General features: G+C 43.7%; 1 protein-coding gene and 1 long non-coding RNA gene across 7 annotated transcripts; one reads left to right on the top strand and one right to left on the bottom strand.

The window, feature by feature from the left end:
* Positions 1 to 202,071: 202,071 nt before the first annotated feature.
* Positions 202,072 to 733,516, top strand: BCAS1 (brain enriched myelin associated protein 1). 6 transcript variants are annotated; one of them, XM_078652056.1, is made up of 14 exons: positions 202,074 to 202,274; positions 295,714 to 295,795; positions 303,252 to 303,336; positions 369,712 to 370,286; positions 526,948 to 527,103; positions 528,116 to 528,178; positions 555,646 to 555,834; positions 589,076 to 589,111; positions 594,680 to 594,886; positions 648,132 to 648,173; positions 680,831 to 681,001; positions 716,760 to 716,825; positions 720,183 to 720,485; positions 732,469 to 733,516. In XM_078652056.1, exons 2-14 carry the CDS (start codon positions 295,724 to 295,726, stop codon positions 732,541 to 732,543), a joined length of 2,040 nt encoding a protein of 679 aa, XP_078508182.1. In that variant the 5' UTR covers positions 202,074 to 202,274; positions 295,714 to 295,723; the 3' UTR covers positions 732,544 to 733,516. The 6 variants fall into 6 exon arrangements, with proteins under 6 accessions (XP_078508186.1, XP_078508182.1, XP_078508185.1 ...); XM_078652059.1 differs by lacking the exon at positions 555,646 to 555,834; XM_078652057.1 differs by lacking the exon at positions 648,132 to 648,173.
* A 222,642-nt stretch (positions 733,517 to 956,158) lies between these two features.
* Positions 956,159 to 956,931, bottom strand: LOC144766732 (uncharacterized). The gene is made up of 3 exons (XR_013597903.1): positions 956,820 to 956,931; positions 956,658 to 956,725; positions 956,159 to 956,468 (listed from the first exon to the last, which is right to left on the bottom strand). It is a non-coding gene; the product is annotated as an uncharacterized LOC144766732 (long non-coding RNA).
* Between the last annotated feature and the right edge of the window lie 74,020 nt (positions 956,932 to 1,030,951).

Here is a 1,030,951-nt window from a genome sequence, read left to right as displayed (position 1 = left end):
ATAAATCACCCAAAAAAGCAAAACATTAAAATATGAAATTAATATTAAAACATAAGTAAAAAATACTAAAAATGAATTATAATTATACGCACTGTATATTAAAATACTTTAAAAATATGGAACAAAATCACTAAATTAAAACAAATAATTAATAAAACAATTACTGTGAAACTATTGAACATCAGGGGGCCAAATTACTATCACCACTCCAACATAATCAAAAGTAGAGAAAGTGTTGGACTTTGGAGGGGACAGGTTTACTGTTCCCACTTCAACGTAAGCAACAGTAGGTAAAGTGTTGTTCTTTCAAGGGGTAAAATTTACTTTTCCCACAACAGTCTGAGCAACAGTAAGGAAAGTGTTTGACTTTGGAGGGCTCACCTATCCTATTCCCACTTCAACATATGCAAAAGGAGGGAAAGTGTTAGCCTTTGAAAGGACAGGTTTATATTTCCTGATCTCAGCCAGTAAATAATCTATTATTAGGGTTTGGAAGTCCCTTCAGGTCATACCTTCTGCAAATGGGGTGGTTGACATCTACGAGTCAATTAATCAATACATGTAATTTATATTTTGTTGACAATAAAGCTACACAAAATTGTGTTTCAGTTGAAGCCATCAGTTTTCCATACTGATGTTTGCTATTGTGCTGCTCCCAGGAATAGAGGTAAGAATACCAACATGATTTTTGTAAATTCCCTCACAGTGACAGTTTTAAAAGTTTCAGTTTTACATTTTGTTTTTTGATTTGTATATACTTTACTAATATGCTAATAATATAGGTGAGGACAGTGGTTTATGTTATGGTGTAGCTGTGCAAATTCACGGTATATTAATGACACAATTCCATATCAGATCTGATTAGGTTTGTTTGAAAAACCTTAGTTCAGTCCTGGGTAGCTGTGACATGGACAAGTCTGACTTTATGAAAGGAAAAAGTATAAAGTACTGTGAAGTATCAAAACAGTTGAATGAAAACAAAATGCAATAAAAATCTGACACCAATTGAAAAAAGTAGGTTGCCAATGACAGAAATCCAACAGAGGGTTGTGCAGATATAAACTTGTAAAGAAACAATAACTCACAGTTTTTCAATGTAATGCAATTAATCAATAAAATCTACAGCTACTCACAGTTTAGGGTTAGCCAGAACAAGTAACTTGAAAACATCTGTAAGGGTTGTCTTGTGGGAAACAACTCTGTCAGGTTCCAGTTGAACTGTTACCTAGCGCACTGTCATAGACGTCAAGGTATGCAGGATGCTGAAGATGCTCAAGGATGCTGTGGATGTTGAGCCGGTGTCCAGGGACTTCCCGTGGTCAACCCTCAGTCGTGAATACAGAGGGGCGATTTTGGATCTGAGGCTTCAGATCCTATGATATCCAGTTGAAGTTTAGCACAAAACTGGTTGCCACTGGTTTACTGGTAACTTACATGCTGAGTGACCCAAACTGCACTCTGATGACCCTCCTTGGAATAGAGACAACTCTCTGGGGTTCAGCATGCATGGGTGCAACTTTTGAGGGTCTGGACTTGGTCTCCCTGGCTGCACCTCAGCATCCAGCAACAGTCAGACTTCTTGGTGCTTGGCTTGCAGAGGAGCAGGTGTCTGAGCTTTTATGGCCTTCCGGCTGTAGCAGGAAGGTAGCATTCAACTCTTGGAGTCATCTTCTCTGTTCTAGAACTCGGCCTGACTGTTCCTCAAGCAGGACACCTCAGGCATCATTGTTTCATTGTTAGCCCAAGATGCATAAGGTGCAGTCCAGCCTTTAATACAGCCTCTCTTTGCTTGGTCCTGGGAACAGCAGGGCAGCCCTTGTTTGGTGCTGACCCAGTCCAGATGTGATGTGAAGTATGAGTGCCAGGGATGCTACTTTTAAGCCCACTACAAGCCTCGGAGCATGAGATGACTAACTGGCCACTGGGCGTCCAGGTCCCCTCTTGTCTAATGATGACTTCCTTCAATAAGTGAAAACCAGCTAGCACAGAATGCACCATTCTGCCCACTCCCAACATGACATAACTCTTCTCTTGGCGTGTAAAGCCCCCTAGCCCAACGCAGAGGTGTGGGTAGCAGGGGGCTACACGCCCTCTGAAAAAACGGTTTGACTATGGCTTATCCATCTCTAACTGAGATGCTAGCCTGTCGACTAAAACAAAAGAGCAGCTCCTATTTAGTGTGATGACCTTTTGTCATTCATAGGCAGCTTCCCCTTCAAAGCTCAGATTTTGGGCTCACACCTAATCTGGCCTTCATGCCAGGAACAAGTCATACTTCTACTTTCAGCAGATCCTTTGTTCCTCCCTCTGAGAGTCATTCACACCTCTCTTGTGGAGGACAGAAATATGTCTCCAGGACAAAAGCCTGTTTGAAACTGCAAACAACTGTGAACTTTGGGTAAAAAAAGAGGCAAATTTCTAAAGTTGCCATTTGTGTATTTGTAACATTAAATTCGACTTAAGCAACAAGCCATGTTTAATGCAATAATCATTTTGATGCTTTGAATTATAATATTTAATAATGCCATTCAGAAGAGAGCAGTGTTGCGTTGTCAGTGTGTAACCTCATACTCACCAATGGGGCTACAAGCCTTGCCACAGTAAAAGCATCAATGTGGCGTTGTTACTCAGGACATGTAAAGTTGATAAAACATGTGTCCTTCTTTTTAATGTAATGCACCCTGGCTCTGGAGCTCAATAGGCCTGCCTTAGGGGTGACACACATTTTAAAAAGGAAGGTCTTGGCTTTGCCATTGGTTTGAATTGCAAAGCAGAGATTGTAATTTAAAAACCGCTCTGCCAGTTGGAAATAGTGGGCTGGGAGTTATGCTTTGTCACATTTGTAGTGGCACAATGAGTACACTTTAACTTACAGGCCCTGGGTACCTCTGGTACCATATACTGGCGACTTAAAAAAATTTTAAGGTTTTTATTGAGGAATTAGAACCGAACAATACATAGACACCAAAACACATAAAAGTAAAAGGAATGACAGTCAATGGCATACAATTCAAAATCTCCAAAGATCAATGCAATACAAAACCTCAATAAAACATAAAAGGACAAATACATCATAAACTCACCAAAACAATAAGACACATATGCATACAACAGAAAAGCCAGTGAATTGATGAAATAATGAATAGACATTTGGGTTCCAGTACTTGAATTGCGAAAGGCATCAACGTGGGGTCAGGGGCTGTATCTAGGATAAATGTGCTGTGGCAGTTCAGCAGGCAACAGGTATGTATAGGGGGGAAGCAAGTGTCTAAAAAATATTAGCAGAGGAGCCTGGCTACAGTCTTTCCCGCATTCTAGGAGACTGGTGATAAGGGAGCAGCATGTGCCGTGAGAAGTGTATGTTGCAAGTGTGTACAGTAGACACACCAAATGTTCCGGGGCCTGGAGGATGGGGGTTGGAGTGTAGCATAGATTTCAGATTGCACCCTACAGTACACCAGACTTCAAAGCCAGGCAGACCTAGTCAGGTTAGCCCTAGTCCCACATAAAACAGCAATCTCACGTTTTGCCAGTAGTAACGCTATCGCTGCATAGCGCCTATAGCACAATTTAATACGATGAACCAGTCCCAACAGGTCAAGCTCTGGCAAAGGGTGAATAAAGGGGATCAGACCCATATAGCCGATTCAATTCGCCAGGCCCAGCATGTAGTGGCCAAAGGTTGAATGTCTTGTGCATCAAGGGGGATTCCCTTTGGGAGCAATGACACCAAAGGAGTCGGAGCAGGTAAGATGATCAATAGCAGGTCCCTAATTTAGTTGTATAACCTGGCATTTGTCCCTGCACCCCAAGATACTTCGTGGTCTCCCGAGCTACCTGTAAGGGGTACTCCACCTCATCCGTCGCCGTGTCCGTGATAGGGAATAGCATTGACTTCCCCTTATTATTCTTAAGACTCGACATTGAGCCAAACCGCTCGATTTCGTAAAATAACGGTTGCAGATTGGTTTGGGGATGACGGACGAAAAGCAGAATATCATCTGCATAGAGGGACATTAAGAGTGGGCCCACAGGGAATTGCAGGCTGTGGAACAGGTGTTTTTCTTGAAGATGATGGACCAAAGGGTCCAGCGCTATAATAAATAGGAGCGGGGACAAGGGGCACCCCTGACGCGTGCCACGGCTGATGTGGATGGGAGGGGATAAGGAACTATTCAGCCGGAGATGGGCCATAGGGGAGTATAAAAGGGCAATCAGGGCTATAAGGTTAGCAGGGAGGACAAGCTCTTAGAGCGGCGCCAAAAGGAAGAGCCACTCAAGAGAATCAAAGGCCTTCTCCGCTGCCTAATAGCACAACTGCAGCTGGCGCTGTGGGTTCGATGCGGTTAATGACCCAGAATACCGTGCGGAGATTGAGGGCGGTGGACCGGTGAGGTATAAAACCAGATTGCACAGGAGACAGGATTTGATTCATTAATAAAGAAAGGCACAAGGAGAGCGTTTTGGCAAGAATTTTATTATCAAAGTTGATGAGGGATATAGGACGGTATGATGAACAATGCGTGGGATCTTTACCCAATTTTAGCAGAAGAGAGATGGCTGCTTCACGCATAGTATGAGGGAGAACGCCCAAATCCCATGCCTCAGCTAAGACTTCCAAGAGTTGAGGTGCCAGGCTTTCCTTGTAGACTTTATAGAACACTCCAGTGAGACCATCAAAGCCCGGTGCTTTGGAACCAGAGAGTTCATCAATGGCCAGTGACATTTCCTCAACAGTGAAGGGGTGCGCCAAAAACTCAGCCTGGCCTTCCATGAGCTAGACCATGGCCACTTCCTCTAGGTAGGACAGATGCTGTGTAAAAGTATCAGAAAGCATGGTGGAATATATGGAACGATAATAAGCCACCAGCTCCGCCACAATATCCGAGTCAGATGTGGCACATGTCCCGTCCAAATGTGTAATGGATGTGATATGCCCAGCCCCTTTCGGGGGGCTCACCAGGCGAGCCAGCGTCCGGCCGGGGCGGTCACCTTTGCCGTAGCGCCGTGCCAGTTGGTATTTGCCAAGCTGGGACGCCTCCCTGTCCGCATGCTCATTAAAGTCCAACAGAAGTGCATTGCGCTTGACATCTATTTGTGGGTCAGGGCACGAGTCGTCTAGCTGGGCCAACTCAGCCTCTACTTTAGCATGGCTACTGCATACTGCGCATAGCACCCCCGCCTGTTAGGAGATGACAAGACCCCATATGAACCTCTTAAAGGCGTCCCAGAGAGTGGAGTAGTGAGCCACTGAACCAGTGTTTGGGTTGAAATATTCTGTAATGGCCTCCTGAGCTTCGGAATGGAACACCACGTCTAGGCGAGCCGAGGCTGGAAAGGACCACCTCCGCTCCAACCCAGCCGAATGCGGGACATTCAGGTGCAAAATGAGTGGGGAATGGTCAGATAGAGTGCGAGGTTGCACATCTGCCAGCTCCACTTAGCGACACTACGCAGCAGTGGCAAAGATATAATCAATACGAGTGTGTGTTGTATGAGGCACTGAATAAAACGGATAACCAGGGGCCGATCGATGGTGCCGCCTCAAAGTGTCGCGTAGATGCAAGGAGCCGAGCAGGAATATACTGGAGACTTATAAGTAAGTTAACTTATGACAGTTTCAGAGTAGAAAACCACCAGCATCAGTCCAAAGTGTGGGAGGGAAAATGAAAAAAAAAGGTATTACCTTACATTATTTAATTTTCTAAACAGTTGCTTACCCCCTGAGGTTGGTCTCTCTCTCTCACACACACACACACACCCTAAAACATAGCACAGCAGCAGTACAAATGTGAAAAATATATCACAAATATGCCAAAGACCTAGTGCAGGGCAGTCTAGGCCCCAAAGGGTACAACAACATCACATTAAAATGGTAAACAAATCAGTAAAGCATTCGACAAATCCACTCAAGAAAATGAAGAAGTATGCTTAACCCTTTGCCTCTACTAACAATAAAATAATGTGCAGGCATTTACCCTTAAAACGGTAAATCCTACCCCCCCAACCCAACCCAAACTCTAGGCTACCCACCAGCAAAGATACAAAAAAAAAAAAGGGACATAAAATGCTAGGGCATGCCCTCCCTAAACCAACAAACATTTTGCAAAGTGCTACATTGAACATTGTGGATACAGCAGGGATTGCAGACAATAGGAGTGTGATGATTTCCCTTCAAAATCCAAATCCAAAGTGATCAAGGGCTGGACATAGAACAGGGTGAAGACTCAAGGCAGGAAGAGGAAGTTGCTACTGTATGCACAGTAGCTTCCCGGACTTTATAGCACTTTTACCTGTCTGGATTCCAAGCAGTAGAACTGGAGTTATGCAATTTTACAGTTTTAAGTGTAAGATAGCGACTAAAATATCAAAACTCCAATCATGGGTATTTGGCCCCAGAAGACGGCAACAAAGTCAAACATTGAGGCTGACATCGCTGGAGCGTGGTTCAGCTACACATGGTGATTGGACCCGGTATCGGCTTATCTTCGAACTTAGAGGAATTTTCAAAGAAAAGTTCCTGAGAAGGTAAAGTTTATCTGGGCAAGGCAGCCAGAGGAGTATGAGGGTTAGGCATTGTTGTCAGGGAGCTGCAGGATGGAGTTGCAGTGAAGATTTCTGCATTCAGACTTTGTCAAATTTTAGGAAGTGGGAAATGTCCAGTGGGACGAGGCTGCAGGCTGTAGCTGACAAGGCTTCACAAGTTCAGATAACGTTGCTCTGAATGACTATACAGATTTTGCTGCTGAAGAGAAGAATTTATCAGGATCTAACACAGAGACAGACTCTCTGACAATCCGTAGTGGGCAGACTGGCAGGCGGGTAGGTCGTGGACTCCTGTCAGTTCTCATGCCCATTTTTTGTGAACAATTTTCCAAGTCCCTACTTTTAGGGTTAGTCAGGAGCAGTACCTTCAGCACCACAACCAAGGGTCCAGGACTGGATGAGAACCACTTGGAGGGGCAGGACTTACTCCAGCAGAGGCCAGGTGCACAGTTCAAGGTCTCTGGAGCTTGTTATGTCTCTGTAGCTCACACAGGATTCCAATAAACTAAACCTTGGAGTCGCTCCAGTGGTCCTGGGTGTAGGAAGCAGGTCCAGTCCACCTTCAGTCAGCAGGGCTGCAGGACCATCCTTCTGGCAGCAGAGCAATAGGCAGTCCATTTGAATCTACCACAGGTCCAGGAGTGTACTGAAGAGATGGTTCAGGAGGTCCAATATTTATACCTGGTGCCAGCCTTTGAAGTGAGTGTGACATCCTGGCTAACTCCGTTGTCAGGTTCTTGAAAGCCAAGGCTCCAGGTAGTCTGGGCTGACAGTAGACTGATGTCAAGTTGCTTAGTGAGTGTGCTGCAGGCAGCCCTTTGAAATGGAAGTGGGGCAGGGAACAGCTCCACCCCAACCATCAAGGCAGGATGGCCGAGCCTGCCAACACGAGTCCGTCTTTGTCTCTCTGTCTGGGAGGAATACACAAAGGTCAATTGCCAAATTATTCACAGTCATGTGACTCAGGACACAGGCTGCAGGCACCAAATGGTTAGGACAAAAAATGCCAACTCTAAAAATTGCATGTTCAGAATTATTACTTAAAAACTGGCTTTACCCTTAAAGAGAATTTTAAATTACAATTAATTTGAGACCAAACAAGACATTCCTACCTGTTCCTTCCTAATAAAAATATCATAGGTTATTAAATGAAATAAGGTAATCCAATTTTATCCTATGGGAGAGGTAGGCTTTTGCCAGGTCAAAAAGTCAGTTTAAACTGTACAACAGGCTGCAATGGAAGGCATCAGACATGTTTTAAAGTGGTACTTGTCTTTAGTGGGTGGCACGATGAATGCACTTCGCCCACTAGTAACATTTAATTTGCAGGCCCTGGGTACACGTTGTAGCCCTTTACTAGGAACTTAAAAGTAAATTAAATGAGCCGATCAGGTGTAGGCCAATTGTACCATGTTTCAGGGAGAGGGCACAAACATTTTAGCACTGGTAAGCAGTCTTAACACCAACTGAAACAAAATTCAGAAAAGAGGTGAAGGTAAAATGTTTTGGGGTGACCGTACAGAGAGGGCCAAGTCCAATACTTCCTGTTCGAAAAAAAGGGTATTTTGTGCCAAAACAAAAAATACACATTCAGGTAAAATATCAACTCTGGATTACAAGTTGATTTCCTGCTGGTCTAGTAAAGAACCTACTTGAAATGCTGACGCCATCCACCCGCATTACATTTTTGTAGGTCACGTCCAAAGTGACAGCTGAACATTGAGATCCTGTTCGCCAAAGTACGAATGCAAGCAGAAATGACAAAACTCTGTAAACTCCACTGGCGGAGTGGAGTTCACTGCCCACCACTACTTATGTATAATAAAAGGGTTGCTTAAAGCTTGACAAGTAGTTTTAAATGCCAAGTCAAAGTAGCAGTAAACTGCACACACAGGCCCTGCTATGCGATGTTTTGATGTACATGAATGCAGGGCCCCATGGCTGCAAACTGGAGAAAGCATATTTTCAGAACATTATGATTAGTTTGAAGAATGACGAATACTAAAAATAATTATTCACATCTTTCCTCTGCACATAGGATATTTCTAGCTCTACGCATGTGGTTGTCATTAGCCTCTTATTTGGATAAGACTGAACATCTTATGTCCAAATGTAATTTGTGGTATCAAAGCTTTGTTCCATATAGTCACAGGACTAACAATATAAAGTACCTTTTTAACAATGTACAAAGTCTCTTTTATGAGTCTTTCCAACTCATAGCAGGTTTTTTTGACCTTCCCGTAAGTGAACGTAGGAACCGGTGTAAAAGAACAATCTCCTGTTCATTGTGAGTTAAAAAGTATTTATCAGTGTTTTGAGACTGCAAATGCGTCACAACCCATTGATGAGTCCAACACTTGATTTGGGGTAGTAACTGACTTGCAAAGAATTTGTTCTGAGAACTGTTTGCAGCAGCCTCAAGGGCGGTAGTCAGTGGCCCAGGGGACCATAGCATGACCTCCCCGTTGTCTGCCTAAAAATGTTTTTAGGTTTCGCCCTGGCGTTGCAACTGCGTAGCAGTTGCTCCGCCCAGGGCGAAATCTCATGATCCTACATATGGGCTTTGGTCCCGCCTCTGTCTCCCATTGGCTAGCTCCATAAATGGAGGCTAGCCATTGGGAGACAGAGGCTGTCAATCACGCTTTCCCCTGAAAACGCGATTCGGGGGCGTTTCTCGGTCTTTTTTTAAGTCCCGGCCCTTTGTCCTGGGCCGCGCTGTGATTGGCTGCTGGCCCGGGACACCCCCGTGACGTCATTCCCGGGCCGCGCTGTGATTGGCTGGCCGGCCCGGGACCTGACTTGTTTATTTACCTGTAGGGTTGGTTCGTTCATCCCTTTTAAATCCTTCCCTTTCTCCTCTCATCTTCTTTGTGTCTCCCTATCCCCCGCCTCTCATCCTCTTTTCCTCTTTCTCATTGCCTTCTATTAATTGTCACTCTATTCTATCATTCTTCTTCCCTCTTTTATTTCCATGCTTTCTCGCTCCTTGAGTCCTCCATTCTCTCTTCATTGGCTGTTTCATCTCACCGCTTCCCCTTTCTGCCCTCTTTCTTCCCTTTTCACCATGCACTCTCTTTCCTTCTCACTTTTCTCTCCTGTTTATTTCTACTTTCCCCTCTCTCGTTTTCCTTCTTTTCTTCGCACCTCTATTGTTTTCCTACCTTTTGTCTCCCTTGTCCCTCTGTTACTATCACTCCCCGCTTCTATTGTCTCCTACTTCCTTTGCTTCCTCTTTCTTTTCCCTCTTCCCGATCCATATTCCCTATTGTTTACTTGCTTGTCCTTCTGTGTTTCAACCCCCCTCTTCCGGGATATGTGCTTCCTTTCTTCCCTGTTCCCTGGCCTCGCATCTCCCAGCAGGATGGCCCGCGGTGGGGGTGCAGGATGGGGCGGTGGCATCCCTTAGAAGGAGGTGCATCCAGTAGCAGCGCTGCCCGCAGCTGGGGGTACAGTAAGGAGAGGGCGGGGTGCACCCCTGGCCGGGACAGCGTGCAGGGGGGCGGGGGGCGTCCTCCCCCAGCCTGTGTGTGTATTTGTGGGAGGTTGTCTCTCCGAGAGGCGCGTCGCATCCTCGGTTGCCATGGGGACGGCCGCCTCTGGCTGCCTGCGATAGGCGGAGGGCGGGGCGGGAGCAGGCTGGGGGCCAGCCCGGGGCGGCGCGAGCCTGTCTGGACTCGGCTCGAGGATCCTCTGGCTCAGCAGGTTCTCCCTCTTTTGTCTGCTTCTGCACCCCGGGTCTCAGCGGAGAGCGCGTGCTGCCCCGTACGTGGCTGGGGGGCCCCGGCTGCTGCGACCCCCAGAGGTGAGTGAGGCCTAGACTGCTCAGTCCCCGCGGGGATGAGAGTACTGCCCGAGGAGAGTACTCCCGTCCGCCGCCCATGAATGCTCCCATTGCTCTTTGTTTCGGTGTGATAGATAGCTCAGGTTCATGCGCCTGCTGCCGAGCGCGTGAAGAGAGAGACGCAGATAGAGCGTGTGTGCGTGTCCGTGTATGTGGTAGGTCATAGGTGCGACCACGGATGGTGCCATACAACTTTTTGACAACAAGAAGTATGTTTCGTCATATGTCAGCACGTCCGGTGTGCTGTTTATGTTGTTCTCTTCGTTCTTTATGTTGTCTCTAACTGCTGCATGACAAACAGTGTACTCTTGCCCGGAAGTAGTGGGGACCCGTACACAGAGGTGCCATGGGGGTGTTGCTGCACCTGAGGGCGTAGTTGGTTCTTTCCTGAACAACATGTGATGAAGAACATGGACTCTCCACGGCCCCGGTAGCTGTTTGATCTTGGGCTCGCAAGTTTCACCCAGTGACCTTGAAGGGGAGTGGGGTGGAGGGGGCAGGCGGGGCACCCAAGCCCCTCTCCCCAGGCGTGTGACCTCTGTCATATACAGTTACAGTGCACATCACCAAACGCCTCCCCCACCCCCCCTGGACTCTTGTATCTGCCTGGGCCTAGCTCTGTGTGCGATAACAGGGTCCTGTACGTCACACCTGCGGACCACCCTTACTGTGCCCTCTGACCCCACCCGTGTGTGGTAATGGACCACGCCATCTACACAATAATGGGCCTTTCCCCCGTGTAAGAGTCATTCTTAGCCACGTTCCCTGACCTCAGCCCCCTGGTATAAGGTGCCAGTACTTCCTGCGTCCTGTGTCCCCCTTGGAATGGATGACAGCTGCCCCCAGTCATTTGCACACCGCAACCTTCTAATTATACCCCCTCCGAAGTTACTTACCCCCTTAGATTGGAGAGCTAGTCCTTAGTGCACATCTGACACTAGGTCCTTGAGATGTGGGCCCGTATGCTACCTGTGCCCCCTGGCCTCAGCTCGCTTATAATTGTGCCTAGTCTCCCATGCGCCCTCTGACCCCCGCCTCCTTATGCTAGTGCCCAGGCCTTCCTGCCTCCCCTGCACTCATCCCTCTGGGATGGTCCTTCCTGTACCGTCCGACCCCTGCTGTCCTTGAATGTTGGGCTAGTCTTTTCGGTGCCCTCTGACCCCAGCCCCCTCTGGATGGCCTTCAAATCCTTTCATGCGCCCTATGTCGCCACCTCACTTGGGTTATTTATTAATTGGTGATTTTTTAGTAGACTCGTGCCACGTGTGAGCTGCTTCGGTTAGTGAACCCGCCCTAACCTTCCTCTGACACACCACCCGCGCCCTTGTGATATTTATTTCGTGAATTCTTTCTTGGACTTGTCTTGAAAGCCCTTTCAGTTAGTGGACTAGGCCTTCCGGTGCCCATTGACCCGTCACCAGGCCTCCCTTGTGAGAGTAGGTCATTTCTACAGGGTGCCATATGAACTACCTGCCCTGCCATTGTTAAACATATCACTGTTCCAGCTCTCCAGGAGGACGCTGAACGGCTCTACACGCGCCCCCTCACACATAGTGCGCCAGCCGGTGAACCCTCTATCATGAGTACCCCTGACCCCTCCCCCGCTCGTGAAGGGGCGAACCATTCTTCCTAAACCAGCTTTTCATGTGCTGGAATAAAAGCTGCCTCCCCCCTCTGGGCTATCACATAATCTCAAAATAGAGCTTTTACGTTTACAGTATGCATATGCGATATTTCTATGTTACTGTCTTTGTACGCGTGACATTTGCATGTCTCATGTGTGACACTTTGAAGGACACTCGATCGCAAGCAGCTGAATGAAGAAACCAGGTCCTGAGCATAACCTTTAATTCTCGTTTTATTTTTGGAACAAAGGATCTTCAGAGCTCTCTCAACACTGTGAGCAGTACAACTACAAGTACCAGAACGCATAGGAAGAAAAACGATTAGATTAACTACTCACACCTAATGATTAGATTAACTACTCACACCTAATTTAGGATTATCTTGAATCACCACAGTTGTCCCAGTTTAGGTAGCAGCCTACTTTACACTTTGTGGCTTAGTTCACAGCCAGGTAGGAAACCTCATTACTGTCACTTTCCAGGACTGGGCTTGTGTGTGACGACCTAATGCATTCTGGGTATTGTAGTCATGGTTATTGTCAGTGGACCTATTTTATCCAACACTTGATAGCCGTTATTTTAGTGTGAGTAGCACGGGACTAGAAACCGAGATTTCTTCGTGCAATACATATTTCTGTGTAAAGTAAAACACATCAACGTTTTACACATAATTCAAAGAAGTTAGAAAAGACCATTTGTCAAAAGCAATACCAAAAGCTCAAACTTTAACAAAGGCGAAACCATTGCATTGTAAATGCTTGTTTTAAATGCAGTCCCTTGCCACTTAAGGAACACTGGCCGCTTTAAAAGCATTCAAGAAGAGAATGTGAAGTGAAGTCCACTGTTCCTTGATGCCCCCAGCCCCGCTTTTGGGGTCATACACAGTGGCTCGCAAAATGTTACCTGCCTCATTTATATTCTAGAGGGAAGAGACTATTCGAACTCCGGCAAATACCGATTTTGCAAAGTGAGAGAAATGAAAAATACTTGTCATATTGCAAACAGTTAGGGGCCTGTTTATGAATTTGTCATGCAGTGCAGCGCAGTCAGTCACCTTGCTGCGCTGCGTGACAGTGTTAGGGCAGGAGTGTGTCGTATTTAAGGTAATATGGCACATTCCCAACTTTTTCCCTACGCTGGTGTCCTTTTGCCAGCCTAGCGCCAACGCACGCACGCTTGCACCATGGTGTAAGGGTGCCTACAACGCATGCAGAATGAAAAACAATTCCTGAGATGCATATTCCTCTATCTATGTGCGCTGCAGAATTCAGCACACATAAAAAGAGGAATTAACAAGGAGAAATACAAATATTCCTCCTAGTTATGCCTCTCCTGGGAAGGCGTATATTTTTGGAGCACTCCCAGGTTTACCAATTCTGTAAATTCTGGAAATGCATCAAAAACCATGGAGTTGCATGGGAACATTCACCCAACGCCCATGGAACACCGTCCCAGTGCAGAGTAAGACAGCGCAGCGATTTGCACAACTTTGGACCACACAAAGTGGCGTTGCGTGGCTTCATAAATCACATGTAAGGTTTGCATTGCTCTTGCAAACTGGCTCATAAATAGTCCCCTCGGTGAGCAATTTACAACCACTGGTTTGCGACCTGCCGAATAGTACATCAGGGGCGATATGTATCAAGCATATTCGCATTCGCAAAGCCGAAATTCGCAGAATTTCGGCCTTTGAGAATGCGAATGTGCTAAATCGTATGTATTAAACAAAACGTGGTTCAGAATAAGGAATCGCAAAATATGCGATTCCTTATTTTGCGATTGCATTTAAGGAATCGCAAATTTTGCGATTCCTGAAATGCAATGTAAGAAGCAAAAAAAATAGCAAATTGGCCTTAAGGAATCGCAAATTACCACCAACTTCTAGTTGGTGGTAAGTTGCGAATTCCTTCCAAAATATTTTTTCCTTTTTTCAAAGTGCCATGTGACGCACAGACATGCCCTTAGGGCATGTATGTGCGCCACATGTGCACCCATGCAGATTTCAGGGGTGCAACACCCCTGCACCCTTGAAAATATTCACAATTTGCGATTAGTAAATTGCAAATCGCTAATTTCCCCTTCATTCCTATGGGCCTCCTGGTCCATAGAAATGAATGGGAGATTATTCCTTAATTCGATTAGCAATTTTCTAATCGCAATTAAGGAATATTAAGGAATCGCTAAAATGAAGCGATTTTGTACATACATACCATTTTGCGTTTTCTAAATAGCGATTCCTTAAAAATCGCTATTTAGGAATCGCAAAACGGAATGTTGATACATATCGCCCCAGAACTTCTTTCTCTCGAATTTGGACTCTCAAGAGAGTGTGACAATATTCACTCTGCCTTGCATCTTGCCACCTATCCTGCTTGCTTCAACGTTGTTCTTGCAGTTCGTTTGACAAGGATTCTCTCTTGAAATTGATTTCTCTTTTTCATAGTCCTGCTGCAGAGAATCTACTTCCTTTAATTATCCGTTCTCTAGCCCCGGGAACCCTATGTCACCACATGCACATGTAACCACTCCCAATGTTTCCAACATTTCTGGTTTACCTCCAAGTAGCCCAGACAGAGTAACAATCTCTTATGTTTCTCGTTTCAGAGCAACGCCAGGAATAGGTTTCAATAACTCTTCCTGGGAGCAGGTTTCACAATTCTTGCCAATGTTATCCCAAAGAATGCTCTTGTTTTGTTGTAAGTTCTAATATTTTTGGTGCGGCTGGATCTGACTGATAGGCCTTACTCACACTAATTTTCCTGTCGTATTATTTTCTGATAAAAAAGACAATTATTTCTCAGTTAAAACTACCCGGAAAATCACAATCACGGAGAGAATATCGGGGGCATTCTGAGGAAATAGTCAAGCATTTCTACAAGTGTTAACACCCAGTAATACTTTTGCTTGGTGTATCTTTATTCTGCAACTGTATAAATGGAGACAAAATATTTGCATGATGTGGTAAACGTGAATGCGTGTTTTGTGTGAACGGCAAATCCTCCACAGAGCACTTATTGTGAGGAGGAATGTTTCCACCACCCACCCGCTCAGGGTATTCACAATCTCACCCTGTCCTTGATCTGACACTTTCTAACCTTTCAGCTCTTTCAAAAGCTCCTACTGTAAAACATGCCCAATGCTTTACCCTTCTCTTTTGATAAGGATGAACGAATATGCAACTTTCTTATCATCATTCACATTTTTACGGCAAGCAATGCCAGCTATTCAAAACCATAAAAACATGCACTGTTGTTGTTTTAGTGATCACTTAGTGGCGTATGAATTACTCATTGAAATTGACCAAACGCTGCTCTTAACTTTTCATACTGGCAAGTGTTTTGTTAGTGAAACATGGGGAAGCATTAAATAAATAAAAAAGGTCAGTAATTAACATGCTCTGATGATATTAACTATTGAGTCTGACGTTATGATTCGTGGAGTTCTGATCTACCCGGGTGATGGTAAAGCAAGTACACGCAATTTATCGCCACATTACGTTTAATGAGCTTACCATTGTCTCCGTTTCATTTTAGGTCTGGTTAGAGAGAGTGTTAGCGATTTTGGAAGACCTCATAACATTCATTCCTAAAGAGGGCAAAAGGACAACACTCTTCCGTCACTGGTTGTTGGCAATTGTATTTGCACATTTACCAACACACATGAAAGTCTGTTGTAAACATATGTATGGCAACAGCCCAAAATATTGGTCCCACAAACTTATTTGGTACGCACCCAGAAGGCAACTTAGATCTAGCACTGAGTCGCTGCTTGCCCGCTGAGAATACAAACTGCCAGAAATGGGGGCCATGCTTTTTCCTTTCTCGCCCCTTCCCTCTGGATTAAAATGCCCCTTAATCTGCGCACGACCAGAACACATTTGCTTTCGCAAGAAGCTGAAGACTTGGCTTTTTGTAAACTAGGTTGTCTGCATCTCGTCAGAGCCGTCTCCAAGCGCCATGAGACTCTTTGGATGTGATATGTGCGCGTTACAAATGCCTTGACTTGACTTGACTTGGTGGGCCTATTAATGAAGGGAGTTTAATTGTGGGTATATTGTGGGCTTTCTTGACATGACGTTTACCTCCATTGGCATCGAAAGGCACCTGGGCTGTCTGCACATCACAAGTGCATGCAGCCCCTATGCCACAATGGTCTGAGCCCTATGACACCTGAAGCAGGGGGTAGTAGAGCAGTGTCCACTACCATCTGAAAGTCAATGTGTTGCAGATGTGGAAGGGACAATCAAAAATAATATAGACATAATAGTGGTAATTTGTGATACAGTGTTGGCATCTATGTCATGAAGGTGCCTTCCTCATACAATGTTGGCCAGAGCTTTTCGCTGACAGTCATTAATATACTGTGGGCACAAATGGCCCGATGACACCCTCTTCTTACACTATGTTGGGACTCACATATGAGATATTATTTTCAGTATACTGTGAGCCTAAATTGAATCACAGTACTCTCCCACGTCACAAGTGTATGTGGCTCCTGTGTCACTAATCGATTAGCTCATAATACCTGGAGTTGGTGATGAGAAAGGTGATGAAATAGCACAATCAACTAGCTAGTGGGAATACATGCAGGGCAAATGTGAAAGTGACAGATAAGTAATAAAATAAAGGATTGCTGAATGCATGTTTGTGTGCGTGTGTGCATGTGTGCCTACGTTTGCCGAAATATGTGTATGTCTGCGAAAGTCAAGGTGTCTGTGTCAATCAGGCTGGCCCTGCCCTATAGAATGCCACTGACCTGAGATCTGTATCCGCACTCAGAATGCATCTGGTGGGCCACTCTTTCATACAGTATACAGGGCTAACCTATAATATGATGACGATTACTTTTGGCGAGGCATATCTCTGGCATATTTGTTAACGCCTACCAAAATGGTGGTCATTATTTGCTTATGGACACCTACGACATCCTGATACCTATTCCTGGCATATTGTGGCATTGGCATTATCATAATTATAGACATATTGTTGGCACCATGACAAGATGGTATTATCTTCCTACTAAAGCAGGCCATTGAATAATGTTGCAATTTATTGGTATTATGTGTTCAACCGTTGCATTTTAGTGCTTACTCATACCATAATCACATCCCTTAAATCCTTGGCATGCCGTTAGTGATCCTTGGCATAACATCAGACCTGGCATCTTGGTTGAATTCGAGGCCTATTGTGGCCATCTACTTGCATACACTATCAGATGCCTGCAAGTAAAACAATGGATGGTGTGAAATGTGTAATGAATAAATAAACAGTGGTCACTTGCAGCCAATTCGTTTTACGACGTGCCATGCCCCCTGTGCTAAATAAATATTTATACTACATTACAATTTATCTGTCCAAGTATTCACTCCTTAATTTACCTATCGTCAATACATTTCACTCTTTGATATATCCATTCTTCAAACCATTGACCAATTCTTGAATTTACCCACACACCATCGCTCTCACACACGTACACTCAAACACCAATCATTTTTAAGCATGAATCTGCCAGAATAAAAAGAGAAAGGGAAAAGAAGAAGAAAACAATTAAAACATGTGGCCACTTAAACGTGGCCACTGACATGCTTGCATTCATTTTTTAAATGTAAAAAAACATTCACTGATGTGTCTTTTTACTGGGATTTGTTTTTTTTAGATAAATGCCTTTCAAATGTGTCTTACATTTCGATATTATTAATATTTGTGAAGGAGACCAGACACCCAGGCACTCAAACAGCAGGCAGCTACAATGCCACAATGGCACCAAAACATTTTATAACTTTAAAAAGGAGTCCGATGAAAACACCATCTAATTGGGCACTCAAAGTTCAGGCAAAATAAATAGCCACTGTTTAGGGTACATATAAAAAAAAATAAGTACAATGAAAAAGCATACTTGCGACACTATGGGTGCGCCGTATTTACTATACAGCGCTTCATGTCGCAAGGATTTACAGATACGTCAGTATTCCTGATGTCTCTGTAGGCGCAAAAAAGGTGCATTGCTGGGGTGTGTCTGAAAACAGACGCAACTCCAGCAATGTGTCCTTTCACATGGGGCAAGCCCCATGTGAAAGGCCTGTGTCACTCCTTACGCCTGCTGTGAGGCAGGTGTAAGGATTTGACACAGTGGCATCCAAGAAATGGCGTACTGAAATCTCATAGATTTCACTGCGCCACTACTACAAGCCATTTTTGATTGGGAACAACCACCCTGCATACATTATACGTGAAGCAGGTATAATGGAGCGCAGGGATTTACAAAGTGACGCATTTGCCTAGATGTTTCACTTTGTAAATATGGTGGTGTGGTGCATATTTTAGGCCACCTCAGAGTCACAAAAAGTGATGAAACGATGGCATAAAGGGCTCATAAATAAAGTCCCTATAATTTTAGGTGGATACGAACAATGCATTCATTCTTCATGCAGTCACTCAAAGTGAAGAGAGCCAATGGGTAAAGTGAGCTGACTCTTTCCTCTATGCAGTATGTTGTTGTGGGCGGAACAAAATGAGAATGCTAAATTACCAGACCAAAGGATGAAGCCTGGTACATGAATTGTTTGGAAAAACAAAGCTGTCTCAAAGGCCAGACCTAAAAAAGGATTGAAATCACTCATTACAATCTATTGGTGGAAAATAAGCCATAAATTACAAAATACCTAAAGGATGCAGAAATTAGATCTTAGCATGTTTTCTTAATGAAGTGGCCAATGCTTGCTTAAATGAAAAAAACTCTTGCTTAAATAAGCATTCCCCAAATCTAAGATTTATTCTTCCTCTAAATACGTAAGACCACCAAGGGTGTTATTTTCTTAATTTCTTAAATCTTCTTTAACAGAACACATCTTATTCTATGAACGGGAAGGAGAGAGGTAATAAAACAAGGACCTGAGTTAAAGATTGGTGGACTAATTACCAATGGCTGAGATTAATTCCAGCATTCCATCCATCACTTTTTTGTATACTTACTTTAGTGTGACTCCTTAAGTGGGCTGGGTAAGCCTAGATGTGGGTCCTATGCACACTGTATCACTGGACCTAAGATGTACCTGGCTCATGAACCCATACCTAGGACGAAACAGGCCCTGGTTTCTTATGTTCTGGTTCAGAAAGGACCTGGCATGGCAGTTCGGGTAGGACTTTTCCAGATAGAGTGAGGACAAGACTGATTTTCATATAGCTGGATCGAAACTGAGGTGACATGGTGTGCAAAAAAACAATGGATTGCGATGCAGCCCAGGGTCATAACAACTGGCTCAGATTAATTAAAGCATCCCTTTCCTCACTTTTTTTGTATACTTTAGTGTGTCATCCTAAGTGAGATGGGTATTACCAGATGTGAGTCCAGTGCAACTGGAAACAAGGTGTACCTTGCTGATGAGCCCTTAACCAGGGCAAAACCGGTCCTGGGTTGCTTGTGTTCCGGTTCAGGGAGGACCTGGCTTGGCAGTTCGGACGGCCTGTTCCGACTGGAGCAGGGTTAAGACTGGTATGCATATAGCTGGGTCAAAACTGAGGGGACATGGTGTTCAAAATTAAGATGAATTGGGATGTAGTCCTAGTAATTACAAGTGGCTGAGGATAATTCCAGCATTACAGCCATCACTTTTTTGTATTCTTTAGTGTGTCGCCCTAAGTGGGACGCGAATGCCCAGGCGTGAGTGCTGTGCACATCATGTCACTCGAACCAAACTGTATCACGCTGATGAACCCACAAATAGGCTGAAACTGGTCCAGTGTTGGTTGTGTTCAGGTTCAGGGAGGACCTGGTTTGGCAGTTCTGGCTGGACTGTTCCAAATGGAGCAGGGTCAAGTCTAGTTTGCATATAGCTGGGTCTAAATGAGTAATTACCAGTAGCTGAGGTTATTTTAAGCGTTCCATCCATCAATATTTTGTATACTTTCATGTATCGTCTTTAGTGGGAGGGGTATACCCCAACATGACTCCGGTGTACACTGTCTGTGAACTAAGCTTTACCTGACTGATGAGCCCATAACTAGGGCAAAACCAGTCCTGGGCTGTTTGTGTTCTTGTTCAGAGAGAGCCTGGCTTGACAGTTCGGGCTCGACTGTTTCGATTGGAGCAGACTTAAGATTGATTTGCATATAGCTGGGTCTAAATGAAATGGTGTGCAAAATATCGATGGATTGGGATGCTGCCGAGTACATTTCTAGTGGCCGAGATTAATTCAAGCATTCCATCCATAATTTTTTTGTATACTTTAGTTTGAAGTCCCAAGTGGGACATGTATATCCAGACGTGAGTCCCATGCAAACTATGTCACTGGAATCTAGCAGTATCTGGCTGCTTTGCCCATAACTATTGCAAAACTGATGCTGTGCTGCTTGCGTTTCAGTTCAGGGAGGACCTGACTGACTGTTCCGATTGGAGTAGCGTCAAGACTGAGTTCATTTGGTGTGCAAAATAATGACTAATTGTAATTGCGAACCTGAGTAATTACCAGTGGCTGAGATTCATCAAGCATTTCATCCATCACTTTCTGTATTCTTTCGTGTATTAAGTGTGATGGCATGAAAGGGGTGAGAGGTAGAGCATGTGTGCAGTTTACATTAGCCTGCTGCTAAGAGTTAATCACCAGCTCTCTTGTGATTTTTAATTTGTTTGTGACTGCCGAGTCATCACCCCTTAGAGGTATTATTCTGTATAGTCGTGGAGGGTACCAGGGAAAAAAGTAGAGAGATCTGCTTCAATTATTTGCATTAGAGATTATCCCTACAGCAAGCGCTTGTTGTGTTTTTCACATTGAAACAGCTTGAAAAGTATCCTCTTTGGAAGTTCGTGAGAAGCCTAATTGCAGTGATGGAGTACATTAAATTAATTCAAGGTGACAAGCAATGTTGTATTATAGCCGTAGGCCAACATTTATGGGGAATTGGTGTAAGGCACTGCCCTACTTTAAAGTGAAAGAACAGGAATGCACTATATTTATGCAATACGGTGCATTCCTGTCCTTACCCATGCACTGGTGCAGTTTCAGAAGCCTAGCGCCAAAGCAGGCACCCTTGCACAATGGTGCAAGGGTGACTGTGTTGTTGACAAGACTGTTTTTGTGCAGGAAAGGGCACCTTCCTTCACAGCAACAATCCTAAGAGGTGTTTCCTCTTTCTATGTGCGCTCCAGAATGCAGCACACATAGAGGAAAAAATTTGATAAATTAAGTTATTTCTCCTCACTACGCCTGACGTTGGGAGAAGTAAGGTCTTGGCACTACCCCAGGTTTAAACGCCCTTGTAAATCTGGGGAAGTATCAAAATCCATTGGTGTTGCATGGACAAACCCACTGCAATGCCCATGGAACACCTCTCAAGATCAGATTAAGGCAACGCAGTGATTTGCACTATCTTGCCTTACTCCATATGTATGGGGCCTTTACAAAAGACATGCGTAACAGCTTTGCATGGCCTCGTAGATATGAAATTGTGATTTGCGCTGCTGGTTTGTCATAAAAAGTGACAATTTGGTGGGGCAAGGGGCTCGTAAAGATGCCCTATAGGGGCTTAATTACAAGGAGGATGCACAGACATTGTGCCACACGTTTTGGCACATTGGCGCCGCCATCACTAATCCATATCTGCACGGTGACATATCTTTTCATTGGCCTGCATTGTTTTTTCTTCCATTGGAATCGCGTGCGTCGCGTTAGTTTTAATATATGCAAGTGATCCAGCGGTACACCAACCTGTGGACAAGAACACTAAATACTCATTCGGGCCCATGAACCACACACACTCATGATCTGGTCAATGAAACCCCGCTGGGGATCAATTTTCGGGCTAAATCTATATGTCTGTTTACCTCTTAGCCTTGAGCCTATTTAATACTAAGCCCTTTTCTTTACAAATGGATCTATTTTAGTTGGTTATGTTTGGTAATTATGACATTGAAGCATTTACCTGTTCTGTTCATTGAATAACTACAGACTCGGATGAGGTTAAAAGGTTTATCCGAATTTTTCTTTTAGTAAATCAAAGACAAATTAGAGTGTTAACTCCATCATTCTGAAGAGGTAAGATTCGACTTTATCTAAATTAACTATAAATTTCAATGACAAGTACCTCAGGAAGAGTGGATAGTGAGAAAAGGCACATTGACAAAATACACAGATTTATATTTACCTAGGATTGTGCAAGATCGGACCCCTCTGGCCAGGAGTTATGGACCCCTTAGAAAATTCAGGTGATAGGTTCAGGAGAGGAATAGGACAGGACAGGTAGCCTCTTCTGGATTCGAAGCCTGCGTCTCATCCCTCTCTGATGCTATTTTCCTCCTCGATTCTTCCGCGATCTTCTTTCTAATTCTTTTACCTCCTCCATTCTTTTGCGATCTTCTTTCTAATTCTATTTGTTTAAAAAATTCTAAGTCTGCTTCTTTAGGTATTTGATCAGCATTCGGACAGCATCTCTATCTGTCAGCGTTCTGGCAGCGTTTCTGTATCTAATCTAACTAACTACCCCAATTATACTTTTTTTATAGCATGTTCCACCCCTAAATGTTTCAACCTTATGAAACTCCTAATTCTGATTGGATAAGCCGAGGGGATGATCAACACACCATGCTAAGTTTAATACTTTTTTTAAGAACATTGTCTTATGTTCCCGCCCATTAATTTGTTTCTCCCAAGCTTTATTTCCTACCCATTTTCGTAATGCGATAACAACAATGTATATAATTTGTACAGTTGTCCATTGAGTCTTCAGGATGTTCAGCTGGTTCCCAGGACATGCAGAAAGGGTGTCCTTGATTGGGTTCCAAGACTTGAACTCAGGACTCCTGAGTTATCTCATCTGCGCATGCGGATGGTCTCATGTGGTTGTCAGCCTTAGCTCTCTTTAAGGCCCAAATACTAACTAATAGAGAGGTCAAAGAGACCAAGTATTAGATTCAATAAAAAATGATATCACTGTCTACCACTTATCTCTACTCTAATCCCATTTAACTATGAAGTCTATTTATGCATTAGCATTTAGTATATAACACAGTTTAGTTTCAGCAGAGCAGATGCTTAACATGTGAGTTCTTAAGCAATCATTTTAGCTGTTACTGGCAGAAGCAAAGTTTTCCCTCCAAGCATTATGACGTCATGCAGCTGACGCATGCGCAGTTCATTTCCCCGGATTAGCAGCCATCTTTAGTTGCACTCTGGTTACTTGTCAGTAACACACATAGGCAAGCTTCCCTCTAATCAATGTAAAAAAAATGTAGTGTAAAATTAGTATTACAAATGTTATTATTAATTTATTACGAGATTATATGAGAGGATTATATTTGAGCAAGTTGCTTATTTGCGAAACCTTGCTCCATTAATCCCCTCTCTGATGGTATGTATGCCATCAACAACTACCCATACCCAAAGCAAATGCCAAATTTAGCACATCTCCATTCCCTTCTCTTTCTTATACATTTCTATGTCATCCTTTCCTTTTATGTTCTACATTTTCTTATATTAATCTCCTTTTAATTCTTCAAGCCTAATTTCTTCATTTTTCCTTTTCTTTCCCTGTCTGTTTACTTCATATTTTCTTCTCCTTTTAACACATTTGCACCAGATCATTATTATCAAACTTATCATAGTTATTCCAAGTATGGGTAGTATTACTAGTGCTACAACTCCTTTACCCAAATTACCAAACCATGACCCTATTAATGTTAGGCTACTCGTTAAATTCTTCCATACACTGTCAACTTTCAGTGGTTTTAATTCTTCCAAATTTGTAATATTTTTAATGTATTTCCCAATTTCTATACTTTTATCAGGTATGTAAGTGCAACAATGTTGCACTTTTAGCATTTTACAGACTCCACCCTCTTTTGCCAGTAGAATATCAAGGGCAAATCGATTCCGCAAAACCAAAGATCTAATCGCAACCATTTCAGTATTGATCATTAGAAACCCTCTAGCAGTATCAGTCGATCAACTACTGGGGACAATTGACACATTCTTTTTGAATTCAGAATTACTCCCACTGAAGGTATCAATGCACTAAATATATCTCCTACTATTTCTGCAAAACTAGCTCTCTTACTATGTATTAGTTCATTATTGTTTTCATTGTTTCCAGTTATTCTTTTCACATGATAAACTTTAGGGAATACTATTCCAAAATAGCAACTCCCATACCATCTTGCAGGTAGCCTAAAGTAAGTTTTGTTCCCACATATATAGTAAATTCCAGGGAATACTGGATCAGTTCCCCCTTTTTGTCCCCATCCCCCAAGAATAAAAAATGTATGTTCACATTCACTGGAACCAATTGTAGTGTAGTTCCTATATTCCCAATAGGCTCTACGCATTGGAATAATATAAACAGCAGTGTAGACGTAGGACTGAGGTCGACTAAGTCTCTACTGACTATATTAGACTTAATTAGTTTTGCCAGCTAGCTCAGAGGTCACTAGAAACTTTTTCGAATGTTCAGGAAAGAGTTAACCGTCCTGATTTAGACAGGGATTCGTTTCTGACAACCGCATAAAACATGACAACTTTGCTCCCTCAGAATAAAGAGTGTATCTCTAGAGTCGTGTGAAAACAATAGACGGTTATTTCACTCAGTCAATCGTGCATACTTAGTTTCACCAGAGTGCAGAGAAATAGAGAGACGGGCGTTTTCAATAAAAGGTGTTATTTATTGAGCAGTCTTCTTTCTCATGCAAGAGAAGTGAATTGCCACAATTGCAATACTTATCATGAAGTAAAGTGCGTACAGTAAAAGAAGTATTATGAAATAATACTGTAAAAGCATTGATATGGTTTCTTAGCCATATGATACTTTAAAATGGATAAAATATATACATACATAAAAACATTGACTAACGTACTCAACTGGTGCTTCTAAGATATGCCTACCCCGGTGTACCTGACCTAAGCCTAATACGTGGGAAGGAGTAAGTAAGTTGCAGTTTAAGTTAAGTTGGTTATTTGCTAAGAAATCTGAATCAAGAATTCTCTCAAGGGTTTAGTCAGCTCCGTACCTTGGTAATAGAATGCAGGAGGTCTTGTATCTCTCTCTCGGGACTCGATCTCCCAGCAACCCGCAAGGGTGGCTGGAAACACCGGAGCTGGATTTTCTCGGCTGGAGAAAAAGACAGCGTCTTTCTCAGTGCGTCAAAAGGGGAGGGGCGGCTCCTTCGGCTCTCGCATCAGCTGGGCTTCGGGTAAGTAGATAGCCGCTCTGCTCTAAACCACCGTGTGTTTGCTTAAGGCAACGTTGGGATATTTATACCTGAAAGGTGCCGGGTTTGACGTAAGGTTGGACATAACACTTCACTAAGAACTAACAGTTCTTTCTGGACTCTAGGAGTTCTTGTGCAAATCAAAACAAAAGCAGGGGGATTTCCCGGGCTGCTGGAGGCTTGGTTTGTTTAGAGAACGTGTTGTACTTTCTAGGAGTCTATGGGAGTAGCCTTGCCGTATTTGGACTGCATGGGCTATTACTAAATATGGATATGATTCTTATGCCTTTATAAGGATATTATTTATGATAACCACATAAGGGCATAATTTGGGAATATCGAATTAGGGTCCTAGATAGAAACACAACACAATAAATACATTGTTATAGTCAGTTTTTAACATATGGAGACAAATGTTCCCTTTCTTTTTGAAATCTAGTGCCATCGCAGCCTGAGCCTTGCCAGGTGTAAAAATGATTTCCTTCTCAGCCCATGGTGGAATCTGGGGTTTCTGTTTGTTGGCTTTCTTCTGGAAATCTTGTCTCCTTTCTTCTACTAAATTCAAAAATGTATTTTCTTCTTCTTTTAGTGAACATGTTAAATTATGCTTGCCATAAACTGTGCAGCTAAGCTAGTGAGCACTGGATATATATTCTTTCCAACAGGAACCTCTGGAAATATTATATCTAGGTTTGAATAATAATACTGCAATTTTCCTGTTTTATAGAACAGACTTGCTAATACGCTACATGAAATACCATGTGTTAGCAGTAAATGATGATATGTAACACCTTCTGCTACTAAAGCTGGTAATTTCATTCATACGTAACAATCACTAATCTCCATAGTATCTACATATTCAAACAATAACTTGGTGAAAACATTTAAATCTGTGCTATTGTCTGTGACTGTGTGATGTATTTCCAACTTATCTGATTCTTCTAGTTCTACTCTATTTCCCTTTATGTTAGCTAGTTTTCCATCTGTGTTTGTATTATTTTTCATTTCTATACTCATCAAATATGGTATCGCTATAGTTAAACCTAACCATACTACAATCACAAATAGGATGCTACATATACATATTCTACAACATTTCTTCAAACAATTTCGTTTTGGTCTTTCAGCAACTCTATTTTTAGCCATTTTAAGATCTCTCTTCTTTTCTTACTTCAGATGTTTCTCATTTTTCTGGGTTCATTTCAAGGAGGTCTCACCTTTCCTTTGTCAATTTGATCTGTAATTATTTCTTCATCACTTTCTTCATTTTAAATCTAAATTTTCAAGTTCTTCAAGAATCACATATGTCCATTCAGGTTCTTTGAATTTGTTGCTCAATATTCTTAATCTTTGACTCCTTCATTTGTGTTTTTCGTTTGTCTGTCCTGACTGTCCTAGTGACTTCATTTACTCGGTCAGGTTCTTCATTAATTGTCTTTAGATGGTACCCTGATCTTTTGACATATCTAGGCCAATTATCTTCTTTTCTAACCCTTTTGGGTTGCACTGCACTTTCACCTTCTTCGTCACATTCGAGTATTCTTTTATTTATATTATGTTGTGGCATAATTTGATTTTCTTCGTCTTCTGAATCCCTCTCTAACTGACCGAGTTCAGGGCTTCTCAAAGTGATACCATTCACCTGAACATGTTCCAGGTCATCTGTCTGTTCCTGTTCAGGGTTTTCTCTAGTTTGCTTTTCTTCCTGAGCTTGTTTTTCTTTTCCTAACTGGTTCTGCTCAGGTCTTGTTGCACATGACTTGTTTGCTGCTTGAACGTGTTCTTCTACACCTATCTGTCCCTCCTCAGATTTGTGAAAATTCTTGCTCACCTCTGTCTGAATGTATTTTTCTTTCCCTATCTGTTCCTGCTCAAGGTCTTCAACAATCTTGAATTCTATCTCCTGCGCTTGTTCTTCTATACCTGCCTGGTCCTCAGTAATTTCTAGCTTGTCTAAATTTGTTCTGCTCCTTGTTCTTATTTTCACATCAGGTATGTCAACTGCTGGTACCCAATCCTCCTGACTAGTGCTTGGTTGTTCTTGATCACCTATTTCAGAGTTTGTTATTCTAGGCTCTTCAGCTGCACAACTTTCTGCACCCTAAACTCCAATTTCCTGTTGAAGGGTTTCATCCTCATGGGCTGGTACTCCTTTGGTATGGCTAGTGTGAATCCAGTAAGGCAATCATGCACATTTCACTGCTGTTGTTGTAACCAGAATAACTTGTTTTGGGGTACTCCATCTGGGTGCCAGACATGTCCCTCGGGTGTGATTCTTTATCAACACCCAGTCTCCAGGTGTTAGACCTGGCATCTTTTTGTGGTTTCCCCTGACTTTTTGCCTCTACCTCCTGTATTTTCGTTTTTGCTGATTTAGATGCTTTGGGCACTTTGCCACTGCTGATCAGTGTCAAAGTGCAAGTGCTCCCTTGGTAAATTATTATTGTGATTCATTATCCGTGATTGGCATATTTGATTGACCAGCAAGTCCCTAGTAGAGTGCACTAAGTGTGACAGGGCTGGTGATTCAAATGCTACTAGTGGGCCTGCAGCACTGATTGTGCCACCCACATGAGTAGCCCTAAAATGGTGTCTCAGGCCTGCCACCGCAGTGCCTATGTGCAGTTGCCAACTGCCATGCTGGCCTGACCAGTGTCCCCACTGGCCAGGCCTAACCGTTCCCTTTCTCTGCACATGGGTACAGTGTATGTGAAAGGTAGAGCATGTACTAATGTAGGTGACATGCTCTGATAGATAAATACTGTCAATTTCATTTTTCACTATTAAACGGCTATCTTGCCTAGGCTATAATAGGGAATGCTGTGTATAATGTTTACCTGCATATCTTCCCATAGGAGCAAGATAGAAAATTAAAATCTGGTATCCCTGAACTCAGAAATTACTAACACATCTTTTAGGAATGTTGTTTTTTTAAGTCCTGTGTTTGAAAACAGCACTTTTAGAAAGTGGCTGTTTTCTTGTCTGACCTTTCTGTGTGCCTTGGCCTGTTTGTGAATTGACTGTCTGGTCTGTGAGTGACAGGGGCTGGGTTGGCTCCAAGGAAATGCGTGAGTCAGCCCTAGGCTGAATAGCTGCATCTGCATCTTGAGTGGTGGGAGGGGATAGTACCTGGACCTGAATAGGGCTGTGCCTGCCTTCCACAATGCTGGCTCCACCTCCTGCTGGGTGTCTGACTACCCTGCCCCTCTCTCTCAAAGGAAAGAAGAAGTCAGGAAAACAAAGTGTTCCATGACTGACCAGAACTGGTTTGGACTAGGCCAATGCCTCTCTGCTCTCAGAGAACAAAGAGAATCTTGGCATAAAAAGGGATGCCCACACCGAAGAAAATTAGATCCTCCTGGAATCAAGAAGGAACCTCTGCCAAAGAGAAAGCTGGAAGACTGAAGAGGAAGGACTGTCCTGCTGTGTGTTTGTGGGCTGACCGTCAGTTGCTTTTCTGCCAAGGAGAGGGGAAGGACTTTGCTGTTGCTGTGTCCCCTTGCTTGAAGATATCTCCAAGGGCCTGAGAAGAGCTGACCTCCTGTCAAAAAGTCCCAGGAACAAAATCACTTCACCCCCAGCTTCCCCCTGAACTCTGCTGTGTGAGTTCTGCCCTTCCTAGAGTGCTTGATTAATTTGTGGGGCCTCTGGAAGTTGTTGCCTGCTGTTTGGGGGAGCTGGACAAGAAGAAGAATAGAAGATTCACAATTTTCATGCATCCCCTGCTTGCGGAGCGCTTTGTCGACAGTGCGAGAAAATTCCCGTCGCCGCAAATATCGTCGCATCGCTTGTTGCCGCTGCAAGAACCAAAGTATCATTCGCTTGCGGAGCGCAACCCCCCGGTGCGGGAAGATTCCTGTCGCTAACATTGCTGTGAGAAACTGTTGCATCGCTGGATTGCGGATCCCTAGGCAGCGAACATCATCGCAGAGCCAACGCATCGAGGGGCCACGAGATGAGAAGATCAACGCTGCGACACACATCGTCGCTGCACCAAAGATCATTGTCGTCCCGAAGATCGTAGCATCGTGCCTGTGCGAGACGCTTCCTACCGAACCTGCGCACCGGAATCCATACAAGGTATCGCATCCCTCCCCATACAGAGCGGATTCATTGCAACACGCCAACTGCGTGCAGTGGAGTTGTCGCTTCGCCTCCCCAGGGTCTCAGGAGTGACGCATCACTTGTTTTTCAACGCTGCAGCTTCCACTTGGAACTTTTGACGCATCTACAGGTACTTTGGGCTAAAAGTGACCCAACTGTGAATTATTTTGACGCAAACCCTAGAACTCTTTTAAAATCATGTTCTTGAACTGTGTAAGTTGGATTTTTGTCATTTCGGTGTGTAGTCTAGATAAAAATACTTTATTTTTCTGAACTGGTGTGGAGTCCATTTGTAGTGTTTTCACTGTGTTACTGTGAGTGTTGGTACAAATACTTTACACATTGCCTTTGATAAGCCTCTGCTCGTGCCAAGCTACCAAGGGGGTGAGCAGGGGTTATCTAAAGAGTGTATCCCCCTAACCCTGACTAGAAGCAAGGGTCCCTATTTGGACATTGGTACCTACCTCTGCCAACTAGAGACCCCCAGATCTAACACCAGGATTTAGATCAAGTGCTTAATCCGGCTGCTTTGCATCTGTTTCTTCTCCAACCTGGTGAGAGACTGAATGCACCAGGTCAGCCAATCCTCTACAATAGTCCAATACCAGATCATCAGTTATGCTTAACTGTCTTTGTCCGGATATGAAGGATAATCTCATTGTTCTTCCCATGAGTACTTCATGGGGACTCAACCCTGTGTTTCTGTCAAGATTGTTTCTGAGTCCCATCAGAACAAGAGGTAATGCATCTTGCCAACACAGTGATGAACATGCACACACCTTTGCCAATCTTGATTTTATTGTGCGATTCAGTTGCTCCACCACCCCAAAAGCCTCTGGGTGGAAAAGCACAGTGCTATTTTTATTCAATCTTGAATGCTTCACAGATTAATCGAATTTCATTATTAAAGTGAGATCCTCTATCTGAATCCACAGTTACTGGAAAAACAAAATGTGGTATAGGTTCCCTCAACAATAATTTGGCAACTGTTATGCTATCATTTCTCCTGGTCGGATAGGCCTCCACCCATCGTGAGAACAAACATACTATGACAAGGATGTATTTAGTCCTCTACATGGTAGTAACTGAATGAAATCAACCTGCAACCTTATAAATGGCCCTTCTGCCTTTCCAATTCTTCCTTAGCTGACCACTGTCTTCCTACCTGGGTTATTCTGTTGACAAATTAAGCACCTCTGGTACAGGCACTCTGCGACAGCCCTAAACTTCGGATTGAACCAGTCCTGTCTAGCATCTCTACCTATGTGAGTATCTCCAAGGTACATTCTTGCTAGCTGTGAGAGTAAACAGTCTGGCATGACTGGCCTGCCATCTGGGTAAATCCAAACACCATCTTCTTCCCTCCTTTGACATCCTGTTTTAATCCACCCTTCCTTTTCACTTACTTCTACCTGATCCTGTAAATGCCTCACTTCATCCCAAGTTTCTATGGCTGAGATAAGCATAAGTTGGCATCTGATTCCTGTTTCAATTTTCTTGTTTACTGCCATTTTTATCTTGGCACAGTACTGAGCAACTTGGTCAGCATAACGATTACCAGCAGTCACATAGTCACTTCCTGACTGATGTGCAGCATATTTCACCACAACCACTTCCTTTGGCAATTGTATTGCTTCTAAAGGCTCGTTCACATATTGTCCATTTTTAATAGGTGTTCCTGAAGGAGTAATATAATCTCTTTGCATCCAAAGTTGGCCAAAGTCATGCACAACTCCGTAACCATATAAGTGTAAATGGTTACTCTCCAATTTTTCCCAATTTTGCATGTTTTAATTAAAGCAATCAATTCAGTTATTTGTGCAGACTTGACTCCAGGTAAATAGGACGCTTCAACTATTCTAGCCAATGTACAAACAGAATAAGCAGCACTCAACCCTCCTTCCTCGTGCCTCATGCACGAGCCATCTACAAATAGTTCATTTTCACAATTGTTCAGGGGTTCCTCCTGTATGTCTGGGCGAGGTTTGGTACAATATTTAGTCAAATCTAGGCAGTCATGTTCAACATCATCCCTCACTTCTTCTCAATACACATCAGGTAATAAAGTAGCTGGATTCAGAACAGTATACATTTTCTGCTCCTAAAATAATTCTTCCATATTTTGTCATTCGACTTGGGGTAAGATACTGAGTTCTTGTTCTGGTCAAAAGTATTTTCACTGAATGAGGGATATATACCTTCACACGATGTCCCATCACAATAGATTCACTCTGTTCAAGACTTGTGCAAGCAGCAGCCACTGCTTGCAAACAACCAGGTAATGCAGAGGCTACAGGGTCCAAAGTAGCAGAAACATTTGCCACTGGACGTTGCATCAAACCATGTCTCTGGGTTAGCACTGATAGAGCACAATTATCTCATTCACATCAAAATAATGCAAATTCTTTTGTGTAATCTGGCATTCCAAGAGCAGGGGCTTTGTACAGACAATTTCTTAATTTTACAAAAGCTCCCATGCTTTCATTATCCCATTCTACAGGGTCTTTTGTTCGTTTTCTCATCATTTGTATCAGTGGTTTAGCTAGTAAGGAAAAACCTACAATGAATTGCTTACCATATCCTACAACACCAAGAAACATTCTGATTTCTTTTTGGGTCTGAGGTAACTGCATTTGTTTTAATATTTTAACTCTTTCAGGTGTCACTTTCCTCACTCCTCTTTCTAATTGATGTCCCAAATATTTAACTCTGGTTTGACAAAATTGTTGTTTTTCTGATGACACCGTATGCCCTCCATCAGCCAAGTGGTTTAACAAAGCAATAGAATCAAGGACACAATCTTCCCGTGTTCCCGATGCAACTAATAAATCATCTATATACTGGACTAAAACTGAACTTTAGGCATCACTAGTGTTTCTAAACACTTTTTCAAAATCTGATTAAAGATTGAAGGGCTTTCTGTGTACCCTTGAGGAATTCGATTCCACACATAGATACGATTTTCAAATTTATAGGAAAAGAGATATTGACTATTTGGGTGTAACAGGATGGAGAAAAAGGCATGACACAAATCAATTACTGTGAACCATCCTGCATTCCTTGGTATTTGATACAGAATTACTGCTGGGTTCGGCACTACCGGACAGTTATTTATTTTTCTGAGGTCTTGCACTATGTTATTTATTTTTCTGAGGTCTTGCACTATCCAATATTTCTTAATGCCAAATATGGGTGAATTACAAAATGCCTTGTTGAATCATCCGCTCTATTTCTGCTATGACACCTGATTTAATTTCTGGGCTCATTTTATACTGTCTCGTATTTTGAAAAAAAGCACCTTCTTTTACAGTCACTTTTACTGCGTCTACATCTGCCATTAACCCTACTTCTTTTCCAGTAAAATCCCCCACTTCTTGGTTTACTGTCAATTTGAATTCATCAGGCAGGTCTTCTTTTGTCAACATTGAGCACATTTCATTTACCTCTGTACCTTGTTTTGCTAGCACTATTTAGTAAATACTATCTTCATCAGGAGTCTGAATTGTTACACTATCCGGTGTACAATAAATTGTACCGTTCATTTTACATAGTAAATCTCGGCCTAACAAATTTACGGGACTGTAATCACATACTACAAATTTTTGCATTTCTCTAAAATTGCCAATGCACACCTCCATGGGTTCTGTGACTGGAGTTCTAATCTGGTGGGTTTGGGATGTCTGCTGTTCTCATAGTAGAATGGGTAGAACCAGTGTCCAATAAAAAAGGTATGTCTTTTCCTTCTACCTTTCTATTAATATATGTGCCCGACTGATCTACTGGTAAGGATGCACCAAGTACACATTCCTCTTACCCCCTCCTCAGGCACCATCATAATTCATCCTCCGACGAACTACTGTTCTGTAAAAGAAATTGTGAAGTTACTGAATTTAGCTTACCACATTCTCCTTGAAAACCGCTGTCCACACTGTACTTTACTCTGTTCACAAAATTTGGCATAGGGGCAGGTGGTAACTGACTCTGTGGATTTACAACCAGTTGCGGTTTACTCAATATCACCTCATTCTGCTTCTTTGGATTTAAATTTTGATTTGGGACATTATTAGTTTGAATATTTTTACACTCGTTTTTCCAATGCCCCAATTTTCTGCACCAATGACAAGGAGACCTTTTCTTTGCTTCTGTACTAATTTTCTCTCTTGGCTTTACCCCATTATTTTCTGATCCTCTGTTTTGTTCGTTATTCTGATTATTTAATTTGAGTTCTTGCTGCTCTGCCAATTTTACTGGTGTACACATTACTTTTTCTTCTAAATTTTTTCGTCTATTATCTATTCGCATCCCCACAGTATTTTGCATACTTTAAAACTTCATCTGTGGGTTTTCCTTGCCAACACAACATGTGTGTTTGGATCATCTGACAAATCTCTGGTCTTATTCCGGATACAAATCGATATACAAAATGTCCCATACTGTTGTCACAAATGTTCTCGAAACCACTATACTGCTTTAATACCTGTAACAGGCACTCATAGTAAGCATATACAGTTTCATTTATTTCTTGTGTAGGTCTATCTATTTTGATCAAATCTGTCTCTTTTGGGGGAATTTTCCCTTTCAAGAAAGTAATCACCTAGTTATATCTCTTTATTACTTCTTCTGAAGGTACACTTGTTTTCTCATCTCTTGGGTATTCATCACTAAGCCAATCAACTGTGATTTTATCTGTTCATAAAACAGAGGATACCAATATGTCAAACAGACCATCCAAATCTTTCAATAAAACTTTAGAAACTTTCACAAACCTTTCAACCTGTCTGCACCATTCAACCGGTTTCTCTCTTAATTTTGGTAATTCATTTGTAAATGATAGAATATCTTGCCTAGTCCATGGAACATGCACATATCCTCCTGATACTTCTCTCATGGGACATAACCTTTCTATTTTCTTAGATTCTCTTAATAAATATTCTGATGCAATCCTGCTTGCCTGAGCTTCCTCCTTTTTCTTAGTCCAACTTGTTTTCCACCTGTCTAATTTGCCCCACTTTTGTAAAATTGTCATTAGTTCTTTAATCTGTAATTTCCTTCCTGACACGTTCATATTTTCTACATCTTTGTCAGGAAATTCTGCTCTGTAAGGTTTCTGCAGTACTTTAGAGTTCCTAATTTCAATTCCCATCTCTGAAGCAAGCTCTGTTAATTTCTCATGAAAGATTTTTACATTTCTAGTTATACTTCTACATATGAATAATAATTCTTCTTCACAGTACGTATTTAGTCTGTTGATTCCCACACTTCCAACTATCATTCCTTCCAATTCTACCTTTAACTTATAAATGTCCAAAATCTTTGGCTGTGGAACCGGTTTGTCCATTCTCTGTGCCCATCTTCCTAATTCTTCTGGTGACACAATTGTAGCACTTTTAGTTCCTGTGGAGGTTTCCATTCGTATTTCTTTTGAACAACTAGGTGTAACTCTTCTCGGGGTTTCATTTATCTGTTCTCTTATTGGTAGATCCATTAGTGATATTACTGATTCACATTCACTAGCTTGATCCTCAATTATTACGTTGTCTTTCCTCGGTTCTATTACGGAAGTAGCCATAACTGGTGGGTTTGTACAGCTTCTTTTATCCCCATATAGTGGGACAACAGGACCTATAGTCACTGGTATGGATAATGCTTCAGGGTTTATTTTCTGGATTAGTTCATCTTTATTTCTATTTATCACTTCTCTTTCTTTTTCCTGTAATATTCTTTCATTTAATGAATCATGCAAAATTTGGGTAACTAATGGGATCTCTGCAGGAGCACTCAGTATAGTTCTATTGGGTTCTTCCTGATTAGGTGGAGGATTCTTTATTAGAATATCTTCCATAAACTCATCTTCTGATTCTCCACAACCTGTCATATTTTTAGTCTTCCTAGTACACTTGCCTCCAGACTGCTCCTCTGACATTAATGCAGGATACAGTCCTTCTGAAACCATTGCTTTTCTCCATTGTTTCATCTGATCTTTTATATGCAACGTTCTAGAATAAAATCCTCTATGTCCTCTAGTACTTCTGAATCTGTCTCGAGCAAATGCCTCCATTTCCTATTCTTCCAAAGCTTCACACTGAGTTAATCTAGGTCTGGGCTCTAGCTCATTCATTCTAGTTCCTAAATTCTGAAGAATTATTCCATTAAATGTACCCTTTTTTGGGAAAGCCAATATTCCATCACCTTTTGTTTATTCAATCCAGTTTTCGAGCCATACACATGTATGATAACCCTTCTCCATCATCATAAATGAGGCAGGAGTCTTTGGTGGTGGGATAAGAATTCCTTCTCTAGTTTTAATGAGTTTATCTTTTTTGAAATAATTCCTGATTCTTTGCATAAACAACATTTTTCTTTTCTCTCCATACATTTTATAAGTTATTCTTCTTATGTATTCTTGTCTAGCAAAACCTGAATAGCTTCTATCTGGCAACTCCCTATTATAGTTGGATCATATTTCCACACACAAACTCCACTGTCTATTAATATTACTGCTTCTAATTTATTAATCAATTAATCTTTTTGTTTAGACTTAGGTTTCTCCAATCCTATTACAGCTTTTATTCCTTTATCAAATCAAGCTCTAGTTTGTAAAATTTGCTGAGCAAATACTAGAGCGGCTCTATTGTGACGTCAGTATTCACTCCTCACAACTGACCCCTCCTTTACAATCATACGTAAATCACACAGCTGCTGTTTCGACCAATCCCAGCGCAGCACCTGATGCAGTCAACGCTACAACTGACCCCTCCTTTACAACTCCCTGTCTTTGTCACACACCGGCTCCTTCAACCAATCCCAGCGCGGCACTCTGTGACATCAGCGCAACTCTGCCAGCTGACCCTCCCTTCACAAGGAAATACAAAACTTACTTTCTTTTAATTTTTCACTAAAAAGTTCCTTAATAACAGCATAAAATATTCGCTACTCTGTCGATCTTCATAAACCAAAAGATTCTTTGCCTACGAGTAAAACCTTCCGCTTACTCCTCATATACTGCAAGTAAAACCTTTCCATTTACCCTTCACTCAAGCTCAGGAGAACCTGTTACTCTTCCAGTGTTATCCTTTCTAGGTGATCATATAACACCAAAACTTCACCGGCGAACTCTTTGCTATCAATCACTCTCACCTTTTTCACAACTTAATTTCTAAAACCTTACTGCAGTGTGATTTCCATTCATCGCCCTCTATACTCTTCTCGGGAATTTCCAGACAACATAAGACAATATACAAACGGGTTTGTTAATACATAAATCTATAACCAATAATCACCAACTACTCAATAAAAGCCATACTTCTTCTACCAGCAAACTGATCCAGCGGGACACCAACCTGTGGACAATTATCACTAAATACTCATTTGGGACCATGAACCACACACACTCATGATCTTGTCGATGAAACCCTCTGGGGATCAATTTTAGGGCTAAATCTATATGTCCGTTTACCTCTCAGCCTTGAGCCTATTTAGGCGGCTCATTGATTTTATTATCTACAAACTTTGGGGCATATGTATGAAAATCCCTCTTTGCGATTCTCAAATAGCGATTTTTAAAAAATCGCTATTTGAGAATTGCAAATAGGGATGTATGTAAAAAATCGCTAGATTACTTAAAATTCCTTAATTGCGATTAGCAAATTGCGAATCGCAGTTAACCGCTTCCGTGCGGCGCCGATTCCCCCCCTGTGCTGGACATTCCAGAACAGGGTGCAGTCGTGACGGAACCATTCCGTCATCAGCACAGCTCAACCGTGACTGATGACGGAATGGTTCCGTCACAAGCATCGAAGGGGTTAAGGAATACTTTCCCATTCATTTCTATGAGCCAGGAGGCCCATAGGAATGAATGGGAAGTTATTCTCAATTTGCACTTCGCAATTTGAGAATCGCAAATTGAGAATAATTTCAAGGGTGCAAGGGTGTCATAAGGACACCCTGATGCACCCCTGAAATTTACATGTGTGCGCATATGGCGCACATACATGCCCTAAGGGCATGTATGTGCACCATATGGCACCTTCACCAATGCCAAAAAGTGCATTTGTGAAAGAAAAACGCAAATTACCACCAACTTGAAGTTGGTGGTAATTTGCGATTTCTTAAGGAAAAATCACAAAAATTGAATGCTTGATGTATGGCATTTAAGGAATCGCAATTTGTGATTCCTTAAATGCTTACGCAAAATTAAGGAATTGCAAATTTTGTGATTCCTTCATTTTGCTATACGATTTCCATCATACATACAGTTTTGCGAATTTTTTGTCGCAAACTCTGCTTTTTTGCAAATCGCAGCGTTTGCAACTAAAAATTGCTTTGATACATCTGTCCCTTATATTAGAGTATCCCAGTTACTTGTGACATGTAAGTGGCTTTTGGGCTGTAGGATATCAACAACGTTTGCTGACAAAAAATTTGAAAATATGTTGATCCTAAATGTTTATTTGCAATGGGGCTCATAGGAAGAATATGGGGTCGAACTGGGACTTTTTAAGAATGATTTGGATTCATTTTGTGATAAGTATGGGACTAATTTAATTTTGCTGGTGGGAGATTTTAACCATAAATTAAACCCAAAATGGTTAGATCTTTGTTACACAGAAATTTTAGATTCATATCACATAAAAAAAGCTGAGTTTTCTGAAAATATAACACCGACTGATGCGACTAAGCTGCGAAATTACTTAGCGTCAAAAAGTCTTTTCTGCTTAACCCGTTTCATGCGCTGCCGATTTTGCGGAAGTGCTGCACTTCCGCAAAAAGGGCGGGGCCGCGTCGGCCATTGGCCGAGGCCAGCACTGGGCAGGTAGTGCCATTGGCCGACGGCAGCATGGAAGGGGTTAAACGGCAGGATAGCTCAAAATTGTCTGGTGAAGAAAACCTTCAAATATGGGACTCAAAATTGCCCTATTGATTACGTTTTTATGCTGGTATGGAACTTTAAACTAGTAACAGATCTTAGGATTAGTCCTTCGGAATGTAGTGACCATAATTTAATAAAATTAGAGCTGGTAATATCCCCACTAGCTGCTTGCGACCAAGTCATCTTACAAGTAAGCATGGGCGAATTTTGCGGATCTGTGGTCCGCGAATTCACGCAAAATCGCAAAAAAATCCGCGAGTCCGCGGATTTTCCCACAAACTCGCTGATTTTTTTGCGATTTGCGCTGGAGTACTTTCTACTGGCTAATCCAGTAAGTGCTCCCTCGTTGGGTAAATGTATAGTGCTTTTCTACACTACAGCTGCGTAAAGTGCCAGAAGAGTTGTCTCCAGTGACCATGTGTGTGTTACATTGGCTTTGCTATAAATGATTGTCTGAGCCCACAGTTGGACATGTTGACAATTACATTTTCTTTCTGTCACCGCAGAGGAAAGACATATCAGTCATGTTTAACTTGGCAAATGGGCTCTGGTTTACTGTGGCTAAAATAGCCAATTCCAGGTCATTCAGAAGAATAGTTCGGCGGCATTTCTTTTACCTGATATCTGAATGACAGCAACCCCAGAGGTGCTCCCAAATCTTGAGCCGCATGGGATGGACTGCTCCCCCCTTGCTACACCACTAAGCAAAACACATAAACTGTGACAATGTGTGTATTGGATTTTGTTTATAAGGCTGTGCAAGAAAAATAGACATTTTCTTTCCCCACTAGCACCCTGTATGTGTCCAGGAACAAAGCACTCTTCTTCCTTCCCGTAGTCAGTGCAGACAGGAGGCTCTGAGTTGGTCACTCCGACCCCCCCATACATTGGCACAGAGACAGGCGAAGCACCCGACACTCTTACCTTGGGCCTTCTGGCCCTCTTGGGTCCCCAGAAAGTTGGGAGCCCCCGGAACTAAAGAAGTCATAGCACGGCAGCCCTCATAATTATTTCCCTTATCTGTGTGTCGCTTCAGTTCCCGGAGATAGGAGTTTCAAGGACACTAGGGAAAGAAGGGGGCTCACTCATACTTAAGCCCCTCCCCACACACCGCCATTCCTTCTTCTCCCTGGCCTTGAGCCTCTCTACAGAGATTTAAGAAAGCCGGGCATAGATCACAGTACACATCCCTCTGCGAACTTGTTACCCCAGGGTGACCACTCTTCATTCTTCAACTTTTTGGGTGCTGTAAGACCTATTCTCACCATTGTGGTGTCCTATTGTTCCTGGTGTTCAGCTTTAGCCAGTAGGACTATTGATTCTTAGCCTCACAGCCTCTAAATGTTTGTTTTCTTCTATTACTTGACTTTTACTATTCTCTCCTATTGCCCATGACCTGCCTCGTGGCTGGTTGCCTGGCACTTATCCGGGGCCCATGGTCTTCCTCAGTGGCACCCCACATCCTCCAAGGCAGAGGTCTCTTACTATGCCATCGCGCCGAAGGGTGCAGGGGTCCCTTGAGTGAGCTGGCCATTAAAAAAAAATAATAATCTGCCCGCATGCGAATTTGCGAATTTTCGGCAATTGCACGAGATTCGCGGATCGCGAAATTGCCGAAAATTCGCACATTTTGCAAGCGGAACGGATTTTTGGCCCATGCTTACTTACAAGAGATGGATTATCCAAAGCGGATAACTACTCGGTTATCGGATGTATTTATAGAAAGGTTAACTAGACTGCAACAAAATGTTAAGTTAGGATACTTGAGCGGCCAAAATTTATCATGGTATGTTGATAAAATAGATCAAGTAGTCAAATGTATAAGTATAGAATTAAGAACAGATGTAAGGGCCCCCAAGGATAAAGAAAGGATGCAGACCAAACAAGGAAATTGGTTCAATATAGATTGCCTAAATAAGAATAGAGAACTAAGAAGAGAAGAGGGTAGTTTACACAAAAAATTTGATGAGGCTAGGGCTGAAAATCTCACTGAAAATCTCGCCAAGATAAAGAGAGAATATACCTCATTACTGCCTAATGATAAAAGGGCCCATAAAGAAACATGCTGTGGAAAATTATTGGAGGCAATAGAATCTAAGAATATCCAACAGTTCTGGATGCTGATAAAATCAGCTACAGAATCTTCTGTTGCCCCAATGAACTGTGTAGTGGAAGAAGGGGCTTGGGAAGATTATTTACAGGAATTATATTCCCCGGGGAGGGAAATTGGAGAGGAGAGATTCTCTTGTTGACGGGGAACCAGTGGAGTTGTTGCGTGATGTGGCTGGGGTGGGGTATGTCAAGGAGCACATTCGCTGCAGTGTTTTGGATGTTCTGTAGTTTCTTGAGCTTTGTCTGGGTGATGCCGGTGTAGAGTGCATTGCCGTAGTCGAGTCTGTGGGTGATGAGTGTGGAAGCAGGCTGTGTTGATTTTGCGGTTCATTGTGAGCGATGAGTCCAGTATAATGCAGAGGTTGCAAGCGTAGTCAATCGTGGTCAAGCGTGGTTAATCGGGTGGGAGGACGTCCGAGAGCGACTGGCCAGCAAGCGTCACCCCAGGCTGAAAGGGAAGGTCCCCGGATGAGTACTTTGGTCTCGTCTGAGTTGAGCTTGAGACAGCTGTCTTTCATCCGGGTGGTGACGGCCTTAATTCCACTGTGGAAGATGGTTCTGGCAGTCGTGGGTTCATTGGTGAGAGAAATGATCAGCTGGGTGTCATTGACGTAGGAGACTATATTGAGTCCGTGGCTTCTGACGATGGCTGTGAGGAGGGTCATTTTGGTGTTGAAAAGGGTAGGGCTCAGGGAAGAGCCCTGGGGCACCCAGCAGCTGATCTATGTAGTTTCTGGGAGGAACGGGTCACTCAGACCCGCTGAGGGTGGTTCAGAGTGGTACACAATGGAGAGTACAAGTCCAGATAAAGAAAGGACTTGGGGTCAGATGTACGATGGAAAATTTCATGCGCAAACCTTTTTGCATCCTGTTTGCGCATGCAATTTTCCTCTGGGCCATGTACTAATACTATTTTGCAAGTCGCAAAATAGTGTTTTGTGACTCGCTATTAGGAAGGTGGTGTTCCCTTCCTAATTGTAACTCACAAGCCATGTGCGAATGTTTTGCGACCGCAATTGCGGTTGAAAAACTATCCCAATTCACCGAACTCTTCAAGATGGTGGTAATGCATTTCCAATTGGGACCAGGCAGTAGTCCCAGGGACCACTACCTGCCCTTAAAAATTAAACAAAATTGTTACATTTTTTTAATGTACTTCTTATTTTCCTTTAAGGAAAATAGGCAGCATTTAAAAAAAATACTTTATTTAAAAGCAGTCCCAGACATAGAGGTCTGCTGAGCCCAGCAGGCTACCATCCTTGGGATGTCCAGCCAATCCCAATGAGGTCACACATAGCGAATGTCGCATTAATATTCATGAGACTCGCATTTTGCGATCCCATTGGGAATCGCAATCAGTGTCTCAGACACTGTTGTACATTTGAAATTGCTACTTGCAATACAAGCGCAAATTGAAAGTCGCAATTTTAAATGGTCGTCTATTAGCCCCAAGTACTGAAAGGAGGGCTTGATCTTTATTGCTAGCTTGATAGACAAAAAGGTTCTTGACTGTTACAATCAGCAAGGTCAGGGCGTAAAAGAAAATAACATATGTCGATGCACTGAGGCTGCTGACTGGGCTATTTCAAACCCCATCTTACCTGCACTTGTTGCAATGAATCTGTTTGGCAGGCTATCGTCTTTCTGGTGAGGGATTGGATGGACTTAGATGATGTAATTGAATATCTGTCCCATGGTGAGGGGCTGAGTGAACTTCAAAACTCCCCTTGACAACACATGTCTTGTTTTATTACCTAGGGGCTCCTCCTCTGACAAAATCCTTTGCAGAGCAGACAGACCAGCATAGACTTAGAAGGACCAGGTTTAGTCAGAGCCAGCGGGGCTTGGTAGCCCTCAACTCCACTCTATGAAGTGCTTATTTAATCTAAACTACACAAGAGCAAAACAACAAAAATCCAACATACACAGTTCAAGAATATGGTTGCAAAAGAGTTCTTATGGTTGCCATAAAATAATCCACAGTTGCGTGAAAAGTTCACAGTTGTGTCACGCTTTGCCAACAGTACCTTTTAAAAGCGACAAAGTTCCAAAGCAGAAGCTGGTGCGGTGGAAAACAAGCGATGCGTTGCTCCTGAGACCCTGGGGAGGCGATGCGACAACCCCGCTGCAGCAGCGGGCGAGTTGCGACGAATCCGGTCTGTTTCGGGAGGAAGGCAGACTTGAATGGATTCCAGTGCGTAGGTTCTGTAGGAAGTTTTCTCTCGCAAAAGCACGATGCGATGATCTTTGGAGTTGCGACGATCTCCGGGGCGACAATGCGCGGACCAGCGGTGATCTCTCTCTTGCAGCTCCTCAATGCGATGGCTTCTGCGATGACACTCGCAGCGACGTGATGCGGTCCGCAAGCAAGCTGTGCGGCGATCTCACCCAGTGACCACAGGCTCTGCGACGAGACTTGCAGCGACAGTAGTCTTCCCGCACCGGTCTGGTGCATCCGGCAAACAAAGAATGCAACGGCTCTGGCAGCGGCAACAGGCGCTGCGACGATCTGGGCCTTCGTAGCACTGTCGAGGATGCGCTCCGCAAGCGAGCGATGCAACAAAACTTGTAGAAAGTCTTTAAAAGCTTGGTTTCCAACTCCCCAACACAGGTACAACTTATAGAGGCACCACACATGTGCCACGCACAACAGGAAGGACATGACTCTCTCGGTAGAGTTCAGGGAAGCTGGGGGTGAAGTCCTTTTGTTCCGGGACTTCAGAACAGGGAGCCAGCTCTTCTCAGGCCCTTGGAGATTCCTTCAAGCAAGAGGACACAGCACAAAGCAAAGTCCTTCCCCTCTCCTTGGCAGCAAAGCAACAGCAGGTCAGTCCAGCAGACCAACAGCAGAACAGTCTTCCTTCTTCAGTTTCAGCTTTCTCCTTGGCAGATGTTCCTTCTTGATTCCAGGATGATCTAATTTTCTGTTGTCAGGGGTCCTGTACTTATACCCCTAAAATCTTTGTTCTCTTTGTGCAAGTCGGCCCTGAGCCCCGTCTGAACCAGTTCTGGGTGTTCCTTGAGCACTTTGTTTTCCTGGCTTCTCCTTTCCTTTCAGACTGAGGGCAGGGTCATCAGCCGCCCAGCAGGAGGTGGAGCCAGCATTGTGGAAGGCAGGCACAGCCCTATACAGGCCCATGTTCTATCTCCTCCCACCACACAAGTTGCAAATGCGGTCATTCAGCCTAGGGCTGAATCAGCCTCCTGGGGAATCCCCAGCCCAGCCCCTGTCACTCTCAAACCAGACAGTCAATACACAAACAGGCCAAGGCACACAGAAAGGGCAGACAAGAGAACAGCAACTTGCTCAAACACATCATTTAAAAACAACCTTTCCTAAAAGGTGTGTTATTAAATTCTGAGTTCAGGGATACTAGACTTTTATGTCCTATCTTGTTCCTATGGGAAGATATGCTGGTAGCCACTGTAGCCAGCATCCCCCATGATAGCTTATGGAGCAAGATAGCCTTACAGCAGTGAAAACGAAAATAGCTGTAATTCACTACCAGAGCATGTCACCTGCACAAGTACATGCTCCACATTTCACATACACTGCACCCTGCCCAACGGAGTGCCTGGGCCTTCCATAGGGGTGACCAATGTGCACAAAAAGGGAAGGGTTGGGCCTGGTCAGTGAGGACACTGACCAGGAGGACATGGCAGTTCACAGACTGCACACAGGCACTGAGGTGGCAGGCCTGATACACCATTTTGGGGCTACTCCTGTGGGTGGCACAATCAGTGCTGCAGGCCCACTAGCAGCATTTGTCATCACCAGCCCTGGCACACCCAGTGCACTTTACTAGGAACTTCTTGGTGATACAAATATGTCAATCATGTATATCCAATCATAATAGCAATTTACACAGGGAGCATATGCACTTTAGCACTGATCAGCAGTGGTAAAGTGCGCAGAGTCCTATTGCCAACAGCCGCAGGTCAGAAAAAATAAGAAAGGAAGAAGCAAAACGTTTGGGGATAACCCTGCAAAAAGGACCAGTTCCAACACAGAGGAAGAAAAAGATAGATAAACCATTACATAAGTAGAAGGTACGAACCAGCAAGATTGAGATAAAGGAGAATGGTGTGTCTGGTAGTTGAATAAAGAGGCAGGATGTGCATCCTAGACTAGCATTCAGCATACCGACGTTTAATAGTACTGACCATGGACAGAGCTATGGGCACTGGCATTCATTATTTTACAAATGAAGAACTGACTCTATGAATGCACCACAGAGCAGCTGGGTCCATGCATGTCTGAGTTAATCCAAAAAGCAGATAGTGGGCAGATTCTCAGCAACAAACGTTTTCCAGTTCATCCTAACAATATAAATTATCAGGAAATCTGACTGTGTGATCATTACCCCTTTCAGAAAGCAGTATGAGAAGCTCATTTCCTCAGAATGCAATCCCTGGAACTCAGTAGTTAATTCCTTGCAGAGGCCAAGGTTGAGCTCCTTTGGGGGTGGGAGGGGTGCTGTGATGCAAAACTATACTGTACTATTGCGAGTGTATTTATAATGTTTTGTAAAGCGCAGAGAAGACCTAGATGGATATTGGAGCACTTCACAATTTGGAGGGTCGGATATAAGAAAAGAAACAAAATGAATGGCATATGAGAATGCAGGCAGGAACAGTGACAGAGAGGGGAATCAAAGAACATCACATTTAGATAATACAAAAAGTGTTCTGGGAGAAGTACAAACATAACTTATGAAAGTATAACTGAAAGACTCTGGGCTTCACAATAGTAGTGAATACAAGGGTGATGAGTGAGATAGATGAGCCATGGTCATTTAAGGCAAGAACTTGTTCATAAGGATTATTTTTACTTCCTTTTTGAAAGAAGCAGTTGATGAGATTCTGCGGACTTCCGGTGGGAGTCAGTTCCAGATCCTCGGGACGACACTAAGAAAGCTCTGTGCCTCATTCTCTTTTTGCGGAAAATCTGTGGTTTCAAGAGAAAAGAGTTTGCACATCTTGATGGTCTACCCCCTCCTGATAGTTCTAGCTTTTGCGCTAGGTAAAGGGGTGTATTGAAATGGAGGGCTTTGTGAGTCATGCAGGCAATCTTTAATTGTATTCTTGCTTCAAATGGCAACCAATTTAGGGATTTTAGGAATGGGAAAAAGTGAGCATTTCTATGTGTACCCGTAATCAATCTGGCTGCGGCAATCAAGGAAGCTCTTAGTGGGGTCCAGGTATATTTGGGGAGGCCACAGAGCGTGGCACTGCCATAGTCTAGCCTAGGCAAAACAAATGCTTAACCGCCTGCTTGAAGTCATTTTATGGAAGGAATGGTTTGAGATTCCTAAGTATCCTCATCTGGTGTAAAGCATCATTACACACCTTACTAATATGATTCTTCATGTTCAGGTGCATGTCCAAGGTGATTCAGAGAGATTTGGCCGAGTCAATAATGTGAGGATTGCAGTTGAAGGCTGTGAGGTGTTTCATCCAGCAGTCTATCTTGGGGGTGTGATTAGGCGGAGAGATGAGAAGGAATTCCGTTTTGGAGGTGTTGAGCAGGAGGTGGATCTCAGTTAGTCAGTTTTAAGTGTTAGTTAAGGTAGAATTGATTCACCTTGACTCTTTGGGATCTGTTAATATATCTAATAATGAGTGTAAAGCATTTGCCATGTGCCTCATCCTAATGTTTGTGAAGGATTATTTTGTCAGCGATTACTATGTGTAATGTTCACAATCATTAAGATTACTGAAAAAAAGAAGCACCAAAAGGCATTTATTTGAAGGAGGTTTTAGCACAATACATAACATTTCTTGGGGTATGAGCAAACTGCATTGTGATGCTGTGTTTCTTTACTGAAAAAAACGGTTTTAATAGCCAATCAAACATTGTACCTTATAACGCATACGTTATCTATGTCACTTATCAGCTGGCATCCTGCTCAGGAGAGGTGGTTAAAGAGCCAACTAAGAAATTATATTTTCTTTAACAATCATCAGTTTTGTGTGGTCCAATGAACTTTAAAAGCAGGGTGTGTTTCTTTTAAGTCAGAAGTCTTATATACAAGCCCTGTGCGCTGCAGGAGTTTCACTTTTTTTGATGCGCCGCGGTGTAGAATGCAGACCCCTATCTATGATGCCTCGCAAAGCCACCCTGCATGCCTTTTCATGGGAACGTAGATATGGTGTAAGGCAAAACAGCACCAGTCACTGCATTGCCTCACATAGGGATCTATTATAATGTTGGGCGGATCGTCACCGCCCGCATGGCGGTGGCGATCCGCCCGACATTACTCTTCGCCCACCACCCATTTCCCCCCGCCATATTAGGATGGCGGGGGGACCCCGGCGGACGGAAAGACCGTTCGCCGGTTTTCCGCTGGTCACACAGGTGACCAGGCGGAAACGGGGCCTGATATGGTGGCGTTGTCTGCAAGACACCGCCATCCATATTATAATGCAGGCGGGTAGCAGCCTTTCCATGGCGGCATCGCCACCACGGAAAGGCAAGCGGTGATTGCAGTTGGTGGCCCCCAGGATGTTGGGGTGGGGGCACATGGACGGTACTTATGGTACCCCACTGCATTTGCATGCACAACATGGCAGGCACTGCGCAGTGTGTGTCAAGTTGTGCATGCAAATGCACAACATGCCAGTTTAAAATTGTGGCAGGTGCTGAATACAGCACCGCCCGCCACAATGTTAAATATACAGGATGCGACCGCCATGGTGGTGGTTGCATCCTGATAGGCATAGCGGGACCACCGCACCTCTTGCGGTCGGTCCCGTTGACCGTTACGGTGGTGGGCGGACATTATCCGCCCGCCATCGTAATAGACCCTATAGTGTCAGGGAGGTGTGGCATTAGTGTTTAGGTGGTGTTCCAACTCAACGCCCATGAATTTTGACACATTACCAGATTTGCAACGTAGCATCATTCTGGAAATGCGTGAAAACATGCCCCTTCCCAAGTGTGGTAAATAAATAAATAATACCTCTATTTTTGACTAGATATAACAATAACAGATAGCTCAATAAATAAGAGTCAAGATTCGAGGTAGTTGGAGTTTGCAGGTTTAATACAGCATAAAGGACAGGAACGGGACAACCTGCACGGGCAAGATCTGGGATGGCTAGCAACTTTTAATAACCGTGCACAAGCATATATAGTTAAACAAAATACATGATGTTCAATACAATAGGCGTAGCAGTGGGCAGGGCCTGTAGCAGTCGCGAAAGATAAGGCAGAAAGAAGGCGTAACAAGAGGCGTGAACAGGGCGTATACATAGACATGTGATGTAAACGTAACAGAATATGTCATAAATGGGGCGGAAACATGGAGGGGGCTACCTAAGGAGCCGGGACCTCTAACCTAGTGGTGCGCGTAAGCTGGCAATGACGTGTTACTAGGGAAGCTGGGGGCTATGACTTCTGCGCTAGAAGAAGAGACTGAAGTCTGGAGAGTCAGAGCGACATGTACCTAAACACTATCTAGTATCTGATGTTTAGACAACATGTTGATAGAATCCAAAAGTTATCAGGGTAAAGGCTAACAGACACTAAGACTGGTGCATGAATTATTCTACATGTAGTGTGGGTTGAGGAATATTAAATGACCATTAATACAGTATTTCTCTTACATGGAGACGTAAAGGCTAGACCATGACGGAAACTATTGATGCGATTCAGTAGCTTAGGAATGCAGAGAAGGAGGGCTGGACTGATAACTAGAATCATAACATACTCTTGGCAGACCAGCAGGCAGAGCCAGGCCGAGCCGGGCACTGTGAGGCAGGAAGTAAGTGTAGGGTCAGGGATACAGGTGGGGGCTGTATCGCTCCTCAGCGAGGGTTCAGGAGACAGGAGCTGAATCTGAGTCCGGGCCCTTTTGAGGCCTAGAAACGGGAATTTTACAATGAAATAACGTGCACACTGAGAAACGTGGCAACGTAGCTTTACATAGGCCTAATACTCATAGCTTTCACGAGAACTGGAAACTGGCATACTAGAGATGGACACAACTGTAATTGCGTCTTTAATCGATCATGGGGAATACATATGCATATTAATCATGCACACATAACATAAGATGGGGGACACGTAGGGACACAGAACATGGCAAAATTTACTTTTCCACATTCCCTCCTTGTCACTACGTTTCCATCAGGAAACATCAATATTCATGATACCATCTATCATTTCATACAGTATCATTTGCTCGTCTCGAATTTTCTTGGAACGGGATTTAGGACGGGACTTGGGACTAGGAATACAAGAGGTAGCACAAATGCCGCAAATCGCAGGGCCACATTGTATACAGAGGCAGCAACTGAATATGATCGCTACTGCAATACCTAGAAATGACAATACTTTCCATCCCCAGGCAGAAATTATACTCCAAAACCAACCGGACCATGTCCAGGTGCCTGGATCCTGGTGTAACTGATGGGCAATTTTATGAAGTCTGGTTATAGCTGAATAAACAGACGGCGCGTTATTAGGAATGAAAATGCAGCAACTAGATCCGATGACTCTACATGCTCCTCCTCTATCGGCCAGTATGACGTCAAGAACGAGACGATTTTGGAGCACGACAAATCTCATAGCAGATTGTTCTTCCGTTAAGTTACCTAGGGCAGAGGCAGTCTCATTCACTACTGCCTCAAGGGTTCTTGTTAACCTACGTATTAACTTACTATTCTGTACAGGTCCTATAAAGAAGAAGAAACCTTTATTGAAATCTGTATATTGTTCTAGAGCAGTTTCAGTTTGATCGACAATCGGGGACTCGATCTCCCTTCTATGTCTAATGTGTACTAGATGTGTGTTTCTGTGATAATCAGATGGGGCTAGAAAAACTGGTGGCAGTAGGAAGGCAATGTAACAGGTTCCCTCCCAATCGAGGGGCAGACGAACATATGCGGTCTGACCACAAACAAAATATGAATGACGTGAAGCTTTGAAAATAGATTTCCCACTGTCACTATACTTGACAATAGTAGTACAATCACTATGTCCTACATGTACGGAACCATTATTTCTGACACATAATTCGCCTTTGACTGGTAGTACTGAAATAGCAGGTAAGTCTGGAGTAGGATCAGACTGAACATTCAGGACCATAAAATTCGAAGAATAATTACCCAAATTATAAACTTCATTTTCTAGATCTAACCCTGTTCTGTGGGGAAGACCTTGCTTGTCTGGAAAACATGTACTGTTCAGAAAGGACATATCAGTTGAGGATGACGTTAACGTGGACCATGCTCCACACGAACCATTATGTGAAAATGGATAGGGAAAAAGTGGCAGAACTCCCTTCGGTGTCAGGAAAGGGGGGAGTCGACCACACACCCAACAATTAGTGGCATTGCTGGTCTGGTGTGAATAGTGTAACATACGGATAAATGAATTATTGCGCATAGCAAGACGATAGGATAGTTCATGAGGAGGCAGATCACTAAACGTGTGCTCTACTGTAGCATTAGAAAACTTATTTACATGAGAAATTGGAAAACATAAATGAAATGCATAACTCGTGCAGGTAACCATTAAGCTTAAAAACAATATAAAACTTAGAAAAACGATACATCGGATTGAGTTTTGACTAACTCTCTCACTATGGGGGTCTATTTCATACATGTCAGATACCTGTCTAACCGTTTCACCTAGGGGAGGACTTAGACAATTAAACTGGCTGACTTATTTTACTAGACCGTAGCTTCTCTTTATACTCCTGTTGCGGAGTTTTCTCTAACAGGGAAGGATTTGAGGCAAAGTCAATTGCGGGACAGTCCTTAAGAATAGTATCTTGGCAGTCTTTAAAATCTTGACAATCCTTGGAAATGTTTTTGGAAACAGTTTTTAGTCCGTGAAATTTCTTGACGTGTGACAGGTGCACCCACCCCTTCCTGCCTTCCAACTTGACGGCAGTACGGGTGATCAGGAGGACCAACTTCGGCTCCTTCCAGCGAGGCTCCAGCGGACTTGAACGATCAAAATTGCGGACGAGGACCAGGGTGCCTGGAACGATTTCATGCGGTTTCACCTCAGTATTGTCTGGAAATGCGGCGGCAACCTGTGAACGACAAGAGTGTAGGGCAGACATCAAGGAAGCTAGGTAATCTGTCAGCATATTACTGGAAACATCTGTAATACTTCGGGGTCTGGGTGTACCCCACATATTCGGGGGCGGCCGAATACGACCTCATAAGGAGACAGACCTGATCTGGAATGTGCGACCATGCGCATATAAAACAATGCAACTGGCAGGGCTACTAGCCAGTCTACACCTTTCTCTTTGCATACTTTGGCAATACGGATTTTCAAGGTTTGATTATGTCTCTCTACGAGACCGGCTGCTTCTGGATGGCGTACACAATGGAACTTCCACTGGTACCCTAACAACAGGGAAACGTGCTTCATCAATTCAGATGAGAATGGCTGGCCGTTATCAGAATACACGACCCTAGGGAGTCCATAACGGGGGAAATATTCACGAACCAACTGCTTGGCAGTGGTCGTGGCTGTGTAATCTGGGACTGGATATGCTTCTGTCCACCTGGACAAAGCGCATACAACTACAAGGACATACTTGAATCCTCGACATCGCTCCATCTGAATATAATCCATCTGGAGGACTTCAAAAGGGTGGTCAGGGGGCTGGAATCCACCTTGTTCCACCGGGACACTTTTACCTGGATTGAACTGGCAACATATCATACAGGTACAGACTTTCTGCTTGGCTGCAGCTCGTAAATGCTTGTTAGACCAAATGTTCTGGATACTGTCTAACATGGCTTTTTCTCCTAAGTGTGCTGGACTATGTGCGGTATTGATAATGACTTGAACCATTGAGTCGGGGAAAACCATGTGGCTTTTCCCTTCGTCAACCATCCCTGATCTGTCTGGACCCCTCCTTGTTCGGACCATTTCTTAATTTCTTCAGGAGTAGCATGTGACTGGATATCTATGACATCTTGAGTAGGGTCCTTAACTGTCATACAAGTAGTCTGATCTGGAGTGGATGTCGGTGTCTTGTTAACTGGTATGTCTGGTGTCTGAGCTGTAAGCTTGGCTGTTCGATCTGCTAGATCATTACCTTGGGAAATAATGTCAGTAACTTTAGTATGTGCTTTGCACTTCATGATAGCGATAGATGTCGGTAAATGTATTGCATCTAACAGAGCTTGAATGAGGAGACCATGCTGAATCTTGGTTCCATGAGAAGTCATGAAACCTCTCTCCTGCCAGAGCACTCCGAAGTCGTGTACAACTCCAAATGCGTAGCGTGAATCTGTGTAAATATTAACTTTCAGGTTCTTGGCACATATGCAGGCTTGAGTCAGAGCAACTAGCTCTGCTGCTTGAGCAGACAGGGTGTCAATACGGTGTGTTTCAATAACTTCAGTGTCAGTAGTCACTGCATACGCGGCTACTAGTTCTCCTGTACTCGTTCTCATACATGAACCATCCACATAAAGTGTCAGGTCGGGGTCTGGTAATGGAATATCTGTCAGATCTTGTCTTGGCTTAGTCATAGTGTTAACAACTTCCACACAGTCATGTGTGGCAGGATTTGAAATAACTGACGGTAACAGTGTAGCAGGATTTAGAATGTTGCAGCGTCTGATTTCTATGTGTGGCTGGAACAGTGTCAGTTCATAACCTGTTAAACGTGCAATTGTCAAGTGCTGAGTCTGTGTTCGGTTTAAAAGAACTTCCACGGAGTGTGGAACTTGTACTGTCAGGGAGTGTCCTAATACTATGGAATCACTTTGTCTGATAGCTAGTGCTGTGGCTGCAACTGACTTGAGGCACGCAGGCAGAGCCTGGGCTACAGGATCTAATGTGCTAGAGAAATAAGCACAGGGCTTGTATTGTCCGGCTTGATCTTGTGTGAGAACAGATAATGCAGTACCATCACGTTCTGTGACAAAAAGTGTAAAAGGCTTACTGTAGTTCGGTGTAGCTAGAACGGGAGCTTGGCATAAAGCTTTCTTCAACTCATTGAAACTAAGTGTATGTTCAGATGTCCAAGGGAGGACAGTCGATACGGCTGCCTCCTGTGTCGTTAACTGTATCAGTGGCTTGGCTAGAAATGCATACTGAGGAATCCATTGTCTGCAATAAGAAGTAAGGCCGATAAAAGCACGTACCTCCTTCTGGGTCTTGGGCTGAGGAAGACTCGCTATTAACTGGATACGGTCGGGTGTCAACTGCCTACCCCACTTGGACAGTAAGTGGCCTAAGTAGATCACTTGCTGGACACAGAATTGAAGCTTTGAAGGGGACACCTTGTGCCCCATCTCGGCTAGGAAATACAGAACTGTGAGTGATGCTCGCTCGCAAGCACGTTCAGAACGGGCTGTGATCAGTAGATCATCGACATATTGGAGTAGGGCAGTGTCAGTTGGCATGTGAATGTTGTCTAGTTGTCTCTTAAGTGCTTGACTGTAAATACTAGGACTTTCTGTGAAACCTTGAGGAGCTCGTGTGAATTTATAGCTCCTTCCATTTAAACAAAAACCGAAAAGGTACTGGCTGTCTGGATGAATCGGGACACTGAAAAATGCATTCTTGAGGTCGATTACTGTAAAAAATATTGCCTCAGAATCAATAGCTGTCAATAGGGATGAGATATCTGGAACAACTGGATACTGGGGGATAATACATTTATTGAGTTCTCGAAGATCAATCACTAATCGATATACTGGGGGTGCATTTGGATCAGTACGTTTCATGACTGGAATGATAGGAGAATTACATACATTGGAGTCAGTTTCTACAACTACTCCTTGAGCCATGAGCTCATCAATAATTTTGGATAAGGCTGCTACAGCCTCAGGTGGCAATCTGTACTGTCTGATTCGTGGTAACACTACACCTTGCTTGAGAGTCACACGATGAGGTGTGATTTGCATGAAACCAACATCAGTTGGACCTTGCGCCCATAGATGCTGCGGAACATTAGACAATCTCGGATCAAAATCTCGTAATACATAGTGACCCTTGAAGTCACGTAAGAACAAACGTATTCCCTCTGGGGAGCAGCAAATAACTGCACCTAATTCTTTCAGTGTCTTAATGCCTAACAAATTTTCTGGACATGATTTCGTAAGTAATAGATCAGTAGTTCGGGACAATGGACCTACTTCTAGAGTAACTGGCTTTGATATCTCGTTTACAATAGGCTTTCCTGAAAATCCAAGGGAAACATTTCTAGAGCCTGAGAGCGGAGCCCCTGGAACCTCGTCGTGACTAATAGTCGTCCTACTTGCCCCTGTATCAATCAGAAACTTTCTGTCTTTCCCTAATACTTGACTATGAACATAGGGACCTTCTTGATCTACAGGAATCTCGATGAGAGGCAAGCCTACCTCCCTCTCTAGGCTGTTTCATGAATACGCTTGGTACTCTGGATACTCGGACTGTGCATACTGGTACATCTGCTGTGTAACATGCTGTGTTGCAGCGATAGGCTGCGGTGCTGTAACTGTCTGTTGTGCATTCTGTGGCTGAGAAGTCTGTGAAACTTGTTCTTGTCTAGGCGGACGTGGTCTTTCTTTAGTTTTACCAGTGGCTATATTGTGTTTCAGAACTGCACACTCGTTTATAAAATGACCTGGCTGTTTACAATAATTGCATGTCCCTTTAACGGGAGCGGCAGGATGACTGGCTTGATTCGGACCCCTCTTCTGACTGTCTTGAGGAACAGATTGTGCAACTAGTACTTTCATTTTTGTGTCTTTCATACGTCTTCTCTCGTGTTCTTGCTCTTCTCTGATTCTATTCTGGTGATACTGGAGCATCTGTAACATCTGGGACGGAGTACTATCTTGCCATGTACTTTCGACTTTCAAAACTCGATTCTTAACTTGTGGACTTGAATTCTCGACTAATTTAGTAACAAAAAGATGAGGGTATGACTCGCTACTCGTCTTCAAACCACTGTTGATTATAAAACATTTCTCAAATCTGGAATAAAAATCACTAGTGTCTTCGTCTTGTTTCTGTTTACAGGCTGAGATTGCATCCCAGTCTTCCTTTTTAGTGGCTAATAATCTAGGTAAAACTTGTATTAATAATTCTGGTAATTCTTTACATTTCTCTCCAAGACCGGTACCTGGTACTCGTATCTTATCTTCAGCTTCTAGAGCTGTCCAATCGATCTTTTTCTCTCCCACCTCCCAATCTTTTTCCTTGAGTTTTTCGTATACCCCTGCGGGCAACAGGACTTTTAACATTTTAATAATATCTGGATACGTGTATTCTCCCATACGAAGCATGTCTTTTAATTCTCGGTGGAACCCTGCTGGATCTTTGTCGTGACAGGGAATTAATTTCTTCATCTCTAAGAGTTCCATCTTGGTAACTGGGGTGTAAACAAATACTCGTTGCATTTCACCGTCTGCTGTCCTAACTGGGTGTACTTCTCGTAACGGATTCTGTCTGTCTATATAAAACGGTTTACTTTCTGGAGGTGAGACATGAACAAAATGCGGGTTCAGAAACGTTCTATATTTGTGGCGCTGTTCTAGAATGACACTGATTAAATCGGTACCTAAACCTTTCCATCTATACTGGAGTAACTCGTTCAGGATATCATGTAACGGACCTGGATCAGAATGTTGACCCTCATACAGTGTAATGAGGTGTTGGATCATATACATACCCACCAGTCGCTGCTCGGCTGGGGGCAGTTTCAGAAACATTTGTGCCACTATTTCGTCTGGAAAAGTGGTAGAATCAGTAATCCATCGGACTGCTGATCGGGCTAGTTCTTGTTCATGCATAGTACTTAACTCACTATAACCGATTCGTGATTTCAGAATTTGATCGGTAACTTGAAATACTTGTTCTAGAGAACCTTGTTCCGGTGCTGGAAGATGAAAGACTTTCTTGTGTTCTAGGCGTAAATGTCGGTCTGGAAATCTAGATTTACCTACATACGCTATTCTGGCGGTATTCTCGTCCTCTACCTCTTCTGTAGAAGAGTCATTTTCTTTCTCGCTTCCTAGAGCTTCTTTGCGTTGTTCGTGTAACCTGACTATTTCTTTACGAATTTTCTTGTACATACTCTCTATACTATTGAGTGTCTTGTGCTTACCCTCGGCTATATTATCACTCCACCTTGTCAGAACTTTCATTTCGACCGGATCTTTAGTCGGGGAATCTTGTTCCCTTATTAAACAATTGATCAGAAACTTTAATAACATAAACTGGATCTCAGCTTTCCTGAGAGACATGACTTCAGCAATACTTTCTGGATCTTGTCCTGTACGAATGAAACGATACATTCTGTCTAGATCTTCTTTCATATTCGGTAGGGTGACCAAATACTCGGACACCTGTCTTATATGTACGGAATATAGAACCATACTATCCTCGCCTGGGACTGGATCATAACAGCATTCAGTAAGAACTCGTCTGATTTCTGCAATGGACTGATATTTGGGCGTACGCTGTAACGCACGTTCATGTAACTCGACTGCTCCTAAACGTCTACTTGGCGGCGGGGTACCAGGAGGACCTCCTCCCGCGGCCCCTATACTGGAATCATCGACTGATACTCTTCGTGCTGGTAGAGTGACTGATGTGACGGGAATTTGTACTACGGGCTGGACCGGGGGTACCGTAACAGGTACTGCAACAGGTGCCCCGGTGGCTGGAAGACCATGAATTACATTATTTACAGGAGCTGGTGGAACAGGATTTGCATATTCTGGGACTGTGTCGTCCAAATAGGACGAGAGAAAAATATCTGCTGCGGTCGGTTTGTGACGTAGCTTGGTCGGAACTAAAGGTGGCGGAAAATTACTGGATGCTTCCGGGGTTGCTTTTGGCAAGCCCTCGGCAAGAAGAGGATACATACCCTTAATGAGGGCATTTCTCTGTCTGTCTGACTGTTCGGTTTTAACTCGTCCACCTATCTCGATTAGTTCCCTTTCTTGGGCTCTTTCTAAGGATTCCCTACTTAATTCTGACTTTCTGATTTCTTTTTCCGGTTCTTTTATGAGATTCTTTGCGCCATAACTCGATGGCATCTTTCTGTGACTGTCTGGCTTTCTTTTTCCATAATACTTCTTCTACTCGCATGATGCACTCGGCATCCCACGTACCTGATACGGGCCATCTGTACTTTTCTTCTAACTGTTTGGTGTACTCCACCCATAAATCTAGATATAATATGGCACTTATGCCATGTTTTTGATACATAAAATGACCTGGACTGTCCCTAGGCGGGACAGGAACTGCTTCTTCTAACAGACCTTTTCTAGTTTTTAACTGACGTAACTTGGAAAACAACGGCATGACTGAACTGTAGTCTAGACACAATACAATACACAATGAACACGATAATTACTAAAGATACACCACTTTCATACCACGACATTGAAATACATGAATGACATTTAAAATAACAGTTCTGACAAAATACTACCTGGAATACTGAGAACAGAATACATGAATTTCTCGAGAACAGAACTTACTAGAATTACTAGATGCACTGCTGAAACAGTACGAAACATACCGGTCTCATAAAGAGACACATCAGGACCCGCACCCACCTAAGTGGACACTTCGTGTTGGATCTGCGTACCCAAACCCACGGACCAGAGACAATGCAATTGACCCTGTCTAGATACTACCCCAGCAACGGTACTCACCGGGCAGCAAGAACGGAAGGCCTCGGACTGGACTGGACTGCTACGACAACGGCCGGACGAACTTCGGACTTCTGTTACGGGTGGGCCTCCGGATACCTCGGACCTTGGACTCTCGGCTTGGGCTCTGGTCGGGACTCGCCGCGTTCCTCCACCGCCTCGTCTGGATGCTGGACCGCAACCTCCGTCTCCTCCGTGGGCCTGAGGGATACTTGAAGCAGAAATATCTGCACGTGCACGGTATGGTTCCGCCACGGCTGCAGAGGATCAGGGGGCTTGCGTGGCTTCACCGGCGCGTGGGGAAAGGGCAAGTTCCTGTTCGGGCGCCATTATGTGGTAAATAAATAAATAATACCTCTATTTTTGACTAGATATAACAATAACAGATAGCTCAATAAATAAGAGTCAAGATTCGAGGTAGTTGGAGTTTGCAGGTTTAATACAGCATAAAGGACAGGAACAGGACAACCTGCACGGGCAAGATCTGGGATGGCTAGCAACTTTTAATAACCGTGCACAAGCATATATAGTTAAACAAAATACATGATGTTCAATACAATAGGCGTAGCAGTGGGCAGGGCCTGTAGCAGTCGCGAAAGATAAGGCAGAAAGAAGGCGTAACAAGAGGCGTGAACAGGGCGTATACATAGACATGTGATGTAAACGTAACAGAATATGTCATAAATGGGGCGGAAACATGGAGGGGGCTACCTAAGGAGCCGGGACCTCTAACCTAGTGGTGCGCGTAAGCTGGCAATGACGTGTTACTAGGGAAGCTGGGGGCTATGACTTCTGCGCTAGAAGAAGAGACTGAAGTCTGGAGAGTCAGAGCGACATGTACCTAAACACTATCTAGTATCTGATGTTTAGAGAACATGTTGATAGAATCCAAAAGTTATCAGGGTAAAGGCTAACAGACACTAAGACTGGTGCATGAATTATTCTACATGTAGTGTGGGTTGAGGAATATTAAATGACCATTAATACAGTATTTCTCTTACATGTAGACGTAAAGGCTAGACCATGACGGAAACTATTGATGCGATTCAGTAGCTTAGGAATGCAGAGAAGGAGGGCTGGACTGATAACTAGAATCATAACATACTCTTGGCAGACCAGCAGGCAGAGCCAGGCCGAGCCGGGCACTGTGAGGCAGGAAGTAAGTGAAGGGTCAGGGATACAGGTGGGGGCTGTATCGCTCCTCAGCGAGGGTTCAGGAGACAGGAGCTGAATCTGAGTCCGGGCCCTTTTGAGGCCTAGAAACGGGAATTTTACAATGAAATAACGTGCACACTGAGAAACGTGGCAACGTAGCTTTACATAGGCCTAATACTCGTAGCTTTCACGAGAACTGGAAACTGGCATACTAGAGATGGACACAACTGTAATTGCGTCTTTAATCGATCATGGGGAATACATATGCATATTAATCATGCACACATAACATAAGATGGGGGACACGTAGGGACACAGAACATGGCAAAATTTACTTTTCCACACAAGGGTGGCATAACGAGGAGAAATGCCTTTATTTCTAATCTGTGTTTCCACTTTCTACGCGCGCTGCATATTGCAGCACACATAGAAATAGGAATACACCTCTATTTATTGTTTTTGTGCAGGAAGGTTTCCCTTCAAGCGCAAAATAATCCTTCCCACAACACGACACCCTTGCACCATTATACAAGGGTGCCTGTGCACAGCGCATTCCTGCCCTTTTCTTTTGACGCAGGGCAGCACAGCAGCACTGCCGTGTTAAAATCTTGTAAATGAGGCCCAGAGTATTTTAGAGTTGTCCATTGCAAGTTGCAATTGAATATTTTTTACCTTCATATGAGTGCTGTTTGATTTCTCCACTACTGGCATTCTGGTTGAAATGGCCTAAGAAAACATTTAAAGTTCTATTTTCTAATTTAGCACCTTGTAACGGAGATTTTAGAGCTCTGCTTACTGGAAATGTTTATTATTTAGTATCACATTTAGCAGTGGCACTTGATTTCACTATGTTCATACAGATGAGATATTAATTCTGCCCTTGATTAGCTAGCACTAAATCAAGCCAAGCCTACAATCATGCATTTGCTTGGCGGAACATGGGCATTACCGCCTACTTTTCAAAGAGAATGTTAATGATTGGATTGTTGTAGCAATTCCTATTCCTTCTGCTTTGCTTTGACCCTGGATGATTAGAAGTCAGCACAAGCACTCCTTCTCAACGTCCTCTCATTTCTGTCAGTGGCTCTTCAGCCTTTACATCTTATTCCACGGAGATTAGCCTTCACATGCGAGCGATAGCTCAGCAGGCCCTCTACATATTCACAATCATTTCTTGTGAATGTAGATACCTGTGGTCCTTTTTATTCCAGCTGCATCCATCCCATAAATACATTTTAAAGTATTGGGGATTCTTTTCATTGCATTATAACATACATGTTTAGTGTTTAATGTACAAAGGTCCATTCTTTCCAAGGTAAAGTATTTTGCCCCCCCCCCCCATTTGCTGATTTGGAACATGGTTGTTAAGCTCTCTAAATATTTTTAAAACTGATGAACCCAGAAGTTGAGGTGATCTGAGATGTTATTGATAGGTTTATTAAGATTTGCAGTCTTGTCCGTTCCTTAGGGAAATGGAAGGTGATGCGGGGTCATGCTAGTACTGAGTAAGATGTATAGACATAGATCATAAATGTGTGTGGTCAGGTAGATTAATGATTAATTGGAAGGTCCATTTACATTAAAAAAATTAGTACTTTGTTAGTCTCCAGCTAGGTTTGGCCTTACTCACATAAACATTTTTTTGCACTTTACAGTGGAGTAGTGTGGCTCACTGGTTAGAGGCGGCAGGCCAGAGAGCAGAAGTCAGCCCGGGACCAGGGTTCAATTCCCGACGCGGCAGGGTCATGGACCTTGGTCAGCGGACTCGATAATTCTCGCTTCGGTGCTTACTCTAATCAGGGGTTCCACTCGGCAACTCTGGGCACTAGCTTGCCTAATCTCCACAACGGCCCCACCAATTCCGGGGATGCCTGGCTCCACCTTGGGGACTCCCAGCAAGGGACCATCCCACAGGGAAAGCCAGGACGGGTTCCCCAGAGTTATACAGCGCCGGGACGCCCCGTTGCTGGGGCAGCTGTGCGCTTTACAAGTATACTACATTTACTACATTTTACTTAGCCCTTTTTCTGAAAAACGAAGGGGCATATTATTAAAAACGGCATTAAAATTATCGTCGGTTTAGAGGCAGAAAACTGCTGATAAAGTGGCGATAATGGGCTTGATAATGTGCCATGGAGAATTCAAATAGAAGCCCATGTTCACATCAGAACATGGACTTATATTGGAATTCTCAAGGGTATATTATAAAGCCTATTATCGCCACTTTAGCTGCAGTTTTCTGCTGCTAATCCGGCGATAATTTTTAATGCCATTCTTGGTGATATGCTCCTAAGTGCCATTCAAGGGCTAAGGGAGGGACAGAGTAATAAGGGTACAGTCATTAGAACTCCCACAAAACACCTTGGGACCTATAAACAAAGACATTTTGGAGTACTTGACATAGGACTCTTGTAGTACTCTTTTTGGGTAATGTTAAATGGTATCTGTGACTAAATATCGAGGGACAGAATATCGACTCTCCAGAATATCGATGCCAAAATATCGAGGGACAGAATATCAAGTTCCTATCTACAAACAGGTAAGTACTAAAATATCGAGTACAAAATATCGATGTTTAAAATATAGTCAAATAAAATATTGAATCTTTTAAATGCATTAAAAATAATTTCAAGTAATTAAATAATAAACACAATTAAATAACACATAGTTAAAATAATGTAAAAAAGCTTAAAATGTAAAAATAATAAATGTAATTAAAAAACACATTTTTTAACATATATATTTTTACTTATTAATATTATAAAATAATTATTCATCTTAATGATAAAATATTTAAAACATTATAAAATATATATATTTACATATATATATATATATTCCAAAAAACACAAGGTTGCCCTTATTGAGAACGCCACACACGTTGGAGCAGTTTACCTTCTTTATTGCAGGTTGTCAGATAAAGCGTGCTCGCTTCACGGTAAGTCGCCAAACATGTTTCGGGCTGCTTCGCCCTTGCGCCTACCATGTGCCTATTGGGGCGGGTCCTTATAATATTTTAACGGTTCCTCAAGTGGCTGCTGGGACATTTGGGACTGAGCCAGTGAGCAAGGGCGAAGCAGCCCGAAACATGTTTGGCGACTTACCGTGAAGCGAGCATGCTTTATCTGACAACCTGCAATAAAGAAGGTATACTGCTCCAACGTGTGTGGCGTTCTCAATAAGGGCAACCTTGTGTTTTTTGGAATGGAATAGCGGCGATGCCTCGTCGCGAGAATGCCCTGCCGCGCAGCAAGCGGACCTTCAGTGCCGTCACAAAGGCACAGCAAGGGCTCTGGAGCTCCGATGTTGCAGGGTTCAGATGTGCCAGTGGAGTGGAGCTTGCATCAATGGTGAACCCACTTGGGATTTACTTCAAAGTCACCTTATAAATGTCAGCGCACCATTGTGGGTAATGAAGGGACTACTTGGACCAAAAGGCAATGCGCCTATCATGTGCCTATTGGGGCGGGTCCTTATAATATTTTAACGGTTCCTCAAGTGGCTGCTGGGACATTTGGGACTGAGCCAGTGAGCAAGGGCGAAGCAGCCCGAAACATGTTTGGCGACTTACCGTGAAGCGAGCACGCTTTATCTGACAACCTGCAATAAAGAAGGTATACTGCTCCAACGTGTGTGGCGTTCTCAATAAGGGCAACCTTGTGTTTTTTGGAATGGAATAGCGGCGATGCCTCGTCGCGAGAATGCCCTGCCGCGCAGCAAGCGGACCTTCAGTGCCGTCACAAAGGCACAGCAAGGGCTCTGGAGCTCCGATGTTGCAGGGTTCAGATGTGCCAGTGGAGTGGAGCTTGCATCAATGGTGAACCCACTTGGGATTTACTTCAAAGTCACCTTATAACTGTCAGCGCACCATTGTGGGTAATGAAGGGACTACTTGGACCAAAAGGCAATGCGCCTATCATGTGCCTATTGGGGCGGGTCCTTATAATATTTTAACGGTTCCTCAAGTGGCTGCTGGGACATTTGGGACTGAGCCAGTGAGCAAGGGCGAAGCAGCCCTAAACATGTTTGGCGACTTACCGTGAAGCGAGCACGCTTTATCTGACAACCTGCAATAAAGAAGGTATACTGCTCCAACGTGTGTGGCGTTCTCAATAAGGGCAACCTTGTGTTTTTTGGAATGGAATAGCGGCGATGCCTCGTCGCGAGAATGCCCTGCCGCGCAGCAAGCGGACCTTCAGTGCCGTCACAAAGGCACAGCAAGGGCTCTGGAGCTCCGATGTTGCAGGGTTCAGATGTGCCAGTGGAGTGGAGCTTGCATCAATGGTGAACCCACTTGGGATTTACTTCAAAGTCACCTTATAACTGTCAGCGCACCATTGTGGGTAATGAAGGGACTACTTGGACCAAAAGGCAATGCGCCTATCATGTGCCTATTGGGGCGGGTCCTTATAATATTTTAACGGTTCCTCAAGTGGCTGCTGGGACATTTGGGACTGAGCCAGTGAGCAAGGGCGAAGCAGCCCGAAACATGTTTGGCGACTTACCGTGAAGCGAGCACGCTTTATCTGACAACCTGCAATAAAGAAGGTATACTGCTCCAACGTGTGTGGCGTTCTCAATAAGGGCAACCTTGTGTTTTTTGGAATGGAATAGCGGCGATGCCTCGTCGCGAGAATGCCCTGCCGCGCAGCAAGCGGACCTTCAGTGCCGTCACAAAGGCACAGCAAGGGCTCTGGAGCTCCGATGTTGCAGGGTTCAGATGTGCCAGTGGAGTGGAGCTTGCATCAATGGTGAACCCACTTGGGATTTACTTCAAAGTCACCTTATAACTGTCAGCGCACCATTGTGGGTAATGAAGGGACTACTTGGACCAAAAGGCAATGCGCCTATCATGTGCCTATTGGGGCGGGTCCTTATAATATTTTAACGGTTCCTCAAGTGGCTGCTGGGACATTTGGGACTGAGCCAGTGAGCAAGGGCGAAGCAGCCCGAAACATGTTTGGCGACTTACCGTGAAGCGAGCACGCTTTATCTGACAACCTGCAATAAAGAAGGTATACTGCTCCAACGTGTGTGGCGTTCTCAATAAGGGCAACCTTGTGTTTTTTGGAATATATATATATATATATATAAATAAACCTATTATATAAATATAAAAATAAATCCTATATAATAATTTAAATAATTAAAGTAATACTTTTTAAGGTAATGAATAATTTACACTACATTAAATATAACAACATTAAAAAAGTTGCATAGCTAAAGGAATACAATTAGTATTTACACTCCAACAAGTGCAAAAGTAGAGAATTTGTTGGATAGCGGGTGGTTATAAATTACTATTCCCACTCCAGTGAGTGGAACAGTAGGGAAAGTGTTGGATAGCGGGTGGGTAAAAATTACTTTTTCGACTCCAGCAAGTGGAACAGTAGGGAAAGTATTGGATAGCAGGAGAGTAAAAATTATTATTCCCATCCAGTGAGTGGATCAGTAGGGAAAGTGTTGGATAGTGGGTGGGTAAAAATTACTATTCCCACTCCAGTGAGTGGAACAGTAGGGAAAGTGTTGGATAGCGGAAGGGTAAGCATTACTATCCCCACTCCAGTGAGTGCAACATTAGGGAAAGCGTTGGATAGCGTAGGGGTAAAAATTACTATTCCCACTCCAGTGAGTGCGACAGTAAGGAAAGTGTTGGATAGCGTAGGTGTAAAAATTACTATTCCCACTCCAATGAGTGCAACAGTAGGGAAAGCATTGGATAGCGTAGGGGTAAAAATTACTATTCCCACTCCAGTGAGTGAAACAGTAGAGAAAGTGTTGGAAAGCGTAGGGGTAAAAATTACTATTCCCACTCCAGAGAGTGCAACAGTAGGGAAAGCGTTGAATAGCGCAGAGGAATTATTTAGTAGACCCAGTCCTACATTTTAATTACAATTAATTTAAAAATAATTAATTATTTAAATGTAATTTACCTCCCACTATTTTCCACTATAAACGTCACCTCCAATAGTCTATCATATTAATAAATTAACATAATTAATTAACATTTAATTAATGAGCTAATCACAATTAACCAACAAATAAAAACAATGACATCTAAATTAATTAACACAATTAACAGTATCAAATAACTTGGATTAAATATTATATAAATATTAATAAAAACGTATTTTCCATAAATTTAAAACACACCATACTCCCCTATAAACACTCAACACAAACTTCAAAAATATACATAATTAACATATTAATACATTAATTATTAAAAATGTATATTTAATTAATTACTAATTATTATAAATGTACATATTTTCATATGTATTAATAACAAACTTGTATTAATAACTTTTTAAATATGTAATAATAATGTAATTCAATTAACTGCCAATATGAATTATTTACCATAAAATTATTAATTATTAAATTATTATTTTTTTATTTTAAATTAAATTACTGTCCACCCTCTTCCCCATGAAACCCACAATGCGCTACGGAACTAATATTTGCAAAAATTAATTACCAATAATAATTAATATATTGAAAAAATTGTAACATACATTAAAAAATATTATATACTTTTAACACATGCACTAACATATAATACAATAAAAAAAATCAATATAATGACATTCGATATAATGACATTCGATATTGCTTACCTATATGTCGATATTATTTCCAACTATATTATGTCCATTCTATATTCTGTCTTCTCAATATTTTTGATTCGATATTGTGTCCTCTCGATATTTTTAATTCTATATTTTGGGTGTTTACCATTAAATGCCTTTATGAATTACTCAAAATACATCTAAAATGGGAATACAATGTGAATGTTCAAGGAATATTTGAATACAATTACTACAAAGAGAAAGAATTATACCCCTTTACACTTTTACTTATAGAGAGTTTGACATTTAGATCAGTTTCATAAAGGCATGTAAGAGAAAGTATGAGCATACTCCTGTTGTTCTACTTCCTGTAATTATAAATTATTTTGTGAATCATCTCCCTTGTCTATCAGCCATCTTACTGTTTGCATACCCACAGGTAGAGCAGTAGGACACATTTACAAAATGTAATTGAAAGGCCTGTTACATTCATATTGAAAAAAACAAGCATGGACGGTATTGGGCACAGGGAACCAACTTTCCTAGTTCTGCAAGTTATTTTCAATGCACTAAAGGCCAGATGTATATGAATAGTACATTTGCAAAAATTGGTCCCAAATTGCACACCAACGTTGTGCAACCGGACTTCATTTTTCAAACCAGCCTAAGTGCTAAGGGCCTCATTTACAAAAACATTACACAGCGTGGTGCCCATCATTTTATAAGCATAGGGATGTGTTGTATTAACAACAGTACGATGCATCTGTGTGCTTTCCCTTTCACTGGTGTATAATTGGCTGCCATGCGCCAGCACAGGCCCCCTTGTGTCATGTTGCAAGGGTGCCTGAGTTGCGGGGATGATTGTTTTTTTTGCAGGAAGGGACACCTTCCTGCACAAAAACAATCATTGATGGCATTCACCTCTTTCTGTACATGCTGCAGAATGCAGTATACATAAAAAGAGGAACAAAACTAAGAGAAATAAAACTACTTCTCCTTGTTATGCCAATCCTACGTCTCCTCTGGGGAAGGATAGGATTCTGCATTTCCAACTTTACAAAACTTTGTAATTCTGGGAATCTGTCAGGTTCAATGGATGTTGCATGGGAACACCCATAGCAAACACCTATCGAATCCCACTTCCACAGAGAGTAAAGCATGAAAGGGTCTCATATTAACAGGGCCATAGGGTGAGCTTGCGTGGCCTTGTAAATATGGGCAGACACCCTGCGCCGCCGGTGTTTCGAAAAAAGTGACACGCCAGCGGCACAATGGCCTTGTAAGTGGCGTCCTAAGAGGGCCACAGAAAGATCTATGTGATGAATATTATTTAAGCTGGTCGCAATTTGCAACCCCCTGTGATTGGCTACAAAGAAGAGATGGTGGTAGACAAGGGACAGCAGACCACTGTATTTGCATTCCCAAACATTTTTTTTTAAAGCAGGGTATGTTCCTTAAAGGAACCCATGCTGCTTCTAAAAAATGTATGTGTTCTGTTTTGGAAAACATCAGGGGAAGCAGGCAGTGATCCCCTGGACCTAGACTGCCAACATGATTCTATTTTTTAATTATTTACCAGGGGGCATATTATCAAGACAGGCAATAAAATTATTGCCGCTTTAGCTGCAGAAAACTGCCGCTAAAACGGCGATAATGGGCTTGATAATATGCTCTATGGAATTCCAATTGAATCCTATGATAGATGTGAAGGACATCTAACCTGAGCTTTAATTGGAATACCATAGAGCATATTATCAAGCCCATTATCGAAGTTTTAGCGGCAGTTTTCTGGCGCGAAAGCGGCGATAATTTTATCGCTTGTCTAATTTAAAGCAAGAGTACCAATAGCTGCCCCAGCACAATATATCAATTCTGGCCCCTTTCTATGGAACATATGTATGTGCTGAGTATTCCTGGAAGGTTTGTGCTTCTGCTGATGCACGGCAAAAAGTAGTCAGCCCATTCTCTGCGTAATTTAACACACCATAAACAATTTGAGCCCGCTGTGTAATTCAAGTTTCATACCTGCCTCTGGGATACACAAAAGAAAGCCTATTTAGAATTGCCCGGGTCTATTCATGCAGCTTTGGGAAGTCGTAATTTTTTGCATTGGACGTTATTATATTATCTCCCTAAACTTTGCATCATAACACTATCACTTTACAAAGTACAGAAGTGTTTTCTACATACATCGATTTCTGTTTTTTTATTTACAAAATCATTAAAACTCCCTTTGTCCTTGATGCTGTCAAAATGTCAGAGCCTTGCTTGACATGTTGGGAATAGGGGCAGCTCCCTTTTATTTGGTTACTTATCCTTGGAAAGAAGAAATTGTAATCAGCATGTTTAAGCTTTATTTATCTGTCATTTGTGGCAGGCACAGTTTGTGTTCTCTGTCCAGAACACCGGCATCAATTATATCTAAGGCGTTACCAGCAATGGAAACGGACTAACCTCTGACTGATGATATTGACAGATTGTGTTGTTAGTCAGCCTCATATGTTTGCTGTGGGTTGTGTCCCAGACCTGATGATCAGTAGTTCATGTATATCAAACACCTGATGCAAGAAAGAATCGAGCAGTCTGCTTTGATAGTGTGTCGAGAAAGCAGGAAGATCAAAGCAAGCAGAATTCCTCTGTTTTTGTACTTTAAACTGTGTTCCTTCTGACTCTTATAGTTAAAAATTTAAATCTGATAAAAGCAGATTTTCTTCTATAAACTAGGGCCTTCATTTACGGCATTTTGGCATTGGGCAGGGCAAAAGACACCTTATGGAGCTGCCCTATGCCAAAGTGAAAGGGGAGGAATGTACTGCATTTGCAATGCAATGCATTCTTATCCTTTCTGCCTGCACAGGGGCCATTTTTGCAGCCAACGTAGGCACCATTGCACCATGGTGCATAGGTACCTCCATAGCAAGCAGGATTATTTTTGGCAGGAAGCGGCTCCTTTCTGCACAAAAACAATCACACGAGGCGTTTTCTCGTTCTATGTGTGCTGAAGAAAAAACGGATTTCTCCACATTACGTCTCACCTCGGGAGGCATACGGAATTGGTGCTTCCCCAGGTTTACAACACTTTATAAATCTAAGGCTTCATAAATCTTTATGAGAGCCATGGGTTCACATAAAGATTCATAAAGCCACGCAATGCCACCCTGTGTGACTTTGAGTGGCCTCATTACGTATGAGTAAGGAGACCCACACCAGAATGTCCACAATCCTACTACATAGACTCAATGAGTTAATTTCCATAGCAATGAAATCCACTCTCTTTTCAGGTGCTCTTTAAAGTGTACAATTGTTAAGTTGTTTTAGGGACAGCGATAGTAGACGAAATGTTTGATGAGATTGACCAGAATTCTGTTGGCAGTTCCATTCTTTTGTTGTTATAGTTAACAATACTGTGGTTCTACTTTTTCTGTGCTATCTCCTCTAGCCTCAATTTACTGTAATGCATTTCATGTATGATATAAGCCTCTAAGCCTTCTTTTTAAGAAGACAATGGGCAGAACCTCATGCAGATTTCTAGGTTCCTATACCAAGGTACCATGAGCCCAGGCCCAAGATGGCCTTCACCACATTCAGGGGAGAAGGCATTGGTTGTTAGATGTATATTAGTGTCTAAACACATAGAGATATACATCTTCTGCAACAAATATATTGCAATGAAGGTACATGGATTCATGGTAGTGTTGACATTCATAGGACTCTAAATTTCATGGAGAGGTGCAGCTGTTGTGCAAACTACATCAACCGCAATGCTGTGTGAAGACACGCCCACAGACATCACTACAAATCAACGCTGCGAGTGCGGCGGGAGACTTCACAGCTGCACTGCTCTGTGCCAGTGAGCAAGGGCTACGAAGCCCGAAACATGTTTGACTATCTTTCATGCTGAAGAAGCGATGATGCCTTCCCTACAAACTGCTGAATAAAAAAGAAAATACACAGCTGTGTGCGGCACCTCACTGTTTGGGTTCTTGCTTTTGGATATATGTATATATATATATATATATATATATATATATATATGAAAAAGCACTCCTGTTCCGTCAATAAACGGCGGAACCAAACAGGTATGGACCTCCAAAAGTCTCTTTCAATGTAGCGAGCAATATATCAGAAAAGAATGACTCCTCAAGTGAGTTGCAGGATGACGTTTTATTCAAAATAAGGACGACGCGTTTCACTCCACTAGGGAGCTTGTTCACATATATATATATTTATCACGCTTGGTGGGGTTTGTCCAACATTCCAGCCGCACTCAGAGACAGTTCTGCTTTCCCCCAAAAAAGCTTTTATTTCAGGTCAGGCAATGCATTTCCCAGTAAATATAAGGCATTTCACCACAGCCCAACATGTTTCGAGTTCTCCTCTTCTTCCAGGCGACATGCAGTGAGAAAAGAGCATAACTGGCTTCACCTGGCTATTAAGCATATATTGTTCGCCACTATTGGCTGACTCTAGATGAGCATCCACGTTGCTTACTGGGATATGAAGTCCATAATCAATCCTCAGTTGGATGCGCTGTCAACGTAATTGCCAATTCAAGCTTAGGGCTGTGGTGAAATGCCTTATATTTACTGGGAAATGCATTGCCTGACCTGAAATAATAGCTTTTTTGGGGGAAAGAAGAACTGTCTATGAGTGCGGCATGAATGTTGGATAAACCCCACAGAGCGTGATATATATATATATATGTATATATATCACGGAAACTCCACTGCCAGCCGGCATTTGCAGTAATACAAAGTAGGAGCATGGACCACCATTAAGTGCACAGAATATCCTTTATTTGGGTTGTGCTCTGTCGGCCATTACGCGTTTTGTCACCGAAGTGCCTTGATCACATGACACGTGAGTCAGTCACCTGACTTCTTTTATACCCACACTTTTTTCTTTCTTTTTGTGATTTTTTCACCATTTAAAGTGACAGTGCATTTTGTATTTTTATAGTATTGCATGAGTAATACATTTGATGCTTGTAGTATTGCAAGTATTACAAATTCTAGCAATTCAATTTAATTTTCATCAACAATCGTCGTATAAATACCCATTTGATCAATGATATCATGTGTCTAGAACCAATATCTCTGCAAATTTACGCAATGTATCAACAAAGTGCAAAGAGCAATATAGTACAACCTACATACGTATATACAGTTTAAAGATAAATATATAAATAAATAAATAAATAGATCTAAAAAATGTATGTTTTTAGAAATCTATTTAATTTTTTTTAGCATTGAACCCACATATTTCTTTAAAAGTTAAGAACTGTGCAATTGCGGGTGTAAATACCCTTATTTAGATGTTGTAGTCCATATAAAACTCCATTTAAAATGTTGCACATAGTTATGGACTTCCTTTCTATTGCTAGTGGGACACTACTACTAGCTGTGTGGTCCTTTGAGTCCATCTGCCTCATATGATAGTTCAATTCAACTGTATTAATTTATATGGTAACCTTCCCTACATGTTTACTGCATGTTGGGTATGATTGTGTACGTCCCTGTAGTGAATGTTAATGGTATTTGCTGTTTGTTGCCTACTATTCATGCAATACTAATTACTGATCAACAGAAGCCTCTGTCTTCAGTAATGTGCATATGAGTGAAATAAAAGTTTAGTGTGTAAAAAAAAACTAAAAGATCTATGTAAACAACACACAATTAAAGCCTTTATCATCTAATCAGTTATTAAGATCTTAGCCCATGAGAAAAAATAAAATCTGTTTTTTGCATCTAGCCTATTCTTTATGTTCTGAAATCTAAACATTTCCCCTTGGCATGTTAATCGTAACCCTGTTTTTTTTAATGTAGATATTGTATTGATAGCGAGACTCCCAAGTTATCTAAAATGAAACTACCCTAGATAAAACCTGATCTTAGCTTGTTAAGATCAAATGAATGTTTACAGACAAGTGTATACATCTTCTGTGAGGTTGAGGCCATTCCGGTGTTTAGAATCCAGTTCTAAAATATATCTGGTTTCTAGATTACGCAGAGTTCCCTCTCTGTTGCCCCTCTTTTACTGAAAGGTACACTGTCAATAATGTAGTATTTTAAAAACTCGGGGTCAGCTTGGTGATATTCATTAAAATGGCGGGCAACAGGGTACATCGGTTCACGATTCTTGATTGCTCTGATGTGTTGTAAAATCCTCTTGTGCCCCTGCAGCTTGGTAATTCCCATGTACCTAAGCCCGCAGGGGCATTCGAGGACATACATAACATATTCAGATTTGCATGACAGAGATTTTGTGATTTTGTGTTCTCCTCCTCCAAATGCTTTTGGAATGCTGGTGGTATTAACTCCATTTTGGCAGTCTTTGCAGGTTTTGCACCTGTAAAAGCCCTTCCTTTGGTTTAGCCAGTTTAATTTGGGTTGCTCTATTGGATTATTAACCACCAGTTTATCTCTCATAATATATTGGGAGCCCGTCTGTTCGTGACAGAGGGTCTAGCTGGTAAAGTAGGTCCCAAGACTGAATCCGTTTTAACTAATGGCCAGTTCCTCTGTATAATGCAATTGATCTCTTTGGGTTGCTTGCTTTAACCCACACTCATCCTAAATTCTTTTTTTGGTTGATTTGTGGTTTCTATTGGTTGTACAGTAATGTTCACATCCGCATTAGTGTCTGGCCCTGAAAGTTTTAGGAGCTTATCTCTGGCTGCTTTTTGGCTTTTGAGAATCGCGGCATCTATACATTTTGCACTGTACCCTCGGGCCAGAAATCTCTTTTTACATTCTAGTTGGGCTTTCACTAGTTCACTTTCAGTGCTGCAAATCTGTTTTATGCGTAGCATTTCCCCATAGGGGATGCCTTGAACCAGATGCTTTGGATGGAGACTATGTGCGTGTAATACTGAGTTGACTGCACTTGGTTTTCTATGCATTTTGGTTTCTATCTTGCCCTCCTCTATATATACTTCTACATCCAGAAAGAGGACACGCTCAGCACTGATTTGAAAAGTGAATTGCAGGTTCATGTCATTTTGGTTTAACTGGTGAATAAATTATATTGCCTCAGATCTAGAACCATGCCAAATTAAAAACAGGTCGTCTATGTAGCGCCACCAGCATTTAAAATGTTGGGTAAGGGTGTTGGTAAATTCTCTATGGAGGACCAGTTCCTGCCACCAGCCCATGTGAAGAAAGGCATAACTGGGGGAGAAACTGGCCACCATAGCAACACCCCGTAACTGCTGGTATAATACATGTTGAAATAGAAAGACATTGTTATTGAAACAGAAATCAATCATGTCCATGACCATTTTGCTATGATGTTTGTGCACATTTGGTCTTTGTCCCAAGTAACGCTCAATCAACCCCATACCGTCCTTATGGCTTATACTAGTATATAGAGCAGCTATGTCCATAGTTATCAATAAATAGTCATTATGCCACTCACAATTATGTAATTTAGCTAAAAAGTCACTGGCATCTTTTAGGTATGAGGGTAACTTTTGTACAAAATCCTGTAAATAATGATCATTGTATTGAGATGCATGTTCTGTTAAGCTTTTTCTGGCAGAAATAATGGGGCGTCCAGGGGGTTGAATTGGATCTTTGGGCTCTGTCGGCCATTACGCGTATGTATATATATATATATAAATATATATATATATATATATATATATATATTTATTTCCACCAGCAACTTCTTCAATTGCCAGTATAGTTGGAGCAGGCGCCTCTGTTCCACAATTTAGTTTAAGAGGTAGGTAGCCTACTCTTTATATGAACTAACTCGCCACGGTGAAGAAAACACTGGGTTTTCTTTGATAACCCTCTCCCACCAGGTGTACCCCTTGGCGGCTTGCTTTCTCATCGGGTTCATCCGGTTCTGCTGCGGAATGGGGCATGCTTCAACCAACCTGTGACCTGGGAGCTCTTTTTAGGTTTTTATGATGTGAATCTATGACAAGAAATAGGAGTGGGGGGTTGTGTGTGTGTGTATTGTGTAGAGAGTGGGATATTAAAAAATAACTGTGAAGTAGGGAAAATATTATTTATTCAGGCGTCTAGATGGCATGATTAAAAACAGGTGCAATGAGAAAGGGTAGGTTATAACGTGCCTACCTTTCTAAAAGGTCAACATGTTTCAAGTTTACCCCAAGGCTTTTCTTGAGTACCAAGGCAACTAACTCGCTGACGCCATTCCTGTTGTTTTATAGTAGTTGCATACACTCTGCATGCCAACCCATTTACATTCATGCAGCACCTACTTGGTGTATCAGCTTATGGATATGCATAATGCATATAATACAGTTTTCTTGGAGGGGTAGTTGGCCCCCAAGGTTGACATTGGGGGCTGATAGAGCGGTAATTTCTTCTGATAATTTCTCAATGCAAAACCCTCCTGCTACCTCTAATTTACCGCTGAAAAGGTGTTGGGCCCTGCACACCATGTATTACCTTCAGGAAATTTAAATAAACCTGAGAAGTCAAAAATGCAATTATTATTTAAGTCAATAAAGAGATTTGTTGATTATTATAGTTCTGATGCAACCCTGTTGTTCTGCTTCTGAAACATTTTCTTGCGCCTCTTTTAATTCAACTGTGAAGATTCCATTGAATGTATATGCTAACAGAACACAAATTTGTGCAACTGAATTAGCATTTCTCTCTCCCATGACAACAATGACTTCCATTTTAGCAGATATACTGCATGTTATGGTAAGGGCAATCAATTTCGAATTTTGGGCTGGGGTAACTACTGAAAGCCATGAAGCTTTGACAACATAATGCATAAGGAGCACAGCATGTGCTGCTTTTAATGTGTCACCTTTCAAACATGGGCCATCTACAAAATGGACATTGTTGAGCTGACTCAGATGTTCATCCTTAAAGTCTGATTTTGACTTTATGCATATTTTCATGATATTTAGACACTCATATTAATTTTCATCACAAACCAATTCATTTGCTGACATTTCTGTGAAGTTAGGGTCAAAGGTCATTGGGCAATACATCACAGACCCTTGAAAACATTCATCTGTTTCAATAGGCAATGGGAGAGAGCAGCCCTCCCTCTCACTGCAAATTGATGTATTTTCTTTCAAATAAACTTTCATTCCTAGTGCTGGGGCGCGACATTTTTTCTCTTTTAACTCTAGGAATGCTTTTCTGCAATTGTTGTCAAATGGAAGCGGATCAGACACACCCTTTTGTCAGCCTCAGTAAAGGCTTAGCCACCAGGGTAAGGTTTAGTAACCACTCTCTACAGCAGCTAACCATTCCCAAAGATTTTCTAACTTATTTCTGAATTTGAGGTGGATTCATGTTGGAAATTATTTCCACCTTCTCTGGTGACACCTTTCTGCCTCCCTTTCCAATTTTGTGTCCCAGGGATTCATCTTCTTTTTGAAAGTACTCCTGACAATTCTCATGCAATGGCACTGTGACATGAACTTTGCAAAAATCAATAAAAGCAAGCCATTCTTCAGCACATGGAATGTGAAAAAATATATTGGCTGGATTCGGTACCACAGGACAACATGGAAAAAGTATGCTTTTAATCTCCTACACTATTCTGTTCTTTTTATTTGGTTTCTGTGAACCTGTGATCAGAAAGTTACGCAAACTTCCAATCAATTCCATCAAAAATCCTTTTATTGGTAACATTTCTGCAACTGATGGTGTTCCTAAATACATGTCATTTGGTTTAATCTTTAATAAAACATGTTCTGCACATTTTATTAATCTGGCATCCTTCTCTGTGAACTCTCGTATTTCTGTGTTTATTATTTCTTCCAAAGCAGAAGACAATTTTTCAACTGAATTTTCTGAAAATAATGCTACAGCTGTCTCTTGTTGGGCCATTTTAAAATGTACCTCCTCATCAGGAATCTGAAAAATAACATTATCTGGTATACAGTAATCTGTGCTTTTTAATTTGCAAAACAGTTGTTTCTCTTTTTCATGGCCTGTGTTAATATGTTCTCCCATGTTCTCTATATTTTTAATCACTGCTGCTTCCTCTAAGCAGGTTTGAAAAATCCCATTTTCAAATATATTTATTTTATCCTGGGCTGCTGATGTTGTAAATACAATTTTTCTATCACCTTTTAGTACTTGATCTGTCTGGGGTAGTTGTTGGTCTTTAATATGTGTAATCGGAGTTTCTGAAATAAACCCTGCCATAATCAATCCTTCTGCAGCTCTTTGAACTTTTTCAGAAGGGACCATATTAATTGGGACAGTCATAATTTTTCTGGGCATTATCTGTGCATCTGCAGTTTGCAATTCTTGGACTGAATCAGGCACATTTGAAGCAGTAACACCTGGAGGTATCACTGTCAGTGCTGAATCAACAGGTAATGGTTCAATCTGAAATTTCTGCACGGTTCTCTCAATCTGTTTTTCTCTCTGTTCAACAGAAGCAGTAGCCACTGTAGTACTTACTGGTACATTATTTTCAGTAGTTTTAATGGGAACCACATAAAGTGGTGAACACTCAGTTAACAATGCATCCATTATTTTATCCTCTGAATCATTATTTATTTGAAGCTCTTTATCATCACTAATTCCCTTTTCCTGTATCTGGTGCTTTACCTTTTTATCCTCCCTTGCTTTCTCTCTTGCTGTCTTTTCCCATATACATAAGGCCTCAAATTGTGCAGCTTTAGATGGTGTCTTTATTTCACATGACACTTCCCTTAATTTGTCAATAATTTTCAATTCAAAAGTATCATCTTTTGGAAACCTCAAAGCACCCTCTTTTTCAGTAATCTTGCACCATTGGTGAACCCACATACATGAATTTTGTCCCAAATTGGTAGACATAAAATGCACAGGTGTTCCTTCAGCAGCATCACCAATAAAAAACACATTTTTCACTTTACCTCTTAACAGCTTCTTTAAACCTTCAAACATTTTCATTTTTGCAATAGTTCAATGCAATTTCTTTTCTCCAAAGCTGTCAATCTCAATTCAGTCAGTTTTACTCCTACCACTGACCCTCCACAAAATCTTACTGCAATATTTTCTGAGTTTTTTCTTAATCAATAACTATGTTAGTAACAACATAAATACATTCGATACTCTGTCTGTTCCACTAAATAAAGGATAGATTTATATTCACTGCGAGTAACACATTCTCATCAAACACTACAGGTAAATCCCTTCCGCTTACCTTTCACTCAAGCTCAGAAGAACCTGCTACTCCTTTGGACTTACCCTCTCTAGGCTATTCCAAGACCAAAGTTTCACCAGTGAACCCTTTTGCTGTCAATCAAGCTCAGAAGAACCTGCTACTCCTTCGGTGTGACCCTTTCTAGGTGATATCAGACCAAAGTTACACCAGCGAACTCTTTGCTGTCACTCAAGCTCAGAAGAACCTGATACTCCTTCAGTGTGACCCTTTCTAGGTGATATCACACCAAATTCTAGCAGTGAACTCTTTGCTATCAATCACTCACACTTTTACACAGAAAATAGTCCCTAATTTAACACTGCCAGCCCTACCTAGCTTCTCAGTGTTATTCCAACAGACGAGTAACCTCAGTGTAGTGTGGCTTACATTTACCACCCGCTATTCCTTCCCAGGATTCCCACAGGTGTGCATACCTGCGTTTCCAGACAACATAGAACAAGACACTAACTTACTTAACATGAAAAGTTAAAACATGTAATCAATAATCCCAAGAAAATGATGTCCTATAAAATTACCAATATAATCAATAACACCATCAATTCAAAATAAGCAAAATGTCACCAACAGTAAAAAAAAACGTTAATATTTTCAACACTTCAAAAATACATCCTAGCACATTAACAACCTCTCAAAGCCCTATTGATACTCACACCTCTTCTTGCATCACCTTCCCGTACTGCTTTGCCAGTCTTCAGGTTCTGAGCATTGGAGTCAGGAATCAGGATTTAGACATTTTATCTAACTTGGGCAATTATTTTACTCCCCTCTTAAGGTCAATGATCCATTAGTTGAATAGTTGATGGTGAAATCAATAATCATTAATTACCAAACTAATCAATATTAACCATCCTTTGCTACCAAAAACTGATAGAGCGGTAATTTCTTCTGGTAATTTCTCAATGCAAAACCCTCATGCTACCTCTAATTTACCGCTGAAAAGGTGTTGGGCCCTTCACACCATGTATTACCTTCAGGAGATTTAAAAAAAAACCTGAACAGTCGAAAATGCAAATATTATTTAAGCCAATAAAAAGATTTGTTGAGTATTTTAAAGGGTTTTATTTTCTAGTCAAAAGTTAAGTTTTTCTCTGACCCTTTATTCATTAGTAAAATATCAATCAGGTTACAGAATTTGGAAAACAGGAAAAATAGTATTGATACAGAACACATTACATTCTGCATACAAGTATTACATGTAGGAAAGAAAATTTGGCGCAAAATATCAGTCAAAACTCTTAAAGAGTTTCTAAGAAAAATAGTCTTGCAAGGCTAGTCAATAATTAGTTTGCAAAAATCTCCCATTAAGAGAAATAAATGCATAAGTCAAATAAATCTTTTCAGACCTACTTAATTAGTCAAAGCATAAACTTAAAGTCTAGCATCTAATTCTATCCTAATCAGCTGCACTCTCTGCTCCTGTCTGTGTCTAAAGAGCAAAACAGCCCGCCCTTCACAAGACCTCAAAGGAATGTGGCCTGCCGTGCCACAATATGATGTGCAAGGACTCTTTGGAAAAAAACTCCCCTCTCCTCGGAAGCAATCTCCACCCTATCAGCTATCTCCCGAGACGTTCTCGTACCTAACCCATGTGAATGAAGCAGAGCCTAAGCCAAAATGAGGAAGAAGCCAGCCAGTGAGCAAAAAAGCCATATGAGCCTAGAAGCAAACCACGCCTCCAGAGAGGTCATTATTTATACCCTAATTCTTGGCAGACTACACAAAAATGTTGCATCTTCAGGAAAACTTGTACGTGATTGGTCAGCCATGATGGCATGAGGTCTCACTATCCTGACTCATTCTAAAATCCTGACTATACAAGTTTTAACAAAAGAATCATACATGAGTAAATACATTTTATAAGTTTGAAAAATTTGCTAGGAAAAATGTTTCATTCTAATTCTCTTCCTTCCTTCCACAGTACAGGCAAGAAGGATACTTTAGTTAACTGGTACATTGGCACAATCACAAGAATGTTCAAAGTTCAAAGTGGCCTTGACTCCTTCTGCAGTTTGAGTCAAGCTGGTGTCTGCGCATGCTCTCTTCTCTTTAATGCAAGTCATAGCCTTGCTGGATTCACAGGCAGCCATTTAATTGTAGGCCCAAAAATAAAACAGACACAAAGAGAATATTAGTTTCATGTAAATCAGCCCATTATGTTTCCCTCCCTCATACTAATACCCCCTTATAAATGTTTACCTAGTCAAGCTATTAGTTTAAAGCAGCTTTTTCTAATTTGTGTACAACATGCAAAAACAAATGTGCAATGTGCAACATAGCATTATTATGCATTTAGTGTAAAATTTAAAGGCACACACTGTTAATACAGCACACACAGCAACATGCTTTAGTGTTTTAGATAGCTTTTCATGCAAAAAAAGCATTTAGCCCCATGTGTAGTGCTTGGTGCATTTGTTAATTCACACACGTTATAAAAAGAGGTGCTATCAACTGAAAATGTTTATCAAAATATGCAACAAGCCAAAGACTCTTAAGACAGAAATAGTGAATTTAGATTACAAGGGATGAGCTGGAAAGAGAGAAACACATTCTATTAATCTTCAAAGCTAAAAAGGCCACTTTTCTCTACACTACAAAAAAACACATGTTAATTCAGCAAAAGCATTTCAGACTGAATAGGCCTCACTTTCATGTTTTTCATATGCCATGTTTTTAACTTGCACCAAAATGTGTGTGGCAATTTAAATGCAGTCTGTCTGAAGCACAAAAATAAAACAATGCCTGACTACAGATGAAATCTGCTCCATCAGGGCCACTACTCCTCTTGCTACCTGCAGTAAGTCCCACACAGTGGGATTGCTAAGACGTCTAAGGAGAACATACCCCCTTTTCTCCACCACTCTGCAAACGCACCTCCTGGCAGACTACGGGATGGAGGATGAAGTCCAATTTACTCCTGAGGGACTTGTGGGGCCAAGAAGCCTTCTTGGTACCTCCTCTAAGTCCTTTGCAGCGGAATTCCTGAGCGCTGGTCGGAGGCCCAACACCCTTCCTCCTCTGCAAACGTGACTACTACTTAAAGAAGCTTCTTTCTGCACCTCTGACTTAGAGGTAGTTTTAATCCCCCTGCCCTATTGTGTACCAGGGCCTTACAGAGGAGGTCATGCCAATCAGATGGGTACCCCAATGCATAGTGTTCCCTAGTGTATGTAGGTGTGTTTACTGTTTTCTAAGTGTCTTTTAGCATAGCTCTGGCTCTAGGCCCGGTTAGTCAAAGTCAGTTACCATCAGTACCCGTCAGTAAAAAGTGGAGGGCACAGAATGACTTTGCAACAAGGCCTCTTTTTGCTCCTCTGTTGGTACTTTGTGCACATCTCTTGCTTCTTTTTGCACCTTTCTTTGTATTTTTTGACTTCTGTTGCCTCTTTCTGCATTTCTCATGCTTCTTTCTGTACCTTTCTTCTTCTTTCTGCATATGTCCTACCTATGTAGGCATAGTTAGAAATTAGCATTTAAAAAAACCTTCGAAAATCACACAAAAAAACACAGGTTCCAGAGACTTTATAGTTAGATATTAGCATTTAAAAATCCTTTGAAATGCACTGACATAACCATAGGTTTCAGGGTCGTTATAGTGAGAAATTAGCATTTAAAAAACCTTAGAAATTCACTGAAAAAAACCACAGGATTCAATGACGTTATAGTTAGTTGGACATTTCACTCATACAAAACCAGAGAAATTCGGCTCTTATAGTTAGTTCAGCTAACTATAACTCACGCCCCCGCAATGCACTGCTGATGACATCAGATATTACATCATTCATGACATGGTCAGTGACGTCACTGATGACATCACTGATGGCATCTCAAATGACATCACTGATTACATCATCCATGTGATAATCTGATGCACCTCCTCTTACCCTAATATAACCTTTGATACACCCACTCTAAAATACACACTAGCCTTCTCGAAACCATACACACACCAATACCAGTTACTACATACCCACTCACTGATTCCTAGGTCTACACAAACATCCACTCATTCACTCATACATGCAGTCAACCATCAATACGGCACTAACATATGCACTCATATACCTATACAGACACTCACACAATGCCACTCATCCATAGAGTTACTCACACACCTAGTCAGTCATGCAAAGAATCAATTACACTCCCATTTACTCACCTATACAGTTATACGCACACCACCTCATTTATTCAAACATATACTAACACATACTTACACTCTTATACAATAACTAATACAAGCAGACACTCATCCATATAGCTACTCTCACAATCACTTATTCTCACATATAGTCATTTATATACTCCAACACTCACTTATACTGACTTTCACATATGTATTTACTAACATAGGTATCACTGAGACATCCAAACACTCACCAACACACCCATACATACACTCACCCACCCATACAGCCCTTCACAGATGTTCTCTTGAACCCATACACCCAGTGAATCACCCACTCACACATCTATGCACAAAGTCACCCACCCCCACCCACCCACTCTGACACTCAGGGACCCATACAGATACTCAGACATCTGATGAATAACCAATATAGACACTCATTTAGCTACTCACCAACCCATGCAAACGCTTACATACCAACTGACAGACTGATACAGATATTTGCACAGTTTAGTCACTAACCCATGCATTCAGTAAAACAGGTGTAATCACTCACTTATACAGACAGTCCCACACCTACTAAATCATCCATTCAGAAACATACACCCACTCATTCTCAAAACAGCTTGGCATATATATATATATTGAAATGCTGGAATATTGTCGCCGGAACAACATTTTCATGTACAATAACTTGCTTTACCAGCAACGTAGAGGTGTAGCAATGGGGTCCAGTTTTTCTCCCAGCTATGCCTGTTTACAGCTGGGAGGAACTGGTCCTCAAAAAACAGTTCAGCCAAACCTTTGATGAGAATGTAGTCATTTGGCTGTGCTACATTGACAACCTGTTTGTCCTGTGGAATGGTCAGAAGGAACAGGCCGAAGAGTTTGTGTCTGCACTCATTGATAATACTTTGAATTTTAACTTCACTGGGCCTGATTCAGAGAACTAACTTAAGACAAAATCCTAAACTTACTACCATTTTGGTATTCACAGAAGGCACTTACTCATTTTGGTATTCACAGAAGGCACTTACTCATTTCGGTATTCACAGAAGTTAGGAGTCCTAACTTTAGGACTCCTAAATGCCTTCTGTGAATAGCGAATGTCTTAAAGTTAGGATTTTTCTCATTTTAGGAGTCGTAAAGTTAGGACTCCTAACTTTAGAACTCCTAAATGCCTTCTGTGAATACCGAGAGTCTTAAAGTTAGGATTTTTTTCAGTTTAGGAGTCCTAAAGTTAGGAGTCCTAACTTCACTACTCCTAAACTGAGAAAAATCCTAACTTTAAGACTTTCGGTATTTACAGAAGGCATTTAGGAGTCCTAAAGTTAGGACTCCTAACTTCTGTGAATACCGAAATGAGTAAGTGCCTTCTGTGAATACCAAAATGAGTAAGTGCCTTTTGTGAATTAGGTTGCAATGATGTTGTGCTTCCCTGAATAAAAGGACTCAAACTTACCGGGTGTGGCAATCTCATTTGGAGGCAACTCTTGTTCGCATATATATATATAACCGCTCAATTTCCCTCTCAAGCAAGAGAACAGACCGCACTCAGTGGATAAGGTCAGTTATTCTTTCATCTTTTTTCAAAATTATAGCAACAAGACGCGTTTTGGCTTCGCGCCTTCCTCTAGTTGTCACTTTCCAGCACAATAATTCAAATTTAAATAAAGTTTTGATTGAATAACATCATTTCCTGTGGTAGACAACAACGATGGACTCAATTTCATGCTAAAGATGCGTAGATCTTGGAGTGTATCAATTGTAACTACTTTAAACAAGTGGCTTTATAAACACATGAAATAAGGTGAAAGGAAAATATCGAGCCCTGGATGAGCATAGTCACACAATATTTAAAAACTGTACCACATATACTATTTAAGAATTTACCAATACATTCATAATATTGAAAAGAACGACCAATTTACCATACATCAATAATTACTAAAACATGATATTGCACATTTTGCAGTTTGAAGTGACAACGTGCAAAGCATACTAATTCCCTGTATCTAACTACAAAAATAAAATGTATTAAAAATACTTCAATAGTTACTGTAGCAGAATATTACACAAATTGCATTTTAAAGTGCCAACGTGCTTCCAGTAAATGTTTTTTGTAATTCTACAATGTTGGCAAATACTGATATGGTATGGTCTCCAAAAAAACTCAAATATTTGGTAGTCACATTTACTGATTCAGTCAAAGATTCAATTGAAACCAATTGTTCCACAATTGTATCTAATGTCAAAGAGAAACTGGATAGATGGTCTGATCTTCATTTAAATTGGTGGGTCTGTAACTCCACAAATTCTTTACATATTGTCTATGATATCCTTGTCTTTTGCGTCCAGTTTTTATGTTATATTATATAAGTTATTTACTAAGTTTACCTGGAATAATAAACCTGTACGAATCAGTCTTAAGAATTTGCAACTGCACAAATGTGAAGGTGGGGTTGGTCGTGCCAGATTAAAAAATATATAATTTTGCATTTCTTTTGGCACAATGTTCCTCATGGTTCCATGTTATTCTCCTTCCACTGTACCTAAATGGCTTAACCTAGAGAAAAATATTTTGGCTTGATATCCATTACCTGCATTCCTTACCATGGGAAATGGCTCCTTTGGTAAATGTTCCTCCATTGTTGCAAACTCTAAACTTGCCTTTTATCATTTGATCATAGCTTTTCTATTACCATGGCTTCCACTAAAACATTTCTCTTTGGTTCAATCCCAAACTCCAATATCATAAACATGTTTCTTTCTGGAATTTATGGATTACTGAATGTGATACGTTTTACATATTTGATGTTATTCAAGCTAAATACAATTTTCCTTTATCTGAGTTGTCCAAATATACATTACTATGTAACAGCCGCGGGCCGTGGAGGGAGTTACGGTGGGGCAGGGAGACGGGGAGGGGGAGGGGCGGGGTGGAGGGTTCTAAAAACAGGCATATGGATCATTGCAGGTAAGTACACAATTTACTTAATAAAACGAAATTCGTAGTGCGCACTGCATGGCAAAAAGCAATGGTGTGCGCGCTACGAATTTCGTTTTATTGATTAAATTGTGTACTTACCTGCAATGATCCATATGCCTGTTTTTAGCACCCTCCACCCCGCCCCTCCCCCTCCCCGCCTCCCTGCCCCACCGTAACTCCCTCCACGGCCCGCGGCTGCTATGTAATCTGTTCTTATTGCCTTTCCGCAACAACTTTCGTTGTCTCAGTTCCCTGGTATGGAGTTTTGTATTTCTATGTTCAGTCGCTCATGACATATAACCTCTAAAGTATATAAAAAACTTGCCACTCCTAATTCTTCCTTCACACATCCTAATTAAAAATGGTCACCATACATAAATCTTCAATCCCCTATTGTATCCTGGAAGGATATTTCAAAGTCCAACATGGCTAATAATCTCCCGGCTACTCTCATACAAACTAATATTTATCTCCTTTACCAATGCTTTTGGTCTCCAGACAAAATATTTAAAGCTAAGCTTCTGGATACTCCAAACTGTTGGCATTGTCAGTCTACAACAGGTGATTTACAACATTTATTTTTCAATTGTTTTATTGTTCAACAGTTTTTATCAGACATATGGAATAGTATAACCCAGATCCTTAAGATCCAAACAACTCTATCTTTTCATATTCTAATCCTTAAATCCTCTCTCTTTAAATCTACATTATCCCCTATGGTTAGTAAATTGTTTGATTTCCTTATTTTGACAGCAATCAAATCTATTACTTGTAATTGAAAAAACGCTACATCACTTTCAGTGAATGCATGGTGGGAATGGATTATTTGTATTAGACGTGGGCAATGTTCTTTTACACGTTCTCCTAATGATTTGTCTCCTTCCAGGGCTAACATGTGGTCCAGTCTTGACTCCTATATCATTGCATGTTCTTCAAAATAAAATATTTACTCAAATCCTTGTCAGTCAATCTATGTTCAATGTAGCCCTTTTTTGTTTATATTATCATTTATATCTCTTATGTATATATTAATTTTGTTATAGGTATTCTATTTAGATGATAATGGATGTTTATATTTCTTGTATTGCAATATGTTAATATACCTTAATGTTCGGTATTATTCCTTGTATTGTGTTTAATATCTATGAAAATTCATTTAATAAAACATTTTGAACACAAAAATAAAGTGCCAAATGTAAAAATAAAGTGCATTAAAAGTTACTGTAACGGTGACACTTCTATTATTACATTTATGATTATCACTCTAGCAGCATGAACACTAAGATATGCAAAATATAAAAAGTATAAAAAACGATTAGGTTCCAGACCCATAGAAATAATGGTACTCAAACTTAATGTATCAGACATTTTTTGGACTGCACCTAAGAATTTTACCAATTGGCATAACGGGATCGATTCAGCGGATAATGACATAATTAAAGCCTGACGAGCTGATCTACGCCCGATCCTCAAGAATTGTGGTTTCAAAACGGTACGCTGAATGTTAATCAGCTTATTCCAATATAGAAAGTTTGTCCCAGAAATACAAAAAGTCACGCAATGCAGCGCAGCAAGGCAACTTGCTGCACTGCAATGTGGAAAAGAAGATATCAGAAATACACCATATTTACAAAGATATGGCACACTCTGCTACCTTCTTGTGCTGGTGAACTATGTGCCTGAGTTAACATCAGGATTTCTTTTTTTTTAAGGAAGGATCACCTTCCTGCACAAAAATAATCCTTAAAGGCATTTTCATTTGTCTATGTGTGACAAGGAATGCCTCTCGAATACAAAAAGGAAGTAAAGAGGAGAAATAAAAACATTTCTTCTCCTTACACCTGGGTCTGGGATGCATACCATTATGATGAATACCTAGGTTTACAACTCTTTGTAAGTCTGGTAATGCACCAAAATCCATGAGTGGATGCGAGGGAACACCTATATAGTTCTCCAACAGAACACATCTCTTTAGCAAGGCAGTGCAAGCCTGTGATATGCACTGCCTTGTGTTACTTTGGATTTACAAACAAATGCAGAACCACACAAGATAGCTTTGCGTGGCTTAGTAAGTTGCCCTAAAGTTGCACTAAAGGACTTGCCTTGTCTTGTGATGGATTGCGTCACACAAGGGGAATGCAAGTAAACCTGGCCCTTTGTTATAAGGCTACACCTATCTTCCGGGTGCTAGCTCTATTCAGAATAGAGAACCGACTGCCACATAAATATACTGGTGCAGGACTCATATGATCTAGACCTTGAACTGTGTTTTAATGCTATACCTCTATGCACAAACTAACTCAGCCTCTCTCAGTTTTTGAAGGTCTGGCCTATAGACTACTTTGCTTCTCTTGCAACCTCATGTTTTCAAAAACAATTAAAAAAAGTATAAAAATATAGTGATTTCCAGTCAAAGCTTTTATTATTGGTCTATTCAAATGTCACTCAATTTACGCTCTCCCTCAACAAGCAAAAAGTGTAGATAAATAGGCCAGCCAACTTTACCCATTTGATACTTTATTGTTCATTGACTGCATTTTTTTCTTTGACCTACAAATCTACATTAAAAAGTAGAACTCCTTTGCCAGAATATTGAAGCACTTCTAATTACTAGTGATTGCTACTGCTTACACTTGGTAGGGGATCATTAACTATTTCCATAACAATCAAAACATTTATTGAAAGTTGCAATGTTAACTCATTGTAAATCAGAACTATCATATTTAGTTATCCAATAGAAAACAAGCTTAAATCATTACTGTAGCAATAGTGTATATGCCAATTTCTAGGTAGACGCCCAATCCCTTGATGTTTATGAATGCCATTTCAAGCAATTGCTTGTGGAGCTACAGGGACACTTAGTAATGACTTTAGCTTTGCAAAAAACTTCAGACTTTGCCCTCCGACTTAAGAATATCACCTTGTGACTAAAAAGGCATGTATGTACGCATGAATAAAGATAGATTTATTTTTTAATTTTTACACATCGTTCTAATCAACTGACCTTGATAGCAAAAACAAATCATTAGATTATCAGTAACTGTTATGCAAATTTCTAGGCTGAAGTCATGCCTCTTGTGCTTTATGAATGACATCTCAATCAATTGTGTCTGTTGCTATAGGGACCCACCTAGAAACGACTTGTGGTACTACAGATGTGTGAAGCCTTAAAGCTGTTATATCTGACTTTAGAGGAACACCTTGTAACCATCTGAAGTACGGCAACTGATTTAAAAACATCAGACCTTTACACCCAACTCAAGATGAACATCTAGTAAGACTTGCCAAACTCAAGTTTTCTGAATAATTTCTAGTAATAATGCATATACATAAATGAATTAAAGAATAACCTATCCATTTAAGTTTTTATCTATTGTTTTGCTTAAATGAATAATGTTTTATAGTAAGACACATCATAGTACAACACACCACAACAAAATTTACCAAATTTATGGGGTTTTAAATGCAATTTATCTATGCACGTATATAGTTCCACTAGAAAAAATGTTTGGTCAGGTTGTAACTAATGGCATTTAGATATATCAAATACAGTACCAATTGCATGTATCCAACTTTGTCGTTTGAAGCCATGCCTCCTGAGCTTTATGAATGACATTTCAAGCAACTGCAACTGGGGGCTACAACGACACTCAGAAATGACCTGAGATATTGCAATTTGTGAAGCCTTGAAGCAGTTAGCTCTGACTCAAGGAACATCAAGTCGAAACGTGGGTACTACATCCTTATATAGCCTTCAAGGAGTCAGATATAATTGGAAAGGGACAAGTAACCTATACACTACTGCAGCTTTTTAAGAAAAACTCAGGGGCATATTCTCAAGGACTTATCGGCGAGGTAACGGCACTTTATCGAAGCCAAAGTGGTGATAAATGTATTGCCCCATTCACAAACTGGTGTTAACAGCCCATATCAACAGTATACCTATGATAGCAGCTTCAAAAAACATTGCCACAGATGCCCCCAAAACTATCACTAATGAGATGCAGAGTAGGTGTTCCAGTGCCAAAAGCCACAACAAAACGACTCCGCAACATTCTCAATGATCAGCAATAAGAATCCAAAACAGGTGATAAAGCGCGTTAGCAGCAGGAAACTAACACCTACTCTGGCCTGGTGGAAGGCCGGACAACAGCCGACCCCACAAAAGGGAGCCCAGCCCTGAGCCACACCTGAAGGGCAACAGATGCCATGGAGCCAACGATCATGCAGCTGGGAGCCCCAAACAGGGCCATAACACCCCCCCCCAGGACCCCCCTTCCCCGGGCACCCACCCCCCCTGGGCAAAGCCATACCACATCAACTAAACGAAACATGCACCAAATAGTCAGCCTGATGTCGCACAATCATATTTGGGGACATGCATGTGTCGTCACAAAAATAAGCATCACACATTCACCTTCGAATTAACAATCGAAAATGTATTCAAATAAACACAGGACAGAAATGAAAACTCATGGCAGCTCTCCTCGGGACAATCTGTAGGTCGCAGCCTGCAAGACAAAAATCCATATGAGAATGGGTGACTTGCGCTCATCAAAGGACAGAGAGAGAGCAAAGGAGAGAGAGAGAGATACAGAGTGAGAGAAAGAGAGGGAGAGAAAGACGGACAGAGGGGGGAGAGAGAGAAAGACAGACAGAGAGGGGTAGAGAGAGAAAAAAGGACACAGAGGGGGAGAGAGACAGAGATAACAGAAGAGATGGACAGGGAGAGAGAGTGCCAACACTGAGCACCCAGGCCTCACTGCTCATTTGCTGACACCGGTGTGTCTCTAACCACATGCCAGTACGTAGTGCTGTTCACCAGGTCTACATCTGAAAAGGATCTGTCATCTGAAACCTTATTGTTCAACATATACATGTATGGCAAAGTACACACAATTGCACACAACATCATCGCCTGTCTGCTCCTGCGCCCCAGGCAGATACACCCCAGCCCCTCCCGCCACCCAGTGGTGCATGCCCGCCCCTACGCATCCAGGCAGATGCACCCCAGCCCCTCCTGCCACCCGGCGATGCATGCCTGCCCCTGCGCACCCAGGCACATGCAACCCAGCCCCTCCCGCCGCCCAGGGGTGCATGCCCACCCCTGCACACCCAGGCCTCACTGCTCACCTTCTGGTGCAAACCCCAAGCCCGGGGCCCACGAACATGGCACCCTCCACATCATGCAGCCCCGCTCCGCAGGCCACCAGGTCTCACATTTGATTCTGGGTCTTGAATTGGCCATGGTAGAGGACCTACCAGTGCACCCGGCATCATCGCAGGATGCACACCCACTCAGCCCTTGAGGTGCCACTAACTCTGTGGTAGGCCCGCACTGCCCACTGGCTCTGGCCTACACTGCAGTCCAGCAGGGCACTCAAATCCTGAGCAGTCCGGAACGCTGGTATAGGGCATCATCACCGGCTGCACACCCGCTCAGAACGTAAGGTGCCCCTACCTCAGTGCACCGAAAGTCACTGTCCCATGAGCTATTCGCAACTGCGAATGGCCCATTTGCACCAAGATCTTTCCCCCGCACCAACCGCCAATGCAAAGTTCCAGTGAACCCGACTGTTCACCCTTTATCAATTTGCACAACCGGTAATGCGAGATCTGCACTTTGTGCTACAGCATCAACACCCCATGGTGAACGCCAATGAGAAACTCCGGCAACAAACTTCCGCAATACCCAACAGTATCTTTGTGCTACACTGGCAATTATCTGTAATGACCAGCCTTCTCTGCATGTTACAGCAATGACATTCTGCAATGAGCTTCATGCTCCTTGGGGCCTTCTCCACCACAAATGGAACTTTTTGCACTGTGGTTAAGAACTTAACTTTTTCAGCTAGACTAACGAGGTTCCTGTCTTCGGCTCGCGCCCCATCATGTTTGGCCTGATTTGTGGATTTCACCAGGTCTCATACAACCAGATAGTCGCTAGTGGTGCTTTGTGGTTTCAGGTGTTTTACTTACCTGAAACCTTTTAAATTTGCATAGCACCAGTTCTACTGATTGGATTTTTGTCATTTTAGTGTCAAGCTAAGTCTGACTGCTTTTGTGCCAAGCTACCAGAGGTTAATTTAGTGACTTTTTGCGGATCACCCTGACAAGGATTGTGGCTGTTGCTTGAGTAAGGTTTCACCACCTCAACCAACAACCCACTTTCTCACAGAAACCATCAAAAGTAATTACTTCAAAAGTATTTTAGAGCTGCCTAAGATAGCTCTACCGCTAACAGAGGCAGAACTACTATGTTAAAAAAGTAATATAGGGAACAGCAAAACATGTTCAAGTACCTGCTCCTGGCCCTTTTGGAAGATTTTAAAATAATCGGTTGTCCAAAGGTGTCAACCCTTGCTTTGCTTCAAAAAGAAAAGACAAAATCAATCTATCTATCTATCTATCTATCTATCTATCTATCTATCTATCTATCTATCTATCTATCTATCTATCTATCTATCTATCTATCTATCTATCTATCTATCTATCTATCTATCTATCTATCTATCTATCTATCTATCTATCTATCTATCTATCTATCTATCTATCTATCTATCTATCTATCTGTCTGTCTGTCTGTCTGTCTGTCTATCTATCTTGTTAATCCCAAAACTATATCCCTTGTTATTTTTACATTGACATTTGATTATAATTGCATTACAACAAATATTTCCCATTGAGAAGCATAAAAGTGATTGACTTGGGCAGGAAACCTCATGGTTGCACTGATTAAGACCTTATTCTGTAGAGTTTATTCCTTGTACCCTAGTAATAGATGTTAGGGTGTTTAAAAACTGTAACGTATTAAAGAGAGGCTAGGATGACATTATATTTACTTAATGGAGATGGTGGCAAACCAGCACCACACCTTGGCTGGGCAGCAGCAACTCGGTACAAGTGTGAATTGCGTGTGAATTGCGTGTTTGCAAAGGGAGGCTGGAAAGAATGTTATCAAATCCTGGATCAGTGTGATCGGCTGGAAGCTGCAAAAGGCGTGTCCACAGCTTACAGAAGGAAATTGTTTTCTGGAACTAGGAAATGCAGCCTTCAGAGAAACAGTCGGTAGCTGTGAGAACGCCCTTTCTGTAAACCTTAAGGTGTGTGATGGATAGTACTCTGTATGAGGTAAACCACGATTTAGGAAAAATGTTAATGTGTATAAATGTAATAAAAATAGTGACTATAGATCAGACATCCTCTTTGTAAACGCATTTTCAAAGACAAATATGCACATCTTAAATCTTGTGAAAACATTGGACACATCTGTATTAACCCCTTCCCTGCTGCCGTCGGCCGTTGGCCGTCGCGAGCACTACCTTGCTGGTGCTGCGAACGGCCAACGGCCGACGCGGCCCCGCCCACTCTGCGGAACCGCCGCACTGCCGCAAAATAACGGCCGCGGTTAAGGTGTTAAGAAACATGGCAGACCACTGCAGGGCTTATTTACAAGAGGTCTGCGCAGGCGGACCATCAATTGTTTTGACGCTTCGGTGGTGCAGGCCTCTCAATCATACCTATGAGATGACATAAGGCCACCCTGCACGGCTTTGCATGGCCTCATAGATATGGAGTACGACAAGGCTCAGCAAAGTACTGCATTTCCTTACTCTGCGTCAGGGACGTCTTCCATGTTTGCCTGCGTTGGCGCTAGGCATCAAATTGTGGGCTAGCGCAGGAGAAAGGATAGGAATGCAAAATGGAGCATATTTACAAGCACCTAGCGCCACCGAAGCACCATTTTTCAATGCTCTGGTGGCACTCTGTGATGGCCCATATTTAAACGGCCTTGTAAATATGACCCTGTTTCACTCAGTATTCTGCATCAAAGGAGCGTGCCATGAGTGTCACTGTGGGTGTTCTCTCGCAACACCCATGGTTTCTTTGACACTGCCCCAGATTTACATGGATTGGTAAATTTGAGGCAGCACCAAAAACGAATGCCTTTCAAGGGGAGGCGTTAAAGTGGTGCACTGTGAAGAAATACTTTTATTTCTCATCATTTTTTCCTCTTTCTATGTGTGCTGCATTATGCAGCACACATAAGAGTAACATGCCGTTAATGATTGTTTTTGTGCTGGAAGGTATCCCTTCCTGCACAAACACAATCATCCCTGCAACGCATGGTGCACGGGTGCCTACGTTGGTGTGCATCTGCTGCTTAAGTGCAGGTGAGGGGAGAGCACAGGAGTGTGCTGCATTCCTGTGAATATGGTGCGTCCGAGCCTTTTTTTAAATGACGCAGCTAAGCACAGCAAAATTGCCTGTGGCACAGCGCTGTGCCATTATATTGTAAATATCCCCCTATATTTCATAAATACTGTGCCTTCCTGCCCTTTCACATTGATGTAGGGCAGCACATCAAGAAGACATGCGGCACTGCCCTATGCCTATTCCACGTAAATGAGGCCTGTGTGTGTCTCAGGTGAATGGTGAAAAGTTCTGCTGATCTTTTTGAATGAACACCAATATAGAACATATAGCCTCGCCCTAGGAAGTCTGATTTTAAGCCTTCCCTTGAGGCACATGATCCTCTGCATGAAGTCAAAGCATTTCATATTGCAGCCCAACTGATCCAATTCAGTTGTTTTGATTTATTATGGGGTTATGATTAGGTGTGAGTGGAGTGCAGCATTTCTGATATTTTTTTATTTTCTTCCGATAATGGCTGGTCCCTGCAAGGCAGTGTGTCTTTCTTCCAGTCACATGGGGTAGAACAGGCCCTATGGGGCAGTTTAGCAGTACAGTCACTTGTTAACCCTTTTACCTTGCCTGCTCTGACATATATAGTAAAAAAAGATTACTCTGAGTTACAGATATGTGTTAACAGATGGATAACGTTTTTTCCTGCTTCTTCAGTGATATAGACTCAATTGCTTTCTATTGCTTATTAGAAACATAAAAGGCTTGGCAACCCACGGACGACCTCCTTTGGGGCATGAAGAGAAATCATTTCTGCACTGCCTATTGGTAGCCTTTCATGGGAATTTACATTAAAAATATATCAGACGTGTAGGGGAATAATTTTACTTTGTTTATACATCACCCCATTGAGATATATAAGGGAGTAGACTGGCGGGGAGAGATGGAAACCTTTTGGAGACGCTATTGGCAACTTTTCCATGGCCTAGTCCAAGTGCATCTATTTATGAGAAGTGACGGGGCTGGAGATTGTAAGAATGCCCTTATTCTTTCTTATGAACAGTTTGATAATGATAATGATGATAATGATAATGATAATGATATTTATAAAGCGCACAAATACCAATATGGTGTCTCGGCGCTAGAACCATGAGCAAACCCCCACCAGCTCCCATCACTGAAATAGCCAGGTTTTCAAATCTTTTCTAAAGCTCAAGAGAGAGCTAGCATTCCTGATCTCAGATGGCAGCAGGTTCCACAGCTTAGAAGTGCCGTAATGAAAACTACGCCCTCCCCACTGCAGAGTCCGAATTTTTGGAACAGTAAGTAATTTAGCACCTGTTGAACGAAGTAATCTGCCTGGCTGATACCATCTAAAGAGTTTCTGCAGGAACAACGGGCCTTTAGATGACAAGGCCTTAAAAGCTACACAACAAGCCTTGAATTTAATCCGTTGCACCACTGGAACCCAGTGCAGTTCCCGAATTTCCTCAGAGATGGATTTATGCCGGGGGATACCCAGCAGAAGGCAGTTTGAAAATGGTGTCCTTCGCCAAGAACATAGGGGCATATTAGCAAGAACCTCGTTAAAATTAGCACCATTTTAGCAGCAGGAAACGGCCGCTAAAACAGCGATAATGGGCTTGCTAATATGCGTTATAGAATTCCAATAGAAGACCAGGTTAGATGTCCTGCACATCTAACCTGGGCTTCTATTGCAATTCTATAACGCATATTAGCAAGCCCGTTATCGCCGTTTTAGCGGCAGTTTCCTGCTGCTAAAATGGCGATCATTTTAACGAGGTTCTTGCTAATATGCCCCGTAGTTTTCAAGAATGGGGTCTTGAAGATTCAGGGGGGGGGTTGGATTTTAGATAACTCAATTTGCTGCATTTCACTCCGTTAGATTCCACTTAAATCCTTGCTTTGTTCTCATTCTTTAATTTTATTCCTTGACAAGGTGAGTAAAGTAGATACCAAACTATAAGCCTAAAACATGTCCATTAAGGCCTGTAGGGTCATTACAACAAAACTCTATTTCTCTAAGTTGGGTTCGGCCATAGCAAATATCGTAAAAGCCTCATTACTCAAGCATTGATGATCAGCACCCGAAAAACATGCACAAATCATACAAAACTGAAGAAAACATTGAAAAACAGTCTTGAACCAGTGAATTATTGCCCCATGTAAAACCTCTATTTAACCACATCGATGCTATGCATTTTCCCCTCCTGTGCTGAGATTTGATCATTCCCATGTTTCATGACGAGCTGGGCTCGTCATGAGCGTGCGAGGAGGCTACCTCATGACGAGCCCAGCTCGTCATGAGCGTGGAAGGGGTTAATAAGCAAGATCATAAAGGGATGGTATGCATTCACTGAATGCAACAATATGCCGGGGATAAAAACCTCAATTGCTTACTGACTATGAGGAAGACTCAATGACACTTGACAAACTATTAAGTGAGCTTGAACTTAACACAGATTTAAGTACGGACAGTGGAATGAAACCCAAAACCAAATGGACACCTCAGCTAACATCAGACAACAGTATTGACATTATTTAGAAAGCACTAATGCACAAGATTGACCTAAGAATTGACAGAGAAGGACACAGAAAGAGAGGCTTCCTATATGACACTCAGACTTACCTAGAACAGAATACATTGAAATGCCGACAAGATGATAAAGATCTTCTTATAAGGGAAACAGATAGAGAGGGTAACACATTCATAATGAACAAGGTGGCCTATGACAATGAAATTCTATTCCAACTGAATAATGGGACTCATTATATGAAATCAAACACGAATCACATACCTAAAATAATGCTGTCAATCAATAATGAGCACAAACAGTGGAGTGATCAGGGACTGCTAAATAACAATGAATATTTGTATCTCGTTATTGACAGTCCACGTTTCCCTTGGTTGTACAATCTTCCTAGGATATACAAATACCCTGTAGCACCACCAGGGAGCCCGATAGTGTCTGGTATTGCTGGTCCCACAGAAAGACGTTGTCAATTTGTTGATGTTTACCTCAGGCATTTTGTGACAAACCTACCCTTGTATATTCAGGACACCAAATACATCTTGAATTTACTGACAGATATAACTAGGGAATCAGGGATGATTCTGGTGACTATAGGCGTGATTTCTCTTTACACTAATATCCAACATGAGTCTGTATTGGTGGCTTTAAAATACTTTTTGCACAAAAGATTTATTGAGTATCTCGAACACAGTGAAATGTTGTTGGATATGACTAAACTTTTACCTGTTCAATGATATATGGTATACACAGTTACTCGCGACCGCCATGGGTTCTAGATTCTCTCCGTCTTTTGCCAATCTCTTCATGGGATGGTTGGAGGCAGAGCTGAGCAGATCTGGGGAACTAAGGGGAAAGTATGGAGAGAACACATGCACTATTGGGGCATGTATAGATAACTGCCTCTTGATTTGCACTGGGACACAACAGAGTTTGGAAGAGTTTTTTGTATATCTGTACTCTAATGATTGAAACTTGTCATTTACTTATCATTCAAGCCTTGAAAGTATTGTTTTCCTTGATGTGGAGTATTATGCTGTGGATAATAAGATTTGCAGTCAAATGTTTAGAAAGAGTACATCTTGCAATACCCTGTTACATGCTACAAGTTGTCATCCTCAGTCTCAGATTACTGCAATTCCATTTGGAGAAATGTTCAGGGCACAAAGAAATTGCAGCGAGGAGATAGAATTTAATAATACCCTGTCAGACATTGCACCCAGATTTCTTAAGAGGGGATATAACACACACATAATTGATAAGGCTTCTAAACTGTCAGGATTCGGGCATGTTGCGCCTACTTAAAAGTAAAAAACAACATTTCCCCGAAGGCTGGCCGGGTTGGGGATTTAGGAACTGGAGTCATGCAGGGAGTTGTGCGTAATCTGTTCCTGTACAGTGTTCTCTCTCTTGGCTGAGAGAGGAGGACTTCGCCGGAGGGCCTCGTGAGTTCGGAGATCCCTTCTTGTCTTTGTCCTGCCCAACAACCCGTGAGTACCTTGGGGGTTATCTTTGGAGTTGGAGCGGAATACAGCGGTAGCCTCGACCACGTATTGCTGTGTCCATTGTTTGCTCTCAAGCTGATGTACGTCTGCCTGCGAAATATGCCGGTGACAACCGCGTATCACCGTGAAGCCGGTTGTTCCAAAAGTCATAGACTTTCTCCTTCAGCGGAGTACGGCGGTGGTCACAACCGCATACTTCCGTGTGCAGATACTGTTCTTCTTTGTTTTGAATTCACTCCTGCAGCGGAGTACGGCGGTGGTCACAATACGGTGTGAAACAGATACCCTCTGCCTCTAATCTCTGTTTTGCTCGATCAAGTAAGAAAGGCCCAGATATACACATGTTTAGACCTGAGAGGGGCTTATCATTTGGTGCGTGTCAAAAGTAGGGATGAATGGAAAACAGCTTTTAAGACGAGGTACAGCTTGTTTGAATATGCTGTCATGTCGTTTGGCCTTTGCAATGCCCTGGCGACATTTCAATATTTTCTTAATGATGTGCTTAAGGAATATGTGGATGTGTTTGTTGTCGTATATATGGATAACATCCTCATCTATTCTGGATCATTGGAGGAACATGTCAGTCATGTGATTAAAGTGCTGTCCAAGTCACATACTCACAGGCTTCTTTGAAAACTCAGTAAATGTCAGTTTGGGGTAAGGTGTGTGGAATATCGAGGCGTTATGCTCTGCCCAGAGGGATTGCACATGGCAGAAAGAAAGGTTTTAGCAGTACAAGAATGGCCAACCCCAAAAAATGTGCATGATGTGCAGTGTTTTCTGGGCTTCGCGAACTACTACCGGAGGTTTATTCTCCAATTCTCTCAGGTAGCTGTCCCAATCACCAGGCTGCTTAGGAAAGGTAGTACTTTTTAGTGGATGTATGACGTTACAACGCATGCTTTTACCACGCATGCTGTTACAACGCGGTTTTTACATCGCATACCATTACAACGCATAGCGCTTTTGGGTGCTGGATAGTGAATAGTTTAATTTACTATTCCAACTCCAGTCCCCGTGGACACTAGGGAAGGTTATTGGATAGTAAATTAACCTATTCCCTATCCTGGAGCGCCCCCCAGCGCAATGCGTTGTAATGGTTGTGTTGTAATGACCACGTTGTAATGGTAGTGCGTTGTAAAAGTTTCGTTGTAAGTGATGTTTCCCCTTTTTAGTGGACCAAGGAGGCTGGAGAAGCTTTTGAATACCTAAAAAGGCATAAAGGCATTTACAGCAGCTCCTGTGCTGGCTCATCCTCGTCCTGCGAATCCTTTCATAGTAGATAGAGGCTGATGCTTCGGATGAGGCTCTCAAAGCCATTTTGTCTCAAAGAAATCCCAGTACTGGCCAACTACATCCAGTGGCATACCTATCCAAGAAACTGAATCCTGCAGAGAGGAACTATACTATTGCCGAAAAGGAGTTGTTGGCAATAAAAAAGGCTTTTGATGAATGGAGACATTACTTATGGGGGGCCAGTCATCCTATCACAGTTTATACTGATCACAGAAACTTACAGTACATGAAATCTGTGCGACATCTCTCTCAAAGGCAAATGAGATGGATGTTGCTTTTCGCAGAATAGGATTTTGTGGTAACATTTCGACCTGGAGTGGAAATCGCAAAGCAGATTCTTTGTCCAGTCAAAAGAAATCCCTCTTCATGTCTCCAAACCAGAGGCTATTATCAAACCTGCAAAGGTGTTGTGTGTGATCAGAGTAGAGAACTTTCTTGATGAGGTGGCGAAATATCTCTCTATTCAAGCTTGGGAAGCTTGGGCAGCAAAGGAGAACAAACGTACAGTGAGACAAGGGCTGCATTTTCAAGGAGAGAAGTTATTCCTTCCCTCTATTGACCTACGAAAAAGGCTTTTCTGTGGTGTCATGTGTCTCCATTAGCTGGTCATCCTGGAATAAGAAAAACCCAGCAGTTGGTACAACGTTATTTCTGGTGGCCTAAGCTCAACGCTGATGTAGTCTCTTGGGTGGCCAAATGTGAGGAATGCGCTAGAGCCAAGAACAAGTTTGTTGGAAAGAAAGGTAAACTCATCCCCTTGCCTATCCCACGTTACCCATGGCAAAACATCAGTTTGGATTTCATCACTGGATTACCTTTGGAGAAGGGTTATTCAGCTGTCCTAGTGGTTATTGACAGTCTCATCAAGATGGGGCACTTTGGGGCATATTACCAACGTTAAGCGATATTTATCGCTAACGATGCTTAGCAACACATTTTTTAACGCTAAGCATCGTCAGAAATTATCGCAGATAAACCTTGCTATTATCAAGGTTTATCGCAAATGCGATAAAAAACGGCCGCAATGCATGAATATCGCTGAAAAGTCAGCGTTATTCATGCATTACCGAGCTAATGCTCTTAGCCATGTTATCCACCTCCCATTGGATAACATGGCTAAGAACTGCTCAGGGCAGGTGTTAGCTTTTGGAGATATTCGCGCTTAGTGCGAATATCTCCAAAAGTTGGCAATAGGAGATAGCGATGTTAGCGACTGTTTCCAGTCGCTAACATCTTGGCACACCCACTTTGCATGTCATTAGTGATAAATATCACTGACATGCAAAGTGGGGCCCAAGATGGTCGCTATCTCCTACTAGCTGTCGCTAACTGGTGTTAGCGACAGCTAGGTAATAGGGAGATAATCTTATCTCCGCTTTCTTGGCTTTTAAAGCCAAAAAAGCGGAGATAAACCCCCTTGATAATATGCCCCTTTATTCCTTGTGGAAATCTTCCTACCGCTAGTCAAACGGCCCAGTTGCTGTTGGCTAATGTCATCCGGATACATGGACTGTCTGAAATCATTGTTTCCGACAGGGGGCCCCAGTTCCTAACCAGGTTTTGGAAAATATGGTGCAAGGCCTTCCACATTGAACCGTCATTTTCAACTAGTTTTCACCCCCAGACAGATGGACAAATGGAGAGGTTGAATCAGACCTTAAAGAAATACCTCAGGTGCTACGCAAAGGAAGCCCAGGAGTCATGGGTAGACATGTTGTGGATGGCGGAATTGGCCTATAATAACGCTTGGCATAGTTCTATCGGTCTGTCTCTTTTCCATGCCACCAATGGTTATGATGCTCGTATTCTACCCATTAGTATTCCCGCAGAAGTGGTCAATCAGCCTATGGTTTTGTCCCAAGTCAAGAGGCTTCACGCACGCTCTACAGCACAAGGTCCGGAATCACCTGATCAAGGCCAAACAAGAGTATAAACAATGGGTGGATCGTCATAGGCGTGAAGGGCCTCAGTACTGATTGGTGGATAAGGTGTGGCTGTCCACCAGAAACATACGTTTTAAGTTGCGCAGCATTTTTCATCCCAGGTTTATTGGCCCCCACACCATAGTGAGACAAATTAACCCTGTCATGTACAAGTTGAGATTGCCTGGTTCTCTTCGGATCCACCCTGTGTTTCATTGTAATCTCTTGAAACCTGCCATGGGGGCCCGTCGACGCGCTCCACCCCCTGTGATCTGTGATTGGGCTTGGAATACGAGGTCCGGAGCATACGAAATTCCAAAATGCGGCGAGGGGTGCTGTGGTATCTGGTATCGTGGAAGGGCTACAATGCGGAAGACGACTCATGGGAACCTTGCCATAATGTGCATGCACCGGCTGCGGTTCATTCATTTCACAGGCATTTCCCAATGAACCTGGACCTAGGAAGCGCTAGGAAAGGGGGATCGACTGTCAGGATTCAGGCATGTTGCGCCTACCTAGCAGTAAAAAACTACATTTCCCAGAAGGTTGGCTGGATAGGGGATTTAGGAACTGGAGTCACTCAGGAAGTTGCGCGTAATCTGTTCCTGTACAGTATTTCTCTCGGCTGAGAGAGGAGGACGTCGCCATAGGGTCTCGTGAGTTCGGAGATCCCTTCTTGTCTTTTTCATGCCCAATAACCCGTGAGTACCTTGGGGTTATCTTTGGAGTTGGAGCGGAATACGGCTGTAGCCTCGACTGCGAATTGCTGTGTCCATTGTTTGCTCTCAAGCTGATGTTCGGCTGCCTGCGGAACACGTCGGTGATAATTAACCGCGTATCACCATGAAGCCGGTTGTTCCAAAAGTCATTAACTTTCTCCTGCTGCGGAGTACGGCGGTGGTCACAACCGCGTACTTTTATTTATTTATAAAGAAATTTATAAAGTACATGGTTACGCCATCTCGGCGTGTCCCCGCGCTGAGTGAGAGGGAGGAGACAGTTGACCACCTCTGAGGTCCACTTAGTGCTAACGGGAGAACAGATATGCTTTAAGCGCCCTTCTAAACTTAGCTTCAGAGCTCTCCATCCTGAGTTTTAGAGGGAGCTTGTTCCAGTTCTGAGCTGCCAGGAACCTGAAGGATCGGCCTCCCATTCTGGCCTTCTTTACCTTCGGAATTTCCAGCAGCCCGGTCCCACTGGATCTAAGAGACCTCCCTGGCACATACCTGGTGACCAAGTCACTCAGATATGAAGGGTCAAGGTTCTGGGAAATACGGTGACAGGTGCATAATGACTTAAACATAACTCTTTTCTTAACTGGGAGCCAGTGCGGTGAGTCAAGGGCTTTTTTTGAAGCCGCCCTCCTAGGCTGCATGAGTACCAGCCGTGCGGCAGCATTCTGCAAGACCTGTATGCTCCCCAGACCTTTTGCCGTGGCCCCAAGATAGAGTATGTTGCCATAGTCTAGGCGAGATGTGATAAGAGCATGCACCATCGTCTTCCTAGCCCCTATCGGGAGGAGATCCAACGTTTTGCGTAGATTTTTTAGGACACCAAAACATTTCCTGACTACCCGTCTAATATGTCCATCATAGGAAAGAGTGGAGTCCACCCAGATCCCCAGATTTTTCGCCTCGGTGCAAGGTATGGGGGTAGGGCCCAAACTCAGAGGCCACCACGCCGACGCCCAGCTCGATGTATCACCTCCCACCACAAGCACCTCTGTCTTACTGCCATTCAATTTCAGCCAGTTCTTATCCATCCAGGAGGCAAGCTCCTGCATGCAAGCCCTGAAATTAGAGGCCGCTCCCTCCGGTGCCTTGGATAGGGAGATCAACAGCTCGGTGTCGTCAGCATAAGAGACAACCCCAATTCCAAAACCCTGTACTATCTCCGCCAAAGGAGTCATGTACAGGTTGAACTGGGTAGGACTAAGGGCAGAACCCTGAGACACTCCCTGCTCCAATTTAATGTCATTGGAGTAGTGACCCTGTCTGACCTGAAAACTGCGATCTATTAGGAAGGATTTCAGCCACTTCAGGGCTGGGCCCAAGACACCTCCCTTATTCAGACACTGCAGCAAGGTGTAGTGTGCTACAGTGACGAAAGGGGGCACTGAGGTCTAACATGATCAGAGCCATGGTGTGCCCAGCATCAGCCCCCTGTCTAATAGTTTCCGTGGCACGTAGTAGAGTAGTTTTCGTAGAATACCCTGCCCGAAATCCCGATTGCGACGGATGTAGGAGACTCGCGTCTTCCAAATGTGTCATGAGTTGACGATTAGCCACCTTCTCTGCTACCTTTGCCAGAATGGCAGAAGCGAGATGGGTCGCAGATTTTCTAGTTTGTTTTGACTAATGTTCGGCTTCTTCTTGACTGGGAGAGAACAATGGCTCGTTTCCAGTTCCCTGGCAGCTTATGTAGACTAAACGAGACGTCTAACACATGCCTAATGAACGGCTCAAGAGTATCCAAACTCTCGCCCATCACCTTAGGTGGGACAGGATCTCTGGGAGAGCCACATTAAACACTGAGGAAGATACTCCTAAGAGTCTCAGGAGAGGGATCAGTAAAGTTGTTCAGTCTCAGCCCTGTCTTAGTTCCCCCCAACTATTCTTTAAATTCAGCGCCCCTCATTACAGTCCCTGAGAAGGATGAGTAAATTTCCTTCACCTTCTCCGAGAAGAAATTCGCAACCCGATTGCAGTCCTCAGCAGAGCCCCTGCTTGGCACAGCCATAGCAGCCAGGGAGGAGATCTCCTTATATATTTTAAAGAGTTATTTAGTAGAATTCTCTGCTGTTCCAATTCTGGCCTTATAATGGTTGGCTTCAGCCCGTCTTAACAGACCCCGGTATTTCCTCTGTTCCTCCCTGTATTTCAATCTATCCTGGTTCCGAAATCCCTTTCTCCACTGACTCTCCAGGCGTTTACATTCCGCTTTTACAAGATGTACAGCTGGGGTAAACCAGGGTGCAGATTTATGTACCCTGCCCCTAGCTTTGTTCGAGAGCAGCGGGGCCACCTTATTAAGAGTGTCGATTATGCGCCTCTCCAGATTCATACAGGCGGTTTCACAGTCTAAACCGCCCGGAGGTCAGCCCACTGTCAGCTCTCTATTAAAATCACCCTGTACAAAGTTTTTCCACTTCCTACATGGGTGGTTGCCCATTGCTACCTCCTGGCTCCAACTAAATGGACAGTGATTATATGCGCTAACTTGAGTAGCCGACATACTGTGTCTGCAAGCACTGTCCATAAGGGGGCATAAAGCCAGCAGTTCCGCCCTGCCATATTGCATTCTAACCGCAAATCGGCCAGGGGTTCTGGCCCCGGTCCCCGTATGGCCGCGGACGGGCGCAGACGGGCTTACCTTTACCGCCCGCCATAAGGGTGGGGGTCCCGTGGGTGGAATTAGGATGCAGCCACCACAGTGGCGGCCGCATCCTGCATTTATAACATTGTGGCGGGCGGTGCTCTCTGCACCGCCCGCCGCAATGCCATAAATGCATGAATGCATTTGCATACACAATGTGGCAGGCACCGCGCGATGCCTATCGCATTGTATATGCAAATGCAGGGGGGTACCACAGGTACCCCCCATGTGCACCCCCACCCCTCCTTCACTTTGGGAGCCCGAAGGGGGCCCCCAAAGTGAAGACCGCATGCCCGATGCCGCCACAGAAAGGCACCTGCCCAGGCCCATTGTAATATGGCTGGCGGTGTCTAATAGACACCGCCACCATATTATTCCTTTTCCTCCCCGGCCGCAAGGCGACCGGGGCGGAAAAGCGGCGGACGGTCTTTCCGTCCGCCAAGGTCCCCCTGCCATACTAATATGGCGGGGAGGAAAACGAGTGTGGATGTCGGGCGGATTGCCCCCGCCAGGCTGGCGGTGGCTACTGCCAGCCTGGTGGGGGCAATCCGCCCGACATCATAATGGGCCCCTTAGTGTCAGAGAGCAAGTCAGAGATTTCGATTTTGTGTTTACTGAGAGATCTGCAAATCAGTAACCCACAACAGAGAACCCCTCTCTCTACCTGCCTTATGTGGTGCAAGCTCCAACTAAATGGACAGTGATTACATGCGCTAACTTGAGTAGCCGACATACTGTGTCTGCAAGCACTGTCCATAAGGGGGCATAAAGCCAGCAGTTCCGCCCTGCCATATTGCATTCTAACCGCAAATCGGCCAGGGGTTCTGGCCCCGGTCCCCATACGGCCGCGGATGGGCGTAGACGGGCTTACCTTTGGCGCGTCCGCTGCGCGCGTCCGCTGCACGGTCGTTTAAGCATTCGCCTTATATCCCTAAGGACTGATCATGGGATGTCGACTAGAGCACTAACCGTCCCCCCAGCCAACCGGAAGTACCTGTCTCTACCCTTCCTCGCCCTCCGCGCAACGGTGCTATTCACCGCGTTGGACCGGGGCGGAGGAGATCGAGTACAGGCCTCGGGTCGATCTTGGCGAGCCCCCAGAGCAGGTAAAATGAATTTTATAAAAGTTAAGTTAAAACATAGATTCGCACTAACTATTAAAATTAGAGCTCCAGTGCAGCTCACACAGGCTTAACAAGCATAACATGCAGCGGTAAGAGGCCCTGCCACAGCCCACTCACCACAACGCGCCCATGATATCCAAGCCTTATATCTCTAAGGACTGATCAGGGGATGTCGACTAGAGCGCTAACCGTCCCCCCAGCCAACCGGAAGTACCTGTCTCTACCCTTCCTCGCCCTCGGCGCAATGGTGCTATTCACCCGTCGGACGGGGCGGGAAGGAGGAGATCGAGTACAGGCCTCGGGTCGGTCTTGGCGAGCCCCCAGAGCAGGTAAAATGAATTATATAAAACTTAAGTTAAAACACAGATTCACACTAACTGTTAAAATTAGAGCTCCAGTGCAGCTCACACAGGCTTCACAAGCGTAACATGCAGCGGTAAGAGGCCCTGCCACAGCCCACTCACCACTTCCGTGTGCAAAGACAGTTCTTCTTCGTGTTGAATTTTAAGTCTGCAGCGGAGTACGACGGCGGTCGCAAATGCGTATTCCCATGTGCAGTTCTTTGTCTGTTATTGTTCGGGACCTCACTTATGCAATAGAATATGGCGGTGATCACAACCGCGTATTTCCGTTGTAGAGTGGATGGTGATTTTTCTATTCTTGAACTTTCCTTATTAACTTATTAGTACAGTGAATGTACTTGCTGCAGCCTTTTACCTTTGGAACACTTTAAACATTTTACAGAGGTGAAGTCAACCCTGTACGATGAACTTAATTGCTGGGGTGTTCTGTGTTCGTTCAATAGTTTCTAGTATTCTTTATGGGTCAGCTACTGAACTACTATGGGTGGGTGATCACATGATTGAACCTATATATCTGGAATTGTAGGAGTGAATGAATTGGAATGTATGTATTTGAATGCTTTCATATCAGGTCAATGTATACAATGCACGCTGAAGCCCATTTACAATATCTTCAGCTGTTATTTACACAGGTACATATATGTTGTCTTTTAGTGAGAATTATATGAACATAGATTATCTTCTTGTGTTAACTCATTGCTTTTGTTGTTTGAGGTTCTATTCCCCGGCTGTCCCTTCCTCTTTCTTTCCCTCCCCCGATAATTCGAAAGCCCTGTGGATAACTCCATATCAGGGACTTGGTAATATCAGGAGGTGGACCATTCATTCTGCTGCGAGTGAATCCTGCGGAGCTGGGCCGGACAAAACGGGTACAACACCTTTCATATGGTGATACGTTGAAACCAAAACAGAAAAGTAGATCTAGCTCTGGTGACAAGGTAAGGTTGATCACTAATTATTACCCAGACACATGCCATCTTTCTAACAGTCTTCGTAAACATTGGTATATTTTGACCACTGATAAAACACTTACCCCTTTTTTGACTACACACCCAGCTTGCTTTTAGAAGAGGAAGTACACTTGCCAATATAATCAGCCCTAGTTATCCTCTCTCTACAAGAAATGACAATTGGCTTAGTGATCGCATCAGGGGCTTCCACAAATCTGGCCACTGCAATACATTCAGATGGGCAATGAACAAAGTCAAAGGTTTTAATTACAACAGCATGGGTAACTTTACTCTTCCCACGTTCATCAACTGAGCAAGAAGATTTGTTGTCCATGTAATTGTTTGCACATGTTGCAAAATATATGTGGGCAGTACTATCCGGCCACTCAGAGAACATATTGCATAACATTATGGGGCACTTAGTACTAATGATAATAAATATCCCATAGTGATGCATACTATGAATGAGGGTTCACAGGGACAACTTCACAAATTCAGTTACCATGGCTTTGATCATTTGAAAAATGACCTAAGAGGTGGTAATAGGGAATTTAACCTTAGACGATGTGAAGCCACCTGGATAATGACATTGCGTACAGTTGAACTGGGGTTGAACATTGACAGTGAGATGCAATATTTCTTAGATGATTAAGTGCTCCATTTACCTCTGTATTATACATGTTGCACAGTTATGATTTTGACAACAATAACATTGTACCTGCTTTCACAGACATATTGAGTATCTCTAAGGAAATCTGTACATAGGATATGTTTTAATGGGGTCACTATCATGTATATTCAATACTTTTTTGCAAACTCCTTTGTTCCTGTAGAGAATGTAACAATGAGAGACAGGATTAGGTGATGCTTGACTTCACCTCATTGGGGGAAAGGGGGGGTTTGCACCACTTTACTGGATCCCACACTTCTGTACTTTGACCTTTTTTCCTTCTCCTTTGGACTCTTCTCCTACTTACTCTTTATCTTGTTCTAGGTAGACACACTGCTCTTACCTTACTATGGTATTACCCTCCTGCTTAACCTATACCATGGCAGTTTTTTTTATTGCATATCGTAGACACATTTACTCCAGTGTTTGATCTATACAGAATGGTTACCTTACAAGAAACTGTATAGTTAAGTGCACATCTTAAATACTTGCATAGATATTTTTCTGTCCGTATATGCGATTTGTGCAAATATTATGTCTTGATATGGTGACTACCATTTATTAGTTGACCACATACTTGTGGTTTGTGATCGGATGACGCCTTTTAGCTATTTGTAATTTTATCTCTAGCTTTGATGTTATGTTGCTTCAAAGTATTGATATTGGCACCTCAATGTGGCCACTATAGTTACCCGTGTTATGTATTTTACGTTACTGTCTTGTGAACATATTTCCACTTTGATGTGGTTTCATATATTATGTGCATTTACAATTTTTAGCAAGTTACATTTGAGGTGTTAACACTTAATATTAGGAAGTGGTCACTTACACTATTTACACTTTGATTATACAACGGCTCAGATAGTGTGTTAATTATACTATAATATGGCCTCCGTAGCTTTCATTTAATCCATTTCTTATGTTTATGATGCCACAAACACATTTCTACCTTATGGTGCTGCGTACACATCACAACTATAGTGTGGCTTACCATAGATGGGTTTGTGATATCGCTGATAATATGTTTTTGTTACAGTCTGATTGTGCTTCATGTATAAAGATGCAATGTACACAATTGTAAGGAGGGATTACTTTAATGTATATTGATATGGAAATTGGTGCCTTTGTTCTACCGTATTAACATATTCTACGATGGCTGCCATATTCAGTTATAATATCACATGGTAGTTCTGCCTTGGTGGGGGTGTCCAAGATGGTGACGTGAGCGGTTGTGCTTTTAACACACTCCATCACGATCGCCACATTATCCTGTATTTAGCCGCCGACCGATGGCCAAAGCTTTTCGGGCCTGCAGCGATTCACCCCGTGAGCGTTCCGCTCGATTGCAACTGCCAGGATTGTGGCACTAGGGTCCGCTGGAAAGCTGCACGCTCAAATGGAGGCCAGAGCTCGCGACCCTTCCCCCATCAGTCCCTCACTGCAACTGCACCCGGCCGCGGACACTGTGTGCACTCAGCAGTTGGAACAATGGGGTCTGAGCTGATATCATATATATATATAGCAGGTACAACGTGCTGCGGGAGGCCTGAGCATGATTGCGCACTAACTGGCCCTGTATTGACTGGTTTCCTGGGACTTGTACTTTGGGTTGCACAGTTCCTTGGGCCCCTCTTGAAACTTGGGAGCTTTGAGACCAGCTTACCCGACCTCACCACATAACTTCCGCTACCACCCAACTGGCTCGGGTGGGACATCTACGTAGGAGGCGAGGACCATTGATTGTCCGCTCTTTTTCTTTGTGGCGCATCAAGCACAGTCATACGGTCACTGACTTCAATACGCCCCTATCTCTTCTCTCTACCCACTGGGAGCTCTACGGCCACCACGATGGGTAAGACGAAGCCAGAAAAGCAGCTGCCACTGACCGCAGACCCAAAGGACCCACCATTAGCTGCTTAGGGGGCTGACCAACCGTCAATAACTCAATCTATGCCGCAGGATGATATCTCGCACTGCCTCGATGAACTCATGGTGACAGTAATGGACATCAAATCCACACTGGTCCCGAAGATCGATATGTTAAGCACAGAGTTCAGTTTCTTGTGCAAAGATCATAAAAAGCTGAGGGACAGGATGTCAGAGGTGGAGTCCACAATTGCTACAGTGAAGCCCTCTGTATCTTCCATGGAATTCCAAAATAAGAAACTGCAAAAAGAAACAAATTATCTTCGAGACCATGTTGATGATCAGGAGGGCAGATCGCGCCGAAACAATGTGCGCTTGATGGGTCTGCCGGAACGTGTTGAGGGGCAGAGCATGGAGCTATACCTGGAGGCCTGGTTCTCAGACACCATACTCCACAGCAATCATTCTAGGTTTTTCTCCCCAACCAGGCGCTCCTTCTGGCCGGTATTCACACGCCTTTTTAATTACCGCAATAGAGATCATATTCTACTGGTCACAAGGGCCCGCGTGCCACAGGTGATTCAGAACGCGGAAGTGCACGTATATCCGGATTACACAGTGGTGGTGGAGCAACACAGGGCATCCTCAACGGAAGTTAAATGCTGCCTTCAGGAGTATGAGATAAAATATACTCTACAATACCCAGCCACGCTGCGCACACTACATAAAGGTAGCACAATCTTTTGCCCATCTCCTGAGGATGCCTGGAAGTGGGCGGAACAGAACGGAGTGGCGACGGCCCCCATATCTACAGAGGGCTCACGCCCACAATGGAAGAAGGTCACGCTGTGAGGGCCCCGTCTCACCAAGGCCCAGGTAGCGCAGGAAAGGGAGCAAGCTCTCAAATTTGCCGAAAAGCATGGAGCCGCTACATCACCCTCCCGCCCCGCCCCGACTCAGAAACAGGGGCTTCCCCGGAACAGGAATACTCCTTATCGTACTCACAGCAGCAGCTGATGCTTGGGGACGGCCCCAACATAACACCTCAGACATCCAGTGAACTGGGTTAACTAGCTGTGGAACTATGACTTGTAGGACCTGCGAAAAAGTGCCTAGCGGATCACTACATACACGCAGGAGATGGTGAATCTCTGTCATCACTCGAGTGGCTGACCTACATTCATACTACCAAGTCGGTCTGCAAATGACGGCGAGATCGTGCAAGTATACACATGCCCCACGCACGATAAGTGACTGTTACAGATCTATTTTGTGTTGTATAATTTATTGTTTTTTCTTTTTTGCTTTCTTGACTTCTTATGTTTGCGTTCAAGTGCATATGGCCCTTTGGCAATTCGGTCTGGGGTGGGGGGATTGGTTTATATATACCACACAATGTCAGTTATACTATACCACACAAAGTGTACCAGTATTTACGGAGGCACAAGTTCGTTATAGCTTTGCTCCAGGAGCCCCATCTAAAGCAATAAACATTGTAATCGCTCAGTAAACGCTGGAGGGGCACAGTTATAGGTACGACTTACTCTGGATATGCTCGGAGGCCTACTGCATGTAGCCTGTGCTGAATATTTGGCTTTCACAGTGTCTGATCACAGCCCCCTGCAGGGCCAATTGACTTGGGGTGCGTACACCGAGCATACAAACTTGGAGACTCCCCCTAGAAGCACTTCGCAACCAGGCCCTGAATGTCACTATCTCGCAGTTCATAAACACATATTTCCAGAATAATGAAGGGACAGCCACAAATGCAGGCATTGAATGGGACGCCTTGTAGATCATCTTACCCGGACAGGTCATACAGGCAGTGTATGGCGGCTGCATGACACTAACCAAGGAAATACAAGAGCTAGAAAATGATTTATTACACCAGGATTGCGCGGCCCCCACAGATCCTCGCACAATACCAACACTCTCCAAAACCCGTTTAGCATATATGGAAGCGCTGTACAAATTGTGCGCCCTTGATTATAAGCAATCTCTGGCTAGACAACACGCAGACGGTGACAAAGCTGGCAGGAGGCTTGCATGGTTGTTAAAGAGCAACCTAACGCAACAACCTATCACTACAATATACGCTGCAAATGGCACCTTGGTCAATACCCAAGAGCAAATTAATGACTCCTTTTATAACTATTATCTGACATTATATAAGACCCCAGACATGGGTGACCCACCGGTAATCCACCAGTTCATGGAACAGGCTGCACTCACTCAAATAACAAAGGACGAATACACCGAATTGGTAGAGCCACTCACGATAACTGAAATCTCAGACACTATTAAGCAACTAGCAAGAGGTAAAATTCCCGGTGTGGATGGTTCGCCTGCAGAGTTTTACGCTACTTACTCCACACAATTGGCACCCGAATGCTCACCGTATTCCAAGAATCCTTTGATAGAGGCATATTGCCCCCTTCCCTCCGTGAGGCAGTCCTTGTAGTCCCACCTAAAACTGGGCATGCCCCCCTTCTTATGAGCTTGTATCGTCTGCTGTCCTTGCTTATATCGGACTACAAAATCCTGGGTAAGTTGCTTGCCAACAGATTGCTAGAGATTGTCCCCCTGGTCGTCCAAGCAGACCAAAATGGATTTGTTCCGGGCAGGAACACTGGGCCGAACTTATGTTGCCTGTTTAAAATACTAGAGTGGGCCCAATCGGCTCCAGAGCAACACTCGATATCAGCCTTGGACATAGAAAAGGCCTTTGACACCCTGGGGTGGGATTACCTGCAAGCGGTGCTGGCTCAATATGGTATAGGCCCTCAGTTTCTACAACGGGTGAAATTATTATATACCAACAAATGAGCCTGGGTAAAAACAGGTCGATTTATCTCACCTCCCTTTAACATTGAATCTGAACTAGGCAAGGGTGCCCACTCTCGCCTTTGTTGTTTGCCCTGGCCATGGAACCTCTGGCTTGTGCGATGCGCAGCCATGTTATTGACTGGGGCATCCAAGTGCATACGCAGTGACAAGTAGTGATGATGCACTGACCTATCGTCGCAACCAGGATGGGGCGCCCCAGGGACTTGTGGAACTCTTGGACACCCATGCACGTCTGTCGGGCCGGAAAGTTAATTGGGACAAATCCGTTTTATTCCCGATGTCACCCATTCAACTCAAACAAAGGAAGCGACAGCCCCATGCTTTACTTACTGGAGCGTATGACTCATTTAAATATCTGGGAGTCCAGGTCTATTATTCTCCATCTGATCTAATAGATGGCAACCTGGGGAGGGCGATTGCCAGTGCTAGGGCGAGTATCCCATTCTGGATCGCTCTCCCGTTATCTCCTATGGGCAGAATAGCTATATCCAAAATGCTCCTCCTCCCTAGGCTCCTTTCTTATTTCACTGTTGTTCCCCTACAGGCCATCCAAGAAATTGTTTCATGAACTGTGTCCACTCTTAGTGTCCCTGATATGGGTAACTTCAGAGCGAGGGTGGCACTCTCACAGTTCCAAGTCCCCATATTCGAGGGAGGACTGGGGGCGCCCAACTAATAGTTATATTATGCAGCCGCTCAGTTGCAATGGCCCATTCGCTGGCTTGCAAAGACAAACCTAGCTGAATTAGACATTTGGGAAATATCACTAGGGCGACCTGAACTGCTTGAATGGCTATCAGGTACCAGGACATGGCTCCGGAGGACGGAGGGAATGCACTTTGCTATGAGCAGCTTGCAGCGCCTGGTCACACGACCTGATACCCAATCGCCGCCCTACTCCGTATGCCACAGACGTCCCCATTGAGACGCCTCCAGGATCATAAACCCATGGAAAATGTCCAGAGCTGGCCGACTGCCACGCAACTGGTTTGACAACATGGGGAGATTTATTTGTAGACTCCTCCTTGTGTGGCTCTGACACTCTGAGGGACGACTGTGGGGTGGCTTCCTGGAACATTCCTCCTATGTGCGGCATTGACACAACAGGCAACACATATCTTGGGGGACATAAGTTTGGTTCCACCGACTTCTTCAATTTTACAGACACTACTGATGCATGGATCAGGTAGGAAGGCCATCACGGCTATATATACTTGATTTAGAGGGGACACAACTCCTACATTGTCCCCACTGCATGAGTACTGGACTGCGGGGCTATCAACCTAAATCACAGTTGAGCAATGGCAACAATGCATCGAAAGTCCCAAGATAATTTCAATTAATGATCATTTGAAATTCACGCAATTTCATTACTTGCACCATAAAAACCTATCCCCGCACAGTCTGATGCGAATATATCTGACCTCTATAGATATTTGCCCCAAGTGCCACGACACAAATGTTGATTTCTTGTATATAGCCTGGAAGTTCTCCCATATTCTAGCATATTGAGGGAAGATCTTGTATATACTTGAGTAGGCAACGGGAACCAAGTCTCTAATTCAAGGGGCGCATTACCCTGCTAGACATTACTGAGAAGCGCGAGATGCAAGAACCTCAATACGTTTATTGACTTGACGCTGGTGCTGGCCAAGCTCTCTCTGGCTATGGCCTGTGAATCCCCCCACTGGTCCCTCCATCAGACACTGGCTGCTGGCCCTTCGGCGTGCACTAGTGGCCAAACATGACATGTCGACAGCGCGACCTTCATGTCCAGGAGCCAGGACCCACCCTGCGGACTGGCAACACAACGTGACTATCATAGAAACAAGACTTAGGGACACGAATGAGAACGTGGGATAAGGCATAAACACTGATGCACCCCCTGGACTGCTGCAAATATGATACCCTGAATACCCACACTTGGATAAGCCCAGGACAGGGAAAAGGGGACACATGCACACACATGTGGGCACAACACTAAGGTATAACTGTCCCACACAGTGGCCTAACCAGATCGCACCTATATGTAATGCAGCACTAGGGCAGCACACCCTCCTCTTTACTATGTTCCCATAATTGCACCCACTACAACAGGACCCTGCCAGCTTGCGCTCTGAAGTGGTAGTATATTACGTGGATATATACATACAACACATATAGAACAGGCACACTAGTTTAGTGGTATCTAGTTTAAACGTTTTCTTTGTTTTTCGCTCCTCTTTTCTTTTTCTTCTTAGCACTGAGTCTCTATGCAGTTATGCACAATAATTTTGGTTGTAAATGTTTGTAATGACTTGATGATGTCAGTATTTGGCAATTTGCCCCCCTCCCCCCCACCTAGTGGGCACAAACATGCAAATGAAGACACACTATGTTTTGTACTTCAATATGACGCTTATACAGCTATAGGGTATGATAATTAGAAAATTAATAAAGATTATTTTTTTTTAAAATAATAGTTCTGCCTTGGGAGAATATATTTTACTCTCAACAAGGCGCTTGTCGTCCATGCCACCACCCACACGCTGAGTACTCTCCTTGCCATGATACCTTATTTTGAATGGATACTTTGTTTGATACAGTAAGTGGCTTTATTTTCCCTATACTACTGGGTCCCTGTTATAACTTTGTATGGAGTCATTGTGCTAATATTTGTTGAATTGAGATATTCTTATGAGTATATACAATGGTCATCTATATTAAAACGCATAGACTTAGATATTTATAACATGTTTATGCACTTATATATATGGCACTCTGCCATGTTTATTTTATGTGCCTTCCCACTATTAGTTAAGTTACACTTGCAATTTCTATCAATATAGATTATTTTTCTCTTTTTTAGGATACTCCTTGGTTCATTAGATTTTATGTATAGTCCCTAGTAACTGTGGGATAATATTACATAAATTGAGATGATGTGTCATTATTCATATTGTCCCTTACTACTTTCAACATGGTACATTATTACTTAGCATCACATTTCTGTCCGTATTTTAATGGTTTTGGATTTTTGTTGATGATTTCATCTATTAGGTGATGTGTAATCTATTGATTCTGTGACTGCTTCTTTGAGTTAAATATTAGGTTTTCTATATCTTTTTATCCCGTTTGCCATTTTGATTTAGGTTACGTTGTACAATTGCTTTGTTGCTTGCATATCTGTGCCTTTTTCCTGATCCTTGACATTTGGAGGAATAGGAATCTACCTACGTATCAGTTTATTATAGAGTAGCTTGAATTAACAATTCTTGTTTTGTATGCTTTACTCTTTCCCCTCACGGTGGGGTCCGGTGTTGGTGGTTGAATCTCCAGCATGTTGGGGAGTTTGGTTCTGTTCTGTGACGCACCATATATTGTCTTTATGCTGATTAACAAGCTGTGTGCCTATCTGTGTATGACGTTTGGATAATTGAATGCAATTTTAGGGTCACCCACTATGTATATTTGTTGCACCGCTATTAATAATCCAGATATTGGATCATCTGCTATACCTTCTCCACTGTACTCTGCACTTCACCGTTTACCATCGGACACCAATGGTGGGTGTAGATAATGTTACTTTATATACTCATGATAGGTCATGTTTTGTATCTTTATACCCACAGCCCTGAAAAAGTCGAGGTGTTACCTTCCTAATGGCGAAACACGTGTTGGCTGTAAAGCTCTATGTGAATGTAGAGTTCTTGGTTGGGTGCACTACGGTTATCTGTTTGGAATGTCTACTGGCTGTAACAGTTTCTACTAGTCTAATATGAAGAATTTGGGTGATACCCTTTTGGCCCGAACAAAGGAAATGGATTAAAGTGGACTGTAATCTATCAATTTTGGATTTGGGACTGATTTTCTAAACTTGTTGAGTGCTCAGATCTGCTTGCTCAAAAACCACAATAGCCAATATCAGGGAAGACCAGCTATCCTCTCTGAATACAGTTTGCTAACAACTGCTAATCTTCCATGACCTTTTGTTAGGACAGGAAACCGGGGATAATAAAACATCTTGTAGAGCATGGAAACATCAAAGCCATCAAATCAAACAAGGTTTCACAGTACCTTCTGAGACATTTTCACATATGAGGGCCATTAGAATACCCTCCAACTCTCCAATTATTAAGCATTTACACAAGACCACTGGCAATACCAGCTGCACTTTCAAATGTATGCAGATGATATTTAACTACAAAATGGAGTTTGTATATTCAATGAACAATGGTAAATCATCACCACCTGTCTCAAACACATTCAGTAAAATATGGGCAAAGCTATCTGTATCTGGAATGGTCAAAGAGTAAAATCCTCAGAGATGGATATCTCGATTGTGACAGCCTTTCCTTCAGTTGTCCAGAGGCACTAGGTAAACACAGAGTCCTGCCAGAGCATAGAATCGCCTTTGAATCTTGACTCAGATTTCTCATCTGCAGAGGATGCAACCACTGCCACAAATTCCAGATCAAATTTAGATGGCTAGAGTCTTGGTGTCACTGAGACTGGCAACTAAAAACTCATTTACACTGGAGTACCACAGTAACAGATATATTTACCCGAGCCACCTACTACGATAATTCAGTACTTGAGGTGGAATCCATCTCTGGAGCACCCTGTGTCTAAAACTAAAGAATTTACCTAACCATTCAATGATAAAATTCATCTTAAATATAGGTCAGGTCATTAGAGTCTTCCCACCTGTCCCAAAAATCTATAGGAATAAATCTTCATGATAGAAAGTGCTGATGTGTAACCCTGGCTCAAGATCATATCTGAAACATCTTCCTTCATGAGCTGAACCTCTACTTTAGACACAGTTTCATCATATTAAAGGGTCATACATCCTCCAGTCTTCTCCACTACAACAAAACATCAATCTGACAATGAGTGAATGGCCAGCAGATTACAAAATAATGAAATAAATAAATAAAAATGTGATGCTATCTAGAGAGTTTTAATACCATGTGTTTGATCATTAATGTGTCCACTTAGCACTGTCAGAGTGCGAACACCTTTGCATCATGGTGTACAAGAGTCCACCTCTGGCAGGAGTTTGATGTCTGGTTGTCTGATTCAAATCATCAGTATTATTGTGCGGTGCTTAGCTGTTTCCTTTCTGCTTACTCTATCTTTTGTGCTATAATGGGAAGTGGTGGTTAATGCCTCTTGGTGGAGGTCTTTACAAATTCTGGGGTATATTTACAAGCCCCTAGCGCCATTGTAGCATTGCGTTTTCTGATATTCCAGTGACGTTACTCCATACCCCATATGTACAAGGTGGCGTTTAGCCATTTAACATGGCTTAACGCCACCTTGAAAATAGGCCCCTTTCTTTAGCAGGCCGATGCAGCAAAGGGGCAGGCAATGGGTGTTGCAATGGGTGTTCCACCTCAACATCCATTGCTTTTTGATGCTGTCCCATATTTCCAAGGATAGGTCAGCGCCTTAAACTAAGGCCAGGTAAAACCAGGTCTTAGGATGGCGAAACAAGGAGATTTTGCTATTTCTATGTCTGCAGCCTTCCTCATGCATGTCTACAAAGCTCTACATGATGCGGGACCTGCGTTCCTTAACTGTTGCCTTGCATTCCACACACCCACCAGAGACCTCCGAGCCACCCAACTGGCCCTGGCTACCACCTCACGTATACGCAAGAGCACGACCCAAGGAAGATCCTTCTCCTACCTCGCAGCAAAGACCTGGAAGACTCTGCCTCCCCACCTCAGGCAATCACTGTCACTGCCTCAATTCAGGAAGGACCTTAAGACCAGGCTCTTCGACTGAACCACAGCCCCTCCGGTGGTCCAGCTGTTCCCACTCAGCGCCTTGGGACGGGTGAGTAGTCAGGCCTCACAAGTAACCTGATTGATTTGATTGATTCTACAGCTCACATAGAAACAGGAAATCGCCTTTTAAGATTGTTTATATGCAGCAAGAAGTCCCTTCCTGCACATAAACAATCGCCCCAGCGCAGGCACCTTTGCAGCATGACCAAAGGGTGCCTGCGCTGGCGCTAGGCAGCTTTTTTAGATCCAGCGCTAGGGAAAAGGCTGGGGTAAGCCGTATTTTTGTAAATGCGGCACATCACTGCGTTTTGAAAATGTCAGAGTGCAGTGTTACCAAATTTGGCGCTACATTGTACGCCGACATTTTATTGTACATATCTCCCTCTGGTTAAGAAGATGATATAAACTCCTTTCCCCTATTAAAACTATGGGGCTGATTATGAGTTTGGCACAGTTGTGCCTGCTCTCCGCTGGCACAGGTGTGCCGACCACACGCCTTTTTACGAGTTGAACTCATATACAGTGAACGGTCCTTCGCCTTTCCCATGGCGGTGCCTGAAAAACAGGAATCGCAATGAGAGCAACAAAAAAGTTCTAGCACGGCATGGGCAGTGACGTTCATGGGGTGCTTGAACTTTTGGGGAATACAGACCGGGGGCAGAACATGTTAATGTATACCCATGGCGGGGGGGCCTTCTTCCTCCACTGCCAGACTTTTCATGGCGGGGCTCCCATCATGTAATGGCTGGTGGTGGCAGAACTTGTAATATGCTCAGCTGGACTTGTAATATGCTCACTGAAACTAGTCAGTGAAGAGTAAATTACATAATCTGCCAGTACTGAATGATTTTGTACTAAAAATGGATTGATATCTTACTCGCCTAGGGCAGACATGGGTCACGCTAGGCCTAATGATTGCTAAAAGGTACATAACGCAGAAATGGGGTGCGGCAGACCTGCCCACATTAGCAACATGGTGTAGACATGTGGATCTTGCAATGATCACAGAACGCACAGTGTACGCAACCAGGGGAAACCCGCGCAAATAGAACAAAATCTGGGCAACCTGGAATGCATACCGCGGAGAAATATGTGATCCATTGCCAGAAACCAATGTAGATAGTTCAGACGATGAGGTAAATGGGGAAGAGGAATAGGAATGAATACGAGAAATTGTATAATTTGAACTCAGAACATAATGTACTACTGTCAAGATAAGAACTGTATAATCAAACATGGATAATTATATGGATGTGGGGTTGCTGTCTAATGGTTGTCATGATTGTCAAGACAAAGTTTGATTTAATAAAAATAAAAACAATAAAAAACTGATTGATAATTGTACTGTGATGTTAAATGGTGGATATGAATGAGTTCAATAGCTCTCACTTTGGAAGTGTATTAACTTATTATTAGAATGTCTCTAAAAAGATAGGAGTATAGGCACCATGTACAGGGGTAACACACTTTACTTGAGCATTCACAAAACTCAATCTATGTTATCCACATAGAAGGGTTGATTTCTTTTTGAGATACCCTTGTCTTCCTGTTATTGGGAGGCCTAAGCTCAAAACGTAGTGGCATATTTATCATTATGTCACGCAGTGCAGCACAGCAAGCCACCTTGATCCGCTGCAAGGTGTGACAGGGAATGGGCAATGAATGCGCTGTATTTAAAACAATGTGTTACCTAGTGCCAACGCAAGCACCCTTGCTCCATGGTGCAAGTGTGCTTGTGTTGTAAGCAGGATTGTTGTGGCGCAGGAAGAGGCACCTTACTGCACCAAACAATCCCCTGAGGCATTTTCCTCTTTCTATGCAGAATTCAGCACACATAGAAAAAGTAAAAAGCGAAGAGAAACAAACACATTTCTCCTCTTTGCGCCTCACGTGAGAAGGCGGCGCATTTTGACACATTCCCAAGTCTAATAGCAATGGCAAATCTTGGAATGTGCACAATCCATGGGTGTTGCATGGGAACACCTACACACCACCCATGGAACGCCTCCTTGGGGAAGAGTAAGGCAATGTAGTGATTTGCACTGTGTTGTGTTACTCCAGATTTATCAAACCACTCAGGGCCATTTAAGATGGCCTAGTGTGGCTTGATAAATAGCACTTAAGACTTGTGTATCTTTTGCAACCCGTTGCATGGGGCAAAAGCAACGCAACCATATGATAAATATGCTCCTTCATGTTCATATATGTATTGAGCAAAGCAATTTAATGGCAGCTAGGTTCCTCAAATAATTTCTCAATCACACATTTGCTGTAGCACTTTATATTGTGAACATAAAGTGTGCCTTGCTATAGACTGTGTTTCCAACTGTGTTTACACCGCAGCTAGGTAGAAGAAAATTTGATACATTTGTGGCCACGGTGTCATCTCTATAATTGTGAATTTGCTGCATTTGTAGCAAGATACATTATCTGATGTAGATTCTAGTAATTTAAAAATGTGTTGTGATCTCAATCAGTTCATAAGCCTCAAAGAATGCTGCTTTCAAAAGGCAATACATCTTGTAGAACTTTTCAGCCATTCCCTCTAAAATGTTCATTGCTATAGATCATGATTAGGCATGAATGTCCCCCTAGATAATATTATTAGCCTAAATGTATGTTCAAAAGGTTCAAAGTAGTTCATTTTGAATAAATATACCAATATAATAGTATATACATTAAAAAAATGACAATAAATATAGATAAATACACATAAAAATAACTGCGTTATCACATTAAAAGTAAAATAACACATTAGATAAGTCATTATTAATTATTTTGTTTTTACTGGGACCTATTAAGCTCCATTTAAAACACTCATTCACAAAGCCAATAGGTAGACTGTATCAATGATATGGCAATATAGCATGTAGTATAAAAGGTTTAATAAAAGAATGAGAATTTATGTACGTTTTTAGGGTTAACAAGTAATGGTACTCGCACTTGTATTAGGTTTGGCATCTAATAGTGCTTGCAGCATTTTGGCAAACATATTGTATTCACTATATACTCCCTGCATAAATAAAGGGCCTCAAGTCAGCCTTCTTCCACTATCGGCTTGAGACATTATTGAACATACCTTGAATCATCTCACAGTAGCATTCTATTTTCATATTTTTCTATCAGGTTAGATGTGTTCTTTTGCTTTCTGTGGAATGCACGAGGAACATTTACAATCTTAAAAACAGACTCTGGCCTGATTTAGATCTTGATGGATCTGGTTCCGCCATCACTTTTCCTGCGGTTTCTCTGTCCACTTACTAGAAGCTCCTCTCACTCAATTGAGATGTGGCGGGTCAGTGGATGTTTATCTGTCCGAGTCCCGCGGTCTCCGCCAGTATTTTCCTCCTGTGAAGACGGTGTCAACTGCACCTATTTAGGGCCTGAATTAGATCTTGGCAGGACTCCTGTTGTCCCTCCATAGCAGTATTTCAAGTACTCCATGAAAGCTGATGGAGTCCCACTTGACATTTTTAGATGTGGGCTGGTTGATCATCTGTGCCCTTGACAGAGTGGTAACCGCCACGTAAGCGGCTCACCCCCATCGACGCGTTGGACTTATATGCTGGCTAACATTACTCCATTGCCATCAAGGTGGCAGGATTTAGCTTTCTCAGTTGTTCCGACGTTGTCCTAGCAGCAGAACCCTGAAGGAGAGATTCTGCTCTGGGCAAATTTTCAACATTGTACAATTCCAGTGGCTTTAGGATGGATGCTAGCATCACACACCTAATGTGTTATGAATATGTTTTCCCTTCCACTTCATACCACACGATAAAACACACTCCTTTTCAGACCATGATCCTTTTTTAATCCACTGCAGCAGAACATTATCAATGATAATGTTTTCAGTGAAGTCAAGCTTTTTTTTTTAGCTTTCTCTGTTTCTTGTTCATTTTTTATTTTATTTATTGAAAAATGTTCAGGAGAGAATTATTCATTTACAATTCTTTAATTAGCAAAAATGTTAATGCTGAAAATGGGGAATACGGATTCTTACGTACATTTATAACAGGAAATACAAAAGATGTTTTAAATTGCATATTTGCAAAGTCCAATTATTTAACAAATAAATAGTGTAATGGGCAATAAAATGTTGGTGCAAGCCTTCATCATGAAAATGGACACTTGCACCAAAGAAAATTGCATTTTTTATTTTTAAGTGTTGATACAGGTGTGCTCATTTTAACTTAATAAGTGAAAAAGTAAACATATATACATTACACCTTAAAAAATAACAAAATAAAAAATGTAATTAAATACTGAAAATGCACTACAAAAGGGGAATATATATCAATAAAAAATATTATTTACATTTTGCACTAATATTGATTTTATATTCATTTAACAAAAATGTTTTACCTTGTCTAGTGCATTAAATGAGTTATGTTAAATTTCAATTATTCAAAAAATGTGTAATGCATTATTAAATTTGGTTAATGTCAAATGTCCATTATCAAGATGGATAGCTTGCATAAAATTTGAAAAAAACAAAACAAAATTTAATACAGGTGTATTTCTTAACATTCCTGAAATTTCAACATTACACAATATCCATTACAAGTTAGAAAACAATTGCGTGTAAGAGAAATTTAAAATGCATGAGTCCAGAGCAGATGCAAACAGGTAAATCTAAGGAACATAAGTAGAAAACGAAGTTACTTTCGATTCCAGCAGCAATCGGATTGATTTGCTTTTTGGTCCAGTAACAGCAGCAAAGGAAGGACTTTGACAATGGGGTTCATGATGGAAGTGAAAAAAAGAAAAAAGGTAAGTTGCTACCTTATTTCCCTTCGAAGCCACCAACTCAGGTGTGGAGGTTTACCCGCCACAGTTAAGTTGACAGGAAGGCACATCATGAATGGCCCGGTGGAAATATTGGCTACACTCCCTCTGACAGCTGCTTTTGCCTATGATGCTGTCAATGTGTTGGAAATTTCTGGCGGAGACAGCGGGACGTGCTGCACATTCGTCCATAGTCCCACCAGCATCTAAATTGAGAGTCCATACTGCTTAGTAGGTGGACAGACAAACATCCAGGTTTTTTTGCCAATATCTAAATAATCGGGGTTACATACACGCGAGGAAACGTTTTGTTTTGCATTGCAGCAGGAATCTTTTATTTCCTCTTATCATCTGCAGACTAGTAGGCATGAGTCTCCCCATAAACCAAAGACATAAAAGACCAATCCTGCTTTTACCTGGAGCCCCATGACATTCTTATTGGAAAACAAGTTAGGACCAGGAAAGCTGTAGTGTTACTATACCACCAGCAAATGTCTTCAAAGAAGAATGTAACTGCTTGAAGGTTGAATTTTCATTATAATAACAAAAGATGCCTTCACAGAATAATACAATGAATATAAAAAGCTGCATTCAAACTATACTCTCCACTAATGTTCTCAGAGAAAATCGAGGACTGCAGTTGCACTTAAGGGAAGTCAGCTATACTCACATAAAATTATAAAGTATGGGGGTACAGAACTGGAGCTAGGCTATACAGTCCCTCACAAATGATTAAAGAGTAAGGTAAGCAGGAGGGGACATGAAAGTCAGAGGATGGCTGCATTTTCTGGGTGTCATAGCTCTTTCTGGATAACCATTTAATAGTTCATCCACTTTTACTCTGCATTCTGTTCTGTGCAACGTTAATAATACCTATAAAAAGGAAATATTTTATCAGATCAAAAAGAGAATCAATCTGGCCTTCTTGCACTATTCATACGAAGGCTTTTTAAGAGTAAGTTATGCAACCTCAAAATGTATTCTGCATCAATGTGAAACCACAATTGCATCATACAAAAAAGGCATGAGTGTGCATTATCAAAGCTGACATCCTTAGAAAATGCATATAGCACTACCCTACATCAATTGCAAAGTCTTTTACTACCTCAGATCCATGCTGGAAAGCTTAAGTGCTAGTGTACAGCCTACAGACATTCTCACAAAACACCATGATAGGGATGGAAAGCTCGTTGCAGTGTATTACAAATACAATCTAGTTTGATCAGAGGAGAATACAACGGTGCGTCAAAGTTGAAGTAATACTATTTTCTACCAGCAGAGGTCCTCTCAGAAGAATACGATGGAGATGGAAAACTTGAAAACTAGTCCATTCTACTACCAAAAGAGGTCATCACTGAAGAGGTTAATGGAGATGGAGACCTTGTTGCACCATACTACCAACAGACGTCCACACATAAGAGTACCAAGCAGATAGGAACCTTTTGCACTCTATTATCAACAAAGTTCCTCACAGAAGAGTACAGTAGAGATAGAAAGCTGTGGTTGACCTTTCCCACCAATAGAAGTTGTCACAGAAGACTGTAATGAAGATGCAAAGCTTGTTGCACTATACTACCAATAAAGGTCCACACAGAAAAGTGCAAAAGCATTATAGCTCTTCTTTACATACAAGTTAAAGGGTGTGTTATGTAAAAGGGACACAACTTTGACAACTTGAGAAAATACCAGACTTGAGTGGAATGCGCAGAGTTTTGCTCTGTGGAATTCTGTTGAGTGTCAAAAAACCTCAGCGAGATTCCATTGAACTCCGCGAGCAGGACGAATTGCTTGTCTGCCCATTTGTGCTGAATTTTTACATGGAAGTAGCGTGATCCTCAGTTCCGCGCAAACAAATCAGCACAAACGGCACCACGTAGTCTGCATGGGTACATGCATTTTGTTTTACCTCCCGTCTGTTCTCTGCATGGTTCTGGGCCTGATTTTTTATCCATGTCAATCCTCCCCCTCAACCACCACTTTTTTATCAGCGTGTGTCTTTGTATTTCTTACGTTATTGTCTCTTTTTTACGTTGCTGTGACATTTTGTTTTTTTTTATTTTAATTTTATATTTCCTTTAGTTCTTCCATTCAGCTTCTTTTCCTTCTTTTCTATGTTTTCGCCCCAGCGACATGTCTGAGAAGCACTAGTGAGCAAGCGGGGGTGCCTGTGCGACTGCTACAAGCCACACACCTTGAGGTCACTGGTGTCACCCAGGCGCACAGCCTCGCCCCATTTTGTCTGATGCTGAGGTGGCCACACTTGGTATTTATGAGCAGCACCACCACCCCCCCTTGCTGGAAGCAGGTGGCAGGCCTGGGAAGGGGTACACCCTGTGGGAGCATCAGCTGCTGTGGGGGAGAGTGTGCTAGTGTGTTCCAGAACACTGGGGTGCAGTGCACAGTGCAGCAGCTGATGCACCACTGGGCTGACATAATCGACCATGAACAGGTCTTGCTTGACTCGCTGGATGTCAAGGTTGCAGGGCTTGGTAAGGAATTGTTTATTCTTTGGTTTCTAAAATGCTAATACTTTTTTTCATATGTGCTACTCACACTGAGAGGTAAGTTATATTTACATAATGTTACGAATATTAAGTGATCCAGCTTGAGCTAGCCAAGTGCTCAGGGCTACCTAATCGTACACTTTGGCTGATTATTTAAGTAGTCAAGCAGGCTCCTCTGTCCGGTCACTAAGATAGTGGATGTAATATCTGTGAGTTAGCATTCTGTGCCTTTCTTTATATAGCTCATACATCCCTAATCTCCCAGTGATGTGTAGTATGCATCTGTGCATTGAAGAGGGAGACGAAAGTGGACCATCGAAGGGGGTTGAGAAGCAAACATCATTTGTTGCAAAGCCTTAGTAGTTCCAAATGTTGTTCAGGTTTAGGAAATTAGGAATAAGGCTCAGCTTTAGGAAATTAGGAAAAGGTGAACTCATTACCACTAGTACAATAGGCGATCTGATTTAGAAAAGTACAATGCTACTGCATTTGCCTGTCAAAATATTTTTAGGGAGATTAACTTACCATTGATATATATTTTTATCTTCTTTATTTCTTAAATCGTCATCCCGGGGCAAGAGGGAATCCAAAGCAGATGAAAGAGGGGCTGCCACCAACAGTGCCATGGTGGTTGGAGCCACCACCACCAGCGGGTCGATGGTTCTGCTGGCCCCAGTAAGTGCTGGTATTTTATTAATATTTCCTTAACTTTTACCTCCCCCTACCATAAGAATCATTTTAATTTTGCCTAGTTTTTTTTTACCATGTCTCCATTTTTGAACTCCTCTATCTAATGTTGTTAAACCCTGTGTTATCCTTTTTTTCAAATACTTCATGTTTCTGTAGATGAATTCTTACTGTCTGTACAAGCCTGTAGCTTTCTTCAGCTTTGTTAGTAAGCTTTCCCTCTGCCCTTATATATCTTGGGGCACTGTAAGACTAGGAGAACAGATTTTTGGTACTCTACTGTGAAGATTGCAGGGCCAAGTATGCTAGTATTATTCACCACACATGTTTGTTGAGAATTCTTTATTTTTCTTGCTCATGCTCAAACATTTAAAACGAGAAATTGTCCATGGTCATGGTGGACCCCCCCAAAGTTGTGTTATAATTCATTTAAACAGTATACCAGCAGTTTCCATGACAGTGCAGTATAGCAGTAAAGTATGAGCTCTTACTGTGTTTGAAAACCAAGACCATATGTCCTTCATTGACCATTATTCCAACCCTTCATTGTGCTTCAATGACTCAGAGCCATCATAGCTCTAGCTCTGCCTCTCCATTACGGTACGTTTTTGGTTGGCTTAATTACCTGGCTTTACTAACATTGTCAACTAACGGCAACAAACACGCCTAAAGTGATAGTTTTGATAGAAGATATGACTAATCGAACTGTAGTGAGTTATTGTGGTTGTTTTATGTTAAAATAAAATAATAAGGGGAGGAGGATCTGGTGTCAACATTTTTTCCTAGCTGCACAGACCAACAGTGTCAGACCAGTGGCAGCGTCAGTGCAACAGAAGCAGAAGGGATGGTTGGTGGTAAATCACATTGCTTGCTTATTGACAAATGAAGTGTACTCACTGTATTAGTCAAGCGAGGCAGATATTCCACCCATCATCATTCTTCACCTCCCTGCCCACGGCATTTCGCCACCCATGACCTAACTGCAGCATGCTACAATTCGGCACTACAATGCTGATTTGCAATGTGTATCTGCTTCAGTTTATGCGGCATTTACAATGTTTTCAAATCATTACAAACAGAAAATAGGGTGTGCTGTGTTTCCTAGTGCATGCTCAGTTACCTCCTACTATTTTACTCCTTTATTCTTTCCTGAGTTTTGTCCTAGCCTACCAAAAAAAATGAAAAATCCATTCTTGGAGCATGCCCCATTTTTCTGGGCAAGTGAGTTATGTACATATATTTGATGGCTTTCATGACATATTTACGCCTGTTTAAATAATACCCTTTTGCCATTTGTTAGCTTCAGTGACACCCTACAATTCTATAACAAAAAACCTCTACCTAGCCTAATCCCTCTAATTTAGCCAGCAGTAGAGTAAGCTTCATTACTGCCAAACGAATGTATTTGTTAAAAGTAATTTGTGGTGTAGAGAGAGGCCAGGCAGTAAAGTGCCTGATTTAGAATTTGGCAAATGCGCTAATCTGTTACAAACATGACAAATAATATCAATATCCCATTCTTTTCCCTGTACTGCAGTGCATTGTTTTTCCCACTGTCTACTTACAACAGAAAGGATATCTGTGTTTTATATGTGACATGTGTGATGTATTATTATTTATTTGCCTCTTTGGAGTCAGAGTAAAACTGAAAGGCAGTCGAGTAAAAGTAAGGCCATTGGAATTAAAGTAGGATAACAAATTGTCCATTGCAGCTGTGTTAGCTGCAGAATGCAGAGAGTAGCAATGTACCTGACGCCCAGGCACGCCTCCATTAATTTAGCAAAACAAGAATAATTGTGCTGCATATTGATATAGCCTTACTCATTAATGAGAGGTAATGTATTTTATTTTTACACACAAAGTGTCTGTTTATTTTTTTACTAGGAAATCCTTTACCCCTTCACTGCTAGCCCCCTCACCCCCCCCCCCCCCCACCACCACCACCCCACTAGGCCTTTTTTTGTCTATTTGAGGTAGTTAACACTGAGGCAACTATAACGTTTTGTCCAAATATTGCCTCCACGCCATATTTTTGTCCTTTTTTCCCAACAGCCTGGTGATTCTAAAGGTACCCAGGGTTTGGGATTAATTTGGGAAAATGGGGAAAATATGTTGCAGAAGAAAGCGTCTGTTTTTCCCATGAAAATTGCAACAACAACGGGTTTTCACAGCTAAAATCACCTTCTTCCCAGCTTTCAGGAACAGGTAAACGTTTGTCAGAAAACCAAAATTTTCAACACAGTTTTGGCATTTTACTGGAACATAGCCAATGTTTCCTATTTTATGTGCTTTCAACCTCCTTCCAGTTAGTGGTATAAAATTTGGTGTAAAACCAATGGTGGACCTGAGAACACTGTACATTTCTGTAACTTAGGCAAACTTTGAATTCATCCAGGGATAATTTGTGTAGATAATTCAAGTTTTCCTATAGAAAGTAACAGTTGAAAGAACATGTTGAAATGTAGTTGAAAAAAACAGTGTCTATTTGTATATCTATAACTTCAGACTATAGTAGATTTTTGAAAGGAGTATACTGTTACGTCTACTGGACTCTTCTGGTTGCAGGAATATATAGGGCTTGTAGGTTCACCAAGAATCCGAGGTACCCAGAGCAAATAACTGAGCTGCATTATGGAATGGTTTGTCTTATATATAGTATATAAGGAAACTTTTAATTTCTTTCATATAGTTCCCCACTGCTACCGCTATTTCAAGGTTGGGCATTTCTGTCAGTATTTCTACTGCTTTGTTCCGTTGCCTTATATCATATTTTAGAAATAACGGGCGGAGACATTGTTTACGCTGTTCCAGACTACATTTACAATAACCGTCACAGTGTAGCATTTTTCTTTTTAGTTCTTCATTTACAAGCCAGGGGTTTATTCCAGTCTTAAAATATCCTGTCTATACCAATAATTTGGTAACACATCCAAGTAAGGGAACCAATTTTCTTTTTGCCATAACTCCTTCATGTGCTCCACCGATTTTTTCTTCTCTGGGCATACCATATCTTCTATTCTTGATGTTTCTTGCCCATATTTCGTGAGCTCACTTTTAGTGAATTCTACCTGGAGGGAATCATGGGATATTTTCACCTTTAAATTTTCACAAACCTGTGATATTTTCTTTCTAGCAACTTTAGCCCATTTAAGGCTACTTAGTAGGATCTCTTTCGTACACCATTGGGACACCTTCTGGCATATATCTATGTCCAACCGCTTCAAAAATCTAACTAAAATCATTTGTACCTGTATGCTCTAAGCAGCTGTGCCTATCTCTGTTCTTATTGCTTGTATCATTGATGAGGGTGGTAATTTCAATAGTGTTTTTAGGCACCTTCCTTCCTCTACGTCCCAACCTTGTTTCCCGCTAAGGTAGAGGACCTCCGCTCCATATAATGTTTGCGGAGGAATCATTGCATTAAAGGCCTTCAGCACCGGTCTGTGTGACATATCACCATAATCTCGATTGAATTTCTTCAGGCCACAGATCAAGGTAAAGGCCTTTGCTTTCTGAGCTTCTAAGTGGGTACTCAATTGTAACCACTTGTCAAACCACACCCCCAGGTAACGATATTCATTCACCACTTCCAATTTGAGATCTCCTAACACCCAACTGAAGCTAGTCTCTTTTTTCCAAAACATAAAATCTTAGTTTTCTCCATATTTACAGTTAAAAATTTCTCCTTACAATAATCTCTAAAAACATTTAGTTTCCTTTGTAGGCCAGTTTCTGTCTGATCTAAAATCACCAAATCCTCTGCATACAGCAAGCAAGATATTTTCTTACCAGCCATTCTCGGGCTCGCACTTCTTTCAACCTCGAGAGTCGCTGGTAAGTCTGCCAGAAATATGGCAAAAAGCAGGGGGGCTAACACACAGCCCTGTCTGAGGCCATTCTCTATTGCTATTTTTGGAGTTAGTGTCCCCTCTGTGTCCCTAATTACGTGGGACCAGTTGCCGCTGTACAGCTCTTTTATTATCCTCAACAAACCAGCAGGGACCATTTTATTTTCTATGGTGTCCCAGAGGCAGTTCCGATCAACTGAATCGAACGCGGCTCGGAAGTCTACGAAACAGCAGCACAACTTACCATTTTGTTCCATTGACTTGCGTGCCACGGCCCACAGGGCAAAACAATGGTCGGCCAAAGAATGGCCTTCCTTGAAGCCCCCCTGTTCAGTTGGTACTATTGCGAACTCCTCTACCCAATTCTTTAATCTATTTAAAATTATTTTTGAAAACACTTTTTCCCCTATGTCTAGTAGGTTGATTAATCTATAATTTTGTGGTGCATTCACATCTCCTTTTTTGGGTACTGGCCTGATTACTGATCCCTTCCAATTCTTTGGTATTTTCCCTCCTTCTAGGATTGCCATGAGCATTTGAGATAAGAATTTCGCCCACCACTTCACCTCTGTTTTTATTATTATTGCTGGAAGGTTGTCTGGGCCTGCAGCTCGTGTTAGCTTTAGGTTAGCTATTGTATTCTTTACATTCAATTCTGTAAAATCTGGTTTTATGTCTGCTACTAGCCCTTGCCATGGTGCAGGCCTTCCTTCTGCTAGGTCTCTCCGTGGGCCGTACAATTCCTTCAAGTATTTCTCCCAAGCTGCCTCACCTACCACGCAATTCATTACCCCCTCTTGGTGGTCTGCTGCTGTTTTTACTAGTTTCCAAAATTGTCTTAGATTTTTTGATTCGATAGTTTGCAGTAGATTTTCCCAGCATTTATCCTTATACGTTCTTTTAGCGTTTGCAAGTAACCTTTTATATTCTCTTTTTAATTTTTCCAGGTGCCTTTGACTTTTCTGATCTTTTTTCCTTCTCATCATTCTTGCTACTTTCCTAATTTCTCTTTTTTTCTTCTGACAGTCTGCAGAGAACCAGTTCGGCCGTTTTGCCAGGATTATATGTTCATTTATTTTAGCTTTTTATAATTCAATTCGGAGACATTGCACCACTTGCTCTATTTTTCCCTCAAACCAATCCAGGTTTCTGGCCTCTATCTCCCTCAAGGGTATCTTCTGTTGGAGTTTTCCTAGTTTTTCTATGTACTCTTCTGATAATCTGGTGGTCACTCTTTTGGGGTATTCAACTTGTTGTGCGATAACTTTCTCACACGATTTCTGCCTGCCTCCCTGGATCATCAATTGCAAAGGATTATGATCACTCTCTTCTAATTTGAGTATCTTGAATACGGTTATAAGAGGAAAATTCCATGCAAACATGAACATATAATCAATTGGGCAGTTTTGTGTGCCCTTTTTAAATGTTTTCTTTGCTGGGCAATCTGATTCCAAACTACCATTCAAACAGAACAGACCCTTCGTCCCTAGGTAATTTCCCAGCATTTTATCTCGTCTTTGGGATTCACAATCTGGAAAGGTTGCCTTCTTTATCTCATAAGCATCCTGTATGTCCCTAAACCAGAGGTCTACCATCTTTGGGTTCAGTTTATGGTTAAAATCCCCCATTATGACAAATATGTCCAACTCATACTTTCTGCATAGAAAGTCTATATCGTATTTAAAAAGCCCCAGCTCACTTTCATACTCCTTAATATTCTCCCATTGCATGTACACATTTATAATGATTACATTTTCATACTTTTTATCTAAGATCAGCAGGGAAACTCCACACACCAGAAGCCATTTACATTTTGCATTTAGCAGGATCACATTCTTTGCTATTTTTGTTGACACCAAGGTCATAATCCCCCCCGCCGGGCGTCCGAACCTCTGTTTCCTGGCCAGGCGGTGGAGCTGGAGAAAGCCATCAAATGTTGGGGTTTAGTCGCATAGCCGAGTTTCCTGTATACACAGAATTCCTATATTGTTCCCTAGTTCGTTTATACATTCCTGTTTTGCTCTATTACCCAGGCCATTTATGTTTCAGGATAAAGAATTTAGGCTATGCGACACCCCCTTGTCCTATTCAACCTCACTTAGACCTCCATCTTCTCCCAAACCTTCTTCATACCACTGGGAGGGCCCTGCTGGGCTGCTACTTTGACTCCAGTTATCCAATGATTTATCAGTTACTGGAGTATTTACTACTATATTTAGCATAGCTCCCCCTTCTTCATTATTCTCCATAATCCTCACCTGTCTCCTCCCAAGGCCTGCATGACATTTTAGGAAGTCTCTACCTGGCCGCACATATCTTTCCAAGTCACTCTCTACAACTAACCGTATCCCTTCTTGTTCTTTCTCAGCTTCCGCTTTTCAAATTGCCAGTTTTATCAGATCTGAGTAGACTAAAACTCTTGTTATTTCTTCCCCGTTTATATTCTCTAGAAAACCCACTTGTCTCAGATCTTTTGTGCCTATTCCTCTCAGGCTTCGGCATTTTGAAATTGAGAATTGAATTTGGGACCTATTTAAGGGTTGTATCTTCCATGATTTCTTCCCGTTTTTTCCTGGTTGGACTGGCTCGAAGTCCAACCATTTATTACTTCCTATCACGGTGCCAGTCAGCTGGTTTGTTACACCTTGCTGTCTGTTAACTTTCCTTCTATCCATCTCTGGGTGGCTTTTTTCTCCTATTTGACCTGATCGTGGGGCTACTTTTCCTAAATTGATGTTCTTCTGAGCAAATCTATTACATCCCTCAATTACTGGTTTTATTTGGGGATTTATTTCTAATTGCTTTTTACTTAGCCCCTTGCTAAACATTTTCTTTTCTTGGTACTTTGGAGCTACCCTCTTACCCTCTGGTCTTGCTGACCTATTGAATACCTGTGTGGATGCAGGACTTGTCTTAGTCTTGAACTCTTTTTCCCGTTGGTTTTCTTTTGTTTCTACTTTAGTTTCCCTTTTGCTGCCTATCCCTCTTCTATCTTGTCTGCAGTTATAGCTGGTGCTATATCTGAAGTTATCTCCTATTCTTCTTATCAGCATTGGGCGTTTTGAAATATATACTCTATTAGCGGTTTCTATTCTTTCTACGCTCCCTTTCTGTACTTTGCTCACTTTCTGTTCTAGGGGCTGTTGGTCTTCTATTGGTCTTTTCATATGTGGCATTTGACCTCTAATTCCTTGCAGTTCCTCCTCAATCTTTTTTAGATATGTTTTTTTGCGTTTTTAATACCCCATTGTTTAACACTGTAGCTTCTAGTATCCCCTGTAGGGTTTTCTGAAGCATCAACAATAAGTCCATCATTGAAGAGGAGGATATGGCAGAGATATCTATGTCCTGTTCGCTGTTCTTCTCTAGGTCTTCTGCTATTACACTTCTCTGTGTCTCCCGTTGAAGTTCATATGACCGTAGGGCTGGTGTACTTGTTTCCTCACCCCACTCATTCCTCGACATTTCCATAATGCTTCCCATTTGGCTTGGGGTCACTTGTGTCTGTATCAGTTGTGAGAATAATTTAAGGGATGAGGATAGACGCGGCGCTGCTAGCGGTTCATTTTGACCAGGGATCGGCTGGTTTAACAGTAGTGATACCTCCAGTAGCTCTTCTACAATTTCTACCGAGCCATTCCCATCCTGGCTTGCTTCTGTTTCCAGGTCTCTCCTGGGTGGGTCTGCTTTTTTGTAGTATTTATCTACAAAGTCTTTTACAGATTTTGAGGCTGACAGGCATTCTTCACTTTCTAGCTCTGTCACTTTTTTCTTCCTCTTTTGAGGTACCACTTTCATATTTTCCATAGGACTGGCCTGGTTCATCTGGATCACCTGGCTTTCTTCTTGGGTTCTTGATTCTCTAGAGAGTTCCCTTATCCCAGGGCTGAGCTTCATGTTTGCTTTACGACTTTTTTGCTTCCTTTTTGGTGCCATTACTCTAGCCCAGAACTATAACGAGTGTACTTTTACTTTGCAAATTTCAGTGTTCCGATTACACCACTTTAGCTGACCCCCTGAGCAATTTCATTTAACAACTTAGTTACTGCAATTCCACGTCCACTTACCTCTGTTGTGACTTTGTACTGCCGTGCCTGTCTGTTTACGTTGTACTCCTGTATTTTATATCTTGAAGATCGCCCCCTTACTTCCTGTCCTCTGGAGGGGGAGGAGGGGGGAAGGGGGAAGAGTTCCCCTGGTCTGCCACCAGCTTTTTTACAGTCTTTAGGTGCCCTGACCCCCCCCGGATTTTAGTTATGCAGTGCCCCGCTCTCCTTACTCCTTTCACTAGCCCCTTATTTGCTGGGGCTTTTGGTGGTCTTTACTGACACCTTCTGTGGCACCTTCAGTGGTTCCCTGCAACCTGTTCGCGGTATTATGGTGCCGCTATTCGCCACGTCTGGGGGCTGCTCTCCTGGCTCCTAACTCGATTTATAAAGGGGCCTTAAGTCGCTGTTTCCCCGTCGGTTTGGCGCGGCAAAGAAAAGCATAACAAGCTGCTCGTGTTCCGCGAATCGGGATGGACGGGGCTCTTCCGACTCTTCCGGCATGTCACGCGCTCACAGCTCACGGGCTCACTGACTGACGGCAGGCAAATCGGGCGGCGGCAGAACGGCAACAACAGAGTTGCCAAGTTACCAAGCTGTGGATTTTGGGCACTAGCTCTGCTGGCACCTAGGGTAACCTAGCAAAACTGTACATTTTTTAAAACTAGAAACCCAGGGAAAAATCAAAATGGGGTGACTTGTGTGGTTCTAACCAGGTTCTGTCATCAAGAATCCCTTGCAAACCTAAAATACATTTTCCTTATATTTATGTGATGGGAAGTTCTGGAATCTGCGGGGAGCCACATACTTCTGTTTACCAAGCAATTCCCCAGTCTCCTGATAAAAATGGTACCTCACTTGTGTGGGTAGCCCTAGTGCCCGCAACAGGAAATGGCCTATAATGGAACATGGGCACGTCACATTTTTTCACTGAAAACTGACCCTTTTTTTGCAATGTGCCTTGCTGTGGATTTTGGGCTCTAGTTCAGCCAGCACCTAGAGAAATCTAGCAAACCTGTACATTTTTAAAAACTAGACACTCAGGGGAATCCAGGATGGGGTCACTTGTGTGACTCCCACCAGGTTCTGTTATGCAGAATCCCTTGAAAACCTCAACACTTGTCTAAAAAACACATTTTCCTCACATTTCTGTGATGGAAAGTTCAGGAATCTGCAGGGAGACATACATTACACCCACCCAGCATTCCTCAAAGTCTCCTGATAAAAATGTATTTCACTTGTGTGTGTAGGCCTAGTGCCGTGAAAAGGAAAGATCCCAAAATGTATTGTGGAGACATCCCAATTATCTATCACAAAAAACCTGGTTTTGTAAGGGGTAACTTGCAATTTTGGTCCAGGACTCTACAGCCATCTAGGGAAACTTACCAAACCCAGACATTTCTGAAAACTAGACACTCAGGGAGGTGTGGATTGCATGGATCCCCCACGTTTTCTTACCCAGAATTTCGAAAACAAAATCAATTTTCCTCACATTTCTGTGTGAGATCACCATGCCAGCACAAATGTAATAGCAGCCAGCATTGCCTTTGGTCCCCCGATCAAAGTGATACCTCACTTGTGTGGGTGCCCAAAGCAGAGTCAGCCCAAAAACGTATTTTAAAAAACTGTGCTTATGAGCATACTTTGTTGGCCCCTCAATCTCTACATGTTTTTGGTCCTTCTCTGTCAGAGGCACTTGGCAAACCCACATAACTGAGGTATCGAAAACTGCTATGGGTCTCCTGAAGCTCCTGGACAAATTGAAGGCTTTCTGTGATGCGAGGGGCTTGGTTATTAATACCCTCAAAACCAAGTTGATGATAATGAACCTTCGTAAATCCTTTAAACGGAACCTGGTCCTAGATAATGTCCCTTCGGAGAGGGTTAGCTCCTTTGAATATTTGGGCATAGGGGTCTCCGCTAGCATAACCTGGAATAATCAGTTGAATAAGGCATCCCTAAACTTCTCTCAGCTAGCAGGGTACCATTAGAAACAGGAGATTCTCCCCCTTCCAATGATACCTCTCCCAAGTGTGTTGGGGCTTGGGTAGCTGAAATAGCCCCACGTGCACCAAAGAAGTCAAACGAAATGAGCTAATTTCACCTTCACTTTCACTTTCAATGGAAGGATATCAGCTCATCAGGCACACTGATCGTCATTGCATCAGAAACAAAATGCCTCCACAAGTACAAAGGCTGAAAAATTAAAAAGGAAATCCCTTTGATGTAAACAGCAGAGGGATTGCCTGGTCTTGTGCAGAGGACAGAACGTTCCATCCTCAGAATACGAGCGCTATGGCTGAGGACAGAACCGTTCTGTCCTTAGCACCCCAGGAGTTATGAGAAAAAAGTCACTTTGTTTTTTTCTGGTGGTATTCTGGCTTAACTCCTTGCAGTCAGTCAGTGCTTTTCATGTGAGGCATGTATGGGTAAAATGTTGCCTGTGACTAATTGCATCAAAATGTTCAATGGCCCTGGGGGAATAGCAATGTACTGGTACTGTGCCACTATATAAACACGTGTTTGCACAGAGAATTGTTAACAATTTGTCTTTTTTTTATTTCTTGATGTCACTACTTCAGCTGACCCACTACCATCTCTGCAGTGGGTTGAAGCCCGGCTGCATGAGAAGGAGGCCCTCTAGACTTAATATTGTCGGCTGGTTGCTCTGGAGGCAGAGGCATCAGCCACTGACCCAGGCCCCAATTTGTACAACCATCCGCCAGAAGTTAAGCTTTATGAGGAGTATACCAATACTCAGAGGTAGAGCAAGAGCATAGGCAGCTGCAATCTTTAATTTTATGACTCTTGTTTTATTAACTAAGAAGTGAGAGCAATTTACAACCAATCACGGACAAGGAGCTGCATATACCGGTCTGATCAATCTCACAACTGTCATCATAACAATTAACCAAGTGCATGCATCATGTGATGATGATGTGGCATCACATGTCTATCTCCAGTTGTAACAGGCCCCCCCTAATCACAACCACATAATAGAGGAGTTTCATATTTGAGCCATCACCCACTCAGCAGCATTTCCCAAATCAATACACCTCTCTCCAATCCACAGAGCTGAGTAGGCCTTTTAAAGTCACCATCATGTTGCTTTACCTTTGAAGTTGATAACTTCCTTCTTCTGGAGGTTGAGGAAGTCCTGCTCTGATTTCTTCCATCCTCCTCCTGACTCTGAGTAACAAATTAGTCAATCTCCATCCCGACTGAAATGAGAGAGATAGACCTGAAGAAGAGAAACAGAATTTGAGTGTTTTGAATAGATTTGGTTTGCTAACCAAAGTGACTGGTCTGGACTCTGAAGAACCAGAAAAAAGGAGTGGACCCTACAAGTAAAACTCGCTCAGTGTAAAAGGGCCAAACACCATCAGGAAAAATGATCGCTGATCAGGCCCTCGAAATCACGTTTATAAACTAGTTGAACATCCACCCTCACTGAATCAGCAATCATCACACACAATCACTCAATAATATATCACTCTTTCATGCAATAGTTACCTGTTACAATCCAAGCACAGTGGTACACATTTGTATCTCCTCTTTGTTGCAAGCAACACATTGGCAGTCTTGTAAATCCAATGATCTTTACTGGGGCAGCCCTGGCAGGGATAAAAAAGAAGATGGTTATGCATGGGATGGCGGCAGGCATTGTCTTCAATATCCATGAAGGGAATATGGAAGCTTCTTTACTGCACACTTGTCTGACTCCAATCCAGCCATGCATGTGTCTAAAAATGGTGGGAATGTATAAGTCAGACACAAACAAAATAAATATTGTTCCTCTAGCTGTATCCCGTTGTTTCATTGGTTTTCTGGTTATTTTGGCAAAGCACTCAGCAGTTCTCTAATAAATAATTAAAAAGTTCTATAGTGGCCCACTCAGTCAGTGAAGTAGAGTTTGTCCTCAAACTCAGATGGTTCGCCCAGAGGTTGGTCAGTTAACATATTTGAGTCTGACCAAACACCTTCATCCTTTTCTTCCTGTGATATTTTAAGAACCATGTAAGTGTGTGGTATGAAGTGTTGGTTCATTTTGATCATGGTAAGTCTCTCAACGTTTTGAGGTGAGAGACTGATTCTTTTCACTGTGACAACTGTGCCAGCTGCACTACTCACATGCTCAGCAGACACACTGGCTACTGGACAAGTCAGATTCTTTTTGCCAGCTTGCTGAACTCTGACCATTGGCACATCTTCCCATACCAATGGACAAATGGGTTTTATCCACTAGGACCCCTTTTGGGCCATCCAGATAGTCCTGGAACATCCTCTGAATGGTCATTGCTGCTGCCACTTGTTCAACCTCTTTTGCCTCTGCACTTGACTTAAGCCTTGCCACTTGAAATGAAGCCAATGCAGAGATTGGGTGAAATTATTCGGTCCTGTAGGTGTTGTTGTTGCTGGTGTTGGCTGCTCTGAAAAAACATCACCACCCTCTCTGGAAGTTTAAGGCTGCACCCCAGAACTTCTGCCTGAGAATCTAATTTCCAGCCATCCTTCATCAAGGTCTCTTGCTCAATAAACAATCCAAGTCTTGAATAGTGAAACATTCATTTCAGAAAAAGGAATTAAAGTGACCAGTATTGTTTTGGACCATGGATCAAGTATTATGTTACAGATGTACTCTTTGGATGTCACAGTGTCTCTTTGCAGCCTTGGATTAACAGTCAAGTGAAGGATTTAGCTCTCAACCAAGTCATGAACTTCTCTATTACCACACCCGCTAACCTTTGCAACACTTTTTAATAACTGGATAACTTTTCTCATTGTCCAGTCCTCCTTGCTGACTTAACGTGTGAAAACGTAAAAGGAAATAGCATCCATGTCAGGCATTTGATTAGGCCCCATGTGTCCACCTACATTGTCATGCTGTTCCCAGTGGCATCCCCTCCCTCCTCTTAGAATTACATAGTCATTGATCGGTTGGTACTGCTAAACCAGACGTTGCAACATGTAATAGGCCGAGTTCCAATGTGCGGGCACCTCCTGCATGAGGTTTTTAACTGGTATTCTATTAGCTTGCTGAATGATCCTCAACTGCTTCCAGTCTTCATTTTGCTATGTCTTCTTTTTTCTTTTTTAAGAAATTCAGGTTTATGCAATGCACCAAACACAGGACCGTGAAATAACCACCATCTGCCATGGCCTTAACTATATTACTACCATTGTCTGTGACAACAAATCCAATTCTGAGACAGCTGGGTCACAGCCATTCAAACATCTTGCTGTTAAATAAATATGGGCGAATTTTGCGGATCTGCGGTCTGCGGATTCGCGCGAAATCGCAAAAAAGTACACGAATTTGCGGATTTTCCAGCGAACTCGCGGATTTTTTTGCGATTTCCATCTACTCAACTGGAGTACTTTCTATTGGCTAATCCAGTAAGTGCTACCTCGTTGGGTAAATGATAGTGCTTTTCCTACACTGCAGCTGCGTAGGGCCAGACAATGTGTCTCCACTGACCATGTGTGTCTGCAACTTTGCCACAGCGCCAAAAGGCGCCGAGGTCTCTTGAGTGAGCTGTCCATCATAGTTGGGAAAGGGCGGGAAGACGTTTGATACCGCTAGTGTGTGGTACGGGGCTTCTATGTGTGTCAATATGCCTCATGTGTATAAAGGGTCAGAGAGCGAGCAGGGCAGCAGGTGAGGAGAAAGCAGCCTCCTGGTCACAGGAACTACACGGGGATTGCGCTTGAGAAACTCAGGGATGCAAAGACCTCCCTCGGGTATTACAGCTAATTTTCAACGGCAGATATGGGGTTAAAGCACACTTGCCCAGCCTCGACCGTGCTCACTAATGTTTTGGGCTGATTAAAAAATTACTGAATTTGAGCTTCAACTCGGGCACCTGCTATATCTGTAAGTGCTCCATGTTGACGTTTAATTTTTGTGACAGGAACCTCATGCCAGAATGAATCCTGCCCTGCATAGTTATCCACGAAGATGCCACCATTTTGTGCAATACCTCTACTCAACTGGAGTACTTTCTACTGGCTAATCCAGTAAGTACTACCTCGTTGGGTAAATGTAAAGTGCTTTTCCTACACTGCAGCTGCGTAAAGGGCCAGAAGATTTATCTCCACTGACCATGTGTGCCTGTAACTTTGCCACCGTGCCAAAAGGCGCCGAGGTCCCTTGAGTGAGCTGTCCATCATAGTTGGGAAAGGGCGGGAAGACGTTTGATACCGCTAGTGTGTGGTGCAGGGCTTCCATGCGTGTCAACATACCTCTTGGGTATAAAGGGTCAGAGAGCGAGCAGGGCAGCAGGTGAGGAGAAAGCAGCCTCCTGGTCACGGGAACTACACGGGGATTGCGCTCGAGAAGCTCCGGGATGCAAAGACCTCCCTCGGGTATTACAGCTAATTTTCAACTGCAGATATGGGGTTAAAGCACACTTGCCCAGCCTCGACCGTGCTCGCTAATGTTTTGGGCTGATTAAAACGGTACTGAATTTGAGCTTCAACTCGGGCACCTGCTTTATTTATATCTGTAAGTGCTTCCTGTTGAGGTTTAATTTTTGGCCCACAGGAAGCACTTACAGAGTTAAGGCAGGTGCCTGAGTTGAAGCTAACTTTGTAACCATTTTAGAATTGCGCCGGCAAGCTGCCAGAGTTGCTTACTTGCAAGTTGCAACTCTGGCAGTTTGCCGGCGCCATTCTAAAATGGTTACAAAGTTAGCTTTCTTCAACTCGAGCACCTGCCTTAACTGAAATCCGCCCGCAAGCAGATTTGGGGATTTTTCAGCAATTTCGCGAGATTCGCGGATCGCGAAATTGCCGAAAATGCGCAAATTCCACGAGCAGCAAGGATTTTCCGCCCATAGTTACTGTTAAAGTCTTCGAAGGTGTTTGCAGCTGTATGGGGTTGCCCCATGGCAAACATGGCTACTATTCATGTTGCTGGATGCCCTTAAAGGTTTTTAAAGTGTGGAGACCTCTAGATAGCTGAGGCCTAGACCCCATAAAAGAGATCCAGTGTCCAAGGATGCACACGCAATCAGTGATTTGTCAGCTAGTCCACATGTCTCTTGTTGGGTGCCGAGCTTGAGAAGCACTCTTCTGCAAAGCAGGTCCATCCAATTCCCAGAACATTGTGATGGAGAGCTGGAACTGCAACTCTACAAAAATAGTTCTGGCTGGGAACCTTCCATTTCAGTCCAATAGCCACCACAAATTCTAAAAATCCCACTTCTTTCATAAAAGAAAAAGGAAGTAAGGTTCAACACTAACATTTTAGCCAGCTTCCCGTTGTATAATTATACCATTGGGTTGTTGCATTAATAGGGCCCCTCCTACCTAAACATGCCTAGGATATAAGCCTAGATTTCTTTTTTTGGTACCACTAATCCAGGTACTTTCTACCGAAAACTTAGAAGTGCTTGACCCAATGTGCATCTTGGGGCAGTCACTGTATGTGGTGATATCTCCATCTGACTTGTGTGAGATTTCATTGGTGTCTGAGGTGGGTGATACTGTTTCACTACTGAAGTCAGGACTGCTTTGCATAAAGCTATAACCCTCTTCTTCCCTGTCACCTCTACCTCCTCACTCGCCACTGAAGTCAGGGCTGCTGTGCATAAAGCTATAACCCTTTTCTTCCTCATCACCTTTATCTCCTCACAGGCCACTTTCTTGGCAGCACCTTTCTTTGGGGCCATCTTGAAGCTATCAGTTGACAGTGGCACTTAGCTGCACAAGAGGAAGAGACTGAGAGAGTCAAGTCATGTGTTGTGTGGTCATGTCACTTTGTACAGGCCTTCTGTCTGGCAATACTGTGGTTGATGTCTCTTGTGCACCTAAAAGCAAACAAAGAACAACATTTAGTGAAATGTGGCATTTTTGCAGTCCTGGGCGTAGTGGGTGTAGCGGTGCTAAGCAGAGTGCCATGGAGATTAAAATAATCTCAGCACACTCCGGTAGCTCTGCTACACAACATCCGCCTCCCACCCTCGCTATTAACAGTTTTTGGCAACTTTAAAAAAAGCGATTTAAAGAATAAGAAAATGTATTACCTTATCTATGGCGTCCCCTGGCTGCCGTCTTCCTCCATCGCGACTTCTTCAAGAAAATGCACGGGCGCCTGCGTATGCACATTCCTCGAGAGGAATGCGCTTGCGCAGACGCCCGCGCAGTTTTCTTGAAGAAGTCGCGATGGAGAAAGATGGCAGCTCGGGGACGCCGCAGATAAGGTAAGACTTTTTTTATTCTTTAAATTGCTTTTTTTAAAGTTGCCGAAAATTGTTAATAGTGCTGGTGGGAGGCGGGCGGGAGGCTAACTCAGCTCCGCCACGAGTGTCCGGAGGTTTGCCTGCTCCGCCTACTTCACGGAACGGGGAACAGGCAAAACTCTGCACATTCCATAGGCGGAGTGGAGTTGTCCACCCACCCTTAGTACAGACAATATCAATTAGTGTGGTTACTTATTATCCTAAATATTTAACAACAATAGTGTATCCATTCCAAAGTCAAACTACACCACCATAACATTTCATTTTCAATCAGAATAACAACATACAGATTTAACTGTTTGCTTTATGTGCAAGCAAGGGAGACACCTGTGGCACTCAGGCAGGTGCAGGGGGAAATTGAATAATCCTTCAAAAATGAATGCTGGTGTTTGCACCTATGGCAGGCAAGGGGGTAAAGGAGGAAATGGAATCATCTTTTAAAAATGAATACTGATGTGCAGTACATCCATAGCAGGCAAGGGGGTCCAGGGGCAAATTACTTAAAATTAAATACTGGTGAGTGTGCACCTATAATAGGCAGGTGGCCCAGGGGAAATTGAAAGAATCCTTAAAAAATTTATGCTGATGTGCGGCTGTGCACATACGGCAGGCAGGGGGTCAACCAGCCCACAGAAAAAAGGAACAATAGTAATGACAGTCCTCAAAAAATGAATGTTGGTGTGGGGCAGGCACCTAAGGCAGGCAGAGGGGAGTGGATAGAAAATATCCCAAAAAATTGGAAACAAAATTAAAGATTTTTTTACTATTGAAAAAAGTAAGAAAACAATAAATTCAAAATTATTTTCTGGTGTACTAGGGGGCTGTGAGAACCCCATTAGGAGGCGAGGAGATGCAGGGGGGTATGTAAAACAAATCCATATAATATTAAACATAGGTCATCATGGGCGGATTTTGCGAATTGGCAATCCGCGAAATTGCGTATTTACAGATTCGCAATCCGCAAAATCCGCACATTCTCGCGAATTTTGTGGATTTTTTTTTGGGTTCGCAAGTGTTTCTGTCGGTACGCAAGGGTTTTTTACCAGTTCGCAAACGCGAACTTACTTGTCGGGTAGCAACGGTCGCGACCATGTTGTTTCTACGTCTGGTTCATCACAGCACCCTTTGTTTCACCACTGCCACCATCTGTTTCAGCACTGCCACCCTCTGGCTCACCCATGCCACCCTCTGGCTCACCCATGCCACCCTCTGGTTCATCACTGTAGATTATGGGTGGAAAAGCACACCTGCCCTGCCTCAACTGACATGAATTAATTTGGGGCTGATTATTGTGTCACTGAATTTGAACTTCCAGTCTGGCACCTGCTTCCTTATCTGTAATTGCTTTCTGTTGCAGTGTAATTTTTTTAACAGGACCTTTGTGGCATACTTGTAGCTATTCTCTGAGCCTGCTGTGAGGGTCAGAGCAGGGTCATAGAATAGTTGCAAGTAGGCAACTGAACTCTGGAGGGGACCCTCAGGAAGCACTACAAGGAATGGTTACTAATGATAAGATTGAACTTTTGCACCTGCTGAGTGCTTTCAGTTTTGCAAAAATCTTTTTCTGCACAATATATTTTATTTAATGTTCTGAAAAAGTTCCAAAATTGTATTTGCAGCAACTGTAATGCCCCAAACAAACTTACTTGTGAAATTTCTAATCCAAAAGTGATCCAAAGAAAGTCAAAAAGGCCTCAAATCCAAATATCCAGCAGCATCCACAAAAAGTAATCCTTCCAGGTCAAGATCCAAATCAAAGTGACCAGGACATGAACAAAGCACTGGGAGGAGCCTGCTGGACAGGAACAGGAAGTTGGAGACTGTGGGGCACTTCCTTCCTCCCACCCCCCCAAAATGGACTCCTTGCAAAAAAAAAGTGCAGGCAAATGTCAACCTGAGGAGTTATTCTGATAAAAAATCATTTTCAGAAGGTTTATGCTGACTGCCGGTGGATTTCTTGAGCGAAATTGCAAATTTTGCAATTTCGCAATTGCGAGATTGTCGCTGCCCGCCGCATTTTCGGCAAATTCGCGAGAGTTCGCGGATTGCGAATTTGCCGAAAATCCACAAAATACACGAGCGGAACGGATTTTACACCCATGCTTAATATACATATACTACAATGATACTCAAACATATTAAACTGACATCAAGGAAAAGTAAAACAAAAAGAATGAACAGAAACAAAAAGGCATAGTTCTCTCCTTTCAATTTTCCTAGAAAATGGTTTTGAAAACTGGAAAAATGATTTACACAGTAACAGGCTGCTCGAAATGGCTGCCAGCCACATAGTCAACCAACAACAGTAAGCAAGGAGGCATTGGCCCCAGCAAAGAACACATGTAGGCCTACGAGAAAAGAACACTGGCTGGCTACAGAAAATGGTTTGTCGGACACATGCTCAAACAACAACGAGCAAGGAGGCATGGCCCTGACAAAGAACACATGCAGGTCTATAGCAAAAGTAGGCTGGCTGACTACACAAAACAGTCGCCTGCCACACGGTCAAACAACAAAAGCAAGCAAAGAGGCATTGCAAAAACAAAGAAAACATGCAGGCTTATGCCAAAGCATTCTGCCTGGTTAAACAGAATGCCACATGGTCAAACAACAACAGCAAGCAAGGAGACATTACCCTCAGGCGCCAACTAGACAACGGCGAAACATCAGCCCTCATCCTCCTTGACTTGTCAGCCGCCTTCGACACGGTCTGCCATCGCACTCTAAAGACACGCCTCCTAGAAGCCGGAATTCAAGAGAAGGCCCTTGACTGGACCACGTCCTTCCTCTCCGGCAAAATGAAATGAAATTAAATGAAATAAGGTTTTGTAAAGCGCATTACTACCCGGAGGCCTCTTAGCGCTGAGGACGGGTGGGAAATGGTAACAGCCATCTAAGGATTAGTGGAAGAGAAGTGTTTTCAGGAGTTTGTGAAATTTTTGAAGATCAGGTTCACTGCGCAAGGAAAGCGGCAGGGAGTTCCAGTCAGATGCCGCGTTCCACGAAAAAGAGCGGCCACCCCATCTGGTTAGTTTAATTTTCTTGGTTGTAGCCAGAAAGGTTGTACTGGAGTGCATCGTTCTCCGAGGATGGTAGGGAGTGACTAAGGAACAGATCATTGCGGGACCTTTTTGCCAAATAGCTTTGTGCGTTATACACATTGCCTTGAATTTTACCCTAGCCTGTATGGGCAGCCAGTGTAGTTTCCCCAAGGCGGCCACGCCTGAGTGTCTTCGAGAGAGTCCAAGAAGAAGACTTGCCGCCGCATTCTGGGTTACTTGGAGTTTTTAAATAGTTCTAACAGGAGCGCCCAGAGAAAGGGCGTTCCCGTAGTCAAGGCGGGACAGGATAATAGCCTGGACCATTATCCTTCGAGCTTGAAAGGGGAGAAGAGGCAAAATTTTCCTCAGCGTTCTCATCAGGCCAAAACATGTGGCAGAGAGTTTGGTGGCTTGCTGATTGAAGCTTAAGTTGTTATCTAGCCATACTCCCAGACTTTTGATCAGATCTTTTGGTTCTGGGGGGCACCCATGCAAGTCGGCCAATCAATGGTGGTTCTTGGTACACCTAATTTTCCCAAGAACATCAGCTCCGTTTTCTCTCCATTCAGTTTTAGGTGGGACAGGGCCATCCATTTTGTTATTGCTTCTAGGCAACTGCCCAGTTTCTTGGATGTGCCCTCTAGCTGGTTCAGAGCCACCACTAGTTGGGTATCGTCTGCATAGGTTACTATTTCAAAGCCATAGGGACGCACAATCTCTGCCAGAGGCTCTATGTAAACATTAAAAAGTGTAGGGCTTAGGGAGGAGCCCTGGGGCACTCCGCGAGTGAGGGGCCAAGCTTTGGATTGAGTGGCACCCTCTGACACCTGAAACATCCTATCCTCTAAGAAGGATCGCAACCAAGTGAGGGCTTGACCTGCCACTCCGAGATGTTTTAGGCGAGAGATTAAGATGTTATGGTTCACGGTGTCAAAGGCGGCACTCAGGTCTAAGAGCATGATTGCCGTGGTGCCGCCTTGATCCATGTGCTTCCGGGCTAGCTCTGTTACTGTCAGCAAAGCAACCCCTGTCCCCAATTTAGGGCGGAAACCTGCTTGAGAGTCATGGAGTAGGTGGTTGGATTCCAGATAGTCAACCAAGATGGAATTGATGTGCCTCTCAAGCAGCTTACTCATCCAGGGGAAAAGGGAGATTGGGCGATAGTTAGCCATAATTGCTGAGTCGAGGTTAGGTTTTTTCAATAAAGCCCTGACTTGAGCACATTTCCAAGCCTTTGGTACGTTTCCTGTAGTAATAGAGGTATTCAGGATGTTTAGGATAATTGGTCTGATAGTATCCGCAACCTTCAATAGATGGCGCGGAGGAGCAGGATCGGTAGGAGAGCCCGATGTCCCTTTTAGCATTAATGCATTCAGGGAGTCTTCATTAAGCAGTGGAATCTCCACTAGCTGGCAGATGGATTTTGCGGGGATGTTTCCTGTATCAAAAAGATTCTGTTCATTTGGTTTAAAAGAAAGGGAGATGGATTGAATCTTTCGGAAGAAGTACTCTGCCTGCTTGTCGCAGCGGCTTTGAGCTTCTTTTGGGTCAGGGGGAATAAGTGGGGTCTTAATCAAGGATTTGGCGATCCGAAAGATTTCCCTCGGGGCATTAGCTGCCATCCTTATTTTTTTTTCATAAAACACCGATTGTGCCAGCGTAATTTCGGCCTTATATTTCTTGATGGATTCCCTATAAAGGTTGCTATCTTGCGCCCTTATTGTACGTCTCCACATCCTCTCTAATTTCCTACAGCTTTGCTTTAGCTCTTTCAGTTTGACAGTATACCATGGTGCATCTTTAGACTTGGTTTTTTCCTTAAGGAGTTTCGAAGGGGCCACCGACTCCAGTGACATCTGTATCCACTCATTAAAGCATATGTTAAGTATGTCTGGGTCGTCCCCTGCGGGTAGAGTAAATGCTGAAAGAGAATTTGTCCATTGGTCGGCTAATACCTTCGACCAATTCCTCCCCATTAAGGTGGCACGGGAAGGAGCCATGGGGGGACTCAGAATCTCCCAAGCTAGCGGTACCAGTAAGTGGTCAGTCCAGGGGAGGGGAATTGGAACACCTACATGAAGCCTCTGATCATTACTTAGAACCGCATCTAGTAAATGGCCTTTATTGTGTGTAGGTTCGAATCCCTTCTGGATCATTTGAAGGGCTGCTAAATTATTCAGGAAGGCCTTCGCTAGGTGGTCCGAGAGATCATCCAAATGGATGTTTATATCTCCCAACAGCGTAAAGTTTGATGAAGATAGTGCTAGCTCGGCAACATGGGAGGGAAGAGAGTCCATGAACCTGCCTATTTGACCAGGGGGCCGTAGCGTAGTAGGCCTGAAAAGGACGAGATGAAGATAGTTCTAAGGCAAAGCTCATGCTTTCGCAGTCAGGGACTTCAGCTGGAGAGGATCTACATTGGTAGCAGTCCCTGAATATTATCCCTATCCCTCCTCCTCTTCCCACTTTCCTGTCGACCCTCTGCAGTACATAACCAAGCTGTGATATGTAACTGATGGCCGGGCCTACCTCATCCTTTAGCCAAGTTTCCGTGAGAAATATAGCGTCCGGGTTGAGGTTTTCTAAGAGGAGTGATATTTCTACTGCATGCTTAGTCAGAGATCGGCAGTTTAAAAGAAACATTTTAATAGATGGTCGGGAGTTATCCGCTGGTGTTGGAGAGGCTCTGAGTTCAAAGTGGCAGTTGGGGCAAGTCATGATGGCATTGTTCGGGCACATGGCGTGGAGGCAGGGGGCCTCAATTGGGGGCTTTAAATCCCGGAGAGACCGTGAGCCATACCTGATGCGGGCAGTTTGTTTCCCAGGGAGCAGGGCAGGGGTTCTGGTCCCTGGTCACTGATGGGCGCGGATGGGCGCAGACGGGCTTGCCTTTGGCCGCCGGCGGGCCCACTGCACGAGCACTTGGCTTGCCGCTTATGTAGAGTGGGGTGCTCCAGGACTAGAGCGTTACCCTCCCGGAAGTGGTGCAAGCGGTGCAGGTGGAAATCGGACTTTCCTCCCTCACGCCCTCCGCACATACGGCAGAAGCCGCGACGGAACGAGGCTCGGGAGTTTCAGAGGCAGAGGCAAATTTCAAGTGCAGGTAGGAGTAAACAGTGACATTTTAAAAATAGTGATTCATTTTTAAAATTCGATTTAAAAACAACGTTATTGCCCAGACGAATTCTACAACACCACAAATGGTCAAGTGGCAGTATCTCGTGCAGAGACCCATCGCGTCCACCGCGCGTGCTCCCGTTTTGCCACTTATATAGAGTGGGCTGCTCCAGGACTAGAGCGCTACCCCCCGGAAGTGGTGCAAGCGGTGCAGGCGGAAGTCGGACTTTCCTCCCTCTAGCCCTCCACACAAACGGCAGAAGCCGCGACGGAACGAGGCTCTGGAGTTTCGAGGCAGAGGCAAATTTGAAGTGCAGGCAGGAGTAAACAGTGAAATTTTAAAAATAGTGATTCATTTTTAAAATTAGATTTAAAAACAACGTTATTGCCCAGAAGAATTCTACAATACCACAAGTGGTCAAGTGGCAGTATCTCGTGCAGAGACCCACCGCGTCCACCGCACGTGCTCCCGTCTTGCCACTTATGTAGAGTGGGGTGCTCCAAGACTAGAGCGCTACCCTCCCGGAAGTAGTGCAAGCGGTGCAGGCGGAAGTCAGACTTTCCTCCCTCTAGCCCTCCGCACAAACGGCAGAAGCCGCGACGGAACGAGGCTCGGGAGTTTCAGAGGCAGAGGCAAATTTCAAGTGCAGGTAGGAGTAAACAGTGAAATTTTAAAAATAGTGATTCATTTTTAAAATTCGATTTAAAAACAACGTTATTGCCCAGAAGAATTCTACAATACCAAAAGTGGTCAAGTGGCAGTATCTCGTGCAGAGACCCACCGCGTCCCAAAACCCAGAGCGTCTGCCTCCCCCCCTTCCGATCCGTGGCCATTTGACATCATCTGCGGTGTCCCCCAGGGCTCATCCCTCAGCCCGACGCTGTTCAACGTCTACATGGCCCCCCTGGCACAAGTGGCCCGCCAACACGACCTCAACATCATCTCCTATGCTGACGACACCCAGCTCATCCTCTCCCTCACCAAGGACCCGCCCACCGCCAAAACCAACCTCCACGAGGGAATGAAGGCCGTCGCCGACTGGATGAGCAACAGCCGTCTGAAGCTGAACTCGGATAAGATGGAGGTCCTCATCCTCGGAACCACCCCTCAGCCTGGGGTCGTGGAGAAGTGTGGCTCAATGGTTAGAGCGGCAGACCCTGATGCAGAGGTCTAGCCCGGGACCAGGGTTCAATTCCCCGCCTCGGCGGGTCTTGGGCTCAAAATTCCACGGACCTGATAATTCTCGCCTCGGTGCCTATTCCAATCATGGAGTCCCACTCTGCAACTCTGGGCAATAGCTTGCTTAATCTCCACAACGGCCCCCACAACGCTAACGATGCCTGGCCTCCACCTTGGGGGTGCCCAGGAGTGGACACCTCACAGGGAAAGCCAGGATGGATTCCACAGCGGTATTCATACAAGTGCCTTGAGACCCTTGCGGGTGAGTAGTGCGCTATACAAGTATCAATCAAAATCAAATCAGCCTGGGACGACTCCTGGTGGCCGACCACACTGGGAACAGCACCAAACACCCACCGACCATGCACGCAACCTAGGATTCATTCTTGACTCCTCCCTCTCCATGACTAAACAGGTCAATGCCGTCTCCTCCTCCTGCTACAACACCCTCCGCATGCTCCGCAGGATCTACAAGTGGATCCCAACCGAAACAAGAAGAACGGTCACACAGGCCCTCGTCAGCAGCAGACTGGACTACGGCAACGCACTCTACGCAGGAATCCCAGCTAAACACCTACGACGACTACAACGCATCCAAAACGCCTCCGCCTGACTGATCGTCAACGTCCCCCACCACAGCCACATCACCCCCCACCTGAGAGTCCTTCAATGGCTCCCCGTTAACAAGAGGATCACCTTCAAGCTCCTCACCCACGCACACAAAGCACTCCACAATGTCGGACCAGCCTACCTGAAGAGCAGACTCAGCTTCTACACCCCCACCCGCCAGCTCCGCTCCGCCAGCCTTGCCCTCGCCGCTGTCTCCAACGAACGACCTCCGGTGGCAGTGATTGAGCGAGTTTCAGAAATGCATTCATTTCAACTCGTGAAGTTACACTTCCATAATTAATTAAAAATATTAATGATGATGTGTGTTGTGTGTTTACTAAATCAACCTAGATTAAAGTTGCATTCACGAATATAAGGGATTAACATTATGTGCTTTATGTTGCAGCAAGTATGTTTTAAAAATAATTTACTAACTTTGTTTTGTTTGTCTATTTGTCTTATTAATTGCGGCTGTTTAATTAATGGCATGTGCCTATTTTATGTATGCTTCTGTCTATGTGGTGTCTTTTTATTTTATACAGGTATGCGGAGAAACCTGCTGGACTAAATTAAGAATGGTAGATACAAATGCTGCTTTATTTGTTTGCTTCTGCTAGGTAATATAGACTAATGGGTTAATTATTAGCAATGGTGGGTGGGTAACAGAACGAATTTCACTTCTTGCATTAATTATTCTTTTATGTTTGTTTATACACTAGTTAACTTGAAAGCGTTTTTGAGGCCTAGTGTATTCGTGATTGAGAAATATTCTGCTCGGAGAAAGCAAGAGTCCAAATGTGGTCGAATTTCCCTGCCAAATTATTGACGTGATGAAAAATGAAACGTGATGGGCTGACTGTTCTTTAGTCAAGCAAGGCCAAGGCCAGGAACCGGCAGCGGAGAATGACAAGTCGAGGAAGTTATAAACTCTGTTATTATAATGTTGCAAACTGGAGGAAGCCTCGCATTTCGAAAAGCAAAGGACAATGGACTCTAAGAAAGAGACGGAACTAAGGTTCTAAAGAATGAAATGACATGATGGCCTGTCACTTGACAGCCAATCAGACACACGACTTGAGCAGAAAAATATAAGTTTTCTTAGATTAGCTTAGCGTAGAAAGGTATAAAAACTCTTCCCCCGGGGAAGAGAGTGCTGCTTCTTGCTGACCATTAGATGGGTGTGTCGTGCTGACGGACTTCTCTTGGAGCACGTAAGAGACCATAAAGACTTTTATCCTTTATTCTTTTATGTAGCAAGTGTAGCCAGGAACTTAGAATTTTAAATGATGCCAAACTGCTATTTTCTATTCAATTTATGCTTTTGAATTTTACTTGAAACTGTTATTACCTTTGCAAAGTCTTTAATAAAAATGCTTTAATAAAAGATTCTAATGCACTTTCTAAAATAATGGTTAATAAATACATTCTTTGAAAGACAAGTTGGCCTTGTTATTTCATGAGTTTAGGTTACCATTAGCAGATCTTTTCGCCACAGTGGCTTAATTAGTCGTAGGGTTTGTTATGGTGTGATGAATTTGTTTACTGCAGTTGTATATAAATGTATATAATTTGTGAATAGGTTAATTAGGTCACATGATTCAGTTGGTCAAAATATGTCATGTTAGTTTATGGGCTTATGAATAATTTTTGGTGAGTATTGTGAAGTTGGGTAGCGTTGCTTATGGCATATTTCCTAGGCCGCTGGATCAATTTCCTGGTAGCAGAGATATGGTTGCTATGGTAACCAACATGCTACATGGAGACATAGGATCGATGTTTAACATATGTTGAGTTTGTTCATTTGTGTTACATGTAGTCGAAAGGTTTTTTCCTGCAATGTGAAAAATCCTAGTTGTACCGGTACAGAGTGGTGTGACAAGAGTGAAGCTACACAGTGCATTTGATCTGTTTCAGAATAGTGGTATTACTTTATATCACAGGTGTTGTGGTCGTACAACACGGGTTAGGGATTTAGGTGTGCTACTTTGAATAAATGTATAGTGAGGATTATCTATGAAATTGTAACTTTGAGTATAGGGACAAAGAGCCCGTTCTAAAACTCACTGTGAAAAGAGTAATAGACTATATTTGAGCTTGTGTGAAGGGTAGGATAACGTCGTTTATTTTACTGGCGATTCAGGTTATCTGTGGCTGGTTAGAGTCCTGCCAGGATTTCATGTATGTATGGTTAGGGAAACTTTCCGTTTGAAAGTGCGTAAATGATTCTGTAATTTCGTTCGAGTCAAACTTTGAATTGCTACTTTAGGTGCATTCAGAGGGAAACGTGTTCGCTATTGCCTGTTTGAAGGGTAGAGTAAAAGTTTACTTTATCGGCAAATGTATATTATGTGAGAGTAGCGTCGTCTATTCCACGTAAAGAAATTCTTGCATGTCTGTAAAAACTGTCACTTTATTTTAGAGAAACAGACAAATGGTTTGTTCTTTTTGTCGTTATTAATTGAGTTTCAATTGAAAAAGGTGTTCTTAAAATGGCGCTGTGAAAAGTTTTTGTGAAGGAGGGGTGAGCGCTGGGAGTGAGACGCGAGAAACCGCAGCGGCTGTGTATGTCACGCGTCCGCGCTGTGATTGGGTAACATACGTCACAGCTAGTACTCTGATTGGCTCATGTGACTTTGACGAGCTAGACGCTGATTGGCTTTTGCGGAAAGCTCCGTTTTTATTGGTCGAGCAAGGTGATGACGTAGCTCAAACCTCATTGGTCTGTTGGTGTGTTTCGCGAACGGATTGGCTGGTGTTGCGGAACAACCAGGAAATATTTACGAACGTTTCTGACTAAGCGGATTTGATTTAAAAATTAGTTATTTTTACAAGAAAGTTGAGAAAAAGCTTACGCTATTTCAAAAGTTTAAAATTTTTATTTCGCCTGATAAGAAAATTGAAACCCGAAGTGGTAAATTACTTCATAAATACAAAACACCTGCAGCATATATGGAAGGTGAATATGGTTATCATACTTGCCTGTGGTTTGACGTTTGGAAGCATTACACTAGAGACGATGGTGTTTTAGCTTGGCCGGAAGATGGTTCATTTAACATGAGGATTTTGAGAAACTTAAGAGAAAAAATGACAGCCCTTGTTCCAAAGCCTAGACCGACACAATTTGAAGCATTAGTTGAATGGGAGGATGAGATGTTTCAACTTAAGAAGGAAGCAAATGGTTTAATTAGACCTCCTAAAACATCGATTTACAAACGAGAAACACATGAGGATAGGATGCGTGTGTGGATACAGGCAGACATGTGTGAGGGTCTTTATGTAATAAGAGAAATGGTTTTTGGAGTACCAGGTGAAAAGAGTACTGAAAAGAAAAATAATGCTGTTGTAGAGAGTGAATCGGAAGATGCAGTTCTAGAATAAATTTATACCACAAATAAAAAGCAGGCCCAATTAAAACCAGCTTGTTCATGGTCCACTCCGATGGTTTCTCCAGGGACCACATCGAGTGCACCTCCTTTAAATGAAGAATCACCCATGTTGTATCCAAATAATTCTGAATCTTTTGAAACTCCTGAAATGTTTGAAACAAGGACTAATTCTAGTATCTACAATGAGAGTAGAAATTTTTCTGAAACCCCAAGGAGAAGGGAAGCTCCTAGAAATTCATTGGGAGCTGGGAGAGATGAGGAAGTTGCAAATACCTCAGACTATTTACGGTCAAAAGAGGAATTAATTTGGCAGATATCAAAGGGCATGGGAGTGGTGACAGTTCCAGTAACGATTGGTCCTGTCCAGCCTGTTTTTGATAAAGGAGAAATTAAACAGCCAGGTTTGACAATTCCATTAAATGCAGAAATTCAGAAAGTAGCTGAACAGTTTTATTCGGATTTAACTGAAATACATCGTGAGGAAACAAAAATGCCTGATTTAACTTTTAATCAAGGTTCTTTTAACGGAACACCAATGGGTGCAGAATCTGATGCTGATACTTCAGAAAAAGCAGAGTCTAATTCAAAACTTAATGTGGCAAAATTAAAATCAGATTTAGAGGAGTTAATAATTGGCACAATTGGTCCTGACAGTTTGAAGTATTATCGAGAAGATGAACTCCTGTTCATCAGCAAAAGCATTCAATGGAAAACAAAAAATAAATATGATCAGTTGGAAGAATTAGCTGCAGAGTTGGATTTTGATTTGAGTAAACAGAAACTTTTTGGAAAACATTACAGATTAGATTTTACTGAGAAAGACATTGCAAACTTTAAGACAATGGGAAGAATCATGCATATAAAAGAGCTGATTGTGTACATCAAAAGGTTAGGTGATCTGAGTAAATGGAGAGTGAAATGGACCAAAAAGAAGGAAGACGAAAGGTTAGAAAAACTATCTAGACAGCTTCCAATGAGGGAAATTGCTGGTGGTGGATATGTTCATGTCCCATGGTCAAGACAGGATATTCTGCTTTTTACAAATGATTCTCCTCGGCTGAGAGAAAAGCCTGTGGAATGGTATGGACAGGTAGACAGATTTATCAAAGTTTCGAAAGTTCTGTGGATTGATCTGGATGGATTTTTTGACATTGTTGTCCCATCAGATCTTTGGACAGAATGTAAAATTGCTGTGAGTTGGCCAAAAGTGGAACGGGAGCGGAATAAAGAGACAGGTGCTCCAGCATCAGAGGTCATGGATCTGTATGACAAAGTGATTTACTGGTTGAAAAAGAAAATTGCCCCAAAGGAAGTTGATTGGGTAAAAATAGACAGAACGAACCAGGAACCAAAGGAGTCAGTTCATTCATTCTATGAAAGGTTATTACTGGTTTTTAAGCAGTACAGTGGCTATGAAAAATTAGATGAAAAGGATATGAGCCACTTTATTTACAGATTTGTTTATGGTCTTAGACCAGAAATTGGAGAAATGATCAGGAATAATATTGTCGGATGGCAATCAAATTCAGTTGATGATATTTTGAGAAAAGCAAAATATTGCAGTGACGAATTGGAGGTAAAACAAAAGAAATTAATGGAAAAGGCAATGTGGGCACAAGTGAAAGTGGCTGAACATCAAATCGCAAGCCTTGAGAATAAAAATGTAAATTTTGTTCAGAATCAGAATCAAAATCAGGGTCAGGGAAAGTTTAAAAATAATTTTAACAAGCCAAAATTTAATGTCAACATTGAGGAGTTAAAACAGAAATGACCTTGCTTTAACTGCGGGGAAATTGGACACTGGAAGCGTGAGTGTAAAAACCCGCCCAGAAATTTTAAAAATGCATCATTAAATCCACAGATGCAGAGTGATGTGGATCTGCAGCAACAGCTACAGCGACAGTTGAACGATTTGAGTCTTCAGCAACAGCTACAGCGACAGTTAGTACAACAGCAGAGTCAGATTCCACAGCCTTTTTTTCCAAACTGCGGGGGTGGTCAGAGGTTTAACTCAAACACTGGATTCAGCGGAGGTGATCAGGTAATAAGAGCTCAAAGGCCAAATGTGCAAAATGCATCTGGACAATTTTTGATAACAGGAAACCAAGGGAGTGATTGTGATGACTGCTTCTGACGGTGCCCGAGAGAGGGGGAAGAGTGTGTAATTGGAGCCACTCTTGAGGTTGACCAGTCTGGTCCATATGTAAATGGTAAAGTGAATGATGTAGAAATCACTTTTCTTGTGGACACTGGTGCTACCCGTTCTACTGTTAGATCAGTGGAAATTGAAAACCTGCCTCTCTCTGGGGATACCATCCAAGTAGTCGGTGTAAGTAATCAGCAAATTAAAACAGATCTGACAGAACCTGTGAAGGTAGAAATTGGCAATTTTAAGGACAAACACAGGTTTGTAGTATGCAACAGCAGTCCTGTAAACTTATTGGGGAGAGATATATTGTGCAAGATGAATTGCAGAATATATTGCTCACCAGAAGGAATTGAATGTACAAACCATGGAGGAAGATGGGCTGTACAGATTGACAATGTTAATGGTTGAAGCAGAAGAAGCAGGACTATTTACTGTATTTGATAAAGAAAATTTGCCTAATGAATTAAAAGAGACAGTCAAAGCTGAAATTTGGGATCTAACAGGAAATGAGATGGGTTTAATGAGACATGTGGATCCAGTCAAAATCACAGTGAAGCAGGGAATAGATTTTCCAAACATTCCACAGTACAAAATGAAAGCTGAAACAATTGAGGGTGTTATTCTTGTGATTGAGAAATTCATTAAACAAGGTGTTTTGAAAGAAATTGAGAGCAGTCCTTGTAATTCACCGATTATGGGGATTAAAAAGCCAAACGGAACATACAGAATTGTTCAGGATTTGAGAAAGGTTAACCAAATTGTTGTTCCTTGTTGTCCAGTTGTTCCAAATCCTGCAGTCATTCTTTACCAGATTCCGCATGATGCAGAATGGTATACTGTCATTGATCTTTGCAATGCGTTCTTTACTGTTCTATTGCATCCAGAAAGCCAGGAAATCTTTGCGTTCAGGTGCCAAGGTAGGACCCTCACATGGTGTAGAATTCCTCAAGGGTATACAGAGAGTCCTTCTATCTTTAATGAACTGTTAAAGAAATCTTTGGAAGATCTAAATTTGCCAGGTCGATCAACGTTAGTCCAGTATATTGACGACCTCTTCGTGGCAGCAAAAACAAGAGAAAACTGTGTTACAGATACAATTACTCTTTTGAAACATTTGGCAGATGAGGGACATAAAGTGTCTCCTGCAAAATTGCAGTTTTGTAAACAGGAAGTAAAATACCTTGGTTATAGAATTGCAAAAGGAGTCAGACAGGTGACAATTGAGAGAATTAAAATGATTCAGGGAATGCAACCTCCAAAAACGCAAAGACAGGTCAGAATGTTCCTGGGAATGGTTGGATACTGTCGTCAATGGATTAGTGGATTTTCAGTAATTGCGAAACCACTTCAGAGACTGACAAAATCAGACATAAAAGATCCAATTGTCCTTACTGAAATTGAATTGGAAGCTTTTGAAAAGCTAAAAAGAAGTTTGTGTGAAGCTCCAGCTCTGGGCATGCCAGATTATGAGAAAAACCTTGAGCTGTATTGCAGTGAAAGAGAGGGATGTGCATTGTCTGTGTTGATTCAGAGACACAGAAATTTAAGGAAGCCTATTGCTTACTTCTCAGCAGTCCTTGATCCAGTTGCAAAGGCATTACCAGGATGCTTAAAAGCAGTTGCAGCAACTAGTATAAGTCTTGAGCAAAGTGAAGGAATCATAATGGGATTTCCTGTAAAGGTCTATGTACCTCATTCAGTTGAGATTCTCCTTACAAGGAGCAAAACGCAACACCTGATTAGCAATAGACTCATGAAGTACGAAAAAATTATTCTGGGATCAGATAATGTTTCGATAGCAAGATGTGTGAACTTAAATCCTTCCACGTTGTTGCCTGATGGTACTGTAACAGAAATTGGAGATGAAAATGATGCGGATCATGAGTGCTTGGATGTTTTGGAATACTGTACTAAGCCAAGGCAGGACATTAAAGATGTACCTTTGCCTGTTTCAGATCATGTCTACTTTGTAGATGGTTCCTGTCTGAGATCAGAAGGAGGTGTTTTAAGGGCAGCCTATTGAGTCTGCACAGTTGCAGATGTTGTGGAAGCATCATGTCTTGAAGGAATTCGTTCAGCACAAGTAGCTGAATTGATTGCTTTAATTCGTGCATGTGAAAGAGCAGAAGGCATGAGGATTACCATAATAACGGATAGCCAGTATGGGTATGGAGTTGTGCATGATTATGGACAACTCTGGTCTCAGAGAGGCTACATGACATCAGCAGGTTCACCAATCAGAAACGCAAAATTTATCAAAAGATTGATTGATGGCATACATTTGCCAAAGGAAATTGCAGTAGTAAAATGTGCTGCTCATCAGAAAGGTGAGGATTTTATCACCAAAGGAAATGCTTACGCAGATGAAATTGCAAAATATTGTGCAAGAAACAATTTTGCACTTAATCTGGAGAAAAATGATGAATATGCTTTGAATTCACTAATGCTAACATCAATAGTTGAAACATGGCAGGAAGTTAAAGATTTGCAGGATGAAGCTGATGATGAAGAGAAAAACACATGGTTGAGAGCAGAATGTAGACAGCGAGATGAGGATGGAGTTTGGACTTACAAAGATGGCAGGGTAGTTTCACCAAATTGCATGATTGCTGACATGGCCAGAATGTACCATGGCCCAGGTCATATTGGAAGAGATTCGATAATTAGGCTTTTCAAAGAAACTTGGTTTAATACCAAATTTAGAACGATTGCAGAATCTCTCTGCCAGAGGTGTTTGACTTGCCAACAAATGAACCCAAACAGAAAGACGGTTGTGGGAACGGGAACCATAGGACGGGAGGGTGGTCCTTTCACAAGCTTACAGATGGATTTCATTGAGATGCCCAAACACAACAGGGTACAATATATTTTGGTGATTGTCTGTTTGTTTTCAAGATGGGTAGAAGCATTCCCCACACGTCACAGTGATTCAATTACTGTAGCAAAACTGCTTTTGAGAGAGATTATACCAAGATACGGATTCCCTGTGACTATTGAGAGTGATAGAGAGGGTCATTTTGATAACAAACTGTTGAAATTAATTTGTGAAGCATTACACATTGAGCAGAAGCTGCACTGTGCATGCAGACCAGAGGCATCTGGAGTTGTAGAGCAAATAAATGGAATAATCAAAAATAGAATAGGGAAAATGTGTCTAGCTACAGGTATAAAATGGACAGATGCTCTTCCACTTGTTTTGATGACCTTAAGGAGTACACCAGATAAAAAGACAGGTTTGAGTCCTCATGATATCCTCATGGGCACAGTCATGAGACAAGCATTTATACCAGTAGGAAAACTGTTGAGCATTAATGACAGTGCAATTTTGGAATACTGTAAGAAGCTGTCTGACGTTGTGGCTTCTGTGTCCAATCAGGTGGGAACTGAAGTACAGTCAAGAGACAAAGTGCAAACGCATGATCTGAGACCTGGAAATTGGGTGAGAACAAAAGTTCACCAAAGAAGGAACTGTCTAGTGCCGAGGTGGCAGAAACCGAGACAGGTGATACTTGTGACAACAAATGCAGTTAAGTGTAGAGGAATAAAAAGGTGGATTCATCCAAGTCATACTATTCCTATACCTACACCTGAAAACTCTGATGAAGAAAGTTATACAACAGATGATTCAGATTCTGAAGAAGAAGCTGAAGAAAATCCAGATTCTGAAGATCCACAGGAAGGTCGACATCTGGAAAATAAATCTGTGAATGGAGATTTGACTGAAAAAGATTTGAAAATCATTGTTGTAGACTCTGAGGATGATGAAGATCTGCTAGAAAATGAAATAGCAGAAGAATCTGAAAAAGAAGAGGAAGAGTCAGAAGAGTCTGATCAAGTTCAGAAACAAGACCAGGAGAGTATTGAAAAGCAGAAAAGAAGCTCTGAAAGCAGGAACAAGAAATCTGAAACTGGGAAGTTGAAGGTAATTGAAGAAAAAAACGAATTGCCGAGTACCAGTTGTGGAAGTGGTGTTCCTAACGGAATGAAGCTGCCGAGTAGAGAAGTACCTGAGTCAAGAATTGAAATTTCTGACAGTGATACTGGAGAAAGTGATGAAGATTCTCAAATAGGGAGATTGAGAAAGAGATCTTGGAGAACGGAAGTGAATGTGACTGAGCCAAAGAAGAAATTACCAAGAAAAGGTGATAACTGGCCAAGTGAAAACGGAGGTCTGAGATTCAGATTGATAAACAGATCAAAAGAGCAGGTGAATGAAATATCTAGTCAAGGAGACCCAGAAAAGAAAGCAGAGGTAGGGAAGAAAATAGAAGTTGTCTCTAGAAAAACAAAGAGAATTTTAAGGCCAAACCAAAAGTATAAGTCTCCTGAGTGGGCTTATATTATCATTCCACCTGTAGTTGAGATACATAGTAGCAGTCAGGAAGAGATTGAGGACAATAGTGACAATGATTAAAGTACTAATCTGTTAGAATTTAGGTTTCTGTTTTTGGTATAAGGCTGAAGACATTGTGTTAGGTGACATAAGGTCGAAGAAATTGTGTTTAGTTGGAAAATAGCTTGTGACGCAAGGTCGAAGAAAAGTTGTTGGAGGGTTTTATAAATAAAAAAATGTTTTAAAAGGGGGGTGTTTAAAATTTTAGGTTTTACATTTAGACATATTTTTGAATTTTTGTTTTCTTTTTCTGAGATAAGGCTAGTGAAAATGCCTGTTGTTCTGAAGCGTAGTACCTCGAAATGTTCCATTCTTAAAAATTGCTGTAAGATGACTCTGATATGTATGCTCATATTAATTATGCTCTGGTTAGTTTTAGCTGTCATCTTTCCTTTCGGGATCGATAAGGAGATGTATAAAGTCAATATGACAAGCAAAGCTTCAGTTAGTCAAGACAAACATAGTGCAACAAACAAAGCTAACAAAGTTATTGATCACAGACCAGAGGCTCATCAAGACAGGTATGTTGGTGATTTTTCTAGCAATACATTTTCAAGGCTTTTGGGAGAATATGTTAAGGTTATGGGTGTCAAAGATTGTTACATTTGTGTAAAGTTACCTGCTTCTGTTTCTGAGGGAGTGACATACAATATGCTTCCTCTTACCTATGGCATGACCTGCAGTGTGATAGCTAGCTTATTTTATCAGACTGGTCGCTTAGAGTATTATTACTCCAATTATGATGAGATTTTTGCTAACCTAAAAATTGAGAAGGCTTTAAATAAACACAAACAAGCTAAACAGATGAGGGAATTCTTTTTAGTTACTAATGAACTTACCTATGAGTATGCTTACAGAAACAATTTAACCTGTAAATTGAGAGCTGAAGAAAAGACTTTCCTGAACCTAGTTGAGGAGAGAAGGGCAATTTATAAAAGGAATGAGATGGTCAAACAGACCAAATCCAAGTTTTGGCAGAAAGAGGATGAAAAATTCAATGGCAAATCTTTTGACAATGTTGCAATTCACATAGACAAACCAATTAGTGGTAAGGTTTGCATTAGAAGAGATAATACACTTTTTGACAATTATTTTGTGGGTGCTAGCAATTGTGAGGATACTTACCAAATCATGGGGGGTTGGGGATTCAAAGGTGGTAGAGACCCAATTTTTCCTGGAATTTATTTTATCTGCGGAGACAAAGCCTATTACAATCTCCCAGACCATTGGTATGGGACGTGTTTTGTTGGTCTTGTTTGCCCAAAGATATTTCATGTTGACAGAAATGCAGAGGGCTCATTTGAAATTAGTAATCATGTAAATAGGTATAAAAGAGAAAGTTTCTCAGAAATGTTGGGAGACATTTTTGAGGCAGTGATACCTTTAGTAGGTATTACTCTGAATGCAGGTAGAATCAGAAAATTGTCCACAATAGTTGACAGATTGTCAACTGATTCAGCTGGTGGTTTCCAGTTAGTGGATACCGAGGTCATTGCAATTAGATCGATGGTGATGCAAAATCGCCTTGCCCTGGACATACTCCTAGCAAAAGAGGGAGGAGTCTGTGGCATTTTACATGTTCAGCATTGCTGTACATATATCCCAGATGAAAGTAGAAACATTGAAATGTATATTAGAAACATCACAGAGATGCATTCGGAAATAGTTCCCTTAGAAGAAGATGATTTCTCAGAACGTCTTTCCAAAAGATTTCAGGCTATCAAAACCTGGTTTCAAGAAATTGGTGGTTCAGTTCTTGGCAAGATTCTAACACCTTTGTTTGTAATAATTTTTGTAATAGTCTTGTTGAAGATCAGTTGTATGTTACATAAGAGGAAAAAGTACACGAAGGAAAAGAGAAGAATTTACAAAATCAGAAAGGAACACAAGAGGGAGGTAGAGCTGGAGGAGTTTCGTAGGGCTCAATATGATAGTTGCAAAGAAACAGCTGAAACAAGTCTTTAGAAATATTAACATAGTGAAGTCAAATCATGTTCATCGTAGACAAAATTTGCAAAATTTTGGGTGTGGTGTGGTGATTTGGAAATCACCAGATGAGGGAGTTGATGGAGCGAGTTTCAGAAATGCATTCATTTCAGCTCGTGAAGTTACACATCCAGAATTAATTAAAAATATTAATGATGATGTGTGTTGTGTGTTTACTAAATCAACCTAGATTAAAGTTGCATTCATGAATATAAGGGATTAACATTATGTGCTTTATGTTGCAGCAAGTACGTTTTAAAAATAATTTACTAACTTTGTTTTGTTTGTCTATTTGTCTTATTAATTGCGGCTGTTTAATTAATGGCATGTGCCTATTTTATGTATGCTTCTGTCTATGTGGTGTCTTTTTATTTTATACAGGTATGCGGAGAAACCTGCTGGACTAAATGAAGAATGGTAGATACAAATGCTGCTTTATTTGTTTGCTTCTGCTAGGTAATATAGACTAATGGGTTAATTATTAGCAATGGTGGGTGGGTAACAGAACGAATTTCACTTCTTGCATTAATTATTCTTTCATGTTTGTTTATACACTAGTTAACGTGAAAGCGTTTTTGAGGCCTAGTGCATTCGTGATTGAAAAATATTCTGCTCGGAGAAAGCAAGAGTCCAAATGTGGTCGAATTTCCCTGCCAAATTATTGACGTGATGAAAAATGAAACGTGATGGGCTGACTGTTCTTTAGTCAAGCAAGGCCAAGGCCAGGAACCGGCAGCGGAGAATGACAAGTCGAGGAAGTTATAAACTCTGTTATTATAATGTTGCAAACTGGAGGAAGCCTCGCATTTCGAAAAGCAAAGGACAATGGACTCTAAGAAAGAGACGGAACTAAGGTTCTAAAGAATGAAATGACATGATGGCCTGTCACTTGACAGCCAATCAGACACACGACTTGAGCAGAAAAATATAAGTTTTCTTAGATTAGCTTAGCGTAGAAAGGTATAAAAACTCTTCCCCCGGGGAAGAGAGTGCTGCTTCTTGCTGACCATTAGATGGGTGTGTCGTGCTGACGGACTTCTCTTGGAGCACGTAAGAGACCCTAAAGACTTTTATCCTTTATTTTTTTATGTAGCAAGTGTAGCCAGGAACTTAGAATTTTAAATGATGCCAAACTGCTATTTTCTTTTCAATTTATGCTTTTGAATTTTACTTGAAACTGTTATTACCTTTGCAAAGTCTTTAATAAAAATGCTTTAATAAAAGATTCTAATGCACTTTCTAAAATAATGGTTAATAAATACATTCTTTGAAAGACAAGCTGACCTTGTTATTTCATGAGTTTAGGTTACCATTAGCAGATCTTTTCGCCACAGTGGCTTAATTAGTCGTAGGGTTTGTTAAGGTGTGATGAATTTGTTTACTGCAGTTGTATATAAATGTATATAATTTGTGAATAGGTTAATTAGGTCACATGATTCAGTTGGTCAAAATATGTCATGTTAGTTTATGGGCTTATGAATAATTTTTGGTGAGTATTGTGAAGTTGGGTAGCGTTGCTTATGGCATATTTCCTATAGGCCGCTGGATCAGCAGATCCTTCTCCTACCTCGCCGCCAAGACCTGGAACACCCTCCCTACCCACCTACGGCACACCCAAGACCTAATCACCTTCAGAAGACTCCTCAGACATGGCTCTTCGAACAGTAGCGGCACCCCCACCCCCCTCAGCGCCTTGAGACCCTCACGGGTAAGTAGAGCGCTTTACAAGTACTCTGATTGATTGATTGATTGATTGATTGATGACCCCAACGAAGAACATATGCAGGCCTATGTCAGAAGCACACTGGCTGGCTACTCAAAATGGTCGCCGGGCACATGGACAAACAACAACAAAAAAGGAGGCATGGTCCCAACAAAGGACACAGGCATGCCTATGGCAAAAGCAAACTGGCTGGCTACACCAAACGGTCACCGACCACATGGTCAAAAACAGCAGCAAGCATGGAGGCAGGGCAGCAACAAAGAACACATGCAGGCCTATGGCAAAAGCACAGTGACAGGCTACACAAACTGGTCACCAATCACATGGTCAAACACCACAGCAGTGAACAAGGAGGAATTGCCCCGATAAAGAAGACATGCAGGTCAATGGCAAAAGTACACTGGCTGGCTACACAAAATGGTCACCGGCCACATGGTCAAACAACAACACCAAGCAAGGAGGCATAGCCCAAAGAATACATGCAGGCGTAAGGCAAAAACAAACTGGCTGGCTACACAAAACGTTGCTGGCCACATGTTCAAACAACAACAGCAAGCAAGGAGGCTTGGCCACAACATATAACACATGTAGGTGTATGAGAAAAGAACACTGGCTGGCTACACAAAATTATCGCTTGCCAGATGGTGAAACAACAAGCAAGGAGGCATGGATAGCAAAGAACACATACAGGCCGATGTACACTGATTACATAAAATGGCCCCTGGCCACATTGTATGGAAAAGAAGGACAAATGGTAGCCTATGAGACACACACACACACACATACAGTGGTCAGGTAAAAGAGGCATGGTTACACTGAAGAAAACACTACCATTATTTCAACAATGCCAAAAACAAAAATTGAGTGAGCCGTAAAAATTTTACAACACGCATACTCCCAATGCGTTAAATATCCCTCCACGAATACACTTTTTGCAGAAAAGAAAACTTGAACTAAAAAAATAATTTTTTATTTCATCTAAAGCAATCCCTGCCATAAATTATGTTTTATAACAACAAGTACTATAGAAACAGTTGTTTTGTGTACCCATGACTAGCACTGGGTCTACTGGCTGGACGGCATGTGGGCGGATTAGGCACATAGTACAATAAATGAATGTTAAATGTAACAACAATGGAAAAAATTTCCTGAACTGCGCAGCCTTTTAACCTTACAAAGCATAAAAAATTCAATGCAAAAAAACATAACTGGGCACTTACTTAAACAGCAAGCCATTCACCACAATAAAATTTTAAAGTTGTATAAAAGTACAAATAAATACCGGTGCATACCCTCTCTCAAACAAAGAACACACTTATACAAACGTTTTGGAACTTACTTCACAAAACAAAGTCCTTAGAGTGATCCTTCCAACTACAAATCCAAATAAAAAGTGACCAGGAAATGGGGCCTTCTGGAAAGGAAAAAGAAGTTGGAGTCTCTGGGGCACTTCGATTGGAATAAAGTACTAACTTGAATATTAAGCTTGAAAATGTCTTTTCGAGTAGATTTAGCTGCTCTTCAAGTAGAGAATCTGCTTGAGATGCAGGCGCGGCTGCTCGCACTCGCCAGTTTCACGAAAATGGTGCCAAAAAGGCACTGTGGTGATCTGAAGCTAAGCTAGGGGGCAGCAAATCTCGCTGGCACTCGATAGCGTCTGTCAAATCTCTTTGCGCTCGAAAAAAAAATTCCGCCACGCGCCAGATGACAGAATTTAGTGGGAACTCCATGTTACAATGCGTAGCACAGACTTCCCGACTTCTGACAACTCCAGGAGCGGAATTATGTTTCCACCCAGGCAAAGGACATACATACAATAATGATTTAAACTTCAGCACATCTTGTCTTCAAAGAAGTGCAATAAGCAGGCATATTACCTTCTGTAAGATAGGCCAATCACTGACTTCCACTATTAAACTATTGCTTTCTTTTTAGATATTAACCCGTTCCGTGCTCGTGACGGAACCACTCCGTCACGAGCCACGGGCGCGTTGTGCTAGTGACAGAATGGTTCCGTCACACTTCGCGGCCGCTCCGCCCACGCTGCATCAATTCCGCACATGCGCGGCTGAATTGATGAGCGGGCGGGGCCGTGACGGAACCACTCCGTCACTAGCACAGCACGCCCGTGGCTTGTGACTGAGTGGTTCCTTCACGAGCATGGCGGCGCCACACGACCCCCCCCCCACCAGCCCCGCGGCGGAATTACCACCGGGGCCAAGGGGTTAAGATGTACACTTCAATTGAGAATTGCAACTGCACAGCTATTCTAGGTTCAAGTCAGATACAATTACTTGAAATGTCAATCACAAATCTTGTGGGGTATGACTTCAAACTGGAAGTTTGTATATACACTCTTGCTACTCTAATTCCTAGTGATGGTTGGAAAGCAGAAATTGCACTATGCTACAAACAGAGATCTTCCCAGAATATTACAGTATAGATGGAAAACTAGTTGCACTTTACTATCCACAGAGGTCCTCAAAGAAGAGTACAATGGATATTGAAGCAGCAGTTGTGATACGCTATCAACAGAGGTCCTCACTCGAGTGATATTGAGATGGAAGCTGCAGTTGCACTAAACTGCCAACAGAGATACTCACAGAAGAGTGCCATGAAAGTGGAAAACTGCAGTAGTGCTATACTACTGAAAAGTCCTGGCCCAAAAGTTCTAGACCGTTCTAGAGTCACACTCCAATGGTTCTGTATAGCAGCATTAAAGTATAGAGGGGAGGAAAGCAATCAATTAGCCAATAACCCTCCTGTACACATAGTAACTCACGGACAACTACCGGAGGTTAGTGAATTTATTACAACGCCAAGATCAACTGAACATGGAGAGACCTCATTACAAGAGTATAGACATGCATAGGAATTAGCATGAAGCAAAACCTGTGTATCCAATTTAGACGATTCAGCATGAACAACACAATTAATTCAAGAAATAAAATACAGTAAATCAGGAAGCATGAGTCCAAATTTCCCTGCATTGAGGGTTGGTGAGTGAAAATCATAAATCTATCCCTACTCTGGCACTAAAGTGACATACCTAATTAAGCATTTTCTGGAAAAAGGGTAAAAGGTGTTGTAGTGTTCCTTTGCTGTTACATGGTCTCAGAATGTTCCTGCATTCTTGGTCACTTAGGTTCTATACAGGGCGGTTGTCAGAGATTGTATGACATCCGACTGGAGTGGTTGTTAAGCTGTCTTCTCTACAATAAAATCTACTTGACAGCACATGCTACGTCTGTAAGTGATTACTTCAGGTGTCAGCACGTGGGGTCTCACTAATAAGTCTCTCCATGATCCATGACAGAGCTCAATCTATGATGTTCTCTCTCTGAAAGGAAGAAAAGAGTGGCGCACTGTCCCTACTTTCATCATCCAGTTATTCTGATGTAGCAATCCCAAGACTCACGTCGGATCATGTCATCCACCCTGGGTACAGTTCTGAAGGCAACTTTCCATTGTCTCTATGTGTACCTTCCTCAATTCAATTTGTGCTTTGTTTCCATGCCTTCTCCTGTGTGAACCACAACGACCTTCTTTAATCGACTCAAGCCACATGATTGTAATTTTCTCCTTACCTAGCTTACTAAAACAAATGCATTACTTTTCCTAAAGAATGTATTCTCCACCTGCAATGGAAATGTAAAATACAGAATCTGCAACACACATGAAATTCAACTATTAGTTTAAATCAAGAGTTTCCAGGGACTTGCATTTCAGGCCTAGAACTGCAGCTAACATAAGAGAATCAACATACAAGCTTTACAAATTCACATAACGTGAATGCAATTTCAACCTACATGTGATATTACATATTTAATAAGCTCATTCAATATACATGAAAGTGTCAGTTGCACAATACAAGTTCTTTGTGTTAACGTTCTATGCTGGTTACATTTATTTTCTACATTAATTTTCCATGATATTTATTCATAACTAAGCACGTCACATGATTACGTTAATACGTTTCACAATTCGAACACCTCATGTTAACGATAATTGAGTGATCATATGTGGATGCCTTCTACATGTGATTATGGGGAAGGCAATGTAAATGAGATTTAATGCTGCATCACTACCAAGAGAAGTCCTCACAAAAGAAAGTAATGGAAATGGACAGCTGCAGTTGTGCTATACTACAAACAGAAGAGTACAATGTAGCTGGGAAATGTGTTAGACTCTACTACCAACAGGGCCAGAGGTCCGTAGGTTTTTTGATGTGGTATATCTGGGTATCCTTACCATGTAATATTATCACATTCCCTGAAAGATGGTCCTTGATTCACACTAATAAATCCTTAAACCAGCCGTGGTAGAAGCCAGACTTTACTAGAGGAACATATATTAAGCATTTCAGAGTACCAACATGGATGATAAGTAATTGGCACTATTCAAGAGAAATCCAACATTTATTTAACAAAATAGTGTATTTTATCTCAATGTAATCACCAAAATGAACAGACTAGCATACATATAACCGGAGTTATAGATTTTTGAAACAATATTAAATCAGTGCAATGAAATACATGGAAAAGATAACATTGCAGTAAGTGACAAATACTAATAGTGACAATCGATCACATGCAGGTCAAGTTACGTTGTACCCTTGCAGGGTAAATGTGATGCGGGTCCCAGGACCAAGCCAAAGTCAGTTCAATTTTATTGGGACCATAGAGCCCGGGTGCAGTGTTGTCCTGGCAGTGCGTGGTGCTGAACAGGAGCCACAGAAGAGATTCTTTTTTTTTTTAAATGTATTTATTAAAGATTGCATATTAGATCGCAGCAGTGACATTACATTATCATAGGTATACATAAAAAATTGAAGCATTTCAGGCTCCGCTGTTACATCTTAATGAAGGATAACAAATTTTTGTAAACAACTGTCAAAACAGGCTAACGTCAGTACAAGCATGCGGTTCATCTCCCAGTCATGGCGTTTCCATATAAAAGTAGGAGCATTGTAACAAAGATACATGGTATATGAGTTCCATACATGATATGACGGATAATACGTACAGTTCTATATATAGATACAGGTGAGTGTCTAACACATTTACTGACAGTGCTAGGCATGAACAGATACAACATTCATACGTAGTTCCATTGCATAGGTATCAGCAGGGGCCAAACCCAACACGTCACTCCAAATCTACACCAACAGGCCATCAGGCTCAGGCGGGGGGGGGGCTCCGCTCTATCCCGTGACCACTGCAAGAACGGCTGCCAGATATCCCGTGGCCGCGAGGAAGTAGGCATCAGGTCCCAATATGTACTCAGCTGTGTGTGGCCATAAGCCACATCAGAGAGCCAGTCTGTGAATTTAGGCCTAGTTTTGCGCCCCCATTTCATAGCTATTTGTCGCTTAGCATATAACAGCAGTAAAGCATGCAGTTTCCGGCTTTTAGGTTCCGTATTTGCCACCCATCCGAGAATACCAAGGAGCGGGGATGGACCATCTTCCCTATGAAGAATTTGATTTATAGCTTCAAATATTTCTGCCCAGTACTCAGATAGAGCGGAGCAGCTCCAAGCAACATGCAGAAAAGTAGCACCATCAGCCCCACATTTCCAGCATTTGTCATCCTCTCTAATACCCATGCGGTGAAGAGCTATCGGGGTGCGGTAGAACCTGTGTAAAAATTTAAAGTGGATTAATCGAAGTCTGTAATTTGGAGAGAGTTCTAATAGCTGCCTGCAACAGAATGACCATTGGCCGTCATCCAATGGTGTCTCCAGTTCTGCATTCCATAACTGTAGAGATTTAGGTACCACAACAGGGGACTGCTCCTGCATGGAGTTGTATAGGCGAGACACCAGTTTTTTCCGGGATGCCCTCGCTAGTATATTCTGGAGTGCATCCAGGCGCGGTGGTTCTTCTGGGAATCGGTCCCCCAGTGCTTTGTATGCAGACTTAAGCTTGTGATATGTGAACGCATCCCCAAATGACAAAGGTTGATGTTCCTCCGCAGCCTGCAGTTCCAGAAATCTACCATCCGGAAATAAATCTGCAAATGTGTGCAATTTGGACCCCGCGATGGATACATCTCCACCGCTTGCCTCCAGGCAGGGGAGCATGGGGTTCTGCTTGAGGGGAATCGCAGGTGCATATAGCAAGGGCAGGGCAGCGCGCCGCTGCAGCTCACGCAACGCCCAGCGAAGCATGTTAGCTGAGTCAACATCTCCAGTTGGCCTAGGAGTTTTGCGGTATAAAGCAACACTTAAGGGTAGCGGAGTCACCATATCCAGCTCCACCGCCACGTGTGGTTGGTAAGGCGTTGGGTAGGCCCAGAAGTGCAGATATTGGGCCTGTGCGCACAGCACGTAAAGTTGCATGTCTGGAGCACCCATGCCTCCCTGTCGCAGCAGCAGTGTTAACAGCGCCCAGGAGAGTCTAGCCTGGCTCCAGCCCATACCAAGGACAGCAAATGAGAGCGCAGGCAGGTGAAAAAGCATTGTGTCAGTGGGATGGGGATGTTTGCAAATAGATAAAGGAATTTTGGCAAAACGATCATCTTCGCGAGCACAATTCTGCCAGCTAGCGATAGAGGGAGTTTCGACCAAATTGCCACCTTGCCCTCGAGCCAGGACACTGCCCTACCAAAATTCAGGGTCCAGAGATCCTGTAGATTGTGGCTGATCCAAACACCCAGATACTTAACCTCATCCGCCTCCCAGCGTAGGGGATAATCTGAATGCACTTCAGAAGTGTTGTCAGTCAACGGAAACATGACCGACTTGGACCAATTTATGGGAACCCCTGACAGTCCCCCGAACTTAACAAATTCCCTCAAAAGTGGATTCAGGTTTTCAGCTGGATTGTGCACATACAGAGTGACATCGTCAGCGTATAATGAGATCAACAGGCTGAGAGTACTGAAACTGATGCCCCTAGCGGTATGGTGTTGTCTAATCCTGGCTGCTAATGGCTCCCTGGCAATTGCAAATAGTAAGGGGGACAAAGGGCACCCCTGCCTGGTACCCCTGGAAATCGTGAAAGGGTCTGATAGCATTCCATTCACTCTTACCCTGGCCCTGGGAGCAGTATAGAGAAGGCGAATTTGATTTATGAATAGCGGGCTGAATCCCATGCGCTCCAGCATGGTAAAGAGATATGGCCATTCGAGTGAGTCAAATGCCTTGGTGGCATCAAGGAATATGACTGCAGCTTGCACATCGGAGTGCAAGTAGTGTAACACCAAGAATACAGTTCTTAAGTTATGTGTGGTTGCACGGCCAGGTATGAAACCCGACTGATCCGGAAGCGCCACCATGGGAAACAAAGGCTGTAGACGGTCTGCTATTATTTTCGCATACATTTTCACGTCTATATTGATCAGGGACAAAGGTCTGTATGAGTCAAGATATTTGTCGTCTTTGTCTGGTTTGAGCAGTGTTATGACCAGGGCTTCGCGCATAGAGTCAGGCAGCGTTCCCACCTCCAGAGCCTCAGCAAAGACCTCATGTAACCGCGGGGCAAGCTCATCAACATATGTCTTGTAGAATGCCGCCGTAAGGCCATCTGGCCCCGGGGCCTTGTTGAGTGGTAGTGCTTTGATAGTTTTGGCGATGTCCTGGACCGTAACTGGGAGGTCCATATATTGCCTATGAGCGTTGTTGAACCACACAAGTGCTATGGACTCTAAATAAGACGCTAAAGCGTCTTGTGGCGCAGCGTGCGAAGACTGGTCCAAGGCCCTCCTACTCCGGCCTGCACGCTTTAGGAAAATGACAACTTACAATCGGGCCTTAACTGGAGCTGCACCAAGAATATGGAACTCCCTCCCTCCTGACATTAGAAAAATCCCCTCCTTTGCTCGCTTCAAAAAAGAGGCCAAGTCCTTTCTCATGGGTAAATTCCTTGGCTAAACTCGTTCCGTCAGCCACCTGAGAGACTGTTGCCCTATCCTGCGCCATTGTACATCACTGTATTTGACTTTCTGTATTATTTTTGTATAATATTCATTGTACTTTATTTATCCTTGCTGTATAGCTTCTCACATCCCCCAGGTACAGTTACCCGTCTGCTACCCTGTCCCACCTTCATCCCCATGAGTCTCCGTAAGCCCTCCTTTGTACCAGGTTTTTATCGTTTATCGTGTGATATGACCCTGTATTCCTCTACTGTATCTGTAAAGCGCTCTGATACCCTCACGGGTCATGTTCGCGCTCTATAAAACCTTAAAATAAATAAATAATAAACTGGTATAATTTGGAGTAATATGAAGTGAACGCTTGCAGTATCTCACTTTGCCCCGTCGTCATGACCCCATCATTGTCAAGAATGGTATGTACAGTTGTGGGTGGTGCAGAGAAGTTTATCATTCTAGCCAAAGTGTGACTGGACCTGTCACCTTCACCATACCGTCGTGCCTCAGCTTGTTCACCAAGGAACTTCAGCTCGCGCTGGGCCTCCTCTGCAAAGTCCAAAAGCTTAGCTTTAATCTTAGAGACCGTGTCTGGTGTAGGGTCAGTACAGAATGATTGTTCCAGCGTCTTGAGCTCCCCTTCTATCTCAGCTATGGTATGTCGTATAGCCTTTAGAACCCCAGCTTTGCGTGCTATGCACTGACCCTGTATGACCACTTGAAGGCATCCCATAGTACTGCTTCAGTAGTCACGGACCCTGTGTTATTAGTGAAGTAGTCTTTTATGTCTTGTCGTATCTCTTCGGTAAAGGCTGTATCTTGGAGTGCATGCGGTGGGAGGCGCCAGGTGAAGGCCTTCGAGGGGGCCCCGGGAATATCAAGTGTTAAAAGGCAAGGAGCGTGATCAGAGAGGGAGTGGGCTAGGATATTAACATCAACAGTCCAGGTGGCCACATCTTGAGATACTATCCAAAAATCTAGTCTATACATGCAGCGTGGTTGGCAGATACACATGTACCTAGTCTAGTGCGGGTGTTGCGGTATCTCCATATATCTATTAAAGAGCCTTCATGAAGTATGTCTCTTAACGCCTGGCTGACCTGCGGGTGCAACAGTCTTGATGTACCTTTTCTGTCCAATGAATCATCTAGGACTACATTGAAGTCCCCACCCCAGATGACTGTATGGCAGTCTAGAATCGTTATTTGCACCCACACCTCCCTGAAGAACTCCGGGTCGTCCACATTGGGCCCGTAAACAGCTGCTAATATCAGGTTTTTGCCCAGTAGGGTACCATGCAGCACCACATATCTGCCATCTTTATCACTTATCACCTTGTGTTCCTTCCAGTCAATACCTCTGCGAACAAGTATAGCCACACCTCTAGCATAGTTAGAAAATATAGCTGAGTATGTGTATCCCCACCTGGAATGTCTGAGTCTAGGTGAGGTAGTGGAATTAATGTGCGTTTCTTGTAAGAAACAGATGTCAATGTTGTGTCGCAGTAAATAACTGTGTACCAATCTGGATTTCCTGTTATCGTTCAAGCCTCTAATGTTCCATGTTAAAAACCTTCGTTACACCCATTGTATTACTCCGAAAGCAGTAAATGCATATATTGATGGACTCATAGTAGATTGCCGCACTTGAAAACAGAAACTTCCGACCATGCAGTACCAACAACTCGCCAACATACCCCGTTACCCTAACCACCCGCCACCCACATAAACCCCCAATCAGGTTGTGTCTTAACCCCCCCTAACACACCCAAGGCGTTAGAACAGTAGAAATACTGAATTGTGGGAGACACCCCTCGGAGGAGTGGCGTCTCGAGCACACACCCCTGTTTTCACAGGGTGGCTGCACTATTTAAAGCTGTAAGACCACTGTAAGGATCAAGTTTATGACTAGCCCGCTAGAACCATGGTCATCTGCAACCCCATGCATGAAAAGGCAGAAATATAGTCAGTGAACGAATTCAAAAGCAGATAACATCGACAACATAGTGTATAGTTGTGAAGGTAGAGCAGTATAGTCAGTGGGTTTGGATGTACAATATCAGAAAGAGAAGGACTTTACCCAGAGGGGACAGCACGTTAGGACAGTCTAGCTTCAGTCATTGTCACTCATTGGATGATCCTCCCGTACCCCAGCGGGAGATCCTCTCTGGGACCTGGGCCCACATATGTGTTTCGCAAATTTTAGAGCAGATTTGGCATCTAGGAAATGGTGGGCCGTGCCCTCATGCATAACCCTTAGCTTAGCCGGGTACAAGAGGGAGTATCGGATCTCGGCCTGCAACAGCATCCGCTTGGCTGGTAGAAACTCCTTGCGGGCCGCCTGCACCAGAGGCGTGAAATCCGGATAGAAAGAAATGTTATTTCCTTTGTGCGTTATTTTCCCTTTTTCCCTTGCCAAACGCAATATTAAGTCTCTATCCTGGTAGTTGAGTAGTTTCACCAGAATTGGTCTTGGTGGGGCTCCTACCGGGGGTTTCTTCCCCAGTGTTCTGTGCGCACGTTCCACGGTGAACACCGGAGACAGGCTAGGGTCAAAGAGATCATGTAGTAGTTCAGTTATGAAGACTTCCATTTTCCCCATCTCTGTAGTCTCCGGGATCCCAGTGACGCGAACATTGCATCTTCGGAAGCGCGCCTCCAAATCGTCCACCTTTGCACATAGAGTCTCAATTTTTTTCTCCATCTTAGAGATGTGTGTTTTGGTCTCTTGCTGGAATTCACTGCACTCCGTGTGTCGGTTCTCAAGACTATCCAGCCGAGTTTCATGTGTGGCGACCTGGGAGCGCACAGTGTCCGATTGGGCCGTCATGGCATCAAGTTTGGTGTCTATACTTTTGAGGCTTGAACGCACCTCGATAACAAGTGCGGCGACATTGATATCCGGAGGCGTCTCCTGCGACGACCCCCATGCAGCCATGTGGTCTTGTTCAGCTTGTTTGGATTGTCTCTTTTGTTCGAATGTGAGCTTCGGCTGGCGGGGGTCACCTTTACCCATGTCGCAGTAGTTAGGCCAATTCACCCCACAGCTGTCGTGTCCGCAGCAGTTTCGAACATACAGCGTCTTTCGGCCTGGGGGTGTGGAATGGGCACGGCTCAGTGGAGGCACCACAAGGCAGGCAGACACCCCCCGCAGTTTCCGGCGGTGCCCTCTCGTGTGCCAAAGGACTCTCAGCTACAGGGCGGGCTGTGCAGCGACAGATCCCGCGAGCGATACCCCAGATGGTGCAACCGGTTAGCCTCATGGAAGAAGGATTATTATGCGCGGGGAAGCCCCGAGGCCACAGGCGCGCACCCAGTATATTTAGCGCCGCTCGTGATGGCGAGTTTCAGAGCACCGGTCCAGCTGGGCTCGCGCACCACGGCCGCTAGCGATTCCGGGTCCCACTGAGCCAGAGGCACGTTGTGGAAATATGCAGAGCCCCCAGAGGGCCAGGGCAGTGGCAGTTGTCGTTTGCAGCACCGACACTTAGGCACCACGGCCGCCCGCCCAGATGCACCGCAATTGATCCTCTGTGCGGGTCGTGGGCGCGCACCAGTAGTCTTTTCAGTGGCAGGACTTGGCCATACTCAGTGTAGTCTTACATCGGGCAGTGACAGCAGCCCGGTCGCACGCGTCCCAGCGGCCTAGGCGAGACAGTCCAATGCAAAATGGAGGCTCGCTCCACTGTCGAGTTCACCGGGCCATCCGTTTAGTCAGAAGGAGGGGGATGGGAAAGTGCCGCTCGGCGGATCGCTGCAGCGGGGGTGACTCTAGCCCAAGCGGCGATCTTACCCCACCTCTCTGCGTGCGGGCTCAGCGCCGTGTCCCATTGCTCCACCTTACGGTCGGCCTGGCCTGTGCATCCCCGGCCTCAGTTGAGACAAGGCGACCGGGCGTGCCCTCCAGTGCCGCCGGGCTCCGCCGCGACCCCGCCTCGGCCCAGGCAGCCGGAGTCTATAGATTCCTGTCCCAGTCATGAAACTTGGGTCGATCGGGCCACAGTCCATGCGGAGTCAGCAGGTGTCTCAATCGGTCTGTCTTGTGGCACCCGAAACAGCTAGGATTTTTGCAGGATTTATGAAGCAGCCGGCGGAGCTCGCGAGTTAGGCGGCCATTTCGCAGCTCGTTCGGCCACGCCCCCCACGGAAGAGATTCTTTAACTGCTGATGCTGGGAAAAAATATGAAAAAAGATGAAAAAGGACAAAAAAGGAGAGGTTGCTAATGTTGCTCACAGGTCGGGTGGAGCGCCCTCTTGATGCAGCTTTGAGCAAAAGCGTTGGTTGCCAGACTGGCAAAAATCAAGCCTTGGCAGCGGCAAGCGCAGCTAATAGCTTCTGGAACTTCATGGGGTCCAGGGGAGTGAGGTAGTGGCATGAGACTTTCCACAATGCACTGGACTACCTGGATTTGGGCCATCCCACAGAAAGTCCAATAGTCGGCGATTCTTTGGATCCTGAGAGTGTTTTTACATGCAGTTTGCAGGGGATTAGTGCCACTATTCCAGAGGACTCTGAGGGTACTTCTGGCTTCCACAAGGGTCCTTCACTTTGAGATTGCTGTGTTTTAGCCAAGAACAAGAGCTGTTCACTCGTTTCCAAGTCTATTGCCACACAGACTTCTGTTGCTTTGATGCTGTGGGCAATGTCCTGTTGTTAGCAACATGGGTCTCCCCACTCTCCTCTTGGTCCCTCCTTGATGCAAGTTGTTCAGATGTGAGGCTCTGGTGTCAGGGGGACCTAGATTTAGGGGAATTAGGGGTGTGGGAGCTAGTAGCCAATGGGAAGCTAGTTCTTGTAGCTAATGCACCCCTGAGGTGACCACATCCAGGAGTGTAGGTCACAATTTCTGCTCACCCCAGAGGGGTGGCTAGCCTTCTGGGGGTGTACACCTCTCTGTGTAGCTAATTGCCCACATTGCCCTGAAGCAATTGTGCCTAGGGCAGGGGGAGGGCTATTTCCTCCACTGGGAGGCAGCTCTGATGCATATCAAAGGCAATGCAGCCTTTGAAACTCACCACCTTGATGTGCTACTTCATTAGCCTGCTTGGGACAAGGGTGGTGTGACCTCCTTCCTGCCCAAGCCTTTGTCCCTGACTTCTGGGAGGGCTACCACTGCCTGCAGGAGGTCAGAATCATGTCTTGGTGGCAGACACAGGAAAGTGTGTGCTGGCCAGCCAGAGCACAGTGAAGCTGGGGCGAATTGGTGGGAAACTGATAAAGTGCCACCTGGGTTCAAGCCAAGTCACCCAGGGCATGAGAATCGTGTCAGGAGTGAGAAAGCATGTTGTTTGATACCAAATATGACATATTTTAGTGGTACGATAATGGAGCTTCCAATCTCGAGAGTGCCTGGTTGGCAGCCCATGTTATCCTACCGACCTTTAACACTTATAGTAGTTTCCAATGGGGAACGTCACCATAGGGACATAATGGCTTACACTTATATGTCCTCACCTTTAATATACTGCACCCTGCCTACTGGGCTGAGGAGGCCTACCTTAGTGAATACCGTACCTCTATTAGAGGCAGTGCATTTGAATGCGCCACACATGTAAATGTAAATGTGTAAATGTAAATGTATTGGACTTGTAAAGCGCACGGCTGCCCGTAAGCGTCCCGGCGCTTGCTTAGGGAACCCGTCCTGGTATTCCCCTGTGAGAAACCCCCGGCAGGGTGTCCACAAGGTGAAAGCCATGCATCCCGTCGCGAGGGGCCGTAGTGGAGATTAAGCAAGCTATTGCCCAGAGTCGCAGAGTGTGACCTTGTGAGTTGAGTAGGCACCAGAGCGAGAATTGTCGAGTCCGTTGAATTTTGAGCCCGAGATGGTGAGGGCACAGTTGACTTCGAGCACTTTGCACTGCTCCTGCAGTCTGCAATGGTAGGCCTGCTGTCAGTAGTTTGCATGGGTCACCCAGCGTGGCACAAATCTGTGCTGCAGCCCTAGGGACTTCTTAACCACTAGTACCCTGGATACCCCTAATACTATATACTAAGGATTTATAAAGCCTTTGCCAATTTGGGATTATGAAATCAAATATAACAGTGTTAGGAAAGAGCACAGTCACTGGGGTCCAGGCAGCAGAGTTGTAACCATCGTCATTTGGCGCAAAAAGGGGAGGTAACCATACAAAAGGGGGCCCTTTCCTAAATATACCAAAGCTGGTTGACAGTGGCAGAGATGACTCGATGTTGCAACTCACAATAAATGTCTTTAGTGTTATGGAAATAGTTGATGACACGCAACTATACATAAGGGCTAGCAATCATTGGGAAGTACAGTGTGTAAAAAGTTCTATTTTTAGGAAATTCTTTTTATTAGGTGTGTGTATACATCTGTAAGGAAAAAATGCAGTCACTCAAAGTGAAGGTGTTTAATGGTTGAAGTGGGCTGGCCCATTGACATATACTTTATGAGATGGAGGCGTTTTAACAGACCAATGGTGAAAGAGTGTTGGTTGAGATCCTCTATATATGTATGTGTTTTGGTATGATATTCTTTTCAAAAAACACATGAGGCTTACAAGACAGCTAACAATGATTTTAGGCTAGATCTATCAAGAACTAAAATTGATAACACTTAGACCATTAAGACAGTCAGCATAGAGGAGGAGCCTAGCCAGCGAGCGTGATGGTCGCCTTTTAGCTCGGCTCCGTCGGCCCTCCAGCTAACCACGAATATCCTGCATCTTATCCTGTGCTGAGACGATACATCACTACAGAAATTGAAATATTACGATTTGTTTCAACTCACCGTTCTGTCCGGAAACCTCTGTGTGCTGTGGATCCGCGGCTGTACCCTCGAGAGGATCGAGGCCTCCGGGAGATTGAGACCGGGACCTCGCCTGCGGGATCCGACCGGCGATGCTGAGATTGCAGGCCCCGGTAGAGAGAGTGAACCGCTGGTGAGAGCCGTTGTGCGTGTACCCCGGTGATCCTGTACCGGCCCCGCTTTGCAGCCTGTGCGGCTGGAGGGGAGCGAGGTGTGTTGGGGACTGACTGTGTGAAGGGGTCCCTTCGCCTTGTCCTGCCTGGCGGCCCCGGGCCTCCGCGCTCGGCTCTCGTTCGTGGGACCTGCCGCGGATGGCAGGGGGGCCCCCCCACTGCCGAGCATCTACCCTTGCTGTGCCAGAGAGGCCATTGTTGGGATCCCTCTGGAGATCTGTAAAGCCCTACATTTGTGGACTGCTTTGGGGGCCGCGGTGGAGTGCGGGGCGGCGAAACTCACAAGATGGCTGCCGACATCGTAGGGGGTGTTTCGCCTTACACCGACGACCTTTGCTGGCCGTGCTGCACGGGGGCCTGGGCATGTGCTCGCGAGCCCACGCTCGGAGATATTCTGGATGCCTTGAGGTCTTTGTATGCTGTCTTGGCCCCCGGTGCCTCTACTGAATCACTGCGGGCCGCCGCCATTTTGGGCCGACGCTCCTTCATGCACCCTTCCCATCCGGCTGCCCCCATTGCTCTTCCCCCTCCGGCTGCTCCGAGGGTTGGTACCGCTGCTCTGCGGTTGCTGTGTGTACCGGTGGCTCTTGATTCTCCTGTTTTTCAATATCCGGAACTCGAGGACTTAAAGTGACGAGGAGGCCTGCTTCTTCCTGGGGGACTGGCAACAGTGGTGAACGGTGGTTTGCTTCCACAACGATACCTTCGCGCTTCAATCCTGGAGGGGTACTTTTGCATTGTCAAATTGCGAGACTGAACTCCTGCTCATCTTTGCCTGCGCTGTGGTCGCTGCTGCAATTGACTTGTCTCATTGATCTCCTGTATTCCATTAGTTTGTTTAATGTCTCTCGACTACGCCATTGCTGTGCTGCTCGTTGGCACTATGATCAAACCGTACTGGGTGGCCCGCTCCAAACTGTCCTTTATTGGGTTGGTTCTGTGGTTCGGAAAGGCTGGGGGTGAGATACACAATATTGACAGACTGATGGTTTACACTTCCGTGGCGCTTGGATTGCGTTCTTGATATTGTGAGACATATACACTGTTTCCCCCTCCGTTTCCCCCCCCCCCGTGGATACCTGACGTATGTGATGGTGCTGCATTGACCTTATCGTTCAATATTTGCTGGTTGGGGGAGGGTCGCAGCCGGGCGTGTTTGTTTGTATCTCGTGGCTCCTCCCTCTCACTCTCATTTTATTTTATCTTTCGTTATATTTCTTACTCTTCTATTTTTCTCTCTCTTCTATATTTCGGGTTTAGATACTGGGCGACAGGCACGCTGCTAGGGGGGTAAGCCGTAGCCAACTGCAGGGGTGCGGGGTGGGGGGTGGGAAGGGGGGATTATTTTTCCTCTTTTGTTTCTATGGCCCTTTTTCTTCGCTCTATTGGTTTTCCTTTTGCTTTTTCCTTTTCTGCGTTTGGGATCAGTTCATTGTGTTGATTTTTGAGCTCTCATTGCTTTGTCCTATTTTATGCCTGAGCTGTTGTTGCACTGTATATAAGACCTGGACGGGCTTCTAATCAGTATTCATAGTGATTGTATGCATGTATATCCTGACTCTTTGATAATGTACTCATGCTTTAATTGTGGTTCTCTTACATTTTGTAAGAATTCTTGTCTGGCCCGCCCGTTCTATGGCTATATTTTACGGCTCGGCACCTGGTCCCCACCTTTCTTTATATTATATTGCAGCTTTTTATGTTTTTGATTTCATCCTGCTTAAGATAAAATTAAACCTTATATATCCTGTACTGTACTCGTTCTATGCCATGACGTTCTGCTCTGATGTGCTGCCGTGCCCCTGGGATGTTCGGCTGAATAGCAGTGTTCACTTTTACGTCAATAAAGGTTTAAAAAAAAAAAGACAGTCAGCATAAACCTCCTGTAATCACTTAACTCTATATTGATACATTTCATTCAATAATTGACAAATATTATTGATGTATATAATTGAAGCAAGAACTAGCAAAAACCAAAGCAATTGTGGTGTCTAACTGGAGGATGAATAGGGAAATAGGAATTCTTGGAGCCCATATACTGCAGTAGATGAACAGGACAATTTGCTCTCACTTTGCAGTAAAGTAGAAGTGCAGAAGATATACCCCTGTTTCCTCAGTACAATCACAATAAAAGCAAAATTGGAAAGAGACATATTGAAAGAGTATTTACAGGTAAAAGAGGCCAAAGTGAAATACTATTCCTGAATTTAATAAATAAATGTTATAGCCCGAGTGGTTCAATTATATTTAAATCATTTATGAAAAAAGACACATATTTAAAGACTAGAAAAACAGCAAAAAGCTTAACTCCAGGGGCTTCCATGTGGCTAGATTGTACAATGATCTCTGTCAGACCCTTTTCATGGGGACATGGGTAGATAAGGGGTACTGGGGTTTAACCTTGGACATTGATTTTGCTTGTGCCTGTGGTCCCTGGAGTCTCTGCTACCATGGCTCTGCAAACAGTGCCAAATAGAGCCCTTTATCACATGCATCTTAGTGGCAGCAAAGGTGAGCTGGTACAAGCTTCTGGCAGAGGTAGTGTGGCGGTGCTAAAACTCAAAGCTCAACATTCACATAACAATGCAGTAAATGAATGTCCAGCCCAGCATTTCTCTTTAAGGTAAAAAAGCACTTTAATGCATACTAGAATGAAATACCACACATTGTTATGACAAAATGGAATTGAATGTCTTGGGAACAAGCAGACAGTGTCTATGGGGCATGTTAGCAAGAACCTCATTAAAATTATCGCTGTTTTAGCGGCAGGACACTTCTGCTAAAACGGCGAGAATGGGCTTGCTAATATGCGTTATAGAATTCCAATAGAAGCCAAGGTTAGATGTGCAGGACATCTAACCTGGGCTTCTATTGGAATTCTATACCGCATATTAGCAAGCCCATTTACGGCGATCATTTTAACGAGGTTCTTGCTAATATGCCCCTTTATTTGTTATCCTACACGATTCTCCCCTTTAAATAGGCTTTGTTCCCACTCCAGATCTAGGAGGTCTCTCTCTCTCTCCTTCGACTAACATGTATTAGTGTAGTTATGGCTCGGGTGAAGTTACAGCTCCTCCAGCTGTTGCATTAATCTTTACTTCTAAGTCTCAGTTTTTAAACTTACATGGTGGCACAGTCCACGTCGAAACAGTGCAGCCCTCTGTCTCTCTCTCTCTCTCTCCAGCATAATTACACCCTCTTTCCTGAGAGTTGGTGCACACTGGCAGGTTTGTTCAGGCTCCCTGTTATTTCCTCTGGACATGCACTCTTGCAAAGCTGTCAGTCCTAGGTCATCATGGTCCTTATTGACCTCAGATGAGTGTTGCAGTGAAGGGACTTTGCGGTGGTCACAGGTGCAGTCTCTTACAGCTATTGGGTAGATGTAGCCTTCCATGGGCTGGACGATGAAGCCACGCACAGCCTAAATGCTCTTGGCACATGCAGCCACATTTAGCCCAGTTAGTCTAAGTAAATGCAGCTGCACACAGATCGCTTACTTCTGGAAACGCACTGCCACATACAGACAGATGTGTCCATGCGCAGGTTGTTTGCTTATGACACACTATCACAGCCCTGACTAGCCCTCCGCATTGTGGTTCCTAACAGGAAGCAATTCAGAGAGACCGAAGACTTATATTTACTGGGGTCTATAGGTCGGTCTCCTGAGTCCTTCTTTAATGGCTGCCCCTAGAGACACCGGGACAGACACTATTCCTGCATGATTGGTAGGCTCTCTCTTTTTCAGCAGTCATCCAGGCTTTTAGACACTTTATGATAGATAGATAGACAGAAAGATAGATAGATAGATAGATAGATAGATAGATAGATAGATAGATAGATAGATAGATAGATAGACAGACAGACAGACAGACAGACAGACAGACAGACAGACAGACAGACGGACGGACGGACGGACGGACGGACGGACGGACGGACGGACGGACGGACGGACGGACGGACGGACGGACGGACGGACGGACAGACAGACAGACAGATAGACAGATATATAGATAGATAGATAGATAGATAGATAGATAGATAGATAGATAGATAGATAGATAGATAGACCAACAGACAGACAGACAAATAGACATACAGGCAGACACAGATAGACAGATAGATAGATAGATAGATAGATAGATAGATAGATAGATAGATAGATAGATAGATAGATAGATAGATAGATAGATAGATAGATAGGTAGATAGATAGATAGATAGACCAACAGACAGACAGACAAATAGACATACAGGCAGACACAGATAGACAGATAGATAGATAGATAGATAGATAGATAGATAGATAGATAGATAGATAGATAGATAGATAGATAGATAGATAGATAGATAGACTTATTTTGCAGTAAGGGAGCCCGTCTCAGGTGTTGCCCTCTCACCTCTGGGAAGCTGGTTGTCAGACACACACCGGCTCTGGTTGCACAGCAGTCCTCTGAGTACTCTCCAGAGCACATCCTTCCTTTGCCATAGAGGGCTTGAAATTGAAACAACATATGGGGTAGTGAGTTTCCACTTTCATGCACAAAAATGAGACAGGATATGTGTATGCAATGTCAGCAGCTATAGAACATGTTTTGGGTGGTTCTCCATTCAAATGTCCTTTCTAGGCTGTTCTCTATACACAGCCTTTCTGTAAAGTAATGCTCCTCAAAGTAGGGAAGTCATGAGCTATGTGCACCCACAAAGGAGGCACAATGAGATTTGAGGATTTTGCACCTGACTGTCATCAGCCAACTGAAGGAGTTAATCACGGAAAGACAAAAGGACAGGGCCCACCTAAACATTCCTCTTGCACCAAAGAGTCTGCAGTTTCACACCTCACCCGTACCTATCACCAAATACCAGTGTTCATGAAGATTAATCAGTGGCTTCTTGGCATCCAAAATCCCAAATTACATTTCTGTACTCTACAGTCATGCAACCACCATGGCCTCATCGACAGAGAGTGGACTACTGCCCCTGTCATGGGTGTAGCTTTAAGAGTAGAGGTGGTAGTGCTACATGTTTTGTGAATCCATAGTTGTAACCAGACCTTTTTATCTGTGTCACTACAGTGGTGACATAGTGGCACACTTGTATAAAGTCCCGCTAGTAAGCACTTATCTGACTTGTAGTGCTAACATCCCAAGTACATGGTTGTGTGTGTAGCCTGCATGGTATTTGCATGTAATGTGTGAGTAAATCAGAGTATTGGAGAGCCATGGATCAATTTTCAATTTCTCAGGCATGTTCATTTGCACGAGAGCAGGATGCGTTTTTTTCTAGACAGTTAAAGAATATTCTCGACATTCTTGAAGGGCAGAACTGGAGATACATTTTCGCTACCTGTCACTGTCAGGAAAACCCTGCCACCAGTAAGAGGCAAGGAAAACTGCTAAATGCTCCCCTCTCCATGGGAGAAGACTCGCATGGAGAGGGGAGCATTTTCTTTTTTGTTTTCAAAAACTAAATTCTGCTTCAGGATTTTCTCTTTGAAAACAAAAAAGAAAACAGTTTGCTGCATGGCTCCGTCTAGTTGACGAAGCAATGCACCAAACTGTAAGCAGCATTGATGGGAAACGCTGTGACAGTAGTTCCTGGCAATGCTTTGGAAATTACCACTAGCATGGGGTTCATTTTTAAATTTTGTAGGCGGACCTCTGTCAGGGCAATGGAATAATTCATCCCATCTCCCTGATGGTGAAAAGGGCTGCCAACCAAAAAATAAATCAGAACCTAAGTCTGAAGGTAACATTTTTGACAGGGACAACCCGCCTGATGCATCCGACCTCTGATCCATCGTAGGTGGCGCAAAATTGTGCCTTGGTCCCGGACCACCACAAACTGTTGTTTTTCTACTGTACTTGAATCCTTTCTAGGCACTTTAGGGCATATTTATATGGGCTTTGCACCACCAGACTATCACTTTTTAGGACACTCAGGTGGTGCAATGCCCTACTCCATATTTACAAAGCAGTATTAAGCTACTTTTCTTGTCTTAACACCGCTTTGTAAATATTGTACCCTTTTATGCAGGTATCTGGTTGAAAGGAGCGTGCAATGGGTGTTGCTATGGGAATTCCACTGCAACGCCCAGGGCTTTTTGATGCTGCCCCAGATTTACAAGGATATATAAATCTAAGTCAGCACCAAAAACGAATGCCACTTAATAGCAGGCGTTAGCTTAGTGCAACAAGGAAAAATACTTGTACTTCTCCTCGTTTTTGCTCTTTATATGTGTGCTGTATTCGGCAGCACACGTAAAAGGAGCAAATAGCATTTAAAGATTGTTTATGTGCAGGAAACAATCATTCCGCTCTCACAGACACCCCTCCACCATGGTGCAAGGGTTGCCTGTGTTGCAGGGATGATGCAAGGGTGCCTGAGCTGCAGGGAATCCTTCCTGCAATGCAGACACCCTTGCACCATGGCGCAAAGGTGTCTTTGTTGGCGCTAGGCAGATTTTTTAGCTAATGGGGCTACTTACTTTATCCACCGAAAAACGACAATTTGGAAGGGTTGTTATTAAGATAAATGAAAAATATATGTCTAACTTACCACAATACAGCTCCCTGCCATAGGACTCTATAGGCCTTCCTTAGTTGAGACTTACATATATTGTTAAGGTATGGGGTGGCTTTGCCATTGATGCTAATGGCAAAGTCGAACCGGCAGTGTAAAACACTGTCCTTCCAGTCTGCAGGGGCAGGCTGGGAGCCATTTGTACACAGGGAAGTCATGGCTTGGCAGTTCAGGCTGGACTGTCCCCATGGGGCACAGGGTCAAGACTGATTTGCTTATAGCTGTGTCTGAACTGGGCTGGCGAAGTGAGCTAAAGAATGATGATGGATTCAACCCAGATCTGTGACTGGGGGTCAGTGTCTGAAAAGCTTCAGCGCTCCAACCATCATCTTCTTGTGTTTGCATTGTTGGCCCTAAGTTGGCAGGGTATGCCCAGACGTGGGTCCCTTGCTCACTTTGCCAGTGGATTCAAGCTAGCCTGGCTGATGAGGGCTGTTAGGTCCCAGGATGCTTGTTTTCGGCCCAGGGAAGACATGGCTTGGCAGTTTGGGCTGGACTGTTCCCATGAGGCACAGGGTCAAGACTGATTTGCAAATAGCTGTGTCTGAACTGGGGTGGCAAAGTGAGCTAAAGAATAATGATGGATTCAATCCAGATCTGTCTCCTTGTGTGAGCCATGTGTACTCTGTCACACACAGGGTGGCACAAATAGTGCAGCATCTTTTGGTGGAAACTCTGCCTTCCATGCCCTGGGTAAACTGGGTACCATATACTAGGGATTTAGAAGTAAGTCAGTCCTTGACAATTGAGGTTATCCAATTTGACATGCAATCAGTATTGGGTCAGAATACTGGCACTGAGGTCTGGTTAGCAGGACTCAGTGCACTCTCAGAGTCAAAAAATCAGCAGCTAGCAGTCCAAATGGGGGCATCATAAAGTGGGAGGGAAACCTGGAAAAAGCCTGTTTCCTTACAAATATTAACTGAAATTCCTGCATACGTAAATGATTAGAGACTGGAGCAGGAGGATTACAGCACAGTCTTCCTGCCTAAATGTTCTCAGACCCCAGAATGTATGTTGCCCTTAGACCTAGCAGTTGGTTGAAATTATGCCCATGAGAGTGCGTCCTTATCAATCTTACCTAGGGTCTAGTTGCTTGTGCCTCCTTGACTGTTCAGGTATGCCTTTGCTACCTGGATGTAGTTTCAACACTAAGGCATACTCCAAGTGTGGAGCGACATTTTAAAGGCCTTACAATACCACCATTAGCTCCTTACAGATTGAGGAGTCAGACATCTCTAGAACTGATCATGTTCTCTTTTCTTTATCTCCTGAAGAACAACACTCCAACCTTATGAGGTTTATCTGATGTGAGGGCTTGTATAGCGGAAGTATGCTCCTTTAGTCAGATTTGGTTTGTCTAACCACTACTGCAGATGGGATCTCATTTCCTCTGAAATCAGGATGAATTTCTCGTACATCTGTGCCAACAATGACCAATGATCTAATTTGAGAAACACTGCATGTTTCAGGTGAGGATGCTCCCAAGGACCCCAGTGTTCAGTGCTGGCATTAGCCCCTGAATTTCAATCAATGTCTGACTGTTGTCATCTGCAATTAAATTATCTGTGACACCTTTGCAAGGATGTAATCATTTTCTCGGGGAGGAACGCCTCTCCCTTCTAAGTGTATATGAATGCCCCAAAATATGTCTTCTATACTGGGAGAAGAGCTGATTTCATGTTTTTTTGTGAATCCCAATGATTACAGGCAGGAGCAAACCATCTTCACTCTGGTCTCCACCGTGACAAAAGAAGAGCCAGATAGAAGCCAGTCCTCCAATTATTGAAAGAATTGAACACCTTACAATGGACGAAAATATACAACCAGTGAAAATGTCTTTGTAAACACTATAGGTGATTATGATAGGCTGAAGAGGAACGCCTTGAAACTGAAATGTTGTTTCTGTATTGCAAACCTGAGATCTTGCTGACGGTCTTCCTTTATTGACACCTGGGAATATGCAACTTCCCAATCCAATGTCACCAGAAAAAACTATTTTTTCCACATATGGATCACTCATTGCAGGGTTAGCATTCTAAAAAGTGTGTAGTGAACATATTTGTTGAACAATTTTAAGTCTAGCAAATGATTGTACTTTCTTCCTGGCTTTGGCGTGACGAAGATAATAAAATATACCCCACATACGGTCTGCCAATTTGATACCAGAACTATGGCACCTTTCTGGAACTGAATCTGCACACCCAATAGCATTGCTTATTTCATAGTAAAGACTTTTGGTACTGGAGGAGCACGAAAGTAGTGTTCTGAATTCTATGGCATAGCTGTTTCAAGTGACATCTAATACCCATTGATCTGAAATAATTCAAACCCACTCTGCCTAAAATTCGTTCAGGCAGGCTCCTGAAAATAGTCAAGAGTTATTGACCTGCTGGGTGTCCAATTATGTTTAGGATCTGGATGGCGGGACAGTGCTGTGACCTCAAGACATGCCCGGAAATGCATGTTTTTTTTTCTACTGACGAGCTTGGACAGGCGCACTCTGGAAAAATATTTTTTTGCAGGAGGGGCTCAAAATGGAAAACGTGTTTCTTTTCTTCATCCCCCTTTCTCACCATCGCATTTAGCAACGTACCCTCCAAAAATGAGAGATGACGGAGTAAACACTTTTACAACTCTTCAACTTTTCAGAGTGTGAGCAGCAATAGGTTCCTCTCAACTAGGGGTGCCCAGGTGAAAATTGCTGCTAGCCACAATGAGTAAAAAATTGCATCCAACAGGCATTGGGCAAGAATTTGCCACAGCCAAGCACATAGTGTGACGGCTCCGCTTTGCCGGGGATGCCACTAGCCTCTACAGCAGTGGTCGAAGTGGGTGGGATCTGAGGGGTACGATGTGCCCATACTTTTTTAATTTAAGGAAAACAGGGGCATATTACCAAGCAATAGCGATAATTATCGCTATTGCTTGGTTAGAGACAAAAATTTACCGCTGAGCTGCGGGGATTTTTATCGCATATAAACCTTGGTATTACCAAGGTTTATCGCAAATGCGATAAAAAACGGCCGCAATGCATGAATATCGCTGAAAAGTCAGCGATATTTATGCATTACCGAGCTAATGCTCTTAGCCATGTTATCCACCTCCCATCATGTTATCCACCTCCCATTGGATAACATGGCTAAGACCTGCTCAGGGCAGGTGTTAGCTTTTGGAGATATTCATGCTTAGCGCGAATATCTCCAAAAGTTGGTAATAGGAGATAGCGATGTTAGCGACTGTTTCCAGTCGCTAACATCTTGGCACGCCCACTTTGCATGTCATTAGTGATAAATATCACTGACATGCAAAGTGGGGCCCAAGATGGTTGCTATCTCCTACTAGCTGTCGCTAACTGGTGTTAGCAACAGCTAGGTAATAGGGAGATAATTTTATCTCCGCTTTCTTGTCTTTTAAAGCCAAAAAAGCGGAGATAAACCCCCTTGATAATATGCCCCACAGTTCCCCTACTTTTTGTGAAAAGATAACCATCCTGGTACGTTAATTCCAAGAGCTGAAATGCCTCAGCTACAGTGTAAAGCAGCAAGTCTCATGTGCTGTAAAACCGAGAGAGGGGCAGACAGCTAAACAAGACTTCTTGCCAGGGTGTCTGCTGCTTGAAAGAAATGTACATGTGCACGACTGGTCAATCTGAAAATGTAAAAGGTGATTGGAAGCAGATATTGGCTTTAACTAATGGAATCACTTGACACTTATTTTATTATTTTTGAATTTATTTTGTTTATTTATTTTGAAAGTTTTATATAGCGCGAACAAGATCTTTGCAGATATCAGAGCGCTTTACAGAAGAAGGTTATAGCATGTGAGTACATATCAATTGGGGTGGGGAAGGTACAAGTGGAAGCATAGTTGGACTCAACAGCATATTCAGGTCAGACAGATGCGTTCAGATACAGATACATAATAATGATACAATTAGGAATATATAAGTATAATAATACCACTGTAAGATGCAGACACCCTATCTTCGTCTGGCGTGTAAATATATGTGGTAGCAATCGGTGCATCCAGGTGAGGAAAAAGTGGAATGTGTAGGATACAATTAGGAATATATACCTATAATAGTATCACTGTAGAATGCCGACACCCTATCTTCGTCTGGAGTGTGAATATATGATGTAAATATATGAGGTAACATCGGTGCATTACAGGTAAGGAAGAGTGAAATGTGCAAGATCCAACTGGGAATATAATGCCCCTGTAAATCAAGTACCCCTGTGAATATATAATATAATAGCATACGGTATAGCAACATATTATACCACTGTAGAAAGGCAGACACTCAGTCCTGTGGAACGTTAAATTACTGAGAACAAGGTGTAAGTGTAGGTATAGTACTGATAGTATATAAGGGAATGGTATTAGAAAGGTGTTACCAGTTGAACTGTGAAGTGTGTACTTTTTAAAGGGGCGTAACATAATCCCTGTGCCACAGGGGCCTGTATTATGCCCCTAACTATTCTACACTGCAACAACAAGATTTAAATTCTGCTGCTCTCTGGTTCCAGACACAGGCCTATGCAGTGCATTACCTAATAGAAGTTTCATAAAGTACGATAGTGCATTTCCCACTGATTACCTTAACTTGCATTTATTTAACACTTAAGCTGTGTGGGGTTTTTTATGTGCCTACCTAAAGGTGAAAGACTGAAAAACTTTACCAATTTTTTTTTTTGCCAATCTTTTGACCCCGCCCCCACGCTCACTCTGCTGCCCCATTGTGCACAGCATCACAATTCCCTTATTTTTGTATCACACTTTTTAATAAAAACACCAAAACATTACTTTCAAACATACTTCAAAGTCCCCGAAGGAATTGATGCTGATTGCGAGAGCAGTTCTGCCGCAGACGACTCTTCATACGCGTGGTGATTGAAGTTATAGTTACGACGTAGATACTGGAAATTTGATATTGGAGAGTGGCCTGATACCTCTGTGACATGTGCGGCTCCCTCCTGGGAACACACATGGCACGTTATGATGGTACCGTAAAAATCTATTCCTCCTGGGACCATTGTGGTTGTTTACCATTGGTCATTTACGGGTCACTAAGCAAGCTGGCATAAGTAAAGGTTTCCTTTTACCTGAGTCCTAATGAGGCCCTAACTAATCGGGCTGAAATGCGTCGACACCACATTTTGTCGAAGCCCTAAAAAATTAGAATTAAGTACAGAAAGGAACTGTTCAACACAGCCTAATGATTGAAGAGGGTTTATGAATATTCTCTCTTGTTATGCCGATGGGTTATCTTCGTTGATACGGATTGCAAAAGATAATTATTGTGTTCCAAAAAATCTTGTTTGCATCCGTAATAGTATTTAGGGTAAATAGGAATTGTATATATTTGTGTACAAATGTATTTGTGATTGTTCATGCATATTGAATTTGGTGTATAGACATGTTGTATGTTGACCGTTTATATGTTGTGTATTGATCCTTCTCAAAAAACATATACATATAAATATAAACACAACTGTGGACCATATGCTGGTGGTGGATTTTGAATATATGAAGAAACCTTCTGGATATATATTCCAGGTGAAGGATTAATTTAAGTGTCCTTCCAGGACAAAAGATTCCCAGATCCATTCCGCTGCATCATTTTTCCTATTTTTCAGTGATTATATTTTTGGGTACAAGAGCCAAAGAAGAACAGGTTAGGCAAGCACTCTCTAGATTACTTGAGGATGAAGACAAACCCCTAGTCCATAGACTCAGACACCACCAAAGTTCTACCAGAGAGTGTCCATGAATGTCGGGGAACAGACATAGTGGCACCGAGGCTGAGAGGGGATGCAGTCTGCGATGATGCCGGTACAAAGATATGAACTCCGCCATTGCTAAATTAAGACTCAGTCCCAACTGTGTGAACTATCACAATCTAGGAATGAACTATTTACTTGTCTATTTGCTAAGAATGATTACTATTCAAATGTTTTACTTTTCCTCTATCATGATTTGAATATGATGATGACTATATGGTATAATACTAAGTAATCTAGAGAGTGCTTGCCTAACCTGTTCTTCTTTGGCTCTTGATATTAGCTTGAAATTCTTTTTCTTGCTAATTTTTGACACCCCTGGTGGTGGGTGTGAATCAGCAGTGCACCTTGTTGGTCAACACTAAGACCATTATATTAATAACTTTACACGTTGAATTGGTTTCAGTTTGAGTTAGATTACGTCTTTTGAGAGACACTACCACCACATCTTGTATATAATATTTTGGGTACAAGCAGCAGGAAGTGCAGAGGGGAAGGAGGGGCCTTTACCTGGAGTATAAAATAGACGTTGGACTAATTCATTGGAAAGTCAAACATACATGGGTAAATGCTGTTGGTTGGTAGAACCTCAATCTTCAGGACCGGGACAAGGAGCGACGTTGAGGAGGAAATGAAGCGATTAACCAACCTTAAAACTGAGAAATCAATGCATCTGAAATATGGTGGTGAGCTTATCTTTGACCTCTTAAATTGCTTCTCCATTGTAGAACATCTGGACAAATTTTATTGGCTCCCAAGAAAAGGTACTTTATTTTCAAGACATTCGCCAAGTTGTTTTCAACAAAACATGCTGTATTACCATGTTACACCCTATTTTGAGCTGTGGAACTTAGAAACAGGAGGTAAAAGAGCTCCAAGACGAAAATGTAACCCTCTGGGACTGGTAATACCCCACAAGGAATTATCCTCCAGGACAGTCATAGGAATGAGTACCTTATTTCTGACATAGGCACTGAAAGTAGGAGTGCGGGGTGCTCCAGCACCCCTATAAATAACTATGTTGAAGCTCAGAAGCTGAATGAGAAATAAAGATGCCTTCAAATGTTGTGGTTAACCTGTCACAATTGTTGTGCATTCAAAGACATGGGTCAACAATCAGGCCATGTCTGCTGAAAAATTGCTGCTTATTTGGAAACTGCTGTTTACATATATTTGTCTGACAGGTTAATCAAAGGATTTCCTAATAGTGACCGGGGTGACAATCTTGCTGGAGTACATGATGTGAAAGGAAAGGCTGTAGGATGTCAGTGTTTTTATAACACAAAATAACGTTAAAATACCTGCAAATGAACTGCACACATATTTAAAAATATATCGGCAATTAGGAAAGGATTAATGAAGCACATTTTATTGTAATTCCAAAGTGTGGTAGAAACACATACTTTAATGGGATCAAAAAAAATCAAGGCACTACTTGGTGATAAATGATAAATATTTGCAGTTCACAATTTCCTTACACTATCTGCCGCTCACTGACCTGCTGATTCTGTGACCTGAGGAATCCCTTTCTTGCTCCTGTAAGACATCGCATTCCCTGTGGCAGAGGGCGGCTGGTGGGAGCATTACTGCAATCGGCGGTAAATCACCTCGCTCTCAGCGCGCCCTGCCCAGGTTGTAGTGCTTGGGCTGTGTCCAGGAAAAGCCTACCGGGGGACTGCGAGGCCCAGAAACCACCGCTCCTTGGAGCCGGCGCCTCTTCCCCCGGCGGCCACGCCCTCTGAACTGACCTGCTTCTACTTAACCTTTCGCGACACCCGCTGCGCGGGTGCCGCTCATTGACCTGCTGATTCTGTGACCTGAGGAATCCCTTTCTTGCTCCTGTAAGACATCACATTCCCTGTGGCAGAGGGCGGCTGGTGGGAGCGTTACTGCAATCGGCGGTAAATCACCTCGCTCTCAGCGCGCCCTGCCCAGGTTGTAGTGCTTGGGCTGTGTCCAGGAAAAGCCTACCGGGGGACTGCGAGGCCCAGAAACCACCGCTCCTTGGAGCCGGCGCCTCTTCCCCCGGCGGCCACGCCCTTAGAACCTCCCCAATAAACAGCCAGCCTCTAACGTGCCGCGGGTCGCGCGCGGGTCGCAGCCCGGGGCGAAGACCGGGCAAAGAGCGGGCCGTTCAAGGCCGTTAGAGGCTGGTAGAGACTGGACTGGGCCACCTCTCTGATATATTCATCTGGCCATCCCCAAGTCATCACTACTCTAAGCACCCCCTCTGACTCATAGCCCAACAAGATTAATAATGGTTCTCACGAGAGGATCCAAAATCAAAACCAAAGCCCCTAGCTCAGTGGGTAAATTGCTTGGCCCTATGGACGACTTCCTAACGAAAGCTAATACATTTATAGATCAAAGTATTTCAATGATGGAAGAAAGGGTCTCTTTAGATCTGGCATTTGCCAAAAGATCCTCACTGGGCATTCTGGCGCAAGCCAGATCCCCAGTACTAGGAGCTTCAAACGCTGAGGTAGTGCCAACTCGAGAGAGGCGCAGCTTGCCAAACACAGTAGACCTGTCAGTATCCCAGCTTGCGGACCCCCAGCTCAGCTTTGATTTAGAAAAAACACCAGAATTACTTTCGGTAACATCTCCACAAACTTCCTCCACAGACAAAAGAATAGAAAGGGGTAGGAGGGAGGGAGCTATTAGCAAGAAAAGGGCGCCCAGAAATCCTATTACACCAAGAAGCCTGGTGCTGCCACCCAGCATCTCGCAAAATCAAGATGATAGGTTGGTACAAATAGAGATTTTAGCATCAGTCCATCAGTCAGAAACGGAACCATCTACTCCGATAGTCTTGGACCCTCACCTTCACACACAAGCCCAAGTGGACTTGAGTGTTATGGAGGCCCAGGAATTAACACTTTCAAGCATAGCTAGTATAGTTAAACAGGCACTCCAACCCTTAGAACACCAATTAGTAATTCTAGAGTCGCAAATCTCAAAACTCCTAAAAATCCAACAATCAACTTTTTCATCATGCCCACAAAAAACAGGAGGTAATAACACTAACAAATTAACTACTACCAACTCAGCCAATGCTAATCCATCTTTGCCCAACCCGCAACAAAAAACTCTCCGGATAACCATTCCAAATGTGCCCGCTAACAAGAACACCTTAAATTCGACTGAAACATCAAAAACTGCTGCTGCTCTGAGTACTACTAATAACTCGCAACAGGTAATCACTTTAACCTCCTCAGGTGCGACACCAACAACTGCAGCCACCCCGGTCGCACCCAGCAGCTTCGCTAATAAAATTCCTGGCAAAAATGTAAATAAATTAACAACAAAAACTTTAGTCCCCTTAGTCCCACCACCAAAAACCCCCTCGGATAGGCCCAAGAGAAATACTGCAAGGAATCCTGGCCCCTCACGACTCCCAGCAGATTTCCCTCCTGAGGCCTCACCGTATGTGGTGGTTATGGCCGGGGTACCCGAATTAACGGATCCTAATTCGGAACCGGCTTGGTCCTTAAAAAATAAGGCCCAGCATTGGCTCCAGACCAACCGCCCGATCCCATCTACCTGGCGCGGAAGAATTAGATCCGTAGCAAGGGTACCGTGGGTGGGCAGTACTAGAAAAACCATTCCCGGGGATTGTATAACGATCACTTTTGAGGACCCACGCATAGCGGACTATGTCTGCGCGTGGGAAGATATCACCTCAAATGGAGGAATTAAGATCAAGTCACTTTCCTTCTTTTATCCATTTAGGCAAGCGGACCGCTTCACACAGGAGGAGGAGCCTCCCTGGTCTGTTCCATTCCCCAGGCAGGACGACCTACCAAACCCTAGATACCATGCTCCCCCCAACATATATGAGCCAGATTATTCCTGGCACACAGTAAGACAACGCCACCAGGGTGGACGATGGGACGATAGAAAACCCCACTCGCAATGGCCCCCATTCAGAGGTCAATCCCGGTGGGATCCATGGCATAACATCCCGTTATACAATAGGTACAGTGGCCTAGAAATGGTCGACTGACCATCAACAGAGATCACTTCAAATGAGCCTCACGTATCCCCGTCACCACAGCTCCCTATTACTTCCTCAGATCCCAGAAACAAGGAACTCATAACCTCAATAGAAGAATTAAATGATGACTCTTCATCAATTACAGTTCTTTACTGGAACACCGCAGGCCTCCGAAATAAAATCGAGGATGGATCCGCGCAGAAGTTCCTAGACCCATATCAAATAATCTGTCTCCAAGAGACATGGTCACTAGAAGAACTACATCTACAAGGTTACAAAACCTTCTTCATTCCAGCATTAACCAGCCTAATGGGCAGACCGAAAGGCGGATTAATAATTTACATTGCAAACACCCTACCACTTAACAAAGTGGTTACACTCTCTCAGGATGCTAACCACCAAATCCTTGCACTAACCCTGGCAAATAAAGAAATAATCATCTTGACCAACTTATATAATAATTTACCGGAAGAAAACTTTATAACTCTCCTCACAACCCTATATGATAAATTAAAACAAGTTCATCACTGGAGATCTGTAAATAAGGCAACCAACCTAATCTGGGGAGGAGATTTCAATCTCCACCCCTGCACAGCGACCAACCTATTGTGCTGCGGGATAGTGGACGAATTTAATGTACCATTACCGCACTTTGCTCATAATAAACTGGGTAATGCTATTAACACTGTCCTGTCGGACTTGGATCTGCACATTGTAAACCATCCGGAAGCAGACCCAAATAAATACACGCCGACTTATGTAGGTAGAGGTCATCAAACTACAGTAAATTTTATACTCCTTTCCCCAAACCTTATGAACAAAGTTAAAGATTTTGGGGTCATTGCTAACCCCCTCAGTGATCACTCAGCCTTAACAATTAAGATTTCTATGCCATCCAACTCCTTCCATAAATTGGAGATGGCGACCACTCTCATACAGAACAAAATCCAGGTCGGTAAACATAACGGTTTCACAATCAATGGGCAAAAATTAATCCGCAAGACATAACGAAAAAATTAATAACTCGGACCTACCCAAATATTGTAAAATGCCTTGACCTTGCATCTAATCATAAGGAAGTTCTGATAAACTTTAAATCAATTTTAGATTCCATAAAGGACCTACTCACCTCAAAACCCAAATCAAACCGTTCTATAAAACCAAGATGGTTTAATCATGGTTGCACAGCCGCACTAACAAAATTAAAATCTGCACTTCATATTAAACCGCGAAACGCAGCTCAGATCCAACTCTTGAGGCGTCAATATATAGGGGAAAGAAAGCTGAGAACTGCTCAACTTAAGCAAAAACTATGGGATGACCTCCACAAAGGCGCAGTGTCAAAAAACAGCGAGCTTTTTTGGCGCACAGTCAGAACTCCATATCTCACGGAAACAGGTATCCCAAAAATAGAGGTCGCTATCGACGAAAATACATGGGTTTCTCACTTTGAAGCCATCTTTAAAAATACTTCATCAACAGAACAACTACCCCGAAAGGCCCAGTACCCCATCCTGGTGCCTTTCGACATCCCAGATCTTTTGGAGGCACTGCAGAACAGCAAACTTGGCAAGGCACCAGGACCCGATGGGGTCCCAATGGACCTTTTTAAAAGCAACCTAGATCTTTGGGCCCCCATCTTAACTAGAGTCTGTATAGCGGCCGCTAATGAGGGAATCCTAACCTCTTGGACCAAATCAATAATGGTCCCCATTTTTAAAAAGGGGGACCGCCAAGATGTAAAATGCTACCGGCCTATTTCACTGCTGGACTCGCTCGGGAAAGTAGTGGGGAGAGTGATCCTAGAGCGTCTTCAGCAGTGGAGCGAGGACCGGGGCATAATTTCTGACATTCAATTTGGCTTCCGCGAGGGCTTTGGCACTCTAGAGCAGGTCCTTAACCTCACCCTAATAATGGGCAAATACACCCAGGCCACCCCAACTAAGATCTATATGGTCTTTGTCGACCTTTCCGCAGCTTTCGACTGCGTTTCACATGCAAAGCTGTGGAGGGTCCTAGCCCAATTAGGAGTAGATCCACCTCTCTTGGACTTTCTAGGAGAGCTTTATACCGGAGCAACGGCCAGAGTGCGCTTTGGCGTAAATGGAGAGCTGACGTCGCCGTTTAGCGTAGGGCGTGGGGTCAGGCAGGGATGTGTCCTGGCCCCCTTCCTCTTCTCACTCTATACCAATGGTCTGGAGGGGGAGATGTTGGAGGGGGCTCAGGACCTCCCACGCATAAATCGCCGCCTGATCCCAGCCCTGCTCTACGCGGACGACGCTGTTATCCTCGCACGAACACCTCGCGAACTCCAGAAAGCAGTGAGCAGGTACACGACCTTCATGGGCAACCTCGACCTAATGGTGAACGTGAAAAAAACGTTCGTAATGACAGCTGGTAGAGGCCAAAAAAGAATAAAACCTATACAGCTCAATAACCAAAAGCTTGAAGCTACCCCCCAATATCCTTATTTAGGGGTTATGATAGACGACCAACTTAGCTGGAAGTCAGCAGTGAACACAAGGGCACATTTGTTCAAGAGGTCAATCGCCGCCCTAACAACTTTTTCTCAGAGACTAGGCAAAAGGGCACCAGTGGAGCTCCTCAAGATCTACAACGCCAAATGTCAGGCTATCGCAACATATGGTGCGGGAGTCTGGGGTTACACCGACATTAGTCTTATCCAGAAGGCAGAAAACGCCTTTTTAAGATTCCTGTTAGCCACCCCCAAAGGTACCTCAACCTATGCAATGCATTTAGAACTAGGCATACCCTACATAGAGGACCTAATTAAAATAGAACCGCTGATGTTGTGGCGCCGCATTTGGATGTCAGACAAAAATGCATTGACACAAGCCATCATTGCAGACTCAATGAACTTGGACAATTCCACAAAAATAAAGTGGCTTTTATATGTTAGAAACTTTTTTAATGATCTAGGCTCAGAGAACTATTACCTGGATCCGGTAACTATAACAGACATTTCGAAAAAAGACCTCAAACAGAAAGCACTAAGTCATCTGGAATCCTTAAGACTTGCATCTAACGCATCAAAAACGGCAGTTATCCATGCAAATATGATTCAACTAGCCTATGACATTCACCCGTATCTGGTACTTCAAACATCAACCTACGAAAGAATGTTAATCACAAGATTTAGGCTAAACACCTTCTTTAGAATGGTTACCTTTCCGTCACAAAACTGTTGGAATGCCATTCTCCCGCCCTGTCCATGTGATGGTTCATCAACACAGTCTAATCTGCATGTGATCCTGCTCTGCAAATTCCATCAAGCTCACAGAAAGATCTGGTTATTACCGATATTAAGATCTTGGGGGTTGAGACAATGCAGACCTGCTCTTTTAAGACTGCAAATGCTGGAAACGGAAAATGTCTGTTATTTTGTTAGTAGTTTTTTAAAATCCATTATGAAACACAGAAACAATCTTTAAAAATCCTCGTCAAGTTCACTTTGAGCGGCTCTCGGCACATTCTTGATTGACTCTTCTTTTTAATTGTGAAATGAATTTTATATGAAATATTACGTAATATATGTATTTTTGCACTGTATGATATTTTCTGCTTCTTTTATGGTTTTTCCATTGTGAACAAGCCGAATAAAGATTTATATATATATATATATATATACACTATCTTTTGTGAGCTGAATAATTATACATATAAACTGCATGTCCATGCAAATACTCTGGCCATTTTAACAGAAAATGTGCCATCTGTAAATGACTGTTTATAACCAAACCAGTGGTCCAAAACACACCACTGGCTACATATCACACCCTTATTACCAGTATCACCTGGAGCATAGATTGAGGGGGGTGTTACACCCCCCTAATAAATGTATTTGTTGATAAATAGCTTGGTGCAGGGGCTTTCAGTTGAGTATGATGAGGTGTCTGCTGCATTTCACCATGAAGTTTTGCACACAGAGACATACATGCACACACACTCCCTCCATCTGTTTGTAAAAACGTAAAAAATGTTTGGTATTTCACAAAATAATGGGGCATATTCTCAAGGACTTATCACTGAGTTAACGGCACTTTATCGCAGCCAAAGTGGTGATACATCTATTGCCCCATTCACAAGCTGGTGCTAACAGTCCATATCACCAGTTTACCAGCGATAGCAGCCGCAAAAAACATCACCACAGATGACCCCTGCAATTATCGCTGATGAGATGCAGAGCAGGCGTTCCCGTGCCAAAACCCCCAACAACACCACTCCGCAACATTCTCAATGACCCGCCAGATAGGTGATAAGATCCCAAAAATGCGGTAAGGCGGGTTACCAGCAAGAAATTAACACCTGCTCTGACCTGGTGCAAAGTCGGATGGCAGCCTGCACCACAAAAAGGAGCCCAGCCTAGAGCACACCAGAATAACAACATATGCCATGAAGCCAACGATCATGCAGCTCAGAGCCACATCAGGGAATCTCCACCAATGTCTTCGCCAACCACCCAGGCAATGTGCGTGATCCCTATATCTTCCGACAGTCCATCATCAACCAGCGCTACCAGGATAGCACCCACAGAAATGCACTGCTCGTTGGCAAATACCAAATGAACACACCACACACCTTAACTCTACAATCATGCAACTCACAACACTGGGAATGCACACGTCACAAGCTCACATACAGAAGGCCAAACAACATGCACACCCACCAGACACGACAGCACAACTTACTGTGGGAACCAGGGCCAGACATGTACATTAGTCATCAACGGCATGGTACCTTAGCCACACAATAGCAGAATGTGTGAAGAGGTGGGGTCCAGGCATGTGCGAAGGAGGCAAGTGACCAATGAATGAGAATGTACAAAATGCAAAGTGTGGCTTGGATGTGCTGGCCGGACTGCAGTGTGCAGACCACACACATATCAATGTCGACACACATGGCTGGTGTTTGGAGTGTAGTCAACAGTGGACACAACCATGTCACCCCAGCCAGTGGGGAAGATCTTGGAAATGTAGCTAGTTACTTCCCCCTAGTAAGCGTGAGCGGAGTGGGCTGGCCCAGCATAAGCAAGGCTGGCATAAGGGTGTGAATAAAAGGCACCTAACTCTGGGCGTGGTCCTCTTCCCGAATGCCCAACGTCTCTGCCAGGGCAGCACCTCTCACCCCTCCATGATGCTGACAGCGTCACCATGAGCGGGGTTGCCAGCGATCCTGTGCACCTGCTGCACTCCAGGACGCTGGTGCCTGAACGGTCTTGCACGCCCCTGCGCACCCAGGCCTCAATGCCCACCTGCCGACACCGGCGTGTGTTGAAGAGGGCCCACCACATGCTGGTGCAAGCTCCAAGCCCGAGGCCCGCGACCTTGGAAGCCACCTCCAGACCATCACGGCCTCCGCAACACAGGCCTGCAGTACTCCTTTCTCATTGACGTACTCCACTGGCAGACACAGTAGACAAGTAGGTCACACATTTGGAACTAAGTCTTGATTTCACCATGGCAGAGAACATTAATTATGGCTGAGTTTATATCACTATACTCCCTTCGATGTGGTGCCACCAAGTCTGTACATAGCATTACAACCACACCTGTCTGTGGGCCCACGCAGACTACTGCCCTCAGCCTACGCCGCGCTCGAATAGGTCACACAATTGGAACTGAGTAGCGATTTTTCAAAGGTAGAGTGCATATCATCGCACGCAAGGAGAGGTGTAAGAGGATGACGTGCTGCAATCAGGAGGAAAAAAGGATCATCGTAACGGAGGTGATCGAACACTACTGACAACTGTCCTGGTGTCACTAACTCTGTGCATCACGAGCCAATGACACATGGCTGTGGGCCACTGCTGACTGCTGCCTCCGGCCTAATCTGCGTTCGAGTAGGTCACACAGTTGGGACTGAGTCTTAATTTAGCAATGGGGGAGTTCATATCTTTGTACCGGCATCATCGCAGACTGCATCCCCTCTCAGCCCCGGTGCCACTATGTCTGTTCCCCGACATTCATGGACACTCTCTGGTAGAACTTTGGTGGTGTCTGAGTCTATGGACTAGGGGTTTGTCTTCATCCTCATGTAGCTGATACTGAATTGGTGGTGGAAAGGAGGCTCTAGCATTCCATGCTGCTTCCAGACGAATACTGCCCTCTGCATCATAACCTGGAGGATACCTTCCACTGTCCCCGTGACAGTCCCCTTGAACACCATTGAGAACCCGCCTAGTCCCCGTGATCCTACCTCAGTGGAATGCAAGTCACCGTCCCGTGGCGGTGTGCCTGTGCCAGCTGCTGTGCATCCAGGGCCACTAACTCTGTGCAGCCCAAGTCAGGGACCCTGTCTGATTGAATATTGGATGGTCTCTAAGACGATGGCCTTGGGGTCGTCAACGCCACGTGTCTGTGGCCCTGCGCTGTCCGCTGCCTCCGGCCTCAACTGCGGTCCACCAGGGTTCACATATCCAATCGACTACTGATCGACCCGACGTGGCATCACCACAGGAGGCATATGCCACCATCGCCAGGACCATCTCCAACCGCCATCTGCCAGAGTCAAAACAGTGGTACTGGCAGACTAATGGAGTTGCTCACACCTGTCGTGGATGCCATCATCAGCCTGATACCCTACTCAGCACTCCAGGTGCCACTGACTCAGTGCACCACAACCCATGGACCGTTACTGATTGAGTTTTGTGCTGTGGAGAGGTTGCGCAGCAATGTCAACTCAGGCAGTGTGGGAGAGCTGGGACGATGGTGAGGGAGATGATGCAGGTGTAACGCACCCCACTGCAGCTGCATCAGGTATATCCCAAAGGGACACAATATAAGACATTTTCATCACATGAGCGCGCTCAGCTCTAGTGCCCCAACCTCAGTGCACTGCAACTCACGGACGCTTCTATTTGCATTTTGGGTGACCTCTGTACTTGCTCCGTTTACCTCCATGTTGCTCAGCACTTTACTCTGTTATGCTGGTGTTTTCAGTTTCCGTTTTAATGGTATACACTGTTCAGGTTGTTGCCAGCACCAACCACTCTGTGCGGGCTGGCTTACACTCACCCCACACACATCCAGCACAGGTGTCACTGTACATGTGGCCCTGCCAATAAAGGGGCTGGGCGCATGTGCCCATAGCTAGTTCCTCATACTATCTGCGTGTGTCCCTGTGGTCATGTTCTATGCATGAGGGCCCTGCCCCCTACGACATTACATTGTGCTTTGTACAGCGGATGCAGACATGTCAACGCAGGCAGCGGGTTAGAGCTTTGACATGTAGCTTTGTCGTCACCCACTCAATACATAAGAAGAGTGGACTGGGCCGTCGTACACTGAGCCAATGTGGGTGTGTGACTGATAATTGTGTGCCTCTGGACGTGGTTCTGTACTGGAAATGTGCATATGCATGTGTCTCTGTGGCAGTGTGGCGCTCCTTTGTGGGGTGTAGGTAGTCCCTGAAGGGTATTAGAAACCCACATATGTGATCTTGTTCATCTTCCATGGCTTCTGACGACACCCGCACCTGTTCGCCACCTCCTTTTGGAATTCTGATGCCTGGCATTGGAATGGCATGTGTGGCTCGGTGAAGTGTTGTGAGCCACCCCTGCCTGCGGGTGCTTCCTGCTGTGTGGTCTGTGCTGGGGCTGGGTTCTCATCTATGTAGCTTGGCTGCCCTGGTGGTGGGGTGCCTGGGATGTCCACGAGCTGTTGTAGGGCATTGGTGTCGAAGGTGTGGTGGTCCGCTCCGGCCTTACTGATGAGTTGTCTGGTCTGCTCTGCTGGAGGTGTTGTTTAGCTCTCTGCAATGTGAAGGGGACATGCATGTTAACATTGTGTTGACATGCATGTTGGCGCATTGTCCATATTTACATGCAGGCTGTATGGCAATGAACATTGTGACTTTTTGGGATTTTGATGCTGGACAGTGGATATTTGGACTACATGACAGATGTGTGGTTGTACGCGTACATTCCCATCTCACCGTTTCCTGTTCTGTTAGATGTAGTTGGCCTATTTCTGCACATGTACGGAGTCAGTTGTGTCCTCTGGCCTGCAGTGTCAGGGTTGCACATTGTACCACATTGTCGTCAATGTGGATGTGCTGTTCTTGCTATGTGTGTGTGCTGCAGTGTGCCACAGGGATCAGGGACATGATCCAGGGTCATTGTGGGTGTGCAGTGTGCTACACAACGTTGTGCATGTTTGCCATTATGCCCATCTCCCCTGTCCCCCAAGTCCCTGGTCGTTACTCGCCCTGTTGATTTTCTGTTAGGTCCTCTCGAGCTGTGTCCAGACTCCCAGCTCCTTGAACCGTCTCCACACTGATGACTGTGGCCACCATTTCCTCCAGATCCTCCAGTGGGGCAGGACTCCCACTTCCTGCCTGGGCCTCTTGGCCTCCTCCATTGACCTCCTCGACACTCCGACTGCATTCACGGTAGTCAAATTTTGGGTCAGTTGTGGGTAGTGTTTTGTCACCTCCGTGAAGCTGATCTGGTTTGCCTGCGGACTGCACCCCGTCTTCCTCTCCCTCTTCTCCTTGGCCTTCCCCGACCCCATTGTTCCTTGCTGGTGGTCTGTGGGGCTTGTGGGGTTAGTGTTGGCCTCTGCACATGGGCCGTGTGCATCCATGTTGCTACATACTTTGGATTGTTTTGGGTGTGTTCTTTTTGTTGTTTTTATAGTGCATTTTCCCACCAGACGTGTGGGATTTGCAGGTCTGTCGCTGGTGTTCACTACTTTTTGTATCGCGATTTGCCTCATCGCAAGCCTTTTTGCGTTCGTGTTTCGCATTTCTGCGGCGTCACGTTGACTTTATCGCGGACATTTAACACATTGTCGGGGGCCTATCTCATGGTGCCTCCGTGTCGTGAACACTTAGTTAAAATAGCGTAATTTTCCTGCAATAGACTGTGATGTTGAAAGTTGCGTTAAGTTACTTTTGCAATGGTTATCACACGTTCTTGAGAATATCCCCAATGTCTTTTTCCCACTTAGTTCCCCTACCAATCTGCAAACCTCTCCCTTTCCACTGCGCCTGTAGCCCCTATTGTGCGCCCAGCTTGTCGTATAATATATTTTAACATTCTGTGCCAAGTATGAATGTTTGGAAATCTGAAGCTTACATGCCCACAATCTTACTTACCAAGCTACATCCCCTGCTTTCCACTCTCCATCTGAATGGGTGTGGCTTATTTGCTGCACTTGTGTTTTGTGTGATGCTTGAACTTTTCACAGTTCCAATGACCAGCGATATAACAATAATGGCAGCACCTACACTCTGATAATTGTTCCAGCACCACTAATTTCTTGAAAGGAGAAAAATTGAATATAATAATATTGTAATCCATAGGAATACACCAATGGCCTGTACTATCACCCTTTCAGAAAACAGGTCACGTTTTAGACAGATCAGCATTTTATCATTTACTTTAGGCAGGGAGAGTGACATTGATTAAAAATTGAGCACACAAAAGGATCTTTGCACAACAGAACTATGACTATTGATGACAGAGAACGACCGTCAGGGAATAAAACCAATAAAACACGTTGAGCAATTTCGTATTGCTTGGTGTGTTCTGAGCTGTCAGATGACAGGGAACACAATGTAATGCTTCATTGCAGTTTTGTGCACGTTGCTGTATTAGTGTGAAACGCTAAAATTAAATATCACGCTCAAATTCCATTAGTTAATCGACTTAGTAGAACACCCGGAACGTTTTCACTTTAAGCCAGACACACCGTCCATTTTGTAAATAAAAAAGTTAACAGGACTAACCCAGGAACGGACACAAACTCGCTGTTTTGTTTACGCCTTATAGAAAGCATTGCTGAGATAAGTTTAAACGCACCAAGAGAAAGTTTTTCTGTTTCAGCTGTAATTTCTGCCCGGCGTGCCCGTGCCCCACCCCTCAGTGTTTAGCGAACTACACCCAGTGCCTGGCTGGACAGCAGGTGCAGACTGAGTGCCACTGACTCCCTAGTCAGCCGAGACTGAACCTGACCGGTAAAGCGCTCTGCACTGCTCCTCGGTCTTCTCGTCGCTGTAACGCCTGTGGGTGGCCGCAGCTCTCGGAAGAATCTCTCCCTCATTGGAAAACACCTGAAAGGTAAGTGCGCGTTCTCTCTTATAGCTCCTCTCTTCCGGGAACGTAGTCTGCGTGGTAGGTCGTAAAGGCTTTCATGTTACTTTTTACAGCGATTCAAATGCCATTAACAGTTTCGTGTACAAAATGCTTTCAAGGACAGGTTGGATGACTTTTTCCAGAGGTTTGGCGCAGTCAGTGAGCAATTCAAAGCTCCTGCGTAGCAAGACCTGAAAAACGAGGCAGGAGTTAGTGTACTTATGGTTTATGCACGTGTATCAGCGCATGTGTACAAAAGGCTTTGACACCAGTGCTAATGTACAAATGGAGTGCATTTCGCGGCCAAGATGTACTATGGATGAGAGCAGGTGCTCGCGCAATGTAAATGTGATGCAAACAGCTGTGCCAATCACCTTAGTCATGCAGAAGATTTTTTCTGTACCGAAATTTGATGCAAGCACAACGCCAAATGCCTTTGTGTAACACCGAGCCCCTACAAATCCGTGCAAAACGGGAGAAACGTGATACTGCATGACATTTCCGTGCGTAGCCTTTCATATTTGTCAAATCACACAGTTCAGATGGTGCGTATGGAAAGGTGGGCTGGAGGGTGTGTGCCTCAAGTACAAATTTCACACAAGACACCACCTGCTCACATGTTCATCGTGGCACAAAGCTTAGCGTTGTCCTAAAACAGCATATTTGCGACCACAGCTGATATTGTCATTGGGGCGCAATTCTTTGTAAACATTTCGCGGTACCTTTTTTCCATTTTCCTTGTTGTGCTGTTGGATTTTTAGTAAAATCGGATCCAGCAATCATACTACCTCTGATCTATTTTTCTCACTTGTTTTAAGATAAGCCAAAAACATTTTGCCATGCACACATTTCCATGGCGTGGCCCCTCATTCCAGATTCTACTGATTGCGCCTGTGCAATTTTGCTCCAACATTCGGGACGAGATTTATCAAATGAATGTGTTGCCCTTTAATCACGCAGAGTGACGCAAGGGAGCGCAATCCTTAGGGCAGATTTACCAAGCCACGCAAAGCCACCTTGCATGGTCCTTCTTGGCCAGGGGCGTAGCTTATTAAGAATTTTTGGTGGCGGTGTGAGCTTCAGATTTCACAACTATCACTCTGGGACATCTTGTTAAATAAAACACATTATATGAGAAGCAGGACTTGAGGGGGGCTTACGGGGCAGTGGAAAGAGTGAGGAGTGCAGATTGTTAGGAAGTACACAATATACTCAAAACATAGATGAGAGAGAATGTGTGGGTTTTTGTCAGTGTAAGCATGTCAAAGTCCCAGGTGAAATCCGACAAACACTTAACATTATCCGACTGAAAGCACTTGTACCCAACTAGTTACTACAAAATAATTTTTATAGGTGGTTGTAACACCCCAAACAACCCCCCTGGAGCTACTCGCCTGTTCGTGGCTTGGTAAATCTGGAGTGATGCAAGGCAGCGCCGGTAACTGCCTTGCCTTACTCTGCGCCGGGAAGGCATTACATGGGTGAAAAGTGGGTGTTCCCACATAATCACAAATGATTTTTGCCTCATTCTCATATTTACCAAGAGCAGTAAACCTATGAACGGATCAAAATTGTACCCCTTCCCGATAGAGGCGCAACAAGGAGAAATATCTCAATTTTTTAAATATCTTTGCTAAGGATTGTTTTCGGGCAGGAAGGTGTCCCTATTGCAAAATTGCCCTGGCACTGGTACAATCTGTGTAATGGAACCACCATTGGGTTCTAATTGGGAAACCTGTGGACTAGATGCAATGTTTGTATTTTTTGTTGGAGGAACACATATGTGGTATATAAGTATGTGTTATTTGTGTTGTGCAAAGCTAGGCAAAGGGCAGAGGAATGCTTTCTATGAGTGAAAGTGGACTGTTACAGAGTCAGGATGTAGTGTTCTTTAAAGAGGTGTGTCTTAAGTTACTTTCCTATATTGGAGCAGGGTTGAGTCAATAATTGATACAGAGATGCTGTTCTCGATGCTGGGTGCATAGATGGAGAAGGCTTGTGATCTTGTTTGTTCTTTTTTTGCATTACTTCATCTCCAGTCTGATGGCACCCTGGCTGCAAGTGTGGCAAGAGCCACGGGAGGCAGTGAGGTTATCAGCCAAATAGGCAGAGGTGCCGGTCATGATAGCTTTGTAAATGATACAGTTGTTTTGAGCATGGTGTATGGCTGGCAAGAAAAGCCACTGGAGTCCCATCAGACTAAGTATGATGTTATCATATTTTTTTAAGACCCATGACAGCGAGTGTTGCAGCGTGTACGATGCCCTGAATTTTGAGAGCCCATGAGGGTTAAAACAAACTTTGTAATAATATTGGTTCTGTATGTAAACACATTTAGGCTCTACAGCTGGAGTAGGACCCAGCCTTTCTTCAACAGATCTCATTATAGAAGAACATTACCCATATGGGGGTGTTCAGAAGATGACCATGGGTGCAGGGTGACCAGTTTGTTTAAGTAGTAGCGTCAAGTTGACTGAATGTTCAGAAATGCTGAATCTTTGTCAACCAAAGCTGCCTTTTTGAGTTAAAAACAAGTTTCTGCTAAACTGCAGCTCAAATGTTAATGATAATGTGGTTGGCGTGGGTAATGTATGCAGCCTTAAACGGGAATGAGTTTAGCCCTTTAACAAAGGCAGTTGAGGAGGCTGATTTCCTTAGACCCTTGGGTGAGTAGTTCCAAAAGTTCGGGCCCTGGTAAGAGGGAGCCTAAGGTGAACTCAGGGAAAAACTGTCAAAAGATGATCAGAGATGCTGAGCTTTCTGGTGGTTTGTACACAGTGAGTATTTCCTGAGTATAGCTGGGAGCTCAATTCTTGACACGTGTGTAAGTAGAACAACCTAGTCTCCACTCATTCTCTTGGACTGGAAGCTAGTGTAGTTGTTGCCAGGCCCCATACACCTGGTCCTTTTCAGCTCCTTCCTGGATAAGTCTGACAGCAGAGATATGTTCGCTGTGTAAATGCTGAATTTGAAACTGGGGTAGACAAGTAGATAGACAATGTGAGTGCTGGAGCTGTACATGTATTATGGACTGACAATCATGGCTCTGTGGACGTGAGATATTGATGGTGGACCGACCCAAGTTCATTTAGATGATTGCAACCACTGGTAGTGAATGAACCGATCTGGATGCCTGATTTACAACGGACTTCCACACTCTTGTCGTGGCAGGGCATCCGTACTCGAGTTACCCATTGCGGAGCCCGCGCCATGACTGGGGGTCCTCCGCCACACAGCAGAGTACCTTTGTGAATTGGCCCTAAAGTGTTTAAAGTCATGTCAGTATTGCACTAAAAAATCAGTTTTTCCGTTAATAACCCTGTTGCCACTCTGACTTCTTTCTGATTTTTAAAATGTCAGTTATGCTCGAAACTTAAGGAATTCTCCTTGTGCGATTTCTGAAGCTAGAATGCCACACACTGGTGCAGAAAACTAGTCAAAGCTAAATTTCAAAGTGATAAGAAAAATCTGTGATCAGTTTTGTATTGTATGAAACCCTATTTTGTCAGTTAACGAGAACATGAGTGCCATGCGACAGGGCTAGAGTTCGCCCCTGCCTCAGGAAAAAAATACCGGCCATATGGGCATGTTTAGAACTTTTGGAAGGGACAGGCGCTGGGCACTGTATTATTTATTAAAGGCACAACTCTTCCTCTGTTAGCTAATATAATCGTGCAGGAATAGTTTAAATAGCTCTAAAAGAAAGTTATTCATACATTTTCCATTTTAAGTTTACTTAATATAGGAACATGTCAATTATTGTGTATATTACAATTCAAACCTCAGCCACGACGCCCATTTTCTTGATTGCACAGGCCATATGGCACACTGGCCAGGCCCCTCTGCGCCTTCGAACCTTCTGCTCAATTTCTCATACTGGCCACTTTGGCAAACTAATTAACCTGTTACCGGCCTCTGTTTTTAGTGAGGCATTTAAGTTAGAGCTCGCACTGCGGATATATTTGGTTATTCGTCCTTTTGCATATACGCAAGAGTTTCCTGGTAGTAGTGGCGCAGCAAAGTTACATTCTTACAACGGATGCAAAAATGCGGATACGCCAGTCTCCAGAGGTGTGTGACTGCGGCGTCGGCAAGTATCAACTTACTCCACCTCAGGATAAGCAGTGTTCTTGAAAATGTGTGGTTTGCAGCTACTGTCTGTTGATACCGAACAGGTGTGTCCTGCCGGGAGGATTCTGTGAAGGTAATCTGTCCTGGAAGCGTAGACTGTATTCAGCGCACCTGCCAAACTTGTTTTTCGATGCGGAAATCATTATAAAAAGCTGCGTGCTCTTAAAGGTTCGCACCCTTTTTCGCTTCCCAACAGCCAAAGTCAGGCACCTGCTAAAAGCAGTTTTGAATTGGTAAATAGGGTGTGCTGAGTTATGGATACGTTTTGTATATTAAATCACATGCTTTACGTTTGCACATTTCGACAAAGGTACGGACGCTTCCCTTAAAATTAGATCCTATTTGGCATTGGTTAACTAAGAATGAAACACAGGTTTATTATTATGGAAGATGTGGTAGGCCCAGTCATATAGCCTTTTAGCTTTCGAATGCATATGAAAGTCTATATGATGTAGATAGACAGTGGCTTGATAGCAAAAAGAGTATAGGGTTTTCCATTGGCCCATATCAAAATCTGGGTCACTACACAAGTTACTATAAAACCAACATTTACTGCTTTTCCACGATATTATAATTATATTGTTTTGATGCATTTATACAGCTGTTAGAAATGGGGGTAGGTAGTTGGCAGACATAGGTAACTTTGTCCAAGTAGGGACCCTTGCTTTTAATCAGGGTACGGGGGTACACACTTTAGATTAACCCCTTGCTCACCCCCCAACCCCCCACCCCCGTAGCTTGGCATGAGCAGACAGGCTTATCTCAAAGGCTATGGGTGAAGTATTTGTACACGTGGGGTGGACGAAGGGGGGTGGTGCTCAGTATAAAAATAAATAAACTTTCCTTGCCACTGGGTCCCCCGTCTCTGCTCCCGCTCTCCTTGAGGAATAGGAAGCACAGCCAGGCCCCAATGACCAATCACAATGCTGCAACGCAGCATTGTGATTGGACAGAGCGTCCTGGTTTGACAGCCAGGAAATGGGGCCTGGGTATGTTCTCCACACAGGTTGTGATGCAGCCTGCATGGAGAACAGAGAAAGTGCGCATGACTGTTTTGGGCAGCCCGAGAAGGCCAGCCAAACAGTCATGGGCACTTAGAAGTGGGCAAACCACTACCCCCTGCCCTGCTCCGATAGCAGAAACTGGGCGCATATACTGCAGTGACAGGTCTGAGTTTCATTTGAAAGGCTACTTGTGTGGGTGGCACAATCAGTGCTGCAGGCCCACAAGTAGCATTTGATTTACAAGCCCATGGCACACCCGGTGCACTTTACTATGGGGTAACCAGTAACATCAAATATGCAATCATGGAAAACCAATCATAATAACAATTTACACAAAGAGCATATGCCCTTTAGCACTAATCAGCAGTGGTAAAGTGCCCAGAGTCCTATAGCCAAGAAAAAAAGGTCAAGAAAAATAGGAGGAAAAATCAAAAAGTTTGGGGATAACCCTGCAATAAGGGCACTTTCCAACAAGCACTTGTTACCCCAAACTGGGGAGCAAAAGCACTTCACCATCAATGTTTAGCTAGACAGAGAAAATAGATTCTATGTTTGAAATGGCTTTAAATTGGCTCCCCATTCTGGCAGTGCGTGCCATTTCTATTCGACTTTTGTGGCCCAAAATGTCTTTGTTTTGAAGCAGCTTGCTGAATTTTCTTGGTCAGGGCCTGTATGAATTATTCATGGGCGTTATATTTTCCATGAACAAGGATACTTAGAAGAAGAGAAAAAGTCAAATACGTTTTTGAGGGTGATGGCAAAGTGCCTTCGGCTTCCAGACTTTACTGACTGACTGGTTACCAGGGCTGTATAGACTATTTATTCCACTTGGGATTTCCCTGTGGGTTGGAGCCCTTGGTGGTCGGCTTTTAGGGCCTCCCCAGTCATAGCACGCCAATATTTGCATATTGGCACAATCTATGATTTAAAAAAAAGGTAGCAGTGGTTGCAAGCCCGGTATAGGGACAAAGTATATAATTATTCACATGCTGCTGCAGTCCTGGATCGAATGTCACCATCATCTACAGGCTATCCCAATCTTGGGTGAAACACCATCAGTACTCACATGCTGGACCAACTCGGGTCAAAAAACATTCTTGTTTGCATTTTGTTTTCTTGGCTGGTCCCATCTTTGGTCAAAAGTCTTCAGGTAGTCTGATGGTGGTTCAACCTTAATTCAAAAGGCATCCTTGTTTAAACGCTGGTCCAATCTTTGGCCAAAGATAATCAGTGATTGCATGCTGCTCTATTTTAGAGGTAAAAAAATATGCGTATTCATATGCAGTACCAATATTGGGTGATACAACATCAGTATTCACATGCTCACTCTCCTCAGGGCCAAAATATATGAGTAATCAAATGCAAGCGGAGTCATTGGTCAACAGACAGCTATATTCGTACATATGGTGGTATAAACTTGGAATAAAAGGCATATTTGTTCCTATACTGAAAGTTAAAACGCCCTTTTAACAGAATTCAGAAGCGTTGACATAATGTGTGTGATTATTAAGCAGAGTCTGAGCTTAGTCACTTGTCACTGGGAACCAGGTGCAGCCCATGACACATTTGTAGTTTTGCCTACTTTCTATTTTCAACCTCATATCTTCAGATACAGACCTGAGATACGCCCTGATTTAACTTACATTCCGAAAGTGTGACAGTTCAGTTGACTTTGGCCCAGATGTGCATAATGCCTTCTGTGGTGGGACACACCTTATGATTAATTGGTATCCCTCTCATTAAGCTGTGGACTCTGCAGTTTTTCATAGGTACATGCAGTACATTTGAATTCAGAAATTGTTTATTGGGGTTTATTAAGACAACATATAAAAAGATAACATCAAATTGACACATTTTAACACATAATATTTAAAATCTTACCTTACCCTTTTCACAATTTTATCAAAAAGTTTTTTTTAAACTCTGCCGTCATCAAGCACATTTACTATAGCCTGTCATACAAAGAGCACAGGCTTGTTTCTTACTAAAACATTCCTGTCTTTAAACGATGAAAACGATAAACAGGCATTGGATTTTCTCGAGCTAAGCTGTCTCTCAATACAGCCGTTTTTGCAAGGCCAATGGGTACTTGTAGGTAGATTCATCAAGCATTTTTGCGAGCGCAAACGGTGCGAATCGCAAAAATCGGCCGTTTGCGCCCACAAAAATGGCATTTGAGATTCCTCAATGGTTCATGAACTCGCAATTTGAAAAATCGCAAATAATTGCGATTTCTCAAATTGCACATTTAAGGAATCTCAATTAGAGATTACTTAAATGCTATTCATGAACCTTTTAAAAATTGCGAAATCGCAATATTGGGCTACTATTTACTGCGAAGTGTAACTTCGTGGTAAATAGCGAAAACTTAGAAAAATGCACTTTAGTGCATTTTTCTAAGTTGGATGTTACACACACACATGTCCTTTGGACATGTGTGTGCGCAACACCAGTGCAAATCACCATTCCAGGGGTGCTACAGGGTGTCCTTTGGACACCCTGGCACCCTTGAAATCGCATCCTTATTTGCAATTCGCTAATTGCTAATCGCAAATAAGTATTGACTCCCCATTCATTCCTATGGGCCTTTGGCCCATAGGAATGAATGGGGAGTCATTCCTTATTTGCGATTAGCAATTAGCGAATCACAAATAAGGAAGATGTACAAATCGCTATGAATTTTGCGATTACTACATGCATCCCGTTTTGCGAGTCTTTAATAGCGATTCCTTAATAATCGCTATTAAGGACTCGCAAAAGAGGAGCATGATGAATCTGGGGGTTGGTTCCTGCAGGCTCACTTGCCCTCACACACATGCTGTTGAAAAATGTAAATTAGGCACACTACTCATACAAGCATGCGGGAGAGCACTAACGTTTATATTTTGTATATTCTTGTGCCATCCATTGATGTAAGATTAATTCTCTCCTGCAACCACCCATGGTCACGTTTAATGTAGGCTTTGTGTAAAATTGTATTCCATAGTGTAGTTCTTCATGGCTATTATTCAGAAATCAAAAACGGTTGATTGGTATGCTGCTCAAACAAATGATTGCCAGTGGCTGAGGTTTATGTAAGCATTCCATTCATCACTTTATTTATGATGGCCAAAGTGGGACACGTATTTCCAGACATGGGTCCCATCCTCAGTGTGCCACTGGAACCAAGCTGTACCTGGCTGATGAATTCTAATACGTACAAAACCGGTCCTGGGTTTCTTGTGTTCTGGTTCAGGGAGTACCTGACCTGGTAGTTTGAGCAGGATTGTTCACATTGGCGAAGGGTCTAGAGTGATGTGCATATGGCTGGGTCCAAATTGAGGTGGCATGGTAGGCAAAAAAAAAAATGGATCGGGATGCAGCCCGAGTAATTGCCAGTGGCAGGTTGAAGTCAAGCATTCCATCTATCATATTGTCTTTGATGCACTAAGTGTGTTGGGTATGCCTGAACATGGGTTCTGTGCCCACTGTGCCACAGGAACCAAGCTATACCAGGCTTATAATTCCAAATAAGGGAGAAACCGATCCTGGGTTGCTTGTGTTCCAGTTCAGGGAGGATCTCGCCAGGCAGTTCAGGGTTAACTGACCCAGTTGGAGTGGGGTCAAGACTGATGTGCATAAGACTGGGTCCAAACTGAGGTGGCTTGATTGGCAAAAAAGAATGGATTGGGATGCAGCCTGAGCAATTGCCAGTGGCTAAGATTAATTTAAGAATTCCATCCATCACTTTGTTTTTGATGCTCTAGTGTGACGGGTATGCCCAGATGTGTGTTCCATGCTTACTGTGCCCCTGGAACCAAGTTATACCTGACTGATGAGTCCTAATAAGGGCAAAACTGTTCCTGGGTTGCTTGTGTTCACATTCAGGGTAGACCTGGCCTGGCAGTTAATGCTGGACTGTTCCCATTGGAACAGGGCCTAGACTTATTTGCATATGGTTGAGTCTATACAGAGGTGTGCATAGTAGTGAAAAATGAAGATTGTGATGCAATCCGAGTGATTGCCAGTGCCTGAGATTAATTCAAGCATTTCATGCATCACTTTGTTTTTGGTTAGACAGATATCACATGTGTCTTACTGAGTACTTGAGTGTCTTTTTCCAAGCAATTCAAAATATGTTCTTTACAATCCAGAATTGTGATCTTAACACCTCATTTAGAATGGGGCAGAGCTGGAGCACCGCTGTAAATCCGAAGTGGTCCTGCCCTAGAAAACTTGTGTTTTGCCCATTTCATTTTTATTAGGATTAAGCATCAGGTTTACACTTGCAGTGCCTCCACTGGATCTGTCACTCTAAATCCTTGTCCTGGTGGTGCATTCACCAAGTGGCCGCAGGGCCACAATAAAGATTGTCATATGCTAATGACAGGAGAACTATCATCACTCATTTTCCATGCCCATTTCCACCATGCAAGGAACATCTCTGCACAATGGGACCATTTATTTATTGCTATCTACAGCAAAGTCGTGTTTTGAGAGTTTGTTTTCTCTGCCCAAAGAAAATTCCCAACCCAGTGTTTTCAACATGGTGCCCTTTCATTCTTTCTTCAGTGTTGGAAAGGATGCTACCATTGCGGTAGCTCCATTTACATATCCATGGTCCTTTCTGCACACGCAGGGATTACTAAGTTACTAGGTCACAAATGAGACCTTCAGTTTCTAGAACCTCGGTCTGGCCGCCACTGGATATTTGGGAATCCTTTTGAAGTCCTGATTCTAATATTAGATACTGATGTTCAACTGTTCACATTATATGTCTATATTTTGCCTATGTTAACATCTGTATGTGTGAAGTGAAGCCTTCTAGGAAGAGTTGGTCATCGTACATGAGGGCCAGAGGTGGGTACAGTACTTCACCTCAGTGACTATGAAATTGTCATTTAGACAAAAGAAGTAGTAACATGAATTTATAATATGTAAGATGTTCGCTTCAGCAAACCAAGGTGAAAACGATCACAGTTAATTAAAAATAAACATTTACAATGTTATGAAGTTACCTTTTTTGACATAAACAAGTTATAACAATTGAACAGACTTTCTGTAGCTTATATTGTACAACTATTCCGGAAGCTACAACTTACAACAAAAACTTCGTACTATTAATTACGTAGGCATAGCCTAATGCACTTACAAATGCTTTTTTTAGTTGGAGCCTTTAGAGCCTTTAAATCCAAATAAAAAGTAAAGCTATATTAAGAATAAGATATAAAGGAGGGCAATGACCTAGAGAGCAGAAAAGGATGATGAATGGCAGACCAGACCACTCTGCATTTAAAGAAATATGTAACTTTTGAAATTATTAATCAAGAGGTTGCTTCTCAAAGAAACATATTCTGACAGTTTCTCGTTCACAAAAAGAACCTTGTTTTAAGAATAGAACAGATATACTTACGAGATATGTGCATTAACATTTTCAAGAATAACTCTGTATGAAAAGGTTTATAAGATGAGAAACTTTGCTTTTGCAATCATTGTATTTAGTTACCGCACATTTCTACCTTTTTACCGCAGTGATCACATTAAAAGCACTACCTCATGTTTCCGGTTTATCAATTAAAGAACACTCCGCTACTGAATAAGGATATTAATTCTTGTCTTAAATTCCATTATCTGAGCTCGAAGGAGTGCTGGCAAGGAAAGTAATATTCCCAAAACACGCTCATATAAATACATTTTTCAGCACCTTTATTTGGTCCCAAACAACAAAAGGGAACATCAATTCTTAAAGAGTAACCACTATCAACATGTTTAAGTGCTTGATTCCAAATGAAATGATAATGTTTCTTTGTGGTCTTTTTAGCAGAGGCGGTTCTGGGAAAATAACTGCAACGGATGGAGCAAAGCAGTAGTGCTCTTCTCTTCTCCTTTGTAATCTCTTTAAAAACACAGGAAAGTAACTACAGCCATGAATAAGACATGAGGAACAAACAGATTGTAGGTGCATGTGTGTAGTTCACGGTTTCCATGAACAAGACCCGTCCAAGTGATTGGTAACTGGAGAACATTAATATCATGTTGCTGAGTTTCTTGGATGTCAAGCATGGAGGAACATGTCAAAATTTACTTTATGTTGTATAGCTGAGTCCTTCTAAAATTCAGCACACAGAAAAACATTATTGACTCAGTCATTCACTGCATCACTTGAGCTATGACCACAGCTGCCCCAGCTTACTACAGGGTTTGTTACTACTGGGAGTGAAGGCTGATAAGTTGACTGACTGGTAGCCAATATGAAAACTGAGGGGCATATTGATGACAAAGTAATGCAGCGCAGTTCAGGAAGTGACCTTGCTGCGTTTCGTTACAGGGAAAGTGCAGGAATTTGCTATATTTATCCCAATACAGTGTATTACAGTAATTTCCCCAGTGCCGGCGCACAATGGGCTGCCTCACACCATTGCAGGCACCCTTGAACCATGGTTCCTGCGTTGGAGCCATAGGGCCCTGCATAAATATGCCCCAGATAATTTAGATACAGGCCCTCAGAAGGTGGGCTTGAATGAGGATTTGTTTAGGGCAATTGAAGCCAGATCAGAGGATGAACACTTTAGAAAACACCATACCGTATTTTCCACTTCCTTACTCACAAAAATGTAAATGTCCTTTGTCAGCATTTAATTTGTATTTGGGGTTGGCAAGGAAGGAACTGACAATGCCTGAGGGTCTAAGGACACATTGTCACTTCGGTGTAGGCACTGCCACTAAGATATGTGGCATGCATCCAAAGTCAGGTTCTAACCACACAGTGACAGTATGTTATTTTTGAGTTCAAAAAGCTTTATTGAAGACAATTAAACAACGTAAAACATCAGTACAAATGCGAGCAAAACCAAAGAAATATAAGGCAACAAGTACTCAAAGAGCAATTGAAAAACATACCCCAATGAAGGGGAAAACATTTTATCAATAAACAATGCTTTTATGGGCATTTTTCATAAAGGGGAAAAAGAAAGGAAAGAGGAAGGAAAAGGGGGGGAATGGGAGGAGAAACGGCAACAATTAAAACATTGTCTCAAAAGCTAAAATTGGCCAACAACAGCTAAGGAAAAGGAAAGGACAACGAACTAATCAAGGAGTGTGTCTAGAGAGATAATCAGTTAAGGGAGACCATAGTAAATCTCTTTTGATTAATAAAGGTACAGATGTGGCATAAGCATGATCAAGTCTGTGGTGATGGCCCAACAAATTCCACCAGGCATTATAAGCAATTTTTGAGGAATCTTTCCAATTGGTAGTAATTATTTGAAATTAAATTGCTATGAAAAGATCAATAAATTTACGAACATGACATTGGATATCCCATATGGGAGCTAACCCACCCAGAAAAATGTGGACAATTTCAAATGGGACATCAGTAGATAAAATATTATTAAGTGTAGACCAAATACGAGACCAAAATGTTTTAACCCTAGGACAATGAAAAAACATATGTAACAAATCGCTATTATCACATGAGCAAGACCAACACTTTTTAGAGTTTAATAATTTAAATTTACACAGGTCAGAGGGGGTATAATAAAGCCTATTATAAAAAAAAAAAAAAGTCTGTGTGGTGCTAGCTGAGCGAGAGACTGTATGTACTTTAGACCAAATAGAGTCCCAGACTTGTGGAGAAAAATCTTGGCCTAGATCCAATTCCCACAAGAGTTCTAATTTAGATTTGAGCCTATCGATGTGGGAAGGTGACAATAATTTGTAAATAGCTGAGGCTCTAAAGGGAGTAGTAAAATCTGGCGGGGAGAATAGGGGGAGTACATCAGAGGAAGAGGGAATGTCCTGAAAAATAATGGAAGGTAGGGTATGAGTAAGCAGTAGGAAATTAGAAGAATGCTTGTTAGATATACCAAAGGAATCACATAGATCTTGGAAGGTTCTTAAGGAATTATCAATGAGCAAATGATCATAAGTAATAATTCCTTTATCGATCCATTCCTTCCAGAAAAGCGCTCTGTTATTGATCTTGAGGAATTTGTTATACCAAATCGGAGAACTCAAGTGGAGGTTAGAGGGAGATGAGAAAGAACGAAAAAGTAATAGTGTTAGGGCCTTAGAATGCTTACAAATAGGGGATATAAATCTGGTAAGAGGTTGAGATAAGCGGGTTGCTGTAAGGAATGAGAAGGGAGCAAGTTGAGCCAATTCTAAAGAGCTCCAAGCCATTAAAGGAAAGGAAGACGAATCTGTAAGAAAAGCCCAGATCTGTTTAAGTGTAAAGGCAGAGTGAAAACGAGAGATATTAGGAAAATTAACACCACCTAAGTTTTTAGGTTGTTGAAGACGGGAAAGTGAAACCCTAGCTTTGCCATTATTCCATAAAAATTTCATAAGAAAGCGAATAATGGATTTGAAAAAGTAGTGGGGAAGGGAAATAGGAAGCATAGAAAGATAAAAATTAACAATAGGAGGCAACATCATTTTAATAGTTGATAATTGGCCCCACCATGAGAGAAAAGGGGGGACCAGCGTTCTATGAGAAAAGAGATTTTCTTAAGCATATCAGAGTGATTAATCTTAATGATCTCTCTAATGGTATTAGCATAAAGAGTACCCAAACACTTGACAAATCTAGGATTCCATTCGAATCCCGAGCCCTCGAACATGTGAGGAAGGCAAAACTTATTAAGGGGAAGGACCTCAGATTTATCAATATTTAGTTTATAGCCAGAGACCAAAGAATAATCATTACGGAAAGAGAATAGTGCAGGTAGTGAATCAAAAGGGTTTGAGATATAAAGTAAAATATCATCAGCGTAAGCAGTAAATTTGATGCCAACATCTTTGTAAACAAAACCAGAATAAGAAGGGGACCGTCTTATTTTTTCCCAAAAAGGTTCTAAAGTGAGAATGAAGAGGAGAGGGGAGAGAGGGCAACCTTGTCTGTTTCCTCTATGAAGGGAGAAGTAATCTGATTGAACACCATTAATCCAAATTGAAGTTTTATGGTCAGAATATAGTAATTGAATGTGCTTAAGAATGGTGGGGCTGAAGCCATGCCATCGAAGCGCTCCGAACATAAAATCCCAATTGACTCAATCAAAAGCTTTTTCAGCATCCAGCGTAATCGCTGCAATGGGAGAGTCCAGCTTTGCAACTAGATGAATGATGTTAAGAAGGGTTCTCGAATTATCGGTTATAGACCTACCTTTAACAAAACCAGATTGATATATGTTTACCAAATCAGGCATAACTGTATTAAGACGGATAGCCAAAACTGTTGCATACATTTTGCAATCGGTATTTATAAGAGAAATGGGCCTATAATTTTTACAAAGGGAAGGGTCTTTGTCTTTTTTGGGAAGTAGACAGAGCATTGCCTGTGTAAAGGAACCTCTAGATTCTCCTGCAGCAATGAAATGATTAATAAGATTGAGCAAATGTGGTACTAAAACTGTTTTAAAATGAAGGAAAAATCGCACTGTAAATCTATCCGGACCAGGAGTTATAACCTTGGGAAGAAGAGAAAGCGCAGCGAGGATTTCTTTCCCTGAAATGGGAACATCAAGGGAAGAAAGGTCAACAAGGCTATCAGAGGACTTGGGGATAGAATGAAAAAAAAATCCATTTGCTCAGGAGAGGGATTGGATTCCGGCGTGTAAAGGGAAGAGTAATGTTGAACGAAACATTCAAGAATCTTAGCATCCGAAGATTGAGGAGATCCCTTTGAGTCCTTAACCGCATGCGCGCTAGCGGTTTTCCCGCTGCGCGCTGCGATTTAAAAAAACCCGCGTTACATGACGAGCTCAGCTTGTCATCAGCGTAGCGCAGGTTACGCTCATGACGAGCTGAGCTCGTCATGAGCGCCGAAGGGGTTAATGACAACAATCTTAGACTTCTGCTTCTTGATTTTAAGATAATTCGCAAGCGTACATTTCAGCATTACTTTTGAGAAGCTGGTTAGAAGCAGAATCCCAGGAGTGCTTATTATATTGCATCTTAGCTTTAATAAGGGAGGATAATGAATCAGGTGAATTAGTAGTAAAATAAAGATGTTCAAGGTCTTTAATTTGTTTAAGAATGTGAGATGCTTGGTTGAGGGCCTTCTTCTTCTCACGAGAAACAAAATCTATAACACAACCACAAGCGGTGGCCTTGAATGCATCCCAGAGAAAGTGAAAATCAGAGGCAGTATCTAAATTATTATTAAAAAATTCATCCATAAAATGTGTGAAATGGTCAATGAAGTGGGGATCAAGCAGTAATGAGTTATTGAAGCGCCATCGGCGAGAAGCAGGGATGGGGGAAGGATAGTTAATTTCTAAGATGACGGGAGCGTGGTCTGAGATAAGAATAGAGCCAATTTCAGAATTAGTCATACATAGAAAGGCATGGTGTGAGAGAAAAATGTAATCAATTAGGGAGTGTGAAGCATGCACTGGAGAAAAAAAAGAAAATTCTAAAGAATCGGGATGGGATATTCTCCATGAGTCAATTAGGCCACTAGAGGAGATAGATTTTTGAAATGATTTTTGCATTTTATTAGGGACATATCGCGCTTGAGATTTGCGATCCAAAAAAGGATCCATTAATTAGTTACAATCACCCCCTACAATCAAATCTTCACTCACATTAGAAGAAAGAAGAGAAGAAAACTCATTCCAAAAGGATAGATCAACACTATTAGGGCCATATACATTACAAAAGGAAAGATGAACATTGTTTACAACACTATCTAAAAACAACCATCTACTATTAGAATCAGTAATCTCATTTTGTATTAGAACAGACAACGATTTATGAAATAAAATGATAACACCATTTTTGTTATTAACAGCCGGAGAACAATAGGCTTCTCCAACCCATTGTTTACGCAACGAGGATAAATCCTGTAAAGAAAGATGCGTATCTTGCAACAAAGCAACTTGACATTTCAGACGAGCAAGATGAGATAACATGCGTTGCTTTTTAATAGGGTTTCAAAGACCCTTAACATTCCAGGAAATGATTCGAAGACCATTCATGATAGGGAAGGAAGGTAAAATAGGAAAGAAAGCAAAGACCAGTTAAAAAGGAAGGAAGTAAAAGAGGAAAAGTTGGAATATGCCGGAAAGAAGAAAGAACTGCACTGTATATTAATGAAATAAAAGAAAAGGAAAAATAGCCACCACAAATGTGAGAGCAAAACGACATCAGGAAAACAATGAGTTACAGCAATAGAGAGTACCAAGAAAAATGCAGAGAAGAAGGAAAGGTGAATTAAAAAATGTTGCCATGGAGAGGGAAGTGGAGTGAAGTAGAAAGAATAATGAAGAGAGTGAAAGAATCAAAGGGAAGGAAAGAGGAGGAGGAAAGAGAGAAAAGAAGATAAGGGATGGAAAAAGAAGGAGAGGAGTGGGAGACAATAACTCCCGAGAGATAGAGTAAGAGAAAGAAGATGACAAAAAGCCAGATGACTTTAGCCATTAAAGACAAATAAATGAAGGATAATGAAGTGGGAGGGGGAGCAGCGAAGAACAAGATGACCGCACAAGCAGAAGAGAAGAACGAATATATGGTCACTTAAAAAACAATAATAGAGAAGAAAAAAGAAAAACAGAAAGGTCTACAGACCACAATTAACCATTTAGGACAAATGAAGGAACTTACCAAACAGATGGAAGGGGAGGGCAGCGAAACGAAAGGCACAATACGAACATCGGATTAGCACAAAAAGGAATTGATCAACAAGAACTACGAAGGAGAAACCTGTAAAGACAAGAGAAAACAAGCATTTGCAATGCAATAGGTCTCGCATTAGGAAAGTTTGAGCTATTGGTATTATAAATGTCAAAGTTTTTATTTATGTTTCTTTTTTTTAAATAGCTAAATTAATAGCTTCGTCATTTACAATGCCAATAGTTATAACTTTCGCAAATGTGATACCTATAGCATTTGTAATGCAATATGTTTTGTATTTACAAACCGCGAGAGGACAAAAAAAAGCTCCGGACCACCGCCTCCTCCCAGGCCTTCAAAAGGGACCTCAAAGTTCTCCTCCTCCAGAGACACCTCCAAAAGTAATTCACGTCCCCTTGCTATTTGTGAGGAAGACTTCCCACTACTGATAATTTCTACTTTCCATGACCATGGAAGTGCCTTCCCAGTGTATGCCTGTGATTGGAGGGTCTGCCTTTTTGCAGTATTTTCCATGTACTGGTGTTCGGTGCCCTTTTGTAACATGCACACACCACTCTGCCCTTGTAACACACGGCTGCTACCTCTCACATGTCTTTACCTTTGATACTTGCACAAGTGCCACCTTGCCCATGTAACGCTTGTTCCTGAGCCTGAGTGTCTAGCACTTATTGCAGGACTATACCTCTAATTATACTCTGTTTTCTCTTATAACTGCACACTTGTCACTTTCATTTCCTCTTGTGCACTTTTGACTACTTCATGTATTTTGGTTGCTCACAATTTTTACTCAAGTATTTTATTTGCTCACGATTGTCACTATTACCTTTACTACCTCATGTATTTTGGTTGCTCACAATTTTTCCTCTTGTGCACTTTTGACTACCTCATGTATTTTGGTTGCTCACAATTTTTACTCAAGTATTTTGTTTGCTCACGATTGTCACTATTACCTTTACTACCTCATTTATTTTGGTTGCTCACAATTTTTACTCAAGTATTTTGTTTGCTCACCATTGTCACTATTACCTTTACTACCTCATGTATTTTTGGTTGCTCATAGTTTTTACTACCTCATGTATTTTGTTTGCTCACAATTGTCACTATTACCTTATGTAAGTAACGTATGTTTTTGCAACCTGTTCTTTTGTAATGTTTCTCATTATGTTTCATTTCTGTTCCTAATGTGAAGCGCTCTGACGCCTTCGGGTAAAGTCCGCGCTATATAAAAATGCATAAATACATGAATACATAAATACCGCCTTCGGGTAAAGTCCGCGCTATATAAAAATGCATAAATACATAAATACCGCCTTCGGGTAAAGTCCGCGCTATATAAAAATGCATAAATAACTAAATAAATAAATACCGCAAATCACCGCCGTCACTCTGCCGGCCTGCGACCAGGAAGTCAGGCAGGCCGGCGCGACAACAGGAAACAGGAAGTAGGAGGGCGGGAGCCTACCCCGCCTCCCACGGAAGAGCCGCGATTAGAGCCGTTTTTGGAGCACCGGAGCAGGCAGGAGCCTACCCTGCGCCCCGGTGCCGAAAGAGGGAAGAAGAGTCGTGCTGCCGGGCCCTGCAGCTGAGGAGAGCCGCCGCACGAAGGAAGCCGGTGAGTGGGTTGCTGGGGGGCATGTGAGTGCGCGCGCGCGCGCGTGGGGGGGGGCGCAGGCTGTGTATGTGTGTGTGCGTGCGTGTGTGCGTGTGTGTATGTGTCTTGGAGTGCGTGTGTGTGACTGTGGGGGAGGGGGTGTGTGTGTGAGCGAGTGTCTGTCTGCGCGCGCATGTGTACGGCGCGGGACGCGACGTGCGCGTTCGCGCACACGAATCCAGGAGACAAAAAGCTCGTACACCCTCTTGTCCTCCTTCCCCCCAGACTGATCGCTATTGGTCTCCAGCTGGACAAATGCATCCTTGCAGGATGCATTGCCAGCGAGACCCAAAAAGGGATAAGAACAACATTACAAAAGGGAATTAAATACCGAACAATAGTAAAACAACAAACATGAAGACATAAAAGTTAGAGTTTGCTGAGTTCCATGGATTCCTCCTTATGTGTATGGATACATTTTCGAAGGCCTGCCGGATCTTCGAAGCTGAAAGTTCTTTCTTTGTAAGTTACTTTGAAAAAACAGGGATGGATGAGGCCATATCGGGCATTCATCGATCGAAGAGCAGGTCGCAAATCCAGAAACTCCTTCCGTCGCGCCGCAGTCGGTTTAGAGACATCTTGAGTAAGGAAAACCTTATGTCCAGACCAACGCATCTGCTTATGCTGTTTAGCAGAGTGAAGGATAGTCATGAGGTCTGAATAAAGAAGAAATTAAGCAATAATGCCTCTGGGTTTTCTTGGTCCAAGACGATGAGCACTTTGAATATTAACATCCAGATGCTTAGGTAGGCCTATGATAGGAAGGACCTGAGTCTTCAAAAATTGGATGAGATCAGACCCCTCTGAACATTCCGGAATACCATAAATGCGCAAATGATTGCGTCGGTTTCGATTTTCCAAGTCCTCAGAGGTTTTTTGAGTAGGTCAACTTCCTTGGTAAGCTTAGCAACCTTGGATACAACATCTTGAGCATCGCTGATCTTTTGCTCCACATCAGATAGTCTCAAGTCTAGACTAGACCATTTATCATCCAGTCTCTGAAGAGTTGAAGTAAGTAAGTAAGTAATTTTATTCGATCAAGAAGAAATGAATCATTTTACAGGAATAAAAACCATCGTAATACAGTATCAAAAACAATTAAGTAAAATTTGATAAGAACATCATGTTCCAAATGAGAACAGAAATAGTTAAGAAGTAATAACAGTTCATTTCAACAAAAACTGTTATACATATACTAAAATTAAGTTAATAAAAACTTCATACGTTTCCGCCACACTTACAAAAGATACCTAGTTAGTGCAAATACAAGCCATCTGGTATTATCAGACGTAAATATCCTAATGGCATCAGAGGGGCGAATGCAAGATAAAATGCTACACACAGGGATGATTCATTTTTTTTGATAATCATTATATGCAGTACAGAAAAAGAGAAAATGTTCTATGGTCTCTGGTTTATCCAAACACACAGGGCATATAGATGAAACAAGTGCATTAGCCCAGGTACTTCTTCTAGTGTACAATGGTAAAATCCCATATCTGAACTGCAAATATATCGCTCTGGCCTGAAGGGGCTCAATGTCATCTAAAAATTGTTCAAAGGTAAGCTCGCATTTAAAGTTAAGAAAATATATTATAAGCGGGCCATTAAAATTATTTATCAAGAATTCATGGTCCATAAAATCCCAGAACCTTTTTTAAATAAACGGAATAGTCGCCTTCTGAATACACCTGGTTCATCCCATAGATAACTCATACTAAGCTTGGTGAACCAATCCCTCAATTGTTTGAGCCATTTGACCCGCCCCGTTTTTTTATGTAGATCAAGGAGTTCGCCCATAGCACACCTTAGGGGTACTTTCGTTCTACTCACCCAGATTCTTAGCCAAAAGGTGAGCGCCCTTAGGATAGCATAATATCCTATGCATCTTAACCCTAAATTAGATCTAAGGGGTATTAAGGGTGTGCATCCTGGGAGGTTCACGATTGCCCTTAAAAACTTATTTTCGGCCCAGGTCAACTCGTATACATTATCCAGACCCCACAGCTCAGCCCCATAGAGGGCCGCTCCTAAGCCCTTTGCCTTGTGAATTTCTAATATAGGGGCAAGTGGTATATAATGGAGGTTCTGATCTTACACAGTAGTGCTCTATCAACATGTTGAAGGGTCAAAGTACTCTTTCTAATCTGGTTTGACCAGGATACATCTTCACTTATCCTGATTCCTAAATAATCAAAGGCTTTGACCTTCTCTAGAGCCTGGGAGTCCAAAAACAAGGGCCCTGTGCTTTTCTCATAAGGGTTGAAAACCATATATTTTGTTTTGCCACAGTTTATCATTAAATCCCTACTCTGGCAAGCCTTTCCAAATCTATTTAACAAATTTTGGATGCCACTTGGAGTTTTTGCAATAAGTAGCGTGTCATCAGCAAATAATAAACATGGGATCTGTTGACCAGCCAATTTTGGGGGGTCCCCACCACAATTAAAAAGCTCCCCTATAATGCCATTTATAAAAAGGGTAAAAAGAGTCGGTGCCAGGACACACCCCTGGCGTACTCCTTTCTGTATAGATATTTTCCCAGAAAGGGCAGTGTCACTGCTCCATCGCACCTTTGCATAGGTTTCATAGTGCATACGGATCAAGATGTTGACCAAGTAAACCGGCATATCCATATCCCTCAGGGTGGCCCACAGCTGTTCCCGATTTATGGAATCAAAGGCAGTCTTCAGGTCCACGAACACAACATACAGGTGTCCGCTGTTGATGGTGACCTCCTTCCAGATCACCATCATAAACCTGAGGACCTGATCTGTTGTGCTCGTGGATTCCCTAAAACCTGCCTGGAGGTCCGACAAAATATTTACTTCATCCATCCAATCTTGAATTCGATTTAGGATTACTTTGCCAAAGATTTTTTGGGGGACGTCAATTAAACTAATTGGCCTGTAATTCTCTGGTAACCCTTTGTCCCCCTTCGTATGGATAGGAATAATTTCTGTGCCCAACCATAAGGATAGCATTGAAAACTACAGTCAGGACCGGGCCCCATACAGCCGGCTCCGAGCTGAAGAAGTCACCTGGAAGTCTATCAAGGCCAGGGGCTTTCCCCTTCTTTAAATTTTTTAAAGCCAAAATGGTTTCACCAACATCGATCTCATAAAAATCCTTTTCCGGGTCTTTGGTGGGCCATAGGCATAGAGCGGGGCTTATTGTTCCCTCAGAGTCTGCAAAAAGCTGACCAAAGTAATCTTCCCATACCCGGGGCTGTAGGTGGGAGTCAGATTGAGCCACCTCCCCAGATTTATCTCTGGCTAAAAGGTGCCAAAAAGCTTTTCTGTTTTTTTAATGGGAGGCCTCTACCAGTAGCCTCCATTTTTCCATTTCCCAATCTTTCTTGGCCTCCCTTTGAATTTTTTGATAGCTCTTCCTACACTCTCTTATGGTAGAGGAAGAACTTCCCTTAACTGCTGTAATCAGGTTTGTCCTGGCCATTTTGCAGACATTATTAAACCATGGGGCTGAGAATCTATTTGACTGCACATTACCAAGCGGCTTACAAAAATACCCCTTAATGTCATTTTTCAAGTTCTCAAAGACCCTTAAGGGGTCATTTTTATTACCATTTTCTGGGTCTAAATTAATGATAGCTTCTGACACCTTTGTACATACCTTGGATAATACATCCTGTTCAGCCAGAACTTTTGCCCACTTGACTCTTCTTCCGTCCTCACTTACTATTACGGGGGGGGGGGCATTTATACTTAGAGGGCCCCAACCAATCAATCATATCACACATAGAGAGAGCTAGTGCGTTATGATCGCTATCGCTTCTTTCTAGGACTTTCTATCTTTGACATTTGTCCAGAGATCTAGATCTACCAAAATATAATCCAGTCTAGATTTAAATAGTCCTCTCTTAAAGGTGTGAGTTGCCTCTCTATCTGATTCTGTTCTGCCATTACATGCGCGCAACCCATAACTAATAACCAATGATGAAATCTGTTCAATGCCTTGGAGCTTTTTTTTAGACAGAGAATATTTAGTCTCACTATCCCTCTTGCTTCATCTTTAGATGCTGTCAGATCCTGTATGTAGTTTACCGGTTCAAAAGAAATATTAAAATCACCATTAAAGTCCCCTGTGGAAGCTTCTAGATGGTTTAATAGCGTTAATATTGTGTTTGAAGGTCTATGGGGGCTACTAAAGCGATTATAAATATTGAAGATCTTCAAAGGAGTTTTCCCATTGGGGAAACGCACCTCCAGGCCTAATAATTCATCCGATCTAAGGTCAAGAACCTTAAATCTACCAACCAAGGAGTTCTTAACCCATATCAAAAGACCGCCAGCAGCTCGACCTAGCGCTCCCTTTTTTAGCCTCCACACTATAAGTGGTATAACCTGGTCTATAAAGTTTTTCCACTGCCCACATTTCTTCTAAAATACATATATGGAAATTCTGCATGAAGATTCCCTAGTCCAAATCTTTTAGTTGAAGTAGTATGAGTCATGAAGGGGTGTATGAGACGTAATTCCTCCATAATATCCTCCAGCTTCACAGGAAGTGGGGACTTAGATGGAGATGGGGGGGTCTGTTTTAAGGCATTTAGCATTAGCTGCTGAGTCTTTGCGTGTAGCAGAGGCAGTGCCATGAGCCTTGGAAGTGTGCGAGGGTTCCATAATAGTACGCAGGCGCAAAGCTCCAACAAGACCAAATGGTGAAAACAATAGGGAAATGTGAAAAAAACCCACCAGCATGCAAAACAATGGCAAAGAGAACAAGGCGGCAGCAACTGATGAATGAAGCAGTCAAGAGAAGTGAGTTAAAATGGACATAGAAACTCGATAAGGTGTAGAGCCCAGCCGGAAAAATAGGGCAAAAGCCTCTATTTAGTCCTGACAAATTACAGCATCACCAGAAAAACAAGTCATGAGGGTAGGAGAGCCATGACGCAGGTTTAAGCCTGAGGTGAATGAAGAGATCCAAAAAAAAATGTGTACATGAAGATGCACAAATAAAACAGTTTATCCATTAAGTATGAGGCAATAATTCCATCAGCACTGAAGTCGGTAAGGCAGCCATGAAGTAAAGGAGCAGCAAAGAGGAACAAGTAATTAAAAAAAAAAAACGCTGCGAGAAAAAGCAGAAAAAAAAAACACAAAATGGAGGCCGGTATCAAGTGGATGACATTTCAGCCAAAATTAAGCTTAAAAGCATTGTAGCAGACTCTGAAAGCATACCCATGTGAAGGGGAGTGCTTCCGACAGCATAATCCACTGTTGCAAAGTCGAAACGCCACCGTTAAACGGATCCTTCAGAAACGAGCGCTGCTCGTCAGCACGGAGCTCTTCAGGGTGCGGCCATTTTGGTTTGCCGCGTCGCACGCTCTCTTGTGACAGTATGTTATAAAGAGTAGGATTTTGTTTTTCAAATCACTGTTATATTATCCCGAATCATGTTGATTTGGCATTTTATGCTGTATGGCTTGTTAGGTAGACAGCGTGTGTAAAGCTGTGGCTAGCCAGCCAAGGTAAGTGTTCACCAAATACTTTAACTTGAGAACAAAGGAGAGCCCTGTGGATTCTGGTGAAAATCTAGAATGTTAAACAAATGGAAAACTTTACCTGCCTGTCATTCTCCTCTTCCTGCCATCCTCCCTCCGGATAGTCAAAGCTCTATCTATAGAATAAATAGGTCCAGTAGAATAACGAGAGTAATTGTTAAATCATGATACAGATGGAATCGTGGCCCACAGGACAGATTCTTACATGGGTGTTCTCTACGTGAATTTAGGAGTAAATATGATCCTCATCAAGGTCAATCAAGCCTGTGATCTGCCAACAGCTTAGCTCTCATTCCAAATATCTGAAAAGCAGAAAAAAGATAAAGTCCAGCTTCAGTCTTATCATTTATACTCTATAGTGGTAGAAGAATGTTCTCATTTGTCAACACTTTATTTACATGCTCATGAGTGGCAAGCCAAGAAAATTGTCTTATTAGAACATCTTGTTATTGAAAAGGTTTTCAAATAGCAACACAAGTCCAAGAGCTGGTGTCACAAGATTCTGGGTGGCAAATTTCATCTGAAAACATAACAAAGTTGTGGAGATTATGCTCTAATCTTACCTCTTAGAATACATTATCCGCTAGCACTGCTATGCACCCAACACCACAAAATTGCATTACGCTGCTAATGTGAACGTATCTTATCAGCAGAAAGGAAAGGTAACAATGAACAGGGCGAAATGCAATGTGCGTACACACACACACACACACACACCCACACACGCACACACACACACACACACTGATACTAATGATACCAACAATGCCCCTCTTGAACTGCTAAACTGGCAACCTTGTGCATTTATATGCACAGGGGAGCAAAAAGCCATCGCATCAGACACAGTCAGTCACATTTTTGCATATGGTTTAGTTTGTATTTCTATAGCTGTAAGAAATAGTTTTTTTCATTTAGAAGGGTGAAAGCCTTACTCAAGCCACAACCGTAGTTCTTGTCAGATTGAACCACAAAAGTAGTGACTTTTTACCCTGTGATTAACCCTCTGTTAGCTTGGCAGAACGCTGTCAGGCTTAACTGAGATGTAATGTGTGAAGTATTTATGCAGCACACAAAGAGTATTAAAGTGAAAACACAACAGAAGTAAAATCCCAAATCAATTCAGAAAGATAGAGTACAATTTAATGAATAAAATGATAGCAGAATAAAAAATCGCACCAATAGAGCTGAACATGTTCGATTTTGAAGTTTTCAGTGAAAGTTTCACCTATCAGCACTGAACGCCACATGCGGTCATCTGGTCGCATTAGGCTGTGGAAAAGTCACAAGTTCTATGCTGACTGTGAAGGAGTGCAGGTAGGATACAGGGACCAAATTAGTCCGGCTGAAGAGTTACCTTCAAAGTCTGGCACGTAGAGTTGCGTTTGCTTTGGATGAGGCCACCAGGAGCAGGCTGAGCTTTACGGCTGGTGGTAGCTGTAGTGTAAAGACTAGGATGGGCATCGCAGATAGTTGTCACTGGAGGTTCGCTTTGGCTGCCATTGCAGGTGCCAGAATCTTGGCATGAATCTGCCCATTCTTAGTCGCAAGGAGATCAAGCGTTTAGGATTTTCTCCTTTTCTTGCAGAGGCATACACTCTGATGCGTGCCAAGGGTCCAGTTTCTGGTGAGGCTACTCTGGGGATCACGGATGCACTCCCACAGAGGCCAGCAGGACTCAGGCAGATCCAGTTACAGCAGGCCAGCTGGACAGTAGCACAGAGTCATCTGAAGTTTGTTGTGTCCCTGTAGATCACACAGGAAATCAGTCAACTGATCCTTGGAGTCACTCTGGTAAGCCAGGGATGAAGGCAAGCAGGTCTACTCTTCCTTTTCAGATAGCAAAGCAGTCCTTTAGGCAACAAGGCACTGCTTCTTCATTAATTTCCACAGGTCTAGGAGTGTTCTGCAGAGCGTCTCTGGAGGTCCAATATTTATACCTGGTAGCAGCTTTCTTGAGTGAGGGGGCCCCCAGTCCAGCCTTTCCCCATGCTAGAAAGGTATCCCTTGACCCTGTTCAGGCTCTAAACTGTCTCAGGGTGACAAAATACAGGACAGGCCTGGTGTCAGGCTCCTTTGTGTGTGCTGGATGCAAAATTCTTTGAAGTGTAAAAGGGGCTGTGTACAACTCCCCCCAGTCATTCTGCCAGGATGGCCCATCATGTCTACACCTAAGCCCCCTTTGTGTTACTGTCTGGAAGTTATACACAAACCCAAAGTAGAGCCATTCACAGTCATGCGCTAGATATTAGTAAACGTGCCGCTTACAAGCTTGAAAATCACCCACTCAGAGAAATATTCAGAGACTTCTCCAAAAGCCTATTCCATGTCACCTTTCTCCTCTACATGTTAGTTTTTTGCTCCATGATAATATTTCTCTTGCTTTTCTTCGCAGTCTCCTTTCCTCATAGACTGGAACAAGCTTTGGTGCAAACGTATTACATGCCATTTCTGCACGCTAGCTATTTTACTCCTTGTTCTTCCGAATCTTGTCCTCCTGCGCACTGCAATGCGCTGCTTTCATTATATGCATTTTGCTGTGTTTTTTAAATATTTTAAAATTAAGTTAATAATAGTGGGAATGCTTAATTGGTGTTGTGGTTGCAGGTGGTGGACACCAAAGGTCATTTACTGTAGACCGGGATTTATTTTTCATCATCCCCCTTTGACCCTGAGAGAAAGGAAGCAAATGGAGAAAGAAGGATGAAAAGAAAGATGAGATATAGTGGTGAAAAATATCCTACAAGAAAGCGAGAGATAGAGAGCCATGAATAATGGTGTATGAAAGAAGCATGAGATGGAATCAAGACTAGGAAGTTGTGGTATCTGACAACCCTAGCATTTGGTAGCGCTCTTGAGAACTTTAAAAAAAACTTGGAGCCCTGCACTCATTTCTTTTACCAATTAAGTACTGGGGGACTCTATCTGAAACACAATTCTTATACTGAAAATGTCAGCTGATAGGCAGTAAGTTGTACCAATCTATATATTTCTCTATACTTTCCCCATTCCTTCTTTTCTCTTTTTGTCTCTTCTGAAGCCGCCCTTTTCCTCGTACAATTAGCCTTGGGAGCTGGGGAAACTGACCAAGGCAGCATGTTCAGCCCCTGCTCTAGAAACCGGCCTCCAAGGGCTCAGTGGAATAAAAAACTTGGCTGTACCCATCTCATACTGTGCCGATTCCACACAGGCAATCCAAATGAGAATGTATTATCAACAGAAAAGGAAATCAGGGAGCAAGTGCTTTATGGTGGTTACAGGTTGTACATTTTATGGGCTTGTGCTGCACCTAACCCAGACTATAACTCTCCACAAAAGTCAACACTGCATACTTCTGTGTGACTATTTGTAAGCTCTCTCTGTAGGGGGATGAGTAGAGTGTCATTGTCAAAACTTTCTTCAGTGCTGGGTAATTAACAATGCACAAGATGAGTGCTGCAAACGTCCCTGCACAATTTGCACTTTAGTGGCCAAAAATGCTGCGTCAAGGATCTTTTTTGACAGCAAGAGCCAAGAATGCAACCCAATAGTATTGTGTATTTCCTCATCAAAACTAATAAAGTGTTTTCCACTCACGGCCTTTAGAGCCAGGTGTACAAAAAGCAAGTCGCAAATAGTGGGTGCAATTTTCGAACCGAGGGCCAGATGTACGACCCTTACATTTTGCGACTCACAAATGTCATTGATTTCCGACTCGCAATTTGCGACTAACAAAATGCAATTTACAACAGTGTCTCAGACACTGTTAGTGATTCCTAATGGGGTTGCAAATTGCCATGCTCATTAATATTAATTAGGCAGGTGCTATTTGCGACCCCATTAGGAAAGGCTAGCACTCCCAGGTATGGTGGCCTGCCGGGTTCCGCACACCACCATGTCTGTGACTGCTTTTTTAATAAATCAGTTTAAAAAAAAAAAGAATGCAGCCTGTTTTCTTTAATGGAAAACAGGATGCATTTCAAAAAGAAAAATGAATGGTTAAGATTCATTTTTTTAAAGTAGGCAGTGATCCCTCCACTGCCTGCTCTTAAAAATATTTTCGCACAAACTCACAAAGGGGGAGGGGCTCCCCCGGGGACCCCTTCTCGTTTGAGAGTGGCTTGCCATCTGCTTGAAGTAGGTGGTATTCTGCAAGTGTTTTGCGGCTGAAAATGCATTGTATATTCCATTGAGTCGCAAACGCTATTTTGCAAGTCACTGACTCGCAAGATAGCATTTGTACATGCCAGGGCCCTTTTTTGCGGTCACAAACTGATTTCCCGTTTGTGACCACAAAAACAGTTGTACATCTGGCCCCAAACCTTTTCGTCTGGACTGTCATTTCATTGTGTGATGTAACATATCTACTAATAAGTTACATCATCAATTCCCATTCAAAAGGAGGTTTAGATCAACCAGTGTTAGGCCTGGTACCATTGGTGTTAGTCTCCCTTCCATTTTTCACTGATATCCTCCTCTATTTTTGATATGTTTTGCTGGATTATATGTTTTGGGCACTGTGCTACTGCTATTCAGTGCCACAGTGCAAGTGCTCCCTATGTGAAATTGATGTATTGATTAGTGACTCCATGATTGGCTTATATGAATTACTTGTCAGACCCTAGTACAGTGCACTATGTGTGCCCAGGGCCTGTAAATCAAATGCTGCTTGTGGGCTTGTAGCACTGATTGTGCCATCCACAGATGCAGCTTATAAAGTGTGTCTCAGGCCTGCCACTGCAGAGCCTGTGTGCAGTCTAGTACAGCCATGTCGACTTGGTAAGTGCACCCATTTGCCAGTCCCTAAACCTTCCCCTTTCTACATATCAGACACCCCTAAGGTAGGCCCAAGGGCAGGGTGCGTTGTATTTAAGAGGTAGGACATGCCCTGATGTGTGTGGCATGACCTGATAGTGAATTACAGCCATTTTCGTTTTTCATTATTGAAAGTCTACCTGTCCCCATAGGCCAGAATGGGCAGTGTGATTATAATATTTTATAATCCTAACTGACCCAGGGAACATGGTGGAAATTCAACTTTAGTATGCCTGAACTCAGAATGATAAAATACATCTCTTAATAAAGTTGGTTTTAACATTCTGTGTTTGAAAATACCACTTTTAGAAAGTGGGTTTTTTCTTGCCTAACCATCCAGCCTGCCTCTGCTAGGTTGTGTATTGTATGTCTGGTTTTGTGAGTGACTGGGGCTGGGGTGGCCCCCGGAGACAGGGTGAGCCAGCACCGGGCTGAATAGACCTATCTGCTTGTACAGTGGTGGGAGGAGTAGCACCTTGGCCTGAATAGGACTGTGCCTGCCTTCCACAATGCTGGCTCCACCTCCTGTGGTGTGTCTGATGACCCTGTCCCACTCTGCCAAAGGAAAGAAGGAGCCATGTAAACAAAGTGCTCCAGGACTGCACAAAACTGGGTTGGACTAGGAACAGGACCCTCTGCCTTCAGAGGACAAAGGAGTTTGCAGTATAACTATGGGGACCCTAACCCCAGGACTTTAGATCACTTCTGGAACAACAAGACAAACCTTTGCCAAGGAGAAGAACCAAGGAAGCAGCAGGAGTTTGGACTGCTCCCTGCCAGTGTGCTGTGTTGCTGGGTTGGCCTGCAGTGGTATCTTCACTGCCAAGGAAAGGAGAAGGAACTTTTAAAGAACTTTCATCATCTTGCAGAATATTTCTCCAAGGGTTCAAACTTGTGCTTGCCTCCTGCTGAAGTCTCAGGGACAAAAGACTTCACCACCAGTCCCCACTGAATTTCCTTGCTGGGAATTCTGTCTGCAGAAGCCTGCGTGTCGCTGGGAGCTGGAAGCGCGACTCAATGAGAAGAAGCGTGTCGCAGTCGCAGCTGTTGCCCTCGCATCGCCAGAGAAACATGTCACCGTCACATAGGTCGCCGCCGCATCACCAGAGAAGCGTGCATTTGTCGCAGCTGTTTACCGTTGCATCACCAGAGAAGCGTGCCACCAACGAAAGGGTCGCCATTGCCTCACCGGAGAAGCGTGTCACAGGGCCTGTCACGGCTCCAAAGTTAGAGTTCGCCACACGACGCATCATTTTCACATTATCGGATAGCATCAAGGGCGCCATCTTATCGATTCACACCGGATTGTAGCATCACATCGAGGCGCCATCTTGCCACATCATAACCGGAACACAGTATGAGAATCTACGTATTACCTCCTCTACAATAAGGAACAAGGCGCAAACTCTACTCTGCCAAAGCATTGAGGAGTGACCCATCGCCTTCCCTGAAGCAAGGAACTGACGCATCCCCCTCCCTGCGAACAATTTGTTTGTTTTGCGTTACGCATCCAAGGTACTTTTGTGAGAAACGTGTCGCATTTATCATCAACTTGAACTAAGTTACTTCTGCCATCTTTGAGTCTATTTTAAGTACAGTATTGTGGATTTTTGTCGTTTGTGGTCTTGTGTTGAGTCTATATAAAAAATACTTACTTTTATAAAACCAGTGTAGTGTCCATCTGTAGTGTTTTCACTGTATTACTGTGTGTGTTCACAAATGCTTTAAACACTGCCTGTCTGCTTTTGCCAAGCTACCAAGGGGGTGAGCAGGAGTTATTTTAGAAGTGTACCCCCTTACCCTGACTAGAAGCAAGGGTCCCTATTTAGTCAAAGTTACCTACCTCTGCCAACTAGAGACCCCCAGTTCTAACAACCAGCTTAACAAATAATCATCAGGAAGGCAGCTGTTTAGAAACTCACACATGTGGAAACAAATACAGTGATGGTGTGTGCAAGGAACAGTGGTCTACCATCTCTGCTTTCACATTTCAAAAGTAGAAGTATTTTTTAATCATCCCCTGCTGCTTATAGGAGCAGGTGGCACTTAAATCTATTTTTTTCTAATTTGTGAAGCCATCAAAGGGAGCAGACATGTGTCCCGTGTCCCTGGGCCACTGACTACTTCCCTTGCAACCATTTAACATGAATCCCAAAGGGAAGCAGACCAACAGGGACAGATTTCCTGTTGCAAATCATGTGCCGCCTCCTATGAGGTGTTGATAAATTTTCAGTGAGTAGTGAGTGTAATCACAGTCACAAAACCATTGACGCACACAATTGCAAATCAAAAGAGAAGATGCCAGCCTCCTCCCAACTGCTATTTCAGCTGAGTCACAAAACCTATTTTGCGATTCTAAAGAGTTTTCACAGTTGGAAAAGGGGTTTAGTCAAAAACCATTCTGAATTCACAAACCATGTGATTTTGTGACCTGCAAGGTTTGCAACCACAAAATGGTTTTGTACATTTGTCTCTGAGGGCCTGATTTAGAGATAGGCGGACAGGACACTCTGTTACAACAGTGACAGAGCAACCTGTCTGCCAAACCCACAGTCCTCTTGTGCTATTTAGAGTTAGGCGGATGCTAGGTTTATGTCAAAGGAGTAAAATGTACTCCATCATCATAAACCTACCTCCGCCGTCCTGAGGTAATGCTGGCCATCAGAAGTAAGTCATCTGATTGTCCACCCCATTTACAGCAGCAATCGGATGACTTTCTGTCACCACCAGGAATATCCTGGCAGGGAGGGGCAGTAAAAAACAGACCTCCACACCAAACTTTCATGTTGCCGTGGCCATTAGTTTTTCCAACGATAAAACTTCTGCTTCGGCAATTTGTTTTTGGAAATGAAAAAAATTGACAAAGTTCAGTGTAAGTGCAGGCATTAATGATGGACACACACCAAACTTTTAAATGGCTTTATATAAACCGCTGTGATGGTGGCTCACACAAACCCAGAAAATTCACCCCAGGGCTAGTAGTAAATTCTAATCGTGCCAGGAGTAGTAAAGGCAGGGATGTAAAATTCTCCACCAACGTGACTGCCTTTACTCTGTCTGCCAAAGAGTAGGTTTATTGAAGGTTTTCTACAAGGCCGAGATTGATAGTTTTATTATCTAGTAATTCCTCTCTCATTATTTACACTGAGAGAATAACAGCATTCTGTCTAGGGATGGATAAACGTTTAATTACAGTTTTATAGTTGGCGGAAGTTGGGGAATTTCATATTTAATGACCATTTTACCAGACATAATAACTAAAGAACAATACCATTCACAATTAGGGACCCTGGCAAATTTTCTAAAGAAATGCACAGAGTTGTCAGCCCTCAGACATCTAAGCTTCGCACAGTTTGAGTGAATGTGTTACTGATGACTAACCTAGACCTGGTGAAGTGAATATTTTTTGTGAAACAAAAACATATTGCAAAATGATTAATATTAGTTTATTCCCCAATTTACGATTAGTAGTCATTTTCATTATTTTGCAGGCATAATGAATAAATGTGGTATACCAACTTCTGCAACAAGTGAACTAAAAGGTCCAGTCCATTGCAGAAAAAGAATTGTGGGCCAGATGTACGAAGTATTTTTGTGGTAGCAAAGACCAGTTTGCCGAATCAGGGATTTTGTGACCACAAAAATACTTTTTCATGTACAACCATGAAACTGCAATTTTACAGAATTGCAATTTGGGTTAGCAAATCGGTTTTTGGAAGATGCAAATTTAGGGCCTGCCTACCAAATACCGAATTGCAGTGATATGTATTAATGTTTGGCGACCGAATTCCAGTCATAAAAATCAATATTTTACCACCAATATAAAATTGGTGAGAACTATTCACAGATGACAAGTGGTCCTGATGGGACCCCTTCCTCTTTGAGGATGCTAAAAAAAATGCTTATTGCAGGCAGTGGTCCCACTCTTAAAAAATCAAAGTTAAACGTTTTATTTTTCCCTCACACTTTAAGGAAAACAGGCTGCATTAAAAAAAAAATTGCTTTATAAAAAAAAAGAAAGCAATCACAGACTCAGTGGTCTGCTGACCCAGACAGGCCCCCATCCCTATGATGGCTATCATTCCTAATTACCTCATTATTATTCATGAAGTAGGTCGATTTGCATCCCAGTAGGAATCGGCAATTAAAAAACATTAATTTCATGCACTAGAAATAGTGATTTCCTACTTCCAATACAGAAATAATCGCACTTTGGAAATCACTATTCCCAATCTTAGTACATCTGGCCCTGTATGACTTTATTGTAAACTCCCACATATGCAAGAATTTCAAAGGTGTGGCATTGAAGGATTTCTTTGACATCAAATTTAAAGACATCCCATGACTCATGTTCCAAAGTCCGTTTTAATGTAAAAAAAATTCATTAAGTAAAGATATAGAATTACAGGTCTAAGAAACTAGTTTCTTGGTGGCACACCTGTTCTAATTTATGACTCACCTTATGCATTTATCTTACCAAGGATCTAATTGTTGGCGTCACTCTAGCTCAGGCTGAGCTGCGTGAATATTAGCTAAGGTGCACAGATTGCTAACAATTGTAGCATATTCTATCTACAAGCTATAACCCAAAACGAAATTTAATGTTACGCTATGGTGCAAAGCCTAAGGCGTTGGATGTATCTACTTGAGCCATATACTCAAGTGATACTTTCTTATGATAGGTGACAGCCCAACGGTAAGTTACAAAATATTGGTAATGTTTGCGATGGTTATATATGTTCCACTTCGAAAAACTATGCAATATCTCCCACCACCAACCTCTGTCCATTCCTGCACCTGTTTTTATTTGGCATTAGTATTCTATGAAACATTAATTCTCCTTACATTGCCAGGATTCAGTACTTATGGGTGTCCATCGACTCCTGTGTGTGTTTTTATACTACTTGCCACTTAACGTACCCTTTACATTGCAAGGGTTTTGGCCACTTGGCACAATGTCATTTAGTAGAGAGGTGGCTGGTACTTTCTGTACAAATAACCTTTTGCAAGCGAAAGTGAGCGACTTCACTCGCCTCGAGGAGATGTCTGGGTGGTCCATGGGACCCCGTTCTCCCCTCTAGAGGGCTGCCTTTAGGAGGCACCTTGAACGTGAACCACCATTTTGTGGTGCACTTTCAGGGTACCTCAAAGGCATGTTTGCCTCTGCGCCCACATTCATAATACAGTATGGGCACAGAGGCAAAGGGATTCACTCATTTACATGGGACTATGCCCCTATGCAAATGAGGGAAAACCCTCTCTTCATAGTGCTGTCACAACGTGTGCACCAGTGCTATCAGTATCATAGAAGGGGACACACAAGCATCTGCGAGCCCCTCTGTAATACCATTGTGCCTCGGCGTCTGACAATACAATTACAAAATAGTCCCTAACAGGGGAGATTCAGACAGAAAACAATGAATATAGGCCTGAAATCAGTGCGATATTAAAGCTGTCCAGCCGTATAGAAAATGTAATAATGTATCAATTCACATAAAACCCAAGAATAAAGTGTGACACAATCCTGCGTCCAACGCAACATATATAACAAAGACACAAATGAACAGAAATTCAGAAAAAGGCTCAGGCAGGACAAAAAATGTTTGTAACTTGTATAAAAAAATGCAACAAGCAAACAATATGTAGAGACACCTCAGTAATTAATTCAATTGATTTTACGGTGCATACAAGGTCGACAACATTTCGATCACATAGAAACAATATTGGGATCATCATTAAGACGTAAAAATTACATGCCTGAGGGAATTCTAGCCAAGCGTAATAGCAGGGGGCAAGCAATGAGGCAATTGTGATAATGCCAGGAAGGGATTACTGCAGTCGCACGGAAGTACGTTAGATCACTCGAGCATCTTGGCACATAGCAAAAGAGGTAGGGTGGGGTTGGAGCTATTCCGAATTGAGGGTACTGGAATGGAGAGGTGCAGTAACCTGATTACACGAATATTGGCAACCAATCCAATTATAAATATATGAAAGATGCTGTGAGTCACACAACAATGATGCGAGTATAATGAGATGTGTATCCTTCAGGATTCCAGTGTGCTCTGGGGTCACACAAAGCACACGCCTGCTGCATCCCTGGGGCACAAGGTATAATTCGTCCCCGGTATCATAGATGTGGAAGGAGTTTGTACTCATCTTAATTAAAAACTTCAAAACAATTAGCACTACTTGGCTGCCTTGTTGATAAGTGCTGCATATTTCATCAACTTCCAATCTGACCAACCAGAGCTTACTTGGCATGCTTTGGCTATTTATTGGAAGAAGCATGCTCCGTATCAGTCACTGATGTGACTACAAATGTTCTTCATTCCCCTATGAAAACGAGCATTATCAAGAGAGTATCTTACATTGTAAATGTATAATTGTGAACTTTTCTAAGTGTAAGCACAAACTAAAGACTCATATAATTCCTTAAGGATAAGGGTGCAGGTAACAAGTCTTTTGATACTTTACTATTCAGTAAGCAGATGTAGTTTACCCTAGTAATCATGTTAGCTCTAAACATGTTTGGTCTGGCAACCAAAAATCTTTTTCTGTTATTCTTAGAGCTATGCTCAACTGAACTTTGGCTCAGATGCTCTTTTGACTCCTGACACAAACATTATTTACATATTTTTGTTTCTGGGTATTTTTGGATTTGTTTGTAGGGTTTTGTATAATGCTCCCATGTTTCCTTCCATCACATTCAGGGTGCTACATTACACTAAGAGGTTTTATTTTAAGTTTGAACTGAAGCTCTCTATAGTTTATATGGCGGTCTGCTACAGAGGTTGTCTTCTGAAAATAGTACCACACCAGAAAGACTAAGGCTCTGGTTTGAATATGATGATGGCCTTCCATCTGTCTGGGTGGCAAAGGTAATTACTTCCACCAGCCTGGCAGGGCCACCGCCCAGCATATTTTGAGATCTCCGCCAGCCCTAGATCTCTGTGCCTTCACTGGTGCAACCAACAATATGGCTATTCTAATGGCACTGAAAGTTTGTTGAGTGACCCCTCAACAAACTTTGTTTGTTTTTCAAAACAAACTCTCAAAGCGGGAGTTTGTTTTTGAAACACAAAAAACTAGTCACCCTGAGAGTATTCTTGAATGGTGTTGGTTCATTTAGAAATGTTTTCATTTCAGAATTCCAGGCTTTGCCTGGTGGTCCCAAACTGAAAGAAATGAACTTCAGACCGTACACTTGAAATAGGAGGTGTGGTCCTACGCATCTACACTTACGGCTCCAACTTGGGTTGTTGTGTAGAGTTCCCAACAGCAGAGCCAGTGAGACCACTGCTGAAACATGATAATCCATCTGACTCAAAACAGAGGGAGCAATTTATCCATTTGATGGATACGGTATTCCACCATGCGTGTAGCAGAGCACCCTGTGCACTAAACTATAGCTCAGGCCCTCAATATGACAACATGTTAAATGCTATTTAAGTTAGCGTCACAATCAACCAATGGCAGAGCCAGTAGGGTTTTGACTATCAGTACCATCAGACTTGTGGAGCCCAGTAATAGGGTGAGGTACAACAGAGTACAGTCGATGGGCCTCCCACTTTTTCATATTGAAATACATTCCTGCCTGGCAGGGCTGGTCCTAGAACTTCTGGGGCCCGGGGCGGGAGGGAAGATGTGAGGCCCCTCTAATTTGCATGTAACATCACAGGAAGTGACATCAAGGAAAGTGCCATCACAGGACTATTGATCTTATTTGGTATCACTGCAGAGACCTAATGTGGGTATCAGTAACATGGACAAAAAGATAAATATACAAATGAAATAAGTCCATATATTTTAAAACTGTATTAAATGGATTACATTTGTCACAATGGTTGGAAAAACTAGGTGCAGGTCTCACAAAGATGGATATTTTTTACTCATTGTTAACTGATTGTTTCCAGATGAGTGCATGACAAAAATTCCAGTTCTGTCTCATAAAGGGGAGAGATCCTATTGAGGTAATGAGGGGCGGGATCATTCAAAATATACAATTAAACAAGAGAAAAGCCCTCACACCATGGACATATTTGCAAATTTCAAAAGGCTCTGTTATCTTTTTGTGCCGTTATTGTGCCACCATACGATGACATCAATACTTAGTAATTTGCTTTAACCTAATCCTTTCACCAGTATCCCACAGGCACATGCTAAAACTCGTGGGACAATCTTTTTTGTGTGTGGGCTCTTTACTCAACAGAATTATGTTAAGTCCAAAAACACAACACAAATAATACAAAAATACAAGACACCATTACAAACAAATAAAGGGTCTACATAAATAAAAAAAGACTTAGAACAACCGAGACCACGACTAAAACATACATTGACTTGAAGGTATGTTGCAGATTCAAGCGGTTTTCAATTCAACGTTTTTGATTTGGTGTTAGAACTGTAGGAAGTAGTAGTGGCTGGCTTTAGCTTTGGTGGTGTCCTGTGCGACTATGTTTGTTGGTGCCCCCCAATGACTCCCTCTGCTATGGAATCTCTCACTACCACCCTTTAACAGTGCCCCTCAAGTCTCCATAAACACATTCTTGCTCAGATCCATATAATTTGATTTAAAAGCGCCACTGATACTAGTGTAGGGTATCAGAGCACTTTATATCACACACATTACATATAAACAATCAATCATACGTTTGTAAATCACTGTATAGGAAATGTTACATAAGACTAAGGACCACAATGTGTAGGAGTCACATGACAATCATACTAGTAGGCAGTATAGTTTAATAAAGATTTGTCTGGAGAAACACAAACTCTGAATTTAGAACGTAATACCATAGTTGGGGGTTCTCGTTAATAACCACAATTGATTTCTATCTAAAAGAGCCCTTTTTGCAACATTTGCATAATCAAAGATCAGTGAAAAAAACATAATGCTCTAATTTATACCTTGCAGTTTGCATGCAGCTCTAAGATGACAGTTAGTAGCTCGCTGTTCTATGTTAGAATTTTGACTTATACACTTCAAGTAACAAAAGGATCTCACTGACAAAATCAGTAACCCACTGACCTATTTACATTATGTGCATTTTGTTATCTGCATAGTACATGTCCTGTGCAGCAGGCACATTAACCCTCTGCTCTACCTTTTCACGAGTTAAAACTTCCACTTGACAAAACTCCATCTCTCTCTAGGAAGAACAATAATCACCGGAGTTATCATGACATTTTTATTGTTGCTGAAAAGTGCTGGAGGTCAGGAAGGAGGCAGCAAGTGCTTTAAAAAATATAATATACTTGCAAACATGACGCCCCCACCCGAAGTCAGCGCTCTGTGCGATCTCACTAGTCGCACCGCCCTAGAGCCGGCCCTTCTCAAGGGTCCTGTGACCTCAGTGACAGAGTCACTGTTGCTCTAAGGTTAATGCCGCGTAGGCCTGCCCGCAAGACTGGAGGTGAACTTCAATATAGATTGTTTTGGACAAGCCTTCAAGGTTAACCCACACTTGCAACCGCTAGGGTCCACCTGCTGGTGGTAAGACAACAGGGCTTCTAAAGTCTTGCGGGGCCTTCTAAGTTCTAGCACGGGAATGTGCACCCTCAAGAGAGTGGTCTGGTGAACTGGTCATGAAGGCTGAACCTGGTTCCCCAGTACCAAATTTCTCAGCTCTGACGATAGTGCCACATCCTGCTGAGAGAAACTCGCACTGCCTTCAACTACAACCCAATTGTACCCCGCTATAAACACCTGGATGCGACTCAGTTCAAATTAAGCACTAGACAAGAGTAATATGCTGCCTCAAAAAAAATAAGTAACAACATCCTGGAAAAAGCAAACACTCCAGGGAATGCAAGATAAAGTAGTGCATGTGAAATGGTAAAAGGAACCACATGGTTACTTTAATGCTTTTGCACTTATTCAGAAATCAGTGAGTGCTCTTGCCTGAAAACTAAAGGACATGACTACAGGGCCAAGAAGGGACATGTTTGAAAGTCCATTACTTATATCCTTACAAAACGTAGGCAGTATGGTTCAAAAAGACCACACTCGTGAACACAGAGCCGCGGTACGCATTTTATTTTCCAATCAACCAGGTATTGCAGTACATCCAGGAATGGTGCACTTCCCCACCCGGGGAAAACAATGTTGTTCAAAGAAAGACGAGAAATCTAAAGTAGCACTTCACTGGCAAACTCTGTAAAGTTGCACTAATGTGTTTTGGTTGTGAATAAAATCAATGTGGCCACTTTGCGACCCACTTTTTTTTATCTCTTTCCGTCTTGAGGCTGCACTTTGGAATAGAAAAATGTCCAAAAAAGAAATTTACAGCAAAAGTGTACGAAAGGAGACAAAAGAGGGAGTAATGGCTACAAGGCCCAGGGAAGGGGGTCGCCACAACTGGACCTTGCAGCTTGATCCAGTGCTTCAAGGCCCAGGGAAGGGGGCCCCTTCCCCTGGGGCTCGAAGCAGTAACAAGGCCTTTAGCAAAACACTGCCCTACCACCAGCAGTTGTATGTACATTTTAAATGCACATTCACCTTAAAAATAATCTTTGCTATGGGTGATGCAAAGGTTAACAAAACCAGTTGATTTGACTGCTCACTCCACCCCTTAGCCACCTCTCCTTACCTGTGTCCAGCTGGTCCTGGAAATAAGGGGGCCTTCTGTCACCTAGCAACAAAATGCAGAAATGGTGACTAGAATGACCGGTACTTAACAGAGGCGCTGCCCCGCCCCTGACCGGGCCAGCCCCATTCTGTTTGTCCCTTCTTCCCACCCCTGCACTCTCAGGAATGCCACCAAGCCCTGACTAGCACGTCCAAGACATCTCGCATTTGTAATGCAATTGTGTGGGGGCAGGGGGCCCTGGAGGAGCAGGTGGGATAACTGTGGCCTTTTACAATGAAGCGAGGCCCAATGTTTTTTGGCAGAGCGTGAGGCCCTGGGCAGCTGCCCACACTTCACATGCCTAGTGCCGGCCCTGCGGTCTGGTGAAACTGAATGACAGCTAAAGTTGACCTCATTCAAGAGGAAATGTTGTTTTTTGGTCTGTTTTTCTGTTATCACTGAGACCTACAGCTTGATTGCAGCTGTAGATTGTGATGTTAATCCACATGCATGTTTTCTTAGCTCACTCATTATTTCAACTTAATCCAAATACACTATCACGGGGTTCTTGTCTGTTGCTGTTTAAGACTGGTATTTAGGAAGGCAAGAATCTGTCAGAGCATAAAAAACTTCAAATTGGTACCCAAATTACTTCACGGCAAGAATATGGGGCTTGAACCAATAAGTTCACGTATAATTTTGATTTTATGTTATTGCTGAGTGCGCTCAAGGGATGAGGACCCGTTATAAGCAGTAGTACCATTTAAATTAATTCTGCTTTATTAACTTTCGGATTGAGATAATTCCTTTTTATCCATAAGCTATTGTGGCCCAGATACATTGTAATTTTTGTTTAGCTGCCTAATTTCAATCAAGCAATCAAAAATTTTATTTATTCCATGAAGTAAATTTTAACCATGAATGATGCATGCAAAAAAATGATCACAATAAAAATACAATAGATCACATATTACAACTCCCCAGCCAAGTAATCCCAAAAAAACATAAAATTATTCCATGAGCAGCTGAAGCAGACATTAATAAAAGCAAGTATAGTCCCGCTTCAACCACTATAAACAAGAGAAAAACATACTTTGGCATTACCTTACCTTAAAATCAAATTTTTGATCAGATAAAAACACCAAATCTACTCAATTAATGAACCTCTAAGTTTAAAAGCTGCAGATAAAAAGAAAGCAATATAATGCTGAGTACATTCTGCGCTTCATTGTTACTTCCGCCCTGCCTGGAGGCATGCTGGCCTGTGCCTGATCACTTCTCCATGCTGTGCACCTGGCCTAGACACCACCGCTTACATACGCTTCTCTGTAGTTTTATCTATGTTACCCCACTTTGGATCCCCCCACCCGCCTTCACAACCTCAGGAGTATTCTCTGCAATTTAAGACTGTAAACTTTATCAAAGGCTGTCGTTTGGTGCATAAGCGCCAGATGGAGTGACCCGGGCCTGGCAACTGTGGACTCACTAATTATAAGAAGTAAATTTAAACATTGCTACTAGTGCAAAGTCTGAGCCTATAAACATTCTGTAGATTGAACAACATACCCTTAGCCTTGACCCAGAGAGAGAGCCTATAAAGAAGGACCCCACCAACCACCTTCACAATTGGATCAATTAAATAGATAGGTCAATAACACTGTGTGCTATGTTATCCCCTTTAAAATACTGGAATGATCATGGTTGTGAAACATGAAGGAGGGATTGAACCCGAAACTGCAGGATTAATATTCCACCAGATCCACCATTTGGTGGTCTACAAGGTTTCCAAGGTCACACCTAGATGCCCAGATGAATATGAGAAAGAGCAGAACCATTGTCTGTACAGTGAAAAAAAGGACAGTTGACAATTTCTTAAATTTAGTGCTATTTCTCAAACCGCTTGCCCTCAATACCTCAGCCCATGCCTCATCCTTTATAGCAGATTCCCGCTAGTTAATTCTCCATTTTATAAATAGCCTTACAGCTGGAAATCAAAGACTTATCTCTGGGGTATGTTTTAAATGCTGTTAGTAAGTTTTTATGAGTGGTGAAGCAGCGTCTATCAAACCAAATAAGTTGATTTGAAATAGGGGACCAGCTACATTCTGATAGCATCACATGATCAGTCTTTGAAAGTGTGGACTATGCACTTAAAATGACTTGCACTGCTGAGAGCTCGTATAAACAGAGAACAGGTTCTGACGCACTCCTCACAAAACGTTAAGCAGTAAAACCTCAGAAACTATCTTTGACCAGCTCAGTCTTCTGCCCTATTCTATACATTTCAAACCTCTTAAGCCTATCTTCCTACCCTACCCTGCCAAAACCCTGCAGTGCACTGGGTGTGGCGGCTGCCATAGAAGGGGATGACATGCCTTGAGGTCCTTAGAAATGCTTAGAAGTGCTCAGCAATTTCATCTTCTCACAATAAACCTGGCATGTTTGAGGCCATCCCTAGGGAGCAGATTCTTGCTTGCTCATGCTCTCTTGAGTGCTGACCACAAGGGGGAGAACAAGCAAAGGGTGCTCTGGGGGATTACCATTTGGGAAGTATGTCTTTTACACAATCGTGGAAATGGACAAGGAAAATAACAAATCAAATCAAGAGAGGGAGATGAATCCTCTCCTCCTTTCCCTTGTGTTCATTTCTCATGGCTGTGTCTACTTCCCATGAACACTCCACTAAATCAACAACAAACCTTCAAGTTTAGCCTAATATTCTCATTACCTCACAGAGGCGTAACTTAGTTGACCAAGTACAATTCGATCCAGACTAGGATTCCCAGATATACAAGAGGAAACTCTAGTTGAAGCCCACCTGGACAGAGATCCTGATACCAACCGTTATATACATTCCCCACATGGAAGAAGGTGAAGAGAGCCCAGAATACCTCGATTAAATAAAAAAGCAATTAGGATTTACATGGTGGTGTCTAAAACCAACCTACAAGAGGCTTCATCCCCTCTCAATCAGAACCATCTTTCTTTTCCATTGATCAGCACAATTCGTTCTCCATCAGCTCACTTCTGCTCTGCAATATTGATGTGCAAATCAAAGGAAAGGCTGGACTCTGAGTCCAATACAGACAGTCTGTATGATGGTGCAGGGAGCAGGCACCGGATAAACAGCATCCTTTTTCTAAAAATGACAGCACAGAATTGAACTTGTTTCCCCAAATCCTTAAGAAACTTCATAGTTTTTTAATTGGAGAGCATAGTCAAAATATGGTATTATGCGTACTCCTTCTCTAACATACTGTCTTTCTCATATGCAGACATCAATGTCATTATGTGCAAAATATGCCATACCATCTACACAAATATTCTAGCTGCCAATATGCTGCAAGTACTTAGCTGTGGGTATTATATGAGATAGTGATACTTCTTTCTGATACATAACCCAAGCTCTAGCATGGTTTTCCCCAACAATACTAATTATAATTCTATTTTACATGTTGACTGCTCCTTTATTTTAAAGCAAGCTCACCTTTCTTTATGATCTCAAATTTGCTAATAGCAAATTATTCTGGCAGACAACTACTCTCTGCCTCCCTCTCCATCACCCACACGCCCGCTTCCACAAAAGCAGAAGTGGCAGCCGCACTTCTACCGTACTGCCAAGACCTGGAACGGCCTCCCACTCCACTTCCCGACTGCATCTACCCTACAGAACTTCAGGGATGAACTAAAAACCTGGATGTTCGACTGACAACTCCCTGCAGCAGCCCCCCCAGCATCTGGATACCCTCACAGGTGATAAGCAGTGCTCTACAAATCATTCAATCTTTGACTGATTGATGAGTCCCCCAGAGCAATCTGCTCCAGCTGGAGTTACAGCTACTGATGGCACTGGTAACTCTGGATGGACGTAATTACCAGGGAATACAAGTTGTACCCAGAAGGCCCTCTTACAGAACTACCAGGTAATTCAGTAATTCTGATACTGCTCTGATACTGCTCTTTATTTATAAATTCACATTCATTATTGCATCCAAAGATTTCAGCTGCAACCAGTAGGCTAAGTCTCCTGGTGGGATGTATGATGTTACAACGCATGCTTTTACAACGCATGCCATTACGATGCAGGTTTTACAACACAAGTCGTTACAACGACTTGCGTTGGGGGGCGCTGGATAGTGAATAGTTTAATTTACTATTCCAACTCCAGTCCCCATGGATAGTAGGGAAGGTGTTGGATAGTAATTAAACTATTCCCTATACTAGAGCGCCCTCCAGCGCAATTCGTTGTAATGACTTGCGTTGTAAAAGTTGTGTCGTAATGGTAGTGCGTTGTAAAAGTTGCGTTGTAAAGGATGTTTCCCCTCCTGGTGGAATGTAATAGGTATGCATTGCTTCTTTAAACCTTGTCCTTGTCCTTAGGTGCTGGACTTTGTGGCAGAAGGTAGTGGGAGTAGGGAGCTGCAGGTGTCTGCTACAACAAGCATGTGGCGCTAAGCGCCAGAAAGCAGAGGAGGCAGCAAAGCCATGACTGTGGCTCACTGCCTCATGAGCCTGGAGGAGTCCAACAACCAACATGAAGCAGGCTGGCTGCGCTCTGGGCAAAGGCCCAGGACAGTAAGGGCTGAGGGCAGCAAAAGACAGAAGACAGGAAGAGGTTATCAACAGTGAGGCCTGTTATTTGCAGCAGCATCAAATCCGTCCTCTTCCTCTCATTATCTGACCAGCTGAAGAATCTGCAAACGAGGGGAATAGGTAGAATCTGGAAATCTAAACTCAGTATGTATTAGGGCTCAGGGTGAAATGAAACTCCCAAGGACTCTGGTAAAAAGATTGGGACAAAACCATCGGGGTTCACTCCATTGGGGTCGATTCTGCCAATTGACTTTTGACCTTGATTTTTACCAGAAAGTCATGTCACATCACCTTATCCCTGATGACATCACAATAATTGACATTAGTGATGCTCCATAATAGCTGCATGATTAATATAACAACACAACACTGCCAAATGTCTATTGTAGATACCATCTACATTATGGTGCTAACTTACTCTTTAAAAATTCTGCCATATGATATTTGCCCTGAATTATAATGAGTGAGGAAGCACAGCCTCTACTATGGGGTTTCTTGTGGTCCAATACTGCCCTTTAAAGCATAATTTTCACATACCTTTCCCAAAAAGCCATAGGCCCCGAAAGGGCACTCATTACACTTTCAAATTCTTTCATGGTGTGCTGGGACACTCTCTCCAAGAGTTGACCCATGTTTCCAAAATATGCTATGGATGCCACCATATATAAACAAAATTAGCTTGATTGTACCAGAGCTAGCATTTTGTCATGGTGCCCCCACATTTCATGGATGCACCCAATATGCCAGATAGTAGAACTGTTCCATTTATGTCATCCATGTACCATAGGTTACCCTTATATCAAACATTACCTCAGTATGTCAGGGACGCATTTGGTTATGCTTTCCATACTCCCATACCTCAGGTTGTCCCCTCTATGTGCTAGTACCATCATTTTTCCACAGGTGCCCCATATGCCAGGAATTACCTCTTACATGCCACCACCAGTATGTTTCCATAGGTGCTCATTCTGTCAAGAATTACTTCCAGTGTGCTATATTGTCACAGGTGTCCACCATGCTAAGAATTGCCCAAAGTATTCTAGCACCAATATTTGACAGTGGCTGTCTCCATAAGACAAGAAACACCTTCAGAATGCCAAGGAAAAACATCAGACTTGCAAGCTTATTGCCACATTTTTACTCACACCATCCCACTCTCACTCACGCACTCTCCCACTCCTTCTCACTTACTCTCATTCTCACTCACACTCTCACATACTCCCTTGCACACATTTTTATTCATTCTCACTCACTCACTTGCAGGCACTCATTCATACTCGTCATGACTCACTCATACTTACTGACACTCAATCTCACACATTCTCACTCATTTCCTGTCACTGACTTTCACTCACACACATGCACACACAAGAATTTACTGTTGCTCATACATCCACATACTCTTTCACGTAAACACACTCTCAGGCACACACAACATTAATTTAAAAGCATTTTTTGATTACCTTACCTGCCAGCGAAGGTCCCAATTCCATTACTTTTTAAAGCTTTAATCTAATCATCACAACAGGTGATCTTGTTATATTATGAATCAGATACAGGTTCATTGACATCATTGAGGATTTCTGTGAGGCATGAGACACCATACAGCACAATCAATATGGTACATTCCATGAGATGGTATGTATTATAAGCAGTGTTACAATAAAAGAGATAGCCGAATACACCTCATTGTGGGTACAATATATGTAGTGTATTTCTTTATTATCATTAAGAACTTTGAACTGAGTACCTGGTCAATCTGCCATCTTCACTTCATTTATATTATGTGTTATACATTCACTATTAGTATAACACAACATTGTCAGTATAGGGAAGTCCCTGGGTTGTTGGCACTGATTTTATCACCTGTGAGGTTAAAGCTGATTCAGGGGTCGCAATTGGCAAGTAAGGGGTCGCAGCGGTATCCCCTAAATGATGCCCATGGCTCACCCATGCCTGCTTTGCTACACTTCTACTGGCCACAGGGGAGAAGTAGACCAGCCTGTCACTCTCTTCCATCTACCTTCTCTGATTTTGGGGAACACCATCTCAACCTTCCACAACTAGGGGCCCACTTGAGCATGACATTTTCACTGTTACTTTCAGTAAAAGTGCTTTCCTGTTAGACAATCGAAGAGTCATGTTTTTACAACAATTCTGCCACGTTTTGTAATACTCTAAATTCGGATTCTTCTAAAATAGAATTGAATTCTTAAAGTATAAATGGAACGCACATTTAAATAATATAATTGTCTAACTTCATTGCAAAACATATTTCATCGATTTGTTAATTTCAATGTAACAAAAACATAGTCGTTTTTCCTTATATTTTTGGTTGAAAGTACATTGAATTCCTAAGTTATCCATCGGGTCCGCATAAAGTCTAGATCCAGTGCCTTTATTCAGCTGAATTCAAGCTGGCCTAACCATAAAATGTGTGCTATGTTAAGTTTCTGATTATATTTCCTCTAAAATCGGGTCACAATATTTGTCTTATGTTCCTTGATATACGATCAGCTGGTTAATGCGGATTGTCATGTATTGTATTACGAGCAAGTCCTTTAATTTAATTTAATGGCATATTTCATGATGGGACGTCTTGCAATTCGAAGTGGAAGTGTAGCATAGCAAATGTTAAGCATACAATAGAACAAGTTTAACCTGTTCTTAACAGACAACGAAAGGGCATAGCCTTTTTCGTCTGTCAAAGCATACGATTTGATAGTTTGAATAGTTTTAGGATAAGTTAGATTCCTCATTGACAAAAATTCTTATTTCTGAACAAAAAACCTGTTTGCACCGGGAAAGCAAGACCCATATATATAATTGTTTTATGCATCACAGCGGGACAGCTTTCTTTGATACATGAAGGGAGAGTGCAGGAATGCAACAATATTTGTTGTTGCCCCCAATGACCTCTTTCTCCGCGGATTGCCTCACTACTACCCTTTAACAGTGCTCCTCCAGTGTCTATAACCACTGTCTCTCACATGAATTTCTTTTGTTTTATAGCACCACTCATACTAATGTAAGGAGTCAGAGCACTTTACATCACACAAACACATTACACAGAGACAATGAATCATACGTGTGTGAAGCAGTGTATAGGAAATGTTATATCAGACAGAGGACTATATTGTACATCTGTCACACGTCATCCATACTGGTAGACAGTATAGTTTAAGAGTGCTTGGCCTGGAGATAGGTACGAACTCAGAATTTCAAACGTAACACGATGTTTTGGGATTGGATTTGGTAATAAGAATTGAATTCCACCCAAATAACTCCTTTTTGTAACATTACAATAATGAAAGACTAGGGGTAAAACATTATAATGCTCTAACCTATACCTTGCAGTTTTCATGCAGTTCTTTGTTGACAGTTAATTACTCACTGTCCTATATCAAAAACTGCAAGAAATAAAAGGATCTCTCTGACAAGAGGAGTAACCCACTGACCTATTTTTGTTATATAACTGAAACCCAAGGTGTCGGGTAAAATGACCTATTTATAGGTTAAGGATAGGGCATCTGATCAGTGAGATCTGGAAATGCCTTCAGGAAAGAAATATGTTTTTCTTGAGTCCCCTCACTCACCAGGGTTTCCCCACGGTGACATGCTTCATCATGAAACCTCGAGTTTCAGTTATAGCACAATAAAGGAGGGCGAACCTAGCTCGATAAAACCTCTACCTCCCCCATTCTTTTTTTATATCTATTTGTGTTATATGCACTTTGTGATCTGCGTGGTACACATGCTTTGCAGCAGGCATTTTAATCTCCTGCACTACTTTATGATGAGTCAAAACTTCATCTAGACAAAACTCCAATCTCTCAGTGGCAGGTCCAAAAATCACCAGAGCTATCTGAAGTTTTTATTGTTGCCTGGAAATTGCTGGAGGCAAGAAAAGGCAGCAGGTGTTTTTAAAATCATGATTTACTTGAAAACATGCCCCTCCTTAAAGTCAGCGCCCCCTGCAATGGCACCAATCGCGACACCTTAGAGCAAGTCCTAGCCATATATACCAATATGTGGTGCATTCCTGTCCTCTCCTTGCACCAGATTACTCAGTGCAGCCTGGCACCAACGCAGACACCTTTCAGTGATGGTGCAAGGGTCCCTGCATTGCAGGCAGGATTATTTCTGTGTAGAAAGGGATACATTCCAGTACAAAAACAATCCTTAGAGACAATTTGTACAGCACACCAAGGAGAGATAAAGGTATTTCTCCTCCTTGCATCTCTGATGGGAAGGCTTACAATTCTAATGCAATCCTAGCTCTACATGTGTTGGACAATCTGGGAATGCATCAAAATGCATGAGTGGATGTGTGGAACACCCATGCTTCACCCATGTAATACTTCCGCCATGCAGTGTAAGGCAAAGGAGTGACTTCTATTGCCTGTGTTACACCAGATTTACCAAGTCGTGCAGGGCAATCCAGGGTGGCCCTGCATGGCTTGTTTAAATCTGACTGCGTCTTGTGTCACCCTTCTTCGTCTTGCATGGCACAAAGGCATCGCAAAACAATGATAAATCTGCCCAAGTTATTTCCATATGCAATAAATGTTGCACCACTGCAATTTTTTCCCTGGTCACTTTTGGTAAATTGAAACAGCTGAAATTTACTCGTGGTGTAGGGGGATCTGGGGATCCAAGGGCCATGTGTAGGAAGGCGTTTGCGATTTGCAACTGCCGCAATTCGCAGAATTCCGGCGTTTGCGAATCGCAAACGGCCTTTTGGTATCTAGGCCTTTTGGTACGTAGGCCTTTTGGTATGTAGGTGCCACATAGCAAAATAAGGAATCGCAAAAATTGCGATTTCTTATTTTGCTCAAGCATTTAAGGAATCGCAATTTTGCGATTCCTTAAATAGTATGCGGGGGTGACTTTTAAAATGCGATTTTGGCTTAAGGAATCGCAAAATACCACCAACTCCAAGTAGATGGCATTTTGCGATTTCCTGTCAAAATGCATTTTTTTTTTAATTCAAAGTGCCATGTGGCGCACAGACATGCCCTTAGAGCATGTATGTGCGCCACATGTACTTACAGGCACATTCCAGGGGTGCAACAGGTGTCCTTTGGACACCCTGGCACCCTTGGAATTGCGATTCTCAAATTGCGATTTTCTCATAGAAAATCGCAATTTGAGAATGTATCCCCATTCATTCCTTAATTGAGTTTCTCAATTTGCTAATCGTAATTAAGGAATTTAGATTTTCAAAAAAATTGCAATTTATTACCTACATTCCATTTTGCAATTCTCAAATAGCAATTCCTTAAAAATCGCTATTTGAGAATCGCAAAACGTAAATTACCTACATATGCCCCATAGTCATGTAGAATTTAAAGTGGCAGGTACTGAATACCATATGAAAACTAGGAATAGGAGCTATTTACTATAGTTGTAAATACCTTACCAGACGATGGAGGTGTTTACCATGTTCAATAAATAAATCAAATTCATAACTGGGTCCTAAATGTCTTCTTCTTTTCTGTTTTCTTACCAGCATTGGTGTAGCTAGACCTACTGCCACCGGGTGGTTCCTATATTTGCCGCCCGATGTAGGGTAAGAGAAGGTTGGCAGCTGACAGACGACTTGTTTTCAGGGGGCGGGGGGATGGAGGTACTCGACAGACACAACTTGCTAACCTCCGCTGACCCCAAAAAGAGTGCCGCCTGAGGTGGACTTGCTTCTCCCCCCCAGCCATGCCACTGCTTACCGGCATTTCTCTCTAGGTAATTACTTTAAACAAATCGCCTCCTCAAATGACTTTCACTGATTCTCATCTCTTTTACTGTTATTTACCTGTAGAATCCACATATTTGACTCTGCCTTCACATTGTAGGTGAAGACACATTTCCTTGGATAATATTCCACTGTCATTCCTTGGTATCTTCCTCTGCTACATCATTCCTGGCCATCCTAGTATTCTTCCCAACTTCTTCTGATATACTCATGCTGCACCTACCTTTGTACTTTCTTTCTTAGAAGGATTACGCCATCCTTGGTGTCACAAATGTATTTACTCCTGACTTCATTGGAAGCGGGAATATCTTCTCAATATATGCACAAACAGTTCTTCTTCTATACACCTCAGATATATAACAAATTTCCTTTTTCCCAGCAAGAATATTTAGTTAACTTGAACAAATGTCTCTAGCAGTCCACTGCTGTATGGTGTACCTGTGCTGTGACCCATATATCATTTGAAACACGCTTAGAAAGTGCATGAATCACTAATCAATATGAATTGTACAACCAGACTGGCTATGAAGAACACAGACAGAAAATGGGTAGGAAGGGGGTCAGTCTCAGGGCATGAGTCCATCCTACCATCACATACTTGTGTGAGAGTCACATACATTTCATGAAAGCGCAAACATGATTTGCTGCTGCAGGGAAATAATACTCCTTAGTAGTGTGTCAGATTGTGAAGTACTGACATTACTTATAGACCTGCTGTTCCTTGTCACAGACATTACTAATGAGTTGGTGAATCCACCTTGAGACATAACAAAAACTCAGAAGTAAGCTGTAAAGGCACACTCCATCCCGCCCACCCTCCGGCTGGGCGATACAAAGGCTAGCATTCACAGCATTCTTCAAGCCACCCAAAGGGCGGACGAACACAGGGAGGCAGATATTCATAGTAGCAGTGAGGAAGACGAGTAGGACTAAGAGTAATGAACATTAACAGTAAGTAATCATGTCATTTGTGCAAAAGGTAAAGAGGAGGCCGAAGTGGCCACCCTACAAAATTCAGCTAGAATTATGTCCAGCACTTGAGCCCAGGACGTGGCTAAAACCCTAAGCGACCTCCCCTGAATGTATTCAGGAAGGAGAACAGAGGCAACAGAATAGGTAAGACCAATGGTGGAGTTAAGCTATGTTATCTGTTGTTCTTAAAGCTATCAATTACCCTGAAAGGTGTCCTGGCGCTGGAAGGGAAAACGAGAAGTGGCACTGAAAAGGCTAAGATGTAGGCAAGGTTCTAAAAAGCTGATCATTCAATCTAATTGCATTAGCTTCCTACAATATGTAATATAAAAATTAAAAAGGTGTAAGAATGCTAAATTGAATGGCATAAAGGTCTGCTGAGTTACTGAGGACTAGGTATTATTCACCAAAACCTTCTCACAATGAAAGCTATTAAGTGAGGTGAGGAAGACTAAGTGGCTGCTTTTTACTGACTCCACTTCTAGCACCTTTGGCCAGGACTAATATCAGGACAACCACATATAATCATGCAGTTTTTAAAACAGGGCTTTTCCATCACTCCTTTTTTTACACCAGCTTTTTTGTATTTATGTTTTATATGAATCAAATATCAGCATAAGAAAGGACATTGTGTGATTCAGTAAGTACATAAATTAAAAAGAAATGAAGCATAACAATACAAAACAAAAATAAAATAATAGCAACCCTGATCCTGTCTAATGGATCATGAGAATAGAACGTGTTGGTGTTGGTGTTCAGGGGCATCAACCGCAAGTCATTCGCCTCCAGTCATGAGTGTCAGCTTTGGAGGACTAGGGTCATGTGGTGAGGGTCACAAGAAGGTGGTGCTCAGTGGCAATGTAGTACAGCATGTAACCCAGGCTAGGAAGGGCTAGTATCGTAGTTAGTGTTTATTTTGAATGTATGGAGCAGGTCAACCAATGGGGTGCATACAGAGTCCCCAAACCTCCTCTCGGCATAGGGACACAGACTCAGCCTCCATGCTTTAAACACCCACATTTTGCCATTGTGTTATTCCTGGCTGTGACAGGATTTTCCATTTTACTGTGACTGCATGCCAGCCCAATAGGAGAGTCAGCTCAATGAATTGATTGACTGCCTGCTGGTTTTCCAACACTTATAGAGCCCTACTATGCAACTCTCCACATGATCAACGCAGTCTGCCACCGCACTCTAATAGCACGCCTCCATGATGCCGGAATGCAAAAGAAGGCCCTGTACTGGACCACCTCCTTCCTCTCCGGCAGAACTCAGAGTGTCCGCCTCCCCCCTTCCGCTCCGAAGCCACCAAGATCATCTGCGGCATACCCCAATGCTCATCCCTCAGCCCCACGTTGTTCAACGTCTACATGGCTCCGCTCGCCCACGTCGCCCGTCGGCACGACCTCAACATCATCTCCTACGCCGACGACACCCAGCTGATCCTTTCCCTCAACAACAACCCCCACACCACCAAAACCAACCTCCACGAAGAAATGAAGGCCGTCGCCGACTGGATGAGAAACAGCCGACTGAAGCTGAACTCGGACAAGACGGAGGTCCTCATCCTCGGTTCCTACTCCTCAGCCTGGGATGACTCCTGGTGGCCGACTGCACTAGGAGCACCCCCTACTCCCACCGACCATGCACGCAACCTAGGGGTCACGCTCGACTCCACCCTCTCCATGACGAAGCAGGTCAACGCCGTCTCTTCCTCCTGCTTCAACACCCTCCGCATGCTTTGCAGGATCTTCAAGTGGACCCCCACCGAAACTAGAAGAACGGTCACCCAGGCCCTCGTCAGCAGTAGACTGGACTATGGCAACGCACTCTAAGCAGGCGCCCCGGCCAAACTCCTTAAACGGCTACAACGCATCCAGAATGCCTCCACACGCCTGATCCTCGACATCCCCCGCCACAGCCACATCACACCCCACCTGAGAGACCTGCAATGGCTCCCCATGAACAAGAGGATAACCTTCAAGCTCCTCACCCACGCACACAAGGCACTCCACGCCACCGGACCAGCATACCTCAACAGCCGACTCAGCCTCTACACCCCCACCCGTCAGCTCCGCTCTGCAGACCGCGCCCTTACCACCGTCCCCCGCATCTGAAGAGATACCGCAGGCAGAAGATCATTCTTCCACCTCGCCGCCAAGACGTGGAACACCCTCCCCTTCCGCCTACAGCATACCGAAGACCTCCTAGACTTCCGGAGACTCCTCAAGACCTGGCTCTTCAAACAGTAACAGCATTCCTCCCCCCCTAGCGCCTTGAGACCCTCACGGGTATGTAGTGCGCTTTACAAATTCTATGATTGATTGATTGATTGATTTATATTGTGACTATCAGTAATCTGTGTGAGCATTGTGCAGATGTAGGCCGTGAGAGTAGAACATGTTAGTGTGGGTGGTTTTTTTGCCTCCCGTCATGAAAGTTTGATTGGGACGGCTGGGGTTATGTGGTAAGGGTCACTAGAAGGGAGCGCACAGTTGCAATGTGGTACAGTATATAACCCACTGAGAAGTAGCAGACAAAGGCAATTTGTAGAAAGAAGGAGGTTTAATCATAGGTAAAGGAAGCACCACCAGCTACAACTCTTCCAGCACCGGCAGGCTTCAGGCAACTGGCAACCTTGGCTCAGAGGCCCGATCAGATGCTCTGTTCTAGAAAATCCTGATTGTGCCATGAGCCAAAGCATTTAAAAGGAAACATAGAGAAGCATGCGCGTGCATGCAAGCATGAGGAAAAACAGAACATGCATATGTAACACACCTTCACCCTTTAATGAGAAAAAACCCCAAAATTAAAACATATTATTTTACAAGTTTGTTTCTGATGAAAGAAACAAAATGAGGCATCCAACCTGTTTTTTTCCATGAGCGTTTGCCAAAATCTTCAGTGCATACCATATTGCTGGGAACATTGCTTCTTTACTGCATACTGTGACCCCCCCCTCATTATCCACTTACACCTGTTTATTGTATTACCCTCCTGGTTGCAATTGTCCTGTAATCTGCGACCATTTATCTCCTACTTGATATGGGTATTGCATTCATGTCCTTCCTTCCATAATTTTGTAAAGCCCTCTGGATCTTGTTTGCACTATATAAAACTGTATAAATAACATAAAATAAATTGCTAACACCAGGGATAGATATAGGACTCTCAACCACGTCTTCATCATCTAAGCCGTCTAGAGATCTTGATGCAGTGGTATTTAATTTGGTCCAGGGAAGACATTGCTTGGCAGTTCGGGCTGGACTGTTCCCATGAGGCACAGGGTCAGACTGATTTGCATATAGCCATGTCTGAACTGGGGTGGCAGGGTGGGCTAAAGAACGGTGATGGATTAAACCCAGATCTTTTGACTGGGTGTGAGTGTTTGATTGATTCAGATCCTCCGTCCATCACCACCCCCTTTAGTACCACGTGGTATTTAATTTGTCATGTGTGCAGTCGTTAGTGTTTTGATACACCTCTTTGTTAGCCTTGAGAACAGCAATTCAGCTCAAATTCCAGACCCCGTTGTTGGTTAGTCTCAAGGAGTTTTTGAGGACCTCATTAATTTCGAAATGACCCATGAACTGTTTCTCTTCTTTTTTAACTTTCCAAGGTTTCTTCACTTTTACAAACATCCCAACCTTGACAATGGGGTCCTGTTTTGAACCCTTTTTTGTCAAAATATTCCTTATTGGTGGCATGAGTCTGAGCAATTCTCTCCTTGACGGCTTCCAAATCTAGGTTAGATGAGGTAGAAGGAGCTAACCACGAGGGATTGCACTTGGCCCTGAGTAGTCTACCTCTCATGATCTCAAAAGGAGAGCAGCCAGTCATAACATTGGTGGTGGTTGTGTACATCCTTACAGTTTTGAAAATTTTCAATTCCAATTTATCGTTGACAACCCCAGCAGTTTGTATGGTGAACCTTGAGGACTCTATTAAATCTCTCAATAATGCCTTTACCACTGGGGTTATACAAGGAAGTGGTACAATGGGTTATGCCAACTCTCTTGAAGTATTCTTTGGCCTTATCGGATAAGAACTGGACACCATTGTCCATGATGAGGCGAAGGTTTCATCCAGAAAAGTAAAAACAGCATCAGTATCAACTTTTCCAACAATTTTAATAACTGGCCATTTGGAGAAAACATCAATGGCAGCAAGGATGAACTTGAAATTAGGTCCCACAGGTCCCATGATATCCATGGCAATGGAATTCCATGGATTGTCAGGAACTATAGGGTCCCCGATGTTGGGTTTGAGGGTAATGAGGGACTTATCTGAATTGGCACATGTGGTACTGTTTCTCACCATGACTTCGATGAACATGTCAATGCCTGGCCACCAAAATCCATTCTTCACCATTTGCTTGGTTGTCACAATAACACTATGACCTTTGTGGCCATGTAAAACTATACAATGTCTTAATTTGCTCGGGGGACTAGCACGGTCCCCTCTTCTAAGCACACTGTCTATGCAAGATAACTAATTTCTATCTTCCAAATAACTTCTAAGGTCAGGATTGATGGTTTCTTTGTTGGGCCACCAACCCAAAATATCGCTTTCCACTTTTTTTAATAGAACATCTTGGCAAACTCCTCACTCCACACAGCCTGGTCAATAGACATAGAGCCATCGTCATGCACCAAAGCAATTTGAAATTCATTGCACTCATTGTGAATATCTTCTTTGATCGGTAGGGAAATTCTAGACAGAAAGTCAGCAGTGACATATTCTTTACCGGGGATATAAACCATAGTGTAAACAAAATCTTGGACATGCATGGACATATGCGCTCTGCGCGCAGAAGCTTTCAACATGCCTTCCGTCGTAAGTAAGTGTACTAAGGGTTTGTGGTAGCTTCTTATTAAACATTCTTTACCCCAAACAAACACTCTAAAGTGTTCCAGAGCCCAAACACATGCCAAGGTTTCTCTTTCTATGGTTGAATATGTTTCTTCTGCTGGCGTTAGCGCTCTGGAAGCATGTGCAATGATGCATTCTTTACCAGATTTAGATATTTGCGCTAGTACGGCTCCCAGGCCCTTAGAACTGGCATCCGTGGAAATGACTCATGTGAGTGAAGGGTCAAAACCAGAGAGGGCAGTAGCAACGCTTTTCTAACATCAAGAAATTCAGTTTCCCAATCATTTGACCACACAAACTTATTTTTGTTCTTCACTAATTGTCTTATGTTAAATGTGCGACACGAGAAGTTGGGAATATACTTTGAATACAATTCAGTTAATCCTAAGAAGAATCTAACATCATCTTTGGATTTAGGATGCGGCGCAGCCTGTATAGATTCAACTAAATCAGTTTTTGGTTTTATCCCTTCTTCACATAGCTCATGCCCTAGTTAAGTTACAGATTTCACTCCAAATTTGCACTTTGAGTGTTTTATGGTCAAACCATGGTCACTAAGGACACATAGTACGTTTTCCAACGCTGAAATATGTTCTCGTTAATTACACCCGAAAACTAATGTCATCTAGAAAACATATGGCATCTTTGCAATTGTTTAAAATATCTTGCATGACACGTTGAAAAATGGCTGATATGGAAGCTAAGCCGAAAGGCATTCTATTGTATCAAAAAAACACCCGAAAGAGGTGAGGAATGCGGTATACTATTTGCTTTTTTCATATTGCTCTATTTGGTGGTATGCCGCAGATAGATCTATGGTACGAAAGAACTTGGCACCACCAACAGCAGCTAACATTTCAGAGATACGGGGTACGGGAAATTGATCTATCACAATATTGTTGTTGAGGTGGCGCAAGTCTATGCAAAGCCTATTCTTACCTTTGGCATGACTGGCTTCTACAATGGGTGAAACCCACTCAGAGGATTCAATACCTTCATGAACATGTGTTTCAAGTTCTTTCTTAACTTCCTCATGTACAGCTATGGGGATGTTGCGTGCTTTATGAATCTTAGGACATGCGCCCTCCTTTAAACGTATTTCATGTTTGAAATTAACTAATTTGCCGATTTCAGTTCTAAACACACTGGGGATTTTTTGTAACATTATACTCCCAGTGCCATTTTGCTCATCAATAACCATGACATGTTCCAAACTATTAGTATTAAGGATGATATCTAGCGTACCCTGTTAACACCAGCTAAGAACTGAAGGTTCTTTTTTGGAAACATATAATTTAGCAGTGCATTGACGATTTTTAAATCTTAAGATTAGAGTTATAAAACCAAGAGCCTCAATCCTTTCACCAGAATAACCTTCAGGATTGATATCAGGAATTTCTACATTTCCTCCTAACCTTTTGGCAAACTGAGATGTCAACGCAGTCTCATTCACAATGGAATAAGGTGACCCTGAGTCAGCGTACATTTGAAAGCCCACGCCTCCTATAGTCATATCGCAGACTGTTTTTCTTTTAACAAGGGTATTATCAATGTTGAGAATGGTGGGGTCAGAATCCTTAATGTTGAGTACAAAGGAACTACTATCACTACAATCAGTATTGAGTTCTTCTTCATCACTGCCATCACTTTGGTCGATACATTTAATTTTGTTATTTCTATTTCTTCTGCAAGCTATAGCAAAATGTCCAACGACAACGCAATTTGAAAATATTTGCTTAATTCCTGAGCAGAATTTATAATTAGCTAGATGTGACTTACTATAGCATCTCTAATTACCTTTGTTATCATAATTTTTACCTTTAGGAGGGTAGACTTGTTATTTTTTTTAAAGTCTCTCCCTTGGGTGTATGTTTAGCATTAATTTTAGCAACAGTTTCATTATTACTACTGCTAACATCACCCTTGACCTGTTTTGCACTCCTGCACAACATTTCAGAATTCCTCACGATAGCTAAAATGCTTTCAAGATTGGCATCACAATTAATCCACAGTCTCTCCTGAATAGTAGAGTTGTTGACATGCATAACCACTTGTTCTCTAATAAAGTCCTATTGCAGAGTACCAAACTTACACTCAAGAGACAAGGTCTTAAGAGCAGATACATAACTATCGACGGATTCACCTGTAAGTTGTTTTCTCTGGAAAAACTTATATCTTGAGATACCTATGCACACTTTGGGAAAGAAATAGCGATCAAAATCTGAAATAGCTTTTTCAAAAACATTTCTATCCCCTTCACCCTCCGTCCTAGGCAACTGATTACATTCTTGAGTCCTTGGGGATCCAAAGAGTGCAAAAAAAGGCCTTTTTTTCAACAGCTTTCATTTTACTGTTTACATCTAAAGTTTCTATATAATTTAAAAAATAAGCTTTCCATTCAATCCACGGCATGCAGCGTGAACTTCCAGCAGACCAGAAGCATTGGGGTGGAGCAAGTGTATAACCTTGTGCACACATATTTGAAAGAAATACAGAGAATTGTTCACTGAGTAGTAAATGATTGAAAAAAAATATATAGTGTCCGTTCTTCACCCTGCGTAGTAACAGAAGGGATGTCCAAAAAGAATCTTGAACAAAACAGTGCAGTCACGTGAAAGAGAAAAAAAACAACAACAAAAAATATGGTGAGCAATAAAAGTAGAAAGAAATGTTTAAGTTCTGCCGTTTCCGATATCTCGAATGAATGGGAAGAGGAACGCCATGAAAGTAATTAGGATTTGTAGAAATAAATCCTCTTTGACGAATGGCACGGAAACTAGAACAGCTGTAGGAGAAAACATGCAGTTACCGTTGGCGGTTACTATGGTAATGTGAAGTCAGAATCCTTCGTGTCGTAAAATGGTAATAAGGTTGCTATGGAAACCTTGAAGCGTGCAAATGCGCAGCGTAAGGTAACCTGCACAACGTAAGACATGATTTGTTGGTTAGCTAGGGAGGTAACGCCAAGAACTTTGGAAGCTGTACAAGAGAGGATGTTCCACGGAGCAAATGGCATCCTAGGTTCGAGAAAGGAATACCAAGAAGAAGCCGGTAAGTTGAAAGTTCAAGTATTTAAAGCATAACAAACAGCAGGAAATCGAAGGTTAAGGTGCTCCTTAAAAGGAAGACTCGCAAAATGTAAGCGAGACAACGATGAAGATACAATCCAACGAAAACACTCCTGTGAAAGCCAGAACACTCCAAAATTGTATAGTCAGCAGAAATCTCCAATCTCAGATGGCAGAGACTGGAATACAGCAAAGTAGATAAAGTAATCTAGCCAATAAGATCAAATCCAAAAAAGTCTTACAAAGTGGACGCAGTCAAAGCTCCAAAAGTAGACCAAAGCGGTGCAATGTCAAAGCGGAATAAGTAGGAAGAAGTTGAAAAGCCACAATTTCAAAAAACCAATCCACTTGTGGGGTTCATGTATGTGGTGCCTTCTTCAGCTCGTCGCCAAATTGTCAAGAAGGAGGCAAAGGCAATTTGTAGAAAGAAGGAGCTTAATCGTAGGTAATAGGTAATAGGTAAAGTTTATTGTACAGTTAATAAAAACTCACAATGTAGAACATACAGTATATATAAAAATGCAATCATAGTTACATTTAAGATATAAAAGGAGCAAATGGTCTTCCTCGTTAAGATCATAAAAGTCACACATGTTTGAAAACCATAGGGGTTTAAAGTGCAAGGTTCTCCAAGGGACTTGGCACAGCTTTTAATTGGCTAGTGCTTTGTGTGAGCCAGATGCCTGGCTCGTGAGTCTTCTGGCCACTATTTCAAAGAATTTAGTTATTCTGCAATTTAACTGAGTCTCCTCAGGGTTAAAACACAACATCACAGCCTGCCTGCAACTTGTTATGCCCTTCTGGTTCCATAGGGCCCAGAGTAGGGATCGCCTTATGTCCATAAGGTTTGTACAAATGCAGATGATATGGATCAGATCCTCTTTTCCTGATAAACAAAGTCGGCAGCAGCTTGCTGAGCCTCCACTTTTCCAAGGTGCCAAGTGCGGTTGTATGGGAATGATGTCAAGGCGCATATTTAAAAATGTGTTTTTAGTTGTCTGCGTGAGACCCGTTTTTATGTATTCTTGTGGTTTCAGCGCATTATAGTCTTTCAACACGGCCCATCCATGGGCCCTCTTGGCCAAGGTGGCTTTATCCTCTATGGAGGAAATCAACTTGGTTACTTTCGTTAGCACCTTTTTAAAGGTTTTGAGGCCTGTTGGTGATTCCCAGAGGTTTGTTAGGTCCAAGCTCTTCAATGAGGCTTGTAAGTAATTCCTTGCAGGTGAATTACCTCTGGTGGATAATTCAGTCCAAAGATGAGCATTTAATGTTCCATGGTCGGCATCTCTGATTTTCCGCCACGTTTTGATATATGCCCCCCTTCTCTCCACTGTTTCTTTCTGAAGCCCGAATTCAAGGCAGATTTGAGCAGGCGATGTATAGGTGGGTAGATGGAATATTGCCCTATAAGCGTGACTGATGGTATTGTCTAATGTCGAGGGATCTTTACCTTGCAAGGGTTCGCTGCCATACATGAGCATGGGTTGCAGTCATGCTCCTATCACCTGCAATAGGGGGTCCAATGACCGGTCTGGGAGAGCTTTCTTCAAGGGTTTAATTGACAAGTAGAAAGTCGTGCCCTTCCAACGAATGGCCTCTAGTTGGTGCCTGAATGAGCCACTACTGTCTAAAAGGACGCCTAGATATTTGTAGGTTGCTACCTGTTCTAGCCTCTGTCCATCCAAGGACCAAGCAAGTTTCCTTATTTTGTTGTAATTAATATTCATAATTTTTGTTTTGTTTAAATTGATGTTTAGTGAATTATTTATGGAAAATATGTTGGTTGTATCTAAAAGATTTTGGAGACTGATAGAGGACCGACTAATAAGGACCAAGTCATCAGCGTAAAGGAGGTTTGAGAGTGTGGTGTCGCCTAATCGCGGGGCATGGGATTTGTTTTTTTCTAATTCCCCAGGGAGATCTGCAAGAAAAAGGTTAAACAGCATAGGGGCTAGTACACAACCTTGTTTCAAGCCTTTGGAGGTGCTGATTTGCCTTGAAATGTGTGTTTCGGAGCCCAATTTGATCCTGACCCAGGTGTTGGTATGTAACATGATCAGCTGCCGTAGGAGTGGGCTTGGAATCCCCCATCTTTCCAGCTTCTGCCAAAGTTTGCTCCGGTCCACATGGTCGAATGCGGCGCTGTAGTCAATAAAACACAGGAATAGTGAACTCTTGATGGATTTTACTGCGTCTGTCAAGAGAGTTAGCGCCATGATGTTGGTCGTTGTCCCCTGAGCTCTGCAGAATCCAGTTTGGGTGGCAGGGATGATGCGCTTTTCGTTTGCCCAGGATGTTCCTCCAGGACGAGGGCCGCATAATACTTTGCCTCTATGTCGACTAACGCTATTAGTCGATAACTGCTTGGGTTGTTCTTTTCACCCTTTTTATAAATCGGGCTTATTATGGAGCCTCTCCGGGTTGTTGGACATGTTACTGTTTCCCTTATTTCCTGGAAGACTGGTGCCATGATGTTACTCCAAAAGTCAGTGTCCTGTTTATAAAGTATTGGCGGGATCCCTTTAGGGCCCGGAGCTCCCTCGAGTTTGCCTTTTAAGATTTGCGATTTGATCGTTGCCGTTATTTCTGAGTATATGTTTTCCTCTCTGTTTATGATTGGTGCGAGTCTTGTTGTTACTTCCTCGTCCAGTGTTGCAATGTAGTGTAGGGATGATTTCCTTATACAAATGTTGTTCAGTTTATTATTTGTGGCGGGTTTGTCGGGGCTCCGGTCCAGACCCGATTCCTGGGCATTACCTCTGGACGAACCCCCCGCTAGGTTTTCGGTGTTGAAATGAGTTGATAGGTAGTTAGCCCAATCAGGTTCAGTGATGTTAGAGTTGATTCAATTATGGCCTCGGCGTTGGAGGGAGTGTATTAGTTTCCAGAATCTAGAGCTATTGTTCTGTTTTGAATCATGCAAGATTTTTACCCAGAGGTTGTCATTCAACTGCCTTTTCCTTTCCCATGTTTTTTTCCTTAACTGTGCTTTTAGGGCGCGCAGCACCTTTTGCAGACCTTCGTTGTTTGGGTCTTTACGGAGCTGTCTCAGAGACTGATTTATTCCCCGTTTTAAGGTTTTTATCTCTGGTGTTGTTGTTTTTCCGACTATGTTCTGTGGAGTGTTCCCTTTGTCGAGTTCCGTTGTAAATTTACCCCAGGCATCTAGTGAGCTTTTATCTGAACTAGATATCTGTTGCATGATTGTTTTTGCACTGGATGATAAATCCTCAGCATCGTCTATCTTACACCTTATTCGCCTGTAATTTGAGGTGTACTCTGTGCAGATGTTTATTCTTTCCGCCACTTGATTCCTGCAAGACAAGCCCAGTTTCACTTCTAGAGGCAGATGGTCACTTTGGCCACTGTCTCCTACCTTGAATGAGCTGATTATATCAAACAGAGGTAGGGCCGCGAGAATGAAGTCGAGGTGAGAGGAAGTACTTGAAGACAGGTATGTTGGAGCTGGTGGTGTATCCTCTTCAAAACGACAGTTAAGGACTCTCAAGTTTAACTGCTCGAGGTCTATCAGTAGCTGATTTGAGCTTTTTGTGCATTTGTTTGGTACGGGGGTGGATTGATTTGGAATTTCCCACGCAAGGTCTATTATATTTGTCATATCGTCAGCTGGTTTCTTTCCAAAAAGATGGAGGTTAAAGTCGCCAGCTACGAGTATGTTATCCATCTCCCTTTCCTCCATAAGTCTTGCCAATTCGCTGACGAGTTCCCTTGCCCCCAGTTGTCTGTGCTTTGGATGTATGTATGTGTTTATGATAAATAATGATTGAGTGGCCTGATTGTTTATAGTTGTTATAGCTAGTGCCTGGACCGCACTGGGTGGCGTCATTTTTATTGCAATTTCTTCCATTGCTCCAATAGATGATATTGAGGCGAGTGATGCCAGGCCTCCTGAACAGTGGCCATAGATGGAACCTCTAGTTGCTGGATGGATTAAAGTTGTAGTGATGTTTCCTGTTCTTCCCAGGTCTTCTGGAGTAAGATCAAGTTAAAAGATTTTAAATAAGTTTATATTTCAGGGTCCTCCAGTTTGTCTGAGAGGCCATTGATATTCCAGGTGCATATGGTGATTTTGGGGGTAGCAGTTGTCTTAGAAGTTGCTGCTGTTGTTCTTTGTCAATTAGTGTCTCCCATGGATATTGTCCGCCGTATTGTTGTTCTGTTTGTTTCAAATTGATGGGGTATGAGGTGTTGTAGATGCGGTCGGTTGCTTTCAGCGCCTGGCGAGTGGCTACATGCTCCTTTCAATATTGATTTAGCTGTTTGGGAGAGTTCTTGTACCTTTTCTTCAAGGAGCGGGGTTGGATAGGCTGGCCTTTTTCCGGCTTCGAGTTTTTTTCCCCACTGTGAAAATCGAAATGATTTCCCCATGCTTACATTTGCAATGTTGATTACATTTGCAATGGAAAAGGAAGCGCCACCGACTACAACTATTCCAGCACCGGCAGGCTTCAGGCAACTGACAACCTTGGCTCACAGGCCCGATCAGATGCTCTGTTCTAGAATATCATGATTGTGCCATGAGCCTAAGCATTTAAAAGGAAACATAGAGAAGCATATGGGTGCATGCAAGCATGAGGAAAAACAGAGCATGCATATGTAACACCCAGGCTAGAGAGGGCTGGTATCATCATTAGTGTTTGTTTTGAATGTAAGGAGTAAGTGAACCCATGGGGCGTTTACAGAGTACCCAAACCTCTTCTCGGCATAGAGACACAGACTTAGCCCCTGCCCAAGGAACAACCACATTTTGCCACTTTGTGATTCCTGGCAGCAACAGGATTTTGCATTTCATCATGACTGTATGCCAGCCCGATTGGAGAGCCATATCAATTAATTGGTTTACCACATGCTGGTTTCTGGAGTGTATAGGGCCCTAGTATGCAACTCTCCATATGATTTACTTTGTTCCGACCAGTAACCTGTGTGAGGATTGTGCAGACCTTTGCCCAAAAGGTCTGTGCAAGGGGGCAATTCCAAAACGTGTAAGATGCTAACTTGGGGGGCATGGCTATGGGGGCAATCTTGTGACCGCCCCAAAGCTGTGCCCATGGGGTAGATTTTGTGAATCCCGGCCAAGGTTTGGTAGGCTCTATGTTATATTGTATGTACTGAAATCACGCATTCTGAGAGACTTTGTGAAGATATGCAAATATTTTATGCCACTCTTTAAGATTCCCACTTCTGCCAGAGTGCTGCTAAATGGTCATCAGTAAGCAAACTCCTTCAGCATGACCCCTACGTAGCATGCCGTGCATGCAGGGCAAGTCTCCATCTCGGGCATTCAGCAGCTCTCGCAGTGGGGTCCCAGCAATGCCAGGAAGGTCCTCTGTGTCCAGCAGTATGTGTGGGCCCCAATGCACAAGAACTGCCCCCACCAATGAAAGTGAGCGTTCCACCAGGGTCACTGCATCACCGTTAGTTGGGTGTGGGGGGAGCCACCTTTGTGTTTTTTCACAGGGGCCCAAGCAGTATTTCTGCGCCCCACGTTGTCCACCGGGAGCCACTCAACAGCAGCAGTTGCAGGCCACATCCACTGTATGACAACGGTGCCCATGTGCAGCCTCTCCAGCACCTCCTCAGAGCACTTTCTGTATCCCGGGGAGGCTCACTGGGCACAAGGAGCCAGCCCTAGAGCATGTTGCTGATGAAAAAGATCTTGATGCTTTGCGGAATATAAAGGATTATGGGCCCCACTCAGGAGTGCCACTAAAATGCGTCCACCATCTTGCAAGGCCAAGCCACCAACAACCTTCTCCATCACTCATATTGACAGCAATGTGACATAGACCTTTCTTTTGGTTTACATCACACAACTCTGTAACTAGATCCTGTCTTTAATATGTTTTAAATCTTGGATTCTTGCAATGCCAGCCCTGAGCCATAAGGTTCTTTTGTGTGTTTTAACAGTTACTTTGCAGCCTCAGATGCTGGCCGATTGCTTGACAATTTGTCTAAGTCACACTCTTTGCTTTACCACAGACTCAACTTTATGGTTCAGTTCTTTTTCATTAGCATTTCAAACAGAACAAGGAGTGCCGACAGCGGCTTTCTTAGTCTACAGTAGATTCAAAACACTGAGGAATGCAAACATGTTAAAGCTAATGTGGTATTGGCAAACAGTTCTCACCCCCCTCCAGCCCTTCCTCCCTCCCTCCCTCCCTCCCTCTCACACAGGGAGATGTGAAACATACCACCGTTGAGTCTGCTCAGTAATTTGGGGTTGGGGGCGGCAGGGTCATCTCAGATAGACGCAATAAATGGAGAAATTGCAGGCATTTGAATTCCCGGAAATTTTGGGAAAGACAGGACAAGGTGGACGTTATAGGTCTCTGAACGAGGCTCCCAGCCCAACTAGGGTTAGCGTAATCTTTTCTATGCCCGGTATATGCAAAATACTAATAAGCCAACCAGTATGGGTAGGAGTCAGCGGGGCTCCCCAGTGAGTGAGAATACTTGAATGGCAGCTCCCACTGCCAAGTCAATTTGTTGCCCATGTCTAGATTTCAGGGGTTATGTTAGCGGGTTTGGTAGGCCCAAGAGTACATATGCGGGGAACTGCAGCAGTACTGTCTAGGTGAGTGTCTATATCGTCGAGTACCTGCGACCAGTACTGCTGGAGTTGCCGGCAGTCCCATAGGATATGCATCAGGGTCCCCCGCATCGCACATCTCTGCCAACAATCCACAATCTGTGTTGGTTTGACCCTATGGAGTTTTGCTGGGGTATGGTATCCGTATGTGGCTACCTTTGTGAATGTTTCGGGGAGGGCAGTGCTGCTGGCACTGTGTCTAACTCTATATGAGATCTCTCCCCATTCCCTGGCACTCAGCAACCTCCCTAGTTGCCCTCCCACCATACCTGGCTAGCATTGTGTGCGCGTCTATAATATTGGATTGGAAATGTGTATAGTTCGGATATTAGGCCCTTATCCGCTGTTTTAGAAAGGAGCCATCTCTCGTATTGAGTAAGGTGCATTGTATTTTTTTTGTGGATGTATAATCCAGTGTCGTAGTTGTAGGTAGTGGAGTTGTTCAGTTTCCCAAAGCCCATACTCTTCACATGTCTGGAAGAAGGAGATCACACCATCAGGGTCGAAAAGGCGGCCCATGGAGCAGCAGGCTGATTGCCTCCATGCTGCAAACCCCTCTATGCCCACCCCTGGGGCAAAGTCTGGGTTGTCGAATAGTAGAGTCATTCGGGGTATAAATTCCACAGTCTGTGTGCCCTCTCCAAGAAGGGGACCTTCCATAGGGACGTTCCATATTGCTTCAACAATTGGGAAAGATTAAGTGCCTGAAACATTGATCTGAAAACCTGAGGCAGCCCCAAAGGGCTCAAGCTCTCCCAGGAAGGCTGGCAAGGCTGTAGCTGGTCTATCTAGTGCCACAAGCACATTGTCCGCGTACAAGCTAATGGTTTGGCGGTCGCCTCAGAATGTCAACCCCGTAATTTCAGGGTTGTCCCGTTTTCTCTGGGCCATTGGCTCCATGTTAAGGGCGAACAGTAGGGGGGACAAAGGGCATACCTGATGTCTGCCCCTACTGATCGGAAAGGGTGTGGAGGTGTAGCCGTTGTTCCGGACCGTCACTGTGGGTGCATGATAACAGTTAAGGATTTCAGTCTTTAACTTTTCCCCAAAGCCAAAATGAGTGAGGACATGTTCAAGATAGGGCCAATGAACCCGATCAAAGGCCTTCTTTGTGTCGATTGCTAGCAACATGTATTGCCATTGAGCGCGCAAGGCCTTTTCGATGATATGTAAAATGCGCTCAGTGTTGTCGCTTGTCTGTCTCCGGGGAATAAAGCCTGCTTGGTCTGGGTCAACTATAGAGGGCATGTATGGGTTAAGCCTGATTGCTATGATACTTGTGAATAGTTTCAGGTCTACGTTAGGGAGATGGGTCAATACGAGCTACATTGCGACTTGTTCTTACCTGCTTTTGAAAGGTCGACTTTAGAGGCAGTCAACATCGAGGCTGAGATCGCCCAAGGGCATGCAAAGGAGTTAAATAATCGCATCAGTAGGGGTGCTAGAATAGGACAGAAGGCCTTGTAAAAGACCGCAGAGTTCTCATCTTGGCTGGGTGATTTCACAAGCGTAAGCCGAGAAATGACTAATAGGACTTCCTCAATGCAGATATCCCCATTGAGAAATGCAGATTGGTCTGGAGTGAGGGGTGTCATTCACACTGATTGGAGGTATTAAGCACCTTTAAAGGGGTCTAAAGTTTGATCTGTGTATAATTGAGAATAACATTTTTTGGAGGTGTTCGCCAGGGCCATATCCTCTGTTAAGAGGTCGCCCCTGTCGTGCGGATCGAGTTCCTGCTGTCTGACTCATAGCTTATTAGCCAAGAGGCAGCCACATCTGTCTCCACTCACGTAGAAAGAATGGCACAAGCGGAGAGCGGCGTATTCTGCGCGGTCTAACTATATGGCTGCCAACTGGAAGCGAATGTTAGACAACTGGCACCACACTCTTGGGGCGCCTGTGCGCTGGTGAATATGTTCCAGCTCTCCAATTTGCTTTGTACGGTCATCCATTTTCTTTTTGCAAATGTTATTGTCCACAGTCAAAATCGCTATTAGTTTGCTCCTATTGCTGACTTGAGCATCTCCCACAACACTGCTGGCGAAACCACTGGGGTGTCATTATGCATTAGGCAGTCTTTAATTGCTTTTTAAATCTGTGTTGTAACCTCCAGGTGGTGTAGCATAGTGTCGCAAAAGCATTAATGCCTGGTAGAGGGGATTGCCGGGGGAGGGACAATTAAACCATCACAACCCATGGTCTGAGGGAGCCACTATATTTATTTCTATTGCTGTTGTGAGCGCCCCTATGTCTCTTGTGCCTAAAAACTAATCTAGTCTAGCATATGTCTTGTGTGCATTTGAGAAAAAAGATTATTCATGGGGGTGGGAAACCCTCCATAAATTCTCCTGCCCCATGTCCTTTAGCCATGCACGCCCCTCGTCGGACAAGGCTCCCATCTGTCCGTGTCTCTGTGCTGATCTATCTAAAGTGTTATCAAATTCTTGTTTGAGATCCCCGCACAGCAGCACTTGTTTGTCGTGGGTAGTCATCACCCTTGCCAATGCATTATTGAGAAACGCCTCCTGCCCTTCGTTCAGAGCGTAGATTGAGCCTTCCGCCAGGGACCTGCCTGCAATGGTGAAGCGGGGTATGAGGAGTCTACCTCTAAGTTCATCTATTTTCTGTTCCACCCTCCCCCGAAAGCAGCGCACCACCAGAATGGCCACTCCAGCTGTTTTTGAAAAACAAGACATTTCCAACATTTAGCCACAATGTCACAATATGAAACCAACCTTTTTTACCTTCTTTCGCTTTTGTGTTGAGTTTTGTCAAATTCCTTATGAATTGTCTTTTACATGTCTGTTCACATTATTTAATGTTTATTCCTTCACGTTGTTTGAATTTATACAGTATGTTTCGTCTGTCTTACTGTTCTTAGATTTGTATGCTAATTATAAAACCTTTTTAGTATGAATTTGTATTAACAAAATGACGTTTTTTACCTAAAATAAATGTAGTACACTGAGTCTATGTCTGCATCAAGTCATGTTTAGGTCTGTATATATGATATGACCTAGTAATTGCCTAGGGTGTTGTTTTCTCAATTATATTTTCCCTGCCCTTGGAATTAGTACTATTATTAGCAAGGGGTCCTATTTTTGACGATTAACATGACATTTGGAACATCTGCTTACGTTCAGTCCTGCAGCCATATAAAGCTGAGGTCCTGAATATGGCCATGTGGGCAGTAGTTCCATCTTTCCCGCCAGCACCTCACTCAAGTTCACTAATGTAGTGCTATAAGGTGCCCCGGAGTTCTCAAGACTGTTGGGACTGCCTCCAGTGCTGCTTGCTGGCCCTTTGCAATCTCCTACTGGTCAGGCCAGCTCGCCGTCTTGAGCAAGCCTTGTCTCCTCCTATGTGCCAGTCGCTCCTTCAATGGGGAGAGAGAGGGACCCCCATCATGTTGCTCCCCAGGTAGAGAATCGAACAGTGAGCAACCCAAAATACCCTTGAGGGCTTGGGTGATTATATAGAAGGGTATAGGTGCCTTCAAGGGGATTCGTTTAAACAACAGTTGATAATTCAAGTTTGACTTGAAAGGATAAATCAATGATCCTTATAAGAATTAAATTCATCAAAATAAATTAGTAGTTATAAATTAACACAATTTATCAAAACACAAATCAAATACATAGATAACAAACACAAACACAAAGGGTGTATAGGAAAATGGAATTTATCAAGTGGTAAAAAATTAGATTTATATACAGATATAGATGATTAAGAGTTAATTAGGTCTGCAGGTATACAAAAAATATGTAAATAAGTAACTCAACAGAACCTAAAAACACCTATCCAAAATCAAAAATACATAGCATAAAGTGTGGATAAGGCGGAAGTCGACGTTTCGGTCTCTTAGGGAAAACTTAGTGAGACCATCTTCAGGACTGATGTCAATTGGGAACTGTATAATAACCTAGTGTAATCTCAAAATAGATGCTTGGGCGACTTTGTTTTTCACGAGGGACCGCTAATCCAAAATGCGAGTACCATATATCAAGGATGGGCCACACCGATAAGCATTCAGTTTCAATGGCAACGGGGGTTAAAAAACCAGCAGCATCCGATCTGAGGATCGTTGTCAAAGTCGTAAAGACAAACAGATTGTGTCGCGTTGTTAGTTTGACCCACGGGATGAAAAGGAGCGATTCAGAATCTCTAAAGCCATAAGTGATGTGATTAGGCCGAAAGGAGCGTCGCGTTATTACCGAGGTGAATCGAGTAAGAATCTCGATGCCTGAAGGTCAAAACACTTCCTATAGTACTGCAGAGTAGTTGGTACGATTCGTCAAACTCTTTTGGTCATCGGCATTCTGCCTCCTGGTTACATATTGGATTTCGTTTGCCGATGACCAAAAGAGTTTGACCCTTGCTTCTTGTCAGATATTTTCAAAGGGCCCGAGCCAACCACTCACTCATCAGTGAATCTAGTTGCTAACAGTCAAAGAAGTAGCTCTTAAGCCATTCCCAACCACCCCAAAACTGACAAACAGTTGAACGGATCGGAAGGGTTGCAATCATTCCAAATTAATCAAATTCTCGAAAGATCAAAGAAATTTAGCGATTCCTCCTTCAGGGAAACCCCCTGATCACGAAGTTGAAATTGCTTCCTTTGACAAAAATACAGGATGAGTACAAAGAGCTAATCCATCCTCAAGGGTCCTCAGGAAAGGAGCTCTGCATAACAGAACACCCAGCTCTCCTATCTGAAGAGCTTCAGTAACAGCAACAAGGAAAGAAACAGTAAAGGTCAAATATTTAAAACCAACAGAGTGAAGAAGTTCAAAATGCAGAAACTGCAGAACCTGCAGGACTAATGGTAAGACCTAACGACGAACAAGAGATCAAGCTTCCTGAATGGAACAAATCAAACCTTTAAGAAGACAAACCGAGAGAAGCTTTACCTGTTTAAGATTCCCCAAAGTACTACACAGCAGTGAGGGCTGGTAAGTTTAGGAGAGAGGGGGTGGCCAAGACACACATGCACACACAAACATACACATACACATTCACAGCCATCCATTCATACACGCACACACATACACAAACAAACCCATTCATAACACTCATTTCCAAACATTTTATGCATACACACATGCTAGCACCAAACATTAATAAAACATTTTTAAAAACACACGCACTTACCTGCAGCTCTGCCTCGGAGGTCACAGGAGGATTGGGACTGCTGCCTTCCCTCGCTGGCTGACGTAAGGTCAGCAAATAAGGGAAGACAGCAGTCCCAACGCCATCACAGAGTGGGATGGGGTCAGTGAGACTGCTGACCCCACTCTATGATGAAGTGTCCCTGATTGACACTCAACCCTGGGTGCTTCAGGGCTTAAAACTGAAGTGTCCACGTGCGAGGCAATCACTGATGCTTCCCCTCGTCTTTAAGGAAAGTACCTCAGGGACCTTTGCTGAGGTCTTGCTCATAGGAGCTGTGACTTCCTCAGCCCAGCAAAGTTCAGTTCAGGCAGCCAGGAGCCTGTGCATTCAGCGCATGTATGGTTCCTGGCTGTCTGACCTGATAATGAACAGTATTTGTCAAGCTGACCTTTGTTCAGCCTCAAAAGACACTGTTCATGAGGGGCAAAAGGTGGCAAGGCGTGGCCCCTCAGCCCCAATACTCCAGCCGCGGCTGCCACACAGAAAACTTTCATCACTGTGAGTTGGACACAGAAATTAGACAGAAAAAGGTTAAACATAATGCACTCAGCAGGGAATTAAAAATGAAGGATAATCAGATTACAGGACGTAAGAATAGGAAGTGCACCACTTCTGAAAAAAAACAGCGATGACAACAAGATTTCAGAATAGCAGGACATTGAGATTTCAAACTGCCCTCACCAAGGTGTTTCAGGAGACCCCAACTTTGCAAGCCACTCTCAACCACAAAACTGAAAGGGTAAAATTGGCCTTCTGGAAGGTACTATGTAAACCATGAAAGGGAAGGGACCGGGTGCACCAAGCTGGATATGTAGCTATGGATTGAAGGATGGAGAACCAAGATCATCAAGTACAAAAGGACACTAGCACAATCACCTCAGCCACCGCTTCAAGAATCTACAATGGAAGTTAAGGAATCACGGAGAAAAGGCATAGAGTTGGTGATATGGCAACAGAAGACTCAGAATATCCTCCGAAGTCCCTTGGATTGGAAAGTGGTAAGAAATCTGGGGAGTTTAATTTCATCTATCTGGGGAGGCAAAGTGGTCCACAACTGGTTTCCCAAACTATCAGCAGAGCACTGTGAATGCGGCAGGACAGAAGGATAGGTTTTGATAAGTAAGATCACCTGCCAATATATGACTGGTGTGTATGGTCACTTGTGTGACCTGTTTGTCCACCTGGAAATCGTCCAAAGTCCTAATGCAGGAAACCTTCAATGACAATAGGTGATGCTGTGCCTAAAGTTTCAGCAAAAGGAGCCACCAGGTTAAAAGACCAACAACAAGTTGCTCCATTGAATGATATATGCCACTGGCACCTTGTTGTCTGGCTGTACTAGAACATGGTGACATCTGAGCTGAAGCTGGAAATTCTGGTGAAGATTCATTATATCTTGAAGAATGTGAAACGTCCATCAGAGTTCAATGTCCCAGGGTCAAAAGTGATCCCAAGGTGTCACCCCAACATATGGAACGAGCATCTGTGGTTACCACCAGAAGGACCCTGAATGTAGAGAAAGCCCCAAACTAAGGACACAGAATCCATCCACTGTTGCAAAGGAAACAGGATCCTTCCAGCATTAAAACTGAAGATGAAGAGTTGGAGGGATTGAAATTGGTACCTCAACGTCCTGTATTGCCAGGTCCAAGTGATGATGGTGATGCAGCAGAAGTGGGCAAAGAAGCAGGAGGGCCCAGGGAGTGGTGAAAATACATGAGGACATGTGACTCCAGACCTATAACCATAGACAAGCTGGAACAGGTCAGCAAGGAATACATAGTTAATCTTAATCTTTCTACCAGAAAACCAAACATATCCAGCACGATCTAGAAGTGAACTACATTGAACATCATGGCCTTGAAGGAATCAGCTGACATTTTTGGAAGATATAGAAGAAAGCCATAAAGGGCCAGGCATAAACGAAGAAAAGTCAATCCCCTGAAGATCTCTTCCAGCGACAGAGACTGAAAATGCAATTGCCTAAATAAGCGAACAGTGACAAACCATGAAGAAGGGTCACAATGGGTTTCACCACCTCCATAAAGACACAAGGAGCCAATTCAAGGTCAAAATGCATCACACAAAACTCAAAATACATCTTCTGAATACAGAAACTGAGGTACCTCTGATGACAAGCTACCATCTGAACATAAGTATTATCATGTATATAACTATCTGAGAGATTCATGGTGACCACGTAAACTGCCTTCATGTTCAAAGAAATGGCACATTGGAGGGGTTTCCATTAGGAACCTAGTGTTTGACTCTCTGCAAGTCGAATGTTCACAGAAATCCTTCTGTCTCCTAGAATGGAATCAAATTGAATAGCTCTGGTTCCTTGTTCATTCATCGGTACTGGTGCCACTGATTGCTTCAGCAACAAAAATTAGACTGCTTGATCCATAGTCAAACTCGATAGGTATACCCCTTCATCCACTCAAAGACCTATGCGTTCAAAGTGGATGTCTCCCATGCTTTTCCAAAATTGTTGAAACTGTCCTTCAACTGCCCAGTTGGGCTGCTGAAATGATATTCAGAATTGTCTTGGCGAGTAAGGCTTGAGTTTCTGAATAGAGCATCCTAAAACAATCCCTCTCTGTTACTTGGCAGGCAGTTGGCAAGTCTTCAGGAAAGCTGGTCAAAGGATGATTCAGCTAGAATAACCTAAGATAGAACCACATGGTGTTGAAGTAAAGTAGAGGAATGTTTATGATCCTTGCACAAAACAAATGCATCTTGTCCTCCTGCTCCACACTAAATGGGCACGTACCTTCTAATGGAGGACAAAAGACAGATGATTTATGGAAAGCATCAGACTACCAATCTTTCAAAAGCAAATAATGGCAAGCTATAACTGACCCATCCTGAGTCAAAGCAGCAGCCTTCATGACATCAAAAACAATGTCAGAGTGGGTGGAAACATGGCGGCAGCGAGGGAGCTGCCGTAGCGTTCCGGCATCCAGGCGTCTTCCGAGTGTCTGCCAAATGGTAGAAACGCCACAATAATGCACTTTTTTTCCCCCTAAACATACTGGGGTAGAGAGCGCTTACCTCGAGTGTCTTTCTGCGGGGTTTTTTCCCCTTGGTGGCGTCTCTCAGTGCTCCGTGGTGGGTCTGGCCTGCCCTGTGACGGGTTCTGCCGTTGCCGGTGCCGGTGCCTGTGTGAGGTTCTTTTTATTTCTTTCTCTCGGCGATCGGCTGCCTGTCCTGGGCATCCATGTGCTGGCCAGAGGAACTGGAGCTGGATTTGGCGGACTTGGTGGATTTGGTGAGACCTCAGCTCGACATGCCGGGACTACAGCACGGCCTCTTGCACTGGAATTCAGCCGCCCTGGAGTAGAGAAGGGGGTGAAAGATCCAGAGTCTTCTCCGTGACGCATGAGGTTGTTCCTCTGTGGGTGAGGTTAGCCCGGCAACAACTAGGAGGCGGAAGGAGGTGGGGTGCCCCACAGCAAAGGTGAGTGTGGGTCCTAATCAGCTGTTAGAGCTGCAGGAGCTGGTTCAAGGGCAGGAACAGCAAGACTTAGCCCTCTTAGACCCCGTGCCTGTGGTTACAGAGGTAAGGGGGAAACGAAGGGCCAAGCGAGAGGGCAAAATTAACTCTTCATTGACTGTATCAGAAGGTGTTAAGAGCCTTGGAGGTATTGAGAGTAGGGGCGAATTCCAAGTTGATATAGCTGATATTGTATGCAGTGTTAAGGCTCCCCCCTTTCCACAGGCGCCCAAGGGCACCAGTGCTACTATCGCCTTCTGGTCACAGGGTTTGAGCCCTGAGGTCAGCTGCAGAACTAATAAAGCGTGCTCTTTTTTATGTGCAGAGGTTAAAACCAAACATTCTAAGGGGGGTAAGTCAGTAAAAGCTTCCAAGACCTCCAAGGGTGTTAAGGCTGTTACTCTTGCTTCGAGGCAGGGTTCAAAGATAACACCTTCTCTTCGATCATATTTTGAGGCTGTTCCTCAGATTTTAGATCTGGCTAGAGAGATTCAGGGTACCGCCTCCCCGACCTCACCCTTTTCTATTCCTTTTCCTCCGCTTGTTTCTGCCTGTCTCTCCCTCTGGGATAGACTTAGAGATCTCCATAGAGGGAAGGCCTTTAAACATGAGCAACATGTCTGCTAGTAGCGAGATACAACCGGTGGTAATAAAAGGAACGCCGATCGAAAAAAACCTTGATGAGCAGGTTGAGCTGGGAGAATTGGTATTAGAATCAGAATCTGATTTGCTAGGGCATTCTTCCACGCAAGTTAGTGACCCCCAGTCAAAACAGCAACAACAACTAAAGCTACTAATAGAAGAAAAGACATCAGCAGTGATACCAGCGCTAGTAGCGGTAGCGATAGCAGCGACTCCTGAGCAATTGAACTCTTTAGAGTCTCCACTGGTGAACCAGACCACAGATGCAGATTGTGCTGATTGTATGCAGGAGGGAACCATCGGAGATTCTTCTGACAACTTGTTAAAATCCATGTTCTTATCCTTAACATCGGACATAAAAAAGGGGTTTGAGGTCTCCACTGCTAATCAGGCGGAAATAAGGAGCTTTTGTGAGTCACTAGACAACAAAATTGATGGCCTCAACTCTAGAACTACAGCCCTTGAGGAAACAGTGGCTGGACTTTCACTCTACTTGGATCAGGCCAAGGTTGACATTGCATCAATTAGAAAAGACGAGATCGATCTCTCTGATCGGATGGAGACCTTGGAAAATAATGATCGTCGCAGTAATTTGCGGATTCTGAATGTACCGGAGGGAAGTGAGGGTTCAGACATTAAGCAATTTGTCATCATGTTATTAAGGGAGTCCTTGGAGCTCGAGCAATCAGAAGAACTCTTGAGTGTGGATATCCAAAGGATTCATAGAGACCCTTTTAGGAAAAGTCCTCAAGGAACTAAGCCAAGGAAAATTCTTGTTAATTTTCACACCTATAGCCTTAAGGAGTTGATTCTCACACAAGCCCTGAAAGTAAAAAACTTAAAGTATAAGGGTTTTACTTTCCAGGTTAGGTCAGATATTTCCAGGGTTACATTAGACACTAAGAGGGTAAAATACTTTACTATGTATACTCCTGGGTCCCAGAGGTCATTTTTTTAGGGAAAAAATGGGGGGGAAATAGAAAAAAGAAAAAAAAAGATTAAAAAATAAAGACCAAAACACTCGACAGGCACCTGGAGGGAGGGGCACTATCTCTGGACATGCTCCAGATTGATAGGGCAAGGGTTTCCCAGGGTGGGTGGTGGGGTAGGAGTGGGCACGGGGTTAGCGAGTGGGGATTGCAGGGCGGGATAGTAAAAAAGTTCCTAATTTTTCTCCTGGTTGCTCCGAATTTTCTGTTTTGTTTCGAAGTGGTCTTTGGCATAATCTAATTTTTTGGGTCGGTATTTTCTTTTTTTTGGCAGGCTCCGATAGTATAGTGGGTGACATGCAACCCAGCCATGAATAATTGGCATTTTCTCTCCTGGAATATCAATGGCCTTCGTACCAGTCCCCGTAGGGATAGGATTTTACAGTATCTACGCGATTGTGAGGCACGGGTCATTGTTCTCCAGGAGACACATCTGACTGAGATAGTATTTCATGTGCTAGTCACAAAAAATCCTTGGGTTGATTTCTTTCATCTCTACAACACAATCTACCCATACTAGGGGAGTTGCGATTCTGTTTAAAAAATCGCTGAAAGCTCGTGTAATATCTAAGCTAGCAGATCCCTGTGGCAGATGGGTTATTTCTAAAGTTATTATTTCAGGGGGGCAATTTACTATCGTTGGATACTACGGCCCGAATCTGGATGACCCCTCTGTCCTGGAATCTTTATTTCTTCACTTACTTTCCTTTCCAGAGACTGTCATTTTTGCTGGTGATTTTAATTTATTTCTTGATCCTTTGTTAGATAAATCACCAAGCAGTCGAGCTTTGATTCACTCGAAGTCTAGAACCCTCCTGTTGGCCAATATGAAACTATATGCTTATCTAGATATATGGAGAGTAAGGCAAATGGGAGTCTCTTTTCATAACCACAAGTACCATCATCAATCCAGGATTGACTATGTTTTAATTATCCGGTCACTGGAAAGGGTAGTGAAGAGCATTACGTATCTTCCCTTACAACTATCCGATCATTCTGCTGTTCTGATGACATTGGCTATGACTGATTCGCTTAAAGTTGTTCCTAGAAGTTGGTCCTTTGATCGTTCTTTGCTTGTGATTCCAGATGAGATTTCCTTTTTGATAAAAGAAAGTGAGGGTTTAATGAACGTCAACATCGGTTCGGCTAACTCTATAATAATCTTGGATTCATTTAAGGCCTTTCTTCGGGGTCAAATAACTAGTAGGGCCTCTCAGAGGAGTAAGGTTTATAGAATGGAAATATCCTCCAGCGAGGTCAAGATAGCTAGACTCCATGGTGAAATAGATCTGCATTCAGCTGCCTCCCCTTCTTTTTTACAAGACCTAAAGAACGAATTGGTTCGTGCAAAGGGGGAGTTAGATTCAGCATCCGAATCGGTATTTTTACCGATTCGGTAACTTCCTGATGTAGGTGGGACTCTTCTGAGTCCCAAAGGCCTTACAGATTCGGTATTTTACCACCCAATCCAATTGGGTGGTAAAATACCGAATCCAGGTGTGCATGCATTTGTGCATGCACACCTATGCCATGTGACAGACAGACATGCCCTTAGGGCATGTCTGTGTGCCACAGGGCACACATTCCTGTATTTGGGGTGCTAGAGGGTTTCAAAGTGACACCCCCTGCACCCTTGCAGGAATCGGTATTTACCGATTCGGTAATTACCAAATCGGTATTTCCCATTGATTCCTATGGGCTTCACAGCCCATAGGAATCAATAGGAAATACCGATTCGGTATTTACCGAATCGGTAAATACCGAATTTTAAAGAATCGGTATTTCTATTTTTGAAATTACCTACATCTCCTACCTTCATATTTACTGATTCATAAATACCGATTCGGTAAAATTCGGTATTTATGAATCGGTAAATACGAATTACCTACATCTAGCCCCAAGTTAGCTCAGAATTTTGGTAAAATCTCCGAATATGAGGTCAATGCCTCTAAAACGGAGATTATGACCTGGAACCATGAGCACCTACCAGTTGGGGTTCAACCCAGCTCACGAATGCGATATTTGGGGTTGGAAATTGTCCAGGACATTAATAAAATTGTCGACACTAGCTTTTCTCTTATCGCTAGGGAGTGTAGGCAACTTATGAGATCCTGGACTTCGTTGCCATTATTAGTTATAGGAAGGGTTCATTTAATAAAAATGACGATCTTGCCAAAGATTACTTTTCTGTTTAATACCATCCCTCTTTATTTTGAACCTTCAATGTTTGGCAAATTACAGAGTGATATCAACTCTTTTATTTGGGTACAAAAAGCATTGAGAATAAGCTGGAAAAAGTTGAGACACCGTAAAGAAAAGGGAGGATTAGCAGCCCCAGACCTTCAAATATATACTTGGGCATTTCAGTGTAGTCATTCTCGAATGTTGCTCAAAGTACCTACTTGCGGTGGGATTGGGGTTATGTTCAGAGCAATGCTCAGCGGGGATGGCTTTGCACAAGAAGGGTTTCTTTTTAAGTTCGGGAATCCGAATAAAAAAAAAATTAAACTGAAGGTTCTACAAGGGCTCGCTAAAACATGGGCCAAGGTCAACGCCATTACAAAGATGGGTTACTTCTCTAGTAGGGCGCCCCTATGGGATTCACCCGGGAGCCCGAGCTGGCTCATGGACAGTCTTGCATTGCCCTTGAGGGAGGCCGGCCTGACAGTTTGGGGTGATCTATTTGTTGATGAAGTTTTATTGCCATGGGAAGCTTTAAGTACTATAGTTGGCCCTAATTTTTCCAGATTTAAATACATTCAAATAGCTAGCTGGACACGTTCACAGGCCACCCCAAGGTCTAAAGATCTACTAGGGGGAGGCACCTTGATAGAATCTCAACTTGTTGATAAACCTCCAGCTAAAAAGGAGGTATCATTTTGGTATCATCAAATTCTGGAGGAGATGGATGGTGACTTCCAACTGCCCGAAAATCTTTGGGCAACATATTTTCCAGATTTGGAGGTGGGAAGCCTTTGGTCTACTTCGTTTAAATTGTTATAGGACATTGTCAAGCCAGCATGGCTTCGAAGAAATCATCTTTTTGTTCTGCATAGGGCCTACTATTCGCAACCAAAGGCTTTCTAAATTTTTGACAGACCGTCAAGTCTCCTGTGCAAAGTGTGGGGCGATAGCAGCATCTGATTTACATATGTTTTATGAATGTCCACTTTTAGCTTGTTTTTGGCACTCTATCAGTATCTCTCTCACAGCCAGTTTGGATTACCTGGTCACGTTAAAACCTGCGTTAATTATTTTTGGAGTCACGGAGGGGGTAGTGGGTCCCTCAAAAAGTTTGCTCTTTTATTCCATTCTTCTGGCCAGGAGGGAGATCTGCATGAAGTGGAAGGATTCAGCTCCTTCTTCTTTCTTCGATTGGCAGGCCTCAATATTGCAGGTATCGAAACTCGATCTATTAAGATCTGGCAACCCAAATAAAAGAGCATTCTGGCATCTTTTAAAGAAGGCATAGTTTTAAGACCAAATACGTTTTTTTTTTTATTTCGCCGTTTGGTCCAACGATTATGCTGCTTTTGGTTATCCCCGATTTCTCTGCGGGCAGAACCCTGACCCTTAAAACTTTGTCTAGGTTGTGGGTACTCCGATGTGGCAAATTATTACTCCGAAGATCTCTGTGCGGGGGTTTAAGAGAGTTTGACTTCACTAATTGCTAGGCACGTATACATCATGCCCTCCAAGATTTCTGAGGTAGTGAGTCACTCTTGATTGACTCTTACAATGTACCAGGGTAGAAAATGAGGACCAAAAAAAAAAACCAATGTCAGACAGTAATTCGGCATAATGTGCCACGGTCTCGAACAGCATAAAACATTCCTTCCTTGAAATCAGACAGGTAGGATTGAAAGTGTAAGCCTCATTAGTACCAGCAACAAGACCAAATTGAGGCCAGAGTGCTCTTTTTTTGAGAAAGAGTATTTGTTTTTCTGATTTTTAAGAACAGAATCTTCTGTCGGTCATCCCACCTAACCTGTTTTCAGCAAATCCACAGGTAATCCAGAAAAGAGTTATCCATTCATTCAGTAGGAAAGAGTTGTGCCATGAACCAGGGCAAATAAATCTGATCACTGCCTTTCCTTACATGACAGGCAACATTAGAGTTAAAGGATACAGAGATAAATCCAACTGAGGCTAGCTCTGGGATTGATACAGCTGATGAGCTAAGGAAGCACCTGGTGCATCAGGTAAATAAACCCTATGTTATTCAGAATGCTGGACTATATGGTAAAAAGTGGGTCTTAAAAAATATATTCACCCATCTGGTCTTCAAGGGCAATATCTCCTCCCTCTGAGAAAAGTACACCTTAGGGGGCAGTTTGCCTCTGCCTCAGCTACCAAATGATGAAAATAGCACTCCAGTATATACTCATCTCATCCCCAAAATTGTATCCTCTAATTTTGAGGGGTAAGGAGACCATGACCTATAAGATGACTCCTTGGCATGGTTCCTCCTATGTGAATACTTCTCCACCACCAGCAACTCATCTGCCAGCCATTTGCTTCCTTATATATGTTTTTCCAAACACAAGTAGCTGGAAAAGAAGCAAACCAAGCCCAGCATATACATAACGTCACAAGTGGAAGATACTCTCCCTGGACCCAAGCGAGGAACCACTGAAGCAGAAGCACCAACAGTGAAAGTGTAAAAATATTCTGCGGGGAACCTCTCAATGCCAGCACCAGCCCCCACAGTGAAAGTGCACATCGCAGAATTCTATTCCTTACCATGACAATGTTGATGAAAAGCAATTGTTGAGGGTCCCCTGGAAATAAAAATATTTTGGTGCACTGTAAGCCTAGGGTCTATACACAAAAACATCCAGCTAACAGCTATTGTGTGGAGCCCTGACCTCTTGTGGTCCGCATTAGAGTTCCAGAGAGGTATGAACCAATTGGGGTCAACACCTAGCAGGGACACCAAGCACCTGTGAGTTCTACTCCCAGTCTTGAGACAGTAATACACCAGGGGCCGTATTACAGAAGTGCCCCGGAAGGCAATAGGCGTTAGCGCCTGCTTTGTGCGCCCCGCAGCTCTTTGGTATTACTGAAGGGGGTTGCAAATGCTTGTGCATCCACTTTTGTAATACCGATAGCGCTGGTGCACACATCGCTCCAGCGCTATCACCAGAGGACTTTCCCTGATATGAATGAGGGCATGGCCCATACTAATGAGAGAACCCCTCTGCCTCTGCACCCTATTATAGACGCATGGGGCAGAGACAAAGGATGTGCACTGCCAGTATGCCACCTAAATCCTGGTGCACTGTCAGTGAGCCCCCTAATGGCAGACTTCTGAAAGTGGAATAGGGAGTCCTGTGGACCCCCTAGACATCCCCTTACAGGCAGGTGCAGTCACTTAGTGCAACCGCCTGCAAGGAGATCTCCAATCTCCCTTAAAAGTGCAGGCGACTTGTCACCTGCACAGTGAAATACAGAGCGGCTGTTCAAACCTGCTGTGTTTTTCTTTTGAATGCGCCACCCTAGGGGCAGTGCAAGGTTACGGCTTTCCTTTAGGCAGCGTATTCAATATAATGGGGCGCACTTTCCCTGTTTGCACCCGGCACACTTCGGGTGCGCTGTGGCACAAACAGCGAAAGTCCGCCCTATCCATAATAAGTCCCCAGGCGGTAAAATGGAAATTCTAGACTATAGCACAAAGCATGGGGAACGCGGCTTGCATACACAACATACTTCTAAGTTTTCTCATGTCTCGTGGTAGAATCACCACTACATGAGTAATGACTAGCTGAGGAGGAGTGACATCGAGGTAACAAAACATTTTCACAACCACTTTTAATTCTTTACCCATTTACGAATAATTCGTTTTTTAATGTAATAACATTAAATCCGAATCATTTAAATATGTCCGCCATGCTTATTATTATTTTGAAAATGGTTCAATGTAACACAGATTAAAACATTGCAAACAACATTATAATTTTGGCCAGAGTTCTAAATGTATCAATCCGCAGCGGCCTTGAAAGACAGTACGTTCTCAAAGTAGTTGACCATGAAAATGGAAATTATTGAATTCTTTTCATAGTTAGAAAAGGCATAGTATACAATGAAGCAACACAATGTTCCCTGGCAGTTGCCAAAAATATCATGAAAATGAAAGGGTGCCACAAATGTATTCTTTGCCGCTTTTTTTTGCCAAAGCAGAAAGTATAAGCAAAATTAGGAAAACGTGTCTTCAGTCAACTCGTTGCAAAAGTCACAGGGCAGCTTCCTGGACGCCTAGAATACACGACTTGATAAATCCGAACACCATAGCGTCCTTCATAAACACAAGAGCCTACAAAACATTGTGACTTTAGTTACACTGTTAGCCAAGTGAACCTATTCCAGTATTATTCAGTTACGGGAAACCTGAGTAGTGTCACTCATTAAAGCATTTTTATAATGTTGTGGTTTTTTTTTTTCAATTTGGTTGCACCAAATTACTGTATTGCATTGTGTATGCCTCTAATACCATTATCACGTTTTATACAGAGGTACAAAAAATTACGTTATCGTTTGGAAAAAATAAAACGTGTACCTGGGATTTAGTAATGTGTCAAAAACTCAAAAAAATAACAAAGATTCTGATAAAAAACAGTAAAACACTGATCAGTAACAAATGTCACTAAAAGCATCTAGAGATGAGTTTTCACGTTAGGAAATTGATGGGCAACCACTATTTACCTAGTAAAAGTCTAATACCTTATTTTTGGAAAATGTTTTATACAGAGATGCGCAGAGCGTAATATGATATTAATTACCATTGTTGAGTGTGAGAAAGGGCCAGGACTCACGAAAGTAAAGCCTCAAATGTGTCATCATCTCACAACCCTCCAACAGCAATAAATGGCATACTGCACTCTGTGGATCTCCCTGTAGGGTTTAAGGCGTGGCAGTTTTTATCAGAATACATTTAACCAAAATCATGATGCAAGGGTCTAACTTCGTACAGTTAGGAAAATAGGCCAAGCAAGGGACAAGTAGAAGGGGCGGCCCAAAAGAGATATTTCCGATTTTAATTCTCATAAGATATTCAATAAAAAGAAATTGGCCCAATGGTTGAATTTTACTAAAGAATATTGCTTTTGTTGAGTTAGTGTAAATCTGCTCGTAGGATTGGAAGAACTTGCATTTCAGAATGGGTTGAGTAGAAAGAGGTTACATTTTAGTGCAATCTGGAATGTTAATTCACAGATCCTGGGGACTCAGTCCCCGTGTCCTGAAAAAAAAATGGGAAAAAACATATAGAAGGGGACAGTATGGGGATACCACAATCCCATTGGCCTTGTGGTGGCAAAGAGGAAGTACTATAGTAGTACTGCAGCAAAAATTAAAAGAAAGGGTGGGCTACCACCTTTTTCTATTTGAATCCCTCGACGTTGGGCCAGAGCCTAGGGGGTGGTTGATTTATTTTTATTGAGGGATATGGCCCCCTCTCTCAGCCCCATGGGACCTGCAACTGTATTTTCTTTTAGGGAGAGGGGCATGAGGCTCCCCTCTCTGAGCCAATTAATGTCCCTGGTGACTCCAATCCCCCAGCAGGGCCTGCCACAGTATTTTTGTAGTTTAGGGAGTGGGGCATGATCTCCCAGGGCCTAATAGCAGGCATTGCCCCAAGGGCCCAATCTCCGGGGGCATTGTATTGTTCCCTGCCTGGGAGAGTGTGGGTAGAGAACTGAAAGATAACTCCTTTCCTGTCCTCTCCCAGACAGGAAACCTAGGTCTACTCCCCCCACCAGGAGCAGACACAAAAGCTGTTCCTGCCAGCGGGAACAAACCAATGCAGCTGGTTCTTGCCAGGGATGTATGACGTTACAACGCATACTTTTACAACGACTACCATTACAACGCTATTTTTACAACGCAGGATCCATTACAACGAAGTACCATTACAACGCATGTATTTACAACGCAGATACCTTTACAACGCATACCATTACAACGTAAGTATATGTAAGTATATAATATTTTTTGAAATGTAAATTAATTAAAATTAATTTAATTTAATTTAATTAATTTAATTAGTTAAATTTAATTTAATTTAATTTATTTTAATTTATTTAATTTAATTTAATGTAATTTATTTAATGTAAATAATTTAATGTAATTAATTTAATTTAATTTAATTTAATATAATATAATTAATTAATTTTAATTTAATTTAATTAATGTAATGAAATTTAAAAAATTTAATGTAATTTAATTAAATTAATTAATTAAATTTAATTTAAATTTATTTATTTTAATTAATTTAATTTAATTAATTTAATTTATTCTAAATTAATTTAATTAATGTAATTTAATTTATTTTAATTTTATTAAATTTATTTTAATTTAATTAAATTTAATGTAATTATTTAATTTAATTGTATTTAATTAATTTTTTTTATTTAATTTAATTTAATTATTTAATTTAATTTATCCTGTACCCCTATACCCAAAAACCCCAAACTGACCCTAAACCCTAAAAATACCCTTTTACCCAAAAACTGAAAACTGACCCTGAACCCTAAAAATACCTCTTTACCCAAAAACTGAAAACTGACCCTGAACCCTAAAAATACCCCTTTACCCAAAAACTGAAAACTGACCCTGAACCCTAAAAATACCCCTTTACCCAAAAAATGAAAACTGACCCTGTACCCTAAAAATTCCCCTTTACCCAAAAACTGAAAACTGACCCTGAACCCTAAAAATACCCCTTTACCCAAAAACTGAAAACTGACCCTGAACCCTAAAAATACCCCTTTACCCAAAAACTGAAAACTGACCCTGAACCCTAAAAATACCCTTTTACCCAAAAACTGAAAACTGACCCTGAACCCTAAAAATACCCCTTTACCCAAAAACTGAAAACTTACCCTGAACCCTAAAAATACCCCTTTACCCAAAAACTGAAAACTGACCCTGAACCCTAAAAATACCCTTTTACCCAAAAACTGAAAACTGACCCTGCACCCTAAAAATACCCCTTTACCCAAAAACTGAAAACTGACCCTGAACCCTAAAAATACCCCTTTACCCAAAAACTGAAAACTGACCCTGAACCCTAAAAATACCCCTTAAAAAATCCCAAAAATATAACATTTTAAATATAATTATATACTTACCAATACTTACGTTGTAATGGTATGCGTTGTAAAGGTACCTGCGTTGTAAAAACATGCGTTGTAAATACATGCGTTGTAATAGTTTTTGCGTTGTAAAACTTTCGTTGTAATGGTAGTTCGTTGTAAAAGTTGCGTTGTAAAGGTTGTTTCCCTCTCGCCAGCATCTAGGGTGGGGGCTGGCAGGCAAGCCGGCAGGGGTGCTATGGTCTTGGGCATCCCTCTGGGGCCCTCCTCGAGAGGAGCGTTGGGTAGCTCGGGTGGGACCTAAACACCCACCAAGAAAAAAAGAAAACAATAATGTCTCCCGCAGTGCAGGAGTGGGCGCTCCATGCTGCCATTGCGAAACAAATAGGCAGCAGGTGCCCTGAGTGGGAGCAGTGCACCAAAGTATTAAAAGAAAAAAAAGGAAGCCTAGCACCTTAACTCTTAAGCAGCAATGCCACTTATACAGTATTCACTGTTCCCTCCCAGAAGCATCCCATAATGTCCTGTCTGGGCCTTGTTGTTAAAACTGTGGTTATTGTGGGGCCACAAGGAGGGGTAGGAGCAACACCAAAAATTTACAAAAGTGTTGTAAGGGCTTCAAGAATCACAACAGTGCTCCACAAAAGTTTTTTTTTAAACGTAAGTTCCCTGGGTCATTGAAAGTATGACCCCAGGAGAGCTCACCAATATTTTTAAACCACTACGAGTTAGACATTGATGCTCTTCAGATTGAGAGCAGGGACTCCTTATGGTCAGTTCTTTGGCTGCAATTTGGGGTCTGAAGAGTGTTAAATAAAGAGTGAAATACATATATTTTTGTGATGATAATTATTATTAAGCATTGTCATGGGTGTACATGGTAATTCTTTGGATTATAGTAAGTGATAAAGTATTGTTCTGATTTATTGACAAAGCCGACAGGTCATGCTCTGACCCTCTGACAAAGCCAGTAGCCTTAGTTAAAGGGAGCTCCTTTTTCTATTGTTACTTAGGTAAGAAAAAGTAAGAATTTTACTGAAAAAAGCAGAGGTTAAAGTGACGTCATAGTTAGGTCTAGTCGTAAAATCTTAAATTACATTTAAAAAACTCAGACATTCACAGAAAAAAACAAATGTTAATATGAAGTTATAGTTAGGTAAACATGTCCGTAAAAACAGAACATTTTAATGTAGGTAATTATAACTAGTGCCCTTGTCTGTTTATGACTGCACATGTTATCTCACTCATAACATTTTCTATGACATCATTGATAGCAACACCTATGACATCTGAAATTGATGACAACACTGTTAAAATCTTATCTCTAAGACTATGATTCTCTCTACATGAAAATCATTACTATAACTCACCTACCTTCCCCCCTCTAAATGTGACTGTTCGTCACTGTTACTTTCTGGTATGGTACATATGTACTCCTATTCTCTTTATTGTATGTCCTGCTAACGTGTTTTACTGCCATGTGTCTAGGTCTGTGATATATAAATGTTTAGTAAATAAATACTTACATTAACCCCTTCGGTGCTGATGACGGCTCCCGGCCATCATGAGTTACGGTGGGCGTGTGCTGATGACGGCCGGGAGCCGTCATGACCACGCCCGCGATCGGAATATGCCGCACAGGCGCTGAATTCCGGCCGCGGCCAGGGGGGTAATTAATTAATGTTGCTTCTAGTCAGGATAAGGAAGTTAAACCCTTAGACAACCCATGCTCACCCCCTTGGTAGCTTGGCATGAGCAGACAGGCTTATCTCAGAGGCAGTGCATAAAGCATTTGTGCACGCATCCAGTACTACAGTGAAAACACTACAAATGGACACCACACCAGTTTAGAAGAATAAATAATCTTTATCTAAACCAAAAAAGACCAAAACAACAAAAATCCAACATACACTTATCAAGATATGACTTTTAAAAGGTAAATAATCAGTTCTGCCCATAGCAACCTATAGATGCGACCCTTTCAACACAAAATACATTAGATGTGTCCCAAAAATCCTAAGCAAAACCCGTTCCAGTGGATGTGATGCATTGGTTCTTTATGCACAGAGAAGGTGATGCGTCAGTTCCTTGCTCCAGGGGAGATGATGCGTCGGTTCCTTACTGCCATGCCGGGGGGGGGGTGATGCATCAGTTCCTTACTGTAGAGGAGGTGAATGATGCTTCGGTTTCTTACTGTGGGGAACGTAATGCGTCGATTTCTTACTGAGGTCCTGGCATTGTTGTAGACTTGGCGCCCCAGTGTGATGCATACGGATTCGGGGAGGCGTCGACTCTCGATGCAGCTGGCAGCAACAACGGCAGCAATAACGCTGTATCGAGCTCTCCACCGGTGGTCGTCCGATGCGCATTTCTTGCAACCGCACAGCAGGGCTTGTGTCAAAGACGATGCCGTGATTTCGGAGTGTGGAGAGTGATGCACGAGACTCAGCGTGTGACAGTTTCTCCTGTCGTGGGCAGGGGCTGCATCGGTTTCTACAGTGGTACATCAGTGATGCATGGAAATTCTTCCTGCACTGCGGTGTTGCATCAGAAAAAAGTGAGGATGCATCATACTTCTTAAGTTGCTTCAAGTTTTCTCAGCTCCCAGCAGCTGGAACAACCGCCAGAGGCCCAACAAGAGAACCTGCACATCTTGGTAGGTCAAAACTCCCAGCAATGGAGTTCAAGGGAGCTTGTAGTGAATTATTTGTGTCCCTGAGACTTCAGAACAGGAGGGGAGCTCTACTTCAAGCCGTTGGAGATCTTCTTCAAGCAGGATACACAGCACACAGCAAAGTCTCTGTCCTCTCCTTTGCAGAAACAGGCACTGCAGGCCCACCCCAGACAGCACACAGCAAAGGGGCAGTACTTCTCCTTCAGCTTTCCCAACTCTTCTCCTCTTGAGTCCAGAAATATTCTAAATTTCTGGGACCTGGGCTATTTATACTCTGTGCTCAGTCGAAACCAGTTCTGTCCTCTCTGGCCCAGCTTCCTCACAGGAGGTGGAGACAGCATTGCGTGAGGCAGATGAGGCCTATTCAGGTGCAAGGACATCTCCCCCTTCTGTAAATGCAGCCCAGGTCTATTCAGCCCAGCCCTGACTCATCCAGAAAAGACAGGACACACCTCAACCCCCCCAGTGGTTGTCTAAAGAGAATGTACATCCCCTGCCCATGTCACTCCAAAGCCAGACAGTCAACCCACAAACCAGCAGAGGCACACAGGATGGCTAAGCAAGAAAATACCCACTTTCTAAAAGTGGTATTTTCAAACACAAAATATAAAAACCATCTCTTCTAAAAGATGCATTTTTATATTTTGAGTTCAGGCATGCTAAACTCCATCGTCCTACTTTGCCCCAATGGGAAGTTATACTTATAAGATGTTATCAATAAACTCCCATTCTATCCTATGGGACAGGTAGGCTTTCCATAGTAAAAAACGAATTACACTGTAGTTCACTATCAGGACATGTCACACACATCAGGACATATACCTCCTTTCACATACACTGCACCCTGCCCACAGGGACATTTTGGGCCTACCTTAGGGGTAATAAAAGGGAAAGTTAGGGCCTGGCAAGTGGGTGCATTTGCCAGGTCAACATGGCAGTAAAAACTGTGTGCACACACTCCGGTGGCAGGTCTGAGAACGCTTTGAAAGGCTGCTTGTGTGAGTGGCACAATCAGTGTTGAAGGTCCACTGGCAGCATTGGATTTACAGGCCATGGACACACACAGTGCACTGTACTAGAGACATAGTAGTCATTCAAAAAAGTCAATTTTGGAAACTCCAGTCCATAATAACAATTTACACAGAGTGCATGTGCACTTTAGCACTGATTAGCAATGGACAAGTGCCCAGAGTACTAAAACCAATAAAAGCAGGGTCAAAAACAGGAGGCCCAAAAGCAGAAAGTCTGGGGAAAAGCCCGCAGGAAAAGCCAGGTCTAACAATTAGTTAATAAATAAATAGGAAGTGCAGATAGTGCTGCTCAACCAGCTTAGCCAGCTCCGATAGATAGAATTTTAACAGTAATCAATAAGTTCAAAAAAATTAGGCATTAAAGTGAGGAGAACACAACATTCATACTTTGAACTTCACAAGGGTTGTAGCTTGATTTAACCTAATGTGGAAACAGTTCTAGACTTCCTAGCACAATCAGAAAAAAAGACAAGACGTGGAAATACAAAGAGCAATAAGACTTATTGGATTGTTATGATCAAGTAAACCAAAATCCTTTATAGTGGGAGCTGCCTTGTAGAAAAGTACCTCATTAAATTTTGCATAATACACTTTTTGACAAAAATATGTGTCCTCCAATGCATGCTTTCTCCACAAGACCCACAAACGCTGAGCAGAGCTTGTCCTGGGCATTTATAGTTATGTCCACCCATTCTTGTGGGTATGTGATTAGGATAGCGTGGTCCATCATAATATGCACTTCAGGGAAGTCTAGAAGGATGAATGTTGCAGGGAACACCTTTTCTGGAGGGAGCAGCAGATAACCTCTGCCCGTTGCCACTGTAGCTCCATCTATCCACAATGGTTAGACATCTAATTTGCAGGTATTGGTTGGTATTTTGGTTTGCCCGTATTCCTGTCATGACTTACATTTTATAATATTAACACCTAGGGGATGATACTTCTGTAAACAATATTTTGGGTACAATATTTGTGTCTGAGGATTTTCTGTTTAGGATATTCTGGTACCCAACCCTCTTTCCAGGAGATTGAAGTAGGTAGTTTAGAAATTGTTCAAAAAGACGGGTTACTCTGTCACAAACATGACGGATAACCCATCTGCCGTATTACAGGTGCATCATATTCAATGGCACTTGTAATATGTCAAACAGGCTATCAGTCACGTTTGTGACAGAGTAACCCAACTGCTGAACTATAAATCAGACCCATAGTTCCTTGGGGTCTGTTATTGTCTATTCATCAATTATTTAAGCATGCTAATGATATTTGGCGATGGAGTCTTGCATGAGGTATTATTCAGAATCTATGTCAGGTCCAGGTCAATGCTTCAGATGAATTGTGTTCCATCAGTCTATTGAGCATGTTTCTGCTGAGCATGGCTCTGCCAACAGCATGGGCACATTTGTCTTAATTGGTACCTCGAGGATCAGGCTAAGTATAAATGAGGCTGTGTGTGGTTGGTTAGGCAAAATGAGCTCCAGGCTGCTCATGATCACTGCAAAGAATTAGATAATTTTGGCCTTAAAGATGATTACTAGATCATTGCATGACTGTTGGGAAGTACCTATAGTGTCTTTGAGGAATAATTTGTCCGTGATTGGACGATGTGAATCCTTTCACTTATTCCATTATGCCACTCATAAATGTAGTTGGAATAGCAGTTTCTATGCCCTTTACTTGGACCTATGGTATTTTTATGACTTCAGTTGCACAGCTGATTTTGTAATCCTATGCTAGAACCTTTCCCAACTTCTTTCTAATTCCCCATTCGATATTTTATATTTGGCAAATCAGTGTTTATGTATGTCCTGCATTTGTGATCTGTATCAACTGGCATTTTTGCAATGGTGTTACTGTATGGAATGACCGGTTGATTTTAAAATGGAGGCTTCCAAAAATACACTTTGTATCCTCAAAGTTAAAATCAGTTGTACCATACGACAGGACAAAATTCACGTGTACTGATTTGCGCTGGGGTATCAAAAGAGTTGAAGGCTATTTCGAAATATTCTCATGAGAAGATTTTGAAAGGTTCATACTGAACGACTCTTTGTGAGATCCTGATTTGAGGGAGTGTGATGAGTTTCATGGCAGTGAGAAGAAAGAAAACCATTGCGTTGTCTGATCAGGTTAACAGATATTTCCAATGTTTTGTCTTCAGCTGTTGGTAGCGATTAGGACCCTGATTTATAAAGAAATCATGCAAGTGCAGCAAATAAATTTGGTGCATTGCATTGCGTGAACAGGAGGGAGCAGAACAGCAGAGCCCCCGGCAGAGCCGGGGACCGGGATAACGCTAGATGCAGCAGATGGGTGAGACCTCAAACTGAGACCACACCACACATTCCAGTCCGTTGAGACCCACGAAGCCCCCAAAGTTTGGATGGAGCCTGGCAATACCAATACATTTTAATACTCATGAGGAGAAGCTACTCTTCCCTCTCAACATGAATAGGATAGGGACCTCCATCCTGTAATTTCCCACACAGAGGGGGATTTTTTTCGACTGCCCTGAAGAAAGTCCTGGACCTTTACGGCCCTCGTGGACTGAAACATGTCGGCACTGGCATTAGGGTCTTAGAAACATTAAAATCCAGAAAAGACCTGTTTTATTAATTTTTAATAACCGGATCTGACCCAAGAATAAAGGGAAACCAGGGGTCAGTTTCAGGTGTTTTATCTTTAAGTCCCCCGCCCTTCATCTATCTAAAGAGCTACCCAACACTGTGGTTGAGCCCACCTCGACTTTTAGGGGTCGGGGTGACCCGATAATGAAGCATGACACCACCAGGGTGTGTGAGGGTAACTAATAAGAACTAGTCTTCCTCCCTTAACAAACACGGTCATGACTAGCATGACCCTCATACCCTAGGTGGATAAGTGCGTAATCCATACCACTACAGACATTTTTTACTTTAGAGTACACACTATTTGGCAACACGCCATACTATAGTGTGATTGGAGTATCTTTTGTGAAATATATCTCTAGGGAGGACATACTCCGGTTTTTCTTCCTCTCTGAACCCCCTGACCCCTGGCGAATGTCCCAGTAGGTATTTTGTGTTAATGGGAGCAGAACAGCACCATGTCTACAAAGATGCAGTGCTTTTTTGTTCACTCATGAAACTGGCCACACTTTAAACTGCCTGGCACCAAAACAGACACCCTTGCGCCAAAGTGTAAAGGTGTCTGCATTGTGGTAAGCAACGTTGTTGTGCAGGAAGAGGTCCCTTTCTGTATAAAAACTATGCTTTAAGACATTTCCCTCTTTGTATATGTGGTGGACAATGCCACACACAATGAAAGAGGGACAATTAAGCAGAAATAAACATATTTCTCCTCGTTACACCTGCTTCTGGAGGTTGATTTTGGAGCAAATCCCTGTCCACAATTCTTTATAGATAGGGATTTGCATCAAAACCTGTTTGTGGTTGCACAGGAGTGCTAATGCACCACCCATGGAACATGCCCTTGATGCAAAGTAACCCAAGGCAGCGTATCATGCAGCAATGTAAATCGCTATACGATATATTAAAAGAATAATGCAAACCCAATGCAAAGTCTGTGTAAATATGGGCTCTGCAGGTCTAGGGTGTGACCATCATTGAGTCAGAGATTGTCAAAGAACTTCTATCTTGCACATCTGCTGCCTTTCTGTTGTCTGCTTTGTTGATCCAAATGTTCTTTGAAGATTTTCTTCAGAAAGTAGATGCTTGACGTGCAATTGCAACACTGAGTGGTTGTTAATAAGACCGATGGATAGTGGGGTGATGTTTTCTGAATAGTCCATTTTACCATTTTATTAGGAAAACATGACCAGACACATGGAAGCACAGCTATTTTTGGGTTGCGGTAGAGAATTTTTTTTTCTCAGAATAATTAGTACAATTGAGTTAGGTTGGGCTCGTTGTACGGAGCATTCAGTTTAACCCCTTGCCTGCGGGACCAATTCCCCCGCTGTGCTGGGGGAGGGGGAGCGCGCAGCGCCCCGGTGCTCATGACGAGCTGAGCTCGTCATGAGCCAAGGTGGCCGTGTGCTCATGACGAGCTGAGCTTGTCACGACCACGCCCGTTCCAAAGGAACGCCCAGCACAGCAGGGGAATTATCCCCGTGTGGGCGCGGCACAACGGTCAAGCACACGGCCACCGTGGCTCATGATGAGCGGAGCTCGTCATGAGCATGGGAGGGGTTAAATGTTGAGGCTTGATAGTTGGTGGGGTGTGCATGCAGTGCTGGGCCTTAGTGATTTAACTGGGGCTGGTGGCTTACTGGACTAATGCGTCCATTGTAGGGGCCTGTGTTTGTCCTCATGATAACAGGTTCAAATCCCAACGAGTCCACTCATCCACCTGAGTAGGATAAAGTAAGTACCATTGTGCAACAATAAACATCTGTTATTCAGCGCCTTGATACCCTTGGATCATACGTGTGCTTTACAAATGCTTATGTTATGTTATTTTGTATATGTGAGACCTTGGCTGGAGTGCAGCTTTGTCCAAACTGTGTACATTTGTTAACCTTGAAGAAAGGCAGGATCCACCAGGCAGTCCCTTATTTTCTTTAACAAACCTCTTGGTCATGCTACTAAGAGAAGGCTTCTTTTTCTTGTTGGTTTGGTCGAGGAGACGGCAGTCCAATCTTCTGCTGTAGCGACACTTGGGGGTTCCTCACCTATGTCTGTAGCACAGGTGTTCAGTGGTTTAGAAGCAGGCACACAGGAGAGGCCTCGCTCTGCTGCCTGTCTAGTAAACTCAAAATAGCAAGAATTATGAGTATTTATAATGCAAACAGAGTCACCAGCAGATAGTCAAAATCATTTGAATGGACTTGTTAGACTTGCCAATATTCATATGTTAATTGGAGGGAAGGTCGCCTGGATCAACTGCATACATGAGTGAAAGGATAATGTCCAGCAGGAAACTATTCGAAACAAGTCACCTATTTTGGAAAATAAATGCAGTTATCATTGCTATTATAATAAGAGCAAACAGAAACTTATGGGGCTCAATAATCTAGCTACGTATTCTATGTTGATTGTTTTGTATTCCGAAATACTCATCTATGTAGTTATGTGTCCACCGAGGATGATTAAGTCTGATGTTTGCCTTTATATTCGACAAGGCTTTGCTTCAGTTTCGCATTAAATGTAATTGTTTTCTCTTCTAGCTAAACGAATATGGGGAATGTGGAAAGCGTCCAAGAAAAAGCAGAGGACAAAGATAACACTGTGAATACAGACGATTATGAGGTATGCTAGAAGTGACTTTGCTAATTTATCTTCATGATGTTTAAGATTGATGCAGACACGAAGAGAACCTGATACTCTCTGAAGGAAAAGGCACATGAAGCATTAGTACATACAACTAACAGCATCTGCGATGTAGGCTTTCCCAAGGCTTGAGTGCAGCTACGTTTTTGATGGACACAATATTCGATATATATCTATAAGTCCCAAGGAAACCCAAGAAAACATTTCAGCACTCTCCATTAACCAGTGAAGATGATGCTTCCAAAATAAAATCAATATTATTTGTATACATTACAACAGATAAGGCACTGACTTGGATTTCCCACTAGTCAAGGTACAATTGGACAACGGTGTTGATTTGTGGTTTTCATGCAAATGCAACTATTTTAGCACCTCTGTGGAAAAAATACACAAATGGGCTCACCTTTGGATATAATGTCTTGAAAGTCAAGAGACCTTGTAGGTTACAAATACACCTGCAAAGTTAATTAGAATTCCTTATCTAAAACTCTGTTATGAGAATATATAAACCGCATTTATAAACGATGGCTGGTACCTTGGACATGCAGAAATTAAAAAGACTCCATGAAACGTGTTGAGAAAAATCATGCAAGTGGCTGTTGGAAAAATAATTTGAAGAGTATATAAAGACTCTCTTTAAATATTATTTACAAAAAGTATAAAATCCTATGAATTTTCTCCTCTGAAAATATGAGTTAACATTATGTAACATTATGTCAAAATAAATCAATTTCTGTCTGTAATTGTTTTTAGTAAATTAGGGCTTTGTGAGAATATTTTCAGGACTCTCAGGGCAGCTATAGGTTACTGGGCTCAGACCAGGGCTTCGAATTACTATTAGACTCAAACCAAAAAGTGCCCCCCTTAAGTGCTTGGACCTAAGTGTAGCTTTGTCAGCTGCTCAGACAGGTGACAACACAAAAGACATCAGATGGCCAATACTTTGGTTCTAACAGAAAAAAAATCTTTCATGCAACACAACCAATTATTATGGGGCACTAATGGGATCAGGGCCAAGGGTATTCTGGGGGATAATATTTTTTAGTATGTTGGGGTGGATGGGACTCATGGAGTTTTACTCTGCTGAATTCTGTGGCGTTAACTAAAAACTCTACAAGTTAACGTGGAGTTCTACGAGTAACGGAATTCCGGTCCGTCTTAGTGTTCACTTTGAGTTTTAGCGCCGGGAGCTTGTCTCGTGCTGTAAAATCAGTGTAAACGGCACCTCCTGGCGTGCCAGAGGGCACTGCTTTTTTTTGCCACTCAAGTAGATTTTGTACTCAAGCTGCAGCTTTCGCAACGTGAGTGGCTGCTTTCTCAACACTAGTGATAGCTACCAGTCACGTTGAGAAATCACACCGGGGACAGTCTAGCACATGTTTTTACTCACTTGTGCTCGCCTACAGTGTAAGTGTAGGCAGTTGTGGCAGTTGGCAGAGGTTTCGCTGAATTCGGATTGCAGAGTGGGTAAAACTCTGCGAACTTCTCAGGGAGAGTGGAGTTTACCGGCCACCTCTATTGGTAAGGCGCTTTGGAAAGGAATTTCAGTGTGACCTTGTTGGGGGAGCTTATGTGGTTCTATTTACTATTAGCCATAATGGAATAATTATTCTTTCTCCACTTCAGTGTGCATACCTCCCTTCCTTCAGGGAACCAGGTCTCAGTACCTTTTTAAGTCCTAGTTTCATAATTTGGTATGGTCCTTCCAAGGGCTACGCCTAAGGGAGTATCTGTCAGCCCAGCTGAAATCATTCCTCAAGTGTGAAATCGATATAGCTTACCAAGCACAGATGCTAGGTGTCACCCCCTGCTGATAGAGGTCATGCTTCATGTAACTGTGCCAACAACCTCAGGTTTGCCACATCATGCCCAAGCACTAGACAGTCAGTGGTGTGCTGGGGTCTTCCTCGGGTGCGATCACAAAACCTTACTTCTAAACAAGCAGGTGCCAATCCCAGGTTGCAGTTGTGACAATCCACTTATGATATTTGCCTTCTCATGGTACTTGAAGTTGCTTGTGAACCCGACAGCATCTGGGTGTAGTTGTCTTTGTAACACTTCTTAGAAATAGATGACTGGATTGATTTCACATCCTGTTGAATTACAGGGCACCCTCAGTCACAGAAGTCATGCCACCTTGGGAAGATGCATCCATGCCTCTGGACTTCAGTAACCATATCTCGAGGCAGGCTGGGATACAGTAGTGACATTACTTTGCCCTGCCTGAGCTCCTCTGCTTCTTTTGAGCAGCATCTTCCTTATGCAAGAGAAGCTCCAAAGCCCCTGCTTACCACCCAGGCAGCTCTTTCACTCAGAGAAGGATGTAAGCAGCTCATGCTGTTGGGCAAGTTGAATTATCCCTAGGTTACTGCTTTCGAACCTAGCAAGGGCAGTTGGCAGACAGTCCCCAAACCCTGGTCTCTCCCAGTCACCACTGATGGGGGACTCCAGTCTTATGTTTAGGCAGTCTTGGCACCTGGACTGGAAGTTTCAGATTCATCATTATGCTCAAGTGGCAGATACTCATATTGTATTTTAGCAGTTCAGCTCATTGACTGGTTCTGACAAGTTCTGCACTTTTGTGGTTTGACTCATACAGGTCCAGCTATGGTCATTGATACACGCATTAGTTGGGAGATAGGGGGAGCTGGGAGTCTCCTCTCAGGAGCCACCAAAATCAAAAGCTCTAGAGCAAGTGATACCTTTTAGCCTGTGGAGGGTAGCCTCTCTCATAGAGTAATGGGTGAAGAAGTGTCAGGGGAGACTTCCTTGCTACAAAGGGACCCTGTGTCTCCTTTCTTAACACCAGCAACACTCCTCCTGTTTGATTTGTTCTGCGGGAAACCTTACAATATACACAGCTGTCTGGGCTTTTCATCCAATTCTCCATCTAAGGTACCACCAAGGTATGCCTGATGCAAAAAATAGCCCACTGTTCCCATAGAGACATGTATCATTTGCACTTCACATGTATCCTCGGCCCCCAAGTAGTATAGACACATGCAACATCCATACTCTACATCATGGGCACTCGCAAAAATTGGCCCAGGGGCCCAAATGTTTGGTCTGTGAGGCGACTGAGGGTTGTATTGATGCTAGCAGGATGGCGGTTGATTGGCAGTAAGGCAGGTGTAAGGGAAGCAAAGCATGCACATCTAGTGGCTGAATTGTACAATGTGAAACACCTGGGATTAATCCCGGCTTCCCCACGTTACCAAATTGTGTCTTTTATTTTACCACCCTTTTCTTCATTATCTTACATAAGAGGACATTGAAATAAATAACTTCCTAATGTGCACTGTACAAAACCTTCTCCTGTTTTGATTTAAGAATGTATAATACTGTTCATGTATAATAGGAAACCAGGCCACCCAACGAGTACACATAACTACTTCTTTGCCTCTTAGTTCACTATTGACATTGATGTCAGGGTGGGGAGGGGGAGAATGAGTGTTTCTAAATTCATGTTTGAAAACTATCACTTTAAAAAAGTACTTCTCAATGCACTGATATAATCTGATGTACTAAGGTGAAAGAGTATTGCATGCTAAAGAAATACACCTTTTGAATTGAAGAGACATCATATATTTACACTTTTGCCTCAAGATGGCTTTAAAAATGAAGGTGTTACTAAAGTGAAGTTGTTCAGGACTCCCTAGTTACGTCCCTTCTTTAACATTAATTAACCTTTAAATAAATGATTGCCTGTTTGTTTAACATCTTTTCAATGTTAGTGCTGAGTCGAGTCAGCAGGAGCCCAGTGATGCTGTTGAACAGTGGGCCGCATATAAAGGTCAGAAGGGCCACATTAGGCCCCAGGGCCATAATTTGAGCTTCAGTGCTCTACATGGATGATCAAAGGAGCCAGGAGTAAATCAATTAGAAAAATGCAGGAGAGGTAAGTAGCCTGCTCTCTCAAACAGGTGAAACAGGTGATATTGAAAAACAGCATTCCTGAAAATTATAATCACTTCACTGCCACCTCTGTCAGTCCTCTGTCGCCTCATGGGATGGCAGTAGTGGCTGTCTTAAAAAGGAAGGTGCACTTAATATGCCCTTCCGACTACAGATTCCCACTCTCACTTCATATCATGGGAAGGACTCAAGGCACATGCACTGCTGAAGTGGGGGTCAAAATACCACAGCTCTCCATGGGTACTTCAAGGCATGGGTGCATGTTCTCCAGAGCCATGTAATGGACTTTTCTGTATCTCAATAGGCCTTATTTAGATTCTGTCAGAACAGGAACACCACTGTACATGCACCATCCTTAACATTGCACAGCGCATTCCTGTCTTTTCCTTGCACTGAAATACAATGTGCTGCCTAGTGCCAATGCAGGCACACTTGCACCATGGTGCAAGGGTGTCTGCATTGTAGGCAGGATTGTTTTTGTGCAGAAAGGGGCACCTTCCTGCACAAAACAATCCTCTGAGGCATTTTTGTCTTTCTAAGAATGCAGCATACTTTGAAGGAGGAAACAATGAGGGGAAATAAAGAGATTTCTCCTCGTTGAGCCTCTTGGTGGAAGGCGTACAATTCTGATAAATTCCTAGGTCTACCACTCTTGATAAATCTGGGAATTCATTAAATTACGTGGGTGAATGCATAGAAACACCCAGTCTCCACCTATGTAATACCCTCACCACACAGTGTAACGCAAGGCAGCAACTTGCGCTGCCTTTTGTTACACTAGATTTACAAAGTCATCAAGGGTCCCTCACGGTGGCTATGCTTGGCTTGATGAATCTCATTGTAGAATTTGCACCACCCTGTGTCAACTTGCATGGTTCAGAGCAAATCAAACTTTGAATCTGAGAACACAAGGTTTATGTAGCAGTATACCTCTAATCTGGTGGCCCATCTACAAAAGGGCGGCCAGGTCACAGTGTCAGTTATACCAATCTCGTGAAGGCAGGGGCTACGGTCACTCATTGCCCCAAACAATGTTCCCTTATGGGATGTGTGTTTCAAATGAGCAGGTAAAATGCAGAAGGGTCCTACGTGCAGGAACAACATTCCCTACTTGGCAGGTCACTTGCTTTTTGTTTAGATGAAAATGTTTGATGAATGGACACTTCAAACAGGGCCCACTCAGCAAACCTTCAGTGCTGTGAAGGGAGCCACCTTTGTGTGACTTGATGAAAATGACATTCTGTCGCCCCTACAAGCAGGGTTCCGCAGCCATACTAGCACCATTGATCAAGTTTTTAGATTTGTTTTATTATACTGGCGTGTAGTGCTACTTGGGGGGGGTATGCTTTTTGCAGCCTTTGTTGACCTTAAATCAGCATTCGACTTGGTCCCTCGTGCCAAGTTGTGGAAAGCCCTACAAGATCAGGGCATCCCAATAGACATCCTGTCGTTACTAATCAGATTGCACGAGGATAATTTTGCTCAAGTCCGATGGAACCAGCAGGGTGGCGTAACTGACAAATTCCCCATTGCAAGGGGAGTACGCCAAGGATGTGTACTAGCCCCAACCCTCTTTTCGTTATACATCAACAGGGTGATCAGGTATTTTGAGCAACAACCGACCGACGCACCCAAGTTGGGCGGAAGGCTGATCCCCCTGTTGATGTTTGCGGATGATACTCTACTAATTTCCAAAACACAACAGGGTCTTCAGAAGGCCATTGGAGTTTTTAAAGAGTTCTGCACAGACCATGGTCTCGTTATCAATACAACCAAAACAAAATTCATTGTCTTACACAAACAGAAACTTGTTAGAGGGAAGGTGGTTATGGACGGCGTTCAACTGGAACAGACCCAGGTTTTTAATTACCTGGGTATTACCCTGTCATCCAAGCTAGATTGGAAACAGCACACCAACCAGCTGGTCACGAGGCATGCACAATTGACAGGAGCACTCACCAAAGAATTTTACTCATCCCATACTAGGCCAATTACACCGGTCCTAAAGATTTACAATGCCAAGGTTGGAGCAGCGGTCCTCTATGGGGCTGAACTCTGGGGACCCAGTAACCTTACAAAGTTGATTGTTGCCCAAAATAAATTTTTGCGCAACATCACTGCTTTACCGGTATCCACTCCCCTGATACCTCTCCACTATGACTTAGGGTCTCACAGCTTCGAGGATATGGCCAAATATAGATCGGTTGCTTACTGGAGGAGATTGTGGGTAACCCCGGAACTCTCCCAGTATGCTCAGGGCTTCCTCGAGGTTAGAGACTCGGACAAAGCTCATAAAATACTATGGATGAGGGAGGTGAAAGCAATTTATATGGCTATGGGCCTATCTCCATTATGGGATGACCCTGTGAGGAATGTTTTCCCACCTAAGAAAGCACTTCGTGATTTGTACTGGAACATGGTTGGGGCAAAGATTTTTGGCCGTTGTATTGAACCATCTTTTACAACTGACTTCTTAGAACTCAAGCATGTACCGGCCCTAGAACCTTATTGGGATTGGATTACCATTCCAGGGGACCGGAAGAAGTACCATCAAATGAGGGTGGGGACATTACCACTAAATGCTTTAACTGCGAAATGGCGCGGGAGCCAAAGTTTGGTGTGTCCCTTTTGTCCTGAAAAAAGGGAAGATACTGGGCATGTCTTGTTCGCCTGCCCAGAATACAACGCACCCAGAAGATCCTGGTTAAAACCGATTTGTGTTCAGTTAGGCCTGCTAGTGAGGCCATTAGGATCTTAAGAACTGATACCTCTCAACCAGTCGTTATAGCCATGTCTAAATTCCTCCACTGGATGTGGATAATCCGGGCCCGCAAAATGAGTTTGAATAACCCCTTGGGCCGCTGTTACACGTTGCCATTTGATTTTGTAAAATGTACTACGAGACTGCCGTATTTGCTATTGAATGAATTCCTTTTTAATACTGTTTTATTCCTTTTATTCCTTTCAATATAATATATTTAATGATTGCATTCATGGATTTAATGAGCTAGTTTTTCTTTTCCCTTTTAGATAATGTTGAAATGATCAAATGTGGATTTTACTATTTGATGTGTGGGGGGGCAAGTATGTAAATGTCTTTTATGATTGAAAAATATCGAAATAAAGACTATTTGAATTTGAATTTTAGGGTGCATTGTCCTCTTATGTCGTGGTAGAAGCCATAGGCTATGCCCTCTGAGTACCAATGGACCATTCTCTATGGGCTAAACAACCATCCTAGTTATTTGTATGGTATTAGTGCCTTTCACATGTATTCCACACGACTTTAATTGGTAAACTGACCTCTAAACCACAACTAATTTTCTGAAACAATACCCTGTTAATAATTTCAATGTTAAGGGATATAATAAGAATAAATATGTGAAAATGTGCACATTATTATACTTATCAAATGTGTCTTCATTCTACATTACAAATATCTTCTCTAAATATACCTATGGTATGCATTAAAAACATAAGCCAGACTAAATGCATGATGTGATTTATCTTTCCCATTTAGATTGTATCTGAACCGGTTTGTGTTCAAAATGGACCTGCGACTCTCCAAAGTGCACCACCCAGCAGCTTTCAAAAGAATGATATAGGTATGTAACAAGACACGGTTTTGCCTTCTTTCTTGACTTAGTTCACTGTAGTGAACAGCAAGAGTACAGAGGAAGTGAGGCAGGAGGAAAGTGAGCAAGGGATGTGGGGAAGTAGAGCAAGGCTGAAATAAAAGGAGTGGATGAATGGTGTATGGAAGGGAGGTTAGTGATTGTATGAATACATACAAAATTGAGTTACATCCATAAACAGTACCCTCTACCACAGAATATTTGATATACAGGAACATGATATCCTGGCTGTGAAGTGAGTAAAATACAGAACTCAGAGGAATACACAAGAAGCCTTAACATAGGTGTCAAAAAATGTCACAAGGGCATAGCTTGAATTGAATAAATTAATGAATGAAATTGATTTGTAATGCTTGAATGTGCTCATGCAAACATTCCAGTTTGAAAGACACTCTACTAGAAATAGGAAACTGAACGAAATCAGAAACCTAGGGGCATATTTACAAACAAATGATGGAGAACGGAGCTGCGCCAAATTGGGCAGCTCGTGCTCTGAGATTTTGAAAATGCAGGGATGCTCCATTTTCACAAGAATACGGTGCATTCCTGTGTTTCCCCCAGCACTAACATAAAAAAGCTGCCTAGCGGAAATGCAGGCACCCTACAGCAATGTTGCACTGCGGGGACAATTGTTTATGTGCAGGGAGGCACACCTTCCTGCACATAATCAATCAATAATGGTGATTTACTCTTTCCATGTGTGCTGCAGGATGGAAAGGGCAAAAAACGAGGAGAAATTATTAATTTCTCCTCATATCACCATTCTAATGCCTGGCATTCCATGGCATTCATTTTTAGTGCTGCCTCAGCCTTGTACATCTAGGGCAGCGTAAAAAAATAATGGGTGTTGCAGTGGAATGCCCACAGCAACATCCATCGAGTGCCCCTTCGTCGCAGAGGAGTGCAACGTAAAGGAGCATATTTACAAGGTGGTGTTAAGCTACGTTAAGTGGCTTCGAGCAACCTTGTAAATATGGAAGATGGCGCTAAGCCACCGGAGCATCAAGAAAAGTGACGCTCCAGTGGTGATAGGGGCTTGTAAATATGCACCCTAGTGTTCTAGATACTGTAAAGATGGATTGCTTCTGTCTGTGGCACACATCTACTTCTTCTCACCCCAGGAAATCCACATTTTAAATATGCAGGTTGCTGAAGTCAAGGACTACTCTTTATGTAGAGGTTTTACATTAATTATCTAAATATAGTTTGGATAAAATATACTGCATACAATATCCTGCTATTGTTGTTTTAGCAGAGAATACCTCAGTTTGTGTTCCTTTTTCCTTTATACCAGTTTGGCTCAAAACCAGGTTCATATTTAATGTCCAACGTTCCATGCTGTCCTTTTGTTTTGGCCACTCTTATTGTACATCTTTTGTGACAAAACTAATGTGACCCTTGCTATTACAGAGACCAAAGAAGCAGTTTATCTGGATTCAATATGTCCATACCATGGGGGCAATCCATAAAGGCATTTACAAATATTTAACTAAATAGAAACAGTTTCAGCAATTATTTAACTGTACCAATGCATTATAAATCAACATAACTTAGAAGTACAATATCTCATCTAAAATAAACTTTACTATCCCATGAGTCATCTTTTCACAAAGTTAATTTAGAAAATTGTAAGTGAGACAGTTAAGATACCAAATTGTACTTGAGTAAATTTAAAACATAACATCAAAAGGAGAAAATAAATGATAATATTTTTATACAAGGTCACAAGACTTAGAGCTTAGATTTGTAATGGAGAATAATTCAGTTCATTTGTGACCGGTGGGGTATATCTTGTCTAATTCAGTTAGAGGATACCAGGGCCCTTGTAGCTGTCCCAAAACCTCAACTCAATACTATTTATGAATATGTGTATTGGTACTCTTGTTGAACATCTTCATGTGCTCATAAATGCAATTCTCAAAGGTATGAGAGTAGATCTTTGCCTGTGCTGGTCCTATCTCTAATGTCAGCTATGTAGACACACTGTAAACTCCATACAGTTCCTAAAAACATATGCAGGTAATCAAAGATGAAATTTCTCCCTATGACAGAAATCTGGGAAAAACATGGAAGATCAGTGAAGGAGGGAAACACCGGACTGAATCTCAATCTCCAGTCCAACATTGTGTCAGTTGAGGGAAGGCTCAACTTTGCCTTGATATTGCAGAGACAAGTTTGACTGACCTGATGGCAAGGAGGAAAGAGACAACAAGGCACTATAATTTACCAGTCAGTTGGAAACTTTTAATGCATACACCATCGAAAAGGTTACTGGTTTCAGCAGCGGGTGTTGCTTTGATGATCATCACCTGACCTAAATTCCAGCTTATAGGCCCAGGTAACCACAGTAAACTCACCAGTTAGAAGTATTGAGGTGAGCAAAAAAGAAATCACACAAAATAGTAAGCTCTGGTTTGGGTGGGCTACCAGGAAAACCAAGGGGAACCAAAAGAAAGGAATAAAATAAAAATTACAGAAAGGATAATGAGTGTAAATTGATACAAAAGCGAAAGGCCAATGCAACTAAAACACATTGCCTTTTGAAGTCTATGAGCTGTGAGTGGTCTTAAACATGGATCCGCCACCATTAAGCCACAACCGATCTTAATCCAGAAAATGAATAAATGAATGTCCATCAGTTATTGGTCTAGTGTTCAAAATCTGACACGCCTTCCCTCATCTTCAAACCCATGTACTTTATACTGAATGGTGTGTCTGCATTTTGCCTGAATTCTGACATCTTATGCACAGAGTATCCTAACAAGAGTGAACCGGACGACTATTGCATGGATTCTGCTCAGGAACAGAACTATGCTTGGGACCATAGAACATCAGTATAAAGGGACTGAGTCACCATACCACCTCAGTATTCACGAGCCTGAGTCTGACACGCTATAATGTCTCACTTGCCCTCTCCACCTTACCAGAGAAATAAGTGAATTGGCAGCCCAAAACACAATAATCTCGGCCCTCTCAGGGATCATGGTAAATGGACACACCCACTCGTTCTCTCACTTGTACTTGTCCACAATAAAATAATCGGGAGACACAAAGGAATTTTAGAATAATTATTTAAACTATTGAGCTCTGAAATGCAGTATTTGTGCCACAGTTAGAAAACAAATGCATACCAAAAATACTGTTAGCATGGTTAATAATAAACCACATGCCATGAAAAGCCCTGTTATGTTATAAGACAGAGTAGCCTAAACCTCCCTCTCCTTCTACTGAAACTAAATGATTATATTTTCCGCCCCGGTCACCTTGCGGCCGGGGCGTAAAAGGTTTAATATGGTGGCGGTGTCTATTAGACACAGCCAGCCATATTACCATGGGCCAAAACAGATCCCTTCGCCGCCACGGAAAAGCATGTGGTCTTCACTTCGAGTGCCCCCTGCGGGCCCCCGCAGTGAAGGAGAGGTGGGGGGTGCACACGGGGTACCTGTGGTACCCCCTGCATTTGCATAAACAAATCGGCAGGCACCGCGCGGTGCCTGCCGCTTTGTTTATGCAAATGCATACGTGCATTTTTAGCATTGGGGCGGGCGGTGCTGAGAGCACCGCCCGCCACAATGTTAAAAACGCAGGATGCGCCCGCCACAGTGGCGGGCGTACCTAATACCCCCACAGGACCCCCGCTCTTATGGCGGGCGGTCCCAATCCCCGGAGGATGGCGGGCGGGCAAAGTCCGCCCGCCATCCTAATGACCCCCTATATATTGAACATCATAAATAAGACCTAAATTAGCGTTTAACATAGAAGAACATAACAGATAAAGATTTCTCAATAAAAGTAAACTAACCAATAATATCAAACTTTAATCAATAAAATCTGACAAACTATGTAATCAACAACATAAAAGGGACACATTTTTTATCAATTAAATACTTAAAAAATGACAAAATATTGCAAGATGAGGAAACTCGGCTAGTTTCTCTGACCTGACCGATAAAGAAGAAGTATATCTCGACAACTACTGAGCCAAGTAAATAAAACGTATATTTAATCTAAAACTTACTGGTAAATAAACAAAAAAATGTAAAATATCAAATAATTACCAAAAACACTCCCTAACTTCTATTTCTTTACATCTACTTCCTAAATAAAAACACTACGACTTCATAAGGTGATAACCTGCCAAAAACATCTATCAGGAACCAGCAAAAGTATTTCAATGTAAGTATAAATATATTAATAAAAAATATAAACTCACCTCAATAGCCAGTAAAAATAAAGCTAACAACCTCAACCTCTACAAACTACCAACAATTAAAGATTCAAAGGAAACTGACACCTTTTTTTTCAACTAACAGAAAATAAAGCACCTATCCACATTACAACACCCCCAAAGGAAAAGCTGCAAAACAGTGTGAAACAATATAAAAAAACTTACATGTAAGTATAAATGTAGTTGCATAATTTTATATGTGATTGACAAACATATAAATTAAATAAAATGTATGGATTTACTCTATTACACTACTTTCAGATACAATGACAGAAACACCGAACTATTTAACATCCCAGAAAGGAAACCAGTTGGTGAGGGCTTGATTAGGAGTACAGCAGTCCTGAGACTGCTGTACTTGCCGTTGCGGTCGACTGCCACCACCCTGGCTGTCCGACGGCCATACTACGATTGTGGTGGTGGGACCACCATAAGACCACTTCCAAGATCCAAGATTCCTTTGGCGGTGGTGGAGTGGAAAGCAGGCTAGAATTGTGGTGGTGCGGGCAGATTCTGACCTATCTTTCCAGCAAGCATTTCCTTCTGGGGAATCCACCATGAAATGCTTGGTGGAAAGGCAAGGAAAGGGGCTCCCACAGATCCCCCAGGCAAATCTGCCCATGGGGTGCATGCGGGAGGTACATGATGTGTCCCCACAAAAGTGAACGGTGCGTGCACGGTGTTATGCTGTTTAGACTCTCCTATAAACCTAACATATCTGCTGATGTGACACCACCAATGCACAGTCCGCCTGCCCTGAATTTAATTTAGAATTCAGTGGGCGGTTTCACCATGGACTTGGCTGTCTTCCTGAGACAACCTTGGTGGTGGTTCTCCAGAAACACTGCCAAACTCACAATAAGTCCCTAGGTTGCATGGGCTACACTCACAACTAAGAAAGTGCACAAAATGTGAATTGGTAATGTACCAAATATTATTCTAATACATGTTATGGGAGGGCCACTGCAAAAGGTATTGAAATTAATGTAAGAGAACACAACCATCCCCCAAATGTGACAAATATAGAAGTAAGGGAGGTATTTCAGGATATGAGAGTGGCAAACACTTGCTCCCAAGAACCCTCAACCAAAGTCCTTAAAGATATAGGGGCTTATTTATGAGTCCTTGCGTCACTTTTGCACCGCTGGTGCGTCACTTTTTGTGACGCACTAGCGGCGTAAAAAATGCACCATGTTGCGTCATATTTACAAAGTGATGCATCTAGGCAGATCTGCCACTTTGTAAACCCCGGCGCCACATTATACGCGCGCCAGGTATAATGTATGCAGGGTGGGCGTGCCGACACAAGTAAGTCTCGTAGAAGTGATGCAGTGAAATCTACGAGATTTCACTGCATCACTTCTAGGACGCAAATGCATAAATATTTTACGCCTGCCTCACAGCAGGCGTAACACTGACGCAGGCCCTTTCACATGGGGCTTGCCCCATGTAAAGGGGCACATTGATGGAGTTGCGATACTTTTGTGACCCACTCCAGCAATGCCTCATTTTTGCGCCTACAGATACATCAGAAATACTGACGTATCCGTAACTCCTTGCGACATGATGCGTCATACTGTTAACATGCATGTTAAATGAAAAGTGATGCTTTTCTGTTTTCACGCCGCAATGCATCAATTTTTGTAAATGAGGCTAATACTGCCTAAAGTCCATGAACACATCACAGGCCATCTACCATCCATTCCCACTTTAAAAATGTTAAGGGCATGAATTTAAAAAGCCACCAGCCACCATATTCCTCCTGCCTTGAGAGGATACCAAGACATAGAAACTCCTGCTCATTTAACAATGGCACAATATAAGGAACTTTTCTTTAAATTGACAACCTAAACAGTGAGGAATGGATCTGGATCCTAATATCCTATACAGCAGATAATTTACTAAACTTAATCCATTGTCAAACCTCAAGGATCGATGGTAACTTCAAAATGTGTCCCAAACCATTTACCCTGATGTACACCATACATGGTGAATATCAAAACACATATATCCCTTTTATAGATGCCCTACCACCAAGTAAACAAAGCAATACTTATTATGAACTCTTAAACCACATTAAGCATAAAAAATAAATACTACCCACAAAAACAATCATGCTAATATGGCTGGCGGTGTCTGATAGACACCACAACCATATTAAACGTTTTCTGCCCCTGTCGCAAGGCGACCGGTGACGGAAAAGCGGCGGTCGGTCTTTCCATCCGTGGCGGTCCCCCCCGCCATAGTAATATAGCAGGGGGGAAATGGGTGGTGGACGGACCAGGATGTCGGGCGGATTGCCACCGCCTGCCAAGGGCCACCAAGCCTCCAAATGGATTCTTTCGAAGACACTTGGGTTGGCAGGTTGCTTTGCTTCAGACACAAACACCAACCCAAATTCCAAATACCATAGTGGAATTTCTATGACAGCACATTGGCAAAGGAAGTCAACACAAACAACACAGTGGAGGGAAGGCACGATGCCTTCCAAACCACACTAGGATAGACCTTGACCTGTAATCCATAAATTTATAGAAGCATTACAAAAAGAGTAAAGCTACCCACAACTATGAATGAAGCAATCTGTTAGTCAAATTGCACTCAAATTTAGCAAACAAACCAGAAGAATGTGCGACTTGCTACAATTTACAGTCAAACTCTTCATAAATATCAAAGGAGGAGAATGCTTGGAAATAATAGCCAAAATCATATTATTAAAAAAATTGTACCCAAACCAACTTTAAAAAACTGTCACAAAATCTAAACAAAATGATAAATCATTTTATTATAAATTATTAACATAATTTTTATAACATCAATCTGCACATTAAATAAAACTCTAATGTTAAATAAGAATTAGATAATAAAATAATATATAATTCATTTACATGAAAAATGTAAACCTCACCAATGAAAAAGTGCAAAAAACAAACTCAATCCATCACGTAAAATAAATACAACAAAGAAACCACACATTTCCAAATAGCAATCACAGAATATTTACACAAATACTAAAATATAACATTACTCACCCAAAATAAATAAGATAAATATTACTTACCGTTCTTTAGCTGCAGAACTTCCTCTGTATCAACGGAGAAAAAATAATAAACTCACCAAAAAAAAAAAGATTTACAAAGCCCCCCCAAAAAATGCAAAAATGAATTGAATCGAATAGAGATGCCTCAAAACAATCCAAAGGATCTAGGAACCCAATTTTCTTTTTTTTTAAGTGTTCCCAGACACTCGAAAAAGAAGGAAATAAAATTAAAGATATTTGTTTAGTGTAAATAGGGCTGCCAGTTTTATGGTATTTATGCATTGATCCATATTTTTCTTTTGGACAACTTTTTGGTATTTATCCATATTTATGTAGTATTTTGAGAATAAGTCATAAAATGGTATATTTCCACCATTATTTAACTGATAAACTTGCTCTCATACTTTGGTGCCTGTTGTGTTTTAGCAAATAAAGCAGCCAAATGTAACAAAACACTACACCCATAGGTAAATATTACCATTATATACAAATATATTTTAACATATACCTGCACTTAAGAGAACCTCATTCTTTTTTTTAACTGCCCATGTTGCCTTATTGCTCAGCTGTTGGCCTTGAATTCACAAGGAGCACGGTCTTCTGCATTTTTCTGATTTACAAATAAATACAGAGAGGAAACACATGGGGGGCATCTTTACAATAAACTGGAGGAGCGCAGTGTAGCTCCAAATTTGCTAACCCTGCGCTCCGTCAGTTTAAAAATGCAGGGATGTGCGGCGTTCACAAGAATGTGCTGCACACCTTCATTTCCCCTAGCGCTGGTGCTAAACCTAGCTGCCTATCTGCAACGCAGGCACATTTGAAGGAATGATTGTTCATGAGCAGGAAGGTCTCCCTTCCTGCACATAAATACTCACTAATGGAGGTTTGTAACTTCTATGTGTGCTGCTTTGTGGAGCACACATAGAAGTTGCAACTCATCAATATTTAATGATTTTTTATGTGCAGGAAAGGAAACCTTCCTGCACATGAACAATCGCCAGTGGCGATTGGTTCTTTCTATGAGTGCTGCATAATGCAGTATATAAGGCGAAGGGCTTATCACCACCAGAACGCCGTAAAAAGTGGCGTTCTGGTGACAATAAGCGCATGTAAACATGCTCCATTGTTTTCTGGCTGTATTTATCTTTATAAAATCTGTAAATTGGAACAATGGGAGCCTTAATTATAAACCAAAATTGTTTTCCTTGAAAAAAACTATAACTCAAAAGGCCTATAAGCCACATTCATCGACAAAAGCCTGTAAATGAAACAAGAAAAACAACTCACAAAACACATTACAGACCCACAAATACATATACTTTGCCGTTAATCAAAATAAAAAAGGTAACATTACATAATGATATATTACTAAAACAGTGTATGAACCCCAAAACTACACACTAGTGAAAACACCATTATTAATACACCAAAATGTACAAACACCAAAGCTAACTTCTACAACCCCCCTACATCCACCTACCCTTTAAAACCCTTTAAAAAAATGTAAAAGGTAGTTACCTGTGCTGATGAACAGCAGTACTGCGACCAGGATCCCAGAAAATAAACTGAAAATAGACAAAAAATGACAAAAAGAGACCTCAAAATTGAAGGTAGCAATAAAAAAATATGGCTCCTAAATGAAACTTAAAAAATATCATCTCACAATAGAAATAAATGGGAAATAATAAAATAAATGGTGACTAAATGTATTACAAAAATTAAAAAATATTTGAAACTAATAGTATAAATTATATACAATTATTTAATATATATTGAAAAAGCTTATGTTAAAATGATGTAAGAAATGTTAAACAATGGAAAAAGGGGAAAATATACAGCATACAATACTATTTTGATATGATTTACATTTTTATGAAATAATAAAATTGTATTTTTTAAAGATGCTTTATTTTTCTATGTATAAAAGTTTAAGTTTAAGTTGAAATATAAATGTTTAAAATTTAAATATGTACATTAAATGAACTTTAAACGCATATCTAAAATTAGAATAATGTGTTACGTTTCCATTGAAAAAATGTATATATGTAATATTATCATTTCTTTCAAGCATACAACTTTTTTTATTATATTTCTAAACACCAACAATACTAATTAAATAACATAAACTATTTCTACTACATACAAATACAATCTAAACAGAGGATTTCACACAAAAATTATAAACTTAAATACCCACACTCCAATTAAAACCATTTTTAAGAAAGTGTTGGACACTAAGGTCCTGATTATGATTTTGGCTGTCTACAGACCACCAGACTCCCGGTGGCACGGCTGTGGCAGTGCAGCCACCACCACACCACCAGTACGAATGCCCCATTATAAGTTGGGTGGCGGACTACCATTGCACCACCACAACTGCCAGGAATCAGATATCAGTGGCAGTGGTGCTGCAGTCTTGAGGCAGCAATATGCAGTGGTCCCGGCAGGCAATTACAAGTTTTCTCTCCACCACAGTTTTCATGGTGGTTCTTCTTCCATGAAAACCGTGGGCGGATTTTGCGGATTGGCAATCCGCGAACTTGCGTATTTACGGATTCGCAATCCGCGAAGATCCGCGAACTCTAGCGGACTTGCGGATTTTTCCGTTTTTTGTGTTGGCGCGTGTTCGCGCCGATTTTGGGACAAGTTCGCAATTGCGAACTTACTTTTCGGCTTGCAACGGCCGCGACTATGTTGTTTCTACGTCTGGTTTATCATCACAGGTTCACAGCACCCTCTGTTTCACCACTGCCACCCTCTGGGACACCCATGCCACCCTCTAGTACATCCTCACAGGCACCTATTAGGTTTATTTATTACTGTAGATTATGGTGGTTGAAAAAAGCTAGCACACCTGCCCTTCTTCAACTGCCATCAATTAATTTGTGTTTCATTAATGTGTCAGTAATTTTGAAAGTTCCAGTCTGGCTGGCACCTGCTTCCTTCCTTATCTGTAATTTGCTATTTGTTGCAGTGATTTTTTTTTTTTACAGGACCTTTATGGTGCTATTCTATGAGCCTGCTGTTTGGGTCATAGCAGGGTCATAGAATTGTTGCAAACTCTGGAGGGGCCCATCAGGAAGCACTACCTTGAATGTTACTAATGTTAAGTTTGAACTTTTGCACCTGCTCATTGCTTTCATTTTAGCTAAAATCGTTTTTTTTGCAATTTCGCGCGTTATTTGGGGCGCGAATCCGTGCGAGATCGATTTCGGAAGCCGCGAATACGTGCGAATACAAAATTGTTTTTGTTGCGACGTGTATGTTCGCGTGATCCTGCGCGTGTTCGCGAGGCGCTTCTAGCTATTCGTTTGCCAAGTTACCCTATCGGTCGTACACGGGCGCGGCCATCTTGTTGGCGTGACGTAATTCCGTTTCCGCCCGCTATGTGTAATCTCGCAAAGTGTGCTGCTCGCGAGTACAAGTTCGCGCGTACTCGCAAGGAAAATCTCGCGCGAACTTACCCACGCGGTCGTGAACGGGCGCGGCCATCTTGTTTCTCATTCATTGCTATGGTTCTGGGCATGCTTTCTCTATCCTCTCTCAATCTCTGCCATCCTTTGCTTGTTTGAAGTTTTTTTGATCTAATTTTACTTATTATCTAACCCTCTATTTTTCTAGCTCTATATTTTTGTGTTTTCTGCAGCTTTTAGTTACTTTTAAACTACTTTTTTAAACTCTTTTATTTTCTTCTTCACTATTCTATTTCTTCTTTATCATTTAAGTTTATTTCTGCCCAGACCATGGTAAAGGGAGCCGGGAAGCACCCTGAGAAGGGGAAGGGTCCCGCACCCCGTGCCCGGCTCCCGTGCGGGCGTTTAAGGGGGGAGCAAGTGGTCCCGAGGGAGATCTTTAGCGCGGAGGAAGTGGCGGCACTGATCTTCCATGTCCAGCGCCGCCTCCCCAAGACGATCCTGGGAGGCGGCAAGATCGCGACCGGCTATGGCATCCGGGAGCGCCGCCAGCGGTGGGAGAAGGTGTGCCGGGCCATGTACAAGATCTCTGGGGTCCGGCGCACGTATAACCAGGCCACCCACCGCTGGACCGATGTCATGGACCGGGAGCGGGACTTGCTGGACGCGCTCGGCGTAGAGGTCCCCGGGCTTGGTGAGTAGTAGTAGTAGTACATTTACTACTCTGTTTTATCCGGCTCTGTTATTTGCAAATCTTTGTTCTTTACCAAGAGCAATAATGCTGCCGATTACATTGAGGTAAATTATATTTCAAAATCTTCTATGCATTTCATTTTCAGGTGCACTGCTCTCCTTCTCAGTAGCCTTGCTTGCTACTATGCTTCTTTGTTTTGTATGTTGTGTTCAGAAGCATTTCATTGGCCTGAGAAATTATGTATCAGTGTACTGTAAAGAAAAGAACTGCGTAATGCTAGACAGTAAGGGTCATATTTTCAATTACCGGCGCATCCCTGCAAAGTAGCAGGGATGCGGCAGTAATTGTGTGCCATGCCACCACCACCCATTGGCCCAAAACGTCACAGAAGCCTTACGCATCTGTGCCGTAAAGGCAGCGCATTGCTGGAGTTGCGTGCCAACGATGGCGCAGCTCCAGCAATGCTCTGGGGTACCCTATCTCCCCAATGCTGCATCAAGCCGTACGTCGGCTTCAAGCGCGCAGGGTTTGAGTCATGCATCATTGTCATAAAAATGACTGATTGACATCTTGTAGATTTCCCTCAGCCACTTTTAGGATTCGTTCCTGCGCAGGTACGCCCTCCCTTGCGCCGGAACGCCCCCTGATGGCGCAGGGCTTTACAACGTGATGCATCGCCCATATGGCCATATGTGTTTTTTTTTTAATATATACGCCGCACCAACACCATGGCGAGTCTTTTGTTCTGCCGCTGCGTCAGAAAAGGCACGCAACAATGGAGGAAAATCAGCCGCAACTTCCGCAAGGGACTTATAAATCAGCCCCAACAGACTGAAGTCCAGTGTCCTTCCTTTAGACAGTCACATGGCTATCAGAAGAAATAGTGGCGGTGGTGGCGGGTGGATTGATAGTTTGAGTATTCACTGATCTGCAAGCAGGATGGACTTTGTCTGTCACGTGTTGTGCACTACTGCCTGCAGTGCCAGGCCTAGGCAAACCTCTTTAGTAGTCTGTTTATTGAGTTACATAGGAACTTTCTAAGTCAACGTTCCGCAAATCAGGCAATACGAATAACGTAGTATACCACATGAGATAGATCCCGTGGAATAGTTGTCTATCTATTTGCTATTTTTCCAAAATATGTTGTTATTGTTCTTTTGAAATGTTTGATTTGGTTGAAAAATCTCATCCATGTTTTATGGTTTTTCTTTCTTTCATGTTGTACATCAGCTCCCCCCAAGGGCAAGAGGACACAGGAGGAGGGTGCTGAGGATGCAGGCCAGGATCGGGCAGGCGAGGGCTCCTTTGCTGGCCCCAGTAAGTTTACATTTTACTAAACAGTACCTATTTTTTCCTAGCGTTCCTCATTCGATTTTTTCTAAATCGTCTTTGATCTTCTTGTAGACTGAATATAAATTCTTATCCTGCCTCGAATATGATGACTCCCTGTGGTATTACTAGACTATTTTTATTAGTCTGTCTGTGTAGCTAACTAAGATTGGACATTTGGCAATTCCATTGGACTCCCATTATATTCAGCAATACCTCTATGCACTGTCTCCTTACTGACTAGATAGTGTGGCAGAGTCATTCAGCTCCCGAAGTCACCGATTATAGATCCCCAATGATCTCTAGATTATCGTACGCAGGACAAGAGAGTAGTACGGAGTCACAGCACAGTCAAGAAGTGTCAGAGGCACTCATGCTTGCAAAAATTCCAAAACCTTTAGCTCATCCACTCTAGTCTAGAGGAACAAAAACCACAGAGTCTATTTAAGTGTAAAAGCTTTATTAAAAGTAAACACATTTATTGAAATCTACTTTGTCATAAAACTATTTAACTGTAAACGGAAAAGTGGTTAGTGCTGACGATTAATTGGACACATTTCTTGTGGTCGAGCCGAACTCTCACCTACTTTGAACTTGATCCTGGTCGTGTTCTTAGGACTCAGGAGTCAAGCTTCTGTCTGTTAGGAGAAAAAGTGGTGCGTGTTAAAAATCAAAAGCAAGCATTCATCAGTTGTGCATAAAAGTGCAGCAAGACAACAGCCTTCCCTGGAAAATGGGACATTTTTACTATGGAGTAGACAGTCACAAATTATTACATTGTATTCTGTTTTTTTAACATTTCTCCTAGACCAAATATTATATAGTAGTGAGTGGTGTATTCTAACTTTCTTAAATGTACTTTGTAGGTGTAACATCTGGTGACGGGGCCAGCGCGGAGGTGGCTGATGTGTTGGACTTGGACTCGGAGGCCTCTGGGGAGGATGCGGCGGTAGAAGAGCTGGTGGCCGTTCCTGTGGGGGATCAAACGGTGGTGGCGGAAACAGGTAAGCTATATATTCCTTACTTATTGAGATTGAAGACTGCATAGTGTGCTTTCTGCACGGGTGTATTACAATTACAAATCAACCAGGTAGTAGCCTCCTCGAAATGTACTTCGACTTAGCTGTGAAGTTTTTGGTGAGAAGAATCCCAATAAGTTCTTAGACGAACGTGATGGATGGGATGAACGAAAAGCGAAAGAAGGGTGTAAGTAAGTGGGACGCGAACTTGTATGATGGCTGGCAAAGAAGAACGATATGTGTTTGCTTGGACCCAGAGGTGGCTGGGAAGGAAAGAATATGGTATGGTGCATGGCTGGGTCAATGATGAAGCAAGGATGGGTGGAAGGACAGCAGCCTGGGTGGGTGAAACAGAAACTGTATGTGTGCGTATACTTTGAATGAATGGATGCCTGGAGCATGGTATTCTCTGACTCTTACATAGCAAATGTGTATCTAGAGAGAGTAGATGGTCGCCAGGTGAAGTAAGTGTTACCTTGAAGAGCATGTACCACCGCACCCGCACGTCCGTCCCAGTGCAGGGAAGGCAAGGAAAAGAAATTGTAAATGTGTCCAATACTTCCATGAATAGTAGCAGTACTTTGTATTGCGTTTGCATTCACAGCATATATCTGGTTATTACGGTGGACACTCCGTACCTCTCTTAATAACTTTAGTTTACTTGTAGTACGTCATTCATGTGTGGGTGTATCACTGTGTTCACTCAATATTAAGCAAAGCACCTAAAGTCATCTCATCTGTCATTAAATACGTCCCATGTGAAGTGATAGATAATCAAATTAGTTAGCTTCTTCAGTTTCCTTTTCTAGTACTCATTTGCACTGTAGGGTGAAAGGTAAATTAATTAAGCAGTAGCCCTTGTAACAGAGTATTCTCAGTGCCACCCGTAATAGAAAAGTAATAGCTTCACCACCTGCATGTACTGGACCGGTACAGTAACGCAAGTCTGTCTCCATCATCATGGTGTGCAACTTTTTTTCTCGGGTGCAACTTCACTGTGCTGTGTCCATGTCATTCTGCCGGCTTGCATAAGATAACGTACCCATTTCCCTAAACAAGAGAGAAGAAGAAGAATAAGACTGGTGTACTGTCATAGTCGACTGTAATGGAAGTCCATAGTGGTCGTAGAATTAGTTCATTAAACTACCACTACTGTTAGAGCAAGGATGCAGAAGTGGGAGGGTTACATAGATACTGTCCTCAATAGTTATGTACTGTGCTTTCAATTTGCTACTTGTACTCTGTGACCCAACTTTCGGCTCAATCACTTTGTGTTATTAATAAGGAGCATTGGTTACAGACTATGTCTTTCTTTCTTCATATAGTTGCTCCTTCTTCCAAATCAACAACAAGGAGGGAGCAGGCTAGATTGGCCCGGCAACGGAGGCTGGAGGCCACAGTCGCCGAGTATCGGCGGCTGGTGGCCCTGGAGGAGGAGGAGGACACGCAGTCGAGCGGGGCAACATCTTCGACTGCATCCTCCTCCGTGACTAAACCAGCGGGACCGAGCCGGGCTAAGAAAGCCGACCGCCACCGCCAAGCACCGGAAACACCAGCTGCCCCCCACAGGAGCTGCAAGGAACGCCAACACCGCCTCCGAGTCCGCATGTCCAACCTGGAGCAGGAGGTCCTGAGGTATAAGACCTTGGTTAAGGGCCTCCGCTCCGAGCTTGCCACCCTCCGCAAGGAGTATGATGCCCATGCCGCATCATGCACCAGCACCAGCACCCTCCAGTAGTGGAGTGTCCCTTGCCCTTTTTTTATAGACTTTTGGGGGGTGGGATTTGGGAGTTGGGATCGTTTTGGGACGTTTCAGAGACAATCGTTGGGGTTAGGGTGGGTGAGGGAGATTATTTTGTTAGGGATAAATAAATATATTTTTCAACTACTTTATCTGACCATACCTGTTTTTTACTGCTTTTCAGTCTGGTGGGTGGGGGGCGGGGGTGTAACAGTAACTTTGTTTTCCTGAACAGTCGTAGGACTTTAGTAGTACAACCGTCAAACTCTTGTCTACTCCGAAATAATACTCCATTATACTACCTCCCACCAAACGCTTATCTTACCTGTAATTTGTGTTAGAAATTAGGGCTAGGCCCAGGGCTGGCTCCAGGTGAAATGGGGATTAACGTTGTCATTCCTGGGCGGGTGACATTTCCTCATTGCGGTGTTACTAGTGGTGTGACACAGTGGCAGTTGCATGCCTATGGAAAAAAAGAAAACGAAACCTTGTTTGTACTCCTTACTGTAGCATTACAACGGTTACGGTACGATCGAGAAAATAGCAGGTGACAGTACACTAGAACAGTGCCATAATGTAGCCTAACAAATGGTAAAGTATTGCAAGTATAACTAGTACTTGCGTTGAATTTATTTGACATTGGCTACTACTACTAGAAGATATAGTACTGAAGCTGAGTAAGTCTAGAAGATATCCTCGTATTCCTTCACCAGCCTGTTGCTGCTATCACCTTATCCTCCCCAGCAAGTGTGTGGAATTATTGATGTCATTTTAGTCAGACATCAAGCAAAACAACACAGCCCGGGGGAAGAGGGTTAGGGTTTGTAAAATGGATGGGAATGGGGGTTTCTTTTTGGGTAGGTTTTGTTGAGAGAAGAAAAAAAAAGCAGAGCATGGACAAACAATAATTGAAGATACAGAGTTTACAGACAATCTTTGGTTACAAAGTAAAGGTAAGCACATGCAGTCACACTCATAGAATAAAAGACAACAATGGATACTGTATCTGTATTGCGTATGTTGTTGGAGTTGTCCTGTTGAAATTGGTAAGTAAGTTGCATGCAGCAAACAATTCCTCTTATTGGCGGCACTCCTCCATTCCAGCTGACGCTTCGTCCATCAATGTGGTGGTGACCACTGACAGAAGAGACACCCTGTCCACTGCCTGCCTGGCGGATGTTGACTGAAACCCGGCCTGTAATTATTGAACGGAAAACAGGAAGTGCTATTACAATACCACTGATAAATAAATAAAAGGTATGTACGCTGTGTGGTTCAAAAAGTCACACTTTGATGATGCCTAGCAGAAAAATGGTTACAAAACGTACTTTGAAAGTAACAGTAGACCCAAATACAGACCGTGGATTGTATTCAAACCACTTGCCTGCAAGCAAAAGTATCCATAGCCAGCATCGCTCCAACAGTGCTCTACAACAACAGAACCGCGTTGCAATAGAACCCCCCTAAACACATGCAATCCTGCTGCTAGGGCTAACCCTAACGAACCCTAACTTACAAAGTGCCAAAACTGGTGTTTCCTTATGGATTTTGTCCAACTAACTTCTAGCCGGTATTAGACCTTCCCAGGAATGCCCCAGGCAAGACCCGCCAACCCACCCGCAAAAAAACACCCGACACAACACCACCAAACAGCGAAAAAGCTAAATCTCATACTTACAATGTCTCTCGGCCTTCGGTCCAAACGCGGCGCTGTGCAGCTAGGTCGTCATCATCATCAATCATCATAACTCCTGTTTTCCACCACGGATTTCCTGAAAAGGAAATGCAATCAAGATTAGACTGTCGCAGCAGTGCTTCGACAGAGACCCCGGCCGCAACCCACCCACGAACAGCAGGAAGCCCCCCAAAATGCTACATTGAGCAAGATGTCTGAAGAAATGGCAAAAAAAAGGCTGTTCCTTATGGATTTTGTCCAAAACACTTGTATCCGGTATTAGACCTTCCCAGGAAAGCCCCAGGCAAGACCCGCCGGCGCCAACCCACCCGCAAAAAAACACGCGACACAACACCACCAAACAGCGAAAAAGCTAAATCTCATACTTACAATGTCTCTCGGCCTTCGGTCCAAACGCGGCGCTGTGCAGCTAGGTCGTCATCATCATCAATCATCATAACTCCTGTTTTCCACCACGGATTTCCTGAAAAGCAAATGCAATCAAGATTAGACTGTCGCAGCAGTGCTTCGACAGAGACCCCGGCCGCAACCCACCCACGAACAGCAGGAAGCCCCCCAAAATGCTACATTGAGCAAGATGTCTGAAGAAATGGCAAAAAAAAGGCTGTTCCTTATGGATTTTGTCCAAAACACTTGTATCCGGTATTAGACCTTCCCAGGAATGCCCCAGGCAAGACCCGCCGGCGCCAACCCACCCGCAAAAAAACACCCGACAACACCCCCAAACAGCGAAAAAGCTAAATCTCATACTTACAATATCTCTCGGCCTTCGGTCCAAAGTAACGCGCTGTGCAGCTAGGTCATCATCAATCATCATAACTCCTGTTTTCCACCACGGATTTCCTGAAAAGCAAATGCAATCAAGATTAGACTGTCGCAGCAGTGCTTCGACAGACACCAAAAATTACACACAAACCCCCGGAACCCCGCCAAAGAGCACCTCAAAGGCAAGCAAGTCAGCAAAAACGGCAAGAAATTTTCACCTCATATTTGGTCCAAAACACTTTTGTCCATTATTAGAGCTTCACAGCAATGGGCCCAAAACCGTCAACTCACCCGCAAAGAAGTACAACACCCCCACAAGTGCTGAGTCTTTCTTCATTGTGCGTAATCCAGCACTCTGCTTGGAGGGAAATCGCAGTCTGGAGGAGGAGGATAGAGGAGCATGTTCTTCAGAACTTGTGAACCTGAGGAATGTAGACTGCGGCACCTTCAAATCAATAAGCAAACAAGTGAAGACAGTACTGATGATGGTCTTCTTTTTGGGATTAGGTGATTAAAGTTTGAATTAAATTAACTGTGCAAAACAAAGAAAGAGAGACACAAAGCACACAGGAATAAAAGTGAATAAGGACGAAAAAGAAAGTTCTTGATTGATTGTCTCATTTTCAGGGCTCGGTGTCAAGGAATAAGAACAAGATTTCGTCATCATACTCTGCGAATTCAGGCTGGATGAGGTCAGTGGCACCGAACAGAGAAAAAATCCCCTCATCTACGTTGCTGTCCTCATCGTCTTCATGTGGCGTGCTTTCTCGCACTTTGTAATCTGGTGGTATGAGGTGCTGATTCATCTTGATCATTGTCAGCCGCTCCACATTTTTGGGCGATAGGCGGCTCCGTTTGGCAGTTACAATGCCACCAGCAGCACTGAAAACACGTTCAGAAGACACACTTGCGAGTGGGCAAGACAAATAGTTTATAGCCAGGTTGTAGAGCTGTGGCCACAATTGTTTTTTGCCATGCCAATACTGCAATGGCTCCTCATTAAGAAAGACCACTGTTGAGTCATTCAGATAGTCCTGCACCATCGACTCAAGGTCATCAACTGTTCCTCCACTTTGCTTACTTTTTGCTGTGCCTGTGACATTTTTTAGAGAACCATACCCCATCAAACTTAGCCAATCCTCCTCCCCAGCCACTGTTAGTGTTGTCATTGTGTGTGGTGCAGATGATCCAGTTGCCGGTGTCTTTAACGGCTGAGAGGTCACTTGTGCCCCAGCCACAGGTGCAGAAGTGGATTCTTGTGACTGCGGATGGCCTGCTGATGCTGATGCTGATGTACTGGCTTCTCCTTCAATAACCTGCCGTTCTTTTTCAAACCTCTTGGCTGACCAGGCTAACCAATGTTTGTACTTTTGAACATCTGCATCAGCGAAAGGAAAGAATGCGTTGTCTGCCAGCGCCTTTTTGTAGCGTGGATCCAGAATAGTAGCACAAATGTAATGCTGATCTGAGTTGATGTTTTTAAGACGTTCATCACCACGTAGGCGATGTAATAATTTCTCAGACAAAATGAAATGGTTTTTTTTTTTTTCATCTTTTTCAAACTCAGAAGAAACCGCCATCAGTTGGTGCTCCAGTATGCACAACAATGGGATAGCTTTTCCCAAATTACAGTCCTCCTGGCTGACTGCACGCGTGAAGAACTCAAAAGGACGAAGCATGTCTGTCAGGCTTTTAACTATGGCCCATTGCGCCTTACTCATCCGCAGGTCCTCCTTCTGAGATGTAGCCTCTGTCAAGAAATAGTGATCGAGTACCGTATACTGCTCATGCAGACGCTCAAGCATGTAGAAGGTTGAGTTCCAACGTGTTGCCACCTCCTGGATGAGTGCTTTCACTGGCATTCCACGTTGAAGTAGCAGTCTCCGCAGATGCTTCCGGGCCTTAAAAGAATGGCTGAAATGGTTGCACATTTTGCGGCAGGTGGCCATTACCTCGAACGCTGGACTCTCTTTATCACTCAAGAATTTTTGAACTACCAGGTTGATACAGTGCGCCAAACACGGCACTCTAACATGGTGACCCTGTGACATGGCCTTAACTACATTGGCGCCATTATCCGTGGAAACATAACCAATCTTGCGTTTTATGGGGGATAGCATTGACAACACCTTTTTGTCAAACTCTTCCAAAAGGTTTTCTGCTGTGTGACTTTTCTCCAAGGCAAACATGGCTAGTGTTGCATGTTTCCGAGCAGCTTTGAAAACTTGGTCCGGGTCAACACCTGCGTTTAGCTTTGCTATAACACCTGAAAAAGAGACCCAGTGTGCAGTGATGCACATGTAATCATCGCCTGGCCCACTGGTCCACATGTCTGTTGTCAGATGTATTGTGTGAACAGCACTCTTCTGCAAAGCTGCCCCAATCGCCTGCAGCACATCTTCATGTAGTGCTGGAACCGCAACTCTGGCAAAATAGAACCGGCTCGGAACCTTCCATTTAGGGCAGAGCGTTGCAACTAATTCAAGAAAACCTACCGCTTCTACAAAAGAAAAAGGTAGAAGGTCCACAGCTAGCATTTTAGCCAGCTTAGTGTTATACAGACGCGTCAGTGGGTGGTTGCGTTCATATGGCACGTCTGAAGTAAGCATTGTTCTAATGTTGCCCTGGACCAAGCATTTACGGGCTGATAATGACTTCGTTGACCCAATTTTGCTCGCTGGTGAACTTTTGTGCGTTGGTGTCTCACTCGCTCCAACACTCTTAGTGTGCCTCACATTGGGTGTGCTGCTGACAGGGGTACTGGGTGTAAGGGAAGTGTTTGACACGTCTTCTTCCTGCTCGTCATCATCAGATGAAACATCAACGTTTCCTTGAATTTGGCCTTTCTTGATCGCATCTAGGTGCGCAAACCATTTGACAGTGTGCTGTCTCCTAAGATGACCTCTCTGGCCTCCGGTACCATAGTTGGTACCTGGCTTACCACGACTAACTGCTTGCTTACAAATGGTACAAATGGCAAACTTTGGATTTTTTGGACAAACAGTAAAGAAGTCCCAAACGGGGGACTTGAAGTGTCTGTGGGACATGGAGGAGGCGGCGATACTGGTGGTGGTGGTCATGAAGCTAATGCCAGATGAAGTGGAGGATCTGGATTGCCCAACTTTTGTACGTTTTGCACTTTCACCGCCACTAATTAAGGTCGAGGTTGACGGAGGTCTCTTCTTGCCAGAAAGAAATATGGAAGCGGGACGAGTTGGTGTACTACTTAACTCCAATGATTGTGGTGTTTCCACTGCCTCCTCATCGACAACATCATCATCATCATCACGCTCAGCAGCTCTTCGGGCTAGGGTCAAAATGTCTGTTTGCTGCATGCCCGCTGGGGCTGCAGTGACCTTTATGATGACTGGGTCGTCGTTGGCAGAGTCTTCATCAGCAGCAGTATCCGCCACTTCTTGTTGAGCCTCATCACACTCCATAAGTCTGAGACTTTGGACGAGCTTCCTTTTACGCTTAAGTACCTTTGTTGGATCATGGTGTGCCTCACTCTCAGACGGCTGTGGTGCTGGTTCCCAAGTTTGATCCGTATCATCAGAAGGAGGTGTGCTTGAAGAGGATGTAGACACCACCCTTGATCTCTTCCTTGCTAGGGTTGTGGAAGACAATGAAGGATCATCAGGAGGAGTGGCTTCCTCAAATGATACCTCGCCTTGATTGTCGATTTCCTGATGTGCCCCTACTTCGGGAGGAACAACTATTGTGGGCACTTGTTGTGACCCTCCATGCACCTCTGCATGCGCATCTCCTTGCGCTGCCTCTCCTTCCACATGTACTTGGGCTTGTACTTGCACATGTGATTGTTGTTGCCGCTGTGGTTGTTCAACACTCGTCAGATGAGCTACAACAACCTGTGTTGATTGAGGGACATTGCTGCTGCTTTCTTGCGATGAGCCAACATCACTGGTCGATGGTGATTGAAGAAGTATACTGGCTGCCTCTGCAGCACTCAAGGGCTTGGACTTAAGTTGGCGTGGTGGTGGTGGTGGCACTGAGCCCAATGGAGCGGGGGTGCTGCTGCCAGCTTGGTCCCCAGCAGATCCCGCTGCAGCTGCTGCAGGCATACTTTTTTTTTTACTCACAAAAAAAGGGGCGGGCGGCACACCAGTGTCCTTGGTAACTTGCTTCTTCTGCTCCTTACTGGCACCTTTCTTGCTAGAGGAGCTACGGGTTACTTTTTTTGGGGCCATCTTCTTCAGAGCAGGTCAGCAGGCAGCAGTTGCACGAGTTGCAGAGGGTTCTGTGTCCAGACGTGACGTCGCGTGACGTTATGCTGCACACACCGCTGCAGGACTTCTTCCTGGCACTGGTGGTTCTATTGAGTCTTCTTGTGCACCTAAAAGCAATGGAAGACAGAGGAACATCAGTTCAGTTATACACCCCAAAAAATCGACAAAACACAGAAAAATGAGCACAATCCCATGCCATCCATGATGTTTACATTGAAGACACCCCACAGAAAGACTAGGGACATGCAAGTATGCAACACTCACTACCCCTGGGCATAAGGGATGAAAAGTAGGCAAAATAAGTGCAGGCCTCAGACACTGCCTCTCCTCAAAATGGCCCCCTTACACCCCAAGCACATGTTGCTGCCTGTACCAGCCAGCACTCAAGATGGCCACCACCACCACCCACATGGCCAGTCCACATCAACAGTACACCCCCAAAAAACAGAAAAACAGCCAGAAATCACCACAATCCAATGCCATCCATGATGTTTACATCAAAAAGAGTGAGACAACACCACAGGCACACTCAGTCCATGCACCACCACCACCCCTGGGCAAGCAAAAGGCCACACCAGCAGCCCCCCAAAAACGACAAAAAACAATAAAATAAGCACAATCCCAGCCCATCCATGGCCTCAATTATGTTTAAATTCAAGAAGACACCCCACAGAAAGACTAGGCCCATGCAACACTCACCACCCCTGGGCAAAGGGCCACACCAGCAGGCCCAAAAAAACGACAAAAAACAATAAAATCTGCACAATCCCAGCCCATCCATGGCCTCAATGGTGTTTAAATTCAAGAAGACACCCCTCAGAAACACTAGGCCCATGCAACACTCACTACCCCTGGGCATAAGGGATGAAAAGTAGGCAAAATAAGTGCAGGCCTCAGACACTGCCTCTCCTCAAAATGGCCCCCTTACACCCCAAGCACATGTTGCTGCCTGTACCAGCCAGCACTCAAGATGGCCACCACCACCACCCACATGGCCAGTCCACATCAACAGTACACCCCCAAAAAACAGAAAAACAGCCAGAAATCACCACAATCCAATGCCATCCATGATGTTTACATCAAAAAGAGTGAGACAACACCACAGGCACACTCAGTCCATGCACCACCACCACCCCTGGGCAAGCAAAAGGCCACACCAGCAGCCCCCCAAAAACGACAAAAAACAATAAAATAAGCACAATCCCAGCCCATCCATGGCCTCAATTATGTTTAAATTCAAGAAGACACCCCACAGAAAGACTAGGCCCATGCAACACTCACCACCCCTGGGCAAAGGGCCACACCAGCAGGCCCAAAAAAACGACAAAAAACAATAAAATCTGCACAATCCCAGCCCATCCATGGCCTCAATGGTGTTTAAATTCAAGAAGACACCCCACAGAAAGACTAGGCCCATGCAACACTCACCACCCCTGGGCAAAGGGCCACACCAGCAGGCCCAAAAAAACGACAAAAAACAATAAAATCTGCACAATCCCAGCCCATCCATGGCCTCAATGGTGTTTAAATTCAAGAAGACACCCCTCAGAAACACTAGGCACATGCAACACTCACTACCCCTGGGCATAAGGGATGAAAAGTAGGCAAAATAAGTGCAGGCCTCAGACACTGCCTCTCCTCAAAATGGCCCCCTTACACCCCAAGCACATGTTGCTGCCTGTACCAGCCAGCACTCAAGATGGCCACCACCACCACCCACATGGCCAGTCCACATCAACAGTACACCCCCAAAAAACAGAAAAACAGCCAGAAATCACCACAATCCAATGCCATCCATGATGTTTACATCAAAGAGAGTGAGACAACACCACAGGCACACTCAGTCCATGCACCACCACCACCCCTGGGCAAGCAAAAGGCCACACCAGCAGCCCCCCAAAAACGACAAAAAACAATAAAATAAGCACAATCCCAGCCCATCCATGGCCTCAATTATGTTTACATTCAAGAAGACACCCCACAGAAACACTAGGCCCATGCAACACTCACTACCCCTGGGCATAAGGGATGAAAAGTAGGCAAAATAAGTGCAGGCCTCAGACACTGCCTCTCCTCAAAATGGCCCCCTTACACCCCAAGCACATGTTGCCTGTACCAGCCAGCACTCAAGATGGCCACCACCACCACCCACATGGCCAGTCCACATCAACAGTACACCCCCAAAAAACAGAAAAACAGCCAGAAATCACCACAATCCAATGCCATCCATGATGTTTACATCAAAGAGAGTGAGACAACACCACAGGCACACTCAGTCCATGCACCACCACCACCCCTGGGCAAGCAAAAGGCCACACCAGCAGCCCCCCAAAAACGACAAAAAACAATAAAATAAGCACAATCCCAGCCCATCCATGGCCTCAATTATGTTTAAATTCAAGAAGACACCCCACAGAAACACTAGGCCCATGCAACACTCACTACCCCTGGGCATAAGGGATGAAAAGTAGGCAAAATAAGTGCAGGCCTCAGACACTGCCTCTCCTCAAAATGGCCCCCTTACACCCCAAGCACATGTTGCCTGTACCAGCCAGCACTCAAGATGGCCACCACCACCACCCACATGGCCAGACCACATCAACAGTACACCCCCAAAAAACAGAAAAACAGCCAGAAATCACCACAATCCAATGCCATCCATGATGTTTACATCAAAGAGAGTGAGACAACACCACAGGCACACTCAGTCCATGCACCACCACCACCCCTGGGCAAGCAAAAGGCCACACCAGCAGCCCCCCAAAAACGACAAAAAACAATAAAATAAGCACAATCCCAGCCCATCCATGGCCTCAATTATGTTTAAATTCAAGAAGACACCCCACAGAAAGACTAGGCCCATGCAACACTCACCACCCCTGGGCAAAGGGCCACACCAGCAGGCCCAAAAAAACGACAAAAAACAATAAAATCTGCACAATCCCAGCCCATCCATGGCCTCAATGGTGTTTAAATTCAACAAAACAGTTGTATCATGCACCCATAACCAACCCTGGTCCTACTGGATACTGTGGCTACCCACAATATAATTTATTTAATTTTCTGAAAAAGTTCCAAAATTGTACTTGCAGCAACTGTAATGCCCCAAACAAACTTACTTGTGAAAGTTGATTTCTAATCCAAAAGTGATCCAAAGACAGTCAAAAAGGCCTCAAATCCAAATATCCAGCAGCACCCACAAAAAGTAATCCTTCCAGCTCCAGATCCAAATGAAAGTGACCAGGAGATGGACAAAGCACTGGGAGGAGCCTGCTGGACAGGAACAGGAAGTTGGAGACTGTGGGGCACTTCCTTCCTCCCCCCCCCCCCAAAATGGACTCCTTGCAAAAAAAAAGGCCATGCAAATGTCAACCTGAGGAGTGATTCTGATAAAAATCATAATTTTCTGAAGGTTTATCCTGTTTGCTGGTGATTTTCTTGTGCGAAATTGCAAAATCTCTATTTCGCAAGTGCGAGATTGTTCCTTTCCGCCGCAACTACATGTTCGCAATTGCGAACTCTCGCGAGGTGTGCTGTGCAAGGTGGCAAGCCGCGAGTACGTATTCGCGGGCGACAAACTCCCGCGGGAACACGCAGCAAGATCTAAAATGGCGCGTCACTCGCAAAGAAAAACAACTCGGCAAACGCTAAAATGACGGAAAGTGAACGCCGTGCACCACGCCGCGCGCCGCAACCAAGCAAAAAATCCGCCGCGAGCGGATTCACGGATTTTCGACAAATTCGCGAGCGTTCGCGGATTGCGGATTTGCCGAAAATCCGAAAAATCCGCGAGCGGAGCGGATTTTACGCCCATGCTTCAGAGGAAGCAAAGGGGGCCCAGTTGCCTCTGGACCATGGGGTGCATGCAGGGGGGCACATGTTGTGCCTGCTTTTGTGCCTGCAGCCCAGTACCTGCATGGCATGGACTGTACCAGTCCATGCCATGCAGGTACTGCCTTTGACATTCAAATTGCAGGGGCTATTTCATAGGCACCGCCATGGGAATGCTAAAGAACCACACACCAGTGACTTAAAAAGTCAAGTTTTTGGTAGGTGGTGTGCACACAGGTTTGGTGGTACAGCAGTGGGGCGGTCCCATTCCTGCACCGCCAAACTCAGAATCAGGCCCTAAAGGGATGACATTTTCTATTCCCACTTCAATCTAAACCAATTTGGGGAAGGTGTTGGACACTAAAAGGGTAACATTTACTATCCCCACTCCAATATAAACCAATTTGGGGAATGTGTTGGACATTAAAGTGTCACATTTACTATTCCAACTCAATCTAAACTAACTTGGGGAGGATGATGGACACTAAAGGGGTGACATTTACAATTCAAACCCAAATTTATACCAATTTAGATTGTAAACCGAATCGGTCTGACTGGCTCTTGGAAAATGTATGTCGGTCAGAACCGCATCGTACAGCTATACGGACAGCATTTCCAACCGAGCAATTATGATGCCGGTTTCCAACAGTTTCTGAGTCAGCCTGTCTGATATGAAAAGGCTGTTTGAAAGTTAGTTTGGGGGAACCCTGGCAGGCCCCCCTTTATCCTGCGGCCTCCGGTTTGGGCCAGAGGAGGTACCTATGTGACCCCCCACTAACACCCTGCACTGTGTGGCAGGCACAATGGGGTGCCTGCGACAGGGTGCAGGGTTATTCGCACACACCCGATTTCCCATAGAAGTCAATGGGACTCCAACTGAACAGTGTTTGGCCTCATTGTAATCGGTCCGGCAGAACCACCAACCGGGAGTAGGTCGGTACCAATTCCGAGACAGTATTGTGCATAAAGTTTCCACCTGACATCATAATGAGGCCCATAGTTTTTAAAAAACACACTAACCAAAACTATAAACCTACATATTCATCATGAAACATTTGATATATAAAATAATAGTTTTAGAACTGTTGATAGTTATTATATTTTTAAGTATGCAATTTACTACCGTTCCTAATCTTTGAACCATCATAATCCGAAATTAAGTTGTAAAATTTTTAAGAAAATTAAACATTATTTAACATTTTTATTATAACTGACTTTTCAATATAAAAAATATTAAAATTTTGATAAAAACTATTTCTAAGAAAAATTATCAAGTTAGAATGTTTATTTAAAAAGTCATTACAATATCTTACTTTGTTAAATTTAATTTGAATATTTTTGTAATATTTAAAAATGTTTTTGTAATTCAATTTTCTTTATTTGTTTACAATGAAATATGTTGTTTAGTGTATATGTATTCAAATTAAGTATAAATAATTATTAATAAACATTATTAATTCAACAAAATGGTTTAAAAACTTTACAATAATAATGTACATATCATTAAAATAATGAACATTACATTTACACTAAAAGTCCTACTTTAAAAAAAAATCCCCAACCTTTTTCCCTATGACTCCAATATTCTGCTGCTAACAAATTATGAATCCATTATTTTTAGACATTAATACAACTGAAAAGACACATTTCAAATATTTCATAATTAATCATTTATCTTAATAAAAACACAATTAAAAACATTATAAACATTTGGGGGCCCATTAGGATGATGTCGTGTGGTGGGACCGCCCGCCATAAGGGCGGGGGTCCCGTGGGGGGTATTAGGATGTGCCCACTACTGTGCATCCTGCATTTTTAACATTGTGGCGGGCGGCGCTCTCAGCTCCGCCCGCCACAATGCTAAAAATGCACGTATGCATTTGCATAAACAAATTGTCAGGCACCGCGCGGTGCCTGCCACTTTGTTTATTCAAATGCAGGGGGGTACCACAGGTACCCCCGTGTGCACCCCCCACCTCTCCTTCACTTCACTCCGGGGGCCCGCAGGGGGTCCCCCAAAGTGAAGACCACATGCCAAAGGCATCTGTTACACCGCCACCATTTTAAACCTTTCCGTCCGCCGCGTTCCCCCCGCCATAGTAGTATGGTTGGGGGAAATGGCCGGGTATGGATGTCTGGCAGATCGCCACCGCCCGCATGGCAGTGGCGATCCGCCAGATATCCTAATGGGCACCTTAGTAACCGATTACGATGTCGGGCAGACCACAACCGACTGACTGTTGCTTGTGGTCCGCCTAACATCTGAGATTGCGGTCCGCCATCTGGAATATGATGTGACAGGCAGTGGCATCGGGCAAGGGGACCCTCTGCTGCGCGTCTGAAGGGATCAAGGAGCCCGTTGATGGGTTGGAACATACAATAATTCCCTAATGATGGCAGAGCTAGGCTCGGCTCAGCCGTCGGATTCATTATGACAGTTTCTGGCAGCCCTTTCAGGTTGATCTATCTAACATGGAAAGGCTGCAAGAAAGTGTTTTTGGAACCCCTAGCAGGGCTCCCAACCCCCATGGCACACCGCAATCGGGGCTGGGTGGTACCAACTTCCCTGCACTGTGTGGCAGGCACCGTGACACACAGTGCAGGGATGTTTCCAAACATGCATTTTAGAATGGAAGATTGTACTGTGGGCCTTTTCTGCCCACGGCACAAGCTTGCAGTGTAAAATTCATGTTTGTGACCACCCTATGGGCAGTCGCATCGTAATACCCAGGTCCAAACCGCTGACCTAAGATCGGGCAGTTCGCAGACAGCTACGGCGTCCACCCAACATCGTAATCAGGGCCATAGAATCAAACACACTACAATAAATTACACAAAAATAAAACAAGTAATATTACGTACAATGATATTGTCTAAATCAGTATTTATACAGCAATATTAAAACAGCACTTAAAATATAATTTTTACCTTCGATTTTCCTGTTGATGATATTTTTGACATCCCGATATTCTTGACACAAATTTTTTTTTACCACAATATTATAATTCATATTTTGTCCACACAACAGTGACAGTGCCTCCGCATTGTCTCCTAGCCTGTGTTCTCCTGTGTAATCTAGTCTACCTTCCTCCCATTGGAACTCGAGAGAGGAGGATCATACGCTAGGCTCCCATCAAGGTCCATACTGTAATTACAGAGATAAACAAACTGAAGGTTTCGTCTCGGGAGCTTTGTAGGAATCCAAGGGAATGTCCCACCGAGGACTGTTGGCTTACCTCTAGTACAGAACAGACAGACAGGAACTACTGAGACTTGAAACTGACCCTGTGGTCAAATGTGCTGCTGGAGAGCTATAGGTTTGCTTGGAAGTTGGAAAAGATGCAGGATGGCCACATTGCAGGAAGGAACCAGCATTCATTTTCCCAACAGTCACAAGAGCTGTGAGTTGGAAATGACAAATAAGTCACAGGGTAGATGTGTTCTTCAACAGTAGATACTGTAGCACAGACCAGCACTGGTTAACCTCAATTAGCCAAAATTAAAAGACTGTATAAAATATGAGATGGGGGTTGAGTCAGACTTGACAAGGCCTTCTTCGTCAATTTTCGAGAGTGCTCAGAACCAAGGGGCCTATTACGATTGCGTTTTTTCCGCATCCTCCGGGCCGGCGGAAGCCACCGCCGGCCCAGAGGATGCAGAAAAACCGCAGCGGACCCACCAAAGACCCACCGCCACATTAGGATGGCTGGTGGGTCCTGGTTTCCGTCCGCAGCTTTTCCGCCACGGTTGGCTTACAACCGCGGCGGAAAAGCTCTAATATGGTGGCGGTGTCTCTCAGACACCGCCAGCCATATTAGGATGGGCTTTAAAAAATGCTTTTCGGGGCGGGTTTTCCGCCGTGGAAAAGCATGTGGAACTTCACTGCGGGGGCCCGTTGCGGAACGCCTGGGTGAAGGGGGGGTGGGGGGTGCACATGGGGGGTAACTATGGTAGCCCCCTGCATTTGTATGCAGAAATCGGCAGGCACCGCACGGTGCCTGCCGCTTTCTGCATACAAATGCAATGTATGCATTTTTACCATTGCGGCGGGTGCAGCTTGAAGCCGCACCCGCCGCAATGGTATAAATAGAGGATGTGTCCGCCAGGGTTGCGGTCACATCCTAATTGGACAGGAGGGAACTTCGCAGGCCATGCGGAGGTTCGCTCCTCCTCTATGGTCGCGGACAGACTCAAGTCCGTCCGCGATCATAATGGGCCCCCAAGTTAGACAACTAATTCATTCAAGAAAATAAGAGACCCAAGGCACACTTATGTCAAGCTGCATTTGTTAGGGGAACGAACAGAGGCACCTGATACCCACGTCATTGACGTGTTTGGCTAAAATATCAAATTTTAAATATTGTGGGGAAAATGGTTAAAAAAATATTGTAACTACCAAAATATCATGGTATAGAATACCAGCTGCCAGAATATCCTTTTTTGGGTATTATTATTATTATTATTATTATTATTATTATTTATTTTTGTAGAGCGCGTAGTCACCCTGAGGTATCCCAGCGCTAGGAACCCTATCTCTTCAGTTCAGCGGGCCGAGGGCAAGCAGAAAAAAAAGGGGGGGGGACAGAAAATCAGTGTTATGGGTAAGCATGAATCATTGGGGAAAAAGATGAGTCTTGAGCCGCTTCCTGAAGCGAAGGTATTGTGGTTCGAGTCGCAGGTCGCGGGGGAGCGAATTCCAAAGGCGTGCAGTTTGGACTGAGAAACGTCTTCCTCCCGAGCGGGCTTTCTTGAATCTGGGGGTGGTGATGAAATTTTCTGTGTCCGAACGGAGGGATCTAGTGGATTTATAGGGTGTGATGAGTTTAATGAGAGCAGGGGGGCCTTGATTTTGTAGTAGTTTGTGGGCTAGGCACAAGGCCTTGAATTTGACCCGCTCCCTTATGGGAAGCCAGTGGAGGAGTTTTAGAGCAGGTTTAGCGGAAGTTCTGGCGGGGGTATTTGTGATAATCCGGGCCGCAGTATTCTGGATTCTCTGAAGCTTGTTAAGGGTCGTTTCAGGAGCGCCTAGATAGATCACATTGCTATAATCAAGCCTCGAAAGTATTAGGCCTTGAATTAGCAATTTTTGGGAGTTGAAGGGCAAGAGGGGCAGGACTTTCCTCAGCGATTTCAGGAGCCCGAAACAGGTCCCGGCTACTTTCTTTGCCTGCACAGTGAATGAGAGGTCAGTGTCGAGCCACACACCCAGACTTTTTACCTCTTTTTTTGGATCAGGGGGGAGGCCCATACAAGCTGGCCAGATGTTCGGGGAGAGTGTGAGCCCTTTCGGGCCGAGGAGCAAAACTTCAGTTTTCGTCCCGTTTAGTTTTAGGGCTGAATTGTTCATCCAACAGTGGACCTGCGTAAGGCAGTTAAATAGGTCTGCTGATTGTTGTCTGGGGTGAGATAGAGACACCACTAGTTGTGTGTCGTCAGCATAGCTGACGACGCTCACTCCGAAAGGGGTGATAACCTCCTCCAATGTGGACATATAGATATTAAATAGTGTGGGGCTCAGGGAGGAGCCCTGAGGCACACCACATTGGAGGGGAATTTCGGAGGAGCAGGCGTTCTTCTCCCAGATCTGATAGGTCCGTTGAGCTAAAAAGGATGAGAGCCAGGAAAGGGCCGAACCTTCCACACCAACTCTCTTAAGTCTTTTGATGAGAAGTTGGTGGTTGACGGTATCGAATGCCGCACTTAGGTCGAGGAGGATGACTGCCACTGATCCTCCTCCGTCCAATAGTGCTCTGGCTTCCTCTACCGCTGCCAGGATATATTCATATATACAAAGGTATATACAAAGGTATATTCATATCTTTTTCAAGAATATTGTTGTTTTTGATACCGTTTTCTTTAATTTTGTTGTAAAAGAATATTGATTTTTAACTAATTTAATATGTTTTAGTTCATATAATATTTTTAAAATAAGGTTTGTAGCTTTAAGTATTTTAACAATTTATTTTTAAATGTAATTTATTGTTTAAAGTGTAGTATTGGGTTGTTGGATTTGAAGGGGTATTAGGTGGGATACTAAATACATTTTAAATAATTTATATGCAATTGCAATTAGTTTTGTATTGTAAATTAGTTATTTTATTGTTTTTTAATTGTGGTTAACTTTTTTATGTGTTATGTTTCTAATTTTAATTTACTAATTTTAACATATTTGTTATTTTTATTATCAATAATAGTAAGTTATATTTTAGTACCTGGCTCTGGGGTTTGTAGAGGAATTGGGTGGAATTTAATTAGATTATAAGTAATTTCATTTTAATGGTAAATCGTTTTTATTGCACGTTAATCATGACATTTATTATTAGTAATGCAAATTGTTAATTTTTTATATTATATTCTTACTCTAACTTGTTAATTTTAATGTATATTTTTAATTCATTGTTAGTAGTAGTAGTAGTAAGTTATATACGATAGAGCGTTGGTGGATTTGTAGGCGAATAGCGTGGAAAGTTAATTAAGTTATACATAATTTAAATAGAATAGCAATTATTTTTTACTGTAAATTAATTATTTAATTTATTATGAATTATGCTATTTGTTTAATTGTTATATTATATTTTAATGTGTTAATGTTAAAGAATATTTTGATTGTATTATTAGTTATATTTTAATAGGGGGTTGTTGAGTTTGTAGGGGAATAGTTTGGAAAGTTAATTAAAATAAAATGTATTTATGTTAATAAATATTTAATTGAATATGAATTATGTAAATTACTTAATTTTTAAAATGCTGAACAATTTTGTAAATATTCTTAAATATATTAATTTGTATATGTTTACTAGGCATGCATTTTTTAGCCCCGTGTAGTTTTTTTGTAGGGAAATAGGATGTGATGATAATAAAGTTATCATATTTTGTGTATTCTGCACGGTCACTGTGCATACACATCTACCAAAAGCACACTCTCTCTTCCCTCCTTCATGTTTACAACCTAAATGACTACTTGGAGACCTTTATATCTGCCTGTATTTCCAATTCCAGTACAGACTAAAGTTAATGAGCTATGATGTTGCAGAGTAGCACTAAACATTGATAGTGAAGGATTCATTGCACTGGGTGTAGATATATGTGATATTTCCATCATTTACTTGCACCCTATCAGATTTGGGATTCTGAAAACATGGGTTCACCAAAATATTGCAGTTGCTTCTACGATCAATAACAGCAAAGAAAAATGGTTTTTGACACTATTATTTCAACAGTATAATACGTTTGCGAAGGTGCCACCGAAATGGGCGCACCATGTATTACAAAGGATAGTCCAGTTGCATGCTTATACTCATGCCTGCATATATTGTGCTCTATTCACAAGAGCTCTGCCAATAAGTAAAAGAAGCAAGTCATTTACTGCACCGTTTGACCTTCTCTTAGGGCCGAATTGCGAGTTTGGCTGTGTGGGAACGGGATTTCCCCATTAATGAAAAACCAAACCCGTGGTTGAACCACCCACCAGATTGGGAGTTATCTCCTGGCCTGGCAGGCAGTTCTTTGGTGTCCCCATGGCGGTGCCTATGAAATAGGCACTGAAATGGGAACGTCAAAATCAGGAGCTGCACGGCTTGCACTGATACTGTCCATGCCATGCAGATACTGGGGTGCACGCACACAGGGGGGCACAACATGTGCCCCCCTGCATGCACCCCATGGCCCAGAGGCAACAGGGGGCCATGTAGAGCCCCCTTTGTTTCTTCTCCACCACAGTTTTCATGGAAGTGGAACTGCCATAAAAACCATGGCAGAGAGGAAAAGTGGAATATGCATGGCAGGATCGCAGCAGTACTGCCAAGCATATTGCAGCCTCAAGAACGGTGCACCACCACCAGAGATCTCTGATCCCTGGCAGTTGTGGCAGTTCCAGGATGGCATGACTTCCCTAGTTGTAATAGGGCGGTCAGAAGAACGCCACTGCCACGGCCCATGAGTGTGGTGGTCCTAGGACTTCCAGACTAGTAATTAGCCCCTTCTCCTTTCCTTCTCACTCATTTCTCACCTATGTAAATCCTACTGCAAGAAATAAGAGACATGTGGAAGCAGATTCCCAGCTAGAACGCCATGAGATCCAACAGAGTTTTTGGTTTAGGGATGATGAATGGAGGAAAGGGATGCGTGGAATGGACAGGTGACCAAAAGCAGCTCTAGCAAAATTTGTCATACCAGCCAGCTTGGTTCCTCTACTCCCTATTTCTCTCTTTTTGAATCAATGCATTGTCTCTCTCCTCATCTTGCTGTCTGCACCCTCTCTGATTGCTTTCTCTCTACCTCCTGCAATCTCTCTCTTTTGTCTCTCTTGAAGCCACCCCTCCACCCTCCAGCCGCATTCAATAAATCTTGCTGAGCTAAGGAAAGATACAGAGGGATCAGCAGCTGTCTGGATCTTAAACACCCAGCCCTCAATGACTCCAGGCCACTGGGGAAATGCCTGATGGATAAGAAAACCAGTCTGGCCCGATGGGATGAAAAGATTCTTAAAGAGTTGTGCTTTTAAAATAGATTGAAAAATGTTTTTTATATCCTGGGCCCTAAACCTCTAAATCACAGTGACAAACCAGGGGCTGTATTCCAAATAGTGTGCTGGTGTGCAAGGGGTATGTGCACCCATTTTGTGTGGCACTTTGGCATTACAGAAGGGGCTGTAGAAGCTTCTACGAGCCCTTCTGTAACACTGATAGTGCTGATGCACATGTAGCTCCAGTACTATCATAAGGTGGAATTCCCTCATTTGCATGGGGGCAAGGCCTCATGCAAATGAGGGAATCTTTTTGCCTCTGCACACTATATTATGAACCCGGCACAAAGGCAAGAAGCTGTCAGGAGGCACACTGAAAATGTGCACCTAATGGCAGACATCTGGAGGGATGAAAAGGTGTCCCGTGTAACCCTCCAGCCATCCCTTGGCTGTCGGGTCCAGCTACTCACTGCACCCACCTACAAAGAGATCTCTAATCCCTCCTCATAGTGCAGGCAGATTCCTGCCTGCACTGTAAAACACTGAGCGGCTTTAAAAGCCGCCTCTCTATATTTCACTTGAATGCACTGCCACAGGGCAGCACAAGTTTGCAGCTGTCCTGAGGGAAGTGTCTTCTCTGTAATAGGGCGCACTCTCCGTGTTCATGCACATCCCACCAATTTAAGGGTGCACTATGCGCAAAAATGAGAAGTGTGCCCTATGTATAATAAGGGCCCAAATGTCTCAATTTGTCAAAACTACTCTCATCTAAAACCCTCATCATTGTTTTCAGTAGAATTAACCAGAATAATTTGTTTAGAAACTCTGCTCAATGGAGTGGTGTTTTCCTCCACCCACAGGTTTATTTTTTATAAGTACATTTTTTATTTAAACTGTGTGTGAGCTATCAAACTAATGTGTATTTCATTAGCACACAGGTGCATCCAATGTTTCTTGGTGCATGTACAAAGGTCTAGTTTTTTAATGTAATTAGATAGAGGCAGAAAATTCTGATGTTATTGCTCATATACAAATTCAAATCAGCTTTGAGCACAGAATCACATTACTTCTACAAACCTACAACCTCCTCACCAAACTACTCCCAATGTCAATGTTCACTCATGAAAGCGACACATATAGGTACAGGTTGGTTTTTCCTCGTGTTTGATGTTAAAGGTATAAAGTAGATAGCTTTCAGGAAAACATCTTGTTAAAAGGTGATTTATTAGTAGGTACAGGCAGGGACCTACCACTAGCAATAAGGCCACCAATACACTATAAAGTCCAGTCAAGGTCTCAAGACATTAGCCCCTGGCTCAACCTTTGGTTGCTGGCTGTGAACCGGCAGGCATAACTTAGGAGACAGGTATGTAAAGCATTTAAAAATACCAATACAATGCCACACCAATTTAAAAACAATAGGAAATAATTTTACCTTTAAAGTGACACCAAAATGACAAAAATCCAATATAGGGAACTGTAAGTATGCATTTATAAAGATTAAACACTTTCTAGTGCTTAAAAACACCAACTTGGGACATCTGGTCGCACTTAACCGGGACAAAGTCAAAGTTTGAGGATAATCTCATAGAGCCCTGATTGGATACACTAAGCGGAAGGCCTCAATCAAAATGTAACCTTCGGACTTAAAACACTTTTGTGGAGGATTTTCTCTTGACATCATGTAGTCCCCTCCAGCAGGCCAATTAGGATGCAAGGTCACCGGATTGCTTCTTGTCGAGGCGCCTTTCAAATCCTGGAAGTATGAAGCTCTGGAGCTATCAGCACTATGAACCTGAAATCCAGGCCGGATCACGGCTGAAGGTAGTCGGCTTGACGCCAAAGTGTAGCATATTCTTCTCTCACAAACATCTGCACGTCCTGATGATGACCTAAAGTCATAAAGGTTGAAACGCCATCGACCCTGCAACGCCAATTGCGGCTTTTTCTTTTTCTTTTGTTTGGTCAATTTGTGAATCATAAATGTAATTTTTGTAGATATATGTAAATATTGTATTTTGACCATTGTATGCTAATTGTTTATTTCTCGCCGCACCACCTTGTCACATAACCACTTGTGTCACTGCGCCGTTTATTCACCTTCACTTTGCCAGTACACTTCTGGTTAGTCTTGGTTACTCTAATTTATTTTGTCAATGTGCTCTTTACATGCAAAATAATAATTTTGTATCATTTTTTGGTCTCCCTTGTTCCATTTTGTTCCCTGTTCTATTGTGATTAATTCACTTGTAATTGTGTCCGTCTATAAGATATCCTTGTTGAGACACTGTATTATTGTTATTATCATTACCCGGTCTCAACTGGGTTCATGGGTTCACTCCTGCTATATGTGTTTGCTTTTTTTCAGTTATTTTAGGGCAGTCTCATTTAATAAGTCCAAAAGTATCCCAGGGTGGCAGTAGCATAATTTTCCCAGTGGCAGAACATAGGTGTCCAGAAAATCTCAACATAAAACATCAAAACATTGTTCCACAGCTCATCAGCAAGTGCTGTTGCTACCAAGCAAATTTTCATGGCAGACTGCTCTTTAAAACAATGCTCAATGTACAGTTGTCAGGTGATCTAACATTAATGGATGTGACTTCTGACTGTCAATCAGAAAAATGCAAGCTATGCAGCACTGGCCTAAAATGTAGCAAGAGGTCTCAGTGAGCTACATATCTCCTGCAGACACATCAATTTCTGTATAACAAACAATTGGTGTCAAAAGTATGATGTTGCAATGAAAAGCAGGCAAATGGTAAATAATGAATCTCTTCAGAAACTCAGTGTGCACTGTCAGGGACTATGTGGGGAACACAGTCAGGGACTTGGGCAAGGACTGGGCACTGGGTAGAAAACTTACACAGGAAGAGGAGTACAGCGCTGCCCAGGATCATACAGGGAGTCAGAGGAGAAAGAGGGATCCAAAGAGGAAGCCTGTACAAGTGAACAAGATGGGTAAGACTTAGAAAGGAAGGGCACTCACAAAGCAATTTAGCATTCAGAATAACTACACCCAGGACGGACGTGCAAGACACATATATGAAACAACATTAACAATAAAGGGGGTGTGGGGTAAAGCACTCAGGAGCTCCACACAGTAAGACTGAAGCTCAGTAAGTTTCTTACCCACAATTGCTGTTACAGATACTGACTGCAAATACCCACATATAGGATATGGATGCAAAGGCAGGGTCTGTGGAGCTTATACCTATGGTGATGTTATAAATGTAACTCAAAGACAATACTCTCAGTGAACAAGAAACACCACCTAGGTAGTCAGCTGTGCCCACGGATCCTGGCAATAAAACAGGAACACGCAAGGCAGTAACAGCAAAGGGGTAGAACTAAACACAAGCACAATAGACAAGGAGCTAGCAAGGAGTAGTGCTTAACAGGAAAGGAAGAAAATGACAGGGCACACTTGGCAGAAAGCAGGTAACACACATACAAGGCAACAGAAGCAAGACATCAGAAAAGAAATACAGCAAACTAGAACTGGAACCAAGGAAATGGGAAGAAGGGCAGGTACTGGAAAAGGATATACAGAAAGGGAGGCTACAAAGGTATACTAAAATAGTGCAGGTTAAGGAATCAAGAAAACAAAGTAGCATAGAAGGCAGTGCTGGGGCAGGAACAAGAAGTGAGCTAAGGCTCAGGAGTCAAGACAGCACTGCAGACAGTGCCGGTTCAGGAACAGGGAATTACCATGCTCCAGGAGTCAAGGTAGCACTGCAGGCAGTGCTAGTTCCGGAAACAGGGAATTACTAAAGCTCAGGAGACAAGGTAGCACTACAGGCAGTGCTGGTTCAGGAACAGGGAAATTACTAGAGCTCAGGAGTCAAGGCAGCACTGCAGTCAGGGCTACTTCAGGAACAGGGAAATTACTAGAGCTCAGGAGTCATGTTAGCACTGCAGGCAGTACTGGTTCAAGGAAACAGGACATAGCTACAGCTCAGGACACAGGGAGTCAAGAGAGCACTGCAAACAGTGCCAACCAGGAACAAGAAAATAGCTGAAGCCCAGGAACAGGAACACAGAATAACTATAGCTCAGGAAACAAGAGCACTGCAGACAGTGCTAATTCAGGTACAACGAATAGCTATAGCACAGGAACTCAGGAAACAAGAGCACTGCAGGCAGTGCTAATTCAGGAGAAGGGAAACAGCTGCAGATCAGGAACACGGAATACTAAGGCTCAGGGGTCAGGGTAGCACTGCAGGCAATGCTAATTCAGGAACAAGGAAAACAGCAGCAGGTCAGGAACAAGGCATAACTAAAGCTTAGGAAACACTGGAAACAAGAATAGCAAAAGCTCAGGAAACACTGGAACAAGGATTGGTCTCACCGGTATACAGCTACAATGACCAAACTTGGGCTGAAGGGAGCTGAAGCTTGAAAGAGCTCACAGTAATCACATGCAGCAGGTGTGAGCAGGCTAGCAGCAGCCAGCCACAGGTGAACTGAATTCCCTCCACCCATCCTTGGCCTGCAGGGGTGGAGACAAAGCAGTGAGCAGGGAATTCTGGGTAATGGAGTTTCAGGCATGAGTAGGCTGGCTTCAAGTATAAGCAGGCTGGCTTTCACAAAACCCGGCATGGATTGGGAATGGAAGTCAGTTCCCAATAAGTGCCCAAATGGCTGGAAGTCAGGATATGCATGCAGGGGAGGGTCTGGAAGCTTATTAGAAGACTGGAAAGTCCCACTATGTGCCCCCCCTGGTGGTGGGTACGAGAGCGCAGGGAGCAAACCGTGACATGCATATTCTTCTATGATTATAGGAACAGTAGAACATTTTTCTACTGGTCTGATCAAGAGTGTGGCTGGAGGGTGAGGCCACTCACCATGAATTGCCAGTGCTTTCCACCCTTTAAATCTTGCCTATCTCACACACTGACTACACATCCTTTCTCCATATTGTTCTGAAAACAGCGCAATGCCCATAACTTTAAATCGCTGTATTTCAATACTTACGAAATAGCCCAATCTTAAAAAGCTTCCACGATAGTACTCTACTACCATGCCCCATAAAAAAACTCTCTTTATCCATCCTTCCTCAATGTATCACTCCTGCAATGCTCTCCAAAGGCACATATAACCATGCTCCCGCCCTGAAAATGGGTGATTAGTTTAGGGGGGAGTCCTATCAACTAATTAAACACACCCTGGTTAGGTCACAAGACAGTTCTAGGTGAATCTCTGCTCAACCCCAGGTAGCAAGAGCATAAGCTTCAGGCACTTCCCCAGAGAAATATGTGGTAACTTAAATCAATAGTAATCACCATAAGAGTTATGGACACAACACAAATAATTTACCAAATAAAATTTAAAAAAGCAAGAGAACTGTAATATGCAAAAAGATGCAAAACTTTGCTGTCTCACCAGGATCTCAAGTTTTACCTTTGATTGGAGTCACTTCTTACTTATAATCCCCCAGTAGGCAATGCTTGATGTTGTAGCAGGGCAGATGTCCAAGAGTCTCACGCCTTCCTGGTTAAGCCTTTGCCTTTGTAGCAACACTCTTAGAGTGTGGCAAACCTGGAAATCGTGCCTGCTGAAGATACACTCTCTATGATATCTCATGGAGATGAGAAAAAGTACTAAGTCACAAAAGCTTTTTGAGGCTAAACTGGTTTTGCCTACATCCCCAGGTCCTCAATGGAGTATTCAAGACACCAGATCACTCTCAAAACAGGGCTTTCTCGGGTTCCGGACCAAATTGATCCTCTGGGCCATCTCCAGAACAATGAGACCTTCCGCATTGTGTGCCCCTGTAGTAGAAATATTAATCCAGTTAACTCTTGTAAAGCAGTTCCAGTCCATTGTAGTTAGAGTGAGGAGTCCTTCTTCACAAAGTAGTCAGTTAGAATTTACTTTCTTCTTGATGTTCTTCGTAGTTGCAGTAAGGTTGGAAGATTTTACTGATGCAACTGCCATATCCTGTGGTTGCCCCTGTGATTGCAGAATGCCATAAACCCAGCAATGGCATGTTTACCACAGTACACCCATCTTCTTTGCGTCACTTCCTTTCACAGTTACAGCAAACCATCCCAAAGTTCCTCATGTAGGATAGCCCTAGCAGTCTTACCTTTGCCAGAACATGATGGTCTTTTTCATGCACACCCTTATTAAAATTAGGTAACATCTCATTTACATGACTTGCTAATGTTTGTCCATCCTCCTAGGTGCTCATAAGGAATGCTTGAATGTCCTCTGAGAGTGATTGGTTTTAGTCCACTAGAATGGCATTTGGGATCTACATTTCAAAGGACGAGATGTTGTGACAAGCCTTTGTGTTGCCTACTGTTGCTGTCCTACCCTGATGAATCATCCCTGCTAAGTGGTCACTGTTGACACCACATCAGCCTTCCTGCTCCCATAGGCAAGCCATTGCCCTCCCGCAGCCCAGTCATTAACACATATTCAGAGATGAGTAATGCAATCTCTGGAATCGAGTTACAAGACAAATTTGTTTTAAAACAGTTTGCTCTTAGGCAGTACAAACTAAGGGGCACATTATCAGGGATCGTCATTAAAATTATCGCTGCTTTAGCGGCAGGAAACTGCCGCTAAAGCGGCGATAATGGGCTTAATAATTTGCTGTAGCGAATTCCAATAGAAGCCCATATTCTGGTGTTAACCTAGGATTCTATTGGAATTCTCTACGGCATATTATCAAGCCCATTATTGTTGTTTTAACTGCCGCTAAAGCAGCGATAATTTTAACGCCGTTCCTTGATAATATGCCACAAAATACTTATCCAGAAATCTACTTTCATCATTGAAGTAGATTTTTTAATAATGCATGAAAAAGACCTTTGATTTATTTTTCTATAATTTTCTTAGGCCAAGTTAGTACATTTCATTTCTTAATAATCAGGCCTGTTCATGGAAAATGAAGTTTATTTTTATGTATTTTATGTATAGCCAATAAATATCACAATTATATAAAAGAAGATTCAGGTTGGAGGAATAAGAAATCAAATTTGCATTAGAGCATCAATTCTTACAAATTCATAGAGTGCAAAATGAAGGCAGTCATCAAGGCATGAGAATAAATAAGAATATAGAGAGGCTCAAATTTCATTAGGAATTCAGATGGTCTAACACTGACCCCCAAATCCTTACATCTAATTTGTGTTTACTTGTCCCTTTGAGGGAGTATAGTCTATGCCCAAGATTACAAATGGCGTAGAGTCTTGCTCTCCATACTTCGAAGGACGGGGGTTCTTTCTATAACCAGAATGAGGCTATGCATTACTGAGCAACAGCAGTTGCCATAAAAATCAGATTCCTGCTGTGCTGCGCCACCCAACTAATCAGAGACTCATCTATCAGACACAGTAACATCACAGGGGTTGTAGTAATAATTTCTGCACTGATTATATCAGTCAGAAAACCTCCATTCCCCCGACTGATTGTCTTAACTTAGGGAACCTAAAAAACATATGGAGAATGTCAGCTTGATCGGCCCCAGAGTGACAACATTTACCATCATTTACCCTCCTACCCCCCCATTTAGACATTTTGTCTGGAGTACAACTGAGATTTAAAACTATTTTAAAACAATGTGCCTTCAAATTAGAAGAAATCAAAATCTCTGCCATAGCAATAGATTTGTGCAAGATTTCACCGCCTTGACTCAATCTGACAATCCATTTAATGTTTTGAGCCTCCAGGTCATCCATTTGAGTTTCAACAAGGTAGTCATAAAGACTACCAATCCTCTCTCTCCATCTAATTACCTTGATCAAATCATTTTTGGCTCATGTGGCCTGATTTAGCTTTCTCTGCAAAAAATCCCGGATCTGTAAAAACTTGAAAAATTAGTTTTAGGCAGAGAGTTTTTTCCTGTCAAAATCGAAAATGGGAGAATATAATCTTTATCAATGAAATCCCCTACTATTGCTAGCCCTTTTCATCGCCATCTAGCCATAATGATGTCCCAAAAAATAGAAGGTAATAAAGATTATGCAGAAGTGGGTGTATAATAAAAAATCCTACCGAGCTGGAGGCATCTTCGAGTCTGCTTCCAAGCCTTATAGGCAGCCAAGAGAACCTTAAATTGAGTCTTCTTACAATAACTTGGTTCATCCATCTTAAATAAACACCTCTCTGCCTCTGAACCCAGCAACATTTAATATATGGATGGAGCCTATGCCACTTCACTGTTATCTTCACCTATAAATAAGTTCTGCATGTGCTGTAGGAGACAGGCCCAGTAGTAAAATGTAAAATTGGGAACCACCCAGCTCCCACCGGTTTCTGGGTAGAGTCAAAAAATTCATTTCCCTATTGGGTTTCCTCTAACCTGAAATAAACCTTCCACAGATCAACTGCAGTCTCTGCACCTGAGCTCTACTGAGCTCCAGTATTACCAACCTAAAATGATGAAGATTGGGTAGTACATTCATCTTGAAGACTTTGCAGCTTCTGACCATCAACAAGTGTAAACACTCAATTCTGTCGAGCTCATTTTTAGTTCTAGCCAACAACGGACCTCAATTGGTTTCTACCAGTTTGTTCAAGCAAGTTCTTATTTTAATATTGGGGTACACAACTCCCTCTGTGATCTTCAGATTGTTACAAAGAGCTTGGTTGGTGCAGATAATCTGGGTTTTATCTATATTTAATTTGTACCCAGAAAACTGCCCGAATTGATGAGCCAGCTGCTCAATTTCCGGCATAGCTGGTACAGGTTCTGGAGTGACAATGGCAACATCCTCAGCATTGGCAAATATGTGATACTCCTCCTGTCCATACCGAACAGATTTAATAATCGGACTATGTTCCAGCATAGTCAAAAATGGATTGTTATATAAAGCAAACAATAAAGGAGAACATGGGCATCCCTTTAACATCCCCCTAGAAATAAAGACTGGCTCTGATTGTAAACTCCTCACACAGATTTGGGCAGTAGGTGTTCTATACATGGCCCTTATTGAATTAATAAAGCCTGGCCCAAAATCTTGCTGATGCAGAATCAACCACAAAAACTCCCAGGAGTCACAATCAAATGCCTTTTGAGCATTGAGTAACACCAATACCAATGTAGCTTGGTGTACATTAACCAAATCGAATAAGGTAACAACCCTGCTAACATGATTGACCGTACATATTTAAGGGATGAAGTCACGTTACCAAGACGAGACCAGCGGGGAAATAACCCTAGCTAGATGCATAGCCAGTATCTTGGTGTAGATTTTATCATCAGGAAGGAAATAGGTCTAGATGACCCTGGTATGTGGGTGGTTTATCTCTTTTTTAAAAAAAAAAATAACAATATTCACGGAATCCCAGGATAATGGAGCCTGCCCCTTCTGTGCCTCCTGAAAGTTATCAATATGTTTTAACTCTTGGAAAAAGTTTTTATAAAATTCAAGAGGCAATTTGTCGGGACCAGCAACCTTACCTATAGCTAAAGAATTGATAAGTTCTGCAAGCTAGTGTAGTAGGAGCGTCCAAATGTTTGCAATCCTCGTGACTAAGACTCTTCATACACAAATTCTGTATCAGTTCATCCTAACTCGAGTTTCCGTTTTTTATGCCCTCTGTATATGAATCTTCATAAAAGGTCGTAAATACTGTGAGATTCTCTGAAGGTGTCTCAACTAACCTACCTGCAGAATCTTCAATGGAGGCTATTACACGATCGACCTCCTTACACCTAATTCATTTCACCAAACATTTTCCTGTGGCCTCACCATATTTGTAACATTCCCTTCTATATAAGTGATAGTTAGGGACATTCTCCTTAGACCAGTGTAGATTGATCTTAGCCCTACAGCGGGTAACCTCAGTTTACATCAGAGTGATCGTCAAATGACACTGCGGACATTGTACAAGATTTTGTTCAGCCTTTCTAAGATCATCATTTAGTCCCAGATGGAAGAGCTTACACAGTCTCTCTATATGCAGACTGAAACTAAGGACTTCCCCCTTGAGACCTGCCTTTAAGGCATTCCATACCATCGCATGAGCAGCAGTATTACGATTGATTTCCAGGAACAGTTTCCTGTCAAAAGAAAAAGACCTTCGGGCCAGAAAAAGCCTTTAACCGGGATCAAGCAACAAGGGATTATGGTCAGATGAGACTCTAGGGAAGTTCTGTATTTTAGCCTCTGCTGCATGTGCCATAGATGTAAAAAGTAACCTAAGCTAACAAATCTATTATGTGGGCAGGAATAGTGTGCAAAACCAGGATCAGGATACTTAGTTTTAGAGCACAAATCTATTAAAGCCTGAGCAGATAAAAAACTGCTGTAACACCCTAAATACCTTAGGTTTCCTTCTTGTGTACCTGCTGCTGTCTATTAGTGTCACAGGACTATCTAAATGGATATTTTAATCCCCACATAAAACCAGAGGTGTAGGCCAAGATGCAAGTTCCATGTTGAAGAAATCTGGGATTTGTGCTTCATCAATATTAGATTCATAAACCAAGCATATTACAAATTCGATAGGACCAGCAACACATTCCACAATCACCCAGAACCCGTACTTATCCACAAGTGTCCTACCAGCTATACATAGGCTTTGCAAGGATGGCCACACCTTGAGTTGTAGTACCCTGCTGGGTACAAGCTAATAAAGTGTATCCCAGTTCAGACAATATTCTATGCTTATCCCAAGGGATATGAATCTTTGAACACAGACCACATCAGGTTGTACTACTCTTAGCTCCTGAGCAAATCTCTGCCTATTGGCCCTGTTGTTAAGACCACAAACATTAAAGGAGCATATACGGAGCATAGTAGACATCACTCCATCTCCAATTTAACCCAATGTGGACCCTACCTATTGAGAATTTTAACAGAATTAATATAAGAACCCAAATGAAACTATCTTGCTCCAACCTTACCACAACATGACTTATTTCCGCCTTCCCCCAATGAACACCCTGTATCCCCTACCACTGTGACCACACCACAGTCCTTACAGTGTCCTCCCTGACCCACCCAATCTCAGGACCCCTTTGCGGGCCCTCTCTCCTCCAACCCCATCGTCAAGGCAATAGGACCCAAGGGTCCAATGTGATGGAATGCCTCCAGCACCCCCTAATCTTTCCCTCCCTGTCTAGCGTATCCTGCTGCATCAAGTTACTTAAGACCACCTCTTGAGCCCATCAAACACACATTTTCCAACCTATGACCCGCACCCAGCTCCAAAATCTCCCTTTAAACATTCACTAACTGCAGAAACTCCTTGGCCCGCACCTCAGAAGAGAAAAACTGGGTTTGATCTTTATGTATAACCTCAGGTTTTGCTGGATTAAAGAGATAAGCATGGGCCCCTTTACTCTGAAACTTCAGGATCAATTGCCAGAGTTGCCAGCGTTTTTCAACTGTTGTGGGACAATAATCTGGTCTGACAAAAAACTTGTTCCCCTTCCCATCCCTTTTCCTATCTGGCCATGCTAAGTCATATAGAGCTTGTCAAGCCAAAAAGTTATTTAAACAAAGAGGAATTGCCCTTGGTTTTGGTCTTGTCTGTCCTAAGCGATCATGTTGATTAAAGGGAAACTGATGAGCTCTCTGGACTTCCTAATCCCAGGTCCATTGTGTGAGCTGGTAAATGCTTCAGTAAAAGTCTGACAATATTTTTCTGAACATCTACCCTTCCAGACCCAAGGTATGCCAAGACCTCTGAGGTTGTTTCACCTAAGCCGATTATCCAAATCCATGAGCTTCCATTGTGTGTCATCCTTCTGAGATCTTAACATGTCAGTTAGAGTTTTCTTGGCTGCAAGCTCATCATTTAGTGTTGAGATTCGAGTCTAAGCTTCACTGATCCTCTCATCAAATTCTGAGCATGACTTTGCAACTCAACTAATAGAATTCTGCAGCTTATAGCAAGCTCCTTGAGTTCTTCAACTCTCTGTCCTAGTCTCTTCCCTGTGAGGCAAAATAGAGAACAGAAAGTGAAATTTCCTCAGAGCTCTCCAGTCCACCTTGAGTAGTATGTCTTGGCGCGCAACCCCATCTGCCCGAGTGCAGAAGAAATTGAATAGTCCCATGAAAGAACCTCTGCAGCCTCTCTTAGTTCTGCACATCATGTAATTCCTTCTTTTTCCGTACCATGCCTGATTCAGCATTTATATCCCCAGTGTCCTCTTCCTCCGAGTGTAGGCTGCTTGAGTAGCTGCAACCGCTACCTTGTGACTCTCCCCCTGAACACACCTTTGAGGCAGAAGAAATCTCATCCCTGGAGGAGTTGGATGGATCCGAGAGAGAGAAAAAGTTATCCCCAGAATCTATCTCCTTCAAGCCATCATGATTGTCAACACTGTCACATTGCTCAGCCCAACTCTGGCCCTTATGGTCCCCGCCTTAGGCTTCTTCAAGCTCTTTGTAGATGTTCTCATTAAGGATTTATCCTTTATCGGGGCTACCTTTAAATGCTCGCCAGCTGCTTCCGTGCTCAAAACTATTGGGCATACAAGTGTAGGTGCTAGGACAACACCGCCAGAGGCCCCCCATACTCCTATGACATTATGACTCTGCTTCATGCTTAAAGGCTTTGCTAGCATTATCACCATTAGATAAACTTGCCTCAGAATACTAGTCGGTCACACCAACCTCCACTCGCCGATTCTGATGGTAACCTATACTGGCAGCTCGACCTTCAGCAGTGTCACCAGCAGCATCCCCATCCATTTTAGATGACTGACACCTTTCCATTTTTGAAAGGAAGAAAGAGCTCCGGGGTGGATTTCTTTCCGGGATCAGTGCATGGCTTTTTCTCCAAGGCGCTCTCTGCATTGCATGCAGCCACTGCCCCAGCGCACTGAACTCCGCTGTTACCCTTCACTGACTCCTCTAGAAGTCTTCGGCAGCATTGGTACTACAGAGGAGGCTGTGTCGCACCCGAGCATATTGAGCACTGGCTGGCAACTACAGAGGTGGCACCAGGTAAACCAAGATTGTAGGAGCAAGCGTTGATGGAGATAGGTACTGTAGACAGCCCAGATCATATCAAAAATAGATTCTCTAGCCGCATGGCAGAAAGTTCAATTGCACAAGTAATTTAAAGCCATGGCAGGGGAGGGGTTGACTGGGAGACGGAGCTCACACAGCCAACTGCTCGGCCACCATCTTGCCCCTATTCTCTGCAAAAAATACCGGAAAATTAAGTTTAATTACACAGGAGCAAAAACATTTTTTGCAACTCTTAATTGAGGGGTCAAATCTTTTCTTAGTGTTTACCTTTTCATATTTCTATATCATAACTAGCTTACCCGTCGCGCGTAGCTGCTGCACAGAAAGATAATTATCTCAGTTTCCTATGTTTTCTGGGATTGGCCTATATCTTCTGAATACCTCAGAATGGCCTTTTAAGGTAACATTTTAACTTTTTTCTCTGGTTTGTGTACGCTTTCTAATGTTACTTGTGTCTCGCACTCGATATTGGCCCCTGTGTCTTTCACCCTAGACTACTTCCCCTCCAGTTCTATTTCGAACCGGATTAGGCCTCATCGCATTTGGTATACTTTTGAACGCGAGCGCGAGAGCACAGAGCTTACACGCTCATACCTTGCGCCCTCATCACGACTCGGGTTCATTCCCGATCCCGCACCGTCTCGCCAACACTCCGTCTCGGCACAAGGAAGACTGATTCGACATGTTTGGTCAGCTTCTCCGCCCCCCTCAACGCGCGTATCTGCGCTCGAGGAGGGCCGGGTTACATTAGAGGAATTCACCTTCGGAGCGATTCTCAAAGGCCGTTCGTTTGAGAAGAACGGGCTTGATCAGTTTGTATTCGCACTGCTTCTAATCTTGCTTATTTAAAATATTTTTATACTTTTGAACGCAAGCGCGAGAGCACAGCGCTTACACGCTCATACCTTGCGCCCCCATCACGACTCGGGTTCATTCCCGATCCCACACCATCTCGCCAACACTCCGTCTCGGCACAACAAAGACTGATTCGACATGTTTGGGCAGCTTCTCCTGCCCCTCAACGCGCGTAGCTGCGCTCAAGGAGGGCCAGGTTACATTAGAGGAATTCCCCTTCGGAGCAATTCTCAATGGTCGTTCGTTTGAGAGGAACGGGTTTGATCAGTTTGTATTCGAACGTAACCCGGCCCTCCTCGAGCGCAGCTATGCGCATTGAGGGGTCCGGAGAAGCCGCCCAAACATGTTGAATCAATCTTCGTTGTGCCGAGACGGAGTGTTGGCGAGACAGTGCGGGATCGGGAATGAACCCGAGTTGTGATGAGGGTGCAAGGTATGAGCGTGTAAGCGCTGTGCTCTCGCGCTCGCTTTCAAAAGTATAATATTTTTTTTGTCAGAAATAAGAAGCAAGGTCACTGTAATGAATTCAACAATATTCTTTGCCATGCCTTTCTACAAAAGGCACACAAGGCTCTTTGGCTTTGTCCAGATGACTTCACTGCCAACTGTATAATGACCAACTCAGACACGTTTTAACCTGAGCCCCCAGAGAAAGTACCTAAGAAACATTAGTGTTTTTGTAACCATCACATTGGCCATGGGGCTCAGAAACAAAGGAACAAGGACTTGAAGCCATGCAATTTCTGCAGACACCATGCAGCTTGGGGAGTTCAATGTAGGTTGAAAGAGGTTCTCTTAAAGAGAACATTGGTCTTTCAATTGGAAAGCATGTAGTAACATTAGCTGTATGTCAGAGACATGGAGAGAAAAGGATTGAGTGGGTTATGAGGGAACAGAATGAGGCCAACAAAAGACAAACTGCACAAGATATATCCAGGTTCCAAGACCACAGTGTCAGTTCATATTTGTCAAGTGATAAAAACTGGATGTAACATAGGAACAACCACAGCACTGCACCCATTAATAAGTTGGATAGCTAAAAAGAGGAGTACTTTTTTGTTAAGCAGAAGTTGGTGTGGCCGTAAGGCTGTCACAACAACTAGAGCTATTTCTATTCACTTAGACTTGAGTTGACCCTCCCATGTCGGCTTTCTTGGCATCCATAGGATTGGTCAGTTTTGCTATAGACTGCAATGTTATCTGTCAATGAACTGAATAGTCTTCGAAAGCTCTGAAAGGAGCTTTGGCTTGTGTGGGAGAAAGAAGGGGCAAGCTGGAAGATTTGCAGTCAAGAACATGTTATAAGTTACTGTATAGCTAACTAAGTTGTCTTTGGTCTACAACAGTAATATTACGCTGTAAGCGGACGATGGCTATATGAGCTGCTAAAACACTATTGGAACACGATGCTTAACAATTGTATTTGCTATGCCCAAGTACATAAATAAAAAAACAGTAAAGTTGCTTAATAAATGAATCACTTGGAAGAGAGAAGGCCAACGTGGGATCTCTGTGATAAAACCTAATTGGAAATTGAGCACTAGGACACATACCTAGATGTATCCTTCCAAAGAGGATGGAGAGTTTCTAGTAGAGAAACCAAGATGTTTAGCTCCCCATTATGTGTAACTCACACAAGTAGCAAAAATCAGTGAACTTTACCCTTGAAAGACATCTCCTGTTTGCTGAGGAGGATTTGGTCGACTTGGGGCAGCAGAATGGGAAAATGGTGGCCATGATAAAACACATACCATATGAACACCTACATTTCCAAAGTAATCACTCTCCGTTAAATGGAGGCGCTACCAAATTATCTTAAAATGCAGAGCACGCTTCGGAGAGTGGAATCTGTGGTCATTCACATGTACCTTGATGTTAGAAAGCAGTCATCTGAAATGTGGCCACAAAGCTTTTTAAACATTCAAGGGAAAGGCCATCCAAAACAAGACAACTCCCTGATGCACTGCACAACTTTCCAGTAGGAGGAGCTTAGATGTCCTTGATGAAGGAACCAGTGGATATGTTCAATGCCAAACTTGACTAATTCGGAAATCCCCAGCCCCGTTGGAGTCCAGGTCAGAGGTAATCAATGGTCCATCACGACAGCGATCATGGCAGGATTCAAGATAGCCACACAAAAGACTAACAATGGCTATACCTGTAAATTATGTGTACAGTACGTGATATGTCTCACAGACGCCCGGGTCAGTTCAAGGGGGTAGCCAGAAAAATAAAAAATACCTCCCACTTGAACCACATGGCCCGAAACTGCTAGCAAACTGAGAAATGTCGGCCATTTTTAAGCAGGCCTGTGAAAATTGTACCCACTCGCACGTAGAAAAATAGTGCAAAATGATGCTTTTACAGCTGGATTTTAAAAGAATTTGGCCAAATAGCTGCACGTTTATGAGCCTTTCTTTCTTTGTTCCTTATTTTCTCCCTGCCTTCTTACATTTATGCTATCCTCTCTTCTGTGGCCTTTCTTTTAATTCTTCATTCATTTTTTTTCTTATCTATATCTCTCTGTCATTCATTCATGCCTTCTATCTTTTTAGTATCCTTCTTTATATCAAAATTAGGTATTCTTTCTGTCATTCTTCCCACTCTCTTTTGAACCTTTCTTTCTATCCTGCTTTCCTTCTGTTAATTCTTCTTTCCTTCCCTCTTTCCTAGTTACCTTTCTGTCCTTCTTTATTGTGTTTGTTTTCCTTCTCTTCATCTTTCCTTCCTTTGTCTCTTTCCTCATCTACTCTTTTCATCCCTCAATTGTCATCATCCTGCCTTTTCTGCTCCCCGTCTTTTCATTGGGTCTTTCTTCCTTCATTTTCTTTCTCTGTTTCCTTTCTATTGCCTTTCTTTCTTGTTTCTACCTACCTCTCGTTAATAATTTCCATATTTATTTTTCAGCATTTCACTTTACTTTCCTGATTTCCTTCTTTCATTCCTTTCTTTTAATTTTCTTTCATAATTTTATTACTTCCTTTCCTTCCTGCCACCCTTCTTTATTGTTCTTACTTTCTTTACCTCTATTTTCATCTTCCTTTCCTTTTTCTTCCCATCTCTCCTCTTCCTTTCCTTCCAAGTGGTCTCTCACTTATTTCTGTCACTGCCATGATTTTTTTCCTTTTGGCACTTGTTTGGCCCCTCTAGCATCCCTTTGCCCCACCCCACTGATTTGCTATGTATCTTTTTTATTGCAATATTTATTGGCTTCGACTTTTATCTTGTAACCTGCAAATAACAAATAAAAGACAATAATGGGCAATAAAAACACGTTATAGTGGCCCACGCTGAAGCTGCTACCAGGCCCTTGTCCACGGTGCATACCACAACCTGCAACTGTGAGCCTCAGCTTTGCTGCACTCGACTGCTCATCACAATATCTTCAACAGAGTCATACTTTCCACTCATTTGACATCTCAACTAATTCGAGAAAGTATCCATATGACTTTTTATTTTATTTCTGGTTATATTTATGTGACCCACTCCTTCTGTCTTTATGCCAATATGTTTTCTAACAAGAGCCACAAATTACCATAACAGGTAGATAAGCAAGTAAACTCTTGACTTGGGGCTCACTCCACATTTGCGTCGCTGTAGAGAGAGCATATGATTAATTAGAGTGCGTTTAATGTCGGTCATTATGAAAATTGGCAGATTTTCTAAGATATCCAAATAATATTATCAATGTTTCTATATTTACAAAATTTAAAGTAATCACAACAGATCTTCTAACTAGATGAGAATAAACAACAAACAATTACGTGACTTTATAAAATTTTGACTGAGTACATGGGCGATGATCATCGATTAGTGGGCAAGAAGTAGACCTGCAACAGGAAAGGTGTAAAGTAGCCATAATCATTGTAATGCCGCCATCATTTTAGTACAACTATTGTTAACACTTATATGGCGTTAGGAAATCGCTACAAAGCAATGGGAGATTTACACCATGAGCTTGTGCCCTAAAGATTCAGTTGGCACAGTTGCTTGGAACAAAGATTGTTTTCAACAGGGTGTGTGCCCTGTGGGCCCTGTGGCAGGTGATGTATTTAGAGATCTGGTCTGATATCTGCACCCTGCCCCAAGATCCTCATGACATGAGCACATGGTAATGCTGTGTAGGTTCTGAGGTCAGAGGGTATAGTTGGCATGGTGTGGGCACTACAGGCTCTCTAAATATGGGTCAGATTTATTAAAGTTTTACATCACCCTTGCTCCACCCAGTGTAACGCAAGGGTGACACAAAGACTAGATGAGATTTACCAAACCACGCAAGGCCACCTTGCCTGGTCCTGTGGTGCGTGGTAAATCTGAAGTAACGCAAAGCAGTGCAAGTCGCTTCCTTGCATTACTCTGCTCCAGGGAAGCATTCCATGTGCGGAGTGTGGGTGTTCCCATGCATCCACCCACGGATTCAGGCACATTCCCAGATTTACCAAGAGTAGTTGACCTGGGAAGGCATCAAAATACTTTGCCTTCTCAGGGGAGGCATAACAAGGAGAAATATCTTTATTTCTCCATGTCTTTTCCCCTTTCTGTGTATGGCATTCTGGAGTACATGCAGAAAGAGAAAGGAGCCTCAAATGATTGTTTTTGTGCAGATGCACAGAGGTGTCCCTTTCTTTACAAAAACAATACTGCCTGCAGCGTGGGTACACTTGCACCAAGTAGGCACCCTTGCACCATGGTGCAAGGATGCTAGCATTAGTGATTGACAGCCAAAAGCATGCCAGCCAAGGAGACTGCATGGGTGTGCTATATCTTGATCGATATGGTGAATTCCTGCACTCTCCTTTTCACGTTGTGCAGCACAACAACATCCTACTCTTCGGAAACAACACCAACTTTTGGGCCCTGGACTGGCAGCCACCAGATATGGGCCCTGCCCCATCCTCAGTGGAAAAGATTAGAAACCTGGGGTTCATTTTGTCCAAAAACTCTCCTTTGAGAAACAGAGAAATGAAATAGCTTCCCCAGTTTTCTTTCTTTTGAAGATCCTGGTTTTTTTTTTAACTTACATCCCTTATAATCTCCAAAAATGTATTATGTCAGAACTAATCTTGTACAAATTGGATTATTGTAATAGATTATATATAGGTTTACAACAAAAAATGGTATCTAAACTTCAGACCCTACAAAATGCTGCAGCCTGTCTCCTTTTTTAGTTTCCCCAAATTTTAGTCAGCATTCATGGCATTGAACAAACTGCAATAACTACCTGTGAAGAAAAGGATTCCATTCAAGGCCTTGTGCACTGCATTTAAGGCTCTACACAACAACGGACCAGTTGCACTTAAGCAGTGTTTTCGCTGATATACACCTCCTAGACCAGAGGTCTTCAAATTTTTTTATGCCGAGACCTCCTTGTCTAAATTTTAAAGGCATTAGGGCCCCCTCCTGACAGAAATGTACGTAATCTTGTACTCTTAATCATCAATAACCATAAACGCCCCCAATTCCCACAACAAATCATTTTTAAGGTGGGGAAATATTATTAAACAGTGTTTAGTAAACCAAAGTCAGCAAGGGTAGGGACATGGTCAGAGGTGTAGCTAAAAACAAAGGGCCTCATTTATGAGGAATTGGTGTAGGGCAGTGCTGCATACCTTCTTGCTGTGCTGCTCTACGCCAATGTGAAAGGGCAGAAATTCACTATATTTATTAAATACAGCACATTCCTTTCCTTTCCCCTTGCGATGGTACACAAATTGCTGCCCAGCACCAACATAGGCAGGATTGTTTTTGTGCAGGGAGGGGCAATTTCCTTCACAAAAAGAATCCAGAGAGGCATTTTCCTCGTTCTATATGAGCTGCAGAATGCAGCACACATGCAAAGAGGAAAAAATGAGGAGAAATTAAAACATTTCTCCTCGTTACGCCTCCGCTGGGGAGGCGTATGTTTTTTGCACTGCCCCAGGTTTATGTGATTTTGTAAATATGGGGCAGCATCAAAATCCAGTTCTCACGGAACTCCTCCTTGACGCAGAGTAAGGCATGCAGTAACTTGAGCTGCTTTGTATTACTTCATATCTATGAGACCATGCAAAGCCATTCAGGGTGACTTTGCGCTGCCTCATAGGTTTGGTTGAGACACTTGCGCCACCAGAACATCAAAAATAGTGATGCTCTGGCGGTGCAAGCCTCTTATAAATAAGCTTCAAAATATTCTGTAAGTTTTTTAGGTTTTTCACCATCAGGTACCTACATATAAATTAATGGGCAATGTAAATGAAAAATAAATAAAAAAATGTGTTACTCAGTGGGAAATGTACTGTAGTACACTATGAAACCTCTATTAGTTAATGCACTGCAGAGGTCTGTGTGTAACCAGAGAGCCACAGAATTAAATCTTGGTTGGTGCAGTGGAGAATAGTGACTTGTGTGTTGTTGTAAAATGGGTTATTAGTACTGGCAATAAGACCACTGACACATTATAGGGGTCCACAAAAAGGTCTAAGAAAAGTATTCCCATGCTCAACCCTTTGTAGCTTGGCAGTGAGCAGGCAGGCTTAACTTCAAATACAGGTGAAGCATTCAAAAGCACCAATTCAGTAAATAATTAAGACACAACACAAAATAAAAATCCAACTCTAATCTATAAAAATAGGAAATATTTGTATCTTTGAAATGATAACAAAATGAAACAAATCCAATGTAGGGAACTGGGGATATGTTTTTTTTAAAGATTAGCACATAGAAACCTATAGCGCCTACTGGGACATCTGGATGTGCGAGTCATTTTTCATTATTAATTTTTTTTGTAATATTTATGGATTTTGTGATATGAATTTAAATAAATATTTCTTGATAAAATTTACATTTTTATAGTTTTTTCATGTTTTTTGTTGATTTGTCTATTACATGGGCTGTATGTTAAGAAACTTTACTGTGGGCATTTATAAATAGGAGACTTTTTGTCCACATGTTTATATAGTGACCAGGAAAAAATCCTTTTCATCTTGGTAGAAGTATTCCAATCCCTTGGTGAGGTACAAGGGATCCCCCTCGTTTCTATGCAGATACTGCTTTTAAACTGACCTCAGGCTTCAGCAGTGCACACATGCAAATGCAGAAAGGGCTGTCGGGCTCTAAACTGCCATGCGCTATTATATACTAGGAACCGTAATATAGTTTTAATCCCTCTGCCCTATTATGTATTAGGGACTTATAGGAGAGGTCATGCCAATCATCGGGATACCCTACCCCATAGTGTACCCGGGAGTATGTAGGTGTTTTCCCTATATTCTAAGTGTCTCTTTCAGCATAGCACTAGCCCTGAGTCTGATTAGGCAGGGCCCAGCATCAGTCAGAGGCAGTTACCACCAGTACCAGTCAGCAAAAAAGCAAAAAAGGTGGGGGCTGACCAGGGCAAAGGATGACTCTGCCACATGTATTTTAGTGCTATGAGGTGACAGACTGTGGCAAAAAGCACTGTGAATATGTAAGTCATTATTTTATACTTGCATTGCATTACACACAGTATAAGATAGACTGATACAAAATGTGAAAATAGTTTTACGATAAAATGGTGCTTCCAAAATGTAAATTTTAGTAATACCAGAGCGTATACAATGTATATTTTTTTTACTTAACTATCCCTTCAACACCTCCTTAGGTGTATTAAAGCTGTGTGAATACAGTTACGATTAAAAGAAAGCACTTCACAGCCCAGTTGTTAACTCTTTGCACTACCACTCAAAAAAAATCTTTGTTTTCACACAGTTTGGAGTGATTCACCGAGTCCCAAGCACCCTTTACACTTGCAGATTAACTAATAGCGCACATTTACATTTTATTCAGGCAAGCAGGCACCCTGGCACAAAAGCTTTTCTTAGCGCAGGAGACTCAGCTGACGTTTTTTAACAATTGAAATTGTCCATCCCAGAATGGCTGTCTTTTTCCAAAACAAAAGCAAATATTTTGGATTGCAGGCATAAGTGAGGCTGGGGAATGTGTGATCCCCTTCCCAGGACTCCACAGCTTCCCTGGGTGTCGCGCCCCAAAGATTGAAGACCTCTGTCTTAGATCCTTACGTTCCTCGAGCTTGAAAAATATTGATGTGCCCAAGTTCGGACTCACCCATTGGGGCGGCAAAAGATTTGTGATCTGTGGCACTAAACTGTGGAAATCTCTTCCCTCTGAATTGAAAAATTCCCAGACCCTTTTACATTTCAGGAAAGCATTGACAATGGTGCTCTTCTAAACTAAACGCCACACTCTACCCCTCCAGCCTCGCTTATCACCCCTACGCATCGCAGCGCCAAGACACCTTCAGGTATACGAGCGCTATACAAAACTTCATAACATAACATACGAACAAGGTGGCTTGCTGAGGTGCATTGCGTGAAACAATAATAAATGTGGCCCTGAGTGTCTCCAATATGGTCTCCCTTAATACAGGTTCCTTTTTTTATGCTGATATGTGTAAGTGACCTCGGAAAGTGTTACAGCACCTTATAAAGCGGTTTCCTGTGCCCTATACCTGAAGCCATATGGCGTACATTGCAATTTATATTCATATCAATGATTTTGAAGAGGAAATTTGTGATGTCATGTGTAATGCTATGCCTGAGATCATGAACAATGCATGGCAGAGGTGGAAATTAATATTGCAATGCTACTTTAATTTGCATAAGTAAAGGTTGGTTATATTTTATATAATAATACCATGTCTTCAAAAGGTTTTGCCTGATAACATTGCCTTCTATTGCAGCATTATCATAACAGAATTTTAATAAATGCCTTCTAGTGAGCGAATGTATAAATGTTTACTCCATTCATTCTTCCACAATCAGTACATCCTGAGCTCAATTCTTCAAATTTCCATTTGTTACTCCCCAGTATAGAATACCCTACACCATACTGCATGTATTGAGAACAAATCCTACAATATCTACGGTTAAAGGAATAGTTTGTGTATTGTTAAGCCATCAAACGTGCAGTTATCCATATGTAATATCAAATGCTTATTAAGAACCCTTTAAAAATACCTTCAAGTATGTTGCACCTTATATATAAAAGAGCCCAAGTCCAAAGTTTAGGATGGAAATTATTTTTCTGTGATAAAGTCTTTTTGGTTGCACACGGTTCAAATATTCCAATGTAGAAGACAAGACATTTAACTATTAAAACACACATCCACAAAGGTTGTATTCCTGGAGCACAGTTTTCGTGTGTTTGTGTGGTGTTAACCGAAGACAGTCTGTGGTTCCGGCATTGCTTTTGACATAACTTTGTTGTCTGTGAAAACCACAGGGCGTGAGGTAGAGCTCGCTGACAGTGTGGAGGTTGCTATGTAAATACCTTTGTGTGAACTGTGGGTGTCACCTGGCTTGATGAATGATTCACTCTATTGGTTTTGGTTTAACTTATCTCAAATCACCTCCTTTAAAAAGTAAATGTGTCTGGTACAGTACAATATACATGATAAAAGTGTGTGAAATGGGCTGTCTGCTCTGAAACCAGGCATCACGAAGACAGCAGGCAAGTGAAATAAATGCTATTTGGCACTATGCATTGGTGGACGCCTCTGGAAACTGATATACAACATATGTTTTTTGTATTATATACCATTGCGTGCAAGCAAGTTTCTTTTTTTAAACTCAGTACTTCAGAGCATTGAGCAGCACTCGAGTACATATCTTAAATAGAGCATACATTAATATAGACATTCTACTGTCCCGTTGAATCTATGCCAGCCACCCAGTCATGTGTGCAGCTCAGGATGCACCCTGAATACTGACACTACAATAACGATCAGACTCAATATCCTGGTCAAAATATCTAAAATAAAGAAAAACAAAAAAAATGTATTCCTAACTCCACATATTTATCTTTAAGGTACGTAGATGTGCAGTTAGGAATAGTACACATACACGTCCCTCTAATTACTTATCTTTCAACATTTTTCCCCTGATATTCTGTCCTTCATATTTCTGCAAAAAGAACAAATGATGGACGGAATGCTGAACAAATCAAACATTCACCCCCAGTTACAGATCTGGGTTAAATCCATCGTATTTTTTGCGTGCCACGTCATTCCAGATTAGTCCCAGCCATATGCACATAAGTCTTGACCCTGCTCCCCAAGGGAACAGTCCAGCCCGAACTGCCTGGCCATGTTCTCCCTGTACCAGAAACAAGCATCATGGGCTGGTTTTAGGGTATCACCCCTCATGAGTCAGGTTAGACTGAATCTGGTGGTGTAGCGAGTGTAGGACCCACTTCTGCTCATACCCCTTCCACTTAGGTCGACAAATGCAAAAAGAACAGATTGATGGATGTAATGCTGATCAAATCAAATATTCACCACAGTCACAGATCTGGGTTAAATCCATCATCTTTTGCACGCCACGTGTGATATTCCACAATATTTTGGGGTCCTCGTTCAGTAGTAAAACGTACATCTGATATTCAGAGTCCTTTAGAAGGAATTCCTGGAACATAGGCCATGAATGTTGGATACATGGCACTGGCATATGTGTCCTTGCTGATACACAGAAAGTAAGGGAAAAGAGATGCTAAATCACTTGACCTGTGAAGTGACAACTCACCTTCCAAGGAGGCACCCTTCATAAGAATTAAGCAAGGCTGCAACACCAGTAGGCATGGCACAGTCGATTGAGAGGATGTTTTCTAATCTTCTTATGTTCATTGTTCATGGCCGCATTATGATATTGAGATCTGTCATAAATGCAGCACAGCGGAACATACTGTTACTGCAAACAAATGTTTTTTAGCCTGATTTCTAGATTTCCCACCGAAAGTGGTGAAGTACATGTGCAAACAGTCCTTGTGATAAGTTTAACTGCACAATATTTGCATTTCATCATGTTTAACCAGGTTTTACGTAGAGGAGAGAGCATGTGCAAATGTCCACAAAATCTGTGATTTCAAATGGGATGCAGAAACCTGTGGGAGTGGGTGCAGGGTGAATTGAATATTTGGCAGTGGCGGCTGCCACAAACAAAGGGTTTTCCGGCAGGTGGAGGGAGCATGGCAGGGGGGGCGTGGGGGGATTTAATAATAATTAAAAAAAATAAGAACTTACCTTAAGCTGAGGCCACCTCCCCTGAGTCTCATTGCATTGCATCACGCCTCCTGAGCTCCTCCTGCTCCCAGCAGAAACTGGGAGAGATTCCCTGTGCATTCCGGCACTGCTCTCATGCTATGAGAGCAGCATGTGAATTGGCCTGAGCGGGCTGAAAAGACCCTCAGGTCAGAGAGTCTGTGGGGTGTCTCCAGCCCAGCTGTTCAATGCAGCCAGGTTGGAGAAATCTAGGTGTGCATGTGTGTTTGGCCGGCCTGGCACGGCCGGCCAAACACACATGTGCACTTAGCACATTGCACTCCTCCTCCCCCTTCCCGTGCCACGGCCCGCCCATCCCTGCATACGCTGGCTCAGAGCCAGCAAATGAAAAATAAAATGATGATAGGACATCATTTTTTTACCTACTGGCTCTGAGCCAGTGGGGTGACGCTCCTCCACCATTGCGGAAGACCTGTCCCTGATAGTTGGGCTAGTTGAGGGCAGGTTGATCACAGATATCTGATTGCAATGTGAAAAAAAAGATGTTTGGGCTCAGATGGAAGATGTTTTCTTCTTATGTTCAACAAATGATTAAATGCTCCTACAGTATGGGCTTTAAGTGAGCCGGGTCCCTGTGTGTGTGTAAGACCCGGCAGTAAATAAAAGCAGACATAGAAACAGGTCTTTATTAGATCCTATATTCATGTCTTTAACTTTGCAAGCATAAACACTGATTGATTTCAGGAAAATGAATGTAAGAAATTTTAAGAGAATCCATATCAGTGATAAAGGTCCTGTTTACAATTCATGTAGGCCACAACTAATGAAGAGACCACGAAATTCAATCTCAACCAAGAAATCAAAAGCAGTGGAATTGACGATGTCCAAACAGAGGATGAGGCAGGTGGGAGTTCACAGTAAGAGAAAGTGGGTACACGGAAGTGTAGGGTTAGCCAATGACAACAAGACAAGTAAAGAATTGAGCTTTAAGTTAAAGAATGAGAAAAAGGATGCAAGGATGTGGGTGTAATGAACAAAAATATTCAGTTCTAACAAGCTTTATTGTTCTATACTGAAACATTCGACAAACAACAATGTTCAGATTTTGCCTCCAAAAGTCAATATCCAAAACAAGAACATGTCTCCTTTATAACATTGCCCTCATAAAGAGTAACAAATTATTGTGTTTCCTGAATGAAATGTATCGCCGGATATTTCTTTGATCACCCAGCAGAACCCTATTGCTCCTGAGGATTTAGAACCAACCACGTTGTTGAGGTCTGGGGCAGGTTAGACCAACTGAAGAAGCAAAACCATGTCTTACAAACCATTTTTTCCTTTCAAACTGATGGTACATGTGCCCACATTTTAGTTTTAAAATTCTACTCTTAGCTATGCTGCCAAATAAACAACACAAAAAATATTTCCAAATATTTCCATTTAAAATTAAACATGGAAATCAACTGAGATTGATTTATTTCATTAAATGTGATACTATCCATCAATTGATCACTGCGTCAATGAATAATAGCAATGCAGACATGTAAAGTGTAGATTTTAGGCAAAGCAGTTTATTTCAAATTGCTGAGTGACATATTTGCAGTTTATCTCAAATTACTTCAGAAGGAATATTAGGCTGAAGGCTAAACCAGTCTATTCATGTCCTCATTCACGCTATACGTCTGAAAGGGTTTTACACATAGTCAATGTTCCATTTGTATCCAAGTCAATCCAAATTAAGACATTCACATGGCACTAATTATTAGTCTTTAAGGCTTATAAATATTTATAGACAAAATAGGGGAGGAAGAATAGCTTGAAAAGCAAAATATGTAACTACTTCGAAAACACCTTGTAATCCTTAAGCTTCTTAGCAGACTCTAGCATGTTGCTGATGGATGATCCAAGCAGGCCTAAGGGTTGTTCACTGGTCACAGGGACAGTCTTCTCTTCGCTATCTCAAGGGGCAGTAGGTGCAGTCCTGCAGACATTGCAGCCTATCTTTTTGCAGTCCAGGGGGCAGCATGGCAGTCCTTCTTCGGAGCTTGTTCCAGTTCCGACGTGATCTAAATTGGAGGGTGCCTGGGTAGACATATTTATTCCCAGAAAGTGCCCTGGGGGGATGATGCAGTCACTAGCCTATGAGCTACTTGGTCACCTACCTCTGGGTGGCAACTTTCTCGAGTAATGTCTGGCAACTACAGTCCCAGAGTGCACTATGATGTCCCATCTCAAGATGTCCTGTCCTATTTGTGGATGTCAGGAGCTTGGTAGCCCACCCTAGAGGTAAGGCTACCTGAGGGCTACACCAACTGTAAAAACGACTTTAGGCATTGGGCTTCCCTTTTTGTTTCCAGACTGTCTACCTGAACAAAGGGCAGCCCTTCAGTAGTGAAAGTGCCATCTGCCGACCAAAGGCAGCTTTGCCTTTGAAGCTCACCTTTTGGGCTAACACCCTGAGTGGCTTCCTGCTAAGTAGAGGTAACACCTCGCCCTTGGAATGCTGTGATTGTTCCTAAGCCTGGACGTTATTCACAGTACTCCCCAGGTGGGCAGAATGCTGTCTGTTTACCAGTGTCCATGTGATACCACTGGGCATCTGGGACAAGGAGTGACAACTTTCTAAAAGTTCAATTTCTTTAATGGTGACATTAAATTCGGCTTGGGCACCAGGTCATGTTTAATGCCATTACTAATTTGATAACCTGCAGTACCCACCTAGGTAGTCCCATTCATAAGTTAGACAGACTGAGGATAAGCCGGTAACTCTGTGTTAGCCAATGGGGCTACTAGCCTTTCTGCAGCAAAATTACAATTTCGAAGTGTTGCTGATAAGACATACATAAAAATACATGTCCTATTTAAAACTATACAGCTCCTAGCCTTAAAGCTCTGCAGGTCTTCCTTAGGGGAGGCGTATATATAATGTTAAGGGAAGTGGGGGGCTTTGTCATTACGTTAAATGGCAAAGTCGAACTAGCAGTGTTACCACTGCCCTTGCGGTCTGCAGTGGCAGGCTGGGAGACACTTTGTACTTTATCACACACAGGGTAGCGCAAACAGTGCTGCAGCCCCGGCTGGACATGCTGCTTTATATACCCTTGGTACCCTGGGTACCATATAATAGGGACTTATAAGTAAGTCAGTTCTTACCAATTGGGTATAGCTAATTCGATATATACATTGTAATGGGTTAGAACACTTGCACTGAGATCTGGTTAGCAAGCCTTGGTGCTCTCTCAGAGTTGATAAAATGTGGGAGTGACAATGAAAAAAGAGGCATTTCCTTACAATATTCAAGAAGAAACAAAGACAATGGTAGTGGCTAATGGATGTTTTAATAAAAAGGTGAAGAGCTGAGGCTAAACTGAATTGCTAGATATATTGGGAAGAAAGACTTGCAATGCTGGAACCAGTCAGTGGAGAAATACCACCTTTTAGAGGGGAGTGAATCTGGTGAAGCCCCTCAAGAGAAGAACTGTGTCTACCTTCTACTCAGATAGGTTTCAGGAGGAAGTCCCTTCTACGATGTCTGTGCCCCTTAGTAATCATCTCAAGCCAGGAAATCATAACCTAAAGAGCGAATGTCATACGAGTGAACAGCCTATAATTGGCACAGAATGTGTTGAGGTCTAAATCATTAGTTCACTCTAGAAATTTGGAGACAACTTCAGTGGTTATCGCAAGGATGCATAGCCTTCCATTATAAACCAGGGAGAGAAACAGAGATGCAAGTGTTTGAGTCAAGTGAAGATGTTAAGTGGTGAGTGCTTAAAATAAATCCTATCTGGATAAAAACAAAAGGAACCAATAGTGAAGAACAGACTTCTCTCTCCCAAAGTATATGGTTACTGTACCATTAGAAGTATTGAACAATAGTAATTTCTTCCAAGATCATAGCATTTCAGGCACAGAATTATAATATACCACAGAACCTGATTGGATTATCTCAAGTAAAATGATACATTTTGATCCGGTCTTTGAAAACATTTATATGAGCCTTGCCTGATTAGCGTAAATTTCCTTCTCATGGTTCCACGAAAGGCCTGTAATAGAAAGTGAGTTTATTCATGTAATTGGAAACGGCACAACATTTTGTCACCTGGTGCAAGTGCTGTGACAAACGGAGAATAGGGAGTAATCAACTCATAAAATGCAAATTGAGAAAGTCAGTGTTTGCAATAGATTACAGGCTTCCTCTACAGAGTTTTTACATTTGCAAGCTCTCTGATTCGTTAAATCAGAATGTTTGTGAATGCTCAAAACATTTTTTGAAATGTACTAAGCCCATTTAATGGTTCCAAAAAGATTTTCTGAATTGTTAAATGGGATTACGTAACCATAAGTAATTGGTATTTTAAAGGAGTGTGTTAAGGGCTTCCCTTCCAAATACCAATTACTTCTGTTATGCATTAATGTATTGCGACCAAATTCACCTAGGAACCCATTTCTCTTTGTGAAAGTAGACAATAACATTTGCTATTTTAAACACAACCTGTTTTCCTTCCAGAAAAACGGTCAGCTTATAAAAAAAAAAAATGTGTTTATTTAAAAGCAATCACAGACATTATGGTCTGCTGACCCCTGCAGGCCACAATTCCAGTGATTGTAGCTGAGTATAGTGGGTCGCTGTTTGTGACCTACCTCATTAACATTTATGGGACAGGTCGAATCACGATGCACTGCAGTTCAGTATTTTGTGACCCAACATCTTAAATGTCTTTTTGCCTGAATCACAAAAACTGCTACCTCATTAGGATTCATGATGCAGGACTCTGCTCATGACTCTGTGAACGACTGCTAATTCAGCAATGGGGACTCCGTTCGTCTACCTCAATACATTTGCTTTTACTTAATGGAATTGTGTTTATATACTGGTGCCCTAAGGCTTTCACATACATGCCAACTGACCCGATTAAGGCAAGAAATTCACAATTTTTAAGACAACATTGGCTTTAATTTATATTTATACCTCCTAAAATTCTCCCCACTTCAATACAAGCTAATAGGAAAATAAATTCCCACAATTATGTTTGGAAAATCTCTTTCTTTATTCTTTCTACATGTTGTTATGCATATTTTTACTTCCTGTGTCAGTTATATCCACCTTACAGGCCAAGCACCTAAAACACTGACATAGACTTTAATATTATTGGATTTTAGAATATACAAAATACCCTTTTTTATTCTTTTGCCCACAGGATATTTAATACTGATTTAATAATCATCTGTCTCAACCAGCACACTCTGGCAAAACCTAGCAGTCTACCCTAGACCTAGCGGGCTGGGTCACCATGGGTCACCCTGTATAGGAAACACAAAGATACTGAGGCACAAGTTACTGAGCGGTCACAGCAAGAAAACGTTCTTTTATTTTACTACGAAGTATGTGATGGATGTTTCCTAATATGATATTTTCAAAGCGTGTACATGAAGTTAGACTACAGGTTACATGTAATAGAATTTGAGCCAATGAACCGAATGTTTATACACTGGTAGTAATTATGGCCAAATGTATGACCATTTTTTGCAGTCGCAAACAGAAAAATGGGACGTTTTGGACCGCAAGAAGGGTTGTAGTGTGTACAAACCCTATTTAGCGAGTCGGTAACCTATTACTGACTCACAAAATAGGGTTTGAAAAGCACTATTAGGAAGGGGTGTGCCAAGGGCGTCACTTCCCAATATCGAGTCGCAGGGGGCTGTATGATTGTTTTGCAACCGCAAATGTGGTTGCAAAACAATCGCAATTACCACCCATTTCAAATTGGTGGTAAGCCAGTTGCAAACGGGAAGGGGTACCCAGGGGACACCTACCTTTTTGTGTTTGGTAGTGAAAATATTTTTTAAGAGCAGGCCTGTCTGCCCTTAAATAATGAAAATCATGTTTCATTTTTTCTTTTAAACACATTCCGTTTTCTCTTTAAGAAAAATGGGCTGAATTTGGGAAAACATTTTTTGCATTATTTAAAAAGCAAACACAAGCATTGTGCTCTGATGTCCCCATCAGGCCACCATCCCAGTGATTGTAGCCCATTCCAAATGGGTCGCAAATTACGTCCTGCTTCATCAATATTGATGAGGCAGGTCATTTGCGACCCCATTGGGAGTCTGAGACACATTTGTGCATTTCATTTTGCGAGTGGCAAAACAAATCGCAATTTGCGACCCACAAAATGGAATGGTCGTACATCTGGCCCTATATGTGGAAACAGCACTTACTTAAACATATGACGACTATTTTGAGTTTTCACGATGGGCATTTGAAACGTAATATTCAAAAGGGAGCCTCCACTGAAAAAACCCAATTATGTTACCTTTAATGTTTTTATTCTTAAACATCATTATGTTTCAATTTCCCATATTTAAGGCATGCTGCTTATCTGTGAATGGAGATTGAAGATCTTCATTTTTCTGAATTTTATTGTCACATTTTGAGGTGGATGGTCGCCATATTTTTAACTGGTACTGTGATTTTTCTGGAGGGTTTTTCTCAAAAAAACATACTTGTGGGCAGATTATATATAAATAGAGTGCTCTTGGTCCTTTCTTTAAAATGAAATACAGAAGTGCAGGTACTCACTATTTAGAGTACCTGTTTGCTTCGGGTACACGCTTGTACTTTCCATTAAATGTATTGCAGCAGTGCTGAGTAGTGAAGTTACTCTCCGTTTCAAATTAAAGAAGTGCAGGTACTCAGTACCGGACAGTACCTGCCCATTTAACGATCTGCTTTTGGTGTACCATTTGCTGTTATTAGATGTAATATAAGTGGTGTTTTGCCCTTCTGTTTACAATGTGTATACAAGTGATGCAGAATCTGTCAGTGGTAAACAGTGCTGGCATATATTGCACACATTTTTAAGGTGTAATGAATACGCCAAAATAAGACTCTTTTAATTACTTATACATAATTGTGTAAATTGTTCTCTGATATCGCTGAACTCTCATATATGTGCACGTTTGTTTAGAACAGCCCCTATATGTAAAAAAAAGCTTTCATAGTCGAGTAACTATAATTTCTGATCTATGCCTTTTTTCCTGCAGTCGACGCCAGGACAAATGATAGGCAGAAGAATAATGCCACAATTTCTTCACAAAAGACAATGGAGATCAGCTCTATTTCTGAGGAAAACGGAAAGAATCTTGGGCCGGAAGCCAAGGCCGAGGCGCCACCTGCCAGATCTCGTTTCAAAATGTCCATCTCTCGGCCTGTACCAGGGCGTACTGCAGCTCAAGCTAAAGATTCATCAGCTGTGTCAGAGAAGCTTGATGTCACCCCAGAAAAACCTCTGGTGAACAATGTCCCCAGTGAAAGCGTCACACTTCCGGCAACAGTCGAGCTCAAAGGAAGCTCTGATAAAACCCAACAGCGGGCCCCGCTCGCAGCATCACTGACAGCAGCTGAGGTGCCAAACACAGAGGCATCCGAGGCATACACCACCCAGGCCAAACCCAAGGAAATCAGCCTGTTCGACAAACTGTTCAAACCTGAGAAGGCGAAGGAGAAGAGGAACCCCTCCAATGAGGATTCTCAGGAAATTCCCCCCCCAGCAGAACAGCAGCCAATCATCGTGGTGAATGCGTCTTCGGGATTGCAGAACACCGCCCCACCGCAGCAGGTACTTTTATGACTAATATTATCGAAATTTCCCGATATTTATTGTATTCCATTAATGTCAGAAAGCAACTTTTGAACAATTTACAATGAATGAAATGTAGGTTGCTGTGCGATGCCAATGAGATGATGTGACACCATCACCAGCTCTATTGTGAGGGATGCATACATTTAAAATTAATTTGCACCCACAGGTTCACACAAATAGGGCGATCTTGAGTTTAACAAGTACAAATTATTGTAGGTGCTTCCTGGAGGAATTTGCGCAAGCCACACACCGTGGAAAGGGGCATTATGAGAGAAGGGGCTCAAAGACCATTTTTGTACTATATCGTCCCGTTGCAAAGCGTGCATGTCGGAAAAGAATGGGAAAACTGCCCCAGTACAATGAGCATACATATTCCTCCCGGAAAATAAAACCATAAATGTACGACAACAATAAAATCATAATGTATGAAGTTTTTCTTTTAATAAATAAGAAAAAAAACGAGAAGGTAGTCAGGTAAAAGCCAGATGCTTGTGATACTCACCTGCATCAGGCATTTTGAATTATTGTTTCAGTCTTTGGTTTATAAATTTAAATTTTTCAATATTTTTAAAGACAGAATACTAGACCAATAAACCTTATATAATGAGAAAAATATGTTTGAGATATGTATATGTGCAATATTTGCAAATAATGTAAGAATTCTAAAATTATATGTGTGGCTAATCAAGCTAACTCATGACTGCCAGTATCGAGCAAATGTTTGCAAATAGGTGCTGCTGTTTACACAGTGTAAATCTACAAGCGTTTGTCTTACTTTGAACTTGCTCAGTTCCCTCCAATGAGAGAAAGAGTGGACAAGGCAATACATCATATCAGAAAAGTAAAGAAACTCAAAATAGCCTTATAGCCCGCCGTAGAGGGCTCTACCGGCTATTAAAGGCCCTCTCCAGCGTTAAAGGCCCCGAGGCGAGGGCCTTTAACAAGGGAGAGGGACTTTAATAGTGTTATAGCCCATCTACGAAGGGCTATAAGGCTATTAGAACATTCTGTCACTAGAGGACAGAATGTTCTAACAAAAAAAATAAAGCCATTTAGGAGCGTGAGGGGATTGGAATCCCCTCAGGTTCCCTGAAGCCTTTGTTCACAGCCAGAGCTGTGAACAAAGAAACATTGGAATGTTGGAGCTCCAGGCTCATACCAGCCATTATAAGCCCAGAGCACTCCATTGTTTTCAGTGGAGCTCCCAACATTCCAATGTTCTAATAAATGGTGATATTTGAATGGATGATTTAGAAGGACAATAATCTATGTCTGTTACATTGCCAACAAAGAATAGCTATGAAAAGTGTAAAATTACACTTATGTTTACTACCTCTAAGGTGTGGAATGCAATGCATTTTAGAAAACCTATCGAACACCAACTCAGAGCACAGAAACCCGATAATAGCCCTTGTCTTTTTGGTAGTCTCTGGTGCTTCCAAAAAATGTTTCACAAACCTCTATCTTTTCACCCAGCTGGACAGCAAGGAGATTGCAGAACTTAGGAGCATGATGCACTTGGTGATGGAAGACGTAACTAATATGACAAACTTTTTCATAAAAAACTGTAGTGGTCTTATACAACATAATGGCTCTGATTACAAGAGGGACGGTAAATTCTGCCCCCTGCTCAAATTAGTGTGCACAGCAATTGGAATTCTGAGCACTTCTGCAAACACAGCACCCTACAATTTTCCACTCGTATATTTTGGCATATAAAATCTGCCAAAATGTCCTAGAGGTAAAATGTTCACAAAGTTCTGATACACATAGCATTCAGTGCAAAATGCACCAATTCAGCATGCAATTCCTAATATATCAGAGGCAAACTCAGAATGGGAGGTTTTTACTGCATCTGGTAAATTCCACAACCTTGGTATGAGTTTTCCCTCTGTGGCATAAAAAAACTTTCTGTTTCCGACACCCGTCAAGGTTTTCTTAACTAGCCATAGTTTATTAGGCAAGTCAATACCCATAAAAACATTAAAACGTGTCATATGCTTCAATCAATTCAGCTTCAATTATTGATAGGGTAATACAAAGATTGCAATATGAATATGATAGACAGCCCAACATACATTCTTCCCCACCAATAAAAAAACACTTCATAAAATTATAGATCAGACTAGACAGTATTAAAAGTAAATCGTCTTTCTCTGTAGACCGAGTGCACATGACCTTAGCAAAGAGCACTGCTCTCAGACCCATGCAGTGGGAGCCAATCTGTACTGTAATAATAATAAAGATTGAAAACTAAAATCAGGGCTCTAAATGTCAGATTGGGCAAGATCTGAAACTATGTCCTTAGACAGCTAGTACATAGGGATTTCAATTCATTGTGTCCTTTGAGATGACATTCTTTGAAGTAAGCAGTTTGGACTCAATGCATGTCTGTCTGTGGCGAATGATGTTGGTATGCTCCATTTGGATTATTTAATCAATCAATCAAGTATATCATTTGTAAAGTGCACTACTCACCTGTGAGGGTCTCAAGGCGCTGGGGTGGGGAATGCTGCTACTGCTCGAAAAGCCAGGTCTTGAGGAGTTTTCTGAAGGTCAGAAGGTCTTGGGTCAGCCGTAGGTGGATGGGGAGGGTATTCCAGGTCTTGGCGTCGAGGTGGGAGAATGATCTGCCGCCGAAGGTGGCTCTTTGGAAGCGGGGGACTGTGGTGAGGTCGGCAGAGCGGAGCTGGCGGGTGGGTGTGTAGAAGCTGAGTTGTCTGTTGAGGTACGTTGGTCCGGTGTAGTGGAGTGCCTTGTGTGCGTGGATGAGGAGCTTGAAGGTTATCCTCTTGTTGACCGGGAGCCATTGCAGGCCTCTCAGGTGGGGTGTGATGTGGCTGCGGCGAGGGATGTTGAGGATAAGGCCTGCAGAGGCGTTCTGGATGCGTTGGAGCCGTCTCAGGAGATTGGCCGAGGCTCCTGCGTAGAGGGCATTTCCCTAGTACAACCTGCTGCTGACGAGCCTTGGGTGACCGTTCTTCTCGTTTCAGTGGGGATCCACTTGTAGATCCTGCGGAGCATGCGGAGGTGTTGAAGCAAGCAGGAAGAGGAGGCGGCGTTGACCTGTTAAGTCATGGAGAGGGTGGAGTCGAGGATGACCCCTAGGTTGCATGCGTGGTCGGTGGGTGTTTGGGGCGGTTCCCAGTGCGGTCGACCACCAGGAGTCGTCCCAGGCCGAAGGGGTGGAACCGAGGATGAGAACCTCTGTCTTGTCCAAGTTCAGCTTCAGTCAGCTGTTCCTCATCCATTCAGCAACGGCCTTCATTCCTTCGTGTTGGTTGGTTTTGGCGGTCCTTGGTGAGGGAGAGGATCAGCTGGGTGCCATCAGCATAGGAGATGATGTTGAGGTCGTGCTGACAGGCGACTTGGGCGAGCAGTGCCATGTAGGTATTAAACAGAGTTGGGCTGAGGGATGAGCCCTGGGGTACGCCACAGATGATCTCGGTGGCTTCGGAGCTGAAGGGGGAAGGCTGATGCTCTGTGTTCTGCCGGAGAGGAAGGAGAAGGTCCAGTCCAGGGCCTTCTCTTGGATCCCGGCGTCGTGGAGGCGTGTTCGTAGTGTGTGGTGGCAGACCGTGTCGAAGGCGGCTGACAAGTCCAGGAGGATGAGGGCCTCCATTTCTCCGTTGTTCAGCAGGGACTTGATGTCATCGGTGGCGGCGATGAGGGCAATCTCGGTGCTGTGGTTGCTGCGGAACCCGGACTGGGAAGGGTCCAGGATGTTGTACTCCTCGAGGTAGCGGGTCAGTTGTTTGTTGATGGTCTTCTCATGAACTTTGCCGGGAACGAGAGCAGGGAGATGGGCCGGAAGTTCTTGAGGTTCTCGGGGTCCGCCTTGGGTTTCTTGAGTAAGGCGTTGATCTCGGCGTGCTTCCAGCTCTCCGGGAAGGTTGTTGTCTCGAAGGAGGTGTTGATGACTTCCCAGAGATGGGGCGCGATGGCTGTTCTGGCTTTGTTGAAGATGTGGTGTGGGCATGGGTCTGACGGAGTTCCGGAGTGGATGGTGTTCATGATCTTGATGGTGTCGTCGTCGTTGATGTTGGTCCAGGAGAGCAGGCGGTTGGTGCGGATGGTGGTCGTGGGTGCGGAGGTCTCAGTGGTTGTCGGGGCGGTCGTGGCGTTGAAGCTGTCGTGGATGTCTGCCATCTTGCGGTGGAAGAAGGTGGCCAGTGAGTCGCACAGGTCTTGCGAGGGTGGGACATCGTTGGTGTTGGAGCTGGGGTTGGAGAGTTCCTTCACGATGTTGAAGAGCTCTTTGCTGTTGTGCGCGTTGTTGTCTAGGCGGTCTTTGAAGGAGGCCCTTTTTGAGGTGATGGTGTCTGCGGGTGGCGTTTAAGGTCCAGGAACTTCAGAAGTCTAGTCACAAGCCGTATGTCAATTCCTTGCAGATATACGTCTAATGCTGGTTTGGTGGACCTAATTCCTCCTTCTGAGGTCTAAGAGAAGGGTGCAGAGGCAGACTCCCATGAGGGTCAATGTATATATGCACACAATTTTACGATTATAAATACCACATTCACTTCAACATATGGAGGCGTTCTACTAAGCACTGCCCATCTCCACTGATTTAAAGTTATGTCATCTGCATGTGGCACAGAGATGGCAATGATCCACTTAAGTTGGTGCAGCCATATGGTGAAGAGAATTATTCAACAGGTGGGCCTTGACGTCAGAAGTCTTGCCAGATTTTTAGGATACCATATACTACTAACATGTGGAGATATGGATGAACCAAACCTTTCTATAACAGAATGGTAGAACATTTATGTTATTATTTTTGGATCAAGGAAGAGTTTAAAATATATGTCTGCCATTAATTTACAACTTCTTTGAATTAAGAATTTATCATCAAGGTAAATATGAAGAAACTAGATTGTTAAGGTCATGGCTGCAGACAGCTTTAGTTTTGGTTGTGGCCAGCCCCTTACTTTTGTTTGTATGTTTTTTGCGTCCATCTTCGATCTCTGCTCTTGATATGTTTCTAGCAAATTCTTCCTTTAGGCTGCCTGGGAGCATTTTGGTCTCAGTGTTATAACTGGATGAGTTGTATCCTTCCATTGCAGGCCTGAAAGTACTCTTATTTTGATGTTGCAACTTCTGCCTTTGAAAGAAGCTTGTTTCGGTGCTGCCAGTCCTACAGAGAACTTAGGGGCACATGCATCAATGTTACGTTTTGCGAATCGTTATTTGCGAATTTTAAGGAATCGCATTTTGCGATTCGCAAAACGGAATGCATCATCTTTTTCGCATTTTTTTAAGGAATCGCTATTTTTCGCTTTTTTTGCGAATTTGCATTAGAAATGCGAATTTTAATGCGATTCCTTATTTTGCAAATTCGCAAAAAATTCGCAAATTTGCGAATTCGCATATTGATGCATTACAATGAGGACACACCCAGGAAGCCTACACTAATTGAATGCACCTGAGCCACAGTTTGAATTGGGAGTGGCAGTTGGTCAGTACTGCTTTGTTTGCTGAACCTGAAGGACTGTTTTGTGTGTGCTGCTGCAGAGGGAGAAATGGAATCTGAAGGTGGAAGTCAAGACCTACAACCAAGAAAAAGAAAGATTAAGTTTAGTGAGCAGGAGTTGCAGATATTAATAGAGGAAGTTGCTGAAAGGCAGGAGGAGCTTTTTGGAAAATTTTCTTTGAAGGTCCCAGAAGCAGTGAAAAAGAAACATTGGCTGGCCATTCAAGCCAAGGTAAATGCTGTGGGGGTTGCCCACAGAGACATCACCAACTTGCAAAAAAGGTGGTATGACTGACGCTCACGCGCAAAAGAAAGGATTGCGACAAGGATAAAAAGTGCGAAAAAAACTGGTGGAGGACCTCCCAAGGACATACCTACTACCCCCTTGAGGATTTGGTTGAGGGGACGCTTGTGACTGAAGCTGTGATTGGAGTCATTCAGATTGACACATCTGAGCATGCTGGCACTTCCCAAGGTATGTGTACATTGTAAATTGCTCATATTCCATTTTTCATGCCTTTGTTGTGCTTGATGTTTTTAAACTTATTTAATCTATATTTAACATCCCTTAAAGAATAGGACACTTTGCTACTTTTTCTTGGCATTTAAAAAGGCATGTAATATTATGAAGCAGTGCATTATGGGAAATGTAGTTTTTCCAAAATAATCTTTAGGACATGTTAAGTTTCCTAACATGAAAATATGACTTGAAACATCAAATAAATTAAAAGAAACCTGCTTGTTTTCAAAATTTCAATTAATGTAGACAAGTGCAAAACAATGTAAATTATCTTAATCATATTAAAGACATACACATAAAAAAATTCATTTTTCATTTGCAGATAATGTGAAAGAAACAGAAATATATGTCTCAGAGGAAAACAACAAGGAATCTGAGAACACATGTGAGCCACAGCCCAAAATATCTTGTAAACCAGATAATAATATACAAATTAGGAAGAGAGTGCGACAGCTTCTGAACTCAGACACTGAGGAAGAAAATAATGTCACTGAAGTTGAAAAACAAACAGCATCAATCCCAGACAACACTGATAAACAGTCATGTCGGCGCAAAAGACTTCAAAAATTCATCAGGAGAAAGCCAAGGTCCACAGTCCAAAGAGACTCCTTAGATGATAGCACCCTTGCCAATGTTGTAGAGGTGAAATTATTGAAAGTCCAGCGTCTGCAAGGGAAGGACATGAGAATCATGAAGGGGAAACTCAGTGATATCAATGAAAATGTAATATCTATGAACAGAAATGTAACAAAACTAACAAAAGTGATTGAATCTGCACAGAAGGCCTCATGTGCACAATTTGACCGCATAGCTAGTGCTTTGGAGAACATCACTCAGGGATTGGAAAGCCAGAAAATTGCAAATTGTAATAGACATATGAGGTCAATTGCAAGCATGCACACATATGCCAGGGCATTAAATAGAGTTACATCCAGCAATGCAAAAGTAATGAAAAATACAAATTCCATTCAAAAGGCCATCCAGCAATGTTGTGGTGTACTCTGTGATGGTATGTTGTCCATAAAAAGTGCTGCAACTGAGATGCAGCCTAAAGATAAGCTTTATAAACCTGATGAAGGGGGCCCAATTGTAGATAATGAAGTCAACAAAGAAAAAATGAAACCTAAAGATTTGCCTGAGCGCCGTAGTGCAAGAGGTCTACATCTGACTACAGGAAATTGTACAAAATCTGAAAATGTCAAAACTAGAGCATTAGGTTTGCATGGTAGAAAGAAGTAATTTTCATTTTACATTACATAATGGTGCTTTGATTTCATTACTTTGAATAATTCCCCCCTTCACTGATTGAAAGTTGTATTCTGTTACTCAAAAAGTTATAAGCAATATTATACTTAGAAGTGCCATGCTGTACCATCTTCTGTGATATGTTTTACAAAATTAAGGAAAAGACATTCCATTAAACTCACCTTTGGTTAAAAATAGTGTTGAGTGATTTCTGCCCTTCTTCTCCTCCCTTCTGCTGCATCAGGTCCATGCAATCTGGGCTGGGGTTGTTGAGGCTGGTTGTCAATATTTGGCAGCATATCCTCCATATCAAGTTCAAGGCCTCTCCTAGTAGCTATGTTGTGGAGGATAGCACAAGTTGCATCAATTTTGCAGCAGACATCTGGACGGTATTGCAATGCACCACCAGTCATATGCAAAACCCTAAACCTAGACTTCATGACACCAAAAGTCCTCTCAATGATACTGCGGGTTGAGATGTGGTCCTGGTTGTATTGCTGTTCTTTGTGGGTATTTGGAGTCAAATAAGGTGTGAGTATGTATGACCTCAACCCATATGCACTATCACCTAATTTAAAAAATAAATGTTGAAAATGAGTAACAATTACATCCAAGAGCATGACATTTAAAAAATTCTCTGATTGCAAGTTTTAATTTACCTAGTAAATATCCATCTCCAAATTCTCCAGCAAGCAAGCGAGCATGGATGGCACTGTGTTTAAAAATGTAGGAGTCATGAGCACTCCCTGGATAACTTGCAACTAAGTCAGTGATGATTCCTTTAGCATTGCAGACTGTTTGAATATTCAAGGAATGATAATTTTTCCTGTTTCTGAAAATGTATTCATTGGCAGAAGGGGGACAAATGGGAACATGAGTACCATCAACACATCCTAATACATGTGGAAAATGTGCTATGTTATAGAAATCTAATTTAGTCTGGAGCAACTCCTGCTGAGCTGTAGGGAATCTTATGTGATGGTTTATTCTCTGTAGCATTGCATTTAGAAAGTCTCTAAAAAATCTAGACAATGCACTCTGTGACACCCCCCCAGAAACAGCTATGACACCTTGAAAGGAGCCAGAGGCTAGTAGATGGAGACAACATAACACCTGTACATGGGTGGGTATAGCTTGAGTCCTAGCTGTTTGCCTCTGCAATATGGGGTCAAGTTCAGCTATCAGATCTAAAATAGAGTCTACATTGAGCCTATACTTGTCATATATGTCTGCCTGTGTCTGCCCAAACAAAGTTATGCGCAATCTAAAGATTCTTTCACTCAGTATTCTTCCCCTCCTCCCTGCTGCTCTCAAACGCAACCTACGTGCCATCACAATTGCTGCTGCCATCCTGGAAGAGTTCCAGAGGGTCTGTGAGAGCCCTTTTATAGTTTCCTGATCAATTGCACATGTTTCATTTTTTTTAGAAAAAATTAGCACCTGCTCACACTTCTTCTTATTTTAGGAATTCCTAATAGCGATTTCTATAAAATTCGCAATTTGCAAAGTTTCATGCATACCGTTTTTCGCTAATATTTTAAGAATTCGTTAAAATAGCGAATGTTTAACGACTCGCTAACCCGATTGCGAGTAAATAAAGAATCGCTAACTAAATTGCGATTCCTTAACATGGTGAAAATTTGATGCATACCAAAAACATAAATTGCATTCGCAAACGGCTATTTTTAGCGATTCGCACTGTTTGCGAATGCAATTTCTGTTGATGCATGTGCCCCAAAGCTTGTAAAAAACTCCTCCAATTACTTTTCTCTTGACATGCATCTTGTTTTTATTTTTGTGTCTGGAAATCCACACATGTAATAAGCAGACATACAAAAAAACTACAATTCCCAGAAAGGCTGAGCACACAGTGATTTAATCAGATATTGCCTATATTTTCTAAATTGTCTTCCATTGAAATGGATTTCATTTTTAATATAACTAGACAGTACTGTGTAAACATTGGGAAGTAAAACGTGTTTGTCAGCCACTCTGTAAAATTATTTGCCTGAAGCAGGATTATGTGTCAGGAAAGCTTCAAGTCTGTTATAGGTGGTACCTTTTTAAAGACATGTGTTTTATGTGCTTGGTTGAGGACCAAATGGGGCAAAGCTGTCATCTGTGTGATTGTAAATGAATGCTTCCAAGTCAGATTCCCCTTAAACCTAATGATACTACAGTTCTGTTGAGTGATGGGTGGCCTGGTATTGGCAGCCTCTTGGTTGGTGTGTAGAGCCACTCACTTGGGGAGCAGAGCGTGTAGGGAATGTGCCCAGCTCCACCTCCATCACCCCTACTCCACCACATTTTTTGTGAGGCCCCCAGTGCTAATCATTTGCAGAAATCCTGATTCTGGGTCAAGGTTTCATAAATTGCAGATCAGCTACCTTCCTGCAATCTGTTGAAAGTCATCCTATAAGCCAAACTTTAGCAGGGAGAAAGTTTCTGTATTTTGAAAAATTTACATATATGATGTACAATAAACACCACATGCCATGTTTTTTCTTTTTATGTATCCTTTTTTAAACATACTGGCAAATATGTGTGCTGTGCATTGCAACAGGATGTGAATTAAGGTGTTTATCATGCATTGCACAATGCAAGTTAATATGTCAATAGAAAACGATAATTTCCAAGTTATCAGCCAAATATTATGCTGGGCTGTTACCAGTAGCGGCTCGTAGTGGGAGTGCTGCGGGATGGTGAGGCGGACGGGGGGGCAGGGTGGGGGTTAGTAAACTCCGCCATACGGCGGACTGGAGGTAAGTACATAAATAAATAAATAAAACATATTACACTGCGCTCGCTGCAAACGCAAATGGTGTTGGAGCACGTGCAATGTAATTCATTGTATTTATTTATTTATGTACTTACCTCTGGTCGGCTATATGCCGGAGTTTACTACCCCCCACCCTGCCCCTTCCCTGCCCCACTTCACCGCCCCGTAGGCCTCCCACTACGAGCCGCTACTGGTTGTTACACAGTGCCAAACATGTTATGTTGTTATGTTATGTTAAAATACATTTATAAAGCGCACATACACAGAGGAGGTTTCTTGGCGCTACCATGTCTTCAGAGCCCAAGATCGAGTGCAAAATTAGAAGGCTTGGCAAAATAGCCAGGTTTTGAGACAGCTTCTGAATTTAAGAAGAGTGTCACAGAAACGTATGTCGGAAGGGAGAGAATTCCAAAACATGGGCGCCAGGACAGCAAACCTGGCACCACCAGTGCGTTTTAGTCTGTAGGAAGGTGACGATAACAATAGTTTGTGAGCTGAGCGCAAGTTGCGGGAGGGAGCATGTTTGTGAATCAGTTTATTCACAAATTGTGGACTTTTCCCATTGAGGGCCTTGTAAATGAGGCAACCAACCTTAAAGGCACAGCGCTGGGTTATAGGTAGCCAATGCAGTTGTTTCAAGAGGTGGGTGATATGGAGATGTCTGGGATGGCGGGTAATCAGGCGAGCCGCTTGGTTCTGGACCATTTGAAGGCGTTTGGAGAGATAGATGGGAATGCCATGGTAAAGAGAATTGGCATAATCAACATGGGACATGACCATAGCAAGAATCACCTGGATTCGTGCTTCATGAGTGAGGAACCTGCAGATCTTTTTTATTTTCCTAAGTTGGAAAAAACAGGTAGAGATCACTGAGCCGATCTGGGCCTTCATCGTGAAGTCTTGGCTGATAGTGACCCCTAAGCTTTTGGCCGTGGACGATGGGGAAGGAGCTTGACCAAGTTCCTTGGGCCAAAAATGAGGGCCCCAGGGGCTCTTGATGATACCTCCGGTAAGAACAAGCTCTGTCTTATCCAGATTGAGCTTAAGATGATTATTGTTCATCCACTGACTGATGAACAGTATGGTGGACTGAAAAGTGAGAACGGACTCCGGAGAGTTACTAATGGGGAAGATAAGTTGGAAGTCGTCTGCATAGTTGAAGGTGCAGACTTCACGTTCTCTTAGAGCTCGGATGAGGGGAAGAAGATACAGGTTAAATAACAGGGGAGAGAGTTAAGAACCCCGAGGGACTCCACAGGAGATGCTCATTCTGGGCGCTGTGAAGGGTGCAGTGCTGACTGCCTGAGATCGATTCTCCATTAAGGAGATAATCCAGCCCAGGGCGGGTCCCGTGATTCCCCCGTCTCTGACACGATCGACCAAAAGATTATGGTCGACCGTGTCAAAGGCCGCGGAGAGGTCCAGGAGGACAAGGGCCTGCGAAGAGCCGGAGTCAACCTTGTCACGAAGAGAGTCTAGGACTGTGAGGACCACCGCTTCGGTGGAATGAGCAGGGCGGAACCCCGCTTGGTTGGAGTCAAGAAATTCAGAGTCTTCTAGAAACTCGGTGAGACATCGCGTGACATGCGTTTCAAGAACCATGGCAAGGTAGAGTAAGAGGGAGATAGGGCGGTAATTGGTTAACAGCTGGGGGTCAGCCCCGGGCTTCTTTAAAAGAGGAATGACAATGGCTTCCTTGAAGGAGACAGGGATAGTACCCTGGGAAAGTGATTGGTTCAGAAGATGGAGTGCAGGGCTAGGAAGGGAAGTGAAAATTTCCTTCAAAATGCTGGGGGGGCAGCAATCCGTGGCAGAGCCTGACTTAACTTTAGAGAGTAGGTCCAAGAGGACAGGCTCTGTGATACTGGGAAATTGCGAGAAGATGGTGTGGTTTTGGACCACGGTGGGACAGAGCGGGGGGTTATTGCAGGGCAGGATGCTAGCCTTTATCAATGCAATTTTTTCAATAAAGAAGGAGTTCAAGGAGTTGCAGAACTTTTGAGAAGGGACAGGTCTGATGGAGACTCTGTCAGGATTAGACAACTCATTTACTATAGAAAAGATATCTTTAGTGCGGTTGGAGGTGGACAGAATTTTAGAAGAGAAGTATGTGGCTTTGGCGGTCAGAATGGATTTTTTGTAGATCTTTAATGAGTTGATATATAGGCGTTTGTCTTCTGGAAGGCACTTGCGTCTCCAGGTTCTTTCGAGTTGCCTTAGGCCTAATTTCTGGGTTTTTAACTCGTCAGAAAACCACTTATGAGCGTCATGGCGACGGGGGGCAAGTGCTTTCTTAAGGGGCGCAAATTTGTTACTAGTGGCAAGCAACCAGCCGGTGAGCTGTTCGGCAGCAAGGTTGATAGAGGGATTGAGAAGGGGGAGCGAGTTAGTGAGAGAGCTATGGAAGGATGTTTTATCGCTTATCTTCCAATTTCTATATGTGCCTCCTCTAGAGCAAGATGATTTGACCGAGAAATTGTCAAAGATGGTGAATTTGATAATATAGTGGTCAGACCAAGTGCATGGGAGTACAGACACAGGGGACATGGTTATATTAACAGACCAGATCTGGTCAAGAATGTGCCCCTTGATGTGGGTGGCTGTTGTCACTTGTTGCACCAGATTGAGTCCCGAGAGTAACTCACTGAGTTCGATCGATTGAGGGCCACCCGAAGGGTGACTGGCCCAGTAGTTGAAGTCACCAATAAGCATGACCTTCCCATGAGTGGTGACTAAGTGTGCAACCTGTTCGCCCAAGGAGTGAGGGAACAGGGGCATCCTTTGAGGGGGCCTATAAAGCAGGACACATACCAGAGGTGTCGTGATCGATTCGCATTCAAGTTTGAGCACTAGATTGTCCACCGAGGGTAGAGCAAGGGGGGGAGTGTGGAGAATTTGCAGTCATGGCGGGTAATAATAGCTACTCCTCCGCCCACTTTCCCCTGAGGGCGATTCGCTTGAATAATGACATAGTCAGAGGGGAGGGCAGCTAGGATGTCAGGGGAGGATTCCTGAGACAGCCAAGTTTCATTGAGCAACAGAAAATCAGGTTGCTCAGATTTGAGCAACAAAAAGATGTCTAGCTGGTGCTTGACCAGGGTTAAGGTATATGACAGAGAGTTTCCGAACGCCGTTTGGCTCCAGAGTCTGGTCGGGGGTGGCTGGTTGAGAGGAAACTAACTCAGGGAATGAGGTTCTAAGCTGCAGGATCCCCATAGATTGTAAAGTGGAGTATGTCATGTTATGAAGGACAGAGGGTAGCGTGTGCAGTGCCAAGAGTTGCATAGTGCTGTAATGGATAGAGATTTGGGCATGGTGACAGGCCCCAGGCACCGTACAGGCGTGGACGGGTGCAGATGGGCATGCCTTCGGCACGCCATCGGCGCGCCCGCTAAGCGCATCCGCTGCGCTTCCGCAATGTGGTCGGCATGATATAGCCGCTGGTGGTCTAAACTCTGCCCCGCCTGCACTGCGATTGGCTGAGGGAATCAGCTGTCAGTGGCAGGTCCTGCCTCGCTCGTTAGTCAGCGAGTTGCAGGAGATTTTACCCCAAGGTGAGTTGATTCCCCAACGCAAATGTTTTAAAATAGCAAATTTTAAAAAGAGCACAACACCGATTTTAGCAAACGATCTTGGCGGTCATAGAAACAAAGTACCAGCTCCCGCGCTGAGATCGGCAGTGATACAGCCGCCAGCAGCCTAAACTCCGCCCGCCTGCACTGCGATTGGCTGAGGGAATCAGCTGTCAGTGGCAGGTCCTGCCTCGCTCGTTAGTCAGCAAGTTGCAGGAGATTTTACCCCAAGGTGAGTTGATTCCCCAACACAAATGTTTTTTTTTTTAAATCATCTTTATTCGGTTGTCGGCGAAGACCATAAAAGAACAGTAAAAACATTTTTCCAATAAAATACATAAAAACATGTTAAAACAAGTTAATGTTCATATTAATTGTATCCATTGAGACATAATAATCATTCTATGTTAAGATTGGGACGATGGTTGATACAGAATTTTAAAAAGGAAACAATCGATTTCGCATATATTTAATTTTCCAGCATTTGCAAAGCTAAAAAAGCTGGGCGGCATGTTCGGAGACCCATGATCTTTACTATTGGAATTATCCAATAGGTACGGGGAGCCGCGAAAAATTTGCAAAAAAATACTGTGTGAATGTTACTTAGGGTGGGGACAGAATCACAAGGGCAGGGTAAAAGGTTAGTCGACCAGTCATTTTGTTGTGGGAATGAGATAAGCCGATAGAAGTTGTCCAATCTGTATCTGGTCAATAAGAATTTTTCAAAATGATTAAGGTCATATTTTAAATATGGCTCTAGTAAGAAGGAGGTTTGAATAGACATTAGATGTTGAACTGAACTTTTACCGACTTCTTGAGCCAGTCTAAGGTCTCTCATATGTGACAGACAGGTCCTTTTAAGGTCTTTTTTTGAAATTTTAGAGATCGAAGTAGGATCAGTGAAATAAGTCTGGGTGCCCAGATCGTTAAAAAAGACTTTTACGTATTCCAGCCATCTTATTTTGTGGGATTTGTCTAATGTCATACAGTCCTCGATAAGGGCTCTGGTTAGTTGGCATTGGTTGTTCGTCCAGATGCGCCTGCACATCATTATGGGTTGGATTTTTAAGATGTCTGAAATGTAGTCCATGCCTAGTTCCAAATGTTTTAAAATAGCTAATTTTAAAAAGAGCACAACACAGATTTTAGCAAACGATCTTGGCGGTCATAGAAACAAAGTAACAGTTCCCGCACTGAGATCGGCAATGATATAGCCGCCAGCAGCCTAAATTCCGCCCCGCCTGCACTGCGATTGGCTGAGGGAATCAGCTGTCAGTGACAGGTCCTGCCTCGCCCCTTAGTCAGCGAATTGCAGTAGATTTTACCCCAAGGTGAGTTGATTCCCGAACACAAATGTTTTAAAATAGCAAATTTTAAAAAGAGCACAACATAGATTTTAGCAAATGATCTTGGCAGTCATAGAAACAAAGTAACAGTTCCCGCGCTGAGATCGGCAATCATATAGCCGCCAGCAACCTAAACTCTGCCCCGCCTGCACTGCGATTGGCTGAGGGAATCAGCTGTCAGTGGCAGGTCCTGCCTCGCTCGTTAGTCAGCGAGTTGCAGGAGATTTTACCCCAAGGTGAGTTGATTCCCCAACACAAATGTTTTAAAATATCAAATTTTAAAAAGAGCACAACACAGATTTTAGCAAAACGATCTTGGCGGTCATAGAAACAAAGTAACAGTTCCCACGCTGAGATCGGCAATGATATAGCTGCCAGCAGCCTGAACTCCGCCCCGCCTGCACTGCGATTGGCTGAGGGAATCAGCTGTCAGTGGCAGGTCCTGCCTCGCTCGTTAGTCAGTGAGTTGCAGGAGATTTTACCCCAAGGTGAGTTGATTCCCCAACACAAATGTTTTAAAATAGCAAATTTTAAAAAGAGCACAGCACAGATTTTAGCAAACGATCTTGGCGGTCATAGAAACAAAGGAACAGTTCCCGCGCTGAGATCGGCAATGATATAGCCGCCAGCAGCCTAAACTCCGCCCCGCCTGCACTGCGATTGGCTGAGGGAATCAGCTGTCAGTGGCAGGTCCTGCCTCGCTCGTTAGTCAGCTAGTTGCAGGAGATTTCACCCCAAGGTGAGTTGATTCCCCAACACAAATGTTTTAAAATAGCAAATTTTAAAAAGAGCACAACACAGATTTTAGCAAAACGATCTTGGCGGTCATTGAAACAAAGTAACAGTTCCCACGCTGAGATCGGCAATGATATAGCCGCCAGCAGCCTAAACTCCGCCCCGCCTGCACTGCGATTGACTGAGGGAATCAGCTGTCAGTGGCCGGTCCTGCCTCGCTCGTTAGTCAGCGAGTTGCAGGAGATTTTACCCCAAGGTGAGTTGATTCCCCAACACAAATGTTTTAAAATAGCAAATTTTAAAAAGAGCACAACACAGATTTTAGCAAACGATCTTGGCGGTCATTGAAACAAAGTAACAGTTCCCGCGCTGAGATCGGCAATGATATAGCCGCCAGCAGCCTGAACTCCGCCCCGCCTGCACTGCGATTGGCTGAGGGAATCAGCTGTCAGTGGCAGGTCCTGCCTCGCTCGTTAGTCAGCGAGTTGCAGGAGATTTTACCCCAAGGTGAGTTGATTCCCCAACACAAATGTTTTAAAATAGCAAATTTTAAAAAGAGCACAACACAGATTTTACCAAACGATCTTGGCGGTCATAGAAACAAAGTAACAGTTCCCGCGCTGAGATCGGCAATGATATAGCCGCCAACAGCCTAAACTCTGCCCGCCTGCACTGCGATTGGCTGAGGGAATCAGCTGTCAGTGGCAGGTCCTGCCTCGCTCGTTAGTGAGCATGTTGCAGGAGATTTTACCCCGAGGTGAGTTGATTCCCCAACACAAATGCTTTTTTTTTTAAATCATCTTTATTCGGTTTTCAGCGAAGACCATAAAAGAACAGTGAAAACATTTTTCCAATAAAATACATAAAAACATGTTAAAACAAGTTAATTTTCATATTAATTGTATACATTGAGACATAATAATCATTCTATGTTAAGATTGGGACGATGGTTGATACAGAATTTTAAAAAGGAAACAATCGATTTGGCATATATTTAATTTTCTAGCATTTGCAAAGCTAAAATAGCTGGGCGGCATGTTCGGAGACCCATGATCTTTACTATTGGAATTATCCAATAGGTACGGGAAGCCGCGAAAAATTTGCAAAAAAATACTGTGTGAATGTTACTTAGGGTGGAGACAGAATCACAAGGGCAGGGTAAAAGGTTAGTCGACCAGTTATTTTGTTGTGGGAATGAGATAAGCCGATAGAAGTTGTCCAATCTGTATCTGGTCAATAAGAATTTTTCAAAATGATTAAGGTCATATTTTAAATATGGCTCTATTAAGAAGGAGGTTTGAATATACATTAGATGTTGAACTGAACTTTTACCGACTTCTTGAGCCAGTCTAAGGTCTCTCATATGTGACAGACAGGTCCTTTTAAGGTCTTTTTTTGAAATTTTAGAGATCGAAGTAGGATCAGTGAAATAAGTCTGGGTGCCCAGATCGTTAAAAAACACTTTTACGTATTCCAGCCATCTTATTTTGTGGGATTTGTCTAATGTCATACAGTCCTCGATAAGGGCTCTGGTTAGTTGGCATTGGTCGTTCGTCCAGATGCGCCTGCACATCATTATGGGTTGGATTTTTAAGATGTCTGAAATGTATTCCATGCCTAGTTCCAAATGTTTTAAAATAGCTAATTTTAAAAAGAGCACAACACAGATTTTAGCAAACGATCTTGGCGGTCATAGAAACCAAGTACCAGTTCCCGCACTGAGATTGGCAATGATATAGCCGCCAGCAGCCTAAATTTCGCCCCGCCTGCACTGCGATTGGCTGAGGGAATCAGCTGTCAGTGGCAGGTCCTGCCTCGCTCGTAAGTCAGCGAGTTGCAGTAGATTTTACCCCAAGGTGAGTTGATTCCCCAACACAAATGTTTTAAAATAGCAAATTTTAAAAAGAGCACAACATAGATTTTAGGAAATGATCTTGGCGGTCATAGAAACAAAGTAACAGTTCCCGCGCTGAGATCGGCAATGATATAGCCGCCAGCAACCTAAACTCTGCCCCGCCTGCACTGCGATTGACTGAGGGAATCAGCTGTCAGTGGCAGGTCCTGCCTCGCTCGTTAGTCAGCGAGTTGCAGGAGATTTTACCCCAAGGTGAGTTGATTCCCCAACACAAATGTTTTAAAATAGCAAATTTTAAAAAGAGGACAACACAGATTTTAGCAAAACGATCTTGGCGGTCATAGAAACAAAGTAACAGTTCCCATGCTGAGATCGGCAATGATATAGCCGCCAGCAGCCTGAACTCCGCGCCGCCTGCACTGCGATTGGCTGAAGGAAACAGCTGTCAGTGGCAGGTCCTGCCTCGCTCGTTAGTCAGCGAGTTGCAGGAGATTTTACCCCAAGGTGAGTTGATTCCCCAACACAAATGTTTTAAAATAGCAAATTTTAAAAAGTGCACAACACAGATTTTAGCAAACGATCTTGGCGGTCATAGAAACAAAAGGAACAGTTCCCGCGCTGAGATCGGCAATGATATAGCCGCCACCAGCCTAAACTCCGCCCCGCCTGCACTGCGATTGGCTGAGGGAATCAGCTGTCAGTGGCAGGTCTTGCCTCGCTCGTTAGTCAGCGAGTTGCAGGAGATTTTACCCCAAGGTGAGTTGATTCCCCAACACAAATGTTTTAAAATAGCAAATTTTAAAAAGAGCACAACACAGATTTTACCAAACGATCTTGGCGGTCATAGAAACAAAGTAACAGTTCCCGCGCTGAGATCGGCAATGATATAGCCGCCAACAGCCTAAACTCTGCCCGCCTGCACTGCGATTGGCTGAGGGAATCAGCTGTCAGTGGCAGGTCCTGCCTCGCTCGTTAGTGAGCAAGTTGCAGGAGATTTTACCCCGAGGTGAGTTGATTCCCCAACACAAATGCTTTTTTTTTTAAATCATCTTTATTCGGTTTTCAGCAAAGACCATAAAAGAACAGTGAAAACATTTTTCCAATAAAATACATAAAAACATGTTAAAACAAGTTAATTTTCATATTAATTGTAGATTTTACCCCAAGGTGAGTTGATTCCCCAACACAAATGTTTTAAAATAGCAAATTTTAAAAAGAGCACAACACAGATTTTAGCAAAACGATCTTGGCGGTCATTGAAACAAAGTAACAGTTCCCACGCTGAGCTGTCAGTGGCAGGGCCTGCCTCGCTCGTTAGTCAGCGAGTTGCAGGAGATTTTACCCTAAGGTCAGTTGATTCCCCAACACAAATGTTTTAAAATTGCAAATTTTAAAAAGAGCACAACACAGATTTTAGCAACCGATCTTGGCGGTCATAGAAACAAAGTAACAGTTCCCGCGCTGAGATCGGCAATGATATAGCCGCCAGCAGCCTAAACTCCGCCCCGCCTGCACTGCGATTGACTGAGGGAATCAGCTGTCAGTGGCCGGTCCTGCCTCGCTCGTTAGTCAGCGAGTTGCAGGAGATTTTACCCCAAGGTGAGTTGATTCCCCAACACAAATGTTTTAAAATAGCAAATTTTAAAAAGAGCACAACACAGATTTTAGCAAACGATCTTGGCGGTCATTGAAACAAAGTAATAGTCCCCATGCTGAGATCGGCAATGATATAGCCACCAGCAGCCTGAACTCCGCCCCGCCTGCACTGCGATTGGCTGAGGGAATCAGCTGTCAGTGGCAGGTCCTGCCTCGCTCGTTAGTCAGCGAGTTGCAGGAGATTTTACCCCAAGGTGAGTTGATTCCCCAACACAAATGTTTTAAAATAGCAAATTTTAAAAAGAGCACAACACAGATTTTAGCAAACGATCTTGGCGATCATAGAAACAAAGTAACAGTTCCCGCGCTGAGATCGGCAATGATATAGCCGCCAACAGCCTAAACTCCGCCCGCCTGCACTGCGATTGGCTGAGGGAATCAGCTGTCAGTGGCAGGTCCTGCCTCGCTCGTTAGTCAGCAAGTTGCAGGAGATTTTACCCCAAGGTGAGTTGATTCCCCAACACAAATGTTTTTTTTTTAAATCATCTTTATTCGGTTTTCGGCGAAGACCATAAAAGAACAGTGAAAACATTTTTCCAATAAAATACATAAAAACATGTTAAAACAAGTTAATTTTCATATTAATTGTATACATTGAGACATAATTATCATTCTATGTTAAGATTGGGACGATGGTTGATACAGAATTTTAAAAAGGAAACAATCGATTTGGCGTATATTTAATTTTCCAGCATTTGCAAAGCTAAAAAAGCTGGGCGGCATGTTCGGAGACCCATGATCTTTACTATTGGAATTATCCAATAGGTACGGGAAGCCGCGAACAATTTGCAAAAAAATACTGTGTGAATGTTACTTAGGGTGGAGACAGAATCACAAGGGCAATCAATCAATCAATCAATCAAAGCATTTATATAGCGCACTACTCACCCGGAGGGTCTCAAGGTGCTGGGGGGAGGGGGTCCGCTACTGCTCAAACAGCCAGGTCTTGAGCTGCTTCCTGAAGGCGAGGTGGTCCTGGGTCAGGCGGAGGTGGGTCGGAAGGGAGTTCCAAGTCTTGGCGGCCAGGTAGGAGAAGGACCTTCCTCCTGTGGTGGCTCTTCGGATGCGGGGGGCGGCGGCGAGGGCGTGGCTGGTCGATCGAAGCTGGCGTTTGGGAGCGTAGAAGTTGAGGCGGCTGTTGAGGTATCCTGGTCCTTGGTTGTGTAGGGCTTTGTGTGCGTGGGTGAGGAGCCGGAAGGTGATTCTCTTGTTGACCGGGAGCCAGTGCAGGTCTCTCAGGTGTCCGGAGATGTGGCTGCGGCGGGGGATGTCCAGGATGAGTTGTGCTGAGGTGTTCTGGATCCGCTGGAGTCTTTCCTGGAGTTTGGCGGTGGTTCCGGCGTAGAGGGAGTTGCCGTAGTCCAGACGGCTGGTGACGAGGGCCTGGGTGACCGTCTTCCTGGTCTCGGTGGGGATCCATCGGAAGATCTTGCGTAGCATGCGCAGGATGTTGAAGCACGACGAGGAGACGGCGTTGACTTGCCTGGTCATGGAGAGGGAGGAGTCCAGGATGAAGCCCAGGTTGCGTGCGTGGTCAGTTGGTTTGGGTGCGCTGCCCAGGGCGGGGGGCCACCAGGGGTCGTCCCAGGCGGAGGGTGAGGATCCCAGGATGAGGACTTCCGTCTTGTCCGAGTTCAGTTTCAGGCGGCTGTTTGACATCCAGTTGACTACATCTGTCATCCCTTCGTGCAGGTTGGCTCTGGCGGTGGCGGGGTCGGGTAAAAGGTTAGTCGACCAGTCATTTTGTTGTGGGAATGAGATAAGCCGATAGAAGTTGTCCAATCTGTATCTGGTCAATAAGAATTTTTCAAAATGATTAAGGTCATATTTTAAATATGGCTCTAGTAAGAAGGAGGTTTGAATAGACATTAGATGTTGAACTGAACTTTTACCGACTTCTTGAGCCAGTCTAAGATCTCTCATATGTGACAGACAGGTCCTTTTAAGGTCTTTTTTTGAAATTTTAGAGATCGAAGTAGGATCAGTGAAATAAGGCTGGGTGCCCAGATCGTTAAAAAACACTTTTACGTATTCCAGCCATCTTATTTTGTGGGATTTGTCTAATGTCATACAGTCCTCGATAAGGGCTCTGGTTAGTTGGCATTGGTCGTTCGTCCAGATGCGCCTGCACATCATTATGGGTTGGATTTTTAAGATGTCTGAAATGTATTCCATGCCTAGTTCCAAATGTTTTAAAATAGCTAATTTTAAAAAGAGCACAACACAGATTTTAGCAAACGATCTTGGCGGTCATAGAAACCAAGTAACAGTTCCCGGACTGAGATTGGCAATGATATAGCCGCCAGCAGCCTAAATTTCGCCCCGCCTGCACTGCGATTGGCTGAGGGAATCAGCTGTCAGTGGCAGGTCCTGCCTCGCTCGTAAGTCAGCGAGTTGCAGTAGATTTTACCCCAGGGTGAGTTGATTCCCCAACACAAATGTTTTAAAATAGCAAATTTTAAAAAGAGCACAACATAGATTTTAGCAAATGATCTTGGTGGTCATAGAAACAAAGTAACAGTTCCCGCGCTGAGATCGGCAATGATATAGCCGCCAGCAACCTAAACTCTGCCACGCCTGCACTGCGATTGGCTGAGGGAATCAGCTGTCAGTGGCAGGTCCTGCCTCGCTCGTTAGTCAGCGAGTTGCAGGAGATTTTACCCCAAGGTGAGTTGATTCCCCAACACAAATGTTTTAAAATAGCAAATTTTAAAAAGAGCACAACACAGATTTTAGCAAACGATCTTGGCGGTCATAGAAACAAAGGAACAGTTCCCGCGCTGAGATCGGCAATGATATAGCCGCCATCAGCCTAAAGTCCGCCCCGCCTGCACTGCGATTGGCTGAGGGAATCAGCTGTCAGTGGCAGGTCCTGCCTCGCTCGTTAGTCAGCGAGTTGCAGGAGATTTTACTCCAAGGTGAGTTGATTCCCCAACACAAATGTTTTAAAATAGCAAATTTTAAAAAGAGCACAACACAAATTTTAGCAAAACGATCTTGGTGCTCGTAGAAACAAAGTAACAGTTCCCACGCTGAGATCAGCAATGATATAGCCGCCAGCTGCCTAAACTCCGCCCCGCCTGCACTGCGATTAGCTGAGGGAATCAGCTGTCAGTGGCAGGGCCTGGCTCGCTCGTTAGTCAGCGAGTTGCAGGAGATTTTACCCCAAGGTCAGTTGATTCCCCAACACAAATGTTTTAAAATAGCAAATTTTAAAAAGAGCACAACAAAGATTTTAGCAAACGATCTTGGCGGTCATAGAAACAAAGTAACAGTTCCCGCGCTGAGATCGGCAATGATATAGCCGCCAGCAGCCTAAACTCCGCCCCGCCTGCACTGCGATTGACTGAGGGAATCAGCTGTCAGTGGCCGGTCCTGCCTCGCTCGTTAGTCAGCGAGTTGCAGGAGATTTTACCCCAAGGTGAGTTGATTCCCCAACACAAATGTTTTAAAATAGCAAATTTTAAAAAGATCACAATACAGATTTTAGCAAACGATCTTGGCGGTCATTGAAACAAAGTAACAGTTCCCGCGCTGAGATCGGCAATGATATAGCCGCCAGCAGCCTGAACTCCGCCCCGCCTGCACTGCGATTGGCTGAGGGAATCAGCTGTCAGTGGCAGGTCCTGCCTCGCTCGTTAGTCAGCGAGTTGCAGGAGATTTTACCCCAAGGTGAGTTGATTCCCCAACACAATTGTTTTAAAATAGCAAATTTTAAAAAGAGCACAACACAGATTTTAGCAAACGATCTTGCGGTCATAGAAACAAAGTAACAGTTCCCGCGCTGAGATCGGCAATGATATAGCCGCCAGCAGCCTAAACTCCGCCCGCCTGCACTGCGATTGGCTGAAGGAATCAGCTGTCAGTGGCAGGTCCTGCCTAGCTCGTTAGTGAGCAAGTTGCAGGAGATTTTACCCCAAGGTTAGTTGATTCCCCAACACAAATGTTTTCTTTTTTTAAATCATCTTTATTCGGTTTTCGGCGAAGACCATAAAAGAACAGTAAAAACATTTTTCCAATAAAATACATAAAAACATGTAAAAACAAGTTAATTTTCATATTAATTGTATACATTGAGACATAATAATCATTCTATGTTAAGATTGGGACGATGGTTGATACAGAATTTTAAAAAGGAAACAATCGATTTGGCATATATTTAATTTTCCAGCATTTGCAAAGCTAAAAAAGCTGGGCGGCATGTTCGGAGACCCATGATCTTTACTATTGGAATTATCCAATAGGTACGGGGAGCCGCGAAAAATTTGCAAAAAAATACTGTGTGAATGTTACTTTGGATGGAGACTGAATCACAAGGGCAGGGTAAAAGGTTAGTCGACCAGTCATTTTGTTGTGGGAATGAGATAAGCCGATAGAAGTTGTCCAATCTGAATATGGTCAATAAGAATTTTTCAAAATGATTAAGGTCATATTTTAAATATGGCTCTAGTAAGAAGGAGGTTTGAATAGACATTAGATGTTGAACTGAACTTTTACCGACTTCTTGAGCCAGTCTAAGGTCTCTCATATGTGACAGACAGGTCCTTTTAAGGTCTTTTTTTGAAATTTTAGAGATCGAAGTAGGATCAGTGAAATAAGTCTGGGTGCCCAGATCGTTAAAAAACACTTTTACGTATTCCAGCCATCTTATTTTGTGGGATTTGTCTAATGTCATACAGTCCTCGATAAGGGCTCTGGTTAGTTGGCATTGGTCGTTCGTCCAGATGCGCCTGCACATCATTATGGGTTGGATTTTTAAGATGTCTGAAATGTAGTCCATGCCTAGTTCCAAATGTTTTAAAATAGCTAATTTTAAAAAGAGCACAACACAGATTTTTGCAAACGATCTTGGCGGTCATAGAAACAAAGTAACAGTTCCCGCAATGAGATCGGCAATGATATAGCCGCCAGCAGCTTAAACTCCGCCCCGCCTGCACTGCGATTGGCTGAGGGAATCAGCTGTCAGTGGCAGGTCCTGCCTCGCTCGTTAGTCAGCGAGTTGCAGTAGATTTTACCCCAAGATGAGTTGATTCCCCAACACAAATGTTTTAAAATAGCAAATTTTAAAAAGAGCACAACATAGATTTTAGCAAATGATCTTGGCGGTCATAGAAACAAAGTAACAGTTCCCGCGCTGAGATCGGCACTGATATAGCCGCCAGCAACCTAAACTCTGCCCCGCCTGCACTGCGATTGGCTGAGGGAATCAGCTGTCAGTGGCAGGTCCTGCCTCGCTCGTTAGTCAGCGAGTTGCAGGAGATTTTACCCCAAGGTGAGTTGATTCCCCAACACAAATGTTTTAAAATAGCAAATTTTAAAAAGAGCACAACACAGATTTTAGCAAAACGATCTTGGCGGTCATGGAAACAAAGTAACAGTTCCCACGCTGAGATCGGCAATGATATAGCCGCCAGCAGCCTGATCTCCGCCCGCCTGCACTGCGATTGGCTGAGGGAATCAGCTGTCATTGGCAGGTCCTGCCTCGCTCGTTAGTCAGCGAGTTGCAGGAGAATTTACCCCAAGGTGAGTTGATTACCCAACACAAATGTTTTAAAATAGCAAATTTTAAAAAGAGCACAACACAGATTTTAGCAAACGATCTTGGCGGTCATAGAAACAAAGGAACAGTTCCCGCGATGAGATCGGCAATGATATAGCCGCCAGCAGCCTAAACTCCGCCCCGCCTGCACTGCGATTGGATGAGGGAATCAGCTGTCAGTGGCAGGTACTGCCTCGCTCGTTAGTCAGCGAGTTGCAGGAGGTTTTACCCCAAGGTGAGTTGATTCCCCAACACAAATGTTTTAAAATAGCAAATTTTAAAAAGAGCACAACACAGATTTTAGCAAAACGATCTTGGCGGTCATAGAAACAAAGTAACAGTTCCCACGCTGAGATCGGCAATGATATAGCCGCCAGCAGCCTAAACTCCGCCCCGCCTGCACTGCGATTAGCAGAGGGAATCAGCTGTCAGTGGCAGGGCCTGCCTCGCTCGTTAGTCAGCGAGTTGCAGGAGATTTTACCCCAAGGTCAGTTGATTCCCCAACACAAATGTTTTAAAATAGCAAATTTTAAAAAGAGCACAACACAAATTTTAGCAAAACGATCTTGGCGCTCGTAGAAACAAAGTAACAGTTCCCACGCTGAGATCAGCAATGATATAGCCGCCAGCTGCCTAAACTCCGCCCCGCCTGCACTGCGATTAGCTGAGGGAATCAGCTGTCAGTGGCAGGGCCTGGCTCGCTCGTTAGTCAGCGAGTTGCAGGAGATTTTACCCCAAGGTCAGTTGATTCCCCAACACAAATGTTTTAAAATAGCAAATTTTAAAAAGAGCACAACAAAGATTTTAGCAAACGATCTTGGCGGTCATAGAAACAAAGTAACAGTTCCCGCGCTGAGATCGGCAATGATATAGCCGCCAGCAGCCTAAACTCCGCCCCGCCTGCACTGCGATTGACTGAGGGAATCAGCTGTCAGTGGCCGGTCCTGCCTCGCTCGTTAGTCAGCGAGTTGCAGGAGATTTTACCCCAAGGTGAGTTGATTCCCCAACACAAATGTTTTAAAATAGCAAATTTTAAAAAGATCACAATACAGATTTTAGCAAACGATCTTGGCGGTCATTGAAACAAAGTAACAGTTCCCGCGCTGAGATCGGCAATGATATAGCCGCCAGCAGCCTGAACTCCGCCCCGCCTGCACTGCGATTGGCTGAGGGAATCAGCTGTCAGTGGCAGGTCCTGCCTCGCTCGTTAGTCAGCGAGTTGCAGGAGATTTTACCCCAAGGTGAGTTGATTCCCCAACACAATTGTTTTAAAATAGCAAATTTTAAAAAGAGCACAACACAGATTTTAGCAAACGATCTTGCGGTCATAGAAACAAAGTAACAGTTCCCGCGCTGAGATCGGCAATGATATAGCCGCCAGCAGCCTAAACTCCGCCCGCCTGCACTGCGATTGGCTGAAGGAATCAGCTGTCAGTGGCAGGTCCTGCCTAGCTCGTTAGTGAGCAAGTTGCAGGAGATTTTACCCCAAGGTTAGTTGATTCCCCAACACAAATGTTTTCTTTTTTTAAATCATCTTTATTCGGTTTTCGGCGAAGACCATAAAAGAACAGTAAAAACATTTTTCCAATAAAATACATAAAAACATGTAAAAACAAGTTAATTTTCATATTAATTGTATACATTGAGACATAATAATCATTCTATGTTAAGATTGGGACGATGGTTGATACAGAATTTTAAAAAGGAAACAATCGATTTGGCATATATTTAATTTTCCAGCATTTGCAAAGCTAAAAAAGCTGGGCGGCATGTTCGGAGACCCATGATCTTTACTATTGGAATTATCCAATAGGTACGGGGAGCCGCGAAAAATTTGCAAAAAAATACTGTGTGAATGTTACTTTGGATGGAGACTGAATCACAAGGGCAGGGTAAAAGGTTAGTCGACCAGTCATTTTGTTGTGGGAATGAGATAAGCCGATAGAAGTTGTCCAATCTGAATATGGTCAATAAGAATTTTTCAAAATGATTAAGGTCATATTTTAAATATGGCTCTAGTAAGAAGGAGGTTTGAATAGACATTAGATGTTGAACTGAACTTTTACCGACTTCTTGAGCCAGTCTAAGGTCTCTCATATGTGACAGACAGGTCCTTTTAAGGTCTTTTTTTGAAATTTTAGAGATCGAAGTAGGATCAGTGAAATAAGTCTGGGTGCCCAGATCGTTAAAAAACACTTTTACGTATTCCAGCCATCTTATTTTGTGGGATTTGTCTAATGTCATACAGTCCTCGATAAGGGCTCTGGTTAGTTGGCATTGGTCGTTCGTCCAGATGCGCCTGCACATCATTATGGGTTGGATTTTTAAGATGTCTGAAATGTAGTCCATGCCTAGTTCCAAATGTTTTAAAATAGCTAATTTTAAAAAGAGCACAACACAGATTTTTGCAAACGATCTTGGCGGTCATAGAAACAAAGTAACAGTTCCCGCAATGAGATCGGCAATGATATAGCCGCCAGCAGCTTAAACTCCGCCCCGCCTGCACTGCGATTGGCTGAGGGAATCAGCTGTCAGTGGCAGGTCCTGCCTCGCTCGTTAGTCAGCGAGTTGCAGTAGATTTTACCCCAAGATGAGTTGATTCCCCAACACAAATGTTTTAAAATAGCAAATTTTAAAAAGAGCACAACATAGATTTTAGCAAATGATCTTGGCGGTCATAGAAACAAAGTAACAGTTCCCGCGCTGAGATCGGCACTGATATAGCCGCCAGCAACCTAAACTCTGCCCCGCCTGCACTGCGATTGGCTGAGGGAATCAGCTGTCAGTGGCAGGTCCTGCCTCGCTCGTTAGTCAGCGAGTTGCAGGAGATTTTACCCCAAGGTGAGTTGATTCCCCAACACAAATGTTTTAAAATAGCAAATTTTAAAAAGAGCACAACACAGATTTTAGCAAAACGATCTTGGCGGTCATGGAAACAAAGTAACAGTTCCCACGCTGAGATCGGCAATGATATAGCCGCCAGCAGCCTGATCTCCGCCCGCCTGCACTGCGATTGGCTGAGGGAATCAGCTGTCATTGGCAGGTCCTGCCTCGCTCGTTAGTCAGCGAGTTGCAGGAGAATTTACCCCAAGGTGAGTTGATTACCCAACACAAATGTTTTAAAATAGCAAATTTTAAAAAGAGCACAACACAGATTTTAGCAAACGATCTTGGCGGTCATAGAAACAAAGGAACAGTTCCCGCGATGAGATCGGCAATGATATAGCCGCCAGCAGCCTAAACTCCGCCCCGCCTGCACTGCGATTGGATGAGGGAATCAGCTGTCAGTGGCAGGTACTGCCTCGCTCGTTAGTCAGCGAGTTGCAGGAGGTTTTACCCCAAGGTGAGTTGATTCCCCAACACAAATGTTTTAAAATAGAAAATTTTAAAAAGAGCACAACACAGATTTTAGCAAAACGATCTTGGCGGTCATAGAAACAAAGTAACAGTTCCCACGCTGAGATCGGCAATGATATAGCCGCCAGCAGCCTAAACTCCGCCCCGCCTGCACTGCGATTAGCAGAGGGAATCAGCTGTCAGTGGCAGGGCCTGCCTCGCTCGTTAGTCAGCGAGTTGCAGGAGATTTTACCCCAAGGTCAGTTGATTCCCCAACACAAATGTTTTAAAATAGCAAATTTTTAAAAGAGCACAACAAAGATTTTAGCAAACGATCTTGGCGGTCATAGAAACAAAGTAACAGTTCCCGCACTGAGATCGGCAATGATATAGCCGCCAGCAGCCTAAACTCCGCCCCCTGCACTGCGATTGGCTGAGGGAATCAGCTGTTAGTGGCAGGTCCTGCCTCGCTCGTTAGTCAGCGAGTTGCAGGAGATTTTACCCCAGGGTGAGTTGATTCCCCAACACAAATGTTTTAAAATAGCAAATTTTAAAAAGAGCACAACACAGATTTTAGGAAACGATCTTGGCGGTCATAGAAACAAAGTAACAGTTCCCGCGCTGAGATCAGCAATCATATAGCCGCCAGAAGCCTAAACTCCGCCACGCCTGCACTGCGATTGGCTAAGGGAATCAGCTGGCAGTGGCAGGTCCTGCTTCGCTCGTTAGTCAGCGAGTTGCAGAAGAATTTACCCCAAGGTGAGTTGATTCCCCAACACAAATGTTTTAAAGTAGCACATTTTAAAAAGAGCACAACACAGATTTTAGCAAAGATCTTGGCGGTCATAGGAAATAAAGTAACAGTTCCCGCGCTGAGATCGGCAATGATATAGCCGCCAGCAGCCTAAACTCCGCCCCGCCTGCACTGCGATTGGCTGAGGGAATCAGCTGTCAGTGGCAGGTCCTGCCTCGCTCGTTAGTCAGCGAGTTGCAGGAGATTTTTAGAAACAAAGTAACATATTAGTAAATGAGCACCTTCATGCCTTCCTTTTTAACTGGCCACCCCTGGTAGATTTGAACAAATGTAAAAATATAAGAAGTAATTCATTATTTAGTTTCTGCCAAATTACAAAATAATGTCGGTCAAATGCTGTGAAAATTGCAAAGCAATGGCTTTCCAATTGAAAAAATATTCAAAAGTGTTAATTTTTCAAGCCTCCAGGCATCTTTTATCAGACGCTAGTTTCTCAAATTATGATGTGATTTACAAAACACCAATTAGAGAATGCTTTTTGAAAAATATTTTATTTTACTTCCCGAGTTTGGTGTAAATCCGTTTTGTCTGTAAGTGTGAGTGGAATTTCATTTAGGGGCTCTGTAAGGCAATAAGTTCTGCCCATCAAATCTGCCCACATTGTTTTGCTTTTTGACCTTATGATATGTGACCTTTTTACTGTCGCTAAGTCTCACCACTGCTGGCTCACCCAGTGAATACATAATAAATGGTCAGCGTATGTTTACCATCAATGTCTGCCTTTTAAGATAAAGCAGCTGTGATACAATAACAGTAAGGAGCACCTGGCTGGTTACACATGAACACATCTGCATGCATGTGTGCAAACGTGGAGTAGGGGCTGCATGTGTGAGACTCCTGTCCTGTGACACCCGGTAACTGCGCACAGGTAGCCTTGTGCAGAGGGGACTCTGCAGGATTGGATATTGGCCTGTGGTTTGTATCATAATGTTAGTGTATACTCATGAGGAAAGCCAGTGTGCTTTTACTGTCTTGTCTACAGTGACAGTGACACAAATAAGTGGAAGACTGTCTTAGAAAATAGCTTTTATTCCTTTTGACCTACCGAGACCACTGATGTATCGAACTGGGGTGGAATCTGTGTGCCAAACCCGAATATGAAGATATCTGTATAGCCTATGGGCCATCCAGGATTGTCTCTGGCTCAGCTCAGGATCAGAGTTGAGGGCTTTTGTCACCCTGCTGTGTCAAGTTAATTACATTTCTCTCCAGCAGCAGTAACAATGGCCACCCCAAATAAAGGGAGCAATTAACAGTCCTTTACTCAGCTCGTGAGCAGGAAAGGGGTGGAGCTGAAGGATTAGCATCCATCAATTAGCTTTCACACTGTACGAGGGATGGGCCAGCCCAAGCCCACTGAACAAAGTAGGAAGCCAAGCCAACTGGAGCAAACACAGTAGAGGGCTTCCCTTTGAGGTTTTAGTGGGAAAGGTGCTGGTAGCGATGTGAGCGACGGATGGAGTTGAGACTCCCGGAACAGATGTGACTAGTGACTCCTGGGTGATGCAATTCTAACTTGTCGCAGGGGCGGAGAGGCAATTTAGAACCCCAGGACAGGCAAGAGGTGTCTTGCTTCTAAAACTGTCCAGCCCACTTAAAGGTCTTGTGCAATGGTGAGAGCTCTCTCTTGGTTGTAATTTTCTGCTGGACACTTGGACTGGAGGCGGCAACCATGGAGAGTTGAAAGGAGGAACCCCTGATATCCATCTGGAGTAAAGACTCTGACTACAGTTACTCCCAGGACCGGTGGGGCTCTCCCTAGGGCCAGGGAAGCAGGTTCCCTTACACCCTCTGAGGACTAGTTAGCGTAAAGACTGGTCTTCTACATCAAGAAGAAGTGAAGTTCCAGAGGAGATCAAGGAGAAAGGCTAGTGCAGGGAGCTGTTGGAACCAGCTCACTGCACAGTTCACCACCATAGAGGCCAGATAGCAAGGTGAAGTGCTTCAGGCAGGTGGCATGGACTCAGCTCCATGAGCAAAAGGAGCCCAAGATGGAGCTAAACCGCCCGCTGGAGCCAAAGATGGAAGCAAAGGATTTTACCTTTAACACCCCAGCGCGATCACAGAGTGCATGGAGCACCGCTGGCCGGTCCCCCGAGGGTGGACCGTGGTCCAGGGATTGCCACAAGGAGTACTGTAAACACATTTAAACTGGGAGAGACATGTGTGTGGCACCTTCACCAGAGTTAAGCGAGCCTAGTGATCCCAACCCTCAAGCTGGAGTTTGGGCCTTTGGTCTGCATTGCTCAAAATGGATGGGGGAGCATCCTCATGGTCTCCTGAAGGAGACAGGGCGCGAGGTGGATCAGGATCCCAACTTTGGGCCCCCAGGTGCATGAAAGTACAGGGGAGTCCTGTCGCACTTGCCCCATCTGTGGATGGCCTGTCCCGCTCCCCAGGGCCCATGTCTGGGAGGAGCAGGCAGCCAGCACCAGAAAGGAAATCCATGCCCTCTAGGAGAACTGGTGCCTCCTGCTGCAGCACAGTAATGTGTTATTGGCCAGGGAAGGTGGTGGAGCAGCCAGGGGTGGGCTACCTTGGGTGCTTAGACTATTGGCAGCATGTGGGATACCCGGGTGGGACTGGTCAACCCTAATAAAGAAATACAATTATAATTTAAATAACAGAATTTGCATGCTGTGTGGCACGAGGCTGCGAAGCACTACGGAAACCAGCAGCTGGAGTCGCTCATCAATTCTTCAAGCCTCACAAAGAGGTTCCCCATAATTCACTGGGAGGCCTTTTGGCAGCTATAAAAGTCAAATGTGGTGGCCCCCAGATGGCAGGGACACCACCAACGATTACCAAAAGAGCAGGGGGCTGCAGGAGGGCAGCAGCTCTGCCCAAAGGGAAGCCCACAAGGCTATGTCCCTAAGTGTAAAGAGGTCACAGGAACAAAGACTACCCAAGGCTTCTTTGTTTGTTCATGCACTTGCCTGGCTGAAGCATGTAGTCTACACCCAGTGCCCTCTAGAGGTTTTTTCTATGGCTGCAGTTTTTGTGGCCTGAAGGTGTCTAAAGAAAGGTACTTGATGTACAGTATTCTCTAGGGGCTATTATTATAATTGTGTTTTCTTGGTTTGAAAGTGTAATAAAAAGCACACAGACACATGGGATGTTAAATTTTAAATGCTTTATTAAAATAATAATGTTAACAGTGATAATGGATGTAAGCGCATATCCTTTATTAACATTAATAAGTGGCTTTGTCCATGGTTATAAAGGATTCCTTGTATTGACTCCTCGAATGATGGTGTTTTTGACATGTAGTTTGTTGATCTTCATCCAATGGCCAATCCAATAGACTTACCTGATGTATTTGTATGATCCTTCAGGGGGTCAGAGGTGATTACGCAATGTGATTATGATATTTTTCAACTGCCTGAGGTATATCTTTTCAAATTAATGTGTACTTTTAAGTAGTGTGTGTGGGTTTAATAAATGTACTTTTACTTTTCCAAAGTAAACATAGACTGGGCAAGTATTTATTGAGTGTTATTACTGTGTGCCAGTGAATGGTGAGTACTAGCCCATACCACCTCCATTGAGTAGGCCTTGGACTGCTCTACTTCACTAGACTGAGGGAGTAAATCACTACAATGGGGTGTTTGGTTTCCAGTAGAGGGTAAATGTTGACCCATTACTTGTGCAGGTCACTCAAGTAATGGCCCATTTCCTTATATGCTCAAACAGGGAGGTGCATTTTGTTTGACGGAATGAAATTGGGCATGCCAGATCATAGTCATCTTTGGTGAAAATCTGTCTACAGGAGCTACAGTTATGGGAAAATCAATAAAGCTTGTCAATGGCGAGTGTGGTTGAACCATAACCACATAGTAGTGACTGTCACTGGGTCACATATCTATATATATCGCTATGTGTCTAAATATATTCATGTATTACACAGCAGCTTTTGTCACTGTGCAGTTATAATTAGATCAGACTTTCTATAAAAAGAGTGTTTTTTGTTTCGCTAATACGTTTGTCACCATTTGACGAATCTTCACAAAACGTTAGAAAAAAGGTTCATCCACCACAGCTTCTTCCTGGAAAGTTTCAGGGTGATCCGTCAAGCTGGAGTCGAGAAAAAGGAGGGGGTCCCAAAACACTTTTTCCCAATTCATTTTTCATAGGAAATTATTTACAGTGCTAAAGCCAAAAGAACTGAAAAGAATTACACTAGATTTGAAAGAAAACTAGCGGCTGGATTTATAACACTATTACAGTGCCCTAGCATCACGCAATGTAATGCAAGGATACTGCAACACTAAAGTCAGATTTACCAAGTCACGCAAGGCCTCCTTCTGTGCTTGGTCAATCTGAAGTAATGTAGTGTAGTTCCTATTATCCCAATAGGCTCTGCGCATTGGAATAATACCTTCAATAGTATAGACCTAGGACGGAGGTTAACTAGGTCTTCTACTGACGATATTAGACTTAAAGTTTTGGGTTTTGCCAGCTAGCTCAGAGTTCACTAGAAACTTTCTCGAATAGGCAGGGAGGAGTTGAACCTCCCTGGATAGACAAGAAGGGATTTAGTTTCTGACAACCATAGAACATGACAACTTTGCTCTCTCCTAATCAAGAGTGTATCTCTAGAGTCGTGTGGAAACAAAAGACAACTTATTTTACTCAGTCAGTTCAGTGCATGCTTAGCTTCACCAGATTGTCGAGAAAAGGAAGAGACGGGCGTGTTCAATAAAAGATGGTATTTATTGATCAGTCTCTTTTCTCGTACAAGAGAAATGAATCGATACTATTGCAATACTTATGGTTAAGTAAAGTGCATACAATAAAAGTAGAAGTATAAAATAATACTGTAAAAACATTTATATGGTTTCTAAGCCATATGGTGGTTTAAAATGGATAAAATAGATACATACATATATACATTTGACTAATCGTACTCAACTGGTGCTTCTAACTACGCCTACCCCAGTGTACCTGACCTAAGCCTAATACGTGGGCGGGAGTAGATAAGTAGCAGTTTAAGTTAAGGTTGTTTTGCCAAGTGACTGACTTAGGAATTCTCTGTAAGGGGTTATTCAGTTCTGTACCTGAGATCTAGAATGGTTGAGGGCTGGTATCTCTCGTCTTTGGTCTCGATATTCCAGGCTGCCTGCAAGGGCCGCTTGGAAGCGCCGGAGCTGGATTTCTCGGCAGGAGAAAGCAGCGTCTCGTTCTCAGCGCGTCAGGAAGGCGGGGCAGCGCCAGTGGGCTTCGCTCTCTGCTGGGCTCCTCGGCAAGTCTCGCTGCTCCGATCTCGTCACCACCACTTGCGTTTGCTTAAGGCAATGTCGGTAATATTCATACCTATAAGGTGCCGAGATTGACGTAAGGATGGACATAGATACGTCAATAAGGATGTCATACGAACTGGTCGTTAGCACATTCTTTACTGAAGTTCTCTGTGAAATCAAAACAATGGCCGCAGGGTTTTTCCCAGGTTGTCACAGGTTTGATTTGTTTTGAGAACTCTGTATGCCTTATCAGGGGCTGAAGGAATAGTGCTTGCCTAATTAGATGGCAAGCGTTATGACCTAATCAGATAACGCGTTCCTGTGCCGTGGTGTGGCTTTATCAGATAATGGTTTTTGCATCATGGGATGGCTGCTAGTTAGTTGTTAACCAGAACCGGGTCAGGAATAGGGGGCTCGATACAGAACCTATAGGAATACATCACACCCACTCCACGCTAACTATGTCCATGTTTACAAATCTAGGCATAGTAAATATACAGTGACGTATGTGTATACCGTACCACCCCAAAATACATCCATATGTATTTCGAAATCATGTAATACACGAGAAAAATATAATTATATGCACTATATGCACATAAGCAGTAGAGGAATGCTAAATTAATCACGCATATTCATACATTATTATCAACAAGATATGAAAATGACACATGAAATGGCTCTTAATACAGAAGAAAAAATGCGAGTCCATTTCATCACAAAATAAAATATCCATGAACATGCCAGAGGGCAGCTAATGTCTCTAAAGTTCCTAAAATAGAAATTCAGTTCTTTAAGAATAGTTCTCTACTTTAAGCAGAAGATAAGTGTCCCGGAAAAATATATTGGGGTTTATGAAAAATCTGCTGTCCGTGGACTGGAGAAAAAATTGTTCATGTTACTTTATCTTTAAAGTTGAAGGCCAAATTCAGGGTGATGGGAATGCCGTGTGCTAGCTTGCTCAAAAGTCATTATTTCTGCTCTGGTGTGAACATCATATCATTTAGACTGTCGAAAAAGCTGTCAACAGCTTCCTGTGAGAGTTCTACTAACTCGGAAAAAGTGGTAACCATGCATTCATGAGCATGATTGCCTCCATTGATGTTTTGATCAGCATAGCTGACAGAAGGTCGTACCTGATCGATGCTGCTTTCATCTCGAACCTCACTACCCCTCAATCGTGGTGGTGAAGTTTCCACGAATGCCGTCATCAGGATTGGTAGCCGCTGGGGACAGCACAATGCATGAGCCGTGACCGCACCCAACAAAGTTCCTGCATCCATTGGCGCATCCGATTGTAGCATCAGACAGGTGTCCAACACGCATTCTTCTCCGCATAGCAAGCACCTTAATACAGGTAAAACACATCTTTGCCACATTGGTCTAAATGAAAGAAACCAAGTCATGTTCAGGTCTCTAAGCCGGGATAGTCCAAGGATTTTAGATATCCGGTCCCGGTATCCAATGGCTAGGATTGTTTCTTCCCTTGTCGCAGGTGTTTTGTCTGTGACTCGGTCTGCCATAGCGAAATAACAGGATCAAAAATAGGATTCCTGCCACTAGTCCCAAAAGGAGAGGAAGTCCACCAAAGATGGAGTGGACAAAGTCTGGAAAAATACCCAGAATGGCTTTGAATGGTGTTAAAGCCCCCGAAAACACTGTCTTAAATACATTTGAGACTCCACTGGTATCAGAAATATTTAAGATTTCGTTCAGGACTTCTGCGAAATGTATGGGGGAATTAGTTGATAACAACGAATGAATCTCTGCCATTGTCCTTGCAACTTGGAGATCATACGTTTCTTTTGATAACGTGAGCATGGTCGGCGTCTGAAGAAGCACTGTTTTCATTCTGCTTAAAGTATCAATTCGAATAGAAGCAAATTTCAAACTCGGCCATAACCTCGCCTCCCTGTCTGGCATTGCGCTGGGGAACAATACTCGTTCACAGCACATGACCTTCGCAGTCGTAGTTACGAGATAAGGTACTCCGGGCAGCAAACTACAACATCTGCGTTCTACAATCAGAATGTAACTCCCGTTCGATAGTCTCCTAAAGAATGGTTCTATTTGTGTTGCAGTTGTGCCTAGCTGGTGACATGAAAGGTTATTTGAAGACCCTTCACAGGCTCCGTGTAAACTAATTCCATTACACAGTAGTGTACCGCTTAGTGACATCGCACAATTGTTGCCACTAAGAAACACTTTCTGGCCTTTATTACTGACACATGCATGTGAATAGGGCAAGTTCCATGTTGACTTAATGTACCCTTTACCCAATTTTTCGTACATGCCAGCCTGTATATATTTTTGGCAATATTGAAACCTGAAAGTAGATATTGGAATATTAATTATTCCATGTATTATCCATTCAATGACCGGTCGTTCTGACATTGTCAAAGGTAATCTCTCGAGTTTCTCAATGCTCAGGATTGTATAATCAGCACCCTTCTGTGCCATACCGATTTGTTTATCAGTAAGGTTAAAGATATTGAATAGTGACGTTGTGTTGATTAAACGACAAGGCACATAGCCTGAACGCAGATTTTGTAACGTCCAGCCAAGCTGTATAATAGAACGCAATTGGGACTGACCGTGTTGTAACACAAGTAAGTCTCGCGATATTATGTCGATTGCTGAAGACACAATGCTGTCCAAAGAGTATATTCTGGAGGACAGAGTCATTAACCCGTTGTCCACTACAGAAAGTGATTTTTCCAAATTAATACGGTCAATTTCCCGTATTCTCTCTGATGTTTCAATTTGAGTTATTTTCCAGGCTTCATTATAAGCTGCATATACAGAGGCTGCTATGAAGCGTTTTTGACGCTGTTTGCGCGGTCCCATAATGAAATCACGCAAGTCAGCACCATCAGTAAGTAAAGTTAGGTGTTGCTTAATTTATGTCAGTGTGGATGTTTGTAGCCATTGAAGGCAAAGCTTGCCCACACTGTACATGGTAATTATCCCTGGGTGTTGTCTTTGGGAATATCTAGGGTCTGGCCTGGTCGATTTGAACCCCTGTTTTTTGTTCAGGAATCTGTCTTGACAGTTATTAGTATCTGTGGGCCAGATTAACCAATGTTTCCAATCAGGATGTGTTCTGTTTTGGCTTAATATATGGTTTACATCTATCTCCTCATATATAGAGCTATTACTGTTCATAGTTGGCTTTGGAATAGACGGTTTGTTCAAATCTTTGATTTTGGCTAGGCCAAGACAGGGAGTTTGTTGAATAGTGTCATTCAAAAATATAATTTGTTCAGGGATCATGCAGGCTCTAAACAATGATTCTATACCTTGTACTTGCCATTCTTTTGTACCCCAAACACTTTTCACTTCAACATTTTTGTCCCAATAATCAAACCCGAATGTACTCATTTGCTCAAAAAATGAGTCTGAATATATCAATTTAGTGTTTGTAAGCATGGTCTTTGAACCTGTCTTATTTGACAATTTGAAATAAAATGTTTCTGCATTACTTGTGTTGAACCCAGAAAAATATGAATATTTGTCATAAAAAGTTCTTAAGCTACCTTTTGGAGGAGTTGCACAGTGTTCCCATTGATTATAATTTAAAACATTTCTAGGTTGTGCAGATTTATGCAGATAATGGTTACCAAAGTGATTATAGCAGAACATCTTATCATAATTAGACGAACCCTGCAAATAATCATGTTGTGTAAATTTAGCAGACATTACTAGGTCAGACATCATATCATTAATACTTTCAAAGTCCCAATCATCAGCAATTGAGTTTGGTTTTACAAAGTCACTCAATGAGATCTTGATTTGATGTGGATATTTCAGGATTTCAACCGGACCATAGATTTCATAATCAGTTTTGTCCCATGCTACCCCACCGGGTATAGGATTGGCTGTGAAGTTGACTGAAGAAAGTTCTCTTTTCTCTACGTGTGAAGACGTGTGTGGTTTGAGGAGCAAGTTGATTTTCTGGCTTGCTGTGTCCATTTTAGCATATTTTCCCTTAATGAAATGTCCCAAACATAGTATCATGACGAGCCAAAGTATGAGGATAAGTGCACCTAAGGCCACCCAGAATTCAATCCATGGAGAAATCAGATAGGTTTCTTTCAGTTCTTTAAAAAGTTCCTTAGCTTTATCTTTAAAAGTTTTTGTTGATGTCTGTTCCTTTGATTCACTTAGATCTTCAGATGAATCATCGAAGTTGATGAAGTAGCCGGATGCCGTTCTGTCTAATGTTTCAATTGCTTCAGGATTACTGTTTGCTTTATCAGTGTGTTTTGTTGCAGCAGCATAGTCATTAGTTACTTCATTGTAGATTGGTGTGTCTCTGCTAAAAGTTTTTATTTGGGTTTTTAGAGGTTTAAGTTCCATAGCATTGTTACATAGTCCTTGTTGTTGTTCTGTAGACTTTTCAAATGTGAGTAGCCTTTTAGATTGAACCTCTGTGTTTGTAGCAAACCTTGGTGTTCTACTACTTATCGGGAGTCCACTTGGCCTACTGTTTGTTATCGCCACATGATTGTGGTTTTACCAGGTCGATTGATACAACTCTGTTCTCCTTTTTACCAGCAAGGGGCGGTAGTACTACTGATCTTGTTCCGTTGATAGATAAGACAGGAACTGCTTTTCTGTAAGAAGGCCCAAATTCCTTCTTTACCGCGATCTTTTCTCTGACTAGATCCCCGACTTTTGGAATCCAGACAGGTCTTGCTGGGACAGGTGGTTTTTCTTCAGTGGTTGTTGGCTGTTGTTTCAACTTTATGTTGCTCAGGTCTTTCCTTGTTTTGTTTAAGTCCTGCAAAATAGCCAAACGATCTTTGATATCAAAGCTTTTGTCTTTAACCACTGAAGTCTGACTGTCAAGATCTAAGACCATCATTCTAGTCCCAAACAATAATTCGTACGGACTGAATCCCTTCAGAGAATTTCTTGGCAGGTTGTTTAGACTACGTTGGACACTTATTAGATGTTTGACCCACCCAGCTCCCGAACCTAATACCTTTGCTGTTATAGATTGCTCTATGCCTTTAGTTTTTTCTTTACACCATCCTGTTCCCTCAGGTAGGAAGTGAGAAGAGTCCCGCTATGCTATGCTCATTTGACCTTGTTTTTCCACACGCATTAGGGTACGTGGAAAAACTTTAGCCTAACGTAGCATGCTTCTAGCGTATATGCCATTATAGACTCGCAAATCTTTTTATAACAGTTCAGACGTCAGCCGAGTGCTGGGGATCTACATTATAAGTGGAAACTAGCCTGTATATGTTAATTGGACGCTTTGCTTTTTACTGTTGATCCATTCTGGAGTGAAACGCCATGGTAATATACCGTTTCTCTCGCCACTGCGATTTCTATTGCAGTCTGGGCAGTTCTTTACAAAGATGTGATGATGCAGGCTCATGCCTGGCCACCAGTACACTGATTGTAATTCTTCCAGTGAATCTTTTAGTTTGAGGTGTCTAAGACCCTCACCCATATGTGCGTCTGCTATTAACAAGCCTCTCCTGTCCGTGTTTGGAATTACTCTGTCCCCCACTCCAGGGATTCGAGCAAAAGGGACGGAGTTTGCATCGATTATGTATGTATAATTGAGTGGATAGTTGATCGGTAGCGCTGAGCAGTCGCCTTTTGATGACGTTTTCACCGCCAGCACTGTTTCACCGTCAATATATTTTACTGCACGCTTTTTTCTAACTACGGAAGCCGATTCAGTTGCTACCGTTGTGGCTGTCTCAGCCAATGAATTCCCTGCAACGTGAACGCCATCACGCTGATGACTCAGTGAGTGTATCACGTGAGTTTTTGGTAGTTTTTTCTGCAAAAGAACTATTTGTTTCCAAAGCACTTGTTGCTTTATTGTTGCACCTGTGTCATCTTTATAACTGTTTTGAATCCATTTCTGCAAATCGTTGTTATATGATTTGACGCAGTAATATGAATCGGACACTATAAGTGTCGGGAATTCGCGATCTGCATTATCTAGCGCCATTTTCAATGCTATTATTTCAGTTTGTTCTTCTGAATTAGTTTCTACTGAGTGTGTTTTTATTAGCAGAGGTCTCAGTTTCCCTCCGTGCCACACTTCTTTTGTGATTCCACATGTGGGGTTATATGCTTGTTCTCCCCACCCTGGTGGTTGAGCACGGCCGTCTGTATAGATTACATAGGCGTACTGTCGTAAGGGCCGAATGTCGATTGGCAGAGGGTATGTCATTTCATATTCTAGATATTTTAATTCTTTTAATTCTGGGTCAAAGTAGTATTTTACTCTGTCCGTTGTAATTGAATTCACCCATTGTATCCATTCTGGATTCAACGCTGTTGTTGGTAAATTACATGGGGTTGTTAATGCCTCAAAGGCTGACTCAGCTGTTCTGACTGTGATACGTCTACCGTCTGCTTTGTCTTTTTCTTTTGCTATAGCCGTTTGAACTGCATGAACAATGTTTTCTTTAATACTGAACTTCTTTTCAGCTTTTGTGTACGAGTGTGATTTGTATGCAATTGGTACCTTTTCTCCCTCATTAGAGGTCAGGTATGTGAATCCGCATCTTCCTGGGATGACTCGAATCACAAGATTGCGTGTGTTGTCACGTGTTTCTAATTTTGTTTTAATTAACATGTCTGTTTGTAACGATCTCAAAATTTCTGTGTGTATTTGAGTCCAATTGATTCTTTTAAAATCTGGTTTTATTAGATCATAAAGGGGTTTTACCCTTTCTGCGTAATTTGCAATGTATGTTCTTCCGAAATTTAGGAAGCCTAGAATTGATTGTAAGTTTTTTAGTGTTCTAGGTGCTTGGAGTACAGCACATTTCTCTAGGAAATTGTCAGCCAGGCTTTTGCCTTCACTTGATAGTTCATATCCTAGAAACAGGACTGTTAGATGGGCAATTCTAGACTTTTTAAAGTTGAATTTGTAACCCTCTACTGCGAACCCAAGTATTATGGTGTTCACTCTCTTCAAGTGAGTATCCAAGTCATCATCTGTTAGGTAAATGTCGTCGACATAGGATAATGCCTCGTCATCATATGTTTGTAGTAATTCTGTTACTCTCGCTGAAAATAATCCTGGGCTGTTCTTGAACCCTTGTGGTAACCTACAGAAGTTTTTTTGAGCGCCATTTATTGAGAACGCGGTCAAATATCTGCTCTCTGGTGCTGTATTTTTACAAAAGAATCCATTAGAGATGTCTAATGTTGTTTTGTATTTTTTGCGCACTATGTTATTCATTAGTGCAGCACTATGCGAGTTTTGCACTGCAAAAGTTTTGCAACATGAGTTAAGGTGTCTGTAATCCAAAACAAGACGATATGAATTGTCTGGTTTGGCGACAGGAAACAAAGGGTTGTTCATTTGTGAGGTACAAGTTTCAATCACCCCCTGGTATTCAAGTTGATCTAGGATCTCTTTTACCTGTTTTTTAGCTTCTTGCTTAATTGGGTACTGCCTCTGTGCAGTAGGTTGTGATTTTAACTGGATTTTGTGAGGAGGAGAGTTCTCATCCCATCCCACATGATTTTTATATAAGGCAGGGGCTTGAGCTACTGCCCACTTTTTTGCAAGTGTATATTTTTATGAATTGGAATATGATTTGAGAAGGCAGGCATAATTATTTCTTCGCCATGTGGGCACTCCCTGACAAACTCGGGTGGCCAGTCTTGTTCAGCTAGAAGGATGTCATAGCCCTTGGAGAGATTATCCCAAAATAGGCCTTGTATATTTTTCAAGTCTTATCCCCCTCTATACGCAATGTTATTTCATATATTTTATGAGGTTTGCTAACTCTGGTATCTGCAGTTTCCACTTGAATGTATTCATTCGTGTCCACTGTCTCCAGATGATTCATAAGGACTTTGCGAGCTATGCTCACTTCTGCTGCGCTGTCTAGCATTGTCTGAGCCCATTCTCCGTTTTTCAGTTGTGTCCTCGGTATTCTCGGCATTCTTAATTACTTTAATGCTGGCTACCTTCTTTTTTGGAAATTGTAATTTTTTATTTGGATGAGCAGGTTCCTTGTCTTTGGACTTGACGTGCTCTTCCCTGTGTTCTGATCGTCCTCTTCTTTCCGATTTCTGCGAGGAAGTCTGAAAAGATTGAGAGGGACGTGTATCAATATCTTGATATCTATCAGGTTTCTTTATATTATCCCTATTTCTAAGGTTGTATTTTTTCCCAGAGGGCTCCCTTTGGGGAGACTTGCGTCCTTGGTCAGGAGATCTTTCTCTCCGCCGAGGAGACCTTCCTCTGGACTGGAATCTTTTTTCTTTAGGATTGGATTGTTTGTTTCCATCCCAGCTTTTCTTTTGAGTGTTTAAATTATTTTTAATAAATACTTTTTCTGGACTTTCAATTAGTTGGGGTTTTACCGGTATTCCACCCAAACTATCTCTACCTAGTTCTTCATAGGATTTTTCTATGATTCTGGCAATTTCAGATGGTTGGTCTGCTATATTTGTCTCTTTTAACCTCTGGCGGATCGCCACATTTGCTGCTTCTCCCTTTATGTTGGCTAATAATATAGCCGAGACCTGCTTGAAGTCTTTCAGTAATTTCATACCGAGAGTTAAAGCGGGTTCTGGACCATATTCATCTTGAATTTGTTTTAGTACATCTGGTATTACTGACATGGATGGTACACCATGTGTTTTTGTGTAAATGGAAGCAAAGACTGTTCCCCAAGTGTCACAGTCCTCCACGTGTGGTGCGATTCCCATTGGAAGACAGATAGTCAGAATCCTGTGTTTCTCAAGAGGAGTGGTGTCTGGAAACACCGCCTCTATTTGAGTGATTTTTTGTGCTAGCCAGAAAGGTATTTGTTCCCGTTTTGCGGGTACTTTACCTAGACAGGACTGTATGTTCTGTGGTGTAATTTTATTTGTGTTCCCCTGATGAGGGGTCAGCTGTGGAATTTTAATAGCTGGTTGAACTGTTGAAGTCCGCATTACATATTGGACTAATTGTCTGTGTATTTTAATTAGTTGTTTTAGCTGTGCTAAAAGCTCTGGTGCAGGCATTTCTTCAATGTCTGGATGTGGTGTGTATCCGGCTAGGACCGGCCACGTTGCTCCTGGTCTACCTAGTGGACCGAGCCTGGTGATGTGATTATTATGTTTTAGGGCGCCATTAAACAAAAGCAGGTGCTCTTGGAATTTGAGTGGTACTTCCACCTCCTCGGAAGGAGTGTACTCATTAGGAGGTTCCTCTATTTTGTAATAGTGGAAGTCCTTTGTTACAGCGTTTGCTGCTGGAAAGTTTATCCATGAATAGAATACCTCTGTCTGCCGATATTCGTGTGCCTCTATTACGAATATGACTGTGCCACCTCTAGGTGTCAGTCCATTTTCTTTTTTTTTTTTTTTTAAATTTGTTTTTTTATTAGTTTTCACAAAATCGGAGTCTTAACAAGTTACACAAAAAAGATAGATTCGAGCCCCCCCACCCCCCACCCGCCTCCCACATTCCATCTTTTTTACAAATCAGTGGCACAAATACTTATAAACAAAGATGAAAAAAATAACAAATGGTGTAAAGCTGGTTAGAAAAAAAGTGACAAAAAAATATGTCTATAAAAAAAAAAATAAGAGACAAGAAAATAAAGGAAAGAAGGAAAATAAGAAAGTAAAAATGAAACAGAGTTTTGTAAATTTATAATGGCCCTTCTATATCTCAACTTCCGCCTGCCCTTGTTGGTCAATCCATTTGGAGAATGCCCCCCAAACTTCGATGCCCATCTTCCTTTTTCTTTTTCCCTTCTTAGCATATACAGATTTTTCAAGATGATATGTGGCAACTAATCTAGCCAGCCATTGTGCATAAGAGGGGGACTCTGAGTCTAACCATCCAGAAGAAATGCATATCCTCCATACTGCCATTGCTACAAATATTAGCCCTTCTTCTTTTACTCTCAGAGAATCGGATTGAGTACCCAGAAGAATAGTAGTAGGGTTCAAAAGGATTGGTTGATTTGTTATTTTACTCAGTAAGTTCTGTATTCTGAGTAGGGTGGAATTAATAATTGGGCATGTTGCGAATATGTGTATAGAGTCTGCCCCTACCTCAGAGCAGCGCGGGCATAATGTGCCTCTCCCAGTTCCCCATTTAATAATTTTGCTAGGTGTCATATATAAGAAAAATATAGTTTTAAAATGTTGTGCTTGTAGTTTAGCCGAAATAAGGATTTGCTGTGATAAACTCAAGGAGTTAAAAAATATACTTTGAGGGGAATCAAGTTTAGTGTGCCATTTGAGAGCGATACTCTCTAGATCGTCAAGGGTTTCCTTATTTATTAATTGATATATACTTCCAATACGGGTAGAGGCGGTATTCTGGAGAGTGTTCATAAGCTCAACCTCGGCAAATCCATTAACTCCTCCCACTTTCCTGGCAAGATAATCGTAAATAGCCATATGTTTAAATAGTTCTTGACTCTTTAATTTGAATCTAATCTGCAAAGTTGAAAAGGTCTCAATTCCCCTAGTTGTTATAAGGTCCCCTAATTTTGTGACCCCTGCTCTGTGCCATTCAGATAGATAGGATGAACTGAATATAGCAGGTAGATTGTTGTTATTAATTATGGAGGTGTAATAATTATATCTACCCAGTCCAAATGTTTTCCGTATATGGCGAAAAACTAAGAATTCATTAGCGTCTTGAATTTAACGCGGTTGTAATATCCATAGGCTGTTTCTCGAACTAAACAGCCCCATTGTTGTTCCCCTAGCAAGGACCAGAAGGGTGAGGGCAAAGATGAATCAGCTCCACAAGTGGATTCTCTTAACAGAACTGAGCTGTATTGAAGGGCTGCCGCCCAGTAGTATAGGATAATGTTAGGAAAAGCCCAACCCCCCCTGTCTTTCGGTAGCGTGAGATGTTTTAATGCACGTCTGGGTTGAGCGTATGACCAGATGAACTGTGTAAAGATTTGTTGAAATTTAAGTAGATCTTTTTTACTAAACTCAAGAGGAATACAGCGAAAAAATAGAATAGTTTGGGAAAGTAGGTCATTTTGATAACGTTGCACCTACCAACCAGCGTTAGATGTAGATTATCTATTTTTTTTAGTGCCTTCTTAGTCTGTACAGCAAGGGGAGCCAGATTAGCTGCAACTATTTCCTCCAGTTTAGGTGTTACTAATACTCCCAAATATTTGGCCTTTAATACCACTCTTGTATCAGCCCAGGTGATTTTATTATTTACTAATATCTGTGTTTTGCTTCTATTTAAGGCATACCCAGATAATATTCCAAACTTGTGGGCCTCCCTTTCTAATGCCTGTATAGAATTGACAGGGTCTGGAGTAGTGATGGCGAGATCATCAGCATAGGCCAAAATTTTACAGCTATTTTGAAAGTATGTTATTGGAGAAATGTTATAATTCTTCTCTATTTGTTTGATGAGAGGGTCTAGGTAAAGCGCGAACAGTAGTGGGGAGCAGGGGCAGCCCTGTCTGGTACCTCGCGAGATTTTAAAGGGCTGTGTCAAATGTCCATTTATGACGACGCTTGCTGTTGGATTGTAATAGAGTGCCTGTGCCGCCTGCATGAACCGACCCCCAAATCCCATACTATCCATTACTCTCCAAAGGAATTGCCACGAGACCCGGTCGAAGGCCTTTTCGGCGTCGAGTAGTATTAATGACATCGGGTCTCCAGCGACTTGAGCAGCGTCAAACAGAGTAATAACTCTTCGGACATGTTCAGTGGTCCCTTTTTTTGGTATAAAGCCATGTTGCCATTTTGAAACAAGGGGTTCCACTACTCGAGATATTCTGGTGGCTAATACCTTGGAGAAAATTTTTGAGTCGCAGTTGATAAGAGTTATTGGTCTGTAGGAGCTCATGTCTAGTGGAGATTTGTCTTTTTTTGGAAAGATAGATATTCTGGCACCAGACCAAGAGATTGGAGGTAGAGTGCCATTGAAGATGGAGATAATTACTTCTAAGAATATATCCTTGATTTGGCTGGCAAATATTTTATAAAATTCGACTGGAATGCCGTCAGGGCCAGAAGCTTTTCCGTCAGGAAGACTTTTGATGGCATCTAGGATTTCTTCCCATATAGGGGTAAGGTCTAGTAATTCACTTTCTTCCGAGCTAAGCTTATTTAAGTCGATCTCGCTAAGATATTCAAGGATCTTTCTATCTAGATCATCGGTCAGGCAATAATTCTCTTCCTTGTATAACTTAGCATAGAACTCCTGGAACTCATGTCGTATGCCGCTAGGATCGGAGACCTCAATGCCTGAAGATGATCTAATTTTGTGTATTTCGTTAGAGGTAATTTGTTGTCTCGTCTTGACAGCTAAGTGATGTCCAATACTGTCACTGCACTCATATGTCTTCTCTCTTACTGCTGCCCGCTTAGCTGCTATTTTACCCATAAATACCGCCCCTATTTCCGCTTTAGCTAAGATCGCTTCTTGCTGGACTGATTGGCAATCTAGTCCTGCATGGATTGTTTGAGTTAGCTTCATTTCTATTTTTCTTAATTTTTCTTGAAGGTCTTTAACCTGGGCTTTTTCTGCTCTGTTTTTATAAACTGAGAACCTAAGGGTCTCCCCTCTAATCCCTGCTTTTAAGGTGTCCCATACTATCATCTGCGAAGTGGAGCCAATATTACTCTCCAGGAACTCTGGGATCCATCCTCGCATATGATTAATATAGCTTGGATCATATAATAAAGCTTTCTCAAAACTCCATCTAGAGACCTCTCTTGATTGCCCAAACTCTCTTATAGTAAGAATAATAGGATTATGTCAGTCCATTTTCTATAAGTTTTAAAGTTACTGATTTCCTTTTGTTGACCGGGATGAGTATTATATCCGGGTCTGCTTCTTGCATAGTATTATCAGCTGCTAGTAGTTCAGCTGCTATTCTAGCTGTCTCTCTTTCTTCTTCAGTGTCTGACATTCTACTGTCAGGAAGGTTATTTTGTTTGTTTGCCGATCAGGTTTCTATGGAAACAAATATTAGATGCACAATATTTTGGAACAGTGTATCCTTCAACGTTGACTAAACCAAGAACCATACATAGGAGTCTCCTCCTGCGAGGTCTGGCGGATATGACCTTTCACCCACTCCAGACGTCTTTGGAGTATTATGGAAAAAAGGGTTCTGTGTGAAAAAGCACGACTGAGTTACTCTAATGTCTTGCGTTAGTTTTATCGCCTATCCAAACGTTTGGGCGCCATGTAGTGTAGTTCCTATTATCCCAATAGGCTCTGCGCATTGGAATAATACCTTCAATAGTATAGACCTAGGACGGAGGTTAACTAGGTCTTCTACTGACGATATTAGACTTAAAGTTTTGGGTTCTGCCAGCTAGCTCAGAGTTCACTAGAAACTTTCTCGAATAGGCAGGGAGGAGTTGAACCTCCCTGGATAGACAAGAAGGGATTTAGTTTCTGACAACCATAGAACATGACAACTTTGCTCTCTCCTAATCAAGAGTGTATCTCTAGAGTCGTGTGAAAATAAAAGACAACTTATTTTACTCAGTCAGTTCAGTGCATTCTTAGCTTCACCAGATTGTCGAGAAAAGGAAGAGACGGGCGTGTTCAATAAAAGATGGTATTTATTGATCAGTCTCTTTTCTCGTACAAGAGAAATGAATCGATATTATTGCAATACTTATGGTTAAGTAAAGTGCATACAATAAAAGTAGAAGTATAAAATAATACTGTAAAAACATTTATATGGTTTCTAAGCCATATGGTGGTTTAAAATGGATAAAATAGATACATACATATATACATTTGACTAATCGTACTCAACTGGTGCTTCTAACTACGCCTACCCCAGTGTACCTGACCTAAGCCGAATACGTGGGCGGGAGTAGATAAGTAGCAGTTTAAGTTAAGGTTGTTTTGCCAAGTGACTGACTTAGGAATTCTCTGTAAGGGGTTATTCAGTTCTGTACCTGAGATCTAGAATGGTTGAGGGCTGGTATCTCTCGTCTTTGGTCTCGATATTCCAGGCTGCCTGCAAGGGCCGCTTGGAAGCGCCGGAGCTGGATTTCTCGGCAGGAGAAAGCAGCGTCTCGTTCTCAGCGCGTCAGGAAGGCGGGGCAGCGCCAGTGGGCTTCGCTCTCTGCTGGGCTCCTCTGCAAGTCTCGCTGCTCCGATCTCGTCACCACCACTTGCGTTTGCTTAGGGCAATGTCGGTAATATTTATACCTATAAGGTGCCGAGATTGACGTAAGGATGGACATAGATACGTCAATATGGATGTCATACGAACTGGTCGTTAGCACATTCTTTACTGAAGTTCTCTGTGAAATCAAAACAATGGCCGCAGGGTTTTTCCCAGGTTGTCACAGGTTTGATTTGTTTTGAGAACTCTGTATGCCTTATCAGGGGCTGAAGGAATAGTGCTTGCCTAATTAGATGGCAAGCGTTATGACCTAATCAGATAACGCGTTCCTGTGCCGTGGTGTGGCTTAATCAGATAACGGTTTTTGCATCATGGGATGGCTGCTAGTTAGTTGTTAACCAGAACCGGGTCAGGAATAGGGGGATCTATACAGAACCTATAGGAATACATCACAGTAACACAAGGCATTGCAAGTTGCTACCTTGTGTTACTCTGCCACAGGGAAGTGCTTCATGCATGGAGCATGGGTCCATAGAAAGAGGAAAAACTCAGAGGATTGTTTTTGTGTAGGATGGTATCCCTTCCTGCACAAAAACATTTCTGCCTATAACGCAGACACCCTTGCACCAGAGTGCAGGGGTGCCTACATTGGCACTAGGCAGCAGTTTGTGCTCCGGCACAAACAGAGAGCAGGAATACTTATATAAAGTTAAATATGGCTCATTCCTGCACTCTCGCTTTCATGCAGCGCAGCAAGGAGGCCTGCTGCGTTGTATGAATATTTGGCAAATCTGCTCCCTGGATATATACCTTGAAGATGTATTTTTGTGATTTGGTGTAAATCTGTTCAGTTTTTTTGAGAAATTAAAGTGAAAAATGTATAGATGTCTTAACAGTTGTGTTGTGTTAAAGTTCAAAAATTCAAACCTGATTGGCCGAGAGAGCTTTTATAGGGCTTGTACTCTGATTTGCTGGCCGCTATATGGACAATTTTTTTTTAGCATTACCAGACTCAGGGAATTGGTTCCCTGTCTTGAAAATGTTTTACAAAAAGGACATAATGGGGCACTATAGGATACCCTGACACCGTAGCCCTTTCTTGTATGGGTAGAGGGTATCCAGGAGGAACCGCCTCCTCAGGTCCAAAATGTAAAATATATATATATATATATATATATATATATAAATATATATATATATATATTTTGGGGTTTGCAGCCCCGCTGGAGTACCACACAAAATAAAAGCAAGGTGAGCCCTGTATTTATTTGAATTTCCCCAGTGATGGTCCAGGGCCCAGAATCTGGCCAACTTCTTGTCCTGGAGACCCCATCCCTAGGGGCCTGATGCAGGTCTGTCTGTGGGATCCCATCCCCTGGGACAAAGTGATGAAAAAGACAGCATGGTGAAACTGTGTTTTGGTATCTCCAGCCAGCAACAAGAGGAAGACAGCTCCCTCCCAGAGGGAGTACAGAGAAAATAGTTGCCTGCTCCTATGCATCCCTAGAGGATAGAGGCTGCGTGCGGGGATCTGATGGGACCATGATGGTATTTGGGCTTCCCTCGTAGGCCAATTAGGAAAGCTATGGGTGTCCCAGGTGGGAACGGGGAACCTAGAATTAAAATTAAAAGATGGGTGAGAGGCTAAAAAAGCAATACTAAAATGACTGAATCGTGCTTTCTTATTCACAGCTCCCAGCAAGAGTCAACCCACAATGTCTTTTGTGGGCTAATTATCATATTTGTGTATGGTTTGTGGATTCCAATCTGGGCAGGGGCACTAACTAAATGTACAAAGTGTTTTGTGGGGGTTGCAGGGAGTGCAGCAGCTGCTTCAGAATTTATTTATTAAAACTAACCATATATTTTCTGGGGCTTGAAGAAAGTGACCCCAAGAAAAGTTTGTGAGGATTGCAGACGCTCCTTTCGGTTGGTTTTATGGCTGCGTTATATGGACTAAGCAGTGTTGTAGCATGTCAAATGCTTAATTAAAGGTTTATTAACACACATTGCAATGCCTTCTACAAATAATACATTTGAATTTTATTTGTTTTAATGTTGCATTCTGACATGTGATTATTGTTTTATTTAGGTAGTAATTTCTTGATACAGCCAATAGGCTTGCCTTCATATATTGGTGTGGTGACACCCTGACAAAGGCAATAGGCTTATCTTGTTTATAGATATGGTCATCCCTTGACAAAGTAAAGAGGCTTGCCTTCATATATCAGCGTATTGACCCCTGACAAAGCCAATAGGCCTGCATTGTATATATTGTTGACAAAAGTCAGTAGACCTGCCTTATTTAAAGTGATACCCATTTATATTGTCATGTTGCATCTGGTATAGTTGGGGGGTTGCTATTATAGGGTCATGACCCACTATGGGTCAAATATGATCTGATGGTGTCACTAAAGGTATTTACATGTACCAGGATGTATATATTTTTACTTGAGTGCATAGTATGTGTAATAAATGTACTTTTCCTTTTAAAATAGAAAAAAAGCCCTTACTGAACAATAATGTATTGAGTTTTGATTTTGTGTGTTAGTGAATGGAGATGGCTAGCATACACCACCTCCCCAGAAAAGGCCTTGAGCTGCTCTGCTTCGCTACCCTAAGATAGTCAAGTGCTACAATGGGGGTCCCAGCAAGGAGAGTATTGGGGTCCTTATACTTGAAAGAAGATCTTACTTTACATTAAGAAACTGCTACACAAGTCTTTCACCATGTGAGCAGCGCTTAACAGAGAGTGAATGTCAATGTTTAAAGTGACTGGTTTGTTAATAATTTCTTAACTTAAAACGGCACAGAGTTTCACTGAAAAAAACAAAGGTTAAAGTGACATAATAATTAGGTGAAAATGTTGCACAAAGCATACCATTTCAAATTCAAAACAATATTGAACCTTTGGCCATGGGGCCATGGCAGTTCTTATCAGTTGCTCAGCAAAATAGTAGGGTTTGGGTGTCTTCAGGGACTGGCCTCTTCATGAAGAGTTGTGCATATGATAGAGGCTTTCTGTAGTTGGGCTTTACCCATCTAAAGGGGCTTGGGTGTCTAGAGGGTGTGAGCTCACTGTGAGGAGCTGTGCACAGTGTGAAGGCTATGCATAGTAGGGGGTTGACCATCTCATGGGTCTTGGGTGCTTGGAGGAGTGAGCTTTCAGTGCAGTGCTCTGCTCAAGATGAAGTCTGTACATAGTAGATGTTTGTTCACATTATGGGGCTTTGGTGCCTGGAAGGAGCTGGCTTCCCTTGAAGAGTTAATTTTGCATAGGGTGAAGGCTGTGTGTAGTAGTAGTTTGGGCACACAATGGTGCATGTGTGTCTGGAGTTAGTGTACTTTCTATGAAAAGTTGTGCACATTGAAAGGGTGAGCATAATGGTGTTTTTGCGTCTAGACTACAGTCTAATTATTTTATATAACCACACACATTTATGTAATTTATGTTTTACATGATTCTGTGCCATTTAGTATGTATTTACATATTTCATAGGCTGTACTAGTTTACACAGTAAATTGAATAGCAGTATGGTAGATGATGTCATCAGTTATGTTATCAATGATGTCTTTGAACATGTATTACAAAGATATGGAGCTTTTCTGTTCTCTCCTTTCACTAATGCACTGTGTTTAGCCTTGTGCCAATATATGCAACCTTGCACCATAGTGTGTAAAGAGACACCTTCCTGCACAAATTCAATCCTTAGAGGCATATTCCTCTTTTTATTTGTGCTGCATAAAGATATTTATCCTAATTACACCTCTATCGGGTAGGTGAATCCAGGTTTAAAAGTAAATCTGGATTGTGTCAAAATACATGGGTCGATGCATGGAAACACACATGTAACGCCTACCTGATGCAAAGTAACACATGGCATTGGCATGCACTGCATTGCTTTACTCTGTATTTACTAAACCATGCAAAGCCATGCAAAGTGTCTTTGTGCCTTAGTAAATGCCAAAAAGGATTTTGCTTTGGGGCTGCACCACAATAGTTACGCCACATAGCGCAAAATCATAGTTAATCTGTTCTGATATGTTTTAAGTGACATTTTCACCTAACTATAATGTCACTTTAACCTTTGTGTTTGTTCGGTGAATTTTTCTGAGGTTATGTTTAACATAATGTAAAATGGTATTACCCTGCCTACCTATAATGTCATTTTAACCTTTGTTTTTTCAGTAAATGTCTAGTGTTTTTAAATGCAAAGTAAGATCTTACTACCATACCTAATTGTAACGTCACTGGCCTATGGCCAACAAACCCAGCACCCAACCACAATGGGGGGCACCCAGACCGTCCCTGCACAGCTAGTGATTACATCACACTATAAAGAGGTGTCATTTTAAAAGATGCAAGTCCAGCGGCTCACTCAAAGGGTCATCACATAAGTAAATTGCAGGCCTATTAGCTTTGTCAAGGGGTCAACCCATCACTATATGAAGGCAAGCCTATTAGCTTTGTCAAGGGGTCACCACATCATTATATAAACGCAAAGCTATTGGCTTTGTCAACCAGTGATCACATCGAAATACATGTAAAACCTATTGGATTTGTCAAGTGGTCACCAAATCGCTATACTGTGACAACTTCAATATACAACGCAAGTCTATTGGCTTTGTTAGTGAATCAGTACGTCATTACAAGAAAACAAGCCAATTGGCTTTGTCATAGGATCATTATATCAATATACAAAGACAAACCTATTTGTTTTGTCAACAACAATAAACACTATCAGAGTCGCTGTTTACACTTCTCAGACTACATAATGCATCCATAAGATCAACAACATAGGAATCCTGCAATAATACTTTTAAACACTACAAACCTTTACTGGGGTCACGCAGTATTTACTCCAGGAAAAATAGGGTTACTTTTGATAAATAATTTCTGGGAGGCAGCTGCATTCTCTGAAGCCATCCACAACATGGGGCTGATTATGATGTCGGTCGGACAGGCTCTGAATGACATTCGGTTTGTCCAAATCCGTTTCGGAACCCGCATTTCCGACCGACTCAGAAACATATCCGAATGACCGATTACGATATACGGAAATCATTCGGTCGTTCCGACTCAGTTCTGATTGGCATTCCTAGAAACCGAGTCGGTAGGAGCCGAATCGTACAGGTCTACGGACCACATTTCCGACCAACACATTACGATGTCGGATTCAGATAGCCTTTCCGACTTGGTTTGTCCGACACAGATTGGGTGTCAGAAACTGACCTTGGGGGCCTGTAGGAGGCCCCCTTTCACCCGAAGACCTTCAGTTGGGGCCTGTGGGGGTACCCATGGTTCCCCTCATTACAACCATGTACTGCACAGGGACCAAGGTTTTCTGTAAACACCCCTTTTTTCAATGGGAGCCTGAGTTGTCGGTCGGAGCATAGGGTCCCTTTGAAGTCAATAGGATTCTGACCGAACGGTTTTTGGAAGCATCGTAATTGGTCGGTCGGACTCCCCGAATCCGATTTGTCTGAAAACCATTCTGACAACAAGTCGGTCGGAATGCTTTCTGACCGACATCATAATGAGGCCCATATTGGTAACATGTTGATGGTGCATCTGTCCAGATAAGAGCACCAGGAAGCAAGAAAAAAGATGCAACTTAGTCCAAGAAGGGTTATTATTGGGCACTCCTGGCCAGGAGCAGTGATTAATAAGAGGTATATCTACTTTATATTTCCTGCAAAGCAGCACAGCAAGGGAACTTACTGCATTGTTTTGCGTGAAACGGAAAGAGCAGATTTGCTCCATATTTACAAAGATATGGAGCATTTCTGCTTTCTCCTTGTGCTGGATGTTGCCTAGTACCAACAGAGACATTTGTGCACTATAATGTATTATGGGCAAGATTGCTTTGTGTTTTCAGGGCAGGCAGTGTGCTCTGTGGCCAGCCACGAGCTGGTGGGAGCAGGTAACATTCTGCCCTTTAGTATATCAGTGGCCCGGGAATGGGACACCATTATGTACTATGTAATCTGCCCCGGGGGAAAGGGTCTCTGGGGCTATAAGTTGGTATGGAGAGGGGATCCTCATGCGTGATTCTGCGGTACCATGCAACAAATTAAAAAAAATATTTGGAATGAGTTGTCCCTCCTGACACCTACTTTCACAGACTAGGGAGCCCATTTTGTCCTTTATCAATAATCTTTTCAGGACAGGTGAAATCAGCCCCCAAGTCCTGTAATAGCCACTGTAGCATTCCTTTGGACAGAGCTCACGGAGTTCCACTACGCAGAATTCCGTGGAGTTGAATAAATTCCATATAGTTGCGCAAGCAGGGGGAGTTGCTCCACCCTCCTATCTCTGCGCTTTACATTGGCTGTGGATGCTTCTTAACAGCGTACCATGTGTGCACATCACCTCCCAGACTTTCCACCCAATGCGACTCGCTGCTGCAGCAACCTATGTTACAGGCTACCTACTCTCCATCGGTAGACGAAGGGGTGGCGGGGCTTTGTGTTCAGCAATAAGAGCATGCTGCTGCAGGACAGCTGCTGGCTACCAAACCGAAACCTCAGTCAAAAAGAAAACATCTAATGTAATGTAATGTAATGTAATGATGTCTTGTAAAGCGCATGAATCACCCCACATGGGGTATCTCCGCGCTGTAGACCGCTGGGGAACCCGTCCTGGCTTTCCCTGTGAGATTGTCCCTACTGGGTATCTCCAAGGTGAAACCAGGCATCCCCGGCGTATGTGGGGGGCCGTTGTGGAGATGAGGCAAGCTAATGCCCAGAGTTGCCGAGTGTGATCCCTGGTTAGAGTAGGCACCGAGGCGAGAATTATTGAGTCCGCTGACCCTGGTCCACGACCCTGCCTCATCGGGATTTGAACCCTGGTCCCGGGCCGTCCTCTGCTTCCGGGTCTGCCACCTCTAAGCAGTGAGCCACACCACTCCACAAGTACAGATGCAGCTGAAGGGCCACATCCATCTACCATTCACATTATTATTTGAAGTTTATTCTGAGAAAATCGAGGTGCAATAACTTTAGCAGAGTTATCCACCTCACACAGCCCTCACTCACCACAGCCATCCACACAGTGCTCTCGTCTTTCCCGCAGGTCGTCATGCCTGCAGCCAAAGGCCGATGCCTGTGCCGGGAGATCTGGGAGCTGTATACTTATTGTTTCTGGCTCTCTGCGAGCCAAGCTGTGATATGACGCTGGAGGAGCTGCTGCCCATAGAAGTGCACCCAGTGCACTTAACGCAGCCCCTTGGGGGTTGTCCACGGTGTTGGGGCTGAATGGTCCTCAGAGTGGCAGGGTGGAGACGCATGGCTGGGCCTTGGCCTCCTGTCCTTCGCCCTCTGTGTCTCGCTCAGTTTCACTGCCCTCACTGTGTCACGACAAGTCCCCACCACGTTTGGCTGAGGCAGCCGCTGCTGGTGGGTGGGTGGCACAGGTGTTTGTTGCAGTGTCTGGGGCCAACCAGAGCTGCTTGGCTCCCTGCAACGCAGGTGAGAAGTGTTTTATTGTTTTTTTAAATAACGCTGTTGACAACATAACTTTGAGCTGCCTTAATAATTAATTATGGATGCCGATAATCGCTGCTACACAGTTTAGGCAGAGTTTTTGCCAAACTCCTCCCTCCAAGCGGAGTGACAAAAACTCTTTGAACTCAACTGGCAGACCGGAGTTTACCACCCACCCTTAGGTGTGTCCTGACAATCAGAGTACTCATTCTGAAAACATCCCCTTAGCCAATCAGAAGGCTTGAATTAGTGAATATCAGCCCAACAGTCCTATCTGAAAATTTTCTTACATCATTTCTTGAAAGCTATTAAATTGATTTACAGAAAAAAATGCTTTCTCTCTAAAGATCTAGCTTTCTGCCAAATTTGGTGTAATTCGATTCAGCCATTTTAGATGTAGTGGTGTCCAAAATCTCTTTTGAAAACTGCATGGAGAAATTGTGTTTTAGGATGCATTTCTTTCTATGCCCCATTTGATGGCTCAGCTTAAAACTTTCTAGGAAGGAGCTGACATGGATGAATTTCTTTTTTGGAACGTTTCATGAACATTCTTCAAACTATGCAAGAGCATGAATTAAATGGAGGCCTGTGATTGGTCAAAAGGCTAATTTTTCCCATGAGTCTTCACACTCTTGCTGGATGCTCCTGCTACTCTAGCGAGAGGGAGCCTTCTGAATGGCTGACTGTTGGAATGTTAGAAATCAAATGGCTGCCATTACTGATTACTGTAAAATTGGAGGTGTTGTGGAAATTAAGTAAAATGCTATAGAAGGGGTCAGCGGAAAGGTATGCTGCCCCTTTAGAGTTAGAGAGGAGGTTTCTAAGGGATAACTACTGTTAATAAAATAAATGTATATTGATTCTAACTAATGTTTAGGATCTGGTGTGACTTTCGCAGGATCATAAATAGTAAAAAAGAGTAAATGGGTTCTCACTATTAGTAGGAATGCATATTGTGGTCCTTGTTTTGAGAAGAAGTATGGAACAGAAAGCTATGGTGATAAGTATAAGCTTCAATCTTTAAAAAAATAAAGGTATGATCCCGTGATACTCTTGCAGGGGGTGTGAAAAGTAGGAAGAAGTAGGTGTTGTTTGAATAAATGAAAATGAAATACCAGTATTTGTAAAGCGCACAGCTACCTCCGAAGTGGTGTCCCGGCACTGGGGGTCCTCGGGAAGATTAAGCAAGCTATTGCCCAGAGTCACATGGTGCTGGGCTTACCTGCCGCCAGTGCCGGGGATTGAACCGTGAGCCCCAGATTCCAGCATCAATCGCCCTGGCCGATGCGCCACACTTCTTCCCCTACACTGTACTCTGGTATGCACACTTGTTGGAGGAGGAAGGAGTCATCCTAGAGATGGTGTTTATCAGAGTCTACTTTTTATTCCCATTGGCATGGGAAACGTTGTGAGTAGAGTTAAGTTTCTTCCCATACCCTACTACACACACCCTTCAACTGAGACAGAGGTCTGACAGCAGAGGCCAGTACCTGCCCACACCAAACTACACATACCTGTTATCTGAGGGAGGAGTCTGAAAGGAGAGGCCAGACCCCCCACACCAAACTACGTATATCCATCATCTGAGAGTGGGGTCTGAGATCACTCCTTCAGCACACACTACTACGCACACCCATTATCTGAGAGAGAGGTCTGAAAGGAGAGGCTAGTCCCTCCCTACAGACTACTACACACATACGTCAATCCTGATGCAGCTTATCAGAGGCCTGCATTCTTTCTAAACCGCTCCTCTTAGGGGCCTCCTGGCGCACTACTGGTTGAGGGATGAAGTCCTCTTGGCTGCTGAGGCTCATTGGGGGCCAAGAACCCCTATTGTTGCCACAAGTAAGTCCCCCACAGAAAGATTTTTGAGACCTCATCGAAGGTCTCACCCCCTTTCTCAACCACTCTACAGACGTGCCTCCTCACGCACTACTGGTTAGGGGATGAAGTCCCCTCGGTTGCTGAGGGTCATAGGGGGCCAAGAACCCCTATTGTTGCCTGAAGTATGTTCCCCATAGTAAGATTGCTGAGAACTCTTTGGAGGCCCCTCCCACTTTCTCAACCACTCTGCTAAGGGGCCTCCTGGCACACTACTGCTTGGGGGATGAAGTCCCCTTCACTGCTGAGGGTCATTGAGGGCCAATAAGCCCTATTGTTGCCACAAGTAAGTACCACACAGCGGGATTGCTGGGACCTTGATGGTGGTTACGTCCCTTTTCTCGACCACTTTGCAAAGGGGCCTCCTGGTGCACTACTTGTTGTAGTCCCCTTGACTGCTGAGGGTCATTGGGGGCCAGGAACACCTAGTGTTGCCACAGGAAGGTCCCCCACAGTGGGATTACTAAGACCTCATTGGAGGTCCCGCCCCTTTCTCAAACCACTATGCAAACATGCTTCCTTGCACATTACTGGTTGGGGGATGAATTCCTCTTGGCTGCTGAGGGTTGTTGGGTCCAAGTACCTCTATTGTTGCCACTAGTAAGTCGATCAAAGTGGGATTGTTGAGACCACGTTAGAGGCCCAACTCCCTTTCTTAACCACTCTGCAAATGAGCCTCCTAGAGCACTCTTGGTTGGGGGATGAAGTCCCCTTCCATGTAGAGGGTTCTTGGGGGCCAAGAACCCCTACTGTTACTTCAGTAAGTCCCACTAAGTCCCACTAAGCGAGATTGCTGAGAGCCCATTGGAAGCCCCACCCCCTTTCTCAACCACTTTGCAAACGCATCTCCTGGCAAAATATTAGTTATGGATGAGGTCTCCTTGGATGCTGAGGGTCCTTGAGGGTCAAGACCCCCTCCTGTTACCGCCATTAAGTCCCACTCATCTGAATTGCATAGAGCTCATCGGATGCCCTGCGCTCTCTCTCCACCACTCTACAAACAGGCCACATGGTTCATTACTCCTTTGGGTCGAAGGTCCCCTCCTGTTACCTCCAGTAAGTGCCACACAGCAGGATTGCTGAGAGCTCGTCGGAGGCCCTGTCCCCTTTCTCCACCACTCTGCAAACGCCCCTCCTGGCACATTACTCATTGGGGGATGAAGTCCACTTGGATGTTGAGGGTACTTGGTGGTGCCGAACCCTTCATGTTACCTCCACTAAGTCCCACACAGCAGGGTCGCTGAGAGCTCATCAGAGGCCCATCTTCTATCTCTGCCACTCTGGAAACATGCCTCCTGGTGCACTACTGGTCGGGGGATGAAGTCCCCTTGGATGCTGAGTGACCTTGGGGGCCAAGAACCCCTCCTGTTACCACCAGTATCTCCCATGCAGCAGGATTGTTGGGATTTCATTGGAGACTCTGCCTCCTTATGTCCAGCACTCTGCAAACACACCTCCTGGCAAACTACTGGTTGGGGGATGAAGTCGCCTTGGCTGGTGAGGATTGTTGGGAACAAAACACCCCTCCTGTTACCACCTGTAATTCTCCCACAGCGGGATTGCTGAGACCTCGTCGAAGACCCCGCCCCCTTTCTCAACCACTCTGCAAAGGGACCTCCTGGTCACTGCTGGTTGGGGGTTGAAGTACTCTTGGCTGCTGAGGGTTGTTGGGGCCAAGTACCCCTATTGTTGCCACAAGTAAGTCCCCCACAGCGGGATTGCTGAGGTCTCATTGGAGGCCCCTCCCCCTTTCTCAACAACTCTGCAAAGGGGCCTCCTAGTGCACTACTGGCTGAGGACTAAAGTTCCCAAAGCTGCTAAGGGTCGTTAGGGTCCAGGGAACCCCTATTGTTGCCACAGGTGAGGTTCCCCGCAGCGGGATTCCTAAAACCTCATTGGAGGCCCCACCCCCTCTCTCAACAACTCTGCAAAGGGGCCTCCTAGTGCACTACTGGCTGAGGACTAAAGTTCCCACAGCTGCTAAGGGTCATTGAGGGCCAGGAACCCCTATTGTTAGCACAGGTGAGGTTCCCCACAGCGGGATTGCTAAGACCTTATTGGAGGCCTCGCTTCCTTATTCACAGACCCATAAGGCCACTCACAAACCCATTCACACACCCAATAAGGTATTCATAGACCCCCAAAGCTGCTCACACACCCACTTGCAAACCCACCTGCACACCCACACAGCTATTTACACACCCACTCAGAAACCCACATAACCATTCACGTACCTAGTCACAGACCCATACAGCCACTAAAACACACCCACTCACTGACCTATACTGTCACTCACACACCCAATCTGAAAGGTTAGAGGTTACAGTTAGGAAATACAATTTTAAAAGCCTTTTATATTCACAAAAAAACAATGTTACAGGGACTTTATAGTTAGTAAATAGAATTTAAAAAAAAACATAGAAATTAACTGAAAAGGCCAAAGGTTGCATGGAAATTATAGTTAAGCTCAGATTTCACTCATACAAAACCAGTGAAATTCCAGTTATATTTACCTGAGCAAACTATGACTTACAACCCCGCAATGCACTGCTTATGATCTCACATATTACATCACTCATGACATGGTAAGTGACATCACTGATGACACCTCAAAGGACATCACTCATGACATCATGAAATTGACTCTAAGTGGTTTTAAGAGTTTATGGCTGTTACACATATATACTAACCTACTACAAAAGTTAAATCAGTATAGTAGATGAACTGCTACTGAGGGATATTACTTCTAACATATATTATGTGAGTGGCTATGTGACTGTATGTTTCCTTGTGTGTACAGGTGTGTGAGTTGCTGTATCAGTATATAAGTGGGTGTGTGAGTAGCTGTGTGGTTAATTGAGATGCTGTGTGAGTGGCTGTATTGGTGAGTGGGTCGGTTTGTTAGCGGCTGTATGGGTGAGTGAGTGGCAGTGTGAGTGGCTCTATGGGGTAACTGGGTGTGTAGTGACTGAACGGGTGAGTGAGTAGGTTTCTAAATTGCTGTATGAGTGAGCGATTGGGTGTGTAAGTAGCTGTATGAGTGAGTGAGTGGCAATTTGCTTAGGTGTTTGAGTAAGTGAGTTGGTGTGTGAGTACTTGTTTTAGAGAGTGGGTTTCTGTGTGAATGACTGTATCTGGGAGTGAGCAGATGTGTGGGTGCTTGTATGGCTGAGTGAATAAGTATGTAAGTGATTGTGTAGGTGTGTGAGTGCTTATATGGGTGAGTGAGTGGCTGCATTGAGTGGCTGCATGGGTGTAAGTGGGCGTGTAAGTGAATGTACAGGTGAATAAGCAAGTATGTGAGTACCTGTATGGGTGAGTTGTAGCTCTGTGAGTGGCATAATTGGTGAGTGACTGGTTGTATGCGCAGCTGTACGGTGAGTGAATGGTTGTTTGAGTTGCTATGAGTGAGTGAGTGGATGTGTGAGTAGCTCTATGGACGTATGAGTGGGTTTGTGAATATTGGTATGGATCTCTGAATGGGTATGTGAGTGATTGTGTGGGTATGTGAGTGTGCATACTTGAGGTTGTATGGGGGTGTGAGTGGGTGTGTGAGTGGGTGTGTGAGTGGTTCTGTGCATGATGTCACCAGTGAGATTATAAGCATTGCATTGCGGGATCATAGATTATAGTTAGCTCAGATAACTATAACTGCAGAATGGCACCTATTTTGTCCAAGTGAAATCTGAGCCTAACTATAACGTCCATGTAACGTTTGTTTTTCTCAGTGATTTTCTAAGGTTCTTAAAATTCTATTTTCTTAACTATAATGTACCTGCAACCTTTGTTTTTTTCAGTGAATTTCTAAGGTTTTTCAAATTGTATTTCCTAACTATTACGTCCCTGTAACCTTTAGATTTTTTAAGTGAATTCCTATGTTTTTTTAACTGTCACATTTACAGAGTCATGGAGAATGGAAGAGGGGCCTCCAACTATGTTAAGTGACATCAATCATTGTATGAATGAAATATGAGCCTAACAATTTCTAAGGTTTAAAATTGTGTTGTGTGAGTGGCTGTATAAGTCAGAGAGTGGGTCTCTGAGTAGGTATATGATTCTGTGAGTAGGTGTGTGAGTGATTTGTGAATGTGAGTGGCTGTATGGATCTGTAAGTGGGTGTACAAGTAACTGTATGGGTCTGTGAGTGGGTTTTTGAGTGGCTGTATGGGTAGGTGGCTGGATCTGTAAGTGCTCTATGGATGTGTTTTGTGGCTGTGTGAGCGGCTGTATGGTTATGTGAGTTGGATGCTACTGAGGTGGAAGGGGCAGGGCCAAATGGGCGACGGCTCCAGATAATTTTGCCCTTTTGCATATTCCTAGTCATTTAAAGGGAGAACAATGGACTCTTCTATCACCAGGAGAGGCCAAGAAATACCACTACAGATTACATTCTAATAGATCAACAATGCATTTGCCTTTACCAAATATTTCAGATTGATTTTCAATGTAAAATTGCAAAGAACACACACTTACTTTGCCTTTGCCAAGCGCAAGAAGTTAGGATCATTCGTCCTTAACAGAAGTGGAGCTTGAACTGGGCCACCTGCTATATTTATATTTACAACTGCTTTCTGTTGAGGATTAGTTTCTGTGAAATGAGCATCAAGGCCAAAAAGGAACATACCCTACCCATTAATGCAACAAGAGTCCACAGTTTTTAACAAAATGTCTCCCCATCTGCAGTACTTTATACTAGTTAAATAATAAGAGCGATCTCGTTTGGCAAATGCCAGGTGCTTACTATACACTGTAACTGCATAAAGGAGCATGAGGAAATGTCTCCAGTGACTTTTTGTGCATTTTGGAACTAGGATTGTTCTGGTTGTGTCTTCATCAAGAAATCTGTGATAGAGAAGAAAACAAGACTACAAAGAGGTGAATATCTACCAAACACAGTTACTTTCTCATAATTATATGAAGAAAGGTCTTCTTTGTTTGGTGGCGATGTCCTCATTTTTTGGGGCATCAAGAGCATAGCACAATTTTCTTTTGCATCAAGAAATAGATGTGCCTGGAAGGCTTTTATTTTTTTTATTTTATTTTTTTATATGAGCAAATTTGTAGCGAAAAGTTCTGATACATATATTCCGCTACCATGAATAGTCACGAAATCAGTGTGATTTTTAGAAGGTCTAAAAAATCTATATAAACTTATTGAAATTAATGTTTCTGTTCAGTAGTTTACTGATATAACATATGAAGTGAAATTTTCAGAAGTAATTTATGCTTCAACACTTTTTTATTCTATTTGCCGTTTAAATGAATAATTCACAGTTCGCAATTATGTCGGCTGTTGCGATTATCACATGACTATGAAAGAAACGGATTTCATTGGACAAACACTTTCATTATTCTAGAAAGGAAGTCCTCACCCAGTTTTCTTTTCTTTAGATTTCCAGTGCTGAGGTTGAAGGCTCACAATCCAGCACCTGCTCTTCTAAATTTTAATATTGATTCAGCTTATTTTTGGGAAATTATTTCCAAATAAAAATGGCATCTGGTGGCCCAGAAGGTCAGCAGTCACACCCTGATGCAGAGAGCTCTTTGGAGGCGGAACCACCAGCAAAGCAATGATCCATTGCATTTGAATTTTTAGCCATCCCCTCCCGGGAGCAAGAAAATAGTGGCAAAGTATGTGAACTTCTCTTTGTGTGAGATAACCCTCTCCAGGGGTACGTAAAATAAATATTCATGTGACATAAGTGTGTTGACCCACCTGAAGACATAGCATTCCAACCGCTTGGCTAGGGTCCAGAGGGAGCATAGTGCAGCAGATGCATCAGCGTCAAGTGTGATACCCATTGTACCAGGGTACCCTATACTTACTGAAGTTCAACAACTTCTCCCTGAGAAGTCCCAAGAGCTGCTAAGATTATGGACATTTGGTCATATTTTGATCTCGGCAGATGGAATACACTGTCACAAACATGAGAGATATCCCATATGTCATTTTGCGATCTCCATGGGATATAATGGGATCCTAACATGGCAGACGGGATCTCCGTCATGTTTTTGAGGGAATTTTCACCTTTGCCAAGATCTAAATTAGGCCCATTTTGGTTGGACTGCAAAAAAAGTCCTCGTTGTAGGGGAACAATCGGTTACTGAAGTTCCAGAGGTAGCAAAACACCACAGATTTTTGAGTGGCACTTGTATCCCCAGTTTTTAGATTTTTCAGCTAATACGTTTTCCAGTTGCCATTTTGTTTGTAAAAAAATAGAAAGAGCTAAAAAAAAGTTCTGAAAAATCACAAAAAAGGTTTTTGTTACAACCACCTTTCCTGGTATAAAAAAATAAACTGTATGTGTGAGTATATATAAGAAAGAGTATGAGTGAGTTAATTTCTGTGTTAGTGAGTGACTGGCAGCATGAGTAAGTAACTGGATGTGTAAGTGTTTGTTTGAGTGAGTGGGTGTGTGGGTGAATGACTGGAAGTGACAGTGGCTGAATGGGTTTATGAATGAGTGTGTGAGTCGTTGTATGGGTAAGTCACCAGGTATGTAAGTGGCTATATGGGTGACTGTGTGGCGTATGAGTGGCTATATGAGGGAGTGAATGGGTGTGTAAGTGGCTGTATGGGTGAGTGACTGACTGTGAGAGTGACGACTGTGTGTTCTTGTATGGGTATGTGAGTGGGAGTGGCTATATGGGTGAATATGTGGGTATATGACTAGCTGTATAGGTGAGTGATTGACAGTGTCAGTGACTGTATGGGTGAGTGGGTGGGTGTGTTAGTAGCTGTAGGCATATGTGATTCTGTGTGTCACTGGTTACATGGGACAGTGACTAGGTGTGTTAGTGATTGTATGTGTGACTGAGTGGATGTGTGAATGACTGTTTGGGTGAGTGAGTGGGTGTGTGAGTGTCTGTATGGGTGAGTCAGTGGGTGAATGAGTACCCATGCCAGTAAGTAAGTGACTGTGTCAGTGACTGGATGAGAGACTCAATCTGTTTGTCACTAGCTGTATGGATGACTGACTGGCTGTGTTAGTAGCTGTATAGGTGACTGCATTGGAGTATGAGAGACTGTTTGGGTGAGTCAGTGGATGTGTTTTTAAATTTATGGGTGTGTGATTGGGTGTGTCAGTGATTACAAAGGAGAGTCACTGGGTGTGTTAGTTATTGCATGGGTGACCGAGGAGATGTGTCAGCAACTATGTGGGTGAGTTGGTGCATGAGTGTCTATATGTGTGAGTGAGTGAGTGGCTGTGTCAGTATCTGTATGGGTGAGTGAGTGGGTGTGTCAGTGCATGCACAGGTGAGTGACTGACTGTATCAGTGGCTGGATAAGAGACTGAGTGTGTGTCACTAGCTATGTGGCTGACTGACAGGCTTTGTTAGTAGCTGTATTGGTGACTGACTGGATGTATGAGTGATTGGGTGGGTGAGTTGATCTGTTTATAACTGTATGGGTGAGTGATTGGGTGTGTCAGTGAATAGGTGTGTTAGTTATTGTATGGGTAACTGAGTGGATGTATGAGGGACTGCATGGGTGAGAGAGTGGGTGTGTAAGTGTCTATATGGATGGGTCAGTGGGTGTGTGAGTACCTGTGTGGGTGAGTGAGTGACTGTGTCAGGGACTGTTTGAGAGACTGAGTGCGTGTCTCACTAGCTGTACGGTGACTTACTGGCTGTGTTAGTAGCTGTATATGTGTGTGGGTGGGTATATGAGTCACTGTTTGGATGCGTGAGTGGATGTGTTTGTAACTGCATGGGTTAGTGGTTGGATGTTTTTATTACCAACATGGGAGAGTGGCTGGGTGTGTTAGTGATTGTATGGATTACTGCGGATGACTGAGTGTGTCTATTAGTGGATGTATAGGTGAGTGAATGTGTGTGTTAGTAGCTGTATGAGCGAGTGAGAGGTGTGTGAGTATCTGTATGTGTAAGTGAGTGCATGTGGTAGGAACTGTATTGGTTAGTGAGTCAGTGTGTTACTGACTGTGTGGGTGAGTGAGTGTGTGTGTGATTGGCTGCACGGGAGAGTGACTTTGTGTTGAGAGGCCATATGACAGTCTCTCTTCGTACACAGTTTCACTCTAATAGATGGTGAGACTCATCTGTTTCAAAACAAAAAAAAATAGATAAATGTTAGCATTAGTTCTTACAAAAGTCTACGCTAATCTTTTGGTTTCTGCAATGCATACATTTGTAGTATAAACAAAACAGTTGCTTTTTTTGCTGCCGTAGTATTTCACACTATAGAAAACCATATCCTTTTTTTTTTTACCATTCTCAGGTTTTGTATTTGTACACTATAATCAATGTATTGTATAAAGATTCATCCTAGAATAGTGGGGAAAACAATCATAAAGATTGTAAAAGAAACCCTTTTTCTCAATTCAGCACATGCTCTTTTCTTTTTCTAAACTCAATTTGAATGCTTTTTACATAATTTACAAATAAAACGTCATCTGGTGGCAGTGAGGATCAGTTGCCATACTGTGTTGAACACAGTTCTTCAGAGGACCAACCCCCAGGAAAGCTGAATTCAAGTGCATGGGAGTTTTTCACCATCCCCTCCATGCTTAAGAAAGTGGTGGCAAAGCATGTCATGTTGTTTATGCATCAAGACCCTCTCCAGGGGTAGGTCAAATAAATATGTGTGTGGCACTATGGGTATGTTGACACATCTAAAGACATATAACTCTAACCACTGTTGAAAAAATTAACATAAATATAAGTTAGTATTATATTTATAAAATTTAAGAAACAAAACATTACACATTGCTTATGCTGTAACAATATATCACATTATAGTGAAACATTTCATTTTCCCTTTATTACTGTTCTCAGCTTTCATACATGTACACCATAAATGATGTACTGTATCAAGTAATCCTTGAACAGTGGGTAAAAAAGAATCACCTAGATTCTAGAAAAAACACTGCACAGTATATCACTACAAATAAGTGACAATATGCATTGCACTCACTACAATTACATAGTCAATTGTTTTGCCTACAGTTACTGAACTAATCTAAACAAACATATATTAAAAATAACAGTTGTATTATTATAATAGGTACACTTTTAGTAATAGATACAAAGCACACTTGAATGTATGAGATCTTTTTGGCCTTGGTAGGCCAAATGATGTATCAAACACTGACAATCCATGTAGAAGAAATACCTTACACCACTTTTTTTATGCCTAAGAACTTCGGTTGAAGGAACAAGAGGTAAGAATTTTGAAGTTTGAAAGACATTTTATTTTAATTTAAGGTTGCTGTGATTGCATTCTGTCAATCCAGTTTCACTCTTGAAATAGACAGTATACTGTGTCCAGATGTTACATTAAATTCATCATGAAGGATGATAGCCATTTTAGTATAAGTTCTTCTAGAAATTGATATGTGCTGTGCTTTGAAATTTCTAATTTTGGTTTTCAATTTACTTCCACCTGCTCTGCATAGCTGTAGAATTAATATAAGGTGCTTAACACTTCTTTGTACATGCAGTGTAGACATAACATCTGTTCTACAATTTGGGCATGTCATATTTTAGATAGCCATTTTGATCAATCTGTCAAAAGACGCAGTTTTGGAATCTGGTAGTGTTAGGTACAGAAAATACAGAGAATCTTCAATTGAGGCTTTCAGCTTTGCTTCCTTCCAAGTACTGCCGAGTTTCTCGTCAGGAGGGTGGAGTCACTCTGAGGAAAGGGCACGGTTGAGGCCTGGTCACTCTCACACTTGAGTTTAGCTGCTGCACAGCCTCATATTGTACAGCCTTTATTTTAGCTTGTCTAATGGTTTAATGATTATTGCAAATAGCTGTAAAATAATTTGTTTCTTACGATGGAAGGAAAAAATACTCCTGTGATGCAGAGCAAGCGTAAACAAAATACTTCCCCTCAGTCAAGTCTAAATTGGTAGAAGCTAGTGAACCTTCTTTGACCGTATTATTTGAGGAAATACAAGCTATTCGTTTCAACACAGACACTATTGCATCAGAAATAAAAAATATACTCAAAGACTTACCAATACAATCAAAATTCAGGACAATAAAGTCAAACTAGATAGTCTTATATCTATTTCAGTAAAAATATGGCCTATGAGTAAATTATTACTTGTTTTAGAAAATCTTAATCAACAGTACAACTTGAGAATTTTTAATTTATCGGAAGGTAATGATTGCAGGATGTATTTGGAAAATCTATTCACTGGCCTTTTACCCATAAAATGTCCTGTAAATTTTAACATTAACAAGGTGCATAGAATCACTTCCCATAGAAGTCTAAACCAAAAAAAACCTCGCCAAATCATATTTGGCGAGGTTTAAAATCCTGGCTGTTTGTTCAGTAGTTCCTGCTTCCCTTCTGTCTGTCCCGTGTCTGTTTTAGGTCAGAAGCGCCGGGACACTCCTCGGAGTAGCTGAGCGCTATATAAAACATCCCCTAACATAACATAACATAACATAACATAACATAACATAACATAACATATTTAAAGTTTTGCATTAGCATCATCTAGTGCTGATACGGAAAGCGGCAAGGGAAATTCCATCCTTAATGGTCAATAGAAACAATGTTTTTATTCGCCAAGACTTTGCCAAGGACAATGTAAAAATCCACAAAGAGTTCCTTGATCTTCGACAAAGATGAGAAGTTGTGGTTTCATATATGGCTTATTCGATCCCTCCACGATGTGAATATGGAAAGATGGCTTCTTGAAGTCCTTCCAATGTCCTGATGATCTTTGTTAATATTTAGATCAACATTCGCAGCTCTCCATGGAAACTAATAAGAATGATACTTGAGAACTTTGCTTTAAATTTCTTTTATAAATAGCCTAAATAGCAGAAATTCTTAAAAGGGCATTTCAGGATTGGTAATTCTTGTGTGTGCGATTCAAGAATTCTATTTATGTTTCTATGTTGTCTTTGTTATGTGTTGGTCCCTGTCTTTCATTTTCGCCTCTCTTTTTCTATTACAGCTAGGTTTATTCAGTCAGTTTTCTTGATTCTTTCTTCTCTTTGCAAAAGATGCGCCATGCTGTGGGGTATTTACAACGTGACGCATCTGGAAGATGCGTCACATTGTAAAGCCCTGCGCCAGAAGTAGGCGTTCCTGCGCAGGTTGGGGGGGCGTACCAGCGCAGGAACGCCTTCCAAAAGTGGCTGAGTGAAATCTACAAGATTTCACTCAGTCACTTTTGAGCCCATGCTCCGTCAAAACCCTGCGCCTGCTTAAAGCAGGCATAAGGATTGACACAGCATTGTGAAGACAGGGCCCCCCAGAGCATTGCTGGAGCTGCGTCGCGCTTCGACGCAACTCCAGCAATGCACCTCCTTAACGGCACAGATGCATCGCGCATCTGTGCCATTTTTTGCCCCCTTATTTGCGTGGTAGACATAAAAGGGAAATCGTCACACCCATGGTTCTTCTGTCATTCTGTCCAAATAAGTCATCAATACTGATTTCTTCTTCTTCCCGAACTCCAAGGATGACTATTATAAAGTCCTGTGCATCTTGTTGAGTGTTCTGAGTAAATAGTACAGATCCACTATATATGTCTACTAGATCTTGAATGCCTGAATCACACTGTATTACAGTCCTATCACTATGCAAACGTTGCAGCAAACCACACAGTACAGAACATAGGGCCAGATGTAGGTGGCAAATACCAGTCGGAAACGGCCGAATTCGGCCGTTTCCGACCGGTATTTGGCATCTTGAGATGTAGGGGGCCAGATTTTACAGATTCTGTATATTTACCGAATCGGTAAATTTACAGAATCTGTAAAATACCGAATCGGTATTTTTACCGAATTGGTACCTTCCAGATGTAGGTGGGACTCTTCTGAGTCCCAAAGGCCCTACAAATTCGGTATTTTAACACACAATCCAATTGGGTGTTAAAATACCAAATTCAGGTGTGCATGCACATGTGTGCATGCACACCTAGCCATGTGACAGACAGACACGCCCTTAGGGCATGTCTGTGTGCCACATGGCGCACATGCCTATTTTTGGGGTGCCAGAGGGTGTCAAAGTGACACCCCCTGCACCCTTGCCAAATTCGGTATTTACCGATTCTGTAATTACAGAATCGGTATTGCCCATTGATTCCTATGGGCTTCAAGGCCCATAGGAATCAATGGGCAATACCGATTCGGTATTTACAGATTCGGTAAATACCGAATCTTAACGATTCGGTATTTACAGAATCTGTAATACCTACATCTCCCCTCTTCATATTTACCGACTCTTAAATTCCGAATCGGTAAAATTCGGTATTTAAGAGTCGGTAAATATGATTTACCTACATCTGGCCCATAGTCTAATTTGTACTTTCTGTTCAATTGCATTTATATGATGTGGTAAATGAAACAGTACATTGAGAACAACATTTGCAGAACAGTTGACACCAGAAGTGTTTGACAATTGGTAACCTACAAAATCTGCCTCATTCTCCAGTTTTTCTTCTTAACACCTTCCCTGTTTTCCTTCCTCCATAGATACTTTTGTGAGCTTCCGCCTTCGACAGATTATATGTTTTTCATAAACGGGATACTGTCCTAAATGAGGAGCGTATACACTTCTTAACCAATTGTACTCTCTGACACAACTTGCATCAGCACTAACTTACCGCTCATCAAAATCAACCAAAAGCAAACTGGACAATGTTCTAACTCAAGCCTATGCTACATAAGACATTCCTTTTTTAAATACAGTCCTACCCTTAAAAAGTAAAAGGTGCAGCTACTATTAAAACAATACATTTATGGATACTCACAGTGTAGGCTGAAGACACTGACAACTGCTGGGACACTGAAACATTTAAATTTCTTACAAGCAAAGAATTTACAACACATCTACCAATCTGCTTCATGCCATCAATCTGATAAATGTTTATGGCTAGGAATTCAACCTGATACCAATTTGGAAAATGTATTAAATCAATCACTTTACCCATTGCACCATTTACTAATCCTTCCTCAACATTTAAAATACAGCGCAAAATTACACTACATTGTTTGCATAGGGGTAAACACTTTTCTAATTCTGCAGACCCTGCTTGTAGTTTTCCACTTAGCAGTACTGTAACACCCTGGTGTTCCATTTTGTCAATTGCTTTAATTTCCAAACTTTGTTCTTTTTCCAGTTTGAGTATTTCTTGGTTAAAATTGGAGGACTCCTGACGTGTAGGCAACAAACAGATTATGGATGTTCCACCTTCAATTAAATTGAACATTAGTTGGGCTGCTGTGTTGTTAGAAGAAAATAGTTTGTTGATAAGACATATTTCTAAGGAACATTTCCCTCCTTTGTCAGAGCTCCCACTCTAATGTCTTTCAGAATATTTCCGTAATCCATGTCAGATGCTTGAAGTATATTTCTAAGTAGTTCTTGGTATTGGAAATTTTGTCACATGTTTACATTGCCATACTCCCCAAAGAATTCTTGAGTTTCATCATGGAGAAGTATCTTGAAAACAGGCTGTCCTTTGACGTAAGTAAGTTGCAGTAGGTCACGGAAGACAATTAAATGCTTTCCTCCAATAACCACGTCGTACTCTGTTTTTAAAATCTGTTGCATTCTCAAGTGTACATAGGCAAGCATTACGTTTGAGACAATGCTCCACTCATTGATGACTAAAAACGTCAATTTCTTCAGTACTCTTTAGACTTTGTGACAAGATTCACTGGATAACTTCTGGTATTCCAGTTTTTTGTCATGTTCAACAGGTAGCATAAGTAGTCAATGTAAATTAATTCCTTTCATCGTGTGTGCAGCTAATACAGTTGGTGCGGTTACTAGACACAATACATTTGATTATGTAGTCCACTGTAGGTAAGCGATGAGAACTTTATTTTAAAAAACTTTTCCCAGAGCCAGCTTGTCCACTGATGTATACCAGTATTGGCTTAAATGATGAGCATTTACATTCTTTCTTCTCATGGAGGACTTCATGCTCTATTTTCTCTTTTACCTCCATATAAATTTCCTGCTGTTCACCATACAGTTGTCCAACTAACTGTTCCAAATCAACACTTTCTTGTCATGCTTGTTCCATTGCACTTTCTACCTCATTCATGGCTATTGCAGCAATAATTTCAATATTGGTTGTCCAAGAGGATCATGACTCAGTGGTAACAAACTTTGGCTGCTTTGTGAACTTTCCTTAGCTACCTCAGCAGCAATTGTTTCTTCCTGTTCAAGCTCATCATTTAACATGTGCAAATAGTTTGGAAAGACAGAACACTGAATACTGTCTTTCACATCATTGAAAGAATATTCATAATAGTCATAGTTTCTGAGTAATTCTGATTCAGCATGTCAAGGCTGGAAGAGTTGTAGAACTACTATTCGGAAAAACTCTCTTTTATCTGAAGTTTGGCTACTAAGTTTTCTGTGGTTAATTAAATTTCCTTTTGAGTGTCTGAACAAATAACCATAATGTCCACCTACGGCATATTTCCCTTCCTCTATGTTTTCTGTTACATTGTTTCTATATCTGTATTTTTGAAGTACTTCATGAAGGCATTTGTTTTCTAGATGTGGACGCCTTCTTGGAAAGTATTCATCCAACATATTTGATTTAACAATGTCTGTACTTTCTGGGTCAAATTCTGCCAGGTACGGAATATCTGGGAAAGACTTCAACACTCTATTTTGTATGCTTTCTTGGCCTATCATTACCCAAATAATTCCCCCTGACGTTGGGAACAAATAGGACCCAGTCTCTCCATGGGAAAGCATTTTCAAGCTGAAGCTGTACAATTTCTTAGTTAGAGTAATTTCTGCTGAAATCTGCTCCCACAACTCCTTCATCTCTGTCTTCTCTGATTTGTAATGTATGAAGTGAAGTAACCTGCAATAGCAATGGTGTAGTCTGCAACCAATGGTATATCCATATTAGCATTCCACATTTTGAGAATCACAGAGTAATAGTCATTATTATACTTAAATGACTCTCTTCTTCTGAGGTTGTATGCATATTTCAGTGATTTTGATGTCACTGTATGTCTAACTGCAGATAGAAGGTTGTTTACTCTTCTTTGGGAAATGACAGGTCATGGAAACCAAACCAACATCTTGTGTAAAAGTTTCCTTTGCATCTGTATTTCCAACGGCGATACATCCCACATCTTTTTTTTTTATTTGAAAAAGACCTGGTATAGACAGCAATAAATAAATACATATTATCCAATCATATGAATTATTTAAAAACTATCCGATTTCATATAAAAGATGCATGCAACATTTCTTTACAAAAATACGAGTACCATTATACAGATAGTAATTTCACAAGACAAAAAACACTAATAGCATAGAGCAGCCATTACTTCATAAATAGTGAATCACAATTTCAATTTCCGTTCATATTATCCTGCATACAGTTAGACATTAGGCTAGACCCTATATGTGCGAAGTCAGCCAGCTAGTGACAGATCCCCAGATGGCCTGCCCCCAAACTCTCATTTTATTGCCCCTGCGAGACTATAGAGCAGATTCTATGTTATAGATCCTTAAAAGTCTAGCCAACCACATCTGATAAGACGGTGGAGCTACATCTTTCCAACCAGCAGCTAGCAATAACCGAAGCACAGCTACACTAATAAATATAAAGGCTTCATTCTCCTTATTAAGATTCAGATTATTATCCGTTCCTATTAACATTAGGGTAAGGGATAGGTAGATCTTAAAACCTAGCAGCCTCTCCCAAAATTTCTCAATCTGTCCCCTAATTAAGATTAATTTATCACAGTGAAAAAACATATGTAACAAGTTGGCTGGACCTTCATGGCATCTAGGGCACTTATCGTCCTCTCTTTTCCCCCAATTAAATAATTTAGCAGGAGTAAAATACAAGTTAAAAATCGTTTTGTAGTGTTGAGCTTTCAAGTTTGATGAACGGAATACTCTATCGGCCAGCTTCAGGGATTTGTATATATTGGCATCTGGGTCAGACAATTTAGACACTCAAGCCCTCTCAAATTGTTCCAGGTGTCATCCTGTATACTTGCCAATAATGAGCCATAGATCATTTAAATCTTTTTATACCACCTCTTGACAAATATTCCATCATGTTAATCTGACCTCCTGGAACAAAACAAGGCATAATTCCATTCAAAAGATGGTTTTTGGTGGCCTAAAAAAGGTCCTTATATATATGTGGGAATTAATAGATATTATTTGAATTAATCAAAAGCGGGGAGCGTTCTTTTGTAGGATAGCGTATACAAGGCAACTTTATTCTATTTATAACCAAATGTTTTTAAACATATATTACAGGTGCTCACATTGGTGACAAGGTGCATAAGGTGACTGAGTGAAAATTTACAAAAATATATATACAAATGTCACACACACAAGGATATATTCCACATAAATATATACAATGGGGCAAGGAATTTCCTTGATGGGGTCGACGGCGTTTCGATCTATATCAATTTAGATCATCATCAGGACATGGTGAGCTTTCTTAGGTTGGTGGCAAAAAACATTCCATCCCATAGAGGCAAAGGAGTAATTAATTGAATTGCCAACTATAAATTTGGTATCTAGTCAGGGGGCACATACACAGTGGTGTTAGCTAAATTTCATAGGTTTTGGATTTTCATGGCGGCCTCAATCCATATTCAAATGGTTTGGTTTCAAGGATTTGGGCGAGCTCGATACTGGCTAATTGGTTCCTGTTATTCGGTTAATGAGTCTTCGTCCCGGCAGGAGTTAATCTCCGCTTCTGTGGGTACGATCGCTCTGCCTCCTTTTTTAGGCCACCAAAAACCATTGTTTTTCCTCAAAAACGACTTTAACCCCAGGTTTAATTATTGGGGTACCCTTGTTTTCACAAACTACTACTACTAATTCCATTCAAAAGGCCCGAGATTTGTATAAACTTAAAGCTCTGACTCGAAGGGATTTCAAATTTCTGCTGCAATTCATTAAAACCCAGACGATTATCATTTTCATATATATCGCCTATTCTTCTAATCCCTTGTTGCTCCCATATTGTACCCATGCTATCATAGCTGAGTTGCGGAAAGATGCTAGAGTGCCATAGAGGTGTATAATAATTAATCTTAGGAATTCCCAACACCTTCCATGCATGTTTCCAGACTTCCCAAAGGCTATCGATGATCTTATAACGCATCTTCTTGTAGTATCGCCTAGTATTTTTCCTTAACAGGACTCCGAGGGCCTCTCTACCTAGCAGTAACTCATAAATAGAAGGGTTGTCCTGGTTAACGTATCGGGTATCTGATATTTTCGTGGCAAGATCAAATGCTATAGCCATCTGGCTCAGGAGACAAGCCAGTTAATAGAATCTGATGTTAGGCATTGCCAGCCCTCCCCTTTGTTGTGGAAGTGACATATATTTCAACGACCGCCTATTTTTAGCATAGCACCAAATAAAATTCATAAAAGTAGACTCAATTGATTTCAATATTGCAGATAGGGGATTGAACGGAAAATATATAGTACCTTAGGGAGCATGGTCATCTTGAGTACATTTACTCTTCCTATTATGGATAGATGAATCACATCTATTCTCCTGAGGTCTGTATCAATTGATTTTATCAGCGGAATAAAATTATCTTTTACAACTTCTCTCATCACAGAATTTTTCTTAACTCCCAGATAAACCGCTGAATCTTGATACCTCATATCTGCTTTAAAAATATTACTTGTACATATTATCTGTGTTTTACTCTCATTTAGGAGATATCCCGAGTTACGCCCAAACTTCTTCGCCATGTCCACAATCGCTACCATAGCATCCTCTGGTTTTGGAGTGATAATAGCCAAGTCGTCCGCATACGCTAGCAATTTTGTTTCATAGCCATTACAGACCACTGGTTCGACTTCTGTACATTCCAATATATATCGCACCAACGGATCTATATACATGGCAAAAGAATGGGTGAACAGGGGCACCCCTGACGTGTCCCCCTAGAGATAAAAAAATGGCTCTGACGAGCCTCCCATTAATTGAATCCTGGCCTTTGGGCCAGTATACATTGCCTTGATTGCTCTGATGATCTTAGGGCCAAAACCTCTTTGGTCCAATATCCTCCACAGATATTCCCACGCGACACGATCAAAGGCCTTTTCGCCATCCAGGAGGAGCATGGCCATCTGGCCCCCGTGGCAGCATGGACATCAAACAGAGAGATGGCACGCCTGATGTGATCCGTAGTGCTACGGCCTGGTACAATTCCATGCTGCCACAGAGAAACCAGACCGCCAATTATCCCCCCCAGCCTCCTAGCCAAAACTTTCGCATAGATCTTTGTGTCTGTGTTAATGAGGGATATTGGACGGTAAGAGCCTGGTTTCTCCTTAGGTTTACCTTTTTTTATGGAATACGACAATATTCGTTTCCTTCCATAAATGTGGTACCTCGCCTGAGTAAATAATACCATTAAATAAATCCAATAATATAGGAACAATCTCGTTCTGCAAACTTTTATAAACCTCTAGGGGAATACAGTCAGGCCCGATGCCTTCCCAGATGAGAGTTCCTGCATGGCTATCAGAACCTCTTCTATATCCATATCCCTATCCAGCCTCATACTCTCTATAGCAGCCAGCTGAAGGCCCTCGTCCTTAAAAGCCGTATCAGGACTAGCACCCTGTGTCTCTTACATGTACAATTTCTGATAGAAGTTTTTAAATACCTTTAGGATATCTTCAGGCTTCGTGAAATCTTGAGTGCCCTCTTCTATCTTTAATATCATATTCCTGCTAGACTCCTGCCTGATTCTTAGAGCTAAGAGTTTCGCTGCCTGCTCCCCTGTTTGATATAGACTAGTTTTATGAGTCTGATAATCATCTGCAGCTTTCTCGGCTATCAGTTTAGACATATTTGATTTTATAGCCAGAATCCTCTGCTGCGTCTCAGTAGCATCCTTGACCCGGACTATATCCTGTATATGATGTTCCTCCGCAGTTGCAAGTTGGATAATTAGCTTCTCATTATCCTCTTGCTCTTTTTTCTGATTCTAGCAGAGAAACTTATAGTTTCTCCCCTCAGGGCGGCTTTAAATGCCTCCCATACACTATTTCTATAGGCACTATAACGATTCATATCAAAATATTCAGTTGACCATTTCCTTAGGTGTTCTACAAAAGATGGATTAGCTAGTAGCCTCTTCTCAAACATCCACCTGGAACGACTAGTAGTGGAGATACCCGTATCAAGCTGTAGAATTAGCGGGTTATGATCTGAAATAAGTTTGGGCAACTTTTTAATGCCAACCTTATTCAATTCAGTAGAGGAAACAAGGAAGAAATCCAGTTTAGTATATTTTTTATAGGGACACGAGAAATATGTAAAACCGTCTCCATTCGTTTCCTTGTTCCCCCAAACATCCGCTAGCCCATGTGACTTAATTAACGAACTAAGAGCCCGAAAGACCCTTGGTTTGCGGCCTGTATAAACTGAACTGTTAGTCAGGTCGGCTGAGATATTAAAGTCCCCGCATATTATCATTGGACTAGGCCAATTTGTTAGTTCTGTCTCCAAGAAATTGAACACCTACGGATCGTCCTGGTTAGAACCATAAACTGTACAAATCGTACAACCCATTTCTAACTCCACCGGAGCCCATCTCCCTAACGCGTCCACCATCTGGCGCTTAGCTTTTCCACCTATAGATTTTACCAAAATTGCTACACCTCTAACTGTGGATGTTTGGGAGGAGCAGGCCAGAAGGTCATACCCCCTTAGGCTCAATAGATGTTTCTTTGACCATGGGAGATGGGTCTCCTGTAGACAGATCATATCAATCCGGTTTGACTTAACAAAATAACCCAGCTTTTGTCTCTTTCTCCAGTCATTCAACCCCCCAATATTCATTGTGCAGATATTAAACATCCTCGGATTCCAATACTTTACCTATTAATTTCTCCCTCCATACCTGAGTTAAAATAGTACATTGAATACATACTGCAGCATCTCTACATAAACAAGACATACCCATGCATGCTCGTGCCAGGAATTTTTCTTTTTCTTTTTTCTGTTTTTCCTCCCCGCCCCACCACCTCAACCCCCCTGTGCTACCCCCCTCCCCACACAGCACCCCCCTCTTACCCCTCCCCCATCCCTTAATCTAATGAGGCTCTCAGACCTTAATCTGGGCATGTGATGTGCAAAGTAGCAGTGAACTGGAGAGCGAAAATCAAATTCCCACATTTCATTCATGAACCCCCTTAGATAGAATAGCTTCAATTGATTCATAATGAACAAATGGTAAGCAAATCACCTTAATACTGTGTCACATCTATTACCCACCTACTAACCACATTCCCTTCTCAACTTACTACCCTGCTCAAATTCCTCTAGCACAGGGCAGAAAGAACACAAAAATCAACAAATAGAATGAGGTGAAATAGAAGACAGCTCCATAAAAACCCTTATTCACAGAACCACCCTGATACAAACTTTTCCTGATCATTCCCGGGAATTCATACTGTCACAATTGGCTTGCTTATTTGATTATTTGCCCAGAGTATCAAGGTACTCCTTGGCCTTGATTTCGGAGGAGAAATAGCGTGTCTGCCCCTCATGAATAATCTTCAACTGTGCCGGGTTGAGGAAACCCTGAATGTTTCTATCCTGGAATGGTTTAAATAATTGCCGGAGTCTCCATCACCTCTCTTCTGTTGAGTGGCAAAAGTCGGGGCGTACGAAGAATGAGACCCCCTCATTGGACCTCTTCGCTTCTGGCCTGGCTTTTTCAGATATGGCCTGTCTTAGAAGAAAGTTGCCTAGAAATATCAGGATTGCCCTGGGTTTGGCTCCTTCCTTTGCTTGCACTCTAGGCTTGATCGGGATACGATAAGCTCTTTGGACTTCAATCGCCCAGTTCCAATCAGACAGTTCCGGAAAGGCAGAGCTAAACAGGGTGATTATGAATGCTCTTGTGTCCTGCCCCTCCACTCCTTCAGGGCCACCCAGTATCCTAAGGTTATTCCTCCTCTGCCTGTTCTCGGACTCCTCTAACTTCCATTGGATGTCCCTGATCTGCGAGGTATGACTCTCAACCTGGGCGGAAGCACTGGAGGCTTCTGTCTCTGTTGTTACTATTCTCTCTTCAAGATTTGTCACTCTATCCGTGATGTTTGAGCATGCTTTGGAGAGTTTCTTAACCGTACCTTGCATTTTCCTCATCGCCGCTTGCGCTTTACGGCTATCCTGGCATGTTTCCTCCCTATGAGAGAGGATAGCCTGATGAATTATTTCAAGCGTCGATGGAGTGGTACTGATTTGGGGATGGGAGACATCCATTTCTTGGGCTGATAGTGGAGTAGTAGAGGAATAATCCCACTTAAGGTCTTTCCCTCGATTCTTGCCAGTTGTTAGATTATGTTTCTTTACCGTTATAGGAGGATCTGGCTCGATCTCTTCAGCAGAATCGGAGTCCAGGTTACTACTACCAGGTGAAGAGCTCTGCTCAGACTATTCACCCCCATCTGAGACTGAAAAAAAACAGTCACTGGGCTCCTTATCTTTCTCTTTATCCCCCTCAGGCAAAAAATCCTCCGCATGAGTTAACTCCGGTCCCGGGCTAAAAAACCCTATTTCATTTCCACCAATGACCTCCTGAGACCCAAAAATAAGCGCAAGTCGATTAGGCTCCAGCGTTTCTACTAGAACACCTTGACCTTGAACTTGGCCATTGTCTAAAGTATCGACTTTGTCTAACATTGGAACATTCAAGGAGTCCTCGTTTCCATTATTTCTGCCCTCAGCCTCTATACTGAGTCCAGGGCTTGTAATTGCACTTGCACTTGCATTTTTATCCCCCGTGCCCAGCACTACTGCTGCCGCTGCTACTATCGTTTTTTCAGCCAGAGACCCCGGGAATTCGAGTACATTCGGGCTCACCTGATGAAGCTCTTCTTCTACCGCTCTTTTCTCCGCTTCTTTCCGTCCCTGCAGGGGCATTCCCTTCTGAACTTGCTGCCGCGGCGCTTTCCCTCGAGTCAGCATCTCCGCGATAGACGCTGACGGCAACGGTTGACTTTTCAGCAGAGCCCTTCCTTTCGCTCGTCTTGCTGGGCCGGGCGAAGGGGACTGCCCCGGAGCTCCCAGCCTCTGAGCAGTCTGCTCTGATGATTCGCGTCCTGAAGGTGTCCGCATCTCCCCCTGGAGCTTACGTGCAGTGGCGGCGCCCTTGACACCAACAGAGCCCGTGGCAATCTTCTGCGCCGTTCCTCCTTCACAGCGGAGTCCCCCTACAGTCAGGTGAGTCAGATATTTCAGCAGCCGTAATGACACGATCTTGATCAACCGAGGTCCGAGTATCCACTGTAGCCGCCGCAGCCACAAAAAACTCTTATCAGGGCCCCGCGATATCAGCAGAAGGTGGACAACAAGGCTCGTGGGTGATTCGCCTTTAATCTTACAAAGGGGTTCCCCAATCTACCAGCTCATAGTGCACTGCTGCTAACGGCCTCTACTCAGCCGCCATCTTGCCTCTCTCAAGATACATCCCACATCTATGTGTTTGAAAGTTCAGAACTTTGTGCCCCAGACCTTTTTCCCCACTGTCTTTTGGAATGGTGCATATCACATACTGTTCTATAAAAGAGAGTACAGACTCATCACTCTCTGTTACAAATTTCAGTGCATCTTTTATCCATAACAACATATGAATATGAGGATCATGCCTTGCTTTGTACTCTTTACACTGAAAGAAATCAGTTACTTTGTTAAGAGGAGAATTTGTTTTGTTGCAGATGAAAGACAGCATGGCTTAAAACCTGTGGTGAAAATATCTGCAAACAGGGTTGTGTTCTGGGGTGTCTAATCCCTTGTTCTTTTGTGAGTGAGTAGGAGGGGAAAAGAGACACTATAGCTAGTTGGTACGGGGCTCATGGTTACTAAGGTGGTAAGGTAACTCAGTCCCTGCCTTCTAAGGTCCAATAAGCCCTCGCATAGTTCTGTGATTTCACAGAATCCCTGCAACATCATCTACACACAATAAACACAGAGGCTCTTCTCAGAGGCATCCTATTTTTCAAGCAGTGGTTAATTTTGTTTTAAAATCTCTTTTAAGTTTTTTTTCAAATTCACTGTGACTCTGTGTATCTGACTGGGAGCGTTAGTGTTTGAATGGGTCTGTGAGTGGGTGTAAGAGTGTCTGAGAGTGTCTGTGAGTGGATACGTGAGTTTTGAGTGGGCATGTGAGTGGGGACGTAGGTGTTCAAGTGGGTCTGTGAGTGTGGTGCATAAGTCTCTGAATGGGTTGCAGAGCGGGTGTGTGGCTGTCTGAGTGGCTCTGTTAGTGACTGTATGAGTCTCTGAGTGGGTCTGTGAGTGGATACATGGATTTCTGAGTGGGTGTGTGAGTCTCCCAATGGGTCTATGAGTGGATACATAAGTGTCTCCGAGGGCCTATGAGTGGTGGCATGAGTTGCTGAGTGGGTCTCTGAGTGTGTGCATGAGTGTCTGGCTGGGTGTGAAAGTTTGTCTATGAGTGGGTGTATCAGTCTATGTGTGGGTCTGTTAGTGGGTGTGTCAGTGTCTGAGTGGGTGAGTGAGCATCTGATTGGATCTGTGAGGAATGGGTGCATGAGTGTCTGAGTAGGTCTGTGAGTGGGGGGATGAATCTCTGAATGGGTCTGTGATTGGGTGCATGAGTCTTTGAGTAGGTCTATGTAAGAACCATGTCACCAGCTACCTTTAACAAGGTTTCTGTACATTTCATTACACATAAGGCTTACAGGAAGGTTATAAATGAAGCAGCCAATTATAAGCACAGTTGGTGGAGAAATTCTAAGATGGCCGCCAAGAAGGGAAAGAAGGGAAAGAAACTGTAGTTCAGCATTCTAGTGTTGCAAGAAGAAAAAAGGCAGCTTTAAAATGTTAGCAGAGAATGAACAAGAATCTTCGCACTTCACCTGAGGAATTGGAGGTATGGCAGCTATGTATTGCGGCGCGGATAGCTCAGTCAGGGTAGCATACGTCACTTGTTTTTTTTTCGTCTTAGTTTTCACTTTGCATTTCAGTAGTCTGTTTTTTGGGAACTAATATTCAGTTTTTGAGCAGGTGAGTTCTAAAAGGTTCTTCCCCTGAGTACGCATGACAGGAGAAGCAGTGCGCTATTGAAGGAACAAGTGTTCCGTTTTTGAGCAGGCGAGTACTAAAAGGTTCTTCCTCTGTGTACGCATGACAGGAGAAGCAGTGCACCATTGAGGGAACTAGTGTTCCGTTTTGGAATTGTGTTCAAGTCTGCACATAGAGTGTTGAATCAAAGTCAGCACAAGCTTCATTTATGGGCACAGTGTAAATATCTAAGGCTTATTTTGGTATGCCAGTTATTAGTTGGTTTTCTTGTTACACGCACACTGGCAGTTTGGATTCTATGCTATGAGAAGCATAGAATTTTAGGAAAACATGTTTTACTTCATACATTGAGTAGAAAGGATATATACTTTTGGGAAGTGAATAGGTTGTTAAATTAGAGTAAAGAAGGATACTTACCAGCTAGAGCAGAATTCAGTTTACTCTTGTCGACTATTCACTCGCGAAACATCCTGAAAGAGAAAATTAACAGAGAGCGTTATAATTGGTTCTCATTTTCCTAATAAATAAAATCTTTTACCACAAGAAGCTGTATTACATTATACAATATTAAGAGAGACATTGGTCACAGCTATCTTTGGTAGGTACAATAATAGAAAACAATTACAGTATGTAAATATACAAACATGTTTAAATGGAAATGAGAAAGTAATGTAAGAAATTGTAAGATTACAGAGTATTCTTTTTTACAGTTCCTCACAACAAAAAAATAGGAAGAAAACATCCAGAGAGGAACCAGAAGAAAAAGTGTGGCTGTTTCTTCTCTGTCCCCTACCCCTTTCCCCCTTTTGAGTTCTGCAGTCACAATAGACAGAGAGTGGCTGAGAAGTTGTAGAGGGGAATTGGGAATGTATGTTGTTCTGCTCCATTGCAATTAGTGTTACTTGATCTGACAGTGTGTGAGTGAGTGCATGTCTGAGTGGGTTTGTGAGCTGAATATGAGTGTCTGAGTGGGTCTGTGAGTGGGTTAATACATCTCTGAGTAGGTGTGTGAGTGGGTATGTAAGTCTGTGAGTGGGTATGTAAGTCTAAGTGGGTCTGTGAGTGGGTGCACGAGTCTCTGAGAGGGTCTGTGAGTAGATGCATGAGTCTCTGAGTGGGCCTGTGAGTGAGCTAGTGAGTCTCTGAGTGGGTCAATTGGTGGGTGCATGTGTCTCTGAATGGGTCTGTGAGTGGGGGTATGTGTGTCTAAGTGGATCTGTAAGTGGGTGTGTAAGTCTATGAGTGGATGTAAAAGAGTATGAGTGTGCCTGTGTGTGAATGCATTAGTGTCTGAAACAGTCTGTGAATGTATTCTTTTTCTGGCCATATTCGCGAACTCATAATAACATTATATGGGGGCTGTGCTGAGTGTCGCTAGATATTCGTGAACTTTGTACATGGCAAAAAATGGTTTTTGATGTGTTTTACATATAAGAGGTCCCTCAAACAGCCCTATATACCAACCATGAGGTCAGAGTACCTCTACTCTAACCCCTATTGTTTTGAATAAATATTTACAACCCTTGGGACCATGTCCATTACATAAAATGGCAGCCGTAACTTTCTGCTCAGGTTGCAGTTAGCCAGTCACAGTATTCCTCTTAGCATGTGTATTCGCTAATCATCGTCACAAAATCTTCGCAACCCTCGATATACAAATTAGTTTTTGTTAAAATATCACAACAACTACTGAATAGAATCACACCAAATACCATAAAGGGTAATTCGTCAAGAGGTTCTAGCTGTAGTCGTGCCTAAAATCTTTGTAGAAATTAACGTGGGGTAAAAGAGATTTGAGACCGCCCATTTTCTCGGACACCACTTTACAAATCACCCCAAAACTTTCAACCAGCAGCTGAGGTGAGCGTCATACTAATTTTTAACATTTTGTGAAGATTCATCAAACAGTACCAAAGATAATGGCAAAACAAAAAACCCATTTTGCATATCCAATGGCCAGACATTTTGATGAACAGCCTAAGAATGATGTGATCCAGTTGCAGTACTTTGTAATAGATGCAGTTCAAGGGCATTACAGAGGTGGAAATCTGGAAAGAAACCTCAGGCAATTAGAAACCAAATATATTTTGGATTTGGTTAGTAAAATTCCAAATGCTTTCAACGCAGAAGAAGATTTGTATATTTATGTATGAATTGCGATAAACAAGATCTCCCCCTCTCAGTAAACAGTAATGTTCTGCATCAGTGAATGAGAGCTGGAAAACTGCTCCCACTCACTGGGAGTGGACCTTTCATCTGACAACAGGAAGGAAAACAATGGAAAAATTGCTCCCACATGCATGGAGCAGCAATTCTTGCTGCCCCATATGTGTGGGAGCAATGCTAGCACCTGCTGGGGTGGGGAGCTAGTAGGGGCTGTGAGGTCATTGAGGCTCCCCCTGTGGTCCCCAATGGAGCAGACAAGGCACCCAGCATAAAGAGACAGTGCCGCGGGGGATGGGGTGCCCGTGGCTCAAATCGGCACAGCGAGGGAGGCCAAGAGGCTTCTCCCCATTAACTTTTGGGAGGGCCCAGGGGGATGAGGCAGTCGGCAAGATGGCGGCCGCTTGATCCCAAGTGAGCGTCTCCCCTGTCTGTTCCTGATGGAATAAGGTTACTCTGGAATAAGGTTACTCTGAGAAAAGCATATTTGCGAGAGGTGAAGAACAAGGAGAGCTATCGGTCTGTGCAGTTACCTGAGAGGCTCATGTTGATCTTACGGCAGTATTCCAGCACTGCGGTTCGGGCGGCTCGGCTGGCGGCAACCTTCCTCCGGAGTCGAGCACACCTGTGGAAGGTGTGGTCTCCGAAGAATCTGTGTGCGAAGCAGGAAGCTGCCGTGATCGGCAAGTCGGGTGCTCGTATGCCGCCGCCGCGCAAGAATGGAAAGATCCCTGCCGGCGCGATGGAGGAACAACCGGCTGTTACTCGGAAAGGAGTGCCGGCGCCAGTTTTGATTCCAGAAAAGAAAAGACTGCTAAAACTGTTAAAGCGGAGAGAACCGGCCCTAAGGCTTTACCGGTGAGTCTCAAGAAAGGTGCAGTTAAGGAGAGAGGAATGGAAAAATCACAACCCCCAGAAAACGGGGGCGAGGACAGTAAAGAGAAAGCTATGGGGTTACAGGCATTAACTTTTGCCAGCGCCGGACGGGGGAGAGTGGCAGTAATCCCTGGGATGTTTTCCGGGAATGGGTCAGGGAGCAAAAACCAGCATCAAAACGTCGAAGTACTCACTGGGGGGGCAGAAAAGTGCAACAATGAAGAGCAGCCCGTGTCAGAAAAAGGGAAAGGGGTGCAAGTTCATACAGTAGAGCATAATGGCTTATTGCAAGATACAGGTAATACTATGATCTTGGGATCAGGGCTAGAGATAAAACAAGGCACTGATTCTAATACGGACTTTCAATTAGTAATGTCTGATGTGGTTGTGCCTGGACGAAATGAAGTAATCATCAATGTTACCGACAATTTAACACAGATCCTCGACAGTGACCAGAGCGAAACTTCTAAGTTTTCCACTCCATCTGGAGGAAATCTACATTTAGGACTTGCAGGGGGGTCCTATGAGGCTCAGGAAGGAGACAGTTTTTTCTCGGTCCCTGAAGACTCTGAGACCACCGCAGACTCAACTGACTCTGCTGATGGGGGCGCAATGTCTGGAGATGAAACTGGTAGTCCCCCTAATACCGGAGATACATTGAGGAGGGTGACCCCTCGACGTACTAAATCAAGGAAATTCATTCAACAGGGAGGCAGGGCACTAGACAGCGATGGGTCCAAGGCTGGTAATAACAATCATCAATGGGACCATCTACATGCTACCACTTCTCTAGCCGGGGCAGATGGTCCGAGTGTTCAGGAAGAATTGGGAGGGGCGGCGGAAACATCTCCCCCCAACTCTATCATTTATGCAATGCTGAAGTCCATCCAAAGTGAAGCGCGGCAAGAACATAAGCGAGCCCAGCTGGCTACCATGAAGATACAAGGGGCTATTCGTAAGAATAGAAAGGCTTGCGCAGAGGTTATTGCCAGAACAACTGTCCTCGAAGAGCGGATAGTCGGGCTTGAAGCTGGATTACAGTGTGCGGAACAGAAAACCACTTCCAACAACGACAAATTAACAGATATAATGTGGAAGTTGGAAGATTTCGAGAATCGGTTACGTAGAAATAATCTAAGACTGTTAGGTATTGAAGAAAATGTGGAAGGACAGGACATTAGAGGGTTTGTGCTTAATCTATTCAAGTCCGCATTTCCGGAGCTGTCACATTGGTGTTGGGAAACAGAAATTCAACAAGTTCATCGATTCCCTTTCATGTTAAAAAAGAACTCGGGCGCTGAGTCTAAACCAAGGGCTATTTTAATTTTTTTCGGCAATTTTCTGTTAAGGCAAGCTATTTTTGAAAAAGCCCGCCCGGACGCTAAGAGAAGCTCAGAAGGGCACTCATTCTTTGTACGCCCTGATTTTTGCCATGTAACAGTGGAACGGAGGTGGCGACTCCGCACTCTGATCAGCCCCTTTCAAAAGAAGGGTTGCGAGGTTTATTTAATGAACCCCGCAAGGCTAAAGGTTATTTTTAGAGGCAAAATACGGGTTTTTCTTTCAGAAATACAAGCTGAGTCATATCTGAATGACCTGCCTAAAGGTTAATTTTGAACTCAAGAACACTTTCTCAAATGCTGTATGCTCTATCTGCTCTATTTTAGATATAGTAGTTGTCTATCTGTTTTTTTGTGTGTTTTTTTATACCTCAGTGGATGTCATATGTTTTCTCAAATTTATGGTTGGATTTGTTACAGACGGGGGAAGACCACGGGCACTCGGATGGCGGGAGGCATCACACGGGTCCATGGACCCCTATTGCCATTTTTGTGGGTGGCGGGGGGGTTTGGGGGGGGTTGGGGGGAGGGCATACTTGGGTGGGGGAGGAGCTGTGGGAGGAGGCATGTTCAGGGTTTGTGCTACTTTCGGAAACAACTAAAATGAATTTAAATTGCTGTAAGAGTTTGGATGTTTTTTGCCCTTTTTCTTTTTTCTAGTCTTTTTTTTCTTGCTAGGAACATGTGGTGGGGAGTATGGCTAATATCCGAATAGCAACCATTAATATATGTGGATTAAATGACCCTGGAAAACGGCGTCGGGTTAGAGAAGATCTGCGCTTCCTGCGGGCAGATATTATCTGTCTTCAGGAAACGCACATCGAAGCTAGCCGGCATAAACTTCTGGATCTTGACGGGTATCAATTATTTTCTTGGACTAGATTGGAGGCTAAAACTAAAGGAGTGGCAATTTTGACACGAAGGGGGAGATGAGTGTTATTCGATCTTCGGTCGATAGTCTCGGCCGATGGGTTATAGTACATGGCAGATTTTTAGATAAAAATGTCACTTTATGTTCAATCTATGGCCCTATACTTGACGACCCTGAATTATATAAGTGGCTGAGTTTGGAACTGGTTGGCTGGCCATCACCACTTATTGTATGTGGGGATTTTAATATAAATTTGGGTTGTGAATGGCTGAATCATTCTAGGGTGCCTTATGTAGGTAGAAAACCCAAAGTTTATCAGGCCATGAGATATTTTATGGAGTTACATGGGCTGATTGATGTATGGGCAGCACTGAAGCAGAAGGACCCGGGGTATACTTTTTTTTCAGCCCCTCACAAGACCTGTTCTCGGCTTGATTATTTTTTCATCTCCTCTGTTCTTTTGGCTGGTTCTAGTATCTTCAGGTTTCCGAGAGTTATGTCGGATCATAATCCGCTTGTGCTTGAGGTCACGATGCCAACCTGTAGAAATAAACCGGATACTTGGACCGTCAATCGAGGCTTTTTTACAGACATTAAATTTATTGAAGTTATGGCTCCTTGGATTTCGACATTTTTAGATGAAAATGTAAATAGTACTGGAATTCAAAATGTATGGGATTCGCTGAAGGCTGGGATCAGGGGGGAGACAACTCGCTATGGGTGGGAAAGCCAGAGAGAAGAGAAGGTTAAAATGCACAGACTTTATAAAGACCTAGAAGAGGCTGAGTTATCATTAGTTCATGTAATTTCACGGGGTGGAGATAGCGATAGGGCTCAAACTCAGATCACTATAGCCAAGTCAGCTATTATAGAAGTGTCACAGGCTAAAGCGGCAGGGAAATTTATGGCATGGCGTTGCAAAATGTTTGAAAATAGTGAAAGAGCGGGACAGGTACTAGCTGCTAGAATTAGAGAAAGAGAGTCTGCCACTCGGATTAATGCTATTCTGGATCCGGATGCGGGGTTAGTGACAGAGGAGAGGGCCATCACCTTAGCTTTCCAAAAATACTATCAAAATTTATATCATGAGGATATTTTGGATAACGAGATTTTACAGGCCGAGATACAGGAATATTTAAAAGAAATAGAGGTTGATGCCCTCTCTACAGAGGAGATGGGAATTTTGGACGCTGAAATCAGAATTGATGAGCTCTGGAAAGGGATCGATTCTCTTCCGGCGGGTAAAGCGGTAGGTCCGGATTCTATACCAGGTGAGCTGTATAAAACTTTCCGGCAACAGCTTACTCCTGTCATGTTGGAGCTGTTTCGCAGGGAAAGGGGGAGAAGCCCCCGGAATCATGGCAAAGAGCTAGAATTGTTGCCTTTTTAAAGAAGGGCAAGAATCCTACTGACACGGGATCTTATCGGCCCATTACACTGATAAATAGTGACATAAAAATGTATGCTAAGATTCTCGCTAATCGGCTCTCCGGTGTGATTAAGAAGCTAGTATCCCCACAACAACACGGGTTTGTCCTCGGAAGAGAAACGATTGACCACATACGCCGCACTATTGCTCTTTTTGATTTTACTTGCAGGAGACCCTATGGCTCTAATTCTGCTGGATGCGGAGAAAGCTTTTGATAGGGTCTCCTGGCCTTTTTTATGGGCAGTTTTGCGACATTATGGTCTAAGTGATAGCTATATCTGTGCTATTCGGAGCATGTATCTACAGCCTACCGCTCAAATCTCTCTCATGGGTAATCAGTCCGGTATAATTACCATTTTAAGAGGTACTCGGCAGGGCTGCCCTTGCTCCCCCTTATTATTTGCCATTTATATCGATCTTTTAATTAAAAAATGTATTTCTAATATTTTGATTCAACCGATTAGAGCCAAAGGAGGGGATACTAAAATCCTTGGGTATGCGGATGACCTTGCCATATTGACTGACTCCCCACAGATTGCCTTAGTAGAAATTCAGAGATTGACAACTAAATTTGGCAAGATCTCTGGATATCATCTTAATGACTCTAAAACACAAATAATTTGTAATGAAATTAACTTGACAGACTCACGGGTGATTGGCAAGGCAAGATATTTGGGGATTGAGATAAGTGCCAAACCCGAGGAGATTGTAGAAATTAATTTAGCCCCTCTATTAAACAAAATTAACTCCGAGGCACGACGGATTAATAATTTACATTTAACCCTTATGGGGAGATGTAATGTTGTTAAAATGATTTTTTTACCGAAGATTCTGTATTTCTTTAGAGCTATTCCTTTGTTAGTTGATTTGATATGGTTTAAGAAAATTGAGCGTATTATTTCTTGGTTTGTATGTGCTGGTAAAAGACCCAGACGGGCTATGAAATATATGACGCTATCAAGGGAGAGGGGAGGTTGGGCAATACCTAATTTTCAATGCTATTACTGGGCAATTATGCTCAGGTGTTTAGGTTTATTATTAGATGGGGAGGAACCTGCTGGTGCTGATATTTCTATTTATCGGTTAATCTATGGCGAGGAAGCAAAGGGGCTGCTTTTCAGACATATTGATTTTGCCTATTTTAAAAGGGTAAGGTTCAAGACTCTGTTGGCAGCCTTTAAGGTTTGGACACCTGTGAGAAAATTATTTAAAATTGGAAGATTACATATATACACCCCTGTTTTTGGTAATACTTTGTTACCAGAGGTTTTTAGGGATAGTTATTTTAGAGAATGGTATATGCAAGGAGTTCTGGTAATGGGGACATTGTTACGGAAACAGGGGTCATGTCCTTTGAATGTATTAGACAGAAATTTGGTATGGGCAACCGACATTTTTTTTAATTCTTGCAGATACGCGATTTTCTAAGCCGTAAAAGGGTTAGTTGGGTCCATATCCCATTGGTGGATATGATTCAGTGCTGTGAATCCACTATTTCCACGCTTTATAAAACGGTGAATGAAACTAGAAGCGATGATTTGGATAAACATTGCGGTCGCTGGCTGATCGATGTACAGGCAGGTCGAGAAATATGTGAAGAGGCATTAGGTTTCAGTAAAACAGCTACCATATCAGCAAACCTCCAGGTTCAATGCTTCAAGACGTGGTTCAATCTGTATGTTACGCCACACCGTATACAACAATGGGGTGGGGTGTGTGGAGTTAATTGTCCTAGATGCGGGGAATTTGCTGTAGACAGTGTTCATATGCCCTAGTCTGTCCTCATTGTTGAATGCGGTCGAGCAACGGCTTGGACAGATGTTAGGTTACATGACTAAACTTTCTCCACAGGTGGTAATGTTGGGAATCGGGGATATGGATAAGAATGTACAAGAAAGAAAGTTATTATTTATAGAAAAAAATTGCTAAAAATGTGGGGAAGGACAAGATGTAAGCTATGTTGGTATTCTTTTGTCTTTATCCTTTGAATATGCTGTTTTGTCGTTTTCCCAATAAAAATGTTTAAAAAAAAAAAAAGGAAGGAAAATAATGGAAAAATTGCTCCCACATGCATGAAGCAGCAATTCTTGCTGCCCCATATGTGTGGGAGCAATGCTAGCACCTGCTGGGGTGGGGAGCTAGTAGGGTCTGTGAGGTCATTGAGGCTCCCCCTGTGGTCCCCAATGGAGCAGACAAGGCACCCAGCATAAAGAGACAGTGCCGCAGGGGATGGGGTGCCCGTGGCTCAAATCGGCACAGCGAGGGAGGCCGAGAGGCTTCTCCCCATTAACTTTTGGGAGGGCCCAGGGGGATGGGGTCCCCAGGGCCAAAATTGGCCCGGTGACCGGGGTCCCTAAGAAGAGTATAAAAACAGGAACCAAGGGTCTCCCTTTTAATTACTTAAGTATACAAATGCCCAAAATGATCTGCAGGCTCTCCCTGTTTGGCCACCCCCACTTTTCTAATAGTCGTATGCAAATTTGTCATCAGTGATGTCATTTGAGATATCACCAGTGATGTTATGAGTGATGTCACAATCCTTGTTATAAGTGATATACGAGGGAAATCTGAGCCTAACCGTAACATCCCTGTAACCTTCGTTTATTTCAGTGAAATAATTATATATATATATTACCTGCTGGCGATTGTTAGTTAGGTAGTTATAGTTAGGACCTAGTTTCTACCGGAAGAGTGTTTCTTTGTTTTGCCAATATCTTTGGTGATGTTTAACAAATCTATATGGAATTTTTAAAACTAATATGACACACTCAATACAGCTGGTGTCTAGAAATATTCAGGGTGATCCGTGAAGCAGGTGCCTTGATACAGGGAGGTTCCCAAAACTCTTTTCCCCTATTTTAAAACCCATAGGGATTTTGAATACAACTGCACCCCGAACCACTGAACAGAATTACTCAAAATTTGACAGAAGGGTAGATCTTGGTCGAGAGTGGTGCCTTTTTGTTCTTTGGAGTAAATCTGTTCAGTAGTTTTAGAGATAGTAACGAAAATCCAAATTTGTATATCTAGGGTTGCGGATCCTCTGCGTATCTACCCACAGAGGATCCATGGATCCACATGCCTCAGCAGGGCCCTGATTGGATGGCCGCAACTTGAGAGAAAAGTTGAGCTTACCATTTTATATCGAGGGGTAATGGTCCTCGGGCTGAAATGTTGCTTGAATACTAATTGAAAGGGCTGGGTGAGAGGTTCCCTGACCACTTGTGTATGTTTAAAATGAAAGGCAAGCATGTGTATATAGTAGAAAATACTTTAAAATGTTTTCCCCACTAGCGAGATCCGCTGACCTATTGCGAGGCTCAGCGAGGCCTCCCTATAGATCTATGAGGGAGATGTGGAGCTAGTGTATTCCCAAAAATATATATAACTACTCTTACACTCAATCATACTTTCATAGAGACACTCTCACACCCTCCCATATACCTATACAGGCCCTCTCACATGCACACTTACACATATAGAAACCCTTTCTCACCCAATTCAATTCAATAGGCTTTATTCGGTTGAAGCAAAGCAACCATAAAAGCACAATACATAATGAAAATACATGAGAGACAATCAATAAAAGAATCAACATCAATAAACTAATTATTAAAACATCATACACTACTCAGCAGAAATACGAGTGAGAATGGCACTTGTCAATTCTCTTAATGTAAACAGTAGACTCATAGCAACTTTTCAGTAAGATAAAATGGCACAACTTTAGTTCTCATAATGTAAACAATAAACTCAAAGCAGCATTACATTTTTTTGGGTGACACATCCAAAGCACGTAGGCTTCAGAAAGTGCAAAGTGCTAAGTTAGTAAAACCATCCACTAACTTAAGGGGGGTGGTTAATTACATTGGAACAACATACTCTTACTAGCGTTAATTGAACTTAAAATAATTGTTGCAGTATAAAAACAAATCTCAGGTTCTCTTAGCATGAAAAGTAGGGTCATAGCAGCATTAGTGATTTTGGCTTCATATTTCTTAAACAATGGTTTAAGGTAAGCAATTCTAAAAGACAGATACAAATCACATAAAAGTAAAAAGTGCAAGGTTCTCTTACACTCACTCTTACTTTCATAGAGACACTTTCACATCCTCCGATATACCTATACATGCCCTCTCTCATGCACACTTACAAATATAGAAACACTATCTCACCCTTTCACAGACCAATTCAGGCATTCACACACCTATTCACTGATCCACTCAGAGACTCACGCAGCAATTCAATCTCCCACTCAGAGGCTTATGCACACACTCACAGAGCCAGTCAGACATTTATATACCCACTCACAAACCCACTCAGATTTCCATGCACCCACTTGCTCACTCGCTCAGAGACTCATGCACCCACTCACAGATCTACTCAGAGACTCATGCACCTATTCACAGACCCACTCAGACACTCACACACCCACTCAAGACCCATTCAGGGGTTCATGCATACACTGAGAGACCCACTCAGACATTTATGCACCCACTTGGAGACCCACTCAGAGACTTGCGTATCCACTCACAGACCAACTCAGAGTCTCACACACACTCACAGACCCACTCAGAAACTCATGCACCCACTCACAGACCTATACAGCCACTCACTCACCCACTAACCAACCCATACAGCCATTCACACCCGCAAAATCACTCACAAACCCAGTCACAGACCCATTCAGCCACTCACACACCCGTTCTCAAAGGTTAGAGATTACAGTTATGTTATGTCATGTTAAATTAGCTTGTATAGCGCATGGCTGCCCCAGCAACAGGGCGTCCCAGCGCTCACAGACAGGGCCAGGGGGGCAAGACACAGCAGGAAGGACAGCAGGATATGGTCACTTTCAGGAAACAGGCGTGGCAGCCTCCCTAGATGGAGGCGAACAGACAGGTTTTAATCTGTTTCCGAAAGAGCCAGTGATCTTGTGTGCAACATGCCTCAAGAGGGATAGAATTCCATAAGGCCGGGGCCAAAGACCTGAAAGAGCGACCACCCGCTCTGCTCTTGCGCACCCTAACGGTGCAGGCAAGATGCAGGTCTGTGGAGCGCAAGGCACGTGTAGGAACATAAAAGGTACAGAGTCCCTGCTGTATCTGGGGGCCCTGGCTTTATAGGATTTTATGGGTTAGGCAAAGGGTCTTAAATTGGATTCTCTGTTTCATGGGCAGCCAATGCAGACGGTGCAGTAGATGGGAGGTGCGACAGTATTTGGGTAGGGCAAAGAGAGTGTGGGCAGCCGCATTTTGAGCCCTTTGAAGTCTTTTAATGACCGTTTTATTAGTGCCCAGTAGTAGTCCATTACAGTAGTCCAGATGGGATAGAACCATTGATTGAATGATTACTTGGCGGGTAGGGGGCTAAAAAAATTCCAAAATGGGTTTGAGGCCGCGCAGGCGGCCAAAGCAGGTTCCAGCAACTTTTTTTGCATGAAGCTCGAATGAGAGAGAATTGTCCATTAGGACACCCAAATTCTTAACTACCTCTTTAGGATTAGGGGGAGGACCCATTGTCGAAGGCCACCACTGGTGGTCCCACTTATGCGAGTCACGGCCAATCAGGAGCACCTCCGTCTTTGAGGAGTTGAGTTGGAGATAGCTCTCCGTCATCCAGTCTGAGATGGCCAGAACATCTTCCTGGAATTTTAACTGGTCTGACACGGTGTTCTTAGAGAAGGTGAAAATCAGCTGGGTGTCATCCGCATATGAAATCATTTTGATCTTCCGCTCTTTGGCCAGGAGGGCAAGAGGGCAGACGTACACGTTAAACAGCGTAGGGCTGAGGGCGGAGTCCTGAGGGACACCACAGTTGCGGGGGAACCTGCCGGACAGATATGGCGGGGCATGAATCTGGAAGGAGCGGTCAGATAGAAAAGTCGCAAACCAAGCCAGGGCCCCGCCACTGACCCCGATCTCCCCGAGGCGATGGAGCAAAATCTCGTGGGAGACCGTGTCGAACGCCACGCTAAGGTCAAGCAGGATCACCGCTGAGGTGTTACCTAGGTCTTGTGGTGCCCTCAGTTGTTCAGTAACTGCCAGCAGGGTGAACCCGTTTTGTGACTTGTCCAGGATCCCATTGGCTTCCAGATATTTGGTCAGGGTGGAATTAACATGAGATTCCATCACCTTGACCAGATACGGGAGGAGAGAAATAGGCCGGAAGTTCTCTGGCAGGGATGCATCCAAAGTGGGCTTCTTCATTAAGGGGATAACCTTGGCATGTTTCCACGATTGACGGATTATTGATGACTGGAGTGATCTGTTGATCAGTTCCCATCCCTCAAACAAGATGGAGTCGTGGAGTTGCCTAAAGGTGTCTGGTTTAACTGGATCATGAGGCGAGCCAGACTTCACCTTTGTGGCCAGAATTTCTAGATCTTTAAAAGACAAGGATGGGAGGGTTTGTAGGGAATAGGAGAGGTCAGATGGACAGGTGGGTAAGCAATAATTAGGAGTAGATCTTCTAATGTCCAATGAGTTGTAGATACCCTCAACTTTATTGATAAAGAAACGTGCCAGGGCTTTGCATTGCGAGTTGGAGGCTATTATGTTGTTAGTTCCCGCTGGTGCTTTAGTCAGATCATTTATCAGATAAAAAATAGTTTTAGATGGATTGGGGCTTAAATTAATCATATTGGTATAGAATGTCGCTTTCGTTTTTTGTATAAGTTTGTGATATGCTTTAGTGGCTTTCCTATAGTTTTTTTTTGTTAGAGGGTCATAGGAGCGCCTCCAAGCGCGCTCCAGAGTCTTACAGTGGTTTTTTCTGATGCTAATATCTCGTTGTACCATGGATGCGACTGCTCGCTTTTGGCCCGGGACAGTTTTTTAGGGATACAGTGGTCCAGCGAGTTATTAATCCACCCCCTATAGGCTTTGTCTACTTCCTCCAGATCGCTGGGCCAATCTGGGCGAGAAGATTTTAAGCTGGACTCGAGGCTGGGAGCGTCCAGTTCGTGCCAGGGGCGCTTCCAGAGAGGAGGGCGGAGATTCTGCCGGAAGGCAGCAGATGTGCTAAGGCACATGTGGATAAGAAAGTGGTCCGTCCAAATTAATGGAAGGGGGGCATGAACTTTAAGTGCCCGAATGTTGGAGAACACAGGATCCAGTAGGTGGCCTGCAAGATGAGACAGACCCCCAACTAGCTGAATTAACTGACAGGCTTCCAAGTCTCCCAAAAAGTTAGTGGTCTCGTGGGAGTCAAGGTGCTCCAAGTGTAGATTCAGGTCTCCTAGAATACTAAAATTGGCTGTCTGCAGGGCAAGTGTAGAAATGGCGAGGGTCAGGGCTTCCTGGAAGGCGCCCGCCGGCCCAGGGGGGTGATAAATAAGAAGCCTGGTAAAAGTAAAATTGTCAGAAATCCTGATCTTAAATAGGGCACATTCACAGTCAGGTATAATCAGAGGAGAGAGAGTGCAGGAGTAGGCAGATTTAAATATCACAGCTAGCCCACCCCCCCTGCCGCTGAATCTATTCTGAATAAGCATCAGATAGCCTGTCGGGAGGGCCAGGGCCGGAATAGCCGTCGAGTCACTGGTTAGCCGGGTCTCAGTTAAGAAAAGTAGGTCCGGTGACCGGTCCAGAAGAAGATCGAATATTTCTTCATGGTGCCTTACTAGGGTCTTACAGTTAAGGCTATATATGTTGAGACTTGAGGGGTTGAGAGTCTCCGAGGATGCCTAAGGGTCTGCTTTGGCCCAGAACCCACATTTGATGCATTTAATGTGTGGGGTGTCTGGGTGCCAGAGATGGTCAGCACAAAGTGCTTTGGCACGAAGGGCAAGCAGGTACTCCCGGGGATAGAAGCGCCTCTGTGCCGGCCTCGGACCAGGGGTTCTGGCGTCTGGTGGCGGACTGGCGCAAATGGGCACAGACGGGCTTGCCTTTGGCGCGCCAGCGGCGGGCCCGCTGCGCGCGTCCACTGCGCGCGTCCGCTGCGCACGTCCACTGCGCGTTAGTGCTGACATACAGGCTTTGTAGCCTCGGAGGGCCCGCCTTTGACGCAACCCGGAAGTGTGTCACACTCAGAGGGGCCGGACACAGGCCTGCTGACGCCCTCCACTCAACCGGCACAGGCTGTGGTGGACCGGGGCTCAGACCAGGGAGAGGGCGCGGGAGTGCGGGGAGCCTGGAAGGTGCAGGTAGGAACAGATTTCGATTTTAGAGCACAATTTTTTAAATAAAAGTAAAAACAATCGCCGCCTTTGCTGCAAGCTAGCGCCTTACTCAGCTGGCGCGTCCGCTGCACGGGAGTGCTGACATACAGGCTTTGTAACCTCGGAGGGCCCGCCTTTGCCGCAAAACGGAAGTGTGTCACCCTCAAGGGGGCCGGACACAGGTCTGCTGACGCCCTCCACTCAATGGGCACAGGCCGTGGTGGACCGGGGCTCAGACCAGGGAGAGGGCGCGGGACTGCAGGGTGCCTGGAAGGTGCAGGTAGGAACAGGTTTCGATTTTAGAGCACAATTTTAAAAATAAAAGTAAAAACAATCGTCGCACTTGCTGCAAGCTAGCGCCTTACTCAGCTGGCGCAGTTAGGAAATAAACTTTTTTTTTAACTAAAAAACTCACTAAAAAGAAACAAAGGTTACAGGGGCATTATAGTTAGGAATTAACATAAAAAACGTATAAATTCACTAGACAAAACAAAAGGTTAAAAGGACGTTACAGTTAGGAAATAGAGTGTAAAAAAAGTGAGAAATTTACTGAAGAAACAAAGGTTACAGGGACGTTATAGTTAGGCTAAAATTTCACTTGTACAAAACCCATACAAAATTCAGCAGTTATAGCTCTCTAAGCTAATTATAACTTACATCCCGCTATGCATTGCTCATCACCTCTGGCTAGCTGGCAAATTATTTGAAATGGAGGGGGCCACATGGTCCCCCTGACCTCATCCACTGGGATCTGGCCTTGTTATAATGGGTGCCCTGGCGCCCACCCAGGGCACCCAGTCTACATCGTTGATGACCACAGGGGGAGCCTGAATGTTGCTGTGGTCCCTGTCAGCTCCCTGCCTCCGGCAGGAGCTGGCATTGCTCCCACATGCAGAAAGCTGCTAAAAATCCAGCTCCCTCTTTGTGGAAGCAATTGTTTTGTCTGTTTAGGGAGACAGATGAAAACTGCGCTCTCAACAAGTGGGAGCAGGTTCACAGCTTCCACTCGCTGGGAGCGGAGTTAGTGTCAAAGTTCCTGCCAAGTCAGAGCAAACAGCTATATCCCAGGAGCTGGCACCCCGGTACATAGGGAGCCGGCCCTGATGGGTGGTGGTCATCAAGGGCATTAGTGGCTCCAGAAGGGGGCTGTGTGACCCCCCTTCAGTGTTCACCTGCTGGCCCCAGGTAGATGGTGTTCGCTGGGCTGTACAAGGCCCAGGAGGGGGTCCCGTGGCCCCTCTCCCACTTAGGAGCCCACCATACTATTGTTTAATTACCACTGGGGAGGTGGTGATCCATGGGGCTTGAAACTGCTAAGGAGGGGGTCCTTGCAGTCCCCCCTCTTTTAATCAAATAAGGCCCTGAGGAGTTGGTGGTCCCCGGGACTCATTTGAGATCATTGAGGAGGTTCATGCGTCCCCCCCTCCTAAATTATTAATAAGCCCCTTGTAGGTGGTGATCCCTGGGGCTCTTAAGAGCCGTAGGAGGCGGGTCCTCCTTTTTTTTTATGCCTCCTGGTGGCCCCACCCGGCGGCTCTTTTCAAAACAAGTTCAGGAGTTTACACAAATTTTTTTTTAATGTTCACAGTGGTCACAGTTCCTCCATGATTTTAGGCAAAAAAAAATGTAATTTGTTTTGCTCTATTGGTGTCCTTGCTGGACCCCAGCACCAAGGCTAAGGGGTCAGGGTATTCCTTCCTTGCCCCCTTTTCCTCATTATTAATCATTTTGTTTGACTGAGACCGAGTCCCAAGATGCCTACAAACCAGTGTTTAATTTGAGCTGGTGGTTTCTGGTGCTCGCCACCAGCACTTAATTGACAGCAAAGGCTCTAGTGACAGTCCGCCACATGGTGGCACTGTCTGACATGAGCATAACAGCCATGTTTATTAGGTGTTATGTTGGTACTGTCATTGGCAGCACTGGTAGGGACACTGCATGGTGCAGGCTGCTGTGGCCTTCCAAGACGGGCCCTAGCACTTAATCTTTTTACAAATTAAACTCTACTGCCAGCACTTCCGGATTAAAGTGTTAGCACGCAATCAGATCTCTACACGAGTTCAGGAGGGTTTGTGGAGCCTTTACGTCCCAATATATACAAATGTGTTTTTCTTTAATATCTCGGTAACTACTAAACGAATTTACACCAAACAATAAAAAGCGCTCTTTCTGCACGAAGAGCTAGTCTTCTAGCAAATTTGGTGTAATTCATTCCAGCAGTTCGAGCTGTAATAGAGTTCCAAGTTCCTATACCATTAAACATGGGAAAATCACTTTTATTGACCCCCTCTTTTTCTCGGCCCCCGCTTGATGGATCCCCCTGAAACTTCCCATGCTCCACTAAAATTACCGGCACATTTTACCTGAAAATATCGTATTGCTGTGTTTTTAAAATTGGAAAACTTGCACTGCTGTAACTTTGCACTCACCCTGATTCCGCAGTACAGCTGACAACTAGCTGTCACTGCTTGTCCCCCACAACGCTGCTTTCTGGGCGCCATTGGGACGCCGAGGGAGAGTGTAGCCACGCCCACATCTGCTGGCCACGCCCCCCGCCTCCGCATCACATAAAGCGCGCTGAAAACGAGCGTCGCGTTACTAACGTGCTACTCCTGAGGCGGAAAGCCGGGAGCTTTTGTCTGAGCCTATTTTAATCATTTTGTGTATTGCTGTGTTTTTAAAATTGGAAAACTTGCACTGCTGTAACTTTGCACTCACCCTGATTCCGCAGTACAGCTGACAACTAGCTGTCACTGCTTGTCCCCCACAACGCTGCTTTCTGGGCGCCATTGGGACGCCGAGGGAGAGTGTAGCCACGCCCACATCTGCTGGCCACGCCCCCCGCCTCCGCATCACATGAAGCGCTGAAAACGAGCGTCGCGTTACTAACGTGCTACTCCTGAGGCGGAAAGCCGGGAGCTTTTGTCTGAGCCTATTTTAATCATTTTGTGTATTGCTGTGTTTTTAAAATTGGAAAACTTGCACTGCTGTAACTTTGCACTCACCCTGATTCCGCAGTACAGCTGACAACTAGCTGTCACTGCTTGTCCCCCACAACGCTGCTTTCTGGGCGCCATTGGGACGCCGAGGGAGAGTGTAGCCACGCCCACATCTGCTGGCAAAGCCCCCTCTAACGTCATCAGTTGCCACTATAAGCCATGTGTCAATATCGGAAGCGCAGCGGACGAGCGCAGCGGGCGCGCCGGTTGCGCGCCGAAGGCGCGCTAAAGGCAAGCTCGTCTGCGCTCGTCCGCGACGAGACCGCGACCAGCGCCTCCACCTCTGGCCAAATCGACTCGCTGCCCCCACGCTATTCCCGAGACACACTGCTTGAACTACAAGGTTCCGCACCGGAAGGAACGCTATCCTTTGAGGACACTGCGTTTCCCCTGACTGACTTCTCCCATACGGGCCTGATCACCGGAGGCTTGCTGAACGTCCGATCTTTACCTAAACACGCGACGGAGATCAGTCTCCTTATAGAAACACACCACCTTGATGTCCTGTTTCTAACCGAGACTTGGACGCAGGCCGACTGTAATATTGATCTCGCATCCGCCTGCCCACCCAACTTTAACATCTTGCACCTCCCTAGACCTAAGGGCCGTGGGGGCGGAGTCGGTATTATATTCCGTGCCTCCTGAACGGTCGACACTATAAACTTAGACCCTGTGCCTGGGGTCGAGCTCCTTGGTCTGGCCATTAACTGCCACTTGGGAGATATTTTTACGGTCATAATCTGCTACCGGCCCCCCGGAGCCTTCTCCCTTTCGCAACAACAAGCACTACTTACAATTTTTACCAATATGGCAACCTCCCATAACAAACTAATCATTGTGGGCGATTTTAATCTTTGGCCTAATGGCAACCTTGACACTGCACTACATAACCTTTTGGTCTCCTGTGACAGTGTGGGGCTTCGCCAACTAATCCGGCAACCAACCCATTGTGCTGGTAATCGACTAGACCTTATTTTTTCGAGTGCAGGCCTAACACAAGTGGGCAACATTTTGCCTATGAGCTGGACTGACCATGCACTCATCAAAATATATATCACTAGTACCACCGCTTACAAGCCCAAAAACTGTCGTCCAGCTGAATTCACTTACCGGAACTGGAAAGTTCTTGGAAAGCCCGGCTCTGCCTCCCCAGTCTTTAATATAGATGACAGCGTTTCCCCCACTAGCTCGGTGGAAATCAACTATAGTACCTTCAGTAGCAGGATAACATCTATCACGGACTCCATCGTTCCTTTGAAACAAGGTACTACTAAAGGACGAAGATCCGCCCCCTGGTTTACCGATTCCCTTAAAACCCTCAAGTTAGCCTGTAAGCAGGCCGAGAGGAAGTGGAGACACGGCTACTGTGACACCAACAAAACCCTGTGGAAAAACAAACTTATCGAATACAAAGCGGCCATTAGAGTGAGTAAATCGGACTATTACTGCTCTACTATTGTCAACGCAGCTAACAGCTCAAAAAACATATTTCAAATCTTAGAGAATCTCCTACATCCGGACTGTACGAAAAAAATTATTCCCCCATCTCAGACGCTCTGTGATAACCTCGCAGAGTTCTTTCTGGATAAAATTAGGACAATCATCAACAACCTGGGATCTTCTTTATCCCAACACCCGCCTACCTCTCATGCTACCAGCCCTGCACATTACTCCCCCAGTCCAGTCGGCTTGTCCAGGGAAAGTCTTCTGGTTCTCCCCCAGATTCCCGAAGCAGACTTTGAAAGACTGGCACTGAGCATCACCTCCGGGTCCCCTCTTGACCCACTCCCCCCAAAAATTTGGAAGGCTTACGGGCACGAGCTATTCCACACTCTGCGAAGGATCTGTAACCAATCTCTCCGCAGTGGAGTGGTTCCTAACCCCTGGAAGCAAGCATTAATCACCCCGCTGCTGAAAAAACCATCCCTGAATCCAGAATGCCTTTCTAATTTTCGTCCCATATCGCTTCTGCCTTTTCCGGCGAAAGTGGTGGAGCGATGGGTCAGCACCTGCCTATCATCTCACCTCGAGCAGAATCACGTTCTGGACGTTTTCCAATTTGGATTTCGTCCAGCCCACGGCACTGAAACAGCTGTACTTACGGCCATGGAAGAACTTCGATTGCGGGCAGACAGGGGCCAGGCGGCGGCCTTGATCCTGCTGGACCTGTCTGCCGCATTCGATACCGTCAACCACGTGATCCTGCTAGAAAGGCTGAGAGCGGCGGGTGTTGATGGCTCTGCCCTGCTCTGGTTCCACTCTTTTCTCAGCGACAGGAAACAGGCTGTTTCCCTTCCCCCCTATCAATCTGCCTTTTCCCCAGTCCCTCATGGTGTACCCCAGGGTTCCTCTATCAGCCCGATTCTCTTCAATGTTTATTTACTACCACTGGTCTCTCTCATTAAATCACATAACATGACCACAGTAAATTACGCAGACGATACCCAGCTTATTGTTTCCTGGGAGGGTGAAGACTCTATAACTTTAGAAGCATTCCACGACTGTCTGAGAGACACTGCTGGCTGGCTACACCACAACTCCCTCCAATTTAATTCCTCGAAGACCGAGGTTCTGTTCTGCCCAGCCAGCCGCATACCTCGCCCTCTGCCTGCGGATTTCTGGCTTCCGGAAAACTCGGACAACCCGTCACCTGTGGCTAATGTGCGGAATTTGGGCGTCATGCTGAATAACAAGCTGAGCATGGAAACACAGGTCTCGAGAACAGTTGCCACCTGCTCTGCCCTTTTGAGATCACTGCGTAAAATTTTGCCACTACTTCCTCTTCCCGCCAGAGCACAGATAGTCAGGTGCACCATCCTTAGTCGCATCGACTATTGCAATGCTCTCTTGCTTGACTTCCCCTTGGTACTGCTGGACCGTCTCCAACGGGTCCAATCAGCAGCAGCGAAACTGGCACTTGGATGGTCCAGGAGAGCCTCAACCACTTCTGCCCTAGCCGAGCTGCACTGGCTTCCTTTGAAGCAACGAATTGCCTTCAAGTCTCTTTGCCTGGTCTTTAAGGCACTACATGGGCTAGGACCTATCCCTTTACAACGGATGTTTAGCTGGTACACCCCCACCAGAGCTCTTCGATCCGCTACCGCTCGACTTGTAATAGTGCCCAGATTCAAGAGAGCCAGGATTGGAGGAAGATCATTCCGAGTGGCGGCTGCGAAGCTCTGGAACAGTCTGCCTGTTGACATTCGCCACACTTCACAGCTCCTTCCTTTTCGAAAACTAATAAAAACTTGGCTTTTTCCCTAGATTCCCCCCTTCACCATTTATTTTCCTCCCAGTGTCTTTTTTTCTATCTTAGGAGTAAGCTACTCTAGCGCCAGGATGCCTGCCAGGCGACAGTTGCGCTTTATAAATGTTTTAAATAAATAAAATAAAATAAATAGATTTGTCAAACAGTTTCATACATATAGGAAGGCCAAAAAATGATTTTCCCATGTAAACGTGGTCCTACCTATCACTACCTACTTGCGACTGCCAGTAGGATCTATATACAAGTAGTGTAAGGCAAGGGCCCTCTTCATAAAACTTGCATGCTGAAACTTAGTTAACAAAGTTAGTAGAGTACCTCATTTTGTGAAAAACTGTTCAAAAGGTATAGGTAAATTATAATGCCTTTTCAATGGAGACAACAGCTGAATTATAACTGCAAATTTCTACCACCACTTTGTAATATATATACTTATGTACATAGCCAGTTTGTACTTTTGATTAGATGTGAGTTTTCATTGAAAAGAAATTTTTGCTTTCTAAATTATTAATGAGGCAATTTGAAGATTCGGCTTGAATATTTCCAACAAAACGTTCATCCACTTTATGTTTTAAATGGTCAGGTTTGTGCATATCTGTCAAGCCCGGAGGGGGAATAAACGAGGTGGGGTATCAAAAGCAAAGCTTCTCGTTTTAACTGCCAAAGGACACTTTTCTTCTCAACACAGAAAAATGTGACTGAATGAAGTTGCACCAAAATTGCCATGCAAGTCAAAATTAACTGAAAGACGTGCCTTTGCTTAGATTGGGGTAAATCCGTTCAGCAGGGTTCATTTAAAAAGAGTTCCTTCGTATTCGCAAGTTAAATCTTAGCTTGAGTATTTTAACACAGATCCACTGTAGATTTGCAAATCCATTGAACATTTATGAATTTAGTTAAAAAAATAAAGGCACACAGTTGGACTTGGGAGATTTTTCACCTCATCCATTGCACATTCGTGAATCTGGCTGCAGGTACACAAATCTGTTGCACTCTGCCAGGCAGGCCATCCAAAAGTTTCTGTTGCATCTGTTATTACCCAACATGGTACACTGAGGACAGTGTTGGTAAAAACAAATAAATATAAATGGTATAATGGGCATGGTCAGCCTACTCTGACTCTCAGACCCATGTGAGGGTACCCAAAAAGACTTTCTGTCCTTAAAATAGTATTAAATAAATACTTTTTAGAAGGGGATCTGCATATTCTGGGCCAGATCCACAAATGCTAGCCCTGGGATCCTACGGACCTTCCTGGGATCTCATAGTACATGAATCCCACAAATGAGTCACAAATCCTGGAAGAAATCTTGCCCCCATTGTACAAAGCCTTCGGCCATAAGCAGCAGGCATTGGTTCTCGGTGGTGTTTTTGGCATGGGTGAAACCAAATCCCTCTGTGCAAAGCCAAAGGTATACACTGTGGCAGATATCTACCGATGCTCAGCTGTGTGTAGGGCGGGGATGAGGTTGGGCCCTGCACCTATCTTCCATTGTATTATTATTATATTATAAATTTTGGGGTTGGACCCATGTAGTCAGTGGGACCTGGGTAATTGGTCGGTATATATGGAAAGGGTCCCAGACAGAACACAACAAATTACTAAATTCGCAGTATTTAAGTAGGATTAATTCAAAAAGATCGAATCAGGGTGCAAGGTGTTTTTATTTTCACCGCACCTGTCCTGAACATTCAATAGATCATTAGTCAAAAATATAAATATATACACAATACACACAAATTCAATGCGCCCACGGGGGAGAGGGGAAAGTGCAGGGAAAATGATATAAATTTTTTGATAGTTCAACATCACTAGTCAAAAAATTCCTCAATTGCATATGTCCACATTTCAAAATCACAGAAAAATATAGATCCCCATACGAGGGGTCAAATACAGTGTATAAACATCAGAGTGGATTTCAAAACAGAATCTCCTATTCAGCTATATACATTAGACTGTTCTGTAGGAGTTCAAGTTAGTAGAGAAAGTCTACGTTTCGACCCATAAGATGTAGGACGGTAGATCCTTACTACGCGGGTCTTCGTCAGGACGTGAGGGAAGGGGAAGGAAGGTGGGGCTGTTCCTAAAGACAAAACAGTGAGACACGAATTTAAAAAGGTCTCTGAACGGAGTCCCTAGACGTTAGTTAACGCATACATTTCAGAAGATTGGAAGTTATAAATAAAAGGAGGTGACTAACACGGAGGTAATACTGATGACAGAGCCTTAGGTTACACGAAATTACCTGCTGAGGAGTCAAATGGCGGCCTGAGAAAACGTGGTCCTGGCCAGTGCCGTGCGTATTAGTAGAAGTAGCTGTATCTAAGAACCAAATAGTAAAGGCGCCAATCAATTTGTACGTTCGCCGTGAAAAAATTTTTCAACATTGGAATTCACTTAAACAAATAGCCTACCTCTGCCGTAGTGCTAGGTTGGACTCGACCATTCAGTTTAGTGTATTACTCTCCACCATTGTAGCGGGGGAGTTGTTCGTAATTAGGTCCAAAGAGCGTCAATTTATCCCATCAGTATATCTGTAAGGTTATAAGGAGCTGAATTAGAGATTATGTTAGCTAGCGGCTGAATCCAAGGGAGGTTAGTAACAGACGTCAACAGACGCCGCCTAATTTTCACTCACCCGATATGATTTGGGTTTGAGAGCGTACGAGCCAGCGTCTTCCCCCGTCAGTGAACAAACAGGAAGTGCTGCCTAGGTAACCCGAGGTCTTTTGTAACACCGCATGAAACGAGACTAGCGTTGCTATAGTTACACAGAACGCTTTCAGGAGACATGAATGTGGGAAGAAAGACTTACATTGCAAAAAGGGGGCTAAAATAAGTTCAAGCATTTGTTATTGTTATAGCTAGTGAAACGTTCTCTACCAGGTTGAAAAAATGCACCATAGCTCAATGATTTAGACAAAATTGGAAAGAACACAAAATCGGCTTTTTTTAAAAAAAAAAAGGGTTTACACATGTTGTGCGCGGACCTGCCGAATACAAGGTAGTCAAAGCGCACATTGGGGCGCAGGACATGTTATCTTATCGATAGTTACACAGAACGCATTCAGGAAACATGAATGTGGGAAGAAAGACTTACATTGCAAAAAGGGGCTAAAATAAGTTTCCGCATTTGGTTATTGTTGTAGCTAGTGAAACGTCCTCTATCAGTTTGTAAAAATGCAGCATAGCTCAATGATTTAGACAGAAATGGAAAGAACAAAAATCGCCTTATTTTAAAACAAGGTATACACATGTTGTGCGCGGACCTACCGAAATACAGGGTGGTCAAAGCGCACATTGGGGCACAGGACATGATATCTTATCGATAGTATATTTATATAGGCAAAACACGTGCGGACCTACCATGCAAGGTGGTCTGAAGCGCGGTATCTCAACACAATTATATGTCCATAAGAGATTGACACAAGACCAAATGGATAACAATCACCATTATTACATACCGATCTGTCCTGGATTCACAGTTGTGGTGTATCAAACAGAAGACAAGTAATGTAATTCAGCAGATGCAATGACAAAATTCACACAGAGTCTATGATAAGGAAAAACCCACTAACGGTGTCACAAAATTGGCGTGAACCTACCACATGGTGGTTAAGACGCGTAATTGATTTAGAGGGTGGCCATCTGAGCAAAACTGCTCTCAGATTCATTAAGGCCCCTGCGCACTGAATCAAAAAACCGGATCCATTTGATCTCTCTGACGTTGAGGATGGGTTCTATACTGCCACCCCTTGGACCCAATCTCACTTGTTCCAGAATGGTCCACTTAAGGCTTTCCGGGGGGTGATCAAAGTTTTTGCAATGGTCTACTAAAGGAGCTCCCTCAACCTTACATCTTATGCGACTGCAGTGTTGCAGGAAACGCACTTTGGCTCGTTGTTGTGTCTGGCCAATATATATTAAATTGCAGGGGCAAACTATGCAGTAGATTACATTGGATGAGTTACAATTGGTATGTGACTTTAGTGTCACTTGATGTTGTCCGTGGGAAAAGATTTTGGTCTGAAGTGTTGCTGGACAGGCTTTGCAAGAACCACAACGGTAGTGACCCACAATGGGGGGTAAGTTCCACATGGATGTTATAGATTGTTCCTTCGAGGTCGTCAGGAATGAGCACACCACGTGGTCGCGGATATTCTTCGCTTTTTTAAAAGCGTGAAGGGGTGGGTGGCTGCAGTTGAGATCCTCAGAGATCAAATGCCAATATTTATTGATGGTTTTCTTTATTGCATTACTTTTAGTGGAAAAAGTGGTTACACAGATAATGCGTTGTTCATTGTTGTTCCGTTGAGACCCAGATTGCAGCAAGGTTTCCCTTGGGTTATACCATGCTCTTTTTTTGGCTTTTTTGACCAGTCGCCTCGGGTATCCTCGTTCAAGTAAACGTTCCATCAGAATTGTTGCTTGCTCAATATAGTCGTCTTTTTTACTGCAATTACGGCGAATCCGTAAAAATTGACCAAATGGCAAGTTATCACGGAGTCCCCTTGGGTGATGGCTGGAGTATAGAAGCAGAGAGTTTCTCTCCGCAGGCTTCCTGAAAAGGGTGGTTTGTAGGATCTCATTCTCCACGAAGATAGTTAAATCCAAAAAGTCAATAGATTTTTTGTCATAATGGATAGTGAACTGTATGTCAGAGGTACGACCATTTAGCCAGTTGAAAAAAGTTACGATATCCTCTTCATTACCAGTCCAGATACAAATGATATCATCTATGTATCTCATCCACATATTTATTTTGGATCTGAAGGGGTTGACATCGTTGAGTATGAACACGTCTTCATACATGGACATGAAGATTATGGCCAGGTCTGGAGCAAATGCCGCCCCCATCGCAACACCCTTGGTCTGAAGGTAAAAGGAATTGCGAAAGATGAAAAAATTCCTCATCATTGCAATCTTTAGTAATAAAATGATAAAGGATGTTGGTACTCGGGTCGGTGCCTCCCGTTTATCAAGTGCAATTGTCATAGCTATCAGGGCCTCATCCTGGGGTATGCTGGTGTACAGTGACACGATGTCACAGGTTACCAAAAATTCCTGCTGTGAGTTGTATGGACGTCCGTCAATCAAATTAATGATGTGTGTGGTATCTCGCAGGTAAGTTGTAGTTGCTTCTGCTAGAGGTTTTAAAAAGAAATCAACATACCTACACAATGGTTCCAAAAGGGAGCCGCACCCCGATACTATGGGTCGGCCTGGAGGCTGGTGAAGATCCTTGTGTACTTTTGGTAATGTATATATGGTAGGAAGGCGTGGGTTCTTTTGATTCAGGTACTGAAATTCATGTTCAGACAAGAAACCTTGTTGTAGGCCATCCTGTGTCACTCTCAGGATCTCAGCTTTTAGCTCTCTAGATGGGTCCCCATCTAATCGTTTGTAACTCACCCCGTCACTCAATTGTCTCATAATCTCACTGGTGTAGTTATCCAGGTCCTGTACAACAATTGCACCACCCTTATCGGCAGGCTTCACTACCACATCGGTGTTGTCCTTTATGGATTTTAGCGCAAGTTTCTCGGCTTTGCTAGTATTGAACTTAACAAATTTCTTTTCTTCCAAAATTTTGTTCACGTCCCGTAGGACGAGGCTCTCATAGGCCAGGATTCGTTGGGTCATGGCGTAAGTAGAAGGTACGTAGGTGGATGGAATCCATCAAGGACAACACCGATGTGGTAGTGAAGCCTGCCGATAAGGGTGGTGCAATTGTTGTACAGGACCTGGATAACTACACCAGTGAGATTATGAGACAATTGAGTGACGGGGTGAGTTACAAACGATTAGATGGGGACCCATCTAGAGAGCTAAAAGCTGAGATCCTGAGAGTGACACAGGATGGCCTACAACAAGGTTTCTTGTCTGAACATGAATTTCAGTACCTGAATCAAAAGAACCCACGCCTTCCTACCATATATACATTACCAAAAGTACACAAGGATCTTCACCAGCCTCCAGGCCGACCCATAGTATCGGGGTGCGGCTCCCTTTTGGAACCATTGTGTAGGTATGTTGATTTCTTTTTAAAACCTCTAGCAGAAGCAACTACAACTTACCTGCGAGATACCACACACATCATTAATTTGATTGACGGACGTCCATACAACTCACAGCAGGAATTTTTGGTAACCTGTGACATCGTGTCACTGTACACCAGCATACCCCAGGATGAGGCCCTGATAGCTATGACAATTGCACTTGATAAACGGGAGGCACCGACCCGAGTACCAACATCCTTTATCATTTTATTACTAAAGATTGCAATGATGAGGAATGTTTTCATCTTTCGCAATTCCTTTTACCTTCAGACCAAGGGTGTTGCGATGGGGGCGGCATTTGCTCCAGACCTGGCCATAATCTTCATGTCCATGTATGAAGACGTGTTCATACTCAACGATGTCAACCCCTTCAGATCCAAAATAAATATGTGGATGAGATACATAGATGATATCATTTGTATCTGGACTGGTAATGAAGAGGATATCGTAACTTTTTTCAACTGGCTAAATGGTCGTACCTCTGACATACAGTTCACTATCCATTATGACAAAAAATCTATTGACTTATTGGATTTAACTATCTTCGTGGAGAATGAGATCCTACAAACCACCCTTTTCAGGAAGCCTGCGGAGAGAAACTCTCTGCTTCTATACTCCAGCCATCACCCAAGGGGACTCCGTGATAACTTGCCATTTGGTCAATTTTTACGGATTCGCCGTAATTGCAGTAAAAAAGACGACTATATTGAGCAAGCAACAAATCTGATGGAACGTTTACTTGAACGAGGATACCCGAGGCGACTGGTCAAAAAAGCCAAAAAAAGAGCATGGTATAACCCAAGGGAAACCTTGCTGCAATCTGGGTCTCAACGGAACAACAATGAACAACGCATTATCTGTGTAACCACTTTTTCCACTAAAAGTAATGCAATAAAGAAAACCATCAATAAATATTGGCATTTGATCTCTGAGGATCTCAACTGCAGCCACCCACCCCTTCACGCTTTTAAAAAAGCGAAGAATATCCGCAACCACGTGGTGTGCTCATTCCTGACGACCTCGAAGGAACAATCTATAACATCCATGTGGAACTTACCCCCCATTGTGGGTCACTACCGTTGTGGTTCTTGCAAAGCCTGTCCAGCAACACTTCAGACCAAAATCTTTTCCCACGGACAACATCAAGTGACACTAAAGTCACATACCAATTGTAACTCATCCAATGTAATCTACTGCATAGTTTGCCCCTGCAATTTAATATATATTGGCCAGACACAACAACGAGCCAAAGTGCGTTTCTTGCAACACTGCAGTCGCATAAGATGTAAGGTTGAGGGAGCTCCTTTAGTAGACCATTGCAAAAACTTTGATCACCCCCCGGAAAGCCTTAAGTGGACCATTCTGGAACAAGTGAGATTGGGTCCAAGGGGTGGCAGTATAGAACCCATCCTCAACGTCAGAGAGATCAAATGGATCCGGTTTTTTGATTCAGTGCGCAGGGGCCTTAATGAATCTGAGAGCAGTTTTGCTCAGATGGCCACCCTCTAAATCAATTGCGCGTCTTAACCACCATGTGGTAGGTTCACGCCAATTTTGTGACACCGTTAGTGGGTTTTTCCTTATCATAGACTCTGAGTGAATTTTGTCATTGCATCTGCTGAATTACATTACTTGTCTTCTGTTTGATACACCACAACTGTGAATCCAGGACAGATCGGTATGTAATAATGGTGATTGTTATCCATTTGGTCTTGTGTCAATCTCTTATGGACATATAATTGTGTTGAGATACCGCGCTTCAGACCACCTTGCATGGTAGGTCCGCACGTGTTTTGCCTATATAAATATACTATCGATAAGATATCATGTCCTGTGCCCCAATGTGCGCTTTGACCACCCTGTATTTCGGTAGGTCCGCGCACAACATGTGTATACCTTGTTTTAAAATAAGGCGATTTTTGTTCTTTCCATTTCTGTCTAAATCATTGAGCTATGCTGCATTTTTACAAACTGATAGAGGACGTTTCACTAGCTACAACAATAACCAAATGCTGAAACTTATTTTAGCCCCTTTTTGCAATGTAAGTCTTTCTTCCCACATTCATGTTTCCTGAATGCGTTCTGTGTAACTATCGATAAGATAACATGTCCTGCGCCCCAATGTGCGCTTTGACTACCTTGTATTCGGCAGGTCCGCGCACAACATGTGTAAACCCCTTTTTTTTTAAAAAAGCCGATTTTGTGTTCTTTCCAATTTTGTCTAAATCATTGAGCTATGGTGCATTTTTTCAACCTGGTAGAGAACGTTTCACTAGCTATAACAATAACAAATGCTGGAACTTATTTTAGCCCCCTTTTTGCAATGTAAGTCTTTCTTCCCACATTCATGTCTCCTGAAAGCGTTCTGTGTAACTATAGCAACGCTAGTCTCGTTTCATGCGGTGTTACAAAAGACCTCGGGTTACCTAGGCAGCACTTCCTGTTTGTTCACTGACGGGGGAAGACGCTGGCTCGTACGCTCTCAAACCCAAATCATATCGGGTGAGTGAAAATTAGGCGGCGTCTGTTGACGTCTGTTACTAACCTCCCTTGGATTCAGCCGCTAGCTAACATAATCTCTAATTCGGCTCCTTATAACCTTACAGATATACTGATGGGATAAATTGACGCTCTTTGGACCTAATTACGAACAACTCCCCCGCTACAATGGTGGAGAGTAATACACTAAACTGAATGGTCGAGTCCAACCTAGCACTACGGCAGAGGTAGGCTATTTGTTTAAGTGAATTCCAATGTTGAAAAAAAAATTCACGGCGAACGTACAAATTGATTGGCGCCTTTACTATTTGGTTCTTAGATACAGCTACTTCTACTAATACGCACGGCACTGGCCAGGACCACGTTTTCTCAGGCCGCCATTTGACTCCTCAGCAGGTAATTTCGTGTAACCTAAGGCTCTGTCATCAGTATTACCTCCGTGTTAGTCACCTCCTTTTATTTATAACTTCCAATCTTCTGAAATGTATGCGTTAACTAACGTCTAGGGACTCCGTTCAGAGACCTTTTTAAATTCGTGTCTCACTGTTTTGTCTTTAGGAACAGCCCCACCTTCCTTCCCCTTCCCTCACGTCCTGACGAAGACCCGCGTAGTAAGGATCTACCGTCCTACATCTTATGGGTCGAAACGTAGACTTTCTCTACTAACTTGAACTCCTACAGAACAGTCTAATGTATATAGCTGAATAGGAGATTCTGTTTTGAAATCCACTCTGATGTTTATACACTGTATTTGACCCCTCGTATGGGGATCTATATTTTTCTGTGATTTTGAAATGTGGACATATGCAATTGAGGAATTTTTTGACTAGTGATGTTGAACTATCAAAAAATGTATATCATTTTCCCTGCACTTTCCCCTCTCCCCCGTGGGCGCATTGAATTTGTGTGTATTGTGTATATATTTATATTTTTGACTAATAATCTATTGAATGTTTAGGACAGGTGCGGTGAAAACACCTTGCACCCTGATTCGATCTTTTTGAATTAATCCTACTTAAATACTGCAAATTTAGTAACCTATCTTCCATTGAGCACGGCCAATGGTCATGCACAGTGTGGGTTGATTGCTGGCATAGGTTGGGTACAAAGGCCAGGCCATGTGGCATATCCCTGCTGCACCTGGCTGTAGTAGTGGCATCAATGTTACCATTTAACCTGTCAGAAGGGTTTTCATATGCAAGCTTATAAGTAGTGAATGAGGAGGCGTGAGTAATGCTTAGTTTACCTAACCATAACTGGCGATTCTCAGTGACTTTTTGGACTTGTTATGTAACTACAACTTCACCTTAATAGTGGTTTTAGTGACTGAATTTCAGAGGGATGTTCCTAAAAGTACTTTTAGTTATAACTATATACATACACACACACACACACGCACACATATATACATACATGTATGTGGGTATATATATATATATAAATATATATATATATATATATATATATATATATATATATATATATATATATATCTGCTCCGAAGATTTCTCAAACCGCAATCGCGCGGAAAAAGAGATGGCAGCACTCTCAGGGTAAATGCACAATATTTATTCAACAAGAACGCGCTTTCGGCACCCGGCCTTCTTCAGTAATGAGTCAACAGTCACGGTATGCCTCTGCCATTTAAAAACATCACATGACATATAGACAAAGAAAACGGACTTAACTGAAAACATATGTATGGTCGCCATATTGGAACGGGTAATAATCATAGCGATAAATGCATGTATACATCATGTTATCTCAAATTGATATCGATGTGCAAATTAAACCCTGTATGGGTATACCGTTCTCCAATGCAAACAGTTAGTTGGATACAATAAAGTCTGCACTTATTTAGTCAATAGACGTATTGTGATCTTGCCCTGGATGGGCCTAAAGTCCAATTTCTCTGTCTGTGTCAAAAAAATATATATATACACATTACATCCATAGTCTAAGTCATGTATCAAATCAATTACATATTATCATAATTCAAAAATAACGGAATCATCCTCAAAATTCATATTGTTAATTAAATCACAAATATCTGTGTGTGTTAATATATATATATATATATATATACATTTTTTCACTAAAAAAACAAAGTTTAAAGGGGTGTTATAATTAGGTGAAAATGTTATTTAAAACACACCGTTTTAAATGAATAAAAAACATTGAAATTCAACAGCCATAGTTATCTCAATTAACTATAGCTCGTGCCCTAAATTAACTATAACTCAATGCCCCACCATTCACAGTGTTGTCATCAATACTATAATTTCAGTGTTGCCATCAATTATATTATTTCAGATGTTGCATTGATGTTATTGATGGTGTCATAGAACATGTCATGAGTGATGTAATATGTGAGGTAATTAGTGGTTCCCCACAGCTGGTCCATCATTGGAGCCTGCAGGGGGAATCACAGGGTCCACACAGACCCGCCAGCTCCCTGCATGCACCCATTCCGGGTGCAGCAGGAGCCAGCACCCCACAGGAGCAGTTTTATTTTGCTCCTGTTGGGTGGAAACAATTCTTTTTATTTTCCCTACCTGAGAGCTCAGGCAGGGAACAAGTTTTGTGTTCCTACCTGGCGGGAGCAGCCTTGTGCTCCTTCTGAGTGGGAACATAATACTCTTTCCCTGCCTGCACTCTCGGGCAAAGAAAGGATGGTGTCCCATGGGTTGGGGACCACAAGATGCCTTCCCTGAGCCTGCTCTGCGGATGGGGTACCTGGGGCCATGGTATGGCTCTGAGATGGGATCTGTGTGCTCCCCTCCTCATCTAGTGAATTGTGGACCTCAGGGGTGGTGTGCCTTGGTCTTATCCAAGCTCAGTGAAGGTGGGGCACACCCCTCTCCTCATAAATATTCTGTATGACTCAGTTGATGGGATCTCCTGGGTAGTTTTGAGCTCAGGGAGGGGGTGGTGTACATTTCCCACCACTTCAATAAGATATCAGCCTTGGGGCATGGAGTCCCCAGGGCCTCTTACAGGCTTGGGGAGGGGGTCACATGCCTCCTCCCCCTTAATTTCTGATGCACTACCCCGTGCCCCGGCCTACTCAAAGGGGTGTTTCTTTGAAGCACACTGAGCCTGCACTTTATAATACAAAATTTAGAGTATCCGCTGATACTTCCAAATTTGTGGCAACATTTTAAAAAAAAAACATTTCTGTCCCTCAGCAGGGTGCCTATGGGACTTTACCACAAGGAATAGGGGCCCACGGTATTCCTACCCTGCCCCCTTTACGTTTTTTTTCTAAAGTCCAAGGATGGATGCTGCCTCATCATTGTTGATGTGGTGGAAGCCAGTCAGTCTCTCCATGAAATCTTTCAGCTCCACGGTCCTCTGCGGCGTGATGTATATAACGTTTTTGAGCCTTAATTGCTCAAAAACTACTGACCAGAGGTGCAGAGACAGAATATCGAGTAAATAAAATATTGAATTCAACAAATGTCGAGGCAAAAATATTGTGGCTCAGGAATATCGATAGACATATTCTCGTGGTCAAGAATATCAATTTTAGGTACGTAATAATGATTTAAACAATATAAAAGTGTTTAATATCGTTTGCAAAACTATGGTTGTTAAAAATACCAATTTTTTATTAAAGTTATGTATTTTAGCATATATTTTATATATGAGTGAAGGAAGTTTTTTTGTATAGGAATTATTTGCATTTTTATTATATGTGTTAAAATGCTAGTAGTTATCAATTTTCTTTATTTGAAATTTGTGTTTGTCGTTCCGTAGCAGGTTGTGGGTTTATAGGGGAATAGGGTGGGAAGTAATTTAATTATATAACATTTATTGAATAATTTGTATTAATATTTGTTTAATTTTGATGTTATAGTGTTAAATGTGTAAATTATTTTGATAGTAATTATTTTATAATTAGTTGTTAATTTAGTTAAATTAATTCATTAGTAATTAATGATGACAATTTTGTAATTTATTTTAGGTGTTTGTTGTGGTGTTTATAGGTGAAAATGGTGGGAAGTAATGTATTTTTTATTAATTAATTTTTAATTAGTTGTTAATTAATTTAAATCAATTAATAAGTAATTAATTATAGTAATTGTATAATTAATTTTAGGTGTGTGTTGTAGATATTATAGTGTTAAAGAATGTGTACTCAATGAAAGTTTATTATCTTTTTGTATTAATAATATATGTTTTAATTCATTATTAATTATGTTAACCATGGAAATACATTAAATAAAAATGTTTAAGTCTTTTTTCATTGGTGTGGTGTTATGGGTTGGAAATAAAATAAACACATTTATGTTTTAAATAATTTGTTTGTGTATTAATGATTGCTCCTTTTAAATAAATATTGATTATAAATATATTTACTAATTAATTTCATATAATATTTGTACCTTTTTGTTAGAAGGAATTAACATTATAATATGTATTCTTTTTATATGTTTAATATATTTATTACTGTATTTTAAAAATATTGTTTATTTATTTTTAAGATTTTTTTTCAATTATTTAAACGTTATTAGTAATATTTGTTTCTCTGCTATCTAACACTTTCCCCACTGTTGCACTCACTGGGTTGGTGAATACTAAGGGGCCCATTAGGATGGCGATTCCGCCACGGAAAGGCATGCGGTCTTCACTCTAGGGGCCCCCAGAGTGAAGGAGGGGTGGGGGGTGCACACCGGGGGTACCTGTGGTATCCCCCAGCATTTGCATACACGAAGCAGCAGGCACCGCGCGGTGCCTGCCGCTTCGTGTATGCAAATGCATGCATACATTTTTAACATTGTGGCGGGCGGTGTAGTGAGCACCGCCCGCCACAATGTTAAAAATGAGGGTTGCAACTGCCACTATAGCGGGCGCATCCTAATGCAAACATCGGGACCCCTGACCTTGAGGCGGGCAGTCCGTTTTACCGATGGGATGGCGGGCGGACAAAGTCCGCCCGTCATCCTAATGGGGCCCTAATTTTGATCCCTCTGCTATCCAGCATTTTCCCTACTGCTGCACTCATTGGAGTGGGAATAGTGATTTTTACCCCTCCATTATCCAGCACTTTCCCTACTGTTGCACTCACTGGAGTATTAATAATAATCTTTACCTCTCCGCTATCCAGCACTTTCCCTACTGTTGCACTCACTGGATTGGGAATAGTAATTCTTACCCCTCCGCTATCCAATACTTTCCCTACTGTTGCACTCACTGGAGTGGGAATAGTCATTTTTACCCCACTGCTATGCAATATGTTCCCTATTGTTGCACTCACTGGAGTGCGACTAGTAATGTTTACCCCTCTGCTATCCAATACTTTTCCTATTGTTACACTCACTGGAGTGGGAATAGTAATTTGTACCCCTCCGCTATCCAGAACATTCCCTACTGTCGCACTCATTGGAGTGGGAACAGTAATTATACCCCTCTGCTATCCATCACTTTCCCTACTGTTGCACTCACTGGAGTGGGAATAGTAATTGTTACCCCTCCGCTATCCAATACTTTTCCTATTGTTGCACTCACTGGAGTGGGAATCTTAATCTTTACCCCTTCGTTATCCAACACTTTCCCTATTGTTGCACTCTTTGTAGTGGGAATAGTAATTTTTACCCCTTCCCTATCCAGCACTTTCCCTACTGTTGCAATCCCTGGAGTGGGAATAGTCATGTTTACCCCGCCACTATCTAGCACTTTCCCTACTGTTGCACTCTTTGGAGTGGAAATGGTAATTTTTGCCCCTTTGCTGTCCAACACTTTACCTACTGTTGCACTCACTGGAGTGAGAATAGTAATTTTGACCCCTCCATTATCCAACACTTTCCCTACAGTTGCACTCTTTGGAGTGCGCATAGTAATTGTTAATCCTGAGCTATCCAACACTTTCCCTTCTGTTGCACTCACTGGAGTTGGAACAGTAAATTTGATTATTTCACTATCTAACATTTTCCCTACTGTAGTATTTATTGTATTGCGAAATGTACGTTTTATTTTGTTTTAATATTTTAATGTTTTAATTAATTACACAATGTTTTTATTTTTAATTATTGATATATGTATATATTTTATTTTTATAAAATGTAACAGTTTATAGTTAAAAATGATTTTAAAGTAAATATATGTATATATAAATTGTTATGTTTGTGTGTTTATATTTTTTAATTAAGTTTATTTGTTATATTTAGTTAAAATGAATATTACATTTAAATATTTTGTTAAAGATAATATTAATATTTTATATATTTAATATATATTATTTTATTTTATTTATATTTGTAATCAATATTTTTTACATCTATATTTTTGATTTAATATTTGTGTACTTACCTGTTTAAGTCGATATTGTTGCATTCTATATATTTTTTTAAATATATTTTTTACACCAATGTTTTTATGCAGTAGGGATGGGTACCATGAAAGGAAGTGAATTGAGGCTGTGACAGGAAAATAAAATGTTAAATAAGGTGGGTGTTAACAAGGAATGGGAGTGTGACAGAGAATGGGAGTGTGAAAGGAATTGGATTCATGGCGAGGAACATGTGTGTGCCGGATTGAGATGGTGAAGGAAACTGGCGAAGAAAAACTTGGATTAAGAGTGGATAGTGTCATACTGGGCTGCTTCCTACCTGATTTCTACACTTGCTGAATGTCAAGTTGAGCTAGTGAGCAAAGTCAGTCATATGGTGCCCTAGTTTTACCTCATTCCGAAGGTCACAAAATATGTAGGTTTGAGGTCCATATAAAGAATATGAGATAACAACTATTTTCCTATATCCTTTCCCCATCATTTGCTCCTATCAACATCCATAATTCTGCATCCTTATCACAACTGTCCTTCTCCTCACCTCTACCCGTTCTGTTTACTTGTCTCGCTGTCCTTTATTCCCCATCCCTCCACAACTCATTCGCTTCTTTCCAGGCACAACGGGCCATATTATCAAGAAAGGGCGATACATTATCGCCGCTTTATCGGCAGGAAACTGCCGCTAAAGCGGCGATAATGGGCTTGATAATATGCCCTTGTGAATTCCTATAGTAGGCCAGGTTAACACCAGAACCTGGGCTGCTATGGGAATTCACATGGGCATATTATCAAGCCCATTATCGCCGTTTTAGCGTCATTTTCCTGCCGATAAAAGCAGCGATAATGTATCACCCTTTCTTGATAATATGGCCCAACGTTCTTATATTTCTCCTCATGTTGACTTTTTTCTGTTCCAAATCATCTTTTTCCTCTACCTACAGGATTCCTCCCATCCTGCTTACAAATGTGTTTTTATATGCAGTGCTTACTACTGCAGAGTTGACGTTTCATATAACCACAAACAGATTTCACTATACACTTTTTGAGCATAACTAAGAGCTGTAAAGTGGCAAACGTGGTGCTATGTAAACATCTAATTAGACCTCTATTATAAGTTACTGTAAGCAATGATGAGTGTTTTGATCCTAGAAGGACGAGGGGCCAAGAAGGCTCTGTTGAGATTTTTCATAAACCTTTTTTATTTTCTCATAAATACAAAGAGATGAAAAAGAACAGACAGACATCTACGTACACCACCAAGTAGTAAACGTTCTGTACATTACCTAACATGAGTTACGCATAATAGTGGTTTTAATATTCCTGCCTCTGTCTTCTTTAAATAGCTTTATTATTATTGGAGTAGGTGACCCAAGGTTCCAAAATGTTCTTACGCTTTTGTGAGCACCTTCTTCTCATATATACTACATCCTCTAACTGGGCACATGTGCTCATTCCACTGTCCCTATCTGCTGTTGAGGGGGCAACATTAGATTTTACGACCATATACCACGTACAACCTCTGCAAAACTGTAACCTAGTCAGATGCCCTTTGCCTTTTAAAAACACCCCAAAATATTATGTATGATAATTTGTCAATACCTTCTGGATGCATGTACACCAAATGACGCAGCGGTACTTTCCTGAGTAAGTTTCATTTTCAGGCCATGTTTGAAACAAATTTCCTTCAGCCATTTTTGTTTCAGTGAGCAGTAAATCTTATGGGAGTTAACATGGAAAATGTCACTGTTTTAACCCCTTTTTCCTCTTTGACTGACCTCTATAAAACTTGTCATGCTAACCCCGAATTTGATGATATTTTTTCATAAATTTCATGCAGATTCATCAAATGGTGCCAAAGTTATTAGGAAAAACGTATTTTCAATGGATACTCTGCCCTCTGCAAAGTGAACCTGGCCTCCCAGTTCTACTGTTTTAGCACACCAAAAGAACTGTGTCAGGCCCTGTTTATGGGGCCATAGGGCAAATAGGGGCTAATGGGGCTGGACTGTGATGGGTGAGCTTCTTTGCCGCCATTGTCCTTGGAAACATCCTAGTCTGGCTCTACAAACTGAGCCAATTACAAACCTTTCTGCAGTTGATTTTCAAGGCAATCAGTCACAAGCTTCTCTGGGTGGTAGTGTGGGGAGCACGACCTCAGACCTCAACAATCTAGCAACAGCCACAGTATCTTCAATGTCCATTTCAGTGACTGTGTTTTTAGAAAGTAAAGTACTTTTTCTCACAACAGAACTAACTACTACACAATTCAATCCAGTACACATGACAATGATCCTGGTTACGATTCTTTCTTGCAGTGCTACTGTTACTGTTACTGTTACTGTTACTGTTACTGTTACTGTTACTGTTACTGTTACTGATTAACCTTGTGCTAATCACCATGGGACCTGCAGCCCCAATTGGATGAATACAGTCACCACAGCGTTTGCAGCTCAGATTGAGACAGCTCAGTTACCACTGCGGTTGTGCCCACAATCTGGCCAGCACAGTCACCGCAGCAGTTTTAGCCCTTATAGAGCTGACACAGTCACAAAGGATTGTATTGGTTCCTGAGGGACCAGGGGGCCTTAAGCAGCATGGGCTACTGCTGGCTTTGCTCTTAGTCAATCTGCTTTCTCTCGGTGTCCCTTAGTCCCAGTGAAACGCTGGGCTTCTCATGAATGCTCTTAATTCTACACGGCCAGTAGACTCTTTCCTTATATCAGCAGACAAGCAGGCTCCAAGGCACTAGCCGGACCTTCAGATCCTTCAATATATAATGCAGACTTCAGTTGATGTCTCCTCAGGTCTTTGAGACTGGATGTCATACAAATTACAGCCATGATCATACCACAGCCCTTTAAGTACTCTCCAGAGCACTCTTTTCGTTGGTCATGATGGACTGTAAAAATGTGGGGTCATTTGGGTCCCGCTTTTTTGCGCTTTTCCTAAACAGGGGATTTGGTTCTACTGTCTCAGACTTCGAACCCTGTTTGGATGGATTTTCTTTTCAAGTGTCTTTCTGAGGCTGCTCTTCAGACACAGCTGTGTTCAGACACAGCCTTTGTGTAGAGTGATGCTTCTCACAGACATTGTCAGTGGACCTGTCCTATCCTCCATCTTGTGCAATGTCAAACCAGGAACATCGAAAATGGATCCCACTGGTCCAGAATGCAGACCTTTACACACACAAACACAGATCTACCACTGCACTCATTCTACATTCCCACATTAATCTGCACCCGACATACACACAGGATGTCAGCGTAAAGTTCTGGGCACTCGCATAACAATTAAACTGTACACAAGAGGGACCTGTAGGCCACAATCTCAGTGAAACAGATAAAAAGGTTTGGTCACACTATCAATTGTATAACTCAGCATGCTGCCACCACTGTTCGAAGTGCCAAGGCAGTGACAGTTGTCCTCAGTCCTCTATGAGGGCACGATTGGTGCTCTCTATCAGGTCACATGCAAGGTCCAGGACCTCTCCTAGTCAGAGACAAGCTTGGGCATTTGTGCACCTGCTTAGATTAACTGGATGCTAAGACCAAAATAAAATTCAGGATACGAGGTACAAATGAAGCTGAGCACTCAGCTGAGTGAAACCCACCTGTAAACCATGCATGGGACATTTTGTCCCCTTTTCCCTTTTTTCAAAAATATGGAAGACGATTTTTCATTTGGTCTCAGTTGAAAGCATGTGCTTTTTAATGTGCATAATGACCTTCATTTTCTATTAGAACATTGGAATGTTGGGAGCTCCATTGCAGACAATGGAGTGCTCCCTGCTTCTACGGGCCGGTAAAGGCCCGCAGAGCAACATTCCAATGTTCTACAAAGGCTTCTCGAAGCTCGAGGGGATTTATATCCCCTCGAGCTTCGAGAACCCTTTGTTTAATTTGGTAGAACATTCTGCCCTCTAGTGGCAGAATGTTCTAATAGCCTTATAGCCCTCGGGCTCGGGCCTTTAACGATTCAGCGGGCCTTTAATAGCCGGTATAGCCCGCTACGGCGGGCTATAAGGCTATATTGGAATTCTCTCCCACAAAGGAAATGAGGTTGTTATTCTATTTTTTTCTTGTTCCCATTCCAATCTGTTATATTGGCCCTTCTTGGTGGCCTGCAGTCTCAAATGCTGTATTTTAATCTAAGCGTTCGTTTCCGCTTTATTATCTTACTGAGAAATATGGCTAATATTATACAAACAAACTACAACGCAAAACAGCATATGCTGAAACTTTGCAAAAAGTGCAATGAACAAAAAAGAGGTTTGACTTTTAATTTAATTCTGGAAGCAAGGCACAAGTAAAACGTTTGGCTGAATGCACTACGTTTATGAACAAACAGAACATTCAGGTCTCAAAATCATTGACACAAAAATAGATTTATAACTTGACAATGTTAGGATCATTTTGCAGAAAAGGGAAAGTGCGTTCCAAAACATTTTCTTGAAAGCGTCATTAATTTGATAACGTTTTGGCAGCATCTCAATGCAGCCCTGTGATACAATGGGGGAGTAGCAAGGTCTAACCTAAAATTGAAACATTTTAAAGAAATATTAACACTGGAAGTAGTGTACATGTGGACCTTCGAGATTCTTTTAAAAATCTCATCGTGCAATTTTTCATCATCACCATCATGTATTCCATACTTTCGATCACAGAGATCTTAAAAAGTACATAACACAAGAGGAATTAAAAACAGAATAGTTAAATTATTTCCAGCTCACCCTCTATACCTTTTCACGTGTCATTTATTGATTTCACAATGATCACGATGTCATGATGTTAAACACAAATGCTTTTCATTCACAAGTGTTTCTGTTTTCTAAAATAAAATTGTGACTAGATGAACAAACTGTTACGGTTATGGGAAATGGGATACATGAAGACATGGAGGACAGGCACAGTGGGACAAGCAAACCACGTGAAAGTGAGACTGGAGTAAAAAGAGATACAGGAAAGAGGCATAGGGAGATGCAGAGAAAGATAAAACAGAGACCAAGAACGATAAACCTGGATAATGGGAAGTATGAACCTGGAAATGAAGCACCCATGCCATCTTAAAGATTTTGGGGCTGGGAACACATTTGGAGGCCCTAGACGAAACCCTTATGCTTCATAAGTGGTCTAAATTGCAAATCTTTATGACACAACTAGCAGCCCGTCCCGACGTTGTCCAGGAGCAATCAGGCTTCTGGGCCCCCGCCCGCCCCGACGTTGTCTCAGGCTTCAGGGCCCCTGCCCGCCCCGACGTTGTCTGTGGGTCCCCCGGAGCGCACCCGTCACTTTCAAGGCCCTCCATTAAGCCGCACACGGGCCGCTTCACCTACCTCAGCCGCCGCTCCTCCCCGCCTGTCCGCCACTCCTCACCATCTGTCCGCCGCTCCTCACCGCTCCTCCCCGCCTGTCCGCCGCTCCTCCCCGCTCTCATGTCCGCCGCTCCTCCTCGCGCTCCTGTACGCCGCTCCTCCCCGCGCTCCTGATGTCAGCACGCACGTCGCAGCCGCGCTACTTCCAAGGGACTACTTTTTTCTTAATCGTAAATATTTTAAAGAACGTATATTTTTTTTTTATATAGCCTATGTCCATCTGCAGACCCTGACAATTACAACGATGTATCGGGTGTTTGGATTGGTGCTGTGGTTCCTGAGTTTACCCGCCTCAAAGGTTCAAAGTTCTCTCTTTATAATAGTAGTATATATATATATATATATATTACCTACTGGCGATAGCCAGTAGGTATATATAGTTAGGATTGATTTCCATAGGGAAATCGCAACATTCTATTGGGAATAACTTTGGCGCCGGTTGAGGAATCGGCCTGAATTTTTCAGCAACTTTGCCTCGCGGCGCTCCGGTCCTTCCCTGAAAGTTTGGGGGGGATCCATCAAGCGGGGGCCGAGATAAAAGGGGGGTCCCAAAACGTGTTTTCCCCATGTTCATTTCCATAGGGCGGTCTGTCACACTTTTAGCTCAAACGGCTGAATGGATTTTCACCAAACTTGGCAACATTGTAGAGACTGGTAGCCCGATGTGCCTTTGCTATGTCTCAAGATATGTGCTCCAGTGGATTTTGAGTAATTTAGGTTAAAAAAAATGTATATATCTATAGCAGCTTACCGGTGAGCTTACCGGTACACTTACCTCTAGAGCGCAAGCTGCATTCTGATTGGCTGCCAATGTCTGTCAACACTCCAAAACAGAAACTGTTGGCAGCCATCTTGTGCCTCGGTAGACTGAGGCACAGGAAAGCAGAAAAACAAATGTGTAGAACTCAAAAAAGGGGCAGGGTAGAAGCACCCCGACCTCCTAGACCTGCTCAGGGGGTCCCACAAATCGCGGGGTACGCGCACGGTACGCGTACCCCGACATTTACCAAAAAAAACCCTTTTTTTTTTTGCCTTTGGGGTCGTTGTGGGACCCCCTGAGCAGGCCTAGGGGGTCGGGGTGATTCTACTCTGGCCCCTTTGCGAGTTTCACACCTTTGTTTCACTGCATTCTTGTGCCTTGGTTCTAACAAGGCACAAGATGGCTGCCAACACTTCCTGGTTTTGAGTGTTGACAGACAGTGGCAGCCAATCAGCATGCCTTCCCGAGAAAGCTGCATGGTCATTGGCTGTCAACACTTCTAACCAGGAGGTGTTGGCATCTATCATGTGCTAGTGTTGACAGACAGTGACAGCCAATCAGCATGCCTTCCCGAGAAAGCTGCATGCTCATTGGCTGTCAACGCTTCTAACCAGGAAGTGTTGGCATCCATCTTGGGTCTTAATAGACTGAGGCACAAAAAAGCTGAAAAACAAACCTGTAGAACACAAAAAGGGGGCAGGGTAGAAACACCCTGACCCCTTAGGGTGCTCAGGTGGTCCCTCTAGGATATTAATATATTTAAACGTTATCCGCTAATAGAATTAGCATTTAAAAAACCTTTGAAATTCACTGAAAAAACCATAGGTTTCAGGCCTTATATAGTTAGGAATTCGCATTTAAAAAAACCTTTGAAATTCACTGAAAAAACCATAGGTTTCAGGCCTTATATAGTTAGGAATTACCATTTAAAAAACCTTTGAAATTCACTGAAAAAACCATAGGTTTCAGGCCTTATATAGTTAGGAATTAGCATTTAAAAAACCTTTGAAATTCACTGAGAAAACCATAGGTTTGACACCAGTTATAGTTAGCTGAACATTTTACTCATACACACACACACCCCACACACATACCCCCACATACACTCACCCCACACCCACCCCTCCCACACACACCCCCCACACATACCTCACACACCCACACCTCCACCCACACCCAAACACCCCACACACACACACCTTACACACACCTCACTCCCCCCCCACACACACACACCTCACAGACACACCCCACACATCCCCCACACACACCTCACCCCTCCCCCCCACACACACACCTCTGACACACACCTCACACACACACACACACCACACACACCTCACACACATACCCACACACACCCACACACACACTCCTCTCACACAGACACACCCACACCCCCCCACACACACACCCACACACACACATCCTACACACACACACCCCACACACATACCCCCCCACACACACACCCCACACCCACCCCCCCACACACACACACACGACACACACACTCATTATTATTTTTATTTTTTGAGGGGGTGCCCCACACACATACCCCCACACACACCCCACACACACCCACCCCCCCACACACCCCCACCATACCTCATACACCCACACCTCCACCCACACCCAAACACCCCACACACCCACACACACACCATACACCCCCACACCCCCACCTACACCCACACACCCCACACACCCCCACCCACACACACCTCACTCCCCCCACACACACACACACCTCACAGACACACCCCACACATCCCCCACACACACCTCACCCCCCCACACACACACCTCTGACACACACCCCCCCCACACACACACACACACACCTCACACACACACACACACACACACACCCACACACACACACACACATTCCTCACCCCCACACACACCCACACACACCCCCACACACACCCACACCCACATACCCACACACACACCCCACACACACACCCACACATCCTACACACGCACCCCCCACACACATACCCCCCCACACACATACCCCACACCCACCCCCCACACACACACACCACACACACACACACACTCATTATTTTTTTTATTTTTTTGAGGGGGTGTGCGCCCCGGTGCACGTATCGGTACACGTACCGGTACGCGTACCCTGGAGAAAAAAAGAAAGACAGAGTTTTTTAAAAATGTAGCATTTTTATATAAATTGGAAGTAGTTCTGAAAATAAATGTTTTTTTATTCTTATTGTTGTTTTATATTTTTTATAGTTTTTTTGTACCCCGCGACTTTAAAAAAAAAAATATATATTTTTTTTTGCCTTGGGGGTCCTTGTGGGACCCCCTGAGCAGGCCTAGGGGGTCAGGGTGTTTCTACTCTGGCCCCTTTGCGAGTTTCACACCTTTGTGTCACTGCTTTCTTGTGCCTTGGTTCTAACAAGGCACAAGATGGCTGCCAGCGACACCCAGTATGCAAGGGGAATTAGTTCTCCCTCTTCAAACATGCACGGGGGCTGTGTTGCAGAGAGGTATAAAAAAGGGTGTGGCCTCATTACACCTCTATGCAATGCAGCCATCTGGCGCATACTGGAGGCTCCTGGTGGGCTAGTTGGCCCCAGGGGACCCCCATTATGCAAGGGGAATTAGTTCCCCCTCTGCAAACGCGCCAGGCGGCTGCGTTGCAGAGAGGTGTAACAAGGGGCATAGCCTCATTAGACCTCTGCAATGCAGCCCCCTGGCGCATACTGGAGGTTCCAGGTGGGCTAGTTGGCCCCCAGGGGACCCCAGAATGCAGGGGGAATGAGTTCCCCCTCTTCAAACATGCACGGGGCTGCATTGCAGAGAGGTGTAAAAAGGGCAGTGGCTTAATTACACCTCTCTGCAATGCAGTCCCCTGGTGCATACTGGAGATTCTTGGTGGGCTTTCAGGTCTTATATAGTTAGGAATTAGCATTAAAAAAAACTTGAAATTCACTGAAAAAAACATAGGTTTCAGGCCTTATATAGTTAGGAATTAGCATTTAAAAAACCTTTGAAATTTACTGAAAAAAACATAGGTTTCAGGCCATATATAGTTAGGAATTAGCATTTAAAAAAACCTTGCAAACTCACTGAAAAAACCATAGGTTTCAGGCCTTATATAATTAGGAATTAGCATTCAAAAAACCTTGCAAATTCAATGAAAAAACCATAGGTTTCAGGCCTTATATAGTTAGGAATTAGCATTTAAAAAACCTTGCAAATTCACTGAAAAAAACATAGGTTTCAGGCCTTATATAGTTAGGAATTAGGCACAAGAAAGCAGAAAAACAAACGTGTAGAACACAAAAAGGGGGCAGGGTAGAAACACCCTGACCCCCTAGGGCTGCTCAGGTGGTCCCACTAGGATATTAATATATTTAAACGTTATCCGCTAATAGAATTAGCATTTAAAAAACCTTTGAAATTCACTAAAAAAAAACATAGGTTTCAGGCCATATATATTTAGGAATTAGCATTTAAAAAACCTTGCAAATTCACTGAAAAAACCATAGGTTTCAGGTCATATATAGTTAGGTATTAGCATTTAAAAAACCTTGGAAATTCACTGAAAAAACCATAGGTTTCAGGTCATATATAGTTAGGTATTAGCATTTAAAAAACCATTGAAATTCATTAAAAAAACTATAAGTTTTAGTGGTGTTATAGTTAGCTGAACATTTTACTCATACAAAACCATTGAAATTGCTCCTATATAGTTAGTTGGACTAACTATATTTCGCGCACCCGCAATCCACTGCTGATGATGTCACATATTACATCATTCATGACATGGTCAGTGACATCACTGATGACATCACTGATGACATCTCAAATGACATCACTGATGACATCACTGATGACATCCCATTTGACATCATTGATCATATCACTGATGATATCATTCATGTGATAATACGATGCACCTCCTCACACTCTAATATAACCTTAATATAACCTAGGTCTACACACACATCCACTCATTCACCCATACAATCACTCATACATACAGTCACTCATCAATACAATACTATTATATGCACTTATACACCTATAGAGACACTCACACACTTTCACTCATCCATGGAGTTTCTCACATACCTAGTCAGTCATGCAAAGAATCAATCACACTCCCATTTCCTCATCTATACAGTTATACACACAACACCTTACTTATTCAAACATATACTAACACATACTTACTCTCTTAAACAATCACTGATACAAGTACACATTGATCCATACAACCACTTGCATAATCACTGGCTCTCATGTATAGGTGTTTATATATACCAACTCTCACATGCACTGTGTTTTACATATGTACTTACTTGTACATGTAGCACTGAGATATACATTCACTCACCAACACACCAATGCACACAGTAAACCGCCCATACAGCTGTTTCCACACCTCCCAGTCACCCACACACAGACACAGTCTCATATACAAATACTTGGGCAACCAATCAATGACCCATATAGCCACTCATATAGCTACTGATCAACACATACAGCATCTTACACAACAGCAGACATACTGATGCACACATTCAGACAGTTTAGTCACTAACCCATGCATTCAGTAAGACACATTTAATCACTCACTCACTCATACAGTCAGTCACGCACCTACTAAATCCTTCATCCAGACACTTATACATCTACTCATTCTTCAATATGTAAAACATATTTAAACTTTACAGAAACACACAGTCACTGGATGATGTCATCAGTGATGTCATTTGAGATGTCATCAGTGATGTCATCAGTGATGTCACTGACCATGTCATGAATGATGTAATATGTGACATCATCAGCAGTGGATTGCGGGTGCGCGAAATATAGTTAGTCCAACTAACTATATAGGAGCAATTTCAATGCTTTTGTATGAGTAAAATGTCCAGCTAACTATAACACCACTACAACTTATAGTTTTTTGAGTGAATTTCAATGGTTTTTTAAATGCTAATACCTAACTATATATGACCTGAAACCTATGGTTTTTTCAGTGAATATATATATATATATATATATATATATATATATATATATATATATATAAGTCTAAACAGGAAGCCCCAAATTAAAGCAAAGCCACACGAAGTTCAGATCAGAACGTTTATTTGCATCCATTTCACTGCTCGCTCCTTGACAGCTTTCAGAGCAATCTTTGAACATGTAAAGCCTGACGCGTTTCAGGAAATAATCCTTTCTTTAGAGGCATTGTTCACGAAGGGCTGGAAGAGCAGTTTTAGGCCGCGTCTGCTCATATAATCACTGGCACCTGCCACAGTGGGCGTGGCTAAATCGCAAAGCCTTCTGTGCATTGTAGTACGCTGGCCCTCTTCCCACAGTGGGGCCACTCAACAGTCCTTGCAATTTGAACCAAGTATTCACCAAGTGGAGTAAAGTAAAGCGCTGTAAGCCCTCAGATTGCGCTTTGCAGCAGTGAATTCGTGCTCAAGGCAGCACCACCTGCATTGGAGCTGCTCTTGTCTTCGTTCCGTCTTTGCAAGCCCCTTCTCAGAGCCTGCACGAACCCTTCGTAAGGTGGGCCTCGCTTCTCGACTGGGCAAACAGCCGATATCCATAAAGTCTAAACAGGAAGCCCCAAATTAAAGCAAAGCCACACGAAGTACAGATCAGCACGTTTATTTGCATCCATTTCACTGCTCGCTCCTTGACAGCTTTCAGAACAATCTTTGAACATGTAAAGCCTGATGCGTTTCAGGAAATAATCCTTTCTTCAGAGGCATTGTTCACGAAGGGCTGGAAGAGCAGTTTTTGGCCGCGTCTGCTCATATAATCACTGGCACCTGCCACAGTGGACGTGGCTAAATCACAAAGCCTTCTGTGCCTTGTAGTACGCTGGCCCTCTTCCCACAGTGGGGCCACTCAACAGTCCTTGCAATTTGAACTAAGTATTCACCAAGTGGAGTAAAGTAAAGCGCTGTAAGCCCCCAGATTGCGCTTTGCAGCAGTGAATTCGTGCTCAAGGCAGCACCACCTGCATTGGAGCTGCTCTTGTCTTCGTTCCGTCTTTGCAAGCCCCTTCTCAGAGCCTGCACGAACCCTTCGTAAGGTAGGCCTCGCTTCTCGACTGGGCAAACAGCCGATATCCATATAGTCTAAACCGGAAGCCCAAAATTAAAGCAAAGCCACACGAAGTTCAGATCAGCACGTTTATTTGCATCCATTTCACTGCTCGCTCCTTGACAGCTTTCAGAGCAATCTGCGGCCGGCGCTACTTCCAAGGGACTACTTTTTTTTTAATCGTAAATATTTTAAAGAACGTATATTTTATTTTTTTATATAGCCTATGTCCATCTGCAGACCCTGACAATTATAACGATGTATCGGGTGTTTGGATTGGTGCTGTGGTTCCCGAGTTTACCCGCCTCAAAGGTTCAAAGTTCTCTCTTTATAATAGTAGTATAGTAGTATAGATATCTCATGCAAATTCTGGGTTAGAGAATAAAGATTCCACTTTCAGAGATCCCAGAGGAAAAAAGGATGTAAACACAGTTCAGCATACCTAAAAAACATGCTAAAATGTCAGTCCACATGCGTATAAGAATTTGAATGGTAGCTATGTAAGAATGTTGTTTAACTTGTGTCGCTTTTCCCTAAATGTTGTTAATTTGAAAGGTACCCAGAGTTTGTGATTCGCTTTGGAAATTTCTGAGAAAATACCCAAAATAGGCCAAACTGTCACATGTTGCACCTAGTAGCGAAATGGGTTCCATCCATTTAATGCACCCTGGTTTTTCTCTTTTTGCTCACCCTTTTTGGACCTTTAGTGTGGGTGAGTCTCACGACTGGAGTCTTGCTCCCTGTAATTGGGCATATGTTTACTGCCAGTGTCTGCCTTTTAATTTAAGGCAACTCTGACTCAGTTAGGGTAAGTGGCACTAAGCTGATTACACATAAACAAGTGTGCACACATTTGTGCACATGTGTGTGCTGCACGTGTGAGACTACTGTTGTGCATAGCACAGTGATTGCGCACAGGTAGCCTGGCACAGAAGAGACTCTGCAAAGATAAATGCTGACCAGGGGTAGGCCTTACATTTTTAGCAGGCACTCATAGGTAAGGTTAGTAGGGTTTCTTGATTATTGCAGGGTCACTGTCTTCTGGACGTAGGAGGAAATCTACCTTAAATTGCAATTGTGCTCCACTAAGTTCTACAATGTCCATTGAGGTATTAAACTGGGGTGGAACATGCATGTCAAACTTGAAAAAGAAGGTCTCAAAAATCTAAATGTACATCTTATGGGTCATCAAGAATTGTCATATTTCTCTGGCTATAGACAGAATCAGATTCCAGGCCTTTGCCACCCTCATGGGCCAACTATTACTCTCCTCACCCAGCAGAGGTAGCAAAGGATTCCCCACATAAAAAAAGGGAATTATACATGTTTCACTCTCCTCCTGAGCAGGAAGGATAGGGAGGAATATCTGCCTCTGGTAATTAGTTGTCACTCTGTAATGGGGTTCCGACATTCCAGGCCCACTCAACAAAGGAAGTAGCCCAGACATTTGGAGTCAACACATTTGGACAATTAGAGGCCATACTTTGTTGGGATACGTTTTGGGTAGATCTAAGTAGCAGTTCCAGAAGTGGATAATTCAGTGACAAGACAGGGGCAACCAGGAATCCAACAAAGGCCCCCAGGAAAGCTTCTGGACACACTCATGGAAGAATCTACAAAAAAAAGAAAGTCAGAGACAAACAGCCAAGAGTCAAATGATAAAGAGGGTACTAACTAAGGGACCAAGGGAACCAAGAGGTAGAAAACAAAAAACAGATCAGTGCGAAAAACAGTTGCAACTATAACGAGGATCGGAAAAGGCAAAGCAATCATGTAATTACTTGCCAGGAACAGAGATGACGTCTCAGAAAGTCTAAATTGTGTTCTACACCTCTTCACTTAGAAAATATGCCAACTCATGAAGTGAGTAGTTTGCATTTCCAGGATGTTAGAGGTCTAGTGTTTCCATCCACATAAACATCCTCAGCGCTGCTTTTGAGTGCTTCCAGCATCAACGTGCCTGTCCTCTAACCTGATTCCTGACTGTGCCCCCCAAACTATGCCTCCACTGTCCTGTCCACCCTCGTAAAGGGGAAGGAGACATGGATTCCTATGACTTTTCTGAAATATCATACCTTTCCAGGCCACACGTTATTGTAACCAGCCTCTGAAGATATAGGCATCCATATTTTCTTACGTTTTTAGTCTTGTGACCTATGTTACGTGATTGGAGGAGTCTTGCTGACTACACCTGCAACTGTGGGTTTAACCTGGTTCATGTGAAACACACACAGTGAGTGTGCCAGTGAAAAGGGAGTGTTGAATGTAAAGCTGGCGTATCAATCATTCTTTTGACAGGAAATGGTCCCATAAATCGAGGGGTTAATGTAGAGTGTAGTAGAGCTTTATAATGACAAATCCGACATAACTCTCAACATCATAATCAGGTGCTTTTCTTCTGTGCTGATCTGCAAAATGCTTACAATCTGCTTTCAGTAACTGCTGATGAGAGACTTTCTGTATGGCATGGATGATCCACAATATTGAGGTTACTGATGGGACTGTGGATAGAGACACTTTCTGAAGAATGATCTGAGGGTGGAATCTTCATAAGCACAAAAGGTGATCTTTCCAGAGAGAAGTGTAAAGAGTTGTGTATAAGCAAACTCAGCTAATGGACACTATCCATACCAAGCACTGTGTTGGTCCATCAAAAGCAATGCAGGTAGAATTCCATGGATTCATCCATCTGTATGCTGTTGGATACCAGCAGATATGACGTGGTTGGTCCCAACCCATTTCACCAACTCTGCCCTGAAAAGGGATCTGAACTGTGTTCCTCTGTCTACAACTTTGACCTCCACAGACCATAAAGGTGAAAGATATTTGTTGTGGCGCAAGGCAGCCTGGCAATGTTTTCTGTCTCAAGCCGCTCACGCAGCATGGCTTCTCACACGCGCTGTGTGTGGCGCGCTCCTTGTCTCGATATGGGGTCCGTTGTTATGGTTGACGGATTGAGGGACGGAGCCAGGCGCCTGACGCAACTGGAGTGATTTCACCGGGGTATCGCTCTCCCCAGGGATTTGAATAAATGTTTGAAAATACCTGCATGTCCCTTCATCTTTAAAACACAGCAATATTGTTGGTGAAGATTCTCTGTCATTTTAGTAAATGTCAAAATGAATGCTGCATTCCACAAGTGACATTTAACTTTCCATGCCATGGGTATATTTTGGCACCACACACTATGTGGGTCATTAGGATGGCGGGCGGACTTAGTCCGCCCGCCATCCTATCGGGTATTGGGACTGCCCGCCATAAGAGCGGGGGTCCCGTGGGGGATATTAGCATGCGCCCGCCACTGTGGCGGGTGCATCCTGCATTTTTAGCATTGTGGCAGGCGGTGCTCTCAGCACCGCCCGCCACAATGCTAAAAATGCACAAATGCATTTGCAATAACAAAGCGGCAGGCACCGCGCGGTGCCTGCCGCTATGTTAATGCAAATGCAGGGGGGTACCACAGGTACCCCCCGTGTGCACCCCCACCTCTCCTTCACTCACAGAGTGAAGACTGCATGTGATGCCGCCACGGAAAGGCATCTAACTAAGCCCATGGTAATATGACTGGCGGTGTCTAATAGACACCGCCACCATATTAAACCTTTTCCGCCCCGGCAGCTAGGCGACCGGGGAGGAAAAGCGGTGGACGGTCTTTCCGTCCACCGCGGCCCCCCCGCCATACTAATATGGCGAGGGGTTATTTATGTGAGGATGGCGGGCGGATTGCCTCCGCCAGGCCGGCGGTGGCTACCGCCAGCCTGGCGGGGGCAATCCGCCCGCCATCCTAATGGGCCCCTATGTCTTTATAGGAAAGTGAATTATGCCAATAAGGGTAAAGTTCATTTCGACATGTTGAAAGTGGGAGAGCAGGCACTTTACGCTTGTTTTGCAGAAGTAACAGTGCACAGAGTTCTAAGGGTAGCAAGATTTAAATCCTGAAAAAATCAAAACATCTGGGGTGACAATGCAGAAAAGACACATTTCCTACAAGTACTTTCTTAGTAAGTCTATGACCAATAATACTGCTGTGTACCCTTGTGATGGAGGTAGATCCACGATGAAGTTCATGAATATCATGTTCCAAGGGTGATGAGTTTTGGGCAAAATTTGTAACATTCCCTTCAGCCGGATAGTGAGAAGCTTTGGCCTTTGCACCAATAGCACACTTGATAGTATAATTTGAGGTGTTCTTCCTTATACCAGGCCACCAGAGAGTCTGATGAGAAGTTCTGTCACCTTTTTCTGACCAGGGTGACCTGTTGCAGGAGAGTTGTGGTAGCATCTAAGACACTTGGACTACATTGCTTTGGTGGGAAGGTACAGGGCTTCCTCTTCCTGCAGTAGACGCTGTGGACTTATCTTTTTAGAGGTTCCTTTTCATTACATGGAGTTGTGAGAATGACTTTTTTGTCCTGTCTAAAGTAGTCATGGAAGTTGTAATGTAAGAGGTAAAGAGGGCTAGATTAAAGTGTGGCTCTACTTTAACCACAGATTCAGAGTCTTTCTGATGTGAAAGTGTGTCTGCTTTTCCTACAAGTTCAATGCGCAGTGACATAATCAAAACAGGGAAAAAACAAAGGGATAGCATATTTCACAGTGGTAAGATATACAAGTTCTTGTGATCTATCTGTTCTGTAATTTAATCTTGAGCTCCTTCAAAATAGTGTCTCCAATGAGAAAATGTGTCTTTGATCTCCAGGAACTCTCAACCATAGTGTAATTATTTTCCTTATCTATTAAGGTGCATGAGTAGTATGCTACTGCATGAAGTTCATTGGTTTCTATACACAGTTGTGATACTGCGGCTCTGATAGCAAAAAACAAGGTTTCTACTGTAAAGGGAAGTAAGTCATTGTGATGTTTCAATACGGAGCAGAGATGAAGTTTGTCTTGTGTTGGTTAAAGGATTGTTTCTTCTCTTCTCCCCACTCAAACTTCACTCCCATCTGGGTTAAATTAACTATTGGGTAGATGATTGTCTAGAAATTCTATATGGTTGTTGGAAAAGTTGTGGAACCAATAAACCTTTGAGTTACTTTTATGTTCTTGGAGAGTGGCATTCTAATACTGCTTCCAACTAAGCTGAGCCCATTCCTATTACCTGTTCAAAGATCTCCAAGAAAAGAAAGGCAGTGTAGAAACTTCAAAGAGCCACTTCTCTGCGTTGGCATATAGGAATGCATCGTTTAGCACACCAGCACTTCCCAAACCTATTTATGTTCTTCCAAGGAAAACAAGTAGATTATAATATCATTGAGATACACCACAATGTACACATCCAAGATGTTTCTGAAAATGTGTCATTTATGAACTGCTGGCAGGTGATAGAGGAATTATAGAACCGAAAAGGCATTACCAGATATTCGAAATGCCCATACCTGGTATTGGATGCCATCTTTTACTCATCCCTTTCAGGTATCCATTCTAGGTCATACGCTCCAGAGACATCTAGTTTAGAGAATATTTTGATGGATCTATCTTGAGCAAGAAGTATGGATATGAGGGGAAGAGGATATCGTTCTTTATAGTAATGGCGTTCAGTTCTCAATAGTCAATATGTGTATACCTGTATTATCCATTTACCTTTGCGAGCAAGAAGATTTGTACCCCTGCTGGGGAGGTGGAGTGCTGAAAGAACCTTTTGTCCAATTTTTCTTAAAGGTATTGTCATAAAACCCCATCCTCTTTCATAGTATGTGGATAATTCTCTCAGTGTGGAACACGTTCTCCATGCAATAAGTCAATCCTGTACTCATACTCTCAATGTGACAGGAGAGCATATGGACCCTTTTTGTTGAATAAACTCTTAGGACTCTGATGGAACAACATCATTGTCATTCTTTACCCGGGGAGCAATGTCTGAGGAATTCGGCTGCAGCACAGAACATGTCAATGACAGAGTCTTGCCAGTGTTTTGTTTTTACAAAAACAATGGGTGTCACAGTAAGGTGACTAAAAGGTGATCCTTTGCATGTTCCAGCCGATTAGAGGTTATGTTTCTGAAGCCATGTAGTCCATGAATGGTGGAAGAGGGTGGAGAATCAATCTCCAATCACATCACTGTAGATATCCCCACAGAAAGAGCCCTCCTGTTTCCCACATTGGGCCTTCCCAATTCAACTCCTTCATTTGGTTCCCCAAGACTTGAGGCTCCTCTTCAGCTGGTCCTCCATATCCCTTGTGAACCAGTGTGCCTCTTGCACCTAGTGCCTTCCAATTCTAGCTCCTCATCATCCCATTCTGCTCATCCCTGATTGTCATTCCCCTCAACAAGGTTCTTATAACTCCCTTGCTTGCAACAATTTTTTTAGAGGATCCCCAAATTCTATCACCCAATTCCAACCTGCATCCCGATACCACTATGTTCATATCACTTAGATTCAATGACTAGTCTTGTTCACACAACAAACAAATGTCCAAACTTGGATGTAAGCTATATATCAAAATCAGACTGTGAACTGAAGTAATCAACGGTTATCATTCATGGGTCAAACCCATGGAGACCCTCCTTTTAAGCTTCCTATCTCTGCACCAAAGCTTTCTGCACTCTGAAGGCCAAGAACCAGTTTAAAACTTCAGAGTAGCTGGCATACTTGGGTCTTTTCCCTTTATTTCTAGTGTTACATGCGGAAGAAAATGGTTCACCTTCTCAACCACGTCACTATTATTATTACACTGAAATCATACTAGCTTGATTTGGGCAGGAGCCTTTCTTTTATCCTTATCCTCCTCCTTCTGAGAATCAAAAATGGCATGGCCCTCCTTTTAATGTTACAGATGCATGACCATATCAAAAAGCTTGTGAATCCATTCATTAGCATTGTTCCCCAGATTTCTTTTTACCAACAAGGAATCTTGCTCTACATCCAATTATCTGAAGATTTCTCACAGGCCAGACTTTTCTGCTTTTTCATGACCAAGCGCTTTGAAATTCCTCACGGTCAAAAGAATGGGCCAAGAACCATTCCATCCTCATCCTTATGGGGCATCCTGGGTACAGAAGAAAAAATATTCGCTTCACCCAGTTCTGCATTACCAAGGGTAGCCATTCTATTATACTCATTTCCTCAATGATGTTCGCTTTGGTTTTGAGACATTCTGTGACATTATTCAATGGATGGACCCTTTATAGCCAGACTTCTGACTTTGTAATCTCTCTTACTGCGTCAGCCATGCACTTTTTAAATGTCTTTGAATTGTTGATTGATTGATTGACTCTGCCTTCTGTAAGTTCTGCCCTCCCAAGTTGTGCAATCCCACTCCTGGACTGCTAGAAGTGCGCCTGATGGTACTCTGCCACCCCTAACTGTGGTCCCAGCAGAACCGATGCATTACAGCCGCAGCACAACACATCGCCGGACAGAAACTCTGCATCAGAGCCACAGTGCCACGCATCGTCTCTCCAAACTCCACATCGAGACTACTGCTTGGTTCATCTTCAGTGGCGACTTCACATAGCCTCCCACAGTCTTGCAGGAACTAGCACTGCGCAACGCATTGTTGATGCAGGCCTTTGCATCACAAGTTACTGATCGATGGCATCCTCGATAACTAAGCAGGACCTCAAATCGTAGCTTCGCAGCTGCTCTGAATCGCTGCTGTGCAATGCATCCTCAGCACAAGTCCCCACAACACTTTGCAACCAGAAATGAATATGCTCTTGTTCAGCTGGTTTAACTGGGTCCCTGTAGCAGGCATGGACTCCATCGTGGTTAGCCTGAACTTCTGACTTTGTCCCAGTCTGGCGAGACCATATAATCACAGTTGGTGCTTTGTGCTTCTTGTCGCTTTTTCACTTTCTTTAAAATTACATATATATATTGATTGGATTTTTGTTTTGTTCTTGATTTATTTATTAAAATGTACTCCATTTTATTAAAATTGGTCTGAGATTTTCCTTGTTTTGGGTTTTCACTTTTTACTGTTCGTAGTGCTGCATAAATACTTCACACATTGCCTCTAAGTTATGCCTGACTTCTCTGTGCAAAGCTATCAGAGGGTTGAGCAAGGTTAATTTGGGACTTGCTGGTGACTTCACCCTGTCAAGGTTTGTGGTACCTCTCCTGCACCTCCTCTATGCCACTAGTCTTAAGTCACCATTTTTTTTAGATCGTGTCGCACTAATGAGTGAAGTCATTTGGCACACCGGTAGAAAAAGGTGGCTCTTGCCAAAGTCTGGCTTCTCAGGAAGGCAGGCATTGCGCTCTTGGTGTGCCCCACTTCGAAGTGGATTATCTCACTGCACAACTCCAATGACTGAGTAGATGGCTTTCTGGGCTCTACTTTGAGGAGACAACCTTAGTGAGAACCCTGTTACTTTTAAAGATTCTGAACATCCTCCTGCTTACTACTATCTGATGACAACAATCACAGCTAAACGTCTTTGGGTAGCCCTGCAATGTTATTCTTGCATCTTAACGCTTACAAAGCTGTCAGTTCCATATGCTCCAACTATCCCTCCACTGGGTCTACCAACTCTCACAGAACCAATGATTAACAGGCACCTGTGCATCTGGAGTGACACCCACATAAGGAGCATCAGTGATCTATATGATCAGGAACAATGACTCTCTTTTGTAGAACTCACGGACAAATTCATTCTATAAACAGGCCAACTGCTCCTATGCAACACTTTTCATCAAGCAATTCAGAAGATAAGGTCAACCATAAATTCCCCCTCCAGAAATACACCCACTAACCCACAATATACATACCATGGGGCATGGACGGCGACACGTGTCATGGTTTTATAGGGCCCTCACACTTTATTCGTCCCCCAAAGTTGACTTCCTTGAGCAACAAATGGGAAGCTGATGCAGATAGTCTTGCACAACAAGGAATGGGCGAATGAGCTGGGGTTTCCTCGCATAGCCAACCTGAGCGCAAATTAATGCAATTTTGCATACTGCACAGAGCCTATCTCTCTGGTGCTCTGTGGACTAATGTGTCCACTGCAGGGGCCTGCGTTTGACATCATGGTCACAAGTTCAAATCCCAACGGGTCCACTCAGCCTTTCATCCATCTGCTGTTGAAAAAATGAGTACCATTGATTTGGGTAACAATAAACATCTGTTTTTCAGGGCCCAGATGCCTACGGTTGAACGTGCACTTTACAAATACACGTTATATTATGACCCTTGATAAATATTTCCCCCCAGTGTCATCCACTAGCCCTTGTTGCTTTGCAGAGAAGGCTGACTTCACACATATGCTCTAGCCCTGGCCCTCCTGAGGCCCTTCATTCTGGACCTATAATGTAAATAGGATTTCTTCTATCGCAGCCAGATCAATATAATTCAGCCCCTATTAGCCCTGGGAGTATATAAGTGCTCTGAAAATGAATGAGCAACTTCACAACTTTCTAATTTAGCCCTAATCCTTGCTAAGAGAGCAGTCACTTCTCACTGGAAATCCAAAGCCACTCCCTCTCTAACAAGCTGGTATTGAACCCTCCTTACCTGGTGTACTGCAGAGAGCTTTGAACTGAAAAGAAAAGAGGCCAGATGGCTTGGAAAATGTCCTTTTGGGGCAACTTTGGAATCTCATGTAGCAGGTTTAACAGCAATCATGACTGAGAGCATGTCCCCCTAAAGGTTCTCCCCTAGCAGCATAACTGAGTGAGACGATACCTCCTGTCTCCTATAGACAGGTGCCTGTGATGCTACCCACATAGGCTTGGAACTACAGTACTTTCTCTTTGTTACTATTTCAATACAGTGTTGGAGCCTCTGTTTGCTCTGCCTGGTAACTAAATAGCATTATCAGAATCCATCCGGGATTGCCCACACCCGCTTCCTTTTCCCCTCCCCATTCGCTGTTTCACCATTGTTTACCTTTGCTAGTTCTTATGTATTTGTTCTACCCAGGGAGTCATGGCGAACCTCACACATCTCATACTGCGAATCTGTCACTGACATTACCTTGGACATAGTATTGTCTGTATTGATATGCCTCAAATCCCACGTTGCTCTTTGAATATGACCATCAGTAATGTCTATACTAATCTGTTAAACTCACGAAATGCCAATACATTTAAAAAAAGAACAAACATCTGGTTAAAAGTCATTTTATGCATCTTGATCCACGGGAAATGCTCCCAATTCCACACCATATACCTCAGCACTGTGGCACCCATGGGACTCTCACGTATATACTTTCCCCTGAGTTGAGATAGCACATACAAATATTTTGTACCCTTACACACCCGTCCCAGATGATTCATTTTCTGGAAAGCACATACAATTATACGTGTATTGATCCAAAATGTACCTTTCAGACACATTTATAGCATAGGAATTCTCCAGTGCTCTTCTTTCAAATAAAAGATGGACACCCACACCTTGTAAAGTGCCATCAACTTCTCCAGGAAGTTACAAGTTCTTTTTTACACAATACCATTTTTCCTACTAAGCGATACCAAAGGGGATGATGGACAGAGCGTTTGAGCAAATCAAACTCTCACCCCCAGTCAACTAATCTGGGTTTAATCCATCATCATTCTTTAGCTCACTCCACCTTCCCAGTACAGACATGGCCATATGCAAATCAGACTGACCATGTGCCTCATGGAACAGTCCAGCCCGAACTGCCAAGCCATGTCTTCCCTGGACCAGAAACAAGCATCCTGGTACCGGTTTCTGACTAATCAGCAGTCATCAGCCAGGCTAGCTTGAATCTAGTGGCAAAGTGAGCAAGGGACCAATGTCTGGACATACCCTGCCAACTTAGGGCGAACAAAGCGATACCAAAGGGGATGATGGATGGAGTGTTTGAGCAAATTAAACACTCACCCCCAGTCACCTGATCTGCAGTTAATCCATCATCATTCTTTAGTTCGCTATACCACCCCAGTACAGACATGGCCATATGCAAATCAGTCTGACCCTGTGCCTCATGGGAACAGTCCAGTCGGAACTGCCAAGCCATGTCTTCCCTGGACCGTAAACAAGCATCCTGGGACTGGTTTCTGGCTAATTAGCCGTCATCAGCCAGGCTAGCTTGAATCCAGTGGCAAAGTGAGCAAAGGACCCACGCCTGGGCGTACCCTGCCAACTTAAGGATAATAAAGCAATACCAAAGGGGATGATGGACGGAGCATTTGAGCAAATCAATTACTCAACCCAAGTCAACTGATCTGGGTTTAATCCATCATCGTTCTTTAGCTCACTCCACCACCCTAGTACAGACATGACCATATGGAAATCAGTCTGACAGTGTGCCTCACAGGAACAGTCCAGCCCGAACTGCAAAGCCATGTCTTCCCTGGACCGGAAACAAGCATCCTGGGACAGGTTTCTGGCTAATCAGCCGTCATCAGCCAGGCTAGCTTGAATCCAGTGGCAAAGTGGCAAGGGACCCACGTCTGGGCATACCCTGCCAACTTAGGGCAAACAAAGCAATACCAAAGGGGATGATGGACGAAGCGTTTGAGCAAATCAAACACTCACCCCCAGTCGACTGATATGGGTATAATCAAATCATTCTTTAGCTCACTCCATCACCCCAGTACAGATATGGCCATATGTAAATCAGTCTAACCCTGTGCCTCATGGGAACAGTCCAGCCCGAACTGCCATGCCATGTCTTCCCTGGACCGGAAACAAGCATCCTGGGAACGGTTTCTGGCTAATCAGCTATCATCAGCCAGGCTAGCTTGAATCCAGTGGCAATGTGTGCTAGGGACCCATGTCTGGGCATACCCTGCCAACTTAGGGCGAACAAAGCGATAGCAAAGGGGATGATGGACGGAGCGTTTGAGCGAATCAAATGAGGCCGTAGAAGTGTAGCAGTGAAATCTCACTTCAGCAAGCCTCTTGTGCACCGGAACACCCCCCCTGCATATATTATGCATATATTATGCCTGTTGCAGGTATAATGTAGTGCAGGGGTTTACAAAGTGACTCATCTGCCTAGATGCGTCACTTATAAATATGGTGCAACATGGGGCATTGTTTACTCCACTGCTGCGTCACAAAAAGTGACGCACCAGCAGCAGAAGGGCCTCATAAATAAGGCCTACTATGTTAAATATTACAGTAAAATGATTGCGTAGCTTCATTTCACAGGTGAATGCTATTCTAATGCTTACTAATTAATGTCACACTGATAGCTCTTTTAGAAAGGCAATTCATTCACTTAATGTTCCACAAACCCACAATTGTGGCTATTTTCATAATGACCCTGGCTATATGAAATATATATGTTTCTGGTTTAGTTCCCTTATAGTAATTAATCAACTCTTCCTGGATTAATATTATGCTTTGATATCCAGACACTCATATTAGGGTGTAAAACAGGCCACATTACACCTTAGATGACCCTTTTTTCCAAACACTTTAAAACCAGAATTTCCCCATATTATTTCAGAATTGCTGTTACCCCTGCTATTGGCAACTATGTGCCAGAGATACCAGAAGCATTATTGGGCCACACAGAATGAGGGCCTTACAGTTGCCTTTGAAAGGAGTACTTACCATGCATGAAACTATCTGAAATCAGAATGGGAACACTCAAAAAGAGACAGGAAAAGCTGAAATTCTCACCCACTAAACTAAGAGGACTATTTATGAGGCTGTTCCCATTGGTGTTGCACCATGCAATGTGGTGCAAGAGTGACGCAAACCTTAAGACACATTTTTGCAGTACGCAAAGGCATTATACTTGGCTCTGAGTGGCTCTATAAATCTGGAGTAAAGCGGTGCAGCGCAAATCGTTGCATTGCATTATGCTGCCCTGGGAAGAAATTCCATGGGTGTTGCATGGGTTATCCCATGGAACTCCCATGGTTTTTGATGCATTACCAGATTTACAAGAACTTGTAAACCTGGGAATGAGTCAAAATCTTATGCCTTCCCAGGGGAGGTGTAACAAGGGGAAAAGTCTCTATTTCTCCTAATTTCTTCCTCTTTTTATGTGTGCTGCATTCTGCAGCACACACAGAAAGAGGAGCATGCCTCTCATGATTGGTTTTGTGCAGTAAGATGCCCGTTCCTGCACAAAAACAATCCTCCATTCAATGCAGGCAACCTTGCACAATGGTGCAAGGGTGTCTGTGTTGGTGCCAGACAGCCAAATGGGAGCCAGCACAGGGGAAAAGACTAAATGAGTCACATTGCCTTAAATTTGGTACATTCCTGCCCTTTCCTTGTCATGCAGTGCAACACAGCAAGGTGGCTTGCTGTGATGCACTGTTTGACTTCCCCATAAATAGCCCCTAAACATGAGTGGATCATTTCTGCTATATTGGCAGTGTTTCTGAGTTCTACAATTTGAGTAGGTAAAGTGCCTCCAGTCATGGTTCTTTGATTCAAGATTTAGAATATCAGTGTTAAAAAGTGCTGTATTCTGTGCACCTTATGGTGCAAAAAATAGTGTTGAGCACATTTTATTTATAAATCTGCATGAGACTCCACCATGTCACCATATACCATCGTCATGCTTTAATCCATCACTTTCTTCCTTATGAATGGAGAAGAAGCCAAGTATTTACTGAATTGCCTGGGATCAGTACTTGGGCTTAGGATCCCATGCACTGACAGGTAACCAATTGATACTTAAAACCTTAGTTGTTATGATATGGAGGTCTGATGTCAAGGTCCACTTAAAGCATAAAGTTCTATTTCTTCAACATCATTATACTTGTTGCCCTTCACTCCTATGCCGTTTCTATTTTTACTCACTCAATGCTAACATCTTTCTATCATCCATCGTATTCCTCTATTCCATGCATCTGTCTATGTCAAATCTCGATCATCTAAATCCTCCAGATTTGAGCTACAATGATCATCTGTACTGAAGACTGTATATCCTATAGCTTCTGAGGGCCATACCACAAATGTCTACAGAGGCAGCAGTAAGTTACAAACAAATGAAATACTGTTCTAATCAAAAGAGTTGCTGAGACATGAAAGCATGTAAAATGCATTTTGTGAATTGCATGTGGTAGACTAAGCGTTCCCACCAATCAGGTCTATTCCACGGCAGTTTGGATTAACAGTCAGATCACAGTAGGGAATGCTGGTGAACATCAAAAAGACAGTGAAAGTGCCACCCTGATGATGCATCCGATTTAGTTTGTGGCACTTCTGGGTTTCTTGGTGGAATTCACACCTGGGGCGGCATTAAGGGTCAGGGGAATTCCCAGGATTTATGTCCACATTGGTCAAATGTATATCACCTCTAGGCAAGGAGTGTTATCTATCGTGAAGTGTACCTTTTCTCAAGTGTGCAAAGAAACTCATCCAGCCAAAAAGGGGAGTCACAGGCTTCCATCACTGATACATCAAAAATGTATGTATCACACCACAAAGAGATCTCCCAGAATTTTATTTTTGCATGATAGGGTTTGTTCATTGCTGGGACAGTAATCATAAGGATTATTTATTGCTCAGGGGTAAGTGGCAACAGAAATCTGTCCCCTGGTCAGTGGCTAAATGCCCACCACTATTCTTATTTGTGAGAACAACAGTAGAATCTGCCTTATATGCTACTGCTGGGCTCTGATGTACATAGTCTGGCATGTCTGTTTGTGCAGGAAAGACCTTGTCCCACTGACTAGATTACATATTCTGTGGTAGTAGTTACAATCTGTATTCCTCACTAAAAGACTGTAAAAGGCATAGCGAGAAAGAAGAGAAGGTATTCTTTTGATCCAGTTTACTGTTCGCCCTTCCCCAAACCTTGGAGCGACTTGTGCTCAACCTGCTTTTTAACTGCGTGAGATTCTTTAACCTCTGTAACTGGCTGCACTTTCGTATTTGCCAGCTCCTGTGCAGGGAGACAGCAACTACATGATATCCCTCATTCTCGTTTCGCTCTGTTCTTCTCACTGTTTATTTCCTTGTATTGAATTCTATCTATAGCTGTAAGCGAGTACCCTCTTTTTGCATGGTTGCCCCCACTTTTTGCTGAACTAATGATGTGCTTTGACTGAGTGTGCCCTGGTTTCCTGTCAAACAGGTGCACACGGCCTATGTTCTTTCCCTAAACTGCATTGAAGATAAAACCCAATAGGCACTCTTTGTCCACAGGTCAGTACCTTGTAAATGGTACCACAGGTTCCAAGGGCTTTGTGGCCAGGGAAGGCCTCTAAGGGCTGCTGCACTTATTGTGCCACCCTTAGTGGGCCTGTACCTTTAGACACACACACACTGGCTTTGCAGGCTGCGTGCTTGGTGCAGAACAAAGTGAAGGGTCGACATGGCACACATCCCTGTGTGCTATGCCTACAACCAACTTCCCTGGAATAAGTCAGCCACCCATCTAGCTGGGTGTACTATACCAGTGGTGAGGGTACAGATGCATGATGCCCAGAACAGACCTCGCAAACTCTTTGAGATAATCAAACTCCAGTCGAACAAACTGTCCAAAACAGCGAAAGAAAACCCCAAGTCTCTCATCTCCTCTGAGGTTTTCTCTTCATTTTTCGCAAACAAAATCAAAACCTTAGATACTGAACTCAAGGCCGCCTCCTTCCCCCCGCCGAACTTTGACCCCCTGCCTCCTCCCTCTCTGCCGCCATGGTCCTTACCGAAGAATTTAGCACACTGGTCCGAATTTTCACCCTATGATGAAGTCGCTGTCGCGAAAATCCTTGCCTCCCTGAACCCCAACAACCACTTCAATGACCCGCTCCCTTCAAACTGTCTTGCGACCGTTTCCAAATCCATCATTCCTAGCTGGACTGCAATCATCAATGCCTCCCTTCGACAGGGATCAATACCGACCTCGCTGAAAACAGGCCAAGTCCTACCCATTCTGAAAAAGCCGTCGCTGGATCCAGCCTCACCAGACAACTTTAGACCAATTTCCAACATTCCTCTCCTGGCAAAAGTGCTGGAAAAGTGTGTACAAATACAGCTAAGTCACCACATCAACAACTTCCATCTACTCGATGACTGCCAATCAGGCTTCCGACCGGGGCACAGCACCGAAACCACCATGCTCCACATCGTTGATGACGCTCTTCAAGCCCTTGACCAAGACAAAACCTGTCTCCTGATCCTCCTTGATCTATCATCGGCCTTCGACACGGTCAACCATGAGATGCTACTCGAACGCCTCAATCTCAGGATGGGTTTAGATGGCACAGTACTCGACTGGTTTAGTTCCTACCTCCAAAACCGATCCCAGAGATTCCTAGTCAATGGCGAACTGTCCGCTCCCTCCGTGGTCACGGTGGGAGTCCCTCAGGGTTCAACATTCTCCCCCACCCTTTTCAATCTCTATCTGGAACCCCTTGCCGAAGTCCAGCGCACTGCAAATATCTCCTTCCATATGTACGCTGATGACACTCAGATCTACATAAAAATCTCATCTCTTGCAGAGATCCTCACCCTGAATGAGGCCCCGAAACTGACCGTCGGATGGCTCTCCTCCAATCAACTTAAACTCAATGCTAAGAAAACTGAGTTCCTTCTAATCTCCCCGCCCAAGAACAACCCTGATATCCAGACTTGGATTAAAGCCATCACAGCCTTGAACTGCTCCCCGACCATTGTGAATTCAGCCAAATCGCTGGGATTTACCTTGGACTATAACCTAAATATGCACGACCACATCAACACAATGGCGAAATCGGCCAGATTCCACCAGAGCTACCTATGGAAATTGAAACCCTTTCTAGACGCTCCGGACCTAAAACTCGCAGTCCAATCATTAGTCATCTCTCGACTGGAATATGGTTGCTCCACCCTCTCTGGCTTACCTAAGATCTCGCTGGCACCCTTGAAAGCCTGCCTCAACGCAGCCGCCAGACTACTTACAGGCTCAAAAAAATTCGATCACATCACTCCTCACTTGAAAGCGTTAAACTGGCTCTCCTTCGAGGCTAGGATTCACCTCAAGCTGGCATGCATCACGCACAAAGCCCTTCACTCGAACTCCCCTGCGTATCTTGCACAGAAGCTTGTGTTAGCCGGAGGAAACAGAAACTCAAGATCGACCAAGGCCTTCCTACTCCGGCCTGCACGCTTTAGGAAAATAAAAACCTACAATCGGGCTTTCACCGGGACTGCACCAAGAATATGGAACTCCCTCCCTCCCGACATAAGAAAAATCACTTCCTTTGCACGCTTCAAAAAAAAGGCCAAGGCCTTTCTCATGGGTAAATTCCTTGGCTAAACTCGTTCCCGCAGCCACCTGAGAGACTATTGCCTAGTCCTGCGTCCTTGTACATTACTCTTTTGTTTATTGTAATATCTCTGTCCTGCTGTTATAGCTTATCCTATCCCTCAATGTACAGTACTTGTATGCTACCCCGTCACACCTACGCCTCCTGTTTCTGTAACCTCTCCGACGTACTAATTTCTTTTTTTCCTGTTTTTGTTTGTTATGTCCTGCCGTAACCTTGTATTACTCTATTGAATCTGTAAAGCGCTCTGATACCCTCACGGGTCAAGTTCGCGTTCTATAAAACTTTAAAATAAATAAATAAATAAAAAAATATTGTAAGTCCAGTAATGCCATTAAGAGTATATGGTCCTGGGAGTTTGTCATTACAAATTCAACAGTACTATAATGGCTTTACTGAAAACTGGGAAGTTTGGTATCAAACTTCTCAGCCCATTAAACCCACACTGATGCCAGTGTAGGATTTAATGAAAAATGCACATAGAGGGCATCTTGGAGATGCCCCCTGAAAAACGACCTAACACTAGTGTCCAGGCTGAGTGGCTACTCAGCTCACCAGCTGCCACCACCAGACATGTTTCTGGACCCCTGGGTCAAGAGCCTAGTGCTCTCAGGGTCTGAAACAATGCACATCCTGGGACGAGGTGCCAAGCCTCCTCTCTCAGGATAGGCAGGCTTCACAAAGGGGAAGCTTCAATGGCTTGTCATCTTTGTGAGCTTCCCCAGGCCTTTTGCGGCTTCCAGCAACTGGCCCCCACTGGTTCTGACCCCCACTTTGGGTGGGAGAATCAACGGTAAAACCAAGTGATGAAGGGAGGTGTGCCCACCTTTGCCAACCCCACCCCTCAGGTGGGGGAGACAAGGTGAAGCACAACTCTCAGTCCCCACCATCTTGCAGATGGGGGGACCCAGCCAACCGGAGTGAGGCATATGCCCCCCTCCCACTGGAGGGTAGCATAATAGGGGGTGTACCCACTCCAAGGAAGGGACCCACTGGTCCCACCTTTACCTCTCTGTAACACCCCTACATTTATTATTTAGGGGCCACCCCAAACCTTGCCTCCTTAGACAAGAACCGACCAAGAAGAAAAGAAGAAGAAGAATGACCGAAGAACCTTGCCGAAGCTACGAAGAGGTGGACGCCCACTGACTTGGCCCCAGACCTACCGGCCTGTCCCCACCTCGAACCTGCAGAAGCGGAATCCCAGTGTTTCCTGCAGCCAGCAACCTCAAGAACCCCGAGGACATGTCCTGCCTTCCACAGAAACTCTGTTCTGTGAGCACTGGATTTGCTCACCCACAGACTCTGTCTCAGGCCAAATCAGCGAGTCTGCACCACTTTGCACTTGACACCCACGGCCCGAGTTTGAAACTTTGAGTGGCCCAACACCACGAGGAGGTCTCCCCGGCAATTCTAATCTGAAATCTGGTGATCTCTGTCTGACCTGCCTTGAATCTCCCAGTGAAGCCTGCACCCTACTGTGACCGGAGCTGCTACACCCAAAGTCCCACGGCCTTGGGTGGCCCAACCGATGGTGTTCCAGTATCCCCAGGCATCCCAACTTACCTCTCCAACTGGTGGTCCCCTCCAGAAGATCTCTGTCCCCGAGCCTGCAGTCTTTGTAGAAACCGGAGAATCCCCATTGAAATTAACCGGGCACCTAACACCAAACCAGCACCCTGCACCCAGCTGCCGCTACGGGTGTACTTTGGGTGGTAACTCAGATCCCCCTTTGCCCTGAGCTAAACGCCAGGAGCTTTGCTCCCACAACCTTGTGGCCTGCTCGTGAGCAGCCACCAACCGGAGGGCCACTATCCCCCACTGGATAAGCGCTCTGCACCCGGCCGCCCTAGTGCAGCTGAGGGTGCTTTGAGAGTGGATACGTGTACCTGGGGGAACCCTTGTTCTAACCCCAGAAATTAAACCCCAAAGACCGAGTACTTACCTGTTAACAGATAACTTTATTTCTCTCCATAGGAGTACATTGACTTTTTCCCTGGAAATTTGTTCTAAATGTGGAGTTGATTTGTATGAAAACCTGAAAAATTACAGCTGGGAAAAACTGATTTTACTTACCATTTCTCTAGGAAATGTCCCAGTGTGATATCTAGGCATATCACACTGAGTAGAAAAAGTAACTCAAAAAGTAATCTGAACAGTAATTTCAACACATTTACTTACCTGTATTTCAATCCACTGCATTTGGCATTGCAACACGCGCAATGTAATTTGTTTTATTTATTTATTTAAGTACTTACCTCCGTTTGGCCGTACGCTAGAGTTTACTACCCCCCACCCTGCCCCTCCCCTGCCCCACTGCCCCGCAGCACTCCCTCCAGGAGCCGCTACTGCCCTGCACCCTGACCCTCCCCCACCCCGCCCAACCACCCCGCAGCACTCCCTCGAGGAGCCGCCACAGGGAATATCATGTAACATTTGCGATGACCACAATTTGGAGATGGACACACTGGTCGACTTCCCAGAAAGGAAGCCAACAGTGTAAAAGCACACTTTTTCTCTATGGGGAATCCCCTTCCCCTAACAACCCCTTCCCCCCTCTACCCCTCGCACATACACAAAGTTTGGAGTGCTTAATTCCCTTTCCTGTCCTGACAAGGGACTTCAGCCATTTGAAGAAGCAAATCTCTGAGCAAAAGCAAATCTCTGACCATTTACAGGGTGGGAAAGAGTCTGGGTAAGGTGTTTGTGAAAACCAGTAAACACACGCAATTGTGGTTCTTCACTTACTCTCGAGGTAAACCACACCTTGTTTGCCCACTCCCAACCCCTTGCTTAGAAATCAGTACTGTATGCCTGTACATAAAGGTGGCGTGTACACAAGGGGAGTAAAGTTAGACAGTAGTAAAACAATTTACGTCCAACAGGTATCCTTTTGTTAAGTTAGATTTACAGACATAAGTGGCTTTCTTTATGGGGTCTGTTAACTCTTCAGAAAACTTCTCCGAATTCAAAAACAATATTTGAAATAGTTACTTCTGAAGGTCGAATACTATGGTAACTGGTCCTGGTACTCTTTCACCTTTTCTAGAGACTGGCATTTTAGACTCTCAACAAACATCCACGAAGAAGAATTTAAACAACTGGCCATTAAAATTTCAATTAAGAAAATGTGAAAAAGAAAGGAGACTGACTAAATGAAAAGCATTTGCGATCTAAAGTTATGATTTTGAATTTTACTATCCCCAGTGAAAACTTTTTTAAAGCAAAGTCAGAGAAGCAGGAAGCTGGAATATTGTTGGGCTGTCAGAAGTAAACGGCCATATGAACTTGATCAACTTGCTATTCATTAAACCGGCAAAATACACCTTCATTTTCGATAGGATGTGCAATCAGAATGCATTTGATTCTGAATGTATGTAAAGACGTAGAAAATGAAAACAAAAATGCGCAGCAGTTGGAAAAACAATTTCTTTGAAATGTAACTTTTGTGTTCCTCCTTTTGGCCTCTGGACGTTGGCTGAAATTGCGCTGTTATCATGTTTTGCACTTGTCTAGGATTATGGTAGAATAAACAGCAAAAGGTACACTAACCAATGAGCCTCACAGCCTGCTGTGATATTCTGGAACTAAGTCAATACACGTGATGGCAGTGTTATAAAGGGACCACGATACTGTACGGATTCCTGCCCAGAGACTCTTTACAACGTGGCAGCTCATACTTGAGAGATGAATTAGCCTCAGAGGAGGTTAACAATTGGTGCATTATCAAGAATTGAAAGTGGGTGCGACCAGAAAGGTGGGTGTTTTCTTCGCACTGGTATTTAAATTGTCGTTTAGTGGGTAGTTGAGGCTTGTAGTAATATATGTTAATTTTATTTTTATTGTAATTTAACATCCAATGACGTTTTGTAAATTCTAGCAATATTTTTTTCACATTTTCAAATCACATTTTTTTTATGTGGGTGTGTGTGTGTATATATATATTTATAATGATAGATAGATAGATAGATAGATAGATAGATAGATAGATAGATAGATAGATAGATAGATAGATAGATACATAGATAGATATGATCTGAGTTTACTAGAATTACTACTAACATTAAGTATTCAGGTATAATGATGCAACTTCTCCTGGGGAACATCGCAAAACAGAATAACAATTTGATGGCACATGATTTAGTTATAGTATATTTCTTTGAATGTCGTTTCCCTCCGTTATTGTTGTACAAAAGGACTTATGTATATGTTCTCTGTAATGTTTAGGTCAACATAACAGAATTCCACTACATAGATATGTTAAATGCTCATTTTGAAATTAAAAAGTGTAACATTTTAATATACTCAAGTACCATGTACAGACAGACTTTCGGAGCTGCTAAAATGACGTGTGTGATTCACAACACTCTTTACATTTCACAATTGTTCAATAAACGAACAAAGGATGTACAAGACAGGGAAAGGAGTGAAAACAACCTAAATCAAAGGCACAGTAGTTAACCACAAAGCAAATGTAGTAAGCACCGAAAACGACATTGTAATATTTACACATTAATGCAGGCTTTACATTTGTCAGCACGTAACTCTCCATTGACATACTCTTATGATGGTGGAATACAATATGTTGTTTATTTGAAGTCTGTTACTATGTTCCCTTACGTCGCTCATCTTCGATATGTTGTGAAGATTATGCTTTATTAATAGATTTTATGTTTATCAGATAGTACGTTCAGCATTTGACAAATACATGCATTTTAGCTGTTGTACTACACGTGCAAAATGGTTAACTTCACTATGAGTCATTTTGAAACTGACAAGTCAAGACTGTCAAGTGCCTTTTTGGGTTGCACAGTAAAGATTAGACATTCTTAATGATGTCATCTGTGATGGGCTTGCAATCCGAGTATTGAATGTGATTCCTCCCTTTCATTCACAAAATAATAGGTTTGAAAGCCAAAAGAGGCAAAGTCCTTGAAGCAGTCACGTGATTGGAGGAGGACCTGCAATACCAGGAAATACAATTATTTCCGCAGTTAATAATTTAAGTTCTGACACATAAAATACTTCCGAAATGAGTTAGTTAATAATAATAAATGTAAAAACAGGATTTTGATATCTTCAGGCACGCCCATTGATATTCATCGCATGCTCAATGTTGCCAGTGGCTGCTGTGCTGGACAGCTGGACTGTAGCAGTGCTTAGTAAGGGCAACTGAATGTGGAAAGTACATGTATAGTGTGTATTATTCAAATAGTGTTGCATTCATCATTTAAATAAACCTCTGCCTAAATTTGCAAAGTTCCCAAGAGTTGTTCTTGCTTGTCTCAGACATTTTTTGTACAGAATAATTACCTTTATTTAAGCATGCTAACATATCAGGCGCAAGCTTTATTAAAAAAGAAAATTTTAGAAGAAACGGAAAAAACATTAAAGACAAAAAATACAATAATGTCCTCGTTAGTAGCACAGTATTTTGTAATTTAGAGCAAGTATTCAGATAATGATATTAATGTCTGGATTTGCCCAATAAGCCCTTCTATGAACTTCAGAGTTTCTGTCTGACTTTCATGCGTTTTTCTACTTGTGGTTTGAGCACAGTAAGTGGCATTAGGAGAATGACAGAAACTGAAAGATTCCCTTCACAGTTTGAAAAATGCAGTTATTATAGTTCTGTACCATTTATGAGATGACTAAATGACTTGTAATTATCTAAGTTCTTTCAGAAGAATCACGTTTGTTTAAACGCATCAAATTTGGGTGTTATATTGCATTCTATTATGTTATTAGCTTTCATGTTGTACCTCGGGTTAGGTTAACTAAATGGTTGTATTGACTTTGCAGTAAGCCGTGTCTCAGCTGTGGCCAAAGTAGCCGAGCAAGGAGTCTCTGCAGGTGATTTTTGAGCTTTGGCCACAGACATTTATGCTAATGTATGCATGGTCATCATATGGAGGAAGTCAGGGGTCGCAGCTGTGACCTCTAGCTTGCACCCTGAGACTCTCTGCACTTTCTTTGCAACCCCTGGCCTCAGATGAGGCGAACGCTTTGCTCCCTCTGGGGCAAGGGATGACACAGGAAGTGCCAGGAGTAGCAGGGAGCAAGCTAGAGGTCACAGCTGTGACCCATGACATCCATGAATGTATAGTGAGAAGATTGTGGTACTTTTGGCATCAAACCGGTGCTATGTCTTGTGGGATGTTCATGAATTCCTGCACTGGTGATTAGGCCACATCTCATGAACATATTTGTATCAGTAGTATTTGAATGTGTTGTTGGTAAAAGCCACCACTCATATTTTTGGTTGTGAGTATAGTGCTTGAAGTGGGCACCTTTTGCCACTATGAGCTGTAGGGCATATTCATCAACGGATGGATGACGTTGCAACGCATACCTTTACAACGCCTACCATTACAACGCATTTTTTACAACACAACATCCTTTGCAACGCATTCCATTACAACGCATGCATTTACAATGAACTTTTAAAAACTACCTTTACAACGCATTCCCTTACATCGCATACTACCTTTACAACCCATACCATTACAACGCATAATATTACTTTGCATGTAAGGTAAGTATTGGATAGTGTAGGGGTAATAATTACTATTCTAACTCCAGGGGGTGCAACAGTAGGGTAAGTGTTGGATAGTGTAGGGGTAAAAATTACTATTCTAACTCCAGGGGGTGCAACAGTAGGGTAAGTGTTGGATAGTGTAGGGGTAAAAATTACTATTCTAACTCCAGGGGGTGCAACAGTAGGGTAAGTGTTGGATAGTGTAGGTGTTGTAATGCTATACGTTGTAATGCTATACGTTGTAATGGTATGCGTTGTAAAGACTGCGTTGTAATGACATGCGTTGTAGTGGTGTGCGTTGTAGTGTCCTGTGTTGTAATTGTTGCGTTGTAAATGCATGCGTTGTAATGGATGTTGCGTTGTAAAAGTTTCGTTGTAATGGTAGTGCGTTGTAAAAGTTGCGTTGTAAAGGTTGTTTCCCTTCATCAACTCCTTGCGCCAATGCAAAGCTAACAAATGTGAAGTGTTGATTTTGACCAAGCTAGGTATCACCCACACTAGATATGATGCAGGTGTACAAAGTTTGTGAAATATTGTCTCTTCTATTTAGCTGGTGATGGTACCTAGAGACTTTAGCAGCGGCAGCGCCTCCTCTATGACGAAGGAGTGTCGCCCCACTGCCCACAGATGCAAATGAAAATTAAAATGATCTAAATGCAGGTCATTTTATTTTTCGTCCTGTGGCCAAGTCTTGGGGGGCGGAGCCACAGCATTGCAACAGGGGGAGGAGGAGTGATGGGCATTGCTGTCAGTGCCATGATGATTTGGCCAACTGTCATAGGACGGCCAAACCGTGATGCGCACTGACATCTCTCAAACCCAGCTGTGTTGCTGGGTAGAGAGACCAGCAGGCACAGGCTCCCAGATTCTGATGGAGTGTGTAAAGCAAGTGTGCTCTGCCCAATCCCGACACTGCTCGCATGGTTATGAGAGCAGCGTCTGAATTGGCTATAGGGGAGGCTGGGAACTTCAGCCTGTGTCCAGTCTGAGGAGCAGAAGACCAGCAGGTACATTTTAAGTTTTTTTATTTGTTACATCCCCCCCGCGCTCACCCCCACTCTGCCCCCCCCCCCCCACGGCGCCGCACCACATTCCCCTGGCACAAGCCGCTACTGGACTTAGGTTTGTCTCAAGAGCACAATTGATAAAGGCGCTATAGCACGAGCTTTTCTCAAACCGTAAACCTGTAATCTATGCTTTAACGTAGCGTCAAATAAGAATCACATAGGCATGCCTGAGGTAAGTCTTCTTGCTGGGCTGGCCAATGCCAATGTGAATGGGTAGGAATACACTGTATTTATGAACTACGGTGCATTCTTGTCCTTTATCCCTGTGCTGGTGCACAATCTGCTGCCTAGAGCCAACTTAGGCACTGCCTCCATTGCAGGCAGGATTGCTTTTGTGCAGAGAGGGGCACCTTCCTGCACAAAAAACAATCTTTAGAGGCGTCTTTCTAGTTCTATGTGTGCTGCAGAATGCTGCACACAAGGAAAGAGAAAAAAAACGAGGAGACATTAAAACATGTCTCCTCGTCATGCCCGCTCTGGGGATGGATAAGTTTTTGGCGCTGCCCCAGGTTTATGTGATTGTGTAAATCTGGGACAGCATCAAAAGCCATGGGTGCTATGTATGAACACCCACCTCAATGCCCATGGAACACCTCATTGACCCGGAGTAAAGCAACGCAGCACTTTGCACTGCCTTGTCTTACTCCATATCTATGAACCCATGTAAAGCCTCGGAGGGTGGATTTGAGCTGCCTCATAGATATGAATGAGAGGCACGCGCCACCAGAGCATTAAACAAAGTGATGCTTCAGTGGCACAGGCCTATTGTAAAGAAGCACCATCGTTTTTACATCACTGAATAACATGCTAGCTGTGGTTGAGTAAAAAAGATTTGGCGTAGGGCTGCTTGTAAGTGTTTTTGCTGTGATGCTCTATGCCAAATCAAAAGGGCAGGAATGCACCGTATTTACGATATAAGGTGCATTCCTGTCCATTCAGTCAGTGCCGGCCCATAATGGGGTACCTTGCACCAACGCTGGACCCCTTGCACCATTTGTGCAAGGGTGATTGCGTTGTTGGTAGGAGTATTTGTGTGCCGGAAGGGACACCTTCCTGCTCAAAAACAATCCATTGAGGGTTTTTCCTCTTTCTATGTGTTTTGCAGAATGCAGCACACATAAAAAGAGTGAGAAATGGAAAGAAATAAAAATATTTCTCCTTGTTACGCCTGCCTTGGAGAGGCATACCGTTTTTACGCATTCCCATGTTTAACGATCCTTGTAAATCTTGAAATGCATCATAACCCATGGGTGTTGTGTGGGAACACCCACCGCAATGCCCATTGAACGCCTCTTTGACGCACTGTAAGGCAACGCAGTGACTTGCGCTGTGTTGGCTTACACCTTATCTATGAGGCCATGAAAAGCCACACAAAGTGGCTTTGCATGACCTCGTAGATATGGGTCAGCACATTGTATCTTCGGAGTGTTATAAAAAGTGATGCTCCAGTGGCATAAGGGGCTTGTAAATAATCCCCAAAGAGTCAAAAAGAGCATTAGCCAAGCAGTTCTTAAATATTCTCACTAGCATTAACATTGTCACCCAGAAATATAAAGAAAAGACAAAAATGTTTATTTTATTTTATTTTTTATACATAGTAAAAAGTATTTGTTATATGGAGAATTACACTATTAGTGCTGTTCCAAACCTCATGGTCGGGTGACCTTTGTGAAAGGTAAATATTTTATGCTTGGGCTCTAAGACATTTATATTTTATTTCCATTATTTCTGGCAAAAAAACAGTTTCTTTAGCTCTAAATGCCTTCTTTGTGCGGGCATAGTTAGTCACTGAAGCCCCTGATAACACTGCTATGTGTTATCTTTCACAACTGTTTTGCAATTTTGAAAGAAAGAGGGATTGTTTTGAATGTAACATGCAAGTTTAATGCCTGTGTTGTGCTCCGCAGCTGAGCACAAAATGTTACTCCATCCGCAGCAGCGTTGAATATATTAAACCAAAGAACAGAAAAAAAAAACTGATTCATAAGAGTCCAATTGTTCCCGCTATGTAGGCCGAAGTATGGCTGGAATTGGCGCATGAGAGCCGAGTGATGCAAATGAAAAGCAGAAATGTTACTTTTACATTCCTGTGGCAAACAAGAATTGACTGTTAGTGCCTCTTGCAGAACGTAGCTGATTGCAACCAAAACACTGTCAGCCTGCCGAGCTCAGCCAGTGTTGAATTTGCAGAGGACCCCCAAGTGCTTGAAGAGAACCAAGAAAGCGACAAGACTGCTGCCCCACCCGAAGAGCATCCAGTCATGAGTTTCTTCAAAACGCTGGTACGTGTCTGCATAGGAACTTGTAGTATGCATGGAAACGTCATCTTACAGCTTCCCCTGTACCTACATAGAGTGACAGAGTGAAAAAGTATTGTATTGTAGCTTTCTATTTTTGTTACTGTTGTTGACTACTGTGCAAGGGATAAAAACTGAATGAAAGATTGACAGGTGATAAATTGATGGATGTAAACTCGAGTGTAAAATTCCTTATACAATTCAGAAAGCAGTTACTTGTTTGTTGATGATCAGTAGCTAACTAGCTAAAAATCTAAAACATTTCTAACTATAGCAGAGAAATGTTTTCTAAGGCAAACAGTATTACCTATATAACTAAATTCAATAACTTTATGTAACATTCAACATTGGTGACTATTAAATGGATTTGACCATATTCCATGCATTGCAAATATTATCTCCCAGCTAGTCGAGGTTGGGTTAAGCATATTCAATTAGCAGCCACAGTTGAAAGTCTTGTTTTCTACAATTAAAGCTTCTGTTAATTTGACATGTTAAGCGTAGATTTCAATAATCAAACATCACGTAGGCACACCTTCATACCTATTTTGCACACTGTTTGTTTAAATCCTCCCAGACTAAGAACAATCGTGTGTTCTTATTAATAGGTATTTGCTGAGCATTGAAAGGTTTGTACGATATTTTTGACGTTAGATTCTAACTCGAAATTGAGTTTCTAGTTTTTCTGTTGAATTATTTCCTATCTCGGTGTTTTAACTTGCTTCGCCAATACAATCTGTGTAATAGCAACAGTTTTGCTAGAATATCCATAATTGGATTATGAACAGCTGGAGTGTCACTGCTGAAATGACAGATTATATTTTAACCCCCTATGGTGGTACTTTGAGGTCGTGACTATTTCATATCACTGCTTTTCTGAACAGAGTATTCCTCTGTTCTTTATTTTTATTGCTATTAATGGTTGTTTTTCACTATGCAACATGTTATCAGGTGATTATTACTCACAACACTAATTGGGTTTTCTGTGGCATTGAAGGTTTCAACAAATAAAACTCCAACGAAGACAGAGGAAGAGCAAAAACGGGAACCAGATGAGAAAGTAAGTCTTTTCCTATATCTGCGTGATTGTTTTCTCCGCAAATTTGAGCAAAATTGTTTTTTTGTTTCTTGACAAGTGGAAGAGCCCTTCTGAATTAATTTTCAAACCGTCGTAAATGTACTATATTGGACTTGCATAACATTTACCTCTAGAATCCAAGAACAAAAGCATAACAACAATAATTTAATTGAAAAGTTTAGTTAACAATCTGGACACAAAAATCAAGCAATTGATTTTCTGCAAGTCTAGACTTCATAATCAGGCTTTAATTAGGGATATCCACGGTGGTTTCCTTTAATCTAGTATTGTCTGTAAAGGCAGTTAGACATTATCCAGAACAACTCTAAGTTGGTGGGACTTCATCTGAATTGTTGACTAACCAGAAAATCTATGAACCCGTTGTCCAAAACTAGACCCTCTGCTTAGTGGTTAAACTCAATGCCTCTCCAGATGGAAAGGTCTCTCTTTTGTCCGTGAAAGGCTTCAAAACAGATGCAGCTCACTATTCCGCTCCGTGTTGCAATGCATTCTTATGTGGGCGTACAGTTGAAGAGTGGGACCGTATGGGTATCACTGCAAATGGGCTGTTTCCCAGTAGTAATGTGAACACATGCATGCAGTGGGGACATTGGACATCACTTTAATGAATGACAGACAGCATTTACAATGTGTTTGCATTATTGAACTTTGGTGAAATTATTTTTAGAAACCTTTAATTGAAGACCTGATCTAACTTGACTGCAAAATATTCTTATGTAACTTACCTCACCAGAGAAGTGGTGGCCAGGCCTAATTTATCAGTGGCACATAGCAAACACCCCTCTGTCCCGTGCAAACTAGTTCATTTAACTACGTTGTCATCATGGACAATCTGGACAAACTCCTTAATGCTTATTAATATCTCTCATTGTCATAATTATTGCCTATTTAAGCAACAAAATAGACAATTTTAGGGCCCACCTGCTGCTAATAACTCAAACTCTTACTTGACAAATATGCCCTGTAATTGCTCCATTACAAGCGGTGCTCCCCTGGTTAGATAATTAGGAGCAGTGTAAGGAGCCAATCCAATAGAGTGCTTTACAACGAGTATTTGTATGACTAAAGGAAGCCATGCCCAACTTAAAATGGCCAGTGGACAACTCAATGCAAGGTGGTTTGGTTCAGGAAAGACGGACCCAGGCTACTAAGGTTTGAATTTCTTTCTTAGACCATGGGCAAAGTAGTTGGGAAATTTACAGACACATAAGAGCAAACAGTTTTCATTCACATTAAACATGGGTGTCAGTTTCCCATGTGATCACACTACTCTCCTCTCAGTTGTGGATAATTTACATTTTGTCTACTTTTCTGAACTCCTTTGGTCTGTGCATTAAAATATGTGAGGTTAGATGACAATTTAGGATCAAGTTCATAATTCCCTGGTTTGAATTTCTCAATTGTATTTATTTATTATTTTATTGTATAGTATAGACATGTTACTTCATTTTGTTGTCCTTGAATTAAGTGTGTGGCTTTTTGGGCAGATGCTATCTCTAAAATACGGCTAGAGCGGCTGCCCTCGACGCTGGGGAACCGGGTTCGAGTCACGGCAGCGACGCTCAACATCCTGTGATCCTGGGCAAATCACTTAATCGCCCCATGCCTAACAACAACAAAAAATAATGAAACAGGTGCTCATGTAAAGCGCTCTGATATCCGATCTCTTGGTCTAGTTTGCGCTATATAAAACACACACAAAAAAAATAGGAATACTCTGTTCACTTGCCACTGAACAGAAGAACTGAGACACGTGGACAGGGAACTTGAAGGTTTCTAGGTGTGCTGTTAGAGCAATTGCATAAAGAAGCCACCTATAGTTGTTGGTCAAGCACAGCAGATTGCAGATAAGTAGAGGTTTTCTCTAAAGTTAGGGTAAATACTGGGTTTTCACCAAAGGATACTCCTTTGGTTCCATCAGTGTTAACTTTTGACCTGATGGCTGTCCACCACAGGGTATTCAGGTCAAAGTAATGTTCACCCCATAATATTTAGAACCTACCCTGTTTATGATAGGAAAACATTGCTTGTTTTTCCTACTTGGGCCTGCCCTGCATGACAAAGTGCCTCCAAATAGGGAAGAATAGGAATGTTCCCTTTTGGGGTGTATATCTGTTTCAAAGAAACAAACTACCACTTTGGATTGCTGTATTTTGAAAACACCAAAATCATTTCCAAGCTGGCACCTCAAACATGGCTTGCGCTCTGTAAAGTTTCATGCCTTCACTGAAGCCACTGCACTTCCACCTCTGCTGAAGTCATAGAGATGCCCTCCAACCTGGTGTTGAACTTTAAAATCGGCAAGAAGTCCTCCACTCGGGGAGAGGAGACCAGAGCCTCTGTAACTTGGTGCACCCACAGACCGCCCACGAGAAATTAACTGACTATGCAAGTTTGAAGTTGGGATCTCCTGAAGTTGTGGAAAGGAGGTCTCACATACCATGATACACTTAGCTTCAATTGGTTCTATGTTATGTATGAGACACATTAGAGGCCAATCAGTGCTCTGAGAGTGTCGAATACAGTATGTAATCCCAGATGGATCTAAACTTCTTTATTGGTTATAGGCCCATTCATTGTTTTATGTTTTTTAACTCTATCAAGTCGGGCTATTTAAGTTGTCTTCTTAGGGAGGATTACAAGCGATGGACTTGTGTGGCCAATACTCATTTTTAGATCTTTCTACAGACAACTTTAGCTCTCTAAGAGACCTTGATACTTAAAAACGTGGTCTGTAGATAGAGTGAGCTTTGGTCAGTCTCATTTAGCCATTGGTTGTTGTGCGATTTTCATGGTTTTCACTGCACTTGTGGAAGTTGCATTGTCCCATTACTGTTGCCGTTAGGTTTTGGCAATGGACTTCAAAACGTAGTCCAACTCCATGTTCAAACACTGCCCCTTGCCTGCTTCCATCATTGCTTTCCCACTGTGCTCACCATCCATCTCCCCTGTCCCCTTCCACATTACCATCTCTTCTTCATTCATCACTGTCACTTCTCACTTGACATTGCCAACTCTGTTTTCACTTATGTTCCCTTGCAAGGAATACACACTGGTAGCTACTCCACTTCAATACTTTTCACAGAAGCACCATCTAAAAAACTGCTAAAGAGGTGTTCTTGATACAGAATAATGTTAGTGTTTCCTCATACAAGTCACTGGTAATACCTATCAATATTAGGTTGACTTTTTCCACAGCATAACAGCATATAGGAGTAATAACTATTACCATGCCAGTGTTTTTCACTTTCATCAAACATTCAAGGGTATCTGCTTTGATCATAATTCACTGGTGTCCTGAGATTGAATGGCAGTGATGTGTGCCTCTGGGACATCACTTAACTGTCTAAGGTACTGCAGCCTGCTTATAGCAAGGACATGTATCTGGCTTGAGGGACCTCTAGTAACTCCTCTAGTAACACCTAAGGTACTGTAGTCTACTGCGGAAAGAACTGTGTCCCACTCGAGAGGCCTCTAGTAGTCGGCTACTTTACAACAGCCTGCTGTGGTAAGGACCTTTGTCTGACTCGAGAAATGTCTAACCATAGCCTAATATACTTATGCTTTCTTCAGTTAAGTACTGATTGCAGCTTTTCAAAATGACATTGGCTTGCAAATGCGAAATGTATCTGAGTGTTCATTTTCTGATTATTTAAAACGTATTTCTTAGGCAGATGCATAGTAAAAAACAGCAGTTAGTGGGGCTGAACATTAGAAATGAGCAGTCAGCGCTAAATCAAATAGATTATAATATAATCCAACTACGCCATTAATTGCATCTGATGTTCCATCAGGAGACAGACAGGGGAATATTTACAAGTAAATGGCGCAGTGTGACGCTACACACAATTTAACAGTACAGCGCTGCCTCATTACAAGATGCAGTACACCTCATTGTTTCCCCTTGCAATGGCACTAAAAAAAGCTGCCTACCACTAACACATAGACTCTAGCGCTTTATTGCAAGGGTGTTTGTGTTGCAGGGATGGTTGTTTATGTGCAGGAAGGGACACCTTCCTGCACTTAAACAATATTTAAAGGCGATTTGCTCTTTCGATGTGTGCTGCAGAATGCAGCACACATAGGAAGAGCCACAACGAGGGCAATAAAGAATTTCTCCTCGTTGCGCCAATCTAACAGCTGCTATTTAATGACATTAGTTTTTGACACTGCCTCAGATTTACAGATGCTTGTAAATCTGGGGTAGCTTGAAAAAGCTATGGGTGTTGTGGTGGGACACCGACAGCAATATCGATTGCACGCCCCTTTAAAGCAGATACCTGTGTGAAAAGGGAAGTTATTTACAAAGCGGTGTCAAGCCATACAAAGTGACTTAACGCTACTTTTTAAATATGGAGCAGGGAACTGTGCCAACGGAACATCTGAAAAGGTTACATTCCGGTGGCGCAATGCCATTGTAAGTATGTCCCACAGTGTCTATAAGGTGACCTGGGCTCCATGCATTATGAAGGGCAAGATTTTAATTTGGGTACAAACCATGAGGAGTAACAGAGGCTATTTTATGTTGTTTGGGAAACTGTTAAAAGATTGTTCAATAGCATTTGGTTAGCTCCTGATGTACAGAGATAGTCACAGTTATTCAGTAAATTCGCCCATTCATGGCAGGGGGTGCATTTCCAATGTTGAGATTCAATTTATGTATGTAAATTCTATGGAAAATAATTTTGACCTATAATGCTTTGGCATCAGCTCTGCCCCAGAACACAATTTATTGTAACCATGGTGCAGTGATATTCATCCTTAACATTTCCTCTGCTTTATGGCAAAGGAGGAATGTTCTTGCCTTATGAATTCAACTACATGTGATCAAATTACGCTATCTGTAATGCAAGTTGTATCAAGGTGGTATATCCAAGTTTGGAGAAGAATTCACTCAAACTGTAGTCAAAATTTTTCATCTCTCTATAAAAAGACTCTTTTGTTTCAATGTTGCCGACACCAGGTTCCATAGTACAGATTTGTTGTTAGCGCAAGACCTTTATTCTCTAGTGAATAGGCAGGAAGATCCAAATGCAACCAGTTCTGCCCATATTAGTTTTGTTGCTACAATCAGTTTGCTATAGTCAACTTTCCTCTGTGCCTACTGCTTTCACCATAGTGTCTGGCACCTGCCACTGGATCAAATTATTATTGTCAACCGTGGTCAGTCCTGACATAAAACAACCAATTTCTTGTTCATTGAATGCAAAACGTTTCCTGTTGCCTTAGGCTGCGTGCAGGTTGGCTGGGACTAACAGCACATGAGCTGCTGATTTTCTTGGACTCCCAGAATCTACTCTGCTAGGGTTTGATGTTGATGAAGCCGGATTCCACTATCTGAGTTTAACTAGGAATTCTGGGCCGACAGATCTTTATTATCTGCTGAGAAGTGTAAAGAGGAGAAATAACTCATTGAGGCAGTCGACATTTCCAATGACGTTGGCGTAAAAGATTACAGACTCCAAATTTCCAGTTTAGGGGTTTATTACAAAGCCAAAAACAACTGAACATGCAAGCACCTCAAGACGAAGAAAAATACATAGGAACTAATACAAAACCATATCTATGGGTGAGTTTAATCCGATGGAACATGGAAAGGATGAAAAGTTCCAAGAATAAGACACACGCAAGAACTGCTCCAATATCTAAGCCGGACTTCATCTGTGGCTGAAAAGTGAAAAGCATTAGACTATCCCTACTCTATCTCTAGAGTGACATCCCTACTTAGCATTTCCTAGGCAAGATCAGTTAAAGGTGTCAGCTCGTGAAGACTTCCTAAGAAGTACATTTGCCATGTGAATCAAGTAGCTAAAGCTACAGAACTTATTCTAAAGGCTCTTTCCCAGATCGATCTACTAACCCCTTCTCCCAACTCCTACTATCTCCTTCTGCCTCTCCTCCCTCGGGACACTGTCCCTAATACAAAATGCACAGATGTAAAACATGCCCACAGATCACCTCATCCCAATGGACACCTTCCCTCGGTAATTTGCTACCTTCTTCCTCATACTCTCCAAGTTCAATCCGATGACCTTGCTTCCCAGGCCTCCTTAGCGAGAAAGAACACCGGCTCCCAATTAGCGACATTCCTTTTACTTTGTTTCTTTTCTCCTCCATGCCTAACTCCTAAAACAAAAGGCAGCTTCTTACATCTGCAACTGAAATTTAAGAACAGAACATCCTTGCATGCACATGAAATTCGCCGATCACCTCCAAATGCGAAAGCTTACCAGGGAAATTAAATTTTCAGGCCTACACAAACGGGCCAACACAGGAATAAACTAATAGGCCTTTCATATACCCAACATGAACATTTCAATTAGGCCTTTACACATCCAATTATACACACATGTTAATGATGCTTTGCTTTGCATACATTTACAGTTAGTATACATCAAGCACAACTCGTTATCTCCACGTTCAATCTTCATCATGGTGCACGTTTAAATCAAAATGCACTACATAACACATAAGCTTTTATATTTGGCAAATGCAATATAGTAGAGGTTACTCTTTCCAAGCATAGATGCTATTTCATTTCTCTTGCATGGCACAAATACCTTTTCTATTGAGCTAACATCATATCATTATTGATAGTGGTAGGTAGGCACCTAACAGCAGAAACAAGGCTACCGACGTGGCACTGGGTCCTAAATACGGTCCCTATAAATTGATTCCTAGCGCATCCCTTGGTAGCTGACAGAGAGGATTAAATCCTAACTCAGGAGACAGGCATGTAAAGTATTTATAAACACCAATACAGTAAATAGGTAAGACACAACACACAATAAAAAAATCCCACAGCGATTTATAGAAATAGGAAATATATCTTTAAAATGACAGCAAAGCTACCAAAATTGGAAGTAGGGGAATTGGAGATATGAAGTTTTAAAGAATAAACACTTTCTAGTGCTTAGAAACCAGCAGTGCCACTTCTGGACATCTGGCTGTGCTTGACCTGGGCAAAGTCAAAGTTTAAGGCTAACCGTGATAGGACACTGCAAGTATACCCCACGGGAAGCCCCAGTCATAATTTTACCTTCGCATTTAGAAACTTTTATGTAGCTTATTCTGCCGAAGGCCCTCGCTGCTCACCTCCAGTCCAGATTCAGTGAGGGCTTGTTGGCTTGACTTTCAGGGAACTCCCGGTCAAACTCTGGTAGTCAGACCTCCGGACCTCTCCAGCGGGATGAACCTGGAATCCAGGCCAGATCAAGGTTGAAGATGGCTGGCTTAGCTCTCGCAGTCGGGTGAGTCACATCCTGGAGCTTTTTCAAAAAAAGTTTCCCAAACTTCTTGAGGTTCTCCCAGAACGTCTCTTGATGGATTCGAAGTGCCCAAAACACAAATCCAAGGGTCTATAATCTCCTAGATGGACATTGGTAGGACTGGAGTTGCGCTTGGTCAACCTCTTAAAACTACAATGGACGCACTCCAGGAGGGGAACTCTAGCTGGAGATGGGTCATTTTACCTCTGTTAACCCGTAGCTGCAGAGAGTCCACTCCTTACTCCTTCTTGAAGCAAGGCAAAGTGCTCAGACCTGTAGTCCCTGATAGTGCAACAGGCGCACTCTACACCAGGCAGGCCCTTGGGTGCAGGTCCGGATTCCAGCAGGACAATCCTCCTTCTTCTTGTAGTTTCAGGCAGCAGAACTGAGAGGCTATGCATCTTTCACATATTTATTCAGCCTTCTATGGCAGCAATCATTGGGAACCTCCAGCCATTGAAATGCTAGGTGCCACTCAAAAGCATGTCAACTTCCTCCAAAGTGTGGCATCTTCTTGTCCCACAAAGCACTATTCTTTCAAATTCCTTTATGGTGGCTGAAATTTCAGCAGAGCAGTAAGAGCTAATTAAACCAACTCTCAGAGTAACTCATTTCCATAGCACTCCGCCCCCTCACATCTGCAAATTCCTTCCTTACGCCTGAAATCTGGTTGGGGCACAGGGGACTGGGGGCAGGTGGGCCTGACATTCCCTGCCTGTCCTTTCCTCCTTTGAAGCATCATCCTTTACGACTCCTCACCCCTGGCATTTCGTATAGCTGCAGAGCTCTCTCCAGCAGATAGCCTCTCCCCTGGATAGCCATTAATCGCCTAATCAATGCCGCCTTGGTAAGCCTGTTAGCGCTGACCAATCAAGGAAGACTGCAGCAAGGCTGGATTTTGCCTTACAACTTATTTACTGTACAGGTTATATTAAGTTCAACCAGGCCAATCTGTTGGATTTATCAATACCATTCTTCCAAGCCCTTGAATGAAATTGTATTCCCTTCCTAGCAATAATCATGCATACATAAAATATTGCAATATTCGCCTTTGAGGCCAACTATGCACAATGGGGAAAATGAAATGTGTAATTTCTCCTTCCCCCAGGGTTTAAAAAAACCTCTTATATGAAGCCTCTGCTCAAAATTAGAGGTCCCCCACCCCTGGGACACCTAGGGAAGACCTGTGGGGTTTCTAATATGCAAAAACGATTTAGATTATTACTTCACAGTGCCCACAGCACCAAAGTCGACTTTGTAGTAAATTTCCTACAATGGGGAAAAATAAAATAGGCACCTTTCACTCACCAGCGTTTATAAAACATCTCTTATAGGAACCCTGCTTTAAGTTACATGACCCCCACCCCTGGAACACCTAGGGGAGACCCGGGGGTACCCAATATGTAAATTCTCACTTTCAAAGTGCCCATGCTACCAAAGTCAGGTTTGCAGTGAATTTACTTTTAAAAGCAGTACTGCAACACAGGGCTGCTTTTAAAATGACCTCAGACTCTCAGCAGTTCACACATGCACATGCAACAAAGGCTGCAGGCCTCTAAACTGCTATGCCCTACTATATAGTAGGGACTTATAGGTAGTGAGACCATGAAAAGACATGCAAAGTGATTTTGCATGGACTCGAAGATAAGGGTCTGCAAACTGCACTCATAAAAATTGACACACAAGCAGTGCAAGGGGCTTATAAATAAACCCTTTAAAAATATTACTAAAAAGATGAGCACATTTTTCCGACTTCACCTAACTCACAGTTTTGCATTGGTCAGCACATAACCTGCAACCTGATATGCCAAGCTGTGGGGGACTCCCATCGAGTTTTCTATCCCTGAGCAGCAACACAAATTGTCGTCATTTTCTTTGCTAGTTTTGAAAGACACAAACGTATCTGTGAGCCTTGTAAGTTAAAACATCAAGGTTGACAATATCAACATACTCTTATATCAACTCAAGAACTTCAACAATCATTATATATAATCAAGGTAAGCAGGCACAGAAAAGTGTAGATTTACTCCTCTTAAAATCACATCTACATATCTCATCAATATGTTGATAGTCAATATTTAGCTGTCGAATGAATCACAGGTAGATATGAAAAGCTCTGTATTTTGGTGCAACCCCCTGCTGAAGTCTATATAGGAGTGAAATTAATATATTAATTGTAGCTGCATTTTATTAGCATTTGAGTAAGCATTGAAGCTCTTTATGGCTGGCATTATTTAACTCCTGAACTTTACGTTGGTGGTTACATAGACTGTTATTTTTTATTATTGGTAGTAGTTTTGTGCTTTCAGAAGACTGTTCCATTCATTTCCTGCAGTTTGTTTTGTGTATTTTTTATTATTGGTAGTAGTTTTGTGCTTTCAGAAGACTGTTCCATTCATTTCCTGCAGTTTGTTTTGTGGTAGATGTGTGATCATCCCATGTGTAAATTCGAGCAGAATGAAAGTGGGATGAGTAGATAGCTTTGAGGATTTTCTATGCTATTTAATTGCATGGAATAGTTACACAAAAAGAGATTTTATGACTGGCGAGGAGAGGTATGGCCAGATTGCAGAAATATGGAATATGTTTTATGGCAAACGACCCGTGCACTGTTGTCAGAGTGCAAAGACAAAGCAGCGCGATGGAAAACTTCGTTCCTGCATACTGTGAGGCCGTGCCTCTGAAGTATTTCTGTGGGCGTAAACAGCCATTGGCACATTTTTCCTCAGCCTACGACGGCCTATTGTCCTTTCGCTGCTTTGATGAATTCAGCCGCTTCTAACTATAACTGCTAGCATTGTTGATTATGTCTATTTCTTGCCCCACCCTAAAATACTACTTTACAGGCTTTAAAAAAGTGAGGTAGTGAACGATTCGTAGAAAGAGCACCTGCTGCTTTGAGCATGTTTGCTTCATGAAGGATATGTATATCCTGGTAATTTGACTGTTTACTTTCTCATGGATGTTTCCAGCGTAGCCAAACCCAACAAGCATATTTGCTTTTAGTCATGTTTTGTCGCTGCAAAGACCTGGGAGTTAAATTATGCTTCTACGTTTAAGTTGTTCACCGTATATTACATTGGCTGGGAGATTCCACCATTTAATTAGATTCTGTTGTGAAAAGAACTTCTTCGTTTTTAATGTGATAGAATTCGTGAGTCATAGTTAAGATCGCTTTTGTTTTTAAACTGTGTGTATGTCAGCGCAATTAAGTTAGTTTGCTTTATTAATATTCGTATATGTATTAAAATAAGATGCGCCAAAGCGTGCATACATTTTATTATGTTAATCCTCGTAGAAAAATAGGGGGCATATTATCAACAACTAGCAATATTTATCGCTAAATAAGCTTAGCGACATTTTTTTTATCGCCTCTCATCGCCGGATTTTATCGCAGAGATAACGTGCTATTAGCAACGTTTATCTCCAAGCGATAAAATATCCGGCGATAGCGGCTAAATGCGTGAATATCGCTGGAAATCCAGTGATATTCAGGCATTATCGCTAATAGGGATTTAGCCTGAATATCCACCTCGCATTGGATATACAAGATAAGAACTGGTCTCAGCAGGCGTTACTTTTCAGCGACATTCACGCTTAGCGCAAATTATTTTGTCACTACGCCTGCGTTGATAATAGGCGATAGCAATGTTAGCGACTGCTTTCAGTTGCTAACAGGTTAGGTACGCCCACTTTGCATGTCATTAGCGATAAAAATCGATGACATGCAAAGCGGGTCCCAAACCGTTCGCTATCACCTAAAAGCTGTCGCTAACTGATGTTAGCGACAGCTTGCTAATAGGGCGATGAAATTATCGCCGCTCTGCGGCCGAAAACGTTTTCGGCCGCAAAAGCGGCGATCATTTCATATCGCCTGCCTTGGTAATATGCCACATAGTTCCTTTATTTTTTTGATTATAAAGAGCTAGAGTGACAGAGTCTCTAAAAATACTTAAAACATACTTTAAAATTACTCTGGTAAATCAACCTGCTTTCGATCCTCTAGAACCCGCAATTAACCCCTGAAATTCTGAGGGTTCTTCACTCTTCCCCTTTCACCACGACTCAACCCTGTTTTTTGAAATTTCGGGCAGTTTGTGGAAACCTTAATAATTTGTTGGGTTTTTTTGCGCATAAGAATCCAGGCCAAAGTTGTGTCCTTATTTTCCACATGCTGTAAAATTACCCAGGGTTCGCGATGTCTATCGAAGGGAGAAAAAAAAATCGTCATCATGTGGCAAATATATCAATTTTGCAGAAAACAGAGAAAAATGTGCTATGCAAGAACGTCCGTGGATTTTTTCTAAAAATACCATCAACAAAAGGTTTGCTGTGCTAAGATCTCCCGCATTCCAGTTTTCTGGAACCCGGAGAGCATGAATAAGTACTTTTTTCACCACTGTTTTTGCAATTTTACTCGGCGGTTGTTCCTTATTTCTTATTTGAGATGTTCCTACCGGCTTGCAAACAGTGGAATCAGTGTGAAAGCCTTAGATGAGCCCAGAAAAAAAAAATTGCCTTTCAGAAAACTAGACAAAATTCAAACTCTGCAAGGGATTATTAAATCGTCCTTCTTTCTTCCCTCAACATTTACAAGCTTGCAAACACATTTAATTTATCAGCAAAACACACAAGATGATGGACGGAAAATTCACCCCAAGTCACAGATCTGGGTTTAATCCATCGTTGCTTTGCTCACCAAGCCACCCCAGTTCAGACATGGCCATATGCAAATCAGTCTTGACCCTGTGCCTCATGGGAACAGTCCAGACCCAACTGCCAAGCCATATCTTCCCTGGCCCGGAATCAAGGATCCTAGGACCAGTTTCTGGCTATCAGCCGTCTTCAGCCAGGATAGCTTGACTCCAGTGGCGTAGTGAGCACGGGACTCACGTCTGGGCATACCCTTTCCGCATAGGGTGAACAGCAAAACACAGAAGATGATGGACGGAATGTTTCACAATGGCAAAACATTCACCCCCATTCACAGATCTGGGTTTAATCCATCGTTGTTTTGCTCACCAAGCCACCCCAGTTCAGACATGGCCATATGCAAATCAATCTTGACCCTGTGCCTCATGGGAACAGTCCAGACCGAACTGCCAAGCCATGTCTTCCCTGGACCTGGATCAAGCATCCTAGGAGCAGTTTCTGGCTATCAGCCGTCTTCAGTCAGGATAGCTTGACTCCAGCGGCGTAGTGAGCACAGGACCCACGTCTGGGCACACCCTTCTCACATAGGGTGAACAGCAAAACACACAAGATGATTGACGGAATGTTGCACAATGGCAAAACATTCACCCCTCCCGTCACAGATCTGGGTTTAATCCATCGTTGTTTGCTCACCAAGCCACCTCAGTTCAGACATGGCCATATGCAAATCAGTCTTGACCCTGTGCCTCATGTGAACAGTCCAGACCTAACCGCCAAGTCATGTCTTCCCTTGACCGGAATCAAGCATCCTAGGACCGGTTTCTGGCTATCAGCCGTCTTCTGCCAGGATAGCTTGACTCCAGTGGCGTAGTGAGCACGGGACCCACGTCTGGGCATACCCTTCCCACATAGGGTGAACAGCGAAACACACAAGATGATGGACGGAATGTTGCACAATAGCAAAACATTCATCCCCAGTCACAGATCTGGGTTTAATCCATTGTTGTTTTGCGCACCAAGCCACCCCAGTTCAAACATGGCCATATGCAAATCAGTCTTGACCATGTGCCTCAAGGGAACAGTCCAAACCGGACTGCCAAGCCATGTCTTCCCTGGACCGGAATCAAGCATCCTAGGACCGGTTTCTGGCTATCAGTCGTCTTCAGCCAGGATAGCTTGACTCCAGTGGTGTAGTGAGCACGGGTCCACGTCTGGGCATACCCTTCCCACATAGGGTGAACTGCAAAACACACAAGATGATGGACGGAATGTTGCACAATGGCAAAACATTCACCACCAGTCACAGATTTTTATGGTATTTACACTATGGGCCTGTCGTATTTCTCCTGGAGAATTTGAGTGCTGAAATCAGCCAAGAGATCTAGGGGAAACTGCAGAGAAGAATGTGTACTTAACGGGGAAATCAGACCCAGAATTATAGAATCCCCATAAATTCCTCAATATTCAGGGGTTCCCCAGTGTTCAATTTGCAATCACTGACACTTCTCAACCCATGAGTTAACAGGACCTTCCATATTTTTACATTTGAGATTCCTTAATTTACACCCCCTACACTGGGGTTCACTAATAGGACCTTATGTGTCCCAAAGTCAATACACTGGTGCCTATTTATAAACAATGTCAAGTTCTAGATTCTGCACATGTCCCTTAGGTAAAAGCCCAACACTCTTACAACAATGTGCCGCGCATTACACTTCTGCTAAGGTATGTAACTGTTGAACACATTGGATTCAGACCTAAATGCCTAATTAACTAAACCACTATTTACGAAATTGTTGAAACCCAATCCATTATAAAATACCTTCAAATCCTTAAGGCTGACCACTAAGGCATTTTCAGCCCTGACTGAATTTTCACTTTCTAGTTATTCAATAAAGGATACCAAGTATGTTTAAATACATTCTAGGAATGGTCAAGGCTTTGCTTTTGCAAAGAGATGAAGTAAATCCTTTTGCAAGGTTGGGACAACAGCAGAACAAACTCATAATTTGTGGTTATGTTGCCACTGCTGAAAATCCATAATTATGTGGGAATACTGCATGCACAGATTTGCACAATCTCAGTGCTCCTGGACACAACTAAGAGCCAATTTGAAGACTTTCATTTTCATTAAGTTCCTATAATGAAGGCAACTGGGTTTTTTGAAGGTCAAGGGATAAAGCTATCCAAATTGGTTATTTCAGGCTGCTACTTTATGGTCTGAGCAACATTCCTGATAAGAATTATTTAAAAAATCTATGATCCTTAATTGGAATCTAATACAAACAGAAAACACTAGTGGGTATACAAGGCGCACTCTATTCCTTAACCAAAATTATCTGCAAATTAAATGTTCAATTCAAATCAAAGTTCATCTGGTGCTTCAGGAGGAGAGGAAGCCAGTCGTCCCTCCCAAAAGGACAGAGTCCACAACTTATGAAGCAATTTTTTCCAAGCACACAGATAGGCTGAGGTCACGGTTTCAGATGTTCTTTATTCTGATATCTTTGTTATTGCCCATATGCCAACACATGTTTTGTCTATAGCTGTTTAGAGTCACAGCAGACTTCTTTAGTGCACATGTATTGGATTGAACAGTATCACTATTACATCATCAATGAGTAGTTTGGTAGTATTGATTATAATACGTCGTACCAAATCTTTCCCGCGAGGACACACAATACTCAATAATACTCCTTCAATGGATATGTGCCATTAGATTCCAGATGTAAGACTATAATATAATAAATTTATATTGCTCCTCATACATCTGCCAAGGCTACAAAGTGCTTTACCGGGGGAGACGGGGAGGAGGAGGCTATCACATTTTTTCATTGTGCTTGGTTAAGGGTGTAAACCGTAGCTAAAGAGTTTTTGGGTCATTTGTATGGGTCTGAAGGATGCTTCTTTCATATCATGGTGCATTTGTAGCTGCAATAGTGCTTGATGAGAAATGAAGAGAAGAGTTAATAGTACATATTTAATATAGCTTTATCATCTCAGTATGTGCACCGAATTGCTCCCTTCTAGTGGCAATTGATAGGATCTAGTGTTCGTTTTGTTCTTCTCACAGTAGAGCAATGATCAGCTTGGGAATAGCCAGGTCTTTAATATCAGGTTTAACTGTCCTGAGAACGGTATATTTGGTGTTATTCACCCAAATCTGAGCCCGATACAGTAGAGTGTTTCACACATATGCCAATACCACTGGATCCACATCCTTACACAAACCAACTGCTATAAACTTGCACATTTTTGCATTGTTACCTACAATGTAACCACTCTCTGCCCTTTTCACTAAATAGCAACTACCAACCTAGAGTTGGGCTCAATCATTTCCTGATCCAGAATGGAGTTTCTGAAAAAATCGAAACATTAACTCCAGCATCTCCTCAAGCTTTTCCAGGCCCACATTCCTCTGCCATACTGGATATCCATGACAATGTGGGAGTCCGCATTCTGCCCTATAGACATTGCATCGAAGATATTTAGCCCACCTTCCCATGTATGATCTACTCTTCCTCCACCTGGTATTAAGTGTTAAGCTCAGTATTTCACATCAGTGACATATGTCTTCCAAACACTAGACACAAGTGGAGAAATTGGTCGAGTTGTCATAAATTTGACTTGGCAAGAGAGAGCAGGAAGGTTATTGGCTGCAGCTGTGGTGAGAATGATGCCATATAGGAGGGAGAACTGTGAATGTGGTAGTGGGGATATTGATGTAACCCGTAGCACTGACTCAAATACCAGAATGTTGTAGTAAGCTCCTCTCATGCTGTACTTGAACACTATATGGCCTCTGTATGTACAGCATGCTCCAACTCCCTTTGTTCACTCGCATCAGCTTCTCATCAATTTCTTGTTGTTTCCCCAGTCCTTGGTCTTTTGCACCTGTTCCTTCCTGTGCTTCACCTATGCAGGCTGAAAAGAGTACAAATGGCTGGTCAGGTGTGTGTGTGTTTTTGCATAATCCTTATGAATTCATAATACTTATTAGGCCCCATTGCAGCCATTGTCTGGGGATGTGGCAGAAATATATCACAGGGCTGGTCCTGCCCTTCTGTTCCCCAGTGCCCAGATGATGTTTTGGTAGCAGTTAACCTGACAGCTTCATAGCTGAAGAGTGCTCAAAATTCCTTTCAAAAGTTGCCCATGGTCACTGACGACTGTTAGATGTCTCTTGATGGCCATGTTTTGAAGAATGAGTTAGACTGGTAGAAGCTCTATAATTTTAGTGGAGTGGCTGAGACATATGCCAGGAAGCAGACATGTTTATCTGTGTTTGAGCTCCCTAATGGCTCAATCCATAGTTCATCATGTCCAGTCATATGCCATGTATTCCCTCTGCTTGATGGTGGCAAGGTTATTGTAGAGTGACGCTAGGCTTACCTTCAGGGGTTAGGAATTGCCAACTGTCTGGCGACGTTCGGAAACAGTACTAATAGAAATAGAGTATGGAGGTGCAATCTCATGCATGACTGCTTGACGAACTCAGGGCATCATAAACTGAGTTCCGTAGATGCCAGTTAGTGGGCAGAAATGTCTTGCAGCTTCTGGCTGTTTGTCAGAATCACACAATGCTTCATTTACCTGTGTTGTGAAATTCATATCTATATGATCCCTTTCTCAAATCAGGTAGGGGACGGGTTAAAGCTTCATAGACACTATATTCAGGGGTGTAGCTGCCATGAGTGCAGCAGCTGCAGTGGCACCAGGGCCCAGATCCATGCAGGGCCAATTATACCTTGTAAATGGCTGTCTTTTATGATTCAAACAGCAGTGAAAGGGGGCATTTTCCTTCCTTCCACCAAAGTTCTCTCAGGAGCTGATTCCCTGCTAATTCAAGGCAGTTGTCCTATTGCCAAATGGGACACCCATGGTACTATATTGGGAGATGCATAGCCTTGCGGTCTCACTGGCTCTCCGCACTCAGCAAAGCTATTTCAGTAGTTGGCAAGGAAACCAGAGGAGAAAAGGGGTACCACCAAAAAATGCAATTCCAAGTTTGGGATCGGGGATATTGTAGCACCAAAGCTACAAATAATCCTTCTTAACATATATCTATTTTTCAATGGGAATAAATCCAAAGTGGACAGTCCCATACAGACATACTTACGTATCTTTATAAAGGTTTAACTTTTCATTAGTTCATATTATTAGTTTTTTTTTCATTTCTATACTATAAACCATTAGCACATACACAAAATATTTAAAATAAAACCGTAAATTGTTACATCCTATACAAAAATTACAAACTATATACAAAACTATACAAAACCCCCAACCATTAAAATATCACCTCCACTTATCATATCTGTCTCACACTATGAGACCTAAGGGTGATATACGTGCCTAACAAATACCATATACAATACAATACAATACAGTCATACCAACTGACCCATACATATATTTCCCATTTCAGAGCTATTCGTACAGCAATACAACTGAGCCTATTCCTCCTTTGCCTTCTGTTGTGGGGTACATAACTGGGATAAAATTGTCTTGTCAATGCATGTTTCGTTGGGATTGTATACTTTGTACCACCTTCTCCAAGAGCAAGCATGCATATAGATAACTTTCTGTCCATCCAGAAAGGCAAATGGGGATATAAAATTATCATGTTTTTTTGATTGTTTTGGAATGTAAGGTATATAAAACCGCATTTCCAACCCTGTCATGGTGCCTCAAAGTCCCACTTCTTATAATATTATGCATCACTTCTTCTGATATTTCGGATCACTCGTCCAATGTCTCTACATATTCCTTCTTTGTGCAGAACGAAGCCTTACTCTTAGTGTACTTACTCACCACCGTCACTCCAAATGCAAGTGGAGGTAATTAGCTTCCGCTACCCATTTATAAAGAGATGTAAGTATGTTTGTATGGGTCTGTCCAATTGGGATTTATTCCCATTAAAAAATAGATATAGGATAAGCGGGATTATTTGTAGTTATGGCAGGAATGGAAGCCTTCATTGCAAGCCCTCTCCCACCGCATCTTCTTGGGTGGGGCTCAACACAGTGGGTGCCTCCGGCTCCCTCCAGACACTAGAACAGTGAGTCGGTGAGGTCACCCAACAATGGTCCTGGGGCTCTTTTCCATCCTGGAAGCTACTGATGATTGAGCTCAGTGGCGATCACATGCTCTTTGTTCAATCGGGAACTTGTGCCCCCCAGAGACAATGGTTGATTAGAGAGTGCAATGGCAAAAGTTTCTTTTTTTTCTGCTTCGGCACACTGGGAAACCCAGTGAAAAAGCATCAATGGAGCAGGACATGCCATGTGTGCCCCGGGACAATGTTTCCTCCGGGGCACTGGCCCACCCCAAAGATTATCAAAATCTTGACCACGGTGATGCCAAGAACACAAGAGCAGTTGGTCCACTGGGGGTGCCACACTTCTCCAGGCTCCCTGGGAGGTGCAGTTTCACTCCTTCCTTTGCTTGTTGGCCTCAGGGACTGTTGGAAAACGAGACAGTATCTGTGAAGCCCACACAAATAACATGTCTACATTTGTCCTACACTGGGAACCAAACAACCCATAGTAGCGCTTTACTCTCAGAGGGTAGTGTTGCAGAGCAGTCTAAGGCTTACTCAAGGGAGGTGGTGTGGCCTAATAATTGCCATTTACCAGTATGCAGAAATAATACTTAATAATTGATTGCCCAATCTGTACTTTTCTGTATTAAAAGGAAAAGTATATTTATTAAACACACACACTACTCAATACCATGCAGCCATTTACAAATAAACATAAGCTGATGGAATTACGCCATGATATTGCATAACATTCCCACCTCTCCTGCAGGGGGAAGGGGGTGGAGTCTAGTACCACCACTCCAATGTATGCATATCATCTTTCCCCCTAATGCAGTGGGTTGATCATAACTTGGAGTGAGGGCCCTGCCCACTGGCACCATCCCAGTGGCGACCCACCCCAGTATCTCAACAAGCATTTATACCGGGAACACCTGCCATAGTGACACATAAACCTGACTGAGCATCTCATACTGACCATACATACACCCCTGAATCTGGGTTGTTCATCACTTAGTGCAGTAGCAAGAATACATGTCCAGCGTCCCTTTAGAATTGCAGGTACTTATCATATCTGATAACAGTTATAATGCATTGCAATTAAAGCCCCTAAAAGGCATCACAGTTATAATCACAGGATTAAGTATATACAGCTAGACACTCTAGCAGGAATGTCCAGCAACATAAACCCATTTTGCTTATGATTTCACATTATACATTATTTCCATTGCCCAAAAGGGATGTATGACGTTACAATGCACACTTTTACAACGCATACCTTTACAACGCATTTTTTACAACGCAACATCCATTACAACGCATTCCATTACAACGCATGCCATTACAACGAAATTTTAAAAACTACATTTACAACGCTTTCCATTACAACGCATAATACCTTTACAATGCATACCATTACAACGCATTACATTACATTGCATGTTTGGTAAGTATTGGATAGTGTAGGGGTAAAATTTACTATTCTAACTCCAGGGGGTGCAACAGTAGGGTAAGTGTTGGATAGTGTAGGGGTAAAAATTACTATTCTAACTCCAGGGGGTGCAACAGTAGGGTAAGTGTTGGATGGTAATGTTATGCGTTGTAATGGTATGCGTTGTAATGACTGAGTTGTAATGGCATGCGTTGTAGTGGTGTGCGTTGTAGTGTCATGCGTTGTAATGGTTGCGTTGTAAATGCATGCGTTGTAATGAATGTTGCGTTGTAAAAGTTTTGTTGTAATGGTAGTGCGTTGTAAAAGTTGCGTTGTAAAGGTTGTTTCCCCCCAAAGGGAACACCGTTCGTAAATGCGCCTCCTGTGCAATTACACCTTCCCAATATCGTCTCAGTGACAATCCATGTTTGACCCTGCACACTTCAACCCTAAGCTTCAACTCCTGGCTGTAGAACAAAAGTTCCAGCATGAGGAAGGTTTATAAACACAGAGACTGAGGGATAGGAACTTTCTATTTTTGTGCTAGGGGAGTCTGTGTTGCTCCTGCAGCTCCCCCTGCACCTTTGCAATGAAATAATGGTAACCCCACCTTTTTGGGGCCACCACACGCTTAACACTGGCAGGTTTTCATGCAGGTCTTCCCAGGCCCTGCAATGCATCATGGGGCGCTCTTCCCCATCTCGTGCATATTAGATTAGCAGTTCTCCCGCTGCTCCAGGGAGAGCCGCGCTGCCGGTGATGGTGCCCTTAGCCGTATTTACCCTTCGTTGGAGGCCTGGTCCCACCCGGACCTCTTCTGTGTAGGTGAGGAAGAGAGCAGCCCAGGGAGCCCACCCCCGGCTACTCTTGCCAGCTCCCCGACTGGCCAGCACCCTCGCATGCTGCCGCAGGAGCTGGCACTGCTATTCTGGTCTGCCCGCTCCTGCGGGCTGACACAGAGGCTGCCACTGGTTTGGCAGGGCCTCGGAGGAGTGTGATGGCACTTCCCCCTGCCTTCCTCCTGCCATGAGGGAGTGTGACGGCACTCCCCCCTGCTTGCCGCGGACAAGGGGGCCAGATTCGGGGGCCCCGGGCCCCCTGGAGCTCTTCACAGGTAGCGCGATAGCTCTTCACAGGGAGCGCGAAAGTGCTCCGCAGCCTTGTCTTTTTCTTCTGGGGGGAGGGCAGCGGCGCTCCCCTCTTCACCGCAGCCAGCAGGGCCCAGACTTGGGGATCCTGGGACCCAGGCACCTCTTTGTGCCGGTGCAACGGTGCTCCTCACCCTCCAGTTTTGTCGGGGGCCAGGGTGGGCTCCTGGCACCCCCTGGGGACACCTTCACGGGGAACACAACAGCTTTACTTTGCCCTGGGCCCCGTGGGCACATTTCCGGGGCGCGACAGTGCTCCCTGGAAACTCCATTTTCAGGGGTCAGCCCCCAGGACCTGACCCACCCAGGGGGCACCTCTAAGACCGGCGGGGGAGCCTCACGGGCTTAGTCATCAGTCCCATTAGAGGTCAAAGGTCGCCTACCTTCTGGGAGGCATTTTTCAGATCCCAGAGGACCGATTTGCACCATTTTGGCCTCTTCTTGCTCCTGGTGGCCAGCCCTAGCCACATGGAGCACTTTTCACCATCCTTCTGGCCTCCAGGAGGGAGGGCTCAGCAAAGAGCTGTCTTTACTGTCTCCCTGTGCCAGCCTTTCACATGGTTCTCCTTGCGTAGAGGCCCATGCTTCTCCTCACAGGCAGTGGACTCCCTCCAAGGCGCAGTCCAGGGTCCTGAGACAGTTAGGGGGTTCCTCCTTCCAACTGCACCCCAGAGAGGGCTCCTCTTCCTGTGCAAGACCTTTCAAAAACATTTGGAGGGGGCTAGCGGGAAGGCCCTTCTGCCCTATCTGCAGCAACACAGCACCTCTCTCTCCTTCCTGCACAGGCCTCTTGGATACTTCAAGATGGCATCATCCAGGGGTCTCATGCCACAGGGACACTGAAAAGCCCCCTTCCCCCCTTGCTGACTTAATGGCCCAGGCCCAGAGCAGTCCTGGTGCCTGGCACCGGGTGACAGCTGCAGATAGATAACCCGCAGCTTCACCCCCATCTCTCCCTCTTGGAGAGAAGACCTTCACCCTTGGAATGCTTGCAGAGAAGGGTTAGGCCTCTGATGCTACAGCTTGGGGAGGAAGGTCATTAATCCAGCCTGGCAGGGTCACACCCAGCCAGGCTCTGGTTATGAGCTGAGTCAGAGGAATATGATATTTCTGGATACTTCTTTTTACACAACTTACAGTGTATTTTGGTGCTTGTCTGGAATTTGTAGGCCCTAGGGAAGTGAAACTACCCTATGCGGTCCCCATCTTCATAGCAGAGTAATGGAATGTTCCTACAGTGAAAAAAGTAAGCACACTGACTTTCCCTTAAATATGTCTCCCCACATTATAAAGCCTATTCCATGTCAACACCTAACTCTGCATAATTCCTGCCACACCATTCTATCTGTACCTCCTCCTGGGCTGTGCACAACAGGAATCTCCCCTGTGCAGCCCTTACAAGGGTGCACACGTGTGTGCACACTTGTCTACATGTAACCAGTCCGCTCCCCCTTATCCCCGGCTGCAGCGCAGCAGCCTTCTCTCACAAGGGGGATACCAGTGTAATCCACAATGAGTCTGTTTCATCATGAGTTCACTGTGGGTGAGTCCCAGCTTATGAGGCTCTCCCACAGTAAAAGCTAAAAAATTAGGTGTTCAAAAAGCAAAAATTCCGAGCGGCTCAAATAGTCAGAACCACCTTCTCACAGGGACCCACTACACAGCTCCAGAATGGAGGGCCAACACAGATGAAGATTTCTCCAGCTCCTTGGGCCAATTTTGATGGGGGGTTTCTTTAAATCTTTGCTTTATTCCAAGCGTTGTTCTCCAGCTGCCAGGGATATTAGTTTCAGTCCTCCTGGCCTATCAAACGTTCCCAATTTCCTGAAGTTGATTTTTCAGTGCTCTCCCTTTGATGAGGGAGAACTCAGGGCCTGCCCCATTGGCTCCCTGTCCAAGACCTACCCTCTGTCTGACCTGGTTCTTTATATACCCTTGGATGTCCTTCAACTGCACCTGCAGCCCTCAGTCAGATTATCCACCCTGACTGCATGCCCCAGGTCTCACAGCCTCCCTTGGCCACTCTCAGGGAACCTATGTGTCACCAAGTGTCAAGGCGACAGACAGTCCTGATAAGGGTTACCCACAATGGCAGCCTCCGCACAACAAAGGTCGGGGGATCAGAGTGGGGAGGATTAGTGGTGGGGTGACTGAGGGTAAAAATAAAATATTTTTTAAAACGTAACTCTCGCTGACACGATGCTGATGGCCACCTCAGTGCTTCACTCCCGGCAGTCTTTGGGAAGGCACAGGCTGCCAGCCAATCCAGACTCTGCTCTCATTCTATGAGAGCAGCACCAGGATTTGTCAGAACAGCCTGCTCTGCTGCTCTGAGACTGCCTGGGAGCCTGCAGCTTTTCTCCAACCCAGCCGGGTTTGAGAAATAGAAGTGTGCATATTTGTTTGGCCGGCCTGAGACAGACAGCCAAACTTACGTACACACTTCTGAGTGCCTATTCCTGTTATGGCCAGCCCTGCCCTGCACGCACAACGATCAGTCAGAGCCCCTCACAGCAAAGTAAAATGATATTATTGTTTTAATATCATTTTATTTTTTTGTGACGGGCTCTGACCAGTGGGGCGATGTGCCTTTGCCTTTGCGGAGGAGCCACCCCTGTTTACCCACCCACAGAGCTTGTCCTCAATAGTTCCTGGGGAATCTACTCCTCAGGAGAAACCAGAGGATATGAGGAAGCTAGTGCCACTCTCCCTGGAGAGAGAAGTCCACAAAGTCAAAGTATGAATTCATTTATCAGGGTTCATCCACCAGAAGTCTATCCATCAGGGATCCTGCATTAATTGGGGTCCTGCGAAATTCATGCTGCTCTCTACCTGTCTCTCCCATGTTCAGAGGATTTTAAGTGGTGGTGGTAAGATCCAGAAAGTAAGCAACTGTGCCTAATAGCCATCCGGCTCCCTCAATCCACACGTACATGTGCAAACATGTGTGCACACGCGTTCACGTGCAACATGTTCAGAGGTCAAGAGCCTCTTACCCCAGCAGAATAGCTGTTGGCCTTATCTTAAAATGTGGACACTGGTGATTGGCTCTGAAATCCGATTAGGAATTGTTTACAGTGAGTGAGACTCTGCAATACTCACTCACAGCAAAGATCTAAAAACAAGTTTGCCCAAAATGCAAAAAACTAGGTGGATTAAATTTGTCGGACTCCTGTATTCTTACAGTGGATGATGGGTTTAAAAGGAAACTCTTTGTTATTTGTTTCTGAGGCTAAGGTTTATAGTTGATATTTTGGACTATTTCTGGATTATATTTTAGTGGAGTATATATCATCCTGTGTGGGGCAGTCATGCAAATCAGTTAATTATAATCTTGCATGTGAGTTGAGGACAGAATAACCATACCCTTCAGGGCAGTATTATTAATGTGGTATTTACTTTCCTTCTCATTTACACTATCTTTTGGGATAAATCGAACTAGGTGAATCTGGAGTCTCTTATTAATTCAGTAAGAGCAACTGAGGTTGCAGCCTAAGACTGCCATATCCCCCCACCTCCAACCCAGAACAGCATGTTTGCAAATGTGCTTTTGGGACAGAAATTGGTATCCAAAAACATTTCTGCCATTTCCTGCGCACAAATGTTTATGGTTATGAATTTGCATTTTTAGTGACTTAGGCCCTGATTACACGTGCCATGGAGTGGTAGACTGTATTTATCAAACCAGATATAATCTGATGCCCGTGTTTTATCGGGTGTGATAAATTCTGTCTATGGCAAAAAAATTCACGATATTTGTTTTCTGCCCTTTTCCCCTCATAACAGTTTGTCATTGTTTGACCCGCTGAAATAGGTGCAGACTTTATTGAACCTAGGGGCATATTATCAAGGGGGGCACTAGGCACTTTTTGCCGGTTTAGCGGCCGTTTTCGGCCGCTAAGCAGCGAAAATTCTATCGCCCTATTATCAAGCTGTCGCTAAGAGCAGTTAGGGACAGTTTGAAGGCGATAGCGAGCGGTTTGGGGCCCGCTTTGCATGTCAGCGAAAATCGCTAATGACATGCAAAGTGGGCGTACCCAACCCGTTAGCTACTGAAAGCAGTCGATAACGTTGCTATCGCCTATTCACAAGGCTGGCGTAGCGATCGAAATATTCCTGCTATCGCCAAAAACTAACGCTTGCTCGGACCTGTTCTTAGCCATGTTATCCAATGGGAGGTGGATAACATGGCTAAGAGCATTTCGTCGCTTATGCGAGAATATCGCTATATTTTCTGCGATATTCTCGCATTACGCCGCTATCGCTGGATATTTTAGTGCTATGGAGAAAAACGTTGCTAATAGCATGTTTTCTCCTCTAAAATATCCAGGGATAGGCAGTGATAAAAAAAAAGTCGCTAGGCGCATTTAGCGATAAATATCGCTAGTTCTTGGTAATATGCCCCCTAGTGTTTATCAGGGTGGCAGACTCTAACCACTTTTAATTGTAAGACCTGCACAGAAAGGTGTTTGAACAAGTATCACACATATCTGGCCATCCGTAGTTAGGATCTATGCGCAAAATGAGGATAGGAAATCCAAAGATACACCAGGTTATGCGTATTATGGTAAGCCACCAAGCCCTTGGAGCTAATTCTGGGTTAAAGGCCAGGTCTAACCCTAATGAGTGAAACATTCTTGGCAATGTTGGTTCGTTTGTTATTCCCATAGAAATTTTACAATTTTAGCCCAAAATGCTTCCTGCTGTGGCTTTGAAAAGGATACATTTGAAGGTCGAACAAGTAGCTACATTATTTATTGTAGTTAAACAACTTTTGCTCTTAAGATCCTCATGGTTAGTGTAATCATACGTTTTTAAAAGTTTTAAAAATGTTAATATTTGATCATTTTATTCTTTTTTTAAATATATATATATATTTTTTTTTACATGTATATCTTTGGATATTTGTATTTATTTGTCCTAAAAAGGGGGTCATTTTCCTGGTACGTCTTTTCTAACCATAAAAGATTGTACAGTGTTGCTGTCTTTCCAAAGTTCAAACTCAATTTGATTTCAATTGCGTTATAATGTTTATGTGCAGGAAGTGGTCCCTTCCTGCACATAAACAATCATAAATAGTGATTTGTAACTTTTATGTGTGCTGCATGTGCAGCATACATAGAAACTGCAACTCATATTTTTTTAATTATTGTTTATGTGCCAGAAGGGACCACTTGCGGCACATAGACAGTTATGCATGGCATTTTGCTGTTACTATGCAGCACCCATAGAAACATTAAAAACAAGGAGAAATAAAGCATTTCTTCTCGTTTCACCTGTTTAAGACCATGTTTTCCATGGTCTTAATTTTGGCACTGCCCCATATTTATGCCACCCTTGTAAATATGGGACAGCGTCAAAATGAATGGGTGTCATGGCGGAAAGCCACTGCAACACCCATTGTCCACCCCTTTCATGCTAAGTATAGCTTGAACGGGTGCTTTATTCACAAGGTGGAATTAAGCCATGTTAAGTGGGTTAACACCGTCTTGTGAATAAAGAGAAGCCCCTATTCCCACAGAAACGTTGGGAAAAAGTGACGTTCCTAGGGCAATAGGGGCTTGTCTAAATAGTTTCATCTAACCCCATATTACATTTTTTTATGGGAAGACCCCAAACATTCTTTCTATGTTCGCCAGCACTTATTGACCTTGCCTCATTTTATCTCTCTTGTCCTAACTTATTGTCTTTGCACCTCTTGCAAAAAATCATTCTGTTCTCCCAGCTGCAATAAGAGGCATATTCATGGGCCCATTGCACCGCTCTAGCATCACTTTTGGTGACGCAACTACAGTGCAAACTACCAAATCATATTTATGAGGCCACACAAAGTCACTTTATGTGATTTTTGAATGGCCCCATAGATATGCAGTAAGGCAAGGCAGCGCAAATCACTGTCTTGCCTAACTGCGCGAGGGAGGTGTTCTATGGGCTTTGCGGTGGGTGTTCCCACACAACTCCCATGGCTTTTGACGCATTCCCAGGTTTACAAGGAGTTTTAAACCTAGGAATGCCTCAATATCTTACTGCTCCCCAGAGGAGGTGTTATGAGGATAAGTATCTGTATTTCTCCTCGATTTTTTGCAGCACACAGAGAAAGAGGAAAAAGCCTCTGTGGATTGTTTTTGTGCAAGAAGGTGCCCCTCCCTGCACAAAAACAATCCTGCCGCCAATCACAGGCACCAGGGTGCCTACGTTGGCACTAGGCAGCCAAAACGACTCCAGCATAGGGGGAAGGACAGGAATGCACGTATTGGGTAAATGCAGTGCATTCCTGCCCTTTCCCTGTGGCGCAGGGCAGCACAGCAAGTGAACTTGCTGCGCCACTAATCCTATATATATGCCTTAAATTAGTACCTATATCCTTTTCCTTTCCCCTTTACCACAATGGTCTCCTCTACAGGAGAAACTCTTTTTTGCATTTCTAAATTTTTGGTGCTTTTTTATGTTTTATAATTTTTGTTTCAAAAATTTGATGCCAATGTCTATGTTGCACCACTCATTTTACCAACTATTCGATGACGGTTTGTGTCTAGTAAAAAGAAGTACATATGATTTTTCCAATATGCAACCCTTACTGAATACATATTGAAGGACTCCAGTTATACTTATTTTCTTACTGCTAATTTGACTTCAATTTATGTGCACATTCATTTTCCACCGTTATCACTTTTACAAGCATTTGTAACAGGCCTAATATAAACATATGAAGTCGAATTACTTTCAGGTATACATAGGGCTAACCAGACAAGTTACAATACCTGTTTCTCTGAATGATAAATGATGATTCCTTGTGTAATACTAAGCACTGCAAAAAAGTGTCACAAATTGATCTTACGCAGCAGCGAGTGATATCTAATATTTATGTCTTACTATGTCCTTCAAAGAAAAAAGAAAATGGACTATGTAAGAGATCTCCAAAAATTGGCTTTACAAAAAAGTCATCAAAATCCGAGAAGGCCAAAGGTGGGCAACCAGCTTTGCAACTGAAGACAGAAACCGCAACGTCCAGCGTACAGACATCTGAGAGCCCCCAAACAAGAAAGGGCACTTTAAGCAGGCTGTTTAGGCACAAGGTCTGTATGATGCCCCCAAGGCGAGCATAACCTCCTAACTAGCATCAGATGGCTCATTTCTTCACAAAACACTGAGGCAATGTTTGAGAAAATCAGGTTGAAATCTTCATGATTCTTAATCAGAAGCACCTGAACAGTTTGCTGATTGCTGATCAGCCTTACTAAATATGTAGGATAAGTTTCACTGTGTTTATGAAGAAGTGCCATCTGTAGCTTGTTTTTTTAAGAGTGTCACTAACCAATTAGTAATAAATGGACTTGATAGTTTCATCTAATACATTTACTCTAATATTCACTAAACACTAATCTATTCTAATATTCACTAAACACTGACTTTATTTTAAACTCCAGAATGTATTTCTTTTGGAGAATACTTTTTGGCAATAGTTTTGATAAAAGGTGGTGTGTGTGCCATATTACATATTTCGGGCCTGATTTATAGTTGGTGGATGGTATACTCCACCAGAAACATGACAGATATCTTCTCCGCCATATCACAAGTGCCTTTGGATATAATGCCCTTGGTATGCAGCGGATGGATATCCTCCATGTTGGCGACAAAGTAACCCAACAGCCAAATACTAAATCAGGCCCCTTAATATTTTTAGTGGTATCCAAACCTATTCATTGCTCCATAGCTGTCAATATGTTGTACCTAAACAAGGTGTAACATATTTTAAATGCATGGACATTTGTAGCACCTGAGAACAACCAGTCGACCAAGTCTGTGTTAGCCTTACTTAGGGACTTATGTTGCAACTGCTTGCTGCCCACTTGTGAGGCAGAGGCTTGGCATATTTAAAGTTCAAAAGTGGTGATGGTTTGCCGTAAGTGCTCCCACTGACACAATAGCGCTTTCTTCAAAACCGTCAGTGAAGGACCCATCCAGTATGCTTTTCTGTTTTTCATAAATAAACGCAAAAAGCAGTGTTTGTTTATGACTAACACAAAATAATTATTCTAATATTCTGGACATTTGGTCCCAGTGGCTGGTACACTATGCCTTGGATGGTAGTCCTGGAGTGGAAGCAATTGTGTTAGTAAGCCGGGATAATTTAGGAAGGGCCTTACTACCTTATGGATCCACAACACCTCAACCACCAGTGGAGGTCAACCAATCAATCAATCAATCAGTATTTATAAAGTGCGGCTTATCAGCCAAGGGTATCTAGGCTCTGAGCTGTGGGTATCAATTGAAAAGCCAGATCTTGAGTCCCTTCCTGAGGTGAGTCAATGATGGTGAAGTACAGAGCTGGAGGGGAAGGGGATTCCAGGATTTGGCGGCGAGCTGGGAGAAGTAGCGTTCTCCTGTGTGGCAGCTTCGGATGGAAGATATTTGTGCGATGACAAGGTTGAGCGGATCGGAGGTTCTTGGGAAGTAGGTGGAAGTTCAGGCGGTGGTTCGTGTAGGAAGGCCCTAGTTCATGGAGGACTTTATAGACATTGGTCAGTAGCTTGTATTGGCATCTTTTCTGGATGGGGAGCCAGTAGAGGGCTTTGAGGTTGTATCTTAACTGCACAGCTGGAGCATAAAAGGCCATTGCACTGACATCACTTTCGCTTGAATCTTCTCCCCCCACCACCTCAGAAAGTTACCATTCTAGGACACTCCTTTTTCACTCTGGTTTCAGTTGCAGAAAGCACCTACAGTCATTGAGAGAGGGAGTGGAGTGATGACGGTGCAGGGAGTGGTGAGACACAGCTCAGTGAGTTGCCAGAAGGCTATTCAAGTGAGTCAGCATAAGACAAGAAATAACAACGGCCTAAGGAAAAGCCCAGTGTTTACCCAGGGCAAGTATGAAACAGACGGAAGGCACATGTAAGGAAAAGGCTGGCATAACGAGAGAATGACTGGAAGAGAGGAGTCAATTTGGTGGACACAGCAGCCATGATTGGCACAAGCTGCAGTTTGCAAATCGGGAGTGCCGTGGAATGGCTGACTAGAGATAGAGGTGGACCAATGGTAAGATACAGAGAAGGCAAAGCAGTGCACATAGAATAGAAAAGGCAAGAGGTGGTAAAGCTGGGACATAGAAGTGACAATAGGCATGGTGAAAGAAAAGGTGGCACCAAGGTGGCACAGTAAAAAAGGGGAGAGGCAGGTGATGAAGATGGTAAATGGGAAGTTGGGACTCACGTGAATTAGACAAATTAGGGTGCCACAGAGGAGGGCTGTGGTGGCTCTGGGAAAGCAACGGGAAAAAGAGAGAGGAAGATGATTTGCTGGGAGTGACAACTGGAGGCACATGGGAGGCATTCATGTACAACTGGAGCAATAGGTGGTGACATAAAAGTAACATGGAAGGTCCAGAGGAGGCAAAATTGAGCACAACTTAGCATAGAGGAGGAACTGAAGCACAGGGGTAGAAAGAGAAAAAAAGTTGTAGGCTGTCACATCCAGTTATATGGTTTTCAGTGCAGCAGCTCATCATTTCTGTTCTCAGAAAGACAAGTTTTGTAAAAGTTCTGGCCCTTCTGTTGCTTTAAGTGTGGATTTTTTTGTGGATATACTGCAGTCTTTACAGATGCTGAGACAGTATTTCTTTAACAAGAATGACAATCTTTGTGCCATGCAGAGGAAAGCTGGAAGGGATCTCCAGGGATTCAGTGCCCATGGCTGGATGGGAATGCAGTACAGGGGTGATAAGAAGGCCTCTAAGTGTTAGTTGAGCATGTGTACCCACCCACAGTCCTGTGCTCCTGAAGCCTCTCCTCTCTGAATCTACTCCTTCCTCTACACAGAGTTAACCTGTCCCCGTTATTTCTGCTGCCTCTGAAACCATAGCTTCAGCTCAGGCAATCTCAAAGCAGCCATTCTCTGATGATATTGGTAAATGGACCATCTTTGGAAGTGACAGGCTAGCTAACAAAAACAACACTATCTCATATATTCTCATATCTGACCCAGTGGCCTTTGAAAACGGCCCACATTCCTTCCTCAAGGGTCATGCTGTCCACTCATTTACCAGGATTATAAGGAGAGCACAGGTAGACTGGCCCACTCCTTTTCCCTACAACACATCCTGTCTTTTTTCGCATGCTACCCAGACTAAGGAGACATTCTTCTCTGATATATTCTTGACTCAACTCCTGGCTTGGTGTCCTCTCTTAGATGTCCCCTTCCCTAGTGTGGGAGGAAAGCAGGAGGATTGTCAAATCCTCGCATATCAGCGGCAGCAGTAGGGAGTAGTCCTCAATGTCCAGATGTCGGGACATCAAAGTGCCCTGTCTGAGTGCAATGGATGTAAGCTGGATCATTCCTGTGACAGTCATCATGCACGAGTACTCAGTAGCTGATGCACGTCTGCAAACAGTGTTCAGCTCTGGTGAGTGTTCAACCAGCCAGCACACCATGCAATGTGACGTGTTCTCTCCAGCACTTTCAGCACTACAGGCTTGCTATTCCCAGATGCTCCACCACCAGTCCTACTTTAACGGGACCAAAGTACCTTAAAATTAAACTTTGCGTGCAGTTTGACATCACTGTTGTCACCTAATACATAGGACAGGCCGACAGCCAGGCCCTGTGTTATTGTTACTGAGAATCAGGAATGTCCAAGAGAGAGAATTAAAAAACTCCCAGTCCCGAGTGAGGAGTGCTGATGCACCTACCATCAACCATCAGCATAAATTAAGTACTGCACAGACCTGTAGAAGACCTGTAGCAAGTGAATAAATTACCCTGAACTCTTGGAATGCAACTGCATCACATATTTAACACTTCTGGATGAAGAATTGGCTGCCTGTGCTGTTTTACTTATAGTAGGTAGGCACAATATTGCACACAACCATTCATTCTACTGGCTACATAACATGGGGTCACACTCAACACCAGTGAAGAGAGTGAATGCCAAGGCCAAATATTTTAAAGCCTCCCTGTTCATTTTCTATTATATCACAGATATTAAGCAAGCATGGACATTAAAGTCATAATGCTTACAAGGCTCTTGCTGTACGACAGTGAATTTATCAAGAGGATCTCACAAGGGTTATGTTTCTGTCCAGATTAAACTATTGAAATATAGTGCATGGTGGGAACAAAGGTAAAGATACAAAAATCGCAATGGGTTCAAAGTCAGGCCTTAAAATTATCATTGAATCTGAAGAAATACGATTACATCACCTCTTTGTGAAAGAAAGCAAAAGAATGTGAGAAAAATTATATGAACACAAGGCGTTTTTTTCTGGAAATCTCTGGTCTGCCATCTTGGAGCCCCACCAAGCTTCATTCCTTAAAGAAGACATTTAAACTACCATGTTCGGGAAAATGTTGTCAACCTGCTGGTTTTGCTCAATGCATGCTACTCAAGAGGCAACGTAGACTATCTGTAAGTAAGATGGAAAATGTCCATCCAGCCCATTGCTGCAAGGTTCTTCATGATGTCAAGTGGTTGGAAAATCAGATGTGTTGCAATAAAGATTTGTATCTTCAATTGCATACTCTTTCCCATATCATAGATCACAGCAGCCGCGGCCGGTAGTGGGAGTACCTACCGGGGGGTGACATGGGAAGGGGGAGGGGCAGGGTGGGGGGGAGAAAACTATGGATTACGGAGGTTTACAGGTAAGTAAACATATAAATAAATAAAACGAATTTCGTTGCGTGCACTGCATCGCATTTGGGGATGCAGTCCACTACAGACCGTGGCTGGATAACAGCATTGAAAATTAATGGGGTTTTTGCAGTACTACATTCTTTTCCTTTCAATCAAATATAACCCCACTCGGTAGTACACTTCGTCATAGGTCACATTACTACTTTGTAGTCCAATCTACAATCCTGTGACCTTTGCCAAGGCACTTTTGGTTGCTTTTGCCTGGAGCCATATTGCTTGTTATTTGAAAGTCTAGTAGAAGGCAACAATCTCTCTTTGTTCACCTGGTTCTATAAATACACTGTAAAGAATATGTTCTTGCATTGATGGGTGGCCTTCCTGTGATACTATGCCACTACGGGCTCTGTGAACCGGTGCCATCTAAATATTCCAATCATCTATATTTCAAAAGAGTTTCAATAATTTTCCAATATAACAGGCTTGTTTTAATGGAGATAAGGACAAATTTGTCAGTCAGGAGATTAAGTTTGACTATCAGGCAGGTAATCTAGCAAACTTTTTCTGAAGTGTGATTATTTTTTGTCCGTTTAAAGAGTCCAAAAGATTATGGCAAATCAAGACATGCAGAAATGTTCTACATTAATAGGAACCTAGACATGTGACAACTGGGACAGACTGTTTATTGGAGCAAATATCTAGTGTACACCAGAACTCTGATTAAGTGCAAAAGTGTTAGAAAAGGTGGTCTCCAGTAGAGACCCTTCTTCCTAGTCAGGGTAAGGGGCTGCACTTCTAAAATAACCCCTGCTCACACCCTAGGTAGCTTGGCATGAGCCGACAGGCTTATCACAGAGGCCGTGTGTAAAGCATTTGTGCACACATACAGTAATACAGCTAAATACTACAAACGGACACCACACCAGTATAGGTAAAAAAAGAAATTGCAGAAATCCACAATACAGTATTTAAAAATAGGCAATTTGGAAGAATAACCTCAAAATGTTGTTCCTTGAAGTCGGTAGCACCGTCCGGTGCTACAGCGTTCCTGAAAACAACAGAATCCAACAGTTCCAGTCGACCACGTCAGTTGTGGCATCGGCAGACTCGTAAACAGTATCTTTGTGTTGCGGCCGCCACGTTGGCATGGGCTGGTCGTGTCAACCATCGAGGTTGCTATGGGAAGTGTAGCGGTATGTGCCCTCAAGTCGCGTGCAGGCGGTGGCTTAGTGACGGTCATCCAGCGGCATCAGTGAGACCAGGGTTGCGATGCTGACAGGTCACTGTGCAGGCGACAGAGCCGGTTACTGGGAGCTGGCATTGGTCAGTCCGGACTGCGATGTGGGACGGGACGCTGCGTCATGTGGCTCACGAGCGGTGCCTCCAAGCCATGATGAGGTCACAGGTGTCAAAATCAGCTGGCAGCGATGGTGTAGGTGAGACCAGGGCGGGGGGTGAAGTGAGATGGTACAGAGAGCAGTGCCCACAGGTCACGGTGCAAGCAGAGGCACGGTGGCGGTGGCAGCTGTCGTCCATGAGACCAGGGTTGCAGTGCTGGATGCCACGGGCTCTCTGCAGTGACAGAACAGGAGGCAAGCTCTACTTCGGAGATCTTCCTCAAGTAGGGGACGCAGCACACAGCAAAGTTCTTGTCCTTTCCTTTAGCAGAAACAGCTGCTGCAGGCTAACCAAAGACAGCAAACAGCAAAGGGGCAGTAATTCTCCTTCAGTTTCTCCAGCTCTTCTCCTTGGCAAAGGTACCTCTTGAATTCCAGAAATGATCAAAAGTTCTAGGGTCTAGGCCACAATATTCATGAAGCATTTTCCTTTGTTCTCTGTGTCAGAAAGGCTCTGGACTGAGTCCTCACCAGTTATGTCCTCTCTGGTCCAGCTTTTCCCCAGCAGGAGGTGGAGACAGCATTGTGTAAGGCAGAGCAGGCCCATTCTGGTGCAAGAAAATCTCTTACCACTACTCTAAATGTAGGCCAGGTCTATTCAGCCCAGCCCTGACTCATCCAGAATAGGCAGGACACATCTCACCCCCCAACCCCCAGTGGTTGTCAACAGTGTATGCACATCCCCAGCCCCTGTCACGCCAAGGCCAGACAGTCAATCCACAACACCAGCAGAGGCACACAGGATGGCTAAGTAAGAAAATACCCACTTTCTAAAAGTGGTAGTTTCAAAGACACAATATAAAAATCATCTTTACTAAAAGATGCATTTTTATATTTTGACCTCAGACATACCAAACTCCATCTTCTCATATTGCCACAATGAGATGTTATACTTATAAGATGTTATAAGTAAACTCCCATTCTATCCTAGGGGATAGATAGCCTTTTTAATAGTGAAAAACAAAATACAATGTATTTCACTATCAGGACTTGTCACACACATTAGTACATGCCCTACCTTTCATATCCACTGCACCCTGCCCACAGAGGTACCCTGGGCCTACCTTAGGGGTGACTCACATGTAATAAAAGGGAAGGTTAGGGCCTGGCAAGTGGGTGCACTTGCCAAGTCAACATGGCAGTAGAGATTGCATGCAGACTCTCTGGGGGCAGGTCTGAGACCCCTTTGCAAACCTGCTTGTGTGGGTGGCACAATCAGTGCTGTAGGCCCACTAGCAGGATGTGACTTACAGGCCCTAGGCACACAGAGTGCACTGTACTAGGGACATAGGCGTAAGTCAACTAAGCCAATCATGGAAGCATCAATCCATAATCACAATTTACAGAGGGAGCACTTGCACTTTGGCATTGATCAGCAGTAGCAAAGGGCCCAAAGCATCTAGACCAGCAAAAACGAAATCCAGCACACAGTAAAAATGTAGGAGGCAGAGCCAAAAAGGCAGGGAAAACCATGCCAAGGATGCCAGGTCTAACAAAAAGGAATTGGCATGACTAGTTTCTTGAGTCAATGTGCAATATTATGTATTTTATATAGAATTATAGATAAGTAATCCCCAGTAACAGGATTGTTTTACATGAAAGTCAATGTGACACCACAGGCTACTAGAGGAAAATGCTCCAATTGTCTATGATGTCAATGTAAATACTGAGTTGGAAATCTCTCCATTATTGATACCTGTCCTATCTACAATTGTATATTTTATATGACCCCAATGAGTTCTCTGACGTGAAAGTTGTGTGCGAGGAAGCCATACACAATGTGGATCGATCAGGCTCCTGCCCCTTATTTATTTTTAAACTACACATAGAGTCTTCCCAGCCACTTCACTCAGTTGACCAACTCCCTTTCCCTATATTTTTACATCCGGATTAAGACAGCCTCTCTTCTCCCTCTGGTATTTCCTCAAACCTATTGACAGCATAGACTAGTATAAATGTGTTTCTTCATGTGCTGTAGGTGTGAGGGTAGAATGCATGCCATAATCTTGAGTTTCTCAATACCATCCTCAGCACCAATAAAATAGTCAGTTGAAGCGCAGAACAGTGAGAAAGCTGGTTATTACCAAGCATGGAAGAGGAGGTGGTGTAGCAACAGGCAAAACACAGCAACTACCTCAACTATCAATATATACAATACATATTTGCATTTAAAGAGTTGTACATGCACAGTGTCAAATGTTAAGGTTGCATGCATAAGCAGCTTACATCCAATACTTGCCTTCAACTGGGTTGTAGTCGCCTGGTGGGGAAAAGCAAAGAGAAGTAGGCTAGATGTACAAAGCGTTTTTATGTTAGCAAATGGCCCATTTGCGAATGCAAAAAAAAATTTGAAATGTACAAATCCCTATTTGCGATTTGGTTACATTACCAAATCGCAAATTGCGTTTGTGATTCGGTATTAGTAAGGCACAAGTTTAGGGTGTCCCTTCCTGAATCGCAGTGTGAATGTTTTGCAGCCAAAATGCAGTCACAAAACATTTGCATTTTACCTCCTACTTCAAACAGGTGGTAACCCTTTTGTTAATGGCAAGGGGTCCCTATGGGGACCCTTTCCCCTGTGTAACTCTTTGTTAAGATCAGGCAGTGGTTCCATGGACCACTACCTACTCTTGAAAAATGAAATGAAAACTTTTCATCTTTTTTTGTAACGCTTCTTGTTTTCTTTTAAGAACAATGGGTTGCATTTCAAAAAAAAAGATTGCTTTATTGAAAAGCAATCACAGACATGGTAGTCTGCGGACCCCAGCAGGCAACCATCCCTATGATTTTTGTGATTCCCAATGTGTTACAAACCGAGCCCTGCCTCATTAATATTTATGAGGTAGGCCAATTTGCAACCTACTGGAAATTGCAAAATGTGTAAAGCACACATTTGTACATGGGTGTTTACAATTACCTACATACATCTGGCCCAATGGGCCGTCATCCCCCATTCCATTTCATTCTTCAGGTATCAAGAGATTGTCGACAGGACTATACCAATGTCTGCCCATCCTCTGCTTCCCTTTCAAGACAGTAAAGACCAAAGTGAAATGGGGGAAGCATCCGTTTCTTCACTGTAATAAAAGTTGAAGTTGAGTTTAATAGAAATGTTTTATACCTGATAAACGTTTTCTCATATAGGTCAATTTATTCAACTGAAACTTTGCTTTGAATTCAATAAATGTGCTGTGCATGTGTGTCATGCAAAGGTTGCTTCACTCTATATCAATTTCTGCTACACTTGAAGCCATTCTTCTCAGCCATTATAGCAGAATCTAAATGTAGTACAGATAACTTTGTTGAATTAACAAAATGAGGTGCTCGTTCAAGCTTTTGCTTAACCAGTGGCGGCTGGCAGGGATCGGGGTGGTTCGCCGAGTGGGGGTTGTAGAAATTTTAAAAATCACTTACCGCTTCAGGCGGCCACATCTCTCCTCTGCTTCCCTTCCGACGAGTCCCGGAATGGAAGCAGGAAGCATACACAGGCTCCCTAGGCCAATCACGATGCTGCTGTCACCATCAATCAATCAATCAATCATAGCATTTGTAAAGCGCACTACATACCCGTGAGGGTCTCAAGGCGCTCGGTGGGGGAGCTGCTACTGTTCGAAGAGCCAGGTCTTGAGGAGTCTCCTGAAGGTTAGAAGGTCTTCGGTTTGTCGTAGGCGAATGAGGAGGGTGTTCCACGTCTTGGCGGCGAGGTGGAAGAATGATCTGCCACCGGTGGTCACTCTTCGGATGCAGGGGGCGAGGGTGTGGTCTGCGGAGCGGAGGTGGCTGGCGGGGGTGTAGAGGCCGAGTCGTCTGTTGAGGCACCCTGGTCCGGTGTTGTGGAGTGCCTTGTGTGCATAGGTGACGAGCTTGAAGGTTATCTTCTTGTTGATGGGGAGCCAGTGCAGGTCTTTCAGGTGGGGTGTGATGTGGTTGTGGCAGGGGATGTCGAGGATCAGGCGTGCAGAGGTGTTCTGGATGCGTTGGAGTCGTGTCAGGAGTTTGGCCAGGGCTCCTGCGTAGAGAGCGTTGTCGTAGTCCAGTCTACTGCTGATGAGGGCCTGGGTGACCGTCCTTCTAGTTTCGGTGGGGATCCACTTGAAGATCCTGTGAAGCATGCAGAGGGTGTTGAAGCACGAGGGGGAGACAGCGTTGACCTGCTTTGTCATGGAGAGTGTGGGGTCGGGGATGACCCATAGGTTTTGTGCGTGGTTGGTTGGTGTAGGGGGTGCTCCTAGTGCCGTTGGCCACCAGGGGTCGTCCCAGGCCGAGGGGGTGGAGCCGAAGATGAGGACCTCTGTCTTGTCCGAGTTCAGCTTCAGTCGGTTGTCCCTCATCCAGTCGGCGACAGCCTTCATTCCTTCATAGAGCTTGATTTTGGTGGTAGGGGGGTCCTTGGTGAGCGAGAGGATCAGCTGGGTGTCGTCGGCGTAGGAGATGACGTTTAGGTCGTGCTGCCGGGTGACGTGGGCGAGTGGTGCCATGTAGACGTTGAACAGCGTTGGGCTAAGAGATGAGCCTTGGGGTACGCCGCAGATGATCTCGGTGGCTTTGGAGCGGAAGGGGGGGAGGCGGATGCTCTAGGTTCTCCCGGAGAGGAAGGAGGTGGTCCAGTCCAGGGCCTTCTCTTGGATTCCGGTGTTGTGGAGGCGTGGTCTTAGTGTGCGGTGGCAGACTTTGTCGAAAGCGGCTGACAGGTCCCGGAGGATGAGGGCCGCAGTTTCTCCATTGTCGAGCATGATCCTGATGTCGTCGGTGGCGGAGATGAGGGCAGTTTTGGTGCTGTGATTGCTGCGGAACCCGGACTGGGATGGGTCCAGGATGTTGTACTCTTTGAAGAAACTGATTAGTTGTTTGTTGACAGCCTTTTCGATGACCTTCGTCGGGAACGGGAGCAGGGAGATGGTTCGGAAGTTCTTGAGGTCCTTGGGGTCCGCCTTGGGTTTCTTTAGTAGGGCGTTGATCTCTGCGTGCTTCCAGGTCCCGGGAAGGTCGCTGTCTCGAAGGCGATGTTGATGGTTTTCCAGAGGTGGGGTGCGATGGTGCTGCTGGCATTTTGTGGTGTGGTGAGGGCAGGGGTCTTCCAGAGATCCGGAGTGGACGGTGTTCATGATCTTGATGGTGTCGTCGTCATTGATGTTGTTCTAGGTGAGCAGGCGGTTGGTGCGGGTGGTGGTCGTGGGAGCTGAAGTGTTGGATGTTGCTGAGGTGGTGACGGTGTTGACGCTGTTGTGGATGTCTGCGATCTTGCAATGGAAGAAGCGGGCCAGCGAGTCAGACAGGCATTGTGCTGGTAGGATGTCGTTGGTGTTGGAGCTGGGGTTGGAGAGTTCCTTCACGATGCTGAAGAGCTCTTTGCTGTTGTGTGCGTTGATGTCTAGGCGGTCCTTTTAGCGGATCTGATTGGTTGGTGGTGTTGGCAGGTGGCGTTCCTGTGGGCTGTGTACTTTCCGGTGTTTTTCGCGGGTCCAGTTTTTCTCCAGTTTACGGCAGGCTCGCTTGGAGGCCTGGAGGTCTTCAGGGAAACAGCTGGCTCTCTTGCTGGTGTGGGTGTTTGCTGGCTTCTTGAGCGTGGCGAGGGTGTTGACGCAGTCGTTGATCCATTGCCCGAGGCTGCGGGCTGCGGCGTTGGGGTTGGTCTCGTCTGCGGGTGGGCTCTGGGCGAGGGTGGCGGTTAGCTGGTCCACTGTGATCTTGCCCCAGCTGCAGCGAGGCATCTGCTGGGTGCGGTGGTGTATGGTGGGTTTCCGGAAGGTGAAATGGATGCAGCGGTGGTCGTTCCAGTGGAGTTTGGTGGTGCTGTCGAAAAAGACGTGGGTGCTCGCAGAGAAGATGGGGTCAAGCTTGTGGCTGGCGGAGTGTGTTGGTGCTGTGATGAGTTGTCTGAGTCCGAGGTTGTCGATCAGGGTGGAGTAGTTGGTGTTGTTGTTGTTCTCGAGGTGGTTCAGATCCCCGAGGAGGATGTAGTCCATAGAGGCGAGGGTGTGTGTGCTGACGAGGTTGGTGATGGAGTAACTGAACTGCGGTCAGGGTCCGGGGGGTCTGTAGATGAGGGTGCCTCTGAGGTGGTGCTGGGGTCGGTGTGGATCTGGAAGTGCAGGTGTTCAGCGGAGCTGAGGGTGTCGTCGGTGTTTGTCAAGACTTTGAGAGTGTTCCTGTGGACGATGGCGATTCCTCCTCCTGTCCCGTTGGTGCGGTCCATGCGGGTGATCTTGTAGCCTTCCAGGATGGCTATGGCGATGTCAGGTGCCGAGGAGGGGGTCAGCCAGGTCTCCATCAGGAAGGCGACGTCTGGGGCGTTGGTGTCGAGTAGGTCCCAGAGTTCGACGGCGTGTTTGCGGGTGGAGCGGGTGCTGAGCAGGATGCATCTGAGGAAGTTGGGTTCTTCTGTGGGTGGGTTGGCGGGCAGGATGCTGGTGAAGTTGCAGTTCCGGCAGAAGAAGGGTCCTTGGGTGCGTTTCGGGATGGCCAGGCAGCAGGTGCATGATCGTTTGGTGTTGAGTGCGTGGAGGGTGCTGGAGCCGTAGCGGAGGCGGACATCGTGGAGTTCGCGGGGGCCAGGGTCCTGGCGCTGGGCGCGGTCCAGGCACGGATGGGCGCAGACGGGCTTGCCTTTAGCGCGCCAGCGGTGCGCCAGTGGCGCGCTCGCTGCGCGCGGCCTCCATATAAGAGGTTAAGGGAGGGAGGAGCAGCTGGGAGGTGGGAGCGGGGTGGCGAATGGGCGCTGGGGGTGAGGCCGCAAGGGAAGGTAGCAGCAGGAAAAAGAAGCGGCAGGAGTGGGCACAACGGATCACAAGACAAAGGGGGAGAAAGAAAACACAGAATGAACATAGAATGAAGAACCATGACAGCAGCGTCGTGAAGGTCTGAGCACCGTGGTTCGGCACTCAGATTGAGAGTATGAGCCTGTGTATGTTCTCCACTCAGGCTGTAATAAAGCCTGGTGGAGAACATGCAAAGTGCTCATAACTCTTTGGGAAGCCCTAGATGGCCGGCCAAACCATCATGCATACTTAGAAAGAGTCCCATCCACTTCTCCCCCTGCTCTATGAACAGCATATCCCCTCCCTGCAAAACTGCCTCAACATGGAAAAATAATATAACTTACTGAAGGAGGCTCCGCTGTACTTAACTGAACCGGCTTTAGTTAATTAAAGTATACAGTCTAAGTATTACTTTTATTCATCACCAACATCTAAAATAAAATGAAACATGCTCCCTAAATTGTCTACAAAGCTTTCGTCACAATTTGTGTTTCCAGAATGCAAAACTAACAGTAGCAGAAACAAACAAATAAAAGAACAGCATATTAGCCAAGTGTTATTGTCTTCTACTGAGGTACCAGCAGCTGAGAACGTGATTCTGACTGTTAATTGCTCGCCCCATAATTATAGGCTGAGTCAAATGTGAGGGTACATTATGAGGGAAAAAGGCACTTAAAATAGGGAGGTTTGGGGCTGTTGTCACACACCCAGTTTACAGAGAGACTAGTCACCCCCTTCTTCTATGCTCTTGCTTCAGAGTTTTACAGAACATAAAACGCAGGCAAACAACAGTATTTGTGTCTTTATTCCATAATAAAGGCTAATGGCAGAAAGCGCAAACAGTTGATACACCACCCTCCTTGCAACTTGTACATACAGCTATATCTATACCTGGTGGCATCATAACCCTTGATTATGGTTTTCTGCACCTCCACAAACATTAGAAGTGCATAAAACAAAAGCTAATGGATGATACTGACTTACGTGCGAGAAGTAGGTGTTCTCAAACTTCTCCCAAGACAACAAAAATCATTTTCATGTCTTTAATTGTTAGGATGTCCGGATTGCCTACTTTGTGTATTTAAATCCTGCCCTGTAATCGCACACCAAGCAGATAAAATGTCCATGCTACTGTGGTAAATAAATAAATAATACCCTATTTTTGAATGCTTGAATGAATAACAGATAGCTCAATAAATAAGAGTCAAGATTCGAGGTAGTAGGAGTTGTTGCAGGTTTATTACAGCATAAGGACAGGATCAGGACAACCTGCATAGGGTGTCCCAGCAGCTGCTGGGGCTAGGTCTGGGATGAGCTTGGAATGAGCTTGGAATGAGCGCGCCAACATTTAATAACATAACATCGATATATATACATAGCGCAAACACATAGCATTACATTGCAGTAGGCGTAACAGTGGGTGGAGTAGAAGGCGTGACGCGTAGCAGTCGCGAAAGATAACAGTAAAAGTAGGTGTAACTGGGAGTTTACTTAGACATGTGATGCAAGACGTAACAGAATATGTCATGAATGGGCGGACACATAGGAGGGGGCTACCTAAGGAGCCGGGACCTCTAACCTAATGGTGCGCGAAAACTAGCAATGACGTATTACTAGGAGAAGCTGGGGGCTACGAACTCTGTGCTAGGAGTAGAGACTAAAGTCTGGAGGGTCGGAGCGACATGTACCTAAACCCTATCTGGTATCTAATGTTTAGGGAACATGTTGATATAAACTAGAAGTCATGAGGGGAAAAGCTAATTTGATTCTAAGACTGGACCATGCATTATTCTACATGTAGTGCGTGAAGAAGAATATAAAATGACCATTAAATACAGTATTTCTCTAACATGGAGACGAGAAGGCTAGACAATGACGGAAACTATTGATGCAGTTCAGTAGCTTAGGAATGCAGAGGAGGAGGACTGAACTGATAGCAGGAACTATAACATACTTTTGGCAGACTCAGAGGCAGAGCCGGGGTGCACCGGGCACTGCGAGGCAGGAAGTAAGTGAAAGGTCGAGGATACAGGTGGGGGCTGTATCGCTCCTCAGCGAGGCTTTCAGGAGACAGGAGCTGAATCTGTGGTCCGGGCCCTTTTGAGGCCTGGAAACGGGGACTTTATAATTGAATAACGTGCACACTGAGAAACGTGGCAACATTACTTACATAGGCCTGATATTCGTAGTATTCACGAGGACTGGAAACTAACATACTAGAGGTGGACACAACTGTAATTGCGTCTTTAATTAGAAATGGGGAATAACATATGCATATTGGTCATGCACACATAACATATGATGGATGGGGCGTAGGGACACAGAACATGGCAAAATTTACTTTTCCACATTCCCTCCTTGTCACTACGTTTCATCAGGAAACATCAATATTCATGATACCGTCTATCATTTCATACAGTACCATTTGCTCGTCTCGAATTGTCTTGGAACGGGATTTAGAACGGGGCTTGGGACTAAGAATACAAGAGGTAGCACACATGCTGCAAATCGCAGGGCCACATTGTATACAGAGGCAGCAGCTAAATATGATCGCTACTGCAATACCTAGGAAGGACAGGACTTTCCATCCCCATGCGGAAATTATATTCCAGAACCAACCGGACCATGTCCAGGTGCCTGGATCTTGATGTAACAGATGGGCAATTTTATGAAGTCTGGTTATAGCTGAATAAACAGACGGCGCGTTATTTGGAATGAAAATGCAACAACTGGATCCGAGAATTCTACAGGCCCCGCCCCTATCGGCCAGTATGACGTCAAGGACGAGACGATTCTGTAAAACGACAAATCTCATAGCAGATTGTTCTTCGGTTAGGTTACCTAGAGCAGAAGCAGTCTCATTTACTACAGCTTCGAGGGTTCTTGTTAACCTACGGATCAGTTTACTATTCTGGACAGGTCCTATGAAGAAGAAGAAACCTTTATTGAAATCTGTATACTGTTCTAGAGTAGTTTCAGTTTGATCGACAATTGGGGACTCCCTTCTATGTCTAATGTGTACTAAGAAAGAATTCCTATGATAGTCAGGTGGGGCTAGAAAAACAGGTGGCAGTAGGAAGGCAATGTAACAGGTTCCCTCCCAATCGAGGGGCAGACGGACATATGCAGTTTGACCACAAACAAAATAAGAATGACGTGAAGCTTTAAAAATAGATTTCCTACTGTCACTATACTGGATAACAGTAGTACATTCACTATGACCTATATGTACAGAACCATAACTACGGACACATAATTCGCCTTTGACTGGTAGTACTGAAATAGCAGGTAAGTCTGGAGTAATATCAGACTGAACATTCAGGACCATGAAATACGACGAATAATTTCCTAAATTATATACTTCATTTTCTAAATCTAAACCTGTTCTGTGGGGAAAACCTTGCTTGTCTGGAAAACATGTACTGTTAAGAAAAGACATATCTGCTGAGGATGACGTTAACGTGGACCATGCTCCACACGAACCATTGTGTGAGAATGGATAAGGAAAGAGTGGCAGAACTCCCTTCGATGTCTGGAAAGGGGGGAGTCGACCACACACCCAACAATTAGTGGCATTGCTGGTCTGGTGTGAATAATGTAACATACGGATGAATGTGTTATTACGCATGGCAAGGCGGTATGCATATTCGTGAGGAGGCAGATCACTAAACGTGTGCTCTACTGTAGCATTAACAGACATATTTACATGAGAAACTGGTAAATACAGAAAAAATGCGTAGCTGGTGCAGGAAATCATTAGGCTGAGAAATAATATGAAACTCAGAAAAACGATGCATTGTAGTGAACTGCGACTGACTCTCTCACTATGGGGGTCTATTTTATACATGTCAGAAACAGTCTAACCGTTTCACCTAGGGGAGGACTTATACAATCAAACTGGCTGACTTATTAGACCTGAGCTTTAACTTATACTCCTGTTGCGGAGTTTTCTCTAACAAGGGAGGGGTTGTAACAAAGTCTGGTGCGGGACAGTCCTTTAAAACAATGTTCTGGCAATCCTTCGAATCCTGGGAAATGTTCTTGGCAATGTCTTTAAAATCTGGTCTCGGTCCTTTGAAAAGTTTTACATGAGAAAGGTGGACCCACCCCTTCCTGCCTTCTAACTTGACGGCAGTTCGGGTGGTCAAGAGGACTTGACGTGGTTCCTTCCAACGTGGTTCCAGCGGACTTGATCTGTCAAAGTTGCGGACGAGGACCATCGAACCTGGAACGATTTCATGCGGTGCCACCTCGGTATTGTCTGGAAATGCGGCGGCAACCTGTGAACGACATGAGTTGAGGGCAGACATCAAGGAAGCTAGGTAATCTGTCAGCATATTACATGAAACATCGGTAATACTTCGGGGTCTAGGAGTACCCCACATATTAGGGGGGCGGCCGAATACGACCTCATACGGGGACAGACCTGATCTGGAATGTGCGACCATACGCATGTAAAACAGAGCGACTGGCAAAGCTACTAACCAGTCCACACCTTTGTCTTTACAGACTTTTGCTATACGAATTTTCAGAGTCTGATTATGTCTCTCGACTAGTCCAGCTGCTTCTGGATGGCGTACACAATGAAACTTCCACTGGTACCCTAACAACAGGGAAACGTGCTTCATTAATTCGGATGAGAATGGCTGACCGTTATCAGAATATACGACTCTAGGGAGTCCATATCTAGGGAAAAATTCACGAACCAACTGCTTGGCAGTGGTCGCGGCTGTGTAATCTGGGACTGGATAGGCTTCTGTCCATCTGGACAAAGCGCATACTACTACAAGGACATACTTGAAACCTCGACATCGCTCCATTTGAATATAATCCATCTGGAGGACCTCAAAAGGGTGGTCAGGGGGCTGGAAACCACCTTGTTCCACCGGAACACTTTTACCTGGATTAAACTGACAACATATCATACAGGTACGGACTTTCTGCTTGGCTGCAGCTCGTAAATGCTTGTTGAACCAAATGTTCTGGATACTGTCTAACATAGCTTTTTCTCCTAAATGTGCTGGACTATGTGCGGTATTGATAATGACTTGAACCATAGAATCGGGGAGAAACCATGTGGCTCTACCCTTCGTTAACCATCCTTGATCTGTCTGGACCCCTCCTTGTACAGACCATTTCTTGATTTCATCGGGGGTAGCATGTAACTGGATATCTATGACATCTTGTGTAGGGTCCTTAACTGTCATGCATGTAATCAGATCTGGAGTATGTGTCTGATTAACTGGAATGTCTGGAGTCTGTGCTGTAAGCTTGGCTGTGCGGTCTGCTAAATCATTACCTTGGGTAATAATGTCTGTAACTTTCGTATGTGCTTTGCACTTCATGATAGCGATAGATGTCGGTAAATGTATGGCATCTAACAGGGCTTGAATAAGGAGACCATGCTGAATCTTGGTTCCATGAGAAGTCATAAAACCTCTTTCTTGCCAGAGCACTCCGAAGTCGTGTACAACTCCGAATGCGTAACGTGAATCTGTGTAAACATTAACTTTCAGGTTTTTGGCGTGTATACAGGCTTGTGTCAGAGCGACTAGCTCTGCTGCTTGAGCGGACAGAATATCAATACGGTGTGTTTCAATAACTTCAGTGTCAGTAGTCACTGCATACGCGGCGACTAGTTCTCCTGTACTAGTTCTCATACATGAACCATCCACATAAAGTGTCAGGTCAGGATCTGGTAACGGAATGTCTGTCAGGTCTTGTCTTGGCTTTGTCGTAATGTTAACTACTTCCACACAATCATGTGTGTCTGGATTTGAACTAACTGATGGTAACAGTGTGGCAGGATTCAGGACGTTGCAGCGTCTAATTTCTATGTGTGGCTGGAACAGTGTCAATTCATAACCTGTTAAACGTGCAATTGTCAAGTGCTGAGTCTGTGTTCGGTTTAAAAGAACTTCTACTGAATGTGGGACTTGTACTGTCAGGGAATGTCCTAAAACTATGGAATCACTTTGTCTGATAGCTAGTGCTGTGGCTGCAACTGACTTGAGGCACGCAGGCAACGCCTGGGCGACTGGATCTAATGTGCTCGAAAAATAAGCACAGGGCTTGTATTGACCTGCTTGATCTTGTGTAAGAACAGATAATGCTGTACCTTCGCGTTCTGTAACGAAAAGTGTGAAAGGCTTACTGTAGTTCGGTGTAGCTAGAACTGGAGCTTGACATAGGGCTTTCTTTAACTCGTTGAAACTAAGTGTATGGTCAGATGTCCAAGGGAGGACAGTCGATACGGCTGCCTCCTGTGTCGTTAACTGTATCAGTGGCTTGGCTAGGAATGCATACTGGGGAATCCATTGTCTACAATAAGAAGTAAGGCCGATAAAAGCACGTACCTCCTTCTGGGTTCTGGGCTGGGGAAGACTCGCTATTAACTGGATACGGTCGGGTGTCAACTGCCTACCCCTCTTGGACAGCAAGTGTCCTAAGTATACCACTTGCTGGACACAGAATTGAAGCTTCGAAGGTGACACCTTGTGCCCCATCTCGGCAAGAAAATACAGAACTGTAAGTGATGCTCGCTCGCAGTCACGTTCAGAACGGGCTGTGATCAGTAGATCATCGACGTACTGGAGCAGGGCAGTGTCAGTTGGCATGTGAATGTTGTCTAGTTGTCTCTTGAGTGCTTGACTGTAAATACTAGGGCTTTCTGTGAAACCTTGAGGAGCGCGTGTAAACATATAGCTCCTTCCATTTAAACAAAATCCGAAAAGAAACTGGCTGTCTGGATGAATTGGAACACTGAAAAATGCATTCTTGAGGTCAATAACAGTGAAAAACATGGCTTCGGAATCAATGGCAGTTAACAGGGAAGAAATATCCGGAACAACTGGATACTGAGGAATTATACATTTATTAAGCTCTCGTAAATCAATCACTAATCGATATACTGGGGGTGCATTCGGATCAGTACGTTTCATGACTGGAATGATCGGAGAATTACATACATTGGAGTCAGTTTCTACAATTACTCCTTGAACCATGAGTTCGTCAATAATTTTGGATAAGGCTGCTACAGCCTCAGGTGGCAATCTGTACTGGCTGATTCGTGGTAACACTACACCTGGTTTGAGAGTCACACGATAGGGTGTGATTTGCATGTAACCTACATCAGTTGGACCTTGCGCCCATAAATGCTGCGGAACATTAGACAATCTTGAATCAAAATCTCGTAATACATAGTGACCTTTAAAGTCACGTAGGAACAGACGTATTCCCTCTGGGGAACAACAAATAATTGCACCTAGTTCTTTCAATGTCTTAATGCCTAATAGATTTTCTGGACATGACTTAGTAAGTAACAGATCAGTAGTACGGGACAATGGACCTACTTCTAGAGTAACTGGCTGTGATATTTCATTAACTATGGGTTTTCCTGAAAATCCAAGGGAAACATTTCTTGAGCCTGAGAGCGGAGCCCCTAGAACTTCGGCATGACTAATTGTGGTCCTACTTGCCCCTGTATCGATCAAAAACTTTCTGTCTTTACCTAATACTTGACTATGAACATAAGGACCTTCTTGGTCTACAGGTATCTCGATGAGAGGCAAGCCTACCTCCCTCTCTAGGCTGTTTCATGAATAGGACTGATACTCTGGATACTCGGACTGTGCATACTGGTACATCTGCGATGTAACGTGCTGTGTTGCAGCAATAGGCTGCGGTACTGTAACTGTCTGTGGTGCATTCTGTAACTGAGGAGCCTGTGAAACTTGTTCTTGTCTAGGCGGACGTGGTCTTTCTTTAGTCTTACCAGTAGCTATGTTGTGCTTCAGAACTGCACACTCGTTTATAAAATGACCTGGCTGTTTACAATAATTGCAGTTCCCTTTAACGGGAGCTGCAGGATGACTGGCTTGAATCGGACCCCTCTTCTGACTGTCTTGGGGAATAGATTGTGCAACTAGCACTTTCATTTTCGTGTCTTTCATACGTTTTCTCTCGTGTTCTTGCTCTTCTCTGATTCTATTCTGATGATACTGGAGCATCTGGAGCATCTGGGACGGACTATTTGCTTGCCAGGTGCTTTCGACTTTCAAAACTCGGTTTTTAATCTGTGGACTTGAATTCTCGACTAATTTGGTAACGAAAAGATGAGGGTATGACTCACTACTTGTCTTGAGACCACTGTTAATACTGAAACATTTCTCGAATCTAGAATAAAAATCACTAATATCCTCTTCTTGTTTCTGTTTACAGGCTGAGATTGCATCCCAGTCTTCTTTTCTCGTTGTCAATAATCTGGGTAAAACTTGAATCAATAATTCTGGTAATTCTTTACATTTATCTCCAAGACCGGTACCTGGTACTCGTGCCTTGTCTTCAGCTTCTAGAGCTGTCCAATCGATCTTTTTCTCTCCCACCTCCCATTCTTTTTCCTTTAACTTTTCATACACCCCTGCGGGTAGCAGAACTTTTAACATTTTAATAATATCTGGGTAAGTGTATTCTCCCATACGGAGCATGTCTTTTAATTCTCTATGGAACCCCGCTGGATCTTTGTCATGACAGGGAATTAATTTTTTCATTTCGAGGAGTTCCATCTTTGATATCGGAGTGTATACAAACACTCGTTGCATTTCGCCACCCGTCCCTTGGACTGGGTGGACTTCTCGTAACGGATTCTGTCTGTCTATATAGAATGGTTTACTTTCTGGGGGTGAGACATGAACAAAATGCGGGTTCAGGAACGTTCTATACTTGTGACGCTGTTCTAGAATGACACTAATTAAATCGGTACCTAGACCTCTCCATCTATACTGGAGTAACTCGTTCAGGATATCATGTAACGGACCTGGATCAGAATGTTGACCCTCATACAGGGTAATGAGGTGCTGGATCATATACATACCCACCAGTCGTTGCTCGGCTGGGGGCAGTTTCAGAAACATTTGTGCCACTATTTCGTCTGGAAAAGTGGTAGAATCAGTAATCCATCGGACTGCTGATCGGGCTAGTTCTTGTTCGTGCATAGTACTTAATTCGCTATAACCGACTCGTGATTTCAGAATATGATCGGTAGCTTGAAATACTTGTTCTAGAGAGCGAGGCTCTCGTGCTGGATGATGAAAAATAGACTTAGGTTCTGGACGTAAATGGCGATCTGGAAATCTGGATTTTCCTACATACGCTATTCTGACGGGATTCTCGTCTTCCTCTTCAGGATCAGAGACACTTTCTTTCTCACTTACTTGTGCTGCTTTACGTTGTTCGTGTAACCTTACTATTTCTTTACGAATTTTCTTGTACATACTCTCCATGGCACTAATTGTCTTGTGCTTACCCTCGGCTATATTATCACTCCACCTTGTTAGGATTCTCATTTCGGCGGGATCTTTAAACGGGTAATCTTGTTCTCTTATTAGACAATTGATCAGGAACTTTAATATCATGAGCTGAATCTCGGCTTTTCTTTGAGACATAATCTCGCCAATACTTTCTGGATCATCCCCTGTACGGATGAAACGATATATTCTGTCTAGATCTTCTTTCATATTCGGCAAAGTGACTAGATACTCGGTCACCCTTCTTACACGTACGGAATATAAAACCATATTATATTCCCCTGGAACTGGATCATAAACACATTCGGTAAGGGCTTGTCTGATTTCTGTGACAGACTTATTACTTTTAGGAGTACGCTGTGATGCTTGAGCATGTAATTCAAGTGCTGACAAACGCTTGTGTGGCGGCGGGGTTTGAGGAGGACCTCCTCCTGCGGCCCCTAGACTAGAATCGTCGACTGACATTCTTCGTGCTTGCAGGGTCGGTAATTGTAACGTGGGCTGAACTTGTATGGCAGGCTGACCCGGGGGTACCGTAACAGGTACTCCGGTGTCTGGGAGAACGGGAAGTGCCTGATTTACAGGGACAGGTGGAGCGCGAACTGGATTTGCATATTCTGGAACTGTGTCGTCCAAATAGGACGAAATAAAAATATCAGCTGCGGTCGGTTTGTGACGTAGCTTGGTCGGAACTAATGGCGGCGGGAAATTACTGGATGCCTCTGGGGTCGCTTTTGGCAAGCCTTCGGCAAGGAGAGGATACATACCCTTAATAAGGGCATGCCTCTGTCTGTCTGACTGTTCGGTCTTAACTTGTTCACCTATCTCGATTAATTCTCTTTCTTGGGCTCGTTCTTGGGATTCTCTACTTAACTCTGACTTTCTGACTTCCTTTTCCGTTCTTCTATGCGCTTCCTTACGCCATAACTCGATGGCATCTTTCTGTGACTGTCTGGCTTTCTTTTTCCATAATGCTTCTTCTACTCGCATGATACATTCGGCATCCCATGTACCCGATACGGGCCATCTATACTTTTCTTCTAACTGTTTGGTATACTCTACCCATAAATCTAGATACAAGATGGCGCTTATGCCATGTTTCTGATACATAAAGTGACCTGGACTGTCCCTAGGCGGAACAGGAACTGCTGCTTCCAGCAGACCCTTTCTAGTTTTTAACTGACGTAACTTTGAAAAGAGCGGCATTCTAAACTTGAATCGGAACACAATACAATACACGAAAAACAATAACAATTGGGAAAACAATTCAGGCATACCACGACATTGAAAATACATTGAACAACATTATAAATAACAGTTCGAACAGAATACTACCTGAAAAATACTGAAAACAGAAACAGAACAGAATTCTCGAGAACGGAACAGACTAGAGTTACTGGATGCACTGCTGTAACAGTACGGAACATACCGGTCCCATAAAGGAACACATCAAGACCCGTATCCACCTAGGTGAACACTTCGTTTGTGGGCTTGGGTACCACCAACCCACGGACCAGAGTCAATTTAGACTGACCCTGTCGAGACACTACCCCAGCAATGGTACTCACCGGGCAGCACGGAACGGAAGGCCTCGGACGGGACTGGACTACGACGACGAACTTCGGACTTCGGACTTCAGTTACGGGTGGACCTCCGGATACCTCGGACCTTGGACTCTCGGCTTGGGCTCTGGTCGGGACTCGCCGCGTTCCTCCACCGTCTCGTTCGGATGCTGGACCGCCTCCTCCGTCTCCTCCGTGGGCCTGAGGGATACTTGGAGCAGAAATATCTGCCAGTGCACGGTATGGTTCCGTCACGACTGCAGAGGGTCAGGGGGTCGGCGTGGCTTCACCGACGCGTGGGGAAAGGGCAAGTCCCTATTCGGGCGCCATTATGTGGTAAATAAATAAATAATACCCTATTTTTGAATGCTTGAATGAATAACAGATAGCTCAATAAATAAGAGTCAAGATTCGAGGTAGTAGGAGTTGTTGCAGGTTTATTACAGCATAAGGACAGGATCAGGACAACCTGCATAGGGTGTCCCAGCAGCTGCTGGGGCTAGGTCTGGGATGAGCTTGGAATGAGCTTGGAATGAGCGCGCCAACATTTAATAACATAACATCGATATATATACATAGCGCAAACACATAGCATTACATTGCAGTAGGCGTAACAGTGGGTGGAGTAGAAGGCGTGACGCGTAGCAGTCGCGAAAGATAACAGTAAAAGTAGGTGTAACTGGGAGTTTACTTAGACATGTGATGCAAGACGTAACAGAATATGTCATGAATGGGCGGACACATAGGAGGGGGCTACCTAAGGAGCCGGGACCTCTAACCTAATGGTGCGCGAAAACTAGCAATGACGTATTACTAGGAGAAGCTGGGGGCTACGAACTCTGTGCTAGGAGTAGAGACTAAAGTCTGGAGGGTCGGAGCGACATGTACCTAAACCCTATCTGGTATCTAATGTTTAGGGAACATGTTGATATAAACTAGAAGTCATGAGGGGAAAAGCTAATTTGATTCTAAGACTGGACCATGCATTATTCTACATGTAGTGCGTGAAGAAGAATATAAAATGACCATTAAATACAGTATTTCTCTAACATGGAGACGAGAAGGCTAGACAATGACGGAAACTATTGATGCAGTTCAGTAGCTTAGGAATGCAGAGGAGGAGGACTGAACTGATAGCAGGAACTATAACATACTTTTGGCAGACTCAGAGGCAGAGCCGGGGTGCACCGGGCACTGCGAGGCAGGAAGTAAGTGAAAGGTCGAGGATACAGGTGGGGGCTGTATCGCTCCTCAGCGAGGCTTTCAGGAGACAGGAGCTGAATCTGTGGTCCGGGCCCTTTTGAGGCCTGGAAACGGGGACTTTATAATTGAATAACGTGCACACTGAGAAACGTGGCAACATTACTTACATAGGCCTGATATTCGTAGTATTCACGAGGACTGGAAACTAACATACTAGAGGTGGACACAACTGTAATTGCGTCTTTAATTAGAAATGGGGAATAACATATGCATATTGGTCATGCACACATAACATATGATGGATGGGGCGTAGGGACACAGAACATGGCAAAATTTACTTTTCCACACTACTCGAAAACACATCTTCTGTATGCGTGAACAAAATATAACAAAGCTCAATGCCTGGAGCAAGACCAAAAACTCGTTTACAATATCCTCTTTAACAATTTGAGCTCTTCGACACATATTTACTTTTCTTGTTCTGTACAAACATTGTGATATTAAAAGAGGTTAACAGGAAGCAACACAGATAATCAGCACGCTGAAGTGTACTAAGCAGGCGAACAAATTCTCTTCATGTTCTGTATGTTGGTAGATCCACAAAATCAAAATGTTACATGTGTTCCTCGTTGTAAGGCTATTTTAACTTGCCGAAATAAATCCTATGTGGAACTGAGTTCATTTAACTAAACAAATATTGTTATGTAGAACAATGTATTGCAATTGAATGTTTGAAAGGCATCTCTTTTCCTAAAATACGTGTAATTGTTCACTACCGATAGTTTATAAATTATATAAACATTTACATTTACTTCAGAGAAGTAATTCAGACAGACAGCTTTTTTTGTCTTGGGGTTGTTTTCAACACAACTACCAATGTCAAGGTTTTCCATTTTCTTCTATGCATAATGCTAACAGTCTACAATAGGACAATAGGGCTATCATATTCCTGTCAAGATTTTCCTTTTAGAACATCGGCATCTAATAGCTGTGGGGGGGGGGGGGGCTATAGTGTGCTATGCATGTGCTAACTGATACTTATAGCGGCAGTCGCAACCTCGAACATTACTCTGTTTTTCGGTCTCGGCTACAGACTGCTTTAGCCGCTGTTGGCAGACGTTTTTTGCCAATAAAGCTAGAGTGAGATATGAGTTGGCTGTTTTTACACTACCAACTGGCTTTGTTGTCTGTCTCAGTTGTGCTCTCCTGATACACTGGCTTTCCTCTCTACTTATTTGGTTGTCCTGCCCAGGAGCAGTTTGTCTCACAGTGTTCTGACTGGATGAGTTCTATCCTTCCACTCATTGCTTGAGGAGATTCATTTAAAGTATACCCTAAAGACAGCTGGGTCCGACTCACTAGCATATGTTTTCTAAAAAATCATATTAAAAAACATATTTGCATGTATAGAAAAAGGCTGTTTGTAGGTCCTCTTTAATCCATTCGTCTTTTCAAATGACAATCATGTTTTGCTTTCTCCCACCACATATTAATTCAGCCTGCTTCAGACTTTCCCTGCCTTTACTCTGATTAGCAGCCGTCTGCTGGTGTGCCCACCCCTTAAAAGGTATCTGATAGGACTAGAAGATTGAAGGCACCAGTGACTGATAGTAAATATGTATATAAGGGTATGATCAAAGTCTTCCACAGCAGTCAGACTTTTTTTTCCTAAAGCTACAATATTTACTCATCAATTTAATATTGTTATGTTATGTTATGTTATGTTATGATTTTATTTATATAGCGCACGGCTACTCAACAAGAGTGTCCCGGCGCTTTCAGAGGGCGGCTCAGCAGTTAAAAAAACATAACAGAGAACAGACAAAAAAACAAAAAGTGAGGTGAAAAGAAAAATAGCCTAAAGATTAAAAAGCCAGGTCTTCAGGTTTTTCCTGAACAGGAGCAGGGTCGGAATGCTGCGTAGAGCAAGGGGTAAAGAGTTCCACAACTGGGGGGCCTTAAAGCTGAAAGAACGACCCCCGATGCGAGCCTTCCTCACACAGGGCACCACGGCAAGGAACAAAGATTCCGACCGCAAGGAGCTGGCCGGACGGTAGAAGGCCAGTCTGCGCTGCAGATACTTAGCACCGGAGCCAGAAAGTGCCTTATGCACCAACGTCAGCGTTTTGAACATTATCCGCTTTCGGATAGGGAGCCAGTGAAGTGACTGTAGCACCCCCGATGTTCTTGCCCGCCTAGGAAGGCCGTAGATGGCGCGAGCCGCAGAGTTCTGCGCCACCTGCAGCCTTTGGATCAGATACTCCGGAAGCCCTAAATAGAGAGCATTAGCGTAGTCCAGTCTAGATCCTATAAGAGCTTGGACAATGATCTTCCTATGCTCCTCTGTGAGCAGGGGTAGGAACTTCCGGAGCATCTTAAGGATGCCAAAGCAGGTGCCCGTCAGAGCAAGAATGTGCGATCTGAACGTGAGGTCATTATCGACCTTGACACCAAGATTTTTGGCAGCCACAGACGGCTGGGCACATATCAGCCGGCCACCAGTCACGCCATTCCGGTTCCGACGCGCACCCAAAAAGCAGAACCTCTGATTTACTAGAGTTGGCCTTAAGACCATTCTGCTGAAACCAGCCAAAGACCCTCTTCAGACAACCCTGAATGCTCTCCCCGTCGAATGATTGATCTTTCCTGCAGGTGAAGAGAAGCTGCGTGTCGTCCGCATAGGACACGATCTGGGCCCCCGAGGCCTCCACGAGTTCCGCCAGAGGGGTCATAAAGATGTTAAAAAGGGTTGGGCTCAACACAGAGCCCTGTGGGACCCCGACTCCCAGTGGCGGCATCTCAGCGGAGCTCGAAGTAGCACAGACCGTTTGTCGACGGTCCTCCAAAAATGAGGTGAACCATTGGAACACCGTCCCCGTCAGACCGATGTCATAGAGTCTGGAGAGTAAAGCCTCGTGGGGGACGGTGTCGAAGGCCGCCGACAAGTCCAACATGACAAGAACAGCCTTCCCCCCTGCATCCAGAGTCTCGCGGATGACCTCTGACACCTCGAGGAGTGCCGTCTCTGTACTCAGATTAGGCCGAAAGCCGGATTGCGAGTGATGCAGGAGATCATTGGACTCGAGGAAACCCGAGAGCACGCCATGCACGTGCTTCTCCGTGAGCTTCGCAAGAGCCGGCAGAAGAGAGATTGGCCGATAATTGGCTTGTTGATTTAATCAGCGGCATCTAGATCATATGGCAACACTTACCCAGAGGTCTAAGTTGGAGGTACCCATTACTCTTGGGAGGTTAATGATACCATTAGCTCTTTGGCCAGGGGGAAGGCATCTAGTCCTGACCAGATACCTTTGGAGTTCTGTGCTACCTTCCTGCATCATTTGGCGCCAGTGCTGAGGGACTTGTTTAATTCTATTGATCTGTTGGATAGGGTGCCTGAGTCTTGGAAGGAGACAAACATTGTTATCTTTCCTAAAAAGGGGAAAGATTCTACACATTGTGGGTCATATTGCCCAAATTTGTTATTCAATGCTGTCGCAAAGATCTACATTTGCATTCTTGCTAATCAGCTGTCTGTAATTATTGCGGATTTGGTTGACCCGAACCAGCATGGTTTTATCCAAGGCCACGACACAATCAATCAGATGATAACATTTTGGACGCATAGAAGTCCTTTGGAAGGGACTCCTGGTCCTTACTTTGAGGGGTTATGAAGGCATAGGCTTAGGTCCACTCCCTATCTCTAGAGCATGGTGTCTCTACTCAGGCTTTAAGGCTAGGATATTCAGTGCAGGGGAGCTAACAGATCCCATTTCCATTGTTTGTGGTATCAGGCAGGGGTGTCCTCTTTCCCCTCAGTTGTTTTCCCTTTCCATCAAACCGTTTATCCAGTCCCTCAAACAGACAGTAGAAATACAGCCCCTGAGACGCCATAACTTTGAAGAGAAGATTGTAGCATATGCGGATGGCGTAGCCGTTTTGACCCGTGCCCGATTAGCGATCTACTTGTGGTAGTGGCAGAGGCCTAGTATTTTAGGAAAGTCTCTGGTTATAAGTTAAACCAGGAGAAAACTCTGATTCTATCCAATGTGGCCTCTCCTTGCCAGGACAGGAGGTGGGTGCAGTCTCTGGTTTATCTTGGAGTTACCATAACAATTAATACTCTTGAGATTTTGGAAAACAACTACGGCAAGTTGTTTCAACATTCATCAAAAGTGTTTATTAAATGGAACCGCTTGCATTTGGGGCTCATTGGCCGCTGTAATCCTATTAAGATGATTATCTTCCTCAATATATTTATCTTTTCCTTTATATCCCACTTTTTCTTCTGGTTGCCTTTTTTTTACCAAACAGGAGGCGTTCTGGCAGAAGTTCATTTGATCTTATCGGAAGCCTTGGTGTAAGATCCAGCTCTTACAGCAATCTAGGGAAGGGGGACGTTCAACCTCGGCCCTCAGGTTCTATTATCTAGAGTCTTTCTTTTCAAGACTTCAGTTAGTATTGGGATGGGGCAATGGCCTGTGGGTCATATGTTTAGTGAGTTCGTCCTGTTGAGGTAATCGATAGCCCCCGGTATGGGCATAGTGGACACAATATATTGCAAGCAAACCCTGTTCAAGACTTTAAAAGTTCTCCATCTTATCCGGGTTTCCTTTAAGAGAATATTCAACGGAATTATCCAGTTCAACCAGTTTATATACCTGGGCTATAACCCCAATTTTCCCTATTAAATTCATGAGAAAAGGATAATCTCCTGACTTTAGGCTAACTATTTGATGGTGTAGTTTTATCCTCATTTGGTAATCTACAGTAACAGGTTTCTCTTCCATCAACAGTCTTTTTTAGATATCTGAGATGCATCATTTTATCTTCAGCCTTAAGAAATAGGATCTGTGTTGTATGAACAAGGTTGCCTCGACCATATTAGGAATGCTCAGGTCAAAAGAATTATCAGTCTGGTCTATAAGTCAATCTATTTGTCATGTTATAATCAGGTGGCTGACCGGTTTTAAGCGAGGGCCAGTAAGTGGAGTACCCTGCTTAACATGGAAGGCACTTGTGCTGACCTTCGTTATATTAATCTGTTGTTTCACTCAGCCTCAAATGTATCCTGTACAAGGTACATCATCTCAAATGCATTAATGCATTGCCTCTTCATTATGAAGCTTCGGCTAAACGATCATTGCTTTCGTTGTAGACTTGTGGGAGCTGACGCGGTTCATGCCTTCACGTCTTGCTCAGCGCTACGCTTATTTAGTGAATTTGTCTTCAGCAAATTAGGGGGCATCTATAAGTTGGCGATCGTGGCGGATTATGTTGGGCCGTTCACCAGTAATTCCTTCCTACTTATCTGGGTTATATTTTTTGTCTATAGCATTAGCTAGACTGGTCCTGGCAAGATTCTGGCTCTCCATCGAAGCTCCCGATCCAGAGATCCGATGGCGGGAATTTCCTAATTTAAGTTGTTTGGAGATGGTGTTAATTGAGTATGATCCTCGGAGGAAAGGGTTAGGTCGCATCTGGGATCCCATGTGGGGTTGACTGGCGGAGGTGGCAGCTCCTCAGGACCGGTCCAATTAGTTATGGAGTGTTTTAGGTTTGTGTGTGTTTTCCACAATTTTCTCCCCCGCCTATCCATTTTTCTATTGCCGAATGCTGTGGTCTCTGTTTAGTCTTTAAATTTACAAAACATTTATTATTAAGGGCAATTGGGTTCATTTCGGTTGTTTTTCTCTTTATCTGCCTGATAAGCTTTGTATCTGTTCCCCAGGGCTTGGCTTTTGTCATTGAAAAATGAAATTAAAAAAAATGTAAATTATACAAAGTGTACTCATCATCTTAAACTATCTTTGGCATAGACTCACTGATTAGTCTAAAGAAAACAAGCACAAGTCATTAGAGATCCAAAAGTATAGTGGTTGTGAAGGATTTTCAAGCACTTGTTTCTGACTTGAGAAAGACATTTAGAAATTGCTTGTGGTAATGCTACTTTGCGAAGGACTTCTCTAGCAGGTGTTTCTGACTCGTGGGACATCTAGTAGCACACACTGATTGGTTTTGCAATGCAATGCCTATTTTATTTTACTTTCAGCATTATATATTGGGGTGCATGTGTTTCTTTGTCCTCTATTCCTGTTTTCCCATTGTATTCTTTGTTTTCCACACTAACCACTGCTCCCTGGCCTCCCATCCCACTCTCCAACCCACTCCTCATGGAAAGTTTGGGGGATCCGTCGCTACAGCACAGACTTCTGAATGGAATTACACCAAATTTTGCCAGGAAGCTAGATCTTGGTATGCAGATTGTGCTTTTTGTGATTTGGTGTAAATCTGTTCAGATGTTTTTGAGAAATTACGGTAAAAAAATATAGATATCTAGATGATTGAATCCGCAATAGGCTTGAGAGACTCTGGTAGGGGTGCCAATTTCAAAATAGAGCATTCCGATTGGCCTAGAGAATATTTATTCCCTTGGGACATCTCGCTCCCATGGGAGCCAGACTCCCACAGGAACCAGTGCTCTGATTAGCTGCCTGCAACACGAGCGGCCATTACAGGACTCAGGGACATGTTAAAAAAAGTAAAAAATATGTCTACAAAGGGGCAGGATAGGGATACCCAGATCCCCTAAGCCCCACTGAGACATGCAGGTGGACCACCCATAGGTCCAAAAACAAAAACATTTAGGCCGGGCTGCTTTGATATATCTATGGAATGTGAACAGGCAACATCCCTCCCCTAGCCTTTATAGGCCCCGGGAAGCTCAACCCCTGGGCTGACATTATTTAATATGGGGAGGAGGCTGTGCAGCCCTACCTCCATGAGCCATCACATGCCAGTTGGAGCCAACCCCACCACTGAAATTTATCAGAAAGGGAGAGGTTGCCACACCACCCCTTCCTGACCAATTAATATCCAAGGGGACCCCATCCCTCAGGGCTCGCTCACTAGCTATGTCCCAGTGAGCCACTCTCTGGACATTGCGGTTTCCCTGCTTGCACAGGTACGGGTAGGGAAACCTATGTTTACTCCCACTTGGCAGGAGCATTTTATCATCTCCCACTTTGAAAGCGCTCCTGCCAGCTTAGTGTTTTGATCTGTTTCCCTGCCAGTACTGATGCAGGCAGGGAAATAGGTCAAAATATTGTCCCCACCCAGAGGAAGTAGCATATGTAACTGCTCCCTGTTCCCACTACATTTGGGTGGCAGCAGGTGTAGCGGGGGCCTTAGAGCTCCCATGCGGCCCCCACCTATGTATGGTGGGGCCCGTGGATGGGCACCTGGGCACCCACTTATAATAATGCAGGCCCTCGGAGATGGGGTACCCGGGGCTGGAAAAAGGCTCAAAGAGGGCGGGCACACGGCCCCCTCCCCCTATTTTAAGTAGGGGTCCTGCGGGCTGAGGTCTGTGGAGCCTATCAAGGCTCAGTAAGGGGACAATGTAGCCCGCTCCACTTTCATTAAAAAAAGTCCATGTGGGATGGGGTCCCCAAGGCCTAAAAAAGCTAGGGGAGGGGGGCACAAGCCTCCTGTCCCTAAATTACAAAAAACACTACCCTGGGGAATGGGGCCCTCAGGACCTAACAAGGCTCAGGGAGGAGGGCCACGTGGCCCCCCTCCCCTTTAATTAAAAAACTGCCATGGGGGATGAGGTCCTCAGGGCCTAAAAAGGCTCAGGAGGGGGACATACGTCTCCCTCCCTTTAATAAGTAAAGGCCTTGGGCAATGGGGTCCCAAGGTCTAAAGAGACTCAGTGAGAGTAGGTTGTACAGCGCCCATCCCCGTTTTTGTTTGTTTTGGCCCCAGGAGTGGGCTCCCTGGGGCCTATAATGGGTTGGGGAGGAGGGACAGTCAATTTCCTGCAGTGGATATCGGGAGTTAACCCATATATGCTGCATATGACATTTATGTGTAATTGTATGGTGCTCTTTATGTCATGTTAAACAATTTCTCCTATTTATGTGTAGTGTATGCACACGCATGTACAGCGCTAAAACTCCTCAGGACCTGGTTCTTACTGGTAAAAAAAACATTTTCAAGAGAGTTAAATAAAATATAGGTCTAATGCGAATATTAAAAACTATCACTTGTGTTACTTGCCAATCAACCAAGCTACCTACTGAACGAGCGTATTGTTTTTCTGCAGAAATAGAAAATGTGTGGATATTTGACCAGCATTAATGACAAATCTTTCGGTACATTACATATCAGTGGTAACCTTGACATCTTTAACTTTGTAAACACAACTGGAGACAAAACCGAGCGCTTAGTACAACATTGTTTCACAAACAAAGTCAATCATGTCAAGAAGGCCAAAGCAGATGCAACAAAAGAAGCTGTCTTGCATGACTTCTGTGTTTAATAGGGAAAAACAAGCAACTCAAGTAACAAACTGACTCAATTATATTGTACATGAAACAGGACAAAGTATGTATTGTCGGGAATTCAATTTCTAATACCAGGAAGTAAACATAATATTTTCTATTTCTTTTTTCACTGTAGTCCACAAAGGAAACCCAGCAAACACCTGGTCCTAATGTGAGTATTATGAGTGCAAATAACAGATATAAATGTATTGCGAGACCCACCACTTTTGAAGTGCTAAGTTTGCTTGAATGATGGCGTACATGGCAAAGACAGTGTTATCTACAAATACTTCATTGAGATCATCTTAACATCACAACATTTCAGAAACCTCGGGCCTCATTTACGAGGCCTTGCGTCAGTTTTGCGCTTCTGATGCGTCACTTTTTGTGACGCATCGGTGGCATAAAACTTGACTCCTGTTACACACTATTTACAAAGTGACACATCCCCTGCGCTACATTATACCTGTGTCAGGTATAATATATGCAGGGGGGCGTTCCCCCGCAAAAAGCCTCGTAGAAGTGACTCAGTGAAATCTATGAGATTTCACTGCGTCACTTCTAGGACGCCATTGCGTCAATATCTTGCGCCTGCCTCCATGTGAAAGGACACATTGCTGGAGTTGCGTCACTTTTTGTGATACATTCCAGCAATGCGTCACTTTTGTGCTTACAGATACATCAGAAATACTCACGTATCTGTAACTCCTTGCGACATGATGCCTCATAAATTAAATATGACGCATCCTGTATGTCGCAAGGAGTGCGCACTGAGAAGTGACGCATTGCTGCTTTCACGCAGCGATGCATCCTTTCTCATAAATGAGGCACCTTGGATTTATAGCCAACTTCCAGGGTCAACAAGGCCAGTCTGTTGGAAGGCAATAAAACCAATTTAAAAGTAAACAATAAAATCTCACTAATGAAGATACATGAGACTGAATGCTGGACAGGCGTTTTTATGAGGTGGATGCAGGTAAATAATTACTCCCCACTAATAGGAGTGGGTCTTATATACACCATTCTTCCCTAAATCTTATCATTGGTGTCTGTAGGACTCTCTTGGGTGTGGGTAGGTTGAGTGGAAAGTTTGTTAGCGTCTCTGTAACTGTGCTTGTGTGTGTACTTCCTAAATGGGGAATAACACTGGTGTCCAACCTTTAAATGTTCGGCAAATGTATCGCTCTTTGATAAGTGAATATTGCCACTTGTTGCATACGTCCTCACAATGAATACCCAGTTTTGCAAGGTATTCCTCTTCCATTCACACCCCTTCTATGCACATCTTCATATATTATGTGAATAGGGTGTAGTGATATGTAGATTGTGTCTGTGATTAGACTTTCTCATGTTCTCCCAGGTAGATATTTATTAGTTAGAAGCCAATAAAAAGGAATCATTTGTTATCTAATGCAGTCATTTGAGTTACAATGTGTTACACCAACCAATGGACTCATTAGTATAAACAACTGAGAAATGTTCATCATATCATATCTTATTGTATCTTATTGAATCATATCAATGCCTATAAAGCACGAAAGACTCAAGTGTATCAGGGCACTGGGTAGGTTGAAGAATGCAGATAATTATTTGAATAAATTAGTGTTTAGCAACTTCTTAAACAGATGCAGTTGCGTTTATCCAATACCGCCATGGTGTGAGTTGGATAGGGAGCGATCAGTGGTGGAAAATAACTTCCCTACTGCTATCTTCCTCATACTCTTTGGCGGAATTAACAGCTGCTTCAATTTATTCTGCTGTACAAGGCGAGTGCCTTTGAACATTTAGAAGATGAAAACCCTGGACATGCATGATTGAGTCTGATATGTGTTATGTTTAAGACACAAGTAAAAAATCAATAATTTTATAGAAATAGTACCTCCGTCTTAAGCATAACACTTCACACATGTTCAGTGGAAGAACTCAAGCCTTGCTACACAAAGGCATTGCCGATAAACATGTGGTGGTGTATGGTTAAATACAGCAAACATTGGGCAAAACTTACAATTAAAAAAACAGTCTTTCTTCATTGACTCAGCTTCCTGTAATCCATATAAGTAAGTATCAATAATGGCACCTTGGCTACAGACATCGTTAAATGAGTTTGGATATGGACCTTATTTATCCAGTCACAGCAGGACAAATGATTATTATACACCCCATTGATGATTGAAAACTTGGCTTCATTAGAATTTATTAGAATTTATCTTTACAGTATTTTGGTTTAAACATATCAGACTCAATTAAAAACATACCAGACTCAATCCAAAACAAATCGGACTCAATTTAAAATACATCAGACTCAATTCAATTCAAAATCCCAAACAAGCAGGTAGCTATTTCCAGGGGGGCAAGATCTAAAGATATGGTTGGTCTTTTCATGGAACTGTTAGTCCTCTTTCTCTAGAGCAAGTAATTTGGTCAGAAATGCACACAGATCATAGCAGCAGTTCTTCCACTCTTCCACTAACAGATGCAGGAATTATTCTCAGCATAGCAAACAAGGGTCTTCCACCACTTTTGGCCGCAAACTTGATTTGAATTTCACTGGGTTAAAAATGGGCTTGAAAAGTATTTTAGATAATCATTGAAACGAGTTATTCATTTTGACGCGCAGATTGTGTCCGGTGAATTCATCAAGGGTCACTTGCAGACCAAAATCCAACAGTGTAGATGGATTTCCATGGGGAAAGAGCTCCCTTTTGCTCTCTAACTTCACCAGTGTTTCTCCAGTTTAATCTAGTCCACGTCAAGGATATTGCAGCAGAGCGCCTTCTGGTATTCCACCATTAGAATGCCATACCATACAGAGCTGAGTAACCAAAATGCCCGACTAGTAAAAATCCTAGTTAAACAATCCTAAATAATTTGCTTCCATTGGCTGGGTAAACAGTGCAGTCCAGCTCCTTTCACCCATCACATTGATATTATATATAGTCACTTTGAGGTCCAAGCTGTGTATATGTTAATGACCCTGCTTAGCCCAGATCATTCAATTAGTGACTTTATCTATTCTAGCTTAAAAGTATGCAATACAGAATATTTCACATGGATTAAAAAGTAAAACATAGTTGAGCTACAAATGATCAACTTATTCATTCAGGGAAATTCCGTCTGGCAATTCCGTTAGCTATATATCTTGGTTTATGCATTTCACTGTAGTCATGTTTAGGTGGGGATACAAATGAGATTCTGTTCCACTCACTAAAACTACAACATATGTCGCTGCCTTTGGATAAACCTGATCTGAATACAGTAATCGTATCATTTTTGATATTTTTAGCTTACACAACTTAATCTTATCATAATTTTCCTGGACAACAGATCTCAGGCACCAAAAGTGGTCTAAAAGTCTGACTTTTGAACCCAAAAAATTGGGGAACAGGCAGCTGGCATTTAACAAGCAGCAAAGAAAAACAAAAATGTGGAACTAGTTTGCTGCTAAGCATAAGACGTTGTCAAAAACATCTACTGACTTTCATGCAGCTTCATTGGCTCAAATCTGATCATCGAAACCACTTCAAGGCTATTTGTATTTCCCATTGAGCCTCTTGAAAGCATTTCCCTGAATTTGCTAGCCTGAAGTGGTGTTGTTACCACACAAACCACCATGTACATCTCGGAGATCATTATGTGCTCAAACTTTTATGGATCTGCGTAAGGCAAAGCTGGACACTCATTAGCCAACCTTTCATCAAAAGCATAAAGCCAATTTCTTCAAAATCTCTATACCATTGAAAATAATTTTAAATTCAAACGAGGCCTAAAGTCACAGCTATTCCCAAAGTGGTAGGTCTCCCCTACCTGCACTTTTCCCCTCTCATCACTTAGTGCCATAAACTTTGATGGAGAATGTATACTCTAAAGATGTTTTAACATTTCATACCTGCAGGCATTTCATAGGCAAAGTAAAATTCCATTTGCATAAATGCTAATTTCTCTCCTCTTGTTAAAAGGAAAATCCGCAACAATGTAATCATGCATCCGTAAAAAGCTCCTGTGCATTTCATGGGGTTGGAATATTTGATGATTGTGCTCACAAAGATGCCTGGGTGACTAGTTGAAAAAAAAGTGACCCACAAATCTTCACATCAGCACCCTTGCACATTACAGGTTATTTAAGGCTTAAGCTCTGATTCTTGACTGTAGGTCACTAAAAAGCTACAGGGGTAGAAATGGCTGCGAGGATAAAGAAGTAGCGCATGTTAGCCGCTAGTTATGCTAGATTAGGGTTCAGAACAGAATGAGAAAAGGTTTAAAGGGCAAACACGGCAGCTGTGCCCAAGTAATGCAGCAGTAAAAGTAAAACAGTCTGGTATCATAATGTTCTGGCAGCAGAGATATTGTGTAATCTGCAGGTCACATGTTTTAATTCTATTAAACATGGTAAATTCCACGAGGGGTGTGTGGGGGGTTGTGTGTGCTTGTATGTATATTACCAGCAGTTCACTTAAATGCCATCTTATGAATGTAGCTCATTCGGGTCATATATGTGTTGCCGACATCTGCTGCTTGGTATCTGTGGGTAACATGCAGGTCACACGTTGAAATCCAGGCAGCAAAGCTTTCCTCATGTTGAAGTCGTTTCCACTTGCACCTTTCAAAAATTCTTATCAAACCCCACTTGAAATTTACATTTTTTCCTGTCTAAAGCCCCCCGAGCTGGGGTGATCTAATGAAAAGATGCTTACTAAAACTTTGACCAACCGGAACTGCCCCAAATTCGATAACCTGACCTTCTGAAATGTTCGGAAAACTCAAAGAATGAACATTTGAGCAGTTTGAAGTTCTGTAGAACAATTTCGCAGACACCGCCTCACACCCAACTGGAACCACACTTACCACAGTGTAAAGACTGAGTGTATGCTGAAGTCATTACGGTCTATACAAATATGTACGTACCTACAAAAACATGTCATAACATTTTTCGGTCTACTTGAAGATCCATCACCCAGATTCATCATTGTCCCGTTTTGCGAGTCCTTAATAGCGATTATTAAGGAATCACTATTAAAGACTCGCAAAACGGGATTCATGTAGAAATCACAATAATTATAGCGATTTCTACATCTTCCTTATTTGCGATTCGCTAATTGCTAATCGCAAATAAGGAATGACTCCCCATTCATTCCTATGGGCCAAATGGGGAGTCAATCCTTATTTGCGATTAGCAATTAGCGAATCGCAAATAGGGAAGCGATTTCAAGGGTGCTAGGGTGTCCAAAGGACACCCTGTAGCACCCCTGAAATGGTAATTTACACTGGTGTTGCGCACACACATGTCCAAAGGTCATGTGTGTGTGTAACATCCAACTTAGAAAAATGCACTAAAGTGCATTTTTCTAAGTTTTTGCTATTTACCACGAAGTCAGACTTCGCGGTAAATAGCGGCCAAAAAATGCAAATTCGCAATTCTAAATTGGTTCATGAATTGCATTTAAGGAATCTCAAATAGAGATTCCTTAAATGCAATTCCTCGTAATTTAGAGATTTCAGAATTAGCGATTTTTGCATTTGGGATGATGAATCCCAAATGTAAAAAAAAGCGCTCGCAAAGGGCCAGATTCGCAGAATCTGGCCCTTTGCGAGCCGATTTTACCTTCATGAATCTGGCTGCATATGTACTGGGACAGACTCCTGCATTTAATATAGCAGCAACATTTTAGATTTGCATACCAGGTATTCATTGACTTTCACTCGTGTGTCAACAATATTCAGTCATGTATCTGTTTTATTTCAGGTTGTACCAGAGCCAACTGTGGTGACTGTTACTGTCAAATCAGAAAAGCCATCACCTGCCCAGACAGCAAAGCAAGACACTAAAACCTCAGAGCCTGCAGGGCAACAGCAGCAACAGCTCAGCAAATCACCCGAGGTCCAGAAGGAGGATGCAAAGGACAAGGCAGGAAAAGAATCCACGCCACGAACAAGGCTATTTTGGAAAAAGGTCTGCCTTCTTTATTATTCATTTGCAAATACAAGTTAAATATTACTTGGTCATATGATTACGTTGAATTGCGAAAGCACAACAGCAAATGATCCACAGGCGCACACATGTAAAGTTGGAGAATACGAGAGCAACTAAAAGTGCAGAGATTTCTTCAAAATGTCGGAAAAGCAATTACCCCCATGTCCCGTTGCCCTCGTCCCATTCATTAACAAGTGGAGATAACCATCTCCCGACAGAAAAAAAGAGCAGAAGCATGCTGGGACCCTAATACTGCCCCTCCCACCGGGAGTACATAAGCAGTACTTACCCAGCATCCCGTCTGTTCTTTTTTCTGTCTGTCGACAGATTTGCTTGTTGGATGCTGGTGCTGCTCCTGCTGGGCTTGAGTGGCTTTTGTTCCTGGTCTGCCCCGTCCGGCTGCCTGGCTGTGCGGGTGGGGTGGCTGGTTCCTTGCCTCCCGGTCTGCTGGGCTTGCTGGGAGGCTTGGTTTCTCGGCCGGCTCTTTGCTTCCTGTCTGTGGAGTTTTCTGGCGGCCCTTTGCGGCTGGTGAGCCGGCCTCCCGGATCCTTCCGGGTTGTTGTTGGCTCGTCTTCCTGGAGCTTGGCCGGAGGGACGATGTGCCGATTTCCTGGTTCTCCTGCCTTGATGCCTGGCGGCTGCTTGCTGGAGTCCGAGGGGGGGGCTTGTTGCTGTTCGCACCCCCCCTCCAGGGTGAGTCCTGCATAGCGGTGTGAGAATTGTTTTCTTTTTTTCTTTAGGGACCTTGCTTCCTGTGGTGCTCGCGCTGTGTGGTCTCTGGGTCAGCGCGAGGCACTTGTGGGTTTTCCGCTGTGCGCGGGCTGCGGGCGGGGCTCTGTTGATTGTCTGCTGCGGGGGCCTGCCCGGCTGTGGGGGCGGAGGTGGCCATGTGTGATGGGGATGGCTTTGCGGCGGCGGTCCGGCAGCCTGCCGCTGGCCTCGTGGCTATTCTTGATTCCCGCGGCCCTCTCTGGCTCTCTGCGGTGTTCAGCGGGCTGGTATGGCTAAATAATCCTTGGGTGAGCGTTGGTAATGCTGCCTTCCTGGCTCCGTAGGCGGCGTGTGTCAGTCTCACGATCCCTGCTTCAGGTTCGTTTTGCTTGGGACCCATGGGCACTGGGGCTACTGTCTGGGTGCCTGTTTGTGTTCATTCATGCACCTTGGCTCCTGGGAGCTCCACCACGCGCTTTGATGGGGGTGACGCTTGTGGGGCTACGGGCTGCCGCTGTTGGTGCTTGGGGGCTGGGTTTGTGCCAGGGGTTCCTCTGCCTCCTGGGGGGCCGTTCTTCGGGTCGGTCTCCCGGTGTCCTGGACGTGTGGGGTGGCTTTGATTCTGGAGTTTGCCCCCTTCTTCGTATGTGTCCCGCTTGCCTATCCTTGGGGGCCTGCTATGTGTGTGTTGTGCGCTCATTCTGCTGGTCAGTGTGCTCCTGGACTTGGTCGTCTGCGGCTGTGTTTGTGCATGCTGCGTGTACTGCTGTGCGGGGTGCGGGCAGGTGAGTCGGTCCTGTGCACGCCCTGAGCTGTCTGGTTGATCGTGTGGTCTACGGCGCCTGCCTCGGGAGAGCTTGCTCTTCGGTTTGGCTGAGCCTTCTGGTCTCCTCATTTTGGCTCTGTTTTGGCACGTTGGTTTCTTCCTCATGGGGGCTAGCGGTGTGGCTCTCTTTCTGCTGCCCCTCCCCACATCCCTGGTCTTGGCGGTGTGTTGGCTGGGCTTTCTGGGTTTGCCGTACTTTGTTGCGGTGGCTCCTGGTGCTGCCGGTGGCTTGCTCCCTTGGCCTCGTTGTTGCATGGCTTTCGCTCTGCCTCTCTTCCTTCCTCCTGCTTTTGCCCTGGCCGGTGGGAGGGTCGTTGTTGCCCTCCATGCTGTGGCGGTGCCCTGTTGCCCGGGGGATGGTCTTCCTCACGGCATGCTTGTTCCGTGTGGTGCTCCTCTCTGGTGGTCTACTGAGCCTGTGGGTCCTCCTGGTCTCCTTCCCCGCTGTGCTTCTTGCTTCTGTGGCTCTGGTTCACCTTGGTTTGGGGTACTGTGTTTCCTCTGGGTGTTTCTGTCCAGGCTGCTTTTCTCCTCCTCCGGGTTGCCCTGCTGTGTCGCGCTCCCAGGGTTGGGGTGTGTTGCTGGTTGTGCCTGCTGCTGGGTGGCTTGGGGGTGCCTGGTTCTGCTCTCGGAGTTCTTCGGGGCTCTTTTTCTCCCGGTTCCTTTGTATTGTGGGGCCACTGGTTGTTGGTGGCATTGTGTCAGGCGGCTTGCGTGGGTGTTTTTTTCCCACCGCTGCCTCTTCCCTGGCTCCTCTTTTTTGTGAGTCGGGGGCTGGGGGGGTGAGTTTTGCTCTGCTGCTGCCTGCCCCTGCTCCTTACTTCAAGCAGCTGGCTTCTGGTTCGGGGTGCTGGCCTATTTTCGGGTTCGGTGCTCTTTTGCCTGCGCTGCCACTCTGTTGCCTTTTGGTTTGGGTGCTGGCTTCCTTCGTCTGGGTTTGATTCCCTTCTGGGGTGCCTCCCTTTGGTGTTTCTCGCCCTTGGTCTGCGTGGTGGGGGTTTCTGCCTCCGTGCTTCTCCCTTTGGTCCTCTGCCTTCTGGTGGTGACCCTGCTCCTGGCTGCTCGTGCTCTGGGTTTTGCTTGCTCCTGGGGTTCCCTGTGTTGTGGGGTTTCTCCTGCCTGCTTGCTTTCGGCGTGCCCTCTGCTCTTGGGTCGGGCTTGCCTTTCACTTCCTCTGCAGCGGTCTGTTGGGGATTGGCTTCTGTTTTTCCCCTTCTTCGGGTTCCTCTGCGGCTCCCTTCCCCCTGTTGGTGGTGGATTGGTGTTCCGGTTCCTTGGGGGCTGCGTGGGGGTGCTTCCTGTTGGCTCCCGTGGGTTCCTGTCTGCTCTTTCTGTCCCCCTGCGTGCCTCCTTCTTGGGGGTCGCGGGTGTGGGTGTCTGGGCCTGGCCTTGGTGGGGCTGTGTCTTCCCTTTTTTTCGGGTGGTCTTGCCTCCGCTTCGGACCGGCTGTTGGGTTCTGCCCGTGCTTTCTTGCTTGCTGGTCCGGTGCCTCCGCTTTCTGGCTTCGGCGTGGTTGGTCGGGGTGCGGAGCTCGGGGGTCCCTGGCTTTCTTTTTACTCGTCCCCTGGGGGGAGCCTGGCTTTCCTGGTGCTCTCTGGGGTGCTCTGTCTGCGCCTCAGTGGTTCGTGCTGCCTTGGCTGTGGCTGTTCTGTTCTCCTTTGCTCCGGCCTGGGGCTTCGGGTGTGGTCCCGGGGCCTTCTTTGTGCTTGGTGGCTTCTGTGGTCTGGCTGCTTCTGTTCTTCCTTGCCAGCCCTGGCTGTCCCTGTGCTTGCCTTTGGCTTGCTTCAGGTGTTTCCTGCTTGCCCCTCCTGGTGCTGCCTGTCCGGTTTTGTTCCCGGTTGGGTTCTCCTGTGGGTGTTGGATGTGGCTTCTCTGGCTGTGGTTGTTGTCCGCCTGTTCTTCTTAGCCGTGGCGATTCCCCCCCTCCCCCCGGTTTTGTTGCCGGTGGTGGTTCGCCTTTTGGGCCCTGGGGTTCGTGCTGCTGCTGTTTTGGCCTGGCTGTCTTTGATGCTGCCTTGTCCTTGGCGGGGCGCCTGTTTTTCCCCTCTTCTGGTCTGCAGTTCTCCGAGTTGGTAGCCTGTGGCCGTGCTCCGGTTCTGCTCTGGCTTGGTGTCCGCTGGGGATTTCTGCTCCTGCTTGTTGGGGGCTCTGCGTCCTTGCCTGGGCTCTCTTTTGTGTCCTGGTGGGGCACTCTGCTGTTGTGGCCGCTTCCTGTTGGTCCTTCGGGGCTTTTTCTCTGCCAGTGGTTCTCTTCCCGGTCTTGTTTCGCCTGGGTTGGGGCCTTTGTGGGGCCCTGTTGCTCCGGTGGTCTGCCGGCTTCTGGCTGGTTCTAGTTGCCTCGGCCCGTGCCTTCTGGGCTTCCTGGCTGTTTTTGCCTGCTCGGTGGGGTGTTTTCATGGGCGTTTCCTTGTTTTGGTGTCCGGGTTCGCTCTGCATTCCTTGTGTCTCCGGGCTTGGCTCCTGGGGTGGGTCTGTTTGGGTGCCTCCTCCCCCTCCCTCTCTCGGGTTGGGGTGCGGTTCCGAGGTGCCTTTCCTCGGTGGGGTACTTCCTCATGGCAGCGGGTTGTCTGGTGTCTCCTGCTGCCTGGCCCTCTTCTTCTCTCCTTCCTCCGTTTTCCGCTTTTGCGGTTTTCTCTGTTTCGTTCCGGTTCTCTGTGTGGTCCGGCGGAGGAGTGCTGGGGGTTCCCTGTTCCTCCACGCCCCTTTTCTGTGGCCTGTCCATGCGTGGGCTCCCTCCGGGGTTTTGTTGGGCCTGCGTGGTTCGGTTGCTTGGCTGTGGTCCTGGCTTCCTGGTTCCTTTGGATCTGTTTCTGGGCTCTGATCCGGCTTTGCTGGTGTTGGGCCTTGTGGGCTTTTGGTCTGGGTGCTGTGCGTCCTGTGGCTGTTTGTTTTTCATCTGCTCCTGTCCTTGCTGCTTGCTTGGACTCGGTGTGGGGTGCCTGTGCGGTTCTCTGCCGTGTTCACTCCTGTTTATCTCCGCCATTTGAGCCTGTGGTCTTTGGGTTGGCCTTCCCTTCCCCTGCTGTTCCGGGTGCGGTGGCCGTCCTGGTTTGTTTGGAGGCCTCCTGCCTTTTTGGTTTTTTGCCCTTCGGGGTTCTTCGGGTGTTTTCCCCTTCCCTGTCTTTTCTGTTTGGTTGGGGTTTCGCTCCTGCTCGGCTCTTGTTCTGTCCTAATGGGGGCGTGTCCTGTGGGTCTTCCCTTCGGTTCGGGGCTGGGCGGCCTTGTCTGGTGGGTTGCTTGGCCGTGTCTTTTGGGTTTTGGGTCCGGTTGCTTTGTCTCCGGGTTTCTCTGGTTGGTGCCCTCCTTGTTGGGGGTCCTGGCCTTCTGTTTTTGGGTTGTCTCCGGTCCTCGTTTTGCTCCTACAGTCCTGTTCTGGGGTGAGGACCGGTTGTTTCCTGTGGTTTCCTTTGTCCTCCTTCTCGGTGCTACCTTGGGTTGCTGCTTTTTGTTGTGGTTTCCTGGGTGTGCTTGTTGGGGCGGAAGGCCGGGTTTCTGCTTTGGTATTCTCCACTTGTTAATGAATGGGACGAGGACATAAGGGACCTGGGGGTAATGTTCAATTACTTACCGGTAATCTTCATTACCCCAGGTCCCGTTGTCCTCGTCCCATTCATGCGCCCCTCCCTCCCTCCCGGGCGGCCGGCCTTCCTGTCTGGGCTTGGTTGTACAGACCGGATGCTGGGTAAGTACTGCTTATGTACTCCCGGTAGGAGGGGCAGTATTAGGGTCCCAGCATGCCTCTGCTCTTTTTTTCTGTCGGGAGATGGTTATCTCCACTTGTTAATGAATCGGACGAGGACAACGGGACCTGGGGTAATGAAGATTACCGGTAAGTAATTGAACATTAATTAAGTTAAAATGAATACAAAACTTGTAAGGCTGACGTGATTTATTTTGCCTTATTCCGTTAAGCTCTGTTAACATCGCAGACGCCACAGTCAGTTTGCTGGGAAATCACCACTTTTCCTACTGTTCAGTCAGTGCCTCTTGTTTTCAGATGAAAACACCAAGAGGCATATTTCCAAGCGCCTATCACCACGGGAATGTCACTTTTTTTGACGTTCCTATGGCGATAGGAGCTTCGCCTTATTAACAAGATAGCATTAAGTCACTTAACGTGGCTTAACACTGCCTTGTAAATAAGGCAACCTTTCATGCTATGCTTAGTGTGAAAGGGGAGGGCAATGGGTGTTGCTCTGGGTGTTCCACCGCAACACCCATTGATTCTGACGCTGCCTACTATTTACAAGGGAGGCATAAATAGGAGGCAGTGCCAGAATTAAGACCAGGGAGAACCTGGTCTTACCCTGGCGCAATGAGGAGAATTGTTTCATTTCTCCTCGTTTTAGCTGTGTTCATGTGTGCTGCATTGTGCAGCACACATGAAAACAGCAAAAGGTGAATGATTGTTTATGTACAGGAAGGTCCCCGTTCCTGTACATAAAAAATAATTTTTAGTTTGAGCATCAGTGGTGATATGTTGTATCTCTCTGTGTGACTTTGGCAAATCCACCCATTGCTATTGGCTGTTAGCTGCGTCATTCAGAAATGCTTCTTTCTTATTGGTCTATTTTGAGACAATTGTCCCTCCTTTGTGTGGCTCCTTCCTCCCATGATGATTTCACTAATGGTTTCTTTTGGTTGTCGGGCAGGAGGAGGCCATTACTGGTTTTGTTTAAAGTACTTCTGCTGAGTCACTCCTCGCCACTCCCTCTCAGCCAGGGTGCTTGGACCGGCAGCCTGTTTTATTTATTTAAGCTGTTTGAGGATGCGGAGCGTCCACATTATTTTTCAATTACAATGTCAATTTATTTTTACTTTTATGAAGCCCCCATGACGCTTTCAGTTAAATATGTGCCCCTTCCTCCGCTGCATGGACAACGCACGAAGCGGGCGCCGTGTTAATTAAATAAATCTGCGGGTGCCATTGTTCCCCCTCCCTCCCTCCTCCATCAAGGTTTGCGAGGCAGGCCAGGTGTGCAGTCTTTTTTTCCCATTAGAACCACCGGAACTCTTGGACAACTAACGACATGGGCCGGAGAACAACACACATTGGAAACCGTAGGCTCTTTCGTAGCGCCTGAGATGAGTCTGGAGGGACTTGAGCGCATGGCTCGACGTAGCCATGTCATGAACAATCGTTACTGATGCTTGTTAATGGTTTCAGGCATTTCAGTGCCCTCCTCACGCATGATTTTGGAGAAATGTAGGTGAATGGAGTAATACCACTTTTGTCCAGCAGAGAGGGGCCACAATACCATGCATAGAAATACAGCTGCAATAGCAAGGGCTGTGATGGAGCCTCAGAAACACCACTTTGTGGCACCATCAAGAGTTGCTTAATTTACAGAGATCGGAATGTGTTGCCTCCCACGGCTGCAGCCATAATTCTGAAACCCATAGGAACAAATACATTATGTAATTAATCAGCGAAGGTTTCCGCAGTTTTTTAAGCGTCACTGCGTCAGGTGGCTTGCAACGCTTGCAAAAGGTTAATGTTTGGTCTTTAACTTTCATCGGGGGGATTGTGTGTGGGGGGTACAAAGCCCTGTTGGTAGCTGTGAAGGTTTTGGGGGACATGATCCTGGATTCTCAAGTTATGCGATGAAGCGGGACATATGTTGGCCTGCTCCTTAAGGTTTTGGACTCACAATGTAATGCTTGCAGGGCGTTGGACCCGGAACCCTGGGCTCAAAGGGCATGTGCAGTTTTTCATGGCTTCCTTGTTCACCGTGTCCTGCTTTTTTCTTGTAATTCTGGGACTTGTAGTCCTAGTTTTCTTGGTAAATAAGTCTACAGGCCCCACAATTCTAAGAAATAATCCTGTATTGGACTAACTAATCATGCATGAACCAGGAAACCTTCCAGCTATAAATTCTACATGTTCAATCTTTAGTTAACTGCCTCTAAGGAAAGGGGCGTGGCAGTCATTAAAGTGAGAGCGCGGCATGGGGTGCTTTTACAAAAAAAAAGCAAAAAAAAGCATTTGTTTCACAACTTAACAAACAAATGCTTTTTTTGTGTAAAAGCGCCCCATACCGAGCTTTCACTTTAATGGCGGCCATGCCCCTTTCTTTAGACAGGGCTCGTCTGAAGAAGGGGGTGCGGCCAATATTAAAGTTAAAGCGCCGCATGGGCATTTTTTAAAAACTAGAATTTGCAATGTAATAGGTGTCGCATTTATGGAACTCACATGAATGCGAGATCTATTGCATTACAAATGCTTGTTTAAAAATGCCTTTTGCAACTTCTGTGTGTGCTGCATTAAGCAGCACACATAGAAGTTACAAAACACATTTCAAGATTATTAATGTGCAGGAAGGGGGACCTTCCTGTACATAAATAATCTTCACCTGCACTCAGACACCCTTGCACTATGGAGCAAGAGTGCCTGCATTGGCTCTAAGCTGCTAAACTTAGTGCCAGCACAGGGTTGCACCATATTCTTGTAAATATGGTTCAGCCCTGCGTTTCAAAAGTGGCGGAGCATGTTGTTAAGCCAAGGAGGCTCACAACACGCTCCACCACTTCCCTTGTACATATGGCCCCAACATTTTCATTCTTGTCACTGTCCTTTTCCCCCAGCCTCTGCAAAATATTGAAAATGAGCATAATGAAACGTTGACTTGTGCCCCACGCAGCTTGGTTGTCACAGCTGTACAATTTACAGGCAGTTTGATGTGGTTATTGTGCCATCAATCATTATTGTTTTTCATTAAAACATCAGTGGAGTTGCTTGATCGAATTGGCCTATTCACATGCAAATGTTACAAAGCAAGCCATTATTCTAGAGGCTGAACAGTTCTTTTTGCAGTTGGAGTATGGGAGTTCGACCTGTGAATGTTCTAAAACATAGATTCTATTCTGAATAGTGTCATGTATTTAATAATTGGCCCTGATGAAGCGCCATTACTGAGTCGCAAAACATCTGTTAAATGTTAGATTGGGAGAAATGGGGGATTTTAAGTTTTGAATGAATCCTCCTTTTCGATAAATGACATATTTTGAGTTTTTAATGTAATTTTATTACAATTTACAAAAGGTTCCAGGGTTATTTTTACTGAAAGCTAAGTGACCTCAAACTCTGTCTGTCTGTAATGTATAAAAGGTTGGTGTAGAGAGGTAGGCTCAACATTTTTTAGGTCTGCTTAGTCTGAAACATAGATCCATTTTCTCCCCATGATTGTCTATGTGGTTCTAAGCATGAGGTTGGAGACCACAGTCCTCATAGCCAAATATATCGCATTCCGTAGCTTTATAATAACTAACATGCAATTTTGGCATAAAATAATGTCTACTTCCTGGTAGCCATCATAACCTTATACTACAAAGCTTAATGTGATTTCTGTCTGAATTCAAAAAAGATATTTCACTTACAAAAGTTAGATGTTTAATATTTAATTCTTTAAGACAATGTTTCATTCAGTTAAAGTATTCATTTTGGCCACCATGGGCCATCTGCTCTTTTTGAAGCTTCAAAAACTCCCTTACAATATGGGGACAATGAGGAGGCCAAGCCTGGCGGACAAGACATGAGTTTCTGTTAAAAGCTCCTTTTGACCCCTGAGGCTGTGCTGGATTCTCTCTCTGCATCCTGTGGAATATTCTTGTCTCACATGACAATGTTGTTGTGTGGGGTGCTAAAGTAGTAACCAGGGGAGATTTTACTTGTTCAGTAGAGCCCTGGTCCATCAACATACACATTCACCTTCTCTTAGTTTCCAGCAAATGATCTGTGAAATTAGCTCCATAAGCAGTTCTTAACAGAGCTGGGATTACAATGCACCTATAAGGAAAGGAAGTGTGGGACACACTGTTTAAGGGTACATGACAATGAAACGATTGCTGGCTGATTGTGAGAACCTGATTCAGCTCCAATGTACCTCAGTAAAGGAGAAGAAAAGTGAGAGGAAGAAGGACAAGTATCTGGGTTGCTTTCTGCAGGACAAAAAACAAGAGCGTTGTATCATCCTTAAACACATTTGCAAAGACATGTTCAAGAACATCAGAAGGCAGTCACCAGGGCATACTTACATGTATGTATGAGTCTTGGCCTGACTTCTAAACATGAAGGTGTCTAGAACTGGCTGTTCCTAAACAGCAGGGTCTACAGAGCACTCTAAGAACTTTCTGTTCACTGGTAGCTTGCCGCTAAAGGGTTCTGGAATGTTGCCTAATGTTTAGGCATACACCTCTAGAACAAGTATGACATTTAGGAAATTCAGTGAAATCAGTCCTAAAAGAAGGGAGGCCTAACGGGCAAGTGAAAGTGTTACTGTGTACTGTAAACTTGCTGGAGATATTTTGACCTGTATGAAAACATATTCACAGTATGGATGTGGATTAAGGTCCACGATAAAAATAAAACAATGTCCACAAAGCAGGTTTAATCGAGACACCCCATCAACTGACTTGCCAAAGACGAACTGATATTGTAGAAACATACAGGTTTGATTCATCACGTGCAGTTCCCAAATGAATCCTTTCTACAGGATCCTAAAGTTGCCACATGTCTTCCTTTCATCAATTAAAACAGCAGGTTAAAAAAACAATCTAACAAAACACACAAGATGATGGACGGAATGTTGCACAATGGCAAAACATTCACCCCCAGTCACAGATCTGGGTTTAATCCATCGTTATTTTGCTCACCAAGCCACCCCAGTTCAGACATGGCCATATGCAAATCAGTCTTGACCCTGTGCCTCATGGGAACAGTCCAGCCCGAATTGCCAAGCCATGTCTTCCCTGGACCGGAATCAAGCATCCTAGGACCCGTTTCTGGCTATCAGCCGTCTTCAGCCAGGATAGCTTGACTCCAGTGGTCTAGTGAGCACGGGGCAAAATAATGAAGTAATACTATTGTACATTGTGCTTCATTACTCCACATAATTTGCCTTTTCTTGCCTTATAACATACTCAACCCTGCCACATAATGTGGCCCTCCTCTGCAGCATAATTCCAGTTGTCCTGCCTGTAATATCCTACTTAATAGAAACATTGAATTTTCTTACCTCTAATTTATTACTTCCAGGCCAGCTAGAAAATTTACTTTTTTAATCACCCATCATAGCCTCATAGTCTGATATCCATTCTGTATATCTTTTCTTTTAGCTTGAAATTGAGATCAAAAAGTTAATCTGAGATGTATACAGTATGAGCAGGAATCAGCCATCATTTCAGCGTTACACTGTATAAAAAATTTCCAAAGCTCTTGTTTTCTAGTTGCCGCACATTTTCCTTACAGACTTCCTTTATATCTTTCTGTCTTTTCTTCTACGTCAAATCTCTGCAACACTTCTTATAATGTAATTTTCTACCACACTTGTTGCGTGTTTCTTTCACTGCTGGACACTCCCTACTATTTCCCTACTATCTATTCCCCACGTGTCAAAACAGCTCACAGCAGAAACAGTGACCTTTTGAATTTCCATATTTTTCCCTGCCAACATCACATTTCCTCATGCTCATGGTATTCTGGTATCCGCCATTGTTGCTCTCATATTATTCTTTTTCGTACCTTACACACATCTAATTACCTTTTCCAACTGTTGTGCACTAATAGCACTTTACTTCATGGTGGTCTATCTTTCATCCATAATTCCTTCTCAATATATTGCTGCAGTATAAATTGATCCCTAATCCGTCCATCAGCTAGCTCTTCTGAATTATGTGTTGGTGCATGCTTCCTCACTGTGTATTCCTCTATTATTTCTTCCTCACCGTGTCCACTCTTCCCAAAATAAAATCTGTCAAGAATTGTACTTACACATGATAAGTAGTGTAAGTCTAATTTTTCACACATTTGTCAAATGTTTTGAGATGTACATAATTTGTTGTAGAATTTCTTCCACGTATCACACTTTAATGTGGTTCCCGAGGAAGATTTAGAAAGAAGGTGGTTGGAGAGACATATTCCATATTTCCTTCGGGAGTGAAGGTATGACTCGCCAAACTGGTCTGTAATCCTGGGTGATTTATAGATCAGAATATAACTTGCTGATCCGATGGTTTGTACGACAAAGAGGCTCAGAGTATTACATTGAATCCAAAACAGGTCCTGACAATATTATGGAAAGAAGTCACAAGCACACACCCTGTAAAACCAGTATTTTTTCTTATAATCTTATAATGGTGTGCCTATCACAATCTCCTCATATAAACACACACAGCTCATAGTTTTTTGTGACTGTTAAAGGTGTGTCATTCACTGCTTTCTATGATTAACTCTCTGTCTTTAGCGTGTGCCAACCACTGCTGCTCAGTTTTAATACAATATGCTCTTGTAAATGAAACTAAACAGATTGGAAGCACTCTGGCTGTTTAGAGTCCAATATCTTACTATTCACATATTCCATTCAGTTATATTCCCAAGATCCAAAATGCTGAGACGATGTATTGCGTTGTAAAATCCAAATGATTATGTACAGACGTCCTGGGGATGCACTTTCCTTCATTGCGCCGGGCACCCCTCTAAAAAGGCGTGCCCAGCGCAATGAAGTAGAGTGCGCCATATTATGGGGAATGCGCTGCCCCCAGGGCAGCCGCAAACATATACTGCCCCAGGGGCAGCGCATTCACGTGAAATATGGAGCGGCTGCTTTACAGCCGCTCCGTGTGTCACTGTGCAGGCTCAAACCCACCTGCACTTTCAAAGGGGATTAGAGACCCCTTTGCAGGCAGGTGAAGTCAGTGACTGCACCTGCATGCAAGGGGATTTCTGGAGGGTCCATGGGGCCCCCATTACCCCTTGCAGCGGACTGCTCTCAGGAGACGCACTGACAGTGCACCACCTTTTAGCTGGTGCACTGTCAGTACGCCTCCTGAGGGTTTCTTTGTCCCTGTGTTCACATTGGTAATATGGCACAGGCGCAGAGGCAAAGGGATTCCCTCATTTGCATGGTGCACCCCCATGCAAATTAGGGAATTACCCCTTGAAGATAGCGCTGGCGCTTTACGAGCGCCAGCGCTATTGGTATTACAGAGGGGGCTGCACAAGAGTCTGCGGCCCCTTCTGTAATACCAAAGTGCCCCGGGGGGCGTGCAAAGCGGGCACAAACACCCGTTGCGGCCCCCCTGGGCAATTTACATTATACGGCCCCTGGTGTATCAAATAATTCGGTTAATTTTTATTCTTCACTCTTCATCAAAACAAGAAAGTGTCAGCCCAGCCAGTGCATTTTGGCTCCACATGGGACTTTATCAGAGACAAAGTCAGAGCATCTATTCATAAGTCAATCTTGAAGTCACTTCTAATCAATAGTTCATAGTATCAGTACAGAATATCTGCTTGTCACTCTTGACCGGGGAACTGTTCGCCTTCAAGTTCAGCAGAATAGAAATCTCTCTTGTGCCTGTTAAGGTGTGCCTATCACCATTATCATTGACTTACCCTCACTAAATTGTCACTTCCACTGATATACATAGGAAATGTAAACAAGAATTAGAACGGTTTACCGTACTTCCTCCACAACATCGGGTGATAGAGGCAAGATGGCTGCCGTGAGGAAGGCTGCGTGAGCAGCTCGCTCCCTGGTTCCAGACATTCGGAGGAGAGGAGAGGGATATACTTACTGCCTGAGATGATTTAGCGTTGGTAGCGTCTCCGATCCTTATTCAAATGGACTCGGTTTTCTATCGCTGTTTGTGGCCGCGCTTTTGATGTACATTGGCGCTTTTTCCTGGAGCTGCGGATCGTTGGATGCAGGACGGAGCCGTTTGAGGCGTTGACCATTTCCGCCTGACCGCCTGTGTTTGTGGAGCATAATCAGGCTCTTACTGCGAGTGGAGGAAAATATCTCGAGAAAAGCGGTTGCAGCCGGCCAGTGTATCGGCGAAGTGAATGCGATACAAACTATCTCTTTGAACTTCACGAATGTTGCTAAATTTTTCGGTGCTTAGTCGGCGGTCTCCGCTGTGGCGCGCCACACTTTGTTTGCTCTGGACGCAGAGCAGTGTTTTCCCTGGCAGAGGCGGAGGCGGAGGCGGTACGCGAAAAGGGAAAAAGAAGATACCGCTGCCCCCGTCAGTCAGTACTCGCAGCAACAGGAGAGACGCGGTTGAGGGGGCTGCAATGGCTGAGGCTGAAACTCCGGAGGCAACACGCCCGACTCCTGCTAAAACCTTGACAAAACAGGGTAAGAACACTAATAAACCCCTTACTAAAAACAGTGAGCCTCCTAATGCTTCTAGTGTCAAAACTATTACGTTACAGACATTGCCTGTCCTCTTTGAGAAACAAGTGGCCAGGAAAAAAATAATTGAAAACACCTTGCAAACTACAGAAACAGCTCAAATACAGCTTGAACAATCTGTTACTACTGCTGAAATCGATAGTAATATACCGAATTATCCCTCAAACCTGACCAATCTCCCGAAGAAGGGTATGATGGGAGATGTAGTCTCTGGCGGAGCTGGTATCAATCGCTCCTGCTCTCTCCCTACGCTAGCATTATCCGGGTCAGTGGGGAATGACTCCCAGAGCGCAGTGGCAATGGAGACTTCCACACAGTATATCAATCCAGAGGCCTCGGAGAAGTTTTTTTCGTTGTCTGAGCTTTCTTCAGACGAGGCTACAGGCATACATAAAGATTGGGCTGAGCTCAGCTGCGAGAGTTTATCTGTGGATGATGAATCTACTGCAAGCCCTGATATTAATACAGCTACGACTATAAAGAAAAAACTTTGGAAGAAGAGGTCATCACGTTCAGGGGGCAAAGAAGTCGCCTTTAATTCACCTACTGAGGCTAATGGCTTATCTTCTATTTATGTACTCGATCCTGCTAATGGTGTTATTAATGGTGTTACTGACATTGTGGGAGTCAATTCTAATCCTGTCTCTAATACGGCTACGCCCCAGGAAAGCAGTGAAAGCGCTGAGGAGATCACCCTGAAAACGATTTATGACACCATGATGAGCCATAGGGCGGAGAGCAAGGCTGAGAATTTACGTACACAGATGACTTGTGCTAAGGTCAAAAATTCAGTTCGCCGAGCAATTAAGATGTGCTCAGAGACTACCGATAGAGTTGTCGAAGCTGAGGCCAGGATTGCAGTCTTGGAGGAAGAAAGCATGGCACAGAGGCAGGAAGTTGGTGACTTCATAGCTTTAAAGGAAGACTTGTCGGACAAAATTGCTAATTTGGAGAATCAGGCTCGAAGGAGTAACTTACGATTTTTGGGAATTCCTGAAAATAAGGAAGGGTCTGACCCACGGAGGTTTATTATCAATCTATTAAAGGATGCTTTCCCTGAAATGGTAGAGTGGGACTGGTCACGAGAAGTTCAACGTGCGCATCGGTTCCCCTTTATTGCACGAAAACCACGACAAGGCCAAGAAGATTATCCCAGGGCTATTCTGGTCTCATTTAACAACTTTCTTGCTCGTGAAGCTATTTATATGACTGCGAGACCAGACAAGAAAGCGGATGGTCTTGGCTGTCAGTTTTTTGTACGACCGGATTACTGCCAAGCTACAGTGGCCCAACGGTGGCGACTTAGACAATTGATCCCCAATTTCCAAAAGAAAGAGGTCGCCGTTTTTCTTCAAGGCCCAGCAAAGTTAAAGACTGTATTTAAGGGTTCTGTAAAATATTTCATTTCAGAGGCTAAAGCTAAAGAGTATTTGGATTCTATATGAGCTACAATTAGTAACTAAGGCTCCTTTAGGCTGTAAGGCTAATATATTACTGTATTGTATATTGCAGAATCACTAGGATGGAAGGGCCGCTAGCTTGATTAACCTTTTTTTTTTGGGAAACTTCAATTCCGTTTTTCTGTTCTTCTTTCTCCTCAGCAGGATTATTTAGCTTCTCTTATTTTCGCTCGTTTTCCTTCTAAACTTTCTCTTCCTTTTTCTTTCTCTAATTCATCGGTCTTTTCTTTTCTCTTTCTTCTCGTCAGGATGCTCTGGTCTAGGGACACGGCACCCATACATTCTAGGAACTGGTTGTTCCTATGCCTCATATGTTGGGGAGGGTGGGGGGAGGGGGTTCGGGGGCTGGGGTGGGGGCGGGTTTGGGCAGCGGGGGGTGGTGGGGGTGCAAGGCAGAGGTGTTCAATACAATGATGGTTACTAAGGTCGATGCATTTAAGGCTGCGATGGCTGAGATGGCTATAATGCGGATAAAGTATAATTTGGAGGTGCAAATCTTTGTGACGATGGCTAGTAATCGCTATTCTATATTGTTTTTTGAAATGTTTTCGAAATGCATAAACGGCTGAAAATTTGTACTATTAATATTAATGGCCTAAATGATCTAAAGAAGATTGCTATGTTTCGTACTATCCTTTTAAATATGAATATTGATTTGTTATGTGTTCAGGAAACTCATATTTCTTGGGACAAGCGCTCTCTTTTGAATAATTTAGGGCTAGAAGTCTTGACCACATCTAAACAAACGGGTATCAAGAGAGGTGTTGCTATCTGTATGCGAAAGGGAATTGGGAAGTGTGTTAAAACATCTTCTGACAAATGGGGGAGATGGGGGCTTGCTGAATTGAAAATCGGGAGCTTTAGGTTCACTTTATGTTGTTTGTACGGCCCCAACTTGGATGATGCTGAGTTATTTAATCTTATTAACACAGAACTGTCTACTTGGACACAGCCGATAATAATGTGTGGTGACCTCAATATTCATATACCAGCCGATTGGAATATTAAATTAGGAAAAAGATATATGGGCCGTAAGATCCAAGCCTATAAAGCACTTAGAGATCTGGTCCTATGTAACGGGCTAACTGATGTATGGAATAAGTTCCTTTATAATGATCCTGGTTACACTTTTTTTTCTATGCCCCATAAAAAATTTGTTCGTCTTGATTATTTTTTTGTATCCTCTGTTTTTTTGGAGCAAATTCGTATCGAAGTATTACCACAGGTCATCTCGGATCATAATCCTATTATTGTCGAGATTCAACTCCCTATGGATTGTCAAAGCCCCAACAGATCCTGGTCATTTCAGAGGAGTTTACTACTAGACGAAGAGTATCTTCAGTTTATGGTCACAACTATCAAAGAATATTTTTCTATAAATAATGATTCTGCCTCTCCTCAGGTAGTTTGGGATTCTTTCAAGTCAGTTGTACGTGGGGAAACTATTAGTTTCGCAAATTATAGAAGGCTAAGAAACCAAAAAGACTTCAAAGATAGGCTAAATAAGGTCAGACTGGCTGAGCTTGAACTATCTACTGCCTGTAAAAATAACACTAATATCGAGGATGCACAAAATCAACTAATTATCGTACGCTCTGGCCTCCGATTATATTTGGCTGAAGAAGTAGCCGCAAAATTTAAATTACATAAAACTGAACGCTACGAATTAAGTGAACGTACGGGGAAAATCTTAGCGCAGCGCTTACGCCAAAAATCTTCTCTCAGTGAAATACAAAGTATCAAAGACATAAACGGGGTACTTAAAGAAAACAAGGCAGGAATATTAGATGCATTCTACGGCTTTTATAAAGCACTCTACAATGACGAAAAAAATGAAGTCGATAAGTCTCTTAATCCTTTCAACTATCTTCTAAATTCTAATCAAATGTCGCTATGTACAGATGATAAGGCCTCTTTTGCTAGGCCAATAAGCTGGGAGGAGATTGAAGAGGCCATTCTGAGCCTAGCTGCTGGCAAAGCTATGGGGTCTGATCAGATCCCCCTTGAATTCTATCGGACGTTTAGGCACTTATTGAAGGCAGAACTATTAAAAATCTTTAATGTAGCATTCCAAGATCATCCCCCTGATTCTTGGTCGACTGCTATTATTGTAGTTTTTGTAAAAAAAAATAAGGATGCAAAGGAACTAGGATCATATCGTCCCATCTCCCTCATCACGGCAGATAGCAAGATATACTCTAAAATTCTTGCCAATAGATTAAATGATGTTATGACCAGTCTGGTCTCTCATATACAACACGGGTTTATCAAACATAGGGATACCACAGATCATGTCAAACGTGTTATCGCCTTGTTGGATTGGGCACAAGCAAAGGAATCTCCAGTCGGAGTGATCTTGCTCGATGCTGAAAAGGCGTTCGATCGAGTTGACTGGGGGTTCCTTTGGTCGGTATTAGAATGGAAGGGCTTCCCATTACAATTTATTAAAGCTATACAGTCACTTTATCTTAATGCAAATGGAGTAATAAGACTTGGCACCGACATTTCTAGACCATTCTCTATTACTAGGGGGACTAGACAAGGGTGCCCTTGCTCTCCACTTTTATTTGCACTTTATTTAGAGCCTTATTTGAACAGATTAATCACAGAACCTGGTATTCCTCCTGTCCGACTCCATGAAATAGACTATAAAGTTCTAGCATACGCCGATGATGTGGCCATCGTAACTTCTGACTCCGCTACAGCTCTACCTAAAATAATCGAAGTTGCTAGCGATTTTGGCAAATTCTCCGGCTATAAATTGAATGTTTCTAAAACTCAAATTATACATTCTAAAACAGGCATGCCCCTGGACTTACCAATTAACACTACTGCTACATATCTTGGTGTGACCTTATCGTCTAAAATAGATGACATTGTTGGCCTAAATCTGGATCCTTTACTTGTATCTACTAATAGGACTTTGGAAAGGATAAATAATTTACATCTTTCGTTATTTGGACGGACTAACGTCATTAAAATGTTAATTTTCCCTAAGTTTCTCTATTTTTTCCGTACTATCCCTTTACTTTTTAGTATGTCTCTTTTTAATAAAATAGATAGGATGCTGTCTAGATTCTTATGGGGGTATCGCCGGTCAAGAAGAGCTATCAAGTGGTGCACTCTCTCGCAAGGGCGGGCCGGGTTAGGATTCCCGAACTTTAGGTTATATTATTGGGCCATTACTCTTAAAACTATTAAAGTTTTATTATTTCATGACCATGTCAATGAAATCAGTAAAGCACCTTCCATTTTCGAAATGCTTTTGGGTGACTATGTGCGACAATCATTATTAATATTTACGGAGCCGAGTTACTATAAAAAAACAAAATTCAAGATTTTGCTTTCTGCTTTCCTGGCTTGGAAACAAATGAACAAAGTTTTACGGATTATCCCTAAATATAATTTCTATACACCTATACGCTGTAACATTTTAATATCAGGGATACCTCAAAGCATTCCCACTTCTGGATTCCGTTTGGGATCGATTCAAACAATTGGGCAATTGTATTCAGCTGGGACCTTAATGTCTTTCTCTGAACTCCAAAACATATTTGATCTTTTTAGATATGATTTTTTTAAGTATTTACAAATTCGGAGTTTTTTGGCTAGGAAAAATTTGCTTTACAGTGAGGTAATGGTGCCTAATGAAATTTTGGAGAGTGGCAGGAAGGATGCCCGTATCGGTACCATCTATCAGCTGATGATAAACAGGCTACCCGACGATTTGGTTGAACAAGCTCAGAAGTGGGAGAGAAAACTGTCTATAGTAGGGATCGATCTGGCAAGGGCATTTGAGTTCAGCAATACAGTACTAATTAATAGCTCTCTCAAAAGCCAACATTATATGGCCTCCTTGGATCTGTATTATACGCCCGCTAAACTTGCTAAATGGAAAGCCACGAAAGGCATTAATTGTAGTCGGTGCGGTATTTTAGCAGCCGATTCTTGTCATATGTTTTTTAGCTGCTCTAAACTTACTGTATTTAAAAACAAGATAGAACAGTTTTTGACCAATCTGATGAATGTCAATATCAAACTATGTCCTTCTGTCACTATCTTTGGTGTATATTTTCCACCCGAGAGTTTATCCATTGATCAAGAGTATCTTCTTTTTATTGGAATGTCCATCTACCGCTTTTGTATAACTTCAAGATGGTTAGATGCTGATCCACCTTCATTTGAACAGTGGTTAGGTAAACTATTAGATATTTACCGAATGGATAATGCAGTTTATAAATTGAAAGGACGGAAAAAAAAGCTATTTGCTAGGAAGCTATGGCTTCCCATTGATAATTGGATTTAATTTAATTATGTTTACAATCCAAAGTGACAGTATTGTGAAATGTATTGGTTTGAATTTTGTTTTGAATTCTGTTACTGTTGTCTATTGCCTTATCAGTTTTGTCTTATTTCTGTTATTACTGTACCTTGCTCCATCTTTGTATTTTGTTCTTCCTCTGCCTTTGAAAAATAAAAAAATATATAAAAAAAAAACACAACATCGGGTGATACCCAAAAACATTACTCGTGGCACCGACCAGAATTCGCAATGAAATAGTCTCCATAATGGTGCATGTGCTAATCAGTACCTCTGCCAGATAACAAAAATGAAAATGTCTCCCTTTCAGTGTATGTGATACATCTAACCCAATGCCTAACTATGACCACCACTTTAAACATAATGGCAACTTCAACCTATCCACTTAGCTCAGTTTTCAGCTCAATTTGTGCTATTTATGTTATCAGAATCAAATATCCTTGCTTCATTTTTTTTCCCCTTCCTGTTCAATCCACATTTAAATCACAGAATACTATGATTCTAAAGACATCACGCAGGGAGGCTCACCTTACAATCCTGGAACTCATTCAGCAATGCCTCTGGTTGTCTTTTTGTTATTTTACATTTGCCACTTAATTTCTTAGTGATTGACACTTTGCACCTCTGCTGCTTTACACTTCACCCGCCCCCGTCTCCTTGCAGTGTGCACCTATTCCCTACTGCATCAGTTTCCTTTATTGTTTAGGTGCCAAAACTCTCTTTGTTCCACCACACTCATCACCATTGTGAACTTGAGGAAAATCCACAAAAGGAGGTTGATTAAGTGGGAATTAATCGAAGCACTCCATTTACTGACTTGCCAAAGCCTCACTGTTATGTCAAAACTTACACCTTTGATTTCCCACATTCTACTCCAGAAAGGAATGATTTCCCTTTTTGGACCATCCTAAAGATACAATATGTATATAACCTTGTCTGCCTTGGAATTTCTGACCTCCTCAAAGGGTTCAGCCCCAGTCCCTGAACAAAGCTTCTTAGTTCAACTCTTTAAATTAATTCAAGTTCCTTGAAAGTTTCTTATTCAGAAAGTAAATTACTTTACTGTCTTATTCTTCTCCATCATTTTTTTCTACCCATACCCTTGCAGCTGACACCTGCTTTGTGCTCATGTTCAGCTATCCGGAAAGTGCAGACTGGGCCGGAAAGTTCAGACTGGTCAGCCAGAACACATCGAAGCTGGGGCAACCTCTAAGGTTACCACCTGGGTGCATGCCATATCACCCAGGGCACTAGATTCATGTCAGGGATGAGGAGGCATGTTGTTTGATAACAAATATAATATATTTTAATGGTTCCATAATGGAGCTGCCAATCTTCAGAGTGCCCGGTTTACAGCATATGTTATCCTATTGACCGCTAACACTTATAGTAGTTTCCAGTGGGTATTCCATTATAGGGATGAATTGGCATGCACGCATATGTTCACATCTTTATTATAATGCATCCTGCCTCTTAGACTGAGGAGGCCTACATTAGGGGTGTTTGTCATATATTATAGGCAGTGCATTTGACTGTGCCACACATGGTGAGGGGACAGTCGAGTTTGAGAAGCTTTCACTGCTTCTGCAGTCTTCAATGGCAGGCCTGCTGTCAGTAGTTTGCTTGGGTCACCCTTGGTGGCACAAAACTGTGCTGCAGCCCCGGGGACCATTTTAGCACCTATGACCTGGGTACACCTGGTACCATATACTCGGAATTTATAAGCGGGGAAGAGTCTTTGTTAATTTGGGATTACCAAGTCGTACATAACAGTTTTGGGAGAGAGCACAGGCTCTGAGGTCTGGGCAGCTGTCTCCAGAGCACTTTCATAGTCATAACCATCAGCATTTAGAGTAAAAAGTGGGGGTGTCCCTAAACAAAGGGGAACTTTCCTACAATAATGTATTAGACTTATCATCCATTTCTCTTCAATAAACAAACATCTAGATATCTTGTGTTATGTCCTTGGGCAGTGCATTATGTACACATTTTGAAATCTATTTGATTAAGTGATTTATTTATAACTTGAAATTCACAGCTAGATTTTGAGGTGAGTGCACACAAGAACTAATTGTAGTTCCTGAAATCTCACATGATTGTCAAGTTGTGTGACTTTGACTGAGACCACTGACACAGCCTTGTGTCCAATTTTGACATCCGCATGAACCAATGCGCCTCCTAAGACAGCACCTTTTCCAATAGATGTCAGATGGTTAATGATCAAGTACGCAACTCTTCTGATCTGCTGATTTGTGTATACAGAAAAATACAACTTTCATATATTTAGGTTTTAACCTTTTATGCATTTTGGATAGGGATAGATGAGCATTCCAAAGCAAAGGCAAATTGCAGTATTAATTCATTTTTTTTTCATTTTACTCTGATTCTATTAGCATTACAAAAACATCCTATGCTCATCCCTTTTCTCATTATCAGACCTTTATTTATATATCTAGATGCCTAGCATAGCTCATAGAGTTTAGTGCTTCTTTCCTGCACAGAACCTTATAAAGTTGGCTCTTTTCTTGCAGTAGATTCTTGTATTAATCCTTCATCTGCAAAAACGTTTGAAAGAATTGTTTTTTAGCTTAACTACGCTTATGCCAATAATTGGATTAAAATGTTTGCCTTTGAATTCCAGCTAATATTTTTCTTTCTTCTTCACATTTTAGGCTTACTTGATTTACTTTCTTAGTACCGGGAGAGACACACCATGCCTTAAGATATCTTCCTGTAGGTTTTGTAGCGCACAAGGAATATAGGACTAAGGGGCATGTTTGTGAGAGGCTTGCATCACGTTTTGACCACGCAAAGTGGTACAAGCATGACACGAGCCTCTAAGTCAAATTTATGAAGCCACACAAAGTCACATTGCATGGCTTTGAATGGCTTCATAAATCTGGAATAAGCCAGAGCAACGCAAATCACTGCCTTGCCTTGCTCTGTGCAAAGGAGGCATTCCACAGGTGTTGTGGTTGGTGTTTCTATGCAAATCCCATGTTTTTTTACACATTCACAGTTTTACCAAACCTGGTTAACCTTGAAATGTGTGAAAAAGATACCCCCCCCCAGGTGAGGTGTAACAAAGAGAAATATCTTTGTTTCTCCTCTTTATTTCCCCTTTCTATGTGTGCTGCATTCTGCAAGGTGCCCCTTCCTCGCAGGAACAATCTTGTTTACATTCACAATAATCTGTCAAGCACATGTCTTGACTATTATATAAAAAATAGGCTAAAAATTAGACGCTGCAGAGAGTAACTAAACAAAAGAGAGTTTCCAGTATTTGAAATCTGTCCCACTGACTAATCAGAGGGCACTTACTGATTACTCATGGTGAGCTGCTTCTCTTACTATATAAAAATCCATTAGATGGTATAAACAAATGTCACAGAAAAGAAGTCTGAAAATGCATCCCAGATGAGCATGAAGTAGGAAGACATCTTGATCAATACAGTTTCTAGACATCCGACCATCTATGGAAAACTAAGTAAATGGAATTACTTCACTTGCAAGATTTATGAGTATGGAGTGTCTTTAAAAGTAATTGGTCCTGATGAATTTTTAAAGGTAAAGCAGTGCAACAGTTCGACATTTTTAACAGATTTTTTTCTCTTCTTTTTATTTTTGGTGGTTCAGGCATGCCAAGAAAAAAGTTTTTAAAGTGATAGCCAGAGATACCAAAATATATTTGTATCTACACAATGAGGTAAACTAGGTCTCTTACTTCCAAATCAGCAAGTTAAGGCATGAGCACAAATTAAGGATCCTCGGTACAAGGGGCAACAGCAGTTGACACTGTCGAGACAGAGGCAGTGTCAGGTTTAACCCCGGGACAGGGTAGAAACATGAATTGGACTCCACAGGTGATGTAGTTCTCTCTACTGAGCTTTTCACCAGTGTTGGGTCTGAGTTGGTTTTTAAACATCTGTTTGAGTGTACTTTTTACAAACTACAATAGAATTTGACTTAGGGCAGTACTTTTGTGTTTGCTCCTAAAGCATCTGATTCTATCTTCCTATTAAAGGTATTTGGCTATCCACAGAATCTTTGATGGGATGAGTTTGTAGTCATTTTTTCTGAACGTTCATAAGGATTTAGGTAGACCTTCTTGATCCATGTCCTATAAAATATATTTTGGATCTGAGACCAGCATTTTCTTTGCTCATTCTCATAGATAACATCCATGGGCTAATTGACTATTTTGCCACCTATCCACCTTTCTTGTGAAATGTATTTTAAATCTCCAGGAAGGAAATCTATACTGTTGGACTTGGCCCTTTTTGCAAGGTCATCCCTGAACTTTTTGCCTTCCTCCTATATTGTTTCTGACCTGTTGTTGGCTGTTTTATGACTCTGAGCACTTTACCACTGCTGATACACTGCTCCCCCCCTTGGTAGCTTGGCACGAGCAGACAGGCTTATCTCAGAGACAGTGTGTAAAGCATTTGTGAACACTTACAGTAATCAAGTGACAACACTACAGATAGACACCACACAAGCTGTATATTAAAAATAAGTATTCTTTATATAGATTTAACACAAGACCACAAACGACAAAAATCCACAATACTTTACTTAAAATGGGAAAATTAGCTTAGTTCTCTTTAGTTCTTAAAATACGACACTTTGAGTTAATGTACCCTACGATACAATTCTTGCCGAACTTTGGACATGTTTACCTTTCTCATAACTAAGGTAACTTAGCACACAGAGATATCCAGTGACTGTAGCTGATTCATTAGAGACTTTATTGGCCCTACTGATATCATAATTTACATATAATATAAATTTAAGGGGATTCAAGACATGCTCACTTGAAGAATTATTTTGAACTATGATACATGCCTAGATAACTTCTTCTCCCTAACCCTGACTCAAAGGACATATTCCTGTGGTTGTATTTGTATTTAACTTTCTTCCACAGTAATTTTGAAACAATTTCTGGGTATTCAGAGACTGGTTAAGTAAATGATCTCTGTTCTGAATGTAATGTGGTGAAGTCTGTAGTGTTTTAAAATAAATAAGTGTTACTGGTCAATGGTGACTGGCTTTACATTTGTCTGGCCATCTCTTGTGATAAACCCGGGCTTTGCGTTGTCCTTTCTGTGTTCTCAGCATGCTCTTTGGCATTGTCTAGGCGCTGCAGAGCCTGATTTTAAAGGGTACCCAGATCCTCCTCTTCTGCCTTGCCAGTAGTAAATCTCTCTATATATGGCTGTGATTGCTTGTGTATATGTGTGTATTACCTGAAAAGGCTACTGGTGCGAAGGAAAGAATACACATTGTACAACCTTAAACACAGTTTGTAACTTTGTGTCCCTGTTTCCTCTGAAACAGTGTTTCTTATAAAGGTGAGTTCTGAGGTCAGGGGAGCAGGTGTGCCAGTTTATGTTAATCACGTTTCTTCCCATTTGTGGTTGCAGAAACACTTTTACACTACAACTGTAGTTTTTGGATATTGGCTTTGACTCTTAGTACATGCCGCTGAGCTTTAGGTCCCTGTAGAACTTGCTTCTTCACATCCTGTCTTTGGCATCAAGATCACAGAGGTGGACCTCATGAGTGCAATGGCAAGACAGACAGGTCTGCTTCTCCTCTTCTTCATCAGTCCTTTAGCTTTGTTTCTCTTTCCCCATTCTTTGGTGTAGTTCTGACTCCAAGTACCTCAGCTACAAAGAATCTGTCTGTCTACATTCAATTCATTCTGGCCGAATGCACAGCTCTTAACATCGCTGTCATATTAGGCACAGGGGCATCCTTAAGAGCAGACACCCGACACATCTTTTTAAGAGCCATGTTCGCTATCTGCCTTTTTTAGAGTAGTTTGTGTGTACACAGAAGTGAGAAAAGCTCTGTGAACTTTAATCATGTCTAACGAAGGTGAGCACATTGGACGTGGAGTAGAGGAAAGGGAAGAGCTATTTTTTGGGAAGGAAAGAGGAAAGGATGAGGGGAATGTGGGAGTTTCAATAATGTGACTTTTCATACAATAAGTATCGCGAAATGTTAGTATGAGGAGATTAAGTAACCCTTTCTTTAGTTGACAGTGTGTTTTTTGCCCTACAAAACAGCCTTTGAGAAGTGTGGCCTTGAATATATGTAAAATGTATTCCAGACAGCTCCATGGGTGTATCACCTACTTTGCATATCTAAATGCAGAATGTAGTTCCAAATTAAATCCCAGCATTTTCGTAGGTCATGCTATTTTTCCAAGACAATTATGTCATCTGGTGCAAGGATCCAGTGACTTCACTTCCTATAATACTGGCACGGTGATACGCCTATGATGTCATGACAGGTTCAAAGGAAAATAAATTCTACACCTGCTACCCCAGGCATTTTAGTGAATCAATGTCAATGGCTTGGAGATGCCTGAGCCATCCACACCGCATTAAATGAGCACTGGAGACATGGCTTCTCTGAGAGGACAGCTAGCAGGGATACAGGGAGAGGAAGTATCCTTACGGCTAGGGCTGCCACCTTTGGAGCTGGGTAACCGGGTTCGAGCCTCGACGTCGGCTCAGCACACTGTGATTCTGGGCAAATCACTTCGGGGCATATTATCAAGAATAGCGTTAAAATTATCGCTGGTTTAGCAGCAGAAAACTGCCGCTAAAGCGACGATAATGGGCTTGATAATATGCCCTGGAGAATTCCAATAGAAACCCAGGTTCACACCAGTACATGACTTCTATTGGAATTCTCAAGGGCATATTATCAAGCCAATTATTGCCGTTTTAGCGGCAGTTTTCTGCGATAAGTTTTAAAGCCGCTCTTGATAACATGCCCCGTAATCTTCCCGTGCCTACCAAAAATGAATGTGTCCTTGTGTAATGTAACTGGTGCTCATGTAAAGCTCTCTAATAACTTCTGGTTGAGTTCACTCTATATAAATCAGCAAAACAAAAAATATATATATATATATATCAACCCTTGTTGTAGTGAGGCATATCTCTATTTCAGTATGGACGGACAATCTGTGCCTTTGCCACCAGAGGTTAAAAAGATCAAAATAAATATTACTTAGTAATGGTAGGCTTTGACTTTTTCTTTTTTTTTAAATGTTCTCATAGTGCCCCAAAAAAAACCTCAAAATGGAATACCTCCAACTACTCCATGCCATACTTTGCCAGCCATCCGGTTAGGCCATGGAGAAAGATAGGGCGTTCCGTTCTTGATATCACCGATACCTTCTCCAATCCCGTTCACTTTATCCGTTTCATCCGCCCTAGTTACTTGGGAGATTTGGACCAACAGTGTTTTGGGTTAATCATTGGACCCAGTATCTTTTTCCCTCCAAATTAACAGATTAGCCCATATCTTCCCCTTACTTTTTGAATCACAAGCCATGTCACTATCACTAGTGTTTATCACATTTCTTAAAAGTTCAGAGAATATTGGAGGATCTTCTGATTTCCAGAGCCTACAAATCTCTCTCCTGGCCAAGATAATCACAAAAAATATAAAATAATACATAGGTGTATTCATATGATAGTCACTTGGTAGACCGAAGAAAATCAAACTAGTACTTATATTAATTGGTCTCTCCAAAACAGATTCCAAAAAAGCACATACCTCATTCCAATAGGGTTTAATTTCTGTACATTCCTTGAATATATAGACATCATCCGCACCGGGGAAATTACACCTTGGACAGCTGTATTCTATCCCTTTTACCTTAGTCAGCTTTTCTGGAGACAAGTATACTCTATAGGCTGTATAGAGATTATTCCTCCTCAGTGCAGCAGGTTTTACTAGTTCCTGTAACATTACAAAAGAATCAGACCAAACTTTATATACATCTCTAGCATTTTCCCCGTTCTCTCCATATTCCTATATATTTGTCGTTTTCTTGACAAATTTTGGTGTGAGAAGTATTTCCCACAGTAAACAAATACTCACCCCTTTTTACAGGGCCTCTTCTTTACTCCTATCCTTTCAACACCCTAAAAGGGCATTGTAGTTCGGCTTGTGTTCTTCCCGTTAGTCAGGCCCGGACTGGCTCTTGCGGGCACCGGGCAATCCCCCGGTGCGCTGCAAGGGTGGGGGCGGGTTTTCCCCTGGGGGTCGGTTTTTTTACAGGGCCGTTTTTGCAGCATAATCGGCCCTGTAACAAAATCGGCCGAAAACCGGCATCGGCAATGAGATAGGTCGCAGCCCCAGGGGGCCGGCCGAGCACTTTGCCAGCGCTGGTTTTGGTTCTCAGTCCGGCCCTGCCGTTAGTTTGCCAAAAAAAAAACAGTACTCTACTCTCTTTGTTCCATCCAACATGGTAGGCCATGTGGCATAGGAAAGATGCCACAGGCCCTAATGCCTGCAAAGAAACTGCCACCTCTCATCCTCTGACTTAGCATTGTCTGGTGTGCAATAGACCCCCATACATAGAGAAGCGTGGCTCAGTGGTTAGAGGCAGCAGACCCGGAAGCTGAGATCGGCCGTGGACCAGGGTTCGATTCCCCGCCTCGGCGGGTCTCGGCTCAAAAATTCCACGGACTCAACAATTCTCACTCCAGTGCCTACTCGACTCATGGGGTCACACTCTGCGACTCTGGGCATTAGCTTGCTTAATCGCCACTACGGCCCCTCGTGGCGGGATGCCTGGCTTTCACCTTGTGGATACCCTGCCGGGATATCTCACAGGGGACTACCAGGACGGGTTCCCTAAGCAAGCGCTTAGATACCGTGTTGGTGATTTGCGCTATATAAATAAATGTACATACATCTTTGGGCCCCGGTGCCACTACACCTGCTACACTGTTATTGCCAGCAATAATGAGCTTACAAGAGAGAAGATATTTGCAGAAAAGCCACATTTCTAAAAGGTTCTATATTGGTGGAACACTGAATCCAAGAGTCGCAGTCACACACATGGTGACGGACGGTCATTCTCCAACCAGTGCCGTCACAGTTAATGCCCGCAGTCCTTTCGTCAGACACGAGCTCCGCGAGACAGCCTTGGGGATGTTGGCAGCGGCGACACTTGTCAGCAGACTGCTTTGTTAATCAGTTGAGTATTTGTTTTCTAATAACGAGCGCCTCATTCTGGCACAGAACCCATAAATTACTCTGCTTACACAAAATCCGACAGCAGGCTTTCTTCCGGTGTAGTCGTTTTGCCCTTTGACTTCTGAATTCTCTTGTCCCTTATTCCATTAGCGTGCATTAAAAATCATTTGAAAAGTATGTGTAGTTAACACATCTTTCCTTTCGTTCTGAATTCAGGCCGACTGCTCAACAGATTTTATAGATGACATGAAGAATACAACAAATCATTCCTTTGTGTAACAGCTGCAGTGCCCTATCCACAAAACATCTGGATTACAAAGACGTGTCTTTTCCCCCTTTCCTCTTTGTTCAACGCTGCGAGGGTGCTGCACACAGGCAACGTTGTGTGATCAGCTCGGATATTTCACAGTCACTGCTGTGTTTTGCGCCTTGTCTCTAGGAATGCCACCGTGTGAATTACATTCTTTCAACACGTGTCAAACAATTCCTTTTGTGAGCCTGGACGCCGTTATATGTTTCTTCAACTGCGCCCCTTATAGTTTGTGTGCATACCAGCAATGCACCAAACGGAAATTATCGTGCGATTTACAGCAAACGGGTGAGCAAAGAATCACATTTATGTGTTAAATACATTATTAACTCTAGAGCCAGTCAATAACTCTGGTTATAGCCCCTTATCGTCCTAACACACTTTCATTTCACCACAGCTGTGGCCCCATACGTCAACTGATTGTTGATAACTACTGTCATTTTTAAGTTCTCCACAGTCAGTAATGCTGCAATATGATGACGTGTACCGTATCCCCAATAGAACACAATGGCTATGGGACCACACTAGGATAATTCTAGACTTTAAAATGCTAAGAGGAAGTGTCAGGGAGAGCATATTCCTGCCATCCGGTAGCAGATTGTATGTCAGAGTATCATAGAAAGGATTAACGTCTGACATAAAAGGTGTGTCCTAAATATTCTTCCCAAATATGTTTTTGTGTACATTATTATTGACGCCAATGGGGAAATATTTTTGCATAAGATATTTATAGCAAAATATTCATGTCAGACGGCATTCTGAAAACACTATTCTGAATGGCATCAGGTATTTATGCCTATAATGCTTGTGGATTGCACACCCCTTGCATGCTACCCTTGTGCAATAGGCTCCATATGGTCACCTAGGTATGGTAAGGTATTTTTAAACTGCTGATTATATGAGGACGATTCAGAAAAGGGGGTGGTGATGAACAGAGTGTCTGAATTAAGCAGACCACTCTTACCCAGTCCAAAGATCAGGGCTTGATCCATCATCGTTATTTAGTTCACTGCCCCATCCCAGCTCAGAACCTGGCTATATGCAAATTAGTCTGTCCCTGGCCCAGTGCATCATGGGAACAGGGCAGACCAAACTACCAAGCCAATTCTTCACCAGAAAGGAGACAAGCTACCGGGGACCGGTTTCTGGCATTTCAGCCTCGTCGGCCCGGCTTGCTTGAATCCTGATGGAGCAGTGAGCAAGGGACTCATGTCTGAGTATACCCTGCCACACCTATAGTGGCCAAAAACGATTCAGAAAAGGGGGTGGTGATGAACAGAGTGTCTGAATTAAGCAGACCACTCTTACCCAGTCCAAAGATCAGGGCTTGATCCATCACCGTTATTTAGCTCACTGCCCCATCCCAGCTCAGAACTGGCTATATGCAAATTAGTCAGTCCCTGGCCCAGTGCATCATGGGAACAGGGCAGACCAAACTACCAAGCCAATTCTTCACCAGAAAGGAGACAAGCTACCGGGGACCGGTTTCTGGCATTTCAGCCTTGTCGGCCCGGCTTGCTTGAATCCTGATGGAGCAGTGAGCAAGGGACTCATGTCTGAGTATACCCTGCCACACCTATAGTGACCAAAAACGATTCAGAAAAGGGGGTGGTGATGAACAGAGTGTCTGAATTAAGCAGACCACTCTTACCCAGTCCAAAGATCAGGGCTTGATCCATCACCGTTATTTAGCTCACTGCCCCATCCCAGCTCAGAACCTGGCTATATGCAAATTAGTCTGTCCCTGGCCCAGTGCATCATGGGAACAGGGCAGACCAAACTACCAAGCCATTTCTTCACCAGAAAGGAGACAAGCTACCGGGGACCGGTTTCTGGCATTTCAGCCTCGTCGGCCCGGCTTGCTTGAATCCTGATGGAGCAGTGAGCAAGGGACTCATGTCTGAGTATACCCTGCCACACCTATAGTGGCCAAAAACGATTCAGAAAAGGGGGTGGTGATGAACAGAGTGTCTGAATTAAGCAGACCACTCTTACCCAGTCCAAAGATCAGGGCTTGATCCATCACCGTTATTTAGCTCACTGCCCCATCCCAGCTCAGAACCTGGCTATATGCAAATTAGTCTGTCCCTGGCCCAGTGCATCATGGGAACAGGGCAGACCAAACTACCAAGCCATTTCTTCACCAGAAAGGAGACAAGCTACCGGGGACCGGTTTCTGGCATTTCAGCCTCGTCGGCCCGGCTTGCTTGAATCCTGATGGAGCAGTGAGCAAGGGACTCATGTCTGAGTATACCCTGCCACACCTATAGTGGCCAAAAACGATTCAGAAAAGGGGGTGGTGATGAACAGAGTGTCTGAATTAAGCAGACCACTCTTACCCAGTCCAAAGATCAGGGCTTGATCCATCACCGTTATTTAGCTCACTGCCCCATCCCAGCTCAGAACCTGGCTATATGCAAATTAGTCTGTCCCTGGCCCAGTGCATCATGGGAACAGGGCAGACCAAACTACCAAGCCAATTCTTCACCAGAAAGGAGACAAGCTACCGGGGACCGGTTTCTGGCATTTCAGCCTCGTCGGCCCGGCTTGCTTGAATCCTGATGGAGCAGTGAGCAAGGTTCTGAGCTGGGATGGTGCAGTGAGCTAAAAAACGGTGATGGATCAAGCCCTGATCTTTGGACTGGGTAAGAGTGGTCTGCTTAATTCAGGCACTCTGTTCATCACCACCCCCTTTTCTGAATCATTTTGTCCACCATAAGCGTGGAAGGGTATACTCAGATGTGAGTCCCTTGCTCATTGCACCATCAGGATTCAAGCAAGCCGGGCCGACGACGCCTGAAATGACAGAAACCGGTCCCCGGAAGCTTGTTTCCTTCCCAGTATAAGAATTGGCTTGGTAGTTTGGTTTGCCCTGTTCCCATCATGCACTGGGGCAGGAACAGACTAATTTGCATATAGCCAAGTTCTGAGCTGGGATGGTGCAGTGAGCTAAAAAACGGTGATGGATCAAGCCCTGATCTTTGGACTGGGTAAGAGTGGTCTGCTTAATTCAGGCACTCTGTTCATCACCACCCCCTTTTCTGAATCGATTATATGAGGACGATAACTTAGACTTGGAGAAACTCTCTGCGCTAAACTCACCAATGTTGGATGTGTTTCATTTTTAGGTCTCGCCTGAGCCAGCGCATGTGCTGTTCTGGCGAGACTTTAAGTAAATGAGCTTCAGAAAATGCTACCTTGTAGCCTAGTTCTTGCGGTCACGCGTGCTGGCGCATGACCGCAAACTCACGTGCTCACGTGCTTAGCCGCATGTGCACCACTAGCGTGCTTGCCGCCGTCGCCACCCCCGACCCCTATCAGAGGGAGACAACTCAGTAAGACGATGGCCGTGCTTGTTGTTTTTTTGTTTAAGAAACCTTCTGTGCATACACCTAAGGTTTTCTTGAACCCCTCACCAGCGCCGGTCAGTGGCAGATGGGCGCAAGGGGCAGGTAGTGCAGTCCATTGCTTAACGCCTGCACTAATGGGGTTGAAGAGGTCGTTGTGTGCTAAAATATTTGATACATTTGAAAGCATGCATGGGAATTTTGTCCGTCATATTCACCCACTGGTTTATTCAGACACTGTTTACATTTTGCTTCCACTCACATCGTACAGCGTGGGGCAGCGGATCAGGTCCGCGTACATACATGGGACAGTGGGTCGACTCAAGTCACGTCATCTTTTGTTTGTTTTACACTGTGAGTAATGGTAATTTTACCTTAATTACGTGCTCAACTGACTGAAAAGTAATGCACTTCAGTGCCTGGACAACGCATTTATTTTTGCACTGTTTATGCTTTTGACAAACTATTTTTTGCTTATTGCATAGGTTAAAATTGTTTTATAAAAATGCAGGCAAGACCTGTTGCCTTTACCAGTGCTTGTACGGTGCACTGCCGCTTCAAAACCGAAGTTAACTAAGCAGTAGGCGTGAGCTTGCCAGCTGTATGTAATTAAAATCAATTAGTCAGCCAGCAGCCTTTGTACTCAATAATTGCTGACAATTACCCTGTTGAACCATTTTTAATTGGCTTTAAGTACAGTATTTGGACTACATTTATTGTAGGTTGTTACAGATTCTTGGTAAAAATCTATTACCTAGTGACCAATTGTGTACCCCGGGATTCCTTCGGTCTGGGCTTCATGAAAAATAAAAGTGCAATTCGTCTGTGTTGAAGCCAGAAAACTAACTTGCTTGTTTAATTTACTAGCACTAATTAAAAGGCATTGTGTAATTGTGTTTCTGCTCACTCTGGTTCAAACAATCAATTATTCACCAGGTTGGATTTCTTACTCGTGACTCTTCAGCAGATATGAAAATGGAAGGCTAAAATATTTTATCTAGAGAAAAAATCTGCAATCGTCTTGATAACTTTTACAGTTTAAATAGAAAGTCATAATCCCTTCGTCAGCAGCAGAGAATTCTGAAAACCTTTTTCGTGCTTTGTTAATCCGGATAAGGATGTTATAGTTGGGGATAGTGGTGAGAAAAGAGTCGGAAATTGAGGGTATCCTTCAGTCTCCGACATTAAGTCCAAAGAATAATAAAGTCTGGGACATCATTACTGTTGTTTTCTTCTTTTTTTTGCCATAGGCTATGCTAAAAAAAAAAAGCACACACGTTATCGAAGGTGCACAACAATTTGAGTAGCCTGTTTCTCAATCACCCAGAAGTGCTAAAAGACGCTTAGCAAGTGCAATAGAAATGCTACAGTGTAAAGCAGTACGATACAGTGGATGTGCTTGGAAGGATGTGGTTGGGTGAAGGACCAAAAGAAGTTTCCTGCATTTATATTCCCTATCTGTGTTGTATTTGTTTCTCTTGCTATGTAATCAAGGCTCACAAATGGAAAATGATTGCCAAGAGCTGTCTTCAGCACTCGGACTTTGACATTTTTTCAGTGTTTGGTGATTCCAGGGATAGCGAGTATTAATGTTACAAATAAAGATCATAAATTAATATTACAAATAATAAGTAACATTTTCTTTGCTCCTCAAAGAATATAAGGTTACCACAAATGTGGGAAAAGGAGAGTTGTATCCATTATCACACAGTCATGCATACGTTTAGACCTCTTTTACTGCACCTCACTGACTGCCAGAGTTGATCTTTGCATTGAAGCTTTATAAAATGTAGAATCACCAGCCCTGGAGGAAAGGAAATATTTCCAAAGAGACCCCCTTGGGAGATCAGCGATTTGTCTGCACTGAAAGACAAGTTTCTAGGGAATACACCTACACAAACAATTACCACCCATTTACCACCCATTTCTTAATTTTAGAACTAGTCAGTAGCATTCTGTTTGAACCAGGAATGTCAGCGCTTGTTCTTCTACCGCAAAGGGCCGCTGAACTTTTCACACCAAGAGGGCACTTCTGAGTTCAGAAAGGAATAAGAATGCATAAAAGCATATCACAGAGTAGCTGTTCTTCCACTCTCCTTTTCAACCAAGTTCTCCTCCTGTGTAGTACTTTAGGAGCAGTGTAAGTTATGTTGAGTCTTCAGACTTAAGATGCTGATGGCCGTTTGCTCATTTCTAGCCTACCCTGTTCTAGATTGATTTGTGGGTGTCTAGGCCCGCTCTCCAAATGCTTTTCTCGCCTGCAGCCAACCAACATCCTGTTTTAAAGGAAACTAGTGTCTGAAGAGGAATGAGTCTTAAACCTCACCTGTTCCCTTTGAAAAGTACAAAAGGTGGATATTTCCTTTTGGGTTTAGTTATACCTTGATGCCCCTCATTGAAGGGTTTGGGTTGGCATCCAACATAGTATCGTAACATATATTTCATAGTTCTGCTCTGTATATCATTTACATTAATTTGGTGCCCATAATATTGACTGAGCAGTAGTATTTCGGCCCTTTTCGGTGTCCCAGTTTATCAGGTAATCTGTTTCCTCTTTAAAACAGAATCGCAGTACTAGACAAGCGTAATGTGCAGATTCTTAAGAGTTTACTTGAGATCCTCACTTGTCACAAATCAGCCAATGTCTTCCATGCAACTTGTTACCTGATAATATGAAAGAAATAGGATGCTCTTGAAATGAGTAAAGGACAGACCTCTCCATCTTCTGGGCTTTCTGAATTCCCTTGATGACATGTTTCTCTTTACTGGAATGAACAGCCGGCTATGACATGTATAAAGGGAGATTCAACCACACTTCTTGGTCTTCTCTGATAAAAGGCACATTTCCCTGAAATTTAAAGTAAAACATGAATGGTAGGTTCTTTAGACCTACTTAGTTGGTTTCTGAGGGGGAGAAGTGGAAAACCATCACTGCAATGTCCAGAAATGATAGGAAACTAGGATAATTAGGTATGAGAAGTGTGGATGATAGGTCAGTCGTGCTTCCACAGCAAAGCAATGTTTGTGGTGAAAGCTGCAATACTGCTTCAAGGAATTCTAAACCCCTGTTTGATTCTTATTTGTACTTGATTAATTCTTCAAATCTCGAAATTATGATTTCTGTTCTTTTTTAGGTCGAGCCTCTGCAGCGCATGCGCTGCGAGGCATGCTGTATTGAGGTATGGCATACAAGCTCCGCCCATTTCCCGCCCATCTTTTTAATTAGCTCCTGTTAGTGTCCTTGCTAAATCGCTGCTTTTCATTTGTGAAAAGGCTTGTTAGTCCCTCCTTGGTGCAGCCTTGTCTGCATTTGTAACCTTCCATAACGACTGGTCCTGTTACTTATCTTGTTACATGGTCTACTTTATAAGTCGGTCAGCACTATTTTGTTTAATGAGTAATGGGGACAATGGTGGCTGTTTTACTTGTATTTGCAGCGTACCCACACAGCACTCGCGGGACAATGACTGTCACTTTGTGTATGGAGCCATATGCGTGCTTTAACTTTAAAAGTGGCTGCCCCCCACACAGCACTTGCGGAACAATGGCGGCCACTTCTTGAATGGAGCGCTATGCGCGCTGTAACTTTAAAAGTGGCTGCCCCCACCGCCTACACAACACTCGCGTGACAATGGCGGCCGCTTCTTGTTTTTAAAGCTAAGAGCGGCGCCCACTTAAGGGACACCACGCTCTGTTTCAGCGTTTTTTTTTTACTTTAATGCTAAGCGCGGCACCCACTTCAGGGAAAATGATATGCAGCTTTGCTGCATAGTAGGGTGGCTGGTGTGCAGCCTGGCTACTATAATTTTTTTTAAAAGACCATGATGCATCCAGCATGCACTTTTAACAAAGCCACACTGCAAAGCATTCGGACCGCTGTACAGCATGGCTACAAAACCTTGCTAATAGGTCTCACCACCATCACGTGTCAGCAGCACAACACACTGACTACAAGCATTGGCATAGCCAATAGGTCTCGCCTTCGGGACCTTATTAGTGTTTAACCATGCAACAGTTAATGTTGTTGCACCAAGGATATTGTGCTGCATATCTAAATACTTATAAGGTCCCAAAAGCGAGACCTATTGGCTATGCCAATGCTTGTTATTTTAACCATTGAAACAGATCAACTCCTTCCTTAGAAAATAAAACTAAATCAGGGGTTTACAGTGAGAATGACATTGGTTACAATTAAAAACAACATATATTGTCTTAGTCTGCTGACACGGGTTTTGAGCCTGGCATGGCCCTTCCTCTGGGTCCCACAGGGTAACATAGTGTTTATAGTCTTAACATTAACCCATGAGATCTATGTTTTGGATCCTAACTGCTGAACTGACATTTTTATCAAAAACAAGACAAGCCAGCACCACACTAACAAAATTAAGTTTCTCAACGCAATTGTCCCAAGGGACACTTTAAGAGTATTACCTCCTGTGCTACTCAAAGGTAATAAGACTATTCCTATGCATGTGGCATTGCAAAGAATCCAAAACATATATAATCTAATTCTAGAAATAAATTAGTTTTCTGCCTCTTTAAATAGAGTGCAATATGTACAGTGAAAAAACTGCAAATGATGCAGTGCTCAAACAAAAGGTGAAAGATAGATAGATAGATAGATAGATAGATAGATAGATAGATAGATAGATAGATAGATAGATAGATAGATAGATAGATAGATAGATAGATAGATAGATAAATAGATTTGTACATGTTCTCTCCACAAATCGTAAATCATCCATGGGTAGGGGTGTCAATGTTTCGACCGGGTGCTATTAGTTGGGTCTCGTCAGGACCTGGGGCCAGATGTACATAAGTATTGCTTTGCGATTCCCAAATAGGGAATTTTTGCAATTTGGTATTTTGAAATCGCAAACACCCATGTACTAATTTGTCTTTGACACATTTCGCGATTACCAGTGGGTTGCAAATAGACCTACCTCAATATTCATGAGGTAGGTTGCAATTTGTAACGCTCTGGAAATCGCTAAAATCACAGGGATGGTGGCTTGCTGAGGTCAGCAGACTACCATATCTGTGATTGCTTTTAAATAAAGCAATGTTTTTTAACAATAAAAATTCAAATGCAGCCCATTTTCCTTAAAGAAAAATGGGATGCATTTCAATAACAGAAATGAAAAGTTTTCTTTAAATTTTTTAAGAGTAGGCAGTAGTCGTGGGACCAATTCCTGCTCTTGAAAAAACGTTTTTACAACCATTCACAAAGGGGAAGAGGTCTCTTGGGGACCCCTTCCTTTGTGCAAATGTGTTACCACATACTTGAAGTAGGCGGTTAATGTGAATATTTTGCAACCGCATTTCGATCGCAAAACATTCACACATACCACTGTGAGTCGGTATTAGGAAGGGACACCCTTCCTACACCCCTTCCCAACATCGAATCACAAAGCCATTTTGTGATTTGGTAAGAAGTTACAGAATCACAAAATAGGGCTTTGTACATGCTTTTTTCCTGTCCCAAACAGCCCGATTCTGCGAATCAGGCAGTTTGCGACCTGTAAAAGCCATGTATATCTGGCCCTAAGTCTTTCCAGTCGTGCTAGAATGGACCTGCAGTTAACAGAGATTGGTCAGTAGAAAATACATAACTCGCTGAGACATCTTCCATCTTCAAAACACATAAATCCTAGAGACTATCCACGGCAGGGAACCAGAGACTATGGGGCCTCAAGGGCTAGCCAGTCTCCAGCCACAATCTGTTCAACACAAAAAAAGGTAATATTGGTGTACCACATTGTTTTTTACATTTATTATTATTTCACGGGTCTGTACATAGTAAGAAGTGTCTCTCTGACTTCAGGGTGTAGGCCCACTCTTCATCAAACCAGGATTTTGAAGAGCGAGGGGAGTTCTATGATGAAGCATGACACCTGGTGAAGTGTGAGGACATCCCGTCACATTTCTGTTTATGTCCAGGAGCAGGCCGATGTAACATGAGCATAGTGCAGAATATGTTAGATTAAATCTCAAAGACTTCACTCGGTTGGCTTTTTTATGTTTAACACACCTTCTATGTTAACTTCTGTTACAATGAAGAACAATCAGTTGGTCCACTTTTTGATATCTTGTGGGAGAGGGAGAAGTCAGTTTTCTTATCTTACAAACACGATATAAATGCACGCCTAGGTTTATCTGTGTAGAAAATTATCATTTTTAAACAATCCAAGAGAAGCTGTGACTTTCTTTTTAATTAAATGAAATTTTATTGAGTTTTCATACAACACAAAAAAAAACATAAAAGAGTGGGCGAAGTATTGTATGTACATCACGTCAATCATGTAACCAATACTAGAAGAAACAAGTGATGGAATCGACAACATATTACAATCGGACCGGACGTCATGCACAGCATATTATCCACTTTCTTATGCAAAGGTTTGAGTGAGTCACGAGCAATGCCTTATTTAGACGTAGCCCGACAGAGTGCCAAGTGTTTAGGGCAGAGGTTCCACAACCTCAATCACAATATGCTCCACCAAATCTAGTGCTGGTTGCAGGGTTGGTACAATTTTATTTTCCATTCTTAGTTCAAGAAATATGGTGCTAGCAGTTTATATGGAAGTTCTGCATCTACGCCAGCTGTGGAAGACAAACAGAAAAAGAACATGTTGTCTACCTGTAGACATTTTCACTTGATTAACATTGGAAACCAGTGTGAAAAAGGTGGAGAGGGAAGTAACAGTTCACCAAATTTGGCAGCTCTTAAAAAGTGCAACATTTTTTAGGATTGAGAAAATGTTGTTATGTAGTCTTTTCGGTAGGAAGCATATGTAAAAGTAAAAGAACAGAATGTTGATTTAAGTTTGTTTCCATGGTGAGAAAGTGTGAAGGGATCAGCCACAAACTTTATGGTAGTGTAAGGGAAAAAGTCGAAAAGGTAGAGTGTTAAAGCACAATTAATGTAAAAGAGACAGGTGGCTGCAAGCAAGCCCATCTAGCCTTCTGCAGCCTCATGGAATGAGAGGTTGGAATTTCATACTGCTGCAGGATGGAATTTCACACTGCTGCAAAGGGCAGTGGAGATTATCTCTTTTTTAATTAAAAAAAAAAGCTTGTTAGCTTTGCTGTTTGCAAATCTCAAATTTTAAAAAAGAAATGGAATTTTTGTTCCACTTACCAAGATGAATTGCTTCAGTATGCAACCAGCAGGCCGCAGGACCACCTTCTAGCATAATTCCCTTGTCTTTGTGATCTTGTTTGCTACTTGAAACCTAATGAATTATTTTATTACTACAAATAGAGACAAGTGAGTATATTCTCATAGCTGTGTTCTTAGAAATTTGCATGTAAGTGTGCTAATGAGTATCTTGCAAGTAACTCCAGTTGAACATTCATTTGTCCATAACATTGTCTTAACAAAACAAAGGGGAAGAGGGTCCCAGGGACAGTTTAACGACCTAACAATGCTACTATCCCTATAAACAATTAAACCAACAAAGAACAGCAAGAGGTCAACTCATATGCAAACCAAGCTAATTACTATGTAGTGATGAAGGAAAAGCTAAAGTAATGGTGTGTGCTACTGAAGTCACGCGTAGGTCTTCCCATGATCCAGTCTACATTTAACTTCTCACTCTGGCAATATTTTTAAGTTCAGAAAGATTTTAATGGCTTCGATAATATAGCTGGTAGCTGTATAGGAGATTATTGAAAAGCCCAATTTGGCTGCTGATGGGAGTTAGTGGTTGAATTGAGATTGTCTATTAAAGGTATCTGGCCCTCTCTTGATCTAAAAGACAGACCATAGGAGGAGGGGTTCTACGGGCAACAGACGATTTAGATGGGGGCTGATCATTCCAGATACCCTGTGCAAATCTTTATTGGAGATGTGCCGGAAGGAATTCCAGATATGTCAGAATGCGAAGGTAGAGCCAGATGAGGCCATTATCCGTGCCTTCGAAATAATTTCCGGTTCTGTTGCTGACTTATTGACTGTTCCATCCCAGGGAGATCAAAGGGAGATGGGGCCTAGATAGTTATGTTATGTTATGTGCATACTCTTTTATAGCGCACGGCTACCCATACGGGTGTCCCGGCGCTTTTGCAAAGAGATCAGAGACCGGTGTATCCATTCAGCAACTCAGGTGGTTGGGACGATCACGCAGAAAAGAGCCACGTCTTTAGCTCCTTTCTAAAGGTAAAGAGACTATTGGCTTTCCGCAAAGCGATCGGAAGCCCATTCCAATGGAGGGCCGCTAAATAGCGGAAGGACCGACCACCCATCCGGGCACGTTTGATGGACGGGACCACAATCGTGGCTGATGAAGCCGATCGCAGCATCCTCCTTGGAGCATAAAAGGCCAATCTCTTTTTGATGTACGCAGGGCCTACAGAATGCAGGGCCTTGAAGGCCAAAGTCAGAGTTTTAAAAATAACTCTTTTAGAGATAGGGAGCCAATGTAACTCCTTAAGCAAACTAGAAGCTCTGGCTCTGCGTGGGAGGCCAAAGATTGCCCTTGCAGCAGAGTTCTGGACTATCTGCAATCTTGCCAGCAGGTATTTCGGCAGACCTACATACAGGACATTAGCATAATCAAAACGTGATCCAACTAATGCCTGCACTACAATTCTCTTATATTGCAGTGATAACATCGGTAAAAATTTTCTGAGCATTCTCAGGATGCTGAAGCATTTCCCTGATAATGCATTGATCTGAGATCTAAAGGACAGATCTACGTCACAGACCACACCAAGATTTTTGGCCTGCATTGATACCGAGCCGGGAGGAAACATGTCCTGAGGCCACCAGGATTTCCAGCATGGGTCCGGAACACAGCCAAAAAAAAGCAACTGAGACTTGTCTGAGTTGCATTTAAGGCTATGTCGTTGGAACCATGCAAAAATGGAACCAAGGCAGTCCCTGATTTTTGCCCCATCAAACGCCTCTCCCTTCCTGCACGTGAACAGGACCTGGGTGTCGTCAGCGTAGGATATGACCTGGGCACCAAAAGCCTCCGCCACCGCCGCCAGAGGGGCCATATAGATATTAAAAAGGATGGGGCTCAGAATGGATCCTTGAGGAACCCCCACCCCTAGCGGCGGCATTTCAGCGGAGAACGGTGGTGCCCAGATCACCTGTCTGCGGTCCGACAAAAAAGATCTAAACCAGCCCAACACCGTCCCACCTTTCACCGTTCACCTCACATTGTTCCCTTGCAGCTAGCCGGCTGAAGCTAGCTCTTCACGCCTCCCTGAGCAATGCTGTGCTAGTCAAAATCCGTAAAAAGCCGTATAAACTAGCACTTAGTAAACACAGGGTGGCCTTGAAGGAAGAAGACTGGGGGAACCTCATGGAAGCATCAACCTAGAAGTGCAGTGCCAAGTTTTGTAGCATCACAAACAGTCCCATTCTGGGAGGAGATACCGCTAATGTTTTAGAAGCACACTTCACTGAAATCAAATGGGTCAGTCACTTTGAGGACATGTTTACGGGAAACATAAGGCGTGGTATCATTGGTCTGACATGTAATTAGACCCCGGGTCCGATGGAATCCCACCCGATCTTTATCTGTCAGATGTGGCCCTTTGGGCTCCAGTACTGTAATTCTGTAATTAACGCAGTAGCAAGGCTTGGCACTCCGTCCTCATGGGCCACTTCCATCATTGTGCCAGTTTTAAAAAAAGAAAAACCAAAGGTGGTGATGGACGGAGTGTTGACAATACAAACACTCACCCCCAGTCAACTGATCTGGGTTTAATCCATCACCGTTCTTTAGCTCACTCCGCCACCCCAGTTCAGACATGGCCATATGCCAATCAGTCTGACCCTGTGCCTCATGGGAACAGTCCAGCCCGAACTGCCAAGCCATGTCTTCCTTGGACCGGAATCAAGCTTCCCAGGACCGGTTTATGGCATTACAGCGGTCTTTAGCCGGGCTTGCTTGACTCCAGTGGCAAAGTGAGCAAGGGACTCACGTCTGAGCATACCTTGCCAACTTAGGGCGAACAAAGAAAAACCAAAGGTGGTGATGGACGGAGTGTTGACAATACAAACACTCACCCCAGTCAACTGATCTGGGTTTAATCCATCACCGTTCAAATGCTCCGTCCATCATCCCCTTTTGTATCGTTAGTTTTAAAAAAAAGGAGATAGGGACAGCACTGTGTGCCACAGACCAATCTCTCTGATAGATTCGGTGGTAAAAGTGGTCGGCAAGATATTGCTGGATAGATTATCGACCCAGGCTACCGACAAAAATATTTTGTCAGATGCCCAATATGGATTTCGCCCTGACCGTTCTGTGACTGAACAATCCTTGAACCTCATCCTAATTTCCAGTAAATATACAGTTGCTCGTACGGGTACCCGCTTCCTGTCTTTCATGGATCTGTCATCCGCATTCAATTACGTAAACAGGGGCAACCTTTGGCATATCCTTTCAGCCTTAGGGGTAGATAGGGAGTTGGTCTTCTTTCTCTAGGATCTTCACTGGGACACCAAAGCGGTAGTGCGTTACTCGTCAAGCTTGAATGTATCTCGCTCATTCCCCATAAGAAGCGGAGTCCATCAAGGCTGTATATTGGCCCTTTTTCTTTTTAACCTCTATATCAATAACATGGAGAAAATCCACCTGGAGACCAAGACTGATCATCCCCGGATCGGACAGCGCGGTCTCCCAGTTCTGCTATATGCAGATGCCGCTGTTCTGATGGCGAGGACAGAGAGGGGTTTACAAACCATCTTTTCATCATTCGCCCGTTTCATGGGAGATTTGGACCTAAAAATCAATAACTCCAAATATACATCATGCAACTGGGGACGCGGCCCACTAGATCATCTGTATTTAAGGTTGGGCCTACCCCTATTCCTAAAACATTTGTTTTTTTCTTATCTGGGGTACTCCTGGATGGCAAATTTAACTGGGTCCCACAACTTACCCACAAGAGAAGCAACCTTAACAGGGAATCTGCCGCAATTTTTAATTTTGCTGCAAGACTGGGTAAAAGACCAGTGGGGCTCTCCGGGAGCTCTACAGGGCAAAGAGCCTGTCAAAAGTACTTTATGGCAGCGAAATCTGGGGACATGTAGATGTAAAGGATGTCCAATCTTTGGAAAATAAATTTATGAGAAGTTTGTTGTCAGTCCCTCAGGATAACCCCTCTTTTATTGACCACGAAGAGCTGGACATGCCCTCTATCACTGACCAGATAGCTTTTAGCCCACTGTCACTTTGGTTAAAAACATAGGTCAAGGAGGGGGACTCGCTAAACAAGGCAATCCTTATAGAATGTCTATCCCTGGATCAAGCACTAAAGATACCATGGTTGAAAATATATTAAAAGAAATTTAACAAACTTGGGAAGAGGTGACCTCTTTTCCAATCCTGAGGGAACCCGTAAAATAGACTTACCCACCCTGAAGAAGGCATTTAGCACGTGCCAGTCCACATTAAGGGAGGAGAGGGAGTTCATGAAGCCAAGTGTTCACCGCTTTGTTATATTAATGTCAACAGTGAAAGCGGAGCCTTATATACTTGGTTTACTGAACGCTCACGATAGATTTTTTCTGACCAGGTTATGGTTTGACTTGTTTTATCTGTTTCTTTCTTACCCAAGGGGCGTAACCAGAGGGCAAGTACTCCCACCCTGCGGCTGCAATGGTACATCTCCGCAGGAAATGCTTCATTTTACCGTGTTTTGTCCATTTCACGACACTCCGAGAAAATCCTATTTAATCCTCATCTTGAAACAGGACAACTTTAAAAAAGTTCGGCCTGCATTTATATTTCTCCAGATGTTGACAGGCAATACTGTATTTCTTGTTTGAAGCTTTTTAAAATCTGCCATCAAACTTAGGGCGAGCAGAGATTAGTTGGGTCGCTCCCTACCATTACTTTTTGGGCTCATGCACTTGTATAGCCAATAGGGTATGGACCTGGCTATTGATTTCTATGCATTTTTTGAGTAGTTTTACTTTAATATTATTGGTGTCTAGTATTTTAGATGCACTTGGAATATATTAGATGAATTATGTATTTGCATAGGTTTGTCCTTGAGATTGTATATATTGTATCACACCATTTTTATCTTGGTTTTTATATTGTGCTTTTATGGTTTTCTTGAACATGAAACCAAATAAAGAAATTTGATGATGATGAATTGAGATTGTGACTGTTGCCTAAAATTCCTCAGCTTCAACTGTTTCCCTAAACTCATTTCACAGTGAAAACCAGCAGTAATGTATCCAGGTAAAAATCCTCGAGGGAAAATGTGTGAAAATGTTTGCACATAGATCGATTTCTGCAGTTATTCCAATTCAAGAACCAAAACTCATAATGGGGAGGTGGGGGCGGGGGGGTAATATTGCACAAGGGAATTGTATTACCTCTTGGTATCAGTAATTCCGAGTACAGTATTACTGCATCTGTTTTTTTAAGTAGAACTCATAATAGGCCCCTCAGAAGGGAATATATGACATTACAATGCAAACAATTACATATCATGCTTTTACGATGTGGTTTTTACATCGCAACTACCATTACTTCTCATGGTTTTACAACACATGCCATTGCAGCACATTTTTAAAACCTACCATTACAACGCTTACCATTACAACGCATACCATTACAACGCATACCATTACAACGCATAATACTTTTAGGGCAACAGTAGGGTAAGTGTTGGATAGTGTAGGGGTAAAAATTACTATTCCCACTCCAGTGAGTGCAACAGTAGGGATGGTGTTGGATAGTGTAGGGGTAAAAATGACTATTTCCATCTACACCAAAACCCATACCCACCCTAAAACAAAAACGTCTCCATTACTTACCTTATAATGCGTTGTAATGGCATGCATTGTAAGGTATGCATTGTAATTTATTTATTTTTATTTATTTTAAAGGTTTTATATAGCGCTGGTTGGACCCAAGGGTATCAGAGCACTTTACAAGGTCACATAAGTAGATATAAAAATAGCAAAAAATACAATGAGGTAGCATTCAAGTCCAATTAAAACAATGGATAACAGATCAATTTATACGATCTGGTTACAACAAATTGCGATATTCAACAGCAAGTCAAGAGAAGAGAGGTTGTCGTGGAGAAGGGGGGATAGAAAAGAGGGGAGCAGGATGTAAGAATGTTGAGAGGCTGTGAGGGGGTAAGGAAAAATCAAGTGTATCAGGTAGGACCTATGAAAGGGATTAGGAAGAAAACTGGGTTGGGATATGAGCCCAGAGAAGGGGTTAAGGACCCCAGAATTTTCTGAGAAGGTGTAGTTTGAGGTCTTTTTTTAAGCTGAAGTTGTAGGGGTTGCGACAAAGTTCTTTAGGGAGTGCATTCCAGATGGTAGGCGCATTTCCGGAGAAGGAGCGTGATTGAGTGGATTTCTTGTTTAACAGAGGAGGGTCAAGAACGAGTGTGTTTGAGCTCCTCAGTGTTCGGAGGCAGCCCGCTTTGAGGGGTTTATCTGCGAGGTACAGCGGGTTGTGTTGATGCAGGGCTTTGAGCGTAATGCAGGCGGTCTTACAGGTAGATGTGCCTTCAATAGGAAGCCAATTAAGGGCTTTAAGGGTAGGGAAGATGTGATTGAACCGTTTGAAGTTGGTAATGAGCCTAGCAGCGAGGTTAAGAACAGATTTGATTGGGTCTAAGTGGACTTTAGGTGTTCCAGAGAGAATGGCATTACCATAGTCGATTTTAGACAGGACCAGTGATTGGACAGCTGATCCAAAGTCATCAGCAGGAATGAAGGGTTTTAGTTTCTTAGGTAATAGAGAGTGAAGAGAGCGCTTTTGGCCGAGTTTTTTATGTGGGAGATAAGAGAAAGGTTCTGGTCAATATAAATTCCGAGGGATTTAACTGAATTGGATAAGGTGAGAGAGCTGTTGAGAGCTGTAAGGTCAGAGATCCAGGATTGGATGGGGAGCAAGCTGTTTTTAGGGGAGAAAAGAATGATTTCAGTTTTTTTGGGTTGAGTTTGAGGTGGTTGTAGTGTAACCAGGATTGAATCTTAGTGAAGGCGTCATTGAGGTGTAGCACGTCAGAGCGGGATTTAATCTTATGATAAAGTTAAGTGTCATCGGCGTAGAGGTGATACTTGATTCCTGCATGCTTAAGAATAAGGGTAAGGGGTTCCAGAAAGAGGTTGAAAGGAGCGGGAGAGAGAATAGAGTCCCAGCAGACAGGCACTGGTTTAGAAAGGCAGTCATGAATTTTAATTTGCTGGGTTCTGTGTTGGAAAAAGGAGGACCATTTGAGAACTGAACCGTTGAGGCCAAAACGATCTTTAATAGTGTTATGTAAAGTAGAATGGTTCACATTAATCGAAAGCAGAAGAGAGATCAAGGAGAATGAGAAGGGAGGACTCGCCCTTGTTGAGGGATGTCATCAATTATATTGAGCATGGCCATTTCCGTACTACAGCCCTTTCTGAAACCTCGCAAAGAGTCCAACAGATTGAATGTGTAAATGTGTGTGTCTAATTGGCGCAGGGCACATTTTTGAAGGGCTTTAGAGAGAAGAGGAAGGTTAGAGATAGGCCAAAGATTATTTAGGTCACTAGGGTCGGCAGCAGGATTTTTGAGAATGGGGGTGATTTGTCCAAGTTGGAGGGAAACAGGGACACATCCCATGGCAAAGGAGGAATTGATGATAGAGATCCAAAAAGGGGCAATGATGTGTTTTAAATCTTGGAAAAGGTTGGCAGGGAGAGGGTCTCTGGAGTGATAGGATGGTTTAAGTCTGGCAATGACGTTGAGGTACTTCGAGCTCAGCCACTGGATGGAAGTGATGCCAGGAAGCATTATTTTTTTCTCACGTTTGGTGGGCTCGGATTCAGGAGGAGAAACGACTAGAGGAAGAGATGAAAAGGTCATGAGGAAGAGTTAAGAGGGCCGGAGAATTGGAGGAAAAATCTTGGGGGGTGTGCAATGTGGAATGGGAGTTAAGGCGAAGGAGTGATCTGTTTTGGAGATTTTTTCTGAGAATTAGGTAGCAATTTCTTCACATCTCGTCACCTTGGGGGGGGTTTGATTTTTAATAATGCTGAATAGTTCCCTGGGTCTTTTTTTGGCCCGGTCCAGTTGTGAGCGGAAGGAGGCAGCCTTAGTATTAAGGATATGCTTTTTGTAGTTGAACCTGGTGGATCTGAGGAGTGCAAGATTTGGGGGGGATGGGTTTTGTCTCCAAATGCATTCAGTCGACCTAAGGGTGCGCCTCTCATTGTTGAGATCCATATTAAACTAGGATTTGGAGGAGGTGTTTTCTGAAGTTTATGTTTGGCTGGAGCAATTTGGTCAAGGACAACCACAATGGATTTATTAAAGTGCTCAGTGAGGTCAATAGCATTTTGGGAAGGAGGAGGAAGTCGAAGTTGCACTTTGACTTTAGTCTCAAGTTCGCCCAGGGGAATAAGATGGAAATTTCTAGTCAATTTCTTCTGTTTGATGATTTTGGGGGGAGGGGGTAGCATCGTGTTAGAGATCGTGAAAAGGATGAGGTGATGGTCAGACCAGTCGATGAGTACGACTAGTGCTTGTAATGATAGCCACTAGAGTGGCTCCTTTTGTGTGAGTAGGCGAATGGCAGAGTTGTTTCAGGTCATTAATATCAAGTAGATCCGTAAGGAAGTTAACCATAGGATCATCCTTTTTGTTCCAATGGAGGTTAAAGTCCCAGAGGAAGAGGTTTTTAGAATTGGAAAGTGAGGATTGAGAAAGAAGGTCGGCCAATTCTTCTACATAGGTAAGTGAGTCACTGGGGGTGGTAGATATTGTGAAGGCAAATTGGCGAGGAACCATGCACTTGAAGTTCCGCTCCGAGGTATTAAAAAGTAGAATGATCGGAGCTCTGCACAAGTGAGAGTTGGAGTTCGTTTTTATAGATTATGGCCAGACCACCTCCAATTCTGCCAGGTCTATCTTTTCTGAGGATGGAGTAGCCAGGGGGAGAGAGCAGGTCAAGCATGGAAGAAGAGTGATCATTACGCCAAGTTTCAGTTAGAAAGGCGATGCCGATTGTTTCACTAAGGATAGTTTCCGATATTTCAATCGCATGACAAGCAGCCGCGCAGCAGTTAACTAGCATGCAGGAAAGGGGTTTAGGATTGGTTTTGGGAGGGGGGATAGAATGTATAGTGGTAAGTTGCAGAGGCAGCCTGGGAGAAGCTGGGGATGTTGGCATTCTGTTAGTTTCAAGGATTACAGGCTTTGATGCGTGGGGGACAGGAGGGTCTGTAATCAGAGAGTTATGGGGGAAAGAGTGACCGAGGACACAGAGATCAGGAGAGAGTAGATGGCTTGTGGTATGGGATGTACTATCTGTATCGTTACAGAGGGGAGTAGATTTCTGTTGATGGTGGAATGAGGTGTTGGTTTGGACAGAGCCCAGGGAAATAGAATGGTTGGGGCGGATAAGTTTGGAGAGGGAATTGACGTCTGTCCTGAGTGATGTGAGTTCAAACGACAGGTTAGCGAGATGGAGTTCTATGTTAAAAAGTGTCTGTGTTATAAGAGAGGCAGGGAGGTTGGGGGGAGAGGAGAGTGTTCGGAGATAGTCTGGATGGGAGGTCTGGGGTAAGGGTGGAGTGGGAACCCAGGTGGGGGGTGGAGAGGGGTGTTCCAATAGATGGACGAAGGGAGGGGAGGGAGGAGAGAAAGGAGATTCATTGGAGCCTGTTGAGTGTCAATGGGAGGTAAGGGTGCGTGTGGGAAGTGAGTAGGGCAGACGTCCTGGTTAAGGGGGAGGGTAGTTAGGAGAGGGAGGAATTGGACTCAGTAGTTGGGTCAAAGGGAGATCAAATTTAGGGAGTCGGGAGGAAGGAGAAGATGAAAGGGGGGAATTAGAGTAAGGAGATAACGAATCAAGAGGAGGAGGGAAAGTTTGAGTGGCGGGGGGCTGTAGGGGACTCGGAAGGAGGGATGGTAATTGACAGGGGAGCAAAATTGTGCGTCTGGCCTTCAGAGACATCTAAGGCAGTTGAAGTGTCAGTGAGAGGAGGGATAGAAGTAGGAGGAAGAGAGGGAGGGAGGACCACCTGTGATTGGGAGGCTGGATGGTTGGAGGGAGATTTCGATAGAAGGTAAGATAAGGTGCTGTAATGGTGTTCAAAGATGGTGAGGTGTTTTTCAGAGGCTTGAATGAGGATGTTATCAGATTTGAAAATAGAGATGTCAATTTTGCCTTGAAAAGCAGGGGAAGGGGAGGTAGACAGTTTCAGACCATATGGGATTTTCCATGTTTTGGAGATGGGGTGGTGGTTGAGCAAGATACTTTTCCTTTGGAGGGGCGTTTGGAGTAGAAGATGTAGTTGTTTTTTATCGTGGAGGGGAGACTGAGTTAGTTATCCACGAACAAGGTTTCATGGTGAAGTATTAATAATTTGTGCTTAAAATTCTTCTTAGCATTTTTAGAGAGGTTAGGGGGTAAAGGATGGTCCAATAATTGGGGCCATGTCTAGTTATGGGTGAATCTGGTGTCGCAAGAGGGTGATTGTGGGAAGGCATGTTAATCCTCTAGAAAGGTCAACGGGGAGGGAAGAATAGTGAGGGAGGAAAAAGGAATGGGGCATAGAGAGGAGTGGGAGTGAACCAGGGTGGAACAGGGGGAAAGCCAGAGACTCGAGTAAGCCCCCAGGGGGGGACGAGTTATGAGGGTGCACGGTGGGAGAGGCGTTCCAAGGGAATGTAAAGGGGTGGATCAAAAATGGTGATTAGCAGACTAAGAAAAACCATAGGGCATGTGAGAATGAGGGGGCGAAAAACCTGTTAAAAGCCAGGACGAAAGAATGAGATGAGATAAGGAGGCAAAAGAAAGATTAGAAAAAGACTCATGGCATGCATTGTGGTGAAATGTTTTTTAATGGCATGCAATGTAATGGCATGCCATGTAAAGGCAGTTGCGTTGTAACAGTTGCGTTGTAAAAGCAGTGCGATGTAATGACTGTGTTGTAATGGATGTTTCCCCTCAGAAGGTAAATAGTATTAATGGACCTATGATAGAAAGTCTGGTTGTACCAAGCATGGAAAGAATATAGGAAAACCAAGATTGACTACAGCAAAGACTGGAACAGGCAAACCTAAAAATAATTATGAACATTTTAACAATAAATGTAAAAGACAGACACTTGTTATGAATATTGTCACAGCGTTAATCCTAAAGTGTAGGTTTCATTTACAAGTTTACATTAATACCATCTGCGCTTTAAGTCTGTTGAAGAATGATGAGGTCATCCCAAAGATGATCATCATGTCTGACCACAGTTTGTAATGTGTTCAACAGAAACCATAAGTCAGAGCCTGTTGTTTTGTTCATGTTATTTAGACCTTTGGTGTCACTGACTATACCATTTGGTATTGCATGAGAGCCACACAATCCTTCTGCATTGTATCCTCTTCCTTTAGGGTTCTGAGGACCCCACTTCTGGCACTATCTTCTTATGTGGTGGCTGCATTTGCCGTTTGTTTAAGTGAAAGGGTGTAGTGGAGCAGATTATCCCCATATTGCTTTAATGTAACCCTTCCTGGACAAAAGCTACTTGTACCTGGTTACGATGAAGCCTAGAGTGGACAGTTTGTCATTAGTGTTTGTTGGGTTGGAATGCCAAATGTTGGGTGGTTGGGGTTTTGAAGCAAACTGGTCTGCTTTCTATTGCAGGTGCCCCATCGAACCCTCCCCCACCCCAAGCACCCTCCCTGATCTAGACCAGATTTAAAGTCTCTGGTTGCTTACACAACATTGGGCTAATGTTATATTGTCATTTGATGATGAGGTGGCATCATTTCACTTTAAGTTGCAAACATCTTTTTTGAGTTCACTGCTTTCAGTGAGTATAGTAATATAATAATATTAGCTTACACTAGCAATTCTTAACCTGTGGTTCAGGAACCGTTGGGTGTCTGCAACTCCTCCTCACAGGGATCAACAACTGCTGAGAAAATTAAATAATGTTAACTGATTAATAAAATGTGAACAAATAAATTAGTGAGTATGAGCATGTAAAATTAAAAAACCTTATGTAGTTGTAAAGGAATTTGAAATTGGAGGCTAAAAATTCGACTGGTATCTGGTGCAAGTGTATCTAGCACAATATAGTATGGATGATGGGTGGTCGCAAAAACATTTAGAAGAGACCAAACTTTACATTAAAATTTAGATTTTTAAAATATTTGCCTGTGAATTAAATAATATATTTCATCATTTGTGTATTTGATGAATGTTTCTTTCCGTATTATTGTCACAATTGCTTAGGTTAGGATCCTCAAATCCTAATAATGTCTCAGTTTAGGGGTACCTGAATTCCAATAATGATTCAGTGGGGCTCCCTGGATTAAAGTAATAATTAAGTTGGGGTCCACACAAGTCACAATACTAAGAACAAATGACTTACACGAAGGAACATTACAATCTTTTTAAATTGCTATTTATTTTTATTAGATGAAATTGATGATTTTTGTAGTATTTGTATCGGTTTTCATGGAGTAATCTGAATAATCCATAAATTGATGTAATTAGGCTTCTGAATACAAAGAACAATAAAACAACAACTTGTATCCTTTCAATACAAAGATGCAGTTCCACAACAAGTACATTTTACAATGCCATGAACATGTCCAAAGAAATAAATTTGCAAAAACAATGTTTATGTTTTCAAACTTTGATTTTCCTGCTGTTATAAGAGGTGGTTTGGTCACAAGTTTTCTCTTGCTCAAACTACCTATGATCATCTTTTTTTTCTTAACTGTTGTCAGTAATGCATTTCTGAGTATGGCAGTCTGACAGTGGCGTCTGTCTGCTGTTGGTGAACATACGTATCGAAACACCAGTCTTTGTCAACTTTCCTCTTCACATTACTTCGCACTACAGAAATGTGCAATATCTTGACAAATTTCTGTAAACCGGTTCCTGTAGAGAACCCAGAGGTGATAGTTTCAAGATTTCCACTTTTCTGTGATAAAGGAACATTTCTGCCAGTACAAGCCTCTTGTCTGATCAAGTCTAACTGAAGAATAAAAAATGTAAAAAATCTTGCCTGAGAAAAGGTTTGGGGCAAGAATTAAAAAACGAATTATGATGAGTGTAAGACACATGATTAATCTCAAAGAAAATGCAGATAGCAAAAAGACAAGAAGCCTCTGCAAGATTTTTGATCTCCTAACATCATCTTAGTAAGATGTGCAGCATTTATACACAGATAAGGATCTATTAAATAAGATCACTGCTACAAATCTTCCCTCCAAGTCACTGTAAATATGTCTTAAGAATTGTATTAAACTTTAATGTGATTCTTACTCAAAAAGGTAAACTTTAGGCACTGTGGCCGTAAATTCACTTTCTTGCCTTTCAACTTTTGATACAGTTTTTCACAGGGTGTCTGCAGACTAGCTGTTTGATATATCCTGTTCTTTCAAAGACCGCAATGAAGTCAGCGGTCTCCTTTAAAATTAGATGTGAACCTTGAACACACCCCTTCCGAATATGGAAGCTTAACTATGGTAATTTAGAAACACATACACTCAAAATGGTAGTTGGAATGAAACCAAACCTGCCATTAGGTAATTTTCCCAATCCACACGTCATTCTTTAAGTGTGTTCTGCTCTTGCATGTGGTTCTTAGTTTTAAACGTTTAGCATCTTATTTCTCAAAAATATCATCTAATTTCCATCTTATTAAAAAAACAGATATTAATTTCAAGGAGCATGCATCTTTTTCTTTTTCTGCCATCTCTGTTCTTGATCTGTGCGGCTTATGAAAAATCTGGAATCAATCCACTTTCTTCAACATTCTTTGACTTTGACTTTACGCTTTGGTGATCTTCTTTTACAATGCACACCAGCCTTCCTAGAGTCTGCTTTCTACACAAGGACGCTCTTAGCAACTTCACTTTTAAAAATCAGGTGCATGCAGTAGCGTCTAATTTTTCCTTCAAATTTCAATCATCCTCCTTTTTCCTGGCTTGAAAAAGAATGTATATGCGTCCAGAAAAACACAAATATAATTCCCTAGAGTTGAAGCTACTGCACATTTTCGTGATCATTCACAAAACAACCTATAATTCATCTGTGGTTTAATTTATTCCCCTTTTAGTCAATCAAAGAAGAGCCACAAGTGAGTGAACCAAAGGAAAATGTAAGTTAATTATTAAAGAGTTTAAAGAGTGTTGCACTTATGTCAATTTCAAAATATTTGCTCGACTGAACCTATGACACTGTCAGTACCACAAAAAAAATATTGTCCCAGAATCTTGATTTCTGTCAATCGCACGTAGAAAAGCCTGCAATCTACCAAGACTGTCTCTTGGCAAAGAGAATTTCATGGTTTGTCTATGATTTCTAATCATGAGTATAGAATACGTGTAATTAATTTTGAATATGAAATTTATGTCACAACTTCCCATTCCAGTTTGAAAAGTACTTAAAGAATACATCAACAATATGCTTCCTCTAAATGTTAATCAACCATACAGATTCTGATACAACCATACTGTCCTTTTGTGGACAACCGGGTAGAGTGGAGCATTTCCACTCTAAAGAGTCCACCGACCTTGGGAGAACACCCACTCATTCAAACAGGAGATGATCTTGTGCTGATTCAGATAGGGTAGTAAGGGTCTTGCTAGAACTATATGCGCTGGCACCTTCTGCCTTGGCCACACAATGGGCCAGACAGCATGCAGTGGGAAAGAATTGGCCCAGACCTCGCATCTATCACTGTACATTGACCTCTGAAGGGACTCACATATACACAAGCAGTGTATGCCAGCATTTGGAGCCAGGCACCATTTGCGTGTGTGAGATGTGTGTGTTAGGGGTGAGATAAGTTCAGCACTCTTTGACTTATAAAACCAATAATTGACATGTAATCTAGTTCGACATGAAAAAAAATAGTTACATTGTAATTGAGTGCTCTGGAACCACTGGTGCATGTGCCATTGGTGGCCATTTTTGTTCCAGGATCAGTTAGCTTTTAGAGATGTATATTGCAGGTATTTGTGCAGCTCCCATTGTAATAACCTTAGAATTGGTGGTAAGACAGCATCTTTGCAACGGAAGGTGCGTCTTCCTTCATTTGCATAGAGTGTGGCCCATGCAAATGAAGCAATGCGTATATTACCATGCGCGACATGTACGACCCTACTAATTTGTGAGTCGCAAATTGCAACTCGCAAATAGGAATGTACAACAGTGTCTCAGACACTGTTTGCGATTCCTAATGGGGTTGCAAATTGCCTGCCTCATTAATATTCACGAGGCAGGTGCAATTTGCGACCCCATTATGAATGTCTAGTACTCCCAGAGAAGGTGGCCTGCTGGGGTCAGCAGACCACCATGTCTTTGACTGCTTTTTAAATAAAGCTTTTTTTTTTTTTTAAATGGAGCTCGTTTTCCTCAAAGGAAACGGGATGCATTTTAAAAAGAAAAATGAAACGTTCCTGTTTCATGTTTTAAGAGTAGCCAGTGGTCCGTGGGACCACTGTCTGCTCTTAAAAATTACTTATGCATCCATTCACAACGGGGAAGGGGTCCCCTGGGGACCCCTTCCCGTTTGCGAGTGGCATACCACCTACTTGAAGTTGGTGGTAAACTGTGAGTATTTTGCTACCGGAATTGTGGTTGCAAAACAATCATACATTGAAGTGCAAGTTGCTATTAGGACGGGACGCCCTTGGCATGCCCCTTCCTAATAGTGAGTCGCAAACCTTATTTTGCGAGTCGGTAAAAGGGTTTGTACATGGGCCACACCAATTTTGAGGTCGCAATCGGGACGATTTCTGTTTGTGCCCGCAAAAGCGGCATACATCTGGCCCTATGTCTATTAAATTTTTGAAATATGGCTGTATGTCTAACAAATGTGTGGTGGAATGCACTAAAGTCTTGTCACCTAGGAGGTGACACTCAAATAGCGCTTCTTGACATATGGTGTACCGCGCATAGATGGGACCAGCAAAGTTCCTAGGACCCAAAAATGGTGCAGTTCAGTGCTGGAATAACCCCTTTTGGGAGCCTTGTTCTGAAAAGGAGATGGGGCCTGGGCAGACACAAACAATGACGCTTGTACTATAATTTTGATATTTGACCAAATGGGCACTGCAGCACATCAACTGGGCTCCCCCTTTGATGTAAGTGCCTTAGTAACCTCCCCCGGACTCGAACCCTACTTTAACTTAGTAACGAGACCCTTCCATCGGTATCTTTTTAACTAGATTTCGTTTTAATTTAATTCATTTTACATTGAGCTTCTTTCCAACATGGGGCACCCCAGAAAACTCTAACCCCTGCAAGTGTGACAATTTTTCTGCACAAGACACTTTACATTTTATCATGTTTTGCGAGCACTACTCAGAGATTAGGGAAAAATACTTGTTGCCTATTTTGAGGGAGGCGGGATTTACACAGGTTAGGCCTGCCCTTCTTTACTTGCAACTGCTAAGTAGTCCCCGTAGTACATTTCATGTTGCAAGCTTTTTAGTAGCTGGAGTGCGGATCAATAAGAAGAGTTTATGTGCCCCGAATAACCCTGTCTGACATTAAATGTTTTAGAGGGTGATTATAAGAATTATTATATGAATTATCTATCAAAATGCTCCCTTGTTTTAGACGTACTTTGATTAATTTGAAATTTTTTAATGTTAAATAGTTGTTGTTTATTTGACGTGAAATGATTGGACCTGTGTCTTTTTATGATTTTAAATAATCGAATAAAAGTGTTTTGACTAACTGATGGCCCCAACCCTACCTTATTGGATTCTCAGTGGCCTTCCTCAATGGTAAGGGGACTTTTCCAAAGACAGCGTTCGTTTTTTTCTGCCTTTCTCTATACAGTATAGTCACTAGCACTAAAACATAACGCATGCCCACGGGAAACCCCTTTTCCAGTAATGGAATGACAGCCATGGTTGACACCCGTGGAAAAGCACAGGTGCACACCAATGTTAACCACAACCATGCACCTCAATGATATTTCGAGACCCAAGTACTCAAAATAGACGCAAGAAAAACAACATGGACAGACAAAAATGACGATTTTGTACCTCTTGCATAATACAGCTAAGAACAGGCTAACATTTGTTGATTAATTACTATTAAGTCGGCCTTCTGTTTACCCTTCCTCAATATATTCTTTACTTCCTAGCAGTAACTGTCAAAGAAATGAACATTGGAAATAGATCCCAATTAAAAATAACATAATTGGAAACCTGAGCTTATATTTCAATCGTAACACCACAAAACAGACCCAAGGTCATGTGAGTTATCTGTGCCTCTTTTAGTTTCCACATTATTTTGGAACCCATTTGTTTACATGTTATTGTAGTAAACACAGCTATAGCAATTCTCAAAAGTGAGCAATTGTCCCCTTTCCTAATCAAGGACACCATTTCTATCACTAGATAACTTCATTGTGGAAGACCCTCATTTGTGTTATTGCTGGCAGGGCAGTCATTTGATACTCAATCGTTTTGTGCCTGTTGAGAAGGTCTGGCCATTATGGGAGGTCACTGCTGTGTAGTGCCACTGAACTGACTCATTTTCAAAGCCATGACTTAGAAACAAGTAAATGTCAAGTAGCTAGTTTATGTGACAAAGACCAACAAGAAGCGTCACAGGGAAAGCACACATCATTTGAACTTGTCTCCAATATAATTATTCATTCTTGTATCACCACGTGAACATTCAACTAGAAAGAATTCCATAATAAAGCTTACATTTAATGAAATCTTCTTTTGCCTGTAACCCTCATTATATTTGACCTGGAGGTCCAGTACTTGACCTCTGGGGTAGCAGAGGCCTTCTGATGAGAACCCAGCCGCATGTGCTGTGTCCTAAAACTGAAAGTCATTTTTCCTGATAAGTTTTTATATGAGATCTTTAGTAAGTCAGCTGTAATTGTGGTTTTGAACAGCTGCTCTCCATATATGGGATGCAACATTGAAGAAGAAATGTTCCCTAGTTTCAGCTAAATATATCGATCTTCTTGCCACCTTCGAGCTGCCTTCGACCTTGTCCCGTCAGAAAAAACTGTGGAAGGTACTTTCTGGTCTGGCAAAGCCAAAAAAATCTTCTTAACATAATCATACCCCTCCATGAGCGAAATAATGTACGAGTTCAGTGGGGTCCTAATAGCAAACTGACTGAAAAAATTGCTATTAGAAAAGAAGTTTGCCAGGACTGTGTTCTGGTCTGACCCATTTTCTTTCATGCATTAACAACTGTATAGGGTTTTTGAGGAGGTGTATAAGTTACTCCTCATTCTTGGCTAGCCAGAGGTTTCCAGCATTGTTTTTTGCAGATGACACCCTTCTTATTTCGAAAACATGTTCCAGTTTGCAAACACTCGTTGATAGATTCCCTTTGTTTTTGTGGGTGGCATGGGCAGGAAATGAATGCCCAAAAAGTCAAGTTGAGGATTTACAATAAGCGGAACAATGCAAGAGGAATTATTAGCTAGGGCAGTAATTTGCTGGAGAGGTGTAGGAAAGTGGAATATGGGTGCGTACCCTTACCATGCAATATTATCACAATGCCTCAAAGACGATTCACAACAATAATCCTTAGCTCAGTCCTGGTAGTGTGACAAAGAGCAGTTCGACATTACTGGAGAAACATCTGTTAAGTATTTTACGTTACAATAAGGGTTCATAAGTAATTGACAAGACTCGAGAAAAAAGCCAAATCAAATTAAAAACAGAGTTTAATTTTAAGTAAATGTATACACCAAAGTGAACTAAATAGTATATATATAACTGGAGTTATAGATTTTCAAAGCATTAAAAAAATAAGTGCATTTAAAAGTGCAGACATTTAACATTGCAGTCAGTGGGAAAATCTGCTAGTGACAGTCAGTCACTTAGAGGTTGAGTTACGTTGTACCGTCGCAGGGTAGAGATTTTTGGGGTCCCAGGACCAGGGCCCAACAGTCCATTCAATTTAACCAAGCCCATGGAGTCCAGTTGCAGGGGTGGGCTGGCTGTCAGTGGTCTTTAAACAGGAGTTGCGTGCAAACTGCTTTTACCATAGGGACGACTCTACCAAAAATGGGATGGAAATACGCAAGAGTGGGGTTGTTGCTGACATCAGTCGCAGGCAGCCGCGGGCCGTGGAGGGAGTTACGGTGGGGCAGGGAGGCGGGGAGGGGGAGGGGCAGGGTGGAGAGGGCTAAAAACTGGCACCTGGATAATTACAGGTAAGTAAACAATTTAAATAATAAAACGAATTTCGTAGCGCGCACTGCATCGCAAAATGCGATGCAGTGCGCACTACGAAATTCGTTTTATTAATCAAATTGTTTACTTACCTGTAATTATCCAGGTGCCGTTTTTTAGCCCTCTCCACCCTGCCCCTCCCCCTCCCCGCCTCCCTGCCCCACCGTAACTCCCTCCACGGCCCGCGGCTGGTCGCAGGTGTTGTGAAGTGCTCTTTTGATGTAGCGTTGAGTTAAGGAGTCTGTTACCCAACTGGTAACCAACAATTCTTGATAGCTGTAAAAGTATTGCAAAGGAACTTCGATGTCATACAGTCGAGGGGAGTGTGGTAGCGGCTTGTAACATTGGTGAAAGCCAGACTACAATGCCCAAAAAGCACTTCACCATTTACTTTTGGGCTGTCCCTCCGAGGGCCCGATGAGCAGTGTTTCTTTAAATGCAGAGCATCGTTTTACCTGCACTTTACATGGGACTGGTTCCACCAATCCATGGGAGTCTGAGGGTATGTCTAGCATCCACAGAGGTCCCTCACTTCGGGAATGCCAAGTTTTAGCAAAGGACATGGGTTGTTCACACAGTTTCAAATCTGGTGTCTCAGGAACACAATATCCCTCTTTTATACAGGTGGCAAAGTCCTGTTGTCAAGTGACAGAGATCTTGTCTTGGTTCTTCCTTGTAGTAGATGGTTCAGATCTAAGATTCTGATGTTGGGGTCCCTTAAGTTTTAGATTTAGGGGAGTTTGTGGTGTGGAAGCTAGTAGCTGATGGGCAGCTAGTCCCTGCAGTTAATCCCCCTCAGATGACCACATCAAGTGATTTAGGTCACCTTTCCGACCCAAAACCCACTATTTCTGCCCTCAAAAGATAGCAGCAATATTCTCTAGGTGTACAGATCTGCCTGCTCACCCTTGAAGTGTGGCAAGCCTTCCTGGAGGTGTACACCTCCTGTATTACTAATGTCATGCCTTGTCAGAGTCCAATCATTCCTCAGGAAAGGCGGAAGGCTGTGTCTATACTCATAATATACTGCACCCTGTCCCCAGGGCATAGAGACATTCTCTAGAGGAGACTGACATACTTAAGATAGTGCTGAGACCCTGTCACACATGTGGGGGACAAAGTTGAAATGAAGCAGTGAACACTGTTCCTGCAGTCTGCAGTTACAGGCCTGCTGTCATCTATTTGCCTGGGTCACTCAGTGTGGCAAAATCAGTGCTGCGGGCCCTTTACCACCCATGCCCTGCATACCAAGTACCACTTACCAGGGACTTACAAGCGATATGGTCTCTGTCAATTGGGGACGGCAATTACACTAGTCACTGGTACTGGAGCCGGTGGCAGGCTTCAGTGCACTGTCCAAGTGAAAAACCAGCATGTAGTAGTCCAAATGCAGGCAAAAAGTGGCGGGACACCTCCAAAAGCTCTGTTTTCTTACAAGAGGGTGAATGAGTTCAAGTTCCTATGATTCATTTGTCAGACTCAGTGATGGGCACCTCAGATTTCCAAGAACTGTCCTTTAATTAAGCACCAGGTCTCTCCCATCCTTAGATTTGCCAAAAGGGCCCCTTCACCCAATTTCCCCAGCAATAGATATATATAACACCCAAACCAGGAGAGCTGCCCTGTATGGAGCAGAGTTATAGGGCCACTTCTCTACTACTTTCTTATGTGTTAGTGAAACCAACTTTATAAGGGTGCTCTTGAATTTGGGGCACTCCTCTATTGCCCCTTAGGCTTGACCTCACTCTCAAGCCAATCACAGAGTCGACTAGGCTATAAACTATACTTTACTGGCTTTGCATATGACTTGTAGACAAGCTAAAACTATATGGGGAGGCCCTAGGTGATATCATAAGCCTCCTTCGCATTAAGAAGATCCAGTGGCTAGACCACATTAAACTGTCCCAAAATGATTTGGGGATGGGCAGCTATTATCACCATCCTATTTCTACATACATGACAGCTGTAGTCAAACAAAGATATTGGGCCCACTTTGACGTTCATAGCAAGTCATCTGATTCTACGGGTAACCAGACCAGGTTCTTTCTCTTCGACAGTAATGTGTTTTGGGCTGAGGAATTCCTATATTTTATGAGTCTAGCATGTGCAAGAGCCCTTTTCTTGCAGTTTAGGTGCAGCACTCCACTAATTGCCGCTTTTACTTCAACATGATTGTTGTTCCTGGATACATCCAATCAGTGTCTGGTGTAATGCCATACTGATGAGACAGATGAATATTTATAATTCTTCTGTGCGGCTTATTCCAAACCAAGATCTAGATGGATAGTGCCTATGTATCATTCATTGTTTATACCAGACTGTGTAAATGCACTGAGAATTTGCAAAAGGGAATCCCAAGGGGTCGGTGGTAATCGCAGTTTCCCAGTTCGTCTATGCAGCTAAGATTATTTGACAAAAAGCAATGACAACTTTTATATTCCAGCTGTTTATAGTCTTATTTGTCTAAACTGTTACAGAAGATCTTATTCTTGTTTTGTAGGAATACTGTTGTTAGTATTTGAAGTACTAGAAAAAATGTACCATAGAGCTATACTTACCAATAGCCCATATACCTTATTTACCAAGAATAAGTCAGTCGGCAATGGAGAAGGTTCAATCGTTTATTTTGCAAAGCGCCCTATATAGGGGAGTCTCTCTCTGTTTTCACCCTCAAAGGTGCAAAGAGGAGACTGCTGGATTACATTCAACACAGTGCATATATACTTTCAGCATACCTAATGAAACCCCCGTACATGGAAAAGTACCACTTCTCGTGATGCCAACAGGAAAGCCCATATAAGGTACAATTGATTGATTCGAAACTCAGCTTAAACTATTTAGGGGGTAGGTCAGAAAAGGAGCCTCCCTTTCGTTCTCGTACAGGCACAGCGTCTGCAAGAATGTGCTCATCCCACAAGAAAGGCAGATGCGACCTTGAGTTTCCTAAGTTAGAATCAATGGTCCATTCATAGCCCAGGCCAACCTTTTAGGCTCTCTATCTCTCTGTCTACACAGTGGCAGGTCATGTGTTTTCCTAGCAAGAGCAAGAGGTACACAGAAATTAAACCAACATGGCGTTTCTTCAGAAAAGGCCCGATTCTTAATGTATACATGATTCAAGCATATTCACAGTGACTGGGTGAAACAAAAAATGGTATGCTAATATATTGGATACATTAGGCCAATATTACATGATATCGATTTTATATTTCTTCATATTGTAACCTTATATTTTAAACTAATCACTTGTCTATCTATACTTTTTCTCGGCCCTTGTTTGACGAATCACTCTGAAACTTTCCAGGAAGTAGCTGAGGTTCAGCAACTTTTCATTAAAATGTTTTGTGAAGATTCATCAAACGAGGCCAAAATTATTAGCAAACCAAAAACAAAATGCTCTTTCTATGGACAACAAGACCTAATTATAACTACCTAGTGGTGACCACCAGTAGGATATAATGCTTGATCTGACAATAAACTTACAAACACATATTCACACACACACACATTCACAAATAGATATTTACTGAAAAAGCAAAGGCTGCAGGGACGTTACAGTTGAACTTAGATTTCACTCTTACAAAACCAGTGAAATTCAGCAGTTTTAGTTACCTGAGATAACTATTACTTATGCCCCTGCAATGCACTGCTTATGACATCACATATTACATCACTCATGACAAGGTCAGTGACATCACTGATGACATCTCAAATGACATCACTGATGACATCATCTAGAGAACCACTCATATACCCGCTCACATGCCTATACAAACTCTCATATCCCCACTCACATACCCACACAACCACTCACATACCCATTCACACACCCATATTCACACAACCACCTAGTCATCAATACTGCCACTCACACACCCACTCACTTATACAGTCTTTCAACACAGCCACTTACTCATACAAGCACTTACATATTCACTCACACACCAACACAACCTACCTACATACCCATTCACACATGAATTCAAGCACTCCCACATCTGCACATTCACCCATACAGCTCGTAAAAATAGACACTCACTCATGCAGCCACATACACACCCTGTCACTCACTCATATAGACATTCAGACATCCACTCACTCATGCAGTCACTCACACAGCCACTAACTCATCCATAGAGCCACTGACACACCCACTCACTTACCATTACAGTCACGCACACAGTCACGCACTCACCTACACAGCTACTCACACCCACTTATTCACCCATGCAGCCACTCACACACCAACTCACACACCAAGACACTCACACTTGGATGGACACAGTCTCGCAGCCACTCGCATAATATATGTTAGAAGTAATATAACTCATTAGTAATACACCTAGTATACTAATTTAGCTTTTGTACTATCTTAGTATATATGTTTAACTGTCATAAACTCTTAGAAAACACTTACACTCACTGGATGACATCATCAGTGATGTCACTGACCATGTCATGAGTGATGCAATATGTTAGGTTATAAGCAGTGCATTGTAGGGACATATGTTATAGTTAGCTTAGGTAACTATAAATGCTGAATTCCTAAGGTTTAGTACAAGTGAAATCTGAACATAACTATAACGTCCCTGTACCTTTGTTTTTTTCAGTGAATCTCTGTGATTTTCTTATTGATGTTTCCTAACTGTAACCTGTAACCTTTGAGAGTGAGTGTGCGAGTGAGTGCGCGAGTGAGTGCATGAGTGTCTGAATGGGTGTGTGAGTGTCTGGGTCTGGGAGTATCTGCATAAGTGTCTCACTGGGTGTCTGAATGGGTGCATGAGTATCTGAGTGAGTCTTTGAGTGGTTGTGTAAGTGTCTGAGTGGGTGCATGAGTTTCTGAGTGAGTGTCTCAGTGAGTCTGTTAGTGGGTGTGAGAGTGTCTGAGTGAGTTTATGAGTGCATCATGAGTGTACGTCAGTCTGTGAGTGAGTGAATGAGTGTCTGTGAGTTGGTGTGTTAGTGTCTGAGTGGGTCTGGGAATGGGTATGTGAGCCTCTGAGTGGGTCTGTGATGACTGTGTGAGTAGCTATATGGTCTGTGAGTGGGTGTACATGTCTGAGTGGGTCCGTGAGTGGGTTCAAGAGTGTCTTAATTAGTCTGTGAGTGGCTGTATGGGTCTGTGACTTGGTATTGATAAAGATCAATTTACAATGGTCAGGCGATTTCAGAAGTTGTTTCCTAAGTTAAATTTGCCCGGCGTAGAACGCCTCTAATACCATACGAAGTTACTAAATAAAGAGGCAGGCGCTGGAGACTGGAAGACAGGAAACAAGTTTTATTCCGACGGAGTAGAACACATCAGATCGGACAACGAGGTATCGCCTCGAGGTGCTCTCTCAACCTCTCTGAGACCTGGTCTTTTATACACTGGTTTAAGACATGTGAACGTCCTTTATTACAACAGGGACATTGTAGAGCATGAGAATGACATCAGAACGATATCTCCGACACCCCCCAGTTCCAGCCCCCTCCAACACATGACAACAGTAGAGACCCTTTCCCCTCATATGATTGGGAGGGGCTATCACGCAGCTGAGTGTTCTGCCGATCTCTTTGGAATGTGTGCGCCTGATCGAATCTCCGGGGACGGGGATGTCATGATCAATAGTGGCCTCTTTCAGGAGAGGCGAGGGCGTACGGTAATGGGCAATAAACTGTATCTTCGGGCTAAAGGATGACCAGCAGTCAGTGCTGACGTTCAGGCTCAGAGGAAGGGGTCATCAAAGGAGGGGTATTCATGGACGGAAAGGAGGTGTTGGTCAGGCGCGGGGTGCGATTCCCTGGGACAGAGTCATGGGAGGGGAGGGCTCATGACTTGTGCATGGGAGTGCGGGGGCAGCCAGGGTGCGCGGGGAAGGCTTGCATGGTCAGGGAAATGTGCTGACGGGCGATCGTGAACAGGGAGACCATGGTACCTAAAATGGCTGTCGTGTATGCTCGTACGTAGATCTGCAAGATGGCGTAGATGATGTTCAATACACGAACTAAAATTCCACAGTCCTCCATTTAACATGTCTCGCCAGCTTGTCAGTTCGGAGGACAGTCTGTGGAGGTGTTCGATTGCTTTGTAGACTGAAGGTGAGTTATCTGGCACGTAGGTGCAACAACTGGAGCCGATGATGCGGCATGCACCTCCACGGTCGGCCAGAACCACATCTAGAACAAGACGGTTTTGAAGAGCCACCAGGCGGACTGCCTGAAGCTCAGCCGTGTTGTTGGCGAGGACGCCAGCGGTGATGTTAATGGTTGTTTCTAATGCCTGAGTCAGGTGTCGGATAGCGCGGCTATTTGCCATTGGTCCCCACAGAGGAACAAGTCCCTTTGCTGCATCCAGGATCTGTGCTCCGGTGGAGTCGGCTTGTTCAACATCTCCAGCGCGCTTTTGCCGGTGGTGGTTGGCTGGAGCCACATACGTGGGAGGAAGAATGAAGGCGATGTAGCACGTACCCTTCCAGCCTTTTGGGAGCCACGTGTAAGCTTTGGTGCCACAAACAAAGTACATATTCGGGGAAGCAACAAAGGAGGGGGGGTTAGCTGAGGCCAATGTTTTGGTGATGCGGCAAGAACTGTGACCCACCAGCTGCTTTCCTTGTCCTTCGAGGCATACGAGTCCTGTGACATTGATGACAGACAGGGCCGCAGTCAGGGTGGCAGCCGTTTGTTTCCACAGGTGGGAGAAGGTGGATCTGGCTGGATTGTGGAGCACCTGCATTTCGACCCTTTCGTTGGCAGGGATGTTCGTAAGGAAGGTTGAACCTGAAATTGCGGGACAAAAGGGCTTTCCTGTGTTGTTCGGCCAGAACCCATAGTAGAAGTGCGACACTGTCTGACCAGAAGCAGCATTGTCCTTGTGGCTTTCTTGCATGAGGATCAACCAGGCGAGGCAAGAGCCGTGAACTGAGAAAGGTGAAGGAATAAAGGGGATGGAGTGTCCGGTAGCATGTGGGAGCAACCCACAGATCCAGCAGTTTGTGGCATTTGCAGCAAGGTTGTGCTGGTGCAACAGTTGTACAAAGGAATTGTTCCAGAATTCCCTACGCCTTTCTCGAAGCTGAGGTGAAAGGGTGATCAGGTGGTGCTCTTTCACGGTTGTTGGCTGGACAGTGGTTGGCAACATCTGGTGAGCGGGCGTGCTTTCCTCCAGGATCCAGAAGGAAGTCATGAGGAGGAGGCAGAACAGGGAGATAATGAAGAAAGCAATTGTCTTTGATTTGTGCAAATTGTCAGTTTTTGGATTCCTATAATGGGTATTTCCTGTTGCTTTCGACGTCTTCTTATCTGGCGCTTCCATCATCTTCTTATCTGGCGCTTCCATCATCTTCATCTTCAAGGTGCTCGGTAGTGGGCAGAACCACAGACTTAGTTTAGCTTCTCTCCAGGTAACCCTTGGTTGCTTTGGGTCACCGTTCTGAGATTTTTAACTTAGTCAGTGGCCTACTTAGCCGAAGCTCCCTCCTTTCGACGCAGGAAATACCCTTCTCGAGATGGCACAGTGGGATCAGAGTGTTTTGCAAGTTCAAGTGCCTCGGTATCAGGATAGCAGTTCAGTGATGGTCGGTCTTTGTTCAGGAGCTCTTCCTGGGTGCTGACGTTGTCTGTCGTGGCCAGGGTCGAGGAAATCTTCTTGCAGTGGTGCGCATGCAGCCAATTCTTTTTCCCCTCCACTCGAAGAGCCGTCCGAGTGGTGATCAGTACTTGCCAGGGGCCCGTCCACCGGGGTTCCAGACTTTTCGCTCGTTGAAAGTTCCGGATCAAGATATAGTCACCCGGTTGGATATTGTGACCGGGACCCCTGGAAGCATCGGGGATGGCCTGCTGCACCTGTTGATGAATGACAGACAATGTCTTAGTTAACTTGTACAAATAATCTGACAGCAGGACGTCGGGGACGTCATGAATGGAGGTTGGTTTGGGGGCAGTCCAGAGGTTCATAGGCCGTCCAAACACAACTTCGTAGGGGGTCAAGTGATGCTTAGTGGGGGTGGAACGCATCGATAGTAATGCCAGTGGAAGGGCATCTGGCCACTTAAGTCCTGTGGTGGCCACTATTTTTGACAGTTTCAGTTTCAGTGTAGCGTTGTGTCGTTCAACCAGGCCAGCGGATTGGGGGTGGAAGACCGCATGGAACCTTTGTTTCACCCCTAACCCCTTCAGGATGAGTTGGATAACTTCAGCTATGAAGTGGGGGCCATTGTCGCTCCATAAAATTCGACAAAGGCCGTAGCGGGGAAAAAACTCCTTCAGTAGTACTTTGGCAGTAGTCATGGCAGTGTTATCACGGGTCGGATAGGCTTCCACCCATTTGCTGAAGGCACATACAATGACTAATACGTACTTCAAGCCTTGGCACCTCTCTAATTGGATGTAATCCATCTGGAGGACCTCAAAGGGGTGGTCGGGGACCCCAAACCCTCCCCGGGGTACTACAGTTCCTTTCCCGGGGTTGTGTTGTAAGCAGATAAGGCACTGTTGGACTAGGCGTTTGGCTGAGTCGGGGATCTTGCCGTTGTGCCAGACTTTGGAAATGAGTTCGATCATGGGGGCAGAACCTATGTGTGCAGGGTAATGTGCCATTGTCAGTATGGGGATCAAGTATGCATCAGGCAGTAACCATTTGTTTGTGTCCTTTGTCCGCCAGCAGCCTTCATCATCCCTTAGACCCACCCGTGCCCACTCAGTCAGTTCGTGTGGTGTGCTGGCCGATTGGATATCCCTGATCGTTTCCCTAGCGTTGGTCCATTTTTCTGCTTGTGACCTGGTCACATACATGCGTGTCGTGGCCCTATTCTCAGCTGTGGTTCGGGCAGTGATGTCGGCTAGTGCGTTTCCCTGTCCAACTAAATCTGTCACCTTCTTGTGTGCCTGACATTTGATCACTGCTAATCGTGTGGGGAGAAGGACTGCTTCAATCAAGGCGGAGACTAAATCTCCGTGAAGGATGGGTGTACCATGGGACGTCAGGAATCCCCTTTCCCTCCACAGGATCCCAAAATGATGAACTACCCCGAAGGCGTACTGGCTGTCCGTGTAAATGTTCGCCGTAGTTCCTGCTGCTATGATACATGCTCGTGTGAGGGCAATTAGTTCTGCTGCCTGTGCGGATCGTTGTGTGATGCAAGCTGTTTCAACTACTGTTCGAGCAGTCGTTACCGCATAGGCAGCAGAAGTGGTGCCGTCTGGGAGTTTGATGCAAGAGCCATCTACCCATAGTTCTCCGTCAGGGTCTGTGAAAGCAATGTCTCGGAGGTCAACTCTACTCCTAGTCTGTTCGTCCGTGAGGGTCACACAGTCGTGTATAGGGGGCACATCGGGGTCATTTTCAGGCAAGGGTAACAGTGTAGCAGGATTCAATGTCGTGCATCTCTTCAGGGTGATGTGGGGCGCAAGCAAAGTCAATTCGTATCCTGTCAGTCGTGCACTAGTCAGGTGTTGAGTCTTTGTCTGGTTCAAAAGCGTGTCAACTGCATGGGGTACTAATACTGTGAGGGAGTTCGAAAGTACAATTCCCTCACTCTGTCGGATAGAGACAGCAGCAGCGGCTACTGCTCGAAGGCAGGCTGGTAGAGCTCTGGCGACTGGATCAAGAGTGGCAGAGAAGTAGGCACAAGGGCGCTGTCTGGCGCCGATGGGCTGAGTCAGAACAGACAATGCACATCCCTCCCTTTCGTGAGTGAAGAGGGAGAAGGGCTTGGAGTAATCTGGTGTTCCTAGAACGGGTGCCGAGCAAAGGGCATCTCGCAACTCCTTAAAGGATGCTTGGCATTCGGGGGTCCATGGGAGTGGGAACGGAACATCTTTGGTGAACAGGGAAAGTAGGGGTTTTATAATGAGACTGAAATTTGGTAGCCATTGTCGGCAGAAAGAAGTAAGGCCTACTAATGAACGGACTTGCTTCTGTGTTTTTGGAATAGGGGTGTCTAGGATGGTTTGGATTCGGTCGGGTGTAAGTTTTCTCCCTTCTTTGGACAGGAGATGACCTAGGTATGTTACTTGGGACTGACAGAACTGCAGTTTCTTTTTGGAGACTTTGTGGCCATTCTCCGCGAGAAAGTGCAAGAGTTGGATAGTGGCTGTGATTGCAAGTGGAGTGGTGTCGGCCGCCAAAAGGATATCATCGACATATTGGATCAACACCACTCCATCTGGTAGCTGGACGGCGTCCAGCTGCCTTTTTAGGGCCTGGCTGTAAATGCTGGGACTTTCAGTGTAGCCCTGGGGAGCTCTACAAAATCGGTATGAACGGTTTTTTAAAGTGAAGCCGAAGAGATAACGGCTGTCTGGATGGATGGGGATAGAGAAAAATGCATTTTTAAGATCTATAACAGTGAAGGTGGTGGCAGTGGACGGGATGAGAGTCAGAATGGTGGCGATGTCTGAGACTACGGGGTACTGTGGCACCACCACTTTGTTGACTTCTCGCAGGTCGATGATGAAGCGGTACGCTTTCTCATCCCCCTCACCTTGCTTCTTAACAATGGGTAGGATAGGACTATTGCAGACATTACTAACCACTTCCTCTACCACTCCTGCATCTACCAAGGACTGAATAATCGCCACCAATGCCTTCTCGCCTTCGGGCGATATCCGGTACTGTGGGAGTTTCTGGAGTATTGCATCTGGTCGAACAGTTATGTGTACAGGATCGATCATCATTCGTCCTACATCCGAGTCGTTTCTCGCCCATAGGTGCAGGGGTAGCGAATCGAGCAAGGATAGGTCAGCATCTGTTAAAGTGCACATATGTCGTGCGGGGTAGGGTCCGGTCAAGTTCGGGTTGTCGTACAGGATGACTCGGACTCCTTCCGGGGAACACCTAATAGTAGCTCGGAAATGTTTCAGTAAATCAATACCCATAATAGCGTCAGGGGAGTTGGAGGAGAGCAGAAACGTCATGTCAGTGGGATTGTTTCCTAGGTCAAAGGAGATAGGTACAGACAGGGGATTAGTGGAGGGCGTCCCATCGAAACCTATCGAGGTAATGTGTGAGCCAGACAAGGGTGCCCTTGGAATCAGTCGTTTTGATAACACACTACGTGTCGCTCCAGTGTCTACCAAAAATGGAGACTTTGTACCCAGGACCTTAGCAGTGACATAAGGACCTTGCTGGTCAACACAGAGCTCGACTGGATCCCTCCCTTGCCCCTGGCAGTCCTATGCAGAGTCGTGATCTTTGTAGCCATCGGACTGTTGGCACTGATTCTGTCGGGGGCGGTCAAATGTGTTTGGTTTACCAGATCGGTCATTGGTGGTGTCGTGGGCCTGTCCTCGTCCCTGCCCTCCAGTTTTGGGGCCATTGGCCATGTCCCTTGTCTCTTTATTTTTAATCAGTTCCCGAAGGGCTAGGCATTGAGACTTCCAATGTCCAAATTCTTTACAAAATGCACACTGGTTTTCATCAAGGTCGGTTCGTGGAGCGCCAGGGGTGGGGTTGCGGTCTCTAGGGGCCGAATTCCTAGGGGCATTTGACTGGTAGTTTCCCCTATACCGTTCCCTCCCTGTGGTCACTCCCTGTAGTTGTGCAATCATTACTCGTTCCTTTAGGTCCTTTTTCTTTTTCTCAGTTGCCCTTTCGTTCTCATTCTTTTGGTGTTCGTAATACTGAGCCATCTGAAGGATAGCTGCAGGTTTAGAGGCTCCCCAACTACTTTCGCTAGTCTGTAACTTTTGGGAGACCTCTTGCGATAGTCCCTTTACGTAGTTCTGCACGAATAGGTGTTGTCCGGTTGCGGTGGTCATGTCTTGGCCACTGTAGTCGGAGAACACTGTTTCAAATCGTGAGAAGTATTCTGATACGTCCTCTTGAGGTTTCTGGCGGCAGGCTGTGACTATCGACCAGTCTACCTTCTTTTCTGGGATCAACGTTTTTAGCTTCTGCACTATTTTGTCGGGGAGTTCCAATATGTCTTTTACAGGTTTCTTTCCGGGCTCTCGCTGCCTATCTAGTTCATCGAGTTTTGTCCAGGTGTGTCCGAACAGATCTGTGTGGTCGGCTCTCCGGATTTGCTTCCACACATCAGCCGGCAGACACAACCCGAAAAACAAATCCATGTCCGCTAGAGTCATTATGGTTGAGCCCAAGGCTGTGCCTAATTCAGTATAGAATGCTGTAGGTTTCTTTCTTAAATCGGGCAGGGTGTGTCTAAAAGTTAAAATATCTTGCCGATCCCATGGTTGGTAAACCCAGTTGTACACAACCCTCCCTTTGGCATCTGCATGGTTGATATCATCGTTTGTTCCCTGACCTCTTGGGGGAACCCAATAGGGGGCGGCTTCTCTGATAGGCATCATGGTGTTGGCTGCTTCTAATGAGGGCTCAATCGTCTCAGGGACTGTGATCTTGACTTCTGGTTTCTGTTCCGCGAGGTGGCGGAAGACCTCAAGCGTTTGCATGAAGAGGTCCGTCACATCGCTTTCAGCCCCATCTCCGACATCGACCCTTCTATATAGAGCCGTCACTTTAGCAGGACCCTTAGTCTGGTACCTATCCTCATACGCGTTCAGGGTGTGGTAGCTGAACCGTAAAATAAAATGCCGTCTGTGACTACCGGCATGCGAGTTGTGCATATTCATCGTATATTCTTCGCTCTCCTTTTGTTCTACCAGGGTTTTTGCTATTTGGTCGATTCCATCCCGCTCATCTTTGCTCAACCTGTTTGGTCTGGCTGTTAGATGCCTGTTGGTCTCATGCTCATCTGCTGTTGTTACCAACGCGGTTGGTGCGAAGGCCGTAAGAGCCGGGGCACTAGCGCTATGGTCACCCATGCCTGCACTTTGAACTGGTGAGTGTTGTGCTAGAGGTTGGCAGGGAGCGTATGGAGGAGGCATGTAGATAATTGGAGGACCGAGCAGTAACTCGTCATTTGCCCGCTGTTTGGAGGGAATCTCCGGGTAGAGCGCAGAGGTGGTCCTGACAGGGCATTGACCTGTCAGTCCTGGTTCTTGCGTTTGTTTAACTTCCTCTCTTCTTCTTATTTCTTCATCTAGTTCCTTTGCAGCCAGATGGGCTGCTTTACGTAATTCTTTCACTGTTTTTGCTTCTTCTCTTTTCCTGCGATGGTCTGCTTCTTTGCGCCACATGCCAATACTAACGAGCATAGTGGGCGTTACCTTATTTATTTTTACAGCTGCTTCTAGTGTTTTTATTTTATTTTCATCAAAAGAACCTATCAGTGGCCACTGGTTTTTAGGATCCCTTTTTGTATATTTATGCCATAACTTACTATAAGCTATAGCGACTAGTCCTTGCTTAGTAAACATGTCCTTATTAGGGGTGCCCTCCAGTGGAGCTGGATGGTTCATCTCTAATAAGCGGTCCGGGTTGACCCAACTATGAGCCAATGGGGAGAAGATAGGCATGACGGATTACAATGGGGGGCAAAAGCCTGCACTACCTTTCTTTTCACTATTTGCAAAGACTGGACAGAATATTCTATTCTACGCTATTTGAAAACAGGGAATACCTCCAGAAAGAACCAATTCCCAAAACAGTCAATGTTTGGGCAAACAATCAATCAATGAAGGAGTGAAATAGGTACGACGTGTTAAAGTTTTGCGTTACCTACCCTTCACTATCGGCAAAGGGAGAGAGAATATTCCTATTCTTCCCCGTTTGTAGACAGAGAAGATCCTTAAGAGAACCAACTTCGAACAATTCAATGCTCGATTCAATCAATCAATCAATGGGGAGAAAAAAAGAATAGGCACGACGTGTTAAAGTTTTGCGTTGCCTACCCTTCACTATCTGCAAAGACTAAACAGAGTATGGCGATTCTGTGTTTGTTTGCAAATAGAGAATTTCTCAGAAGCTGTCAATAAGTAATACTAGTATTTTCAAACAATCAATCAATCAATTTCGCAATTTGTCGTGTGTCACGACCTTACCCGGACCGCATGGACAGTTTCTCGTCTTCCGCTTCCAGCGCCCGATCATCCTCTATTCTCTGTTGCTATCGCGGCACTCCTGGTGGTTCCCAGTCAGGACCGTAGATCACTCGGGAGAGGTCTGCTCGGAATCAGTGAAGTTCAGATGATCGGCTGTCAGACGAGGGTCTATTGGACAGGAGCTCTTCCGATCGTTGCAGTCGTTCACTCTGTCATCGGGACCTCTCCCACTGGATCCACGTGTCGCTGATGGGCCCCGCGTTTGGGACGCCAATTGATAAAGATCAATTTACAATGGTCAGGCGATTTCAGAAGTTGTTTCCTAAGTTAAATTTGCCCGGCGTAGAACGCCTCTAATACCATACGAAGTTACTAAATAAAGAGGCAGGCGCTGGAGACTGGAAGACAGGAAACAAGTTTTATTCCGACGGAGTAGAACACATCAGATCGGACAACGAGGTATCGTCTCGAGGTGCTCTCTCAACCTCTCTGAGACCTGGTCTTTTATACACTGGTTTAAGACATGTGAACGTCCTTTATTACAACAGGGACATTGTAGAGCATGAGAATTACATCAGAACGATATCTCCGACACCCCCCAGTTCCAGCCCCCTCCAACACATGACAACAGTAGAGACCCTTTCCCCTCATATGATTGGGAGGGGCTATCACGCAGCTGAGTGTTCTGCCGATCTCTTTGGAATGTGTGCGCCTGATCGAATCTCCGGGGGCGGGGATGTCATGATCAATAGTGGCCTCTTTCAGGAGAGGCGAGGGCGTACGGTAATGGGCAATAAACTGTATCTTCGGGCTAAAGGATGACCAGCAGTCAGTGCTGACGTTCAGGCTCAGAGGAAGGGGTCATCAAAGGAGGGGTATTCATGGACGGAAAGGAGGTGTTGGTCAGGCGCGGGTGCGATTCCCTGGGACAGAGTCATGGGAGGGGAGGGCTCATGACTTGTGCATGTGAGTGCGGGGGCAGCCAGGGTGCGCGGGGAAGGCTTGCATGGTCAGGGAAATGTGCTGACGGGCGATCGTGAACAGGGAGACCATGGTACCTAAAATGGCTGTCGTGTATGCTCGTACGTGGATCTGCAAGATGGCGTAGATGATGTTCAATACACGAACTAAAATTCCACACATGAGTGTCTGAGTGCACCTGTGACTGGGTGTGTGAGTGCGTGAGTGGGTGCAAGAGTGTCTGAGTGGGTCTGTCAGTGGGTGTGTGAGTGTCTGTATGGGTGTGTCAATAGCTGTGTGAGTGACTTGGCCACAAAGGAATGGGACCTGACATTTTATCCAATAAGAGTCCACAGTTTCGCACAAAATGTCTACCCAAGTGGAGTACTTTCTAATGGTTTATTACTAAGTTCCACCTCCATGGGTAAGTGTCTAGTACATATTCTACACTACAGCTGCGTAATGGAGCATGAGGAAATGTCACCAGTGACCTTGTGTGTGTTTAGGCAATGTGATTGTTCATTGTGCGTCTTTATCCAGAAATATGTGATAACATGAATCCTCCTATGGAGAAGACAACAAGACTACAGAGAGGTAAATCTCCATCAAACAAGGCTCTTTACTCTTAACTATATGAAATAAGTGCTTCTTTGTTTGGTGGGGATGTCTTCATTATCCTCAGCATCAAGAACTCCTTACCAAAATTGGCGGTAAAAGCATTGGGGTCTGCCTGTTAAGCTGTGCATCATTTTGGCAAAAGACAGAAAGACCTTGGCATACCACTATGGTGGGCTGGGCCTAACGAGCGCAGCTTCTAAGTGATTTGCTCATTTGCATACTCGTAGTAATTTAAAGGGAGAACCATGGACTCTGCTGTCACCAGGACAGAACAAACAAGAGCCCATTCGACCTAGTCACATACAAATTTCACTCCAATAGAGCAACGATGCAATCACCTCTATGAAGGATTTCAGATCATTTTTCAATATGGAATTGCCAAGAAAATACCATTGCTTTGCCTTCGCCAAACACAGGAGTTAGGATAATTTGTCCTTTACAGAAGTGAAGCTTCAATGGGGGCAACTGCCATATTTATATTTTTTCATTGATGTTTATTTCCTGTGAAATTTGCTATAGGGCCAAAACGGTCCTGCAAAAACTTAATGGGGAGGATGGCTTCCTAGCTCCCCGCCCCAGGATTATTTCAGCCCTGGGGACCCATTCCTGTGGCATAGCCACACACAGGTGGGGGAGGGGGACCACACAGCCCCCATCCCTGGGCCGGTTTTGGCCCCAGGGACCCCATCCCCTGGCTCCCTTGCCATGTGTCCCTGGTTGCCCTGGCCTCACCCAGGGCACCAAGTGTGCTATGAGACCCTGTGCCCCCCCCCAGATCCCTGCCTCCTGCAGGAGCCGGAATTGCTGTCACACACAGGGAGCTGCAAGAACTGCAGCTCCCTTCATTCAAAAGTAATATGTTAATCTTTTTCCCTACCCACATGTCTGCAGGTAGGGAAAGAGATTAAATGTCTGCTTCCAGGAAGCAGGAGCAATTTGGCAGCTCCTGCTTGCTTGAAGCAGAGTATTTGCTTTTGCTTCCAAGCAAAAGCGAACAGCAATGTCCCAAGGGCGGGCAGCTCAGGAGTTACCAAGAGCTGGCCCTAGAGGGTAGTGTCCCCAGGGCCATATATGTATACAGAAGGGGGCCCACCCAGCCCCAAGGAGGGTGGTTGACCCGGTGCCCGGTATATGGCCTGGGAGGGGGCTGTATGGCCCCGACCTTCTTTTAAAGAAATATAATTGGCCCTGAGGTGGTAGTGGTCTCTGGGGCCTGGGGTTCCGCTAACCCACCCCCATGTTTTTTTTTCAATTGTAGCCCCAGGGAGGTGGTGGTCCTCGGGCCTGGGGCGTCCATATGGCCCACCCTATGTATTTTTTCATTGTTGCCCCGTTGGTGTTGGTCGCTGGGTCCCAGGCCCCACAGTGGCCCTCAAGGCCCCTGATTATTATTAACAAAAGCCCTGGGTAGGTGATGGTCCCCAAGACATAAAAAAGCCTTTGGAGGGGGCCGTGCACTGCCCTCCATTTTTTTATACAGCTTTGCATGCTCCTGGGACCTCGTCCATCTTTGAAAACAAGCGCGGAAGACCCTGCTCGTTTTTTTTAAATCAATTTTAGCCTCCAATTCATGAAGTTTTGCTGCAAAAGTGTAAAAATAAAATGCTTTTTTGTCATGGTGGTGTCCTTCTGGGACCCCAGGACCAAGGCTAGGGGTTTAGGGCATTCATACCCTGCCCCTTTTTTTTACTAAGTCCCATGTCCCAAGATGGCTGCCAACACTGACTTGTTGAAGTGTTGACCGCCAATCAGAGTTCCTCGTCATTTGTGATAGCTTCACGACCACAGATATACAAATTTGGATTTCCTTTATTTCTCAAAAAATACTGAAAGAATATTCAACAAATAACTGAAAGCGTGATCTGCGAAGCAAAAGCTAACTGTCTGCCAAATTTGGTGCAATTCTTTCTAGCGGTTTGGGCTGTAGTCGTGTTCAAAGCCCCTATGGAAATTAACATGGGAAGTAAACTTGCAGAACTAAAATCACCGGGCACTTTTTTGGGAACATTTTGGGAAGATATGTCAAACGGCACCAAAGATATAGTCAGTTCAAAAAAACCTTTTGCTATGGAAACTTGGTCCTAACTATAGCTACCTATTTGTGATACAATAGAAAAGGGAGATATAGAAAAATCGAGACATAGACAATCACCCCTATCTTCCAAATTAATCTTCCACAAAATTTACATTTGCAAAGTGTACATAAATGAGTGTGAAACCATCATTGGAAATAATTATTATTTTCATTCTTTGACTATATATTATATGTTGTCTTACTACCTTGTATTTAGCAGTATTGTCGATGAAGGTGTTAGGGAAGGGTCCTTCACCAGGCTGAACTCTTATGGTTCACACCTCTTTGCTAATTTTCACATCTTATCTTCCCTTGATAGTACGATCACAAACTGCTTGAAACCAAAGATCAGATGGCTCAATAGAATCAAGGAGGCAGGGAAACCAATTGCCTTGATTCTACAACAGCCCTCATTACAAGTTAGGGTAAATTCCGAATTTGCACAGGGATTGGTAATACCGGTTGTTTGATGATTATGACAACCTCACAGTTTCCCCTGATATATTCATTCCATCAGGTCAGATTAGCCAGGGAAAGGGCCGTGAAAAAAGTCTGCTGACCATGTCCAAGTCTCAGTGTGGCTCAGCATCCTGTGATTCCAGGCAAATGCCCCAACCTATTCCTACCAAATTGTAATGAGGGCCTTAGTCTCACTGCACAGATGGTCCATCCAAGTATACATTAAGTGAAGCATAGCTTGGGCATGGAAAAGGTGGCACCAACAGAGCCAGTGATTTCACTTGTTCAATGCTTGGCACAGCTCAGCCGTGCTTTAACAGGAATTTAGAGACAGTGAGGTGACCATATGAGAATCTTATTACTGACACCACAAAAAGATTTTTCTAGTTCTAATGCTTCAGATAGCTGTTGCTGAAAACTTTATTTGTGAAACTGAAGACAAGTCTCTCTGCTGAAAGTATTAGGTAGAGAAACTTTGAAAATCATGGGTGATTTTGTCAGAGGCCATTATCAATCACAGATTGGACTGAACTTTTAAATAATTCTGTGTGGCCATTCTCAGGGATAGAGATTACAGGTGGAGAGAAGTAATGAAGAGTGGCATGCTGCTCATGGTATATTTTTGTTTCTACCTCATAGAGGACATTTGAGGATAGTATAGACCAACATGTCTCCAACTTTTTCAGAACAATAAGAAGGTGCACCATACAACAGTCAACTTTAGAGTAGTCAAACAATTCAGATTGATATCCAAAAGTATGTTCAAAATTCTTCTTTTATTCAGTCATATTCATGTACAAAACGGTATATACAGCAGAAAAACAGCCAACGTGTTTCGTCCTAAACATTGGACTTCTTCAGGTCAAGCTAGAAAGATCCCATCAGGGAGTGGCAGTCAAACTCTTATCCCTACCATGATGCTGATGCCTGCACTGACACGCTGTAGGGATTAGGGATGTTCCCTTCTGGCTGCCTTTTCATGGCGGTCCCACTGCCATGGAAAGGCAGCCAGTATGGGACTTCGGGGGCCTCAATCAAGGCCGCGGTCCCCCATGGGCCACTGGGCCATTGCTAAGTGTCCCGAGGGGCACATGTTGTGCCTCCTCACACATCCATGCACCGTGTGCCAGGCTCCACATGGTGCCTGGCACACGGTGCATGGATGTGCACTAAGTGCCTTTTACTACTGCGGCTTGTGCTGCGGCCCTTTTCCTTGGCTGCATCGCAATTTACAGTAGAAAAAGTCACTTTCTAACTGCCTGGATGGCAGTCCTATCATAATAGGGTAGGTGGGACCACTGACTCATTGTCGAGCAGTCACTTGCCCGTAGCGATGGCCGTCAGACACTCATCCACCCGCCATCGTAATCAGGCTCTAAGTCTACGAAGACTGTGCAAAAAAAGATATATAATTTTGTAGAGCCCTGCTCTGCCACAGCTTTCAGCCTTGCCCTCCTGAAGATATTTGACCTTTAGATATCTAGGAGCAAAGGTAAAACCCTTAACGAGATTGGACCACCACCTCCTTCCTAATTTCACTATGTCTTAGTTCCCATGTCAGTGCCCAAGGTACATATATACCGAGGCCTTGGTGCTTGCTCTTAATTGTTGATGGGGAGTGAACCATCAACTTGTATCTACTCATCCTTCATCACCGGTCTGCAGTGGAGGGTGTCTAGGACTCTGTCTATCACACCCCATGGACCACATCTAATTTATGAATTCCCATTGCTTCCTTGGAATACGTTTTTGATTTCAAAATAACTCCTTAACCCTACATCCAGTTGTATGTCACCTTACTAATTAAATATTTCTTTTTTTTGTTACATTTGGTTGGAAAGTTTAAGTAATTTATTTCATAAGTGTAATAACCTTTTGTGGTTATGGCTCAGAACCACAGTTTATCTAATAGGAATTAGAGTATTCTTGCTTCAAGGAAGTACAGCTGTAAAACTCACCAAAACAGCAAAAACTCTCCCTTACAATTTGCAGTCCCGTTTTAGACTATGCCTCTTTAATGTCTCCACACTAAGCTGTTGCAATGTGCATTAAAACAGAATTCTTAATATAGAAAAATGTTGTTAATACAAATATTAAAATTCTTGAAAATGCCAGAAGTCTCAAAATTATTCTCGGTATTTAAACCTTAAGAGCCTGGCAGCCAGTGCTTCAGCAAGGCATATAGGTAATGGAAACAGGCAAAAATACTATAGAAATTGTGCTACAGATGTCACTTTGATAAGCCACTTAGTCCTTATGACAGCTCATGATCAAACATTGGACCCTTATAATCCGATATCCCCCCCCCACCCCACCGACTTTCCCTTGTCTTCTGACATGTCTATTTTGTTCCTAAGTAAGGATTTTCCTGGAATTTTCTCTGATCCTTGTTGGCTCTTTTTGAGATGTATCACTTTCATTCTCCTCTTACCACTGATGGTCAGCTATTCCATCGCCAAAAGAATAATGGCCAAGGAGACCCACAGTGTGTTGCTGACAAGACAAGAAACAATATACAGGCAATGTTGCAACTTTGCAAATGCCATGTTCAGCGGGAACTCTTTATCATAATAACTATTACCCATCTTTCCTAACACCCCAGCCAGAAACAATAACACTTGCTGTCTTCCTCTCTTTGTTATTCTCTGGTGGATTTTCAAGAACAAGAAACAATATTAGGTTTGTGCTACCAGCTGGGAATCCTTTCTTCTGCACCTTTGTTCTATTACTGCAGCCAAATTATGCAATATATATTACTGTGTACAACATGTTTGAAATCCATTTGTTTTTATCATATGATTATGTTTTTTAGATGAGTGCAATCAATGAATGCTGCTGAGAGTACAATATTTCTCTATCGATTTGATGCTATACATCCATGTTTTCAAACTATCCATAAATGCATATAGCATCATCCTTTGCCTGATGATGGTAAGGGTTGCTGATAGGGTTAAGCATTAGAAAGCGATTCAGCCCCTCACCTCTAGCATCTTTAGTCTGAGGGACTCACAGAAATGGACCGTCTCCTCCCTAAAGCTTCATGGACAGTTTAACGCTCACCTCATTTTGAAAATTCAATAAGTCCCTCATTCCAACTACTTATGGTTGCTAAGCCCACCTCCACTGCTGAGCATACTTCATGCCTGCCGTCCTCAAGTGCCTTTGCTAATATAAAGTAATCTAATTGCCTACTACACAGTTTATGGATATCCAATAGCCCTTGGTGTTTGTGTTGCCTCCAACACAGGATTTTATCTGCTACATTTATATTCTTTCCCCCATAGAATTAAATATAAATCCTGTAGCAGCTATTTTTCAACGAAACGTATTACTGTAGGGGCACATTTGTCGATAGGATACCTTGTCTATACGGACATACTGGTATTAACAGATAATCCCTATTTATTTAAGGGCACCCTTTAGGGACAGTGCAAAGTGGAATTTAATAGATAGTGGCAACCGCTTCGGGCCGTTCTCTCTGCACCTCCGCACTCTCCACGTCTAGTATATTCCCGGGCTGCCTTATTGGAACTCAGATGCGAGCCAAGTACTCCTGAGTCAGAAGGGTACTGCCCTAGCCTCGCTTAACACCCTCTCTTGTGGGTTGCTTAATGTTCGTTCGCTCTGTAAGCACCACACTGAGATTGCCCTCCTCATTGAGACCTTGGGGCTCGATGTCCTGTTCCTTACGGAAACTTGGACGCGGGAGGACTGTTTGGTCGAACTGGGCTTGGCTTGTCCTCCAGGTTTTAAAATTACCCACACTCCCCGGTTGAAGAACAGGGGGGGTGGAATTGGTGTCATCTATAGAGAGATGTTGGGTTTCTCCCAGCTGAAGATCAGAGAGGTCTCGGGCTTTGAACTGATGGGGTTCTCCTTTAAAGATCTGGAGAGGACATTGGTCACGGGAGTTTTATGCTATCGCCCACCGGGCTCGGCTCCTTCCTTGTCAGATTTCATCGACTTGATTTACGACCTCTCCAATACTCACTCTAGGCTATTGGTCCTGGGGGATTTTAACCTGTGGTCGGGTGGCCCGCTGGATAGTGCGATTACGACACTTTGCCAAGCTCTCAGTGATATTCAACTGGAACAACTGGTCCTGTCAGCCACTCATAGGAGAGGCCACGTCTTGGACCTGGTCTTCGCAGACGTACAACTAGTGGTGGTAAATGATATCCTATGTCAGTGCTGGACTGACCACTCACTGGTTGCCTTTTCCCTTCATCTGGGGGCCACTCCTTTGGGAATGCTGGTGCCGCACAGACCAAACTGGGCAGACCTTGGTCGAGACTTTTAAATTCATCGCCTCTGCCCTCCCTTTTACCAGATAATTTTTGTCTGAGTGACTCGGTGGAGGAAAGTTACTCCACTCTGTGTCGGTCCATCATTAACACCTTGGACAAGGCGGCGCCCCTTCGTAAGTCTCGTAGCAGACTGAATCGGGCCTGTCCATGGTATACGGAGGAGTTGCGGCAGTTGAAGTTGAGCTGCAAACGTGCTGAGAGAGCCTGGAGGAAGCAGGCCTCGCCCGCAGCGAGGACTTCTTTCAGGCTGGCACTGCAGGGCTACAAGGCGCAGATTAGGTCGGCTAAGGCTGCCTTTCTAGAAACCACCTTGAACCAGGCGCCGAACAAGTCACAAGCCCTGTTTAAGATCGTCAGGGATTTAACCCATCCTAAGTGTGTGGCTAACACGGTCCCTGCGTCACAGACCTTGTGTGACTCCTTGGCGGATGCTTTTGAGGAGAAGACCGCTAAGATCTTGGAAGGCCTAAAAAACTCAGTGCCTCCGGCGCTCGATGTGGGAGCTCCAGGCAGCCCGTCCAGTCGACCCCAACCGGTAGTACTTGACTGCGACTTGGGAGCTCCGGACGGACCGCCTAGTCAACCCCAGCCGAGTGATCCAGACCTCAGTATGGGAGCTCCGGATGCTCCTTCCAGTCGACCCTTGCTGAGTGGACATGCCCTGGCTTTGGGGGCCTTGGGCGTTGGGGCCGGTCCAACCTGGCAAAGCAGGTTTGCCTTGAGTCAGGCAGCCTGGGCAGCCCAGGATACCCCGCCCAGCTGGCCCCGGCCGAGTGGTTTTGTTCCCAGCCTAGGAGCTCCGGAAGCCGCGCCCAGTCGACCCCAACTGAGACACTTTGCTACCCTCCCCTTTGAGGAGTTCTGCAGTCTGGTATGTACGGTGACCTCAGGTTCTTCGCTTGATTCTTTGCCTCCCAAATTCTGGAAGACATTTCAGGCTGAACTGTTTCGGCCTCTGTACTCCATCTGCCTCCAGTCTTTGGAGTCGGCAACGGTCCCTGATTGTTGGAAGCTTGCAGTCGTGTCTCCACTGCTCAAGAAACCGACCTTGGACCCCGCCTGTCTCTCCAACTACAGGCCAATCTCCTTGCTCGCTTTTCCTATTAAGATCGTGGAAAAATGGGTGACCCGCTCTCTCTCTGGCTTCCTGGAAGAAACCGGATGGCTCGATGAGTCGCAGTTCGGTTTCCGCCCCGCACATGGGACGGAGTCCGCACTGGTAACCGTTCTGGACAATCTTCGCTCGCGAGTCGACAGTGGTCGGGCAGCCTTTCTGGTGCTGCTCGACATGTTGGCCGCGTTCGATACGGTTTGCCATCGGACCCTCATCAGGAGGCTTGAGGAGTGCGGGGTTACGGAGAGGGCAAGAGACTGGTTGGTATCCTACCTTCATAACCGACAGCAGATGATCACGCTTCCCCCGTATCAGTCAGAATTGCGGAAAGTAGGGCAGGGGGTTCCACAGGGCTCGGCCATCAGCCCTATACTGTTCAATCTGTACCTCCGCCCTTTGGTCCAGCTTATAAAATCTTTTGGTGTCTCGGCTTTTAATTACGCTGACGATACCCAGCTGGTCTTTTCCCTGGAGGGTAGCAACGCGGTCTCGCTGGAGACATTCCACCGCTGTATGGCAGCTACGGTGGACTGGCTTTGGGCCAACTCCTTACAATTCAATAGCACAAAAACCGAGGTGCTCCTCTGTTCCATGGAACAGACTCCGCGGGCACTCCCGGAGAATTTCTGGCCGGCCATGCTTCCTGAGACGGTTTTGGCCGCGGAGTCAGCCCATAACTTGGGGGTGATCTTCGCCCCAAATCTACAGCAAGACATGCACGTTAACAAGACCATCTCCTCGTGCATGATGCTGCTACGCATGCTGCGCAAAGTACTGCCCCTTCTCCCTGCACATGCCAGGCCAGAAGTAGTTCGCGGGACTATACTGAGTCGTTTAGACTATTGTAACGGGCTACTTCTGGAGGCACCAAAAAATCTGCTGGGGAAGTTACAACGGGTGCAGAACATGGCTGCTAAACTGGCCCTTTCCCGCCCAAACTTCAGCTCCTCTACCCTAGCTTTAAGGGATCTACACTGGCTACCGGTGCACTCACGCGTAATGTATAAAGCGGCCTGCCTAGTGTTTAAGGCGGTCCACCGGCAGGGCCCAGTACCATTGCAAAGTATGTTTGCTTGGTATTCTGCCTCGCGGCCCCTTCGCTCCTCCTCGGCTCAGCTGTCGGTGGTTCCAAGGTTTCAGAGAGTAAGGATGGGCGGCCGCTCGTTTAGTGTCACAGCGGCCAAACTCTGGAACTCCTTGCCTCTCCCCTTAAGAAGTCTGGGGGACTATCTTCCGTTTAGGAAAGCTTTAAAAACCCATCTCTTTCCTAGAGTTGGCTGAACAATGGAAGTGCTAGTGACCGGAATTCAAGCGCCAGGATGCCCTTGGGGCGACAGGACCGCGCTATACAACTATACAAAATAAATAAATAAATAAATAAACCGTAAGGTTGCCTCTTTCAATGCCATTCAACCTGAAATTTTCCACATCTATCATGTAAAGACATAGGGCTTATACATATTCTAAGTGCCAAGCAAAACAACACTCCAAAGCAAGCCTTATCAATCACAGACATGAACATATGATCTGCCTTTTCAGGTACAGCCTACGGCTCCTACATAATGACATTCTGAAATGAAATATCTTAGTTATTCTATTCCCAGACAATGTTACAGCTTCCTGGTCATTGGCCCTTCTCTTAATTTCATGATCATCATAGATTTTTTAGGTTTTATTAATTCTAGTTGTCCTAGTGACACCCCAAAGTACTCCACAATAGCTAGGTTAGCAATGAATAAATGCAATATTTTTTTTATTTCTTTAAAGCCTTTTGTGCTGTATTATTTTTGCCAAACTTGCAGCACTACACATCCCAATTCAACGAAAGAGCAGTAATGATGATAGCATAGTCAATGCCACTGCTTGTGTAAGGTATAGCAGGAAGTGGGAGTGCACTTGTCACTTTAAATTTGAAAAGGGAGTAAGACAGGGGTGTGTGCTCGCCTGTTTCTTTTTTGAATGTATACAAACGGAGTCGAGTCCTCCCTGTCTGCCCTCTCACTGGACATGCCCAAATTCGATCAAACCCCCCTCCCGATCCTGGCATACGGTGGTGACTCGGTACTGATGGCTAGATCGGGGTTGGCCTTACAAAAATGAATCAAACCTTATTCCATCTTTATGGCCTTCCTCGATCTAAAAGTTAATGAATGCAAATCATTTATAATTGTGGCCGGAGCTACTCGAGGTGAGAAACATCCCCACCTTCAGCTGGCAGGTAAGAAACTCGAGGTGGTTGACTCCTTTTCAAATCTTGGAGTGCTCTTTGATAATGATCATTCGTGGTCTAAATTAGTAAAAACAAGAGGCCATGTTATGCAAAGGAGCCTCAATGCTGTCAAGAGATTTGCCAAAAAACTGTGAGGAAGCCCACTGGGTGCAACTAAAAATATTTATTTAGCTAAAATAAAGTTGGCCGTAACATATGCAGCAGGTGTTTGGGGGATGGTTAATGCTGCTTTGTTACAGCAAATGGAAGACTCTGTGTCTTTACCCCAATTAACCCCAAACTACATTTTACATCTTGAATTGGAGCTTCCCTGTTTGAGTGACACAATAAGGTTTGCCCCAGTCCTCCTGTGGCTCTCAATATGGCGGAGAACTACGGTGGACCTGAACCAAACTATCATTACGAAATGCTGTAACCTAGATCACTACAAACGGAGTGGGTGGCTAAATTACATAGAGATCGAATTGAAAGCTCTAGGCCTGGTAAAAGTTTTTCAGGACCCTGATTCCTGTTAAGAGGTTACGAAGAAATGGATAACGGATTTATATATTGTGGAGAAGTGTGGGTTACTGGTTAGAAGCGGCAGACCATGAAGCGGAGGTCGGCCCGGGACCAGGGTTCAATTCCCGGCGCGGCAGGGTCTTGGGTCAATGTCCGCGGATTCGATAATTCTCGCCTAGGTGCCTACGCTAACCATGGGTCCCACTCTGCAACTCCGGGCAATAGCTTGCTTAATCTCCACTACGGCCCTATCAGCGCCGGGGATGCCTGGTTTCACCTTGGGGGTGCCCAGAAGGGAGACCATCTCACATGGAAAGCCAGGACGGGTTTCCCAGTGGTATACAGCGCCAGGACACTGCGAGATGGAATAACAGTGCGCTTTACAAGTATACATTTACATTTACATATACCCAAAGATTAAAATATGTCCGAAGGGAAAAAAAACGTATCCATCATTCCTCCATTGCATACGATCTGGTTCCATTATTATCAGGAGGTTTTCATTATTTATCTCGTATAAATAATTTGCAGCATAGATTTATTTTATTGCGCTCTCAACTGAATATGATTCTGTTACTCCTGGGATACCCACAAATAAATATATATTAGCAGATCTTGCTCCCTGCCCTTGCAACAACTATGCCATCCAGTCAGACGTACATATCATATTATTCTGTAAAAAAGATTCAGAGTAAAGGAAAACATTTATTCTTCTAATCCTGAGGCACCATAATTTTAGGCAATGCCGGGTCGCCATGTATTTTCTAAAGGCCTTACTGGACCCATTTGTAAGTTTCTGTGTCACTTCATTTTTATGGGCCTGTTTTAGGAAGAGGAAAAAGGTGGGTCACATCCTAGTAGTATTGTGCAACTTTAATTATCAACTGTTTTTTTAAATGATTTTAATGGTCTAACTTGGATCACTGCAAATGAGTTCAATACTCATTTTAACTCTGTATATACGTATATTTATAGGTCTGGAAATTTGTGCTTTTATGGTCTGTTTATAAAAGATTGAATAAAGCTGTGTAACTGACTGACTGATAGCATAGTCAATATAGGTCATAGTTTAAAAGCTTAATGTAAAATTAAGTAGTTTACAACAGTGGTATGTGGAATCCGCGCAGCAGCTCATAGTATATGAAGTGCTGGGTAGTGACATAAGAAACAAAAGATCCAGTTGTAAATGCTGATGAATATTTGAGTACATTTGTATTTTCTCTGCAGAGAAGTTTAATACAATTTAATCTACATTTCTAACAATTCAAAACATATTTAAGATCCACATCATCTTAACTTTTAGGTGGAACATTGCATATGCTTTATCACTGATTTAAATACACGTTCATTTTAATAATTGTTTTAGTTTAATTTATCTGTATCAGTGTAATGAAACTTACTTCAAACTGGAATCTAAAGTCTACTTTTTAACAAATTAGAATGCAGCCGAGCCTGAAATGGAGGCCGTAAAGGTTGAATCTACGGTACAGGCGTGTGCTCCCAATAAAGATGACAGCAAAAGCCAAAGTATTGATGACAAAGCAAAGAAATCCAAAGCAGAAGAAAGCAAGCCTCCCAAACCCAAGCTAATGACATTTTTCAAGCAACTGGTAAGCTGAGAACATCGTCCTCATCATCATCACATTATAAAAGTCAATTTTGAGCTACAGTCCAACAAACAGTGTCAAGAACTGATATGTTTCTATTAATTGTGCACCGGTGAAAAATAGGAATGGCACTTTGGGTAGATTTTCTAACACTTGCATGGACACTCGTGTGGCACAACAATTTTGTTCTGCACTCACAAGCTTTTTATAATATATTGCTAATCACCATTATGTTTTGTGTTGTGTTACACTATGCAAGCGCTTGCTGAATACTTTGTAAATCCACCCTTTTTCCTGTCTGTGGCCAAATATACCATCACAATTTCATATGTTATCAGACCCACGGCTGACTTAATGGCCTCCATAGATCATATCTGTGCAGGTCATTATTGCAATCTTAGTCAATCCTTAGCAAATATGTTTGAAAGTTTAAGACTTATGCCTTCATTTCCCCAGATTCATTTCAAACCATCAGTCCAATGGACTTACATTATTAATAGAATGCTTGTCTAAACACAATATAACAATATGGTTTTTGCCATTCTTGTTTTATATTCAGCTCAGTCCACTGCTCAAACACATAGCTCATATTTTTGCATATATTTTTGTCCATATTTCCTTAGTAATGCATCAAGGCACAGAACACTTGTCGCTCTTAACGCCTTAACCGCGGTCGCAATTCCGCTGCGGTGCGGGCGTTCTAAAGGGTGTGCGGGGCTGCATTGACTAATGGTCATTTGTAGCATCAGGTAGGGAGTGCTCCCGTCGGCCAACGGCCAGCGGGATCATAGAAGGGGTTAAGCAGACATGTACATGGTTCAGCTTGGGGAACTACAATAGACCATGTGCTGTTAAATTGAGGCTTGGTCAAAGGCCACATCATCTATTCAGGGAACGTATAGCTATGATCTTACCTATGAGTTCTTTTCATCCTGAGGCCACTTGTGTGGCTTATGTGTGTACAACTAAATTTGTATTGTTCAAATGTGTGTTGGTATTTTAGAATGTCATTGCTTGTATGGGTGTGATATAATAATATCATAGTCAGAAATATTGTTTGACATGCCACGTCCTAAATATCATTTACAAAAATATCGTCCTACTGAGTGTGGAATTTCTATTACTATTTTTAACCGGGCAATATTTATGTTGACTATATTTAGCACGCAAGATTTATTTCAGACGATGTTCAAACTACAATATTCTGGTGCCACACTCTTCAAATGTATGCATTCCAAGACTGTAGAATTCATTCTAAAAATGTGTATATCTACACTCATAGGTTTACAAGTACATATGTAGTATACTGATGCATATTTTTCATTCTCAAAATACTATTTATGGGAAGCTATGACAGTAAGAGCTTGGGGATTTACACATGGGTAAATATATATGGTTTAAATTTATGCATCAGATTTTTTTAATAGTTTTTATTTTTGGGAAAAATATTTTTCTCTGAGGAAACAAAACATCTTCCCCATGAACCCCCAAGTTTGTGGTGTTCATGGTATTTCCAACCAATATGTGTATTTAGCCCTGCCTTTGACAGAAGTAAACATTTGGCCTGATCCTGTTTGGATGTGGACAATTTAAATGTTGGTGTATATTCACAAATATGTGAAACTGTGGGAAGGCACAGATTTTACATTGATTTTACATATATTCTGGAATTTCCACTTCTCAAACTTGTGAGTAGATTCAATCCCACTTATTATTATATTATTCAGATATCAAACTGCATACAGTTATTACATTTGCAAGTGTAGATTTATGTGTCAACAATTTCAAACTTAGGTGCACAAATAGTTTTGTGGCACCTCCCAGCATCCATCCCTCCTCCCACGGCCTACTGAATGGAGGCTGCAGTGTGACCCCATTAAGCAGGTCCCAGGGTCCCGCTCTTCCCGTGCTGATAAATAGCTCCTGTTCTCTCCTTGCTTTTCCCTTGTTTTGATTAATTTCTCCTTGTCTCGTCCCCTGTTTTCTGAGTGGCTTCTCCTTGTTTTTCCCTAATTTTCCATTGTTTTCCCCATGCTTCCCCCCGTTCTCATTGCTTTCTCCTTGCTTTTTCCCTCATTGCCTCTCCGGCCTGCCACCCATTTTTCCCGCCTTCCGCCTACCCCCACCCACCACCTTCCAGGGCACCTCCACCCTCCCACGACCTACTTAACAGAGGCTGTAGTGCCGTCCCACAGCAGGATCACTCAGCAGGCACATGCAGCTGGCATGCATGTCGGGTATGCCAAAGGCATGACCCTGTTGCCAGGCAGGTCGCCGCCCACGCCGCGCAGCTTCACCTGACTGTGCCCGTGTCTGAGTCTCAGCTGCTGTTGTAGTTCAAGGCCCGCCTCCACCCACAGGCTTCTGTAACTGCATTTGTGCTGCTGTGCCCATTTTGCCTTCTGTGCCGCGCCGGGCCAGCTTCCCACCGCTGCGTCCCCTGCGGTCCCGCCCCCGCTCTTTGCCTCTGTAAACTGTATTTTGTGCCTTTCTTTGCCTTCTGTAACTGCATTTTGTGCTGTTTTGCCCGTTTTGCCTTCTGTTCCTCGCCGGTCCCGCATCCCGTCGCTGCGCCCCCTGCGGCCCCGTCCCCCCGCTCACCCATTCGCCGATCCCCCCCTCCCAGCTCCTCCTCCTCCCTCCCACCTCCCCTTCCTACGGTGGCCGCTGCGCAGCTGCGCAGGGGGCGCGCCTCTGGTGTGCCAAAGGCAAGCCCATATGTGACCGCGCCCAGCGCCAGAACCCCTGGCCCCTGCGAACAGCACAACGCCTGACTGCGCTACGATGCCAGCACCCTCCATGCACTCAACCCCGGACGAGAACACACCTGCTACCGGGACAACCCGAAGGGCACCCAAGGACCTTTCACCTGTTGGAACTGCAGCTTCACCAGCATCCGCCCGACAAACCACTGCACAGGAAAGAACCCAACCACCTAAGATGCATCCTCCTCAGCACCTGCTCCGCCCGCAAACACGCCGTTGAACTCTGGGACCTACTCAACTCAACGTTCCAAGATGTCGCCTTCCTGACGGAGACCTGGCTGAACCCCGCCTCAGCACCCGACATCGCCATAGCTATCCCGGATGGTTACAAGATCACCCGCAGAAACGCACCAATGGAGTTGGAGGAGGAATCGCCATCGTCCACCCTCAAGGTCTCTACCAACTTCGACGACACCCTCAACACCGCCGGACACTTGCTCTTCCAGATCCACACCCACCCCTACACCACACTCAGAGGAACCCTCGTCTACAGACCCCCCGGACCCCAACCACAGTTCAGCGACTCCATCGCCGACTTCATCAGCACACACGCCCTCGAATACACCGACTACATCCTCCTCGGGGACCGGAACTTCTACCTCAAGAACAACAATGACACCAACTCCACCACCCTGATCAACAACCTTGCCAACCTTGGACTCAGACAACTCGACACAACACCCACCCCAGCTGCCGGCCACACCCTCGACCCGATCTTCTCAGCAAGCGCCCACGTCTCCTTCAACCACACCACCACACTCCACCAGACCAACCATCGCTGCATCCACTTCACCTTCACCGAACAGATGCCCCGCTGCTGCTGGAGCAAAGACCAGCTAACCACCACCCTCGCCCAGAGCCCACCCTCCGACCCCACCTATGCCTATAACTTCAGACAGTGGATCTACGACTGCACCAACACCCTCGCCCCGCTCAAGAAACCCTCCAACAGTCACACCAGCAAGAAAGCCAGCTGGTTCACCAAAGACCTCCAGGCCTCCAAACGAACATGCCGAGAACTGGAGAAGAACTGGCTCCGCGAACAAACACCCGACAGCTACGCAGCCCACAAGAATGCCACCCTCAGACATCATCACCTCATCAGATCCGCCAAAAGTACCTCATTCAAAGACCGCCTAGACAGCATCGCACACAACAGCAAAGAGCTCTTCAACATCTTGAAGGAACTCTCCAACCCCAGCTCCAACGCCATTGACATCACTCCTATGCAAGACCTGTGCGACTCGATGGCCACCTTCTTCCACCGCAAGATCGCTGACATCCACGACAGCTTCAACGTCAGGACTGCCCCGACAACCACTGAGACCTCCCGCCCCTACAACCACCACCCGCACCAATCGCCTGCTCTCCTGGACCAACATCAACAACAACGACACCAGCAAGATCATGAACACCATCCCTCAGACCCATGCCCACACCACATCTTCATCAAAACCAGCACAGCCATCGCACCCCATCTCCGGAAAGTAATCAACATCTCCTTCGAGACAGAAACCTTCCTGGAAAGCTGGAAGCATGCAGAGATCAAGGCCTTACTCAAGAAACCCAAGGCAGACCCCACGGACCTCAAGTACTTTCGGCCCATCTCCCTGCTCCCGTTCCCAGCGAAGGTCATTGAGAAAACCGTCAACAAACAACTGACCCGCTACCTCGAGGAGAACAGCATCCTGGACCCAACCCAGTCCGGGTTCCGCAGCAACTACAGCACCGAAACTGCCCTCATCGCCACCACCGATGACATCAGGACCCTGCTAGACAACGGAGATACAGCGGCCCTCATCCTCCTGGACCTGTCAGCCGCCTTCGACACGGTTTGCCACGCACACTACTATCACGCCTCCATGACGCCAGGATCCAAGAGAAAGCCCTGGACACAGAGCGTCCACCTTCCCCCCTTCCGCTCCGATGCCACCGAGATCATCTGCGGCATACACCAGGGCTCAGCCCAATGCTGTTCAACATCTACATGGCACCCCTCGCCCATGCCGCCCTTCAACACAACCTCAACATAATTTCCTACGCCGATGACACCCAGCTGATCCTCCCCCTCACCAAAGACCCCCTCACCACCAAAACCAACCTCCACGAAGGAATGAAGGCCATCGCCGAATGGATGAGGAACTGCCAACTGAAGCTGAACTCGGAGAAGACGGGGTTCCTCATCCTCGGAACCACCCCTTCAGCCTGGGACGACTCCTGGTGGCCGGCCGCACTGGGAACAGCCCCAACACCCACCGACCACGCACGTAACCTGGGGGTCATCCTCAACTCGACTTCTCCATGACTAAGTAGGTAAACGCCGTCTCCTCCTCCTGCTTCCACACCCTCCAAATGCTCTCCAGGATCTACAAGTGGATCCCCACCGATATGAGAAGAACTGTCACCCAGGCCCTCGTCAGCAGCAGGTTGGCCTACGGAAACGCACTCTACGCAGGAGCTTCGGCCAAACTCCTGATACGGCTGCAATGTATCCAGAACTCCTCTGCACGTCTGATCCTCAACATCCCCCACTGCAGCCACATCACACCCCACCTGAGAGACCTGCACTAGTTCCCTATCAACAAGAGGATAACCTTCAAGCTCCTCACCCATGCACACAAAGCACTCCACAACACCGGGCCAGCGTACTTCAACAGGTGACTCAGCTTCTATACCCCCACCTGCCAACTCTGCTCTGCCGGCCTTGCCCTTGCCCGCATCCAAAGAGCTAGTTCCGGCGGCAGATCTTTCTCCCACCTCGCTGCCAAGACCTGGAAACCCTCCCCTGGAAACCCTCAGTAGACTCCTCAAGACCTGGCTCTTCGAGAAGTAGCAGCACCCCCCACCCCCGGGCACCTTGAGACCCTCACGGGTAAGTAGTGTGCTTTACAAATGATAAGATTGATTGATTGCTTGATTGATTGATTGATTGATTGATTGATTGAGTAACCCTGGTCCCCAGCCCACCCACAGATACAAAGCCACCATCCTCCGTGCCATGAAAACTGGACAACCGAGCAAATGCTCCTGCACCACCGCACTGCATTCTACGGTAGGACTGTTCTTTTGCGCCAGTTGCACCATCTCCTGCACCTGCACAACCACAATTATGCCTCAAAGCATCAAGCTAACCCCTTGCCACACCACACTAAAAGTGATACATTGACTTTACTGCCTACTCCTTAATACACACACCATGTGCAAGCATTCCACCAAACTATGGGACCTCCTCGCCACCCTCACATCTGACATTGTCTTCCTCACCAAGACCTTGCTCAGCCCATAACTGTACCATACATTGCCATTGCAATCCCCCACTGATATAAAATCACTCACCAGGATTGCACCAACAAGTCAGGAGGAGGAATAACCATCATCCATATAGAGATCATGCATTGCACCATCACCACCCAAAACACCACCACCCTCATGGACCACCTCGACTTCAAGCTCCACAGTGACAGCAAGACAATCATCAGACGCACCCGTACATACTGACCTCCAGGCCCATGCAACAACTTTTGCTACACCATTGTGGACTTCATTGTACCCCTAGTCTTAGACTCCAAGGCTACATCTTCCTGGGAGACTTATACTTCCACATCAATGACCCCAATGACAACAACACGACACAGCTCCTCGACAGTATGAATAGCCTCAGAGTGACCCTGATCATCCACTACCTAATGCACAACGCAGGACCCACACTGGACACCATCTTCACCTCCAGCAACTGCATCAAAAACAGTCACGTCACAGAACTCACATGAATCGACCACTCCATTGTCCACTTCAGCATCACCAGTCCCCACACGGCAACACCCACTATGGACAGCAGCCCCATCGCAGGTGGACAACATTTCGACAACCAGCTGGCCTGGCATCCTCAATACCTCCAACCTCGCTACTGCTACCAACCTCAAACAAGGAAATAAGAACTTAAATGCCTGGATCACCAACTGTGCCAGCAACATTCCCCCATCAGTGAGAAACAACCAGAGAAAACCCTCCAAAAAGAACTCAGAACAGTGAAATGAAACAGCAAAAAGGTGAAGACCAGATAGTGCACCAGCTAGGACACCCCCAACAGGGCAGCCTTCAAGACCTCCATCAACTTCTTCCACCACCTACTGAGGGCAACAAAGAAGACAGACCTAACTGCACGCCTCAAAACTAGTAGCTACAACAGCAGGAAACTATTTAACATTGTTACGAAATTCTCTAACCAGGCAGCGAGAGAAAAAAACTTCACACCCTCACAAGAGCTGTGCGACAACCCTGCCGACTTCTTCCATCACAAGATTGCAACTAAATACAAGAAAACTTTGAACTCCAACCTACACCTATGGACTTCTACGACAGATACCCTACCACCGCAACCAACACAATCCACAACTGACCACTTGGAACATCCTGTCCACACACATCACCTCCACCATAAAATTCATCCACTCCACTGCCTTCCGAACCAGCTTCCGTAGCAATCACAGCACAGAGACTGCTCTGATCGCAGCCACCGACCCTTCTCAACTGAGGAGAAACAGCAGCTCTGATACTCCTTGACTTCTCAGCAGCCTTCGACACTGTATCCCACCAGACGCTCATCAAAAGACTCCACCACATTGGCATCAAAGGGGACACGTTCAGATGAATCACCTCCTTCCATACCGGTAGAACCCAAAGGCTGCATCTCCCAATCCAAGAATATTGTGTGGTGTCCCCCAGGGCACAACATCAGATCCCATGGTCTCAACATAATTTCCTAAGCATACAACACCCAACTCATCCTCTCACTCTCCTAGGACCTTACCACCACCAGGACCAACTTCCACAGCCGACTGAATGAAGAACAACTGTGTGCAGTTGAACACTGACAAAATGAAAGTATTGATGTTCGGCAATAACAGCAATACATGGAATGGGACCTGCCCTCACTCGCTCCGATTATGCCAGGAACCTTGGAATCATCAACAGCAAGAAGCTCACCATGAAATCACAGATCAACTCTGTCTCCTCAGCTGGCTTCCTCACTCTGCGCCTGCTACATAAGATCTTCAATTGGCTACCCCCGTACACAAGACACATCACCAGCTGACTGGACTGCGGCAACTATCTCTATGTAGAAATTGCGACACACCTCCTACAGAAACTTCAAACATGAAGAACATCGCAGCCAGACTCATCCTCGAACTTGCCCAATGAACCCACATCACACCCCTCCTCAGGCAATTCCACTTGCTCCCTGTACAGAAGAGATGCCAATTCAAGCTTCTGACCCACACACCAATCTCTACACAACCAAGGACCCGCCTACTTTAACCACCACCTGAACCTCCACCAACCGTCGAAAAGAGTACTCTCTGCCTTTCAGTATTCCACATTTCCAGCATCTACCGAAGCAGAATTGGAGGTCGCTCCTTCTTCCACATCGCAGCAAAGAGCCGGAACAACCTTCACCCTCCCCCCCCCAGTACCATCACTTCACTTCGGAATTCAGAAGGGCCCTCAAGATTTGGCTGTGCGAATGAGCCCCCAGGACCTGCAAGCGCATGGATACCCTATAGGTGATTAGCTGCACTTTACAAATCCCGAGTGATTGATTGATATGTGGTCATAATGTAAAACTCATTTTGATGTAAGCTATGTAGATGTATTTTTAAGTTGAACTGTGGACTTATTTTATGTTCTTGTAACACCGAGGTGAGCTTATGAGCAGGTATTTTCATGTTTATGCAAAACAAAGCAGCAGTGAATTTCGAGGCCAAATAATTCTTCAAAATTATAAGACAGAGAATACTATATCACTTTGAGAAATGAATGAATACATAATTCACATGGTACGTTCACTAAATGTTATAAATACATAGGGATGTCTCATGTCTCTCATTATAAATACATAGGTATGGCTCATGTCTTTTATTAAAGCATCTAAAATGATAGAACTCCGAGACAACCTGAGAGCAAGAAGTAATTTGCCTCTCTCGAGAGCTTCTCTGGCCCTACAGATACAGACGGTTGAAGTCAGGCTGTCTTTGTAAGTCCTGTCCTTTGCAATTGTGTGCTGAATGGAAACAGCTCATTGTGGGATTTGCAGACCCGCATACATAACAGACACCATATTTTACTTTTTTTTTGTGTTGAACATTATGTGCATTTGGTTGTAAGACATTGAATTGTTTAAAGGCTATAAACCCAACTTGAAACATTTTCAGTGATAGTGGGTTATTTAGAGTTTGGCACCTGCCAATCCCAGCTGTGGGATTTTATCATATCCGGTAATTTCAACAACTGCATGAACATGGCTTTTACAAGGTGCCGGTAGTGTATGAGTCAATGGTAATCGATGCCTATGTTTTTTTAGCTTCACTCAGTATATATCAGAAGCAGTGATCATTGGCTGCCTCTCCATGTTCATGAGCTCTGCTATCTACGGCTGATGCATTACCTGTAATATTTTCTTTGTTAATTTATACACTGTTAACAATGCAATTTCAGGAAAAACAAGGCATGAATCCTTCTGTGTTTGTGATCTGCACTGAACTGATGATGATATGACTCAAAATGCTACTAATAGTGTCAGAATAGTATCACCAATTCATTGTTATATAGGTTCTCCCACTTCCTCAAATCATTTGTTAACTTTATTGGTAGATCTCCAAGGGTTCACCCAAGGATAAAGGTATAGCACTTATAAACAGGAAATATGGACTCAGAAATGTTTTACCACCTGCTCTGAAATTGTATCACTGCATTCACTTGGGCATGAATGTGCTTGGCACAAATTCTTCTATGCTTAGGTTGGTTAATGTTTTACAGCCTTGTACTATTCATATTACATTCCACAGCAAGAACAAGATGTATATCAGCTCATAGAAATTCTCAGCCACTTCACCAGATTCTTTTCAGTACATCAGGCCTGTCGACTTGCATTATTCATAGAATCCTTATCTAAACAGAATGTGCCAGCATTGTGATGGATTTGGGAAAACTTTTGCAGGAGCTCAATTAGTAGAATGCCAATGATTTGAAAAATTCTGCGCACTACTAATAGAAATTAAAACATAATAGTTTGTGATTTTCATAGTCTTTTTCTCCAAATCATTTTATAGAACATTTTTATGCATTATTATTATAGCCCAATCAAAATTGATTCTCTTTTTACTGACCCCAGGAGTGTGGAAGGCTGAATCAACAATGTAAGGAAACTGGCTTTGTTGCAGTTGCCTACCCCTTTTCGCCCCTAGTTGGACTACTAGATGCTGGTTTTCGACTGTCAGTGCACCGAAGCCTGCCAACTAACCCTCAGTATTTGTGCTCCGTCCCTAAAACTGATATCTGCAAACTCATATCTCCAGTTGGCACGGAATTTACCCCTTTATAAGTCCCTAGAATAGGATACCAGTGGTACTCAGGGCATCGGTGGTAAAGGGGCCCCCAGGGCTTGGAGTACCGAATGTGCCAACCTGAGTGATCCAAAGAAACTGCTGCAGCCTAGGAGGTAGGGTGCATTATATTAAAGGTGTGGACATGTAAGTGCAAGCTTATGTGTTCGTATAGTGCCCTTTACCATTAAAATACACTATAAGTGATAGACCGTGCATAGGATTACATGGACTGCAGGCAAACCAGAGATTGGCAGCTTCATTATTGTACCACCTAACTATGTGATGTTTTTTATCAAACAACATGCCTTCTCACCCCTGATATGCATCTTGTGCCAGGAGCGATGTGGCAGGCACCCAGGTGGCACCTTAGAGTTTGCCCACATGGCTGCCCCAGCCTTCCCTGTGGTCTGACCAACAGCCCGTTCTTGCTACTGCCAAGTCAGGATTCTGACCTACTGCCAGAAAGTGTGATCACTCTCAGGAGTCAGGAACAAAGTCTCGGGCAGGAAGCAGGTCACACCTCCCTCCTCCCAAGCAGGCTAGTGAAGTGGCACATCAAGGCAATGAGCAGCAGCGGCCGGTGCAGGTAAGCGTGGTGGGACCGGGTCGTAAAGTTAACAGATGATGGAATATCATGTATTTATTAATTTTTCCCTACTCTGTTGTCTGTCGACTCCCTCCAAATCCACCTCCTGCCTTGCCCCCACCCTGCCCCACTGTGCTTAGCTGCACCGGTTGCTGCTAGGCGCATTTGCACCCAGACAGGCAAGATCACCCCCAAATGTCTAGCCACACCTCCAGGGTGAGCAGCCTGGTCTGTCTGCTAAAATTTGATTTCTGCCATCTTCAGGAGTGGCAGAATACAGAGTTGTGGGTAGAAAAGGTAACCCCACCCCTGGATGTGATCTCCTCGGGGCAGACTGGTTGTAGGGACTAGCAGCCCATTGGCTACATGATTCCACACCCTAATGCCCCTAAATCTAGGATTTAAGGGACAACCCTGAAACCAGAACCTCAGTTCTGATCCAACTTACATCAAAGAGGATGAAGAAGGAACTTGTGTCTGCGACAACAGGACTTTGCCCAAAGCAAAAGACTGATACTCTGCACCTGTTGCAACTGCATGGACGAGACTCGTCCTAGGCTAAAGGTAGGTTCCCTCAGACAGAGGGACTACTCTGAGAGCCAGAAGGAACCTCACACTCTTGAACTAGTGGAACTAGTTCCCTGCAAACTGCAGATAAATCAACACTACAAACCCAAAGAATCACTAGACGTACCACGCCACGGCCACATCACCCCCCACCTGAGAAACCTGCACCGACTGCCCGTCAACAAGAGGATATTCTTCAAGCTCCTCATCCACGCACACAAAGCACTCCACAAGACCTGCCCAGCTTACCTCAACAAACGGCTTTCCTTCTACACCCCCAACCGCCAGCTCCGCTCCGCTGACCTCACACTCACCTCCGTCCCGCGCATCCGAAGAACAATCACCGGCAGGAGGTCCTTATCCCACCTCGCTGCCAAGATCTGGAACACCTTCCCACTGAACCTACGACAGACCCAAGACCTACTAACCTTCAAGAGGCTACTCAAGACATGGCTGTTCGATCAGTAGCGGCCAACCCCCCCCCCCCCAGTGCCTTGAGACCCTCACAGGCATGTAGCACGCTCTACAAATGTTGTTGATTGATTGATTGATTGACTAGCCATCAGGCCCTCTGATTAATTGCCAATTGCCCAAAAGAGATGGTTCAGGGCATTGTGGGAACTGTTGTCCTGCCATCCACGAACTTTCAGGCTGCTACCGTGTTTCCCTGACGTCAAATAAGCTCCCTGCTGAGGTTACCGCTACTAAGGTTTGATTGCCGCCCTTCACTCAATGCTGCACAGAGAGGACACTCCGTAAAACGTTCACCCAACATCATCAGTGACGTCGTTGTTACCATTTTATACCCTGTTCTCCAGCAGCATCGTTTCAGGGGTAAAAGCAGCTCTCCCGTGGCTCCTGTCCAGAACCAGGGACAGCCAGGACAACTCTGTACCTGGGCTCCTCATGCCAGGTAAAATTGAACTGACTGTCATGGCTTGGTCCTGGGACCCGCGTCACCTTTACCCTGCAAGGGTACAATGTAACTTGACCTGCAAGTGAGCCATTGTCACTAGTGGTTTTTCCCAATGACTGCAAAATTAAGTTTTCACTGTATTATTTTGCACTGATTTTATATTGCTTCCAAAATCTACTATTCTGCTAATTTTGGTCTCTAAATTAAGATAAAAATGCACTCTCTTTTTATAAATTGGTGTTGGATTTGTCTTGAGTCGTGCAAATGACTTATATCCATGACGGTACTTTGAAATGCCTAACACGTTCCTCTAGTAAAGTCTGACTGCTCTTTGCCACACAACCAGGACTGAGCTAAGGATTTATTAGTGTGAATCCAAGGACAATCTTTGGGGTATAGTGACAGTATTACATGGTGAGGCCTAACCCCCACACCACATAATACTCCATTTTCCTACAAAACGTGACAGGATTTGAACCTGCAGCTCATTAACAGATCTATCATAAGGGCTTCTGTCTCGTATTTAATAAAAAACTGCAGTACTCAAACTCAATGTTGCATAATTATGCTATGATGTTCTTTGAACATTTTTAATTCCTTTGTCTTGTGGTGGACACTGAAAATAAAAGGATGTTTTTTGCCTGACCAAAGTTGTTCAAAGGAGTAGGATTTGCAAATATATCTGTTTTCATGTTTGAGATATAAATGTTCATGTGAAATTACCTAATATTTTGAAATGTTTCACATTCACGGAATCAGGGAAATGTTATCTTGAGTGACAGGAGTTGGGTTGTATAAACATTAACACATTGGTTGTGATTCCTAATGTGGTCGTAAATGACCTGCCTCATCAATAATCATGAGGCAGGTTGCAATTAGCGACCCATTGGGAATAGCCAGCACTCACAGGGATGGCGGCCTGCTCGGGTCAGCAGACTACCATATCTGTGACTGCTTTTTCAATAAAGCAGTTTTTTTTTTAAATGCAGCCCATTTTCCTCAAACGAAAATGGAGTGCAACTAAAAAAGAAAAATGAAACTTTTCTGTTACATTTTTTAAGAGCCCACTGCCTGCTCTTATAAAATATTTTTGCATCCTTTCTCAAAGGGGAAGGGGTCCCCTGGGTCCTCTTCCTGTTTGCAGGTGGCTTACCACCTACTCAAAGTACGTGGTAAACTATGAGTGTTTCGCAACCGCAAATGCATCGCACAACAATGGTACATACCATTGTGACATGCTATAAGGAAGGGGCGCCCTTGGCACAACCGTTCTTAATAGTGACCCACAAACACGATTTTGCGAGCCACTGACTTGAAAAATAGCATTTGTACAAATCACTACCCTTTTTTCCATCGCAAATGGGCTGATTTCCTGTCTGCGACTGCAAAAAAGGTCAAACATGTGGCCCTTCATTTGGTAATCTATACCAATCATTGGAGAATCATGGGAAATCCATATGTATTTTTCAATTCTGCACACCTTTAGGATTCTGTTGTGGATCTAGGAGAGAGGCTGACCTTTCTCTTAATTCTTTTTCGAAGTTCTCTTGCAGACGATACATGTTTCATTTGATTTTTTTATGCTTCTTTCCAAAAGCTGAAACTTTACTCCTACACATCACGAACCTTTCAAGCGAACATGGTACCATGGTTCTTTTTTCATAAATATGCTTAGTTTGGTGATATAACGCCAAGTTGTTTCTAGCAAGTATGGGTTCAATCTACTGAAGTGAAGTACATGATTACATCATCCCTTACTTAGTGGCTTATATTAACCAATAGTCAGTGTTCCATTAGGAAGGAGAGGATGTGGCATAACAGCCGGAGCTGCTGACTTTGGCCTGGGAGGACTGGGTTCAACTCTTGGTGCTGGCTTAAAATCCTGTGATTCTGTGCAAGTCACTTAATCCCTCGGTGCCTACCAATAAAGAATGTGTCCTTGTGTAATGTAATTGGTGCTCATGTAAAGAGCTCAAATACGTACGGGTCAAGTTTGACTATACAAAACTGCAACAACAACAAACATGATTTGTGGGTGGCAGTCATTCTTCATTCTAAAATTGTGGACATAACATCTCACAATTTGTTATTTTTCTGATTTCTTCCACCACACTGTTTGAAACACTGCATTGGCCTCCTCCAGGACACACATGGAAACACATCACTGGGTAAAATGGATATGGATCCTTATTTTCCTTAATATGCTCAGTGTAGGAACACTGGTTTTCAGTTAAAAAAATAAAACTTGGATTGTCAAGATGCAAACAGGTATAGGCCTATTTCTCATCTTCCCTTGCCCGCTAAGATTGTTGAGATGGCCATGAATACAGAACTCACCAAGTTCTTGGAGGAAAAAAAGCTATTAGATTGTGCACAATATGGCTTTAGAAGTCAACATGGTACCGAGCTGGCCCTAATCAATGTGTCTGAAGAAATCAGAGAGGTTCTGGATCAGTGCTTTAAATGGGCCGGTACTCACCGGTACTGAGTACCGGCACTTCTTAAATTTATCACTTTGAGTACCGGCACTTCTCTTCTTCTGAAGAGAGTACCGGTACTCATGAAAGGGTGGTCTCGTGGCTGTGCTGGTGAGCCGGAGTGGGACATGTCACTGGCAGCCGAGGCACAGCTTCTGCGGCCCCCTCCCACCATCAGAGCCCCAGCTGAGCTATTCAGCAGGGCTTGAAAGAGCTGGGTCGAGATTCATTTTACCTGCTAGTGTTCGCGTGTGATTTTCAAAGCGCAGCACTTCAGGTAGTGAAAAGTCAGTGCAGGGTAACACTTTGAACATAGAAATGTTATCAGATAAAAGGGCGACGGAATCTCACACGTCCTTTCTCTTGATGTGAGTGTTAATGCCCAGACAATGCGATCGAAGAGGCCCCTGGAGTGCTAATCTAACTGTTTTCTGCATTGAGGCACCTACCTTCCTAACGCCAAATGCCTCATTGGCCGGTCTGCTTCTTATAGGCCAATGCTGTGGCAGGATGTTTCATTTCCTGCCTGCCAGCTGGGCCCCATTGCACCCATGAAATTCCCCTGCTGTATGGAGTTGAAGGAGGAAGCCGGGGTTCGAGAACCAATCACCTGCTCACCTCCTCCTGAACTCGACATGATGTGCTATTGCTGTGCCCAGCAGAGCCCAACTTCTGCCCCAGACTCACCACGCCATCGCGAGTCTCATAGTGGGAGCAGTTGGCACAGGCAGAGACACTGCAGCAGGGCTCGCTGTCTGACTCTCTGAAAAAGAGACAGGCTAGCGATCCACATGGTGCCATCCAGCAGCTCCTCGGTGGATCGTTCAGACAGCTGTAAAGAGACAATTTAATACTCTCCTGCTGCTGACATTTAAACTGTTTGTTACAAAAATCATTAGGGGCTCCAGCACGGCATAGGACCTTGCAAATGGGCACACTTGTCTGTCTGTGCTGAATATGCGCTACGTTTTGTCTAAACTAGCAGTTTTGCTGATTTATTAGTAGTGCAAAGTGTTTGACATCCCTGCTTGACAGTGACACTACAAAGCAGCACCCTTTATTTTCTCAGCACAGTTAGACTTGCTAAATCAGATATAACTCATGGGATTATTGTTGCCGCTGTCGAGAAGTCAGAGTTTTCTCTACTGATAGTTTGCACTCTGACCAATAAGTAGCTTAGATGGTTAATGCGCCTTCAAAAAGGCTGTGCTGTCAACACATTCACACTATCCTCTGCATTTGCGTAAACACAGAAATCCTGGCAATCCCCTGCCAGTGACAATTAAAAAAGCCATGGTGAAGAGTATAATATGGGTTTTAACATACCGAAATCTTTTGTGTGCCTGCTTATGTTTGTCTGTTTGCCTGCATTTGTAAGCCTGTTTCTTGTAAGAAAAAGTGAGAGAGAAAGAAGCAAGACACTCTCAGGAGGTATTTTAAAGAAAATGGGTGGCCTTTTGGGTGTACATGTCTGCTCTGCGACAAAGGTTCATAAATAACGTAGTAGGGAGGGTTGGTGAGTGAGTGAGTGGATGGGTGGATGAGTGAGCAAGGGTGGATGTGCGGATGGATGGATGGATGAGTGAATGGATGGATGAAAGAGGGTGGATGATTGGATATCAGGGCCGATGATGGGTGGATAAGTTAAATATTGGATGGATGAATGAAAGGTGGAGAGGATGGATGAAAGGGTGGATGATGGATGAGTGAAAGGAGGGATTGAGTGAAAGGGTGATGGAGTGAAAGGGTTGATTGATATATGAGCGAAAGGATTGATGGATGAGTGAAAAGGTGGATAAAGAGATGGATGAGTGAAAAGATTAATGGATAGGTTTAAGGAAGGATGGATAGGTTTGGATATGAAGGGTGGACAGACGGAATGGTGAAAATCAACTGAATGATGGATGAAAAACTGAACAGACAACAGAATGTAAACGGTAAATGGTGAACATCAGCAGGTAAATGGTTGGATGAAAGGATGAATGGATAGATTGATGGAAGAGACAAGAGATATCTTCTGTGGAGGGTCATGATGATTTGCTTCATTTGCTTGGTGCCATAAGAGCTTTGGTTCGAAGTGGGGGTATTTTCAGTTTGTTCCTACTCACTTGCTCAAAAATATATAGTATTGTGCTAAACAACAGCAATTAACAGTATGGCATTAAGAAGGTGCAACTATTGCAAAAAAAGGAAATGTTAACATATTATTGCATTTCTCTTTCATTTTGTGTAATGAGTTAACCTGCTTTGTTTATATAAACACATTTATCATGTGCTTTGTTGTGTGCTGCAACTAATATAGAAGTTGTTAAGTATCATCATGTCCTGCCCTTAGCTCCGGCCCTAGCCCCGCCCACTCACTACACCTCTAGCGCATTTTAATGAGTACCTGCACTTATTTTTTCCCATTTAAAGCACTGTTCTGGATAAAGGCGGGAAGTTAGCTCTGATCCTATTGGACCTCTCTGCGGCCTTAGACAAGGTTGATCACAACCGGCTGGTCAGTCGCCTTTTGTGCATGGGTTCAGGGGCAAGGCTCTGGCCCTTCTGAAGTCCTTTCTCACTGACAGAGAACAACGGGTGGAGCTTGACGGGCACAGCTCATCCTGGTTCACCCTGTCCTGCGGGGTGCCACAGGGCTCCTCATTGAGCCCAGCACTTTTCAACCTATATGCTACCCCCCTCTGCTCGCTCATAAAATCCTTTGGTTTAAAACAGAGTCAAATGCGGATGACACACAAATCATGGCCTCCTTTTCTGGGGACCACAAGGACACTGCTTTAGGATTCCATGATTGCCTGTGCAAAGTCAAACAGTGGATGGCCCAAAACTGCCTCAAACTGAATGCAGGGAAAACCGAGGTGCTTCTTTCTGGAAATCATACCTCTTGTTGGCAACCAAACTGGTCGCCACGGGAAATGGGCGAAACACCCAATCCTGTCAATGAGGTGAAAACCTCGGAGTTCTTTTTGAGTCCAAACTATCCTTCGAGGGGCAAATCAATGCAATCACCTCCTCCTGTTTTTTATGATTAAAACCATCAGAAAGATCCTTCCCTTTATTCCACCAGAGCTCCAGAAAGCGGTGGTGACAGCGCTCATATTGTCCAGACTAGACTATTGCAACGGGCTGTTCCTCAACATGCGCACACACTTTCTCAATAAAATGAAGGTCCTACAAAATGCAGCGGCCCGTCTGCTGCTCGATATCCTGAAACAGCAATCAATAGCACATGTCTTACCCTCCTTGTATCAAGGTGTTCCCATACTCACCTTATTGTGCATGTTGATTTGATCTATCTACAGTATTATTTAACCCTCAACGTATACTGTTACGTAATTATGATTCAGGATTTATTCCAAATTAAGCCAAGTAATTGTTGCTCCCTGACAGAGCCATTGTAGCTTGTTATAACGTTTTAAAATTGGCAATTTCAAAACAATAATTTAAAATATAACTTAACCATTAAACAGGATTTTAAATTATTAATAAAATGAGTGGAATAAGTATCACTCCATCTGTTCCCAAACTGAATTTAGCACTTCCTGAATGTAACAAGTTGAACCAGTATTAGTCTATGGGAAGCCAGGCTTGCCACAGTGAAAAATGACTTTAGGGGTTTTTCACTGCCTGGACATGTAAAACATGAAATACACATGTCCTACTTTTTAAATGCCATGCCCTATAAGTGGTTAGGACATACCTCAGGGGTGACTTAGAAGTATTGAAAGGGAAGGCTTATGCCTGGCAGAGGTTTTTGTTTCCTGGTTGAAATGGCAGTTTAAAACTGCACACACAGGCTGCAAGGACAGGCCTGTTAACGTGTTTGGCAGTACATCTACAGTGAGTGGCTGAATGATTGCTTCTACCCACTTGTGGAATTTATTTACTGACCCTAGGAACACATAGTACCATATACTAGGGGTTTATAAGTGAATTACAGGCGCCAATTAAATGTATGCCAAATTTACCACCTTTGGAAGGGAGAGCACAATCACTTTACCATTGATTTAGCAGGAGTAAAGTGTGCAGAGTCCTAAAGCCAACAAAAATGGATTCACCAAAAATTGATTGGTGGGTACAAAAACCTGGGGACTACCACGCTAAACATGGTAATTTCCACCAACATGCATTTGATTTTAGACCAGTTTGTAAAAATTTAGTCTCAGATTTCAACCATATGACCTTGGTCAATGTTGCAAAATAATCTATTTTCTAATCATGTCCCCTTTAAAAAATTATTGGTGGATTATCTGCTTTTTTCTGAAAAGCTGACCCTGAGCCTACATTCAATATGTGGTTCCTGCATTTTGATTGGATTTTCAGAATGGTAATATTTTTCCACAGTTCACTATTACAGAAACATATTTTTATGACAGATGGATGCATATGTTCATTGCCATGGGTTTTATGAATATATAAATATCAAACATGGATAGGTTGCATAAGTGATTAGGCCACAAGCTGAACATAATGCCTACTTACCCCTCTCACCAGCTTGCATGATATGCTCTTGCCCAGAACTATTGGTTGTAGGGAATGAACCTCAAAAAACTAACCAAACTGATAAACTCATATATTTTTATATTTGTACCCTATGACAGCCATTGTGTGCATCAACAACAAGGCGATGGATGGAATGCTCAAAATAAATTTAGTCACTGATAGTGATTTTTTTTACCACCATACCACCCATAGAGCCAAGCTATTCCTGGTTTGTGAGCCCTAACCAGGTCGAAACTGGTCCTAGGTTGCTTGTGTTCAAGTTCAAGGTGGTCTTTGCCTGGCAGTTTGGGGTGGACTTTTACCACTGGAGCAGGGTCAAGAAGGAGTTGCATATGGTTGAGTTCAAGCTGAGGTGGTATGGTGTTCAAAATAACGATGGCCTGGGATGTAACCTGAAGTGAATACCAGAGGTTGAGATTAATGTAAGCATTTCACCCACCACTTTTTTGTATACTTTAGTGTATCACCCGAAATGGGACAGGTATGCCTAGACATGGGCCCCCTTGCACACTGTGGCATTGGAACCAAGATATACCTGGCTGATGAGCCCTAACTAGGGAAAAACTGATCCTCTTTGGTCCCCGGTAGCAGCCGTCGGCTTTCTGTTTCTGTGGGGAAAGCCTGCAGAACCTTATTGGACCCCTCTGGTGATGGTGTTTGGGGTCATGTTTCCTGGACAGCCCTGGGGGATGTAGAAATAGGATCATCCCTGGCTGATAACTAAAATGTTGGCTTCCCTTTTACAGTGGAATCTGCCCTGTACCTCGTCTGGATCTGCTGAGCAGCAGCACTCAAGGGGAACTTTGCCTGGTTCTGATCATTTTAATGGGTGGCTCATATACTTTGAAACCCCCACGACTTTGGGAAACTTTGGAAGTGCGGCTCTTAGGCCCTGCCTCCTTCTTCAGCAGAAAGGACCAGGCACCCTGAGACTGCAATCGCTGCCCCACTTGCGTAGCAGTGGCTGTTCTACATTGTCCTTTTTGCAGTTCAGTGGTACCTGTCTGCCGCTCCTTTGCCCCTCTTGAGTGTGAGTTTTAGTGAGGCTTGTGGCTTTGGGTCCTTCTGTTGCTGGTTGCGCTGTTTGATCCAGGGCTGCCAGCACTCACCCTCTTTTCCCCTTGGCTTGCTCCTCCATTGTGGTTAGGGCGACACTCTTTCTTGGGCTGTCCAAGACCCTATTTGCAGCTTTTGTTTGCCAGTTGGGGTGGAACTCAGTCCCCTGGCATTCCTGGCAGCGTGAAAGGCAGAGCCATCCTTACCGATGGCGTAAAGGCTCAGTGGCAATCCCGCAGTGCGGGAAGTGTGCCTGCTAAGCCTGGGCCAAAGGCGGGCCCGGACGCGGTTTTCTGAGGTGGGGCCAGGCCCTCCCCTCTCCTAGCTCATTCATTGGGAGGACCATAAGGGATTTAGACTCCTAAGGTACTGTTAAAAATGTATGGTAGCATCAGCATACACTATTCCACTGCTTGGGTAAATATTTTGTGTTGGACATAGAACCAGATGAAATGGGGAAATGTAAGACCAATCCAACACATTTTGCCACTGGTATCACCCTGGACGGTTATTTACAGCAGACTGCAGGAGCCCTAAATAAAGAGATTGAACTGGCCGAATGCAGATTATCTCTCTCCTCATCCCAACCTCCCCACATCGCTGTGGCCAAAAGATTGATGATTGGAGGGGGAAAGGCCCAGCAGCTGATACAACCAGCTGTCCTAGCTGCACCACTTTCCCCTATTTTTCTTTGTATTCATTCTACCAGTCATCAGCCTACCAGCCACTCTCAGGATATTGTGAAAAGTACAGTTGGAGCTGAAAGTTTAGAAACCAAGGACCTTATTTATGAGGCCTTGTGTCCATTTTTGCCATCTGTGCATCACTTTTTATGCCATGGTGGGCCCTATTTACAAAGTGACGCATCTAGGCAGAGGTGTCACTTTGTAAACTCCTGCACAACATTATACCGTCGCCGGGTAAAATGTATGCAGGGTGGGAGTTCCCCCACAAAAAGCCTAGTAAAAGTGGTGCATTGAAATCTATGAGATTTCAGTGTGCCAATGCTATGATGCCATTGCGTCAATATCTCACGCCTTCCTCACAGCAGGCGTAATATTGATGCAGGCAGTTTCCCATGGGGCTTGCCCCATGTGAAAGGACACATTGCTGGAGTTGCATCTGTTTTCAGATACACCCCGGCAATGCGTCACTTTTGTGCCTACAGATACCTCAGCAATACTAATGGATCTGTAACTCCTTGCGACATGATGCATCATACAGTAAATATGACGCATCCATCATGTCGCAAGGAGGGCGCACTGAGAAGTGACACATCACTGTTTTCATGCAGCCATTCATCGCTTCTCATAAATAAGGCCCCAAGGGAGGAAGGAAAAAATTGGTGCAACCTGTAAGTTCTTCCAAGAAACAAGGCCTAGGACCTACAAGACACAAACAAAGTCCTGATCAGCAGGAACCCCCCCCCCCATTAATTCCTTTGGGCAGTGACAGGCTTCATTCCTTTTTGGAGGAACTATCCCAGTGTAACAAACTTCCTGGTTGATGCCCTAAAGCCTAGTGTGTCGCGCCTGAAAAAAACTGTAGAACAGCTTTAATTTTTTTGTGGGAATTGCCAAACAAGAACGCCAAATAAATCCCCCATGAGAGAATGGAGGGAACTTGCTTAATCAGGACTTAGCCAATCGAGTTACTATTGAAGCTTGAGGTCCTGATTTGCCATCTACTGTTGTTGGACAGTTTGCTCAAGGCCATGGTCCTGTCTCCGGACCTGTTAGGTGTTCTAGCAACCAAAAGGCACAGGCTGAAGGAATGCCCACTTTGCCAGGCTGTCCACAGGTCGTTTCAGACACCCTTACACCCAGAACTTCAAACATTCACTGTCAGCAACCTGTTCCTCCTCCTCCTGTGCTTAGGAGTTTCTGATATTTTGCATCTACTTCCGAAATGTACCCCATACACAATGGTTCTTGTGGGAGTTCCTCCTTTAGCTGAAGGAATTCAGGAGTCTTGTCAAAATCTTAATAATAAAGCTGCCTTTTGGTGTGGGAGAAATTCAGATTGCAATCCATTTGACATTGATAAAATAATAATGGCGCATAGAGTAAAATGGGTTGGTCCAACCATGAAATCTGCTGAGGGAGATTGTGTTGTTTTAACTTTTAGGGACCCAGAGTTCGTAGGGTTTCTGTTGACTCAGTTGAATTCTGTTTCTCTATATTCTTCTAAAATAAGGGCTAGTTCCTTAGGTTCTTCTATCCACCACCACCCAGACATATCTTTTATAGCCAGAGTAATAGAATAAATAAAGCTCACCAGAATCAGCTCCCTTTAGTAAACTTTACTCACCCCAATAGATTTGAACCACTATCAGGACTCATAGAAACAAGTGATGCCTGAACCAGACCAACAAAGTGAAGGTAACCAACCCAACAGGGGATTGTTAATACCCTTCCTTTAGAAGTCCCATCAGTACACACCTCAAATCGAGTGAAGATCAATGTTGAGTGTGGGCATGCTCTTCTCTTCCTTTCCCGGAACATTTCAGGCACTCTGGACAAATATAATAAGGAAGACTGGCAGGCATATCTTCAAAACTATGATGCTGTCTGTTGTCAGGAAACTGACCCCATAAGTATGAACTGATATAAATCTTATTGCTCCCAAGCTATTCATTCACCAGTGAGGAGAGTAAAGGGGGTTTGGCCATTTTTGTGTCTTGCTCCATTAAGAATTTGATGATGAAGGAAATAGCGTCAAGCCTGTATTATCAAGTTTTGAAATTGCAAGTGATACACATGGTTAACGTGGTTGTAGTAAAAAAAATCAGTGCATCCAGTAGAAATTATTCATGAATTGGGAAGGCTACTGCTAGATATTGTGGTTAGACAGGGAAATGGTGACAGCTCAATCATATGGGCAGGAGATTGTAATATTACTAAATGCTCCTATAGTGGAAATGGTATCTGTCAATTTTCTAATATTTTGGGGGACAATATAAATCATTTTAAACACTCATCATATGGTGAATCTTTAAATCAGATAATCCAAACTCATAACCTGAGTTTTGCCTCAGACTATTGTCCTTATGACAAGCCATGCCATCCAACATTTACAGGCTGAGTTAGGGGACTTCCTTTCACCAACTGATCTTGCTTAGCACCTTTTGCAATATGACATGTGTCTGCTTCCCTTAAGTGATCATAACCATATTTCTTTGCGTTTTTATTTTAGCCTTTTAGCTTGAGCTGGTGTAACTAACAATTTACCTGTTAATTATTCGGTAAATAAAGGGGCCAAAATAAATTGGAGTAATATTGATTAGAATACTCCTGATGACATTACTTGTTGTCTCGCCCCTCATATTATCTCCGAGAGGATTTTGGAGGGTTTTAATACAATTTCTAAAATTGTGGTGTTGGAAATGGCCTTTTTGGAGGGTTATTCCCAAGATTTGTTTGCTTTTTCTCAAATTTTTCCTGACCTGTTTTTGTAGGCTTTAGGGCTCTGAGCCCTTTACCACTGCTAATCAGTGCTAAAGTGCATATGTTCCCCGTGTAAATTATGATCATGATTGGTTATCAATAATTGCAATATTTTATTTAATAGGTAAGTCCCTAGTACAATGCACTGTGTGTGCCCAGGGCCTGTAAATCAAATGCTGCTAGTCGGCCTGCAGCACTAATTGTGCCACCTACATAAGTATCCTTTTCAAATGTGACTCAGACCTCCCACTGCAGTGTCTGCACGTGCAGTTTTTAACTGCCATGTCGACCTGGCAAGTGCACCCTCTTGCTAGGCCCCCAAATTCGCTTTTCTTACATGTAAGGCACCCCTCAGATAGGCCCAAGATACCTCAATGGGAAGTGTGCAGTATATGAAAAAGGTGAGACATATACTGGTGTGTTTTACATGTCCTGATAGTGAAATACTGTTTATTTTGTTTTCCACTAGTATGACTTTCCATTGCGACAAGGTGGAGAAGAGGAGGTTATGCTCTCTGAACTCAAAATTTAATAACTCATCTTTTTAGGGAGATGGTTTTTAAATTGTGTTTTTGAAAAGGCCACTTTTAGAAAGTAAAACTAAAGGGGATGATGGACGGAGTGTTTAACATTGCAGGCACTCACCTCCAGTCAACTGATCTGGGTTTAATCCATCATCATTCTTTAGCTCACTCCGCCACCCCAGTTCAGACATGGCCATATGTAAATCAGTCTGACCCTGTGCCTCATGGGAACAGTCCAGCCCGAACTGCCAAGCCATGTCTTCCCTGGACCGGAAACAATCATCCTGGAACCGGTTTCTGGCTAATCAGCCGTCATCAGCCAGGCTAGCTTGAATCCAGTGGCAAAGTGAGCAAGGGACCCACGTCTGGGCATACCCTGCCAACTTAGGGTGAACAAAGCAAAACCAAAGGGGATGATGGACGGAGTGTTGAACATTGCAAGCACTCACCCCCAGTCAACTGATCTGGTTTTAATCCATCATCATTCTTTAGCTCACTCCGCCACCCCAGTTCAGACATGGCCATAAGCGAATCAGTCTGACCCTGTGCCTCATGGGAACAGTCCAGCCCGAACTGCCAAGCCATGTCTTCCCTGGACCAGAAAGAAGCATCCTGGGACCGGTTTCTGGCTAATCAGCCATCATCAGCCAGGCTAGCTTGAATCCAGTGGCAAAGTGAGCAAGGGACCCACGTCCAGGAATACCCTGCCAACTTAGGGCGAACATTGTAAATCTAAAGGGGATGATAGACGGAGTGTTGAACATTGCAAGCACTCACCACCAGTCAACTGATCTGGGTTTAATCCATCATAATTCTTTAGCTCACTCCGCCACACCAGTTCAGACATGGCCATATGCAAATCAGTCTGACCCTGTGCCTCATGGGAACAGTCCAGCCCGAACTGCCAAGCCATATCTTCCCTGGACTGGAAACAAACTTCAGAGGACCGGTTTCTGGCTAATCAGCCGTCATCAGCTAGACTAGCCTGAATCCAGTGGCAAAGTGAGCAAGGGACCCACGTCTGGGCATACCCTGCCAACTTAGTTCAAACATAGCAAAACCAAAGGGGATGATGGACGGAGTGGACAAAGCAGTGAACCATGTGAAACAGCACAGTTCATTGATGTTAGTCTTCATTGGATAAAGGTGTGAGTGCCTTACACCTGCAGTATCTTTTGATTTTAATCACCATCAAGTGGGAGAGGCAACAGAAGATGGCTATGAATTTTGGTATGTGTAACCCAGACTCACTGGTAGAGGGAGCTCCAAATCGAAGTTGTTTAATCCATTTCCAAAACCAAACCACCACTCAGTCTGGAATTCTGGTACAAAGACGTTGAACCTGAATCCTGGAGTTCTTGTGTCAGCTGTTTCACATTTGATGAGAAATTTCCGACTGGGTGAGAGAGACTTCCTGAGGCCAGCACTCAGTGCTAGCTTTACAGTTAATAATCCCCTTGTAAGAATTCCTCTGCCATCTCATTTGTACAGGAGGGAATAGTTTAAAAGAGCTCACAGACCAAAATATATGCTGGTGTCTTGACAAGCCGCATGTGAGAAAAAAAGTCCCCACTCGGTGGTTGGCAGAATTTGGCTGAATTCTTCATTGGTCAAAACTCAACCAACTCCGCTGGCGGACCACAATTTATTACCCACCTCTACAGATAAGTTTTCATGCATCCGGCATCATCTCTTACTCTTACTTTCAGTTCAAATATGATTGGAGGGGGTTGATGTAGAACAATAATATCATCAATTGGTGGCCATGAACCAACTGGTAAAAAGTTCCTACATAATCCACTTCCCCTTTCACCAAGGACACCAAGGAAGCCACATCCACAATCCTAGTCAGAGTAAGGCACAAACAACCCCCAAATAAGCCAGTGCTCATCCCCTGGTAGCTTGACACAGAGGAGTCAGGCCTAACTTAGAGGCAATGTGTAAAGTTGTTGTGCAACACTTTAAACAGTAAAACAGTGAAAACACCATACAAAAAGGAGCCACGCCAAATGTAAAATGTAGAGCTGAATGTAATAAATGAAACAAGACCAACATGACTAATATCCAATCAGAAGAACTGAAGTTATGAATTTCTAAAGATTAAACAGTAAAATAGCACCTGAAAGCATAAAGCACCAACAGCGGCTATCTGGCTGTGCTGGACTGGGTAAAATTCAAACATTCAGGCCTCCCGCCATGGAGTGCGTGTCAGATACAGACCCATGGAATGACTCGTGGTGGCCATTGGACCTAGGACCCACACCCACTGACCACACCAGAAACCTCAGAATCATCACTGCTAACAAGCTCACTATGAAATCACAGATCAACGCCATCTCCTCCGCCTCCTACCTCACTCTACCCATTCTAAGTAATATCTTCAAGTAGCTACACCTACACACAAGATGCACTGTGACAGAGGCCCTAATCAACAGCCGACTGGATTTTGTAACGCTCTCTATGTAGCAATTGCCGAACACCTCCTACAGAGACATGCTCATCCTTGACCTTCTACGACGAACCCACATCACATCACACCCCACCTAAGGCAAATATACTAGCTTCCGTACAGAAGAGATGCCAATTTTACGCTTTGATGGTAACCGGTACATTGCACTTTAGTCGGAAATTTACCTATCAGGAATCAATCCTAATTGGATAGGAATAATCCATATTTGTGATAAAACGCATCTTGCACTTTATATATGTTTGCTAGTATTGTATTGCACTTGGTGTAGTTTTTCCCGCAAAGCTCAATTGTTATGTTTAGATGGAATTTGGCATATTGTACCGCTATCAGAAAGGAGCTGCTAATGTTTACTCCATTAATAATTATATATCCAGGTTAAATATGACACAATGCACTTTATATATGTTATAGTTGGTAACTTATATGTATACCATTTTCTGGATCCCCTGTGTTTCTGCTCAATAAAAAAAAGAAGACATGCCAATTAACGCTACTGACCCACGCACACAAGGCTCTACACAACCAAGGACCAACTTACATTAACCACTGTTTGATCTTGCACCAACCGACTAGGCTCCCCCTCCCCATCATTTGCCAACACTTCACATCTACTGAAGCAGAAGTTGAGGATGCTCATACTTCTACATCACAGCAAAGACCTGGATCAGCCTTCCCACCCAGCTCCATACCCTCACCTCACTTACGGAATAAAGAAGGGCTGTCAAGACCTGGCAGTTCAATTGAGACTTTCCGGGACCTGCAAGTGCCTGGATACCATATAGGGTGATTAGCAGTGCTTTATAAATCCGGATTGATTGATTCATTGAGATTAATACCGCTGAAGGTTAACTTCTCAAGTTTTGTGCTAGGAGTCCCAATAGCTTTGGAGAGTGTTGGAGGGAGCAAGGAAAGCGTCCCAGGTGGTGGTACACAGGTGCGAAGAACAGGCCAGGGTCTGTGGATGGCTGAACTTCATGGTGGCGGTCCTCTGCGGGTGAGTGATGCTTACTGTGCAAATAGGACGGTCTGCGGTGGGTTGTGATGAGCTCTGGTACAAATTGGCACATTCCTGGTCACAAAGAGCCCAACAGTTTGATTTCAAGAGGCTGTAAGCCACAACAAGTGCTCAGGACCTGAAAGACACCACTTGTGGGTCAGGATCTCGATGCAGCTGGGTCCAGGAGCTGCTTGGAGAGCCTTTTATGTTCCTGAAGTTCTATTCAGGTGGCCAGCAGACTAGCCCTTTGAATGACTCTGGGGTCCTGGGTCCTTCTTCCCCAGGCAAGAGGCAGCATGTAGCAGAGCAGCACAGCAGGGTAGCAGTTCTTTTAGAGCTGGAGTCCAGCAGAGTGGTAGTCACTTGTAGCAGCACACCAGTCCCTCTTCCTGGCAGAGTATCCACAGGTCCAGAAGTGTACTGACTCACCCATTCTGCCAGTGATGGCCCATTCACTCACATCTAAGGTCCCTATTGTGTGTGGCTGTCTAGGAGAATACATAAAACCCAAATGCCAACTACATCCTGTCATGTGCCTCAGGCAGGCTGCAAGTGTTACAGCAAACAAATGATGGATGGAATGCTGACAATGCAAACATTCTACTCCAGTCAAAAGATCTGGGTTAAATCCATCATTCTTTTTCCCACTACGCCACCCCAGTTTGGACCCACCAAATCAGTCTTGACCCTGTGCCTCATGGGAACAGTCCAGACCGAACTGACAGGCCAGGTCCTCCCTGGACCGTAAACAAGCATCCTGGGACCGGTTTCAGGGTATGTCTCCCTTCTTCAGCCAGGCTAGCTTGAATCCAGTGGCACAGTGAGCAAGGGACCCACTTCTGGGCATACCCATCCCACTTAGGGCATAAAGTGTTACAGCAAACAAATGATGGACGGAATGCTGACAATGCAAACATTCTCCCCCAGTCAAAAGAACTGGGTTAAATCCATCGTTCTTTTGCCCACTACGCCACCCCAGTTTGGACCCAGCCATATGCAAATCAGTCTTAACCCTGTGCCTCATGGAAACAGTCCAGACTGAACTAACAGTCCAGGTCCTCCACAAACCAGAAAGAAGCATCCTAGGACCGGTTTCAGGGTATGTCACTCTTCTTCATCCAGGCTAGCTTGAATCCAGTGGCGCATTGAGCAAGGGACCCAGGTCTGGGCATACCCATCTGACTTAGGGCAAAAAGTGTTACAGAAAACAAATGATGGACGGAATGCTGACAATGTAAACATTCTCCCCCAGTCAAAAGATCTGGGTTAAATTAATCATTCTTTTGCCCACTATGCCACCCCAGTTTGGACCCAGCCATATGCAAATCAGACTTGACCCTGTGCCTCATGAGAACATTCTAGACCGAACTGCCAGGCCAAGTCCTTCCTGGACCGGAAACAAGCATCCTGGGACCAGTTTCAGGGTATGTCACCCTTCTTCAGCAAGGCTTGCATGAATCCAGTGGCACAGTGAGCAAGGGACCCATGTCTGGGCATGCCCATCCCACTTAGGGCGAAAAGTGTTACAGCAAAGAAATGATGGATGGAATGCTGACAATGCAAACATTCTCCCCCAGTCAAAAGTTCTGGGTTGAATCCATCGTTCTTTTACCCACTACGCCACCCCAGTTTGGATCCAGCTATATGCAAATCTGTCTTGCCCTGTGCCTCATGGGAACAGTCCAGACGAAACTACCAGGCCAGGTCCTCCCTGGACTGGAAACACACATCCTAGGACCGGTTTCAGGGTATGTCACCCTTCTTCAGCCAGGCTAGCTTGAATCCAGTGGCACAGTAAGCAAGGGACCCACGTCCGGGCATATCCATCCCACTTAGGGTGAAAAGTGTTACAGCAAACAAATGATGGACCGAATGCTGACAATGCAAACATTCTCCCCCAATCAAATGATCTGGGCTAAATCCATTGTTCTTTTGCCCACTACGCCAGGCAGGCTGCAGGCACTAACTGGTTGAGGCAAGAAAATTCCAACTTTCTAAAAGTGGCATTTTCAGAATTGCAATTTCAAATCTGACTTCACCATTAGCTTGGATTTTCAATTGTGATTCCAGAGACACTAAATATGAACTGGTTATCTCTTCCGATGTAGAAATTATACTTATAACATGTAATAAGGTAATTCCAATGTTATCCTATGGGAACTAAAAACCAAAGGTGGTGATGGACGGAGCGTTGACAATACAAACACTCACCCCCAGTTAATCCATCCCCGTTCTTTAGCTCACTCCGCCACCCCAGTTCAGACATGGCCATATGCAAATGTATGGTTCGCCATAAGTTGGCAGGGTATGCTCAGACGTGAGTCCCTTGCTCACTTTGCCACTGGATTCAAGCAAGCTGGGCTGAAGACGGCTGTAATGCCAGAAACCGGTCCTGGGAAGCTTGATTCCGGTCCAGGGAAGACATGGCTTGGCAGTTCGGGCTGGACTGTTCCCATGAGGCACAGGGTCAGACTGATTTGTATATGGCCATGTCTGAACTGGGGTGGCGGAGTGAGCTAAAGAACGGTGATGGATTAAACCCAGATCAGTTGACTGGGGGTGAATGTTTGTATTGTCAACGCTCCGTCCATCACCACCTTTGGTTTTTCTAAGTCTGAAAATTAGCAGACGTAAAAAAGCAGCGTTAACCGTGGTTAGCACTGCTTTTTTTTGTCTCTAACAGGGTTAGCGTGAAGCTTGATAATAGGAGAAATGTCGCTAATTTTGCTCTGGAACGCCCACTTTGCATCTCATTAAAGAGGCAAAGGGAAGCGTAGTGAAAAGGGGTGCTAACATGCGATTTTGCATGTTAGCATCCTGTTGTTGATAGGGCGAAATTTTTATCTCAGCTTCTTTGGCTTTTAAAGCCAAAAACGCAGAGATAAAGCCCGTGTTAATATGCCCCAAAAATTGTTAATAAAGGCCCAGAACTTCGTGAGATCCTTGTATTTTCAAATTAAGACCAAGATTATCAATTGGTTGGCTATATAGGCACGCTTAGCATTCAATACATGTGTTAATATGACAACCACTGAATGGACGTACAACTATTTGCAAGCGAGAGCTTTGTCACTTGGTAAGCTTTTAAAGGTGCTCTCTTTTGTTGCTTAAGATAAATGTTGAGCCATCTGATATTAGAAATCTTCCAAAGAGGTAGATGAGTCTGTGAATGGCTGTGCTTCAACAGACAGACATATAATGATGTCACAGACTCTGAATGAAAATGTTCAACAGCTTCCCTTTTAATTTGTTTGAATAGTTTTTACTCCATGAAGGACATATTATTTACCCAACTTCTCATGCTATATGTTCTGCTCTTCTCTCTGGCATTCAGAATTGGTGCAATCTAGACAGTCATGGACAGCCCACTGGTCCACTTGGGGGTCATGAACTCCACCGCCGTGGTGGAAGACTTCCTGCTGTACTTTACCAATCCCCAGATAACTGGTGAGGATTTCTATGCTGTAAAGGGAGTCCCTGCCATAGGGGCTCCCTTCACAATACTGAAGGTTTGCCGAACAGGTACCTTGTTTAAGTTCCCGCTCAACAAACCTTTTTTATGGTTCAGAGAAAACAAACACACAAAGTGGGGATTTGGTTTCTCAGAACAAATAAATGACACAGATGCAAAGGGAGATTTTTCTCTGTGCATGAGGCCATTTAACATTTTCCCTGACAATTTTCACCATGTCTTCAATGGCAGAAATGGGTGGAGAACGGGCTCCTGTGCTGGACGAATCCCTGGGTCAGAGTTTACCACCAACGGAGCACGTGGTGGCTCCACTGATGTATCCCTGTGGTTCTCGCAACTCTAAATGGAGTGGGGAAGCTACTGGCTTGGCAGGGTGGAAGGACCACCACATTATGGCATTCCTCCCGGTCCACAAAACCCTAAATAAGGTACTTTTGATGCTTACATTTGGAGTGTCATTGGACTACACAAACAGAACACCTACACAACTTTTTCATGGAAGAATATTGTATCAAGTCTTATTAGAACTGCAACTGCTGATTCACCCTTGTCATCTGTATTTTATTGTGTGAAGAGGTAATTTGCAGAATTTACATCTTCACTGTCTGATTATCTCTGCGGGGCTATTATCTTGACCCCCCCCCCCATCTGAACCATCTGAAGCTGACTCTGTTCATGATCTTAGGTTGACAGTTATTTTATTCGTGCTGTAATGGTTCTCCAATGCTCCTTTCAAGGAGAACGTGACATTTCTACACAAATTCCACAAATTATATTTGTTTAAAAAATCATCTTACTATTTTTTTTGTAACTAAATTTATACTGTAGACGTACAGAAATCATAGAATCAGAGCATTACGTTTCTTAGATTGGTTATACTATGTTCATGTCAATCTTTAAGTTTAGTCTAAGTTGTTTTATTTTTTGAGGGGATAATGTTTATATTTGTAACAGTTCGACCATATCTTTTAAAATGCTAAGACACAGGTTTAAATGTACAAAAACCTGAGCGTATCTTTTGCATTCATTTTACTGAGTAGTATTTTGTGAAACCAATTTTTCCTGTTGAGTAGTCCTATGAAAGAGGATGGAACGGCTCTTGTGACAATTGTGGTCGAACTTGTAAGTGGTTGGTACTTGTATGTATGGTATCCAAATATTTAGGCAATGACTACTTCAGATCAGTAGCTTCTCACACATAAACCACATGCATGTGCTAAGCCTTAACAGAAGTGATATTTCAGAGCTGTTACACTCAGACACTGTGTAAGACTCGCGTGTCAGTATGTTGTTGATGGAGCATCTTGTTATTGTACCATATTTGATAGAGGATATTTGTAGTTATTGGCTTCAGACAGCTTTAGCTGTCTCTTGTGAGAGCTAATGAGATCACTGCAAGGCCACGCCATGTCACAAATGCTGTAACGGTGCCATTATCGTATGGGTGATGTGGACAGATAATGTAGTTCCTACAATCATGTTCTACTTTACAATGTCACATGCTTGGAATAATGACACCACCTACTGGGTGTATTGAAGGCATTCGTTCATTTGAAGCTAATGTGACAGTGGTAGAATGCAAGCTAGACATACTGATTTTGCCAATGCTATTTTAATGCACCTTTATAGGCCAAAAAAGGGTTTAACTTCGAAAATAGCCACCTGAGCTAAGGTCACAGTTACCATGTTTACTATATGATTTTGTACAATGAAGCAAAATAGTAAAAAGAGCTTATGTTAGTACACAAAGAAGAAGGAACAAATACGATGTCACTAGAAGCATCTGAAGTTCACTGACAGAAACTCAATTTTGTAAACAACTAGCAAAGAAGAAAGAAGGATACTAAGTACAACCCATAAATATATATTTGAAGTTTATTTGCTAAATCAGTGTATATGAGCACAAAACTTACAACCGAAAATGCGAGATATCAGACATTGATATCTGTTGTCTGAAAATATATGGTTATAATGACAATAGCATGAATATATCACACGAATTACCTACTTTGTTCAATATGCTTCATTTTTTCCATCGTTTATGCTTGGTACAGAGGTGCCATGACCCAAACCCCTTTTGAAGCATAATGCACATTGTTACCCTGCTCATACATGCATGGGGACTTTAAGTAAAGTCCACCCACTTAAATCAGCTAGGATTACGCACATATACATCCACATATATATTTGCAGGCTACTTATGAAGTGGCGTATGTGACAGAAAGTTGTAAGGACTACTCTACATCAAAGATCCCAACTAACATCAAGACTTGATTTTATTGGAGCATTTGCCTAATTTCATATAATCCATTTTATGATTGCTTCACGGAGGTAGTACACCAAAGTATCAAAGCATGGTAAAGCAGATGCAACAATGCCTCACACAATTATGTTGCAGTCCTAGTGGCAGAAAGATGTTTTTAGGAAGGAGAGCAAAGACTGAATAGAGGACACAGATGGTACACAATATTGAAGAACATACCAGTGTGTGGCGGATAACAGAGAGATATCTCAGAAACCTGACTGTGCACAGGGTGGGCAAGGAGAAGCATGGAGTATTTATGTGCCAGAGTGAAAGATAGGCATGGCAGTCTAAAGGCAAAGAGAAGCGCATAGCCTAGCTGCATGAATCATCAAAAAGTTCAATCTAACAGGGAGTCAGATGGAGGACCTGTGCTGCAGAACTCTCTTTCCTCATCAAAGTGGTTCCTTCCTTCGAACAAAGCTCCAAAAGCCTCAGTCACTCAAGTTCATGCGTCCCTGTTATGAACTTTTTAGACCAAGAACTGTCTTAAATGGAATTTAAAGGGGGTGATGGCAGATATAGAGGAGTCTTGCATACTTTGCTGGAGACTCCTGTCAGTAGAGAAGCAGCAGCTGTAGCATATATTGTTTTATAGAAAGGTTCTCCACATTGAATGGTAGTAAGAAGGTAAGAGTGGATCAAGCAAGATTTACTTTCAAAGATGTGCCAGCAATTAAGGCATCCTTGAGAGAAGCATGGCTCAAGTCTTGGGGGAGATTTTTCTCATCTAAATACTCATTTAAGACCTATCCTGGATTTTAAGTGACCACAGCTCAAATACACCTACAAGCTTTTTATTGGCCTTTGTGAAATAATCCAGTTGACCTCCTAATTGTCCACGGCACATTTCTGTATGTCAGTGAAAAAACATCATGGTTAGACATAACTGGATAGCTTTCCGCAAAGATGCTAGGGACATGCATGGCATGCGATTGAACATATCACTCACCGAAACAGTCGAAATAGAATAGTGATGAGTTATATTTGTGGCACTACCAGGAGAAACCGGTGTGTCTTGTGACTGTATGTTACCTGATCTTTCCAATCAGGGCTTTGGGTTCTACGGTTCACAGCCCATCAATTTATGAAGATAATACATTTAAAATAACATGGAATATTATTGTATGGATCTGTTGAATGCAATTATATTTCCCCCCAAACACACTCAAAGAAATGTGTGTTTGCATGTTTCACTAATAAAACCAGCATTTGGTCAATGCTTTTTGCAATGGTTGAGAATGACTTACACGTCTGAAATTCGAATAGTGCCAACATTTATGTTAAAACGGGTCTTTTATAGCGCACGGCTACTCCTAGGAGTGTCCCGGCGCTTTGGCAAAGAACCCGAAAGAAAAGGGCAACAGGGAAGAAGCAGGGCAAATCAGAAAAATCAATGGGTAAAAAGCCTTCAGTAAATTACTGATTTTCCTGAGGGAGACGGGCAGTGAATTCCAGCAGCGAGGCGCCAGACATCGGAAGGACCGTCCTCCAATTCTAGCGGGCCTGATGGAAGGGACAGAGGCCATAGCCAAAGAGGCTGATCTCAAAGTTCTAGATGGCACATAAAAAATTATGCGCCTCCTAATATATCTGGCCCCTACTTGGTGTAGCGCCTTAAAGGCAAGAGTTAGTGCTTTAACGATAATCCTTTTAGAGATAGGGAGCCAATGGAGCTTTTTAAGCAGTTGGTAGACTTGATGGATTTGCGGCCCTTCTGTGACAGCAAATTTCAAATATCCAACAATAGGTCCTGGATGGCATGGTGGACTACTTTGCCACCACAATGTTAACCCTATTGGAAAAACACAACAAACTTGTACTAATTTGGAACTAACCAGAAAATCTCAGAGTGAAGACAACAGGTTAAAAGTTGTCAAAAAATAAAGTGAAACCTCACTTTTTTTCAGGCTCAATTGGTCAATATAATGCAAAACCTATCTGATAAAGAGTACATAGACACTTCCCCTGCAGATCGTGTCCTTTGGGGACCAGCAGAATACCATTCTCAGGTCTTCATTTTGCCACTTTTCTGAATGAATCAAATACACACTGTAATCATTTTATGAATGTTTCATAAGGTATTGTGTTTTCGTTGCACTGTTTTAGGCTCTGACTGCGGTGGTTCTCATCTGATCAACTCTGCATGAATTGAAGTGATTCAGCCACATTATACACAATAATAACAATTTCTGTACATCTAAAAGCACGCTTAAAAAATCATTTATATTGTTGTCTGATATTTTAACTTAAATGGGTTCAGCTGTAAAAAGTAACAATTTGTTATTTTAGTCAGTGATTGGAGATGGAGGTAATGCCAATTCCGAGGAGATTAACCAGAAGGAGCCCCATCAGCCAGTAAGTTCTCAGACTTGTTTCTCGGCTGGTGATAGGTGATGGGCTATACACTCTCTGAACTGTAAATCTTGTCCTGCTTTAAAGAATCAAAGATCTATTTCCTTTCCTTGTTCATCAGTATTATCTCTGTCTAACAGAAGGCTACATTTCAACTTGGTAAATGCTAAACAATTGAGACATATAGTGTACCTCAGATCAAGATAGCATCAAGAGTCACATTAAAGAGCTAGGTCACACTCATCAAAGAAATGAGATCACACGTGCCCTACGGTCCTTGATCCAACCTCCTACCTGCAATTTGTCACATTCTGCTCTCCCAACTTTAGACTCTGTAATACTTAGGTCCACTACAATTTCTCTTACCAATATTTCTCCTTTCAAATTGTGACGACTAGTATTCTTCTTCCTTTGTTCTCCTTGCATGATTTTGTCTGTGTGCATGTGCAAAACATTTGGGGGCATATTATCAAGAAACGGCGTTAACATTATCGCTGCTTTAGCGGCAGAAAATTGCTGCTAAAGTGGCGATAATGGGCTTGATAATATGCCCTTGTGAATTCCCAAAGAAGCCCATGTTCTGGTGTGAACATGGGCTTCTATAGGAATTCCCTACGGCATATTATCAAGCCCATTATCGCCATTTTAACTGCAGTTTTCTGCAGCTAAAGCGGCGATAATGTTAACGCCGTGCTTCATAATATGCCCCTTAGATTCTCCATAAAATAGTTAACATTGCCCCACTCTCGGATGTGAAGCAAATAAAGCAACCTTTTGACTTTTAAAATGTTTGATGAGAAATTGATGCCTGATTTATTTTTAGGGGTTTGTCCATGAAAGATCTATTAAAGATGACCTGCATCTCTTGCTGAATCTGGCTTTATAAGCATTTAGGTGCTGTATATTTGAGACAGGGATGGAAGGCTAACATCGTATGCCAAAGATTATGCTGCACGTGAAGCATCTTAAGTGCACCATTGTCCTAATTAAAAAATACATGTTGGAGATATTACACCAGACCTGATGCCACACGTTTAAATTAGAAAACATCTGTGATGAAACTTTATTCAACAATGAGGTGCTCAATCCAGAAAATGCGTGCTCACACGTGATAACCAAATAGTGAGCCGACACACAGACACTCACCTACACACCCAGTAATGTACACCAAGGTAGTAGACATTTAGAAAATTCCTTAAGCTTCTAGTGCTTTCATGTATCTAAATAAAAACATAAAACTTTTCAATTTTTAAATGCTCTGCCCAGTTTTGGGAATGCTGCTATGAAAGGAGAACCACTTTGCATTGAACCCATTGGTCCTTTACTAATCCACAGAACAATCTCATAGCAATTTTGGATAAAGGAATATCAAAGTACTAGCTGTCATAGTTTAAGCAGAGTAGATCACTATATAGGAACCCCTTTTTAATTGGGAGAAAAGATGCAAGTATTATAGCATGTCTGAAAATTGCATGTTTTATAAGGGCTACAGAACCTGTTCTATGTACTCGGCTGCTCATTTGTCCATAACAAAGACTGTACTACTGTGACAACCTTCAAAGAACAATTAATTGATTCTATTAGACTAAATGTCAGGCTTTGGGCTTATTACTTACTGTTTTTGACTACTACTCCAATGCTTATGTGACGTGTGCTCCAGTCTTTTTGCATTTGAATTTATAGGGGGTTTGGAATAAGACAGTATATTTTAAGCTTATCAAAATCTTGAATTCAATAACCTTAAGTAATGGGGAGTCGTTTGATTCATTGTTAGTAATAATAACAACAAAAAAGATTAATAATAAAGCAGGCATCCAAAGTGCCTCTGTTGGAATGTACTCACCAGCATTAAAGAAAAATATGTAAAAGGTAACAGTTGTAATTACCAGCAACAAAATTGACTTTTAAAAATAAATCCTTATGTTAGATATCTGATGAACCTACATTAACGTGTTATACAATTTAATGAAAACACAGTATTCATAATCTGTTCTCTTCACTGCTAATGTCATCAAACAATATGATTTGCATACCACCTAGGTAGAATAAGATATTATAGGGATTAGCTATCTACCTAACCGAACAGTCACACCACACCGTACGTGCAATATTTATCAGATAAATCTCATAGAGTAGTCTGGCAAATAATTATTCAGTAAACCATTTGTACAAATGTTTTTATATAACAGAACTGACCAACCATTAATGGCATACTGAAGAGCAATCTTCCCTAAGTTATGTTGCAAATAATGAAGATCTTGAAAGAGTCAAAAGATTGCCTCCGACTTTGAGCAAGGGCTGTTAAGACTGAATTCGAAAGGCAATGTTGCCCAATCATGTCCTGGGTGTTACTGACCACGTCCAATTCCTTTCAACTCTAAACAGGATCACATCAAATTTTGGTATGAAGGAATCAACATCATTGGTGTTAAATAAAACATCTTTATGTACCAATACTTTTTACAAAAGTATTATAGTAAATTCTTGCATATACCTGTCTCCTATCTAGTGCACTGAAATGTGGCCTTCCCCAAAACACATGATTAAATTGGCATCAGCAGCATGAGGAATCAAAAGGTACAGTTGGCTAGGATTATGTGATCTGTAAAATTGGTAGCATATAAAATTCCGAAATGGTAAATTAGTGGATGAAGGAGTGCCAAGTAAAGCGACCATGACATTTTCATGAGTGGCACAAATATAAAAAAAATTAATTGAGTGGATTTTCACATGATTAACTCACCTCGGCTCCTTTACAGACTTCAGCTAATGCTGCTACAATTTCAAGCCTAGAGGCATAAAGCAATTTGTCCAGAATCAGAGACTTTCGTATATTTCGTCAAGTTTCCAATGGGAGTCCTCTTGCATTTTGATATGGTGGCTTAGTTGTTAACCTTTAATCCCAGATGATTGGGGTTGAATCTTCTATCACTATTATACCGCAATTAAATTCAAGCCTCACAACTCTGAGCAAGTCACTGTATCTTCTAGTAGCTCGCACTGAAGTAATGCAATTATGGCTGGAGGAGTAAATATGCTATGTCCTGAAAATCACTGCCATGTATGAATTGCAACAATTTCTGAAGCCCATAGAAGAATGGAAAGTTAACATAACTAGCCATCATTATGACGGGATTCACACAATGCACAGCTAAAAGAGTTCCAAAAGTACAACACCATGTAATTGAATACCGGTACAGGGTAAGCATTTACCTCTGTCAGGGACGCAGCACAGAATCATTATGTACACTATGTATTGAAATAGCACATCCCTAGCTCATCTTATGTGATCTGGCCCATTGTCTAATCTGGTATATTTTTCTTTGCAAATTAAATAACAGTGATTTTAACTTGCTCCAGGCAGTAGATTCCACAGATGGTGTTGGTCCAAACCCCCCTGAAAAATCAGTTGCTCCAGCTGCAGTAGAAGCACAACCTGCAGCCCAAAAGATCAAAGATGCCCCCAAGGAGAAGAAGACGACAGTCGATCCGAGCAAGCAGAAAACCATCAAGCAGGAAACAAAAGAAAATCAAGAAGTTCTTTCCTCCCCACCACAACAAGCTACCGAATCTAGCATTCTTCAGAATGGAAGCGGCAGCCCAAAGAATAGCCCAAAGAGGCTAGAGAAAAGGCAGTCAATTGGAGCTTTTTTCAAAGGCATTGTATGTTCATTTTGGTATTTTTCCTCAATTTCATATTTTTTAATACAAGCTTTTAATATTGCATCATATAACTTAAATATAGCCACCGTTTAGCCATCTGTCTATTCATTAAGGCATGATTTAAAACACAAAATGACATATTTTATGGTTTAAAGTGTAATTCTTGGGGATGTCTTGGGGATGTCTATTTGCAAATACATTGTCAGAAAGATACTATATTTTCGATGCAATTTGACTATTCCAGATGTGAAAGTCTTTTTCAGTATTGGCAAACATGTAAAGAAGATTGTAGTCAGCCAGTTCAGCAACACCTAACCAGATGGAATACACTAACTCTGTAGTCTGTGTTAAAACAAATACATGGCTTGAAATCATCTCCTGTAATTTTCAGGATTGGCACTTTCAATTTTTTAGGTTCCCTGATGTCAGTAACATAGTTAGGTACCTTTTTCTTTCATTAGTTATAGTAAATAAGATCCACTCCCTCACTCTGGGTCCGACTTACAAAGGTAAACTTACATGTTTGGTCTAAACTTAGACCAAAGGTCTTAGTTTACGACTTTGGGATTTCACAAAGAGCATTTATGAGTACTATCTTTATATCCAAACTCGGTGTGGATCTCCTCCCGGCATGTTAAATCACCAGTTTTCCTCATGGTAAGTGCAGCGGTGCTCCTCATGGACCCTGGACGAGGAATCACTCCCTACCACTTAATTGTTACAAGAACGAAATCCTAGAATGTGACTACAAATTTGTTCAACAGAATTCTCCTACTTTCAATTAGTTTTGAGAAGGTGATACCATTGAAAGGAGCTATGAAAAACTTCAAATCACATTTTATATCAATCTTATCCTCTGTTCCCACATCGAAGTTGTGGTAAATTTTTGCAGCAAGAGCAGGTTCTTTGCTGCATTCTACCATGCATTCTTCAAAACAAGCTTGGTCAAAATGATTTGTACTGGAAAATTCAAGGTTGTCTGTGATCGCTGTGAAGAAAAAAATCTTATAGGATGCCAATTATGAAAATACATTTTATCTAACCTTTTTCTCAATAAATGTTAGGAGTGATCCAGTGGAAGCGGTGTAAATTTTATTATCATACACATTAACCCTACTATATCATGAATAAGATTTTTCTCTAGAACTAAGAGTTTGGGCCCATGAAACCTCAATAACCACTTACAAATATCAGGTCCTCCGATAGATCTTTGGTAGAGCTAATAGGGACTGGATAATAAGGGACGTCAAGTTATCAAGTTACTTTTAAGCTAAAATTTCAAAATATGAATGGTCAATACACATGTTCTTTAAGAATTATTAATGCTGTGATATTTCAATGTTACAGGTAAGTACACAATAAGGAAATACAGTCCATAGACAACTACGGCATATAATGAATAACAGCATGAGGGAGAGAGAGAGACAAAAGGAAATATATCAATATCAATATGCAAATCAGATTTTCGTACGAACCTAGATCAATGAAAACTCAAGCACACCGTGCAATAGTCAGAAATAGCTAACCCTTTGGCCGAAAAGGTATAGCGCAAGCAACATCACCGTCCAATGAAGTGCAAAGTAATCAGGATAGTCACGCTCAGGAATTGCAAGGATAATAGCCAGCCAGAGTAGCATAGAGTACAGCATAAAAGGCTCTCTTCTCATATAATGCCAAGTTCTTTTCTCATGGTAATAATTATATCCCCCTAAATTTTCAATTTTTACAGTTCCACACGTTTTCATCCGTCAGATTCACGAGATGATCATCATGCTAGTCAGTTCATCCGGATTTCTCTGTTAAAGTTCTTTGTTAAAATGAATGTCATCATCGCTCTTTGGAAGCAGGAATAGGACATTTTTATATACCTTCATGTCCTCGCACTCGCTCCTATATCAGCTGGCAACGTAGTCAACACAATTGTTCAAAGAAAGAAATAATCCAAAGGTAGGAAGAGGAAATCCTAGTGATACGCTTGCATTTATGCAAACTAAACAAATAAATCAGTTTTTTTTTAAATAATGAAGGACTAAGTACATTCTTCTGAGGCCTACGTTAGGAAGGAAAAATACTTTTGCAGGGTTTGAGACCTCTTTGAAGAAACCATAAAACCGTTGTTTTTTCTAAAGAAATAAACACACTTCAGTTAAGAGAACTCAACAAAATACATAAGAAAAATCGTTTTTAAGGATTCTTTATTATAATTAAACCCATAAGTATAATCTAAATTTTCAATAATCAAGCAATTAATAATATTTGTTTTTCTCTTGTTATGAAGAAAGGGTAAACATTTCATAATACATTTTCTGTAAGCGTTTCTATTATTGCTATTTCATATTTCTATGTGCAAGTTTTTAAATGCATATTTATTCAAGTCTCTCTTCTCATAACATTTTAGTTCATGTAAAAATAATTCATAATTTCCTTTCTTTTAGCATGTTAAACGTTGCAGTTTCTATTTTACTAAACATGTTGTGCCTTTCTAGCACATTTTCAGGTTGTACTTTCGAATACTCCCATGTACATAATGTTAATAATGTTCACCCTGTTAGTCATTTGTTTTGTTAATTAACAGACTTATTGAGGAGATTTGATTAAGCAAGATCATTTCGAAAAATTCATGCTTCATCAGAAAGAATGCATTTCAGTGAATGTTTTTTTATCTCAAAATTCTATTATTTAAGTTTGTTTTGTTGAATAAGTCCATCTTTTCATTTTCTTCACTGCCACACCAACCGAACTATTGTCCCCTATTTGGTTCTTCTCTTTCTTGGAGGAAGAATACTTCAACCATAGCCTTTACTTGCCTTTCACACTATTATTTTACTCCTTCTCCTTGCTACTCTCTCCAACCATTCATACTTCTTCACAATACTGCCTTTCATTGTTCTTCCTTTTGTATTTGCCTTCATGATGGATACTCCTCAAAACATCAACTTATGCTCAATATCCACCCCAGTTTTTTTCTTATTTCACTATGCCGTTCCACCACAATCGATTTCATGAAAGATAACCTCTTAGTTGCATGTGGCTTGCAGTTGTACATTCCTCTTGGTGTACCCAGGTTCCTTTCCTTGTTCCATCTAAAACCATATAGCACAGATTGTACAGATAGATTCTAATTTTAAATTATAAAATGTTCCAAATATAATTTTCATATAATAGAAATACACTGTCTGGCTGCCAATTCAGTCTTACACTTCAGAAGATAAAATAACAGCATGGAACAATATGAAGATGTTTCATTCATTTTAGAGAAAGCCATGTTTGAGAGAACGAACTTTCTCTTAATGCACTATTTGGCCCTAGGCTGTGAGCAGGGGGTGGGCGCAGTGGGTTGGTTGCCAACTGGAGGTTGGGGCACGGCTTAGCCAGAAGCCATCCCCACTACGCATGATTTAGGCCATGCGCAGCAGGGGACTGGCTGCACGCGGAAGGGGTTGGACTCAGGGCCTGGCCAGAGGTCAGACCATGCAGCCAAGCTTCCACTGTGCACAGCCATAAGATGTGCACTGTGGAGTTTGGGGAATATGAGCAAGAAAACCCATACATTCGCTGAAAACAAAGTTTAAAGTGTCATAATATTTAGGTAAGGCAATAAAATCATACCCTATGTTAAGAAAATCCCAGAAATTCACGGAATAAAACAACGTTTAAAGTGATGTCATGGTTAGTTGTTGAAATACCATAAAAACTAATGTTTCATAACAAAACAACACTGAAATTCACCAGTTATATTTTACTGAGCCAATTATAATTTGCGCCCCAACATGCCATGCTTATCACCTCAATATTATATCACTTGTGACATGTTAAATGGCACCATTAATGACAATGATTTCCTTATTAAAAAAAGAAAATTTAGATGAATATATTAAAAATGCAAACAACAGTCTGGTATGTAAAACCTAAGAAAAAAACATCCCATTCTACTGGCAAAGAGGTAGTGGTACTTTTTTTATTCAGCTGGGGCCGAGAAATGAGAGCCAGATGTACTAAACTTTCTTTGCGCTGAAAACTCTCTGAAGCTCCAACCTCAAAAAGTTATTTCCCTGTACAAAACTTAGAAGTTGTTAAAGTTTTACCGATTCCTAAAATGGGATTGCACCTGGATACCGAATATCAATTTCAAAGGTACATGTTGTGAGCGTTCCTTCCAATCTGCAATTCGATACTTGATGTATCAATGGTTTGCGACCAGAATTCCCTTTTCAAACCATTGAAAAGTTTTGGTGCTACCTTTTTTGCCTTTGTGATTTGGGGTGCCAGTTTCAGGGGAGTAGGCAAAGGTCCTAATTACCGCAGCCAACTCTCACTGAAGCTTTTGAAAAAAAAACTTTTTAAGTAGCCATGTGTTTTTGGGGGAAATTCACTGCTTTAAAAACAAAAAAAAGGTTTTCATTTTTGAAAAGCAATCACTACGATGGTAGACTCTTGATCCTTCCAGGCCACCATTCCTGTAATTAGGGCTAATCGGAATTAATCGTATTTTTGCCACTTGCCTCATAAATATTCATTAAGTATGTCGAACTGTAACCCCGTCTGAATCAGAATCTTGCAAACCAGTCTATTAGTACGTAGGTTGCTTCTCAAAACGGAATTATGGTTAAAAATTGTGACCACTTTATGCTACCAGTATCTTGATACATCTAGCCAAAGTTACAATTTCATCAGAGTAGGCTCTCACTAATGGGATGAACTGGAAAATTAAACATGCTACAGTTGTTCTAAAGGTTCTCCTGACTAGAGAGATAGTAACAGTTTTTCCAATCTTCATGTTTATGCGTTATAACTTATTTAAAGTTATTTTTTGTCAATTAGTAGTAATTGTGCACTGGAAAATAAATCTGGAAATTAGTGGTGATGAGAAGGCATTAACCATAAATAGGCCGGACACATTTTAACAATACAGGCGGCACAGTAACTCCAGATGTGTTATTACCATTACCGCATGGTATTTCCAACCACGTACTAGGCCATTCTGTGTTTTGCAGCTGGAGTTGGAAAAAACCTGCAGTAACCTGTGTTTCCTTGTTGACTTACGCAAGTTATTCCCCATTTTTAGTAGAATTTCCTGGCGACACTTCAACTGCTTTCATCTGGTGAAATGCCCAGGTGAAACACTCAAACTCATAGAGTTCCTGCATGATTATCATTTGCTTCAGGTAACAGACCAGTTTGCATTCATCAGATGGTCCTTCTTTCTACAACGTGGTGGTCACTTAGGAGCTGGGAATATGAGTTGATGTATCTTCTACATCCACAGAAGTGAAATAATGTATCACAGAGCTGCTAGTGACCAACACTAATAGTCAGGGGGTACATTGGAAAATTTGTTTCATCCAGCAAGGTTAAAGCATAAGCAACCATTTCTAACTCCAACCTCTTTAAGACACGGGGCACTCTATACAACAAAGGTGTGTCACTAACTTCCTCTTAAGGCATTTTTTTGTTAATATAGGCTTTGCATGGAAAAAAATTCTCATAGGGGCATGTTACCAATAGATATGTCGCCGCTTTGTCGGCGCATAGCGCCGAAAAAGCACAGATTTTTCAATCTCAATATCATCAAGGACACACTAACAAGCGTTAGCGCGTGTTTCCTTGCTACTTTGCATGTCAGCGAACAATATCGCTACTGACATGCAAAGTAGGCATGCCTGAGCTAAACAACATGGGAATGCTCGCTAACACGGCTTTGCGATATTAGCAAGCCATGCAGCAGACCCGTGAATAATAAAAGTTTAGCTAATCGCGATTATCGCTGGTATTTAACGTCTGATTAAAACCTGATTTAGCCATCCTGAAAATGGGAGGTGGATTGTCCGTCTGAGTCCACACCTGCCTATTAGCAAGCTGTACATTAGCGCTGTGAAATCATCGCTGGATTTCATGCACTATTCCTGTGAATCGCCCTCTATCGCTCGAATTACATCGCCTGTTAGCAAAACGTTGTTAATACGTTGCTAACACGGCGATGTAATCCAGCGATAGAGTAAATCGCGCTAAGCTCGATTTGCGATCATTATCGCATCTCCTTGTTAATATGCCCCAGAGTGTCACAAGTGGCAATGTGATCTATATACAGTCTTGGTCCAACAAGTGTAATGCAGTTCTGCTCAAAAGTGTGGCGGTCTATCTTTTGTGTGTCTGATGTTCTGCTTTACCACGAATTTATTGGAGGATGTATTTTAGTTTTAAGTGCTCACTCGTATACCGAGTTGTCAATACCCCTTCTAATCCCAAACATATAGCATACATATTGTAGACCACAGTTTGTTGGTATTTTTCATAGGCCGTAGCTTTCTCTGCTTTATATCCAAACACACCAAGCATGTCAAGTTTGCACAAAATTTCTTTGCAGAGTTATTTATGAGAAAACATTGTTACGTTTTGTCAGGTTAATATTTACACCCTCTCAGGGCAGACTCATAGAGCTGACAAAAGTCTGTGCTGCCACATTTAGAATGTTTTTAAACAAGACATCATTATTCAGCATATCGGCATCACTTGTCTAAAACTGAATGCAAAGAGGGAAAGCCAAGGCAGTATCTCTTTTGGGGCCTTAACGGATACCAGCCACGCCCCAATGAACTGTCTGTCCATCCGTGGGCAACCCAGGGGTAGGGCCAGAAGGTTTGGTCCTCCAGCAGGCCAGTCCTGCCTCCAGCCAGCTCCTTAACCAACAAAATCTCATAGCAAAATCAGACAGGAAACTTCCAGGCACCTTTCCTGCTTGGGGAACGTGAGATTCAAACAAGCCACGCCCCAATGAATCAGTGGGCACAGATTAATCAGTGTGCGCTGGTGTTCAATAGCCATGAGTTTACAAGTGTGAAATTCCCAGGTCTTAATCCTGAGCACATCTGAAGATACTCATTCACCTCCTATTACTCCTCCGCCAGCCTCAAGGTAGAGTAAAAAATTATCATACGGTTATTCATCAGTGGATGATACTACGCTGTCTTCTGTTAAACCAAAGATTCAGGTCACTGTTTTCCTCAATAGTCACCATCTCTCACTCCCTTTGCCTGGGTCTGATCATTCCTTGACCTTCTGCCTACATCCTTGGAATGAACTTTGACAGTTCACCATCCATCACTACTTTTTCAGATCCACCTTCTCAATGTCACTAGGTGTCTGCATACACTTCCCTTTTCCATCATCAAAGAACACCACTGAAACACATTTTACTCATTACCCTGAAATGTTCTTGTACTTTGCCAAAGTTTCACATAATTTTCCTTCCTAGATTTTGAGTCCTTGTCCTTGCCACTTTTTAAGTATTCAGCCCCTAGAAATGATTGCTAAGCTATTGTGGAGCCCAACTACAATCCTCATGTGAGCTGTAATGTCACACAGCCCAAACAATTGAACTTATAAATGTTAATTTCTCTTATGTGCTCATAAGTGTCTTGTAGCTTTTGTCCACTAAACGTAGCAAGGTTTTCCTCAGAGATATATGGATGTGGGACACATGGAACAACCCCAAAGCAACAATAATTAAGAACTAAAAACAGAGGGGTATATTTGCAAATCAAGTGAGGGAGTGCAGCTGTAAGCCAAAAAGGCTAAGGCCGTGCTCCGTCACTTTATAATGTAGGGCTGCACTGTATTTGCAACAATACAGTGCAGCCCTGCGTTTCTCCCTCGCTGGCTCTAAATTTATCTGGCTAGTACCAACACAGGTACTCTTGCACCGTAGTGCAAGGTGCATGCATTGTGGGAAATGATTGTTTATTTGCAGGAAGGAAGGGAAAACCTGGTCTAAAACAGGACAAACGAGGAGAAATTCTTTATTTCTCATCGTTTTTGCTGTTTCAATGTGTGCTGCATTGTGCAGCACACACAGAAACAGCAAAACGCCATGTATGATTGTTTATGTGCAGAAACGTGTTCCTTTCGGGACATAAACAATTATAAATGGCGATTTGTAACTTCTATGTGTGCTTCTAGAGGAAAATTGTATCTGTAGGCGACTTCTCCATCTTCCTCCCTCTAGCTCCCATTTTATTGTACACTCTGGGTTAAATCAACAGTATATATCCAACAAGGTCAAATTGACCCCATTGTTATTATGGGTCAGGGTCTGGCCTAATCCTAAGGCCAACTTAATTAGGGACGTTATCACAGACTGTCTCAAACTGGACTAAGGTCTCTCTATCCTCTGGTTGGGCTATATCAGCAAAACTCTAAAAGGACTGGGTTTGCCTGCCACATTTATTGCTCTCCTTACCTTAAAAATGAATGATAAGTTGATGGTTAAGATATGTTTTGCGGAGCTCTGCCAAGTGTAGAGGTTGTGTAGTGAAGTGATCAAAAGCTCTGTCAGAGATTACTTTGTGTTCCGAGCACCCGCTGAACAGGTACTGTATTTGATGTTGTATCTTACACGCTAGAAGAGGTCTCTTCTCTTCCACTTCATGGCCGGCCCAGTGTGTCGGCTTCTGTGTTTTCCAGTAGTCTGTTGTCCCTTGGGCGGTTCTGTCCCTGGCTGCCCATTTGACAGTTCGTTTCAGCAAATATTGTTTTACTTTATGATTTTTGAGGAAAAATGTTATCCCTTTTTCGACTTTTTCCAAGCCCTCTTTTAAACTTTTAGAGCATTGAAGCGTAGGGAAGCGTTATTTCAACACTAGGGGGCATATTATCAAGAAACGGCGTTAACATTATCGCCGCTTTAGCGGCAGAAAACTGCCGCTAAAGCGGCGATAATGGGCTTGATAATATGCCCTTGTGAATTCCCATAGAAGCCCATGTTCTGTTGTGAACATGGGCTTCTATGGGAATTCTCTACGGTGTATTATCAAGCCAATTATGGCCGTTTAGCGGCAGTTTTTTGCCGCTAAAGCGGCGATAATGTTAACGCCATGCTTGATAATATGCCCCCAAGTTCTAAGCAGCCCTGTAATTTTTTTCAGGGTCTGTTCTTTCTTTAAAGCAGTTGTGAGGTGTAGGAAATCTATAGATGGTTAATCTTCCTGGATGAGGTCAAGTTCCATGGCTTAAGGAATGTTTTGCACTTTTCACCATATATTAGGCACCGTCTTGCCGTAAACTTTTGCAATCTTATTTTAGAATGGTATTCTGCCATGGTTTCCAGTTTTTTGTGTATTCTTACGTGGTTTATATGATCTGGTCAGGGATGAATATGACAGCGGTATAAATGAAGGGGGGCCAGATTTGTCTGGAATATCCTTTTTATTCTTTCATGTTGAATGCACTTTAATTCAGCTATATTTCGTCTGCACTGCTTTGACTCTATGCTGCTCTGCAAAATGTACTGTGTGTTTTTATTTTCATGCTTTTATTTCTCAATGTGTTTTAGAGGCAGGTACCTGGATTATTTAAGATATATACTTACTGAGAATGCAAGACAAAACATGTTATACACTGAATATAATGTTCACCAGATAATACAACTATTTTCCTTTACTAACTTAATATCAAGTATTTCAAATGTCAGGTTTGAAAACATGACCCAAGGTCACCAAAAAAGAAAGTCCTGAGGCTTTGTTATACAATGTGTCTCAGTGGCACAAACAGGCATTTCCACTGACTTGTTTCCCCCTTGGCACTTTGATATTACAGCAAAGGCTACAGATGTTTGTCGGACGCCCTTCAGTAATATGGATTACGCTGGTACAAAATGCGCACCAACACAATAAAAAGTGGACCTCCCGGGCATTGCCCGCTGGTGAGAGCACTTATGTACTGTACCTGCTTGCACACAGATCCTTGTGCTTCACTTGAAATAGAGCCTGTGTCCACTGCCTGCAGTTAAAGGCACACCAGTGCTTCAAACAGCTGTTCTACCTTTCACTAATACACTGTTCTCAATGCAAGCCCAGGTTCATGCACAATTGTTGGAGTAGGGAGCACTGTCCATGCCTGCACCCGGCCCATCCAGTTAATGGAGCTACATGGTGCCGATCCGGCCAGTGTGCCGTCTGAGTAATACAGCCTCTGGAGTATTTCACATTTTTCTGCTTCAGTTATTTGTGCCACAATTTTTGTTCACCTATCAGGGAAATTCTTACAATGCAGTTGAACAATATATATAACTTAATTCAAATGAAAATGTTGTGCTGAAATTAGGAGACTTCTTAGGAGGTGTCCTGAAAATTCGCCACATTGAAATTGTCCTGCGCTTTATAAGAATTGAAGTTTCACAGAAAAGCAACTAAATACAAAAAAGCACAGATTTATCATTTACATGTATCTTTCCATCGATTCCTGAAGGTTCCTGACTGAATTATGAAGGCTGTGTGATGGCATTGGTCATTCAGGAAAAGATTACTTGGGAAGAGACCTGGTCGGGTATCAAAGTTTCATACTGGAAGTCTTAGGCGTCATTCAAGGCCTGGCTAGCCAGTTGGAAATCGAGTAGAGTGGTGAAGCCTGTCTCCACTGGTCCACCATATTTATTGCAGTGCTCATGGAAAACATTCTCTATATCACTGCTGAAAACAAAGAAGAAGCACGTTTGATGAATATGAAAGCAGGCTAGTTGCCATGTCTTGGTGGCCCGACAGTGATTAGTTTGAAACAAAATAAATACCATGGCCCTCGCCAGGGCTGCCTATAACAGTGCCCACACAACTACTAATCATGACAGTACTACTAGTGTAACAGCTCAGATTATTCCAGGCCCACAAAGCTATAAGAATGGCTTGGACAGCAGGTATTCGTTATTTTTTAATGCATATTCAATTAACAAGCAGCTGCTGTTAGGCTCATCTCTATGCTAGACAGAGAGTGCCATCATGTGGCAGACTGTCATAATTGGCGGTGGTGAGAATTAAGTGCCAGTGCTAAGCTCCGTAAACCACCGGCTCAAGTTAAGCACTGCCCAGTCAGCATTCTTTTTTCTTTTTATTCTACAAACAAATATCCAAACTGGGAAGTAATTTCTGTAAAACAAAAAGCAATGATGGGCTGAGAGTTCGGGCATGTAGTTGTTATTGTTCCATTTTATTGACGGGGTTGTCATGCCCTCCAAGGTTGTCGTGAAAAGAATAAACTCACCAAACAAGGTGAGCCTTCCAATGCTATTGTTCCAGCTGTTCTGTGGCATGTGTGATACCACGTAGGATCGGTAACACTTTGGGTGAAAATAGACTGCTATGTCACGCTGCCATATATGTCATTGTGTCCGGGTCATATATATTTGATCATTTGGAAATAAAAAACACAAAGCAGGACATTTTTTCTGTTAAAACAAAAAAAATATCAATGACGGGCCAAGATTTTGGGAGCTTGGGGCCATTGTTACATTTTCCTGTTTACGAAGTTGGGGCCATATTATCAAGGAATGGCCATAGCATTATTGATGATTCAGCGGCAGGAAACTGCAGCTACAGCGGCGATAAGGGGCTTGATAATATGCACTTCTGAATTCCCATACAAGCCCAGGTTCTGATCTGAACCTGAGCTTCTATGGGAATTCACAAGGGCATATTATCAAGCCCATTATCGCCGCTTTTTCCTGCCGCTAAAGTGGCGATAATTTTAACGCCGTTCTTGATCATATGCCCCTTCGTGCCTTCCAATGTTGTAAGGAACATAAACAAGAGGCTATACGGTGAGCCTGGCAGGGCTGTTGTGCTACCTGCCCTATTGCATATGTGCTGGCGACTAACAGATTCCATTGGTGAGTTGGCTGAGGCTCCGGTGTCAGAAATATTGTACTTTCTCAACTCTAAATGAGGCGATGGAACCACAAGGTGGGCGCAGCAAGACATCTGCCAATTCACGGTAGAAGTTCTGTTCTTCACACCGCACAATCACCTCTTAGTTTTAAATCCCAGCTTTATCACTTTATCCAATTGTGTGTTCCTCTGCAGTTCAATTGTTTTACCCATGACTTGTCTTGAAAATGTTTCGTTGTCTGACACGTTTTTGGTCTGAGTCCCACAAAAACCTCAGACAACCTTCCTCCAAAGGCCTCAGTTAATTTGTTTTCTTCTTCCTTAATTTGTAGGGACCAAAACGAACATGTGATGCTGAAGCGCAGACCGACCCTGTGTCTATTCTACCCGTCGAAAAGAACAAATAGAGATCTAAAGGCCAGCGAAGAGTGCAGAGATTTTTGCCAATTTCTTTGACAGTGAAAGTGATTCGTCGTAATATTTCACAGCTGTCATTAAAAAGCAAGGGTAAATGCTAATGTATATTTGTGGTCTATTATGTACAGTATAGCTCAGAGACAGCTCTTTCTATAATAAATTATATCAATGAAGGAATGAAGAGGCTTTCAAAATATTGGGATCACAGGTGCAAGATTCTAGAACAGCAATATCTTTGTTTTCCTTCACACAGTAAATTGCCTTGACGCGTTTCTGTTAGAATGTGATTAGTGGTGGTACAAGGTTTCCCCTGTTTGAAGGAATTTTTTTGAGGGAATCTTCACTTCAGATAACCTGTTACCCACATCAGCTGGAATCTTAAATCTCTTGCTAAATATTTATATGTAACAGTAGAAAGAACATCTTGTCAAGATTTTATTTCTGCTGTAGCTGCATAGGTTTGCATTATCAGCGAATCGGTGATTTAAGGTTTTGCTTCACAGCTCTTTGTACAGTGTGCAAAACTCAAAAAGATTTAATGATTCCAAATGTGAACTGCATGTTTTGCGCTTGGCAAAACTGTGTAAAAGAGCACAAGGCTGTCATTACATCAATTAAGCAGCAGGTGGCGCCAGCGACCACCTTACACTAATCTAGTTTTTCTTTGTAATTGTACACTACTTGCTATAATTATATGTTAGAGACGATTTTCAATTTATTTTGTCCGCAGTTTACATCTAATTATGTCTATTTTTTCTAATGAACATCTAAAAAAAATTAGTTTAGCATCTGTTTGTTACATTAACCAGCATTTAATATTATGAATATTTTTTATATTTATCCGACCTGTTCGCGAGCCGGTAAAATGATACATTGTAATTGTGCATGACATTTATGTTACACACATTACTGGAAGGTGTATTGTATGCTCTAAGTGATTTTAATAAACATTTCCCCTCCTAATTTGTCCGTATTTTTCAAACACAATTAGTGCAGGTATTTCAGACACAAGTTTGTGATCGTGGGCATATTCATATCTCAGAGCAAGGAGCAGAAAAGATTGAACTGCGAGCGAAACATCTTTCTTACAGGTGTGTTATGTTAGTGTTTTACATGGCACCATCACTCGTCACCGCACAGGTGAAATTGATGCGGCAAAGAGTGTTTTGACTTTTGTATTTAATAATAACCAGGGGCCTCATTTATGAAGACTTGCGTCAGTTTTGCGCTTCCGATGCGTCACTTTTTGTGACGCACCGGTGGCATAAATCATGCCTCCTGTTGTGCACTATTTACAAAGTGATGCATCTAAGCAGATGCTTCACTTTGTAAACCCCTGAGCTACATTATACCTGCGTCAGGTATAATGTATGCATAGGGGCGTTCCGCAAAAAAGCCTGTAGAAGTCACAGTGAAATCTACGAGATTTCTCTGCGTCACTTCTAGGACGCTGTTGCGTCAAAATCTTGCACCTGCCTCACAGCAGGTGTAAGACTGACGCAGGCCCTTTCACATGGGGCAAAGGACGCTTTGCTGGAGTTGCGTTACTTTTGTGACACACTCCAACAATGTGTCACTTTTACGCTTACAGATACATCAGAAATACTGACGTATCTGTAACTCCTTGCGACATTATGCGTCATACATTAAATATGACGCATCAGGTATGTCGCAAGGAGTGCGCACTGAAAGTGACGCATCGCTGCTTTCACGCAGCGATGCGTCATGTCTCATAAATGAGGCCCCTTGTTTGAAGACTGACATACTATCTGGGGTCCGAAAGCAGGGTTGTGCCTCAGAAAAAAAACGGACGTGGTGACTTCTGAGTCTTTTGGATTAGTGACCTGAATAAATGGCTAACGCCACGTGAACAGGAAGACGAAAATACGCAACTCTTTCACTTATGCGTCTAGAGGCGTAATGTACACAGGACGTGACTTTTGCGGTTTTCCGGCCTAACCACAGTTTTCAACTGCTTGCTTTTCTGCTTTATGACAGGTACAGAAATACTGTAAGGAATGATTTACGTGCCACAGTAGACTGTTGATGGTGATTTAACGAAATGCGCGATTGGCCCAGCTGTCTCCGTGCCTCAGGGTCACGTGGTTACGCTTTTGTTTAACTCCAGGGCTTCAGGCAGATTGAGAATGGCAAATACACAAAGCACCAGATTCAGCCAACGAGGCATAAGAAGCGAGGAGCCCAGGGCAAGAAAAGGCTAAACAGGCCTCAGGAAGAGGGGGAAGGGTGGGTGAGGTGGAGACAGTGCTGACCTGCCAGTGGACGCCGAATTATAGGAAATAGGTGTGCCGTCAAAACAGTGAAGAAGGCACTTAAAGAATAGATATTGAAAATGTAAAGTCTAAATATTCGTAGGAAAACCCAATAAGTCTTTTACTGAAATGCTGACATTGAAAACAGAACTTTAACTCTTTCGTGCATAACCCCTGCACTTGGCCCACTCCAATTCGTACACATCTCACAGATACATTTAGAAATAAACTTAAACCAGCCATTATCCGAGGGGATTCTTGGCCACAGTTTTATTACGTGCAAGGACTCTATGTTACATCATTGACCTCGTGGTCAGTGCTTAATTTAGGATAAGGCTATAAAAATATTATTTAAATGTCATAACTCATTCTGAGTGTTACAATTCATTCTGACAGGATCATAAATCATAATTATGAGACAGGTCATGAATCACTGTTGACAGGTCATAAATCCTCTATGCCTTGCATAAATCATTTTTCCAGGATCATAAACCCTTGTTGCATGACAGGTCATAAATAATCAACAGTTGACATGCCCCGAATCCTCTCTGCCATAGATCAATCAAGTCCTTGTCATTTGCTTGTCATCATTCCACCACTTTTTGTTGTTGATGCCATCCTCCATGCCGTCTTTGGGGTCATAAAGTTTGTTGGTCTTTGGTGGTTCTTTCTCTGATCGTGACAGGGTTTAGCCTCTTACTGCTTTGAGGCTTCAACCCCCTACCTTGTCTGTCCTCTTTGTGCCCTGCCAACCGGCGGGTCTGGGCTGCGAGTGCCGTGCTCTGTTCACTACCACACCAGCCTACTTACCCTGCCGTAAGGCATCCCAAGGTAAGTGGCCTTCCTCTGGCAAACTGCCCTCCGGTGTGCCGTCTTTACCAACCAACATACCCATTTTACGTCTCACCTGCCCCCTCAGCCCTGTGACAATGCTGCTGTTCAGGTGTGGGTCGGTCTTCAATTTCCTGCGTGTTGCCCCTGCCTCATGAATGTGCCTCCTGTAGTGGCAGCACAGTCCTTTAAATCCATTGTGCACCAGCTGAAGGTGCAGTGCTGGATATTTCTGGGTCTCGGAGGCCGTTATTGCGCCGGCCCCTGATGCCGCCTTTGAGGACGGCATCTGCCAGGACGAGGCGAGCAAAGGGTCAGGAACTGGAGCAAGATTACTTTTGGTCCTATCACAGCCTTGGAGTCAGGGCTAGTATTAGGCATAGGGTTTGAGATAGGCGTAGGCTCACGATTAATATTAGGCTTAGCTTTAAGGTCAGCAGTGAGCTTAGCTTCAGGTTTAGGGTTATTGTCACACAGAGCAAGGGTTATTTATAAGGGTATCACGGTTAGGATGGAGAAACTTTAAAGATGCTACAGCAAAACACTGCTAGATAATGATGGTGATTCTAGCATCCTGCGTCGTAAGTAGCCACCGTTGCAGAGTCAGCTTTTGCCAGGATAGCGCCCTGGGCAGTAATGCATTTGGCGCCCTCGCTGCTGCTGGTGAATAAAATGGGGCCAGTATGAGCTCATCTTTTGTGTTCAGAGGTAAGTCCCTGGCTGATTACATCAGAACTGTGGCTGGCCTCTGAACACATACATCTCTGCACCTCCCTCAACTCACATGAATCACTCACAGGTTAGCTCCTCACGATGGTGCCAAGTTGTTTGTTGGTGTTGGGTGGGGGCCAATAGTTGGTGATAGTAGGTAAGTGAGGGAGATCAGAGGGCAAGAAAGTAAATTGGTGGGGTGTTAAAAACCCCCGCTTGCAGGACTGGAGCCAGGTGACAGGGACTCTGCTCTCTGCGGGAGCTTAGCACAGACAGCTCCTTACTCCCCTCTATGCCCAGCTCTCCCATGCCAAAATGTGGCCCTGCACCCTTGTGTAACTATGTATAGAAGAAGCCCTGGATAACACATGTTCATGTGAACCTGTCAATGTGGGGGGTTTCCACAGGGTGTAGTATTGGTGCAGAATGTAAATAAAGATGGAACATTTGTCAAATAAATACACAAATATTTCTCTTTGAGGCGAGGAACACCATAACAATGTATGTGTCCACCAGTAAGGTTGGAAGGTGAGTTGCTGTACTATACAGGCTAGAACTAACCAAAAATGTCACCAATTTACAGGCACTGAGAGAGAAACATCAGTATGGATGCCCTGTTTCAGCAGTTCCCTGGGGTCCTATCCCAATCTATTGACCATCCAGTCACACTCACATAGGGTGTCCAACTTTCCATTATCACTTCGGAGAACACTTTGTGTGCATGGAGACACATTGCATACAAGGAGATGCTCTGCACACACGTGGAAATCAGAAGAGCTTTTCTGCTGAGCGCGGTGAAAGTGAGGCACATAACACATTCCTAGGGCTTCTTTCTAAATCCCCATCTACAGAAGGCCAATTTTAAAGATGCTATGGATTGAGCTTATCAAGTGTAATTACCATTCATTTAAGTTCTAATCCCTTTATCACATCCTGGAGTAAGAGTGACTGCTTACTGTTGCAGTGCTTGAAAAACAAAATAGAAATGGAACAACTATGGTATCCAAATGGAATGAAAGAGTCTTAAGCTTTGAAATACTACTTCTAAAATATCTCTGTCTACCACACATACTTCCCAGTAACCAGCCACTGCCAAAGCACCAGGTTGAGGGGGAAGGCTTTAGCCTTTGTATTAGTATACTTGACACCTAATGTCAGCTTTACCACTTCACCTAAATATGCAGGAAATAATCTCTGTATCGTAAAGCTGGGCAGGGTTGGCAACACAGTGGTAGTTCTGTTGGAAGGGCAGCCCCTTGGCCTGGCCATCAGAATCACTGCCACCCCAGTGTGTTCTATTGGACCAGAGGGAAATGTAGAGGCAAGTGGCCCTATTTGTTATCCTACCATCCCATTTTACCATAGTGTGTGCTTGTGGGCAATCAGTTTTCGAAAGTATTCCTTTGTTCCCTTTTTGGCTCGATTTAGAGAATTTAGCATCAATGTAAAAGCTGCTAATAAGTGTGTGGATAAGTCAGGACACTTGCTCTCTGTAGGCAGTCTGCAAGTCTACATGCCCAGCTTTCTCTTATTCTACTACAGTGGTTCCCAAACTTTTGACTCCTGAGGACCCCCACTGAATCACTACTGGAAGCCGGGGACCCCCAAGCAATTTGTACAATTTACATTTCTTTTTAAAAATGCCTTTTGAAGCAGAGGCACTTTCAAGAGGGAGACAGCCCGAATTGGGTCTATTTGCATGGACATGTATGCATACAGCATTGTATTATTTAGTGGTACAAGTCTCCTGCTCTCATCCATAGCAGCACCTCTACATTCTCATTCCAGAGCCTTGGAGTGGTGACCCTTCCTTACAGCAACAGGTTGAATGATTGTGAATTATTAGCATTTTTTCCTATTCACAGTTTAAGAAGGTCTAAAATAATATACAATTATGAAGCATTTTATAATAAAGTCATTCCCTAAGGAGCAATGAATATTGTGAAAATTCTAACAAGATAGTGCACAAAGCGATGAGTCCAGTGTACAGAGCAAATTCAAGGTCTATATTAGGAGTTCATCATGGAAGTGCAAGAGATGGCAGGAAGGTATCTGAACAGGAGGCATATTGTTTCAGTGAGATAATGGAACAATGCTATGCCAATTACCATAAACCCCTGTTAGACATAATCTTTAGTCACAGACAGCAGAACAACATTTTACCACCAAGGGGTGAGCAGTGCAGTTAAGGCATATTTCAGAGAGGCCTCGCGTGGCACCTGACATGACCCCCCTCCTGTTAGGATACCCACTGCCCCGTCCCTTGCCAACAATAAACTGCAAAAGCTACACAGAATAAGAGCTTGATATGTCTGAATATGAAAGCTTGACAGTACACATAATTCACCCAAGGGCTTGTAGAAAGTGAGCAATCAGACAGCAGCACGAAAATCCTACTGCTGATCCTGGCTGCATCTATTTTTACCTGCCTGCCAAGTAACGGTAACCTATACACATGTGCCTTTCATTGCTTTTATTGTATTGCCTATATTTTCATTGTTATGTCTGTGACTGCTGTTGTCTGTCTTATCCCGCTGCCTGTACATGGTCTGTGCCCCTTTTTCTTCCCTCTGTTCCCCTCCCTGTCCCCGTGCTCTCTCTGCCCGGTCTTTCCTTCTGTACCCCTCGCTGCCCCGTGTCTCTGCCCGGTTTTCCCTTCTGTTCCCCTCGCTGCCCCCGTGCCTCTCTGCCCGTTCTGCCTTCTGTTCTTAGCTACCCCTATCTTTCTGTATTCTGTATTTTGCCTCTGTGCCACTCATTTTTTGTGCCCGTCTGCCATCTGTGCCACTCGCTTTCCCCTCGTTTTTGAGCCCCTTTTTCCTTCTGTTCCACTAGTTTTTCCCTCATTTTTTGTTCCTTTCTGACCTCTGTTCCCATCGTTTTTTGTGCCTTTCTGCCCTATGATCCACTCATTTTCCCCTCGGTTTTTGTGCCTTTCTGCCTTCTGTCCACTCGTTTTTCCCTCTTTTTTTTGCCTTTCTGCCCTCTGTACCCCTTATTTTTTGTGCCTTTCTGCGTTCCACTCTTTTTTTGTGCCTTTCTGCCCTCTGTTCCACTTGCTTTTCCCTCATTTTTTGTGCCTTTCTGTCCTCTGTTCCACTCGTTTTTTGTGCCTTTCTGCCCTCTGTTCCACTTGTTTTCCCTCGTTTTTTGTGCCTTTCTACCCTCTGGTCCACTCGTTTTTCCCTCGTTTTTTGTGCCTTTCTGCCCTCTGTGCCACTCTTTTGTCCCTCGTTTTTTGTGCCTTTCTGCCGTCTGTTCCATTTGTTTTTCCCTCGTTTTTTGTGCCCTTCTCCCCTCTGTTCCACTCGTTTTTTGTGCTTTTCTGCCCTCTGTTCCACTCATTTTCCCTCGTTTTTTGTGCCCTTCTGACCTTTGTTCCACTCGTTTTTTGTGCCTTTCTGCCCTCTGTTCCACTTTTTTTACCCTCGTTTTTTGTGCCTTTCTGTCCTCAGTGCCAATCGTTTTTCCCTCATTTTTTGTGACTTTCTGACCTCTGTTCCACTCGTTTTTTGTGCCTTTCTGCCCTCTGTTCCACTCGTTTTCCCCTCGTTTTTTGTGCCCTACTGCCCTCTGTTCCACTCGTTTTTGTGCCTTCTTCCCTCTGTTTCACTCCCTTTTCCCTCGTTTTTTGTTTCCTTCTGCCCTCTGTTCCACTCGCTTTTTTGTGCCCTTCTGCCTTCTGTGCCACTCGTTTTTTCCTTGTTTTTGTGCCCCTTTTGCCTCCTGTTCCACTCGTTTCCCCACCCGCTGTGCCGCCTGCGGCCCTGCCCCCCTGACTGCCCACTGCCCATTCGCTGCCCCCGCCTCCCGATTGTTTTTTTGTGGTCTCGCCGCCCCTACGCCAACATTCACAGCTCTTGTGTGCTTTGAGGACGCATGGGCGTTTTCATTTTTCACTACGACGACAGGCACTCGAGTCCTGAGGACCCCCTGGGGATGTCTCACGGACCCTTGGGGGTCCGCAGACCACAGTTTGGGAAACGCTGCTCTACTACATTTCACTCCATGTGTAAGTAGATTTACTCAACTGACTGGAAGAGTGGAGTGCATTCTAGAATTCATCATGCGAGACAACAAAGCACTTCCCATACATGCTGCACTCCTAAGCCACATAAACAAAATAACATTGCGGTCAATGGCTTAATACGCTAGTGAAAATCGGTCACTTGCAGGTCGATTCACTTGGGAACCTGATAGGGATGAGGTCATGCGAGCCCCAGGACCAGGCCAAGCAGTCAGATCAAGTTTACCTAGCTGGTGGAGTCTGGATGCAGAGTTGTTCTGGCTGTCCTTGGTGCTGAACAGGAGCTGTGGGTGGTGCTGGTTTTATTGCTTACACAGTGCTGCAAGAAACAAAATGCAAAAACACAACAGGTACACAGCTGCTGACATCAGATGATGGTTCCACAGTGTTCTGTGTAGATGCAGCATCAAGTGTGGGGTTCGTTTACTGGATTGGTGACCAACATGCCTTGGCAGCGATAAGCACAAAGAAAAGTTTCTGGAACTTCACTTGGTCCCGGGTACTAACGTAGCGGGCAGGTGAGACTACAACTTCCACAGTGCACTGGACCACCTGGATTTTGCCAATCCCCCGGATGGCCCGATGGTCAGTGATTATTTGGTTCTGGTGAGTGTTTTTACCTGCTGTTTCCAGGGGACTAGTGCCACTAGTCCAGGTGAGGCTGAGGGTGCTTCTGGCTGGTTTCCACAAGGGTTCTTCTCTTCAGGAATATCAAGCTTTAGCCAAGGACAAGGTTCGTTCACTCAATTCAAAGTCTATTGCCTCAGGGACAAAGTATCCCTTTTTTGCTTTGTGCTTGGGGCAAAGTGCTGTTGTAGGCGACACAGGTCCCCTCTCGGTCCCTCAAGTAAGTTGTTTAGATTTGAGGTTCGGGTGTCAGGGAGATCCCTTAAATCCTAGATTAAAGGGAGTTAGGGATGTGGGAGCTAGTTGCCAATGAGCAGCTAGTTCCTGCAGCTAGTCCGCCCCTAAGGTGACCACATCTCATGGGGTACATCACCTCTTCTACTCAGAACCCACTATTTCCACCCTTCCTAGAGATGGCAGAATTAAATTTTAGGTGTACGGACCAGTTTGCCCAAACTAGAGGTGTAGCCAGCCTTCCTGGAGGTGTACACCACCTGCATAGTTAATATCCTGGCTTGTCCACGTGCAAGGATGCCTCCGGCAAGGTGATGGCTGTTTCCTCCTCAGGGGGACAGCCCAGAAGCAACTCAGCAGTATTTGAAACTCAAAGTACTGTCGCGACAATTCACTAGCCAGCTGAGGAGGGAGGTGTGACCTCCATCCTGCCCAGCCTTTGTTTTTTTTTGACTCCTGGGAGTGATTGTGCTGCCTGGCAGGAGTTCAGAATTCTGTCTTGGCGGCAGCAAACACCGGCATGAACAATCTGGTCAGCCAGAGCACAGTAAAGCATGTGGCAACCAGGGGGAAAACTCTAAGGTGACCTCTGGGTATATGCCACATCACGAGAATCATGTCAGGCGTGAGAAGGGACCTTGTTTGATACCCAATATGATTTATTATAGTACTACCATAATGGAGCTGCCAATTTAGAGAGTGCCCGGTTGGCAGCCCATGTTATCGTATGGACCACTAACACATGTAGCAGTTTCCAATAGGTAACTCACTATAGGGATATATAGGCATGGACTTATATATCCACACCTTTAATATAATGCACCCTGTCTCCTGGGCCTAGGAGGCTTACACTAGGGGTGCCTTACATACACTAAAGGCAGTATAGGTGGATGTGCCTCATATGGTGAGGGCACAGTAGAGTTCAATCAGTTTGCACTGCTCCTGCAGTCTACAATGGCAGGTCTGCTGTCAGTAGTTAGCATGGGTCACCCAAGGTGTCACAAAACCATGCTGCAGCCCTGCGGACCCCTTTACAACCAATGCACTGGGTACCACGGTACCACATACCAAGGACTTATAAGGGGGTAAAGCTTTTCCAATTTGGGATTGGCAAATGAGACACAACAGTTTTACGAGAGCGCACAGGCTCCAGTGAACTAACAGAGTCATGACCTTCAGCATTTGGAACAAAAGGTGGGGGATGTCATACAAAAAGGGTCACTTTCCTACACTACTCACACATGCAACATTACAGCTCAACACTCTTACAATCATGTACTTCTTCAATGTGTAGCATGCTAGCCATCCGACACCATGGCGTGTTGCCCTGTTAGGTGTTTGAAGAATTGAGTACATTCCACTAGTACAGAGTACAGTTCATGGAGAATAATGAATTGACAAAAGGACAGCAACTGATTAGAGTTCGTTCAATGGAGATACAAGAAAGGGACAACATCGGAGGGGCATATTTTTGAGCGAGGAAAGAACAGGAAGGACCTTAATGAACTAAGAAACTGAATTGGATGAAATTGACTCCTTCATTAAACTCAAGCATTCTAACTGTGGCTTTGCCCATTACTTTCTCCTGATGTAAACATTGGTGAATTTCATCTCGATTCTGCAGTGACATTGGAGAATTTTACCCTTTTCCACTTTCACCCTTTCCATAATTCATTGCCTGTTCAGGGAAATATTCAACTTTCAGCCAGGTTTCGCAAAAAAAATTCATTTGACCTATACGGCATTTGTACATATGTTTTTAAACAATACATGTTCTTTCTACATATTAGTATGTTCTCAGATAAAACATGGGGGCATATTAACGAGGAAGTGGTGCAGCGCTAGCCTCCTTGACTTAACGCCACGCTCTGCCACTTCTGAAACTCAGGGCTACACCGTTTTTACAAGAATAGGGTGCAGCCCTACGTTTCCCCCGGTGCTCAAGCTAATTTAGCAGCCTAGCGCCAATGCACACACCCTTGCACCGTAGTGCAAGGGTGTTAGACTTGCAGGGGAAGATTGTTTATGTGCAGGAATCTGAAACAATCTGAAATGGCGTTTTGTAACTTCTATGTGTGTTGCTTAATGCAGCACATATAGAAGTTGCAAAATGTCAGTTTTTTTTAAGTTAATGTCTATGTCCAGGAAGGCCAAATTATCAAAGAGGGGAGAGAGAGTATAGATGGATTCGTTCTCCCTAGTCAGTCGTATATAAACAAAAAGAATCCACTAAGGAAAGGTTTCCCTACTCAGGTTGGGAGCACCGTGTGTTTGTAAAATACCCCTCACCCACCAAAAGGACCCTTTGGGGTCATGCTTCATCATTGGGGTCTTCACACCCCTCTACGGGATGCGGCGTGCTTTAACCAGCGACTACGCGGGAGCACTTTCAGCTGATGACTATGTGTGGTGTGTGTGAGGGTTTTATTTATGTGCATGAGTGGTGGAGTTATATGGCGAGTGATGTTTAAAAAGAGCCTGGCTCGTGGGGTAAAGAAACAATTTTAATCAGCCCCCGGGCTGGCGCTATTAAAAACGTGCAGAATATGGAGGTGTATTATGCAGGGCAATGTGCATTACCTCCCATGTGTGTGTGTCAACATGTTTCGGAGTCTAAGCTCCTTCTTCAGGACAGGGTACACAAATCCCCACCTTACTCACGTTTCTCTAATTAAGAGATGGTGTTCTTTATTTTTTATAAAAGTGAAATCCAGTGCAGGTTCTAATATGTAGCTACAAAGTATGTCAGTTGTCGCAGAATAGTCGACTGTTATACATTTATTCCAATGCCTCATGAGCCTCTGGAACGTTGGGGTCCACGTGCAGATTCGCTACGAAAGTCTAGGAGACACTGTTGCCTGACTGCCCCATACGCGGCTCCGCTGAGACTCATATACCTCATCTGGGATCCACAATATAGCAAGATAATATATACAAGTTTCCAATCCCATTGTATTACAATATATTACAAAATTATTTATAAGCAAAACTCATTATTGTTCTTAGCCTATATATCTCTAAAATAGCGTAACACTTTAAAAAAGTTAAAAACTTTGCAGCATACGAATTCATTAGGAGGGGTTCTTATGATCTCAATCAGATCCATATTTCTAAGAATATTATATTTTATACAGATAGGTTTTAAAAATCGTGAACGTGTCTCAACCAAACTGCTATTTGGATAGACAAATAAAACATGTGCCAAGTCTTAAATTTCTCCATTACTCAAATCGCATTGGCCTGTTTTATTAAAGTTACCACTTCACTTTTTTGTTACATCTTTTAGCAGGCGTATCTTCAGCCTTAAGAATGCAACACCTAACTTTGTGGTCCAATGTGATATTCAGATATATTGGGATCTCTTTATAACCCCTACTCCATTGCAGACTTCTAACTGCAAATGCAACATTCCCGGACACATTTTAGACACAGTTTCAAACCTTATGAAGCTACACTCCGACCTATGCTTTATTGGTTACCTAAATATTTCGTTTGACAAACCCAATATGCCCCATTTAATCATCCACAAACCCACAGACATCACAGGAAACATCCTAGATGTAATTTTTGCAAATTCAGAACTAGTTACCTTTCAAAGAATTACTTCAGGAACATGGTCGGACCACCATTTGCTTGCTTTCCAACTTAAAAAAACACAAAGCAACACCCCTAAACCCACCTTACATTCATCGACCTTGGAACAACTTCAATTGTGAACACTTAGAAACACCACTAACATCCAGTACACATCTTGGCACAATAAATTCAGTTGAAAAACTATATGGCTACGGGAAGCTTTTCATATCCTAATACCACTAAGAACAACACAACAGAATAAAATAAAACTGGACCCTTGGAGAACTAGAGAGCTAAAAGAGATAAAACAGCAAATTAGAACGCTGCAATGCAACTGGCTCAAAACAAACACCAATCAAGATAAACTGCCCCTACAGAAACGTATTAGATTATACAAGTCAGCAATCAAAAAAGCTACGAAAAAATGCTATTCAGACAGAACTCAAAATGGTAAATGTGCAAATAAAGAATTCTATAAAATTCTCACAGAATTTTGTAAACCAAATTGCCTAGAAGGTGCTCATCCCATTACACCAGATTTCAGAGACAAACTGGCAAATCATTACGAGAACAAAGCAGGCATGATGGACTTCTATTTAAAACAAGGAAACACCGGGCGCGCTAGGTGGCGCTGGACGGTGATGGCCGCCTTCGCGTAGAGCTCCTGCTGAGCCAGGAGTAAAGTCATACAAAATCCTCATCCTGCCTGGCACGATCGGCCGGAAAACACCACAAATGCATGCCTGAAGACGCGCTGCTGCCGTGGGCGACTTTCCAGCCCCCAAGCTGCCACGCCGCGCCAAAAATCGGCAGAGAAGCCCTCCGTACGGCAGGGACAGGTTAGAGGGCGGAGCACCAGGACGGCCGGCTGATCTACGTGATGCCTGGGAGGAGTAGGCCGGCCGACCGGAGGAAACACCGTGAGCCTGCTCTGCACCGGGAAAAAGCCGCCGGTAACCTCTACTGGGCTCTGCATGTCACCTGCCCTCAGAAGCCTTGCAATTAATCGGTGTGAGGCCAGCGCTGCCTAACCAACGCGCAAAACCATCGCCGTAGGCCCTGCTGTGGAGGGGAAACTGCGACTGGGCCAGACAAGGACACCGGGGCCCACGTGCGGATTCCCTGCCCGTAAACAAGGCCTGGAGCACCACCGACAGCCGGTGCTGGCAGCGGGAGGACGGAACGAGGTGAGGGGCCGCAATTTTCACCCCGCAGGCCGAGTGAGTATAAATCGTGTGGAATGACAGTTTGCCCAAGTGTTCGGAACACGTTCAACTTTATGCCAGAAGCGATGTACGTGACATTTTACCTTTAATTGAAGTGAATCACGTTTCAGCATCAAATCTTCCACAACACTGCCACCTTGTGGAGCTTTAATTTATTTCCAAATTTAAAAAGTGTATATGAGCTCGTTTAAGAAGCAATTATTCTGTGTTTCTACATATTAGCAGTTTGAGGAATTGTCTGTTTCAGAAATAAAAAGGGACAGTACAGTGGTGGCTCAAAGACAAATGTCATGTAACAGGAAGAGGATTGTTTATTCCACTTACAGTAACTAGAACCCAGAACAAAGGGGGCATGATATCCTTGAAATAAAACTACGATCAGGTTAACAGTTCTTAGAGAGTCTGCGAATAAAAGAAGAAATGAACTTTGAGTCTATATTTTAAAAAATATTACATTATCGGAAGTCCAGAAGCTGTATTGAGCTAGTAGCTGCTTGTTTCAATTATTTGACAGCGGGCCCAGAAGAAGTTTTGTCAACATATCCGGAGGAGCGCACGCCATAAGCGCTACTTGCCCTGGATTAATAAGGCACATTGGCGATAGAGACTGTGAGGGACTTGCTCCATATCACCATTGTAAGTAGTGGCGTCGCTACACTCTCTTAAGGCGCAATACTACTCTGCTGGAGGCTGTGAGCCCCTTCAAGTGGAAACACCTTGCAGTGGGGAGGAGATAGGCGACGCTCCGGAAGGCGGCACAGTTGTGCCGTCTGCTATTTCCGCACATATCCCTGCCATCCTTTAACATTGAACACACGCTTATGCGGATAGGAGGACGCTGGTAAAGCTACACGCTGCTGGAGGGGTAGGAAACACCCGGGCAAGCTTAGTGGGAAGCCTCAGCTACTCTGATCCTGCCATCCGGTCTCCAGAGGCTGGATTGTCATCCCTCACCTTCCCCTTGCTTGCAACGACGTGGACGAGCGCAATACTGGTTCGTCTTGAGCATCCCTCCTTGCCAGATTGCTGCTGACATCCTAGACCCGCGACACAATGGGCAAGACGGAACCCAGGCAATCCAAGCTTCAATTTGACACTCGCAAAACACCGGGAGCAACATCCCAACAACAGGGGGGGACGACCCGCCAGACACGCGTGATGCAGACTGGAAAAGCCTCCTAGTCAGTATGCAGCAAAGCCTCACCTCCATAGACAACAAAATAGACTCCATGAACCTCCGTCTGGATAACGTGGTCGCGAAACTGGATGGGCATAAAGTTCGGATTAAGGAGGTGGAACAGAGAGTGTCGGATCTGGAGGATGGCGCAACTACCAACAGGAAGCAAATGGCACAAATGGACAGAGTACTGAAACTCATAGCTGACAGAAATGAGGAATTGGAAGCGCGCTCTCGCAGAAATAACGTGCGCATGCTAGGCCTGGCCGAGACGACCAACACGGGCCGCCTGGAAGAGTATATGGAACGCCTACTGCTAGAACTGTTTGGGAAGGACTCTTTCTCTGCGCAGCTAGTCATTGAGAGGGCGCACCGCTCCTCAGCGCCAAGACCTCCTCCGGGAGCACCACCGCGACCAATCATCATGAGGTTCCTTAATTACCGGGATAGGGACACACTGCTGAGGCTGGCAAGGGAGAAGGGTGAAGTTAAATTTGAGAACACCATCCTATCATTTTACCCCGACTTCACCCAAACCGTTCAGGATGCACGACGAAAGTTCCTCGCCGTAAAGAAACAACTTCAATCCCGTAGCATCCAATATGCAATGATATACCCGGCTAGACTGCGGATCCATCATCGAGGGCGCCAACACATATTTCAGACTCCTCAACAAGCCGAAGAATTCCTTAAACAAGACAGAAGATCCTCCTCTCGAGAAGCAGCCGCGAGGCACCACTCGCGCTCACGCTCTCACTCACCCTTATCGGACCCTTCCTGAGAGGAGCATTGCTGAGATTAAGGGCTGGGATACGCCAAGGCGGCACTATGACGATCGACAGACTGGTGATGTATAACCATGTTAATTGACTTGCAGGCACTAATATGCTCCTGGCAGCCTGCCTCCGTCCCGTCACATCGACTCCTTGTGCTTCAGGGAGTTGTGGACGGGTGAAAAGGGGAGGTGTGGTGGAATAGGCGGGAGCCCCTAGTGGTCCCCATTTGAGGGCGTTCCCCTTGACTAGTTACCTTTTCTTTGTTTCTTCGTTGTTCTACATGCCTACAGGTATGGCTGAGGCACTGAGTACTACGGAATCTGTTGGGAGGGGGGGGAGCTTTACTTTGGCGAGTTGGGGTGGCCAATGAGGGAGGGGTGGGGGGGGACGGGTGAATGGAAACTGTCTTATGCAATGGATTGAGTCACAGGATGGAGCTCTCTCACTTTGGCAAAGGTTGATTTACTGTTTTGATAATGGCGGGTGAACGTGATGGTGTAGATGATAGACTTACTATTGTGTCATGGAACGTGCGGGGGCTCAATGACCCTCGGAAGAGGCGGCAAGTTTTAGGGTACTTGGATCGGCACCAGGCTAATATCGCTTTCCTCCAGGAAACGCACTTGGCAACAGGCACATCCCCCCGATTTGCAGCACGCTGGGCCTCTCATGGGTGTTTCACCTCATATTCCTCTTATGCCCGCGGGGTGGCTATCCTGGTTAAGCGAGGGGTAAGATTTGTAGAGGGAGGGAGGGAGTTGGATCCAGAGGGGCGGTACTGCATTTTGTGGGGGTCGCTACAAGCACACGATATTGTACTGGTGAACTACTATGGGCCAAATGTTGACGATCCTCATTATCTTCACTTACTCAGAGGTAAAATCAGAACGCTAGGCTGCAGATATCTTGTATGGGGAGCAGACTTCAACAATGTTGTTAATCCTACATGTGACCGATCCCACGCAACTTCACTACACCACACCACATCGCAGCGGACCCTACGGGATGTAGTGGAGGAGGAGGGCTTGGTTGACGCTTGGCGCTCACTTCACAGGACACAAAGGGAGGGGACTCATCACTCTTCCGTCCATAACACCTGGGCCCGATTGGACTATCTGTTCCTGGCGAAGGGCATGGCGCACTGGCTTAAGGGGGCAGCGCACATGGCTAGAACCTACTCGGACCATTCCCCTGTGAAGATCTCCCTGGTGATCCCTGTGGACCTCACTCCCTATCTGAGCTGGCGTTTGAATCCCGCACACTTACAAGACACCGCCTTTAGGATGGACTTAGAACAGGAAATGACGGACTTCTTCCCTAGAAATACTGGCTCGGTAGAGAGCCTCACCACCGTTTGGGAGGCTTTTAAGGTTACTGTCAGGGGGTGGTGCATTTCCAAGGGGGGCGGGATTCTGAGGGATCTCCGCAGAACAATACACACTCTGGAAACAGACCTTAAGGCTCTGGAACGGGAAGCTGCTAACAGTGTGGACCCGGGGCCTATTCATGCACGCATACAGGAGAAACTGACGACATACAATGAGGAAGCTGACCGAGAATGTAGATTCCGGGGTAAGCAGGGTGTAGCCAGACGTTATGGAGAGGGCGACAGACCAGGGCACGCGCTGGCTGGGGAAATGCGGCCCCCGCGCTTCCAAAATTATGTGACTGAGCTACGGAATGCCCAGGGAGACACATGCAGATCACTGCCGGGACAGATGGACATCCTGACAAACTACTACAAGGACCTCTACACTTCACGCAGGCAAACAGCATTAAATTTAGGGGACTATTTTGAGGACGTGGCCCTCGCCTGGCTAGGCCCGGTACAGCAAAAGTTCTTAGCGCTAGAACTCGAGGTGGACGAAATCAAAGACGCCATCATGAGCATGAAGTCAGGTAAATGTCCGGGGTCGGATGGCATCCCCATTGACTTCTATAAAACCTATATCCATATCCTAGCTCCCATCCTCAAGGCAGTATACTATGAAGCGCTGGAAGAGGGCGTACTCCCAGGAACCATGAGAGAAGCGCATATACTGTCCTTGCTCAAGCCCGGGAAAGCTCCTGACCAATGTGACTCCTACCGTCCCCTGTCACTACTGAATAGTGACACCAAGATTCTGGCCAAGGTGTTGGCCACCAGACTGAATCTCCTTCTGGAGAAAATTGTGCTTCCCGACCAGGCAGGGTTTGTCCCTAACAGGGCCACCTCACATAACCTCCGGACCCTACTTGCGATCCTTCAGGATATAGACCCCAAATGCGCTGCGGTGGCGACCTTCTTGGATGCCACCAAAGCCTTTGACTCACTGGAATGGGATTACATGTTGGGAACATTGGCCTATATGGGCATGCTGGAACAATTTCTGCAGTGGATTAGACTCCTCTACGAAGTGCCGGTAGCCAGGGTACTGCTCAACGGGTCTTGTTCTGACCCTTTCCGCATTAACAGAGGGACGAGACAAGGTTGCCCCCTTTCCCCCGTGCTTTTTGCCATCGCTATTGAGCCCCTGGCCGCCAAGCTGCGGCAACACCATAACCACATAGGTCTGCTGTATCCGTCCCGTCAGGTGCTGGTCTCACTGTATGCGGACGACACCCACCCTTTATATTCGCAACCCGGGGGAAAACCTTAACCCCGTACTGAGGGAGATAACTAAATTTGGTATGTTTGCGGGAGTGCAGATAAACTGGGGAAAATCAGCGGTATTTCAGCTGACGGACAACACCGCCCTGCAGCCCCTTGACTACCCGCTGCAGTGGGAAGACTCGGACTTTCGGTATTTAGGGATTTATGTCTCCAGGGATAAAGATACACTTATGAGGACAAACTATGGCCGTGTCATGACCCGTGTGACAGACAACATTACTTCCTGGCTTAAACTTCCCTTATCAATGGCTGGGCGTATATCGCTGATTAAAATGGTGATTATCCCCAAATTTCTGCATTTTGTTTATTTACATACCCTACCATCCCGGGGCGCACTTCTTCGCTACCCTGAAGACTCAGCTCATTCGCCTGATCTGGGGCGGGAAACAGGCCCGATTGAAGTTAGACTCCCTGTCGCTCCCGTATAGATATGGCGGGTTTGACGTCCCAGATTTCGAGCAATATTACTAGAGTGCGCAGGCGCACTTTGCAGTATATTGGTTTCACCCTCCGCCCTACATGCCTCATCTGGCAGTGGAGGACGGACACATGGCTCCTGTCCCTCCGGCGGGATACATATTCCTCCCGCATAAAGGTAAAAATAGCAACCCCACTACTGTGGACTGCACGGTTAATGCAATGTACTGGTTAGCGAAGGCTGAAGGACTCACACATCTTTACTCCCCTAGGATACCCCTGCACTCCTGTCCGCTACTAAGTGTCACCACTGAGAAAATCTGCCAGAACATGTTGTCCAAATTACGCTATTATCTAGTTGGAGACTTATTTCTGGACGGACAGTTCCGGTCCAAAGAGCAATTCTTCGGGGACACTCCTCCCACATTCATGGAATTATTCCTTTACACCAGGATACGACAAAGCGTGAAGGCCATAAGCCCTGGCTTCCCAGCGGAACCAGATGTATTTCAGTCCCTCCATCTGATGTTGCAGAGCGCCCCACTGAAAGACGCCACTTCGGTGCTATATACAAGAGCCAGGTTGATCCCCCCCCCCCACTGCCGGCCAGGGCCAGAGCTGCATGGGACCAGGACCTGCCTGTTCCGCTCACAGACGAACAGTGGGAATCGGCATGCGCGCAAACCGAACGCGTATCGAGTAGCAGCAGACTTCGTCTACTACATTTTAAGTTCTTGCACAGATTATACCACACGCCAGCCCGCCTACACAGAATTGGTCTCCTTCCAGATGACCGGTGCCTTCGATGCGGGCAGAGCCCGGCTGACTTCATGCACCTGGCCTGGAACTGCCCCAGGGTGGCGGAATACTGGGTAGAAGTGTTTGCTGGACTCGCTGTGATGTTGGGCCTTTCTATCGACCCACTTCCTACGATCGCCCTGCTGGGCCTCACGGGCGATATCACAACCCCGCACGGAAGATTCTTGGCCATTAGTATAGTGTCAGCGAGGCGCCAAGTGGCATGCCGCTGGGGCAGAGGGAGAGCTCCTAAGTTTAAGGAGTGGATACAGGACATGACGACATGGCAGGAAAACTTGCAGGTCTATGCGGAGCAGATGCCGGTGAAGTCCAGACCTAAAGACATTTGGGGCCCTCTACTAACACACCTTAGAGCGCAGCAGGAGGCTGCGGTGGAAGACCACGTGGACACTGAAGATTCCCACTCGCGCTAACCAGTATAAGACACTTGGTTCTTGCGTTGGCTCATCCCACTTGACACATCCCGCCACCTTTGCACACTGCAATCAACTATAGACGTCACATACAGACTTCACTCCTGTGACCTGAATTAATCTTGTAGACTCATTCACATTGCCATCATGCCCGAGGGGGTTGTTCCGGGGAACCTAGGGGGTGGGGGAGGGAGTTGGCTGAATCTGTCCTGTGGGAGGACTGATGAAAACCTGATTTTAAGATACTTTGCTATACTGACAAATGTTTGACATGTTTTTATTCCATATTATACATGGGACCCAGAGACTGCGTACATACCTTTACAACCATGAAAGTAATGGGGGGGGAAGTTGGGGGTTCTTTTTTCTGAAAAGTTGAAGTGGCTGATGAACAGCAGTGACATATGTCTCCTGATGTGAACATTCCCCTGATCCTGACCTGCTGATTTACTCTAACGCTTAATCTTGTGACACTGTCATGCTTACCAAGTAGACACGCTGCCGAACCCCCGGGTTGTCGGCTACCAAGCTGTGTTAAGAGTGAATGCATAATTTAGGTAGACGCTGCCGGCCTCCGGGTTGTAGGCGAGTCAAGCTGTGTTTCTCAAGGCCCAAATTTAAAAAAATAATAATAATAAAACAAGGAAACACCACCATCACCAAACCTTTTCTAAATAAAACCTCCAAGAGTAGGCTAACCCAGCCTCTGCATTCCTTTCAACAAATATCTCACAATGAAATTATAGACTTGGTCAAAGCAAGCAGGCATGCCAGCAGCCTATCTGATCCATGTCCACCACAAACCTTCAAGAAAATTCTTCTAACTACTTCTGCTGCACACCAGTAAGAAGAATCATCAACAATTCCTTAACTACAAGAATATTTCCAGAAGATCTAAAAAAAACATACATAGGCCCATTACTAAAGAAAACAAACCTGGACCACTTAACCCCGACAACTACAGTCCGATTACAAATGGACCTTTCCTGGGCAAACTGATAGAAATTTCAGCCCAGATGTAACTGGAGTATGGAGACAATTCCATACTTTCAGATTCCAAACAGGATTCCATCCAGGTAGAGGCACAGAATCTGCCCTCATCGGCATCTGGGATGACCTTAAGAACACAGTTGACTGGAACAGGGTTGCTGCACTACTTCTGTTGGAGCTCTCAACTGCCTTTGAGCTCAAAATATTTTATTGAATTTTCATATTAAGCAACAAACAAAGAAAATACAGAAAAAATATCATTGAGCGAATATACCTAATCATTATATAGAAATATAAGAACATCAAATGAATTACAGAAGGTAACGAAATTGCAAATATTCATTGATAAAATAAAAAGGGGGGAAGAAAACAGCTATATAACTATTGCATTGGCTAGAAATAGAGCTACTATAGCGTAGAAATTAGTCTATTAAATAGCAATAAAAAGGAGAACTAGATATAAATATATAATTAAGAAGATACATATAAATCAACAGGTTTCCAAAAGTGATAAGAGTTAGAATTATGAGTAATACCATTCAAGACAACTGAGCTCCTCTTCTTGTAAATATAACCCATCTTTCCAACAGAATGTAATGGATTTTAAAGCAGCTGATATTAGAAAAATAAAGAGTTGACCTTCAAAGTCATTTAATTTTTGCGAAAGAACAGTAGATTTGCATATCAACATTTTTTAATTAAACATCATCATGAATATTTAATACCTTTTTTATAATATCCCAAACTTCAGTCCATAATTTAAAACTAAAGGACAATCAAAAAGCATATGTTGTAATGTACCAGGATGTAATTTACAGTGCCAACAAATTGAAGAATGAAGGAGTTTAGCTTGAAATAAACGTACTGCAGTCCATAAACAGTTGAATAAAATATAAGAGTTAGTTTGATAAAGCGAGACAGGTAACCAACCAGAAATACTGTTAAGCCAAATATCTTTCCATGCATCAATAGATAAGGAGATTGAAAGTTCATTGTTCCAAAATACTGAAATCATATTAATGTTGTTTCTCTCAACTGCCTTTGACACGGTTGACCATGACACACTTATACAAAGACTCCACAAAGCTGGTACAAGGGGACTGCTATGGATTGGATCACATCCTACCTTCAAAACATAACTAATATGATCCAAATACCCCCTTTCTCATCCAAACCAAACTTCACAAAAGCAAAGGTCCCTTGAAGCTCTATCATCTCACGCATGCTTTTCAACATCTACATGAAGTCAATACCGGCACTGATCAATGAATTTGACCTCAGGTGCAATAACTATGCAGATGACATACACATATTCCTTAAACTGGAAAGCCCCAAAGACATTGGAAACTCACAAATTCTCAGCTGACTCAGAGCTGTTGATCAGTGGATGACATGGAGTCATCTCAAACTGAATGCTTCCAAAACGGAAATAGTCACATGTGTTTCGATTGGAAAAAGTATGACCCACTCACCGCCTAGCCTGACTATCTGGGAACAGCACCTATAGTATCTAAGAAAGTTAGAAACCTCAAAATTCCCATGGACATCAAGCTATCAATAAATGCCCAAGTAGATCAACTAGCAAGATCACGATTCATTGCTATAAAAACTCTGCGACGCATCTTTCCCCACCTGGGATTTCCACAGAAGGTCCAGGCTACTATCTCTCTTGTTCTGTCTAAACTCAATTATGCCAATAGCCTCTACCACGAATCATCTTTAACAACTATGAAAAGACTACTATGGATTTAGAAATCTGCTGCCAGACTACTCTTAAATATAAAGCATCTCCCCTACCTTGAAGGCCCTACATTGGTTACTGGTTGCCATAGATCCACTTTTAAGCTGCTTTGTATCACCCACAAAGCGATACATGGAACAAGGACCGCTCTTCATCAAGAATAAAATCACCAAATGCATTCAACAAAGGAACGTTGATTGCGCTCTAGATTGACCCCTCGCCTCAAAATCCCACCATACAAGAAAAAAAAAACTTAGGAGTCTTATTCTTCTCTGTTCAAGCAGCCAAACTGTGGAACTCTTTACCCCTAAACATAAGATCCACGTATAACTACCTTATCTTCAGAAGATTACTCAAGAGTTGGCTCTTCCCCACATAGCCACCATACTCAAATATAAATATACAGCATATGCTTGTCTATGTAAGCATTTATTGGGACTAGATATGTGTACCTAGATATGCGTATCCCTTTGTATAAAGGTGTATAATAATGAAGCTTATACATATACAGATATGTGTTAGTTCTGTACATATTACTTATAGTCATATTATTCTGTGTTTAACATGCATCTAAATCACTGCATGAATCAGTAAATGTTTATCATAACTATTTATCTACAATTGCTTCAGTTTTGAATTATACAAAATATATTCATTATAAAACAAATACATTAGCTTAAAGTACAGCAACACTTGAAAATCTGTATTTATTAAATACAACTTAAATCTACACATAGTACATTCCTTATACAAATATACCCTCCATGTACGTATGTATCTTTATATTTATTACTTTACCTCCAATTCACCATCTCCAATGCACTACCCTATATCTGTCCCTATACCTCTCTCAATACATCCTCTACCTCCTCTGCCTGACTCATCCCAACCCCCATTCTACTACTCTCTCCAAAGTACTACCATATTTCTCACCCTATACCTCTCTCAATATATCCTCTACCTCCACTGTCTGACTCATCCCAACCCCCATTCTACCACTATATTCCCCCAAAATAACCCTTTCTAGACTTTTCCCTCCTCTACCCCTCCTTTCATCATCTCAAATCTCTTTTACTATTAAGATCTCCCAAACAAGCCTTTCTAAACTTTTCCCTCTGACTCTTCCCCTCCACCTTTACTCATCCCAAAACTCATCCTACTGCTATGATCCCCCCAAAAATACTTTCTAGACCCTTCCTTCTTCTATCTCTCCATTATCCTTTTCAATCCAGCTAACAGACTCACATGTCCACTGCTCAAATTAATTTCATATTTCTCTATACTAATACCCCCCAAATCCTGTTTGGATTCTGGAGTTGCGTGCTACCTGCCGAAAAGCACTTCATCTCATCAGGGGTAGCAAGCGCTATATAAATGCAAACCCTTTTGTCGTATATCCCTCCACTATGGTTTTTCGATCTAAATAAACTCACATGTCCTCCGCTCAAATTAATTTCATATCTCCCTATACTAATTCTCCACAAATCCTTTTTGGGTCCCGGAGTAGCGTGCTACTCACTGAAAGGCGCTGTGACACCTCATATTGTGTAGTAAGTGCTATATAATTGGAATTACAGTTAACATTTTATTGGCCATTTGTTGCTATCAAACCTCACGTTGCACCACTGACAAGGTGGTGGGATAGAAAATGTAGAAGCAGCAGGGAAGTTCAAATATTTGGCAGCTGTTTTTCAGCCCCCATGTGTGATTCTGGACTTGTGCATTTGCATGCTATACTAACTGTGCTTCTATTAGAGGCAGCAAGGTTCTTTGAATAATATCAGAGCATGACAACTGCACTCCAGTTACAAAACGTATACCTCTTACACATACCATGCAAAGCTTTGAACACATCAGTGCCCATATAGTGTTGGAAATTGCTGATATTGCCAAAAAAGATTATGTTGCCGTTGTCATCTACAGATTAATCCCTAGAATCCACCAAGTTCTAAAATTCTGCAGACACTGGCTACCACTTCCTATCTGAACCAGTGGACAGAAAGTGAGAGAGAGAAACAGCCAGTCAAGTAAATAAAGCTAATGGATAGCATAGTCAAAAACATCCTTACAACTATCACGGATGAGGGAGGAAAAGGTAAATAAAGCACAAGTTAAGGCAAGCACCTCTCTCTGTACTATTCTTCTGATACATCAAGATTATAGCATTTGTCAAGTAAGATATTCAGCTGAGTTGACAAGTTATGCCCCAACATAACACTGATTCTTTTTCTTCTCAGCATCGATTTGTTGTGTTGTGGTACTTGATCAGGCGCCAGGACGCCCCTTCGCTGGGGCAGCTGTGCGCCCAATAAAAGTTATTAACATAACATAACATAACAAACTGCAAAGAACTGTGTCCCCGGCTGTGCTGTGTCTCTGGGGTATGCTGCTTTGTGTTGTGAAACTGCCTAGATTTATGTTGCATGGCCACCACTGGCATTTAAACTCTGCTTTGCCTTTCTAACCATGCTTTCCACTACAATAAAGAGTTACAAACATTGGATGTTAGAAAATTCACTCTGGGTCTTGGCTACAGCCTACAGGTCCTTAGGGCAGGCTTTCAAGCACCAAATCTCCCAGGGCCCAGTCATAAGTGGACCATGGCGATGTCTTTGGGTTTGTGTGTCCCGTAATAGTAGCAGGAGGTCAACGATTTGATGCTTGGAGAGAAATTCCATTCCTTAGCAGGAAACAGGAATCTTCACTCTTTTCCCCACTATACAGGCAGAATCCTCTTTTCTTCAAGATGTTTGTTACCAGGTCCAGGAATAGTCTGAGTAGGTAGTGTTAGTCTTTCCCTGTGCACTAGCCACTAATTGGAGTTTTTCTACATGTAATCATGGCTAATCATTGCTAATTTCTAGCCGAATGCCAAATCTCTTTTTCAGTTTTTCACAATTTACAGCAAACCTTTGCAGAATCCCTCAACCAAAATAGCTCTAGCCTTCTTCTAGTTACAGGAGCCTAGTCTTTCCCTCCAGCCACTCCCTTGTGGAGATGTGATTTTCTCTCCTCTGTCGGTGCTAGAACTGGTTTCCACCAGGAAAATAATACAGACAGAAAGTCTAAGGTGGGTCTGGGAATCAATGGTTGCAGAGCCTGACAACCCCAATCAGATTTCCACTACCAAGTGAGAGCTGTAATAGTTACCCTTTTTGTTGCCAGCTGTTCCTGTCATTCTAATTTGGCTAATTTTCCCATGCCAAGAATTACTTATTTCATTATTAACTAGGCAGGTTTTTGTAAAATGTAGCTTTTACCTACACAGTCACATATAGCTTTCTGCAATTGTTCAGAGTGTAGGCATACTTTAACGATCATCTAGCATGCCCTGCTTTTAAATCCTAAGCCACAAGCTATTTTGACTTACAAAGCACAGTTTAGATGAGATTTATCTACTACACAAAATGAGTTTTTCCCTACAAAACAAAGGCACTCTTTCTTGCCATGAAATATCACAATAATTCTAAACTATAAACCAACCAGACCTGCAGCTATTCATTTGGGTCATATGTATTTGTGGTGTACATACACATTCCATCCCACATATGGTGTTTACCTTTCATGCCAGAGGTTTAATTTCTGCTGCAACATACAGAGGCCTAATGGAAAGTTAAATAAACCACATGTATTAAACACATTTTACAGAACAGTTTTCGGGACAAAGCACATGCACTGTGGCACCGAATGGGAGTGTCATAATACTGGCCATAAACAGAGTCACTCCACATAACGGAAACAAGAATAAAGAACTAAGCTTCAGCGTCGGTTTAGCCGAAGCCTTGTCAGCAGTACCCACAGAGGTAGCAGCAAGCAGCTCCCGAGCCTTCAGAACACTCTATTCTCAAAACCTTGACCTGCTCCATGTTCTTCATGCTTACCACATCCTTCTGGCTGCATTTTGGAGGCAGGCAGGTCCCGGTGAGGAGGAAGTGACCGGGCAGCATGTGGCATGTGGCTTGTGGAGGCTCGAGTTTGCTTACAGCCCAGAGCTCTTTACCGCCTCCTTGTCCCTGATGGCCCTGATGGAGACTAAGGGCCAAGGGTCACACTTAGGTGGTCAGAGAGACGTTCAAGGCATCTGGAACTAACAAGCCCATTGTTTCTTCAGTGGTGAGGTGAGGGGGATACTGTTATTAATATTGTTAGTAGAGAAAGGTTTCTTTTTCTCCACCTCCCCACTTCTAACGAAATCCCAAATCGGTGGGGGGGCACCAGGCCCATTCTCTCTTGCTTGTGGCCACCCTCTTTTAATTTTATTCTAACTCCACCTCCTGGGAGTGTGGACTGTGGTCAGATTTAATGCAGGTTAATTTGATACAACTTTTTTTGCTTGCCATGCTTTCTACTTTCAGTGTTTTTGGAGGAGCGCTGCCCATTCTGCTTGGCATAGTCAGGCCTATGGATTGTCACCGGTCCGAATCTGGCTACTTCGTCCAGTTTAGACAAGCCCCACTGCTATAATCTTGGGCCTATTTTACTTCGAAGTTCTTAAGTCCTGCTGTGTTCAACTGTAAAAACACATTAAGTGTTCCGCTAAGAGAGCAGTGCAACTGCGGGGCCATGATGTCCGGCCGTTTGTGAGGGGCAGCACTTCAACAGCTTACAAAGCAACATAAAAAGAGATAGGGAAAAGTTGATTCTGATACAACTTGTGGAAGATCAGGCATACCAACTGGAGAAAGGACACATTCACCAATATCCAATTGTGGCCTACCCTCTAGATGGTTGCCACTCAAATGCTAGTGAGGAGAATCTTCCAATAAATGATAATGAGGCTTTCCAGCCAACGATCGCTGATTATTTTAAATCTTTGGCGAAGACCAAAGAAAGCAAAATAGACCCCGGAGTTCAAATAAAAATGGTCAAAGCCACAACACGGACAGAATGAAGCCGTATAAAATCAGTCACAATAACATCTATTTGTAAACATCCTTCTGGGGAAGTCTCAGCGAAAAAGTATACAGCAGCTGGCACAAGCCACAAAAGCCATCCAAGGTAAACAACTCAGCTTCTATTCAGGTGCCGGGCTACCACTCCCTGGCTGTAAAAGCTCAAGTTTATGCTCCCTTACCTCAACTATAGCGACAAAGTCTAGAAATATAAACAGTGGGACCAGGAACTGGATAATGGCAGCCATTAATGTTAGCAATGGATCGGTGAAAAGGATTGTACCTGATGATAACGAGGGTGCAACATCAGATAGAGTGGAATTGGATTCTAGCTCTAATGAAAATAACATGGCGATTAATATATCATCAGGTACCGAGTCAACCACAAGTGGTGAGGTATTTCTATCCCCCTCACATTGTCACCAAGAAAACCAGTTTTATTTAAGTACAATAGGGACCCAAACTACCAAAATATGAGTCCAGAAGCCTTCTCAAGCCCTAATAATCTGAAAAGTGGAATCAAAATAGACTCCAGTCCAATATCCACAACAGGAAGATCAAACCTTAACCTGAAACTGGCTTTGATTCCTGAGATTATAGACACTGAATGTGCTCATATAAAAATCGGAGAATGCCAACTCTATGAATAATCCTCTTAACTCTGCTAATCTATTGTTATCAGCTAAATACAACACAAACTATTTTGTGGAAACAAGACAAGCAGAGGTCTCGACAAAGCCTCAATCAGGAATATGGGACAGTTTGCTTAAAATCAGGGTCACAGAACCAACGCCCTGAACTACCATTCGGGTAAATGTAATATTCAGGTTGATCTATTGAACACTCAGGACCACTATGTAGCAGAGATAGATTCCAATTTATTCAACTTAACAAATTTAGTGGTAAGGGCTCAGTCCAAAAGAGACCATCAAATGATCACCTGTACCTGTGCTTACATCATTGATAAAATATCCAAGTTACCGAGTATAGTTGGTTCGCTAGTAGATGAAGTCAAGCTAATGTCAGCACAGAATAAAACGGAGCTTGTAAATGTAATTAATCACAGCCACGGCTATGACATCAAAGCATTAATTGACCAAACACATGAACCCGCCTCTCATGAAAAACCAAGCAAGGAGAGGGATGAAAATGAGGGTGTTAATAACAATGAATCTCGAAAGCACATTGACTTTCATCAAAGGCAAGTATGACTCATTAAAGAGGGCGAAAAAAGTATCACCACCACAATAGGGCAAGAAAGCATATTCAACAGCATTCAAGTCTCTCAGGTTGCTTTTAATGAAAACAAAGCTAATCAACACAGTGCAACACAAAACGGTGGGGCTAATCCAGTAACAATTCAGAATCATTTTCTAACTCAAAAACTGTTGGTCTTACTAAAAGAGCAAGGAAACAACAAAAAAATCTCACAATAGAATCAATAGAAAAAATAAACCAACCAACTCAAGCACTTTTCCTATCCCAAAGGAAAACTATCCGATCTTCAAATTATCTGCAAAAATGCCCTGTAAACCAGAAGAAGGGGGAAAAGGAATGACCTCAATTTGGAGAAGTTCAGGCATGTTATCTTCCCTTGAGGATGCCCTGGTCAAGCCAAATTTTCCCCATAGCTGATAAGTTTCAAATAGTTCTGAGTACGGACAAGGCTCTACACAAAGACCCCCACCAGCAAATGGAGTCGTTCAGATATCGGTACTGGGCAAAAACAAAGCAAGCTGAAGCAATTCTATAGCCCTAAAGGAAAATAAATCATCATATAGAAATTCTATTTTTCTTTACCGTCTAGTAAAAACTCAGTGCAATCATATAAAGTTATATCTGGAAGACCCTGCGAACCAAGTCAAGTTGATCCTCTAGAAGACAGCCCGAGAGACTCGAGGACACAAGGTTCAAGTCCAATTCCAATTTCATCGTCACCCAATCATCGATCTAAGAAGAACTCTACATCAATTGGGGTCAGCTGTACAGTAACTCTTGCAAAGCTACTTTTTATTCCACTGTATGTCTCAAGGGGCCCACACAATATTTTAAATCGCTGTAATATATTTAAGCAATTAGCTTCGATCCCACAGCTTAGTAACTTAGCAACAGGCACCTGCGAATCAGTCCAACTCAAACAGGAACTTAAAAACCCTAAACTTGAGGCAACTTGTACCATATGGCATAGCAAGCATATGACTAATAGAATCCTTGAACATGCTCCACCATTTGAGAAATTGGGGATTGAAATAAGGAAATGCAAAGATAGTCAATATCCAACCCTGCTGAATCCCAAAGCTGTGGAAAAAGACGCCTCCATACAAACCTGACGATAAATGGAAATCATGGGGGAAATATTAATATTCTGAAAGGGGCAATAGACTATTATGTATTCCTGAGTTCTCTTCCTGCCTTAAGAAAACAAATTGCAGTTCGGGCTCACAAACATGTAAAGAATTTTAAAAAACTCATCCTCAAGAGATGACTGGGTTTGTCTCCCAAAAATACTCAGCAAAGGGAATCTTGACAAGAATGATTGAAGGTTGAGCAGTTTGGACATAAAGAAAGAACTTGCAAATATCACCATCTGCTCATGGAATGTACATGCCTTACAAGGCTGTTAGAAGACCATGATACAATACATTTTTCTAAAAAAATTTTTACATTTTAATGTGCCAGGAAACCTGGAAAATGTGCTATGAGCAGATAGTCGGTTATCAAGAGTATGCCAACTTCGCAAGTCGCTCATCTGCTTATCGCCGTGCAAAAGGTGGGCTTTCTATGTATGCGTCATTGGATCTAGATGTCATCCATCACGTAATTGATTTTCAAATGGATTGGCTATTATGCATCCAAATGGATTTGAATTACCGATTATTTTTCTAACTGTATAAAGTGAGTAGTAAATACAATGCAGCTCACTGTCTTATGGGAAATAATCAAAACCCTACCTATCAATCTCCTGCATGCAGTCATATTATTTCGGGAGTTGTAATATGCACCTGTCTACCAAAAACTCTGGGAACTCAAAGAAGGCAGATACAGGTTTATCTACGGTGTTCCGTTCCCAATTACAAAAATGTGAACTTATGTTGCTACAGGAGGATACCCAATATAATATGGCTGGTGTTCCAACTTTTAAAATCTCACGACAACCCTCTACCATTGATTATACCATTATTTCAAATGAATTGTTGATAAATCTTATTGGGTTTCAAGTGGTCCCTAGAGTGGAAATTGAGCATAACCCCTAATTGATTACATTATCAGTTGCAATTAATTATTTACAAAAAACAAGAACTCTTGATTCCGGGTCTGTTGCTTGTATTTGAAAAAGCTGGCCTGGCATTCAGCAAAACAAGAGGAGATTTTGGCCTTTATAGATCCAACAACAGAAGTAGCACTTAAAGAATATCGACATGGGAAATCAATTGTAGAAATATGGCCACTTCTTTGTTCTTCATTAGTGGATCGCTTTCTGGAAAAACCAGCATCTAGGGGAAACACTATTATGCCAAAAAGAAATATGTGGTATTCACAAAGGCTATAACACTGAAAGAAGGCATTTAATAAAGCTACCCGGACAATTTAGAATCAACCAAATAGTGTCACCAAACTCACTAATTTGTGCTCAATAAAGCATGTAAGAAAATCCTATACAAATGAGATTTGGAAGGTAAAAAGGGCACATCACGAAGGAATATGGGCAAAATTACACCATGCTAGTAAAATTAACAACTTGAGAGCATTTTGGGGTACAATCAATGACCCTGAGTATGGCAATAGGAGAGCTAATAGTGCCAACAGCTCCGTGTCAGTTCGGGAATCTTTTATTTCTACTCTGTATGGGGTCTCTCCTGTAAATGCTCTAGGCTCCAACACTGACGTATCTTTCTTACTTCGCTAATCAACATAAGCAGCGTGAATCAAGTAAAATAAAAACCTGTGTGGTGATCAACTGTTAGCGTTTGAGTCACCGCATGAGTATATGGTAAAAGTATTGATAAGTATAATTAAATCAAACAGGGCGCCAGGCCCAAATGGGACACCCAACTCCGTGTTTAAAGCCAAGACAGATTTATGGTCAAGAATTTTATCACAATTATTTAAAGTCGTCGTAAATTCTAATTTGGCCCCTGAATCCTGGCAAGGCAGCATAATACAGCCACTCTATACAAGTGGCCCTCCTGATAAGCCAGCTAATTTTAAGTTAATTGCACTAACTGATCTAAAGGTGAAAACCTTTGCAATATGTCTACTCAGGGACTTGTAATGAAAAGGAAAGTAATTCCAATCTTCCAAATTGGATTTTGCAGGGGTCAATCAATGATTATAAAGTTGCTATTACTCACTTTGAGGGCAGAAAGAAGAAAATAAAAAACACAAAAGCTTTATATCTCTTTTGTAGATCTAAAAGCTGATTTTGACTCTGTTCCTTGTAACCTACTTTGGGCAATGTTACCAGCATGGGGAGTACTGAAAGTGCTGCTAGATATGATCAGATTGTTATATTCAATTATGTGGGTGCAGGTTAAATTGGAAGATGGAGGTTGTACCACACGCTGCTGGAAAGACATAGTGGCCTCAGACAGGGCTGCGTACTTGTTCCATGTCTTTTTCAAACTTGTTATGGCTGATTTACAGTATTATCTGCAAAATGTCAATGTGCACTCTCCAAACTTTGCAGGCCTTATTGTAAAATACTTGCAATATGCAGACAACACCATATTGTTAAGCCACACGCCAATAGGGCTCAAAGACTATAGGATCAACTAAATTGGATAAGAAATTATGGAAAATCAATGGGAAATCGATCGAATCAGTAAAGCAGTATAAATACTTAGGAATTATGTTTGATGATAGAATGAATTTTAAACAACATTTTAATACCCTAAAGGCCAAAGCAACTTCACTCTCCTTTGCTTTTAGATTATTGAGAGATAAGCTATTATGCTCGAGTCACAAGCATTTACTGAAGGCAATAAAGGCAAAACTGATTCCCTCGCTCAATTATGGTTCAATTATTTTCCGGGGCAAAGATAGCAAGCTCCCTGATAACTTACAAATAAAAGTTTTTAAATCAACATTTAGGGTTCCGAGAAACACAGGGCATGCTAATACTAAATTAGAGTTCGACCTGTTGAACCAAACCTTGGTGAGACAATCTGTGTTTCTGAAATGTTTATTTTTGCTTTATTTATTTGATCCCAGCTCTGATGCAGATTTGTGATGGCAAGAAATAAAAAAGAAAGAGTATGCTAGCGCCTGGAGAGTTTAAACACTTTTAAGTCCCCATCATTAGAATATCTAGATAGAAATAACATTGTTTTAAAACAGACTTTAAACCAATCAACTAAAATTTTATAATTTATATTAGATCAGGAGGCGATTGCTATAAAAAAAAAAAAAGCATGCTTGGTCGGTTATTAACTTGTATAATAAAATCGAACCCTAACCCTACTGAACCACTCATTTAAAACCAGTTATGAGGGATAGACTTCTTATGTTAAGACTTGGCCGCTATCCAACAAAGGATGGGACTCCAAGATGGGTACAAAATGTTATGTTATGTTATGTTAATAACACTTCTATAGCGCACAGATGCCCCAGGAAAGGGGCGTCCCGGCGCTTCTGAAAGGGAATCCAGACACAACACAACAGAAAAGATGGAGGAGCACACAAACAGAATCCAAAGAGGAATGGGGGAACAAATGCGTTTTGATGGCTCTCCTGAATTTCAGCAGCTCATCAATTTCGCGGATGTGGGACGGTAGAGAATTCCATAGCTTAGCAGCCAGGACTCGGAAGGAACGTCCTCCCGCTCTACACAATCTGAACCGCGGCACCACAGCCAAATTTTGGCCCATGTATCTAAGAGGGCGCGAAGGAGCATAAGGCTTCAAAAGATTGTCAAGAATCGGGGGAGAGGCCATCCTGAGGATCTTGAACGACAGGCACAGTGTCTTAAAATGGATCCTCTGTGCCACCGGCAGCCAATGTAGAGAGCGGATGGTGAATTTGAGAAAAGAGGAGTGTGTGCTCCTTGAAGGGTCAAAAGTGTACTTTTTTGGATAAATATCCGTTCTTTCAAATTTCCATATGGAGGACAGGACTACTTTAAATTGCAGTGTGACATCTTTATTATTTTGTTGTAAGACATGGACAGCCGACACGTGTTTCGCCCCCTATTGGCGAGTGGCGCCGGGGCTTTCTCAAGGCTGTAGACAAAGATAGATGAGATGTTTTAGGCACAACGAAATAGCATTTGACCTCAAGAACCGACAGAGAAACCACCTAGAGTGAAGAGTGGTTGGTGTATTATCGATGTAAGAGGGCGATTGAAGCCCTATATTTTTGTTATTAATATGTTTGCATCAGAGCTCTCTTATGGTTATGCGTTATATAGATCGTGAGGGATAATTGTGTCATACTACAAAGGCATAATTATAGTAATAGTTGCAGATTCATAAATAGTTATAAATAGATCCAAATGGAAGGTAAGTGCAAAAGAAAAATTATATATATAAATATATATATAAATATATATATAAATGAGACCTTGAAAGAAGTGATTTAGAAAAAGTCCAGAGAAGTGTGCTTTCACAAATGCTACAGATCTACCGAGCACTTATTATCCTCTAGCGGCACACAGAAAAGATGTTCAAGAGTCCCAAACAAGAATAATAATATTATAGCGACGAAGTCTAGAAATATAAACAATGGGACCAGGAACTGGATAATGGCAGCCATTAATGTTAGCAATGGATCGGTGAAAATGATTGTACCTGATGATAACGAGGGTGCAACGTCAGATAGAGTGGAATTGGATTATAGCTCAAATGAAAATATGGCGATTAATATATCATCAGGTACCGAGTCAACCACAAGTGGTGAGGTATTTCTATCCCCCTCACATTGTCACCAAGAAAACCAGTTTTATTTATCTACAATAGGGACCCAAACTACCAAAATATGAGTCCAGAAGCCTTCTCAAGCCCTAATAATCTGAAAAGTGGAATCAAAATAGACTCCAGTCCAATATCCACAACAGGAAGATCAAACCTTAACCTGAAACTGGCTTTGATTCCTGAGATTATAGACACTGAATGCGCTCATATGCCATATAAAAATTAGAGCATGCCAACTCTATGAATAAACCTCTTAACTCTGCTAATCTATTTTTATCAGCTAAATACAACACAAACTATTTTGTGGAAACAAGACAAGCAGAGGACTCGACAAAGCCTCAATCAGGAATATGGGAAAGTTTGCTTAAAATCAGGGTCACCAGAACCAACGCCCTGAACTACCATTCGGATAAATGTAATATTCAGGTCGATCTATTGAACACTCAGGACCACTATGTAGCAAAAAAATAGATTCCAATTTATTCAACTTAACAAATTTAGTGGTAAGGGCTCAGTCCAATAGAGACCATCAAATGATCACCTGTACCTGTGCTTACATCATTGATAAAATATCCAACTTACCGAGTATAGTTGGTTCGCTAGTAGATGAAGTCAAGCTAATGTCGGCACAGAATAAAACGGAGATTGTAAATGTAATTAATCACAGCCACGGCTATGACAACAAAGCATTAATTGACCAAACACATGAACAAGCCTCTCATGAAAAACCAAGCAAGGAGAGAGATGGAAATGAGGGTGTTAATAACAATGAATCTCGAAAGCACATTGACTTTCATCAAAGGCAAGTACGACTCATTAAAGAGGGCGAAAAAAGTATCACCACCACAATAGGGCAAGAAGGCATATTCAACAGCATTCAAGTCTCTCAGGTTGCTTTTAATGAAAACAAAGCTAATCAACACAGTGCAACACAAAACGGTGGGGCTAAGCCAGTAACAATTCAGAATCATTTTCTAACTCAAAAACTGTTGGTCTTACTAAAAGAGCAAGGGAAAAACAAAAAAAGCTCACAATAACAATCAATAGAAAAAATAAACCAAATAACTCAAGCACATTTCCTATCCCAAAGGAAAACTATCCGATTTTCAAATTATCTGCAAAAATGCATTGTAAACCAGAAGAAGGGGTAAAGGAATGACCTCAAATTGAAGAAGTTCAGGCATGTTATCTTCCCTTGAGGATGCCCTGGTCAAGCCAACTTTTCCCCATAGCAGATAAGTTTCAAATAGTTCTGAGTACGGACAAGGCTCTACACAAAGACCCCCACCAGCAAATGGAGTCGTTCAGATATCGGTACTGGGCAAAAACAAAGCAAGCTGAAGCAGTTCTATAGCCCTAAAGGAAAATAAATCATCATATAGAAATTCTTTTTTTTCTTTACCATCCATTAAAATCCAGTGCAATCATATGAAGTTATATCTGGAAGACACTGCGAACCAAGTCAAGTTGCTCCTCTAGAAGACAGCCAGAGAGACTCGAGGACACAAGGTTCAAGTCCAATTCCAATTTCATCATCACCCAATCATCGATCTAAGAAGAACTCAACATCAATTGGGGTCAGCTGTACAGTAACTCTTGCAAAGCTACGTTTTATTCCACTGTTTGTCTCAAGGGGCCCACACAATATTTTAAATCGCTGTAATATATTTAAGCAATTAGCTTCAATCCCACAGATTAGTAATTTAACAACAGGCACCTGCGAATCAGTCCAACTCAAACAGGACCTTTAAAACCCTAAACTTGAGGCAACTTGTACCATATGGCATAGCAAGCATATGACTAATAGAATCCTTGAACATGCTCCACAATTTGAGAAATGGGGGATCGAAATAAGCAAATGCAAAGTTAGTCAATATCCAACCCTGCGGATTCCCAAAGCTTTGGAAAAAGACGCCTCCATACAAACCTGACGATAAATGGAAATCATGGGGGAAATATTAATATTCTGAAAGGGGCAATAGGCTATTATTAAATCCTGAGTTTTCTTCCTGCCTTAAGAAAACAAATTGCAGTTCGGGCTCACAAACATGTAAAGAATTTTTAAAAACTCATCCTCAAGAGATGACTGGGTTTGTCTCCCAAAAATACTCAGCAAAGGGAATCTTGACAAGAATGATTAAAGGTTGAACAGTTTGTACATAAAGAAAGAACTTGCAAATATCACCATCTGCTCATGGAATGTACATGCCTTACAAGGCTGTTAGAAGACCATGATACAATACATTTTTTCAATTTTTAAAATTTTTTAATGTGCCAGGAAACCTGGAAAATGTGCTATGAGCAGATTGTCGGTTATCAAGAGTATGCCAACTTCGCAAGTCGCTCATCTGCTTATGCAAAAGGTGGGCTTTCTATGTATGCATCATTGGATCTAGATGTCATCCATCACGTAATTGATTTTCAAATGGATTGGCTATTATGCATCCAAATGGATTTGAATTACCGATTATTTTTCTAACTGTTTATCTGTGTATAAAGTGAGTAGTAAAGACAATGCAGCTCACTGTCTTATGGGAAATAATCAAAACCATACCTATAAATATCCTGCAGGCAGTCATATTATTTCGGGAGTTGTAATATGCACCTGTCTACCAAGAACTCCAGGAACTCAAAGAAGGCAGATACAGGTTTATCTATGGTGTTCCGTTCCCAATGAAAAAAATGTGAACTTATGTTGCTACAGGAGGATACCCAATATAATATGGCTGGTGTTCCAACTTTTAAAATCTCAAGACAACCCTCTACCATTGATTATACCATTATTTCAAATGAATTGTTGATAAATCTTATTGGGTTTTAAGTGGTCCCTAGAGGGGAAAGTGAGCATAACCCCTAATTGATTACATTATCAGTTGCAATAAATTATTTACAAAAAACAAGAACTCTTGATTCAGGGTCTGTTGTTTATAATTTGAAAAAGCTGGCCTGGCATTCAGCAAAACAAGAGGAGATTTTGGCCTTTATATATCCAACAACAGAAGTAGCACTTAAAGAATATCGACATGGGAAATCAATTGTAGAAATCTGGCCACTTCTTTGTTGTTCATTAGTGGATCGCTTTCTGGAAAAACCAGCATCTAGGGGAAACACTATTATGCCAAAAGGAAATATGTGGTATTCACAAAGGCTATAACACTGAAAGAAGGCATTTAATAAAGCTACCCGGACAATTTGGAATCAACCAAATAGTTTCACCAAACTCACTAATTTGTGCTCATTAAAGCATGGAAGAAAATCTTAAAAAAATGAGATTTGGAAGGTAAAAAGGGCACATCACGAAGGAATATGGGCATCATTGCACCATGCTAGTAAAATTAACAAATTGAGAGCATTTTGGGGTACAATCTATGACCCTGAGTATGGCAATAGGAGAGCTAATAGTGCCAACAGCTCCGTGTCAGTTCAGGAGTCTTTTATTTCTACTCTGTATGGGGTCTCTCCTGTAAATGCTCTAGGCTCCAACAATGACGTATCTTTCTTGCTTCGCTAATCAACATAAGCAGCGTGAATCAAGTAAAATAAAAACCTGTGTGGTGATCAACTGTTAGCGTTTGAGTCACCGCATGAGTAAATGGTAAAAGTATTGATAAGTATAATTAAATCAAACAGGGCGCCAGGCCCAAATGGGACACCCAACTCCGTGTTTAAAGCCAAGACAGATTTATGGTCAAGAATTTTATCACAATTATTTAAAGTCGTCGTAAAATCTAATGTGGTCCCTGAATCCTGGCAAGGCAGCATAATACAGCCACTCTATACAAGTGACCCTTCTGATAAACCAGCTAATTTTAAGTTAATTGCACTAACTGATCTAGAGGTGAAAATCTTTGCAATATGTCTACTCAGGGACTTGTAAGAATGGGCGATGAAAAGGAAAGTAATTCCAATCTTCCAAATTGGATTTTGCAGGGGTCAATCAATGATTATGAAGTTGCTATTACTCACTTTGATGACAGAGAGAAGAAAATAAAAAAACAAAAGCTTTATATCTCTTTTGTCGATCTAAAAGCTGCTTTTGACTCTGTTCCTTGTAACCTACTTTGGGCAAAGTTACCAGCATGGGGAGTACTGAAAGAGCTGCTAGATATGATCCGATTGTTATATTCAAATATGTGGGTGCAGGTTAAATTGGAAGATGGAGGTTGTACCACGCGCCGCTTGAAAGACATAGTGGCCTCAAACAGGGCTGCGTACTTGTTCCATATCTTTTTCAAACTTTTTATGGCTGATTTACAGTATTATCTGCAAAATGTCAATGTGCACTCTCCAAACCTTACAGGCCTTATTGTAAAATACTCGCAATATGCAGACAACACCATATTGTTAAGCCACACACCAATAGGGCTCAAATGATTGATAGTCATTTAACCAATATGTTTTAGCAAATGGTCTTCAAATGAATACTAAAAAAATGAAAATGAAGACTATAGATCAACTAAATTGGATAAGAAATTATGGAAAATCAATGGGTTATCGATCGAACTAGTAAAGCAGTATAAATACTTAGGAATTATGTTTGATGATAGAATGAATTTTAAACAACATTTTAATAACCTAAAGACCAAAGCAACTTCACTCTCCTTTGCTTTTAGATTATTGAGAGATAAGCTATTATGCTCCAGTCACAAGCATTTACTGAAGGTAATGAAGGCAAAACTGATTCCCTCGCTCAATTATGGTTCAATCATTTTCCGGAGCAAAGATAGCAAGCTCCTTGATAACTTACAAATAAAAGTTTTTAAATTAACATTTAGGGTTCCGAGAAACACAGGGCATGCTAATATTAAATTAGAGCTCGGCCTGTTGAACCAAACCTTGGTGAGACAATCTGTGTTTCTGAAATGTTTATTTTTGCTTTATTTATTTGATCCCGGCTCTGATGCAGATTTGTGATGGCAAGAAATAAAAAAGAAAGAGTATGCTAGCGCCTGGAGAGTTTAAACACTTTTAAGTCCCTGTCATTCGAATATCTGGATAGAAATAACATTGTTTTAAAACAGACTTTAAACCAATCAACTAAAATTTTATCATTTATATTAGATCAGGAGGCGATTGCAAAAAAAAAAAAAAAGCATGCTTGGTCGGTTATTAACTTGTATAATAAAATCGAACCCTAACCCTACTGAACCACTCATTTAAAACCAGTTATGAGGGATAGACTTCTTATGTTAAAATTTGGCCTCTATCCAACAAAGGATGGGACTCCAAGATGGCAATCACAAAACTGTAGACAATGTGGTTGTGTCAATGAAATGCTTCTTTTTCAGGTCTCGGTCTGACGTAATCAGCGCTGCACTCATCATACGAGGCTTTTTGGAATCGATACAATTCCAAAAGCCTCGTCCAAGCTCCACCTTAAGTTTTGATTTGTGCATGTCGCGTAGTTTTGCGTCACAAATTATGCCAAAGGCAGTGCAATGATTGCACTGAAGGCATGTCAATCTCTAATTGTTGCCACCCTGTCTCCTTTTATCCACGGGAAACCTCGCCCGGACACGGAAAGGATTGACAGATTGATAGCTCTTTCTCGATTCTGTGGGTGGTGGTGCATGGCCGTTCTTAGTTGGTGGAGCGATTTGTCTGGTTAATTCTGATAACGAACGAGACTCCTCCATGCTAACTAGTTACGCGACCCCCAGCTTCTTCTCTATGATAGTGAATCATCCCGCCGGAATCGCTCTTTGAGCACCTTTTTCTGGTGGTACACCTCATTTTTGTTAATTTAGATCCTTTTATCCACGCCCTGCGGGATTGGATCTCTTACCGGCGGCAGTACACACAGGCCTTCATTAGGCGGTGTGCACTTTGTTCTTCACTTTTTTGTGCAAACAAGCCCAGGAGCACTAAAGCAGCTTAGGCATTGTGCCTTACTTTTTCCAAGTTTCTTTCCAGAGCGCTTCAGGAACCACCGACCTACGGATCACCCCCACCCCCTCCCCTTAGCTTTGCCAACGGCCAGGGCTCCCAGATAAGGTGGCCGAGGCAGCTGCGGTGAAACACAAGCTCCTCGCCGTCTTCTGTTCCCAAGAAATTCCACTTTTAAACAACACCCGCTGCTACTGTGCGTGCCCGAGAACCCGGGGAACCCACCAACCACCCCCAGAAATGTAAACACACAACAAAGTCAGAAGTTGTAAAAGGGCCAGATACTTCAGGTTGTGAGTTTAGATAGAGCATTTGTTCTAGCTAAGTAACAAACTGCACACATTATCATCGTGTTTTTTTGGGGGGGTGATTTGCACAATATTGTGAGTAGGTAACAATTGTAATTAGTGTGTGGTAGGAAATACACGTTCCCATATATAGTGTACCCAGTAAATCTAGTGTGAAAAGCATGTCACAGAGACCCCATGCATGAACTCCCGAGTTTCATTTGTCAAACGGATCCATAGTGGCAGCTGTAGTAAGTACTTCTCTGATTGTCGCCTGGTTGTATCTTCCCCAATGGCGAATAGGTCTTTCATACAAGAAACTTCTCCTCTCAGCAGCGAGTTTTTTGATTATGAATGCTATCCACAGACAAGGAGGCAAGATTTGGTATATTTAGCAGCCTCCACCCTTGGTTTCATGCGCTTAGAATCTTAGGCAGTTAGCCGCTCCGTAGACCAGTTAGCCACTCCGGTTTAAGAATGTCTTTGGAAAACAAAAATGTCATGTGGGTATTTAAATGGCAAGACGCAGTGTGTTCAGGCGTGTGTTCAGGCGCTAGTTGAAGTATGGTGTCCTGTTGAGGATGTACGGTACACTTGCTCTTCACCGGGCTAACTCCGTGGTGTAGCATGGCTGTTGACGTTTATTGTATTTTTGTGTAATTGGTGTGTGTTATTCTGTTGAGGAATGCTGATTACTTCATCTGCCTGTCTCTCAGCTCTTCCATCTATGTAATCAGGGGCTTTGAGTTCTGCAGCTTCCATGAACCTAATATTTGTAATAATACTACGTATGGGATCTGAAAGTCTTTCTTTTATTGTCGGATGCTTTCTTCTCTGGTTTTCCTTTCACATTAGTACTCTGGTGTTTACCTCCGGCCTTCTCTCACTGACCCTTTCTCAACGGTCTCTAGGGGAGGGACTGCCTGAATGAACTCTGCCTCCCTGGTAAACACTTGCTGCCTTTTAAATGCTGTCCCTGCCAGCCCGGAGGCTCCTGTTTGCGCACAGCACTCGGGGAGGTGGGCCCCGCTTCTAGTCACTCCCACATCTAGGGGAAAATAATTGGCCACAGGCGTTGTTACCGTGCCAGGCTGAGGGCTGCAGCAAGCCCTTTAACCATGAGTTTCAATGCGTAACTAACCTAGGCCCTGCCACGATCCAAGGTGAGCACCCCGCGGTGTGTGACTGGAAGAAAACCATACTTAGCAGGACACTCTAAGCACATGCCCTCATGCGATCACAGACAGTCACCAGCTAACTCCATGCCACCTGGAATGCCCTAGGGGTTTCCATCTACAAACAAGTGTAACATCGAACTTCGATGCAGTTTGATTAATTGAAGTGAATTAGGACTACAACTCCCAGAAGGCACTAGGTTGTTGATGCAAGGTCTGCTTTGTGGTATCTCAGTGAGATGGATGGAGCAAATGTAAATCTATTATACCATAGAACTAACTTGACTCTATTTCTGTGCCAGTCTTAGACACACATTCACCTCCTGCCTGCCACCCATTGCAGAACCCAGCTGCTTGCACAGCATCAAACCTTCAATCCTGGGACTGCTTGATGCCTGCATTAGATCATTCCTCCAACTTCTGATCAAATCTCGGTCTCACACTTACTGAACAAATGCATAGCTAACCAGGCACCGAATCACCTAACCATTGCTACCGCTCCTCTGTGGAACCCAATATGTTCGTATCTCCTCCTTCAGGGAGTGCTAGGATTGGGTGTAGGTGACCAGTAAATATGGCATGTCCCGCTACTACACCTAGAAATCCATTGTACATTACTGGTAGATCTGGATAATGTTTAAAACCTCTTCAAAAGTGTCTGCGGCTTGGCAGCCTCTACTAGTAAGAAAGTGCAACGCTTCTGAGGGTGCAATTTAAAGGCAAGTTGTCAAGGAATCCTTCAGATATTCATATTGGGAGAGCTGTGGGCCAGATAGGTGAGGGAATAACAGAAAAGTGCACAATATTGATATATTGAAAAGACAAGTCCTTTAATACATTCCTTTCAATATGAAATAGGAGCATGTAGTGACAGAAGCATAATGTACAAAGGTTTTAATCCATGCAAAGCTGCTAAAAACAGCAATATATATTGAAAACTCTTTTAATACAGTGTTATTTTAGTGGTGCTCTATTCTCTAAAGAAAGAGATTAATTCAGTTTTCAGTTCATAATTTAACCAACTTTGTATGTTAGGGACTTAACAAGCCCTGGAGCACTGAAGCAGCTTTGTCCCCAAGCATCGTGCCTTACTTTTTCCAAGTTTCTTTGCCGAGCTCTTCAGGAACCACCGACCTACAGATCCCCCCACCCCCTCCCCTTAGCTTTGCCGGCGACCAGTGCTCCCAGATAAGGCGACGAAGGCAGCTGCGGGGGAATACAGGCTCCTCGCCGACTTCTGTTCCAGAGGAGTTCCACTTTTAAACGACAACCGCTGCTGCTGTGCGTGCCCGAGAACCCGGGAACCCACCAACCACCCCCAGAAATCTAAACACACAACATAGTCAGAAGTTGTAAAATGGCCAAATACTTCAGGTTGTGAGTTTAAATAGAACATTTGTTCTAGCTAAGTAACAAACTGCACACATTATGAAGATGTGATGTTGTCCTGAGTGTAAAAGCCAATTTATAAATATATATATAAATAAAACTATGTTCATGTATATATATATATATATAAATATATATAGCCATATTTATATATATTTATATGAATATATATATATATATATGTATACAATATATATGCATATAAACATAAACACATATATATATGCATATACACAAATGTATATATGTATCTACTAGCTGTACCCGGCCACGCGTTGCTGTGGCTCAGTCTGGTTAAATGGCAGAGAAAGAAAAGAGTAAGCACACATTTCTAATATGTTTAATTTCACAATGCTTGTGGGTATACAATATGTTTTTGTGACTATTGTCTTTATGCTTCCCTTGCAGTTGTTAAGCAGCAAGCAAATCGATAGGATCTGTTCGGCCTTTCGATTAAAAACATGCGCGTATTGTACATGCGCGTATTCATATCCAACGTTGTGTATCTATAAACACGCGCTAATGTTACAAAGTGAACCAACTTCTCCCCCCTTGCTCCACCCACATCCCGGTCTGCCTACCTGACACCAACTGTCTATCCTAATATATGTAGAGTATTGTCTCTAATCGTCCTTTCTTAATGTTGCAAAGTGAACAACTCCACCCCCCTCCCTCCATCCACTTACTGGTCTGCCATCCTGACACCAACTGTCCATCCTAATATATGTAGACTATTGTCTCTATGCGTTCCTTGTAGGTGTTGCGCAGCAACCAAATTGATAGGGTCTGTTCGGCCTTTCGATTAAAAACACGCCCTTATTGGACACTTGCGTATTCAAATCCAATGTTGTGTATATATAAACACGAGCTAATGTTGCAAAGTGAACCAACTCCTCCCCCCTCCCTCCACCCACTTTCCGGTCTGCCATCCTAACACTAATTGTATAAAAACACGCGTGTATTCGAATCCAACGTTGTGTCAAAATTTCAAAGTAATCGGTGAAGTACTTTCGGAAATTTGCGAATTTGAACAAACGAACATTTACATCTTTATTTATACAGATATGTATAGATTTATGTTTAAACACATATGCACATAGGCATATGTATGGATTTATACATACGTATGTATGCATTTATTTATAACTACATTGATAAAAATATGCTAATGTTTATATATATATTTACATATATACATATAAATATATACACACACAAATATGCATATATAAATAAAAATGTATGCATACACATATGTATTTATACATATGCATAATACATACAGGAAAGTTTGCAAAACACTATTAAAAGCACAACTACAAACCCACCAAATACCAAACAATATTGTTTTAACTTTCACGAGGACGAGACCTATTGCATTTTCAATGCTTGTTTTTTTCCTACTATCAAGGGGGCCACCCGTTAGACCATATAGGCACCAGGGAATACAAACTAGACTTTTACAGAGTGATGCCTATGGTACTAATTATCTAAATCTTTTTTAAGACAGATACCATGAATTAACTATCTTAGGTTTTCTAACCAATATTTCAAGAGTTAATCTCAATATCACTCTATTTTGCTTCATCCATTTGCTATCTGATCCACTCAATAAATCATTTACAACAAAACTTGGTTTTTCAACTTATTTTAGTCAACCAATTCTTTGTAGAAAAAATTAATTTTTCTCTTATTATGCTTCTCGTTTCATTTTTTACATTCGTTTTTTTACATATATGTATACATTTTGATATTTTTTTTGAATATATATACATTTTTATACACTATACACAATATCTACAACTATAAACACAAATATAAAGTACTGAAGTAATTCTGAACCCAATATCTGGTTCCAGTGCCCAATTATTTACAACAAAGGAAAGGTATAGCACATAATTATCGGTCCTTATTCCTTTTTCTTGGTCATCACAATATTCTAAACAAAGAAGCCTGGGAAGAATCAACCCTTTATACTTCCCGTTCGAATTAAGGCTCTTAGAAAAAAACTTTTTGATTCAGTTCAGTCTTTCCGTGATGCCAACATGAACTATAGTCGACGCGTTTCAGCCTATAATTGTTTAGGCCTCCTCATGACTTGGGCAGCAAATATATATATTCTCCAGTCGTGTCACGGGGGCTCACCACGCAGCACCGGACGCTCTGTGCGGCCTGCCCAACCGGGCTGACTGCTTACTTTAAACACGACCTCTCTCCAAGTTTCTGTGGCGAACTAACCACACTCCAAATCTCTTAAATGTAAATGTTCAAACCGTCTCTGGCATTAATGTCCGTTATAACTTTGTGAAAACTGCTCCGCAACCGAGTCAAAAAGCGTTCTGTGAATAGGTCTCGTGTTTTTTTAATGAGACCTATTTGAATTTATCAAGGACCACCCATATAGATAGTTTCTGAAAAATGTTCTGAAACTGAGGGGCCGATTACGATGGCGGGCAGGAAAAGTCCGTCCGCCATCGCTGCTGGAAAAGGGACCGCCTGCCATAGGTGCAGCGGTCCCGCAAAACGAATTAGGATGAGCCCGCCACACTGGCGGGCGCATCCTGTATGTTTACATTGTGGCCGGTGGCAGCACCAGCCACAATGTAAAAATACATGTTTCACATTTGCATGTACAATGTGGCAGGCACCGTGCAGTGCCTGCCACCTTGTACATGCAAATGTAGGGGGGTACCCCCCACGTGCAGCACCCCACCCCCAACCCCCCTGGGGGCCCGCAACGGGCCCCCAAAGTCATTTTCCGCCAGTCTTTTTGTGGCAGAAACTCCGCCGCAAAAGACAGGCATCCTAATACCCACGGCGGTGCCTGCACGGCACCACCTCAATTGCCCCATAGTACCTGGTCCCGCAAGGTGGGCGGAAAAGGCCCGCCTTGCTGGGACCACAGCGGACGGTCTTTCTGTCCGCCGAGGTAGCTTTCCCCTTCCCACCACCATCCTAATTTGGCGGTGGGAATTTTAAGGGTGATGGCTGTAAATCCTTGACCGCCGGCCTGGCGGTCACGGATTTACCGCCATCGTAATTGGCCCCATAGTATTTTCTCGTTTAAGATTTTAATAAGGCTCAGTTAATCTTTGAAAGGGGCACACATCCACTGTATGGATCAAGTCATTATTAATTATTATTACCCATGTTATATGTTTATACTAAATATAGCTCACTGGAAAGGATAGGGCAAATTCAGTTTAATTACTGGGTTAAGCAAGACAGCTAAGATTGTCGCTATGGAAGATTTTATCTTTATATAGAGACGTTATGATTAACAATGAAATGAAATGTTATAATTATGATATGAACAGAATATTACTTTTATGATGTTTTATGTGATTTCAGTGGTCCTGTACAGCATGTTATCTCTGAATTGCTTTAGTACCTGCTCAAAAAGATTGATGTCCCTGTTTATAGAAATCTTCTGCTTTTAATTTTCATGATTGTAACGATTTTTATTAATTGGACAATAAATATTTTTCACTTACACTGAACAGAGTCCATTAACAAAATCTGAGGTGACCATGCAGAAAGAGTGGATGTTTTAAAACTGAAATACTTTCCTTGAATTTAGCTAGTCACAAATAAGGGCAAACCAAAAGATGTTTTGCCATTTTTCTGATGAAGCTTGGTTTGCAGTGCCAATTCAATACATTTTAGTAGAAGTGGCTACACAACTTCAAAATATTGTTGGGTGGCAGTTTAACTCTCTGAATTGCAGACTGTTGAGAAAGCGCTATTCCTTACGAATCACTGACAGAATATCGAGAAGCTAAATAATGACCTACAAAAATATCGGTGACAAAATATCGACTACAAGAATATCGAATCCCTATCTACAAACAGGTAAGTACAAAAATATTGAATCCAAAATATCGTTGTAAATAATATAGTTTGTTAAAATATCGAATTTTTTAAATGTCTTAAAGTAATGTAAAATTAATTAAATGTATAGAATTAGGTAAAACATACTTAAAAATACTTAAACAACCTTAAAACTAATAAATAATTAATGTAATTTTAAAAAAACATGCATTTTTATTTTTAATGCATATATATATATATTAACTTAAAAATATTTAAAAAGATTCTATATTTTTAGCGTAGGATAGTGGGAGGGTAAACTTTACTAGTCCCACTCCAGTAAGTGCAACAGTAGGGAAAGCGTTGGATAGCGGGAGGGTAAAAATGACTATTCCCACTCCAGTGAATGCAACAGTAGGGAAAGCTTTGGATAGTGGGAGGGTAAAAATTACTATTCCCACTCCAGTGAGTGCAACAGTAGGGAAAGCGTTGGATAGTGGGGAGTAATAATTACTATTCCCACTCCTCGGAGTGCAACAGTAAGGAAAGCGTTGGATATAGGGAAGGTGAAAATTACTATTCCCACTCCAGTGAGTGCAACAGTAGGGAAAGGGTTGGATAGCGTAGGGGTAAAACTTACTATTCCCACTCCAGTGAGTACAACAGTAGGGAAAACGTTAGATAGTGTAGGGGTAAAAATTACTATTCCCACTCCAGTGAGTGCAACAGTCGGGAAAGCATTGGATAACGAGAGGGTAACATTTACTATTCCCACTCCAGTGAGTGCAACAGTAGGGAAAGCGTTGTATAGCGTGAGGGTAAAACTTACTATTCCCACTCCAGAGAGTGCACCAGTAGGGAACGCGTTGGATAGCGCAGGAGTGTAACAGGAGGGAAAGTGTTGTATAGCGTAGGAGTTAAAATTACTATTCCCACTCCAGTGAGTGCAACAGTAGGAAAAGCATTGGATAGCGTGATGGTAAAAATTACTATTTCCACTCCAGTGAGTGCAACTGGAGGGAAAGTGTTGTATAGCGTAGGAGTTAAAATAGCTATTCCCACTCCAGTGAGTGCAACCGTAGGGAAAGCATTGGATAGCGTAGGGGTAAAAATTACTATTCCCACTCCAGAGAGTGCAACAGTAGGGAAAGTGTTGGATAGCGTAGGGGTAAAAATTACTATTCCCACTCCAGTGAGTGCAACAGTAAGGAAAGTAATGATTTAATATTTAAATAAAAATAAATTAATCATCAATACCAATACAACATTATTTAAAATAATTACCAATCACAACATATTTAATAATTAATTAATTATAAATACCAATACATCTTATTTATTAAAAATTAATTACCTATTAATAACTAAATAACAACAAATTAATTTTCAATACCAAAAATTAACAAGTAATAAATAAAATACCAATTAATAATCAATTAACAGTAAATTAATTATCAATACACAAAAATAAATTCAATAATTAATAAATTACAATTAAATTACTTCCCACCCTATTCCCCTGTAAACCCACAACCCGCTCTGAATAATAAATGTAAACAACTAATAAAATTATCAATTAATCAATTAATACCAAATAATTACCATTTAATACCAATTAATAATTAATTAGCAATACATTAATTATCAATACCAATAAATAAAAACAAATAATGACTTAATTACAATTAAATTACTTCCCCCCTTTCCCCTATAAACCCACAACCCGCTACAGAACTAAAACGCAAAAAATTAAATTAAAACCAATTAATAATTCCTAAAAATTAATATTTAATTTACTATAAATAAAGTACTTCCCACCCTATTCCCCTATAAAACCACAACCTGCTACGGAATTAAAATATGCAAAAATTAAATAACATAAAATTCATTACTTTAAAAAAATTCAAACATACATTACAACAATATTACATACTTTTAACACATACTAACACTTAAAACACTATAAAAAAAATCGATATTTTAACAACTATACTATGACTATCGATATTACTAACTTCGATATTATGAGAAATCAATATTTCTTACTTGAGTTCCGATATTCTGCATCACTATATTTTTGCAATTCGATATTCTGTCCATATTATATAAAAAACTCAATATTTTGTCCAGTCGATATGTTTTTTTTCGATATTGTGACTAGTTACCATTCCGTACAAGATGTTCTTAAATTGCTTAGAGTGCTTATGAAGCAGAGATACATGTAAAATGATTTATGCTGGAAAAGAGAGAGCGTAGCATGCACAACAGTATCTAATTGAAAGAAGGATGAGGAAAGATAAAGGTAATTTGGGAGATCAGAAAAAAGAGCAGAAATGATTACCAGACAGGTCCACAATATTTAACATGTTCTTCATTTTGTTAAAATTCAAACAAATGCATCACGGCAAACTATATTACAGCAGTAGGCAGAGCCCTAATTGCAGACCCATGAGCCAGATCCAATAGCTTATCCAGTTATGTCAGCTCATCAGAGAAAAAACCTCATTCAGTGATTTGCTGAGAGGCAGGAGGGATTAGATACTGCTCATGGTGCCCACAGAAGTAAAAGAGAGAAAGAAGAGATGAGTGTGTCCATTTGAACAGTTAATGGCAGGTCAACTCCTGCCATGAATCATGTCATCAATGAAGCATTGTAGTAAAATAATGATAATAAAAGGCAACCTGAAACTAAGGCCATCAGATGTGGGGGCGTGGGGTATTTCCTCACTCCAGTGATGCAGCTAACAATGTTACCAAGGGTCTCCATACATTTCATGGACTGCTCAGAGTCAGCAGCTTGCATTACATTCTATATGTGGTAGAGAAGTTGAGAATTTGAATTATTTACTTGCTGACGGACAATCCTTCAATTAGTCAGCTTCACAATTAAAACAAGCAAACTACTAGAAATTAAAAAGGAGGCACCTGGCCATCCCTGCAAAACACTTAGGGGCCGATTCTGAGTCCATCCCACATCATTCAGGAGCCGTAACCGACCGACCTGCTGTCCTCGCTTACGGCCCTGCAAGTACAATGCGACCGAACAGGGCGTATGGGAAAGGCCTCTGGTTATTAGGTGACATGGATTCCCAGAACTTGCGGGATAGATTGGTACACACTCGCCCCAGACAAGTGTCGAACACCTTGGGCATTCTTGCAGGGCACCATCCGTTTGGTGGTTGCTCGGTGTGTGACTTGACGGAGCGAGTGAACAGTATACAATTGGTAGACGGAAGAACGTGGCACTTGAACAAATTCACCAATTGTAACACGGCCAATGTTATCTATCAATTGACCTGTCCCTGTGGGCTCTATTACATTGGTCTTACTACACGTAAGATTAAAATCCGCATACACGAACACCTCAGCACTATCAATGCCAGCAAATTGACTACCCGGCTGGTAGTGCACTACTGTGAACAAAAACATGACTTCAGGGACATCAGATGGGTGGTTCTTGAGAAAGTATGGGGTAACCCATTGTGTTTCGAAAACAGATTGACTTCCAAGGAGCCACGCTGGATATACCAGGAGAAGGCAGACAAAACTGGATTGAACGATGTGATTGAGTGGAACAAAGTAATAGTACGCACATAGCCACATATAGAACATTATTTTTACTATAATGAGCAATGGGTGGTGTCAATCCTTTATGGAATTCTTCAGAGGTCGCTTGTACAATCCTTGATTTGGGGGTCATCGTAAGTTTGTACCTCTTTGGCCCCCTTTCCTCCTTTCCTCATCCCACCACTTACATCTTTTTTGGGGCGAAGATTGAGAGGATGCAGAAAATGTGGCTCCCCCTGCGGTTGACTGCTGGCTGGTTTCAAAAGCCCCGCTTTGGAGGAGCAGTCGAGCGGTGAGTTTTACACCGAACACGTTGGTAACTGGTCCGGTAAGGGTGTGTTTGTATAGCTGGAGGCTAGCGCTAAAGGAGTACAATGCGGGCGGCCTTTGTAGTGTACGTTGCATGTTTTTGGCGCATTAGAAGGAAATGTGTGGCAGTTTTAGGCGAGTGTTTGGAATTGAATAACTTTCTTGGGGGCCATCTGTATTTTACCGAGGGGCATGAATATCTTGATATAGAGAGAAGGAAGCAAAAGCACAGCGGGTAGAATTAATTAACTGACTAATCAGGATGATACAGAGATCACAATTCATGTGCCTCGAGTAGGCAGTGCGCTTATGTGAGGGGACCCGTGTTGGGGGTCACAAAGTGATGTGGGGTGAATTCATTTCGATGAGAAAGAAACAAAACCGGTGAACTAATAGAAACCCCGTGGGCCCTGAATTGGTAGTATATGTGTGTATCCTGCTTACAGGTTGACGGAGTGCGATTGGGATTACCAGACATGGATGCGTACACGTCTCTTAAACTGGTGGCTGCAGGTATGCCAGAGAGTGGCAGCCACCAGGTAAAACTTCATGTCCACTGAGTAATTACAATATAACTGAACTTTTGTTTTTTGGGGCAATCATTGATCGGTGTCACTTTGTGTATGTCTTTATATGTTGTGTTTGTGTCTGTGTTCCACAGGTTTTATTGCTGTAAAGTCGCAGTAGGGTGTGGACTGACCCCTAGCCCTGAAGACGTTGCCGACAAAGATTGATAGGCAATGGAATATGTTAGCTTCATATATGTTAAAACGAAGCTCAACAATAGCTTTTGGTTTTTAATGTAAGCAGATACCCAGCAGCGAATAACGTTAATTATAGTGCTAGTGGTGCCTAGCTCAGTTTTAATGGGTTGGAACATTGAATTCAGGTGTTCTAGCCTAAGGGGTCGGGTTGCAGTAGGTTCTTGTAGTTAGTTTTAGTATTAAGTTACAAGCATTACGTACATGTTTATTTACTTTCCGGTGGGAAGGCGCCGATGATGGTAAGCGGAACACACTGATGAGTACCAGTCAGTAGTTCCCTGGTGGTTGTTTCCGTGAGGTTCCTTCCCACCTTTCACACACTTTTTTAGAACACTCTTGTAATTGGGAGGGTATTTGGAATTTGTGAAGACACAGACACAGCCAGGATTTTAGAAAGGAGATAGGTACACCCTATTAGTACTGCAGAAATGTTGCGTACTATAAATATCCTCACTAATTAAGGAGGCAGGTGCTGTCTGAGAGATCCTATCAGATATGGAGCAGGTTCTGCCGATTGCAGGATGGGTTCAATGGGAGCATAGTAGTCACAGACTGGGAAGGCCACTGCTAGGCCACATTTAAACCCGAAATGCACATGATAACCAAGTGCAACCATTTTGCTAGGAAACTGTACTTGGCTTGAAAGGGGTAGAGAGAAAAAAGTTGATTGAAATGTGTACCAAATGATTAAACACCATACATTCAATCCAAACTTTTTTTTGGTCAAAATAACATTGGGGCATCAGGAAGGAGTCTGCATTTGTTCCAAAATTGTTTTAGTAATCTCAGAGGACCAATAGCATTGGGCACACCATGCAAAGAGCTGTTTAGCTGGAAGAGCCAAGAAACGCAGGGCCCGATTCACAAAGGCAATCTGAGACAAAAGTCTAACTTTACGACTTTTGGTATTCACAGAGATCATTTACGAGTTGTATCTTTATGTCCACAGTCGGGCTGGAATATCCACACCCGAACAATACTCTCCGCATCTGGGCCATACTCTCTGGCTCCAGCCGTACTCTCCGGCTCAGGCCAGTTGAAGTGTATTCAATGGGCTGGAATTCAATTTTTCACAAAAAGGAACATTAGGAACGTGTGATAAATGGTGGAGGAGGTCATGAAAATCAGTTTGGGCAGGGAAAAGGGTGTGGCCGGACACTACATCATATCCCAGAAAAGTTTGCTCCTTTGCATCATGGTACAAGCAGTCCATGATTTGCGCTCCCCTCATTGTTGACTGTAGTGTCACACTACAGTCAACACTGATGGGAGCGCAAATCATGGACTACTCAACACTGAAGCTCCTAGCCGATGGGATCCTTGGTGACGACGCAGGACTTACTTCACATCGTAGCTCCTCATCTTCTTTGGAACCGCCGGTACACGACGCATCTCCGATGCAGGATTTTGCATCACAGCCCCACAACTACCTCTGAACCACCACTGTGCGACGCATCCTCATTGCTGGATTTTGCAACGCTCAGCAAACCAGGATTGAAGGTACTTTGTTCCTGAGGACTCATTTGCGGCCCACGCTCCATCATGATCAGCTGAAATTATCAATTGGTGCTTTGTGCTTCTAAGAACTATTTTCACTGAAATTTTTAAAATTGCATATCTCCTGTTCTAGCGATTGTATCTTTGCCATTTTTGTCTCAAATGATTTATTACATTTTAGTCTATTTTGCTAAGTTGGTGTGGAATATTTCTGTGTTGTGTTTTCTTCTCATTACTGTTTGAAGTGCTGCATAAATGCTTTACATATTGCCTATAAGTTAAGCTTGAGTGCTTTTGTGCCAAGCAACTAAAGGGTTGTGCACCGATTAATTTGGGCTTTGTTTATGTGTCACCCTGACAGATTGAGTAGGGTTTTACCCCTCTCAATCAGTAAACCAATTTCCTATGAGGTAGAAGGTAAAAATCAAGAATGCCATACAGAACATGGTGAGATGACAAAAAAAACACTCCAGGTAAACCCCAGTGGAGAATAGAGATCAGCCTTGGAAAGTGTACAATACAAGGTGGTCATTTATGGACTGAGATGCAAGTAGAATCTAAAGATGTAGGCCATAGCAGAAGAAAGAATCATAAATGTGGATTAGCCAAGTGAAATATCAGACAGTACGGCTCTCTAAAATTGTTGAAACAATGAGCAGCCACAGAGCATATGGATGATGTCTGCTATAGGTGCGTGGGGGCCAGGGCCCATACCCGTATGCTATATAGGATGTAACTTACGTGGAGTTAGGTATGCTGTATGCAGAATATGATACGATATGCAATTGGGCATTCCTGGGGATTCTGAGGTGATGACCAAAAATTGTTACCCAAGCTAAGTCATTGAATGCCTATCCCAGAGAGTCTTCCCACTTATTTCTCAGCTGTGCAAGGTCCACCGTGGATCCTGTTGGAATGTCTTATAATGCCATGTAACAAGGCATGTACCATGGCCAATGGTGAGCAGGGTATAGAGGAACGGGCTGGTGTCTGGGTCCCAATCTAGTATGATCCATCCTTTCAATGTATACTGCCTTTTTCAATGTAGGAAAGTTGGTATAAAATATTTTATTAATCACCCAGGAAAATGTTGTGACTAACTAATATTTTAAACAATTTAATGAAATGCACGTTCAAAACTGGATGTTAGTTTTATGCTTGTTAAATTAATTAAGTATTTTGAAAAACACTCCTTGTAGCTTTTGGAATAATTTAGAGCACTGAAGACGATGAAACACAAGTACAGCTCAAAAGGAATGGAAGGGAAGTTAGAGTCTGATCGGGTGGAGAGCAGTTGCTTCTAGGTTCTTCACTCGCATCCCTTGATGAGTGCAATTCAATTGAAAGCAATTTTCTATTATGTGTATTTTGGATGTGGTGGGTTCACACCTCAGAGTGTGTTTGAGGGTGGTGCATATTCTCTGGCCTTTAACTCCCTGGGGCCTGCCTACTTGTAATCTCCTTGAGGTGTGTGGACAAAATATTGAGTTAAAAATATTGTGTGTTCCAAGTATCATGTCAAGAATATCGTAAAGGTAAGTTTCTATGGGTAAGCAAAATGTTCTTATATTTAACTCCACATAGATATCTTCTAGTAAATATATACTATCTATTGGCACTTACCTTCTATATATTTTGGTTGTCGAAATATTTGACACAATATTCTGTTCACACAATATTTTTTGCTTCAATATTCTATCAGACAACTCTTCTTGTGGGATCATGTGTTGATCAAGTCAACGCTGAACGGAGCTTTTCAGTTGGTAAGTAGTGTGGACAAATAAATAAAGGGCATGCAGTCAAATAAAGGTTTAATTAATACTGTTTTCCTGTAATGAGCACCATAACGCAGAAAGAAAAAATAATAATAAACATAATGTTTTGAAAAATGTACGATTATATATCACCTGTAATAAATGGGTACAGTAATATAGTGAGGCCATTACTAAACTGTAAAAAGTAAAGAAGATGCATGTGTTAGTGGTGGTAATGAGCATCATAACAGAAAAGATGATGATGATGATAATAATAATACCCTAAAAATAGTAATAATCAATTAATTTAAGTTTGCTATGTTAAAACAAATGCATATGCATGCAACATTGGGTGTTCGCAAGCTAGCTGTGGGATTTGCATATTTTTGAGAATGAGTGTCATGGTGTAAGGAGTGGTTATATTATGAATATATTTATTTTAAAAAGGGTTAACACTGTCTGACATTAAGGGGTCGATTCCGATTCGGGATAAAAACCGTCCGTACGATTTGTATCCGGAGCCCTCTCCGTACGAATCGTACCCATCCGTCCGAGTCGCGAAGTACGATCCGTATTCCGTGAATCCGTCCGAATCGTCGCGATCCGTACGTATTGCAAGGCTGAAACCGTGAACCGTACAACTCGTACACATACCGTACAACTCGTACACATACCGTACGACCCGACGAGTACGATCCGGACCGGGGTATGAGGACGCGATTCGTACGGTCCACATCAGGTAAGGGCGAGTTGTATGGAAAAGCACACAAACACATACACACCGTACGGTCCGTACCTCCCATAATCGCAGGGGTACGCACCGTACCCCTGTGATCATGGGGTGTACGAGCCGTACCCCCATCGTACAATGGGGGTACGGCTCGTACACCGATCGTACAATGGGGGTACGGCTCGTACACCGATCGTACAATGGGGGTACGGCTCGTACACCCCATGATCGCAGGGGTACGGTGCGTACCCCTGTGATCATGGGGGTACGCACCATACCCGGGGGGGCGTTCTGTACCTGTTTAGTCGCAAACTCTGCTTTTACGGCTGTTTTCAGGTCCCGTAGAAAAAGGGTCGTACGGTGCGTACCCGACACGTATCATACTTGCTGGGTCGTAAAAACCAGCCGCGAACCGTACAGATGTCGCGTACAGCGGGTTCCGAGGGAGAATCGTACGGAGATTAGAGTCGTACGGTGTCTTGTACGACTCGTACGGAGTACGGCTCCTGTTACGAATCGTACTTCGTCGTACGTACGGGGACATTGCAGGGTACGATTCGTATGGGAAAAACGCTCCGAACGGTTATTCGGAGCGTTTTTTCCCGAATCGGAATCGACCCCTATGTGTTCTAACTCCAGTGGTTTTTGTGCACACAATGATGGTACAACATACACAATGCCTAGTCAGAACCTACATGTTAAATGTCCTATTTGTACGGTTTTAGTTTTCATGCAGCAGCCGTGGTACACAACGAAAGGAAAAAATGAATATTCAGGTGATTCAGGATCATCTTGTACTTAGGAATTAAAAATAGATTTAACTTGGGTATTCTTGGTGTCAGAGGCTGTGTGAATGGTACCAGTTGGGTATCTCACTCCTGTGTGTGTGTGTGTCTTGAAGACTGTCATTAATTGCACAGTAATGAGGCTCATTTTGACAACTATGTAAGCAAGAAGGAGCTGAAATAGTTTCACCGTCATCAATGTACAATCTATAAAATAAAGGAAACTTTAGTAAGGTGAGTTATTACTTGTTTATTCATGTATGTGTTTACTTACACACTGCTGCAGTGCCACAAGTGTTTGCTGGAACCTACTGTGAGACAAGACCAGAATGCACACAGACCAAGACATGGAAAATGTACTTGTGTAAATACAGTAGTGACCACCGCCTCTCCTCTGCCCTCCCTGGAGCAGCCTGGAACCAGTAAGTGAAGCACACAGCATCCCAGAATCCCCTGGCTAAGAACAACACTGCATTAGCGGCGTTGTGATTGGTCTGATGGCCGTGGTTCGGTGCTCTGACAGGGACTGGCAGGATGGGCATGTTCTCCACCTAGGCTGTAATACCGTCTGGGTGGAGAGCATGCACAGTACGCATGATGCCATGGCCTACTTAGAAAGGCCGGCCAAAGCGTTATGTGCACTTGTGCTGCCACCACTCCTCCCTGTGAGGCGCAGGTAGCCCATCCCAGCCTCGCCCCACCCCTTCAACTGCAAGCTGAATGCAAAAAGCAAAATGATAATAACGAACATTATTATTGTTTCATTTTTTGTATTCAAACTTGCATCTGAAGCAGTGGGGCGACGCTCCTTTATGCTTTAGTGAAGGAAAGTTTTAAAGTGATTCAAATCACTTTCATGTCTATTATTTTTTGCGTGCGAAAAGTCATTAGACAGACCATTTTCAATACCAGCAAATGTACCAAAGAAAGCAACGTTTAGTCACACAACATAAATTGTAATTGAGTAAAGGTTTATCTAGATTTCCTAGGAGACTATAAGGTTGGCACTTGGAACAGCATCTACGGTTATTGGTAGTATTTTACATACCATCTGAGAAAATATCTCATCTAAAAATATCACATAAACGAAAGTACCCATCATGCAGTAAACTCTTTCTGTTCCCATTTTTACAATGGCTGCTACGGGTTTTAAAAAAACATGGCCGCTTCTATAACTAATTTATTTTGACAACTTTAGCTCATGCCGTGCCTCGGGCTCTGCCTCACATTAGCCACTGACCCTCTACCCGCCCAAGAGAGTAATACATTCAAATATGCACCCCTCGGCCTTGTTGCTTCAAAAGGAACAAAAACATGTATTGCATTCTGGTCAAAAAGAAGACTATTAATCAAGCCAACACTGCCATCAGACAAAGTAAATTAAGGGAATGAGGTAAGATGAGTGGAAAAGGGAGAAAGAGCAGGAAACGCGTTCTGCCTTTAAACCTGGATATCCTGTCGGAAGTTTCAGCTTAAAATCACAACAGGTTTAGTGTGAAGCGGACACTGAATCTACTAGAAGAAAAGCGTCTTGTTTTGTGGCTTAGTGTTATGAAGCAAACTCCCACTGAATAAGCAATTTTCGGAGGAGAAAATCCTCGCATGTGCTGTGCCACCTCAAGCCTCGAGTCATGCAATGTAAAGAAAATGAACTCTGATTGGAGAAGACAGCAGGAAGCAAAAGGAAACGGCATAGTTATATAGAGCATTTCCGTAGAAAAGTAAATCAACCGTCCAAGACAGTAGATTGTGTTACATCCGTGTTACTGTGGTAATCAAAGTGCGACTCGGAGAGAAAAACAGAAGAGGTTCATTAACTGTGCATAGCAGAACCACCAAGGTCAACAGGTCACCGGCTGCAACTGTTGGCGTTGAACTCTTAGGGGCATATTTATGAAAAACTTGCCTCATGTTTGCACCATGCAAAGTGGTACATGTGTGAGGCAAGGCTCTGAGTCAGATTTATGAAGCCACACAAATGCCTAGATGCATCAAAGCGAATTGCATTCGCAAACGGTGCGAATCGCAAAATTCGGCCGTTTGCGAATGCAATTCATAGATTTGGGATGCATTAACCTTTTTTGCATATTTCGCAATTTAAGAAATCGCAATTTATTTGCGATTTCTTAAATTGCGATTGCATTTAAGAAATCGCAATTTTGCGATTTCTTAAATGCAATGCATGATTTTTTTAAGGTAAAAAATCGCAATTTGGAAGTGGTAAATTAACATGAAGTTAAACTTCATGCTAATGTACGAAAACTTTCAAAAATGCACAAAAGTGCATTTTTGAAAGTTTCATTTTAAACACACACACATGCCCTATGGGCATGTGTGTGTGAAAAATGTACTTAAAGTTTAATTTCAGGGGTTCAGGGGGGGGTCCTTTGGACCCCCCCCTGCACCCTTGAAAATGCATTCTCATTTTGCGATTCCTTAATTGCGAATCGCAAAATGAGAATGCCTTCCAATTGATTCCTATGGACCTCTAGGCCCATAGGAATCAATGTAAAGGGATTCCTTATTTGCGATTCGCAAAATTGGGAATCGCAAATAAGGAATCGCTAAATAAATTGCGATTTTTTGATGCATTGCCGTTTGCGATTCCTAAATTGCGATTCCTTAATTTTCGCAATTAAAGAATCGCAAACGGCAACAATGATGCATGTGGGGGCAAGTCACCAGGCGTGGCTTTAAATGACCTCATAAATCTGGAGTAAGACAACACAGTGCAAATTGCTGGGTCGCCTTACTCTGCACAAGGGAGGCATTCCATGGGCTTTGCGGCGGGTATGCCTACACAATTCCCATGAGTTTTGGCAATTTTCCAGATTCACAAGGATTTCTAAAGGTGGGAATGTGTCAAAACCTTACGCCTCCCCAGGGCAGGTTAACGAGGAGAAATATCTTTTTTTCCTGCTTGTTTTTTCCTCTTTCTATGTGTGCTTCATTCTGCAGCACACACAAAAAAGGAGGAAACTGCCTCCCAGGATTGTTTTTGTGCAGGAAGGTGCCTTTTTTTGCACAAACACAATCCTGCCTACAAAACAGGCACCCCTGTGCCATGATGCAAAGGTGCGTGCGTTGGTGCTAGGCTGTCGAAATGGCACCAGTGAAGGGAGAATGCACAGGATTACACCGCATTGGGAAAATACAATGCATTTTGCCCTTTCACTTTGATGTAGAGCAGCACAACAAGGAGACTTGCTTCTCTGCCCTACACCAAAACCCAAAAATAAGGCCCTTAGAGGAAAACACAAAGGCACAGATTTATGAGAACTTGGCTTGGGGCAGTGCAGCAAGGTAACTTGCTGCACTGCTCTAAGTCAAAGTGAAAGGGCAGGAATGCACCATATGTATCTAATGGAGCAACATTCCTGTCCCATACCGCTGCACTGGTGCCATTGCACAAGCCTACCTTCAATGCAGGCAATCTTGCACCATGGTGCTAGAGTGCCTGTGTAGTCGGCAGAATTGTTTTTGTGCAGAAAGGGACATCTTCCTGCATAAAAACAATCCTGAGTGGCTTTTTTGACTGCAAGGCGTAAGATTTTGGCGCATCCCCAGGTTTACATGGGCTTATAAATCAGGGAAAACATCAAAGTCCAAGTGTGTTGCGTGGGGAAACCCACCACAACGTCCATGGAACACCTCCTAAGTGCAGAGTAAGGCAACGCAACAATTTGCGCTGCCTTGTCTTACTCCAAATCTATGAGGCCATTCAATGGCATGCAAAGTGGCTTTGCCTGGCTTCATAAATATGATTTTGTGGTTTACCCCGTCGGAGTGTCTAAAAAGTGATGCTATGGTGGCACAAGGGGCTCATAAATATGCCCCCAAGAGTGCTGATGGGAGGAAAAAAGAGAACGGAAGGAACCAAGTGAATCCATTACAACACAATTCATCTGGAAGAAAAATAAGTTATACAGAATAAAAAGAGACTGCAAGAACTACATAAAAACAAAAATAGTCATGCTAGAATACATTACATATGAATATCTTTTATTTTGTTTTCTATTTCTGGGGAAAAGGGTTCAAGGATATATACCAGCGACAGGTGGAAAGGTCGTAAATTGAGTGGCAGCGCAGGATTTTGGATCATCAGACACCCTCATCACTGGAAGTGTTATGTGTTTCCTCACAACAGCACACTATATCCATGCCCTCTGCTTGTCCATTGTCCAGTCTACATTGTACTTTACCATCACAAATCTAATTAACTCTGAACATTTTGAGGATCTAAATTAGAAAGATAAAGGCTTCTTAATTCTTATTCTACTTAAATCACCAACCAACCAGCCCAACCTTTTCACACATTTCAAACAATTATACAACTCGACATACGTGTCTTGGTTTTTTAACACCCTTTTTTAATACGATCTTCATCTGAGGTTAAAGGAAACTGACCATTTAACAATGCAAGTGCCAGTTTCATGCCAGCATTCCTACCTTTAAGTAACACAAAAGGGGATAGCAAAAAACACAGTTGATGGACAGAATGTAGAACAATGTCATACATTCATCCCAGTACAAGGATCTGGGCCTAAATCCATCGTTTTTTGCACTCCACTCCACCCTGGGTTAGACACTGGCTATATGCAAATCAGCTCTGACCCTGTGCCTCATGGGAACAGTCCAGTCCGAACTACCAAGCCATGTCTTTCCCAGACCGGAATCAAGCATCCAAGGACCGGTTTCTGGCTATCAGCCTTCATCAGCCTGGATAGCTTGACTCCAGTGGTGTGGAGAGCCTGGGACTCACGTCTGAGCATACCCAGCCCACTCGGGGTGAAAATTGCAAAAAACACAGTTGATCGACAGAATGTAGAGCAATGTCATACATTCATCCCAGTACAAGGATCTGGGCCTAAATCCATCGTTTTTTTGCACTCCACTCCACCCTGGGTTAGACACTGGCTATATGCAAATCAGCTCTGACCCTGTGCCTCATGGGAACAGTCCAGTCCGAACTACCAAGCCATGTCTTTCCCAGACCGGAATCAAGCATCCAAGGACCGGTTTCTGGCTATCAGCCTTCATCAGCCTGGATAGCTTGACTCCAGTGGTGTGGAGAGCCTGGGACTCACGTCTGAGCATACCCAGCCCACTCGGAGTGAAAATTGCAAAAAACACAGTTGATGGACAGAATGTAGAACAATGTCATACATTCATCCCAGTACAAGGATCTGGGCCTAAATCCATCGTTTTTTTGCACTCCACTCCACCCTGGGTTAGACACTGGCTATATGCAAATCAGCTCTGACCCTGTGCCTCATGGGAACAGTCCAGTCCGAACTACCAAGCCATGTCTTTCCCAGACCGGAATCAAGCATCCAAGGACCGGTTTCTGGCTATCAGCCTTCATCAGCCTGGATAGCTTGACTCCAGTGGTGTGGAGAGCCTGGGACTCACGTCTGAGCATACCCAGCCCACTTGGGGTGAAAATTGCAAAAAACACAGTTGATGGACAGAATGTAGAACAATGTCATACATTCATCCCAGTACAAGGATCTGGGCCTAAATCCATCGTTTTTTTGCACTCCACTCCACCCTGGGTTAGACACTGGCTATATGCAAATCAGCTCTGACCCTGTGCCTCATGGGAACAGTCCAGTCCGAACTACCAAGCCATGTCTTTCCCAGACCGGAATCAAGCATCCAAGGACCGGTTTCTGGCTATCAGCCTTCATCAGCCTGGATAGCTTGACTCCAGTGGTGTGGAGAGCCTGGGACTCACGTCTGAGCATTCCCAGCCCACTCGGGGTGAAAATTGCAAAAAACACAGTTGATGGACAGAATGTAGAACAATGTCATACATTCATCCCAGTACAAGGATCTGGGCCTAAATCCATCGTTTTTTTGCACTCTACTCCACCCTGGGTTAGACACTGGCTATATGCAAAAGGGGATAACCAAGTAATACATTGGAGGTAGTGTTATCAGCCAAAATTCTATATATTGTAGAGCAGGGGTCTCTAACCTTTGCTGTAGTGAGAGCTAGTCTTCTGATCAGGGAAAATCATTGTGAGTTACTGCAGTCCAAGCCACCCGCGTAGTGTTACCAGACACCCCCATGCCTTTAAACCTAATGTTCATAGAGCCAGATACTCTGGTTGTACAAAATATTTTGATTAGAGGTACTGTGACAGGACTGTCACATGTGTCAGTAAGAGCGTGGTCCTTGGAGAAGTGTGAACATGTGTGCACATGAATGGGATATATACATATGGGTGAACGAGAACCTGTGTCATATGTACTTGTGGCACAGGACATACCTTTAACCATATATGTCACTGTTTCATGTATAACACACACATACAACCATTCTTTTAGATGGGAGAAATTTAAAGTGCAGAAAATGTTGTGCAAAAAGGTTAGTAATGTGGAACATTTTTCTGTATTCTAAATTTCTCCCACTTAAAAATATGGCTGTATTTTTCAGTTGTAAATGTGGCACTGTGTCTACCAGACACTGGGAGCAAGATGACTACTGTGTGTAAATGCAATACTTTGAATTTGGAGAAAAATAAACTGAAGAGTTAACTTTTCCATTAAACTTCTCCTTTTTCAATTTTATATTTACAAACAGTAGGCATCTTGAGCCCAGAGACTTGTAGGCACAGTGCCATAATTGTAACAGAAAAATACAGCCATTTGTTTAATTGGAAGGAATTTAAAGTTGAAAAAACATGCTTTATAAAATATTAAGACGTAATCTGCTTAACTGAAAGTGGAGAAAAACATTAAGACTTAATGTTTCATATTTTTCTTCACTCTAAATTATACCCATTTCAAAAAATTACTATTTTTCAGTTTTAAATATGGTACAGTGTCTACTGGACACTGGGAGCAAGAAGCCTGCTGCTTGTAAATAAGACACTTTGAAATGAATGGGAGAAAATGAAAATGAAGAGTTAACTTAATCATGAAGTTAATGCTTCATTTTAATTCTCTCCCATTAAAAATAATTTTTGACAAGGACTTTTATTTAAGAGTTAAATACATCAGTGCTTCAGTTCTTCACCTCTGTGCCTGGCCTTGAGTCATACATCTGACTCTTGCTCAGCTCATTATAAGCCTTGCTATCTGCAGCCTGAGGATAATACTATACAAATAAACACAGCCTTCCATTAACTTTAGAAGGAAAATGTGACCATCTGTTTTTTTTAAAATGAACTCAAGGCTGCAAGATACTCTGAAGGTGTCTGTGAGCTACTGGTAGTTTTCAATCCACTGGTTGGATACATCTGTTGTAGAGCTTTCATCCAAGGCAAACTGTTTACATGAGCTAATTGGAAGCACATCCTAACCATTCTGCTTTTCCTTTCTACAAGACCATTTGCTGTCAGACAATACACAACCATCCTGAGATGTATCACCAACATCTCTAGTAAGAAAACTTATATATTGTCTGAGGTGATCTAACTCCATTATCCAAAGAAAGTTATTTTGGAATACCTTTATCAGCAAATGCTTCACTAAAGATGTTTATCAAGGGACTCGCCACAGATTGTGACAATACGGTAAAAAACACTCACCTGGTGTGGTAGTCACCCAGTTACATGACTCCCCTCTATTGCATCACTGTTCCAAGGCCCTGACACATCCACTGACTCAGTACTCTGGTCTGTTGGGAAATGTCACAGGAGAGAGAGAGGAGTATTCCTTGTTAAATTACGTTATTATAGCTTATGGAGGCTTCACACAACTTAATCCATCCTTGTCCACCAATATTATGATCCTACCCTATTCTTTGTCAGCCTACGTCCCAGATGCCCCTGGTGGACCAAATGATTTTTCCCTTCGAATAAGCCTCTGAAATTAACCTATCCCCATGAAGCAATTTTCCATCTTTTAAGGTCAATTTACGTCTGAGTTGCCAAAAGGTTTGAAGGGCATCGGGCTACTGTACTTGACAGGCCTTGCATTACACACCCTTGCTTCAATGTCGCAGAACATGTGGCCATATGCACAAAATGCATTTTGTATCATTTTTAGTAGTATACAATAACTCTATTCACTTGCTACAAAATGCTATTCACTCGTCTATGGGAAGAGATCTCTGCCTGTTCTATGTTTTCTAAGCAGGTATCTCTGCCATGTAAGTATGCCTTTTGTAGTAAATGTGGGAAAGAACAAGGAAAGTGGTATGAAAACAGGAAATGCTGAACACCAAATAGGAGGGGTAAGGCGCAGTTTAGAGAGGAGTAAGGTGAAGATTAGGGAGGGACATGAAAATACCAACAACCACAACAAAATAGTAAGCCCATTGATATTCACAAACTGCACTTGTAAAGTTATTACAGCCAAAAAAGCCATAAAGGAGTTGTAAATGAACTCCAGCTCAGCACTGGGGTAAGACTCGCACCACTTATGCCACTCACAGGTAGTTCAATACATTCTGATAGAAAATAGTGGAGAAAGGGACTTAAAATAAAATCACATATAAAAAAATTGTTAAATGAATTACATTGTTTTGAAATTAATATTTAATATATTCAATTTTATTATCATAAAATTAAAAAATATTAATTCATTCAAAAATAATTAAATTAAACTTTTACAGCAAAATTGTAATTATTTTAAATTAATTATTTATTTATTAATGTTAGTGAATGTTAATTAAAAATTAATATGCTTTTGAAGGTAGGAATATTTTACATTTTTTTTAAAATTAATATTTATATAATAAATATGCTGCTGTTTAGATATTTAATAAAGATACAGTTTGATGTGATAATATGCTGTAACATATTATTTGATTAGTTCTAGGTCATTAAAATGTATTTGAAATTAATTTATCATTTTGTTTTACATTAGCATTTATTTGACTTGTTTGAAATACATCTATAAATTGTATTAAACTTTCCTGTACTTTACCAAAGGGAGAATTCTGACCCAGTGATAGAGATCTTCACCTGGGTGTGGAAAGTTAGTAGTTATAACTTCAGACTTGTATATTTACTCTTAGGTGTCTCCAGCCTCTGGTTATAGGGCAGTTAGGCATGTAAGCTGACATTTAGGTGTAAATCTACAATCTGAAAATGTGAATAGTTACAAAATGTTGTTTTTCTCCTAATGGCAAGTGTAAATTTAAACATGAGTAAATTAACCAGCGTAAATTTACCTGAATAGGGCCTATAGTGTACCAATGTTTACTGTCCTACCACTCCTTTCATTCATACAATTACGTATAATTGGACAGTTTATTTTGCCCCTTCGTCTTTCATATCAGTACCAGCCGCTAGCATACAACAGAGACAAACAGTTGTGGCTAGTACACATCACAAAGGGGATGCTGCAGACATAACATTTAAAATAGCCTATAGGCCAATAACACAAAATTGCCTCTCGTTCCATAAGAGTAGTTTTTTTTGCAATACCTTCAGTGATTTCAAAGCAACTGTTATTTTTTTTCTTTTCCACCCTCCACTTGTGAAAAAGTCTCTCCCAATTAGCATCAGTGGTTCTTTGGTATGAAAACTTCCTGACGTGGGTGCTTTGCAAATTTCCCCCACGAACTTTTTGCATGCTTCTTAACAATTGCCAGACTGATCATACCTCTTAAAATCTAACTCCACAGTGTTCGGAATTTAGAGGGTGTGGTTAATAGCACCTATCATATGTATTTGAGAAACAACATGAATATTTTAATGCTTTACGCACCGAAATATGCATCTCAAGGTAAATACCGATCTGTTTTCCCCATTTGAATTCCAGTAGGTTTGTTATGCCAAACATTTACGATGCGTAAGGCATATAATGCACCTAAGTAAATAAAAGGAGCAGAACATTTTATCGTAACTCAGAATTCTGATATCTGTGTAACAGAGGTTTGCGTAGGGGGGGGGGGGGGGGCAAACACCAGCAAACTCATAACCAGGGCCTAACTGTTTGCACCATCATGTTTATACCCTCTGCCATCACATTTCTTGGCATGCTTCTTATCCCTCTTCGATCCCCATCATCATCCTCATTTCCACTTTCTGCTTGCTTTTTGTTTATCTGTCTATGCAGGTGTTTTCTTTCCTTACCCCATTTCCGCGCTTCTATATTTCTCAGTCCACCGTCGTGTTCAACTAGTGGTCATTTTTTTGTCTGCTTCTCTTTCTACGACTGCTTCAATAATCTTTCTTTGTCTTTTTTCAATTTTCTCCTTTCCTTTGTTTTTCCATTCCTTCTCCTTTTGTTTCTTTGGCTCTTTTTCTTTTCACTTTCATTTCCTCAAATGTATTCCTGTCTTGTTTCATTCCATTCTTTGTTACTTTCTCACTTCTTTCAATCATTTCTTTCAAACTGTACTCATTCCTTCAATTATTCCTGTTTGGTTTTTCTTTCCCCTTTCTTGTCTTTTTCTTATAGCTAAATCTACTCTTTCAGCATCCATTTTTTGCTGTTCTTGCTTTTCAATATCCATCTTTCTTTATATCTTTGTCTTCCCATTTGCATTTTCTACTATACCGTCTTTCCATTTCTATCTTTCTCTTGCACAACTTGGGGCTTAATTACGAGAGCTCTGCGTCACGTTTGCACCACGTTAAGTGGTACATGCGTGATGCAGAGCTCTCATAAAGATTTATGAAGCCACACAAAGCCACTCTGCGTGGCTTTGTGTGGCAGTGGCTTTGTGTGGCCTCCTAAATCATGAGCAAGGTGATTCTCTGTGTCACCTTACTCGGTGCCCTGGAGGCATTCCATGGGCGTTGCAATGGTTTTTTCCACTCAACAACCATGGAATTTGATGCTGCCCCAGATTTACAAAAACATATAAACCTGAGAAGTGCCAAATCCCTATGACTCCCAAGGTGAGGAGTAGCAAGGAGAACTATGTTTATTTCTCCTACTTTTTCCTCCATTCGGCAGCACACATAGAAAGAAGAAAATGCTTTGTAGGATTGTTTTCCTGTACAAAAACCATCCTGCATGCAACAGAGGCACCCTTGCACCATGGGGCAAGGGCACCTACATTGGCGCTAAACTGCAGGAATGTTGCCAGTGCAGGCCGACAGGACAGGATTAAATACAGTGCATTCCTCCCCTTTCACTTTGGCATAGGGCAACGCAGCAAGGCACACAGCAAGGTGCCTTGCTGCAGTCCCCTATGTCAAAATGCCATATATGAGGCCCCCCTGTTTTTCACATGGTTTGAAGTAATAATGGTATGAATGGCCACGCTGTAAAACCATCTGTTTTGCATTATTATTATTAAAGTGGAGAGCTAAGCACTGCAGGCTGGAAATGCTGCAGACTTGGCCACAGCATCAGGACCAGCCCCAAGCAGTAAAACTGTTCCCCACCACCCTAACCTCTGGGGGAAATTTTAAAATGCTAAATAAGACCATTTGAGGCCTGCAAACATCTCTGAACATACATTCTTCTTTTATCTAATAGGCTATAGGGACTTGAGAAATACATAGATAACAAAATCTAGACACATCTGAAGCATTTAATTTATCTCAAAATGTGTACTGTTATACTTGTTATAATCAAGCCACCGCAAAATCTTAGATCCGAAGGTTCCTGTGGGAGCTATTAGGAACTGACCAGGTTCCTTACAGTGGGATCCTTGAATTCTGGGATTCTTGAATCCTGCAGTAGATCATCAAATCCTGTTATAACCTGTCACACATTCAAAGATTTTGGATGGCTGCATGTAACAACTGGTTAACACATATGTGACAGCTTTAATCCTAAACAGCATGACTCCTGTCATGCACTACAGATGACATCATGAGTGGAAATACCCTAGGCATGGACTGAACGGGAACGGCCAATATAGTCCAGGACCAGACGTGAATGCGAGTCGGGGAGAGTTCCAGTAACAAGCCATGACATGCAGTACCTTAGAAGGTGCAGATGCAAGAGAGTTACCTTAGTTTAGGCAGGACAAGGAGAAAGGCTGCCTGGGAACCGTAGTATTCTAAGGGGTTCTGGTATGAATTCCGGAGTGAATTGTGCATCCTCAAAAACATTCCCATATGCCACTAAAACAAATGCCCAGATTGCCATATCCCAAACAGCAAGAGGCAGATATACAAACACACAAAACATTAGAACTGGGAAAGTGGCATACATACCAGTGACATACTTCTACTGCTGATTCCTTTGTCATGATTATTAGAGTTATTGGTTCTGAGTAACAATGGTCAGCTGTGCTAACAGTCCTCTGGGCATGGTGAGCATGTCCTCGGCAATTGTCGAAATTTGTTGGCTCCACCTCAAGTCTAGTGCATAAAGGGACAAAATCCTCTCTCTGGTCAGGGCATTCTTTCTCCTCTTTTTCCTATAATGTATAAATGTTAGGACAGGACTGCTGTTATTGGTTTAGTCCTAGATTTCAGTTTTACAGCAACACAGTGTATCTCAGTAGGTCCATGCCTATCTCACGGAAACAGCAGAGATCTGCTTCAGAAAATGAAGGACATCTAAATTATTGACTTTAAGATTCCCTGCACTGCTGGTGGCATGGTCTAACCACCAAACATGGCGGCCATGTAGAGAAGCACCTCCCCAGCACCTCAACAATCCTGATACACACACCGAGGCGGAGCAACATTCTAAGCCAGATTGCGGTGCCACTGAGTCTGGCCCCTCTGAGTGCCAGGGGCAGGGCCCCAAATCACGGAGGAGAACTTCGCTCGGCCTTGAGCTCGGAGCAAGAGCTGTGCAGTTTCTCGGCCTTGCAGCATGGCTTTCCCGCTTGGGCTGGGCCAGCCTTCTGTGGCTGGCACTTGTATTGACTTGGTTGTTGGCAGTCCCTTGGGGACAGGAGGACCCGGGTCTGCAGGGTGAGTGTGGTCCTCTGCAGCACATTGAACGTCACACACATGTTCAAATAATTGTCATTACACTGGCTATTAACTATGCCATAGTCCCGTTGTGATGCTTTTGCATGAACACATACCTCCAGGGTCAAAATGTTGGCGATATTACCACTACAGATCCATATACTATACCAACAAGCCTCAAGAACATGCTTTCTGCTCAATAGGCTTGATTACGCTGAGCTCATGAGATTTTAATAGCAGACCTGAAACAAAATTTGTTTTATCTTGCACTACATATTCGTCATTTGTTGATCTTTTTGTCACATTTTATTTGTTCACATCATATCACTCTGTAACAAAAGTCACTCATAATCTTTGTATAACAGCCATTTATGAGAGTAGTTGTGTCATTCTCATGTATGACTTGGATATATGTACATGAATATATCAAGTGATCTGGTGTTTTGTGTTACCACATTGATTGATCACTCCAAGAGTTAGTATTGACCGCAGTGGTAGTATTGATCAGTTAATGGTCTAGATGAAGGTGTATGGCTGGAACAGCTTAAATGCGCAAAGGAATTGCATTTCCTGAGAGAACTCACTGTCGATTTATTAGATTGTATACCCAGGTTCTGAGTGACACAGGGCTACCCCATTGTCAATAATAGGGTAAAGGTGCAGGCACATGCCTGTGAGGGTATTTTTCCTTCATGCATTGTTTTATCCACTTTAACATATCAAAAAAGAGACATTGTTTTACAGTGAAGAGTATATAAATAAACTTATATAGGGCCAGGGTGATTATTGAATATGAACAACAGAGGTGCACCACATTTACAACAAATACCAATAATTGATCATTTCAAAATCAGTAAAGAAATGTGTCTTCTCTTTTATTGTCTTTTTCTTAAGGTTGCTTCACATGTACACAGCAAAAAAGGCAGCCAATGCGTTTTGTCCACGTAAAAAATAGACTTCTTCAGGGCAAGGTGTTTAGAAAAATAGAGACAGATCCGCCCAATATCAAGCACTTCTATTGGTGCCAAGCAGGAAACCAAAAAAGTGCCCCTCTCAGGCCCAATGTGAGGAGCAATGCTCTTTACCGATTTTGAAATGATCAATTATTGTTATTTGTTATAAATGTGGTGCACCTCTGTTATTCATATTCATTCATCTTTTGGTAAAGGGTGCTTATAGTAAATGGTGACACTGGAAGGTATACTCTTGGAACTACAAAACAATACTTTAGGAAATAACGGTATAGGTGCAGCACTTTTTTGGGTCCTTTGCCACCTTTCTTGTAACAGGGCCAGCGTGCAATAATCGCACCCTTGAACACTACACTAAATGCAGAATTGTCAAAGTATGAGAAGATTGAGAAACAATTAGTAAAGAAACAGGTTACATGGACATCTATTAACAAAATATTTATAATACAAGATTATCCCTAAAAGCCTCCAGATGAGGAATGAACCTGAAACTTTTATTGATGTTACTAAATTTTGTGAAGGGTTTAGTTTTGTTTCTAATAATTATTCCAGGCACTGGATGGTGCTGGGGTGGAGACAACACTTGAGTGCATCAAAAAATTAAATAAGGAGATAGTAGACCTCAAGAAAGAAATCCTTGCAGATGGAGCATTGCGCAAATCTAAGGAGGCACTGGAAAGAGTAGAAAAAACAATTGTAGAGTTTAATACCATCACACAGTCCTGTAAACAAGATAAATTCGCCAAGGACATCAGGGCATATGACAAGAAAGTAACATATCCCTGTCTCTCCAAAGAATATTACCAGCAGGGTAGTCAGGGAAGGTACATCCACAGAGGGAGGGGGCAGGGCCTTGGGTGGGGCAGGAACTTGGATTGGAACAGGGTTTGGAACAGGGGGAGGGGCTTTATCCCTCAAGAGAAGAGAGAAGTCAGATTCTTCCCTCTGGAGAACCACAGGGAGATGCACACCCTGACACAGCTTTACAGATGGTAACCTCACTCACTGACCTCAGGAATCCAATCATCACTCTCTTGAGCTACACACGTACTAAAAGTGAACAGGGGATTCTAGCGAAAGGCTTATCATTTGTAGATACTTTACCACCTAAGAGTTTAAACATTAAGGTTGAATTACAGCAATGTGTCAGAAAAACACACTTGAGGCATCATTACACCAAAAATCCTAGTCACTCACAAGCAAAGCAGAATGTTGCAACTGACCTAATATTTACAACAAGGGGTGGTGAAGGACAGAGTCTCTGAATTAAGCAGAATACTCTCACCCAGTCAAGTGATCAGGGCTAGATCCAACACCGTTTTTTAGCTCATTGCACCATCCCAGTTTCAGAACCTGGCTTTATGCAAATTAGTCTGTCCCTGGCCCAGTGCATCATGGGAACAGGGCAGACCAGACTACAAAAGCCAATTCTTACACTGGGAAGGAAACAAGCTTCCGGGGACCGGTTTCTGGCATTACAGCCGTCTTCGGCCCAGCTTGCTTGAATCCTGATGGTGCAATGAGCAAGGGACTCATGTCTGAGTATACCCTTCCACGCTTAGGGTGGACAAAAATATTTACAACAAGGGGTGGTGAGGAACAGAGTCTCTGAATTAAGCAGAATACTCTCACCCAGTCAAGTGATCAGGGCTAGATCCAACACCGTTTTTTAGCTCATTGCACCATCCCAGTTTCAGAACCTGGCTGTATGCAAATTAGTCTGTCCCTGGCCCAGTGCATCATGGGAACAGGGCAGACCAGACTACAAAAGCCAATTCTTACACTGGGAAGGAAACAAGCTTCCGGGGACCGGTTTCTGGCATTACAGCCGTCTTCGGCCCGGCTTGCTTGAATCCTGATGGTGCAATGAGCAAGGGACTCATGTCTGAGTATACCCTTCCACGCTTAGGGTGGACAAAAATATTTACAACAAGGGGTGGTGAGGGACAGAGTCTCTGAATTAAGCAGAATACTCTCACCCAGTCAAGTGATCAGGGCTAGATCCAACACCGTTTTTTAGCTCATTGCACCATCCCAGTTTCAGAACCTGGCTGTATGCAAATTAGTCTGTCCCTGGCCCAGTGCATCATGGGAACAGGGCAGACCAGACTACAAAAGCCAATTCTTACACTGGGAAGGAAACAAGCTTCCGGGGACCGGTTTCTGGCATTACAGCCGTCTTCGGCCCGGCTTGCTTGAATCCTGATGGTGCAATGAGCAAGGGACTCATGTCTGAGTATACCCTTCCACGCTTAGGGTGGACAAAAATATTTACAACAAGGGGTGGTGAGGGACCGAGTCTCTGAATTAGGCAGAATACTCTCACCCAGTCAAGTGATCAGGGCTAGATCCAACACCGTTTTTTAGCTCATTGCACCATCCCAGTTTCAGAACCTGGCTGTATGCAAATTAGTCTGTCCCTGGCCCAGTGCATCATGGGAACAGGGCAGACCAGACTACAAAAGCCAATTCTTACACTGGGAAGGAAACAAGCTTCCGGGGACCGGTTTCTGGCATTACAGCCGTCTTCGGCCCGGCTTGCTTGAATCCTGATGGTGCAATGAGCAAGGGACTCATGTCTGAGTATACCCTTCCACGCTTAGGGTGGACAAAAATATTTACAACAAGGGGTGTTGAGGGACAGAGTCTCTGAATTAAGCAGAATACTCTCACCCAGTCAAGTGATCAGGGCTAGAACCAACACCGTTTTTTAGCTCATTGCACCATCCCAGTTTCAGAACCTGGCTGTATGCAAATTAGTCTGTCCCTGGCCCAGTGCATCATGGGAACAGGGCAGACCAGACTACAAAAGCCAATTCTTACACTGGGAAGGAAGCAAGCTTCCGGGGACCGGTTTCTGGCATTACAGCCGCCTTCGGCCCGGCTTGCTTGAATCCTGATGGTGCAATGAGCAAGGGACTCATGTCTGAGTATACCCTTCCACGCTTAGGGTGGACAAAAATATTTACAACAAGGGGTGGTGAGGGACCGAGTCTCTGAATTAAGCAGAATACTCTCACCCAGTCAAGTGATCAGGGCTAGATCCAACACCGTTTTTTAGCTCATTGCACCATCCCAGTTTCAGAACCTGGCTGTATGCAAATTAGTCTGTCCCTGGCCCAGTGCATCATGGGAACAGGGCAGACCAGACTACAAAAGCCAATTCTTACACTGGGAAGGAAACAAGCTTCCGGGGACCGGTTTCTGGCATTACAGCCGTCTTCGGCCCGGCTTGCTTGAATCCTGATGGTGCAATGAGCAAGGGACTCATGTCTGAGTATACCCTTCCACGCTTAGGGTGGACAAAAATATTTACAACAAGGGGTGGTGAGGGACAGAGTCTCTGAATTAAGCAGAAGACTCTCACCCAGTCAAGTGATCAGGGCTAGATCCAACACCGTTTTTTAGCTCATTGCACCATCCCAGTTTCAGAACCTGGCTGTATGCAAATTAGTCTGTCCCTGGCCCAGTGCATCATGGGAACAGGGCAGACCAGACTACAAAAGCCAATTCTTACACTGGGAAGGAAACAAGCTTCCGGGGACCGGTTTCTGGCATTACAGCCGTCTTCGGCCAGGCTTGCTTGAATCCTGATGGTGCAATGAGCAAGGGACTCATGTCTGAGTATACCCTTCCACCCCCCTTTTGAATCATGCAACTGACCTAAGACTTCCTTCCACGTTTACACCACCAGCTCATCTTATGCCACTTAAGAGATTAGGTTTTGAACAAGTGGTACTCAGGGATGTAATGAATCTCATGAAGAATAGAGATTACATATAGTACAATCCAGTAGATTTGAATAACTGACCAGAAACAACATTTGTGTTATCTTGTACTACATCTATGTCATTTGTTGATTTTTGCTGTCACAATTTTATTTGTTTACATCATATCACTCTGTCACAAAAGTCACTTGCCATCTTTTGTATAACCGCCATTTATGAGACTGGTTGTCTCATTCTCATGCATAACTTGGATTTACATCATTGATTGATTTCTCCAAGAGTTAATATTGACTGATCACAGTGGTGGTATTGATCATTTAATTGTCTATATGTAGGTGTATGGGTACAACACATTAATTATGCACAACATTTGTGTTTCCCAACAGAATTCACTGTAGATTTTTAAGAATAACCACCAAACATGGCAGACATGTAGACAAGCAGCTCCCCAGCCCCACGATGATATTTATACATACACCAGAGCCAGTGGCATCCTTCTAAGTCAGATTGTGACACCGCTGCACCTTGACCCTCTGAACACAAGAGTCAGCGCCCAAAATCCCAAAGGAGCACATCGCTCAGCCCAGAGCGCTAAGCCAGGCTGTGCAACTACTCAGCCTTGCGGCGTAGCATTCCCGCTCAGCCTGGCCCAGCCCGTGGCGACAGCCCCGTGTATCGGCTTAGCTGTTGGCAGTCCCTCAGTGACTGGAGGACCTGAGTCTGCAGGGTGAGTGTGCTCCTCTATATTTCCCAGGGCCCATAACTGGGATTGGGCAGCAGGTTCTACATAAGGTGCAGCCAGCTCTAGTGCTGCTTCAGGCCCCATGACTACATGATTGGGGGCACTGGAGAGTGCAGGTTACACCAGCCTTTGAGACTGCCTTGGCCTTTGAGTGCAACATGCCCCTATCGAGCAAATGTGGCCCCTATTGCTTGGGGGGCCCGCAGAGTTTGACACTGGAGGCACTGTTTGTCAAGGACACTGGGGGCTGACTGTAGACCTTGACCCATCACCTCAGCAGATTGCAAGTGCTGCCCACCAAGTGTTACCTGTCCCTGGTGCATCTCACTCTAGATTTGGGGTCACACTCAAGCAGGACCTTACTTTTTGGGGTGCCACATTCCAAACTGCCCCAGTTCTCAGTCTGCTGTAAGAGTAGCCCTATGCCTGGCTTCTGTTGAACCCTCATCCTGCTCGTACCCCTATTGCCCTGCAGGTTGCTGGCTCCAGTTGTGGCAGCTCCCTGATTTCTTTGGCCTCAGTGGCTCTTTGTGGAGCCTTCCCTTCCCTCTTGTTAGGCGCTGCATTGATGTGGGGCCTTGGGAGGTGTATGGGAGATGGAGGGGTCGTGCGGAAATTGTACTGGCACTCATACGGAGACCCCAACTGCAGACCTGCACCTTTCGCCTTGGAGTGGCTAGTAGCCCTCCATTCAGGTGGCCTCTAACTCTCAGATCACCCGCGGGGATGGATTCGGGTGTGACAGCTTGCCCCCAATAAACTGGAAACAATGTGGGCTGCCATTTCTGAGTCTCATGTGGTGTTTGAAGCTAAGTCTGACTTGTTTACCAATGACCTGGTGATCCTTTGTGAAAATCAGCAAACGCTGGCTCAAAAAGTCATCACGAACACAGAGGAACTGGGAGAACTGCGGCCGGCTGCCGAGGCTATTACTGAGCAGACTCGGGACATTGCAGAGTGACTGCAAATTGCTGAAGGGGGGTTTGGGGGGCAGCCGAGCACCGTTAGGTCTGCCCCCTGGGCAGATTGGGAGGGGGTGGGGCTAGCCGGGCGTGGCCATTTTCTGGCTGTTGGGTTACATTGGGACTAGCCCAATTGTAGCCCAAATTGTAGAAAGAAGCCCAAGTTATTTAGGGGATTTGAGCGTTCGCCAGCCACCATTTTAGGTTTGGTAACCTGGTGGCTGGGAGCGCTGTAGATTGAGGTTTTTTGTCAGTTAGGTTTGTTAGGAGAGGGTTTTGAGTAGTTAGTAAGGGAGCTTCATTTTGTCGTCATTTGCTTTTCTTGTAAGGATGGCAGAAGGTGACTATCGAGTTTTGGAGGCGGTTAGATTGCTGAGTGAGGCGGGCCAGCTTGATATGATAATGATGGGGGCCTCTGTTTCCACGTGCCCATCAGCCGGGGTGGCGGTTGCCGTCGTGGCCTGGTCACCCCCCCCGGTGGCGGGGAGGCGCATCACGCACTTCCCCGCTGCGGGCCCATGCGGATCGGGGCCGCTCGCAAGAGAGGCAAGCGGGCCCGCGTGCTGTGAGAGGAGGCGGAGGGTGGAGGGTGGGGGGGCAAAGCTCAGGGGGCCCGGGAGCAGGATACTCCGGAGCAGGTGGGAGTGGGGGAAAGGGATCCCCAGCCCATGTGGAGCGCGGAAGGGTTAAGGGGGGAACGGCCTGCATGGGCAGGTTTGTGTGGGCCATTGGAGTGACAGCCAGGTAGGAGAGGGAGGGGTTTTTGGGGAGGCAATGATTCCCTAGAGGGGGGGAGAAGGTCCGGGGCATGGGGGATGGGGGAGAGGCAGGACGGACTGGAGATGTCCCCCTTACTCCTGGAGTTAGAGAGTGAGAAGGACTGGGACAGATAAGACATTTTCCCGTCCAGGGCATAGGAGGTGAGGGGTACCCAGGGTGGTGGTGGTTTTGGGGAAAGCATTGGGAGGGAGGTGTCAGGGGGCACACAGGGGAGTGATGAGGGGCTGTGGGCTAGGGTGCCAGGGAGGGGGCACAGGGGGAGCCGGGTTTTGGCCAGCAAGAGGAGGAGGTGGGGCCGAGCGGGGTGGACTCGTGAGGGCTAGCCGGTTCCGTGTGGAGCAAAGGGGAGGGGGAGTCGGGGGAGTCGGGGAGGAGGAGGAAGTGGTGGATCTTAGTGCGGTAGGGCAGGAGTGGGTAGCCAGCACTCTAGGTGCAGGTAGGAAGAGGAGCTGAGATGGAGGGGAGAAGAGAGTGGGGCCCAGCACACCAGACCATCCTTTTTTCTTACAGGTGAGACAACGACACGGGCTGCGAGATTTGGTAGGGCTGGGAGCGGCCCGGTGGTGCCAAGGAGAAGGGAGGGTTGAGCCTTGGGCGGCGTGCCCAGTACCGGTGGGGATCCCATCGAGGCCAGCATATGTAGGCCCAAAGCGGGCTCGCCGACCCCAACATCCACCGGGCCGCAAGGGTCCGGGGGACATCGCAGGAGGAGCGCCAAGAAAGTTGATTTTTATGATGATAGGAGGGTGCAGTCTGCGCCTCCAGCTGCTAGGGCTGGGGGTGTTAGGGATGTTGATTTGGATTATGAGGTGGCTGACATGGAGGATGGAGAGTTGAGAGAAGAGGGGGAGGGGGGCCGAGTAATTGTGTGCATAGTATGTTGCTGGTGTCACGGCGCCCGGCAGAGCCAGCGGGGCGGACATCGCTATGGGAAGACAGGCCAGGCCCCCCGGTGGGAAGGACAAGAGAACGCCGAGTGGAATCTCTAACCCCAGGTAAACGAGTGGCTGGACCGGCCAGGGTTATGGTATCGGTGGGAGTGGGGGGAGGGGTGGGGAACGTGGGAGGTAGGTTACAAAAGGGTGCTTATGTGATGGATGTGGGAGTGGGTACAGAGGACACAAACAAAGGGGTACTGGTGGGCACGGGTAAGGCATCCAAGGAGAGGGATGGCCCAGGTGAGGGGCCAGCAGGCACTAAGACTAAGGGGTCCGGGGTGGACAAGACGGGGACGGGAGACGTGCCGACTGGGGAATCAGAGGTTAAATTGGAAAGTTAAGAGCTGAAGATAAAACGGTTACCTTATATGGGTGTCACACAGCTGTTGGGGGCTCACTTAATGTTGGCCACCAAGGAGCGTATTTGGAAGGGGGAGTATGTGGAGATTCTGAAGCTCCTTCAAAGGGAAGTTTGAGCGAAATAAGGGTCGAAAGAGGAGAAATATGAGTTACAGAAAAGGCCGAAGGTGCCTCTTACCATAGAGAACTGAACGGCGACGTTCCTCATTATGCCAGTGTGTACTGCGAAAAATTCCCTGAGAGGTCGGTGGCCATGTTTAAATACATGGACATGATTAGAAAAGCCCAGATTACCCGGGGTGGGGGGGATATGCATGGGCCCAATATGACGAGGAGTTTCGGCCTCGCATGGCATGGGACCCTAAAGCGAAATGGGGTGAGCTGGACTCGGACCTGTGGCAGCATACGATGGGGCTAGCGGGGTTCGGGTAAGAATATATATTATGGCCAGTGGGCTACCCATAGTGTATCAGCCCTTCCAGGGACTCCCCACCCGAGGAGGGCGGGGAGGGGACAGGCGGGTACCAAAGGGGCCTGCTGGGATTATAATAAAGGATTGTGCACACAGGAATATTGCAGGTTCCGGCACAAATGCTTGGGTTGTGGAAAGAGTGGGTATGCCTTGGTTAAATGCTGGGGGTCAGGGTCAACAGCAGGGGAACCGGCTGGGGCAGGCCGGGGGGGGTTTAATTGGGAAATCAGCCAGAGCTCACAGGTGGGCGAGGGGCCAAGGGGCCTGGGCCAAAGGGCTTGTACACCGGTTAGTGGGGATAAGTTGGTCGCAGCTCTGTGGGGATATTCAGACGCGAGGGCTGCAGAACGGTTGCAGGTTGGGTTTCTAGAGGGGTTTTGGCTTGGGTATGACGGCCCAAGGACAAGACGTTGGGCTGACTATTTGAAGTCGGCAACGGAGCACCCCGAGGTGGTGCAGGAAAAATTGAACACGGAAGTGAGTGAGGGCCGCATGGTCGGACCTTTTGAGGATTGACCTCTAAAAAATTTGATTGTTGTTCCCATTGGAGTGGTGCCTAAAACGGAGCAGGGACAGTTTTGCCTTATTCAGCATGTGTCGTGGCCCGAAAGTGGCTCAGTAAATGATTTCATTGATGAACAGGAGACCACAGTGTCATATTCATCAGTTGACGCAGCCATGTCACTCATAGTGACAGCGAGCGCAACGGCGATGATGGCAAAGTGCGACATTAAGTCCGCTTTCCGGCTGCTTCCAGTCCACCCAGACGATTGGGACCTACTGGGATCCAGTTTAACGGACGTTGGCACGTGGACAAAGCACTGCCAATGGGCTGCTCTATGTCCTGCGCACTGTTCGAATGTTTCAGTACGTTCCTGCAATGGTTGTTCACAGAACGGACGGGTCACCAAGGAGTAACGCACTACCTCGATGACTTTTTCTTTGTGGGCATCCCAGGCTCCGCGGACTACCAGGATGCGCTGGACAGGTTTCAAGAGATCATGGGGGAGTTGGGCGTGCCGCTGGCACCGGAAAACAGGGTGGGGCCCTGCACAGCACTGTCATTTCTAGGAATTGAACTGGACTCTGAGGCGATGGAAGCACTCCTACCAGCAGACAAAAAGCAGCAAATGTTGGGGCTGCTGGCAGCTATGTTGGCACAAAACAAGGTCACAGTGACGTATATACAGGTGCTATTGAGTCACCTGAACTTTGCATGTAATGTTGTGAGAGTAAGGTGGACTTTTTGTAGGCGACTGGGCAGGGCACTAGCGGGACGGAAACCGCCGCATCATCACGTGCGATTGTCAGCATGGGTGAGGGAGGACCCGAGGATGTGGCAGTTCTTTTTACAGAACTTCAATGGCGTACCAATGATGCGGGATGATGACATGGTCTGGGATGTGCAGATCTTTTCAGACGCAGTGGGTAGTGATATTTTTGGACTATACTGGCAGGGAAAATGGTGCGCAGAACAGTGGCCCCCTGAGTGGGCAGGAGGGGGACGAAGCATAGCTTTTTTTGAGTTTTCCCCGCTGGTGGTAGCGATCTCGCTGTGGGGGGAATTGCTGGCTCAGAGGCGGGTGACATTCAGAATAGACAACAATGCAGTGGTTGAAATTGTGAACAGGCAGTCTCCAAGGGACGCGCAAGTTTTGAAACTACTAAGAGTGTTTGTGCTGGGTTGTTTGCGGCATGATATTGCCTTTCGTGCAGTCCTAGTGCCAGGGGTGGACAATGACATAGCCAATGCTTTGTCTTGTTCACAGTGGGGGGGATTCCGTGGGCTAGCCAAGGACGCGGAAAGGACCCCGACCAGCATCCCGCAGCACTTGTGGTACGTAGGCAACACAGGATATTGCAGCTGGTTCTAGGTTCACTGGCGCAATCGACAAAGGTGGCATACACAACGGCATGGGCAGAGTTCTTAGGCTCCGGAGCAAGGCGGCGGGCATCACTGGCAGATTGGCATGAGGATGTAATACAGTTTATCCTGTCTTTGATCGAAAAGGGACTACGAAGGTGTAAATAGCGGGTAAATTGGGCGGGATCGCCTTTATTGGGAAGTTTTGGTGGGGCTACTCGCTCTCCGTGGGGGAAAAAGGGTGCGCATGCTGGAAGGGCGGACCCGGGAGTGCGGTTGAGTGGCCCGTGTCAGGAACCCCCTGTCATGGGAGCATGGGTGTTGCAGACTTTGCCAAAGTTATGCAGGGATGACTTGGAGCTGTGCCTGTTTTCCATGTTGATGTTGTGGATGTTTTTTGGGGCTTTTCGGGTTTCGGAGTTGTTGGGTACCAAATGGGGGGAGGGCTTGTTATGTTCCAAGGTTTCCCTCCAGGGAAACAGGGTCTGCTTGTTGCTGAGGAAATCAAAAACGGATCAGAGGGGCAGGGGACGATGGGTATCTTTACAGGCAGCCATCTCTGGCTTGACCTGCCCATAGAGGTGGGGAACGAGATGGAGGTCTTTAGCCTCAGACACGTCGGGATTAGCTTTCAGGCATACGGATGGTCGGGGCGTAGGGATCCCAGCTCCAGGCTATGTTGAGGAAGGCTTTGACCCAGCTGGGTTTAGATGGCAAATGTTTTGGGACTCATTCCTTCAGGATTGGAGCAGCGTCAGAAGCGAACAATCTGGGTTGGGGACGGGGAGACATTATAAGATTGGACAGGTGGTCATCAGACTGTCACCAGCGTTATGTGCGCAGCGCCTACAGCCCGTTGTAGCACGGTTACGTGTTTTCCCTGTGTTCATTCATGTTTCTCGTTTCAGGTTCGGTGTTGGGTCCCCTCGCCAGGGAAATTTCCATCTGGATCGTGGGTCATTCTTTTGTGAAGTGGGCTCAGATCCAGACCCTTAACAGCTATTTCGGGGAGAACCTCGGCTTTAATAAAGAACTGTTCAGTGTTTGTTGGAAAGGGAAAGAGAGAATGCTCTGGAAGTACCTTTTGCAAGTGTTGAATAGGATGTTGGTGGCTGGTAGGTGCCCTGACGTTCTGGTGATTCACCTAGGTGAAAACGATATGGTTAAGGAAATGGGATTGGCACTGATGAGGTGCATGAAGCGTGATTTGGACGTGATCAAGCGGCAGTGGTCGGGTGCGCAGTACTGTGGACGGAAATTGTCCCGGGTAGGGTTTGGAGGGGTGCTGTGAACCCAAGGGCCGTGGACAAGGCCAGGAGAAAGGTAAATGTAGAGATGGTCCGTTTTTGCCACCAGTTAGGTTTTGCCAGGATTTGCATAGGGATATCAGGTACGACATGCCAGACTTCTTTAGGGGAGATGGGTCCATGTATCCAGGGTAGGCATGGACCAGTATTTGTTGGAATTGAGGGAGGTACTGGCCAGGATGTTGGGCGTGAGTAGAAGCTAAACAGGAAAAACATTTCTGGAGGGTCCATGGGGGTAGGGGTCTAGGCAGGGAGTAGGGGGGCAGGGGGACAGGGCTAGGAGGCAGGGGGGCAGGGGGGCAGGAAAACGGGGAGACAGCGTTTCCACCTGCTCTCCCGCAGTTTCCTGGGTGGCGGGGTTGTTTGAAAGTTGGCCATGTTTGGATGAAGTTTTGTAGTTTCTTGTTAAGTTTGGGGAGCTTGTGAACAGGAGCGGGGAGAGGTTAAACAGGCAGGAAGTTACATTAGAAGTTTGTTAGTTACAGTTGCATAAAGGCAGGTAGGATTGTAGGTCATGGGAGGTTAGGATTTATAAATGCTATATTGTAAGATTGTGTAATATTATTGTTATCGAAAGTTATTTACTGTATGTTACAGGGCAGGGGTTTATGATGTGGGGATAGTAGGGGTGGTGGGAATAAGGTGTCAGGAATTTTATGTATAGAGAGTGTTTAGTTTTGTAAGGCAAAGTGCCTGTGTTAATAAAATTGTGATATTCACCTGTTTCAATGACGCAGCCTTTTGTAAGCACAAAGTGGTTGTCAGTTTGGCTTGCCCCCCCCTTTCCCTCCCAAGGGGGTTTTGGGGGGCAGCTGAACACCGCAAGGTCTGTCCCCCGGGCAGATTGGGAGGGGGTGGGACCAGCCGGGCACGGCCATTTTGTGGTAGTTGGGCTACATTGTGACTAGCCCAATTGTAGCCCAAATTGTAGAAAGAAGCCCAAGTTATTTAGGGGGTTTGAGCGCTCGCCCAGCCACCATTTTAGGTTTGGTAACCTGGTGGCGGGGAGTGCTGTAGATAGAGGTTTTTTGTCCCCGCCCTCACTCCTTTGGCTTGGGAGTGTTTGTGGGAGGCAGTTAGGGCAGGTTTTTATGAAGGGGTTTTATTGGAGCAGGTCCATAGGGGGTTTCTATATTGTTGTCTTGTCGCTTGGAACAGGTGCTGACGGGATAGTTTTGAAAGTTGGCCAAGTTTGTCTGGAGTTTTGTAGTTTCTTGTTAAGTTTTGGGAGTTTGCGAACAGGAGCAGGGAAAGGTTAAACAGGCAGGAAGTTACATTAGAAGTTTGTTAGTTACAGTTGCATAAAGGCAGGTAGGATTTTAGGTCAGGGGAGGTTAGGATTTATAAATGCTATATTGTAAGATTGTGTAATATTATTGTTATTGAAAGTTATTTATTGTATGTTGCAGGGTGGAGGTTTATGATGTGCGGATCGTAGGGGTGGGAAGAGGAATAAGGGGTCAGGTATTTTATGTATAGAGAGGTTTTAGTTTTGTAAGGCAAAGTGCCTGTGTTAATAAAATTGTGATATTCACCTGTTTCAATAAAGCAGCCTTTTGCAAGCACAAAATGGTTGTCAGTTTGGCTTGCCCCCCTTTCCCTCCCAAAGCTGGAAGATGCAGAGGCTTGGTCACACTGCAACAACTTTCATCTTATTGGCCTCCTTGAGTTTGCGAAGGGAGTGGATGTGGTGCAGTTCCCAAAATTATGGATTTAGCAGGAAGTGGCTCCCACTAAGTGTTCGCCTTATTTTGTGATTGAACGTGTGTACAGAGTATTGATTCAGCACTCCCCATGTCTATGGAGATGAGACTTTTGAACCATCGTGACCAGGACGCTGTCTTAGTTGAAGCTTGAGATAAAAGTACAGTTATAAAATTATATGGTAATGTTTTTCCTGAATTATACACTGGTAGTCGAGCACCAGACGGCTTCCTTTCTTCAGGTCAAGTGGCGGCTGCATGGGATGGGCCTCAGGTATGCTCTTCTTTTCACTGCTGAACTACAGATTTCCAATGGTCCATGTTACACAGGCCTCTCCCATAGCTGCTAGCAATTGCCTCTCCCAGCACGGCCAAGGATGCTCAATATTATAAACACTGTCCGCCAACTGCACTGCTGGCGCTCAAAAGGGGGTACACCTACACCTGGTAAATGCTGAAAGTAGCTGCACAGTTCTGTTGCAGATGCAGGCTCTGTCCGGGGGCTATCCTTGATGCCTCATCTCCTAACATCAGATTCAGCTGCCTCTGGGGACGACGTGCCATCTGAAATCTCAAGCTGCGCTGTCTCTAACCTCCCAGTGTTCATAGCTCAATCTATAGAGGATTTGGCGTAGACTTGTTTTCTGGGATGCTCCAAATGGGTCTGCTCTATTTGCTGTACTCATTGACTCATTGCCTTTTGTACTGTTGAATACATATATATATATATATATATGAACGAAACGCCATTCTTTCCACAGTCGATCAGTCGATCAGAATAACGAGAGTGAGCCCAGATTCAGTGCTACTATTTTCGGTGATTTATTTAGTTAAAATTTTCACCAGCCATCCGCCATAACGCGTTTCACCTCCAACGAGGCTTGATCACATGACGTGGACTGAAACAAACAAGGGTCTTAAATACATCCATACATGGGAGCGGCTTCGCGCTTAAAGTGGTAGGTGCATATTTGAACTTACTAAGTTCTGTGTTACATAAGATCATCGTCTTAGTTCAGTCATTTCCATGTAACGGCATAATTTATACATACCAAAAAACAAAAGAGCATTTCATCTCAAACCTCAATTGATTGAAAAAGTATAATAAAGGTAATGGGTTTATCAGAACATATATATATATATATTGCTATGTACAAGCAACTATTTCGCACCAATTATATACAATCTATCTCTGTAATAATATTTCTTAAAGAAACATATCCCAAAATATATATATATATACTATAATATTCTATAATTCATATATCTACATTCATCACTATTTACATATCTACACATTGGACAGATTACCCATTACATATCAATCAGTGACACTTATATAGCGCGCTAACTACCCGTAAGGTCTCAAGGCGCTGGGGGGGGGGGTGCCGCTACTGCTCGAACAGCCAGGTCTTCAGCTTCTTCCTGAAGGCGAGGTGGTCTTGGGTCAGGCGCTGGTCGGTCGGGAGGGAGTTCCAGGTCTTGGCGGCCAGGTAGGAGAAGGACCTTCCTCCCGTAGTCGCTCTTCGGATGCGGGGGACGGCGGCGAGGGCGTGGTTGGCTGATCGGAGGTGGCGGTTGGGCGCGTAGAAGTTGATTCGGCTGTTGAGGTAGCTCGGACCCTGGTCGTGTAGGGCTTTGTGTGCGTGGGTGAGGAGGCGGAAGGTGATTCTTTTGTTGACGGGGAGCCAGTGGAGGTCTCTCAGATGTCCGGTGATGTGGCTGGTTCGTGGGATGTCGAGGATGAGTCTGGCTGAGGCGTTCTGGATCCGCTGGAGTCTCTTCTGGAGCTTGGCGGTGATACCGGCGTAGAGGGCGTTGCCGTAGTCCAGTCGGCTGGTGACGAGGGCCTGGGTGACGGTCCTCCTGGTCTCGGTGGGGATCCACCAGAAGATCTTCCGTAGCATGCGTAGGATGTTGAAGCAAGCCGAGGAGACGTTGTTGACTTGTCTGGTCATGGATAGGGAGGAGTCCAGGATGAAGCCCAGGTTGCGTGCATGGTCTGTCGGTTTGGGTGCGGTGCCCAGGGCGGGAGGCCACCAGGAGTCATCCCAGGCGGAGGGTGAAGAGCCCAGGATGAGGACCTCCGTCTTGTCAGAGTTCAGTTTCAGGCGGCTGGTCGTCATCCACTCGGCTACCTCTTTCATCCCTTCGTGCAGGTTGGCTCTGGCGGAGGCGGGGTCGTTGGTCAGGGAGAGGATCAGCTGGGTGTCGTCGGCGTAGGAGATTATGCTGAGGTTGTGTTTGCGTACGATGGCTGCGAGGGGGCTCATGTAGACGTTGAAGAGGGTGGGGCTCAGAGATGACCCTTGGGGGACGCCGCAGATGACTTCGGAGGCTTCTGACTTGTACGGTGGTAGGCGGACTCTCTGTGTTCTTCCGTCGAGGAAGGAGATGATCCATTCCAGCACCTTGTCCTGGATTCCGACGTTGCTGAGGCGCTGTACTAGGGTGCGGTGGCAGACAGTGTCGAATGCCGCGGAGAGGTCTAGGAGGATGAGGGCCGCTGTTTCTCCATTGTCCATCAGGGCTCGGATGTCATCGGTGGCGGCGATGAGGGCGGTCTCGGTGCTGTGATTGGCTCGGAAGCCTGACTGTGAGGGGTCGAGGGATCCGTTCGTCTCGAGGAAGGCGGCCATCTGCTTGTTGACGGTCTTCTCGATGACTTTGGCTGGAAACGGGAGGAGCGAGATGGGGCGGTAGTTCTTGAGTTCAGTGGGGTCCGCTGTTGGTTTCTTGAGGAGAGCGCTGAGTTCGGCGTGTTTCCAGCTCTCAGGGAAGGAGGCGGTGTCGAAGGAGGTGTTGATGATGTCCCGCAGGTGGGGTGCGATGACAGCGTCGGCCTTGTTGAAGACGTGGTGAGGGCAGGGGTCGGTCGGTGATCCGGAGTGGATGGAGTTCATTGTGCGTATGGTGTCTTCGGTGCTGATCGGGGTCCAGGCGTGGAGGGTGGTGGTGGGGGGTGGTTGTTCGGTCATGGTGTGCGTTGGTTGGTTGTTGAAGCTGTTGTGTATGTCCGAGATCTTATAGGTTCTATAAAAGCATGCATATTCATGTTTGAGATGTAATATCATAGAGAATAATACAATTAATATTGAATTAAAGCTGCTAATTCCCATTAAAACACAACTGACGTTACAACTGAACAGATATCAATCCAAAACTATTCAAAGCACCACCCTTTTAAATAATGTGTACGACCCTTGCGTGCAGCTGTGAACTCCAAATTATAAAAAAAGAACCTAAATAAAGTGCTCGTGTTTGCATAACTAATAAACATAAAATCCAAAAGAAAGATATAAACAGGAATATTTCACAGTAAAAAATGGGGATATATGCAGGACATCCTGAGGAAAACTTCACATAGTAGTGCATAGTAATCATGTGTACTCCAGTACCAATCTATGTAATAATGTATAAGATTAATCTATTATGAAGTCTCCTACAACTGGGAATAGCAAAGGGGGCCACCATCAAATGTCAGGAGTGGGATCAGGTCAGGAGTGCATCGGGGTTACTGAAAACCCACAGATATAGGGACTATCCAAGGATATTCTAAAGAACATTTACGGAGCCTTGAGACAGGTGTAAAGATCTTCTCGATCATTCAGTCCATTTGGGCTCTTTGTGTTCATTTCCAAAATATATCTTGTCTCGAGCAGACGCAGTTTGCCCTCCCTGTCACCCCCCCGTTTCAGCGGCATCACTGTGTCTACCAGATAATATTGTAGATCACTCGGGTCACTGTTGTGCACAGCCTCAAAGTGGCGTGCCACCGGGTATGCCTGATCCTTACTCCCTATGGCCCTGATGTGTTGGAGGATCCGCTTATGTGCTGCTGGGCGGGTACTGCCCACATAACTCAAGCCACATGGGCATTGTAGCACATAAACGACAAACTCCATTTTACATGTGAGTCTTTTCGTAATGGGAATGGGATTATCCCTGAACGGACTGATGTAATGGGTTTTATTGGTTCCGATTTTGCAGGCTTTGCAGAAGGCACATTTTTTGAAGCCCGTACTTAAGGCATCCCATGTTCCCGAGGTAACAGGCTCCAAAAGACTGCTAGTAAGGGCATTTGCCATAGAGGGGGATTTTCGGAAAGTGATCTCCGGTCTAAGCGAAACATCACTTCCAATTACCAGGTCCCCTCTTATTAGGTTCCAATTTCTAGAAAAGATCTTTTTAATGGCAGAGTGCTGTTGGCAGTATGGAACTATGACCCTAGAGTTGACATGGGTATCAGCTGGGTTATCAGTGGAGACTTTGCTCCTAGGTGTTAGTGCTTGCTCTCTCGTGACGGAGTTAGTTTTTCTTATAGCCGTCTCGAGAACCCTATCGCTGTAGCCCCTTTCAAGAAAGCGTTTCTTGCATTCCTGTTGTGCTATTTGGAAGTCAGATTCCGTACTGCAAATTCTTTTCATTCTTAGCATCTCCCCGTAGGGGATGCTATTAATTAGGTGACGGGGATGCTGACTAGAAGCGTGGAGCACTGTATTGCCAGCTGTGTCCTTCCTATGTAGCCTGGTTTGTATTCTATGGTTTGCCACATATACCTGAACATCAAGAAAATTTACAGTTGTTTCATCAGCATGATGTGTAAAATGCAAGTTATATGAATTAACATTCAATTGTTGCACAAACCGCTCAGCATCTGATTTTTCGCCCTTCCAAACCACAAAGAGGTCGTCAATGTAGCGGAGATACAATGGTACATGAGATTTCATAATGTTACCAAATGTGCCCATCAAGACCCGCTCCTCCCAGAGCCCCATATGGAGGCATGCAAAACTCGGTGGAGAAGCAGGCCCCCATTGCGACCCCTCTCATCTGTTGGTATGCCTGTCCATTGAAAACAAAAAAGTTCTGATCTAAGCAGAGTTTCAACATGTCCAAAAGCATTCGATTGTGGTTGGAACAATTTTCTGACCGTTTAGACAAATAATATTCAGCTGCCTTAATTCCATCCCGATGTTTAATGGAAGTGTATAAGGCAGTGACATCTAAAGTAATTAAAATGTAGTCATCTTCCCAAACCAGGTTATTCAGCTTGCAAATGAAATCGGTAGTGTCTTTAACATATGATGGTAATGTTAAGACCCATTCCTTTAGAAAGAAGTCTATGTACTTGGAAATGTTCTCAGTTGCGCTGTTGATTGCCGAAAGTATAGGTCTACCAGGCGGTACACATTGATTCTTGTGAACTTTCGGCAACAAATATAATGTGGGTATGACTGGACACTCTTTTTTGAGGAATTTGAATTCATCATTGGAAATTAATCCTGCGCTCTTCCAGGCTACCAATTTAGCATTCAAGTCAGACCAGGCAGCTTTAATGGCAATGGGGTTACTTTTTCTATAACAGTCCAAATCACTTAACTGTGACTCTGCTTCTTTGATGTAGTCGTCCCGATGCCACAGGACGATATTTTCCCCCTTGTCCGCCTGTTTGACAATGATGTTTTTGTCTGCCTTTAGTTTTCTTAGCAGGCTGTTATAACATTGGTTCTGTCGACTGAGAATTGCATGTTTCTTGTTTGTAGCCGTGTATAATTGTTTCAGGTCTTTGATGATAAGGTCTTGGTAGAGGTCAATATTATCGTGTGTCATGATAGGAAAGAACGTTGATTTCCTTCTGAAAGGTGTAGATGTTTCAGTATCTTCCCTTCCAGTTTGTTGGAACTGTGCACTCGATTGTCCCTCTTGTTGCAAATTCCATAGCTCATTGAATGTGGTGTCCGCTTCCATTGGGAGAAGTGTGGGGCTGGCTACCACAGAGACGTTATGTTGTTTGTACGGGTGTGTACGATGGTATTTGCTCAATTTTAACTTCCTAATGAAGCGGTAAGTATCCATTCTGGTATTTGCGTAATTCATGTTGCTTGGGGGACAGTAAGACAGGCCTAAGCATAAAATTTGTTTTTCTTTCTCGCTTAAGATGATGTCTGTCAGATTTATGATTGTGGAGCCGATGTTGAGGGTTGGGTTTGAAACCTGTTCCAATTTCCTCTTTTCCCACGATTGCCCCTCTGTCCTTCCGCCGAATTTCCTCTCGTTACATTTCCGGCGTTGGGAGCGTTTGAAGTTTGCCCTCTGGCGTTTTGTTGGGGGTTTACTTTCAATTTTGACCTGAGAGTGTCCCGGCGGCTCTCGCAGAGGCAATTTACCTCTTGTGCCGGTGATAATTTTGTAAACCCCTCTTGCAGGTTTTTTCTCCTCCTCTGTTCGTTTTCAGAGTCGCTCTCCGCCGCTGAGCTCAAGTCTGTGGATGAGGCTGATGCTGTTGCCTCTTGTCTTGCCTTGGGGTTGTTTTTGCCTACTTGTGCTTTAATATTGTCAAAACGGCGTGCAAAGGTGAAAATTTGACCGTGTAAATAGTCCAGCCTATCCCTCTCAAATTTGAAGGTTTTTCGTTTTTTGATTATTTCTTCTTCTTTAGCCAGCCTTATCATCATTTCCTCACGTAGTTTTTTACTTTGTTCAGTTACCCCCATTGTTAACAGGTCAGCTTCTACTGTTTCAATTTTAACTTGTAGTTTTTCTCTGTCCCTATCAGCGTATTTGGCCAGAATTGCCATCAATCGGGCGGAATATTCTAAGTTCGTATCTGCCCACTCGGCCAGCATCTCCGGGTCCGGATCCTCATAGCTTGGGGCTAGAGTACTCCTCAAACATCGTGGAATGCGGTTGACATCAAGGTACTTTGTGAGGGAGGTGTGCTCCCACCACTTAGACTGCTCCTTCTTCATCAGTCGTTCCAGTTTACGAAAAGTCTCTTTAATATATATATATATATCTATATTACCTACTGGCGGTCGCCAGTAGGTATATATAGTTAGGATTTTTTCTCTATGGGATTTTTGAAAATTCTATGTCTAATAACTTTGGCGTTTGTGGACGGAATTGGCTGAAATTTTCAGGAAAATTGAACATTTTGTTTCTGAGCAGCCCCTGGAAATTTGGGGGGGGTTCGTCAAGGGGGGGCCGAGAAAAAAGGGGGGTCCCAAAACGTGTTTTTAACATTGAGTTTTCCATAGGGCGGTTGGCCTCACTTTTAGCCCGAACGGCTGAATGGATTTGCACGAAACTTGGCAAAATTGTAGGGACTGGTAGCCCGATGTGCCTTTGCTAGGTCTCAATATATGTGCTCCAGTGGATTTTGAGAAATTAACGTTCAAAAAAAGATATATATCTGTAACAGCGGACCGGGCAGCGTTCCAGTTCGCGTACTTTTCGCGGAACGGAGCTTTGTGAAGCGAAGCTGATTGGTTCTCCGGCGTCTGTAAACATTCCAAACAGTCCGTAGCGGCCGCCATCTTGTTTCTCGGTAGGATCGAGAGACAAGAGGAGGCCAAAGCGAAGGGGCAAATGACCATAAGGGGGCATAGTAGATCCTCGCTGACCCCCTAGGTTTGATGTGGAGGTTTTAAAAGGGCCCCGCGGGGCAAAAAAAATAATAATAATAATAATCGAACGGCTGAATGGATTTGCACGAAACTTGGCAAAATATTAGGGACTGGTAGCCCGATGTGCCTTTGCTAGGTCTCAATATATGTGCTCCAGTGGATTTTGAGAAATTAACGTTCAAAAAAAGATATATATCTGTAACAGCGCTCCGCTTCGCGTACTTTTCGCGTTACGGAGCTTTGCGAAGCTGATTGGTTCTCCGGCGTCTGTAAACATTCCAAACAGTCCGTAGCGGCCGCCATCTTGTCTCTCGGTAGGATCGAGAGACAAGAGGAGGCCAAAGCGAAGGGGCAAATGACCATAAGGGGGCATAGTAGATCCTCCCTGACCTCTTAGGTTTGATGTACCATTTTGCCAAGTTTGGTGTAATTCCGTTCAGCCATTCAGGCTGTAGACGTATCTAAATGTCCTATGGAAAATTGCATGGGGAAAACACATTTGAAAGTGTTGAAATTTAGAACCAATTAAAATGTTACTTTGGTTTTGTATTTGTGTGTGATGAAAGTTAATTGGTTATGTATATATCTAAAATGAGAGGAAACCACAGCCATTTTGTGATACTACTGTCTGAGGTACATTTGTGAGGAATTTTTGGTGGTCAATTTCTGGTGTTTGATTTACACAGTACTAACACTTCTCCTACTTTTAAAAAGGTGAGTTGTTAATTTGTAAGGGGAACTATGTTGTACACTTGAAGATAATTTGAAAAATGTTTTCTGTTATTTATTTACAGTCCTTCTGTTATACTAAATACTTGATAAAGTTAGTTTTATATTATGTATTACTAAAAACGATAAATGAAAGTGATTATTTTTTTCTGCAATTTACAGCAAGCAATTTCAAAATAAAATGGCTCACAATGAAGAGACCGTGGCAATTTCTTTTGAATTATCCACTACATTTATTGAAATTGACAGCACCAATAATGAAATATTCTCACAAGGAGGAGATGACTTGAATGATTTTTTTGATCAATCTCTTGATGGCGAATTTATCGAATGTTTGGAGACCATAGAGTTACAAGAGTCATCATTGCAGACTTTTCATGAGGAGATTCCAGATGAGATGATTGAAGAGGAAATTCCTGATGAGGACATGTTACTAGTTCTTTCAAATTTTGAAAATTCAGAAGAATAAATTTATATTTAGAAATCAAAAATTGTTTGAGACATTATTCATTTTTATTTTTAATTTATGAGGTTGTAGCGAAGTGATTGTAGTATAAAATGAGACTTATCGTATAGAGTGCAACATTTTTATGTTACATGGTAAGTTTACTCATATTTAATTCCCTTCTCCCACTATATTATCTCCAATGTGTATTTGACATCTCTTCTTCATCTCCGGCCTCCTTTCTCTCACTGTCTGTCTCTGATGCATCTTATCGCTGCCATTTTGTGTAATTACAGAAGAGAGTAAAATAAAATAGTTTGGCACGTGAAAAGGGGGCAAAGTAGAGTACCCCTCACCCCCTAGACCTTCTCAGGCAGTCCCAAAAGGATCAGTTTCTGCTTTCCTGAGAGATTATGGTATGAGTTCCATATACCACAATAACTTGCATTACAACATGCAAGATATCTATGTCCTATTACCAACTTTTGGAGATATTCGCGCTAAGCGCGAATATCTCCAAAAACTAACACCTGCCCTGAGCAGTTCTTAGCCATGTTATCCAATGGGAGGTGGATAACATGGCTAAGAGCATTAGCTCGGTAATGCATGAATACCGCTGACTTTTTAGCGATATTCATGCATTGCGGCCGTTTTTTATCGCATTTGCGATAAACCTTGATAAAAGCAAGGTTTATCTTCGATAATTTCTGACGATGCTTAGCGGTAAAAAATTCGTTGCTAAGCATCGTTAGCGATAAATATCGCTTAACTTTGGCAATATGCACCAACGTCTGTTAACGTTCGATTCGAAGGAAATGAGGAAGTGTTGAAAAACATTGTCCGCGCCATCTTGCCTTTTTTGAAATGCCACACTTTTGTCGTGCACGGCAGCCATTTTAGATGCCTTGACCAGACCCACTCTCTGCACGCTGTCGATTCGTAGCATGGCTCCCCACCCTCGCAAGCATCTTCCCCAGGCACTGGTCACCCCCGCTCTCTGTCTTATGCATGGGCAATAAACCTCCCCCCATCTGCGCTGCTCTTCCCTGAGAATCACACCCTGTGCCCGCCCGACACCTCCCTTTCGCCCTATTCACTACCGCACCCTCTGACACTCCTCTTCCTCTGTGTCCGTTTGTCCAGGCTATCAGCTAGCCCTGCAGATGTAGTTTATGGCCCCAGCTGTAAAGAATCACCCCTCTTCAAAGGAGTTATAGTAGATCAAGGCCCACACCCGATGAGATCCGTCACACCACACGTGTTCCTACTATCTGAAAACCATCCTGTATTGTGATTGGGGAGGGGACCGAGCCTGAAGCGGAAGATTCCAGGGATGACTCTTTGTACATCAAAGTTTTTACAATTATGTGTCACATTAAAAATATATAGCACTCCAACAAAGTAGTAGAAATATAAAACTTTAATAACTTATAAATATATACAACAAAACAAAAACAGTAAATACATTTAAACAACGAAGAGACCGTGGCAATTTCTTTTGAATTATCCACTACATTTATTGAAATTGACAGCACCAATAATGAAATATTTTCACAAGGAGGAGATGACTTGAGTGATTTTTTTGATCAATCTCTTGATGGCGAATTTATCGAATGTTTGGAGACCATAGAGTTACAAGAATCATCATTGCAGACTTTTCATGAGGAAATTCCTGATGAGATGATTGAAGAGGAAATTCCTGATGAGGACATGTTATTAGTTCTTTAAAATTATGAAAATTCAGAAGATGTTGCCTGGGTGCCGCACTGATTTGGGTATCCGGCGTGGGGCGTCCCGGGGGGTGGGTTGTCAGTAGCGGTCTGTTGTGCGAATAGTTCCAAGGCAGCAGAACGCGCTGAAATCTGGATGTCACGAAGGTGATGTCTAGTAAGTTGCCGCCCAGCAAATAACGGCGTGGGGCGCCGCGGGAGGCAGTCCAAAGTTCCGTTAAAAGGGCAAAGGAAAGGATCGGTGGTTTGAACCATCAGTCAAAAAGGGGAGGGGGTGCAACAATTTTTCCTACCGGGTCACACTGTGCTTTCACCGGAACTGAGGTCTGCAGGATTCTAGTCATTCAAACTGAGGCTGGCGCCAGCATGGGAGCGCCGACGTCCCGCGGCTACAGTTTCGTCACTCCACGGGCGATCATGGCAGTCATTCCCCATCGGGGGTGTCTGCGGGGGTCGGGGACTCCCGCGGCTCCTCTAGAATCTTCAAGGTCGTGGAGGACTACGGTGGTGGAGTCAACCAGTGACCGGGCCATTTCTTTATGCTGGGCCCGCTCTTGCCAGGTCGACCGCCATTTTGAGAGTTCGGTAGCTACTGGCGATCGCGGGGTCAAATGAGCGGACGGGCTCCACCCTGCCGGGCGAGACGTTGCAGCATCGCCACAGTGGAAGAACCCTTTTCCGGGCGCCTGGAGCGCTGAGGGTGCAGCTGGGAAGCCTCCACCTGGGGAGGCGGGAGAGGCCTGTTCGCACCGTCTCTCCCTCCCAGTGCACCCCACGGCGTCTCGCTTGACATTTGTTATGGCCGGACCAGGCGATGAGGACGGGGGGGGGGGTCGGAGGCATGTGCAAGACATCCCCCCCAGTGTTGTCACAGCCATTATTGAAGAAAGAAGAAATGTCCCGTCCGTCTTTGGGCCGGACCTCCGGTGGATGGCGGCCGGACGCCCTTTGCTCTGGCCCCATGAACGGGTTCCTTGGCTCATCGGCTGCAGCCGGATCCTTTTCCGGGCGCCTGGAGCGCTGAGGGTGCAGCTGGGAAGCCTCCACCTGGGGAGGCGGGAGAGGCCTGTTCGCACCGTCTATCCCTCCCAGTGCACCCCACGGCGTCTCGTTTGACATTTGTTATGGCCGGACCAGGCGATGAGGACGAGGGGGGGGGTCGGAGGCATGTGCAAGACATCCCCCCCAGTGTTGTCACAGCCATTATTGAAGAAAGAAGAAATGTCCCGTCCGTCTTTGGGCCGGACCTCCGGTGGATGACGGCCGGACGCCCTTTGCTCTGGCCCCATGAACGGGTTCCTTGGCTCATCGGCTGCAGCCGGATCCTTTTCCGGGCGCCTGGAGCGCTGAGGGTGCAGCTGGGAAGCCTCCACCTGGGGAGGCGGGAGAGGCCTGTTCGCACCGTCTCTCCCTCCCAGTGCACCCCACGGCGTCTCGCTTGACATTTGTTATGGCCGGACCAGGCGATGAGGACGAGGGGGGGGGGGTCGGAGGCATGTGCAAGACATCCCCCCCCAGTGTTGTCGCAGCCATTATAAAAGAAAGAAGAAATGTCCCGTCCGTCTTTGGGCCGGACCTCCGATGGATGGCGGCCGGACGCCCTTTGCTCTGGCCCCATGAACGGGTTCCTTGGCTTATCGGCTGCAGCCGGATCCCGTCGGCCCCAGCCCCCGGCCGTTGGTGGCCGGACCGGGAGAGAGTGTGGGGGGACAACCTGCAACTCTCAAGGGCCACCGCGGGCCGGATTGGGAGAGAGAGGGGAGGGTCGAGGACACGGACATTCCCCCCCCTGAAACTCTCCAGTGTTGTCAATCCCCCTGGCCGGGTCCCGCTGGCCTCGGCCTCTCCTCCGGCTACACCCTACGTGATGATCTCCTGGCCGAGGCGTGGCAGCAGGACCCGCCTTATATGTGTTTCTTCCGGCTGGGCGTAGCCGAAAACCTGTTGCACTTTGGAAGTTTCTAGAATGGGGCGGATGTCTGCTGACTTGTATCTTTCCCAGTTTGCCGTTATTTGGCCGTGGCAGGCGGTGGGACAGACACGTTTTGGGGCAGTGAGGGGCGATGTTTTCAGGTTTCTTATTACGGGCTTACTTCTAACGTTTCTTGTTTCTAGGACAATAATAGGTTTTATCATTACGTATTGTTATCGTTTCTTTGTTTGTTATTTAATAAAAAGTTCATCAGTGGCCTACTGATTTTCGTTTTCCTATTCTTTTCTTTCCAGGTTGTTTCATGCTAAAGTTTCTGTTAACAGGATACAGTGATCACTTTGTTATTATTGCATATGTCCTTTTCACTAGGGGTGCTCTCTGGTCGGGCCAGATGACGTATCTCTAGTAAATGGTCCGGGTGAAACAGGTGCATCAATCAGTGGGGAGTAGATAGGCATGACAGATTACAACGGGGGAGAAAGGTCCGCATTACGTACCCTTTCACTACTTGCAAAGATTTTCCTACGTATATTTGCAAACAGGGAATACCTCCAAAAAGAACCAATTCCCAAACAGTCAATGTTTGGGCATACAATCAATCAATGAGGAACGAAATAGGCACGACGTGTTAAAGGTTTGCGTTACCTACCCTTCACTATCTGCAAAGGGAGAGAGAATATTCCTATTCTTCCTCGTTTGCAGGCAGAGAAGATCCTTAAGAGAACCAACTTCGAACAATTCAATGCTCGATTCAAACAATCAACAAGGGGTACTGTGAACACAAATGAACGCCGCTTATGTACATACACATTGCTATTTTCAACAGGTTGTTCCTAATGTTTCTATTTTAGCGAGGTCAAAAAGAGATCCCATTAGTGGCCTACTGATTTTGCTCGATTCCTTTTGTTTTTTTACACGATTTTTCGCTATCTGCAAAGACTAAATAGAGTATTGCGACTCTGTGCTTGTTTGTAAATAGAGAATGAACCAAAGAGAACAATCAATCAAATGGAGAGAGAAGCAGGCACGACGGATTACAACGGGGGCAAAGGCCTGCGTTAACTACCCTTCACTATCTGCAAAGAGAGAGTACTCCTAATAGAAATGAGGGGTGGGGGGCAGCATTCAAAGCAGATCAGTGTGCATAAACACGAAAATGTTTTTACTTACCACGTACTTGACATTCGACAGCTTATGATATTTGCTATTAAAAAACCATTGAAATTCACTGAAAAAACCATAGGTTATAGACCATATATAGTTAGGAATTAGCATTTACAAAACCTTGAAAATTCACTGAAAAAACCATAGGTTATAGACCATATATAGTTAGGAATTAGCATTTACAAAACCTTGAAAATTCACTGAAAAAAACATAGGTTATAGACCATATATCGTTAGGAATTAGCATTTAAAAAACTTATTTTACTCACACAAAACCATTGAAATTCCATATATAGTTAGTTGCACTAACTATATATCGCGCACCCGCAATCCACTGCTGATGATGTCACATATTACATCATTCATGACATGGTCAGTGACATCACTGATGACATCACTGATGACATCTCAAATGACATCACTGATGACATCACTGATGACATCTCATTTGACATCAATGACCACATCACTGATGATATCAGTCATGTGACAATACAATGCATCTCCTCACATTTTAATATAACCTCTGTTTCACCCAGTGTTAAATACAGAGTATAATTTTTGAAACCATTGACACACCAATACTAGTTACTACATACGCACTCACTGATTCCTACGTGTACACACACCTTCACTCATTCACCCATACAATCATTCATACATACAATCACTCATCTTTACAACACTATCATATGCACTCATACACCTATACAGACACTCACAGTCTGCCACTCATCCATGGAGTTACTCACACACCTAGTCAGTCCTGTAAAGAATCAATGACACTTCCATTTTCTTGTCTATACAGTTAAACATAGAGCACCTTACATTTTCAAACATATACTAACACATACTTACCTAGTTATACAATCATTGATACAAGTACACATTGATCTGCACAGAGTCACACACCTCCCAGCCAGCCACACACACACTCAGTCTCCCATACAAATACTTGGACAATCAATCAGTAACCCATATAGTTAATCATATAGCTACTGATCAACACATGCAGCAGTTTACAGAACAACAGACATAATGATGCACAAATTAAGACAGTTTAGTCACTAACCCATGCACTCAGTGAGACACATTTAATCACTCACTCATACATTCAGTCATGCACCTACTAAATCCTTTGTCCAGACACTTATACTTCCACTCATTCTTCAATATGTAAGACACATTTTAACTTTACAGAAACATACAGTCACTGGATGTTGTCATCAGTGATGTCATCAGTGATGTCATTTGAGATGTCATCAGTGATGTCATCAGTGATGTCACTGACCATGTCATGAATGATGTAATATGTGACATCATCAGCAGTGGATTGCGGGTGCGCGATATATAGTTAGTGCAACTAACTATATATGGAATTTCAATGGTTTTGTGTGAGTAAAATAAGTTTTTTAAATGCTAATTCCTAACGATATATGGTCTATAACCTATGGTTTTTTCAGTGAATTTTCAAGGTTTTGTAAATGCTAATTCCTAACTATATATGGTCTATAACCTATGGTTTTTTCAGTGAATACATATATATATACACACACACACACACACACACACACACCTGAGTCCTCTCTCATCCAAGAAAGAGTCTGCACTTGGGCACAAGTTGTCATCAGCTTTATTGTTAAACTTCAGCCGCTTGCTTTAGGAACAAGTTTCAGACGTCTTGTGCAACCTTTTTCAACCTATGAATACGCCGGTTTGATTCATTTAAATTAGTTGTGCACGTGATTCCAATTAGAATGCCTAGTGGAAATACTCTTGCTCCCTGCAGTTCATTATTCATTCAAACAGTCCCGGACTAGTGCACCTTTAAATCACTCTTTGGCTATTGCCAGTGAAGTGCGAGACCATTTTATAGTTCACTGTGCAAATTACGCATTATATTAAAAACCTGACTTTCATTTCAAATTGCCGGAAATGTACCGGTATTTCAAAAACAATTAAAGTCTTTCATGACATGTTGTTTTCTGCCTATATATATAAACTCAGGGCTATGCCCCTTGAATATCTTTTGACCATGACTGAGACCCCTGGCCTCATTATAACTATTGTCATAAGTTCCTCTGCAGGGCTGGGGGTACACTGACCCCCCCTGCTGCATCCCTGCACCTACTCGAAATCAGTTTTGCGTGGGAGTTATGAGTTTTATTGTGGATTTACCCTCCCCTTCACCCTCACCCTGTTATGGTCCTTTTTTTTCTTTCCTTGTTTGAGTTTCTTGCTGCTTTTGGACTATTGCAAAGGTAACTGTCCAATCAATGCCTTTCTCATCCATTTGGGGTTTCAATGGTGCCCTCCTGGTCATTTCCCTTTCTGCTCTACCATTGATTCTTCTCCACTGGAGCCTCCCAAATTGCATGGAGTGGCTGTTAATTGGGGGGGCTGCCTTTACTCTTTTTTTCTCCCACACTATGGCGGTTACCACTTATAATTTCTTTGCCTGCAGACAAAATTGTAGGATAATGAGGTGGTTGAATTGCAATCCAAATGGAGGAATTGGATGCTTGGTACAGGCTATTTGGCCTACTCCTAGTTGTAGTGGTCTGGATTAGGGCCGGAACACCCTTCAGGGTGGACAGGACATTTGTGGCTGTGAATATCCAGTTCCTGCTGGTTGGGGCAGCCCTTAATAGGCGGCCGCAGAATCTTGGGGTGGTTTATGTGCTGCACTCAGACGATTGGTCTTTTTGGTCCCTAGTTTTTTCCACCATAGTGGACTACTCCATGGATCATCAGTGGAGCGTTTAATACCATTCACGAGGCCTCCTTGGATCAGTCTACGCTGCTGCTGCCTCAATCCAGTGTCGTTAAGTGCTGGTCATTTCCACAGTTGGCTCACCCACTGGTCCCTGGTTGACCCTTTGCACATAAAATACCTGATATGCTGCAATTTTTCTTTTTATTCTCAGGTTCACAAACTGCACTCTCGCCTGGACCATTTTGTTTGTTCAGCAGTTGTCCATATGGCTGTGCCCTTCATCGGTGACCATCCCTGGGTTTCTGGCCCTGGCTGCTCTCTACCCATACATTTTTACTGATGAAATTGGCTGGGGCGGCCCTCCCTCTCTAATTCCCACTTGGCGACTATCGCCCACGATGCTAGAGGACGCGGTCTTCTGGCAGACTCTGTTCAATCACATTAACACCTTCTTCAAGGTTAATACAGGAACAGCTTCCTCACCATTGGTCAAATGGGACTCTTTTAAGGTGGTTACCAGAGGGATTTGTATGGAAACTATGGTCGGGTGCATAGGATTTTGCCTTGAGAGGTTCTGAAGGTGGAGCCGGCTCTAGATATGGCAGAATGGATGATGGTGGTTTACATGGGGACATCAGATGCCCTGAAAGGAATGCACGCTGCCATCTTTTATAAACTCATAATTATTTGCTTTCATGACCGCAAAAAAACATAATGAAGTGACAAATGCGGTCACCTACTAGCAAACTGGTCTTGACACGTTACCTTGAACCTACTCCACTACTTATTCATCTTTAGTTTGGCAAAGTTGCTCACGCTCAATAATCTATAATGTCACTTTCCATGATTATTAACAGTCATTCTATGCATGCCCGGCTCTGGCTTCTCCTCCAGGCCTTCTTCAATGAGGCTTCCGTGGCTCGGGTTTCTCCCATTGAACGGCTAGCTAGGAGATTGTCTCTTGTTGTCATAAGTCACCTACCTGGATCCCAGATGATTCCAATGGGGCTGCAACGCTAGTTCCTGAATCCTCCTGAGACTGTCGCCAGGATTCGATTCGGAGTACTCCCCGGACCAAACGTGAGAATTTTAAGGACAATACCTGCCTTTATATATGCTGTTTCTGACTGGTGACAACACACTATTATCTTCCCTATATCATCTTACATGGGAGCGTTTTGAACCTTGATCTTATGAACTTTGACAAACGGCTGTAACCATTAATCCTATACAATGCATAGGATATCGTGATTGGTGGCCTGAGGAAGTCTTTGGTTAAATCCAGAGGGCTAAACACGTGTTGGCATATTCTGTGGCTATCTGTTCTGATGCTGAAGAATTAAAACATGAATTGTCATGCACAAGATACCGAATAAAGTACCAAGAAGAAAAAACATTAAGAAGACTACTGCGTGGACTAAGTGTGGCTGGAAACTAAGTGACCGTAGCTCAGGAAATTGAATCTGTATTTCAATTTAAGTGTGTGGACCTTGTTTACACTATTGTCAATGAGTGGTGGTCGCTGCCCAATTTCCTTTGAGCTCTGTCCCAGCGAAGAATAAAATAAATTGTTTCTACGTAAAGGTTCACTTAACCTTGCGCAACTTATTCCCCACTACCCTCTTCTTTTGTGTTTCCTCCTGAGACTTGCCTTCGGTTTACAGGAGGAGACACTGCTCCGGTAGCAAATCCAAGATGGAAGGGGTTTGGGATGGAGGGAGCGTGTAAAGTCACAGATGCTTTGGCTCGTCTACTCAATAGCAACACTGCAGCAGGCATTCACACCGGCAGATATTAGTAATTTTTACCCCTACGCTATCCAACACTTTCCCTAATGTTGCACTCTCTGGAGATGGAATAGTAATTTCTACCCCTACGCTAGCCAACACTTTCCCTAATGTTGCACTTTCTGGAGTTGGAATAGTATTTTTTTTCCCCTACGCTATCCAACACTTTCCCTACTGTTGCACTCTCTGGAGTTGGAATAGTAATTTTTACCCCCTACGCTATCCAACACTTTCCCTACTTTTGCACTCTCTGGAGTGGGAATAGTAATTTTTACCCCTACGCTATCCAACACTTTCCCTAATGTTGCACTCTCTGGAGATGGAATAGTAATTTTTACCCCTACTCTATCCAACACTTTCCCTAATGTTGCACTTTCTGTAGTTGGAAAAGTAATTTTTTTCCCCTACACTATCCAACACTTTCCCTACTGTTGCACTCTCTGGAGTTGGAATAGTAATTTTTTTCCCCTACGCTATCTAACACTTTCCCTTCTGTTGCACTCTGTGCACTCTCTGGAGTGGGAATAGTAATTTTTACCCCTACGCTATCCAACATTTTCCATACTGTTGCACTCTCTGGAGTTGGAATAGTAATTTTTACCCCTACGCTACCCAGCACTTTTCCTACTGTTGCACTCTCTGGAGTGGGAATAGTAATTTTTACCCCTACGCTATCCAATATTGAATGTTTTAGTTAACGTAGTGTATAATTTATTCAATTTTTTTTAATTTGTTATATATATTTTTCAATATTGTTATTTATATTAGTGTTGTAAGTGTATGTATGTATTTATAATTTATAAAATGTTCTTAAAAATGTATAAGTTATTACTATAACTCATTGTAAACATTTTTAAGTAAGTATATATATTATATTTTATATGTATATATTTAAGTTTGTTTTACATATATGTAATACTTATAATTTTAAACATTTTTTAATTATGTTTATTTGAAATATATGTATTATTTACTTTATTTTGCATTATTTTTTTAAACATTTACAAAAAACGATATTTTTAACAGCGATATTTTTTTTCCGCTATTTTTTCCCCTGCTATTTTTGTACTTACTATAATGTAGATAGGACTTCAATATTCTTGATCTTGAGAGTTTGGCTCCAATATTTTTTACGTCGATATTTTTTATGCCGATTTCTGTCAGTGATTCCTTCACTATAACAGATTCAACCATCACTTCTCAGCAGGGCTGCTATAACCTATATAGACAGATATACTTTTATGAGCTGTACTACTATTTTTCAACAGGGCTGCTACAAAGTTCATGAAGAGTATAATCATTTCCATGAGAATTATGTTCTGTTTGCGACAATGTCAACACTGTCCAACAATGTGTCTATTCTTGTAATTGCTCCACCAAGTAATTTCTTAACATGAGCCTCACCTCATGTGTAATAAGTTATTAACTCTCTTCAGTGCACAAACATAGATGAGCTAAATATGAGAGCTCTCTTTGCATTCTGCGACATGGTTGATATTCACAAACATATTTATTGTTCTGGTCAGATCTCTTCATCCATGGAACATCGAAATAGAAAGTAAGGTGTGCATACTCTACATATAGCGAGGAAGGGTGCAAGGGGTCACAACTTTGCAAGGGAAACAGTGTAGCTTAATTTGGACCAAGGAATGAAACATTCGCACAAATAACCAGTTTGGTATTGATTACCACTATGGGTCACCGTTAGAAAAACAGGTGTAAATTGCTCCCAAAAGACGTTATTCTAGGCTAGGCCAGTTTTCCCTATAAGGATAAATATTTAATTTCTGCAGTCATAACATATACATGTAGGAATAAACTTGTGTAAGTAACTGATGTTTATGGAGGAAATTACTTACTCTTGTTTGGAAATCCCTATGTTTGCCTATTTGACACATTGCATAAAATATACATTTAGGGTTAGCATGTTTTCAAAAAGAAACAATAAACTAGAAATTGTTTTAATTTTGTTTCATGCAACAACAACCTGCAAGTGGTATAGATTCCACAGTCGCAGGTTCAGATTTAGGGGCACAAGAGTGGCCTTTGGGAATAAGGGGGAAACCCTACAAGTTGGTCTCTCATTCAAATGTTTTTCCACTGCATTTCAACTCAAAGTACTCCTATACAATTTTTTACTGAGTGTACAAATATGGTATGGAATTTCCCCAACTCCCCCATATATCAAGGAGTTCTCAGGAAATAAAATGTTTTCACATATTCAAGCACAAAGGCATAAGTGTGCAATACTCACAATCCTCAAATGTAAGAATTCCAAAGAAGGAGCATGAGGGAAAATCATTGATGTATGTAGATTTCCAGACATTTTGGGCCACATTTATGACCCCAGTTGTGGCATGCTTGCACCACACAACGACATGAGTGATGCAACTGAAAAATGAGATGTAAGAAGCCACGCAAGGCCACTTTGCATGGCCCTGGGTGACTTCATAAATCTTGAGTAAAGCAGCGCAGTGCAATTCACTACGTTGCCTTACTCTGCACTATGGATGTGTTCCATGGCGTTGCATGGGTGTTCCCATGCAACTTTCATGGTTTCATGGTTTTTGACCCATTTCCAGATTGACCAGAACTGGTAAACCGAGGAAGGTGCCAAAAACATATGCCTTCCCAGGAGAGACTTAACCGCATGCTCGCTAGCGGGTTTTCCCGCTGCGCGCTGAGATTTAAAAAAACGCGCGTTACGTGACAAAGCCAGCTCGTCATGCGCGTAGCGCAGGTTACGCCCATGACGAGCTGGCTTTGTCATCAGCGCAGAAGGGGTTAAGGAAGAGAAATATCTTTATTTATTTCTTTATTTCTTTATGATTTTGTACCGCGCTGGAATTGACTTCCGAAGGAGTATCTCCACGCCAAGGCAAAAAACAGCTCAAAGATGAAAAGAACTAGAGAAATAAAGAAGGTGCTAAGGTTGGAATAAGAATGTTTTTAACAGTTTCCTGAATGACAAGTGATTGGTGCTCTGCCTAAGGGAGTCAGGGAGTTTATTCCAAAGGCATGGGCCCAGATAGGAAAGTGCTTTCCCACCCTGTCTAGCCCTTCTGCTCCTTACTTCCCCTTCTAAAGAATGCAGTACACCCAGATGGAGGAATATTCTTCCCAGGATTATTTTAGTGCAGGAAGGTGCCCCTTCCTGAACAAAAACAATTCTGCATGTAATGCAGGCACCCTTGCTTGCGTTGGCACTAGGCAGTCAAAACAGCGCGGGCGCAGGGAAAAAGCATGGAATGCACCATAATCTTCTAAATACTGAGCATGCCTGCCCTTTCTTTGCCCCCCAGTGCAACGCAGCAAGCTGACTTGCTGCCCTGCACAGTGTGCAATTCTCATAAATTTGCTCCTTTGTTTTCACACCGCAAATCATAGGGGGGACATTGCTTGCATGTTTAGGAAATTAGTTCAATGTGGGCCATCTACTCACCTCAGTGAGTTAATTAAGCATACATATAAGTAGGATGCAAACTGAAAGTCTACAATACATATGTAGAAAATATTACTGTTACCGTGTTTAGCTCCCCATCTGAAGACAGCTTGCCTTACCGGAGTAACTTTATTGATCTCTACAGCAAGAGAATAATTTGCTTAATTTCACAACATACAAAATGATCCATTTTTGCTCGGTTGGGGACTGTGTACGATTACATTTATGTACACTTTCATTATAAACCATTGGAAACATGTAAACTGGATAATCCACAGAAACAATGCAACAAAAAAATGAAAATAAGTGAAATACTGCAACTCACCCATTACATAGGCTTTGACTTTCATACACAAAAAAATCACACCACAACCTTGTCTGCCCCTTCTTCTCCCACAATCTCACGGCCCGCCACATTCATCTCTAAAACCTCCAGAACTTAATAGAAGCGCTCAGTCCCATTATTAAATCCTTTCACCCTGTCTTCTCAGTGCAACTGTTGTGCCATCATCAATTCATACTCTGTCCCAAACCATGAACACTATATCCTCAAATTACTCACAGACAATAGCTTGTTATGTCAGACTCGAAATCACTACTCTGAGACTTAGTAACAAATAGTCCTTTCTAAACATTAATAGGCAATTTGGCACAGAACTAACAGTAGCCATTATGCTCAAATCACATTATAACTTGCAATTAAAAAACAGTTTCCTTAAGGTTTTAAGAGGCGAAGGCAGTGATTTACAGTACGATGGTCAGTCACTGGTCCTCCAGGTAAGCAGAAGTATGCACTCCATGCTTATGTGTTAGCATATGCAAGCGTCAAGTGTTGAGTGCAGAATACTCACCCATTGATAATGCGATTCATCACTAGTCCTGCGAGCCCAAGATGGAGAGTGTCTCAACTGTCAGCATATCTACATTGTTTCCCATGCACTGATGTATGACGTTGTGATGTGCCAACTGACCTGGAATTTGCGAGGTCTTAAAAACCCTCGTACAATGAGACAGGTATTAGCCTACTTAGACAGGCACCAAAAGATATTGCCCAATTACAGGAGATGCGCATCATGGAACGTGTACATCTACCATGACCTCTAAAGGGAGCAGTCACCACTTATTCTTTAATTACTCTGTGCATGCTCACGGGACAGCATTTAGGCAATTGAGCAGATAAGGACTTTCAGCTTGCTGCATAAATTTTTTTACCCCCAGGGCAGATACAACATCCTTCAACTGGTAATGGGAGATAGACTCAGGCTTTATTAGAAGTATATCGTACAAAACATTCACTCTTAGACAGAAAGAATAGTCCTTGGGGGGAACTTGGGGGGGGACTTCAACTTGTAAGTAAGTAGATAGGACATATTAAGGGATAAAATATGAGAAGGGACTGTGAACAAATAACTAATATAAGATATGTTGTTTATAGGAGGCGCTCCTTCACTATTTGAGAAGTAGAACATGCCGTATATGGAAAAGTCTATACAATCATATGTGTGATCGTGATTACCCCATAAAGTCAAAATTAGGGTAAGAAATTGGATGAATTATCGCTCTGGTTGACTATCAGTTTTATAATCAATAGAAACGTTACCAGTGTTAAAAGAGGTGGTACTAAATTCTGGGACACGTTCAGGAATAGTCACCAGTATCCTCTGTGGGAATTTGAATTATGATATTCCTTCCAACAGGATACCTTTATTGGGTAAAGAGTATGAATGAATATGTTGAGTACCATTTATAAATTAAGGATACACTGAACCAAATGATGGAAATTGAAGGCACACGTTAAAGGACTGTATGTAATTGTTGTATTATTTATTTTTAGATATTGTTGGTCTGGGGTTTTGAAATAAAGAATGTTAATAAAGTCCTGAGGAAGGTGTAGAAGAATAAAAAGAGACACCGAAACGCATCAACATTTGGACAGATAAACATTGGTCTTTATGATCTCTAATTGTGATGAAAGATGTATATTGGTTTTTAATCATTCTTAAATTTGTTTTATGAAAATTAATATTGTAAAGGATGGAATACGCATCAACAAACTGAAGTTGGCTTTTTATCTTTTGGTATAGTGTATTGCTTGAGCAACAGAGTAGGGCTCAAGTTTTTGTTTTGACCAACTTAAGACAATCATCAATGTAATTGACTTTTTATGTAATTTTGGGTTTTTGATATAGTGTGTTGATTTTATGTATTAAATTGTGTATGAAAAACTTTTTAACAAAAATACAACTTGAAACCGTGTGCATAAAGGAACATCAATCAGTGAAAAAATGTGTTATGATATTTAAAATCAGTGATATTCTTTGGTTCAGTAGTAACTTTATTTGGTACTGTGAATGAATGCAGACACAAAAGGGAATTATTTTTGAAAAGCACTTCTTGGACAGCCACCATGCTATAATCGAAAGGACATTGACACGATCTTTAGTACCCAGAAGGCATGGGATAAGATTGGTAGAGAGCTTAAGCACCTGATTCTCTACTCCCCAAAGCAGCTGTTGACTCACTTCTTTCTGACCTCACCGACTCCGACCACATACCTCTTTTGGCAGGTACACACATAGGAAATATGTACGCTTGAATTACTCTTTCCAGTAGCCTGTTTCTTAGACTGCCCCTTAGAGGTGGGCAGTGGGTCCCTCACCTCACTAGACATACTCACATATTATCACCTTCGGGCGATATACCAGGACCTCTATTCAACCTCTCCCCGAGAGCCCCAAGAATTAAACACGCTGACAAGGTTTCTCACAGTCTCCCATGGCTAGACGTTTGGTGTTAAATCTATACTCCTCTGTACAGGTGGAAACTCCCCTTCATTCCTCCAGTGCCAGATTGCAATGGAAGACAGACTTGGAGACTGCCCTCACGGATAAGGAATGGATGTTTCTGTGGACCACTTAGAACACTCTCCCTTATCCACAGAATCTAACCCCCCCCCTAAGCCTGTAATAGTCAATATTTATTCAGTTTGTAAAACCATGAAAGATACAACTTTATGCAATACATATATATCGGGCACAAATCAAAACAGTTTATATAATGCAGTGTAATAGCCCAAACCCACACATATTGGATACAATGTTATTACATGACATCTATATAAAATTTGATTAAATCAGTTTTAAATGTGGGTAATAACGTTTAGGATGGCACACTTAGTTAAAAAGAATATTAATGTTAAAACCTGTCCTCACACAAGCTGAGTGTACACTCCTGGTGTGCTCGGTGCAGCTTACCAGGAGCAGATTTTTCATATCTTGCGTGGCAGTGCCCCGTAATAGCTGCTTATTTGCAGGAAGTGAGCTAGGTGCTGTCGGACATTTTAGCGGGGATCAAGGGCCTGACCCCCTAGGTGGCCCTACTGGGCTACACCGTGGCGATACCACCCGCGACCCGCCCATTCGTTTCAGTGGCACTGCTGGCACTAACGCGGGTGTCTGTCATGTGGTTGGGGTAGGAGCCACAAACCCAGGGTGAAAGACTGGTTGTGAGCTCTGACATTCTGTAATGAGGAATTGGAACTGTACTACACCGTGTCTCAACCCCCCTAACCAGCGTCCCAGGGACATTTGAGACCCACTGCAAGCGTATTTTCAAAGCCATCCCATCGATGATGTTGAAACCGACCCACCGGCTGTGGGATGGGAACACTGAACATCTCTTGGGGATGACTTGGTAGGAAAATTATGTGAGGTAATTGGCATGGACAGATGCATCGCCGTGACCTGTGAGGCGGGAGTCCAAACTATATTGCTGTAGCTATTGGATGGCGTGCACACCACAACCACACAAGATTGCAAGTGTTGTCAGCAATGTCTAACACTGTTATTGGTATACTGCCAAGCAGTGTTTAATTGGTATTTGTTACTTTTCTTAATTGTATTTAACGTAATTACCTGCTCATGCTGTGTTACTGCTGGAAATCAATAACAATAATTTGCATGCATTCCATTAGCCTGGTGGAAGGGCAACTGACATACTCGTAGAGCTCTCCCAGGCACACAGAGATCTTTGCCCTTTCAGCAGAGGTGTCATTGCAGCTTAAGATCATTTACGTTGATAATATTTGACTTCGACTGAACCTTTGTACACCTTTATACAATCACTCCGACTCCTGTTTAATTTCGCAAGCATAAATATTTATCAAGTAGTAGTTGATGTGCAACATGTTCACTCACTAGTCTTCTATTTATAAGTCACGAATTACAGAGTCTCCCTGTCATGATTAAGCAATATTTAATTTGGTTAAATGTAGGCAAGGGGCTTCCGGATTGCATAATGTTTGATTGTGTTGTTACAGTGCAGAATTGATACAGTGTTTCACTTGCGCAGTCTGATGGCGAAATGGGTGTGATAGGTAGATGATAACAGACTTCCATATGCCAGAATTACTAGTTGCACGATACTTGGACCGTTTTTAACTGCCTTGTAAAATCGCATGATTTTACTGTTTCTGGGTGGTAATATATCCCCAGCACCATGCAATTATGAGTAAAACCCCAAGGCATGGATTAGAGTGCTGGGCTGACTTTTATGCCATAAAATCACACATTACATCACATGCAATACCCTATTAAAGGTGTTTTTATGGTATACATTTACCACCTGTTCTAAGCAAGTGGTAAATGTATGTCGGGCTGGTGAGTGGGGTGAGGGTAATAAAGGGGATGGGGAAGGAAAGGGAACTTTTTTTAATGTTGAAGCATTTTATGCTTCCCACAGTTATGCTTCCTACAGAGAGATTAAAAAAGCAGTATGCAATTTGGATCCCTCTGCAGCCAAAGTCGCATGCAATTTTTTCAATTGTTGTTTTGTCCAGACGAAAAAATACGGTAAATACAGTTGCAGCAAAAACTAACCAGTACTAATTAGGTGGAATTAAATAACACAACATGTCGTGTCATCTCCTTAAATGGAAAGAGACCATGGCCAGGAACACTGTCGACTATGTGGAAACAATAAGGAAGATATAATACATATCCTATGCCTTTGTCCAAACCTGTTGAAGGAAAGACGGTCCCTCTTACGGAAAGGCTGGAACTTCAACGAGGTCAGAAAATGCAGAGCCGCAGTATTGGCCTGCTTTGACCCATGGAACACCAATTTCAACTGTGCTTTAGTAAGGTTCATGGATCGAGCTGTAAAAAAACTAGGGGAGGGGACCCAAGAATAGGATCCTTCATCAGCACAATCATTTGGCAAGTCCCCCCTGCAGTCACCCAGAAAAGGACAATCTGTCAGAGCCATCATACCAACTGACTAAAGGGGCTGGGCACCCTGGCTGGACTACTCTAGGAAAAAAAAGTGGGGGGGGGGGGGCGGGGGTCTTTTACTATAAGGACTTGGGCTTCCACGTTCTTTTAACACGTACATTTTAATCTTTTGTAACTTGCAAAGGTTTTTTTAAATCATGCAATAAAGTTTCTTGCTGAATTAAATAACACAGACACACCTGCATTAATTTTGTTCTGCCTGACTTGTTATCAGGCCGTTAGGAGGCAGTGGGTTCACAAATCTATACTTTATATAGGTACTCTTGATGGTACAACGTTTAAGCAGGTCTTGTACTATTTTTATGTACTTTGTTTAGCATGGAAGCTTCTGTTTCTAAGCTTACTTAATGCAATATCTACCAGTAAAGCACTATCATTATGTTAATAGAAGTAGGGAGTGTGCTATCGTTCTACTCGCATTTGCATGAGACTATTGTATTAAACTTAAAATAGTTTAAAAATGTTGCATTTTTGCACTCATATCGTGCTAATTACCTTGGGGAAAAGAAACGCATGGGGCAATATTGCTGATATCGACTATCCAGCTGTGTTTAGTGCTGTGAGTCACTGTTAGCGGTTGGAAGATGATATAGTGCCTGCACCCATTGAATGCATTCCAAGGGGATACCGAGTTTCTGCAGTGTGGCTAACAAGTACTCCCAGCTCAGTGTGTCAAAAGCTTGAGTGATATCCAGTGACAGGCACCCAGAATTCGATAGTTTCCCAGCGCAAGAACATTATAGAGCAGAGCCGGCGTCTATTGAGAGAAGTGTTGCGTGTGGGTATAAATCCGCATTTGTCGATATGTATTAGGCCGTCAAGAGGCCCGTCAAGAGTGGTTTCAGCTGAGTTGCCAGAATTTTACTAAGGATTTTATATTCAGTGTTCAACAGTGATAATGGTCGGTATGATTCAGTGTGCAGGGATCCTGACCTGTTTAAGGTAAGAAAGTGAATAATGCCTGTGCTGTTGAAGGGGACAAGGTACCTGTATCATTGCTGCGTATAATTTTTTAAGGTGTGGTGACAGTTGTTGCGCATAGGTAGATAAAACTCCACAGGAAGTCGGTCTAGAATAGGAGTTTTGTGTTTGGAAGACTCCTTATCGCTGCATGTATTTCCCCGATCATTATGGGGCTAGGAAGTGTTTCCCTGGCATTGTCAGTAACTCAGGGTAGGTGCACTTTTCTTAAGAAGAAGTGCAACTGAAGGGGGTCCGCCCGGTGAGGGGCCCTGTACAGGGCCTGGTAGTGGCGATAGAGAGTGTCATTTATATCTGCCTGGAAGTTAACCCATATATTGTGTGGTGTTATATTTTTTACTATTGGTGTGGGTGGAGAAGCATCCCTAATGATTTGTGCCAGCAGTGCACCAGGACGGTCTGCTTCCCTGTGTATTCTCTCTGTATATGAATGGTAGTCAATAACCCACAGCTGCTCCAATAACTCCGCATATTTAATATGGGTATCTTGTAGTGCCGGCATCACAGTAAGATCTAAAACCACCAGTGCCTCCAGTGGACCTAACTGATCCTCAACTTGGCATAGTTCTCTGTTCGTCTGATGGTGGGATCCAGTGACAGCATTGATAGCTGAGCCACGGATCACTACCTTAAATGTTTCTCATTCTGTCGAGGTTTTCACTGCTGTGCCAGTGTTTTCTATGAGCATCTGAACCAATCAAACACTCACACCCAGTCAACAGATCTGGGTTTAATCCATCACCGTTCTTTAGCCCACTCTGCCACCCAGGTTCAGACATGGCCATATGCAAATCAGTCTGACCCTGTGCCTCATGGGAACAGTCCAGCCCGAACTGCCAAGCCATGCCTTCTCTGGACCGGAAACAAGCTTCCTAGGACCGGTTTCTGGCATTTCAGCCGTCTTCATCCAGGCTTGCTTGAATCCAGTGGCAAAGTGAGCAAGAGACTCACGTCTGAGCATACCCTGCAAACTTATGGCGAACAAAGTGGTACAAAAGAGGGTGGTGATAGACGGAGCAACTGAACCAATCAAACACTCACACCCAGTCAACAGATCTGGGTTTAATCCATCACCGTTCCTTAGCCCACTCTGCCACCCCAGTTCGGACATGGACATATGCAAATCAGTCTGACCCTGGGCCTCATGGGAACAGTCCAGCCCGAACTGCCAAGCCATGCCTTCCCTGGACCGGAAACAAGCTTCCTAGGACTGGTTTCTGGCATTTCAGCCATCTTCAGCCAGGCTTGATAGAATCCAGTGGCAAAGTGAGCAAGGGACTCAGGTCTGAGCATACCCTGCCAACTTATGGCGAACAAAGTGGTACAAAAGGGGGTGGTGATGGACGGAGCATCTGAACCAATCAAACACTCACACCCAGTCAACAGATCTGGGTTTAATCCATCACCGTTCTTTAGCCCACTCTGCCACCCCAGTTCAGACATGGCCATATGCAAATCAGTCTGACCCTGTGCCTCATGGGAACAGTCCAGCCTGAACTGCCAAGCCATGCCTTCCCTGGACCGGAAACAAGCTTCCTAGGACCGGTTTCTGGCATTTCAGCCGTCTTCAGCCAGGCTTGCTTGAATCTATGGCAAAGTGAGCAAGGGACTCACGTCTGAGCATACCCTGCCAACTTATGGTGAACAAAGCGGCACAAAAGGGGGTGGTGATGGACGGAGCATCTGAACCAATCAAACACTCAACCCAGTCAACAGATCTGGGTTTAATCCATCACCGTTCTTTAGCCCACTCTGCCACCCCAGTTCAGACATGGCCATATGCAAATCAGTCTGACCCTGTGCCTCATGGGAACAGTCCAGCCCGAACTGCCAAGCCATGCCTTCCCTGGACCAGGAACAAGCTTCCTAGGACCGGTTTCTGGCATTTCAGCTGTCTTCAGCCAGGCTTGCTTGAATCCAGTGGCAAAGTGAGCAAGGGACTCAGGTCTGAGCATACCCTGCCAACTTATGGCGAACAAAGTGGTACAAAAGGGGGTGGTGATGGACGGAGCATCTGAACCAATCAAACACTCACACCCAGTCAACAGATCTGGGTTTAATCCATCACCGTTCTTTAGCCCACTCTGCCACCCCAGTTCAGACATGGCCATATGCAAATCAGTCTGACCCTGTGCCTCATGGGAACAGTTCAACCCGAACTGCCAAGTTATTTGTTTATTCGTATTTACATCTCTGCCCCAGTGTTCACAAGAAAAAACCCAGCTACTTTGTCGTCTTTGTGGTGATTTTCCCCCTCGCAGCTCAGTTCAACAGTTTCCTAGTGGGTGCGGAGGGTAAAACTCAGCTCAAGATCACAGATCTCCACAGCTGCTCATAGAGGAACTGGTCATTCGCTCCCCCCACTATGCCACAGCACTCACCTCCACATTGTGTGCAATGACGCAGCTTCACCAAGCCCCTCCTTCGCGTGGGTCACAGCCCGGTCCAGGTCTCCCCTGTGGCAGGTACTCCGAGTCCGGAGTGCATCCGCATGTGCAGTGTTCCCCCACGCACTCTGAGATGCTTAGGGCAGGCAGAGCAGTGGCCAAACACGCAAGTCCTCAAGTCGGCCGCAGCTCCGGTAGACAGATTCAAGGGTGAGGCGGATGGGGCACGAGTCAGGAAGCAGGAGCCCAGCACTGAAGTACTGGGTTTTTAAGAACCCAGTGGTGCCAGGGAACACACCCTAAGACCTCGAGTCCTTCCTGTCTCAGACTACAGAAACACAGAGTCTTCTTGGTGAAGTCAAAGATCGAATTTATTGGCTGCAGCCAGTAACAGGTATCCTAGAAGTACAACACGGTGTATATTCTCAGCAGACTGCTCAACTTACAAAGCCAGCCATCCCTTTTTATACAAAATATTATGCTTTAGGCAAAGATTCCTTATTTTACAGTTGACCATTCACATATTTTTACGACAAAGAAAAAGCAGATTCATGATGACAAGCCCATTTTCAGTTTGTCCAGCCCACAATCAATTACCCGTCAAGGCCCAACATTTTTCATCAGATATCGGACGGACCCCTAATAAAATCGGGCACCTCCTCCTCGTAAAGCAGGTCATAAAGAAAGAAACAGAGACAGGTGTGTGTAAGATTAGACATGGTTGTATGCAATGAAGGGTTTATGGTATGCCGTGCCTTGATCTTAATCTCGATCGGCCACTGGGAAAGGAACTGGCCGAACAGGTTTGGCTTCGGGCAGTGGAGTCAGCTTGCCCAGGTCACACAGAAGTCAGCTAAAGGTGTACGTGTCCCAAAAGACTCATTCGGCCTTAGTCATCGGCTTATGTGAGGGCAACCACAAAATGGATGCCATGCACAAAATGGAACCCAAGGGTTCAGGACGGAATCCCTGATTAATGGTGATCTCGCCACTCAAACGTGACGAAAATACACGCACACCTTACTCTCGTCATTTTCGGTCTAATGTTACCAAAATCGTCATGATACGATGACTTTTATAACACGGTTGCAAAATTTTCAGTACTACAGACCCTCCTTTTGCCCTTACATAGGCAATAACCTATACTCACGCTAATCTGAGCACAGGTCTATATTCATAAATTCATTGAGATGTTGCTGTAGCATATCCTATTACTTAGCTCGTCCCTTGATACAGGTTTCCTTACACACGATGTAGCACAGAGGCCACATATAGCAGGAGCACACTGTACGCACAGACAGAACAGGAAAAGGATGGCTAAGATCATCCCAATGACCATCAGAATCTTCCATCCCCAGGCGGATATCAGTTCCCAGAACCACCCCATCAACGACCAATCTCCTTTATCCACATGAATAGATTCAGAGATCTTATGTAGTTTGGAAATGGCTTGGTACACTGTCGGAGCGTTATCTGGAATGAAAACACAGCAACTTGATTGGATCACTTTACATACCCCACCTCGGTCTGCAAGTATGACATCTAACGCAACTCTGTTCTGAAGAATCATAAGACGATCCGACTGGAGCTCAGCAGTCAAGTTACTATGGGCACCGGCAGTTTCAATCACGGTGGATTCAACCACCCTCGTCAATTTCCTTATGTTCCTGCTGTTAACCATGGGTCCCCAAAATGGCAGAAACCCCTTAAAGAAGTCTCCCAATTCTTGTCCTGTAGTGTCTTCTTTACTGAAAACACCTCTAACTAGCCTTGTCTTGTGGTAATCTGCCGCAGCTGTGTAGGTGGGAGGCAGCTGGAACGAAACAAAACATGTGCCCGAAAAGTCAGGGGGCAACCATGTGTAGGCTCTGTCATGACAGATGAAATAGGTACCCTTAGCTGCTAGGAACGAAGGGGAAGTCTGAGATGCAAAAACATATGTCTCCGTGCAGATACTCTTCCCTAACTGAGCTCTGGGATTCTTGCCATTACCTTGCAGACATAGGTGACCCTGATGGGGTACAATCCAAATCGGGTAGGATCTCTTTGCTTTCTGGTTCTCACTCAGAGTAACTCCATATCCGGTCACGTTCCATCCAATATATGCTAGTGTCTCATCTCTCTGGATAGTCTCATAGGAAGCAGCTTCTCTAATCATATCTACTATACCCTTAACTAGAGCACTATTCTTAGGATTATCTTTTACAGAACGTAGGGGGTGGACTTCATGAGCATAGATGAACATCGTTCTGTATACCCACACAGAACCATTATGGCTGAAAGGCAGGACCAGATAAGGGATACCTTTATCAGTAGTGTGAGGCATAAGACCACCCACCCAACAGTTAGTCGTGTTCACTACTAATTGGTGTTGGTGCAAAAGCTGAACGAAGGAGTTATTAACGAACTCTAATCTTCTAACGGACTCATGTTCAGGTAAAGGGTGAAAAGAATGTGAGGAAACAGTAGAAGGAGGCATGGGCTGTGTAGTGAGTGCAAATGTCACTCGAAAAGAGAATAAAACATATCCTATTAAAAACATCATTACACTGAACAACATGAAAATGCATAATATCAGAAAGCGTTTTCTGGACATCATTATACATAATTTGGCTTTAAAGTTCATCTCTTTGGCAGGTCTCTCCATCTCAAAAAACTCCATCCTCTAACCTTGCTGCTCGCGGAGGTAGGGTGTTCCGTGCTAAGGAATGCGCCTGTCAGTCCAGGGAACTCCCAAGGACCAACCAGAACCGTCGACCTTGTGTCTTCGGCTTGCACTCCAAAGACTTGTCGCCTGCGACCCTACAGCTGAACCCGGATGGTGGTTCGAAAAACAAAAATAAAAAAGTTTCTCAGATGAGAGAGCTGCACTTTCAAAAATAGCAAAGAAAAGGAAAAAAAAAATATTTGTCCATAGTTCTCGGCCTCAGATTATAACGGCTTTTTCCAGGTAAGGCAGAAAACGAGGCACAGTCTCAGTTTCATAGTCAGCAATACCCTCCTGGACCCACCGGTCGTACGGCAGAGGCAAAGGGACCCTCTTGCAGTGTACGCTGTGGATCCAGTTCTTCTTTCCTTCCACTTGAACGGCTGATCTCGTCGACAAGAGGACTAGGTGGGGGCCGGTCCAACGGGGCTGATCATTCTTTGTCCGCTGGAAATTTTTAACCAGGACCCACGAACCAGGATCAATAGTGTGCCCTGGAGCTTCAGAGACCTGAGGCAGAGTATCGTGAACCTGTTGGTGTAAAACACGCAATTTAGCCGTCAAATCATACAAATAATCAAGCAACACAGGATGTTCAATCTCACTGAATTTTGTCGGCGTTGGCACTCCCCATATGTTGGCCGGGCGGCCGAACACAATTTCGTAAGGACATAGGGCCCGATGTAGGTCGGTCGGTAACGGCCGAAAATCGGTATTTTCGGCCATTACCGATCGGTATCGAGCCATCGGGATGTAGCAGTCCGAAAACCGCCCAAATCGGTGAAAATACCGAATCGGAAAAGTTACCGATTCGGTAGAATACCGAATCGGAAAATACACAGATTCGGTAAGTATACCGAATCGTTAACGAACCGAATCGGTAAAAATAGGGATTCGGAAAAATCACCAAATCGGTAGAATACCGAATCGGAAAAACCACAGAATCGGAAAAAAATACCGATTCTTTAACAAACCGAATCGTTAAAAATACCGATTCGGTAAAACTGAAGATTGAGATGTAGAAAGCTCTGAAAAACCGAATTAGCTTCAAATTCGGTATTTAAGAGTCGGTATTTACCATAGATTGGAATCAGGTGGTAACCAGGTGCAACCTATAAAAATGGACCCAAAATGCATTTCTTCTTGCACCATGGCTGCATTTTATGTCATAGCAAGACGGCTACGGCCACAGCAGGAAGGAGAGAGGGAATGGCTGAGACAGGAGCAGGTGTATAGAGAGCGGATCACCCTGTCCATGCTGACAGATGCAGAGATCCTACAGAGGTACAGGCTGGACCCAGAGACCATCTTAGAGCTCATTAGGGACCTCCAACCCCTGTTGCAGCACACCACCCCAAGGGCACACGCAATCCCAGCGCACGTGCAGGTGCTATGCAGCCTACACCTGCTTGCGTCTGGCAGCTATCAAAGTGCAGCAGCTGTGGTAGGAGGGGTGACCCAGAGCAGCATGTCAAGGTTCTTCCACAAGTTCCTTGACGCCATGATACAAAGGATGGACCAATACATTTCCTTCCCTGCAACCCATGCAGAACTGGTACAGACAAAAGCAGACTTCTACCAGATGGCAGGATTCTCCCACATCATTGGCTGCATAGATGGCACACACATTCCGATTTGCCCCCCTGCTGACACGGAATACGTATACCGCAATCGGAAGTCACGGCACACCATAAATGTGCAGGTGATTTGTAATGTGAAGTGTGTCATCACTGACGTGGTAGCAAAATTTCCAGGGAGTACCCACGACTCCTACATTTTCCAAAATAGCGGAATTTATGCACGGCTGACGGCAGGGGAATTCGGTGAAGGATACCTCCTAGGTAAGACATAGTGTCAGACCCCCATAACCTAAATAGCAGTGTGAAGTACATGTATGCATGTGAGTAATGTTACCCCTTTTCCTTCTAGGCGACAGTGCATATGCCCTCCGCTCATTCATTCTCACCCCCTACCTCAACCCCTCAACACCCAGCCAAAGGAGGTATAACCGTGCGTACAAAAGCACAAGGAATGTAGTAGAACGGACCTTCGGCATCTGGAAAAGCAGGTTCAGATGCTTGCACAAGAGCGGAGGTGCAAGGCAATATACCCCCATCACCTGCTGCAAGATAATTGCTGTCTGTGCAATGTTGCACAACCTTGCGGTCAAGAAGGGCACAAAGGTAGAGTTGTCTGACTACGAGGACCCTGACGATGACATTGCTGTGCCACAAACACAACCTGCTGGAGTGTCTACACCAAGTGATGGCAGGGTCAGACGTGAGGAGATAACAGACAATTATTTCTGAGTGAGTACAGATGCACAGACACGTTATGGATGTGAAGAAATGAAACTGTTTTAATTGTGGTACAACGTTACAGCACTGATGTGCAACAAATGCAATGATTAACTACAATGTGGGGACAGGAAATGGGCCGGGTTGCCTCACCCGCACTGGCAGTGTCATTTCCTGCTGCGCTTTGCAGACGCACTGGGATGCGGCTCCCCCCCTTCTGCATGTCCGGCTGCCTCTGCGGAGCGCCTGGAGCTCCGGCACGGCTCGGACACTGTGCTGGCCGGACTGCTGCGGCTGCTGCTGTCCCCAGCCTCGGCCATGTCCAGGGCAGGATTCACCACTGCGTTGGAAATGAGGAGTGTCTCCATGGCACTGGTGATGCGGGCCATGCCCCTGGTCACCTCCGCAGTGTTTTGAGTGAGACACTCTTCCATATTTGCCCCTCGGCGGCATAGCAGGGCTGTTGCTGCGGCAAGCCGGTTAATTGCCCGGTTTTGTACACGGGCATCCCTGCGCCTTATGTGCTCATGCTGGTCCATCTTGGCACACAGCTGTGTTATGGCAGTTGTAATGCGCCCCATTCCTGTTGCAATTTCCCGGTTACTTGCCACAAACGCTGAAAATCCCTTTGTCATTTCCACCATCTGCAGGTTATGCTCACGCAATTGCCGGTGGCAAGCGAGGATGGACTTGGCCTGCATCCGCTGGATTCGGACCATGCTCCCCTCAAGCCCTTGGAAGACGGTGCCCTCCCGTGATGGTTTTGCACTGCTGGAAGTGCGTGGGTGGCGGCGATTGGTGCTGGTCTGCTGGGTGTCCTGCTGTGCCACAGGTGTCACAGGTGTGGGTGCTGGTGCCTGACCCGCAGCTCCCTCCATGATGGACAATGGGGCCACAATACTCCTCCTGGCTGGAGCAGTGGCAGGTGCTGGCTGGGACCGTGTGGGTGAGTTCTCTGGTGAGAACTGCAATGGTGGGGATTGTGACAATTGGGGGGAGTGGGGAGATAAGAGGGCATGTCCTGAGTCATCCTCATTGGCCATGGCACTGCTGTCCTCCACCTCCTGCGAGGAATCCATGCTGCTTGGCCCTGCCACCGCACTGTCTGCTGTTGCTGGAGCTGAGACTTGTGCAGCTGCTGCTCCACTACCTGATGGCGCCCCTAGGAATAAAGTAGCATTTGTCAACTGAGCGTAAATGTCTTACTGTCACTATAATAAATGCATTGCACATGTCATTTTCATTACTCTGCTTCTTTCTTAAAGTGCATTGCAGTTTAATGTGCACTGTAAATTGTTCCTACATTAGCTGTCTACATTTTCCATCATGCATTGCTCATGTATTTTGCTAGCTGTACTGGACTGGGGTTTGGCTGTACATTGGGGCCAATGGAGAGGTGTCTGGTAGGGTCTGTCATGCTGTGCATGCTTCTTACCTTTTGCTTTGGCTCTGGCTGAGCTGTCCATGTCCCCAACTCCAACCACACTCGCAGTCTCAATCGTTGTGGACACCAGTTCCTCCAGTTCAGTGAGGGGGGGCGTGGGGTTCCTGCCTCCACCGGTCAGTCCTGCCTGCTTGTGCAGCTCCGCCAATTTCCTCTTGGTGAGGCTGCGGATATCATAAAACCTCTTCTTGAGGTCATCCATGCTCCTGGGGGTCACACCAACAGCATTGACCCTCTCACTGATGGCACTCCACAGTTTCCTCTTTGTAGACCTTGGGACTGTGAGGGACAGCCTCCCATACAGCTGCCCGTGGACCCTCACCACCTCCTCCACCAATACTTGCAGCTCCATGCTGCAGAACTTCACCTTGCGCTTTCTCTCAGCCTTCTGGCTCTCAGAGCTGCTTGCCATTTCCACTGTGTTCACAGATCTCCAAACACTCTCTCTGCTGCTCACTCTCACTGCTCAGCTCTGGCTGCCTCTCCAGAAAGTTCTGATGAGTTGCACCTGCCTGGGTTGCCACTCCCTGCTAGGGTGGGGGAGGGTGCTTTCACCTCATTGGCTGCTTTCATTAGTTTCACTTTCTTGCTTGCCGATTCCGTGTTTGCCGATTCGGTATTTACCGAATCGGTATTTATACCGATTTGGGAACTACCGATTCGGTAAATACAGATTCGGTTTTGCCAATGCATTCCTATGGGACTTTTGGACCATACGGTTGTATTGCCATTATCGAATCGGTATCTACCGAATCGGTCAATACCGAATCGGTAAATCTCGAAACACGATACCGAATGTTACCGATTCGGTATTCCAGCACATCTGGAATACCTACATATCCACCCCTTAGATTTACCGATTCTTAATTACCGAATCGGTAAAATTCGGTAATTTTCGGTAATTAAGAATCGGTAAATCTATTCTACCTACATCGGGCCCTTAAGTCCCACTCGTGAATGCACAGTCATTCTTGTCGATAGAAGTGCTAATGGTAAGGCATCGGGCCATTTAAGGCCAGAGCTTGCTTGTATCTTGGCCAGTTTAAGTTTCAGAGTGGCATTGCAGCATTCTACTAGTCCAGCTGATTGGGGGTGATTTGTAGCGTGAAATTTGTGCTGGATTCCTAACCCTTCACATACTTTCTTCATCACTCGACCCACAAATTCACTCCCATTATCACTCCAGACCATTCTCGGCAAACCAAATCTAGGGAAAAATTCTTTGACAAGGGCTTTAGCTGTGGATAAGGCAGTGTTATCTTTCAGAGGATAGGCTTCTACCCATCTTGAAAAGGCACAAACAACAATGAGTACGTATTTCAAATTGTTGCCCCTTTCCATCTGGATGAAATCTAGCTGCAAAGCCTCGAACGGGTACGTTGGAGGCGCAAAATGACCAGCTGGAGTTGGAGTTCCCCTACCAGGATTGTATTTCAGACACACCATGCAATTTTTGACCACATTCTCTGCACACTTAGGAATTCCAGCATTTTGCCATACTGGAGCCAACAACTTACAAATCCCTTTCACACTGATGTGAGCCATTGAATGGGCCATTGTAACCACTGCAAGCACATACGCATCGGGTAACAACCATCGCTGATGCTCTGACAGTTCAACCCAACAACCATTTGCATCCAATTTACCCGTACTTTCTCTCCACACACTCAACTCTTTCTCTGTAGCTTCAGCTTGAATAGACTTCACACTATCGTATCTTCACACATTCCAACGTCACCAACCCATCTTGCAGGGCCTGCAACATACATTCGACTCGGTGCACAGAGATAATATCGACTCCAAAATATCGTTTGGACAAAATATCGACAGGACAGAATATCGACAGCCAAAATATCGTTTTTAAGGTAAGTGAAGTAATATCGACTGTAAATAATATAGAAAGTGAAAATATCGTTTTTTAAATAATATTTAATTATTTATAGTGTTTTTATGTTATAATATGTGTGAAAAGTGTCATTTTATGTTATAATTATTTTTAATTAATGATTTTTTTTTAATTATTGTGTAATTTTATTCTGTAGCGGGTTGTGGGTTTTTAGGGGAATAGGGTGGGAAGTAATTTAATTATAATTAATTAAATATGTAAATTTATTAATTGGTAGTAATAATTAATTAATTGGTAATTAAATAATATTTGTTAATTATTTAAAATGTAATTGGTAATTAATTTAATTTAATTGATTAATTGCTAATTATGTAAATTAAAATAATTTATTTCCTGTAGCAGGTTGTGGGTTTATAGGGGAATAGGGTGGGAAGTAATTTAATTATAATTAATTAAATATGTAAATGTATTAATTGGTAGTAATATTTAATGAATTGGTAATTAAATGATATTTGTTAATTATTTAAAATGTAATTGGTAATTAATTTAATTTAATTGATCAATTGCTAATTGTGTAAATTTAAATAATTTATTTCCTGTAGCGGGTTGTGGGTTTATAGGGGAATAGGGTGGGAAGTAATTTAAATATAATTAATTAAATATGTAAATTTAATAATTGGTAGTAATATTTAATTAATTGTTAATTAAAAAAAAATTGTTAATTAATTAAAATGTAATTGGTAATTAATTAAATTTAATTGATTAATTGCTAATTATGTTAAATTAAAGGGGTATTTTTAGGGTTCAGGGTCAGTTTTTGGTTTTTGGGTAAAGGGGTATTTTTAGGGTTCAGGGTCAGTTTTTAGTTTTTGGGTAAAGGGGTATTTTTTGGGTTCAGGGTCAGTTTTTAGTTTTTGGGTAAAGGGGTATTTTTAGGGTTCAGGGTCAGTTTTTAGTTTTTGGGTAAAGGGGTATTTTTTGGGTTCAGGGTCAGTTTTTAGTTTTTGGGTAAAGGGGTATTTTTAGGGTTCAGGGTCAGTTTTTAGTTTTTGGGTAAAGGGGTATTTTTAGGGTTCAGGGTCAGTTTTTAGTTTTTGGGTAAAGGGGTATTTTTAGGGTTCAGGGTCAGTTTTTAGTGTTTGGGTAAAAGGGTATTTTTAGGGTTCAGGGTCAGTTTTGGGTTTTTGGGTAAAGGGTTTTTTTTAGGGTTCAGGGTCAGTTTGGGGTTTTTGGGGTACAGGGGTACAGTGTAAAAATAAAGTAAAATTAAATTTACATTAATTTAATTTAATGAAATTAAATTAAATTAAATTATATTAAATTATTTTTAAATAATTTAAATTTTAAAAATTATTATATACTTACCAATACTTACGTTGTAATGGTAGTGCATTGTAAAAGTTGCGTTGTAACGTCATATATCCACTGTTGCACTCTTTGGAGTGGAAATAGTAATTTTAACCCCTACGCTATCCAACGCTTTCCCTACTGTTGCACCCACTGGAGTGGGAATAGTAATTTTTACTCTTTTGTATTTGTACGTTAATAACATTGGCTATTATTTAATTAAATGTTGTTACTATATATATATATATGTTTTAAGAAATATGATTAAAAAAATATTATTTTTTTACTTTCATTAATTATTTAATTATTAAAAGTTATTTTAAGTATTGTTAAGTATATTTTAGTAATTAATTTTTTATATTAATGTAATTAAACATTGTTTTTATTAAAGTCGATATTTTTTACAACTATATTTTTGTAAACGATATTTTTAACTCAATATTTTTGTACTTACCTGTTTGTAGATAGAAACTCGATATTTTGTCTCTCGATATTTTCTCAACGATATTTTTGTTGGTCGATATTCTGTCCCTCGATATTATTTCAGTGATCCATTCGACTCATCACATCCCTTGCTGTTTCTTTTGCGACTTCATCAGCAAATGCATTGCCACGACCAACATCATCAGTAACCTTTTTGTGTGCACTGCATTTCACAATCGCAACTTGCAAGGGCAAAGTAAATGACTCGAGAAGCTCATTCACCAACTGACCATGCTGAATCTTGGCTCCATGCGAAGTCAGAAACCCACGTTCTTTCCACAATCGTCCAAAACTATGGGCCACACCAAACGCATACTGGCTGTCAGTATATATGGTAACTTTCATTCCTTTTGATAACACACACGCTCTCGTAAGTGCAATCAACTCTGCTGCTTGAGCTGAATTGTGTGGGATACGTGCAGCTTCAACAATCGTATGCAAAGTCGTAACAGCATATGCTGCAGTCGTATCACCATTCGGAAGCTTGAAGCACGAAACATCCACCCATAAGGTACCATCACACTTCACAAGAGGAGTGTCCTTCAGATCTACTCTCCCTTTCGTTTCTTCTTCTGTCCTGAGAAAGCAATCATGCCGTTCAGAAGCATCTGTCTCTGCTACAATCGGCAACAACGTAGCTGGTTTCAACGTGTTGCATCTTTTTATGTGCACATGACTCGCTAAAAGTGTCAACTCGTAACCTGACAATCGAGCACTAGTTAAGTGCTGTGTCTTGGTCCTGTTTAACAAAGTGTCCACTGCATGTGGAACCATCACAATCAACATATTATTCATCACTAAACCAGCAGACTGCCGAATAGAAACAGCTGCTGCCGCTGTGGCTCTTAAACAACTCGGCAACGCTTTAGCTACCGGATCCAAAGTCGACGAAAAATATGCGCATGGACGCTGCTTGTCTCCAAAAGACTGTGTCAGCACTGACAATGCACAACCTTCTTTCTCATGGACATACAGTGTAAAGGGCTTACTGTAGTCGGGGGTACCCAACACAGGAGCCGAACACAATGCATCATGCAATTCGGAAAAACTTTTCTGACAATCTTCAGACCATGGAAGGGGATTCGGTGTATCTTTACAAGTCAATGCTACCAAAGGTTTGGCCAGCAAGGAAAAATTCGGTATCAATTGTCTGCAATATGATGTAATACCCAAAAAAGCACGCACTTCTCTCTGTGTCATTGGCACACTCAATTTTGAAATTGCCTGAATTCTTTCTGGGGTCAGTTTCCTTCCCTCCTTCGATAAGAGATGACCTAAGTAGGTCACTTCTTGTCGACAATATTGCAATTTCGAAAGGGACACTTTGTGATGCAAATCAGACAAATGATGCAACAATGACAACGTGGCTTCTTTACAGATTTCCTCAGTATCTGCAGCGACGAGCAAATCGTCAACGTACTGAATAAGGGTAGCGCCATCAGGTAAAACAATCGTATCAAGCTGTGTTTTTAAAGCCTGACTATTTATCGATGGACTTTCACAGTAGCCCTGAGGAGCGCGTTTGAACCGGAAGCTTCGGCCTCCTAAACTGAAGCCGAAGATATCCCTACTCTCCTCGGCAATCGGGATGCTGAAGAAAGCATTCTTCAAGTCAATCACCGAGAATCAAGTCGGGGAGGCTGGAATCATAGTCAATAGGGCAGTGATATCAGGAACAACTGGAAATTGTGGCACAACAATTTTGTTCACCTCTCTAAGCTCAATGACAAACCTGTAAACAGGTGGCTGAGAAGGGTCAGTACGCTTCAAAACAGGCAGAACAGGACTATTGCAAATGTTGCCTCTTGTCTCTTCAATTACATCTTTTTCAATCAAATCGTAAATGATCGCTAGCAACGCTTTTTCACCTTCACTAGAGATCTTATATTGGGGAATGCGTGGCATTTTAACATTGGCTTTCAGTGTCACAACATATGGCGGTATTTCCAAAAGACCCACATCATTAGGACCAGTGGCCCAAAGAATATCAGGAAGAAATGACAATTCTGTCGGAAGCTTATCCTTCGACAAATACATTGGGGAGACCACTTTCTTACCCAGTGTAAGTTGTACCCCCGAAGGAGAACAATACAATGTCGCATACAATCTTTTCAACAGATCCAATCCTAACAAGTTCTCACCACAACCTGTCGTCAGAATAAGGGGTGCTTCGAATTCACAAGGTCCAACAGAAAGGGACATAGGACTAGAAATCGAGGGGTATATTATCAAGGGGGTTTATCTCCGCTTTTTTGGCTTTAAAAGCCAAGAAAGCGGAGATAAAATTATCTCCCTATTACCAAGCTGTCGCTAACACCAGTTAGTGACAGCTAATAGGAGATAGCGACCATCTTGGGCCCCGCTTTGCATGTCAGTGATATTTATCACTAATGACATGCAAAGTGGGCGTGCCAAGATGTTAGCGACTGGAAACAGTCGCTAACATCGCTATCTCCTATTACCAACTTTTGGAGATATTCGCGCTAAGCGCGAATATCTCCAAAAGCTAACACCTGCCCTGAGCAGTTCTTCACCATGTTATCCAATGGGAGGTGGATAACATGGCTAAGAGCATTTGCTCGATAATGCATGAATATCGCTGACTTTTCAGCGATATTCATGCATTGCGGCCGTTTTTTATCGCATTTGCGATAAACCTTGCTAATAGCAAGGTTTATCTGCGATAAAAATCGCCGATGTGCGGCGATAATTTTTGTCTCTAAACAAGTTAGAGACAAAAATTATCGCTAGTTGTTGGTAATATGCCCCCGAGTTCCTAACCGGGGTGCCAGAAAAACCTACTGAAACATTCGTCTCGCCAGACAAAGGTGCGCCAGGGAGTTTAGAGTGCATAATAGAACTCTTTGTAGCACCAGTATCCAACAGAAAAGGCTCTGACATACCTGATGTAATCACCTCAACATAAGGTCCACTCTGATCTACTGGAACTTAAACAACTCCCTCTCTTTGTCTATGGCTGTCCTAGCATTCATTACCTTCCATATTCTCATCTTCTGTATAGTAGTCATCAGCATAATACTGAGTCCTCCTACTAGTCAAGTCAAGTCAAGTCATATAATTTGTATAGCGCACTACATACCCAGGGGGTTTCAAGGCGCTTAGGAAGGGGAGGAGGATTACTTGTCAAATATCCACGTTTTAAGTTGCTTTCTGAATGCTAGGTGGTTCTGGGTAAGGCGAAGGTAAGCGGGGAGTGAGTTCCATGTTTTAGCAGCCAGGTATGAAAAGGATCTGCCTCCCATGGTGGTTCTGTTGATGCGAGGTACAGTGGCGAGGGCTTGGCTGGAAGACCGTAGTTGGCGGGGGGGGTGTAGAAGGACAGTCGTGAGTTGAGGCAGTCTGGTCCGATGTCGTAGAGTGATTTGTGTGTGTGGGTAAGTAGTCGGAAGGTGATCCTCTTATTGACGGGTAGCCAGTGGAGGTCTTTAAGGTGACCAGAGATGTGTTCGTTGCGCGGGATGTCTAATATGATCCTGGCTGAGGCGTTTTGGATTCGTTGGAGTTTCTTCTGGAGTTTTACGGTAGTACCTGCGTAGAGGGTGTTTCCGTAGTCAAGTCGGCTCGTGACCAGAGCGTGGGTGACTGTTTTCCTTGTATCGGTGGGGATCCAGCGAAATGTTTTCCTGAGCATGCGAAGAATGTTGAAGCAGGAAGAGGATACGGCGCTGACTTGTCTGTTCATTGAGAGTGAAGAGTCCAGGATAACGCCTAGGTTACGTGCGTGGTCTGTCGGGATGGGTGCTTTTCCGAGGGCTTCCGGCCACCAGGAGTCGTCCCATGCAGAGGGGGATGTACCTAAGATGAGGACTTCTGTTTTGTCTGAGTTCAGTTTCAGACGGCTTTGTTTCATCCATTCGGCAACTTCTTTCATTCCTTCGTGTAGGTTAGTTTTGGCGGTGCTGGGGTCATTGGTGAGAGAAAGGATCAGTTGCGTGTCGTCCGCGTAAGAGATGATGTTGAGGTTGTGTTGGCGGGCGATGGCCGCGAGGGGGCTCATGTATACGTTGAAGAGGGTGGGACTGAGTGAGGATCCTTGTGGTACGCCGCAGATGACTTCAGAGGCCTCGGACTTGAATGGAGGAAGGCGGACTCTCTCTACTAGACGCGTTATTCTGCTGATCAAAACTATTCATTGAATTCTGAGGCGGAAAGGAACGCGTGTTCTGGGGGAAATTTCCACGTCCTCTACCTCTAGGTGCTTGTTGAACACCTCGACCTCTTGCACCAGATGCACCATTCATACGCTGTAGCAAAATAGGACAACTGTATTTGAAATGACCTTCTTCCTTACAATATGAACACTAATTGGGGCCTACCAGAGCACGTTGTTGAGGATACTCGAACCTTTGCGAGTTCCTCTGAAACTGCTGAGGTTGCTGATAATCACGCTGACCACCACGAGGCGGATATGCCTGTTGTAAAAGAACCTTCGTCTTTAACTCTTTAGTTTTCTTGTCTGCTCTGTCCTTCTCATCTTTATCCCTATTTTCGTAGTACTGTGCAGTAGCCAATATCTGTGCTGAAGAGAAAACGGCCCAAGAACTTTCTGAATCTTTCAATTTCTCACACAGCTCGGGAAGCAAATTGTGCACAAACTTGTCAACGAACAACCGTTGACCACCTTCCGTACTCATATCTTGACCACTGTGTTCAATAAACGTCTCTTCAAACCTAGTGAAGAAATCGGACACTGTCTCATCTTTCTTCTGCTTACATGCAGACAATTTGTCCCAATTTACATGCATCGCAGGCATTAAAGTCTTCATGTATGTAACAATCTTACCAGGGAGGTCTGCAACTAAAGGCTCGGGTTTAGCACCACCAATTTGTCGGCCATCTGCAGCAGCGATATTAACCCATGTATCACCTAACTCTTGCGCATGATCCGTATGACGGATCATTCCCCATAAAGGCTGCGGAACAACATTTCCAAACAACATGTCTATGTCAGCTAGATTCATAATACATGAGTCTGCCGTCTGAGATAACTCCTTATAGTACCCTGCAGGGTTTTTACAAGGGTCAGGCAAAGTCTGTTTAAGGGCCAAAACTTCGGCTCTTTTCCATGGAACATGTACCCAAACACGCTGAAAATGAGGCAGAATGGGCGGATTAACATTTGGGTCCCCGTCTCTCCAAACTGGGGGAACTTCTCTCATTTGATATTGTTTCACTTTCCTTTTAACAGAAAGATCAGGCTCAAACAACTGTTGGGAAATAGTTTCACTCCTAAACGATAACAATGTCGCAACTGCTTTCTTAACATCGGAACCCACAATTGTGCCTTTTGCAAACTCGAACCGTACACGACATAAGTCAGGCGGATTGGGCTCCAAATCATTTTCCTCTAAATCCTCACAAAGAAAAGCACACATTTTCTCAAAAACATAATCCCGGTTTTGGGGCTTCCCACTGATGGAAGACATCCATAACAGACTCTAGCTAGCTCGTATCTTGTGGGGTCGGTAACCCATTTATGTGCCAAATAATCCAATGTTTCCTGCTCTCTAGAGTCGGGCAGTTGACTACGCAACTGTTTAGGCGTTGAAACAGGGGTCATACTTCTTGCCCCAAAGAGAGGATATAGAAGACTAGCAACAGTATCAGTCATTCTCTGTCGAACAGAAGGAGAAGTCGACAAGAGAACAGGAGGAAAAACAGAGTGAGGCAAGGCAGACGTAGATGCAGACGCAGAGGCAGCAGCAGGAGAAATACCAGAAGAGGTAGTCGATGCAGTAGGTAAGGTCGTAGGAAGCACAGGTAGAGCAGGTATGGTTGCCGGCCCTTGAGGGGGTTGCACAAGAGGAATAGGAGCCAACTGAAAGGGAGCTGGCGGCTGTGGAAGAACCTGAGGTACAACAACCGGGGGTTGCACGACTAAAGGTTGCGGAGGTGCTGTAGCACTTTGCGCAAAAGGAGGTGGCGAACTCAATAAATGTGACATTAGAGGATCTTTTTCAAGTTCCTTCGCTGCATCTTGCTGGAGAGGTGATAAAACTGGATAACATTTATCAATCGCCATTTTACGTTGCCTGTGCAACTGCTCGCTTGCTTGTTCTTCTTCATTATCTTTAAACTGCGTAGCAGCTTGCATTATCGAGATACCCCTTTCTCTCTTATTTCTTTTTGCTAATTTAATTTCCTTCTGTTTAGCTTCCTTACGCCATAGGCGAAAAGAATCAAACATCGCCGGCCGAGCTTTCTTCTTAAAAAGTTTAACCTCCAGATTGTCTAGAATTTCTGTGTCGAAACTACCATATTGGGGCCATTTTAGAACACCATCTTTCCTGGTGTATCGGATCCATACTTCATAATATGTGATGGGGCCTACGCCATGTTTCACATATAGTTCATAGGTTGGAGTTCCAATTGGAGGAACCGGACACGAGTCCTCCAATCGGGAATCCTTAGTACAACCAAGACAAAACAAATTTCCAAGTCTGCTAAGACCAGGCATCTTCGCTCTCTAGTCTAGCTTCAAACTTCAAAGGATTATCTAGTACGATAGTCTCGTGAATACACGAGTCCCTCGGCTTTGGTACTTGCAAGTTCCAAATCAAAGATCCCAAGGGGATACCCAAACTAAGAACCAAACTAAGGACTGGGAGACGCTCCACTTATACTTAACTGAGGTATCGATGACGTCACCAGAAGACTCGTCTATCGTTTCGCTCTACAAATCATCAAAGGGTCCAAGACAGGGCGATAGTCAGGGCAGCAGTCCTTTGTAGCCGTCGGGAAGCAGGGAACCTCGCAGCAAAGACTTTCGGACCACGAACGACATGCAGGGGTCGATGAAGTGGTTGGCCTTCCTCCAAAATTTCACACGAAGCTCCTCACGAACCTCTGGCTTGGACCGGTACTGCTGAAATCGCCTCACGTTGGGCGCCAACTGAAGTACTGGGTGTTTAAGAACCCAGTGGTGCCAGTGAACACACCCTAAGACTTTGAGTCCTTCCTGTCTCAGACTACAGAAACACAGAGTCTTCTTGGTGAAGTCAAAGATCGAATTTATTGGCTGCAGCCAGTAACAGGTATGCTAGAAGTACAACACAGTGTATATTCTCAGGAGACTGCTCAACTTACAAAGCCAGCCATCCCTTTTTATACAAAATATTATGCTTTAGGCAAACATTCCTTATTTTACAGTTGACCATTCACATATTTCTATGACAAAGAAAAAGCAGATTCATGATGACAAGCCCATTTTCAGTTTGTCCAGCCCACAATCAATTACCCGGCAAGGCCCAACATTTTTCATCAGATATCGGACGGACCCCTAATAAAATCGGGCACCTCCTCCTCGTAAAGCAGGTCATAAAGAAAGAAACAGAGACAGGTGTGTGTAAGATTAGACATGGTTGTATGCAATGAAGGGTTTATGGTATGCTGTGCCTTGATCTTAATCTCGATCGGCCACTGGGAAAGGAACTGGCCGAACAGGTTTGGCTTCGGGCAGTGGAGTCAGCTTGCCCAGGTCACACAGAAGTCAGCTAAAGGTGTACGTGTCCCAAAAGACTCATTCGGCCTTAGACATCGGCCTATGTGAGGGCAACCACAAAATGGCTGCCATGCACAAAATGGAACCCGAGGGTTCAGGACGGAATCCCTGATTTAATGGTGATCTCGCCACTCAAACGTGACGAAAATACACGCACACCTTACTCTCGTCATTTTCGGTCTAATGTTACCAAAATCGTCATGATATGACGACTTTTATAACATGTTGCAAAATTTTCAGTACTACAGCACCTTGATGTAGACGGAAGCTGCCGTCCCAGGTCTTAGAGCTTCCGGAGACGTTCACATGGGGCTCTGTCCCCCGAGACGCTAACAAAGAAGAAGGAGTCCACCATTTTGACCACACCGCCTATTTCAGAGTGCGTTTGTGGCAGAAAGGCAGCCGAGCAGTCTCCATCGTCTCAGTGGCAGCAGGGTCCATTCTTCAATGGTCAGCGGCTGAGAACAGCAGCTGACGGATGTGTTGCGGTGGGATTTATACGCTCGGGCTGAGAGCTCCGACATTAGGCGTCCGCCACGCTCGGCAGTTAACCACACTCCCTCTGATGCAGAGTTCTTGATGCCCAAGAAAATAAGGACATCTCCACCAAACAAATAAGCCCTTGCATCACATAGTTAGGAGAAAGTATCCATGTTTGGCAGAGATCAACCTCTTTGTAGTGTCGCTGTCTTCTCTCTAGGAGCACTCATGTTATTACAGATTTCTGGATGAAGACACACAAGGAATAATCACATTGCAAAAAAATGCACAGAATGACGTTGGAGACATTTCCTCATTCACCATTATGCAGTTATAGGGTAGAATGCGTATCCGCCATTTACCAAATGAGAAAACACTTACTAATTAACCAGTATAAATTATTCCACCTGGGTAGACATTTTGTGCAAAAATGTGGACTCTTGTTGGATAAACGGGCAGGAGATATTCCTTTCTGGCACTGATGCTCATTTCACAACAATTAAAGCTCAAAGGGAAGCACTTACAAATCTAAACATAGCAGGTGCCCCAGTTGAAGCTTCACTTTTGTAAACGACAAAAGACCCTAACTTCCTGGCCTTCACTTGCTTTAAGTGTGTTTTCTCTGCAATTTCACATTGAAAAACAGTCTGAAATCCTTAGTAAAGGCAAATGCATTGTTGATCTTCCACAGCACAATCTGTAATGCCTGTGATGAATCAGTTCTTTCTTGGCCTCTTCTGGTGAGAGCAGCGTCCATTGTTCTCTCTTTCTTTTTTATTTAAAAAAAATATTTTTTACTTATGGAACAAAAATGGCAAATACAGACAAACCTTGGCATTGGGAGAGAAAATTTCAAAGCAGGCAAACAAAAAACAAAAAATAAGACACAAATTAAATAATTTTTCCTCTAAACATTAGTACATTTTACATTGTGAGAGTGAGCAGCATTGTGATGAACCAGATTCACAGCCGTAATTGAAGTGTCCTGGCCAGCAAGTACCTCAGTCCTCTAGAGCCGTGTAGGATCCCAAAACTCCCCAGCCTGGAGTGATGTGGTGCGTTCTCGACCAAAGTAATCTCCAGCATGCTGATGTTCAAAAATACCAGTCACCAATTCCAGGGATCGAGAGTCATGCTAGATAACCAGAATCATGACACTACTAACCTGACAAGAAAGATTGCAAAAAAAGTACAGGCCTGACAGATGAGAAGGGATGTCTGGCAAGTGACCAAGAATCACCAATTTTGGCTTGGCCACCACAGGGAGGTTTAAAATACTATTAATTTTACAAAAAACAAAACCGCAATACAAAGGCAAAACTGGGCAAGAAGCAAACATGTGGATGGAGTCTGAGTATGTGGTGTATAGTAACAATCGTTAGCAGATCTAAAGTGGTGCACCTTCTACCGAGAAGCATTAAGAACCATTTGTGCCAGCACGTTGCTATGTCTTATCTCATCCACAGCAACTTCTGTGTTAAGGGCTCAGTTCCATGTAATGGCCCTGATCTGAAATGGACCCTCTGTCTGATCCAGGGTTTACCATACATTAATTTACAAACTAAACCTATATATCTTTTTACTGGGGCAGTCACTATTATGTCAAACAGAAGATTAGGCAAACACAGTAGTTCATTGTCATTGAGGCTAGATATGAAATATCTGACCTGAAGATACCTATAAAAGGTGGTATGTGGGAGAAAGTACTCTTGCTGCAGATTCTCAAAAGACAAGAGGATGCTGCCCTCAAAAATCAGCCTCAAGGTGAAGAGTTTTGGTTTCTCCCACTTCTCATGATAACAATCATGGACATGGGAGAGCAAGCTACGGTTATAGACCAAATAAGTTAGCTGGTTAAAGGGGACAAGCTCACTGAAAATTTGCTTTCAACAAAATAGAGTGAAAAACCTTCAAGATCTTAAATCGGGTATGTTTGAAGTACATAGTGTCGTTAACAGCGGTGTCTCCTGTGCTATGGTGGAAAAGTGTCGCTCTCCCTGCAGGCACCCTCAAAAACTTGAAAAATAAAATGATAATAAAGAAGATTTTAAACCCATTTTATTATCGTTTGATTTTCCTTGTAAGTGTGCTGAGTCTTGGGGGCGGGTCAGGGGATGACAGGCACTTAGGGGGTAGTGCACTGCCTTCAGTGTGAATGTGGGTTAGGCCGACTGTCTCAGGACGACCAAACCCGCATGCGAACTGAACCTGTATCCAACCTGATCAGCGTTGCCGTGTTGGAGACAGGAGGCACAGACTCCCAGTCTCCCTGGCGGCACAAATCAAGGGTGCTCAGGGCAATCCTGACACTGCTATCATGGTGTGAGAGCAGCGTCAGGAATGGCCACAGGGGATTCTGGGAGCCTTTCTGCAGAGCAGCAGAGCAGCCCTATAGGCTGAAGGTAAGTTCATATTTTTTATTACTTTTATTTTTTTGTCCTAATCAGTCCATTCCCGCCACCTGCCCTACCACCCTGCCCTGACACCAGCTGCCTCTGGTAAATAATTCTGACACCCAGAACTATTAAGTCCCCCAAAGGCATAAAATCAGCAAAGATACCCCTTAGTCGCCACGCCCCCTAGCCCAGGCCAAGGCGAAGTCAGGCAAAGACAAAAGCAAAAAAGATGCAGCACTGGGAGACAAATTGCTTCATCCTACCTGGACTGTTAATCAAACTGTATCTTGCAACATGGTTTTGGTAACTCCAGATGAACCTCTGCCAAAGAGCCTCCCCCCTATTAAAGAAGACGCCTGGCAGAAAAATTGGGACAGCGAAAAAAATAAAGATACCTCGGAAGAGTAATAATTTTTATAAGATTATAGCGGCCCATCAGATTTAAATGAAGGTGATTCTTTTTGACAAAGATATTAGCCTAATGTTGGTACAGTTTCCCATAATGTCCCCCATCTGAAGCGATGTGATAAACATCTAAGTAAACTACTGACTGTGCCCATCTCTTGTCACAGCCAGGAGGAGTGATGATATATAAGGCTTGCGTCTTTTCCGGGTTGATCTTATACTCGAATACTTGGGCCTTAGCAACCACTGCCTCTAAGCCTTTGATCGGGATGGAAGTTAGAACCACCAAATCATCAGCATATGCCAAAACCTTCACCTCAAGATGATGCACCCTCAGAGGCTTGATCTCCTCAGCCAACCTTAAATATTGAATAGCAGGCTGGCTATATAAAGCAAATAGCTGAGGCGAAAGATGACTCCCCTGCCGGGTGTCTCTAGAGATGGCAATGGTATTGGAAAGAGAACCTGAGCAATAAATCCTTGCCTTCAACTCGCTTTTCAGATGTCAAACTCTAGAGTTAAATCTGTAGTCTAGATCAGCAGGCTTCATGACCCCCCCAGTGGAACTACAAATATGCAAAAGTACAGAATGGGACGGAGACACTGACCGTTTGTCTCTGAGTCTCTGAGGAGATCTGTGAGTGGGTGAGTGAGTACGAGTTATTTTATAAATGGCTGAATGAGTGTCTAACTGCGTCTGTGAATGGGTGCACATGTCTGAGATCATCTGTGAGTGGATGCATGAGTGCCTGAGTAGGTTCTGCTCATTTTCTGCAGGCCTGGGTGAAACAGAATTTTACAAGATTACTGAAAATCTCCACCAAATTGCGCTGTGTTCCATAAGTGGGCAGAGTATTTTTCGGCCACCCATAATGAAGTATCCTGGGCTGCTGAGGGCTGTTGGGGCAAAGAACCCCTATTGTTACCACTAGTAATTCCTCCCATAATGAGATTGCTGAGTCCTCATCAGATGCCCTGCTCCCTTTCTCAACCACCCTGCAGTCGCACCTCCTGGTGCTCTACTAGTTGGAGGATGAAGTCCCCTTGGCTACTAAGGGTCGTTGGGAGCCAAGAACCCCTATTGTTGCAACCCGTTAGTTCCACATAGTGGGATTGCTGAGACTTTGTCAGAGGCCCCGCCCCCTTTATCAACCACTCTACAAATGCGCCTCCTGGTGCACTACTGGTTGGGGATGAACTCCCCTTGGTTGCTGAGGGTCGTTGGGAGCCAAGAACCCCTTTTGTTGCCACAAGTAAGTCCCCCACAGTGGGATTGCTGAGAACTCATCGGAGGCCCTGCTCCCTTTCTCATGCACTCTGTAAATGCACCTTCTGGCGCACTACTGGTTGGGGGATGAAGTCCCCTTTGCTGCTGAGGGTTGTTGGTGGCCATGAACCCTTATTGTTGCCACAAGTCCCCCACAGCTGGATTGCTGAGACCTCGATTGAAGCCCCACCCCCTTCCTCAACAACTCAGCAAAGGCACCGGCTGGAGCCCTACAGGTTGGGGATGAACTCCCCTTGGCTGCTGAGGGTCATTGGGCACCAAGAACCCCTATTGTTGCCACAAGTGAGTCTGCCACAACTTGATTGCTGAGACCTCATCGGAGGCCCGCTGCCTTTCTCATCCACTCTACAAAGGGACCTCCTGGTGCTCAATTGGTTGGGGTATTAAGCCCATTTGGCTGCTGATGGTCATTGGGGGCCAAGAACCCCTATTGTTGCCACAAGTAAATCCGCCACAGCAGAATTGCTGAGACCTCACCGGATGCCCTGCCCTCTTTCTCAATCTTGATCTAATCGAACCCCTCAAACCTTCGCCCACTTCAGCCAGGCATCCTCAGACAACCTGGTTCTCCCCGGAGCTCCGCGCTGAAAAGCGGCAATGCAGAAATCTGGAGAGAGGGTGGCAAAGATCCCAGGAGACAAGGGATAAAGATAATTTTAGAAGAGCTCTTTCTACCTATCATAAAAACATAAAGGGTGCGCGGAAAGCCTTGATTGCCTCACAGTTAGCGGAGGCTGAGAATGTCCCTAAAAGCCAGCCATGGCTGGTGGTGGGAGTAACTGCGGGTGGTGATGTGGGGAGGGGGAGGGGCAGGATGGGGGGTAGTAATGTATGGATTATGGAGTTTAACAGTTAAGTTAACATATATATGAATAAAACGAATTTTGTTGCATGCATTGCATCACCAAATGCGATGCAGTGCGCGCAACAAATTTTGTTTTATTTATTTATATGTTTACTTACCTGTTAAACTCCGTAATCCATACATTACTGCCCCCAACCCTGCCCCTGCCCCTCCCCCTCCCCACGTCGACGCCCGCAGGTACTCCCAGCACTAGCCGCGGCTGCTAAAACCTTATTTCAAATACTCAAATCCTTCACTAACCCGAAGGCTTGCGACAATCCTGAGACTTCTTCTCAAGCGCTTTGTGATGGTATAGCCCTGTATTTCTCAGAGAAAATTGAACGTATTTTTGACAAGATTTCCTTTTGTGGGAGCCAGCAATTGGATGCTCTACCTCCTGATTCACCAGCAATTGCTACAACACATCTGCTGGAGAGCTTTCTTCCCATATCTGCTGAGGAGGTGGAATCCTTACTTTACACAGTAAAATCTGGCACCCCCCTCAACACCATTCCTGCTAAAGTAGTCTTCTCCCTCTCCAAACAACTGTCTTTACCTCAACTGTCTACATGACACTTACTGGCCTGACTGCCACCAGTGTGGGTGGGAAGATAAGTGACTCAATTATTGTTTCACCCCCTCCCAGCCTCTGGCCTGTGCCACAGAAAGCTTTTTCAGCCATTCTAACACTTACTTCCTGAGCAATAGTTGTAATCTCTATTTTATTTGCTAATACATTGGAAGGAGGTGGCTATGCCCACTTTTGTTTTTTACTGCAAACAACACTCAAAGGTCCCTTGTACCTTTGCCTTAAGGTTTCATATCATAGTGTGCTCCTCTTATGTAGTGCAAGCTACATTGCAGGCACAAAAGTAGTCACATTGTGCATTGAATGCTTTGTGCCACCAAAAAAGTGTCATGTTCTAGCCCCACAATTTTTATAAGGAAAACTGTATTTGCAAAGTCTTTACAGTTTATCAAATAGCAACATTTTATGTAAACTGAGTTATACTCAAACCCTCCAGTGAATCAGAAATAATAATGGTAATTGAAGTGAGATTGTGAATGATGATCTCCATTCATATAGAGGAGATCGGTCCGTGGTTCACCCACTCGGCTGTCACCTACCCAGCCAGACATTGGACACAGTTCTTCCCGTTTCCTCGCTGTGTCTCCTTCATTCCCCTCCCTCCGATGAAATACTGTAACATTGTTTTTATTCCCTGTGTTTTATTATGCTCTTGTAACGGATATAATTAGCAACTTTATGATACTCATGTAAAGCGCTCTGATACATCCGGGTCTAGCCAGTGCTATATAAAACTCTTCAAATAAATAAATAAATATAGGTGCCATCTTCAATCTCTCTATGAGAGAGGGCTATCTTCCTTGGGATGGAAGACGGCTCCTATGGAAGAGTTTTCCAATCTTCGACTCATCTCCCTTCTTCCTCTCCTGAGTAAGGTGCTGGAAAAATACATTAACAAACAGCTGTCGAACCATGTTGAGATCACAGGTAGCTTGGATCCCTCCCAATCTGGATTCAAGCCCAAATACAGCACGTAGTTTGCCCTCTTAGAAGCCACAGATAACAACAGGAGGACCCTAGATGGGGGTCAGTCTACGATTCTCATGCTGTTGGACCTTTCTGTCGCGTTCGACACGGTTTCACACCTAATCTTGCTCAGGAAATTAGAGGAGATCGGATTCAGAAGTCCCGCTCTTCAGTGGATGATGAGTTCTCTGTCTTCCCACTCCCAGACTGTCAATTTGGCTCCTTTTCGATCAAAGCCGCTGGAATTAACCAAGGGAGTTCCCCAGGGCTCATGTTTGAGCCCCACTTTGTTTAATATCTACATCTCTCCCTTGGCCAATCTTCTTAGAGCCTGTGGCTTCATGCCGATTTCCTATGCTGACGACACCCAGATTCTCTTTTCATTCAACAAATTCACCTTGATGGCTCAGTCCTCTTTCTCTGCAGGAATGACAGCTACCGCAAATTGGATGAAAAGAAATTTTCTCCAACTTAATGCAGAGAAGACGGAGATTAAGCTCTTCGGTGATGCTCCTCTGTTGTGGTCACCTGATTGGTGGCAGGCAGCCCTCAGCTCTCCCCCTGCCCCAAAGGCTCTTGTTAAAAACCTGGGCATTCATCTCGATTGCTCTTTGTCATTGAAGGAGCACGCTGCTTATACTGCCAGCAGTTGCTTTTATGTGCTGGGCTTGCTACGACAAATCTTCCCGCACCTTCCAGACTCTACTCGCAAAACCTTTGTTCAGACCATGATAATGAGCCGGCTAGACTACTGCAATGCTCTCCTGATCTCTGCCAATGAGTCCTCGCTAAGCAGATTGCAGGTGGTCCAAAATACGGCCCCACTTCTTGTTATGAATGCCCCGCCGAGTACTCCCTCTCTTCCCTTGCTTCAACATCTACACTGGCTGACCGTCCGCAAGTGGGTTACATTTAAAGTTTGCTGTATCGTACACAAGACCTTGCATAACAAAGGTCCTCCTTATATCTCCAGGAAACTTAAGCCTTATGCCCCCTATCAGGACCCTCATGTCTGGAGACAAGCCACTTCTTGTGATCCCCGGGTGAGTAAAACGAAGCTAGGCGGGAAATCTTTCTCCTACTTCGCTCCCTTATACTGGAACCAGCTTCCCACTGACTGGAGACAGTGTCCTGACTATCTGCGTTTCAGAAAACCTCTCAAAACCACCCTATATCCATAAGGTCTGTCTGCCTGCCTAGTGTTCCATCCTAAGTGCAGAGATACCCATGCAGGGGTGATTCAGGCGCGTTATAAAACCTATAATAATTAAACGATTCTCCAAACGCACCTTCTGGCACACTACAGGTTGGGGGATGAAGAATAGCTGTGAGCACGCCGGTTAACTCCACTCCACCGGCAGTTGGCAGAGTTTTTGCCAAACTCTGCGTTCCAAGTGGAGTGCGGAGTGGCAAATGTCCACAAACTCCGCTGCAGAGTTGACATAACCACCCGCCCCTAATTTTCAGCCTTTTGCTGCTCACTTCTGACCTTTATTTTGCCTCTTTCTGCTCATTGCTGACCTTCATTTCTGCTTGTTTCTGACTTGCATTTTGCCTTTTTCTGCTCGTTCCTGACATTTATTTTGCTTTTTTCCTGCTCATTGCTGACCTTCATCTTGCCGCTTTCTGCTCGTTTCTGACCTTCGTTTTCCTTTCTGCTTGTTTCTGATCTTTATTGTGCCTCTTTCTGCTCATCTCTCACCTTCATTTTGAATCTTTTTGTTCGTTTCTCACCTTTATTTTGCCTCTTTTTGGTCGTTTCTCATTTTTATTCTGCCTCCTCCTGCTGATTTCACCCCTTTATTTTGCCTCTTTCACACCTTCATTTTGTCTCTTTCTGCTCGTTGTTGATCTTAATTCAGCCTCTTTCTGACCTTTATTTTGCCTCCTTCTGCTCGTTTCTCACCTTTATTTTGCCTCTTTCTTTTAGTTTTTCACCTCTATTCAGTCTCTTTCTGCTCATTTCTCACCTTTATCATGCCTCTCTCTGCTCGTTGCTGACCTTCAATCTGTCTCTCTCTGGTAGTTTTTCACCTTTATTTTGTCTCTTACTGCTTGTTTCTCAACTCTGTTCTGCCTCTTTCTGCTCATTTCTCACCTTTATTTTGCTTCTTTCTCCTCATTGCTGACCTTTATTCTGTCTCTTTCTGTTTGTTTCTGACCTTTAGTCTACCTCTTTCTGCTAGTTTCTGACCTTTATTCTGCCTCTTTCTGCTTGTTTTTGAACTTTATCTTGCCTCTTTCTGATCATTGCTGACCTTTAGGTTACCTCTTCCTGCTAATTTCTGACCTTTATGCTGCCTCTTTCTGCTAGTTTCCGACCTTTATTCTGCCTCTCTCTGCTTGTTTCTGACCTTTATTTTGCCTCATTCTCATATTTTGCCCCCAGAACCACAGGGGGAGCCTCAAGGCCACCATGGTCCCAGCCGGCTCCCTGCCTCCTGCAGGAGCCGGCATTGCTCTCACAGACAGGGAGCTGTTGAACATGCAGCTCCCTGTCCGTCAGAGCAGTCCTTTCATCTGTTTCCCTGCACACTTGTCTCATTAGCTAGGGAAACAGACAAAAACTCAGCTCTCAGCAAGCGGGCGGGGTTTCAAGCAAAGACGCAGGGTTGCACCATATCCTTGTAAATACGGTGCAGCCCTGCGTTTTGGATATTGTGAAAGAGGAGCGTTAAGCCAAGGGGGCTAATGCCGCGCTGCACCACTTGCTATAGTAAATATGCCCCAGGTTTTACATGGTCTTAATTTTGGCGCTGCCTCCTATTTACGCCACCCTTGTAAATAGGGGCAGCGTCAAAGTCAATGGGTGGTGCACCCACAACAACAGCTATTGCCCACTCCTTTCACGATAAGTGCAGTGTGAAACTGGGCCTCATTTACAAGGCAGCGTTAATCCACATTGAGTGGCTTAACGCTGCCTTGTAAATAGGGTTAAGGACTTAACGCCACAGAAACATCCCAAAAAGTGACGTTCCTGTGACGTTAAGTCCTTTTAAATATGCCCTTCAGTATTTCAAGCAGTACTGTCTGCAACGCATGATTCAGTTTTCATGTAGGCGCTGTATTCAGCACTATTTCAGGAAATACAAAGCCTACCTCGGTACTGCCTCTGCACAGCTGCTAATGACAGGATTATAACACGACCTAAACAGGTCAGCCGAATGGTCTATGTTTCTGTGCACTCATTACTCTGATGCATAGAAGTGAATAAAATATGTACAGCCATCTTTTAGCCTAAGAGAGGAAGAGGTGTGGCGCCGCGGCCAGGGCGGCTGACGCTGGAATCTGGGGATCAGGGTTCGATCCCCGGCTCCGGCGGCAGGTTAGCCCAGCACCATGTGACTCTGGGCAATAGCTTGCTTAATCTTCCCGACGGCCCCCAGCGCCTAGAGACACTAACGGGTGATTGTGCGCTATACAAATGTGGATTATTTATTTATTTATTTATAAGTAAAAAAAATATGCTCAGGCCAAGAATTATTCCATACTGTGAGCTCGATAATTACAGATTTTGTGAATGTATCACGTGGGTTTCTCCTTCATTTCCATCACCTCCTGCTACCGAGGGCGTTATCGAAACAAAAGGCGCTTGACGAGCATAGCATGAAAAAACACGCAGATCAGATTTCATAAAGCCCATTGCATTCTCTCACCCACAGCCAATGCTTGGTTCAGCTGCGGTACACTTCAATCCTCCCTCGTTAGATATAAATAATTTAGCAAGAAGTCGCTCTTTGCGTCAGGCAAAAATAGGAACAAATGTTCCCGGGTGTTGTTCCTGACAACTACAATTACTCTGCCCAATAAATATACAGTAATGTCGTCCTGCACGCACGAGAAGCTCAAGAAGGAACTTGTCTATGGATTAGTCACGTGTATCAGCGGATGTGTGATTTCTAAGGCTTGTTGGCGCAATACAGATGCTAACCAGTAAGTTTACAAATGAATCGATCTGCACTTTTGAGATCAAATAATTTCGCTCTCCAAAAAATGCTCGCAAAAAATTCTAAATACTACAGACGAGTCCATTTTATAAGCAGTGCTTGCGGGAATCAGTCATGCATGTGTGCATGTATACAGTGTATTAAATGGAAATATACAAGTGCAGGTACTCATTCTTCTGAGTACCAGTCTGTTCCTGAGAAGTGCGGTACTCTCCCTTTAAATGTTTTGCAGCAAATGTAAATGTTGTAGTGCTTGTATAGCCGAATCACCCCACATGGGGTCTCTCCGGCGCTTGTACGAATACTGCTGTGGAACCCTTCCTGGCTTTTCCCTGTGAGGCGCCCACTCCTGGGCACCCCCAAGGTGCAGCCAGGCATCCTAGCGCTTTTGGGGCCGTTGTGGAGATTAAGCAAGCTTTTGCCCAGATTTGCTGAGTGGGACTCATGATTAGAAGAGGCACCGAGGCAAGAATTATGAGGTCTGAGGAAATTGAGCCCAAGACCCGCTGAGGCAGGAATTGAACCCTGGTCCCGGGCCAGACCTCTGCATCAGGGTTTGCCGCTCTAACCATTGAGCCACACTTCTCCAGCAGTACTGACAATTGCAGGTACTCTCCCTTTCAAATTAAAGACGGTAATGTACTCAGTACCGGACAATACCTGCCCATTTAAAGCACTGCTTGTATGTGAAGGTATATATTTGCTGAGACTTAATATAACAGAAGCCAAATGACAAGAAATATAGCACTGTACCTGCAACAGAAAAAGAGACGATTCATGACTATGACTAGGAGGGCCCTCTGTAACTATAATGTAAATCCTCAGGCAACCATTCTATATATTTACTAACATATTATTCCAGAATAAATAGAGCTCTACCGACACATTAATGTAAAATGTTCAAAACTATTTAATTATTCACATTTAATTTGGACAAACACACTACATGTACATAAATATGCATACAGTCTGGCTCTAAAACAAAGTAATCCAATGCTCCACATCTATAATAACCCATACACATGCATGAAATTCACTCACTAGTCTCTCTATTAGTTCAATTATATGTATCAATCAATGTCTTTATTTAACAATCCTGATAGATATAGACAATAGCTTCTACAAACTATACTTTTGTATCAATATATGGAAAATAAGAAACAACACATGGTCAGGAATCCAGACGTCAATTATCTCATATAACTGTGGCTGGAGTGAATGCTGCATTTGGAAGATCTTTCTCTATGCGCGTTTCGGCACAAGGGCCTTCATTAGGAGAGCCATGTTTGATTTTGAAAATACTTCCTGTTTTTAATGATAAATGCAAGACAGGATCCATGTATCAGGACTTGCAGCTATTTGTCCTTCCATTATCAAAATAGGAGAGTCCTTGAGCAGTGCATGTTTAATACCACCCGATCGTATGTTACTTGTAGAGCAGGACTTGAAAACACCTGCTGATCAATTGAAGAGTTCCCTAATCCCCTATGAGATACAGGATCAGCTTCCCTGTCGCTTAGCAATGCTTGTGGTATCTAAAGTACTTAACAGCACGCCTGGAGACCATAATGTAATACCGGCATGCTAAACTGTCACACGGAATTCACACCCCATTGATCTCTTGTCTTCCCATCTCTAATTGTGAACACAATTTGTCTAGAAGACGACCATACGCTAACACCGTGTCCTCCATTCAATCAGAAAAAAGGGGGGCCCTCTGACCACTTTGATGCCTATTCAAAAAATGTATTTTGTATTATGTAAAGTATCACTACAGTAGTACCATGCACAGCTTATAAAATGCTATTCAGGAAGACCACTGCCGCTCCTTTCTTTTCTGCGTGCAGATCTCTGCTGTAGTGCCAGAGATCTAAGTACTCATAAGCCTACATTTTAGTAGTAAATGTGAAATGGATACTGCAGTGACTGGAAAAGGAGATATTCTTTCTACAAAATGGGACGGGTTTAGGGAAATGTAAAGAGGGGTTTGGGAAGGGACAGGCTACTTCAAGCACACACTAACAAAAAAGTAAGCCTGTCGCTATTCAAAAACTATACTTTTAAAACAAAACAGTAGTACACACCCTGTAGAAAATGATGTTAAATAAATAAAATATTTTGACTTTATTACGTTATACGTTGTACAATAACACAATTACAATTTTTTTTATTTCAAATAAATAAATCAAATAAATACATACATTTATACACATTGAATTTAGTTTGTATCATATATATATATATCATTCAAATGAAATTTTAAATATATATATGATTGAAATGAAATTCAATGTGCATAAATATTAAAATTTCATACACATTGAATTTCATTTGAACTATGTATACATTCACTAAAAAAACAAAGGTTACAGGGACGTCATAGTTAGTCTCAGATATCACATGCACAAAACCATAGAAACGTATTAGTTCTAGTTATCTGAGCTAACTATAACTTATGCCCCCGCAATGCACTGCTTATGACCTCACATATTGCATCACTCATGAAATGGTCAGTGACATCACCGATGACATCACTGATGACATCCCGTATGACATCACTGATGACATCATCTAGTGAGTGTAAGGGTTTTCTAAACTTTTCTGAGACTTAAAGATATATATACTAAGCTACTGCATACATTAAATTACTATTCTTTCTGTACTACTAATGAGTGATACTAATTCTAACATATGTCATCGGAGTGGCTGTGTGACTATCTGTATCAGTATGTGAGTTTGTGTCTGAGTGGCTTTATGGGTGTGTGAGTGGTTGTATGGGTGAGTGAGTGACGGTGTGAGTGGCTGTATTGGTGAGTGAGGGTTGTGTGAGTGGCTGTATGGATTTGTGAATGGGTTTATGAGTGGTTTTCTGTGTGTGTGTTTGGCTGTGTGAGTGGTTGTCTGGGTGTGTAGGTGGTTTTTATGTGTGTGAGGGGGTTTGTGAGTAGTTGTATGGGTATGTAAGAGGTTGTAGGGGCGTGTGAGTAGGTGTTCGAGTAGCTGAGTGGGTGTGTGAGTGCATGTGTGAGTGATTGTATGAGTTTGTGTGTGGGGGTGTGAGTGTTTCTATGGGTGTGTGAGGGTGGTTCGGGTGTGTGAGTGGTTGTGTGGGTGTGTGAGTGGTTTAATGGATCTGTGAGGGTGTGTGAGTGGTTGTGTGGGATTGCATGTGGTTGTTTGGGTGTGTGAGTGGCTGTTTGAGTAGGTGTATGAGTGATTCTGAGGATGATGTCACCAGTGATTTCATCAGTGGTATGATTGGAAACTATCTGGACAACAGAGCAAGCAGCACTACAGAGCGCAGCGCGCTCATAGGAGCTCGTACAAGGAGATTTTAAAATTCCTGATTTTTATTTTGTTTAATTGTGAATTGTTGCCGTTTTTAGGCTTTTAATAACTACCCACTCACTTGCACCATAATCGTGTCTTCACCGCGTTTGGAGCGGGTCCTTCTCCCGTGAGGCAGCACTGCGGCGGCCATCTTGGGTTGGGGGGGTTGCTCAGAGAAGCTGCGCACGGTCTAGTCGTCGCAAGGACGCTAGACCGGTATTTAAACGGGGCAAACTAGGCGGCCTGTGATTGGAAACTATCTGGACAACAGAGCAAGCAGCACTACAGAGCGCAGCGCGCTCATAGGAGCTCGTACAAGGAGATTTTAAAATTCCTGATTTTTATTTTGTTTAATTGTGAATTGTTGCCGTTTTTAGGCTTTTAATAACTACCCAGTCACTTGCACCATAATCGTGTCTTCACCGCGTTTGGAGCGGGTCCTTCTCCCGTGAGGCAGCACTGCGGCTGCCATCTTGGGTTGGGGGGGGTTGCTCAGAGAAGCTGCGCACGGTCTAGTCGTCGCAAGGACGCTAGACCGGTATTTAAACGGGGCAAACTAGGCGGCCTGTGATTGGAAACTATCTGGACAACAGAGCAAGCAGCACTACAGAGCGCAGCGCGCTCATAGGAGCTCGTACAAGGAGATTTTAAAATTCCTGATTTTTATTTTGTTTAATTGTGAATTGTTGCCGTTTTTAGGCTTTTAATAACTACCCACTCACTTGCACCATAATCGTGTCTTCACCGCGTTTGGAGCGGGTCCTTCTCCCGTGAGGCAGCACTGCGGCGGCCATCTTGGGTTGGGGGGGGTTGCTCAGAGAAGCTGCGCACGGTCTAGTCGTCGCAAGGACGCTAGACCGGTATTTAAACGGGACAAACTAGGCGGCCTGTGATTGGAAACTATCTGGACAACAGAGCAAGCAGCACTACAGAGCGCAGCGCGCTCATAGGAGCTCGTACAAGGAGATTTTAAAATTCCTGATTTTTATTTTGTTTAATTGTGAATTGTTGCCGTTCTTAGGCTTTTAATAACTACCCACTCACTTGCACCATAATCGTGTCTTCACCGCGTTTGGAGCAGGTCCTTCTCCCGTGAGGCAGCACTGCGGCGGCCATCTTGGGTTGGGGGGGGTTGCTCAGAGAAGCTGCGCACGGTCTAGTCGTCGCAAGGACGCTAGACCGGTATTTAAACGGGGCAAACTAGGCGGCCTGTGATTGGAAACTATCTGGACAACAGAGCAAGCAGCACTACAGAGCGCAGCGCGCTCATAGGAGCTCGTACAAGGAGATTTTAAAATTCCTGATTTGTATTTTGTTTAATTGTGAATTGTTGCCGTTTTTAGGCTTTTAATAACTACCCACTCACTTGCACCATAATCGTGTCTTCACCGCGTTTGGAGCGGGTCCTTCTCCCGTGAGGCAGCACTGCGGCGGCCATCTTGGGTTGGGGGGGGTTGCTCAGAGAAGCTGCGCACGGTCTAGTCGTCGCAAGGACGCTAGACCGGTATTTAAACGGGGCAAACTAGGCGGCCTGTGATTGGAAACTATCTGGACAACAGAGCAAGCAGCACTACAGAGCGCAGCGCGCTCATAGGAGCTCGTACAAGGAGATTTTAAAATTCCTGATTTGTATTTTGTTTAATTGTGAATTGTTGCCGTTTTTAGGCTTTTAATAACTACCCACTCACTTGCACCATAATCGTGTCTTCACCGCGTTTGGAGCGGGTCCTTCTCCCGTGAGGCAGCACTGCGGCGGCCATCTTGGGTTGGGGGGGGTTGCTCAGAGAAGCTGCGCACGGTCTAGTCGTCGCAAGGACGCTAGACCGGTATTTAAAACGGGCTATGTTGACGCGCAGCGGGCACGCGCTGCGGGCGCGCCGGAGCATCGCCGGAGTCACGCCAGAGTCCAGCCCGTCTGCGCCCGTCCGCGCACGAACGGGCGCGGGGGCTGGGACGGCTGGTCATCGTCGCATATATTCCCCAGAGGAGCTTAGATCCTTGGATAGAGGTGAGCCCATGGTGGACCAGGCGGTCCTGTTGCTGCTTAAAAACCACGGCATATCCCGGAATGTTAGGGTCACACCTGCCCTGAGTAAACATCCCACTTTAAAAATAGCTAGCCTTAATACCCCCTCGCTTCAATGCCACCACTTGGAGGTATACAATATGCTTCAGGACAGTGATATCGACGTCCTGACTCTCTCGGAGACCTGGACGGATGAGAACTCGTTGCCGGATATCATTGCCGCTGTTCCAAGCGGATATGATATAATGTGGCACAACCGCCCAGGGGGATCACGGGGGGGCGGGGTAGCTATCCTCTACAGGAAGACCATGACAGTTGAAAAGGTATTAACAGAGACGATTGACCTAGCCGATCTGCTCGGGGTAAAGGTCACTGTTCACAATGTGTGCTGGGTGATTTTGTCTGTCTATCGCCCGCCTAAATCAACTCCTTCTTTCTTTGACCTATTTTGTCCTATTATATCTGACCTCAGGTCAAGATATACAAAAATCCTGGTAACAGGGGATTTTAATCTACATTGGGACAAGCCCAACTGGGACTCACCCACGCATCAGTTAGACACATTAATGTCTGCACTGGGTTTCAGACAGATTGTGGATGCCCCAACGCATGTAAAAGGCCACACTCTCGACCTCATGTGGACCACAGATGCCACTCTAACATTCAGTGAGGCAGCGCCCTGTGTCTGGTCGGATCACTGTTTGGTCTCGTGTGAGGTCCCCCTTAACAGTGGGGTTGTTCGCAACTCACATGGCTCTAGAAAAACCCGGAAATGGGCTGAAGTCAATTTGATGTCTTTGACCAAGGCACATTGGGAACCTCCTCAGGCCTCAGAGTTGGACTGTAACCTGGACCGAGAATACTCTGATTTAACGAGATGTATGACTCGGGCCATCGATCTGATAGCGCCAGTGAGAATACAGCAAATAAAGGGATCAGGCAAAGCGCTCTGGTTTACACCACTCCTAAGGGAAACTAAAACAAAGCTAAGGAGATTAGAAAGGTTGTGGAGGAAATCCAAGCAGGACATAGATAGGAATATCTATAAGGCCTCCCTCCATCAATATAAAAAACTTATGATCCAAGCCAAAGCGGACTACCTTGAGTCGCGCCTAAGCAAGGCCGCTAATATCCAGAAAGAAACTTTTAAAGTATTGGCCGAGCTGAGTAAAAAGCCTGACAATGCTAAGGCCCCCTTTGACTGCAACACCTTCCAGACCTATTTCCTGGAGAAGGTGAAGATCATTGTCCAGGAGATAGAGAATGTGGCGGCAACAGGGACTGCCATTGCCTTAACATCTAAAACTGAGATCGATTGTTCTCTTGAAGTGTTTCCAGAGATGGATACACTAATCTTGGAACGGCTGATGGGTACAATTAAATCTGGCTCCCCAGCCGATCCATGTCCACCTGAGATCTTTCGCATCGCGCGTCCTCTATTAGAGGAGTGTATCATCTCTCTCCTCAATAGATCGCTAGACATGGGACATCTGCCGAGTGAACTTAAGGAGGCACGGGTAAGACCATTACTGAAAAAACCGGGGTCGGATCCTGCTGTGTTAAAGAACTACAGACCCATCTCCCAGCTGCCCTTTCTCTCAAAAATCCTTGAGCAGCATGTTCTTCAGTCCCTGTCTTGCTATCTGGAATCTCACCATCTACTCCATGATAGACAGGCAGGTTTTCGAGCCCATCACAGCACCGAGTTGGTGATGCTCTCGGTGCTGGACGAACTAAGAGGCAGGGCTGACTGTAAGAAAGCGAGCGCCCTGATTTTATTAGATCTATCAGCGGCGTTCGATACTGTCAGCCACACCTTGCTCTTGGATAGACTAAAGAACTTCGGGATTAAGGGCTTGGCTTTTCAGTGGTTGGAATCCTTCCTTACAGGAAGGACCCAAAAGATACAACTGGGGGATGAAACATCTGAGGTGGGGATCTTAGAGTGTGGGGTACCGCAGGGATCTGCCCTGTCCCCGCTTCTATTTAACCTGTACCTGCAACCCCTGATTGCTTTGCTAGCTGAGATGGACTGTAAAGTCTTTAACTACGCGGATGATACGCAGTTGCTGCTAAGTATAAATGACACCACGGCTGCGCAACTCCAATCCCAGAACATCCTGAGGTTCACGGTGCAATGGATGACGGATAACCTTTTAAAAGTCAATCCTGACAAAACTGAGATCCTGGTTATCCCATCCATTTCCTCACCTTGGAGTGATCTCTACTGGCCTATGGAGTTGGGCCCTGCCCCAAAACCAAGCCTGGCTGTAAAAAGCTTGGGGATTAGGTTGGACGCTGACCTGTCGATGGCTCCTCAGATCGCGTCGGTGGTAGGCAGCTGTATTAATATCATTCGGCAACTGCGGAAGTTATCCCCTATCCTCTCAGAGCCCATGATGCGATCAATAGTGACTGCCACTATCATTTCCAGAATTGATTATGGGAATGCTCTCTATCTTGGCCTACCGAAAACCCTTACCAACAGGCTCCAGGTCTTGATGAATGATGCTGCCCGATTGATCTTTAGGCTCCCTAGGAGGTCTAAAGCCACTCCTTTATTACAAAGCCTACATTGGCTTCCAATTAAAGAAAGAGTGGAATTTAAGAGTTTGTGTACAGCTCAGAAGGCTATTTATGGCAAGGCCCCGGCCTATATCAAGGAGCGCCTACAGCTGTACTGTCCGGTGAGAACACTTCGGTCTTCGGACTCGCAGCTGTTGACCTGTTCCCGCTATAGGCTAGCGACGAAGGGAGGGAGAGCCTTCTCAGTACTGGTTCCCCAGTTGTGGAACAGCTTGCCTGGAGGGCTGCGCGAGGAAGGACACCTCCTAAGATTTAGAAAGAGCCTAAAAACGCTATTGTTTAGGAGAAGCCTGAGCATGGCATAATTTAATGTTGCTCTTTGCTCTGATCCCGCTATGTTATTGTCCTGTACCATCTTTTCCTGGCGCTTAGAGACCTGCAGGTGATTAGGCGCGGTATAAAATTAAAATAACAATAACAATAACAATAACAATTTGAGATGTCACCAGTGATCTCACTGACCACATCATGAGTGATGTAATGTATGATGTAATGTATGAGGTCATAAGCAGTGCATTGCCGTGGCGTAAGTTAAAGTTAGCTCTGGTAACAATTTTGTGCATGTAAAATCTGAGCATAACTATAACGTCCCTGTAACCTTTGGTTTTTAGAGTGAATTTCTAAAGTCTTGTAAATTCTTTTTCTTAATCATAAGGTCCCTGTAACCTTTGTTTTATTTTGGTGCATTTCTACGACTTTTTAATATTATTTTCTAACTATAACATCAGTGTACCCTTTGGTTTTTTAGTGAATTTCCAAGGTTTAAAAAAGAAATATTTCCTAACTGTATCCTAACCTTTGAGAATGGGTGAGTGAGTGGATTTATTGGTCTGTGAGAGGGTGTGTGAGTGGCTGTATGGATCTGTGAGTGGGTGTGTGAGTGGCTGTATGAGTCTATTATTGGATGTGTGAGTGATTTTGTGGGTGTGTGAGTGGCTGTATCGGTCTGGCATTTGGTGTGTGAGGGGTTTTATGGGTGTGTGAGGTACTGTACTAGTTAATGCCTGGGTTTATGAGTGGCTGTATGGGTCTGTGAGTAGGTGTGTGAGTGGCTGTATGGGTCAGTGAGTGGGTGTGTGAATGGCTGTATGGATCTCTGCGGGGGGTGTGAGTGGCTGTATGGGTCTGTTATTGGGTGTGTGAATGGGTGTGTAGGTGTGTGAGGGGCTGTATGTGTCAGTGACTGGGTGTTTAAGTGGCTGTATAGGTCTGTGAGTGGGTGTGTAGGTGTCAGTATGAGTGAGTTTGTAAGTAGTTTTGAGGGTGTGACTGGATTTGTGAGTCGGTGAGTGGCTGTGTGAGTGGCTGTATGGGTCTGTGAGTGGGTGTATGAGTAACTGTGTGGGTGTGTGCGTGGTTTTGCGAGTGGATATGTGGGTTTGTGAGTGGCTGGATGGGTCTTTGAGTGGGTGTGTGAGTTGGTTTATGGGTCTGTGAGTGTGTGTCTGTTTGCTTAGGTGGGTGTGTGAGTGGCTGTATAATACTGTGAGTGGGTGTGTGAGTGGTTTTGTGGATGTGTGGGTAGATGTGTGAGTTACTGTATAGGTGTGTGTGAGTGAGTGTGTGAGTGGCTTTGTGGGTCTGAGAGTGGATGTGAGAGTGGCAGAATGGGTGTGTGGGTGGCTGAGTGTCTGTGTGGGTGTGTCAGTAGTTGTGTGAGTGACTGGGCCAGAATGGAACATCACCTGCCCCTTTATCCAACAATAGTCCACAGTCTTGCATAAAATGTCTACCCAACTGGTATACCTTCCACTGGTTAATTAGTAACTGCTACTTCATTGGGTAAATGTCTAGTGCACATTCTAAATTATAGCTGTGTAATGGACCACAGGGAAATGGCTCCAGTGACCTTGTGTGCGTTTCAGCAATGTGATTGTTCCTTGTGCATCTTAAATCAGAAATATGTGATAACACGAAATCTCGTGTGGAGAAGATGACGAGAAGATGACGAGACTTCAAAGAGGTAAATCTCCACCAAACATGGGTACTTCCTCTTAGCTATATAAAGCAAATGCTTCTTTATTTGGTGGAGATGTCCTCATAATCTTCTGCATCAAGAACTTGTTACTAAAATCTGCATACAATGTGCTGGGGGCCTTTTGGTAAGCTGTCCATCATCCTGGCAAAAGGAGGGAAGGCATTTTCATACTACTAAGGTGGACAGGGCATGGTAGATGAGTGAGGAATCTAGGTGATTTTGTACTTTTGCATACTGGTAGTAATGTAAAGTGAGAACCTTGAACTTTGCTCTCACCAGGAGAAGATCTTACGTAGCATGCTCAGGGTGAGGAAGCATGCAGAGAAGACAGTGTTGGAAGCATGCAGAAAAGGCAGTGTTGATCAGTGATTTAATGGTGAGCGTGTTGTCAATGATGATTTCGAGGTTTCTGGAGTGTTTGGAGGGAGGGGGTGCAGGTCTTAGTTCTGAATGCCACCAGGAGTCATTCCATGTGTTGCTGCTGTTGCCAAATATCAGTACTTCTGTCCTGTCTGTGTTCAGTTGCAGGCAGCTGTTCTTCATCCAGTCAGTGATGTTTGCCATGCATTTTAAATATGAATATTAAAATATGCCCCTCGGACTTGGCCCACTCAGGGTCTGAAATACAAACATGCGAGGGAGACTGCACTTGTGTCTTTTAAAAATGTTGTGCAAATTCACCATGTTTTTTGCAGCAAAAAACTTTTTTTAAGTGTTTTGGGGCCCTATGGAGTCAAGGCATTCCTACCCTGGCCCTTCCTCTTTTTTTTTACATTTTTGTTTGGTACTCTGCTGAGTCAGAGTCCCAAAACAGCTGCTAACACTTCCTGTTTGAAGTGTTGGCAGCCAAACAGATCTCCACATGAGATCTGCTGGATTAAACTGAGGATCCGTGACTCCAGATATTCAAATTTGTTTTTCCTTTAATATTTCAAAAACTAGTGATTGAATTTATACCAAATCACAAAGAAGACTCTTTCCAGACCAAGAGCTACCTTTAAAGTATCCAGCAGTTCGGACTGTAGCCGTGTTTAAAATCTCTAAGGGAATTAACATGGGAAAGGCAATGTTTTTTGACTCCCCGTTTTTCTTGGTCCCTGCTTGATGAATCACCCCAAAACTTTCTATTGACAATCGGACAAATTGGGCCACTTTAAAAAAAAAAAAATTCATTAAGATTTGTGAAACGGTGTCAAAGTTATAAGCAAGTCAAAAAACTATTTTGCAGTGGAAACTAGGTCCTAACTATAGCTACCTACTGGCGACTGTCTGTAGGATATATATAATTCAATGAACTTCAATATGTATAAATATATTATTAGATTTATTTGATAATTAAAATAAATTAGTAATTATGTTTTGTTTTAAAATTCAATTATAAACTTAATTTAAAAACAATATTAAATTAAATATTTTAATGTTAATTAAAAACTTAACAACCATTTAAATTATTTATACAGATATCTTTTAACACCATTTTGATACATAATAAATAAAAATAAAAATGTTACTGTGAATGTATTTTTGAAATTATTCTGTAAGAAATATTATTTAAAATCATATAAATATATTTTAGTTAATTATTGTTTTAATACACATTCAATTTAAAGAGTTCATGTGCTGTAACATTGTATCTCAATAGTTCTACATTTAAATAAATATTTTAATTTCTTTCACATTTATATTAAATGCTATTAGTATTGTTATTTGCCTTTAATATTTTTCCCTGTACATTCTCATGGGGAGAGCTCTGCCATGATGGTGGAGATCTCCACTGATGTCTGTAAAGTTACTAGTAGTAACTTTACTTTAGTAAATAGTCTAATAGGAGGCTGTACAAGGTGGTGGATACATGTATGTCTCCTCTGACATGTAAATCTACACTCTGAAATAGTGACTAGTCTAGGAAATAGTGAATAGCAAAAAAGTGTAGCTTTATACCTAGGTGCAGCAGTAGATATATACACAATTACATTCTACATTTATAACTTTTCTTTGTGAATAAGGTCCTGTAATTTTAGTAAGCACCATGGAGGAAAGTCAAACAAATATGTGACATTATAAGTCAATCTTTTGCAACAGTTGAGGAGCTTTGACTATTCTCTTCGATATCGCAAGAGATGGCATTGAACCCAGGAATAAGCCTGTTGTACTTTGGAAAGACTGCACACTCTAATGCAGGGTGTCTTAGCTCATTGAGGTAGATAGAAGCTTTGCCAAATCTATAGGCTGATTCATAAAGGGAATACTAAATCTGCAATTGTAGATGTACATTTCCTAATAAGTGAAGATTTACATTTTTCCCTATTCTCAAATCTTATTAGTAGTACATCTGGAAAGCAATAGTTGCAGATTTACTGGTAAATTATTGAGTGAGCCCTGTGGTTTTTAGGTCTGGCTATAGGCAGATGTAGATATTTTGTTACAAGCTCTTTCAATATACAGAGTGGTATTTGTCTCCACTCCAGAGTACGTATCTTTGTAGTATGCATGTGTTAGACCTGGCATCTTTTGGAGTGTTTCCCTGTTTTGCTTTCTGACCTCCTGTTTTGATGTGATGATCAGAAGGACCTTGAGCCTGAAACTGTGACACAGGTGCCTGCCAAGAGAAAATGCAAGGGGCATAGGAAACCCACTGCTGAAATTCCCACGGTCCGGGAGGAGGCTGACCTCAAGGAGTATGCCCCAGAACCTACAAGGGGGCAAGTGGCAGACTGGGAGACTTAACTGAGCTGAGCTGACCCATTGGCATCAAAAGGGAGTCTCACCAGGGAAGAGTTCTGTAGGGAGCAGAGAGAATGCTCTTCTCTGGAGGGTTTGCGGCAGCAGGCTGCAAACCAGGCAGCTGGTGATCCATCTGGATCTACTGAGAGAATGATCTCCTATACAGCAAGCCTAAGGTCGCTGAGTCTGGATCAACCTGTGTGCTGGTGGTACCCCTGTGCTTCAGGACCTTCCTACTGGGTCTGGCTCATAATGTGCCTTTGGCAGGACATTTGAGGCAGGAAAAAACCTTTGACAGGACTGTCACCCATTTATTTTGGCCCCAAATGAAAAGGAAGTCTGATGCACATTGTAGGTCTTGCCAAATTTGCCAGGCAAGTGGTAAGAGTGGGAGGAAGTGTAGGGCTCCTCCCCAACCTTTTTAAGTTGTAGGCACCCTTTTTGGGAGAGTAAAGATGGACATTGTGGGGCCTCTGAACCCCAAGAGAGTCATGGGCAACAGGTACATCCTGGTCTTGGTGGACCATGTCACCCGGTACCCAAAGGCTATACCTCTCAGGACAATGACGGCACCCGTTGTAGGCCGGGTATTAATGGGGATCTTTTCCCACAAGGGGTTCACCGGAAAGGTGGTACCTGACCGGGGAACCAATTTCATATCCAAGTAAATGACATCCTTGTTGGAGGAGCGTGGTGTAATGTACAATTTCACCCCTCCTTACCACCCCCAAGACAGTGGTTTGGTGGAAAATTCAACCAAAGTCAGAAGGGCGTGATCGAGGGTCTGACCGACCCCATGAGGCATAAATGGGACATCCTCTTGCCATGCCTTGTCTCTGCTTACAGGGAGGTATCGCAGAAGTCATTAGGGTTCAGTCCCTTTGAGTTACTATATGGGCCCCCTGTGAGAGGACCTCTCAGTCTGGTGAAAGAAGGCTTGGAGCCAACTACCAGGAAAGCACCCCAGGATGTTTCTAGCTGGATGCTGGCCTTTAGAAACCAGACTTCACACTTCAGGAGACTCACTAAGGTGAACCTAGAATCCAGATGAAACGCTGGTATGACCAACCAGACTGCCACTCTGGTTGAGTTTCAAACTGGCCAAAAAATATGGGTTATGGTCCCAGTTGAACCTTGCGCTCTTTGGGACAAGTGAACTGGGCCTTTTGAGGTGGTGGAGTGCAAGATGTCACCTGACTGGTGAACTTGCAGACTGCCAGTAACCCTTTGAGGGTCCTCCACATGAACCTCACTTTGAGAGGTCTGAAGTAGGCATGCTCCTTGCGACAGATGATGGGGTGGAAGAGGAGAGTGAACCTCTCCCTGACCTCTTGTCTGCCAAGGAGCACGATGAGTCAGTGGAAGGTGTGAGCCTCTCACATATATCGACCCCAGAACAGCAGAGTAACTGTCGCCAGCTGTTGGAACAGTTGTCTCAGCTGTTCTCCCTGACCCCAAGTGTCACCCACAGGTGTACCCATGATGTGGACACTGGGAACAGTCCTTCTGTGAAGCACAAAATTTACAGGCTGACTGACCGGGTAAAAGCGAGCATCAAGGAAGAAGTTTCTAAGATGTTGACGTTAGGGGTGATAGAACCTTCCAACAGTCCTTGAGCCAGCCCAGTGGTCTTTGTCCCAAAGGCTGCAGCAACCGGTGCCACTCCTGAAATTCAGTTCTGTGTGGACTACCGAGGGCTCAATGCTGTCACCAGGACTGATGCACACTCAATCCCCAGAGCTGATGAACTCATAAATTGGCTGGAAGCTGCCCGGTGCCTCAGTACGTTTGATCTAACATCTCTGGACTAACAGATTGTCTTTACTGATAGGGCAAGGGAGAGGTCTGCATTTTCAATGCCAGAGAGGCACTACCAATTCCATGCCATGTCCTTTGGGTTGAAGAACGCCCGCCACATTCCAGAGACTGGTCAACCAGGTACTGTCCAGGTTGAAGGAATTCAGTGCTGCCTACCTGGATGACATTGCTGTGTTCAGCACCAGGAAGGAGGAACACTTGCAACACCTCTGTAAAGTGTTGAAGGCTCTGCAGAAGGCAGGCCTCACTGTCAAGGCCAGTAAGTGCCAGATAGGGCAGGGATCTGTGGTGTACTTAGGGCATCAGGTAGGGAGCGGCCTCAGAACGTTTGATTTAATGTCTGGGTACTGGCAGATTGCCTTGACCGATGGGGCCAAGGAGTGTTCTGCATTCTCAACACCAGAGGGGCACTCCCAGTTCCGGGTGATGCCCTTTGGGTTGAAGAATGCCCCTGCTACCTTTTAGAGGTTGCTCAACCAGGTGTTAGCTGGACTGGAGGATTTCAGTGCTGCCTACCTGGATGACATTGTAGTGTTCAGTTCCAGCTGGGAAGATCACTTGCACCACCTCTGGGAAGTTTTGACAGCTCTGCAGAAGGTGGGCCTCACTATCAAGGCCAACAAGGGCCAGGTAGGGCAAGGGTCTGTGATGTACTTAAGGCACCAGGTAGGATGCGGGCAGGTGGCACCCCTACAACTTAAGATTGACACCATCCTGGCTTGGCAGAGCCCCAAGGCCCAGACAGAGGTCAGAGCATTTTTAGGTCTAACTGGTTGCTATAGGAGATTTGTCAAGGGCTATGGCACCATTGTTGCCCCCTTGACTGAGCTGACTTCCAGGAAGCAGCCAAGGAAAGTAATTTGGTCTGATGCATGTCAGACCGCGTTTGATGCCTTGAAGGCAGCCATGTGCATGGTGCCCGCACTAAAGGCACCCAACTTCTCCAAAGAATTTGTCATGTAGACAGATGCTTCAGAGCATGGTGCAGGAGCAGTGAACAAACAAGGCCTAGACCAGCCTGTAGTCTTCCTTAGCACAAGACTACTCCCCAAGGAACAGAAGTGGAGTGCAATTGAGCTAGAAGCTTTTGCCGTGGTCTGGGCCCTGAAGAAACGAAGGCCCTCCTTGTTTGGGACTCACTTCCGGGTTAAGGCAGACCACAGGTCCCTCAGATGCTTAATGCAGATAAAGGGTGAAAACCCAAAACTGTTGAGGTGGTCCATCTCCTTTTGGGAATGGACTTTACAGTAAAAAACCACCCTTGCACATAACACGCCAACGTTGATTGTCTGTCCAGGTTCTTGTGCCTTAGGGAGGAGAACTCCCAGGCAGGTGGGTAGTTCACCCTACATTCAGCTGGAGGGGACATGTGTTTGACCTGGCATATTTTGGCATGTTTTCCCTGTCTTTTTAACTTCTGACCTTCTGTTTTGATGGTATGTTGGACTTTATTTTTTCTGGTTTTAGTGTCTCTGAGCACTTTTTTCAGTGCTCCTACTGTAAATTGTATTATGATTGGTTTCCCTTGATTGGTATATTTGATTTACTAGTAAGTCCCTAGTACAGTGCACTGTGTGTGCCCAGGGTCTGTAAATCAAATGCTACTAGTGGGCCTGCAGCACTAGTTGTGCCACTCACTCAAATAGCCTTCAACTGTGTCTCAGACCTGCCACTGCAGTGTCTGCGCACAGGTTTTCCTGCCATGCTGAGCTGGCAAGTGCATCGAATTGCCAGACCCTAACCTTCCCTTTTCTAACAAATAGGTCACCCCTAAGGTAGGTCCAAGGTAGCCCCATGGGCAGGGTGCAGTGTATGTAAAAGGTAGGACATGTGCTGGTGTGTTTTCCATGTCCTGATGGTAAAATACTATGCATTTTGTTTTTCGCTATTGAAAGGCTGTCTTTCCCATAGGTAATCATTGGAGCTGCTTTGTAACATTTCACAACTGTAACTTTCAATTGGGAAAAGACAGAGAAATGGAGTTAAGGTTCCCGGGGCTCAGAATTTAATAACACATCTTTTAGAAAAGATGGTTTTTAACCCCTTCGACGCTGATGACGGAGCGGTTCCGTCATCAGCGTCGGTTGGGCTGTGCTTATGACGGAACCGCTCCGTCATCAGTACAGTCCTGGGGGGGAGCGCTGGCGCTCCCCCCCTGGGGCATCGATCGTGGTGCTGTAACCTGGGGTGGCAGCGGAAGACTTTCCGCTGCCACCCCCTGCCCCCCCCACGCTTCCTGGTGACGTCAGCGCGCACAGCGCGCGCCGACATCATCAGGAAGCGCTGGACGCCATTTGTTTCCAGCGCGTCCAGCAGCTAGGGTGAGTCTTTGTGCTCCGGTGGGACGGGGGGGCGTTTCTTGGTGCCTTGAGGCATCGGGGGGAGGAAACAGTGTTTCCTCTCCCCTGATGTCCCAATGCACGGCATTCCTGGTGCACGATCGCGCACAGCGTCGCGATCGTGCACCAGGAATGCCCCACTAGACACCAGGGATTCTGTTTGTGTGATTTTTTTCTGTGCAGGAAGCGACCCCTTGGGCAAGGGTCGCTTCCTTTTGGGGACAAATTATTTTTCAGACTTTTCTGCCCCCCCTGGGGCAGATCGGCCGTTTTTTTGGCCGATCTGCACCCAAGGGGGGCAGAAAAGCCCACTAGACACCAGGGATTTGATTGTAATTATAAAGGAAGCGACCCCTTGGGGAAGGGTCGCTTCCTAGTGGCCCATATCTTTTTTGTAGACTTTTCTGCCCCCCCTGGGGGCAGATCGGCCGTTTTTTGGGCCGCATCTGCACCCAGGGGGGGGGGCAGAAAAGCCCACTAGACACCAGGGATTTAATTATATTTATAAAGGAAGCTACCCCTTGAGGAAGGGTCGCTTCCTAGTGGCCCATAATTGTTTTTTAGACTTTTCTGCCCCCCCTGGGGGCAGATCGGTCGTTTTTTGGGCCGCATCTGGACCCAGGGGGGTAGAAAAGCCCACTAGACACCAGGGATTTGATTACAATTATAAAGGAAGCAACCCCTTGGGGAAGGGTCGCTTCCTAGTGGCCCATAATTATTTTTAGACTTGTCTGCCCCCCCTGGGGGCAGATTGGCCATTTTTTGGGCCGCATCTGGACCCAGGGGGGGCAGAAAAGCCCACTAGACACCAGGGATTATATTATATTTATAAAGGAAGCAACCCCTTGGGCAAGGGTCGCTTCCAGGGGGCAATATAAATATTGTAGACTGTTCTGCCCCCCTTTTTTTACCGTTTCTGGACCCAGGGGGGAGATAGAAAAGCCTACTAGACTCCAGGGATTGTTTTTTTTATAGGGAACGACCCCTTGGCCAAGGGTTGCTTCCTTGGGCCCATTTGTTTTCAAAAGTATGTTCTGTCGTGTCTTTATTTGGCCTCTCTGCCCTCCGTAGGGTTGCTTCGAGGGGGCCCACGTTTATAATGATTTATATTCTGCCCCCCATTGGGACAGACTCCCCATTTGTGACATACCCTGTGACATAGCCTGTTGTAATGTGTGTTGTTTTTGTTTCTTCTAATGTGTATTGTTTTATTTTCTCTTTAGATTGTTGCAGTGAGCGGTTCCGTTACTGGTGGTTCTGTTGTTCTGCTGTTTCTGTAGTTGCATGTGTTTGGTAAGAGACATTTTTTTGTTCAATTGTAATGTAATTGTTTATTTTGCAAAGTGTGTAGTAATACGAGTATGTTTGGTTTCTGTTTTTTGTGATTGTAAAACATGTTTTGCATTTGTTTTTGATGTGTACTTCTGTAGATGTACGTTTTTTTTTCTTCTTTCTAGTGGGATATCGTTGCCTATTTGCTGTGTCTTTGCAGAATAGGTGCTGGTGAGTGTAGTTGTCTCTTGTAAGTGAATTGCATATTTTTTCTAAATATAGATATTTGTGATAAAGGCTTACATTTTTTATCTTACTTTGCACAGTGTTGGGGTTGTTGAGTTGTTTGTGCAGACTCCTTTACTTGTAAGGATAATGGCTAGCCGCCGGATTACTGCTCAGCAAGTTGTTGGAATGCTTTTTGATTCTTCCTCTGACCATGGTCCAGAGACTGACTCTGATTCTGAGCCAGAGGTGGGAGGTGAAGATTCAGGTAGTGAGTTTTCTCTACACATGGCTTCATCTGATGATGAAGACACTCTGAGTGCTGATGAAGCTACTTTTGGTGTGGATGAAGTGCCTGTGGTTGCGGAGGACATTGCTGTGCCAATAGTGCGGCAAGAGACATCTGGGCTGCAGCCTGGGGCTGCTAGACTTCCAGTTGAAGTAGTGAGATAAGAGGCAGCTGGGCGGCAGCCTGCGGCTGCAAGACTTGACATTGAAAGTTCTGACCTCTGAGTTGCACCAGGCATGGTGCAGCCGGCATTGCCTGAATTTACTGGTGTTCCAGGGTGTAGGGTGAACACTGAAAACTTTTTGCCTATTGATTTTTTCAAGTTGTTTATGGATGATGTGTTTTTGGCAGAGATTGTAGAGCAGACTAATTTGTATGCTGAACATTTTTTGAGGGTGAACAGTGCCAGCCTTAAGCCCCACGCTAGAGCTACCCGGTGGACTCCCACAAATTTGGAGGAGATGAAAAAGTTTTGGGTTTAACTTTTTTGATGGGCTTGCTTAGGAAACCATCAATGGCTTCATATTGGTCTACTAGTCCCTTGATGGCAACAGCTATATTTCCGGCAGTCATGAGTCGTGATAGGTATTTGCTTCTGCTTCGGATGATGCATTTTGTTGACAATAGTTCTGCTTTGGCACGAGATCACCCTGATTGTGACCGTCTTTTCAAGATTCGGCCTGTCATTGATCATTTTGTTGATCGATTTCCTGAGATCTTTTATCCTGGGAAAGAAATTGCAGTGGATGAATCTTTGCTGTTGTTCAAGGGCCGCTTGGTTTTTCGGCAATACATTCCTAGTATGAGGGCACGCTATGGAATTAAGCTTTATATGCTGTGTGACAGTGAGACTGGATATGTCTCTAATTTCAGGGTGTACACTGGTAAGGAATCCAGGATTAACCCCCCTGGTTGTCCGTCGACTTTTGGAGTGACTGAGAAAATTGTGTGGGAACTTGGTCGTGGATTTTTTAACAAAGGCCATCATTTGTATGTCGATAACTTCTACACTGGTGTGCGGTTGTTCAGGGAATTGGCCAAAGTGGACACTGTTGCTTGTGGCACAATCCGCTCAAACCGTAAAGGTTTCCCAAAAGAACTTGTTTGTCGAAAGCTTGCTCGGGGACAGTGCAGTGCATTGCGTTGTGAGGAGCTTCTAGCTGTGAAGTTTTCAGACAGGAGAGATGTCTACATGTTGACTTCCATACATGATGAAAGCACTGAACCGGTGACTGTGTGGGGTCCGGTTGCAGAAGCACGCAAACCTGTGTGCATAATAGACTAAAATAAGTACATGGGTGGTGTTGACAGAGTAGATCAGAGGTTGGAACCATATGCTGCTCTTCATAAGGCTTACATTTGGTACAAGAAGTTGGCTATCCATCCTTTCCACTTGGCAACCTTTAATGCTTTTGTTGTGTTCCAGAAATCTTGTCCCCAGTCAAAGATGACTTTTGTAAAGTTTCAGGATTCTGTAATAGGCAGCCTTGTTTTAGTGGAACAGGCAAGTGTTCCTAGAGTTGGAGTGGTGGAGGATGTTGCCAGATTGAAAGATCGCCACTTTCCTGATCATATTCCTCCTACAACCACAAAAGACTTTCCAAGTCGGAGATGTAGAGTCTGTTGGCGAAGAGGTTTGTGGAAGGAGGTTCGTATGTATTGCCCCGACTGCCCTTCAAACCCCGGGCTGTGTGTACCTGCTTGTTTTAGATTGTACCACACGCAAAAGAATTTTTGGGAGCATCCATGAGTGGTAAAGTGAACTGGTTGGTCTTTATTCTTTAAAACTTATTGTTCAGTTTCAAAGTTGGCATTTGTGTAGTCTTTATAGATTTAGTTGTTGAGTTAGTAGACTTGTATCAATTTGCAATTAGTTTTTGTTTTTCTTTTATTTAAAAAAAAAAAAAAAAGTATGATGTTGGTTTGCGTGTAGTGTCCATTGTCTGACGGTGTGCATGGTTTGGCGCTTGGCTGCCGGTGTCTGTGGACTGGTGCTTGTCTGGCGGTGTCTGTGGACTGGTGCTTGGCTGGCGGTGTGCGTGGTCTGGTGTTTGGTTGGCGGTGTGCGTGCTCTTGCGCTTGCCTGGTGTTGTGTTTGGATTTATCCTTGGCTGGTGGTGTGCGTGGAGTGACGCTTGGCTGGTGGTGTGTGTGGAGTGGCGCTTGGCTGGTGGTGTGTTTGGATTTGTCCTTGGCTGGTGGTGTGCGTGGAGTGGCGCTTGGCTGGTGGTGTGTGTGGAGTGGCGCTTGGCTGGTGGTGTGCGTGGAGTGATACTTGGCTGTCTGTGCACGGAGTGGTGCTTGGCTGGCTGTGTGTGTGGAGTGGTGCTTGGCTGGATGGTGTGCGTGGAGTGGTACTTGGCTGTCTGTGCACGGAGTGGTGCTTGGCAGGCGGTGTGTGTGGAGTGGCGCTTGGCTGGATGCTGTGCGTGGAGTGGTACTTGGCTGTCAGTGCACGGAGTGGTGCTTGGCTGGTGTTGTGTTTGTGGAGTGGCGCTTGGCTGGTGGTGTGTGTGGAGTGGCGATTGGCTGGTGGTGTGCGTGGAGTGGTACTTGGCTGTCTGTGCACGGAGTGGTGCTTGGCTGGTGGTGTGTGTGGAGTGGCGCTTGGCTTGCGGTGTGCGTGGAGTGGTGCTTGGCTGGTTGTGTGTGTGGAGTGGTACTTGGCTGGCGGTGTGCGCTGAGTGGTGTTTGGCTGGCGGTGTGCATGGTCTGGTGCTTGGATGGTGGTGTGTGTGGAGTGGCGCTTGCTTGGCGGTGTGTGTGGAGTGGCGCTTGGCTTGCGGTATGCGTGGAGTGGTGCTTGGCTGGTGGTGTGTGTGGAGTGGTACTTGGCTGTCGGTGTGCGCTGAGTGGTGTTTGGCTGGCGGTGTGCATGGTCTGGTGCTTGGATGGTGGTGTGCGTGGAGTGGCGCTTGGCTGGTGGTGTGTGTGGAGTGGCGCTTGGCTGGCTGGTGTGCGTGGAGTGGCGCTTGGCTGGTGGTGTGCGTGGAGTGGTACTTGGCTGTCTGTGCAAGGAGTGGTGCTTGGCTGGTGGTGTGTGTGGAGTGGCGCTTGGCTGGTGGTGTGTGTGGAGTGGCGCTTGGCTGGTGGTGTGCGTGGAGTGGTACTTGGCTGTCTGTGCACGGAGTGGTGCTTGGCTGGCGGTGTGTTTGGAGTGGCACTTGGCTTGCGGTGTGCGTGGAGTGGTGCTTGGCTGGTGGTGTGTGTGGAGTGGTACTTGGCTGTCGGTGCGCGCTGAGTGGTGTTTGGCTGGCGGTGAGCATGGTCTGGTGCTTGGATGGTGGTGTGGGTGGACTGGCGGTCGGCTGGAGGTGTGTGAGTACTTACTTTCTGTTGGTCAGTACACACACCGCTAGTTGAGTGACACTCCACGCAGTCCATCATTTTGTGTAGTTGTACTGTCAGAAATTTGGGCGAGTGAAAGTGATGGGCCCTTGAATGGCGCTGTCTGCTGGTGTGAGTGTTGTAATGTGATGGATCCGCGGCTGGCGGTGTGCATGTTTTGTATGTGTCACACGTACAAAAGGTGTATGAATGGCCTGTAAAGAGGTTGGTGCCTTGATGTGGCTTTAGAGCTCACGAGCTATGAGTCAGTGGTTCAGTTTATCATACTTTCAATTATACGCAGTGTATTTCATTTTTGGGAAATTACTTGCGAATACAATTGTATGTACTGAATCATCACTCACCCTCGTGCCAAATCCAACCAGTATGTGTGTGTGCTTGCGGATTAGATGGCTGTGCAGTAATATTTGTCTTTTTTCTCTTTCTGAAGTAGGGTGTACCTTGTCCCTTATTGTGAATGTTGTAATGTGTTGCTTTTCCTTCCGGATGGTGTCAATGGTCTGGTGTGTATCAGGTATGAAAGGTGCGTGAATGGCCTGTAAAACGGTTGGTGCCTTGTCGTGGCTTTACAGCTCACGAGTAGCGAGTCACTGGTTCGGTTTTTATGCATTTATTTATTGACAGAGCATTTCATTTTGTTGAAATATCTTGTTAATAAAATGTTATGTACTGAACCATCACTCGCCCTCGTGGCAAATCCAACCTGTATGTGTGTGTCTTTGAGGAATAGATAGCCGTGCTTGAATGTTTGACTTTTGAGTAACTCTGTTAAGGTGTACATTATAGCTATAAATAACTTACTAAATTTAGATATTATTGTTAAACCATGGGAGTATATGGTCATGTCTTTATGGTGAATTCTATTGGTTTTTTTTTATCCACAATCTCCTGCAAACTTGACATTGTCTGTCACAATTTCCATGCAATATTGTGCCAAGAATCGCACAATGTCAAAACCAGAAGCTTTTGCAAGAGGGGTTACCTGGGTTTTTGGCCCCGTGCTAGACGGCCATCTAGGGAAACCTACCAAACTCACACATTTCTGAAAAGTAGACACCCGGGGGCTTCCAAGGAGGTATGGCTTGCGTGGATCCTCTAACGTTCCTTTACCCAGAATCCCTTGCAAACCTCAATTTTAGCTGAAAAAATCATTTTTTTCACACTTTTTTGTGTGGGAAAGCGTGGCATCACTGGGCTCACACAAATTTCCTCCCACCCAGCGTACCCCCAGGTCTCCCGATAAAAATGGTACCTCACTTGCATGGGTAGGCATAGTGGCTGCAACAGGAAAAGGCCCAATTCGTACGGTGGAGACTTAAAAATTACCTATAGCAAAACTACAATAGAAGTCTACTAACTCTTTTTGGGGGTGGCACCTGAGTTTTTGGACCGGGGCTCGGCGGCCATTTTTGAAAACTACCAAACCCAAACAGTTTTGAAAACTAGACACCCGGGGGAGTCCAGGGAGGTATGGCATGCGTGGGTCCCTTACTGTTCTCCTATCCAGAAATCCCTGCAAACCTTTATTTTAGGTTAAAAAAAACTTTTCCATACATTTTTGCGTGGGATCTCCGTGCCGGCACAAATGTCCTACCACCCAGCGTTCCCCTTGATCTCCCGAGTAAAATGGCACAGAGATCCCACGCACAAATGTATGAAAAAGTGTTTTTTTAACCCAATTTTAAGGTTTGCAGGGAATTCTGGGTAGGTAAACCTTGGGGGACCCACGCATGCCATACCTCGCTGGACTCCCCCGGATGTCTAGTTTTCAGAAATGTGTGGGTTAGGTAGGTTTCCCTAGATGGCCGCCGAGCCCCGGGCCAAAAACTCATGGGAACCCCCCTTGCAAAACCCGGTTGTTTAGTGATAGGTTATTTTCATGTCACCACCAGGTTTGGTGCCCTTGCCTATCGCGGGTCCTTGAGCCACCCACGCAAGTGAGGTACCATTTTTTTCGGGAGACCCGGGGGAACGCTGGGTGGGTGGAAATTTGTTGATCCACGCAGATTCCAGAACTTTCCACCACAGAAATGTGAGGAAAATGCATTTGTTTTGTCAATTTCTTAGCTTTGCAAGGGATTCTGGGTAACAGAACCTGGTGGTAGGCAGCAGTCGAGTCACCCTATCCTGAATTCCCCTGGGTGTCTAGTTTTCAAAAATGTATAGTTTTGCTAGGTTTCCCTAGGTGCCGGCAGAGCTAGGATTCAAAAACAAAAGGTAGTCTCTTTGCCCAAAAAGGACGCGATTTCACTGCGAAATTGAGGTGCGACCACGTTGTGTTTTGCGCTGTTTCCTGTCGCAGGCACTAGGCAGACCCAGGCAAGTGAGGTACCATGTTTTTTTGGGAGACCCGGGGGAACGCTGGGTGGGTGGAATGTTTTGATCCACGCAGATTCCAGAACTTTACACCACAGAAATGTGAGGAAAATGCGTTTTTTTTGTCAATTTCTTAGCTTTGCAAGGGATTCTGGGTAACAGAACCTGGTGGTAGGCAGTCGAGTCACCCCATCCTAAATTCCCCTGGGTGTCTAGTTTTCAAAAATGTATAGGTTTGTTAGGTTTCCCCAGGTGCCGGCAGAGCTGGGGTTCAAAAACAAAAGATAGTCTCTTTGCCCAAAAAGGGCACGATTTCACTGCGAAATTGAGGTGCGACCACGTTGCGTTTTGCGCTGTTTCCTGTCGCAGGCACTAGGCAGACCCAGGCAAGTGAGGTACCATTTTTTTCGGGGGACCCGGGGGAACGCTGGGTGGGTGGAAATTTGTTGATCCACGCAGATTCCAGAACTTTCCACCACAGAAATGTGAGGAAAGTGCATTTTTTTGTCAATTTCTAAGCTTTGCAAGGGATTTTGGGTGAATGAACCTGGTGGTAGGCAGTCGAGTCACCCCATCCTAAATTCCCCTGGATGTCTAGTTTTCAAAGATGTATAGGTTTGCTAGGTTTCCCTAGGTGCCGGCAGAGCTAGGGTTCAAAAACAAAAGGTAGTCTCTTTGCCCAAAAAGGGCACGATTTCACTGCGAAATTGAGGTGCGACCACGTTGCCTTTTGCGCTGTTTCCTGTGGCAGGCACTAGGCAGACCCAGGCAAGTGAGGTACCATTTTTTTCGGGAGACCCAGGGGAACGCTGGGTGGGTGGAAATGTGTTGATCCACGCAGATTCCAGAACTTTCCACCACAGAAATGTGTGGAAAATGCGTTTTTTTGTCAATTTCTTAGCTTTGCATGGGATTCTGGGTAACAGAACCTGGTGGGAGGCAGTCGAGTCACCCCATCCTGAATTCCCCTGGGTGTCTAGGTTTCAAAAATGTATAAGTTTGCTAGGTTTCCCTAGGTGCCGGCAGAGCTAGGGTTCAAAAACAAAAAAGGTAGGCTCTTTGCCAAAAAAGAGCACGATTTCACTGCGAAATTGATGTGCGACCACGATGCATTTTGCGCTGTTTCCTGTCGCAGGCACTAGGTTGACCCAGGCAAGTGCGGACCATTTTTTTCGGGAGACCCGGGGGAACGCTGGGTGGGTGGAAATTTGTTGATCCACGCAGATTCCAGAACATTCCACCACAGAAATGTAAGGAAAATGCATATTTTTTGTCAATTTCTTAGCTTTGCAAGGGATTCTGGGTAACAGAACCTGGTGGTAGGCAGTCGAGTCACCCCTTCCTGAATTCCCCTGGGTGTCTAGTTTCTAAAAATGTATAGGTTTGCTAGGTTTCCCTGGTTGCCGGCAGAGCTAGGGTTCAAAAACAAAAAAGGTAGGCTCTTTGCCAAAAAAGGGCACGATTTCACTGCGAAATTGAGGTGCGACCACGTTGCGTTTTGCGCTGTTTCCTGTCGCAGGCACTAGGCAGACCCAGGCAAGTGAGGTACCATGTTTTTTTGGGAGACCCGGGGGAACGCTGGGTGGGTGGAAATTTGTTGATCCACGCAGATTCCAGAACTTTCCACCACAGAAATGTGAGGAAAATGCGTTTTTTTTGTTGTCAATTTCTTAGCTTTGCAAGGGATTCTGGGTAACAGAACCTGGTGGTAGGCAGGCGAGTCACCCCATCCTGAATTCCCCTGGGTGTCAAAAATGTATAGGTTTGCTAGGTTTCCCTAGGTGCCGGCAGAGCTAAGGTTCTAAAACAAAAGGTAGTCTCTTTGCCCAAAAAGGGCACGATTTCACTGCGAAATTGAGGTGCGACCACGTTGCGTTTTGCGCTGTTTCCTGTCGCAGGCACAAGGCAGACCCAGGCAAGTGAGGTACCATTCTTTTCGGGAGACCCGGGGAAACGCTGGCTGGGTGGAAATTTTTTGATCCACGCAGATTCCAGAACTTTCCACCACAGAAATGTGAGGAAAATGCATTTTTTTGTCAATTTCTAAGCTTTGCAAGGGATTCTGGGTAACAGAACCTGGTGGTAGGCAGTCGAGTCACCCCATCCTAAATTCCCCTGGATGTCTAGTTTTCAAAGATGTATAGGTTTGCTAGGTTTCCCTACGTGCCGGCAGAGCTAGGGTTCAAAAACAAAAGGTAGCCTCTTTGCCCAAAAAGGGCACGATTTCACTGCGAAATTGAGGTGCGACCACGTTGCCTTTTGCGCTGTTTCCTGTGGCAGGCACTAGGCAGACCCAGGCAAGTGAGGTACCATTTTTTTCGGGAGACCCGGGGGAACGCTGGCTGGGTGGAAATTTGTTGATCCACGCAGATTCCAGAACTTTCCACCACAGAAATGTGTGGAAAATGCGTTTTTTTGTCAATTTCTTAGCTTTGCATGGGATTCTGGGTAACAGAACCTGGTGGGAGGCAGTCGAGTCACCCCATCCTGAATTCCCCTGGGTGTCTAGGTTTCAAAAATGTATAAGTTTGCTAGGTTTCCCTAGGTGCCGGCAGAGCTAGGGTTAAAAAACAAAAAAGGTAGGCTCTTTGCCAAAAAAGAGCACGATTTCACTGCGAAATTGAGGTGCGACCACGTTGCGTTTTGCGCTGTTTCCTGTCTCAGGCACTAGGTTAACCCAGGCAAGTGCGGTACCATTTTTTTCGGGAGACCCGGGGGAACGCTGGGTGGGTGGAAATTTGTTGATCCACGCAGATTCCAGAACATTCCACCACAGAAATGTAAGGAAAATGCATATTTTTTGTCAATTTCTTAGCTTTGCAAGGGATTCTGGGTAACAGAACCTGGTGGTAGGCAGTCGAGTCACCCCTTCCTGAATTCCCCTGGGTGTCTAGTTTCTAAAAATGTATAGGTTTGCTAGGTTTCCCTGGTTGCCGGCAGAGCTAGGGTTCAAAAACAAAAGTAGGCTCTTTGCCAAAAAAGGGCACGATTTCACTGCGAAATTGAGGTGCGACCACGTTGCATTTTGCGCTGTTTCCTGTCGCAGGCACTAGGCAGACCCAGGCAAGTGAGGTACCATTTTTTTCGAGAGACCCGGGGGAAGGCTGGGTGGGTGGAAATTTGTTGATCTACGCAGATACCAGAACTTTCCACCACGGAAATGTGAGGAAAATGCGTTTTCTTTTGTCAATTTCTTAGCTTTGCAAGGGATTCTGGGTAACAGAACCTGGTGGTAGGCCGTCGAGTCACCCCATCCTGAATTCCCCTGGGTGTCTAGTTTTCAAAAATGTAAAGGTTTGCTAGGTTTCCCTAGGTGCCGGCAGAGCTAGGGTTCAAAAACAAAAGGTAGTCTCTTTGCCCAAAAAGGGCACGATTTCACTGCGAAATTGAGGTGCGACCACGTTGCGTTTTGCGCTGTTTCCTGTCGCAGGCACTAGGCAGACCCAGGCAAGTGAAGTACCATTTATTTCGGGAGACCCGGGGGAACACTGGGTGGGTGGAAATTTGTTGATCTACGCAGATTCCAGAACTTTCCACCACAGAAATGTGAGGAAAAAGCATTTTTTTGTCAATTTCTAAGCTTTGCAAGGGATTCTGGGTAACAGAACCTGGTGGTAGGCAGTCGAGTCACCCCATCCTGAATTCCCCTGGGTGTCTAGGTTTCAAAAATGTATAAGTTTGCTAGGTTTCCCTAGGTCCCGGCAGAGCTAGGGTTAAAAAACAAAAAAGGTAGGCTCTTTGCCAAAAAAGAGCACGATTTCACTGCGAAATTGAGGTGCGACCACGTTGCGTTTTGCGCTGTTTCCTGTCGCAGGCACTAGGTTGACCCAGGCAAGTGCAGTACCATTTTTTTCGGGAGACACGGGGGAACACTGGGTGGGTGGAAATTTGTTGATCCACGCAGATTCCAGAACATTCCACCACAGAAATGTAAGGAAAATGCATATTTTTTGTTAATTTCTTAGCTTTGCCAGGTATTCTGGGTAACAGAACCTGGTGGTAGGCAGTCGAGTCACCCCTTCCTGAATTCCCCTGGGTGTCTAGTTTCTAAAAATGTATAGGTTTGCTAGGTTTCCCTGGTTGCCGGCAGAGCTAGGGTTCAAAAACAAAAGGTAGGCTCTTTGCCAAAAAAGGGCACGATTTCACTGCGAAATTGAGGTGCGACCACGTTGCATTTTGCCCTGTTTCCTGTCGCAGGCACTAGGCAGACCCAGGCAAGTGAGGTACCATTTTTTTCGAGAGACCCGGGGGAACGCTGGGTGGGTGGAAATTTGTTGCTCTACGCAGATACCAGAACTTTCCACCACAGAAATGTGAGGAAAATGCGTTTTCTTTGTCAATTTCTTAGCTTTGCAAGGGATTCTGGGTAACAGAACCTGGTGGTAGGCCGTCGAGTCACCCCATCCTGAATTCCCCTGGGTGTCTAGTTTTCAAAAATGTAAAGGTTTGCTAGGTTTCCCTAGGTGCCGGCAGAGCTAGGGTTCAAAAACAAAAGGTAGTCTCTTTGCCCAAAAAGGGCACGATTTCACTGCGAAATTGAGGTGCGACCACGTTGCGTTTTGCACTGTTTTCTGTCGCAGGCACTAGGCAGACCCAGGCAAGTGAGGTACCATTTATTTCGGGAGACCCGGGGGAACGCTGGGTGGGTGGAAATTTGTTGATCTACGCAGATTCCAGAACTTTCCACCACAGAAATGTGAGGAAAATGCATTTTTTTGTCAATTTATAAGCTTTGCAAGGGATTCTGGGTAACAGAACCTGGTGGTAGGCAGTCGAGTCACCCCATCCTGAATTCCCCTGGGTGTCTAGGTTTCAAAAATGTATAAGTTTGCTAGGTTTCCCTAGGTGCCGGCAGAGCTAGGGTTAAAAAACAAAAAAGGTAGGCTCTTTGCCAAAAAAGAGCACGATTTCACTGCGAAATTGAGGTGCGACCACGTTGCGTTTTGCACTGTTTCCTGTCGCAGGCACTAGGTTGACCCAGGCAAGTGCGGTACCATTTTTTTCGGGAGACCCGGGGGAAGGCTGGGTGGGTGGAAATTTGTTGATCCACGCAGATTCCAGAACATTCCACCACAGAAATGTAAGGAAAATGCATATTTTTTGTCAATTTCTTAGCTTTGCAAGGGATTCTGAGCAACAGAACCTGGTGGTAGGCAGTCGAGTCACCCCTTCCTGATTTCCCCTGGGTGTCTAGTTTCTAAAAATGTATAGGTTTGCTAGGTTTCCCTGGTTGCCGGCAGAGCTAGGGTTCAAAAACAAAAGGTAGGCTCTTTGCCAAAAAAGGGCACGATTTCACTGCGAAATTGAGGTGCGACCACGTTGCATTTTGCCCTGTTTCCTGTCGCAGGCACTAGGCAGACCCAGGCAAGTGAGGTACCATTTTTTTCGAGAGACCCGGGGGAACGCTGGGTGGGTGGAAATTTGTTGCTCTACGCAGATACCAGAACTTTCCACCACAGAAATGTGAGGAAAATGGGTTTTCTTTTGTCAATTTCCTAGCTTTGCAAGGGATTCTGGGTAACAGAACCTGGTGGTAGGCAGTCGAGTCGTCCCATCCTGAATTCCCCTGGGTGTCTAGTTTTCAAAAATGTATAGGTTTGCTAGGTTTCCCTAGGTACCGGCAGAGCTAGGGTTCAAAAACAAAAGGTAGTCTCTTTGCCCAAAAAGGGCACGATTTCACTGCGAAATTGAGGTGCAACCACGTTGCGTTTTGCGCTGTTTCCTGTCGCAGGCACAAGGCAGACCCAGGCAAGTGAGGTTCCAATTTTTTCAGGAGACCTGGGGGAACGCTGGGTGGGAGGAAATTTGTTGATCCACGCAGATTCCAGAACTTTCCACCACAGAAATGTGAGGAAAATGCATTTTTTTGTCAATTTCTAAGCTTTGCAAGGGATTCTGGGTAACAGAACGTGGTGGTAGGCAGTCGAGTCACCCCATCCTAAATTCCCCTGGATGTCTAGTTTTCAAAGATGTATAGGTTTGCTAGGTTTCCCTAGGTGCCGGCAGAGCTAGGGTTCAAAAACAAAAGGTAGTCTCTTTGCCCAAAAAGGGCACGATTTCACTGCGAAATTGAGGTGCGACCACGTTGCCTTTTGCGCTGTTTCCTGTGGCAGGCACTAGGCAGACCCAGGCAAGTGAGGTACCATTTTTTTCGGGAGACCCAGGGGAACGCTGGGTGGGTGGAAATGTGTTGATCCACGCAGATTCCAGAACTTTCCACCACAGAAATGTGTGGAAAATGCGTTTTTTTGTCAATTTCTTAGCTTTGCATGGGATTCTGGGTAACAGAACCTGGTGGGAGGCAGTCGAGTCACCCCATCCTGAATTCCCCTGGGTGTCTAGGTTTCAAAAATGTATAAGTTTGCTAGGTTTCCCTAGGTGCCGGCAGAGCTAGGGTTCAAAAACAAAAAAGGTAGGCTCTTTGCCAAAAAAGAGCACGATTTCACTGCGAAATTGAGGTGCGACCACGATGCATTTTGCGCTGTTTCCTGTCGCAGGCACTAGGTTGACCCAGGCAAGTGCGGACCATTTTTTTCGGGAGACCCGGGGGAACGCTGGGTGGGTGGAAATTTGTTGATCCACGCAGATTCCAGAACATTCCACCACAGAAATGTAAGGAAAATGCATATTTTTTGTCAATTTCTTAGCTTTGCAAGGGATTCTGGGTAACAGAACCTGGTGGTAGGCAGTCGAGTCACCCCTTCCTGAATTCCCCTGGGTGTCTAGTTTCTAAAAATGTATAGGTTTGCTAGGTTTCCCTGGTTGCCGGCAGAGCTAGAATACAAAAACAAAAAAGGTAGGCTCTTTGCCAAAAAAGGGCACGATTTCACTGCGAAATTGAGGTGCGACCACGTTGCGTTTTGCGCTCTTTCCTGTCGCAGGCACTAGGCAGACCCAGGCAAGTGAGGTACCATGTTTTTTTGGGAGACCCGGGGGAACGCTGGGTGGTTGGAAATTTGTTGATCCACGCAGATTCCAGAACTTTCCACCACAGAAATGTGAGGAAAATGCGTTTTTTTTGTTGTCAATTTCTTAGCTTTGCAAGGGATTCTGGGTAACAGAACCTGGTGGTAGGCAGGCGAGTCACCCCATCCTGAATTCCCCTGGGTGTCTAGTTTTCAAAAATGTATAGGTTTGCTAGGTTTCCCTAGGTGCCGGCAGAGCTAGGGTTCTAAAACAAAAGGTAGTCTCTTTGCCCAAAAAGGGTACGATTTCACTGCGAAATTGAGGTGCGCCCACGTTGCGTTTTGCGCTGTTTCCTGTCGCAGGCACAACGCAGACCCAGGCAAGTGAGGTACCATTCTTTTCGGGAGACCCGGGGAAACGCTGGCTGGGTGGAAATTTTTTGATCCACGCAGATTCCAGAACTTTCCACCACAGAAATGTGAGGAAAATGCATTTTTTTGTCAATTTCTAAGCTTTGCAAGGGATTCTGGGTAACAGAACCTGGTGGTAGGCAGTCGAGTCACCCCATCTTAAATTCCCCTGGATGTCTAGTTTTCAAAGATGTATAGGTTTGCTAGGTTTCCCTACGTGCCGGCAGAGCTAGGGTTCAAAAACAAAAGGTAGCCTCTTTGCCCAAAAAGGGCACGATTTCACTGCGAAATTGAGGTGCGACCACGTTGCCTTTTGCGCTGTTTCCTGTGGCAGGCACTAGGCAGACCCAGGCAAGTGAGGTACCATTTTTTTCGGGAGACCCGGGGGAACGCTGGCTGGGTGGAAATTTGTTGATCCACGCAGATTCTAGAACTTTCCACCACAGAAATGTGTGGAAAATGCGTTTTTTTGTCAATTTCTTAGCTTTGCATGGGATTCTGGGTAACAGAACCTGGTGGGAGGCAGTCGAGTCACCCCATCCTGAATTCCCCTGGGTGTCTAGGTTTCAAAAATGTATAAGTTTGCTAGGTTTCCCTAGGTGCCGGCAGAGCTAGGGTTAAAAAACAAAAAAGGTAGGCTCTTTGCCAAAAAAGAGCACGATTTCACTGCGAAATTGAGGTGCGACCACGTTGCGTTTTGCGCTGTTTCCTGTCGCAGGCACTAGGTTGACCCAGGCAAGTGCAGTACCATTTTTTTCGGGAGACACGGGGGAACACTGGGTGGGTGGAAATTTGTTGATCCACGCAGATTCCAGAACATTCCACCACAGAAATGTAAGGAAAATGCATATTTTTTGTTAATTTCTTAGTTTTGCCAGGGATTCTGGGTAACAGAACCTGGTGGTAGGCAGTCGAGTCACCCCTTCCTGAATTCCCCTGGGTGTCTAGTTTCTAAAAATGTATAGGTTTGCTAGGTTTCCCTGGTTGCCGGCAGAACTAGGGTTCAAAAACAAAAGGTAGGCTCTTTGCCAAAAAAGGGCACGATTTCACTGCGAAATTGAGGTGCGACCACGTTGCATTTTGCCCTGTTTCCTGTCGCAGGCACTAGGCAGACCCAGGCAAGTGAGGTACCATTTTTTTCGAGAGACCCGGGGGAACGCTGGGTGGGTGGAAATTTGTTGCTCTACGCAGATACCAGAACTTTCCACCACAGAAATGTGAGGAAAATGCATTTCTTTTGTCAATTTCTTAGCTTTGCAAGGGATTCTGGGTAACAGAACCTGGTGGTAGGCAGTCGAGTCACCCCATCCTAAATTCCCCTGGGTGTCTAGTTTTCAAAAATGTATAGGTTTGCTAGGTTTCCCTAGGTGCCGGCAGAGCTAGGGTTCAAAAACAAAAGGTAGTCTCTTTGCCCAAAAAGGGCACGATTTCACTGCGAAATTGAGGTGCAACCACGTTGCGTTTTGCGCTGTTTCCTGTCGCAGGCACAAGGCAGACCCAGGCAAGTGAGGTACAATTTTTTTCAGGAGACCTGGGGGAACGCTGGGTGGGTGGAAATTTGGTGATCAACGCAGATTCCTGAACTTTCCACCACAGAAATGTGAGGAAAATGCGTTTTCTTTGTCAATTTCTTAGCTTTGCAAGGGATTCTGGGTAACAGAACCTGGTGGTAGGCCGTCGAGTCACCCCATCCTAAATTCCCCTGGGTGTCTAGTTTTCAAAAATGTAAAGGTTTGCTAGGTTTCCCTAGGTGCCGGCAGTGCTAGGGTTCAAAAACAAAAGGTAGTCTCTTTGCCCAAAAAGGGCACGATTTCACTGCGAAATTGAGGTGCGACCACGTTGCGTTTTGCGCTGTTTTCTGTCGCAGGCACTAGGCAGACCCAGGCAAGTGAGGTACCATTTATTTCGGGAGACCCGGGGGAACGCTGGGTGGGTGGAAATTTGTTGATCTACGCAGATTCCAGAACTTTCCACCACAGAAATGTGAGGAAAATGCATTTTTTGGTCAATTTCTAAGCTTTGCAAGGGATTCTGGGTAACAGAACCTGGTGGTAGGCAGTCGAGTCACCCCATCCTGAATTCCCCTGGGTGTCTAGGTTTCAAAAATGTATAAGTTTGCTAGGTTTCGCTAGGTGCCGGCAGAGCTAGGGTTAAAAAACAAAAAAGGTAGGCTCTTTGCCAAAAAAAGAGCACGATTTCACTGCGAAATTGAGGTGCGACCACGTTGCGTTTTGCACTGTTTCCTGTCGCAGGCACTAGGTTGACCCAGGCAAGTGCGGTACCATTTTTTTCGGGAGACCCGGGGGAAGGCTGGGTGGGTGGAAATTTGTTGATCCACGCAGATTCCAGAACATTCCACCACAGAAATGTAAGGAAAATGCATATTTTTTGTCAATTTCTTAGCTTTGCAAGGGATTCTGGGCAACAGAACCTGGTGGTAGGCAGTCGAGTCACCCCTTCCTGATTTCCCCTGGGTGTCTAGTTTCTAAAAATGTATAGGTTTGCTAGGTTTCCCTGGTTGCCGGCAGAGCTAGGGTTCAAAAACAAAAGGTAGGCTCTTTGCCAAAAAAGGGCACGATTTCACTGCGAAATTGAGGTGCGACCACGTTGCATTTTGCCCTGTTTCTTGTCGCAGGCACTAGGCAGACCCAGGCAAGTGAGGTACCATTTTTTTCGAGAGACCCGGGGGAACGCTGGGTGGGTGGAAATTTGTTGCTCTACGCAGATACCAGAACTTTCCACCACAGAAATGTGAGGAAAATGCGTTTTCTTTTGTCAATTTCCTAGCTTTGCAAGGGATTCTGGGTAACAGAACCTGGTGGTAGGCAGTCGAGTCGTCCCATCCTGAATTCCCCTGGGTGTCTAGTTTTCAAAAATGTATAGGTTTGCTAGGTTTCCCTAGGTACCGGCAGAGCTAGGGTTCAAAAACAAAAGGTAGTCTCTTTGCCCAAAAAGGGCACGATTTCACTGCGAAATTGAGGTGCAACCACGTTGCGTTTTGCGCTGTTTCCTGTCGCAGGCACAAGGCAGACCCAGGCAAGTGAGGTTCCAATTTTTTCAGGAGACCTGGGGGAACGCTGGGTGGGAGGAAATTTGTTGATCCACGCAGATTCCAGAACTTTCCACCACAGAAATGTGAGGAAAATGCATTTTTTTGTCAATTTCTAAGCTTTGCAAGGGATTCTGGGTAACAGAACCTGGTGGTAGGCCGTCGAGTCACCCCATCCTGAATTCCCCTGGGTGTCTAGTTTTCAAAAATGTAAAGGTTTGCTGGGTTTCCCTAGGTGCCGGCAGAGCTAGGGTTCAAAAACAAAAGGTAGTCTCTTTGCCCAAAAAGGGCACCATTTCACTGCGAAATTGAGGTGCGACCACGTTGCGTTTTGCGCTGTTTCCTGTCGCAGGCACTAGGCAGACCCAGGCAAGTGAGGTACCATTTATTTCGGGAGACCCTGGGGAACGCTGGGTGGGTGGAAATTTGTTGATCTACGCAGATTCCAGAACTTTCCACCACAGAAATGTGAGGAAAATGCATTTTTTTGTCAATTTCTAAGCTTTGCAAGGGATTCTGGGTAACAGAACCTGGTGGTAGGCAGTCGAGTCACCCCATCCTAAATTCCCCTGGATGTCTAGTTTTCAAAGATGTATAGGTTTGCTAGGTTTCCCTAGGTGCCGGCAAAGCTAGGGTTCAAAAACAAAAGGTAGTCTCTTTGCCCAAAAAGGGCACGATTTCACTGCGAAATTGAGGTGCGACCACGTTGCCTTTTGCGCATTTTCCTGTGGCAGGCACTAGGCAGACCCAGGCAAGTGAGGTACCATTTTTTTCGGGAGACCCGGGGGAACGCTGGGTGGGTGGAAATTTGTTGATCCACGCAGATTCCAGAACTTTCCACCACAGAAATGTGTGGAAAATGTGTTTTTTTGTCAATTTCTTAGCTTTGCATGGGATTCTGGGTAACAGAACCTGGTGGGAGGCAGTCGAGTCACCCCATCCTGAATTCCCCTGGGTGTCTAGGTTTCAAAAGTTTATAAGTTTGCTAGGTTTCCCTAGGTGCCGGCAGAGCTAGGGTTAAAAAACAAAAAAGGTAGGCTCTTTGCCAAAAAAGAGCACGATTTCACAGCGAAATTGAGGTGCGACCACGTTGCGTTTTGCGCTGTTTCCTGTCGCAGGCACTAGGTTGACCCAGGCAAGTGCGGTACCATTTTTTTCGGGAGACCCGGGGGAACGCTGGGTGGGTGGAAATTTGTTGATCCACGCAGATTCAAGAACATTCCACCACAGAAATGTAAGGAAAATGCATATTTTTTGATAATTTCTTAGCTTTGCCAGGGATTCTGGGTAACAGAACCTGGTGGTAGGCAGTCGAGTTACCCCTTCCTGAATTCCCCTGGATGTCTAGTTTCTAAAAATGTATAGGTTTGCTAGGTTTCCCTGGTTGCCGGCAGAGCTAGGGTTCAAAAACAAAAGGTAGGCTCTTTGCCAAAAAAGGGCACGATTTCACTGCGAAATTGAGGTGCGACCACTTTGCATTTTGCGCTGTTTCCTGTCGCAGGCACTAGGCAGACCCAGGCAAGTGAGGTACCATTTTTTTCGAGAGACCCGGGGGAACGCTGGGTGGGTGGAAATTTGTTGATCTACGCAGATACCAGAACTTTCTACCACAGAAATGTGAGGAAAATGCGTTTTCTTTTGTCAATTTCTTAGCTTTGCAAGGGATTCTGGGTAACAGAACCTGGTGGTAGGCAGTCGGTTCACCCCATCCTGAATTCCCCTGGGTGTCTAGTTTTCAAAAATGTATAGGTTTGCTAGGTTTCCCTAGGTGCCGGCAGAGCTAGGGTTCAAAAACAAAAGGTAGTCTCTTTGCCCAAAAAGGGCACGATTTCACTGCGAAATTGAGGTGCGACCACGTTGCGTTTTGCGCTGTTTCCTGTCGCAGGCACTAGGCAGACCCAGGCAAGTGAGGTACCATTTATTTCGGGAGACCCGGGGGAACGCTGGGTGGGTGGAAATTTGTTGATCTACACAGATTCCAGAACTTTCCACCACAGAAATGTGAGGAAAATGCATTTTTTGTCAATTTCTAAGCTTTGCAAGGGATTCTGGGTAACAGAACCTGGTGTTAGGCAGTCGAGTCACCCCATCCTAAATTCCCCTGGATGTCTAGTTTTCAAAGATGTATAGGTTTGCTAGGTTTCCCTAGGTGCCGGCAGAGCTAGGGTTCAAAAACAAAAGGTAGTCTCTTTGCCCAAAAAGGGCACATTTCACTGCGAAATTGAGGTGCGACCACGTTGCCTTTTGCTCATTTTCCTGTGGCAGGCACTAGGCAGACCCAGGCAAGTGAGGTACCATTTTTTTCGGGAGACCCGGGGGAACGCTGGGAGGGTGGAAATTTGTTGATCCACGCAGATTCCAGAACTTTCCACCACAGAAATGTGTGGAAAATGCGTTTTTTTGTCAATTTCTTAGCTTTGCATGGGATTCTGGGTAACAGAACCTGGTGGGAGGCAGTTGAGTCACCCCTTCCTCAATTCCCCTGGGTGTCTAGTTTCTAAAAATGTATAGGTTTGCTAGGTTTCCCTGGTTGCCGGCAGAGCTAGGGTTCAAAAACAAAAGGTAGGCTCTTTGCCAAAAAAGGGCACGATTTCACTGCGAAATTGAGGTGCGACCACGTTGCATTTTGCGCTGTTTCCTGTCACAGGCACTAGGCAGACCCAGGCAAGTGAGGTACCATTTTTTTCGAGAGACCCGGGGGAATGCTGGGTGGGTGGAAATTTGTTGATCCACGTAGATACCAGAACTTTACACCACAGAAATGTGAGGAAAATGCGTTTTCTTTTGTAAATTTCTTAGCTTTGCAAGGGATTCTGGGTAACAGAACCTGGTGGTAGGCAGTCGAGTCACCCCATCCTGAATTCCCCTGGGTGTCTAGTTTTAAAAAATGTATAGGTTTGCTAGGTTTCCCTAGGTGCCGGCAGAGCTAGGGTTCAAAAACAAAAGGTAGTCTCTTTGCCCAAAAAGGGCACGATTTCACTGCGAAATTGAGGTGCAACCCCGTTGCGTTTTGTGCTGTTTCCTGTCGCAGGCACAAGGCAAACCCAGGCAAGTGAGGTACCATTTTTTTCGGGAGACCCGGGGGAACGCTGGCTGGGTGGAAATTTGTTGATCCACGCAGATTCCAGAACTTTCCACCACAGAAATGTGTGGAAAATGCGTTTTTTTGTCAATTTCTTAGCTTTGCATGGGATTCTGGGTAACAGAACCTGGTGGGAGGCAGTCGAGTCAACCCATCCCGAATTCCCCTGGGTGTCTAGGTTTCAAAAATGTATAAGTTTGCTAGGTTTCCCTAGGTGCCGGCAGAGCTAGGGTTAAAAAACAAAAAAGGTAGGCTCTTTGCCAAAAAAGAGCACGATTTCACGGCGAAATTGAGGTGCGACCACGTTGCGTTTTGCGCTGTTTCCTGTCGCAGGCACTAGGTTGACCCAGGCAAGTGCAGTACCATTTTTTTCGGGAGACACGGGGGAACACTGGGTGGGTGGAAATTTGTTGATCCACGCAGATTCCAGAACATTCCACCACAGAAATGTAAGGAAAATGCATATTTTTTGTTAATTTCTTAGCTTTGCCAGGGATTCTGGGTAACAGAACCTGGTGGTAGGCAGTCGAGTCACCCCTTCCTGAATTCCCCTGGGTGTCTAGTTTCTAAAAATGTATAGGTTTGCTAGGTTTCCCTGGTTGCCGGCAGAACTAGGGTTCAAAAACAAAAGGTAGGCTCTTTGCCAAAAAAGGGCACGATTTCACTGCGAAATTGAGGTGCGACCACTTTGCATTTTGCCCTGTTTCCTGTCGCAGGCACTAGGCAGACCCAGGCAAGTGAGGTACCATTTTTTTCGAGAGACCCGGGGGAACGCTGGGTGGGTGGAAATTTGTTGATCTACGCAGATACCAGAACTTTCTACCACAGAAATGTGAGGAAAATGCATTTTCTTTTGTCAATTTCTTAGCTTTGCAAGGGATTCTGGGTAACAGAACCTGGTGGTAGGCAGTCGGTTCACCCCATCCTGAATTCCCCTGGGTGTCTAGTTTTCAAAAATGTATAGGTTTGCTAGGTTTCCCTAGGTGCCGGCAGAGCTAGGGTTCAAAAACAAAAGGTAGTCTCTTTGCCCAAAAAGGGCACGATTTCACTGCGAAATTGAGGTGCGACCACGTTGCGTTTTGCGCTGTTTCCTGTCGCAGGCACTAGGCAGACCCAGGCAAGTGAGGTACCATTTATTTCGGGAGACCCGGGGGAACGCTGGGTGGGTGGAAATTTGTTGATCTACACAGATTCCAGAACTTTCCACCACAGAAATGTGAGGAAAATGCATTTTTTGTCAATTTCTAAGCTTTGCAAGGGATTCTGGGTAACAGAACCTGGTGTTAGGCAGTCGAGTCACCCCATCCTAAATTCCCCTGGATGTCTAGTTTTCAAAGATGTATAGGTTTGCTAGGTTTCCCTAGGTGCCGGCAGAGCTAGGGTTCAAAAACAAAAGGTAGTCTCTTTGCCCAAAAAGGGCACATTTCACTGCGAAATTGAGGTGCGACCACGTTGCCTTTTGCTCATTTTCCTGTGGCAGGCACTAGGCAGACCCAGGCAAGTGAGGTACCATTTTTTTCGGGAGACCCGGGGGAACGCTGGGAGGGTGGAAATTTGTTGATCCACGCAGATTCCAGAACTTTCCACCACAGAAATGTGTGGAAAATGCGTTTTTTTGTCAATTTCTTAGCTTTGCATGGGATTCTGGGTAACAGAACCTGGTGGGAGGCAGTTGAGTCACCCCTTCCTCAATTCCCCTGGGTGTCTAGTTTCTAAAAATGTATAGGTTTGCTAGGTTTCCCTGGTTGCCGGCAGAGCTAGGGTTCAAAAACAAAAGGTAGGCTCTTTGCCAAAAAAGGGCACGATTTCACTGCGAAATTGAGGTGCGACCACGTTGCATTTTGCGCTGTTTCCTGTCACAGGCACTAGGCAGACCCAGGCAAGGGAGGTACCATTTTTTTCGAGAGACCCGGGGGAATGCTGGGTGGGTGGAAATTTGTTGATCCACGCAGATACCAGAACTTTACACCACAGAAATGTGAGGAAAATGCGTTTTCTTTTGTCAATTTCTTAGCTTTGCAAGGGATTCTGGGTAACAGAACCTGGTGGTAGGCAGTCGAGTCACCCCATCCTGAATTCCCCTGGGTGTCTAGTTTTAAAAAATGTATAGGTTTGCTAGGTTTCCCTAGGTGCCGGCAGAGCTAGGGTTCAAAAACAAAAGGTAGTCTCTTTGCCCAAAAAGGGCACGATTTCACTGCGAAATTGAGGTGCAACCCCGTTGCGTTTTGTGCTGTTTCCTGTCGCAGGCACAAGGCAAACCCAGGCAAGTGAGGTACCATTTTTTTCGGGAGACCCGGGGGAACGCTGGCTGGGTGGAAATTTGTTGATCCACGCAGATTCCAGAACTTTCCACCACAGAAATGTGTGGAAAATGCGTTTTTTTGTCAATTTCTTAGCTTTGCATGGGATTCTGGGTAACAGAACCTGGTGGGAGGCAGTCGAGTCAACCCATCCTGAATTCCCCTGGGTGTCTAGGTTTCAAAAATGTATAAGTTTGCTAGGTTTCCCTAGGTGCCGGCAGAGCTAGGGTTAAAAAACAAAAAAGGTAGGCTCTTTGCCAAAAAAGAGCACGATTTCACGGCGAAATTGAGGTGCGACCACGTTGCGTTTTGCGCTGTTTCCTGTCGCAGGCACTAGGTTGACCCAGGCAAGTGCAGTACCATTTTTTTCGGGAGACACGGGGGAACACTGGGTGGGTGGAAATTTGTTGATCCACGCAGATTCCAGAACATTCCACCACAGAAATGTAAGGAAAATGCATATTTTTTGTTAATTTCTTAGCTTTGCCAGGGATTCTGGGTAACAGAACCTGGTGGTAGGCAGTCGAGTCACCCCTTCCTGAATTCCCCTGGGTGTCTAGTTTCTAAAAATGTATAGGTTTGCTAGGTTTCCCTGGTTGCCGGCAGAACTAGGGTTCAAAAACAAAAGGTAGGCTCTTTGCCAAAAAAGGGCACGATTTCACTGCGAAATTGAGGTGCGACCACGTTGCATTTTGCCCTGTTTCCTGTCGCAGGCACTAGGCAGACCCAGGCAAGTGAGGTACCATTTTTTTCGAGAGACCCAGGGGAACGCTGGGTGGGTGGAAATTTGTTGCTCTACGCAGATACCAGAACTTTCCACCACAGAAATGTGAGGAAAATGCATTTCTTTTGTCAATTTCTTAGCTTTGCAAGGGATTCTGGGTAACAGAACCTGGTGGTAGGCAGTCGAGTCACCCCATCCTAAATTCCCCTGGGTGTCTAGTTTTCAAAAATGTATAGGTTTGCTAGGTTTCCCTAGGTGCCGGCAGAGCTAGGGTTCAAAAACAAAAGGTAGTCTCTTTGCCCAAAAAGGGCACGATTTCACTGCGAAATTGAGGTGCAACCACGTTGCGTTTTGCGCTGTTTCCTGTCGCAGGCACAAGGCAGACCCAGGCAAGTGAGGTACAATTTTTTTCAGGAGACCTGGGGGAACGCTGGGTGGGTGGAAATTTGGTGATCAACGCAGATTCCTGAACTTTCCACCACAGAAATGTGAGGAAAATGCGTTTTCTTTGTCAATTTCTTAGCTTTGCAAGGGATTCTGGGTAACAGAACCTGGTGGTAGGCCGTCGAGTCACCCCATCCTGAATTCCCCTGGGTGTCTAGTTTTCAAAAATGTAAAGGTTTGCTAGGTTTCCCTAGGTGCCGGCAGTGCTAGGGTTCAAAAACAAAAGGTAGTCTCTTTGCCCAAAAAGGGCACGATTTCACTGCGAAATTGAGGTGCGACCACGTTGCGTTTTGCGCTGTTTTCTGTCGCAGGCACTAGGCAGACCCAGGCAAGTGAGGTACCATTTATTTCGGGAGACCCGGGGGAACGCTGGGTGGGTGGAAATTTGTTGATCTACGCAGATTCCAGAACTTTCCACCACAGAAATGTGAGGAAAATGCATTTTTTTGTCAATTTCTAAGCTTTGCAAGGGATTCTGGGTAACAGAACCTGGTGGTAGGCAGTCGAGTCACCCCATCCTGAATTCCCCTGGGTGTCTAGGTTTCAAAAATGTATAAGTTTGCTAGGTTTCGCTAGGTGCCGGCAGAGCTAGGGTTAAAAAACAAAAAAGGTAGGCTCTTTGCCAAAAAAGAGCACGATTTCACTGCGAAATTGAGGTGCGACCACGTTGCGTTTTGCACTGTTTCCTGTCGCAGGCACTAGGTTGACCCAGGCAAGTGCGGTACCATTTTTTTCGGGAGACCCGGGGGAAGGCTGGGTGGGTGGAAATTTGTTGATCCACGCAGATTCCAGAACATTCCACCACAGAAATGTAAGGAAAATGCATATTTTTTGTTAATTTCTTAGCTTTGCAAGGGATTCTGGGCAACAGAACCTGGTGGTAGGCAGTCGAGTCACCCCTTCCTGATTTCCCCTGGGTGTCTAGTTTCTAAAAATGTATAGGTTTGCTAGGTTTCCCTGGTTGCCGGCAGAGCTAGGGTTCAAAAACAAAAGGTAGGCTCTTTGCCAAAAAAGGGCACGATTTCACTGCGAAATTGAGGTGCGACCACGTTGCATTTTGCCCTGTTTCTTGTCGCAGGCACTAGGCAGACCCAGGCAAGTGAGGTACCATTTTTTTCGAGAGACCCGGGGGAACGCTGGGTGGGTGGAAATTTGTTGCTCTACGCAGATACCAGAACTTTCCACCACAGAAATGTGAGGAAAATGCGTTTTCTTTTGTCAATTTCCTAGCTTTGCAAGGGATTCTGGGTAACAGAACCTGGTGGTAGGCAGACAAGTCGTCCCATCCTGAATTCCCCTGGGTGTCTAGTTTTCAAAAATGTATAGGTTTGCTAGGTTTCCCTAGGTACCGGCAGAGCTAGGGTTCAAAAACAAAAGGTAGTCTCTTTGCCAAAAAAGGGCACGATTTCACTGCGAAATTGAGGTGCAACCACGTTGCGTTTTGTGCTGTTTCCTGTCGCAGGCACAAGGCAGACCCAGGCAAGTGAGGTACCATTTTTTTCGAGAGACCCGGGGGAACGCTGGGTGGGTGGAAATTTGTTGCTCTACGCAGATACCAGAACTTTCCACCACAGAAATGTAAGGAAAATGCATATTTTTTGTTAATTTCTTAGCTTTGCCAGGGATTCTGGGTAACAGAACCTGGTGGTAGGCAGTCGAGTTACCCCTTCCTGAATTCCCCTGGATGTCTAGTTTCTAAAAATGTATAGGTTTGCTAGGTTTCCCTGGTTGCCGGCAGAGCTAGGGTTCAAAAACAAAAGGTAGGCTCTTTGCCAAAAAAGGGCACGATTTCACTGCGAAATTGAGGTGCGACCACGTTGCATTTTGCCCTGTTTCTTGTCGCAGGCACTAGGCAGACCCAGGCAAGTGAGGTACCATTTTTTTCGAGAGACCCGGGGGAACGCTGGGTGGGTGGAAATTTGTTGCTCTACGCAGATACCAGAACTTTCCACCACAGAAATGTGAGGAAAATGCGTTTTCTTTTGTCAATTTCCTAGCTTTGCAAGGGATTCTGGGTAACAGAACCTGGTGGTAGGCAGACAAGTCGTCCCATCCTGAATTCCCCTGGATGTCTAGTTTTCAAAGATGTATAGGTTTGCTAGGTTTCCCTAGGTGCCGGCAGAGCTAGGGTTCAAAAACAAAAGGTAGTCTCTTTGCCCAAAAAGGGCACGATTTCACTGCGAAATTGAGGTGCGACCACGTTGCCTTTTGCGCATTTTCCTGTGGCAGGCACTAGGCAGACCCAGGCAAGTGAAGTACCATTTTTTTCGGGAGACCCGGGGGAACGCTGGATGGGTGGAAATTTGTTGATCCACGCAGATTCCAGAACATTCCACCACAGAAATGTAAGGAAAATGCATATTTTTTGTTAATTTCTTAGCTTTGCCAGGGATTCTGGGTAACAGAACCTGGTGGTAGGCAGTCGAGTTACCCCTTCCTGAATTCCCCTGGATGTCTAGTTTCTAAAAATGTATAGGTTTGCTAGGTTTCCCTGGTTGCCGGCAGAGCTAGGGTTCAAAAACAAAAGGTAGGCTCTTTGCCAAAAAAGGGCACGATTTCACTGCGAAATTGAGGTGCGACCACGTTGCATTTTGCCCTGTTTCTTGTCGCAGGCACTAGGCAGACCCAGGCAAGTGAGGTACCATTTTTTTCGAGAGACCCGGGGGAACGCTGGGTGGGTGGAAATTTGTTGCTCTACGCAGATACCAGAACTTTCCACCACAGAAATGTGAGGAAAATGCGTTTTCTTTTGTCAATTTCCTAGCTTTGCAAGGGATTCTGGGTAACAGAACCTGGTGGTAGGCAGACAAGTCGTCCCATCCTGAATTCCCCTGGGTGTCTAGTTTTCAAAAATGTATAGGTTTGCTAGGTTTCCCTAGGTACCGGCAGAGCTAGGGTTCAAAAACAAAAGGTAGTCTCTTTGCCAAAAAAGGGCACGATTTCACTGCGAAATTGAGGTGCAACCACGTTGCGTTTTGTGCTGTTTCCTGTCGCAGGCACAAGGCAGACCCAGGCAAGTGAGGTTCCAATTTTTTCAGGAGACCTGGGGGAACGCTGGGTGGGAGGAAATTTGTTGATCCACGCAGATTCCAGAACTTTCCACCACAGAAATGTGAGGAAAATGCATTTTTTTGTCAATTTCTAAGCTTTGCAAGGGATTCTGGGTAACAGAACCTGGTGGTAGGCCGTCGAGTCACCCCATCCTGAATTCCCCTGGGTGTCTAGTTTTCAAAAATGTAAAGGTTTGCTGGGTTTCCCTAGGTGCCGGCAGAGCTAGGGTTCAAAAACAAAAGGTAGTCTCTTTGCCCAAAAAGGGCACGATTTCACTGCGAAATTGAGGTGCGACCGCGTTGCGTTTTGCGCTGTTTCCTGTCGCAGGCACTAGGCAGACCCAGGCAAGTGAGGTACCATTTATTTCGGGAGACCCTGGGGAACGCTGGGTGGGTGGAAATTTGTTGATCTACGCAGATTCCAGAACTTTCCACCACAGAAATGTGAGGAAAATGCATTTTTTTGTCAATTTCTAAGCTTTGCAAGGGATTCTGGGTAACAGAACCTGGTGGTAGGCAGTCGAGTCACCCCATCCTAAATTCCCCTGGATGTCTAGTTTTCAAAGATGTATAGGTTTGCTAGGTTTCCCTAGGTGCCGGCAGAGCTAGGGTTCAAAAACAAAAGGTAGTCTCTTTGCCCAAAAAGGGCACGATTTCACTGCGAAATTGAGGTGCGACCACGTTGCCTTTTGCGCATTTTCCTGTGGCAGGCACTAGGCAGACCCAGGCAAGTGAAGTACCATTTTTTTCGGGAGACCCGGGGGAACGCTGGGTGGGTGGAAATTTGTTGATCCACGCAGATTCCAGAACATTCCACCACAGAAATGTAAGGAAAATGCATATTTTTTGTTAATTTCTTAGCTTTGCCAGGGATTCTGGGTAACAGAACCTGGTGGTAGGCAGTCGAGTTACCCCTTCCTGAATTCCCCTGGATGTCTAGTTTCTAAAAATGTATAGGTTTGCTAGGTTTCCCTGGTTGCCGGCAGAGCTAGGGTTCAAAAACAAAAGGTAGGCTCTTTGCCAAAAAAGGGCACGATTTCACTGCGAAATTGAGGTGCGACCACTTTGCATTTTGCGCTGTTTCCTGTCGCAGGCACTAGGCAGACCCAGGCAAGTGAGGTACCATTTTTTTCGAGAGACCCGGGGGAACGCTGGGTGGGTGGAAATTTGTTGATCTACGCAGATACCAGAACTTTCTACCACAGAAATGTGAGGAAAATGCGTTTTCTTTTGTCAATTTCTTAGCTTTGCAAGGGATTCTGGGTAACAGAACCTGGTGGTAGGCAGTCGGTTCACCCCATCCTGAATTCCCCTGGGTGTCTAGTTTTCAAAAATGTATAGGTTTGCTAGGTTTCCCTAGGTGCCGGCAGAGCTAGGGTTCAAAAACAAAAGGTAGTCTCTTTGCCCAAAAAGGGCACGATTTCACTGCGAAATTGAGGTGCGACCACATTGCGTTTTGCGCTGTTTCCTGTCGCAGGCACTAGGCAGACCCAGGCAAGTGAGGTACCATTTATTTCGGGAGACCCGGGGGAACGCTGGGTGGGTGGAAATTTGTTGATCTACACAGATTCCAGAACTTTCCACCACAGAAATGTGAGGAAAATGCATTTTTTTGTCAATTTCTAAGATTTGCAAGGGATTCTGGGTAACAGAACCTGGTGGTAGGCAGTCGAGTCACCCCATCCTAAATTCCCCTGGATGTCTAGTTTTCAAAGATGTATAGTTTTGCTAGGTTTCCCTAGGTGCCGGCAGAGCTAGGGTTCAAAAACAAAGAGTAGTCTCCTTGCCCAAAAAGGGCACGATTTCACTGCGAAATTGAGGTGCGACCACGTTGCCTTTTGCGCATTTTCCTGTGGCAGGCACTAGGCAGACCCAGGCAAGTGAGGTACCATTTTTTTGGGAGACCCGGGGTAACGCTGGGTGCATGGAAATTTGTTGATCGACGCAGATTCCAGAACATTCCACCACAGAAATGTAAGGAAAATGCATATTTTTTGTTAATTTCTTAGCTTTGCCAGGGATTCTGGGTAACAGAACCTGGTGGTAGGCAGTCGAGTCACCCCTTCCTGAATTCCCCTGGGTGTCTAGTTTCTAAAAATGTATAGGTTTGCTAGGTTTCCCTGGTTGCCGGCAGAACTAGGGTTCAAAAACAAAAGGTAGGCTCTTTGCCAAAAAAGGGCACGATTTCACTGCGAAATTGAGGTGCGACCACGTTGCATTTTGCCCTGTTTCCTGTCGCAGGCACTAGGCAGACCCAGGCAAGTGAGGTACCATTTTTTTCGAGAGACCCAGGGGAACGCTGGGTGGGTGGAAATTTGTTGCTCTACGCAGATACCAGAACTTTCCACCACAGAAATGTGAGGAAAATGCATTTCTTTTGTCAATTTCTTAGCTTTGCAAGGGATTCTGGGTAACAGAACCTGGTGGTAGGCAGTCGAGTCACCCCATCCTAAATTCCCCTGGGTGTCTAGTTTTCAAAAATGTATAGGTTTGCTAGGTTTCCCTAGGTGCCGGCAGAGCTAGGGTTCAAAAACAAAAGGTAGTCTCTTTGCCCAAAAAGGGCACGATTTCACTGCGAAATTGAGGTGCAACCACGTTGCGTTTTGCGCTGTTTCCTGTCGCAGGCACAAGGCAGACCCAGGCAAGTGAGGTACAATTGTTTTCAGGAGACCTGGGGGAACGCTGGGTGGGTGGAAATTTGGTGATCAACGCAGATTCCTGAACTTTCCACCACAGAAATGTGAGGAAAATGCGTTTTCTTTGTCAATTTCTTAGCTTTGCAAGGGATTCTGGGTAACAGAACCTGGTGGTAGGCCGTCGAGTCACCCCATCCTGAATTTCCCTGGGTGTCTAGTTTTCAAAAATGTAAAGGTTTGCTAGGTTTCCCTAGGTGCCGGCAGTGCTAGGGTTCAAAAACAAAAGGTAGTCTCTTTGCCCAAAAAGGGCACGATTTCACTGCGAAATTGAGGTGCGACCACGTTGCGTTTTGCGCTGTTTTCTGTCGCAGGCACTAGGCAGACCCAGGCAAGTGAGGTACCATTTATTTCGGGAGACCCGGGGGAACGCTGGGTGGGTGGAAATTTGTTGATCTACGCAGATTCCAGAACTTTCCACCACAGAAATGTGAGGAAAATGCATTTTTTTGTCAATTTCTAAGCTTTGCAAGGGATTCTGGGTAACAGAACCTGGTGGTAGGCAGTCGAGTCACCCCATCCTGAATTCCCCTGGGTGTCTAGGTTTCAAAAATGTATAAGTTTGCTAGGTTTCGCTAGGTGCCGGCAGAGCTAGGGTTAAAAAACAAAAAAGGTAGGCTCTTTGCCAAAAAAGAGCACGATTTCACTGCGAAATTGAGGTGCGACCACGTTGCGTTTTGCACTGTTTCCTGTCGCAGGCACTAGGTTGACCCAGGCAAGTGCGGTACCATTTTTTTCGGGAGACCCGGGGGAAGGCTGGGTGGGTGGAAATTTGTTGATCCACGCAGATTCCAGAACATTCCACCACAGAAATGTAAGGAAAATGCATATTTTTTGTCAATTTCTTAGCTTTGCAAGGGATTCTGGGCAACAGAACCTGGTGGTAGGCAGTCGAGTCACCCCTTCCTGATTTCCCCTGGGTGTCTAGTTTCTAAAAATGTATAGGTTTGCTAGGTTTCCCTGGTTGCCGGCAGAGCTAGGGTTCAAAAACAAAAGGTAGGCTCTTTGCCAAAAAAGGGCACGATTTCACTGCGAAATTGAGGTGCGACCACGTTGCATTTTGCCCTGTTTCTTGTCGCAGGCACTAGGCAGACCCAGGCAAGTGAGGTACCATTTTTTTCGAGAGACCCGGGGGAACGCTGGGTGGGTGGAAATTTGTTGCTCTACGCAGATACCAGAACTTTCCACCACAGAAATGTGAGGAAAATGCGTTTTCTTTTGTCAATTTCCTAGCTTTGCAAGGGATTCTGGGTAACAGAACCTGGTGGTAGGCAGACAAGTCGTCCCATCCTGAATTCCCCTGGGTGTCTAGTTTTCAAAAATGTATAGGTTTGCTAGGTTTCCCTAGGTACCGGCAGAGCTAGGGTTCAAAAACAAAAGGTAGTCTCTTTGCCAAAAAAGGGCACGATTTCACTGCGAAATTGAGGTGCAACCACGTTGCGTTTTGTGCTGTTTCCTGTCGCAGGCACAAGGCAGACCCAGGCAAGTGAGGTTCCAATTTTTTCAGGAGACCTGGGGGAACGCTGGGTGGGAGGAAATTTGTTGATCCACGCAGATTCCAGAACTTTCCACCACAGAAATGTGAGGAAAATGCATTTTTTTGTCAATTTCTAAGCTTTGCAAGGGATTCTGGGTAACAGAACCTGGTGGTAGGCCGTCGAGTCACCCCATCCTGAATTCCCCTGGGTGTCTAGTTTTCAAAAATGTAAAGGTTTGCTGGGTTTCCCTAGGTGCCGGCAGAGCTAGGGTTCAAAAACAAAAGGTAGTCTCTTTGCCCAAAAAGGGCACGATTTCACTGCGAAATTGAGGTGCGACCGCGTTGCGTTTTGCGCTGTTTCCTGTCGCAGGCACTAGGCAGACCCAGGCAAGTGAGGTACCATTTATTTCGGGAGACCCTGGGGAACGCTGGGTGGGTGGAAATTTGTTGATCTACGCAGATTCCAGAACTTTCCACCACAGAAATGTGAGGAAAATGCATTTTTTTGTCAATTTCTAAGCTTTGCAAGGGATTCTGGGTAACAGAACCTGGTGGTAGGCAGTCGAGTCACCCCATCCTAAATTCCCCTGGATGTCTAGTTTTCAAAGATGTATAGGTTTGCTAGGTTTCCCTAGGTGCCGGCAGAGCTAGGGTTCAAAAACAAAAGGTAGTCTCTTTGCCCAAAAAGGGCACGATTTCACTGCGAAATTGAGGTGCGACCACGTTGCCTTTTGCGCATTTTCCTGTGGCAGGCACTAGGCAGACCCAGGCAAGTGAAGTACCATTTTTTTCGGGAGACCCGGGGGAACGCTGGGTGGGTGGAAATTTGTTGATCCACGCAGATTCCAGAACATTCCACCACAGAAATGTAAGGAAAATGCATATTTTTTGTTAATTTCTTAGCTTTGCCAGGGATTCTGGGTAACAGAACCTGGTGGTAGGCAGTCGAGTTACCCCTTCCTGAATTCCCCTGGATGTCTAGTTTCTAAAAATGTATAGGTTTGCTAGGTTTCCCTGGTTGCCGGCAGAGCTAGGGTTCAAAAACAAAAGGTAGGCTCTTTGCCAAAAAAGGGCACGATTTCACTGCGAAATTGAGGTGCGACCACGTTGCATTTTGCCCTGTTTCTTGTCGCAGGCACTAGGCAGACCCAGGCAAGTGAGGTACCATTTTTTTCGAGAGACCCGGGGGAACGCTGGGTGGGTGGAAATTTGTTGCTCTACGCAGATACCAGAACTTTCCACCACAGAAATGTGAGGAAAATGCGTTTTCTTTTGTCAATTTCCTAGCTTTGCAAGGGATTCTGGGTAACAGAACCTGGTGGTAGGCAGACAAGTCGTCCCATCCTGAATTCCCCTGGATGTCTAGTTTTCAAAGATGTATAGGTTTGCTAGGTTTCCCTAGGTGCCGGCAGAGCTAGGGTTCAAAAACAAAAGGTAGTCTCTTTGCCCAAAAAGGGCACGATTTCACTGCGAAATTGAGGTGCGACCACGTTGCCTTTTGCGCATTTTCCTGTGGCAGGCACTAGGCAGACCCAGGCAAGTGAAGTACCATTTTTTTCGGGAGACCCGGGGGAACGCTGGGTGGGTGGAAATTTGTTGATCCACGCAGATTCCAGAACATTCCACCACAGAAATGTAAGGAAAATGCATATTTTTTGTTAATTTCTTAGCTTTGCCAGGGATTCTGGGTAACAGAACCTGGTGGTAGGCAGTCGAGTTACCCCTTCCTGAATTCCCCTGGATGTCTAGTTTCTAAAAATGTATAGGTTTGCTAGGTTTCCCTGGTTGCCGGCAGAGCTAGGGTTCAAAAACAAAAGGTAGGCTCTTTGCCAAAAAAGGGCACGATTTCACTGCGAAATTGAGGTGCGACCACGTTGCATTTTGCCCTGTTTCTTGTCGCAGGCACTAGGCAGACCCAGGCAAGTGAGGTACCATTTTTTTCGAGAGACCCGGGGGAACGCTGGGTGGGTGGAAATTTGTTGCTCTACGCAGATACCAGAACTTTCCACCACAGAAATGTGAGGAAAATGCGTTTTCTTTTGTCAATTTCCTAGCTTTGCAAGGGATTCTGGGTAACAGAACCTGGTGGTAGGCAGACAAGTCGTCCCATCCTGAATTCCCCTGGGTGTCTAGTTTTCAAAAATGTATAGGTTTGCTAGGTTTCCCTAGGTACCGGCAGAGCTAGGGTTCAAAAACAAAAGGTAGTCTCTTTGCCAAAAAAGGGCACGATTTCACTGCGAAATTGAGGTGCAACCACGTTGCGTTTTGTGCTGTTTCCTGTCGCAGGCACAAGGCAGACCCAGGCAAGTGAGGTTCCAATTTTTTCAGGAGACCTGGGGGAACGCTGGGTGGGAGGAAATTTGTTGATCCACGCAGATTCCAGAACTTTCCACCACAGAAATGTGAGGAAAATGCATTTTTTTGTCAATTTCTAAGCTTTGCAAGGGATTCTGGGTAACAGAACCTGGTGGTAGGCCGTCGAGTCACCCCATCCTGAATTCCCCTGGGTGTCTAGTTTTCAAAAATGTAAAGGTTTGCTGGGTTTCCCTAGGTGCCGGCAGAGCTAGGGTTCAAAAACAAAAGGTAGTCTCTTTGCCCAAAAAGGGCACGATTTCACTGCGAAATTGAGGTGCGACCGCGTTGCGTTTTGCGCTGTTTCCTGTCGCAGGCACTAGGCAGACCCAGGCAAGTGAGGTACCATTTATTTCGGGAGACCCTGGGGAACGCTGGGTGGGTGGAAATTTGTTGATCTACGCAGATTCCAGAACTTTCCACCACAGAAATGTGAGGAAAATGCATTTTTTTGTCAATTTCTAAGCTTTGCAAGGGATTCTGGGTAACAGAACCTGGTGGTAGGCAGTCGAGTCACCCCATCCTAAATTCCCCTGGATGTCTAGTTTTCAAAGATGTATAGGTTTGCTAGGTTTCCCTAGGTGCCGGCAGAGCTAGGGTTCAAAAACAAAAGGTAGTCTCTTTGCCCAAAAAGGGCACGATTTCACTGCGAAATTGAGGTGCGACCACGTTGCCTTTTGCGCATTTTCCTGTGGCAGGCACTAGGCAGACCCAGGCAAGTGAAGTACCATTTTTTTCGGGAGACCCGGGGGAACGCTGGGTGGGTGGAAATTTGTTGATCCACGCAGATTCCAGAACATTCCACCACAGAAATGTAAGGAAAATGCATATTTTTTGTTAATTTCTTAGCTTTGCCAGGGATTCTGGGTAACAGAACCTGGTGGTAGGCAGTCGAGTTACCCCTTCCTGAATTCCCCTGGATGTCTAGTTTCTAAAAATGTATAGGTTTGCTAGGTTTCCCTGGTTGCCGGCAGAGCTAGGGTTCAAAAACAAAAGGTAGGCTCTTTGCCAAAAAAGGGCACGATTTCACTGCGAAATTGAGGTGCGACCACTTTGCATTTTGCGCTGTTTCCTGTCGCAGGCACTAGGCAGACCCAGGCAAGTGAGGTACCATTTTTTTCGAGAGACCCGGGGGAACGCTGGGTGGGTGGAAATTTGTTGATCTACGCAGATACCAGAACTTTCTACCACAGAAATGTGAGGAAAATGCGTTTTCTTTTGTCAATTTCTTAGCTTTGCAAGGGATTCTGGGTAACAGAACCTGGTGGTAGGCAGTCGGTTCACCCCATCCTGAATTCCCCTGGGTGTCTAGTTTTCAAAAATGTATAGGTTTGCTAGGTTTCCCTAGGTGCCGGCAGAGCTAGGGTTCAAAAACAAAAGGTAGTCTCTTTGCCCAAAAAGGGCACGATTTCACTGCGAAATTGAGGTGCGACCACATTGCGTTTTGCGCTGTTTCCTGTCGCAGGCACTAGGCAGACCCAGGCAAGTGAGGTACCATTTATTTCGGGAGACCCGGGGGAACGCTGGGTGGGTGGAAATTTGTTGATCTACACAGATTCCAGAACTTTCCACCACAGAAATGTGAGGAAAATGCATTTTTTTGTCAATTTCTAAGATTTGCAAGGGATTCTGGGTAACAGAACCTGGTGGTAGGCAGTCGAGTCACCCCATCCTAAATTCCCCTGGATGTCTAGTTTTCAAAGATGTATAGTTTTGCTAGGTTTCCCTAGGTGCCGGCAGAGCTAGGGTTCAAAAACAAAGAGTAGTCTCCTTGCCCAAAAAGGGCACGATTTCACTGCGAAATTGAGGTGCGACCACGTTGCCTTTTGCGCATTTTCCTGTGGCAGGCACTAGGCAGACCCAGGCAAGTGAGGTACCATTTTTTTGGGAGACCCGGGGTAACGCTGGGTGCATGGAAATTTGTTGATCGACGCAGATTGCAGAACTTTCCACCACAGAAATGTGTGGAAAATGCGTTTTTTTGTCAATTTCTTAGCTTTGCATGGGATTCTGGGTAACAGAACCTGGTGGGAGGCAGTCGAGTCACCCCATCCTGAAATCCCCTGGGTGTCTAGGTTTCAAAAATGTATAAGTTTGCTAGGTTTCCCTAGGTGCCAGCAGAGCTAGAGTTAAAAAACAAAAAAGGTAGGCTCTTTGCCAAAAAAGAGCACGATTTCACTGCGAAATTGAGGTGCGACCACATTGCGTTTTGCGCTGTTTCCTGTCGCAGGCACTAGGTTGACCCAGGCAAGTGCAGTACCATGTTTTTTCGGGAGACCCGGGGGAACGCTGGGTGGGTGGAAATTTGTTGATCCACGCAGATTCCAGAACATTCCACCACAGAAATGTAAGGAAAATGCATATTTTTGTGTATTTCTTAGCTTTGCAAGGGATTCTGGGTAACAGAACCTGGTGGTAGGCAGTCGAGTCACCCCTTCCTGAATTCCCCTGGATGTCTAGTTTCTAAAAATGTATAGGTGTGCTAGGTTTCCCTGGTTGCCGGCAGAGCTAGGGTTCAAAAACAAAAGGTAGGCTCTTTGCCAAAAAAGGGCACGATTTCACTGCGAAATTGAGGTGCGACCACGTTGCATTTTGCCCTGTTTCTTGTCGCAGGCACTAGGCAGACCCAGGCAAGTGAGGTACCATTTTTTTCGAGAGACCCGGGGGAACGCTGGGTGGGTGGAAATTTGTTGCTCTACGCAGATACCAGAACTTTCCACCACAGAAATGTGAGGAAAATGCGTTTTCTTTTGTCAATTTCCTAGCTTTGCAAGGGATTCTGGGTAACAGAACCTGGTGGTAGGCAGACAAGTCGTCCCATCCTGAATTCCCCTGGGTGTCTAGTTTTCAAAAATGTATAGGTTTGCTAGGTTTCCCTAGGTACCGGCAGAGCTAGGGTTCAAAAACAAAAGGTAGTCTCTTTGCCAAAAAAGGGCACGATTTCACTGCGAAATTGAGGTGCGACCGCGTTGCGTTTTGCGCTGTTTCCTGTCGCAGGCACTAGGCAGACCCAGGCAAGTGAGGTACCATTTATTTCGGGAGACCCTGGGGAACGCTGGGTGGGTGGAAATTTGTTGATCTACGCAGATTCCAGAACTTTCCACCACAGAAATGTGAGGAAAATGCATTTTTTTGTCAATTTCTAAGCTTTGCAAGGGATTCTGGGTAACAGAACCTGGTGGTAGGCAGTCGAGTCACCCCATCCTAAATTCCCCTGGATGTCTAGTTTTCAAAGATGTATAGGTTTGCTAGGTTTCCCTAGGTGCCGGCAGAGCTAGGGTTCAAAAACAAAAGGTAGTCTCTTTGCCCAAAAAGGGCACGATTTCACTGCGAAATTGAGGTGCGACCACGTTGCCTTTTGCGCATTTTCCTGTGGCAGGCACTAGGCAGACCCAGGCAAGTGAAGTACCATTTTTTTCGGGAGACCCGGGGGAACGCTGGGTGGGTGGAAATTTGTTGATCCACGCAGATTCCAGAACATTCCACCACAGAAATGTAAGGAAAATGCATATTTTTTGTTAATTTCTTAGCTTTGCCAGGGATTCTGGGTAACAGAACCTGGTGGTAGGCAGTCGAGTTACCCCTTCCTGAATTTCCCTGGATGTCTAGTTTCTAAAAATGTATAGGTTTGCTAGGTTTCCCTGGTTGCCGGCAGAGCTAGGGTTCAAAAACAAAAGGTAGGCTCTTTGCCAAAAAAGGGCACGATTTCACTGCGAAATTGAGGTGCGACCACGTTGCATTTTGCCCTGTTTCTTGTCGCAGGCACTAGGCAGACCCAGGCAAGTGAGGTACCATTTTTTTCGAGAGACCCGGGGGAACGCTGGGTGGGTGGAAATTTGTTGCTCTACGCAGATACCAGAACTTTCCACCACAGAAATGTGAGGAAAATGCGTTTTCTTTTGTCAATTTCCTAGCTTTGCAAGGGATTCTGGGTAACAGAACCTGGTGGTAGGCAGACAAGTCGTCCCATCCTGAATTCCCCTGGATGTCTAGTTTTCAAAGATGTATAGGTTTGCTAGGTTTCCCTAGGTGCCGGCAGAGCTAGGGTTCAAAAACAAAAGGTAGTCTCTTTGCCCAAAAAGGGCACGATTTCACTGCGAAATTGAGGTGCGACCACGTTGCCTTTTGCGCATTTTCCTGTGGCAGGCACTAGGCAGACCCAGGCAAGTGAAGTACCATTTTTTTCGGGAGACCCGGGGGAACGCTGGGTGGGTGGAAATTTGTTGATCCACGCAGATTCCAGAACATTCCACCACAGAAATGTAAGGAAAATGCATATTTTTTGTTAATTTCTTAGCTTTGCCAGGGATTCTGGGTAACAGAACCTGGTGGTAGGCAGTCGAGTTACCCCTTCCTGAATTCCCCTGGATGTCTAGTTTCTAAAAATGTATAGGTTTGCTAGGTTTCCCTGGTTGCCGGCAGAGCTAGGGTTCAAAAACAAAAGGTAGGCTCTTTGCCAAAAAAGGGCACGATTTCACTGCGAAATTGAGGTGCGACCACGTTGCATTTTGCCCTGTTTCTTGTCGCAGGCACTAGGCAGACCCAGGCAAGTGAGGTACCATTTTTTTCGAGAGACCCGGGGGAACGCTGGGTGGGTGGAAATTTGTTGCTCTACGCAGATACCAGAACTTTCCACCACAGAAATGTGAGGAAAATGCGTTTTCTTTTGTCAATTTCCTAGCTTTGCAAGGGATTCTGGGTAACAGAACCTGGTGGTAGGCAGACAAGTCGTCCCATCCTGAATTCCCCTGGGTGTCTAGTTTTCAAAAATGTATAGGTTTGCTAGGTTTCCCTAGGTACCGGCAGAGCTAGGGTTCAAAAACAAAAGGTAGTCTCTTTGCCAAAAAAGGGCACGATTTCACTGCGAAATTGAGGTGCAACCACGTTGCGTTTTGTGCTGTTTCCTGTCGCAGGCACAAGGCAGACCCAGGCAAGTGAGGTTCCAATTTTTTCAGGAGACCTGGGGGAACGCTGGGTGGGAGGAAATTTGTTGATCCACGCAGATTCCAGAACTTTCCACCACAGAAATGTGAGGAAAATGCATTTTTTTGTCAATTTCTAAGCTTTGCAAGGGATTCTGGGTAACAGAACCTGGTGGTAGGCCGTCGAGTCACCCCATCCTGAATTCCCCTGGGTGTCTAGTTTTCAAAAATGTAAAGGTTTGCTGGGTTTCCCTAGGTGCCGGCAGAGCTAGGGTTCAAAAACAAAAGGTAGTCTCTTTGCCCAAAAAGGGCACGATTTCACTGCGAAATTGAGGTGCGACCGCGTTGCGTTTTGCGCTGTTTCCTGTCGCAGGCACTAGGCAGACCCAGGCAAGTGAGGTACCATTTATTTCGGGAGACCCTGGGGAACGCTGGGTGGGTGGAAATTTGTTGATCTACGCAGATTCCAGAACTTTCCACCACAGAAATGTGAGGAAAATGCATTTTTTTGTCAATTTCTAAGCTTTGCAAGGGATTCTGGGTAACAGAACCTGGTGGTAGGCAGTCGAGTCACCCCATCCTAAATTCCCCTGGATGTCTAGTTTTCAAAGATGTATAGGTTTGCTAGGTTTCCCTAGGTGCCGGCAGAGCTAGGGTTCAAAAACAAAAGGTAGTCTCTTTGCCCAAAAAGGGCACGATTTCACTGCGAAATTGAGGTGCGACCACGTTGCCTTTTGCGCATTTTCCTGTGGCAGGCACTAGGCAGACCCAGGCAAGTGAAGTACCATTTTTTTCGGGAGACCCGGGGGAACGCTGGGTGGGTGGAAATTTGTTGATCCACGCAGATTCCAGAACATTCCACCACAGAAATGTAAGGAAAATGCATATTTTTTGTTAATTTCTTAGCTTTGCCAGGGATTCTGGGTAACAGAACCTGGTGGTAGGCAGTCGAGTTACCCCTTCCTGAATTCCCCTGGATGTCTAGTTTCTAAAAATGTATAGGTTTGCTAGGTTTCCCTGGTTGCCGGCAGAGCTAGGGTTCAAAAACAAAAGGTAGGCTCTTTGCCAAAAAAGGGCACGATTTCACTGCGAAATTGAGGTGCGACCACTTTGCATTTTGCGCTGTTTCCTGTCGCAGGCACTAGGCAGACCCAGGCAAGTGAGGTACCATTTTTTTCGAGAGACCCGGGGGAACGCTGGGTGGGTGGAAATTTGTTGATCTACGCAGATACCAGAACTTTCTACCACAGAAATGTGAGGAAAATGCGTTTTCTTTTGTCAATTTCTTAGCTTTGCAAGGGATTCTGGGTAACAGAACCTGGTGGTAGGCAGTCGGTTCACCCCATCCTGAATTCCCCTGGGTGTCTAGTTTTCAAAAATGTATAGGTTTGCTAGGTTTCCCTAGGTGCCGGCAGAGCTAGGGTTCAAAAACAAAAGGTAGTCTCTTTGCCCAAAAAGGGCACGATTTCACTGCGAAATTGAGGTGCGACCACATTGCGTTTTGCGCTGTTTCCTGTCGCAGGCACTAGGCAGACCCAGGCAAGTGAGGTACCATTTATTTCGGGAGACCCGGGGGAACGCTGGGTGGGTGGAAATTTGTTGATCTACACAGATTCCAGAACTTTCCACCACAGAAATGTGAGGAAAATGCATTTTTTTGTCAATTTCTAAGATTTGCAAGGGATTCTGGGTAACAGAACCTGGTGGTAGGCAGTCGAGTCACCCCATCCTAAATTCCCCTGGATGTCTAGTTTTCAAAGATGTATAGTTTTGCTAGGTTTCCCTAGGTGCCGGCAGAGCTAGGGTTCAAAAACAAAGAGTAGTCTCCTTGCCCAAAAAGGGCACGATTTCACTGCGAAATTGAGGTGCGACCACGTTGCCTTTTGCGCATTTTCCTGTGGCAGGCACTAGGCAGACCCAGGCAAGTGAGGTACCATTTTTTTGGGAGACCCGGGGTAACGCTGGGTGCATGGAAATTTGTTGATCGACGCAGATTGCAGAACTTTCCACCACAGAAATGTGTGGAAAATGCGTTTTTTTGTCAATTTCTTAGCTTTGCATGGGATTCTGGGTAACAGAACCTGGTGGGAGGCAGTCGAGTCACCCCATCCTGAAATCCCCTGGGTGTCTAGGTTTCAAAAATGTATAAGTTTGCTAGGTTTCCCTAGGTGCCAGCAGAGCTAGGGTTAAAAAACAAAAAAGGTAGGCTCTTTGCCAAAAAAGAGCACGATTTCACTGCGAAATTGAGGTGCGACCACATTGCGTTTTGCGCTGTTTCCTGTCGCAGGCACTAGGTTGACCCAGGCAAGTGCAGTACCATGTTTTTTCGGGAGACCCGGGGGAACGCTGGGTGGGTGGAAATTTGTTGATCCACGCAGATTCCAGAACATTCCACCACAGAAATGTAAGGAAAATGCATATTTTTGTGTATTTCTTAGCTTTGCAAGGGATTCTGGGTAACAGAACCTGGTGGTAGGCAGTCGAGTCACCCCTTCCTGAATTCCCCTGGATGTCTAGTTTCTAAAAATGTATAGGTGTGCTAGGTTTCCCTGGTTGCCGGCAGAGCTAGGGTTCAAAAACAAAAGGTAGGCTCTTTGCCAAAAAAGGGCACGATTTCACTGCGAAATTGAGGTGCGACCACGTTGCGTTTTGCGCTGTTTCCTGTCGCAGGCACTAGGCAGACCCAGGCAAGTGAGGTATCATATTTTTTTGGGAGACCCGGGGGAACGCTGGGTGGGTGGAAATTTGTTGATCCACGCAGATTCTAGAACTTTCCACCACAGAAATATGAGGAAAATGCGTTTTTTTGTTATCAATTTCTTAGCTTTGCAAGGGATTCTGGGTAACAGACCCTGGTGGTAGGCAGGCGAGTCACCCCATCCTGAATTCCCCTGGGTGTCTAGTTTTCAAAAATGTATAGGTTTGCTAGGTTTCCCTAGGTGCCGGCAGAGCTAGGGTTCAAAAACAAAAGGTAGTCTCTTTGCCCAAAAAGGCCACGATTTCACTGCGAAATTGAGGAGCGACCACATTGCGTTTTGCGCTGTTTCCTGTCGCAGGCACAAGGCAGACCCAGGCAAGTGAGGTACCATTTTTTTCGGGAGACCCGGGGGAACGCTGGCTGGGGGGAAATTTGTTGATCCACGCAGATTCCAGAACTTTCCACCACAGAAATGTGAGGAAAATGCATTTTTTTGTCAATTTCTAAGCTTTGCAAGGGATTCTGGGTAACAGAACCTGGTGGTAGGCAGTCGAGTCACCCCATCCTAAATTCCCCTGGATGTCTAGTTTTCAAAGATGTATAGGTTTGCTAGGTTTCCCTAGGTGCCGGCAGAGCTATGGTTCAAAAACAAAAGGTAGTCTCTTTGCCCAAAAAGGGCACGATTTCACTGCGAAATTGAGGTGCGACCACGTTGCCTTTTGCGCTGTTTCCTGTGGCAGGCACTAGGCAGACCCAGGCAAGTGAGGTACCATTTTTTTCGGGAGACCCGGGGGAACGCTGGGTGGGTGGAAATTTGCTGATCCACACAGATTCCAGAACTTTCCACCACAGAAATGTGAGGAAAATGCGTGTTTTTTGTTGTCAATTTCTTAGCTTTTCAAGGGATTCTGAGTAACAGACCCTGGTGGTAGGCAGTCGAGTCACCCCATCCTAAATTCCCCTGGATGTCTAGTTTTCAAAGATGTATAGGTTTGCTAGGTTTCCCTAGGTGCCGGCAGAGCTAGGGTTCAAAAACAAAGAGTAGTCTCTTTCCCTAAAAAGGGCACGATTTCACTGCGAAATTGAGGTGCGACCACGTTGCCTTTTGCGCATTTTCCTGTGGCAGGCACTAGGCAGACCCAGGCAAGTGAGGTACCATTTTTTTCGAGAGACCCGGGGGAACACTGGGTGGGTGGAAATTTGTTGATCCATGCAGATTCCAGAACTTTCCACCACAGAAATGTGTGGAAAATGCGTTTTTTTGTCAATTTCTTAGCTTTGCATGGGATTCTGGGTAACAGAACCTGGTGGGAGGCAGTCGAGTCACCCCATCCTGAATTCCCCTGGGTGTCTAGGTTTCAAAAATGTATAAGTTTGCTAGGTTTCCCTAGGTGCCGGCAGAGCTAGGGTTAAAAAACAAAAAAGGTAGGCTCTTTGCCAAAAAAGAGCACGATTTCACTGCGAAATTGAGGTGCGACCACGTTGCGTTTTGCGCTGTTTCCTGTCGCAGGCACTAGGTTGACCCAGGTAAGTGCAGTACCATTTTTTTCGGGAGACCCGGGGGAACGCTGGTTCGGTGGAAATTTGTTGATCCACGCAGATTCCAGAACATTCCACCACAGAAATGTAAGGAAAATGCATATTTTTTGTCAATTTCTTAGCTTTGCAAGGGATTCTGGGTAGCAGAACCTGGTGGTAGGCAGTCCAGTCACCCCTTCCTGAATTCCCCTGGGTGTCTAGTTTCTAAAAATGTATAGGTTTGCCAGGTTTCCCTGGTTGCCGGCAGAGCTAGGGTTCAAAAACAAAAGGTAGGCTCTTTGCCAAAAAAGCGCACGATTTCACTGCGAAATTGAGGTGCGACCACGTTGCGTTTTGCGCTGTTTCCTGTCGCAGGCACTAGGCAGACCCAGGCAAATGAGGTATCATGTTTTTTTGGGAGACCCGGGGGAACGCTGGGTGGGTGGAAATTTGTTGATCCACGCAGATTCCAGAACTTTCCACCACAGAAATGTGAGGTAAATGCGTTTTTTTGTTGTCAATTTCTTAGCTTTGCAAGGGATTCTGGGTAACAGACCCTGGTGGTAGGCAGGCGAGTCACCCCATCCTGAATTCCCCTGGGTGTCTAGTTTTCAAAAATGTATAGGTTTGCTAGGTTTCCCTAGGTGCCGGCAGAGCTAGGGTTCAAAAACAAAAGGTAGTCTCTTTGCCCAAAAAGGGCACGATTTCACTGCGAAATTGAGGTGCGACCACATTGCGTTTTGCGCTGTTTCCTGTCGCAGGCACAAGGCAGACCCAGGCAAGTGAGGTACCATTTTTTTGGGGAGACCCGGGGGAACGCTGGCTGGGTGGAAATTTGTTGATCCACGCAGATTCCAGAACTTTCCACCACAGAAATGTGAGGAAAATGCATTTTTTTTGTCAATTTCTAAGCTTTGCAAGGGATTCTGGGTAACAGAACCTGGTGGTAGGCAGTCGAGTCACCCCATCCTAAATTCCCCTGGATGTCTAGTTTTCAAAAATGTATAGGTTTGCTAGGTTTCCCTAGGTGCCGGCAGAGCTAGGGTTCAAAAACAAAAGGTAGTCTCTTTGCCCAAAAAGGGCAAGATTTCACTGCGAAATTGAGGTGCAACCACGTTACGTTTTGCGCTGTTTCCTGTCGCAGGCACAAGGCAGACCCAGTCAAGTGAGTTACCATTTTTTTCGGGAGACCTGGGGGAACGCTGGGTGGGTGGAAATTTGGTGATCAACACAGATTCCAGAACTTTCCACCAGAGAAATGTGTGGAAAATGCGTTTTTTTGTCAATTTCTTAGCTTTGCATGGGATTCTGGGTAACAGAACCTGGTGGAAGGCAGTCGAGTCACCCCATCCTGAATTCCCCTGGGTGTCTAGGTTTCAAAAATGTATAAGTTTGCTAGGTTTCCCTAGGTGCCGGCAGAGCTAGGGCTCAAAAACAAAAAAGGTAGGCTCTTTGCCAAAAAAGAGCACGATTTCACTGCGAAATTGAGGTGCGACCACGTTGCGTTTTGCACTGTTTCCTGTCGCAGGCACTAGGTTGACCCAGGCAAGTGCGGTACCATTTTTTTCGGGAGACCCGGGGGAATGCTGGGTGGGTAGAAATTTGTTGATCCACGCAGATTCCAGAACATTCCACCACAGAAATGTAAGGAAAATGCATATTTTTTGTCAATTTCTTAGCTTTGCAAGGGATTCTGGGTAACAGAACCTGGTGGTAGGCAGTCGAGTCACCCCTTCCTGAATTTCCCTGGGTTTCTAGTTTCTAAAAATGTATAGGTTTGATAGGTTTCCCTGGTTGCCAGCAGAGCTAGGGTTCAAAAACAAAAGGTAGGCTCTTTGCCGAAAAAGGGCACGATTTCACTGCGAAATTGAAGTGCGACCACGTTGCGTTTTTTGCGCTGTTTCCTGTCGCAGGCACTAGGCAGACCCAGGCAAGTGAGGTACCATGTTTTTTTGGGAGACCCGGGGGAACGCTGGGTGGGTGGAAATTTGTTGATCTACGCAGATACCAGAACTTTCCACCACAGAAATGTGAGGAAAATGCGTTTTCTTTTGTCAATTTCTTAGCTTTGCAAGGGATTCTGGGTAACAGAACCTGGTGGTAGGCAGTCGAGTCACCCCATCCTGAATTTCCCTGGGTGTCTAGTTTTCAAAAATTTATAGGTTTGCTAGGTTTCCCTAGGTGCCGGCAGAGCTAGGGTTCAAAAACAAAAGGTAGTCTCTTTGCCCAAAAAGGGCAAGATTTCACAGCGAAATTGAGGTGCAACCACGTTGCGTTTTGCGCTGTTTCCTGTCGCAGGCACAAGGCAGACCCAGTCAAGTGAGTTACCATTTTTTTCGGGAGACCTGGGGGAACGCTGGGTGGGTGGAAATTTGGTGATCAACGCAGATTCCAGAACTTTCCACCACAGAAATGTGAGGAAAATGCATTTTTTTGTCAATTTCTAAGCTTTGCAAGGGATTCTGGGTAACAGAACCTGGTGGTAGGCAGTCGAGTCACCCCATCCTAAATTCCCCTGGATGTCTAGTTTTCAAAGATGTATAGGTTTGCTAGGTTTCCCTAGGTGCCGGCAGAGTTAGGGTTCAAAAACAAAAGGTAGTCTCTTTGCCCAAAAAGGGCACGATTTCACTGCGAAATTGAGGTACGACCACATTGCCTTTTGCGCTGTTTCCTGTGGCAGGCACTAGGCAGACCCAGGCAAGTGAGGTACCATTTTTTTTGGGAGACCCGGGGGAACACTGGGTGGGTGGAAATTTGTTGATCCACGCAGATTCCAGAACTTTCCACCGCAGAAATATGTGGAAAATGCGTTTTTTTGTCAATTTCTTAGCTTTGCATGGGATTCTGGGTAACAGACCCTGGTGGTAGGCAGGCGAGTCACCCCATCCTGAATTCCCCTGGGTGTCTAGTTTTCAAAAATGTATAGGTTTGCTAGGTTTCCCTAGGTGCCGGCAGAGCTAGGGTTCAAAAACAAAAGGTAGTCTCTTTGCCCAAAAAGGGCACGATTTCACTGCGAAATTGAGGTGCGACCACATTGCGTTTTGCGCTGTTTCCTGTCGCAGGCACAAGGCAGACCCAGGCAAGTGAGGTACCATTTTTTTGGGGAGACCCGGGGGAACGCTGGCTGGGTGGAAATTTGTTGATCCACGCAGATTCCAGAACTTTCCACCACAGAAATGTGAGGAAAATGCATTTTTTTTGTCAATTTCTAAGCTTTGCAAGGGATTCTGGGTAACAGAACCTGGTGGTAGGCAGTCGAGTCACCCCATCCTAAATTCCCCTGGATGTCTAGTTTTCAAAAATGTATAGGTTTGCTAGGTTTCCCTAGGTGCCGGCAGAGCTAGGGTTCAAAAACAAAAGGTAGTCTCTTTGCCCAAAAAGGGCAAGATTTCACTGCGAAATTGAGGTGCAACCACGTTACGTTTTGCGCTGTTTCCTGTCGCAGGCACAAGGCAGACCCAGTCAAGTGAGTTACCATTTTTTTCGGGAGACCTGGGGGAACGCTGGGTGGGTGGAAATTTGGTGATCAACACAGATTCCAGAACTTTCCACCAGAGAAATGTGTGGAAAATGCGTTTTTTTGTCAATTTCTTAGCTTTGCATGGGATTCTGGGTAACAGAACCTGGTGGAAGGCAGTCGAGTCACCCCATCCTGAATTCCCCTGGGTGTCTAGGTTTCAAAAATGTATAAGTTTGCTAGGTTTCCCTAGGTGCCGGCAGAGCTAGGGCTCAAAAACAAAAAAGGTAGGCTCTTTGCCAAAAAAGAGCACGATTTCACTGCGAAATTGAGGTGCGACCACGTTGCGTTTTGCACTGTTTCCTGTCGCAGGCACTAGGTTGACCCAGGCAAGTGCGGTACCATTTTTTTCGGGAGACCCGGGGGAATGCTGGGTGGGTAGAAATTTGTTGATCCACGCAGATTCCAGAACATTCCACCACAGAAATGTAAGGAAAATGCATATTTTTTGTCAATTTCTTAGCTTTGCAAGGGATTCTGGGTAACAGAACCTGGTAGTAGGCAGTCGAGTCACCCCTTCCTGAATTTCCCTGGGTTTCTAGTTTCTAAAAATGTATAGGTTTGATAGGTTTCCCTGGTTGCCAGCAGAGCTAGGGTTCAAAAACAAAAGGTAGGCTCTTTGCCGAAAAAGGGCACGATTTCACTGCGAAATTGAAGTGCGACCACGTTGCGTTTTTTGCGCTGTTTCCTGTCGCAGGCACTAGGCAGACCCAGGCAAGTGAGGTACCATGTTTTTTTGGGAGACCCGGGGGAACGCTGGGTGGGTGGAAATTTGTTGATCTACGCAGATACCAGAACTTTCCACCACAGAAATGTGAGGAAAATGCGTTTTCTTTTGTCAATTTCTTAGCTTTGCAAGGGATTCTGGGTAACAGAACCTGGTGGTAGGCAGTCGAGTCACCCCATCCTAAATTCCCCTGGATGTCTAGTTTTCAAAGATGTATAGGTTTGCTAGGTTTCCCTAGGTGCCGGCAGAGTTAGGGTTCAAAAACAAAAGGTAGTCTCTTTGCCCAAAAAGGGCACGATTTCACTGCGAAATTGAGGTACGACCACATTGCCTTTTGCGCTGTTTCCTGTGGCAGGCACTAGGCAGACCCAGGCAAGTGAGGTACCATTTTTTTCGAGAGACCCGGGGGAACACTGGGTGGGTGGAAATTTGTTGATCCATGCAGATTCCAGAACTTTCCACCACAGAAATGTGTGGAAAATGCGTTTTTTTGTCAATTTCTTAGCTTTGCATGGGATTCTGGGTAACAGAACCTGGTGGGAGGCAGTCGAGTCACCCCATCCTGAATTCCCCTGGGTGTCTAGGTTTCAAAAATGTATAAGTTTGCTAGGTTTCCCTGGTTGCCGGCAGAGCTAGGGTTCAAAAACAAAAGGTAGGCTCTTTGCCAAAAAAGGGCACGATTTCACTGCGAAATTGAGGTGCGACCACGTTGCGTTTTGCGCTGTTTACTGTCGCAGGCACTAGGCAGACCCAGGCAAGTGAGGTACCATTTTTTTGGGGGGACCTGGGGGAACGCTGGGTGGGTGGAAATTTGTTGATCTACGCAGATTCTAGAACTTTTCATCACAGAAATGTGAGGAAAATGCATTTTTTTTGTCAATTTCCTAGCTTTGCAAGGGATTTTGGGTAACAGAACCTGGTGGTAGGCAGTCGAGTCACCCCATCCTGAATTCCCCTGGGTGTCTAGTTTTCAAAAATGTATAGGTTTGCTAGGTTTCCCTAGGTCCCGGCAGAGCTAGGGTTCAAAAACAAAAAGTAGGCTCTTTGCCCAAAAAGGGCACGATTTCACTGCGAAATTGAGGTGCGACCACGTTGCCTTTTGCGCATTTTCCTGTGGCAGGCACTAGGCAGACCCAGGCAAGTGAGGTACCATTTTTTTCGGGAGACCCGGGGGAACGCTGGGTGGGTGGAAATTTGTTGATCCACGCAGATTCCAGAACTTTCCACCACAGAAATGTGTGGAAAATGTGTTTTTTTGTCAATTTCTTAGCTTTGCATGGGATTCTGGGTAACAGAACCTGGTGGGAGGCAGTCGAGTCACCCCATCCTGAATTCCCCTGGGTGTCTAGGTTTCAAAAATTTATAAGTTTGCTAGGTTTCCCTAGGTGCCGGCAGAGCTAGGGTTAAAAAACAAAAAAGGTAGGCTCTTTGCCAAAAAAGAGCACGATTTCACAGCGAAATTGAGGTGCGACCACGTTGCGTTTTGCGCTGTTTCCTGTCGCAGGCACTAGGTTGACCCAGGCAAATGCGGTACCATTTTTTTCGGGAGACCCGGGGGAACGCTGGGTGGGTGGAAATTTGTTGATCCACGCAGATTCCAGAACATTCCACCACAGAAATGTAAGGAAAATGCATATTTTTTGTTAATTTCTTAGCTTTGCCAGGGATTCTGGGTAACAGAACCTGGTGGTAGGCAGTCGAGTTACCCCTTCCTGAATTCCCCTGGATGTCTAGTTTCTAAAAATGTATAGGTTTGCTAGGTTTCCCTGGTTGCCGGCAGAGCTAGGGTTCAAAAACAAAAGGTAGGCTCTTTGACAAAAAAGGGCACGATTTCACTGCGAAATTGAGGTGCGACCACTTTGCATTTTGCGCTGTTTCCTGTCGCAGGCACTAGGCAGACCCAGGCAAGTGAGGTACCATTTTTTTCGAGAGACCCGGGGGAACGCTGGGTGGGTGGAAATTTGTTGATCTACGCAGATACCAGAACTTTCTACCACAGAAATGTGAGGAAAATGCGTTTTCTTTTGTCAATTTCTTAGCTTTGCAAGGGATTCTGGGTAACAGAACCTGGTGGTAGGCAGTCGGTTCACCCCATCCTGAATTCCCCTGGGTGTCTAGTTTTCAAAAATGTATAGGTTTGCTAGGTTTCCCTAGGTGCCGGCAGAGCTAGGGTTCAAAAACAAAAGGTAGTCCCTTTGCCCAAAAAGGGCACGATTTCACTGCGAAATTGAGGTGCGACCACGTTGCGTTTTGCGCTGTTTCCTGTCGCAGGCACTAGGCAGACCCAGGCAAGTGAGGTACCATTTATTTCGGGAGACCCGGGGGAACGCTGGGTGGGTGGAAATTTGTTGATCTACACAGATTCCAGAACTTTCCACCACAGAAATGTGAGGAAAATGCATTTTTTTGTCAATTTCTAAGCTTTGCAAGGGATTCTGGGTAACAGAACCTGGTGTTAGGCAGTCGAGTCACCCCATCCTAAATTCCCCTGGATGTCTAGTTTTCAAAGATGTATAGGTTTGCTAGGTTTCCCTAGGTGCCGGCAGAGCTAGGGTTCAAAAACAAAAGGTAGTCTCTTTGCCCAAAAAGGGCACATTTCACTGCGAAATTGAGGTGCGACCACGTTGCCTTTTGCTCATTTTCCTGTGGCAGGCACTAGGCAGACCCAGGCAAGTGAGGTACCATTTTTTTCGGGAGACCCGGGGGAACGCTGGGTGGGTGGAAATTTGTTGTCCACGCAGATTCCAGAACTTTCCACCACAGAAATGTGTGGAAAATGCGTTTTTTGTCAATTTCTTAGCTTTGCATGGGATTCTGGGTAACAGAACCTGGTGGGAGGCAGTTGAGTCACCCCATCCTGAATTCCCCTGGGTGTCTAGGTTTCAAAAATGTATAAGTTTGCTAGGTTTCCCTAGGTGCTGGCAGAGCTAGGGTTAAAAAACAAAAAAGGTAGGCTCTTTTCCAAAAAAGAGCTCGATTTCACAGCGAAATTGAGATGCGACCACGTTGCGTTTTGCGCTGTTTCCTGTCGCAGGCACTAGGTTGACCCAGGCAAGTGCGGTACCATTTTTTTCGGGAGACCCGGGGGAACGCTGGGTGGGTGGAAATTTGTTGATCCACGCAGATTCCAGAATATTCCACCACAGAAATGTAAGGAAAATGCATATTGTTTGTTAATTTCTTAGCTTTGCCAGGAATTCTGGGTAACAGAACCTGGTGGTAGGCAGTCGAGTCACCCCTTCCTCAATTTCCCTGGGTGTCTAGTTTCTAAAAATGTATAGGTTTGCTGGGTTTCCCTGGTTGCCGGCAGAGCTAGGGTTCAAAAACAAAAGGTAGGCTCTTTGCCAAAAAAGGGCACGATTTCACTGCGAAATTGAGATGCGACCACGTTGCATTTTGCGCTGTTTCCTGTCACAGGCACTAGGCAGACCCAGGCAAGTGAGGTACCATTTTTTTCGAGAGACCCGGGGAAACGCTGGGTGGGTGGAAATTTGTTGATCTATGCAGATACCAGAACTTTCCACCACAGAAATGTGAGGAAAATGCGTTTTCTTTTGTCAATTTCTTAGCTTTGCAAGGGATTCTGGGTAACAGAACCTGGTGGTAGGCAGTCGAGTCACCCCATCCTGAATTCCCCTGGGTGTCTAGTTTTAAAAAATGTATAGGTTTGCTAGGTTTCCCTAGGTGCTGGCAGAGCTAGGGTTCAAAAACAAAAGGTAGTCTCTTTGCCCAAAAAGGGCACGATTTCACTGCGAAATTGAGGTGCAACCACGTTGCGTTTTGTGCTGTTTCCTGTCGCAGGCACAAGGCAAACCCAGGCAAGTGAGGTACAATTTTTTTCGGGAGACCTGGGGGAACGCTGGGTGGGTGGAAATTTGGTGATCAACGCAGATTCCAGAACTTTCCACCACAGAAATGTGAGGAAAATGCTTTTTCTTTGTCAATTTCTTAGCTTTGCAAGGGATTCTGGGTAACAGAACCTCGTGGTAGGCCGTCGAGTCACCCCATCCTGAATTCCCCTGGGTGTCTAGTTTTCAAAAATGAAAAGGTTTGCTAGGTTTCCATAGGTGCCGGCAGAGCTAGGGTTCAAAAACAAAAGGTAGTCTCTTTGCCCAAAAAGGGCACGATTTCACTGCGAAATTGAGGTGCGACCACATTGCGTTTTGCGCTGTTTCCTGTCGCAGGCACTAGGCAGACCCAGGCAAGTGAGGTACCATTTATTTCGGGAGACCCGGGGGAACGCTGGGTGGGTGGAAATTTGTTGATCTACACAGATTCCAGAACTTTCCACCACAGAAATGTGAGGAAAATGCATTTTTTTGTCAATTTCTAAGATTTGCAAGGGATTCTGGGTAACAGAACCTGGTGGTAGGCAGTCGAGTCACCCCATTCTAAATTCCCCTGGATGTCTAGTTTTCAAAGATGTATAGTTTTGCTAGGTTTCCCTAGGTGCCGGCAGAGCTAGGGTTCAAAAACAAAGAGTAGTCTCCTTGCCCAAAAAGGGCACGATTTCACTGCGAAATTGAGGTGCGACCACGTTGCCTTTTGCGCATTTTCCTGTGGCAGGCACTAGGCAGACCCAGGCAAGTGAGGTACCATTTTTTTCGGGAGACCCGGGGGAACGCTGGGTGCATGGAAATTTGTTGATCCACGCAGATTGCAGAACTTTCCACCACAGAAATGTGTGGAAAATGCATTTTTTTGTCAATTTCTTAGCTTTGCATGGGATTCTGGGTAACAGAACCTGGTGGGAGGCAGTCGAGTCACCCCATCCTGAAATCCCCTGGGTGTCTAGGTTTCAAAAATGTATAAGTTTGCTAGGTTTCCCTAGGTGCCAGCAGAGCTAGGGTTAAAAAACAAAAAAGGTAGGCTCTTTGCCAAAAAAGAGCACGATTTCACTGCGAAATTGAGGTGCGACCACATTGCGTTTTGCGCTGTTTCCTGTCGCAGGCACTAGGTTGACCCAGGCAAGTGCAGTACCATGTTTTTTCGGGAGACCCGGGGGAACGCTGGGTGGGTGGAAATTTGTTGATCCACGCAGATTCCAGAACATTCCACCACAGAAATGTAAGGAAAATGCATATTTTTGTCAATTTCTTAGCTTTGCAAGGGATTCTGGGTAACAGAACCTGGTGGTAGGCAGTCGAGTCACCCCTTCCTGAATTCCCCTGGATGTCTAGTTTCTAAAAATGTATAGGTGTGCTAGGTTTCCCTGGTTGCCGGCAGAGCTAGGGTTCAAAAACAAAAGGTAGGCTCTTTGCCAAAAAAGGGCACGATTTCACTGCGAAATTGAGGTGCGACCACGTTGCGTTTTGCGCTGTTTCCTGTCGCAGGCACTAGGCAGACCCAGGCAAGTGAGGTATCATATTTTTTTGGGAGACCCGGGGGAACGCTGGGTGGGTGGAAATTTGTTGATCCACGCAGATTCTAGAACTTTCCACCACAGAAATATGAGGAAAATGCGTTTTTTTGTTATCAATTTCTTAGCTTTGCAAGGGATTCTGGGTAACAGACCCTGGTGGTAGGCAGGCGAGTCACCCCATCCTGAATTCCCCTGGGTGTCTAGTTTTCAAAAATGTATAGGTTTGCTAGGTTTCCCTAGGTGCCGGCAGAGCTAGGGTTCAAAAACAAAAGGTAGTCTCTTTGCCCAAAAAGGCCACGATTTCACTGCGAAATTGAGGAGCGACCACATTGCGTTTTGCGCTGTTTCCTGTCGCAGGCACAAGGCAGACCCAGGCAAGTGAGGTACCATTTTTTTCGGGAGACCCGGGGGAACGCTGGCTGGGGGGAAATTTGTTGATCCACGCAGATTCCAGAACTTTCCACCACAGAAATGTGAGGAAAATGCATTTTTTTGTCAATTTCTAAGCTTTGCAAGGGATTCTGGGTAACAGAACCTGGTGGTAGGCAGTCGAGTGACCCCATCCTAAATTCCCCTGGATGTCTAGTTTTCAAAGATGTATAGGTTTGCTAAGTTTCCCTAGGTGCCGGCAGAGCTATGGTTCAAAAACAAAAGGTAGTCTCTTTGCCCAAAAAGGGCACGATTTCACTGCGAAATTGAGGTGCGACCACGTTGCCTTTTGCGCTGTTTCCTGTGGCAGGCACTAGGCAGACCCAGGCAAGTGAGGTACCATTTTTTTCGGGAGACCCGGGGGAACGCTGGGTGGGTGGAAATTTGCTGATCCACGCAGATTCCAGAACTTTCCACCACAGAAATGTGAGGAAAATGCGTTTTTTTGTTGTCAATTTCTTAGCTTTGCAAGGGATTCTGAGTAACAGACCCTGGTGGTAGGCAGTCGAGTCACCCCATCCTAAATTCCCCTGGATGTCTAGTTTTCAAAGATGTATAGGTTTGCTAGGTTTCCCTAGGTGCCGGCAGAGCTAGGGTTCAAAAACAAAGAGTAGTCTCTTTCCCTAAAAAGGGCACGATTTCACTGCGAAATTGAGGTGCGACCACGTTGCCTTTTGCGCATTTTCCTGTGGCAGGCACTAGGCAGACCCAGGCAAGTGAGGTACCATTTTTTTCGAGAGACCCGGGGGAACACTGGGTGGGTGGAAATTTGTTGATCCATGCAGATTCCAGAACTTTCCACCACAGAAATGTGTGGAAAATGCGTTTTTTTGTCAATTTCTTAGCTTTGCATGGGATTCTGGGTAACAGAACCTGGTGGGAGGCAGTCGAGTCACCCCATCCTGAATTCCCCTGGGTGTCTAGGTTTCAAAAATGTATAAGTTTGCTAGGTTTCCCTAGGTGCCGGCAGAGCTAGGGTTAAAAAACAAAAAAGGTAGGCTCTTTGCCAAAAAAGAGCACGATTTCACTGCGAAATTGAGGTGCGACCACGTTGCGTTTTGCGCTGTTTCCTGTCGCAGGCACTAGGCAGACCCAGGCAAGTGAGGTACCATTTTTTTCGAGAGACCCGGGGGAACACTGGGTGGGTGGAAATTTGTTGATCCATGCAGATTCCAGAACTTTCCACCACAGAAATGTGTGGAAAATGCGTTTTTTTGTCAATTTCTTAGCTTTGCATGGGATTCTGGGTAACAGAACCTGGTGGGAGGCAGTCGAGTCACCCCATCCTGAATTCCCCTGGGTGTCTAGGTTTCAAAAATGTATAAGTTTGCTAGGTTTCCCTGGTTGCCGGCAGAGCTAGGGTTCAAAAACAAAAGGTAGGCTCTTTGCCAAAAAAGGGCACGATTTCACTGCGAAATTGAGGTGCGACCACGTTGCGTTTTGCGCTGTTTACTGTCGCAGGCACTAGGCAGACCCAGGCAAGTGAGGTACCATTTTTTTGGGGGGACCTGGGGGAACGCTGGGTGGGTGGAAATTTGTTGATCTACGCAGATTCTAGAACTTTTCATCACAGAAATGTGAGGAAAATGCATTTTTTTTGTCAATTTCCTAGCTTTGCAAGGGATTTTGGGTAACAGAACCTGGTGGTAGGCAGTCGAGTCACCCCATCCTGAATTCCCCTGGGTGTCTAGTTTTCAAAAATGTATAGGTTTGCTAGGTTTCCCTAGGTCCCGGCAGAGCTAGGGTTCAAAAACAAAAAGTAGGCTCTTTGCCCAAAAAGGGCACGATTTCACTGCGAAATTGAGGTGCGACCACGTTGCCTTTTGCGCATTTTCCTGTGGCAGGCACTAGGCAGACCCAGGCAAGTGAGGTACCATTTTTTTCGGGAGACCCGGGGGAACGCTGGGTGGGTGGAAATTTGTTGATCCACGCAGATTCCAGAACTTTCCACCACAGAAATGTGTGGAAAATGTGTTTTTTTGTCAATTTCTTAGCTTTGCATGGGATTCTGGGTAACAGAACCTGGTGGGAGGCAGTCGAGTCACCCCATCCTGAATTCCCCTGGGTGTCTAGGTTTCAAAAATTTATAAGTTTGCTAGGTTTCCCTAGGTGCCGGCAGAGCTAGGGTTAAAAAACAAAAAAGGTAGGCTCTTTGCCAAAAAAGAGCACGATTTCACAGCGAAATTGAGGTGCGACCACGTTGCGTTTTGCGCTGTTTCCTGTCGCAGGCACTAGGTTGACCCAGGCAAATGCGGTACCATTTTTTTCGGGAGACCCGGGGGAACGCTGGGTGGGTGGAAATTTGTTGATCCACGCAGATTCCAGAACATTCCACCACAGAAATGTAAGGAAAATGCATATTTTTTGTTAATTTCTTAGCTTTGCCAAGGATTCTGGGTAACAGAACCTGGTGGTAGGCAGTCGAGTTACCCCTTCCTGAATTCCCCTGGATGTCTAGTTTCTAAAAATGTATAGGTTTGCTAGGTTTCCCTGGTTGCCGGCAGAGCTAGGGTTCAAAAACAAAAGGTAGGCTCTTTGACAAAAAAGGGCACGATTTCACTGCGAAATTGAGGTGCGACCACTTTGCATTTTGCGCTGTTTCCTGTCGCAGGCACTAGGCAGACCCAGGCAAGTGAGGTACCATTTTTTTCGAGAGACCCGGGGGAACGCTGGGTGGGTGGAAATTTGTTGATCTACGCAGATACCAGAACTTTCTACCACAGAAATGTGAGGAAAATGCATTTTCTTTTGTCAATTTCTTAGCTTTGCAAGGGATTCTGGGTAACAGAACCTGGTGGTAGGCAGTCGGTTCACCCCATCCTGAATTCCCCTGGGTGTCTAGTTTTCAAAAATGTATAGGTTTGCTAGGTTTCCCTAGGTGCCGGCAGAGCTAGGGTTCAAAAACAAAAGGTAGTCCCTTTGCCCAAAAAGGGCACGATTTCACTGCGAAATTGAGGTGCGACCACGTTGCGTTTTGCGCTGTTTCCTGTCGCAGGCACTAGGCAGACCCAGGCAAGTGAGGTACCATTTATTTCGGGAGACCCGGGGGAACGCTGGGTGGGTGGAAATTTGTTGATCTACACAGATTCCAGAACTTTCCACCACAGAAATGTGAGGAAAATGCATTTTTTTGTCAATTTCTAAGCTTTGCAAGGGATTCTGGGTAACAGAACCTGGTGTTAGGCAGTCGAGTCACCCCATCCTAAATTCCCCTGGATGTCTAGTTTTCAAAGATGTATAGGTTTGCTAGGTTTCCCTAGGTGCCGGCAGAGCTAGGGTTCAAAAACAAAAGGTAGTCTCTTTGCCCAAAAAGGGCACATTTCACTGCGAAATTGAGGTGCGACCACGTTGCCTTTTGCTCATTTTCCTGTGGCAGGCACTAGGCAGACCCAGGCAAGTGAGGTACCATTTTTTTCGGGAGACCCGGGGGAACGCTGGGTGGGTGGAAATTTGTTGTCCACGCAGATTCCAGAACTTTCCACCACAGAAATGTGTGGAAAATGCGTTTTTTGTCAATTTCTTAGCTTTGCATGGGATTCTGGGTAACAGAACCTGGTGGGAGGCAGTTGAGTCACCCCATCCTGAATTCCCCTGGGTGTCTAGGTTTCAAAAATGTATAAGTTTGCTAGGTTTCCCTAGGTGCTGGCAGAGCTAGGGTTAAAAAACAAAAAAGGTAGGCTCTTTTCCAAAAAAGAGCTCGATTTCACAGCGAAATTGAGATGCGACCACGTTGCGTTTTGCGCTGTTTCCTGTCGCAGGCACTAGGTTGACCCAGGCAAGTGCGGTACCATTTTTTTCGGGAGACCCGGGGGAACGCTGGGTGGGTGGAAATTTGTTGATCCACACAGATTCCAGAATATTCCACCACAGAAATGTAAGGAAAATGCATATTGTTTGTTAATTTCTTAGCTTTGCCAGGGATTCTGGGTAACAGAACCTGGTGGTAGGCAGTCGAGTCACCCCTTCCTCAATTTCCCTGGGTGTCTAGTTTCTAAAAATGTATAGGTTTGCTGGGTTTCCCTGGTTGCCGGCAGAGCTAGGGTTCAAAAACAAAAGGTAGGCTCTTTGCCAAAAAAGGGCACGATTTCACTGCGAAATTGAGGTGCGACCACGTTGCATTTTGCGCTGTTTCCTGTCACAGGCACTAGGCAGACCCAGGCAAGTGAGGTACCATTTTTTTCGAGAGACCCGGGGAAACGCTGGGTGGGTGGAAATTTGTTGATCTATGCAGATACCAGAACTTTCCACCACAGAAATGTGAGGAAAATGCGTTTTCTTTTGTCAATTTCTTAGCTTTGCAAGGGATTCTGGGTAACAGAACCTGGTGGTAGGCAGTCGAGTCACCCCATCCTGAATTCCCCTGGGTGTCTAGTTTTAAAAAATGTATAGGTTTGCTAGGTTTCCCTAGGTGCTGGCAGAGCTAGGGTTCAAAAACAAAAGGTAGTCTCTTTGCCCAAAAAGGGCACGATTTCACTGCGAAATTGAGGTGCAACCACGTTGCGTTTTGTGCTGTTTCCTGTCGCAGGCACAAGGCAAACCCAGGCAAGTGAGGTACAATTTTTTTCGGGAGACCTGGGGGAACGCTGGGTGGGTGGAAATTTGGTGATCAACGCAGATTCCAGAACTTTCCACCACAGAAATGTGAGGAAAATGCTTTTTCTTTGTCAATTTCTTAGCTTTGCAAGGGATTCTGGGTAACAGAACCTCGTGGTAGGCCGTCGAGTCACCCCATCCTGAATTTCCCTGGGTGTCTAGTTTTCAAAAATGAAAAGGTTTGCTAGGTTTCCATAGGTGCCGGCAGAGCTAGGGTTCAAAAACAAAAGGTAGTCTCTTTGCCCAAAAAGGGCACGATTTCACTGCGAAATTGAGGTGCGACCACATTGCGTTTTGCGCTGTTTCCTGTCGCAGGCACTAGGCAGACCCAGGCAAGTGAGGTACCATTTATTTCGGGAGACCCGGGGGAACGCTGGGTGGGTGGAAATTTGTTGATCTACACAGATTCCAGAACTTTCCACCACAGAAATGTGAGGAAAATGCATTTTTTTGTCAATTTCTAAGATTTGCAAGGGATTCTGGGTAACAGAACCTGGTGGTAGGCAGTCGAGTCACCCCATTCTAAATTCCCCTGGATGTCTAGTTTTCAAAGATGTATAGTTTTGCTAGGTTTCCCTAGGTGCCGGCAGAGCTAGGGTTCAAAAACAAAGAGTAGTCTCCTTGCCCAAAAAGGGCACGATTTCACTGCGAAATTGAGGTGCGACCACGTTGCCTTTTGCGCATTTTCCTGTGGCAGGCACTAGGCAGACCCAGGCAAGTGAGGTACCATTTTTTTCGGGAGACCCGGGGGAACGCTGGGTGCATGGAAATTTGTTGATCCACGCAGATTGCAGAACTTTCCACCACAGAAATGTGTGGAAAATGCATTTTTTTGTCAATTTCTTAGCTTTGCATGGGATTCTGGGTAACAGAACCTGGTGGGAGGCAGTCGAGTCACCCCATCCTGAAATCCCCTGGGTGTCTAGGTTTCAAAAATGTATAAGTTTGCTAGGTTTCCCTAGGTGCCAGCAGAGCTAGGGTTAAAAAACAAAAAAGGTAGGCTCTTTGCCAAAAAAGAGCACGATTTCACTGCGAAATTGAGGTGCGACCACATTGCGTTTTGCGCTGTTTCCTGTCGCAGGCACTAGGTTGACCCAGGCAAGTGCAGTACCATGTTTTTTCGGGAGACCCGGGGGAACGCTGGGTGGGTGGAAATTTGTTGATCCACGCAGATTCCAGAACATTCCACCACAGAAATGTAAGGAAAATGCATATTTTTGTCAATTTCTTAGCTTTGCAAGGGATTCTGGGTAACAGAACCTGGTGGTAGGCAGTCGAGTCACCCCTTCCTGAATTCCCCTGGATGTCTAGTTTCTAAAAATGTATAGGTGTGCTAGGTTTCCCTGGTTGCCGGCAGAGCTAGGGTTCAAAAACAAAAGGTAGGCTCTTTGCCAAAAAAGGGCACGATTTCACTGCGAAATTGAGGTGCGACAACGTTGCGTTTTGCGCTGTTTCCTGTCGCAGGCACTAGGCAGACCCAGGCAAGTGAGGTATCATATTTTTTTGGGAGACCCGGGGGAACGCTGGGTGGGTGGAAATTTGTTGATCCACGCAGATTCTAGAACTTTCCACCACAGAAATATGAGGAAAATGCGTTTTTTTGTTATCAATTTCTTAGCTTTGCAAGGGATTCTGGGTAACAGACCCTGGTGGTAGGCAGGCGAGTCACCCCATCCTGAATTCCCCTGGGTGTCTAGTTTTCAAAAATGTATAGGTTTGCTAGGTTTCCCTAGGTGCCGGCAGAGCTAGGGTTCAAAAACAAAAGGTAGTCTCTTTGCCCAAAAAGGCCACGATTTCACTGCGAAATTGAGGAGCGACCACATTGCGTTTTGCGCTGTTTCCTGTCGCAGGCACAAGGCAGACCCAGGCAAGTGAGGTACCATTTTTTTCGGGAGACCCGGGGGAACGCTGGCTGGGGGGAAATTTGTTGATCCACGCAGATTCCAGAACTTTCCACCACAGAAATGTGAGGAAAATGCATTTTTTTGTCAATTTCTAAGCTTTGCAAGGGATTCTGGGTAACAGAACCTGGTGGTAGGCAGTCGAGTGACCCCATCCTAAATTCCCCTGGATGTCTAGTTTTCAAAGATGTATAGGTTTGCTAAGTTTCCCTAGGTGCCGGCAGAGCTATGGTTCAAAAACAAAAGGTAGTCTCTTTGCCCAAAAAGGGCACGATTTCACTGCGAAATTGAGGTGCGACCACGTTGCCTTTTGCGCTGTTTCCTGTGGCAGGCACTAGGCAGACCCAGGCAAGTGAGGTACCATTTTTTTCGGGAGACCCGGGGGAACGCTGGGTGGGTGGAAATTTGCTGATCCACGCAGATTCCAGAACTTTCCACCACAGAAATGTGAGGAAAATGCGTTTTTTTGTTGTCAATTTCTTAGCTTTGCAAGGGATTCTGAGTAACAGACCCTGGTGGTAGGCAGTCGAGTCACCCCATCCTAAATTCCCCTGGATGTCTAGTTTTCAAAGATGTATAGGTTTGCTAGGTTTCCCTAGGTGCCGGCAGAGCTAGGGTTCAAAAACAAAGAGTAGTCTCTTTCCCTAAAAAGGGCACGATTTCACTGCGAAATTGAGGTGCGACCACGTTGCCTTTTGCGCATTTTCCTGTGGCAGGCACTAGGCAGACCCAGGCAAGTGAGGTACCATTTTTTTCGAGAGACCCGGGGGAACACTGGGTGGGTGGAAATTTGTTGATCCATGCAGATTCCAGAACTTTCCACCACAGAAATGTGTGGAAAATGCGTTTTTTTGTCAATTTCTTAGCTTTGCATGGGATTCTGGGTAACAGAACCTGGTGGGAGGCAGTCGAGTCACCCCATCCTGAATTCCCCTGGGTGTCTAGGTTTCAAAAATGTATAAGTTTGCTAGGTTTCCCTAGGTGCCGGCAGAGCTAGGGTTAAAAAACAAAAAAGGTAGGCTCTTTGCCAAAAAAGAGCACGATTTCACTGCGAAATTGAGGCGCGACCACGTTGCGTTTTGCGCTGTTTCCTGTCGCAGGCACTAGGTTGACCCAGGTAAGTGCAGTACCATTTTTTTCGGGAGACCCGGGGGAACGCTGGTTCGGTGGAAATTTGTTGATCCACGCAGATTCCAGAACATTCCACCACAGAAATGTAAGGAAAATGCATATTTTTTGTCAATTTCTTAGCTTTGCAAGGGATTCTGGGTAGCAGAACCTGGTGGTAGGCAGTCCAGTCACCCCTTCCTGAATTCCCCTGGGTGTCTAGTTTCTAAAAATGTATAGGTTTGCTAGGTTTCCCTGGTTGCCGGCAGAGCTAGGGTTCAAAAACAAAAGGTAGGCTCTTTGCCAAAAAAGCGCACGATTTCACTGCGAAATTGAGGTGCGACCACGTTGCGTTTTGCGCTGTTTCCTGTCGCAGGCACTAGGCAGACCCAGGCAAGTGAGGTATCATGTTTTTTTGGGAGACCCGGGGGAACGCTGGGTGGGTGGAAATTTGTTGATCCACGCAGATTCCAGAACTTTCCACCACAGAAATGTGAGGTAAATGCGTTTTTTTGTTGTCAATTTCTTAGCTTTGCAAGGGATTCTGGGTAACAGACCCTGGTGGTAGGCAGGCGAGTCACCCCATCCTGAATTCCCCTGGGTGTCTAGTTTTCAAAAATGTATAGGTTTGCTAGGTTTCCCTAGGTGCCGGCAGAGCTAGGGTTCAAAAACAAAAGGTAGTCTCTTTGCCCAAAAAGGGCACGATTTCACTGCGAAATTGAGGTGCGACCACATTGCGTTTTGCGCTGTTTCCTGTCGCAGGCACAAGGCAGACCCAGGCAAGTGAGGTACCATTTTTTTGGGGAGACCCGGGGGAACGCTGGCTGGGTGGAAATTTGTTGATCCACGCAGATTCCAGAACTTTCCACCACAGAAATGTGAGGAAAATGCATTATTTTTGTCAATTTCTAAGCTTTGCAAGGGATTCTGGGTAACAGAACCTGGTGGTAGGCAGTCGAGTCACCCCATCCTAAATTCCCCTGGATGTCTAGTTTTCAAAAATGTATAGGTTTGCTAGGTTTCCCTAGGTGCCGGCAGAGCTAGGGTTCAAAAACAAAAGGTAGTCTCTTTGCCCAAAAAGGGCAAGATTTCACTGCGAAATTGAGGTGCAACCACGTTACGTTTTGCACTGTTTCCTGTCGCAGGCACAAGGCAGACCCAGTCAAGTGAGTTACCATTTTTTTCGGGAGACCTGGGGGAACGCTGGGTGGGTGGAAATTTGGTGATCAACACAGATTCCAGAACTTTCCACCAGAGAAATGTGTGGAAAATGCGTTTTTTTGTCAATTTCTTAACTTTGCATGGGATTCTGGGTAACAGAACCTGGTGGAAGGCAGTCGAGTCACCCCATCCTGAATTCCCCTGGGTGTCTAGGTTTCAAAAATGTATAAGTTTGATAGGTTTCCCTAGGTGCCGGCAGAGCTAGGGCTCAAAAACAAAAAAGGTAGGCTCTTTGCCAAAAAAGAGCACGATTTCACTGCGAAATTGAGGTGCGACCACGTTGCGTTTTGCACTGTTTCCTGTCGCAGGCACTAGGTTGACCCAGGCAAGTGCGGTACCATTTTTTTTGGGAGACCCGGGGGAATGCTGGGTGGGTAGAAATTTGTTGATCCACGCAGATTCCAGAACATTCCACCACAGAAATGTAAGGAAAATGCATATTTTTTGTCAATTTCTTAGCTTTGCAAGGGATTCTGGGTAACAGAACCTGGTGGTAGGCAGTCGAGTCACCCCTTCCTGAATTTCCCTGGGTTTCTAGTTTCTAAAAATGTATAGGTTTGATAGGTTTCCCTGGTTGCCGGCAGAGCTAGGGTTCAAAAACAAAAGGTAGGCTCTTTGCCGAAAAAGGGCACGATTTCACTGCGAAATTGAGGTGCGACCACGTTGCGTTTTTTGCGCTGTTTCCTGTCGCAGGCACTAGGCAGACCCAGGCAAGTGAGGTACCATGTTTTTTTGGGAGACCCGGGGGAACGCTGGGTGGGTGGAAATTTGTTGATCTACGCAGATACCAGAACTTTCCACCACAGAAATGTGAGGAAAATGCGTTTTCTTTTGTCAATTTCTTAGCTTTGCAAGGGATTCTGGGTAACAGAACCTGGTGGGAGGCAGTCGAGTCACCCCATCCTGAATTTCCCTGGGTGTCTAGTTTTCAAAAATGTATAGGTTTGCTAGGTTTCCCTAGGTGCCGGCAGAGCTAGGGTTCAAAAACAAAAGGTAGTCTCTTTGCCCAAAAAGGGCAAGATTTCACTGCGAAATTGAGGTGCAACCACGTTGCGTTTTGCGCTGTTTCCTGTCGCAGGCACAAGGCAGACCCAGTCAAGTGAGTTACCATTTTTTTCGGGAGACCTGGGGGAACGCTGGGTGGGTGGAAATTTGGTGATCAACGCAGATTCCAGAACTTTCCACCACAGAAATGTGAGGAAAATGCATTTTTTTGTCAATTTCTTAGCTTTGCATGGGATTCTGGGTAACAGAACCTGGTGGGAGGCAGTCGAGTCACCCCTTCCTGAATTCCCCTGGGTGTCTAGTTTCTAAAAATGTATAGGTTTGCTAGGTTTCCCTGGTTGCCGGCAGAGCTAGGGTTCAAAAACAAAAGGTAGGCTCTTTGCCCAAAAAGGGCACGATTTCACTGCGAAATTGAGGTACGACCACATTGCCTTTTGCGCTGTTTCCTGTGGCAGGCACTAGGCAGACCCAGGCAAGTGAGGTACCATTTTTTTGGGGAGACCCGGGGGAACACTGCGTGGGTGGAAATTTGTTGATCCACGCAGATTCCAGAACTTTCCACCGCAGAAATATGTGGAAAATGCGTTTTTTTGTCAATTTCTTAGCTTTGCATGGGATTCTGGGTAACAGAACCTGGTGGGAGGCAGTCGAGTCACCCCTTCCTGAATTCCCCTGGGTGTCTAGTTTCTAAAAATGTATAGGTTTGCTAGGTTTCCCTGGTTGCCGGCAGAGCTAGGGTTCAAAAACAAAAGGTAGGCTCTTTGCCAAAAAAGGGCACGATTTCACTGCGAAATTGAGGTGCGACCACGTTGCGTTTTGCGCTGTTTACTGTCGCAGGCACTAGGCAGACCCAGGCAAGTGAGGTACCATTTTTTTGGGGGGACCTGGGGGAACGCTGGGTGGGTGGAAATTTGTTGATCCACGCAGATTCTAGAACTTTTCATCACAGAAATGTGAGGAAAATGCACTTTTTTTTGTCAATTTCCTAGCTTTGCAAGGGATTTTGGGTAACAGAACCTGGTGGTAGGCAGTCGAGTCACCCCATCCTGAATTCCCCTAGGTGTCTAGTTTTCAAAAATGTATAGGTTTGCTAGGTTTCCCTAGGTGCCGGCAGAGCTAGGGTTCAAAAACAAAAGGTAGGCTCTTTGCCAAAAAAGGGCACGATTTCACTGCGAAATTGAGGTGCGATCACGTTGCGTTTTGCGCTGTTTCCTGTCGCAGGCATTAGGCAGACCCAGGCAAGTGAGGTACCATTTTTTTTGGGAGACCCGGGGGAACACTGGGTGGGTGGAAATGTGTTGATCCACGCAGATTCCAGAACTTTCCACCACAGAAATGTGAGGAAAATTCGTTTTTTTTGTCAATTTCTTAGCTTTGCAAGGGATTCTGGGTAACAGAACCTGGTGGTAGGCATTCGAGTCACCCCATCCTGAATTCCCCTGGGTGTCTAGTTTTCAAAGATGTATAGTTTTGCTAGGTTTCCCTAGGTGCCGGCAGAGCTAGGGTTCAAAAACAAAGAGTAGTCTCCTTGCCCAAAAAGGGCACGATTTCACTGCGAAATTGAGGTGCAAACATGTTACGTTTTGCGCTGTTTCCTGTTGCAGGCACTAGGCAGACCCAGGCAAGTGAGGTACCATTTTTTTCCGGAGACCTGGGGGAACGCTGGGTGGGTGGAAATTTGTTGATCCACGCAGAATCCAGAACTTTCCACTACAGAAATGTGAGGAAAATGCATTTTTTTTGTTAAATTCTTAACTTTGCAAGGGATTCTGGGTAACATAACCTGGTGGTAGGCTGTCGAGTCACCCCATCCTGAATTTCCCTGGGTGTCTAGTTTTAAAAAATGTATAGGTTTTCTAGGTTTCCCTAGGTGCCGGCAGAGCTAGGGTTCAAAAACGAAAGGGAGGCTCTTTGCCAAAAAAGGCCACATTTTCACTGCGAAATTGCGGTGCGACCATGTTGCGTTTTGCGCTGTTTCCTGTCGCAGGCACTAGGCAGACCCAGGCAAGTGAGGTACCATTTTTTTCGGGAGATCTGGGGGAACGCTGGGTGATCCATGCAGATTCCAGAACTTTCCACCACAGAAATGTGAGGAAAATGCTTTTTTTGTCATTTTTTAGCTTTGCAAGGGATTCTGGGTAACAGAACCTGGTGGGAGGCAGTCGAGTCACCCCATCCTGAATTCCCCTGGGTGTGTAGTTTTAAAAAATGTATAGGTTTGCTAGGTTTCCCTAGGTGCCGGCAGAGCTAGGGTTAAAAAACAAAAGGTAGGCACTTTGCCAAAAAAGGGCACGATTTCACTGCGAAATTGAGGTGCAAACATGTTACGTTTTGCGCTGTTTCCTGTTGCATATTATATCAAACAAAAAGGCTCAGGGAGAAAGGAAAAATTAAAAATAAAAGATTGGAAAAATATCCAATATGAATTATAGAGAAGCCCTTCACAACAGCCTCATGGTATCAAAAAATATACATTTATTTTACTCCAACAATTCAGAAAGTTTCATTTCAACATATAAATAATCTCAAGCAAGAAAAAAAGCTGGTGTACAAAAAACACAATACATATAAACCAGACAGGTGGCAACAACAATACACATCACAGAAGCAAAAAGGAACACCCAAAACATAAATACTGTGTCCTTATAATAAATCAAGCCACAGGGAAGCGTCGACGGCGTTTCGACCGATACATTATTTAACGGTCATCTTCAGGACTGGAAAATGTTCTTGTGCAAGAGATCTGTACAATAGAATGTATAATTTTAACAATAATTCTTAATAATAAGTTATACATTAATGTCAGGGTAGGCTTCTCATGAGGAAAAAGGCGGCCATGTGAAGGAGGGAAAGATGTTGTACCCTTGGTCCACACCACTAAGTGAAGGGGATCCTTATAACCATGTATATAAAAACAAGAAGGCAAAAATACCTTTAACTTTGGATTCAAAAAGATAATTCAGTTAAAAATCCAGATGCTCGACAATCAGTATTCGGACACTGAAAATTACCAAAGAAAACTAAATGTCACTTAAACTGTATAAGTGAACCTGAAATGAGACATTGTCGCCCCAAAGGTCAATGTAGCACTTACCGCAAGAAATAATAATTAATTGCGCGATAAGTTCTGGCTACTTAATAGCATAATGTGGACGTCATCAGCACATTCGCATGGCCACCAAATGGTCCCAGTGGTGAAGTCGAAATTAGTTTACCAATTCATAATCTGAAAAATTATTGGGAAAAATAAATAAATATAACCCATAGATACGTGATAAGTAGAACATTAAAAAATCGACTGCCCGGATGGTTCAAAGGGTGAACTATACCGACTGCAGTCATGTAGGTCACATAGGCATAGTCAATGTTTAAAATAGATTTAGATTGGCCATATATCTCAAAGAATGATTGCCGAGCAAGCACCAGGTTAACAACGTCCAGCACATGTATAGAATATATGTGCCGGGTCAAAACCGTTACTGTTATATAGGTAGCCGAGATGGTTAGATTACATAACCTTCGGCATAAACAAGAAAAAATAAGCATCAAGTTTACATCGTCCACGGCACATATAGAATGTGTGTGCCGGGTCAAAAACATTAAGAAAGGGCTCACTCAAGGTAAATCGATTAGTGTTTACGCGCCAGATTTTGAAAATGTGCGCCGGGTCAGATCCGTTAAGAAGGCACACTCAAGGTAAACAGATTAATGTTTGCGGGCCCGGTTCGGGATTTATTATTCAAAAATAAATCTTACCGTCTTGTGGAGTTCAAGACCGCCAACTCGTTACAGCGTGCATCAAGCCAAAAGTACGGCAAGCACTTTCCACCCAAATAGAAATAGTAGTAATCGAAAAGGGACAATTAGCTCGAAAAAAAGCGGCGCCATCTTAGACTGGGCCAGAATCAGTACAACGTGTCCAAACGTTAGTATCGCATGATAGTATATGCCCAAAAGCGAAAAGGGGAACCCTAGTTACCCAGACTTTTATCCATTCAGAAAATAATTGCAACAGGAAATTAAGGAAAGGGGAGTGTAAAGGAAGGGGAGGGGGGTGGGGGGTGGGAGGGATGGGGTTATAAGCAGTGGAAGGAGGGGGGGGTGGCTTTATTGGGAAGTTAGTGAAATTAAGCCATAAAGATGTAAATCGAGCTTAAAAACAAGGCAGTCAACACTAGGTGCCGGCAGAGCTAGGGTTAAAAAACAAAAGGTAGGCTCTTTGACAAAAAAGGGCACATTTTCACTGCGAAATTGCGGTGCAACCACGTTGCGTTTTGCGCTGTTTCCTGTCGCAGGCACTAGGCAGACCCAGGCAAGTGAGGTACCATTTTTTTTGAGAGACCTGGGGAAACGCTGGGTGGGTGGAAATTTGTTAATTCACGCAGATTCCAGAACTTTCCACCACAGAAATGTGAGGAAAATGCTTTTTCTTTGTCAATTCTTTAGCTTTGCAAGGGATTCTGGGTAACAGAACCTGGTGGGAGACAGTCGAATTACCCCATCCTGAATTCCCCTGGGTGTGTAGGTTTCAGAAATGTATAGGTTTGCTAGGTTTCCCTAGGTGCCGGCTGAGCTAGGGTGCAAAAACTACAGCTAGGCACTTTGCCATAAAAGGGTCAATTTTTAACTGCAAAATTGAGGTGTGACCACGTTGCATTTTGCGCCGTTTCCTGTCGCAGGCACAAGTCCGACCCACACAAGTGAGGTACCGTTTTTATCGGGAGACTTAGGGTAATTCAGATTTGTAAATCAACTGTTATTACCTATTGAGTTTTCATGCATTTCTCCCTTCCCAATGAAAGACATTGTGTAAAAAAAAAATCTTTTTGAAAAATGACCAATAATTCTCATGCTAGTATGAGTATTCCCAATTTTGAAAATGTGCAAATATATACTGTTTCTAAACTCTATAATTTGTACCTAATTCAGAAATACATAGGTGTCTTTCATACCGATTTTTCCATGTATACATTTTCCAAGAATAAGTGCTCTATACTCAGTAAATAATAAAATACCATTGCAAGTTGCTGCTCAGTTTTTGGCTCTGGGTTCGTCGGGTTCTTGGTGAAACTACAAGTCCTATATATCCCCACAACCAGGAACGTCAAACGGATGTAACGGTATATTGCTTTCCAAGAGCTGTCAAAATTACAAGAAGTTATAGGTGAAAACGTTGAGACAAAAGGCTGTTTTTTTCAACAAATTTTCAAATATTCCAATATTTAACTGTTAGTTTCTATAAAGAAACCTTCATGGATTTAGACAAATGACCCCTTTCTGAATTCAGAATTTTGTCTACTTTTCGCAAATGTATAGCTTTCCAGGATCCATTATTGCTGTCAAACTCATTTCTACCATTAACTGGAAGGAGGTTGAAAGCTCTAAAAATAGCAAAAATAGGCTGTGTCCCAGAAAAATGCCAAAACTGTGTGAAAAATGTTGGTTCTCTGACAAAAGACTGTCATTCCCTAAAAGCTGAGAAAATGGAGATTTCAGCCCCACAAACCCTTTTTTGATAACATTTGCAGGGAAAAATCCAGAGGCTTTCATTTGCAGCCCGTTTTTCCCATTTTTCTAAAAAAAACTAAAATGTCACTGTATTTTGCTTAATTTCTGGGACCCCTCCAAGGGAATCCACAAACCCTGGGCACCTTTAGAATCCACATGATGTTGGAAGAAAAGGGCACAAATTTGGCGTGGATACCTTATGTGGTCAAAAAGTTACAGGGGCCTAAGCGCGCACTATCCCAAATCGCCAAAAAAAGGCTTAGCACAGGAGGGAAAAAGGCCTAGCAGCGAAGGGGTTAAATTGTTCATTTGATAATGCCACTTTTATAAAGTGGGTATTTTCTTGTTTAACCATCCTGTGTGCCTCTGCCTGTTTGGGTATTCACTGTCTGGTTTTGGAGTGACAGGAGTTGGGGATGTGCATTCACACTAGACAGTCACCAAGGGGTTGAGGTATGTCCTGCCTTTCCTGGGTGACTCATGGCCAGGCTGACTGGACCTGCATTTAGAGTGGGGGGAGGAGTTTTCATTAGCCCCTAAATAGGGTGTGTCTGCTCCGCACAGTGCTGTCTCCACCTCCTGTAGTTAAGCTGGACTAGAGAGGATAGAACTGGTTTCTACTGAGCAAGTGAGACTTGCTGCCTAAAACTTCAAAGGGAAAAGTAGTATAAATATTGAGGCCACACCCCAGAACTTCAGAACTCATTTGGACCTAGAACCTGCCAAGAAGAAAAGCTGGAGAACCTTTCAGGGGGAACTACCACTTTACTGTATTGGCTCACAGTAGCTGCTTTTAGCTTCTGTCTTGTGAAGTAAAAGGACTGGACTGAACTTTCTGCCACTTATTTTCCAGATTTTCCCCAAGGTCTTAAAGTAGAGCTTGCTCCTGTTGAAAGTCTCATGCACATCAAAGACTTCACCACCCTCTGGGTACCCGCATCTGGAACTTCATGTTTCTGCTGCCACAGAGGAAAAAGCTACCCAACGCCATCCACGATGCCTCTGCCAGCTCTGTGACGTGTTGGCACCACAGAGAGCACCGTCCCCATCACAATCCTGGTCTCAGGCGCCACCCGATGCCACCACTAAGTCGCTGCTTTTACGTTACCTGAGGGCGCCGCACTTCGCACAGCCTCACTTCACATAGCCGCCCTGGTATCCCAATGATGCCACTCCACGCCAACATCGACTCCTCTGCCTGTACCGTGGCCTGGGGGCACCGCTCATAAGTTACTCAGCGCACCGCCCCACACCACGGCCTTGGCCTACTGACACCTGTGCCATCGACTTCAAATAGTCCACCGACGACAGCGCTTCAGCAATAATGACGCTGCTGCTTGTACCATAACCTGCCAGCACCGTGATGAGCACGTCCCACTTTGCAGCGCAGCCCTGGTCTCACCGACGCCGATAGATACCATCACTGAGCCACTGCTTGCATCATGACCTAGGGGCACCTCATGAAATACCGCTCCACTTCACACCACAGCTCCAACACCTGCCAACGCCTGCACTTCTGATTTAAACTATATGGAGTTCAATCTGCAACGTGTGAGACTTTAAGGGCTCGAGGACTCCTTCACCGTCCTCTGGGACTGGCGTCTGCTGATGCCGGCTCTTCAGAGCTCATCACAAGGTCCCAGATGCCCTGCATTTCCACTGTACTGTTTGTGGGTCTTCCATACACCGTAACTGCCCTGCAATGCCGCAGTCAGCCTGAACTGTTGGATTTTTTCGTTCACTAGGCTGTGATAGCCCCGTACATAGCTAACGACTTCAAGGAACTGTATTTTAATTCTTTTTCTGCAATGTTAGTATTTTGATTACTGAATGTTGATTTTTATTAATTTGGCCTTGTTTTACACAGCTAACTATTAGCTATGTTTCTAAAACTGGTGTGGTGTCCTTTTGCAGTGTTTTCACTGTATTACTGTGTGTTATGTGCAAATGCTTTACACATTGACTCTGAAATAAGCATGACTACTCGTGACAAGCTACCAAGGGGATGAGCAGGGGGTATTTTAGAAGTGTAATTCCCCTTTCCTTGCTAGAAGGAAGGGTCCCTTCATGGACAAGGTGCATATCTCTGCCATCTGAACCTCGTCAGAAGGCAGAGGAGCACTGTACATGGTCAAAGACAAGCTCAAACTTGGTTCGTAATAGAAGATGAAGCTGAGTTGGGGACGGTTATTGCATTGTGATGCAGTGTTCTTCAAAGAAGTGAAACTTAAACACTTTCATTATTTGGAGCAGCATTGGTGGGTCCTGATGGATATGGGGATGTTGGTACAGATCCTGGGTGCACCGATGGAAAAGGCTTACAAAGGCTTACAATCCTTATTCTGTAGTCTGATTGTGTCCATGCTGTGGTTGTGCCAAGAACCACTGGCGATGGCGAGCTTGTCTAGAAGATAAAATATATTCCTTATGACTGATGCATAACAGATGTGCCAGAGTAGGAGCGAGATACTGATCATGGAGAACATAAGGTGATTAGTGTCTCAAGTTGTATCAGACAATCTAAGGTATGCATTCAATTTGATATGCTAAACATGAATTCTATACATAAATTGATCCTTTTTAGATACCACCCTAAGTAGCAAGGGTATTGCAGATGTATCACATGATAAATGTGGCTCTGGAACCAAGCTTTACATGTCGGATGAGTCCCAATCAGGGTGAAACAAGTCTTGGGTCGCTTGTGTTCCAGTTTGGGGAGGACCTGGCCTGGCAGTTCAGGCTGCACTGCTCCTTTTGGAACAGGGTCCAGACTCATTTTCATTTGGCTGGGTTTAAACTGAGGTGGCATTGTGAGAAAAAGAAGGATGGGTTGGAATGCTACAATGAGCGAATGCCAGCGATTAGACTTATTGGAAACATTCCTCCCATCACCTTTCATGTGCTTGTTCTTCACATTGGACATGCATCGGGAACCCTTGTGGGCCCCACCCTGTCGGACTTATTTGCACGAAGGTACTATGGGGGACCCAATAGCCTATTTCTCATTCATCACACTCAGCCGTGGCCGGCAGTGGGAGTACCAGCCAGGCGGTGACGTGGGGAGGGGGAGGGGCAGGGTGGGCGGTAGTAATGTATGGATTACGGACTTTAACAGGTAAGTAAACATAAAAATAAATAAAACAAATTTTGTTGCTTGCACTGCATCACCAAATACGATGCAGTGCGCGCAACAAAATTAGTTTTATTTATTTATATGTTTACTTACCTGTTAAACTCCGTAATCCATACATTACTACCCCCCACCCTGCCCCTCCCCACATCACCGCCCGGCCGGTACTCCCACTACTGGCTGCGGCTGATCACACTTCTTTGGCCCCCCTCGCTTACTCCAGAAGAGCTGTGGATGGCAACATCTGTCACCTTATCGCTGCTCCAATAGATTCATAAGCCCTCTAATGCATGTGTATTCTTGTGATGACACTGCAGCCAAATGGCCTTCAATGTCATATGCTTCCATGTCTCCCTTTCTTCCCCCAATGCTTAATTTCAGCAGGTGTTTACAGGTGGGGATCCACCAGCACCAATTTCTGGGGACTGGTACTTATTTTCACTCATCAGACTCTGACCTAGAGCAAGAGAGAGGAAAACACAAGGAGGAAAGAAGTAGGAAGTTAAAGTTTAAAACCTTGACAAAATGAAGAAGTAGGGAAGAAAAAAATCTGTATGTGTAAGATAAAGTAGCAGGGAATGTTTAGTGATGGCTTAAAGAGAGAAGAGGTGGAATCCAGACTATGCAGCCAGTACACCTACGCAGCCTTTGTATTCAGCACACCAAAATTCAATAGGGCCTTTATTTATTTACAAATTAAGCATTGGCTTACCCCCAATGTCCCTGTGCAGAGATGGTGGTTTCTTACCCTCCGCGTGGGACCGCTTTGTCAATGTCACATTATAACAAAGAACGCATACCTGCTAAGAGAATAAAAATAAAAGATTCACCACATTCTACAAACAGAATTCTTGAAAGTAACCATACATCGAAGAGTAACGTTTATTGTTATTTCCACTGCTTTTGGCTACAGTGAAGCATTGAGGACTTTTTAGTTTTGTAACATTATCCAGTCAGGTCAGGACATGATAAGAAAGCCTTGAGCCTCAGAACTGTTGAAACCGGCATCTATTTTTATGCAAGATTCAGAAAGCAATGAATATTTCATTTCCCTGAAACTATAGAAATGCAGGCATGTGGAAATTATGAGCTCACCACTCCCAGCTAGCTGCGTGTTCTGCCCACACAAAAATGACAGTATTTGTACGTGGTGTAAGCATTTAGGCATTTCGCAATATGTTAACATTATGCACATTTGTTTCAGGCAGGAGCAGAGCTGACTTTGTTTTTACACTAGTAACAGAAGAGTGTAATAACCAGTGCACCCGCATTTGTGCAACGAACTTTATTGCAATTGTGTAATGTTTACCTATTAATCTACTGAACTTTCAGCATTCCTTAGGGCGTTTAATCACTGCACCTCCCCAACGTCTTCTGAAGGAAGTCGTTAACGCTTTCATAACGTATTAAGGCCCCATCCATTATCAGTCCAAATTATGAAGTATGCAGGAGTCTGGCATGAGTCCTTCTGTCTAGACTTTCTTATGCCTGATTTGTCACTGGTACAGTTCCAGAATAAACACATTACACTTTGAAAATGTAGAAAAAGCGTTTCCACGATGCTATTGTTAGTTTCAAACTGTTTTCTAACGTGTATGATATTTCTCTTACATTTAAAAGACATACTAGTGCATAATATTTAAATAATATCTTAATAAGAACAACTTATTAAAATCTGGATGATTACTATATTGTGCAATGAAATGGTGAAAAGTAAAAGCTGAGAATTGAACAGCAACAATGTTATCCAAAGATCCGAAGATATCACTATAACTAACCCAGTCCACAAGACACCAACAACAAATGCTAATGGATGATAAACAAGCATTTGCAATGCAATAGGTCTCGCATTTACGCAAGTTTGAGCTATTGGCTATGTAAATGACAATGCCTTTTATTTATGTTTTGGTTTTTAAAAAACACAATTAAAAAAGGCATTGCCTTTTACAATGCCATAACTTAAACTCGTGTGAATGTGAGACCTATTGCATTGCAAAAGCTTGTTTTAAAGAGGCCTTGAAACGGGTATCTATCAGGCTCTCTTTTGTGCCCTGGCACAGGCGGTCCGTTTTTTCCCGGCGACAGTGACAGGAGGCACATCGATGTGCGCTGCTCACTTCTTACTAGTGTGCACGTGCTCACACTGCTCACTTCTCACTAGTGGCGAAATTTACAAACTCACAAAAGGCATCATCACACGAGGATCTGTGCTGCGGTGTTGATTTGTTATCGGCCATTACCAGGAGCTACTGTCTGATGATTAGCTGGACTAAAGGGGTGCTGCTCTGTTACAAGCCTGTGTCTGTGGGTCCTGGAAGGTTACTGGCCTGTCTCACCCTAAGCCTGCATCATTTCTACACCGGCCCTTCTTGAGCTGCAACTACCTGCACCAGCCAGTGATGGGTTATAAGTCTCATGCTGCATGAATCCTGCGCCGGCCAAGTTGGGGTACACCTACTCTGCTATCCATCGGTGGTCTGGAAGCAGGGCGCAATAATAGATTCACTGAGCAGCACCCAGCTCCTCACTGAAGAGGACGTGTGCACTGCAGATGGAGGCTGCACCAAGCATCCCCTGAGCAAACCAGGTAGCACACCAAGACCAAACATTTCCGTCTGCAGTCAGGACCAAGGCGGAACATGGCACACAGACTAAATTCTGTTCAGTATTCGCTCCAACACTGGGGTAAAAACAAAGAGAGAACTGGTGCACATCAGAACTTGTGGGGAAGTAAGTGCCTTATTCATGGTCCGCTCCCTGCTGTGGGTGTCTACATTAGACAAAGTCGCCCCGGTCAGTTTGAGCTCAAACAAATGGGGAGGGGCAAGGTGCCCAAAGGGGACTCGTGACCAGAGATATTAGACTGTACACCTCCATTGGACTGTGTAGGATTTAGTACCACTGGGGGATTAAAAGTACTTTTCTTTTCCCAAAAGGTCAAGCATCAGGAGAGTGTATGGGGGTGCTCGCCTCTCATTGGTCAGCATCGGCAGAGTGTATAGGGGTGCTTGGCTCTCATTGGTCAGCTTCGGCAGTGCTCCAGGGGTGCTGGCCTGCGGTTGGCCGGTCACTCACCTCTCTTGCGCTCGCGCTTTTCCTGCAGCTACTTCTTCTTCTGCTTGACACTGAACGGCTTCTTGCACGGCATGTCTGCGGCCTGCGCTCCGGCCCCGCAACGCACCGTTGCTGCCCTGAGCGCTGGCCCTGGCGATGAGCTCCGGCCTCCCACTCAACCGCAACAGCCACACCAATCACACGGCCCGCTGCCAGACCCCAGCCGCCCACCAATGAGGGAACGCCTACGTCAATAGACGTCATGACTCTTTCGACCAAACGCGGCTCAGACCCCAGCCAACATGCGTTTTTATTTTCACAATGTGAGTTTCTACCCTCGATGACAGCGCATTAGCTCAACTGTGACAGGTCGGATTGGGTTCGAAAACGAGGTTTGAACCGCAAGCGTCCTTTCATTGGCTCACACCTTTACAGCGACGGTATGACCGGTGGCTCCCTTCTGACAGTGCGCAAAGGGTCCCGCTGGGCAGAAAACGTGACGTTTGTAACAAGCCCAACGCGCACAAAACCAGTGGGGCTCCCCTCCCGTGCTAAGGGAGAACCCCGCCTGCTGCTGGGCCTGGCCCGCTGCCGCCAGGAGTCTGGGGAGAGAAGCGGAGGGGGCTCGAGGCACATTGCCGGTGCCTGCCCCCGCCGCCTACCAAGCCCGTGCAGTCGCCACCACCGCGGGACGAGAGGAGTCTGAAAGACCCGGTGAGTGGGGTGGGGGGGCTGTGTGTGTGCGCGTGAGCCCGTGAGTGGGGGGTGGGGGTGGTGGGGGTGCATGTGTGTGTGTGTGCGTGTGTGACCCAGTGAGTGGGGTGGGGGGCTGTGTGTGTGCGCGTGAGCCCTTGAGTGGGGTGGGCGTGGGGGGGAGCCTGTGACTGGGGTGGGGGCATGCATGTGTGTGTGTGTGTGTGCGCGCATGTGTGTGTGTCTGTGTGTGTTATCTGCTTCCTTGCAATGTGGGACAGGAGATGTGCACGGCGTGTGGGTGAACGTGCATGCTCACATGGGGGAAGAGCCTGCGCGTGCACATCCCCTGTCTCACATTCCCAGGAAGTGGATGACAAAAGATGCTTCGCTGGATGCAGTGCTTCGCACTGCTACACCAGCTCGACCTAAAAACGGTCTCATAAGGGGTGAGGGAAGAATCTTGGCAAACAAACAGCAAGCCTTAAGTGCGTGAAAGATAGATTCGATTCAACAGACTTTTAATGTGGGTGCATTTTTTAAAAGCTGCAACACGTTCACGAACTACGATGCACTGGTGAGATATGTGGTTGCAATTTGGTACTGTATGAGATATTCTATATACCCAGCTGAGGCATTTTATATATTGGTTACATCTTAATTTAAAATGCTGTGATTTATAATGTGTTTATTATTTTATCATTTTCTGTTATTGAATAACTTTTATGGCTGCCACAATGCTGCTGAATAAAGTTTTGAATTGGATTAAACAGACTAGGAAGTCATCATCCAGCTCTATACAGATTGCTTTCAACCTCCAACAAAGAGACTTCTTAACAGTCCCAACAGTGACAGACATGTGCGTTGCAACAGGGCTTAACATCCCCATAACTCAAGCTGCTTAGTGGTCCAGCAAGGGAAAAAGGACAAAAACCATCATGGCTACGGTAAACAGACATAATATCGAATCCAAAATATCGTTTGGACAAAATATCGAGTAAAAAATATAGACTAGCCAAAATATCGACCAGACATAATATAGACTACAAAAATATCGAGTAATATCGATATTAATAGCCAAAATATCGAATCAAAAATATAGACTAGACATAATATCGACTAGATAGAATATAGACAAAAAAAATCGAAAATAAGGTAGTTTTTAATATTTTATAATAATTGTGTAATATAAATCTGTAGCGGGTTGTGGGTTTATAGGGGAATAGGGTGGGAAGTAATTTAATTATAATTAATTAATTATGTAAATTAATAATAATTATTAATTAATTATTAATTGGTAAATAATTAAAATATAATTGGTCAATAATAATAATTGATTAATAATTAATTTTTAGTAAATTATTTTCTGTAGCGGGTTGTGGGTTTATATGGGAATAGGGTGGGAAGTAATTTAATTATAATTAATTAATTATGTAAATTAATAATAATTGTTAATTAATTATTAATTGGTAAATAATTAAAATATAATTGGTAAATAATAATAATTGATTAATAATTAATTTTTAGTAAATTATTTTCTGTAGCGGGTTGTGGGTTTATAGGGGAATAGGGTGGGAAGTAATTTTATTATAATTAATTAATTATGTAAAATAATAATAATTATTAATTAATTTTTAATTGGTAATTAATTAAAATATAATTGGTAATTAATTATAAATATTTAATTGATAAATAATTAATATTTAGTAAATTATTTTCTGTAGTGGGTTGTGAGTTTATAGGGGGATAGGGTGGGAAGTAATTTAATAATAATTAATTAAGTATGTAAATTAATTAAAATTGTTAATTGTTAATTAATTAATAGTCATTTTAACCCCTACGCTATCCAACGCTTTCCCTACTGTTGCACCCACTGGAGTGGGAATAGTAATTTTTAGCCCTACGCTATCCAACGCTTTCCCTACTGTTGCACCCACTGGAGTGGGAATAGTAATTTTTACCCCTACGCTATCCAACGCTTTCCCTACTGTTGCACCCACTGGAGTGGGAATAGTAATTTTAACCCCTACGCTATCCAACGCTTTCCCTACTGTTGCACCCACTGGAGTGGGAATAGTAATTTTTACCCCTACGCTATCCAACGCTTTCTCTACTGTTGCACCCACTGGAGTGGGAATAGTAATTTTAATCCCTCCGCTATCCAATGTTTTCCCTACTGTTGCACTCTTTGGAGTGGGAATAGTCATTTTTATCCCTATGCTATCCAGCGCTTTCCCTACTGTTGCACTCTTTGGAGTGGGAATAGTAATTTTTACCTCTACGCTATCCAGCGCTTTCCCTACTGTTGCACCCACTGGAGTGGGAATAGTAATTTTTACCCCTACGCTATCCAACGCTTTCCCTACTGTTGCACCCCCTGGAGTGGGAATAGTAATTTTAGCCCCTACGCTATCCAATGTTTTCCCTACTGTTGCACTCTTTGGAGTGGGAATAGTAATGTTAACCCCTACGCTATCCAACGCGTTCCCTACTGTTGCACTCTTTGGAGTGGGAATAGTAATTTTTACCTCTACGCTATCAAGCGCTTTCCCTACTGTTACACTCACTGGAGTGGGAATAGTAATTTTTACCCCTAAGCTATCCAACGCTTTCCCTACTGTTGCACCCACTGGAGTGGGAATAGTAATTTTTACCCCTACGCTATCCAACGCTTTCCCTACTGTTGCACCCACTGGAGTGGGAATAGTAATTTTTACCCCTACGCTATCCAACGCTTTCCCTACTGTTGCACCCACTGGAGTGGGAATAGTAATTTTAACCCCTGCGCTATCCATCGCTTTCCCTACTGTTGCACCCACAGGAGTGGGAATAGTAATTTTTACCTCTACGCTATCCAGCGTTTTCCCTACTGTTGCACCCACTGGAGTGGGAATAGTAATTTTTACCCCTACGCTATCCAATGTTTTCCCTACTGTTGCACCCACTGGAGTGGGAATAGTAATTTTTACCCCTACGCTATCCAGCGTTTTTCTACTGTTGAATTCACTATAGTTGTTACAATAAATTTTAACCATTTTGCTATGCTACGGTAAAAATATTATATATGTTTAGTTAATAATATGTATTTATATATATATATATGTATTATTTTTGTTATATATTTTTTTAATTTACATTAATTATTTATTAATATTACATTTATTTAATCATTTTAACTAAGTTTATATTAAATATATTTATTATTATATTAGTTTTAACTTAATTTAAAGACATATAAAAATAACGATATTTTGACAGTCTATATTATTTACAGTCGACATTTTAGAGTCGATATTTTTGTACTTACCTGTATGAAGATAGAAACTCGATATTTTGTCCCTCGATATTTTGTCATCGATATTTTTGTAACTCGATATTAATGTGCTCGATATTATGTCAGTGATCCCATGGCTACACCAGTGGAGAATCTGTTTCAATAGAAACACCTACGCCCAAAAGCCGGTTAAATTATTCAGGAGGTCTAAAGAATCCCGAAGGACAGCACTCCTACAAATAAAATCCTGATGGAGACATTAGAAGTGCTCTAGCCCAGTGTTTCTTAAACTATGGTCCAGGGACCCCTGGAGGCCCGCAAAGCCTTCTCAGGGGGTCTGTGATGCCTTAGAAAATTAAATATAATTAATAAATAAAGTGTATATAAATGAAGAAGCAAAATGTACATCTAAACTTTTTAAAACGTTTAAGTTTTTAAGTTAGTATCCTCAAATTGATTCATGGGAGCAAGGCAAGTGCATCAAACAGAATACAGCAGTGGTTCCCAAACTGTGTGCCGTGGCTCCCTGGGGAGCTGTCAAACCTAGTCAGGAGAGCCGTGCACCAAGCACTTCAATCAGTATGGACGATGAGTTGCATAAATTTAATTTAGAAAAGCTCCCACATTACTAAAAAAAAAACATTATATGCGGGAATTAAATAAAATATGTAATCATGTGTGTATTTGTTTGATGAATGGTTCTGTGTGTATATTTTATGTATTGTTTTGAGCTTCCAGTAATGACTCAGTGATGGTCCCTGGATTCCAATGATGAATTAGTGGGGTTTCCCAGGTACAAGTAATGAATAAGTAGGGGTCCACAGAAGTCAATAGCTTAAGAACCACTGGTCTAGCCTGAACCACAAAATTAGTCCAGGGAATCGACCCCAATGAACACTCAGAGGCTCCCCCATCAACCTCAATGGACCCACCAGAAGGCATCAAAGTAAAGGGAAACAAAGAGCCTGTAATACAAACAGAAATTTAACAAGCCCTTTAAGAGGATACCATTTTGATTTTACTCTTAAAACACAAGTAATGATCAAAACGATTGATCAAACAAAGCAACACCTATAAGAAGGTGAAAGGACAACTAGCTCGACAGGTGAAGATCACAACCAGACAAAGACACCAGGGAACAACAAACACAGAGATCTAAACTGGCAACCATTGCCATGAGCACTGGAAGCACTTCTAAGCCAACAAACACAGACACTCAACGCAACAACCCGAGGTACCAGTGAACGGATACACCTTTGAAAACCAGCAATTTTGGAACAGAAGCTGAAAGCCCAAAGATCGACTTCAAAGCGCCACTCTCTACAGGTAATAACATTAAATAAAAAAATATTTTTTGATTGCTATGGAAAACTGTAACCTGGCTCAAAGAGGAAATACACCAAAACAAAAAAAGCTAAAAGAACAAACAGGACCAAGGAATGGTAAAAGCAAGAATAGAACCCCAGGGCACTAATCAGTGAAACAAGGACAAGCAAACCAACTGTAGGATGCCCCACGTTTCTCCTCATAAATCTGAGAAGGCCAGGTAAGCCAAAAACAAAAACAAAAGCTCTGCTCTCAACATCAACAAATGTACCATCCACATTAATCAATCAGTCCATTTTCATTGCGCAGCTAATCACTCAGGGTGTATCCAGGCTCTTGCAGGGCCTGAGGGGCTCAGTCAAACAGATAGATCTTGAGTGCTTTTTAGGGGAGGTCATTCCATGTCTTCACCAGGAGGTAGGAGAAATAGAATCCTCCACTTCTGCTTTGGTGGATGCAGGGGGTGTGGGCGAGCGAGAGGGTCATGGAGCATAGCTGTCTGTATGGTTGGTGGAAGCTCAGACGGAGGTTGATGTAGTCTGGTCCATGGCTGTGCAGAGAAAACACAAGGAGATGATGAACGGAGCGCTGAAACATTTCAGGCACTCATCCCCAGTCACAAATCTGGGTTGAATCCATCATTATTCTTTACCTCACTTCGCCACCTCAGTTCAGACCCAGCTATATGCAAATCAGTCTTGGCCCTGTGCCTCATGGGAACAATCCAGCCCGAACTGCCAAGCCAGTTCTTCCCTGAACTGGAAACAAGCATCCTGGGCCCGGTTTCTGGGTAACACCCTTCATCAGCCAGGCTAGCTTGAATCCAGTGGCAAAGTGAGCAAGGGATCCATGTCTTGGCAGTTCGGGAGTGGTGATCTTGCCAATGATCAGTACTTCCTTTTTGTCATGGTGAGCTTCGGACAGTTGTCCCTCATCCAGTTGGCGATGCTCGTCATGCACCTGTGTAGGTTGGTTCTGGTGATAGTAGGGTCCTCGAAGAGGGATAGGATGACTTAGGGATAATCTGCATAGGACATGGTGTTTAGTCCATGGGATCTGACGATGTTGGCCAAGGGGGTCATGTAGATGTTGAAGAGGGTGGGGCAGAGGGAAGAGCATTGGGGAACACCACAGATGATGTCCTTAGGTTCGGAGGTGAACGGTGGTAGGCAGACCTTCTGTGATCTTCGATGATGAAGGAGATCATTCAGCTGAGTGCCTCCACTTGCATTTCGATGTGGTACAGCCTAGTGATCAGTGTGTGATGGTATATGGTAATGAATGCCGCTGAGAGGTCAAATAGGAATAAGGGCTTCTGTCTTTCCCTAGGCTCGGAGAGCTCGGATATTATTGGAAGTTGCAATAGGGGCGCTCTAGTGCTGTGGTTGCTCTGGAATCCAGATTGGGAGGTGTTTAGAAGAAGGTTCTGCTCCAGATGTTTCATTAGTTGTTTGTTGATGGCTTTCTCCTGGGTCTTGGTTGGAAAGGGGAGCAGGAAGATGAGGCTGTAGCTTTTGAGTTCACTGGGGTTGGCGGACGGCTTTTTGAGTAGTGGTTTTACCTTGGCACTGCTTCCAGTCTTCAAGGAAGGTGGCTGTGGTTAATGGGGCATTGAAAAGGGTGGTAGGTTTTTGGCTGATCCTGTTGCATTGGAGGTTGAAGAGGTGGTGTGGACCAGCCGTGGCCCGTGCAGGTAAGAGCAGTGGGGTGGTGGGGCCGGGTAAGCAGGGCCGGACTCGCCACCGGGCAGTTTGGAATGCTACTGAGCTGGGAGCTGATTGCGTTAATGGGGACCTGCGTGAGCTAAATCAAATTCCTTTTGCTTTCAGTATTTCGAAGCACATGCAGGTCTCCATGAACGAAATCAGCCCCCACTGCAGTAACATCAGCCAGCAGCTCGGCAGCATTCCAAACTGCCCGGTAGCCAGTCCAGCCCTGCGGGTATGGGTGGAATTTGACAGACGATGATGAAGGAAAATTAAATAAATAATTTTCCCTAATCATCGTCTGTTGGATTCCCTCTCACCCAGCCCCACTGCTGTTACCTGTACGAGCCACGGCTGGTGTGGACAAGGGTCTGTGAGAGTTCCTGAGTTAACAAATGTTCATGACAGTCTTGGTGTCCTGAGATGTGAGCTGTTTACATGTAGTCAACAAGTGGTCAGTGCTCCTTGCGGTGATGGAGCGTAGGTTGAGGAAGTCTGTAGACTTGGGCTGGGGTTTAACGTTTTTGTAGATGTGGGGATCTTGTTGTGGAAGAAGTTGGTGACGTTGTAACAAAGTTCTTGAAAGGGGGTGATGCTGTTCTCTGTGGCTACAGGGATGGTGAACTCCCTGATGAGGTTTAAAAGTTATTTGCTGTGCTCAGAGCTCGATTCAATGGTTAGTGGCTAGGGAACTCTTCTTCTTCTCCCTCAGGAGCCAGAGGTAAAGGTTTAGGGAGGCTTTAAAGGTGGTCCTGTTGGAAACGTCCTTTCTTGCGCACAATCTTCTTTCTAGTCACTTTCAGTCGCGTTTCTCTGTTGTCAGTTCTTCGTTGTATCATCTGGCTTGTTGGGTGCATCTCTTGTGACTTTTGGTCTAGATGGGGCAATGCTGTCAGTGCAGTTGGTGATCCAGATGTTGAAGTTCTTGATACCCAGGTCCATGTTTGTGGCAGTGTCTTGGTTGGATGTATTGAGGGTGTCGGTCCTTTGGGTCTCTGACACTTTGCTCCAGCTGCAGTGGGCAGCGTGGGGGTGGCGGTACGAAGGCTGGAGATCCTAAAGCTGATGATGGAGTGGTCAGTACAGGTGAGTTCAGTGATATGGCTGCACTTGACCCGGTTGCTGGAGGCGAAGATGGGATACAGCATATGTCCTGCAGGGCGAATGGGGCCGTTGATGACTTGGGTGAGTCCAATGTTGTTTATGCTGTCTAGGTTGGTCGTGGTGTCATTGAGGTGGAAGTTTGGGTCATCGAGAAACATGTAGCTATTTGAGTCTACAGTGAGTGGGGCGATGAAGTCGGCAATGATGTTACAGAAGCTAGGGTGCAGCTCTGGAGGTCTGAAGGCTAGTGTTCCTCTGATGGTGGACTGCCCATCTGTTTGGAGTTTGAAGGTGAGTTCCATGGCTGGGATGGCGGTGTCTGTCATGGTGGTTGACTGGATGGTTTCCTTGTGGATAATGGCAATCCCTCCTCTGGACTTCTTGAACCAGTCCCAGTATGTGATCTCATATCCATCGGATGTTGCCTTAGCAATGTCAGGGGCAGAAAAAGTGAAGATGACATCAGAGGTGAAAGTGGTAAAAAGGTCCCATAGCTTGGTGGAATGCATCCTCTTGAGGAGGATGCAGGTGAGCTGTTACAGTGCAGGTGTGGTGTGTTGAGTTTCTGCTGTGTGGTGGGTGACTTACTGATGAGCGAGTTGCTGTTGTATGTGAAGGTGCAGTGAGTGCACATGTAAGGCCCTGCCGCTGAGGATGGTGAGGCACTGTAGCAGTGTTTACTGAGTTGTCTGGGGTCCAGGGATGGGGTTTGGTGGTGGTGTAGCCGCTGTGGGCGGGGGAACAGAGTTCCTGTGGCTGAACATGGTCCAGGCACGAACAGGTGCAAATGGGTTTCCCTTTGGTGCACCTTCGGCATCCATTAAGTAGGTCCTGGTAATGGGAGCGGCAGCAAGACTGAGAAAGCAAGGAAAAGAGGCAAGAGAGAAGATTAAAGAAGGAAGAGAAGCAGGCAAAGAGAGGAACAGGGCTCTCGGGAAGGATGGTAAAGCTGACAAAGAGCAGAGACAGAGAAGGCAGAGATTAGTGTACAGACAAAGTTACCAGAGGAGAAAGCAGAGGGCAGCTGACAGTGAAGGTGCTGAGTCACAGCAGTTTAGGACCCTACAGTGGGGTAAAAGCTGGGCCTGTAGCCAAATCACTTTTATGGAGGTAGTGAACCACTAAGGAGAGCAAATTCACAGGGAATACTTTGCCAAGAATCTAAATATTCTGATTCAAAACTGGAATGCCCCTCGCACATTGGGGATACTCAACAAAAAAAGCATCTTAAGTGCCAGTGATGCAAGGAACATCATCATCACTAATGTTCCTAAAAACAAATTAACAGAAATTAGTGGTTTGCTAAAGGAAAAGGTCTACGAGTAGCTGAACTGTAAAATTAGCAAAGGAAAGTACTCAGGCAAAATATGAAACTAGTGAAAAGGGCACAGATATCCGAGTGGACAGAAGAAACAGGCTGTATTTTGGTAGTCATACGATGGAGCTCATTGGTTAGTTTCATAAATAAAAAAAACTACTCACTTGCCCATTGTTATATCTCATACTTATTCTGTGTCACTAATATGTTTTTATATACACTGTTTCTTTAACCCCTTCCATGCTCATGACGGAACGGTTCCGTCATCAGCGTCGGTGCTCCGGTGCTGATGACGGAACATTTCCGTCATGAGTCAATGTGATTTATGACCCTTCAGCACTGCAGCGAAATTCGCGCAGCACTGAAGGGGTTAATCTGAACTTGCATACTTTCCAGCATGTGCTTTGTATTCTTTCAATGGTATTCCACATTCCAATGTGTGGTCATTGCCTGCATTCCACCTTGTTGGTCAGTTGCTAATGAAGACCAACCTGAGCAAAAGTGAGCCATGCTGCTTCCAATAAACCTATTTTTAATTAATTATTGATCCATCTTTGCAACAATGGCGACGAGGTAAAGACCCTGGATTCACTCCTGTCTACTTTGCAGCATGGGACGGAGTGTTCCTCGAATCTACCTTGGATTTGGTGATTTATACTGTCATCTGAAATTGATCTGAATGGATATTTGGTATTGTATTCTATTTCCAAAGAAGGCGTGTTTGTGACTTTATTATTGTAAAGGAATTCTGAATTTCTGAGTTATTGTTCCGCGTTATTTTCCAGCTGGATTTCATATAATAACAAAATATAACCTGAATCGAAGCACTGTCACCGGCATTGGAATTCAGGTAACGCAGCATTCTTCTCTGCCTTACTTCATCACAGAATACGCACTCAGGCAAGCGGCAAGCGTCAAGCGTTTATCGTCATCACGCTGCCTGTGCGTGCAACGTACATGGCAGCCATCTTGCAGTTGCCATAACAACTAATCACCGCGCTGTAACAAGCAATCTTAAAGATTTTCCAGAGCAATCAGCGGTGCGTCTTTTGTCAAAAACAAATTTATAAGCATTTAAGTTTAAATGCACATCAAAGCCCCATTTAAGTGAGTTTTTTGATTGCATTCTAATTATTTTCCAAAAGTGTTTCATTATTATTGACAGATAATGGAGAAAGTCAATTAGTGCATCTTACCCACATGTTTTGTTGTCAATATTATATGTAATTTAATTCACAGAAGGAAGAAGGTAGTTATTACATTGGATCACTGACATAATATCGAGGGCCATAATATCGACTAGCAAAAATATCGGCGAAAAATATCAACAGACATAATATCGACTTTGCATCTACAAACAGGTAAGTACAAAAATATCGAGTAAAAAATATCGTTTACAAAAATATAGTTTATAAAAATATTGACTTTATTAAAAACAATGTTAAATTAAATTAATATTAAAAATTAATTACTAAAATATACTTAACAATACTTAAATTACCTTATATTAATTAAATAACTAATTAAAGTTATAAAAAATGTTTTACAATCATATTTGTTAAAACATATATATATAGTAACATAATATAATTTAAAAATATCCACTATTATTACCGTAGGATAGCGGAAGTGTAAAAATTACTATTCTCACTCCAGAGAGTGCAACAGTAGATAAGGCGTTGGATAGCGTAGAGGTAAAAATTTATATTCCCACTCCAGAGAGTGCAACAGTAGGGAAAGCGTCGGATAGCGTAGGGGTGAAAACTACTATTCCCACTCCAGAGAGTGCAACAGTAGGGAAAAGGTTGGATAGGTAGGGGTAAACATTACTATTCCCACTCCAGAGAGTGAAACAGTAGGGAAAGCGTTGGATAGCGTAGGGGTAAAAATTACTATTCCCACTCCAGAGAGTGCAGCAGTAGGGAAAGCGTTGGATAGCGTAGGGGTAAAAATTACTATTCCCACTCCAAAGAGTGCAACAGTAGGCAACGCAGTGGATAGCGTAGGGGTACAAATTACTATTCCCACTCCAAAGAGTGCAACAGTAGGAAAAGCGTTGGATAGCGTAGGGGTACAAATTACTATTCCCACTCCAGAAAGTGCAATAGTAGATAAGGCGTTGGATAGCGTAGAGGTAAAAATTACTATTCCCACTCCAGAGAGTGCAACAGTACAGAAAGCGTTGGATAGCGTAGGGGTACAAATTACTATTCCCACTCCAGAGAGTGCAACAGTAGAGAAAGGGTTGGATAGCGTAGGGGTAAAAATTACTATTCCCACTCCAGAGAGTGCAACAGTAGGGAAAGCGTTGGATAGCGTAGGGGTAAAAATTACTATTCCAACTCCAAAGAGTGCAACAGTAGGGAAAGCGTTGGATAGCGTAGGGGTAAAAATTACTATTCCCACTTCAGAAAGTGCAACAGTAGGAAAGGCGTTGGATAGCATAGAGGAAAAATTACTATTCCCACTCCAGAGAGTGCAACAGTAGGGAAAGCGTTGGATAGCGTAGGGGTACAAATTACTATTCCCACTCCAGAGAGTGCAACAGTAGAGAAAGGGTTGGATAGCGTAGGGGTAAAAATTACAATTCACACTCCGGAGAGTGAAACAGTAGAGAAAGGGTTGGATAGTGTAGGAGTAAAAATTACTATTCCCACTCCAGAGAGTGCAACAGTAGGGAAAACGTTGGATAGCGTAGGGGTAAAAATTACAATTCACACTCCAGAGAGTGAAACAGTAGAGAAAGGGTTGGATAGTGTAGGGGTAAAAATAACAATTCACACTCCAGAGAGTGAAACAGTAGAGAAAGGGTTGGATAGCGTAGGGGTAATAATTACTATTCCCACTCCAAAGAGAGCAGCAGTAGGGAAAGGGTTGGATAGCGTAGGGGTGCAAATTACTATTCCCACTCCAGAGAGTGCAACAGTAGGGAAAGCGTTGGATAGCGTAGGGGTAAAAATTACTATTCCCACTCCAGAGAGTGCAACAGTAGGGAAAGCGTTGGATAGCGTAGGGGTAAAAATTACTATTCCCACTCCAGTGAGTGCAACAGTAGGGAAAGTAGATACTTCATATATTAATTAAACAAATATAGATATTAATATCTATAAGAAAATTTAATTAAAAGTAATTACCAATCTAATATAATATAATAATTAATCAATTACAAATACTAATTTAAATTAATCATTACAATTAGTTATCTATTAATACTAATTAATTACAAATTAACAATTAATTAATTAGTAATTAAAAAAGTTACTTAACAATTAAAATCTAATAAATACCCAAAACAATTAACATATGTAATTAGTTATAATTAAATTACTTCCCACCCTATTCCCCTATAAACCCACAACCCGCTACAAAAATTAAATTAGTTAAATTAACATAATTATCAATTAATCAATTAAATACAATTAATTGGCAATTAAAATTTAATTACAAAATAAAAATTAATTAACAATTAATTATAAACAAATACCAATAAATAAATTTACATATTTAATTAATTATAATTAAATTACTTCCCACCCTATTCCCCTATAAACCCACAACCCGCTACAGAATTAAATTACGCAAAATTTAAATAACATTAAATTCATTACTTAAATTACATTATAACATAAATAAACACTTTTAACACATAAAATGCAATATAAAAAATTTGATATTATTAAATGTTCGATATTTTTAGTAACCTATATTATGTACTTCGATATTTTGACTATCTATATTTTAAAATTCGATATTAGATTACTTACCTTCAAAACTATATTTTTGATGTCTATATTCTTTCCATTCGATATTTTGTCCAGCCTATATTTTGTACTCGATATTATGTCCATTCGATATTTTGTAGTCGATATTTTGTCTGTTTACCATTAATTTATCTGTTAGTATTTAACTAACATATATACAATGCAATTTGAACCCCCTGCTAAGTTCTCACAAAATAAAGGGGAGCCACCTATGCCTTGGTCGAAGTGGACAGAAGAAGTTATTACTTATATGAGAGCAATAGACGGTGAGCGTATGGGAGCAGAGAGAAAAAAGAGTATTTTACTGCATTGTCTAGGCTCAGAAGGACAAGATATTGTTAGAACTCTTCCACAAAGTGTTGCACAAGATGGAAGTGGAGATAACATGAATGTATATGTGGAAGCATTAGCAAGAATTGAAAAACGATTCAAAACTGTCACCAGTATTGCTTTAAATAGATTTAAATTTTACACCAGGGCACAGAAAGAAGAAAAGTCATATGATGATTGTTTAGCTGCTCTTAGATCTTTGAGTTTACATTGTAATTTCTGTGGCATTACTGACGAAATGATACAGGACCAAATTATTGTACACGTCAAAAACTAAAAAAACTCAGCAGAAGTTATGGGTTATGGGAGACCCTAATTTAACAGAAGCAATTGCTACAGCAAAAGCTACTGAACAATCCGAAAAATGGATGGATATTGTGAAACAAAAGTTCAACAAATCCACTAACGATGAAGAAATTTGTGTTGTCAATACTAAAAATGAGTTTAAACATGACATTTCACATGGAAGGAACTTCTCTAAACCTTTTAACAGTTATCCTAACAAGAGGAACAACACGTTCAGTAATTATGGCACATGCTACAGGTGTGGAAGAAAATTTCACATTGCATCTTTTCCAGGTTGTCCTGCAATTATTAAGGAATGCAAAAACGGTGGTAGGACTGGTCATTTTGGAAGTGTGTGCAGGGATACTAAGCGGAGTCCAAATCAGGCACGGAACAGTTCTAATACTTCGGAGGCAAACAAAGTTACAAGTGTTAAAGAAATTTCAGAATAAAACAAAGGTTTTGTTGTGTCTATTTTAAACAAAGAACCTGATTTTGACTTAAAATCTCCTAAATGTATTTTCAATGTCATGGAAGTGGATATAGAACTTACGGTGGATTCAGTATCACCTTGGACAATAGTTACTATACAATATTTCAAAGAAAAGTTAAGTGATGTGCGTAATTATAATAACTTACAACCATCAGATATTTTTGCTGAAAGTTTTGATGGTTCGAGGATTAATATTGAAGGTTTTTTACAAGTACCTTTGTGTTTCAGAGGAAGATGTACACAGATTAAACTATATATTGCAGTGAAGGGTGTTAATGTACTAGAATGGCGTGACCAGTGGAAATTAGGAATAATCCTTAATCCTCGGTCTAAAGATCCTGCATCGTTAAGTGAGGAACCCATGGAGAGTATTGCTTTCACTAACTTAAATAGTAATGGAGTTGATAGAGAAACCAAACTTATCAATACATACAAGAATGTGTTTTGTGATAAATTGGGTAAGTTAAGAAATTTTACACATAAGATTGCCCTGAAGGATAATGCACTACCTATTAAACAAAGATTGAGAGGAGTACCCATTAACATAAGAGAAGAATTAAGAGATATGTTAAAGGAATTATCAAATTAAGGCATTATTGAACCAATCAAGTCATCTGAGTGGGTTTCGCCTATCACTTTAGTACGCAAACCAGATCAAAAACGAAAGGTTTGTGTGGATTTGAGGGTACTTAATTCCAACATTGTAATAGACTGTCAACCGGCTACCCAATATAAAGTTTCCATGCTTGAAGGTGCCAAAATATTCTCTACTTTAGACCTTAGATCTGCTTATCACCAGATAGAACTTACAGAGGAAACTAAAAAATACACAGCATTCATTACTCCACAAGGCCTTTTTCAGTACACTAGGATGCCCTTCGGGTTGGCGTCAGTATTCCAAAGGGTGATGTTTCAAATGTTTAGAGATGTTGATGATTATGTAAAATGTTTCCAAGATGAAATTTTGATATTTTCTAAAGATGAGGAGGAACATGTAGAGCATTTAAACAAAGTTTGTCAAAGATTAGATAATCATGGGCTTACTCTCAAGGCTCATTAGTGTAAGTTATTTAAACATTCTGTTGAATATTTAGGTCACACTTTATCTGGTGATGGTGTAATTCCGAAGAAGTCAAATGTTGATGCTATAATCAGTGCTCCCACCCCAGGTACTAAAGAACAACTTTTATCATTCACAGGCATGTGTGAATATTATAGCAAATTTATTGAAAATGTTGCTACAAAAATGGAGCCATTAAGAAAACTATTACGGCAAAAAGTTGCCTTTGAGTGGGAAGAAGAATAGCAGATGGCTTTTGAAAGCATAAAAAAAGATGTTGTCAAAGCTCCCACTTTGAAAGCATTTAGAATGAAAAAAGAGTGCATTATTACAGTTGACACCCGTTTGCATGGTCTTGGAAGTGTGTTATCTCAAAGGGAAGGCATGAATGAGTGGAATGTTGCATTTGCTTTGAGGACTCTCAATGAAACAGAACGTAAGTACGCAGTAATTGAAAGAGAGCTCCTTGCATGTGTGTGGGCTGTTGAGCATTATAGAATGTATGTTAGGGGTAGCAAATTTATACTCAGAACGGACTACAAACCTTTGGTGAATATATTCTCCACAGGAGGAGGGTGGAACTCTGTAGCCAGAATCTCTAGACTTGTGTCGAGACTTCAAGAGTACAGTTTTAGAACAGAATATGTACCAGGGAAGAAAAAAGTAACTGCTGAACTTTTATCACGTTTACCGTTCAACCACAATGAAGTTAATTTGGTTAGAGAAGTAGATTTTGTGGTGAGTATTAATGACGTGGTTCCTTTACAGTACCAAGAAATTACAGAGGAATTCTGGGTTGAGAGTGAACGAAGGGATGACAGATGGAATGACCTCAAGAAATTTGTGCTTGAAGGATGGCAGAATAAAAATCAAGTAAGATCAGATTTGATACCTTTTTATAGTTTGTCAGATCAGTTAGTAATGGAAGGTAACTCAATTCTGAAATCTGGGAAATGTATTCCTCCAAAAGGTGTACAAGAAGCAATATTGAAGTTATCCCTTAAGACTCAACCCGGTATTTCTGCAATGAAAAGGTTAATCAGGATTTTTTTCTGGTGGCCAGGTATGGACAGAGTTTTTGACCAGGTTGTCAGAGAATGTGATGTGTGTGTTTTGAGTGAAAAGATGTTAAAGTCACATACTCCACCTCTTAAAAGTGTCACATGGCCAAAAGAACCTTGGAAAAAAGTGGCTTTTGTTATATCAGGGCCATTCAATAATTTACCTGAAAATTCCTGTTTTGCACTGGTCCTGACTGACTATCATTCAAAATGGCCAGAAGTGAAATGTGTTCCTAAGACTACCACAAGTGCTGTTATTAGTTTTTTTTAAAGAGATATTTTCGCATGAAGGTTGCCCTTCTACTTTAATTTCTGATAATGGTGTGCAACTCACATCCTCTGAGATGGATGTTTTCCCTAAAAATTGTGTCATTAAGCATAAATTTACTTCCCTCTATGAACCACATGAAAATGGACAAGTTGAGAGATTCAACAGAGTTGTTAAAGATTTTGTTACTGATGCTCTCAAACAAGGTGGTAATTGGTTGAGTTATTTGAGAGAATGTTTGTGGACTTATCGGATCACTCCACACACTACCACTGAAGTTATTAAAAGGGAGGGATCCTGCATCTGAGGTGTGTCCTTGGTGGTTCAGAGATAAATGCAAGGATGTTGTAAATCAAAAAGAGGATGTAGATGATACTGCTAGGAGAGTAGAAGTCAAACAACATAAAACTAAGTTATGGTATGATAACAAATAGAAAACTAAAATGCCTGATTTTAAAATTGGTGACTAGATTAAGATTTTGAAACCTGGTTTTATCAATAAGGGACATACTACATTTTGTAAAGCTATATAAATAAAGAAAGTGTTCAGAAATAGTGTCATTACTCAAGATGGAAAAGTCTGGAACATTAGGAGAATAGCGAAATGTCCTGTCAAGGTTCCTTCTCAATTTCAGGTTGCTAAGAGTGAGGATCATAATCTTTGTTATGACACACTGGGACAATTTGATGAGACAGTAGCCTCAAGAGTTAAAAATAACAACTGTGAAAGAATTGTTCCGAAAAAGTTTAATGATTTTTGTAGCCATATAACCCATTTTAGACTTCTTGTTTTCTACATTTTTAGTATATAAATATTTTTACATTTTTTCCATTGTTATATTTTTGGTTAAGGGAGATGTGTTATATCTCATACTTATTCTGTGTCATTAATATGTTTTTATATACACTGTTTCTTTAATCTCAATGTTCATACTTTCCAGCATGTGCTTTGTATTGTTTCATTTGGTATTCCACATTCCAATGTGTGGTCATTTACTGCATTCCACCTTGTTGGTCAGTTGCTACTGAAGACCCACCTGAGCAGATGTGGCCGTGCTGCTTACAATAAATGTATTTTTTATTAATTATTGATTCATCTTTGCAACACCCATTCTTTGAAATCAGAATCAGTATCCCCAAAATAGATAAGTTATTATACAGGTGGAAATCAGACAAATGTCTCACAAATCAAAAAACCAAACACTGATACTCAAATTACCTACAGAAGTCTACAAGAATATGCAAATCACAGCCCATTGACGAGAAGCACAGCACCTTTCCGCCCTGCCACACAATTGGAGTTGTTTCTACAGACAATGACACTGAGCAACATTAACGTCCATGGACCTTCAGGATCAACATCACCCACATGACTAATGACTTCACCAGCTACTCATAGAGAGAACTCATTCACTCCAAAGGCATCTACAAACAAAGAAACACATACTTCTCAGAAATCTCAACAAATACAAAGACACTGGCCATCTTCAGACAATGAAGAACAACAGCTAGACAATAAAGCTAATAACTGCAATGAGGTATCTATTGGGGATCATGCTTTCTGTTATCATGTACTGCATTTACCACAATGCATATGGGGAAAATGTGTGGTGATCTGCTTCCCGGTGTGCTTCACATCCCCATTTCACATAAAAAGATGAGCAGATTCACTTCTGAAATGGTCAAATCGGCTGAAAATACACTCACAGCATATCAAACACTATCAAACACATCTGTGGCATGGAAAGAGAAATGCAGCAATGTTTATTTGCATAGGCTTTTAAAACTCAACTAGAACAAAATCACTTTAAAACTGATTCAGAGACTTACATTGTTTGAATATCACAATGCAAAGCAAACATTAAGTTGGCTAATAAAGAGATGACCATAGTGTGGCGACAAAGTTTTGATCACATATCCTTTGTCACTTGTGTATTCTGACATTTAATCTTCACATTTTTATTCAGTGTAGATGAGGTCAGTTAAAAAGGTTTGATAGTTGGTGTAAATCGCCACTAAACTGCGATTACAAAACAACTACATTCTTTTCATTCTAGCTTGTATATGTATCTTGGAAACTACAAGAAATTACGAGAGAGCACATATGTAGCGAACCAATGTAGAGTAAAACTATTTTTTGTGCAGTTCACAGTCACAGTTGTTATGTTGTAAAATGTTACATATTCTTATTTACAGATTTCTATCTTGTAATTTATTGTATCATTTTTTCGCCTATATAATTTAGTCTAGCAGCGTGACTAAAAATCATAAATGTATCCTGTTTTCTCATTAATAGTTGCAATTTATATTTCCGCACCTGAAATTAAATGAGATATTCCTACCTGTGTGAAAAAGAATATTGTTGTTTAGAATAATAAAATCAGACATCCAGTCTTTAAGAGCCTTCCAAATACCATCGAAATGTAAGCACTAAAGAAGAAAATGACACATACCACATTTATTATGATAAACATCATCATTTTTCAAAATTCACCAATAAAAGTTAAATTGTTTTGTTCTATCAGCATTTATATAGTGCTTTCTCTTCCTGTTAAGGTGTTGAAGTAATTTGGACTGGCTAGCACGCTACTACTTGGGCGCCACTTGTCAAGAAGATGGAGTTCAAATTTATGATGCTGTTTTGCCACAGAGTTGGCACAGTTTGCAACCTTTGCAATCTGTTACATAAATCTGCCTCAAACTAGCATGCACTCTGTCATAGCATATGTCCTTAGGAGGTTATACAGTATGTCATGTACGAAGTAATTAATTTACATGCAGACACATATGATCATGCGAGCACTCACGCGAGAATTTACGCAAGCACATAGCTATCATCTAGCAATAGTGCTACCAATGAAATACTATTCGAAGTCATCTCAGAAGCAGCCGTATTAAGCCCCTAGTAGTAGTCCTGAGCCAATAGGAACAACACTATATGGTCGACCCCAAAATGACAGAATCCTTGCCCCTAGCTGTGGTGCCAAGCCACTACAAAACAACACAAGGAGTCAAAACAGAAGTAATAGAACCCTCTCTTGTGGCAGTGTGAAGTCACCAAGTTATACAATGAAGTCTAATCAAGCGAGGTAGAGAATTATGGTCAGGGTAATTGGAACTATGCGGAAAGAGAGGACCCAATTATGCAGCATCAATGACTAATTTATGTAGCAAATTATGGGACATAATTTGACACATGTTTAGATAGTATGACCATCAGTTTTTTCATATTTCTACACTAACTCTGTCTGTGCAAATATTTCTCCTCAATAATACCAGTTAAACACCCAAATACAGCAAGAAGCAACTGAAAGATGAGTAGTCAACTTTTGCAAAAGGGCTTTCCATTGGGTGGGAGCACGTGTCACCACATTTTTAGTAACTTTTGATCTGTTTGGGCTAGAAACATTTTTAAGTTAGCATTGGCAGATTATGCAAATGGTAGATTATGTGGCAAATAGGGCAAATCCATAATTATGCATATATTGCCACAGTTGCAGAATCAAATAATTCTACTCAGAGACTTTAATTATGATAGATGATCTGCGATGTCAAAAGAAAATGTTTGAATCATTAAGAAGATGCAGAAGTCAACCACCATGATATCCATTAGTGTCTGTAGAAAGAATGTGCGAGGAGAAATCAAGAGACAGTGAGGGAGAAAGATGAGTGAGATGTGAAAGGCATGCCGTTAAGGCAAAAGTGCAGTTGAGGCTATACCCTAATTGTGAGCTTGAAAATGGCATTCACCCCTTTGTCGTCAAGAGTTGGCAGTGGTAGGTAGATGTTTACTTTGTTTGGTAGAGTCCACCCTAGAGAAACAGAGGATTCACCTGTGTCAAGCAGTAATTACAGGTTCCTGGAATAAATTCAAAATATAGGGCCGAATTAGGTGGTCACCGCCGGCCCGGAGGGGATAATCCGCCCGCCATCCCTTTAGAAAAGACCCCCCGCCATATTAGAATGGCTGGGGGTTCCGCGGTGGAAGGAAAGACCGTCCGCCGCTTTTCCGCCCAGTCGACATGTCGACCGGGTGGAAAAGGATTCTATATGGTGGCGGTGTCTGCCATGGAAAGGCATGCAGAGTCTGCGTGGGGGGGCCCAATGCGGGCCCCCATGGACTCCGGGGGTGGGGTGGGAGGTGCACATGGGGGGTACCTATGGTACCCCCCTGTGTTTCAAAGAACAAAAGGGCATCCACCACGCGGTGCCGGTCACATTGTGCTTTGAAACGCACATCATGCATTTTTAGCATTGCGGCAGGCGTTGCTTTCAGCACCGCTCTCCGCAATGTTAAAAATGCCTAATGGGATGTGCGGGACCGCTGCAGGCATTGCGGGCGTTCCCACTTCCCACCGGTAGTGTGCCCCCTAGTCTCTAGGGGCGGCAGAGAAGAAGAATATTCAGTGCACTGTTTAGAGGCAGCCAGATAAATGCTTATGGGTCCACCGAGGAGTGTCAGAGGAGCAGCTCATGGTGTGCACTCATTACAGGAAGCCATGTCAATACCCATTGGGTTCACCCAAGAGTTTCAGAGGAGCAGCGCAGGGTGTTCACTGATTACAGGCAGCTATGTCAATACCCATTGGGTCCACCCAAGAGTATCAGAGGAGCAGCACATGGTACCACTGGCTAGAGGAAGCAGATAAATGCTCATTGGGTCCACTCAAGAGTGGCAAAGGGGTAGTATATGGTGTGCACTAGTTAGAGGCAGCTACAATAATGCCAATTCAGTCCACCCAGAAGTGCCATAGGAACTACTGGTTTATAAACAAATGTAACACAGGTGGGTTTACTATTAAAAATGTTGTACGTTAACAAATTGCTCTGGGTGACACACGAAGGCTGTTTCTTGCAGTCTTGGATATTGTGGCTATTTCACATTCTTGCTGGGATTAGTGTGGCAGGGGCTTTTGCCCAGGGCATTTCCAAGCCCAAACTAAAAAGTTGCTTTATGGAGTTGTCTTTACCTCAGACTTCCTTTACCATAATGCGTCCATGTGGTGGTATGCTCTGGGAAATATGAAGAAAAAGGCTACAGCACATGGGAGCCTGTTATCCCTGTATAAAAACATGTCTCTATATTCCTTAATACATACAACTTGAGACATGCCTAGTCACCTGTAATAAGAAACTGACGTAGCCACTCAACTTTAATATATTATTACAATTGAGCTGTGAAGTTATAGCCTAAGTGAAAGGTAGCTCACATAGATAATTACTGTACTTTGAGCAAAACAGTGAACACCATTCTTTTGAACTTTTTTTCTCGAACAAACAGTGATGAGTAGAAAGGAGATATTTATGAGAACATGATTATTTTTCTCACACTAAAACTCACTACAATGAAAATAGAATATCTCTTCATTTATCTACACATATCACCCCATTTTTTCATCTGACTTACATTAAATTGATACTAATATCTTTTTCCATCAAATTACTAATTGCTTTTTGATGTGTTTCCTTTCTTACTATATTCTGCTTTTATCCTTCATGGCAGCACATATAGTTTGTCTTTAACATGAAAGAGCAAGACTTAAGGATTTAAGTGCTTAGAGGAAAGGGTGATGCTGTGACCATGTATCACAATGAGGAATAAAATACCCAGTGCAGTACAAGGATATTACAAGTTACCTTGGGGTTCCTTTACCTTTTAAAAAAGGAATTGGCCCTTCAGCCTCATTCCTCAGTAGGGTCATGGAACTCGTTGGTGACCTGCAATATCCTTAAAAATACCTGACAGGCGGTACTTTATCCCATTTAAAACATTGTATATTTACATGCTCCGATGGGTGAGCTAATAAATCAACACGCCACCCCAGTAGCCATTTCAGGAAGCTGAAATGCTAAGGACGGAAGAAGAATTTCACAAAGAAAATCTCTATCTTTGAAGTAAGTTCAAAACAAAACATATGTGAGGAGCATTTTGCAGCAGAAAAAAACTTTTAAGTCAGCACATTTGATGACATTTACGCAAAACAAATGTTTTTCAGGCATGTTTACCCGATTAAAAAGGAGGAGTGGTTGGCACTGAATTCTCAACAGAGGTTTGAAAGTGAATGAGGCACAGCTTATAAAAGCCCACATTTTTCAAACTTGAAACAATGTTGCAGGCTAGCCAATCACAAACCAGCTCAGTGGCCATTTCAGGAGACTGCAGTGCTCAAGACAGACACCATTCTTCAAAACTACAATTAGCTGTCAACAGTAACCCTGCGCGTAGTGCGTGTAGTAGCACTAAGTGTACCTACGAGAAATGCACTTCGCACTAGGCAACCTAAGCATAGCTACACGAACTGCGTAGTGCCCTGTGCAAAATGCTGTTTCCACTGATTGCACAGTCCCGGATGCAATCTGTGCAAACCGCATCTTGCACAATGCAAGCGGTCGTTTTCTGGCGCTCGAGTAGATTTGCACTCGAGTGGCAGCTTTCTCAACGCGGACTGGTAGTTTCTCATCACGAACATTCACGACCACTCCAATGAGAAACCTGACCTCCCTGCGTTGAGAATCTTGCCGGGAGGTTTAATTTCCACGCTGGCGATCGGCAACTTGATGTTGCTGATCGCGAACAAGGAAAAAGTCTCGCCGGGATGTTATTTTGCGCGCTCGCGGTCGCCAACTTGATGTTGAGGGCCGCGAGCAAGCATAAAATGCCCGCTACGCTACGTGTTTTTGCACTGTGCTAGGTGCAATTCGCATAGCGCGTAGTTGTGTAAACTACGCAAGCGTAGCGTAGTCTTGCACCCAGGCCTAGTCCACAGTACCCATCTTGGAAAAAGCAGGTTCAAAACATAGCACTGAATACCCAGATTTGATACTTTTAAAAGTAAAGTGGCAAAAGACAAGAATAAGAGTATGTGATGAGATGAGACTGAGACCTATCAGCGTGGCTTGATCAACCCTCTCAAATCACACAACATTTCTCTTTAGCACTAGTGACACCATAAAACAACACAGTATACATTGAAGGAAAGTGAGACACATGGAAAGAGGAAAAAGTAAAATCCAAAACAGCATTAGTGTAGAGGGTTTCGAGTTTACCATGTGTTAAACTCTTCCTCAATCACAGACACATGTTGGCACAGGGTTTTCTGCTCCCTCCTTTGATTCTGCATTAACCCTGACAACAGCCCATACCCTTCTTCCACACTTACAGAGAGGTGGATTTTAGTGGCAATGCAGGACTCTGAAGCCATGGGAGACCAGCAGCAGGTACCACAGAGCAATGACCACTCACCGCCCACGATTGCATGCCTACTTTCCTGCTCCTCTTCCTGCTGAAAGTCCCCGTCCCCAGTATGCAGGTAGATTTCATCATTTTTTATCCTGCATCTATACTGTACATCGTATCAAATAATTAATTTAAAAACGTTTTTGTCTCTTCATTTGTCCTGATTGAGACCCTATTTCCCGCAGAAAAATAAGCTTGGTTAGAAATTCTTCTCAAATCAAAATGTTTAAACGTGATATAATTAATTTTTATTAATGAATAATTCAATTTCTGACTACAGGGATGCCAGAGAATACATCTTGCCAGTATCACATGGGCACAATATAAATGTATGGCTTCATACTGAGAATTTATTTACTGCTTTCTCCCACAATTGAAACGTTGGTGCCTTAATCGAGTGGATTTTACAAAAAAACGTATTGTTCCCTACCCTTTGCCGGTCTAATATGTGGAAATTCTGACCAAGTCTCTACGCATTACTTTTAAAATGGCCTTCAATCAATTGAAACAGAATTATCCTTGAGCATGATTCTAAAGGCATAGCATGCATTTTTTTATATTACGGTCATACTTAGGTCTGGCTATAGACAGATGTAGCTGTCTCAACCATATCATAAACAAGCATTGGAAATGCAATCGGGCTCGGATTTATTTGAGTTTGAGCTAATGGCATTGTAAATGGCAATGTGTTTTCGCCATGTGTTATGGAGTGTGAGCATGTGGTGTGTAGTGGAATTATGTGAGTTAGATTGGAATTGTAGCAATGGTGGCATGCTGTGCTTTGCATGAATATGTTTAAAAGTAAAGTGTACCATACTGAGATTGCCACAATAGTTAATTGTGGATGCGTTAACAATTGATGCATGCACTGATGGCTGGTGGTGTGTGTGACTGCCTGTAGAAATTGTGCACTGATGGCTGGTGGTGTGTGTGCTTGGTAAAAGACTGCACTGCCGCCTGGAGGTGTGTGTGCCTGGTGGAAGGGTGCACTGACGGCTGGTGGGTGTGTGGTTGGTAAAAGCGTGCACAGATGGCTGATGGTGTGTGTGTTTGGTGAAAGCGTGCACTGACTGTTGCTGGTGAGTGCGCCTTGTAAAAGAATGCACTGACGGCTGGTGTTGTACGCGTGGTGGTGTTTGTGGTTCGTGAAAGCGTGCATTGATGGCTGGTGGTGTTTGGCCCTGGTGAAAGCGTGCACCGACGGCTGGTAGTGTGTTGTTGTGTGTGTGGTTGTGTGTGTAGTGGTGAGTGTGTGGTGGTGAGTCTGTGGGGGTGAGTGTGTGGTAGTGAGTGTGTTACACCAATGTGGCGCACTGGTGCCACTGCACCTGCTCCACCAATGGTAGCTACGCCTACGCCACACTGGTACCACTGCACCTGCTCCACCAAATATACTTACACCACACCGGTACCACTGCACATGCTGCACCAATGATAGCTACGCCACACTTGTGCCACTGCACCTGCTGTAAAATCATAGCTAAGTAACACTGATAACACTACACCTGCTACACAACGCCATCTACCACACACTGGTGCCACTGCACCTGCTGCACAATAATAGCTAAGCAACACTACCACTGCAACTGCTCCACCTATGGTAGCTACCACACACTGGTACCACTGCACCTGCTCCACCAATGGTAGCTACGCCTACGCCACACTGGTAACACTGCACCTGCTCCACCAAATATACTTACACCACACCGGTACCACTGCACATGCTGCACCAATGATAGCTACGCCACACTGGTGCCACTGCACCTGCTGCACAATCATAGCTAAGTAACACTGATAACACTGCACCTGCTACACAACGCCATCTACCACACACTGGTGCCACTGCACCTGCTGCACAATCCTAGCTAAGCAACACTACCACTGCACCTGCTCCACCAATGGTAGCTACCACTCACCGGTACCACTGCACATGCAGCACCAATGATAGCTACGTCACACTGGTGCCACTGCACCTGCTGCACAATCATAGCTAAGTAACACTGATGACACTACACCTGCTACACAACGCCATCTACCACACACTGGTGCCACTGCACCTGCTGCACAATCAGAGCTAAGCAACACTACCACTGCAACTGCTCCACCTATGGTGCTATGCCACACTGGTGCCACTGCACCTACTGCACAATGGTAGCTACGCCACACTGGTGGTACTACACCTGCTGCGTAATCATAGCTAAGTAACACTGATAACACCTCACCTGCTCCACGAATGATAACTACGCCACACACTGGTGCCACTGCACCTGCTGCACAATCATAGCTAAGCAACACTACCACTGCACCTGCTCCACCAATGGTAGCTACCACTCACCGGTACCACTGCACATGCAGCACCAATGATAGCTACGCCACACTGGTGCCACTGCACCTGCTGCACAATCATAGCTAAGTAACACTGTTAACACTAGTGGTAGGCCCTACAGTAGCTCTCCCTAGAGAGGTTATTGGGGCTGCGAGCTGCAGTAGAAACAAGAGGTAGTGCTAACCTTTGCGCACTGTTTACAGGCTGTTTAAAAAATAATGTAGAGCGTTTTTAGCGTTTTTAACATTATACCGCTTTTTATTCTGGGGGCTGCTTTTAGAATGGGGAATTTGAATTAGCAGGCACACTGACACTCTACACACCCTTACCTCTTAAATATTGAACTTAAATCCGCTTTGTTCGAGATTTCACTCGGCGGTGGGCGCCATCTTGGGTGAGGAAGGCGAGGTCAGCGCTCAAGTCGGGCCGGCCTCCCGCCCTCCCACAGTATTTAGGCGCGCCCTACCCAGTGCTCTCTGCCCTACAGTAGCTCTCCCTAGAGAGGTTATTGGGGCTGCGAGCTGCAGTAGAAACAAGAGGTAGTGCTAACCTTTGCGCACTGTTTACAGGCTGTTTAAAAAAATAATGTAGAGCGTTTTTAGCGTTTTTAACATTATACCGCTTTTTATTCTGGGGGCTGCTTTTAGAATGGGGAATTTGAATTAGCAGGCACACTGACACTCTACACACCCTTACCTCTTAAATATTGAACTTAAATCCGCTTTGTTCGAGATTTCACTCGGCGGTGGGCGCCATCTTGGGTGAGGAAGGCGAGGTCAGCGCTCAAGTCGGGCCGGCCTCCCGCCCTCCCACAGTATTTAGGCGCGCCCTACCCAGTGCTCTCTGCCCTACAGTAGCTCTCCCTAGAGAGGTTATTGGGGCTGCGATCTGCAGTAGAAACAAGAGGTAGTGCTAACCTTTGCGCACTGTTTACAGGCTGTTTAAAAAATAATGTAGAGCGTTTTTAGCGTTTTTAACATTATACCGCTTTTTATTCTGGGGGCTGCTTTTAGAATGGGGAATTTGAATTAGCAGGCACACTGACACTCTACACACCCTTACCTCTTAAATATTGAACTTAAATCCGCTTTGTTCGAGATTTCACTCGGCGGTGGGCGCCATCTTGGGTGAGGAAGGCGAGGTCAGCGCTCAAGTCGGGCCGGCCTCCCACCCTCCTCCTCCCTATATTATGTGTCACCAAACCAGACGGCGCAGCGGGCTGGCGCAGCGGGCGCGCCGGAAGCGCGCCGAAGTCGAGCCAAAGTCCAGCCCGTCTGCGCCCGTCCGCGGCAGTCTGGGGCTCGGGGCCACAACCCCTGGCAGTTCAACTCAAAACACCATAAGGTATGGCAGACACGCACTACTTGCTCTACAACCAGACACACCTATCGATTGCAAACACGCAATGTCTGCCCAGTCACTTACAGAATGCACGAGGTGCCGCTTTGTACCCCTTCCTCAAATCCCTGACACTAACTCGGGCCCTATCATCAAAGCTGCACTATTGAACTGTAGATCCCTACGGAAGCATGCTTTAGAAATCTACCATTTACTAGAAGACCTAAATCTTCAGATCCTCTTTCTAACTGAAACCTGGCTAGATGATCACTCGGATCCGGACATCATCCAGGCCATGCCCGACGGCTATTCCCTAGCTAGATTGGACAGACAGGACGGCAGAGGAGGCGGCATCGCCATAGCCACGAAAGCTCCTCTAGTCTGTTCCCTAGTACACACTCAGGTTGATCACAGTGAAGCCGGCACCTTCACAATTAACACTGGCCCCAATCATTCGATCTCTGGCATTTTGATATACCGACCGCCAGGTACACTACATGAGTTTACATCGACCCTAATGGAAGCGGTCACGCATCTAGCACTGAGGAAATCCAGACTGTTAGTGCTAGGGGATCTCAATGCTCATTTCGAAGATCATCTAGATAAAAACGCTGATGATATCCGGATGGAATTGCAATCTATTCAGCTTGATCAAATAAATAATGAGCCTTCTCATCAATTAGGACACCTTCTAGACCCCGTTTTTAGTAATTGGCAGGGAGTGCATACCTCTGATCCTATACCCATACCTTGGTCGGACCATTATATTATTCCCATCACATTACAGCTTGACAGAACGGAAATTGTTCGGCATCAATCCCTGCGATACAAACGCAGGAAATGGAAGAACTTCTCCCTTGATTCATTTAAGCAAATTGTACATGACGAAGGCCCTCCCAAAGGGGTCGACTGTGAGGCAGCTAATGACAATTTAAACAACATCGTCACCAAGGCCCTGGACATCACAGCCCCAAGCCGTACCCTGTCCAATGCCAGGAGACCTAAGAAAACTGCTCCTTGGTTTAGCCAAGAACTGCAAGCCATGAAAACGGCTTGTAAGAAACTCGAGAGAGCTTGGCGCCAGAATCTCTGTGCTGATATTAAAACACAATATAAAACAACACAGAGAGAATATTATAAATCAGTTCGTTTGGCCAAAGCAGAGCATTATCACACCCGCATTATGGAAGCAGGCAATTCCTCCAAGGAACTGTTTCTGATATATAAAGAGATATCCATAGTGGACGTGACTTCCCCCGCGCACTATGACTCGGTGGAAGTGTGCAACAATATTGCACAATATTTTGCAGGCAAAATACATAAAATCTATTCTAGTTTCTCTAACCAGACAGATTCGGCCATGGATTTTATCGAAAATGACAAACTTGTAAATACACCTGTATGTTTAAACTCTTTTACAGTCCCTTCCTATGAAATCCTGTCCAAAATGTGTAAAAAAATTAAATCAGGATCCCCTAGGGATCCAGCACCCCCGAAAATTTTAGCCGAAGCCTTTCCTGTACTAGAGCCTCATTTCAGGCACTTATTACACGCTTCCTTTACTACCTCCTGCCTCCCGGAGGAGTGGAAACAGGCAATAGTATTACCCATTAAGAAAAAATCAAACATCAGCTTGGACATAATGGACAACCTACGACCCATATCCCTGCTACCTTACGTGGCTAAGTTAGCAGAGAAAATCGCTAACAGTCAACTTATGGAACACCTTGAGAACCATAATGTTTTCCATAAATCTCAGTCGGGTTTCAGAACTGGCTTCTCTACGGAGACAGCTCTCCTGATGGCCACTGAAACCTTACGTGAAGGAGCAGATAAGGGAAAGACAATGGCCCTCATCATGCTTGATCTCAGTGCCGCTTTTGACACTGTAGCACACTCCATCTTGCTACAGTGTCTAAATAAAGCGGGTGTCACCAACAAGGCACTGGGTTGGCTGAAATCTTTCCTGATTAACAGGACCTTCCAGGTTCAAAGAGGGACTTTCCTCTCTGACAGGGTGATGCTGGAACAGGGGGTTCCTCAGGGCTCTGCCCTGAGTCCTACCCTGTTCAATCTCTACATGGCCCCTCTGGCAGAAGTGGTGCAATCGCTCGGCGTAGAGCTTGTCTCTTACGCCGACGACACGCAACTTCTCATATCCCTGACCCATGCCCCTTCTAAGGAAGCTGATAACTTCAACGCCTGCATGTCCAAACTAGCTATGTGGATGAATGAACACTGTTTGAAATTAAATGGGACAAAAACAGAGGTCCTCATTATGGGAGGAAATGAGGTCAAATGGACGAAAGAGTGGTGGCCCAGCTGTCTGGGTCCCCTGCCCACGCCTGCACAAGAGGCGAAGAACTTAGGTGTATGGGTGGACAATAAACTGTCCTTTGACAGCCACGTAAAGAGGACTGTTGGCAAATGTTTTGGGGTGATGAAAACCCTCAACCGCACCCTCGACCTGTTACCCACTAACTCCAGGCGTACCATGACGCAGGCACTAATAACGTCCCGCATTGATTACGGTAATGTACTACTCATGGGGACTTCAGTGAAAAACATAAACAAACTACAGGTTCTACAAAACTCGGCAGCTCGCCTGGTGCTAAGGCTTCCCCGCCGTGCTCCCTCACGTCCCTCTCTAGCAGCCCTCCACTGGTTACCGATCAGTAAGAGGATTGTTTTTAAAGCAATGCTCTGGTGCCATAAAATAATTCATCACAGAGCGCCGGCATATATGTCTGATTTGGTGTCTGTGTACGAACCCAACAGATCTCTTAGATCCAAAGGAATGGGTCTACTTAAAACTACCTGCCCCAAAAAAGCTAAAATGGGTGGCAGATCTTTCCGCACCTTAGCTGCCAGACAATGGAACCTCCTGCCTCTAGATATCAGGTTGGAGAGTAATGAAATCGTATTTAGGAAGAAGCTGAAAACTTGCCTCTTTGCTGTGTGAACTGGCTCTCTCTTTTTTCCTCTGCTGCTGCTTTCTTTCTCTATAGCGCGGGGACACGCCGGGAGGTGTTACCATGCGCTCTACAAACTCCTTTAAACTAAACTAAACTAAACTACACCTGCTACACAACGCCATCTACCACACACTGGTACCACTGCACCTGCTGCACAATCATAGCTAAGCAACACTACCACTGCAACTGCTCCACCTATGGTGCTATGCCACACTGGTGCCACTGCACCTACTGCACAATGGTAGCTACGCCACACTGGTGGTACTACACCTGCTGCGCAATAATAGCTAAGTAACACTGATAACACCTCACCTGCTCCACGAATGGTAACTACGCCACACACTGGTGCCACTGCACCTGCTGCACAATCATAGCTAAGTAACACTTATAACACTGCACCTGCTCCACAATGCCATCTACCACATACTGGTGCCACTGCACCTGAGCTAAGCAACACTACCACTGCAACTGCTCCACCTATGGTAGCTACCACACACTGGTACCACTGCACCTGCTGCACTAATGATAGCTACACCACACTGGTGCCACTGAACCTGCTGCACAATGGTAGCTAACACACACTGGTACCACTGCACCTGCTGCACTAATAATAGCTACACCACACTGGTGCCACTGCCCCAGCTCCACTAATGATAGCTACACCACACTGGTGCCACTGCACCTGCTGCACAACTGAAGCCACCGTCTATATAAACACAGCTGTAGTCAGTAAAGAAAACCAGATCTGCATGAAAAGAGGAAACGCGAGACACAGAACAAGCACGAACGCGCGCCACTCACTGCAGACTGGTGAACGCGCCCCGACCATCTGGATTCTATTACGGCGGCACCCTGACAGCTCCTAATTGAAATTTATAACACTCCCCTGCGCACGTAACCACACAGAATATGGCGGAAGGTCCCAGAATGATTTACACATGGCCTATTGCGTGAAGGCTACTAGAAAGACAGCACAGCGAAGACGAATCACTATGCAGATGGCAAAAAAAAAGGACTGAAAAAGCTCGCGCACTGAGGAATTTTTCCTGCACGATTCAAAAGCCCTTAACAAAAGGAGCTCGGAGCTCCCCCCCCTGCAGACGCAGGGTTGGCGTAGGCCGAGCCCTAAAAACGTTCAATAAGTATAAAAAGGGTGGGACTAAGATCAACTCCTTTTTAGGTCTCGCCTACAGCATTGCTTTAGCAATGCTTGTTTGGTGAGATTATAGTAAGGCTTTCAAAAGTCTACCCAAACTGCGGACCGGGTACAGTTCATGTGAGCCGAGCGCGTGCACATCGCCAGCTACATCGCACACCATTTGTCTGAGCCTCGGCATCAGACTTCAAAGGAATCCGCTCCCCCGCCCCCCCCATCAGACTTCAAAGAAATCCGCTCCCCCTCCCCCCACCACGTAATGCTGAGAGCTTGTTAGTAGATAGCTTACTGGTCTGTTGTATTTTATTCTCGTGTTACTCTAATTTCTCTGCACTCTCGATTTCTTTTAGTTAGTCTTCTCATCACAGTTTCTCGGCACTCCCTATCACTAGCTTACTGGTCTGTTGTATTTTATTCTTGTGTTACTCTTATTTCTCTGCACTCTCGATTTCTTTCAGTTTCTCTTCTCATCACGGTTTCTCGGCACTCCCTATCACTCTCTTCCACTCGTATATATTTGTTTATCACCCGTATATTAGTTAATGCATTACAATGACATGGTTTGCATTCCTTCGTATGTATTGTAAATATTTTGTCTGTACAGCACTAAATAGGAGATGTACATTCCTCTTGCGCTCCCTCACAAACATTGTAAATATTTTGTATTTATATTATTTGCCTACAATATAAGGGAAAATGGTCTAAATATCGATTCCAAAATATCGAGTAACCTAAATATCGAGTCCAAAATATAGAATGGACAAAATATCGACTGGACAGAATATAGACATCCAAAATATCGTTTTGAAGGTAAGTACTGTAATATCGAATTAAAAAATATAGACAGTCAAAATATCGAAGTACATAATATAGGTGATTAAAAAAATCGACTTTTATATGTTAGTTTATGTGTGAAAAGTGTATATTTATTTGTAATTTATTGTAAGTAATTAATTTTATGTTATTTAATTTTTGCGTAATTTAATTATGTAGCGGGTTGTGGGTTTATAGGGGAATAGGGTGGGAAGTAATTTAATTATAATTAATTAAATATGTTAATTATTTAATTGGTATTTATTTTGAATAAATAGTTAATTAATTTTTAATTGATAATTAATTAATTGTTAATTGATAATTAATTTTTTGTAATTGATTAATTAATAATTATGTGAATAATATTATTTTAATTTCTGTTGCGGGTTTTGGGTTTATAGGGGAATAGGGTGGGAAGTAATTTAATTATAATTAATTAAATATGGTAATTAATTCATTGGTATTTATTTTGAATATGTTGTCAATTAATTTTTAATTGGTAATTAATTAATTGTTAATTGATAATTAATGTGTATTAATCGATTAATTGATAATTATGTGAATAATATTATTTTATTTTTAGTAGCGGGTTGTGGGTTTATAGGGGAATAGGGTGGGAAGTAATTTAATACAAATAATTAAACATGTTTAATAATTAATTGGTATTTATTTAGAATAAATTGTTAATTGATTTTTAATTGGTAATTAATTAATTCCTAATTGGTAATTAAAATGTATTAATTGATTAATTTATAATTATGTGATTTATAATAATTTATTTTTACTAGAGTGGGGATATTAAAATTTACCCCTATGCTATCCTACGCTTTCCCTACTGTTGCACTCTCTGGAGTGGGAATAGTAATTTTTACCCCTACGCTATTCAACGCTTTCCCTACTGTTGCACTCTCTGGAGTGGGAATAGTAATTTTTACCCCTACGCTATCCAACGCTTTCCCTACTGTTGCACTCTCTGGAGTTGGAATAGTAATTTTTACCCCTACACTATCCAACGCTTTCCCTACTGTTGCACTCTCTGGAGTGGGAATAGTAATTTTTACCCCTACGCTATCCAACGCTTTCCCTACTTTTGCACTCTCTGGAGTGGGAATAGTAATTTTTACCCCACACTATCCAACGCTTTCCCTACTGTTGCACTCTCTGGAGTGGGAATAGTAATTTTTACCCCTACGCTATCCAACGCCTTCCCTACTGTTGCACTCTCTGGAGTGGGAATAGTAATTTTTACCCCTACGCTATCCAACGTTTTCCCTACTGTTGCACTCTCTGGAGTGGGAATAGTAATTTTTACCCCACACTATCCAACGCTTTCCCTACTGTTGCACTCTCTGGAGTGGGAATAGTAATTTTTACCCCTACGCTATCCAACGCCTTCCCTACTGTTGCACTCTCTGGAGTGGGAATAGTAATTTTTACCCCTACGCTATCCAACGTTTTCTCTACTGTTGCACTCACTGGAGTGGGAATAGTAATTTTTACCCCTACGCTATCCAACGCCTTCCCTACTTTTGCACTCTCTGGAGTGGGAATAGTAATTTTTACCCCTACGCTATCCAACGTTTTCTCTACTGTTGCACTCACTGGAGTGGGAATAGTAATTTTTACCCCTACGCTATCCAACGCTTCCCCTACTGTTGCACTTCCAGGAGTGGGAATAGTAATTTTTACCCCTACGCTATCCTACAGTAATAATATTGTGTATTTTTTATTAATATTATGTTTATATATAAATATGTTTTAACAGATATGATTGTATGTTTTTTTTATAAGTTAAATTAATTATTTAATAATTTTAAGGTAATTTAAGTATTTTTAAGTATATTTTAGCTATTTATTTTTAATAATTTTTTTATTTTACATTATTTTTAACAAATTCGATATTTATACAATGTATATATATATATAAACAATATTTTGGACTCGATAATTTTGGTACTTACCTGTTTGTAGATAGGAATTCGATATTTTGTCCGTCGATATTTTGGCTTCAATATTTTGGGTAGTCTATATTGTGTCCGTCGATATTTACTCAGTGATCCCAATATAAGGCCCCGTAGCGGAATCTCACTAGATAGGAGCGACCGCTCAATTGCCATGGCATAGATGTCCTAGCTTTTCCAAGTCTTTTCTCAGACCGGGCGTGCTCGCGCCCTAGCGCAGTCTGTCTTCACACCGGCCTAACGGAGGGTGACAGCGGCAGACCAGCGTGCTATGGTTTAGATTACGTGCACGTTGGCTTTTTAAGCCGTGAGCGGACACACATCCTCCTTGCCGTACTTTGAAATGCCAACGGATGTGGTTTGTCTCCCCTGGTGACTGATGCAATTGGAGGTAATTAGATAGGCTGTTTTGCTTCGTAGTACAGGATAGGAACCCATACTGTTTATCTATTACTAAAGCATGCCATTTTTACAGCTTGAACGCCCTTTCTACGGTAAACCGCTTGAAGGTTCCTCGCCGCTCCCACCCAGTGGGTGAGTCAGGGTGCCTGTGCACATTTTACCTTATTTCGTGTAATCTTTATGGTTGTCTGCACATACCCTGGTTAGTCTTAATGACTTTTTAGTACTGCGGGACATCCCCAGCCGTGATTAATCAACTGGAAATAAATAACCTATAATCATGAAGTAGTTTCTGCTTTCAAGCTTGTGAACAGAAGGTGCTCGGTTGCAAGTTAAATGATAATTGAACCCCCCACACACACAAACCCACACACACAACCCCCCACACACACACAACCCCCTCACTCAACTCCACACACAAACACTACCCCCACACACAACCCCAAACACACAAAACCCCCCACACACAGACATACCCCACACACACACACACCAACACACACACACCACACACACACCCCACACACACACACACTCACACACACACACCACCCCCCACACACAGCCCCACACACATAGCCCCACACACTCACAACCTCACACACAACCCCCAACACACAATCTCACACACACACAACCCTGCACACACACACCCACACACAGACACACCCCACACACCCCACACACCCCCAAACACCCCCACACACACACACCCACACCCACACACACACAACCAGACAAACACACACAACCCCACACTCACAAAACCCCACACACATACAACCCACCCACACACACAACCACACACAAACAACCCCACACACCCACCCCCACACCCCCCCACACACACACATCCACACACACACACACAACCCCCCACACACAACTTCACACACAACCCCAAACACAATCCCCCACACACACAACTACCCACACACACACAACCCCACACACACACAACCCCACACACACAACCCCACACACACACCCCACCCCCACACACCCCCACACACACGCCACACCCCCACCCCACACACACCGCCACACACACCCCACCCCCACACACCCCCACACATACACCCCACCCCCACACACCACCCCCCTCACACACACCCCCCCACACACACAACCCCCCACACACAACCCCCCACACACAACCCACCACACACACAATCCCCCACACACACATCCCCCCCACACACACACAACCGCACACAACCCCCCACACACACACAACCCCCCACACACAACCCCCCCACACATACACCCCACACACACAAGCCCCCACACACACAACCCCACAAACACAACTCCCCCCACACACCCACACACACCCCACAGACCCACACACACCCACCCCACACACACCCACATCCACACACCCCCCCACACACACAACCCCACACACACAACCCCCCACACACAACCCCACAAACACAACCCCCCACACACAACCACACATCTACACCCCACACACCCACACACACCCACCCCACACACACCCACATCCCCACCCCCACACACCCCCAAACACCCACCCCCACACAAACACCCCCGCACACACAACCACACACACACACAACTTCACACACACACAACCCCACACACACCCACACACGCAACTGACACATACACTCCGCACACATCCCTACACACACACCCCACCCACACAACCCCCCACACACAAACCCCCCCACACACACAACCCACAACACACACACACAACCCCACACATACACAACCCCACACACACAACCCCACACACACACAACCCCACACACAACCCCACACACACACAACCCACACACACACACACAACTACACCCACACAACCACACACGCAACCACACACACACACCACACGCACACAACCTCACAATCACAAGCACACACAACCACACACCACCACACTCAACCACACACACAACCCCACAACCACACACACAACCCGAAACACAACACACAACCACACACACAACCCCAAACACAACACACACAACCACACACACAACCCCCCACACACAACCCCACACACACAACCCTACACACACAACCCCACACACAACCACAACCACAACCACACACACAACCACAACCACACACAGCCACACACACAACCACACACAACCACACACACAACCATCTATCTATCTATCGCAAGCCCACACACCCCCACACACACACCCACACACACACAACCCCACACAGACACACAATCCCACACACACAACCCCACATACCACACACATACACCCACCCACCCACACACACACCCCACAAACACCCCCACCCACACACACCCCCCACACACACACAACCCCCCCACACACACAACCCCCCCACACACACAACCCCACACACACACAACCCCGCACACACAACCCCCGACACACACACAACCCCACACACACACAACTCTGCACACACAAAACCCCACACACACAACCCCCCCACACTCACAACCCCACACACACACAACCCACACACACACAACCCACACACACACACAACTACACACACACAACCACACATGCACACAACCACACACACACAACCACACGCACACAACCACACAACCACAAGCACACACACAACCACACACAACCACACCCAACCACACACAACCCCACAACCACACACACAACCCCAAACACAACACACAATCACACACACAACCCCAAACACAACCACACACACAACCCACACACACAACCCCACACACAACCACACACACAACCACACACACACAACCACACACACAACCACAACCACACACACAACCACAACCACACACACAACCACACACACAATCACACACACCCACACAACCTCACACAACCACACACATAACCACACACACAACTATCTATCTATCTATCTATATATCTATCTATCTGTCTATCCATTTATCTACCTATCTATCACACTAAATCTATCTTCCTCTCTATCTATCGCCCTCACTCTCTCTATTGCCCTCACTCTATCTATCGCCCTCACTCTATCTATCTATCACCCTCACTCTATCTATCTATCTATCTATCTATCTATCTATCTATCTATCTATCTATCTATCTATCTGTCTATCGCCCTCAGTCTATCTATCTATCTATCTATCTATCTATCTATCTATCTATCTATCTATCTATCTATCTATCTATTGCCCTCACTCTATCTATCTATCTATCTATCTATCTATCTATCTATCTGTCTATCTATCACCCTCACTCTATTTATCTATCGCCCTCACTCTATCTATCTATCACCCTCACTCTATCTATCGCCGTCACTCTATCTATCACCCTCACTCTAACTATCTATCGCCCTCACTCTGTCTATCTATCGCCCTCACTCTATCTATCTATCTATCTATCTATCTATCTATCTATCTATCTATCTATCTATCTATCTATCTATCTATCTGTCTACCTACCTACCTATCTATCTATCTATCTATCTATCTCCCTCACTCTATCTATCTATCGCCCTCACTCTATCTATCTATCTATTTATCTATCTATCTATCTATCTATCTATCTATCTATCTATCTATCTATCTATCTATCTATCGCCCTCACTCTATCTATCTATCTATCGCCCTCACTCTATCAATCTATCGCCCTCACTCTATCAATCTATCGCCCTCACTCTGTCTATCGCCCCTCACTCTATCAATCTATCTATCGCCCTCACTCTATCTATCGCCCTCACTCTATCTATCTATCTATCTATTGCCCTCACTCTATATATCTATCGCACTCACTCTATCTATCGCCCTCACTCTATCTATTGTCCTCACTCTATCTATCGCCCTCACTCTATCTATCGATCGCCCTCACTCTATCTATCTATCACCCTCACTCTATCTATCGCCCTCACTCTATCTAGCTCCCTCACTCTATCTATCACACTCACTCTTTCTATCGCCCTCAATCTATCGCCCTCACTCTATCTATCTATTGCCCTCACTCTATCTATCGCCCTCAGTCTATCTATCTATCTATCTATCTATCTATCTATCTATCTATCTATCTATCTATCTATCTATCTATCTATCTATCACCCTCACTCTATCTATCTATCACCCTCACTCTATCTATCTATTTATCGCCCTCACTCTATCTATTTATTTTATTTTATTTACGTCATTTATAAAGTGCCTGAATCACCCCAAATGGGGTATCTCCGCGCTTAGGACAGCTGACAGGACAGGCAACCAGATTAAAAGAGTCGTGTTTTGAGCTTTTTTCTGAATCCTAAGTAGTTGGGGGTTAGACGGATCTCAGGGGGTGGCTGGTTCCATAGTTTGGGGGCGAGATATGAGAAAGACTTTCCACCCAATCTGGCATATCTTATACGTGGGACTTTGAGTAGGCCCTTTCCTTCGGAGCGGAGGGAGCAGGAAGGGATATATTTCACTAACTTATCTGCAAGATACATCGGACCCATCTGGTTCAAGCCTTTGAAAACGATACAGCAGATTTTGAATTGTATTCTTTTTCGGACTGGCAATCTATCGCCCTCGCTCTATCTATCTATCGCCCTCAGTCTATCTATCTATCTATCTATCTATCTATCTATCTATCTATCTATCTATCTATCTATCTATCTATCTATCTATCTATCGCCCTCACTCTATCTATCTGTCTATCGCCATCACTCTATCTGTCTATCTATCGCACTCTATCGCCATCACTCTATCTATCTATCTAACTATCTATCTATCTATCTATCTATCTATCTATCTATCTATCTATCTATCTATCTATCTATCTATCTATCTATCTATCTATCTATCTATCTATCTATCTATCGCCCTCAGTCGATCTATCTATCTATCTATCTATCTATTGCCCTCTATCTATCTATCTATCTATCTATCTATCACCCTCACTCTATCTATCTATTGCCCTCACTCTATCTATCTATCACCCTCACTCTATCGCCGTCACTCTATCTATCACCCTCACTCTAACTATCTATCGCCCTCACTCAGTCTATCTATCACCCTCACTCTGTCTATCTATCGCCCTCACTCTATCTATCTATCTATCTATCTATCTATCTATCTATCTATCTATCTATCTATCTATCTATCTATCTATCTATCTATCTATCTATCTAGCTATCTATCTATCTATATATCTATCTACCTACCTATCTATCTATCGCGCTCACTCTATCTATCGCCCTCACTCTATCTATTGTCCTCACTCTATCTATCGCCCTCACTCTATCTATCGATCGCCCTCACTCTATCTATCTATTGCCCTAACTCTATCTATCGCCCTCACTCTATCTAGCGCCCTCACTCTATCTATCGCCGTCACTCTATCTATCACCCTCACTCTAACTATCTATCGCCCTCACTCAGTCTATCTATCTCCCTCACTCTGTCTATCTATCGCCCTCACTCTATCTATCTATCTATCTATCTATCTATCTATCTATCTATCTATCTATCTATCTATCTAGCTATCTATCTATCTATATATCTATCTACCTACCTTTCTATCTATCGCGCTCACTCTATCTATCGCCCTCACTCTATCTATTGTCCTCACTCTATCTATCGCCCTCACTCTATCTATCGATCGCCCTCACTCTATCTGTCTATCGCCCTAACTCTATCTATCGCCCTCACTCTATCTAGCGCCCTCACTCTATCTATCACACTCACTCTTTCCATCGCCCTCAATCTATCGCCCTCACTCTATCTATCTATTGCCCTCACTCTATCTATCTATCTATCTATCTATCTATCACCCTCACTCTATCTATCTATCGCCCTCGCTCTATCTATCTATTTATCGCCCTCACTCTATCTATTTTTTTTATTTTATTTACGTCATTTATAAAGTGCCTGAATCACCACAAATGGGGTATCTCCGCGCTTAGGACAGCTGACAGGACAGGCAACCAGATTAAAAGAGTCGTGTTTTGAGCTTTTTTCTGAATCCTAAGTAGTTGGGGGTTAGACGGATCTCAGGGGGTAGCTGGTTCCATAGTTTGGGGGCGAGATATGAGAAAGACTTTCCACCCAATCTGGCATATCTTATACGTGGGACTTTGAGTAGGCCCTTTCCTTCGGAGCGGAGGGAGCAGGAAGGGATGTATTTCACTAACTTATCTGCAAGATACATCGGACCCATCTGGTTCAAGCCTTTGAAAACGATACAGCAGATTTTGAATTGTATTCTTTTTCGGACTGGCAATCTATCGCCCTCGCTCTATCTATCTATCGCCCTCAGTCTATCTATCTATCTATCTATCTATCTGTCTATCTATCTATCTATCTATCTATCTATCTATCTATCGCCCTCACTCTATCTATCTGTCTATCGCCCTCACTCTATCTGTCTATCTATCGCACTCTATCGCCATCACTCTATCTATCTATCTAACTATCTATCTATCTATCTATCTATCTGTCTATCTATCACCCTCACTCTATCTATCTATCTATCTATCTATCTATCTATCTATCTATCTATCGCCCTCACTCTATCTATCTATCGCCCTCACTCTATCTATCTATCGCCCTCCCTCTATCTATCTATCTATCGCCCTCCCTCTATCTATCGCACTCACTCCATCTATTTATCGCAGTCACTCTATCTATCGCACTCACTTTATCTATCTATTGCACTCACTCTATCTATCTGAATCCCACAGCATCACTCAGCACCACCACAGCATCACTCAGGGGCACCACAACATCACTATGCGCTACCACAGCATCACTGAACGCCACAGCATTATTCGTCACCACCACAGCATCAATCTGTGCCACCATTTAACAACAACTGGTTCAAATATGTTCTCTCAGTGTTTCAAGCTTTATTATAAATGTCACAAAAAGATGTTAATATTTCACTTCTGTTCTTCGATTTTCGTCACAATAAAATACACTGAACAAAATCTTCACAAAAGTTATTTACAAAAGTTTAAGCTATTGCCATTATAAATTACAATAACTTTTATTTATGTATTAATTATTCAAAAAAATAAAAGCCATTGTTATTAGTAATACGTAAATACAACACATATTGCATTACAAATGCTATAGGTGTCACATTCGCGAAAGTTATAACTATTGGCATTGTAAATGACAAAGCTATTAATTTCGCTATTTCAGTGGCGGCAACTCCGCTAAGCCGGAGTAGCGTCGCCTCCCTGCTTTTAAGCAGTGCAAATAAAGAAAAATAAAATGATAATAACTCAATGTTATTATCATTCAATATATTTCTGCTGTTGCAGCATTGTGGATGGGCGGGGCTGCTCTGCTGACAGAGCAGCAGAGGGAGGAGTGGTGGCACTCGGGAAGTGTGCATGAATGTTTGGCCAGTCGTCTAGGGCGGGCCAAACAATCTTACACACTTAGCATGCTCTCCACCCAGGCTGCATTACAGCCTGGGTGGAGAGCATTCCCGTGCCCCTAGTTTCCATCTGTGCACAGAACCACGGTGCTCAGACCAATCACAACGCTGTATTGCAGCATTGTAATTGTCTCAGGGGAGCCTGGGTGCTTCCTGTTCTGGGGAAGCGGAGGGATGAGGATGAGAGCGGCGAGGAGGTAAGTGCTATTTTCATTTTCTTTACCTCTGTCTCCCCTCGCCACCCTTATAATGCGTGCCAGCCGCCACTGCGTAGCATTTTAAGACATATCCAGGTTTAGAGGTCTTAATAAATCAGGGAATGTGCCAAAATCATTGTGTGGATGCATGGGAACGCCCATGATGTACTGCGGGAATACCTCCTAAGTTGAAATGTAATGTAAGGCAGTGCAAGCAGCTGCCTTGCATTACATTGCTTTACAAAGCTGCACGCAGCCATGCAAATTGGGCCTTGCATGGCTTTGCAAATATTAGTAAAGCCTTTGCATTTTTCTAGTGTTGCCTTTGCGTGACACAAGGACAACGCAAAGGCTTCATAAATATGGGCCCCCAATGCTTTTGTATTTCATTGTATTGATATTTCTTAAGCCTTGTGAGACCTAAAGCATTTGGTCAATCATAGAGCAGGATTTTGCTGTCATGGATTAACTTTTCATTGACTCCAGCCTTCACCTGGAGGAGTAAGCACTGTCTGGAACAGTGATGGTAGGACGAATCGAATTATCTAGGGGCATAAGTAACCTCAATATGAATATAGCAGTGGGGATATCATAAATAGTATCAAGTTGAAGCAATTAGATTTTTAATACAAAAACGACAGTATTCATTTTTAAGCATATGAGATAAAGTGTATGTCAGTTCTTATTATGTGAGCTAAATATGTTAATATCCAACTGACTGTTGCTGTTATGTAATTCTTGTATGATGGACAGCCGCGGCTCGTGCAGGTAAGAGCGGTAGGGTGGTGGGGCAAGGTGAGGGGAGACTTTGATGGACGATGAAGAGGGAAAATTAATTATTTATTTAATTTTCCCTCGTCATCATCTGTCAAAATCCCCCCTTAACCGGCCCCACCTCTCTTACCTGCACGGGCCGCGGTTGATGACGGATTGCTGTAATTGACTACTTCTGGTAGTGCTGTAATTTTATTGCATTGCACCATTACCCAACTAAAAAAAACATAATTTGAAAAGAATATAGCACCTCCCTTAATCGATTCAATATGTTTTATTAACCTGATCAGCAGAACTATCTTCAGCTGTATGTGAAACAATATGGCATTAGTGTACACAAGAGCAGCATTATTTTATTGAAGAAGATACGGCCTGGAAAATAGAGCCCCCAACCTTGGGCTCCAAACCTGGCCTCAGCTCAACATTCTATGAATCTGGGCAAATCACTTAGGGGCCAATTACTAGTATTTTTCAGATTGCAGAGCTGCAATTAAATTGCTCTGCTATATTAGATAAAAGGGGTAGAGCAGAACAGTGCCGTGCCTATTCAGATAGATCTCTCTCTCCCTCTGCACTGCTACTATTTTGTTTGCATTGCACCATTCACACACCTTTGCACATTATTGAAAGAGATACTACAAATTGTTTAAGAACACTTCCTATTTGAGCTGATGTGTGTGGTATTTTATTTAAGGTTTTAGTGTTTGGCTAATTGATGTCCACCAAGGGGCTTCATGTGGTGTGTCAGGTCAAACATCCAGAAAAGAAAACTTTTCTCCAACATTATGTATGCTGCTACGAGAAGTAGATTTTTGGTGCAAAGCCGTGTCTACCTTTCTTAGCGGATGGAGCTATGAGACAAGCTCTACGGGTGGTTGCATGGGAACACCAATGTACCACCCATGGATCTCCCCCTTGATGCAAAGAAGTGCATAGCACTACTTTTCATTACTTCAGGTCTACTTTCCAGTGCGAGTATTGTTTTGCACTTGAAAGTAAATCCCAGAACAACACTTAAGGCCTTTCTCACGACAAAGTAATGCAGCGCGGTGCCGTAAGCCATTTGGCTGCTTTACTTTGGAAGCAAAGGGTTGTGTCATATCTACAATGATATGAGGGATTCCTTTGCTCTGCCCTGCGTTGGTGCACAATTGGCTGCCATGCACCAACGCAGGCACCCTTGCACCCTAGTACAAGGGTGCCTGCTTTGTCGCTAGGCTGCCAAAAGGACACCAGCACAGGGGAAAAGGACAGGAATGCGCTGTAGTGGATAATCACAGCACATACCTACCCTTTCCCTGTGATACAGGGCAGCGTAGCAAGGTGACTTGCTGTGCTGCCCTGCCCCACAAAAGTCATACATATGCTACTTTGTTCGACTATAAATGTCATGGGACTTATTTATGGGCCCTTGCATCACTTTTGCGCCGCCGGTGCGTCACTGTTTGTGACGCACCAGCACTGTAAAAAATGTGCCATTTTGCGCAATATTTACAAAGTAACGCATCTAGGTAAATGCGTCACTTTGTAAACCCATGCGCCACATTATACCTGCGCCAGGTATAATGTATGCAAGGGGGGGCGTTCCGATGCAGGAAAGGGTCGTAGAAGTGATGCAGTGAAATCTATGAGATTTCACTGCGCCACTTCTAGAACGCAAATGCGTCAATATCTTACGCCTGCAAGGCAGGCGTAAAACTGACGCAGGCACATTTAACATGGGACTTGCCCATGTGTAATGACCCACTGCTGGAGTTGCGTCACTTTTGTGACACACTCCAGCAATGCGTCATTTGCGCACCTACAGATACGTCAGAAATACTGACGTATCTGTAACTCCTTGTAACATGATGCGTCATACTGGAAATATGACGCATCATTGGTGTCATAAGGAGGGCGCAATGAAAAGTGACACGTCGCTGTTTTCTCGCAGCGATGCGTCACTTTTCATAAATGAGGACCCATAATTGTAATGACGATTACAACAAACCTACTAGACCTCCTCGGATGCAACGTTTTGTTAGCTAAAAAGCCAGAACTGGATGAATGCCTCACACGCCACGTGGAAACCCTTGACAACCATGAGTAAGTAAAACAACAAAAAGTGAAAGAAAAAGCCAACACCTTTACGTAAGCTCAAACAAGAAGCCTTCTTAAACAATATGGGAAATGCCTTCACAGAGAAATAAACAGAACAGCCCCGCCGAACCTCAGAAACAGAATGAAAACCGGCTACCGAATACTTGTGAAGAAGAACGCCCATTTAATACTAACAATACCCGTGCATTTCAATTAAAATATTTGTACGTTTTTTATGACCACGTTTTATAAACAATATTACACACTTTAAAAAGTAACACTATATAAACTTCTTAAATCAAATAAATTTAAAACTGGTTTTCCTGAACACTGAGACCTAAGCAACATGGCTGATGTCCGGATTAGCTGCTAGACAGCTAATAAGGAGATTGGCACTGGTTTCCCCCTTGACCGTCACCTACCCAGCCGGACATTGGGCACAGTTCCTCCTCGTCTCCCCGTTATTACTCCTTCCTCCCGTCCCTCCTACGAATTCTTGCAACATTGTTTATGTGTCTGTACCTTACTATGCTCTTGTAACTGATGTAACTTGTAACGCAATGTTCCTAAATGTAAAGCGCTCTGATACCCTCTTGTGTCAAGTTTGCGCTATCTACAACTTTATAAATAAATAAAAAATAAATGTTCCTAAATGTAAAGCGCTCTGATACCCTCTTGGGCCAAGTTCGCGCTATATAAAACTTTATAAATAAGATAAATAAATAAATAAAACCCCGCTACATGGTCAGGCAGGGTGTCAGTGCATGACACCTGCAGCTCTCGATCACAGTTCCCTCACAGTAATCTGGTACATAGTTGTGAAGAAGCTGTCTGACTGGTTTTGTTGTTTCAGCTGGGCTGTGGCAAAGGGAAGCAAATACCGGCTTATCAATTCAATTAGGTCTGACTCCGAACATTTTTTCAGGTAAACATGTGCGACTGCTGATGAGCTGACAATCATCAGTAAACTTGCGTAAGGAGAGCTTTAAATGGCCTAGTTAATTATTGCCTTTTAGACGCTGACGGGATAATCTTAGACTGTGTAAAAACGCCACTCTCAAGCCAGCTGTTACTACCACAGACACAGGCACGTGCAGGACCTTGCAAGGGAATGCCACGTCTGACTGGCAGGCACAAAATCTCGGCCTTGTCCGCGTTAAAAAAAAACATTTCCTTTGTACAAAAAGATAAAATAAGTGAAGTGTTAGAAAGCACATGCATGTCTCTCGTGAGTGCCATTCATGAAAATCGACATAAGTGAATTGCATTAGCCAGAAATCCCATTCATATAATTGAAACGTTTCATTAGGAAATGAGTGAGAGGCTCCGGTTTGCTAATGGGCATAACGTTAAAAGAGACTCCTAATCTTCCCCGCCTCGCAAACCTTAATGGGAAAATGGTTCCACCGCGTTTGTATGTAGAAGGACTAGTTATGTTTACAGAACTATATAAATCCGGTCAGCGCTAGGGGGCGCTCGGCTGTTTCTAAAGCGTGTTTTTCATAGGTTTCTGGCAGAGAGGCTAGAAAACAAAGAGGCTTCCCGTGATTGCTGAAGGATAGATAATTCTATGCGAACAGAAAGTCCAACGAAATTCGCCTCAACTAGGTGCATCTCAAGCAAGAGGTTTAGGGAGCTGTCTGTTAAATAGAATCTCTGGCTGCTTTTCAGATTCCCCGTTTCGAGAGGATTTGGTCTCAGGGCTAGACTGTCGACTTTGGAGCTGGGAAACTGGTTCGAGCCTCGGGGCCAAATCCACATCCTGTGGTTTTGGCCAAATCACGTAATCTCCCTGTGCCTACCAAATAAAAAAAAGAAGAAATGAATGTGTCCTTGTGTAACGTAACTGGTGCGCATGTAAAGAGCTCCAATACCTGAGGTTTAGAGTCTAATCCGCGCTGTATAAATCTGCAAAAAAAAAATTTAAAAAATCAAGCGAAATGGAAGAAGCACTGACACGTGAGAACAAAATAGCTGCAGCTGGGAGTCACCCTGTCTATCTCTGTTACAGGCCAAGAGCAATAAGCACTTTGAGTATTTCACGAGGAACACTGAGTTAACTTCTGCAGAAAGATCCGCAGGATCAGGAAATATTGCTTAGCATGTTGAATAAACTATCAAAAAGTAACGCAGCCGGCCCTTGGGTTGTAGGCCTTATGCTGTGTCGGTACAAAAGTATACAATAAAGGTCTTTAAAAAAAAAAAAGTTTGTGGGCGGCTTATGTAGTAGACCAGCGTGGCCAATCGCATGAAACCTATTTCAATGACTACGGGGTTTGAGGCCCGAGGTACCTGGCACACTGTAAGCCCTGGTGCTACCTGCCAGCAAACTCGCTTCATTCAGCATTCAAAAACATGAAGCGCAATATGAATGCAACTACAATAGAAAACTAGCCGAAGCATTACCTCCTCATCCCTCCCTCGCTTCACTTCAGTCCTGTCCTCACAGACATCAATAATCACTCACAAATCAAAATAGAGTGCCTTCCCCAACTCCACTTCACTGCCTTCATGTACTCACCATATCAGTCCTGCGCGCAGCTGTGGCTGCTTTATATCATTTGTTACTCAATTAATTTTCTTTTTTTTATTCAAACCTCAACTGAGGCCAACAAAATACAAGTATATAAAATAATTATATTTATACTTTTTATATCATTTGACGCAGGGCACGAGTCCTAAAAAAAGAAGTGGGGGGACGCTGTCACCGGAATTGACGTCACAACAAGAAAGGTGGCTTGCACCATCGGGCTCATTGCCTCCCCTCGCTCACCCCTTAGATGCGATTGCATCTGAGAAGTCAGCGCGTGAGCAGCGTGCTGTGAGCTCCAAGCTCCTCGTCCCAGAGAGGCCAAAGAGTGAAGTCCAGCTGTTTGGCAGGGTGGACGGTGTCCACCCGGTAAAATAAGTGGGGGGGCGCCGTCCACCCGCGTGGTACCCCGACTCGAGCCCTGATTTGACCGTATCACTTTCAGGAACGTTTTAAGCAGTGGCAGCTCCTCCGCTAAGGTGGAGGAGCGACGTCCCAATGCTCGTTGAGCTCAGCCACGGCCGGTAGTAGGTGTAACTGCAGGGCGGTGACGTGGGTAGGGGGAGGGGCAGGGTGGGGGGTAGTAATGTATGGATGACGGACTTTAACAGGTAAGTAAACATATAAATAAATAAAACGAATTTCGTTGCGCCCACTGCATCGCATTTGGTGATGCAGTGCACACAACGAAATTCGTTTTATTTATTTATATGTTTAGTTACCTGTTAAAGTCCGTAATCCATACATTACTACCCCCCACCCTGCCCCTCCCCCTCCCCACGTCACCGCCCTGCAGTTACACCTACCACCGGCCGTGGCTGGTTGAGCAGTGGAAAATAATAATAAAATAATAATAACAAGAAGTTATTATCATTTTATTTTCCTTTGCAACTCTGAGCGGACTCTCTGTAGAGGGAGCACTCCCTCCCTACAGGCGCATGACCCTTTGGCTGGCCTTCTAGGGCCGACCAAACAGTCATGCGTAGTTGGCAAGCTCTCCATTGGGCTGTGTTGCACAACCCAGTGGGGAACATGCCCAGCCTCCCCAGGCACTGCCTGAGCGACCAAAAAGTCAGCTCAGACTAATCATGATGCTGCTCCTGCATCGTCGTGAATAGTTAGCAGAGTCGGAAGCCTGGGTGCTTTCGGTGCAGTTTGCAGGCAGCAGCCAGGCAGAAGACAAGAAGACGGAGGAGAGGCGGTGGATGAGGCGGTAAAGCAGGTATGTTTATTTTTAATTATTTCATCCCGCCCCACCACCCCCATTCAGAGGCAGCTACCACTGGTTTTAAGGCATGAGTAAAGTGGGCAGTTGCCCAGGCAGGCCCATATACCTACAGCCTCCACCTTCCAAGCGACTCCCATGTAAATTGAGTGAGATAGTCGAGATTTCCGCTGTAATAATGTTATTCATTAAAAAAACTTCTTATTTTTCTATTTTACCAGCCTAGCATGCTTAACAGAAACTTTAGAGCCACATTTACTAAAGGTTTGAGACTGACAAAGTGTAGCAAAGCAGTTATAACTTTTGCAAGCCTATTTACATCCCGGTGCAAACAAAATTTTACACTGGAAAGGTGGTCTTTTCTCAGCACAAATAGAGCTCTGCACTCCTTTGCATCGAGGGAGTGTTACTTGGGTGTTTAGCGCAAGCACCCATAGTTTTTGATACAACGCCTGATCTACTAAGCAACTATACAAGGGCCAAGGAAAGCATGGTGTATATGACCTTCATGGATCTCAGCTGGCCTTTGATAGGGTGAATAGATCAAAGTTCTGGGATGAACTGGGCTCCATGTGAGTCAAACCAGCTCTGCTTATGATTTTGAGGAATCCCCATGCCGGCCTACTAGCATCCGTTAGGTATGGTCCCTCCGGGGAATGTATGCAACATATTAAACTAAAAAGAGGCATGCGTCAAGGCTGCATCCTGGCTCCTTTTCTTTTTATCTTGCATATCAGTCATTTGGAACAGGTTCTATGTGAGCTAGGGTGTGATGTCCTGTAGGTGGGTGGCAGATTGCTCCCTTCTCTTTTATACGCGGATGACATGTGTTAGACCTGGCACCATTGGCGTGTGTCTCCCTTCCATTTTTACTGTTGCCTCATGTATTTTTGCTAGTGTTAGATGCTTTGGGCACTGTGTCACTGCTGTCCAGTGCCACAGTGCAAGTGCTCCCTATTGTAAATTGATGTATTAATCAGTGGTTCCATGTTTGGCTATTTGGTTTACTTGTCAGACCCTGGTACAGTGCACTGAGTGTGCCCAGGGCATGTAAATCCAAATGCTGCTGGTGGGCCTGCAGCACTGGTTGTGCCACCCACAGAAGCAGCCTTGTAAAATGTGTCTAAGGTCTGCGATTACAGAGCCTGCGTACAGTCTGGTACTGTCATGCTGACTGGGCAAGTGCACCCACTTGCCAGTCCCTAAACCTTCCATTTTCTTCATATCAGTCACCCCTAGGTAGGCCCAAGGGCAGGGTGCATTGTAAGTATAAGGTAAGACAAGCCCTGATGTGTGTGGCATGTCCTAAAAGTGAATTACAGCCATTTTCGTATTTCACTATTGCAAGCCTACCTGTTCTCCATAGGCCAGAATGGGCTGTTAGAATTATTACATTTCAGATGTCATAAATAAATTAATATATGAAGTAATAAGTAGTGCATGATAAGGGCACAAGTTAGGTCAATAAATTAATAGTTAGGTCATTATTATATGGCATATGGATGTTTTAAAGTTAGCTCGTGTCTCATTTCAACACCTAACTATGACAGCAGTTTAATAATTTAATTATTCAGTAAAAAATAGATAGATAGATAGATAGATAGATAGATAGATAGATAGATAGATAGATAGATTTAAAGATATAGATATAGGTAAATATTACCCAGTGGCAACAGCCACTGGGTAGTTATAGTTAGGAATAAGCTTCCATAGGGAATGGAATTTTTGGATTGCTTATAACTTTGATGACATTTGAAAAATATTAATGAAAGTGTCCAAAAAAAGCTTCGTCCCGCACAGCTCCTTCCTTGAAAGTTCTGGGGTGATCCATCAAGCGGGGACCAAAAAAAGTGGGAAGGGTGAAAATAAGTTTTGCCTAATAATTGTTCCATGGGAAAATTGAACAGTCATACTGCAGAACATTCAGAACGGAATAGCACATTTGGCAAGATATTGGTTCAGAAGGCATGATTTGTATGTTACAGTGTAATTTTATTCAGTAACCATTGAGGAATTAATTTCAAAATATATGTATATATCACACCGCAGAGGATCTGAGGAGCAGGCAGATCTCGAGATAAAATTTGATTGACTTCTACCACATCAACAAAGATGTGATGGCAGCCATTATAGGATTCTGGACTCAGTCCCCTGTCCTGTTTAAATAAAATCATATAATGGGTAGGGTAGGGATACCCTGCTCAGTAGTCCTAGCCCATGGGCCAAAACGATGCATTTAAAAAATGTTTTCCCTGAAACCGCAGTTTATGCAAAAGGTACTGCAAATTACGTCCCGTATTACATCACTCATGGCATGTTTTATAACATCATTGTTAACATAACTGCAACATCCAAAATGACATCACTGATGACAACACTGTCCCTCTCAAATTTGGCTTTTTCAGTGAATATATACTTATAAATAATTTTGGAAATGGAGATGATTACATACCGCTTACACCACAACTGACTGGATTCTCGGTCGACCGTAATAGAGGTTGCATGTTATATAAACTTGAGGATGCCGAGCAATTCAACCGATACCTACGGGTGTTTCCAGCTTTAGCATCCAGCAGCGAGGGGTTAAAGATGTGCACAGTTATCTGTTCTTCCCCAACCAGGGGTTAAAAGAGACAATTTATGTTGCATATTTTTGAGGGAACTGTAAGAATTTAAAATCAACAGCTAGTTCTGCCTGTGTGACAAAGTTACCTGTATCCAAGTCAGCCCATCGGGGAAGAGTGTTAATTGAGAATTTGGGCACATATGCAGATTCATGAGATCGTGGATGGAATTACAATGTTGGAAGGACATTGTGCCCTCAAAAAGATATTCTAAGAATCAGTCCTCCTATTGGCCAAGGGTCCACCAATGAAAATGGTGAATATGATATTTTAGCCACTCATATTTTGGGCACGGCATTGAAAGCAGTCAATGGCTAGTAAGAAAAGCACAACGCGGAAACACGTCAAGCTGGAAGAACTGCTGCCAAAAAATATTTGTAATACCCCACGAGTGCTCCGTATTCTATGAAATACTTTGCTGTGTGGCATGCGAGTTCCCACCTCATGAACGGACACACCCATCCTGTGTGTAGTAACTATGTGAGACTTTTTGTAAGCTTATATATATATATATATATACAGATATACATATATATATATATATATATATATATATCCAACAAAACAGGTATCACACAATCCCGAAACGCGTCTGGCAGTTTTTTATCGAGGGGATGCTCCGGTCCTTCTGCATGCCTGCTTGCATGTTTGCCATTCAAATACAGAGAAAATATATCTGCCGGGTGGCTCTCCCATAAGGGCTACCTGTTTTGTTGGATGTATGCGGCCAAGCCGGTCGCGGGAGATGCTCACCGCATGAAAGCGGGCCCGAGGTGGCGCAAGACTAATGCCATTGGTATCACGGGAGGCAGTTTTTCGAATGACTCACAACAAAGCAGAACAGGCAGTGTCAGTCGGACGCTGCATCCACCCACATGGGTTTTCACTGACTTTTCACAGATGCTTTAAATTACACAGACTCACTTGAGGGAACCTACCAGCACTACGAGACCCACAAGGCCATTGCAGTGGCCACGCCCAACAAGGCGGGATCTTTTGAAATAAAATGGTGCCGGAGAACGCTGTGTGATATTTGCATCATTTTGCCATTGAGGAAGGGAACACAATCCCGAAACGCGTCTGGCAGTTTTTTATCGAGGGGATGCTCCGGTCCTTCTGCATGCCTGCTTGCATGTTTGCCATTCAAATACAGAGAAAATATATCTGCCGGGTGGCTCTCCCATAAGGGCTACCTGTTTTGTTGGATGTATGCGGCCAAGCCGGTCGCGGGAGATGCTCACCGCATGAAAGCGGGCCCGAGGTGGCGCAAGACTAATGCCATTGGTATCACGGGAGGCAGTTTTTCGAATGACTCACAACAAAGCAGAACAGGCAGTGTCAGTCGGACGCTGCATCCACCCACATGGGTTTTCACTGACTTTTCACGGATGCTTTAAATTACACAGACTCACTTGAGGGAACCTACCAGCACTACGAGACCCACAAGGCCATTGCAGTGGCCACGCCCAACAAGGCGGGATCTTTTGAAATAAAATGGTGCCGGAGAACGCTGTGTGATATTTGCATCATTTTGCCATTGAGGAAGGGAACACAATCCCGAAACGCGTCTGGCAGTTTTTTATCGAGGGGATGCTCCGGTCCTTCTGCATGCCTGCTTGCATGTTTGCCATTCAAATACAGAGAAAATATATCTGCCGGGTGGCTCTCCCATAAGGGCTACCTGTTTTGTTGGATGTATGCGGCCAAGCCGGTCGCAGGAGATGCTCACCGCATGAAAGCGGGCCCGAGGTGGCGCAAGACTAATGCCATTGGTATCACGGGAGGCAGTTTTTCGAATGACTCACAACAAAGCAGAACAGGCAGTGTCAGTCGGACGCTGCATCCACCCACATGGGTTTTCACTGACTTTTCACGGATGCTTTAAATTACACAGACTCACTTGAGGGAACCTACCAGCACTACGAGACCCACAAGGCCATTGCAGTGGCCACGCCCAACAAGGCGGGATCTTTTGAAATAAAATGGTGCCGGAGAACGCTGTGTGATATTTGCATCATTTTGCCATTGAGGAAGGGAACACAATCCCGAAACGCGTCTGGCAGTTTTTTATCGAGGGGATGCTCCGGTCCTTCTGCATGCCTGCTTGCATGTTTGCCATTCAAATACAGAGAAAATATATCTGCCGGGTGGCTCTCCCATAAGGGCTACCTGTTTTGTTGGATGTATGCGGCCAAGCCGGTCGCGGGAGATGCTCACCGCATGAAAGCGGGCCCGAGGTGGCGCAAGACTAATGCCATTGGTATCACGGGAGGCAGTTTTTCGAATGACTCACAACAAAGCAGAACAGGCAGTGTCAGTCGGACGCTGCATCCACCCACATGGGTTTTCACTGACTTTTCACGGATGCTTTAAATTACACAGACTCACTTGAGGGAACCTACCAGCACTACGAGACCCACAAGGCCATTGCAGTGGCCACGCCCAACAAGGCGGGATCTTTTGAAATAAAATGGTGCCGGAGAACGCTGTGTGATATTTGCATCATTTTGCCATTGAGGAAGGGAACACAATCCCGAAACGCGTCTGGCAGTTTTTTATCGAGGGGATGCTCCGGTCCTTCTGCATGCCTGCTTGCATGTTTGCCATTCAAATACAGAGAAAATATATCTGCCGGGTGGCTCTCCCATAAGGGCTACCTGTTTTGTTGGATGTATGCGGCCAAGCCGGTCGCGGGAGATGCTCACCGCATGAAAGCGGGCCCGAGGTGGCGCAAGACTAATGCCATTGGTATCACGGGAGGCAGTTTTTCGAATGACTCACAACAAAGCAGAACAGGCAGTGTCAGTCGGACGCTGCATCCACCCACATGGGTTTTCACTGACTTTTCACGGATGCTTTAAATTACACAGACTCACTTGAGGGAACCTACCAGCACTACGAGACCCACAAGGCCATTGCAGTGGCCACGCCCAACAAGGCGGGATCTTTTGAAATAAAATGGTGCCGGAGAACGTTGTGTGATATTTGCATCATTTTGCCATTGAGGAAGGGAACACAATCCCGAAACGCGTCTGGCAGTTTTTTATCGAGGGGATGCTCCGGTCCTTCTGCATGCCTGCTTGCATGTTTGCCATTCAAATACAGAGAAAATATATCTGCCGGGTGGCTCTCCCAAAAGGGCTACCTGTTTTGTTGGATATATATATATATATATATATATATATATATATATATATATATATATATATATATATATATATATATATATATATATATATATATATATATATATATATATATATATATATATATATATAAATAATTCAGCATCCCTTTCCTCTCAAGATCAGGACTCGACATGCTCAGGTTTTTATTATAGCAGGGCAACTGGTAGTGCGTTTCAACCGCCTCCACGGTCTTCTTCTCAATAACTACAAACTGCCATCATGTGCTTTAAATAATTCATCCTCCCATTAAAGTGACAGTGCATCTGTAGGAAGGTAGGATCTGACTGCATGGTTATCCCCACTGTATGCCTGGTGTTTTGCTGGTTTTTGACTAGTCTGACTGGGATCCTGCTAATCAGGGCCCCCAGTCTATCTGCTTTCTCCCTAAAATTGGTGCATGTACTTTGGTACACTCCAGTTTGATACTGGGGTAACCTTATAAGTCCCTAATATATGGTACCATGCACCCAGGGCATAGGTACCCCAGAGGCCTCCAATGGGATGAAGCATGTATTATGCCACCCATGAGAGGCCATGCAAAATAGAACTATAGGTCTGCTACTGCAACCTGTGTAAGCTGGTGCTTGCATCACTTACTTTAGATATAGGTTCACTATATCTATTGGTCACTACACTTAAAACGTATAAGTCACCTGTATAGCAGGTCTTTTCAATCCTGAAGGCAGGTTGCTGGGGTTTAGGTGAGAGGGTGCCCCTGCATGAGCAGAGCCTCTCTGCAGCCTTCGGAGACCATTCTCCTGGGTTGTCTGTGACTCAGCCGGACATATAGGTAGAGGTGCATTATAACCTCGCGGCAAATGCTATCTCGAAAATGGCTGCATAGAAACTTATTGTGATTGGTATCAAACACCTTGGAAACATACCTCCACACCGAGGTAGGATTCCACCCTTCTGAAGCGAGCATCGTGGGGTCACAGGCAATGTTCCCTCTCATTTTTTTCCTCTGTGTGCGCCAGTGTAAGGTCTCTGTGCGCTGCAGCCAATGCTATGTGCGCCAAGAACCGGACCGCACATATGGGTGCAGTGACAAATATCAGTGCAAACATCACCAAACGTTTGCTTAAAAAATGAAAATACGGTGCATTCACACATATAGTGCCACATGATGGCTCTTAAGGCAGGTTTGCAATTTATATACACACATCATGACTTGAATTGGTTACACAGGCAAGTACACTTCTGCTTTAGAAAAGCATAGGTCTCCAACGGTGGTACCAATATAAGATTTCACTAAAGATTCTCAACTAGAGCTCTATCATAGGGTGGGGAAATGTCAGGAGCCTATACAAGATCGCATACCTGGAGATACATGCAAGATAGGCGATTGATGTGCAAGAAATGAGCCATACCCACTAGGGTGTTATTCATTAATAATATGGTAACACTGCCCAGGCAATATGAATGATAATAAATATATGAGTGTCTCGAATCAATTAATCAGATATGTGATATGTTACGAATATGGGTCAAAAGAAGTGGAAAATAACACTAGAAAAATGATGAATGTGATGCTGCAATTTCAGTATGTTTTTCATATCTATTATCATTGAGCACGAATGCACTTAAAAAAGTGCAGTAAAAAGGGCACCATTGTTGTCAAGCAAGAGCTGAAAATAAACGTTAATTGACTGTTATCCTTGTGGTCCGGCTCCCTTCTCTGCAGTGTGGATGGCCAAGTGGAAAGCTGATCCTGCTACGAGCCACGCGCCTCCCGTTTTGGAAGCACAGTGGCATTCAGCAAAACAGAGGAAATGATGCTTGTACATTTTCACTGAAAAAAACAAGGTTTACAGGGACGTTATAGTTAGGCTCAGATTTCACTCATGCAAAACATTGAAATTCAGGTGTCATAGTTGTCTGAACTAATTATAAGTCACGCCCTTGCAGTGCACTGCTTGTGACCTCACATATTTCGTCACTCATGACATGGTCAATGACAGCACTGATGACATCTCAAATTACATCAGAATTAACAAAATTATGAATCAATTAAATAATTAATAATGCATTAAAAATGAGTACTTAATTAACTTCCCACCCTTACAGACCTAGTAATCCACCACAACAGTATACATTACTACTATAATTAAATACAAAATTATAAATTACTTAGCATTACAAACTATATTTAAAATATTATTAACAATTATATCAATAATAATAACCTATCAAGTTAGTATGTAAACTAACACATATAGATATCATTTATAAACAATATTTTGTACAACTATATCATTGAAAACAATATTTACAACGATATTTTTAAAAATGATATTACTTACCTAAACAATTTATGTTCTTGATAACTATATTTCTGTATCACAATATTTTTTTCTCATATGTCTTAAACCAATATTTAAAACTCAATATTTTTTCCCAAGCACTGCATGTCTTTGACGTACACTAGCCATGGAATACTCATATAGTCATTTGAGCGCAATATTTCCTCAAGATGTAGCCAGTATGTGTGTGGCTCTTCCGTGTGCCACAATTTTCGCCAATACAAAAGAGTTCTTAACTTAACTGTGTTGGTGATCGGGTACATGCCTAAATCACCTAATTGAGGTAAATAAGGAGCCCTCTGTGGAAGATTTAATAAAGATTGCATACATTTATTTTCGACCACCACTAGCATCATATCATTTACCTATCCCCATAACTCAGATCAACATAGGGCCTTTCCATTAGCCTTAACATTATATATTTCTAAGGTTAGTGAAAGAATTCTGGTTTTTGCTTTCTTATCATTTTGAAATAGCCATGGATTCCTGCTGTAGTCTTAATGCACTCTTATTAATCTGCTGCATTCAAAAACTGTTACATGTCAATCTAACTCCTAGATAATATAAATCTAGGACTTGCTTGAATATTTCATTATGCGCTTTTATATGAACCTTTGTAGATTCATAGGGGTTGAAAGACATGTATATGGTTTTTCTATTTTGCTCCAACCCCATTTCAAAACGAAATATTAAGAAACCATCAATCAAAGCCTTCAACACAGCAGGAGTTTTGGGAATAAGAAGCATATTGACAGTAAACAATAGCGCTAGTCAGCGGTCGAAGTGCATTAAAAAAGTAAAGGAACTGTGATGCTGTGCACAATAGCGGCAGGGCGAGTGAGCGTGGGGACGAGGTCAAAGGCAGTTGAGTGAAGTAACCTCTTAAAAGTGTACGCAACTTCTACATCTGATGGGGAATGGCCATTACAAGCTCTAAATCCTAAATTTATCGCCATCCCCAAAAGATGCATGGAATGTGCTGACCCTCTTGTTTGTGGTGCAAGGTCTAATTGCAGAATCTTCCTCTTAATTTCCCCTTTCTCTGTGATAGCTGATTTTAGATTTGAAAGGGGCTCAAAGTTGACATTAAAGTCACCAGCAGTTCTTCCCATGGATGTCTATCGCTAGAAATGTATGTATGCTGGAAAACCACTCAAATCGAAAAGGCTGTAAGAGGGGTGATGAACAAGCAGGAAATGATTTCCCAGCCCTGTTTGGCCTCTCAATTTAAGAAAAGAGGGCCATGGAGCAAAAAGCATATTTTAAGGACAAAGCCATTTATGGCCTAATATATTGTCGTGTATTTCTATAGGTTCTGATTCGATCCCCCTATTCCTGACCCTATTCTGGTTAAACTTACTAGCTAGTTAACTAACAGTCAGCCCATGAGGCAAGAAATCCCCCATGATGCAGATACCGTTATCTGACGCAGTCACACTACGGCACAGGAACGTGTTATCTGATTAGGTCATAACGCTTGAGATCTAATTAGACAAGCGACATTCCTCCAGCCCCTGATAAGGCATACGACGTTCTCATAACAAATCAAACCTATGACAACCTGGATAATCCGTGCGGCCATTGTTTTGATTTCACAGAGAACTTTAGTAAAGAATGTGCTAACGAGCAAGTCGTATGACATCTTTATTGACGTACCTATGTCCATCCTTACGTCAATCCCGGCACCTTTAAGGTATAAATATTGCCGACCTTGCCCTATGCAAACACACGCGTGGTGACAAGACGGAGCAGCCATACTTGCCGAAGCCGAGAGCAGAAGCAGACCCCGCAGGCAGCAGCCCCGCCTTCCTGACGCGCTGAGAGACGCGCTGCTATCTCAAGCCGAGAGACCCAGCACCGGCGCTTCCGGGTAGCCCTCGCAGGCAGCCTGGAATATCGAGAGCAGAGAAAGAGATACCATTCCTCATCCATCCTAAATTCCAGGTACAGAACTGAATAACCCCTCCTAGAGAATTCTTTAGTTATTCACTTGGCAAAAACAAACTTAACTTAAACTGTAACTTTCTATTCCCGCCCACGCATTAGACTTAGGTCAGGTACACGGGGTAGGCGTATTTAGAAACACCAGTTGAGTACGTTTAGTCAAATGTATATATGTATGTAAATATATTTTAATCATTTTAAACATCATATGGCTCAGAAACCATATCAATGTTTTTACAGTATTATGTTATACTATTGCTTCTAATGTATGCACTTTACTTAACTATAAGTATTGCAATAATATCGATCCATTTCTCTTGTACGAGAAAAGAGACTGATCAATAAATAACATATTTTATTGAACACGCCCGTCTCTTCCTTTTCTCTACATACTGATGAGACTAAGAATGCACGTACTGACTGAGTAAAATAATTGCCTTGTGCTCACACGACTCTCGAGATTGACTCTTGATTAGGGGAGAGCAAAGTTGTCATGTTCTATGGTTGTCAGAAACTAAATCCCTTCTTGTCTAATCAGGGGAGTTCATCCTTCCTTGAACATTCGAGAAAGTTTCTAGCGAACTCTGAGCTTAGCTGGCAAACCCAAAAATTAAGTCTAGTATCGACAGTAGTAGACCTAGTTAACGTCTGGCCTAGGCCTTTACTGCTGTAGGTACTATTCCAATGCGCAGAGCCTATTGGGAAAATAGGAGCTACACTACATGGCGCCCAACGTGTTTGGAAAGGGCGATAAAACTAACGTAAGACATTTAGAGTAACTCAGTCGTGCTTTCTCACTCAGACCCCTTTTTCCAAATACTCCAAAGACGTCTGGAGTGGGTGAAAGGTTATAATATCCTCCAAAACCTCGCAGGAGGGAACTCCTATGTATGGTTCTTGGTCTAGTCAACGTTGAAGGATAAAACAGTTCCAAAATATTGTGCATCTAATCTTTGTTCCATAAAGAAACCTGATCTGCAAACAAAAGACAAAAGCTTCCTGTCGGTAAAATGACAGAGAGTGATGAAGAAAGAGAGGCAATTAGATTAGCTACTGAAATAGCAGCAGCTGATACTACAGCACTCGATGCAGACCCGGATATAATACTCATCCAGGTCGCCAAAAGGAGAGCTATAACTCTAAAACTTATAGAAAATGGACTGACACCTAGAGGTGGCACAGTCATATTCGTAATCGAGGCACACGAATATCGGCAGACAGAGGTATACTATACATGGATAAATTTTCCAGCAGCAAATGCTGTAACAAAGTACTTCCACTATTACAAAGTAGAGGAACCTCCTAATGAGTACACTCCTTTCGAGGAGGTGGAAGTACCACTCAAATTCCAAGAGCATTTGCTCTTATTTGATGGCGCCCTAATACATAACAATCACATTACAAGGCTCGGTCCTTTAGGAAGACCAGGAGCAACGTGGCCGGTCCTAGCCGGATACACACCACATCCAGACATCGAAAGAATGCCTGCAGCAGAGCTGTTAATACAGCTAAAACAACTACTAAAAATTCACAGACAATTAGTTCAGTATGTAATGCGGACTTCAACAATTCAGCCAGCGATTAAACTTCCACAGCTGACCCCTCACCAGGGGAACACAAATAAAATTACACCACAGAACATCCAATCCTGCCTAGGTAAAGTTCCAGCTAAACGGGAACAAATACCATTCTGGTTGGCACAGAAAATTACCCAAATAGAGGCGGTGTTTCCTGACACCACCCCGCTGGAAAAACACAGGATTCTGACTATATGTCTCCCAATGGGAATCGCACCACACATTGAGGACTGTGACACTTGGGGTACAGTCTTTGCTTCCATCTATACAAAAACACACGGTGTTCCATCCATTTCGGTGATACCAGATGTGCTAAAACAAATTCAAGATGAATACGGTCCAGAACCTGCTTTAACTCTTGGTATGAAATTACTGAAAGACTTCAAGCAAGTCTCGGCTATATTATTAGCCAACATAAAAGGTGAAGCAGCAAACGTGGCGATCCGCCAGAGGTTAAAAGAGACAGATATAGCAGACCAACCAGCTGAAATTGCCAGAATCATAGAAAAATCCTATGAAGAACTAGGCAGAGATAGTCTAGGTGGAATACCAGTAAAACCGCAACTGACTACAAGTCCAGAAAAAATATTTTTTAATAATAATTCACCAAAAAAGAACTGGGATGGAAATAAACAATCCAATCCTAAAGAAAAGAAATTCCAGTCCAGAGGAAGGTCTCCTAGGCGAAGAGAGAAATCTCCAAACCCGAGACAAAGGTCACCTCAGAGTGAACCCTCTGGGAATAGATATAACCTTAGAAATAGGGATAATATTAAAAAACCTGATAGATATCAAGACATTGATACACGTCCCTCTCAATCTTTTCAGAATTCCTCGCAGAAATCGGAAAGAAGAGGACGATCAGAAGAGCACGCCAAGTCCAAAGACAAGGAACCTGCTCAACTGAAAAAGAAATCACAATTTCCAAAAAAGAAGGTAGCCAGTATCAAGGTAGTTAACAATGCCGAGAATACTGAGGACACAACTGAAAAACGGAGAATGGGCTCAAACAATGCTAGACAGCGCAGCAGAGGTGAGCATAGCTCGCAAAGTCCTTATGAATCATCTGGAGACAGTGGACACGAATGAATACCTTCAAGTGGAAACTGCAGATACCAGAGTTAGCAAGCCCCACAAAATATACGAGATAACATTACGTATAGAGGGAGATAAGACTAGGAAAATAAGGGGACTATTTTGGGATAACCTATCCAAAGGCTATGACATCCTTCTAGCTGAAAAAGACTGGCCACCAGAGTTTGTCAGGGAGTGCCCTCATGGCGAAGAAGTAATTATGCCTGCCTTCTCGAATCAAATACCGATTCATAAAAAATATACACTTGCTAGAAAGTGGGCAGTGGCCTTAGCACCTGCTTTATATAAAAATCATGTAGGATGGGATGAGGATTCTCCTCCTCACAAAGTCCAGTTAAAATCACAACCTACTGCACAAAGGCAGTACCCAATTAAGCAAGAAGCTAAAAAACAAGTAAATGAAATACTAGATCAGCTAGAATACCAAGGGGTGATTGAAACTTGCACCTCACAAATGAACAATCCTTTATTTCCGGTCTCCAAACCAGACAATTCGTACCGTCTAGTTTTGGATTACCGACACCTTAACACATGTTGCAAAACTTTTGCAGTGCAAAACTCACACAGTGCTGCACTAATGAATAACATAGTGCGCAAAAAATACAAAACAACCTTGGACATCTCCAACGGATTCTTTTGTCAAAACATAGCACCAGAGAGCAGATATTTAACTGCATTTTCAGTAAATGGCACTCAAAAACAATTCTGTCGGTTAGCCCAGGGGTACAAGAACAGCCCAGGGGTATTCTCAGCGAGAGTAACAGAATTACTACAACAATATGATGATGAAGCATTATCTTATGTCGACGACATTTACTTAACAGATGATGACTTGGAAACTCACTTGAAAAGAGTGAACACCATAATACTTGGTTTCGCTGCAGAGGGTTACAAATTCAACTTCAAAAAGTCCAGAATTGCCCATCTGACGGTCCTATTCTTAGGATATGAGTTATCAAGTGAAGGCAAAAGCCTGGCAGACAATTTCCTAGAGAAATGTGCCGTAATCCAAGCTCCTAAAACACTAAAAAACCTACAGTCAATTCTAGGCTTCCTAAATTTCGGAAGAACTTACATTGCAAATTATGCAGAAAGGGTCAAACCCCTTTATGATCTAATTACACCAGACTTTAAAAGATCCAGTTGGACTCAAGCACACACAGAAATTTTGAGATCCTTACAAACAGACATGCTAATTAAAACAAAATTAGAAACCCGTGATAATACACGCAACCTTGTGATCCGAGTCATCCCAGGGAGATGCGGATTCACATACCTGACTTCTAATGAGGGAGATAAGGTACCAATTGCATTCAAATCACATTTGTACACAAAAGCTGAACAGAGATTCAACAACAAAGGAAAAATTGTTCAAGCAGTTCAAACCGCAATAGCTAGAGAAAAAGACATAGCTGACGGTAGACATATCACAGTCAGAACAGCAGAATCAGCCCTTGAGGCATTAACAACACCGTGTAATTTACCAACAACAACATTGGATCCAGAATGGTTACAATGGGTAAATTCAATCACAACGGACAAAGTATATTACTTCTTTGATCCAGAACTAGAAGAATTAAAAAATCTAAAATATGAAAAAACGTATCCTCTGCCAATCGACATTCTGCCTCTACGACATTACGCCTGTGTAATCTATACAGACGGACATGCTCAACCCTCCGTTTGGGGAGAACATGCATACAATCCCACATGTGAGATTACAAAAGAAGTATGGCACGGAGGTAAACTAAGACCTCTATTAACAAAATCACACTCAGTAGAAACTAATTCAGAACTACAAACTGAAATATTAGCTTTTTTTTTTCTTTTTCTCAGGCAATCCAGCCTGGGGGGGGGAAAGAATGGCCAAATGAGCACAGCCCAGCGGGAATCTTCTCACTTCCTTCCTGAGGGTATGGGATGGTGTAAAGAAAAAACCAAGACAGAAAGCAATCTATAATAGAAAGGATATTAGGTTCGGGAGCTGGGTGGGTCAAACATCTAATAAGTGTCCAACGTAGTCTAAATAACTTGCCAAGAAATTCTCTGAAGGGATTCAGTCCGTACGAATTATTATTCGGAACTAGGATGTTGATCTCTGACCTTGATAGTCAGACTTCAGTGGTAACAGAAAAAAGCTTTGATGTCAAAGACCGTTTGGCTATTTTGCAGGACTTAAACAAAACAAGAAAAGACCTGAGCAACATACAGTTGAAAGAACAGCCAACGACCACTGAAGAATCACCACCTGTCCCAGCAAGACCTGTCTGGATTCCAAAAGTCGGGGATCTAGTCAGGGAGAAGATCGCGGTAAAGAAGGAATTTGGGCCTTCTTACAGAAAAGCAGTTCCTGTCTTGTCTGTCAACGGGACAAGATCAGTTGTACTACCGCCACTTGCTGGAAAAAAGGAGAACCGAGTTGTATCAATCGACCTGGTAAAACCACAACATGTGGCCGATAACCAACAGTAGGCCAAGTGGACTCCCAATAAGTAGCAGAACACCAAGGTTTGCTACCAGTACAGAGGTCCTATCAAAGAGGCTCATCACATTCGAAACGCCTACAGAAGAACAACAAGGACTATGCAACAATGCAATAGAACTTAGACCTCTGAAAACCCAAATAAAGACATTTAGCAGAGACACACCAATCTATACAGAAGTACCAAGTGAAAATGCAAGAAACAAAAATCCTGAACCAATTGGAACAATTGACAGAACTGCATCCGGTTACTTCATCAACTTCGATGATTCCTCTGAAGGCTTCAGCAAACAAAAGACACAGCCATCATCAAAATCCTTTAAAGACAAAGCGAAGGAACTTCTGAAACAACTGAAAGAAACATATCTAGTTTCTCCATGGATTGAATTCTGGGTGGGTTTTGGTGCATTTATCCTCATACTTTGGCTCATCATGGTATTTACTTTGGGACGCTTCATTGAGGGAAAATATGCTAAAATGGACACAGCAAGTCAGAACATCAACTTGGTCCTCAAACCACACACATCTTCACACGTCGAGAAACGAGAACTTTCTTCAGAACTTTCTTCAGCCAATTTCACAGCAATTCCAATACCTGGTGGGGTAGCCTGGGACAACACTGACTATGAAATTTATGGTCCGGTCGAGATCCTGAAATATCCACACCAAATCAAGATCTCCTTGAGTGACTTTGCAAAACCGAACTCATTTGCTGATGATTGGGACTTTGAAAGTATAAACAATATGATGTCTGACTTAGTAATGTCTGCTAAATTTACAAAACATGATTATTTGCAAGGTTCTACAAATTATGACAGCATGTACTGCTATAACCATTATGGTAACCATTTCTTGCATAAATCTGCACAACCTAGAAATGTTTTAAATTTTAATCAATGGGAACATTGTGCTACACCTCCAAAAGGGAGCTCTAGAACCGTGTATGGCAAATATTCATATTTTTCAGGTTTTAACATAACTAATGCTGAAACATTTTATTACAAATTGTCAAACAAGACAGGGATGAAAACCATGATAACCAACACAAAATTGATATATTCAGATTCATTCTTTGAAAAAATGAATACATTTGGATTTGATTATTGGGACAAAAATGTTGATTTGAAAAGTGTTTGGGGTACAAAACAATGGCAAGTACAGGGTTTAGAAGCTTTGTTTAGAGCCTGCATGATCCCAGAACAAATGATATTTTTAAATGACACCGTTCAACAAACCACCTGTCTTGGCTTAGC

The sequence above is a fragment of the Lissotriton helveticus genome, chromosome 7 (assembly GCF_964261635.1).
Source record: "Lissotriton helveticus chromosome 7, aLisHel1.1, whole genome shotgun sequence".
Lineage (NCBI taxonomy): Eukaryota > Metazoa > Chordata > Amphibia > Caudata > Salamandridae > Lissotriton > Lissotriton helveticus.
Note: the sequence above shows the minus strand (reverse complement) of the source record. Positions and strands in the feature narration are given on the sequence as shown.

What these genes read in the sequence shown, in the direction of transcription:
- BCAS1 (XM_078652056.1), top strand. Translation starts at nt 295,724, where the DNA reads ATGGGGAATGTGGAAAGCGTCCAAGAAAAAGCAGAGGACAAAGATAAC. An exon ending in ACACCGCCCCACCGCAGCAG is followed by an intron (nt 370,287 to 526,947) that starts GTACTTTTATGA and finishes TGCCTCTTGCAG; the next exon opens with AACGTAGCTGATTGCAACCA. An exon ending in AGAAGGAGCCCCATCAGCCA is followed by an intron (nt 716,826 to 720,182) that starts GTAAGTTCTCAG and finishes AACTTGCTCCAG; the next exon opens with GCAGTAGATTCCACAGATGG.